The sequence below is a fragment of the Schistocerca serialis genome, chromosome 11 (assembly GCF_023864345.2).
Source record: "Schistocerca serialis cubense isolate TAMUIC-IGC-003099 chromosome 11, iqSchSeri2.2, whole genome shotgun sequence".
Lineage (NCBI taxonomy): Eukaryota > Metazoa > Arthropoda > Insecta > Orthoptera > Acrididae > Schistocerca > Schistocerca serialis.
This window is the reverse complement of record NC_064648.1, coordinates 70,630,955-71,784,387: the sequence shown is the minus strand read 5'-3', so window position 1 is coordinate 71,784,387 and position 1,153,433 is coordinate 70,630,955. Positions and strand designations below refer to the sequence as shown.

Here is a 1,153,433-nt window from a genome sequence, read left to right as displayed (position 1 = left end):
GACACATTGATACAATGTTTTATTCAACAAATCCGTTATTTACTTAGTTATTTTATTACAGTAAAGAACAATAGGTAAGACAACTACAAGAGGACTAACTGCTACACCTGTGTATTACATTTCGCCACATGATGCTAAAAATTATAGCGTAAGTGTTACAGCAGCAGCAAAAAACAATACGTGCCATGCGACTTTGCATCGGTACATTAAAAAGAAAGAGAAGTGTGTAAGTGATGGTAGCACACTGATACGTCATGTCAGAAACAGAAGCATAAAAAAAAGTGTTCTCTGACGAAGAAGAAAAAATAATGGCTGAATATGTGATTATTGCACCGGCAATATTTTACAGACTTTGTCCTAAGGATACCCATAAATTAGCTCACGAATTGGCAATAAGAATAACATGCAAACTCCATCGACTTGGGTAGATAATAAAACTGCTGTTCCTGACTGATTTTCAACATTTATATAGCACATAATATATCCCCATAATGTCACTAAACTCTAAGACCCTCAAGATAATACCAAAATTACAAAGCTGTTCTCGTCATATGTTCCATACAACATTCATGACGACGTAGCACTTACACCGAACTACCATATCAACTCTTCTTCAAGATTCTCACATAAGTAGCAACATAACAATTTTTCTTTGAAGATGTGGTGAAAAGTAAGTACTTTTCACAAATTAACACTTATCTCTAATTGCCACAGGGATAATAAACAGAGTTAACACAATTTGCAAAACTGTAGCTCAAAGAGATCCATAATCAGGTTTCCTCATTATTGACTCAGATGTCACTTCGGTATCCAGGTTTATAGCTGACTACACCCACAATATTATGCTAAGACAGCAATAAGTGTGAAATACTATCTTTCAGCAAACAATTCAACAGAAAATCAATTTCAAGACAAATGGACAATAGTTCCCTAACCAAGGTTAATATGTGTTCACATTTTCATCTATTTACTCAAACAGTTTCAAAAACAAGTAAGGTGCTCTCTACCTGCATGTTATTCACAACAAAGAAAAAATCATTCTGAAAATGCAAAATTTCTCCAAATCCACTTGCACTTCTTTAAAATAGTATGAGTCTTATATTTCATCAACCTTTTTTTGAATATGGTAATCATTGCATCTTATGCATCATTGACTTCAGAAAAAAACCAAAATATAGAAAGATATAAAAATTATTACTTTATGCAGCAGTATTTTCAGATATATATAATAAGAACACTCCTTTTCCAAAAGTATCAGTTTATTTCTCTTTACGCAAACACGACATATAAATGATTTTTTCCCTGTGCTGTAAGATTACATTATAATTTTAACTATTATTAATCTCTAGTAAGGATGATTCCTAACTACGAGAGACTGTGGTAGAAGATTACATTTAAAGCTCAACATAAGAATAGGAGAAAAGGTGCAGCAGGGAAGGGTGAAAACTTCAGAAGTAATGCTGCTTTGTCTGGGGCCATGACACTCATGTCATGATCACAGTTACATGACTCGGTGAGAACATGATCATTAATATTCACACATAGCATCACTTGCCACTACAGCTTCTGGTTTAATCTCTGTTAGGACTCCAAAAGTGAAAGTGAGTTTCAACTCTTCCAAATCAAAATCTTAGCAACATATTGCAGAGAAATAAACTTTAACTTCCTTTTGACTGTACCCTTTGTAAACTTGCACGTGAATGTAACATAGTCTTTCACAAATTTCTCTGTGACATAGTTTTCAGCATTTTCAAACTATCGTCACAGTAAATACTGTGGAAAGCGCTATAATGAGCCAAAACCTTGTTAACATGGGAGTGAGTCAACACAAAAATATTTTCGTCTTTCTTTCTATAGATATTTTTAAAAAAATGTAACGCTGCCTGTTCCTAACATTTGTTTTGGAAAATCTTCTTTGTTAAATTCTGCAAATTCCACATAATATTTTGGTATTTTGGACAAGAAGTTGAAATTGATGAAAATGTGTTTCAGGTGTCATACTACAACTCAAAATTTCGTCTTGTTCTACAGAAATACTATTTATTACTTCAACTGAATTTTCTCCTCCAAAAATAAAACAGTTGTCACTGCCATTGCTATTAATGTTCCTAACTATTGCATTATTGAATCCGATTTTTGGTACACTCATTCAAATTTAACATCTTCTCGCAATAAATTTCAGTTTAACTTTCTATTTTGCTGAGTCTTTGATTGATTTTCTTCCTATGCACTCACAATTTATCAGTGTTTTCTGCTAACTGCAACTACAGCTGTCCATTGATTTCTAGTAAGCAAGGTGGTGCATCTCTTAGCACACTGGACACATGTTTGGGAGGAAGTCAGTTGAAATCTGCATGGATCCACCAAGATTTAAGTTTTCCTTGATTTCCGTAAGTCGCTGCAGGCAAATGCTGGGGTGATTTCTTTGAAAGGGCATGGCCAGTTTCCCTCCTCATCCTTGAAAAATTTGAATGTGTGCTCTATTACTAACAACCTCAACGTCGATGGACATGAAACACTAGTCTTCCTTCCTTTCATCCTTAATTGCTTTTTTAAGTTTAGCATCTGATTTTTGAACTATTTGAATGTTGTTTTCTAAAGTTTTGAATGTAATTGTTCGCCAGCATCGTACATTAATCTTGCTTCCATCTTTTCCATCTGAACTATTAATGTTCTCATTATTTCTTCTAAACCTTGAGTTTTTACCTCGCTTTTGCACATCTGTCCCCATCCCACTGTTACTGAGAGTATCTTTCCACCACAGATTTCGTCGATAGTGTTTCCTTTTATTTCGCATAGATGAAATAACGACAAATAAAGTATTTGATAACATTGTGCTATTTAAGAAATATTGTTTGCTGCACTTATCTCCACGTGCTACAGTTCAATTCAGCAACTGTTTCCGTCAGTGTGCTCTGTTCTCAATTTCTCTAGAAATTTGTATGATCCAAAGTCCCTCATTATTCTGCATTTGTCATCCACCGTTCTTTATACATTTTGGAAACTGTTTCACTGCTGAAAAACATTTCAGTCTGTGGTTTTATATCTTTGTTTAAGCAGTTTCATAGTATCAGTAAGAGAACATAAAGTAATTATATTACTAATCTTCCACGAGAGACTGTAAAGTAATTGTGGTACTCATCTTCTTCCTGGCAAGAGAGTCTATAGCCTCCAATCGTGCATTGCAGTTTTCTTATAGGCAGGTCTGGGTTGTAGATCGAGACTGAAACGCCAATTATGTGGTGCACTTTTATATTTATTTCAACTTGTTTTATTTTATAAGTGCATTGGCAGATCGGTTTCTGCAATTACAGAGAAGATGTCACACATCTTGTAGTTAGTCACAGAACAGTTACACCATGATTAACTCATTTCAGGTAACTAACTAGTTACCAGCATGTCATTATTTCACGATCATAGATCCAAAGACATTTCTGTGGCAGAGATGTACAGATGTAAAAAAAATGTATGGCACAAAGTGCAAGACACATTTCTCACACATAGAAGAAGAAATTATGTTATATGAACATGGGTCTGGAAACGCTTTGTTTCCATATTATAACTCTTTTTCTCCAACTCCATAATCATGGAATACACACGAGAACAGATCATTAGAATCATGGGGGAAAATGAGCTCTTGGTGATATCTGGTTGCATTTTATATCACATGTTCTATTTCACATGTCCCTGTTGCCGTGCTACGTACGTCATTGCTTGTTTACAGGTAACAATTGTTTCAGAGATCAGTACAAACGTTGCAAACACACTGTTTGCTACTTAATCACGGACTTGGTTCATGCATCGGCAGTGTACCCAAATGCCCCATTTGATGTATGGACTAGATGATGGTAATGGCGCTAGTGCTCAACTTTTGTACTGGGACGGATTTTCAGGATGAAGGTGCCCCAACAGAAAACGTTTGAAGCCATTGGTCGTCACCTTAGGGAACATGGGTCATTTAAGCCTGATACTCACGAGTGGGGGGGGGGGGCTAGAAAGATGAGGACACTGCTACTGGTGGTGTCAATTCTTCATGCAGTTGAAAACGACCCTTGAGTTAGTAGAAGTGTATAGCTGCAACACTGAATGTTGGCTACATGTCTGTCTGGCGAGTGTTGCACTAGGACCAGCTTAATCCATACCATTTACAGTGTGTACAGACAGCATCATCAGCTAATTTCCCCGCAGAGGGTACCCTTCTGGAAATGGTTTATTCATCAAAGAGTCAACCCTAATTTTAGTGCAACAGTGCTGTTCAAGATGAGTCGTATATTCAGCTAGATCACATTGTACATTTTCACAGTCAGCATGTATGGCAAATGTCATCCTCATTCAACTGTAGAATCAAGCCATCAACAAAGATTTTTTCCTCGATGTTGCGCCAGCATTGTTGGTTACTGTTTGGGAGGATCTCATTTTCTTTCACCCAGGCTCAACAGGAAATGTCATCATAATTTTGTATAATATCTTCTATCAGATCTGTTAGTATATGTGCCTTTAGCTGTGTGACAAAACATATAATGCATGCATGATGGAGCACTTCCTCATTTTAGTGTTACTGCCTGCTGGCTTCTAAATAACAGTTTTGGTGACAGATGTTTAGGTAGTAACATGGAATCCATGCTCTCCAGACCTAAACCCGCTGAACTTTTGTTTGTGGGGGCATTTGAATGAGAGCTCTTAGCTCTAGTGAGTGGAACCTTCAGTACAATATACTCAAAGTCTCCATGCCTGTATTATGGAAGGCTGTGAAACCAGACGCAATGCGCAATGGCTTCATCAGTGCATCTAAGATACACTACAATGAGGGCTTCATGCACATTTTAATGCCCATGAAGGGCATATTGAACATCTCCTGTGAGAAAGAGTAGCGTGCAGTATGCCAGTGTGTTCTGTTCTTGTGTGTTTCACATGATTAATCAGGTGGAAAAGTGAGTTGTAACATGGAAACAAAGCGTTTCCAGACCCATGTTCATATAACATAATTTCTTCATCTACATGTGAGGAATGCGTCCTGCAATATCTGGCATGCATTACTGTTACACCGAGTATATTTAAGTGTTTACAACGCAAATATTTACTGTGTTCTTTTAATACTGACAACAAAAATAGGACTGCTGTGTTATATTGTGGCATTTAAATTATTTCTACCTCACACAATATAATATTTGACTTATTTTTATATAAACAGGATGATTAATTCTCTCAGGTATTCATATTTTTGCATTTATAACATACTGAATGTTCTTGTTTTATTTAAATAGGATAAATAAAAAGTAACAACTGAAAATTTCGTTAATAAAAGAATCTCCCCAGCAAAAACCGAGAACCACTTAAATATGAATAAAAGTGGTATTTAAGGCAAAAATAGGGAAATTGACACCATTAGATTTAATTTATATCACAAACTACCACCCACCACGGGTCGCTACACTGAAGAAAGCTGCATCAAACACAAGAGAAGCAGCACAGCATACCAAACCAAGAGGTGCTGCATTATTGTTGTTTGAGCATAATAACCTCCACGCAGATTTCACTAAACACAGAACTAGTTATAACCACGACAGAAAACTCTGATATTGTGAGAGGATTATTTTATAGGGTGGGTGTGCTGATTTTGATGAATCAAACAACCTTAATTGGAATTATTCCAAAACTTTGTACTTATACTGGTGTGCAAGACTTATGGACGAAACACACCTTTGCATGATATGTTACAGCCGAGTAACATGGCTTGAGGGAAGATGAACCTCACAGAGGGAAAACTACCATAGTATGGTACAGAAAGGAACTGAAAGAAATACAGAATGAGATGAACAGAAATAACACTTTTATTCATAGAAAGTGATTACATTGATGTCACCACGATTAATGGTGCCCCTGGACAACACTAAAGATAAAACATCATTCTTAATAGGGTGTTTGATCACCTCAGATGGCAGTGGATGATCTGCAATCTGCTAATATGCTGGCCAAAATGTTGGTAAGGAGTTGCTGGTATCACACATACAGGTTTCTTGTTACTGACAAATCAAGAAGGCCGAATGATGGTAGGAACAGACAAAATTTTTAGGAGTTTCTATATATGCAGCTATGAAAATAGTGATGAGTGTGCCTTGTGGTGATAAGGAGATTAACCTGCTTGACGAGCCCTGTTTGGAACATGACATTGTATGCGCAAAACATAAAGACCCCCCAGTACATCAAGCTGCAGATCAAATTTTAGCTGGTAAAGGCAAAGCGTTATGTTCAAGAAAGGATACTGGTATAGGACAGCGCATTGCAGCATTTGTAATTGATAAAACAATGCATGGTAATGTGAAGTTGTGTCTATGTGTAGATTTCAAGCAAGCAATGAACGCTGCACGTCATGGACTGAAGAAGAAGAAGACAACGACGAAGAAACAAGAAGGAATGTTTAAAAAACTGTATCCTGACAGCATTGTATGCAACCCTGAAGAATGAAGGACCGGTTAAAGCACTCAGAGTCTCACTGACACCCAAGATATCAGGTTGAATTATCCCCTTCCTATTTTCTGCCCTCCCAGGTCTCTCAGCGATGGGTTCACTGGCTGGTGGTGCTGTAGCTATTGCCAGAACAATGAAGCGGCAAGAGGAAGCAAGAAGACGTAAACACATGAGGGAAGCAGCACCCATCGGAAAACGACTATACCTGACACCATACAAGGAAGGTCTAGGTCCCTTTACAGATAAAAAGCCCTTAACTATCCTGCCGGATGGACCGCTTACAAATACAGCAAATACAGATCTGCTCAAGTTTCGTAGGAAAAAATTCAACATTCCAAGATTGCGAGGTGTTTTTATGCGGTATACATTATTAAAGAATATGCGGAAATCTGGAGAATGTAGAATTGTGAATTTAGTTGTTGCTTGGGGGTTAGAACCCCATTGAGTGGCATATGTTAAGAAAAATACAAATAACGTCAACTGTTTCGACTCATTTGGAGACCTGCAACCACCAGAAAAGTTGCAGCGATATTTCACCAACAGAACACGTGTGTTCTACAATTTTCATCGCTACAAAGACTTTAATACCTACTTATGCGAGCATCTGTACACCATGTTCTTCCTAACATTTACATAGAAGTATATATATATATATATATATATATATATACACTTCTATGTATGTATATATATATATATATATATATATATATATATATATATATATATATATATATATACTTCTATGTAAATGTTAGGAAGAACATGGTGTACATATATATATATATATATATATATATATATATATATATATATATATATGGGCATAAGGTATGAAACCAAAGTGCTCAACACACAGTGTGCACATCAGAACAGCAAGGTGATAATACAAGCAGACTACGAGTTTCTTAAATCGATGGGTCTGAAGCCATGCAATGACATCTTTCAGTATAGCTAGCCCGATGGAATATGACTAGTGTATTTTACTCTAGGATTACTTCTTGCAGAAACCTTATGCATCAACCATGTTTAAACAAGAGCAATGAAATCAGGACTGTCTTCCAACACAACGACACTTTAACCCTCCCATGCAAGAGTTTCGTATATCTTTTGATGGGTCGTTACCAAAATGGGAGGTACTGCTACAGTGGCATCGAACCTTATGCATAATGCTTTAGCGTTCTTGTTTCCTGAGATATGATAAGAACTTAATGGGGTCGAGATTTATTGTACGTGCAATGTAGGTGTAACAACTCTTAAAACATATGTATCGGCTTCTCCTTCGGATATGAACGATTTAGAAAATGCTGGATCGCTCATTGACGAACCAATGGATAGAACAATGGATGAGTACAAGAGATATACTCCATGTATACCTTTAAAACTGCTTATGAGATACTTTGAGGACATTTGGTGAATTGTTATGAATGCTAAACAGGTACTTATTGTGTTATGGAGTGCAACACATAACAATTCATTCACTCAAGGAGCTCAAGAGCAGAACGAGATCACCATATGGAAAATACCATACATCATAGTATCGGATAAGCAGTGTTTGAAGCTTTTACAAGTTCTGAATGCTGGCGTATTTCTACCGTGATCTTTCTGTTCATAGGAGGTTTTGAGTACCCAATGCTACCGACTGCAAGCAGACAAACATGGTCTATTAAAACTTCCACTCATCTTGCGTTTCAGGCCAATAAAAGAGGAAATATAGCAAATGATTCACCAAATTTGATAACTGCTAGTTAACTAATGCCAGAGACATCCTGAACTCCAAATTCTACCTGTATGATAATTTACACCTGAAAGGGGATGAAAATGTATACAGTCTAGTATATGATATGCATGCGAGGTTCTATGCTTCATAATATGAAGAGGAAGAATGTCTATTCATTCCTCAGAAATTCAAGGAGCTGGCGCCAATCATTGTAATAGATTGCTCAAAACAGAATAATATAAATAAATCTGGATCTAAAGGTGTACAATTTGAATTTGAATCTGTGGCAAATTTCCCAGAACACACTGCAGTGTATGCTTTTGTTATACATGACCTTGTGGTCAACTACTGCCCGCTCAACTGCGTTGTGTAGCAAGCTGTACAAATGAACATGTGCTGCGCCATACACAGAGCATTCCACAATGGTATTTCAAGGTGTGAACATCATTGCAAATGCTCAGAGTTTCTATGACGATGAGTGTAGACAGTACATAGTTGAAGATGTTTCATTCATAGCATACACAAGAAGATGCAGCTATAAAAGAGACATTCTCAGCAAACATTGTATCACCAAGGTCTTTCTAAGATGTGAAGTGTGATAATACACAAAGGAGTGCAAGTAATTAACATATTTCTACTTTGGAATTCACTGGGATGATCCTGGAGTACCATATAAAGATATAGTGACGTCGCTTCTATTATTCAACCACACAGATACCATCATCTATGTGAAGAGGAAAGAGAAGATCACATGGATACGTCGAATATTCAAGTTTGCTGCTATTCAAGACCTGGAAGTCTACAGGTGTCCTGCTCTCCGTCGACTCAAGACACAGAAGGAAATGTGTGAAAAATAATGTTGTGTCTGCGTATGAAAATGTAAAATATCTGTTAAGTTTTGTGAAAAATTTTCATCTCAAAGTCTGCATATGATTTCTCTTATCCCCTTTTTCCACTTTGATAGTATACAGTTTTACTCAGATACTATGTCTATAGTTTTCTTCATGCATAGGAGATATAATTTTAGACATGTTTGCTGTATGTATGTGGAAGCAGACACAGTCACGTGCAACCTGCACCCATAACCCAATATGTGCAGCACGACAGGCATATCCCATGCAACCATTCTATACATTTTGTTATCTTACATGTTAAACTTCACCTTCATCTCCAGAACTAATGTAATTTGTGTCCTGCATGTCTTTTATATACACAACGAAATAGGGGATAGTTTTTTTTAAAAATAACAATGAAGATATATATAGTAACGAATTTTTCATTTGTTCAGTTCACACACAAACAATTTGATTTTTGAGAGACAGTTCAGTTCTTGAGATACAGTTCTGTTCTTGACGTATAGGTCATTTCTTGAGGTACAGTTCAGTTCTTGAGACACAGTTTGGCTCTGATACTTCAGTGCAGAGAGACTTTTAACTTACATGCTAGTACTAATAACTAGGAAAAAAACCCTCCCAGCAGCAACAGTGGTTGAGAATATTTCTACAATTTGCCAGTAGCAATGGATGTGAATATTCACAATTTCCCAGATATATAAATCTATGGTAAAAACTAACACAGGGGAACTTTTTTACTGCAACTAAATTCCACAGTCCCATAGCAGATGTTTTACAAAAATTGTGATGGACTGTGATCTATATATACTTAACAACTATCCATTCTTGGACAGTTACTGGCAGGCGAAACTTAAAAACTATTCTATTTGCGTGATGCACTACACATAGAGTTTATATAGATAAATATTTAGGTGGCACCTTCCAATGTGTGATACGCATACATTTTTTATTACAGACCTAAAAACTCCGCAATTGGCAATACATTCACCTCATCTTTCATAAGGCCAATAATCTTCTTTTTCTGTGGAACAATACCATAAGGATTGTGGGCTTTGTATGAGAATATGCCGTATTCGTTACCATGGTACCTCATTACCTCATCAGGATCACAGTTCTTCATCCAATAGATGAAGCTAGCTGTATCTATATAAAGTAACTTTGGATTTGCGAAATAAGTTTTCCCTAACTCATAATGACAGTGGAACATGAGGAATATGGATAAGTCCAGTACACACATCTGCATGTAAGTAATTTTCAGAAGTTCCACTGCAGTCTTCCCCATCTTCACAGCAAAAAAGCTCTCATTGAATATGGCAACCCACTTAAAATTCGGTTCCGCAATGCGTTCTCTTACGGCATAACGCCCATCCAATTCAGTTTCAATCACAATTTCACGACGATCTCTCAAATTCTCCATTGTTTTGCCAAAAATTGAATTATTCATTAATTTATAAAAGTCCTTCTTAAGGGCACACATCATGGAAGCTCTCTGTCTTGTATTCAAATGAATATACTCTTTCAGCCAGGTATAATGCTTGAAGGAGGTAGCCTGAGTGATTCTAACCAGCTCCATTCCCAAGCTTAGACACTGCTGGAATTGTAATAGTAAATAATATATATCCCCTCGTTTCCCAGTGTTGTCATCAGTTTTGGGGTGGAGCATCCTCGCAGAATTAGCTGCTCTGGACACAGTGGCAAAGCAGATTGTGCATCATTCAAACTAATAGGGTATGTGAGTTCTGCCTCCACCCTGTATCCTACATCAGCAGCAGCTGCCATACTGCCCTTGATTATTCCAACTAATCCCCTGCATTTGTCTGGACACCTATTGCAACTCGCCAGTTGGCACTGATCGCTGCATGGCATGCCTGCATAAGATTTTACATCCAGGTACATGATGTAATTCGATTCAAAGGATGCATTGAACCTGTCACCCATCTGTGAGCTAATTTCCTTGGTGTGCCTGTGGACACATTAGCAAACTCCCCCATGAATCTCTCACTCAAAGAAAAGAAACATGTTGGAACCAGTCAATAATTTGATGCTGCGCTTCGTTTCCTGATGCATTGCGACCCAATACAACCCAGGTACCATCTGACAAAAGGAGGGATACAGAGAATGTGTGGTCATGCATAGACTATGAAATTTCTCAAAACCATCTGCAAGCAAGCTCACATCTGTATCCAGGTAAATCTGTGTATACTGTCCTAAAGTGGAGATGCTGAATTCCCATCAGATATTCATGGTATATTCATAATCTGCATCCATTATGGCACCGACTGCTACATTGCTGGAGAACGCACTTAAGATATGTAGCCTGGTTTCGTTGAGTTTTGCCATGATATCCAGATAATTGTGTGGGAAAACCCCCTTCCTAGCCATAGGTTGAAACTTTTCCTCATAGGGAAAAGCAGCTCTAGTGATGTGCATATCCTCCTGAGGTTGAGTTTTAACAAGTTTCTGGAGTAGTCTCTGCATAAAACGAAGCGAGTCAAGGAAGCAGAGTGTGAGTCTTGCCATCATTCGTTTGGAGAATGAAATATATTTCTCGACACTCTCAGGCAGGACACTGAACTAAATTTTCTCCCAGCCATTTTAGCCAAGTACTCAACAAGAAAGAGAGTGCATACCCGCTTAAATTATGGTATCTGCCTTGGTCACTGGTACTTCAAATTCCTCGTCTTGTGAACTCCACCACGGAACTTCCCTGTACGATGACAGTGGTCCCTATGAGGAGTTTCTGTTTTTTTACCTAACGGCAGCCCACAAACTTGACAGTCAACCATGTTATTGTACAAATCTTCATTTTCCTGAGATTCCATCATGGGAACATTGTCATGGTAAAGCTTATCAAACTCCAATGAAAGTTTTTCTAGCTCAGTGAGAAGACAACTGCAGGATTGTCCCTGACATAAGATTTCTAGTGGTTTAGGCTTGAAACATAGGACGATACCATTTGGAACACAGAACGTATGATACATGTTTTTCTGTAAATGCAGTATCTGAGGCTGGAGGGTCACTTGCACAGCGTGTTACAGGAGCAAGGAGGCATTCAAAGTTGGCATATATCACAAACAGACATCACTCCTGATGATTGGCATTCCTAAACTTTATGAACCTGTTTTCCTCAGTAAGCACAGTAACACCTACAGGGTCCTTGGAAGCACATTCTAACAGATGCTTGCTAAATACTCGCTTCTCGAAAAGGCATTGAGGCACCTTATGCAAATATGTTCTGTACCCCTATTTTCTTTACCCTTATTTTTACTCATCTGGAGACGAGAAAATGGGACATGTCTTTGATCCAAACAAAATGATAATTGTCTTTCTCCTTAGTTTTCTCATCATAGAATAAGACCATGTTTACATGCATCCTAAAAGTGGTTCAAATGGCTCTAAACATTATGGGACTTGACATCTGAGGTCACCAGTCCCATAGAATTAGAACTACTTAAACCTAACTAACCTAAGGACATCACACACATCCATGCCCGAGGCTGGATTCGCACCTGCGACAGTAGCAGCAGCGCGGTTCCACACTGAATCGCCTACAACCGATCGGCCACAGCGGTCGGCTCAGGCATCTTAGAATCAGTGGCAAATTGTGATAAATGGAGGAGGCTGACGACTATACACCTGCTCATCTGACGTGCATTTCTCCAAGCCATAAACATGAACCGATATTCCAGTATTCTGAGCCTCAAATTTAGGTATGTTCTCGATCTTAATGAGGAACTCGATAACATCAAAGTTAGGCCCTCCATGGATAGTATTTTTACGCAAATGGTATCTATCTGTACACTACAGACCTTTTGTAAAATTTCTTTTGACCCTTCAAAACAAGGCTTTTTCATTTTTGACATTAATGCATGCCTTCTTATTCGCTATATCTTTAGGTAACTCAGTACAGCTAGACTCTCCATTTACTCTATCATAGACATGTATATGGAAGTCCAGTGGCTGAGTGTTTTAGCAGACCCCATAACTTCCATCCAGATATGCTCGGCGTTATCACAGCATTATCCTCCCAAAGATAATGAAGACTTGTGCCTTCAACTCCAGAGGCAACATTGGGGTTTGGGGGGATGTGACAGTTTGATCCATTTAATGGCAGGATACTGCAGATCTGCAGACCATTAACACCCTTAAGGAACTTCGTTTCCATGACGGTAAGGCACGCTCTTAGAAATCCGACAAGGCCGCGGCGCCCTCCTGCCGAATTCTCGATGCTAGTGAAGGAGATTCGCTCCTCAATGGTGTCCGCAATCACCGAGTATTCTAATCGTGGTATGGTCTTACAACTCTGATTTTCTTCAGTAAAAGAACATTGCTACTACTAAGTAGGTGATGACGGTGTCCACCCCATTGCCAAAAGTGGTTACAGCAAGGTGTTCAGGGGTATGTGCCAAGCCACACACACCTTTCGTTGACGCTGATTGTGGAGGAGATAAGATGATGGAGTTGGAGGTGTTGCTACTGGGTCAGGCCAGTGAGAGCAGCCTGGTTGTGGTGATGGCTCTCGCTGCTGCTGCTGCTGCTGATGTTGTTGTTGCAGGCCTGACCCGCTAGCCTGACGGGTGGAAGGCCGTTGCTCTTGCTGATTTCCTATCCAGGAACTCCAGAGCAAAGGTGGCACTGGGGCTACACCGAGAGCAGGCTGAGCGATGGCCGCAGCTGCGGCAGCTTCCCGCACCACGACTATACAGTAAACCACACCGTTATGCAGGGTGGCTTGCGTGCTGGGGCTGACTGGTCATATCCGTGAGGCTTGTGTACTTATTAAATGAATCTGTAACGAAATGCACCGCTCTTATTTCTATCTCCTCCATTTTCTCTATCAGTCCTGTCTGGTACGGATCCCAGGTCGACGAGCAATACTAAAGTATTTGTCGAAAGCGTGGGCTACTTCCTTTGCTGATGGGCTAGATTTTCTGGGCTTTCTTCCAATGGATCTCAGTCTGGCATCTGCCTTACTCGCGATTAATCTGTGGTCGTTCCAATCCAACTTGCTCTGTATGCATGCTCCTGGGTATTTTGTGGAGGTAGCAATTATGTGGTCGTAAAGTGAAGGGCCTTTCTGTCCATGTAATGAGGAATACACTTACATTCAAAACTGCATTCGGTTGTAGCTTTTGCCGTACTTCCAATGTCTCAACAAATAGTATAATTATAGCAAATTGACAATTGTTAACAGAAATCTAGCTACGAGTGAGTACTTTAACACAGCATTCAGATAAAAGATAAATATACTATAGGACAGACAGTTCGTTTGCTAAGTGATCTAAAAGACAACTGCCTTGCATTAGACATGTAGCATTGCAAAATAGAAAATATAAAATATGTAATCTGAGTTCCAACAAATAATGTTTCTTCTCAATAAAGTCAGTTGTATTTCCGTAGTTTACACAGGACATCAACTACAATAAACTAATTTTAATTCTATATTTTTATAAAAATGAACGACGTCGGGTCTATAAGCCCACTGTTATGCGAGCAAGGGTTAACTACTGCTGTCTGGCACCGACCATCAGGAAGTCATAACGTTTCTGTGTCAACCATAAACGACACCATGTCCTAAATTCTGGCTGCAACAATGCGGAAGGAAGTTGAAGTGGAAGCAGGCACGTGGTTGAGGGTTGCTACAGCTGGATTTGGCGTTTTCCTAACCGAGGACGCTGGAAACAGCTGATGATGTCGTAGATACGACACGGTCTATGGCTGTGACCCATAGCATTACACTTCTTTCCCCATAGGGGGAAGTGGCTCTCGATATTCCTGTCTGTGAACCAACTGCAACATAAGCTCTGGCGTATTCACTATAATCCTGTAATCCTGTACTTCACTCACAGTGTCACTGTTTCCTTTACACCAGCTACATTTCCTTTGTTGTTCTGTTTGTACTTAGCACACACACACACACACACACACTGAGATTTGCGTTCATGCTTTGTTCTGACTTGGCCAGCAACTTGTTCCTAGGTAGCAGCTTTTAACTCCACTGTGTGGTAGTTAGTGGCTATTAGGGTGGCATCCTTACACTACTGCTTGATTTGCTTTTACCCACACATCCCTGCTTCATCTTCTACAAAATTATACTAATAACTTGCTAAAAACCAAACTAAACTAAACTCCGCCGGAAAAGGCCCCTATGGGGGGGGGGGGGGTCAGCACACTGCTCTCCTGGGCATATGTCAGTTTTCTAGATGCGGGCCGCTACTTTTCAGTCAAGTAGCTCCTCAATTTGCCTCACGAGGGCTGAGTGCACCCTGTTTGCCAACAGCGCTCGGCAGACAAGTTAGTCACCCATCCACGTGCTAGCCCAGCCCAATAACGCTTAACTTTGGTGATCTGAAAGGAACTGGTGTTACCACTGCGGCAAGGTCGTTGGAAATAACTACTACCCATGAATAATGACTATAAAGTAGAATACACTTACCTTGCTGTAAATTCTTCTTTAACCTATGGGGGACCAAACTGACCTCTGTGAATTGACTGGTATGTGCACTACCATACTGTTGGCGATACTGGCCAGAATAAACTTCATAGCGTGTGTGTGCTGTCATATCGCACCTTAGCAAATCAGGACAGTTTACCCATCCACTGTAAAACTGCCTTGGTTGCATTCTCTAGACGTCGTGACTGGAGAATCTATCAAAAAAATACACAAGCTATAATTATATCCACTCTTTTAGTGATTCCGATTTACCCAGTGGCCCCACTTACCCAGTGGCCTCACTTCACCTTTGCTTAAGAAAGGTAATGCAGAAGTCATAGGAAATTACTGGCCCATTTCCCTGCTGTCACCATTCTCAAAAATAATAGAAGCAAGTATGAAATACAGATTAATGAAGTACCTGAATAAATACAATCTCTTATGCGAATCACAGTTTGGTCTCCAAAGTGGCAAAAATACTGAGTCAACCATAGCAGAATTCACAAACTGATGCTCTTGACAAAGATGAATGTGTCACAGGCATTCTTTTGGATCTTAATAAGGCGTTTGATACAGTCGACCTCGAGGTCCTATTAAATAAATTAAAAGCATTAGGAATAAGATGGGTACCTAAGGACTGGTTTCGATCATACCTGGCAGATAGGGTACAAAGAGCAGAGATAACACATACTTCAAATAGGTCTAAATATCTAGTAAAACACTTATCAGAACGATAATACATTAATATAGGGGTTCCGCAAGGTAGCGTATTAGGACCACCAATGACTTTCCCAGTAGTGTTACTCATGGCGAAAAAATTCTCTTTGCTGATGACAGCAATATCACTGTCACTGAGAAAACAAGAGAACTCCTTGCAGAGAAAGCAAATGAATTCCTCAAGGAAGTTTACGATTGCTCAAAAAGCAATAAAGTGACATTTAACATAAAGAAAACTAATGCCATGAATTTCAGTTTGAAGAGGGAAAATGACAATGTTAAATTGAACTTACATGACATCTCTATAGACTGTGTAAAAAATTCTAAATTTCTAGGAATAAATATTGATTCTCAGTTGAAGTGGTGTGAACAAACCAAGGTACTTGCAAGGAGGATGTCATCAGCATGTTATGCCGTTAGAATCCTATCATCAGTGTGTAACATGCAGTGTCTTTTAGTTACATATTATTCATATGTACACTCAATTCTTAGCTATGGCATTCTTTTGTAGGGGAACAAACGCACAAAATATGAACACAGTTTTCAAACTCCAGAAAAGAGCCATAAGAATCATAACTAAAAGTGGTAGTAAAGCCCATTGTAAAGATCTGTACAAAACGCTGGGGATTTTAACTGCTTCGTGTGAATACATTTACCAGTCAGTTGTTCACATAAAAAATAACATTGGTAATTACTGCACAAACAGTTCTGTTCAATAAAATAGCTCTGAACACTACGGGACTTAACATCTACGGTCATCGGTCACCCAGAACTTAGAACTAATTAAACCTAACTAACCTCCAGACATCACACAACTCCCAGTCATCACGAGGTAGAGAAAATCCCTGACCCCGCCGGGAATCGAACCCGGGAACCCGGGCGCAGGAAGTGAGAACGCTACCGCACGACCACGAACTATGGACAACAGTTCTCTCCATGACCATGGAACAAGAGCTAGACTCAACTTACATTTGCCAAGAAAAAATAAACATAAAACTCAAAAGAGCATCTTCTACCAAGGAATGACACTGTACAATAAATTACCAAAATACATAAAAGCAATTGCAAAAATACAGTTATTTATAAGGGTAGCTAAAAAGTACCTGTTATGCAATACATTTTATGTGTTGAAGGACTACTTCTATAAAACAAAGTAGGGGTTTGGTAATGAAAAATGTTAGACAAATAAATAATAATAGTGATTATAAAACATCCGACATTCCATGTAACACCTTTGCACTATGCTTTTTTCCTTCTTTTTTCTTTTTCTAGAAAAAAACGTACCCTCAAGATATGCACTGCACAGTAGTAACACCTCTTCCTTCTGAGCTCAACATCTCACTCATTATAGAAGGATGCTGACTCAGTTTTTCTGGCTAGCAAATGGGATGTTGTGGTACAGAAAACGGCCCAGAGATCACCTGTGTGTGTGTGTGTGTGTGTGTGTAGTGAGTGAAGTGTTATGAAACAATGTGTGTATTGTGTGTGCCGTGACTGATAGTGAGATATGAGTGAACAGTGAGCCATTACATTATTGAATAAGTTGTTTGTCAAAAAAGTATTGTATACCAGGAATAAATCTAATGATTGTCCCTAACTAGATGTCTGTAAATGTATGTGTATACGAATTAGCTTATTTTAAATTTCACTAAACTCTTAAATACTTTGACATGTCCTATATCCTTGTAAAAAGAGATCTAGGGATGAGTAAAGCTACTACTACTAACATTACTAACAGCTCTCCATTATTAATGGCCTAGCTACAGGTCCCACATATGGTTCACCTATGTTGCCCAGTAATACTTTTGCTTTGTTGGATAATTTTGATGGGTCAGCCAGAGATCCATTATCACGAACATTGTTCCTCGAGGGACATAGAGCGGTTGAACCCTTTTGCGACTGCTAGGGCCGAATTCCTGCTGAGAAGGCCAATGTATGCATGCCTGTAACCTATAAGAAATTCCTTAATATCCGATCAATGCGTTTCTAGCTACAAGGTTTTAAGGTGGCCTGCCCCCAAAACTCGCACATCTTCTGTTCCTCGATGCAGCGGCAGTTGCTAAGAAACTGCACATATTTTGTTGCACTCCTCGCGTTTTGCAACACCTGATACGCGAGTTGTGTACATTAATTCGTCCCATTTCAGATTATATGTGTTTGTATCATGAGATTTTGTAGATTAGGAACTCAAATTACAGTTATTTGGCTGGGCATGTCGTTTTCTTTTTGGCATGGTCACGAGAGTTTTTGAGAAACTGCAAGTACTTTGTTACAGTGTTTGTCTTTTGAAATATCTGAAAGTTCAGTTCCACAGGATAATTATGCCATTCAGATTACACAGGGTGATTTTTTTCAGCGTACACAAACTCTAGGGATTGATGGATGAGAGGATATGGAACAAAAGACTTCTAATAAACTTATGTCCAGAAATGCAGGGCTTCCATGTTAGAGACCATTTATTCCATTACGTTGCTACAGAGACTGCGGCTCACTATGCGCCGTACCATGCAGCCACAGTTACAGTGTGCGTGGTTTCCTCTTTCAGAGTGATACTGCTGGGAATTTCTCTGCCTCGTGATGACTGGGTGTTGTGTGATGTCCTTAGGTTAGTTAGGTTTAAGTAGTTCTAAGTTCTAGGGGACTGATGACCGTAGATGTTAAGTCCCATAGTGCTCAGAGCCAAATTGAGTGGTACTGTTTTCCATATCTCTTGTCCTAGTGCCCCCTCCTGCCATGGTAATTGTTGTCAGAAGAATGTCAAGCCAACGATTTTTTGCTACCCTCATATTATGCATACTTCTTTGTTGTTTATGTGCCTCAAAATAAATAAATGTGTCGAAGTATATATATATAAAACGTCAAAACAACTACTAACCTATAGAAATCGTTTTATATAAGCAGCACATTTATTGTAGCAGGAAAAAGAAAGGAACCAGTGGAAAAATTCACAGAAAATGTGAATATGTTCCTCTTTGCAAGACTCTGACAGAAAAGTGGGCAACAAGCTACCTCAATTCTTATTTCATCTTACTAATGAAAAATTTTGGCATACAAACACATTCACACTTTTTTGTGCTGAAAGAGAGTATCAGAGAAAGGAGAGAAAGACAAAGGGAGACAATGTAAGTGAGAGTGGACATAATGGCAGTGGAATATACTGCATGTCAGTGGGAGAAAAAGAAGACAGTGGCAGACAGACGAATATAGGCAGTGGCTGTGTGAGAGGGATGCTGCGTACGAAGGCTTTACTGTGAGATAGATTGGATAAAATTATTTAAAATATTTTGTGTTAAAACAGCATGAATAAGTTCACTTGCCAAAATTGTTATGACTGACTGATGTGAGTGCATTTCAAGCACGACATACGCATTCTCAGCTCCTGTCGCCATTTTGTCTCACTGCGATCTCGAGCGCTCTGGCGGCAGAAACCTGAAGTGCGGCTTCAGCCGAACAAAACTTTATGAATTTTTCTACGTATCTGTAGTGTGTCGTGACCATATGTCAATGAATGGAGCTACAGTGAATTTATGAAATCGCTTCAATCATTTGTAATAGCCCTGTATTAATTAGATTAATGGAATTATACAGGAAGTTCAATAGAAATTCAATTTTGAAATGAAATATACTACAGGTATTAAGAATATTATGATTAGCACATTACACAGATAACTATCGGTTTTAAGGAAGCCCATAGCTTGCTTGTGCAAAGAACAAAGTTCAGAATTTATTATATAAAGTGAGGTGACAATAACAGAGGTGTCGAGAAACTAGCTAAAATGATCATCAAGGAACAGATGACAAATCCTGTGTTGAATGAAGTTTAAATCTGTACCAGAAATCAGTTTAGCAAATTGTAAGAAGAGTAATTGGTTACTCTACAAAGGAATATTACACTGGCCTTGCTGTTACAAGATCCAGGAAGCGAAACTGCTAAGCAAATGTATAACGCCTGAAATGTGCTGAAGTATTGAGAAGTGTGGCAGACAAAATTACCCTGAAATACCTAAGAATCCTCCCAATCACCCGACTATCAGTGTCACAGTCAAATGTAGAGGCATCTTTTGTATTTTTTGGTTGTATACTGTTTGTTAATTTTAGCTGGGAAAGGGGTTTACTGTTTTGTAAATTTTTTACTTGCTAGTTGACAGAGGAGCAAGAGGACATCTGGAATACATATTCTGCTCCCATCCAAGACTGTGCTATGTACGTAGGTAGCTAATATGTGAAGGATAACGCCACTGCTGAGGAAAAGTACAGCTGGATCCAATTTTGAGTTATTCCAGAAGAGCTGGTGTTAGGAGAGTAGGAACATTTACTATTGAAGAATGGTTGGCGAATTGCTAAGAGTCAGTATATCTGAGAGTGAATGATATGAAGATCTGTATATCAATATGCAGTCACATAAGTAGTATAAATCGTTCATGTGGTTATAGACCTGTAATGTCCTAGATGTAGTGGAAAAGATTACTAGATGAAGAGTGATGGATGGTTCGTAATAACTAATTTATTAAGTACTTGGGGAGTGTTGTGGGGGAGCAAACTCCAAAATAATACTTCTATGAAAGCAATTTGCCAATGCCACTGATGCTGTTTTTAACAAAACAGCATTGGTGTTAATCCAATAAGGTGTGCTGTTCTTTTAGGATTTCTGATTAAAGCGTACACAAACACAATCACATAGAGTTACGAATAAATTAGTAACCCCTATGTAACTTGCTATATACACACCTGTATACACACCTGATATTAGTATTTGAATGCAAGGCATTTTGTTTACTAGAATGTATATCCAATGAATACCTTCAGTTTGTTCCTTCAGAATACAGTTTTGTGATTAAGTGAAGGGAGTAGCTGAAATAGAAGATTCATTTTCTTTGTAACACAAAGATTTGTTATTCTTTATGCCAATATGTGGATCTCACTGATTTCCAAATAGATCACCTACAGAAACTAATAATAGTATGCCCTATTTACTGCTAAGGATGTATAATTGAAAGAAAGGTTATATTTTGATTGCAATTCTTGCAGCCAAACCGTTTAGTTGAAGAATATTGTAAATCTGAAGAATACCTTATAACTTAAAGAGAGGACATAAATATGTCAGCACTGCAGATAGTGTATTGGGATGTGTACATAACACACTTAACATGAGCACATAACCTGTGAAGCGTTGTTAAATGTTTACAGAACAACTACAATTCCATTTCTATGATAATGTGTTACATAATGGGGCTATGCAAACTGCTCGTTTAGTGCATATTATTCTTCAAAGCTGTATAGAACCAAAATTAGAATTATTATTACGATTAGAAAATAAAGGAAACATAATGAATACCAATACAGCATGAATTTCCTTGACATTTATGGGGAAATTAGAAACTGTCGTAATCATCAAAACGTTGACAAACATAGATCAAATGTGATGTATTACCTTGTGCATTATGTTCATGGGACTACAAATGGGACATCTTCGTATGTTCATATTCTGTAATGAAGCTAAAGCTCTGAGCAGTTAGTAACAAGATGGAAACCATTGAGCATATACTGTGCAGTTAACTACAACAATTTTTTTAAGGAATAATATTTTTCTGTGTATGTAAATCATTTCATGAGATTAGGATCATATTAGTGTTTAAATATTCCCATTAATCAATAAACAAACAAAAATGGACATTTTAAGAGCATACTTAGCGGAGATATGTTAATTAAAATCAGTTTCAACAGACGAAGACTTCAGTTCCACAACACCCTTAAAACTGGAGTACGCTCGGCTCTGAGGGACGATATGTAGTGTTTCAATGTATTAGCCGAAACATCGACGTCTTTTCCCACCTGAGCGACGCAGGTAAGTAGCAATTAGTTATTGGAACGTATATTCTTAGGTTGTGATCAGTGTATTAAAGAAATGTGCTTCTTTCTGTTTTGAAATGTGCAGCACTCGAGTTCGTGACAGCATCTCCCACTCACATGCCACTGTGCAGGTCACCAAAAAGAGTCAGCCGACACCGGCGAATGAAAGATTTTCACGTTCGTGTTGTGAAGAACATTAATGTCTGTCATTACGCTGGGGTGAAAATGTCATGGGACAACGATATACACGTATACAGACGGCAGTAGTATTGCATACACAAGGCCTAAAAGTGCAGTGGATTGCCGGAGCTATAATTCGTACTCTGGAAAGTTCCATTATGATTATGGCTGCACGACAGGAATTAACAGTCTTTCAACCTGAAATAGTACGAGGTGCATTCAAGTTCTAAGGCCTCTGATTTTTTTCTCCGGACTGGAAAGAGATAGAAACATGCGCATTGTTTTAAAATGAGGCCGCGTTCATTGTCAATACGTCCCAGAGATGGCAGCACCATACAGCAGATGGAATTTTACCGCCAGCGGCGAGAATGAGAACTGTTTTAAATACTTAAAATAGCGACGTTTTCCTTACTTGAACAGCGTGCAATCATTCGTTTTCTGAATTTGCGTGGTGTGAAACCAATTGAAATTCATCGACAGTTGAAGGAGACATGTGGTGATGGAGTTATGGATGTGTCGAAAGTGCGTTCGTGGGTGCGACAGTATAACAGAGGCAGAACATCGTGTGACAACAAACCGAAACAACCTCAGGCTCGCACAAGCCGGTCTGACGACATGATCGAGAAAGTGGAGAGAATTGTTTTGGGGGATCGCCGAATGACTGTTGAACAGATCGCCTCCAGAGTTGGCATTTCTGTGGGTTCTTTGTACACAATCCTGCATGACGACCTGAAAATGCGAAAAGTGTCATCCAGGTGGGTGCCACGAATGCTGACAGACGACCACATGGCTGCCAGTGTGGCATGTTGACGAGCAACGACATCATAAATGGGACTTTCTTTTCATCCCCAGAACCGCATAAAAACCCTGGGTTCGGTGTGGGGCGGCGGAGTGGTGGGTGGACGGCTGTGGCCTGATGTGGGGTTGTGAACCACAAAGGGCTACAGCAGGACGAAGCCTCTCCGTCGTTTCTAGGTCCCCAGTTTAATACAATATCGCCTGCTGTACAATTAATGAGCGTTGTGTACTCTACTACTATGCTGTGGTTGCGAAAAAAACAGATACTTTGGAAGTGATGTACTTACTACCCGTTGGGAAAAATGTTAAGAAAATAATTGGAAAGAGTATTTTTTTCTGCTAAAGACTTTAGTCGATTGTAGATATTCCGACGAGATTTTGTCCAACTGTAACGACCATTTGAAGTCTCTAGTTTTAAAGGTACAGAGAAATCTTGCAATTCTCCTCTGAATAGTATAGCGAATGTGCACCAAGAAGCCGGCCGTGGTGGTCTAGCGGTTCTAGGCGCTCAGTCCGGAACCGCGCGACTGCTACGGTCGCAGGTTCGAATCCTGCCTCGGGCATGGATATGTGTGATGTCCTTAGGTTAGTCAGGTTTAAGTAGTTCTAAGTTCTAGGGGACTGATGACCACAGATGTTAAGTCTCATAGTGCTCAGAGCCATTTGAACCATTTTTTTGCACCAAGATAAAAGTTAATTGAAATATTAAAGTTCCAATCATAAGAAACATCGAGTGAAGGGGGAAGATTGGTACAGTGAAGCTGGTAGTGGTGCTACAGCCGACACTGCGTGCATGTGACATATTACCATAATGAACTCATCCACTGCAACTGAAGAATATTTTACCACAGAATTTTGTAGCGAAACTGCAGTTTCTAAGACCTTGACCTTTATGAATTCATTGACCGACCTTCAACCGGATTCCATAGATGCTGAGGGCAGTAGCACACGAACAGTCGACGTTCCCACGCACCAGCTAATGACAATCTGTCTCTTTGCTGAAGTCGCCTATAGGTACCTCAGTGAGTTTCCCCACTTGCGACCCTTACCGTATCTACACTGAAGGGCCAAAGTAACCGGTACGCGTGCCTAATATCGTGTAGGCCTCCCAGGAGCACGCAGAAGTGGCGCAACATGACATGACATGGACTCGACTAATGTCTGAAGTAGTGCTGGAGGGAACTGACACCATGAACCTGCAGCGCTGTCCATAAATCCCTAAGAGTACAAGGGGGTGGAGAGCTCCTCTGAACAGCACGTTCCAAGGCATCGCAGATATGATCAATAATGTTTATGTGTGGGGAGCCATTCAATAGCCATATGGCATTTCATAAGGTAGTAAAAAAATCTCTCAACTAGAAAGACAGTAGTCATAACCAGGTGTACAGACATAAAATATTTCTCGTCATTTCATTAGACATTTCAGTAAATATCAAATTAAGAACTCCACAGTGGAATCATATGTTTTCAAGTTTGGGCGTGTCGTATTTGCGATGCTTTCTACAAAGAAATGTCAATAGCGAGGATAATGGCCTCTTTTTTTCTCCACCTGTGCCTCTGAAAGGCACACACTAATGGCTTTTTCCCAGGCGACTGTCGCGCAGCTGGGTGCCCACGATGCATTATGTGCAGGTGGTCATTTAAATTTCTTACCAAAATATTTATGACACCAGTTTTCACTACAGTGACAGTCTCATATACAAATAAAATTTCACAAGTGAAGAAATTACAGTAGAAAATTGTAGAAACAAAATCCTATAAATATAACAGTGTCCAAAAAATTTTCGACAGCATTGTAATACATTCACGCATGTACACACATTTCATAATTCTTAAAATACGATTCTTGGTTTCCAACATCCGTTTCCATTAATCAGAGTCCCTAACCACTACTCATTATTCCTTACCTTATTATACATATACATATTCGTCGACACTTCTTCAATATTTCATCATAAGAAATATGTAGCATAATCAAATTCCTCATATACGGTAGCATCATCTTATTGATCATAAACATACCTCAACAGCATAATACACATCGTTGTTGTAAAAATAACATCATAACACCTCAGTCAAATCTCAAAAACGTCGTAACTTTCTGCAATAATTTCAAAACTTAAAAAAAATTCTCTGCTCATTTCAATAGTGTCATCTACCACAAATGGTGATCCCATACCAAATACATCATTCAAAGCTCTCATAGTATCACAATGGTTCCGAAAAATATGAAGGGTTCACACAGTTCAGACAAAATACAATTTCATAAGTGTGAAGTTATCCAGCTGTGTAATTGCGTAAACATCTGTCACTGACGTAGAAAAAAAATGTTTGTTTCTCTGTTAAATAATCAGGTGGCTGCGTATTTTGTGTTGGAGAAATATGGTACCGATGTGTAAAGTTGTATAAGCAAATACCATATTAGCTAGGGCTCCTTGTGCTTGCCAAACACATGGTACACAAAGTAAGCATGTACCCCCTGAGGATTAATGTAATTATACCCTCAGGTGTTACAGATTACAGCAATGGAACGAAATGTATCACGGAAAACCTTTGTATCATTGTAATTCAAAAATCTTTAAAAATAAATGTTTTAAGTACAAAATTTGTCACTCAAATACATGTACTGTAGCGCTAAACTGCGTCTTGTTGTAAGATAATCTCTGTGGAAGTGTCGTAGTTATCGTCCTCCGAAAGCTAAGTTCTGCAGAAGTCAATGTACTTACCTCATGATAAACAAAAGTGAAATGCTTTGCGTATAGATATCTCAGTTATTACGCTTATTGCCGTGATGAAGAAAGTACTGTGCTGTAACGTATTGTTGTGCTACGGAAAAGGCTGTCTCATCGTAGCTATACCACAAAAGTTACTACTAAAACATGTTTTACTTTCCAGAATAATTCAGAAAAACTGTGCAGATATAAAACAGAAACACGGCAAAAGCAACATTGTAAATTGTCACTCATTAGTAGCGTCGTGCATTGTACTTCTGAAGAACACAGCAAGTGCAATTTTATACTCTCATCCAAACTTTGACCAAAACTTTAGTCACACTCTTTACTTTGTGTAGATCCTGTGTGACACGTCCGAGTTGTCTGAGGGAAAGTTTGTATAGTCCTTTGTAATGAACAGGCCTAGATATCATAAACAAATTAACTTGTGCATCAGAATGTAACCTATAGATGCTAATATCTGTAAGTAATCCTTTTAGGTGTACTTAATGACATAAAGAATTTTTGATACCTCCAACCGATTCCTTGATACTTGAGGATATCTCCTACAAATCGATTGCTCCTATTAGTCAGATTGTACCAGTACTGATTTCTATCAGTTCGACCGAATACTTCTTCATTACGTATTCTATTTAGCCATCTTATCTTCAGCTTCGTTCTGTATATCATTTCAGATGCTGAATCGATGAGAGGATGACAGCTTTTTTTCCGCTTGCCAACGTATGGAGGGCATGTGGGCTAATGTTGCAAGGCGAGACCTTCTGCCAGTCATCTGGACTGGTCCCCTCTAACTAAGGAATAGGCTGCTGCCCCTCATCGGGAACCATGTGTTGGTCTGGCTCCTGCATAGACGCCCCTTGCACGTTGTAGCATCTACAGTATGGCTGTTTGCAACACTGAGGCACATACACCACCCAAACTCTGTATGGCCTTGTTGCTAAACAGTGGAGGTGGTGGTGGGATTGGAGTATTGTAGTCTACAGTGTGCAATATTTTTCTTGGTTCATAAAAGACATGAGGGTATCACAGGTTCTCTGTATTCTCCCTTGCACTGATAATGGCCAGGTAAGACTGCCTGCTCTGACGTCTATATGTCTACTGAATCTTTTTTTTTTCAGATTCTTACATAAAATTTTTTAAGTAGGTGTTTGTATCTGAGGATATACAGTTAAAACTGAATGAAGCGATTACCAGTGACTGTAGATATAAAACAGAGGGGAAATTAATTATTGATTCCTTATAGGTGTTTTGTATGAAGCACTTGGTGACACGTACTACATTTAAGCCTCCAACCATTTCACGCCACACATTTAGAAGCGTATGTGGAGTTTGTGGCGTAGCAGGAATTTGTGATTTGTGTTCTGGAATGGTTTCCGGTAAAGGTGGCGTACACACAAGGTATTTCGCATGACCCCACGAAAAGAAAACCTTGAGTGCCAGACCCAAAGATATAGGAGGCAGAGAACGCAACGCCGCCATGGCAAGGTCGGCGGATTCATCGTTTTGGGAGGTGCAGCTTCAAAAATGTGGAGCGGCTTTGGATTCTCCGCTCTTGCACAACGATGGAAATTCTGAAGTTTATTTTACATTGCCTATAATGCTTATGACGCTCACATACGCTCTGTCAGAATTAGGAACAGTTTGGAGCACAAACAGGATTTCAGCTCACGCAAATCGCTAACCGCCTGCGGTCACAGCTAGGATATGATACCAGCACTCGTGGCCGCACTTCCCACACACACACGTAAGCATGTGGAGTACTCTTGGCGCACATCCGCAGTGATCTCGTTACGCAAATAAGACATAACATGTCCTTAAACAGCAAGTGAATCGATACTGTGTGGAGACCTGTCTGTGGTGGACTAGTGTGCTGACTAGTGTGCTGTTTTCGCCCACGTGATTTACGCAAACTGAAATGTAATGTGTAATGGTTACTCACAACCGTCGATAGCCACCAAGGCCATATGTCACAAGCTCCTAATACTATTTAATAGTTTATGCCTAAAATACATTTTCACATCGACCTCCCAATAGAGAATCTATATTTTTTAAAAGGTTCAAGGAAATTTTGATCCTCATGTCAGACAGGCACCCCACTAACACAATCATGTAAAGCCCTATTTGGGAAGTAAGATGCGATCAGGTGTAAAATGGAAAGCACAGAGAAAATACAATGATGCTTTGCACAGATGTGACTGGCAGTGAGTCTAGTATGGTAATCGATCGCGTCATGTCACTCTTCCCAGTTCTGAACGCACAGTGATCACGTAAAGATGACTCGAAAATAGTGTCTGCCATCAAGTAAGGGTGTGTGCCCTGTGTTTCGCCTGATTTCATGCAACCCCGCATAATGTACCTGTCGTGTGTTTCCTTCTGCTGTGGCAACGAAGACGCTCCAGCAGCGTTTTGGATGGGCAGTTTTGATCGGCCACCATACATCCCGGATTTGATTCTCTCTTTTATCTCTGCTCATATGACCTGCTCGCTTTCAGGACACCCTCTTGGAACAGACAGAGAGCTGCAGACCAGCTCAGAGAATTGGCGGACAGCACAGGTGGCTGTTTTCTGTGACAAGGATGTCGGAATGTTGGTTCAACGCAACGACAAATATCTAAGTCGGGGTGCCGAGTGTGTAGAGAAGTATCGCGATCGCGTAGCTGTTACAAATAAAACACTTTATATTATCACTGTGGTTTCCATTCCGCGGCCGATCGCGCCCTACTCTCCGAATAGCCATTGTAAATGGTGGTGACTCCAGTCTACCCTCGTTATGTTTGCGACAGTGCATATTTATGTCGGTGATAGGCATAAAATACTGCCCGAAAATCCACTAAATGCTTTTTCCGAAATTTATTTCAAGGAATTGGTTGCGGAGACAACGTCAGCGAAAACATTCAGTGACCATTCAGTTACAAATAATTCTGAGCACATTGGGAGCATCATGACGCTTACACGGATTGTTGCAGCTAGACTGAACAACTTAACACCCAAAATCACTGAAAAGCAAAGAAAAATATGTCTATTAAAAAAAAAAAGGAGACAAACGTTAGCTTCATGACTTCATAAGCTTTCAAACCTATGACCGGTTTTCACTTCAATTTAAAAAAAAAAGGTAGTATCGACAGCATTCGAGAGATTTATAACAACAGATGAGTATGACACGAAACTGCTCTCCCATGGCGCACAAAACAGGTCACTTTCGAAGAAGAAACAACAGGAAACGTTGTGAAATTTAAAACAATACAATATAGCCAAGACTGACGATATTTTATAGAAACTCAAAATTTAGAGTAGGCTTCACTGTGAGAAGCTTTTAATATTTCTCACAATGACTCTTTGTCTCTATATCTGGCAGCAAACCAAGAGAGATTCTGGTCGTACGTAAAGTACGCCAGTGGCAAGACACAATCAATACCATCTCTGCATGATGGCAGTGGTAATGTTACTAATCAAAGTGCGGCTACGGCGGAGTCACTAAACACGGTTTTCCGAAAGTCCTTCACCAAATAAGACGGAGTAAATATTATAGAATTCGAATCAGCAACAGCTGCCAACATGAGTGAATTTGCAGTAGATACCGTCGATGTAGAGAAGCAACTGAAACTACCTAATAAGTATACCTGTTGGATCAACTACGGAGGATGTTGGTCTAATATCTCCATATTTCGGAATCATGTACATCCGCTGGCTCGACAAAATGTCCGCACGTAAAGATTTGAAATGTTCCACAAACCACACCTACAATGAAGAAAGGAAACCAATACTAGTAACATCGATTTTTACTATGACCTTGAACATCCACTGTGTTCGAACATTACGAATTATCTCGAAGAAAACGATATATCGACACTTACTCTGGACCGATTCAGCACATATCGTTCCTATGAAACACAACCAGCTTTTCACTCAGTCAAAGTAATGAGAGCTATCTACAAGTAATCTTAAACCGATTAATTTCCAGATTTCTGGGAGTCTGTTGATACCGTTCTTCACAAACTGCTTGCAGTCACATTACGTGTCTATGGAGTATCGTCAATAGACCAACATCGACAGACGGATCAGCACTCCCCAGCCGCAGGCAGCACAATAACAGAGACATGAACTGTGGATTGAGTGAACACAGAATACCGAACAAATGGGTTAATTCGTATTTCTTAACAACAAAGACAAATGTAACATTATTGATCATAATTACTTCTTAGAGCGGTAATAAACAATTGAGAAGAAACACAAGATCAAGAATACTATGAATCATTCATTGTCGTATGTAGGCATATGGAGTGTAAATGTAAGGGAGGAGGGCGCAGAAGGATGGACTGGGGGCGGATTATGAAATTACTAATAAAATGAAGAAGCTATTATAGTGGGGGAGGGGGGGACAAAAGGGTAACAAATAAAAGAATAAGAATAAAAATGTGAAGAGACTGACTTTTTAAAAATTAAGATACACCTATGGTAAATGGGCACTTTTAAATGTTAAAGCTAGGACCAAATATAGCATATGTTAGGTAATTGTGTGGGAATGATGTGTCCAAATTGAAGGTATGGCTTTAGTGTGTATCGGTATATTCTCTGTGTGGCTTCATGTGTCATAGTATTTTATGTGTTAAATAATTGTGATACTAAACTTTATTCCATAAATTTAATAAAATAAAAGGTTTTATTGAGACTTAGTCAGTTTGTCCTTTGGTTATTGACAGAAGGTCGGGGTGAGGTATATTGATTCCTCATGAAAGTAGTATATCTCAGAGGGAGGAAAATGTACTTCAAACAACATCAATGACTAGCTGGACCGCTATATTTAAGGATGCAGCGGATGTTATCGACAGGTTTGTTACAGTATATGTTTATGAGCAGGCAACTTCATGGTATACTGAGATAAACGGGTACTGCTAAGATGTAACAGCTACCAAAGAAAATAAATTGCTCCTAACCTTTCATATCCTTCAGGACACTGAGTCCAAAGATTTAAAAAAAGTCACCTGCTTGTAAGAGGAATTTCTTTGACCAAGACAATTTGACACTTAGTCAAGATGGTGTACTCAGTAATGAAGCAAAGCAGTAGACTCTGTGTCTAATAGTGGATTTTAACACAACAGTAGGCCATCTTAGGAAATTTATAACACTTGTAAGTAAGCATTTCAAATATAGATTCTTATATGATAATGTCATTTGTTATGTATTTCACTGTTATTGTCTAACCTACTTTCAAAAGACACTTGATAATGGCACTTTGAAGACGATGTCATGATCGTGTAAGTGTAAATGTAACACTGTAAATAAACGTCTAATGGCGGTACTGACTTTAAAGAATAAAAAAATTAATGGGTACCTGATTTAGCCTAACGTAGAAATGGTGTAGAGCATGCCGTATGTCCTTTTGTGCCGTCACAACATTGCCCTCGGCGATCTCGAGAGACGTGTTACACGCATGAGGAAGACGAGTCTGATGCCGAATCAGATGATACAGAGAAGTCAGTTGGTCCACAACCCAGCAGACGTGGTTTGGAACGCCACCTCAACCATCCCACTTGGCGCCGCTTCACTCCTAATAATCGCGCCTTTACACGCGTGACGTCTGCAATACGTAGCAGAGCCTGATGCGCACTTTCTTAAAGGCCACATAAGAGAGAGTTGTAAAATTCCTGCGTCCTCCGAAATTTCCGCGCTCTATCAGCGCACAGTCGTGTCAACGTTTGTCAGAACCTAGGGTTTGCCCTCTGAACTCAGCATTCCAAAATGGAGGCTTATAACGCAGCTGACCAGAAACTATGGTACAACACTTCTGGGTTCACCTCATATGGTAAGGATCTCCATTTGCGCTGTGTTCAACGCCCAAGGGAATCAAAACCACTTTCACCGACTGTCGTGAATGACGTAATGTGATAGTCACTACACTGTGGTCCGTGAAGTCGGCAGGGATGACATCGATAGCCGAAGTCCTTTCACAAGTCCGGTCAGACTAAATATGTGACACCTGTTGCTAGAAGAAACAGTAAAATAAGTAAAACTGACAGAAGTCGGATATTTACAGACGCAAAGAACGGACAATTTATCTAGTGAAACTTCCTGGCAGATTAAAACTGTGCCGGACCGAGACTCGAACTCGGTCCCGAGTTCGACTCTCGGTCCGGCACACAGTTTCAATCTGCCAGGAAGTTTCATATCAGCGTACACTCCACTGCACAGTGAAAATCTCATTCTGGAATTTAACTACTACCGACAGAAATAAAAATTAGGAAACTGGTCTACAAGACGCAACACACAGTTAGAACAACCACCTGTCAAAATAGTATCCAAACATTTGTGTAACAAATGAATCACCTGTTGCTTAAAAAATTCGGATAGATCTAAAGTGCGTCACGTACTGGATGACGCATAAAGGAGAATGGTCACGTGAAGAAAAGTTCATCTTATCCCTTTACCATTATCAAGGATTTCAATTCCTTCAATGGAAATGTCCTCCACAAAAAAAAAAACATATAGAACACACGGGAGCCACATTAAACACATGCAAAAAACCGAGACAGAAAAAGATGTTGACTCGACTTCTTGCAGGAATACGGTACCTGCAAAGGAAACACAGAACAATTTACATGAAGAAGCTAGCCGCAAATCCGACACAACCTTATCAATAGTCAAAGGAAGACGCGTATGAGTCAGCACACTTTAACAAACAAGAAGCTAAATTCGATCTCATGGCTGGCTTAATTACGTGACCAGATTGTGTCAGGGTCCATTTCCGAGTCCGCTGACGCGTCCACGTTAGAGCGAGCGGCTAGCCGGGCGGGCTTACCGACACTTACTCAGCGCCGATTCAGTCAGTTAATATCGCTCCTCTGAAACACTACCGGCTCTGCACTCACTCAAAGTAATGAGTGCTATCGGCAAGGTACCTTAAACGGATTCATTTCCACATTTCTGTACGGTATTGATACCGTTGCTCACAAAAGACGTAGTCACATTGCGTGCCTATGGAGTGTCGTCCCAGTTGTTCATCTGTAATCGTGTATCCCTGTCGGAAACGACATAGTTCGTAATAACTGACGGAAAGTCAACATAAGCTCAAAACCAGTTCGTTTTGTACCAGCGCGATGTGGAGGAAGGAGTGTCACGCATATGATCTGCGGGTTTGTGGTGGCAATAATTCAGACAAAGATGTTTTTCGTTGCGGCGAGACAAATTCAGTTAAAAACTTTCTCCTGCGAATATGAAAATAATTTGTGCATGTCTATCCAAATAGCGAGGAACGATAATCGTAATAAAGTACAAGAAATCGGAGGTAGCATATCATTTCTCATGCACGATGTTCGAGAGCGGAAGTGTACAGAAATAGGCTGGAGGTGGTTCGACAGACCCTCTACCAGGCACTTTAAAGAGTCAATTACGGAGCGGCCATGTACACGTGTTGTCCGCCTACACACTTTATCTGGTCAACACTTGTTTGTGGTGCAGACACTGGTCTGATGGTACTTTACCGGCTGGTATGTCCTTTGCACTTCTGTACAGCCACTGCCGTGATATCCATTTCAGCGTTCTTACGGTAGTCGAGCGTTGGTCCACCTCTGCAGTTTCAACCTCCACTAATTCCCTCATTAGAAACTCTACAATTCCTTGAAGTCTCCGTGTGACCTCTCAACCCAACCAAACTCTTAAGCAAGTTACCGCTTAAGTTTCCGTTTTTCCCATGTCAATGTAGTACTTCCACATTAGTTACTCGATCTACCCATTAAATAGTCAACAGTATTTTGTAGCGCCACTTTTTAGAAGCTTCTGCTCCCTTCGTGCCGAAACTGCTGTTCAGCATAGGACAAATACCTTCGGGAGAAGATCATAAAATTTCTATTTACATTCAATGGTAGTATATTCCTCTTTTTCAGATACGCTTTTCCATTCTTCAAAATCTCATTTCTTGCTATTTATTTTTTATTTTGTCGCCCTTCGTTTCGTCCATCTTGCCCATAGAGCAAAACTCATGCCTACATAATTTCGTAAATTAATTCGTTCAGCAGCGCCTCATTTAATTTCACTACATTCCATTATCACTCTTTTACATTGGTAGAAAATCATTTACAACCGGTTTTCAAGATATTATCCATTCAGTTCTATTGCTGTACCATGAGTTTCGGCATTCCTGGCGGAACTGTGTCATGCAGAATGTTTAAAGGTTTTGCTTCTCGTCCCAGAACTTTCATTTCCTCACAAAACTTCTCTTCCTGTTCCTTTACTTGTTGCTTAGTAAACAGATAGTTCGACGTGGAGATAGGCTGCAACTCTCCATTTCAGTACTGTTTCTGGTTTGATGTGGCATTCCAAATAACCCCTACATGGTCTGCAGGATTAGGATGTTTGCTTAGTGAACCATTCAAGGCGCGATAGAGTGCTTCGAGGTTCCTAATAGCAGGAACGTTTGTGTACAGACCTGGAAGATGTAACTGTCCATAGCACACTCGTCATGAATGGGTAGCATGAAGGACAACAATTGGTCACCAAGAAAATTGAAATAAACGACCTGATTTATATTCACGATATTCATGGTACATTATCACAACATCACAGAAGCGTCTGCAACCTGAGCAGTGCCCTCAACAGAGGGCGAGTTAAACAACTCACTGGACTGTCAGTGGCCTTGACACCTCACATCATCTGAAAGACGCGACCGCTCAGAGCACACTGCACTCGCCTCCCCCCCCCCCCCCCCCCACACACACACACACTCCAGTCAGCCTCTGGACAGTTCCTGTGCTGTTTGGCCCACTGGAGACGTGCAGCGTTATGTGCCACTGTGGGCGATGGCCTTCTTACAGGAACCGAGCTCCACATCTCTTCTCTGTGCAGCTATTATAGGAAATGTTCGCTTGGAAACTGGTTGACTTGGACCTCGATTGACTGGCAGAGAACTGTTGTACTTACAATCAAAGGAGACACCTCCAACGTATTCCACTCTTCTAAATTTCTCACTACCATGCCCTGCAAAGATAGCCATCTTGTCTCTGATGGATGCAACAATTTATGAATTTTGATATCTAAAAATTTTTTAAACTCATGCAGTTGCTCCTGGCACCTAACAATTGTTTTACAATGTTTATGAATGTTCCTAGCTAGGTCGCCGAATCTCTGGGAAAACATTTACAAGCTTCACCAGCACATTTGTGAAGAGAGTAAAATATGAATTAGGAAATAATTAGTTCAGGAAGTTTTTCAGTTAACCGAGTAGCAGCAGCGATTCTTGGACGCTTCATATAATTACAGTCAGCAGAAGCAAATCTTATAATATTGTTTTCTGAAAAGTTGTACTAAAAAAATGAAAGAACTAGATTAGAATAAAACGTTTTACTTGTTGCACCTTGTCATATTCACCGTGCCTAGAGATTTCACGAAGGTTCCAAAATTTACGTTCACCTTTATTTGTGTCCTCGTAAAATTTTTTAGAGCAGATAGTAAAAACCTGCGTGTTCACTCTTGTCTTTCTGCAGTCTACTTCCATAATGTAACCATTACGGCCTGTAATTGTAGTGATATTATAATATACTAGCTTATCTTGAGTTACTTAAGTACTCCAGTCCACATGTTTAATTTCATTATTAACTGTGTCATCAATTTTAATTTTCAACCTATCTAGCTGGGAAGACGCCATATTTCAATGTGGTACTCATCCGACCCTGGCGTGATTTTATTCCTAATTTAAAATGTTCTTTCTTATAGATTACATGAGCAGCTCCTCCAATCGTTCAAAAATGAGGTCTTAGTTTTTTCAAACCAATCGTTCACCATAGAGCGATTACCGAACAGCGACCTGGAAATTACATTTCCTGATATTCAGTATGTCTACATCCTCTGTTTTGCTACTCCAAACACTAAACTGAGACCATCATCTTCATTCTGGTAGCGAAATTCTGAAATAGATCAGTTGGCGAAAATGGGAGATCAAACTTACATCTTCCATAGCTGTTTGTGATTCTATTACTGTATTCAGCTGCTCATCCGCATTTAACAGTGGAATTCCCAGTGGACTCGTAATTTTACCGCTCTTCCTTTTAATTTCACCGAAGGCTGTTTTGACTTTTCTATTTCCTGAGTCACTCCTTCCGCCAATTATTTATCTCTTTTTTGATATCATCACATTTAATGCAGCCATTCCACTTTAGCTTTCATGCATTTCCTGTTTATTTCCTTCCTAAATCGCTTGTATCACCTTATTCCTGATTTTGCCTGCACGTTTCTGTACTTCCTCCTTTCGTCAGCCAGCTGAAGTATTTCTTCTGTTCTTTCTGTTTCCTCTCAATTACCTTCTTTTTAGCTATGTTTCTCTTTCCAAATTGTGTAGTCCTTCTTTTTATAAATGTCCATTCCTCCTCAATTTAATTTCCTTCTGAGCTATTCATTGGCGCTGTAATTATAGCCTCAGAGATCTTCAACCATCTACCTTTATTCATGAGTATATCTGTATCCCAGTTCTTAGCGCATTATTTCTTCCTGCCCAAATTGTTAAACTTCAGTCTACTCTTCGTCATTACTAAATTGTGATCTGAGTCTACATTAGCTTCTGCGTGTACCTGATTCTAGTACTGGATTCCATATCTCTTTTGATTTCGGAATCTCTGCCTGACCATGATGTCATCTGACTGGACTTTTCCCATATTTCCGAGTCTTTTCCTAGTACAGGCCTACCCCTACCACTTGTAAATACTGAACAGAGCATTCGCTATTACTACCTGATATCTACTGAAGAGCTCAATTAGTCTTTGTCCTCTCTCATTATTACTGCCAAGCCCATATTGTTCTTTAACATTTTCTTCTACTCCCTCCCATACAACCGAATTCCAGTTCCTCATGACTATTTTGTGTCCCCTCTCCTTCCATACTGAATTACACGTTCAAAACCCTCATATGTGAACTCCATATCTTCATCTTCCGCTTGAAACATTGGAAAGTATACCTGAACTATCTTTGTAGGTGTTGGTTTGCTGTCGATCCTGATGAGGAAAACCAATATTTTAGGCACACTCTTTGGTTTGGTTACGTCTGTAAGACACATTTGGGTTGAGGTCTGATGTAAAGTTTGTATAGTTGTTTGTAATCAACAGGACTGGAAATCATGAATGATGTGTTGTAAATTGCATTGCGTATCAGGATTAAATATATGGATGCTACTATCTAGAAGTAATGGTTTAAATAGTAGCTAATGACGTAAAGAATTCCTGATAACTCCAACCATTCAGTGTTTAGCGTCTTCCCTTTTTATGTACCACGCACTTCGTTCCATTACCTGATTCACTATTCCTTGATACTTCCGGTCATCTACTGAAAATCGATTCCTTCTATATGTTGCATAACTTCGATTCAGCACCTGTTCACTAAATACTCGATGTACCCATCTTCAGCGTTATTCACCATAGGCTGCTGCCCCTCTTGGGAACCCCATGTTGGTCTGGCTCCTCCATGGACGCCTCTCCCGTGTTGTTGCATCTGCACTGCATCACTGAGGTAATCACACCACCCCACGGCAGTCTTTTCGCTAAAAAATGCAGGTGGAGGCGCGATTGGACTAATTTAGTTTACAACGTTGAATATTTTACTTAGTGCACAAATGACATTGGGGTACGACAGTTTCTCAGGCTCTCCCTTGCAGTGATAATCTCCAGGTAAGATTTGCTACTCTGATACCTATATGTCTACTTAATCCCATTAATATTTTCCTTATTCTTTTGCATTTTGTTGTTATATAAATTTGTCGAATTACGTATATGTATTTGCAGATGTAGAGTTAAAACTTAATGAAGCGGTTACCATTAGGTGTAGCTATTCGAAACACAGCAAATTTATTTTAGATTGTTTATAGGTATTTTCCATGAAGCCCATGATGACACGTGTAACATGTAAGCGACAAACCATGTCACGCCATACATTTAGGAGTGTGTGTAAAGTAACCGACGCTTCAGAAATGGGCGAATAGTTTTCGGCGAATGTGGCATATACACAAGGTATTTCGCATAACCCCACGACAAGAAATCCTTGGGTGTCAGGCCCATTGGTCTAGGTGGCAGAGAACGCAGTGCCGCCATGCAAGGACGACGGATTCAACGTTTTGGGGGGTGCTGATTCAAAAGTGTGCAGTGCCTACCGATTCACTACTCTTCCACAACGATGAAAACTCTGAATTTTATTTTTCGTTTTCTGTACTGCTTATCGACGTACCGGCATGAGTCGCCTGCAGTAACGTATCACCAGTACAGTGATTTAGGGTTTGTCCGTGCGCTGCACCCCCTACTGTGTGGACTCGGCCCGTGTCCCCCGCTGGCCTCCCTCGCCCTGTGTTGTTGTGAGGCCCACAGCCGGGCTGTCGGAAGCGCGAAGCGGCTCAGACCGCAAACTGGATGTTAGCTGCCCACTGACCGCTAACCGCATGCAATCGCAGTGAAGACATGACGCACTTCCCACACACACACACACACACGTAAACGCGTCGAGTATTCCTGGCGCACATCCGTAATGGTCCAAATACGCAAATACTACTTGGAGGCGACAAATCGCGATCCTGCGTTAGTAGCTTCCCGCAGATCGAGAGATTTATACCAAATATATTAATAAGCGACGGTACTGATCTCCTATTGCGCACAGGACAGGTCACTATTCAAGAAGAAAGGAAAAAATCACGGGAAACTTAAAACAATGGAATATCACCAAGATTGGCAATGTTTTATAAAAGCTCAAAATTTTGCGCGGACTTTAATGCGAGATGCTTTTAATAGTGTCCACAACGGAGCTTTGCCTACACATGCGATAGAAAAACCCAAAGAGATTTTGGTCGTATGTAAAGTACATCAGAGGCAAGACACAATCGGTGCCATCTCAGTATGATGACATTCGTTATGTTACTGATCAAAGTGCCGCTAAAGCGGAGTCACGAAATGCGGTAAATATTACAAAATTCGGTCAATAACAGCAGCCGACTTGTGTAAGTTAGAAGTAGATATCCTCGATGTAGAGGAGCAACTTAAACCACTTAGTAAAGGCAACTTTTTTGGCCGAATTGTATACCAGTCACGTCCCCTTACGAGTATGGTGGTATATATTTAGAAATCATCTACAACCACTAACTCGACAAAATATCGGCCTCCAATGAATGGAAAGTTCGGCACGTCACACCAACAGTCACGAAAGCAAACAGGAGTAATTCCCTGAATTATTGCCCCATACCAGTAACGTCGATCTGCAGTAATATTTGGAACATTCACTGGGCTCGAACATTATGAATTGTCTCGGAGAAAACGCTCTATTGAGTTATACTCACCACCGATTCAGTAAATATCGTTCTTCTGAGGCACACCTAGCTTTCATAGTAGCGAGTGCTATCGACAACGGACTTTGAACTGGTTCTTTTCTTGATTTCCAGAAGACTTTTGATACCATTTCTCAGAAACGGCTTGTAATCATTTTGCAAACCCATTGAATTTTGTCGTAGTTGTGCGACTGGATCCGTCATTTGCTGGCGGAAGGGTCACTGGGCGTACTAACTGACGGAAAGTCATCGAGTAAAACAGAAATGGCATTAGGGGTACGAAAGGGAAGGGTTATAAACCGTCTGCTGTCCCTAATCTGTATAAACGTTTTAGGAGACAATTTGAACAGCATTGTCAGAGTGTTTGCACGTTATTCTGCCGTTAACCCTCTAGTAAAGTTGTCATAAGATAAAAACCAATCGCCAAATGCCAATTTAATTAGCCAAAAGTGACAACTGACTCCAAACAATGCACAGAGGTAGGTCATGCACATGAATACGAAAAGAAATCCTTCACGTACCGGATACGTAATAAATCACACAAATATAAAAACTGTCAGTTCAACTAAATACCTAGGGATTACAGTTACGAACTATTCGAATTTGAACGATATTACAGAAAATGTTGTCGGAAAAGGAACCAAAAACTGCGTTTCCCTAATCTTGTTAGTATTGTTAGTTCATCTACATTCTAACTTATATTTCTAATACCCAGTGTGAAATTGGAAGTGCTGTTACTGTTGATGAGATTTGATACACCTGCCTGCCTGATCCTGGAGCGCGGCCATTCCGCGTCCGGCGGTATTGGGTAGGTGCCCCTCAGCCTTTGTTGGTTTGTTTGTTAACTATTTTGGTCCCTAACAAATTCCCTCACAATCTTTCGTGATACCTCGTTTGTCAAACTATTTAGGATATGATAGGCGTCAGCACGTCGTATTATGGAGAAGATGTCACCTAACTGTACCCCCATTATTTCCCTGGTCTTTTTGAACTTTCCTTTGTTTATTCAGTACCATGCTGCCTGCTCCTGTATATTGATGTCTAATGGATACAGCCCCATTAACACCAACAACTCCCCACGCCCCCCCCCCCCCCCCCCCCCGAGTAGGAGTTCGATATGCCCAATAGAGCATAACAGCATATTCCTCTGCACCCTTCTCACGGTCATGGCAGCCCTCGTGAGCCTGTGTGCCCAGACCCCACACCTGTATCCTACTATTGATGTTGAAATACTATTGTGATAGAGTTTAATGAGATTGGGTTTCAGATGGAATCTTTTATGACCTGTGTTCATGAGATTTTTTAAAACTTGTAGGGCTCATTGAGATATGGTGCCTATATCTGATGTATAATTCCACTTTTCATTAATTACAACCCCTAGATATCTGGCCTCGCAGCGCCGTAGAACTGGTGAATCTTTCACTCTAACGGTTGGATTTCTAATCAGGCTACCTTTCAGCAATAGATACGTGGATCTGTGTGGTACAATCATTATTTTCGCTTCGTGGCACCATTCTAAAAGTGATGTTATTGTTTTTTCCACTTTCGGTTCTAGGTCTTCACGGCTATGGCCATCAACCAGCAGGAGGTCATCTGCGTAGGCTGCCACGTCTAGTACACTCCTGGAAATGGAAAAAAGAACACATTGACACCGGTGTGTCAGACCCACCATACTTGCTCCGGACACTGCGAGAGGGCTGTACAAGCAATGATCACACGCACGGCACAGCGGACACACCAGGAACCGCGGTGTTGGACGTCGAATGGCGCTAGCTGCGCAGCATTTGTGCACCGCCGCCGTCAGTGTCAGCCAGTTTGCCGTGGCATACGGAGCTCCATCGTAGTCTTTAACACTGGTAGCATGCCGCGACAGCGTGGACGTGAACCGTATGTGCAGTTGACGGACTTTGAGCGAGGGCGTATAGTGGGCATGGGGGGAGGCCGGGTGGACGTACCGCCGAATTGCTCAACATGTGGGGCGTGAGGTCTCCACAGTACATCGATGTTGTCGCCAGTGGTCGGCGGAAGGTGCACGTTCCCGTCGACCTGGGGCCGGACCGCAGCGACGCAAGGATGCACGCCAAGACCGTATGATCCTACGCAGTGCCGTAGGGGACCGCACCGCCACTTCCCAGCAAATTAGGGACACTGTTGCTCCTGGGGTATCGGTGAGGACCATTCGCAACCGTCTCCATGAAGCTGGGCTACGGTCCCGCACACCGTTAGGCCGTCTTCCGCTCACGCCCCAACATCGTGCAGCCCGCCTCCAGTGGTGTCGCGACAGGCGTGAATGGAGGGACGAATGGAGACATGTCGTCTTCAGCGATGAGAGTCGCTTCTGCCTTGGTGCCAATGATGGTCGTATGCGTGTTTGGCGCCGTGCAGGTGAGCGCCAGAATCATGACTGCATACGACCGAGGCACACAGGGCCAACACCCGGCATCATGGTGTGGGGAGCGATCTCCTACACTGGCCGTACACCACTGGTGATCGTCGAGAGGACACTGAATAGTGCACGGTACATCCAAACCGTCATCGAACCCATCGTTCTACTATTCCTAGACCGGCAAGGGAACTTGCTGTTCCAACAGGACAATGCACGTCCGCATGTATCCCGTGCCACCCAACGTGCTCTAGAAGGTGTAAGTCAACTAACCTGGCCAGCAAGATCTCCGGATCTGTCCCCCATTGAGCATGTTTCGGACTGGATGAAGCGTCGTCTCACGCGGTCTGCACGTCCAGCACGAACGCTAGTCCAACTGAGGCGCCAGGTGGAAATGGCATGGCAAGCCGTTCCACATGGCTACATCCAGCATCTCTATGATCGTCTCCATGGGAGAATAGCAGCCTGCATTGCTGCGAAAGGTGGATATACACTGTACTAGTGCGGACATTGTGCATGCTCTGTTGCCTGTGTCTATGTGCCTGTGGTTCTGTCAGTGTGATCATGTGATGTATCTGACCCCAGGAATGTGTCAATAAAGTTTCCCCTTCCTGGGACAATGAATTCACGGTGTTCTTATTTCAATTTCCAGGAGTGTATGTCCTAGCTGAGATATAATTTCTCTAGCAGTGGTTCTGTATTTACATTCCAAGAGAGTGTCCCCCGAACAGATCCGTGGGCCACCCTTCGTGATGGTTTTACTTATTTTTCCGCTGGGTGATGATAACCAAATCTCCCTGTCCTCTTAACAGCTCCTCAGACAGCCACAGCGGGGCTCTGAGCACTCCTTCTCACACAAGGGGGAGAAGAGCGAGGGCCACCACAGGTTGTCGAAGGCGCCACTGATGTCCACCATGATGCCTACCACATACTTGCGTGGGGTTGAGCTGCAGACCTCAACCGCCAGGGCAGTTGCGTCAGACACTGATTGCCCCAGCCAAAAGCTAAACTGCCTGTTACTCATCCCGCGCAGTATGCTGTGTATCGCCAGACTGTCAGCCAAGAGCTTCTCTATTAATTTCCCCAGGATATCTAGGAGACATATCGGCCTGTAGGAATTGGCTTCCTTATGGTCCTTATCTTTTCCTTTCTTTGTAATTACCAAATTTGCCCTTTTCCCAATTTTCGGAAATTTACCAAGCCTTAGGCATTCATTGAAGAGCCCTGTCAGAGGTCCTATTAGCTGAGGGGCGAGGAATTGTACAACCTCTGCTACTATGCCATCTGGCTTTGGAGCCTTCCCCCTTCTGAAAGATTTAGTATGTACTGCCACTTCTTCCTCCTAAAAGGGGTACACCATGGTGTTGTTGTTCTACTCTACATGATGTTCCCTACAGATCTGGCACTGAATCTCATTGTCCTCATTCTCCTCATCATCTGGTAACAGAATCTGTAGAAGGACCTCGGCAGACTCCTGCCAGGACTCTGTCATTTGATCGCCATCTCTGATTGTCGAGAGAACCTTGAGAGATCTTATTTTTTCTCTCTGACCAATTTATAGGGGCCTCCCCTATGGGCAGTGGCCAGTTGGTGCAGCACATATCTTTCCCACCTTTAACCCTAACCCCCTCAGTTCTTTATGGAAGACCTTTCTGGCTGACCTGTATCGCTGCAGCCAGAACTGTTTTTCTTGCCAGATGACACATTGCTGGTAATACTTCCTCGTCTGCCTCACAGACTGGCGCATACGTTGTAGTTCGGCAGTCCATGGTGATGGGGAGGCTGCAATGGCTCTCCTCCTGGGTGGTACAGCAGCTTTCACTGCTCTAACTACAGACCCCACCATCTTTTCAGCATACCTATCAACGTCTACATCATCCTCAGGCAACAGATGAATGTCTCACTCCTGAGCTAGGCATTACAAATATGTCTTATTGAAGCTGTATTGGATCTCCCACCCCAGGTCCCAGTGGCACTCCTTGACACTAAGGCTAAACACAATCAGATTTCTGAGGCCATGATTAGCTCTTCAGCCTTCTCCCCATTTGCATCTCTAGTGCCGCCCTACCATAGGGGCGATTTGGCATTCATATCCGCGGTTACAATAATCTTTTGCTCCCACAATGCCGTGGTGACTCGAGTGAGATTATCCAATAAGACGTCAAAACTACCTCTATATTGGAAGTACATGTTAATGATGTACACTAGTCTTACAGGTGATTGTAATTCCACGATGTTGCAGTGGCTATTTGATAATTGTGCTATGGTAGCAACTCGTAAGGCCTTATTTGCTACAATTATAGCTGCTTTTGGCTCCTCCCCAGTGTACATTACGTGCAAAGTGGCAGCCATATAGGAGATTTGTCCAGCTTGGGAGTATGGCTCCTACAAGCAGATTATATCCAGCCTCCATTCCTCCACTGCCCTTGGCACTTCCTGAATGACCTAGCGACTATTATCTGTCCAATCATTATTTCACTGGACACTATGGAAAGTAAGTATGTACGTTACAATCAGGTCAGGTCTTTTTCCAATCTAACGCAATGTGTCCGTTTGCTGAACACACTGTATTTAAATCTCCTCCAAATCAAATCTTTCATCTCGTCTTTCAAAAACCTTTTCAATGGGGTCACGCAGGGCTCTGAAGTCAGTGGGGAGATTCATCGACTTGAGTTGTATCCTGTCTACAGACTCCATTGCCGAGAGGGTGACCTTTCTACCATATTTGTACCCTATGCATACGACGTGCATGTCAAGCTATTGGTTTGGGTACACTCTTCTTGGGTCTGCTCCCATAGCTCTTTGTGCTGCCTGCAGCTGCATCGTGCTGGTAACAGTGCTTTCCTGTAGTATTTGTTATGAAAGTCCTTCTTGTACGGGCACTGTTTATTGTACTAGCATGTGGGCTGTCGTCTAATACTGGGCTGCGTTGGATTATGTCTGGTCAGCCCACTGCCACTGGTCACCCAACATAACTTTCCGCCTCATCAGTTTGAGTAGGCCCCCAGATGAGGGAGGAGGAGAAACCAATAGGAGCCGGAGAGACTTTCTTTTTTTGGCTCTCCTGGTCTCAGTGACACCATTAGCCATAATCTATTCTGGAAATTAGGTGCTGTTCCAATATTTTATAGGTTGGGCAATTTGTACCAAATGCACCACAGGTCTTTTTGCTCCTATGCATGCATCGTATACAGACGCCTGGTTTATTGTAGTTTTTTCTTAAGTGGTTCTCGGCTTTGACTTTGAGCATGCAGGCTTCCTGCTACAGTATTTGTGTATGTGATCTATGTCTCCGCAATTGTGGCAATGAGGTACCACGAGGTATACCAAGAGGTAATTTTTGATGTGTATGGCATGGAATCCTACCTAATCCTTTTCCAGAGCTGTTAGTTTCTTCCACAGCGCCCCTGAGACCTCCGTGACACGATGGACTACATCTCGGTCCCTAGGTCCTGTCCTCAATCTTAGCTCGAAATCTTTCATAAAGGTATTTATCCCCACGTCAGCTAATAACTTGTTTTTATCATCCTCTGTATCAACATCAACTATGATTACATTTTTAGTTGCCTTAACTCTATTAATTTTAATTTTTTCTCTGACCTGATTTACTGTAGTGGCGAATATCTCCTGAACTTTCTTGACATCTTGGCCAAGCATTGGTCTTAAAAAGACTGCCGTGTCTGGCCATTTGCAGACCTTGACCATGGTGTCCTCCATTAACTAGGCCTTTGGTCCTGCTTGTGCAACCACACCAGCCCATGTTTTGACTGCTTGATTTTTTAGTCTTTCATTTTCCTCTTCTAGCTCCTCAAATCTGCCTTCTAACTTGGCATTGACAATTGCCCATGCCACCAGCTCATTTTTGATGGCCCAGACTGCGTCCTGACTAATTTTACGTTTTTAATATTTTGATCTAGGAACTGAGTTATCCTTGTATGCCTATCCATGATACTATCCTCCATCGCTTGACCCAGGCCATCTTGTGGCGAGGGAGGGGCTAGCATTGAAACCCTTATGGGCGCACCAGAATCGCTTGTCTCTTCAGTATCCATCATTTCTTGGCAAGCGAAAATGATTGGGAACCACATCTCTTAACCTGGACCGACTCCTCTGGCATGGGTGGGGGGGACTAAACTGCAGCTCCACCGCCGGCCTCGCCCGTAGACCGAGGATCCCTCAGCTGCCGGGTTCAGTGCCTTGTTACCAGCACACTTGTCCCTTCAGTACTTGGTCACCGCCGATTTCACTCGTCCTGCATCGGCAAGTACAGCCCGCAGTCCGTAGAGGTGGACGCACATCCCGCCCTTCGACCCGTACTGGTCAGAGCTTCCACCTTGCGGCCAACGACCCACTCCTACTCAGGTGGTGGGCTGGTCACGCAGTTGTTCGGGGGTGTGGACCCATTTAGCCTAACCCTGGCTGTGTTACCACCCCGTGGGCTTGGCAGAACACGCCTCGGAAGACAGAGGAGTGGCGAGGCACACTTGCCGACCTGGGGTAAGATTTCACGACAGCAAACCAGGCCACCAGCAGCAGAGACACAGACGGTGGTACGTCCCTGTGTTCTGGGGAGCAGCAGCGCCGGGCGGGTGCAGCACGCCGCAGCCAAGGCCAGCAACGTGCCGCACCGGCCCTACACTGCCACTCAGCCCAGAACCAACAAATGACAGATGTTGTGTCCCTTTTTGCAGCTCCCTCTGCGCCATGCACCATTTGCTTTCGCCTTGGGTTGGGAGACTCTTAACGTCATCCAGGACATGACCTGCAGCAGCCAGGCCGCAGGGTTCCAGAATCGTCGTTAGAATTACCCTCATACCCTCGCCCAACTGCTGCGCTCAACTCAGGAGGAACTGTAGGTGTGCCTCCCGTAACGCAGCTTTCCCCTCGCCACGCACCCTTTGCTTTCGCCTCGTGTTGGTGGTGCTTAACGTCCCACCATGACGAGAGTAATGAGTCCTTCCTTGACATCTTCTGAAATTTTGCTCTGCCGTATGGGACCATCTGCTGACTGAGTTGGTGGAAGACATCGCAAAAGTTCAATGAAGGACAGTTACTGTTGTACCGTCGCAAAATAGTGAAGAGTGTCGTGGATATGATCTACGAGTTGGAATGCCAGTAATTTGAACAAAAATGATTTTTCTTATGGCGAGAACTTCTCACAAAATTTCAGTCACCAACTTTCTCCTCTGAATATAAAAATATGTGTATAGTGCAGCGGTTTGCACAAACTACAGAAATGCACTAGGAAAAAGTAAAGAACGTTACAAAACTAAAATATATTTAATACAGATGAAGAGAAAGAAACAGGTAATTCTCAGAAGACTGACGTAGATGCTCTTCATAACAATAAATGCGACACACCATTCATGTCTTACATTCTCTGCTGTGTAAGAGGCTGTAGACATCAGAATGTACCGAGCGAGGTGGCGCAGTGGTTAGCACACTGGACTCGCATTCGGGAGGACGACGGTTCAATCCCGTCTCCGGCCATCCTGATTAAGGTTTTCCGTGATTTCCCTAAATCGTTTCAGGCGAATGCCGAGATGGTTACTTTGAAAGGGCACGGCCGATTTCCTTCCCAATCCTTCCCTAACCCGAGCTTGCGCTCCGTCTCTAATGACCTCGTTGTCGACGGGACGTTAAACACTAACGACCACCACCACCACATCAGAATGTAGAGCAACAACTTTCACCAGAATGACAGTTATTATCTTATCCCTAGGAGCCGATAAAGGAATTCGCCAAATTATTGCCGGCCGTTCTGGCCGACCGGTTCTAGGCGCTCAAGTCTGGACCGCGCGACAGCTACGGTCGCTGGTTCGAATCCTGCCTCGGGCAAGGATGTGTGTGATGTCTTTAGTTAGGTTTAAGTAGTTCTAAGTTTTAGGGGACTGATGACCTCAGATGTTAAGTCCCATAATGCTCAGAGTTATTTAAACCATTTTTGAGCCAAATTATTAACGTCACAACTTGTGGAAACAGCATTCGAAAGAGGTTGGCAATGTACTGGGTGGGGCAGCCACCGACCCCTTGCCTGGTAGCCAAGTGGTAGTCAGTTGTTTCTGAAAACGACGATGGAGGTATTTCTTGTGAACTGGAACTTTTTTTTTCAGATTTAATACGGACGGAATGTCGAGAACGTATGACACAAGAACGCCATCATCAGGAACTTAGTTGCTCGTTGTAACGGAGTTTGAGGCCCATAGCAGTTTTCGTGGCACATCATCAATTTTCCATCACTTTAACTGTTAGGTATGTAATGCTGTCGAGCTACAAACTAGTGATCTGAGGATAATTGTGGTTACGATGAGACTTGACCAAGAATTTAGCCTCCAAGATAGTTCAGCAGTTTATATGGTGGGGCAAATAAAAGTGGTCCACAGAATGGAGTTCCAGGTAAAAAGAAACACAGCAGGGAAAAGGAAATACAGCACTAACCAGACTGTGGCAGATACCACGAGTAACCACCGTCCAGCTCTTGGCACTTGTGGGTCCTGGTCACTCAGTTGCTGAAGGTGGACCGAAGCTGCACCGCTGGGATTGCTGCAGTACCATCCCAAATGCTCTGCTGCAGTTCTTGAAGACTGTGAGGGTTGTTGCAACTCACCCTAGACTTGAGGGCTGCCCACACGAAATGACTGCACAGTAACAGGTCAGGTGAAATGGCTGGCCTTCGCTAACAACTATTTCACACAAGACTCATGGAACTGGATGGCAGTATGGGCAGCTGCTCCACCATGTTGAAACTAACTGTAGGTGTTTACCTCCTCCGTTAGTGCTGTCAGAAATGATTTCAAAATATTGGCAATGTAACGCTCCAAAGTGAGACTATGATGAAAGCAGATGGGGCCAATAACGAGGCGTGCAGACACTGCACACCAAACGCGATCGTTGTGATAATTCAGCTGTGTTTTGTGGAAATTATGCTGTTCCTCTGCTGCCCAGAATCTGTGATTCTGTGAGTTGACATAACCACTCGGGTGAAACTAGGCTTCGTCAGACATAAAGAATCGATCCATGTCCAAGCCATTCATTGTTATCTCAGCTAGTCACAAAACTAGAGGCACTGAGGGACGTCTGCGGTTTCAATGCGCGAACAACACTCAGTAGGGATATATGTGTAGGCCCAGGTAGAGTATTCGTCAGCATTCCAGTCTCTTGCAACAGACGTCGGATTAATTTGGTAGGATATTAAAGTATTTTCTGGTGAATTACAATCACATTTCCTGGTGTCTATGCATGTTTCAGAATGTTTTTGATAGTGTCTGACGACATTTTTGGACTACGCGTTGCGTGGCGTTTCTGGCTGGCACTTTGACACCACTAAAGTTCTCGACAAACAACTGACTACACCATTCCACCGCCTTTTTTGTCACGCAACTTTCCACAACGGACACCAGCAGCTCCTCTGTGAGTACCGACGCCTCCTTTGCACTGCTCCACTCGCACTGGCACAGCTCGCACTGCTCTCTTAACTGGTCTGGATCACGTGGCCGGCGTATACGTCACAGGGTGTTGTTATGTGCACACATTCACGTCCAATCGTATCCATTCGTCCGCGCCATTTTTATTTGTCCCTGCCTGTATATTACTGGGTTTGCTCACATTTCATGTATGATGCCCAGACTGGAATGGAATGACGTTAACTCGCGGCTTGAGGATGAAGTGAGATGGAACAGCTGGAAGTGACTGAGAGATGGACATACTGAGACTGCAGTTTTATGTCGATTTCTTCCCTCAGGTTCCAGTTCAGGATTTCGCCCCGTATTACTGTGTCCGCCCCCACCCCATGCCACAGATTTGTTACTTGCCGTACTTTTCCTATTATGTGAGACATTATTGACAAAATTCGTTGCAAGAGTCTGATAAGAAAGATAACTTTAAAGGTGAGAGCGAATATTATTAGTTTTTTTTTTTAAATTTACCTTCAGATCAAGGACAGTACTGATCTTGGATAAGGTAAATGAAATTTTACCTCTGTTTACTTAATGAATAGAAATAACTTGCATCCTCATGCGCTACCTCTAGTGTGACAGTATCGTGGTGCTGTGTTCCAGCAGGACAATGCTCGCCCACATATTGCACGTGTCTCTGTGAATGGGCAGTGTCGTGTTGAAGTATTCCCTGACCCTGACGGAATGTGTGTGGGACAGCCTCGGACGCCGGCTTCGTCCCAGTGTATCAGCAGCTGTGTGCCTGCTGGCCCCAGGTGGGTACAGAACGGCTCCATGACACCCATCCCAGCAGAGGCGGTGGAACGTCACACTGATAACTGGGCTCATATGCCCACATCTCTGTGAATTTGACTCGATTTTGCAATTACGGAAGTTACACCGATTATCTCCCTATAGAGCTGAAGTTTCATTTCGTTTTCTCCTCCCCTTCTCGATATTTAATCTTTTTTTTTTGTCAGGTACTGTATTTTATTATAATTGTCATTATTAAAAGTGTAGGCTTCTGTGGCACATTAAAAGTGAGTACAGATAGGGCGTGATGCTAATGGCACGTAACATATCCAAGGCTGTGGCGAGGGGGCTAGAGACAGTAGTAAGGTACGACCTTTAGAACTGCAACCTGGGGGATGTAATAGATATAAATTTGTTGTGGGAAAGACAAGGAATAGTTAAGGTAGTAGCGCAAGTTATCGCCTTATTTATTTAACTATCAAGAAACTGGGCATGGTGTATTTTAAAGTACTAATTAGACCTTAAGTCTTAGATATAATTGATTTGCATATTCAGGAAAAATTAGTAAGGTTAGCGACATGTGGTGACATCTACAACTACATCTACATCTATACTGCAGAAGCCGCCTTGCGCTGTGTGGCGGAGGGTACTTTACGCAAAGCTGTCACCTCCCCCCTTTCTGTTCCAGCCGTGTATGGTTCGCAGGAAGAGCGACCACTAGTTACCCTCCTTCTGTGCTAAGATCTCTCTACTTTTATCTTCGTGGTCTTTTCGCGAGATGTATGTAGGAGGAAACAGTACGTTGGCTTCCAGCGAGTCACGCTCTGGCGTCTCTCTCACCCGAAAACTGTTTTGTGTGCTGTTCCACTTCAAATCACTCCATAAACATAACTCCTAGATATATTACGGAAATAACTGCTTCCGGTGATTGTTTCGCGCTCATGTCGTCATACGATAAAGAGTCTTCCTGTTTACGTATTGCCAGTACACTACATTCGTTTATGTTGAGCGTCAGCTGCCACTCCCTGCACCAGGCGTCGATCCTCTCCAGGTCTTCCAGCATTTCGCAGTAATTGTTTGAATTCGCGACTTCTCTGTATACAACAGCATCATCCTTGGAAATCTCGTGGAAATTCTGACGTTATCTACTAGGTCATTTATGTGATAAAAAATAAGTTATTTACCACTCTTTTGGACCATACTCGAAATTACTTTAACTTCTGACGATTTCTCTGCGTTTAGAGTGTCATGTTGTGTTCTGTTTGCTAGGAGCTCTTCAGTCCATACACACAGTTGGTCTGATAGTCTGTACGAACGTAAAGCGTGGTTATAATTACAGTGCAATTACTAGGAGTGGTCCAGTGTGGGCTGTAATTACCGTATTGTCACGAAAGTTGGTAGACATTCTAATGCCTTAACACAGAAATGATTTACGCTGACAAAAAAAACGTAGTTCCAGTTTTGGCCACCAGGTGCAGCTCTGGTGCTGTGAATGCTAGAAAGAAGGATAGAAGTTTATCTTTTATTTTCTTTAGGGCCAGCAGCATAATGAATGTCTGATAACGACATGATTATTAGAGCAGATGCACCGAATAGCTGCTAAAAGTCAGTAATCTTTATTTACGATAGACTGTTTCGGTTCTGTCGCATTTTCAAGTACGTCTAGACTGACGTGACGTCCATATTGCGTCGTTAGTGAACTGTTTTAACTGCAACTGTTTTAATAAGGTAATAAATGATGTCAACATGTTGAAAATAAAATGTTAATAGAGATGACAGTGCTTTGACATTTCCACTCTTACGCTGATATATTAGCCTCATACAAACAATGTAAAGCTGATTTGCACCGGGTGGGCAAAATCGGAATTCCGGAGGCAGCGTTAAGCAGATCTTTCATGGGTTCAACGACTTGAGTTGTTGTCCCATCTTGCATGAAAAGAGTGGTTTCCGCATTAATGCATTAGCATATTTACCAAATTTCGCTGCCATGGAATAATTACAGCCAGTACTCGCCCCCATGAGCAGATGCACGTCAATTATAATCCCCTGGGATATTAATTTCTACTGACACCCACTGTGCGGAACTGTGGTGCTGGAGCCAAGTGTGAAGTTTACAGGTTGTAATAAAACTCGCGAAATTATTCATCTTCGGCAATTTCGGCACAAATAGTCAAACCAAAACGTCAAGAAAAGCTGTTACGATGTTTGTTATTGTAATCTATACTCTGAAACCATAAAAATTAAGTGATATGCATTACAAATTCATTCTATTATATCGAAAAATAGTCGACCCACTATATCCGTTCAGTACCCAAATGGCGAAAAATGCAAACATTTATAGAACACGCACGTGTATGTAACTTCATATGGTACTGATTATGTATAACAAAAATAAAAAATCACATTGGCAAGAAAGAACAAAATTAAGTATTTCACTTGTAATGCTGTATTATTGTGTTACATACTGTGGTGCTGCGTCACAAGTGGCACGTGTTCTTCCAGCAGCACAACGCTCGATCACTCACTGAACATGTCACACAGCTCCAATCTTCCGCTGGTTATTCAGTTTCCTGGACAATGTACAAAACATAGAGGGGACACCACAAGCAAACGTAACCCGAAACAAGCCTTATCGTCTGTTGAGGGATCCTTATGGTGCAGGATGAAACAAAGCCCATTCTGTTTGCTCCTCCACTACGTCGCTGGAACGTGTGCTTCCAACAAGACAACGCGACTCTACTCACTGCTTTCCACGCTCTGCTCCCACAAGTGTTCATTACATACCCGACCAAGTCTGAGTACCGTGCTGTGCGAAATCACTACCTGAACTTGCACCATGCTAATGCTGAAGTGACACAGTAGTGTGCTGTATACATGCTGTCGGTTCCGCTGAAGATTCTGCAACACGTTTACTTTCAGCAAGACGACGCGCTTTTACTAACATACTGCGTGAAACTGATTCTCCCTCCCACAATTTTCTAAGATTTTATGGCACAGAGATAAAAGATCAATCTTTGGAATCAAATAGTCAGCACCTCTTAACATAAAATGTATACGTACTTATTGTGGATGAGACGGCAGGAACCTTACTGAGTGTATCTGTAACCGACAGTCACATATCGTGGTTGTTGAGGTAAAACGGAAGTTAGTAGGAGCATCCAGCCAGCTCTGCTGCCGTTGGTACATTATCAGCTTTACCTCATCTCCCATATTCTGTTGCAGTGGTACAGCCGACGTCATGCTCATTATGCCCCACCCTGAAGACATGCAAGACCACTTTAATATATCATGCTGTGCGGAAACGTAAGATCACACGAAGCTTGGTGTTTGTTAAGGAGACACCGAACTGTGGAGAACATAAGGAGCGTTAGCCTGCAATGACACTGGTATCTACCAGCACGACAGTGCGCCTCACTCATAGGTCCAGCCGTGCTGAAGTAGCTCAACCAATCTGGTTGTGACATCTAAGAGCTAATCCAGGTAGCACGTCTTGTTCAGTTGCAGCCACAGGTAACCCATGAAGCTTGTTCAAGACACCCTGAAGAGAGCAGTATACACCAGACCTGTTCCGACTCCATTACTACAAAAGCAGCTGATTTAATCTTTGAATGGGATGACATCCATCTACTCAATTATTGTGTTACACAAATACGTTCAGCAAGGAGTTCACCTGACCCAGACATACTGATATATTGGCGTTTCATGCTGACAGAATCATAAGCCAAAATAACCAGTGGTGTTTGGTCGGGAATCACAGAATTCGCAAGTTACAACAAGCCTGGTCTGCTGCCTTTTGCACAACTTTACTGGGATGTGTTGTTCCAGCAAGACAGCGATTACTGACTAACTTCCTGAAGACACACGTTCCTCATGTCCTGTGTTACTGGTTAAAGGGTCAGTTTCCAAATATCCTTTGTGGCCAACTGCAACTTAAAATAACCCATGCTGTTCTGTGAGGGGAAACTAAACTGTGCTGGATTCCTCCAGGCTATAGTACTGTGCTGCTTTGCGCGTGACCTTTCAACAGCACAAGACATTTATTCACTTTTACCACAGGGTCACTCTCCAATACGTACCACAGTTCCCTCGGAAGTGACAAATCAGATACACTATCAGTCTCGTGGTTTGGGGAACTGTAACATGACACGATCCTCCTGTGTCTGAGGAATTACTGAACTCTGCAGGTGTCCAGAGTGTTGTTCTGCCTCTGCTGGGTGAGTAGGAGACGGTGTTCCACAAGAACACCGCCCTTTCAGTCCCATTCTGTGATAAGTGGCACAAGTTGTTCTGAGGTTCATCAGTTCCCCTGGAAGTGACATACAACCTCACTTTTCACTCTCATGTTTTAGGGGAACCATTAAGGAAACAATCAATGAATAATAAAGCATGGTGAATGACACTTGGCAACAACGATATTTCTTTGCCATATTTACCGGCTGTATGTGACTGATTAGATACCATTGTACGCACATTAATCTCTCTTACTTCGTCGTCGATGGTGCTGCTTGAGAAGTGCAATAGTTAAATGTAGCACACTGTGCCTCGAATTCCGTTTCTGTAAATTTACCGAATGGAATTTCACGGAAACAACTTCGTCCCTCTAAACACTCCCGTTTGAATTCCACAAGCCCCGCTGTTACTTCTGCGTGTGCTCAGTCCCAGCAGTCCTTCTGATTTTGCTCCATGCCCACAGTCAAGTCGTCTTGACCAGGTCTCCAGCTTCTGCAGCAGAAGTCTAAATCTGCATCTGCATGGATAGATTGCAAATAACATTTAAGTGCCTGTCAGAGGGTTCAACGAACCCCATTCACAATTGTCTGTTATTCCAATCTTGTATAGGGCATGGAAGAAACAAACACCTATATATTTCCGTGCGAGCTCTGGTTTCCCTTATTTTATTATGGTGATCGTTTCTTCATATTATGTTGGCGTATACTGCTTGAACATCCCCCTTCAAGTTCAGGTCCTTCCTGTCGTTCAAAATCAGCATATCGATACATTGAAACCTCATGTATTTCTTTATCATCCCTATTACATTTCTGAATTGTTACATTATAAATTGAAGAGCCAAAGAAACTGCTACACCGGCATAATATCATGTAGGTCTCCGGCGAGCTCGCAGAAGTGCCGCAACGCGACTAATGTCTGAATTAGTTCTGGGGGGAACTGACACCATGAATCCTGCAGGGCTGTCCATAAATCCGTAAGAGTACGAGGGGCTGGAGATCTCTTCTGAACAGCACGTTGCAAGGCACACCACAAATGCTCAATAATGTTCATGTCTGAGAGTTTGGGGCCAGCGGAGGCGTTTAAACTCAGATGAGTGCTCCTGGAGCCACTCTGTAGCAACTGTGGACGTATAGGGTGTCGCATTGTCCTGCTGGAGTTGCCCAAATCCGTCGGAATGCACAATGGACATGTCCATGGATGCAGGTGATCAGACAGAATTCTTACATACGTGTCACCTGTCAGAGTCGAATCTAGACGTATCAGGGGTCCCATATCAGCCAAAAACGGCACACACCCAACACCATTACAGAGCCTCCACAAACATGAACAGTCCCCTGCTGACATGCAGAGTCCTCGGATTCATGAGGTTTCCTCTATACCCGTACACGTCCATCCACTCGATACAACTCTTACCTTTCATTTTCTTTGGTTGATAATACGAAGTTTATGACACTAGTTAAGTCATTAGATGCGAGATATTCTTCGGATTCCTGGAGGACCCTGACAAAAAGACTTAAATTAAGGACGTTTTTAGCAACATACTGACTGAAACAAAATATCAGTACAACGAAAAATCAGACAATGTGGGATATTTCACTTTTTTATTCACTTGATAGCTAGTTTGGAGCCAGGACCCATTATCTTCCTTTTACTGGTTGCCACCCGCTCAGGATAGATGCGTTGCTTATAGCGACTATGAGGCAGTAGAGCGGCTGCTGTTGGTTGTTCTTGAACGTTAGCCAGATTATCCGAAAAACAGAACCAGAGGCGATTCTGATCGGCACGCATGAGAGGGAGCAGGCAACACATCTGGATAAAGAGGTAGGACATCCCGGCCACCAATTGGCTTAATGGCAGTAACAGGGGAAGGTCGTTAAGAGGTCATCGGAAAGGGTGACTTAATTGGAACAGACAAATTTAGAGGCATCTCAGTTTTTCTTTTGTTAATCATTACACCAGAAATTCCAACGACTTCCCCACGCCTGTATGTTTCTGGAACACACACCAGCTATCTCAACTTCCTTTTCCGCACCATCGATCCTACCAGTAGAGCAGGAGTCAGCACTGCAGTATATAACAACCAACAGACTCACTTCAGGGAGCGCTGTGTGAGGAGTAGATGTACCCAACTGCTCTCTGTCCTGTATACGACATCTCTTGCGTTGCACTGCGGACACAGCCAGTCTGCTAACAACAGTTTCACGACCCTGCAACGAAGTTCAAACTGAAAAGTCAGGAGGAGGTAGATGTGCATTCATCTGTTGCTCCATTGCACCTGGCCAAGACGTGGCAACAATCTCGTGGGCAGTAGAAACGCCAATTTCGACGCTGTTCCAAGGAGGACTTCAACACAATTATCCTCCACTAGCATATTAGATCAGAGGCGGCCACTTTAGGTGATGAGAAAGAACGTCGCTACTTCCTCATTGTATGTTGTATGAATGCGGTACTCACAAAACTAAAGATGGGAAGGAGTGTTGTTCTTTACTACCATCTCCAATGAACGGATCCTTCTGTAACTCTGTGAAGGATATTGAGTGAACTAGCGTTCACATCGTATACGCCTCAAGTAAACTGTTGTTACACACGAGGACACGAAAACGCTGAGTGAAAGCTGTCCAGATAAGCACATTCTGTGGTGAGGCAGTAAACCGGCGACCCTCCCACATGGTGCTCGATGCGGAACTACCCTTGGACCACGGCTGCAGAAATATCATAGAAGAATCTATACCTTATGATGTCGTATTTGGAAATCAGATTTCTCTGGTTAATGTGTTGCATTGGAACTGTTCACGAATTTCTGAGTGACTAATTACGCAACTTGTCTATAGAATGAGGCAGACTGATGCTTTGGCAACAATTTTCTCTTAACATTATTCGACAGTAGTCATTCATTTGATGTTCACAGGGGGCGTTCATAGAAAATACCAGCTCTGGAAAATGAGGCAAGTCAATTCCCAGGCTTGGAGGTGTGGAGTACAGTAGAGGGATGCAGTTCGCATGTTTGGTCAGTAAGTAGCTACAGAAGTATCCTTCTGTTGTACACTTTTCTTGTATGATTTGTACTTGCAGTTTTCACGTTTCTTTACAGTCGAGGCGTAGTTCTGTGTATTTTAGTGAGTTAGTAATTTGGATAGCATATTTCCATGAGGCAGTAGTTATGAGGATGAAAAGTGGTTGTTTGTCTTATACATTTGCCTGCCTTTTGGAATGGCTAGATTCAAGGTGTGTCAGGTTAGCATGGTTGAGGTGTGATGGTCAACACATTGGAGGAAATGGACAGGATGTCTGAACCCGGCTGCTCCTAATGTTTCCATAAACAGTACATCTTCTTGTCAATAAGAGTAGGGTTCACTTGGAACTTCTCCTTCATCGACTATGTTCTGCAACTTATCCACTACCTCAATAAGTACAAATTTGTCATCTTTGCAGTTCTTAACCTTCTGACTATGTGTGTGTGTGAGTGTGTGTATGTACAGGAGCAGGGACTGGTGCCTGTACCACTAGTATAGACAGAACACTACCGCGTGTTACTGCTCTCACCCAGCGCAATGTATTAATTTTCATCGCTACAGTAGTCATTGCATTATCACACAATGGCTAAATAGTTCTTTAGTTGTTTCTTTGTCACTGTGTTGTGTTTCTATCGAACTGCAGATGATACACCGCTTTACTGTCTGCTGTTCTCATCTGAGAGTGTGTACTTGCGTTTTGTTTTTGGAGCGAACGTGGAACGCCACATTCACGTTCAGGAGAAAGTGGAACAGGAAGTACGAGCTAGTCGCACAGAGAAAGAAATGAAAAAAATGTGAAGCTTCAGTCACAAACAAACACAGGAATAAATGCCAGTGTCCTACCAACTATTTAATTGGCATTCAAATACTTAAGTAACTATATGGCGCATAAAATCTTCATTAGCGTAAATTCACTTGCTTTTCTTCAAGACCAGACCATGAGTTCCATATGTCGTCAACCATATGTCTGCAACCCCTTTCACTCGTACTTAGACTAAATATAGTCCCCAACAGGTGAGACATGTTAATTGACAATCGATTGTCCGGTATTGGCGGATAAATGCAATACTGCAGTTCCTGTGTTGGTCATAAATACGATGGAATGTTTCCTCGGACATGCATGCGTCGGTATTTGCATGCATGTCCGAAAGAACATTACAGTGTACTTCTGAAGAACACAGGTAGAGCAGTATAGTACTGGCCCACTAAAAGCTCTCGTGCGAAACAAAAATATTGACCAATATTTTAGTCACACTCTTTAGTTTGTTTACGTCCGTAGGACATGTTTGAGTTGTGGTCTGAGGGAAAGTCTGTATAGTTCTTTGTCATTAGCAGAACTGGAAATTATGAATAATGTGTCGCAAATTGACTTGCGCACCAGCGTGTAACGTATGGATGCTAATATCTGTATGTAATGCTTTCAGGTGTACCTAGTGACGTAAGGAATTTCTGATACCTCCAACCATTCATTGCTTGCTTTTCCGATTTTTTTGCACTACCTCACACATCCTTCGGTTACCTACTTAACGATTCCTTGATATCTGAGGATGTATCCTGTCAATCGATCCCTTCTATTAGTCAGACAGTGGCTCTATTGTTTCCTATCAGTTCGATCCTGTACCTCTTCATTATATATTCTATTTCACCATCTTATCTTCAGAATTATTCTGTATCGCATTTCAGATTCTGCTACGATGGGAGCATGACACTTGTATTTTCTGCTTGCCATCATCCGCCCATAACACCAACGTATGGAGGGCTGGTGGGACAATGTTGCAGGGCCAGACGTTCTGACACTCATCTGCACTGGTCCCCTCTAAGTAAAGAACAGGCTGCCCTCCTCTTCAGGAACCACATGTTGGTCTCACTGCTGTATAGACGCCCCTTCCACGTTGTTGCACCTGCAGTATGGCTGTCTGCATCACTGAGGCACGCAGGCCACCCCACTCCTGCATAGCCTTGCTGCTAAACAGTGGAGGTGGAGGTGGGACTGGAGTATTGTAGCCTACGCTGTCCAATATTTTCTTTGCTTCATAAATGACATGAGGGTATCACAGGCTCTCTATATTGTCCCTTGCACTGATAAGCGCCGGGTAAGATTGTCTATACGTCTACTGAATCCTTTTAGTCTTCTGAGTCTTTCTTCATATTCTTATGTAAAATTTATTAATTACGTATTTGTATCTCTAGGTATACAGATAAAACAGAATGAAGTGATTACCAGTGGCTGTAGATATTCCGTACGGAGCAAATTTATTCTAGATTCTTTATAGGTATATTGTGTGAAACCCTTGTCGACACAGACAGTATGTAAGCGAGAACATTTCGTATCTTAGATTTAGATGCGTCTGTGGATGAATTTTCGCATCAGAAATGAGCGATTTGTGTTGTGGAATGGTTTTAGACATAGGTATTTCACATAACCCCTGGAAAAGAAATGAGTTGGAGTCAGGGCCAGAAGTCTAGCGGGCAGGTAACGCAGTGCCGTCATGGCAAGGACGACGGATTCAACGTTTTGGGAGGTGCTGATTCTAAAGTGTGCAGCGGCTTCCGATTCGCAGCTCTTGCGTAACGATGGAAATTCTGAAGTTAATTTTACATTCTCTGTAATGGAAATTCTGAAGTTAATTTTACATTCTCTGTAATGCTTATCAATGTACTGGTAAGTGTTAGCTGCAGTCATGTGTCACCGCTGTAGTGATTTTGGGTTGGCCCGTACGGTGGGCCCCAAACTGTACGGTCTCGGTCCGTGTCGCTGGCCTCCCACGCCCTGCATTATAACGCCCACAGCCGCGCTGTCGCAACCGGGACTCGGTTTGGAGCACAGACAGGATTTCAGCTGACCGCAAACCGCTAGCTGCCTGCGGTCACAGCTGGGATATGACGGCAGCACTCTTGCCTGCTCTTCCCACACACACGCACGTAAGAAGCTGGAGTATTCCTGGCGCACATCCGCAGTGATCTCGTTACGCAAATATGCGTTCCTGCGTCAGTGGCTTCCCACTAAAGGATAAACATGTCCTTAAAAGGCAAGTGCGTCTATACTGTATGGAGGCCTGTGTGTAGCACATCCTGCCACTTAACACTAGCTTTAAAATGGTTATGAATATTCCTAGCTAGGGTTGGAAAGTCATTTACCTGCTTCACTGACACATATGTGAAAATATGACATATGCATTTGAGTATAATTAGTCCAGGACATTGTTCAGTTAAGCGAGTAGCAACAGTGTTTCTTGATCGTATCGTACAATTGCAATCAGCACAAGTAAATTTTATAAGATTGTTTTGAGAAACATTGTACTCAGAAAATGGAAGCATTATATTATTATAAAGATTTTTACTTGTTGCACCTTATCACACACTCCTGGAAATTGAAATAAGAACACCGTGAATTCATTGTCCCAGGAAGGGGAAACTTTATTGACACATTCCTGGGGTCAGATACATCACATGATCACACTGACAGAACCACAGGCACATAGACACAGGCAACAGAGCATGCACAATGTCGGCACTAGTACAGTGTATATCCACCTTTCGCAGCAATGCAGGCTGCTATTCTCCCATGGAGACGATCGTAGAGATGCTGTAGTCCTGTGGAACGGCTTGCCATGCCATTTCCACCTGGCGCCTCAGTTGGACCAGCGTTCGTGCTGGACGTGCAGACCGCGTGAGACGACGCTTCATCCAGTCCCAAACATGCTCAATGGGGGACAGATCCGGAGATCTTGCTGGCCAGGGTAGTTGACTTACACCTTCTAGAGCACGTTGGGTGGCACGGGATACATGCGGACGTGCATTGCCCTGTTGGAACAGCAAGTTCCCTTGCCGGTCTAGGAATGGTAGAACGATGGGTTCGATGACGGTTTGAATGTACCGTGCACTATTCAGTGTCCCCTCGACGATCACCAGTTGTGTACGGCCAGTGTAGGAGATCGCTCCCCACACCATGATGCTGGGTGTTGGCCCTGTGTGCCTCGGTCGTATGCAGTCCTGATTGTGGCGCTCACCGGCACGGCGCCAAACACGCATACGACCATCATTGGCACCAAGGCAGAAGCGACTCTCATCGCTGAAGACGACACGTCTCCATTCGTCCCTCCATTCACGCCTGTCGCGACACCACTGGAGGCGGGCTGCACGATGTTGGGGCGTGAGCGGAAGACGGCCTAACGGTGTGCGAGACCGTAGCCCAGCTTCATGGAGACGGTTGCGAATGGTCCTCGCCGATATCCCAGGAGCAACAGTGTCCCTAATTTGCTGGGACGTGGCGGTGCGGTCCCCTACGGCACTGCGTAGGATCCTACGGTCTTGGCGTGCATCCGTGCGTCGCTGCGGTCCGGTCCCAGGTCGACGGGCACGTGCACCTTCCGCCGACCACTGGCGACAACATCGATGTACTGTGGAGACCTCACGCCCCACGTGTTGAGCAATTCGGCGGTACGTCCACCCGGCCTCCCGCATGCCCACTATACGCCCTCGCTCAAAGTCCGTCAACTGCACATACGGTTCACGTCCACGCTGTCGCGGCATGCTACCACTGTTAAAGACTGCGATGGAGCTCCGTATGCCTCGGCAAACTGGCTGACACTGACGGCGGCGGTGCACAAATGCTGCGCAGCTAGCGCCATTCGACGGCCAACACCGCGGTTCCTGGTGTGTCCGCTGTGCCGTGCGTGTGATCATTGCTTGTACAGCCCTCTCGCAGTGTCCGGAGCAAGTATGGTGGGTCTGACACACCGGTGTCAATGTGTTCTTTTTTCCATTTCCAGGAGTGTATTTACCATGTTTTAAAATTTCACAAAGGTTCCAAAATTACTGTCAGTTTTATTTGTGTCCTTATCAAAATATCAAACCAGAACAGATGAGGTTTTAACATATTCTACATCTGTTGACTCATCCGTGAGAACACTGAATTCAGTGTGTCTCAGTTTTCTTGGAACTTTGTTCTACCTTGTTAAGGCTCTCTCCTATCACATCGTTAACGATCTGGAAACATTCAGTTCAACGCAGTTGAGTAGCATCAGAAATTTTAGAAACAGGGAAACAACTCTCGACTACGTTCTCCAGCTCATTTACTACACTCAAAAGAAGACTGTTCTGCCACGAATTCTGTCAAGTAAACATTGGATGATTGAACAGTGGAAACACGCTGTATGGAGTGACGAATCACGGTACAGAATGTGGCGATCCGATGGCAGGGTCTGGGTATGGCGTATGCCCGGTGAACGTCATAGGCCGGCGTGTGTAGTGCCAACAGTAAAATTCGGAGGCAGTAGTGTTATGGTGCGGTCGTGTTTTCCATGAATGGGGCTTGCACGTCTTCTTCTTTTGTCTGGAACTATCATAGCACAAGCCTACATTAATCTTTTAAGCACCTTCTTGCTTCCCAATGTTGAAGAGCGATTCGGGGATGGTGATCGCATCTTTGAACACGGTCGAGCACCTGTTCATAATGCACGGCCTTTGGCCGAGTGATTGGGCTAAAAAGTCATCCCTGTAACGGACAGGCCTGCACAGATTCCTGACCTAACTCCTATAGAACACCTTTGGGATGTTTTGGAGCCCGACTTCGTGCTAGGCCTCACCGACCAACATCGAAACCTCTCCTCAGTGCAGCACTCCGTGAAGAATGGGCTGCCATTTTCGCAAGAAACCTTCCACCACCTGTTTGAACGTATGCCTGCGAAAGGTGTCATCAAGGCTAAGGAAGGGCTAATACCACATTGAATTCCAGTATTACCGATGGAGGGTGCCACGAACTTGTGAATCATTTTCAGCCAGGTGTTTAGATAGTTTCTTAATGGAAAAAGTAAAAGGTATTCATATGATGTGGGCTATAAACTGAAAGTAATAGCGTATGGAGAAGAACATGGAAACAGAGCAGCTGAGTGGCATTTCGGCCGTCCACCAATAGAAATGGTGGCTCCATCTTGGTGTGGGCTGTCTTCCATGGAACAGACTGGGTCCTCTGGCCCAGCTGAATCAATCGTGGCTAGAGATGGTTATGCTCGGGTATTTGGTGAACATTTGCAGCCATTCATGGACTTTATCTTCCCAAACAACAATGCGTCATGTCACCAGGTCACAACTGTTCGCTACGGATTTGAAGAACAGTCTGGACAGTTAGAGCGGATGATTTGGCCACCCGCACAGCCCGACAGGCGTCCCGCCCAACATTTATGGGACGAAATCACTCCGTGCACAAAATCCTGTATTGGGAACACCATGCCTCGGCAGTAGTGCAGGGGCTTCCTACGTCCTGTTGAGTCCTGCCACGTCGACTCGTCGGACTACGCCAGGCAAGAGGAGGTCCGGCACGATGTTAGGTGGTGCCCCATGACTGTTACTAATGGTAAGTGGAAACCAACTAATTAGCTGATTTACTTTCCGCTGGGCGACATTCCCTACATCTACACGTAATAATTACTGAGTAAGGCAGTGCATGGCGTAGGGAAAATCGTGTCTGTACTATTTATTTCCTTCCATACCCCATTCACGTAAAAATGACTGTCCGTAAGCCACCATACGCAGACGAACCTCTCTCATCTTATCCTCATTCTACAAACGCGAGATACACAATGAGGTGGGATACCTCATTATACCGTGTGGGACCACCTTTTGCCCAGTGTAGTACAGCAACTTAATGTGGCATGGCCTCAACAAGTCATTGGAAGTTCCCTCCAGAAACACTGAGCCATGCTACCTCTAACAGCCGGACACAGCCAGTCAGCTAACAACAGTTTCACGACCCTGCAACTAAGATCAAACTGAAAAGTCAGGAGCAAGTAGATGCGCTTCCCTCTGTTGCTCCATTGCACCTGGCCAAGACGTGGCAACAATCTCGTGAGCAGTAGAAACGAGATCAACACAAATATCCTCCACTAGCAATTAGTTAATAGGTGGTCACTTTAGCTGATGAGAAAGCACGTCGCTACTTCCTCATAATATGATGTATGAATGCGGTACACACAAAACTGTAGATGGGAAGGAATGTTGTATTTTACTACCATCTCCACTGAATGGATCCTACTATAACTCTGCGAAGGGTATTGAGTGGAATGGCGTTCACATCGTATACCCGTTACATCACTCTAAGAGACCAAAGTAAACTCTTCTGGCCAAGACGATGTGTCACACAAGAGGCCACGAAAACACTGAGGGAAAGCTGTCCAGGTATGCGCGTACTGTGGTGAGGTAGTAAACTGGCGACCCTCCCACCCGGCGCTCGATGCGGAACTACCCCTGGACCACGGCTGCAGAAATATCGTAGAAGAATCTATATCTTATGACATCACATTTCCAACTCAGATCCCGCTGGACACTATGTTCCATTGGAACACGAATTCCTGAGTGACTAACTACGCAACCTGTCTATAGAATGCGGCAGACGAATGCTTTGGCAACAAATTTCTCTGAACATTATTCGACAGATACTCACTTTGTGCTCATTTGTGTGCGTGTTCCACGTGATGTGTACAGCTGGAGTACCTGACATCCCCACGCTGTGACCATACACGGAACGCCAGCAGAAACCAAAAATGTACAGGAAAAGCTGTGGTACAGCGGTAACGATCAAATCACAGTCCATCTTCCCATATTTAGGTTTTTGTGGTTTCGCCAAACCACTGCAGAAAGTGCGGCCTTCCCTTAAATACGGGTACTGTTGATTTCTGCCCTCATTCTTCTGTAGTGAGAGGCCATGTCGCTACTCGAATGGTCTCGACGTCAAGAGGACTTGAAACTTTAAACATTCCTCCTATTCTTCGAGAGCAGAACTCGCCGCCTCCTTCGAAAACTTGAATGTTCAGTACGGTTTCGCTGAAAAAGCAACAGACAGTGATCCGTGTATCAGTTAGGGCACGTGCAGAGACTAAATTCACGAAACCATAGGTAATGTATTTGAATATGCAGACACATGTTGGCTGATGCTAACGACGATCTCATTTTCGTTCAAATGTATTCGTGTCCAACAACGTTCACCTCCGTCTTAACCGTTAATTTACGTCTGATGCATTGTATAGTAATTCGCTACTCGCCTGTTCTCTGTCAATATCACGAAAATGTAGTTGCAGTGGGTTGGAGCCTCGTCTCACGGCGCTAGGCAATCGACAGTAGTCATTCATTTGATGTCCACAGGGGGCGTCATAGAACATAACAGCGACACTCCAGGCTCTGGAAAATGAGACAAGTCAGTTCCCAGGTTTGAAGTTGTGGGGTACAGTAGAAGGATGCAATTCTCATGTTTGATCAGTAAGTAGCTACAGAAGTATTCTTATGTTGTACACTTTCCTTGTATAGTCTGTATGTGCAGCTTTCACATTAGTGTACAGTCTAAGGTTAGTCTTGGGTATTTTAATAAGTTAGTAAATTGGATAGGATGGTTTCTTAATGCTGTAGTTACAGGGTTGAAAAGTGGTTGTTTGTTTTATACAATTGCGTGGTTCTTGCAATGGCTAGAGTCAAGGTGTGTCTGTTTGCACACGATTGAGGTGGGATTGTCAACACATTGGAGGGAATGGACAGGATGTCTGAACCCAGCTGCTCCTAATGTTTCCATAACCAGTACATCTTTTTGTCAATATGAGTGGGGTTCACTTGGAACTTCTCCTTCATAGACTGTGTTCTGCAACTTATCCACTACCTCAATAAGAACAAATTTGTCATCTTTGCAGCTCTTAACCTTCTGACTATGTGTGTGTGTGTGTGTGTGTGTGAGTGAGTGTGTGTATGCACAGGGGCAGGGACTGGTGTCTGTACCACTGGTATAGACAGAACACTACCGCCTGTTACTGCTCTCACCCAGCGCAATGTATTAATTTTCATCGCTCCAGTAGTCATTACATTATCACGCAATGGGTAAATAATTCTTTATTCGTTTCTTTGTCGTTGTGTTTTGTTTCTATCGAACTGCAGATGAAACAGCGCTCTACTGTCTGCTCTTCTCATCTGAGAGTGTGTACCTGCCTTTAGTTTTTCGAACGAACGTGGAACGCCACATTCACGTTCAGGAGAAAGTGGAACAGGAAGTACGAGCTGGTCGCTCAGGGAAAGAAATGAAGACAATGAAAACTTTCGCTCTCCAACATACCCAGGAAAAAATGCAAGTGTTCTACCACCTACATAATTGACATTAGAAGACTTATGTGACGAGATGGCGCATAAATTCATGCGCATTAGCGTAAATTCACCTGCATTTCTTCAAGACCAGACCATGATTTCCACATGTCGTCAACCACGTGTCTGCTACCCCTGCGCTCGTACATACGTTATGTATATTCCCGTACAGGGCAGACATGTTGCCGGCCGGGGTGACCGAGCGGTTCTAGGCGCTACAGTCTGGAACCGCGCGATCGCTACGGTCGCAGGGTCGAATCCTGCCTCGGGCACGGATGTGTGTGATGTCCTTAGGTTAGTTAGGTTTAAGTACTTCTAAGTTCTAGGGGACTAATGACCTTAGAAGTTAAGTCCCATAGTGCTCAGAGCCATTTGATTTGGAGACATGTTAACTGACAGTCGTGTGCCTGGTGTCGGCGGATAAATGCGATGCTGAAGTGCCTGTGTTGTTCAGAAATACGATGCAATGTTTCTTCGGACATGCAAGCGTGCATATATGTATGCATGTCCGAAAGAACATTGCACTGTACTTCTGAAGAACACAGGTAGAATAGTTGGGGACTGACCGAAGAAAATCTCTGACCATTATTTTAGTAACACATTATTTGCACAGTCGTTCGTAATGCAGAGGAGTGGATATCATGAGCAATGTGTCTCAAATTGCCCTGCGAATCAGTATTAAACCTATGGATGCTAATATCTGTTAGTAGTGTTTTTAATTGTAGCTAATTACGTGAAGAATTCCTGATACCTCCAACCATTCACTGTTAGGTTCTTTGCTTTTTCTGTTCTACCGCACACTTTGTTCCATTGCTTGATTAACGATTCCTTGATACTTGAAGACGTTTGCTGTCAGTCGATCCCTTCTATATGTTTCATCCATTCGGTTATGTAACTTTTCGTTAAGAACTGGATTTACCCATCATACCTTCCGCATTATTCTGTATAGGCTGCTGCCCCTGTACGGGAACCATATGTTGGTCTGGCTCCTGCATAGACGCCCCTTCCACGTTGTTGGATCTGCAGTACGGCTGTGTGCATCACTGAGGCACGCACGCCACCCCACGGTGGCGAGGGTCTTTCCGCCAAACAGTGTAGGTGGAGGAGGGATTGGAGTAATTTAGTGTACATTGTCGAATATTTTACTTCGTACATGAACGACATGAGGGTACCACAGATTCTCTGTATTCTCCGTTGTACTGATAATCACCAGGTAAAATTTGCTACTTTGATATCTACGAGTATATGTCTACTTAATAGATTTAATCTTCTCCTTATATTCTTATATAAAATTTATAAATCAGTTATTTATATCTTTAAAACTTAATGAAACGGTTACCAATGGGTGTAGCTATTCGAAACGGACGAAATTTATTTTAAATTCTTTGTAGGTATGTGGCATGAAGCCATGGTGAGACTCGCGTCATGTAAGTGATAAAGCGTGTCAGGCCATAGATTTAGGTTCAAAATGGCTCTGAGCACTATGGGACTTAACAGCTGAGGTCATCAGTCCCCCAGAACATAGAACTACTTAAAGCTAACTAACCTAAGGATATCACACACATCCAAGCCAGAGGCAGTATTCGAACCTGCGACCGTAGCAGTCACGCGGTTCCAGACTGAAGCGCCTAGAACCGGTCGGCCACACCGGCCGGCCATAGATCTGGGTCCAGATGGCAGAGAGCGCAGTGGCGGCATGGCAAGGACGACGGATTCAACGTTTTGGAAGGTGCCGATTCAAAAATGTGCAGCACCTTCAAACGATGTAAATTCTGAATTTTATTTTTCGTTTTCTGTACTGCTAATCGACGTACCGGTTAGTGTCGTCAGCAGCCACGTGTCACCACTGCAGTGAGTTTGGGTTGGGCCGTACGCCGGGCCCCCTACTGTGTGGACTCGGCCCGCGTCGCTCGCTGGCCTCCCTCGCCCTGTGTTGCTGTGACGCCCACAGCCGGGCTGGCGGAAACTGGAAGCGGCTCAGACCACAAACGGGATGTTAGCTGCCCGCTGACCGCTAACCGCATGCTGTCACAGCGAGGACATGACGCGCTTCCCACACCCACACACAGATAAACGCGTGGAGTATTCCTGGCGCACATCCGCAAAGCTCCACTTACGCAAATACGACTTGGAGGCGAGAAATCGCGATCCTGCGATAGTAGCTTCCCACTAATCGACAGATTTACACCAAACATGTTAGTAAAACACGGCTCTATTCTCCCTTGCCACACAAAACAGCCACTGTTCGAGAAGAAACGAGAGAAATCGCTTTAAAAAAAGGACAGTATCACCAAGAATGGCGATGTTTTAGTGAAAGTCAAAAGTTTGCCGGACTTCAATGCGGTATGCTTTTAATAGTTTCCACAACGGAAGTACGTCTTCACATCTGGCATAAAACCCGCCAGTGTAAACATGTCGCCCACACATGTCGCGCGATCGCATTGACGAGGCTTGCAACGTGTAGGGTCAAAAACGTACTAATAGACGTCTACCATTTAACAGTAAATATAATGAAGCTGTGTTATAAGCAAAAAATGCTCAACACATTGTAGAACAACTTTTATTCTCAAAAGAACGAATAACTTGGAGCAGTGAAAGTTGTATTGTGTCAGAAATGATGAAATCTGTCATCCACACCGTACTCGTACATCCAGCAAACGTGTCTGTAACTGAACAGCCTACAACCACTGGGCTTGTCAAGAAATCACAGTGCGCACCTGCTATTCTTTGTTTCAACTGATACAGGGTCAGTGATTTAACAAGCAGCCGTGTTCACTATACTCCAGCATATTCTGTGTAACGCGCTATGGTAGGTATTAGTTTCCATCAAAGAATACTTCTAGCGAGCGTAGTACTGTATTACGTTCACCAGTAGGATCAGAGACACAAGTTTACGGAACAATCAGGTGAACAAATCGTCAACGCGGATGTAGCATTTCGGCGTACACCGCCTGTGGTATTCGCGTCACTCCGGTTTGCACACGCGAATAACCCAACACTGACGACAGTGTACAGAGCTCTATAGGCCGCCATTCGACGTGGGACTGCTCCGGCTGCAGTGCTGTGCTGACTGAGGCAGGCGGGGGCGACCGCAGCGCCTCACCAGCTGCGGCGACGGCCTCTGCTGCCGCCGTGCGGAGGCGGAGCGACGCCCCGGCGCCGACCGCTCTGCCACTGGGAGACCGCAGCAGCTGGCAGTGGGACAGCTCAGCTCCTTCACTAATACAGTAGGGATATGAGGTGAAAGTAATACCGCATTCACCTATAAACCCCTATTGAGAGTAAATATCTGAGCAGCTATCATTTCTTTCCTTCTGGAAGATAGTAACAGTCATATTTAAATGCCGTTCCGCCGCGTCTTTTAAACTTTGCAATATTGTATCGACGCTGTTCACTTGATGAAACTTACTTAACACCGAATTCAGTACCTATGAAAGACGGAAAAGTCAGACTAATGCTCTTCCAGAAATCAAAACCAATATTTTCATTACAATGTTCATACGACAAATCAGGGTCAGATATTTTCGTTATGGAGTCCAAATGTTTCCTCTAGAGTCAGCCATGAGTCTAACTAGTCAGCTAGATAATTTCTGCCTGACTGTCTGTTGACAATCTCTTGCTTTTTTACCAGACCAGGATGTTTCGTAATATCAACCAACCAAAAATCTTATATTCTTTTCACAAAACTCAATTTATCCCTGATCATATTCATAACTATTTCATATATTCCTGCATCTGGAAGGGGTCAAATGGTCATCCTTTTACAGAACTGCCGCATAAGCTGCACGTGCTGCGCCACTCTGTGATGCTGTCAGTGGTCACGTGATCACTCTCGCACTCGCAGACGAGCTCCTGCACGCCCACGCAGCCCTGACGCCCGCCAGAATCGTCTTATTCCAGGGACAGCGGCGACAGGGCGCACAGCTACCACAGCACAGGTAACAGAGCTCGTGAGATCAGACACCTCAACACAAGCAGTCGCGAACCACCTATTAGCAGTGAGACTGTGGGCACCCACACTTCTACCTCCTCTCCCACCCACACCACAGCATCGACTGGTGCCGCCAGGGCTTCCTTCAGCTGGAAGAAGGAATGGCGCGCCCTGGTCTTCAGCGACGGCAGCAGATACTTGCCTGCATCCAAGTGACGGTCGTTTGTGCATACGAAGAAGAGCTGGTGAGTGCTACCTCAAAGAGTGTACACACTGGCCTTACTGTGCTGTTCCTGGAGAGGACATGCAGAATGTTGTTAAACCTGTTCTTTTGCTTTTCTTGTAAGAGGAAGATGGTGTGTTGCTCCACGAGGATAATGCTCGCCCACATACTTCTCATCGAGCTCAATGTGCCCTGCAAGACGTGTGGCAACTTCCCTGGCTGGCACGGTCTCTGGACTCGCTCTCCAGTCCAGCAGGTGTGGGGTATGATGGGACGACAAGTGACAGGTGCGACGTGTCAAGCGAGGACTCTTACACAACGACGTGACGTCACGTATCCCAGGGCTGTATTCGCCCCCCATACTATTGACTCGATGACAGAGTCAGCGCCTGTGTTGCCGCCCGTGCCGGCCGCGGTGGTCTCGCGGTTCTAGGCGCTACAGTCTGGAACCGCGCGATCGCTACGGTCGCAGGGTCGAATCCTGCCTCGGGCACGGATGTGTGTGATGTCCTTAGGTTAATTAGGTTTAAGTAGTTCTAAGTTCTAGGGGACTGATGACCTCAGAAGTTAAGTCCCATAGTACTCAGAGCCATTTGAACCATTTTTTTTGCCGCCCGTAGTGGCTACGCCACTTGCTGATATGGATGTCTCAGGTTGGGTCGATGCCTGGTTCGTCCAACCGTGTGTGCTATTCGTCTGTATATGTGTTACCACTTCACGTACTCCATATGCAGTGTTGCAACAATAAATCTTGAGTGACCTATTAACCACCAAAAGCACCAATTTTTTTCCTGGCAGTGTATTAGCAACCATGAGTCGCAACATTTGCAGACAATAATACTATACTATGATATCATCAGCGTCCATCTTCCACCTCTAGTCCACGCTCGCCGTAGACATTAAATCACGAGTAACTTGTAGTTAAAATAGATAACTTCACTAAGAAATGTCCTTGGAAGCCCTGTAGGCTTGTTATAGCTCTACTACTGATGTGGCGACAATGGTTTGCAACTCATAGAGACGTCTAGTTTATAGTTAATATGTATTAAGGAAGAATATTTAGAAAATGGCAGTTCTAATTTGCCGAAACTAGTCATTACTGTACGATCAATTGTGATTTCGGCAAATAAAGTTTTCGAATCAGAACACTTCACCATTTAAAGCTATAGAGAGTCTTCTACAAGACTCTCTCTGTGCCAGGTAATCCAATAGATGTGACTTTAATTGTAATGAATGTAATCCAAATAGAGATGTGCAGGGCGAGTCAAAAAGGAATTTGCAACTTTAGAATGATATAGAAATGTATTGAGATAACTTATAGAATCGGTAGGTGTATGATTATGCAGCAAACAATCTCCATGTACTAGAGTCTATCAGTGCCCCATTCCACCACCAGGAACGCCAGCGTTGTGCACAGTTAAGATGGCTGCTTTCACTGGTGTGGAGCGTGCCCGCTGTGTGTCCTGGTACCATGAAACGAACTCTGCAATAACTGTTCGGCAGTTTCATTAAAGGCCGCGCGTATGTTCCTCCCATTGCAAACAATTTGGCCGACCCGAAAATCGAATCTACGCTGCTGTTGCACAAGTTTCGCCAGTTTTGCTACAGCGAATGTGGGAAACGGAAATTGACTACCAGTGGGATGTGTCCCACATCATAAATGGTATTCGCATCGAAACGAAATGACACTTTTATAAGAAACTTGAGGTTCTTTACAACAAAATAACACATCAATCGACTCTGTAAGTTATCTCAATATACTTCTGTATTTCCTCAGCTACAATGTCCTTTTTGACACACTCTTTATTTTTAGCGTCATTAGTGTGCAGTTTTCTAGAATGCTACTGTTGACGAAAGATAAGCTCCGTCCAAATGCAACATCTTTGAACCTTAGCCTCAGCCACACTCTTTGGTTTATTTACACCCTGTGGAACAAGTGGGAGTTGTTGGCTGTGGAAAGTTTGTTTAGTGCTGTGTGATCAATTCAAATGGAAAACATGAACTACGTTCTCCAATGTGGCTTTTGAGCAATGGGTAAACTGGTGGATGTTAATTACTGCAAGTAATACCATCAAGCTGACCCTGCACAGTAAGTAATTCTAGATAACTCGCCACATTCTGTGCTTCTTTCTATCGTCTTTTCTATTTTCCCAGGACTACATTTAGACATTAGAACAGCTGTGCCAGAGATGACTGGTCTCGTGACATTTTGCGAAATATCTCATGTGGTAAACTAATAATGGGAGGCGCCGCCCAGGGAGGTCGGGCTCGAGGACACGATCTGAGACCGCGTTCCTCAGCAGCGTTGTTGAGGCCACAACTGCCAATCATTCCTACTTTGCTTTTTTTTTCTTCTCAAATATTAAAAATTGTATATTTTTCGATTTGTAAATTTGATGTATTATAATTTCGAGAAGTGATTACAGCTGTGTGTTACACAAAAAATGACAAAAGACCTCCACGCGGCAGTGCACGGGCAGCGCTGCCCGTGACGTCAGCTGTGCAGCCAGACGCCGCGGTGAGGCGGGGGCCGAGTGCACTAAGTGGAGCACTGAGGTCCGCAGAAAATTATCAGATGGCGGACCCTGGCTGTGCAAATGCAGGCTCGGAAAAGAGAGAAAATGCAGCCTTTGCTGGAGTCACTGATAGCTCGGTTAACTCGCGCCGGTCTTCCAGGACGCTTAGCACGATGCCGCAGCCGTGGCGGCTACCTCGGCAGTGAGCGCTCAGCCCCCACTGCCTGAGAGGACAGCGCCGGCCGCCACCGTCAGCTGCCGTCAGCCTCCGAGGCACCCACTTTGCCGCCCACTACGTGTTTTCACGCGGCTGCACAGACAAGTTGTTGTACTGCATTTGCGGCATTCTTAGTGGCCTTCCCTGCACGGAAAGCGAGCTGCCAGTAGTTTGTAACGCTCAGAAGCCGGTGAGTCGGCAGTTTGGCGCCAAACAGCTTTTCAAAGGCTTTTTACAGAACATCCAGGAAGCAAGTAGATCTATCGGACTTTCTTCATTGTAACTACTTCCGCGATTTTCCATGGCCTATTTGTAGACACAGATCACAAACGAGACATTAGCATGGAGTTACCTCTGGCGCCAAAAGTTATGTAATTTCTTCTGATAATCCGTTAGGACATTGACCTGTGCCTCAAACAAGACTTTTTAAGGGTATGGAGACAACCTTATGAATACATGTCAGCAGGGGACCGACCGTTCGAGGGGCTGGAGGCTCAGGAATGGTGTGGAGCGTTTTCAGTTGCAGTGACATGGGACTCCTGATATGTCTATATACAATTCTGATAGCTGACACGCACATAAGCATCCTGTTTCATCATCTGCATCCATTCATGTCCGTTGTAAAGTCCGACTGATTCGGGCAATTCCAGCGGGGCAATGCGGCAACCCACATGTCCAGAATTATTACAGAGTGACTCCAGGAACTTCCTTCTGAGTTTAAAAACTTCCGCTAGCCACCAAACTCCCCAGACGCGAGCATTATTGATCATATCTTGGACGCCTTGCAACGTGCTGTTCAGTAGAGATGTCCACCCTATCGTTCTCTTACGGATTTATGGTCAAACCTGCAGGATGGAAGGTGTCAGCTCCCTCCAGCACTACTTCAGACATTATTCATGTCTGTGCGACATGAACCAATTTCTTTATTCTTCAGTGCTTACATGTGTGCATGTGTATATGTGTCGTTCTTTTTTCACCTACGCATATTATGTACAGGCAAAAACAAATTAGAAAAGAAAAAGTGGTTAACTGGGAAAACAGTGCTAATTATTAGTTTTTAATTTGTACATGGAATTAAATGCAAATACGGCACATAATTAAACGGAAAAAGCATATAGTTTATTAATTTAAAAATGTCTATGGTATTAAATGTGAAATTATATATGTGATTAAATGGTATAAATGGTTCAAATCGCTCTGAGCACTAAGGGACTTAACATCTGAGGACATCAGTCACCTAGAACTTAGAACGACCTAAACCTAACTAACCTAAGGACATCACACACATCCATGCCCGAGGCAGGATTCGAACCTGCGACCATAGCGGTCGCGCGGTTTCAGATTGAAGTGCTAGAACCGCTCGGCCACACCGGCTGGTTTAAATGGTATAGAAAATGAATATATTAAAAAAATACACATCGATCATTTTTTTTTACAAAAAAAGATTGTTAGTAACCATTAGGTATTGTTTTGGTATATCTTTGTTATTTCGGTGAAAAGAAACTAATCGCTTTAAATGACTAGCGAGATGTAAATGATGGAAAAGGAGGATTTCTTTAAGTCTGGAAAATTGTAAGATGTGGCTAGTTATTTACAGTGTACTGCATTACACATGTATTTTCTTCTAGAATAGACACATTTACCTATCAGCATAAAGTGTGTTCAGTAGCCAACTTCAAGGTAAAGAAATAGCAATTAACAATATTACGTACAGTCACAGCTGCTTCATAAAACACTGCCGCTGAGTTACAGTAACTACACGTAATTCATTGTTAACATTAAAGTGCTGACTGCTGCGGGCCACTCTCTGTGGCGTGCCACCCCTCTGGCTGCCCTCCTGCGTGGACCACCAGCTGCGGCGCCAGCACTGCTGTGGAGGACGTGGCTGGCTGGCTGGGTGGAGAGCTGGCTGCTGGTTGCGGCCCCGCCTCTGCAGGTCTCCTCTGGAGGCGGGCTGGCGGCTCCCCACCCAGCCAGTGGCCAGGTGAGCAAACGTTAAAACCTGCGAAGATCCCAGAGAGGATCCCCCCCCCCCCCCACTCTACCTCCCTGCCACACTCAACCCGCACTCAGCTCGCCCACGACGGGCACTCACCCCACCCCCATACCTCGCTCACGAACGGGACCTCATCCCACCCCCTATAGTTCCCTCACAACGGAAGACCGCAGACAGTACTTGCATTTGCGGTTTGGAGCCCGGGTGGTGTTGCTGCAGTAGCTGTTCTTGTTAGTGCTGAGTGCACGTGCTGTTTTGGTTTTGTGCAGCGCTTGCTTTTAAATCGTTGTCAGTGCGGAGCGCGTGATATTTTCGTTTGTTTTAAAATCATTATGAGTGCAGAGTGCGTGTGAAATTTCGTGCTTTCTTTATTCTCATTGTGAGTGCGGAGTGCGTGTGCTATTGTTTTACGTCTTTTTTTACTCATTGTGATTACAGTGTAGCGTCTCTGTTACTAAAATGAGTGCTTTTAAATGCGAAGTGTGTGGGCAAGTGTATAATTACAGAAAGAATCTCAGTCAGAATGTTTGCAAAAACCATCGACAAGAGCTGCCTGTTGCCACTAAAGCTACTGTAGCTTCTTATCAGTGCTATGTGTGTGACAAAATTTTTTCTCTTAAAAATAATTTGTATCGCCACCAACGAAATTTTCATGGTTTGCAGAAAGGGGGGTTGTTCTTCAAGTGTACATTGTGCCCATTTCAAAGTAGTTCAAAACGGGGTTGGATAGATCATTTACAAACTGCTCATCAAATTCAACTTAATTCCGAAGATCTGCAGTTCTCAAATGAAGATGAGTTTTTACAGTGGAAAGAAGACACTGAACGCACGACACATTCAAAGTTTATTAAAACGCATGGGTCTACTAGCTCTACAAATTATTATGGCTGCCATCAGTCAGGTAACTTTGTCTCCAAAGGTAAAGGCACAAGACATCTTAAATTGACAGGCAGCAACAAAATTAATGGAAAGAGCCCTGCACAGATGAAAGTAACTGTACACGAAGGTGGAACATACCAAGTACAATTTGTGTCAACCCACATTTGTCACAAACAAGATTTAACGCACCTGCCCCTGAGTCAAAAAGACCGGGAAACCTTAGCAACAGATATTGCAATGGGACTTCCGTATGAAAAAGTTCTAGATAATGTATGGACAAGTTTGCAGTATTCGGACTTGCAGAGAATCCATTTGACTACCAAGCAAGACTTACATAACATTGCAGCAAGCTATAACCTCTCCTCCAAGTCGCTGAGACATAAAAATGATGCAATTAGTGTCGGAGCTTGGGTAAAAGAAATGAACGAAAGTGAGAATCCATGTGTGTTATTCTATAAACCACAAGACTCGACTAGTGAACATCAAGAACTGAGGAGTGAGGATTTCGTATTAGTGATAAGGAACAGAACACGCGAAATGTTATCAAAATAAGGAGACGACTGTATCTGTATTGAGGGAACCCATGGGCTTAACAGGTATGATTTCGAAGTGACCACTCTCTTAGTACTGGATGGTCTCCGGCAAGGATTCCCATGTGCTTTTCTGATTTCGAACAGGAAGGACGCCGATGTTTTAAGTATATTTTTACAGTACGTAAAATCACAGGTTGGACCAATTTGCCCCAATGTATTCATGTCTGATTTGGCAGAGTCATACAGTATTGCATGGAACAGGACAATGGGTGCTCCTAAGATGAGACTCTGTTGTACCTGGCATGCGGACAGAGCAATGAAAACTAATATCAAGCAGAAAATTGCAGATTGATGAACACCTGGCTGCCATGGCATAGTGTGTGGTTGTTCAACATGGACCTGATTGTGGGTGTCAATCCCTGCAAATAATTTTTGTGTTATTATACAGACAAAATTGATAGGTCTAAAAGGTGGCATATACTCCACTGCAAGTAACTTTTAAATCAGAATCCAAACACTACATTGCTACTGAACAGCAACATTGTGAATATTATTTAATCTGACATCTTTAGCTGATATGAGGACATTAGAGCAGTATGAGATGCATTCGGAATAATGGGTCCGATTAAGTGTTACCTGTTGTGCTGTGTTGCACAATTGGTATGGCATAACCATGCTGCACAGCAACAATGTGGTTCATGTCCAGCCCTGTAAATTAATTTTATATTATAATGCAGACACATTAAAATAGAATTTAAAGATGTCTATATACATTATTATGAATTCAGATTAATATCATACTCAGATATGTTATCTCCATTAGATTTACTTTATACACACCTGATGCACCATGATGAACACCTGACTGCCATAATATACTGTGTGGTTGTTCTACAACATGCAAGTGATTTTTGGTGTCAAGCCCTGCAAATAAATTTCATATCACAATTGATTCAAAATTGATAGGTACTGAAAGATAGTATATACATATACTGTACTGCAAGTAACTATTACATCAGATTCCAAACACACTGCATTGCTACTGAACAGCAAAATTCTAAATTTTACTTAATGTGACATGTTTATTTGGTGTGAGGTCATTATAGTAGTACCACACATATTTGGAATGATGGATCACATCAAGTTTTACCTGTTTTGCTGTGCTGTACATCCAGCACAGTACGACTATGCTCCGCAGGAACATCATGATTCATCTCGAGCTCTGCATATAAATTTCAAATTATAATTCACACAAAGTTGACAGGTGCTGAACACAAATTCGTATATTAGTCATGAATTACATTTTACTCTACCAAGGTTCAACACATAAACGTATCTACTCAATAACTTGAAAATTGATACATACCCTCATTCAGAAGTGATTTTACTACTTCACATCTTTCTTCAGCATTTGGAACAGCCAGAGAAATAGTATGTGCTGTTTTCTTCTTGGTAGAATACAGCCTCCTCTGTGGCGTTAGCTATCTTTTCTGGCCCTTATCTGTTTGTTTGAAACAACTGTTTCGGGCTCAAACAGTTCCTACATTTGCCTTTAAGGATAACACAGTTTTTTTGGCCAACTGCAGTTCAGTCTCCATCATTCCACTGACAATATTGGAAAACACTGAAATAAGCTTCTGTCTCCCTTCTGACAATGATTTTGGTGTTTTTGAAACAGATTTTATGCTTACTTCAGCTAATATTGCTGCTCTCTCACTGGTGGCTTCAACATCAACATCATTACCCAGTACCTCTGGACTTTGTAGGGGATTTTCACTGACACTGTCATCTCGTCAAACAGTGTGAATGTGCTTACACATATTGAATCTTATACTGTAATCCATACATGTACAGTAATACCTATATATGCACACATTGATCACTACATTTTAATGTGCACTCACAGTTGACTCTGTTATCTTTAACAATGTACACCTCTGAGGATTATGTGGATGGCACTTCCCAACCACCATCTACCTCAGTGATGAGGTACTTGTCCATTAACAAACTAGTTTTGTGTTTATTACGAATGTCTTGAACTTTGCTTGTAACCTTCCCTTTTACATTTGCTATAAGCCAGTCAAACATCTTGGCTGTAACGAGACATCAGTGTAGATATGCCTTTGTCCAGTCGTTTTATCTGTCTTGCATTACCATGTATCTCCTTTAACATCCTATGCATACTCTCCACATGCATGTTGGTATTGAGACCGGCATACATTCTGTGACAGTAGGCCCAACACTCCACATTTCCCTCATTGTGTGTCTTGATGTATGAAGCAAATTCTGATGTGTCAGGGTCACTACTGAGCTTCTGCAGTGCTTTTTGCAGTGATTCCTGAAACATACTTACATTTCTCAGCATTGACACTGATTTAATGAGCCGATACACCTCATTTCTTTTATCCAGATCCGCAATTTTCCGCTTGATATTAGTTTTCCCTGCTCTGTCCACATGCCAGGTACAACAGAGTCTCATCTTAGGAGCACCCATTGTCCTGTTCCATGCAATACTGTATGACTCTGCCAAATCAGACATGAATACATTGGGGCAAATTGGTCCAACCTGTGATTTTACGTACTGTAAAAATATACTTAAAACATCGGCGTCCTTCCTGTTCGAAATCAGAAAAGCACATGGGAATCCAGTACTAAGAGAGTGGTCACTTCGAAATCATACCCATTAAGCCCAGGGGTTCCATCAATACAGATACAATCTTCTCCATATTTTGATAACATTTCACGCTGTGCACTTTTTGTTATCACTAATACGAAATCCTCACTCCTCAGTTCTTGACGTTCACTAGTCGAGTCTTGTGGTTTATAGAATAACACACACGGATTATCACTTTCGTTCATTTCTTTTACCCAAGCTCCGACACTAATTGCATCATTTTTATGTCTCAGCGACTTGGAGGAGAGGTTATAGCTTGCAGCAATGTTATATAGTTATACATATATAATGTTGCTTGATAGTCAAATGGATTCTCTGCAAGTCCGAACACTGCAAACTTGTCCGTACGTTATCTAGAAGTTTGTCATATTGAAGTCCCATTGCAATATCTGTTGCTAAGATTTCCCGGTCTTTTTGACTCAGGGGCAGGTGCGTTAAACCTTGTTTGTGACAAATGTGGGTCGACACAAAATGTACTTGGTATGTTCCACCTACGTGTACAGTTACTTTCATCTGTGCAGGGCACTTTCCATTCATTTTGCTGCTGCCTGTCAATTTAAGATGTCTTGTGCCTTTACCTTTGGAGACAAAGTTACCTGTCCGATGGCAGCCATACTAATGTGTAGAGCTAGTAGACCCATGCGTTTTAATAAACTTTGAATTTGTCGTGCGTTCAGTGTCTTCTTTCCACTGTAAAAACTCATCTTCATTTGAGAACTGCAGATCTTCGGAATTAAGTTGAATTTGATGAGCAGTTTGTAAATGATCTATCCAACCCCGTTTTGAATTCCTTTGAAATGGGCGCAATGTACACTTGAAGAACAACCCCCCTTCCTGCAAACCATGAATATTTCGTTGGTGGCGATACAAATTATTTTTAAGAGAAAAAATTTTGTCACACACATAGCTCTGATAAGAAGCTACAGTAGCTTTAGTGGCAACAGGCAGCTCTTGTCGATGGTTTCTGCAAACATGCTGACTGAGATTCTTTCTGTAATTATACACTTGTCCACACACTTCACATTTAAAAACACTCACTTACTACCACTAATTGCTGATTTAATTCAAATACATGGAGCAAATATTGAAGACATGGGGCCGGCCAGAGTGGCTGAGCGGTTGTAGGTGCTTCAGTCTGGAACTGCATGAGAGCTATGGTCGCAGGTTCGAATCCTGCCTCGGGCATGGATGTGTGTGATATCCTTAGGTCAGTTAGGTTTAAGTAGTTCTAAGTTCTAGGGACTGATGACCTCAGATGTTAAGTCCCATAATGCTCAGAGCCATTTGAACCATTTTTGAAGACATGGGTGTAAGTGCTACTCTGAGATGAACAGATGGGAATTTGTGTCTGTCTTTCTGACAATTTCAATACAAATGATGGTAACATCATAACTGCGCTAGATTTCTTGTAGCATTATGATGTAATATAACACAGCTGGAAATGTTATTAATTTTAGCATTTTGAAATAGTTAGGTATTTCCCATATCACTGCAGAAGTTGTGTTCTAATGCATGATGATTGGCATAAACATAAGAATGTCCCAATTGGACACTGGTGATAGATACTCAGGATGTTTTCCATGCCCTTACTACTGCTCTTGTGACCTATACAAGCATGTTTTCAAAGGTTTGAAAACAACATCAAAATTGCTGGAGGTAAAGACAAATAGGTACTTTCAACTCTTAAGATTTATGTCTGTCATTTGTAGTAATGTAAGATTGATTGTTCACTGTCATCAAGGTAGAAGCAGTATTTCTCCTTAAGTGCCTAATGTAGTTATGTTTTTTGTATGTCTACTTGTAATGTTTCTGCAATACTTTATTATTCGTGACACTTCATTTTGTACTAATGTATCTGCAATTAAATGATTGGTTGTATATTCTCAGAGTACTCAGTAAACTTTTATTTTGTACAATGTACAATGTATGTATCATGTTGTAATTTCATTGTACTGTTGGTACTGTATGTATGGAATTATTTCATAATGTAACTAAATTGTACAACTTTTAAATGTTAATGTGGTGTACTATCCAAATAAACAATTGAAATTGTTGCATTTAGTGTAACACAGATTGTGTTTTCAAATATAGTTATCTGAATATTCAAATATAGTTTGCTACATCATTTGTATGACCAGTGAGAGAATTTAACCATCTATGATTGAGACTGTAGTTTGCAAAGTGAAAGGAATTCATTTGTGACCTTTTTGATGTTTTTAATGACATTACTACAGTCCCAAAGATAATGGTATCCTCTTGGAACATCAGATATTGAGTCCCAGGCTAAATGCACCTTGTTCCCCACATTTGGTTTACTCTGTTGTGCTGGTAATTTATAGAAAGTTAATGATTCAATAAAATTATATCACTGAAGAATTTTCATTTTCATTACTGCATTGCCTGTCCTACATAATTAAATGCTATTCTCTGTGCTGCAGTGTCAAGAAAATAGTCATCCCAAATGTGTTATGTAACATGAATGTAAACAAATTGAGCCTCTGAAGCAAATCTCACAGGTGGTTCACAATTTTATCCCCAGCACCTCCCTCCATATCTTTCTACATTTAACAGAAAATCTGACCCTAGGCTGACAGTAAGAGTTCTTCCCTATCATTTCAGTCAATAAAGGTCTTCCTGGAAGGTTTTGGAGAGAGCCACTGGTTTGTATGGAAAGATATGGAAAGAGGTAGTAGATTATCAAAGTTTGATGACTGGCTCAATTGGCAAGAGAGCTGCTCTGCAAAAACCAGTGTGGTATCTGGATTCAGATTCAGGCTGGTTCACAAATTTCATGTTTCATTATTGTTTCAAAACAGTACACTCCACACCACTGTAAAAGATTTCATTTTTGCGGTGTATTCATCACAAATGGTTCTAATTGATACATCACTTCCCATGAAGCTAGGTTATTGTTCATGTTTAATAGTGGAAAAATTAGGATGTGGCAAACAAATGAAGGAAGTAAGTCACCATTAATCTCATTATCTTGCAGTTCCTTGGAATATATTTCTGACCAGTTTCTTGGTTTTTTTTTTTTTTCTCAATGAAATCCAAGTGCTGCCACCATGCATCACAGTAGTGATGCTTGCTTGAGTTGAGAACTGGTAACGCCTAATATCATGACCATACACATGATGTATTGAACAATTAGTCAGGATATTTTAATAACACAGGACAAAGAGCCAGAATGGAGTCTGGTCCCTTTTTTCTCGTCCGGGTATCTCACCCATACAAGAATCTTTTCTATGTTCTGTGTGGTTATACATAATCCCTGGGTTCTTGTTATGCATCCAATATCCAAGATGGTGACTGCATAAAGATGCAATTAATGAAACTTGTACTTCTGTTCAGAACACTTTTAAAATTAAAATATTAGGTCTCACACTATAGATAATTAATAATATCTGAAGTCTCGTGGTGATATACAAAACTTTTCAGAGGATAATAGAATAGCTACATTTTCAGTTTTGATCAGTAACTTCATACCAAGAATGATCTCAAGAAAGAAATGTAACCTAACTACTGAGAAATTAATTGTCAACAGTCATGAAATATACTGGATCTAGTGTTATAATGAGACTGATGAATTCTTTTCATGGGAGGATATTTGCATTACTGTGATGAATGTCAATTTCACAGCAAATTCAATTATATAATCACTTTAACTACCTCCAGAATTTCTATGTCGACCTAATCATATTATGATCTGAGGTATGTTGGTAGTTGTCTTTGTAGGATTTTGTTGTGAAATGATGTTTGCTGAAATGTAGGATGCATAACACTTACACAAGTACACTGCAGCTAAATATATTATGAACTGATATAAATAACATTCTGATTTACAGTGTTATGCATTGTTTTTTTTTTCAGTGTGTCTTGTTTCTGATGTACAACTATATTAAGAGTAGTAATATAAATCAGAAATGAAATCAGACATTTTAACTTTAGAGTGAGGGTTTTCAAAATAATACTCAATAAAAAATAATTATGTATAAAGAAAGCTTACATTAAAGTGACATATTCCACATCATTACGAAATATCGTATTGATAATCTATGGAACAAGTATTTATGTATGTATGTATAATAGAGATGGTAAAATAATACTATTATACAAAATAAAACAGTAATATGTAATACTTACATATGGTTTGTTTTCACCCACCCCAATATGTGGTTGGGGGATATGTATTTCAAAAAAGTTCAGGGAAACAAAATTTAAACAACAACATTGAGTCATTAGGTAAACTCTTGTCAAAAAGGGGAAAATAATTAAAAATATAACAGAATAATTTGGATGCCTAGTAAATGTGGAACATATTTGGCCGACCCCAGCCACCCTCTGAACACACTAAAATCTCCCATGAAAGAAAACGACAGAGGGTCTTTAAGACAAACTTAATGAGATTATAAGACACAAACAAAATCACCAGACTGATGTGAATTATCCATCAACTTTAGAAAAACAATTCTGTTAATCATTTTAAAATAACAATCAAAATTTAGTAACAAACATTTGTAAAAGTTGACCTGTTGAAGGAGTTCAAAAATTCTACTTAATCTCTCTAATTATTTTCCTTCAAGTCAGCAGACGTTTCTTTGCTAATCAAAGTTCGTGAGGATGAATTTGTGAGTAGCTTGGTGGAACATGGAAGTAATGAAATGCTTTCATAATGCTTAAAGACAGCCAACTGGCTGCCTACTGCCCAGTTACCCATTTTGGGCACTCCCTCTGTCAGGTCTACTTTATCTGGTGTGTGGGTTCAGATGGGGAAGAACTCACATATACAAAGGTTGACAGCCACTTCCCAATGTGCAGTTTCTGTCAAGATGAGCAAGCAGGGTGAGAATAGACCTGTGGTAGTAGGTGACCCTGTAGCAGTGCTGAAGCAGGTAGCATGTATTGCATAGCATAGAATGATATCTTCAGTCTGTGTGAGACCCTCAGTTTCTCAAACCCTCAACCAGGTGCCACTCCCCTCATACTACTCTGTATGCATAAAAATCTTCTAGCAGAAGAGTTACAGTGAAAACTGAGCTATAACCTCTTAGAAGGTCTCACTGTCAAGGATCATTTGGTGGAAGACACTGTGACATTGAATAGGCATGTACCATCACAGCAACTGCCTATGCTGATGTGATTAAGGGTGCTGTAAAGGCTAATATATGTCATTGACAAAAACAGCCAGCCCCCATATTGCTCTGTGATTGGTACTGTCTTCTCTTCAGTGGAGGCTATTGTCTACCATCACAGGAGTGTCAATAGGTTCAAAAATGTTCCATGCAAACAGAGACACAACGGTCTTTCCAGCACTATGAGCTTCATTTCCTCTATGTGAATTCTGTAGCCCATTACATGGGAGCAATTTTATCTACTTTGTTTCTTCTACCATTCTATTGTGACAGTGGGGCCACACACGATTAGCCAAGCGGTCTAAGGCACTGCAGTCATGGACTGTGTGGCTGATCCCGGTGGAGGTTCGAGTCCTCCCTCAGGCATGAGTGTGTGTGTTTGTCTTTAGGATAATTTAGGTTAAGTGGTGTGTAAGCTTAGAGACTGATGACCTTAGCAGTTAAGTCCCATAAGATTTCACACACATTTGAACCTTTTTTTTTTTTGACAGTGGGCAACTGATCCGAGGGGTAGGAAAAGCAGGACTTACAGACGCAAATGTGGAAGCATCGGTGTTGCGTGGGTTGGGGAGTATTTGGCTTTTGGGTAGCAAGCCTACCACTAGAGTTTGACATTGAAACATTTTCTTCCATAATCTTCCAGTTGCCATGACCACTACTCTTATTTCCTTATGACAAGATCACTTGAAAGAGGAGTATTTTGACTGTTTTTTGAGAGTTGGCTAGTGCATATGTTTCTGTTGATGTTGTAGGCAGTGAGGAGCTGGTAATTATGATGATAAATAATCACTCAGCACTTGCTACGAATACTTTTATTCTTGCAGCATATACACAATGGATGTAGCATAGAGTGCGAACTAAAGAGAATTGATCTGGCAAAGAGACAGTTCTTCTTGCTGCAGTATAGGGCAGCAATAATATTGGGGGTTAGAGCCAGTGGTTCAACATCCCCACACTGTCCTCACCACTGTAACAGCATAGGCCACAAATGCTTTGATTTGGTGACCTACAATTAATATCAGAGTCAATTGAATGTGATTCCTTTCATTATTTTTACTTATTACAATCGTTCTCTGCTTGGAAAATAGGGTAATAACTTCTCAAATCTGAGAGGTATCTGAAATAGTCAATGTGCACCAATGAGGTACATGCTGCCTGCTTCATGTGTGCCTCAACATATTTGCTGTAAGATGTCTTACCCTTGCAGATCATTACCATAACACCCAACTAGTGAAATTTAAAACATCACATGGTGCTGATGATGAATGCCCTAACCACTGTACACAATACTACCTGTGTTTACATACTGTGGTAAGTAGGAATGCTAAATCATAATGAATGTAACAGTTTTTCCAGGTGTTTATTGTTCCTACAAGTGACTTGTACTGCATCCATGATCCATCGATAAGCTGTTGCATATTTTAAAATCATGTCCATGAGGTCTCTACATATTATCCTTTCTACTATTTGGAGTATAGAAGCCAGCTTCACTGTTTCCTTTTCTATAAGTAGTATGCCATTAAACAGGCCCCTTATTAAAGTATATTGTCAAAATTCAAACAACAGAAACTCCAGGGAAGGATATCAACAGTGTAGGAAAAGACACATTGCTGCTTACCAAAAGGTTTATATGTTAAGTTGCAGACAGACACAATTAAAACACACTTAAACACAAGCTTTCGTCCACAGATAAAGAGAAACACATCATTCATTCACACAAGCAAGCACATCTCACGCACACACGACCGCCACCTATACCAGCTCAGCCAAAATGGGGGAGTTGGGGAAACCTTCTCAGAAGATCCCTGCCTTCTCCCATCATCAAAACCATACCATTACGTACTTGAGCCCTGATAGTTTTATCTACATCTACATCTACATCTATACTCCGCGAGCCACCTTACGGTGTGTGGCGGAGGGTACTTATTGTACCACTATCTGATCCCCCCCTTCCCTGTTCCATTCACGAATTGTGCGTGGGAAGAACGACTGCTTGTAAGTCTCCGTATTTGCTCTAATTTCTCGGATCTTTTCGTTGTGATCATTACGCGAGATATATGTGGGCGGTGGTAATATGTTGCCCATCTCTTCCCGGAATGTGCTCTCTCGTAATTTCGATAATAAACCTCTCCGTATTGCGTAACGCCTTTCTTGAAGTGTCCGCCACTGGAGCTTGTTCAGCATCTCCGTAACGCTCTCGCGCTGACTAAGTGTCCCCATGACGAATCGCGCTGCTTTTCGCTGGATCATGTCTATCTCTTCTATTAATCCAACCTGGTAAGGGTCCCATACTGATGAGCAATACTCAAGAATCGGACGAACAAGCGTTTTGTAAGCTACTTCTTTCGTCGATGAGTCACATTTTCTTAGAATTCTTCCTATGAATCTCAACCTGGCGCCTGTTTTTCCCACTATTTGTTTTATGTGATCATTCCACTTCAGATCGCTCCGGATAGTAACTCCTAAGTATTTTACGGTCGTTACCGCTTCCAATGATTTACCACCTATGGCATAATCGTACTGGAATGGATTTCTGCCCCTATGTATGCGCATTATATTACATTTATCTACGTTTAGGGAAAGCTGCCAGCTGTCGCACCATGCATTAATCCTCTGCAGGTCCTCCTGGAGTACGTACGAGTCTTCTGATGTTGCTACTTTCTTGTAGACAACCGTGTCATCTGCAAATAGCCTCACGGAGCTACCGATGTTGTCAACTAAGTCATTTATGTATATTGTAAACAATAAAGGTCCTATCACGCTTCCCTGCGGTACTCCCGAAATTACCTCTACATCTGCAGATTTTGAACCGTTAAGAATGACATGTTGTGTTCTTTCTTCTAGGAAATCCTGAATCCAATCACAAACCTGGTCCGATATTCCGTAAGCTCGTATTTTTTTCACTAAACGTAAGTGCGGAACCGTATCAAATGCCTTCCTGAAGTCCAGGAATACGGCATCAATCTGCTCGCCAGTGTCTACGGCACTGTGAATTTCTTGGGCAAATAGGGCGAGCTGAGTTTCACACGATCTCTGTTTGCGGAATCCATGTTGGTTATGATGAAGGAGATTTGTATTATCTAAGAACGTCATAATACGAGAATACAAAACATGTTCCATTATTCTACAACAGATTGACGTAAGCGAAATAGGCCTATAATTATTCGCATCTGATTTATGACCCTTCTTGAAAATGGGAACGACCTGCGCTTTCTTCCAGTCGCTAGGTACTTTACGTTCTTCCAGCGATCTACGATAAATTGCTGATAGAAAGGGGGCAAGTTCTTTAGCATAATCACTGTAGAATCTTAAGGGTATCTCGTCTGGTCCGGATGCTTTTCCGCTACTAAGTGATAGCAGTTGTTTTTCAATTCCGATATCGTTTATTTCAATATTTTCCATTTTGGCGTCCGTGCGACGGCTGAAGTCAGGGATCTGAATAGCATTCAGATAATTATTTAGGAACTCTGAATCATTATAACTGTTTTTCATGGACCTGAGGTATTTAATGGCTTATGAGGACTTTTTAATATCTGCCATTATCCATTTGTTTTGTGAGACATTGATATGATGTAGGTACCTTTCGAAATGTCTTTTCAAAATTCAATTTAAAAATGTTGAGAATTTAGAGATTTTCACATTTCCACCAGTTTCTCCATATAATTCATCTCAACTTTGTTTTGCTTGTTATTTTCAAATATCTTCTATTTTTTATTTCTGATAGATGTCTTTTGCAAACTTGCAGATTTGGAGATTTTCCCATGCCAGATTTTACTGTTCTTATTTACCAGAAATGGTCTGACAGCCGAAGATATTTTTCAGCTACATCACACTTTTCCCTGTCCATGTTTGTGGCCACAGTGTCAATCACCAATGGAGTCACTGCAGTAATATTTATTACACCATTGACCAACAGGGACATGCGAAAACTCTGAAGTATATTGATGAAGGTTCTACTTGTTTTGTTTTGATATTTGTGTTTATGTCTCAACAGAAAGGTTTGTTTACTTTAGTGTCTGAGGCTTTTAGAACTTCTGTTAATTTATTGAAAAAAGTTCCCACACTGCTACTAGGACTTTGATACACACACAGTATGATTAATTTTCTGGTTGTATCAAGCCCTGTTAATTCATTAGCTGATATTTCAAAGTGGAATTTGATACACACACAATATGATTAATTTTCTGGTTGTATCAAGCCCTGTTAATTCAGTATCTGATATTTCAAAGTGTTTGTCTTCACTTATTGTAGTAAGGACACACCTTGATTTGAGCCACATTTCTTTTCTTGTATAAATGCACAATCCTCAACCCTTTCGAAGTAGCCCCGTGGTAAGGGTCTGTCCTTACATACAATGCTAATAATACATGTTTGATTTCTGTGTCTTTAAACCAGTGCTCAGTGACAGAAACTACTGTGCAGTACAAGGACTGGATCTCACCTTCAGACTGTTGTATTTTATGTTTTATTGATTGTATGATTTGATGAAGAGTTGTTAAGTCTCTGGAACGTCCCATGATACTTCTTCTGATGGGTTCTTGTTTTCTTATGACATGTAAAAATATCCATATTATAAACTATTGTATCAGATTTTTTTATCTGCTGCAGATACTCTTTAGTTGGGGAAATCTGTTATCTGGATTTATTAGAAAAACGATCTACTTCTTCCGTGTATGACAGCAAATGTTTCATAATGCTTGGGCCTAGGTACACCCCGTATACTATGGTGAATCTGCTGTACCAATCTTCTCTTCCTCTTCCTGCTTAGGACTAGGTCATCTCTAGTGACACACCATGATGGTATTGACTGGCATGACAGCAACATGTGTGAACCTGGCTGCCATCAGTGTCTTCTGTAACTCCACATTAATCTGCTTCAAAGTTCCATATAGGTATGGCTGATCATGACACTGGGACAACTCATCAAAGTGTGCATTTGTGCCATGTGTCAGGGAAACTGTCTTATCCAGGTCACCACCTATGTCTTATGCCCCATTCCTGTCCCAACTGTTTCCAACCCCTACCCACCATCACCACATGGTCATCTTTTGAGAAATCCGTAGCTAAAGACCTTAAGCCCTGAATTTAGTTTGAATGCACTCGTGACCTTGTATGCTACCCTAATTTTTTCTGTAACTGAGGCCTACATCTTGCCCATGACTACTACCTAGCAGCACCACATTTTTTTCTTCCCAACTCATTGTATACTCCTAGGCTTCCTGACATTGGTTGAAATGTATTGTACATTTCCTGCTGCTAGTCCTACCCGAGGCTCTTCTCCACTGAACTCTGGCAGTAGTAAATACCTGTTTCTGGCGTTGATAATAAAACTATCAGATCACATTCTCTTTCTTCCTACCTACTGCCAGTTCTTAACCACTGTCCTCCCCTTTATCTCTCTTGATCCTGATCAATTCCTACTTGCTTCCTTTTCTATTCTTCAGACAAAATGTTCCTACTGCATACTCTGCATTTCCAGAAGTGAGCCTCTTTTGATTTCCCAGAGTTCTCCCCACTGCATCTCCCCTCCCCCCCCCCCCCCCCCCCCACCTCAGTGAGAATATTTTCTACAGGACTGGCAACAAATCACCCAATTCACTATTCTATAACAGCTCCTGTATTTCTCACTCATGATTGGATTCGATAGAAGAATTAAGTTCAAATTTGTCAAGGACGTGAGATTGGCTGTAACCACACACACACACACAATGATAAATTGTTTTGTGTTGTTGCCGCTGTTTACGTTCCGGTTTACAGGTACAGTGGCAGAAGAATTAATTACTAATAGCTTTGGTTTTGGAGAATCACGTTATAAAGAATGTTTAGATACGTTTTTAAACGTTAGCAATTCAGAAATTTTATGCCTACATCACGTCTGTCTAACCAGTAACAAATACGAACTGTGTTGATAAAAATGAATTAAAACGTTTAATTACTCTTTTCTGGTAAGAACAGACAGAATAGACACTACTGGAACTAACAGCTGCCTTGTTTTAACGAAATGTAAATTATTAAGAACACTTAAGAAGATATTTTAATGTTTATGTAACACAAAATTTCGGCCTACGTCGCGAGTATTGGGATTTATATTAAACGAATCGCTTTTAAGAAAAAGTATCACTGAAAACACTAAATATTCATTTTCGCAAGAAGAACGGACACTACAGCAAGTATACAAAATAAGAGTTCCTACTTCTTAAGGCACTCCTGCACCCACACAACATTTAAATCACTACAGATAAACTGAAAGTAGATCAATAAATAGTACATAATTTTGAAGCGAATTAGTCGGTCCATTGAAGTATTTGGTAATTATAACAATAATTCATAGGTTGCAATATACTTACTTCTAACTTTACATACAGACGCAAATACCATATTAATGAAACACCTCATGTGTCATGTATGGAAAATACGACTGTCTTCATAACGCTTTTGTTATCAGTATGATTTTTATATTCTTCATTTCTTTAGGCCTAATGACTCAAGCTACATTTTATAAACAAAGATATTAAGTCAAGTGAGGATATTGTAAACAAGTAGGCCTGTCTATTCTTATTACATTATTGCTTCTATTCTGTAGCAGAATTTTTGGATGTTTGAGATACAGAGACTAGAAACAAGACAGTGAAGCTAATGCAAATAGTGCAAGCTGTTTGGTGGATAAAGCTTACATTTATGTCTGTACTGACATATTACAGTATTTTTACTGTGCTGTTTTGGTTTGTGTTTGTTCTGTGTCTTATAATCTGGAAAGTTTTTTTTGGAGGAATAAAAGAAATAAACTGTGTTGCCATCTGCGGCATCGTAAGCTTTTATTACCGACATACGTAACATTTCGAACCACATTATTTGCGAAGTGTAGCTTTCCCGAAAGATCACGTTACATTAAGCGATTAATTTGATGGTAATTGGCTCACATTATAATTAACAGACAGCACGTTTGTACTTCGCTTTCGTTTATTATTTTAAATCATTTGTGATTTTTTGTTCCGCTTGTTGTAAATACCATTAGATACCGGAAATCCATTTTAAGTTATAGACACTTCTACTTCATCAATAACACACAGTTATAATCGTAGTCGTGTCTGTAAACGTTTACAGTAATACCTGAAACTTAAAGTCTTTGCCTTATACGTTGGAAATTGTTCATTTTCTAGTTCTCGTTCTAGGAGTAACATATCTGCGACGATGTGTATCGTTTTGCACCAGTTGGGCGGAGCATCTTGCTGATCAGGGGTGGAGCTTAAGTGGGGTGGGCGGGGAGTATGTGACGGGATCTTCGCTGGTTTTAAGCTCATGTGGCCAGGTGGGGCCCGCGGCGGCAGCTCGCCACAGCACTGCCCAGCCGACCCGTGCGCCGCTGCCCCACACAGGCGTCTTGCGCCCAGTGCTGGAGACTTCCGAGTAAGCACTGGCTCATGGCACGTTTATATGCACTTGAATGGTGAGGATTGGTATGCAGTGAGGCAGGAAGAACAATTTATTTTGTATTTTCTTTACTTACATACACTCCCGGAAATGGAAAATAGAACACATTGACACCGGTGTGTCAGACCCACCATACTTGCTCCGGACACTGTGAGAGGACTGTACAAGCAATGATCACACGCACGGCACAGCGGACACACCAGGAACCGCGGTGTTGGCCGTCGAATGGCGCTAGCTGCGCAGCATTTGTGCACCGCCCCCGTCAGTGTCAGCCAGTTTGCCGTGGCATACGGAGCTCCATCGCAGTCTTTAACGCTGGTAGCATGCCGCGACAGCGTGGACGTGAACCGTATGTGCAGTTGACGGACTTTGAGCGAGGGCGTATAGTGGGCATGCGGGAGGCCGGGTGGACGTATCGCCGAATTGCTCAACACGTGGGGCGTGAGGTCTCCACAGTACATCGATGTTGTCGCCAGTGGTCGGCGGAGGGTGCACGTGCCCGTCGACCTGGGACCGGACCGCAGCGACGCACGGATGCACGCCAAGACCGTAGGATCCTACGCAGTGCCGTAGGGGACAGCACCACCACTTCCCAGCAAATTAGGGACACTGTTGCTCCTGGGGTATCGGCGAGGACCATTCGCAACCGTCTCCATGAAGCTGGGCTACGGTCCCGCATACCGTTAGGCCGTCTTCCGCTCACGCCCCAACATCGTGCAGCCCGCCTCCAGTGGTGTCGCGACAGGTGTGAATGGAGGGACGAATGGAGACGTGTCGTCTTCAGCGATGAGAGTCGCTTCTGCCTTGGTGCCAATGATGGTCGTATGCGTGTTTGGCGCCGTGCAGGTGAGCGCCGCAATCAGGACTGCATACGACCGAGGCACACAGGGCCAACACCCGGCATCATGGTGTGGGGAGCGATCTCCTACACTGGCCGTACACCACTGGTGATCGTCGAGGGGACACTGAATAGTGCACGGTACATCCAAACCGTCATCGAACCCATCGTTCTACCATTCCTAGACCGGCAAGGGAACTTGCTGTTCCAACAGGACAATGCACGTCCGCATGTATCCCGTGCCACCCAACGTGCTCTAGAAGGTGTAAGTCAACTACCCTGGCCAGCAAGATCTCCGGATCTGTCCCCCATTGAGCATGTTCGGGACTGGATGAAGCGTCGTCTCACGCGGTCTGCACGTCCAGCACGAACGCTGATCCAACTGAAGCGCCAGGTGGGAATGGTATGGCAAGCCGTTCCACAGGACTACATCCAGCATCTCTACGATCGTCTCCATGGGAGAATAGCAGCCTGCATTGCTGCGAAAGGTGGATATACACTGTACTAGTGCCGACATTGTGCATGCTCTGTTGCCTGTGTCTATGTGCCTGTGGTTCTGTCAGTGTGATCATGTGATGTATCTGACCCCAGGAATGTGTCAATAAAGTTTCCCCTTCCTGGGACAATGAATTCACGGTGTTCTTATTTCAATTTCCAGGAGTGTATGTACGTTTTATACTCATTGTGTAGTGAAAAGTTTTCCCAGATGTTGCTTCATACAAGTCTAAAAAATTCAGCTTGTATAGTATTCTGTTCAGCAAGTGCCTCAACATATGTATTAGTAGACATACCATCCCTGAATTCTACTTCAGTGAACTGGACAGTAATACGCTCTGCTGGTACAGCATTTTCTTATCTCGTACAGACTACTACACATTGATCTTGCCAAAAGCCGAGAAGCGATTCTTCTTGGTGTTTCAGCTCACTGGGGCACTCTGGGATCCTCTCTGCTGCACTGTGGGATGCTCTCTGGGCCACTCTGGGACGCTCTCTGTTGTACTTTTATATTCTCTTTTGTTCACTCTGTGGTAGTGTCTGTTTTATTGTTTAATATAAAGTTGCGAACCATCCTTATCTATCTCGTGAGATTTTTTTAAATTATAACTCTACTATCATTTACAATTATTATCTATTAGTTCAATTAATTCAGTCTTTATTGATTATAATCTATCGATGGGTTGCAGGGGTTCCGACCCCTGCGGAGGTGGGTGGGTATTCATGCATGGCTGTGCTGGTAGCACTGCGCTACGCTCCTCTTACATTCAGATACCAGCACCTCAGTCTGTCTGTAGCAGTTGCTGAGATGCAGTATAGATCATCCAAATTCCCCACACTCAAATGTTTTATTTAAATGCGCATATCCCCTGACTTTAATTCAATCATAGCTTCCCTGTACAAAAAATGTCTGTGAAATCTTATGGGACTTAGCTGCTAAGGTCATCAGTCCCTAAGCTTGCACACTACTTAACCTAAATGGTCCTAAGGACAAACACACACACCCATGCCCGAGGGAGGACTCGAACCTCCGCCAGCGCCAACCACACAGTCCATGACTGCAGCGCCTTAGACCGCTCAGCTAATCCCGCGCGGCCTTCCCTGTACATATATACTGTTGAAACCCTCCTCCCATACATTTTAATATCAGTTCGTGATTGAAATGCACCACACTGTACATAAAATTTTTCTATTTCTACAGCCATCCCAACGTCACTGTCGGGTTCTGGACCTACATTGACGCGTTTAAATAGAATAAGTCACATTATATATATATGTGTTGGTGAAAAGCATTACACTTCCGCAACATAACTGAGACTTGCCGGCTTGAGGAAGGTCTGATGTCTGTGTATAATAGGAGAAAGACTGCAGGTCTGATAAATCTGGAAGATACTCTGTGGCTTGCTGCTGCATTCCAGTTGTAGTTCGTTGCCCTCCTGAAAAAATACATAGGTATTGTCGAGTATGTTTGGTTTTTCGGACCATCCCTGCTGACTGCACTTTGTGACGTTCTTTTCACTACTTTACACAGACCTGAAATGATCTTTATTGGGCGAGAACAGTGTCGGGGAGGGTAATGTAGGGGGGATTGGAGTGGGGAGGGAAGGGTGAGTGGACGGCAAGGCGACATACGGATATGTGTCTGCTGTAATATGACACCGGAAGAAAAGTACTGACGGATCCCGAGGCAGCGATTTTGCTAGCAGTCCACTGTGATCCTGTGATACAGTGCCTCACTGCAGTCTCTTAACGGATGAACGATCACACAGAAAAGGTTTCTAGATATGGGAGTGGAACGCAAATTTCTTAATAGCAGAATCCCTTACTTTGCACTCGACAGCGAGTGTTCATGAGAGACAAAGGTATCGCCAGGAGTGCGGCAGAACGTAATCTGACAGACAGGATGAGCTGATGATGCTGTAGCGTACAGGGACGTCTAAGTGTTGAGTGACTGTAGGAGGGTACAAGATGACTTCAAAATTTCTAGTTGGTAAGATGAATTATAGTTAGATCCAAATGGAGAAATATTCGAATACAGAATTAGCAGCGCGCTGCTTCACATTCACGTTGATGAAATATCTAGGTGTCACGTTGCAAAGTGATGTGAAATGAAATGAGCATCTAAGGGTGCAGCAGAGAAGGTGAATGCTCGACTTCGAGTAGAGAATTTTAGGAAAGAATGGTTCATTTGTAGAAAACAAAATGTAGGACACTAGTACAACCCGTTCTTGAGCGCTGTTTGAGTGTTTTGGATCCGCACAAGGTCTTATTAAGGAAAGACGCCGAAGCAATTTAACTGTGCAGCCAGAGTTGTTACCTCCAGGATCGAACAACATGCTAGTGTTATTGAGGTGGTTTGTGAACGAAAATAGGAGCCCCTGTAGCGAAGACGGTATTATTTCTGGAAAAATTATAGAGGAAATTTAGAGAACCGACATTAGAAGCTGAGTGCAGAACGATTTCACTGGCGTCAACGTCCATTTCGCTTAAGGAGCACTAACAGAGAAATTTGGGTGCCTGTGGAGTCATGGTGAAGAAGTGGGATCTAGAGAAGATAATATCCAACAAAGAAAAAATTACAAACATGCAGTACTTGAGTTTCTAAACACATTAAGAGGCAAAGAACCACCTGATAATGTCAAAGAATACTGGAATATGCTCAAAGAAGAAATCATTAAAGCAGGACAGCAAAATATAGCAGATGTAAAAGGGAAAAGAAACGAGAGGTCACACAAGGAATGATTTACAATGTGGAGGAGAGAAGAAAATTTAAAAACAAGAACATTGAAGATGCAAGAAAGATGTACCCAAGGTTAAATAATGAACTGCAAAGAGAAACAGAGCAGGCTAGGAAAAAATGTCTAAGAGGAATGTAATGCAATCGAAGAACTGGACAGGAAGGGAAGATACGACTTACTGTATGACAGAGTAAAGATTATGACATGGGATTAAAACAGAGCAGGGAGTGCTACTATGGAAATTTTGAGTAAAGACGAAAAGGTAGTGTACGAAGATCGTGACGATGTCCTCCAGAGATGGGAAGAGTATCTAAAAGAGCTATATGACACAGATCGCAAACCGGAAACGTGGAACTTGAATTACTTAACAGTGTAAATGATGACCAGAAAGGAAGGGCCAATCATCATAATGGAAGAAGTAATGTCTGGCATAGCTGCAATGAAAAATGGTAAAGCTGTACGTACAGATACCGGGAGAAATATTAAAATGCTTGAAACAAGATGGAAGAAGGGAAATATTGAGGTTATGAATAAAATATGTGACAGTGGTAAATGGCCTGAGGACTTTCTGACAAAACTAATGATTCCATTACCGAAAAAACAAGGAACCAAGAAATGCAGTGAGCACACGACAATCAGCCTCATTTCAAATGCAGCCAAAATGATGTTAAGAATAATTAATAACAGACTTGAAAAAGTAATGGAGGAGAATCTTGGCAGGGAGCACTTTGGCTTTAGACGGAATACGGACACCAGAGATGCAGTGGGGCTCCTACGAATCTTGGGAGGAAGGTTTATTGAAAAAGTAAGAGACCTCTAAATGTGCTTCACCGATCTAGAAAAGGCATATGACAATGTGGCTTGGGACAGGCTGGCGACTGTAATGAGAGAAAAGAGAGTGGACTGGAAAACCAGAAGACTCATTATGTCTTAATCAAAAAGCCTCACTTAAAATGAGGGGAGAAAGTACAAACTGGATCGGACTAGGAAAAAGACTAAGACAACGATGCTGTCTATCACCTACCGTTTTCAATGTCTACTTGGAAAATATGATTGCCCAATGCACATTAGATGACAAAGGAGTAGAAATTGAAGAAGAGTAGGGTGTTTGAGGTTTGCTGATGACATTGTCCTTCTAGCCACAGGGGAAAAACAATTACAGGATTTAGTGGACACCATTGACGCCATTATGGAATGAAAATTAACACAAAGAAAACAAAAGTATTGGCACCAGGAGAAAATAAAGAAATAAAAATTATGCTGAATGGAGAAATATTAGAACAGGTGCTAAATTTTAAGTATCTTGGAAGAAGGATAGGCACCGACTGGAAGTGCACCACAGAAATGAAAACAAGGATAGCAGTGGTAAAAGAGGCATTTGATAAGAAAAGGAGAATTTTCTGCAGCAGTGTGGACAGAGAATTGAGGAAAAGATAAAATGTTTTGTATGGAGTGTTATTCTGTATGGCCGTGAAACATGGGTTTTGAGGAAGAAAAACAGAGAAAGGCTGGAGGCTCCTGAGATGTGAACATGGCGGAGTATGGAAAGAATAAGTTGGATGGACAGAGTAATAAATGAAGAGGTATTGAGATGAGTGGGAGAGAAAAGATAGTTGCTAGATGTAATAAAGAGAAGAAAAGTAAATTGGATTGGGCATATATTAATAAAGAATGACGGACTGATAAAAACAGTTGTAGAAGGTAATGTAGAAGGGAAAAGGAAGCGAGGAAGGAGGACACTTCAGATACTGGATGACATAATGGACGGTACAACATACCGCAGCTGTAAGAAGGAGGCAATGGATCGCAGAAAATGGAGAGGCAAAGGACCTGCTAATATAGCAGATGATTGATGATGATGATGGAGGCATAAAGGGAGTCGCTTTTCCATTGCTGTATTTACGAGCGTAACAGGGAAGAAAATGGCTAGTGATGGTGCAAGGAAACTTCCACCATGCACCATATTGCGACTTACGGAGTATGTGTGGAGTTGTAGATGTACATCTGCATCTACACCAGTACTCCGCGTGACACCCGACCGTGTGTGGCGGAGGGTTCTTCTAGCATCACTAAGTGACAATCTCCTTAGTGGGCTTGTCGCTTTGTCTAGGTGTTCTGCAAACAAAACACAGTCTTCCCTACAAGATTTTCTATTTGATCGTTCCTATTTAAGTTGGCCCTAATTGTAATACCTTGGCATTTAGCTGAAACGGCACCCTTTCGATTTGTGTGACTAATCGAGTAAAAGAAATTTAACGGGTTCCTTCTAGTTCTCCTGTGGATGACATAACACTTTTTATTATTTATAATCAAGTGCCACTTTACGCACCGCACCGGTACACACTCTAAATCATTTTGCTATTGCTTTGATCTTCTGATGACTTTACTAGATGGTAAAAGACAACATCATCTGCAAACAATGGCTACTCAGATTGCCTCCTAAATCGTTTTTATAGATTAGGAACAGCAGAACGCCTTTCATGAGGAAGGGCAGATTGTTTTACTCGACGACTTTTGCGAACTATCACCAGGAAGACAGGAATACGGCGGTCATCCGGATGAGAGGCGTCACGCCACGCTTCCCGTGGTTTGGCCGTCCTGCGGCAGACTTCCGCTGCGCCCGCCGTCATATTGAGCGCGCGCTCCCTGCGGCGCGCACTGCTTCTGTTTGCTCCCCAGTGTCGACAGCGGACAATGCAGCCGGCGGGCGTAATTGCCACAGTGGCAGCTCTGCTTGCAGCAAACGGGACCTACTCGGTGCTGGAGTGCGTCTGCTGGGACATGGACAAACGCCCGGCGCTCAGTATCGGTGGATCTGTGCTAGACTGGCAGTACTGTCTCCATCCCAGTAAGTGTTCTTTCGTGCTGTACGGATTCATAAGACGTTATGCACAGTCCAATTATCAAACACTCACAGGCGGCTTGGCTTACATATGCTGTTATTAAAAATTACACGTTTTCTGACTGACAGTGAAGGACTACGTTTATTATGAGGACGCTCAGCTAGGTATCCACTGTTAAGGAATACGTATAAAAATGACATTGGTGTAACAGGGTGACGAGAACTGAAGGAAAGTGATGGCGTGCAACCGAATGCGAAACAGCCTGTCTTGGAGCTTATCGTAAAACTGGCTGTCCTTTAAGGCGTTGCTGCAGGTAGTGTTATAATATGTTTCATACGCACAGAAAAGACAGACATCTGGAGGTAGTATTCATCTGGAGGTTCCAGGTGGTACGAACTGCTACGTCACACACTTTCCAGGAGCGGTAGCTTGTTCTTTAGGAGTATGATTTCTATGTGCAGCCTAGGAATCAAGAAAAAACACCTATTTTGACGAGCTATTGGCCAAAAGCAGTGATCATACAATAGCTGTAGTTCTCTTACGTCTGTTCTCCCACTTTTGTTTGCTGTGACGTAAATATTCCCTACGGCCCCTGCCAAAATTACACACACGAGAAAGAATCAAAGGGCGCAGAGCAATAAATAGCGTTCCAGCCAATTTACCGTCTGCTTAATCAGTCGGCATAACTGTATACGAATGCGAATTGATAATAGATAATCTTGATTGATCTCTCTTGGTACCTCTAATTTCCAGGGTCCCTTTCATGTACGTTTCCTCTTCAAATGCCGATTGGCTGCAGTTGAAAACAAATTCCTTACTCAACGACGGGGCAAATTTGCTTATCTCATCTACAAATATTTCGGTCGATCCTGTAGTTTGCTGTGCATCGTCAAGTTGACGCTTTCTTCGAAATTTCATTATCTCACGTCTCACACTTCTGTAGCATTGTTTGACGTCATGTAAGCATCCACTGCTTCTTTGTAAATCTCTGTAATGTATGTCGAGCATCCTTGAAACGCGCAAGTGAGCCTTGTCCTCCGTTGAATGTCTGTAGTTTTCCTTACACACTAACGGTCATATTTCTGCAGACTTGTTCAAAATATGTTCGTAATTGTTCTTTTGCTATGCTGTCTGCGATTTTCCAAGTACGCAATTATGTTTAGTATCCGCTCCTTGGAAAACGACTGTCCTTCACTACGTTTGACTGGAAACGGGAGCTGCGGCCCTCTGTCCGACAACGACGGTGAACCACAGCACGCCTGTTTCAGTACAACTTTCCAGTGCCGTGCACGTACCGCCATCACTGCACTCTCCTTGTACACTGTTCGCACGACACCACGCATTCCACTGACTCATGCGCCACTTCTTTCACACTCAGCGAAATTTCTTGAGTTCCTTTCTGATCAAATCTCGACTTTGGCTACTGTTTCTGAAGATATAACGCAATGTTTGCTTTGTTTATCGGCGCCATTCCTCTGCTTTGTATCAACAGCACTAGCACTGTAGCACTGTGGTGAGTTACTCGTCAACTAAGCAGTTCAGCTACGCTCCGCAGCCTCGTGCTGTCGACATCATTTGACAGCTCCAGTCCCGCCCCCTGTTGGCATCATCAGCCAGTGTTGTGTTAGCATCGTGGGCAATATGTGCGCCGCCGAACGCTGTCACATCTGACATGCAAGTGCATTTCCAGCTTGTGTCTTTACCCGTAGCTTACAGCAAACACGGAAAATAAAATGGGTTATTGGTGGGAGTTGACCAGGAAATGCAAATGTTACTTTTACAAACATTTACATTAAAAGAGCTGCAGGATGCCTTACTTCGGCTTTTTCACCTTTGCTTTACCTCGAGCTGAGGCAGCGGCTTTTGTACTTCATGGTTCCCTTCGAAGCTATAAGGTGTGTCATCTAGAGCGATGTACGCCCGCAATCTCATTCCTCTACAGTAATTTTTATTTTTTGCTGAGATTTTCTTTTCCGCCAGTGTATCTGTAGCACCTTTGCCCCCGCTCCTCTCTGCTGAAGGAACGATCATTAACTTCCTCACGGTGGTTCAGAAGAGAAAGTGAGCGTTATCAGTCCCCGGGTAATGCTTTCACACATACACTTGCTATTTGAACAAGTTAAAATATCACACGATAAAAACTAAAGATACAGAAAAAATGATCTCATAGGAGGCAGAATCGAAAGACGATTGTTTCATTACATACAACCAGCTGTTTTCTGGGGCTTATAGAGTTTCCAGACTTATAGAGGTTTCAGGCTGTGGCTGGAGTGTGTTCCCACGGCCGGAGAACGCGAGCGGCCCGCGGCGCGAGTCGCCCAGTGCGGGGGTGGGGGCCGTGGCCCGCTGCGTGGGAGGCCGGCCTGCCTGCAGCCAGACACACAGGTCGGGGAGTACGTGGAGGAGGCGCGCCAGTCGGCCGTAAACAAACTTTCGCTTAATCACAATAGGAGTAGTTTCCTTTCGTTACAGAAATTGTCAGGGAAAGTCCCTGAAGCATTGGCCGTAACTGAGGCATTATTCCAGTACGGGAAGCTTCAAGTATCGCTGCACAGTTGACGGGGACAAGCTCTCGCGAGAATACATCGCAGGTTACAGAGAGCGCCAAGTGAGTCAGTCGGCCCTCAGACACAACGAGGCGGAGGCCTCCGTGTTGTGCCAGGAGCGTGGACTTCCCTCTGTACGAGTCAATTACGTTCATTGATATCAGGTGTGCATTACTCGAACGTTCGCAGTGGTTATTTACAATAGGCATACAGCAATGGCATCCCGATTTTTCGGTTAACAGTAGCAGCTGCCCACAGTCCTATCAGAAGCGACTGTTTGTATGTTTACAGCCCGGTAGCCACACCGACGGCGAGAGACGTCATCAGAATTAGCAGTCTCACTGGGCTGGTACGAAACTTTCAGAACGTTTACCGGCGAGGTCAGCTCACCGCCGAGGTAGCCTTAGCTCGACTCCCTAAGCGAAGCGGATCTGACGAGTGTAGCTGCGCGGGCTAACCGTCTGTTCCTTTATAGAGACATTAAGCTTTCTTCTTTCCTTTTGCTTCATTTTGCAGTCTAACTCACTGTGGGTTTTGTCACACATTTGCTCAAAAAGACTTGAGTCCCTCGTGAGGGAATGAGCAGGCAGAATACCTTTTGTGTGTCCAGACACTCTGCCATAAACTTTCTGGCAGGTGAGAACAGATTAGCACCTTTTAGTGCAAAGCCACTCTCTGCCACTCAGTGCCTTCATTGCTGCTTTATTTGCGGCGAGGAACCGTATGTCAACCACACTTGCACATCGGTCGACAATTTCAGTTCGATTATTTCTAAAATGATCTCAACATTTGATGAGTACTTAGCTATTACATTTGTTTCCTCCCAGCTCCGTAAGCGCAGAACGTTCCCACACAAGTACAAGGGGACAGAAGTGCAACTACTGTGTCGGAAGTGTACAGAGCAACGAATGATAGCGCCTCTGCTACTTACCTAACGAGATACCCTGGGTAAACACGGCTACAGCTAAGAGGAAAATACAGCTCAGAGGCGGATCCCAGAGATTAAAGCGAGAGGAGAGTGGTATGCCGTTTACATCATTGGGAATTCCAGCTTTTCTGGCTGCAGTTATTTGACTGTGACGCAGTACTTGGCAGGTAGACTGTGATGAGACAGGCTAAGTGTGCGGCGCTCCAGGAGATGAGAGTACAGAATGCCTGGGGTCGTCATTCACGGCCCAGCCTGGACTGGAGATCTGAAGTCACCAGGAAAGGCTCCCACCGGCTGCCGCTCCAGTCTGGGGCGCCCTGCCGCCCGCAGCCCAGCTGCCTCTCGGCCAGCCTGGAGTCTCCTCTCCAGCCCCGCACTGCCAGCTCTGACACCAACGTGAGACTGTGTCTGCGCTGGCGTTCTGCAAAGGTTTATGAGCACGGGTCCATATGTCTTATTCCCAATCTCGCCAATCAAACCAGATAACGATAAGTGTGATTTTCACTTAAATATTACGGTCTGCGCCTAGCCAGGTACTTCGCACTTTCCTGTGGTAGCGGTGCTAACTCTGTCAAGCTGGGGCAGAACAGCATGCCTGACATGCGACATTAAATTATTTTGTTGAAAGGATGTCGAAAATATCGCAAGCGAGTTGTCTCAAGGACTCAGAAATGTAACAGCTGCGACCAGTGTAACCAGTTACGTATTGTATACCGAGTGACTCCCCGTAAGATAGGCGAGAGTGCAACGTGGCATTCTCCGCTCTGCTCAGGGCCTGGATGCACGAACCGTCCACACCGATGCTGCAGTAAGAACCTCGGCTCATACGGAATGACGGCACAGTGTCCAGTGTTGTACTGTCGGCGCAGCTCTTCCCGCTCCCTCGTCAAGGGGAGCCGCAGCAATGGCCGCCGTGCTGACAGTCAGCTGACTTGTTGACCTTTTGCTTGTAAAAGTGTGCAGCACACCTCACGCCGTGTCGATTGTCGTTGGCTGCAGCTCTCTTAGTGTTTCACTTTCAGTAGCTGCTGGTACTGATGTGCATATGAGTAGCCCATGGAAGCTCGTGAGTCACGAGTGCAGAGCTCGAGGTGACTGACGAACGTTTTGCAGATTGGCCACCGGGGTTCGCAACGTGCGGCAGCCCGGAGCAGCCGCCCCCCGCGTGGTCAGCTGCGCAGCGCATGGCAGCCCGCATCTGGGACTCCGGACTGCCGCCGCCGCCAGCAGGTGGAGCGGTGGAGGGAGGGGGGTGCGCCGGCGCCCTGGCGCAGCTCCGCCGCCTCACGTCACGCGAATCCGAGGAACTCGTCAAGCAGCTCGACTGCCGGATCGCTGACGACTGTATAGACTCCTGCTCTGTACCGAGGTATGTAGACCACTCGATGCCATTACTACTAACTGTACAACTAATTGTTTCTCCTCTCCTTAAATTTATTCTCAATACTCCCACCTACTTTTCCTATTTTGCGACACTAACTATCTGTCAATAAGGGCACATTTGTGAGACCCAAAGAGGAAGCGCGCTAATACCTTCTGCCGCCGCCTCTTCTGTTGACACTTTCCACCGAGCAGTCAATGGAATGTACCTCGTGGCATACGTCTCTCTCCGCTCGCTGTCTCCTCATATCGCTACAGCAGACAGTAAATCATCTGATGATGACAGTCAAAGACTGCAAGCGGTAACTAACAATAAAAGCTTTTCATCGAGACTGCTTGCATTACTAAAATTGAATTTATATTCCTATTTCTCAACCGTACAAAAATCAATAAAAGTACAGTGTCGTTTGAGATGACAACAGCTGTAGCTCGATATCGTTGTTAGTTATAAATTAGTTCAAAAGTGAACAATAAACGCTGCAAGTGGCTAAATTAATTACTTTTCGAAAGAAGCAATTATAGAGTCAACACCCTGCACCACCAGATTACAGTAATACTCCACAACGTTTGCTGTATATACGTAATTAAAATTTCTAACATGGCAGCAGTCAGCAACAGTAAAATTATGGAAGCCATAGGAATCGAACAGCCAACCAGTGGCACGTCGGATGTTTATTCACACTTTTACCTTGCTTTACTGTTCATTAAGCCATGTGGATGTACCTTAGCATTTATATGGGTCATTTTAGTGTTGACTGAGCTTTATGACCTGTTTTCTCTTTTCACACAATAAGTTTACACACGTTACTACTTCTTCCAAGGAAGAAAGGTTCATATCTGTTTAAACCTAGGTAAGGATTCGAATAAACTTGTGAAGTACAACTAGCTGGTGCATGATTCCCATTCTTTCCATACATCATTAACTTATAGTAAGACAGTCACATTCAAGCCAACTTTTGCTTCAAGGATCATGAAATGGCATCACGGTATTACCGCCTCTAGCCTCGAAGACTTCGTCAACTCGGCGGGGAAGAGAGTTCCGAAAGTTTCTTCAGATACGCAGCATCTGCCCGAGGCCTCCCACTGATGCATCAGATCCCGGCTGCCACGTCTCAGCTGCTGTTCCAGACAGTACCGTACAACGTCTGCGGCTCTGAGACTGGGTTGCCTAATGGTCGCCTCGATGAGCTGTAGGGCGCCTGAGTGTTCGTGAAACCGGGAGTGTATGCACGCAGCCCTGGGAACACGACTGTGTGTGTCATCTTCTACAACGCAAGAGTCCAGAGAATAGGGCAACACTTCGTCACCGAGAATGTTGAAACAAACGTGCTGGTTCAGGTTCACATTGACTGTAGTGACTGAATCCAAGTCGCGGTGATAGAAACACCCCTATGACACCATGGAACCACCAGTGGCTTGAACTGCATCCTCTATAGGCCGTCGGTCCCATCGCCACCTCCATAATTTCAGAAGAGGCGAAATCGCGCGACTCGTGTGACGCACCTCCACCCAGCCACTGTCCTTCTCTGTGTGGTTTGGGCCACTCAAGACGCGCAGCTGTGTGTGTCTGTGTGAGCGACGGCCGCTGACTCCAAATGTCGAGTCTGTGCAGCCGCCTTCCGAACGATTGCTAGGCAGCTGGTTCAGATGGAACTGCTTTGCCAGGCATTGGCAATTTGCGTCTCGTTTGAAACCGATCGCCAGTCACTTGGAGTGACACTCGTCAACAGCCCTGTCGGCTAGGATCTTTTTACGCCACTGCCTCACACCACTACGAGTGGTTCACCATTCGTTCCAAATACTTGGACAGTCCACATTGATAGACCAACAGATCGTGTAACTTTACTAGTGGTGTGGTCGTGGACATGCCGAAACGCAAAAATTTCTTTCTGCCAATTCTCGACATCTCCACCTCGACGCAGGTGACCGCCCTGATCTCACGCCAGCGACTGGCACGTACACACCGCGATTGTCACCTCACCGTCACCACTGACGTCAGCGGTGGAGCGTCACGTGACCGCCTGGTTCCTCCCATGCAGCACGGCATCCAGCCCTCCAAAGCGACCTCTGTGCTCAATTAAGTGGAGGCATAGCATTTCGTCTGATGAGATTAGTTCATGCTTTCCAGAAGCTCTGCGTTTTGTACACTTTTAGCCAACACTTAATTCGTCTGTGATAAGCATCAGGTGGGAAATAACTTTGTAGTTGGCGACTTCAAGCACACTTTGTTCGTTTTTAATTTCACTCATAAATGGTGTACCATAATCGGTGGATTACTTTCTTTCTACAAAAGACATATCGTTTTACGATCACCACCCAAGTGTTGTTATTGCTGTTAGAGGCATATGTGTACTGTTCACTGAACATACACAAATCTCCAATCTTAGTTCCTCATTTGCATATAATGCCATTTTAATATCATAAAGGAAAACGTTCCTGATGTTCTGCAACTACTATTTACATAATCACGGACTAGGATTTATGTTCTTATGCTGAGATATGATGGGTTGTGATTAAATTCGTAACATCTGCACAACATTGGGAAAATGTTTCCGTTGTGATATTATTTTCGTGCTCTGTCGATCATCGAACGATAATTCATTTACTTAGTTTCATTTTCTGTCAAATATGGTTTGGTCTCCGTCATACACACATGAAAAAAAGTTTTGCATCACCCCAGTTCCCAGAACTCCTGAAGATAGACGTTGATTGTGGATATTGTATCACAGTTACAGTCCCTTCGACTGTTAAGAGATGTCACTAAACCTGCCCAAAGACGTAAACAACCGTGCATGAGCAGCGCTTATTAGACGGAAGGGGTCCGACAGTTCCAGTCGTTCCACCAGGAAGGAGGTACACGGCTGGTGTTGTCCGTAGTTCAACCGTGCCTAGACGGTCAATACCGCGGTTCGATCGCGTCCGCATGGTTGCTTTGTGCCAGGAAGGCTCTGAACAGGAGAAGCGTCCAGGCTTCTGGGAGTGAACCAAAGCGATGTTGTTCGGACATGGAGGAGATACAGAGAGACTGGAACTGCAAATCACATGCCTCGCTCAGAGCTGCTACTACTGCAGTGGATAACCGCTACCTACGGATTGTGGCTCAGAGAAACCCTGACAGCAACGCCACTATGTTGAATAACGCTTTTCGTGCAGCCACAGGACGTCCTGTTACAACTGAAACTGTTCTCAATCGGCTGCATAATGCGCAACTTCACACCCGACGTCCGTGGCGAAGTCCATCTTTGGAACCACGACACCGTGCAGCGCGGTACGTGACCCACCAACCAATCTGAGGGATCTACGCCGATTCGCCGTTGAGGAGTGAGACAATCTGGACCAACAGTGCCTTGAAGAACTTGTGGATAGCACGCCACGACGAATACAGGCATGTATCAATCCCAGAGGACGTGCTGCTGGGTATTAGAGGTACTAGTGTGTACAGCATCTGGACCATCACCTCTGAAGGTCTCGCTGTATGGTGGAACAACGTGCTACGTGTGGTTTTCTTGACCAATAAAAAGGGTGGAAATGATGTTTATGTTGATATCTATTCCAATTTTCTGTACAGGTTCCGGAACTCTCGGAACCGAGGTGATGCAATCTATTTTTTTGATGTGTGTATTAAGTAGTGAAATACATCTCAACGTATCCTTATCTTACTAAGCGAGCTAATAAGATTGCTGAAACGTTGTCCTGTCACATTCAAAAGCGTAATTAGATTAGGAAGGAAGACTCTAAAGCAGTAGATGAGTTGTCCTATTCAGGCAGCAACATAATTGTTTGCAGCCGAAGTAGACAGGACATAAAATACAGACTGGCAAGGGCTTGGAAAACATCTCTGGAAAAGAGTAATTGTTTTGCTGTTTAACATAAATTTGACCTTTAGGCTGTCATTTCTTAAGGTACTTGTCACGAGTGTAGCCTTGCATGGAGTGAAACATGGATGGTAAGCAGCTGACACAAGAAGAGAATATGAGGTACTGAGATGTAGTGCTAGAGCAAACTGCTGAAGAATAGGTGTTTAGATGGTTTAATTAATGAGAAGATACTGAATCGAATTAGAGACAGTAAAAAATATGCCACAACTTGACTGAAAGAAGGGATCAGTTGACAGAACACCTCCTGGGACGTCAGCGAATCGTCCGTTTGGTAATGGAGAAGTAGTGTGGGGAGAAAAACTTGTAGAGGGACACCGAGTGATGAGTACAGCAAACAGGTTCAGATGAATGCAGGCTGCAGTAGTGTTTTGGAGGTGAAGGTGCTCGCACAGGATAGTGTAGCATGGAGAGCGGCATCAAACCGGTCTTCGAACTAACAATAACAACGACAAATAACTACGACAGTTGTAATGATAACAGAAATAACGTTATTTCTCACTAATCTGAAATCTGAATCTTGCTGACAGATGGAAACTGTGTGTCAGGCCGGCACTCAAACCCAGTCCTCCTCCTTTTGCGGACGCTTCTCACACCAACTGTAGTATCGAGATATGAACAACAATGTGGGCATTGTCGGTCCGCCTTGATGCAAAATATTTTTGTTGTTCATTTATTTATTTATTCATTGCCCATGTTAGTTTCAGAGACCAATTTCGCCATCAATGTAAAACATGCAGAAAATAGCACAGTTATAAAACGGTGTAAAACGTTATACATGTTTACTGTTTCTGTTTAAATATTGTGTTCTGTGGGTACTTTCATAATAGCTTATTTATTATACATTACAGCGTGGTTTTAAGATTCTTGTTGGTGTTTGGGGCATATTTTCTGTGTTTTTCTGTTGCTTTTTTTCTCAACATAAATCATGTCATTTGCAACTGTGTGAGCGACTATTACTAAAAAATACGAAAACGTGAACTTCCGTATGTCAGCGTTATGCGGTTGGGATTACGGTAGTGATGTGGGTACAGTTTCGGTGTGTACTAGGTTGTTACATAGTTTCTCGTGTACTGATGTTCGCTGGACGGCTTGCAGCTAGTTCTACACACAGAAATACATAACCGTCGCACTTCTTTCATAATGTATAAAGTTACGCCAACTTGCCGCTGGCGTGTCTCGTGAGAAATGTATCACATGTTGCAAGAAGGTTATGAAAATTTAAGCGCAAGTTCTGATGACTTCCGTTCCTCATTTATGTGTCTCTGTCTGATGGGCGAGTGAATCTTTTGCAAGTGTGTGCTTTCTGTCGTGTGTCGTGCGTCAGTTCTCTCAGAGCAGTGAAGATTGTGTTGTTGAAAAGTGTTGTTTCTCCGTTTATTACGTTTTTCCCTTCCACTATTGCTTTTTGTATGTAATAATTTTCTTCTTTTGTTGTTGGTATAAACAGAAAAACTTCTGGGATAGAATAAAATGACCAACCTAAGTGATTATCCAGCACAAAGATATCAAAGGAACCCAAAGACATTAATAGAAAGCATCACACGCATCCTCACACAGAACCAGACAAAAAGAATGATACAAAGGAGTCCTAGAGCTCCACTCTTAACAGGCCTCCCAAAGGTCCACAAACTTCTCACTCTAGTCAGGCCAGCGGTGGACTTCAGAGAGACATCTGTACACATTCCTAGAGAAAACATACACATACACAAACAACAGAAGCTTCAAAACGCCAGAAGACATAATAGAGAAAATTAAGAACATCCCCCCAACAGCAAAACATGTATCTTCTGATATGTACACACACATACTCACAGAAGAAACTATGAACACTATAGAACAACAGCTAAAGTACAAGAAATTCCCAGAAAGACAAATAAATGAAATCTTATCCATTCTTAGTCTAATCACTGAACAAAACTACTTCACTTTCAGCAACAAAACGAGAGGCTAGCCATGGGATATCCCCTCAGTGGGAAATTAGTAGGCATATTCTTGGATCGTATAGAGAACACAATATTCAACAACTTTTTAAAACAAGATGAGTACAAAATAATTGACTGGTACCGATACGAGGATGACATAATTGTCTTATAGATGAAACACAAAACAGTTGAAGAGCTACACAGTAACATCAACACAGTACTACCTCAGACCCACTTCACAAAGGAAAGAGAAAAAAAAAAAAACAAGACTCTAAATTTCCTGAATCTTACAGTTACAAGAAACAAGCACCAACATTATTTTTCCATCTTCGGAAAACCCACATCCACAACCACTGCTACCCATATCTCATCCAACCACCATACATTCAGTAAATATGCCAGCTTTGCACCCATGCTCCACAGGATAAACAGAACACGTCTTAAACTGAAGAGTACACGCAGGAACTAAATATAATCAAACACAGCCTGTCGGAGTGGCCGAGCGGTTCTAGGCGCTACAGTCTGGAACCACGCGACTGCTACGGTCGCAGGTTCGAATCCTGCATCGGGCGTGGATGTGGTGGTTCTAGGGGACTGATGACCACAGCAGTTAAGTCCCATAGTGCTCAGAGCCATTTGAACAATTTATAATCAAACAAATTGCTGTTGAAAATAACTACAAAACAGATATCATAAACAAGCTCAACAGCAAGGTAAATATGAAACATAAAAATAGTGGCCACCCACTCAAAAGCACAAGCAAAGAATCTGAAAACCCACAGGCCAAACACACAGACAACACAGCAGACCACATCACTCCAGGAAACGGAAACATATGGTACACACTGACATACAGTAATAAAATATCACATAGAACTGGAAACATCTTGAAACAGCAAGGGATCCCAATAACATTCTAAACAAACAACATAGTTCATAAAAGGCTAAGACCAGGCAAAAGAATATCAGAAAAATTCAGCATGCTGGAATATACCAGCTCACATGTAACTGCTATCAGGCCTAACCCATAGAAACAATCAAAAATATCCGAACGAAGTACACAAAGTCCTAAAAAGTGACAGCACACATTCCACTTTCGCAAGACACCCAATGAACAAAAACTGCACCTCTACTAATATCGAAAGTGATCTACACATAACAGAATGCACACACACGTAAAAAGACATAAACGAAGAACTGAAGTCGTCAGAACTTCCGCTACAATTTTCATAGCGTCCTTGTAACATGCGATACATTTCTCGCGACACATGCTAATGGCAAGATGGCGTAATGTTTTGGATTATGAACGAAGTGCGAAACTTACGTTTTTCTGTGTGTAAAATTAGCTGAAAGCCGTGCCGCGAACGTAAGTACACGAGAAACTATGTAACAACCGAGTACACGTCAAAACTGTATCCACAACACTACGGCAATCCCAACTGTATGACGCTGACATACATAATGTTTTTGAATTTGTTTAGTAATAGCCGCTCATACATTTGCAGATGACATAAGCTATGCCGCGAAAAACGGCAACAGAGGCACACAGAAAATATGCCCCAAACACCAACAACAATCTTAAAACCATGCCGTACTGTATAATAAATAAGGAATTATGAAAGTACTCACGGAAAATAGGATTTATAAAACAAACAGTACACATATAATAATGTTTTACAGTGTTTTATAACTATGCTATTCTCTGCATGTTTTAGATATGAAGACCCCATGACCCATTAATTAAGGCGACATTTGTCGCTGAAACAAGATTGGGGAATAAATAACTAAACAACAAAATCGTTTTGCATCCAGAAGGACTCACAGTTCCTTTTTTTGTACGAAAACACCATCTGGAAGTGTTCCAAATACAATTATTCTGTGGAGACATGACTCACGACGTACTCACAGCTTCAGTTTTGACATTTTCTTTTCTCCGGCACCTCGTTCTCGGAATGATAAGATGTCAGCTACGGTACTTTGGCATGCATGATCCTGTCTTGGAAGAGGCGTATGAAGAGCTGGAAGGAAGACAGGACGACAGGCAACTCCTACGGATAGCTAAAGCAAGAGATAAGGCGACCAAGGACATAACATCAGTGAGGCCGATAAAGGATAAATCAGGTGTAGTATTATACGACCTTGGTGGGAGTACTTTCAAAGGCTTTTGAATGAGGAAAATGTATGAGAGAAGTATGAGAATGGAGATATAAATGAAAGAATGACCCAAAGCATAAGTAGGAAAGAAGTCCAACATGCGATGAAGAAAATGAAAAATGGGAGGCCCTAGGAGCTGACCAAATCCCAATAGAAGCATGGAGAAGTCTCTGGGATCTAATGCAGAAGATCTGGAAAGGAGAAAGAACGCCGCATGTGTGGAGAAGCAGTATGCTTCTACATAAGGGCAATCATAGAGGGATAAAAGTGATGTCCCACATAATGAAGATCTTGGAAAGGATATTTGAGAACAGGGTGCGTCTAGAAACTGACGTATGTAAAGAACAATTTGGATTTATGCCGGGAGAAGAAAAACCAACAAACGATGCGAAAAATCTATATATTAACCTGCAAGGAGAACAACTGATGATCAAGAAATTTAAATACCTAGGCTCTTACATGAAAAGTAATGGAGGACTGGAGGTCGAAATACAGCAGAGGATATATAGTTATGGATGAACTGGAGGAAACTGAGCTGAGTACTGTGTGATAAGAAGGTTAGCTGCAGAATGAAAGGAGAGTTTTACAAGTCTGTGGTGAGGCCTGCGATGCTGTATAGTGCAAAAACTTGCCCAATTACAAAAGTGCAAGAGGAAAAGATGGAAGTGGCTGGAATGAGAATGATAAGGTGGATGATTGGGGTGACACGAAAGGATAGACTAAGGAAAGTGTACACCAGGGGAACAGTGAAAGTGGAGCGCGTAGGGAAGAAGATCCGAGAAAGTAGGCTGAGATGGTATTCACACGTGCAGAGAAGAGGGGAGTACTACGCGGGGAGAAGAGTTGAAGACCTAGAAATCGAAAAATCAAGGAGAAGAGGAAGACCCAAACTGAGGTGGAAAGACAAGGTGGCAGGAGACCTACGGGAGAAAAGATGGCTCAGAGAAGAAGCACTGGATAGGAATTTATGGAAGAGAAGAATCCGGCAAAACAACGCCGACCCCACATGATGCGGGAAAAGGCTCATATGACGATTATGAGGATGGCAATGATGTTCCTGTCATTTCTTTGGAATGATTTGGGCAAACAGTAGCAAGCGTAAGTCACAATAGACGGATCAGGTATCCTTGTTTGACAAACAGTTTAGGAGCTTTTCAAATCGCTGCTTCTAACACTCTGACCCTGTATACAGGATGATGCTGGCTGTGTAATTCCCACCAGATGTTCTGATTATGTTACTTCGTGATCTTCCTAAATTACTTCAGGCAAATGCCCAGGTGATTCCTTCCATGACCTCACGGCCAACTGTCTGCTCATCTCCGTTAAACTAGACTTACGGGTGTCCACATGCCTCTATATACATGTTTTCAGTTGTCAACTTGTGAAGCAACCGATGCCCAGTTTTCATCAAAGATGGATCCTCGAAGGAATAAAATTGCACTACACCTGCTACACGAACCGGGACGAGGGTGCTCAGACCGGCTGATGGTGTCAGAACCCTCTCCACACTCGTCACGTGAGCTCGCGAGGGCCGCCTTCCAGGACTGTGGCGGTACAGGCCCGAGGAGCGACGGCTCGGCCATGTGTGGGCAGCACGACGAGGGTCACGGGCAGGCGCGTCCCAGGGGAGCTGTGGGACTCCTGCTGCACATGTCGGACATTAATGATCTGGCAGACATAGTTAACAGTCACTGCACAGACGGTGTAGTTGTCTGTAACAAAGTGAACATGGTCAGGGAAGGAGGGGAAATGTTGGATTTCAGTGCACACTGTGCAAGGAGCGCGCCTAGAGACGGAAGTTACCAGGTTTAGGCCATTCTAGGAGGCCAAAGTACTAATTGAAGATGGCAACAGAAGGGGTGACGAATCATATTAACTGATGTTGGTGGCCGTTCGTGGAACGTCTCCTAAGAAGACGTCTGTTCTGCTCGAGGTCAGGATCACGAGAGAGAGAAGCAACCATGTTCTGCATTGCAGAGTGCTCCAGTGTCCACACACGTGACCTGTATCCCACACACGCTACTGGGTAAAACCGATGGCGTGAATCCACTAGCAGTCTCAGCACAGGGCTCAAGGCGTCCCTTGTCAGCGGCTTCAACTGGACAGAACTGCCACAGTCATGGAAGGCAGGCAACTTCTGTCACGTAGGCACAGCGTAAGTTGCTCTGGGAGAAAACTTGTAAAGATTTCATTGCGCCTTTGAAGTAAATTCTTTAAACCATTTCACTAAAATATTCCTTTACTGGCTATCAGCACGTCCAAAAGTACTACCTCAAAGCAAAAGCACCGCATGTACCTAATCACATCTGGATAAGGTCTTAACCTTCGAGCTGGACAGTGTCATTTATCACCAATTTCGTTCTAAATGCATTGTTAACCGTCTTACGCATTTTCGAGAACTACTTGAAACTTTTCACATGTAAGCGCCGTTCTCCCATGCCTTTTGCTAAAGAAAGCTGCGGTCTGAGCTGCAACTTAAGGTAGTAGAGGTGCTTTTTCTTTTTCTCTCGTCCACATGTCACACACCGTCCTCTTTTCTTGGTGGCAGGCTACCCAATTGTTTCAACCCATGGATCTTTGAATTTCTCTAGGAAAGTTGCTACTTTGACAGGAAGTGAAGCAACCTTATCTGTTTTGACTAGCTGAAGCCTCGCAAGGGAAAATGCTAAGTCTTTCAAGTAAAATGCTCCTTTTCTGGATTTACCTCATTTGCGTCGAAAATGATTTGAGCTCTTTTTCCAGCTATATCCATTATAGAATAGGATACGACCAGTGGCCATCTTCTTGTGACCCATGCTATGGAATACGCTCTTCCCAGTTGATCGACTATGTAGACCCCTCCATTTGTCACATTGTAATAACTGCCTTATTGCAACAAGTTTATCAGTTGCTCTCCCTTCTTGTCTTGAGCTTTTGTCGTCAAAACGGATGCAACTTAAAAGGAACAGCAGTCTTCTATAGCTCATCACAGCTCCCATAATCTCCATACTTCTGCCATCTGCTCTCCACAGTTCGACAACATTAGTGTGGCTGGCTTGCGTAATCCCAGAGAGGTAAAGCAATCCCAGTAATGCCATTATTTCTTCTTCTGTAGTGTTTTTAGCATCCCTTTCTCTTGAATGCTGTACACTTTCTATCTTAGACTGAGTACACAAGAGTGTGTACTTAATATTTTGTCAATCGTTTCCAGGCTAAGTACTGTCCATTTCACTTATGACCTTTCTGGATACACTTTCTGACCCAGGAAATATTTTTACAATATTTTTTCTTTTTGTTTTTATGACTACATTAGCCCATAATTGATTCCATTTTCATTTTTCTCTTTCCTAGTAAAAATATAAACAGCGGAGAGCGACTGTTTGCGGTCATCGTCTGAATTCTGTTCCCGTTCGGGATCCGAACCTCGGTCACGTCGTGTGGCAAACTGTTCCTCTTCTTCCTCAGCGTCATCGCCAATTTTCTTGCCTGATTCGGTGTCGAACCCTGGATCCTGGAGTGGCCATGCAGGCTCCTCGTTGTCGGCCAGCTTTGTTGTGGCCTGTACAGGGTGGCAGGGCCCGCTTGTGGACCAAAGGTAACTAGGTGAGCGTGAAAGGAACGCCACTTACACGACTGGGCGCGTTGTGTACCTTGTATTCTAAGACGGCACACGCGTTGTTTATTATACGTTTCTGCTGCGCACTTGGACGTGTGACAACACAACTTACCACTGAGCTAGCAGAAGCTATAATGAAGGTATAGGTACGGCAGGCAATTTTACAACAACAATGCAATTTTTTTTATTTATTATGCAGAGAATTTGGACAAGACAATGCCATTTGCGGGTGGCGCATTTTATGCATAGTCGCGCTCAATCGAGAGTTAAACTGCAGTGAAAACTGAAAACTTCCTTTACTTGGTTTGTAAACGTAAAACTGTACACTTAAAAAATAAGCAGATAATAGTTATCCTACACCTGCCATACCAGTGAGTAATATTTGGAATCAGTCGGTTTACAGAAAAGCGTAGATGCGTGAAACACAGAACCCTGTACAGGCAGTCCCCAATATTCCCTTAAAGTCTACCTGTAAATAAAAGTTATTTGAAAACGTCCTGCCTTCATCAAAACACAGTTTCTTCTTTGTCACCCATACATGTTTCGCCGAAGCTTTACCGTCATGAGAGGTTCCCTTTATTTTTCTGTCGAACAAGGAATATATTCAAACTTCCTCAACTACCCAAGCACGACTCACGTCCCGTCCTCACAGCTTTAATTCCGCCAGTATCTCGTCTCCTACCATCCAAACTTCACAGAAGCTCTCCTGCGAACCTTGCAGAAACTAGCACTCCTGGAAGAAAGGGTATTGCAGAGACATGGTTTACCCACAGCCAGGGGGATGTTTCTAGAACGAAATTTTCACTTTACAGCGGAGCGTGCGCTGATATGAAACTTCCTGGCAGATTAAAACTGTGTGACGGAACGAGACTCGAACTCGGGACCTTCGCCTTTTGCGGAGAAGCCCTCTACCAACTGAGCTACCCAGGCACGACTCACGCCCCGTCCTCACAGCTTTACTTCTGTCAGTACCTCGTCTCCTACCTTCCAAACTTCACAGAAGCTCTCCTGCGCACCTAGCAGAAACTAGCACTCCTGGAAGAAAGGATATTGCGGAGACATGGCTTACCCACAGTCAGGAGGATGTTTCTACAACGAAATTTTCACTTTACAGCGGAGCGTGCACTGATATCAAACTTTCTGGCAGATTAAAACTGTGTGCCGGACCGAGACTCGAACTCGGGACCTTCGCCTATCGCGGGCAAGCGCTCTACGAACTGAGCTACCCAAGCACGACTCACGCCCCGTCCCCACAGCTTTGATTCCGCCAGTACCTCGTCTCCTGCCTTCCAAACTTCACAGAAGCTCTCCTGCGAACCTTGCAGAAACTAGCACTCGTGGAGGAAAGGATATTGCGGAGACATGGCTTAGCCACAACTTGGGGGATGTTTCTAGAACGAAATTTTCACTCTACAGCGGAGCGTGAGCTGATATGAAACTTCCTGGCAGATTAAAAATGTGTACCAGACCGACACTCGAACTCGGCACCATCGTCTTTCGCGGTCAAGCGCTCTACCAACTGAGCTACCCAAGCACGACTCACGCCCCGTCCTCACAGCTTTAATATCGGTACAGCCATTCTTATAAGGGAAGGCATTCCGGTGACTGAAATCGAACGACTAGAATCAGGAAGAGCCGTAGGCATAAAAATTTTCGATATGACCGTGCTTAACCTTTTCGCCCCATCAGGAAATTCCCATAAATTGGATGGTGCGATGCTTTTTAAGATGAAGTAATTTATTTATTGAGGAAAAATCCGTGTTCTCTTATATTAGGGGGACATATTAACTGTGTTTTAAACCAGAAAGATCAACAACCCAATTTCAACTACTCGCCACAGTTAAAAAATTTAGTAAGTGATCTACAACTCAAAGATGTATAGGAACTTCAGCACCCGACATCAGTCGAGTTCACGCATATAACCAGCCACTCCCGCAGCAGACTAGATAGAATTTACGTGCAACCAAATCTGCAAATTTTTTTATTAAACGTTGAAACAGTTCCCGTGTATTTTAGCGATCACAGTACACTTTTAACTTGCTTTAATTTAAGTGTACAGCCAACCCGTCGATTCAGAGGGCAATGGAATTTGAATATATCTGTCTTAACTGACGAAGAACTGGAACGGGAAATAAGAGTAGGAATTTGAATATATCTGTTTTAACTGACGAAGAACTGGAACAGGAAATAAGAGTAGTGTGGACTATGGGCCTCCGCACCACAGCAGACAAGCACCCAACAGTCATTGACTGGTGGACTAGGAGGGCTAAACCAAGGCTGCTGAAAGTTGTCATGCAGTATAGTGTAGCGAGGCGCAGGGAGTTGAGGAATACTATGGAGCTTTATTATAAAGTTTTAAGAGACTTATATCAAGAGGCACATGATGACGTAATTCGTCTGAATGATATCAAAAAATAAAAGCCAAGTTATTAAGCACTAAACAGCAGCAGATGGAGGGACTAAAAATTAAATCGAAAGCCACATCAGTAGTAGCTGATGAAACTGCTTCTCTGTATCACTTGGTGCGGCATGCTAAAAACAGACGTCAAGCTTTTATTGCTGAAGTCCAGACGCATACTGGTACAAGGCTCACATGCCAGAAAGAAATACTGGACCAAGTCCACAGGTACTATGACAACTTATATGCCCCTACCACAGTGGACGATGCAGCTCTCGAGGACTTTCTCACTATTTTAGGTCCACAGTTGTCGGGAACAGAAAACGCTGACATCCTGTCACCTATTACTAAAGATGAAGTGCATGAGGCAGTGCGTAACTCACCTCTCAAAAAATCTCCGGGACTTGGTGGCCTTCATGTGGATTTTTATGCCCGCTACTGGTCTATAATTGGGGACAAGATCACTTCCATGGCGAATGAGGTCCTGACCGGAAAAGCGGTCCCTGCAGAGTTTAAGGAAAGTAAAATAGTACTGATTCCTAAGAGTAAAGGCAAAACCAACTTAAACAATTATCGGCCTCTTTCGCTACTAAATTCTGATTACAAAATAATTTTGCGTATTGTCAACAAAAGACTCCGTGCCTTTTCCAACAAAATATTGAGTCATCATTAATCTTGTTCTCCAACCAGAACGATATTCGAAAGTCTATCTGCATACAGAGACGTCATTGCAATTACGTCAGTGGCAAGTATAAAATGTGCTTTAATCTTTATAGATTTCAACAAAGCTTTTGACCGCGTTAGTCATAGATACCTCTTTGCGACGCTGTCGAGGATGGCTTTCCACCCTCAGATTGTCAACATGCTAAGAAATATTGCAACGGGTATAAATGCGAAAATAGCAATCAATGGCCAAACATCTAAGCCCATACAGATAAGGCGAGGGGTTCCACAGGGCAGTCCCTTATCTATATTTTTATTTACCGTATCATTAGAGCCCTTTCTCCGCACTGTCCACGCAAGATTAACAGGTATAACATTGAGTGGTGAGAAAACTGTCATACGAGCTTATGCTGATGACGTGGGCGTTGTAATAAGGAATAAGGAGGAGACAGTTACACTGGAAAGAGAAATCCAAAAGAATTGTCTAGTGTCGGGAGCGACAACCAATGAAAACGAAAGTAAAGTATTGAATCTGCAGTGCCTAGATCACCTCCGATTGGCATGGGCAAAACAAGACAACAAACATAAAACTTTGGGAATTACCTTAATGGCATGTCCGATGAGCATGGCTGCTTTTAACTGGACAGAAGCTAGGAGGAAAGTTCATAGTGCTGTAATGGAGAACATCCATCGAACTGTGGACCAGGTGCGAAAAGTCAGATTCATGAACTCCTGCATTTTGTCTAAATCGTATTTCACTGCACAGGTATTTCCAATCCCCAAACTAGTAGCGAAAGGGATCATGTCCACAGTTACCAATTATTTATGGCGAGGAGACATATTCAGGGTTGGTGCGACTACCGTTATACTGGATGTCAGGAACGGGGACCTCGGTTTGGTGGACATTCGAAATAAAGCGTCTGCTCTGTTCCTCAAACGGGCTTTCCATACACTCAGAGAAGTTCCACAATGTATAACCGCAAAGCTCTTTGAGGCTGTGACACCCCATAGCCTGCAAGCACCGATTGATGTGCGAAGGATTAATGCCCGTCTGCGGTATGAGAGGAACTTTTTCCTCGAAGCAAGTTACCTTAGTGACGAAATCAGAAGCAACACATGTATCACAGCGCGCGACATCATACTTGAAAGGAAGTTAAATGAGGGCAGAAACAAAATTGAAAAGAAATTTCCTAATTGTGACTGGAAAGCTGTATGGCGGAACATCAACTATGCCGGGCTATCTGCAGACGCTATTTCCGCATGGTACAAAACAGTTAACAATGTCATCAGCACCAACGACAGACTGTATGGGATCGGTTTAAACCAGACACACCTTTGTGGAAAATGCCGTCTGGTGGATACACTCATCCATAGATTCACCTGTGGCGGCAATGTGAATAACTGGAACTGGATCAGGCAATAAATCGTCTTTCTCGCCAGATCCCCGGCAGAATATACAACGCAATCGCTCCTCCTGAGACCAGACATTACATACTTTCCGAAATTAAAAACGAACGCCATTAGCTGGTTACTGGGAAAATATGTTAGTTATGTCATCAACGAACTTGGGTCAGACAACGAGATAGAATTCCGCGTTTACATGAAGTGTAAATACGCAAAAATCAGCACATATTGCAGCCACAAGAAGCACTAGGGCAACATGCTGAAGATCATTTTTGGAAGAATGGGTGTCGGTTAAATATGTGGCACCACTACAACGCCTTGAACGAGAACGAACAGAAGAAAATGAAAAGTCGGTTGTGTTAAAGGAAGAGTTTTTTTCAAAACATTTTGTTCAGAATTACTCGTGTTCGACTTCCAAAGTATTTGTGTGATTCAAGAAGAATTGTTAAGTTTTTGTCGTGATCAGTTTCTACTCAGAGAAGAGGTTTCTTTGTCTTTCTTACATCGGAGAATGGGAATTTTGTGTTAAGATTTCTGCACACTTAGTGCTATGACCCTACTGGGGACATGAAAAAAGGGGTGGGAGGGGTTTGGGCCTCGACGCACCGGCAGTGCCGTGAAGAGACCCCACTGCTAGTGCGGAGTGTACCACGCCCTGTGACCTTCCTAAAAGAAAAAAAGTAGTTAGTGCGCGGGAATAGGTTACGGAAGGTCATTGGTGCGCGCGTGGTTGGATGCGAAAAATATTCTTTTCCTCTTCATAAAAAAAAGAAAAAAAAGTTGATAGAGCGCTTGCCTGCCAAAGGCAAAAGTCCCGTGTTCGAGTCTCGGTCCGGCACACAGTTTTACTCTGCCAGGAAGTTTCATATCAGCGCACACTCGGCTGTAGAGTGAAAATTTCATTCTAGAAACATCCCCCAGGCTGTGGGTAAGCAATGTCTCAGCAATATTCTTTCTTCGAGGAGTGCTAGTTCTGCAAGGTTCGCAGGAGAGCTTCTGTGAAGTTCGGAAGGTAGGAGACGAGGTACTGGCGGAATTAAAGCTGTGAGGACGGGGCGCGAGTCGTCCTATGGTAGCTCAGTTGGTAGAGCACTTGCCCGCAAAAGGCAAGGGTCGCGAGTTCGAGTTTTAATGTGCCAGGAAGTTTCATATCAGCGCACACTCCATTGTAGGGTGAAAATATGATTCTAGAAAGAATATATTGTTATACGGGGAAACGTATAATTTTAGAATTGTACATTTGCATTCGAAACGTTCTAAGAAGTGTGTATGCGTTAATGGCACAAGCTGTTGCTAATGTCTGTGTCTGCTATTTCCAGTTTGGCTGGTGTTGTGGGTTGGCAGGAGAACCAACACCCTACGAATAGAGGAAGCCGATAGGCACGCGTTTTAGCTGACGCAGGCTGGCGTGAGGTCTGGAACAGGACAAGGAAATTAGAATATAGGAAAACGGACGTAGCTGGTGGAATACTTAACTTTAAGCCGTTAAAGGTGAACGTCGGTCTGACGGTACATGATTAACAAGATCAGTAGCAACTGATAATGGCACCTTGCTAGGTCGTAGCAATTGACGAAGCTAAAGGCTATGCTAACTATCGTCTCGGCAAATGAGGTCATATTTTGTCAGTGAACCATCGCTAGCAAAGTCGGCTGTACAACTGGGGCGAGTGCTAGGAAGTCTCTCTAGACCTACCGTGTGGCGGCGCTCGGTCTGCAATCACTGATAGTGGCGACACGCGGGTCCTACAATACTAACGGACCGCGGCCGATTTAAAGGCTACCACCTAGCAAGTGTGGTGCCTGGCGGTCACACCACATTCCTCCCCCGCAAATCGGCGTACGGTTGTGTTATAAGGCTTCCGCCCGCCGTGGGGAGGACCCCACGTTGACGTATGCGACGAGGTGGGGAGCCTAACAACAGGCGAGGCTGTGCCACCCGCACCCTGCCATTCGGTCCGCGGGGAGCTAGGAAACGCCTGAAAACCTGCTCCAGGGTGCACGCCAACATGCGGTGTATGCGCCCGCAGAGAGACAGGAGGGGCCGAAGGGTCGACCTCCATCGGGCGGGGGCACCCGACGGGCGAAGACGACATATGGTCCGGAGCGGGCAAGAGTTCCATGTCGGAGGACAACCGGTCATGGGAAGCGATCGGCGGCGCGTGACCCAGGGAGGCGCCCGGCAGTTGCAGCGACACGTCCACTGCGGGCGTCGCCGGCGGGAGAACAGGCGGCGGCGGCGGCGGCGCGTCGCCATGGGGCAAAATGGAAGGCAGCGTCGGTAACACCTGGGGCTGAGGCGAGCCAGTAGATGGGTCCCCAGGGCGCTGACCGGACGGCACCGTCGCTGAAAGCAGACGGCGAGCGGCAGATCCCGTGCGACGACAGAGGCGCAGCTAGTTGAGATGCCGGCGCACTTCACCAGAGGTACCCAAAACTAGATACATAGCGCGGCCGAGGCAGCGAAGAACGCGCCCTTCGAGCCAACGCCGCGAACCTCGATAGTGACGATAGTAGACAACGTCGCCTGGAGCAAATGCAGGTATCTGCCGCTGCACAGGAACCTGATGCGGCGGGTGTAGCAAATAGATCAAGGTTCGATGATGTCGACCGTGAAGCAACTCAGCCGGCAAGCGACCATCTCGGGGCTGAGAGCGATACGAGGACAAAAAAGAGCAATAACGCGTCCTCCCGAGAATGCGACTCTTTCAACTTCAACATCTGTGACTTGAAAGTCCGGACCAATCGTTCAGCGGCACCGTTTGACTGTGGCGAAAACGGCGCGGATGTCAGATGTTGAATACCTTTGGCCTTGCAGAATGACTGAAATTCTGCAGACATGAATTGTGGGCCATTGTCAGAAACAATAAGACGTCTGTGGAAGACCTTCAATGCAAAAGATTGCAGATAACGCTTGGATGGTGGGAGATGATGTCGTGGAAGACATCCGGAAAACAAAAGGAAAATTACTGAATGAATCTACCACAACCAACCATCGAGCATTCCAGCATGGACCAGCAAAATCGATGTGTAAGCGTTGCCTAGGGGAGGTGGCTTATGGTCATGCAAAGTATTTCCGCGGTGGTGCTAATTGTTGTGCGGCACATACCATGCAAGAAGAGCACATATTCGTAATCGCGGCATCGATTCCGAACCAAGTACAGTGCTGACGAGCAAGTTGTTTCGTTCTCACTATACCCCAATGTCCTTGGTGGAGAAGCCGTAAGACAGAGGACTGTTACGAACGTGGGACCACGACCCTGGACTGATCATTATCTGAACGCAACAGCAAACACCACGTCGTACAAAAAGTCTCTCTTTGTGAGCAAAAAATCGGCGAACCAACGGATCCCCGATCCTTGACTTTGACAAGGGCCATTGCGTAGCAACAAAACGCAGAATGGTAGCAAGGACAGGGTCAGCAGCTGTGGCTGTAGCTACACGACGAAAATCAATCGGATACGATTCGACCACGTCATCGGTTTCCGCATCAATGAACATGCAAGCAAGTTCGGAGGAATCGAATGCTCTATCCTCAGCAACAGGCAAACGGGACAACGCATCTGCGTTTCCGTGCTTAGCAATGGACCGGTACAAGATATCGTAGCGGTACTGCGAGAGGAAAATAGACCAGTGAATGAATTTCTGCGCTGTACGTGGAGGTAGAGGCTTGTTCGGATGAAAAAGCGATGTCAAAGGTTTGTGGTCTATGATGATGGTAAAGTGACGACCATACAAGAAATCATGAAACTTTGTAACACCAAGTACGAGAGCCAATGCTTCTTTCTCGATCTGTGAATAGTTTCTTTGCGCAGATGAGAGCAATTTGGACGCAAATGCAATAGGGCGATCGTGCGATCCATCTTTGTGCACAAGCACAGCACCGATCCCGAAATCCGATGCATCCACCATCAACAAAAGGGGCTTCTGGGGATCTAATGGCGTAAGGCAAGTATTGGAAAGCAACGCCGATTTCAACTGGCGAAAGGCGCGTTCGCATTCCGTCGACCAGACGAACGGAACACCTTTACGGCGTAAGCGATGAAGTGGAGCTGAAATGAAAGAGGCGTGGCGCACATATTTATGGTAATAGTTGATTTTTCCCAGCACACTCTGTAGCTGCTTCAAATTCTGCGGCGAAGGCAAGTCTCGTATGGCACGGAGGTGCTCGGGACTGGGATGTATGCCTTGGGCATTGATTACATGTCCCAGGTAGGGCAAGTCACGAGGAAAAAACACACATTTGTCCTTCCGCAAGCGAAGACCATTTTGTCCCAAGACCTGAAATAATGTTCTGAGATTGGCTAAATGTTCTTCTTCTGTCTTTCCGGAGATCACAATATCGTCCACATAGTTTGCTGCAGTAGGGACCGACGCACAAACAGTTTGTAGATATTGCTGAAACAATGCCGGGGCGGATGCACACGCGAATGGCAGTCATATGAATCGAAACAAAGCAAGATGCGTGTTAACCACCAAAACGCTCTGGGATTCTTCGTCCACCGGTACTGCAAGTACGCATCTGCTAGGTCCAACTTCGAAAAATGTTTACCCGGGCACAGTTTGTCAAAAAAGTCTTCCAGGTGGGGTAAAGGAAAAGTTGCAGTCACTAGTTGTGGATTCACTGTTGCCTTGAAATCCATACAAAGTCTGAATTTTCCGGAAGGTTTTGGCAAAATTACTAAGGGTGATGCCCAGAGAGAAGCCTGCACACGTTCAATTACACCTTGCGATTCCAAATCGTGTAATGTTTTTGCGACCTCATCACGCAATGCGTGGGGAACATTGCGCGCTCTGAAAAATTTCGGTTGCGCGTTTACTTTCAGTTCCAAATGTGCTTTATAGTTCTTAGCGCAACCAAGGCCCGGTGCAAAAATGTCTGCAAATTCCTCACAGAGACAAGAAACACTGTCTGAAGGTACAGTCTGGTTCACTGATAGGACCTGATTTACTATAGACAAGTTAAACAACTGAAATAAATCGAAACCAAGTTTTGTTTATCCCTTGTATGTTGCAAGAAGGCTGCACTGTCCTAACACAGGGATATGTTGACCGGAATAACTACTTAACATTTGCGGCATGCAACGGAGGTGTGCCCAGCTGTTTGTACATGTCTTGATTGATCAGTGAAACCGCAGCTCCGGTATCGAGCTGGAATGGTATCACTTTGCCGTTAATGTCCAAGTCTACAAAAAGTTTATTGTCCTGCTGACGACAACAGCGACTGTCTCGTGCAACGTGAACTGACACTGGTACAGAATCACTTGCGACTTGACGGGATTTCCGGTGATGTCAACGCACACTTTTTGTGGGACGAACACAGTCACTGTTAGAGAGAGTGGAATGAACTACATGAATTTCCATGGGCGAAATTTCGCGAGCCTGAGTATCCTTGGTTCGAATTCGGCGCGAAGCAAAGGGCCTGGAATGGTAGTGAGTGTCTGATCTGAGCTTTTTCTGGCAAACACTCTGAACATGTACTTTTTTATTACTGAAAAAGCAAATAGCCTGGCGTGATGGGCAATTCTCACGCGAATGTCTAGTAGCACACCGCGGGCATGATTTTAGCACTGCATTTGCCTGCCTGCGCGGCACACGTGGCTGAGAACCTGGCGGCAGCTGCGTGGCTGGGCGCGAGGGCTGTTTACTGTTCCGTGCAGCGCGCCCAGCGGGCCGGTTAACCTGACACACGGGTCAAATGATTCCTGAGCAAAGTCAAGTGTGTCCTGCCGATCCAATATGTCCATCACTTGTTGAAGGGAGGGATTGACTAGTTTCAAAATCTGTTCCCTTATATGAACATCAGAAACGTTCTGAGCAATTGCATCACGGACCATAGTATCTGAATAAGGGAGTCCACATTGACACTCGAAAGCACAATCCCTAGTAAGGCCTTGCAAGTTTGCAACCCACTCCTGATTAGTCTGACCTGCCGTACGTTTTGTACGAAAGAAGGTATACCTTTTTGCAACTACATTGACTGATTCTTTGAAATATGCATCTAATGCAGACAAAATTTCGTCGTAGGACAGAGTTGCTACATCGCATCAGGGGAATAATTTGACTATCACACGGTACGTGGTCACCCCTACGGAGGAAAGGAGAAAACGCTGCCGCTCATTACCTTGAATTCTGTAGGCAGCGAGATGGAATCCAAATTGGCGTGACCACTCCGTCCAGCTTTCCAGTGCAGCATCAAAAGGACGAAATGTTGGTGCAACAGCGTGTTGTGGCTGCGTTAGCAGTGGAGCGGCGGCTGCCGCATCGTTTTGCATTGCACGTTGACCCTGGACGAGCTGTCCAAGGACATCCAGTAAGGCCTGCGTCTGCTGATTCTGTAAGCGATAAAATTCGGACAGTACATCTGGAGATGGTGGCGAAGCCATTACACAAGTAAATCAGGGCAGTATAGTTACGAACGCGGTTTGGCCTCGTCGCCAAATGTTGTGGGTTGGCAGGAGAGCCAACACCCTATGAATAGAGGAAGCCGATAGGCACGCGTTTTAGCTCACACAGGCTGGCGTGAGGTCTGGAACACGACAAGGACATTAGAATGTAGAAAAATGGACGTAGCTGGTGGAACACTTGACTTTAATCCGTTAAAGGTGAACGTGGGTCTGACGGTACATGATTAACAAGATCAATAGCAACTGATAATGGCACCTTGCTAGGTCGTAGCAATTGACGAAGCTGAAGGCTCTGCTAACTATCGTCTCGGCAAATGAGGTCATATTTTGTCAGTGAACCATCGCTAGCAAAGTCGGCTGTACAACTGGGGCGAGTGCTAGGAAGTCTCTCTAGACCTACCGTGTGGCGGCGCTCGGTCTGCAATCACTGATAGTGGCGACACGCGGGTCCTACAATACTAACGGACCGCGGCCGATTTAAAGGCTACCACCTAGCAAGTGTGGTGCCTGGCGGTCACACCACATTCCTCCCCCGCAAATCGGCGTACGGTTGTGTTATAAGGCTTCCGCCCGCCGTGGGGAGGACCCCACGTTGACGTATGCGACGAGGTGGGGAGCCTAACAACAGGCGAGGCTGTGCCACCCGCACCCTGCCATTCGGTCCGCGGGGAGCTAGGAAACGCCTGAAAACCTGCTCCAGGGTGCACGCCAACATGCGGTGTATGCGCCCGCAGAGAGACAGGAGGGGCCGAAGGGTCGACCTCCATCGGGCGGGGGCACCCGACGGGCGAAGACGACATATGGTCCGGAGCGGGCAAGAGTTCCATGTCGGAGGACAACCGGTCATGGGAAGCGATCGGCGGCGCGTGACCCAGGGAGGCGCCCGGCAGTTGCAGCGACACGTCCACTGCGGGCGTCGCCGGCGGGAGAACAGGCGGCGGCGGCGGCGGCGCGTCGCCATGGGGCAAAATGGAAGGCAGCGTCGGTAACACCTGGGGCTGAGGCGAGCCAGTAGATGGGTCCCCAGGGCGCTGACCGGACGGCACCGTCGCTGAAAGCAGACGGCGAGCGGCAGATCCCGTGCGACGACAGAGGCGCAGCTAGTTGAGATGCCGGCGCACTTCACCAGAGGTACCCAAAACTAGATACATAGCGCGGCCGAGGCAGCGAAGAACGCGCCCTTCGAGCCAACGCCGCGAACCTCGATAGTGACGATAGTAGACAACGTCGCCTGGAGCAAATGCAGGTATCTGCCGCTGCACAGGAACCTGATGCGGCGGGTGTAGCAAATAGATCAAGGTTCGATGATGTCGACCGTGAAGCAACTCAGCCGGCAAGCGACCATCTCGGGGCTGAGAGCGATACGAGGACAAAAAAGAGCAATAACGCGTCCTCCCGAGAATGCGACTCTTTCAACTTCAACATCTGTGACTTGAAAGTCCGGACCAATCGTTCAGCGGCACCGTTTGACTGTGGCGAAAACGGCGCGGATGTCAGATGTTGAATACCTTTGGCCTTGCAGAATGACTGAAATTCTGCAGACATGAATTGTGGGCCATTGTCAGAAACAATAAGACGTCTGTGGAAGACCTTCAATGCAAAAGATTGCAGATAACGCTTGGATGGTGGGAGATGATGTCGTGGAAGACATCCGGAAAACAAAAGGAAAATTACTGAATGAATCTACCACAACCAACCATCGAGCATTCCAGCATGGACCAGCAAAATCGATGTGTAAGCGTTGCCTAGGGGAGGTGGCTTATGGTCATGCAAAGTATTTCCGCGGTGGTGCTAATTGTTGTGCGGCACATACCATGCAAGAAGAGCACATATTCGTAATCGCGGCATCGATTCCGAACCAAGTACAGTGCTGACGAGCAAGTTGTTTCGTTCTCACTATACCCCAATGTCCTTGGTGGAGAAGCCGTAAGACAGAGGACTGTTACGAACGTGGGACCACGACCCTGGACTGATCATTATCTGAACGCAACAGCAAACACCACGTCGTACAAAAAGTCTCTCTTTGTGAGCAAAAAATCGGCGAACCAACGGATCCCCGATCCTTGACTTTGACAAGGGCCATTGCGTAGCAACAAAACGCAGAATGGTAGCAAGGACAGGGTCAGCAGCTGTGGCTGTAGCTACACGACGAAAATCAATCGGATACGATTCGACCACGTCATCGGTTTCCGCATCAATGAACATGCAAGCAAGTTCGGAGGAATCGAATGCTCTATCCTCAGCAACAGGCAAACGGGACAACGCATCTGCGTTTCCGTGCTTAGCAATGGACCGGTACAAGATATCGTAGCGGTACTGCGAGAGGAAAATAGACCAGTGAATGAATTTCTGCGCTGTACGTGGAGGTAGAGGCTTGTTCGGATGAAAAAGCGATGTCAAAGGTTTGTGGTCTATGATGATGGTAAAGTGACGACCATACAAGAAATCATGAAACTTTGTAACACCAAGTACGAGAGCCAATGCTTCTTTCTCGATCTGTGAATAGTTTCTTTGCGCAGATGAGAGCAATTTGGACGCAAATGCAATAGGGCGATCGTGCGATCCATCTTTGTGCACAAGCACAGCACCGATCCCGAAATCCGATGCATCCACCATCAACAAAAGGGGCTTCTGGGGATCTAATGGCGTAAGGCAAGTATTGGAAAGCAACGCCGATTTCAACTGGCGAAAGGCGCGTTCGCATTCCGTCGACCAGACGAACGGAACACCTTTACGGCGTAAGCGATGAAGTGGAGCTGAAATGAAAGAGGCGTGGCGCACATATTTATGGTAATAGTTGATTTTTCCCAGCACACTCTGTAGCTGCTTCAAATTCTGCGGCGAAGGCAAGTCTCGTATGGCACGGAGGTGCTCGGGACTGGGATGTATGCCTTGGGCATTGATTACATGTCCCAGGTAGGGCAAGTCACGAGGAAAAAACACACATTTGTCCTTCCGCAAGCGAAGACCATTTTGTCCCAAGACCTGAAATAATGTTCTGAGATTGGCTAAATGTTCTTCTTCTGTCTTTCCGGAGATCACAATATCGTCCACATAGTTTGCTGCAGTAGGGACCGACGCACAAACAGTTTGTAGATATTGCTGAAACAATGCCGGGGCGGATGCACACGCGAATGGCAGTCATATGAATCGAAACAAAGCAAGATGCGTGTTAACCACCAAAACGCTCTGGGATTCTTCGTCCACCGGTACTGCAAGTACGCATCTGCTAGGTCCAACTTCGAAAAATGTTTACCCGGGCACAGTTTGTCAAAAAAGTCTTCCAGGTGGGGTAAAGGAAAAGTTGCAGTCACTAGTTGTGGATTCACTGTTGCCTTGAAATCCATACAAAGTCTGAATTTTCCGGAAGGTTTTGGCAAAATTACTAAGGGTGATGCCCAGAGAGAAGCCTGCACACGTTCAATTACACCTTGCGATTCCAAATCGTGTAATGTTTTTGCGACCTCATCACGCAATGCGTGGGGAACATTGCGCGCTCTGAAAAATTTCGGTTGCGCGTTTACTTTCAGTTCCAAATGTGCTTTATAGTTCTTAGCGCAACCAAGGCCCGGTGCAAAAATGTCTGCAAATTCCTCACAGAGACAAGAAACACTGTCTGAAGGTACAGTCTGGTTCACTGATAGGACCTGATTTACTATAGACAAGTTAAACAACTGAAATAAATCGAAACCAAGTTTTGTTTATCCCTTGTATGTTGCAAGAAGGCTGCACTGTCCTAACACAGGGATATGTTGACCGGAATAACTACTTAACATTTGCGGCATGCAACGGAGGTGTGCCCAGCTGTTTGTACATGTCTTGATTGATCAGTGAAACCGCAGCTCCGGTATCGAGCTGGAATGGTATCACTTTGCCGTTAATGTCCAAGTCTACAAAAAGTTTATTGTCCTGCTGACGACAACAGCGACTGTCTCGTGCAACGTGAACTGACACTGGTACAGAATCACTTGCGACTTGACGGGATTTCCGGTGATGTCAACGCACACTTTTTGTGGGACGAACACAGTCACTGTTAGAGAGAGTGGAATGAACTACATGAATTTCCATGGGCGAAATTTCGCGAGCCTGAGTATCCTTGGTTCGAATTCGGCGCGAAGCAAAGGGCCTGGAATGGTAGTGAGTGTCTGATCTGAGCTTTTTCTGGCAAACACTCTGAACATGTACTTTTTTATTACTGAAAAAGCAAATAGCCTGGCGTGATGGGCAATTCTCACGCGAATGTCTAGTAGCACACCGCGGGCATGATTTTAGCACTGCATTTGCCTGCCTGCGCGGCACACGTGGCTGAGAACCTGGCGGCAGCTGCGTGGCTGGGCGCGAGGGCTGTTTACTGTTCCGTGCAGCGCGCCCAGCGGGCCGGTTAACCTGACACACGGGTCAAATGATTCCTGAGCAAAGTCAAGTGTGTCCTGCCGATCCAATATGTCCATCACTTGTTGAAGGGAGGGATTGACTAGTTTCAAAATCTGTTCCCTTATATGAACATCAGAAACGTTCTGAGCAATTGCATCACGGACCATAGTATCTGAATAAGGGAGTCCACATTGACACTCGAAAGCACAATCCCTAGTAAGGCCTTGCAAGTTTGCAACCCACTCCTGATTAGTCTGACCTGCCGTACGTTTTGTACGAAAGAAGGTATACCTTTTTGCAACTACATTGACTGATTCTTTGAAATATGCATCTAATGCAGACAAAATTTCGTCGTAGGACAGAGTTGCTACATCGCATCAGGGGAATAATTTGACTATCACACGGTACGTGGTCACCCCTACGGAGGAAAGGAGAAAACGCTGCCGCTCATTACCTTGAATTCTGTAGGCAGCGAGATGGAATCCAAATTGGCGTGACCACTCCGTCCAGCTTTCCAGTGCAGCATCAAAAGGACGAAATGTTGGTGCAACAGCGTGTTGTGGCTGCGTTAGCAGTGGAGCGGCGGCTGCCGCATCGTTTTGCATTGCACGTTGACCCTGGACGAGCTGTCCAAGGACATCCAGTAAGGCCTGCGTCTGCTGATTCTGTAAGCGATAAAATTCGGACAGTACATCTGGAGATGGTGGCGAAGCCATTACACAAGTAAATCAGGGCAGTATAGTTACGAACGCGGTTTGGCCTCGTCGCCAAATGTTGTGGGTTGGCAGGAGAGCCAACACCCTATGAATAGAGGAAGCCGATAGGCACGCGTTTTAGCTCACACAGGCTGGCGTGAGGTCTGGAACACGACAAGGACATTAGAATGTAGAAAAATGGACGTAGCTGGTGGAACACTTGACTTTAATCCGTTAAAGGTGAACGTGGGTCTGACGGTACATGATTAACAAGATCAATAGCAACTGATAATGGCACCTTGCTAGGTCGTAGCAATTGACGAAGCTGAAGGCTCTGCTAACTATCGTCTCGGCAAATGAGGACGTGTTTTGTCAGTGAACCATCGCTAGCAAAGTCGGCTGTACAACTGGGGCGAGTGCTAGGAAGTCTCTCTAGACCTGCCGTGTGGCGGCGCTCGGTCTGCAATCACTGATAGTGGCGACACACGGGTCCGACGTATACTAACGGACCGCGGCCGATTTAAAGGCTACCACCTAGCAAGTGTGGTGTCTGGCGGTGACACCACAGCTGGTATCTCGGTATTGCAGATGACGTACAGCGACATGAACAACGGCATGTGCTATTATGGTTTACATGTCTGTTATAACGTTCTGAGCAAAAATTACACATTCCGAAAAATATGTGTATCCCAATGCGATATTTTACTCTTTACTCTGCAGAAGAATAAAGGAAACCCGCTGGTGATAATGAAATATGGCTGAAATACGTATCGGTAAAAAGAGAAGAAACCGTGTTTGTTCAAGGTTAAATCTTTTCAAATTTTTGTTCTTAAATCCAAGACGAGATAAAAAGTGAGATTTCATGTCGAGAAATCACCTCAAGATGAATACCTAGTCACAACATTCCAAGAAGCTGTATGAAGCGAAGAATCTGAGAATACAAGACGGACGCCTGGCTGTCGCTCTCGTAGGGCCGGCAAAGACGAGGTCACACTAATTACAGGGCGCACAGGAGCCAAGTGTCGAGGGAGACGGTCCAGTATGTGCTACTGCAGGAAAAACCCTCTACCACGCACTTCGCAAGGGTTTGTAGTGTATGGAACTGGAAGTTGATTTAGATATTACCTACATGTTATTTTTACAGCCTTATGACTGAATAGTTACTTTCGCACAGGAAAAAATAAATTTCACGAGCTAGGTGACTGACGCAAAAGCGGTAGTGCATGATATAGAAAAATATACTGTCCCAAATAATTTATGATCTCAAGCTCATGCACCCTTATTTATTGTGTAATTACTGGTTCCATTTCCTTACAGTTTGCATCCTTCAGCTTTACCTTTAGTGGCCCACATTAAAAATGGCGTTACAAGCAATTTGAGTGAGTGAGGCGCAGGAGTTTGAACTTTCTTCGACGTACAAGACTTTATTATTTAAACTTTTGCATATCCCGTTAACGTTAGTAACGTCTTCACACTACGACATTCAGTAAACAGATAACCGAAGATTTCCGCTGCTCGCCTGGCATTGTCCTCGTTGTATACCAGCGTAATTTGATGTTACTCTCAGATTTGTACATATTACTCTCACAGCTGATACTATCAGCTGGTCTAATGACATTTCTCAAGATATTGCAGTGTTCTCTGTAATTGCCTGTAGTTGATGGCTCTTGATACTGCTGTATTCCTTGGTAATATTATGCTTTTAATATGTGTTATTCTGATGCATTGTGTTTTACACGTTTGCTGTTTGTCACTTTTAAAAATGGACATCTTTTCCTGGAAAATGTGAAACGAACATATGTGAAGTATTACATCTTACATCCAACCTGTGGCCACCGGTGACGCCTCAGGAGTTGACTGAATGACTTCGCCGCACCTGGGTAGGGGCTCATAATCACGGCCGGCCGCGCCGTGCCGCAAGTCACGCGTGCAGCTTGTCTGGCCCACGGGCGGCGCGGCTCCGCTCGGCTCCGCTCGGTCCTTCTCGGAGGCGCCCGGGAGAGCGCCGCGCTTCACCCGGCGTCGCGGTGCGGCGTCTTCCGGCCGGCACAAGTCTCTCGATTTCGGCAGACTCGCGCTGTCAGCGCAGTTTACCCTTCGCTGTGTGATCTCGGTACGATGGAGGTTCACTGGGCCAGTGGCTGTTTGCACGAAGGAGGCAGTCGAGCGATCTACCGTCGCGATTCTTTAAAATGAGTGGCAGTGACAGAAGAGAGCGGAGAGGTTTCTCAATTCATATACGGTACAGGTAGTGCATATCCACTGTGAAACGACATTAGATGTACATGTACATGGATGCTCTGCAGATCACACTTAAGGGCCTGGCGGAGGGTTCATCGAATGACCTTCACAACGGTTCTCGATTATTCCAATATCGAACAGTGCGAGGAAAAAACCAATGCCCATACCTTTCCCTGATAGCTCCCGTTTCCTTTTTCCTATTACGGCGATCGTTTCTCCCTAAGTATGTATGCGTTAGAAAAATATTTTTGCATTCGAAGGAGAAAGTTGGTGACTGAAATTTCGTGAGATGATTCTGCCACAATGAAAAACGCCTTTTTGATGTCCATCCCAAATTCTGTATCATGTCAGTAACACTGTTTCCCCTATTTCGGGGTAATACAGAACGTGCAGCTCTTCTTTGAACTTTCACAATGTACTCCATTAACCCTATCTGGTGAGGATCCCACACTGTGCAGCGGTACTCCAAAAGAGGGCATACAAGCGTAGCGTAGGCAGTCTCTTTAGTAGATCTTACGTTTTCTAAATATTCTGCTAATGAATCGCAGTCTTTGGGTTGCCTCCCCCTCAACATTGTGTGTTCTTCCCAATTTAAGTTGCGTCTGCCCATTCTGATTTAGGTTTCCCGTGATTTTCCTAAATCGCTCCAGGCAAATATTGGGATGGTTCCTTTGAAAGGGCACGGCCGACTTCCTGCACCATCCTTCCCTAATCCAATGATACTGGTGACCTCACTGTTTGGTCTCTTTCCCCCAAACAACCCAACCCAACCCCAACCCCCAATCTAAGTGGCTCGTAATTATAATTCCTATGGTTTTAGTTGAATCTGCGGGCTTTATATTTAGTGATTTATCGTGTAATCAAAGTTTAACGGATTCCTTTTAGCACTCATATGGAGGACTTCATTATCTAGGATCAATTGCCACTTTCCACAATATACAGATATATTTTCTAAATCGTTTTGCATTTTTTGCTCTCAGATTGTTCCTCAGATCGTTACGAAATCATTTATATAGATAAGGAACAGCAGTGGGCTTATAACACTACGTTGGGGAACGCCAGAAATCACTTCTGTTTCACTCAATGACTGTCAGTTATAAGGAACTGTGACCTCTCTGACAGGATATCACGAACCCAGTTAGCTAACTTAGATGATATTCCATAAGCACCCAATTTCAGTAGAAGCCGCTTGTGTGGTACAGTGTCAAAGGCCTTTTCGAAATCCTTGTCGGTAGCACTCAACACTTCGCGCTTCACAAGAATGATGTTTTCTGAATCCGTCTTTACTGTGTGTCAATAGACCGTTTTCTTCAAGGTAATTAATAGTCCTCACACGCTATATACGTTGCAAAATCCTACTGGATATCGAAGTTAATAATATGGACCTGTAATTTACTGGATTACTTCTTCCACCGTTCTTGAATATTGGTGTAATCTGTGCTGCTTTCCAATCTTTTCATACGGATCTTTCGTCCAGCGGACGGTTGTATAAGGTTGTTATGTATGGAGCTGTTGCATCAGCATACTCTGAAGGAAACGTAATTGGTATACAGTACGGACCGGAAGACTTGCTGTTATTAAGTGATTTAAGTTGCCTCACAAATCGGAGGATATCTGCCTCTAGGTTACTCATGTGGATAACTGTTCTTGATTCGGATTCTAGAATATGCAGAAAGAGTTTAAAGATGTAATTGACAATGAAACAGGATTAAATCACGAATGTCGACAGACGAGATTCCTTGTTTTGTACATCAAAAAGCACTTTGTGCTAAATTTGCAGGCCTTTGGCACATGGCGAAATTGGAAGAAAGCATAGTATAATTGCTAAAGTCACACGCATCTTCCGTTTTCAGCTGCAACGGTTTTCAGTGAAACTGAACGATTCCTATGGAGACCTCATATCGTACTACAAAGTACGTAGGTTATGTTGAGACACATACCTGGAACGACTTCAAACTTGCTACCGTTTAATTTTTTGACGGAAAAAGGAATGCAGGAACGAAAATGAAAACATGTGTAATCTAGTGCAGATTTCACATTTTAACTGGACTTCACTGTACACTGCCCACAGTAATGCACTGCAAGGTAACTTTTTCCTCATTTGATGGGGATGCATTTAGAAAGAAAATCGCGTTTCTGGAACGGACACATTCCGACAAAGACAGTGAAGTTCTCTAAGATCACTGGTGTTAAACAAAATACGAAGTTTGAAGAATACGTTGTGGCCTAGAAAGAATTACAAGGGTAGTTTTATGAAGTTTTTGAGATTTTTAAAAGTTTTTTACATTAGCGCTTCATTGCGTATTAATACAGGTTACGTAACATCAGTGCTCTTGTGCCAAGTTATCCTCTTCCTTTCTGTAAATTTTTCTGTCAAAACATGTATAGCAAATGTGATGCTTGCTGTAGAAATCTGAAGGCGTGGATGTGAAGACCGTGTAGGTTATAGTTTATTGGGGCGAATGTAGCGGCGAGGAAACTGGGTAGATAAGACGTTATCCATGGCAACGTACGTTGAACAAGAGGCAAAAATTTGTGCCCTTGAGGCTAAATTAGAAAATGAGGACTTGAAATTATGTAGGCTAAGGGAAGAAACAGGGACGGGAAAGGTAGTAGCAAAAAGAGAAACTGTTGAAAAAACTTCGAAATTCAGTTAGTAAATCACTTTAGCTTGCTATCTAAAGTAGTGGAGGAAGGGCCTCATCTAGATGTAGTTGAATGTATTTTGAAGCAGAATATTAGCTTCAAGAAAAAAGACACGTAGGGATCAAATCAGAATAGGAAAAGAAGAATATTGCTTCTAGTTAACAGTCAAGGCCAGGAGCTTCAGGAGGAATTAGGTGCAGCGTACCAGCTCACAAGTTTTGTGAAAACAAACGCTAGGGAGATCAGGTAATTACAGTTTGGGCAGCAGGAAACAGCCTGCGGTATGAATCCAAGCTGTACTATTGCGAGAGACTTGGATGAAATAGCAACATGAACTGGCCACACAAATGTGGTGTTTGTGGAGGTCTTTCAGCGCCATGTTCGGTCCTGCGTAAACACTGCTGCAAGGCGTGTTAACACTCTGGCTTGCTATCTGAAGTAGTGGAGGAACGGAATGTTCCAGATACCCCCAAAACCTCACACATGCGATGTTCCTGTTGACACTACTGGTAGGTGAGGATACACTACGCATGGCCTGCACCTAAATAGGAAGGGGAATGATAAGTTAGCTTGTCTATTAGCAGATACTTTAAGAGGGAACCTCAGTCACACGAAGGTGGTCCCTGTGGTTAATGGGACCAGGTAGACAGGTTTTTTATGTTAAGGTCAAAGTCCTAACAGGCAACATAAAAAAAATAGAATAAAAGAAGCTCCATGTACAGTAAATAGGGATGAAGCCAAGGGTAGTATCAACTTACTTCATGAGAATATCAGGGGAATAAAAAATAAAGTAGATGATCTGTTAGCATATGTGGATGACCTCACAAATAACAATGGGGTTGATATTCTTTGTCTGAACACCATGTAACTGTGGTGATAGATAGTGTCAGTATAAATTAGTATAATTTAGCATCTTACACTTCCAGATATAGCATGGATAAAGGAGGGGCTGCCGTTTACATAAAACAAGGATATAAGTTCAAAACTGTAGAAGTAAGCAAATTTTGCATTGATCAGCACTTTGAAGTTTGTGCATGTAAACTAGAGCTAAATAATGTAGTGTTGATGTTAGAAACAGTGTACAGGTCCCCATTAGGAGATTGGGAGCTACTCATAAAAAAGTTTGACTACCTATTACGCTGTCTGTCAGACAAAAACGGGAAGTTACTAATCTGTGATGATTTCTGTGTAATCTTTCTAACCAGTTCAGATGGGAAAAGTGTAAGTGTTATTAATTGCATATAACATAGAATCAGCTATCAATTTCCCTATACATATACCTCAAGGCAGTAGCGCTCTAATAGATAATGTATTTGTGCAGCAAGAGGGTGTAAAACTAACACATGCTTTTCCATTGATAAATGGATTGTCAGCCCATGATGTACAATTGATTAAATTAGAAAACACAGCAAGGTGTACAGTTCGGAAACCATGAAATAAAACTGTAAGGTTGCTCAACCCAGTGTTTATTGAGCACTTCAGAGAAAATTTAATAAAAGTTAATTGGGGAGATGTATATAATCGGCCAAGTGCACTTGTGCCTGGGCATGGCCCGTGAGCCCATGTCTTGGCCACCCCATTTCTACACTCCTCGTTTCTTTTGTAATTCCTGCAAACACTAACACCCGTACTCGTACTGGTAACTAATTTAAATACAACTTACTGGTGAATTTTGCTTCATGGGTATTAGGCCACTGTCCATGGCATATTTCTCTGCCTTGGTCTCCTAAATGTGTAGGCACCACCAGAGACACCACCAGAGGCAATAAACAATGACACAACCCTAACTTGTGGAAACAGACCTATCCGAGATTTCAATTTTGATGTATGCTAGAGCTTCTAGCAGATAAGGGCAACGCTACAATGCTCATGAAATAATGAACCTACTGCAGAAAAACTTGCGTTGTATTACAACCAGGAAGGTACAGTGAGATTAAAAGCAATCTCCCAAGATCAGTACTTAGGGAAACCCATCAGCTAGTAAAAGCCTCTTTGATTTTTCTCACCAACTAGAAATGTCTTCTAAATCAGAACTGGTCCCATCAAGATTGTGTGGTATACCAAATTCACAAACCTGTCATTCCATTAAGGCCAGTTGTTAGCGGTATGGACTGCTCGACAAACGTGACTGCCAAATACCTGGACAGTCTTCTACAGACCTCTGTAGCAAAAAAAGACGTATAAAAGGTTCAGTTCATTATACAAAAAATAGAATCCTTCATGTACATCAGATATTAGCCCATTTAGACATTCTATTACTGCTTACTGTAGTTGCTCTTAATAGAACGATGTCAGATATGGAATTTACACTCTTAGACAAAAAAAGGAACACTCCGTGAAGGAAATATCCGAAAGATACAGCAAGTAGCAGTTGTGCTGTACATGAGCAGACAAACAAGTGGATGACTTATTCAAGAGGGAAGCTTAACAAGTTAAGTAAGTCAATAATGCGTCCTTATGTAAGCAATTTTTCATCTTGACATTGATTGACAGAGTTGTAGGATGTCTCCCTGAGGAACATCATGCCATATTTTGTCCAAATGCTGCGGTAGATCGTCAAAATCCCGACCTGGTAGGACGTCCCTGCCTGTATCGCTCCAATTATTCTCAATTGCGAAGAAGTCTGGCAACCTTGCTGGCCAAGGTAGGGTTTGGCAAGTCTAAAAACAAATAGTAGAAACTCTCCCCATATGCGAGAGGGCATTATTTTGGAAAAAAAGTTAGCCAAGAATGGCTTACCTTGAAGGCAGCAAAACGGGGTGTAGAACAGCATAGACGAACTGCTGTGCTGTAAGGGTACCACAAATTAAAACCAAAGAAGTCCTGCTGTGAAAAAAAATTACACCCCACACCATCACTCGAGGTTGTCAGACCATATGCCGGACAACAATAAGGTTGGTATACCACGACCATCTGGGGCATCTCCAGACGCGACTTCGGCCAGGAATCTCATTGACTGGAACAGTCTTCTATGATGAGCCTCACTTCTAATTGAGCCCCAATGTCCAGCAAAGATGTTTCTGGAAACGCCTTGGAAAGTGGGGGGGGGGGGGGGGGGTTCCAACCTGACTGTCGCCTGCCATAAGTCCCAACATCCGAGAGTGATGGTCTGGGGTGCCGTTCACTTACATAGCAGGACTTTAGTAGTCACCCACACAGCAGAGCGATACATCGATGATATTCGATATTATACGTCCAGTTTTGTTCTCCTTCATGCCAAGCCATACTGACATTATATATCAGCAAGGTAATGCCCGACCACACACACACAATGAGTGTTTCTATTGCTCGCCAAACATACCTTGACTAGGACAGGCACCAAACCTCTCCCCAACTGACAACGTTTGGCGCATACTGGGCAGGGCACTCCTACCATCTCGGGGTTTTCATGACTTAACCTGCCAGCTGGACACGATTTGAAACGATGTCCCTCAGGAGGACATTCAACAGCTCTGCCAATAGATGCGAAGCCGAATAACTGAGACGGACCAAAGCATTACTGACTTCACTCAGTTTGTGAGGCTCTCCAATAAATCATCCAGTTTTCTGAAACTGTATTCATTACAACATTACAGGAAACACACTCAGCACAGTTACAACGGAGTTCTATATGTAAAACTGGAAGGAACAGCTCATCAGCCCAGCAAGAAAAATCACTATCGTTGGTTTTGTTATATTGATGATAGAAAAAGAGAAAGAAGTTGAAATATTTTAGAATGTACAGCTACTTAGAAAATCCACATATGTTAGGCACAGAAGGTCTGCAAAAACCTCACTCACACATGTGGATACATTCACAGAATTTCCAGTCATTGTCCCAAACTCAAAAGAGCAGTGATGGGAACATTGGTGGGCTGGGCTTAAATAATGTGTCACCACAGTAGTTGGAGGAACGCTCCGACCATTTAAACACTACTTTCAGAATAAATGATTAATCTGAGAAAGAGATGAATAGGGCAATAAGTCCATAAAGGTATGGAGCTTCTCATGAAGAAGAACCAAAGATTTACTCCCATTCGTAAAAGCAGTCATGGTTCACATGATCAGAGTACGAGGAATACATAGTATTGATGCAGTGTTTATACCATTTACGAAGGAGCGTGAATGTTTCGAACACTGTAAATAATGTACGGCCAGCACTTGCCACAGGAGGAATATATAAATTGTCTTGCACACACATTGAAGCACACATGTGTAGTACAAACAGAAGTAATGATTTCTTGCTTAAGGAACAGAAGAGCAGTTGTCATCTGCGAAATAGCAATAAATCGGCAGTTGCAGAACATCCACTGGGACCAGGGAAACTAAAAATTCGTCTCTGCGATACGGAACCAATATTACTGTGCTTGAATTTACAGAGAGGGCATTCAAATTCCAAAGCACGAAAGCAACTTTAACGGAAAGAAGAATGAGTGAAATAAGACGAGCTGCTGGCCTCAGTGCTGAATACAGAAACCAGCGCCAAGTGTTCCCCAGCAGAAGCTCGACAACACACGCACTCGTGACTCTACGCTCTTAAGCAGCCGTCTGATGACATCACAGCCCGACTGTGGCAGGGATCCGAACAAACAGTTCAGCTTGTAGAGTTTATAGAAGTTTCAAACTGCTGCCTGAGCCTTTATAGCCTCTGAAGATGTCTCCAGCATTTGGAGACGAAACGTTAGAGACCTTTCCATTTTTTTTTGAGTCATCTGTCTTCTCATTCGTTTGATGTGGTCCACTACAAATTCCTCTCCTATGCCAACCTCTTCACCTCAGAGCAGCACTTGAGACCTACGTCCTCAATTATTTGCTGGATGTATTCTCCATTTTCGTACCATGGAAGTCATTCCCTGATGTCTTAGCAGATGTCCCATCATCGTGTCCATTCCACATATTCCTTTCCTCTTCCATTCTGCGCAGAACCACCTCATTCCTTACTTTGTAAGTTGACCTAATTTTCAGCATTCGTCTGTAGTACATCATTTCAAATGCTTTGATTCTCTCCTGTTCCGGTTGTCCCACAGTCCATGTTTCACTACCATTCAAGGCTCTGCTCCAAATGTACATTCTCAGAAAATTCTTCCTCAAATTAAGGCCTATGTTTGATACTAATAGACTTCTCTTGGTCAGGAATGCCTTTTTCGCCGGTGCAAATCTGCTTTCGATGTCCTCCTAGCTCCATACGTCGTCGATTATTTTGCTGCCTAGGTAGTAGAGTTCCTTAATTTGATATACTCCGTGACAATTAATCCTGATGTTATGTTTATCTCTGTTCTCATTTCTACTACTTCCAATTCCTTTCGTCTTTCTTCGATTTATTCTCAACCCATATTTTGTACTCATTAGACTGTCCATTCCATTCAGCCCATCATGTAATTCTTCTTCACTTTCACTTTCAGAATAGCAATGTCATCAGCAACTCGTATCATTCATACCCTTTCACCTTGAATTTTAATCCCACTCCTGAACCTTTCTTGTATTTCCATTACTTCATCGATGTACATACTGAAAATACGGGCGAAACACTACATCCCTGCCACCATCCTTTTTAATCCGAGCTCATCATTCTTGGTCATCCACTCTTATTATGTCCTCTTGGCTTTTGTACATATTGTGTATTACCTGTCTCTCCCTACAGCTTACCCCCGTTTGTCTCAGAAATTCTAACACGTTGCGCCATTTTACATTGCTCAACGACTTTTTAGGTCGACAAATCCTATAAACGTAATTTTATCGTTCTTTAGTCTTGCTTCTATCAGCGACAGCAACGTCGGAATTGCCTCTCTGTTGCATTTACCTTTCCTAAGGCCAAATTGATAGTCATCTAACTCATCCTCAGTTTTCTTTTCCATTCTCCAACATATTAATTCTTGTCTTCAATTTGGATGCATGAGCTGTTAAGCAGACTGTTCGATAATTGTCGCACTTGTCAGCTCTTGCAGTCTTAGGAATTGTGTGGATGATATTTTTCCGAAAACTAGACGGTATGTAGGCGGACTCATATATTTTACACACCAGCATGAATAGTCGCTTTGTCGCCAGTTCCCCCTCCCCCCCCCCCCATTGATTTTAAACATCCTGATGGGAAGTTATCTATCCCTTCTGCCTTATTTGATCTTGTCCTCCAAAGCTCTTTTAAATTCTGATTCTATTACTGGATCTCCTATGTCTTCTAAATCGACTCTTCTTTCTTCTTCTATTACATCAGACAAATCTTCCCTCCTCATGGAGGCCTTCAATGTACTCTTTCCATATATCCACTTCCTCCTCCTATTTTGACGGTGAAATTCCCACTGCACTCTTAATGTTACCGACCTTTGCTAACAATATCACTCAAGGTTGCTTTGACTTTCTTATGCGATGATTCAGTCCTTCCAACAATCATTTCTTTTTCGATTTCTTCACATTTTTCAGGCAGCCATTTCGTCTTAGCTTTCCTACACATCCTGTCTATTTCATCCGTCAGGACTTGCATTTCTGTATTCCTGAATTTCCCTGAACATTTTTGAAATTCCTTCTTTCGTCATGGGTAATAAAAGAATTACTTCAGTTATTTTTTTTATTTCCCATGGCTTCTCCGCAGTTACTTTCTTTGTACCTATGTTTTTCTTTCCAACTTTTATTATTGTCCTTTTCAGAGATATCCATTCCTCTTCAAGTGGACTGCCTACTGGGATATTCCTTGTTGCTGTATCCATAGCCTTGCAGATCTTCAAGAGTATCTCGTCATTCCTTAGTACTTCTGTAATTGACACATTTGCGTATCGATTCTTTCTGACTTATCTCTTAAATTTCAACGTACTGTTTATCATTACAACATTGTGATATGAGTCTATATCTGCTCCTACGTATGCCTTACAATCCACGATATCTTTTCGGAATCTCTGTCGGACCATGATGTAATCTAACTGTAGTTCCCCATATCACCCAGCCTTTTCCATTTATACATCCTCCTCTTGCGATTAATATTCGCTATTACTAGCCGAAATTTATTACAGGACTGAGTCTTTCTTCTCTCTCATTCCCTATCCCAACCCCATATTCTCCAGTAACCATTTCTTCCACGTTTCTCCCTACAACTGCATTCCAGTCTCCCATGAGTAATGGAGTTTCATATCCCTTTACGTCCTGTATTACCCTTTCAGTACCTTCATATACTTTTTGTGTCATCTTAAGCTTCCGACGTCGGCATGTAGTATCTGAACTATCGTTGTCGGTGTTGGTTTGCTGTCGATTGTGATAAGCGTAACTGTATCACTGAATTGTTCACTGTAACACACTCTCTGCTCTACCTTCCTAAAGAATCCTACTCCCGTTATACTGTTTCCTGCTACTGTTGATATTACCGTAACAGCAGCCCATAATACGACAGTCCCGCCCCGCAGCAGCACCCATGGATAGAGACCTGCACCGGTGCCTGGTCACCTACACAGCCTTTGTACGACGATCCCCAGTCGACGTTCGAAACCTGTGCTCGCCGGTTGGCACAAGCCCACTCCACTGATCCTGATTCCGTTTCACGTGTCCCCTTAGCCAATTTCTTCGCACTCCAAGGTACTAGGTAGTTTTTTATTGCTGTTCGTAGTGGTCGCCTAGTGACCAAATTCATTGTGTGAAACTGGCTACTTACTGATTGTGTCGACGAGCCTCCGAGTTGACACCAAACTGAGGGAGTACTTTTACAAATAGAGACTCCAGCAAAACACAAGCGGAACTGAGCCCTCAGAGTTCTACCTCCATGATACGGAGGTACACAGGCAGTCATATGTGCCTCTGGATAGGACCAAAATTTCCTGGAGCTACTTCCTTAATTACCTTGGTGCCTCCCTCATCCTGTCACTGTCATTTATGCAGCACTGCGCGGACCTGTGAAAGTCGTTTGGTTCTATTCTATATCAACTGCACTACATTCCTGCAAAAAACTGGGGAGCAAATGCAGACAAAAAGACAGCGCTGCAATTTCCCTTGGTTATTGAGCTGTTGCATATTGTGCTAAAGCGTTAAAGAGCCATGTTTACTATTAATGACATTGCTACAACAGCTCCCACTTAGGGGTTGCTTGTTCTGTCCAATTTCGTCCCTGCTAATCTCACAATCAAGGATGCCAAGGCGCTAATTCCTAAGACAGAGTGCTATAAGAACTCAGTCTAACTGAGTTAGGTAGCGTAGTATGGTCTTTCTTGTCAAGAAAGATCAAGATTCAACCTCATCCAAATGGCACAAGAGAGACATAGCAACGTCTTGAAAACGTGCTATTATAGTGGAAGTGCTGCTCGTGATTATGGCGCCAAGGAGCAGACGGTGAGCCATGTTGTGGGGGAGTGCCCAGTCCATGCCTTTGAAGGCGGTCTGTCGTGCTTGTCCAATCAGAGTTCTGCCCGCATGTTTGTATATGAATTCTTGTTTTTCATCCGAAACCATCAGTTCACCAGAATATGTTAGCAGACTCGCATACCAGCCGTAATTTACGCCAGAATTCCTGTCTGACACATCGATTCGTCTCTAATAGGCTGGCGACCTCTATCAATGGGTAACGTAAAAGCTGGAGAAAGGCAAGTTGAGTTTAGTTTTCACTATTCTATTCTACTAGATACAGTCAAGTTTCAGAATGTCATCTGTCACATAAGCTGACTCCATTTTATTTTGAAAGGTTGAACAACATGGAATGGAACATGACAACACTGCAAACGGATGATCTGAGGCATCATATCCTGTCCCAGTCAGCGCATGCTGTTCGGCGCATCGAAAGAGCCACGGTCGGCAGGGTGAATTGCGAGTGGTGGCGTCAGGTTTGGTTTCAGTGGAGGGATAAACCTGGTGAGTATATTATTTGGAAGTTCGTTATTGTTAAATAAAGCGTAATGTGCTCATTTAGGTTTTCTATAAAAACTCTCGTCGAGGCTTATGAACACATGATAATGGAGCTGCACCACATTTGAAAATTCAGTCCTAATAACAGTGCATAGAAATAAAAACATAAGAACTAAATAATAATCACACTGGAGAAAAGAAACAGTTGTCTAATCACAACCGATTGCATCTAACAAGAGAAGATCACCAACCTGGTCTCACATACAAAACGCACACTTGCAAGGTGTGAGCCCCAGCTGTCTATGTCGCGCGGAGATTTGGACCACGATTATGACTGTACACAGTTAAGACCTTCTGACCACACAGCTTTTCAACGCTCGTGTTCGACTTGTTTGTGGCACGCTCCACTGCGGTCACCCATTGTCGGAGCTCGAACTACTGTACGGTACGGTGAGTAAGAGGTTCGCGTTTATAGAGCCGGTCAACCGACAAGCTATAGTGTGGCACCTCCAGGAGCAGTATATAGTGACGGTCAAATTGCCACGTTTAAACGTCAAAGCTCGCGACAGTTGTGACCGGTAAGCGTCTTTATATGTGGCTATTCGACTAACTCTTACACGAGGCAAAAGAAACTCTATGAGCGTATCTTTGTGCTACTATTTGTACCTTGCGATTTAGTTGCGGCAGTCATAGAGAAGACCCGTTAAATGGAGAGAAGAATAGTTGATTGACGTTAGACTATTCCTTATGAGAGGATGGTGGTGACAATGATGACGATACCCTTTCACCACGATCATTTTCGTCAAACAACTTCATTGGCACAATGCGACGGAGACGTAAAATCACAACCTGACTGTTTAGGAAGTTTGCTTTGAAGAGGTAATATTGTCAGTTTTAACCTTGCCTCTGTCCGTAACAGAGATCTGTGTGTGTATGTGTGTGTGTGTGTGTGTGTGTGTGTGTGTGTGTGTGTGTGTGTGTGTGTGCGTGTGTTTTATAAAAAACTGCTGCAGAATATGTCCTAAAATATTACTAAACAGTGTTGACCATATATGCGCATGGCATTGAAATACTATCTGCTCATATTGCTTACCCGTTTTTCACGTTAAATAACATGTGTTCTACTTGAAGAACAAAGTTTCGAAACACATGGGGCAGACGTGACCGGCCCCACACACGTCTTCCCACACTTGCGACATGAAGCAGGTCTGAGGGCTCTGGACGTCTCCCCGCTGCACAGTACTCTGCACTCGTGCATCAGGCAGCTGCAGTGGGGCGGAGCCAGTGGCAGGCAACCTGCACGTACAGAACTTTAAAAACTCTGCATTCAAGACGTCTAAAATGAGTATTATCATAAGTATGGCCATTTATTTTAAGAGAGGGCGGGTGTTTGGTATCTAGGGTTGAGATCTTGCAAGTGTACGTTTTTCTCCTTTACAAAACAAGGTCGAGTTAGTTATGTTTATGTGGAAGGTTACAAGTAATAAACATGATCGTTGAGGACAGATTTCATTCGATGTCAGGTAAGGAGAGATCATGCTGACACAGGAGTAGAGCACACCACCTCTAGCCCTGACAAGGGCCTGAGTTGGCCGACAAGGAGAGTCCACGAGTCTCTCCAGTTGTGTCGTGTTCAGCTGACGTCACTCAACAGGTCCCGTAGAGCCGCCAGATCGCAGGGACGTTGAGACCGCCGCTGTCCACACCCTGGAGCCAGGCATTTGCTGTGAGGCTGAGACCGGATGGCTTAGCGGACATGTCGGGATGCGGCAGGACGGCTGAGTGTTCGGCAGTCCAGCCAGGAGCGTGTCCACGCGGTCTGTGAACACGGCTGCTGTCCTTGGAGCGTCCCCAGGATACTCAGCACGAAGGTAGCGCACAGGTCCCGATTAAAAAATCATTATGCGATGTGATGCGATCTAGACTGCTCGCTCACTAAACTTCAGCACAGATCTCTGACACGTGACGTTTTAAGACTCCCGTTCATTGTCGTTGTGATAAAAGTGACAGTGCAGGAAGGTACTGTAACTTTTCCGAAATTTTTAGACCTTTAATGCCATACGCTACAGAGCGTACGGGGATCCACTACACGATGCCAACCCCAGCAGAACAGACACTAAGAGTCGCAAGAAACGACAGAGCCCGTGTCCTTAGAAATAGTGTAAAGTGCGTTATAAAAAGTAGCGGAATTTGGCACGTCGTGTACATTTATTTACTTCTTTAAGCGTTTATTCCACCTGATAAAATTAAGGCATTAGTGCACTCTCTTACATATAACCTGACATCTCAATGAGTCAACATTAGGACATGCGAAGTACACAAGCAGCACACGGTAGTGATAACTATACTACTTCTGCTAATAACAACAACAACAACAATGGAGACACATAAGAACACACGTTTCTCTTGATGGGACATGCACAGCCGGCCGAAATGGCCGTGCGGTTAAAGGCGCTGCAGTCTGGAACCGCAAGACGGCTACGGTCGCAGGTTCGAATCCTGCCTCGGGCATGGATGTTTGTGACGCTAAACGATGTCAAAGTTAGCGTAAGGAGGGCTATGCGTGAAGCGTTCATTGAATTCGAAAGTGAAATTCTATGTACCGACTTGACAGAAAATCCTAGGAAGTTCTGGTCTTACGTTAAATCAGTAAGTGGCTCGAAACAGCATATCCAGACACTACGGGATGATGATGGCATTGAAACAGAGGATGACACGCGTAAAGCTGAAATACTAAACACCTTTTTCCAAAGCTGTTTCACAGAGGAAGACCGCACTGCAGTTCCTTCTCTAAATCCTCGCACAAACGAAAAAATGGCTGACATCGAAATAAGTGTCCAAGGAATAGAAAAGCAACTGGAATCACTCAATAGAGGAAAGTCCACTAGACCTGACGGGATACCAATTCGATTCTACACAGAGTACGCGAAAGAACTTGCCCCCCTTCTAACAGCCGTGTACCGCAAGTCTCTAGAGGAACGGAGGGTTCCGAATGATTGGAAAAGAGCACAGATAGTCCCAGTCTTCAAGAAGGGTCGTCGAGCAGATGCGCAAAACTATAGACCTATATCTCTTACGTCGATCTCTTGTAGAATTTTAGAACATGTTTTTTGCTCACGTATCATGTCATTTCTGGAAACCCAGAATCTACTATGTAGGAATCAACATGGATTCCGGAAACAGCGATCGTGTGAGACCCAACTCGCCTTATTTGTTCATGAGACCCAGAAAATATTAGATACAGGCTCCCAGGTAGATGCTATTTTTCTTGACTTCCGGAAGGCGTTCGATACAGTTCCGCACTGTCGCCTGATAAACAAAGTAAGAGCCTACGGAATATCAGACCAGCTGTGTGGCTGGATTGAAGAGTTCTTAGCAAACAGAACACAGTATGTTGTTATCAATGGAGAGACGTCTACAGACGTTAAAGTAACCTCTGGCGTGCCACAGGGGAGTGTTATGGGACCATTGCTTTTCACAATATATATAAATGACTTAGTAGATAGTGTCGGAAGTTCCATGCGGCTTTTCGCGGATGATGCTGTAGTATACAGAGAAGTTGCAGCATTAGAAAATTGTAGCGAAATGCAGGAAGATCTGCAGCGGATAGGCACTTGGTGCAGGGAGTGGCAACTGACCTTTAACATAGACAAATGTAATGTATTGCGAATACATAGAAAGAAGGATCCTTTATTGTGTGATTATATGATAGCGGAACAAACACTGGTAGCAGTTACTTCTGTAAAATATCTGGGAGTATGCGTGCGGAACGATTTGAAGTGGAATGATCATATAAAATTAATTGTTGGTAAGGCGGGTACCAGGTTGAGATTCATTGGGAGAGTGCTTAGAAAATGTAGTCCATCAACAAAGGAAGTGGCTTACAAAACACTCGTTCGACCTATACTTGAGTATTGCTCATCAGTGTGGGATCCGTACCAGATCGGTCTGACGGAGGAGATAGAGAAGATCCAAAGAAGAGCGGCGTGTTTCGTCACAGGGTTATTTGGTAACCGTGATAGCGTTACGGAGATGTTTAATAAACTCAAGTGGCAGACTCTGCAAGAGAGGCGCTCTGCATCGCGGTGTAGCTTGCTCGCCAGGTTTCGATAGGGTGCGTTTCTGGATGAGGTATCGAATATATTGCTTCCCCCTACTTATACCTCCCGAGGAGATCACGAATGTAAAATTAGAGAGATTAGAGCGCGCACGGAGGCTTTCAGACAGTCGTTCTTCCCGCGAACCATACGCGACTGGAACAGGAAAGGGAGGTAATGACAGTGGCACGTAAAGTGCCCTCCGCCACACACCGTTGGGTGGCTCGCGGAGTATCAATGTAGATGTAGATGTAGGTTAGTTAGGTTTAACTAGTTCTAAGTTCTAGGGGACTAATGACGTCAGCAGCTGAGTCCCATAGTGCTCAGAGCCATTTGAACCACTTTTTGGACATGCACAACTGTTGATACACATCCCAGTGATAAAATCAACTGCTGATGTACAATTTTGCAACTGTAGCAGGTATTGTCACTGATGACAGAAATTAATGTATGGGGTTTCATAAATTCCACATGCTTTGCTTTATATCAGAATACATATACTACAAAAATTATAGCTCTGCATCTTTAGGTAGACTTAGATGTAAAACAGTGTAACTGTTTCAAACTGTGGATGCATTACTTTTACATGTTTGTTCGCCTTTCTTTTAACAAATTACATAATGATAAAAATATCAAAACTTTACGTACTGCAATTACATAACATTATTGGCTTCAGTACAAACAGTCATGATTGCACACGACGTTTGGCCTTGGAGCGGAGTGGAAGAGAGGGGAGTCCCTTTCTCTCTCCCTCTGTCGCTCTTTGTTTTAATTCGCAACCGTCGGTAGCTACAGAAAACTCTCACTTCGCCAAGGGATGTATGCTTCGAAAAGGATCGAGGCACAGGAAAGTTCCACCTGAGGTTACGTCCTGGTGAGGCTCTTGTTAATACTCGTACATTTGTATTTATGGGAAGAATTTTCCGATTATCTACGTCTAGAAGTCGAAATCTATCGTTTTGTAAATCGTGTTCGTAGATTGTGTGGCACGCGTAGGGCCAGATATAGGCTCAGATGTCAATTGAATTGCGATGAAGAGTGGATAGGAGTTTAAGAGAATTGTCTGGAAGAATAAATGCGGAAAGGAGTGGGACACTGAAGTGGAGAGCATTCATGAAATGCCTCTGAATTTCTCTTGGGCTGTAGATACTACATTGATGAATACCACACAGGCAGTTCATTTGAACAGGAATGGACATCTATGAAAAGGGCATCACCGAAGTTGGACAGACAAATAACTGGCAACCAATGCTGTACAATCGAAATAAAGTCATGAGATGTTCAACTGAATATTTTATTAGGACATGTTACGCGTTTTGGGATTACACCCATTGTCAGACATATGTTACAAACAAGTACAAAACATAAGCGAACAGCATACTCAACACTTCTCAACGTTACAGAAAATGAGATGTGGTCATATGAGTTACATACCACAAACTTCAACTCCTTCCTACCCAACCAGGCGTTCAGCCTCTACAATTCAAAGAAAGTGTCGAGTAATATATGACTGCGGCTCGAGCAGTCTTGAAGCAGAGCGTATACTGACGCTAAACAAGTCAACCAGCACCGAAGTGCCCTCGGTAGGGGGTGCTGTATGGTCATGTGCTCCATGCATTTACATGTAATTTAAGAATAATTTACTCATTATATAAATCTAACAGGGTGTAATTACGACTAGCAGTCGGAATAGTACTTCTGTACACGTTAACACTAAAAGTTTCTTAATTTTTTTTTAAACTCCAAATTTTTTTACATTGCCATACTATGCCTATACCCAGTAGTGGCACTAAACACAACTCAAACCATATGTCAATATAAAATAAATAATAGGGAGAGGGGGGGAGTTCCTTGGTGAATAAACCTTTCAACCTCTCAAATCTCTAAAAGAATACCACCAAATGAAATATAACCAACATTATCCATCATAAACTAAACCCCTGTGATCAGCTCGCGTACGCAAACGTCTTAGGCGCCATCTGTTATAGCCAACGGCAACCACATCGGCGGAAGCCATCCGCCTATCGAGTTACAGCCAAGTGATACTCATGGGCCATGATTGCCCAAACAGAAGCCTTCAAACAGCAACTTACACCACTCTACCACATGGAAAAAGTTTAATGGTGAGAGGAAGAGCATTTTCATAAAATCCCAAAAGATACGTGGGCTATACCTCATACATTCCTTATATAAACTAGTGGCACGACAATTGCCCGAGTCCTACCTATGCTATCTGCATACCGGAGAGCTATAGATTTTTAAAAAACAAATACAAATACTAAAAGAAAACTTTAATCTAAAATCAATAAAATAAACCATGGTGTCACCAAAGAGCACCCAAAGGGCACAGTGGTGAACAAATCTGTAAATGCCAACCTATATGCCCATCTAACTTTCCCTGTATTACGTTAAACTAGCCAACCACTCGGCAAAAAACCTAGCTTATCATAACGGTATGTCGACAGAACACCACCAGCTCCTATAAAATACACAATCATACTTCTAATGAGGAGATAATAGATACCTAGTTCAAAATAGTATCCGTTCAAACAAGCCACAAAACCAGTTGTTCCCACCGGAAGCCTGTTTATTAAATACTGGGTGTGCAGCGTGCTGTATACGCGCGTAGATCTCCAGATCTTCAAAGTTATCTAAAATCTTCCCTCTAGGTTATAAATGCTGAATTCTTAGGCTATCTTCTATCACGGCCCGCTTTTGGCCAGTCTCCCTCATATGACACCCCAGCCCACTATTATTACTATAGTTATGTTCTGTAAACCTTGTGGCAAAATCCCTACCCGTCTGGCCAATGTATGTCCCAGCACATCCGCCACACTTAACTTCGTACACACCGGATTGCCTAAACTTATCTGTTTTCCCTTCGTCCGTATGTACTAATATTCCCACTAACTTCTTCCTTGTATGGAAGCTTACGCAAACGCCAGCCTCCCTGAATGCTCTAGTTATTTTTTGGCAACATGGTCCAACATATTCCATTGACACAATATTACTATTTAACTTTGGCGGCCGGACTGCCGCGTCTTGTTAAGAATTTTAGCTCCAAACTTTCGTATAAATTATTCCCAGTACCCGTTAGCCCGTCGTAAATACACCCTGTTAGATTTATATTCTGAGTATATTATTATTGAATAACATGTGAATGCAGCGCCCCGACACTCTTTGCGTTGTCAAGACTACGCCTGGTAGGGTAGGAAGGAGTTCAAGTTTGAGGTATGTAACTCATATGACCAGATATCATTTTATGTAACGTTGAGACGTGTTGAATGTGCTGTTCACTTATGTTTTTACTTGTTTGTAACATATGTCTGAAGATGGGTGTAATCCCGAAACGCGTAAAATGTGAAACGTCCCCTTAGAATAATTTATATAGACTGTGCTTAAACTGACACACAATATTTTTAGCGCAACGCAATCTGACTTTCAAAAAATCCCTACGAAAGAATGGCCCTGACTAACATTAACCTATACCTTTCACAAATCACTTACCTCACAAAAATCTTCGTTACTGGAACTATTGCAATACAGCGAGCGCCACTACTGCCAGCTAAATAAAAGATTCAAACTACGGAAGGCACTAACTACTGATAGGCATAGTTAGCAAATGAAAGATTTTAATAGAGAACAAACAATGTATTTACCTTAATAGTGTTGAAAAATCATAATATACATAGGAGTTCATGACATCCAGTCTTAAAAATTTCCAAACTCCGCCATTTCTCTCCCAACATCCACCACTGCTGGCGGCTCACATACACACACTTATTGATACAATGTTGGTCAAAAGCTAAAATTTTCTCACAGTCCATAAAGACAGTCCTCATCATTCATCACAGTAAAATTGCTGTGTTTTTCTCAAAGTCTGAGCAGTAGAATAAAATGCACACGGAAGTAGTGGATTTCCATGCAGTCTTGAAGAAGTAGTGTTGTCCTTCCAACGGAAAGACAGTGCTGACTCTCGACATGCAGACAGGTAATGGGCCACTACAGAGCAAACCTTCGAAGTTTTGAAAAATATTGGTAGGTAGGTCATCACAGAGTAGACCCACTGTAGTCCTGGTAGAGATTACGGTATTGGTGGGCCACCAGAGGTGCAGACCCACTGCAGTCCTTGTAGACATAATGGTACTGGTGAGTAAGCAAAGGTGTAGACCCACTGTAGTCCTTGTAGAGATGGCCAGCAGCCATCTGCTGCGACTGTGCAGGTGCACAATCACCATCGAAGAGTCTTGCAGACAATATAGAAAGTCCATAACCACCACTTGTGCACTCACAAAGTTTTTGGAATTGTCCTTAGAACCAGCAATGCTGTTATCCAGTCCCTTGCTGAATTTTTAACACACATGCAAACACTAACAGTCCCTACTTCTCACATATTGTCCACATACTACGACCAACAGAAAAATGTGCAGTGAAATGGAACTTACAAGTTACTTAATTTGATGAACTGGTGTCAATTACAATTTTATAACTTAAGAATACAATTACAAAGGTACAAAATACATCATTAAAGAACATAACAATACAGATACCATTTGTAGTACAGGCTTTACAAAAGAATCGAAATAACATATACATCAGTGTTACAAGAATTATGACATAAGTTCATACATAAAAGATCAGAATAACTTTTGAAACATCAACTTCACGCATGAGCATTAAAACAAAACAGAATAAATAACGTCTAAACATCTTTACAAAGAAAATAACATATTATTGGAAAAATTCCACAACATAACTCATATCAGCTAAACACATAAAGACAGGAAAAACACAAATATACAAGAGTACACAAACACATAGCAGAATAACACAAGAGGAAAGGGCAGGGTTTGTTTTCAGTGTAATATATGGTACTGCAGTCCAACTTAAACTTCATTCCATAGATCTTTCCTCTTATTTCAACATTTGTTTCTACCAAAAGAATCCTATCCAAGCATGCTTTCTGTATTTTTATGTTCACATATTTCTCACCTCATTATTTATTTTCCATTATCTTGCCTCATCATTTATTTCCAAGAAAATCCTACCTAAACCTGTTGTCCCTAAACCCTACTTTTTTGCTCATATCCTCTTTCAAAATACTTTTTTTTGGCCAAACCATTTTCTTATAGCTTCTCAATGCATTTTTTCCAATTCATCACAACTCGTTCTCTTATATAGCCTACCCCATCTTAAGCTAACTTAAATCTACTGAGCTCAGATGCTAAATTAAGAAACGAGGCAATGCAGCAGCACAAAACAATTAACACAAACAGTATTGATAAAAAATACAAATTGCAAAGCAAGCAGTATAAATTAGCAAAGCAAATGCAATATTACAACTAATATAAGGCAATGTGCAGCAAAAAAGAAAAATAAATTCGTAGTAAAACTGCCTTAACAGAGTAATGTAAAGTGAAATTTAGTAGCACTATGCCTGGCAAACAGCAGCAGCAAATGTAATAACTTATATCCAGACATGACATAGCTCATGCAGAAAAAATACTACACTAAAAATGGCCATGTTTAATACCAATGTCACATCTTAATACTAGAGTGATGCATCATGAGAACTTACACTAGCAGATAAGTTACCAAATCGTAAAAAAATTATTTATGCAATTCCTGTGAAGGGAAATGTCTATTTATGTGCCCTCGTTTTCTTGGAACTAGATCATAAATTTCTTATTGACTGGATCTGTAGGCATAAAATAATTATATTAGTACATCTATTAAATTTTATTTTAACCAATGCTGTAGTGCATCTAGAAACTAGATATTAAACAAATTGAGTAAATAAATACATAAAGCAAGCCATATGGCATTTCTGTCAACTAGCAGGACAATAGCCGTGAAATGTTTATCATCGTTTCATTAGGCATTTTAGTAAATATCATAAATTAAGAGCTCCACAGTATAATCATATGTTTTCAAGTTTGAGCGTGTCGTATTTGCGATGATTTCGACAAAGAAATGTCAATAGCGAGGATAATGGCCTTTTTTTTCTACCACCTATGCCTCTGAAAGGCACACACTAATGGCTTTTTTCCAGGCGGGTGGTACAGCTGGGCGTCCATGACGCATTACGTGCAGGTGGTCACTTAACGTTCAAACCGAAATATTTACGACAGCAGTTTCTGCTACAGTGACAGTCTCATATAAAAATTTCACAGGTCGAAAATTTACGTTACAAATGTGTAGAAACAAAATCCCGTAAATATAGCAGCGTCCAAAAAATTTTCGACAGCATAGTGATACATTCACCGTAGCATAATCAAATTAATCATATACAGTAGCATCATCTTATTGATCATAAACATACCTCAGCAGCCTAATACACATTGTCATCGTAATAATAACACCATAACACCTCAGCCAAATCTCAAAAACGTCGTAGCTTTCTGCAATAATTTCAAAACCTAAAAAAAATTCTCTGCTCATGTCAAAAGTGTCATCTACCGCAAACATACCCTAAAAATCATTATCCCATACCTAATACATCATTCAAAGCTCTCATAGTATCACAATGGTTCCGAAAAAATATATGAACAGTTCACAAAGTACAGACAAAATACAATTTCATAAGTGTGAAGTTATCCAACTGTGTAATTGCGCATAAAAAAACTTTTGTTTCTCTGTTAAATAATCAGATAGCTCTGTAATTCTGTGTTGGAGAAATATGGCACTGATGTGTAAAGTTGTATAAGCAAATACCATATTAGCTAGGGCTCCTTGTGCTTGCCACACACATGGTACACAAAGTAAGCATGTACCCCCCTGAGGACTAATGTAATTACACCCTCAGGTGTTACAGATGTCAATGTACTTACCTCATGATATACAAAAGTGAAATGCTTTGCGTATAGATATCTTAGTTATTACGCTTATTGCTGTGATGAAGAAAGTACTGTGCTGTAACGCATTGTTGTCCTACGGAAAAGGCTGTCTCCTTGTAGCTATATCGCAAAAGTTACTACTAAAACATGTTTTACTTTACAGAAGAATTCAGAAAAACTGTGCAGATATAAAACAGATACACCACAAAAGTATTATTGTAAATTGTCACTCATTAGTAGCGTCATGATAAAATCGTGTAGCTGTCACATAAACTAACCACTGTGTCATCTGGTATATCACATAAAGTACTTTAAAATCCAAAATGTATTTTCAGGTAAACCAAAATGTTGCATTAAAATCTCATTAGCAGTACTGGTAAATGTTCTAAGTATGTGAGCCTTATAGTAGTTACATAATCGTGCAACTAACAAGCAAGAATGTACACACACAATAACACTGTGTTGTTTGTTCGCAATAACAATGCATTCGTAATTGCTGTTTATATAAGTTCCCTTGGTTCTTGACTGGATATTTAACTTCAAACATTGTTGCATGTTAACAGATTCTAAGTCTGACAAAGCATACTAGTAATGTAAAGTAAGAAGTTGTACGGCAAAGACAAAGTTAAAAAGCAGATTATCTTTCAATAAACGGTTTTACATGTGAAATGTGGTGCAAGCCTTTACTCTTACTACTATGCAGAGCTCCAGCTTCAAAGGAATCATCGTGTGCTATATGTCGGTAAAGAATACTGGAATTTTTCTCAAGGTTAGCATCTATGTTATTTTTCTCTGAGCCAGCTGGCGCACGTGGCTGCCTGCGGTGCGAGTCATTGTCTGCTCCTTTGTTGGCGCGCGTTATTGGGATTAGGAGACATAACTTCTACAAATTCACCTTGTCGAGAGTGCCCTGCTCTGTTTGAATCCCGCCAGTTCTGATGAAATTCAGGTCTGTTGTTTTGTCGGTAGTTAACATAGTTTCTTGTTTGTCTGTCATGTGGTGGAGAACTTCTCCCTGAATCGTAACTGCGCACTGGCCCGTTGTGTCTAAAGTTATTCTGTCTCCCTTGATAATAATTATTTTGGTTCCCATATTGTCTGTTTCTATGATTGTCTCTGTGATTTTCATTACCGCGGCGAGGTGATCTTTCCCTGTAATTCTTACTACTGTGACAATGGTTGTCATATGGGTGGCGTCTGTTTTGGTCACCATTTATGTTGAAAGAATAGCCTTGTCGTGTATTATTTCTGTCATTGCGGAATTGTGACGGATGTGATCTGTAATTGTTGTGCTCCTGTTTTCGCATTCCGCGATTGTCAGTGTCAATTTCCAGTTCTTGTAACAGTCCCTGAAAAGCTTCAATGTCGTCTTTGCAATGTCCTGCTAAAATCATATGTCGTAAATGTTCAGGCAGTTTGATGAAGCAAATGCGGATGAGTTCTGAGGGGCTGTATGGGTTTGACAGGTACTGATTCTTGTGCAACATGTCTTCAAAATATTTCACAAGACTGGAAAATTCAGATTGTTCGAAATGTTTCATCATTATGATGCTATGTTTTACTCGGTCTTGTGTAACTTGACACCAATATGCTGAGAGGAAGGCATGATAAAAATCTCCTTCATTGTGGCAATCGTGAATGGTGAATGACCGATTGCATTCTTACAGCTGATTCATTCTCCAAGTAGCCACACATAAATTCTAACCTGTGCTCCAATGACCAGTTGGGAGGAAAACAATGAGAGAATTGATGGAGCCACGCTTGTGGATGAACGTCGTTACCAGAATTCTTAAATGTTTTGAATTTACGTGTAGTAATGAACAGCTTATAGTCAAAATCATCGTGTCGGCGAGTAGCATATCAGTCATTGTTTCGTCGTGTCGGCGGTTCCATCTCAAAATTCGGTGCACCTTGCCAATTTCTTTCATAACTTCCGAAATGCCCTGTGTTATTATTTTGTGGCTTTTCCGTATTTCTAAGTTCCTCTTCCCATGTTGGAGCGCGAGTGTCCTCTGAAATATGAAATTTTTGTATTACTTGTGCCAACTGATCTTGTACTTCCCGGATTTATCTTTTGTATTGCGTATTAATTTCATTCTGATTTTGTTTGAATTTCTTAATTTGTTCATACTCTTCTGTATCAGTGATGGCTACAGGTCTTGTGTCATTCAGATCATCATCTACCTTTGCAGATAAGTTAGTGAACTGATCTGAAAGTTCGGCTACTTTCTCCGATAGTGTACTTATTTCCTCAGTGTGTTTTTCTGAACCAAGTTTCAGAGTGTCCATTTGTGTTGAAATCGTATCTACTGTGTCCTTTAAGTTTTCTTGAGTTTTTGCAGGTTGCGTAACCGAATCGGTAGATGCAACTGAGTCAATTTTAGCTTGCAAGGTGTCGTGATTTTCATGAACAATAGTTTGCAGTTCTTTTATGGCTGCTTCGTGATTCTGTAATGCATTTTCATGACGCGAAAAAATTGGTTGGAAATGCTCACAAATTTGTGTTTTTACGTCATTATATACTTTTTGACATTTCGATTCGATGTTATGTAACTCAGTAGTTAAATCTTCACGTGTTTGTTCAAGTGTGGTGTCTAACTTTTGAAGATTTTGTTCCATTGTGGCTAACTTTTTAAGATTTTGTTCCACTGTGTCTAACTGTTGCTGTGTTTGTCTCTGGTGTTGTTCCATTGTGTCTAACTTTTGAAGGTTTTGTTCCATTGTGTCTAACTTTTGAAGATTTTGTTCCATTGTGTCTAACAGTTGCTGTGTTTGTCTCTGATTTTGTTTCATTTGCTGCATTAATTGCAATAGTAATGTATTAGTGTCTGGAATCTGTTCCTGTATGCTTTTCGGCCGTGCATTTGCACCGGCAACATTTACATTTTGACGAGCAGAAAATGTGTCTTGACTTATTTGAGAAAACGGTGAGGACCCAAAACCTGAGTCTACAGTAGTTGCAATATTGTGTTCTGTCATTTCGGATTCCTAAGGCGAGCTGTTGCCGACCGATCGATCGATAATGCTTCCCTGTTCACTACTTGTTTCACTGTCTACACCATTATTTGCCACCCGCTCCATTTCCCTATGCACTATTACCAAATTACTACTTTGAATGTCTGTTATTTCATTACACAGTGGTGCTGATAAGCTACGCTCATCGTCACTATTATTTCTCAGTTTACTTTGGAACCTAGTGTTACGTTTTTCACACGCCATTATTGTCACAATATTTCACACGATAACACAGAAAAGCACAATCTGAAGAGCAAAAGTAAGAGAACACATTAACATAACACTGAAAATAATATCTAGTTAATTGCAGCGGCGAAATACTTGGTGCAAATCTATATGCATGCCACAACTGTTTTACTTACAACAATGAAAGACTGCAACTACAAAGGAGATTTTCTCTACAATTACGCGCTAGCAATAAACAAAAGCTGCACTAATTACACAAACTACAAGAAAAAATCAGAAGATTCCAGTGAGGTATCTTCGGCTAAGGGTCGACATATGAAACGTCCCCTTAGAATAATTTATACATGACTGTGCTTAAACTGACACACAATATTTTTAGCGCAACGCAATCTGACTTTCAAAAAATCCCTACGAAAGAATGGCCCTGACTAACATTAACCTATACCTTTCACAAATCACTTACCTCACAAAAATCTTCGTTACTGGAACTACTGCAATACAGTGAGCGCCACTACTGCCAGCTAAATAAAAGATTCAAACTACGGAAGGCACTAACTACTGATAGGCATAGTTAGCAAATGAAAGACTGTAATAGAGAACAAACAATGTATTTACCTCAATAGTGTTGAAAAATCATAATATACATAGGAGTTCATGACATCCAGTCTTAAAAATTTCCAAACTCCGCCATTTCTCTCCCCACATCCACCACTGCTGGCGGCTCACCTCCAACTGCCAACGCTACGCGCTGTTCACATCCAGCTGCCCAAAACTACAATGGCGAGTATTCCAACAATGCCAACCAGCCACAGACTGCACACAGCACAGCCAGTGATTTTCTTACAGAGCGCTATGTGGCGTCACCAATAAGAAAACCTAAACGGCCTACTTACACATTTTCTAATAAAAGATTCAATTGAACATCTCATGACTTTATTGCGATTATACAACAGTGGTGGCAAAATTTTTAACATAAAAATTATCGCAGGCCTCAGACGGGATTTTATGTCCTATATATCAAACAAAGATAGATATAAGGAGCTAACGGAAAAGAAACCTTGGCAAACAGAAAAAACACTGCAACTGATCGGTAAATGTAGAAGGTGCAAAAACGTTCAGAGGAACACAGGAGTACAGTAGTATAAGTCACTTGGGGATGAAGTAACTAGGGGTAGATGTGAAACCAAAGCGAAATGGCTCTTGGAAAAATGTGGAGAGAAAGAATAACACATGGGCGTCTGAAAGATTTATTCATTGTACACATTACTCAAAAGAACATTTGACGTAATCTTTAAGAGTGCATCGGGAATTCCACTGTCAAATGCAGAGGAGAGTGTAGGTAGGTGTACAGAGTAAACTGAAGACATCTACGAGGGGAAAGACCCGTCTGATGACTTGACAGAAGAAGAAATGAGAATCACAGTGGAAGACACTGGAGATCCCACGTAAGAGTCAGAGCTTAACACAGCTTTGGAAGGCAGAAGCGATAGGTAACATACCTTTGGAGTTTCCGAAATCATTGGCGAAAGTGTCAACCAAGAACTACTAAAGTTGGCGCCTAGAATATACGAGAATGGCGCTATACCATTAGAACAACGCTGAACATATAAGCAGATACTTGCGAGGCCTATCACACAATGAGCTTAACACCTCATGTCGACAGGAATAATATATACAGAGGAATGGAAAAGATAATAGAGGATATGATAGATGATCATTTTGACTGTCAGAAGGTTCAAATGGTTCAAATGGCTCTGAGCACTATGGGAGTCAACATCTTAGGTCATAAGTCCCCTAGAACTTAGAACTACTTAAACCTAACTAACCTAAGGACATCACACACAGCCATGCCGGAGGCAGGATTCGAACCTGCGACCGTAGCAGTCCCGCGGTTCCGGACTGCAGCGCCAGAACCGCTCGGCCACCGCGGCCGGCACTGTCAGAAGGCTAATAGCACGCGAGAGCGGCACGTCTGACATTGCAACTGATGCGGGAAGCAAAACTTGGAAAATAAAATGGACACATTCATAGGCCCTGAAAAGGAAAAGCATCCGGAAATGTAAAATTCTGCAAAATGTTCGGAATATTGAGAAAAATAAGAGTAAGTTGCAAAGAAAGACGGGTAATACGTATAAGTACCGAGAGGGAACAATAAGGTTGCATGACCAAGAACAAAATGCTGTCCCATATTTGGTATGTTCCATTCTTCACCGATTCTGCTGAGAACCTCATCATTTCTTTTCTTATCAGTCCATCTAATTTTCGACATTCTTCTCTAGCACCACATATCAAACGCTTCAGTTCTCTTCTGTCCCAGTTTTCCCACTGTCCATGATTCACTTTCATAGAATACTGTGCTACAAACTTACACTATGAGTTACTCGTATTCCAACTAGAACCGACATTTAACTGGATAGATAAAAAAAAACTACTCACCAAGCGGCAGCACAGCACACACGTAAAAGACTGTTGTGATTGACAAGCTTTCTGGCCAGTGGCTCCTTCTCTAGGTAGGAGGGTTGAAAGGGAAGGAAGAAGGGTGAAGGAAAAGGATTGGAGAGGTCTAGGAAAAAGGGTAGATTTAGGGAAAGTCACCCAGAACTGTGGGTCAGGGGAGACTTACTGTACGAGATAAGAAGGGAAGACTAATTGTTGGGGACTGCATCGGACGAGATTTGAAAACCTAAGATGGTTCAAATGGCTCTGAGCACTATGGGACTTAACATCTGCGGTCACCAGTCCCCTAGAACTTAGAACTACTCAAACCTAACTAACCCAAGGACAGCACACAACACCCAGTCATCACGAGGCAGAGAAAATCCCTGACCATGCCGGGAATCGATCCCGGGAACCCGGGCGCGGGAAGCGAGAACGCTAACGCACGACCACGAGCTGCGCACTGAAAACCTAAGAGCTTAAAGGTGGAACACGAGGTGATATGTACGACAGAGATTACTGCTAAGACATTTATCACAAGTTATAAAGAGTGAGAAACTAAGTGCATTGTACATAACAGAGGTGGGATGGGGCGGTGAAAAATAGATGGGAAAGACAATGAAAGATGCAGGAAACTGTAACGGAGTGAAGCAAAGAGTAGTTACAGTGATAAAACGCTGGGTGGCGAGAACCAAGGACATGTTGTAGAGGTAGTTCACACGTACGGAGTTCTGAGAAACTGGTGTCTGGGGGAAGAATCCAGATGGTGAAACAGGCACCGAGGTCACGAATGTCATGCTGTAGAGCACGCTCTGCCACAGGATATTGTGAGTTGGCAGTGTATACCCTCACCCTATACCCATTCATCCTAACTGACAATCTGATGGTAGTCATGCCTATGTAGAAGGCTGAACAGTGTTATAATAGATGGGATATGACTTGTGTCGTTTCGCAGCTGGCTCTCCCTTTGATAGAATATGTTTTGCCAGTTACAGGGCTATTATAGGTGGTGATAGGAGGACACACTCTTATTAACTTGTGATCACTGTTTTAGCAGTAATCTCTGTCTTGCATGTTACGCTGTGTTCCACCTTTAAGCTTTCAGGTTTCCAAATCCCGTCCGATGCAGTCCCAAACAACCAGTCTTTCCTTCTCATCTTGTACGGCAAGACTTCCTGACCCGCTGTTCTGGGTGACTTTCCGAAAATCTCCCCCTTTTCCTAGACCTCTTCAGTCCTTTTCCTTCACCCATCTTCTTTTCCCTTCAACCCTTCTGCCTGAAGGAGGAGCCACCGGTTCCGAAAGCTTGCCAATCACAAGTCTTTCATGTGTGTTCTTCCGCTGCTTCGTGAGTAGATTCTTTTATCTATCCTATTAAATAATTTTATCAATAATTGTTTGTTTTCGTTGCTACAAAACTCACATTTGATGTTAGTTGACTTCGTTTGGCCAGGAACATTCTCTTTGAATGTTCTTCTCTACTTTTTATGTTCTCTTTAACTTGTCCATTATGAGTTACTTTATTCTCAAGGTAGCAGAATTATTTCAGTTGGTCTAGATCCTCGTCTACAGTTCTGACCTTAAGTTGAACACTGATCCCATTTTTGCTAGACTTCATTAATTTAGTCTTTCTTCGGGTTAGACTTAATTCATAGAGTGTACCCATTAGATTGTTCTCTTTAACTTGTCCATTATGAGTTACTTTATTCTCAAGGTAGCAGAATTATTTCAGTTGGTCTAGATCCTCGTCTACAGTTCTGACCTTAAGTTGAACACTGATCCCATTTCTGCTAGACTTCATTAATTTAGTCTTTCTTCGGGTTAGACTTAATTCATAGAGTGTACCCATTAGATTGTTCATTCTATTCAACACCTCCTAAAATTACCTCTCCCTTCCACTGAGAACAGCAATGACATCAGCTATTCCTGTCATTGATATCCTTTCAGCACGAATTTTAATTCCATTTCTGAACCTCTCATTCCTTCTTCGATGTACAGATTGAATGGTAGGGGCGATTACATGTATGTCTTTCACCTTTCCTAATTTTAGCTGTTATTGGTCCTCCTATTTTATCCTCTTGTTTGATGTACATATTGCACGTAACCCTTCTTTTGCAAGAGGTTACTCCCATTTTCCTGAGAGTTTCGGAAATCCTGCATCATTTTAAATTATCGTATGATTTTTGACTACAAAGCCTACGGACGTTTCTCGCTTTGTCCTTAAGTCTCACTTTAATCATCAATCGCCAACCCAGAAGTCCTTCTCTGATGCCTTTACCTTTCCTAAAACCAAACTGATCGTAATCTAGCACTTCCTCAATCTTCTTTTTCCTCTTATACACATATTCTTGTCAGCAACTTGAGTGTGAGAGCTCTTTAGGTAATTGTGCGGATGTCCTCGCACTTATGTGCCCTTGCAACATACAGAACTATGTGAATGATATTTTCCAGAGATACTGATTGTTTAACGCGAGAACCAAGTTGAATAATAATTTGGCTTCCAAATTTCTCAAGAATTTTCGAAATTCCGAAGAACTGTTCCATATGCCTTCCACATGATTTGATCGCGAGTCTTCCTAACCCCCGTTTGTTTCTGTGGCTGGAAAGGTAGGCATCTCGACGACCGCTGCTTCCCGTGACGTCACACGAGGCCACCTGAGGACAGAGCAGCGTCGACCTGACCGCCACAGGCAAAAGCGACTCCCGCCGCTGAACACCACAGAACGCCCTACACTATGCTGCTTGTGGTGTGGTGTCAGTGGTAGCCACAGATCTCAACCCAGGTTACATCGGTCTGTCTGTGATGGCTGGTGAACTTCTCAGCACTCGGTTGTCTCCACCCGAACCCGCTGCTATACATTCTGCAGTCGTTGCCCTACAGCCAGATGCCAGTGTAATGTGTCGGTTCGATGCTCTCAAGTCCCTCATGCCGATGATTCGTTTTTCTTACAAACTCGTAAAGATGCACGTTCCTTGGACTTTCTCTTTTGCGATTTGCCGCTGAGTAATTCCAATAGCATTAGGAACGCAATAAACATCGTATACACACATCATTCTCCATCTTTAGCAATGTCTTTTCTGTACTGAAAATAAGCTCGCATAAGGACGAAATGCGAAAATAATGCAGTATTTTTCTTAAAGACGTCGTATCTGCCACTAACTGTAACATTATTTGTTTTCACGACTACATTTTCAATCCCATGCACTTTGTACAGGTATACAGCAATAACCGAAAAGTGAAGGGCAGATGGCATGTATAGAACGCCACTATCATCCTATACATGAGGCAGTTATATTACAACAAATGCTAAAAACAGCACATCACTTACATTGGGCCACTGGAGGTGTAAAAATTTACGAATCTTCTGACGTGTGTATATCTCACTGTTGTCTCTGTATGTTGAGTCTCCTAACTCCGAGTGTACATCAACTTTAGATGAGCGTAAGGGTCATAGTAGTGGCATAAGGTAAATTTATTGTTACTGATGTTAACTTCACTATCATGAATCCCCTCAAATCACTCTTCATGTTGTTCATATGACAACTGAGGCGGTTGGTGGGGAACATATTCACAAGTCGTTTCTTCTTTGTTCTTAGCAGTGATTATACATCCCACAGTAAACGTTTTATATCAGAGTATCTTAACATTGTGTTTACATTCGTTAACAGAATTTGCCATTCTGTTTACAATACAATCATTTGATGTAAAGAAATAAGATAAGACACTTCTGTATTATGATGGAGCGTAATAGTACATATCGCATCCATCGTCAAAGGCTTACAGTAGCTTGGCTACTCATGACACCATGGCAGTAATAACCATATATATATATATATATATATATATATATATATATATATATATATATATATAATTTTACATATGTATTCTTTGTACCATATTAACATCACAAAGGCATAAATCGCCTTCACAACAACTTTCGTACATGAATTGATCCACTGGACAACTAAAAAGAAAAAGGAGTACAAAAATGAGATAAAAACATGTGATGGGATACTTGTCACAAATTAAAGAACATTATGTGTATCAGCATGTAATTGCAAAATGTACTGTTCATATGTAAGGTACTGTACCAGTACAAATGTAGTCATACATTTCCATGGTCCTTAGAACATTTAGGCCGAGAATGGCTTTTTCAGTTACACTTGCAAAACACCTTATTCATTTTTTTTACTGAATTATTAAAATACATTACCTATGTTAAAACAAATACACCCTAATTATAAAAACGTGTATGAGTGGACATAATTCTTCCTCATTTCCATACATATCATACAACTCACGGGAAACGTCGTAAAGACTACTCATATTATAAAACCAGCATAATCACGATCCTGTGCAAATCGTTATGTCCTATGCTTGTCAGTAAGTCAAGGTGAAATAGCCAAACTATACATCCTCATTAATGTTACTTTCTACTATTAGCACATAAAACTGACTCGAATTTATCTCAAGATCTCTTATTTCTTAAATCTGTCTTATTGTTGGGCAAGTTGTGTGGGTGATTTTTGAAATAGTTGTATATTTCCACTTCTTCAGGTATTTTGATACTTCCACCCTTAGGTTAATTTTTATTACTGGATCTACGTTAGGTGGTGGTACTCCTCTCTCTTTGCTTGATGTGCTCTTTAAATTTGTCGCTGGAATATGAGCTTTGTAACGTCCGGTCTAGGTGTCCACACTGTAACTCATATGATTACTGACATTGTATATTGATCTAGTTTCAAAAGGTAAATGCTTACCTGCATACACTTTGTGGGGGCAGAAAGTGAAAGCTGTGCTTCCTTCAGAAGTCTGATCCACTGGCTTGTTTACCAGTCCGTCGTCTCCCGTCTTGTGCAGAGCTGCAGGCCCAGGCGGCTGTTTTCCGGGAACGACTCTCCAGCTACTGGCGGGACTTGGCGCAGCTGCTCTCACTCGGTGCGACGCACGCCTCGCAGCTGTTGGTTCCCCTCGCATTCGAAAGTATGGTAAGTGGAGTTTTTTCCTCCTCTTATAAACTGTATTATATGTACAGGGGGTGAGAAAATGACACACACCACGTGGTCAGTTCTTGGAGAGTGTTTCCCAGTTAACCTTCTTCACACTGTAGCTATCTTTGGCTCTCCAGTTCTAATACTAACCATCTGGAAGAATTCTGAACCAACCTCTACTTCTGTGAGCCTTTTGGGGCCATGATACAGGGAGACTAAGCTCGGAATGGTTAGAGATCGAAGAAAATCGTCTGTATCTTTCTTTTCTCGTATTTGCTAGCTACTTCTTTAACAGATTCAGATAACTTTGTATACAGTCCTGCTTTACAAGCTGTTGCATGTTAGCTTCATATTTAGTGGAGAGTGGTCTAGAGTCTCAGTGTGGCATTTCAAGTCTCCATCAGCATCTTCTCTTCCTAAGAATCTCTACTCCATATGGAAGGCCTATAAAAATACTTACGCTCAACATGGAGGTTCGTCAACTTCAAGTCTCGTAATGAACCTGTATACATACCACATAATTCATACATTTCGACACAACTGTTCAACGTCTTCCCACGTTAATATTCACGTGACCATTTCCCAGGACTCCATGACAAGACGATAGCGCAGCTGACACTTGTGGCTCGACGCCATTGGTGGCCCCCTGTGCTCACCACTGCCAGCCAGCACTGTCCGTGTGACACGGCAATGCCCCAGCCGCCGCAGCCACAGAGGACGCGCGTCAATAACGAAAACATGCAGATGGGGTCCACCAGTTAGCGCGTGTTGCGTCTGCGAGTGGCTTTGTTAAAGGCACTGTGCTACTACAGTCACAAGCGGAATATCTAGTTAATGCGTCAAGGCCAAAGAAAACCTGTCAGACTAACCTGAAACCGGATGCTGCTTTCTGAGAGCATTCATCTCAGTCGTTAGCCTTTCTGCACGTGTCTCGTGGCCTAACTCGAACCATTATCGAGTCTGAATTCTCTGTCTATGATTTATGAACACTACCACCCGTGATTTTCGCACTACCGAGAATAAAAGTTATGTGGTCTTAACACATACACTGGACTCGCATTCGGGAGGACGACGGTTCAATCCCGTGTCCGACCATTCTGATTTAGGGCACGGCCGACCTCCTTCCCCATCCTTCCCTAATCCGATGAGACCGATGACCTCGCTGTCTGGTCTCCTTCCCCAAACAACTCAACACATAGAATGGCTACTGTGCATTATGACTGTTTGGATTCTGACAGTAGTATACATGGAAAGTAAAAGGACGCAGTATGATCTGTGTCTTTGTGTAACTTTTTGTGGCGTGTGTAGCAACGTGGCAGTCCCTAAAGTGTCGTGTGAGCCTCATTTTGGATCCTTTGAGAAGAGAATTAGGCGATACCTGTTTTAGTGACCTGAGAAGGTTCTGGGTAGATTAAATCTTTTTCCTATAAATATTACGGATGTTTGCTGGATGGTAATTTCAACGATTGATAGCAGCGGGTTCCGTATTTAAGAATGGTTTCTGCCGACATCGTATCATGTCCTGTCATTGAATCTTGTTTTCGTTACCATCATCCAAGCATTTCACTGCAGCAAAGGCAATTTACCTGATACGTATCCAATATTTTGTAGAGTTAGTACCTCACAGCTTGCGAGAATGTTTAAAGGACGACTTCTTTATTGCATTTGTGGTGCCGCTACGCTTAGTTGATCAACACTGCACCTGCTTAGGAAAAGTGTAATTGCGAAAAGTTATTCCATGAAACCAATGATGTACAGATAGTTTCGATTTAAAGACACACTTTGCTTTCTGAATGAAACTTAAGTCTTCAGACAGCTGCAGCAGTCTTGAGGTATTCGTATTCGAGATAATTCCTCTCGTGGTTCTTCACTACAGCACTGCAGAGTAGTACGGCAAAGCGTGCTGTGGCCCACGTAACGACGCAGCTTACGATTTTGACCCTGTGCCCCTGGTAACTGGGCTCTCACATAATACTGTGTACAAATATGTATTTATGTATGTTCAGAATAGTTCAAATGGCTCTGAGCACTATGGGACTTAACTTATCAGGTCATCAGTCCCCTAGAACTTAGAACTACTTAAACCTAACTAACTTAAGGACATCACACACATCCATGCCAGAGGCAGGATTCGAACCTGCGACCGTAGCAGTCTCGCGGTTCCAGACTGAAGCGTTTAGAACCGCTCGGCCACACCGGCCGGCATAGATTAGGTCTAGATGGCAGAAAGCGCAGTGGCGCCATGGCAAGGACGACGGATTCAACGTATTGGAAGGGGCCGATTCAAAAGTATGCACCACCTTCCAATTCACTGCTCCTGCACAACGAGGGAAATTCTGAATTTTATTTTTCGTTTTCTATACTGCTTATCGACGTACGGGTAAGAGTCGACTGCAGCCAAGTGTCACCACTACAGTGATTTTGGGTTTGTCCGTGCGCTGCACCCCCTACGGTGTGGACTCGGCCCGTGTCCCCCGCTGGCCTCCCTCGCCCTGTGTTGTTGTGACGCCCACAGCCGGGCTGGCGGAAGCACGAAGCGGCTCAGACCGTAAACGGGATGTTAGCTGCCCGCTGACCGCTAACCGCATGCTGTCACTGCGAGACGTGACGCACGTCCCACACACACACACACACACACACACACACACACACACACACGTAAAAGCGTGCAGTATTCCTGGCGCACATCCGCAAAGCTCGACTTACGCAAATACGAACTGGAGGCGATAAATCGCGATCCCGTCTAGAACCGGTCGGCCATGTATGTATGTATGTATGTAAAATTAAAAAATATTGTATTCGAAAAGGATTTCTTTTTTCTCTGGCACCTGCCATCAATATAAAACTGATAAAGGAGGTATTTCATTCAAAAAATATGAAAAAGAAGAACACCTGTATTGTGAAAACAACTGAAAGCTTTTAATTTCCATTTTTTCTCGTATTTCTCATATACGTAACTGTTTTGTTATTTCGCAATTGATTCATTACAATATACACATTCTTTTGTGTATAAGGTAATTTTTTAATTTCCAATGTCTATTAAACACTTATTAGTTACTCAGAGAGAGAGAGATGTTTTCAGTGTGTACATACTTAGAACAGCAACAGCAATGGCAGCTCAAAAACAATACACACACACACACACACACACACACACACACACACACACACACACATACACATGGACGCACGCAGTGTGCAATGAAACATTCATAATCTCAAATATGCAGTCATAACTGTGACAAACAGTTCATCAAATTATTCCACACACACCCAGTCAAGTGGAACAGCTTTTTATCTTTTTACTAACAAATAAACCCACCCAGACACATCAGTAAATAGTCTGGGTGCAGCAGATTTCCACACCTATGCCCCTCGATGAACCACTTGTGATCGTGATAGGACACCCCTGCTTCCAGCTGGAATTCCTGTATATACCTCAGTATAACCTCAATCGAAAGGTCTCCTGATAAGCATTTGTGGTGCAGCGCCAATGCCCTAGAAGAGGCACCTGCTGAAGTCCCTGAACGTGAAAGTCTTTCAGGCTGTGCAAATCACCGTGTCTGTCATGCAGACTTGTGGGATAGTCCAGCTCTACCTCTAGGACATATCCCTTAACAGCATAGTGGCCAAATATTTTATCTCTTTCCTCAGTCTGGTGATTTCCCCTTTGGACATCCATCAGAACCCTCCAAATGGTAGACGTTGTTGCATGGTTTGCCTGTAGAGACAGTTTACACCCAGGAAAAGGATGATACTGAAATCGTCAGACAACCTGTACTCGTCCTCGATCATTTGCAGGTTATTTGCCTTGGCATACCTATGCACACGTTGGCAAAGTTACTCGTGAATCGCATGTTCCAGGAAGACAAGCATGACAATGTTGGTCAAGAATCCGATGCTGGCTTGTGTCTTTCTTAACATGGCATCCCACGAAATCTCAGCCATATGCTACAGAACTTCTCGAAGATGTTGCCGGTCAGATGTACATTCGTGTTCATCATTTTACATGTTCTGATAAATCAGAGATGCCGAAGTCCTGCTGTTCATTCACCAATTGCCCGTTCTTTCCATTCACTATCGAAATGCCTCTTAGTTTACTAGAGAATCCAGATATTCGTATGGGAAGACCCCTTCTCCGTCACAAGTTGAAACTCTGGAAACTCAACATCATCGAGATAAGTGGCTCCCTTTGCTGAGAATATCTTCAGGACGCGTTGGTTCAGCAAATTTCTAAAGAGACGTGAGCATGAAACGTTGTGAATCCAGGAAGTGGTGTGATCCTCTTTGAAGCGGCATGTATTTGTCAACGGTGTCAGCAGTGACACTGATCTTATCATCCTATAACCCAGACTCGTCAAAGTGCTGAACTAGAAAGTGAGCATCATGCTCACTTAAATTGTGTAAAAGATGGCTGTGTGCTGTGGCAGTTGGTACTTAAAGTTACATGGGTTGTCAGCTTTACTCTGGTACTTCCCCGTTACGTGGCAACAGTGTCTACAGGGAGCTTCCTCACCTCTGTCCAGTCACAGTCCCCAGGTATAACGATCAGCTGCCTGCTTGTACAATGCATCATTCTCCTTCACATTGGTCATGAGGACATTTTCACTATAAATGTTATAAACACCCCATACAAGACTTTCAAGCTCAGTGAGCAACCATCTTGCAGTATTCCCTTGACATAAGATTTTAATTTTAGTGCACAGGACTTGATGGGTAGCCACATGTCACAATCATCATTTGTGGCAGTGATATGGGAGGCAGAGGCACCACGTTCACACTGTACCACAGGAGCTAGGAGGCGCTCTAAATCGACGTAAACGACGAAGGGACAGAAGTGTTGGTGAGAGGCATTCTTAAACTTCGAGAACCGTTTATCCTTGATAAGCATTTCCACACCTACTGTTTCCTGGCTCTAGCAGTCAATCAGGTGTCTTTCAAGATACCTGCTCTTGGTAAACAACTTGAGACATCTACAGCAAAAATATCTTGCTCCTTTTTTGTTTTCATTTCAGAGGAACGTAGGTGGGACATGCATTTTGTCCAAACGTTGTGTTGCTTATCGTCTTCAGAGATTAGCAGCAGGTCTACACTTTTTGGATGTTTCTCGGCTAATATGGACAAGAAGAGGGGACCACCTAATTTACGCTCGACTTCTTTGTCGATGTGCCACACAGCGTGTTAATGTTTGTCTTCTTCTTATGGCTTTCCTACATTCGGCCATAAACGAGAAATTAGAACGTCAGTGGACATCTGGAATTTTTGTGTATCTGTATGCCCTGTATTTTTTGGTTAATTTCTATCACTAGTGAGAAGCAACCATGGAAATCAATTTAAATTCCTCTCGTTATGATTCTGGGCATTAGGACATGCTTTTTGTTAGCAGTATATACTTTTGAAGAGAGATGTAACTGGACCCCAGAATAAGTTGATCAAAACCTTATGAACATAAATCAAGGCAGGGTATACAGCTGAGTGTCTTACAGGACCCCCTTTCCTGCACCTCAGAAAAGTGACTCAGTATGACCACTCTGGTATCGACTCACCCCATGATGTCACGACAGCTCTCCCCCTAACTTGGACAATGCTCTTCCCCTCAACAACACGTCGAACTCCTAATAACTCTGCACACAAGAAGGAGAAACAGACGCAGTTGATAAGTATCTACGGCAGGAGAAATAAAAATCCATATTCGTATAATAATAATAATAAATTCTGAGTACTTACAAGTAAAACTGTTGTTGTGTTCATTACTGGAATACACTTCCAGCAACTCATCATCAGTGGGCATGTTTGTCATTAAGGGCATATCCAGCATGGGTACTAGAGGAGGTGTATGACGTCAGTAGGGGAATGTGTCTGAAAGAATACGGACAAACCCAAACGAAAACACAGGTGCAAAAGAACTAGTAGCTGGTGGTCGTGTCAAAACACCGCAATTCGCATTGAGAACATCTACAGAGTAGAGCATCTCAAAAATAACAAACAAAAAATTTAATACTGTAGAATAAGCGATATCTGCCTCTGAACAATCGAAGTCGTTCCCCAGAGATCATCATCATCGTCATCATCATTATCACCTGCTGGGTTCAGATCCCACAGCGACTAACGCCTGCTCACAGCTAGAAAAGAAGAAGTAGAACACATAAGAATCACACTACTAGCCATTAAAATTGCTACACCAAGAAGAAATGGAGATGATAAACGGGTATTCATTGGACAAATATTTTATTCTAGAACTAGAGTGACAGTGACATTCTAGACAGTGATTACATTTTCATGGAATTTCGGTGCATAGATCCTGAGAAATCAGCACCCAGAACAACCACCTCTGGCCGTAATAACGGCCTTGATACGTCTGGGCATTGAGTCAAACAGAGCTTTGATGGCGTGTACAGGAACAGCTGCCCATGTAGCCTCAACACGATACCGCAGTTCATCAAGAGTAGTGACTGACGTATTGTGACGCGCCACTTGGTCGGCCACCATTGACCAGACGTTTTCAATTGGTGAGAGATCTGGAGAATGTGCTGGCCAGGGCAGCAGTCGGACATTTTCTGTATCCAGAAAGGCCCGTACAGGACCTGCAACATGCGGTCGTACATTATCCTGCTGAAATGTAGGATTTCGCAGAGAGAGGGTAGAGCCATGGGTCGTAAGACATCTGCAATGTAACGTCCACTGTTCAAAGTGCCGTCATTACGAACAAGAGGTGACAGACGTGTAACCAATGGCACCCCTTACCACCACGCTGGGTGATTCGCCAGTATGGCGATGACGAATACACGCTTCCAATGTGCGTTTACCGCGATGTCGCCAAACACCGATGCGACCATCATGATGCTGTAAACAGAACCTGGATTCATCCGAAAATATGACGTTTTGCCATTCGTGCACCCAGGTTCGTCGTTAAGTACACCATAGCAGGCGCTCCTGTCTGTGATGCAGCGTCAAGGGTAACCGCAGCCACATTCTCCAAGCTGATAGTCCATGCTGCTGCAAGAGTCGTCGAACTGTTCGTGCAGATGATTGTTGTCTTGCAAATGTCCCCATCTGTAGACTCAGGGATCGAGATGTGACTGCACGATCCATTACAGCTACGCGGATAAGATGCCTGTCATCTCGACTGCTAGTGATACGGGGCACTTGGGATCCAGGACGGCGTTCCGTAGTACCTTCCTGAACCCACCGTTTCAATAGTCTGCTAACAGTCATTGGATCTCGACCAAAGCGAGCAGCAATGTCGCGATTCGATAAACCGCAATCGCGATAGGCTACAATCCGACCTTTATCAAAGTCGGAGACGTGATGGTACGCATTTCTCCTCCTTACACGAGGCATCATATCAACGTTTCACCAGGCAACGCCGGTCAACTGCTGTTTGTGTATGAGAAATCGGTTGGAAACTTTCCTCATGTCAGCACGTTGTAGGTGTCGCCACCGGCACCAACATTCTGTGAATGCTCTGAAAAGCTAATCATTTGCATATCACAGCATCTTCTTCCTGTCGGTGTAATTTCGCGTCTGTAGCACGTCATCTTCGTGGTGTAGCAATTTTAATGGCCAGTAGTGTATAAACAAAAACAGTATAGAAAATATGTATACTTGCTTTCATCCTCTGCCAAACTGACCTTGCTGAATGACACCACACCGTCGTCGGTAAACAGTGACAACAGTGCGGCGTCATCATTGTTATCCAACGTGCGTGGCCATGACTGCAGTCACCATCGTCGTCACGGATACCGCACGAGCGCTTGACTCCGATATCAGGGCTGGCTGGCAGTCGGAGAGAGAGAAAGACTCGGGTCGCCCCCCGCAGGGCTGTTTACAAACCCCTTCAGCCACGCAGCGTGCGCTGATCAGCAATTCAAGTCGCAGTCCATCACGCTTCTTCTCTCCCCACTAACATTACTTACACATAGCGCATTGCGACAGTGCCCAGCGTGTTGGTACACATTTACACATGCCTCTCTCAACTTGCAACTGCTCTCATTACTTACCAAGCGTGGACGCAAGGCAGAACAAACGGGTTTATTTCTCGTAAGAAAAGAACTTCCACATATTAAACGAGTGGGATTGTGCTGTGACAGAAATGCACGAAAGGGATTATGCTGGCTGCAAGTAGCTGCTGATCGGTTACGTTTTGAGTGACACATTGCAGAAACTTGGGAAATCGTCTCGACAGTTCTCAAAAAAGAGTGTAGATGTCACCTGGTAAATAAACATAGCTGACAAAAGAACTGTAAAAAATGAGCTCGGGAGTATTAAAATAGGTACAAAAATTTTATTAAGAAAATAATATTTGCGCATATCTGCAACACAAGTAAATCCGTTTTTCTCTCCACCACCGTACACTTGCCTAAGGTGTCTGACTGACATACAGTTGAATGATTTCATATTCAGGATGACAGTGTTCTTGAAAATTTCCCACATTCATACCACCACCTCACGACCTTTGACTGCATGACGCTCTCTCTGTGATCACAGTTTCGGAGTGATGTCAGCATATCCTCACAGATCATTCCTGTATCGTGGCGGCTACTGCGATAGTGGAATCGAGTCAATGACGCTACTGTCTTCCAAGACATGTCACACTTTATTGTTCTGAGCAGCTGGGCAGAAGTGACAACTGTGTAGGAACTTGACGAAACACAGACTGAGTCGATGCGTGTGACAACAGCTACATCTTTAATCATTTTTAAACATGAAGCGGCCGCACTCGTCGTGGAGGCCTCGCCCGTGAGCAACAATGTTGTACCAGGAGACAGGCAGCTGGGACCCTGGCAAGCAGGTCTTCAGCTGTATCTACAGGTGTTTCGTACACCTACATCTTGGCATAACCTCAGAGAATGAAGTCGAGGGTTGTAAGATCCAACGCTCGCAATGGCCATCAGAGATGACCCCCCCCTTTCCAGTCCTACAATGAGTGTGAGTATTCTTCAGGTGCTTGCAAACATTAATACTAAAGTGGAATGGTCTTGGATAATGCCCTAAAATACCTTGACTGAGAATCTTTGCTGTTGGCCTCCGATATGGGTGGCGTGGGTGTTGTCCTCATTCTAGATCTGCCTGTTTGGCTTTTGAAAACAACATCACGGATGAATGAGGCCTCATCCACAAACAATACAAACTGTATGAAGTTGGAAAGTAGAGCGCTGTGAACGATACTGGATTGACACAAGCAGACATAGGGCTCAAAATCCGTTTGTCCCAGTGCTTGCACATTTCAGCTTTGATTACTCATTGTGCACTGTACACAGCAACCTCACCATGAACACGACACAAGCTATCTGATGCAATGGACAGCTGACAGCAGGGTCAGTGGTGTGCTTGCGGCACGGGTTAATGCGCCAATGCGATGCTTGAGTGCTACGAGCCTAGTTGTGTACAGTAGGTCCGTTTGGTGGTCAGGTGTGTACTCTGTTTATCAGCTGCTACTGTTCGAGTGCACAACGGACACCCGAGATCTTTGCAAGAGTGTGAAGAACTGCAGGCATCATTGCAATACATGCATTCATTCAGACTGACAGTCGTTGCTTTGAACAATTGCTATGAGCTACATTGTTGTTAGGTGGTGTATGGTGTGTATGTCCTTAACACAATAAATATGCACTTTCGAGTATTCGTTCCCTATCTCAATATAATCTGTTGTGGAACCACTGTCACCTGTTTCAGTGTGACCCAAAAGGATTGGGGACTCCACGTACACAGAACAAGAGCAGTTCTGTCCCACTTCCCTCAGACACTCCCGACGGCACCCATGTCTGTGGTGAGCACTCACATTCCAGGACAACATACCGGGTGATGCTAGGGTAGATAGAAGAAAGGAAAACAGAATGGGCAAGTGCGAGAGGGACTCACGCACAAAGGGTTCTGTACAAACTCCCCAACCTGGGAATCGAGATTCCCAATGATTTTTGCCTATTATCGACTCATTGTAACTTTACTGGCAAGATACTGGTCCCATGAATACCAAGATCGATTCAGAAATTCTATGTTATTTCCTCAGCTCAGCCCAAACAAATAAGAACAAGCAAGCAGAGGACTTTAGTTTATGTATGTAGGGAGAGAAGATTTAATAACACATTTCTGTTTGCGTACTAAATCATGAATACAACATACATTTTATGTTTGGATGCAGTAATGTTCGTATGTTGTACTTTCAACAGGTCATGAATACAATGTATGTCCAAATCGAAAACGACATTTTTATGTGATATAATTAAAAGTTAACAAGTTTCAGATTTTTTGCTTTACTTGTACCGGAAAACTTACTTGTTGCCAAATCTTATGATTCCAAGTCAATGGAAGGCACCCTATAGGTTTCGATGAGTGAGTTTTCGATTATCAAAACACGAGACATAAACGGCCGTTCGTATCTGTTGACTGGAGTCAGTTATAAGCTTACAGTTTTTACGCCGCCATGGGTCCGTATACCTTTGTATGTGACATAATTTGAACATGATACCCAGAACTTATCCAGAGAAAAAGATTCCCAACAGATGGACAGACAAATAGACTGATAAAAAATAATACGAAAAGTATTTTCTAGAGTTATATATTTACCATTATGGATTTTAAGATTTTTTCCTTTATTTGCACTGTGAAATCTGGCTTCTTCCTAAATGTCATGATTCTAAATCAACAGGGAGCACCTTATAGATTTTTGTGAGTGATTTTTCAAGTATGAAAATGTGTAATTAAATGGCCATATCTTTCCTGCATTGACTTAGAAGCCTACAATATGTACAACGTCAAAGGAGCATAGACCTTAATATGTGACATAAATGTGAACTTCGTACCCGAAAATGGTCCAGAAAAAATGATCTTAACACTCGGACAGTCAATACATTCCTTCAAATCTGCAATATTCGAGACGTGTTCAGATACAGACGACATTGTGTTAGATGACGAGCAACAAACGCAAATTTTCGGCAAAAGCCATCAGCCAGGTAACAGACAAACACTACAACATTTTGAGTCAAACTGACATTTCGTGTGTGCACAATTAACTCAGATAATGTTTCAGATATGGAGCGGCTGATGTCTATCGTTACGTTTGTAGAAGGTCATAACATGTGTTCAGGTTTCTCACAGCGTTGGTAACGAGTAGAATTTTGACGGATTTGTCAACAGTCTGGCCATTCTATTTTCGAAAATCGTTCAAAAGTTTGAATAGAATCTCCTCAGAGTTCCAGCCACGGCATGTGGCTTTACACGTAGGAACTCGACGCTGCTGGCAGCTCCAGAACATTTCCGTTGGATACATCGTCACGGGAGTATACATACATACATTGAGACGTCTGTAATGCCAACTACCAAGAAATATCTGCACCTCTCTTATCTGATGTCACAGTTTGAGAAATTTATTTATTTAATAAAACCCCACTAGGCATCTGCTGTGCATTAATGTTTTTATGCCTGTACAAAACTGAATGTACTACATTCATGCGCTGGCAGTAATTTCAGTGTCATGTAATAGTGCTACATGTAACTGTATACTAAGACAGGCTGCTGCTTGTGGATGTTACGAAAGTAATTTGAACTATTTTCTGTGTGTCTCAGGGTAACCACGCAAGTGATCAGCAACTCCACGGTTGGATTAAGGACATGGAACGTGTGAAAGACATGCTGCGCACGAAATTAACCGGATGGGTACAGGACTTGCAATTCGCCAGCAAACAGGTGGAGCACTACGAGGTGGAAGAAGACAAGGACGAGCTAGGGCACGTGATATTCAGGTATAAACCAGTGTACACTCAAATGTCTGTCGTACTCACTATGGTTTATTGGAGTTTATCTCACTTTTATCCATGGAAGTATTCATTAAAGTTATAGAAAAAACACAGGGATCATTTAATTCAGAATGGAGTAGAGAACTAGCATTAATAGACAGTAATGAAGGACATGGTTACAGAAACTCGTGATTTACAAAGGTTTTTGACTCCGTTTAGCCTTCGATATTTTGATTCGTATTGTGTCTTAAAATGTGCCACGTATTACGTAACAGACCAGCGGAGAAAACTGACACAATAACTGATGTTACTGCATTTACTAGAGAAAGTATTGATGGTTACAGATACTTCCAAAGTTTTCATAATTTGTGGAAACAATGATGTGGAACCTGACACGAAAAGTGAGCGTGTCCTCGTCTAATTCGGGACAAAAAAGAAAAAAAAACCACTTCGGGAGAAATTACGGTAATACCATGTAGTAGCGACTCTAGTCCAGATACAGGCATCCAGTCGGTGAGGGAAGGAAGCCACAAGTCATGTTCATCTCAATAGATGCAGGAAAAATCTAAGCAGCGATGAGGGAATATGGGAAAATGTCAGCAGAGGGCAGGAAGCTGACAGCCATCGTTCTTATATTTTGTGCTGTGGTTGGTGTGTTTAAATCAGTCCGTAGCATAGAGCATAAATACTGGAAGTTGCGAGCGGGAGGAAAGCGGAATAGTCTCTCGAGTGGTTGACATATGGGGCCGTGGAATGGAATAGTGTACGAGATGTGTTGGCACTATGGAGGGTGACCAAGTGACTTCCTATGTCGGAATGGACAAGCTCCCAGCAGGCACCACAGATCTTGTGGCGGTGTTGTTGGATTCTTTTAGGTGGCTTATTGTGGGGTAGCTATGGAGGTGGAAGACGTGGATTAGGATTGACAATTAGACTCAGTCGTGATTGCTATCAATTAGATGAAAGACTTCTGCAGTTATATCTGAAGAGGTCGGTAGGGGAGTCACTTTGGGATGAGTGTGTCTGGGAAATGGACTAGGTCTTCTGAAAGGAAGGTGATCAACCGACATCCACAGTTAAGTTCATCGTGAGAATTGATGTCGGTAAACAGCTGTGGAGAGGCAGTAGTCAGCGTGAGGAACGAAATTATGTGCTATAGGATGATGACAGAGACAGGCAGTAGGACAGATCACAGTCAGGGTGGTAAAATACACACTCAGTATAAAGTATTATGCAGGATGATTGAACATGATTTGTAGCCAACTGGAGCTGTTTTTGAGGAACGGTATTGTTACTCCACAATGTTTATTGTGTGGGGATTTTTTGTTTGCTACTCCACATCTGTCATCAGAACTGTGAGTGGGTTACTGGTTCACTGTGTATACACATGCAGATAGTTTGACGGGATAAAACTATCGATATTGTGTCAGGCAGTGGGAATGTTACTGTGATTTCAAGACAGGGGTGCACTACACAAAGGAAGCAGCTAATCGGATAGCAGAGTACTTGTGGAGAGTGCATGGGGGGTTTCAGGGTAGCCAGTAGTTTGAGGTACTCTCACGAAAACTCGCCAGTTGGTACACATTTAGGGAAATCAGATAGCTTTCAGAGTAAAGTCAGTTCGACTCTAAAACTTTTATCAATCAACTGTCGAAGTATCTGTAACATTTTTCCCAAATTTACTCTCCTCCATGAACGTTCTCAGCCTCAAATTATTCTTGAATTGAGAGCTGGCTAAGACCCAAAGTAAAAAAATTCTGAGATATTTAGCGAGTCTTGAAATGTTTATCGGAAAGACATATTCGACGCCATAGGAGGGGAAATGTTCATTCCAGTTGACAAAAAATTTTCTCTTTACTGAGGTTGAATTTGAGTGCAATAGTGAAGTTACGTGGTCGCACTTAACAGGACTAGGTGAAACCATATCAGTTGTTGGGTGTTTTTACCACCCACCCGACTCCGCTGGGACAGATGTGGAGCCATTCAATGAAGGTAAATAGTCAGCATTGCATAATTACCCAGATCACGCGACACTAGCTGGCGGTGACCTTAACCAACCGAATATAGACTGGAACGTCTATGGATTCACTGCAGGTCGTGCAGGAAGACAGTCTTGTGAAGGACTTTTGAGCACATTTTCCGAAAACTGTGTTGAGCAGTTAGTTCGTCAGCCGGCATAAGCAGGCAGGACCTTATCGATGGCGTCAGCATAGAGATGGGGATTAGTGATCATGATGTTATCATAGTGACTATGGTTACGAAAGTCAGTAAATCAGTCGAGAACGCTAGGAGAGTTGATATGCAGTTGTCAGCGTCTCACTTAGACAATAAAATACAATCATTTAATTCCAGAATTATGGCCATAGAGGAATTATGGCTAAAGTTTAAAGAGACTGTAAATCGTGATCCGGAAATGTATGTGCCTACTAAGTGGATCAAGGGCGGAAAAGACTCGTCGTGCTTTAATAACAAAATTCCGAAAATGCTGAGGAACGAAAGGCTGTTACATTCTCGGTTCAAAAGAGAACGCGCAAATGACGACAGCAAGATTTGTAGATATTCGTGCGTCTGTGAAAAGATCTGTGCGCGAATCATACAACAGCTACCACCGGAGAACCGGAAAAAGTTTTGGTCCTCTGCAAAATCGTTAAGCGGATCTAACGCTTCTATTCAGTCACACGTTGACCAGTCTGCTTTGGCGCTAGAATATAGCAAAAGGAAGGCCGAAGTTAAAAATTCCTCGTTTAAGAAATCGTTCACGCAAGAGAATGGTACAAACGTGCCGTCGTTTGACCATCGCACAGAGTCCCGTATGGAAATCATAGTAATGAGTACCGCTGGCGTAGGGAAACAGCTGAAAATAAATAAGTGGCAATGCCTAGATGGAATGCCAGTTTGGTTTTACAAAGAGTAGTGTACGGCATTGGCACCTTACTTAGCTTGCATTTACCGCGAATCTTGCGATCAGCGCTAACAACCAAGCGAATGGAAAAAAGTGCAAGTGACTCTAGTGTATAAGAAAGGTAAAAGAACGGACCCACAAAATTACAGACCAATATCCCTAACACCTGTTTCCTGCAGAATCCTTGAACATATTCTCAGTTCGAGCATAAACAACTTTCTTCAGACTAAGGAGCTTATGTGCACAAATCAACACGGTTTTGGTAAGCATCGCTTCTGTGAAACTCACCTTTTCCTTTTCTCGCATGGTGCACTGAGAGCTATGGATGAAGGGCAACAGGCAGATTCTATATTTCTAGATTTCTCGAAAGCGTTCGACACGGTTTCCCATTGCGGGGTGCTAACGGAAGAACGAGCACATGGAATAAGTTGAGTGACTGCAGGTTGACACAAGATGACGTCGACAAAATTTCTAGTTGGTGTTATGAATGGCAGGTGGCTCTTGCTGTAGAAGAAAGTGGATGAGCAGCAAAAATTAAGCCGTAATATCCGGATACGGCACTCCAAGTGTCCTGCTTACCACAGTCACTTCGTTGAAATATCTGGGCGTAGTGTTGCGAAGCGAGATGAAATGGAATAAGCATGGGAGGATTCTGGTAGGGAAGGGGAACGGTCGACTACGGTTTATTGTGAGAGTTTTGTGAAAGTGTGGTTCGTGTGTAAGGGAGACCCCATATAGGACGCCAGACCGACTTCTTGTTCAGCATTGCTCGAGTGCTTGGGATCTGCACCAGGTCGGATTGAAAGAAGGCATCGAAACAATTCAGGGGGAGCAGGTAGACTTCTTACCGGAGTTTCGATCAGCATGAAAGTGTTACGTATATGCTTGGGGAGCTCAGCAGGGAATTGTTGGAGGGAAGAAGACAATCATTTCGAAGAAAACAACTGAGAAAGTTTAGAGAATCGGCACTTGAAGCTGGTTGCAGAACGACCCTAATGACGCCAGCATACATTTCTGGTAGGGACCACGATGTCAAGATACGAGGAATTACGGCTCCTAAGGAGGCATATAGACAGGCGTCTGTCCCTCGCTCTGTCAGCGAGCGGAACAGGAAAGGAAACGACTAGTTGTGGAACATGGTACCCTCCGCCACGCACCGCACGGTGGCTTGCGGATTATGTATGTAGATGTAGATACAAAGGACGATAGTTGAGAGGAATTATTGGTTTCATGTTCGTAAATTTAGTGAAAACACTTTTGACTTGGTTTCATTTGGAATCGTGAGGTTTTATCTATTCTATTTCATTTGTTTGGTCTTATGACTGCATGCATGAGGCTTGTGGTGTAATAGGTGGCCCCATTTGTGTGTAGATAAGGACATTGACAGGAGTTTACGACGGCGGTGACGAAGCTACAGTGGTGGTGGATGTGGTTGGAACTTCCTGCACCGGCAGTGGTGGGGGCGTTGGGGCGGGCCGCGGTTTGGGGCTGGCGACGGTGTCGGCGACAGAGGCAGCGACGCTGCTGGAGAGGGAGTCGACGGTGGCGCAGGTGGCGGCGACGGTGGTGGAGCATTTGACGGAGGCAGTGGCGAAGGAGCTGCCAGACTACGGCTCTCTGTGAGTGGTGAAGCAATGAAGACGACGACGAAGGGTGGGAGATGATCGGCGAAGAACCACTGGGAGAGTCCAGGTGAGAGCTGAGGTGCTGGCGAAGTATAGTGGGGCGTGTCAGTAAAACGGAGGATATACTTCGGACTGGAAATATTGAGAGGACATTTTGGGGTTAACATGAGTAAAGCGAGTCAGAGAATATACTCCAGCCGAGAATGCGCTCATCGTGAGTAAAAGGGTGAGGGATGTTGCTCAAAACAAAGAACGTTCTCCGATTTCGTGTGAACAAAACTAGAGGAGCTTCTCACAACCGTAAAATACTGAAGCGAGATCTGTAGCATTCTTCGGGTTGAGTAAGTTCTGTTAAGTTTTACCTACATTTTGGCAATGATGGCAGAATTCATATTGCTTGGGAGGCAGAAAAAGAAATATATAGCCGAACGAAGTGCTGAATTGAGGAGCTGTAGAAGTTTATATCGCTTTGACAATAAGAACATTATCTGCGGACTACCTCTCAAAAGAAGTGAAAATTGAAACATTTTTATTGCTATATAGTTGACCCAAGTTTTCAGACTGACGTACGAGAACATTTAGCTGTAGGCCTACACCAAGCAACCGTGTCGCTGACTTTTCCAGACGTTCACCATCATGTCTTCTCACAGCGTAAGTCTTATATAGTGTGATGTTAGAAATAAGTAGGGTTACCAGAAAAATTAACTGGTTTATTGCAAACCTAGCGACCTGTTACTCGTAAGGAACGCATGGTGGGCCGCTTACGTGCTTGCCACGCGAGCAGACAGTTGTGCGTCGTATTTAACCAAAATTATCTCGTGTTGGAGAACTGTGACAGAGTTCCGATTTGGTGTCATTTAGTCTTAAGATTTCGTTCGCATAATGTGTTCACCTAACATCTATAACTAAAAAGTTTTCCACATGTTGTAAATTCGGTAACATCGCAAGTAAATACATTTTCGTAAACTGTACGTAGTTGTCTTAATAATTTGTTGCCGCACATAAAATAAACAAAATGAAACGTAGTGCAACTCTGCCTGAACACGCTGATGCCGGTTCCAGACATGTCGCCCGTTTGAGCGAGCTGAATGACACGTGACACTGCGCGTGTTTTCTGTGCCGGACACGGCAGACCACACACACCGAGAACTCAGCAGGGAGCAGAGGTAGTGAGAAAAAGGAACCCTCTCGTCACAGATTATGGCTTCGAATGTTTTGCTCGTAAGAACTTTCTCAGAAAATGTTCTTTTGCTCGGAGAATCTTCTCGAGAGAACGTCGTCTTGTCTATTCATACGACCCAGCGTGTTTACCTCCTGTTGGATGTCAGTACAAAGGCGATAACCAAAGACGCATGAGGGGTCAAGAGCTCCAACGGCAGTGGTGCAGTTTAGGTACCGCCCTCCTAGTTCAGGCAGCGCACCATTTCGTGTCTCTTCTGTAGTTCACGTATTGCCATTTACAGTCGGTCATTTGTAAATTTCGCCAATCCACTTCATTACTGGACTCGCATGGTACCTTCAGTAACGGCTCCAGCACTACAAGCCAAAGCCGCCTATAGCACACTGACCCTGCCTCTGTACCCTAGTTGACGACGATTGCCTTCCGTGGCAGCGGTCTGCCTCGCTTATCGACACTCCACGTCCCTGTGGCGAGTATTGATTGCGTCTTCTGTGGATTCGCCACTATGTGTGCCAACGCACGTTCCCCCAAAATGAATATGGCAGTCAGTATTGTACTATTACTACTGTGTAGTACATAGGCAAATTGTCCAGAAGTTTCCGGGCTTTCTTTACCTTTTTAGTGGAGATTGTATGTTCACCTCAAATGGTTCAAATGGCTCTGAGCATTATGGGACTTAACAGCAGAGGTCATCTGTCCCCTAGAACTTAGAACTACTTAAACCTAACTAACCTAACGACATAACACACATCCATGCCAGAGGCAGGATTCGAACCTGCGACCGTAGTAGCTGCGCGGTTCCAGAATGAAGCGCCTAGAGCCGCTCGGCCACACCGGCCGTATGTTCACCTCCTTCCTCCACTTAAATACTTTCTTTGGTTGCCTTATGAAATGAACGGTTCCATTGCGTTAAAAACAGCCCTTTCCCGAAATTCTTTGCCAAAAAAATCTCCGTATAATGTTTATTCAGATCATTGTCAGTATGCAGCTACTTCCTGTCCCAGCTTGTCAGTGAAGTAGGTGTGGTACTGTACCTCCAAGCAGAACAGCGTGCTGGTGTACGCAGCGTGGAAATGATTTGCCAGCCTTAGCTCCATGGCACCACATGTCTTATGGGAGGGACTGCTTTCCGGTCAAACTGGGAACCCAGACATCACACGGAACTCATTATGATGCAGCTTCATGCTTTAACTGACAACATCGTTGTCAAGTAACAGTGATAACCAAGGACCATACTACAAGGAGTACAGGGAGTAATGATTGTTCTGCATTGTATCTCGCAGTATGGAAACTTTCCATCGTTGATGGGCTATAGGGAATGCAGTCGTAGATTAATCAGGAAAAAAATTGTCTCATACCCGATTCTGAGGGCTCCATTCTCAACATAAGATGTATCTGACACAGATGCATCGAATCGATGTACGGAACACTGACCTTAGGACAAAGTTTTGCGGCCAACAATTTCTGTATGATAATTTTCACTGCCAAACTAGAGACCCGCACCAACCAATCACGAAGCGAGACGGAGCGAATGCTTCAGAGCCAAGTAAACCAACATTTTTATGCAACATTACGTCAGCAGACATGTATTTCCGCACGTCAAGCATAGCAGTGTGAGATGGTGGGATGCACACTGCCGGATGTAAGCGAAAACATTATAAAAATGCCACAACTGATAATGAGTAAAACAAAACACGTATTGTGAAATAAAAACACGTTTGGTATTTGCAAAGACGGATTTCAAATAGCTTAAGTCATCGTATGGCGCTGTCCTTAGCCGTCGGATTACCTGAAAGGGACTGAATAAGTGGACCTGCTTGACGGTACACTCACGATTGTCCATTGAACTCACCTTCCTGTGAGAGTTCTGCTTTCAGCTGTCATACAGTCTTTACGGAAAATTATCGCAGATGTCACATCACCTAAAGCAGATAGGAAACTCCCTGGCAGGTCAGAGCCGTGTGTCGGATCCGCGACGTGCACTCTCCACTGCAGAGTGAGGATTCGGCCAGGAAGCAACTCCCGAGGCCTCTGGTCACTGCAGTGCCCATCCTTCCGGGAGCGCTGGTCCCGCCAGCCGTGCAGGGGAGCTTCTGTGACGGCTGGAAGGCAGCGGCTGAGCTACTGGCGGAAGTAAGGCTGCGACGGCGGCTCTCGGTTTGTGCCTACCTAGCTCGATGTCTATTTTTATAAGGACGTTATATTGGCCATTGACCTTAAAAATTATTTGTTTTACTATTGCAGTTTCGACCTTATGAGTCATTTTCAAGTGGAAGATTTTGCTTCAGCTCATGACAGACAAGTCTACATGTCAGCGTCTAAAATCATTTGAACAAGTCATTCATATCCTTAACATAAATATCACATGTTCACTCTCTTGAAATGCATACGAAATTCTTCTTTAAAGAAAAGAGGTATTCTGCGGCAAGCGCTGCAGTTCTGCTGCTTGATGTGTCTGAAACCACTTAAAACGATACAGCAGCACAGAACGGAGTGGATGACCTGCAAGAAATAGATACAATCCGTGTCTCACTCAAGTGCTCTGAAATCTAAAGATGAAATCTCGATGCGCTAAAATGCTAAAAAGACCAATGGATTTGCGATTGTTTGCTGTGATACTATGCATCCTTTAAAGAATGAAAAAGTTCCAGGTTTGTGTCCCAGTCTGGCACACAGTACTCATCTGCCAGGAAGTTTCTAATCCACTGGTGAGTGGAAATCCGTTCTGGATACTTTTAGCCGCGCGGAATAAGCCGAGCGGTCTGCGGCGCTGCAGTCATGGGGTGCGCGGCTGGCCCCGGCGGAGGTTCGAGCCCTCCCTCGGGCATGGGTGTGTGCGTGTGTGTGTCCTTAGGATAATATAGGTGAAGTAGTGTGTAAGCTTAGGGACTGATGACCTTAGCAGTTAAGTCCCGTAAGATTTCACACACATTTTTGGATACTTGTACGTTCTTGCATAAACTATACATGCTAGGTTTTCAACTTTTAACCTGGCAGCTTGTGTGCTACAGGCGGCCGCTGTTGAGTGAACGCCTGCTGCGCTATCAGCCGTGGAGCCCTTCCTTTGACGACGACTTCAGTGCGCTGTGCGAGGAGCGGCAGCCAGAGGCGTCGCAAATGTTCAGTCTGGCTGACGATCTGTACGCCCTCCATCGTGTCTACTGGGTCACTGCAGCTGAGTACATCGATTCATTCTACAAAGATGGCTTCAAGGTTGTAGGTAAGTTTAATACTGGGACCCGGCCACTTCATGGTTATGCGCTGACAACTGTTCAGTTGTTCGAGGAATGAGATTCAAATACCCTTCTCAATATGTAGTTTTAGCTCTTGCGTGATTTTGCACGCCACGCAAGATAATCTCTGGTGCTCTTTCCAAAGTCAGTTTTTCGATTCCTCGGCGACTCTCCGTCTGGATCTATGACAAGCTAACTACTTCATTTCGATGTATTATTGACTTATTCATTATGCAGGGACTAAAAAAGACTACGTAGACAAAATTTTGGAGTGTTTAGAGAAGATTAAAAAGAACAAATTTTACGTGACACAAATGTCACAGGTGTGATGTTTTGGAGACGTTACTCAACTGCCAGCTGAGTGCTAACGATTGTGTAACACACTCGAAACACGTGGGTGTCTCACAAATAATGTTTGCAGCCTCAGCCTAACAGGCAACCACCTCGCCTGGGGTGTCTGCCAGTGTCTGGTACACTGAACAACTCGTCTCCCTCCCGTAGGAGACCCGCAACACCTCTAAAACAGTGCCCATCCCACAGCACTTCGAACACCGTCTCTGAACGCCAGTGCAGATAAGACCTTCATACGTGTGCGACACGTGCCTCATATAAAAAAGTGTTCCTTTTTATCTTCTATAAACGCTCTAAAATTCTGCATACGTAGTTTTTTTTCAGACCTAGTCTAGGGCTTGTTTTAAAAATGGCAAATGGTCTCTGCAACATAACGGCTACAGACAAGCTAATGTTTTGTCAATACTGTCACTGGTGTAGTGATCTAAATCATGTGTGATCCTAGCACGATACTGTTCGTATTTACTATTTTTCTTCGACGAACAATATTTCGATTTGTAACTGAACAGTTAATTGTATGAGGTACACTGTTAATATTATCCTTAGAAGTATTAATACTATGAACTGTAGTAGGACTGAGGAAACACAGCTATCACACCTGTCTGCTGAACAACTTTATTTGTCCGAATCACTATATTTTTTTAATTTATTATTTTATTCTCGTTGCTGGACTTTATCTCTTACTCGATCATCTATCTGTCGTGCACCAGACATGAAACGAGTTGTAATCGTTCATTTCTCTCTTTGTAACTGCCTGATAGCTTCTTGTTCGGCAGGGAGTAACTCCATTTAGATGACAGGAAAGGAGGACAGTGGGCTTGTGCTCTCTCAGCGGAAAAATTATTTATGCCTGCCGTTGTCACTCTTGACCGCTTCAGGCAATCGAACTTGCAGGGTTTTCATTGGTAGTAAGCCGACAAATTAAGAAACTAAGGTGGTCGAAAAGGGTTACAACAGATAAGGAAGTAAGTTATCATAAGAATATCCGTATATTACAACCAGGAACTGTAATACTGACAAAAAAGGCCTTTCCAAAATTTCGGTTGTCGCCGATAATTTACTGCAGACCACCATAAGAATAATACTGGCACATAAAAGGAAATACGCATTGTTAGCAAGTTACCAAACAAGCAGATTCTTACCCCATCTGTTGCTAGACTGAGCTGCACTCTGCAGCATGTCTATAATCATGACTGAAACTGTTATGGACACCGAGAACAAACGTGTGAGGTTTAGTTGATGTTTGAATACCTCACGAGTGGCGACAAGATATTAAAGAATGAGCAGCGACAAGACCTTACAGAGTTGTGGACCACTAGCTGTTTGTCTGGAAGCTAACTTTAAGCCCGACGGTGTGGCCGTACGGTTCTAGGCGCTTCAGTCTGGAACCGCGTGACCGCTACGGTCGCAGGTTCGAATCCTGCCTGGGGCATGAATGTGTGTGATGTCCTTGGGTTAGTTAGGTTTAAGTAGTTCTAAGTTCTAGGGGACTGATGACCTCAGATGTTAAGCCCCATCGTGCTCAGAGCCATTTTATCTTCAGGGGAAAGTGGTCGTGATAATCCAGAGAGATCGGAGAGGTCGTGGCAGTTCGGTCGAGATAGGGGGGGGAGGGGGGGGGGAAGAAAAAACTCGTGCGAATCTCTTCTGAGCACGTGGCGATGTTTGAAATGGTTTGCACCATCCAGCAGGCTGCTACAACGCCCCTGTCTGAAAGTGTTGCCACCGCCACTATTAAAACCGTGGCGCTTCTCTACCGGCTTCTTTACGCATCACTGTCCAGCAGAACTAGTTGCTTCCCCATAACAGACCAACGTATCAGGAACTGAGCCCTGACCTGTTGTCGCTGCCATTGTGTAAAATCAACTAAATCGCAAATCCAAGCCTACAGATCTCACAAATACTTCCAGTCTGACGACTATCTGACCCAGTATCGCAGAACCATCTGGCCTATCCCAGTTACAAACGAGACCACCCATCAGTAGGACGAAAAACACGTCCAAGTTGCAAATTTTTATTTTTTATTCATTCCATGATTTGTTTCGGACCGAGACCCATTTTCAAATCACCATAACATAGTCGAAAATGGCATTTCCGAAGATGTCAATAACGTGCAATTAATATTTACAGCGCATACAGATAACTCATCGAATGAACAAAAACTTGGAACGTTTTTTCGTTCACTGATTACCAGGAGTTACTGACCCTAACTACTGCATCATACGGGAAGTTCGTAAAACCACCCATGTTGACTGTGCCCAAATGTACAATCGTTGCACAACTGCATCATCTACACAGCCTCAACTCGAATGATCTAATAAGTATAAAGTAAACGCATTATTCACGACACTAAACTTACATTCCGCATCCCAACAACTACATGCATTGCATCCTCACCCTCAAAGATATTGAGTTCAGATCCACAGTTTTCTACACTGTCAGTCGAGCTCACTGTCATCATCTCAACAGTTTCTTGTGTCGCATCCCTAACATGAAAGATATCCAATTTTGAACCACTGTTTTTCACAACATTCACTCTCTTTCAACGTCCACATATCGTCCAACAGATGACGATAACAGCCACAGCCACCTTCCATTTTAACATCCAAGTCACTTGTTCCAAAAACCAATCCAACTTTATCTTCAGCCACACCAAAACTTCAGCTTCAAACCTATACCTATAAAACATCAAGACAAAGCAGCAGCATAGCATTCCATCCATATGTCTGTTCCGTTAGCTCGAACGAGATCTTCATCACTCACATGTTATCTCAATGCTACAACTATACTTTAATGAAAATTGTAACACTGACGTAACACAGTCCCAGTCACTCTACACTCTACAAAGCACAGATAATTGCTACAACATACAATCAGATGGTACTGCCAATGGATGCTTGTGAGACATCATGATACCAGCACCTCATTCTGCAGATCAGAAACCCTGGGATTGGTGATACACATGAACAAAAACACTGCCACATTTTCCATATACTGAACAATCTATTGAAAAAGGATTCATTCTCCTCTCATCTATAACAACCCCACTTTACCAAACAACCTCAACAAGCCAGACTCAGTGCTTCAAATCTTAAAGATACACTCACTGTATCTAATGACTGCTCGACAATTCGGTACATACAATGTCACACAAATACGACCACCATATCTCTTGGTCCCAGTTTAAAATACCTGTCTATAACGCCACAAAACGAATTAAATATAGCATTTACAACACAAGACTATAAAGCCACACATTTTGTGAGCGTGTGGGTTGGTGATATTCTGTCATTCTGCGCAACAGATTAATCTGAGATGTACCCTTTACCCTTTGGCCCCTGCAAGATGAAATTTCCACCCCCACACTACTACAGAAGTCAGACGGACAGTCTTAACGTTCTAAAGAGAAATGCCTGAAAGACTTTCAGCAATAAATACCTTCTGGAGTCGTCCACTGTAAGGAGATGACACAAAAATTCACAAAACGTCTTACGTAACTAGTGCGATACTTGAGTACTGGAGTAGTGATAGTTAGTGTAAGAAAAACATGAAAGTAACGAAAAGTATTATTTATTTTGCAAAAATCCTGAGAAATCACAATAGCACTTTTAGTTATGAATTGAACATGTTATTTGCGAGTTCTTTTCAGAATGTGAAGTTACCTCTTAAGGATAGGATTCGCTAATGAAAATTCTATACAAAGTTAAAGATTGTTATTGACTTGGCAGAATGGCTGAGAGCTGCACCTACTCAACTTGAATAATTATCGGTTAGAATGTTGCTAGGCACAGTCGAGGCTGTCACGTGTGATATGAAGTGAAGGGTACTGTTGTGGAGGAAATTTGGGGGTCGCAAGAGCTGTAGCTGTGATGGCTGCTGTCTGCGCCACTCGCTGCCGACAAATAAGATAACTCTCGTTCTATCTGGATTGACCTTTGCCAATCAAACTCTCCCTACACCTTGATGAAGTCAAGGACTCCTATTCGCCCCTAGTCTATTGGCGTGGTACACCAGTCAGATAAACAGTCCACCGCGATGCCACTCAAAAATTCGCTCGTAGGCGTTTAACTATAACTCTGTCTGTTCACACCGCATAAGTGTGGCGGCCAACACAGTGAACAATGCTTAATCGCAAGGACTCAATATACAGTTGCACTTCGATTCGCTCTCGACAGAGGTGCTCTCCCAGTGAAGTACTGTGGAGAGACTTGTTCCTCGCTCTTTGAGTATATGTACAAGCGCGCACACACTCATTATGTGTTATCGCTCCAAGAGCGACAACTGAACGGCCCCTCTCCACGCCAGACGTGAAGGGGTACATCTTTCGATCTCTTCCATTACTCCTTCAGCTCAAGGCATCAGAAATATCGCCTGCCAATCAGCATTGCTCTTCTAAAACGGGAGAATGACGTTTCGTTTAAGGCGACCAATCCGGAAATCTGTAGTATTGGTGTTTGGCGTTTGCTGTCTCCCTGTGAAAATCTCTGAAACTGCGTGCTATGTGTAAAGAATGTGTAGGCTAACCGCTCCCACACAATGTAGCGGAATTTGCTTTTAAGGCGAACACGGGTTCGTCCTTCCACTCGGGCTAATGCTGTCTGCTCTACAGGCGGTTACTGGCCGACGTAGATAGCTTGGGACCGGCCTCCTGGGGTGCAGTTGCCTCTCTCGAGCTAAAAGCTCCTGTGACCGTCGTGTCTGGAATGTATGTGTGTACGCCAGCCTCGAGTATTTCAACCACAGTGCGCACTTGCGATTTATTAGTTATTTGCATATCGTTTACATGAATTCATACAATACTGGCTTTATCTTATCGAATTTGGGCTCGAATGAAGCGTCTTGATGTGCAGAATACGATTGTGAGGGCGGAATATGTAAGCAATGAAGGAGACCACGACGTCTTACAATTTCAGGAAATTCTTATGAGAGGCTGCTCATGACTCCATTACTTTCGACCTTCCTAAAAAAAATTAATACAATAAATAAATAAAAAAAACCTCTTATTTACTAATAGATCTAGTCAAGTTGTGTGATATCATACTGTATGCAAGTTTATATCACACGGCTCACCTATGATTTAAGGGTAGTGTCTTAGTATACTAATCAAAACGTCATGGGACCCAGGTTCGAACCTCACTACTGCTTAAATTTAGAATAAAAACCATCAGTAATGATGGATGGGGGGATAGAGCTTCAAGGCACTTTTTTCCCCTGCTCCTAAAACCCTGAAGAGTCAGCAGTGCTCAAAGGCATGAGAATGCAGAAGGTAATGGGAACCACTGGTGTCAGTCCACGGGACATGTGGTCTATAATTGAAAAGTGGTACGAAGACTCCTCCATTAGCGAAATATTCCGCACTAGTCGCACATTCGGATCTCTGGGAGGAAACTGGCAAGTGCCAGGTGTCCCAATGAATTATGTTTACTGTATAGCTCCTTGTCTGGCACACCATGCTTCTTTTGTTACTGTAAATCTTACTCAACAGCATATCTCCTTCTGCCTCGGTAACTTCACCTCTTAGTGTAGCCTCTGCTACATCAAAATCACTTATGTTAAAAACCCAAGGAATTATTACAAGAAATACCACCAATCATTTCTCTCTCCCTAACTTCCACCATGGCACACATAAACATGACTGTGTGGTGGTACTCTCATCAAAGGTATGCTGGTTCGAATCCAGGTGATGGAAGAAATTTGCATTGCTGGTATTTCCCCAGTAATGGGAGGGGGGATTGAAGCATAAAGTTTCTCATCACCAGACCTCTTGTCAGTGTTCTACATTACATTACCTCTCCTCAGTGTATCATGATACACTGATGTCTGTGACACTGTTGAAGGTGACACATGTGGTGTCGACGATAATCGCCTGCAGCAAATCGTCAATCGACCACCGCAGAGATGCTGTACACCTAAGCAGCATCGCCACCGCCTATGAGAAAGAAGTAGTAAGCCACTCCTCCTGTAGCTTCGAGGCGCCACACACGACAAGTATTTCCAGCTCTGCCAGTGCCTGGTACGAGTTCTGCCAGAGTCCAGCCTGAGTTCTGTTCTGTCTACGAGGGTATCAACAGTTCCATGACGACTGCAGAGAAGCGACGAATTTCTGCCTTCAGGGTGCAGTGTCGGCGTAACGTCACTCAGTCAAGCCTAGGCCAAGCATGCACGTACAGAGAGTCGATGGCCAACAACAGACACATATTTGGCACAGTTGTAGTAAACGTTCAGTGCTCATCATGTGCAGACTTGCACTGTAATGCCGCTCAGTGTTTTCAGCAGCTCCTGTGTATTCGAACCCCAATTAATACCACACGTGCTCACGCAGCCACAGCCACGAGGAGCTAAAGATAAGTGTATTGCTTTCCAAACAATAATGTGTTCTGATCATTGACTGTTTCATTTATCTACTTGTAAATTTATTAAAAGCATGACACAACAACATGTGTGTCACATGTGGATGTTAAGCTCTTAACGCATCCATTACAGTCACGTACACTCAACAGATAACTCCGAGTCACAGTTCTCTCACAATGCAAGGACAGTGCCCAATTACGTGGAGGAAGATAAGCGCTTGCAGTAAGGCGGTGGACCTGCTGCTCCATTCCTCTCTGCTGACATGGGCAGAGGACTCTCACTTTCTCATATCTTGGAATAATCACGCATCCCCAACCTACAAAAAACTCGAATTAAGAAGACAGGAAACTCGACAATGTGGGGATTCCATCATTCAGCCATCCTCTGTACTTGGGTAAAACCCACTGAACGAGGCGATGCTGTGGTAAGCTGTTGGCTTCAAACTTGATTTACGACCATATTTAGTTTCTCTGCGATGTCCCTACGCAGCTTAAGGGGAATGACACGACGGTTCCTATGGATGGACGCAGCTGTCCTGCTTCCCCGTTCTTCCCAATTCTGGGTTATGCTCTAATAGCTGTTTCACCAACAGGACGTTAACCCCTGATCTTGTTTCTTCCTTCGTCTATCCAAAAGCCTTAGTGGCCCCAGTGTTACTTCCGCCCATATAGCTTGGATCTCAGCACTCTCAAAAATTTACCATTCCTTACAGTCTTAGAACACCTTGCACTCTGTATCATATTTGCCGTCTCAGACGCAACCTCTACCAGCTGATTACATTGCCCTCTCTTCTGAAGTTCCTCAGACTTTGTCACAAATTGTAAACGTTCCATAATTGTGGGGAACAAAAGCATTTTTTCTCGCCTATTCTCTGGATACCTAGGCTTCTGGTGCGCCCTCCAGTTGCCACCCTTCTGTATCCTATTCGAGCGGAACTTCAGCTGGCTGGTTCTTCCTGTTCCAGAATAGTATGTAGACACTTACTCCTCCAACCAGCTATAATCCTAGCGTATATGCCTCTTCAATATGTAGATGATCCCGCTTCCAGCCTCCTGACCATTTCCATCCCTCCGTCACGCCTCCCTCTACCCACATCAACTTGTCAATCATACTACCCAGCCCACTCCAACACCTTGAATACATACACCCTTTCTGGCCGGCACCTGCATCATACTGTATTACCCTCGTAGTAGTTATTGGGAACTGACTGCCAGTGACTTGCCAGAAGCACGAGCCTTATCTTCACCATAGCACCATCATCAGCTTCAATGTACATGTGTTTATGTAGAGACGCTATGGCTTTTATTTTTTTGAAACCATTCATTTTATTCATTCTCCCATAAAAGCTATACTGGCCTAACTTCGATAGGCTGAAGAGCAGCAAAGTGTCCGAAGCTTGCGCACAACACGATAATGTGGTGGGAGTGGAATGAATAACAAAGAAAATGGAGTGTTTAAGACAAAGTCGTGCATTCGGCCTTTCACAGAATGTGCCTGTGTATAAGAATCTTTCAGATCTTATTCGTCTTACTGGGTATACATTTGCGCTCAACACGCCAATGAACTATATACATTGGATGATGTGTAGCATATCAGTATCATTCTCCTTTGATTTGTACCCCGAACAGGAATAGTGCTCGAGGAAAACAACGATCAGGACTTCTCAGAATGCAGTAGGTAAAGCCGTCATCAAGCTGAAGCCTGGTTTGTTCACCATAGTGCTTCGCGAGCCATTGTCCTACTGCAGGTTGTGGTCACTCGCCGTCTTCCTACTTTTGAACTAACTTACCCAGTTAATAATTGTGGGACAGAGTTAATTATTGGGTCTCCGAACAATTCTACAGTTCCAACATTTTCGATTTCCATAAATCAATATCAGAGGTGAAAGAAGAGATAAGTGACAGAAGGAATCTCAGGAGCAATGCCTGAATCACAAATGTCTGGAGTTGTAATCCCACATTCATCCACTCAGCAGCTGAGGCATATATGTCTCAATTGCTGCATTATTATCATTACACAAGGTACGAGTGAGACGAAGTAATTACATTTTTCTGCGTGTTTTTGAATGTATGCAAACAGAGTATTAACAGTAAATCGTTCATTGTGGTAAAGGAACTCCCAAAATCGTCAGTTACTGTATTTTGTTGCGCTTTTTCTCGACAATCTCGTGTTAACGAAACAAACTGGTGACAAATATGCTCCATCACATTTTTTTTTTACGCTGCGTGATGGGGTCACTAAGTTCACTGAGGAAAGTGAAATATCACAAAGACTAGAACTCAGCCTGCATCCTATTTCTTTGTACAGGACGCCTATGGAGTTATGTCAAAAGAGTATATTCTATATGGACGTAGTTAGATATAAAAACAAATATGTATCCAACGGATCAGTGTATGGACGATCACACCTTCCTCAGATATCTATGTGTCTCGCTGTCCCCCTTGATTTATTGCGGATCGTTCTAGTAATTCTGCTTAGAAAGACTTCCTCAACACTTGTGTCAATTTTCCATTAATCTTTCAACGTTGAGCCACATGAGGCTTTATTATTCTTCATATTCAGTTATTTGCGTGGTAAGATCAAAACCTATTTACTTCCTCATTTTTACTATGTCAAGAGCGATACAGGGACTCCTTGGACACCCTGTAGATGAAATAGACGTGCATAGTAACATGATATCTGTCTTTGTTAGTACTCTTACTTTGTGTTGACATGCCGCCTTACATAGCTCTGGGTAACTGAACCTGGGTAATGTGGGTAAACAACGCCCAGGCTCGTCATCCAGAGAAGACTTTGGATTCAGCTGCCTGCAGTGTACGGCCACCACCTACTTGCTGTCGTCTTCTTGCAGACGAGGAGTGGCAGCTGGAGGACAGAAGCCACGCTACGCTCTCCGTGAACACTGACTGCGTGCAGCTGTTGGTGAACGCCCTGGACCACCCCACGTGTCCGCTGGAAGACCTGCCACTGGAAGCCGTGAAGCAGCGCGAGCAGTGCCGCGAGCAGCTGTGGGACGACGTGGTGCAGAGGTCGCCCCACATACCCGTCACCAGCTACCTGGCCTACACGCAGAGGATAAACGTCAACCTCTGTCTGCTGGCCTGGATGGCGGTCAACTCGTACGGCATTTGTCAGGACGTCCCGTTTAGTATGATACAGTCGGTGCACGATGCTCGCTGCTATTTCGATAGTCCCGACGATCAATCATGTCTGCAGTCGAACGCTACAGACGCCATCTGCTCTGTTTCCAGAGCTATTCTGTTGCTAAAGTGTCGCGACTTTTCCTCCATTAGGACTCCCCATAATTGTACGTTCACTATTTTCGCAATTAAATTATTGCGTAATAGTAGCAGTGTACTGTATCAAAAGCTAACAGAAGAAACACTGAACTACAAAAACAGTTTGAACAACGCCACCTTGAAATACAAGGATTTCAAAATCGACAGCTTGAAGCCTTTAGAAATCTCATTTATATTGGTAAATATTATTTTCCGTTTTTCGACTGCCGGAGTATACATGTACCTTCCCCAGTTACGTAACTTGCCTGGAAAGATATTCTTGTCCTTTCAGATCACGTGCATAACCCAGATCCTGTGTTCTGAGGTGGTGTATCGTATGGCAGGCGTCCCTGACTTACCTACAGCAGTGTTGATAGACAGCGCCCTCACACTTCTCAGCTGTATCTGGCTGAACTCATTCTGCTACCAGATGTATGCTTGTGTTCGCCATCTCAGGCTTCCTAACCAGCTACTACCTGCTGAAGTAAGCCAGTTATTCTGTCGTGAGGTGCTGTGTGTGCTTATACCGTGGAGTACAGTATGTGTGGCAGCTGTTGCTTTGGAAAAGACGAGTAAATATTACCTGATCTACAGTCGCATAGTAGTCCTTGCAGGGATTTCAGTGTCTGTGGCATTCAATTTCATTTGTCTCGGACTGCTTGGATACATGTACCTACGTACTAGGTGCTCCATGCGGCAACTCAAAATTGTTGATAACAACAAATTTGCCTCAAAGAAGCAATGTCTTTTTATGTCAGTTAAAGCCATTATATTAAGTGGAATAGGAATTATTATTAGAATTGGGTTCCACCAAGCTCAGGGAATAGCGCAGTTAGTGTACTATATACATCTAGCTACGATGGTGCAAGGACCAGTGCTCTTCGTCTGTTTCATTTGCAATGGAACGACGCTCCCCATACTGAAGAACAGGATACTTCTTTGGTGGAACCCAACCAACATCCCTACAGATCTAGAGCTGTGTTCGGCAGCCGAGAGGAATCTGGCCAGGAGAAACAATGAACAGTCTCCCTTTTCAGAATCCTCGCTGTAGCCTCCTTCAGTATTTTTCGCAAATAACTGTCTCCACACTACACTGCATTAAGCCCAGCAGTAAAAATGGACTCTACCTGGTATGACAATATTAAATGTCATTAAATCTCATATCGTACAGCCAGTACTTCTCCTTCCTAACGTCTCCTTCATTTATAACTGTGTGCTTATTTGTGAGTGGTAGCCTCTGTCTACCTATTCTAATGCACTGAGACTACTTACTGAAATTGTTGGGAAATACTTCGTGTATACAATAGGTTGCGTCAATCACACGGCCTGTTATATACAAGGAAAACGCAGCACGTTGTCGGAGGAATTCCCGTTCGTCAGTGTCATCTACCGTCGCGATGGTGCATTTCTGGACACATCTTCGTAGGACGTTTTTTCTCCGTTTTCCTTCGAGGATCTGTCTTTGCAGTTTGTCGGTTTTATTAATGTATAATGTATGATATTAGTATATAACATTATGTCTGAAACAAGGAAATTTTCCATATGTGTGTGAAAGATGTACTTTTACATGATTTGTAATTCAAGTACCATGACAAGAGGCATTCAGATACTTATAAAATCAAAAGAGAGGGGCCAATGACTGAAGTGGTGATATTAGTATATAACATTATGTCTGAAACAAGGAAATTTTCCATATGTGTGTGAAAGATGTACTTTTACATGATTTGTAATTCAAGTACCATGACAAGAGGCATTCAGATACTTATAAAATCAAAAGAGAGGGGCCAATGACTGAAGTGGTGATATTAGTATATAACATTATGTCTGAAACAAGGAAATTTTCCATATGTGTATGAAAGATGTACTTTTACATGATTTGTAATTCAAGTACCATGACAAGAGGCATTCAGATACTTATAAAATCAAAAGAGAGGGGCCAATGACTGAAGTGGTGATATTAGTATATAACATTATGTCTGAAACAAGGAAATTTTCCATATGTGTGTGAAAGATGTACTTTTACATGATTTGTAATTCAAGTACCATGACAAGAGGCATTCAGATACTTATAAAATCAAAAGAGAGGGGCCAATGACTGAAGTGGTGATATTAGTATATAACATTATGTCTGAAACAAGGAAATTTTCCATATGTGTGTGAAAGATGTACTTTTACATGATTTGTATTTCAAGTACCATGACAAGAGACATTCAGATACTTATAAAATCAAAAGAGAGGGGCCAATGACTGAAGTGGTGTGTGCATGAAAGTGTAAATGGGTTTCTTGAGCTTATTAGTGGTTCGATTACATAGAGTGGCTCAAACAGGTATGGTAATAAAGTAACACATGACTTGTTGTGTGAAATGTGGCTTGAAGTGAACGCAAAGTGTCGAATGGCAGAGTTATATGAGATTAGCATTATTGGGTTTGTGAGACAAGATGGTGATTTGTTAAGCTAGAGGTTTGTAAGGGTACTATGGCAGATGTTAAAAGTTAATGTTCCATGTGCCACTCTTGAGCAAGGAAGAACATTACTTAAAGGCGTATTTACAGAAACAGTACTGTGGAAGGATAAACTTGTGCCAGTACTGTGAGTCCTGGAAAACATGTGCCATAGTAGCTTCACTAGAAGCACACAGTGATTCGTAATCAATAGACGGTCTCCCATTTGTTCAAATAAAACCTGAGTGAGCAAAGTAAAGGAGTGTCTGTGTGAATTTAGTATCCAGCCCAACTGAAAATCCTGTGATAATTAGTATTACGTGGAGTGATTTTCGTGAATTTTGCGTTTACCAGGCACCTGCAGTGTTAACCGCGATTTTCGTACTGGACGCAGTGGAACCAGAGGCCGCCACGCCACGAGGGAGGCAGGTGCCGGGTGCAGCCCGCCTGGCCGCTGGGGGGCGCCGGCAGCTCAACACATTCTGTGAAACCGTTTGACGAAGATTTGCAGGCCGTGCGCCTCGATTCTGTCAGCGCAGCGCCAAGCCAACCCTGGCCCGCTTTGCGTGACGTCACAAGAGCGCGCCACGGCCTTCTCTTTAGGTGGTGGTGGGCAGAGCCGACACGGGGCGCACTGGGGCCGCTTAGCGGCCCACCCAGGCAAGCGTCCTGCACCACCGGGACACGCGTAAAGTCAGCCCGACACAGTGGTAGTCAGCCCGACACAGTGGTCGCCAGCCGAGCCTCGACCCGCTGGAAAGTATCGAACCTCATCGCTGGAAAGCCAGTAGTTAACGGCTCTCATGCTACCTACTTATCCCCAGGCAGGATCTCGAGTTCCGAACGCAGTACTGGGAACATTCACAGCCAAGTCCAGGAAATTACTTTCGACTGGCTGTACGAAATACACAGTTCAAACTCAACAGGAAGACGGTCACTCAAAAAACATTACTCCCAGATTTGGATAACAAACTGAGATTATCGCTATCCAATTACCCCAGCCAAGTCAGTCACTTTGAGTCGGGGCACCACTGCCACTTAGCTAACATCACCGAGGTTTCCCTGAGCTACAATTCGCCGTAAACGCCCACTTTAATTACTATGCAACATTCGCAGATAACGACAGGAAAGTTCTTAAGCGGTAATGGATGCGCGCCAACGAGAACGCATTTTGAAACTCGAGAACACTGTGCGTCCTGACACAGAACTCCGCTCCAGAGCGCCCGCGACCCGCCACGTCGGCCACACGGTCGCCGACGGCCAGCTTTCGATTCCCCGAACTCCGAGCCTCACCACGAAATCCTTCTACACGTGGGCCTTTCAGCCAATCAGGAGCAGCAGAGGACTGGAAGCCCCACCACTGGCCACTCCCTGCTGCTGCTTACAGCCGCTGCTGTCACGTTCTGGTCTTCAAAAAGGCGAACCAGCGAGCAGATATGGGTGGTCAGGGAATCACCTGTTACAACCCTTTCACTCGTGGGGTATCAAGCATTAACTTCTGCAACCGATATACCTATTGAGATCTTTCCTCTGATATACCTGGAGACAAGCATTCTCGCAGCCGAAACTGCTTGAACTGTTGTTACATGTACGTAGTTGTTCGACAGCACACATGTTATTCAGACGATGTCCCGTGCCTAGTACATCATGCGTAACTCGCACCACTGTCGTCAAACGCAGCATTGTCAGAGCGACTCAGACTTGGGATCAGCAGTCTGCACAACCGCCACACTCTGAGACAGAGACGACCAACTCGCATCTGCCGAGGCTAAAGGCACAGAACTCAACGCTGACTGCGAGCATTCTCAAGCAGGGCGTCCTGTTTCCGATATGCAACAACAGTTTTCAGCGCACCAGACTGAAGTAGAGAACTCTGTCTCCAGCAGATCTCCAGAAACGCAACGCTACGCGAACTAGCCGAAAACCCGGACAAGAAACCCGAAGTAAACAGGCAAAGCCGCCACAAACACGATACTCCAATTAAAAAAAGTTTACACTCATCCAAATACATCACACGAAGAACAAGGTTTACAACTGGTTGGATGCAGATGGAATTAAAGCACATCTAACACAACTTATGGCACTTTAGCAAACCCTACAATAAACGATAAACTAAGAAGGTGGCAAAGAAACCACCAAATCGTTGTAACCTGCATTAAATCAGTTGCCTGGGCCATCAAGTCGTTCACAAAAAAATCCGAAAAAATTTGCCAACATCACAACACACCCATCAGATATCGAAACCCGAGAGAACAGTTTGAGTTACTTACCGATCTGAAGCAACAGTAGCAGAAATCACACTGCGCGCCAAACACTAAGCAAACGAGAAACCACAATGACTCACGCTCGCCTTTGTGATAATCACTTTTGACCGTGATATGTTGTTGTTGTGGTCTTCAATCCTGAGACTAGTTTGATGCAGCTCTCCATGCTACTCTATCCTGTGCAAGCTTCTTCATCTCCCAGTACCTACTGCAACCTACATCCTTCTGAATCTGCTTACTGTATTCATCTCTTGGCCTCCCTCTACGATTTTTTCCCTCCACGCTGCCCTCCAATGCTAAATTTGTGATACCTTGATGCCTCAAAACATGTCCTACCAACCGATCCCTTCTTCTAGTCAAGTTGTGCCACAAACTTCTCTTCTCCCCAATCCTATTCAATACCTCCTCATTAGGTACGTGATCTACCCACCTTACCTTCAGCATTCTTCTGTAGCACCACATTTCGTAAGCTTCTATTCTCTTCTTGTCCAAACTAGTTATCGTCCATGTTTCACTTCCATTCATGGCTACACTCTATACAAATACTTTCAGAAACGACTTCCTGGCACTTAAATCTATACTCGATGTCAACAAATTTCTCTTCTTCAGAAACGATTTCCATGCCATTGCCAGTCTACATTTTATATCCTCTCTACTTCGACCATCATCAGTTATTTTACTCCCTAAATAGCAAAACTCCTTTACTACTTTAAGTGTCTCATTTCCTAATCTAATTCCCTCAGCATCACCCGATTTAATTTGACTACATTCCATTATCCTCGTTTTGCTTTTGTTGATGTTCATCTTACATCCTCCTTTCAAGACGTACAACATAGCTACCCACATTCTGAAGCTATACTGAATTTGGCGACTGCATAGCTAACGAATACCTCATATTTATTATTCTGTGAACCACAAAAACTAGGAAAAAACTTAAAAGATCATAAACTCACGAAATCGGATAGTCGAAAAATTCAGATTGATAAGCTTTAACACAAAACCTAACGGATCAACTATTCAAACCACTCCTTATAACATATTGGAATCACCAAATAAAAGTGGAAGCAATACAACCTGCTATACCTAAAACTACCCTAAGAAGAAAATAACATAACAAAGAGAAAGACTCCTGACGTACATAAGAAACAAAATTAAACAGTAGGGAAATTCTATAGACCATACGGCACTAACCAAATGGATATGCTGCGATTGGCTTCAACGTTTTCAATGACCTAATAAGAAGAGAAACCCACCAAATGATGCGCGAGGTAATCACAAGAATTAGGTCCAACAATAGCAGTAGTTTTTTGGAAAAAGGTTCCAACAGGTCATAGCACACCATTTGCAAACAGCCATCCTTAATAGCAGAAGAGAATGTCATTCATTACTGACGACCTCAAAAAAGTTCCTCAAAGTGCTAGAAAAATATTCACGATCATCCACGGTATCCAAAATTCGATGAAACCGACGAAGAAATAAACTCGAAAATCCGAATGCAACCGCTTAACATCCACTACTTTATAAGATTGACGAATATGAAATGGAAAGAAAGCAGCTCAGAGACTGGAGGCACTGGAAGATAACAAAATAAATCACTCCTTTCACAAGACACCTGCCTCAAACACATAAGACATTTCTTCATCGCGGCCATGATACTGAAAATAGTCTCTCTAAAATGGATGCAAGATGATTTCCCAACCCGAAAGACCAAAAAACAACACCAAATCATAGGTTACCGTGCTCTCAGTGACAGGGAAAGCTTTCGAGACAGCCAAAATTATTCAAGGAATAGAGCAACATAATGGCACAAGAACAAGCCGGATTCAGCGGCAACCACAGCACAGGTGACCCGGTCCCAGGACTGAGCAGCAGAGCGACGCAGGCTGAACGCAACACGGCAGGCGCAACGCCGGCACGCTTTCTCGTGGGCGGCGAACGCGCCTTCCATTGGTTGTGGCATGCTGGGCTGCTCTTTGAAACGTTACTTTTGAACTTCCCACCCCAAAGTGTGCAGTTTACTAAAAATGTTGCTGGAAATAGGTAAGTACAAGCGCTGCTTGGTGATCACCATTGGACAAGTATTAAGCCGGCCGCAGCGATGTCACGTGGGACAGTCACGTCTCCACTGCTACACACCAACAACACGGCTGACATCGCTAAAGATCGAGGATCGAAACAACAGCCCTGTACACAGACGCCACTGCGTACTGTTGTCAGGGCCCGACATGCGGCAGAATTAACAAGCAGGTCAGCCCCTTCACAAACAAGCAGCAATCATCGCTAAGCAAGTCGAGTAGATTAAAATACAGTGGATCCACGAAATCAATCCTTCAGCACCAACCTGTGATCTTCAACTACTCTTACTTTAAATAAATATGTACTCCTCTCGTCATCTTCAGAGGTACTCTGACAGTCAGTTATAAACAATGAAGAAATACACCAAGTGGAAAATAAGATGTTATAAAACAGAGAGATGTTGTTCCGCCCCTCAGAGTATAGACTGGTTTTAAAAATAGCTCTCCACTCTACTGTATAACTTGCAGGCCTCTTCATCTCCAAGTACATACTGCAGCCCACATCCATCCCAATCTGCTTGCTGTATTCACCACCTGGTCTTCCCCTACGATTTTCACCCACACTTCACTTCAAAACTAAAGTGGTTACCTGTCGACGTCTCGGAACGTGTCCTACCAACCGACCCTCCATTTGGTCAAGTTGCGCCTCGCATGTTCCCACGTTTCTCGGTAATCCAAACTTATCTTCCCTGAGGTCAGTTTTTTCATTCTTCCGTAAAGAATTTGTGTTAGTATTTTAGAACGATGAGTTATTAAACCGATAGTTCAGTAATTTTCACACCTATCAGCAACCGCTTTCTTTGGAATTGATAACATTACATTCTTCTTAAGGTCTGTGGGTACTTCGCCTGTCTCATACGCCGGGCACAACACGTGGGAGAGCTCCTCTCTCGAGGCTGCCTGTAATCCTGGAGAAGACTGTTTACTCCCTGGGCCTCGTTTCGACTTAGGTATTTCAGAACACTGTCAAATTTGATCTCGTACTTACAACATCTCCCACCTCATTTACATCCATGACCACTTCCCTATCTCTAATATTACCTGCAGTGAGATATAACTGACATAACTACAATAGCTAAAAACAAAACCTATGTAATGTCATGACAGCAGAAATTCTAAATATGATGTAGCTATGCTATTGACTATACATAGACATAGATCACTACACCATTCAGACAGCAGTTTCTCCTACATAACACGGCACTTACCTCTGACTTACAAAGTTATGTTACAAATCCCTTCGTATCATGCCAGAGATTAGTTCCTAAGCATTTGTCTTAAAGACTACCAATACAATGTAAGAGGAAACAAAATGCCTTAACGATCGACAAATAAACGCAGGTGCTGCTTTTTTAAAGGAAGGTTTTAACCCACTCATAAGGCGAATGCCAGGACTACACACTGCGTCTAAACCAAAGAAGAGCCTCAGATTAAAGATGAACACCGTCACCACATCATTAAGCACATTTCCGTTCACAGAGTAACACGTTTGGTAAGCCACATTACTGCTTCTACTAAACTTAAACATTTTCATTTTCACCTCTCCTGTCAACAGTGACTGTAATTGGGATCAGAAAATCAGAAACAGACGTTTTTTAACAAAGTCAGTCTGAACTAGTCGACGAATGATCTTGACCATAATCACATGTTATTAAGACCTATCAGGTGCTGGAGATAAGTGATCTTATGTATTACTAACAGATTAAAACTAAATTATGAAACGTTTTAATTTTCTTGATCGCAAAAACACATTGCTTTACCATTCATTACACGTTTTGGTTGCCAATCAACTATTGTCAGGCTTGCAAAAGAAACAAGAAACAGGGAATTGCCTTAGATTTAACAAAATTTAATAAAGTTACTTAGTATTGCGTGATGATTTGCCAATCATGGTAAATACTAGCCGGCTAAGAATTCTGTAGGCTTGAGCCCCATCATCTAATAGCATTTCCTGGAGCTGTGTAAGTAATTGGAAAGTACCTATCGCGTGAATGTGAATAGTAAAATGTTTTCAGATACTAAAGAAATAAGCAAATAGAAATAATGAAAACATACCATGCTGACAAATGAACCACATTTTCCATAGACTATTGGTTACACCAACGAAGTTACAGAGTGCAACTCTCAACGATCAACAATCGAAACACACTCTTTCGTTAAGAATAAAGGCGCTAGCCCAGCTTAAGAAGCGAAAGTAATTTAAGGAAGAGACACTCTCTCTAGTTACTTATATCGAAAATGAGTATGAGCAGAAATCAGTAAGTGTAGCTGCCTTTTTGGCCCTATCAGCTGTTCTCGACACTGCTTGGTGAGAAGCACTTCTTTAGAAATTCACGATTGTGTCGTAAATTTAAGGACTTACTTAACAACATGCTAAGCAATAGAGCATTTCATATCCATTCTCACAATGACAGATGCAGGGTACTTAAACCAAATGATAGTTAACTTCAAATGTCTGTTCTGAGTCCACTACCACTTTGGTCTGTACATGCACAGCCTACCAAAAGTCTTCAAAAAAATTGATTTATGCTGATGACATTTGCATGGTGGCTCAGAGCCTCAACTTTTATGATGCTCAAACCTCTTTATCCACTGATGTGGAAGTCTTAGATGTATAGATCAAGAAATAGTGGCTCCACCTAAATCCACAGAAAATATCTACATTACATCTATGCAGAAGACAGTCAGAGTGCACACCAGAAGACAGATTCAGAGACCAAGTCTCGTTGTACTGCATTACACCATAATACATAGGAACAGCGCTAGATAGAACTCTTGACTTACAAGTAGCACCTAAAGTGAAAACGAGAATCAACAGCCTTAAAAATTTGGTGGTATCTTATGGGGAGCTAATGCTCGTGTTTTGAGATCCATAGCTCTAACCCTATCATAGGTGCTCTGTTGCTGAAGATTACTGTTCGACCAGGATCAATAGTGCTCATACTAAGAAGATAGATGTCAAACTAAATCAGATATTATGGGATGTATTCAGAGTACAATCGCTCTAAGACTTCCTGTTCTCAGCATCGTCCCACCCCCAGCACTAAGAAATCAGCTCTCCTAAAGGTCTGGAAGAACATTCTGAAGAATCCTCAGCTAGCCAGTCATCGAGATGCTCCACAGGCAGAACATCAACATTTGAAATCAAGGAAACCCTCATCATGCACAACAGAAAACCTTGTTGTGTCCTCTTTGATTGTCAACCATTTACGGAAAATTCTGTGGAATCCGTCATCAATAGTCAACAAGCATCTAGTCAAGGACCCATTCATGCAGACAGGATTCGATATCCCCAGACATCAGTAGAGGATCTTGAAATGGATTAGTAGTGGAGCACGCTGATGTGTTTATCTTAAGCATGGGGTGAGTGTTCTACTTACAGACAATTCAATGTCGCTTTCTAAATATTCCAGTTTCAATGGCCTCAGTACTATCAGAACAGAAACAGGGTCACATGTTGCAACACGCTTGAGGCAGCTGCATGCCCTGCCCGCTGCTGTGACGTCACATGATTATCAAATCTAATGCTAATTCCAGACATCTCTTTATCCTCAAACGTGCTGATTCGATTATGTGCATGCTTAATCATCAGGATATGTAATTACCCAGGGGCTGTCTTCTGGATCCTGAGGTGTATGTCATAATTTCATCAAATAATTACATATGATTTATCAGTTATGCTTCTCCCATGGTCTTGGTCTCTGTGTCCTGAAGTGAACTGGACTGTGGATACTGAAATAGGACTTACCGACGACAGTCGCGGCACAGTGTCATTTTCAGTATGCCTTCACTGCTTAGAAAGTGTGTTAACTGCCCTGTCATCGTGTTATATAATTTTTGCATGTTATAGCATAAAGTCTTGAGATTTCGAGGTCATCTATACTGCAGAGAGGTATATAAACCATACAGCTCTATGATATTATCAGTTCATTTCAGAATGCTACTATTTACCAGTACATACATGTTAGCTTATGGTTCAAAACATGTAAATGTAGGATTAGCATGAGATCGTGAGTGTGAAGTTATAGTAGAAACTGGGGATGTCCGTCGTAATGTAAAACACAATTTACATATATGAATTAGGACGAGCATTGTTAGCCGATGAAGCACACTGAGAAGTTGATGACAACAGACTACGATCCTTTTCAACTTCCTCTTCACATGAACATCTGTAGCAATAAGGCAACCATCATCGACCTGTATAAAAGTGTCGTGAAGTTGTATTTGTTATGCAGTGCACTACGGATTGCAACAGACAAATACGGTGGCAAGTATATGTGAAAGCGTTACTAAACGATGTCGTATGTTATGTAAGTGAATGTTGCATACAAGATGATTTAGAACAATATGTAAATATATGTATGCTTGCAGCACCAAGGGCTACTACTATAATCCTATAAATATTGAAACTGTAGAGCCTGGTTTACATACAGAGAACGGAGATATGTCGTTGCCCGTGTTGGATTGAACACAATGGAAGCAGAATTTATAGCATAAAAAAACAGTTATTTAATGAATAATGTAGAGATATAAGACAGAATGAATATTAAGAAATGTGTCAACAATAGATTTTTTTTATTTTGTGCATGTAAAAAACGTTAATAAACAAAGTTATTTAAAATGTGTATTTGTCTTTCATTGAAAGAGCACCAGAGCAAAACAAATATAATGCAAGATATTTACAGATATGATAAATACGTCATACTATTCTGCACACCCTCAATCATACATACAGTAAATATATCCACTCATTGAGTGAATAGAGCCAGTATGGTACAGTGTCAAAAAATTTCGACGATATAAACACACATTTAAAACAGCTTAAGAAGGGTTCAAGTTACTTGCAAATGCCCACATACTTAAAACAGAGATATGAGCAACTGAAGACGGTATTGACTTTGTAAGAGGAGGTCCAATAGTACTACCTTCAGGCTTTCTGTTAGGACAATGCTTAGCATTTGATGCTAAAAAGGTTTGCAAATCTGATCTGCCTGTAGATACAAACATCAAAATGTATTACATCACCTCGGTTCCGAGAGATCCAGAACCTGTACAGAAAACTGGAATAGAATCAAGATAAATATCATTTCCGCCCTTTTTACTGATCATGAAAACCACACATTGCATATTGTTCCACCATACAGCGAGACCTTCAGAGGTGGTGGTCTAGATTGCATTGCACAACGGTATCTCTAATACGCAGTAGCACGTCCTCTTGCAATATTGCATGCCTGTATTAATCGTGGCATACTATCCACAAGTTCATCAGGACACTGTTGGTCCAGATTGTCCCACTCCTCAACAGTGATTCGGCGTAGATCCCTCAGAGTGGTTGGTGGGTCACGTCGCACATTAACAGCCCTTTTCAATCTGTCCCAGCCATGTTCGATAGGGCTTATGTCTGGAGAACATGCTGGCCGTGAGATACAGGAGGATTCCAGTTACTTTACGTTATAGTCAGGCAGAGGTTCCGAAATCAGGTATTGGATTGTAACGTATACCCAGGAGCAGTTATAGACTCAGCTCACAATTTAATAGTGGTGATGAGTAAACTGAAGTTTTAAACATTAGTCAGGAAGAAACAATACGCAAAAAAGTGGAATACGTAAGTACTAAGTAATGGAGAGGCAAGCTTAAATGTCTCTGAAGCTACTGATACTGCAATATAGCGCATTAGCCAGTTCAGTAGAATAAGAAGGACATTTCTATAAAGGGCGATCAGGGAGAAACGGTCCAGTAAACGAAGTTCTAAAATGCATACCTTATGAGCTATGAGCACTTTTTCACATTCGATACTGTGGAACTAGCACTAAATAGTTTACCTCTCACTCTTTTTGACGTGTCAGTCCTTTTGTATTTCGTTCTTTGTACCTTACGAATATGTCTATAGTTGTGGAAAAGGGCAGTCACTTGTGTCCTGATAGCAAAGTTTAATCATCCTCCACTCGACCGTCATTTCAGCATCGTCAGAGTTCTGAGGTGCAGCGATGGTTCATTAAGTTACTTCCTCAGTTTGCAGACATACCTGCAAATCCATCGCTATCTTCCGGTGGAAATGATGAAAGTAACTGTGACTGTTGACATGTATGAGTTACGCGTGGGCATTATCGAGGCATTTAGAGCCCTGGAACAGAGAATAATTTTAGGAACTGGAAAATATATTTTAGAAAATGCTGCTTGTTCCAGATACAGGCACAGAAGCTCAGGACGACTCACGAGAAATATGCACAGATAGTCCAGTGACGCTGGATTCCCTGAAAAGTTAAAGCAATCTTAGATAAATAAGGGCATAAATGAGAACTGCGCAAGGGGAAGTGGCACCTCATCTTGGAATGATCAGAGGTAAAAGTCTGCAGTCCTGCGAATTAATTAGGACACAAGCTGGCCAAAGAGCGAGAGAGTGCAACAGAAAACTAGAGCGGACATTTTGCATCAGTGAGGAAATGACAGATGCAGCGCGAAAGGGAAGTGAGAAAGAGTGGTCTGAAACCATGAAAGAGACTACGACAAAAATTTTTTTTCACCTGTTCAACATCGCCATTCTACCATTTACCACTGTCGCCTAGTCTTACAGCTGTGTCGGCTGTGCAGGGGAGATTAAAGGCTCTCTCCAGCTTGCTGAGACTGTTGAGTCTGGTGGGCCCGGAAACCGAGGGTCACTCGACGAATTCTCCTCGGGTTATCAGCCGAGTGGCGGCGTCGTCTCGTCCCAACACTCTCTTATACTATGGCTAGCAACCCGCGATCGCGTAAAAGTAGTGAAATTTGCGGTTTCTTCGCACATTTAGGTGATGGGAAATCAAAATGCAGCTGTTGTTCTAGGTGTGTTTCATATAAAGGAGGACCTACATTAAATCTAGCGCGTCATGTTCGAGTGCTGCATCCAACAGGGTCATTGTCAGTCAGGCGCTTAGCGCCCCCTGATCCTGCATCTTCCGATATTTCTTGGACAAATAACCCGCAAAATCCCGAACCAACACCAGCAATTGTCAGAAGCGAACAGCAGTGGGTGCAAGAAAACTACAGTATCACTTCATTATCAGACAGCAGGCATCAATAACGCAGGACATTACCGACGTATTTTTCGAAACCTCTTTCGAACAAAAGAAATCAGGAGATAGATTTCACACTTCTGGAGATTGTTGTAAAGGATTATTAACCCTTCAACATAGTGGAAAGCAAACATTTCCAAAGTTTTGTAGGCAAACTAAATGGTGCTTACAGAATGCCAGCTCGGAGGACCATTTCCAATACACTACTAAAACAACAGTACGCCATGATAAAACAAATTGTAAGAGTCAAAATAAATTCTGCGGAAGCGGTTGTGCTGACAATTGATGGGTGGACCTCAACCACAAATGGGAGTTATTTGTCGGTGACAGCACACTACGTTAAAGATCTGGAGGTGGCATCTTCCCTCCTAGAGTGCTTTAAATACGACGAAAGGCATACGTCAGAAAAACTCTCCAAAGAACTGCGACATGTCACAAGGGAATGGGGCATTCAAGAAAAAGTCGTGTGTGTTGTTAGCTACAATGCTGCTAATATTGTGGCAGCTATAAGACTCACAGCGTGGAAACACATCCCCTGCTTTGCGCACACACTCAATTTAATTGCTCAGAATGGGCTTCCACACATTCAACCCATTTTTAATAAAGTAAAAAAAAATGTTCAGTTTTTTAAAAGAAGTTCACAGGCCTGCACGAAACTGAAAAAGATGCAGGAACAGTTAAAAGAGCCATTTCTGACACTAGGACAGGACACTGTTACAAGATGGAATTCAACCTATGATATGCTGCGAAGAATTATCCGGATCTTCCAAGTCTGACTGCAGAGGACATTGCAAGTGTAACACAGGCCTGTGACCTGTTGAAAGTTTTCAAAGACTGCACGGAGGAAAGGTTGTCACTGCTTCTAAAGTTATACTCCTTAGTCGCTCGTTGAAAAAATGGTGTTGCAGGTTTGTTAATAATGGCCGAAAAGCTACCTAAACACCTAAAATGACGGCTTCGAAATACAGAGGAAAATTCCATTTTCGCAGGAGCAACTTCATTGGATCCCTGGTTCAAAGTCCATGGTTTTTCTGATAAAAATTCTGCTGAGAAGCTGAAATTAAACCTGATCAGGCACTGTGAGAAATTTGTGACGAAAACATCCACTGCTACTGCAACAATCTCAGTTCCAAGCACTGAATCTACTTCTAGTGTCTGGCTCGAATTTGACGAAGTGTTTTCCAGGCTGCAGAGTAGTCCACACCCGAGAGCTGCTGCAATAGTGGAAGTGGACAAATATTTACAAGAGCCCCTGCTACAGAGACAAGGCAATCGACTTCAGTGCCTGGTCTGAACGGCTATCAGTATACCCCTCGCTCTTTCAACTAGCTAAAATACGTGTATTGTTGCAACCACGCCGTGTGAAAGAGTGTTCTCGATGACAGGACACCCTATAACTGACAGAAGAAATCGCCTGTCAGGAAAAAGTGGAACAAATCATGTTATCAAACGGATATCTCTGAACATTCGCCAAATCCGTTGATGTTTATTCATAAATATATATCTATTTTTAAATATAATTAGGACAATCCTCAAATTGACATTTAGTGTAATTATTTCAATAATGTGTACGAGATAAACAATCCAACATGAACGATTATCTTTGAAGCGTGGATTCGACTCATATTTCAGTTCCAGACTCAGTTGTTGTTGTGGTCTTCAGTCCTGAGACTGGTTTGATGCAGCTCTCCATGATAATCTATCCTGTGCAAGCTCCTTCATCTCCCAGTACCTACTGCAACCTGCATCCCTCTGAATCTGCTTAGTGTATTCATCTCTTGGTCTCCCTCTACGATTTTTACCCTCCACGCTGCCCTCCAATACTAAATTTGTGATCCAGACTCAGAAGGTAAGCATTTTACTTTCATATTGGCTGTGCGTGCTCACACAGCCAGCCTCTTCGTTTGCATCTTTAATATTCATTTGTCTGCAAGCGCTGCCAACGGTAGGCTACCCGTAGACGCGAAGTATAACTGCACAAATAGTCACGGGTAATGTTGTCAGCACTGCAAGAAGCAGCTGACGCTGCCTTCCCCTCGCCCCTCACCTCACCAACCCCTCCTAAACCTATCGTTCCCCACAAACTCCGCGCGATTCGTCGACAGGCAGTAGAGGGAGGACTGAAGTAAAGGGAGAATGAGAGACGTAGCGCCGATGTAGTGGGAGAGGGAGAGGGGAAGAGAGTGAGTGAACTAGCGAAAAGTGTGGAGCGTGCTTTCTGTGAAGAATTTGAAGTACCAGTTCATTGAAATTGAGTGGTTAGTTCACACTTCACTGGAGTGTAGCGTTCATTTGAACGACTCATTCACGAGCTCCCCATCACTAGCCGGCAGTCCTCTATTTTGCGATGGCGATCTACCTGCCCAGTCGTCAACCGGTCAGACTTTCGTGTCCTACATGAGACTTCAACCTTGAACCTTGACCCTAACTTCTTACCGGATGAGCAACCCAGCCACATCTAACGATACTGGTCAAAACACATCTAGACGTGGAATGTTTATCTACGCCGTACGCTCATGTCTATGTGAAACGGTTCTGTACTGTGCCACGTCGGTTGCAGTTCACTGACGCTTTTAACGGGTTGCCAGAGTACAGACACACTTCTACAGCTATGACTGGTGTCGTTTTTACTTTGACTAACGCTTGCCCTAAAAGGTAAATTTATATAGTCAAACTATGCTGTCTACTATTTGTAGAACTTTTGTCCTACTTCGTTTTCTGACGCTAAAGTGTCAGTTTTTATGAAAGAGAAATATTCTGAGCAAATCCTCACTTTGCTTTTGTTTCCATTCCATCACCTGGTAGCAAGGTGAACTGATGCGACGAAAATGACGTCAATAAAGTAACATCCTATGTTCTCCTACATTTTGAAATCACTAAAAGATTCTTTTACACATCAAAATGAGTAAATATATAGAATTGTGAAATTCGCCTGTACTCCGCTTCTCCATAAACTGATGTCAATAGCGTTAGCAGATTTTTGTGAATCGAGCTTACACACTCCATGGTTAGCGACGCCATCTGGCAGTCGGTGCTTTCGTGTAGTAAAAACATACATACATATATACATTACATACACGGCCAGTTCCCTGACGGCCATAGTACAGCCACTCCCTGGTCCCTGCAGCTACCTTTTTGTATTTTAGATCTGAAGAAGTCTCGTCAATGAACTGAAACTAGTAATCTGTAGAGGAGTTTTAGCGATCTTGAAATACGACTTTTATCCACACATTTTAACATAACAGATCGCCGATCATCCCTTTTGAAAATGGGAAATAATAACGGAAAAAACTTTAACTTTTGTGCCCAAGGGCATATTTTGCACTGGGTTGACGCCACCTGCGACCGCAATTCTAATTCGGTCTGTATTTCTCTTGGCAACAGAGAATGCAAGATTGATGGCGCATTGTAGAATGTCTAGTTGCTTAGTTTCATTTTCATGGTTGATTTATAGACTAACCATTATTATTAGCAGTTTGTCACAGTAGAGCAAACGTGTTTGTTTTCAGGAAGATTTTCTACAATAAGTCATAGAGACCTGAACGAGGCGGAAATTTTCGCTTAACATCTAATAGACGAACAAGTATCCGAATCCGAGCTACGGGATTTCGAGTCGAATTATATAGACATTGAAGAGAATACAAATAAAGAAGATACGGGGAGGGATGGGGGCAATGAATATACATTGCACACGACAACACTCCCAATATGCTACAAGTTCTGGTAGAGTGCATCTAGAAGCAGCTCCAAGAATACGTAAAAGTGGTTTTGCGAACTTGGCCCATAAACCTCAGCGAAGAAGTACAGCTGGGAAAGAAGTATCTGAATCAATCAAAAAAATTTTCACTCCTGAAATGGTTAGGAAAATAACTGAAGATACAATTGGATCATGTGAATGCAAAAAATGGATCTCTTGTTAGCGATTCTGAACTATACGCTGTACAGTAACACATACTACAATATACTGCCCTACTTAACGTAATCTGTTACATTAGTTTGCTTTTAACATCTAAGATGTACGTACTCACTTTGCATTTGACGATGTATTCGTTGTGGCGCCTGATTTGAAACCAACAATCTGCAGAAATCGAATGTTTGAAAATAAGAGTTACCCCCCCAAATAAGAAACAAAAAAACTAACATTGGATCTTACAGCCGATACGCAGTTTTATTCGGTAAGTCGCAAAAAGAGACGTCATGAGGAACTTTATAAATACAGCGTTCATATGGGGTTTAGATGGGACCATTAGATTCCTGTGTTATATATAGCCTAAATACAGCATTCATGTACGATTTAGATACAACCATTAGATTTCGATGTTATAGGCAATAAGTCGTTAAAAGTGATGTCGCTATGAACGGTCTCGACTGAATGTATCCACAGGACGTGTGGCATGTAATTCAAAAAGTGGCGTGCCAACGCATCTCCTCGAGGCTTTGAATAGGTTCTGGGTTCGAACCCCAGTCCAACACAAAGCTTCACGTCACGGCATTTCAAATAAGTTACGTGTGAAGAAGCAATATTTAACATCTCTCGTAGTTCGTTAACAAGGTCAATAGATGCTGGGTGGGAATCCGCGTCCGTTAAAAATTTTTACGTTATGTAATTTATAGTTGATATTTGCTAACTGATACTGTCTAAAATCGAGGTATGTCATTCTCTGTATGCCTAGTCAGGAATGACTGTTAGTTTCCGTCAGTCACGATATCATTGCTTAGTCTACATGATCTGGGTTTGAATCCATATGCAGAACGGGACGGTTCATCGTGTCATTTGAAGTTCATAGATATTCTCAACTAGCTGCTCGTGAATAACTTAAACTTTTAATGTCATTTTGCGTTAAATAATAAGTACGGTATGTTACTTTGAAGAAAAAATCATGAATATGACGAACTTACTACGTGCATTACCTATCCGACGTAACAATGAAAGTGGTAACATTTGAGGTATGTCATTTATTGTAACAAATGTGAGCTTACAAGCGTTAAGGACAGTTTATATGTGATAAGGGGTTCCCTGATATTTGTACTGTCGTGGAATTACTCTACATCTTGAGTTACTGCGATACAGAGCAGTGTTTCCAAGTGGTGACTTGTTGGAACCATTTTCAACAGTCAAACGACTGTACTGAGAGGCTATTAGAGGACCTGCTAAACAGCTGAGTTATGCGGGTTGCATGCGAATCAGGCGAAATGCAATTCGATTCGTTCGGATACTTTTGAGCATGACTGTACGTACATAAGTTGTGTAACAGAAAGGAGTATTATGGGTCCGATACAAGTAGGCTATTCTCACCATTTACGTACGTAATCGTTCATTGCTTACGTAAAGATTCCGGACAGTAACGTACACAGTGTAAGTACTGGCATCAGAGGCGGTACCTTCAGTGTCGGCGCTGTGTGGTCAGGAAGGGGCAAAGTGCCAGCACGTTCTGTGAAAGAAATATTAGGCGCTGCTGTGATTAATAGTAAGGGCACAGAAGTATTTTGTTTGTAAACTTTGTCGGGGGTGTTCTTGGAGGCAGATTATCTGTAAAAATATTCCTACGTTATTCAAAGAATTCGTAAATACAATATTGTCAACCGATCTGACTAAAAATTGAACTAATTTTTGGCATTACATAAAACCAGCAAGCGGATAGAAACCATGAGCTGTCGCTCAGTGACCATACTACCACAGAAGCGGAAGATGACCGACAGAAGGCGAAAAAGAGAGCTGCCATGAATCATTCACTCGTTTCCAGAATTCTAAATTTTCGGAAATATTGCTTGTACAAATTTGGTTGGAGCATGAATATAACAGCAAACTCAGCGGGTTTAAACTGAGCTGACCACCTCACATTAACAATGCAGCGCCTTGCCAAAATGCCGACAAAGCGAGAGAAGAGTTTTCTCGTGTTGTAATATGCGGGATATTTGACCGAATGTGGCAGCTGCAACCGTGTAGGGGGGTGAACGAGATTTCTGTACGCGGTCGAAAGAAGTCAACAGCAGGCGCAAGCCGCGAACTCTATAAATACCGCAGCAAAGTGTGTGGAACACCGTGCGTCGGCGGTCACACATCGAACCGCGCCGTCTGCATTTCTCACAACTATTAAAAGCAGAAGGTTGAGGCCGGCGCCTTCAGATTTGCGCCACAATGCACGGACCGGTTGAGGATGAACATTTCGTCCCCATGCTCATATTCAGCAACGAAGCAACCTTGCATTTATCTGAAAATGTTTATCTCCGCCATGTGAGAGTATGGCGGACTGAGGATCGTCGTAGTTCCTTCACAGAATAAAAACGGCCCATTCAAGCTTTGTCTGTGACACTGTGCAGAAAACATTAACCATCTGCGAATCTGGTTCATGCGCCGCAATTTCATGAGGATTTTCAGTAGCCCACACTCATATTGCGGAGATCAAGTTTTTCAGATAAATTCTAGGTTGCTCCGTCGCTGAAGATCAGCATGGAGGTTCAGCATGGAGGTTCATCCTTCAGTGATCCCTCCGTTGTGGCGCGAATCTGAAGGCGCCGGCCGCAACCTTCCGGGCTGCAGACGGTACGGTTCGAAGTGTAACAGCCGACGCACGCTCTTCCACACACCTTGCTGCGGTATTTAGAGTTCGCGGCTTGTCGCTGCTCTTGACTTCTTTGTACAAAAATCTCGCTCACACTCCTTCACGGCCGCAGCTGCCGTTCCAAAATGGCTCTGAGCACTATGGGACTCAACTGCTGAGGTCATCAGTCCTCTAGAACTTAGAACTACTTAAACCTAACTAACCTAAGGACAACACACACATCCATGCCCGAGGCAGGATTCGAACCTGCGACCGTAGCATCGCGCGGTCCCACACTGTAGCGCCAGAACCGCACGGGCACCAGCGGCCGGCGCAGCTGCCGTATTTGGTCAAACATCCCGCACATTACAACACACGAAAACTCTTCTCTCGCTTTGTCGGGATTTTCGCAAGGCGCTGCATTGTTAATATGAGGTGGTCGGCACAGTCTAAACTCGCTGAGACGGATAATATTTCGGAAAATGTAGAATTCTGGAAACCAGTGAATGATTTATTGGTAGCCCCGTATTTCGCCTCCTGTGTCGTCTTGCGTTGCTGTGACGGTATGGTCACTGAGCGACTCAACTCATGATTTCGATCCCGTTGTTGTTTTCATGTGACGCCAAAAGTTCTCTTAATTATTAGTCGGAAAGGTTGACAGTGTTGTATTTACAAATTCTTTTAAATATAGATAATATTTGCACACAAAACCTGCCTCCAACGATTCTCCTGACAATGTTAAGAATCAAAGTACTTCTGTGCATCTCCAATTAATCACCGCTGCGCCTATACTTCATTCACAGAATGTACTAGCACTTCTGTACTAACTGATCACATACTGCCAAAACTAAGTAGTGACTTCAGTGCTACTATCTATACTGCGTACATTACCATCTGCTATCTTGCCGTAAGCAATCAACGGTGACGTACGTAAATGGTGAGTATATGCCTACTTGCATCCGACTTTTATTACTCCTTTCCAGTACACTACTCAGTAAGTACGAACATGCAACCCAACGCAATTTCGCATCTGACTGACGAACTCATAGACCAAGACACAGCTAGCGTTAATAGGAAGTGTGTGTTTGAATTCCGTAATTAAATATAGAACTTCTTTCTGTGCAGCCTCAAGAATCAAAAATTAATGCGCCAATGGCTTTATTCTTCCTGCAAAACAATGATGAGATATTTATGTATGGTAGTGTTTTCTAACACGTATGGTGAGCTATCAGAGCTGCTATTCATTAACTTTAAATTCACGTCTTGCTGACAATTTACTTATAGAATCGAGTGGCTGCTTTCCTTACCTGAAATACAGATTACAAGATACGAACTGCCAGAGTAACTGATCTAACGTTCTTTACAGGCAGATGGACCTGTACTATATCGATGACTTGTACATATATTGTACATCATTTTCGTTACCACTCACGAGTTTTCCTGCTTCCTATTTGTATTTCATTTAAGGCATACTGAATCTGTAGCTGGGTTCACTGCTGCGTTCCATCTAGTAATGTAGTGTCCGAACACAAGGCTCCGACGTCATCTGCATGGGAAAAATGTGTGTGAAATCTTATGGGACTTATGGGCTAAGGTCATCAGTCCCTAAGCTTGCACACTACTTAACCTAAGTTATCCTCAGGACAAGCAAACACACCCATGCCCGAGGGAGGAATCCAACCTCCGCCGGGACAAGCCGCACAGTCCATGACTGAAGCGCCCCAGACCGCTCGGCTAATCCCGCGCGGCTCTGCATAAGGAAATTTAGTCGATAACTTCACATCTCCAGAGAAAAACCGATCGTGAAGGTTTCATATTTTGCACAGAAACGAATATTCTTTTAAATGGCGGTTAACGCAAGTACTGATCGCCTTTTGAAAGCCACCTAACAACTGTTTTTTTGAAAATCGGAAACCGGTTACGGTTTTGTGTAAATAAACTTTGCATATCATATTCGTGGTTGACTGCTCTAATTAAGTTGTAATCTTTATAATTTTACTACAGCCTAGTTTCTCATGCTGTTTTCGAGAATGCAGCGATAGATAGCAGGCACTATATAGTGTGTCTCAAATCAACATGAACATTATTCAAAAGGCCATTAGTAATTGATACGCGTTGCCACTGCATAACATTAGCAGTAAAAAGTTCAACTCGATTATCCATTATACCATTCAGAAGACGCACTAGATGATACCAATAACTCGCGTCATAAGTATGCACGATAATATTCTTCAGATCCATTTGTTCCTTTTTAGGCCACTCGGCCAATGGGTTAACGTACATTTGAAAGCACACAAAAAACTGTGACTTAATATTGCGACGCAGCAAAACGGAGCAAACGAAACAAAACCGTGGACGGGACAGCACGGCCTGTATTCGCCTGGGACGTGTTGACTGCCCGCGCCCACGTGTCAACAGGCGTACGAGGCTGGCTGCACCGATGCCTCTTTGTGCAGAGGCTGCGTCCGTCTTGTGCACACGCAAATTTACACAGGTGTAAACGTACGTTTACGCTAGCTACGAACTGTGCCCAATGCTGAAAAATACTGAACCTGCCGTTCCAACTGTGTTTCGATCCATGACGTCATCAAAACGGACATAAAACACTCGTCGAAATCTAACGTGCATAAAATATCTGACACAGCAATAATTATCGTTACTGTAACACTCCATTTCTTTGGCTCCGCTAACTGACAGCCGTACTGTAACCTGTCAACCCAGCCTAGACCTCGGGCTATGCAACACATCACTTTTCCACCACAACCTATGTTAGAAAAAAATACGTAATATAGCAGCCATGTAAACATCACCGCGTACTGTTGTATCCGTAAGTATATATGACGTCACAGAGTACATCATTACGCCACGGGGCAATGTCGACGCCCCCTATCGATAGCTGCGACCTGCTCCAGTTTAGACAGTCGCCTGTACTGGGAAGACGGGTATTTGCAGAACCTAAGGAGTGTTGATGCTTCAAAAAGGTGAAACAAGACGGAAGTCAGACACATGCAAACTTCTTTTCACTGGCTAACTACTAAATGGTTTATGACCAAATGGGCCACAAATGCGACAGCGAAATTTTCCCGAATCGCTCTTTTCTTCAGCAGAGCAATAGAAGTACCGGGTGCTTGTAAGTAAAATGCAGCCACTCACCGAGGTCCATTGTGGTCTGTAATTACCGTATGGCAACGAAACTTGGCTGGTATACTAAGGCGATAATGCGAAACCAGTTTGCGCCGGAGTTCTGATTTTAGTTACCAGGTGCGAATCTGTCGTTGGGCAACGTCTCGCCGAAGACTTCGGTGCTCATACTGAACAAATTGTGCAGCTGGCGGTTAATAACAAGACCTACATTCTGCCTTTCTCACTTGTTTGACCCTTCCTGCCCACGTTCCGTTGCCAATCTATTGCGTATGGAAACATTTCTATACGTCTTTCTTCCGTTGATAGAGCCATTTGGTGGCCAAAATCGAAAATAATTCCTTTCCAGTGTAAATCGGTTCCGCAAGTGGGCTTTCGTACACCAAGTTTCGCTGGCATACAATAATTACAGTCCACACTGGACCTCTGTGAGTGGCTCAGCTTCAGATTATGAGCACCCAGTGGTACAGTACCGTTACTGCCAGCCCAAGTATCGTGTGAGACACCACACTGTCAAATATTATGCTGCTGGACAGAACACACGAAGAATTAAAAGCACTCCGAAACATTGTACACATTCGTAAGTCACCAGCGATCTTAATCCGTTATTATGGGCAATCGACGTGTGCCTCAGAGAGCGAATTCCACACATTCTCGATTAAATGGCGGTCTTTTTCTGAAACTGTTTTGGCTCCTGCCACTCTTCATCTGTCAACGTCACATTTCCCGACAATTCAGCACTACTAATCTCGCTATTCACGAGACGTTTTGGACAGGTCTTCAATTCGGTGCATCAATTGCGTTGCACGTTTTGTGACAGCCGAGTATAAGAACGGAAACCACCACACACACTTCAGTGTCACGAAAGTGAGAACCAGTTGGACCTCAGATTTCGGGTTACGCATTACTCATAAAATTCGTGGAACTTTTATTTAATCATCCCGCCCTCACGTGTGAAGACAGTCACTCTTATGTGACATCACGCGTCCTGTGCTGCGATTGGATGCGGCGAGCAAACTGGACAGTCGCTGTGCTGATCTACCTATTTGCGAAGTTAAAGTTAGCAGTTTGATAGCTTTGGTACTCAAATTTGCGTTTTATGACGATATGTAGTCTAAATGATACACGACATTTCAGAACTCTTTAAGATTTTCAGTATTTTATCATGCTAAAGTGTCGGTAAATCTGGCGTCAGTGCTACCGATAATTCCCTAAAAGTGACTTACCATCAGTAACGGGTAAGGCTTCTCTAACAGTATCTGCCACAACGAAATAATATTTGCTATAGGTTTTAGTCAAATACAATTAGCAAATGCCTCCACAAATGTAATTCCGACGTGATTCAGTGCTCTGACGGAAACTAATAACAAATCTACCTCGATTCTCGCTAATATTGCACTGGAAATGGCACAAATTAAATCTAGATTCTGCCGTCGTTATAGGCCGCATATAAAAATTTGCACTGCACTTTAATTGTGTCATTTGAACGTCAGATAAAGAAGTTGGCAAGTGACAGCCAATCACCATCATTCATTCTTTGGTCACGTACGATACGACTAATGCGGAAGCACGATTGCGACAACTTTTCTGCACAACAAGCCGCAGAGAACACTACGCGTCTCAAAGACCTCTTATGCGTTGCTTTGTCTCTTATCAGGCAAATAATAACACGTGACAGCCAGACAAAACACTGCAGAGTTGGGTTCAAATGGCTCTGAGCACTACGGGATTTAACTTCTGTGGTCATCAGTCCCCTAGAACTACTTAAACCTAGCTAACCTAAGGACACCACACACATCCATGCCCGAGGGAGGATTCGAACCAGCGGCCGCAGCGGTCGCGCGGTTCCAGACTGTAGCGCCTAGAACCGCTCGGCCACTCCGGCCGGCGCTGCAGACTTGTATAGAGGAAAAAAATTGTGGTGTGTGATCGCTTCTCTTTGATCAGCAAATCACAAACGAAACGTGACGTCACAGACCGATAAAAAAGAATTAGGAAGTTTTATTTCATGAAACGCAAACATTACGATAAATTTTCAAGAATTCGCCAACAAGCAACCAAATCTTCGCCTCAGTCTGACGTAGGTTGGGGAAAGCAACAGATCGCTCGTGCATCAAAACCTAAATTCCAGAAAACTGTAAAAATACTGAAATAAACACAGGTGCTGCGTTTCATCGTCAGAAACATGTCGGCATGACGCCACGAGTTGTGATTCGCGAGTGGAGTACAGGATTCGGAATGCCTATGCACTAAACAACTTCGGACGTCTGATTACTTTGCAGACGAGTTAACGTCTGTACTATTTGTCGTTAAGCATGCAAGCGAAAAAAAGTTTAGGAACTCTTTAAAATTATTCTGAACGTGTGTTCAAAGTCGCCAAGTGCTCATATGGTGGGTGAATAACGTTTAAGTTTACAACTGTGATACTTTTCTTACTGTGTGAAAGCCGTAACGGCAGGTTATACCTTTGAATGAGTACCTTACAACATTTTAGATGTTCAAATTTGGCCAAATTAAGCGAAATATTGAAAAATAAACTTCTGTCAGCCCTGCAAGCCGCTAGATAGACAATCTGCAGTCACTCTCGGCTGGCAGTCCAGAATTACAGACAACGACGGCTGCTGGAATCAGGCAAAAGACGCCGTGTCGCACTAAAACTCAGCAGCCCGAAGTGCTGTTTGATGGTTTTCGCATACTTGCGTCCTCTTCGAACATTGGTTATTTCGTTGCAGTGACGTAACCAGGAACGCGTGGTTTACGTTTTCAACTGTGGTACGAGAAATCTGCAGGAATCGACACAGATTCATCGAAACACGGCCCGACTGCATGTGGCGCTATTTTCTGTTCGTTGCACGCTATTCTCGATCAAGATATTAGCGATTAAACCACTGTAACAAGGCGATAAATAACGAGTAATAAATTATTAAACACTCCACGCGCTAATTTAACAAACTATTCGCCATCCCTAATTTATAAAGTAAGACAATGTATTAAACAAGAGCAGTTCCGTCGTGAGTTACGCGACAAGCCACACCAAAGCGAGCAGAACAACAGCCGCAGCTTCCAAGTAACCCAGTGGAGGCCGGCAGCCCGCCTCACCTGTCTCTGGTGTTCTCGCCGAGAGGCGGGACTGCGCCGCACGCCGCCACACGCCTGGCCGCTCCGCCACAGCTGGGCCGCACAGACAGCCGGGGCGCGCCGCTGCCCCACTTCTCCCTCCCGCCCCCCCTCCACCAAACAACACGCTGACGTCATGAGGCTGAGTTGCTAGCTCGGCCCGCGGCATGCGAGGGAACGGCTGCAGCAGAGCGAGCGAGGCGTCTACGTCCGTGTCGGCACTGCCGGACCGACTGCGTCCAGCCACGCCACAGTCCGTACATCTCGTTCCGTGCTATACAGTTGGTAACAACCCCCCCCCCCCCTTCCTACAAGGGGCTCCCAAAACCGGATTTCGTAAACCGATTTCCCAATACCACTTCTGGTGAACGCAACAATGGAACCAAGACGCTGTATTTTCGTCACGGGATGAGGATAGATGCGAACTACAAACTACAAACAGAGGAAGACTTTGGCGTATCAAGTTGAAAATTATGTCACATTCTAGCGTCGATGGCGTGATGGCATTGGAAAACTTTTGTGCTTGTGGGTGAAGCCAGGGAAAAGTTACGGCCACTTATGTGACACGCTTGGACAGTCGAAACGACGAGCGGTCAATAATGTCTTTTAGATCTCACGACCAACATGCATCCATACTTTCAACGCATGCAAGGATTTTAAACAGGTTTGTACAGTCATCTGGGTTAGAATTGTTTCTTTTGAAAGAGAGTGTTCAAGCATTCCTCATTGCTTCGTCACTGGGCAAACTGTAACAACATTTGTTCCACGTGTCAGTCTGCAACCACTTGCATATTAAGCACTGCTGATAATTCACTGCCGTCCATCCAGCCCGGGAAACGCATAATGTGGAGATGTAGACACCTACTTTAAAAAATGTACACATATTCTGTACTGATCGCGACCAGCCACGTTCCGTGATACACAGCCGTGACGTCACAACATGGACACAGTCGTCCTGTTTATTACGGCCGACTCGGCGGCACCACATATACAGCCCCTACCATCGACAAAGCTTGGCCTTACAGTCTTCTTACTCACGATGATATGCTTAGTATTGCAAAAGATTTGTCCCATTATTAAGTTTTAGCATTTGAATCGTGTAATTTTTCTGCTGCTGCAGCTTTAATATACTCTCAAAACATATAAATGGCGTACATCTAATGGATCGTTACGAAAACGAGTATTACTAGTGCCAAACGCACAAATTTCCATTACTTTATTTTCTACATCGACAATCGAATCGTACAACCTTTGTTGTCAAAGGGTTTTTGTTGCAATTTGCTTCCTCCTCTGCGAAGTAGTGCTGTGATTTCTTACACATTCCAGCCACGTTTAAAATCGCTATGAAAGTTGCCTTGATAACAATAGAGAAGAAATTCATCGTCAGTAGGTGCTCGTACGAAGTTTGGTGTCCGCTCTCCGACGTGTCCGGAAAGTCCATATTAGAAAACTGTACTAGAAACTGGCACGCATCGTACATGTTCCTAATCATTGAAAACCATGTCCCAACTAGGGCAAACACTAGGCTATTAGAATCTTGTCTTTAATATATTGACTTTACATAGGAAAGCCTCTGAGCTGCTCAGAACATTTCTGTGAATGACGCATACTACTTTTGTTTCGATCAGACCGATGCTACGATGTAAGTATCAAAAATTGCAGTTATTGTTCCGGAGTTTATCCACATACGCTTCTGGAGGCAATATGCAGCAGCTTTCAGACTAATCCAGATTTCTAACAAATGAAGCTACGTTGTCTTCTTGTCTTCAGAAACTGATAGCACCTCTTAGTTCCGACAGGTTATGCTTAACCGTTCCTCCATGTGGACGACAACGTCACACACGCTATTTTAGTCTTGTGGCGCTGGTATAGATTGAGACCAGAAAGAAAAAAAAAAGATGAAGTCATTATAAATAAGTTCCTCCCATAGATTTCTGTGTATGTTATGCAGCTCTCTGTGTATGCAATGCTTTATTTGGGAAGTAAGAATGCGTCTCTAGTTAGTAACGGTAGCAAACTTTTGCCCACAGCTGAAACTCCGGTTCCAAACCAGAGACGCCATGAAATGATGTCGCCCTTACTAACGAGGCGATGAAGCGAGTTGATCAACTCTGGGTAAATTTTCTGTATTTTTTTTTCATCGCTTGCGGGGATAGACTGAAAGAGCATACTGATATCTCTCTTAATCATCAGAAAACACGATAAGAAATGGTACTCTCTCCCGATGAAACTATAAGAAAAGCGTTCACCTCATCTTCGTAATCGCATTTCTTTCCAGTTCGCCGCTCTGTAGTTCGTTAGTATCATATAAACGGATGATTAAAACGACACGGAGTTTATAATAAACTACCGCGAAACCTGCTGTGGGCAGAAAATTCCGTTACAACTGGAAACAGAGTTGCTGGCGACGGCATTCTTGCGTCAGACGCCGTCCATGTTCTTACCGAGTTAAAACCTTAGTGGCAGTTCGACAATATTTTAAAATATTTTGCCCCACGTAGCGACGTAAATGATTGGACGAATTGCTCTGGAGAAACGCCGCTGTCTCGATTGAAATTACTGTTGCGAAGTCAGATCTGTGTGGCCTCTCTGATAACAGATAACGTAAAGCAATATTATGATTTAAAAAAGTCTGTACCCCCGGTTTTGCGTTGATAAAAGTACTGTAAATATTTTTGTCTGAAACCAATGTGCGAAATATTATACACAGATAAGTCGAATTTATTTTTTCGGAAATTGCTCTCGCAACCGCAACCGACAGAGCTTTGTCACTGCCTCAGCGATTGATTGTTGCTGTTAGCATCGCGGATTGTTGCCACTTCTAACTCTCCCGCGAGTAATCGCTGTTATATGGAGCAAATGAGAACAACAAAGAAATTTGCATGCATAAGTTTATCACCGAAATGAGAGTGAATCTATATTTGACGCAGAGACTACGTTTTTAAAATGTACCCACAGCACAGCCTCGCGTATCCCTCCAGTTGCCAGTCGCGTGTCCACTCCCACATGTGAGTCACACTGACAGTCGCTTGCCAGTTTCACCATCTTAACGCATCCGCACAGTTCCTGTTTCGCACTCGGCACATTCATGGATGGCCTTCTGTCTCAGCTGCCTCCAGCTGATGTTACTCTACATTCCTGGGAAGGAGGCGATTGTGTGAGAAAATTTTCCGGAGAACATGTGTAGAAATCGTTAGAAAATACCATCAAAATGTTTTTATCCAAGCCAATTAACACATGTGATACTTTTATTATGCTCACCTGGATGACACGCGTTTTGCGGAATAGGGATAGCGGTAAGGAGTAGAACGTATTTACACCTCATTGTTTTGAAGACATAATGGCTAGAAAAGTTCCTCTGGAGTCAAGGCGAAGCCTTAATCACGTACGTTGGATTAGCGGATACATTGTCACCAGCCATCGTGAACATGTAATAATCAACTTGACAGCATCGTCCGTTTTTTTGTCGATGCGAATTTTGAACTCGTGGCAGTGTGTCCAGCTGTTCACCTTCAGTTTCTACAAATTGCATTCGTTAAACCGTAACAGATAAAAAACGATCCGTCTAGGGCCTTTAACCTCTAAACATGAGATGAGGAAGACTGCATTCAAGCCAACAATTAATTTCTCTGAGAAGGCGATGAAAAGGAAAAAGCCCGTGTCTGTGGCAATATTTTGTCGTGTTGCTGATCGGCGTCGATCGGGAGAACGAAGATCACCAAAGCTTTATTTTACGGCGCCTGACTTCTTTATATACCTCTCTTAGGCGCATGTGAAACTGTGCACACACACCACGTTTCATGCGTTCGGCCATAGAGGTAAACATATACACGGAGCACACATCTATTCTTCGAAACTTAAGTGGATTAGACAGTTACGTTATTTACACTTGGAATCAATTACTGATTTCAACAATTGATCTTGTTGTATTAGTATCACACATGTAGTAATTCAATTAACCTACTTTCCCCAACAGTCACAATGTTAATGCGATAACTATTCTTGTTACGTTTGGCCAAGTGGAACGACAGCAAGCGTTTCAATCACTGTCCTGTCATTTCTTTATTTTCACAAACGACAGAACTACAGAAATTCGACGAATTCCTCATCTTGTTGTAATGTGGCTCATATAGCTGGCCATTTCCACAGAAGACTAAATATCGCGAAGGCACGTAGTTTTCTGGCCATTTCCTCAGGACTGCGTGTTACGTGTGGCATTATGCTTTAAGAAGTAACATGTCCTATTTTTGTACGGAATAAAACGCTACGATTTTGCTTAATGCGGTACAGATGCCGACACAATATCGAGATAACAAGCGTAACGTACCAGAAAACTTTATTAGTAGAGCAAATTCATAATAGTGGGTTAGAGGTTCTGTCGTGTCAAAAATTTTCTCCATTTATAGAGTGTTAGATCTGACCACCGACATAGCCTACTTTCATCCAACCCAAGGATTCTGGAATTTGTTTGCTGCGTAGCTTTTGCTGTCGTTTGGGTTCAAATTCCCCCTGTCGAAAGAGTGTCCAAACATTCGTCAGTGCTCCGTCAATGGGCAAACTGTAACGACTTTTGTTTCACGTGTGTTTCGGATGGTTAGCAGGCACTTTCATGATACGTCATAGCGACAGCTCACCGCCGTCAGCCCAGCCCTAGAAACGCATATGCAGATGCATAGACCTACTACGGAGAATTTACGTATGTTCTACATATATCGCATTCCATGAGACACAACCGCGACGTTATGACCTCTGCACTCGTGTCCTGTTTATTACGACCGACTTTCCTTCCAAACGCCACATATGCAGCCCCTACCTTATGCTCTGTTCACTAAGATGATACGTTTAGTGTTCCAAAGACACGTTCAGAGTACCAGGTAAAAGGACCGGTGGCGCGAGTAAACATGTTCAGAGCACATAGGGACAGGTACAAAGGCGTGCGCGTTAACACGTTCAGAGCAGTTAAAGGGTTAACAAATAGATGACGTATAACTAATAGGTAGTTTGGAACATTTCGGGTTACAAGTGCCAAACGCATAAATTTCCATCGCTTGATTTCTGCCTCGACAATCGGATCGCGCAACTTCTGTTGCCAAAGTGTTAACGTTGTAGTTGCATCTTCCTCCGCAAAGTAGTTCTGCGACATCTCACACATTCCGACCACGTATCAAATCAGTATCAAAGCTGCCTTGATGACGACACAGAATACATTTATGATTAATATTTGCTCCACCAAATGTGTTGTGCACTCTACGTCGTGTTTAAATACTTCTTACTAGAAAACTGTACTAGAAATAGGCGACAGTCATACGTAATCTTTGAAAACCGTCGCCCAATCACCGGAAACACAGTTGCTGTGCTAGAATCACTGTGTACTACTAGAATTTTTAATTTGTCATTGATGCGTTGACTTTTACGTAACAAAGCGACTGTTGTACTCTGAAGATTTGCATGCATAATGCGTACTACGACTCTTCTGTTTCGTTCAGCACGACGCGTCGACGTAAACATTTTGGAGCCAGTTTAGTCAGAACTGGTAAAATATTGGTAGTGTGCGAGCTACGCGTTCTTTTGGTCAGAAGAAACTGATGGATTGTCTTTGTTCCGACAGATTGTACTTCGCCGTTCCTGCACGTCACACAGAGTATGTTACTTTTGTGCCGTAGGTTTATAGTAAGACAAGAAAGAAAAACAGACGACACCTGAGATCAGTATATTTAACGAAGTGATTCATTACCGTGTATGTTACACACCTCTCGGTGTGTGCACTGCTCTGTTTGGAAACTGAGGAAGTGTCGGTAGCAAACTTTTGTCAACGGCTGAATCTCCATTTCCAAACTGGAGGTCGCCCGTACTAGCGAGACGATGAAGCGATTTGCCCACTCGGGGTAAATCTGTATCTTAGTTTCGTTGATTAGGGGGACTGAAAGAGCATAGTGTTGTCTCCCTTAATCCACAGAAACCACGGTAAGAAAGGTTACACTCTTACGATTAAACTACAGCTAAGAAAAGCCTCCAGCTTATCATCGTAATCGCAGTTCTTTCCTGCTGACCGCACTTGCCCGCCGGAATGGCCGAGCGGTTCTAGGCACTACAGTCTGGAACCGCACGACCGCTACTGTCGCAGGTTCGTATCCTGCCTCGGGCATGGATGTGTGTGATGTCCTTAGGTTAGTTAGGTTTAAGTAGTTCTCAGTTCTAGGGGACTGATGACCTCAGAAGTTAAGTCCCATAGTGCTCAGAGCCATTTGAACCATTTTTTGACCGCCCTGTAATTCGTCAGAGTCAGATAAACGGGCACTAAAATGATGCGGTGTTTACACTAAATTGCTGCGGAAACAGCTGTGGGCCGGAAATTCCGTTACAACTGGGAACGGAGTTTCTCGCGGCGGCTTTCTTGCGCTAGACACCGTCCGTGCTCTTGTCGAATTAAAACCTTAGTATTTTGGAAAAGTCCATCGCCTTTGTCTCAGCGCCGTATCACTACCGTCGTGCTGCCAGGCAAGGTGTCGACGTCTGCGACGCTGTTTCCCCACGTCGGGACGTAAATGATTCGACGAACTTCTCTACTGAACAGTCGCTGTACATGTTGGAAGTTTTACGAAATCTGATCTGTGCGGCCTCTCTGACGACAGAAAAATATAAAGCCCTTTTCTTATACAAAAGAATGTCTTGTATTTCCCTGTTTCTCGCTGACAACAGTGCTCTAAATATTTTTACATAAAACGCTAGGCGAAGTGTTACACTTAGATGAGGCAAGTTAGAAACGAGGGAAAATGTAAGAAAAATGGTGCGCTTCCCAGAATTAACTGTTCCCGTCGCTACTCATATTCATGTCTCGGCAGGGCGTCTATTGCTGACACAATATGGTGACGTCATAACATCGATACGATCCTGCACTGCCACTGTAATCGAGTGACCCTGGCCTCAAATTCTTATTACTAAGGTACTGAAGAAACATTTTTTTTCCATTTTAATGTGACTCATTTTTGCTCTAATATGCGTCTAATACACTTTGAAAACGCAAACGATGAACATCTTTCCGACCGGTTTCTACTCGGCTGGCTATAGCCGCCAACTATATAATTATTAATCGCTCTGTCTGCTGATTCAGCAAAAGAATCGCCTGCGCCGTCCAGACGACATGTTTACATCGCTGTGACGTCTTCTTTCCCGAAATGATGGTGTGGTCTCCAGCACATTTCGGTCATATATAAAGCTGGCTCCTACTCGTCGTGTTTACTTACAGTGTGGAAACACGTACAGTTATCATTTCTGTAGCCTCTTGTCAAGCATACCGTCCATTCTGCATCGTGTTTGAATAGTCGATACCACAAAGCCGCAAAAGAAATAAGTGCGCAACCTGTATCTACACTTTATTCAAAACCGTGTCCGCATCACGTGGTCGTGCGGTAGCGTTCTCGCTTCCCGCGCCCGGGTTCCCGGGTTCGATTCCCGGCGGGGTCAGGGATTTTCTCTGCCTCGTGATGACTGGGTGTTGTGTGGTGTCCTTAGATTAGTTAGGTTTAATTAGTTCCAAGTTCTAGGGGACTGATGACCGTAGATGTTAAGTCTCATAGTGCTCAGAGCCATTTGAACCAAAACCGTGTAGCAGTAAGCGTAACTTTGGTTGCTCAAACGCTTCGAAAGCTTTAACGGACGTGGATAAAACTTTTGAACATCCCTTTGTGTGCAATCTTCTCCTCCTCCTTATATTTTTACTGGCATCCGTAAGAAATGCGAACCCTCCACCGTTTCTTAATGTCTCCTCTCATATTAGATAAACACCGACAAGTTCGCTATATCAAGGACAGACGCCTAAAAATTATGGAGCTCTCTAATACTCTCTAATAACAGTATTTTGTTATTTCGATAAACATCCCGAATGATTATCACATAAGCGGTCACATAAAGGTAGAAAATTCATGTTTTTGAGTTCAAAAAGCTCTAAGCAACAGAAACTGCAGATCATTTTGCAATTTTCATTGCGAAATTGCCGGCTTATTCATGTCTGGGGTAATAATAGATGGCTGTTTGCCTGGGTTGTCTGATAGCGTAGTGAAAGGAAGGTCTGGTTTGTTTCCGGTTCTAATCTCGATGGAGGCAGGTAGAATATCAGTAAAGCAATTTTAAGAAATTCTCGCGCCCCCAATACGTTTTATCACTACCTTTATTCTGTACTGGCTCCCTGTGGATGTCAATATGACACCCTTGTAGAATTTCATACATGTTACTGCCTACTTTTTCCGCTTCTGTCAGTAATGGAATTGACTTAAGTTTGGCACTGAATGATTTTTAACTGAATTTCGTTATGAATCTTCACGCATTGCTGAATTTGCACACTATCATGGTAGGTCAGTAACGGTAATCCAGTATGACTGGTCTGAACGTTGACACAGACCGTTTCGCGGCCGAATGCGGATAATATTTTGCTAATTCGTAACGATCTGGGGTTCTTTGTCTTACTAAAACAGTTATGTTATCTCGATAAGTTGAAATTCATTTTCTTTGGTACAGATCATACCAATTAGCGTTTCTTCTTTGAGTTCTGTCTTATATTTACGTGTTGTATTTAACACACTAATCAGCATTAATATAGTCTTACAAATTGTTGAAAAAAGCCTAAAAAAGTTCAGATAGTTTGTCAATTTCACGCCTGTGCATAGTATGTTGGTAGCACTTCGTTGCCTTGCCTGTTATGCTGTGTAGCAGACTATAAAGCCGTGCGGGTCAGCATAACGAAAAGGCGAGGGGTCTCGCTCGTTTTGTCCTCGACTGTACATTCTCATAAATCTTCCTCAAACTGAGATCTATGTTTGATACTAGTAGGCTTCTCTTGGCCAGGAATGTCCCTTTTCTCAGTGCCGGTCTGCATTTTGTGTCTTCCTTGCTATGGCCTACATTGATTAGTTTGCTGCCTAGGTGGTAGATTCCTAAACTTCATGCACTTTGAGATAACCAGTTCTTGCTGTTGTCATCTGCGCTACTTCTCATTGTATTCGCGTTTCTTCGATTTAGTCTCAATTCATATCCTGTACTCCAGCAGACAGTTTATTCCATTCAGCAGATCCTGTCATTCTTCTTCAGTTTCACTGAGGATAGCGCTGCTATCAGCAAATCTTATCACTATCCTCACACTTTGAATTCTAATCCCACTCTTTAACCTTTCTTTTATTTCATCACTGCTTCTTCAATTTATGAATTGAACGGTAAGGATGAAATACTACATCCCTGTCATACATCCATTTTAATTTGTGTACTTCATTCTAGGTCTTCCAGACTTATTGTTCATCTTGGTTCTTGTACGTATTGTATATTACCTGTCATTCTCTTTAGCTTGTCCATATCTTTCACAGAATTTAGAGTATGTTGCACCATTTCACATTGTCGAATACCTTTTCTAGGCCAACATATCGTATGAAAATGTCTCGATTTTTCTTCAGTATCACTCCCCTTATCAACTGCAACACCTGAACTGCCTCTCTTTTGCCTTTATCCATCCTAAATATAAACCATCTACCAGATCCTGAATGTTCTTTTCCATTCTTCTGTATACTATTCCTGTTGAGAACTTGAGCACATGAGCTGTTAAGGTGAATTCTCGGAGTTATTGACTCTTGCGAAATTCGAAATGGTGTAGACGCCGGTTTCTGAATGTCAGACAGTATATCGTGAGTCTCATACATTTACACACCAGTGTAAACAGTCTATTTGTTGCCACTTCCCTCAGTGATTTTAGAAATTCTGATGGAATGTTATCTTTCCCTGCTGCCTTATTCTTATATTATCTTCAAAGCTCTTTTAAATTCTGATTCTAATACTATATCACCCCTCTCCTCTATATCGACTCCTGCTTCTTCTTCTATCGCCTAATCAGTCAACAACTCCTGCCCCTCATAGAGGCCTTCAATGTGTTCTTTTCATCTACATACTGGGAAATGAGAGCAAAGTATGATGAATTTCATTGTCAGGCCATCTGAACGATGAAGTTTTCTCACACTGTCAAACATTGAGGCTAGCATCGGGTTTAGGTACTATTCAGGGAAAGACAAATACTTAGGAGATGATGGCACAGCCTATCTTGTAAGTGGGTGTCTACAATAGATTGACAGGCAGAAACTCGTGTAACACAAGCAGGTGCAGTGCAGTGGCACTATGGCATTGTGTAGTACTAAAAAACAAGGTAGTGATGCGAGAGTCAGCATATGGCCAGCTGCAGAGTTGAGTCGAGGGGGTGTGGGGGGGAGGGGTAGGGTTGAGGCAGTGACTGCAGGTGAATCTGCATCCACACCTGTATACCACAGGCAACCATAGGCTGATATAGGGTGGCTACTTGGGAAACTGTCACTGCCCCCACACTCTCTTTTGATCCATTCAAGATTGGTGTACGCGAAGAATGAGTGAAAGAGAGCTTGCCTTACAATCGGAAATCATGGTTTACAGGTGTGTTGAAAGTCGTTGATAAAGTGTATTTACATATTCAAATTCTTCTGGAATATACATATGGAGCGCTGGTGCACAGTTTAATGCATGAAATAAAATGTATAACTTGAAATCAATCCCTTTGAGGTTAATACGGTTTCTGTCAGAAGAACAAGTAATTGGAGTAAGAGCATGGCATGCACCTAGAGTTAGCGTGTGGTGCCACTGCATTAGAATGGGTATACTAATGTGGGCACTGTGAATGGCTTAGATGACATATTGTTATGCAACTTCACACGTGACCCACTTGAGTGCTGAAGATTCTCTCTTTGGCTGCAGCTCTGTAGTGTGCAGCCATAATCGTCAAATCTGGTTGCACACTACTTGTAAAACTGAGGCTCGGTTGAGACATCAGAAAAAATGTCTGAAAGCGATGCATTCCAGAGGAAAAAGAGGTGAGAAACTGTCTGGGTCTGAAATTCTGAGTTGTGTAGTCTACTGTGGCACTATACTCAGCATGTCCCCAAACAAGTGTTCACCCACATTGCAGTCTGCAGAGATACTCCTGTTAGCACAAGACTCCTTCCTGCCTGTTGGCCAGTAGACTATGAGAAGCCATGCAGAGCATGCTGGAGGTTCTGTGTGGCAGCAGCAGCTCTGAGTTGCACAGAGGCAGCTGGCCTGAGTGGTGCCTCTCACTGGTGGGGGTGCAGCATGTGCTGCCTTTGACAGTCAGGGAGGTTCCGGCAGTGGAGCGGCACAAGTCGGTGGGCACACAGGGCACAGCATGGCTTCTGATGCATCCCAAGACTGCGACCTGGAGGCCCTTCCTGCTGTCTAAATAAAGGTGTGAGTGCCTACCTCTCCTATCCCCATCCCACACACAGTGTCTCGTGTGCCTACTGAACTAGCTCCACCAGCGAGCTATACAGTTTTTAACTGTGGTTTCAGCGATCTAATTCTGACGACCAGAGGGCTCCCTATCATATTAAATTTAGGATAAGTGAATTTCTTACCTTTATAATTTTAGAACAAGTGCAATTTGAATCATCTCACCATTTAAAACTTTGCAGAAATGAGCTCTTGGGTTCTGAGCTTAAGGTAATTGCCGTGAGTTAAATTGTTTAATTTGTAATGTCAAAGGCTCAATTGTTTCACCTACAGTCAGCTGGGCTAGGAATCTTATAAATTTAGGGAAAGAGAAGCTGTATATTTTATCTGAAATTTCATTGATTTGAAATGAACTGAGTTGAATCTGAACTGAACTGAACTGAGTTGAATCTGAACTGAGTTGAACTGAGTTGAATCTGAACTGAACTGAACTGAGTTGAATCTGAACTGAACTGAACTGAGTTGAATCTGAACTGAACTGGGTTGAATCTGAACTGAACTAAATTGGGTTGAATCTGAACTGAACTGAACTGAACTGGTTTGAATCTGAACTGAACTGAATTGGGTTGAATCTGAACTGAACTGAACTGGGTTGAATTTGAACTGAACTGAGCTGAACTGGTTTGAATTTGAACTGAACTGAACTGAACTGGGTTGAATCTGAACTGAACTATACTGGGTTGAATCTGAACTGAACTGGTTTGAATCTGAACTGAACTGAATTGGGTTGAATCTGAACTGAACTGAACTGGGTTGAATTTGAACTGAACTGGGTTGAATCTGAACTGAACTATACTGGGTTGAATCTGAACTGAACAGGGTTGAATCTGAACTGAACTATACTGGGTTGAATCTGAACTGAACAGGGTTGAATCTGAACTGAACTGGCTTGGGTTGAATCTGAACTGAACTGGGTTGGGTTGAAACTGAACTGAAGTGAACTGGACTGGGTTGAGTTGAAACTGAACTGAACTAGGTTGGGTTGAATCTGAACTGAAGTGAACTGAACTGAGTTGAGTTGAGTTGAAACTGAACTGAGTTGAGTTGAGTTGAGTTGATACTGAACTGAGTTGGGATGAGTGGAGTTGAAACTGAACTGAGTTGGATCAGAACTGAAAGTTGGAGTGCAGACAAGTTCACCTTGGTTACAACCCATAGCATGAAAAACTTATTTACATATCCTAGAAGTACCCAACAGGCTCGACCTACAGGAGGAACAAACACCTTTTTTCCTTGCTGTGTATAGCATCCCACACAGAGACTGGCATGAGTGTTGGGGAGAGCTTTGGAAATGTTGCAACGATATGGGTGGCGCCAGGATCAGAGATGAACCGTATTGAATGGCAGCAAACAATGCCTCATCTACGATTTCCTGCCCATTTATACTTAGGACAAGAGTTCTGGTTCCGCAGTGACATCATAGGAGGAGGGATGGGCAAACCCACTAGCAGAAAGGCACTACTTTTGAATTTCTCGCCATTTTTTAGCTTCACCCCCTTTTTTGCATTTTTCGCCATTTAATACATGGTGCAATTTGCCAATGTTATAGGATGAGGAGGAGGGACAAGGAAGGAGGAAATCTGGCAACGATGCATGATATGAGAGAATATTATGTATTTCTGGCAACACTACATATGGTGCCTGACTAGCTGACTATACCTACTCTTTGAATTTCAGGCCATACTATACCTACGTCGATTGAGGAGAAGTCCGCTGTGATGCCTTAGGGTGTGGAGGCTGTTGGACATTAACATTAAGGTATCTTGACTACTGTATCGTTTCCCTACGGTACAGGTACATTTCCTTGTGTGTGAGTTGTCTATCTGTATTGTCCCTCTCTTCAGACACCCCTAGGCTGATTACCAAAGTATTTTTAACAAAGTGGTCGAGTTTGATGCGACTTTAAAAAGCGGTAAAACACGTGTAATATTAGGTGCAGATAACTGGTTACTGCCGAACCGCAGAGCAGTGAGATTTGTGGAAAAAATTCAAGCGTATATCGAAAGGATAGGCTAATGAGAGATGGATGTGGTGTAAATGTTGACGTAGACAAGAAGCATAAAACCATCAATACAAAAAATAAAGATGCATGGAGACTCTTTAACCAAGACTTAATACCAAGTGTGGGTATAACACAGGTAGTCACTTCATGGTGTAACAGAACGTGAAGGAAAAACCTCAGTTTGCTACTAAATGACTTTCACAATCACTCTGTAGTCATCCGAGGAGACGTAAGTCATCCAGCAATCAGCTGAGATCATTACAGTTTTGTTAATAGCGAGCATGACGAGACATCCTGTGAAGCACTGCTAGATGTCTTTTCTGAAAACAACTGTGAAGTGATGGCTCAGAATCCTATTCACAAAAGACGTTAGATCTAATAGCAATAAATAGACTGATCTCTTTGAGGATGTCCACATAGATACTGGTATCAATCCTGATGAGGCTGTTACAACAAGATTTATTACCAGAGTACAAAGGGCGACTAAAACGAGAGGACGTATTTATATATTCAGTAAATTAGACTAAATTGTATCGAATTTTATTTTGTCCTGTAGGATTACAACGTGTATACGTAATGTAGCCTATGTCAAAAAAAGAAAATATTCATTATCATGTACTTCCTTACCTTTTTTCCTATGTTCGAACATCAATGATTACTAATAACAATATACACAAATTTAATGTGGTAAGTACTCTTCAACACTGTGAAATTTCTTTTCCACCAGATAGTCTTTGAGGTCCTCTGGAGAGTTAGTGTCATGGACACTGTTACACCACTTTCTAGGCTGGCTTCTTTGGAATTTACTACCTGAGTACTCAGTTCCTTTTTCGATCTCTGGCACTTGGTGGGATAGCAATATTGTATCTCAGTTAGGAACCCTAAGCATTTTGAAGCACTGTGGCTCACGTTTATAAGATTACTTCAGCATGTATTCGACAAATATGTACGTAGTAGAACTTTTCATCGTGGGAAACGCACTGCAGAGCATAGAATCCCCGCAAAAAACTAAAGAAACAGTCTATTGCATAATAAACGTTAAACAAAGATTCGGGCTAGAGATAGTTGCTAAATTAAACACATTTCTGCCGAGAGGGCAATGATTGAAGCTTTCAAGACCTCCTGAAGCGGAATGTTCGAAAGGGATCCCTCACAAAACCCAAAAGAATTCTGGTCATACATGTAAAGGCTGTTAATTGTACCAAACTTACTGTCCAACCACTCATACACGATAAAGAGGCTGAAATTGAGAGTGGCGAAGTAAAAGCAGAAACGTTTCACTATCAGATGCTGATTTACAAATGTAAATCCAGTTTAATTCTCACCCCACTTGTAATCTACGCCCCTTTGTCCCACTTGCAGCAATGGTCCACAATAAGCAAAGTCTTTTATGAAAAATTTGAAAGGGGTGAAGTTTACAGTCAACTTTCTGTTTACTTAGCCTGTCATGTAGAGGTGCCTCCAGTTCTTATTGTCTAGGGGTCTGATTCTTGAAGCTGAAAATATCACATTTTAGGTCTTCACCGTTGGATTGATCTAAATAAATTTGAATATTTTTGTTCTGAGGTCATCAGTCGCCTAGAACTTAGAACTAATTAAACCTAACTAACCTAAGGACATCACACACATCCATGCCCGAGGCAGGATTCGAACCTGCGACTGTAGCGGTCGTCCGGTTCCGGACTGTAGCGCCTAGAACCGCACGGCCACTCTGGCCAGCTAATCCTGACCTGTCCAAAATTCGAAATATAATACTCGTATCGACAACTACTGTTTAGGGAAAGGAATGCTAGAGAAGTATGTCGCGTTACACACTGCAAAGGTGAATGATACAGAGATTCGTGTTTGTGGTGTTCTAAGGTGAAGAAAACTCCAGAGTCCGTAGGAATCCCTACCCGATTCTAGACCAAATTTCGGAGAGTTAGCCCGTGTTTTAACAATAATCTGTCGTAGATCCCTCGAACAAGAAACCGTGTCCAAAAGATTCACAAATCTACTGGCAAATATCCTTGACGCCTATTTGCTGGAGAATCTGAGCTCAAACGTAATGAGTTATCTTGAGCAAAATGCCTTTTCCCGTCAGCGAGCACGGATTCTGCAAACATCGAGCACGCGAAAGCCAACCCGCGGTCTTCTCACGTGGCCTCCTGAAAGTCATGGGTCATGGGAGGCAGGTAGTTGCAGCAGTTGGTTTCCGAAAAGCGTTTAAGTACTCACCAGCTTTTATTATCGAAAGTAGGATCGTATGGGATATCAAGCGAAATTTATGAGTGAATTGAGAGTTTTTTTGGTGGGTAGGATGCAGTAAGTTGTTTTGGATGGAGAGTCACCAACACATGTAGAAGTAACTTCGGGTATGCGCCAGGAAAGTTCGTTGGAACCCTTGCTGCTCATGATGTATGTTAACGATCTTACATACAATATCAATATTAACCTCAGACTCGTCGTAGATAATGTAGTTGTCCGTAATCAGGTACTGTCTGAAGAAAGCTGCGCAAATATTCAGTCATGTACTGATAAAATTTTGAAGTGTGCAAAGACTGGAAAATTGCTTTAAATGTAAAAACGTATAGTCCTCTGATAGTTGGAATAGGTCAACTAGCAGAAATACGTGGATGTAACAACCTATAGGAATATGAAAGGCAATGATCACATAGACTCAATTGTGAAGCAGCTGGCAGACTTCGTATCACTGGCAGAATACTGGGGAAATGCAATCTGTCTACAAAGAACATGCTTACAAATCCCTTGCTTGACCCATTCTGGAATATTGTGAAAGTGTGTGGCACTTGTTCCAAATAGAACTAACAGTGGATACTTATTGCATACAGAGAATGGCCGCATGGATGGTCATAGCTATGTTTGGCCCATTGTAGAGCATCACAGAATTTCTTCAGAAACTGAACTGGCAGACACAAACTCGCCCGAGAAAGCCTACTAACAAAGTTTTACATATGAATCTAGGAACACCCTTCAATCGCCCACATGTTGCTCCCGTAGGGATCGTTAGGACGAGAGTAGATTAATTACATCGCAGATGGAGGTATTTAAACAACCATTCTTCCCGTGTCCCATACATGAATGGAATGTGAAGGTCAAATAACTGCTACAATGGAAGTACACTCCACCATGCACTTCACAATGATTTGCAGAGTATGGATGTAGATTTAGCTCATTTAAACGATTCTCCTATCGCAATGATGTGGAACGAGTTATGGACGCATTATTTTGTAGTCCTGCTTGTGCAACCACACTTATGCTACCAGTTTTTAAACAGAAATTCGTTCATCGAATGGTAGTTGTCCAGGAGAAATGATTTTAGCTTAGGTTTAAAATTTGCTTTGCGACCTGTCAGGCATGTTATTGGGCAAATGACAATTTTTTTTATTGTTGCATATTATATTCCTTTCGCAGCTACTGACACCTTTAATAAATGTCATCTGATGTTGTAGATTTCAATCTCATTATGCTTCTCATGTTGTGATGTAGAGATCCTAGAATGTGGGTTGGAATTTGATTAGAAAACGAAAATCCTTCTTACTTCTATCGTTCTGAAAAGGGCTGGAAGACGTTTATTTCACTACCGCTGCCACCTTCAAATGGAATTTCATTGTGAGGAGGATACATGGAAGCATTCTGTTGATGTCTGATGTATCACGTGGTATTATTTTTCATTTCTTTTTTCTGTAAATTGTTGAGACGGAATTGTACAAGAAACTATTCTTTTTCAGAATTACCACGTTGCTTATGCGGTGTGTCAGTATCAGATGAAAGTGTTCCTAGAGAAAGTCCAATATCGCCTCATCTTTCAGCTCTCTTGCTATAGTCATGTAAAAACATGAAGCTATATGTCTGAAGGGACTCACATGCATAGATTTTTTACAAAAAGTTTCTAAAAATTTTTTAAGATTTTGAGCTTCTAATGGATTATTGGCACAAGTAGATTTTAGACGCAATGAGGAAAATGTTTTGAGGGTCGGATTACCACAGAAAGCATTCAGAATCAAGTTCAGAACGACACCCTACCAGCTGGTGTATAAACTGCAGTTGCAGTGCTCTCACTCAAATTCAAACAGCTCTAGAGCGACAGATAACACATCCGTCAAAGTTCTACTATATGTTAACAGCGTACCAAACATTTCGTTTCGATGTGAAAAGTCATTTGAATTTGTTATGAGGCCCATTACGTATTCTAGTAATGCCATAATTACTGTTTGGCCACAGATGCCTTGCTGCAGTAATGGCGACTAAGAAGCGTTGTGTACCTGTGGGTTCCACAGTGATTCATACCCCCGCGAACTTCTTTTCGAAGTCATTGTCGATATGTGGATGGCCCTAATGTGATGGAAAAAACGATAGATGGTCATCTGTTAAATGTAAATAAAAAAGAATCAGAAGAGGTAGCGACTGCAATCCCTTGTGAGAAGCAGGTTAGCTACCTTTTGTAAAAGTGTACCCTCGCCCCCTCTCTACTTGCATTTTTTGTAGTTAATATCAAAATACTCGTTAGGGGCTTGTTCATTGCATTATACAGATTTTCTGAATTCAGTGTGGACTTTCATTTTTATAACGAAAAGTCTGTTAAACATAGTGCGAACGCAGATATGAGACTATGCAGCAGATCACGATATTACCACAATGATAGATTAGCATTTACAATCTTTGGGTCGACCAACTCACAACCAGACTGGTCGAATTTTGTTTACCAAAGTCGGTACTCTTCCAACTATTCTTGTACTCAATGCAATTAACACGTGATGGGAATGAAGAATTTTAATTTCAACAGTTACCAGAGTAATTCTGTTGAGAAATTGCTTAGTGTCTGCACTTTATTGCTGTAGCGAAGCTAAACAGGACGCTTAAATTGAGACATTACTATACAGTGTAAATTTCAAATGTGGTATTTCTAAGCACTTAATATTTGCTTCTTCCATCGATTTTTTTTTTTTTTTTTTTTTTTTTTGCAAGAGTCTATAACACATTACTGTTAGTGCTCATTTAGTATGAGATCCTTTTTCTCGTTACTTATAGACAATTCACTTCACGGGAAATGATAACAGCCAAACAGTTGCAGGATAAAGATTTATTGAAATTCTAGACCATGGTTTCAGTATATCTTAATATATCTTCATCAGAAACAAAAAGTTGCAAGAAAATAAATTAATTTGTGCAACGCTGTATGTGGATTTAATTTGTTGCCTACAACTGTATTGAAGTATAATGAGAGACCACAACCCTCGTTATAGTATCTTTGAGTGACGAACTATAAAAATCATGGACATTTTAGTCACCATAATTGCTGAGAGTAATTGTAGGATCAACCCTCCTTTTCTCTGTTTACAAAATGCTATCATTCATGATCATTTAATTATTATTAAATGTTGTTGATAAAAAACTGAAGTGATTTCCACAATAGCGTGTGTATTGGTCAATGATAATGATAGGCAACCTGCAGACTCTATCTCTAGATGACGGAAGGTTCGATTATGAAATATTAAGAAGCGTAAACTGTGACTTAAAAGTTATTTAACATTTCATTTCCTAATCGGACAGAAATAATACGAAATCACAAACAGTGCAGATAAGTAGTAACGTCGGAAATATGAAGTTGAAATAATAACTAATATCCAAATACGTTATTAACCACCTTGTCTTCGGTAACGCAGCAATAAATGAAGGGTGATGGACTGTGCGAAAAGACAACATTAATTAGTACGAAAATCCGAAATTTAATCACGTTTACAGCGAACATGGTTGTGGCTGCCCCATCTGATATGTAGAAATAACGAAAAGTCGGGCATGTACCGTAGAGACCAACGTCAATACGTCACGTCAGAGAAGCCGACGAGAGAAGGTCGACGGAGGGCGGCCACAGTGGGCAGACAGGACCGCAGCTGCCTGCTGCACGCCCTCACCCGACAGGAGTCTTCGGCACGTGAGGACCTTTTCTAGTGGACAGGAGACGTGATAATCGTACGGTGGGAAATCAGGACTACAGGGCCGGGTCGTGGCCCGTAATGGATATGCCTGGCTTCCCACATAGACTGGCGTCTTACGTCGAATCACCATCAGCCCGAAACTTGGTCCACCGTTCCACAACGGCAGGTTTCGACTTACGTGCTGCCCCATTCACGTCCTTCCTTCTCTGATGGATGCCTACCAGTGTTTGTCCCTCGGCAGCAAGAAAGAACAACAGCACGTTGGTCCTGTTCGGATACATTTGGTAATAACGTCGCGATTTCACATTTACCACTCACACCTAAGAAAAACACGAATGCCACACTGATCCCTTGTCTACAAGTCGGTGCTTATATACCAGCGTCGGAGTTGCGCTACGTTGCATATGCACTGTGTGACCAAAAGTATCCGGACACCTGACTGAAAATGACTTACAAGATCGTGGCGACCCACGCCTCACGGAGTGCTGCACTGAGGAGAGGTACTGATGACGGTTGGTGATACCCGGCACGAAGGCGCCGTTCCAAAACATCCCAAAGGTGTTCTGTAGGATTCAAGACTCTGTGCAGGCCAGTCCATTAGAGGGATGTTATTTTCGTGTAACCACTCCGCCGCAGGCCGTCTAATATGAACAGGTGATCGATCGTGTTGCAATCGCCATTCCCGAATTGTTCAAAAGTGGGAAGCAAGAAGGTCCTTAAAACATCAAAATGGTTCAAATGACTCTGAGCACTATGGGACTTAACATCTGAGGTCATCAGTCCCCTAGAACTTAGAACTACTTAAACCTAACTAAACTAAGGCCATCACATGCATCCATGCCCGAGGCAAGATTCGAACCTGCAACTATAAGAGTCGTGCGGTTCCGGACTGAAGCGCCTAGATCCGCTCGGCCACAACGGACGGCTTAAAACATCAATGTAGGCCTCTGCTGTGATAGTGCCACGCAAAACAACAAGGTGTGCAAACCCTCCCATAAAAAACACGACCACACCATAACACCACCGCCTCCGAATTTACTGCTGGCACTACACACGCTGGCAAATAAGGTTCACTGGGCATTCGCCATATCCACACCCTGCCATCGGATCGCCATGTTGTGTACCGTTATTCGTTAGTCCACACTTTTTCCACTGTTCAATTGTTCAATGTTACGCTCCTTATGCCAAACCAGGCGACGTTTGGCATTTGCAAGCGTGATGTGTGGCTCATGAGAGGCCGCTCGTCCATCAAATCCAAGTTTTCTCACCTCCCCCCTGACTGACATAGTACTTGCAGTGGATCCTGACGCAGTTTGCAATTCCTGTGTGATGGTCTGGATAGATGTCGGCCTATCACACATTACGACCCTCTTCAATGGTTGGCGGTCTCTGTGAGTCAGCAGACGAGACCGGCCTGTACGCTTTTGTGCTGTACATGTCCCTTCAAGTTTCCACTTCACTATCACTTCGGAAGCAGTGGACCTAGGGATGTTTAGGAATGTGGCAATACCGCGTGCAGATGTATGACACAAGTGACACCTGTAAGTAGGCTGTTTAGATTTTCTTATAGGTAACGCCATGTAGCGCTCTGTATGAAACTCACTGGCTGTGCTGTGTGCAGTCTGTGGCTAGTTTGCATTGATGTCTGCCATTGTAGTGTTGTGCAGCTGGATGTTAACAGCGCATAGCGTTCGGCAGTTGGAGGTGAGCCGCCAGCAGTGGTGGATGTGGGGAGAGAGATGGTGGAGTTTTGAAATTTGTAAGACTGGATGTCATGAAGTGCTATATACATTATGACTTTTGAACACTATTGAGGTAAATACATTGTTTGTTCTCTATCAAAATCTTTCATTTGCTAACTATGCCTATTAGTAGTTAGTGCCTTCAGTAGTTTGAATCTTTTACTTAGCTGCCGGCCGGTGTGGCCGTGCAGTTCTAAGCGCTTCAGTTTGGAACCGCGTGACCGCAACGGTCGCAGGTTCGAATCCTGCCTCCGGCATGGATGTGTGTGATGTCCTTAGGTTAGTTAGGTTTAACTAGTTCTAAGTTCTAGGGGACTGATGACCTCAGTAGTTAAGTCCCATAGTGCTCAGAGCCATTTGAACCATTTTTTTTTATTTAGCTGGCAGTAGTGGCGCTCGCTGTATTGCAGTAGTTCGAGTAACGAAGATTTTTGGTGAGGTAAGTGATTTGTGAAAGGTATAAATTTGGTAATTGTGCATAGGGAAATGGAGCGGGCTGCAAACAATGGTGTAGACAGTGAAACAATTAGTGAACAGGGAAGCATTATCGATCGATCGGTCGGCAACAGCTGGCCTCAGGAATCCGAAATGACAGGACACAATCTTGCAAATACTGTAGATTCAGGTTTTGCGTCCTCACCGTTTTCTCAAATAAGTCAAGACACATTTTCTGCGTTTCAAACTGCGAATATTGCCAGTTCAAATGCATTGCTGAATAGCACTGAGGAACATGTTTCAGACACCAGTGCATTGTTATTACAATTAATGCAACAAATGGGACAAAAGCTTCAAAAGTTAGACATAATGGAACAAAATCTTCAAAGGTTAGACACAATGGAACAAAACCTTCAAAAGTTAGACACAATGGAACATAATCAGAGACAAACACAGCAAAAGCTGTAAGTAGGCTGTTTAGGTTTTTTTATTGGTAACGCCACCTCTGTATGAAAATCACTGGCTGTGCTGTGTGCAGTCTGTGGCTGCTTTGCATTGTTGTAATACTCGCCATTGTAGTGTTGGGCAGCGGTTGGAGGTGAGCCGCCAGCAGTGGTGGATGTGGGGAGAGAGATGGCGGAGTTTTGAAGTTTGTCATGAACTGCTATATTTATATATGATGATATCAAGGTAAATACATTGTTTGTTCTCTATTAATATCTTTCATTTGCTAGCTATCCCTATCAGTAGTTAGTACCTTCCATAGTTTGAATCTTTTATTTAGCTGGCAGTAGTGGCGCTCGCTGTATTGCAGTAGCTTGAGCAGCGAAGATTTTTGTGAGGTAAGTGATTTGTGAAAGGTATAGTTTAATGTTAGTCAGGGCCATTCTTTTGTAGGGAATTTTGAAAGTCAGATTGCGTTGCGCTAACAAAATATTGTGTGTCAGTTTAGGCACAGTCATGTATAATTGTTCAAAGGGGACGTTTCATATGGCTGACACATCGGTACCATATTTCTCTAACACACAAATTACACAGCTATCTGATCATTTAACTGAGAGATAAACATTTTTTTACTACATCAGTGACACATATTTACGCAATACACAGTTGGGTAACTTCACACTTATGAAACTGTATTTTGTCTGTACTTTGTAAACTGTTCATATTTTTTCGGAATCATTGTGATACTATGAGAGCTTTGAATGATGTATTTGGTAAGGGAGCATGATTTTAAAGTACGTTTGAGGTAGATGACACTATTGAAATGAGCAGAGAATTTTTTTTAGGTTTTGAAATTATTGCAGAAAGCTACGACGTTTTTGAGATTTGACTGAGGTGTTATGATGTTATTATTACGATGACGATGTGTATTATGCTGTTGAGATATGTTTATGATCAATAAGATGATGCTACCGTATATGAGGAATAAGAATTATGTTGGAAACCAAGAATCGTACTTTAAGAGTTATGAAATGTGCGTAAATGCGTGACTATATCACAATGCTGACGAATATTTTATTTGGACACTTATATTTATAGGATTTTCTTTCTACAGATTTGCAACGCTAATTCTTGACCTGTGAAATATTTTTATGTGAGACTGTCACTGTAGCGGAAACTGCTGTAGTAAATATTTCCGTAAGAAAGTTAAGTGACCACCTGCACGTAATGCGTCCCGGACACCCACCTGGGCGACAGCCGCCCGAAAGAAAAGCTATTTGCCTTTCAGCGGCACAGGTAGAAAAAAAAAGGGGAGGCCATTATCCTCGCTATTGAGATTTCCTTGTTGAAAGCATACTGTGGAGCTTGTAATTTATGATATTTACTGAAATGCCTAATGAAATGACAAGAAATATTTTTACATCTGCACACCTAATTACGACAAGCGTCTTTCTATGAGAGTTGAGAGAATTTCTACTAACTTATGAAATGTCACATGACTATTGAATGATATTTGTATGCTTTGGTTTGCGTAATTGCTTATTTCATTTGATACCTGTTTTCCAGCTGTGTTACAGCATTAGTTTTATAAAATAAACTTAGATGCATTTGCTAATGTGAACACTTTCTGTCAACAGATCTATTAAATGATAATTTTGTAATCCACATTCTTTAAAAAAAAAGGAGCACTTGGAAAGGAAAGAACAATAAGAAGGGACTAGTAACAGTAACTGGACACATAATTTTCTTTTCAAGTACATGGTAATATTTTTTTTACAATAAGTTGTTGTGGTGCACCACTTTAATTACTTAGACATTAAGATGTGATTATACATTTCCCTTATCTGCATTGTTATCTTTAGTGTACTATTTTTTCTGGTTGAGCTATGTCATGTTTAGATATAAGCTGCTGTTTGCCAGGCATAGTGCTACTGAACTTTAATTTGTGGTACTCTGCTAAGCCAGATTTATTTTTTTGTTTGCTGCGCATTGCCTCATATTAGTTGTAATGTTGAATTGCTTGATAATTTAGATTTACTGTAGCTTGCTTTGCGATTTTCCATTTTTTTTCATTGCTGTTTATATTAATTGTTTTATGTGCTGCTGCATTGCCTCGTCCCTTAGTTTAGCATCTGAGCTCAGTAGATTTAAGTTAGCTTAAGAGGGGGTAGACTATATAAGAAACTGACTATGGAGAATAGGTAAAGAACGCATTGCGAAGTTATATGACAAAGATTTGGGCCCAAATGAGTATTGTACAAACAGAAAAAATTATTTTGAAAGAAATATGAACAGAATACAGAAAGCAGGTATAGATAGGACCTTTTTGGGAATAATGATGAACAAAGGGAGATCTCCATGCAAAATACTGCAGTAAAACAAACCCTGTCCTTTCCCTTTTGTGTTATCCCACTATATGTTTGTGTACCCTTGTGTATTTGTTTTCTTCCTGTCTCTGTGTACTGTTTCATAGAACTTTTTTCTCTTCTAATACTAAGTTACATTCACTATGATGAGGAATACTGTTATCCTCAAATACAATTGGCATTAATAATGTGTTATTTACTTTGTAAAGATGTTTAGACATTATTTATTCTGTTTTGTGTTAATGCTCATGTGTGAAGTTGATGTTTTGAAAGTTATTCTGATCTTTTATGTATGTACTCATGTCATAATTCCTGTAACACTGACATATATGTCTATTTCTATTCTTTTGTAACGCCTGTTTTACTACAAATGTCATCTGTATTGTTATGTTCTTTAATGATGTATTTTGTACCTTTGTAATTGTGTTCTCATGTTATAAAATTGTAATTGACACCAGTTCATCTTATTAACTTGTAAGTTACATTTCACTGCACACGTTTCTGTTGGTCATAGTATATGGACAATATGTGAGAAGTAGGGACTGTTAGTGTTTGCACGTGTGTTAATAATTCAGCAAGGGACTGGACAACAGCATTGTTGGTTCTAAGGACAGTTCCGAAAACTTTGTGAGTGCACAAGTGGTGGTTTATGGACTTGCTATATTATCCGCAAGACTCTTCAATGGTGATTGTGCACCTGCACAGTCACAACAGATGGCTGCTGGCCATCTCTACAAGGACTACAGTGGGTCTACATCTTTGGTGGCCCACCAACGCAATTATTTCTACAAGGACTACAGTGGGTCTGCATCTTTGATGACCCACCAACGCCATTATTTCTACAAGGTCTGCAGTGGGTCTGCACCTCTGGTGGCCCATCAATACCATTATCTCTACAAGGACTACAGTGGGTCTGCTCTGTGATGACCTACCCACCAATACTCTTCAAAACTTCGACTGACTCCGCTGTGGGTTTGCTCTGTTGTGGCCCATTGCCTGTCTGTATGTCAAGAGTCAGCATTGTCTTTCTGTTGGAAGGACAACACTACTTCTTCAAGACTGCATGGAAATCCACTACTTCCGTGTGCATTTTCTTTTACTGCTCAGACTTTGAGAAAAACACTGCAATTTTACTGTGACGAATGATGAGGACTGTCTTTATGGACTGTGAGAAATTTTTAGCTTTTGACCAACATTGTATCAATAAGTGTGTGCATTTGATTTCTTTGTTATTGTAATTATGAAAAATTTTTTTCAAATCTGTATTGGCCACTGCCCAATCCAATTTGTAAAATTTTTTTGTGGGGAGCATGGGGGCTATGTAAGTAGGCTGTTTAGGTTTTCTTATTGGTAACGCCACCTCTGTATGAAAATCACTGGCTGTGCTGTGTGCAGTCTGTGGCTGCTTTGCATTGTTGTAATACTCGCCATTGTAGTGTTGGGCAGCGGCAGCTGGATGTGAACAGCGCGTAGCGTTGCGCAGTTGGAGGTGAGCCGCCAGCAGTGGTGGATGTGGGGAGAGAGATGGTGGAGTTTTGAAGTTTGTCATGAACTGCTATATTTATGTATGATGATATCAAGGTAAATACATTGTTTGTTCTCTATTAATATCTTTCATTTGCTAACTATCCCTATCAGTAGTTAGTGCCTTCCATAGTTTGAATCTTTTATTTAGCTGGCAGTAGTGGCGCTCGCTGTATTGCAGTAGCTTGAGCAGCGAAGATTTTTGTGAGGTAAGTGATTTGTGAAAGGTATAGTTTAATGTTAGTCAGGGCCATTCTTTTGTAGGGAATTTTGAAAGTCAGATTGCGTTGCGCTAACAAAATATTGTGTGTCAGTTTAGGCACAGTCATGTATAGTTGTTCAAAGGGGACGTTTCAAAGATTCAAAAGTTAGACACAATGGAACAAAATCAGAGACAAACACAGCAACAGTTAGACACAATGGAACAAAATCAGAGACAAACACAGCAGAAGCTTCAAAAGTTGGACTCATTGGAACAAACTCTTGAACAAACACATGAAGATTTAACTACTGAGTTACATAACATTGAATCGAAATGTCAAAAGGTCTGTAATGACGTAAAAACACAGATTTGTGAGCATTTTCAACCTATTTTTTCGCGGCATGAAAATGCATTACAGAATCACGAAGCAGCCACAAAAGAACTGCAAACTATTGTTCATGAAAATCATGAGACCTTGCAAGCTAAAATTGACTCAGTTGCAGCTACCGATTCAGTTACGCAACTTGCAAAACCTCAAGAAAACTTAAAGGACATAGTAGATACTCTGAAAATTGGTTCAGAAAGACACATGGAGGAAATTAGTTCATTATCAGAGAAAGCATTTGAACTTTCAGATCAGCTAAATAATTTATCTACGAAGGTAGATGATAATCTGAATGACACAAAACTGGTAGTCTTTAATGACACAGAAGAGTGCGAACAAATTAGAAAATTCAAACAAAATCAGAATCAAATTAATACGCAACACTAAAGAGAAGTCTAGGAAGTACAAGATCAGCTGACACGGGTAATACAAGAATTACGTATTTCAGAGGCCATTCGCGCTCCAATACGGGAAGAGGGACATAGAAATACGGAAAAGCCACAAAATAATAACACAGGGCACTTCGGAAATTATGAGAGAAATTGGCAAGGTACACCGAATTTTGAGATGGAACCGCCGAAACGACGTAACAGTGACCGACATGCGACTCACCGACACGATGATTTTGACTGTAAGCTGTTCATCACTACACGCAAATTCTAAACATTTAAGAATTCTGGCAACGACATTCATCCACAAGCGTGGCTTCATCAATTCTCTCATTGTTTTCCCCCCAACTGGTCATTAGAACACAGATTAGAATTTATGTGTAGCTACTTAGCGAATGAACCAGCTGTAAGAATGCGATCGGTCATTCACGATTGCCACAGTGAAGGAGAGTTTTAGCATGCCTTCCTCTCAGCATATTGGTCTCAAGCCACACAAGACCGAGAAAACACAAAGCATCATAATGATGAAACATTTCGAACAATCTGAATTTTCCAGTCTTGTGAAATATTTTGAAGACATGTTGCACAAGAATCAGTACCTGTCAAACCCATACAACCCCTCAGAATTCATCCGCATTTACTTAATCAAATTGCTTGAACATTTACGACATATTATTTTGGCAGGACGTTGCAAAGACGACATTGAAGCTTTTCAGGGATTCTTACAAGAATTAGAAATTGACACTGACAATCGCGGAACGCGAAAAGAGGAACACAACAATTACAGGTCACATCCGTTGCAATTCCGCGATGAAAGAAATAATAACTGGACACGACAAGGCTATTCTTACAACGTAAATCGTGACCAAAACAGACACCACCCGTATGACAACCGTTGGCAGAGTAGTAATAATTACAGGGAAAGGTCACCTCTCCGCAGTAATGACTATCACAGAGACAATCAGGGATACAGACAATATGGGAACCAAAATAATTATTGTCAAGGGAGACAGAATAACTTTAGACGCAACGGTCCAGCGTGCAGTTACGATTCAGGGAGAAATTCTCCACCACGTGACCGACAAGAAAGAAACTATGGAATCTACCGACATGACGACAGACGATATGATCGCAACGACAGACCTGAATTGCATCAGAATGGCAAGATTCAAACAGAGCAGGGCACTCTCGACAAGGTGAATTCGTAGAAGTTAGGTGTCCTAATCCCAATAACGACGTGCGCCAACAAAGGAACAGACTATGACTCACACCGCAGGCAGCCGCGTGCGCCGGCTGGCTCAGAGAAAAATAACAGACGCTAACCTTGAGAAAAATTCCAGTATTCTTTACCGACGTATACCTCATGATAATGCATTAAAGTTGAAACTCTGCGTACTAGGAAGATCAAAGGGTTACACCACATTTCACATGTAAAACCGTTTATTGAAAGATAATCTTTTTTTTAACTTTGTATTTGCCATAAAACTTTTCACTTCACATTTGTAGTATGCATTGTCGGACTTAGAAACTGTTACCATGCAACAATGCTTGAAGTTAAATATCCAATGAAGAACCAAGAGAACTTATTTAAACAGAAATTACGAATGCGTTGTTATGGTGAACAGACGACAAAGTGTTATTGTGTGTGTACATTCTTGCTTGTTAGTTGCACGATTACGTAACGACTATAAGACTTACATACTTAGAACATATACTGGTACTGCTAATGAGATTTTAATGCAACATTTTGGTTTACTTGAAAAAACATTCTGGATTTAAAGTACTTTCTGAGAGATACCAGATGACACAGTGGTTAATTTATGTGACAGCTACACGATTTTATCACGACGCTTCTAATGAGTGACAATTTACAATGTCGCTTTTGCGGTGTTTCTGTTTTATGTCTGCACAGTTTTATGTATTATTCTGGAAAGTAAAATATGTTTTAGTAGTAACTTTTGTGGTATAGCTACAATGAAACAGCCTTTTCTGTAGCACAACAATACGTTACAGCACTGTACTTTCTTCATCACAACAATAAGGGTAATAACTAAGATATCTATACGCAAAGCATTTCACTTTTGTTTATCATGAGGTAAGTACATTGACTTCTGCAGAACGTAACTTTCGGAGGACGATAACTACGACACTTCCACAGAGATTATCTTACAACATGACGCACAGTTTAGCGCTACAGTACACGTATTTGAGTGATTAATTTTGCACTTAAATCATTTATTTTTAAAGATATTTGAAGTACAATGATACAAAGGTTTTCCGTGATACATTTCATTCCATTGCTGTAATCTGTAACACCTGAGGGTATAATTACATTAATCCTCAGGGGGGTAGACGCCTACTTTCTGTACCACGTTTTTGGCAAGCACAAGGAGCCCTAGCTAATATGGTATTTGCTTACACAACTTTATACATCAGTACCATATTTCTCTAACACATAATTACACAGCTATCTGATCATTTAACTGAGAGAGACAAACTTTTTTACTATGGCAGTGACAGATGTTTACGTAATTACACCGTTGGATAACTTCACACTTACGAAATTGTATTTTGTCTGTACTTTGTGAACTGTTCATATTTTTTCGAACCCATTGTGATATTATGATATTATGTGTATTATGCTGTTGCGGTATGTTTATGATCAATAAGCTGATGCTATATGAGTTATTTGAGTATGCTACTTATCTGTTATGATGAAATATTGAAGAAGTGTCGACGAATAAGGTAAGGAATAATGAGTAGTGGTTATTGACTCTGGTTTTTGAAAAAGGTTGTTGGAAATCAAGAATCGTACTTTAAGAGTTATGAAACAAAGTATTTCCAGTTTCACAGAAAGTAAATAATTTTGACATAAATACACCTAGAAAAAAATTTTACCACACCAAGTTGTGTTACACTATGAACAAATTCTGCAGAAAACTTTACTTTTCTATCTCCAATGGTTCAGGGGAAAATGTTCCTTGTACAGTGAAAAATGAAAATTCTGGGAAATACACATAAAAGTTTTATAAAGATTTACACCATAAACTAGTACCTTAATGCTGACCATAACCATACATTTGGTCTTCTTGCTGTTCGTGTACCTGTTTCCCTTTTATCTGATGTTTCTGGCCTGCCCTTTTGGCTATATCCTTCACAGTCAGTTCAGAAGATGATTGTTTAGTGCAGAGTACGAGGCAGACAGAGATGACATATTCATTACTGTACAAAACAAATTACTAAGTTCCCTTCTAACACCAACACATCTCATCCCACAGCATAATCTTATATCGGCTCTGAACACCCAATTCTTAGCAGTGACGTTTTGTGACAGGTGTAAAACTGATGTTCAATTCAAAACAAGTGCATAATACATACAATACCGTCTCAGTCATTATGTCGTATAATCTTAAAGATTTATTGCCATAGTTACCACATCCACAAGAATTTCTAATAATAGAACACATAATTTCTAAATCACTTATCGTAAAACCACTATTCACTTCGTCTTTAGTGGACGGAAACTCTACACTAGATCCAGGTTTCTTCTGTGAACTGCTCTTCGTCTTATCTTCACAACTGTCTTCTGCTGACTTAGTTCACTCACTTGTAGATGCTGATATTCACACGCAAATGGCGAGCTTTGGCCAATTTCTTAAGCACTTTGCCACTATATCTTTGCATTTTATACAGTAAATCACACAAAAAGCCTGAACACAGTCGTAATTCTCACACTAACAGAAGAACTGAAATGTTTGTATTTCTGGACCACAGACAATAACAGCTGCCATAGATAGCTAGCGGAAGGCAATTATAACACGACATAAACTGATCCACAACTTTCTTTACTGTTTCGAAGCTTTTATGGCAGCAGGAAGTAATAAAACATCGCAAACAAGAAGAATGTCGTCTAGAGATGTGGGCGTGGCGCTGCGCAGTGATTGAAACAAGACAGTTTTTTTATCATGTGCAGTTCGAACTAATCTGTGAAAATTGTAGACAGTATTTCTAACATGCTACAGAACTATCTGGTGGCAAAAATTCTTTTATAATTTTCTAACTATTATGCCAACGTCCCCCCTTAACAGTTTTGTCTGGAATTTTGCTTCCCCAGTGGTGCAGTGACCGGTTGCCAAAAAGGCCTGGCTGCGAGCTTGTGGCCAACACACAAGCCAAGCAGCCGGTTATGACGAAACGCAAAATCAGAGACGCCATCGAAATGCTCAAACACCCCAATAACAAGAACAGGGAGGATGGACTCAGGCTTGCGCCATCTTGGCTGCCAGCAATCAGAGCCCAACAGACGGCGCTGTCAACACGAGGCCCGAGCGCTGCCGCCGAGTAACTGCCGCCGCGCGGCCGACGTCCAGCAGTTGGTAAACAGCAGCCAACTCGTCATTCGACGGTGACCACCAATCACGGCACATAACACAGGAGCCAACAGACAACAGAGGTTACGCTCTTCCTCCACCGCAGTGATCTATTTAAATAAAGTTCCCTCTCGTTCCTTAAGTGAGCTATCAAACGAACTATCTTTTCTAAAATTATGACGTAATGGCTTGCGCAGTGAAGAGTAAGAACAAAATATAAGGGACACTTCTTAGCTAGAACGCACCAGTAGACCCAGAAGAAAGCCGCTGCAACCGTGGCCGAAACGTAGGTTTTTCTCCAACAGCAGATTTTTATACAGTATGACGCGCGATACCATACCCAGAAAACTCTTATGTCGACTGACTATGGCCGTGGGAGCCTGCGCAATTGCACTTTGTAGTGTAACGACGAAAGTTTGATATAACCGATATATGACCATGTGCAGACTTCGTCACCCACGTCAGTTACAACCAACTTCAAAATGATTCATATTCCTTTTTAAATTGTCATAGAATGGTTCTTGAACGAAACTGTAAAACATCAGTTGAGTCGTATGCAAAGAATTACATCACTTGGGCCAATTGGTTTTTGTAACTTTCTCGATTTAAATTTCGTTTGTTTCTCCTCAGAAATTATATTGACACACGTTATCTTGATCCAATCCATATCAGAATCACACATTAAATAAACTTTTGAGATTCAAAGTTTCGGTGAACGACGTAAGAATCACTAATCTTGTCAAATATATTATTAATCCGTTCACACAATTCTTCATAAATAAATCTTCAAGACACGTGTTTCAACTTTAGTAGCATACACTATTTTATTAGCTTCATACACATACAGATGTGAACTTGAGCGTTGAGAGTTAGTGACTGACTTTTCAATAAGATTAAGCTCTATGTGACGTCATTGTTGTACAAAAAGAGTATAAAAATTCATTTTTAATTTTTAGAAGCACGACGCAACAACTCGGTTCCAGGATCTTCTGTTGCTCCTTGGCCGTCGACCCGCGACGTATAGCGGCCAGCAATTTCCTCTCTGGTCGCGGCAACGAAGATGCTGACCCCGTTCGTTGCGCCGCCCTCTCCGTACATGAAACACATAAAAAAATACAAAACTTTTGAATAATTCACATCTATTACAAATAATAAGAAAACACATAAACAAACTAAATTAAACTTATAGTCACCTGCAAACTGGGCTGACTTTGGTGGGTGGATGACGCTTAATTTCGTCCCACTACATACCCCACCCACAAGCTCAGTTTGTCAGGTTTTAACCGAAAATAAAACTTTTCAATATACAATATTTAACTGTTAATACATTTTCCTCACATTTTACGTAACCTAGAGTCCTTGCTCTTAGATAGATTTAATCCTTTTAATACGATATTTTTGTGACTATTTGTCATTTACTCTTAATTGTGCTATTATGGTAATTCGTAACCGAATATAGGGACATTGCTCCTCTTCAGTTAATAGTTGCTAATAAATACCAATTTAGTACGTTCTTTAACGTTGTTACATTAGGATAGAGCATTCAAACTGTGATAGATTAGTTTCAGTTTCATTTATTTACTAGAGTTATTCTTTCCAAAAATGTATATTACTAATAAGTTTCTCACAATAACTAATAGTACTATTTACTTTACGTCATTCTTTTCCCTAATGCCTTATTTATGCCTGAGGTCAAGAAGAAATCAAGCAAAACTTTCTTTAGAATCTCGGCACGGCTTTCTTTACCTTCGGACACCTTGTTGGGTAATGGCAATTTATTTAGGAGAAACAAGCGAGAGAGCCCCGTTTGGTGTGTTCTATATTAACACTATTACAAACCTCTATTAAAGGCACTCTGCTATGTTCTCGTGAGCCCTATAGCTCTGGACGCCCATGGTCCCTAAAACTATTAACCATCCCCTTTGGTTCCTACTATCCGAGTAAATTTAAAATATGCAAAATTCCTTTTGACCTAAGAGCAAAATTTCTTCCATATAAATCCCCCTTTCGGTTATCTTTCTCCTTTTGAAGTACCAGTAGATTATTGTAGAACACTTGTTTAAGCTTTCTGTTTCATTCTTTAAAATAATACGTAACTATCACGAGAACTTCACATGAATAAAGTATGAACGCTCTTCCGTGTGTAACATATACTAAATATTAACTTATTTAGGAATGAAGGGTTTCATTTGATCAACACTATATAATCCTTTAATTACACCTGATGAAGGTTCCATAAGAAGTAATGCTTTGGGATGTACAATCTTATGTACAACATATGGACCTTCAAAGATAAAGAAGAATTTTCTACATTCCTTACCGATCTTAGAACTTTTAGGATGAGATTGTACTAACACAAGATCTCCTACCTGAAATGAGGGTTCTATAGCCTGTTGATTATAACTTTTAATTCTCCGTTCGGCATTTTTTACAATCTGTTCGCAAACTTTTTCGTCTGGAATGCATTGTTGGATCTCATTTATTGGTGGCCAAGGTAGAGCAGCTAGTCAAGGCTCACCTATAATTCGTTTGTCTAAAATTTCTATAGGTGATAATCCCGTCATTAGGTGAGGCAATTCATTTAATATCTTTTCGAATTCAGGCATTAGTTTGGCCCACCGAGTATGTTTATGTGCACAATAAGTTCTACATAATCGTCCTAATTCTTTCATGACTCTTTCTACTAAATTACTTTGATGGTTATTATTTCGAAATTAAGATATGTTTGATTCCGTATTGTTTTATCATATCTTGAAATCTTTGACTAATAAAGGCACTACCGTTGTCAGACATAAGTCGTTTAGGAATGCCCCAGTTAACAAAGTAATTTCGGGTGAGTCAGCGTATAACACTTGCTGTATTCGCTCGTTTCAAAGTATATATCTTCACATGTTTGGACCAACATTCCATTACAACAAACACATAAGTCAATCCTCCTGAACTACGAGGCAGAGGGCCGAAAAAATCTAATGACAGTAGATCCCACAAACCTCGAGGAATTACAGCATATAATTTATAACGCTTAGATTTGTTATTAACTTTAACCTTTTGACAGGTTTCACAAGCCCTAATAATACTTCTCACAATACGGGACATATTTTTGAAATAATAATACTTCATTAGATGTTTAATACATTTATGAATTCCAAAATGCCCGTAACCTTCATGAATATAAGTAATTAACTCGTCCACAACAGTTTTCGGAATGCAGATTTTCCATCTCTGGTGTTCCCTCTGTGCTTTCCAATACAACAAGTCGTTAAAATATAACCACACACCCCGAGTGTTAACTGTTTCGTCCCCATTATTAAGGTTTTGTATAAGGTCCCTATATTGATCGTCAGTTCTTTGATTGCACCTAACAGCAGTTACTATCCGTTTAACCTTACGTTCGTTCTCCTTAGTTAAAAGGAAATAAACATGGTAATTTGTTCCTGGTTCTTCTGCAATATTAATATTCTCCATTCCTACGGGAAGCCTCGACAAAGCATCTGAAACTACATTCTGAGATCCTGTTATATACCTAATTTCGTACTGAAATTCTTGCAAGCATAATACCCAACGTAATAGCCTACAGTGAAGTAACCAGCAATTGTTCAAAAAGATTAAAGCCTGATGATCAGTATATACAATTGTTTTTCTTCCCATTAATAATCGTCTAAATCGTTGAAAACCCCATACCACTGCGAGAGCTTCCTTCTCGGATACAAAATAATTTCTTTCATGTTTATTTAAAGTTCGACTAGCGAATTCAATAGGACGATATAATCCCTCTTCATTGGTCAGATCACCTTGGAATATTACACAAGACACACCATAATCAGAGGCATCCGTACACATACAAAAGTCCTGATTGAAATCTGGGTGGTATAACATTTTGGCTTCGTTTAACGCTCCTTTTATCTTATTAAAAACTTCCTCTTCCTCTTGTCCCCAGAGCCATACTGACTTCTCTTTCAATAAATCTAGTAATTTAGGATTAACAATATCCTGCCCTGGAAGAAATCTTCTCAGAAATCCTACCATTCCTAAGAATGATTTCAATTGTTTCCGATTTCTAGGACTCGGGCATCGAGCAATAGCTTCAATACGTGCTGGGTCTGGCCTAATACCTTTACTATCCACTATATGCCCCAAAAATCTCACTTCTTCCTTTCCGAAGTAAGACTTAGATAATTTTAAAGTAACTCCTCTGTCAATTAAACGGTTAAACAATTCCCGTAATATCGTTACGTGTTCTTCCCACGTTTTAGTAGCTACCAAAATATCATCTACATATAAAATATACTATTGTAACAATTGCTGACCCAAAGCAGAATCTAATGCCCTAGTGAAAGTTGACACTGAGATATTAAGTCCAAAAGGTAAAACTTGGAACTGATATGATCTGCCTTCAAAAAGAAAAGCCGTATATTGCCGTGAATCCGGGTGTAATGTTACTTGATGGTAGCCAGCGGTTAGATCCATTGTACTCATATAACGAGAACCAGCAATCTTAAGAAGTACGTCCTCCATAGGAATAGGTCTGTCTCTTTCCATCTCTATAATTTTATTTAATTCCCGGGCATCCAGAACTAGTCGTACCCCACCAGTAGCTTTCTTAACTACCCACAACGGACTGTTAAAAGCGCTACATGATCGTTCGATAATGTTTTGTTCTAGCATCTTACTTATTTCTCTACTAGCCGGTTCTTTGAATTGTACTGGAATAGGATAAGGTTTCTTAAAGAATGGTTTTTTATCTTTAATCTTAAGTTTACAAACGTAATCTTTAATTCTCCCCGTTTCATCTGAGAAGACGGCTCTAAATTCTAACATCAAAGATTCCAACTCTTCCTTTTCTTGTTCGGATAGACAATTCGTAGAATAACATTTTTCTTTCACTTCAGTTTCGATACTATTACTAGCCGGACATTGGTATACTGCATACTCAAGATCACTAAAATCTGTTAATAGGTTCATGGACGGTGCGTACTTAATCTGTAAGGATTCGTAGCAATTTTCAGGTACTTGATTATTAGAAAACCTCACTTTAAAAGCACATGCCTCCTTATGGATAGTTAAGGAAGAGTCTTTAAAATCTAATATAGCTTTATATTTACACAGCCAATCTATACCTAAAATTATGGTCACATTTAAGTTGGCTACGACGAGTACAGAGTGAGCAATTAATTGTTTAGCAATTTCAAAAGTTACATAAACTTCCTCAGTAATATTTTGACTTCTTTTTACCAGTAACTCCTATAATTTTCACCCCAGTTACAGGTAAAGTTGGGAAATTCCAATATTTTCTTTTAAGCTGTAATAGTTCTTTAGATAAAATACTTACTTCGCTACCCGAATCAATTATAATATTTACTTCGGTATCTTTAATATAACCTTTAATAACGGGTTTATAAGTTTTATTCTCCCTTATCTGATTGTCTTCCTGAAGTAAATCTTGTTGCCAGTCACCGTCCTTTTGGCAGCTTAATGATAAATTGCAATTGGGTCTTGTATAATCTTGACTAACAGTTCCCTTTACTTGACCCGTACTAAAGGACTTCACTAGTTTTCCGAACTTTCTATGATAACGGCACCTACCACTTGACCTTCATTAATTACTTGAGGATGATTTATTTCATGATCGTTATTGTGTAATTTCCGCACTTTAGAGTTATTACCACGATTTTTTTGGCTCTCTTTATCTTTAGATTGACGTTTTATATAACAAAACCGGCTATGATTGTTGTTATTAGCTTTTCGTGGTTCTGAATTATTATTATTATTTCGAGGATTGTCATTTCTACCAAATCTAAACTTCTCGTCTTCCCTTTCTCTATTAAGTATATCTAACTGCTCTAAATATCCTAACAATTCGTACGGCTGTGACCATTCTCTTTCTATCATTCTTTCCTTTACATAATACGGTAACCTACTAATTAGGACTCGTATTAAATGACTTTCAATAATTGGTTCTTCAATTAATTTAGCACGGTTTAAATGCCATTCAAAATAATTCCTATAACCTCCCCACCGTTTAGAATATGGAGGAGGGTCTAACAACTCTAAAGTTAAGTGTTGTTGTCTTCCTCTTGACCAATAATTTTGTTTAAACTGCTTAAGAAAATCATCCCAGTCCCTAAATTCAGTTCTATGCAGTACTGCCCATTCCGCAGCTTCTGCTTCTAAATGTCCTATTACAAATTGAATGCGTTTTTCATTACTCCATTTAGGAGATAATGATGTTTCAAAAGCTTCTATAAAGATTATAGGGTGAAGTTCGCCTCCTGGTTTGAATACAGGAAATCGACTTGCTACATTTGAATTTGTCGTTATGTCATCCAGACATTCTGCGAGAGAAATAGTCGGATTTTGTTTAGATTTCAGAGACGGAGTTGCATCGGATTGGCTTGCCGTGATTTCTTTATTCATATTGTTGTCGTCCGAGCTAGCAAATTCGATGCGACTGTTGTCTCTGATTATGTTATTACCTCTGCTACCTGAAATGTTCTCGTTATTATCTAATTCCGATAATCGTTTAGTAATTTCCTGTATTCGCATTTCTGTATTGGAAACGCGATTAGCTAATATCGATTCTTCACTGTGTTCACGATGTGAACGCTCTGTACCTTCGTCAATGTTATTATCTTTGGCAGTCTCAAGGTTACTGCATATTTCAGTAATTAAAAATTTCATGTTTTCGATTTCGGTATGGTCCTTTTCTACTTGATGAGTTAATGTCTCTAATTCTACATTATCTATTGAAGAAATCTCTACAGGTTTGGTAGAGACCTCTTTAATAGATTCCAATAATTCTCTACGAACAGTTTCCGTTTGCATAGAAAATTCATCTCGTAACATATCGTTATTTTTCTGTATTTCATTTACAACTAAGATATTGACACTATCTAGTCTCTCGGTTAAGTCAGTAATATCGTTTCTCATGCGAGCTTTTTCCTCGCGCGATTCCTGGATATGTTCTTCTAACCTTTTACAATTATCAGCAATCTTATTACTAAGTCCTACTAATTTTTCCTGCATTTCAACTAAGGAAGACTCTATTTTATCACTTAATTCTCGACTGGTTTCACTAAGATATTCCTGTAACCTGTCCGTAGATTTTGTTAGCTCCCCTTTAAGTCTAGCAGTAGATTCCTCGTTAGACTGTTTTAACTCCTGTTTTAGATCCTCTTTCAATCTAGCAGTAGATTCCTCGTTAGACTATTTTAATCTAGCCATAGATTCTTCGTTAGACTGTTTTAATCTAGTAGTAGATTCTTCGTTAGACTGTTTTAATTCCTGTTTTAGTTCTTCTTTTAATCTAGCAGCAGATTCTTCGTTAGACTGTTTTAATTCAGCTAGAAAATCCCCGTTAGATTGTTTTAATTTAGCGATCGCCCTAAAAAGGGATCTCATGCTCCTATCGGACATAGATTGCTCTTCGTCTGACATTTCACTTCCCGACATTATTGTAAGATATTAACTATTTACACACGCAGACTTGTAATCAACAATCCTGTAAAAGTACACTCCCTATGTACAACACTCCACTTCCAACTTGAAACAAACTCACCGGACACTTAATATTGTAATTTGTAGTTCTCGATGATCAGAGTGCTGCTATGGGGTGCAGAAGTAACAGCCGTCGATGCAGCCGCTGAGATGCTGCGACCCCGCTTCCGCAACCGGCAGGACGCTGAGTCGAACACCGGAAACGTCACTGGCTGCAACCACGCCCGGCACCGCCGTAGACAGGCGAAGCCCTCAGCAACACCTCTAATACCAGCCGGAGGAACACCCCGCAGCTGACGTACTGGGCCTACTAGTTTAGGGAGAAAAAAGGTTGTCGGGGTTTGCAGCGTTCAGCTGCTGCCCAGCAGACGCGCCTTCTCGTGGAACAACTGCGTGACCGTACTGCTTGGCTGCGCTCCTTCAGATGCCCACAACCGCGAAGTCGCCGCTGGCTGGTGAAGGCTCCACGAAAACCCGCGTTGACTTCCGAAGGACTCTTGATGTTTTGTTTCGTACCTGTGTGCCTTAATTGCACACAAGCCCTGTTTCTAAGGTCGCCACGGTGTAGTGTAACGACGTAAGTATGATATAACCGATATATGACCATGTGCAGACTTCGTCACCCACGTCAGTTACAACCCACTTCAAAATGATTCATATTCCTTTTTAAATTGTCATAGAATGGTTCTTGAACGAAACTGTAAAACATCAGTTGAGTCGTATGCAAAGAATTACATCACTTGGGCCAATTGGTTTTTGTAACTTTCTCGATTTAAATTTCGTTTGTTTCTCCTCAGAAATTATATTGACACACGTTATCTTGATCCAATCCATATCAGAATCACACATTAAATAAACTTTTGAGATTCAAAGTTTCGGTGAACGACGTAAGAATCACTAATCTTGTCAAATATATTATTAATCCGTTCACATAATTCTTCATAAATAAATCTTCAAGACACGTGTTTCAACTTTAGTAGCATACACTATTTTATTAGCTTCCTACACATACAGATGTGAACTTGATCGTTGGTAAAATAGGACTGACTTTTAATAAGATTAAGCTCTATGTGACGTCATTGTTGTACAAAAAGAGTATAAAAATTCATTTTTAATTTTTAGAAGCACGACGCAACAACTCGGTTCCAGGATCTTCTGTTGCTCCTTGGCCGTCGACCCGCGACGTATAGCGGCCAACAATTTCCTCTCTGGTCGCGGCAACGAAGATGCTGTCCCCGTTCGTTGCGCCGCCCTCTCCGTACATGAAACACATAAAAAAAATACAAAACTTTTGAATAATTCACATCTATTACAAATAATAAGAAAACACATAAACAAACTAAATTAAACTTATAGTCACCTGCAAACTGGGCTGACTTTGGTGGGTGGATGACGCTTAATTTCGTCCCACTACAACTTCTGGTGTTATTATTATGAAGAGGAAGACAAGGGTTTAGCATCCACATGCAGTAACGAGTGTAAAAACGCAGAGTACAAAAAGTTGTAATGTAAATTGTGAAGGTGTGTGTAAGTAGAACATCGTGTACAGGCAGGGCTGTGACCAGCCATCTTCCACCACAGGCAACACGTGGGTGTGCGTTAGATCATGTTTCCAGTTCGTCACTGGAAGAAGCCGATGAAAGCCTAGGTGAGCTGTTGAATAGAAGCGAGATCGTGGCTATGGGAAAGAAGCCGAAAGCTAGACAGATAGATTTTAGTGTATAGGTTACCCCTGACCAATTCCACAATCTGTTGAGCTTTCGGCACGAATGTTGAAAATTAGGTGGACTGATAAGGTAAGGAATGAGGAGGTTCTACGCAGAATCGGAGAGGAAAGGAATATGTGGAAAACAATGATAAGGAGAAGGGACAGGATGATAGGACATCTGCTGAGACATGAGGGAATGACTTCCATGGTACTAGAGGGAGCTGTAGAGGGCAAAGACTGTAGAGGAAGACTGAGATTGGAATACGTCAAGCAAATAATTGAGGACGTAGGTTGCAAGTGCTACTCTGAGATGAAGAGGTTAGCACAGGAAAGGAATTCGTGGCGGGCCGCATCAATCCAGTCAGTAGACTGATGACCAAAAAAAAAAAAAAAGGTACAGATGGAACATCATAGGAGGTCACCATCTTGGAAGTTGGCACGCTGGGTTGAGGAAGACCACATGAAGTGGTTGTGAGAGAAGGTGTTGAGGTTGTGAAGGAACGATGATAGGGTGTCTTGGCACTAAATCATGAAGATATCATCAATGAACCAGAATGAGACTAGAGGTTCAGTGTTTTGAGAGGCTAGGAAGATCTCTTCTAGATGCCCCATAAAAAGGTGGGCATAGGAGCGTGCCATGCAGATGCCCATAGCTGTACTGCTGATTTGTTCATGTACCTCCCCTTCAAATGAGAAGTAGTTGTGTTTTAGGATATAGTTAGTAAGGTGTGTGAGGAATGAGGTAGGGGGCATGGGAAATATAGCATTCAATAGTGGTAAGACCATGGGCATGAGGGATGTTGGTTGATAGGGAGGTGGCCTCAACAGTGATGAGTAGGGATTCAGGAGATAAAGAGGTGGGGATAAGGGGACTCAGCGAAGGAAGTGGTCTTTGACTTGTGAGGCTAGATTATGGGCAATTGGTGGGAGATGTTGATGAATGAGTGCCAAATAATCCAATGTCAGAGCTGTCACTGGAAGGCACATTGAATCGGCAGGAGTCTCAACAATCTAAAACCCCATTGCAACTGAGGGGATGAATCCATAAATAGTATGACTCAAACTGTTGTTGAGATAAGAGTTCATTGCAATGTTACACTTGATAAGGATTGTACTGATGGGAAATATGTCCACAGTCTGATCTGACTTGTAAAATTTACTACGTTCCTTCTTTAAACGTGCCCTTTCGTGAAACCCAGTAGGTGCCCTATTGAACCTTTCTGGTTAAAGTCAATCGTTGCATTTACAGTCCTTATTTCAGATTTAAGTGTATTGATGTCTGCACATAGTTAAATACCTTTTCCAGACTGTTTTAAGACGCTATTTAAATTGTCGATATCGTATGCACTCGGTTCTATTTACACAATATCTTTTTCACAATTAATATCCAGGTGCAGTTTGTTGTTAGTCTCGGTAATATTTGGAATGCTGTTGTACATCTCCAGTCCATTCAGTGCAATACTACATTCACCAACACTCAAATCAATTGGCGGGAAGCAATTTGCAAGCAATACAGATGATCGTTCATTTAACATCAAAGTTTACGACATTGCATCTAAACTTTAACTGATGAATGAATGGTTAAAGCTCCTCCTTATATAGTCTCCTTCTCCTTCTTTGTAAACGTCAAGAGAAACATGATACATAGTTGTACACAGTGCTGTGTATTAAAGTCCTGATAGTGCTGGAAATTGTGGGACACACGTCTTCTGTGAGTGACATGTCGTGGTAACTCTCCTGGCAGTTACTGCCGATGCAGTATACCTTCCAGTGACAGCTCAGGTATTGGATTATTTGACGCTTTGTATTGTGCACCAGGTTAAACACCTTGTGGACTTTTGTGGTGAGGAAATCACTGTACGGTTACATCCAAGGCAAGATGGGCATACAGCATAAAACCAGTGGTCGCAATCTACAGAATGTCACTACGTTACCAAACTGCTAAGTGATAACATGTGCGAACTATGAGTTTCTTAAGTGAGTTGGCTTGAAACCCCGCAATGACGCCCTCACTCAATATAATCAGTCCAGCAGAGAATGATGAGAGAAGTATACCTCAGGAATACTTATCGCATAAACCTTACACTTCAACCACATTTAATGAGAACGACATTCCTGTTCCTAGAGAGACTCTATGAACTCAGTGGGTCTGAGATCGACTGTACACGCAGTGTCAGCATAGCATCAACTCTGCATCACGTGCAGATTTGAATAGTTTGGAAATTGCGGGATGATTCATAGATGATACATAGGACAGAGCAGTTGCAGAGTATAAGCGATTTACTGCATGCATACCTCTAAAATTGGTTATGGGGTACTTTGAGGACATGAGGCACATTATTATGAACGCTAAACAGGAACTCATTGTGGTGCGGAGTGCGACAGATACTAAATCATACATTCAAGGAGCACAAGTGGAGAAAATGATCACAATCAGAAAGATAATATGGAAAAATGGCTCACATCAGTGTACCAGACGAGCAGCATTTGAAGCTTTTAAAAGTATTGAATTCTGGTACATTTCTGTCACTGACATTTCGGTCATGGAAGTTTTTCGAGTACCCAGTGTTACCGACTGCGAGAAGTAAAACAAGGGCTATTAAAACCTCTTCGCAGCTAGAGACACCTAAATACATCATACTTTCGTTTCAGATTGATAGACGAGGGAATATAGCATATGATTCCACCGTGTCCGACAAACGCAAGTTAACTAATGCCAAAGTCTACCTGAATTCATATTTCAACCCATATGACATATATGCAAGGTTTCTCGCTTCTTACTATGAAAGTGCAGAAGAAGAAGGAGGAGGTTGTCTACTCAGCCCATGGAAGTTCAAAGAGCTATCACGGATCATCGTAATAGACTGCTCGAAACAGAACAAAATAATTAAGTCTGGACTGATAGACATGCGAAATGAATTTGAATTTTGGACAAATTCCACAGAACACACTGCCGTGTATGTTCTAGTTCTAGATGACCGTGTGATCTACTACTGCCCACTCGCCAGTGTTGTGAAACAAGCTGCGCCAATGAACAGGTGCTGCACCACACCTAGAGCATTTTACAATGACGTCTCAAGGTGTGAACATCATTGCGGATGCTCAGGGTGTGTATGATGGTGAGCGTAGACAGTTCGTATTTAAATATGTTGCGTTTTTAGCGTGAAAAGAAGATGCAGGAATAATAAAAACATTCTCAGTAAACATTGCATCACTTAGGTCTTTCAAGTGTGTGGAGTGTGCTAAGACATGGAAGAGTGCAAGGGGTTAACACATTTCTACCATAGAATTGACTGGGATGATCATGGCATACCCTGTGAAGATATGGTGACATCGCTTCAATTATTCGACCACACGGATACCATCGTCTACATGAAGGGGAAGGAGAAGGGCTCATTGATGCATCGAATCTTTAAGTTTGCAGCTACTCAAGACCTTGAATTCTACAGGAGTCCTTCTCTCCATCGACTCAAGAAGAAGAACAAGAAGATGTGTGGAAATATTGTTGCTGTGGCTACTTATGAAAATGTAAAATTATTTCCAAGTTGGATTATAAATAAATGATTTTTTACCTCACAACCTCCGTGTTCTTGTTTTCAACCCTGTTCCCACTTTCACAGCGTACATTTTTAACCACATGCTATGTCTGTGGTTTCCTTCAAGCACAGAAGATATAATTTTAGAAATGTGATGGTACGCATTTCTCCTCCTTGCACAAGGCATCACAACATTTCACAAAGCAACGCCAGTCAACTGCTGTTTGTGTATGACAAATCGGTTGGAAACTTTCCTCATGTCAGCACGTTGTAGGTGTCGCCACCGCCGCCAACCTTGTGTGAATGCTCTGAAAGCTAATCATTTACTTATCACAGCATCTTCTCCCTGTCGGTTAAATTTCGTGTCTGTAGCACGTCATCTTCGTGGTGTAGCAATTTTATGGTCAGTAGTGTAATAAAAATGAATTTGGCACCCCTGAAATTGTCACCAAAGGAAGATACCCCGGTTCCCACCCCCCCCCCCCCCCTCGCTTCCCGTCCCCCCTTAGATCCGGGCCCAGCTTATGAGGAGCACCTAGGCAATTACATGTCATCATTTTCCATTCTCTATGCGCAGTTGTTTTGCTAGCTGGACTGCTGTCATCACTTTGAAGCTCACGAGTGATTCCTTTCACTGACTTCATGCGATTTTCTACAACCCCCTCCACAGTGTTCGACAGTCCCCGTCCGTCACTATATGTGGTCTGCTCGGTCACGCTCCTTACACCAAGCGAGGCATTGTTTGGCATTTACCGGCGTGATGTATGGCTTATGAGCAGCCGCTCGATCATGAAATCCAAGTTTTCTCTCCTGCCCCCTGACTGTCATAGTACCTGCAGTGGATCCTGATGCAGTTTGTAATTCCTGTGTGATGGTCTGGATATATGTCTGCCTATAACACATTATGACCCCCTTCAACTTTCACTGGTCTCTGTGAGTCAACAGACGAGGTCGGCCTGTACGCTTTTGTGCTGTACGTGTCCTCTTCACTATCACATCGGAAACAGTGGATCTAGGGTTGTTTAGGAGTATGGAAATCTCACGTACAGACATAAGCCACAAGTGGCACCCAATCACCTGCCACGTTTGAAGCCCGTGAGTGCCACGGAGCACCCCATTCTGCTCTCTCACGATGTCTAATGACTACTGAGGTCGCTGATATGGAGTACCTGGCAATATGTGGCAGCACAATGCACCTAATATGAAAAACGTCTGTTTTTGGGGTATCCGGATACTTTTGATCACATAGTGTACACTCTATACTATACAGGGGGAGTCACCTAACGTTACCGCTGGCTATATTTCATAAACCACATCAAATACTGACGAACCGATTCCACAGACCGAACGTGAGGAGAGGGGCTAGTGTAATTGTTTAATACAAACCATACAAAAATGCACGGAAGTATGTTTTTTAACACAAACCTAGGTTTTTTTAAAATAGAACCACGTTAGTTTTGTTATCACATCTCAACATATAAGCAAATACGTAATCAGTGCCGTTTGTTTCATTGTAAAATGTTAATTACATCCGGAGATATTGTAACCTAAAGTTGACGCTTGAAATCCCCAACGTTCAGTTGCGTGTTGTAGCAAACACGGGCCACGGTCGGCGAGCTGCATCTGCAGGGACAAGTTTACGATGACGACCGTGTTTACGAGTGTGGCTGTAGTGCACTGTTGTGGTTTGGTCTAGCTGTCGCAGTGTCCGCATGTAGCGCTTGCTGCTATTGTTATTCTGCATTCGTCTCCGCACGCAGACCAACTGTAGTACACCGTGTTACCAGACGTCTGTGATAGTGTAGTGTTGTAGGAACTGTGACCATGGTGTATTCGAACTCTGAAAAGGCGGAGATGATACTCATCTATGGCGAGTGTTGACGAAATGCAGCTGAAGCCTGCAGGGTGTACGCAGAACGGTACCAGGACAAAGAGAATCCAACGTGCCGCACATTGCAAAACATCTACCGCCAACTGTATGCAACAGGTACGGTCGTAGCACGCAAACGGGTCCGTAACAGGCCCGTCACTGGAGAAGCGGGTGCAGTTGGTGTGTTAGCTGCTGTTGCCATGAACCCACACATGAGTACACGGGACATTGCGAGAGCCGGTGGACTGAGTCAAAGTAGTGTCATGCGCATACTGCATCGTCACCGCTTTCACCCGTTTCGTGTGTCGCTACATCAGCAATTACATGGTGATGACTTTAATCATCGAGTGCAATTCTGTCAATGGGCATTAACAGAGAATGCGTTGCAGTTCTACCTGTTTACCGATGAAGCGGGTTTCACAAACCACGGGGCAGTGAATCTACGGAACATGCATTACTGGTCCGTGGACAATCCTCGCTGGCTCAGACTGGTAGAGCGACAGCGACCGTGGACTGTAAATGTATGGTGCGGACTCAATGGCGACCACCTCATTGGTCCTCACTTCATTGCAGGGGCCCAAACAGCTGCAACATACATCGCGTTTCTACAGAATGATCTGCCAGCGTTGCTCGAAAATGTCCCACTGGAAACGCGTCGACGTATGTGGTATCAGCATGATGGTGCACCTGCACATTCCACAATTAACACTAGGCTGACCCTTGACTGGATGTTCGACGGGCGTTTCATACTACGTGGAGGACGCATAAATTGGCCAGGCTGTTCTCCTGATCTTACACCTCTGTACTTCTCTCCGTGGGGTGCGTTAAAGGAGAATGTGTACCGTGATGTGCCTACAGCCCCAGAGGATATGAAACAACGTATTGTGGCAGCCTGCGGCGACATTACACCAGATATACTGCGGCGTTTACGACATTCATTACGCCAGATATTGTAATTGTGTGCAGCAAATGATGGCCACCACATGGAACATCAATTGGCCTGACATGTCGGGACACTCCGTAATTGAAAACGGAAACCACGTGTGTACGTGTACCTCACCCCTCATGGTAATGTACATGTGCGTCAGTGAAAAAGACCAATAAAAAGTTGTTAGCATGTGGACGTAATGTGTTGTTCCAGTCTCTTTTGTACCTAAGGTCCATCACCGTTCCCTTTGGATACCTACGTAATTCTGTGCTCTGCGACACACGCAATCGAACAGCGGAGGAGTGGTACTGAAGCGTCAACTTTAGGTTACAATATCTCCGGATGTAATTAACATTTTATAATGCAACAAACGGCACTGATTACGTATTTGTTTATATGTTCAGATGTGCTAACAAAACTAACGGGGTTCCATTAAAAAAAACGTAGGTTTGTCTTAAAAAACATAGCTCCGTGCATTTTTGTATGGTTTGTATTAACCAGTTACACTAGCCCCTCTCCTCACGTTCGGTCTGTGGAATCGATTCGTCAGTATTTGATGTGGTTTACGAAATATATCCAGCGGTAATGTTAGGTTACTGACCCTGTATTATACCTAAATTCAATTTACATAGTGTACAATCGATATCAGTGTTTCCAGTTATACCTATCTTATTATTTCATTAGAGTACGAACACTGTTCATAAAATATGATGGTTACGAGAATTACTCACTAGGTAATGTTATAAAATGTCCCTTGCTACTAATATTTATTACTAGGCCCAGGTATCTACGCAGTGATGTTTGATGGAGTTTTCTTTTCTTTTTTTTTCAACTTTCGGAAAGCGTTATCGGCAGCTTATAGGTATTGACGACATTCATTAAAGGACTTGTGACGCTAACACGCCAGGTTCCTTGAATTATATTTGTTCCATGCCGGCTTAATCATATTTGGGTTTCACTGAACTTTGTTCCTGTAAGCATTATATGCAGCGCTGTTTTCCTGGGGAACGCTGGGGGATGCGTACCCCTAAACATTTTCGTCGACAAAGTAATTCAAAAGATGTTGAGAACTTGGAAGAGTGCCAAAAATTTATTTCACGGACGTAAATTTTTTATTTCTTTTTGTCGCGTTGGCAATTGCAATACGAACGATACCAGCGCAGTTTTTGGTGGGAAAATCGATGTCACTGACTATTTCAAGCATTTCGAAGCTGCGGCAACCGTTTTCGACAACTGAATCGCTGGCAGCCAGTTCGACAAGCACGTAGTGCCTTCGCCCGTTAATAGTGGGCGATGGTAGTGGTAAACGGATATGCGTACACTCAAATCGCGTGCTTCACTTGAGGTGATGTAAACTGAAGTGTTCGATACCACTTTCTCTTGTACGAGGGCTATCCAAAAAGTACATTACGTTTTGGAATCAAAAAATAAATAAAGTATTGGAATTTTTTTTATTATATTCAGATGAAAGCCACACTTCAATACTGCTTTTCTACATAGTTGCCATTTAAATTAAGGCACTTATCGTAGCGATGGACGAGCTTGGAAATTCCTTCGTCGTAAAATTCGGCCGCCTACGCCTTCAATCACGTGGTTACCTCTTCTTGAAGCTGTGCGTCGTCATCAAAACGCTGCATAGCCAACCACTTCTTCATTGCTGGGAATAAGTGGAAGTCGCTCGGTGCCAGGTCGGGACTGTACGGCGGATGAGGAAACAACTCCCGCTTAAAAGGATTCGAGAACTTCACGAGTGGCATTTGCAGTGTGGATCCGGGCGTTGTCGTGAATCAGGAAGATCTTTGAGCCCAACTTTCCCCTGCGCTTGTTTTGTATTGCTCTTCTGAGGTTGTGCAGAGTTTGGGAGTACCTTTGAGAGTTTATTGTAGTGCCTCTTTCCAGAAAATCCACAAAAATCGTATTTCTACCGGCTTACTGTTTAACCACGTGGTTGAAGGCGCAGGCGGCCGAATTTTACGACGAAGGAATTTCCAAGCTCGTCAATCGCTACGATAAGTGCCTTAATTTAAATAGCAACTATGTAGAAAAGTGTGGCTTTGGTCTGTATATAATAAAAAAATTCCCAATACTTTATTTATTTTTAATTCCAAAACGTAATGTACTTTGTGGATAGCCCTCGTATGTTTCCCGGTATCGCCTACTTCATTTGAGCTGTAAAGTCAACTGAAGAGTCCGATACCACTTTTTGTTTTAGTAATTCGACATGTTGATGACGTCATGGCTAAAAGCTTCAGTTATAACTATTTTTTGCTGCATTATATCCCATGTCGGAGTACCCTCAAACTTTTATTTTTTTAAAAAAAGCACTGATTATATGTAAATCGAAATTTGTGTCGAACAGAGTTGCAATCTAGGGCATAGGTTCATCAGGCTACTGAAAATAAACTGACGGAAAAAAACTGCAACACCAAAAAATAACTAATGTAGAGTAATGAAATTTTGCAAATACATTTGTCTAGTGATATATGTAAGTGATTAAGATTGCGAGACCACACGTTAATGTAAGTGCGAGATAACCCATTGCAATTGTGAAATGATATAACATTAATGACCAGTGTGTCCACCCCAATGGTCAGTGTGACGGACTGCCATCCTTAGGGCTCGGGTTCGATTCCCGTCTGGGTCGGGGATTTTCTCCGCTCAGGGACTGGGCGTTGTGTTGTCTTCATGATCATTTCATCCCCATTAGGCACGCAGGTCGCCCAATGTGCCGTCGAATGTAATAAGACCTGCACCGAAGCCGCCGGACCTGCCCCGTAAGGGGCCTCCCGGGCAATTACGCCAAACGCTCATTTCGATTTCCAATGACCAGTGTAACCGCCAGAATGTTGCATGCAAATATGGAAACGTGCAGGCATTGTGTTGTACAGGTGCCGGATGTCAGTTTGCGGGTCGAAGATCCGTACCAGTTGCACTCGGTCGGTCAAAACAGGGACGGTTAATGCCCATTTGTGGATGACACCGAAGTTGTTGTCCGATGCTATCATTTGAGGCAGATCTGGTGATTGAGCAGGCCACGACAACGTGTCGACGAGCATGTCGGGTTATAACACTGGTCTGTTGGAGAACGTTATCCTGTTGGAAAACACCTACCGCGGTGCTGTTCAAGAATGGAAGTACAACTTGTCGGATCACCAGATTTGTAGTCAGGGTGCGTGGGATAATCACGAGAGCGCTCCTGCTGTCACCACTGAAGCTGCAAGCGGCGGTGGTTTGAGGTCAGTGGAATGCACGTTACAGGGCGTCTGGCTCGGAGCTGTCCTTTAAGTAACCGATTTGTAGCAGTTCGCTGTGTCACTGTGGTGCCGACCGCTGCTCAGATTGCTGCAGCGGATGCAGAGCGATGCGCCGGAGCCACGTCTGAACGCGACGGTCTTCGCTCTCGGCGGTGCCGCGTGGGCGTCCGGAGCCCAGACTTCTTGCGGCCGTACATCCTCGTCTCCGACGCTCGCGGGGTGGTAGAGATCCAATGACTGTTGGCAGAATATGGAATCCAACGACTGTTAGCAGAACATGCAATCGGTGGGTTCAGGAGGGTAATACGGAACGCCGTGCAGGATCCCAACGGCCTCGTATCACTAGCAGTCAAGATGACAGGCATCTTATCCACATGGCTGTAACGGATCGTGCAGCCAATCCTCGATCCCTAAGTCAACAAATGGGGACGTTTGCAAGACAACAGCCATCTGCACGAACAGTTCGACTACGTTTGTGGCAGCCCGGATTGTCAGTTCGCAGACCGTGGCTGCGATTATCCTTGACGCTGCATCACAGTGCTGGTGTACTCGACCACGAACTTAGGTGCACGAATTGCAAAACGTCATTTTTTCGGATGAATCCAGGTTCTGTTTACAGCATCATGATGGTCGCATCGTGTTTGGCGACATCGCGGTGATCGCACATTGGAAGCGTGTATTCGTCATCACCATACTGGCGTATCACCTGGCGTGATGGTATAGGGTCCATTGGTTACACGTCAGAGTCACCTCTTTTTCGCACTGACGGCACTTTGAACAGTGGACGTTACATTTCAGACGTGTTACGACCCGTTTCATTCGATCCCTGCGAAACCCTACTTTTCAGCAGGATGATGCACGACCGCATGTTGCAGGTCCTGTACGGGCCTTTCTGGATACAGTAGCACATTCTCCAGATCTCTCACCAATTGAAAACATCTGGTCAATGGTGCCCGAGCAACTGGCTCGTCACAATACTCCAGTCACTACTTGATGAACTGTGGTATCGAGTTGAAGCTGCATGGGCAGCTGTACCTGTACACGCCATCCAAACACTGTTTGACTCAATGCCCAGGCGTATCATGGCCGCTATTACGGCCGGAGGTGGTTGTTCTGGGTACTGATTTCACAGGATCTATGGAACCAAATTGCGTGAAAATGTAATCACATGTCAGTTGTACTATAGTATATTTGTCCAATGAATACCCGTTTATCATCTGCATTTCTGCTTGGTGTAGCAATTCTAGTAGCCAGTAGTGTGAAATCACACCGAGTGTAACATTGGACGGAAAGGAAAAGCCAACCACCAAGTAACGCACTAAAAACCCCAGTCTAAAACCGTAGGCCAAAGGCCAGACTCGACACAAAAAAAGGGACAAACGCTTAGTTCGAGCGATAAAAATCCCCTGCACGAATAAAACTCAAAACTAAATCTGCCATTGCAACATCGTCCGATAAAAGTGCAGGTAGCGCACCGGCAGCGCAAACGTCAGCCCGAGCGGAGTTAAAAGCGGGCAGTCCGACAAGATGTGGACCACCACCGAAGCTGATCCGCAGAGACATAAAGGTAGATCCTCACGGTTCAAAAAATAGGTGTGTGTCATCCTGGTGTGGCCAATGCACAGCCGGCAGAGGACAACAGAGTCCTGGCTAGAGACCAGCGAGGAGGAGCGCCAGGCACCGGTAGCCTCCTAGGTGGCCTGAAGTTTGTCGGGTGAAGGAAGGGTGAGCCATTCTTCACCCCAGCTGCGAAGTACCTTCTGCCGCAAAACTGACCCGAGGTCACTCTCCGAGAGGCTGATCTCCGAGGCCGGTGCACCGCCAGCCCGTTTGGCCGGCGCGTCGACACGTCCGTTTCAAGGGATGCCGAGACGACCCGTGGTCCACACAGAGACCACAGAGCGGCCGTGACGGGCAAGAGTATGGAGGGTCTCCTGGATAGCCGTCACCAGTTGATAATGGCGTCGTTCTCGCCTTAAAGGCACTCTCGACTAACATCAACTCGTCTCGTCCAGTCTCAAAGGTAACTAACGCTCACGACCGTTACAGCGCGTATTTAGAGCAAACCTGATTTGCTGTCTCGTGGTGGCGCAACTATCACCACTCCTATGCGACTGGCAAGAAATTGGAACATACATCATTTTTCATATGTATGAAACAGGCGAAATACCCTCAGACTTCAAGAAGAATATAATAATTCCAATCCCAAAGAAAGCAGATGCTGACAGATGTGAAAATTACCGAACTACCAGTTTAATAAGCCACGGCTGCAGAACACTAACACGAATTCTTTACAGACGAACGAAAAAGCTGGAAGAAGCCGACCTCGGAGAAGATCAGTTTCGATTCCGTAGAAATGTTGGAACACGTGAGGCAATACTGACCCTATGACTTATATTAGAGAATAGATTAAGGAAAGGCAAGCCTACGTTTCTAGCATTTGTAGACTTAAGAGAAAGATTTTGACAATGTTGACTGGAATACACTCTTTCATATTCTGAAGGTGGCAGGGGTAAAATACAGGGAGCGAAAGGCTATTTACAGTTTGTACAGAAACCAGATGGCAGTTATAAGAGTCGAGGGACATGAAAGGGAAGCAGTCGTCAGGAAGGGAGTGAAACAGGGTTGAAGCCTGTCGCCAATGTTATTTAATCTGTGTATTGAGCAAGCAGTAAAGGAAACAAAAGAACAATTTGAAGTAGGAATTAAAATCCATGGACAAGAAATAAAAACTTTGAGGTTCACCAATGACATTGTAATTCTGTCAGAGACAGCAAAGGACGTGGAAGAGCAGTTGAACGGAATGGACAGTGTCTTGAATAGAGGATATAACATGAACATCAACAAAAGCAAAACGAGAATAATGCAATGTAGTAGAATTAAATCGGGGGATGCTGAGGGTATTAGGCTAGGAAATGAGACGCTTAAAGTAGTAAAGGAGTTTTGCTATTTGAGGTACAAAATTACTGAGGATTGTCGAAGTAGAGACGAAATAAAATGTAGACTGGCAATGGCAAGGAAAGCGTTTCTGAGGAAGAGAAATTTGTTAACATCGAGTATAGATTAAAGTGTCAGGAAGTCGTTTCTGGAAGTAGTTGCATGGTGTGTAGCCAGGTATGGAAGTGAAACGTGGACGATAAATAGTTTGGACTAGAAAAGAATACAAGCTTTAGAGATGTGGTGCTACAGAAGAATGCTGAAGATTAGGTGGGTATGTCACATAACTAATGACGAGGTATTGAATATAATTGGGGAGAAGAGGAGTTTGTGGCACAACTTGACTAGAAGAAGGGATCAGTTGGTAGGACATATTCTGAGGCATCAATGAATCACCAATTTAGTATTGGAGGGCAGCGTGGAGGGTAAAAATTGTAGAGAGAGACCAAGACATGAATACACTAAACATATTCAGAAGGATGTAGGTTGCAGCAGGTACTGGGAGATGAAGAAGCTTGCACAGGATAGAGTAGCATGGAGAGCTGCATCAAACCAGTCTCTGGACTGAAGACCACAACAACAACAACCATTTTCCAGATGTAGTGCGATATTTTTCCGTCAGTCTATTTAGCGAGTTGAAGTTTTTGATACCTTAACTCTGTAATTTCGATCACGTATTCATTGATTGCGCAGATATTAAGAAAACCGCAGTTGCTGCACAGAAAAGAAAAAGATGGTCTACGACGTTATCTGAAGTAGGTCTGATCAACACAGAAACTCTGTTGCAATATTATTACTGAATTATATTAGTGGATTAAATTGATATATACGTCTCACTTTCGTCTGAAATACTGTCGTTTAAGGTTAATTAGTCCCTATCATAAATTTTCCCTTTCTCAGTAGAACGATGATCATAGTTAGTGATCCTGACGTTACTCGTATTAAATGATCCTGACAGACTGCCCAAAATCTACGTGAACTCTGGCACTCAGACTTCTGAGTTGCCTTAGTCGAGGAGAAAACAAGTATATGATGTTTGTACACGAATTCAGCAATTTTGGGACTTGGAATGCGCGCACATACGCTATGTCATCAAAAATATACGGACATACCCAAAACATACGTTTTTCCTATTAGGTGCATTGTACTGCCACCTACATCCAGGTACTCTGTATCAGCGACCTCAGTAGTCATTAGACATCGTGAGAGAGCAGAATGCGGCGCTTCGCGGAACTCACTGATTTGCAACATAGGTGATTGGGTGTCATTTGTTTCCTAAGTCTGTACGCGAGATCACCACACTCCTAAACATCCCTAGGTCCACTGTTTCCGATGTGATAGTGAAGTGGAAATGCGAAGGGGCATGTACAGCATAAAAGCGTACAGGCCGACCTCGTCTGTTGACTGACAGACGCTGCCGACAGTCGAACAGTGTCATAATATGTAATAGGCAGCCATCTATTCAGATCATCACACAGGAATTCCAAACTCCATCAGGATCCACTGTAAGCGCTATGACAGTTAGGCGGGAGGTGGGAGAACTAGGATATCATGGTCGACCAGCTGCTTGTAAGCCACACATCAGGCCGATAAATACTAAACAAACCCTCGCTTGGTGTAAGGAGTGTAAACATTGATGGATCAAACAGTGGAAAAACTTTGTGTGGCGTGACGAATCACGGTACACAATGTGGCGATCTGATGGCAGGGTGTGGGTATGGAGAATGCCTGGTGAATGACATCTGCAAGCGTGTTTACTGCCAACAGTAAAATTCGCAGTCAGTGGTGTTGTGGTATGTCGTGTTTTTCACGAAGGGGGCTTGCACCCTTTGTTGCTACGCGTGGCACTATCACAGCACAGGCCTACATTGATGTTTTAAGCACCTTCTTGCTTCCCACTGTTGAAGAGAAATTTGGGGATGGTGACTGTATCTTTCAACACGATAGAACTTCTGTTCATAATGCACGCCATATGGCGGAGTGGTTCCACGACAATAACATCCCTGTAATGGATTGGCCTGCATAGAGTCCTGACCTGAATCCTACAGAACACCTTTGGGATGTTTTGGAACGCCGTGTCAGGTCTTTCCAAATGACATCGATACCTCTCCTCAGTACAGCACTCCGTGAAGAATGGGCTGCCATTCCCCAAGAAACCTTCCAGCACCTGATTGAACGTGTGCATGCGACAGTGGAAGCTGTCATCAGGGCTAAGGGTGGGCCAACACCATACTGAATTCCAGCATTACTGATGGAGGGTGCCACGTACTTGTAAGTCATTTTCAGCCAGGTGCCCAGATACTTTTGATCACATAGTGTACATGGTGTAGAGACGTTTCGCCCCATTGGTACTTGTACACAAAGACAAAATAGGGTGGGTATTCCGTGATGACCTACACGAGACAGACGTTCGATTATCAAACGAAGTTCACTCACCGAATGCGTCGCACACCCGCCTCCTCAAAAGTGGTTGGAGGCCATCGAGCACCGGGTCCTCACTCTCTGGAACAGCTGCCACAGCCCTGTTTCAAACAATTGTCCCTTGCACAGTGAACTAGATTTACAACTGTAGATGTTTACACAATGGCGTAAGTTCTTTGACTGTACTTCCAAGAGGACGTATTCCTACCTGAAAGATCGCTGCTTCTTTCGCCGCCTAATTCTTTACTGTGATCTCGATTTTCTTTCCTGGTTTCCATAGGCCCCTGCTGCGTTTGCTGTAAATACGGGAGCTCCTAAGGTTTCTGATAACGTGTAGTTTAGAAATATCAAGAAGAAACTCTTCTACGTTCATCAGGCCACGTAAAGAAGATTTCGCTACGACTGTGATCAGCAATTACTGTAGAGGGACGCTTTGCATTGTGCAGTTAACAATGAGCGTATAGGCGCGCTCTGCACTTCTTGCCGAGATACGAACTCTGCTGTATCTATATTGAAAGATTCCATCTGACCAACACAGACCGGGTGTATTTGAATATCCGTTCAGAATGGTTATACGTTTCAGCGGACAACTGCTGAGAAAAAACGGTCACTAAATCAGGATGATTAGAGTAGACAGTCTGGATGGAGATAAAGCAGAATTTTTGTCCCAATAGTTCTCATGATGTAATTTACAACTCGACAGAAAGACCTCAATTGCAGCCACACATTAACAAATACCTTCTCATAAATCTACATCTACATCTATACTCCGCGAGCCACCTTACGGTGTGTGGCGGAGGGTACTTATTGTACCACTATCTGATCCCCCCTTCCCTGTTCCATTCACGAATTGTGCGTGGAAAGAACGACTGCTTGTAAGTCTCCGTATTTGCTCTAATTTCTCGGATCTTTTCGTTGTGATCATTACGCGAGATATATGTGGGCGGTAGTAATATGTTGCCCATCTCTTCCCGGAATGTGCTCTCTCGTAATTTCGATAATAAACCTCTCCGTATTGCGTAACGCCTTTCTTGAAGTGTCCGCCACTGGAGCTTGTTCAGCATCTCCGTAACGCTCTCGCGCTGACTAAATGTCCCCATGACGAATCGCGCTGCTTTTCGCTGGATCATGTCTATCTCTTCTATTAATCCAACCTGGTAAGGGTCCCATACTGATGAGCAATACTCAAGAATCGGACGAACAAGCGTTTTGTAAGCTACTTCTTTCGTCGATGAGTCACATTTTCTTAGAATTCTTCCTATGAATCTCAACCTGGCGCCTGCTTTTCCCACTATTTGTTTTATGTGATCATTCCACTTCAGATCGCTCCGGATAGTAACTCCTAAGTATTTTACGGTCGTTACCGCTTCCAATGATTTACCACCTATGGCATAATCGTACTGGAATGGATTTGTGCCCCTATGTATGCGCATTATATTACATTTATCTACGTTTAGGGAAAGCTGCCAGCTGTCGCACCATGCATTAATCCTCTGCAGGTCCTCCTGGAGTACGTACGAGTCTTCTGATGTTGCTACTTTCTTGTAGACAACCGTGTCATCTGCAAATAGCCTCACGGAGCTATCGATGTTGTCAACTAAGTCATTTATGTATATTGTAAACAATAAAGGTCCTATCACGCTTCCCTGCGGTACTCCCGAAATTACCTCTACATCTGCAGATTTTGAACCGTTAAGAATGACATGTTGTGTTCTTTCTTCTAGGAAATCCTGAATCCAATCACAAACCTGGTCCGATATTCCGTAAGCTCGTATTTTTTTCACTAAACGTAAGTGCGGAACCGTATCAAATGCCTTCCTGAAGTCCAGGAATACGGCATCAATCTGCTCGCCAGTGTCTACGGCACTGTGAATTTCTTGGGCAAATAGGGCGAGCTGAGTTTCACATGATCTCTGTTTGCGGAATCCATGTTGGTTATGATGAAGGAGATTTGTATTATCTAAGAACGTCATAATACGAGAACACAAAACATGTTCCATTATTCTACAACAGATTGACGTAAGCGAAATAGGCCTATAATTATTCGCATCTGATTTATGACCCTTCTTGAAAATGGGAACGACCTGCGCTTTCTTCCAGTCGCTAGGTACTTTACGTTCTTCCAGCGATCTACGATAAATTGCCGATAGAAAGGGGGCAAGTTCTTTAGCATAATCACTGTAGAATCTTAAGGGTATCTCGTCTGGTCCGGATGCTTTTCCGCTACTAAGTGATAGCAGTTGTTTTTCAATTCCGATATCGTTTATTTCAATATTTTCCATTTTGGCGTCCGTGCGACGGCTGAAGTCAGGGACCGTGTTACGATTTTCCGCAGTGAAACAGTTTCGGAACACTGAATTCAGTATTTCTGCCTTTCTTCGGTCGTCCTCTGTTTCGGTTCCATCGTGGTCAACGAGTGACTGAATAGGGGATTTAGATCCGCTTACCGATTTTACGTATGACCAAAACTTTTTAGGGTTCTTGTTTAGATTGTTTGCCAATGTTTTATGTTCGAATTCGTTGAATGCTTCTCTCATTGCTCTCTTTACGCTCTTTTTCGCTTCGTTCAGCTTTTCCTTATCAGCTATGATTCGACTACTCTTAAACCTATGATGAAGCTTTCTTTGTTTCCGTAGTACCTTTCGTACATGATTGTTATACCACGGTGGATCTTTCCCCTCGCTTTGGACCTTAGTCGGTACGAACTTATCTAAGGCGTACTGGACGATGTTTCTGAATTTTTTCCATTTTTGTTCCACATCCTCTTCCTCAGAAATGAACGTTTGATGGTGGTCACTCAGATATTCTGCGATTTGTGCCCTATCACTCTTGTTAAGCAAATATATTTTCCTTCCTTTCTTGGCATTTCTTATTACACTTGTAGTCATTGATGCAACCACTGACTTATGATCACTGATACCCTCTTCTACATTCACGGAGTCGAAAAGTTCCGGTCTATTTGTTGCTATGAGGTCTAAAACGTTAGCTTCACGAGTTGGTTCTCTAACTATCTGCTCGAAGTAATTCTCGGACAAGGCAGTCAGGATAATGTCACAAGAGTCTCTGTCCCTGGCTCCAGTTCTGATTGTGTGACTATCCCATTCTATACCTGGTAGATTGAAGTCTCCCCCTATTACAATAGTATGATCACGAAACTTCTTCACGACGTTCTGCAGGTTCTCTCTGAGGCGCTCAACTACTACGGTTGCTGATGCAGGTGGTCTATAGAAGCATCCGACTATCATATCTGACCCACCTTTGATACTTAACTTAACCCAGATTATTTCACATTCGCATTCGCTAATAACTTCACTGGATATTATTGAATTCTTTACTGCTATAAATACTCCTCCACCATTGGCGTTTATCCTATCCTTGCGGTATATATTCCATTCTGTGTCTAGGATTTCGTTACTGTTCACTTCCGGTTTTAACCAACTTTCCGTTCCTAATACTATATGCGCACTATTTCCTTCAATAAGAGATACTAATTCAGGAACCTTGCCCTGGATACTCCTGCAGTTTACCAATATTACGTTAACTTTTCCTGTTTTTGGTCTCTGAGGACGGACGTTCTCTATCAACGATGATAATGTCCTCTCTGGTAAGCCGTCAGGTATTTTATCGTTTCGCCCAAGGGGGGGTCCTTCTAACCTAAAAAACCCCCGTGTGCACGCCACACGTACTCTGCTACCCTAGTAGCTGCTTCCGGTGTGTAGTGCACGCCTGACCTGTCTAGGGGGGCCCTACAGTTCTCCACCCAATAACGGAGGTCAATGAATTTGCAACCATTATAGTCGCAGAGACGTCTGAGCCTCTGGTTTAGACCCTCCACACGGCTCCAAACCAGAGGACCGCGATCGACTCTGGGCACTATGCTGCAGATATTAAGCTCAGCTTGCACTCCGCGTGCGATGCTGGTTGTCTTCACCAAATCAGCCAGCCGCCGGAAGGAACCAAGGATGGCCTCAGAACCCAAGCGGCAGGCGTCATTCGTTCCGACATGTGCTACTATCTGCAGCCGGTCACACCCAGTGCGTTCAATAGCTGCCGGAAGGGCCTCCTCCACATTACGGACGAGACCCCCCGGCAAGCACACCGAGTGCACACTGGCATTCTTCCCCGACCTACCCGCTATTTTCCTGAGGGGCTCCATAACCCGCCTAACGTTGGAGCTCCCTATAACTAATAGGCCCGCCCTCTGTGACTGTCGGGACCTTGCCGGAGAATCGGCCACTGGCCCAACAGGCGAGGCACCCTGTGGTGGCTCGGAAACGATGTCATCACCACTAGGAAGCACCCCGTACCTGTTGGAAAGGGGTAAGGCAGCTGCCACGCGGCCAGATCCCACCTTCGCCTTTCGGCCAGGCATGCGCGAGCCCACCACTGTCCGCCATTCACCCTGGAGTGATGGCTGACCGGTAAGATGCTCACTGCCGGAAGACGCAGCGACATCAGGGGTTCCATGTGATTTCAAGGCCACCGAAGTAGGCATAGGTCTCACCACAGTTGCCCCAACGCCACTACGAGCCGACGCCTGCGCCTCGAGCTCGATGAGCCTAACAGACAAAGCCTCCACCTGCCCCCGAAGAGTGGCCAATTCTCCTTGCGTCCGCTCACAACAACCACAGCCCCTACACATGACTATGTTTACCCTACTCTATACGGTGACAAATTCCCAAGATAATCTTCTGATGAGCTACTCTGATAATCAAGAAACACTCACTGAAATACGAGACGCGAAAACTACGCTAGGTTTTCCCAGAAAAACTATTTAAAAGCTAAGCGCAGCAAATAAGTACAAAAACGCTTTATACAAACAGTACTCGCTGCTGCTGGTGCTGTCGCTCTGGCTGTCACAAGACAACTGCTGATTCAAGTGACTAGTGGCTAACGGCCGCGAAACAAACAAAAGACGGTTTTAGGGCGCTTTCTGTTCTAAACGATCAAGAAAACACTAAGAAATCTAACACGAAAACTACGTAAAGTTTTATCAAGAACTGTTAGTTACTATGCAGAGCAGATAAACACAAATAGAACCCCTTCCTTAGTGGAAGGTCGTAAACAAAATGCAAAATAAACGCTTTATACAAACACTACTCGCTGCTGCTGTCGCTCTGGCTGTCACAAGACAACTGCTGATTCAGGTGACTAATGGCTAACGGCCGCGAAACAAACAAAAGACGGTTTTAGGGCGCTTTCTGTTCTAAACGATCAAGAAAACACTAAGAAATCTAACACGAAAACTACGTAAAGTTTTATCAAGAACTGTTAGTTACTATGCAGAGCAGATAAACACAAATAGAACCCCTTCCTTAGTGGAAGGTCGTAAACAAAATGCAAAATAAACGCTTTATACAGACACTATTCGCTGCTGCTGGTGCTGGTGCTGTCGCTCTGGCTGTCACAAGACAACTGCTGATTCAGGTGACTAGTGGCTAACGGCCGCGAAACAAACAAAAGACGGTTTTAGGGCGCTTTCTGTTCTAAACGATCAAGAAAACACTAAGAAATCTAACACGAAAACTACGTAAAGTTTTATCAAGAACTGTTAGTTACTATGCAGAGCAGATAAACACAAATAGAACCCCTTCCTTAGTGGAAGGTCGTAAACAAAATGCAAAATAAACGCTTTATACAAACAGTACTCGCTGCTGCTGGTGCTGGTGCTGTCGCTCTGGCTGTCACAAGACAACTGCCGATTCAAGTGACTAGTGGCTAACGGCCGCGAAACAAACAAAAGACGGTTTTAGGGCGCTTTCTGTTCTAAACGATCAAGAAAACACTAAGAAATCTAACACGAAAACTACGTAAAGTTTTATCAAGAACTGTTAGTTACTATGCAGAGCAGATAAACACAAATAGAACCCCTTCCTTAGTGGAAGGTCGTAAACAAAATGCAAAATAAACGCTTTATACAGACACTACTCGCTGCTGCTGGTGCTGGTGCTGTCGCTCTGGCTGTCACAAGACAAATGATCACGAAACGTAAGAAATCTACCATTTATTATACACTCCTGGAAATTGAAATAAGAACACCGTGAATTCATTGTCCCAGGAAGGGGAAACTTTATTGACACATTCCTGGGGTCAGATACATCACATGATCACACTGACAGAACCACAGGCACATAGACACAGGCAACAGAGCATGCACAATGTCGGCACTAGTACAGTGTATATCCACCTTTCGCAGCAATGCAGGCTGCTATTCTCCCATGGAGACGATCGTAGAGATGCTGGATGTAGTCCTGTGGAACGGCTTGCCATGCCATTTCCACCTGGCGCCTCAGTTGGACCAGCGTTCGTGCTGGACGTGCAGACCGCGTGAGACGACGCTTCATCCAGTCCCAAACATGCTCAATGGGGGACAGATCCGGAGATCTTGCTGGCCAGGGTAGTTGACTTACACCTTCTAGAGCACGTTGGATGGCACGGGATACAGGCGGACGTGCATTGTCCTGTTGGAACAGCAAGTACCCTTGCCGGTCTAGGAATGGTAGAACGATGGGTTCGATGACGGTTTGGATGTACCGTGCACTATTCAGTGTCCCCTCGACGATCACCAGTGGTGTACGGCCAGTGTAGGAGATCGCTCCCCACACCATGATGCCGGGTGTTGGCCCTGTGTTCCTCGGTCGTATGCAGTCCTGATTGTGGCGCTCACCTGCACGGCGCCAAACACGCATACGACCATCATTGGCACCAAGGCAGAAGCGACTCTCATCGCTGAAGACGACACGTCTCCATTCGTCCCTCCATTCACGCCTGTCGCGACACCACTGGAGGCGGGCTGCACGATGTTGGGGCGTGAGCGGAAGACGGCCTAACGGTGTGCGGGACCGTAGCCCAGCTTCATGGAGACGGTTGCGAATGGTCCTCGCCGATACCCCAGGAGCAACAGTGTCCCTAATTTGCTGGGAAGTGGCGGTGCGGTCCCATACGGCACTGCGTAGGATCCTACGGTCTTGGCGTGCATCCGTGCGTCGATGCAGTCCGGTCCCAGGTCGACGGGCACGTGCACCTTCCGCCGACCACTGGCGACAACATCGATGTACTGTGGAGACCTCACGCCCCACGTGTTGAGCAATTCGGCGGTACGTCCACCCGGCCTCCCGCATGCCCACTATACGCCCTCGCTCAAAGTCCGTCAACTGCACATACGGTTCACGTCCACGCTGTCGCGGCATGCTACCAGTGTTAAAGACTGCGATGGAGCTCCGTATGCCACGGCAAACTGGCTGACACTGACGGCGGCGGTGCACAAATGCTGCGCAGCTGGCGCCATTCGACGGCCAACACCGCGATTCCTGGTGTGTCCGCTGTGCCGTGCGTGTGATCATTGCTTGTACAGCCCTCTGGCAGTGTCCGGAGCAAGTATGGTGGGTCTGACACACCGGTGTCAATGTGTTCTTTTTTCCATTTCCAGGAATGTATTATGACAAGAGACTACGTAACTGATATAAACCCGCGTTATATTTGTGACCTGAAACTTGTAACAGAGGAATACGAATTTTTCATTAAAATGCCGTTGAAGTTGCATCTAATGTTACTCCGTGAAGAGGGGGCTGTGACTGTTTGTGTGGTGTGGAGGGGGGGTTTGGGGGGGGGGGGGGTGCGCAATATTCCCACCTTGAGAGACACACACACACGTCTGTGCGCGCACATGAGAGCGTGTAGGTGTGCGCATGCGCGAGTTTGCGCGCTCAAATACACTGTCAAAAATGAACTCATGAAACTTTTACGCAACCTGCTAACAAATAATTTACATTATTGCACATAGTGCCAAGACTGACTAAACGCATTCTAGAGAAAACGCCTCACGGAACTATAGCACCAGCTGTGTGATACTAAACGTACAAGGCAGCCATTGCCATCAACAGAATGTTTGTAAGTTTTGAAAACAAAATGGTTCAAATGGCTCTGAGCACTATGCGACTTAACTTCTGAGGTCATCAGTCGCCTAGAACTTAGAACTAATTAAACCTAACTAACCTAAGGACATCACACACATCCATGCCCGAGGCAGGATTCGAACCTGCGTCCGTAGTGGTCGCTCGGCTCCAGACTGTAGCGCCTAGAACCGCACGGCCACTCCGGCCGGCTGTATGTTTTGAACTCGACAGGCAGTAGATCATGAACATAAAACTGACCAGGAACTTACTGCGGAGCAGCGACACTAAAGACACACGCAGCTAGTTTTTTACTATTCCAAGCCACTGACAACCAAAAGAAACACCATTTCAGTTATCGTAGCGATTTTGCTTATGGGTGATCACGAAGGAAATGACTGCCCCAGAAGCTGCAGAACACGAGAAACTGCGTGCAGTTAGACCACGTATGTTTTTCATATATGTTGACATGTCTAATAAAGATGCAAAAACCTTTACGTCCTAGAAGAACACCAACATCACACATTTTCGCAACTACCTATGAGCACGATCGCTATTGATTACGCGTCAGCCACATCTTGTGCTACAATAGTTGAGTATCTCTTACCTTTTCGCCGAGAGAATTTTCTGGTGGACGCTGGAAACCGAAAATAAAAGCTTCTGTTACAGAACTCTGTTATAGAATTCTGCAAGCTTCGAATTCGTGTCGTATGTAACTCTCGAGGGCAGCGCAGCAAGACAAGTGTCGTTAACCGACAGCTGGGAAAACGCTCAGAGAGTAAATAATACGTGGCGGGAGAAACAATCTCGCAGCGAATATTACTGAAAGATGCGCATTAGTCGTACAGAATTTTGACATGAGCTAAAAATAAAATATATTAACTGAAGTAATGTGTGGTTTTGTAAATAGCACCGCCGATTGCACTAGCCCTCTGTCAACCTGTATATTTACAGAGATAATCCTCCAAATTTTTCCAGCCATTGATATGACGCTATTTATACACATCAAAAAAAGTTTTGCATCACCTCGATTCCGAGAGTTTCGGAACCTGTACAGAAAACTGAAATAGAGATCAACATAAACACCATTTCCGCCCTTTTTATAGCTCATGAAAACCACACATTGCATGTCGTACCGCCATACAGCGAGACCTTCAGAGGTGGTGGTCCAGATTGCTGTACACACCGGTACCCAGTAGCACGTCCTCTTGCATTGATGCATGCCTGTATTCGTTGTGGCAAACTATCCACATGTTCATCAAGCCACTGCCGGTCCAGATTGTCGCACTCCTCAACGGTGATTCGGCGTAGATGCCTCTGAGTGCTTGGTGGGTCACGTCGTCCATAGACAGCCCTTTTCAATGTATCCCAGGCATGTTCGATAGGGTTTGTATGTGGAGAACATGCTGGCCACTCTAGTCAAATGATGTAGTTATCCTGAAGGGAGTTATTCACAAGATGTCCACGACGGGGGCGCGAATTGTCGCGCGTCAAGACGAATACCTCGCCAATATGCTGCCGATATGGTTCCACTATCAGTCGGAGGATGGCATTCACGTATCGTACAGCCGTTACGGCGCCTTCCGTGACCACTAATGGCGTACGTCGGCCCCATATAATGCCACCCCAAAACATCAGGGAACCTCCACCTTGCTGCACTCGCTGAACAGTGTGTCTAATTCGTTCGGCCTGACCGGGTTGCCTCCAAACACGTCTCCGACAATTGTGTGGTTGAAGGTATATGCGACACTCATCAGTGCAGAGAACGTGATACCAAACCTGAGCGGTCCATTCGGCATGTAGTTGGGTCCATCTCTACCGCACTGCACGGTGTCGTGGTTGCAAAGATGGATCTCGCCATGGACATCGCGAGTGAAGTTGCGCATCATGCAGCCTATTGTGCACGAAAAGCATTGTTCAACATGGTGGCGTTGCTGTCAGGGTTCCTCCGAGCCATAATCCGTAGGTAGCGGTCATCCACTGCAGTAGCAGCCCTTGGCCGGCCTGAGCGAGGCATGACATCGACAGTTCCTGTCTGTATCTCCTCCATATCCGAACAACATCGCTTTGGATCATTCCGAGAGGCCTGGACACTTCCCTTGTTGAGAGCCCTTCCTGGCACAAAGTAACAATGCGGACACGATCGAACCGCGGTATTGACCGTCTAGGCATGGTTGAACTACAGACAACACGGTCCGTGTAACTTCTTCTTGATGGAATGTCTGGAACTGATCGGCTGTCGGCCCCCCGACGTCTAAGTGGCATTGTTGTTTACACCTTTGGGCGGGGTTAGTGAGATCTCTGAACAGTCAAAAGGACTGTGTCTGTGATACAATATCCACAGTCAACGTCTATCTTCAGGAGTTCTGGGGATCGGGGCATGGGTTAGCAAAAACACATATTTTGCATGAAGAGGTTTGACTTGTCGTGAGCACTTCGTTCCAGCAGTTTTGAGGAAAATTAATTAATGACAATCATCGCAGCACAGCATAAAATTCGTTGTACGACATATAAGTTGACAGAATTAATTAATCCTGCCACCTTATACCACTAACAGATTAATATACTGACCCTGTGAAGATATAGGACACAGGCCAGGAGAAAGAAGAGTAAATAACTTAAATTTGAATACCATCATAGTTGATATTTTACGGTCTCCAACCGGAGCCATTCCAAAGCATGTTTAATCGATTTATTTTTTATAATGCGTGGCCAGAGTCATAATATATTTTCTTAAAGACAGTACCGCCATTTGACTGTCGTTTATTTGCAAAATGGTATACTCAGTGATGAAACAAAACAGTAGGCTTTACCAGAAATATCGACCCTTAGACAATGTGTCTAATAGTGTATTTTAAATACGAGAGCATGCCATCTTAGGCACTGTATAACACTTAAAACACTTGATAATGGCACTTTGAAGCCGAAATTTATCTTGTAAGTGTAAATGTAACACCAGATAAACAACAATATCGGTACTGACTTTAAAGAAAGGTTTAACAGATTTCAGCTCTTGTTTTTTTTTACAAGCAATGGCGACTATGGCGTTTGGCACCTCGCGCACAGTACGACCTGAATGCGAAATGAATCACCTATCAGCAGCTGGAATTTGAGCGAACGCCACCACTTCATTACAAAGGAGACGAGAAGCCAAGGAAATGTGGGAGCACTAAACTGTTATTAACGATGCGAACTGCACTAGCACAAAGGCGATAAATCACCCCCACCTTATTTAATGACACTTAAAGGGACCATACCGTGGTTCAGGTCGAAAAAAGTCGATTTTCGGTTTTCATCATATTTCGATGGATTTATGTTTTATTTAAATAATATGAAAAGGATTGTGCTGAAAAAAAATTTTTTCGAGCATTTTCCGACCACGTGTGTTCATGCGCCACGCCCACTTTTCTGTCACCCACTTTTCTGCATTTATTTTAGATTTTTTTATCCCCTACATTGCACATTAGGATTTTTTTTTTACTTCCGAGTGTGTTGGCTATCCTTGGAATGCAACGGTCGGTGTTCTTTTGTTTCTGCTGTTTGTAAACAACACATTTCAAAAACGCGGTTAGTTTGTTAAGTGTGATTGCGAGTAGTTGTTATAGAAAACTTGCAGGTATACTATGGGCAGGCAATTAGGAGAAATAAAGAAAACCTGTAGGCAATGAAGAGAGATGTTTGGGCGACATTCTTCCGTAAGTACTCTACTGATGATAGGCCATGTCATGGATTGTGTCCATCAGGAGAAAATTTGTGGTGCAAATACAATAGGGCGCAGGCAACTGGAGAATCTTATTCTCACCAGCATTTTCTTCCTGCTGCTGTTATTACAGCAATTAAACCTATTTTCAGAGACTTGGCTCATCCTGACCTTCTAACGAAATGTCTGCAGGGGCAGACGCAGAACCCAAATGAATGTTTCAACAACATAACTTGGAACCACCTTCCTAAAACTGTATTTGTAGGCATGCATACAATGAAACAAGGAGTTCATGATGCTTTTATTTCATTCAGTTGTGGTAATATTGGAAAGTGTTGAGTACTGAAAAAGCTGGGAATTAATCCTGGTGAAAACGTGATCACTGGGCTGCAACACCAATAAAATGAGGATACCCGATGCAGACAGGTTTGCATCTAAAATGGCCAAGAAAGCTAGACAGACATCCAGCAAGGTGAAAAAGAAGCTGGAAGACCTGCTAGAGGCCAAAGAAGGGCCATCATATGCAGCATGACAGTTTTAATTAACTGTAAATAACAAATTTCAAAAGTTTTTTTCTTTAAAGTCAATTTTCCGCAAACTAAAATTTTCAGTACATATGCCCCTTATATCTGAAACTGCCATAGATAGATGAATGAAATTTTCAGACACTCTGCATAACATAAAGAGCCACCTCTGGTACTACATTCCTTAATATTTCCCCATTAGAAAGTTAACAAAAAATATTTTCTGCTGAAAAACTTAATATTTTTTGTTAATAAATTTAAGAAGTATATCTTGAAGACTATAAAATGGATAAAGTAGATTTTAGTACAGTTGACTCTATTAGTATCATGTAACATACAGTAAAAATATTAACGTCTTCCATCAAATAATTTATTTCAGAAATGGGTCAAATACTTGCCTAAATTAACATGGGTTAGATAGGCAGGGTGTGGTCCCCTTGAACAGGAAAACAATTTCGAAAGGCATTTCCTTCCATGAACTAGACAGCTATGATTGAAATGGCAAATAAGCGTTCTGTCGAAAATAGAGGATAAATTCTCACTTCCGTTTCCAACTGTCGGCTTCCACCAATGACGTCATACCTAAGACAAGGTCGCTACTTACAACGTTAAGTGCCCACCGCACCCCCGTCATAGTTAGTGGTAAGATGGCCCCGTGGATAGGATAGCCCGTCAAAAACTGAACACAGACCAAGCACGAAAACAGGAAGACGCTGTACTGGACTGTGGAAAAAAAAGGAAAATACAAAGAGTGAACGGTTGAAGAACAAGAAGTGCAATATAGGCCAGCCTGAAACATTATCGGCGCCGTGCGAAGTGGTCATGGTGTATGACTGTATGGCGCGAAAACTGGCAATTCACCCTGAATAACGGAAAGTGTGACGTCATCCACATGAGTGCTAAAGGAAAACCGTTAAACTTCGGTTACACGATAGATCAGTCGAATCCAAGGGCCGTAAATTCAACAAAATACCTAGGAATTACAATCACAAACAACTTAAATTGGAAGGAATACACACAAAATACTGTGGGGAAGGCTAACCAAAGACTGCGTTTTATTGGCAGGACACAAAATGTAACAGATCTACTAAAGAGACTGCCTACTCTACGCTTGTCCGCCGTCTTTTAGAATAGTGTTTCCCGGTGTGAGATCCTTACCAGAGAGAATTGACGGAGTACAGGTAAGTCCTAAAAGAACTAGGGACTCACGCCTCCTGAAAATGACGTAATAAAGGAACGTGGAGTCAATAATTAGAGCGACACCAACTTGAAAATTCTAAAAGAGTGCATAGCCGGAGTGTGCAATGGTTTTTTATACGATACCAGTCTCTGGACTGCAGACCACAACAACATCTGTTTTGGTGTTGCTTTCGGTACTACTATTGTTGCTGTAGCTGTGTACTGTCCATTCTTTGAGTATTGCCATGTATGGTATCACTCCATTTGTTGATTCCACGTTCTATTATTATTCATGATTTTTATTGGCTGTTAATTATTTCGTCAAGGGTTTAACTTTTTCGTATCGCTTGCTATGCTCTTGGAAGCACGAAAACCATTCCTAACTTTGGAATCGACTACTACACTTAACCTAGCTTATATCAGACAATAAATAAGTAAAAAATCCTAGAAGAAACAACAAACACTTTTGAAAAACCACGAAAAATAACGAACCGAGGGATGGAGAACTAGAGTTGACCTATGTAACTGTCGTCTTTGGTTGCTGCCACACCTCACCCTCGGCAATCGTGGCACATTCGGAAAAAAACGGCCAAATATTTGTGAGAAGCAAGATCATAGATGCAACTGAGGGTCGCCTCACACGCAGCAATTTCAGCTACACTCTTTAAGTTCCTGTCCAACCCCGCCTTCGGAAATCATGCCGTATTAGGAAAAAATAGCCATATATATTTACGAGAATACGATTATAAATACGATTACTACTTCATTGACACGCAGCAACTTAAGCTGTGCACTTAGGTTCTTGACTAACCACAACCTGGAAAATCGAGATATGTTTGTAATAAACAGCGTAGTTTACGACAGACACAGAGACAACCACAGATAAAATTTAATAACAAGCCACTTGAACATCGTAAACTCACGGCGTCCTTCACTCGGGATGTCATTGGTCAAAGCTGACACGTAGAAACGGACACTAGATTTGTTTCAACATAGAACTTAATGCCTGAAATTCATTTAAAATAAGTTAGAAAGTGTTTAAAATACGTTACTTCTTACGATATCGCCATGGAAAATGTGTGTTTCACGGCAGCACGGTGATGTGCTGAACATGTCACGTTGTCTACGCGAGCGAATACAGCAAGCCATTCGCATGGGCATCTTCGTAGCACCATGTATAATTTGTAGTAATTCCGAGCTTACTCTAATTACAAGATGTATGAAGTTAACGGTTCTCCAACACAAACTGCTTTAGACGAACCGTAATAAACAGTCCGGACGCCTGTTTTGCAAAACTAAATTACCTCGAATATAACTGCTGCGTCGAAGACAGTATTCACTCAACATACGTGATGTGAGAATTAATGTTATGCGTTCGCAGAATGGTGCAACGATTTAACGCCTGTGTTTTGGCTGCCAAGGACTGGCGGAAAACAGATGCTGGTTCAAGACTTACCAGAGACGGCTATCGTTGCCCGTGCCGCTACAGCATTTCACGGTTTTTTAAGGTTTTGCTGAGCGCGGACAGGACCATTCGTGTTGCTCGCCATTCGACTCGTCTCAGACTGTTGCTAAGACACGACACGGGACGTCGAAGAGGCTCCTGTATTGTTGAAAACTGCGTCACGTCGCGATTGCTGTTGTTTACTCTAAGAGTGTATGAGGACAATTGGTTCAAATGGTTCAAATGGCTCTGAGCACTATGAGACTTAGCATCTGCGGCCATCAGTCCCCTAGAACTTAGAACTACTCAAACCTAACTAACCTAAGGACATCACACACATCCATGCCCAAGGCAGGATTCGAACCTGCGACCGTAGCGGTCGCGCGGTTCCAGACTGTAGCGCCTAGAACAGCTCGACCACCCCGGCCGGCTATTAGGACAATTACCGCTGTGTAATTACAGGAGGCATATATGGGCAATTTCGCCGAAAACAACGGCCGCACAGCCTTACTTCCTGCCTCGTCTAATACTTTCCGAACATCACAGAACCTCTCCTGCGAAACATGCAAGACCGGCAGTCCTGAAAGAAAGGACACTACGGAGACACGGCGTAGCTCCAGGCTGAAGCCAAGCAACGCTTCCGCAAATTTCTTTCTTCCAGGAGTGCCGGTCTTGCACGTTTCGCAGGAGAGCTTCTGTGAAGTTTGGAAGGTAGGAGCCGAGGTACTGGCGGAAGTACGGCTGTGAGGGCGGGGCGTGAGTCCTACTTGGGTAGCTCAGCTGGTGGACCACTCGCCCGCAAACGGGAAAGGTGCCAAGTTAGATTCTCGGTCCAGCACATAGGTTTCATCTGCCAGGAATTTCACATCAACGCTCGCTCTGCTCAGAGTAAAAATTTCATTCTGGAAAGTAGTTTATTTATTTTTTTATTTTACATGTCTTGCTCATTAGGACCAAGTCTACGAGCAAATCTCCTTGGTCATGGAACGAGAGAGTGCATGAAATTAACATCAGAAACGTTGACAACAGATAACATCTACACGATGATGAACAAAAACTAGCATAACACACGAATTTTCTTTCTTTTATCCAGGAACTCCCTGACACACTAGAAGGAGTGAGCTGTTTTCTTCGTCGCAGCTTACCGAAAATGGATGCACCGGAGTACAGTGGTAAATGAGGTGCGGGCCAAGCGCAGACTGGATTCCTGCCTGGTATTAACCGAGCGGAAAGCTGCTGCTTCTCCGAAGTAGGCTCATGTTGTTAACAGCGAACGGAACTGAAGAAAATGCCTGTTGAGAGGCCGGTGTCAGAATTCCAGAGGTCGACAAGAGGTTCGCGATCGTGTACCACGTTTTGCTCGAACTTCCCATTTCTGAGCCAAAAATACACTTTGAGAACGGGTGGAGTTAGCCCAGAGAAAGTAATAACATATGGCATAAATGAATGAAAATAAACAAAGTAGACTAATTTCCACGTTCGACTACCACTTACTGCAGATACTGTACTAATAGTAAATACAGCAACATCACGTTTTTGAAGACGGGCTTTCCATCACAACTTATCTCTTAGGAATTTGGAGTGTTCAGATTCCCTAATCATTTGCCCATTCTGTGTAAATCAGAACGACAGTTTTGATTAAACTGAGTGATAGAAACTGTAAAATTTGAGTTTTAATGTAATTTAGCATAAATTTTATTTCTACAAGTCTTGAACTGCACCATTTTATACTTTGCTTATGTTGCACTCAACAAACTTCTCTATGATGTTAGTGTCATCAGTAAACAGAAATATCTCATAATCACCTGTCATATATAAACATATATCATTCACATGATATAAGAAACGCCACTTTACATAACCGTCCCCCAGTCAGAGTCCGTGTTATGCCCGTTCTTATTTACTATGGACACATCATCTTTCGCTGTATGTTCTTAAGATACGAGTGAACCAGTTGGGTTTTATTCATATTATTTCATAATGGCCCTACTTCTGTAATAACATTTTGTGACCGTCCGCCCCCGGTAGCTGGGTGGTCAGCGCGAAGAAATGTCATACCTAACGGCCTGGGTTCGGTTCCCGGCTAGGTCGGAGATTTCCTCCGCTCAAGGACTGGGTGTTGTCGAAATGACTACTGGCGACTCTGTGTCAAAAGAAGAAAAGTGATAACGTATCACTACCAACGCGTTCCACCATTTTGCCGTTTTCATCACTTTCTGCCAGAGATTAAGTGCACTGGACTCCTGAGAATTCGACCAACATTTCGTCTGGCAAGTGCAGGGTGCGGAATCACAATTTGACCAGAAGTGTAGGGGCACAAGGACAGCGTCAAATGAAGGAATCTCAGTACAGAAGCTAGAGGTCGCAAATGAATACCCAAGGCTCTACGCCAGTATGAAAACGATGGTCAGTTTGAACATTTGTTATACATGACTTTGTGAATTGATTGGTGGCTCATACTCCATTTACTTTGCCCCTTTTAAGAAATATTCAAAAATGAAACATGAACATATTATTGTGTTCGTTTCTGAAAAAGTACAGTCTGGTGCGTCAGCTCAGTCAGATATGCGTGTAAGTGATACTTGAAATTTATCTTGTTCTCATCGTGACGATTGGTCCCGTTTATGTATACATATTCTGTATATTACCCATCATGTTGAGTAAAGCCATCTGTATGTCAGATTTGAGGTATGTTCCTGTAGCGCTGCAAGTATGCAGTTGTTTGCAAACAAATGGATTAGACAGTTACAGTATCTGTAGCTGGAATCGAGCACTTATTTTTACAACTGAAGTCCTCGTTGTGCCAGTATCACACACGTAGTAATTCAGTTAACCTAACTTTCCCAAGACTCACAATGTTAGTGCGATAATTATCCCTGTTCATTTGGCAAGGTGGAATAACAGCAAACGTTTCAAACACTGTCCCGACAATTCCATATTTTGAAGAGCGACAGAATTACAGTCATTTGCAGTCATTCCCCTATATTCTCTACGCGTCGCGGCAGGCCTCGTTTCGTGACACACAAACACTGTCGTCGTGACATGGACGCTCGCGTCTTACTATTCAACGCCACATAATGCAGCCCCTACAATCGACAGAGCTCGGCCTTACACTCTTGCACTTAAGATGATACGTTCAGTATTACAAAATATTCGTCCTGTTATCTAGTTTATCTTTTTAAGGGAGTGCCTTTCTGTTCTGCTACAGCTTTAAACACTCTTAGAAAACATCAGTGGCGTACAACTAACCAATCGTTTGGCACACAGCGAGTTAAAAGTGCCAAACACACAAATTTCCATCGCTTTTTTTTCTGACCCACAATCAAATCCCACAACCTCTGTTGCCAAAGTATTAACGTTGTAGTTCCAACATCCTGTAAGAAGTAGTGTTGTGATTTTTTACACATTCCGGACAAGTATCAAACTGGTATCATAATTGCCTTGATAATGACAGAGAAGCGATTTGTCACTAGTAGCTGCTCGTGCGAAATTTGGCGTCCGCTCTCCGACGTGTCTGAATAGTCCATAGCAGAAATCTGTATTAGAAATTTGAGCGAATCGACTATGTACCTAATCTTTGGAAACCAATACACAATTAGGGCAAACGAAGCTGCTAAGCTAAAGGTACTGTGTACTGCTGGCGTCTTTAATTTCTCTCTAGTAGACTGACTTTACGTAGGAAAGCCTCTCCGGTACTCAGAACATTTCTGTGAACGACGCATTCTACTTTTGTTTCGTTCAGACCGATGCTTCGATGTGAATATCGAATGTTGCAGCTGCTGGTTTGGAGACTATCCTCATACCGTTCTGGAGGCGATATTTAGCAGCTTCCAGTTTACTCAGTATTGGTAACAAATGACGCTACGTTGTTACAAGTTCGCAAGGAACTGAGCACCCATTTGTTGCGACAGGTTATGTTTAACCTTTCCTCCACGTAGAACACAACGTCATCGAAATTACGTTACTGTTGTGCCGTAGATATACATTGAGACCAGGAAAAAAATGATAGAATCACTGTACTAACTTCGTCACATTTATTCTTGTGTACGTTATTCATCTCTCGCTGTGTGTATTGCTGTATCTGGGAAGTAAGGGCGCGCCTCTAGTTGGTAATGGCCGCAGACTTTTGCCCACGGCTGAATCTCTCTTTCCAAACCAGAGACGCTATCAAACCGTGTCGCCCTTACTTGCGAGGCGATGAAGTGATTCCACCAACTCGTCAAATGATCTGCGTTTCACTTTCATTCATCATAAAGCGGTTTCTACATCGATGATTTCAGCCGTAAATAGAAATATTAAAAAAGGTAGGAAGATTTTCCTGTTTAGCAAAAGTGACAAAAAGCAGATTTAAGAGTACCTGACGGCTCAACAGAAAAGTTTTGTCTCAAGTACAGATAGTGTTGAGGATCAGTGGACAAATTTCAAAACCATCGTACAATATGCGTTGGATGAGTATGTGCCAAGCAAGATCGTAAGATGGAATAGAGCTACCGTGGTACAACAACCGAGTTAGAAAACTGCCGCAGAAGCAAAGGGAAATTCACAGCAAACATAAACATAGCCAAAGCCTTGCAGACAAACCAAAATTACGCGAAGCGAAATGTAGTGTGAGGAGGGCTATGCGAGAGGCGTTCAATGAATTTGAAAGTAAAGTTCTAGGTACTGACTCGGCAGAAAATCCTAAGAAATTTTGGTTTTATCTCAAAGCGGCAGGTGGATCAAAACAAAATGTCCAGACACTTTGCGACCAAAATGGTACTGAAACAGAGGATGACAAACTAAAGGCCGAAATACTAAATGTCTTTTTCCAAAGCTGTTTCGCAGAGGAAGACTGCACTGTAGTTCCTTCTCTAGATTGTCGCACAGATGACAAAATGGTAGATGTTGAAATAGACGACAGAGGCATAGAGAAACAATTAAAATCGCTCAAAAGAGGAAAGGCCGCTGGACCTGATGGGATACCAGTTCGATTTTACACAGAGTACGCGATGGAACTTGGCCCCCTTCTTGCGGCGATGTACCGTAGGTCTCTAGAAGAGCGTAGCGTTCCAAAGGATTGGAAAAGAGCACGGATCATCCCTGTTTTCAAGAAGGGACGTCGAACAGATGTGCAGAACTATAGACTATATCTCTAACGTCGATCAGTTGTAGAATTTTGGATCACGTATTATATTCAGATATAATGATATTTCTGGAGACAAGAAATCTACTCTGTAGGAATCAGCATGGGTTTCGAAAAAGACGGTCGTGTGAAACCCAGCTCGCGCTATTCGTCCACGAGACTCAGAGGGCCATAGACACGGGTTCACAGGTAGATGCCGTGTTTCTTGACTTCCGCAAGGCGTTCGATACAGTTCCCCACAGTCGTTTAACGAACAAAGTAACAGCATATGGACTATCAGACCAATTGTGTGATTGGATTGAAGAGTTCCTAGATAACAGAACGCAGCATGTCATTCTCAATGGAAAGAAGTCTTCCGAAGTAAGAGTGATATCAGGTGTGCCGCAGGGGAGTGTTGTAGGACCGTTGCTATTCACAATATACATAAATGACCTTGTGGATGACATCGGAAGTTCACTGAGGCTTTCTGCGGATGATGCTGTGGTATATCGAGAGGTTGTAACAATGGAAAATTGTACTGAAATGCAGGAGGATCTGCAACGAATTGACGCATGGTGCAGGGAATGGCAATTGAATCTCAATGTAGACAAGTGTAATGTGCTACGAATACATAGAAAGAAAGATCCCTTATCATTTAGCTACGATATAGCAGGTCAACAACTGGAAGCAGTTGATGCCATAAATTATCTGGGAGTACGCATTAGGACTGATTTAAAATGGAATGAACATATAAAGTTGATCGTCGGTAAAGCAGATGCCAGACTGAGATTCATTGGAAGAATCCTAAGGAAATGCAATCCGAAAACAAAGGAAGTACGTTACAGTACGCTTGTTCGCCCGCTGCTTGAATACTGCTCAGCAGTGTGGGATCCGTACCAGATAGAGTTGATAGAAGAAATAGAGAAGATCCAACGGGGAGCAGCGCGCTTCATTACAGGATCATTTAGTAATCGCGAAAGTGTTACGGAGATGATAGACTCTGCAGGAGAGACGCTCAGTAGCTCAGTACGGGCTTTTGTTGAAGTTTCGAGAACATACCTTCACCGAATAGTCAAGCAGTATATTACTCCCTCCTACGTATATCTCGCGAAGAGACCATGAGGTTAAAATCAGAGAGATTAGAGCCCACAAAGAGGCATACCGACAATCCTCCTTTCCACGAACAATACGAGACTGGAATAGAAGGAAGAACCGATAGAGTTACTCAAGGTACCCTCCGCCACACACCGTCAGGTGGCTTGCGGAGTATGGATGTAGATGTAGATGTAGATGTAGATGTTCATCGCTTAGGGGAACAGACGGAAAGTGCATAGTGTTGCCTCCCTTAATGCACAGAAAAGACAACAAACTATAGCTATGAAATGGCCTCCATCTCATCACCGTCACGTTTCTTTCCAGTTCACTGCTCTGTAATTCGTCAGCATCAAATAGACCGGCAATTAAAATGACGCGGTGTTTATAAATTGCCGCGAAAACAGCTGTAGGCCGAAAGTTCCGTTACAACCGGGAACGGAGTTGTTGGCGACGGCTTTCTTGCGTCAGACATTATCCGTATTCTTGCCCCCAAATTTGAGTAACAAATCAAGATAATTTCAAAAATGATCATCGCCTTTTTTTCCGGGACCCTATCAGTGGTGCCTTGCTACCACGTAAGGTGTCGATGTCTGCGGCGCTGTTTCCCCACATGGATACCAAATAAACTCTACCAATTGCTCTGTGGTCACTCGACGTTAAGACAATAGCCGCCGTCCAGGTTGAATTTATTGTTGCGAAATATGGTCCTCACATAACAGAAAATGTAAAGCCTCTTTATGATATAAAAAAATATCTGTATCCCTCGGTTTTGCGTTGATAACAGTAATGTAAATATTTTCTCCTAAAACACTAGTTTGAAATATTATACTTAGATAAGCCAAGTAGAAAACGACGGAAAATGTTGGAAATATGGCGAGCCTCCCAGGATTAACTGTTCCCTTCGCTTCAGTTCCGTTACGTATAGTCTGGTCTCGGGGGACGTCTCTTGCTGATACACTATGATGACGTCTGCACTGGCGCATATGCTACCCCTGTAATCGAGTGTGTCTGCCCTGACATTCTGCTCCTTAAAGTAATACAATGACTACTCTGAAAGTTCCGTGTGCTTATGGAAAAACGTTTTTTTTTAATTTTACTTTCCAGTGTGTCTCATTTTTGTTCTAATGTAGGCCCCGATACATCTTGAAAAAGCAAACGGCGGAAATCTTTCCGATCGGTTTTGTTAAAAAATGTTCAAATTGAAAGGGTACAGTACCGCCCGACATTGAAAATAGGTACAACAAACTTCATTATTTTTGTCAGAACAACACATTTTTTTTTGTAAAATAACTCAATTTCAATTAATACAGCGAAGCCGGATACCAGTGTGGGAAAGAATGACAATTTATTTATTTAATTGATCACATGTGCACTCCCACTCCCACAAAGTAAATCCCTACGTCCAGTTTGGTGAGATCTTTTGAAATGAATGAATGTATGGTCGTCTGCTAACCACAGATAGTGAATGTGAATATATGATCATCTTTGAGTCGATCCTTTGGCCACCTTTGGTGGGACCAAAAAGATGAAATTTACCTGAGCTTTGAGCGCCTGAAATGTGGCTGACCAATAGGGTAGTAAGGTGCTCCCTCACTTCGACAGAGGTGTGAGATGACCTCGAGAACGGCCATGTTTCAGCACTCTGCCGCTGGATCCTGTGCTGTTAACACCTGTTTTAGTTGTGCTCCGTAATGACGAAAGAGTGGAGTCATGGAATGCATGTGGAATATTTAAGAGTAGTTTGAAATAATAATTTCTCTATTTCAGGAACTTTTGTGGGGAGAATTAAATGTCAGGCAGGTAATATTAATGGGATGGTAGTAATCTTCGGAAGTGACCAACGGTCACAATGAAACCACGTGTAGCAATAAGTTGAAATACTTCCGTGTGCTTAAGTTAAGCTGAATTACTAGCATGTGTACAATAAGTTGAAATATTTAAGAAATATCGTGTGTACCATAAGCTGAAATATTTAAGAAATGGCGTGTGCAGGACTTGCAATTAGAGACGAGTACTTCCACGAGGTGAGTATTGTGTGAGTCTCAATCTGTGTATGAGACAGAGGATAAAGAGAAGTACTCGTCCATGGTATCAGTTGAGGACTCGCGTGTGTGATGAATACATTCTTAATATTACTTTGCATGTGACGCTAGATTCAAACTCTGAGAGAGAAGCAAGGTGAGTCGGCCGTCTATCTAGCAACGCCACATGGCTTGCATTGCACAGGAAGACGTGCATATATCTCCAGAGTTCATAGTAGGAAAGTAGAATTACAAAGTGGGGCAGTGTCGTGTGAAACTGGGATAAATATTAATTGAAGTGGGAAAGCTGAAAGTGATAATGTTGTGACTATTCACTGTCTTGTATTTCATATTGTAGTGTGGTGTATGTCACGTAATTTGGGTATGTGTGGTTTGCATGGGAGTGTAGCGAGGTAGTTTCAAAAGATTAGTGGGTTATGCTTGTTCCTTCTGTACCGCTCGGTCTGGAGGAAAGTTTCGTGATGATGATTGTGAGAGTCGAAGGGTGAGAAATAATAAAAGATCCACCATCCTGTCCAGAAAGTGCACTGTAGCGTTAAAATAATTACGAGACCATAATATAGAGATTCACCAATGTAAAGTCATGCCCACTGGGCGGAATTTATCATGTGTTATTGTTGTAGGCTATAGAATTTGTGTGTTTAGGTTAGAGAATTTATCGGAATAAATAAGATAGTGAAAAGAAAAAGATTGGTGGACTTTTCCATTGAATTGTATGTTGCCATAATGTCCCGAATTTATGATGTGTGTGCCATTCATATTCAGTGCGGTGGCCACGTGTAGACAAATGCCGTTAAATGAAAAAGGAAAGAAAATGTGGTATTGCCAGTGCGTAGTGAACAGTCAGAGTTCTATAAATTACTGATAGTCAGATGCGTGTTTCCGTTGCGTATTATTCATACAGGAGGATAATTTGTAACTAAATTGAGAGTACGAGAGTTCACGTTACTCGATAAATTAAGAATGAATCCACTCGCTTGGCAGACCACTCATCTTGCAGGCCTGACTGCTTGATGCCACAGTATGAGCAAGGCATGTGGGTGCCTCTCATAATTTCGACCCTGCCAGGATTCTATGCCAGGATACTATGCCAGGATATTTTTTCCCTGGATATTTTGCTGTTAGGGTTTGCTGTTAAGATTTTTTTTATTTTTTGATGGAATATATTGCGATAGCGCTAAGAAGTAAAAATTTTGTTGTTTGTTTGCAAATTCTTTCTGGATTGGTGAGGATCTTCTATTTTTTTTATGAAATTAATTGTTATATCGTCCAAGGCTGGAAGATCGTTATAATTTTTTTTTGCGTAATGTCCGTAGTAACTAGGTCACAGTCGAAATGTGTAGCCACCATGGAGAATAGCGGTTCTGGGGTGGACGTAGCAGTGCAGCAGGAAGTAGCTGTTGACCATGGGTTAATGAGCAGTGACGGCAAGCACTCAGAAGGGGCTGAATTGTTCAGCGGACCGCGGCTAGGTGATCCTTTATGGGGCGGACTTTGTCCACAAACGCGGGCTTTTCCCGACGACGCGGGCGAGCCGGGACTAGGTCAGGTATGCAGTGAAAGTGCAGCTACCCTTAGCGAAGCTACAGTTTCACAGGCGAACGAGGTGAGCGCGTCGAAAGTAGCAGATGACAATGTGATACTGCAGTTTTTACAGAAGATGGATAAAGATTATAAGGAAAGATTGGAAAAGATGGATAGGGAATTTAAGGAAATGGTGGACGCGATGGGTAGAGGTAATAAGGAAAGATGGGAAGTGATGGATAAAGATAGTGAGGAAAGTATGGAGGCATTGGATAAGGGAAATAAAGAGGCAATGAGGAAGCTACACACAGTTATCAATGAGCGTCTGCCTGCAGCTAATAATCGGTTAGATGAGGGGGAGAAGAATCTGGGTGCGTTGAAGCAAGTATGTGATGCCGTGAAAGAAAAAGCTAATAATTTGGAAGTACAAGTATTTGCAATAGAGGGTGATACTACCGAGCGTAGGGACGTGTTTCCGGATGAGTGAATCAAAGAGGTACTGGTCAGAAGGAATACGATTAGTGCAGATGTAGAAAAGCTCAGTATAAGAGGCGAGACAGGCTCTGACAGTATGCAGCGAGAGGTTTATGCCGACCAGGAGGAGATACAATCACCATTACAGTTTAAAGAGGCGCAATTAGAAATAAGTAGGAAACATAGTGAAGAACTTGCACAGTTGCAATTAGCGTACAGTAGCGAAGGTGACACACCACCAGGTAGATTGCAGAGGGAGAGTGAGATAAACTCAAAAAGCGAAAATAGGCAGAAAGAGGAAGACGAATTCAGAGAGTCAGAAGAACGGTTGTGTCGGATAAAACAGGTGGCAAACCCAACTGGGTATAGTCCAAGGCTGTCTCAATTTCAGGATTCATTACCTTCATCGTGGGGACCGCTCCCCAAAATGAAGTTTGTGTGTAACCGTTTTAGGGACGAGGCTAGAGCGAAAATGCAGGAAGTTATTAAAGACTGTAATAGCTATTTAAATGAATTCTGGTCGAAAAGTAAGCGGGACCAGGTTAAGCAAAGCATATTGATTATGCCAAATTGTAACGAAGGTGGTATAAGAGATCCAGTGGCGTGCTGTCAGGAAATGCTGAGACGAAATAGGTATTTGGATGTGCCATACGAACCTGAGGAGTTCATTAGGATCTGTATAACGAAGTCGCCAGTGAAATTGCGCAGAGATATAGCGATAGCAGGCAGAGGCGTAGACGATTCTGTGTCATTTCAGCACTTGTTACAGGAACTGTGTAATGAGAGCAATATCGTGAACGGAAACACGACTCATAGGTCAGATAGTGTCGAGGATAGGAACGGCAGAAACTATCAGAATGACAGGAGAGCATGGAATCCTGGCATTTCTTTCTTGTCGTAATAGATGGATGGACGGGAGAAACAAATCCAACATATCAGCCCTTAATATATTGCTTTAAAACACATGCAGCTGGCACTGAAAATTGTCTATGTAGCAGACGTACTCTACAGATATGTAGGAATGCAAATACCATACTTCTGATCATAGAATAAAACACCAGTAATGGAATCTGTTAGGCTGGTATCTCAGAGTAAAATTTGTAATTTTTATTTGGAACACTATAATGCCAATGAGTCCAGTTTAATTAGTGCAGTTTGACTATTGCAGGTAATGTAAAGAGTCAACATTGTGATCGAAGTTTTTAAATTAGATGCCATCTGATGTCATTGTCTTGGTGACAGTTATAATGAAGTGCTGTGTATGGTTGTTCGGAATCTGGTGTTAGTGAAAGAGGTCACTAGCACCAAAGTTTCTAACACTTGGGCTGCCCCATCTCTCCCAGCTTGTATACTCTCTGCACACATTTAATTTTCATGTGAGCTCAGATTCCTAACTAGCAAATTTACTGTGTATAGTGGACCATTCAGAGTGAGGCGTATTGTCAATGAAAATGCTGTACTGATTGAGACGCTCAAGGGAAAATAATCTCGTGGGCTTCATCACATTTCTAACATCAAATTATGGAAAAGTTAAGGATAGATCGAAAGTAGGCAATTTATGGTAGATAGTCAGTGTATTTATTTGTGGTGTTTAACGTTGTGCAGGGTCAAATCGAACATAAGAATTTTCAGGCGGGATGTCAGGAAGTATGACGGAATAGACTGGTCGAATGAGTCATGAACAGGAGTCGACAGAGTGGTGTATGTACGTATTTTTTGTCATATGAATAAGGATCAAGCAGAAACGACGTGATGAATAATGAGTGGATAAAGATGGTAGATAGAGAAGCGACTTGATAAATAGTAGTGGATAAAGGTGATATTTAAGGAGAGAAGCGACGTGAAGCAGTGTGATTAATAAAAAGAGATTCGATGTGATGAAACAGTGGTAAATAAAGGTGAGTAAAATTAATAATGTGGAGATGTCTTAGATGTATGTTACAGAGGGTCCTGTGTATGCTGCAATAGAGATTGATGCCAATGGCGAAGGAAGATCAGGAAATGATGGAGTAATGGACGGACGGAGAGCCGAAATACGAATGAAGAGATGAGGACAACTGCACAATGTGAAGGGACATGAAGGGAGTATGAGATTCAGATGGTGAACGTTGTGGAATACTGACGTAAGATGTAATATAAGTGTAAATCTAATTCTTACCATAAGAGTTGCTTTGTGAAAAAAATAATTTTTGTTGTTGTTGTTGTTGAAGCCTGGTACCAGCATAACTAATCAAAATGGTACCAAGAATGTGTACAGTTATTTTGCAGGATGAATAATTTGTGTATTTTTTGTTCTTAGATGAAATGTCGCAATTCTAAGTGATATTTAGCAGGAGGAATAATCGGTGAAGTGAATGCAGAGGTAAGCCGATGGAGAGAGGTGCCAGAGTGAAAGGACGAATTTGGAGACTGGAAAGCTATCTCTGAAACAGCTTCATGTGTTATGTGGTTGAGTATAAGGGAGCGAAGGTATGGTATGTTGTCGTGAGAGTGGTGGTGTTATGAGTATAAGGGAGCAAAGGTATGGTATGTTGTCGTGAGTGTGGTGGTGTTAAGGTTAGCTGACTTCTAGACCTATACTGTTAGTGTATTAATGGATTGAATGAGAAGGAAAATGTGATATCTGGTGAGTGAGAGTCGTAGAGTAGTGTGATCAATGCGCACACTCTGGTAAAGGGGATGCTACCGATCCATAACTAAAACATTATTGTGTTATTGTTTGATTTGGATGAACCTCGATAGCAGGTCAGGATCTGACATGTGGATGGTACATACGTGTCCTAGAAATGTTGTTATATATAATAAAATGTAAAATATATAAAGAGATACTAATTTCAGTCTGTCACAACCACAAAGGTGCATTGTATGTTGTAGATTTAGAATCATCAGTTTCTAAAATGTTTATTGTGTTAGGATGTTAAAGTAGTTTACTACTTAATAACATGTGATAGGTAATTGTGTGCTGTGTAGATTATTGCTTATTTTTTTTGTTAGAACACTTTCAAGGGGTATTAATTTCAGTCTGTCACAAGCACAAAGGTGCGTTGTATATTGTAGTATTAGGATCAATGGTTTCTAATATTTTCACTGTGATAGGATGTTAAAGTAGTCTACTATTTGATATTGTAATTATGAACTGTATAGATTGTTTCTTATTCCTTTTTTTTAACACTTTCATGTTTTGTATGAGGGACGACAGGTACAATCAGTAGCACAAGTATGGGCTGTATATAGAAAAGGGATATGTTGTATGTGTAGAAAACTAGGGTGTATAATTTTATTTTTTTTTAGAACAAAGATTCTTTTATTAACCAATGTATCTAATAGATCATACATGTAATCAATGAGTAGTTAAATAATGTAAGAATATCCTTTTGTCTGTAATGTTGCGAGATGCACGGAAGGGTCTGACTGGGTGTCGTAGCGCTGAGAGGCTGCACAGAACACGCCCGTACCACATAAGCCAAGCAGACGTCGGCAGCAGAACCGCGGCACTCCCCAATCCACTGCCGCTCGGGGTACGCTCCACGCGCCCGCTACAGCAGGTCAACGGCCTGGGGCGACACGCACGTACCACTGGCCATTCATAAGTTCCGCCACCCTTACGACTGGGGAAAGTATCCCGCGGAGGCAACAGCGGGTGGTTTCTTCTGCTCAACGGGGCGCGCAGCGGCGCCACGGCAGAATGGACGACGCGTGGCAGAGCCCGGCGGGCATTTGTTACCAGCAACTATTAACTAGTACTGGACTGTGGAGCCGTGAAACAAGACGACTGCTCGTATGTCTCCATAAGGTGGAAAGTGAAGGGCTGGTGTTTCCACGTTGTGAGAGGTGGAAAAGATTTTGTCTTTAGCAGACAGGACGATCGTTTTGTTTTGTCTTGAGCACTGAACGGTGGGATCCATAAACTTTTGACAGTGACTTGTTAAGTGTGCTTTGTGAATTGCATGTGGGACGCTTGGTATTCTTGAAGAGGACAGTTGTCGTTTGGTGACTAATTGTTGTATGAACGCAAGAAACTAGAGTGGGACATTGACATTTGCGTATGTAGTAGGAGACATTTCTTGAGTTGGTGCGGGAATAAGTGCTGTTTGTTGGAACTTACGACTTTTAATTACACCATGAACTGAAAGGACAGAACCGTGGGTAACAATAGTTGTAGGGCCATTTCTGGACGACCAGATTCGTGTGGATGGTACGCTGAGTGTGACTATGACATTTGTGTTTAATGTGAGATACAGTTTACTGTTCAGTGCGTGTTCAAAATGCCGATTTGAGTGACTTAAAGACTTTCGTCCGGGTAACCATGGGAGAGCTTTGACACCGAGACAGTGTTTCTAGGGAACCATTCAGCAACTTTTTTGACCCCAAGAAAATCACAGAATGAAATGTTTCCGTGTGACTCGCAAGATAGGGAATAATATATTTGTAATTGTGTAAATGTTTTTTTTATATATTTCATTCCTGAAGGGACAGCAAGTGTAATTGTATTTCATTAACATTTGTGTTTAGAATAGTTAGTTTTTTTTTTTTTTGTTTGTTCTGGGCTACCAGTTCATGTAGCATGTTTATTAGAATATTTGGTATAATGATGCTTTAATTATTAGCCAGTGGCGTAATACTAACGTAGCGGCTCTTGTAGCGTTGACCAGTAAGGTTGCCACAGGGGACAAGGGTTTGCATTGCACAACAAATATCGGAATTAACTGATGCATTTTTATGTCGTGGACAGTAATGATCTTGTTGGTGTGTTGACTGAAGCCACTTATTTTCATTATCACAGTGGTGATATTTCACATTAAAGTGTAACGAAGGCTAGTCGAAATGCAAGTTCTTGTCGTCTACATGTGTGACAACAGAGAAATGAGCAGTAGAGTAAGATACAAGAGCTACTGGTGGATTCAAGCACTTATTGCTAAACTATTTACTGCGTGTATTGGTCAAAGTAGATGGACGGACTGGCTCAGCAGCAGGTATTTGTACTGGTGGATAAGGATAAGGTTAAACTCACTGTCGAGTAGTTGTGGCAATTGCTTAAGTGATGATAGTTAACGAGGTATGACATGATGTCTTAGGTTGACTATATTACGTAACCAGTATGTAACTTGTGGTATATTTCATTGTTTTTCTTCTCAGTTTTATTTCTCTATACGTTCGATGTATATTTTAGAGTAATGGTATGGAGCCTGACATTCTACATGTAACTAGTGTACGCAATGTTTTTCTTTTGTTGATTTTGTTTTGTATTTAGACTTTGCTGTGTAAAGGTTTTTACCCCGCAATTTATGAATGTCAGATTACTTGCTCTGTGTTTGGACGGTGAGCTATTTAAAATTTCATGAGTACAATTAGTATTTTTTTTATTTGTCATAGAATTAGTGAAGTTTGGATTACTCAAAAAAATAACGGAGATCCCGGTAACTAAGCCAATTTTTTTATCTCAACATTATTTTTTTTATTTGTATGATGTAATGTTTTTTTTTGTCATTTGGATTGATGTAAATTTGTATGTGTACGTTACTCCGAATTGTGGAGAGTACAATAATGCAACAACTGTTTCAATAATTTGGTAAAGTAACAGCATTTGGTCGTCTATTTGAGGTCACCAGGGGCTAAGGACTCCTCCTGGTTATTTTGATGACTTGCTATGTTTGTTCTAATACAGTTTTCTTAAAAAAATGTTCGGAACTACCCTCGCATTGCAAGGATAGTACCGTGCCATTTTTTCTGCATGGGTAGCCGGTGGTGAAAGGGTACAGTACCGCCCGACATTGAAAATAGGTACAACAAACTTCATTATTTTTGTCAGAACAACACATTTTTTTTGTAAAATAACTCAATTTCAATTAATACAGCGAAGCCGGATACCAGTGTGGGAAAGAATGACAATTTATTTATTTAATTGATCACATGTGCACTCCCACTCCCACAAAGTAAATCCCTACGTCCAGTTTGGTGAGATCTTTTGAAATGAATGAATGTATGGTCGTCTGCTAACCACAGATAGTGAATGTGAATATATGATCATCTTTGAGTCGATCCTTTGGCCACCTTTGGTGGGACCATAGAGATGAAATTTACCTGAGCTTTGAGCGCCTGAAATGTGGCTGACCAATAGGGTAGTAAGGTGCTCCCCCACTTCGACAGAGGTGTGAGAGGACCTCGAGAATGGCCATGTTTCAGCACTCTGCCGCTGGATCCTGTGCTGTTAACACCTGTTTTAGTTGTGCTCCGTAATGACGAAAGAGTGGAGTCATGGTATGCATGTGGAATATTTAAGAGTAGTTTGAAATAATAATTTCTCTATTTCAGGAACTTTTGTGGGGAGAATTAAATATCAGGCAGGTAATATTAATGGGATGGTAGTAATCTTCGGAAGTGACCAATGGTCACAATGAAACCACGTGTAGCAATAAGTTGAAATACTTCCGTGTGCTTAAGTTAAGCTGAATTACTAGCATGTGTACAATAAGTTGAAATATTTAAGAAATATCGTGTGTACCATAAGCTGAAATATTTAAGAAATGGCGTGTGCAGGACTTGCAATTAGAGACGAGTACTTCCACGAGGTGAGTATTGTGTGAGTCTCAATCTGTGTATGAGACAGAGGATAAAGAGAAGTACTCGTCCATGGTATCAGTTGAGGACTCGCGTGTGTGATGAATACATTCTTAATATTACTTTGCGTGTGACGCTAGATTCAAACTCTGAGAGAGAAGCAAGGTGAGTCGGCCGTCTATCTAGCAACGCCACATGGCTTGCATTGCACAGGAAGACGTGCATATATCTCCAGAGTTCATAGTAGGAAAGTAGAATTACAAAGTGGGGCAGTGTCGTGTGAAACTGGGATAAATATTAATTGAAGTGGGAAAGCTGAAAGTGATAATGTTGTGACTATTCATTGTCTTGTATTTCATATTGTAGTGTGGTGTATGTCATGTAATTTGGGTATGTGTGGTCTGCATGGGAGTGTAGCGAGGTAGTTTCAAAAGATTAGTGGGTTATGCTTGTTCCTTCTGTACCGCTCGGTCTGGAGGAAAGTTTCGTGATGATGATTGTGAGAGTCGAAGGGTGAGAAATAATAAAAGATCCACCATCCTGTCTAGAAAGTGCACTGTAGCGTTAAAATAATTACGAAACCATAATATAGAGATTCACCAATGTAAAGTCATGCCCACTGGGCGGAATTTATCATGTGTTATTGTTGTAGGTTATAGAATTTTTGTGTTTAGGTTAGAGAATTTATCGGAATAAATAAGATAGTGAAAAGAAAAAGATTGGTGGACTTTTCCATTGAATTGCATGTTGCCATAATGTCCCGAATTTATGATGTGTGTGCCATTCATATTCAGTGCGGTGGCCACGTGTAGACAAATGCCGTTAAATAAAAAAGGAAAGAAAATGTGGTATTGCCAGTGCGTAGTGTACAGTCAGAGTTCTATAAATTACTGATAGTCAGATGCGTGTTTCCGTTGCGTATTATTCATACAGGAGGATAATTTGTAACTAAACTGAGAGTACGAGAGTTCATGTTACTCGATAAATTAAGAATGAATCCACTCGCTTGGCAGACCACTCATCTTGCAGGCCTGACTGCTTGATGCCACAGTATGAGCAAGGCATGTGGGTGCCTCTCAAAATGTGTGTGAAAACATATCGGACTTAACTGCTAAGGTCATCAGTCGCTCAGCTTATACACTACTTAACCTAAATTATCCTAAGGACTAGCACCCACATCCATGCCCGAGGGAGGACTCGAACCTCCACTGGGGCCAGCCGCCCAGTCCATGACTGCAGCGCCTGAGACCGCTCGCCTAATGCCGCGCGGCCCGATCGGTTTCAACTCTCCTGGTTACATCTGCCAACTATAAAATTATCAATCGCCATGTCTTCTGATTCAGCAAAAGGATCACGCGAGCCCTGTAGACGACGTGTTTACACTGCTGTGACAGCCGGCCACGGTGGCCGTGAGCTTCTAGGCGCTTCAGTCCGGAACCCCGTGACTGTTACGGTCGCAGGTTCGAATCCTGCCTCGAGCATGGATGTGTGTGATGTCCTTCGGTTAGTTAGGTTTAAGTAGTTCTAAGTTCTAGGGGACTGATGACCTCAGATGTTAAGTCCCATAGTGCTCAGAGCCATTTTTTTGAACTGCTGTGACATTTAAATTTCCTGTACGGAAATGGTGCTGTGATCTCTTCAACAGTCCTGTCGTATGTAGCAACGGACCCAAACACGTCTTGTTGACATTCGGAAACAAGAAAAGTTATCATTATTATAATCTCTTGTCAAGTATAATGTCGATCCTCTATCGCGTTTGATAGTCGATAGCACAAAGCCATAACAGAAAGAGGTATCTGCAATTATTTCAAAACCATGCCCCAGTAATAACCAAACACGTCTCTTATGCTAGAATTGTTTGTTATCATTTGAATCCTTAACTTCTCAGGAAGACACACACGTACCTAAGCGTATGTAATCCAGAAATCGTTTCTGTGAATGACGCACAGTACGGTTTGTTTAGTGCGGCCTACGACGGGTCATCAAAGGCGGATTCCGTAAATCTATCTCACAAAACAGCTATTGGTTGGTCATGTTGACACTCTTATATCGATTCTGGAAATGTGGTTACCGATGAAAGACTTCCAGCTCCACAATCGATATTTACTCCCACGGAGACGCTCAACCGTTTTAAGAAATGCTCACATTGTCACGTTCCCTCTTGCTTCCAAAAATGTTGGTTAATGTGGACAAAGTTATTTGATGCGGTGTGAAGATGTATGACTACTGCAACGGGCGAGTAGTTACGAGGGTTGGAAGTTAAATAGCGGCAACTGGTTATTCACAACCGATACAAAAGAGTTACATGTTTGCATCTGTTATTGTCCTTCAAAGTAGTCACCAGCCTTGTGTAGAACCCGTAGCCAGCGATGTGGAAGGCGTAGTATACCGTCAGCAGAGCCTCTTCTGTTGATGGTGCGAATGGAGCGGTCTACTGCCTGTCGAATCTATGGAACAGTTCTGAAGCGAATGCCACGAAGTGGTTCCTTCATCTTCGGTATCAAATCAAAGTCACAAGGAGTATGGTGGATGATACAGTACTTCCCAGTCCCATCGACCGAACAGAGCAGCCACAGCTTGCGCTGTATGCGCCTGCTCATTGTCGTGCAAAATGATGTGTGGGTTGCGCAGAAAGTGTCGCCGCTTTTTTCGCAAAGCTGGTCGCAGATGATGCTCCAAAAGCGAACAGTAATACCGTGCGTTGACGGTCTGCCGTGGAGGAATGTAATGCGTTAGGATAACACCGTCACAGTCGAACACGAGAATCACCGTATCTTTAGTCCGCTCCATTTGTACCATCAACAGAACAGGCTCTGCTACGCCTTGCACATTGCTGGCAACTGGTTCTACACAAGGCTGGTGACTATTTTGAAGGACAGTAACAGGTGAAAGCATGTAACACTTTTGTATCGGTTGTGAATAAATAGTTGCCTCAATTTGAGTTCCAACTCTCGTATTTATTGCATTTGACTGAAAATATTGCACTTAATTTTTATTTATTTGGAAGATACTGAAATTATATTTTTGCCGCACCACAGAAATCGATCTGACACGTAGCTGTTCCGAGTCGTCCACCGCTGGCTAATTTCTATCCTGTCGCGACCACAGCCAACGCCTCAAAAATGGTTCAAATGGCTTTGAGCACTATGGGACTTAACATCTATGGTCATCAGTCCCCTAGAACCTAGAACTACTTAAACCTAACTAACCTAAGGACAGCACACAACACCCAGCCATCACGAGGCAGAGAAAATCCCTGACCCCGCCGGGAATAGAACCCGGGAACCCGGGCGTGGGAAACGAGAACGCTACCGCACGACCAAGAGATGCGGGCGCCAACGCCTCACTCAGTGGCAGAGGCTCTCGTACGCATCTGGTGGCTGGTGACATCGCAGATGCCAGCTGAACGTAGAGGAGGTTTTGCAGCGATTCGTGGACTCGGAAACCTTGCGTCGAATAATCTTCCAACAGTGACCAGTTCATTTATTTACAGAACGCTCGTAATCATGGTGCGGTGGTGCTGTGGGGGTTAATAAGGCGGCTTCGAACGCATAGACTGATGTATTTTTGAGTTTTGGACACCCCTCTTGTGCCGTATGCTCCACCTCCGTAAGATTCCACAGTTGTCCTACTCTCAAAAAAATTATTATGACATTACTGCAAAGTTCGATTCAACCAGGGTAAATGTCATTCAGAGACCAAGGGTGTAAAAGTAACACCAATATAAAAAAATTCATGCGTGCCTAACAAGTTTATAAAAATTTTCACCCTGCTAGTTTTGTGGATCATTTAAACTTTGTGTTTGTTTTATTGTCCACACTGGTGCCTCAGTATGAACATGGAAACTTTCAGCGGGTACCTTATTAAATTCTTGTAGTTGACCTACGTTGAGACGTGAGGCAGTGTAGTTAAAACTGTAAATATATGTCATAAAGTTAGACTCTGGCCAGGAGAAATTGATGACGTGTGTTTGTTTCCGTATAGTATTATTCTTGTGCCGTAGGTATGTAAGAGGATAGCAAGAGGACTTCATGTCTCCGTATTTTTGTCTCTCTGACTCAGATTCATCTACAGGGGCGTGCTGTAAAGTAATGCCTGCGATTTTTTTGTATGGAAGTTGTTAAAAGTCTGTAAATGAAACAAACGTTATTAATATTCCTCGTCTGTATTCTTCGAGTCCACGCGGTGTGTGAGAAACCGTTCAGGAAACCGGAAGCTACGACCGCAGCCACCCACCGACTCGGCGGCAGAGGCTGCTGCACACCAGCAGTGGCCGGCTACACAGCGTCCCGTGTCTCGGGGCACAGCGATACGGATGGGTCCTTACTCGATCAGATGTATTCTGGCCATCCCTAAACGCCTAAAGTTTTGTTCTTACACCAGCGATCGCCTTACTCCTCTTACCACAAAGAGCGTAATTTCGGTCGCTCAATAAAGCAGCTGCCAACGCTTTAACGCACATGGATAATACTTTTGTACATCCCCTTATGTGGAACCTCATCATCATCATCATCATCATCATTATCATCATCATCGTTTGTTGCAGCCCACTCTCCATTGTTGCCAAATTTATTCAAGATGGCGGCGCTGATGTCATCCAAGATGGCGGCATGTAGACTTCGTAACAGCCCATGACGTCATCCAAGATGGCGGATTTTGGTGGGAAAATAGGCCAATTGTGCTTTGTCCACTAACCTAACCTCCAGCAAAAAATGGCGGGAAACTTGAATTTTGGCGGTAAAATAGACCAATTGTGCTATGTCCACTAACCTAAGCCTACAGAAGAAAAAATGTCGGCAAGTTTGAATTCCAACAGGATAATGCATGCAAAACCGTACTTGTCTTTATTATTATTATTCATTATTATTTATTAACATTCATAATCATTTATTGTCATTTAACTAGACCAAATGTGCTACGTCCACTAACCTAAGCACCCAGAAAAAATAGGCCCCAAATTCAAATTCCAACAGGAAAATGCACACAAAACCGTACTTGTCTTTATTATTATTCATTATTATTGATTATCATTCATTATCATTTATTATCATTCATTGTCATTTGTTATCATTTATTGTCATTTATTATTATTTATTATTATAGACCTGCCTCCACTAGAAATTTCCCTCCAAATTCAAATTCCAACACGATAATGGCTGCAAACCTTACTTTTGTTTATTATTATTCATTATTCATTATTATTCATTATCATTTATTAACATTCGTTATCATTCACTGTCATTTATTACAACTCATTATCATTTATTATCATTTATTATTATTATTATTATTATTTATTATTACAGGACTACCTCCACTAGAAAATTGCGCCAAATTCAAATTCCAACACTATAATGTTGAAACTGAACTTGTTCCAATGTTTTATTAAATTGCTAGCACGCAGAAATTATTAGCAAGAGTTTCTTCTCTTGCAGGTAATACCTCAGCTGGTGTCCAAAAGGAGAGAATGGACTAAACAGGGTTATTTATTGAAATTTTTCTGTTGTGTACCACGTTTCCCATTTTCCTTTCACTTGTGCGGCCTGGATGGTATAAATGAGTGAGTGGGTGATCTAGCAGAAAGCTTTAGGCACAGATTGTAACACTGCATGAATGGTCGTTCTGGGGTAGGGTGGTACCAACCATCCAAAGCGTGAACAAGTTTAGCAGAGACCAAGTTTGCAGGTCAGGGCAAAGATGACACGCAGGCGCGCGTATTGGCTCTGTCAGGTTGGCGCACCACCCCCACCACGTTTGTAAGCGGAACGGTTAGACGAATTCGGTTGGAAGAGCCCTTGTTCCTGGGTCGTGGTGCTGGACAGACATGGAGACGCAGCTCACGTCTTGGTAATGTTGACATAGGTATTAGATTGTCCGAAATCTGCTCTGTAATGAAGTCCAGATGTTGAAATCAGGTGCGAAATTACCACTGAACCCCATAGGGGAATGGATTTTCTTAATTTACTCGAATGTCAGTAGACCTTGTGTTAGTGCCTTGTTCAGGCAACGCACCATGTGCCTCAAGCTAACTGTCACGTTATTGCTCTGTGCTTAATGGAAATTCACTCACTCAATGTATTTTAATCAGCTCTTCCATTTAAAGTAATATTTTGGGGATTTTTATTTATTTTCCATATGTTTTCTTTGTGAACTTGCTTTCGCGCCACATGATCGGTTGGAGCAACCGCCGCAGTGATAAATTATAGTTTCGGTCTGAGAATATGTTGTACACGATGAATAATCATACGATAGTGAGCGAGTGCAATATAGGGAAGGAATAATCGTGTGGGTCCATATTTTTCTGGGTTTCTGTTGGCTACTGAAACTTGGCCATGTGGGTTGAACAGCATTGAAGTGATGTTTCTTGTGCACCCCAATAACGAGCTGATTTGTTGGCGATGTTGTGCGTTAAGTAAAATACACGTACCACTAGGAAAAATATCGGATTTTAATGCCCACTGATTTGATGAAGATTTGCGAAATACTCTTCCACCCTGACCTAGTTTTCCTTGTATTGTCTTTGCGGAACTTGTTCTGAGTAATCTATAGTAACTGAATGTAATAACCAAGGGTTTAGGTATAATTGTGAGGTTGTATAGAATTACATTGTAGGCAGGTCTGCGCTCCTCTGTCCCATTACATAATTACGTGGCGAAACTGAACCATGTTAGCTAGAGACCGGTTATGATGATGTACGTTGCAAGAAAAACACGTCTAGTTGTTGAAATACCATCGGTACTTAATAAATATCAATTAATCTCTACCCTCGACTGATTATTTACTCCGTCCATCATAAAGAATAGGTGGCAGTTAGTACCACAGTCGAATTCTGGGTCATGAAAGCAAATAAAAGCTATATAATTCCTATTACGCTCTGTATAGGTGCCTTCTGTAGTGGTTCAAAAAATGCGTTACCTGTTGCGTTCAAATTTCTACCGGTTCGTTAAAACCTTCCGCTAGAAATTACTAATACCCAGCAATAACTCGCAGGGGCCAGTAATTTCGTGGACCACACGAATTTAAGAAACCATTTAATACAGATGGTAGCTTGCAGGAGTGGTAGGACATGTCAAAGTGACGGTAATCTTCCTACTTAGGTGGACTTATACAACCACCAGTACTCTAAGGTTACGTTGCAATTTGTACATACTCGTGTATTACTCGTACGTAAACTCATACTGGCCATTACTATGTACTTGGTTTTCATTTTAGCAATCCACTATCACCAATAAAATGATGCATAAAAATGAATAAAAATACACACGAATGAAGAAATTTGAAAAGATGTACATAGAAACACATATGTGCTCATTAGAGAGCCGCCTTCCCACTGTAAATTCATTTTATTGAATAACTTTGCTTGTAAAAAGAAAAATAGATACCTTTGGTTTCAATAGTATGAACAATTTATAGTGCCTAAAACTGAAAAACTATATGCTTTTGTAACATGAAATTTCATGTTCTACAACTTTGATTACGTTTTCCATTTGGAGTAGGCATTTTTGAGTTACAGGAGTTGAAGACGATTTTTTAGACAAGTTACTAAAAATGAACGAACTTTGACAACTTACTGCAGCCAGATGGCTACACCGATATTGGCATTTACGTAATAATTCGATACAAAATTTAATGCTCCTTCATTTTGCTAGTAGTGAAATTCTGAGTAGGATGCATTGTGACCGAGCAGTAGGTGAAAACCCAAGAAAAGTACCCAAATATTGTGGTTTTCTGTCCACAAAAATTGTCCTGAGGGTTTTGGATTCTACATGCTCTCAACTATATGCAAAAGATGAAAAAAATTAAATATTCTATCTCAGCTTTTGCAAGCAAACAAACCCCATTACGGACTAATACAGTTGAAATTGCAGCAGAATAATGAACAATTGGATTATTAAAGTAAAAACTATGTGCAAGTCAGGTCAATAGTTTGTGAAACAGCCGAGTCTCAGTATAGAAATAAACTTGTAAATACTTTACATGTACTGTTACAAAACCTACAGCATTTCACAAGACATCTATGGTCCTCAATAATTACATTATTTCATTCAAAAAGCCTGGAGTAGCTTGAATATCGAGGCAGACATTGATTTTTACATATTAATTATATGCCAAAACACTCTCGTGCTATCATTTGCCAAAATCTTGTTTCGATATCTCAGACCATTAATGACGTACGAGGAAATTTTGAATATGTCGTTCTAGTTTTTCACTGACACACGAGTTCGTGATGGAGCGCTTTACATACATTGTATTATCTCGAGATTGGAAACAGACAGCGATATACTTCCGAGTTTAAAGAATGATTCAATATATTATCTACATTTAATACACAGCAACATGTAATCTGACACGAACCAAACACAGATTCATAGCGGTACCTATTTTTCACTGCAAACGAAGAATTTCTTGAATAGTTTACCTACTAGCGAAATATCACAATAAATATAATAATTAACGAAATGCTAGATGGTTCATCATGAAGCTGACGAATTAAGCTATGAGATGCGAGAGAATGAGCATTTCCTACGGAATAGTTTCTTTAAAATCGTTTCAGAAAGATCGCAGATTGGCCGGCTTCAGCGGCAGTTAAGCTAGCCTGACTGGTTCTGCACCGAGTAGGCATTACACTGTGGTCACCTGCTCACCCACCCAGCACACACTGGTAAACTGCACTTCCCTCCACTCGCTCTGTAGTGAAGTGTCGAGAGTCGCCACTTAATTTAAACGCACTTAAGCTTCAGGTTACCACAGTGTAAATTTACCACAGTTTTCAGTGATTAAATTTTCATAAATGTAATAACTAAACAAAAGCGATATTTTGCCAACAAACTTTCTTTTAGATAAATTGTTTCAGGAAATCAGTCTTTGTACTGATTGTTTCGTATCCTACAAATAGAAAGAAATAAACAAGTATTTAGCGGTATAAATCATGTGTTTGGTGAAGAATCCTGTCTGTATGGTCATCACAACCCACTGTATCATATTAAAGTCGTCGGCAAACGTTTAGTTCTGAGTAATTAAGTGTATAACATTATATCTGTACTTTAGATTTCTATGTGTAGTGCCATAATTGCTCCATGTGCATAATGCTGTAACAGTGCAGTTCAGACAAACATATTCTTGTGATGCCATATGTCATAAATTAAAACAAACAGTTTAGCCCATAATTCAGAACAGAAATAATATAGTTCCATGATAGTTACATAAGAGAACAACAGTTACTTAATAAATAATAATAACAAGAAATGCAAACAATTACTTAATAAATAGAAACTTCGAGTTCTCAGACATTTTTAATTTGAATGAACACCTTTACAAGAAATCAGACAGCCCACCTCAAGATTAGCACATAATTACCATCTAGTGTGAGTGCCTGGACTTACACTAGGACTATTCTGTCTGCATCATGTAATTAAATGACGTTAACCAATGTGCAGTTCCAAGCATGTACGCTTGGGGCTCTGCTGCATAGGCATAGTACTACACATTAGTACATCATGTAAAACAGGCTTGAAACCATACCACCTACAAGCGACGACTTCAAGCGACTACAAGTGGAAGACAGTTTTTGACAGTGTTGGTTTTCAGTGATGAAGCCACATTTTGTGTGTCTCGAAAGGTGAATCATCCAAACGACATTATAGAAGAATTTCTTTGTTCACCTAACATTAACGTCTTTTGAGCCATGTCCTCTTCAAAAGTTTACAGACTAGTTTTCTTCCCGGAGAAAACTGTTACTGGTTTCGTGTACCTATACACACTGCAGCTGTGGCTTATGCCATAAATACAGCAAGCAAGTGAAGAGTTCATTTTGCAACTAGACAATGTCCACCTAACTTTCTTTCGGATATTTATGGTTATCTCGATGCCGAACTGCCTCAGTGTCGAAATGCACATGGTTCCCATCGTGACCCTCTTCTCCAGTGGCCCCCAGGGTCACCTCTCTTAGCTTAATTAGATTTCTTCTTATGGGGTTAAGTCAAAGATCACCACATTCCTGCTTCCATTGCCACTTAATTTGGAAGAGTTGAAAGGAAGGACTAATATGGTCCCTGACAATGTAAAACTGCCTTGGACAGAAAAACGGCCTTGGACAGATTTAGAAGCATAAAGAACATAACATTATGGCATAAAATAGAAAATTCAGTTTCCAGTTCTTCAGAAGGATGAGAAATGCACTGAACTCTTCCTAAGACTGACATGAAAGAACGTGAGAAACCAATTTAAAAAAAGGATTGGGCTTATGTGCTGCACAGTGATAAAAATTTCTCTGTATTCCTGTCTGATAGTAAATACATAGCAGATGAAGTGTATATCTGACACTGAAAAATTTCACTTGAGTACTAGTCACGAGCAGCATGACACCAGTAAATGATGTACTCGAGAACTAGACAACCTTAGGGCACTGCTAATTACATTGAGCAGCTCGAGCTAATATGAAAAGACTAACACATTTTTAATCTTTCATTTTTCTAAAGTGCATTTGCGGAGAAAGACGTGTTGCCCTGAGTGGCATGTGGCAGAGACCAAGTGAACTTGTTGTGACATGTTTACCACAAGCAGCCAGAGATGCTAAACAGATCTATTAATTTCGAGTCAAAAGGTTCCAACATGTCCTTCACTGTTTACGTAAATGTAAACAGTGGCATAAATGTGCACTTTTGCTAAACGTTATGGATTTTAACAACTGATTAGCAGCCAAAGAGTGCTGTGTAGACAAGTTCCACAAGGTGCATTTTAGCTGTGTATGTTTTTACTTGTGGTAAATCTATCTGCAATGAACTTTTTGTCAAGCCTGTGTGGAATGTGCAATCCGATCTCCACTCAAATGTGAATATCACATGAGTGATGAATGCACAATGAAACATGATGTAGACCCAAACAAGTTTTCAGTGATCTGAAGGTGACAAACTTACCTGTTGAAACTGGTAAATAAAAAACAGTTTAGATCGAAATCTTGCCTATAGACTATTTCTTTAAAGTACGTAGAGATCTATGATTCTCATTTCTCATTATAAGAAACTTCAGAGAAGTTATGTGCCAGTTTAAGCTTAGGGAACAGATGTATAATGAGCAGGTTCCTGGAAATACGGGGTGAAGTATCACAAAAGTGCCATCAGAAAACAAATTTTGTGAACAAACGAAACAAAAATTTTGTACATCTGCTTGATATGTATTTACGTAGAAATCGATAACTGGCTGTAGTACCTTTTCAATATAAGGAAACATTTGAAAGTGGAGTCTTCTTCACTGACATTAGCAAATTAGAATAAAAAGTGCTTGATGAACTTTTGCCATAGACTTTCTTCTACCAGTTACAGTAAATGCACAAGTTAACAAAACACACGGACTCAGAGAGGAACAAAGCACAAACTGAGTGTGACTTTACCTTCTGGATTCCTTCCCGGACTTTATTTCTAAACTAATTTGAAGTAAAAATGTGAAAATGGACAGTTAAATATTCATCTAATGCACTTTACACATTTCTTCAACACAATTATTTTCTTTCAACATTCTAACGTTTTCTGTCATTGTTAGCACTTTTTTAAAAGAGGACATTTAAGATTCATTTGTCTTCTTATTTTTTTCCTGAGGATCGCAGTTCCATGTGACTTTTCAATGTAAATACGTACATTACTTGTAACAATTTTTAAGAAAAGGTTTACATGAAGTAACTGTATTTTGAATGCTGTTAATCGCTTCCTCAAGCAAAATTAAATCAATCCAAGAATAATAATAATTACCAACAGATGAAACTGCATACAGTTTCTGTTATTCCACTTGCTGTGGCATCACATTGGTTGCAAGTCACTCCTGCACCCCACAGCAGTTAAATAAGAGCAAATATTAAAGTTACTCTATAACGAAATTGGAATTATGCTTTGTGCAGGTGCACTTAAAGGCACTCTAAGAACTCATTTGCATTGTCAAAAACTACACTTAATCTCTCTAATATAGTTCATTTCCTTTATTAAAAAGTATACTTGATCTGAAGTTATAACCGAGTGAGGTGGTGCAGTGGTTAGCACACTGGACTCGAATTCGGGAGGACGACGGTTCAATCCCGTCTCCAGGCATCCTGATTTAGGTTTTCCGTGATTTCCCTACATCGTTTCAGGCAAAGGCCGGGATGGTTCCTTTGAAAGGGCACGGCCGATTTCCTTCACAATCCTTCCCTAACCCGAGCTTGCGCTCTGTCTCTAATGACCTCGTTGTCGACGGGAGGTTGAACACTAACCACCACCACCATCTGAAGTTATGCTGTCACCAGAAACCTCCTTACTTCCTTCCTCAAATCCACTAGGTCAGTGTTTAACGCTTTGTACTCTGGAATGGAAACATAGGGCATCTGTGTACACTCATATTTAAATCGCCATCACCTGGTGACGAGTGTGCCACAAAGAATTTCACTCTTTGTGGAAACAATAAGGTCACTGACCAACAATTAGGATATACATTAAAACAAGAAGTGCACTTTCTTGCAAGCATATTTACATAAGCATTTCAACCCAAAACTTTTCATTGTCTGATATTTTTTGAATCTCTTCAGGGTTGTCTGTTTCCACTATCATTTTACTCGAATTGTTCACAGATGAATCACTGTCATTATATAGACTATTATCATGGAAATCGTTGTTGTTCTAATTTTCCCTTTAAGATTTCTGTAAAAGCTCTACAATCTCTACCTCAGAAAGGAATGTATATGAAGAACTAGCCATTTCACACCTACTTACTTGAACATAGTAATTACAACTTTTCTCTCAACATTATGGCTATAGTTCAACACTGAGTTGACGCGGACTTCCCTCAATGGGAGGTTCGAGAATGGCGCATGTAAGAGCTATGAAAAGCAATATTTGGAATATCGAGCGCCACTGGCCATTGGAAGGATTGAGAGCATTGAAGCAGCCAAACCTAAAATCCGAATATACTGCCAGTTCTGTATTTAGTTTCACCATTTGTAGAAATGAGTGCGCTAATGTGCAACTACAAATCACATTCCATTAATTATACAATAATACTTACCTACTCAGACAGAAATCTTAACTGTGCATCATACAATGGAACATCATAAACAACGTAAATTAACAATGAGATGCCCACAACTGCAGTGGCCAAACGTTTCATTGCTAGCAACCCGAAATGTAGAAAGTTAATATTATATTGCTGTTAAAATACACACCATATAGTCACAGTCAGGGCACATGCTGTTTGGAATAAAAGCACCCATGATGTTGTCAAAGTTACTTGGTACTCACCAATAATGAAATCATGGTCCACATCTCTTTTACTTTTTTACTTAAGTACGGTAACATTATTATTGTGATCAAACTTTCACAACTATCTCTCTGCATTTCAAAGAATATGTAGGATATTTTTATAAATGCACATAAAATTAACTAGTACTTTCTTTAAGTAGGCTATAATATAACTTATTTGCAACTATACAGTTGCAACATAATGTTTAGAAAACAGTCTTTATAAGTGCCAGTTGGACTGGCAGACACACCACTTCCTGTGGCTGTAGCACAACAAACAGTACTAAAACCGACACTTTTTGTAGAGATCTTTGGTATGGTGTAAAACTGAATCTGCATATTATCCTAATTTACTGGTATAAATATCAAAGCTACCAATACTGCATACTAGCTTCAGAATCACTGAAACCACAGTGGCAATTGCTCGATTTACTTCTGACACTAATTAGTGTCGGTGAAGGAAAGTAGTGACAAATAGTTAAAACGACTTTGTCTTTTATGACATAGTTAAAAGTGGCTTCACTTGAGTGATGCCACAGTAATCGGGGTGCTACAATTTCTGCTTGGTTACACAGTTTTCTATATAGCATCAGTGTCAACTGAAATTATTTAGGCAGGTATTATGTAGTAGTACAGAGCGTGGCATTCGAATTGATTGAGTCAAGAATTAATTACACATGAAAGAATATGCAAAGGATACCAAAACGGATTTCAGACAGGAATTAAATGGAAATTACAAATTCACCTTTAAAAGTATTACTATTCAAACATGTAAACTGTTTTATAAATCATTTCTAAACTACAAAAACAAATTTTGAGTACTTCTTGAATCATGTATCAAGCTCCATTTAAAGATGAGGAACACAAATTTTGGATGCAAAATTGATATATGCTTCGATTGAAACAATTTAACTAAAAATACACAGATCATGTTGTAAGAATTGCTGCGTACTCACCTTGTACCCAACCTACAGAATGATACCACACTTCATATCTTCTTGTTGTCACACCAGCTAAGCAGAGTAACAACAGTATTTCTACCCAACTTTCGCAAAGTATCACAAGATATTTTAAAGAAAATACAGATTGTTTTTCTAACACAAAGAACAAACAAACACCATCCAAACAGGCCTTGAAGGTTCAATAGTACTGACTGGCCGCCGTGTCATCCTCAGTCCTTAGGCATCATCAGATGCGGAAATGGAGGGGCATATGGTGAATACATCATTCTCCCAGCCATTGTCAATCTCCGTGAGCAGCTTTTGTAAACACACATAAAATAAAATAACAGGTTTTTTCATGTAGTGCCAAACATTTTCAGAAAATCTGTACACACGCCACTCTTCTAAGATTTTAACAATCTGTTATGTTCATTGATTTAGACACAGTGATTAATTCTTATTTTACTTTTGGCACAACTAAATGACAACTGCAGACAGTTCCTGTGTACCTACATCTACATCTATGCTCTGTAAGGCAGCCTGAAGTCAATGGCACAGGGTATGTCCTAATACCAGTTATTAGTGTTTCTTCCCATTTCATTCCCATGGAACATGGGAAGCATGACTGTTTGAACGCCTCTGCATAAGGGTTTGTAATATATTTGCAGAGGCATCATTCAAAGTCAGTTCACGACAATTTGTTAGTAGCCTTTCTTAGGATAGTTTATGTCTATCTTCAAATTGTGCAGTTCAGCTTCTTCAGTATTTCTGTGAAACTCTCACAAAGATCGAACAAACCTGTGACCATTTGTGCTGACGTTTTCTGTGTACTTTCAATATCCCCTGTTAGTCCTATCTGGTGTGGGTACCACACACTTGCCAATATGCTAGAACCAATCACATGACTGATTTGTAAGCAATTTCCTTTGTAGACTGGTAGCACTTCCCCAGTATTCTACCAATAAACTGTAGTCTACCCTCTGGTTTCCCAACGACTAAGCCATCTCATATCGCTAAAAAGTGTTACACCCAGGTATTTTTATGGTTTGCCTATTCTAACTGTGACTCATTGGTATTATAGTCACAGGATATTACGCTTTTTCATGTTGAAGTGCACAGTTTTATGTTTCTGATCATTTAAAGCAAGTCGTCAGTTATTACATGCCTTTGGAATCTTATGACGATCTGACTGAAAATTTACACAGCTTCTTTCAGGCAGTACTTCATTATGGATAACTGCATCATCTGCAAAAAGTCTGAAGTTACTGTTAATATTGTCTGTAAGGTCATTGATATACGCTATGAACAGCAAGATCCTAACACACTTCCGTGGGGCACATGTGAAGTTATTACTACACATAACGACGACTATCTATCCAAATAACATGCTGCACGCTCCCTACCAAAAATTCCTCAATCCAGTTGCAAAATTCAGTTAATACCCCATACAAACGTACTTTTGATAACAAGCACAGGTGCGGTACTGAGACAGAGGCTTTTTGAAAATCAATAAATACTGCATCTACCTGATTGCCTTGATTCAAAGATTTTAGTATGTCATGTGAGAAAAGAATGAGTTGGGTTTCACATGACTGATATTTTCGGAATCGTTGCTGGCTGGCATGGAGGAGGTAATTCTGTTCGAGATACCTCATCCTATTTGAGCTCAGAATATGTTCTAAGATACTACAACAAATCCATGTCAAGGATACTGGAGACTGTAATTTTGTGGTTCACTTCTACCATTCTCTTATAGGTGGGTGTGTCCTGTGCTTTCTTCCAACTACTAAGGACCATGTTTTGTTTGAGGCATCTGCAACAGATTTTAGTTAGAAATGGGGCTAACTCAGCTGTAAATTCGGTATAGAGTCTGGCAGGGATTCCGTTGGGCCCTCGAGCTTTATTAAAGTATAACTATTTCAGTTGTTTATCAGCACCACTGATACTAGTACTTACTTCCCTCATCTTTCCAGTGTTATGAGGAGTAAATTGGGGCATTTCTCCTGGGTTTTTCTTTGCAATGGAAAATCTGAAAACAAAGTTAAACATTTCAGAATTTGCTTTGCTACTCTCTGTTTCAGTTCCTGTTTCATTCGCTAGCGACTGGACACTAACTTTTGTGCCACTAACAGCCTTTACATACCACCAGAATTGCTTTGGGTTTTGTGTAATATTATTTGACAACAATGCCCGGCAATTCCTGCCCATCAGTACGTGAGGTCTGCCTGGTCTGGGTTCAGCTATGTTTATTCCTTCACAGCTCCACTTCAGAGTCACAGCATCGATATTTGACGTGGGCAGCTGACAGAACACTTGACAATGCTCTGCTACGGCAGCCATTGAAAGCCTCACAAATTGATCTCTTGACAGAAAACTGCGTTTTATTCAGCAATTCTCTAGCTACAGCTCTATGCTTAGTTTTACATCTATTACGCAGTAGTCTCTGTTTGTTTAGCAGTTTCTTTACAGTAACTGTATACTGTAGAGAGTGCCTCCTATTATGAACTGTTCTATTGGGTACATATCTATCCAAGCATGCTCAACTATTCTTTTAAACTTGGGCCAGTGTTCCTCTACATGCTGCTGCCCTGTGCTTAAACTTTCAGTTCCTCATTGAGATATGACACTATTGATTTTTTATCTAGTTTACTGAACACACACACACACACACACACACACACACACACACACACACACACACACACACACACACACACACACATATATATATATATATATATATATATATATATATATATATATATATATATATATATATATGCTTGTTTCAGTTATTCTTTGTACTCTGTTAAGCTGAATAGTGCATATCACAGTCACAATACTAGAAGGAAACATGATATCCATTATGAACAGCTAAATCTAAGTATGGTGCAGAAAGGAGTCCACTTCAGTTGCTGTAAGATTTTTAATGCCCTCCCTTGAAGAATTAAGTGTTTGGTAGATGATGATCTCTTGTTCAAAAAACCTTAAGGCATTTCGTATTGCAAGGATCATTTTATACAATAGAAGAGTCCTTGAACTACAGTATTTAACAAATCTTGTATTGTAAATTGCAAATGTATGCCCAAATTTGTATTTGTAATACCAAATATTTTTATTGCAAACATATATTTTGTAATATCTATTTCTCTGTAACACTTATTATTTTGTAATCTTTATCTGTCTCTAAAATGTATTTTTTTTGTAGTGGGACTTAAGTTACTGTTTACTGTTTTTGTTTTGTAATCTCTGTCTATCTCTAAAATGTATTTTTTGTAGTGGGACCTAAGTTACTGTTTACTGTTTTTGTTTTGTTTTGTGTATTACCATAAATTCTGGCCAAAAGCTTATAAAATTGACACATTCCATGTCCTGTGATAGTGTCACAACATGGATCACTGGAACAACAGAAAATAATAATAATTAAAAAAGTCATTGCTGTCACAACCATATCATGTTCACTGATGTGGACATCCTCAAAGAGATCAGGTCTGTTTGTTGTTGCCATTAGAAACAATATATATTCATCATGAGAGACGTTCCTAACTGTCTGTTCTAGGTAGTTTTCAGAGAAGCCATTTAGTAATGTCTCACAGGGTGTCTTACCACACCCATCACTAACAAAACTGTAATTGTCCCAATTGATTGTTGAATTACTAAAGTTCCCCCAATGAGTACAGTATGATTTGGAAACTTTCGTTCAAGCGAAACATTCTCACATGCAGCTTCAGTTGCCATCATGGTGGCTTTGAGTTTTTTGTCTATTGCAACTAATTTCTCATTAGCCTATTCTTTCGATATACTCTTAAATTTTCCCCAGAAATCTCACTGCCATTATTTTCAGGCTCAGCCATCTATAATTTAAGCAACCTTTATGTCTAAAGTTCTGTATTTTTAGTGATGGTTCTTGTACTTCCAGAAAAAGAACGTTCCCTACAGCTAAGGATCTGTAATAATGTTGGTAACAACAGGTCTTTAAACGTTTTTGGTACTCCTGAACACGCATTACACACAAGACAAATTTACGAAATGGAAACCAAATTACAGCGATGGTGCTTTGAAATTCCGTCAAAAGGACGCAGCCAATTGACGCAATTCACTGGTGGGATTGGTAAGTGGAGTCAGAAAGTAGAATGGAGTTGAACTTTATGTCGCAAGATAAATGTTGCCTAATTTTTGTCATGTAACTGAAAACTGTGTCTTTACACATTTAACTGTGGTGTCACTCCAGTATTCCATCATCTGGGGTGTCATATTAGTTGCGCATGTGCACTGGGCTTAAATCATGAACGAAGATTTACTACAAAGTATTTCACGTACAGCACTATTAACTTAAGAAAACTCTGAGACATGCACTTTTGTTCATGTTGATATGCTCTAAAGTTAGGGATGAGGGATTCTCTGAATGCTAAAATTGTATAAAGCATTGCTTTATTTAAATTTGTTTAAAATCTGGTAGATAGTTCCTTAAGACAGTATTAAGCTGACATATCATACATTCCACATTACACTTCAAGCCTTGAGAGTCTCTGTTTCCATTAGTAGTATTATTTTTAAAATTTAGATATACAGTATATATTTTTCGCAATATTGTTTTAGTTGAAGCTTTGTTATATAGCCGATTGGGTGAATAATGTTTTGTTTTGTTTTTTTATTTATGTGACCATAGGATCCATAAATACTGTAGAATTATTTGTATATTTCGAAACCATACTTGCAACTATGAAAAATTTAATAAAAAACACATAGTTTCCCATACGACTATCATGAAACAGCGAGGTGGCGCAGTTATAGCACAATGAAGTCGCATTCCGGAGGACCACGGTTCAAACCCGAGTCCAGGTTTCCTGATTGGGTTTTCAGTGACTTCCCTAAATCGCTTCACGCAAATGCCAGGACAGTTCTTTTGAAAAGGCACGGCCGACTTCCTTCAGCAACGGGACCGATGACCTCACTGTTTGGTCCCCTCCCCCAAATTGACCAACAAACGACTTTAATTTTTTTCCTAGCAGATATGCAGCTCTGATTCCAAGAATGTTAGAAGGTCCTCCGTGGTAGGTTCTTTCTTCCGCATTTATTGACTTTGACCACAGCAGCAGACGGCTGTAGAGTTTAGTAGTTCATGTCATGCGTTCGTACGGTATTGTGTTGCGTTTTCTGTGTATTGTGTAAGTGATTTGATGGTGGAGACAGGAAATCACGGAAAGACAGATACTGAGTGTGGTACTAAGTCAATACTTAATTTTTATTATCATTACAGCTAACTGCCACGAATGAAGTAGTTTGCCATTGCCTTGTAATGATGCTATAGTAACTGTTCATACAATTATTATATTAGTTTAATTTCATTTATTGGGCACATTTGAACGATACGTTTGTTCCACATTTAATTCTTGTATCATCCTTGGCGCTTGTGGTTATGGTTTGAGATAGCCTTAGAATTTCGTAAGTAATTATTTCAGGTTATGTGTATCAGAACCAAACACTTGTTATTTTCAGTGAGCTTGTGTTTCCGCATTGCGAGCAGGAGGTGACTAGTGTTTAGACAAACATATTAGCGCACATTACGTACCTGTGCTGTTCGGCAATTACGAAAAATACCAGATGGACGCGTGGGTATGTAATGTGCTTGCTGTTTTCGTTCTGTCCGATAAAATTGCTAAATGTTTCCCGTGATTTAGCAAAAGAACCGCCAGAAATTTTGATGTGTTGTCTGTAATTACCGGATATGCTGTGGTGGTTAGAGAAAGTGAAGGTCAATGTGAAATACTTTGTTATGGACGAAAAAAGGCCCTCATGAAGTTCACACACACGCTGCATTCATATTGTTATATTTACTTGCGTTGTGCATGCGAAGTTCGGTAACAATATTTGTGAAGGAAGGAATGGGGACAGTAAGAGTTTACTGTAATCTGATCTGTAGTTGGCCCCGGTTGTAGCGCAAATAGTTGTACTGCCGATACATCAGATTCGTTAGCACACGTTAATACAGAGTATCAGGGATTGGTTATGTTGGTATGAAAGAGAATGCTGTAGAGGGAATTCATTGTGTAGCGTTTTCCATGGATTTTCAATGTGCCTATGTGCTCCATAGTTTAGTAAATAGTGTTAACTGCTGTTTGTAGTAATGTGCACGTTTCAATCTATGGAAGGATATGGGAAATGTAATTGACTCTGTAAGGCCTAATGCCACTGACAAAAGCATCCCGAAACACAGACCATTGTCATGGGACGCTTATGAGAAAGTAATTTCACTAAGTCTTATTAGAGGAATTTACTCGTTGTTAAATTTTGACAGTCAAGAATCATTTATTTTTCTATGCAACGTGCAGGCAGCAGTGTGTGTTTTTTAGGGACTGGGTAACGATTGCAGCATTGCTCTATATTGAGTTGATAATGTTTAATATAGATGACTGTATAAGGAAACAGTTGTTAAAAATATGTACTAAACTGACTGAAAAAAAGAAAGTTCTGTCTGTATGGGTGGATTTTCATGTTCTGCTTTTCTGAGTACCATGAGCAGATACGGGTTTATAGATTGATTGAAAATGCAGCCAGTATGATTGAGAAATAATTCTTCTCTGTTCTTGCATACGTTGCTAAGAACATAATTGTAAACCTCTTACATTATTCTATATATTAAGGAATTTGCAGGATACATTGACAGGCTTCAATATAGCCCAAGACTCATTTTAATCTTTTATTCTTCATATGTGAAATTGTCTACAGTGAATAGATTTGTCCGGTAAACTCACATTATCTTAGTTGCTTCACATGACAGTTAGAAATTTATGTGGCAAAAAGAGTCAGCTACCATATTCAGAAAAAGACTGATTACCACAAGCAAATGCTACTAAGTAACAGCAGTATCTGAAAGTCATTTGTTTCCATTGTGTGGGGTTTTTTGTTTTCTCTCAAATTGAGTTTTGTTTTCCATTAATGACACTGAGGCTTCAGAGTCCTCATAACCAGCAAGTTGTAAATTAGTTCATTTTGTCAGGTTCTTTGTCCCTCAGCCATTTTTGAACTTTTCATATGCATCGACTCATTTGCTGCAGCCAGAAAATACTGCCTGTGCACTATGTCGAATAATGACACTGTAAACATATCACTTTTGCTTTCTTGTTTTTCAGTGGCTTAGGAGGGCAATCATGGACTGCAAGGGAACTAGTTGGGTGAAAAAAGAGAAGAATGAAATATATGCTGAACCAGAATCCTTGGTAAATAGCTTCTTGTATTTTTTACCATTGTTTCATTAATTTCTTTGTGCAATGTGTTGTGTAAACAAGCAGATTACATGTCCTGTTTGTCAGATGAAAAATTTGGTATTGGCTGTTGGTTTTGCTTCTTGACCAAATGAAGTTGTGACTGTTGGCTGTGCAACATATTTGCAATGGATGGTGTCTTGTAGTATATGATGCTGCTCTGTAATATTTAATGTGTTTCAAATTTTCTGCAGCTTATTGTTAGTGTGATGTTGGCATCCCAGTAGTCAATGATCGCATGTTTACTGTCTACTAGGAAATTGTCAAATGCTCTTGAGTTGTGACGTTAGCAATCACTTGTTACAAATTAATTTCCTGCTTTGAGATTTAGTTCGGTGTGTTGTTAATCTCTAGATTTGTTCCTTTTTTAGAAAGAGGTATTTTTAATGGATATGATAAAGTAATATACGAGTGGACTCCACTTGCTAGAGTGCAGATGATTTAGCTACTACTGTAGATCAGTTTTATGGTTTGCTGGACAAATTGATCATATGCTATATTTGTGGTCAATTTTTAAGTTGACCAAAGTCGCTTTCTCAGACAAGAGGGATATATATATATATATTTGCAAAGACAATATTTGGCAGTCTATTCGTCATGGTCCCTGATGGAGAAATCTAAACTCATGACCTAAAATATTTTTATCCTGGTGTAAAATTTTTGCTATTATTCATCTAATTGGTTTTATATCCTCAAAGTTATTGTTAGCAATATTACCGTACTTGATCTGTTTTTGTTTTGTCAGTAGGTATTCAGAATCTATTAAATATCGGGAAGTGGTAGGGGACCAAGAGTTGTTGATGAAATCCTTTGAGGAGCTTAAATACTATTAAATGAAAGAGCAGTTGGTAGTGTAATGTACAACCCTAAAAAGGAAATGGTGATAATGCTGATACTAAAAGGAAAAAATGGAGTGTTACAGTTTTAACTGCAGAATGTTGGAATGTTTGCAGTGTTCTTTAACCAGTAGTTCTTCACATTACCACTCTAAATATTTAGTATCAAATAAATTACTTAAATGTTAATATAATCTCAGAGTTAAACTGTGCGTGCTCACGTATGACACGTCTGTAACATACAACATACGCTTACAGGGTTGGTGACCATAAAAGAAGTAATTATAGCAGAATGTCACTGTCAGCTTCAGGCAAATTAAAACATGCTGAAGTTACTGTTAGAGCTTACTCCTTGATTCAGTTTTTCTGAGATTAGCAGGATTTTGAATTTTCCAGTGTGTGGCCATCAACATTTTATGGAAAACTCACTCCTCATCGAGCTTGTTTTGAAAATATATCCTTCATTTCTTTCTTCATCAAAGCACTGTAATTTGTTTTATGTAGCTAGATCAAAACACTCCTGTGACACTGTAAAGATGTCATTTGCTCTGAATCGTTCATCTTGAGAGTTTCTCTAGAAGCAGTGAAAACACAAATGTACACTCGTATTAGACAATGTTATGTTATAAAAGTAGCATTGTCAGATTTTTGTTAGCGTCAGCTGCCAAAGTCTGCATCAAGTAGGACCTTCCTTCCCCTCCCCTCCCCCCCCCCCCCCCCAAAAAAAAGAAGAAAACCTTTGTGCTTTGAATTTCTCACTTACCTTTCTTTCTATGAACTTGGTGTATGTAGTGTTGTGCTCATATTCAGGATGTTCATTCTTCTAGTGGTATTGTAGTTCATGCATTGATATCAAAATGTCAGCAGTTGGTAAAGGCAAGTAGTTGTAGATATAGCACACATGCCTTTGCTGTACCAATCCTCTTATCTCTTCTTTTTGGAACACCTACGGAAGTGAGGACTATATTGCACCTTCATATCATGTGTTACATCTGTACTGTAAATGTATCTGTTTTTCCATTAGCTCAAAGCTGTGTAACTGAGCAATTACTGTTCAAGCTTTTCATGTGAGGTTGTATCTGAACTGGACCAATGGTGACAAGCAAAACTCAGTTGCTTCAGTTGTGTTTTCCAAAGAACAGAGAAATTAAAATCAAACACGGGAAATGTCAGGATAGAGTAATGATATACAAAGCATGTGTTCCAACTCAACACATTGAGGAGACCGTAGGTTGCAGGTAGGTAGAATGAATTGACTGCTAAATATTTAAGCTTTTGGACAAAGTAATTCATATGAAATACGGAACAACACTAGGTCATGAACACATCTAATGTGAGTAGAAATTTGTTGGAGTGAGAGGTAAAGAGGTGCTGTGGGGTGGGAAGTGAGGGATAGCAGGGTAGGGGTGGAGGTGACGCTGTGCTGCCTGTGGTATTTGTCAAGGACATGGGGGGGGGGGGGGGACAGAATAGGGCTGCTAGGTGCAGTGTTGGGAGGCTGTGTGGGGCGGGGGGGGGGGGGGGGCATGGAGGTGCGGGATAGGTGTGTGCAGTGCTAGAATGAGAGCAGGGTAGGGAATAGGTGGGGTGGAGCATACAGACTAGTGAATGTTGAGGCTTATGGGGATGACTGATATGTTGTACGAAGAGTTTCCATTTGCACAATTTAGAAAAGCTTGTTATGTGTGTGTGTGTTTTTTTTTTTTTTTTTAATGTGCTCCCAAAGACAGAATCTTTGCTCATCTTCAACCTACCCTGCCACAAAAGACACCAATCATTTCCTTCACTGAGCTCCACAGTTCCTGCTCCTTTACCATTTGGCACCCTGCTCATCATTGGCAGTGCTATCACCCTCTATGATGACATCCCCAACACCCATGGCTTTCTGTTACTGAACAGTACCTTTCCCAGTGTCTGACTCTCTCCTAACCTACAGCCCTTTCCTGGTCGCCATGACCAACTAGATTCTAACCCACAATTCTCCATTGAAGGCACTGGCTACAAACAAATCTACAGCACATCAAAGGGCATTTGTATGGCACCCTGTTCTGCCAGTTCATTCATATGCCACCTAGAGGATTCCTTTCTAACCACCCAGAATCACAAACCCTTCACCAGATCAAGATTCGTTGGTAACATTTTTATGATTTTATTGATTTGTTTATTGAACCTGATCTGATTAGGTCCATCAGGCTCTCTATTAAACTGGACCATGGTTTCACAAATACTGTACCCTTTTTGTATCATATTTTCCCGAAACTAAGTTTTAATATGACAGATAGTATTACAATGATTTGGGTGTTTCAATTAGCAATGTCAGTGAATAATACTATGAACTAAAAGTTAATACTGGCAGTACTTCTACTACTGCGGTTGATACCACTAGTGGTGCTAGTAGTGGTGGTGATGAAAGAATTTGAAGGAGTGCAAGGTAGATTTTATTCTGATACAGTGTGTTATGGGGAAAGGAAATGTAAGGAGACTCCACCAGCTAAGAATATTGGGAAACAATGTGGTTGCAAGGAATATACTAATGGTCACACTGAGGCCTCCACAGCCTAAAATTTCCTTTCGAGCGTTTTCCCAGAAACAGATCTCCTATGCCTTGTCTTGTCAGTCACAAATACAGAAGTGTCCAATTCCACCCATCTACTTTGTTCCATGACGTCACAAATATGGCAGAAGCAACCATACACTAAGACTCCAATGTGGCGCTTATGTAAACATGACCACTAACACGAAAATACAATTAAAAACCAAAACAGACACACACACACACACACACACACACACACACACACACACACACACACACACACTCCCAGTGCACTGTGCACTTATTATTTTCCCTTTCTCTGTTTCTCTCCTCTCCTCCCCTTCCCCTTCCACAGTACAGCTTCCCAAAACTGCCATTAGCAACCCATACTGTCTCTGCCACATCCTTGCGTGGTGTCACAGAGAACACATTATCTTCACCCCATCCCTCCTCCCGCCTTTACATTGCTATCCCTCTCTCCTTGCCCTGTGCTGCCTCATACCTCACAACCCGCCCTAATAGATTGTTGCTCATGCCAAAAGCAGATGGTCATGTCTCAGTTCTTGGAGACAATGGCTGTGTGTGTGTGTGTTTTTTTTCTATTTCAGAAGAAGAGCTTTGTCCAGAATCTCAATTTTTAACACTCTTTCATTGTACATGTCTGTGAGTCAGTATAGAAAGTAAACGTGCCAAATTTCATGTTGATGGGAAAGTTAACTGGGAAAAACACAACAACCAAATCTGGAAGAAAAGGCCTCAAGATTGTTCTACCTTATGTGTAAACTGAGAGTAGTGTTTGGTTGTAACACGCTCTGTATGTCATATTTTGGTTCCTTTGTCAGATACATGTTTATTCCGCTGATATCAGTGACATAAAAAAAAATCCGTGGAATATGCTAGGCAGAACGTATAGTGCTGCCTGTATTTGTTTATCAGGCTTAGAATACTAGTAGTTTTTGATATCTCTATGACTCTGCTGTTGGCATCAGGAAGAATGGTAAGGAATGTGTTGCCAGAACGCAGTTTACAAACAAGATACTGTAAGTAATGCAAACATCCACATCCCAAGGCATGGGCTAGCAAGAACAAGAAACTCTCACAAAGTCAATGACCTCAAAAGTTTTATTTATTATTCCGCCCCTGCTTCATCCACATCATTTTAAAATTTCAAAATAAAACTGTGTGATTGGCTAATAGAAAATCCATGTTACAATTAGTTGAGCTGGCCGTGGTAGTCTAGTGGTTCTAGGGACTCAGTCCGGAGCCGCGCGACTGCTACAGTCGCAGGTTCGAATCCTGCCTCGGGCATGGATGTGTGTGATGTCCTTAGGTTAGTTAGGTTTAAGTAGTTCTAAGTTCTAGGGGACTGATGACCATAGATGTTAAGTCCCATAGTTCTCAGAGCCATTTGAACCATTTTTTACAATTAGTTGTATGGTGTGGGTATTGTTGATTTCAATATTAAAGATTCTGGTTGTACCCACTGATTTCACTACACTATTGTTTTTTTATATAATGAAGCGCATTTCGTATAAAATAGTTACCGATAAGTAAATAAAGATGATGGGAATAGGAAATATGATACAAAGTAGCAGCATAGGAAAATGAAGTGCAAGATGCTAGTAAATTTTCAAATTTCTTGTCACTGATCATTTATATAACTTTCAGATCACTACAATTGAAATGCACCTTACTGACTGGCACTGAGAAGGCCACTCTGAAAAGAATGGGCCATTTATTCTTTGGAAGTGTCATACACTTAAAATATGTGATAATTTTTGTAATATATCTAAAATTGTCTTCTTAAAAGAACTCCTGGCAGATGTTTTAAATGGATGAGCAAGTGAACCAACAGGTAATTCTAGAATGTGTGTGACTGTATGAAATTAAGCAGTGTTATGCTATGACTCAATTTTGGTGAATGTAATATAGATTGGCTTGGTGCACTTGCCCATGCTAGAATACCCTCCACTAACCTCTTAATCTCTGGTGACTGTCACCTCCTACATCCATTTGAACTTGCTTCTTGTCTTCAAGCCATAGTATCCCTCTACACTTTTTACCCTCACATATCCCTCCATTACCAACTTGATTATCCCTAAAAGCCTCAGAATTTGTGCTATTAACAGGTTCCGTGTGTTAGTGAAATTGGTCCCTATGTTCCTCCCTCATTTTTTTTGTTTCGTTTACCCATCAAATCTTCAGCCTTCTTCTGTATCACATTTCAGATGCTTCCATTCTCATCTTGTCTGAATTGCCTATGATTTATGTTTGACTTCCATACAGGGCTCCACTGCAAATATCTTCAGAAAAGACTTCCTAACACTTAAATTTATATTAGATGTGAACAGTCCTCTTTATTAGGCACATGTTCATTGATATTGCTAGTCTTCACTTTATTTCTTTCATACTTTGGCCATCATCAGTTACTTTGATGCCCAAATAGCAAAAGTTGTCTACTACTTTTAGTGTCTCATTTTGTAGTCGAAACTCAACATTGCCTGATTTATTTCAGCTACATTCCATTGCTTTTATTGATGTTTGTCATACAATCTCCTTTAGTGATGATAACCAATTTTACTCTTCAGAGTTTTACCTCCCACACCTCCCTTCATTGACAGTTTCAAGATGCCTGTTCTGTTTGATAGAATTACATTGTCATTGGTAAACACACAGTTTGCTTTACTTTCTTCCAGATTTCCTTCATGTCTTCATCGTACAGAGTGCATATCAGATGTAGGCTACAAGCCTGTCTCATTTCCTACTCAATGCTTCCCTTTCATGTCTTTAAAGTCTTACAACTGGTGCCTGCTTTCTGTGAAAGTTGCAAGCAAACTTTTGCTTCCTGTCTATTCTGCTGCTGCCCAAAGTCCAAAGGGTGCAGTCAACTCCACATTTTCAAAAGCACTTCAGTAAATCTGCAAAAGCTGTAAACACAATTTTGTTTTCATTTAACTCATCTTGTAAGGTAAGCCATAGTATCAGTATTGCCTTGTTAAATGTTTCTGGTACCGAAAGTGATCTTATGTAAGGTTAACCCTCTAAAAGCTTTTCCATTGTTGCAAGCATGTCATATTAATCTGATAGTATTCACACCTGTTAGCACCTGCCTTTCTTCAAATTTGAATTATTGCATTCTGGTTGATGTATGACTGTACATCAACTATTTCATATCTTGCACAAAAGTGGAATAATTTTGTCATGGATGGCTTTCCCATGTATCCCAATAATTCTGAGGGAATGTCACCAACTGCAATGGCCTTGGTACTACTTCGCTCCTTCAGTGCTGTACCAAATTCTGGTCATGTTATAATATCTCCAGTCTTGTCTGCAACTACTTCCTTTTCCCATTTTGGAGCAAGTTTGTTCCCCTTTGCCCTACAACCATTCTTGTTTAGCCATATTGCATCTTCTGTCAACATCATTCCAGTAATGTTTGTATTTACTTTTGTCTGCTTAAATAGCTACATGTTTGTATTTGCTCTTCGCATCAATTAAATTCAGTATATCTCACGAGTTGTGAAGGTATTCGTACTAGGCCTTACTTTTTACCTATGTTTCCTTCTGCCTTCACTGTTTTGTCTCAAAGCTGCCTATTCATTACCCAGTGTATACTTACCCTCTTTCACTTTTTGCCTAATGCTCATTTTCAAACCATCAATGAGTTTTGGTTCATTCAAGTTTATCCAAATGCCATGTACTTAAATTCTACCTTTACCATTTCTTCAACGTTACTCTGCAGTTGATAAAGACAATTCTAGCCAGAGTCCACATCCATCACTGGAAATGTTTTGTAGTTTAGAATCCTGTTTTGAAATCTTTGTTTTTAACATTACATAATCTGTTTGAAACCTTTTGGTTTCTCCATGTTATTCCACATACACAAGCTTCTTTCACGATACTTGAAAAGTGTTTGCAGTGACTAATTCATGCAATGTGCAAAATTGTACCAGGTGGCTTCCCCCTTTGTCATTTGCGCCATTGGAGATTCTCTTAACTATTTTGCATCCTGTTCCTACTACTGAATTTCATTGCCTTCTAGAATTGGTTTTCATCTTCCTTAGATATTGAATAATTACTCATGAAACTTTTTCCTATTCCATTATTCTGCTGGTCTGGTTGCCATTTCTACCATTGTTGTATTTTCTTCATGCGTATTTCAGCTATGGTAATTCAGTGACATTGCTGTTTATAATAGCTTACTCATGTTCCTATTTTCTTGCTCACTACTAGGGCTCTCCCTGCATGATCCCTATTTGATTTTTTGTTGATAATCTTGTACTGATCTGACCAGAACTCCTGTCCTTACTGCCATTGCACTTCAGTTCGTACTACAACTGAATGCAACCTATCCATTTTTGCTATTTAAAGTCTCTAACCTTCCTAGGCTGTTGTTGTCGTCTTCAGTTCAGAGACTGGTTTCGTGCGTGTGTGTGTGTGGGGGGGGGGGGGGAGAGGGGGTTTGAGGTTTGAGGTTTGAGGTTTTCGGGCACTAAACAGCGTGGTCATCAGCGCCCAACTGGTTTCATGCCACTCTCCATACTACCCTATCCTGTGCAAGTTTCTTCATCTCAAGGTATGTACTGCAGTCTACATCCTTCTGAATCTGCTTAGTGTATTCATCTCTTGGTCTCCCTCTTTGACTTTTACCCTCAACACTGCCCTCCTATACTAAATTGGGGATCCACTGATGCCTCTGAACATGTCCTACCAACCGATCGCTTCTTCTAGTCAAGTTGTGCCACAAATTCATCATCTCCCCGATTCTATTCAGTACCTCCTCATTAGTTACATGATCTACCCATCTAATCTTCAGCATTCTTCTTTAGCACCACATTTCAAAAGCTTCTTTCTCTTACACACACACACACACACACACACACACACACACACACACACACACACACACACACACACACACGCAGAGAGCTAAGACCACACTGCCAAGCTGTGGTCTCAGCTCTCTGAGACTGCGATCATGCAAGGGTGCATGTGTGTACTGCTGACAAAGGCCTTAATGGCCGAAAGCCTTAATTGTGTGAATCATTTTTATTGTGCCTATTGCGACTCAGCATCTCCGCTATATGGTGAGTAGCATCTTTCCTTCTCTGGTATTGTTACATTCCATCCTGGGTTTTCCATTGTTTGATGTTTGCTTCTATTCTATTCTTGTTTAAACTGTTAGTCGTCTGTGTCGTCCACTTCCATACAAGACTACACTCCATACAAATCCTTACAGAAAGACTTGCTGACACTTAAATCTATACTTGATGATGCTAACAAATTTGTCTTCTCGAGAAAAGCTTTACTTGCCATTGCCACCCTACATTTTATGATCCTGTCTACTTTGACCATCATCAGTTATTTTGCTCCCCAAATAGGAAAACTCATGTACTACTTTGTGTCTCATTTTCTAATCTAAATCCCTCAGCATCACTGATTTAACTCAACTACATTCCATTATCCTCATTTTGCTTTTGTTGATGTTCATCTTTTATTCTCCTTTCAAGACACTGTCTCTGACAAAATTACAATGTCATCGGCGAACCTCAAAGTTTTTATTTCTTCTCCATGGATTTTAATTTCTGCTTCAAATTTTTCTTTTGATTTCTGAACTGCTTGCTCAGTATACAGATTCAATACCACCAGGGATAGGCTACAACCCTGTCTCACTCCCTTCCCAACCGCTCTTTCCATTTCATGCCCCTTGACTCTTATAACTGCCATCAGGTTACTGTACAAATTGTAAATAGCCTTTTGTTCCCTGGGTTTGACCTCTGCAACCTTCATAATTTGAGAGAGTATTAAAGTCAACATTATAAAAAGGTTTCCCTAAGCCTACAAATGCTAGAAATATAAGTTTGCCTTTCCTTAATCTGTATTCTAAGACAAGTTGTAGGGTCAGTATTGCCTTAAGTTTTCAAACATTTCTATGGAATCCAAATTGGTTTTTCCCAAGGTCAGCTTCTACCAGTTTTTCCATTCATCTGTAATGTATTCGTGTTAGTATTTTGCAGCCATGACTTACCAAACTGATAGTTTGATAATTTTCATGTCTAGTTTGGTAATTTTTACGTCTGTCAACACCTTCACCTATCTCCTACATCCTACTCACCACATGGTAGAGTTCTGTCAGGTCTGGCTCTTCGAAGGCTATCAGTAGTTCTAATGGAATGTTGTATACTTGCAGGGCCTTGTTTCGACTTGGGTCTTTCATGGCTTTGTCAAACTTGTCACACAGTATCATTTCTCCCATTTCATCTTCATCTACATCCTGCTCTATTTCCATATATTGCCCTCCAGTACATCGCCCTTCTGTAGACACTCTATATAATCCTTCCACATTTCTGCTTTCTCTTCTTTGCTTAGAACTGGTTTTCTGTGTGAGCTCTTGATATTCATCCAAGTGCTTCTCTTTTCTCTAAAGGTCTCTCTAATTTTCCTGTAGGCAGTAACTATCTTACCCTGTAGTGATATATACTTATCCTACTAAGGTATGTAATACTCCACACTCAGATAATTCTGTGATACTGTATTGGTACACATACAAACAGATGAAAACTGTTGTTATGTCTCAGATTTGAGGCTGTAACTCCTGGTTTCAGGATCAGTTACTTTAATTATTACCCTAGCCAAGCATGCCTCCAGGGCTGCCAAGGGGATGTCACTTGTGTGTCCTAATAGATTTTCATCTTAGGTTTAGGATTTTAAGGTCAGCGACCAGCCAATAATTTTGTAAAGCAGTATGACACAGTTCTCCATAGAAGTAGAAACAAGAAATGTATTTGGCAGTTGGGTGATTTGTGAGTGCTGGTAAATATAAAAAAAAATTTATTATACAGTTGTCTGTAGATGAGTGCACAGGATAACAATATAATAATCATAAAATTGGTGGTTCAGATAACACTTATTGCTATCAGTTCTTTTAGTTTTATTTACATTCCATATGTAAAACAAATGGTAATTTTAAGTCATGCTGAACCATTCTTTATTAAAAAGTTATTTTTAATTATAAGTTACATACAAATGCAAGTATTGTTGAAAAATTACAATTTGGTACAAAAATGGAGAGCATCAAATTGAAAATAAAGAAATCTCGTAGAAATGTATCAAAATTTTTGTTTTAATACGTCGAATGTTGAAAAAAAAAATGTAATTTTTACTAAACTGTTACAATTCAGTATTTGTTAAATTTGCGAGTTGGTAGTAGACATGAAAGTTTCCAAAAATTAGTAGTTCTTACTAGAAGATTCGAACCAGCAGCTTTTTCATTAAGGTATTTTTGTGCTATAGTCTCAATTACCAGCAGTTGTGTTAATAATTAGGAAATATTTTGTAGTTGACAGCACTCAGAAATCTTCAATGTCAAATTTTTGTAGTTGTTTGGTAACTGCATAGTGCTGGTTTAGGGAATTGATGTTCCAGCACAACTCCAAATACTCTAAATCTGAAGGAAATTAAAGAGGATGATCTGAAAGATACCCTTTTCAGTCAAGTTCTTATTCTTGCAGGGGTGTGCCCATAATGGTTAAGGTGATAGCCCATAAAATGCAAGAAATCCAGGTTTAACTCATCAGTGCAGCCAAAATTAATTTTTCCATCTGCTGTTACATAGATGATTCTCTAATATTAGGCAGTCATTGGATCAAATTGTGAATGTTTCTGATCAGCTTAAATCATCTGGTATTCAAAATTGTGTTGGCTGACGGCATTGCAGCAGAATTGTGAGTGAATAGAGCAATTGATTTTTATTATCAATGACTGTAGGATCCATTTTTACTCTTGCAGAGGAACTGTTTTCTTTCCAAAATCATATAGGAGAACAAAATTATCTGCTGTTCAGGCCTTTCGCTCCAAACATGTTTCTTGTGCCTCTTCTTACAAACTGAAATGACCTGTGCATTTTTATGTTCCCATGAAAAGCCACTGTTCCATAAAGTTAACACTTCAATTGCCAGAGGTTGTTCTGCAAAATCCACTTGTTTTATTTAATCTGATGGCTGCCACTTCAGGTCTAGTGGTCTACTGTGTAGAAAAAGTTTGGTTTTTCCTTCTCCCTCCTGTCCACACCTTAGTCAATTATGTATCTGTCATTTTAGTATCCATGCTGCAGCCAAAAATGTGAAATGCATTTTTATGCTCTTTAGTGGAGAAACTTTGTAAGGCAAAGCATTGTAATTGACTTTTGTGTTACTGTCTTCTGTTTTGCTACCATGTGCATCATTGTCAACTTGGCTTTGTAGAGTTGTCTTTGATCCATTTTCTAACATTTTTGTTCAGAAGTTCTGGGGTTTTCATTTTTTGTTTCATGTTTTGCAAGATATGATCTTGCTTATAAATTAATGGAAGGCTTCTTATATAGGCTGTCTTGGTGGTTCTCATATGTTCAACTTCTGGTTGACCATGGGGATTCAGGGGATTTAGCTTCATTTGTATTTGCTGTACAGATCTCTCCTGTCATGTAACTATGTAATGTAGTTAACATTTGCAGGTCCTCACTGTGTTCCAGAACATTCCCCATGCTGGGTGTATTGGCTGTTACATCATGTTTGATCACCTTACCATGTTTGTTAGGCAGAAGTATGTTCCTATCTTTCAGAATTTGTTTTTAACAGTAGCAATCTGTGATGCTTCAGTAGTCCAGTGCTCATGTTCCAATATCTGTATTTAGAGAATTTATTATTTTGGGCATGTCTATTGCTAACAGAATAAATATTTCCCTGTTGTGTGTGTTTTCTAAACAGTTACACAGGCTAATTTTTGGAAAACATGTTTTGTAGATTTTCACAGGAATTTTTGTTCACAGCTGTGCTAATGTCACAGGATGTGATTTTGAGATGAATGAGTTCAGATTTTCCTCTGGAAATTTAGATCTGTTTTCCATGGATTCTCAAAATCTCTTCAAGGAAGTGGATGGACAGCTCCTGATAAAATGGCATGGCTCATGTTGCTTATATTTGCTCAACCTCATGTCATGTTGTACTTTATTGATGTAATTTTCCTCTCATCTTTCTCCCCATCTGAATGCATGCGTCTTCAGTTATGTAGCTGACAAGTGTGTGTGTGTGTGTGTGTGTGTGTGTGTGTGTGTGTGTGTATATATATATACTTAAAAACAAAGATGATGTGACTTACCAAATCACTCCTTACCCTCTCCCTTAAAACCCACATCCTTTCGTCTTTCCCTCTCCTTCCCTCTCCTTCCCTCTTTCCTGATGAGGCAACAGTTTGTTGTGAAAGCTTGAATTTTGTGTGTATGTTAGTGTTCGTTTGTGTGTCTGTCGACCTGCCAGCACTTTCATTTGGTAAGTCACATCATCTTTGTTTTTAAGTATATTTTTCCTTCGTGGAATGTTTCCTTCTATTATTTATATATATATATATATATATATATATATATATATATATATATATATACTTACTGTCTCTGCAGTATGATGGAGAAATTGTATACAATATTTACCAGAGTATATCTTAAACATTAATCTACTATGATGGGTGGATGTTGGAACTCGAAATGGTTTTTTTTCCACATCACATTTGACACTTTAAAATTACTTTTTTCCTCTCATTTGATACTTATCTGCATGCAGATTTCAAATTTCAGTAACATGCAATGAGATAAATGCAGATTTATCTCATTGTACAGTACTGATTTTTCAAGATAATAAATGTATTACTGCCTGTGTTCTGTGGTGCATCTTTCTAATGGGTCCTCTGTATGGAATATCAGATTTTGTAGCTAATCATTTCTAGTTTTCCTTCCAGTATTGTGTGTATAATGCCACTGTTAGTTAATGAAACTCTCGATCTGGTCTTGAGTGCTTACACTCTTTTCTAAGAGTAAGAGGATTGCTTCTTGAATGGGTGTGAGGCTACAAATTCAAGTGTTTTGGGTTCAGTCCCAAGCATCATCTGTTACTTTTTCACATGCAAATTGTCTGTGTGGAAAATGAGTTTCCATTCCAGTGTGAAGCTCTTGGTCCTCATGTAACTTACTATGTCAGTGAGTTCAGAAGTAGGAGGAAGCCAGTGGCATACCACATCCACTAAGTCAATGCCTAATAGAGCAGTAAAATGTTAATAACTAACTCCAGGTTGTTTAAACCTTTACTTTTACTTTGGGTTTGCATTTGTTTTTGTGACATTTGACATGTATTTTCCTCAGTACCAAAATTAGGTGACGCTCACTTAGATCTGCATTTACCTGCATATTGTCTTTACAGGTGGTTTTCTAACCTAAGAAATGCATTCTGCATGTAACCTGCTACTTGTTTAGTTCCTTCGTGACCATAGTGCCCTCATGAGCTTTGAGGAGGTACCCTATCATCTTCCACTGAATAACACAGGTCAGAAAATAGGGAGCCTTCACTGTGGCACAGGCAGAGGAAAGAGAGAGAAGTTCCAACTTAGTGTCAAACCCAAGTGATCATAAATAGTGATTGACACAGGAATATAAACATTGCTTTCAGTAAAGAAAAGAATTATAGCTTGTGAGTGGAGTTCTACGAACTGGACATGAAATTTTGTGGTGCAACAAAATTGCTTCATAGGTAGGGATTTGGTGATTAGCCAACCAAACTCACAGGAACATAGTTTAGTTGCAGATGATAATCTATCAGTACGTAGAAAGATATAGAGGATCATATATAAACTAGAAATGTAGAAAAATTAGGTAATAGTGAAAAGACATAAACTGTTATGAGATCTAATTTTGTTAGGCTCATTATTACTTGAAACATGTAGCTGAATAAAAGTACTCACTGATGATGGCAGAAAAATGCTGAAACATTTTTGGGCATTTATAAACAAAAAGTTGGCATAACAGGTGGATCATAAATTCCAGCAATTGTAGTATACAATACTCAAACTCACCATTGGAATACCACATCTCAGATGGAACCTTGTCGAACGCAAGATGTGGACATGCGTCTTATGCCCTGTACTTCTATACTCAACATATTATTTTATTTTTCTAATCTTGTTACATAAATAACTCAGAGTTGCTAGTATCATTTGTTGGAAAGATGATGTAGGGATATGCATCAACTTCTCCACAGTGGTGTCACCACATTTCTTCATAGTGGTGTGTATCACTACACAAGGCTGCTGTGTGTCTGAGTCTCACTCTTCTGACACTGAATTCACAGTGAAGAGCAACCCCTCACTGCTTGGATGGATGCTGCAGTGAGGCATTCTTGAGGTCCAAATAAGCGAGTTGCATTGGTTTGGATGTCCAATCAACAGTAATCTGCTCATCATGCAGCCAGTACCCTCCCTTTCCTTTTGATTCAAGACAAACCAGCAAGGTCAAGAACACTGGAAAGCTTATGGGCCTGTGGCATCTTGATGGGAACCAGGGGCCTCTGTCATTTCTTAGTCCTAGCCATGGAGACCTGGTAAGTGCAGGTACTTTAGATGGACATACGTTACCTTCAAATGGCTTTTGTGTGCCCCCATTAATAACCTAGTTCCTCAAGTCAACAACTCCTGTGGACAGGTTTATTAGCTAAACTTCACAAACTGTGGTCCACATACTGCACTAGTTTATGGTACGAAGTAGATATTTCTAACATGTCTCTGGACCAGATTGTTGGCAGCCAATGGGAGGATATTACATCATAGACAATGCACAGCTGTTAACCAGCTCAGTCCTGCCATTAATATACAAACTAATCATTTTGTGGATGGCCTTTACTTCACAGCATGCTTTTGATACATGTTGACAATTCTGCTAATGTAATATAATCATATATGTGTGTATACAGAATACATGTGCAACTTTGATTTTGAAATTTTATTAATTTTATCTGATATACAATCCTGGTTTTGGTGAGTGGTATTGTCTGCATAGTTGTATCTTCATGTTCTTCTGCTGCTTACAAGAGGTTCTTGTATTGGGGTGTAGGGCAGTGTTCACTGCCTCTCTTCAAATACTATTAACAGCTTACTCTCAGAGATGGATCTATGTTGTGACAGACTGATATATAGCCTTCTCTGAGGTTTAGGTTAGGCTTGAAACTGACACTTTTCCCTTATTTCCTGTTTTTGTCCACAGTCCTGCTAGATACAAATCAATATTGGAAAGAAAAGTGCAAAAATAATTGATGAAAACCCAGTGTTAAATTGTTACTTTTTTTTGTTTGGCCACTGCAAACAGGCTTTTTCCCTGAAAATTGACTTTGATCCCACTCTAACATCTGATATGTCAAGGTAGTTGTTAGATTAAACACTGTTTGTCTTTCCATTAAATTAAAAATATGTCATTGGCTACACAAATCGGCTGTTCAGCCATCGTAACTTCCCATTACAGCCTGCAACAGGTATTACCAATATACACTTAGGGGTTGGAGAGGGGATGGCCCATGAAAAAGTTGTACCAACTTATCTTGGATTGTCATATTTTCCTCCAGGGTTGCAGATGCATAACTTCATTTCCTGTCTGAGGTGTTTTTTAACTTTATAAATAAAAAGAACTTTGCAAAGAACTTACGTGGCTTCCATGTGCAAAATAGTAGTGAGATGCATTGAACTAGCTTGCTGCATCAGTGTTTCCACATTCACACTGGGCAAAAACAAAGTGCCATCTTCAAACGTGAAGCTGTCAAGACATGTACTTGACGCAGTCATCTACATTGTGCCATGACTCACTCCACACTACTGTCAACAGTAGTTTCCTTATTTTAGTGGTTTGTGACATTATTCCATGGTGTCAAAAGACCCCTGTGTCATAATCATAATGTGTCATATGAACCAAATTACGTTTCATGTAATTGAATGTTCTGCTTTCAGCCGATTCTAATGGATACATTCAAATGCCCAAATGATATTTGGAGTTTCTCATAAATGGCCAGTTCTATTTTCTTCCAGATTCTATTTATACTATATTGATTGAAATAGGCTGAAAGGGGGCTGGAAGGACTGGAACCACCCAAAAATAAAATTAACTTAAATTCCAGAATAAAAATCACGAAATGCTATTGTGATGTGTCAAGTGATTCAATGTGAATTCCATTTTAACAAGTCATAGTTCTGACTTCCAATAAATATTAGTAATATCAGGTCCAATGTCTAAAAAGGAAACAAAAAGTGAATATTAGCATTATACAGTAAGAGCTTACACAGTAAAAAAAAGTTAAATAGCAGGGTAGAGGAATAGAATTTAAAGCTAATCAAATACTATAACGGAAAGCTTAGGTTACATAAAACTAACTTTTGTTTTGTAAAATTTTATGTTTCACTTTATAAAGGAGTTAGCATCTGAACCAGTATTTAACATGTAATAAGAGAGCTTGCAGTTGATCTTGGACTTATGAAAAGAGTGGAGAGCTCAATAAAATTGTATTACAAGCTTGAAGCCATTGACCACATCACACTTCACCAAGCATTTTGCAGACAATTGGCCAGTTTCTCCTGCTCCTGCACGCTTCAAACACGAAAGGTTTTCTATTTGGCTTCATTCATACAGCACACAGTTCAGTTTAGTAATGTTACTGGAGTTTCGCAGTCATGCAATTGCAGATATCGTAATAGTAATTGATGTTGGCACCTACATAAATACTGTGAGTAATCAACATCTTCCATTCATTAGCAAATACAGTGCATTCCTGTGCAGATAAATTTATTCAATTCCTCACAATAATGAATAAATGATGCAGTAAAACAGTAGAAGTTCTAAGGTTTGTCATAGTATAATTTGCTTAATGATACGCAGAAATGTCTGCCTGCTTACGCAAATCCTTACGTGCTCAGTGCCTTGTGTCAATGCTGGTGACTGGGACCATCTCTGGCAGAGTTGCCTCAAATCAAATTACAACGGTGGCACACTATTTAAATGTTCAAATAATGCATGAAATGGGATGACAGTGGTACTGGTGAAAAGGAGAAATTTACCATGATATTTTACATGGCGTGTGTAATTTTTTCCATGAAATGAAATGGTATTACATTAGTGCAATTTTCTTTATGAGCCAACTATCCACAATAACATGTCTCCCTTGCAAAATGAGCAAAATTTTAGTTTAGAAAAATAACATTGTGTGTGTGTGTGTGTGTGTGTGTGTGTGTGTGTGTGTGTGTGTGGGTAATAGCAGTAGCTGCTTGGCAAGGATGGAATAATTTCTGTTTGGTTGATGTCTGATGTGTCTATCTCCAAATTAGAGTCTTGGTTTCAAATGTATGGACTAATTGGAATGAAAGTAAATCTAATTTAATGTGACACATTTTCTGGTTACCAAATGCCAGTAAGTGAATACATGTGACCAATAGCTTTTTAGCCCCACATGATGTGTAACCACCAATCAAGTGCAAGGGACAGAAGCTGTGAATATGCCATTTTTTCTTTTTTCAGTTTCTTGAAGATCCGCTGAAGATTGTAACACCTAGTCTTCATATAAAGCAAGACCTAGAACTGAAACAGGAGGATGGCATTGAACATGATGTAAGTTTTCACATCGGTGATGCATTGTGCATGAAGTACTGTATGGATATCATGAAATGCATTGGGTGCAGTAAATTTCAGTGATCATAAATGATGAAACATTAAAACCTAGTATATTAGCACTCCTCCAGAATGTTCATAGAATTTCAATTGACTGTAGGTATATTGTTCGGTTGTGTGTAATGGTATTTGAATGAAACTTGTAGGAAACATAACTTTACTAACTGTAACCCATGGTAATTTTATTTTACATATAAATAATGAATGCCTCAAATTCGTTCTTGGAACAAATTTACCAAAGATGACTTCCTTGCAGCAGCTGTCAATTTATTTGTCTCTGTCAGAGTTCTATAATAGAAAAGATGTAAGAGGTAAAGCAATCAACTGTAAGCAGTATGTTATCAGATAAGTATTGTATTTGTCATACTATTTCTTTTCGCTGAAGTATTTAATGAAAAACAAACTGCATTACTGGAATTGTTTGCTCTGTGTAAAGACAATGGGTTTATCCAGTATGCATGGCATAAATTTACAGTGTAATGGAACATTGCGTATCCCAAACTGCTTGCAAAGAGAAAACATTGTGATAGCAAGAATTTTTGTGAACAGCATTAAATTTAGTACAATTTTTGTGAACAGCATTAAATTTAGTACAATTTTTGTGAACAGCATTAAATTTAGTACAATTTTTGTGAACAGCATTAAATTTAGTACATTATGGTGATAGTCTGTGAAATTCCATATTAGTTTAACTATCACCATAGTGTACTAAGTTTAATGCTGATGGTTTGTCAGGTCTCCAGCCACATGGTAGCATTGATATCACATGATGTTTCAGGCAGTGTCATATTACCCATCTTCTGGCATAGTGTCAAGATTTGTGGGGAGCATGCTATTTATATGTGCCATCACCCCCCTCTACTAGACCTCGGGTGGCTGCAGTGGTGGGGATGGTGGCCACATTCGGTTCTCGGTGTAAGCATTATGTCTGTGTCCACAGCAGAGGGCGTTGACGGTCATGCCCCCGATGGATTGCCGCTATCGCAGGGTTCCATGCTGCGCTGAGTTGGTATCCATCATATCTGTTGATGAGATTGTGATGAATCCTTATTTCTGTGGATTGTTTGATAATGCTTTCCCAGAAGCCAGATGCTCAGCACAGTACTTTCGTGTTTTCAAAGTTGAAGGTGTGTTCATTTGTGCTGTGTTCTGCAGTGGCTGATTTTTCTGTGTGGTCTAGTTGCACACATCTGATATGATCTCCGCAGCATTTAGATGTACAGTGCTGTGTTAGCCCAATGTATTGTTTTCCGCATTCACATGGTATGCTATATATACACCTGGTGTGTTATGGTTCAGCGGATCTTTGGTAGAACCTAGGAGCTCCCTGGTCTTTGATGGTAGTCGGAGAGTGGTTTTGATATTGTATTTGCCCAGAAGTTGTACAATTTTGACCGGGAGCAGAACCGTGTATGGAAGGAATGCAAGACGTTCGTCTCCTTCTCCATCATCTTTTTCTGGGGTTCTCTCTGCTTCCTTCTTTTAAGCGCCCTGTTGATCTGCGTTTCACTGTAGCCATTTTGGTGGAAGACTTCCCTCGGGTGTTAATGCTCGGATGACAGGCTGTCTTTGTCACAAATGGCATGCACCCTATGTACCAGGATGGTCAGTACTGTTTGTCTCTGTGCTGGATGGTGGCAGCTTGTTGTATGAAGGTATAGATCTGAGTGTCTTCTTCCTATGTACTGCATGGCCTAGTGAACCATCTGCCTTCCTCTTAATTAAAATATCAAGGATGGGGAGCCAGCCATTTTCCTCCATTTTCATTGTAAATTTGATGTTCGGATGGATGTTGTTGAGGTATTCCAGAAAATCATCTAGCACCTGTTTGCCATGTCCGCATATGACAGAAGTGTTATTGACATAGTGGAAGAAGTGCTTTGGTTTCTGTCTGGAAGTTTGAAGGGCCTCCTCCTCAAAATGTTCCATGTAGAGGTTTGCAATCACAGGAGCCTGTGGGGAGCCCATGGCCACGCCATAGATCTGTTCGAAGAATTCCCCGTGGCACTGAAAGTAGGTGGTTGTTAGTGCATGTTTGAAGAGCCTGGCTGTTTGTGTTTCAAAGTGCTGGGCTAAAAGTGCCAAGGAGTATTGAAAGGGCACTTTTGTGAAAAGCAATGTCACGTTGAAGCTCATAAGTAGGTCTTCCATTTGTAGTCACATGTCCCTGAGTATTTTTACGAATTTGGCCGAGTTTCTCACATGGTGGCTGCAGGCCCCCACAAGGGGTTTGAGCAGTGTTCCTAGGCATTTAGCAAGTCCGTAACAGTGAGAGTTGATGGAGTCTACAATTGGTCTAGAGGTACCCCTTCCTTATGGATCTTGGGGAGTCCATAGAGGCTTGGTGTTGCTGGTGCTCTGGGGTACAGGTGCTTCTTCATTCGTTCAGGTAAGTCAGATTTCTTCAGCAGAGCTATCATCTTTCTACTTAACGTTGCGGTTGGATCCTTCTTCAGCCTCTTGTAGGCCTCATCTTGTAGCAGCAGATTTTCTGCTGGTACTCGGAAGTGCTTAATAGCATTGTAGCATTCCCTTTGTCTGCTAGTAGGATTGTTATATCATGGTAATCTCTAAGGGACCAAAGAGCTGCTCGTCCTTCCGCAGATATGTTATTTTTAGGCAATTGAAATCTGTCAATTATTCTGGAAGTTTCCCATGTGACTTCCTCTTCCTTGGGAAGCCCTAGTACTGCTTCTTCCACGCCACTGATGATGTCTCATTTCGAGTTTGTTCTGGGGATGGGGGCAAAATTCAGTCCTTTCTTTAGGACTGCGATCGTGGCAGCATCTAGTTCTTTTCGAGTCAAATTGACCATGGCTCTGGTGTCATTCATCTCCTTTTTTGTCAAAAACATTGCAAGATGTCAATGCTACCACCCGGCTGGAGACCCGAGAAACCTTCATCAACAGTTTACGCCGGGAAAGCCTACAGTTAAATTTGATGCTATTTACAAAAATTTGTAATACTTAGTAGAAATCTGTTTTGTAATGGTATCCAGCTCTGTGGACTAAGATCAGTTGTGGTGAGTATTAGAATTTTTACTGGGTAGGCGTGATTGGAAAATGAAAAAGAACAGAACTCACACATTTCAGATGTGCGATTAGAGAATGCTGCTGAAAATTAAGTGAACTTACAAGGAATATGGAGTCCTCAGCAGAACAGTCGAGGAAAGAAATGTATGGAAAATGCTGACAAAAAGAAGGGGCAGGATGATAGGATAAGTGTTCAGACATGAGGTAGTGAACTAGTCAGATGTGTTTCTTTCTCACTTGGGGAAAAATGCTACTATTACACACATCATATAGGAACTTTAAATGGAGTGTAGTTAATCTTGTTATGTAGTCAATTGTGGAACCTCATCAAGCACTGGCAACTCTAAACTAGTAGATAAAGAAGTGCCTTTTTGATGCAAAATAATTTTGGCAACAAAATAGGAGGCATTAGAGCTAATATAGATGCTTCCTGGCAATTGTTCTCTCCAAACACCACCTTCAAATAGAATAGGAAATAGTAAAGTAACGGATGTAGTGGTATCAGAAGTACCCTCTGGCATGCACCATTAGGTGACTAGTCTAGTGTAGATGTAGGTGTACAAAGAATCAGATATTAATAGGCAGGGATATGGACTATAATCACACATTTATTATGATACACATTTGGGAGAGATTATGAGAGAATAAGAAACCCATTTCTTAAAGATCACAGTACTCGCAGACAATGATTGCACAGCACTGCGAGTGTGTTGAAAAACATCGTTGTCATTGTCCAAGTGCATTCAACATAATACTTGAGAAATTAACAGTGATAAATTGAATGGGAGAATCTGTGCTTGGCACAGTCATGGCAAATTCCAGAGCTAAGAAGGTTGTCTGTAGCATGTATGAAAGTTGGTCTGTAGAGCATTATCCGAGGAAACATATATGGTGGTTCTTCCTTCTGGAGTAATGCAGTGTGTGCCACTTCATACTGAATTTCACGTTTGCCACCATTGAGAACTGTTGACACAAGGCTGAATGTAAAGCACTATAGCATTAGTACATCAGTAACTTTTAAATTGTGAAAATGATTGTGTAAAATCACAATCTCCAGTGAAATTAAAACTGAGGCATGTGATGTATAATCTCCTCACAATTACTTTGGGATTGACACTACAGCAGGAACACATGGAGATGCAAAACGAAGTTGCTGCATTCTTCCCTGACTGTTTGCATGATCTGACATTTCATTGAACACACTCAAATTTGCATACTAATCAGTGTACAAAGGTGGAAGTGGGATCAATAGATTCTGGAAGAGTTTCACTACATTCTCATTTTAGATGTGTTTGTGGCAGTAAATTTTTAATTTTATATGCACAATATTTTCGAAAATGCATTGTTCAATGTTCCTGAAAATTTGACTTACAGGGAAATTTTGTTACTGAGTTTAAATGACCAAATTGTGTTAACAAAATATTTAGAATATATCTTACTTTCAACAGCTCCAAATTCTGTCAGACATGTATAACATAAGATTAATTTAAATTAAACATTGTGTGTGAGGCTCTGCTCATGTGATACGGTATCAGTCATCCGTTTTGTTGAGAGAAACACAGCACAGCATTTACGGCTAACATGACATTACATTTTCTGATCAAACATTACAAATCTTTGTAGCAAGGAAGTTACCCATTTTGGTAGAGGTATGGAAATATAAGTATGAAAGTAAGAAAAGTAGTGATAACATCATTCACTACCTTCCAATTGCAACTATTATGATGGAAACAATGAAGATTTTGTTAGTGTCATTAGTGCTGAATTTCTGAGGTGCACTTCATTTGATTGTAGTTGCCAATAACAGCCTTCTTAGTAACAATTAAAATTTATGAAAATACAGTCTGCTCTGCACGTAAATATACCACACATTCCCTGGTAATTTTCCTAACAGCTTCATTACTGAGTTCCCCAACTGTGGACAGTGTACCTTTTTTACTTGTTTCGTCACTGTTTTGCAACATAATTGTCAATTTAGGTCCATATCAATTCTGTTGGGTTGACGTGCCAGTGAGAACTTGTCAGCCTAATTATTTTATGCCTGTATGTTTTTGTCAACCTGTCAGTTTTTGTATGTGGACAACTGTGGTTTATGGAGAGGTATTGGATTTATATGCTCCATCTTTTTAAATGTTTCACTTACTTCCACTTACAGATACTGAAGCCAATAATTTCCTCCTTTTTTTTTTGGTATAAGGTTCTTGTCAACAACACATGTTGATGATGTAGGCAGATTATGCACAAACCATTTATCTCAACTGATTTTTGTTTTATATAGCAATGCCTTGAACAAGAGTGATGTCGATATATCCACTGAATAACATTTGCTGAAGTGGCTTTTAACATTCTTAAGCACTGCACACTCCAGAACTGATAACAGTAATGACAGGTAAAATTTCAATCCTATAAGTGTACAAAATGAACACAAACAGAAACTCGTAGTGCAGTGAGCGATTCCATAGGACAGCAAGCTGCCTAGAACTGAACTGTACTACACTTGCATAGTATATTGGCAGTGTGGTGAAGGTCTATCCCTTGGGATAGACTGAATGTATGCTCTGCAGTCTTTGAATGTGTCCACACTATTTCATATCTAGCTGCCAGTCCTAAAGTAATTCTGTATAAATTTAAATTAAATTACCCAATTGCTTTCTAGAACCAGGTCCTTGATTGTGAGACAGGCAGGCAATGCAAAACAAAATTTGCAGGCTGAAAATCTAGGACATTATCTTGGGTCCAGTGCAAGACACCACTGAAGATTGGAGAGGAGAAGTCAAAAGAATACATCGTCCAGTAATGCGTGTCAAATGCCTGAACTCATCTGAGCTAAAGCTGTGAGTGTGACAACAAGATAATAGGTTAAATGCGGGCAACAATAGGCAGGTGAAGGCTGATGACGAGTGATAAATGGTGTGTGGATGGGAGAAGCATAACACCGCAACTCGAGGCAAATTTCTAGGTCGCCAGATGATGGTCAGTCAGTAAGTGCTGTGCTGTGAAGTATACAGTGTAGGAGAGAGCTGTCAGTGTCTCTGCAAAGAGCACAGTGAAATGTACCACAAGGTGGAATCTTGGGAATGTGAGTTAGAAAAGCTGATCAGCAAATTGTCTTTGTATGGACAGATTTGCACAAGCTGTATTAATTCGAATATTCTTTGTTATTTTCTTGAAGGTCGGTTGGGAGTATTTTGCCACAGAGATTGTATCAGTGAGGATCCCAGACTAAGTTTGGGGTGGGATGATCTGGAGAATATTTCCAGCATTCACATCACTAATATTGCATGTAGAATGAGGAAAGTCACTGGCTAATTGAAATAATCATAGATCGTGAATTTTCTAGAGATCAGCAGTATATTAGTAACCAGCTGAGTTCGTGGTATTGCCAGGGTAGGTATATATTCCAATCTTTTAGTCCATCTTCTCCTACCACAATCATTCCATCCCCTCCTTTGTCACTCTTCTGTCTCCTCCTCACCCACCAAATTCCCATCTTCTCACCCACTCTCTCTGCCTGTCTCGTCCTTGCCCTTTCTCTCTGCCCCTCAACTTTTCCTCAAGGTGTGCAGTCCACCTATGAGCTCCCTTGCAGGCAGAATGACATACCTGTCTACTTAGTGTCATGTTGCCATAGTACTTCCACTACCACTTTCAAAAATAATGTATTAGTCAGCAATGTGAAACACATACCAAGCAGCAGTAGGAATGAACTATTTCTTATGACTAGACACAGCCATGTTCCAGTTAAAGTTGTGCTCAATGCTATGGGGTGGTCGAAACTTGTTAACAAAATTAAATTTTTTTGTTGATGAGAAAGCAATGACATTGCCGAGGCAGAGGATGAAAGGATACACACAACAAATTTTGAATGTCCAATTTTCTGTTTGCAAGTTGCGGCAAGAAGTATGTAATACTGAGATGAGTAGAATTGTAATATCTATGCCAGAGGAAAAGCAGCAACATGTACACAGTATAAATGCCCGGGAAATGTGATTAATGTGTTGTATGGCAGAAATTGTGTGAGCTTATGAACAATGCAAAAAAGTACCAACTTTGCTAGAGGTTAACAGCTTATGGTGAAGAGAAATGGACTGCATAGCTAGCAAACAGCCCGGCAAGGGGATAGGAAAACAGACTGAGGCTGCTGTTATTTAAAGTGCTGGGTATCCCACCCAAAAACCATTTGTCATGGTGGCATTTGTTCCGCATATATCGACAAATTTGAATCTCTCTATAAGATCACACCTCGTTTAGTAGAACAGATGAGGTTTGTGGTTTAGATCCTACTACACAATGAATTTTCCTTCTCTTTTCCTCTACACTTCCAGTACGGTCAGACTGGATGACAGCTGATAACGATCTTCAGTGCATGTCGTGATAGGAAAATCACTAAGATACTTTTGTTGCACCATGAACGTTATATGTACAGCTTGCTACTGGTGCATTTAATTTGCAATAAATTTAAGAAACAACTTACTAGGGACATTATGCGTCATTCGTTTTTTATATTAATTTTACAGCCATTAACCAGTATAAGATTTAAATTCAGCTTTCTTAACCCTTATTTTCAGTCTTAAGCCAACACATGCTGTCTCCAACAAATATCCCTCTGCGGGTCCGCGGTAAGAATAGGCCTGTGGTATTCCTGCCTGTCGTAAGAGGTGACTAAAAGGAGTTTCATCCGTTTCAGCCTTCAATGTGATGGTCGCCATTGGTGTTTGACCTCCATTTTTAAAATTCTACAGAAGTACGAGCCTCTTGGGGAAGGATACATTACGTGGTGTATCACCGGTCCTCAGTGCACTAAGACCTTGACACTCATCATCGTAACGGCGTCGTAACTGCACCCACTGTTCATCAATTTGGGCCTGAACACCTGATGGGTTGCACAGGTTACGCCCGTAGTGCATCCCCATCTGCGCCTTTGATCATAATGGACTTTCCATGGCACCCAAAATCCAGCACGGTAGTCAGCCCATTGTGGTGGGGTAGTCATGTACCCTCTAGGTTGTAGCCCCCCTAACAACACAGGGATCGTACTGCCGATACCTGAACTGCACCCTCCCCACATAAGCCAAGGAGTAGATGCCCGTCTACCTGGGGCATCAGGACTTCCAGCAATGGTCATCCTGCCAGGCACCGAGCGAGGTGGCGCAGTGGTTAGCACACTGGACTCGCATTCGGGAGGATGACGGTTCAATCCCGTCTCCGGCCATCCTGATTTAGGTTTTCCGTGATTTCCCTAAATCGCTTCAGGCAAATGCCGGAATGGTTCCTTTGAAAGGGCACGGCTGATTTCCTTCCCCATCCTTCCCTCCCCCGAGCTTAAGTTCCGTCTCTAATGACCTCGTTGTCAACGGGACGTTAAACACTAATCTCCTCCTCCTCCTTCATCCTGCCAGGTGGCCCTTGCTGAGGCTGGGTGGCGCCTGTGGGGATAGCCCCTGGTCAGAGTGGGTGGTATTGGGGTGGACGTTTTGCAGATGAAACGTCAACATGCATCAGGTCGCTCTGCGGCCGCGTCTTGTAAGAAGAAAGGTTCTGTCTCCATCTCTGGTTCTGGTCCTTCTGCCTTTCCCCTTTGGCCACTTCCTAGGAGGAAGGACAGGCTCGCCAGCTTGGGGCGAAATACTTCCCCCACTATTTACTCTGTTCTCGGACCGATGGAGGGACGTTCGCCACCTCCAAGCCCACGTTCTTTGTACAGCTTATCAAGGATATCTTCAGAGAAATCTAGGCTCTTAGTAAAATGCGTTCGGGGTCCATTCTCATTAAGACCACCTCCACTACACAGTCGGCGGCGCTCCAAGCATGCCACCGACTAGGGTACATCCCAGTGTCCATGGTCCCACATCTGATACTCAATAGGACGCAAGGGGTTATTTTACATCGGGACCTCCTGCTGCAATCTGATGAGGAGCTCAGGGCCAACATGGTGCGCCATGGCGTGCATTTCGTCCGGCAAGTCCAGTGCAGCCCCGAAGATCGTGGCGTCGACACTGGGGCCTTTATCCTTGCCTTCGAGGGTGATGTTCTCCTGGAGAAGGTAAAGGTGATGTGCTACCAGTGCGACGTGCGACCTTACGTCCCACCTCCTATGCGATGCTTTTGATGTTTGCACTTCAGGCGTATGTCGTCACGGTGCGAAGCTGAACCCCTTTGTGGCGATTGTGGACGTCCTCTTCATGAGGGACATACATGCACCCCATCACCTTGGTGCGTCAATTGTTCTGGCCTCCACTCGCCTAGATCTTTCGACTGCCCTGTCTATCAGAAGGAGAAGAAGATACAAGAATTGAAAACCTTGGACCGTCTGTCTTATTCTGAGGCCAGGAAGAAATATGACCGCCTCCATCCCATGATGTTGGCAATGTCGTTTGCTTCGGTCGTGTCCACTCCTTCCGCAGTATCCTCACCCCACTCCATCTCCTCACCCCATCCAGGGTCTATGCCTCCGCCTTCCAAATCCCTCCCTTCCAAATCTTCCTCCTTCGTGACCCCTGCCCCCTTTGCCCCAGGGGCCATCCCCCCCCTCCTCCTCCTCCTCCTCCTCCTCCGCCGCCGCCGCCGCCGCCGCCGCCGCCTGAGAAGCAATCCTCTTCTTAGGCATCCATCAGGGAAATGTTACAGACCCCGGCTTCCGACCCACCAGGGGGTCCACAACTTTTTTGTGGATACGTGCATGGCTAGCACAGGGCCCCGAGCTATTGCAGCCTTCTTTCTCTCCAGGGCGTCATTTCCTTCCCCCTTCCCCTCCTTTCCCCTACTTACTCCTTTCCCGTCTCCCTCTCCTCTCCCTCTCTTGGTGTCCTTGCTTATGTTGGCCCCCACTATCCTCCTGGTTCTGATGGTTTTACAATTCGGCTTTGTTGCGTAATCATCTCCTCCTTTTGGCATTCCCTGGTCCCCCTCTGATGTTTGACCTCCATTACGAAATTTCTCCTCCATAGTGTGAGCCATTTGGGGAAGAGCACCTTACCTAGTGTCTCTGACGTGCACTCTCCTAGTAAATTCCACCTTTTCTTTCACGTCGTTGTCTGATGCCAGGGTGCATAGCCAGCACGGTAGCCCGCCCGTGTGGTGGGGTCGCTATGTACCCTTCCGGTTGAGCCCCCTGAACACACAGGGATCACACTTCTGATACCTGAGCTGTGACCACCTCATGCATTCCTTGGAGTGGTTGCTCGTCATCCTGGAGCATCAGAACTCCCGGCAATGGCCACCGTGCCAGATGGCCCTTGCTGTGGCTGGGTGGCGCCCGTGAGGAGAGCCCCAGATCGGAGTGGGTGGTATCAGGGCGGACGCTATGCAAATGAAACGCATATGGGTCCAGAACTCGGGCCACTCTTCCGCGGCTGTCTCTCTGCGTGGAACTGATTCTTCAAGTGCTGCTTCTCTTGCCCCTTCAGCCTTCCCTTCCATGGCTACCCCCTGGGAAGAGGGTCAGGCCTGTCGGCTAGGGGTGAAACCTTTCCCCCGTTATCTAGTTTGCACCAGGACTGATGGAGATACTTTCACCAATACCAAACCTTTATTCTTTGTGGATCACATTGAAGACAAGTTTGGTGAAGTGGACTCCCTGAGCAAGATGCAGTCAAGTTCATTGCTAATCAAAACTGCTTCAGCTGCCCCATCTGTGGCTCTTTGTGCCTGTACCCAGCTTGGCACAATTCCTGTGTCCATTACCCCCCACCAGCCTCTAAATATGGTTCAAGGTGTGATTTTTCATAGGGACTTCATCCTTCAAACTGATAAGGAACTTCGGGACAATCTCGGACGGCAGGGTGTTCACTTTGTTCGGCGTGTTCAGAAGGGTCCTAAAGACAATCGCATTGATACTGGTGCCTTTATCCTGGGCTTTGAAGAGGATACCCTACCTGAGAAAGTTAATATTATGGTTTATTGATGTGATGTGAAGCCGTACATCCCACCTCCTATGAGGTGTTTTAAGTGCTTGCGTTTTGGACACACATCTTCCTGCTGTTCTCAGGCCCCTCTGTGTGGTGACTGTGGACGTCCACTCCATGATGGGAGTCTCTGTGTTCCCCCTCCTGTGTGTAAATTGTCATGGCAGTCATTCTCCACATTCACCAGATTGCCCAGTATATAAGAAGGAAAAGAAGATAGAGGAGTAGAAGTCCCTCGATCGTTTAACCTACACATAGGCCCGTAAGAAGTATACACGTCTTCACCCTGTGTCCATGACATCTAGTTACGCTTTGGTTACATCTTCACCCCTTCCTCCCCCTTCCTTACCCCCATCCTGGACCCCTCTCCTCCCCCCCTCCCCTGCGGCTCCCACAACTTCTCCTCTGGGCGCTGCTGCCCCTCCCCAGCTGGAGAAATGTCCCACTCCTTCGGCGTATGCCGGTCAAGGGCGCCTCTCCCGGGATGCCCCTTCCCAGCACCTACCAGGCCAAAGGTCTTCTGCCACGTGACGACCGCGAGAGGCGTGGTCTGTTGGCCCTCATGTCGCCTGGTCTCTTTCTGTTCCTGACCTTGCTGCAGCTGGCTCCTATATGCCACACAGCCCTCCTCGTTCTCAGCCTGAAAAGAAGACACGTAAGTCCCGGGACAAAGAGCCTCTGGTGTCACCGGAGGTCCCATCCCTGACTTCACAACCGGATTCTGCCTGTCGTTCATGGATGTCGCCCCCTCCTTGTCAGTGATGGGTGGGGACCCAGCAGTATGACTGGCTTTAGCTTGTTCAGCCCCCATTTAAATCATCATTCTGTGGTTCCCCAATGGAATTGTACTGGATACTATTGTCACCTTCCGGAATTGAAATCCCTTCTTTTGTCTCACTCTGCAGCTTGTGTGGTTCTCCAGGAATCTCATTTTACTGATGCTCACTCACCGACCCTCTGTGGGTTCCGTGTTTTCTGTCGAAATTGGGTCGGACCCTTGCGGGCTTCTGGTGGCGTTTGTACGTTGGTCCGTACAGAAATTGCTAGCACGTGGATTCCTCTTCAAAATACATTGGAAGCGGTTGCTGTTAGGGTCCACCTAGACTCTGAGGTCACGGTCTGCAATATTTATCTCCCTCCTGACAGGACTCTTACACCTGCTGCCTTAACTGTCCTTCATCAACTTCCTCCTCCCTTCCACCTCCTTGGTGATCATCACTTGTGGGGCAGTGCCTTTCCATCTAGACGAGGTCTTCTCATAGACCAGTTTATTGCAGACCACGACTTGTGCCTTCTTAATGATGGCTCCCCTACTCATTTCAGTGCCAATCATGGTACCTTCTCTGCCATTGAACTTTCTCTTTCTTCTCCCTCTCTTCTCCCTTCATTACACTGGTCGCCACACGACGACCTTTGTGATTGTGACGATTCCCCGTTGATTATCTCGTTCCCTTCCCGCTCCCTGATGGACAGGTTACCTCGTTGGTCTTTCCAACGCTGTCGTTTTTTCTCCCTCTTTGTTGGGTTGTATTGATGACGTCCTACGTGACGTGTCTGACGCGATTGTTCGCGCTGCTAGCCTTGCTGTCCCACACTCATCTGGACCATTTCGTCGCCGGCAAGTCCGGTGGTGGAGTATGGCCATTGCCATCCGTGATCGCCGTCGAGCTTTGCAACACGGAGGCACCCATCCGTAGCCAGCCTTGCTACCTTCAAACGCCTCTGTGCTAAAGCCCGTTATTTAATCAAACAGAGCAAGCGGATATGTTGGGAACGATTAGTTTCTTCCCTTGGTTCTACTGTCTGTCTGTCACGGGTATGGGCTACATTTCACTCTCTCCAAGGTTGCCATCGGCAGTCCACCCTCCCAGGCCTTCACCTCCGAGATGGCCTTTGTACGGACCCATTAGTTCTTGCAGAATATCTTGCGACCCATTTGGCAGTGGCATCAGCATCAGCCTCCTATCCAGCTGCTTTCCTTCACCAGAAACAGTGGGCTGAAGCTTCCACCTTATGTTTTACCTCTTGTGAGTCAGAATCTTACAACATACCTTTTACTGAATGGGAATTTCTTTCTGCTATATCTTCTCATGATATGGCCACTGGCCCAGATTCCATTCATAACCAACTGCTTCAACATCTCAGTGCTCCACAACGGCAACATCATCTTCGGGTGTTTAACCGTATCTCGCTCCAGGGTGACTTCCTTCTCAGTGGAGGGATAGCATCGTGGTTGCTGTCCTTAAGCCTGGTACGAACCCCCAATCTGTTGACAGCTATCTGCCAATTAGTTTGACCAATGTATTTGTAAGTTACTTGAACGGATGGTAGCCGGTCGGCTCAATTGGGTCCTCGAATCTTGGGATCTATTGTCCCCTTACCAGTGTGGCTTTAGAGAGGTCTCCAATCGCTCATTTACTTCGCTTGGAATCTGCAGTTTGGCAGGCTTTTTCCCAGTGCCGCCATTTGGTTGCAGTGTTTTGGACCTTTGCAAGGCCTATGACACAGCCTGGCGGCATCACATCTTACTTACCCTTCATCAGTGTGGTCTTTGGGGCGCACTCCCGATTTTTATCCGCCAGTTCCTGTTCCATCGGTCATTCAGAGTTAGAGTTGATACTGTTTTTAGTTCTCCACAGACCCTGGAGACGGGCATCCCACAGGGTTCTGTCTTGAGTGTCCTTTTCCTCATTGCTATCGATGGACTTGTGGCCTCTGTCGGTCCTTTGGTCGCCTCTGCCCTGTATGTGGATGATTTCTGCATTTGGGCTAGTTTCTCTTCGATGGCATCTGCAGAACGGCAGCTCCAGGGAGCTATACGGTGTGCCTGTGCATGGACCCGCTCACACGGGTTTAAATTCTCTCCTTCAAAATCGGGGGTGGTCCACTTCTGTCACCATACTACGATGCACCCTGATCCAGAGCTCTATCTCGATGCACAAAGATTTCCTGTGGTCCCACAGTTTCGTTTCCTGGCTCTTCTTTTCGACAACAAGCTCACTTGACTGCCCCATATCAGACTTCTGAAGGTAGGATGTTTCTGTAAACTCAATGTCCTTCGCTTCCTTGCCCACTCCTCTTGGGGTGCGGACCGTTCCCACCTTCTCCATCTTTATCATGCTCTAGTTCTGTCTCGCTTGGACTATGGTTGTTAGGTTTATGGTTCAGCTGCTCCTTCCACACTGTATGTGCTGGATCCAGTCCACCATCGTGGTATCCGTTTGGCCACCGGTGCCTTCCCTACTAGCCCTGTTGATAGTCTCCTGGTTGAAGCTGGGATACCCCCCCCCCCCCTCTTTCTGTTCGGCGGTCCCAGCTTCTGGTGTCTTATGCACTCGCTATCTGTTCCTCTCCCACTTATCCTTCCTATTCTATCCTGTTCCCAGACCATGGACGTCGCCCACCCGACTCCTGCCTTCGAGCGGGTTTACTGTTTGGGCTCCGCCTTGCGTCTCTTTGCTGTGATTTTCAGCTTCCTTCTTTGTCCTGTCTTCCTCGCTCCCTCCCCTTTACCCCCCCCCCCCCTTGGTTAGTTCCTCGGCCTCGAATTCGGATGGATCTCCGCCGAGGTCCGAAAGATCCCATCCCCCCGATGGTGTTCCGTTCCTTTTTCTGCCAAATTTAATGGGAGTTTTGGGATGCTGTTGTTTTTTACACTGATGGCTCTAAATCTGCTGATCATGTGGGGTATACCTTCACGTCCTCTGTTGGAATGGAAAATCATCTGCTGCCACCTACATGTGGGATGTTTAGTGCGGAATTGATGGCAATTTCCCAGGCCCTTACCTTTATTAAACAGTCCCAACACAACCTCGGTTTGTTATGTACGGACTCGATGGGTGGCCTTCTTGTTATTGACCGGTGTTCTTTGCGCCATCCCTTGGTCTCTGCCATCCATGACCATCTCGCTGATATTCACCGTGCTGCTTGTTCCATTGACTTCCTTTGGGTCCCTGGCCATGTGGGTATCCCGGGTAATGAGCTCGCTGATCGTTTGGCTGGAGGAGCAGTCACTTACCCCCCATTTTCTGTAACCCCTCCTGCAGCAGATTTACGGCTTCACATCAAATCCCACTTCGCACAGTCATGGGCCACTTCTTGTTTTAATAAACTTCGTGCGATTAAGGTGACAACAGGCCCGTGGCGTGCTTCCTTTCACCTCTCCCGAAAGGACTCGACCACACTGTGTCGTCTCCGCATTGGCCATACCAGGCTGACCCATGGTTTTCTTTTGCGTGATGAGCCACCCCCACTTTGTGGTTGTGAAGCCTTCCAGTCAGTAGCCCACACTTTGGTTGACTGCCCCCTCCTTCTGGCTCTGCGTGCTAAGTACAGACTCCCCCACACTTTACCGTTGATGTTGGCTGACAATTCCCAGATGGTCTCTCTGGTTTTCGGTTTCCTCCAGGAAAGTGGTTTTTATTCTCAGTTTTAAGGTTTTTAATCTCTCACTGGTGTTGGGGCAGGGCGGTGAGTGTTTGGGTGTCTCCCACTGTAAGCAGTGTTCGGAGACCCCCAACTCACCTCCCTGACAGAGATCCTCTTTTCTTCCCCTTTTACTCTGTTTTTGCCCCTTTTTTTTTTTTAAGGATTGGTTAGTCTCCTTTCCCCATACGTACTTCTACATTCTAACGTTTGCACATTTTAAGTCACAGGTGGTCTTGCCTATGCTGCTTCAGCATAGCGTCGGCTTCGTTCTCTTGCTGACTTCCCTCATTTTTTTTTACCATTGACAAAATGACTGCTCTTTTACGTTTTTCGCCTTTTCCCCTTCATTGTTCTGACTTTCCTGAGATGTCACATTAGGGGAATGCACCACATTTGAAACAAGGGACTGATGACCTTGCTGTTTGGTCCCTTAAACCCCAAACAACCAACCAACCAACCAACCAACCAACCCAACTTCCGAGGTCCGGCATTCGAAAAAGGACCCCAAGCGTGAGGACTTTCTTTGGGTCCAGCCCCCACAGCCCACCATCCCTGTGACTCATTGGTCTTCCAAGAAGGCCTCAAAGAAGAAGTCTTTGTCCCCCTCTCCACCCCGGCGCATTTCGTCTGATGCACCATCAGACAGTCGCTGCTCCCGACCGTCCTCAGTTTCGCCGGGAAGCTCTGCTGCCAGGCGCTCGGCAGGCCTGTCGCCAGCGGACAATGCTGCCCCTCTTGTGCAACCCAGGAATGTGGCCGCAGCTGGTGACGACTCGATGGAACAGGATCCGCCTCCCGACTCGTTGTAGCGATGTTCCCTCGAAACCTGGCCCTTTGCGGTCGTCGAGGTGACTAGTTCTTCCCCTGTTTCGTTCCCCCTTTCTCTGACCCACAATGGCTCTATTACATTGGAACATAAGAGGTATTTGATCTAATCGGGAGGAATTACAACTACTCCTCCGCCTGCACTGTCCGCTCGTCATTGGTCTCCAGGAAATGAAGTTACGCCCAACTGCTCATATTGCTTTTACCCACTATACTTCGGAGTGATCTGACCTAACCCCTATGGATGGTATTCCAGCTCATGGTGGGGCCATGTTGCTCGTTCAGGATGATATCTATTACCATTGCATCCCATTGACCATCCCACTCCAAGCAATAGCTGTCCGTATTACTCTTTGCCTTTACTTTTTCTGTTTGTACTGTCTACACTCCATCGTCCTCCGCAGTTAGACTGACATGATGCACCTGTTTTCTCAGCTTCTTTCATCATTTTTATTGTTCGGCGACTTCAATGCCCATCATCCCCTTTGGGGTTCTCCTGCATCCTGTCAGAGAGGCTCCCTCTTGGTGGATGTTTTCAACCATCTCAATCTTGTCTGCCCCGACTTTCATCTTGGACTCTATTCATACCTACTCCCACTTGGACCTCTTGATCTGTTCTACCAATCTTGCCTATTGTTCGAGTGGTATGTCCTTTCTGACACCTATTCGAGCGACCATTTCCCCTTTGTCGTTAGTCTCCTGCACCACACCCCATCTCACATCCCTCGAGCTGGAACATACCGATAGCTGAATGGGGACTTCACTCCTCCCTGGCGACCTTTCTGGACCATGAGTTTCTCAGCTGTGACAGTCAGGTCGAATACCTCACGGCTATTATCATCAATGCTGCCAAACGTTCCATTCCTCGTACTACTTCTTCTTCACGTCGAGTTTCAGTCCCCTGGTGGAATGAGGCTTGCAGAGACGCTATCCATGCTCGACGACGTGCTTTACGCACCTTTCACCGCCATCCTACGCTGGCGAATTGTATTAATTACAAACGGCTCCGAGCGCAATGTTGTCGAGTCATCAAAGACAGCAAAAACGCTTGTTGGGCCTCTTTCACAAGCTCCTTTAACAGTTTTACTCCCTCTTCTGTCGTCTGGGGTGGCCTGCGCCGGCTGTCGGGCATTAAGGGCCACACCTCGATACATGGCCTGACTTCAGGTAATGAGGTACTTGTGGACCCTGTGGATGTCTCCAATGCCTTCGGCCGCTTTTTCGCGAAGGTTTCAAGCTCCGCCCATTACCACCCTGATTTCCTTCCCAGAAAAGAGGCAGGAGAGGCTCAGCGACCTTCCTTCCACTCGCTGAATTTGGAAGATTATAATGCCCCCTTTACTATGCGGGAACTCGAACGTGCACTTGCACTGTCCTGGTCCTCTGCTCCAGGGCCAGATGCATTCACGTTCAGATGTTGACACACCTTTCTCCGGCAGGTTAAATGCTTTCTTCTTCATACCTATAACCGCATCTGGACGGAAGTTCAGGTCCCCACGCGTTGGTGTGAGGCAGTCGTCATTCCCATACCCAAACCCGGGAAGGAAAGACACCTTCCTTCTAGTTACTGCCCCATTTCTCTTACAAGCTGTGTCTGTGAGGTGATGGAGCACATAGTTAACGCTCGGTTGGTTTGGATTCTTGAATCTCAACGGCTACTTACTAATGTTCAATGCGGCATTCGTCAACACTGCTCCACTGTTGACCACCTTGTGACCTTCTCGACGTTCATCATGAACAACTTTTTGCGAAAGCGCCAAATGTTAGCTGTGTTCTTCGATTTGGAGAAGGCTTATAATACCTGTTGGGGAGGAGGTATCCTACGCACTATGCAGAGGTGGGGTCTACGTGGTCGCCTGCCCTTTTTTTTATTCATTTTTAACAGATCGAATTTTTAGGGTACGTGTGGGTTCCGTATTGTCCGACGTCTTCCTCCAGGAGAACGGAGTGCCTCAGGGCTCCGTTTTGAGCGTAGCCCTTTTTGCCATAGCGATCAATCCCGTTATGGATTGCATTCCACCTAACGTCTCCGGCTGTCTTTTCGTTGATTTCGCAATCTACTGCAGTGACCAGAGAACATGCCTCCTGGAGCACTGCCTTCAGTGTTGTCTTGACAGCCTATATTAATGGAGTGTGGCTAATGGCTTCCGGTTCTCTGAAGAGAAGACGGTTGCATAAACTTTTGGCGATATAAAGCATTCCCTCCACCATCCTTACATCTCAGTCCCATTGTTCTCCCCTTTGTGGAGACAACGAAGTTTTTAGGGCTCACACTGGAAAGGAAACTTTGTTGGTCTCCGCATGTCTCTTATTTGGCTGCCCGTTGTGCACGTTCTCTTAATGTCCTCCATGTTCTTAGTGGTTCATCTTGGGGAGCAGATTGCACTGTCCTGCTTCACTTATATCGGTCCATAGCCCGATCAAAGCTGGATTATGGGAGCTTCGTCTGCTCGGCCATCCCTCTTACGCCCCTTCTCGACTCCATCCATTATCGGGGGTTTGTCTTGCAACTGGAACATTCTGTACCAGTCCTGTCGAGAGTCTTTATGCTGAATTACCGAATTACCATTGACCTACCGGCGCGACGTACTGCTTTGTCAGTATGCCTGCTGGCTGTTGTCAATGCCCGACCACCCCTCTTATCAGTCCTTCTTCGACGATTCTCTCGACCGTCAGTATGGGTTGTATGTGTCTGCCCTGCGGCCCCCTGGAGTCCGCTTTCGTCCCCTGCTTCGACAATTGGATTTTGCCCTCCCTACCACCTTCAGAGAAGGTGAGAGCCTGACACCACCTTGGCTCCAGGCTCTGGTTCACATTCATCTTGAACTCCGCTCGCTCCTGAAGGAGGCTACTCCAGATGCAGTGTATTGCTCACGGTTTGTCGAACTTCGTGCACAACTCGCCAATAACACCTTTATTTACACTGATGGCCCCAAAACTGGCGATGGTATCGGCTGTGCCTTTGTCGTTGGGGACGTCCCCTTTAAATACCAGCTCCTCGACCAGTGTTCCAGCTTTACGGCTGAGCTTTTTTCTCTCTCTCAGGCTGTTCAGTATATCCGCTGCCACTGCCATTCTCCGTATGTACTCTGCTCTGATTCACTCAGTGCTCTTCAGAGCCTTGGAGCTCCATATCCGGTCCATCCCTTGGTGCAATGGATCCAGTAATCCCTCCATTATTTTGCTGATGATGGCTCTCCTGTTAACTTTATGTGGGTTCCAGGCCATGTAGGAGTGCCTGGGAATGAGGCTGCTGATGCTGTGTCCAAGGCTGCAGTCCTCCTGCCTCGGTCAGCCTCCCTTTGTGTTTCATCGTCTGACATTAGTGGGGTTGTTTGTAAGAGGTTTGTGTCACTATGGTGGGATACTTGGTCGTCACTTCAAGAAAATGTCTGGGACATAAAACCGTTCCCAACAGCTTGGACAACCTCCTCCCTACCATCTCGGCGAGAGGAGGTAATTTTGGCCGGGTTGTGGATTGGAAATTGCCGGTTTAGCCACCGCTACCTGCTATCCGGTGACCCCGCCCCACAGTGCCCTTGTGTTAATGCATTGGCAGTGCGCCATGTTTTATTGTCGTGTCCCCGTTTTAATCAATCTCGTGTTGTCCTGTCTCTGCCCTCTATTCTACAGGAAATTTTAGCTGATGACGCTCGAGCAGCTGCTCGTGTTCTTCGTTTTATTACTTTGACAGACTTATCCAAAGACATCTCTTTTAATTATTTTATCTGCGTTTTTGTAAGAACTTTCTTGTGTCCTCCTCCCCCCCCCCCCCTTGAGTTTTACTGGATTATATGTACACTTAAATTTGTGACTGGGCGCTAATGACCTCAGTAGTTGAGCGTCCTAAAACCCCACAAAAAAACCAACAAATATATAAAAGTAAGTATGAAAGTAGCATCAAACCTATGAGCTGTGGAGCCCCATTGTTGAACTACAGCGCTCTTACCTTTGTTAATGCATTTACTGTTCTAATAGGTGGTAGGTAATTTCATCTCATGTGGTTACCATGCATGAAGTTGCTGTACAACAGCTCAACAGTGTGAACAGCTTTACTGTAAGATAGTTGGCAGCTTAAGATACGTTACCACTATTCTTCAGCCCCAATATGATGTACATCCTCCACTTCAGAGGAAATTGTTCCCTGAATGAAATTTGTTTTTACACTACACCTGTGTGAACAAATTATCATGCATAAACAAGGCAACACAATTTCCAAACAGACATATCAAACAGATTTTTATGAAAATGAGGCATGTTACTGAAGTGGCAAGTGGCTTATTTTGACAAAGCATGGATTCATGTATATTGTTCTATGATTAAGTACTGCCAGAACAATCTTGTCTAAAGAACATTGCCACAGTGCCTGTCTACATTTGTGTTTTGCAGTGATTGACATGCAGATGTCTAGGGTGTTGCATGCTTTGCTTTTTACAGATACCACAGTTTTCACCGTTACGTCCACATAATTCAGTTTGTAAAGCATAAATGTGGCAGTACTGTGGAATAGTCCATGACAGAACTAGATATCTCCTTTTCTCAAGGTACAAGTGCTGTAGGCACAGTACCTGAGCAGTTGGTTGCATACAAATGAGTACAGAATATGGCACAGTGTTTCCAGGCGACTGACATTGAATTGAGGATGGCAGTACTTCCAAAATGCATTGCAACTGTGGCTTTGATCTTCAGTGTGCTGCAGACAAATAAGAATTGAATATGGCAGTACACAGTAAGTGGACCAAACATTGAATGTAAGATTACAGTTATTGGTATACGTGTCATCATTTGTTGGAGATTAAACAAGATTTTGGGTTTTTGACATGAGCCGCATTTAGAGCAGATACGCATTATCACAAAGAGTATGCTTCCACAGGCAGACATCACTGTAAAGGTGACCTCAAATGTTCGATAAACTGGGACCTAGAAACGAGATATGTGGGGTGATCAACATACTACTGTGAGTCAGATGATCAACACGTTGAATTTGAAGGCAGCAGGGCCTATTGCTATGAGAACTGTACGGAGACAATTGCAATGCATAAGACTTGGCACCTAACCACATTCAATGCCTACCCATGACTCCTAGGTTACTCAGCATATATGAAGATTCCCATTTTGTAAAATTTGTAACAAAGTTGTTCTTGTTAGTGTTCAGTGTGAAATAATTGCCTTTCCAATATTGTTTGTGTTGCGGCTATCTGGTGCATGTACATACCCATGATTAATTTTCGTTCTGTTTATACATCTGTATCTGTACTCTGCTACATGTGAGTGGCAGTCTTTAAAAAAGTTGGTTCAGTAATTATTTTTTGCTTTGTTTGCCGGTACATGTCTGCCTTGCTGGTACGCTTTTTATTTTCCACATCACAGTAGGCTGTTTATGATAAAAAAGAAAAATTATGGAAAACCTTTAGTGTAGAGTGATTCATTTCTGACAGCAGCAGGAACGGTTGAGCTGTGTCCACCTTATCTAGATGACTGACCTAGCTGTGTGGATTGGCTCCCATAGTGAGGAGCCACTCACCCACCCTCCCCTTGGTTCTAGCCACTGTGGTAGGTTTGTGCTTCACTATGATAGGGCCCCAGACTTTGCAGCGTCTTTTCCCTTTGGTGCTGCCTGTCTGTCCTCTTGGTATTCTTTTTCTTCTCCCTTGGGGAACAAGTCTGGGGTGTTTCTGGTAATGTTCCGCACTGCCCGTAGCTGACATAAGAACAATCTCACACTGATTTTCATTCCCTTTTCCTTTCTTCATTCACCTTCTCCTATCCTTCCTCCACTGGCGTTTGAGGCTCCTGGTCTTCTTCTTCCCAGTGTGCTGCTGATGGCCGGCCGATCTGTGTGACATGTAACAGGTGACTGGGTAATGCATAATTCCCAGCCCTGGTTCAACAGATAGGGTTCAGAGATACAAGCCAGGCCCACAGAGGGGAGATTGCCTGAGCTACTACCTTTCCGAATTGCTGGTTGGTCTCCCTATCAGGTGTTTGGGAGGTGTGACCTGAGGTGTAAACAATCACCTAAGGCGATTGTGCCCCCCTTGTGACCTACAGTGGAAAGGATCATGCCATTGGAGACACTTGCTGTCATTGGGGGGGGGGGGGGGATTTCCTCACAGTGAGCCAATCATCTTCACAATCAATGTCTGTTGTTGTGGTCTTCAGTCCAGAGACTGGTTTCGTGCAGCTCTCTATGCTAATCTATCCTGTGCAAGTTTTTTCACCTCCCAGTACCTACTGCAACCTACATCCTATTCACCTCTTGGTCTCCCTCTATAATTTTTACCCACCACACTGCCCTCAAATACTAAATCGGTGATCCCTTGATGCCTCAGAACATGTCCTACCCACTAATCTCTTCTTCTAGTCAAGTTGTGCCACAAATTTCTCTTCTCCCCATTTCTATTCAGTACATCCTCATTAGCAATGTCATCTACCCATCTAACCTTCTTCTGTAGCACCACATTTCAGAAGTTTCTATTCTCTTCTTGTCTACATTGTTTATTGTCGATGTTTCGCTTCCATACATGGCTACATTCCATACAAATTCATCAGAGAGGACTTCCTGACACTTAAATCTATACTTGATGTTAGAAATTTCTCTTCTCCAGAAATGCTTTCTTTGCCATTGCGACCCTACGTCTTATACTCTCCCTGCTTCGACCATCATAAGTTATTTTCCTCCCCAAATAGCAAAACTCACCTACTGCTTTGAGTGTCTCATTTACTAATCTAATTCCTCCAGCATCACCTGATTTAATTCGACTACATTCCTTATCCTCTTTTTGCTTTTGTTGATGTTCATCTTATATCCTCCTTTCAAGACACTGTCCATTCCGTTCAGTTGCTCTTCCAGTTTCTTTTCTGTCTCTGACAGAATTACAGTGTCATCGGCAAACATCAAAGTTTTCGTTTCTTCTCCATGGATTTTAATTCCTACTCCAAATTCCTTTTGTTTCCTTTCCTGGTTGTTTAATATGCAGATTGAATAACATCAGGGATAGGCTGCAACCCTGTGTCACTCCCATCCCAACCACTGCTTCCCTTTCATGCCACTTGACTCTTGTAACTGCCGTCTTGTTTCTGTACAAATTGTAAATAGCTTCATTCCCTGTATTTGACCCCTGCTGCCTTCAAAATTTGAAAGACAGTATTAGTCAGCACTGTCAATAGTTGTCTCTAAGTCTACAAATGCTACAAATGTAGGTTCACCTTTCATAAATCTATCTTCTAAGTTCAATAAACCTTCTGCCAGGCACTTAAACTTGATTTATGGAGTATCCATGTAGGTCCAGGTGATGCAGATGTAGATAAATTGTAGGGTCAGTATTGCCTCATGTTTTCAAACATTTCTATGCAATCCAAACTGACTTTTCCCAAGGTCAGCTTCTACCAGTTTTTCCATTCATCTGTAATGTATTCGTGTTAGTATTTTGCAGCTGTGACTTATTAAACTGACAGCTTGGTAATTTTCACATCTGTCAACAACTGCTTTCTTTGGGATTGGAATTATTGTATTCTTCTTGAAGTCTGAGGGTATTTCGCCTGTCTGACATGCTATCAGTAGTTCTAATGGAATGTTGTCTACTCTTCGTCGTTTCACTTACTGAAGATGGTCAGTCCTTCACAGCTTCTGATTCTCAAGCGTGATGGCTTGCTGCTTTGCTTCTTGATGACACACTATTTGTGTGGAGGCCCATAGAACTCTACTCTTTCTGTGGTGGTGTTTACAGTAGGCTGCTGGGTGGTCTGACCGAGGTCGAAATCTAGACATACCGCTCTGACCAGGGTGCCATTGCTGTCCATCGGGTGATGAAAAAGGTAGATGCATCTATAGTGTGCGTGCACACAAACACACACTCTCTCTCTCTCTCTCTCTCTCTCTCTCTCTCTCTCTCTCTCTCTCTCTCACCTTTGATAGAGTGGTGCTTCTGTCAAAGATCAAAGCAGGCTATGAATTTATCAAAGTCCAACCATGTATTCTGAATCTGATTTTCTGCTACCAGTGTCATCGTTTGAATCAGACTAGAATGTCTTTTTGACACCCGGCCAAATGTGTAACCTGTGGTGGGGATGCACACAAGGGCAATTGTTTGCTTCCTCCCCACTGTATCAACAGCAATGGCCACCATGCTGCTCCTCTTGAGATAGTCCCATGTATCTCGATGAGTGGGGTGTCCAGGTAATGAAAAATTTCCTAAACCTGTTCGCTCGAAAGTTACTGGCTAGTCGCAAACCCTGCCTTCTACTTTCTGGTACTTAGAGTACCGTTCTTGCTAAATCTCGCTCCATGTCAGACATAAGACCTTAAATTCAACTCTGAGGTTGTGAAATTGCGCAGTGCCATGGTAGCATGGGTATTCCCTCCTCCAGCTGTGCAACAAGCTATCAAACTCTGGCCACATGAGGTGAAGTTACTAGTTATACAGGGTTTCTGAAAAGTCTTTCCCTGATTACATAAATAGATAACTCAGGCTAGAAGTAAGATACAGATATGAAACTGGTGTCTAATTGTTTACAAACTATCAAAGTTTTTTCACACACCAGTAAACTTCCACGTGAGCACACTTGGTAGCACGTAGCACATCTAGGCAATATTGAATTTCCGTCCACTCATTAGGCAACATCACCGGAGGGATCGATTCAATGACTGTGGTTGTCCGTTGTCGCAGGGTTTCAAGATACGGTACACGTGTTAGATAGACCTCGTCCTTGACATAACCCAATAAAAAGATGTGTAATGGGGTTATCTCAGGAGAGGGTGGAGACCAAACCATTGGCCCATCACGACCAATCCATCGCCGAGGAAAGGTCATATCGAGATAGGCACGGACGTCCAAACCCCAATGAGGTGGCGCACCATCTTGCTGAAACAAGACATCGGGGTGATACTGAAGCAGCTGAGGAACAGCATACAGTTGCAACATGTCCAGATACAATGGAGATGTGATGGTAGCCTTAGCGAAGAAGATTGGCCTGATAATTCGATCGTGCAATAGCACGCACCAAACATTCACATTTCGACTGCCTCTGGTGCACTCCATGACCTCGTCAGGGGGTTGTGAGCCCCTAATACGCACATTATGGCGATTCACTACTCCACCGACAAGAAGGGTCACTTTGTCAGAAAAGGCAATTCGTCTGAGATAACCATCATCGTCCTCAATACATGATAACATTTAGACTGCAAAGCCATATCGATGTGTACTGTCATTGGGCAACAAGGCCTGAATGATTTGCACTTTCTATGCACGAAACAATAAATGTTTGTGTAAAATGTCATGGAGAGAGCTTTTTGGCATCTGTAATTCACGTGAGGCCCTGCACACCAATTTCTTCGGACTTCGCAGAAAAGGCTGCCTTACAGCTTCCACCCTGTCTGCTGAGGTTCTTGGTCGACCAGACCTCGAAAGGAAAGCAACCGATCCTGTGGTCTTGAACTTCTCATACTTCTCATACCAGGCTTTAATTCTCTTGACATCAGGTGGATTCCTTCCAAATGTTGCCTGGAAGTGATTCTGCACTGTGGTTGTTGATCATGTCTCATGGTACCACAGGACACATTGTGCCTTCTCCTGATTGGTTAACATGGCTTCTTGGGCACTGCACCTCATCCACTACTTTCGTACTGCGAACCTAAAACAGAAAAAAACTTTGATAGTTGTAAACAATTCAACACAAGTTCCGTATTTGTATCTTACTTCTAGCCTGAGTTATCAATTTATGTAATCAAGGAAAGACTTTTCGGACACCCTGTTCAACTGGCAGGCCAGAAAGGACAGCAGGAATACTCCCATGAAGAATTCGTATGTGTATCCTGCCAGCCGCCACCCGAGTCTTCATCTGCTAGCCGGAATGCTCCGAAGAACTCCAAGAAAGGCAAATGGTCTTCCCTTTTCCCAATTCAAAGATCCTCTTTGGTGGTGTCACCACATGATACCTTGGCCTGGCTGGCCTTCCTGTGGCTGGTGCGCACCACAAACCATTCCTCTGTATTGAACTCTGCAAGCTGGCTGCACAACAAAGATGACACATCTGTAGACTAAATGGAACAGAATTGACTTGGCTCTGTGCCCTGTAGCAGTGAGTCTTGACAGGATGGCACTCGGCAGCCTTGGAGGTGACATACATCATTATTTCCTTATCATGACTCGTCGAATGGATGTTAGCGGCCTTCAATCCAACGAAGGGAATTTATGGCTGCTTTTAGAATTGCAACATCCACTTGCACCCATCCCTCAGGAAACAAAATTGTGTCCTCATAACTGCATTGATATTTTGCATTTCTTCCTGGTCTGTTTTGACCTTCCCCCCAAGGTTGGCATTCCATCTATTGGGGGAGTCATGCTGCTCTTACTGGACGATGTTCATAGTAAACCCATCTCCCTGACTACCCGTCTTCAAGCTGTGCCAGTTGGCCTTTTCCTTCCTTATTCGACCTCCCTTTGCCCACTTACATCCCTCCATCGTTTAGTGTCACCAGAGGACTCTCTCAGCTTATTGGGCAACTACCTCACCCATTTCTGCTGCTCAGTGACTAATTGCACACCATCCCTTCTGGACACTCTCCTACCCTGGAAGTCCGATGGTTAGAATAGGCATAAGGTTTGCCTATCTATCATAAGAGGTGTCTAAAACGATTCACTCACGTTGTGGCCTTTGTGATGGTCCCCTGACAGGTTTGACCATCTTTCTAAATTTTCCCAAAGAGCAAGCCAATTGGGAAAGGGCGCCTTATATGGTGCATCGTGTCCATCGTGCATTGAGATCTTTAGTCCACTTTCTCATCATCGATTGCAGTCCCGCCCGTTCTCCATATCTAAGGTGAGGACACCTTCCTGGGTGCATTTTCCACCATGCACTATGCAGCGTCACTTTCTGTGCCGATGATGACCATGGACTTCCCTGCACCTCATATATAGCACGGTATCCAGTCTGTTGTGGTGGTTCTGCCATGTACCCTGTTGGTTGCAGCACCCCCTGACAACACAGGGTTTGCTCCTTTGATGTCTGCACCATTAACTCCCCCCATATGCCATGGAGTAGATGCCCATCTCTCTGGAGCATCGGGACTCCCAGCAATGGCCATCCTGCCAGGTGATCCTTACTGAGGCTGGGTGGCACCTGTGGGGAGGGCTCCTGGTCAGAGTGGGTGCCATAAGGGCAGATAACACACGATGAAGTATAGTATATCATCTCTTGTTGGTGGTCTGCCGCCAGCAGTTTCTAAGTGGGCAAAGTCTAACTTCATTGCTAAGAAATATGAGCCCAAATTGTCCCCCTCCTTGGCCACACCATGGGAGGAACGCCAGGCTAAGAATGGCAGTGAAGCTTTTTCGTCCCAGTACCTCATGTGTACAAGAGTTCATGGGGAATCTTTGATGTCTATGAAGCCTCAGTTTTTTGTGGAGCATTTAGAGGAGAAGTTTGGCGGGGTGGAGGGCTTGTGCAAAATGCGCTCTGGGCCAGTCTCGATAAAAACAGCATCCTTCCTTGTGACAAGTTGGGGATGTTTCTGTTCCCATCACCCCCCATAAGAACTTAAATCTGGTCCAGGGTATTATATTCCACAGGGACCTAGTTTTGCTGTCTGACGACGAGCTGCATGCCAGTTTAGAATGGCGAGGTGTTCATTTCAGCTGCCACATTTATTGGGGTCTGAGGAATAATCAGGTTGCCACCAGTGCCTTCATCTTGGCCTTTGAGGGTGACACATTGCCCGAGAAGGTGAAGGTGATGGTCTACTGCTGTGACGTCAAGCCATATATCCCTCCCCCAATGAGGTGCTTTAAGTGCTTGAAGTGACCACATGTCTGCCCGCTGTACTTCCAGCGTCAAATGTCAATATTATGGATGTCCATCACCTCGCAATAATAGATGTGCCCTGCCTCCCATGTGTGTCAACTGTGGAGACGATCATTCATCTTGATCGCCAGACTGCAGGATCAAGAAAGAGAGGAAATTCGTGGAAAATAAGACCCTGGACCAACTGACCTAAACTGAAGCTAAGAGGAAATGTGAGCACCTGCATCTTTTGGCTATGGCTTCTTACACAGCCACTATGAGAACAGTTGTCACCTCTTGGAATCAGAAGACTGCACATGCCCCCTTGATGGTGTGGGGTGCTTCCTGCCCTGTTGCTCGCGCACCACCTATTATGGGTGCCAAACCTTCCATCCAAACAATTGGGGATATCGATACCCACTTATGAGCTGGAGAAGTGTAAGTCTTCTTTGGGTCCTCTTGCTAGGAAGGGGTCCATTGGGTCACTGCCTTCTCAGGTTTCTGCTAGTGGGAAAGAAGACACCTACCAGTGGCTGAAGAGCCCAAAAGCAGTTAGTCATAGTGCTTCACGCTCATCCTCAGTCCCAGAGATTGTATCAGTGAAGTTCTCCCAGTCAGGGAACCAGTGAGAGAAATAAAAAAAAGTCCCCAAGACCAAGGGAATTGTGGTGGAACCCAAACCACCACCACCTATAAGCTCTTAATCTGCAGATAAGGTGGAGATTCTGGTGTCCGCTGAGGACCTAGATCTCGCCAGACCATCAGACACAATGGATATGGACTGTTCAGGCAAAAAGTCGGTGGCAGCAGATGATCCTGAAGTGTAAACTGCCTCACTAAATGTTCCATGCCTTGCCAGTCTCACAATATCATTCTCCAGTGGAATTTCTGCATTTTTTTCCACTGCCTCACTGAGCTACAGCAACTGTTCAGCTTTCCACCTGCATTCTGCATTGACCTCCAGGAAATGTGGTTCCTGGCAAAGCAGACCCCTGCCCTCTGTGGCTGTAAGGGATACTACAGGAACCATAGTGACTATAATAGTGTGTCAGTTGGAGTTTGTGTCTGTGTCCTCAACTCAGTAAACAGTGAACGTGTGCCCCTTCCAACCCATCTTGAAGCTGTGTCTGTCAGGATAGGGATGACACAGGAAATAACTATATGCAATATATATCTTCCTCCAGATAGTGCAGAATCCCTGAATGTATTAACTACACTGAGTAATCAACTCCCAAACCCTTCCTACTTTTGGGAGATTTTAACTCCCGTAACCCCTTGTGGGGTTGCACTGTGCTAATTGGCTGAGGCAGAGATGTCGAAACGTTACTGTGTCAGTTCGAACTTTGCCTCTTAAATACTGGGGCCGCCTAATGTTTCAATGTGGTTCATGGCAGTTACTAGGCGATTGATTTATCAATTGGCAGCCCAGGACTTCTCCTATCTACCAACTGGAGAGCACATGACGACCTGTGCAGTAGTGACCAGTTCCCCATCTTCCTGTCACTCCCCCGGTGTCAGGCCCATGGACGCCTGCCCAGATGGGCTTTAAACAAGGTGGACTGGGAAACTTTCATCTCTGCTGTCACCATCGAATCTTCCCCACATGGCAACATCGATGTGATGGTTGAGCAGGTGACTACAACAATCGTTTTTGTGGCAGAAAACGCGATCCCTCGCTCTTCAGGATGCCCCAGCTAAAGGCAGTCCCTTGGTGGTCGCCGGATGTCACTGAAGCAATTGAGAAGTGTTGGCTAGCTCTTCAGTGGCATAAGTGGCACCCTTCCCTGGAGCACCTCATAGCCTTTAAATGGCTTCTTGGCCACGTTAACCAACTTAACAAACGACAGAAGCAGGAATGTTTGGTGAGATATGTCTTGACCATTGGGTGTGATACGCCACTTTCCCAAGTCTGGGCAAAGATGAAATGTGTCTCGTGAGTACCTGACTCCAACAAGTATTCCCGGTGTTAACATAAATTTTGTGTTATCTACCAACACAAAAGTGATTGCCACGCGCTTTGCTGAGCACTATGTTCGGGCCTCTGCATCAGAGAACTACCTAACAGGTTTTCACACTCTCAAATAGCTGGTGGAAGGAAAAGTCCTCTCGTTCACTACACTCCAAAGTAAATTCTATAACACACCATTTACAGAGTGCGAGATCCTCAGTGCCTTACACATCACCCTGACACAGCTTCTGGACCAGATCAGATTCACAGTCAGATGATTAAACATCTCTCATCTGACTACAAGCGTCATCTCCTTGTCTTCAACAGAATCTGGTGCGATGGCATCTTTAATTGCAATGGCGGGAGAGCACCATCATTCCAGTGCTCAAACCCAGTAAAAACCCACTTGATGTGGATAGCTGTCGCCCCATGAGCCTCACCAACGTTATTTCTATGCTGCTGGAATGAATGGTGTGTCGGCAGTTGGGTTGGGTCCTGGAGTAAAGGGGCCTACTGGCTTCATGTCAGGGTGGCTTCCACTAGGGTCGCTCTACCACTGATAATGTTGTCCCTCGAGTCTACCATCCAAACAGACTCGTCCAGCTGCCAATACCTGGTTGTCAACTTTTTTGATTTGCGAAAAGCATATGACACAACCTGGCGACATCATATCCTTGCCACATTATACGAGTGGGGTTTCCAAGGCATGCTCTCGATTTTGATCCAGAATTTCCCGTCACTTCGCACTTCCCATGTCCAAGTTGGTGCCTGCCATAGTTTGCTCCATATCCAGGAGAATGGGGTCCCACAGGGCTCTGTATTGAGTCTCTCTTTGTTTTTAGTGAGTATTTATGGTCTAGCAGCAGCTGTAGGGCCGTCCGTCTCACCTTCTCTGTATCCAGACGGCTTCTGCATTTCGTACTGCTCCACCAGTACTGGTGTTGCTGAGCGGCACCTACAGGGCGCCATTCATAAGGTGCAGTCATGGGCTCTAGACAACAGTTTTCAGTTTTTGGCCGCTAAGTCATGTGTCATGCACTTCTGTCGGCGTCCTACCCTTCATCCGGAACCAGAACTTTACCTCCATGATGATCCAATAACTGTAGTGAAGACATACCGATTCTTAGGACTGGTTTTCAACACCCGATTGACTTGACATCATCACTTTTGTCAGCTTAAGGGGAAGTGCTGGCAGCACTCCAATGCTGTCCGCTGCCTGATCAACACCAACTGGGGTGCTCATCGCTCTATGCTGCTGCTGCTCTACAGAGCCCTCTTCCAATCCCACCCTGACTACGGGGGTCTGGTTTATGGTTCGGCGGCGTGTGCAGTGTTGTGTTAACTTGGCCCGGTGCTCCACTGTGGCCTACGCCTAGCGACAGGAGCTTTTAGGACGAGTCCAGTGACCAATGCCGTTGCGGAGGCCAGAGTACCTCCATTGCAGATTAAGCATGCACAACTGCTGGCCAGTTACGTTGCGCACATTAGTAGTTCTCCTGCACATCTGAATCACTGTCTCCTTTTCCCACCTATGGCAGTTCATCTCCCACATCGGTGGCCCAGGTCAGGGCTATTGATTGCGGTTTGTGTGTGGTCCATTCTCCCTGAACTGGAATCCTTCCCTTTACCACCTCTACTTATGGTCCGTTCACGTACACCTCCATGGTGTACACCTCAGCTGCAGCTTTGGCTGGACCTTTCACATGGCCCTAAGGACTCCGTTAACCCTGCAGCTTTCTGCTGTCACTACTTCTCAATTATTGACATGTTCTGGGGCTATGAAGTGGTTTACACCAATGGCTCGATGGCTGATGGTCGTGTTGGCTTTGTCTACGTTCATGGCGGCCATATTGTGAACAGCATTCCTTACCTGATGGCTGCAGTGTATTCTCTGCAGAGCTGGTGGCCATTTCTCATGCACTTCAGTATCTCTGTTCATGCCCTGAAGAGTCATTTCTTTTATGTACTGACTCCTTGAGCACTGTGAAAACTACAGTGCTACCCTCGTCATCCATTGGTAGCATTCATCCAGGATTCCATCTATGCCCTGGAACGGTCCATTCGTTCAGTGGTGTTTATCTCGACCCCTGGTCATGTCAGAATCCTAGGAAATGAACTTAGTGACAGGCTGGCCAAACAGGCTACACGGAAACCACTTCTGTAGATCGGCATCACCGCAACTGAGCTGCGTTCTTTATTATGTCGCGAGGTTTTTCAGCTTTTGGAGACGGAATGGCAAAATCTCTGTACGCACAACAAATTGCGAGCCATTAAGGGGACCATGAATGTGTGGAAGCCCTCGATGAGGGCCCCTCGCAGCGACTCGGTGGTTCTCTGCCGGCTCCACATCGGCCATGCCTGGGCGGCTCACCGCTACACCATGCGCTGTGAAGACCCACCTCAGTGTTGGTGTGGCGCCTGGTTGACAGTTGCCCATATTCTTGTGCTTTGTCCTCCTTTGGCTGCCCAGTGTCTTCATCTTCAGTTGCCGGACTTATCATTGATTTTAGCAGATGACGCCTCATCAGCAGATTTGGTTTTACATTTCATCCATGAGGGTGGGTTTTATCATTCGATCTGAGTTTTAGTGCATGTGCTTTGTCTGTCCTCCACCATAGTGCTTTTTAGGGTGGAGGTTTCAATGTGTTGCAGACAGCTTCCTTGCTTTACTATCTTCTAACTGTTTCTTGGATCTCTGTTTTCTTCTCTTCTTTTGTTACTTTTAGTGTTCGTTGCCTTTCCTTTATTCTTGTGGTCTTTCCTTTCTTTCCGTTTTGTTTTACGTCTTGACTGTTTTATTCTCACACATGTGGCATTGTCTTATTACAAACAAGGGACTGGTGACCTCGTAGGTTTGTCACTTTCCCATCTTCTAAACCAGCCAATCTTGAGCACATCTGTTCATGCCCTGGGAGTCGTTTCTTCTGTGTACTGACTCCTTGAGCAGCCTACAAGCTGTTGACCAGTGCTACCCACACCATCCTTTGGTAGTGACCGTCCAGGAGTCCATCTATGCCATGGAATGGTCCAATCATTCAGTGGTGTTTGTCTGGACCCCAGGTCATATCATAATCCCTGGCAACAAACTTGCTGACAGGCTGGCCGAACAGGCTACGTGTAAACCTTTTGTGGAGATGGGCTTCTCTGCAAGTGAACTGCATTCAATACTATGCCACAAGGTTTTACAGCTTTGGGAGATGAAATGCCACAACCTCAGCATGCGTGCCATTAAGGAGAATTCGAATGTGTGGCAGTCCTCCATGCAGGCCTCTCACAGGGACTCTGTAGTTTTTTCAGCTCCACATAGGCCACACTTGAGTCATACATGCCTACATCTTTTGCTATTATGACCCACCTCAGTGTCAGTGCAGCCCCCAGCTGGCAGTGGCCCATATCTTGGTGAGCTGTTCTTCTTTGGGTGCCCTGTGATGGACTATTCAGTTAAGACTCATTGCAATTAATTATAGCTGACACCTTATTGACCAAATTAGTTGTACATTTTATACATGACTGTGGGTTTTATCATTCTATATAATGTCCTTTGTCCCTCTCTCTTCTCCACTCAAATGCTTTTAAGGTGGATGTTTTAATGTGTCACAGAATGGCTGCCTTTTCCTTTGTATTATCGTGGTGTGGCAGCCAGTCAGTCATTTACTCTCTTGTTTCTACCTGTTCTACCTGTGTCTTGCTTCTCTCTGTGGTTTTCTTTTCATGCTTCGTCCATAGTAGTGTTGGTTGTCCTACTGTAGTTATTTTGGTTCTTCCTTTCTCCTGCCATTGTGCTGTATGCGTCCTTTGTTTCCTTCCTTCCATTGTGTAATTCGTTTACCAATGACCTCGCAGTTTGGTCCCTTCCCCCTCCCCCTCTTTTAAACCAACCAACCAACCATTCCTTTTGGCGTTATCCCAGAAATTGTCAGAGAGGTGCCCCCTTGGCTGACTGTAACCAACTTAACCTCTTCTATCTTATCACAGGAACACCCATATTCCTTTCCGACTCCTCACACACCTACTCCCATTTGGACATATACTTCTGCATTGCCCAGCTTGCCCATGGTCCCTAGCGGTCCATTCTTTCTGACACCTACTTGAGCGACCATTTCCTGTGTGCTCTCCATATGCTGCATTCACACCCAAATGGCAGCTTACTAAGGCTGACTGACTGAAGGCTTTACTCCTCCCTGGTGGCCTTCGACGAACAAGATTTCCCCAGTTCTGATGACCAGGTGCAATATCTCACAATCGTTATCTTACTCCTGCGGAATGTTCCATTCCTCACGCTTCTCCTTTACCACGCCATGTCCCAGTCTCTTGGTGGACAGAGGCATGTCACAATGCAATTAGCATGTAGAGATGTACTCTACACGTTTTCAACCACCATGCTACGAAGGCATCCTACAGCGATGCATGCACAGTATTGTCGTGTTTTTCGGAATAGCAAAAAAGCTTGTTGGATTTCATTTACAAGTTCTTTTAACAGTTCCATTCCCACTGTCACGTGGACCAACCTCTGATGGCTCTCTGCGGCCAAGATCCATTCTCCAGTTTCTGGTCTGAAGCTATTGTGGACTATTGTGGACTCTATTGTGATCTCGTAACGCCTTGGGCCATCATTTTGCGGAAATTTCGAGCTTTTGTCACTGTCGCTCTCCTTTCCTCCATCGGAAACGAGCAGAGGCAGCTCAGGCAATATCCTACTCTTCTGAAAATCGAGTGTGCTACAATTCCGCCTGTACTATGAAGGAGCTAGTTCATGCTCTCACTTCATCCTGATCCTCCACCTCAGGGTCAGATCTGTTCATATTCAGGTGTTGTAGCACCTTGTCTTGCAAGCAAACACTTTCTGCTTAATATGTACAACTGCATCTGGGCAGAGGACACGTTTCCCAGGCAGTGCTGTGAAGCCAGTCATACTCATTCCTAAGCCTGGTAAGGACAATCACCTTCCTTCTAGCTACCACCTCATCTTTCTCACCAGCTGTGTTTGCAAGGTGATGTAACATTTGATTCATGGCTGGCTGGTATGGTGGCTAGTCTCCTGCAGCTTGCTTATGACTGCACAGTATGGATTTCGAGTGTGCCATTCTGCAGTTAACCATCTCGTCATTTTGCCCACCAATGTCACGAATGGTTTTCTGCAGAAATCCCAGGCTGCGGCTGTCTTTCTCGATTTGGCGAAAGCCTACATCGCATGCAGGAAGACTGTTATCATCTGCATTCTCTACATGTGCGGCTTCCATGCCCACCTGCCCGATATCCGTGAGGGATTTTTAAAAGACAGAGTTTTCAAGGTATGTGTGGGTTTTGCCTTGTGGGACACCTTCATCCAGGAAAATGGTGTGCCTCAGGGTTCTGTCCTGAGCATCGCCCTCCTTGCTATTGCCATTAACCCTATAATGGCCTGTCCCCCCTCCAGGCACCTCCAGCTTTCTTTTTGTTTATTTTTCCATCCATTGTATTTATCACGGGCCTGTTTCATTAAGTAGCATCTTCAGCAATGTCTCAATCATCTTTTCCCATGGGCCTTCGACAATGCTTTCGCTTTTACGCTCACAGAACAGTTGGTATGAATTTCTGGCATGCAGTTGATTTCTTCCACTGTCTTTACATCTTGACCTTGTTGCTCTTCTGTTCATTGAAACGGTGGAATACCTGGGTCTCTTGCTCGGTAGGAAAGTTTCTTGGTCCTCCCATGTCTCACCTGGAGCCCACTGTATGTGATCCCTCTGTGTTCCGTACGTCCTCAATGGTACGCCACCATCCTCGGTTTGTACTGATCCCTTGTATGTTCGAAATTAGACTTCCGGTGCTTTGTTCATCCATCTGCACTTTCGGCTCTTGCTCCAGCAGCTTAACTTCACACTACCTGCAACTTTCCTGGCGGGTGTGAACCCTTGACAATCTTGGATTCGTGTGGCAGCCCACGTTCACCTTGGCCTTCATTTGCTTCCTAGGGACACTACTCCAGCCTTGCTCTATTTCAGTCAGTTTCATGACATTCATATGGAATGTCATGATAGTAACTTTGTGTACACTGGCGTTTCTCAGACTGACCATGGAGTCGGTATGACTTCATCATTGGCGATGTTTTTCAGAATCGGCTTCCAGCACAGTGCTCAGTTGGTACAGCAGAGCTCCGTGCCCTGAATCAACGCTGGAGTACATCTGGTGACACAGCCTTTACAATTATCATCTGCTCACTCTGTCAGTGCCCTTCAAAGCCACTGTGCACCATACATCGCCCATCCCATCATGCAATGGGTCCAGGAAAACTGTCCCTTGCACACTCTTGATGGAGCCACTGTGACATTTATGTGGGTTCCTGGTCACGTCGGTATGACAGGAAACATGTCTGCTGATGCTGCTGCCAAGGCTGCATTCCTCATACCTCAGCCCACTAGTTTTTACGTTCCCTCGGATGATCTGTGTGTTGCTATCTGGCAGGAGGTGGTGTAACTTCAGTATTGTCACACGTCCTCCTTTCATGGGACTAAGCTCCAGGTTTTGAAGCATCGGCTTCGACATCCTCCTCTCGACCCTCCCGCTGCAAAGAGGTCATTTTAACTATGTTGCGTATTGGGCGCTGCCTTTTTAGCCATCAGCATTTGATAAGTGGCGCTCCCCCACCACTTTGTGCACATTCCGCCCAACTTGTAATTGTCTGCCATTTCCTAAGAGAATGCCCTTTTTATGTACCTGCTTGGATTTGCTGTCAGTTATTGGCCATTTTTTCCTTAGTGAATGACGTGCTGGCTGTCGACTGCATTATACTTTTTATCCATCATAGCAGTATGGCAAAGGCCATTTAATTTTTACTTATGGACCTCTGTTTCTCTATAATGTATTTTGTAGACGTTTATCTATGTATCCGTTTTTAGCTGTCTTCTCTCCAGTCGATTGGGATTGATATGTGGTAATTTTTATCTCCTCTTTTTCTCTCTGTTTCACAGTTTTTACATGGGCGCGTATGAACCTTGTTGTTTTTACTCCCTGAAACGAAATACTAGCAAATGTGCTTGTGAACAACAAAAATTTTATTTCAAAACTTTATATTTTGGGCTACTGATTAAATATTGGACTACCCCACATGTACACTATGTGATCAAAAATATCCTGACACCCCCAAACATACATTTCTCATATTAGGTGCATTGTGCTGCCAGGTACTCCATAACAGCGACCTCAGTAGTCACTAGACATTGTGAGAGGGCAGAATGGGGTGCTCAGCGGAACTCATGGACTTCGAACTTCGTCAGGTGATACTATCACTTGTGTCATACGTCTTTACACGAGATTTCCACACTCATAAACATACCTAGGTCCACTGTTTCTGATGGGATAATGAAGTGGAAAGGTGAAGGGACACATACAGTACAGAAGCGTACAGGCCAACCTCATCTGTTGACTGACACAGACTGATGACAGTTAAAGAGGGTCATAAAGGGTAGTAGGCAGACACCTATCTAGACCATCACACAAGAATTCCAAACTGCATCAGGGTCCACTGCAAGTACTATGACAGTTAGGTGTGAAGTGAGAAAACTAGGATTTTATGGTCAAGTGGCAGGTCATAAGTGTCAGACTGTCAGCAAGAGCAGCACTGCTAGTTCCTGCTAATAATAATGCGAGTACACCATTCACTTGTTACATATTTTTAAAAGCTTCAAACAGGACCGATTCAGTAATGGATAGGAACAGTGATTGAGCTGAGTTGGCAACCTTTCACTCACAGCTCCAGGCCTCTTTGGCTTCCATCACACAGCTTGAGGCTGCTGCCAAGGGGTGTCACTGTGGGGGATCGAACGTGGGATTGCAAGGGATGTCGAGCACGTCCCACATGTCCTCTGATTGGTCCACTGCTGTGCCTGCCCCAGGTACTATTAGGTTGAACCCTCACCCATAGTCAAGTGGGAGATCATTCCAAAGTCCGGCAGGCAGCAAAAAACTTTTCAAGGTGCCGATTGTAGCGCCTCCCTGGTTCGTTTCACAAACAGGTTTTGGGCGTTATCTGCGGCTGATGATGTCTCTGAGCCGGACGCTGTTGTCCATCCTGTTCCAGAGGAAGCTTCTCAGTCCACAAGGTCTGGACATTGACAGAGGGCGGGTTTGCTGGTAGTTGGGAGTTCCAACGTTAGGCGCATAATGGGGCCCCTTAGGAACATGGCTGCCAAGGAGGGGAAGGAAGCCAGTGTGCATTCCATGGGGAGTCATTCCGGATGTGGGAAGGGTGCTTCTGGATCCCATAAAGAGTACAAGGTGCTGCCAACTGCAGGTGGCGGCTGATGTTGGTACCAATGACATTTGTCTCTTTGGATCGGAGCAGATTCTGTCTGGTTTCAGGCGGCTAGTGGAAATGGTGAAGACTGAGTCTTGATTCCGATATTAAGGCAGAGCTCACCGTCCACATCGTTGTCGACAGAACCGACTGTGGTCATTTGGTGCAGAGCCGAGTGGAGGGTCTGAAACAGAGGCTCAGGTGGTTGTGTGACTGTATGCTGCAGATGCCTTGACTTGCACCATCGGGTGGTGGGTTTCCGAGTTCCACTTAATAGGTCAGGAGTCCAGTACACACAGGAAGCGGGTACACGGGTATTGGGGGCTGTGTGGAAAGGACTGGGTGGGTTTTTAGGTTAGAGGGTATCAGGGAACCATAGAAGGGACGTCCATCTAAAATTGGGCAGGTAAAACAAAGTGAGGTAGTTGTAGAAACGATTGGTATTGTAGTTGTAAATTGTCGTAGCTGTGTTGGGAAAGAACCAGAGCTCCAAGCCCTAATAGAAAGCATAGTTGTAGGTACAGAGAGCTGGCTAAAGCCGGAGATAAGTTCAGCCAAAATTTTTTCAAATGATGCAACAGTGTTGAGGAAGGATAGATTAAATACAGTTGGTAGTGGAGTATTTATTGCTGTCAGAGGTAGTTTACCTTGTAGCAAAATTGAAGTAGATAGTTCGTGTGAAATAGCATGGGTAGATGTTATACCTGACAATCGGACTAAACTATCAATTGGATCGTTTTACCGACCCTCGACTCAGAAGATATAGGTATTGAGTAGTTCAAAGAAAACTTGAGACTCATTTCAAATAAGTACCCCGTTCATAAAATTATAGTCGGTGGTGACTTTAATCTACCCTCAATATGCTGGAAAAATCATATGTTTAAAGCCATTGGCAGGCATCAAACTTTATCCGAAATTGTACTGAATACATTCTCAGAAAATTATTTTGAACAATTAATTCATCAGCCCACTCGAAGCGTAAATGGTTGCGAAAGCATACTTGACCTTTAGCAACAAATAATTGTCGACAAATAGTGAGTATTGTGTCGAATACAGGAATTAGCGACTACAAGGCAGTTGCTGCTAGGCTGAATACCATAACACTTACAATCATCAAACAGAAATGCAAAGTATATCTATTTAAAAAAGCTGATAAAAATACTCTTGTGTAGAAAAGTTGTGAAATGTTTTCAAAGAGATAGTATGGAGAGCCATTGAGAGATATATACCACATAAATTAATAAGTGATGGTACTTGATCCCCCATGGTACACAAAACAGCTCAGATATTTGTAGCAAAAGCAGTGAATAAAGCATGCCAAAGTAAAAAGAACGCAAAATCCCTAAGATTGGCAAAGATTTACAAAAGTTCGATATATGGCGCGTACTTCAATGTGAGATGCTTTTAATAATTTCCACAACTAAATTCTGTCTCGAAATCTGGCAGAGAACCCAAAGAGATTCTGGTCATACATAAAGCACACTAGTGGCAAGACGCAATCAATACCTTCATTGCGCGATAAGAACGGTGAAGCAGACTTACTAAACACGGTTTTCCGAAACTCCTTCACCAAAGAAGATGAAGTAAATATTCCTGAATTCCAATCAAGAACAACTGCCCAGATGAGAAGCATAGTAGATATCCTCGGTGTAGTAAAACAGCTTAAATCAATAAAGGCAGGGCCTCTGGTCCTGATTGCATACCAGTCAGGTTCCTCCCAGAGTATGCTGATAAAATAGCTCCATATTTAGCAATTATATGCAACCGCTTGCTCACAGAAAACTGTACCTAAAGACTGGAAAATTGCTAAAGTCACACCAATACCGAAAAAGGGAAGTAGGAGTAATCCGTTGAATTACAGTCCTATATCACTAATGTTGATTTGCAGTAGGATTTTGGAACATATATTGTATTCAGACACTATGAAGTACCTCGAAGAAAACGATTTATTGACACACAGCACGGTTTCAGAAAATATCGTTCTTGTGAAACATAACTAGCTCTTTATACTCATGAAGTAATAAGTGCTATCGACAGGGGATGTATAAGGCTTTAGACACCATTCCTCACAAGCGTCTTCTAACCAAACTGCTTGCCTACGGAGTATCGCCTCAGTTGTGAGACTGGATTCTGATATCCTGTCAGAAAAGTCACAGTTCGTAGTAATAGATGGAAAGTCACTGGCATTCCCCAAGAAAGTTACAGCCCTCTATTGTTCCTGATCTATATTAATGACATAGGAGGCAATCTGGGTAGTAGTCTTAGATTGTTTGCAGATAATGCTGTAATTTACCTTCTTGTTAAATCATCAGATGATCAAAACAACTTGCAATATGATTTAGATAAGATATCTGTATGGTGCGAAAAGACGCAATTGACCCTGAAGAACGAAAAGTGTGAATTCATTCACAGAAATAAGCTAAATTTCGATTATGCGATAAGTCACACAAATCTGAAGGCTGTAAATTGAACTAAATAACCTACATTGGAACGAACACATAGATACTATTGTGGGTAGAGCAAACCAGAGACTGTGATTCATTGGCGGAACACTTAGAAGGTACAACAGGTCTACTAAAGAGACTGCTTACACGACGTTTGTCCACCCTTTTCTGGAGTATTGCTGTGCGGTATGGGATCTGCATCAGGTGGGACTGACGGATGACATCGAAAAAGTACAAAGGAGGTCAGCTCGTTTTGTATTATCGTGAAATAGGGGAGATAGTGCCACAGACATGATATGTGAACTGGAGTGGCAGTCATTAAAACAAAGGCGTTTTTCGTTGCAACGGGATATTCTCATGAAATTTCAATAACCAGTTTTCTTCTCCAATTTCGAGATTCTGTTGGCACCCACCTACATAAGGAGAAGTGATCATGTCGATATAAGAGAAATGAGGGCTCGCACAGCAAAATTTAAGTGGTCGTTATTTCCGCGTGCCATTCGAGAATGGAACGGTAGAAAGACAGCTTGAAGGTGGTTCATTGGAACCTCTGCCAGGCACTTTATTGTGAATAGCAGAGTAATCACGTAGATGTAGATAAGTCACATATCATGCCAGTGAATGCCAAACGCCGCCTCGCATGGTGTAAGGAGCGTAAACATCGGACGATTGAACAGTGGAAAAACGTTGTGTGGAGTGACGACTCATGGTACGACGATCCGATGGGGGGGGGGGGGGGGGGGTACAACAAATGCCCAGAGAATGTCATCTGCCAGAGTGTGTAGTGTCAACAGTAACATTCGGAGGTGGTAGTGTTGTGTTGTGGTCGTGTTTTTCATGGAGAGGGCTTGCACCACTTGTTTTGCGTGGCACTATTACAGCACAAACCTACATTGATGATTTAAGCACCTTCTTGCTTCGCACTGTTGAAGAGCAATTCGGGAATGATGATTTTGTCTTTCGACACAATCGAGCACCTGTTCATTATGCACAGCCTGTGGCGGAGTGGTTACACAACAATAACATCCCTGTAATGGACTGGCCTGCACAGAGTGGAAGGTGTTATCATGGCTAAGGGTAAGTGAACGCCATATTGAATTCCAGTATTATTGATGGAGAGCGCCATGAACTTGTAAGTCATTTTCAGCAAGGTCTCTGGATACTTCTGATCACATAGTGTATCTTTACTTTTGTTTTGATGCCATGCAGCTGGAGTCTCTGTAAAAGTCTTCGCCTCTTAGGTAGTTTCTCACAAGCATGAGGTCATGTTCATATCACTGCCCACATTTTGTCACTATATGCGAAATGTGGGACCCAACTACTGGAACAAGTAGTGAGTTCCTACATTATGAAATACTTTAAAGAAAATGATCTATTGACACATAATCAGCGGAGATTCTGAATGTCTTTGTGAAAGATGACTGGTTTCATATTCACATGTAGTGATGAATGCTAGTGATAGCGTATCTCAACTTGATACCATAATTTTAGATTTTTAGAAGGCTGTTAACATCATTTGTCATAAGTAGGTTCCAGTCAAATTATGTGCCTTCATTTTTGTCACAGTCATGGCACTAGATTCCTGATTTTCTGTCAGTAAGGTCACAATTCATAGGAACTGATAGAAGTCTTGTAATGGGACTGAAGTAATTAGTTGGTTCCCCAAGGAAGTGTTATAGGGCATCTTTCGTTCCTAATTTTCATAAATAACATAGGAGACAATCTGAGTAGCTGTCTTTGTTTAAGATGTTTATTTTCTAGTAAACTCATCAGATGAAGACAAATTCAAAATGATTTAGACAAGATACCTATATGGCGGAAAAATAGAAAATTACCTAAACAGTAAAAAAGTGTGGTCCCCTACATGAGTACTAAAAAAACTCAAATTATGACTGCACGAAATTCGCACAAATTTAAAGACTTTCAGCTTGACAAAATATGTGTGCACTATATGCATTATAACCATAATATGCAAAGTGTTGGGAAGAAGGCAAACCAAAGATCACATTTCATTGGCAGAGATTTAGGAGGAGCAACATTTGTGGAGGACTGCTTACACTGTCCTCATGATGGGAACGCTCAAGGAATGGCAGCAAGCTTTGTTTTATCACAAAGTACGGGAGCTGGAAATGATATGTTAGCTGGGCTGGCAATCAAAACAAAAGTTTTTATTTGTAGCATGATCTCTTCCTATTATTTCAATCACCAACTTCCTCTTCCAAATTCCAAAGTATGATAAGAGAATAAAGAGCTTGCACATAAAGATAGTGTTCGTATTTCCCCCACATCGTTGTTGAGAGTAGAAGAGTAGAGAAATAGTCTGGAAGCGGTTGTATGAACTTTTGTCAAACACTTCCGTGAATTGCAGACGTATCATTTAGATGCATATTTAGATGTAGAAGCACTTAAGCTACATGCTTGCTGCACCATTGGTCAAGGACTAGTTATTAGCATGTCCATAATGCTGTCGCATGGCTCAAATTAACCAGTGTCCATTTGAGCTGCTCTTCATAGTGTATGTTCCATAGCCGGCCGCGGTGGTCTCGCGTTTCTAGGTGCGCAGTCAGGAACCGTGCGACCGTTACGGTCGCAGGTTCGAATCCTGCCTCGGGCATGGATGTGTGTGATGTCCTTAGGTTTGTTAGGTTTAAGTAGTTCTAAGTTCTAGGGGACTGATGACCACAGCAGTTGAGTCCCATAGTGCTCAGAGCCAGCTGTGACTCATTGATACTGTAGTAGTGGCATCGTACATTTTTTGTGAAGTGTAAAGTGTTACATTGTGAACATTTACTGCAAGTTGCCGATCTTAACACTAAAAAATCTGATGAAGATGTGACTACTTGCGCAATACTTTTTTTATAGATTGACAAAATGCAAACTATGTTTTATTTGTAGTAGATAAGAACCCTCAAGCAACAAAGAAATTAGAAATTCCTAAACACGTGTTTTGTTCAGTACACGCTGCATTTCGGATCCTGTGGTCCATCTTCAGGTGTAATTCGTCTTAATACACATTTTATTTGTTCTATTGAATGAGGGAAAATGCATAATCCCGTCACAAAAAGGTCTGATGTTAGGTTACAAATTCCTAAGTCAGATGTGGAATATACGTGCGAAATAGTGGTAAAGATGAATGGTGTACATTTATCAAATAATCCAAGGAAAGCGTTTTTAACATTTTAGTAACGGCATAAGAGGTTTCCTCCATCGTTTTCAAGCAAATAATTTCATTCAAGAGACACCTTCACAAACACATGTTTGCGAACACTTCACAGACGTTTTTGTACATGGTTTGGTTAAAGATGCATTTTTCATGGTGCTAAAGATTTAATTATTAAACAATTGGCACATACAGGAAATAACTTCAGAACAGATATTTAAAATTAGAGAAATAACTGTGGCTTCCGAAATCTTTTCATTTAACATTGATTCTGGTTTTTTGATTTTGTGGAGGTGTATCTCCAGTTCTGGCAGATCTGGGTCTTACTATTGGCTTCATTATGTAATACTATCAAATTGTTTTCTAGATTGTTAATGACATGGTTCATTTCCAACATATTTGTGCAATGACTGATTCTTCAAATTGGTTAAGCCTTGAAAGCATTTACATGTTCTTGAAAACGTGTTTTGAAGTTTTTGCTTGTTCTCCGTACATAGTTGGGCAGGACAACTGGGGCATGATACTTCATACACTCTACTGTTGTTGTATGTTTGTATATTTGAATTTATGTTATGGATGTGTAAGTTATTTATTATTATTTGAGAATGAAACTTACATTTGTTTTTTTAAAGGTTAGCTATTTTTTTGTGAGATTGGGCCCAGGTATGGGATACTGGTGAATATTTTCTCTTCTTTCATAGTGTTGACATTCATTGTCTTGGTTTTGTATGTTTGTCTGTCTGAATTGTTAATTGTTGTGACTGTGTAGTCATTGCTTATGGCAGTGCTCTTTATTGTAACTATCTCATTCTTGAGAATGTTCCCCTTTAGATCAAGAGAGTGTAGCATGGATCTAAATGCAGCATGTTTCTGTGTGATAGGATGACGTGATGAGTTGTCTGTTACTTCTGTGTATGTGTGTTTTCTGTGTATGCTGAACTTAAGTTTTTGTTTATGGTTGGTGATTTTAAGAACCAGGAAATTCATGCATTTGTTGTCCTCATGTTCTGTTGTGAATTTCACGTTTATGTGGAAAGAATTGAATACTGCTAGTAGTTCCTCAACCTTATTTTTTGTTCCATGAAATAGAAGCAAGGTATCATAAACTTATCTCCAGTAATATCTTATTTTACTTTTGAATCTATAGTTTCCATTAAAGAACTTACTTTCCAGATGATTGAGAATTATGTCTGCAAGATCACTTGATAGGCTACTGCCTATGGCAAGACCCTAATTCTGTTGGTGAACTTTCCCATTGAATGTTCAGTAATTGCAAGACAATATTAAATGCAATGTGTCCTTGAATTCTGATATTTCTACAATTTACAATTTTTTACGTGTTATTAAGTTTTCAAAAACTACATCTATTGTTTCTTCAGTTGGTACTTTCGTAAATAGGTTAGTTACATCAAAAGAGGCAAAATTTTAGTTGCTAATCCCTTTGTGTTCTTAAATGACTGTTTTATCAAAGGTATAGTACTGCTTCAGAATTTTGTTCAGTAATTGGGAGAGACTGAAAGCACTGAATTAACAGTAGACCTCAGTGGAACTTGGGATTTATGGGTCTTAGGTTGAGCTCTGTCTTTGGGCTGTGGGATTCATTAAAATGAAAGTTTTTGCTGCTTTTTCGGTGAAGAAGAAATTGAATTTACTAACCATTTTTCTGATTTTGTTTTGCAATTTCAGTTGGATCTTGCTTGAGCTCTGTTATGTTATTTTCCGAAAAGAAACTTTGTTTTAGTGATGTATTCATCTTTGTTCACAATTACTACAAAATTGCCTTTGTCAGCTTTCAGACTCATGGCATTGTTGTTATATGGTTTCGTGTTTATGCTGTTTAATAGCTTTCTCTCCTGATAAACTGTTTTGTGGATTTCGTTATGGTTAGTTATGCTTTCCTGAATAACTTTATTTATGTTGTGTGCTAGGACAGTCTGTTCAGTTTTATTAAGATCAGCTAAATCAGTTGGTTTTTTAGTGTATATGATATGTTTTAGATTATTAGTACTTAATCTAGGTTCTACGTTGTGCTTTAGCCCTTCCTTGAGTAGACGTTGTTCTTTTTCATGAAGGTGGTAGCAGTTTGGTTCACGACTCTTTATGAAACTGTTTTGTTGGATGGTTGGTTGTCCTGCTGCTGATTTAGTTTTAGCTACATGGCTTCTAATTTCTTTTGGTGCCTGTGTGTGATTTCAGTTCGCATTTTATTTACAGGTCTTTCTACATACTCCTCTTAGTTCTAATGGTGTAATGTATTAGCTAATTTTAAATACATGTTGCAACAGCATATAACAATATCTTCTTTCTTTTTGTACTGAGATTTGACTTGAGACTTCATCTACATTATCTTACATTTCCTCTTGGCAATCTGGGCTGCAGCAGATTTGTTTGATCTTCACTTTGACATAATTAGGACGAAAGTCACACGCTATACATTCTTTGATGAACTTAATACTAGCATTGGCTTTCACGAACTTTATTTTGTAATTACTGTATGAGTATACTGCTTTCAGTGCCTGGCTGGTCAAGTTAATTTTACCCATATTTTGCAGCTCCAAACGTGTTATGCTTTATTTGTCCTCATGAATGAGATTAATGGCATATTCCTGTAATGAAAAGGTTTGATGTTAGGTTCCGAATTTCGTAAGCCACACGTGGAAAAATGTGCAAAATAGTGGAAAAGATGAATAGTGTAGACTTATCCAAATAATCCAAGAAAAGCGTTTTTAACCCTTTGGTAACAGCATTTGTTTTCTGTTCTATCGTTTTCAAGCATAGCATTTCATTGAAGAGGCACTCCACAAACACATGTTTGTGAACACTTCACAGATGTTTTGTACATGGTGAGATCAAAGATGCATTTTCATAGTGCTAAAGATATAATTATTAAACAATTGACTTGTGCAGGAAATAACTTTAGAATAGATCTTCAAAATTACAGAAGTAACTGTGGCTTGCGAAATCTTTTTGTTCATTTAACATCAACTCTGGTTTCTTGAATTGGTGGAGGTGTATCTCCAGTTGTTCTGACAGATCTAGGGTCTTACTATTGGCTTTATTATGTAATACTACCAAATGGTTTTCTAGATTGTTGATGACATGGTTCGTTTCCAACATATATGTGCAATGACTGATTTATCAAAGTGGCTGAGCCTGAAAGAATTTACATCTTCTTGAAAATGGGTTTTTAAGTTTCTGCTTGTTTTCCATACATAGTAGGCAGGACAACTGAGTCATGATACTTTGTACACTCAACTGTTTTTGTGTGTTTGCGTATTTGATTTTATGTTATGGATGAGTAAGTTTCCTAATTTAATATTAGTTAAGAATGAAACTGTTACATTTGTTTTTTCCACTATTTCGCACATATTTTCCGCGTCTGGCGCACAAAATTGCTATCCTAACATCAAACCTTTTTGTGACAGGAATATGCGTTTCATCTCATTCAAGAGAAGAAATAAATCATGTATTAAGATGAATTACACCAGAAGATGGATCCACAGGTTTGATATGTATAATGTACTGAATAAAACATGATAAATTATGACTGAAGGCGTTTTTTAATTAATATCTGGAGAGTATTGAGTGCAGTCACATTTGAAGCTGCTGAATATGGATAAAATTAAATTGAATTTACCCAGCCAGGCACTAAAAGCAGTATACTCATACAGGAATCACAAACCAGTGCTAGGGTTAAGTTCACCGACGAATGTCAGCGTGTGATTTTCGTCCCAATTATGTCAAACTGAAGACCAAAAACAAGCCTGCTGCAGCCTATTTCCAGAAAGAAATGTGAGACAATGTGGATGAAGTCACCAGTACAATCTCAGTATATGAAGAGCGAAGGTATTGTTGAGTGCTGGTATAACATGTATTTACAATTAGCTAATACACAACACCCATTAGAACTAAAAGCTGCTGATGAGTATGTAGAAAGTATTGTAAACAAAATGCAAACTGAAATGACACACAGGTGCCAAAGGAAATTAGAAGCCATGCAGCTAAAACTGCATCAGCAGCAGGACAACCAACCATCCAACAAAACACTTTTATGAAAGAGTCATTAACCAAACTGGTATCATCTTCAGTGAAAAAGAACATCTACTCAAGGGAGGGCTAAAGCCCAACGTAGAACCCAGATTAAGTACTACTAACCTAAAGCACCTCATTATACACACTAAAAAGCAGCTGATTTAGCTGATCTTAATAACACTGAACAGACTGTCCTAGCACACAACATAAATCAAGTTATTCAGGAAAGCATAAATAACCATAATGAAATCCCCAAAACAGTTTATCAGGAGAGAAAGTTATTAAACAGCATAAACATGAAACTCAGTAACACCAATGCCACGTTTCTGAAAGCTGACAGAAGCAATTATGTAGTAATTATGAACAAAGATGAATAAATCACTAAAACATCAAGTTTCATTTTTGAAAATATTATAACAGAGCTCAAGCAAGATCTGACTCTGAAATTCCAAAACAAAATCAGAAAAATGATTGATAAATGCAATTTCCTCTTCACAGAACAAGAATCAAAAACATGCCTTTTAATGAATATCATGGCTCCAAGACTAATAGCTCAACCTAAGACCTGCAAACCTTAAGTTCCATTGAGGCCTATTGTTAATTCTGGGAATACACCTGCTTAAGAGTCTCCCAATTACTGAACAAAATTCTGAAGCAGTACTATACATTTGATGAATCATTCTCATTTAAGAACACAAAGGGATTAGCAACTAAAATTAGACATAAATATTCCTACAGTCGCTATTTTTGCCTCTTTTGATGTAACTAACCTATTTACAAAAGTACCAACTGAAGAAGCAATAGACATAATTTTTGAAAACTTAATAACACGTAAAAAATTGTAAATTGTAGAAATATCAGAAGTCGAGGACATCTTACAGCTAATATTGCCTCACAATTTCTTTACATTCAATGGGAAAGTTCACCAACAGAATTAGGGTCTTACCATAGGCAGTAGCCTATCAAGTGCTCCTGCAAACATAATTCTCAATCATCTGGAAAGTAAGTTCTTTAATGGAAACTGTAGATTCAAAAATAAAATAAGATATTACTGGAGATAAGTTGATGATAACTTGCTTCTATTTCATGGACCAAAAAATGAGGTTGAGGAACTACTAGCAGTATTCAATTCTTTCCACATAAACGTGAAATTCACAATAGAACATAAGGACAACAAATGCATGAATTTCCTGCATATGAAAATCACCAACCATCAACAAAAACATAAGTTTAGCACACACAGATGTAACACTGGACAACTCATCATTTCATCCCACCACACAGAAACACACCACATTTAGATCCATGGTATACCGAGTACACTACCTTGCCCTAGAAGGAAACACCATTAAGAATGAGATAGTTACAATAAACAGCATTGCCATCAGCAACGGCTACACAACCGAAGCTATCGACAATTTAGACAGACAAATACACAGAACCAAGACAATGAATGTCAACACTATGAAAGAAGAGAAAATATTCGCTGGTATCCCATACCTGTTTCCCATCTCACAAAAAATTGCTAACCTTTTCAAGGAAACAAATGTAAGTTTCATTTTCAACTAATAATAAATTAGGAAACCTACTCATCCATAACATAAAATGAAATATGCAAACAAACAACAGTAGCGTGTACCAGGTATCACGCCCCCAGTTGCCCTGCCTACTATGTAAGGAAAACAAGCAGGAACTTTAAAACCCGATTTCAAGAAGATCTAAATGCTTTCAGGCTCAACCAATTTGAAGAATCAGTCATTGCAAAAATATGTTGGAAATGAACCATCTCATCAACAATCTAGAAAACCATTTGGTAGTATTACATAATGAAGCCAATAGTAAGACCCTAGATCTCTCAGAACAACTGGAGATACACCTCCACGAAATCAAAAAACCAGATTTTATGTTAAATGAAAAAACAGATATCGCAAGCAACAGTTTCTTTTGTAATTTTAAATATCTGTTCTAAAGTTACTTTGTGCAAATGTAAATTTTTTCCTGCATATGTCAATTGTTTAATAATTATATCTATAGCACTATGATAAATGCATCTTGGTCCACACCATCTAAAAAAATCTGCGAAGTATTTACAAACATTGTTTGCGGATGTGCCTCTTGAATGAAATGATATGCTTGAAAACGATGGAGAAGAAAACTTATGCTGTTACTAAAGCGTTAAAAACGCTTTTCGTAGATTATTTGGTAAGTTTGCACTATTCATCTTTTCCACTATATTGCACATTTTTCCGTATGTGGCCTACAAAACTCGGAACGTAACATCAAAACTTTTCATGACAGGAATATGCATTCAATCTCTTTCAAGAGGACAAATAAACCATGGATTAAGACGACATACACCTGAAGATAGACCCACAGAGTCGGAAATGCATCGTGTATTGAATAAAAGGCGATAAATTGTGACGAAATGCGTATTAGATACATACCTCGAGTGTATTGAGTAGTCACGTTTGAAGCTGCAAAAATCGATAAAATTAAAAAGAAATTCCTAGCTTTATGATTGAATGATTAAACTGTGCCACACTGATTTTTCTCTGGTGGTGTTTTTTTTTCCTGCCTTAACACAGCATAATATAAACACGAGAACTAAATGGGAACAGCCTTGTGTTGCTCTGGGATAAGAAAATGTTTTATCCTATGACAAGTGCAGATTTAATGTTCTGAACAAAATGAGTTTGTAAGTACTACCATTTTTCCTTGCATGTGGGCTAAATTATGTGCTTACTCCTAGAGTGGCGGACAGAAAAATGAGTGAAATACATCTTAAACAGTTTGTAGTCTTATGTTTATTTCAAGATTTAAACCAATCAACCACACTATAATGAAGGCACAGTATTCTGGATCAATAAATAGAGGTAAATTTCATATTCAGGAGATGAGCACTGGATGAAAACGTCATGTACCATCAAAATTAATGTAAAATATTTGTTATTTTGTAAGAAATGGAACCTCTAATATGCTTATAAATTAGACCATTTATAAATAATATAGGCAAAAATCTATGCAAAAAGAATTTTTATCCACATGTTAAGCACAGGAAGAACAGTAAATGGATGTGCATTTAAATGTAATCATAAATGTTCAGTATTGAAAATTTGTTAGTTTGTCATTACAGAAACCCACATGATCTCCTGGAAGTCAGGAACTGCAGTCACTGGCAACTGGCATGGCAAGTCATGTGGAAATGCCTGTATGTGGACTGGTTACACTTTGTAATTGCCACGTGTCAGGAAAGAATTACCTCCATTGGTATAATGAATGGGAAACACCACCTGGATCACCATTTTCAAAATTATTGAGATGTTTTGATCTGACCAGCAGATCATTTTCAGATCTAACTTGGGAAAAGTAAAAATGAGGCCTAACAACACAAATTAAGAGTGTGACACTACAAATAATACAAACAGCAGTACTGCAAATAACGTAAATATTTCTTATACTCATTCATGTCCTCAGGTGTAGTTTGTTAGTAATGACAAGAATGAACATAAAACTATGAAAACAGTACAGAAGATGAATGGGAAAAAGTTACTTAGTCATGTGATGTATATACACATCAGTGCCCAGAACATTAATAGTGTCAAGAAGAATTTTATAAGGAGAAAGTATGTTGATTGTGTACAATGGATTACGTGATTCTTCCTTTCGTTCTTCTCCCATCTTGTGTTAGGTGATTTCACCTCTCGTGGTTTGTAATGAAGTATTAGTTGTGGACGTTGTTTTAGGCATTCTGTCTAAATGTTCCCACAATCTGTTTCTATTTCTTGTGCATTGAATCAACTTGCAATTCATTCATAACGTCTTCATTTCTGGACATATGTTCCCTGCTTGTAGCCATATGATTCAATAATAATTCAAGAAAATGAAGAGAATCTACAGAAAGATGTCTATCATCTTGAGTTGTTGGCTTCTGAATGTCACATGAAAATCTCCATTAATAAATTAAGTGTTAAGGAAGTCAAGGGAAAATCATCTATCAGATGAAAAATTGTTGCAAATAATGTAATACTGGAGCAGGTAACTCACTTCCAATGTCCTGGTTGTGGAATAAGATGAGATTTTTGCAGTGATACTGATAACAAGATTATGAAATTTGAAACAATGTGTCTCCAGTGATAAAGATTAAACCACACATGTGAGAAAAACACTTCCTGTGAATTGTATCTTCTTGTGTGTGTTTATATATTTAGTGAGATAGAAATTGTACTGTTCACATGCATATCAGATTTATATTGTTCTGATGCTTCATTTCTAAAAACACATCTGGAAGAACTTACAATTTGCAGAATAAGGGAGTCTTACTTGAAAACCCCCCCCCATGAACCATGGACCTTGCCGTTGGTGGGGAGGCTCGCGTGCCTCAGCGATACAGATGGCTGTACCGTAGGTGCAACCACAACGGAGGGGTATCTGTTGAGAGGCCAGACAAACATGTGGTTCCTGAAGAGGGGCAGCAGCCTTTTCAGTAGTTGCAGGGGCAACAGTCTGGATGGTTGACTGATCTGGCCTTGTAACATTAACCAAAACGGCCTTGCTGTGCTGGTACTGCGAATGGCTGAAAGCAAGGGGAAACTACAGCCATAATTTTTCCCGAGGACATGCAGCTTTACTGTATGATTAAATGATGGCGTCCTCTTGGGTAAAATATTCCGGAGGTAAAATAGTTCCCCATTTGGATCTCCGGGCGGGGACTACTCAAGAGGAAGTCGTTTTCAGGAGAAAGAAAACTGGCGTTCTACGGATCGGAGCGTGGAATGTCAGATCCCTTAATCGGGCAGGTAGGTTAGAAAATTTAAAAAGGGAAATGGATAGGTTAAAGTTAGATATAGTGGGAATTAGTGAAGTTCGGTGGCAGGAGGAACAAGACTTTAGGTCAGGTAATTACAGGGTTATGAATACAAAATCAAATAGGGGTAATGCAGTAGGTTTAATAATGAATAAAAAAATAGGAGTGCGGGTTAGCTACTACAAACAGCATAGTGAACGCATTATTGTGGCCAAGGTAGACACGAAGCCCATGCCTACTACAGTAGTACAAGTGTATATGCCAACTAGCTCTGCAGATGATGAAGAAATTGATGAAATGTATGACGAGATAAAAGAAATTATTCAGGTAGTCAAGGGAGACGAAAATTTAATAGTCATGGGTGACTGAAATTCGTCAGTAGCAAAAGGGAGAGAAGGCAACATAGTAGGTGAATATGGATTGGAGGGAAGAAATGAAAGAGGAAGCCGCCTTGTAGAATTTTGCACAGAGCATAACTTAATCATAGCTAACACTTGGTTCAAAAATCATAAAAGAAGGTTGTATACCTGGAAGAATCCTGGAGATACTAAAAGGTATCAGATAGATTATATAATGGTAAGACAGAGATTTAGGAACCAGGTTTTAAATTGTAAGACATTTCCGGGGGCAGATGTGGATTCTGACCACAATCTATTGGTTATGAACTGCAGATTGAAACTGAAGAAACTGCAAAAAGGTGGGAATTTAACGAGATGGGACCTGGATAAACTGAAAAAACCAGAGGTTGTAGAGAGTTTCAGGGAGAGCATAAGGGAACAATTGACAGGAATGGGGGAAAGAAATACAGTAGAAGAAGAATGGGCAGCTCTGAGGGATGAAGTGGTGAAGGCAGCAGAGGATCAAGTAGGTAAAAAGATGAAGGCTAGTAGAAATCCTTGGGTAACAGAAGAAATATTGAATTTAATTGATGAAAGGAGAAAATATAAAAATGCAGTAAATGAAGCAGGCAGAAAGGAATACAAATGTCTCAAAAATGAGATCGACAGGAAGTGCAAAATGGCTAAGCAGGGATGTAGAGGCTTATCTCACTAGGGGTAAGATAGATACTGCCTACAGGAAAATTAAAGAGACCTTTGGAGATAAGAGAACCACTTGTATGAACATCAAGAGCTCAGATGGCAACCCAGTTCTAAGCAAAGAAGGGAAGGCAGAAAGGTGGAAGGAGTATATAGAGGGTTTATACAAGGGCGATGTACTTGTGGACAATATTATGGAAATGGAAGAGGATGTAGATGAAGATGAAATGGGAGATAAGATACTGCGTGAAGAGTTTGACAGAGCACTGAAAGACCTGAGTAGAAACAAGGCCCCGGGAGTAGACAACATTCCACTACAACTACTGATGGCCTTGGGAGAACCAGTCATGACAAAACTCTACCATCTGGTGAGCACGATGTATGAGACAGGAGAAATACTCTGACTTCAAGAAGAAAATAGTAATTCCAATCCCAAAGAAAGCAGGTGTTGACAGATGTGAAAATTACCGAACTATCAGTTTAATAAGTCACAGCTGCAAAATACTAACGCGAATTCTTTACAGACGAATGGAAAAACTGGTAGAAGCGGACCTCGGGGAAGATCAGTTTGGATTCCGTAGAAATGTTGGAACACGTGAGGCAATACTAACCTTACGACTTATCTTAGAAGAAAGATTAAGAAAAGGCAAACCTACGTTTCTAGCATTTGTAGCTTAGAGAAAGCTTTTGACAATGTTAACTGGAATACTCTCTTTCAAATTCTGAAGGTGGCATGGGTAAAATACAGGGAGCAAAAGGCTATTTACAATTTGTACAGAAACCAGATGGCAGTTATGAGTGTCTGGGGGCATGAAAGGGAAGCAGTGGTAGGGAAAGGAGTGAGACAGGGTTGTAGCCTGTCCCCGATGTTATTCAATCTGTATATTGAGCAAGCAGTAAAGGAAACAAAAGAAAAATTCGGAGTAGGAATTAAAATCCATGGACAAGAAATAAAAACTTTGAGGTTCGCCGATGACATTTTAATTCTGTCAGAGACAGCAAAAGACTTGGAAGAGCAGTTGAACGAAATGGACGGTGTCTTGAAGGGAGGATATAAGATGAACATCAACAAAAGCAAAACGAGGATAATGGAATGTAGTCAAATTAAATCGGGTGATGCTGAGGGGATTAGATTAGGAAATGAGGCACTTAAAGTAGTAAAGGAGTTTTGCTATTTAGGGAGTAAAATAACTGATGATGGTCGAAGTAGAGAGGATATAAAATGTAGACTGGCAATGGCAAGGAAATCGTTTCTGAAGAAGAGTAATTTGTTAACATCCAGTATAGATTTAAGTATCAGGAAGTCGTTTCTGAAAGTATTTGTATGGAGTGTAGCCATGTATGGAAGTGAAACATGGACGATAACCAGTTTGGACAAGAAGAGAATAGAAGCTTTCGAAATGTGGTGCTACAGAAGAATGCTGAAGATAAGGTGGGTAGATCACGTAACTAATGAGAAGTTAGTGAATAGGATTGGGGAGAAGAGAAGTTTGTGGCACAACTTGACTAGAAGAAGGGATCGGTTGGTAGGACATGTTTTGAGGCATCAAGGGATCACAAATTTAGCATTGGAGGGCAGCGTGGAGGGTAAAAATCGTAGAGGGAGACCAAGAGATGAATACACTAAGCAGATTCAGAAGGATGTAGGTTGCAGTAGGTACTTGGAGATGAAGAAGCTTGCACAGGATAGAGTAGCATGGAGAGCTGCATCAAACCAGTCTCAGGACTGAAGACCGCAACAACAACAACAACTTAAAAATCTGATTTAAGTAAGAAACAGAATCTGGTTATAAAATCAGCCATGTTTTAGAAAATTATTATACTATGTATTCTTATAGTTGAAAGATAACAGTGAGGGGGAACAGAATGGCCACAGGGGTGTACCACATGCCACGGCAGGTTGTGTGCCAAGTGATACACTTGTGTGTTTACGCAGACCAGTCTGCACCAACCACCATCTTTCCATTGCTGGCACACATGAAAAAACATTCACATTGATGGGAGTAGTGAGCCACTGGAGATTGTACGTTTACTGGGGAACATTGTCCTAAATATAAATTGTAATATTTCTGACACTAAATGTCACTGGGTTTTCTCTTTTGATGCTAGTCAATTGTCAGAATGAGCATTACTACAAAGGGCCTTTGATTCTAAAGCATTATGTCAGGGTAAAAATATTAAATAAATTAATATTTCTCTCCTAACAACATGTGGGCAGGGTGGGTTCTTTCTTGTCTCGGGTCTGTGGTAGAATGAAACAGCATTTTTACATAAGATAACTTTTATTGAAAGTTTTGTACTACTGTTTGCTTACTGGATGTTCTGGCTTGGAGAGCGGCAGCTGTGTCGTTTGTGAAGCCTTCTGCTGTGGCAGCAGCGGCGTGTGATTATGCGTGGCGGTGTGTATCTCGTGTCGCCGTCTCGCCCAGTTGACTAGACGCGCAACGCGAGGTGGCCCATTTAATTATTGAGAATGAAGTCGTGCATCAGAGGCTAATACCTTGGATGTGGCGTCCCAGTGTTTCTCTTCTCTAAGCGGCCGCGTATGTTGTGCATCGGCCAGCGGAGCGGGGGAAGGCCAGTGTCCCGGACTCGAACAACGGACTCCCGCTTGCCAGTCTTCGGCTGTCAGATCTTCATCCCAGATCACAGGTGCCTGCTGATGTGAGGCAGTCTGCTTCCCATCCTCACGACTCACCTGGGTACGTAAAAATCAGACTTCAAATACCTTTTAACCCCTGTCTTCTGGCGCCGAGGCTGCTGCTTGCCATTCTATTGCAGCAGCGGACTTGGTGCGTCTGTGTACGATGTAGTCTCTTCTTGCATGACGGTTTTCAGCACCGAAACTGACTAGAAACTACTGCTACTCTCTTTGTCGAGTCCACTGTGTCTCACGTATTATTTCACATCACTTCGCTGGAGGTGAACGACTTCACGGTCATTGCCTCTTTGGTCACGTTGAAAAGCTTCTGGAAGAATCTTCTAAACGTCGGTCATCGGCTCTTGGAATATAGGCGGGGGTCTTTGCTCACATGTGACAACTGAGAAACACCTGAGCCGGTCGGGCGATGCCCTGACGGCTGAATCGACAGCTTCCACTTATGTTGGGAGGGTGATGGCTTCTGAACTTGCTGACTTCACGGTCATTGTCTCTTCTGATCTGCCCGCTGTTTGCCAGTATGTCACTCTCTAAACTATACCAAGTTCTTCATTTATTTTCTAATTTCTACTTCACTTTGATTTCACTAATTTATTTACTGAAGTACCACTCAACATTCCTCCACCTTTCGGAGAAATTGGCCCTCGAATTTACCACTCAACATTCCTCCACTCTTCACGCAGCAAAAGTGCTAACACAAACAAACATTGCCATCAATTTTGCCTTGCTGTGAGTTTATGAACATATCCAATGACTTCAGAAGGGAACTGTCAAGGGAGTCATTGAGGTAGGACAGGTTATGTGTAGGAAATGCTTGCGTGGCGTTTTCTGGCTAATAAATTAGAGGGAAGAATGGATTAACATTAGTTGTACCAGTGATTGTTGCGGGTAAATGAAAATTCGCTCCTGAGATGGAACGTAACGTGCCGTTAATTACACTCCTGGAAATGGAAAAAAGAACACATTGACACCGGTGTGTCAGACCCACCATACTTGCTCCGGACACTGTGAGAGGGCTGTACAAGCAATGATCACACGCACGGCACAGCGGACACACCAGGAACCGCGGTGTTGGCCGTCGAATGGCGCTAGCTGCGCAGCATTTGTGCACCGCCGCCATCAGTGTCAGCCAGTTTGCCATGGCATACGGAGCTCCATCGCAGTCTTTAACACTGGTAGCATGCCGCGACAGCGTGGACGTGAACCGTATGTGCAGTTGACGGACTTTGAGCGAGGGCATATAGTGGGCATGCGGGAGGCCGGGTGGACGTACCGCCGAATTGCTCACCACGTGGGGCGTGAGGTCTCCACAGTACATCGATGTTGTCGCCAGTGGTCGGCGGAAGGTGCACGTGCCCGTCGACCTGGGACCGGACCGCAGTGACGCACGGATGCACACCAAGACCGTAGGATCCTACGCAGTGCCGTAGGGGACCGCATCGCCACTCCCCAGCAAATTAGGGACACTGTTGCTCCTGGGGTATCAGCGAGGAACATTCGCAACCGTCTCCATGAAGCTGGTCTACGGTCCCGCACACCGTTAGGCCGTCTTCCGCTCACGCCCCAACATCGTGCAGCCCGCCTCCAGTGGTGTCGCGACAGGCGTGAATGGAGGGACGAATGGCGACGTGTCGTCTTCAGCGATTAGAGTCGCTTCTGCCTTGGTGCCAATGATAGTCGTATGCGTGTTTGGCGCCGTGCAGGTGAGCGCCACAATCAGGACTGCATACGACCGAGGCACACAGGGCCAACACCCGGCATCATGGTGTGGGGAGCGATCTCCTACACTGGCCGTACACCACTGGTGATCGTCGAGGGGACACTGAATAGTGCACGGTACATCCAAACCGTCATCGAACCCATCGTTCTACCATCCCTAGACCGGCAAGGGAACTTGCTGTTCCAACAGGACAATGCACGTCCGCATGTATCCCGTGCCACCCAACGTGCTCTAGAAGGTGTAAGTCAACTACCCTGGCCAGCGAGATCTCCGGATCTGTCCCCCATTGAGCATGTTTGGGACTGGATGAAGTGTCGTCTCACGCGGTCTGCACGTCCAGCACGAACGCTGGTCCAACTGAGGCGCCAGGTAGAAATGGCATAGCAAGCCGTTCCACAGGACTACATCCAGCATCTCTACGATCGTCTCCATGGGAGAATAGCAGCCTGCATTGCTGCGAAACGTGGATATACACTGTACTAGTGCCGACATTGTGCATGCTCTGTTGCCTGTGTCTATGTGCCTGTGGTTCTGTCAGTGTGATGATGTGATGTATCTGACCCCAGGAATGTGTCAATAAAGTTTCCCCTTCCTGGGACAATGAATTCATGGTGTTCTTATTTCAATTTCCAGGAGTGTATTAGCCCGCTTCCATGAAGTTCAAAATGTTGTTATGTTGTAGCTACACCGTTCTCGTAACATTGCGCAAAAATATCAGTTGGATTACTGACTGCATGTAACCAGTGAATTTCTACCTGCTCGAAAAAACATGACGTGGAAGTTAATATATCATGTGGGCAATTGGTGGCGTCAGATTGTTCGAAAAATAATTGAGATTCACAGCTATTGGTATGTAATTCGATTGCGCGAGATGGACATATAATAAGTTGTCATTACCGTGCTTGTATTGGTTGTTTGGGAGATTAAAAATACTTGGTGTGTTCGGAACGGTACAAATTCATTTATTTTGCCCCATTTTACCGGAAATGATTGTACTCTGTAACAGTCATATATACCCATTTTATCTGTAACAGGGAAAGATATACGAACTCGTATTCTTGCATTATCTGTGTCCACTAGTACAGTAGCTAAGTGGTAATACTGTGGTAAATGTTTCTTATCTGCAGGAAATATTAACTTGTTTTTCAATTTTAACTAATAATGAGATGAATGTAACCGGCGATAGTAACGTGGGTGACAAATGGCCCTGTACTGCATAGTGGATGGCTTCCTTTAATGCCTCCGCTGCTAGCCGTGCATCTATCACTTGAGCAGTGAGTAGCCTAAGCGATCTTCCTCATGCAAGTTTCTTATCCAGAATATCGAGCCTTGTTTGTATGACTTTTAAGTCTTTATTCAGCGTAGTAGTAGTAGCTAGAAGATAATCGTTTAATTCTTGGGTGAGGTTCCTGATGACCTTGGTATTACTAAAAACAGTTTGCTCCAATCCGTTTAATCTTGTTGTGTGCCATTCTATAGTGCCTTTATTTAATTCTGCGGTATTCTCTATGTTCTGTAATGAATTATTTAACTGATTAATATCTTCGTTATCCGCTGTACCGAAAATGGTCTTTATTAGTTTACCTCCTGCGTCCACCCATCCACGTTTAGTTTGTTTAACGGTCTGCGGAAGTATATCTTGTAACTGACGCAACTGTCCTCTCAACTGTTCGTATGAGTAGTGTAATGTTTTAAATTCACTGGATATTTCTTCAAATATCTCTGGTGAACTTGCCCTTTCACGTAGTGTATCAAATTCTAATTCAAGGCTGTTAAGTTCATTACGTAAGGCCCATAAATTACACTCTAATGAAATAGTCCACTTGTGATTGGTCAGAACTACAGTACCCTGTTTTACAAAAATTACACCACTCATCAACTGGTTGATCTGTAGTCCGTTGTTTGTATTAGTCAATAATGCAATTGTGATAAGCAGTACAGTCACAATGTAGTTGTCCATTATGCTAGAGGCGTTGCCTGAAAAAGCAAACATGGTTATGGACCTACCAACCCAGTAAAAACAAAAACAAAAAAAATAAAAGAATGAATACATTGTTAGCTACAAGATCTACCTTCACTTTTTTCTTAAACCATTATCATTTGTTAATTATTTACATTTGTAGATTATCCGCAGTCCACTATGATTCCACTAGGACGTTCGCACCCTTTGTCGAAGATTGTATGGTGCCATGTCTGTATGTTGTGCTGGCGTGGCCACTCCTTTTCCTTTTTGGGCACTTCCTCCATCCTTCGGAAAAACAGACACTATTGTTGAAGGAATTACATCTGGAGCACCCTTAAAAGGTTTTAAGCGACTTGAATGGACAACAGTAGTTCGGGTGGGCAGTTGCAGTTTAACGTTGACTGGTGACGTGATCTCAATAATTTGATGAGGACCTATGTAGTTCGTTACGAATTTCTTCGTTTTTCCTTTCGCAATGTATGGAGTTGACAGCATCACCCACTGACCGACTTTGTAATTTGGATATTTAGCTTGGGCATTACCTAATCTTTCCTGTCGTTTCAAAGCTTTTGTATTAGATTTTTGAAACTTTTTCCATACATCTTTCATCACTCGATCGAAATCTTTTACTGTTTCGCCGACTTTTCCGGTTTTCTGCCTGAATACGTCAAAAGGGGACGGCATTTTTGTCCCATAGACCACTTCATGCCAGTTTGCTTCATGCGTTTTGGCGTACCGAAACAATTATTGGTAAATACGTATCCCAATTAGAATGTTGTTCGTTAATATAATAACTAAGCATCTTGCCAATTGTCCGATGAACTCTTTCTGTGCGTGCGTTGCACTGAGGGTGCAATGGAGTTGTGCGTAATTTACGTATTTTTATTAAGTGGCATAGCTGTTTCATTAATTCAGACATAAAATAAGATCCCTGATCTGTGATAATAGCTTCAGGTACGGCAAATTTAAGTATCCAGTTGTTAACTAAAGTTTGGGCAACTGTATTTGCTTGCTGATCTGGGAGACTCGCCGTAGCTAGATAGCGTGAAAAGTGATCTATAATTGTAAGAACATACTTATTACCAGCAGGTGTTTTATGAAATGGCCCGTAGAGGTCTATTCCACAGATTTGAAATGGACATGAAGCCTCGGGGAGCCTCTATAAGGGTATTTTTAAACGAGAAAGTTCACCTCGTTGTGCGCACGCAATGCAATTACGAACGTACTGCGCAACATCCAGGTTTCTGGTTTGCCACCAAAATAGCTCTGCTACGCGCCTTTCGGTTGTCCACTGTCCACCGTGCCCTGCAAGCATATGATCGTGGACCTCTGCCATTATTTCTTGTCTAAGGTGTTGGGGAACAACTATTCGCAGTCCAAGTTTTGATTTACGGCATAATATACCATCTTCAAAGCAAAATTGTTTTTGATTTGCGTATTTTTTGCATTCTGTATCCTCATCTTGTGCCTTTCTCCAGTCCTCAGTATCTCGGCCTGTTGCTTCCAAAAGTGCTATTTTCCGACTTAGGCAATCTGCATTCGTCTGTTTTTTGCCTGGCTTATGGATAACTTCGAAATCCATTTCGGAAAGACATGGGGCCCAACAGGTGAGACGACTAGATGGATCCTTTAACCCAAGTAACCATTTTAAAGCTGCGTGGTCTGTAATAACCTTGAATTTCCTACCAGACAAGTAGCATTTAACGTATTTGATGCCATAAATAACACTTAACAATTCTTTCTCCATTGTGGAATAATGTCTTTCTGCCGTTGTTAGTTGTCTCGAAGCGTAGGCTATGGGGTGTACCGCGCCATTAATATTCTGACTCAAAACAACTCCTACTGAATGACCACTTGCGTCACAGGATAAAATAAATTCTTTATTATAATCTGGGTAGGCTAATACTGGACTGTGTGTTAACTTATCTTTAAGGGTTTGAAATGCTGATTCACAATCTTCAGACCAATGAAATTTTGCACCTTTTTTCAATAATTGGGTTAAGGGTCGGGCAATTTCAGCAGAATTTTGAACATATTTTCGGTAATACGATGCGAGACCAATGAAACTTTGTATTTCCTTAACGCGTTGTGGTGTTGGGAAGTCCTTGACTGCCGAAATTAATCGAGGATCTGTTTTAATTCCTTTTTCACTAATGAAATGCCCTGGGTATGTAACCTCTGTCAGTGCAAAACTACATTTTTCCATATTTAATGTTAATTTAGCTTTTCCAAGTCTCTGAAAAACGTTATCCAGACGCACAGCAAGTTCATTAATGTCTTTGGAGAATACAGTAATATCGTCTATATATACACAACACTGCTGAGTTTTGAGCCCTCGCAATACTTCGTCGAATAGTCTCGGAAAAGTTGCTGGCGCATTTTTCAAACCGAAAGGCATTCTTTTAAATTGCCAGTGGCCTCCAGGGGTAGAAAATGCTGTTTTATGCCTATCTTCAGGTGCAACTTCCAATTGGTGATATCCGCTACGTAAATCGGCTGTTGAAAAGTATTTACTGTTACCCAACCTGTCAATATCTGTAATGTTTGGAAGAGGATAAACATCTGAGATAATTTGTTTGTTAAGGTGTCTATAGTCACAACAGAATCTATATAGTTTCGTTCCCTCGGGAGATTTCTTTGGAATAATTACAATATTTGAATTATAAGGTGAATCAGAATATTCTATAATTCCATCTTTTAGATTCTGTTCTAAAAATTCATCCAGTATTGGCTGTAAGTGATGCAGAACTCTATAAGGCTTCCTATAAACTGGGGGGCTATTTCCTGTTGGGATCCTTTGCTGTGTGATGTCTGTTGCTGGCAATGGACCTTCTGCATTAAATAAATCCTGAAACTCAACTAAAACTGCTTCTATCGTGTCTCTATCATTTCCTTTCAAATGCTCAATCTTCTGGCGTAATGCGCTTTTATAGTCGTCTGGTTTCTGACCATCAGTAATATCTGACCAAATGAAATCTTCTTCAAAATTACTCACTGTAGCTACTAATATTCCTTTATGCAATCCTTTGTCCTCCACTCCGAAACTGTCCATATGTACCGGTACTTTTCTTTCTCTCTCAACGTTTTGAACCCGTACAACACTTCTACATACAAAACAATGTGATACATCTAATTCCTCATTTACCTCTAGTGGCTCTATTACACATACTGTATCTGTAGGTACCTCGGGGTCAACGGTCATCCACAAAAGTTTTCCTGAGCCAAATGGTATCTTATCCCGCGAATCAACCTTCAAGGATGTTGCACGCAGTGTAGTTGATTTCGCCTTCCGGTTAGGGAAATCTTGCGGCAGCGGGCCCTTCGCAGCGGTGTCACCTAGCTGAAACACTATTCCCCTGAGTTCTACAGTTTGCTGTCTGAGGTCGATTTTAGCGTGATGTTTATTCAGGAAATCCAGCCATAGAATCGTGTCGTACCTGTCAGTTACCTTTGTTACCACTACTACATCTTCTTGAAATTGTACACCATGAATATAGAAAATCAATGATGTACATCCTAACGACTTCACTGTACCTCCTCCTACCCCACTCAATCTATACCTTGGAGGGTCATATTTCTTTTCTCCAATGCATTCATTACTCACTATTGATACGTTTGCGCCTGTATCCACCAGTATACTTGCCTCTTTATCCTGTATGGTAGCAGATAACCAGCATTCCGCCTTCACATTCGCCTTAATGGCATGAAATTCTATTGAGAACGCCTGGCGGCGGCTCCGACATTCCCGTTTGATTTTAACTGATTCATATTTCCAAAAACTTTCTTAGACCTGCATTCCTTGAATGTGTGACCTATTCTTTAATTAGTGCATTGAGGTTGTCTGCAGTTTCTTGCTATATGTCCCAGTCGATCGCACCTAAAATATCGTACTCCTACTGAAAATACATTTCGCTTCTCCTTGTATCTGTTGGCAATGTCTATTTCTTCGAAAGTCGTCGCCACAGATACAGCTTCCTCTAAATTGTTTGGGAACTCTGCCCTGACACGACGGGACGTTTCAGGAGGTAAGCCACGTAAAAATGTATCCAGAGCTCTATCTTCTGCCTCTTGTAAAATAACTTTATTTGCTTCATCACTAGTTGTCAACTGATATATGTTAATATTAACTTTTCTAATCCTATCTACAAAGTTTTCTAACGACTTGTTTTGCCTCTGAGTGATAGTGTTTAATTTCTCCCTATAAAATCTACAGCTGTCCTGTTTTTGAAAACGTTTATGTAATCCTTTCTTCAATTCCTCAAATGTTGGAGCATTCCATAATTCTTAATAGTATAATACATGTGCTTCAACCTCTCCTATCAATCTTAACTTTGTCATTTGTAAGAGCTGTTCATCTGACTATGATCCTAACTTTGCAGCTGCTACTAAATCATCAAAAAAGGCTGTTATGTCTTCGCCACGTTTACCTGAAAAAGGAGTTACTAAGGCTGCTGCTGAGGAATCTAGGGTGGGAGGGATTGAACTGGTTTTCCTAACTTCACTCAACTGTTTAAATGTTGTATTACTATCATTTTTAAGCTGTACTATTTGATTAACTAGCTCTGAATAGCTTCCTCAGTAGAAACCGGTTGTGGTGGTGACTCTGACTTTGTACGATTTCGTGTCATCATTTTACAAACTATTAGTTACACAATCTTACTACACTGAATGAAAAAGATGCTGAAATATTTTCAACAAACTCTTAAAATTATGAGAGAAAATACACTTCTAAATAAAAAAATATTAAGACTGCTACGCAAACCTCTATGCTTTCACACATTGAACAATATTAACTGTGGACGTTTAGTGACTGTCATTCACACCTCATATTGAGCCAAGGTTTTTTTTTCTCTGATACCAAATGTAATAGTTCTGACACTAAATGTAACTGGGTTTTTTCTTTTGATGCTAGTCAATTGTCAGGATGAGCATTACTGCAGAGGTCCTTCGATTCTAAAGCATTATGTCAGGGCGAAAATAATAAATAAATTAATTTTTCTCTCTTAACAACATGTAGGCAGGGTGGGTTCTTCCTTGGCTCGGGTATGAGGTAGAATGAAACAGCATTTTTACATAACTTTTAGTGAAAGTTTTATACAACTGTTTGCTTACTGGATGTTCTGGCTCGGAGAGTGGCAGCGGCGGCGTCTGATTAGGCATGGTGGTGTGTATCTCGTGTCACCGTCCCGCCTAGTGGACTGGAGATGCGCTACGCGAGGTGGCCCGTTTGATTATTGAGAGCAAAGTCGTGCATCAGAGGGTAATACCTTGGATGTGGCGTCCCAGTGTTTTTCTCTAAGCGGCCGCGTATGTTGTGCATCGGCCAGCGGAGCGGCGCGGCGGGGGAACGCCAGTGTCCCGGACTCGAAAAACGGACTCCCGCTTGCCAGTCTTCGGCTGTCAGATCTTCATCCCAGCTCACAGGTGCCTGCTGATGTGAGGCCGTCTCCTTCGCGTCCTCACGAGTCACCTGGGTACGTAAAAATCAGACTTCAAATACCTTTTAACCCCTGTTTTCTGGCGCCGAGGCTGCTGCTTGCTATTCTATTGCAGCGGCGGACTTGGTGCGTCTGTGTACAATGTAGTCTCTTCTTGCATGACTGTCTTCAGCACCGAAACTGACTAAAAACTACTGCTACTCTTTGTCGGGTCCACTGCGTCTCACGTATTAATTCACTTCACTTCACTGGAGGTGAACGACTTCACGGTCATTGCCTCTTCGGTCACGTTGAAAAGCTTCTCGAAGAATCTTCTTAACGTCGGTCATCGGCTCTTGGAATATAGGCGGGGGCCTTTGCTCACATGTGACAACTGAGAAACACCTGAGCCGGTCGGGCGATGCCCTGACAGCTGAATCGACAGCGTCTGCTTATGTGGGGAGGGCGATGGCTTCTGAACTTGCTGACTTCACAGTCATTGTCTCTTCTGATCTGCCCACTGTTTGCCAGTATGTAAATCTCTAAACTATACCAAGTTTTTCGTTTATTTTCTAATTTCTACTTCACTTTGATTTCACTTATTTATTTACTTAAGCACCACTCAACAAAATAAGTGGTGTAGGAAAATTAATTTTGTTCATTAATATTCTTTTCTTTTGGAAGTATAAATTTGCTGCTCTTCAAGCAATGAAGATATCCCCTCTTGCCAACTACGTAAAATCATGTTCTTAGGCAAGTTATTAACAGAAACCTAACTGGTTTCACCGTGTGTGGTGACTCCTGAGCAAGCTGTGATGCCAACTCATGTCAAAAGGGATTTCCTTTTGAGTAATCCGAGGAGCAGACCCCTTGATTTATTTTTGAGAGGGTTACAAGCCAATCTAGCTTCAATCGTGCTAGCCAATAGATGATGCTTTTAGTCACTGTTTGGTAGAGCCCTCAAGTCTTCACATTTATCTACAACTAGATATAGTTGTATATAGCCAACATATAGTGCATGATGGAGGATACCTTATGCCACCAATGATCATTAACATTGTGTCCCACTTGCAACTGGAATGATGGAGAATTGACTGTCTATATGGCTCCATATAAACCTTCTGAGATATATGTTGGTGGCAATATATCGTTCTGCAGTCTGTTCCATATGCTGGTTATCTGAACACTCACTAGCAGTTTGCAAGAACATGTTCCTTCCACAGGAACCTAAAAATACTGCCTAGTTCCCGTCACACAGGTCCCAGTACCTGTGTAACCACTTCCTGTGTATAGTGGACCTCTGACCTATTAAGCAGAACCCAGAAACCCACCACCCTATGGTGCAAGTCAAGGAATCTTCAGCCTACATGGATGCAGACCCATCTGGACCCCTGATTCAAGCCATCCACTGGTCTCTGTACCCAAGGACCACAGTCAGTTATGTATATGATGCTACAGATGGCGATCTCTGCCTTCATCTTGGTCTTTACTACTTCAGCTAGCCACTCAAAACCATAGAGAATCTCTTCCAATCCAATGCAACACATCTTTTTAGTTAAAACATGAGCCACTATCTGCACTTGGCAGCACCCTTTGTTTTTCATGGTATTTGGACACACCCATTCCCCATCTAGAATAATGCCTTCCAAAATTCCTCCTTATATGTGCACAGTGCACAATGGATTCCTTCCCCTCCTCCGCAGCCATATCCCCTAATGTTGGAATTCCCAACTACCAGTAAACCCCCTCTCTGTGAATGCCCAGACCTTGTGGGCTGAGTGGCTTGCTCTGAAAAGAGTGCCTTCATCTGGCTCAGGGATTTTGTCAGCCACAAACAGCACCCAGAACTTGTTTGTTGTGCTATCTGTGGTGGAACTCTGATCAGCCCCTCAGAAATTCTTTTGCTGGAGTTACCTACCACTTGACTGTAGGTGATGGGTCACCTCCAGTGCAGGCAGTTCAGAGGAGGGCCACAGTAGTGTACCAATTGGGTGGACGTGTGGGACATAGTAGATGTCTAGTCTTCCATAGTGATGCCCATTGGCAACAGCCTCAAGCTGTTTGACCAAAGCCAACACCACCTGGAGCTGTTTGCTAGGAGTCACCAACTAGGCTCAAATCTGGACAGAGCAGTCAGTCCCTATTCATACCAAAGATGGAAAAACTGTACACTACTCGTTATTAGGATACTAGACTATGCCTGGTAAGTATTCAGACACGCAATAAATTAGGAAGTAAACTGTGTCCACGCTGATAACTGAAAGTAAGTCGCTCATGTTTGAGGCTTGTAAATATAATTTGCAAACAAATGATGTACACACCTTATCTGCAGCAGCACATCAAATGAGTGCTCTGGTGGTCCAGCCAAACTGACCCAATCAAAGCAAAGCAAAAAGAAAAAAATCCTGTATGATACAGGGATCAAGAAAAGTGTCAGTACAGGTACTCCACACCACACTGGGGAATGAACAGTTCTCAGGACACAACACTAACGCTAGCCCTGTCTGGGACATGTGCCACATGGTCAGTTATAGCAATCAACTATTCCATCCAGATAGGATGCCTCCGTCTTCCAGATGCTGCACCAAGCTCACTTAAGTTTTATAATTTCATTATCATATCCTTTAAACCATTTAATGACATTGGTCCTCTCCTCAGACCTTACTGTGTCAGTGCGGCACTGTAATTCCTGCTCTTCACAGAAAACTGTTTCACTAACAGCCCACAGTCTCACTTAATAGCCACACTGTTCACTCATGTTATGGCTTGTCAAATGACAGCATGTATGTCATAGTGTCAAATTTTGCACTGGGGTGTCCAAAGGTGGAACTGATTTTTTTCCTGTGTAAACCAATTCCCCATTAATGCAGCTACCAAGTTTTGCTTTGATATGATCATCAAATTCCACATTGAACGTGTGCGAGTAGCTGCTCATTAATTACAACCACCTGGTGCTGAGGTCCCATATGTATAGCTCCTATATGTGTCTTGTCAAAATTAGATTTATTACAGCTATCATGAACACATTTAAACAGTCGTTCCTTCTGCACTCCATATGTGAATAGAATGGGGAAAAGCCAGTGGGACTTTACCTCTGCCATGCACATCAGTGGTTTGCAGAATTAAGATGTTAATGTAGACCTCTCTGATTTATATAATACTGTAATTACCAGTTCATTATTTTTACCATGAAGTGCGCACCGATACCTGTCGATTCAATTGTACATAATAAACATGCTTCATACTTACTATTAAATGCCATCATAGATTTCTCTAACAGTCCTTGTGGATCACAAAATGATTTGTTTATATCTTATTTCCTCAATATGTAAATTAATGGTAGTGATGTATACCATCAAATTTGGAATAAAAAAGACCTGACAAGGAGTTTGTAATCACTTGACATAAATTCAATTGTCAGTAAACAGCTCTGTGCCGATTTTTGCCATGAAGTCTGTGGAAAGCGGTAGTTGACACTGAACAATAGAAAGTGAGAGGTCCCCCACACGAGAACTGTAGAATTCCACTAAATTTTGGTTTACATGATAAATCATACAGATTTAATGATTGTAGATTCAACAAAACACCCAGGGACTAAAATTACAAAAACCCTAACTTCACATCAAAAATGTTGTGGGGAATTTGAACTGAAGTGTTTTGTTGGCATTCCACTTCGAAGGTGCAACAAATCTAGTAGACTACCTACACCATGCTTGCGTGCTGTCTCCTGGAGTATTGCTGTACAGTATGGGATCCTTCGTAGATAGGACTATGGAAGGGACTGAGGAAGTTCAAAGGAGGAAAGCTGGTTTTGTATTACTGCAAAATGGGGGGAAAGTGTAATGTGTACGTTATGAGATGAGATGAAGTGGCAAACAGAAGAAAGGCGTTTGTCTTTGTATTGAATTCTTTCCTCAAAATTTCAATCACCAACTTTTTTCCTCTGAATGCCAAAGTATGTTTTGACACCAAACTACGTCGGGAGAACTGATAAAATAAGAGGAAGCAGGGTATACACAAAGGGAATTGTTAACTGATGTGCTTAGATAATCTCAGCACTGCTAGACTAGTCTCTGGCCATCCATAACACACAAGTAGCCACAAGGGGTGGAATTAGACTCTTATCTGTATCTCATAACTGTTACTGACTACTGGCGAAGCAGTTCTTCACGTGCCACTACTCTGAAGGAATGGGAACTGTGTGTGTGTGTGTGTGTGTGTGTGTGTGTGTGTTGCTGAAGTGAGAGCAAGGAAAGGGGATATGAGTAGAGGACATGGACTAGCATAGGTTGAGTCTAGAGGTGTTGCAGGGGTGGTGGGCGAGCTGTGCAGTGTACTGATTGCAAGTAAAACATACATCCTTTCAGTATACTTGATGTGTAGATTCTAACGCAGCTCGTGATGTTGTATTATTATAGTTGAATGGAAGGGAAAATAGAAAAAGAGTGAAGGGCATCTACATCCATGTCCTCATAAAAATCCATTTTCCAGAATCTGCTGAGAGTTCTATGGCAGCCAATACATCCTACTATACCAGTAAGTAGGGCTTCTTCAGTTCCATTCGCGTACTGAGTGCAGGATAATTGCTGTCAAAATGACTCTGTGGATGCTGTAATTAGTCAAGTCTTGTCCTTACACTCCCTGGGGAAGTGATAGGTAATAGGATGTAGTATATTTCTAGATTCATCACTTACAGCTGGTTCTTAAATCTCTGTAAATGGGCTTTTATAGGATAGTTGGCATCTATCTTCAAGCATCTGTGTGTCTCATTTCTTAGCAGTTGCACGACACTGCCACATGGGTCAAACAAACTTGTGAACATTGTGCTGCTCATCTTTGTACATGTTGAGTATTCTGTGATAATCATATGTGGTGCAGGTGCCACACACCTGAGCAGGCTTGTAGTATGGATTGTATAAATGTTTTATAAGCAGTTTGGTCACTTACAATTCACCCCCCTCCCCCCCCCCTCCTCCCCCCACACATACAAACACAAATATTTCTCTGAACATTTACAGCAAGTTGACAATCTCTGCACAACTTTGAATTCTTATCCAGGTGTGACTGACCATTCATGCAGCTTTTTCTGGTATGGGGTGACAAAATATAAACAGCATTACAAAAGACTTGCAAGCAACAAATTCGAATTCCTGGCTTTTATACAATAATTGATTAAATCTGTATTTGATACCTTATCAGATCGGAAAATTCAGATTTGTTTTATATGCACAGGAATGTTGTGTGGCTTTCATGTTCTGAACAAAAAGATTTAACTGCTTCATATTTTCCTTGCATTTGGATGAAAAAATAAGCTCAGTCCTAGGAACAAAAACAGAAAAGTCTGCTAATTACACCATCAACAAAAGTTATTTGATAACAAATGGAGCATTATTTTTAACACAGTGAGACCTTTAATTAATGTGACAGAGGGAGAAACACGTGGTTATTTTAAAACAATTTTTAACAACACATTAATGAGAGGAAGAACAATGGGATGTGTTAGGAATGTCATAAGACATATTTAATATTGGAATTTTTTTTCAGTTCTGAAAAATATCTCAAGTGATCGCCTGGAAGGGAGAAACTTCAGTCACTGGGCAGTGGTTGCAGATCAATCAAATACTTTCTTCATAATTGTTCGCACCTCATGAATGCATTATCATGATTGGTATAATGAATGGAAACCACCATCTGCATCACTATTTTCTCTAATAAAGATGGTACGTTCTCATGGGATGTGCAGCTCAGCCCCCATATAAAAGTTGGAAAAGAAAAAATAAGAGAAGGCAATATAAATATTATGTGAATGTAACGCTATAAAACTAGTGATAATGTTACAACAAATACCATCAAATCATGGACTCAGTCATATCCAGGGCTGTAAGCTTTAGATTGTCAGTAATGACAATATTTTACAGAAAACTATTTAAAAAGTATAGAGGATACAATACATGAACTGAACAGGTGTCATGACAGAGCGAGAAATTGTGAAAAGAGTACGGAATTCTGTAAATTATGGTGATACACTAAGGAATGCTGTGTTCATTTGTCTAATGACTACTGAACTCTCTTTTCGTAGCCCTGTCTGTGAAGCCCAAAGAAGTTCCATTAGCGGAAAAAATCGTGTAGCCACTAATTTTTGCACAGTGCCAAGATGGAGTGTCCTGATCAATATGCTAAAAATCCTGAGTGGTAGGGTGTGTGTCTTGGGATGGGGCAGTGATGTTTAAAGGTCACATTTTACGATTTATTTTGAGTAACTAAAAAATTGAGTTTCGTCTGAAAATGTTTCCCCATACAGTATCAAACTACATGAAATTTGCTAAAAATGTTCTTTTTGCATCTATGACTAATAGCTTCCGCATTTCAGGGAACAGAAAAACAAGATTATTAACAATAGTGCTTTAACTATACGAAATTAATTATCTTTAAATGGAGGGTTTAAAAACAAATTTGTGTACCACATGTAAGTGTAGAACAGCCATATTGCAGGATAAATCATGTTCTGGGAGCGCAACAGGATGATGGTGAGGTATTGGGAGTAGAAGCAAAGGACAGATAGATAGCCAGATTATGTTCATGCTCTTCCTTCTTTCACAGGTCTGCAAACTGAAAAGTGGTGATTCCCCATTCTATCTACCCCACTATGTCACAAGAAGCCACCAATGGTTGTCTCACAAAGTTATTACAGCTGTCCACAATGTGAAGAGCGCAGTACCACAGTCTGCAGACATGCCTGGAGGCCATTTATTTTCCACAGAATGCGTCAAGATTAAATGAAAAGATTATATCAGTTACTAATGACATTAGCACAAGAACCACATACAGACAGTCTCTCTGAAAATCTTTCCAGACTGTTCTATGCTGTCAGAGGTGAAATTGATTGTGTCGTCCTGTATGGAAGCTGTAGCCTTCTTGTGGGAAGTGGAAATTCCACCAGCATGAGTGCTGCTTGCTTTTCAATTTACACAGACTATACCTCCCCAGCATTTGTCCAGTTCTCTTGTGTGAGTTGACAAAATAAGTTCACTGAGCTCATGTTTGTACAGTGGAGTTATTTTCAGTTTATTAAGGAAACACTTTGTTATAGTTGTTTGGTGAGATATTATGTAAAAAAATCTTAACAATGCAGCTGTGAGTGTCTCCCACACTGAAGAGCCTGTCTGAACTGTAACACTGTCAATACATATGTGACAATGTCAATTTCTTTGTTTTTTCTAAGCCTTTCTGGAATATTTTTTCATGGTATGAGGGATTTTAAAATGCACCTCTCTAGCTTTTGCTTGCCAAAATTTAAAGAGACTGAGTCTTAAATTTCGTTTGTCTACAACAGAGACTGGTAACCTGTTATAAAACTTCAGATGTTTCAGCATAAGAAAAGCAGTGCATTACAGCAGATTACTGTTCTACACTCCTGGAAATTGAAATAAGAACACCGTGAATTCATTGTCCCAGGAAGGGGAAACTTTATTGACACATTCCTGGGGTCAGATACATCACATGATCACACTGACAGAACCACAGGCACATAGACACAGGCAACAGAGCATGCACAATGTCGGCACTAGTACAGTGTATATCCACCTTTCGCAGCAATGCAGGCTGCTATTCTCCCATGGAGACGATCGTAGAGATGCTGGATGTAGTCCTGTGGAACGGCTTGCCATGCCATTTCCACCTGGCGCCTCAGTTGGACCAGCGTTCGTGCTGGACGTGCAGACCGCGTGAGACGACGCTTCATCCAGTCCCAAACATGCTCAATGGGGGACAGATCCGGAGATCTTGCTGGCCAGGGTAGTTGACTTACACCTTCTAGAGCACGTTGGGTGGCACGGGATACATGCGGACGTGCATTGTCCGGTTGGAACAGCAAGTTCCCTTGCCGGTCTAGGAATGGTAGAACGATGCGTTCGATGACGGTTTGGATATACCGTGCAGTATTCAGTGTCCCCTCGACGATCACCAGTGGTGTACGGCCAGTGTAGGAGATCGCTCCCCACACCATGATGCCGGGTGTTGGCCCTGTGTGCCTCGGTCGTATGCAGTCCTGATTGTGGCGCTCACCTGCACGGCGCCAAACACGCATACGACCATCATTGGCACCAAGGCAGAAGCGACTCTCATCGCTGAAGACGACACGTCTCCATTCGTCCCTCCATTCACGCCTGTCGCGACACCACTGGAGGCAGGCTGCACGATGTTGGGGCGTCAGCGGAAGACGGCCTAATGGTGTGCGGGACCGTAGCCCAGCTTCATGGAGATGGTTGCGAATGGTCCTCGCCGATACCCCAGGAGCAACAGTGTCCCAAATTTGCTGGGAAGTGGCGGTGCGGTCCCGTATGGCACTGCGTAGGATCCTACGGTCTTGGCGTGCATCCGTGCGTCGCTGCGGTCCGGTCCCAGGTCGACGGGCACGTACACCTTCCGCCGACCACTGGCGACAACATCGATGTACTGTGGAGACCTCACGCCCCACGTGTTGAGCAATTCGGCGGTACGTCCACCCGGCCTCCCGCATGCCCACTATACGCCCTCGCTCAAAGTCCGTCAACTGCACATACGGTTCACGTCCACGCTGTCGCGGCATGCTACCAGTGTTAAAGACTGCGATATAGCTCCGTATGCCATGGCAAACTGGCTGACACTGACGGCGGCGGTGCACAAATGCTGCGCAGCTAGCGCCATTCGACGGCCAACACCGCGGTTCCTGGTGTGTCCGCTGTGCCGTGCGTGTGATCATTGCTTGTACAGCCCTCTCGCAGTGTCCGGAGCAAGTATGGTGGGTCTGACACACCAGTGTCAATGTGTTCTTTTTTCCATTTCCAGGAGTGTATATGGAACATGATCAGTACCGTTCCATCAGATTTATTCACACCCATCTTGGAAGACACACCATGGATGTATGTGGTAAGTGGGTCCACTCAGTGCAGCCCATTTCAGAACTGCAGTAAGTTCCACTAATTCCTGAATATGAAAGATTTATGCATCCTATCACTAACACAGTTAATAGTGAGAGACCTGCAGTACCTGTCTGATAAATCATTAATTCACCAAGTGACAGCAACTTAATTACACAGCTTTACAACATGCTTTCAACAGTAGACAGCAACAAAGTGACACATTTACCAATTCAGCCCCTTTCCCACCAACACAATCACATTTATAAACTAAGTACTTCTCAGCCCTGCTTTCAGGCTTGTATTTTACACAATAGCTCACATAATACAAGCAGTGAGTATTGAATTAATAATCTGAAAATAACAACACTATATAGGGTGTCTTTAGCCACCATTTACAAACTCCAGGAATTGATTGATGAGAGGATATAAAAGAGAAAAGATCTTATGTCCAGAAATGCATGATTTACATGCCAGAGACCATTTATTAAATCATACATTGTTTCATAGATTGTGGTCTAATATGTACTGTACCATCCAGCCACAGTTACTGTATGCATGGTTTCCTACATCGTGCCATAGGATCCTCTCCTGCCATAGTAATTGGTAATGTCTCCGATTCACTTCTCTTATCGACTCACCTTGTAGTGGATGTGATACAGCATTGTACACAATCATTCGATATTCGTATTGAGAGCTTGCAAACATGTTTCCTTACAGAAAGGCGAATGGCGACGGCTAGCAGGGTTGTATCAGGAGACCTATCCCCACCAATAACAATCACAGCATTCAATGTTTCACTGTCTAAGACAGGGTTGCTTCAGGAAGCAGGAAATCATGAAGGACGTACCCAAAATATGCAGACACCAGACTTAAAGGAAAATGTAGTTAACACTGTGGAAGGCCATTGCTGTGTTAGTTCCAGACAGTCGGCCTGCCAGTACAGTGTAACCCAGATGACCATGTGGAACATTCTCTGTGACAATTGTTGCTACCATTAACTCTTAAGACAACAGGGCTTGCTTGCTAGTGACAGATTTTCCACATCAGGAGCAATTCAGTCTCTAGTCCCTTCACCAGACAACCACAGTTCTAAAATTTGTCATCCATCCTATTCACAGATGGTCAGTCACCTTTATGCTCAGTGGTATCTTCAGCTTTCGTAACGGTCATCTATGGGACAGTATGCAGAGCCCCCGTGGTATGGTGACAATGAATCATCATGATCAGTGGAACAAAGGATTATGTGGCTGTATATGATGGTGTTCCAGCCCACTTCATTGTTGATGCCTGGACCCATCACAGTTGTCTCCACTGGTCGTGTATATGATTGGGGGGAGGGGGGCAGTTGCATGACCTGCTCATTCACCAGATCTCAACCCATACAATTTCTGGTTATCTCAAAAGTATTGTATACACAGAGTCCATTCCAGAGACATGGGGTTTTATTAGAACAAAAAGAAACAAAGTATTGCTAGACACGTGAAAGATCTCCTGCGCGCGTTGTTTGTTGATGATCGTGTGCTCAGCCGCCACTTTCATCATGCTTGGGCTGCCAGGTCCCCAGACCTCAGTCCATGCGATTATTGGCTTTGGGGTTACCTGAAGTCACAAGTGTATCATGATCGACCGACATCTCTAGGGATGCTGAAAGACATCATCTGACGCCAATGCCTCACCATAACTCTGGACATGCTTTACAATGCTGTTCACAACATTATTCCTCGACTACAGCTGTTGTTGAGGCATGATGGTGAACATATTGAGCATTTCCTATAAAGATCGTCTTTGCTTTGTCTTACTTTGTTATGCTAATTATTGCTATTCTGATCAGATGAAGCACCATCTGTCGGACATTTTTGAGTGTTTGTATTTTTTTGGTTCTAATAAAACCCCATGTCATTCCAAGCATGTGTGTCATTTTGTACCTCTCTATCTACTTTATTCCGTGATTTATGCAGTTTTCAAATTTATACTGAGTTTTTGATCACCTAGTGTATGCTATACATCAATCTGCACAGGACTTTGTAAGAACACTGTGACATAATGTTTATTCCAGTATCGAACAACATGACCGTAATGTCTAAATGAGATTTTTGAGCTCAAACATATGCTTCCTGACACCTGTTTAAACAAGTACTGCATTCACAAGCACCTGAACTACAAAACTGTTTTTGCAATCGTCAGATGTTTCTACAATATTGCCTCTGTGTTGTGGGTAACTGTTGAAAAATAGTTCTATTGGTCTCACAAATACTCAGACACATGCTATAAAGTGGCATGCACAGTTTAACTGTAGAAGCAATTGGATGTTAGTGGGTAGCAATGTGACCCTTCAATCACATTTATGATGGCATGTTGAAGAGTAATGCCTACAAATTTATGTGAAAACGTATACAGATTTTTGGATAAAATTTCATTAACATTCTACATGTTTATTCTTCATCTCTACATATTTATGTCGCAACAAAGCCACATTGGCAATGAAAACATTTCTCCCAGTGAGTGATCAGTTCATTGATACTGTCACTGTAGGCTGTTCAACTCTGTTGATGGAGCCACAGCCTCACCTCTACTTGCACCACTTCATCACTATAAGACCGAATTCCTCAAAGATGTCTTTAAGTGTTGGCCTATGCAGCCATCCACTTTGAGCTGAGGTTAGCGGCTCCGTCTGTTTCATTATGAGTGTGAACAACTGAATGTTTGGACATTACTGACGTTGATATAGTGAAAACAATGCACTGCATTCGTTCTTCTGTGGATTCAATTGGAGGCCCATTTTGACATTTACAAACTTGACTAGAACACACTATTTCTCATGCAATGACATAGTTCCATTACACACTGCAATGTTACACACTACAATTCAAAGTTGCATAATAGTAGTGTTGCAAGTTGTCAGTGAAATGGGAATTCGACCATGTAATGTGCATGATAAGTAATACCTCAATTGATATTGAGAACAGAATAAAAATATTCGGCAGCATTACTTTTCAATGAGCCTCCATATTATGAGACAATGGGAGAAGTGCTAGGAATTTAACTAACACATTTCTTCAGTGTTTATAGATTTTTCCATCACAGGACAATGGTCACAGACAGAGGTTACACAACACTGTGAGGGAGTGTAGAAATCCAGAAAAGTTAGTGGGTGTACTGAGGAGACAGACAGGGACAAGAGCAAAGGTACAGATATGAGAGAGATGATGACGTGTACATTTAAAATGCGTACTGATTTGGGACAAGATTCTACTTGTCACCATGAATGCTCAACATAATATTTGACAGAGTAATGGAAATAGCAAGGGTCCCAACTTGATAGGGCACATGAAATAAGTGAGGTTTGTAGTCCAAAACGCTAAGAAGCCAGATGTGTTGACTCTTCCCTCAGGAGTGGTGCAAAGTGACCCAGTGCATACTGGGAATTTGATTTACAACCCTAGAGAAGTTTTGATGTGTGGGCACAAACTTACAGCTGGATATTAAATGAGGCAGCATCAGTACATTCAAAAATCTGAAACTATGAAAATGATTGTTACTTAATGTAGTGTGTCCAGCAATACTAAAATTTAGGCTTATATTAGTTACAGCCCCAGGGTTGGTTTATAAACAGAGTTCTTAAGTATTGTAAACACAACTGAGAGAAAATCTCATCTCTATCATCTTTGGTCCATTCTGAGACTCTGATGTCTGGACAGAAAGAAAAAACAAAAAGTGTTGGAAATGACATTGTTGGAACAGTGTCATATGTCAGAAAATATTCAAACAAGAGCTGTGAGCATGAGAATGTGTTAGCATCACAAATGCAAACAGGATGAAATAGACAGGGGATTTAATTAAATATTAAGGAAAAGTCGTTCAGTGGATGCAGGAAACAACACTGTAACTGCAGGCAAACGATAGTGAGTAGAAGAGGAAACGTGTTGACTGTCCTAGTTCAGTAGTTCTGCCGTGAGATGTCAGCTGGTCTGCTTGTGACCCGCAGAAGTATGTGTTACAATGGAAAAATCAGCAGACTGACTTACATTGTGGATCTTAGATACTAGATGGAATACAGAGGGTTTTTTTCAAATACGTTTTCTGCTCCAAAACCCTGTATTAGTGCTTTTGTTGCAAATATCCATTTAACATCTGTGTTTGTCTTACGTAAAACGTCAACGAAAAATCACATTTATGTTCAGTTTCTGCAAGAGGCAATGAAAGTTCTACAGGAATGTACTGGCAAGCAAATTGTAACTTGTCCGAGCAGAAGTAGTCTTGCTGATGGGTGACGATTTTCAACTCGGAGACGTAGAGATACCGAAATGATGCTGCTGTTGAGAGAGAAATGCAACCTCTTTTCCACAAGTATTTAGGTATTTCGAAGGTACTATTAGTGGTTACTCTTAGCGCCAGTGTGTTCTTTCAGAACGAAAGCTTTTACTGTATAGTTACAATGCCTCCCCATTTCATTAACTTTTTGTGAGCCTGTGCGTTTTGTGCAAAGCATCACCAAGAAAATATAAGTGTGTCCACTAAGTTATTTATCTATCTAATGAATAATCCTGTTGATTCTGGAGAACTATCTGGTCGATAATTGTAGTTGATTATGCCATCGTTAAAAAGTAAATCACTTTTATCACATCAACCACTTTTTATTCAATTTATGACACGAATAGCGTACGAAAATGCCCATATTCTTCCGGTCTCGTCAAATGTGTTTGATGTTGAGCAAGGAACTTTAGTTTTTATGCCAGTAATTCCTAGACACTGCTGGACCTCTTTATTCAGTTGTGTACTGCGCCATAAGAAGTGAATGCAATAAGTGTCATTCTGGCTTGCTCTAGCTGGATAATTACTTGAATCAATATATGTTAGACATCACTGGGAGTGGCATTGTGACTCTAGTATACTAAAATAGGGTGAATACAATTATGCATCAGAGCAACAGATAGCAACACCAGAGCAATGATAGGCAAAGTTATTACTACAATTGTCTGAAGTATATACCCGTATATTGACGAAACAAACTTTCAGCAAAGTGTTATTGAAATGTAGCTTTCCTTGTGCTTTACTTCATCAAAAATCAGCATGTCTTTGTTTTCATTTTGCCGTTTCCGAAAATAATTCTTAATTGTGCTACAGCCTCTTGGTTAATTTCACATGAGCAATTGAGATTATTTACTTCTGGAGACGTTTCAGAACGTTGTTGCAACAATGCGTGCCTCAAACCATGTCTATATCCTTTGAGCTTCTAATTTTCAAGGGCATGCTATCCAGAGTAAATTCATTGTCACATCACATAGTGCATTCTCTTGCTGTTTCTAAATTGGCATTTCTTTAACATGGTGGCAAATATGATTTTCTGTTTTTACTGAGTGTACAGTGATGTAGGACATTTGACTGAGCCATCTTATGGTTTTCATCTGAGACTTGATTCTGGAAGAGATTGATTTTGGCATTTTCTGTCCTTAATTTATCACGTAATCGGACAATTTCCAGTTTCTGGCACATCAACATTGTTTTCATGTGATGACTACTCTTTTCAGCACTGATCTGCACCCTACATTTCCTTTAGCAGAAGAAGCACTGGCAGACTTTGAAACTGCAGCTTGTTTACTGTCTTCCTTCCACAGCTTCCCTTTAGCGAGTGCTTGATGGAAGATTTTCTTTTGTGTAATATTTTCGACAGATATTTCAGTAAACTGGGAAATACATGAGGAACCACTGAGCCGCTCTGGTTTTAAAAGACCGCCCTTGTCTAGCAATTTCAATTTATTTACTGACGATAAACATTTGTTGTTCCTCACTGAAATGTGAATCTCACACAAAACAACTCGGAGTCAGATTGTCTTTTCCAGGAATTGCTGTCAACCATTTTGAAAATTTTTGGAGAACTACAAAATATTTACCTTAAGTTTCTCTTCAGCCACATCGGTTCACTGGATCGAAAAACGTGGACATGTTTGGTTCGTTTTCTTCTATAAATACCAGTTACTATAACTCTCAACACCTCTTTATAATCACAGCCCCGGCCGCGGTGGTCTAGCGGTTCTTCAGGAACCGCGCGACTGCTATGGTCGCAGGTTCGAATCCTGCCTCGGGCATGGATGTGTGTGATGTCCTTAGGTTAGTTAGGTTTAAGTAGTTCCAAGTTCTAGGGGACTGATGACCACAGATGTTAAGTCCCATAGTGCTCAGAGCTATTTTTATAATCACAGCCTTCAACTCTTAACCATTCACTCACAAGTCCGTAAACAAACTCTCAAAATAAGTTGGGGCAGAAGCAACAAATGCCATCCGATTACATGTTAGCTTGAGTCTCAAGTGACAGTGCTACTCGTAGTTCTTGGGTATATGAAGATGGTACCTGTTCTTTCAGACATGTCCGAAATGGCTAACTGGCCATTTGACCATCTTCTTCTATGTGGCTGCACAAACAGTGCCCGAACTCTTACGGGAATTGGTAAAAAGCCGCGAGTAATTAGTGGGTAGGGGCACTATGAATATAGCATGGGACAATAGGATGGGAATGTGGGTCTCGTGGTAGGCATGCCAGAGATAAGTCCCTGCAGTTACACTATCATCTGTGCCCTTGGTGGCACAGATGGATAGAGCATCTGCCATGTATGCAGGAGATCCTAGGTTCAAGTCCTGATCAGGGAACATATTTTCAGCTGTCCCCATTGACTTATATCAATGCCTGTATGGAGCTAGGGGTATTCATTTCATTGTAGTTCTTGGGCTCGCCGCCTTTCCAATCCTATGTTAATGCACAGGGAGTAAGCACACCCTCCTTCTTCTTGCTACGGCAAACTGTCAGGTTACCAAAGGAAGGATAGGGCTCGGTAAGCACCGTGAAATACGGTATGTAATGACAGATTATGTGTAAAATTAGTGCAGTATGGCACAGTGTGAAATTATGGAGATGCATGTTGGCAGAATAGTTGCTCATTAAAATACATTTTTTAAAATTTTTTGTGTATGCGTGATACAAATCTCTGAAAACTTGTATCATATTTATAAAAAAAAAAGAAATATTGAGAGCCATGTCATAAGTACTGAAGGCTGTAAGCATTTTTAACTGAGAGTTTTTTTCTTTCTTTCAGTGTCTTGAAGATAACTTGGGAATCTCTCATCCAAATGATTTTATCAAGGAGGATCCTGAACTAAATTTGGAGGTATGTAAAACTTAGAATACTGTAAGCATTTGCATCTCCGATTTATTGCATGTAGGGTGATAAAAATGTATTTGTGTAATTGCTTAATGTAAGGAATGCATTCCTGTGAGACAGGCATAGATTGAGTTTTCTTGAGCTAAGTGCAATTAATAACTTTACAGTACTGTTGTACTATTCCACTTATTGTGGATTAGCAACTGTTATTTGATAATTGTTCTGAATAGAATCTGAACAGAATTTGTAACAATGTGTTTAACCATATTTTCAGTGACCCTTCTGAATGTTAAATATTTTGTATACGTTTAAACCACGAGAGTGCAGATCATTTGAAAAATATTCTTCCTTTCAGTAACTTATGATTCATGCATTGCAGAAGAGTACAGTGCACATGATTCATGTTTTCAGTGAATTATTGATATTTGTCAGTTTGAACAAAAAATTTTCAAAGGTGCCAAAGGTATTAAGTGTGATACAATTTGTATGTGATAGATCACCCTTGCTACATTGTTCTTAGAATAGTTACAGTATGGCTACCTCAGTGGTACATGCTGATTTACGAATAGATTTGTCAGTCACAGAAAAACTCCAGGACCTATGCAGGTAAATCCGTGTATTACCTCAACGTAGAAGTCATAGCAGGTCCAAATAAATTATCTACAGCTTCGATAAGGTCTGCTTGTATGAAGCATAAAATTTAATCCAGTAAAATAAAATGTTGTGGTAATAATTTTGTCCACTTTGTGTAAGAGAAAGTGGATGGTTAGATTCATAAACTTCTCACAGGAAGAAGACATAACTAATATTGGGGAATATAAGGTAGAGTACTGAGAAACCTAATCAGAAGACTTACTATGCAAGACACTGTACAGTGCATGGCGGTGGGTATGTTCCACCACTGTTAGTCATTTCCTTCCCTTTCCCGCTTACAAGCAGAGCAAGGGAAAGGCAACTATCTCTTGCCTCCATAGAAGCCATAATTTCTCTTGTCTTTGTGGTGTCTGTAAAGACCCTCAGGCACATTGATATCTGGTGGTTGTGCAAGCATACCAGTCAAGGAAAAAAATTATCATGCTAGGGACAGTGCATATGGTATATAAAAAAAAAGAGTGAATCTGGCATAACTGGTTCCTGCATCACATTTTCTCTTCCCAAATTAAGCATTTGTTTGTTAGGCTTCATTCTGTTGTATATGCGTGGTGTAATAATAATTTTCTATGGGGCACAGGCATAGTAGTTTTTGCATATGGTATTCACTTTAGAGAATGTGTTCAATATTGAAATCAATTAATTTAGCAAATGTGTTCCTTTACTGTCACTGCTCTTATATTTTCCCACATTACATCAGTTCACAATAAGAGGTAGATCGACACCTTGGACTATTAACTTAATTGTTGGCATTGTTCTTCATAAAATCTTCCATTAGTAAACGTGCCTCCGCATCATTTCAATGTTGCTGCTTCGTGCTATTGTGGGGAAAATTAATCTGGAATGCATAAATTTTAATTCCATTTCGTCCACTATCTTTACAATCCACAGTGCACTAGGAAAAAGTATTTGTCTATGTTTACAAGTTCACCATCCATGACTGTATACTACCCAACAGCAACCCTACATAATTGATGTCTTCCCATTGTTATGTCAAAACTCACAATTTATTGGTACATATCTAAACTCTGACTTCTAGAATATTACAATCACTAAATCCTATTAATAGTTTTCTGTTTCAGTATACACAAACAGATGATTTCAGAATTAACAAAAGATACTAGATGAAAAAACAGTAAACAGAAAAATAAAGCTCTGTCTATCTCTGACAGTTACGGAGGATACACAAAGTTTGATGCATTATAGGCAAATATTAGTGTACAAATCGGACACAAAAACTTTCATTATGTTTTCTTTACAAAACACACTGATCAACATTTACATCCGCAGTATGCTTCAAATGCCAGTTCCCTAAATTTTCTCAACATTGACTCAAAAAGAATGTCATCTGCCCTCCAAGGATTCCTCTTTCAGTATCTGAACCATATCCATAACATGTGTGTGCTAATGAAAGCTAATAGTTGCAAATCTAGAAGCATGCCACTGAATTGCTTCAATGTCTGACTGGTGGGATGTCCCATTGTCAAGCATGCATACATTCCAACAAAAAAATTTTGGAAAACAGGAGTTCAAAAGAGAATATATGAAAATTGTGAGATAAAGGTGGGAAAATGAGATCAAAATCACACCCCCACACTTTAAGCCTGCGAAGAAGCTACAAAAATCGAATTTTCTGAACTCCGCTTTACGTGAGTTTCAGATAGACCATGTTGTTATAACAAGTAAGGATACAAATATTCTCAGTGTAAGAACAAGAGAGGAATTTTTTTAGTCCTTTCAACGTCTCTTGCATATAAACACTAGATTTCAACCTGTCAGGAAAGAAACACACATGAATAAATCACTCATTAATCCATTTTTCAACAAATTATTCATTCATATACCATGAATTGTAACAAACTTGCAGACAGAACCATTATGAGATTATGCTAACCACAAAGGAAGAGAGAACACAGGTAGTGGAACATTACCTATGATCAGGGTCTAGTAGATGCAGGGGAACAAGCATTGGAAACTTTAAATGGTAACAAACACCAGAAAATGGCAGGAATTCTTAAAAGTATACAAAAGAATGTTCAAGACTATAAAAAAGTGTAAACTGGGTCACTTGAAACTAACATAAAAGTAACAGGTTTTATCTATTACTTTCACTCAGTTCTCAGCTGTGTGCCTCTGAAAGAACAATTAGTTTTGGAAGCAAAACAATTCTGATTAAAAATCATCTGTTGAGGGACTGAAGGAAATCAGTACTTTTCAAAATAACGAGTCATGTGCAGAAGACAGAAACTCATATTAGAAGTATGGAGATATGGATACTGAGCAACAGTAATCTCACACAAGCAACTGGCAGAAGTATGTTAAACATTTGTAAAAGTGAAAAAATTACTGAAGAGTGGAAATTTGCATTAATTGATCCTCTTCATAAAAATGAGATGAGACCAGCCTGAATAATTACAGAGAATTTCACTGCATCCAGTTATGTCCAAGATTCCTTAAAAAGCCCTGTGAATGCAACTGGACAAACAAGTAGGCCTATTAATAGGAGAGGAGAGTATAGGGCACGACTTTGCAAGCTAAATTGTGTAGAGAACAGATATGGGAACCAAAGTCAATTTTGCAAAGATGACGATGTGTAAATACTGTGGCAAGTTATGCCAAGTGTTAGAAAGGCTTATGATTTGACAGAAAAAGACTTGATTCAGTATGTCAGAGGAATTCAAAATTGACAGGAAAACAGTGGCAGTTACCCAATGGACATAAATGGGTACAACACTAGACATTAAACTGATTGGAGAAATTTCAGAATCATTTGAAATGCACAACAGTGTGCAGCCAGAGATCCGCGATCCACTCCAACTTAAAATAATTCTGAAAAAGTTATGAAGACATATGGGAAGGAGATAAGGGAATCCAAATCGAAATTAAAAAAGAGCAGAGCATTAACATGGGTGTATGGCTTTTGTAGACACTCTATATTCTAAGATACTGTATAGAAGCCAAACTTGTCCTGGAGAAGCTTCATAAAATGTCAAAGAAAACTAGTCTACAAATCATCTGTGAGAAAACTCATAATGGAGAGATTATCTGTAGGCTTCCTGTCCATTACTAACTTTGTATGAGGAAGTATCACAAGATTACATACATTAAATATCCAGGAGAGATCATCCAATCACCAAGACATTTATTTATTTATCCTATTCTGACAAGGGCCATCAGGTCTCTTTTGCATTGGACCAGGGTTTCCCACATACATCATAGTTACCTAAGAAACAATTTTAATATGACAAATAGTATTGAAATGATATGAGTGTCTGAAGTGGCAATGTAAGTAACACTGACTATGAACTAATCTAGTTAATAATGACAGTACTAGTAGTATTACAGCTGTTGCCACTAATGTGGTGGTTGTAACAGTAGTAATGACAACAATAATAGGGGCAGGAATAAAAAGGATTTATAAATGTACTAGCTATAGTGAGTTCCATGGAAAGCAAATTTAAGAAGCCTTCACCATCTAAGAATTTTGAGAAAACAGGAAGATCTGGGTGGAGCATAATTATATGCTTCCATGTCAGTTCAAAGAGCAAGTTAAAAACAGCCAAACCTGGGTATTTCAGGACGTTTGTAGAGAACACACAGTGGCGACTTTCTGTTAAGGGATGTGATCTCTATGAACATATTCCTCTTGTCTATCTTCATGATTGTTGAATGTGTGTGACTTTAGGCCAGTGAGGTTATGAGAACAAAGCATACCAGAGTGCATTATGGTAGGGGAGCAAGGTTCCTTGAAGTGAAAGTGAGAGATATCTCCAGGAGGAGGGAGGTTTTGTGGCCAAGGCCACCATGCTTTGCACTGGTCAGTGAATGGTCAACTGAAGACAGGAAGAGAAAGTTCCTGAACAGAGGTAGAATAATCTATGCACAACAACTCCGAAAGTAAGATAAATGGAATGACAGAGTGCTGTCTTATTATTGGTCCTAATGATGAGTAACCACAGTAATATGATGATAAATTATTAAAGTAGAAATAAGACTGTAAATTATCATCTGAATCAGAGCCTTGTGAGCATATTGAAGTAATAGTGAATTAATGAATAGTATTGGTATTGGAGTTACGAGAATTGAGCAGAAAATTAGTACTAAAACTAATCCTAGACAAACAGATAATAATAAGAGGGGAAACTGTTGTAAATATAATATTAGTAAAACAAGTTGTTTCTTTGCAAAATAAAGACCTGTAAGTAAACACAAAAAATTAGTGGCAATAAGAGTTGACAAATTTTTTAGCTTCTGACGTCCAGACACTCCAGCTCATCTGCACTGTGGACTGATCATTCCTATTTTAGTTCTTCACCATTATCCTGCCATCGTTTGTCCACAAGTTTTACAGCTGAAGTCTTGGGATCACACTGTCCAAAACTTCAGGCTTTCAAAAGTGAGATCCTCGCTTATTGTCAAACCTAATTTCAGGAGTTTCTGGCTCAAAAGCTTGTCAGCTGATAGGGAGTCATTATAACAAAAAATCTATTTTAGAACTACTACTGGAATATCTCTGTGCTTTAGAAAGTACTGCGATTCATGGTCAAACATAAATGACTGAATGATAAGCAGGAAAGAAAAATTCTCAGGAAAATATTTGGACCAGTTTTCTGTGAACGAATTTGGATATGGAGTCCCTTTAGAGAGATTTATAGACAGACAGAAACAATAACCGACAGCTTTAGATAAAGTGACAAAATTTTGTGGATGCATCACAGGATGACCGTCGACAGGCTCACAAGGCAGATCTTTGAGGTAGCAAGCACTAGCAAAAGCAATTCAAAATTGGTCATAGGTACAGGAGAAGTTGGACTCTCACAAGATAACCTAATAAATCGGAAAAGAGTCAAGAAAGACCATGAAACATACTTAAACAGCAACACATGGAAAACAGAAATGGATATAAATGCTTGGAAGACCACACTACGTGATCAAAAGTATCCAGACAGCTGCCTGAAAAATGGCTTAAAAATTCGTGGCGCCCTCCATCAGTAATGCTGGAATTGAATATGGTGTTGGCCCATCCTTATCCATGATGACAGGTTTCATTCTCGCATGCATACGTTCAACAAGGTGCTGGAATGTTTCTTGGGGAATGGCAGCCAATTCTTAACAGGTGTTGCACTGAGGTGAGGTATCGACGTCAGTTGGTGATGCCTGGCATGAAGTCAGCATTCCAAAACATCCCAGAGGTATTCTAAAAGATTCAGGTCAGGTCTCTGTGCAGGCCAGTCCATTACAGGGATGTTATTGTCGTGTAACCACTCCGCCATTGGCCGTGCATTATGAGCAGGTGCTCGATTGTGTTGACAGCTGCAGTTGCCATCCCCAAATTGGTCTTCAACAGTGGGAAGCAAGAAGGTGCTTAAATCATCAACATAGGCCTGTGCTGTGATAGTGCCACACAAAACAACAAGGGGTGCAAACCCCCTCCATGAAAAACATTGACACCATAACACCAGAATCACCTCCGAATTTTACTGTTGGCACTAACACAATGGTAGGTGATGTTCACCAGGTATTTGCCTTACCCACATCCTCCCATTGGGTCACCACATCATTTACTGTGATTCTTCATTCCACAAAACAATTTTCCACTGTTCAATTGTGCAATGTCTTTGCTCCTTATACCAGGCGAGGCATCGTTTGGAATTTACCTGCGTCATGTGTGGCTTATGAGCAGGTGCTCGACGGTGAAATATAGGTTTTCTCACCTCCCACCTAACAATCATAATACCTGCAGTGAATAAAGATGAAGTCTGGAATTCCTGTGTGACGGTCTGTATAGATGTCTGCCTGTCACACATTACAGCCCCCTTCAACTGCCAGCAGTTTCTGTAAGTCAACAAACGAGATCAGCCTGTACTTTTGTGTGCTGTATGTGTCCCTCCACGTTTCCACTTCACTATCACATCAGAAACAGTGGACCTAAGTACGTTTAGTAGTGTGGTAATCTGGCTAAAGTGATACCCAGTCACCTGACCAAGTTCGAAGTCTGTGGGTTCCGCAGAGTGCCCCATTCTGCTCTCTCATGGTGTCTGATGACTACTGAGTTCACTGATGTGGAGTACCTGGCAGTAGGTAACAGCACAATGCACCTCATATGAAAAACTGATACTTTTTGGGGTGTCTGATCTAAAGTATCCACATTGTGTATGTAAAGAAATTGGGAAGGATGTAGGAATAGGAAGGAAATTTTAAATTTAGACACTATCTCCTAAAAGTTAATGTATGAAATAGTAATAATGATAATAATGTCATCTGGAAACATCTCCCATAATTATCAGTGTGAGGAGATTAGCAATAGTCATAGGTATCTGATTGTCAGTAGACTTCACAGAAGTAATCCGCAGTAGCAGCTTCTGCTTTTTAATATGCTATGTGTTAGTCTGCAACCCTCTAGACAATATGATTTGTGAAATACAATGTGTAGATCCAAGAATGAGTGAATGAAAAATAACTAACTTACCAACCAACCTTCCCACCCTCTCTCTGACCAGGATAAATGAAATAAAAAAGTTAAGAAATAAATTCAGCACAAGAAAACAGAGTAAGATTACCCTATTTTACTGAAAGGGAAGTGATAGCTGTGGAACCATATCGTGTGTAGGTTCCAAAAAGGTTATATCCTGGATACGAATAAGGATACAAATGTAGGATAACTTAATGTTCAGATGTATAGCTATAAAGCTTTTATTTGCAGGGAACCATTCAATTTATCATGAGTACATCTTCTATATGCATGCATGTGTAATGGGGTACTTTTCACAATTTGGTTTAAGTTCAGTGTTTTCATTCACTTTCGACAAAAGTTCACTATTCCTTCAACTGGACACACAAAAATCATTGAGGCAACAGACTTGTTCCATACTTATTGAAACACATTTGGAGTTCTTGTGCTCAAAGTTGTTTTTTTTACTTAGTGAACCTTAAGTTACTGCATGGCAAGGCAAATAGATGGAGCCTTCCACAAACCCCGACAAAAAATGACATACTGTGAGATCAGACAAAATTCAAGGTGGGCAGGTGAATGTGAGATGTGTATGCCCCTTATGGTTGATACATAAATAAGGCAGCTTATTTTTTAGAAGTGCTCTTTCATTCAGGTGCCAGTGTGGTGATGCTCCATCCTGGTGAAAAATGATTTTTTTTCTCTGGATAGTTTCCTTCGCATCTATCTTGAAACCTTTTGTTATTTCTATTTACGTCAAAATTTCATGTGTTGTGAAGTTCCTTGCTGTACTGATTATATTCCTCATTAATAACATGAAAGTGTTGCTTCATTAAATTACATAATTTGAATAACAAATCATGACCACCACCAAGAAATGGTTTCTTCTCCCAATTCACAATACTTTATCCTTGTCTTTATTACTCATTTTCAATGCAGTTATTTTTTAAAAATCAATTATTTCATATAGTTACCTTAATTCAACTTACTGTCAGAGATGACTCAGTCTTTCATGTTACTGTGAAATAGTTTGTTTAATCTGACACGTTTCTCATTAGGCTATCATCTTCGGGTTTGCTGACCGAATTTCTGGATTATCCTTGATGTTAAAGGTTTTCTGCTAGGCTCCAGTAACAAACTTGTTTCAGTGCTTGCTGTCTACATTCTGATGGCTTCTTCATATTTATTCATTGTATACTGGCTCTTTATAATTGGCCACCTGAATTTATCTGCAGTTGTATTAATCCCTCCCCTGCTGTGAAATGTATGAAAGCACATTCATTCATTTGGAGAGAACACTGTCCTCATGTTGACCATGTTGTTTATTTCATATTTATGATACTACACAAATCTTTGTCATTTATATGAGTATAAAATAAAACCACTTCATGTAATAATTCCTATCACTTTCATGTCAAGCTGTACTCCTGAATTTCTTCTGTGGATGAAACTGATGTGACATTTAACGACTTTGATGTTCCATGCAGTGAGCTATCTCAAGAGAATGGCATAGTATTGAATGCTGCAGTTGTGAAAAAAATACATTTAATAGCAGTTCAGATAGATATTTTTTCTGTTCTTTCCTTTGCCAGTTTCATCAACAAAAATCGGACGAGTTTTTACATTTTTCTCCCGTACTTTGCCTAGCTGTATGTGCGTGACAGGTGAAAGGTATTTCAGGCATTTAATTTTGAAATATCAAGTAGGAAATTTGTTTTCCAATAAATCAATGTTTCTATAGTTACTTACACAGCTAAAAACAAAATGCTGAAATGAAGCGTTAATTTTTACCTATAATTTTCTTCAATAACTGCTACATTTATGTGGTGTCTCTTTGGTAATACTATTTCCAAGTATTGTTTGGAACATTCAGATGTTAGTGGATGTTAATCCATTTTTATTTATTTACTGTTTCATCAGTGTTAAATAACCAGTAATTCTTTGTACTATTTCAGGTGGCAGCCTCAATAAGAAATGCATCTGATAGTTTAAGGTACGTTTTTATTCTTCACTGCAGAATTTTTTGAGCAGTATAAATTTTTAGTTACTCCATGTGAAAGGAAAACAAACAATAATCCCTAGGGACCAAAATACAATAAGTTATTTTCAAAAAGTTCTGTTTTTGGATTTCTATTTTTTCTATATATTAACCATTTGCAGTATATACATACAGTATATACTGAATACAGCAACATTATGCATGTTATCAGTGAAGACACTACTATATCTACTATTCTGTTATTGCAGAAGATTAAAAAGATGCTTTAAAATATTACAAGGTACATCAGTCCCATTTATAACAGTGGTTTGCAATAACTGCACAAACAGAACAAAAAAGCCATTTATGATTAACTGTCAATCCAAGCTTCCAATAATGAGAGTAGATGCAAGGTGAAGCATTAATTTTATGTTCTTAAAACATATCAGTTTCTCAGATTCACTCATCACCCAAGAATGTTGTTTACTGCTGGCCCCACAATGCCACAGGTCACCTTTTGTTTTATGGGTTTGACTTGGCAGAAGTTGTAAAGAAAGACTAGTTTTGTCCACATTGCTGGCGTAAGATACAGCAAAGTTTTCTTTCACTTGGTCAAATTCATGCTTGCCCTTCTTCATAAACTTCATTCATTTCATTGCGTATCACTGAGCATGAAATTAGGCCTCTCTTTTGGAACTTATACAGCCAACAAACAAAACAATTGAAGTCTGTTTTGAATGTCTAAATTTTCCGCAGTCTCATTTGTTGTTCACTCAATTATATTTCCACTTATAGGCACATTGGAGGTGCACATATAGCTGAAGCACTGTAAAAGTAAAAGGTCAGCATCTTCATATATAACACTGTGAAGTCACTTCAGTATGCACCTGGAACACAGAGCAGCAGAATTAAGAACTTTTCATTTAAATAGTGTGGATAATGTAGATTGGCTGAGTCTAAACCTTCTTCCAATTGTGCTGTTTTTCAATACACCATATTCTGCTTCCTGCAGAATTTTTAGTTTTACTTGCTTATCTGTGCTTTTTGCTTCCTACTGCATGACAACCCTTTCACTTCTTGGAACTCAGTGTTACTACTACTGGCTCTATTTAAAGAATATAAAAGCACATCTCAACATGGAATTGCACTTGTTGATAGAATCTAGTTTTTCACGCTGTTTGTGTCACATTTGTTTTCCTTGTTGATGGTAATTGCTCAACAGTATTATGCACAAAGGTCAGCTAGAGAAACATTAGGAAAAAAGAAAAACATTGACAGTTCAGGTTTAATGAAAAATGTAATGATGCTACAGACTAAAACACAGTTTGTAATTCATGCTGAATGAAATTTGTTAACCAGTAACACATTGTACAATATCATGCACATCACTGCCAGTACTGATATTCTGCTGGTGTTAACGAAGTGCTCATCTTAAGTGAATTCATGTTAAGCATGATGTTTGAAATATACATGATGGTTCATTATTATTCATAAGTAAAAATATTACAAAGCAGTTATGTTAGTAACACATTCTATAAAACAGCTGGTTTGTGTGTCTGTTCTTTAATTAAAGAGTGTACTTCTTTTATACAAAAGCGCAGGTGATGTGTCAGCAGCTGTATAATGCTAACTATTCTAATTGAATATGACATGGAAGTCATACAAATTCAATGTGATGGGTGCAGGCTAATGTCCTACTATGTAGAATAAGTAAGAGGAAAGGGTGAGTGGTTATATATCCGAAACCTGGAGTCAAGTTTCAGCCCCTTCAGATTAATGAATGTTGGGGGTGAACAACTCTTTGACTACTGTGTCAGTAATGTGGATTCGGAAACAAGCTTGTTGTATTCACAGTTTACAGGCCACCATCATGTTCTTAAATTTCATAAAGCAGCTGTAGTCAGCTTTAGTAAGGCCACGAAGACTTAACTGGTGAGTCATCTTTTGTGATTTGTGAGAAGCCACTTACCAAGGGCACCTAGAATCCCCTATGTCTGAATATGGGAAATCTAATACAGTACAATTCCCCAAAAGTGCACACATTGCAAATTTGGCTGATTTGGGAGCAAAACTGATAGTGATTTATCTGGCCATGACAGTAAAATGAATATTGATCAGTTGTGCTCAGATCATTTGAGGAAACTATTGCCATCACAGAATTAGAGGGAAATTACAGGACAAATATCAGTAGGTATATAAGAGGCACAGTGTGGATGGACAGTTAAACTTTGTGTTAATAATTTTCCTAGTATTCTTATTCTGTAAACCACCACAATACTGACTGGAAGTAAGAGCAAGGGATGAATAACTCCTTGGACTTAATTATCTTGTGCAAGGTAGAGAGATCTCTACCTACTTTAGAAGACAACAAACTGTGATAGTGAAATATTCTGCTATACTGTCTGTAGTGCACAATCAGATCTTCCTTTGTGTTCAGTAAAGCTCTTTTTTCCTGTCACAAGATGTTCTCATCCCAAATTGTAGCTATGCCTTTTTGGTGTTTGAACTGTAGTAGCCACTGGACCTGTTGTGTAGTAAGGCTGGACTGATGAGGTTGCAAAGCCTTTTTTAGGAAAACAATCAATTCTGGACTGACTGCTGTACCTACAATTGAACCAATGTGATGATTCCATTTGGCATCTCCACATATTGCTACACCCAAGAATACATGAGAGTAGTGATAGGATACTATGATTCTCCATTTTGTGAAATACACTATTTTTAGTCATAATGTTTGAAGCTAGCTGGCAATCCTTGCACGACTTCAAAATTTTATCTAGGAACAAGCTGATACATCCTTTTAAGTTCTTTATAATTGACAGAGCTAGTAATTATATGTGCCTGTACAGTTGTGGATAGTTTTGCCTTTTATCTGTCTTGGCTATGAAACTGCGTCAACAATACTGTTCATTATAGTTTACCTACATTTCTATATTCTTATTTATAATAACTTCTACTGGTGCATTACTCTTCCTTTCTCCATATTCACCTGACCAGAAATGTTCTTCTTCCTCCCATGCACCACACTAATTCCCATCATATCAAACTTCAACTTATCCATTTCTCATTTCATGTTCTCTGACTCACCTAATCAATCAAGGGACTTCACATTCCACATTCTCACTTGTAGCGATATTGTTTCTTTCACCTGATAATATCGACGAGTGTAGCCCCCTCCCAGAGATCTTATTGGGAGGCTATATTGCTACTGGAATATTTTACCCAATTGGATGTCATGATCATTAAACTATACAGCAGAGCAGCATGTGGTTATAACAGGTGTAGTTCCCCTTGTTTTAGCTGTACACAGTACTAACATAGCAAGGTCATGTTGGCTAATGGTACAAATCAAATTGTATAATCATCCAAACCATTCTGCATTTACATCTACATAGATACTCTGCAAGCTAGCATATGGTAGGTATGGTGGTGGCTGGTACCTTTACTACTAGAAAGACCTGCCATCCATCTTCATTAACCACATGTTAGTGTGTGGACCCTCCCTAGATATCCTTCCATTGCAGTTTTATGTACTTCATGTGTCTGTTTATTTTGTTAAGGCATGCATGTCACTACACTTTGCCAAGATAAATGTTTCATATTGTAAGTGGGTGCCACACAACTGAAACATGTGAAATAATTTAGCTATTACCAAAAAGTCACAAAATTACTAAATCATGACATTATGCCGTGGAGATGCTGATAGAATTTTTAATTGTACACTTAATATCATATATTCTCACTAGATACTTCAGTAAGTTATTGGTTATAATAAGTTATTTTTTGGAAGTTACACAGGAATTAGGATTGGCTGGTAGAAATGAGGGAACACATACTTGAGGATAAATATGAATAACTAAAATGGTAAGCTGCAGTTAAGAGATATAATATTAAACCCAAGTTCATAAGGGGTAACAGTATGTAATCAGCTTTGAGATGATGCCGTAAGTCCCAAATATCACAAGCTTTGTTGTACTGTGTCATTTAAGGGACAAGAACTCCATGAGAAATACCAGAAAGCTGCATATGAATCAGGAACATAAGTGTTGCAACAGTTGTACCAACTTGAACCATGACTGTACAGCAATAGACTAGGATATCTGCGTGTCACTCACTTTTGTTATGGGAAGGTTGTTCCAATGAGACATCTTGGTATATTCAGTGTTGGAACTTTCACTAGCAAAGTCTTCAAGAACACATTTGATGGTGACTTGGGGGTTGTGGCAGCTGACAGGGGTGTTATTTGATGTTCTACTCTATCCCAACAGAACAAGATAGAAAATACTTCAAACCTAAAGCCACCACCATTCTCATTGGAAAAAAAAACATAAATGAAATAACAACTGTCAAAATATCCCATGAATCACAAGTGGACTCAGTCCCTAGATGCAAACATTGATGGTTTTGTGTTGGAACCACCAAGTTTCACAGTGGAAACCCTAAAATTGTCATCTCCATAATCAATTGTCGTAATGACATAGAAGCTTATCATTGATTTAATTACTACTATATTGCAATGGAACATTAATAGTTAGATAGCACATCTGAAGTAAATGAAACTTTATTTGTAGACAGTCAAAGTATTTCACGTGAATCACTCTGTAAATGTTTCAATACTCCCATGCTGTCAGGGCACAGTATCTGACTGGTTGCCACTGTGGGTAAGGATTGCTGAATGGACAACCTGTGTTTTTGGTGTGTGTGAGACTAAGTGAGGACTGAGATCAGACACTAGCTGTATGAATTCTTAGGGGAGTTAATCAATGATAACAATAGATTTTGTTTTAATTTGCCAAGATCCTCTTTGCAAGAAGCATTGCTAATATTATCCTAAAATTTTGCCAGCCATTTCATTTGTAGGAGATATTAATGTAAGCAATATGCAGGTGTAATGCCAGCATCTCCTGGTGGGTTGTGAGATGAGCTATGTCTTCTAAATACAAGTGCTAGAATTTACTTCAGCACAGTTATTTGTTTTCTCACAACTAATCGCTAATCCTGATTAATTATAATTGTAACCTACACATATACACATGTCAAAAGGAGGTCACTGAGGTGGGTACCACATAGAGCAAACAGGATTGTTTTACCATCTGCTGATATTCAAAAATGCTTACATCTTGCCAGGCTATGATTATTGCAAGGTAGATTCACCACACTGTTGGTGCACTTGCTCTGTTGTGGAAGTAAGTGTCAACCCACAGTATTTACCATCTGCAAAGCTTGGTGATAGTTCCAATGTTGTTCGTCTACAGTGAATATTTAGCACAGAAGAGCTGTCTACATCGTTTCTTTTGTGATGTGGGTCAACAAAAATATGAGTAGCAATGAGGAGGATTTATTATTGTTGTGCTAGCCCATGAAACTCCTGTATCAGGCAGGAACAAACCTAAACACCAGATTGGAGAAAAGGAGGTAGCTCAGACAGTGTTGATGTAATGCCACAAGAAACCTAGATATGACTTATTATTTTCAAGTAGTGCTACATAACAGCTGAACTAGTAGGAAAATTTCATCTTTATGTGAGAAAGCAATCGTGCCTCTTCTACTGAACCCAGGGGAAAATGATACATTGCACAATAATTACTGTAAGGTGGCCCTCACCAACAGTAAGCCAAATGACAAGAAAAATTCTATCAGCATGTGCCATACCTGGTCTGTAGAATCCAAGAAACTGAGCACTCACATCCAGTGTACATTTGAAGGATATTGCTCCATCCTGAGAATGTGAATGGCTGGAATACGCTGCCTTTCCCTAATCAGATAATATGTTGGAACAGTGTGTAATTTTGGCTGTGTCCTCCTTGTATATGTGTTGATAGGAGTGTTTGGGCAAAGGCAGTGCCTGCCATCTATGTCATCTGTAAGCTTTGAAAGTGTGAGGTGTTTTCAGCCACTTTGATAATGGGCACACCAGGTATCTACTCTTATAATATGGCCTATGTGGAAGCAACTGTGTAAGTAATATACCTACATAGGGCATACTGAAAATGTGTTTCTTTTAAAAAAAATTCAGCATACAGTACTGTAGTCAGTGGGATATAATATTCTACATTAACTTAGTGCATGGAGATTTTAGACAGATGCCCATTTTACTGAAAGTTTCTCTTAAAGAAAGTTTTCTGGTGTATGGCATTTTTGGCACAGTGTATAACTGTTCTACGCAATGTAGTGATTAACTGCAAAGGTTTTTATTAATCACATAGAAAATAGCTTTTACTGTAGTCTGATCAAAACTACTTGATAGCTGATGTGTGTCACTTGCCACTACAATATTACTACATCCACTACCAGGTACATTGCTTGATTATAGGCCACACACAAACACAGCTGATTTTAAGTGACCTATGACTAAAATGTGACAGACGACAGGTTTTGTAGCATTGAAAAAACTCTTGTCCTAACCTTATCACAACTATGTGATCTGCAGTATATCTGAGAACACAGCGATCAACAATCTGCAGCACAATTGAGATCATGATCATTTTGTTCAGAGCTTTTAAGGCTAACCTCTATGAGCAAACTCAAGACAGAAAAACTTCTTAGTATGTTTCTTTGCACAGCCATCTTCTGCAGCAAAGTTTCAGTTTTTGATGAAAGCAAACTGTAATTTCTCACTGTCATTGGTTACTTGAAACCATATATCCATCAAAAAGCAAAACAGTCAAAAGCAGCAATTAGGATAGAATAATAACAGAAGTATGTGCATGCTCCTACCCACCCACAGCCATATCCACACTCAAATGACCTCATTGGGAAGCTCAAAGATGTCGATTTTCATTGTGATGGAATGGGGTAGCTGCAGGTGCAATGATTGGACCCAGATATCACACGGATCGGCCTTGCACCTACTGCAATTACTTGCTCTCAGAAGATTGTGGTAGGATTTGCTGTACATGATTCGTGCTGATGCCACCATTGATACATTCGTTTGATTCAGTCAAGGATGTTTTGCAACTCCAGGGGACCAGATATTGAGTTGTTGTAAAGATAATTTTGAATTGGAGGCTGTAACTGCATTGGCATCCTGCCTGCCAGACAGTATGTCAATTAGAAAGGGCTACACGTAATCTGTGCTGCTAACAATACACATGTAATGTTGGAATAATTTGTGTGTGTCATTCACATTTGTTCATCAGTCTGGAAATCTATGTATGTGTTCCTTCATTTATTGACCTGACATTATTTCTTATACATGTACAGGTGTTGGCCACATGGTTGATGGCCATAGCACCTAGGCAATAAGAAATGTGATGTTGGTGGTAGTTGGTGATCAATTTGGAGTAAAATAAAATGCCATGCTTTATTGGTTTCAGAAATAAATTGATCATTGGTGGTTTTAAGAATTTCTACCGAAAGCCTAAAGAGTCCTCCAAATCAAAGAAAAATCCACATGGAAAGAGTGATTGGTTTTTATTTTAAAATCATAGATTACTCTTATTTTTTGTTTCCCTTTATCTTTTGGTGGATATTTTTATGTCAAAAGGTAGAGGATATTATTTCTAATAAATGTAATAATTTGGTGTAAAAGATTGTAAAACTGTATTTTAAAAATACTGCAAGACTTTTAATAATAGAATCTATTAGAAAATATGGGAATTTAGTCAGCACTGAATGAGACTGGGTGTTATTGAATTTCCTGTGATCATTTGCTGTATAAAAATGTTTCATATTAGGAAAATTCTATCATTCTGGTAGAATGTCATGACAATTTTAAATCACTTTTATTTACTGAATAAGTTATCTGTGGTGGCCATACATTTTTATCTTTTGGTTTATAGGCCCCGATTTTGTGGATTGTGAAATATTGTTTTGTATTGTGTAAATCAACATTTCACACCGCTTTCCTCCTTCCTCAGGTTCATTGAAAGTGCTGGTGACAGCTGTGACATTTCATATCAAGAAGCATTACATCAAGGAGCAGTCAATGACAAGCTGGAGATATATGCAGAGAAGTCAACAGATTTCAGTGTGTCTCACAACTATACCAAAATACAGACTTCACAAGAAGACAGCTTATGTGGCACAAGATTAAGTTGTAGCATCAGGGGAAAGGAATTCCATAAGTTTAACTGTAGTTTCTGCCTACAGAGCTTCCCTTCAAAATACAGACTCATAATGCATATCTTCATCCACATTGATGGTGTGCAGGCACCTGCATTTGTGTGTAAGTCATGTGGTGAGGTATTGCCCTCTGATGACTGCTTGAAAGAACATTTGAGAATGATGGAGGGTGACCAAGCATTATCTGCTACCAACAGTGAGAAACTTGAATGCAGTGATGATCATGAAAACAATATCTCCTTCGAGTGTGTACAAGAAGGAATTGTGGAACAGACTGCAGAGCTCCCTTCATACGAGGTACCCAGGAAAACCTTCAAAAAATCCTTTAATGACATATGTAACACACATACTGTGAAACAAGCTGAAGAGAAACTCGAAAGATGTAATGACTGTGGAATTTCATGTACAAGCGACCACACTCATGTCCACACTGTGCTAAGTGCAAAGGGACATCACAAATGTGATGTTTGTGGTAAAATGTTTACTCAGTTCTGCAATCTTAAGAAACACAATGTACTACACACTGGAGAGAGACCCCACGAATGCGCTGTTTGTGGAAAAGCATTTACTGAAAAGTGCAATCTGAAGCAACAAGAATTAATACACACTGGACAGAGACCACACAATTGCAATGTCTGTGGAAAATCATTTACTCAGTCGGGCAGTCTCAAGAACCATATTTTAAAACACACAGGAAAGAGACCACACAAATGCGATGTGTGTGCAAAATCGTTTACTCACAGGGGCAGTCTCAAGAGACATGAATTAATACACACTGGACAGAGACCACACAAATGTGATTTCTGTGGAAAATCATTTACTCAGTCGTGCCATCTCAAGAACCACAATGTAATACACACAGGAAAGAGACCACACAAATGCGATGTGTGTGCAAAATCGTTTACTGACAGGGGCAGTCTCAAGAAACATGAATTAATACACACCGGACAGACACCACACAAATGCGATGTCTGTGGAAAATCATTTACTCAGTCGGGAAATCTCAAGACCCATGTATTAATTCACACTGGACGGAGACCACACAGTTGCAATGTCTGTGGGAAATCATTTACTCAGTCGAGCAGTCTCAAGAACCACAATGTAATACACACAGGAAGGAGACCACACAAATGCGATGTGTGTGCAAAATCGTTTACTTACAGGGGCAGTCTCAAGAAACACGGATTAATACACACTGGACAGAGACCACACAAATGCGATGTCTGTGGAAAATCATTTACTCAGTCGGGAAATCTCAAGACCCATGTATTAATTCACACTGGATGGAGACCACACAGTCCAATGTCTGTGGGAAATCATTTACTCAGTCGAGCAGTCTCAAGAAACATGAATTAATACACACTGGACAGAGACCCACAAATGTGATTCTTGTGGTAAATTATTTAATGCATTGAGTAATCGCAAGGCCCACAAGTTAATACACAGTGGAAAGAAACCCTACAAATGTAGTATTTGTGGAAAATCTTTTACTCATTGGGGCAGTCACAGGAAACACAAATTAATACACACTACATAGAGACCACTCAAAGTATTGTTGAGGTCTGTAGACCTACACATGTTGATAGAAGACCACACGTGTTTTATGAAAATTGATCGCATGTGCTACAGAGAGGTCACAAAAAATATGACAAATCCATTTCCGCAGCTTCACATTCGAAGTTACATACAAAATACAACGTATGGAGCACACAATTGATTTTTTGTTGTAAATGCTCCATGCTTTAATTGTTCAGGCTACCCAAAATTTGTGCATTGGGAGGTATCTTTTACTCGATTGAGAAGTAGTTTTGTGCAGTTATCAGGACGCTATATTCTTCAAGAGAATGTACCAGTATGCTGCTAATTATTTGAAAGAAACTGCCGTTTCAATCTTCATGAAGCTGTATCCACTACACAGGCGACGGCAGAAATGTGTTTATTACTCATTCATAATGTAGGATATTTATCTCAAGAATGGAGAAAGATACAAAAATCTCTTGATTATGTGAACATATTATTGAGGTATGCCTCCTTAATAGTATTGCTATTTGTGTGATCAATAATCTGCACACATGTGAACTGTCTGTGGTAGTTCTCCATTAGGAAATAACTGATGGTGGCATGTATGCAGAGATAAGGGAAAAATTATAATCATCTGCCTAGTAGCGTTTTGCTTCACCTACAGACTGCAATACAACAGTGCATCTCTATGGTATGGACTCATTAGTTCTTCGTTAGTTTTTCAGTTGTAAATTGGACTATAAGCCTACACACATCTCACACCTTTCCCGTTAACTGTAGGCTATCGGTTTGTTGCTGTCTAGTTGGTATGGAATAGCATCCCAGATTCATTTCATCATGATCTAATGAGGTGAGCTGGATGGGAAAGACAACAGTGTGAACCATCATGTTGCTAGAACCATTGCAGTGTGATTCTTACCTTGTAATTTGGTCAGTTATCCTGCTGTAAGATGTTGTCACTCTCTGTAAATACATCAAGCATTAAGTGATAAGTTTGCAGTAATGTTCATGTTCTCCACATCTGTCATGGTGCTTTCAGTTATGACCAGCTGTTTTCTTGCCATCTCATATGAATATCCCCCATAGCATGACACTGCCTCCATCTTCCTGCACCAGTTGTGTGGTGCATGTATGAAACAACTATTCATCTGGATAATGACATATCTGAGCTCAACCATTCACCTGGTCTGAAAGAAATGTCATTTATCCCAACATGTGACACTTCCTTATAGGTATGCAGTCCAGTCTCGATTATCCTATTGGTATTGCTATTGTAACTGACAACATCGTTAGATCAACATGGGAATACAGAGCTGTTATATAACTTGGGGCCTCATGTTCAACAGTCTCTGCTTAATAGCTTGAAACTCTCGAGCCTGCTCAAGCATTTTCTTCTGTCTCTACAGATAGCCATCTATCCCATTTTACAGAGCAGCTAGGTTCTGATTTGCTTGTTCTAGATAATGGATGGGCATCCTACAACCTTTGTCAACTTGTGGTTTCACCATCTTTCAACAATGTTCCATAGAGGCTGATGGTAGAAGCATCTGCACAGCCAACCACATTCGCTGCTTCTGAGATGCACTTACCCAGGCACCAGGCAAAACCATCTGCGCTTTGGCAAAGTTATTTATGCCATTTTTTAACAAACTGTCACTAGAATGATAACCACTCATTTCTGGTTGTATAGTTTCATTACTAAGTGACATAGCCACAATGATGCTGGGTAGCAAACACTCCTCCTACGGAAGTGTATTTAGTGATTTGGATTAACAGTGTATCTTCACAAAAAAGGCCTTTTGGTAAATTGTGTAGTAATTCAATTTTTCTGCTTTGTTAAATTTTATGTCAATACACTATTGTCAGTTCAAGTGCCGTATTTATTGTGAAAAATTTTTGTATTACAAAGCTCTGTACATTAATTTTATGCATCAAATCTTTTAATTATTTGTCTGTTTTTAAATACCATGTAACTACTGTACAAACATCAATGACAAAACTGTCATCATGTAGTGTCAGATTATAATTCCGATTGTTTGTAGAAACAAAAGGACAGTTGAGAGCTCAGTGTGATTTCTAGGTTATGAATTTAATCCAAATGCATGATTTTTATTGTAATAAGTTAATTTATCACATGTACTTTCTTTCTAATTGCTTTGTTTCAATTTGATTTTTAGTTGTCTTTTTATCTGCTTTAAACATGATTTCATAGTGTATATTTTCCGTAATTACCCTGAGTAAATGTGAGGTTTTCAGAAATCTTTACTAATGCTTTGTCTTATACTTCATAATGTTTGTTTCTGGTCAGTTTTTTCCATTTACTACCAATTTCTTATTGGTGTAAGGTAGTTTGTTTATTAAGTACTGTCATACTTTTAATAACTTGAGACAGTTGTTTTTAAGTGATAGGCATTTTTGAGTTTTGCAACACTTTAAGCTGTGTGGCTTTTTACCGAAATGAGAATGTATCTGTCATGATCGTTCTTGCAACATAATAGTGTGCTGCTATCTGGGCTGTAATATTGCAGTGGCTTTTAAATATTGAGGGCTCCCAGTCTTCACACACTTCATGAGATATTTTGGTTGTGACTTTGAATGAAATTGCATGGATTTTAAATTGTCATTCTCCTTATAGTAATGTAGTTACACTATTCTGTCCAGCTACTTAGTTACATATTTCTACTACAGTTCCTGTTGGTACTGCGCTCTTTGTGGATGGTTTACTTTAATCATAACAGATAATATTTTGTTCTCTCAGTAACGCTTGCTGAGACAAAAATCGTTACTATTATTATTCAAGTAAGAACAGAGCTCTGAATTCACAAACTTACAATACTGCTACTCTCATGAAGCTTAAATCCTGAATCGAAACTGTCCTATTTTAATGTCTCATCACTTAAAATAAGCTTGTGTTGATTCTGAAGATTCTGTACAGAAATTAAGTAAAGTAACCCACAGTGATATGTTATAATCAGATTTCAAATGACAAAGGGAATGAGAGATATTGACAATAGTACTTTATTTTGACAAAGTGCCATTAATTGTTATAATTTGGTATTTATATCATAACACCAAAAAAAATGTCATTATTAGTAACTGGTTATTACTGCCATCATCATATGATGTTCTTGACCACTTTCAGACGTTTTGTACTGAAATATATCTGGTAAATGCCATAAAGGCTGCAAGGACTACCTTCACATTATCACCATTGCTCTGCCCCCGGTAGCTGAGTGGTCAGTGCAACAGACTGTCAATCCTAATGCCCCGTGTTCGATTCCGGCTCGGTCAGAGATTTTCTCCACTCAGGGACTGGGTGTTGTGTTGTCCTAATCATCATTTCATCCCCATCGACGCGCAAGTTGCTGAAGTGACATCAAATCGAAAGACTTGCACCAGGTGAGCAGTCTACCCAATGGGAGGCCCTAGTCACACGCCATTCTATTACCATTCACTTAAAGCTAATATGGGTGGCATTGGCCAACCAAAAAGTTCTACGGAAAATCATTTGATACGATAATTGTTACCTTCCACTCCTGTCCAAAATGGTTCTTTTCAAAACCTATACCGTTAGACATCTGTCAAAAGACTAACATTAGTGTTCACTTGAGGCCAAAATGAATCATAAATCAAGAAAGTGTGATTCTAAATATTGTTATAAGAAGAGTTAGAGTACTTTTTGTTTGAAATTACGTGAGTGAATGGATGTTGTTGGAAGATGACACAGCTTTCATATAACCTTAAGAAAAGCTACTTTTCACTAAAATATATAATTGTGGAAATAGTTTGCTACTTATTTGGATTTGTGTGTGTAGTTATTTGTGCTATTAAAATTTTTTATTGTTCAAGTTTACTAAAGGGAATTTAACTAGTGTGCCACATGCGACTACAGGTGTAACTCTCTCATAAATTTATACCCATAAATTTGTACAAGTTGTAGCTATGCAGTTGTACATCGACATAGTTTCATATCTTAGGTTACAGTGCAGGGCACATGAGATAGATATATGTAATTCATACATTGTCTCATAATGAACAGATTGAGATACACCAGTATCCACCTGTGGTGGTTGCATTAGTTAATTCTATTCTGTTATACTCAGGTTAGTTGATTTTCAACAAATATTGCCATAAAGCATGTTATGGGACATTTCGTACGTATTTGCATGACTACGAATAATTATGAGTAGACTGATCCTTTCACATCAGAAGTATTCGAGACATTAAATCAGTGGTCGTTTTTGGGCCACTGTTGACTATAATATCCATGAATATTGACGGAATACCTCCCTGCAAGCAACAACTCTTGCAAGACGTGCCACACTAAGCACTGTCATATTTTGTGTGTTCAAGAAATACACACATACATCCAGCAGAGACTTCCTTCAGTTCCTGGAATAAAACTGGTTGCTGAAACACAACATGCACAGTATGGCAGCGCTATCCTTACAAGACCTGACCTTTGTCTGTAGTGTTCGTCAGTCAGATGATAACAATATTGAAATTATTATTGTTGAGTAACAGTAGAGTCACATCAGCGTATAAAGCTCCAGCAACAGATTTTTCCTTCACCCCACCTGAACATGTTATTACAGGGAAAGCTTCTATTGTGGTATGTCATTTCAACATTCACAGCCATGTTTGGGGGGTACACTCAAGAGGATCAAAATGGTGAGGCTGTCCTCCTGTGGGATGAAACTTTCCATCTCTCACTCTTTCATAACAGCAAACTACCTCATTCTTTCTTCAGTGCACGCAGGCTGTAATCCATATCTGCATTTTGTTAGTGAAAGTATTTTTCATACCTGCACTAAATCCGTCTGTAAGCCCATACCGAATACACATCGACCTATTATGTGTCAAGTTCTCCCACAAGTAAGCCCTCAAGAAATCACTTTCACCAGAAGGTACAACTTCAAAACGGCTGATTGGCAGAAATTGTCAAAGTTATTACATGAGAAAATTGTAACTATAGCTCCTCTGATAGATCAATATAAAAATTTTGTTAACATCGTTAATGCCTCCTCCTGAGCATCAATTCTAAGTGGATGCAGAATGAACTATATCGAGGGTATAACACCTGAAACGACCACTCTTCTTTAGGAGTACTACAGAAAGTTTGAAGAAGATCCTTTTAGTGAAGCCACATCAATTCATGTACAGAATGTCCTCTCTTCAATATCTGAGGCAAACAGAGAAGAATGGATTCAATTAATGGCAGACTGTGACATGAGTAAAAGTAGTCAAAAGGCATGGAGGCTATTATATCGCCTGAGTAATGATAACACTCAGGTCAACATATATTTTAATATTAAACCAGACCAAATTGCTCAACAACTCCCCATTAATGGCAGATCACCAAAATCCAGAAATATAGAGAGGAAACAATTATTCAGGCAAACAGACCAAGAGAATAGTATCTTATCTCCTTATTTCTCTGTTGAAGAATTGAATTCAGCCCTGAATAAATGTAAATAGGGAAAAGCAGCAGGACTGGATGATATTAGAGCTGAACAAATCAAGAATTTTGGTTCCGCTAAAATGCTTTGGGTACTGCAATTTATGGGCAACTGTATTCGAGAGTGCAAGAGCCCTAAATTATGACGAAAATCAAGAGTAATTGCCACACCGAAACAAGGAAAGTATAGGAAAGAACCCAAAAATTATTGACCAGTCTCTTTACTCTGTCACCTCTACAAAATACTGGAGAGGCTCTGTCTTCAGAGAATGATTAGAAAGGCGGAGCCTCTTCTAATACCACAGCAAGCAGCTTCCAGACAAGGGGAGAGATGCACATCTGATATTAAACTTAACACAACATATCGAAGATGGATATGAGAAATGGCACATTACAGGTGCTGTATTTATCTGTCCATCCACAGCTTGTGATGCGAGCATCCATTGGCTCCTTCTGAATAAAGTTTATGACATAACTAAAGACTTAACATGCATGTACAATATTAGAAATCTTCCCCAGAATTCCAGATTTTTTGTGGAATTTTAGGGTAAGAAAAGTAGGTTGAGAACTGAGAAAATGGGCTGCCACAAGGCAATGTGCTTGCACTGCTATTATTCAACATCTATACCAACGATCAACCTATCCCTGAAGGAGCTCGAAGCTTTATTTATGCTGATGACTGCTCTATCACTACTCAGGCTGACTGTTTTGAGACTGTAGAAGATACGCCATCAAAATCTTTGGAAGAATTCACTGTTTACTATTATGGGAATTACTTGATACCTAATCCTGCCAAGACTCATATCTGCGCTTTCCATCTCAAGAATAAACAGGCAAATAGATCCTTAAATATATCCTGGGGAGGGATCGCACTCGAACATAATCCTACTCTCAAATATCTTGTAGAAACACTGGATCACGCGCTAACATATAAAAAGCATTGCCTAAACACCAAAGAGAAAGTGGCAGCCAGAAATAAAACAGTGCGACAATTGACACATACATCATGTGTGCTAATCCATGCACTGTGAGCTCAGGCGCGCCTGCTCTATGTTGTTCCACTGCTGAATATGCATGTTCAGCGTGGTACAAGTTCAGTCATGCCAGGAACGTAGATGAGGCTCTAAATGAGTCTTGCCAGATTATCACGGGTTGCTTAAGACCTATTCCTGTGGACAAACTCCATTGCCTCGCTGGCAAAGATCCTCCTGAAATGAGACGTTAGGTAGCTGCGAGATATGAGAAAAGTAAGGCCACAACGAAGAACGCCCATCCACTATATGAGGCAGATATCAAGGAAGAGCTTCTTGACAACTACTGAGGCTCTCATCGAGAATCCATATGTGGCAACGATCTTGCGATGGCGGGAGAAACGTTGGTATTTGGGAGAATGGATCGCTCCAAAGGAAGAACTTCCTCCTGGATATTCGGAGAAGTGGTCAATATGGAGGTCTCTCAATAGATTATGGTCAAACACAATGAAATGCAAGACCAATCTGCTGTGTTCCTCATCACCAACCACCTGCACCATGCAAGACCTTATGAGAGATACACCAAGTGCACTTGAAGTGTCAAAGTTTTTGCCCTTTTTTTGTGTAAAATTATGTCAACACTCATATATATTTTTGACATTTCGGGACTTTTGAAATGACAAATAAATAAATAAGAAATGTAATAAAAGTAACAGTAAGAAAAAGCTGTATCATTTGTTTTTAATGTCCAGAGAAAAGAAGATTATTCATATGTTAGTGGAGGAAACATGACATGACGGCTTTTGGTACAGTGATATTAGCAACGAAATAAACCCAGCGCTGCATCCTTTTTATGGTTAACTAGATGGAATGCCACAATCATAGCATTAACTCTCATCATTTTGCAGGTACGAAGATGCACAACCTACTTAATAGAAACACAGTTTGATATTCCTTCTGACAAGAACAGGGAAAGTAAGGATTTGGTGGAAAATATTAGTTCTCAGTGTATGAAAATTTAGCTAACACTATAAGGATGATTGATAGTAGCAGCTAAGAGTTGTGCTTAAACAGAAAGAGAAACGAATGAAATCCTAGCATGAAACTGTATCAGCATCATTTTTGGGAATATAGGAGCTGCTGCAGTGCAGAACACCAGGTGGATTGTGGACAAGATAGAGCTGACGGTTGCATGATTGTTTGAGGGCCAATTAAGAGTCATGAATATAGTCAGAGAAGTCTGCAGTTATTGCAGTGCTAGTTTACATTGGGCCCTCCAGGAAGGATGAAGTTGCCAGTCTCGATAGCAACAGGGATGGGTTGCCTGCTCTGTGACAGAGATAAAACAGAAGTGAGGCTGTTGCAGATGGCACAAACCATGTCTGCTTTAGCACAAGTAAATGAAAAAAGACTCACAAGCATCAACTCCACTGTACTAGCATATGCACCGAGGTACGATTGAGCACAGAAGGTAGAACTGTAACTAAAAAAGAAAATACAAAAATTATTAATATCTAGGGATCCTTGTTTGGACTAGCACACAGAGTTGTACATTCTTAACCTTTCACCCTTTTGAATAGGCCAGGTGTAGGTGAAGGGATATTGTTAGGGACATAAAAGGGCAGCAGAATTTGTTTAGATCTGAGGTTGCTTTGTATTACAGTAACGGAATTAAAAAAAACTCTATCTATAAGAAAAGTTTGCTGACCATTAGGTGACCCAGGATAGTTGTCATATTCCATATCTGGCAGAACTGTTGAAGTGACATGCTCAGAAAAAGAAAATATTGGAAACACTTGGACAATCGTAATGGAAGGAGTCTTCAGAAATACTGTAGTAATAATAACACAAATAAAAAGGCTGTGTTGATGCTGAGGAAAAATGTGGTAAGCAATAATTATTTTAACTGTGCAAATAAAAATTAATTAGAAGTACAAAGTGCCGTTACATTTACCATGAGTGTACTGATACTGTGCAAAAATTACAATATGTTTAAAAATGATAGAAATTAGAAAATTTATTAGCCCGTTGTTAGTCCACAAGAGAATGAAATGAAAGAAGAAAATACAGTAAAGGGGACGAATTGAGAAACAAATGTGTACAGTGTTTTAGAAACTAGTATTCCATACTTTGAGAGGCAGTAGTATATATCTCATAACAAGAAAAACTGCATAGGAGACATGGGCTCTAAAATAATTACTGTACCTTAAGGGGAGATATAATGGAAAATGTAAACATTTATTTAAAAAATCATTACAGCCATATTTGTTAATGTACAAATCTAAAATCTTGCATGTGTAAAAAAAGGAGCTGTGTTTTAACGGAAAAATAATATAAAATGTGCATAAATATATTTTGCCAGATATTTGAATGGTTATAATAACGTGAGAAGCCTAAAACAGAGAAAATGAGGTTCAAACATTTTCTGCTCATACTTCTACATGTAATAAGCTTACCTCAGTTTTAAAATCGTCAATACTCATACATCCTCCAGATTTCTTTTCTCTCTCTACATTTCCCTGACCCATATTTGCAGGTCAGACATTGATCCATTAGCTTTCTTGACCAAGCTGTCGTCGATGGTGTAAAAAGCTTTTGTTTTAAACACACCAGGATCTATACCAGCTCTATTCATCACTTCAGTTCTGCCATTTTTTGCGTTGCTGTAACATCAAACTGCATCATAGACACCTACTTTGAGTACTTCAAGTCCACAGAATGTCTCTGAAGTTTCTGGTTACATCAGGAGATGAGTTTGGAAGGCAGTAGAGGATCCAATTACCATTTCATGTCCACCACTGATACAGAGTCTTGCCCAATCAGTCTCTCATCCAGCTTCAGTTTCTATCTCAGTGGATTTCAGTTTTTGTGTACTGTGACAAATACATTACTTACATTTCCCATTAGCCTATCCTTCAGATGTACACTTAAATTTTACCCAAAAACCTCATTGCTATCAATTTCAGGTTTCAAATGGCTTTCAGTATTAGGGAGGCTTAATTGTTTTTCACGAGTGCTTTGAATTCTGCCACTTTGTTGCGAATGCTTCAGCAATTAACAACTAGGATTTTAATGCTCTCACCTGTGGGAGGCATTTGTTTCGATCTGACACTGATACTACTTCTGGATTTACTGCAACTCTTGTTCCCAGGATTGCATAGTAGGTCGCCTAGTGTAAAAAAACTTTTGTTTGCTGTCACATACAATCAGCTACCTGGACAGCAGCCTCTGATGTGTAGTGCACACCTGAACAATCTAGAGGCACCCTACAGTTCTCAACAAAATGGCGCAAGTCCAGGAAGTAGCAGTCTAGCTTGTCACAGAACTTTCGAAGTCTCTGGTTCAGTGCTTCCACTCAGTGCAGAACCAATGATCCACAATCAGTTCTGGAGACAATGCTGCAAATTGTGAGGTCTGCTGAAACTGTACACAAGGCTGGTCTTCTCAGCCTTATCAGTTGCTGGAATGATCACAGTATGACCTCAGAGCCCAGATAACAGGCTTCATTTATTCCAACATGTGCAACTATCTGCAGTTGCTTGCACCTCATTACCTCAATGGCTGTTGGAATAGCCTCTTCAAGATGTTGAATGAGGCCCCCAGATATACACACAGGGTGCACCTCATGCCTTTTCCTGTCCCTTGCTGCCATTTCCGTAAGGGGAACAATCATTCCCTGTACAACTGAAACGCCAACAGTTAATACCTGTCTGCCTTTTTGCGTTTACCTCCTACTGACACGTGACGAAACAGGTTTCCGAAAAACAGGTGAAGTGAGTCCCACTGGCTTAGTTTCAGTTTCAATTTCAGTGAATGACAGCACCTAGAAATTGATATTTAGGGTATCAGTACTGCACCCTAAGCCTCCATGGTCCCTGTTGACACTGTGGAGGACGCCTGGATCTACCACTGAAACGCCAGTTACAGTCTAGTGCACGAGTAATGAGAGATTCCGTACTCTCTTCAGAGGAGACAGGGTCCACAGGAGAGGACAGTACTTGAGTCACCATTGATACTGGTACCACAGGTACATGACTCTCGGGAACTCTTCACCATATTGATTTGCAGCAGCTGACAGTCCTTTGACAGTAGCGAAGGCGATTTCCAGCTGCCTACGAAAGTCAACCAGCTCAACCCATTTTTTAGAATTGCACTCCGGGGCTCAATTTTCGCTGGCGCAATGTATTGCAGGAAAGTGAACAAATAACTTCAAATTAAGCCTGCTGGTTGTCTTTTATGTCCATTGAGCTAAGAAGGTACTAATTCCCGTAAGAACTGAAGCAAATATAGAAAGCGATATTTCTATTAAGACGAGAGTAAACTTTTTAAGGTTAGTTATAGTTACTTGGAAATTTGAAAATGAAGTTAATTTATGAAAAATGTAGGTAATATGTACGTTCTTTAATGGAAAATTTTGTGTCTGCTACAGTACCTAAATCACAAACTTTGATTTACAACAAGTTAGATTATGTACAGGACAAGCAGCTTCTGAAAATTCTCAAAAATGCGCATTTATTTGCGTCAATATACGGTGAAATTTGGGGTGATCTACTCTTTGGCAGTAACTGTGAATAACAAACATTGATTTTCTACGAAATAAGTTATCCGAAAACACTCTTACTGGTAACTTGCGAAAATATAGTTTTGTAAGCGACGGAAATTTCTCACAAGTAAAGTATTTCTCAAGTAATTATACAGTGCAATTAGAGAAAGATTGTTTTCAAAAGGATAGGCCTACTCTTCTCACAATTCTTATTAGAGCAAAATTGAGTTTAAGCGTAGAATTAACAGTAACAGTAGGCTTTTATTGTGACACTCGTGAATGTTCGAATTTCACAATAGACCAAAATACTGTAATATCTCTTTATATTCGATGAATTATTCTGATACAATTCTACCCTTGAATGACGTTTACAAATTTTCTATCTTCATACTCGCAGAATCCATGCGCAAAATAGTTTCATACAATAGCTATGCCATGAGCGCATAAGTATTCTTTGTAGTACTCTCTCTGGTGGTTGTTAGAAAAAAAGGAAAGGAGGCTTCCGAGATTGTCTTCGTGCCGATTAGCCTGAGCTTGGTTTGGAAGAACTGTAATCTGATTATTGAGATATATAACAGAAGATAACTGATACGAACTGTACGATTAAAAAGGAAATATATATATAGATTGCTCCTTCATACCAAGGTGTGTATTTGACAATTGAGAATTAATTATATTTATCGATATATTGCGTAGTTGTTAATCAGAAGGGACTTCCGAAAGACTGGATATGAACCTGTATTTAATAATCCAAGAGCTCCATTACTTCTTCGGAAGGTTAAACTTCATCAAAGCCAAATATCCGCTTGATCTGAGGTTTCCCGACTGATTATACAACGCTCCCAAAATTACGAGGTATTTTATTTGTACAGATTAGCAGACTGCCGCAAAGCACGAGCCTGCAGAGAAGAAGAATCATCGCCTGATTTCATTCTAACAAGTAAAATTTAAGAATCATTTTGAGTGACTGAGCTATGAATGTGTTTCCTATCATGAATGATTGATTGCTCGAACGAATTGAGAGCTACAAAATTACGTAGATAGGAAAAAAAATTACAGTGACGCCAGTGTGACAGGACTCTCTTGGATTGTTATATAATATATGTATTTTCTGTTTCATGAAAACCAACGAGAACGAGAGGTAACTAATCTGAAGAGAGATTCGGTGCCCATAGTAAAAGATTGCTGATACCAAGAAACGATTTCAACTATTGGACAACACCGAGACTACAGAACAAGGCCAGAGAAATCTAATTTTTTTTATCCTGTAGTTAAAATAGTTTGAAATCAATTTAGAAAGAACTTTTTTCCAGATAGTAGTTAGATTGTAGAACTGCATATTGTGTGATTTTCGTATCTGAACATTGAACTTTATACCATCTGTGAAGTAATTTGAAAGTTAAGTGTGTCTACGACAGTAAATTTGAAACTGTATTTAGTGACTGGAACCTGATATTGACAGTTATTTAATGGTATTGACTAGAGCGGCATTTAAAATGTCATCGAATCAGCAACGAGACGTGCAACAGCCTTGAGCTGTTTGCACAGAAGCAGAGGCCACGGATAGCAATTCTGAGACTGTTGTGGCTAGCGGTAGCAACATAAATAATCCCGCTGGTTCAGAAAACATTCATACAACAGCTGATCAGACTGTTGTTGACACATTAGTTGTTATTATGCAACAGTTGTCTCTATTAGCCGAAGGCCAAGCGGAGGTAAAACGAGACTTATCCATTATACAAAATGAACTCCAAAATCAATTAGCCGTAAATCAAACAGTATTACAAAATCAATTAAGAGCAACCTTTACCGAATTAGATCAGAGATTAAATACCCAGACACAGGAAATAAAAGAACAGGCAGAAAAGACCGAACAGAATCTGATTGCTCAAATTGAGCAGGTCCGCCAACAGTGCCAAGAAAACAATAGTAAATTAAAAGCGGAACTAACCGAATACGTATCCGTCAAAATTGACACGATACAAAAACAAGTAGAACTGTTTCCTCAAGTAATACAAGCTCAAGAGGACATACAGTGTTCCGTAGCTATGATACCAGAAATAACCAAATCCCAAGATAATCTAAAGAAGCAATTTGACGAAGTGAAGGAAAAACAGGAGGCAGTGGAACATAGAATGAATGTACTTGCGGGAAAGTTTCAGAAATGACATTAGAGCGGCAAAATTTTCCTTCGGAAACCATAGAAGAAACTGTGAAAGTAGCTTTAAAGTCAATTTCAGAGAGTTCCGAGGATAATTTTTTCAACAAAGGGTTACAGGAAGTTCTAGAACAACTTGGCGAAGAATTCTCGCGTTGGAAAGAAAATATCGAAAGGTCACTAAATCTCTTGCAGGAGGATTTAGAAACACCGAGAAGTAGGAAACAACATTCTCAATCTGCGCGTGAAATTCTGTCCATGTCAAGATCCGATGTAGACAGAACTGGAACGTCACAAGTTAGATTCGATATAACGGATAGCCACAGGGAAAAGTAAGAACAGGATGATTTTTGGAATCGTAGTAGCGTCGAGTAGAAGATGATTAAACAGAGACAATTTCAAATCTTTAACCCTGACAAAAAGAATGTTCATCCTGTAGTCTTTATTTGAAGTTTTAGTGGTCTATTTCCACGATCTTGGACAGAATGGCAAAAGATTAGTTTTGTATCTGGATATATACAAGGAACAGGAGCATTGTGGGCATCCGAACAAACATATTCTTGTAAATTTTACAAAGAATTTGAGCAGGCTTTTCTAGAAAAATATTGGTCTGCTGGAGTACAAGAAAGACTTAGGCAGGAAGTATTATATCCTGAGCCTTTCTCATTTTCTAGAGGATCTCTAAAGAGATATTTTGAGAAATACATTAATAAATCTTTGTATTGGGATGTACCGATTCCTTTGCCGGATATACTTAGAATACTCAAATCCAGACTACCCACCAGTATAAGGAATCAGCTGTTATATATAAATGATAAGGATATAGACTCATTTATGACTACACTTGATCGTAGTGATATAACTGAGGAGGACAATAAAAGGGCAAGAGAAATGTCATATCAAAGAAGAGCAACAGAAGCGAATCCGAGCTGCAACTTGAGTGGGAATGGCAGTAATGGTACCAGTAACAATAATCATAACCAACTACACTCTCCGAGGAGACTTAGCAATGGACAAAATGCAAACAATAATTATTACCATAATGGAAACTTTAGTAATGGTGCAGCGAGGGGCTATTTTAGGAACAATAGGAATTTTAATCGATATAATCCAATGTATGGCAACACAGGACAGTTCTACCAACACCAGCAAAACAACAACAATAATTACACGAATCAAGCAAGACAATATAGACCGAATTCACCACAACAACCGATAATCACTGAAGTAGCTGAAGAGACAAATACCAATCGGACCAACAGTCAGTCAAACTAAACGTGACCGTATCGTGCCCCGGAGGAGCGGTCAGGGGATCTGTTAGGGGCGAAACAGTAAAATTACAATTGTTAAGATATAATGATGGTGAGCTGTTGACTGAAGAGTTAACAAAGGATTTAATAACGTGTCATAATGACAGATCGAGTGTTCCGGTATCGGAAGTATTTGTTGAAATAGAGGAAGTTCCAACGAATGTGATATTGGACACCGCCGCTTCCGCCAATGTCATCTCAGGCGCTCTTTTTCGGAGACTTATTAGGAAGAAGAAGGTACCAATTTTGCCAGTACAGAACTGCAAAATCATCGGAGCTGTTGGAGCACGCTCTCCCAATGTCAAAATACAAACACAATTAGAGATGAAAATGGGAAATGTAGCAATAAAATGCACGTTCCTTGTAGTGGAGAAGTTATTAGTGGACTGTATTCTTGGTATTGGGAGTATGCAGGAGTACGAGTGTCAGATTGATTTTTTGGAAGGAATAGTTAAATTTAGATGAAATGGAGAAGAGATAGCACTGGATTTAAATAGAAAGGAAACTGTGCATGAGAAATATTGTCGCGGTGCCATAATTCAATTAATTGACACTACAATCGGTCGTTGGAAGGAGTTTTCAAAGGATTTGATACAACAGGAGGACTTTAACCAAACAACAATGATAAAAGCTAGTGGAATCAAATCAGCTTACCGGAGAACAAAGGCAGCAGCTTCATTATTTGTTAGAGGCATATGAAGAGATTTTTGATGAGAAACCAGGAATTATTAAAGGGTATATTTATCACCTACAAGTGAAGCCACATCAGAATTACTGTTACACGCACTATCCGATCCCCTGGCGTTTAAAACAATCTGTTCAAAGGGAGATAAATAGAATGTTAAAATGGAACTTGATTGAGCCATCAACTAGTCCATATTGTTCTCCGCTCTTAGTCGTTCCAAAACCTGGAGGCAACGTAAGATTAGTTCTGGATGCGAGAGAGATTAATAAAATAATAGTACCTGTAAGAACTCATCCGGAAAATATAGACGAATTAATTCAAAATTTCCAGGATGTTTCGTACTTAACTAGTGTTGATTTGAGAAGTTCGTACTGGCAGGTCCAAATGGATGAAGAATCTAGGAAATATACCGCATTTATCTATGCTGGGAGAAGTTACCAATTTAGAGTTGTCCCGTTCGGACTTAATATTAGTGCCGGAATATTTATTTCAGCGTTGGATTATGTTCTTGGACCAGAATTGCGTAGTCGTATAACTGTGTTTGTTGACGACTTATTAATGGCCACGAAAACATGGGAAGAGCATTTGCATATTTTGGAAAGGATTTTTGCTGTTTTCAAGACAACCGGAATGACAGTAAACTTACAAAAGTCTCATTTTGCTTTACCACAAATTAAGTTCTTAGGACATATGATAGATGCGAAAGGTATCCTGCCTACCGAGAAGAAGATAAGTGCAATTCGCAATTTTCCATCACCACGGAATAAAAGACAGCTGAAGGGATTTATAGGTATGGCATCGTTCTTCCGTCGTTTCATAAAGACTCAAGCCATGAATTCTGAGGCATTAAACCGGCTTCTACGGAAGGATGTGCCATGGCAATGGACTGAAGAATGTGAACTAGCTTTTCGAGACATTAAAGACCAACTCGTTAACGCATCCTTATTATATCACCCTGATATGAATTGTGAGTTCTGTCTGTCCACGGATTCATCGGATGTTGGATTAGGTGCTTGTCTCTTCCAAATAAGGAAAATAAAAGGGGTACCAACATTCTGTCCGATAGCATTTGCTAGTCGAGTGTTATCGCCCTGTGAAAGAGCTTATACGACCACAGAACTTGAAGCACTTGCGGTTATCTGGGCATTCAAGAAGTTTAACTATTATTTATATGGTTCGAAAACGATTGTGTATTGTGACCATCAATCACTAACCTTTTTGCAAACATGTAAATTATTACATCCCAGACTGTCACGTTGGACAATGACACTACAACAGTACCAATTTAAAATTATTCATGTGTCTGGCAAAGAAAATATTATTGCGGATGCGCTGTCAAGATCCCCAGAAGGTTTAACGCCGGAAATAGAATCAGTAAATACTTCGGATTTTCCAGTATTACTGTTGCAGGACAATATCTACAAGACTTATTATGTACATCTTTGTAGAGATATGGGAAATTTACAACGAAAAGACCCTCGATGGAAGAAGATAATTCAGCTAAAGGAACAACAAAATTCAAGGGCTAGTTTAGATCATTATAAATTAGTAAATGGAGTATTATTCTTCAGACGTGGGAAGGACAACAATCCACGGTGGTGTGTATGTATCCCGAAGGAATATGAGGAAAAATTAATTTGGTTTACCCACTTATCATGGGGACATTTTGGTGTTATTAAATGTGCCAATAAAATAGGAGCATACTGTTATTTTCCGAATATTCGGAGAAAAGTGCACCAAACAATACAAAACTGTTTACTCTGTCAAAAGGCAAAACCGGATAATAGAGGTAGTAAGCATGTTCTGCATTCAATTATTCCACGAGAGCCAAGGGCGTTAATTTCGTGTGATATCTGCGGCCCTCTCCCACGATCAAGAGGAGGAGTCAAATTCATTGTTGGTTTCTTTGACGTGTTTACAAAATATGTAAAACTATATCCATTAAAGAGTGCTACTGCCAGAGCTGTTGTAGTGAGATTGGTGCGTGACTATCTTCCGCATGTAGGTTTACCGAAATCCATAATTACAGATAATGCCAGAATTTTTACTGGATTTAAATGGAAGCAAACACTAACACAACTTGGTATTCAAAAAATTTTGACATCATGTTACCATCCACAAGGTAGTCCAATAGAACGAGTTTTTCGAGAATTAAACCGATTCATGTGTACATACTGTCACAGTAAACAAACATCATGGGCTGATTATTTGTCAGAATTTGAACAAATATTTAATAACCTGACACATACCTCAACTAACTTTACTCCAACAGAGCTTATGTTTAGTCAGACTGAAAAGAACTTCTGGATAAACCATCTGCCAAAGTATGAAGACCAGAATTTAAAATGGGAGGAAAAGATTCGACTCACACTTGTCAATTTAACTAAAAAGGCAATACAACGGAAATTGACATATGATAAACGGATTCACCGGATTCAGACGTTTCATCTTGGAGAAAAGGTTTTATTGAGGCGACACATCCATTCCTCGAAACTGATGAAGAACATAAAGAAATGGAATCTTATTTATACCGGACCATACATTATTGTAAATATACCAAATCCTGAATCATACTTGTTGGCATATCCCGAATCGAAAAGAATAAAGGGATTATTCCCGCATAATGATATTATGAAATTTTGTGAATGATCGTAGATCTGTGATACCAAATATGGAGAAGAATTTAGAGTGGAAGTTGACTATGAGTCGAATGTGTGTATAAATATCAAGAAGTTTATGTTGTCTAGAGGTTAAGAGACAGTGAGATTACTGCTGTGATAGGTTAAGAGACAGTGAGATTACTCCTGTGATAGTTTAGCAAAAAATTTTAAGATAGGTGGAAGAAATTGTTAAATACTAGTGTTTGCAAGTGTGGACTATAAGCAGAAACCATAGTGATATACAATGAAAATGCATCTACATTTCCCCAAGACACGGCACTTATGGGAGAATTGCGTGTGAAACTTGAACAGTGCGGGATATGTAGGTAAATACGCTGTGTGTATGATGTGCGCTGTTCGCGCAAGAAAACAAATGAACTGTGAAATGAAGCAATAGTCGATAATGTTACTGTTGCAAACAATTGAAGAAACTCTCTGGTTGCGCGAGAGAAAATTATTATAATTTTTAGATTTTTTCATTATGCCTTCTTTACCAGGAGACTTAATTTAAGAATTTTAACTAACATTTTAAGAATAGCAGTTTGTGTGTTTCATATTATGGACATAATTGTTGAAATATATTTCCATAAATGTTCATGAGAGGATGAAGAAGATTCTGCGAGTGGATGATTTGTTAAATGAACATACGTCATCTTTAATGATATTTATTTGCAAGTGGATCTATAAATCAATTAATTATAAGAATAATGAAAATTTTTCAAATTATTCCTTTTGTGGAGTCAGTGTCATATGCCTATGTTTAAAATTTTTCATCAGGTGTAAACTTAAATTTTATCCATAATTTCGTAATTGAAAGCAAACCTCGGACAGATTCAATGCTCTACTTCCACCTGCACTATAACAAAACGATTAAAAAAAAAAATTGAGAGGAATACATTCGATATGAGCTACAACAAAATTTAAATGCCCACAGTCTATTTGGCAATGTTTTGGACAATCAGCAGTTGTAATGCTAAACTACTTTGGTATTGAGGAATACAAAAAAAAAAAAATAAAATTCGCGATTGTCAGGACTGATGGATGTTCCAGTCTAGTACAGATGGAAGAATATAAGAATCCACTCCGATAAGTTCAACGATGAAATATGGACTTCGTTGCCTTAATCCACTCTCTTCCAGGGATTTATTCAGTCAGAACCTTTCCTTATTCCACTTTAAACCTGTTTCATGTTCACGTCCCTGACCATCTGTTCCTGAGATCATCTTCCTGTTTCTATGGCACATTACCAGCTTCTATCCTGAACCATAAGCCGTCGCCTGTCCTCTGTGCCGCCTTCATCAAATGCTGTACGTCGCCTACCCGGTGTCCAAACCCAGTGTTCCTGTTCCATCGACTTCACAACGAGATCGCGGGCTACATCGTCGAAAGAAGAATTTTGAAATTTTTTTTTGAGCAATATTGTAAAATTTTTTTTGGCTATGAGGCACTTTTCCTTCGATCTAATCTATGGAGCTTCTATATATTTCAAAATTACTGGATTTAGGCTTTCCTATCTTCTTTAATATCTGAGCTGGGGTCTATTCTTCCGGTTTTTCCAGGGTTTCCCTGTGAAGGCCAGTTCCCAAATGGGTAGACCTTTTTCGTAATTACACCAATCTACATCTTCCCTGGTTATGTACTCGGGATGCGGGTATACCCCGGTACATGTAAAAGCTACAGCTTAGGTATTCTCGTAACTTATTGTCTCAACATGTTACCCATACTCACTATAGTAAAATTCTACTGATTCAAAATATTCCTCTTTTGAATAAACAACGCAACAAATTTTTCCTGTTAGGTCGCAAAGTGTATTATCATTAACTTTGCTCGCTGCGAGGGGCAATGGTAATATCTCTTTATATTCGATGAATTATTCTGATACAATTCTACCCTTGAATGACGTTTACAAATTTTCTATCTTCATACTCGCAGAATCCATGCGCAAAATAGTTTCATACAATAGCTATGCCATGAGCGCATAAGTATTCTTTGTAGTACTCTCTCTGGTGGTTGTTAGAAAAAAAGGAAAGGAGGCTTCCGAGATTGTCTTCGTGCCGATTAGCCTGAGCTTGGTTTGGAAGAACTGTAATCTGATTATTGAGATATATAACAGAAGATAACTGATACGAACTGTACGATTAAAAAGGAAATATATATATAGATTGCTCCTTCATACCAAGGTGTGTATTTGACAATTGAGAATTAATTATATTTATCGATATATTGCGTAGTTGTTAATCAGAAGGGACTTCCGAAAGACTGGATATGAACCTGTATTTAATAATCCAAGAGCTCCATTACTTCTTCGGAAGGTTAAACTTCATCAAAGCCAAATATCCGCTTGATCTGAGGTTTCCCGACTGATTATACAACGCTCCCAAAATTACGAGGTATTTTATTTGTACAGATTAGCAGACTGCCGCAAAGCACGAGCCTGCAGAGAAGAAGAATCATCGCCTGATTTCATTCTAACAAGTAAAATTTAAGAATCATTTTGAGTGACTGAGCTATGAATGTGTTTCCTATCATGAATGATTGATTGCTCGAACGAATTGAGAGCTACAGAATTACGTAGATAGGAGGAAAAATTACAATACAAACGGATATTAATACAATCAATAATAGATTATGTTTAACTGACGTGATCAGTAAAATATGTGAATCTAGAATTTCAACTCGGCACTTCAGTCTCACACAAAGGAAAATTCCGAAGTCTACTTTTACATATAAACAAACATGCTAACTGCACAGGTTTTTAAGTTATCTGTTTCTGTGCCAACTTCTACCCTAGCGTGCTACAGAAGAACACTGCAGCATGTGCTAATCAGTCGAAATATAGAAAAATGTGCAGCACCAACAAAGCACATCTTCCACTTATTCCAGCTAGCTAGCTATCTGGAAGTGCGATATGAGTTAGGAGTTTCAAGACGAGCACAGAGGAGAAAACCTCTGTTGTGTGTGTGTGTGTGTGTGTGTGTGTGTGTGTGTGTGTGTGTGTGTGTAAAAATGCACATAAATATGGACAAATATTTATGAAGCAATTTTCGTTAATCATTTGAGGTTTGACTTCACTGGCCTGTGTGAGATACCAGTGTAAGATATACTTTTATCTTATGATCATAAAATTCATTATACTCATCTTAACATCTGTAACACAATTCGCTAATTTTTTTTTTTACTATTAAAAACAGTCTTCATCACAATTTATTTATCAAGGTGACTGGTTTCGACCACTGCTGTGGTCATCTTCAGACCTACAAGTTGTATACAAAGCTTTAATTAGAGGGCTACATACATTAAAGAAAATACAGAAATTAGTAAAGCTATAAAACAATGAATTACCATTGAGTAGGAACCTCTTTCTGTTGGAGAATCACTACTGGAGAAACCAATGCATATATTACTATATATAATGGTGGCATCGTTTTATAGCTTTATAACTTTATGTATTTTCCTTAATGTATGTAACCCTCTAATTAAAGCTTTGTATGCAACTAGTAGGTCTGAAGATGACCACAATAGTGGTCGAAACCAGTCACCTTGATAAATAAATCGTGATCAAGACTGTTTTTAATAGTAAATATTTGTAAGACATTGATCACTGCCTGTGCCATAAAGTATTCAAAACTAATTAATTTATTTCCAAGTCAGCTATTGGGAGATTGCAAGATGTTTAGAGGGTTATGCACTAAAATAATGAAACTTAATTCCAAAATTTCTTTTAACGAACAATGCCTAATGAATCATGTGATTCCTAATTATGTAACAATTAGTTTTAATACCAGATCAAACACAGAAAAATTTTTATGACAGAAGAGTAGCATTCTATGGATTAGATCTGAAATTAAAGATGCATATAAAGAAAAAGATGCATTAAATCTTGAAATGTACATTTTATATTTCAAAATTAGCAGTCAGTTGTCACCATTAATATTTTCACACTTACTTAACTTTACAGATGACAAAATTAATGCAGTATGAGAAATTATTCTTAATAAGCATAATATGAAAATTGCAGCCCTTGTTAGGCACCAAAATGTGTGTTCATAAGATGTTTCACCAAATGTACATAACTTCTATCGAAGAGTAAGCAATCTAACCAAAATTACTTTTACTCCTGCAGAGACAACACTTTTAAACAAAGACCTAAAATATAATTAAGCTCCAGAATTGAGCAATACAAAAATTAAACTTGTGATTGCTGACGTAAAGGTTGCTGCGAAACATGCACAATTTAGTAGGTCTGAAATATGTGACATTGCACATAAAACTAAAAATGTCATTACTACTGAAAAAGATAAAAATAAACATAATAATGAATTAAAACTTGTAAAACAAATGAACCAGAAGTTAATAAGTAATAAAGCTACTCCAATCAGGGCAGATAAAGGGAATACTCTTGTCATTGTTAGTGAAGATGATTATGTTTTTAAGACTTTACAGTTTTGTGATGCTAATGGAATAACTGAGGTTAATAAAGACCCGACTTCAAGATTTCAAACAAATCTTAAAAAGGTGATTGATGATACTCTTTACTTTCACCTAAAGATAAAATAACACTTAAAGTTATGAACCCCACCTTACCTAAGTTGAGATCACAAATCAAATTACACAAACCAAATTTACCAATTCGTCCAGTTGTTAATAATATCAACAGTCCCTCTTATAACCTGAACAAAAAGCTTAATCAAATCTTAAAATCCTTTTACATTTATGAAGAAAATTATAGTATTAAAAACAGTTTTGAATTAACAAAATTAATTTATGATGTGGATATTCCAAAAAACGCAAGGTTTGCATCATTGGACATCACAAATCTTTATACGAATATACCTATTCAAGATACTATATTAACTTAACGTATCACAAAATCGTGAGCCCCAAAGAAATAGTAGAATTCATTGAACTGTTAAGAATTACTCTAGATTTTAATTATTTTTCATATAATAACAAAATATACATACAGTAAGATGGACTTGCAATGGGGAATTCACTGGCTAGCACTATAGCAGATATCTTCGTCAATTATGTTGAAATTCAATTTTTCAAAAATAATCCAGAAATAACAAATAAAATTATATACTACAAAAGATGTGCTGATGATACATTGCTATTATATAACTGTTCTAAGGAAGAAATTGATGCTTTTGCTAACAACTTAAGTACTTTACACTCAAAACTTGTATTTACAGTAGAACACGAAAGTAACAATAGTATTAATTTACTGGACCTCACAATTACAAACAAGAATGGAAAACATAATATTTCTATTTATAGAAAACTCACATCAACCGACATAATAAATGCCACATCATGCCATCCATTATGATACAAAATGGCATTTTTTTAAAACTATGATACATAGGATACTGAAGTTAATTCTTCAACCTGATGCAATCCAGGAGGAAATTGATGCATGAAAACAGATAGCAGTTGCTAACAATTAAAATTCACATCAGGTTGATCGGTTATATCAAAAATTACAAGAAACAAATGATGCTGTTATAAATTTCAAGAAGAGATTTACAGAAATGACACACATGGGACCTATTTCAGATAAAATAAATAAATAATTTAAGAACACAAGCGTGACAATAGCATTTAAAACTAATAACTCCCTGCAGATGAAACTCAAACACACAATTGGGGACTCAAATATATACCAAAAGTCAGGCGTTTACAAAATAATATGTAATGACTGTGACAAACAGTATATTGGCCAAACTGGTCGTAACTTTCTAACATGTTTCAAAGAACATACTACTGGTACTGCACATACCAAATCAATATCTGGTCAACACCTTCATGGATACAATCACTCTGAGGGTTGCATTTCTAACAATTTGAAAATATTACATACTGTGCCAAAAGGACCACTGCTAAATACTTTAGAAGAAATTGAAATCTTTTCACTTCACAAAAGTAATCCATTATCAGTTTTAAGCGAACAACTAAAGGTCAAAGACAAACATTTCTTTGAGCTTTTCGATGATCTACTATAGACTGTTTACTCTTCTGTCATTCGTTTTTAAGATTATTAAGACTTTTAGGAAATATTTTATCTTTACATTGTAATTTTATTTCACCAAACATTTTATGACTGACGATCTGTTTTAGAATTTTTGCTTATATGCTTTTAGACTGTATATTGCTAATTCACATCCTTTTATTTTTGACACTATGGCTCATAATATTATAATTTTAAATTCCTTCCATTTTCATTATTTTTATTTGTTTATAAGACTGGCATATAACTTAAGAAATAACAATGCCTTTTAAAAATTGTCACATGTAATTTACATACCAACTTCATTGACAATATTTCATATACATGGACAACAACTTCGTATCGTATTTGTGCAGCATGTAGTATACATGTCAGCTAAAAATTATTGCAGCCTACTCATTGAAAATCGTTTCAATAAAGACATGTTGCTGCTCAATAATACATCGTTTGACGTGACAGTCTTCGCCATTCCACTTTCGCAACAACTTCGTTGGAAAGAAGCCTGCTGCCACATCTTTGCACTGGCATTTGTCCTCACCATGGCAACCACTAGCTCGCCTATCGACTTTACAACAACTTCAGTGGAAAGAAGCCTGCTACCTCATCTTTGGAACAGCGTCCAACTTCACCATGGCAACCAGTGGTTCCAAATGGTTCACTAACAGGCCTTGAGAGGGCAACCCAAGTACTGCCAAACCGAAGTTCATTTATCCTACATGTTTAAATATTTTTAACGCTTCTTAATTGGCAATTGCTGTTTAATAAGCTAAGTTCAGTGTGTATTTATTTTTAATTCTTGACAATATTCTTTTCATTAAGAAATCTTAAATTGCATTTCGACGTATAACTCATTGCTTAGTAATGATATCATGCTCTCAGAAGGGGGCGGAGCCTCCATTATATATAGTAAAACGTGCACTGGTTTCTCCAGTAGTGATTCTCCAACAGAAAGAGTTTCCTACTCAATGGTAATTCATGGTTTTATAGCTTTATAACTTTATGTATTTTTTTAATGTATGTAGCCCTCTAAATAAAGATTTGTATACAACTTGTAGGTCTGAAGATGACCAAACTTGTAGGTCTGAAGATGACCACATTAGTAGTCGAAACCGGTCACCTTGATAAATAAATCGTGATCAAGACTGTTTTTAATAGTATTTGTAAGACATTGATCACTGCCTCTCCCATAATGTGTTCAAAAGTAAATGATTCGTTAAGATTTTAAAAACTTTCATTACTGTCATCAGTGTCATCATCGTCATAAATCTCTTATGGCAACATAAATTTGTATTAAAGCTTAAAAATGTCGTCAAAATATTTATCAACATAAAACTTTCAGTGCACATCCCATTCCTCCCAATCCACAATACTCACTGTAAGAGCGACAAGAAACAGTGCGTAAATTATATATTTTCAACTGTCATGCTGCTGATTATCAGGTGTGCAATACTAATTTAGAATTTGCCCACTTACTGTCAAATGTATTTAGCCTCAATGTACACTACTGGCCATTAAAATTTCTACACCGCGAATATGACGTGCTACAGACGCGAAATTTAACCGACAGGAAGAAGATGCTGTGATATGCAAATGATTAGCTCTTCAGAGCGTTCGCACAATGTTGGCGCTGGTAGCGAAACCTGCAACGTGCTGTCATGAGGAAAGTTTCCAACCGATTTCTCATACACAAATAGCAGTTGACCGGCGCTTTCTGCTGAAACGTTGTCGTGATACCTCGTGTAAGGAGAAAAAATGCTCACCATCACGTTTCCGACTGTGATAAAGGTCGGATTGTAGCCTACCGCGATTGCAGTTTATCGTATCGCGACATTGCTGCTCGCGTTGGTCGAGATCCAATGACTGTTAGCAGAGTATGGAATCGGTGGGTTCCGGAGGGTAATACCGAACGCCGTGCTGGATTCCAACGGCCTCGTATCACTAGTAGTCAAGATGACAGGCATCTTATCCACTTGACTGTAACGGGTCGTGCAGCCACGTCTCGATCCCTGAGTCAACATATGGGAACGTTTGCAAGACAACAACCATCTGCACTAACAGTTCGACGACATTTGCAACAGCATGGACTATCAGCTCAGAGACCATGGCTGCGCTTACCCTTGACGCTGCATCACAGACAGGAGTGCCTGCGATGGTGTACTCAACAATGACCTGGGGTACATGTTTGGCAAAACGTAATTTTTTCGGATGAATCCAGGTTCTGTTTACAGCATCATGATGGTCACATCTGTGTTTGGCGACATCGTGATGAACGCACATTGGAAGTGTGTATTCGTCATCGCCACACTCATGTATCACCCGGCATGATGATATGGGGTGCCATTGGTTACACGTCTCGGTCCCTCTTGTTCGCATTGACGGCACTTTGAACAGTGGACGTTACATTTCAGATGTGTTACGACCCGTGGCTCTACCCTTCATTCGATCCCTGCGAAACCCTACATTTCAGTAGGATAATGCACGACCGCATGTTGTAGGTCCTGTACGGGCCTTTCTGGATACAGAAAATGTTCGACTGCTGCCCTGGCCAGCACATTCTCCAGATCTCTCACCAGTTGAAAACGTCTTTTCAATGATGGCAGAGCAGCTGGCTCGTCACAATACGCCACTCACTGCTCTTGATGAACTGTGGTATCGTGTTGAAGCTTAATGGGCAGCCATCCAAGCCCTGTTTGACTCAATGCCCAGGTGTATCAAGGCCATTATTACGGCCAGAGATGGTTATTCTGGGTACTGATTTCTCAGGATCTATGCACCCAAATTGCATGAAAATGTAATCACATGTCAGTTCTAGTATAATATATTTGTCCAATGAATACCCGTTTATCATTTTCATTTATTCTTGGTGTAGCAATTTTAATGGCCAGTAGTGTAATTGGGCCGTGGCTGGTTCGTCTTATGCCTTGCATTAAACCTTGTTTGCTATTCTGTGCTCAGTGTTCTGCAGTTATCACAATCATGCTGCTATCCTCTCTCTCTGCAAGTGGCAGCAGCAGCGTGTATCGATATTTACACGCTTGTAGTATCTTTGGCCTCACGATTATAGTTTAAGGCTCTGCCATGCGGGCCGTTGGTTGGTTTGCGTGGAGCAGCGAGGAAGTCTCTGTGGTGCGTGTCTGGCCGGGCCTGCTGGTGCAGTCCACATGCAGTCGGAATGTGATGAGCAGTTCCCATTGATACAGGGTCCGTGGTTCACCGATCCCAGGCACGAAAGTTGAGTCTTTATTTAATCTACCAGCCATCCTCACCTGTTCACATTGTGTCTTTGATGTCGTAGTGGGCTGTTGGGACATTACCGCAAGCAACAACGTGTGTTTTCAAGTTGGCAAAATTATAGCCGCCCTCATGTGTAGTTTAACTTAAATCGATTATTTTCGAATTGAAGTGCACCAGCAGAATCTTCTACCTTGTGGCCGATAACGCCCCTGTTACCTGCCCTGGCTGTTGATGTAAACTCAGGCAGTGTATTTTCCTCATCGTGTTGTGGCTGTCCAGCATGGCGTGTAGTTTGACAGTTGAAGATGTAATTCGTTGCGGGCGCCGATACCTTCTTCGTGTTCCATTGAACTCCCCATTGTGTGCTGGTCGGGTGGAGCGGAAGTTATCCTTTCGCTTGGTCCATTGACTGCCTGTCAGTTGGGTTGCCGTCGGTTTGAGAATTGTTGGACCGACTGCCTGTCTCACGTAAGTTGGCATTAGTGTTTGAGTTCCAGGCCGACCCCAGGAAACTTCTGAGCGCCGTTTGATGTGCTATTTTTTCTTATTTGTCCTTGGTGTTTGTTTATGTATGGCTTCTAGCCGACTTTAAATTAAACTTGTTTTGCCCTTAAGGCGTGATATTGTTTGGGCCTTCAGCCTAATTTAGAGAAAAGTTTTGAGATAAGGCCGTCTGCCTTTTAAATTCAAATTTCTGTTTTTGAGTCTTAAGTTCTTGGCCTACAGCCGATTGTTTGCTGTTAAGGCATGAGATTGTTTTGACCTTCAGCTTAATATAGAGAAATGTTTTAAACTGAGGCCTTCTGCTTTTTAAAATTCAAATTCTTGTTTTTGAGTCTTAAGTGGTTGGTCTTCAGCCGGTTTTAAATTAAAGTTGTTTTGCCCTTGAGGAGTGAGATTGAATGGCGCATTTAACCGGGAATTTAGTTCTAAAATTAATGTTGGCCTACTCTGTTTTTAATGTTTCCTTTACTCTTGTAATGTTTGTAAAATGAATAAAGCAGTATGTTCGGGTGCAACTGACAGCGACTCGTTTTGGCCCCTCTCCACAAATTAAACTATCTGTCCTGTACTGCGGGCATAGCAGGGGATCTCACTGGTAGCAGAGCATGATTTCGCTTGTGTTTGCTATTCCAGTTGCTGTCAGTCTCACTCTTGTTATGTTTTTGTGTTCTGAGGCACCATATTGTTTTGGCTGTTACTTATTTCAGGTGTTTATCGTAATGGCAGTCAGACAGTGTCTGGGGATACGCGTGCTCAGAAAGGACCACCTTGTTTACTAGTATGCTATAAGGCGGCAACCGATTGAGGGCAGTGTTCCAGAGTTTGTAGCCTGTTTGCGTACTGCCGTTCTTCATCCGATTGACGTCACGTCAGCGGTGGTGAGTGAGACACGAGCAGCAACTGAATTTTTGTTTGAGGCTGTTAGAGGCTTTGAGCAAACTATTAGTGTTTTGGAGGTAACCCAACCTAGTGACAGTTACCTGGAACGGGGGGTGCAGGCACAGTTAATGCATTTAACTAATCAGATAGCGGATTTAGGCACGTTAGCTTTGGAAGATCATCACCGGAAATTAACCATTAGGTTGGGAACTTAGGTGAGCACATTATAGGTTAAGCTTGCGTGTTTGGATTTGGATGGGAGGAGGATTGAAGATCGGGATTTGTGCTTTCAGGGCGAGGGTGAGAGCCAGCCCGGTGGGGTACTGTTGCATCCTCTCTTACATTAGCTGCTGTATTTGCCTAGTTGCCTAATCCGCTGGCCTATTTCTTCTGAGATATTACTGAATTGATTGTGGAGCGACTTGATGAGGCGGAAAAATTATTATCGTTATTGGTTCGCTTAGAATAACAAATGGCTGCCTTTTGCATTCCGCACCAAGTAATTTTGTCATCGTTGTACCCGTTAGCTAGAGGCGAGTTGCAGAACCTCCTCTCACGAGCCAGGCGAAAGGGTTTTCCCTGCAGCAATTAATGGAGCTGGTGATTAGGCAAAGGTTGACCATCGGAATTCGTAAACAGTTAGAGTGTCATTACATTTGGGAAGTACATGGTGTGAGGAGCTGTTACATTAGTATGTCGATAGAGTACAGATAGCCTTTTTGACATTGTTAATTGATTTACCTGAACAAGAGTTGGTCTGTATTGTTCTTAGGGGAATGCGCGCGGCGGATTAGTCACATTTTGTCTTCCACAAGCAGCCTTCAACCTGGGAAGAGCTGCGTGACGTGGTGGTAACAGCATGTGCAATACCACTTGGTAACAATGTACGTCACAAGGTTAAGGGGCAGGTCATCAGCCCTGATTCCAGAGTATTTACATCCACTGAAGCAAAAGGAATGATAATAAATCAAAGGCCGTATAGAATACCCCAGGCGCAGCAAGAATCACTACAAAAGGACGTACAAGGGATATTAGCTGATGGGATAATATCCCATAGTACTAGCCCATGGAATTTCCCAATACTGGTATTGCCAAATAAACTAGATGCCAGTGGTCGGCAGAAATGGCGAATAGTAGCGGATTATAGGAAGTTAAACGACATTTCATTAAATATGGTTTATCCCCTTCCCAGGATAGATGAGATATTAGACAGCCTGAGAAAAGTGAAGTATTTTTCCATGCTAGATTTAGCGAAAGGATATTATCAAGTGTTGATAGGCGAAAAAGGACGAGAGAAAACGGTTTTTAGCACTCCCACAGGACATTATTAGTACAACAAAAATGGCGATGGGACTAAAAACCGCGCCGTCGACGTTCCAGAGACTAATAAATAAGGTACTCAGTGGAGTACAAGGCAGCAGGGTTTTTATTTACCTCGATGATATTGTGGTAGTGGGTGCAACGTTAGAGGAACATAATGTACACCTGGAAGAAGTATTCGAACATCTAAGACACGGAAACTTGAAATTACTAGTTAAATGTGAGTTTCTAAGAAAAGAGGTAACTTTTCTGGGCCACGTCCTAACTGCGTCAGGACTACAGCCAGATCCTGCAAAGATAGAAGCCATCAAAAAGTACCTACCGCCCAAGACAACAAAGCAATTGAAATCATATCTGGGGCTCATTGGATAATACAGGTGCTTTATAAGGAATTTTAGCGAAATGGCCAAACCGCTACATGATTTATTGAAGAATTCCATATGAGTGGGGACCGAGCCAAGAAGAGGCATTCCAGCAGTTGAAGGAAAAACTGATTAGTCCACCGATATTGCAATACCCGGATTTTGAAAAAGAATTTATAGTAACCAAGAACACCAGCAATCATGTGGTCAGAGCTTATCTAAGCCAGGGACAAATGGGAAAGGATTTACCCATATCATTCATATTGTGAACATTAAATAAGGTGGAACAAAATTATAGTACAGTGGAACGAAAATTACTCGCCGTTGTATGGGCTGTGAAATATTTTGGGCCATATGTATTTGGTGGGACGATTAAAATCGTGACCGAACACAAGACACTTGTGTGATTAGGAAGTATATCAGATTCATCATCGAGTTGAATGAAGTTCCGGTATAAGCTAGAAGAATACAATTACCAAATACTGTACAAAGAAGTTCAAAAATGGTTCAAATGGCTCTGAGCACTGTGGGACTTAACTTCTGAGGTCGTCAATCCCCTAGAACTTAGAACTACTTAAACCTAAATAACCTAAGGGCATCACACACATACATGCCTCAGGCAGGATTCGAACCTGCAACCGTAGCGGTCGCGCGGTTCCAGACTGTAGTGCCTAGAACCGCTCGGCCACTTCGGCCGGCCGGTCCAAAGAGGGAAAACAAAATAAAGTAGTGGACAGTTTATCACGGATTAAGAGTATGTGTGTAACAGAGGCAGTGCCGAAGACGGAAGACGAAGCACTGGAAGAAACAGAAATTGCGACCAGGGAGGCGCAACAGGAACAAAAAGGCATGGAAGAGGCAGAGCAAGAAGCGGCGCCACCGATGGACTCAGAGATTGCATTGAGTCAGGAAGAGAAAATGGACTCAGAGATTGCGTTGAGTCAGGAAGAGAAAATGGATATTTTAAAGCAGATGCACGAGTCACCGATAGGAGCACATGAAGAAATGGGTAGGACATATGAGCGATTAAAAAGTACCGCAGTTGGCCTGGAATGGCAAATATCGAAAAATTTATACGTTCTTGCGAGAGTTGCCAGAAGAGTAAGATAACACAGACGCAGACAAAACAGCCACTGGAGATAACGCCAACGCCAGAGTTTATTTTTGAGAAATGTGCCGTTGACGTAGTTGGTCCTACGACGCTATCGAATGTAGGAAACAGATCCATCCTGACATTCCAAGATTCTCTGACTAACTTTGTTATAGCAGAACCAATAGAACGGCACGACGCGGATGCAGTTGCAAAAAAACTAGTAGAAAGTGTAATTTTGAAATTCTGAATACCAACATCACTGCTAGACGGTATGGGAAGTAAATTCTTAAGAGAGACTATGTAGCAGGTTTACAAATAATTAAAGATTGAGAAGATACAGACAACCAGCTTCCATCCACAAATGAATGGGGCCCTGGTGCCCACACATCGTACGCTAACGGAAATGTTAAGAAATTTCATAGTAAATGATCAGGCCGACTGGAATAATTAGATACCATTTGCAACTTTCGTATTCAACACGACGCCGCACAGTACAACAGGTTATACGCCTTTTGAATTTTTGTTTTTTACTTTGCGAGAAAGTGCAATATTCTAGGAATATTACAGAAGAAGCCAGAGAATATGATATAAAATTACAATGATTATGCGACAGAAATAAAGCAAAAGAGGCAGATATTACAACAAGAGGCCTGGGCTAACATGCAGAAACGTAAAGAACAAACTAAAGAACAATATGATAAGACATAGAATCCGAAAGTGTTTAGAAGGTATGATAGATTACTTTTATTTGACGAAAGTGTAAGAAAAGGGCTTTCGAGGAAACTAGATAGTCAGTGGAGACGACCATTCACTGTTATAGATGTAAAGGTGCCAAATGTAGTAATAAGGATAAAAGGACAGAAGTGTGTAAAGGTGCATGCAAATAGACTAAAAGAGTTCTTTTGGTTACAGATGATGGCAGCAAAGATTGGAGAGTAATAATAATCGGAAGCTTCACATTGGCCATTGTAACAGAAAACAAGGAGGTGCATGTTAGAGCTCATTTTAGTTTCGTTCTTCCACCTACGCTCAATGGAGCACGTTATCATGATTTCATACAGGATACTCTACCTGTGCTGCTAGAACATGTGCCTTTACAAGTACGACACAGCATGTGGTTCATGCACGATGGAACTCCTGCACATTTCAGTCGAAGTGTTCGTACGCTTCTCAACAACAGATTCGGTGACCAATGGATTGGTACAGGCGGACCAATTCCATGGCCTCCACGCTCTCCTGACCTCAGCCCTCTTGACTTTCATTTATGGGGGCATTTGAAAGCTCTTGTCTACGCAACCCCGGTACCAAATGTAGAGACTCTTCGTGCTCGTATTGTGGACGGCTGTGATACAATACGCCATTCTCCAGGGCTGCATCAGTGCATCAGGGATTCCATGCGACGGAGGGTGGATGCATGTATCCTCGCTAACGGAGGACATTTTGAACATGTCCTGTAACAAAGTGTTTGGAGTCATGCTGGTAAATTCTGTTGCTGTGTGTTTCCATTCCATCATTAATGTGATTTGAAGGGAAGTGATAAAATGAGCTCTAACATGGAAAGTAAGCGTTTCCGGACACATGTCCACATAACATATTTTCTTTCTTTGTGTGTGAGGAATGTTTCCTGAAAGTTTGGCCGTACCTTTTTGTAACAGTCTATATATAATAATAATCAAGGAACTGTACACCTATATAGCACAACGTGGCGAACAGTAAGTTATTTCAATTTGCAGGCATGGCATGATAAGTCTGAAAGCACAAATCAGGCATCCACAAGGTAATGGCAAATTGCATAAGGAAAATACAGAAGGCGAAACTAAGTACCGTAGAATGTGAGAATGCGAACCAAACCATCAGCTGGCATAGTGGGAAAAAAATGGAAGTGAGGGAATTAATAAATAAGTTAGTCCGACATGAGGAAGGACTTGCGAAACGAGGCATTTTGAAATTTTTCGGGGAAGCAAGTACACTGTTATTCAGTACATTAGATGAGGGAGACGTGTAATTTTTTAAAGCAAAGATAGATGTTCTGGAAGAACAGCAGCGAGAATTTTTAAGGCTATCAAAGGAACAAATAGCGATTGTAAGGACATCGTTAGTGAGGTTCGATCAGACAATAAATGCGGTAACTAAAGATGAGGAAATTATAGGAAATGGAATACATAAGTTGAGCAAAAATATAGAGCCGTTCGAAAATAGTACGAATTGGAAAATATCGCTAACATTGATTTTAGTAGCAATCACGGAACAGTTAGTTCAGCTAACGACGATGTTTAATGAGCTAGAAACAGAATATAATCTCTTCATATTGGCAGTTGCAAATGCAATGAAAAAATTATTAGAGCCGCACTTAATAAATCCTATCCAAGTGGTAAAGTATTTGGGGCTAATTAAGAATGAATTGAGAGATAAAAGGTTTCCAATCGAACTCACTGAAGACCATGGGTATCAGCTATTATATGTAATAGACTTAGATGTATTTCTAGCCAGCAGTACATTAAGTAATGTATTAAATGTACCATTAGAGGATAGCAATAAGTACTCTTTATATAAATATGGTCTTTACTTGCAGGCAATGATAGTAATAAGAGGTTATTTACATATGTCACCCCAGAGAAAGACTTTCTTATAACTGATGATGGAAAGAGGCAATACGCACAAATAGCAGGAGACCAACTTGTGTGTAAAACGATAACCATGAAGCACCAAAAATGTAAACATAATGTTGTATTAATTTCGACATATGACCATGAGATGTGTGAAGTCAGAATGCTTCAGTCAGTTAGGACAATACCGAAAGATTGGAAACTGAAATATGTTATATTGAACGAAAGTATCTGGACGCAGATATGGAGAAACGAATGATTATTCGTAGTCCCAAAAGAGGAATGGTTGACTATACTATGTAATGATTTGCCACCCTCCGATCTCATAAAAAGAGGAACAGGAAATTTAAGTTTTAAGAGCGAATTCAGAGGATATGGTGCTCAGACAATGTTACAATTAGAGGGGATAGTTCTTACCAATAGTTGTGTAAAAGATATAGTCCCACCCGTAAGTATAGATATTGATTGTTGTACACTGGAAGATGAGAAACAAAAAGGGTCAGAAATACGAGTGATGTTACCACTGGAGCATATAGTACATCATTTAAATGAATTAAAAGCAGCAGGACATAAGATAGACGACCTGCACAACGAAATAGAATATCAACAGCGGACCAACTTCCGAAGATGGTCAAGGGTACATATTCCATGTGGGGATACATGTGATCTGTAACAATAGTTTTAATTATTTCTATCTGTTGTTTGTGTATATATTGTAAATGTTGTCGAAAATGTGGATGACACATGTGTGAAATAAGTGCAAGATGTGTGAAAATTTGTGTAACAAGCAATGTTATAAACAGGAGCCCAAAATGGGAAATAGTAAGGAATAAGCACACACAGGCCTCTGAACCTGAGTATGAAGCAGAAGACGAACTACACACCTTAAGTTACTCAATCACTCCAGTTAACAGAGCATGCAGAGAGAGAGAGAGAGAAATCAATCACAAAACATGTCCAAAGCATCAAGAGCAACCACCCCCATGGAGGAATCGCCAAGAACATGCACAGGTAAAAGATAGATAGACTTGTAAATTGTAGAAATAAAGTGTATTGTGTAGGTATTATGTAAGGAAGTGTCCACTGAATGAGTAAAAGGAAAATGTGTAAAAATAAAAATTAAATTGATATGTATTTAAAAAGAAATGGTAACAGCTGAATATTGTATATAGGAAAGTGATGACTGCAAAAGAGAATTCAATTTTAAATGTTGTAAAATAATGTGTGAGTGAATTTTTATGTGTCCAATCAGTGTTAATGGACGCCATGTCTTTTGATGAATAGATATTGTTAGAATGTATAAAGCTAATAAACAAAAGAGAAATGTTCCGCTGGCAGCGCAACAGAGGTTTCAGAAATTTTATAACTTATGAGGTCAGAGTTTATAAAATTTCCCCTAGAGGAGGGAGGTGTTGCGAATCTCAATCAGTGACGATTATAAATTAAATGTATTATGATTTATTCAGCTGGAAAAGCATCTAGACTCTGACCTACGCCAATGAAGTGGCGCCAGGAGACAACGTTACGTGACTAAATGACCACTGTGGCCAGACGCAAAACAGGGATCCAAGTAGCTTTCACACATCACATGATGATGGAAATACACCAAAAAAGTGGTCAGCCTCTCGGCAGGAGATGTAGTATGTTCTAGAAGCTTTCTGTGAAGCACGAAAGCAGTATAAATAGGGGGTCAGGAGGACCCTGTAGTCAGTCGAGATCTGCTGAGTATAACGATGCAAGCTCAGTGTCATTCTACGGCAGACTTGGGAACTCAGTACGATTCGCAGCCTCAGCTCCGTAGCATTCAGGGAGATGGATTCCAGATAAAGGGGTTCAACTGATAAAATTATTGCAAGGCAGTGCCAGTAGGGCTTTTCAGTTGTCAAGCTATAGGAATCTTATGAATTCTGCCCTGAGTAAGTAACCACTCCTCACCGAGCTATGTATCCTTCTCCTTAGCAATAGCTTACTCCTTCTTCGGAGTTGCAGAAGCTGCCCGCACCTCCTTCCACTCTTCGAGAAGATCGAATGACGTAAGACCCCTAAGTATAACACATGTCGATCTAACTACCTCTCGGGACATGACAAATCTTAGTAGCTGTCTAAGATTGTTTGGAGATGATGCTGTCATTTCCCAGCTTGTAAAGTCATCAGATTACCAAAGAGATTTGCAAAATGCTTTAGATAAGATATCTGTATGGTGCTAAAAGTGGCAATTGACCGTGAATAAAGAAAAGTGTGAAGTTATTCAGATGGGTACTAAAAGAAATCCACTAAATTTAGATTATGCGATAAGTCACACAAATCTGAATACTGTACTTTCAACCAAATACTTAGGGATTACAATTATAAATAACTTAACTGAAACGATCACATAGGTAATATTGTGGGTAGAGCAAACCAAAGAATGTGATTCATGGGCAAAACATTTAGGAGGGGCAACATTTCTACTAAAGAGACTGCTTACACCACGCTTATCCACCCTATTCTGGAGTATTGCTGTGCGGTGTGGGATCCGCATCAGGTGGGACTGACAGATGACATCAAAAAAGTACAAAGAAGGGAGGCTCGTTTTGTATTATCGCGAAATAGGGGAGGTAGTGCCACAGACGTGATACGTGAACTGGAGTGGCAATCATTAGAACAAAGGCGTTTTTCATTGCGACGGGATCTTCTCATGAAATTTCAATAACCAGTTTTCTCCTCTGATTCCGAAATCATTCTATTGGCACCCACCTACATAGGGAGAAATAATCATCATGATAAATTAAGAGAAATCAGGGCTCACACAGAAAAATTTAAGTGCTCATTGTTCCCGTGAGCCTTTCGAGAGTGGAATGGTAAAGAGACAACTTGCGGGTGATTCACTGAACTGTCTGCCAGGCACTTTATTGTGAGTAGCAGAGTAATCACGTAGACGTTGATGTAGAGACCATTGCTAGGTTCTTTATTCTGACACTGTATTCAGATATTTTGAATTATGGAGGACGTAACTTCACTTTCGCCATTCAGTACGGTGACAAGCAATGTGATATCATGTTGATGTTCCATCTAGTTTGTAGATGTTACTATTTAACCACTGCACTGCCAGCAACTATTTTCCATTCTAGTGATGTGAAGCATTAATCAATCAAAGCTATCAATTCCTGAAAGACAAATTAAGCTTCTACCAAGGTATAGTCTCACAAGGGGACGTTATTAACTCCTCTGTGCTCTTCCATTTTCTTTTATTTATAGGACTGAAGCTCAGTCATCAGACATTAGTTTCCTAAAACAGTTTGACTCAAACTTGAAATAATCGCTTCTGAAGAATAGAAGATATCTAAATGCAAAACATTTGAATGTTATTAAAGTAGCCATTGCTAACTGTGAGTGTAGTGTGGAAGTTTGTTAACTGCAAAGTTTCTGATTCAAATGTCGATAGCAGCAACACTTTCTTTCTTATTTATTTAAATTCTGTGTTTATCGAGAAGTAGAAATGTTAAGTAAGGAATAATGATTTACGATTTCTTTAAAAATTACATTTTTCATTTTTGTTACTAAATACCTGAAAATGTCAATATTCACAATAAGTAAGAATCTGGTGTAAAAATGCAAATCGTCAAGTAGGAAATAAAAGACTTCCCTGTTTCTGCAGATTGAGTAGTATTGTTGCTATATAATAATATTTTAAACAATAAGGAATTTTGCATGTCTCTCAGCTTTTAATTTACTTGATATTTTACATGTTCTAGCAAGCTACTTTACAGTTACCAAACGTTTACACTATGCATTCAATTACCATTTATTTTGTTAATTTATTCTACATTTTATACTTTACTGCTCTTGGAAAACTTCTACTCTTCAAAAGTATTTATTTCGAGTTTGTTTTAGAATTGTGTCATACTCCTTTTACAAACTGTTGTCCAATCTTACAAGTATAGAGAAAATTGTAGAGGGCAGAGTAGTCTGCAAGGCCCCCTTGTTAGCTAAGTAGCAGCAGCTTCACATATCATACTAAACACTCATTATAAAATATAAATCTGACGAATAGTGCACTGAGTGAGGTGGATCAGTTGTTAGCACACTGGACTCAGATATGGGAGGACAATAGTTAAAACTGGCCTCTGACCATCCTGATCTAAGTTTTCCATGATTTCCCTAAATCACCTCAGACAAGTGCCAGGATGGTTCCTGCGAAAGAGCACAGCTGGCTTTCTTCCCCATCCTTTCCTAATCACATGGGACTGAGGACCTCATTGTTTGGTCTCATCTCCTAAATCAATCAACCAACCATCAAATAATGCAGCCCTCTAGCAATATTTTTGAATGCACAGGAGACAGCACTTGATAGGAAATACAAGTGACATACAAGCAAGCAATTTTTCCTTCCAAAGCTGTTCTTCACCATCATCTGCAACAAACAATGGTACCTACTAGATGGGGATTTCTCCTGCACACCCAGTTCCTAACGGACTAAACACAAGCAGCATAACATTTATTCTTTTAGGTTTCCAGTGCCCACAGATACAAACAGCTATGACACAGGTAGTAGTCTCTGATGCAAAAGGTCTGGCGGTGGTGAAAGCACATGGAAAACTGTGTGGCAATTGTTATCTGTGCCATTTACATCATGGTGGCATCAGAAGGCAATGTGGATCTGGCTGCAGTGCCATCATGTGCAGTGGCAACTGAACATTAACAAACTCTTAACCTGAAGCTGTATTAACAGTGGCGCAAATGCGAGCAGAATAAGTGAACAACTATTTGCAGACAATTAAACAGTGTTTACTACCATTTGTTTATGCATGTTCTAACCACTGTTTATTATATTGTTAATAGTGAACTCAAGAAAAAACGCCTTTACATAGCAATCGAAATGCAAAAACGATTATTTTTACAAAAATTAAGGTAATTTTACAGCAGTGGTGATAGAAAGTAAAATAGTATTACTACTGTCTTCTTGGCAATAATATCCAGGGGTTCAAATGTTTGATATAATTTTTCTGTAATCAGATCCATATCAAGACTGAAACACCATTTATATGTTGCACTTGTGAATTTACCACAATGACTTTCTTTCATGACATTGATAGATACGTTTTTAGGGTCACAGATTAAATTTTGCTTATCTCTTAATTCAGTAGTAGAACAATTACACATGACTGACTCATTCCAGATAACTAACTGGGTATGTAAGGGTTGGTCTCATGTTGCTTGTATCAAAGTGGAGGATATGTATGTGTATCAGAACTGCGAACCTGAACAGAACTTAAGATATGCATTAATCTTCTATTTAACTGACTCATGAATATTTAATCATAATGCCAGGATCTATTCAGTATTATTAACACTTGCTTCAGTTAATTTGAAAGTTGCAAAGTTTTATATTTTCCGCCATTTATTGGTGTTTTCATATTGTTTTGTAATGGCAATTTACTTTAAGCTACTCTATAAATAATTTATTTGACAAAATGAAGTTTTACATATTATGTTACTTTTGTAGCTTACTAGTGTCACTAATGTCCCCAGTAACAGGGACAAAAGTAACACATACATTGATGCTTTAAAATTAATTTCACAAAGCAAAATGTGTGTAATTTGGGGAAACTAAATGCAGTCGTGTTAGGAAAGCCCCGCAGAACATGTACAGTAGTCCCTTTTGTTACATACATTTAGAGGGACCTAATAAAAAATGCAATATTCAAAATATAACTTTTGTCCCCTGTCTCCCCTATACTAATTCATAAAATTGTGTCACATACGGACAGTTCAGTAAAATATGTAAGGATGATCATCAACAAAATACTGCAAATAACAAAGAACACATTAAATAATTTACTATTATAGTTCATTTTAGATTACTACAGATGTGTTAAAAGTGGAAGAGGCAATTCAGACTGCCAGAAAGTGAAACATTTTACAGAAAAGTAAGCTATATACGGCTGCTTGAGGAGTTGGTCTATTGTAAGAAAAAAGAGCGAAAATTAGGTAATAAACTGTCTCGACTAGAAAATAGGTGAATACCTAAATTGGTTCCACAGTAGTCTCAGAAGTTTGCTTCTACCTTATTGTATCCAACAGCTAAGTTTCACAAAGGTTTGCCTTGTTCATTTAAATTCAATTGCAACATCATCCATCTTATTTTATCCATTTTCTAGTTTTACACTGAGTTTTACATTGTTTTCATCTCTAATATGTCAGGCAGTTTTGGCAAAACCGTAATCAGATGTAACTTATCTGTAGTCTGCTACAACATTAATTTATTCTACACTTCAGGCATATAGCAATCGTAACTTCCTAATCCCAGTCACATACCATTATTCCAAATCTATTAACAGACCAGATTCATTTGCTGCAACACCACCAGACTTACAAATAACACATTGCCAAATTGTCTCAGCATTGACAGACAAAATATTTCAAGTGATAGCACAAAATCAATTCATACTCTGCCCAAACGTACACTAAGTTGACACAATGAACACCACCATTGTCATCATCTCCATCAAAATGACGATTACAAATCATTATTTCAAATCACACCACCATATAAACATATACCACATAATATATCCACATAACTTCACAAAACTCTAAGACCCTCAAAATAATACCAAAGTTAGAAAGTTGTTCTGGTCATAGCTTACATACAACATTTATGATGATGTAGCACTTACACGAAACAACCGTATCAACTCTTCTTCAAGATGCTCACATAAGTTGTAATATAACATATAATTTTACAATTTTTCGTTGAACAACTGTGAAAAGTAAGTACTTTTCATAAATTAACACTTATCTCCAATTGCTACAGGGATAAGAAACAGAGTTAACACAATTTGCAAAACTGTAGCTCAAAGAGATCCATAATCAGGTTTCCTCATTAATGTGTCAGATGTTACTTCAGTATCCAGGTTTATGGGTGACTATGCCCACAATATTATGCCAAAACAGCAAAAAGTATGAAATCCAGTCTTTCAGCAAATATTTCAACAGAAAACCAATTTCAAAACAAATGGACAGTAGTTCCCTAACCAAGGTTAATAAGTGTACACATTTTCATCTATTTACTCAAACAGTTTTTCAAAAACATGTAAGGTGCTCTCTACCTGCAAGTTATTCGCAAGAAAAAAACTCATTCTGAAAATGCAAAATTTCTCCAAATCCACTTGCACTTCTTTAAAATAGTGTGAATCTAATATTTCATCAAGCCTTTTTTAAATATGGAAATCATTTCGTCTTATACATCCTTGACTTCAGAAAAAAACAAAATATAGAGAAAATAAAAATTATTACTTTATACAGCAGCATTTTCAATCATATATAATAAGAACATTCCCTTTCCAAACATATGAGTTTATTTCTCTTTAAGCAAACACGACATGTAAATGATTTTTTCCCTGTCCTCTAAGATCGCATTATAATTTTAACTATTCTTAATCTCCAGTAAAGATAATTCCTAGCTAAGACAGACTGAAGTAGAAGATTACATTTAAAACTCAACGGAAGAGTAAGAGAAAAGGTGTAGCAGGGAAGGGTGAAAACTTCAGAAGTAATGCTGCTTTGTCTGGGGCCATACATTTACCACACTCATGTCATGGTCACAGTTTCATGACTCGGTGGGAACATAATCATTAATATTCATACATAGCATCACTTGCCCCCAAAGCTTCTGTTTAAATCTCTGTTATGACTCCAATAGTGAAAGTTAGTTTTAACACTTCCAACTCAAAATCTTTGCAACATATTGCAGAGAAATGAACTTTAACATTCGTTTGACTGTACCCTTTGTAAACTTGCACATATATGTAACATAGTCTCTCATAAATTTCTCTGTGACATAGTTTTCAGCATTTTCAAACTATTGTCACAGTAAATACTGCAAAAAGCGCTATAATGAGCCAAAACTTTGTTAACATGTGAGTGAGTCTATACAAAAATATTTTCGTCTTTTATTCTACAGATATTTTTTAAAAAATGTAACGCTGCAAGTTTCTAACATTTGTTTGGGAAAATCTTCTTTATTAAAGTTCGGCAAATTCCACGTAATATTTTGCTATTTTCGACAAGAAGTTGAAATTGATGAAACTGTGTTTCAGGCGTCATACTACAACTCAAAATTTCGTCTTGTTCTACAGAAGTACTATTGATTACTTCAACTGAATTTTCTCCTCCAAAAATAAAACAGTCATCACTGCCATTGCTATTAGTGTTCCTAACTCTTGCATTATTGAATCCGATTTTTGGTACACTCATTCAAATGTAACATTTTATCACAATAAATTTCAATTTAACTTTCTATTTTTCTGATTCTTTGATTGATTTCCTTCCTATACACTCACAATTTATGACTGTTTTCTGCTAACTTCAACTGCAGTTTTCCATTGATTTCTAGTAAGCAAGGTGGCGCATTTCTCAGCACACTGGACACAGGTTTGAGAGAAAGTCAGTGCAGATCTTTATAAATTCACCAAGATTTAAGTTTTCTTTGATTTCCCTAAAGCGCTGCAGGCTGATGCTTGGATGGTTTCTTTGAAAGGGCATGGCCAATTTCCCTCCTCAACCTTAAAAAATTTAGAATGTGTGCTATATTACTAACGACCTCACCGTCGATGGGCACGAAACCCTAGTCTTCTACATCTACATCTACATCTATACTCCGCGAGCCACCTTACGGTGTGTGGCGGAGGGTACTTATTTTACCACTATCTGATCCCCCCTTCCCTGTTCCATTCACGAATTGTGCGTGGAAAGAACGACTGCTTGTAAGTCTCCGTATTTGCTCTAATTTCTACGATCTTTTCGTTGTGATCATTACGCGAGATATATGTGGGCGGTAGTAATATGTTGCCCATCTCTTCCCGGAATGTGCTCTCTCGTAATTTCGATAATAAACCACTCCGTATTGCGTAACGCCTTTCTTGAAGTGTCCGCCACTGGAGCTTGTTCAGCATCTCCGTAACGCTCTCGCGCTGACTAAATGTCCCCATGACGAATCGCGCTGCTTTTCGCTGGATCATGTCTATCTCTTCTATTAATCCAACCTGGTAAGGGTCCCATACTGATGAGCAATACTCAAGAATCGGACGAACAAGCGTTTTGTAAGCTACTTCTTTCGTCAATGAGTCACATTTTCTTAGAATTCTTCCTATGAATCTCAACCTGGCGCCTGCTTTTCCCACTATTTGTTTTATGTGATCATTCCACTTCAGATCGCTCCGGATAGTAACTCCTAAGTATTTTACGGTCGTTACCGCTTCCAATGATTTACCACCTATGGCATAATCGTACTGGAATGGATTTCTGCCCCTATGTATGCGCATTATATTACATTTATCTACGTTTAGGGAAAGCTGCCAGCTGTCGCACCATGCATTAATCCTCTGCAGGTCCTCCTGGAGTACGTACGAGTCTTCTGATGTTGCTACTTTCTTGTAGACAACCGTGTCATCTGCAAATAGCCTCACGGAGCTACCGATGTTGTCAACTAAGTCATTTATGTATATTGTAAACAATAAAGGTCCTATCACGCTTCCCTGCGGTACTCCCGAAATTACCTCTACATCTGCAGATTTTGAACCGTTAAGAATGACATGTTGTGTTCTTTCTTCTAGGAAATCCTGAATCCAATCACAAACCTGGTCCGATATTCCGTAAGCTCGTATTTTTTTCACTAAACGTAAGTGCGGAACCGTATCAAATGCCTTCCTGAAGTCCAGGAATACGGCATCAATCTGCTCGCCAGTGTCTACGGCACTGTGAATTTCTTGGGCAAATAGGGCGAGCTGAGTTTCACATGATCTCTGTTTGCGGAATCCATGTTGGTTATGATGAAGGAGATTTGTATTATCTAAGAACGTCATAATACGAGAACACAAAACATGTTCCATTATTCTACAACAGATTGACGTAAGCGAAATAGGCCTATAATTATTCGCATCTGATTTATGACCCTTCTTGAAAATGGGAACGACCTGCGCTTTCTTCCAGTCGCTAGGTACTTTACGTTCTTCCAGCGATCTACGATAAATTGCTGATAGAAAGGGGGCAAGTTCTTTAGCATAATCACTGTAGAATCTTAAGGGTATCTCGTCTGGTCCGGATGCTTTTCCGCTACTAAGTGATAGCAGTTGTTTTTCAATTCCGATATCGTTTATTTCAATATTTTCCATTTTGGCGTCCGTGCGACGGCTGAAGTCAGGGACCGTGTTACGATTTTCCGCAGTGAAACAGTTTCGGAACACTGAATTCAGTATTTCTGCCTTTCTTCGGTCGTCCTCTGTTTCGGTGCCATCGTGGTCAACGAGTGACTGAATAGGGGATTTAGATCCGCTTACCGATTTTACATATGACCAAAACTTTTTAGGGTTCTTGTTTAGATTGTTTGCCAATGTTTTATGTTCGAATTCGTTGAATGCTTCTCTCATTGCTCTCTTTACGCTCTTTTTCGCTTCGTTCAGCTTTTCCTTATCAGCTATGATTCGACTACTCTTAAACCTATGATGAAGCTTTCTTTGTTTCCGTAGTACCTTTCGTACATGATTGTTATACCACGGTGGATCTTTCCCCTCGCTTTGGACCTTAGTCGGTACGAACTTATCTAAGGCGTACTGGACGATGTTTCTGAATTTTTTCCATTTTTGTTCCACATCCTCTTCCTCAGAAATGAACGTTTGATGGTGGTCACTCAGATATTCTGCGATTTGTGCCCTATCACTCTTGTTAAGCAAATATATTTTCCTTCCTTTCTTGGCATTTCTTATTACACTTGTAGTCATTGATGCAACCACTGACTTATGATCACTGATACCCTCTTCTACATTCACGGAGTCGAAAAGTTCCGGTCTATTTGTTGCTATGAGGTCTAAAACGTTAGCTTCACGAGTTGGTTCTCTAACTATCTGCTCGAAGTAATTCTCGGACAAGGCAGTCAGGATAATGTCACAAGAGTCTCTGTCCCTGGCTCCAGTTCTGATTGTGTGACTATCCCATTCTATACCTGGTAGATTGAAGTCTCCCCCTATTACAATAGTATGATCACGAAACTTCTTCACGACGTTCTGCAGGTTCTCTCTGAGGCGCTCAACTACTACGGTTGCTGATGCAGGTGGTCTATAGAAGCATCCGACTATCATATCTGACCCACCTTTGATACTTAACTTAACCCAGATTATTTCACATTCGCATTCGCTAATAACTTCACTGGATATTATTGAATTCTTTACTGCTATAAATACTCCTCCACCATTGGCGTTTATCCTATCCTTGCGGTATATATTCCATTCTGTGTCTAGGATTTCGTTACTGTTCACTTCCGGTTTTAACCAACTTTCCGTTCCTAATACTATATGCGCACTATTTCCTTCATTAAGAGATACTAATTCAGGAACCTTGCCCTGGATACTCCTGCAGTTTACCAATATTACGTTAACTTTTCCTGTTTTTGGTCTCCGAGGACGGACATTCTTTATCAACGATGATAATGTCCTCTCTGGTAAGCCGTCAGGTATTTTATCGTTTCGCCCAAGGGGGGGTCCCTCTAACCTAAAAAACCCCCGTGTGCACGCCACACATACTCTGCTACCCTAGTAGCTGCTTCCGGTGTGTAGTGCACGCCTGACCTGTCTAGGGGGGCCCTACAGTTCTCCACCCAATAACGGAGGTCGATGAATTTGCAACCATTATAGTCGCAGAGTCGTCTGAGCCTCTGGTTTAGACCCTCCACACGGCTCCAAACCAGAGGACCGCGATCGACTCTGGGCACTATGCTGCAGATATTAAGCTCAGCTTGCACTCCGCGTGCGATGCTGGTTGTCTTCACCAAATCAGCCAGCCGCCGGAAGGAACCAAGGATGGCCTCAGAACCCAAGCGGCAGGCGTCATTCGTTCCGACATGTGCTACTATCTGCAGCCGGTCACACCCAGTGCGTTCAATAGCTGCCGGAAGGGCCTCCTCCACATTACGGACGAGACCCCCCGGCAAGCACACCGAGTGCACACTGGCATTCTTCCCCGACCTACCCGCTATTTTCCTGAGGGGCTCCATAACCCGCCTAACGTTGGAGCTCCCTATAACTAATAGGCCCGCCCTCTGTGACTGTCGGGACCTTGCCGGAGAATCGGCCACTGGCCCAACAGGCGAGGCACCCTGTGGTGGCTCGGAAACGATGTCATCACCACTAGGAAGCACCCCGTACCTGTTGGAAAGGGGTAAGGCAGCTGCCACGCGGCCAGATCCCACCTTCGCCTTTCGGCCAGGCACGCGCGAGCCCACCACTGTCCGCCATTCACCCTGGAGTGATGGCTGACCGGTAAGATGCTCACTGCCGGAAGACGCAGCGACATCAGGGGTTCCATGTGATTCCAAGGCCACCGAAGTAGGCATAGGTCTCACCACAGTTGCCCCAACGCCACTACGAGCCGACGCCTGCGCCTCGAGCTCGATGAGCCTAACAGACAAAGCCTCCACCTGCCCCCGAAGAGTGGCCAATTCTCCTTGCGTCCGCTCACAACAACCACAGTCCCTACACATGACTATGTTTACCCTACTCTATAAGGTGACAAATTCCCAAGATAATCTTCTGATGAGCTACTCTGATAATCAAGAAACACTCACTGAAATACGAGACGCGAAAACTACGCTAGGTTTTCCCAGAAAAACTATTTAAAAGCTAAGCGCAGCAAATAAGTACAAAAACGCTTTATACAAACAGTACTCGCTGCTGCTGGTGCTGTCGCTCTGGCTGTCACAAGACAACTGCTGATTCAGGTGACTAGTGGCTAACGACCGCGAAACAAACAAAAGACGGTTTTAGGGCGCTTTCTGTTCTAAACGATCAAGAAAACACTAAGAAATCTAACACGAAAACTACGTAAAGTTTTATCAAGAACTGTTAGTTACTATGCAGAGAAGATCAACACAAATAGAATCCCTTCCTTAGTGGAAGGTCGTAAACAAAATGCAAAATAAACGCTTTATACAAACAGTACTCGCTGCTGCTGGTGCTGTCGCTCTGGCTGTCACAAGACTTCATTACTTTCTTTAAGTTTTGCATCTAAATTTTGAACTATTTGAATGTTCTTTTCTTAAAGTTTTGAATATAATTGTTCGCCAGCATCTTGCATTAATCTTGCTTCCATCTTTTCCAACTGACCTATTAACGTTCTCATTATTCCTTCTAAATCTTGAGTTTTTATCTCGATTTTGCACATCTGTCGCCACCCCACTGTTACTGAGAGTATCTTTCCACCACAGATTTCGTCATTAGCGTTTCCTTTTACTTCTCATAGATAAAACAACGACAAATAAAGTATTTGATAACACTGAACTATTTAAGAAGTATTGTTGGCTGTATTTATCTCCACGTGCTACAGTTCAATTCAGCTATTGCTTTCGTCAGTGTGATCTATTCTCAATTTCTCTAGAAATTTGAATGATCCAAGTCCCTCATTATTCTGCATTTGTCATCTACCGTTCTTTACACACTTTGGACACTGTTTCACTGCTGAAAAACATTGCAGTCTATGGTTTTACGTTCTGGGTTAAAGAAGTTTAATAGTATCAGTAAGAGAACATAAAGTAATTGTATTACTAATCTTCCATGAGAGAATGTAATGTAAGTGTGGTACTCATCTTCTTCCTGGCAAGAGAGTCTATAGCCTCCAATAGAGCATATCAGTTTTCCTATAGGCGGGTCCAGGTTGTAGATCGAGACTGAAACGTCAATTATGTGGTGCACTTTTATATTTATTTCAACTTTTTTATTTTATGATTTTCAACAATTACAGAGAAGATATCACACATCTTTTAATGTACTCACAGAACAGTTACACCATGATTAACTAATTGAGGTAACTAACTAATTACCAGCATGTCATTATTTCACTATCACAGATCCAAAGACGTTTCTGTAGCAGAGATGTACAGATGTAACAATAATATATGGCACAAAGTGCAGGACACATCCCACACATATAAGAAGAAATTATATTATATGAACATGGGTAGGGATACTTTGTTTCCATATTATAGCTCTTTTTCTCCAACTCCGTAATCATGGAATATACACGAGAACATATCATTAGAATCATGGGGAACATGAGCTCTTTATGATATCTGGTTACATTTCGCATTACCAGTGTTTTGTTTTACATGTCCCTGTTGCCATGCTACATACGTCATTGCTTATTTACAGGTAACAGTTGTTCCAGAGATCTGTACAAACATACTGTCTGCTGGTTAGAGTTAATCACAGACTTGGTTCATGCAGTGGTAGTGTACCCAAATGCCGCATTTGATGTATGGAATGCTGCTTGCACTCAACATTTGTACTGGGAGGGATTTTCAGGATGAAGGTGCCCCAACAGAAAACGTTTGAAACAATGGGTCGTCACCTTAGGGAACATGGAACATTTAAGCCTGATACTCGCTATGGGGGGGGGGGGGGGGCGAGGCCTAGGAAGATGAGGACACTGCTACAGGTGGTGAGTGTCAATTCTTCATGCAGTTGACAACGACAAGTCAGTACAAGACGTATAGCTGCACCACTGAATGTTGGCCACATGACTGTCTGGTGAGTGTTACACGCAGACCAGCTTAATCCACGAAATTTACAGTGTGAGCAGACACTATCATCAGCTGATATTCCTGCAAAGGGTATCCTTCTAAAAATGGTTTATTCAACAAAGAATCAACCCTAATTTTAGTCAACCGTGCTGTTCACAGATGAGGCGTCGTTTGAACTAGATCAGATTTTGAATTTTTACAATTGGCATGTACGGGCAAATGTCACTCCTCATGCAACCGTAGAAGCAAGTCATCAACAAAGATTTTTTGTCAATGTTGGGCCAGCACTGTTGGTGACTGTTTGGGAGGACATCATTTTCTTCCACTCAGGCTCAATAGACAAATTGATCATAATTTTTTAGAGAATATTCTATCTGATCTGTAAGCAGATGTGCCTTTAGCTGTGTGACAAAACGTATAGTGCGTACACGATGGAGCACTTCCTCATTTTAGTGTTAATGTCCGCTGGCTTTTACTTCTACATAACAGACTTGGTGAGAGATGGTTAGGTAGTAAGTAACATGGCTTCCATGCTCTCCAGACCTAAACCAACTGGACTTTTATTTGTGGTGGTTTTGAATGAAAGCGCTCAGCTCTTGTGAATGGAACCCCAGTACAATATGTTCAAAGACTCCATGCATGTACTATGGAAGGCTGTGAAATCAGACGCTATACTCCAGGGATACAGCAGCGCATTTAAGATACTGTAAAATGGGGGGTTGATGCATGTTTTAATGCCCATGGAGGACATATTTAACATGCCCTGCGAGAAAGACTAGCGTGCAGTATGCTAGTGTGTCCTATTCACATGTGGTTCTCGTGATTAATTAGTTGGAGAAAATGAGTTGTAACATGGAAACAAAGCGTTTCTTGACCTATGTTCCTATAACATAATTTCTTTATCTATATGTGAGGAATGTGTCCTACAATTTCTGCCATACATTATTGTTACACCAAGTACCATATTAAGTATTTACATCGCAAATGTTTACTGTGTTTTTTAATATTGACAACAAAAATAGGACTGCTATGTTAATTTGCCACATTTCAATTATTTCTAACTCACACAAATGATTTGACTTATTTTTATGCAAGCAGGATGACTAGCTGTCTCAGATATACATATTATGGAATTTATAACATACCAAATGTTCTTATTATATTTAAACAGGATAAATAAAAGGTAAAAACTAAAAATTACGCTAATAAACAAAGCTTCCCAGCAAAATCCAAGTATCACTTAAATATGAATAAAAGTGGCGTTGGTCTTAAAAATAGGGAAATTGGCATCATTACATTTAATTTATATCACAGAATATCAACCATGGATCGCTACACTGTGAAGAAACAGTTACACTGAAGGAAACAGAATCTAACACAAGAGAAGCAGCACAGCATACCAAACCCAAATGTCCTGCATTATTGTTGTTTGAGCACTAATAACCTCCACACAAATTTCACTAGACACATAACCAGTTATAGCCATGACAGAAAACTCTCATATCTGGAGAGGATTATTCTACAGGGCGAGTGTGCTGCTTTTGATGAAGCAAACAACCTTCACTGTATTTATTCCAAAACTTTGTACTTATACTGGTGTGCAAAGCTTATGGACGAAACTCACTTTTGCATGATGCATCACAGTCGAACAATGTAGCTTGAGGAAAGATGAACCACACAGAGGGAAAACTACTACAGTTTGGTACAGAAAGTAACTGAAAGCAATACGAATGAGATGAACAGAAATGACCCTTTTATTCGTGGACATTAATTACACTGAAGTCACCACGATTAATGGTGGTCCCTGAACAACACGAAAGGTAAGCCATCATTCTTAATATGGTGTTTGATCACCTCAGATGCTGGTTAGGAGCTGCTGGTGTCACACACAGTACAGCTTTCTTACTATTGATAAATCAAGGAAACTAAATGATGGTAGGTATAGACGCAATTTTTAGGAGTTTCTATATATGCAGCTATGAAAATAGCGATGAGTATGTTAGTATACATCATGTCATGGACAAGTTCACACGTATGTCAGGCACTCAGTGCAAGGGAATAGGTGTGCATGGACAGAGAATGGGTCTGAACATGACGGGGAATTTCAGTCTCTCAGACGTTAAGTTAAAGAGCTAGAGACATCTGTCCAGACCCTTTTGAGACTGATCGATGAATTAGATGCTAGGGTTAAGGAACTAGAGATGTACACCTGCATCATTTTGAGAAAGAAAGTAGATGACTAAGTTGTAAAGGCTGATGGAATTGAAAAACAAACGACATGACTTAACTGTAAAGGCTGAGTGAAATATATATAAGGTGCAGCATGTGAAGCAGCCTGCTTATCATACAGCAAAATGTCAAATGAACATGAGGTCATCACTGAATAGTTTAAGTTGCTAAGGTTAGGATATTTAAAGCGAAAGCTGACACCATGAGAAATGTTTAAATTAGTTACTGAATCTCTCGATGCACTCTCAGTGAACTTACGCAGCAGCGACGATGATCGTACTGCAGCTTTCATTAACCATCACAGAAATTCTAAGATAGACCAAACATTCCATGTCAGTGGAGAAAAACCATACATGTTGGGGGCGCAGCCTATAACTTTAAATGAAAAAAAAACAATACAGATATGGGATAGGGAATTTCAAAGAACACCAGTATACTGAACCTCATTTTCCTAAAACCATCAGAAACAGTAAAATTTTTACCTCCAGATCTGGAGGTGTAATGTCAAACACTACGTTTGACTGGTGTACACAGGAAAGCAGGAAACCAATGCAGTGCGAAATACAGACATTATAAAACCGTTTCATTAGATGGTCGGTATAGGAGTGGTGATGATGTTGATGTTCGGCATGAAAGAGTCAACAATCATTCCCCTCAGTATATATACTTTGATGGTCCCAGTGAGATAATAGATCGATCACGACTGCTCATGGTCTCAGTTGCTGTGGACAATACCACTCATTCAAATGAGGTTGTCTCACTAATTTCAGAGCTTAGAGAGATAGGTAATTGAATGAGTATGGAGATGGTAGTTTGAGAATTGCAAAAACCAGCATGCAAAACATATCATCATAGGCATTTAATGATTAAAGGTTTGGATGACTTATAGCAGGCTGATCTTGTAGATATGTGGAAATATTCACATGAGAGTAATCGATTCCAATATATAATGGTTATTGATAAGTATCCATAATTTTCCTGTTCAAACAAAAATGGGGAGAATGTTGCGGAGGTATATGAGAGTTTGTTGGAGATGGGGTGAATCGATATCTTGGTAACCTCCAAACCGATGATATTGCAGTGTTTTGCAACAGGTATTTCATGACCATGATGCAGCGGTATGGAATACATCACTACCCAACATTCACCTATCTGAAGACGAGTATCATGGAAAGCTGAATAAAACATTAAAAGTTCAAATGTGGACGCGTTTTAATCTTCGCAGCTGGCAAAAATGGACAGATATCCTTCCAGAAAAAATTGCACAGTATAATCGAAGGAAACATTGCACAATAAAGATAAGATCAATCAAAGAAACTTCCTGGTAGATTGAAAAGTATGTGCCAAACCAAGACTCGAGCCCAGAACGCTTGCCTTTTGCTGGAAAATGCTCTGCTGGAAAGTGCTGAGCTACCCAAGCACGACTCGCTACCAGTTCTCACACTTTTACTTCTGCCAGTACCTCATCTGCTACCTTCCAAGCATCACAGAAGGCAAAAGTCCCAAGTTCGAGTGTCGGTCTGACACACAGTTCTAATGTGCCAGGAAGTTTCATGTCAGCACACACTCCACTACAGAGTGAAAATTTCATTCTGAGACTAATCCATTTTCATGATAATGAACTCATAGATACGGTGTACTATAGTATTAAAATGCTAGATCAACGTAAACAGAAAATTAGTACAGGTAATTTGGTATGTATCTGAAGACACAAGACCAAATTGGAGAAGTCTTACATCCCAGACTGGTCAGGTGAGGTATCACAGTTTACAAAGTGCAGAAAACAAATCCCAGAACCCACATCTGAAAGAATAGCTGTGGCACTGAAATTTCAGGATGCTTTTATAATGAGGAAATGGAGAAGAGATCAGAACCACAAGTGTTTCTCGTAGAGTGTGTCACAAGATGTCGAGGGAAGAGAGCACCAGTTAAATGGTTTTCCTGGAGCACAAAACAGATGGATTTATGCTGACGATTTGCTATGTAGTGGTGTCTAACGGGGTCTTTTGGACGGACGAGTATAATGCTATTGCTTCCATTTGCTGTTAGGGTGGGATGCGTGGGCGGTAGTTCCGGGTAGTGCAGAATGTGGAGCACGGAAAACTTAGTTTTACCATTTATTAATGAAGACGGTGAGACAATGCATTACGCGCGTCTGGTAACCCGTTATCACTGTGTCGAGAGCGATACAGGTTCGCAACTGGACGGTCTCAAGAATCCTCTTCGTAGTCGGTGGCTGTGCACACGCCATGGCGCGCGACTCAGATTGCATTTCCCGTCAGCATTCCGTGTGATAAGCGTACAGCGCGGCGACTCTGGCGCTGTCCGCTACGGCCGTACAATTGTGCCGTTACCATCACCCTCCCTCGTGAAAACGAGCTACTGAAGGTTGCTCGAGACGACCTCCTGGGCGCCATGCGTTTTTCTCGCCAATGGCGGCGTTGGGAGGCACTTCAGCATTTACTCTGTTTGAAGACACAGTGACGATGGGCACTGACGAGCGGGTTTTCAGGACAACAGTTTCATACATTACACAGGCTGTACATACAAGAGACATCAATAAAAGCACAAAGAACACAACACTGACAATCAGATATGGATTAGCAATATTGGAAGATTCAATAGACTTAACTTTAGTTACTACTTCTAAGAAATTTAACTCATTACTATTATTTATTACACTTTCATGGATATCCGCAATTGAATTATCATTCTCTGGTAAGCTGGACAGAGAATGATATGCATAGGTCAGTAAGTATTATTCATTGTAATAAACAGGTAACATCCTTGTTAAAGGGGATTTCTCATCTGCATGAAAGTTGGCTGGTAATACAGAAGGCATTTCAAACAGATCACATGATAAATCACAGTGCATAACATTCAGAATTAATCCACTACCAGTTAATTTGAATGTGAAATGTAGTTTAGGTGTGTTAAACATTTTACAGGTAAATGTGATTTCGAGAGTCGAGTTAAACAAATATATTCTACCTTCAGAATATCTTTTACGGAATGGTTGATGAAGATGCATTAAAATCCTAGGGCAATCGCCGTGAGGCGGATTGTTCATAAACAAATCTTTCTCACAATTGTACACTCTAGCATCTAAGAATACTGCCGTCTCTGGGCAAATTAGCTTATGACTACGTTTACACTTATGAACATTATGTTCATTCAGGGATACAAAATATCTTCTATCTTTACTGATTAATAAATAATCCTTTAGCTGATACATTGTGTGAATACCTACTTGGCTCCATTTCACAGGGTAAGTGTGATTTTTATACGTTTCAAAATTATGCATGGATCTGGCAATCGGTATAGAAACAATTACAGTTAACTGATCTTCAATCGTTAAAGAATATGTGGTAGTTAATCTGTAATAAGCATATAAATTGTAGGAATTGACAGGGTAAATCACAGCAACATTTGTAAAAATTCGTCTGGATGCAATGAAACACTATTCAAGCAATCATTTGAACTACTTTCTAATGCTATTCTTAAATTGAGAGCATTAAATTTAGCGTTTCATAAACTGTCAGTATTTCTTAACAGTAGGGTGTTTAAATCTAAATGTGCACTCACAGCTTGCAAAAATTGCATATAATTCACGGGTGGTTGCATTCATTTCACCATGAACTGTGTTCAAATGTGTAATGAACTCTTTCACAATTTGTTCAATAAACAATGTGTGGTTAGAAACGGTCTTTTGCATATTTCTTAACACAATTATTTCATTAGAAAGGTTAGTTGAATTTGTGTTAGACTGCTGCTCTAGAGCTGGTATTTTATCCTTTATGTCCAATAGATCTTGGTTAGTTAAGGTACCAAATACAGTATGAAGAACTCTACCTCCAAAATAAAACCAGGCACGTTTGAACCTAATGAAGCTTTTATGTGGCAAGAGTTTTAAGAAACAGTTAATCTCTTGCTCATACCTAGCGAAAGTGGATTCTACTTGCATTTTTGCAGTAATCCAGTTGTTATACCAAGAGGTGCCAGTTTCCAGTACTGTATCATTACTCTTAATTGAACGGATCAAATCAATTTGTTTTTTAACAGAATCAAATTGTTGGTGAATCTCCGACAAATTATATTTAAGCACAATTGTAGCACTGTGCGTTGAGACGACCATGTCTGATTGTGGTTCAAACAAGACACCGGCATTCTGTGATACTACGTCTACAGCATTAATGGAGCACACTAACATAACAAAGAATGGAATTACAGTAAACATGGTTAATAAGTTCTACACACTAGAATTAAACAATGAATATGAAGAAATGTGCGTCTTCGGCGACCTGTGGAACAGATGGTATTTACACTTGAGCACCTTGCCCAGTACCTGCAATTTTATGTTGCACAGCACATTCACATATGCACTCGGCTAAACGCAACACACCTGGCATTCACTCGCACTACTCACGCATACGGAGGTTATTCGTGTGCCTTGGGCTGGATCGCTGGGTTGGCGGCGGCGACGCCTCGGGCTCGAAGTCTGGACTGTGAACTCGCGGTGCTCGGCTCCTGGATTTTGGAGCAGCTGGTCTGCCCCTCGGTCGATCCTCGTCGTCGTCCTGCGTTGCTACAGGGAATCTACCCCGGTAGGGCTTTACACGGTTGACCTGGACGACAACCGAACGAAAAGGCAGTTGGAACTTTAGGGTGACAGGTGACACCACCTCCAATACCGGGTATGGTCCCTTCCAAAACTTCTTAAACTTTTTAACCTGCGACTTCTTTAGCACTACGTTGCTCAGGTAGACAAAATCTCCCACTCGATACTGCGGCGCGACTGCTTGGCAGTCATGTTGCTTGGCTTGCTGAAGGAAGAACTGATGATTCCGCTGTTTCACTCCCCTCCATGGGTCCTTCAGTTTGCGAGCTAACTCCCTTACGTGTTCATTGCTGATTCCAGCTGTCGATCGTGCAAAGTCCAAGGGTGAACGCATCTTCCGTCCATACACAATTTCATAGGGACTGAGGCCCGTTGATGAGAGCATTTTAGTGTGGTAGGCATTTACAACATATGGAAGACAGACGTCCCAATTATCGTGTTTGCTGCTTACATAGTGGCTAAGCATTTTAATGACGGTTCTGTGTACTCTCTCGACGCGACCATTGCCTTCAGGGTGTGTTGGTGTGGTTCTCAACTGCGCTATTTGCGTCAGCTTACATGTTTGTTTAAGTAAATCACACATAAAATTCGTCCCATGGTCACTGATAATGCTTAATGGAGATCCAAACTTTAGAATCCATTCCTTCACAAAAACGTTAGCTATGGTTTCAGCACTTTGATCATGTACTGGTACCATCATAAGATATCTGTGGAAACGATTTAATATCGTCAATATATACTTGTTTCCATCCTTAGTCTTCGGCAGGGGACTGACGACGTCTAACCCAATTCTTTCAAAAGGTTCACTACTCTCCGGCAGTTCTTGTAATGGAGTCTTAGTCCTTCCCGAATTATTCGTCTGTTGCAGGAATCACATTGTGAAAGAAACTCAAATACGTCAGCCTTACGACTTGGCCACCAGTACTTTTCAGCTACTTTGATATTCATTGCCTTTTTACCACAGTGTCCTGATAGTAAGGAATCATGTTGTTCAGTTAGGACTTGCTCTCTCATGCTTCCTGGAATAACTAGGCGATTCCCTTTGTTAGTAACTTTGTGCAGCAATCCATATATTTCAACGAACCATTGATCATTTTTCTATATTTCGTATTATGGATCTTCTTCTTGGGCTGCTTTTAATTCCCCCTCACGGCTTATGGTGACACAAACACGAACCTTACGACTCATCGCATCAGCATTCACATGTTGTTTCCCAGGACGATGGATAACTGCGAACTGGTAAGCGCTCAGTTCTAATGCCCATCTTGTTAATCTCGAACTGGAATCCTTAAAGCTCAACAACCATTTAAGTGCGGCATGGTCTGTGATTACAGTGAATTCTCTAACTGTTAAGAAACATCAGTTTTTTATGATACCAAAGACCAGAGCAGAAAGTTCCTTTTCAGTGGTAGTGTAGTTACATTCCGCCTTATTTAATTGCCGGGAAGCAAATGATACTGGACGTTCTTGTCCACCAAATTTTTGGGACAAAGTAGCACCCACTACAAAATTTAAAGCATGTGTGGAGAGGATGAAGGGCTTACTGAAATCTGGATAGGCCAAAACTGAAGCTGTGGTTCGAGCAGTTTTCAGTTTTTCCATTGCATTTTTGCATTCTGTTGCCCAATTGAATGTGGCTCCTTTTTTAAGTAACTGTGTCACTGACCTTGCGATATCTGCATAACGGGCTATGAAGCGACGATAGAGATTTGATAAACCCAAAAAGATTGTAGTTCTTTGACTGTTTGTGGTTCAGGAAAAGTTTTGACAGCTTCGATTAATTTTGGATCATGGCGGACACCTTCACTGGTTATAACATGTCCAAGGTACTTCACTTCACTTTGTGCGAAGAGACATTTATCTATTGATAAAGAAAAGTTCGCACTTCTTATGCGCTCAAGTACTGCTTGAAGTCTCTCAGTGAGTTGCCTCGTGTATTCATCAAAAAATATCACATCGTCAAAGTATACAAGAGATTGTGTTGGGGTGAACCCACTTAAAACAGAATCCATTAGGTGTTGGAAGGTAGCTGAGGCGTTGCGTAGTCAAAAGGGCATACAGAGGTATTTGCACACTCCTGTTGCAGTTACAAATGAAGTTTTTGCTTGATCATCTGGATGCACTGTTAATTGGTGATATCCGCTAGTTGGATCACAGACTGAGAATATGCGACATCTGCCCAAACAGTCCAGGGTTTCTACCAAGTTTGGTAATGGGTAAAAGCTCGATAATCAACGCAAAATCGGAACTGTGGTTCGCCCAACACAGATTTCTTCTTTACTAGGACCACTGGTGATGACCATGGTGGATCAGCAGGATCTCTTGGTTTACTAATTCCGGCCTCTAGTTGTTCCTTGACCATATCTCCGACCAATTCTGTTTGACCGAATGGAATTCGGTAAGGCTTCTGCGTGATTGGTGCTGCATTTCCAGTTTGTATGCGATGCTGAACTAAGTGAGTAACAGGTAAATTTGAACGTTCTCTGAAAAGATCTGAATACTCTAACAAAACAGGTGCTAAAATCTTCTGATCATCAGCTGACAAATGTTCGATCTCCTTCCAAATTTTGTTCTTTAATTCGATTTCATTTTCAGCTCCTTGTTTCAATGTTTCAATATTACTACAAGAATCTCAAGAATCTGTTTTCGTGACTGCCACATCTGCTGCTTCGTATCGTCTTTACTTATGCTCGACACTTCAGCAACCTTCGTTCCTCGTGGCAAAACGACATCTGTATTGCACATATTCGTTATTGTTATTGGGACTCTTGTCACATTCGGCCTCAGCATTGTAGCTACGCCTATACTTCGGGCAACATAACAATGCATTGTGTTCAATATTTCACAGTTTTCCGACGGTTCGGTCAACAACAGAGCTCCTATTCTGTGGCGACTTTACTTCAACATGGATTGTCTTTCCTGTTCCCTGAGGAACTTGATGTGGCTGAGTAATTTGTACTACGACTCGGAGGGTTCCAACTGATCGGTCCCTCGACGTCGGAATTTCGGCTCCTTGGAGTGCGACATGAAGAATGAGTTTCCAGGTTGTAATTGTTACGACCTCGTCTAATCGTTCCTTCTGCGACAAAAATCTCTGCCCCGTTAGCGGATAAGAAATCAAATCCAAGTACACCATCGTAGCACCGTTGCTGTGTATTTGTCCCGGCCTAGGCACAATTCTACGTCAACTTCTCCATAGTTACGTAGTTTCCCACCATCCAGCCCCCACGTTAATCATTGGTGGTCTCAGCTTGTCCCTTGTGTCTATAGAACACCACATCAGTGAGGTCTGTGCTCCCGTGTCGATCAATAATTTAAAATTTTTCCCGCGATAAACAGCACCTATCACAATGTCATCATCGAATTGATTTTCAGCTGCACTAATAGGAATCACTGCCTCGGGCAAGGGGCGGACGCTGTGGTGGCATATACGTCCACGTACTCGTTTAAAGATCAGCCGAGTTGTCTGCTGCTCACATTTGGTTTCTTTTTCTTGCTACAGTTCCTCGCTAAGTGACCCTGTATCCCACAGTTGTAGCAGGTCCTGTTCTCCTTACAGTCCTTGCGCTTGTGACCGGGCCTATTGCATCGGTAACATTCGGCATTTGAGTTGAATACACGACGTTCTTCTTTTCGCATGTCATTTGGGCGTCTCAATGCTTCGACAAAACCGACAGCTGCCTCTACTGCTTTTTGAAATGTTTTACAGCGTGCGAGTCTGACTGCTTTGTTTACTTCTTCCCCATACAACCCATGGCTGAATGTGTCAAGTGCTCTCTGATCGGCTTCGAAAAGTTGGATCCGGTTCTCATTTTCGTCACCTACAAGCTCGTAAGTCTGAGCATTTATGATTCGGATTCTATCAGCGAATTGCTCGATAGATGCATGCGCAAACTATGAATTTGCTCACGGTAGAATCTGATTGCATTTTTGCGTTTGAACCTCTGAACCACTACCGTTTTAAAATGATTGTAAACATCAATTTTCACGCAAATCGGCTCAGCACTAATGAAATCTTGTGCGGCCTCTTGGATTCTCAATTTAGCAACTGCTAGTTTATCTGAATCAGTCCACGAACCCAACAGAGCTGGGCCTTCGAGTTTCCGAAAAAGTACTTTCACATCTTCCTCAGGTTTTCCACTGAACACTGGTACAGATGGCAACAGTGAAAAATTGTTTATTAGAAGTGCCGTCATGTGGCAAATCAACCGGGAGGCTACGCTCGCTTTTATCCGCTTTTAATTGTTGAATCTCTCTTCGTAGTTCTTCTATAACGGTTTGGAGATCGACCCTGTTACTCGCGTTTGCGTCTACCATTTTGAATGCAGAGTATACCGGTCACTCAATACAGAAAAATTTAAAATCCATCACTGCCTTTCGCTTTAAGCCAATTTGAGGAGACTAACCTGAATTCCAGCACTGGATGTCCCCGTGTTGTCGGACGATGTCCTTGGCTCCTGCTGCTTGCTGTGTTGTCGTGAAGATGCTCCGATGTTAAGTTTATACATAGCTGCACTTTTCAAGACTGCAGGTTTTCCGAAAATAATCCCACACCTGGCACCACTTTTCTAACGGTGTCTTTTGGACTGCCGAGTAAAATGTTATTGCATCCATTTGCTGTTAGGGTGGGATGCGTGGGCGGTAGTTCCGGGTAGTGCAGAATGTGGAGCACGGAAAACTTAAATTTACCATTTATTAATAAAGACGGTGCAACAATGCATTACGCGCGTCTGGTAACCCGTCATCACTGTGTCGAGAGCGATACAGGATCGCAACTGCACGGTCTCAGACTCCTCTTCGTAGTCGGTGGCTGTGCACATGCCATGGCGCGCGACTCAGGTTGCGTTTCCCGTCAGCATTCCGCGTGATAAGCGCACAGCGCGGAGACTCCGGCGCTGTCCGCTACGGCCGCACAATTCTGCCGTTACAGAAATATCTTTGAAAAAAAAAATCATTAAATGTGCCTAAGTTATTTTTGTTCGCTATTGTTAGTACTTTTTCACGTAACTGAAGCTCTCGACGTTTTTTAATAGCGCTTCCCGTATATTTCAAACCCTTCAGGCAGAATTAACTTCAATTGTTCAACAACTTTCCATAACCAATATTATATCATGTTAACTGGTAGTTCTTGGTAGAAAAACATGATAATAAATGAAAACCACCAGTTTTCTTTCGTTCTAGAGTATTACTTTTATTGTTTTTCGGCTTGCAAGGTCATCTTCAGACATTTACTGAGTATTGTCACCAAAGAAGGTACAATATCTGCGAACAACATTCTATTCTGTAATTACATTAATAATTGTTTCTTCTTTTAATTGATTTGTGTATCACTCTCCATGTTTTATACCTGCTGGAGAAGCCTTGTCAGGTACTAATTTTATTTTATTTTATTCGTTCCGTTTATTAACAGAAGCTGTTATGTAGGCGTGCCATTCCCATTTTGTGTTAAAATTTTTCCTGCCAACTCCATTTTTATTTATTTACTTTTCAATTTCCTACTTTTTTCTTGCATCACCACCACACTGTCAAAGATGTCACTTACTGTATGTTTCTGCTTCAATCTAGACTTGTAACTATTCTTGCAATGTCGCTTACAATCATTGTAACTTCTTTGGTGACAATACTCAGTAAATGTCTGAAGATGCCCGTGTAAGCCGAAAACCGGTTAACACAAGAAAAGTAATACTGCAGAACAAAAGCAAACTGGTGCTTTTCATTTATTACCAATACTGTATTTTAGCAAATAATCTTTCTCTCCACACTACTCATTTTACATTTCCGACTACTATTATTGGCAGTGACACACACTTTTCCAGTCTATTTTTCTTCCGTTGTCACTAAATATAAATGTACAATGTCAGTGTATGCAGGTATTGGTCTCGCACTTCGCGTGTCGTCCAGTTTTTACGTCGTAATTTGTCTTTATTGCTGTGTGCTGATTTTCTTTTTCTTAATCCTGTGGTGTTGGGACTCGCCGCTGGGTGCAAGTCTTCTTTGAGGCCATTTAGACGAGTTTCGTGTCGGTCGTGAAATGATAATGAGGTCAACGCAACATCCAGTCCCAGAGAGGAGGAAAGCCCCAACTCGACCAGGAATCGAACCGGGGCCCGTTCGGTTGGCACCCTGCCACGCTGCCCGGGAGCTACCGAGGCGGACTGCGTGTTGGGGGAACACGTGCATCGTCTACCTGTCAGTCACAAAACATTAAGTGTGTTTTCGCTGGTGAGGTAGCTAGAAGTCTCTGAAACCGACGGGGGGTGTTGCATAGCATGTGTTTGCGAATCAGCAACAAATCTGCGACGGCATTCTACGCCACTGTGTTGCCTCATCCACTTATTATGTAAAGATTAATGACCAGATCCTACCGTGTCGACGTAATATTTAATTGTTCCTGGCAACAATTATATTTTCTCTGTTTCGGATTCTCCAGAGTTTTACGTACACCAGTCCGTGTGTGCATTTCAGTACGGACGTATCGGCTTTACTCCATATTCGCTGCACGGGCGCGGTCATTTCCGGCGGTGGCAGTGTTAGGGGGGATGCTGTTCAGCCGGGTGCCCGCACCTGCTGCGCTGCCGGACCTTCACGGAGCGGGCAGCGGGCGGGCAGCGTACCGCCCCCTCGCCGCCCAGTCGCCGCCCCCTCGCCGCCCCTCGCTACGGCAGCACACGCTCCCAGCCACCGGATCACAACCACCTGCCAGACTCGTCGCTTCGTCAGCAGCTTTTCTGATTTACTGCCCTAACCGTCGCAAGAATGACTTTCCCTTCGTCAGTAGTCTGTTTGCATACTTCGCTTAGCGCGTCACGTGCCGGCGACGCTCCCTGGTGGCTTCATCTCGGTGGGCGGTCGTCCGAATGTTTTGAAGCACATTCGCAATATCTACATAAAGTGTGCACCATCACTCATTGTGATCAGCAAAATTAATTTTTACAATAAGCGCAGCTACCTACAGTCCGTCTCAGATCCCACCTCAATACTAAAGAAGGTCAGGTCTGGCGTTTTTTTTTTGTTTTTTTTGCCATCACTTGTGGACATATTCTACAAGTCAGTTAGTGGAACTTGCTGTCATCCTAAAAACATGTGATGACTGTTCATCAGGAGTGCCCTACGGGAGTGTGATAGGACCATTGTTGTTCTTTATATACAGGGTGGTCCATTGGTAGTGATTGGGCCAAATAGCTAACGAAATAAGCATCAAACGAAAAAACTACAAAGAACGAAACGCGTCTAGCTTGAACGGGGAAACTAGATGGCGCCATGGTTAGCCCTCTAGATGCCATAGGTCAAACGGATATCAACAGCGTTTTTTTTTTAAATAGGAAAGCCCATTTTTTATTACATATTCGTGTAGTACGTAAAGAAATATGAATTTTCTAGTTGCACCACGTTTTTCGCTTTGTGATAGATGGCACTATAATAGTCGCAAACGTATAAGTACGTGGTATCACGTAACATTTGCTTCGTGGTACATTACCTGTGTTAAAATGGACCGTTTACCAATTGCGGAAAATGTCGATATCGTGTTGATGTATGGCTATTGTGATCAAAATGCCCAACGGACGTGTGCTATGTATGCTGCTCGGTATCCTGGACGACATCATCCAAGTGTCGGGACCTTTCGCCGGGTAGTTACGTTATTTAAGGAAACAGGAAGTGTTCAGCCACATCTGAAACGTCAACCACGACCTGCTACAAATGATAATGGCCTAGTAGGTGTTTTAGCTGCTGTCGCGGCTAATCCGCACATCAGCAGGAGACGAATTGTGTGGTAATCGAGAATCTCAAAAACATCGGTGATGAGAATGCTACATCAGCATCGATTGCACCCGTACCATATTTGTATACACCAGGAATTGCATGGCGACGACATTGAACAGTTCTGCCACTGGGCACAAGGGATATTACGGCACGATGACAGATTTTTTGCACGCGTTCTATTTAGCTACGGAGTGTCACTCACCAACAGCGGTAACGTAAACCGGCATAATATGCACTATTGGCCAACAGAAAATCCACGATGGCTGCGACAAGTGGAACTTCAGCGACCTTGGCTGGTTAATGTATGGTGTGCAAAAATGGTTCAAATGGCTCTGAGCACTATGGGACTCAACTGCTGAGGTCGTTAGTCCCCTAGAACTTAGAACTAGTTAAACCTAACTAACCTAAGGACATCACAAAGATCCATGCCCGAGGCAGGATTCGAACCAGCGACCGTAGCGGTCTTGCGGTTCCAGCCTGCAGCGCCTTTAACCGCACGTCCACTTCGGCCGGCTATGGTGTGGCACTAAGGGAGAAAGGATAATTGGCCCCAATTTTATCGGTAGCAATCTAAATGGTGAAATGTATGCTGATTTCCTACGTAATGTTCTACCGATGTTACTACAAGATGTTTCACTGCATGACAGAATGGCGATGTACTTCCAACATGACGTATGTCCGGTACATAGCTTGTGTGCGGTTGAAGCATATTTCATGGCAGGTGGATTGGTCGTCGAAGCACCATACCACGGCCCGCAAGTTCACCGGAACTGATGTCCCCGGATTTCTTTCTGTGGGGAAAGTTGAAAGGTATTAGCTATTGTGATTCACCGACAACGCCTGACAACATGCGTCAGCGCATTGTCAATGCATGTGCCAACATTACGGAAGGCGAACTACTCGCTGTTGAGAGGAATGTCGTTACACGTATTACCAAATGCATTGAGGTTGACGGACATCATTTTAAGCATTTATTACATTAATGTGGTATTTACAGATAATCGCGCTGTAACAGCATGCGTTCTCAGAAATCATAAGTTCACAAAAGTACATTTATCACATTGGAACAACCGAAATAAAATGTTCAAACGTACCTACGTTCTGTATTTTAATTTAAAAGACCTACTTGTTACCAACTGTTCGTCTAAAATTGTGAGCCATATCTTTGTGACTATTACAGCGCCATCTATCACAAAGTGAAAAAAGTGGTCCAACTAAAACATTCATATTTCTTTACGTACTACACGAACATGTAATAAAAATGGGGATTTTAAAAAACGCAGTTGATATCCGTGTGACCTATGGCAGCGCCATCTAGCGGGCCAACGATAGCGCCATCTGGTTTCCCCCTTCAAGCTAGACAAGTTTCGTTCTTTGTAGTCTTTTAGTTTGACGCTTATTTCGCGATATATTTGGCTCAGTCACTATCAGTGGACCACCATGTATATAAATGATTTGGCAGACACGGTGGGCAGCATATCTGAGGTTGTTTGCTGATCGTACTGTGGTGTGCAGTAATACGTCGAAGTTGAGTGACCCTAGGGAGATACAAGACGACCCAGACAAAATTTCGAGTCATGTGAGCCGCGTTGTATGAGGTGCCTTGCCGCGGCTCATGTGGAGGCATACAGACAGTCGTTTCTCTCTCACTCTATTTGCGAGTGGGACAGGAAAGGAGATGACAAGTAGTAGTACACGGTGCCCACCGCCACGCACCGTACGGTGGCTTGCGAACTGTCAGACGTATATGAAGATGTAGTACGGATAAAAGGAACGGATAGTTTTGTGTGACGGATGTGTGTGGGCAGCTGGTCCCTCCGCACGGACAAGAGGCGCCGTACTCGCTGTGGTCAGGACGTCCCGCGGAAAGACTCCCGCCACGCATGTCGTTATGTAGGGCCCGTGCCCTGTGCGGCGCACACGGTGTGCGTGTTTCTATGTCAGTCCCAACTGCTGATCATGAATCCGGGAGACGTAGCTGCATCGTTGCTAGTTCTACTGGTAGCAAATGACAACGCGTTGCTCGACTGTGTCTATAAACAGACCTGGCGGGTCGAGTCCCAGTCAGTCCTGGTTTACTGGAGATATGGAGTACGTACTGTGTACTTAACGCAGACTACTTTTTTCCTCACATTATGGACCTGCATGACGTCAAGCACTGTGTGGTTTTCAACAACTGAGAGGTGGTTTGCCTTGCACATCAACAAAAATAAGGACTATCTTTATTTCTGAAAAATGCAGTTAATTTTCAACCCTTTAGGTCAATGAACTTTTTCAGCCCTTTTTGCACTGAGAAGATATCGTGCATTACTGGTTCAGAAGACTGTAAATTAACCATCTACTTTCTTCCATTCAGCCCGAAATGCTTCCCACATGTATGAGACAGGTATAAGTGAGAGGTTGCCAAATGTATTCTATAATACTGAAAGATTACCGTCAAGCCTCCTTGCCTAGGGACGCCAGATGAAAGTTGAAGTCATGAAGCCCTGAATGAAAGTTGCGCAACGGATAACTGGGGAGGGGAGCTTGAGAGCGCTACCTAGAGAGCATGCCCTTTCCGTACGATACTAGGCAAGGGGCTGGAGGGCTCACACGCTGATGTGTGGCTCCCTGCATTCTGTATCTTTTATTTTAAATGAATTCCTTTAACTTGACTTCTTTGTGATTTTTAAGGAATGTGAAAGATTGATGACAATTGATTACGTATTTATTTTAAGCATTATCGCTCGACTTTACACCGATAGCAGCAATTGTCTCAGTTTACAGATGTTACAATTTTATAACTTATAGCTCGGGTATATTATATACTAATCAGCACGCACATTTCTACGGGCAAGACGGAATTGCGTTGGCCAAATGTATACCACCAGTCTCCCAATATTTTACATAGGATATCCACTATGTGAGGAAGATAACGGGCAAACTGGGGACCAGATGCAACACAGGGGGTCAAATTTACCAAATTAAACGAGAACATGCATTTCCTTACACAATCCGAAGCTGGAAATAAAAGAATTAGTACAAATATTCAAATACCTCTCTTCCATGCGTGAACATTGAGACAGACGCACTGAGGGCACGTCTGCTCACTTACCCATCTTCTGTAACACTCCTAGAATATGGTGGAACCCGGAGGTTTTCCTGGGCCCCGGTGGAGGTGGTGGTCGAACCACTTGGCCGTGACCAACCTCTCCACCCCAAATCTTGTGACACTAGAAAGTCTTTGACTTTTACCTGCCTGTGTTGTCTATCTTATCCCCTAACCAAGAGTAAGGTTGGCACTACCATACTACAGAACTACTTCCCAACTAAGATTTGGCCACACTTTACGGGAAGGTGTGAGGAGGATTCGGAAAGTTCACGTGCAGATTCACATTCACGTACAAGAAATGCATAATACAGGGCACATATAAATACGTATTGTGAAGCCTGACACATTTCTTTCCACCTGTCCACATGGGTTCTGTTGCACTCGCGGACGGCCGCGTCGTGTAACAAAATTGGCTGCGGGTGTCGCCTCTGTTTGTATTTCCCGTTGCGAGCGAGCAGCGAAACCTGCTGCTTATGGAGCGGCAACTACTGTACCGTTTCTTCACCCCATGCGTGGATGGAAAGAAATGATCCGGAATGTGGACAATTTTGGTTCATTTCTTTTACTAATGTTATGTTCTATGCTTACGCAAAGAGAAAAGTGGAAACAATTGCAAACAATAGTTTGTGCTATATAAAAGGTAAAAACAAATTTTCTACGTCCTGCTCTCTGGCATGAACGAATATTCGCGCTACGAGCGGATCAAATATGCGGCCACTTGGCATAAGGCAATGGCATTTAAACGACATAGTAAGTGAATAACTTAGGAAATGTCTAAATTAACGTCCTAGGCAAACAAGTGATGACCATTCAAAATCATTCATGTCGTGATGAAAATTTAAGTTAAAATGAACCACAGAAATGTCATTTGTAAAATCAGATGGTGCTGCCAAGCACATGTAAAAATCTAAGTGAAAAGCGCAAGATCAACAAACAACTCCAATAACGCTAAAATAATTAATGAAAGAATTTACGTGAAGATGAACCAAAGAAATGTCATTTGCAACATCAAATGGTGCTGACATACACCTAAATTCGAAGTGAAAAGTGCAAAATCAACAAATCATTGTAATGATACTAAAACAATTAAGTAATGAATGAAATTTAGATTGGTCATTCGAAAACCATTAATTTAGTTATGATAACGTCGTAATCTGTCACTAAGCCTGTGGCTGACTAGTGGAATTAGCCAAGACAGCTGCGCATCTTTGACCTCGATTGGAGGAGCTGAAGTGTCTGTTTCACATAACTTATATTGGCATTTCCCGAATCGGGCTTAAATGAAGTGTTGACAGGTTAACTCAACTGCTGAAATACAGAATCCATAGAGAGCAATGTTACTGACAAAAAATAACTCGTCAAACACTTTAGCTCCTCTCTGGGACCCTTATTTCACTCGTCAACATATAAATAACCACATATACAAAATAATGCACAAGTACACACACATAGAAACGAACTCGTTGACACTCTATTATTCTGCAGTTTTGTCACATTTCTGTGGTTGCTGGGGTGGACGTCTCTTATAAAGGCGACTTGGAGGATAGGCTACTAGGGAACCACAACACTGAAAAGGGGAGCTGGCGGCGGCGTTGAGCGTAGCGTCCGTTGTCTCGTCCAGGTTTTTTCTCTGTACAGCAGCTCGCAACGTTGCCTCTCGCCCGGTTCCATCTCCTGCGTCCATACACTGGGGTGGGGCGACGTTGGAGATTTGCTGGACATCGCTGTTCGTCGGCCCTCTCTCGTTACCGACAAGCCATCGTCGCAGTTGTCGTCTGCATATTGTGGAGGGATGCGTCTGACGACACACGCCCCTTCTTCGACGCATCGTCTCGTGGTTGCTGTCAGCCGGTGCGTGTAGTATTGGCGACACGCCCCCTTTCGCCGGTACACATCACTGGTGAGAAACGCCCCCATCTTCTGCTGCTGCTTGCCAGTGGTGAGACGCGCGCCCTTCTGCGTCGCATCATCTCGTGGTCGCTGCCAGCTGGTACGTGTGGAATTGGCGAGACACGCCCATTTCTGCTGGTGTGCGCCAGCGGCGAGACACGCCCTCTTCACTTGGTGGTGCGTGCCAATGGTGAGGCACGGGCCCTTCTGTGTCGCATCATCTCGTGGTCGCGGGGTGTGGACACTAGTGAGAAGAGACACTTGTGAGAAACTCGAATGTGGCGACACTTGTGAGAAATCTGGGATACTGAGGGACCGGCACAGGGTGTCGCAAACGCTGCGCCACTACCTGCTCGGCCACCACCTACTGCCACTTGGGGTGTGTGACTGAGCGCTCGGCTTGTGCCGGCCCGGGCAGCTGCCGAGGGCCGTTCACACTCCTCCAGTGCAGCCAGGTTACATTATTTCAGAATTTTTTTGGGCAAGGAAGAGTGGCCTTAGATTAGAAATCGGAGCTGATTTTGCCCCCACGATATCATGTCAACCATTAGTTGCAGCACAGTTATGCATAAGACCTTTTTCATTGGATTTTTTGTTCTGATGAATCTTACATAGGGCATAATTTTCGCTCAACCTCATACTTGACGATGCATTTTACAGAAACTATAGAAACGAAAAATGTTTTCCATCTTTCAACCCCTCACCCAAAATTTGGTATGATAGGAGTGGCAACCTTCCACCATATATTAAGAGGAGCCAACTAAAGAAATTGGTTCTCAGTAAAAACTTTTTTCTTTAATTTGTCTGAGCACTATGCGACTTAACTTCTGAGGTCATCAGTCGCCTAGAACTTGTTGTTGTTGTTGTGGTCTTCAGTCCTGAGACTGGTTTGATGCAGCTCTCCATGCTACTCTATCCTGTGCAAGCTTCTTCATCTCCCAATACGTACTGCAGCCTACATCCTTCTGAATCTGTTTAGTGTATTCATCTCTTGGTCTCTCTCTACGATTTTTACCCTCCATGCTGCCCTCTAATACTAAATTGGTGATCCCTTTGTGGTGTCACCTCAAGACACCACACTTGCTAGGTGGTAGCCTTTAAATCGGCCGCAGTCCGTTAGTATACGTCGGACCTGCGTGTCGCCACCGTCAGTGATTGCAGACCGAGCGCCACCACACGGCAGGTCTAGAGAGACTTACTAGCACTCGCCCCAGTTATACAGCCCACTTTGCCAGAGATGGATCACTGACAACTACGCTCTCATTTGCCGAGACGATAGTTAGCATAGCCTTCAGCTACGTCATTTGCTACGACCTAGCAAGGCGCCATAGCATTTGATATTGAGATTATAACATGTACCATCAAGAGCGATGCACACCAATTGTGGATTAAAGTTAAGTATTATATCAACTACGTACTTTATTTGCTACTATTAATTCCCCTAACTGTTCCAGACCTCGCACCAGTCTGCATGTAATTAACTCGTGCATTTCGGCCTCCTCTAGCAACACAGTGTTGGCTATTCTGCCAACACTTCACATGGCGACGAGTATACAAAGGGTCTTCTTCTTTCAACTTCCTTAAATTACTTGTGTCATGGCTTCGCCACAATCTCCAGATGTACTGTCCGAATTTTATCGCTTGCAGAATCAGCAGACGCAGGCCTTACTGATGCACTTGGACAGCTCGTCCTAGGTCAACGTGCAATGCAAAACGATGCGGCCGCCGCCGCTCCACCGCTACCGCAGCCACAACATGCAGTTGCACCACCTTTTCATCATTTTGATGCGGCACTGGAAAGCTGGACGGAGTGGTCACGCCAATTTGGATTCCATCTCGCCGCCTACAGAATTCAAGGTAACGAGCGGCAGCCTATATTGTTAGCATCCGTTGGGGTGCACACATACCGAGTGATAGTGAAATTATTTCCCCGACGCGACGTAGCAACTCTATCCTACGAAGAAATTTTGTCTGCATTAGATGCATATTTCAAGGAATCAGTCAATGTAGTTGCAAAAAGGTATACGTTCTTTCATACAAAACGTGCGGCTGGTCAAACTAATCAGGAGTTGGTTGCCACTTTGCAAGGCCTTGCTAGGGATTGTGCTTTTGAGTGTGAATGTGGACTCCCTTATTCAGATACTATGGTGCGTGATGCAATTGCACAGAACGTTTCTGATGTTCATATAAGAGAACAGATTTTGAAACTAGTCAGTCCCTCCCTTCAACAAGAGATGGACATATTGGATAGGCAAGACACACTTGACTTTGCTCAGGAATCATTTGAAACTTCGCCAGCTGTGTGTCACATTAACCGGCCCGCCGGGCGAGCTGCACGGAACAGTAAACAGCCTTCGCGCCCGTCCGCGCAGCTGCCGCCAAGCCCTCTGCTACGAGTGCCGCGCAAGCACGCAAATGCAGTGCTAAAATCATGCCCGCAGTGTGCTACTAGACATTCGCGTGAGAATTGCCCATCACGCCAAGCTATTTGCTTTTTCTGTAATAACAAAGGACATGTTCAGCGTGTTTGCCAGAAAATGCTCAGATCGGACACTCACAACGATTCCAGGCCCTTTGCTTCACGCCGGAATCGAACCAAGAATACTCAGGCTCGTTAACCATCGACCATGGAAATTCATGCAGTTCATTCCACTCCGCCCAGTGCCACTCTTTCTAACACTGACTGTGTTCGTCCCACAAATAGTGTGCGTCGAAGTCGACGGAAATCCCGTCAAGTCGCAAGTGCTTCTGTACCAGTGTCAGTTCACGTTGCACGAGACAGTCGCTCTTGTCGTCAGCAGGACAATAAACTTTTTGTACACTTGGACATTAATGGCAAAGTGATACCATTCCAGCTCGATACCGGAGCTGCAGTTTCATTGATCAATAAAGACACGTACAAACAACTGGGCACACCTCCGTTGCGTGCCGCAAATGTTACATTAAATAGTTATTCCAGTCAGAATATCCCTGTGTTAGGACAGTGCAGCCTTCTTGCAACATACAAGGGACAAACAAAACTTGTGTCTTTTTACGTCTTTCGTTCTTCTTCCGCAGTAAACTTGTTTGGTTTAGATTTAGTTCAGTTGTTTAACTTGTCTATAGTCAATCAGGTCCTATCAGTGAACTAGACTGTGCCTTCAGACAGTGTTTCTCGTCTATGTGAGGAATCTGCAGACATTTTTGCACCGGGCCTAGGTTGCATTAAGAACTATAAAGCACATTTGGAACTGAAAGTAAACGCGCAACCGACATTTTTCAGAGCTCGCAATGTTCCCCACACATTGCGTGATGAGGTCGCAAGAACATTACACGATTTGGAATCGCAAGGTGTGATTGAATGTGTGCAGGCTTCTCTCTGGGCATCACCCTTAGTGATTTTGCCAAAGCCTTCCGGAAAATTGAGACTTTGTGTGGACTTAAAGGCTACGGTGAATCCACAACAAGTGATTGAAACTTTTCCTTTACCCCGCCCGGAAGATCTTTTTGACAAACTGTGCCCAGGTAAATATTTTTCGAAGTTGGACCTAGCAGATGCGTACTTGCAAATACCGGTGGATGAAGAATTCCAGCGAGTTTTGGTGGTTAACACGCATCTTGGTTTGTATCAATCAAAAGACTGCCATTCGGGTGTGCGTCCGCCCCTGCATTGTTTCAGCAATATCTGCAAACTGTTTGTGCGTCGGTCCCTACTGCAGCAAACTATCAGGACGATATTGAGATCTCCGGAAAGATGGAAGAACATTTAGCCAATCTCCGAACATTATTTCAGGTCTTGCAACAAAATGGTCTTCGCTTACGGAAGGACAAATGTGTGTTTCTTGCTCGGGACTGACCATATCTGGGCCATGTGCTCAATGCCCAAGGCATACATCCCAGTCCAGAGCACCTCCGTGCCATACAGGACTTGCCTTCGCCGCAGACTTTGAAGCAGCTACAGAGTGTGCTGGGAAAAATTAACTATTATCACGGATATGTCTTGCATGCCTCTTCCATTTCAGCTCCGCTTCATCGCTTACGCCGTAAAGGTGTTCCGTTCGTCTGGACGACGGAATGCGAACGCGCCTTTCGCCGGTTGAAATCGGCGTTGCTTTCAAATACTTGCCTTACGCCATTCGATCCCCAGAAACCCCTTTTGTTGATGGTAGATTCATCGGATTTCGGGATCGGTGCTGTGTTTGCTCACGAAGATGAATCGCATGATCGTCCTATTGCCTTTGCGTCCAAATTGCTCTCGTCTGCGCAAAGAAATTATTCACAGATAGAGAAAGAAGCTTTGGCTCTCGTATTTGGTGTTACAAAGTTTCATGATTTCTTGTATGGTCGTCACTTTACCATCATCACAGACCACAAACCTTTGACGTCACTTTTTCATCCGAACATGCCTGTACCTCCACGTACAGCGCAGAAATTCATTCGCTGGTCTATTTTCCTCTCGCCGTACCGCTACGATATCTTGTATCGGTCCACTGCTAAGCACGGAAACGCCGATGCGTTGTCCCATTTGCCAGTTGCTGAGGATAGAGCATTCATTTCTTCCGAACTTGCTTGCATGTTCATTGATGCGGAAACCGATGACGTGGTCGAATCCTTTCCGATTGATTTTCGTCGTGTAGCTACAACCACAGCCCCTGACCCTCTCCTTGCTACCGTTTTGTGTTTTGTTGCTACGCAATGGCCCTTCTCAAAGTCACGGATCGAGGATCCGTTGGTTCGCCGATTTTTTGCTCACAAGGAGCGACTTTTTGTACGACGTGGTGTTTTGCTGTTGCGTTCTTATAATGATCAGTCCAGGGTCGTGGTCCCACGTTCGTCACAGTCCTCTGTCTTACGGCTTCTCCACCAAGGACATTGCGGTATAGTGCGAACGAAACAACTTGCTCGTCAGCACGGTACTTGGTTCGGAATCGATGCTGTGATTACGAATATGTGCTCTTCTTGCATGGCGTGTGCCGAACAACAATCCGCACCGCCGCGGAAATTCTTTGCATGGCCAAAAGCCACTTCCCCTTGGCAACGCTTACACATCGATTTTGCTGGTCCATTCTGGAATGCTCGATGGTTGGTTGTGGTCGATTCTTTCAGTAATTTTCCTTTTGTTGTCCGGATGTCTTCCACGACGTCATCTGCCACCATCCAAGCGTTATCTGCTATCTTTTGCATAGAAGGTCTTCCACAGGCTATTGTTTCCGACAATGGCCCACAATTCATGTCCACAGAATTTCAGTCATTCTGCAAGGCCAATGGTATTCAACATCTGACATCCGCGCCGTTTTCGCCTCACTCAAACGGTGCCGCCTAACGATTGGTCCGGACTTTCAAGTCCCGGATGTTGAAGTTGAAAGCGTCGCATTCTCGGGAGGACGAGTTGTTGCTCTTTTTGTCTTCGTATCGCTCTCAGCCTCGAGATGGTCGCTCGCCGGCTGAGTTGCTCCACGGTCGTCCTCATCGAACATTGATGTCTTTGCTACATCCGCCGCATCAGGTTCCTGTGCAGCGGCAGCCACCTGCTTTTGCTCCAGGCGACTTTGTATACTATCGCAACTATCGCGGTTCACGGCGTTGGCTCGCAGGGCGCATTCTTCGCTGCCTCGGCCGCGCTATGTATCTGGTTTTGGGGGCCTCTGGTGAGGTGCGTCAGCATCTCAATCAGCTACGCCTCTGTCGTCGCACGGGTTCTGCCGCTCCCCGTCTGCTTTCAGCGACGGTGCCGTCCGGTCAGCGCCCTGGGGACCCATCTACTGGCTCGCCTCAGCCCCAGATGTTACCGACGATGCCTTCCATTTTGCCCCATGTCGACGCGCCGCCGCAGCAGCCGCCGCCGCCTGTTCTCCCGCCGGCGACGCCCGCAGTGGACGCGTCGCTGCAGCCGCCAAGCACCTCCCTGGGTCGCGGCGCCGATCGCTTCCCGTGACCAGCTGTCCTCCGACATGGACCTCTTGACCGCTCCGGACCAGATGTCGTCTTCGCCAGTCGGCTGCCCCGACCAGATGGAGGTCGAATCTTCAGCCCCTCCTGTCTCTTTACGGACGCATACACCGCATGTTGGCGTGCACCCTGGACTAGGTTTTCAGGCGTTTCCTAGCTCCCCTCGGACCGAATGGCCGGGTGCGGGTGGCACAGCCGCGCCTGTTGTTAGGCTCCCCACCTCGTCGCATACGTCAACATGGGGTCCTCCCCACGGCGGGAGGAAGCCTTATAACACAACCGTACGCCGATTTGCGGGGGAGGAATGTGGTGTCACCGCCAGACACCACACTTGCTAGGTGGTAGCCTTTAAATCGGCCGCGGTCCGTTAGTATACGTCGGATCCGCGTGTCGCCACTGTCAGTGATTGCAGACCGAGCGCCATCACACGGCAGGTCTAGAGAGACTTACTAGCACTCGCCCCAGTTGTACAGCCGACTTTGTCAGAGATGGATCACTGACAACAACGCTCTCATTTGCCGAGACGATAGTTAGTATAGCTTTCAGCTACGTCATTTGCTACGACCTAGCAAGGCGCCATTGCATTTGATATTGAGATTATAACATGTACCGTCAAGAGCGATGTATACCAATTGTGGATTAAAGTTAAGTATTATATCAACTACGTACTTTATTTGCTACTATTAATTCCCTTAACTGTTCCAGACCTCGCGCCAGTCTGCGTGTTATTAACTCGTGCCTCCTCTAGCAACACGGTGTTGGCTATTCTGCCAACACTTCACCCTTGATGCCTCAGAACATGTCCTGCCAACCGATCCCTTGTTTTTGTCAAGTTGTGCCACAAACTCCTCTTCTCCCCAATCCTATTCAGTACTTCCTCATTAGTTATGTGATCTACCCATCTAATCTTCAGCATTCTTTTGTAGCACCTTATTTCAAAGGCTTCTATTCTCTTCTTGTCCAAACTATTTATCGTCCATGTTTCACTTCCATACATGGCTACACTCCATAAAAATACTTTCAGAAACGACTTCCTGACATTTAAATCTATACTCGATGTTAACAAATTTCTCTTCTTCAGAAACGCTTTCCTTGCCATTGCCAGTCTACATTTTATATCCTCTCTACTTCGACCATCATCAGTTACTTTCCTCCCCAAATTGCAAAACTCATTTACTACTTTAAGTGTCTCATTTCCTAATCTAGTTCCCTCAGCATCGCCCGACTTAATTCGACTACATTCTATTATTCTCGTTTTGCTTTTGTTCATGTTCATCTTATATCCTCCCTTCAAGACACTGTCCTTTCCGTTCAACTGCTCTTCCAAGTCCTTTACTGTATCTGACAGAATTACAATGTTATTGGCGAACCTTAAAGTTTTTATTTCTTCTCCATGGATTTTAATACCTACTCCGAATTTTTCTTTTGTTTCCTTTACTGCTTGCTCAATATACAGATTGAATAACATCGGGGAGAGGCTACAACCCTGTCTCACTCCCTTCCCAACCACTGCTTCCCTTTCATCTCCCTCGACTCTTATAACTGCCATCTGGTTTCTGTACAAATTGTAAATAGACTTTCGCTCCCTGTATTTTACCCCTGCCACCTTCAGAATTTGAAAGACAGTATTCCAGTCAACATTGTCAAAAGCTTTCTCCAAGTCTACAAATGCTAGAAAGTTAGGTTTGCCTTTTCTTAATCTAGCTTCTAAGATAAGTCGTAGGGTCAGTATTGCCTCACGTGTTACCATGTTTCTACGGAATCCAAACTGATCTTCCCTGAGGTCGGCTTCTACTACTTTTTCCATTCCTCTGTACAGAATTCGCGTTAGTATTTTGCAGCCGTGACTTATTAAACTGATAGTTCGGTAATTTTCATATCTGTAAACCCCTGCTTTCTTTGGGATTGGAATTATTATATTCTTCTTGAAGTCTGTGGGTATTTCGCCCGTCTCATACATCTTGCTCACTAGATGGTAGAGTTTTGTTCGGCCTGGCTCTCCCAAGGCTGTCAGTAGTTCTAATGGAATGTTGTCTACTCCTGGGGCCTTGTTTCGACTTAGGTCTTTCAGTGATCTGTCAAACTCTTCATGCAGTATCATATCTCCCATTTCATCTTCATCTACATCTTCTTCCATTTCCATAATATTGTCCTCAAGAACATCGCCCATGTATAGTCCCTCTATATACTCCTTCCACCTTTCTGCTTTCCCTTCTTTGCTTAGAACTGGGTTTCCATCTGAGCCCTTGATATTCATTCAAGTGGTTCTCTTTTCTCCAAAGGTCTCTTTAATTTTCCAGTAGGCAGTATCTATCTTACCCCTAGTGAGGTAAGCCTCCACATCCTTACATTTGCCCTCTAGCCATGCCTGCTTAGCCATTTTGAACTTCCTGTCAATATCATTTTTTAGACGTTTGTATTCCTTTTTGCTTGCTTCATTTACTGCATTTTTATATTTTCTCCTTTCATCAATTCAATTCAGTATTTCTTCTGTCACCCAAGGATTTCTACTAGCCCTCGTCTTTTTACCTACTCTGCTGCCTTCACTACTTCATCCCTCAAAGCTATCCATTCTTCTTCTAATGTATTTCTTTCCCCCATTCTTATCAACTGTTCCTTTATGCTCTTCCTGAAACTCTCTACAACCTCTGGTTCTTTCAGTTTATCCAGGTCCCATCTCCTCAAATTCCCACCTTTTTGCAGTTTCTTCAGTTTTAATCTACAGTTCATAACCAATAGATTGTGGTCAGAGTTCACATCTGCCCCTGGAAATGTCTTACAATTTAAAACCTTTTTCCTAAATCTCTGATATCTTCTAGTATCGCCAGGGTTCTTCCATGCATATAACCTTCTTTCATGATTCTTGAACCAAGTGTTAGCTATGATTAAGTTATGCTCTGTGCAAAATTCTACCAGGCGACTTCCTCTTTCATTTCTTAGCCCCAATCCATATTCACCTACTATGTTTCCTTCTCTCCCTTTTCCTACTCTCGAATTCCAGTCACCCATGACTATTAAATTTTCGTCTCCCTTCACTACCTGAATAATTTCTTCTATCTCATCATACATTTCATCAATTTCTTCGTCATCTGCAGAGCTAGTTGGCATATAAACTTGTACTACTGTTGTAGGTGTGGGCTTCGTGTCTATCTTGGCCACAACAATGCGTTCACTGTGTTGTTTGTAGTAGCTTACCCGACCTCCTATTTTTTTATTCATTATTAAACCTCCTCCTGCATTATCCCTATTTGATTTTGTATTTATAACCCTGTATTCACCTGACCAAAAGTCTTGTTCCTCCTGCCACCGAACTTCGCTAATCCCCACTGTATCTAACTATATCCTATCCATTTCCCTTTTTAAATTTTCTAACCTACCTGCCCGATTAAGGGATCTGACATTCCACGCTCCGATCCGTAGAACGCCAGTTTTCTTTCTCCTGATAACGACGTCCTCTTGAGTAGTCCCCGCCCGGAGATCCGAATGGGGGACTATTTTACCTCCGGAATATTTTACCCAAGAGGACGCCATCATCATTTGTCCATACAGTAAAGCTGCATGCCCTCGGGAAAAATTACGGCCGTAGTTTCCCCTTGCTTTCAGCCATTCGCAGTACCAGCACACCAAGGCCGTTTTGGTGAATGTTACAAGGCCAGATCAGTCAATCATCCAGACTGTTGCCCCTGCAACTACTGAAAAGGCTGCTGCCCCTCTTCAGGAACCATACGTTTGTCTAGCCTGTCAACAGATACCCCTCTGTTGTGGTTGCACCTACGGTACGGCTATCTGTGTCGCTGAAGCATGCAAGCCTCCCCACCAACGGCAAGGTCTATGGTTCATGGGGGGGGGGGGGATGGGCTAGAACTTAGAACTAATTAAACCTAACTAACCTAAGGACATCACACACATCCATGCCCGAGGCAGAATTCGAACCTGCGACCGTAGCGATCCCTCGGCTCCAGACTGAAGCACCTACAACCGCACGGCCAGGCAGCCGGCTGCTCGTAACAGCTGTGAAAAAGAAGTCGTACGTTTCCCGCTTTTTATTGGGTAGCAAGGCGTACATGGTTGGATCTGTCTTTGTTTCCTCCTCAGAACTAGGAATATCGGCATGAACAACAAATAACTGTCCAAACTGCTTGCTGGAGCTTTTGAGCGTTCCATCAACAAAGAAAGAATTGCAGTCTGTTAAACAGGATTTTCCCCTTTCGCTGGCGAACACCAATATCCTATCATTTGGTATTCTGTTGTCATCTGCAAGTAAAAATTTGCTCCCATCATTCATTAGCAAATGATGTTCTTGCAGAAATATTCCTGCAGCATCGGTCGGATCTTGTGTATGTCTCATGGTTTCCTGATGCGTTGCAGCGATCGTTTTGCACTTCTGTGTGACGGCGGTGATGTGACGATGTCGTATCCTTGATTGAGCAGCGGCCCTACTTCTTCGGCGTAAACAGATGAAACTGAAGTTTCCGTTTCTTTTGCACGCCTTTTGGCGTTTGCCACGTGTTTTCGCACTTCATTAACCGCGGCGTCCGGAATACATGTATGGCTGCCTTCACCTGAAACTAAGTTGTATCTGGTAGTTAGTCTTTCTTTACACATATTGTTTACGTTTACGCACCGCCAATAACTTACACCTTCATTGTTGGTATATTCCGCTAAATCCGCAGCAGTCGTGAACTGCGGCGCGCAACCTGTTTGGTGCCCCTGTAGACCGCCCGCTACCTGTTCGACCAGGTCTCCTCACAACTGTCCCTCCTCACAACTGTCCCTCCTCACAAATCTCCCAACCCCGTTGCCCCGCCAGGCGCTGAAGCCCAGTGATGTACGACCCTTCCCGCGTTTGCGGAAGTGCAGACCCCCCCCCCCCAAGTAACTGCATGCAGTGTGTCGCGTCCTCTGGTGCTCGCCTCGCCACAAGCCACCCAGGGAAGTAGCAGAGAAAACTAAAAGCAAGACCACACACAGTTCCCAACATGCATAGCAATCAAGTGAAAAATAATCTGAGATATCAGTACAAATACTTTCATCACAATGGTCTTATTCGGCCCGCTCTCACCGTGATATGATATAAAACATTAATAAAATTGATGAAAATGAGAGGCGAAATGCGAAAGAAGACAAGGAATCTCTCAACAAGTGGACCTGAGTTTGGACCGCGGATTTTCGCGTCAAGCAGGATCCTGTTTTCAGGTCACGCTTGATCTGAGGTTATTTACTGCCTCAACCCAAGGCTAAATGCTTCATACAATTGGGCGCAGAAGTAGCAAACGAACTATATAGCATTGCCCATGACATACATGAAGCGAACACGAATCATTCTAATCATATGTATGCAAGGGCGCCGACTTTCTAAAATATCGGTAGGTGCATATCAATGGCGGAATGTAGTATATGTTTTCTGGGGAGTCTTGATAGATTTTAAAATGATTCCCTTTCCTTTATAATCTTCTATGAACACTGCCCGTGTCAAAGATCTGTGTTGAGATAAACCAAAATATACCAGTATTATAAGAATATGTTGAGACTGCGCTAGCTCAATCAGTAACGCATCTGACTTAAATCCAACAGAAATGAGATCAAACTCGGGTTCAAATGTATTTGGACGAACCTACAGACTCAGAGGTGCAATCTATGCAATATGGGCCTGCCTACAAAAATAAAAATCCCGACCCCCTAAAATAAAATTTACAACTTATCATTAACTAAAGTAACTTTCATTACAGCAGTTGGAAATAGAAATTGAATGGAGTGTGTTGTAAAATCCCACGTGATATAAACAAAGAGGTCATTCGTTTATTATATTCAAAGAATTAAACAAAAGTTATTTATACATATAAATGTTTCTAAAAATTAAACACATTATAGTGATTGACAGTCACCATCAACAAGCATAGACCTATAGATCTATCTATTGTTTGATTGATTTGCACTTATAAAACCTCACTGTAATCACATTGACCACTAGAGAAACTGGACCATGAGGTGCACTCTCTGTGATGGAAGGTATTGACTCTTTCACTGGCATGAACAGATCCTTTTGAATACTGTGGAGGCTAAGTTCACTACCTCTCTCTTGGGTCATACAACTCAACAGATTGTTCTTTATGAGTTTCAAAAATAATCATTCAGCTCAAGAAACAGCAAGAGGAATAGTTAAAAACAGGCGAAATTTTATGCACTACTCTGGAACGCTGTAGCTACGATTGATTTCTCTGTTACTGACAGTTATGTTAATCAACTGTCCAGGTGAATGAGGCTCCTTCTTGTTTCTGAACTTTTTTGGTCTGGAAATTTACTGGATAAATCCTCCTCACATTCATTTAGAAGAATTACTACTGTAGTCTCTTCGTCGGAAGCAGAAGTTCTAAATTTTGTGAAAATAATTTTGAAGAAACGGTCAACGTTATGCATACCCTGAAATTTGCTCTTTTATTTGCCATGTCCCATTTCTTCGTCGAAGATGAAGCGCATGACACTGCTTCTTAAAAAAATTTACTGATAGCAAGATAAATTATCAGCTGCATCTGAACAAGAGAACACGCTGTATCAAGCTCTCCATTCTCCTACAGCAATATTTGAGATGCTAAATTGCAGAGCTTTTATCGCAGCGCTACCTGAAAAATTAATTTACATTTCTTTAATTGGTTTTCCGAAACAACAGCTTGTTCTCTTCCTTCACTTTACTTAAAACAGCACTAAACTCTGCTCGAACAGGGCCGGGAAGGCCCAACGGTTACCGACCGGTCGCCGTGTCCTCCTCAGCCTAAAAGGGGTCACTGCATGCGGTTATGGAGGGGCGTGAGGTCAGCACTTCGCTCTTCCGACCGTATGTCAGTTTATGAGACCAGAGCCGCTACTTCTCAGTCAAGCAACTCCTCAGTTCGCCTCACAAGGGCTGAGTGTACACCGCTGGCCAGCTGCGCTCGGCAGACTGGATGGTAACCCATCCAAGTGCTAGCCCAGCCCGACGGCGATCAACTTCAGTCATCTGACGGGAACCGGTGTTACCACTGCGGGAGGACCGTTGGCTTGCCTTCACTTAGATGTCAATATTATTATTTCCTGAGGCTTAAGTAGCCTAATAGACGTAAGCATAACGGAAGGCTTTCACAATCTGGTCTCTCGAAGACGAACGTGTTGGACGAAGCTTTTTTTAAGGTTAACAAGATACCAAATTTTTCCATCTTTTAATTCTATGACTGACGAATGATACGACGTTTCTACTGCGTCTTAAAAGACCTTACTTCTTGAATTCCACATGTAGCATCGTTACAACGGGCTAGACGTAAAGTAGACGCTTCACAATGCACATATTTTGGAGTCTTTTGTCTTTCTTGACTTCTCGTTCTGATCACTTCGCATGTGGCTGACATATTGGCACCCTGACCGCAGTATTTAGTTAAGAATTCCCCTTTCATCTATTGCAATTAGCATTTCCTTTTCTCGTCCTAATGTACGTTCTTCATCTTTTATTTCACGAAACCTTAAAAAGCTTTCATTTATCTTCATGTCACAGGGCTTTCCGTTGTAACATATCTAAATATCTGAGTTAACTGATCTCTTTTTGTAATGCGCTGTGTTGCATGTGTAACAATATAAATTTATGAGGCACCATTATTATGACTAATAATTTTTTTTTCAACAGCACAGGATACGATATTCTGAATTGAAGGGCTAAGGTATTTTTGTGTATAGGCCTATTTTGGTTTACTTATTAAATCGCGCAATACCGGACTGTAATTTGTGAGAAATTTGCTGGTTCCTAAAAACCTTACACTGTTTGATTTTCCTGTTTCCTCCCTTAGTCCCCGAAAAGCTATGTTATTCGATTCCATTCATATTCACAATAATCTCAAGCTCCTATTCACACGTTCTGACTTTTCGTTAGTTATGAATACATACCGGCCTCAACTGTGATCTTCTTACACCACGAACTGAAAACAACGCATGCCTCCAGGCGTGCCGCCTCGCACCTCCAACCACTTCCTTCCAAGTTGAAGGATTTTGTCGGGCAAACAACTTTTTAGTTTCATCATTTACATCCAACTGTCATAACTTCTCGCTTCATAATACCACTGACTTGTCACACTGCAGTTTTCTGTAACCGTTGTTCTAAACTCAGTAGACTGGCCGTTATTACACCATTACTTCTTACTGGATAATTGACAGTGTTGTCGAATAAAGATATGGCAAAAGTTAAATGTTCAGACAAATGTGCATTACACAGTCTCCGGTACAATAAAAATCTAAAATGGATGGTTATATATCTATAACTAACTTGAGCCAAGGCCCAAGGAACATGGTGCACACGAAGTGGTATGGGAGACGGCAAAGACAGGATTGTTTATGTACCCTGTACCAAAAATTTAGTGTTTACTGATTCTATGAAACAGTGTTGATCTGACCATTTCTATGTGCTCGACTTTACTGTTTATCATATACACAGTTCTGTGCTTATATCCGTATATATTTTAATATTTTATTTTGATTTTTAATTCTTAGTAAAATAACAATAATGTTTTACTTTCTGAGGGCTGCCAAACTACCAGGCTTGCCCGCACTGCTGGTTTTAATGTTACAGCCCTACACAAGCCATGCGTTCCGAGTTCTACTCAGACTAAAATGAGTACTGGGGACCAACTCTGGGACAACAGGGACCCACTGACCACGTGTCTGCCCACACAACCTTCTCTGTGGCAGATCCAGGACTGCAAGGGCTGTGGTGGAGTGGGTTTAGCTTAGAAGGATACGTTACTGTAACGAATATTCTCGAAATATGTCATTGTGACATTAATCGATTCTTCCTCTGTTAAATTTTTTGTCTTTTTTCAACTTTTATTTCACTTACAAGATACCAGTTATATCTTTATCAGGCATTGCTAACTTTAAACAACCCGCATGCAAAGTGTCTGTAAGAGGCAACAATATTATCAACACATTACTAAAAGAATATAACACATTCATACAAATCAAAATGAAAAAAATCCTTATGAATCAGATAGTTTGAATTTATTGGAGAGAGAACTATGCAAAGATTTATTTGTGAACAGAACTACACAACAACTCCGTTTACATACCAATTAATAATCATGACATATAAACTTTCAGTATAAAACATTTTCCTTCTCATGTCATTTGCACATATGAATTTGTTTCCAATTTTGGTACTACCAATATTTTTGTCATTTATTTATCAACATGCAAAAATTGCCCAATTATTCAATCTTTATGTATCATCGTTGACATAAAAAACGTTTTCAGTCGTCTAAGTGCTGAGAACGACTGCTCAGAGGTACAGGAAGTAACAGGTATAGTTAAAATTATCTGAACAAGCATCACAAATTCTATGAGCATTTCAAGCATGGGACCACTGTTTCCCCCACTTAAGATATTCCTAATGTCTGAAAGTTGGCCACTTCATCTTCCTTCATTCTGCACACATCTAGAAACATGCCTCCTATGCAGTGTTAGCTTATCTTCATCGAAAGTCTCATCCATAGTACTACACGATTCGATCAACACCAATTTCAGCGATGGCAAAAGCTTCAAATAATAAGTTCCAAAACATTTGGGTCAAATCTACGATTTAGCGAATCCACATCCACGTCAATTATTTAAAAAAATATTCGTCTGTACATTTTCTCTGGCGTTTGACAAGTATGAGAATCACTATCTTCTTCGTAGCATTTTTGGCATCTTCCTTCTGTAGTTTTTCCTCCTATCTATGTAATTATGTAGTTATGTAGTTCTCAGTTCTTTCGAGCAATCAATTATTCATAATAGGAAACACAGTCATAACTCAGTCACTCAAAATGATTCAGAAATTTTACTTCTTAGAACGAAATCAGGCGATGATTATTCTTCTCTGCAGGCTCGTGCTTTGGGGCAGTCTGTATAAATAAAATGCCTCGTATCTTTGGGAGCGTTGTATAATCAGTCGGGAAACCTTACATCAAGCGTATATTTGGCTTTGATGAAGTTTAACCTTCCGAAGAAGTAATGGAGTTCTTGGATTATTAAATGCAGGTTCGTATCCAGTCTTTCGAAAGTTCCCTTCTGATTAACAACTACGCAATATATCGATGAATATCATTAATTCTCAAATGTCAAATAATGTAAATTGTTACACAGCTTTTGTATGAAGGAGCAATATATATATATATATATATATATATATATATATATATATATATATTTCCCTTTTAATCGTTCAATTTCGTATCAGTTATTGTTTGTCATAAATCTCAATATTCAGATTACAATTGTTCAAACAATGCTCAGGCTAATCGGCACGAAGACAATATCGGAAGCTTTTTTTCTAACAACCACCAGAGAGAGTACTACAAAGAATAATTATGGGCTCATGGCATAGCTATTGTATGAAACTACTTTGCTCATGGATTCTGCGAGTATGAAGATAGAAAACTAGTAAACGTCATTCAAGGGTAGAATTTTATCAGAATAATTCATCGAATATAAAGAGATATTGCACTTCTTCCGAGCAAAACTGGTTCATGAATGTTACAGTCCACCCCTTTTCACATCGTTTCATTCCACAACTCAGAAAATATATTCCTTTGTGAAGCTACACTTGCATTCAAAGTTTCCACCAATGTTTTGATTTCCCAGTATGACAACGGTTTCTTCTGAAAGGAAGCATGAATTTCCTCAATCCACCCGAAAGCTGAAATTAACATTTTCATGGAAATAAAAAACCGAATTGATACAAGCCTGAAAAATATCTGCTAGCTATTCCACCGACTTAGCTGTTTCCTTCTGACACATTTTCCAATAACTGCGAGATATCGTCATAATTATTATCAACGATTTTAGTTGATTGTACACTGACACACTACCTCATATGACAGAATGGTTAGAAAGTCAGTTTGAACATTTTCTGCAACACCAATTTCCTTGTCTTCTTGCAGAGACTGAAACACCACTAGTCTTTTCGGCTTATGTCTTACAAATAATATTAATTCACGAAGAATCATCAGAAAGTTTTGCACATGACTAGTACCTAGCATCGCATCTGGTACTACCAAATTCATATTATGCTGTGAACAATGAACAAATATACCCCTCGGCAGCAACTGAATAATCCTACTTTGAAACCCAGTTAAACGTCCACTGGCATTGCTCGCGCCATCATAAAATTGACCACGACTCTATTTTATGCCGAGGGATGAACGTCTTATGACATCCTGGACGACTTCAAACAATGTCCTAGGACTTGCTGAAGCTACTCAATAGAAGCCTGTAATTTTTTTTTTTTTAATTTGAAGATTTTTGTCGACATATGTGAAACATTTGGGTAGTTGTTCCTTCACTGATGTGTCGTAAGGCTCATCTACAAGAAGAGAAAAGTATAGTGCCTCCTTATTAGACTTCACAATGTTTTGCTGTACATCGATGGATAATAACGAGACAACTTCATTCAATATATGGTGAGAGACCCCCTTATTTGATGTTCTCTGCAGCCGAGATTCCAAGTCAGGACCATCTCCTGCTCTAACAGCAGCAACTGATGAATATTTGATGCTTCATTGGTCTGACCACGAGTTGCTATTCCTTACTGACTTGAAAACTGCAGGGACGATATTACTTTCAAAATCGCCTTGCATGCATTTTTCACATCTTGTAATTTATATGTTGAGTTGAGGGATATCACATTGGTACCTTGTTCTGCAGCTGCCAGAGCAGTCACAGGCGTTTTTCATGAACTCTGAAACGTTCAATTGCCTGTCTCCACGGGGAAAATCCATTTCGAACAAATGCATTACACTGTCTGCGGAAGTAGCAGCTGGTGACGAAAAACTACACTGGAATCAAAAGCGTTTTTACACACACTACTGAACATTTTGTCCATTCTTTGCCGTAATAAATCAAAGAAAATGTGTTTTTTCATCCTTCATGGCACGACCTACCTGACGGTTTTTTGAAATTTTTTGCTGACTTACTACGGCAACACGAAGAAGACGTATTCTTGGGTTCCTTATTTTTTTGGTTGACATGCCTCTCACTATTGTCGGTGTCAGTAATATCCACTTAATGATGAGGACGATGGCAAACATACGACGAATTTATCCATAGCGACAAGGAAACTGTTCGTGTTCGAAAGTGTGTGTAGAAGCAATACTGAATATTATGATTCAGCTTTCCACGCGCGTCCAGTAATCGCGCAACACTTGGAAACTGTGAAAATTTAGCCCGACGACGAGCTTTCGCTCCACGCATCCCGTCAGTAGATCCTCTCCCTTGTACTAGCTATTAACGCAGTAACACACATTCAGTCCCGCGTCCTTCAAAGCCATTGTGCCAACAAACGAAACGATAACAATGCACATTACGTCAAAATAATTTCGTTGAAATCTTCAACCACAGGGCTGTTACGTACCAAAAAAAAATTTTGAGAATGGAATTGGCGCATTAAATAGCGTGTCACTTGCAAGTAAACAGCCTATAAAGATAATAGCGGAAACAACGGCTGAGTGTGTGACAGCGAATGCAGCATGCCCTCGTGGTTGGAAATGAATACTAACAGGTTGGCGTGTGTAAAGAAACGTAGGAGGGCTTACCTGAAAGATAGATCCTGATTGTTCATGAGCAGAAAATGGATGGTAGAGGTGTTATTTGAGCCATACATGTTTGAAATGCTTATTGGCAACAAAGTGATCGAATGTCTTTCTACAGATTCCCGAGGACTAAAGCAATGTAAGTATTAATGTAAATTTGTGGTTAGTGTCTTTCAGTGAGTTAGTTGTGCTTTTTATGTTTGAGAAAGTTATTACTTCTAACTTGGCTTTTGTTATTTCTAGATGTAAACAGTGATTTATTCGTAGCAGGAGGGCAGATCTTGGCGGAATAGTTATAAAAGAAGGACCAGAGCATTTAAACAGAAGTCACGTAGTATGCTCTGATCATTTTGTAGAGAAGAACTTTACGAACAAGAATTTACTAAGCCAAGGATAAGAATTGTTTGTAAAGCAATGAAATGGCTATATTTAATGCTTGACCAATTATTTGTTACATACAACAATATTTCTCCTCGTTTCAGTATTAGGCCTGGCTCTGTTCCTTAAGTTTTTCCCTATAGAATGGAAACTAATTTCAGACCAAGCCCAAAGAAGAGAAAGCGAGAAGAGGAAGTGGAGCTACAAGAGTCAGTCGCTGACGTTCAGGCTGAAGTGAACGATAATATCATTTCCAAAGTGGAACAGCCCGCATCTCGTGGTCGTGCGGTAGCGTTCTCGCTTCCCACGCCCGGTTTCCCGGGTTCGATTCCCGGCAGGGTCAGGGATTTTCTCTGCCTCGTGATGGCTGGGTGTTGTGTGATGTCCTTAGGTTAGTTAGGTTTAAGTAGTTCTAAGTTCTAGGGGACTGATGACCATTGATGTTAAGTCCCATAGTGCTCAGAGCCATTTGAACCATTTTTTTTGAAAGTGGAACAAAAGTGGGGAACATGATTCCCATTAATTTGAAAGTGGAGAATGTAGCAGAAAAGAGTATCGAGACAGAAAGGAGTGATTCGTGCTCTGAGATCTGAGATGTGTATTTTAAAGCGCAAAGTAATGAAGTGTAGCACTGCTAAAAGCAATGTTTCTCATGATTTGGTAGGCAAGTTTATCAACCTACAGGGAATTACGAAAAACAGGAAACATAAGGGAAGAAGGTATACAGAACAAGACAGGAGCTTTGCTTTGGCTTTTCATTTCTGTTCACCAAAACTATACGGGTCTTGGACGAAATATTTTTGTTTACCTACACCAAGGACACCGAGGAGCTGGTTGAAAAATTCAGAGGGTACGCCAGGTATTAATAGCTTAGTGCTTGATTTGTTACAACTAAAAGTTGAAAAAATGTAACCATAGGAAAAAATTGTGCCAGTAGTATTTGATGTCACTGAAGTCACTGTGGACCTTGAATGCACAAAATTACTTACTTCAAGGTTTTGAGGATACCACTGCAGAAAGTTGTTGTGATTCAAAGTTAACTGAGCGCCAGTTATGTAATTTTGTAGTGACGATCAAACGTCTATACTTAAATATTAAGCAAATAATAGCTTATTATTTGACCTGAGAAGTCATGTCAGGGGCGATAATAAAAGATATGTTGATTAACATTTTGGTTCAAATTCAGGATAGTGGTCTATGACCTAACACTGTAGTTTGTGGTCAAGGAACAAATAATGTAAAAATGAGAAAACTCTGAGGGATTAACTCAGAAAATCCATTTATTGAAGTGAATGGAGAAAAAGTATTTTGTTTTCTATGACGCTCCTCACTTATTCAAGTCACTGAGGAATAATCTCAAGAAATATGACTTCCAGTGGAAAGCAAAGGTCTGTAGTTGGACTCACAGTGAAGAATTTTAAAAGAAAGACTCAGTAGTTGTACCTAGACTTACTCTCAACCTCACAAAACTATGCATCACACTCCCTCCATTCTCACCAATGAAGATGTGTTTAGCAGTGAGAACCCTAAAGTCACTCTGTTGCTTGCGGTATTCAAGTACATATGAGATTTGATTATTTGCCTCCCTCACCTCCTGTTACAGCTTATTTCATTGAAACGTGTGTTAACCTATTTGACAGTTTCAAATCACCCAAATGTAGCAATCCCAAACAGTATAGAAAAATACTTTGCAGTGATTCGTGCGATTTGTTTATTCTGGCGCCAAAGACTGTGCACCGGGTCACTTCCGAACACTGAAGTTGCGGAACGCAGGGCCTCATCAGTGGTTGGCCCAGTGGGCAGTGGAAACGTTTCGTCCCTGTCTCACGCTGCAACGTTACCCATTCAGATAGCGACAATAAACGATGTACTGGATTACAGTCACAATCGTCTTTTAGAAAGATGCACACATCTTGAGGATATTTTTTTTTTGGATACTTTTGTTGTTTCTATTGAAATACCATTTAGTGTTTTGTGGAACATCCTAAGAAAAGGCTTGGCATTGAACACTATGGGACTTAACTTCTGAGGTCATCAGTCCCCTAGAACTTAGAACTATTTAAACCTAACTAACCTAAGGACATCACACACATCCATGCCCGAGGCAGGATTCGAAACTGCAACCGTAGCAGTCACGCGGTTCCAGACTGTAGCAGCTAGAATCGCTCGGGCACTCCGGCCGGCCCTAAGAAAAGGATCCAAGGCTGACTCATACAGAGGCACTGACAGCTGATAGCGTTGCCTGAGAGATTTATGAACTGTCACAGGATCTGTTTTTGCGTCACTGATAGATGCGGGGTTGCGACCGAACCGCCAAATCTTTCCATCAGTAAATGGGGTATGTTCTCAACTGACTCGGTTGTTTTAACCCCCTCCACTGACGGAATGACCCGCTTCCTAATTCCGTATGTATAAAGCCAATACGGACTTGTTGCTGTCACGCCTTTGCGCTTACTGCTACGTATTTAAACCGTAAATAGCTCAGTCCTAATGGTAAGAGGTAGTAGTGAATTCACGTTGTTAATCTTTGAATACAGCACAGCTGCCACAAGCTCAGCTCACTTTTACTCCACTCCTACCTTCGCCATTGCACCACATTAATTAGGTGCTGCATGGACCTTGCTAAATTCACTTGCGTATACATTTTTGACCGTTACTCGCCAGTATTTACCTAATGATTAGTACACTCCTAACCGGACTATTTCCGAAAGAGCTGTGATGATTGAACAGGTTCGATCCACGGCCTACAGTGCCCTACAATTCACACGGTAACACTGCCTACCTGACCCACTTAACTTGGTAGTGAGCTTATGTATCCAATCACCACTGCTAGCAGCAGTGGATAATCCTATCAGCACGACGAGAGCAGCAGACTTACCATCGAATCCTCCTGAAAATACTTAGAACTACGGTCGCCAGCTCTGAAGGAGCAAAAGAATAAATCAATTTTTTGGCTCGTTTCAAAGTGAAACGGCTTGAGTTGAATTTAAACTTAATTCTGAATATTACTATTTCTGATCATTCTATGTGATTCTACAAAGCAAATACTCTCTCAATTTCTGTGAGTTGGCTTGGTAATTACTACCAAGACAATTTATGCAACTTAGGTTAACAAAATCCTATCCTTCAACTTATTCAATGATTTTGGATATTACTCTTTGGAGAATTGATGTAGAATTAGTTAAGTGACTTTACTTGAAAGGTTACTCAGAAAAATTTAAGTAACTATAAACAGGCGACTCATTCTGGTGTGACCATTTCTCTTTTCAACATTCTTATACGCTAAAGTATTCTACAACCAAAAGAATTGTAAATGAAAGAGGCGATGGTGGCCTCAGTCTGATTTCACTACACTATATTTGAGGTTACTACACTTTACAATGAACAACATGCGTCGTAACTTTACTCATTACTATATTCTGTCCTCTGCACTTGCATAAAAGAAAACTGGTATTCTCCTTTTACATTTCTATAAAGTTCGAATCAACAATTACAAGCGATCTTGCCTTGGGTAGACGTGTCGGTGCTGGTGGTGAGATGCATGTGGCTAACGCAGCTCTTCACGCCTCATGCCCTTAATGGCGGCTGGAACCACGAGCCGTAGCACTCGTATAAGCTACTGCACGTCCGCCATAAAATCTGGGCGCAGGAACTCTTACAATCAGCCCCAGTGGCATAGAGACGGCTTCGACAACCATTCGTCGCGTTCTACTCCACAAACGGCGACGATATTCGCCTCTTCGCTGTTGCACAATCACTTTTGCGTCGGCACAGTTACGCACGTCCGATCACGTCAACACTCCCCAGGCCATTCCATTGTTCAGTCCCCGTGTCTCCAGCTACCTCTAGCTACGCTCGTATCACCAAGAGTGGGGGCGTTCCCCTACCACCTTTTCACCGAAATCATTTAGTATTTAAGAATATTTATATTTATTACCCTGGAGTTCATACCAGTCATAATAATTTACTACTAGCGCTTTATAACATTAAATCATACAGTAATAACTTATAATTACCAAGAAAAAGAATACATTTGACTCCGAGAGCTTAGTGCATTGTCTGACAGGTAGCGCTAATTCCCAGTTTCGCCAATAGATGGCATCAGGGTGGCAGTCTCACACCAGCGCGCCCGTTTCCGACGCGCGGGCTCCAAATTACTGTCAGCCCACCATCATTTCAGTTCCGTTACAGGGTGTTCCAAAGGTCTCTCTACAGTGCCGTACGATCGTTAGCATCGCGTGCCGTATGCTGCAGTGAATACACCGAAATGAAACTCAGTGAAATACAAGTTATTTTGATTGAATATACATTTTTACTTACAAATTTTGACATAAAATGCTGAATGTGTCCCCCCTGTTGGTGAATACACAATTCAATTCGTCTAATTATATTTCCAAACACAAGCTGTAACATTTCTTGTGTAATAGAAACAGTGAAAGTGGGTATTGCGGTTTTCAATTTATCGATGGATTTTGGACAGTTGCTTTCGTTGCACCCCGGAAGAAAAAGTCAGGTGGTGTTAGGTCAGGCGATCATGGAGGCCAAAGTCCCTGTGAAATTATCCGCTCACCAAAAACATCAGTAAGCAGGGACATTGAAACGCGAGCTGTATGCGCGGTTGCAGCATCTTGTTCAAAATAACCATTTAGTATTTCAATTAACATAAATTCTCCTACGAAGAGGTACAGAATATCACTGCAGTATCGTTGTGCGTTTATTGTTTCGTTGATAAACCCAGGCAGGCGAACAGTCATATGCCACGCATGGGTAACAATCATACGGCACTGCGGAGAGACTGTTTGAACGTCCCGTGTTATACAATTTGTATTGGTTAACAGCTTCTGCATGGAGTTCTTTCTGTGAACAACAACATATCTTAACATGTTGCATAACTGTCTATCTAATGGAACCCAGTGTAAACATTCGATCTTGTGCTTTAGGCAAAAACATTTACAGCACTTTCATTCACGCACAAACATCAAAAGGGTGCGTCATGCACGCTTCACATTTCCCGTTATCAGAAGGACGGGGCAAACGGCCAGTGCAGTCGCCGAGGGGAATCTCGAATGTGGGGGCGCGACGCCTAATGTGGACAGCGAATCCGGCAGAGGGAGGAATCGTAAGCGCCAGGATTTCACCGGGAACAGATCTCGGCCATTCACTCCCCTCTATAGTAAGGAACAATTACTGGAACAGGTCCCGCCCTTTCACCCCTTCTGCAGCGACTATGCATATTCTTTGAGATCTTCCCGTAGTCTTCGGTCTTGATCGCATGTTTCGTTTACTACGTTTGTTTGCTCATTACAGTACCGAGCAGTGTTCCACGGCTTTGCAGTATCTGTATCTTTTAACGCATTTCCTTCGCCGTCTTAGCAGCGTACTTATGCGTTGTAGCAGTATTTGCGGTTTTTCCGTGTTTCCTTTGTGACTTTCACAGCGTTTGCTTTGTCATTGTAACATTATTTTACAACGTTTGTACTTCTTCGTTGCAAGAGTGTTTTGAAATGAATGCTTTTAGATGTCACGTTTGAGGAAACGAGTGCAGTTACCACAGGCCTCTGAGGCGGCATATTTCCACAGTGAACCCACAGAAGCTCAGCGAAATAATTACGAACGTTCGTCTACCTGTCGGTGCTACTTACGTGATAATGATTTTACTTTAAGCAGTTTATAACACCACCAAAATAATATTCCTGGGGAAGGGCAACAGAAACGTTGATCTATACGATGTGTTCATTTGAAACTGATTCCACAAAGTGCTGGATGGATCCTTTCCAATTCGAACACGACTTATGTGTGAAGAATCATTCCATTCATTGCTGAAACCACACTAGTCTCACAGCATTTTTGAAAAGTGTGCCAATAATTAATTTGGCACCCTTAAACAACAGTAATCATTTAATTGGGGTTTTAACTTATTTCAAAACATTTGATAAAGATTTAAATTTTAGACGACCTACGACACACGCGTTTGTCCTTTGAAATAGTCAGAGTTTCTTTCACTGTAGTAAACACTGAAGATGTTTTAATCATCTAGTACTGATTTAACAGAATAAAATCATTCATAACAACTAACTTTATCATTACTGTTGAACTTATCACACTACCAAAGTCAACTGAAAATTTGAACTATCAGATATCCAATTGCATGTCACCTACAGTTTGTTTCCACTTTTGATTTATTCCAGTGTGTTAAGTAGTTACAAGAATTTTACTGAGTCAATAAAAGTATGTAATTATAGAATTTGTTGTACTTATTACCTTGCTCATTTCACATGTTTGCAATTTACTCACTGTGCTGGACATATGAGGTAGACCCATTGAAATTTAAATTTATTTTTGTGTTGATAATCGAAGTACAAGCGGTCTGCCTTGTTTCTCTACATGGGGAATCAGTCAACAGTTAACTGTTGGCTTATTATTCTCTTGGTAACTTATTTATATTGAACAATAATGTTATGAAATTTCATGCAAAACTTCCACTGCATAGTTTAACACATTGACTGCCATGGTATAGCTGGGTTACCGACCCCTTGGAGCCATTTACTTTTTTCAACATCTTGCTTTAGTTTGCTCCAAGTAAATTTGTTAAGAGCAAATAACATCAAAATATGGCACTTTAGTACCTTTTTTTAAATTTTTTTGTGTAGGTTACATGTGATTCACATGGCCCCAGAGTAAAAGTACCAGGTGTGCCATTTGCTATATCGCTAATAATTTTAGGTTTGTACTCCTATCAGTTTTTCATTCCACAGCATTATTTGTGTACAGTTCCATTATTGCTTTCCTGCATTGTTGCCACAGTCTTTATTTAGTATTGTTTGCTCCATAACAAAGTGATATTGTGGCAGAATAAAATGTCTCATAGAAGTTATGAAGATGAACAAAGGCATGTACAGAAGCTTTTAGATGATGTTATGGACTTAAGTGATGAAGATTCTGTGTCTTTATTTGGTGATAGCTCAGACAAATTTTTACCAGAGGAGACCGGAAGCGAAACTGGGAGTTCTGAAGATGAAGATGGAGATGATACACATAGCACTAATTCTAATGAGGTTGTCTGGGGGCCAGTTATGGGTACAAATATGAAAAACTTTAATTTATTCATTCCATTTCTGGTGTAAGTGCTTCTGTTTCACTAACTCTCAAAGGCACCATACGATTTCTTCAAATATTTTGTAACTGATGAAATTTTAGAATGTGTGACTCAACAAACTAATTTGCACGCAAAACAAGTCTTAGGAAGTCATTCAGTAACTATTAATTCATGATTGAAAAAGTGGACTGATGTCAGCAAAACTGAAATTCAACAACGTTTAGGAGTTTTGTTTTGGATGTCACTAAATGTAAAACCAAGGATTCCAAATTATTGGTTAAGAAATATGCTCTATCACAACAATGAAAAAAATGTTATGTCACGCAATCGTTTTGAACTTCTTTTATGTATGTGGCATTTTTCCAATAACAACAAGTGCCCACCAGGAAACCGATTATTCAAAAGTCAACCTCTTACTAGTAAATTACTGCAGAGATTTCAAAGTGCTGTTTTGCGGGAGATTAAATTGATTAAACACTTGTGCCATTTCGAGGAAGACTAAGTTTCATTCAGTATATAAAGAATAAGCGCTATAAATTCGGAATGAAATTGTTCAAACATTAGCTGAAGGGTGGCTACATCTGGAATATGAAAGTTTTCTGTAGGAAGAATGCGAATCCTGGTGTTCCTCTTGCCACTTTTGTAGTTATGAGCATTGAGGGCAGAATCTTACATACAGACAATTTTTACATAAGTGTTCATCTAGGGCACCAGCTTCTTGAATAATCAACACATTTAGTTGGTACTCTAAGATGAAACAGAGAACTGAATCCTCAAGATGTTTTACAGGCAAAACTGAATAAAGGGAAACACAAAGCAAAGGAAAGTACCACAGGTGTAGTAGTACTGAAATGGAAAGATAAGAGGGGTGTTCTGATGCTGAGTGCTGTTCATGGAGAAGAAGAAGCATAAATTCAAAGCAGAAAGGGCACAAATAAAAACCAGCAATGATAAATGACTATAATTAGTTAAAGTCTTTCATAGATCTTTCTGACCAAATGAAGCTGTACTCGCATTGTCTAAGGTGGGGTTTGAAATGGTACAGGAAGCTTCAATTGAATTGTTGACAGGGTCAGCACTGGTAAATGCTCATCTGATTTACCGATACATCAACAACAAGAAGATCTCAATCACAGATATCAAAGAGGAAGTGGCTTTGAGGCTACTCCATACAGAAGATGCTAATGAGCCTGAGACATCTCTCATCAAAGCCACCGCGTTTCCTGCTGATTGTGCTCTTGTGAAGATGGGAGCAGCCAGACGTAGGTGTACAGTGTGCTATGAAAAAATGAAGAAAATTTGGACGAGATCAAGCGGTCAAGAAATGCAAACAAACTGCATGGAAATGTAAGAATTGTGACTCATATTTTACCATAGAGTGTTTTTTCATAAAGCACACGGCATACAGATGTTAGAGAAAGTGGAATGACCCAAATTTTTCAGTTTAATTGCTGGTTGCAATTACAGTTGAAGAATGTAAATAAAACCGTATGAGATTTGCAATCTACTGTGTAAGTAATATGTCAAACTAAATAATAAATAATAAAAAGAAGAATAGTCCAATACGACTCAGCCATGAATTCAAATGTCAATAACTACTCTTGAGCTCTTGAAAACCATAGGCCACGAACATGATTTGTTACTGGGGCCATAACCTCATATAACACCGAGTCTCAGTACGCTCCTGTGAGTTACAACTGCACCATGGAGGTTTAAATGGAAAAATGTCTGTGAGTTGTATTTACATCACGTTGGCCAAGAGAACACTTCCTGTGAGTTATAGTTATCTCACATGGCAGTCATTGTATTAAAATTATACAGATACAGACATGTTTTACTATGTTGCAATGTGAGAAAGACCTCTTGGATGCAAATGACTACTTCTGCAATAATGTAAAAGCTTAGTGATTTTGTTCTGCATAAAGGAGAGTAATGACTGAATGCACTACTACTTTGTTAAGTATTGTTATTCTTGACAGAAAATAATTTCATAAGCATTTCTTTCTGATTATCAGTTTCATATGATTGGTATAATACAAGGTGCAGTCATAAAAAATATATTAAACTGTTGTGAACGCTTTTGTCCATTTAGTCATGAATTATGAGATGTGATTATTCTAGCACCTGAAGTATACTGCTATAAAGCATTGAATGTTTTCTTTCCAAATGCTTATCCTCATGGTAGTCTCATTAGCTACAAAAAGTGGGAGTGCTACACAAGACCCAGTTTATATGGTCCAGGTGGTGCTTGATGTAATCTGGAGTACTGAAAACATTCTGGAAAAGTTTTACTAACTGCAAATATACTAATATGTACAACACTATACAAACCTTTTAGTTTGGCACTAACAAGCAACACTTTTTTTGGAACTTGTAACATCATGAAAAAGCCCTTTGAAAGGAAGTAGCAATACATGTGATGTTTGTGTCTGTTGGCTAAAATAAATTTCAGATACTGGCAGAAGTAAAGCTGTGAGTACTGGGCGTGAGTCGTGCTTCGGTAGCTCAGATGGTAGAGCACTTGCCTGCGAAAGGCAAAGGTCCCGAGTTCGGGTCTCGGTCGGGCACACAGTTTTAATCTGCCAGGAAATTTCAGATAAATTGTGAAATACATAATCATGACAAGTTACTATATCTTCTTCTTTTTCTTTTTCTTACATTACAGCATCTGTAGGACCACAGGTAGCCTCTTTGAAGACATCATTTTCTTCTTCTTCTCCCACAACCTTTTCATTCTTTCTCTTCTTCTCCCATACTCTTCTTCCAAGATCTTCAGTGTCCATTTCTCCTGCTGGCTCTACTGGTGAAACTCCAATCTTTTCCTAGTGAAACGTCAGAGGTTTACGCTTCATTTAACTAACTGATTAATTTCTACATGTTTAATAATTCATTTTACGCCGAGAACGTCCTTTCAATGTTTCGCCTAGTTAATTAACCTCTGGATTCAAGAATGCTTCCGTGTATATTTTTTCTTCTGTTGGTATCACACCTCCTCTCTCATCCTTTGGTCCTGTGATTTATGTGGGTGGATAAACGTAATTATGCATGGAATATATAATAATCTGGGTTAGTCAAACATGGTAGCAGTAGGGTAGTTTAGCACCAACATAACATCGTGAGCAGATTCGGCAGAGAGTTCGTGAATGCAAAGATTGTGGGGATGAGAAGGGCAGAGTTTGTGAGGTTGGTTCTCACTGGGGTCCTACCCACCACCACCAGTTTTTTTGAACGGTTGGCGGTTGGTCCTGGAATGCGCCATGTTAGGACACTCTGGGGCCGTCGATTGAACGAGACGGACGCAGGGGTTCGGCGCTCGTCATGGATGGTGAGAAAAGTTATTCATAATGTAGGTCTTTCGGGGTAACATTGATTATGAAACATGTTCAGGTGTGAATTAAATCCGGGAATCGTTCAGCGATATTGTATTTGTAGAGATTTTTCAGATTAATGTGTTTCAACTAGCGCACTTGGGTGCGAGGTGATTGAGGGCATGAACCAACGGTTCTTGTTCTTAGGTCAATAGCAGATAGATTCATTAATGTTTCATTTGTTGCATAGTTTAGTTCCAGATACAAGCAATATAAATTTTCCATGATTCAACGATTTATTTTACTCGTTTCTTTGTTGTCGAACTTGGCCACGTGTTTCCAGCATTCATAACGGTAGTCACTAGATTTGCCTTTCGTTAATCATAGCATGAATATTGTGGAGTCATGAAGCCAGGGTTCAAATGGCTCTGAGCACTATGGGACTTGACTTCTGTGGTCATCAGTCCCCTAGAACTTAGAACTACTTAAACCTAACTAACCTAAGGACATCACACACATCCATGCCCGAGGCAGGACTCGAACCTACGACTGTAGCAGTCGCGCGGTTCTGGACTGAGCGCCTTAACCGCGAGACCACCGCGGCCGGCATGAAGCCTGGGCTGGTTTGCTCACGTTGCACTGCGGTTGCATAATACGCGGTTTCAACATGAACTTATCCGCATGGTACTGCATGTGTAGTAACACAAGTAATGTTTGAGAGAGATTAAAGGATGATAACCAGGCAATGTATGGTAAGGTGGAAGGAAGTCGTGTTTGCAGATCGAATGGCAAGAAGCAGTGAAAGAAAAAGGGGGAAAGGAGAAGTATTTAATGACTGACAGTGGTGTTGCCAGTAGCAATGGATGTAATGTTGTACTATTTTGGTGTGTTGTGTCCTGAGGGGTGAGAACACATTTCTCATGTTTTATAATTTGAACTCATTGGTAGAGGGGTACTCTTCTTGTAAATTTTGGTGTAAGGGCTTGAAATAGTTAGTGGAATAATTTAACCAAGCAGCCTAATTTCTTTCATGATTGCAAATAAAGTTGTGGAAACGGTACCAATTTAGTGATTTGCGGTTGCAGTGTAGGATCAGGGACAACCACAATCCTATTCCATTACTATCAAACTTCAATACCTTCATCGGTTGATGACCCAGGCATCAACCCAAAACAGGCGAACGTGTGTTTAGAAAATAGGCCTAGATAACGTAAGTCTAACTGGCACCTCAATTTAATTGTAAAGGCTGTGAGGTAAATTGGTGTACGTCAAATTGTAAATAGGTTTAGATGTAATATCTGTTTAGGCTTTAAGTGGTACCTCAATTTTATTGTAAATTTATGAGGTGGTACACAGTACTGCAATTGTAATTCGTATCAGTTTGATTTTTTTATCTGGATATTATTGTTTTTGTCACCTCCAATTCTATAAAATCAGGGTCGACATAATTTTTGTAATAGGAGTACTTCTAATTTTACTGTAAATAAAAGCCTGTGGATAAGTTGCGATGAACAATGAGAAAGTTGTACTTTGTAAACTCTTATTTACAAAAATGTGTTTGTGTGCAAGTCGCTTCGAGTGGTTGAGGGGGACGGAGAGTGGCTGGGACTGCGTGGAGAGGGAGAGACGTAACGGGGCTACCTATCTGGAGCTGGCGCGTCTCGCTCCTTCCTAGCCATGTCTCTGTCGCTCTCTCCCACCACCTGGCGGGACGGAGACGGCGAAGCGATCAGCTGAGGGCAGCAGCTACGAGCCCTCCTCGCGTGAAAGGGAATGTTGCAGGGGGGAGCCTCTCCTGACGTCACTCGCCCCAACTGAGCCTATGGCCAGTCTCACACCCCCACAGCAAGCATCGGCGGACACCGCTCCCCTTAAGTTGGGTAAACCCTGAGGTGAAGCAGCGGACTATGGCGCTGAAGCACCTATATGCAGCGGGGAATGACGACCGGATGACTGGCACCCTGGTCTCCGGTAGCCCTCGCTGTCATCATTATAGCTGTCGTCGAGACATTATGGGACTGATGAATGATGATGTGTTTCAAACTGCTCTGTCGTGAAGAAGGAGAGAAAGGAACTGTTTACGCGATATGATTGCTGCCAAGGTTAAGGTACCTACGAAGAATTATTTACTCTGTGGATCGCTAAGTAGGCATAAAGTAAAGGAGGACTGAGACAGGCGCCATTGTGAATGGTTCGACAGAGGAAGAAATGATCTCTCAGGCAATACGATTGTGATGACCAAGTGAAAAAGTAGAGCATGATGCTCGCCTAGTTTATCGGTGATCCATAGCTCAGGTCATAGTAATATTGAAAGTTTACTGACAAAGGTTAACTGAGGAGTTTTGTTCAGAGATAATCTGGTTGGTGATAGGCACAGGTGGCGGAGCTGATGAACAGATGTAAGAGGAGTGGGCCATGCTGTTACGTCGTGTTTCGCGAGGCACATGATCACATAAACAGACGGCATACGGAGTCACCGACACTTGGATGTGAAGTTAGGTTGTCCTCAAAGTAACTTTGGAATAATGCCCTCCCCATAGCCCCTAGGTTCATTGTTGATTGGTGTGTGACGATATGAGAGTAGGTAAAGTGCATTTTGTGTTTGTTTATTTTCAGGTCCATCGATTTTTGTAACAACTTTTCTCTGTTCTAATGTTTGCCACTATTCTGTACGTTTGTTTTACTGCTATGTGGTACAGTGTTGTGTTTGGATAATTTATCTTTATGACAGTTCGCGTTTTGTTGACGTTTTTTATCATGTTCATTTGGAATCTGTCAACAGGTTAGGTTAGTGGTTCCTTAATTTTATTATGTCGCTGAAGTACGTGTCTTTTGTTGTTGTTTCTGTACTATGCACAGTGTTTTTACCATTGCAGATAACTTTAGTGTTATTTTCTTTGTGTATCTAGGTTATGGACTTAGTTGAGACGTGCACAATGTGGGCGTTGTCCCATATAGTTTAGAGGCTTTTGCCTTTGTTTGTGTAATAGGGTAACATTTAATTTTAGTATAACTTGTGTTCTTATAATAGTCATCGTTTATTGATGTTCCTTTATGTGAATTAGAATAGTTCTATTGTAATTTGTTGATGTGTGTTTGCACACGTCCATGTCGGTAAGGATTTAATGAACATAATTTTATTGAAAGGTGTTCTTCTATCTCGTGATGTTTGTGATATTACCTGGAAAAAAACTTTTGTCTCTATTACAGAAGTACAATTTTCACGAATAACTTGATATTTCAAATGAATTTTTTAGTTTTGCACTTACATCATAGCTAGATAAGTAAAATTAGTTGTCTTTACGGTGTGTTTGAGAAATCCTTTGATAATTGATTGCTAAGACACGGACGTCGTGATGTGGTGTAGTATTGTGTCGTTCCATAACAATATTTTGCTTTGTTTTGCCCTTAGTGTAAAACAGGCGCCCACTGAATTTTATGCCTACTTTATTTGTTAATTTAGCACCTTTCACTCAGATTTTAAGTGTATGTCAGCATCATTATATTTTGCAAATGACATTTCTTTGGCTCATCTGAATGTAAATTCTTTTGTAAATTATTTTAGCATTATTGGATTTGTTTGTTGATCTTGCACTTTTCACTTAGAAATTTACATGCGCTTGTTTGCCTAGGGGGCTAATTTAGACATTTCCTAAGTTATTTACTTACTATGTCGTTTAAATGCCATCGCCGTATGCCAAGTGGCCGCTTATTTGATCCGCTCATAGTGGGAATATTCATTCATGCCAGAGAGCAGGACGTTGCAATTTTTTTATCCTTTTCTATAGCACAAACTACTGTTTGCAATTGTTTTCATTTTTCTGTTGCGCAAGCATAAAACATAAGAATGGTAAAAGAAATGAACCAAAATTTTCCTCCCATGAGAAGAACATTCTGGATCATTTCTTTTCATCCACGCATGGGGTGATGAAACGGTACAGTAGTTTCCGCTCTATGAGCAGCAGGTTTCGCTGCTCGCTCGCACCCGGAAATAGAAACAGAGGCGGCTCCGCAGACAATTTTATTACACTACGCGGCCGGCCGCGGGTGCAACAGAACCCATGTGGACGGGTGGAAGAAATGTGTCAGAACCCATGTGTACAGGTGGAAAGAAATGTGTAAGGCTTCATAATAACTATTTATATGTGTCGTTTATTATGCATTTCTTGTACGAGGATGTGAATCTGCACATGAACTTTCCTAATCCTCCTCACACCTTTCCGTAAAGCGTGGCCAAATCTTAGTTGGGAAGTAGTTCTGTAGTATAGTAGTGCCAACCTTACTCCTGATTAGGGGATAAGAGAGACAGCACAGGCAGGTAAAAGTCAAGGACTTTCCAGTGTCACAAGATTTGGGGTGGAGAGGTTGGTCACGGCCAAGTGGTTCGACCACCCCCTCCACCGGGGCCCAGGAAGACCACCGGGTACCCGCCAAATTCTAGGAGTGTTACAGAAGACAGGTAAGTGAGCGGACGTGCCCTCAGTGCGTCTGTCTCAATGTTCACGCATGGAAGAGAGGTATTTGAATATTTGTACTAATTCTTTTATTTCCAGCTTCGGATTGTGTAAGGAAATGCATGTTGTCGTTTAATTTGGTAAATTTGACCCCCTGTGTTGCATCTGGTCCCCAGTTCGCCCGCTATCCACCTCACATAGTGGATGTCCTATGTAAAATATTGGGAGACTGGTGGTATACATTTGGCCAACGCAATTCCGTCTTGCCCGTAGAAATGTGCGTACAGATTAGTATATAATATACCCGAGCTATAAGTTGTAAAACTGTAATATCTGTAAACTGAGACAATTGCTGCTATGGGTCTAAAGTCGAGTGATAATGTTTAAAATAAATACGTAATCAATTGTCATCAATGTTTAACATTCCTTAAAAATCACAAAGAAGTCAAGTTAAAGGAATTCATTTAAAATAAAAGATACAGAATGCAGGGACCCACACATCAGCGTGTGAGCCCTCCAGCCCCTTGCCTAGTATCGTACGGAAAGGGCACGCTCTCTAGGTAGCGCTCTCAAGCTCCCCTCCCCAGTTATCCATTGCGCAATTTTCATTCGGGGCTTGACAACTTCAACTTTCATCTGGCGTCCCTAGGCAAGGACGCTTGACGGTAATCTTTCAGTATTATAGAATACATTTGGCAACCTCTCACTAACACCTGTCTCATACATGTGGGAAGCATTTCGGGCTGAATGGAGGAAAGTAGATGGTTAATTTACAGTCTTTAGAAACAGTAATACACGATATCTTCTCAGTGCAAAAAAGGCTGAAAAAGTTCATTGACCTAAAGGGTTGAAAATTAAGTGCATTTTTCAGAATTAAAGATAGTCCTTATTTTTGTTGAGAACGTATTATTTTCCTTCACAACAGTATATGCAAGGCAAAGCACCTCTCAATTGTTCAAAACCGCACAGCGGTTAACGTCATGCAGGTCCATAATGTACGAAAAAAAGTAGTCACCGTTAAGTACACAGTACGTACTCCATATGTCTAGTAAACCAGGACTGACTGGGACTCTACCCGCCAGGTCTGTTTACAGACACAATCGAGCAACGCGTTGTCATCTGCTACCAGTAGAACTAGCAACGATGCAGCTACGTCTCCCGGATTCATGATCAGCAGTTGGGACTGACATAGAAACACGCACACCGTGCGCGCCGCACAGGGCACGGGCCCTACATAACGACATGCGTGGCGGGAGTCTTTCCGCAGGACGTCCTGACCACAGCGAGTACGGCGCCTCTCGCCCGTGCGGAGGGACCAGCTGCCCACACACAACCGTCACACAAAACTATCCGTTCCTCTTATCCGTACTACATCTACATTTACGTCTGATAGTCCACAAGCCACCGTACGGTGCGTGGCGGTGGGTACCGTGTACCACTACTTGTCATCTCCTTTCCTGTCCCACTCGCAAATAGAGTGAGAGAGAAACGACTGTCTGTATGCCTCCACATGAGCCCTAATTCCTCGTGTCTTATCTTCGTGGTCCTTACGCGCAGTGTATGATGGCAGCAGTAGAATCGTTCGGCAGTCGTTCGGCGGTTCTCTAAATGATCTCAGTAGCGTTTCTCGAAAAAAACGTCGTTCTCGCAGTCCCGAAGCATCTCCGCAGTACCTAGGCGTTGTTCGAACCTATCGGTAATAAAAGTAGCAACCCGCCTCTGAATTGCTTCGATGTCTCCCTTCAGTCCGATGTGGCAACATCCGAAACACTCTTTCAGTGCTCATGAATTGGTCGGACCTTTACAGGTGAGAAACTGTTTCCTTTAATTATCCAAATAAAGCAATATCAACCATTCGCTTTCCCTACCATGCTTCTCACATGCTCACACTATTTCATGTAGCGTCGCAACGTTACACTCAGATATTTAAAGCACTTGTCTGAGTCGTAAACGACTTCACTGTATCCAAACATTACATGATTCATCTCCCTACTCATCTGCATTAACTTACCATTTCCACATCTAGGGCTAGCTGCCATTTATCACATCATCTGGAAAATTTTTAGAATTTTCTGGTAAATTTCAATGGGGCTAAACTGCTGAGGTCGTCTGTCCCTAGACGCACACACTACTTAAACAAACTTACGCTAAGGACAACACACACACTTCCGGGGGGGGGGGGGGGGGGGGGGGTGGAGCCACGCGAATCGCGGCAAGGCACCTCATACAACGCGGCTCACATGACTCGAAATTTTGTCTGGGTCGTCTTGTATCTCACTAGGGTCACTCAACTTCGACGTATTACTGGACACCACAGTATGATCAGCAAACAACCTCAGATTTACTGCCCACCGTGTCTGCCAAATCATTTATATACAGGGTGGTCCACTGATAGTGACCAGGCCAAATATCTCATGAAATAAGCATCAAACGAGAAAACTACAAAGACGGAAAACTTGCCTAGCTTGAAGGGGGACACCAGATGGCGCTATCGTTGGCCCGCTAGATGGCGCTGCCATAGGTCAAACGGATATCAACTGCTTTTTTTTTTAAATACACTCCTGGAAATGGAAAAAAGAACACATTGACACCGGTGTGTCAGACCCACCATACTTGCTCCGGTCACTGCGAGAGGACTGTACAAGCAATGATCACACGCACGGCACAGCGGACACACCAGGAACCGCGGTGTTGGCCGTCGAATGGTGCTAGCTGCGCAGCATTTGTGCACCGCCGCCGTCAGTGTCAGCCAGTTTGCCGTGGCATACGGAGCTCCATCGAAGTCTTTAACACTGGTAGCATGCAGCGACAGTGTGGACGTGAACCATATGTGCAGTTGACGGACGTTGAGCGAGGGCGTATAGTGGGCATGCGGGAGGCCGGGTAGACGTACCGCCGAATTGCTCAACACGTGGGGCGTGAGGTCTCCACAGTACATCGATGTTGTCGCCAGTGGTCGGCGGAAGGTGCACGTGCCCGTCAACCTGGGACCGGACCGCAGCGACACACGGATGCACGCCAAGACCGTAGGATCCTACGCAGTGCCGTAGGGGACCGCACCGTCACTTCCCAGCAAATTAGGGACACTGTTGCTCCTGGGGTATCGGCGAGGACCATTCGCAACCGTCTCCATGAAGCTGGGCTACGGTCCCGCACACCGTTAGGCCGTCTTCCGCTCACGCCCCAACATCGTGCAGCCTGCCTCCAGTGGTGTCGCGACAGGCGTGAATGGAGGGACGAATGGAGACGTGTCGTCTTCAGCGATGAGAGTCGCTTCTGCCTTGGTGCCAATGATGGTCGTATGCGTGTTTGGCGCCGTGCAGGTGAGCGCCACAATCAGGACTGCATACGACCGAGGCACACAGGGCCAACATCCGGCATCATGGTGTGGGGAGCGATCTCCTACACTGGCCGTACACCACTGGTGATCGTCGAGGGGACACTGAATAGTGCACGGTACATCCAAACCGTTATCGAACCCATCGTTCTACCATTCCTAGACCGGCAAGGGAACTTGCTGTTCCAACAGGACAATGCACGTCCGCATGTATCCCGTGCCACCCAACGTGCTCTAGAAGGTGTAAGTCAACTACCCTGGCCAGCAAGATCTCCGGATCTGTCCCCCATTGAGCATGTTTGGGACTGGATGAAGCGTCGTCTCACGCGGTCTGCACGTCCAGCACGAACGCTGATCCAACTGAGGCGCCAGGTGGAAATGGCATGGCAAGCCGTTCCACAGGACTACATCCAGCATCTCTACGATCGTCTCCATGGGAGAATAACAGCCTGCATTGCTGCGAAAGGTGGATATACACTGTACTAGTGCCGACATTGTGCATGCTCTGTTGCCTGTGTCTATGTGCCTGTGGTTCTGTCAGTGTGATCATGTGATGTATCTGACCCCAGGAATGTGTCAATAAAGTTTCCCCTTCCTGGGACAATGAATTCACGGTGTTCTTATTTCAATTTCCAGGAGTGTAGCAACCCCCTATTTTACTACACATTCGTGTAGTACGTAAAGAAATACGAATGTTTTACTTGGACCACTTTTTTCTCTTTGTGATAGATGGCACCGTAATAGTCACAAACATATGGCTCACAATTTTAGACGAACAGTTGGCAACAGGTAGGTTTTTTAAATTAAAATACAGAACGTAGGTACGTTTGAACATTTTGTTTCGGTTGTTACAATGTGATATATGTACCTTTGTGAACTTATAATTTCTGAGAACGCATGCTGTTACAGCGTGATTATCTGTAAATACCACATTAATGCAATACATATTCAAAACGATGTCCATCAACCTCAGTGCATTTGGCAATACGTGCAACGACGTTCCTCTCAACAGCGAGCAGTTCGCCTTCCGTAATGTTCGCACATGCATTGACAATGCGCTGACGCATGTTGTCAGGCGTTGTCGGTGGATCACAATAGCAAATATCCTGCAACTTTCCCCACAGACAGAAATCCGGGGACATCAGATCCGGTGAACTCCCGGGCCGTGGTATGATGCTTCGACGACAAATCCCCCTCTCATGAGATATGCTATTCAATACCGCTTCAACCTTACGAGAGCTGTGTGCCGGACATCCGTCATGTTGGAAGTACATCGTCATTCCGTCATGCAGTGAAACATCTTGTAGTAACATCGGTAGAACATTACGTAGGAAATCAGCATACATTTCACCATTTAGAGTGCTATCGATAAAATGGGGACCAATTATCCTTCCTCCCATAGTGCCGCACCATACATTAACCAGCCAAGGTCGCTGATGTTCCACTTGTCGCAGCCATCGTGGATTTTCTGTTGGCCAATAGTGCATATCATGCCGGTTTACGTTACCGCTGTTGGTGACTGATACTTCGTCGCTAAACAGAACGCGTGCAAAATATCTGTCATCGTGCCGTAATATCCCTTGTGCCCAGTGGCAGAACTGTACACCACGTTTAAAGTCGTCGCCATGCAATTCCTGGTGCATACAAATATGGTACGGGTGCAATCGATGCTGATGTAGCATTCTCTACACCAATGTTTTTGAGATTCTCGATTACCACGCAATTTGACTCCTACTGATGTGCGGATTAGCCGCGTCAGCAGGTAAAACACATACTTGGCCATTATCGTTTGTAGCAGGTCGTGGTTGACGTTTCAGATGTGGCTGAACACTTTCTGTTTCCTCAAATAACGTAACTATCCGGCTGAAGTTCCCGACACTTGGATGATGTCGTCCAGGATACCGAGCAGCATACATAGCACACGCCCGTTGGGCATTTTGATCACAATAGCCATACATCAACACGATATCGACATTTTCCGCAATTGGTAAACGGTCCATTTTAACATGGGTAATGTACCACGAAGCAAATAGCGTCCGCACTGGCGGAATGATACGTGGTACCACGTATTTATACGTTTGCGACTATTACAGTGCCATCTATCACAAAGCGAAAAAAGTGATGCAAATTGAAAATTCATATTTCTTTACGTACTACACGAATATGTAATAAAAATGGGGGTTCCTATTAAAAAAAACGCAGTTGATATCCGTTTGACCTATGGCAGCGCCATCTAGAGGGTTAACCATGGCGCCATCTGGTTTCCCCGTTCAAGCTAGACGAGTTTCGTTCTTTGTAGTTTTTTCGTTTCATGCTTATTTCCTTACATATTTGGCCCAGTCACTACCAATGGACCACCCTGTATATAAAGAGCAACAACGGTCCTATCACACTCCCGTTGGGAACTCCTGATGAACAGTCACCACATGTTTTTAGGACGACAGCAAGTTCCACTAAGAGACTTGTAGAGGATGTCTACAAGTGATGGCAAAAAAAAAAAAAAAAAAAAAATTCGCCAGGCCTGACCTTTAGTATTGAAGTGGGATCTGAGACAGACTGTAGGTGCCGGCCGAAGTGGCCGTGCGGTTAAAGGCGCTGCAGCCTGGAACCGCAAGACCGCTACGGTCGCAGGTTCGAATCCTGCCTCGGGCATGGATGTTTGCGATGTCCTTAGGTTAGTTAGGTTTAACTAGTTCTAAGTTCTAGGGGACTAATGACCTCAGCAGTTGAGTCCCATAGTGCTCAGAGCCAGACTGTAGGTAGCTGCACTTATTGTAAAAATTAATTTTGCTGATCACAATGAGTGATGGTGAACACTTTATGTAGATATTGCGAAGATGCTTCAAAACATACAGACCACCGCCCACCGAGATGAAGCCACCAGGTAGCGTCGCCGGCACGTGATGCGCTAAGCGAAGTATGCAAACAGACTACTGACGAAGGGAAAGTCATTCTTGCGACGCTTAGGGCAGTAAATCAGAAAAGCTGCTGACGAAGCGACGAGTCTGGCAGGTGGTTGTGATCCGGTGGCTGCGAGCGCGTGCTGCCGTAGCGAGGGGCGGCGAGGGGGCGGCGACGGGGCGGCGAGGGGGCGGTGCGCTGCCCGCCCGCTGCCCGCTCCGTGAAGGTCCGGCAGCGCAGCAGGTGCGGGCGCCCGGCTGAACAGGAGCCCCCCTAACACTGCCACCGCCGGAAATGACCGCGCCCGTGCAGCGAATATGGAGTAAAGCCGATACGTCCGTACTGAAATGCACACACGGACTGGTGTACGTAAGACTCTGAAGAATCTGAAACAGAGAAAATATAACTGTTGCCAGAAACAATTAAATATTACGTCGACACGGTAGAATCTGGTCATTAATCTTTACATAATAAGCGTATGAGGCAACACAGTGGCGTAGAATGCCGTCGCAGGGTGGTTACTGATTCGCAAACACATGCTATGCAACAGGCCCCTGTCGGTTTCAGAGATTTATAGCTACCTCACCAGCGAAAATACACTTAATGTTTTGTGACTGACTGGTACACGATGCACGTGTTCTCCCAACACGCAGTCCGCCTCGGTAGCTCCAGGGCAGCGTGGCAGGGTACCAACCGAACGGGTCCGGTTCGATTCCCAGTCGAGTTGGGGCTTTCCTCCTCTATGGGACTGGATGTTGCGTTGTCCTCGTTATCATTTCACGACCGACACGAAACTTGTCTAAATGGCCTCAAAGAAGACCTGCACCCAGTGGCGAGTCCCAACACCACAGGATTAAGAAAAAGAAAATCAGCACACAGCAATAAAGACAAATTACGACATAAAAACTGGATGACACGCAAAGTGCGAGACCAACACTTACATACACTGACATTGTACATTTATATTCAGTGACAACGGAAGAAAAATAGACTGGAAAAGTGTGTGTCACTGCCAATAATAGCAGTCGGAAATGTAAAAATGAGTACAGTGTCGAGAGAAAAATTATTTGCTAAAATACAATATTGGTAATAAATGAAAAGCACCAGTTTGCTTTTGTTCTGCAGTATTACTTTTCTTGTGTTAACCGGTTTTCGGCTTACACGGCCATCTTCAAACATTTACTGAGTATTGTCACCAAAGAAGTTACTAAGATAGTAAACGACATTGGAAGAAAAGTTACAAGTCTAGATTGAAGTAGAAACATACAGTAAGTGACATCTTTGACAGTGTGGTGGTGATGCAATGAAAAAGTAGAGAATTGAAAAGTAAATAAATAAAAATAAAGTTGACAGGAGAAACTTTAACATAAAATGGGAACGGCACGCCTACATAACAGTTTCCATTAATAAACGAAACGAATAAAATAAAATAAAATTAGTACCTGACAAGGCTTCTTCAGCAGGTATAAAACATGGAGAGTGATACACAAACCAATTAAAAGAAGAAACATTTATTAATGTAATTACAGAATACAATGTTGTTCGCAGATATTGTACCTTCTTTGGTGACAATACTCAGTAAATGTCTGAAGATGATCTTGTAAGCTGAAAAACAATAAAAGTAATACTCTAGAACGAAAGAAAACTGGTGGTTTACATTTATTATCATGTTTCTCTACCAAGAACTACCAGTCAACATGATATAATATTGGTTATGGAAAGTTGTTGAACAAATGAAGTTAATTCTGCCTAAAGGGTTAGAAATTTACGGGAAGCGCTATTAAAAAACGTCGAGAGCTTCAGTTACGTGAAAAAGTACTAACAATAGCGAACAAAAATAACTTAGGCACATTTGATGATTTTTTTTTCAAAGATATTTCTGTAACGGCAGAATTGTACGGCCGTAGCGGACAGCGCCAGAGTCGCTGCGCTGTGCGCTTATCACGCGGAATTCTGACGGGAAACGCAACCTGAGTCGCGCGCCATGGCGTGTGCACAGCCACCGACTACGAAGAGGAGTCTGAGACCGTCCAGTTGCGAACCTGTATAGCTCTCGATACAGTGATGACGGGTTACCAGACGCGCGTAATGCATTGTCGCACCGTCTTTATTAATAAATGGTAAATTTAAGTTTTCCATGCTCCACATTCTGCACTACCCGGAACTACCGCCCACGCATCCCGCCCTAACAGCAAATGGATGCAATAACATTTTACCTGGCAGTCCAAAAGACACCGTTAGAAAAGTGGTGTCAGGTGTTGGATTATCTTCGGAAAACCTGCAGTCCTTAAAAGTGCAGCTATGTAAAAACTAAACGCCGGAGCATCTTCACGATTACACAGCAAGCAGCAGGAGCCAAGGACATCGTCCGACAACACGGGGACATCCAGTGCTGGAATTCAGGTTAGTCTCCTCAAATTGGCTTAAAGCGAAAGGCAGTGATGGAATTTAAATTTTTTTGTATAGAGTGACCAGTATACTCTGCATTCAAAATGGTAGACGCAAACGCGAGTAACAGGGTCGATCTCCAAACCGTTATAGAAGAACTACGGAGAGAGATTCAACAATTAACAGCGGATAAAAGCGAGCGTAGCCTCCCGGTTGATTTGTCACATGACGGCACTTCTAATAAAGAATTTTTTACTGTTGCCATCTGTACCAGTGTTCAGTGGAAAACGTGAGGAAGATGTGAAAGTATTTTTTCGGAAACTCGAAGTCGCAGCTCTGTTGGGTTAGTGGACTGATTCAGATAAACTAGCAGTTGCTAAATTGAGAATCCAAGGAGCCGCACAAGATTTCATTGGTGCTGAGCCGATTTGCGTGAAAATTGATGTTTACAATCATTTTAAAACGGTAGTGGTTCAGAGGTTCAAACGCAAAAATGCAATCAGATTCTACCGTGAGCAAATTCATAGTTTGCGCATGCATCTATCGAGCAATTCGCTGATAGAATCCGAATCATAAATGCTCAGACTTACGAGCTTGTAGGTGACGAAAATGAGAACCGGATCCAACTTTTCGAAGCCGATCAGAGAGCACTTGACACATTCAGCCATGGGTTGTATGGGGATGAAGTAAACAAAGCAGTCAGACTCGCACGCTGTAATACATTTCAAAAAGCAGTAGAGGCAGCTGTCGGTTTTGTCGAAGCATGGAGACGCCCAAATGACATGCGAAAAGAAGAACGTCGCGTGTTCAACTCAAATGTGGAATGTTACCGATGCAATAGGCCCGGTCACAAGCGCAAGGATTGTAAGGAGAAGAGGACCTGCTACAACTGTGAGATACAGGGTCACTTAGCGAGGAACTGTCGCAAGAAAAAGAAACCAAATGTGAGCAGCAGACAACTCGGCTGATCTTTAAACGAGTGCGTGGACGTATATGCCACCACAGCATTCAAATGGTTCAAATGGCTCTGAGCACTATGGGACTTAACTGCTACGGTCATCAGTCCCCTATAACTTAGAAATTCTTAAACCTAACTAACCTAAGGACAGCACACAACACCCAGCCATCAAGAAGCAGAGAAAATCCCTGACCCCGCCGGGAATCGAACCCGGGAACCCGGGAGTGGGAAGCGAGAACGCTACCGCACGACCACGAGATGCGGGCGCCACCACAGCGTCCACCCCTTGCCCGAGGCAGTGATTCCTATTAGTGCAGCTGAAAATCAATTCGATAATGACTTTGTGATAGGTGCTGTTTATCGCGGGAAAAATATTATTGATCGACACGGGAGCACAGAACTCATTGATGTGGTGTTCTATAGACACAAGGGGGCTGAACGGTGGGAAACTACGTAACTATGGAGAAGCTGACGTACAATTGTGCCTAGGCCGGGACAAATACACAGCAATGGTGCAAGGGGTTTGTAATAATGAAACGTGCTACGATGGTGTACTTGGATTTGATTTCTTATCCACTAACGGGGCAGAGATATTTGTCGCAGAAGGAAGGATCAGACTAGGTCGCAACAATTACAACCTGGAAAATCGTTCTTCATGTCGCACTCCAAGGAGCCGAAATTCTGACGTCGAGGACGTCGAGGGACCGATCACCCCAACCGACGCATCAGTTGGAACCCTCCGAGTCGTAGTGCAAATTACTCAGCCACAGCAAGTTCCTCAGAGAACAGGAAAGACAATCCATGTTTAAGTAAAGTCGCCACAGAATAGGAGCTCTGTTGTTGACCGAATCGTCGGAAAATTGTGAAATATTGAACACAATGCATTGTTATGTTGCCCAAAGTATAGGCGTAGCTACAATGCTGAGGCCGAATGTGGCAAGAGTCTCAATAACAATAACGAATATGAGCAATACAGATGTCGTTTTGCCACGAGGAACGAAGGTTGCTGAAGTGTCGAGCATAAGTAAAGACGATGTACTGCCGATTCCATACGAAGCAGCAGACGTGGTAGTCACGAAAACAGATTCTTGAGATTCTTGTAGTAATATTGAAACACTGTAACAAGGAGCTGAAATGAAATCGAATTAAAGAACAAAATTTGGAAGAAGATCGAACATTTGTCAGCTGATGATCAGAAGATTTTAGCACCTGTTCTGTTAGAGTATTCAGATCTTTTCAGAGAACGTTCAAATTTACCTGTTACTCACTTAGTTCAGCATCGCATACAAACTGGAAATGCAGCACCAATCAAGCAGAAGCCTTACCGAATTCCATTCGATCAAACATAATTGGTCGAAGATATGGTCAAGGAACAACTAGAGGCTGGAATTAGTAAACCAAGAGATCCTGCTGATCCACCATGGTCATCACCAGTGGTCCTAGTAAAGAAGAAATCTGTTTTGGGCGAACCACAGTTCCGATTTTGCGTTGATTATCGAGCTTTTACCCGTTACCAAACTTGGTAGAAACCCTGGACTGTTTGGGCAGATGTCGCATATTCTCAGTCTGTGATTCAACTAGCGGATATCACCAATTAACAGTGCATCCAGATGATCAAGCAAACACTTCATTTGTAACTGCAACAGGAGTGTGCAAATACCTCTGTATGCCCTTTTGACTACGCAACGCCTCAGCTACCTTCCAACACCTAATGGATTCTGTTTTACGTGGGTTCCCAACACAAGCTCTTGTATACTTTGACGATGTGATATTTTTTGATGAATACACGAGGCAACTCACTGAGAGAGTTCAAGCAGTACTTGAGCGCATCAGAAGTGCGAACTTTTCATTATCAATAGATAAATGTCTCTTCGTACAAAGTGAAGTGAAGTACCTTGGACATGTTATAACCAGTGAAGGTGTCCGCCATGATCCAAAATTAATCGAAGCTGTCAAAACTTTTCCTGAACCACAAACAGTCAAAGAACTACAATCATTTTTGGGTTTATCAAATCTCTATCGTCGCTTCATAGCCCGTTATGCAGATATCGCAAGGTCAATGACACAGTTACTTAAAAAAGGAGGCACATTGAATTGGGCAACAGAATGCAAAAATGCAATGGAAAAACTGAAAACTGCTCGAACCACAGTTTCAGTTTTGGCCTATCCAGATTTCAGTAAGCCCTTCATCCTCTCCACATATGCTTCAAATTTTGTAGTGGGTGCTATTTTGTCCCAAAACTTTGGTGGACAAGAACGTCCAGTACCATTTGCTTCCTGGCAATTAAATAAGGCGGAATGTAACTACACTACCACTGAAAAGGAACTTTGTGCTCTGGTCTTTGGTATCATAAAAAACTGATGTTTCTTAACAGGAAGAGAATTCACTGTAATCACAGACCATGCCGCACTTAAATGGTTGTTGAGCTTTAAGGATTCCAGTTCGAGATTAACAAGATGGGCATTAGAACTGAGTGCTTACCAGTTCGCAGTTATCCATCGTCGTGGGAAACAACATGTGAATGCTGATGCGATGAGTCGTACGGTTTGTGTTTGTGTCACCATAAGCCGTGAGGGGGAATTAAAAGCAGCCCAAGAAGAAGATCCATAATGCGAAATATAGAAAAATGATCAATGGTTCGTTGAAATATATGGATTGCTGTACAAAGTTACTAACAAAGGGAATCGCCTAGTTATTCCAGGAAGCTTGAGAGAGCAAGTCCTAACTGAACAACATGATTCCTTACTATCAGGACACTGCGGTAAAAAGGCAATGAATATCAAAGTAGCTGAAAAGTACTGGTGGCCAAATCGTTAGGCTGACGTATTTGAGTTTCTTTCACAATGTGATTCCTGCAATAGACGGAATAATTCGGGAAGAACTAAGGCGCCATTACAAGAAGTGACGGAGAGCAGTGAACCTTTCGAAAGAATTGGGTTAGACGTCGTCGGTCCCCTACCGAAGACTAAGGATGGAAACAAGTACATATTGACGATATTAAATCATTTCTCCAGATATCTTATGATGGTACCAGTACGTGATCAAAGTGCTGAAACCATAGCTAACGTTTTTGTGAAGGAATGGATTCTAAAGTTTGGATCACCATTAAGCATTATCAGTGACCAAGGGACGTATTTTATGAGTGATTTACTTAAACAAACATGTAAGCTGGCGCAAATAGCGCAGTTGAGAACCACACCAGCACAACCTGAAGGCAATGGTCGCGTCGAGAGAGTACACAGAACAATCATTAAAATGCTTAGCCACTATGTAAGCAGCAAACACGATAGTTGGGACATCTGTCTTCCATATGTTGTAAATGCCTACAACGCTAAAATGCACTCATCAACGGGCCTCTGTCCCTATGAAATTGTGTATGGGCGGAAGATGTGTTCACCCTTGGACTTTGCACGATCGACAGCTGGAATCAGCAATGAACACGTAAGGGAGTTAGCTCGCAAACTGAAGGACCCATGGAGGGGAGTGAAACAGCGGAATCATCAGTTCTTCCTTCAGCAAGCCAAGCAACATGACTGCCAAGCAGTCGCGCCGCAGTATCGAGTGGGAGATTTTGTCTACCTGAGCAACGTAGTGGTAAAGAAGTCGCAGGTCAAAAAGTTTAAGAAGTTTTGGAAGGGACCATACCCGGTATGGTGTCACCTGTCACCCTAAAGTTCCAACTGCCTTTTCGTTCGGTTGTCGTCCAGGTCAACCGTGTAAAGCCCTACCTGGGAAGATTCCCTGTAGCAGCGCAGGACGACGACGAGGACCGACCGAGGGGCAGACCAGCTGCTCCAAAATCCAGGAGCCGAGCAGCGCGAGTTCACAGTCCAGACTTCGAGCCCGAGGCGTCGCCGCCGCCAACCCATCGATCCAGCCCAAGGCACACTAATAACCTCCGTAAGCGTGAGTAGTGCGAGTGAATGCCAGGTGTGTTGCGTTTAGCCGAGTGCATATGTGAATGTGCTGTGCAACATAAAATTGCAGGTACTGCGCAATTTACTCAAGTGTAAATAGGTTGCAGTAGGTACTGGGAGATGAAAAAGCTTGCACAGGATAGAGTAGCATGGAGAGCTGCATCAAACCAGTCTCAGGACTGAAGACCACAACAACAACAACAAATAACATCTGTTCCACAGGTCGCCGAAGACGCATATTTCTTCATATTCATTGTTTAGTTCTGGTGTGTAGAACTTATTAACCGTGTTTACTGTAATTCCATTCTTTGTTATGTTAGTGTGCTCCATTAATGCTGTAGACGTAGTATCATAGAATGCAGGTGTGTTGTTTGAACCACACTCAGACATGGTCGTCTCAACGCACAGTGCTACAATTGTGTTTAAATGTAATTTGTCTGAGATTCACCAACAATTTGAGTCTGTTAAAAAGCAAATTGATTTGATTCGTTCAATTAAGAGTAATGATACAGTACTGGAAACTGGCACCTCTTGGTATAACAACTGGATTACTGCAAAAATGCAAGCGGAATCCACTTTCGCTAGCTATGAGCAAGAGATTAACTGTTTCTTAAAACTTTTGCCACATAAAAACTTCATTAGGTTCAAACGTGCCTGGTTTTATTTTGGAGGTAGAGTTCTTCATACTGTATTTGGTACCTTAACTAGCCAAGATCTATTGGACATAAAGGATAAAATACCAGCTCTAGAGCAGCAGTCTAACACAAATTCAACTAACCTTTCTAATGAAATAATTGTGTTAAGAAATATGCAAAAGACCGTTTCTAACCACACATTGTTTATTGAACAAATTGTGAAAGACTTCATTACACATTTTAACACAGTTCATGGTGAAATGAATGCAACCATCCGTGAATTATATGCAATTTTTCAAGCTGTGAGTGCACATTTAGATTTAAACACCCTACTGTTAAGAAATACTGACAGTTTATGAAACGCTAAATTTAATGCTCTCAATTTAAGAATAGCATTAGAAAGTAGTTCAAATGAGTGCTTGAATAGTGTTTCATTGCATCCAGACGAATTTTTACAAATGTTGCTGTGATTTACCCTGTCAATTCCTACAATTTATATGCTTATTACAGATAACTACCACATATTCTTTAACGATTGAAGATCAGTTAACTGTAATTGATTCTATACCGATTGCCAGATCCATGCATAATTTTGAAACGTATAAATATCATACTTACCCTGTGAAATGGAGCCAAGTAGGTATTCATATAATGTTTCAGCTAAAGGATTATTTATTAATCAGTAAAGATAGAAGATATTTTGTATCCCTGAATGAACATAATGTTCATAAGTGTAAACGTAGTCATAAGCTAATTTGCCCAGAGACGGCAGTATTCTTAGATACTAGAGTGTACAGTTGTGACAAAGATTTGTTGGTGAACAATCCGCGTCGCGGTGATTGCCCTACGATTTTAATGCATCTTCATCAACCATTCCGTAAAAGATATTCTGAAGGTAGAATAAATTTGTTTAACTCGACTCCTGAAATCACATTTACCTGTAAAATGTTTGACACACCTAAACTACATTTCACATTCAAATTAACTGGTACTGGATTAATTCTGAATGTTATGCACTGTGATTTATCATGTGATCTGTTTGAAATGCCTTCTGTATTACCAACCAACTTTCATGCAGATGCGAAATTCCCTTTAACAAGGATGTTACCTGTTTATTGCAATGAATCATACTTACTGACCTATGCATATCATTCTCTGTCCAGCTTACCAGAGAATGATAATTCAATTGCGGATATCCATGAAAGTGTAATAAATAATAGTAATGAGTTAAATTTCTTAGAAGTAGTAACTGAAGTTAAGTCTATTGAATCTTCCAATAATGCTAATCCATATCTGATTGTCAGTGTTGTGTTCTTTGTGCTTTTATTGATGTCTCTTGTATGTACAGCCTGTGTAATGTATGAAACTGTTGTCCTGAAAACCCGCTCGTCAGTGCCCATCGTCATTGTGTCTGCAAACAGAGTAAATGTTGAAGTGCCTCCCAACGCCGACATTAGCGAGAAAAACGCATGGCGCCCAGGAGGTCGTCTCGAGCAACCCTCGGTAGCTCGTTTCCACGAGGGAGGGTGATGGTAACGGCACAATTGTACGGCCGTAGCGGACAGCGGTAGAGCCGCCGCGCTGTGCTTATCACGCGGAACGCTGGCGGGAAATGCAATCTGAGTCGCGCGCCATGGCGTGTGCACAGCCACCGACTACGAAGAGGAGTCTGAGACCGTCCAGTTGAGAACCTGTATCGCTCTCGACACAGTGATGACGGGTTACCAGACGCGCGTAATGCACTGTCGGACCGTCTTTATTAATAAATGGTAAAACTCAGTTTTCCGTGCTCCACATTCTGCACTACCCGGAACTACCGCCCACGCATCCCACCCTAACAGCAAATGGATGCAATAACATTTTACTCGTCCGTCCAAAAGACCCCGTTAGACACCACTACATAGCAAATCGTCAGCATAAATCCATCTGTTTTGTGCTGCAGGAAAACCATTTAACTGGTGCTCTCTTCCCTCGACATCTTATGACACACTCTACGAGAAACACTTGTGGTTCTGATCTGTTGTCCATTTCCTCGTCATAAAAGCATCCTGAAATTTCAGTGCCACTGCTATCCTTTCAGATGTGGGTTCTGGGATTTGTTTTCTGCACTTTGTAAACTGTGATACCTCACCTGACCAGTCTGGGATGTAAGACTTCTCCAATTTGGTCTTGTGTCTTCAGATACATACCAAATTACCTGTACTAATTTTCTGTTTACGTTGATCTAGCATTTTAATACTATAGTACACCGTATCTATGAGTTCATTATCATGAAAATGGATTAGTCTCAGAATGAAATTTTCACTCTGTAGTGGAGTGTGTGCTGACATGAAGCTTCTTGGCACATTAGAACTGTGTGTCAGACCGACACTCGAACTTGGGACCTTTGCCTTCTGTGATGGTTGGAAGGTAGCAGATGAGGTACTGGCAGAAGTAAAAGTGTGAGAACTGGTAGCGAGTCGTGCTTGGGTAGCTCAGCACTTTCCAGCAGAGCATTTTCCAGCAAAAGGCAAGCGTTCTGGCCTCGAGTCTTGGTTTGGCACATACTTTTCAATCTACCAGGAAGTTTCTTTGATTGATCTTATCTTTATTGTGCAATGTTTCCTTCGATTATACTGTGAAATTATTTCTGGAAGGATGTCTGTCCATTTTTGCCAGCTGCGAAGATTAAAACGCATCCACATTTGAACTTTTATTGTTCTATTCAGCTTTCCATGATACTCGTCTTCAGATAGGTGAATGTTGGGTAGTGATGTATTCCACACCGCTGCATCATGGTCATGAAATACCTGTTGCAAATCACTGCAATATCATCGGTTTGGAGGTTACCAAGATATCGATTCATCCCCATCTCCAACAAACTCTCATATACCTCCGCAACATTCTCCCCACTTTTGTTTGAACAGGAAAATTATGGATACTTATCAATAACCATTAAAATATATTGGAATCGATTACTCTCATGTGAATATTTCCACATATCTACAAGATCAGCCTGCTATAACTCATCCAAACCTTTAATCATTACATGTTTATGATGATATGTTTTGCATGTTGGTTTTTGCAATTCTCAAACTACCATCTCCATACTCATTCAGTTACCTATCTCTCTAAGCTCTGAAATTAGTGAGACAACCTCATTTGAATAAGTGGTATTGTCCACAGCAACTGACACCATGAGCAGTCGTGATCGATCTATTATCTCATTGGGTCCATCAAAGTATATATACTGAGGGGATTGATTGTTGACTCTTTCATGCCGAACGTCAACATCATCACCACTCCTATACCGACCATCTAATGATAACGGTTTTATAAAGTCTCTGTATTTCGCACTGCATTGGTTTCCTGCTTTCCTGTGTACACCAGTCAAACATAGTATTTGACATTACACCTCCACATCTGGAGGTGAAAATTTTAGTGTTTCTGATGGTTTTAGGAAAATGAGGTTCAGTATACTGGTGTTCTTTGAAATTCCCTATCCCATATCTGTATTGTTTTTTTTTTTTTTTTCATTTAAAGTTATAGGCTGCGTCCACAACATGTATGGTTTTTCTCCACTGACATGGAATGTTTGGTCTATCCTAGCATTTCTGTGATGGTTAATGAAAGCTGCAGTACGATCATCGTCGCTGCTGTGTAAGTTCACTGAGAGTGCATCGAGAGATTCAGTAACTAATTTAAACATTTCTTATGGTGTCAGCTTTCGCTTTAAATCTCCTAACCTTAGCAACTTAAACTATTCAGTGATGACCTCATGTTCATTTGACATTTTGCTGTATGATAAGCAGGCTGCTTCACATGCTGCACCTTATATATATTTCACTCAGCCTTTACAGTTAAGTCATGTAGTTTTTTTTCAATTCCATGAACCTTTACAGCTTAGTCATCTACTTTCTTCCTCAAAATGATGCAGCTGTACATCTCTAGTTCCTTAACCCTAGCATCTGATTCATCGATCAGTCTCAAAAGGGTCTGGACATATGAGTCTAGCTCTTTAACTTAACGTCTGAGAGATTGAAATTCTCCATCATGTTCAGACCCATTCTCTGTCTATGCACACCTATTCCCTTGCACTGAGTGCCTGACATACGTGTGAACTTGTCCAGGACATGATGTATACTAACATACTCATCGCTATTTTCATAACTGTATATATAGAAACTCCTAAAAATTCCGTCTATACCTACCATCTTTTAGTTTCCTTGATTTATCAATAATAAGAAAGCAGTACTGTGTGTGACACCAGCAGCTCCTAACCAGCATCTGAGGTGATCAAACACCATATTAAGAATGATGGCTTACCTTTCGTGTTGTTCAGGGACCACCATTAATCGTGGTGACTTCAGTGTAATTATTGTCCATGAATAAAAGTGTCATTTCTGTTCGTCTCATTCATATTGCTTTCAGTTACTTTCTGTACCAAACTGTAGCAGTTTTCCCTCTGTGTGGTTCATTTTTCCTCAAGCTACATTGCTCGACTGTGATGCATCATGCAAATGTGAGTTTCGTCCATAAGTTTTGCACACCAGTATAAGTACAAAGTTTTGGAATAATTACAGTGAAGGTTGTTTGCTTCATCAAAAGCAGCACACTCGCCCTGTAGAATAATCCTCTCCAGATATGAGAGTTTTCTGTCATGGCTATAACTGGTTCTGTGTCTAGTGAAATTTGTGTGGAGGTTATTAGTGCTCAAACAACAATAATGCAGGACATTCGGGTTTGGTATGCTGTGCTGCTTCTCTTGTGTTAGATTCTGTTTCCTTCAGGGTAACTGTTTCTTCACAGTGTAACGATCCATAGTTGATAGTCTGTGATATCAATTAAATGTAATGATGCCAATTTCCCTATTTTTAAGACCAACGCCACTTTTGTTCATATTTATGTGATTCTTGGTTTTTGCTGGGAAGCTTTGTTTATTAGCGTAATTTTCAGTTGTTACCTTTTATTTTTCCTGTTTAAATATAATAAGAATATTTGGTATGTTATAAATTCAATAATATGTACATCTGAGATAGTTAGTCATCCTGCTTGCATAAAAATGAGTCAAATCATTTGTGTGAGTTAGAAATAATTGAAATGCGGCAAATTAACACAGCAGTCCTATTTTTGTTGTCAATATTAAAAAACACAGTAAACATTTGCGATGTAAATACTTAATATGGTACTTGGTGTAACAATAATGTATGGCAGAAATTGTAGGACACATTCCTCACATATAGATAAATATATTATATTATAGGAACATAGATCAGGAAACGCTTTGTTTCCATGTTACAACTCATTTTCTCCAACTAATTAATCACGAGAACCACATGTGAATAGGACACACTAGCATACTGCACGCTAGTCTTTCTCGCAGGGCCTGTTAAATATGTCCTCCATGGGCATTAAAACATGCATCAACCCCCATTTTACAGTATCTTAAATGCGCTGCTGTATCCCTGGAGTATAGCGTCTGATTTCACAGCCTTCCATAGTACATGCATGGAGTCTTTGAACATATTGTACTGGGGTTCCATTCACAAGAGCTGAGCGCTTTCATTCAAAACCACCACAAATAAAAGTCCAGTTGGTTTAGGTCTGGAGAGCATGGAAGCCATGTTACTTACTACCTAACCATCTCTCACCAAGTCTGTTATGTAGAAGTAAAAGCCAGCGGACATTAACACTAAAATGAGGAAGTGCTCCATCGTGTACGCACTATACGTTTTGTCACACAGCTAAAGGCACATCTGCTAACAGATCAGATAGAATATTCTCTAAAAAATTATGATCAATTTGTCTATTGAGCCTGAGTGGAAGAAAATGATGTCCTCCCAAACAGTCACCAACAGTGCTGGCCCAACATTGACAAAAAATCTTTGTTGATGACTTGCTTCTACGGTTGCATGAGGAGTGACATTTGCCCATATATGCCAATTGTAAAAATTTAAAATCTGATCTAGTTGAAACGACGCCTCATCTGTGAACAGCATGGTTGACTAAAATTAGGGTTGATTCTTTGTTGAATAAACCATTTTTAGAAGGATACCCTTTGCAGGGAATATCAGCTTATGATAGTGTCTGCACACACTGTAAATGGTGTGGATTAAGCTGGTCCGCGTGTAACACTCGCCAGACAGTCATGTGGCCAACATTCAGTGGTACAGCTATACGTCTTGTACTGACTCGTCGTTGTCAACTGCATGAATAATTGACACCCACCACCTGTAGCAGTGTCCTCATCCTTCTAGCCCCCCCCCCCCCCCCCCACCATAGCGAATATCAGGCTTAAATGTTCCATGTTCGCTAAGGTGACGACCCATTGCCGTTGAAATACTTTCCGGGATGTGAGGTCGAGGTCCAAGAACTTTTCTGCTCCTTACGTTTCGTCCAGGACTGCGCTGGACTTCCTCAGAGGCGCTGCTCCGCTGAGTCTCGCCGACTGACTGGTCGGATGTCTGAGAGCGACTTATATATTGTGAGAAAGGGGGGCGTGGTTCAGGTGACATATGATGAGCAGTGATAATCCATAGCAAAAATAAGGTTGACTATCGATTACCACCTTGTCAAAGATAAAAATTGTTAGCAATTTTGTAGACCCACTGTCCATATATCGCTAAGTTTCATAGCCTCCTCTTTCCTATTAAAATTATCGTTGTTTATAAATTTCGATAGCTTCTCTATAAAGCCGTGGATGGTAATTTAACGTTGTAGATAAAACTTTGGTATCCGAAAACTTCACTTGGTGGTTACCTGGTTGAAGAGCATGTTCCGCTACAGCTGACTTTTCTATTTTTCCAAGTCGACACAGACTTTTATGCTCTTTCAGTCTCGTGTTTACGCTTCTTTTGGTAGTACCAATGTAAACTTTACCACAGGTACATGGAATTTTATACACACCACATGTCGACAGGGGAGGGCGTTTATCCTTCACAGATCGTAGTACTTGACTTATTTTCTTTGTTTGTTTAAAGATCGGTTTTATGTCACGTTTTCGTAAAATCTTACCGATCCGATCTATTACTTTTTTAATAAAAGGGAGAACTACTGTATTTTTCTGTCGTTGTGGTTCATTCTTATCTTTTGGGTTTCTGTTCCTTGGACACAAAATTCTATTTATCTGTTTTCTTGAGTAGCCGTTTTTTTCAAAAGCCTGCTTCAGATGTTTCACTTCAGCATCCAAATGTTCAGGTGTACATATCCGTTCCGCTCGATCGACGAGACTTTTTATGACACCTCTTTTTTGTTGAGGATGATGATTAGAATTTTTATGTAAATATCTGTCCGTATGTGTTGCCTTCCGAAAAACTTTATATTCCAAGCTTCTATCGGGCCGTCTCATAACTAAGACATCCAAGAAAGATATTCTGTTTTCCTTTTCTATTTCCATGGTAAACTGTATTTTTGGGTGAATTTTATTTAGATAATCAAAGAAATCGTCCAAGGACTTTCTGCCATGGGACCAAACCACAAATGTGTCATCTAAATATCGATACCAACGAGATGGTTTGTTATTAGCTTTGTCTAGGGCTGAATCTATTTTATGAATTTTAGGTACACCATACAATCGAGAACACATAGCTTCACTTTTCAATAAAGTTCTTTTATCTTCTTTTTGGATAGAGGTAGATGACTTAATCAAATTATTTGTTTTCCTAAGTACACTGGCCGTAGGATCCCTCGTAAGTTTTTTATACTGTCCTGACGTTAAAAGGTTCAAAATTTTCCTTCGGTAATCTTCTGTATTCATAACAACAGTAGCGTTCCCTTTATCTGCGGGAAGAACGACTATTTCTTCATCTGCATTCAAATCCTTAAGAGCCTTCCTCTCACCTTTTGTTAAATTACTTTCTAGAGGTCTGCTGTGGCTTAAATTCTAGTGGTTTCAATTCGAATTGCATTCGCGGTTGCCTTAGGGATATTTCGTATACCTGCTTCTATATTCGCGACAATATCTTCAAGTGGTACTTTTACAGGTGTTATAGCGTAATTTCATCCTTTTGCAAGGACGGAAATCTCGTCTTGAGATAACACTTTCTTTGACTTGTTTATAACAGTATCAGTCATCATCGTATTACTTGTAATTGTTACATTAGCTTGTAACTTTCCGAACTTTCTCTTATGTCTACTAGTAGTCATTTCTATTGTAGCTTCCATAGTTATAATCGTAAGATAATCAATTTTATTCCACGGATCTATCTGTATCTTACAAGTTAAGAATAAATGAAGCTTCAGTAACTCACAGTCAACAGAATCCATTTCTCATCTTGTGTAATGTATCCTTTCTCGAAGTAATTCTTTCCTATTAAAATTATCGTTATGTTTATAAATTTCGATAGCTTCTCTATAAAGCCGTGGATGGTAATTTAACGTTGTAGATAAAACTTCGGTATCCGAAAACTTCACTTGGTGGTTACCTGGTTGAAGAGCATGTTCCGCTACAGCTGACTTTTCTATTTTTCCAAGTCGGCACAGACTTTTATCCTCTTTCAGTCGCGTGTTTACGCTTCTTTTGGTAGTACCAACGTAAACTTTACCACAGGTACATGGAATTTTATGCACACCACATGTCGACAGGGGAGGACGTTTATCCTTCACAGATCGTAGTACTTGACTTATTTTCTTTGTTGGTTTAAAGATCGGTTTTATGTCATGTTTTCGTAAAATTGACGTTTCAGTCTCGATCTACAACCTGGACCTGCCTATAGGAAACCTGATATTCTCTATTGGAGGCTATAGACTCTCTTGCCAGGAAGAAGATGAGTACCACAATTACATTACATTCTCTCATGGAAGATTAGTAATACAATTACTTTATGTTCTCTTACTGATACTATTAAACTGCTTTAAACCAGGACATAAAACCATAGACTGAAATGTTTTTTAGCAGTGAAACAGTGTCCAAAATGTGTAAAGAACGGTAGATGACAAATGCAGAACAATGAGGGACTTGGATCATACAAATTTCTAGAGAAATTGAGAATAGATCACACTGACGAAAGCAATAGCTGAATTGAACTGTAGCACGTGGAGATAAATACAGGCAACAATACTTCTTAAATAGTTCAGTGTTATCAAATACTTTATTTGTCGTTATTTTATCTATGATAAATAAAAGGAAACGCTAATGACGATATCTGTAGTGGAAAGATACTCTCAGTAACAGTGGGATGGCGACAGATGTACAAAATCGAGATAAAAACTCAAGATTTAAAAGGAATAATGAGAACGTTAATAGTTCAGTAGGAAAAGATGGAAGCAAGATTAATGCAAGATGCTGGCGAACAATTACATTAAAAACTTTAAGATAAGAACATTCAAATAGTTCAAAATTTAGTTGCAAAAGTTAAAGAAAGCAATGAAGGATGGAAGGAAGGAAGACTAGGGTTTCATGCCCATCGACATTGAGGTCGTTAGTAATATAGCACACATTCTAAATTTTTCAAGGATGAGGAGGGAAATTGACCATGCCCTTTCAAAGAAACCATCCAAGCATCTGCCTGCAGCGCTTTAGGGAAATCAAAGAAAACTTAAATCTTGGTGAATTTATACAGATCTGCACTGACTTTCTCTCAAACCTGTGTCCAGTGTGCTGAGAAATGCGCCACCTTGCTTACTAGAAATCAATGGAAAACTGCAGTTGAAGTTAGCAGAAAACAGTGATAAATTGTGAGTGTATAGGAAGGAAATCAATCAAAGAATCAGAAAAATAGAAAGTGAAATTGAAATATATTGTGATAAAAAGTTAAATTTGAATGAGTGTATCAAAAATCGGATTCAATAATGCAAGAGTTAGGAACACTAACAGCAATGGCAGTGACGACTATTTTATTTTTGGAGGAGAAAATTCAGTTGAAGTAATCAATAGTACTTCTGTAGAACAAGACGAAATTTTGGGTTGTAGTATGACGCCTGAATCACAGTTTCATCAATTTCAACTTCTTGTCGAAAATAGCAAAATATTACGTGGAATTTGTCGGACTTTAATAAAGAAGATTTTCCCAAACAAATGTTAGAAACTTGCAGCGTTACATTTTTTAAAAATGTCTGTAGAATAGAAGACGAAAATATTTTTGTGTAGACTCACTCACATTTTAACAAAGTTTTGGCTCATTATAGCGCTTTCTGCAGTATTTACTGTGACAATAGTTTGAAAATGTTGAAAACTATGTGACAGAGAAATTTATGAGAGACTATGCTACATATATGTGCAAGTTTACAAAGGGTACAGTCAAAAGAATGTTAAAGTTCATTTCTCTGCAACATGTTGCAAAGATTTTGAGTTGGAAGTGTTAAAAGTAACTTTCACTATTGGAGTCATAACAGAGATTTAAACAGAAGCTGTGGGGGCAAGTGATGCTATGTGTGAATATTAATGATTATGTTCCCACCGAGTCATGAAACTGTGACCATGACATGAGTGTGGTAAATGTATGGCCCCAGACAAAGCAGCATTACTTCTGAAGTTTTCACCCTTCCCTGCTACACCTTTTCTCTTATTCTTCCGTTGAGCTTCAAATGTAACCTTCTACTTCAGTCTGTCTTAGCTAGGAATTATCTTTACTGGAGATTAAGAATAGTTAAAATTATAATGCGATCTTAGAGGACAGGGAAAAAATCATTTTCATGTTGTGTTTGCTTAAAGAGAAATAAACTCATATTTTTGGAAAGGGAATGTTCTTATTATATACGATTGAAAAAGCTGCTGTATAAACTAATAATTTTTATGTCTCTCTATATTTTGTTTTTTTCTGAAGTCAAGGATGTATAAGACGAAATGATTACCATATTTAAAAAAGGGTTGATGAAATATTAGATTCACACTATTTTAAAGAAGTGCAAGTGGCTTTGGAGAAATTTTGCATTTTAAGAATGAGTTTTTTTCTTGCGAATAACTTGCAGGTAGAGAGCACCTTCCATGTTTTTGAAAAACTGTTTGTGTAAATAGATGAAAATGTGTACACTTATTAACCTTGGTTAGGGAACTACTGTCCGTTTGTTTTGAAATTGGTTTTCTGTTGAACTATTTGCTGAAAGACTGGATTTCATACTTTTTGCTGTTTTAGCATAATATTGTGGGTGTAGTCACCCATAAACCTGGATACTGAAGTAACATCTGACACATTAATGAGGAAACCTGATTATGGATCTCTTTGAGCTACAGTTTTGCAAATTGTGTTAACTCTGTTTCTTATCCCTGTAGCAATTGGAGATAAGTGTTAATTTATGAAAAGTACTTACTTTTCACAGTTATTCAAAGAAAAATTGTAAATTTATATGTTATATTGCTACTTATGTGAGCATCTTGAAGAAGAGTTGATACGGTTGTTTCGTGTAAGTGCTACGTCATCATGAATGTTGTATGTAAGCTATGACCAGAACAACTTTCTAACTTTGGTATTATTTTGAGGGTCTTAGAGTTTTGTGAAGTTATGTGGATATATTACGTGGTATATGTTTATATGGTGGTGCGATTTGAAATAATGATTTGTAATCGTCATTTTGATGGAGATGATGACAATGGTGGTGTTCATTATGTCAACTTAGTGTACGTTTGGGCAGAGTATTAGTTGATTTTGTGCTATCACTTGAAATATTTTGTCTGTCAATGCTGAGACAATTTGGCAATGTGTTATTTGTAAGTCTGGTGGTGTTGCAGCAAATGAATCTGGTTTGTTAATAGATTTGGAATAATGGTATGTGACTGTGATTAGGAAGTTACGATTACTATATGCCTGAAGTGTAGAATAAATTAATGTTGTAGCAGACTACAGATAAGTTACATCTGATTATGGTTTTGCCAAAACTGCCTGACATATTAGAGATGAAAACAATGTAAAACTCAGTGTAAAACTAGAAAATGGATAAAACAAGATGGATGATGTTGCCATTGAAATAATATTAGGAAGGTTTACTGTTGTAATTTAAATGAACAAGGCAAACCTTTGTGAAACTTAGCTGTTGGATACAATAAGGTAGAAGCCAACATCTGAGAATACTGTGGAACCAATTAAGGTATTCACCTAATTTCTAGTCAAGACAGTTTATTACCTAATTTTCGCTCTTTTTTCTTACCATAGAGCAACTCATCAAGCAGCTGTATATAGCTTACTTTTCTGTAAAATGTTTCTCTTTCTGGCAGTCTGAAATGCCTCTTCAACTTTTAACACATCTGTAGTAATCTAAAATGAATTATAATAGTAAATTATTTAATGTGTTCTTTGCTATTTGCAGTATTTGGTTGATGATCATCCTTACATCTTTTACTGAACTGTCCGTATGTGACACAATTTTATGAATTTGTATAGGGGAGACAGGGGACAAAACTTATATTTTGAATATGGCAATTTTTATTAGGTCCCTGTAAATGTATGAAACAAGAGGAACTACTGTACATGTTCTGCAGGGCTTTCCTAACACGACTGCATTAGTTTCCCCAAATTACACACATTTTGCTTTGTGAAATTAATTTTAAAGCATCAATGTATGTGTTACTTTTGTCCCTGTTACTGGGGACATTAGTGACACTAGTAAGCTACAAAAGTAACATAATATGTAAAACTTCATTTTGTCAAATAAATTATTTATAGAGTAGCTTAAAGTAAATTGCCATTACAAAACAATAAGAAAACACCAATAAATGGCGGAAAATATAAAACTTTGCAACTTTCAAATTAACTGAAGCAAGTCTTAATAATACTGAATAGATCCAGGCATTATGATTAAATGTTCATGAGTCAGTTAAATAGAAGATTAATGCACATCAGATTCGCAATTCTGATACACATACATATCCTCCACTTTGGTACAAGCAACATGAGACCAACCCTTACATACCCAGTTAGTTGTCTGGAATGAGTCAGTCATGTGTAATTGTTCAACTACTGAAATAAGAGATAAGCAAAATTTTATCTGTGACCCTAAAAACTTATCTATCAATGTCATGAAAGAAAATCATTGTTGTAAATTGACAAGTGCAACATATAAATGGTGTTTTAGTCTTTATATGGATCTGATTACTGAAAAATTATATCAAACATCTGAAGCCCTCGATATTATTGCCAAGAAGACAGTAGTAATACTATTTTACTTTCTATCACCACTGCTATGAAATTACCTTAATTTTTGTAAAAATAATCGTTTTTGCATTTCGATTGATATAAAGGCGTTTTTTCTTGAGTTCACTATTATCAATATAATAAACAGTGGTTAGAACATGCATAAACATATGGTAGTAAACACTGTTTAATTGTCTGCAAATACTTGTTCTCTTGTTCTGCTCGCATTTCCACCACTGTAAATACATCTTCAGGTTAAGAGTTTGTTAATGTTCAGTTGCCACTGCACATGATGGCACTGCAGCCAGCTCCACATTGCCTTCTGATGCCACCATGATGTAAATGGCACAGCTAACAATTGCCACATGGTTTTCCATGTGCTTTCGCCACCACCAGACCTTTTGCATCAGAGACTGCTACCTGTGTCATAGCTGTTTGTATCTATGGGCACTGGAAACCTAAAAGAATAAATGTTATGCTGCTTGTGTTTAGTCTGTTAGGAACTGGGTATGGAGGAGAAATCCCCATCTAGTAGGTACCATTGTTTGTTGCAGATGATGGTGGAGAGCAGCTTTGGAAGGAAAAATTGCTTGACTGTATGTCACTTGTATCTCCTTTCAAGTGCTTTCTCCTGTGCATTCAAAAAGATTGCTAGAGGGCTGCATTATTAAATGGTTGGTTGACTGATTTAGGAGATGAGACCAAACAATGAGGTCCTCAGTCCCATGTGATTAGGAAAGGATGGGGAAGAAAGCCAGCTGTGCTCTTTCGCAAGAACCATCCTGGCACTTGTCTGTGGTGATTTAGGGAAATCATGGAAAACTTAGATCAGGATGGTCAGAGGCCAGTTTTAACTATTGTCCTCCCAGATCTGAGTCCAGTGTGCTAACAACTGATCCACCTCACTCAGTGCACTATTCGTCAGATTTATATTTTATAATGAGTGTTTACTATGGTATGTGAAGCTGCTGCTATTTAGCTAACAAGGGGGCCTTACAGACTACCCTGCCCTCTACAATTTTCTCTATACTTGTAAGATTGGACAACAGTTTCTAAAAGGAGTATGACACAATTCTAAAACAAACTCGAAATAAATACTTTTGAATAGTAGAAGTTTTCCAAGAGCAGTAAAGTATAAAATGTTAGAATAAATTAACAAAATAAGTGGTAATTTAATGCATAGTGTAAACGTCTGGTAACTGTAAAGTAGCTTGCTAGAACATGTAAAATATCAAGTAAATTAAAAGCTGAGAGACATGCAAAATTCCTTATTGTTTAAAATATTATTATATAGCAACAATACTACTCAATCTGCTGAAACAGGGAAGTCTTTTATTTCCTACTTGACGATTTGCATTTGTACACCAGATTCTTACTTATTGTGAAGATTGATTTTCATGTATTTAGTAACAAAAATGAAAAATATTATTCTTACAGAAATCGTAAATCAGTATTCCTTACTTAACATTTCTACTTCTCGATAAACACAGAATTTAAATAAACAAGAAAGAAAGTGTTGCTGCTATCGACATTTGAATCAGAAACTTTGCAGTTAACAAACTTCCACCCTACACTCACAGTTAGCAATGGCTACTTTAATAAAATTCAAATGTTTTGCACTTGACAGCATTTAGAAATCTTCTATTCTTCAGAAGCGATTATTTCAAGTTTGAGTCATACTGTTTTAGGAAACTAATGTCTGATGACTGAGCTTCAGTCCTATAAATAAAAGAAAACGGAAGAGCACAGAGGAGTCAATAACATCCCCTTGTGAGACTATACCTTGGTAGAAGCTTAATTTGTCTTTCAGGAATTGATAGCTTAGACTGATTAATGCTTTACATCAATAGAATGGTAAATAGTTGCTGGCAATGCAGTAGTTCAATGGTAACATCAACAAACTAGATGGAACATCAACATGATATCACATTGCTTGTCACAGTACTGAATGGCGAAAGTGAAGTTACGTCCACCATAATTCAAAATATCTGAATACAGTGTCACAATAAAGAACCTAGCAATGATCTCTACATCAACATCTACGTGATTACTCTGCTACTCACAATAAAGTGCCTGGTAGACGGTTCAATGAATGACCTGCAAGTTGTCTCTTTACCATTCCACTCTCAAATGGCTCACGGGAACAATGAGCACTTAAATTTTTCTGTGTGAGCCCTGATTTCTCTTATTTTATCGTGATGATTATTTCTCCCTATGTAGGTGGGTGCCAACAGAATGTTTTCGGAATCAGAGGAGAAAACTGGTTATTGAAATTTCATGAGAAGATCCCGTCGCAATGATAAACGCCTTTGTCCTAATGATCGCCACTCCAGTTCACGTATCACGTCTGTGGCACTACCTCCCCTATTTCGCGATAATACAAAAAGAGCCTCCCTTCTTTGTACTTTCTTGATGTCATCTGTCAGTCCCACCTGATGCGGATCCCACACCGCACAGCAATACTCCAGAATTGGGCGTATAAGCGTGGTGTAAGCAGTCTCTTTAGTAGAACTGTTGCCCATCCTAAGTGTTTTGCCAATGAATCACAGTCTTTGGTTTGCTCTACCCACAATATTACCTATGTGATCGTTTCAGTTAAGTTATTTCTAATTGTAATCCCTTAGTATTTGGTTGAAAGTACAGCATTCAGATTTGTGTGACTTATCGCATAATCTAAATTTAGTGGATTTCTTTTAGTACCCATCTGAATAACTTCACACTTTTCTTTATTCACGGTCAATTGCCACTTTTCGCACCATACAGATATCTTATCTAAAGCATTTTGCAATTCCCTTTGGTAATCTGATGACTTTACAAGCTGGGAAATGACAGCATCATCTCCAAACAATCTTAGACAGCTACTAAGATTTGTCATGTCCCGAGAGGTAGTTAGATCGACATGTGTTATACTTAGGGGTCTTACGTCATTCGATCTTCTCGAAGAGTGGAAGGAGGTGCGGGCAGCTTCTGCAACTCCGACCTCTAGAAGGAGTAAGCTATTGCTAAGGAGAAGGATACATAACTCGGTGAGGAATGGTTACTTATTCAGGGCAGAATTCATAAGATTCCTATAGCTTGACAACTGAAAAGCCCTACTGGCACTGCCTTGCAATAATTTTATCAGTTGAATCCCTTTATCTGGAATCCATCTCCCTGAATGCTACAGAGCTGAGGCTGCGAATCGTACTAAGTTCCCAAGTCTGCCATAGAATGACACTGAGCTTGCATCGTTATACTCAGCAGATCTCGACTGACTACAGGGTCCTCCTGACCCCCTATTTATACTGCTTTCGTGCTTCACAGAAAGCTTCTAGAACATACTACATCTTCTGCCGAGAGGCTGACCACTTTTTTGGTGTATTTCCATCATCATGTGATGTGTGAAAGCTACTTGGATCCCTGTTTTGCGTCTGGCCGCAGTGGTCATTTAGTCACGTAACGTTATTTGTCTCCTGGCGCCACTTCATTGGCGCAGGTCAGACCCTAGATGCTTTTCCAGCTGAATAAATCATAATACATTTAATTTATAATCGTCACTGATTGAGATTCGCAACACCTCCCTCCTCCAGGGGAAATTTTATAAACTCTGACCTCAGAAGTTGTAAAATTTCTGAAACCTCTGTTTCACTGCCAGCAGAACATTTCTCTTTTGTTTATTAGCTTTATACATTCTAATAATATCTATTCATCAAAATACATGGCATCCATTAACACTGATTAGACACATAAGAATTCACTCACGCATAATTTTACAACATTTAAAATTGAATTCTCTTTTGCAGTCATCACTTTCCTTTATACATAATTCAGCTGTTACCATTTCTTTTTAAATACATATCAATTTAATTTTTATTTTTACACATTTTCCTTAATACTTTTTCAGTGGACACTTCCTTACATAATACCTACACAATACACTTTATTTCTACAATTTACAAGTTTATCTATCTTTTACCTGTGCATGTTCTTTGCGATTCCACAATGGGGGGGGGGGGGGGGTTGCTCTTGATGCTTTCGACATGTTTGGTGATTGATTTCTCTCTCTCTTTCTCCATGCTCTGTTAACTGGAGTGATTGAGTAACTTAAGGTGTGTAGTTCGTCTTCTGCTTCATACACAGGTTCAGAGACCTGTGTGTGCTTATTCCCTACTATTTCTCTTTTTGGGCTCCTGTTTATAACATTGTTTGTTACACAAATTTTCACACATCTTCCACTTATTTCACACATGTGTCATCCACATTTTCGACAACATTTGCGATATATACACAAACAACAGATAGAAATAATTAAAACTATTGTTACAGATCAAATTTATCCCCACATGGAATATGTACCCTTCACCATCTTCGGAAGGTGGCCCACTGTTGATATTCTATTTTGTTCTGCAGGTCGTCTATCTTATGTCCTGCTGCTTTTAATTCATTTAAATGATGTACTATATGCTCCAGTGGTGACATCACTGGTATTTCTGACCGCTTTTGTTTCTCATCTTCCAGTGTACAACAATCAATATCTATACTTACGGATGGGACTATATCTTTTACACAACTATTGGTAAGAACTATCCCCTCTGATTGTAACATTGCCTGAGCACCATATCCTCTGAATTCGCTCTTAAAACTTAATTTTCCTGTTCCTCTTATTATGAGATCGGAGGGTGGCAAGTCATTACATAGTATAGTCAACCATTCCTCTTTTGGGACTACGAATAATCATTCATTTCTCCATATCTGCGTCCAGATACTTTCGTTCAATATAACATAATTCAGTTTCCAATCTTTCGGTATTGTCCTAACTGACTGAAGCATTCTGACTTCACACTCATGGTCATATGTCGAAATTAATACAAAATTATGTTTACATTTTTGGTGCTTCATGGTTATCGTTTCACACACAAGTTGGTCTCCTGCCATTTGTGCGTATTGCCTCTTTCCATCATCAGTTATAAGAAACTCTTTCTCTGGGGTAACATATGTAAATAACCTCTTAATACTATCATAGACTGCAAGTAAAGACCATATTTATATAAAGAGTACTCATTGCTATCCACTGATGGTACATTTAATACATTACTTAATGTACTGTTGGCTAAAAATACATCTAAGTCTATTACATATAATTGCTGATACCCATGGTCTTCAGTGAGTTCGATCGGAAATCTTTTATCTCTCAATTCATTCTTAATTAGCCCCAAATACTTTACCACTTGAATAGGATTTATTAAGTGTGGCTCTAATAATTTTTTCATTGCATTTGCAACTGCCAATATGAAGAGATAATATTCTGTTTCTAACTCATTAAACATCGTCGTTAGCTGAACTAACTGTTCCGTGATTGCTACTAAAATCAATGTTAGCGGTATTTTCCAATTCGTACTATTTTCGAAGGGCTCTATATTTTTGCTCAACTTATGTATTCCGTTTCCTATAATTTCCTCATTTTTAGTTACCGCATTTATTGTCTGATCGAACATCACTAATGATGTCCTTACAATCGCTATTTGTTCCTTTGATAGCCTTAACAATTCTCGCTGCTGTTCTTCCAGAACATCTATCTTTGCTTAAAAAATTACAGGTCTCCCTCATCTAATGTACTGAATAACAGTGTACTTGCTTTCCCGAAAAAATTCAAAATGCCTCGTTTCGCAAGTCCTTCCTCATGTCAGGCTAACTGATTTATTAATTCCCTCACTTCCATTTTTTTACCACTATGCCAGCTGATGGTTTGGTTCGCATTCTCACATTCTATGGTACTTAGTTTCGCCTTCTGTATTTTCCTTATGCAATTTGCCATTGCCTTGTGGATGCCTGATTTGTGCTTTCAGACTTATCGTGCCATGCCTGCGATTTAAAATAACTTACTATTCGCCACGTTGTGCTGTATAGGTGTACAGTTCCTTGATTATTATTATATATAGGGTGTTACAAAAAAGTACGGCCAAACTTTCAGGAAACATTCCTCACACACAAAGAAAGAAAATATGTTATGTGGACATGTGTCTGGAAACGCTTACTTTCCATGTTAGAGTTCATTTTATTACTTCCCTTCAAATCACATTAATCATGGAATGGAAACACACAGCAACAGAATTTACCAGCGTGACTCTAAACACTTTGTTACATGAAATGTTCAAAATGTCCTCCGTTAGCGAGGATACATGCATCCACCCTCCGTCGCATGGAATCCCTGATGCACTGATGCAGCCCTGGAGAATGGCGTATTGTATCACAGCCGTCCACAATACGAGCACGAAGAGTCTCTACATTTGGTGCCGGGGTTGTGTAGACAAGAGCTTTCAAATGTCCCCATAAATGAAAGTCAAGAGGGCTGAGGTCAGGAGAGCGTGGAGGCCATGGAATTGGTCCGCCTCTACCAATCCATCGGTCACCGAATCTGTTGTTGAGAAGCATACGAACACTTCGACTGAAATGTTCAGGAGCTCCATCGTGCATGAACCACATGCTGTGTCGAAATTGTAAAGGCACATGTTCTAGCAGCACAGGTAGAGTATCCTGTATGAAATCATGATAACGTGCTCCATTGAGCTTAGATGGAAGAACGAAACTAAAATGAGCTCTAACATGGAAATTAAGCATTTCCGGACACATGTCCACATAACATCTTTTCTTTATTTGTGTGTGAGGAATGTTTTCTGAAAGTTTGGCCGCACCTTTTTGTAACACCCTGTATACCAGGTGCTGACTAGAATCTCTGCACCTGCGCCTCCTTGTTTTCTGTTACAATGGCCATTGTGAAGTTTCCGATTATTATTACTCTCCAATCTTTGCTGCCATCATCTGTAACTAAAAGAACTCTTTTAGTCTATTTGCATGCACCTTTACACACTTCTGTCCTTTTATCCTGTATTTGGCACCTTTACATCTATAACAGTGAATGGTCGTCTCCACTCACTATCTAGTTTCCTCGAAAGCCCTTTTCTTACACTTTCGTCAAATAAAAGTACTCTCTCATACCTTCTAAACACTTTCGGATTCTATGTCTTATCATATTGTTCTTTACTTTGTTCTTTACGTTTCTGCGTGTTAGCCCAGGCCTCTTGATGTAATATCTGCCTCTTTTGCCTTATTTCTGTCGCATAATCATTGTAATTTTATATTATATTCTCTGGCTGCTTCTGTAATATTCCTAGAATACTGCACTTTCTCGCAAAAAAAATTCAAAAGGCATATAACCTGTTGTACTGTGCGGCGTCGTGTTGAATACGAAAGTTGCAAATGGTATCTAATTATTCCAATCGGCCTGATCCTTTGCTACGAAATTTCTTAACATTTCCGTTAGCGTACGATGTGTGGGCTCCAGGGCTCCATTCATTTGTGCATGGAAGCTGGTTGTCTGTATTTTCTCAATCTTTAATAATTTGTAAACCTGCTACATAGTCTCTCTTAAAAAATTACTTCCCATACCGTCTAGCAGTGATATTGGTATTCCAAATTTCAAAATTACACTTTCTACTAGTTTTCTTGCAACTGTATCCGCGTCGTGCCGTTCTATTGGTTCTACTATAACAAATTTAATCAGTGAATCTTGGAACATCACGATGTATCTGTTTCCTGCATTCGATAGCGTCACAGGACCTACTACGTCAACGGCACAATTCTCAAAAATAAACTCTGGCGTTGGCGTTATCTCCAATGGCTGTTTTGTCTGCGTCTGTGTTATCTTACTCTTCTGGCAACTCTCGAAAGAACGTATTAATTTTTCGATATTTGCCATTCCAGGCCAACTGCGGTACTTTTTAATCGCTCATATGTCCTACCCATTTCTTCATGTGCTCCTATCGGTGACTCGTGTATCTGCTTTAAAATATCCATTTTCTCTTCCTGACTCACCGCGGTGGTCTAGCGGTTCTAGACGCTCAGTCCGGAACCGCGCGACTGCTACGGTCGCAGATTCGAATCCTGCCTTGGGCACGGATGTGTGTGATGTCCTTAGGTTAGTTAGGTTTAAGTTCTAAGGGACTGATGACCACAGATGTTAAGTCCCATAGTGCTCAGAGCCATTTCTTCCTGACTCAACGCAATCTCTGAGTCCATTTTCTCTTCCTGACTCAATGCAATCTCTGAGTCCATCGGTGGCACCGCTTCTTGCTCTGCCTCTTCTATGCCTTTTTGTTCCTCTTGCGCCTCCCTGGTCTCAATTTCTGTTTCTTCCAGTGCTTCGTCTTCCGTCTTCTGCACTGCCTCTGTTTTTCCTTCTCACATACTCCTAATCCGTGATAATGTGTCCACTGCTTTATTTTGTTTCCCTCTTTGTACCGGCCGGCCGAAGTGGCCGAGCGGTTCTAGGCGCTACAGTCTGGAACCGCGCGACCGCTACGGTTGCAGGTTCGAATCCTGCCTGGGGCATGGATGTGTGTGATGCCCTTAGGTTAGTTAGGTTTAAGTAGTTCTAAGTTCTAGGTGATTGATGACCTCAGAAGTTAAGTCCCACAGTGCTCAGAGCCATTTGAACCATTTTTGAACTTCTTTGTACAGTATTTGGTAATTGTATTCTTCTAGCTTCTACCGGAACTTCATCAATCTCGATGATGGATCTGATATACTTCCTGATCACACAAGTGTCTTGTGGTCGGTCACGATTTTAATCGTACCACCAAATACATATGGCCTAAAATATTTCACAGCCCATACAACGGCGAGTAATTCTCGTTCCACTGTACTATAATTTTGTTCCACATTATTTAATGTTCACAATATGAATGCTATGGGTAAATCCTTTCCCATTTGTCCCTGGCTTAGATAAGCTCTGACCACATGATTGCTGGTGTTCTTGGTTACTATAAATTCTTTTTCAAAATCCAGGTATTGCAATATCGGTGGACTAATCAGTTTTTCCTTCAACTGCTGGAATGCCTCTTCTTGGCTCGATCCCCACTCATACGGAATTCATTTCTTCAATAAATCATGTAGCGGTTTGGCCATTCTGCTAAAATTCCTTATAAAACACCTGTATTATCCAATGAGCCCCAGATATGATTTCAATTGCTTTGTTGTCTTGGGCAGTAGGTACTTTTTAATGGCTCTATCTTTGCGGGATCTGGCTGTAGTCCTGATGCAGTTAGGACGTGGCCCAGAAAAGTTACCTCTTTTCTTAGAAACTCACATTTAACTATTTGTAATTTCAAGTTTCCTTGTCTTAGATGTTCGAATACTTCTTCCAGGTGTACATTATGTTTCTCTAACGTTGCACTACCACAATATCATCGAGGTAAATAAAAACCCTGCTGCCTTGTACTCCACTGAGTACCTTATTTATTAGTCTCTGGAACGTCGACGGCGCGGTTTTTAGTCCCATGGCCATTTTTGTTGTACCAATAATGTCCTGTGGGAGTGCTAAAAACCGTTTTCTCTCGGCCCTTTTCGTCTATCAACACTTGATAATATCCTTTCGCTAAATCTAGCATGGAAAAATACTTCACTTTTCTCAGGCTGTCTAATATCTCATCTATCCTGGGAAGGGGATAAACCATATTTAATGAAATGTCGTTTAACTTCCTATAATCCGCTACTATTCGCCATTTCTGCTGACCACTGGCATCTAGTTTGTTTGGCAATACCAGTATGGGGAAATTCCATGGGCTAGTACTATGGGATATTATCCCATCAGCTAACATCCCTTCTACTTCCTTTTGTAGTGATTCTTGCTGCGCCTGGGGTATTCTATACGGCCTTTGATTTATTATCATTCCTTTTGCTTCTGGTATCAATGGTATACTATGTTTAACTACTGTAGTATGAGTCAGTACGTTCCCAAGTAAATGAAATACATCGTTATATGTGGCGCATATACTCTCGAGAGCCTGTACTTCCCCGGTATTTAAATGATTTGTTCGCATGTTTTCTCTTTACATGCTGAGCCTTGATGTATTTACGGTCTTCAGTCTGGTGGACAATTGTCTAATTTTATAACTACTTGGTGGCAGAAATTCTTCTTTTAACCCTTCTGGCATGTCTAAATTGTACCTTTTCTTTGAGATTATTTTATATACTAGTAATACCAGTCCCTCCTTGCATTGTTACTATTGCCTCAGGGATAGTCACGCCCCTGTTTCGGAATTATCACTTCTGTACTGTTCACTTTCGATACCCTTACTCATACAAATCTTTCCTCCCTTGAACCGATCGTAAGTTTTCGCGATGGTAGCCCCTGCTGGCTACGTTTATCATACTTAATATCTTTTACTGGTTGTCCCTGCTGGCTACATTTCACTGAATACCACTTACTGGCCTAAAGTACCCGTTTCTTTCTTGTGAACCTATGTTCTTCCTGCTTCTCGGTGCTATTCTTCATTTTAATTACCTGACCTTCAACTGATTTCCTGGGACGAGCTATTTCCCTTCCCTGTTTTTCTACCTGCTTTTTGGCAGCTTCTAATTCACTTTGCACGAAATTGACTTTAGCTTTTAAATAACGGGTTTCCTTCCTTATTTTATCGTTTTCTCTTCTTTCCTCTTCATCCTTCTTAATTTCCGTACTTACATTCACTTTCAACTCATGGCACTCTCTCTTTATCTGTGAGATTCCCTCTATGTCTCTCGATATTGCCATGTCTATTCGGTCCTCATGGCCTTCGCCTTGCATACCTTGCTTATCTGCTAACGGTGACGCTCCCGTTCGTCCGTGTTTGGTAACTGCCGCGCAACTGTCCCGTTCTCTGTTTACTAGTCGAGCTGGCTTCGATAACAGTGCGTACTCTGTGGATTCGTTTAACTCTAACCATTCATCTCGTAACTTGAAGCTTTTACGTGCGTAATCTAACACTACCCTGTGCTTTTCTAGGAAATCCCTTCTTAGTAACCCTTCGAATGGCAAATACATTTGTGTCCTTACAACTTGGAATTCGTGGTAATATCCTTAACCTCTTTTCGTCCGCAGGTTTATTCTAACATGTCCTTCGGTTCTAATTTCCTCATTTGTGATACTCCTTATCTTCACTGCCTTTCTGTTGTCTACTATTGTCTACTTTAACACCTCAGCTGTAATTACACTTACGTGCGCTCTGCTGTCCACTAACAGCCCTATCTTGCTCTCTATTGTAAGTAATCATTTTTACTAATGCAGTCTGCTGTACATACTATTCCTATCACAACATAATGGAATTGCTGCATCACATTCGTGGTCCATTTTCCGGATTCTCTAGTTGACGTATGTTGGTCCAACGGCTCTCACTACAACTACATTCACTAGCATAGTGTCCGGTGTGGTGGCTTATGAAAGACATAACAGGTTTCGCTCTATTACAAGGGGGGAATGTCCTACTATGTTACACTTTATACACCTTATTGGTGGAGGACATTCTCTGAGAGGACCATTTCCTCGCAATTGGTCAACGTCTATTTCCTTTATGGGTAGCTTAGTTCTCATGGGTTTGGATTGAGCCCCCTTGTTCTGGCTGAATTTACGTATTTGTACTCTGCTTTTGTATTCTCTCGCTAAATGCCCTACCTTCCCGCAGTTATAGCACCCCTTCTTATTAATTTGCTTTGGATATCCTACCTGCCGATATTTTTCTTTTTCAGAGTGGATTGTACTCTCTTCCGTCGATGCTAAATCAATTAATTCTGACAAACTGATTCTCTCTCCCTGTGCTCGCACTATTGTCTTTATTCTTTCGCTAATCGTCTCTGTATAAAAACAGCTCTCCCTAATTCTCCTATCAATGCGCAACTGCCTGGAATTACGTCTGCCGTCATTACCCTCTTCATGGCTTCTCTGAAATGAAACTGCATAGAATGTACTCGGGCTTTGCATTGCACCACACTTTCATCCCTTGTTTGGTGGCTATTAAAGATTTTGCACGCATTGAAATCTGATTCTTAATGTTTGCATAATTCTCCATCAGAATCTGCCTGACTTCTGACCATGTTTCAGTGCGATCTCTAACGATAAGTTTACTGTAGGCAGAACCCATTACTTGACCTATAATATATTTAAGAAACAATCTTTTAGACCTTGGTTCTACTAGTTCGTAAGCACTATTGCAATTCTCTATAAATTCAGAGAGTTGCTCCTATTTTGTTAATATAGATCAGGAACAATAGAGGGCCTGAAACGCTCCTTTCGGTAGTGCCTGATATTACTTCTGTTTTACTCGATGATTTTCCATCTGTTACTATGAACTGTGACCTTTCTGACAGGAAATCACGAATCCAGTAGCACATATGAGGAGATATTCCATAGGCATGCAGTTTGGTTAGAAGACGCTTGTGAGGGGCGGTGTCGAAAGTCTTCTGGAAATCTAAAAATATGGAATAAATCTGACATCTCCTGTCGATAGCACTAATTACTTCATGAGTATAAAGAGATATTTGCGTTTTGCAAGAACGATATTTTCTGAATCCATACTTACTATGTGTCAATAAATCGTTTTCTTCGAGGTACTTCATAATGTTCGGATACAGTATATGTTCCAAAACCCTACTGCAAATCTACGTTAGTGATATGAGCCTGTAATTCAACGGATTACTCCTACTTCCCTTTTTGGGTATTGGTATGACTTGAGGATTTTCCAGTCTTTAGGTACAGATCTTTCTGTGAGTGAGTGGTTGTATGTAATAGCTGAATGTGGAGCTATTGAATCAACAAGCATACTCTGAGAGGAACCTGACTGGTATACAGTCTGGACCCTTGTCTTTATTAAGTAATTTAAGCTGCTTTGCGACACTGAGAATATCTGCTTCTCTGTTTCTCATCTTGGCAGTTGTTCTTGATTGGAATTCAGGAATATTTACTTCGTCTTCTTTGGTGAAGGAGTTTCAGAAACCGTGTTTAGTAACTCTGCTTTACTGGCACTGCCATCAGTGACTTCACCGTTGTTATTGCGTAGTGAAGGTATTGATTGCGTCTTGCCACTGGTGTGCTTTATGTATGATCAGAATCTCTTTGGGTTTTTTGCCAGATTATGTGACAGAGTTTCGTTATGGAAATTATTAAAGGCATCTCGCATTGAAGTTCACACTATATTTCGAACTTCTGTAAAACTTTACCAGTCTTGGGGATGTTGCGTTCTCTTAAATTTGGCATGCTTCTTTCGCTGCTTCGGCAGCAGCGATATGACCTGTTTTTTGTACCATGGGGGATCAGAACCATAACTTATTAATTTATGTGGTATATATCTCTCAATTGCTGTTGAAACTATCACTCTGAAATCATTCCACAACTTTTCTACACTTACATGATCAGATAGGAAGACGTGAAGACTGTCTCTTAAAACGACGTTGATAGCATTTTTATCAGCTTTTTTAAATATATATACTCGTACTTTGCATTTCTTTTTGACGGTTGTAGGTGTTACGGCATTCAGCCTAGCAGCAACTGTATTGTGGTCGCTAATCTCTGTATTCATCACGATACTCACTATTTGTCCAGGATTATTTGTTGCTAAGAGGTCAAGTATGCTTTTGCAATCATTTACGCATCGAGTAGGCTCATGAACTAACTGTTCAAAATAATTTTCTGAGGAAGCATTCAGTACAATTTCGGATGACGCTTTATGCCTACCACCAGCTTCAAACGTATAATTTTTCCAGCATATCGAGGGTAGATTGAAGTCATCACTGACTATAACTGTATGAGTTGAGTCCCTATTTGAAATGAGACATGTTTTCTTTGAACTGTTCAGCAGCTATATCTTCTGAGTTGGGGTATCGGTAAAACGATCCCATTAATGAAACTTCCTGGCAGATTAAAACTGTGTGCCCGACCGAGACTCGAACTCGGGACCTTTGCCTTTCGCGGGCAAGTGCTCTACCAACTGAGCTACCGAAGCACGACTCACGCCCGGTACTCACAGCTTCACTTCTGCCAGTACCTCGTCTCCTACCTTCCAAACTTTACAGAAGCTCTTCTGCGAACCTTGCAGAACTAGCACTCCTGAAAGAAAGGATATTGCGGAGACATGGCTTAGCCACAGCCTGGCGGATGTTTCCAGAATGAGATTTTCACTCTGCAGCGGAGTGTGCGCTGATATGAAACTTCCTGGCAGATTAAAACTGTGTGCCCGACCGAGACTCGAACTCGGGACCTTTGCCTTTCGCGGGCAAGTGCTCTACCAACTGAGCTACCGAAGCACGACTCACGCCCGGTACTCACAGCTTCACTTCTGCCAGTACCTCGTCTCCTACCTTCCAAACTTTACAGAAGCTCTTCTGCGAACCTTGCAGAACTAGCACTCCTGAAAGAAAGGATATTGCGGAGACATGGCTTAGCCACAGCTTGGCGGATGTTTCCAGAATGAGATTTTCACTCTGCAGCGGAGTGTGCGCTGATATGAAACTTCCTGGCAGATTAAAACTGTGTGCCCGACCGAGACTCGAACTCGGGACCTTTGCCTTTCGCGGGCAAGTGCTCTACCAACTGAGCTACCGAAGCACGACTCACGCCCGGTACTCACAGCTTCACTTCTGCCAGTACCTCGTCTCCTACCTTCCAAACTTTACAGAAGCTCTTCTGCGAACCTTGCAGAACTAGCACTCCTGAAAGAAAGGATATTGCGGAGACATGGCTTAGCCACAGCCTGGCGGATGTTTCCAGAATGAGATTTTCACTCTGCAGCGGAGTGTGCGCTGATATGAAACTTCCTGGCAGATTAAAACTGTGTGCCCGACCGAGACTCGAACTCGGGACCTTTGCCTTTCGCGGGCAAGTGCTCTACCAACTGAGCTACCGAAGCACGACTCACGCCCGGTACTCACAGCTTCACTTCTGCCAGTACCTCGTCTCCTACCTTCCAAACTTTACAGAAGCTCTTCTGCGAACCTTGCAGAACTAGCACTCCTGGTAGAGCACTTGCCCGCGAAAGGCAAAGGTCCCGAGTTCGAGTCTCGGTCGGGCACACAGTTTTAATCTGCCAGGAAGTTTCATATCAGCGCACACTCCGCTGCAGAGTGAAAATCTCATTCTGGAAACATCCGCCAGGCTGTGGCTAAGCCATGTCTCCGCAATATCCTTTCTTTCAGGAGTGCTAGTTCTGCAAGGTTCGCAGAAGAGCTTCTGTAAAGTTTGGAAGGTAGGAGACGAGGTACTGGCAGAAGTGAAGCTGTGAGTACCGGGCGTGAGTCGTGCTTCGGTAGCTCAGTTGGTAGAGCACTTGCCCGCGAAAGGCAAAGGTCCCGAGTTCGAGTCTCGGTCGGGCACACAGTTTTAATCTGCCAGGAAGTTTCATATCAGCGCACACTCCGCTGCAGAGTGAAAATCTCATTCTGGAAACATCCGCCAGGCTGTGGCTAAGCCATGTCTCCGCAATATCCTTTCTTTCAGGAGTGCTAGTTCTGCAAGGTTCGCAGAAGAGCTTCTGTAAAGTTTGGAAGGTAGGAGACGAGGTACTGGCAGAAGTGAAGCTGTGAGTACCGGGCGTGAGTCGTGCTTCGGTAGCTCAGTTGGTAGAGCACTTGCCCGCGAAAGGCAAAGGTCCCGAGTTCGAGTCTCGGTCGGGCACACAGTTTTAATCTGCCAGGAAGTTTCATATCAGCGCACACTCCGCTGCAGAGTGAAAATCTCATTCTGGAAACATCCGCCAGGCTGTGGCTAAGCCATGTCTCCGCAATATCCTTTCTTTCAGGAGTGCTAGTTCTGCAAGGTTCGCAGAAGAGCTTCTGTAAAGTTTGGAAGGTAGGAGACGAGGTACTGGCAGAAGTGAAGCTGTGAGTACCGGGCGTGAGTCGTGCTTCGGTAGCTCAGTTGGTAGAGCACTTGCCCGCGAAAGGCAAAGGTCCCGAGTTCGAGTCTCGGTCGGGCACACAGTTTTAATCTGCCAGGAAGTTTCATATCAGCGCACACTCCGCTGCAGAGTGAAAATCTCATTCTGGATCCCATTAATAGTTTAGTCCGATTGTCAAGTATAACCTTTACCCATACAATTTCGCAGGAACTATCTATTTCAGTTTCACTACAAGGCAAACTACTTCTGACAGCAATAAATACTCCACCACCAACTGTATTTAATCTATGTTTTCTGAACCCTGTTAGATCGTTTGAAAAATTGCGGCTGAATTTATTTCCGGCTTAGCCAGCTTTCTGTACCTATGACTATTTCAGCTTCAGTGCTTTCTATTAAGGGCTTGGAGCTCTGGTTCTTTTCCAACACAGCTACGACTATTTACAACTACAATACCGATCGTTTCTACAACTAACATACTGTGTTTTATCTGTCCCCTTCTAGACGGACGCCGTTTCTGTGGTTCCCTGAGACCTAACCTAAAAAGCCGCCCAGACCCTTCCACACAGCCCTCCCTACCCGTGTAGCCGCTTCCTGTGTGTAGTGGATTCCTGACCTATTAAGCGGAACCCAGAAACCCACCACCCAATGGCGCAAGTCAAGGAATCTGCAGCCTACACGGTCACAGAACCACCTGAGCCTCTGATTCAGGCCCTCCACTCAGCTCTGCAGCAAAGGCCCACAGTCGGTTCTGTTGACGATGCTGCAAATGGTGAGCTCCGCCTTAATGTCGCAAGCAACACTGGCAGTCTTTGTCATATCCACTAGCTGCCCGAAACCAGAGAGAATCTCCTCTGCTTCCAAGAGACACACGCCATTGGTACCGACATGAGCCATGAACCGACATAAGCTTAGAAATGGCCAAAGCTAAATCATAAAGGATGTTCTTTACAGCGATTCCAAGTTAAATTACTGGGAACTGAATCACTAGGAAAAGTGTAGGCTAAACATTTCTGAACATCGTCACTAACATTTGCTAAAGAAATTATAGATGTTGAAACATGTCGAACAAAACTGGAATACTATGCAGTGTCTTTTCACCTTAGCCACTGTTTCTTTTCTTTCTATGTACTAAAAAATGTAAGAAATAGCTGATTTTTTTTTCAATGGAGCTGACTATTTCACTGTTAAGAAACTGATACATGAATTTTGTTCTTATTTACAGAACCACACACACACACACACACACACACACACACACACACACACAGACACACACACACACACACACACACACACATGCACACCGTGTTGAATTTTTCATCTGTACTGCTACTGAAAAACCTACCTTGTACTGTGCATTCGGATGTATAGCCTGTCTTATGGAAGAACATTCAATAAAAAAAACAACTTGGCATAGAAAGTTAGCAATGTGCCAAGAAAACAAAGTATAATAATAAAATAAGAACTAGGAAGAAGCAGATGTATGAAATCCGATACTGTAATATGGGTGAAGCATGGTGAATGTAGATTAACTTGTGGTATTAGCAGATGATGACAGCAATTTGATCGTCATCGTCGTCCCCTCCCCTCTCCACCATGCATCAATGTCAATACTTTCTTCCTAAGAAACCTTAACATTCCTGCAGTGTTCCATGCCATTCATACATCTTGAAAAACATTGTCAAATGCTTTTGTTATTCTATTGTTTCATGTGTGAGTCGACCTTTATGACAGTGTGTCTAATGACCATGTAGTATTTGAGTTCTGTGGGATGTTTCTTCAATTTTGACTCTTCCTGACATCACACCAGATTATTTGTAATTTATCATTCTACGTTTTTCAACCTCATTCGATATTACTGAGATCCCCTGCTATACCTGTAGGCTAGGACAGATAGTTTAACTTATGGAAAGCGGCCAAAATAAGTGGCTGTCAGCTGCACATGAACATACTACTTTATTCATTTTACAAACATTACAAGAGTAAAGGAAACATTAAAAGCAGAGCAAGCCCAACATTAATTTTAGAACTTAATTCCCAGCTAAATGCACCATTCAATCTCACTCTTCAAGGGAAAAACAACTTTAATTTACAACTGGCTGAAGGCCAACCACTTAAGACTCAAAAAGAAGAAATTGAATTTTAAAAGACAGAAGGCCTTATCCTAATATTTCTTTAAATCAGACTGAAGGCCCAAACAGTCTTACGCCTTAAGGGCAAATCAACATTAGTTTAAAATCGGCTAAAGGCCAATAACGTAAGATTCAAAAACAGGAATTTGAATTTAAAAGGCAGCTGGCCTTGTCTTGAAACTTTTCTCTAAATTAGGCTGAAGGCCCAAACAATCTCACGCCTTAAGGGCAAAACACGTTTAATTTAAAATCGGCTAGAAGCCATACATAAACAAACAACAAGGACAAATAAGAAGAGGCAGCACATCCAATGGCCCTCAGAAGTTTCCAAGGGCTGGCCTGGAACTCAAACACTAATGCTCGTTTAGGTGAGACAGGCAGTTGGCCCAACATTTCTCAACCCGACAGCAACCCAACTGACAGACAGTCAACAGACCAAGCGACAGGATAACTTCCGCTCCACCCAACCAGTACACAACGGGGAGCTCAATGGAACGTGTAGAAGGTATCGGCGCCCACAACGAATTAGACCTTCAACTGCCAGACTACACACCGTGCTGGACAGCCACAAGACGACGAGGAAAATACACTGCCTGAATTTAAGTCAATGTCCAGGGCTGGATACCAGAACGTTAACGGCCACAAGGCAGAAGATTTCGCTGGTGCACTTCAATTCAAAAATAATCAATTTAAGTTAAACTCCACACGAGGGCAGCTAGAATTTCGCCAACTTGAAAACAAACGTTGTTGCTCGCGGGAATGTCCCAGTAGCCCACAACTAAATTCAAACATCACAATGTGAACTGTTGGGGTTGGCTGGTAGATTAAGTAAAGGCCCACCTTTGCTGTCGAGGATCTCTGAGCCATGGACCTTGAAGCAATGGGAACACTCTGACTGCATGTGGACGCCGGGAGCTGGCCTATCCAGACACGTGCCTCGGAGACTTCCTCGCTGCTGCACGCCAACCAACCAACTGCCTGCACAGCACAGCCAGAAACTAGAAGCGTGAGGCCAAAGATAGTACAAAGGTGCGAATATCGATACACGCTACTGGTGCCACTCACAGAGACAGAGTATAACAAGCATAATCGTGATAACTGTGGGACACTAAACACAGAATAGCAACCAATGTCTAATGCAAGGCATAAGACAAGCCAGCTATAGCTCAACCTCCCCCCCTTAAACTCAACACAGGTAGGGGGTGACTCAACCCCTGAGCTATCTGAACTTCTTGGCTAAGGTGAACCCTATACTGCTTACCTGAACAGTTGTCCTTGATCAACAGATTTATCAGGCCTAAGGTACGTACGATGGTGCAACGCCCCAGAAAATGGGGAGTAAATTTGCTAACATTCCCGCCAAGCACCTGCCTCCCCAGGAAATTTCAGACATAGACTTGATCCCCTGGCCTCCCCTTAAAGGTTTCTCAATTATGATTATAACGCTCAGCTTGTTTATTATGGGCCCTGAGTATATTACGTCTGACCTGGTTCCAGTTTTCCTTGATAACTTGAGGACTAATATCCGCTGGAATAAGATCTTGAATACCCCACAAGTTCGAAAGAGGGGAATTAATGGGATAGGAAAGAATAAAGGAGGTGGACGTAGCTCTCAAAGCTTCATGACTGGCGGTATTAAAGGCAAAACTAAGCCAAGGAAGACTGGATTTCCATTGACTAGGGGTTTTCTGATGATAATTATCAAAGCGGACTTAAGACTTCGGTTAACTCTCTCCACAAAGGACCCCAGGGGATAAAACAGGGTGGTCGTGATATGTTTGACAACGTTCTGAAAACAGAAGGCCCTGAAAGGAGCCGAAAGAAAAGCAGGAGCATTATCGCTAACACGCTGCTTAGATGGGCCAAAAACACTGAAGACATTAGTTAAATGAGAAATAGTGTTGGCAGCGGTAACGTTACGGCTCGGAAGGAGCCAATAAATCTGGAGAAAGCATCGATAATAATTAGCACATATCGATGACCCTTGTTAGTACGAGGTAAAGGTCCTAAATAATCAATGTAGAGCTTGCGCGTCGGACAGGACTCTCGTTCAGAACTCGACTAACCCAGTTGAAGAACATTCTTGGGTTTGGCTACATTACACAAGCGACATTAGGATATCATCTCTCTTACATCCCAGTCCATGGAGGACCAAGTTACACGCTCCTTGATTTTTTGGAGAATCTTATATGTACCTAAGTGGCCACCCATCAGCGAATCACGAAAATAACGAAAAACCAGGAGCACCAAAGCTACAAGCAAACAGATCTTGCACTCCTTAGCATCGCCCACCCTCTTACAGAGAATACCACTCTTAACAACATACTCATCCGACATCTCTCCTGCCAACACACGTTGCTTAATCGGGGCGCAAACAGAGTCCTGAGCCTGATGCTCAGCAATATCATCAAACAAAAGGGGAATTTCACCCAACACCATACAATTAAGACTGTCTCCCTCCACCTGCTGGTTTCCCTTACTAGGTGTAGTTTCGGCGAACATCCAGTTGAAGACATCTGTGAGAATATTTTCAGAGCCTCTCACATGTTTAATTTCAAACTGAAATGCTGAAATACTCACTGCCCACCTGGCAATATGGCCAGTTTTTCGTGGCCTAGCCAACACCCAGCTCAAAGCCCAATTGTCGGTTTCTAACTGGAAAGCCCGATGTTCAAGGTAGAAGCGCTACTTCTCTAATGCAAATAAAACGGCCAAAGCCTCGCACTCGTAGAGTACTTAAGTTCAGCATCAGTTAACCCATGAGACACATAGGCTAATGGCTGTCTCTGCCCCTCAAACTCCTGGAGGAGAACGGCTGACATACCAGCATTACAAGCATCAATTTGAATAACAAACCATTTATTAAAATCGGGTACTCCAAGAACCGGAGGACTGGTTATTGCTGCCTTAATGTGCTCACAGGCAGCCTCCTGGGCGGGTCCCCATTCAAAACGCGCGCCCTTCTGGCGTAACTGATTTAAGGGTGCTGCCAACTGAGAAAAATTGGGAACGATACGCTTAAAGTAGTTCGCCATGCCTATGAATTTAGCAATTCACCGCTTGTCGGTAGCCGGAGGCAAAGCCCGTAAGGCTTTAGTTCGCTCTTGGTCAATGCGAATACTGTGACTCGAGACTATATGACCTAAGAAAGATACCTGCTGCTTGGCTAGCGTCATCTTAGTAGGCTTAACGGTCAGTCCGGCTCCCTGTAATCTTAACTTGCTGTATATGTTCCAAATGGTCCTGAAACGAACGTCTAGAGATAACTAAGTTATCCAAATAATTATAAACATAAACTAACTTCAAGATGCCAAGGTTATTATCAAGCAAACGAGTAAGCACAGCCGCACCAGTGGCTAGCCCAAAAGGAAATCTGTTAAACTCAAACAACTTCCGATCAGTAGAAAATGCGGTAACATATTTACATTCTTCAGCCAAGGTTGGTTCAAATGGCTCTGAGCACTATGGGACTTAACTTCTGAGGTCATCAGTCCCCTATAACTTAGAACTAGTTAAACCTAACTAACATAAGGACATCACACACATCCATGCCCGACGCAGGATTCGAACCTGCGATCGTAGCGGTCGCGCGGCTCCAGACTGTAGCGCCTAGAACCACTCGGCCACTCCTGCCGGCTTCAGCCAAGGGAATCTAATAATAAGCCTGATTCAAATCACGGGCTGTAAACCAATTAGCGCTGGCAAACCAAGTAAAAGAATTATGCTGATGAGGTAGGGTACCGATTTAACGACAACCTTAGCATTTAAATGGCGGTAGTCAACCACAGGTCTGAAATCGCGCCCCTGATCTTTAGGCACAAGGGATATTGGGGAAACATAAGCAGATGTAGTAGGCCTAATCACTCCCTGTTGGAGCATCTGAGATATTTCAGCCTTGAGTATCTTCAACTTAGAGGGTGAGAGGCGATATAGGTACTGCCAAACCGTAATATTGTCGGACAGACGGATATGATAATCAACAACGTTAGTAACACCCAAGTTATCACTCAGGACGTGGCGAAAACTGTGCAACAAATTGCGTAACTGAAAAGCCTGATGGGGCAATAGATGGGCCGGATCAAACTCATTAGCTACAACCTCAAAAGCCAATGCGCTAACAGTACGATGCACAATAGGTTTAGCGCATTCGCAAAGGCTAAACTTCTCCTCAGGAGCAAACTTAAAGGAAAAGGTGTGCCCAGAACAATCCAAGACCAACCCAGTTTTATTGATGAAATCACATCTCAAAATTAGATCAACTGGCAGTTCCTTCACCAAGGCTAAAGACATAGGCCAGGAAAAATCGCCGACCGATATACTCTCCCGGAACTAATCATGTAGAGGCAACACTTGGCCACTGGCCACCCAACATCTCTGCACCAGCGAAGCGACTGACCGAAGTTTCGTAAGATGCCCAAATTCCGAAAACCACTCAAAGCTCAATAATGAAAAGGAACTACCAGAATCCAAAAGAGCACAAATCGGCTCTCCACCTATCCGAGAACAAACGTACATAAGTACACCAAGGTCTGAATGCTCGATCCAGAGTTCGCAGCCCAGCCCGGCGTCATCTATTGGCTATGGATGCACGAGGATGAACACAAGAGCACACCAAATGCGCCATACTGCCGCACCTGAAACAACGCCAGCGTTCCCTTCTGATAGCTTCAGTGGATGTAGATACTCTGGAATCAGAGCTGACGACCTGCCCCTTAACCTTGTGACGTACATTGTTACCAAGTGGTATTGCAGATGCTGTTACCACCAAGTCACGCAGCTCTTCCCTGGTTGAAAGCTGCTTGTGGAAGACAAAATGCGACTAATCCGCCGCGCGCATTCCCCTAAGAACAACAGAGACCAACTCTTGTTCAGGTAAATCTATTAACAATGTCAAAGAGGCTGATGTAACAGCTCCTCACACCATGTACTTCCCAAATGTAACGACACTCTAACTGTTCACGAACTCCGGTGGTCAACCTTTGCCTAATCACCAGCTCCATTACTTGCTGCAGGGAAAACCCTTTCGCCATGGCTCGCGAGAGGAGTTTCTGCAACTCACCTCTAGCTTACGGGTACAACGATGCCAAAATTACTTGGTGTGAAATGCAAAAGGCAGCCGTTTGTTATTCTAAACGAACCAATAACAATAATAATTTTTCCGCTTCATCAAGTCGCTCCACAATCAATTCAGTAATATCTCAGAAGAAATAGGCCAGAGGATTAGGCAACTTGGCAAATACAGCAGCTAACGTAAGAGAGGATGCAACAGTACCCCACCGGGCTGGATCTCACCCTCTCCCTGAAAGCGCAAATCCCGATCTTCAATCCTCCTCCCATCCAACTCCAAAGACGCAAGCTTAACCTGTAATGTGCTCATCAAAGTTCCCAACCCAACGGTTAATTTCCGATCATGATCTTCCGAAGCTAACGTGCCTAAATCCGCTATCTGATTAGTTAAATGCATTAACCGTGCCTGCACCCCTCGTTCCAGATAACTGTCACTAGGTTGGGTTACCTCCAAAACACAAATAGTTTGCTCAAAGCCTCTAACAGCCTCAAACAAAAATTCAGTTGCTGCTCCTGTCTCACCCACCACCGCTGACGTGACGTCAACCCGATGAAGAACGGCAGTACGCAAACGGGCTACTAACTCCGGAACACGGCCCTCAATCGGTTGGCGCCTTATTGCCTACTCGTAAACAAGGTGGTCCTTTCTGAGCACGCGAATCCCCAGACACTGTCTGACTGCCATTACGATAAACACCTGAAACACGTAACAGCCAAAACAATATCGTGCCACAGAACACAAAAACATAACAAGAGTGAGACTGACAGCAACTGGAATAGCAAACACAAGCGAAATCATGCTCTGCTACCAGTGAGATCCCCCGCTATGCCCGCAGTAGAGGATAGATAGTTTAATTTGTGGAGAGGGGCCAAAACGAGTCGCTGTCAGTTGCACCCGAACATACTACTTTATTCATTTTACAAACATTACAAGAGTAAAGGAAACATTAAAAACAGAGCAGGCCAACATTAATTTTAGAACTAAATTCCCAGTTAAATGCGCCATTCAATCTCACTTCTCAAGGGCAAAACAACTTTAATTTAAAACCGGCTGAAGACCAACCACTTAAGACTCAAAAACAAGAATTTGAATATTAAAAAGCAGAAGGCCTCAGCTTAAAACATTTCTCTAAATTAAGCAGAAGATCAAAACAATCTCATGCCTTAACAGCAAACAATCGGCTGTAGGCCAAGAACTTAAGACTCAAAAACAGAAATTTGAATTTAAAAGGCAGACGGCCTTATCTCAAAACTTTTCTCTAAATTACGCTCAAGGCCCAAACAATATCACCCCTTAAGGGCAAAACAACTTTAAAGTCGGCTAGAAGCCATACATAAACAAACACCAAGGATAAATAAGAAAAAATAGCACATCAAACGGCGCTCAGAAGTTTCCAGGGGTCGGGCTGGAACTCAAACACTAATGCCAACTTACGTGAGACAGTCAGTCGGCCCAACAATTCTCAATCCGACGGCAACCCAACTGACAGGCAGTCAATGGACCTAGCGAAAGGATAACTTCCGCTCCACCCGACCAGCACACAATGGGGAGTTCAATGGAACACGCAGAAGGTATCGGCGCCCGCAACAAATTACATCCTCAACTGCCAAACTACACGCCATGCTGGACAGCCACAACACGACGAGGAAAATACACTGCCTGAGTTTACATCAACAGCCAGGGCAGGTAACAGGGGCGTTATCGGCCACAAGGTAGAAGATTCTGCTGGTGCACTTCAATTCGAAAATAATCGATTTAAGTTAAACTACACAGGAGGGCGGCTAGAATTTCGCCAACTTGAAAACACACGTTGTTGATTGCAGTAATGTCCCAACAGCCCACTACGACATCAAAGACACAATGTGAACAGGTGAGGATGGCTGGTAGATTAAGTAAAGACTCAACTTTCGTGCCTGGGATCGGTGAACCACGGACCCCGTATCAATGGGAACTGCCCATCACATTCCGACTGCATGTAGACTGCACCAGAAGGCCCGGCCAGGCACGCACCACAGAGACTTCCTCGCTGCTCCACGCAAACCAACCAACGGCACGCTTGGCACAGCCTTAAACTATAAGCGTGAGGCCAAAGATACTACAAGGGTGTAAATATCGATACACGCTGCTGCTGCCACTTGCAGAGAGAGAGGATAGCAGCATGATTGTGATAACTGCAGGACACTGAGCACAGAATAGCAAACAAGGTTTAATGCAAGGCATAAGACGAACCAGCCACGGCCCAATTACACTACTGGGCATTAAAATTGCTACATCAAGAAGAAATGCAGATGATAAACGGGTATTCATTGGACAAATATATTATACTAGAACTGACATGTGATTACATTTTCATGCAATTAGGGTGCATAGATCCTCAGAAATCAGTACCCAGAACAACCAACTCTGGCCGTAATAATGGCCTTGATACGCCTGGGCATTGAGTCAAACAGAGCTTGGATGGCTGCCCATTAAGCTTCAACACGATACCACAGTTCATCAAGAGTAGTGACTGGCATATTGTGACGAGCCAGCTGCTCTCCCATCATTGAACAGACGTTTCCAATTGGTGAGAGATCTGGAGAATGTGCTGGCCAGGGCAGCAGTCGAACATTTTCTGTATCCAGGAAGGCCCGTACAGGACCTACAACATGCGGTCGTGCATTATCCTGCTGAAATGTAGGGTTTCGCAGTGATCGAATGAAGGGTAGAGCCACGGGTCGTAACACATCTGAAATGTAACGTCCACTGTTCAAAGTGCCGTCAATGCGAACAAGAGGTGACCGAGACATGTAAGCAATGGCACCCCATATCATCACGCCAGGTGGTACGTGAGTATGGCGATGGTGAATACACACTTCCAATATGCTGCATTCATCACGATGTCGCCAAACACAGATGCGAACATCATAATGCTGTAAACAGAACCTGGATTCATCCGAAAAAATGACGTTTTGCCAAACGTGTACCCCGGTTCATCGTTGAGTACACCATCGCAGGCACTCCTGTCTGTGAGGCAGCGTCAAGGGTAAGCGCAGCCATGGTCTCTGAGCTGATAGTCCATGCTGCTGCAAATGTCGTCGAACTGTTAGTGCAGATGGTTGTAGTCTTGCAAACGTCCCCATCTGTTGAATCAGGGATTGAGACGTGGCTGCACAATCCGTTAGAGTCAAGTGGATAAGATGCCTGTCATCTTGACTGCTAGTGATACGAGGCCGTTGGAATCTGGCACGGCGTTCGGTATTACCCTGCTGAACCCACCGATTCCATATTCTGCTAACAGTCATTGGACCTCGACCAACGCGAACAGCAATGTCGCGATACGATAAACTGCAATCGCGGTAGGCTACAATCCGATCTTTATCACAGTCGGAAACGTGACGGTACGTAGTTCTCCTCCTTACACGAGACATCACAACAACGTTTCAGCAGACAGAGCCGGTCAACTCCTGTCTGTGTATGAGAAATCGGTTGGAAACTTTCCTCATGTCAGCACGTTGCAGGTTTCGCTACCAGTGCCAACATTGTGCAAACGCTCTGAAAAGCTAATCATTTGCATATCATAGCATCTTCTTCCTGTCGGTTAAATTTCGCGTCTGTAGAACGTCATCTTCGTGGTGTAGAAATTTTAATGGCCAGTAGTGTACATTGAGGCTAAATACATTTGACAGTAAGTGGGCAAATTCTGAAGTAGTATTGCACACCTGATAATCAGCAGCATGACAGAGTTGAAAATATATAATTTACGCACTGTTTCTTGTCACTCTTACAGTGAGTATTGTGGATTGGGAGGAATTGGATGTGCACTGAAAGTTTTATGTTGACGATGTTTTTAAGCTTTAATACAAATTTATGTTGCCATAAGAGATTTATGACGATTATGACACTGATGACAATAATGAAAGTTTTTAAAATCTTATCGAATTATTTACTTTTGAATACATTATGGGAGACGCAGTAATCAATGTCTTACAAATATTTACTATTAAAAACAGTCTTGATCACGATTTATTTATCAAGGTGACCAGTTTCGACCACTACTGTGGTCATCTTCAGACCTACAAGTTGTATACAAATCATTAATTAGAGGGCTACATACATTAAAAAAATTCATAAAGTTATAAAGCTATAAAACCATGAATTACCATTGAGTAGGAAACTCTTTCTGTTGGAGAAACACTACTGGAGAAACCAGTGCACGTTTTACTATATATAATGGAGGCTCCGCCCCCTTCTGACAACATGATGTCATTACTAAGCATTGAGTTATAAGTCGAAATACAACATAAAATTTCGTAATGAAAAGAATATTGACAAGAATTAAAAATAAATACACACTAAACTTAGCTTATTAAACAGCAATTGTCAATTAAGAAGCGTTAAAAATATTTAAACATGTAGGATAAATGAACTTCGGTTTGGCAGTACATGGGTTGCCCTCTCAAGGCCTGTTAGTGAACCATTTGGAACCACTGGTTGCCATGGTGAAGTTGGACGCCGTTCCAAAGATGAGGTAGCAGGCTTCTTTCCACTGAAGTTGTTGTAAAGTCGATAGGCGAGCTAGTGGTTGCCATGGTGAGGACAAATGCCAGTGCAAAGATGTGGCAGCAGGCTTCTTTCCAACGAAGTTGTTGCGAAAGTGGAATGGCGAAGACTGTCACGTCAAACGATGTATTATCGAGCAGCAACATGTCTTTATTGAAATAATTTTCAATGAGTAGGCTGCAATAATTTTTAGCTGACATTTATACTACATGCTGCACAAATACGATACGAATTTGTTGTCCATGTATATGAAATATTGTCAATGAAGTTGGTATGTAAATTACATGTGACAATTTTTAATAGGCATTGCTATTCATTAAGTTATATGCCAGTCTTATAAACAAATAAAAATAATGAAAATGGAAGGAATTTAAAATTATAATATTATGAGCCATAGTGCCAAAAATAGAAGGATGTGAATTAGCAATATACAGTCTAAAAGCATATAAGCAAAAATTCTAAAACAGATCATCAGTCATAAAATTATGTTTGGTGAAATAAAATTACAATGTAAAGATAAAATATTTCCTAAAAGTCTTAATAATCTTAAAAAACGAATGACAGAAGAGTAAACAGTCTAAAGCAGATCATCGAAAAGCTCAAAGAAATGTTTGTCTTTGAACCAAAGTTGTTCGTTTAAAACAGATAATGGATTACTTTTGTGAAGTGAAAATATTTCAATTTCTTCTAAAGTATTTAGCAGTGGTCCTTTTGGCACAGTATTTAATATTCTAAAATTGTTAGAAATGCAACCCTCAGAGTGATTGTATCCATCAAGGTGTTGACCAAATATTGATTTGGTATGTGCAGTACCAGTAGTATGTTCTTTGAAACGTGTTAGAAAGTTACAGCCAGTTTGGCCAATACACTGTTTGTCACAGTCATTACATATTATTTTGTAAACGCCTGACTTTTGGTATATATATGAGTCCTCAATTGTGTTTCAGTTTCCTCTGCAGGGGGTTATTAGTTTTAAATGCTATTGTCACGCTTGTGTTCTTAATTTATCTATTTTATCTGAAATAGGTCCCATGTGTGTCATTTCTGTAAATCTCTTCTTGAAATTTATAACAGCATCATTTGTTTCTTGTAATTTTTTATACAACAGATCAACCTGATGTGAATTATAATTGTTAGCGACTGCTATCTGTTTTAATGTACCAATTTCCTTCTGGATTGCATCAGGTTGAAGAGGTAATTTCAGTATCCTATGTATCATAGTTCTAAAAAATGCTATTTTGTATCATAATGGATGGCATGATGTAGCATTTATTATGTCGGTTGATGTGGGTTTTCTAAAAATAGAAATATTATGTTTTCCATTTTTGTTTGTAATTGTGAGGTCCAGTAAATTAATACTATTGTTACTTTCGTGTTCTACTGCAAATACAAGTTTTGGGTGTAAAGTATTTAAGTTGTTAGCGAAAGCATAAATTTCTTCCTTAGAACAGTTATATAATAGCAATGTATCGTCAACGCATCTTTTGTAGTATATAATTTTATTTGTTATTTCTGGATTATTTTTGAAAAATTGAATTTCAACATAATTGACGAAGATATCTGCTATAGTGCTAGCCAGTGAATTCCCCATTGCAAGTCCATCTTCCCGTATATATATTTTATTATTATATGAAAAATAATTAAAATCTAGAGTAATTCTTAACAGTTCAATGAATTTTACTATTTCTTTGGGGCTCACGATTTTGTGATACGTTAAGTTAATATAGTATCTGGAATAGGTATATTCGTGTAAAGATTTGTGATGTCCAACGATGCAAACCTTGCGTTTTTTGGAATATCCACATCATAAACTAATTTTGTTAATTCAAAACTGTTTTTAATACTATAATTTTCTTCATAATGTAAAAGGATTTTAAGATTTGATTAAGCTTTTTGTTTGGGTTATAAGGGGGACTGTTGGTATTATTAACAACTGGACGAATTCGTAAATTTGATTTGTGTAATTTGATTTGTGATCTCAACTTAGGTAAGGTGGGGTTCATAACTTTAAGTGTTATTTTATCTTTAGGTGAAAGTAGAGTTACTATCATCAATCAGCATTTTAACATTTGTTTGAAATCTTGAAGTTGGTTCTTTATTAACATCAGTTATTCCATTAGCATCAAAAAACTGTAAAGTCTTAAAAACATAATCATCTTCACTAACAATGACAAGAGTATTTCCTTTATCTGCCCTGATTTCAATAGCTTTATTACTTATTAACTTCCGGTTCATTTGTTTTACAAGTTTTAATTCATTATTATGTTTATTTTTATCTTTTTCATTAGTAACGACATTTTTAGTTTTACGTGCATATATTTCAGACCTACTAAATTGTGCATGTTTTGCAGCAACCTTTACGTCAGCAATCACAAGTTTAACATTTGCATTGCTCAATTCTGGAGCTTAATTATATTTTAGGCCTTTGTTTAAAAGTGTTGTCCCTGCAGGAGTAAAAGTAATTTTGGTTAGATTGCTTACTCTTGGATAAAAGTTATGTGCATTTGGTGAAACACCTTACGAACACACATTTTGGTGACTAACAAGGGCTGCAATTTTCTTATTATGCTTATTAAGAAGAATTTCTCGTACTGCATTAATTTTGTCATCTGTAAAGTTAAGTAAGTGTGAAAATATCAATGGTGGCAACTGACTGCTAATTTTTAAATGTAAATTGTACATTCCAATATTTAATGCATCTTTTTCTATATATGCAATTTTAATTTCAGATCTAATCCATAGAATGCTACTCTTCTGTCATAAAAATTTTTCTGTGTTTCATTTGGTATTAAAACAAATTGTTACATAATTAGGAATCACATGATTCATTAGGCATTGTTTGTTAAAAGAAATTTTGAAATTAAGTTTCATTATTTTAGTGCATAACCCTCTAAACATCTTGCAATCTCCCAATAGCTGACTTGGCAATAAATTAATTACTTTTGAATACTTTATGGGAGAGGCAGTGATCAATGTCTTACAAATATTTACTATTAAAAACAGTCTTGATCACGATTTATTTATCAAGGTGACTGGTTTCAACCACTATTGTGGTTATCTTCAGACCTACTAGTTGCATACAAAGCTTTAATTAGAGGGCTACATACATTAAAGAAAATACATAAAGTTATAAAGCTATAAAACGATGCCACCTTTATATATAGTAATACATGCATTGGTTTGTCCAGTAGTGATTCTCCAACAGAAAGAGGTTCCTACTCAATGATAATTCATCGTTTTATAGCTTTATAACTTTCTGTATTTTCTTTAATGTATGTAGCCCTCTAATTAAAGATTTGTATACAACTTGTTGGTCTGAAGATGATCACAGTAGTGGTCGAAACCAGTCACCTTGATAAATAAATCGTGATCAAGACTGTTTTTAATAGTAAAAAAAATTAACGATTTGTGTTACAGATGTTAAGATGAGTATAATGAATTTTATGATCATAAGATAAAAGTATGTCTTACACTGGTATCTCACACAGGCCAGTGAAGTCAAACTTCAAATGATTAATGAAAATTGCTTCATAAATTTTTGTCCATGTTTATGTGCAATTTCACACACACACACACACACACACACACACACACACACACACACACACACACACCAGAGGTTTTCTCCTCTGTGCTGGTCTTGAAACTCCTGGAATAAGCTTTGCTGGTGCTGCTCATTTTTCTATATTTCGACTGATTAGCACATGCTGCAGTGTTCTTCTGTAGCACGCTAGGGTAGAAGTTGGCACAGAAACAGATAACTTAAAAACCTGTGCAGTTAGCATGTTTGTTTATATGTAAAAATAGACGACGGAATTTTCCTTTGTGTGAGACTGAAATGCCGAGTTGAAATTCTAGATTCACATATTTTACTGATCATGGCAGTTAAGCATAATCTATTATTGATTGTATTAATATCCGTTTGAATTTTGGTCTATTGTGAAATTCGAACATTCACGAGTGTCACAATGAACGCCTACTGTTATTGTTAATTCTAGGCTTAAACTCAATTTTGCTCTAATAAGAATTTTGAGAAGAGTAGGCCTATCCTCTTGAAAACAATCTTTCTCTAATTGCACTGTATAATTACTTGAGAAATACTTCACTTGTGAGAAATTTCCGTCGCTTACAAAACTATATTTTCGCAAGTTACCAGTAAGAGTGTTTTTGGATAACTTATTTCGTAGAAAATCAATATTTGTTATTCACAGTTACTGCCAAAGAATAGATCACCCCAAATTTCACCGTATATCGTAGCAAATAAATGCGCATTTTTGAGAATTTTCAGAAGCTGCTTGTCCTATGCATAATCTAACTTGTTGTAAATCAAAGTTTGTGATTTAGGTACTGTAGCAGACATATAATTTTCCATTAAGGAACGTACATATTACCTACATTTTTCATAAATTAACTCCATTTTCAAATTTCCAAGTAGCTATAACCAACCTTAAAAAGTTTACTCTCGTCTTAATAGAAATATCGCTTTCTATATTTGCTTCAGTTCCTACGGGAATTAGTACCTTTTCAGCTCAATTTGAAGTTATTTGTTCACTTTCCTGCAATACAATGCGCCAGCCAAAATTGAGCCCCGGAGTGAATGCGATTCTCAAAAATGGGTTCAGCTGGTTGACTTTTGTGGGGAGCTGGAAATCGTCTTCACTACTGTCAAAGGACTGTCAGCAGCTGCGAATCAGTATGGTGAAGAGTTCCCAAGTGTCATGTACCTGTGGCACCAGTATCAATGGTGACTCAAGTACTGTCCTCTCCTGTGCACCATGTCTCCTCTGAAGAGAGTACGGAATCTCTCATTACTCGTGCACTAGACTGTAACTGGCCTTTCAGTGGCAGATCCAGGCATCCTCCACAGTGTCAAAAGGGACCATGGAGGCTTAGGGTGCTGTACTGATACCCTAAATATCAATTTCTAGGTGCTGTCATTCACTGAAATTGAAACTGAAACTAATCCAGTGGGACTCACTTCACCTGTTTTTGGGAAACCTGTTTAGTCCCGTGTCAGTAGGAGGTAAACGCAAAAGGGCAGAGGTGTATTAACTGTTGGCGGTTCAGTTGTACAGGGAATGATTGTTCCCCTTACGGAAATGGCAGCAAGGGACAGGAAAGGGCATGAGGTGCACCCTGTATGTATACCAAGAGGCCTCATTCAACATCTTGAAGAGGTTATTCCAACAGCCACTGAGGGAATGAGGTGAAAACAACTGCAGATTGTTGCACATGTTGGAATAATTGAAGCGTGTTGTCTGGGCTCTGAGGTCATACTGGGATCATTTCAGAAACTATAGAGACAGCTGAGAAGACCAGCCTTGTGCACAGAGTTTCTGCAGAGCTCACAATTTGCAGCATTATCTCCAGATCTGATTGTGGATCATTGGTTCTACACTGAGTGGAAGCACTGAACCAGAGACTTAGAAAGTTCTGTGACAAGCTAGACTGCTACTTCCTGGACTTGCGCCATTTTGTTGAAAACTGTAGGGTGCCTCTAGATGGGTCAGGTGTGCACTACACATCAGAGGCTGCTGTCCAGGTAGCTGATTGTATGTGGGAGCAAAAAAAAGTTTTTTTAGACTAGGCGACCTACTATGCAATCCTGGGAACAAGAGTTGCAGTAAATCCAGAAGTAGTATCAGTGTAAGATCGAAACAAATGCCTCCCACAGGTGAGAGCATTAAAATCCTAGTGGTTAACTGCTGAAACATTCGCAACAAAGTGCCAGAATTCAAAGCACTCGTGAAAAGCAATTAAGGCTCCCTAATACTGAAAGCCATCTGAAACCTGAAATTGATAGCAATGAGGTTTTTGGGGAAAATTTAAGTGTACACCTAAAGGATAGGCTAATGGGAAATGTAAATAATGTATTTGTCACAGTACACAAAAACTGAAATCCACTGAGGTAGAAACTGAAGCTGGATGAGAGACTGATTGGGCAAGACTCTGTATCAGTGGTGGACATGAAATGCTAATTGGATCCTCTACTGCCTTCCAAACTCATCTCCTGATGTAACCAGAAACTTCGGAGACATTCTGTGGACTTGAAGTACTCAAAGTAGGTGTCTATGATGCAGTTTGATGTTACAGCAACGGAAATAATGGCAGAACTGAAGTGATGAATAGAGCTGGTATAGATCCTGGTGTGTTTAAAACAAAGGCTTTTTACACCATCGACGAGAGCTTGGTCAAGAAAGCTAATGGATCAATGTCTGACCTGCAAATATGGGCCAGGGAAATGCAACGAGAGAAAAGAAATCTGGAGGATGTATGAGTATGGACGATTTTAAAACTGAGGTAAGCTTATTACATGTAGAAGTATGAGCAGAAAATTTTTGAACCTCATTTTCTCTGTTTTAGGCTTCTCACGTTATTATAACCATTCAAATTTGTGGCAAAATAATATTTCTGCATATTTTATATTATTTTTCCGTTAAAACACAGCTTTTTTTACACATGCAAGATTTTAGATTTGTACTTTAATAAATACGGCTGTAATGATTTTTTAAATAAATGTTTACATTTTCCATTATATCTCCCCTTAAGGTACAGTAAGTATTTTAGAGCCCATGTATCCTATGCAGTTTTTCTTGTTATATACTACTGCCTCTCAAAAATATGGAATACTAGTTTCTAAAACACTGTACACATTTGTTCCTGAATTCGTCCCCTTTACTGTATTTTCTTCTTTCATTTCATTCTCTTGTGGACTAACAACTGGCTAATAAATTTTCTAATTTCTACCATTTTTAAACATATTGTAATTTTTGCACAGTATCAGTATACTCATGGTAAATGTATTGGCACTTTGTACTTCTAATTAATTTTGATTTGCACAGTTAAAATAATTATTGCTTACCACATTTATCCTCAGTATCAACACAGCCTTTTTATTTGTATTATTATTACTACAGTATTTCTGAAGACTCCTTCCATTACGATTGTCCAAGTGTTTCCAATATTTTCTTTTTCTAAGCATGTCACTTCAACAGTTCTGCCAGATATGGAATATGACAACTACACTGGGTCACCTAATGGTCAGCAAACCTTTTCTTATAGATAGTTTTTTTTATTCCGTTACTGTAATACAAAGCAACCTCAGATCTAAACAAATTCTGCTGCCCTGTAATTTTATGTCCCTAACAATATCCCTTCACCTACACCCTGGCCTATTCAAAAGGGTGAAAGGTTAAGAATGTACAACTCTGTGTGCTAGTGCAAACAAGGATCCCTAGATATTAATAATTTTTGTCTTTTCTTTTTTGGTTACAGTTCTACCTTCTGTGCTCAACCATAGCTCAGTGCATATGCTAGTACAGTGGAGTTGATTTAGTCTGATATGCTTGCGAGTCTTTTCTCAGTTACTTGTGCTAAAGCAGACATGGTTTGTGCCATCTACAACAGCCTCACTTGTGTTTTATCTCTGTCACAGAGCAGGCAACCCATCCCTGTTGCTATCGAGACTGGCAACTTCATCTTTCCTGGGGGGCCCAATATAAACTAGCACTGCAATAACTGCATACTTCTCTGACTATATTCGTGACTCTTAATTGGCCCTCAAACAATCACGCAACTATCAACTCTATCTTGTCCACAATCCACCTGGTGTTCTGCACTGAAGCAGCTCCCATATTCCCAAAAATGATGCTGATACAGTTTCATGCTAGGATTTCATCCGTTTCTCTTTCTGTTTAAGCACAACTCTCAGCTGCTACTATCAATCATCCTTATAGTGTTAGCTAAATTTTCATACACTGAGAACTAATATTTTCCACCATATCCTTACTTTCCCTGTTCTTGTCAGAAGGAATATCAAACTGTGTTTCTATTAAGTAGGTTGTGCATCTTCATACCTGCAAAATGATGAGAGTTAATGCTATGATTGTGGCATTCCAGCTACTTAAACATAAAAAGAATGCAGCGCTGAGTTTATTTCGTTGCTAATATCACTGTACCAAAAGCCGTCATGTCATGTTTCCTCCACTAACATATGAATAATCTTTTCTCTGGACATTAAAAACAAATGATACAGTTTTTTCTTACTGTTACTTTTATTACATTACTTATTTATTTATTTGTCATTTCAAAAGTACCGAAATGTCAAATATATATATAAGTGTTGACATAATTTTACACAAAAGAGGACGAAAAATTGGACACTTCAAGTGCATTTGGTGTATCTCTCATAAGGTCTTGCATGGTGCAGGTGGTTGGTGATGAGGAACACAGCAGATTGGTCTTGCATCTCATTGTGTTTGACCATAATCTATTGAGAGACCTCCATATTGACCACTTCTCCGAATATCCAGGAGGAAGTTCTTCCTTTGGAGCGATCCATTCTCCCAAATACCGACGTTTCTCCCGCCATCGCGAGATCCTTGCCACATGTGGATTCTCGATGAGAGCCTCAGTAGTTGTCAAGAAGCTCTTTCTTGATATCTACCTCATATAGTGGATGGGCGTTCTTCGTTGTGGCCTTACTTTTCTCATATCTCGCAGCTACCTAACGTCTCATTTCAGGAGGATCTTTGCCAGCGAGGCAATGGAGTTTGTCCACGGGAATAGGTCTTAAGCAACCCGTGATAATCTGGCAAGACTCATTTAGAGCCTCATCTACGTTCCTGGCATGACTGGACTAGTACCACTCTAAACATGCATATTCAGCAGTGGCACAACGTAGAGCAGGCGCGCTTGAGCTCACAGTGCATGGATTAGCACTCATGACATGTGTCAATTGTCGCACTGTTTTATTTCTGGCTGCCACTTTCTGTTTGGTGTTTAGGCAATGCTTTTTATGTGTTAGCGCGCGATCCAGTGTTACTACAAGATATTTGGGAGTAGGATTATGTTCGAGTGCGATACCTCCCAAGGATATATTTAAGGATCTATTTGCCTGTTTATTCTTGAGGTGGAAAGCGCAGATATGCGTCTTGGCAGGATTAGGTATCAAGTAATTCCCATAATAGTAAACAGTGAATTCTTCCAAAGATTTTGATGGCGTATCTTCTACAGTCTCAAAACAGTCAGCCTGAGTAGTGATAGTGCAGTCATCAGCATAAATAAAGCTTCGAGCTCCTTCGAGCTCCTTCAGGGATAGGTTGATCGTTGGTATAGATGTTGAATAATAGCAGTGCAAGCACATTGCCTTGTGGCAGCCCATTTTTTTGAGCTCCCCACCTACTTTTCTTATCCTAAAATTTCACAAAAAAATCTGGAATTCTAATATTGTACATGCATGTGAAGTCTTTAGTTATGTCATAAACTTTATTCAGAAGGAGCCGATGGATGATCGCATCACAAGCTGTGGATAGATGGATAAATACAGCACCTGTAATGTGCCATTTCTCATATCCATCTTCGATATGTTGTGTTAAGTTTAATATCTGAGATGTGCAGCTCTTCCCTTCTCTGAAAGCTGTTTGTTGTGGTATTAGAAGAGGCTCCGCCTTTTTAATCATTCTCTGAAGACAGAGCCTCTCCAGTATTTTGTAGAGGTGACAGAGTAAAGAGACTGGTCTATAATTTTTGGGATCTTTCCTATCCTTGCCATATTTCGGTATGGCAATTACTCTTTATTTTTCGCCATACTTTAGCGATCTTCCACTCTCGAATACAGTTGCCCATAAATTGCAGTAACCAAAGCATTTTAGCGAAACCAAAATTCTTGATTTGTTCAGCTCTAAAGTCATCCAGTCCTGCTGCTTTTCCCTATTTACATTTCAATTCTTCAACAGAGAAATAAGGAGATAAGATACTATTCTCTTGGTCTGTTTGCCTGGATAATTGTTTCCTCTCTATATTTCTAGATTTAGGTGATCTGCCATTAATTGGGAGTTGTTGAGCAATTTGGTCTGGTTTAATATTAAAATATATGTTGACCTGAGTGTTATCATTACTCAGGCGATGTAATAGCCTCCAGGCCTTTTGACTACTTTTACTAGTGTCACAGTCTGCCATTAATTGAATCCATTCTTCTCTGTTTGCCTGAGATATTTAAGAGAGGACATTCTGTACATGAATTGATTTGGCTTCACTAAAAGGATCTTCTTCAAACTTTATGTAGTACTCCTAAAAAAGAGTCATCGTTTCAGGTGTTATACCCTCGATATAGTTCATTCTGCATCCCCTTAGAATTTATGCTCAGGAGGAAGCATTAACGATGTTAACAAAATTTTTATATTGATCTATCACAGGAGCTATAGTTACAATTTTCTCATGTAATAACTTTGACAATTTCTGCCAATCAGCCGTTTTGAAGTTGTACCTTCAGGTGAAAGTGATTTCTTGAGGGCTTACTTGTGGGAGAACTTGACACATAATAGGTCGATGTGTATTTGGTATGGGCTTACAGACGGATTTAGTGCAGGTATGAAAAATACTTTCACTAACAAAAAGCAGATATGGATTACAGCCTGCGTGCACTGAAAAAAGAATGAGGTAGTTTGCTGTCATGAAGGAGTGAGAGATGGAAAGTTTCATCCCAAAGGAGGACAGCCTCACCATTTTGATCCTCTTGAGTGTACCCCCTAAACATGGCTGTAAATGTTGAAATCATATACCGCAATAGAAGCTTTCCCTGTAATAAAATGTTCAGGTGGGGTGAAGAAAAAAATCTGTTGCTGGAGGTTTATACACTGATGTGACTCTACTGTTACTCAACAATAATAATTTCAATATTGTTATCATCTAACTGACGAACACTACCGACTTAAAGGTCAGGTCTTATAAGGATAGCGCTTCCATACTGTGCATATTGTGTTTCAGCAACTAGTTTTATTCCAGGAACTGAAGGACGTCTCTGCTGGGTGTATGTGTGTATTTCTTGAACACAGAAAATATCACAGTGCTTAGTGTGGCACGTCTTGCAAGAGTTGTTGCTTGCAGGGAGGTATTCCGTCAATATTCATGGATATTATAGTCAACAATGGCCCAAAAACGACCACTGATTCAATGTCTCTAATACTTCTGATGTGACAGGATCAGTCTACTCATAATTATTCATAGTAATGCAAATACTTAACAAATGACCCATAACATGCTTTATGGCAATATTTGTTGAAAATCAACTAACCTGAGTATAACTGAATAGAGTTAACTAATGCAACCACCACAGGGGGATACTGGTGTTTCTCAATCTGTTCATTATGAGACAAAGTATGAATTACATATATCTATCTCATGTGCCACGCACTGTAACCTAAGATATGAAACTATGTCGATGTGCAACTGCATAGCTACAACTTGTACAAATTTATGGGTATAAATGTATGAGAGAGTTACACCTGCAGTCGCATGTGGCACACTAGTTAACTTCCCCTTAGTAAACGTAGCCACATTAAACTTGAACAATAAAAAATTTTAATAGCACAAATACTTACACACACAAATCCAAATAAGTAGCATGAATCTGCAAACTATTTCCACAATTATATATTTTAGTGAAAAGTAGCTTTTTTCAGCGTTATATGAAATCTGTGTCATCTTCCAACAACCTCCATTCACTCACGTAATTTCATACAAAAAGTACTCTAACTCTTCTTATAACAATATTTAGAATCATACTTTCTTGATTTATGATTCAGTTTGGCCTCAAGTGAACACTAATGTTAGTCTTTTGACAGATGTCGAACAGTATAGGTTTTGAAAAGAACCATTTTGGACAGGAGTGGAAGGTAACAATTATCGTATCAAATGATTTTCCGTAGAACTTTTTGGTTGGCCAATGCCACCCATATTAGCTTTAAGTGAATGGTAATATAATGGCATGTGACGAGGGCCTCCCATTGGGTAGACCGCTCACCTGGTGCAAGTCTTTCGATTTGACATCACTTCAGCGACTTGCGCGTCGATGGGGATGAAATGATGATGATTAGCACAACACAACACCCAGTCCCTGAGCGGAGAAAAATCTCTGACCCAGCCAGGAATCGAACACAGGCCCTTAGGATTGACAGTCTGTTGCACTGACCACTCAGCTACCGGAAGTAGAGCAATGGTGATAATGTGAAGATAGTCCTTACAGCCTTTATGGTATTTACCAGATATATTTCAGCACAAAACGTCTAAAAGTGGTCAGGAACATCATATGATGATGGCAGTAATAACCAGTTACTAATAATGACATTTGTTTTGGAGTTATCATATAAATACCACATTATAACAATTAATGGCACTTTGTCAAAATAAAGTACTATTGTCAATACCTCTCATTCCCTTTGTCATTTGAACTCCGATTGTAACATATCACTGTGGGTTACTTTACTTAATTTCTGTACAGAATCATCAGAATCAACACAAGCTTATTTTCAGTGATGAGACTATTAAAATAGGGCAGTTTCGAGTCAGGATTTAAGCTTCATGAGAGTAGCAGTATTGTAAGTTTGTGAATTCAGAGCTCTGTTCTTCCTTGAATAATATGGTTCAAATGGCTGTGAGCACTATGCAACTTAACTTCTGAGGTCATCAGTCGCCTAGAACTTAGAACTAATTAAACCTAACTAACCTAAGGACATCACACACAGCCATGCTCGAGGCAGGATTCGAACCTGCGACCATAGCGGTTGCTTGGCTCCAGACTGTAGCGCCTAGAACTGCACGGCCACTCTGGCCGCCACTTGAATAATAATAGTAATGATTTTTGTCTCAGCAAGCGTTACTGAGAGAACAAAATATTATCTGTTATGATTAAAGTAAACCATCCACAAAGAGCGCAGTACCAACAGGAACTGTAGTAGAAATATGTAACTAAGTAGCTGGACAGAATAGTGTAACAACATTACTATAAAGAGAATGGCACAATTTAAAATCCATGCAATTTCATTCCAGGTCACAACCAAAATATCTCATCAATTGTGTGAAGACTGGGAGCCCACGAACTGCAACTAGATCAGGATTCCCTCAATATTTAAAAGCCACTGCAATATTACAGCCCAGATAGCAGCAAACTATTATGTTGCAAGAACAATCATGACAGATACATTCTCATTTCGGTAAAAACCCACACAGCTTAAAGTGTTGCAAAACTCAAAAATGCCTATCACTTAAAAACAACTGTCTCTAGTTATTAAAAGTATAAGAAAACTTAATAAACAAACTACCTTACACCAATAAGAAATTGGTAGTAAATGGAAAAAACTGACCAGAAACAAACATTATGAAGTATAAGACAAAGCATTATCAAAGATTTCTGAAAACCTCACATTTACTCAGAGAAATTATGGAAAATATACACTATGAAATCATGTTTAAAGCAGATAAAAGACAACGAAAAAAATGAGGTTAAAACAAAGCAATTAGAAAGAAAGTACATGTGATAAATAAACTTATTACAATAAAAATTATGCATTTGGATTAAATTCATAACCTAGAAATCACACTGAGCTCTTTCAACTGTCCTTGTGTTTCTACAAACAATCGGAATTATAATCTGACACTACATGATGACAGTTTTCCCACTGATGTTTGTACAGTAGTTACATGGTATTTAAAAACAGACCAATTATTAAAAGATTTGATGCATAAAATTAATGTACAGAGCTTTGTAATACAAAAATTTTTCACAATAAATACGGCACTTGAACTCACAATACTGTATTGACATAAAATTTAACAAAGCAGAAAAATTGAATTACTACACAATTTACCAAAAGGCCTTTTTTGTGAAGATATACTGTTAATCCAAATCACTAAATCCACTTCCGTAGGAGGAGTGTTTGCTACCCAGCGTCATTGTGGCTATGTCATGTAGTAATGAAATATACAACCAGAAATGAGTGGTTATCAGTCTAGTGACAGTATGTTAAAAAAATGGCATAAATAACTTTGCCAAAGAGCAGATGGTTTTGCCTGGTGCCTGGGTAAGTGCATCTCAGAAGCAGCGAATGTGGTTGGCTGTGCAGATGCTTCTACTGTGAGCCTCTATGGAACATTGTTGAAAGATGGTGAAATCACAAGTTGACAAAGGTTGTAGGATGCCCATCCATTATCCAGAACAAGCAAATCAGAACCTAGCTGCTCTGTAAAATGGGATAGATGGCAATCCGTGGAGACAGAAGAAAATGCTTGAGCAGGCTCGAGAGTTTCAAGCTATTAAGCAGACACTGTTGAACATGAGTCCCCAAGTTATATAACAGCTTTGTATTCCCATGTTTATCTAATGATGTTGTCAGTTACAATAGCAATACAAATAAGATAATCGAGATTGGACTGCATACCTATAAGGCAGTGTCACATGTTGAGATAAATGACCAGACCAGACCAGACCAGGTGAATGGTTGTGCTCAGATATTTCATTATCCAGATGAATAGTTGTTTCATACACGCACCACACAACTGGTGCAGAAAGATGGAGGCAGTGTCATGCTATGGGAGATATTCATATGAGATGGCAAGAAAACAGCTGGTCATAACTGAAAGCACCATGACAGATGTGGAGAACAGGAAAATTACTGCAAACTTATCACTTAATGCTTGATGTATTTACAGAGAGTGACAACATCTTAAAGCAGGATAACTGACCAAATCACAAGGTAAGAATCACACTGCAATGATTTGAGCAGCATGATGGTTCACACTGTTGTCTTTCCCACCCAGCTCACCTCAATAAATCATGATGAAATAAATCTGGGATGCTATTGCACACCAACTTGACAGCAACAAACCGATAGCCTACAGTTAATGGGAAAGGTGTGAGATGTGTGCAGACTTGTAGTCCAATTTACAACTGAAAAACTAACGAAGAACTAATGAGTCCATACCATAGAGGTGCACTATTGTATTGCAGTCTGTAGGTAAAACAAAACGCTACTAGGCAGATGATTATAATTTTTCCCTTACCTCTGCATACATGCCACCATCAGTTATTTCCTAATGGAGAACTAGCACAGAAAGTTCACATGTGTGCAGATTATTGACCACACAAATAGCAATACTATGAAGGAGGCATACCTCAATAATATGTTCACATAATCAAGAGATTTTTGTATCTTTCTCCATTCTTGAGATAAATATCCTACATTCTGAATGTGTAATGAACACATTTCTGCTGTCGCCGGGGTAGTGGATACAGCTTCATGAAGATTGAAATGGCAGTTTCTTTCAAATAATTAGCAGCATACTGGTACATTCTCTTGAAGAATATAGGGTCCTGATAACTGCACAAAACTACTTCTCAAACGAGTAAAAGATACCTCTCAATGCACAAATTTTGGGTAGCCCGAACAATTAAAGCATGGAGCATTTGCAACAAAAAATCACAATTGTGTGCTTCATATGTTGTATTTTGTATGTAACTTCTTCGAATGTGAAGCTGTGGAAATGGATTTGTCATATTTTTTGTGACCTCTCTGTAGCACATGCGAACAATTTTAGTAAAACACGTGTGGTCTTCTATCAACATGTGTAGGTCTGCAAACCTCAACAATACTTTGAATGGTCTCTATGTAGTGTGTATTAATTTGTGTTTCCTGTGACTGCCCCAATGAGTAAAAGATTTTCCACAAATACTACATTTGTAGGGTCTCTTTCCACTGTGTATTAACTTGTGGGCCTTGAGATTACTCAATACATTAAATAATTTACCACAAGTATCACATTTGTGGGGTCTCTCTCCTGTGTGTATCAACACATGGGTCTTGAGACTGCTCGACTGAGTAAATGATTTTCCACAGACATCGCATTTGTGTGGTCTCTGTCCAGTGTGTATTAATTCGTGTTTCTTGAGACTGCCCCTTTCAGTAAACGATTTTGCACACACATCGCATTTGTGTGGTCTGTTTCCTGTGTGTATTAAAATGTGGTTCTTGAGATGGCCCGACTGAGTAAATGATTTTCCACAGACATCGCATTTGTGTGGATTCTGTCCGGTGTGTATTAATTCGTGTTTCTTGAGACTGCCTCTTGCAGTAAATGATTTTCCACAGGTATCGCATTCGTGGGTTCTCTCTCCAGTGTGCATTAATCTGTGTTTCTTAAGATTGCATAACAGAGTAAACATTTTACCACAAACATCACATTTGTGATGTCTCTTAGCACTTACCACAGTGTGGACATGAACATGGTCACTTGTACATAAAATTCCAAAGTCATTACATCTGTCAAGTTTCTCTTCAGCTTGTTTCACAGTATGTGTATTACATATGTCATTAAAGGATTTTTTAAAAGTTTTCCTGGGTACCTTGTATGAAATGGGCTCCTCAGTCTGTTCCACGATTCCTTCTTGTACATACTCTAAGGAGATATTGTTTTCATGATCATCACTGCATTCAAGTTTCTCACTGTTGGTAGCAGATAATGCTTGGTCACCCTCCCTCATTCTCAAATGTTCTTTCAAGCAGTCATCAGTGGGCAGTACCTCACCACATGACTTACACACAAATGCAGGTGCCTGCACACCGTCAATGTGGATGAAGATATGCATTATGAGTCTGTATTTTGAAGGGAAGCTCTGTAGGCAGAAACTACAGTTAAACTTATGGAATTCCTTTTCCCTGATGCTACAACTTAATCTTGTGCCACATAAGCCGTCTTCTTGTGAAGTCTGTACTTTGGTACAGTTGTGAGACACACTGCCATCTGTTGACTTCTCTGCATATCTCTCCAGCTTGTCATTGACTACTCCTTGATGCAATGTTTCTTGATATGAAATGTCACAGCTGTCACCAGCACTTTGAATGAAACTGAGGAAGGAGGAAAGAGATGTGAAATGTTGATTTACACAATACAAAACAATATTTCACCATCCACAAAATGGGGCCTATAAACCAAAAGATAAAAATGTATGGCCATCACAGATAACTTATTCAGTTAATGTAAGAGATTTAAAATTGTCATGACATTCTACCAGAACGATAGAATTTTCCTAATATGAAACATTTTTATGAAGCAAATGATCACAGGAAAATGATCACAGGAAATTGAATAACACCCAGTCTCATTCAGTGCTGACTAGGTTCCCTTATTTTCTAGTAGATTCTACTATTAAAAGTCTTGCAGTATTTTTAAAATACTGTTTTACGATATTTTACACCAAATTATTACATTTATTAGAAATAATATCCTCTAGCTTTCGACATAAAAATATCCACCAAAAGATGAAGGGAAACAAAAAATAAGAGTAATCTATGATTTTAAAATAAAAACCAATCACTCTTTCCATGTGGATTTTTCTTTGATTTGGGGGACTCTTTACGCTTTGGGTAGATATTCTTAAAACCACCAATGATCAATTTATTTCTGAAACCAATAAAGCATGGCATTTTATGTGACTCCAAATTGATCACCAACATCACATTTCTTATTGGCTAGGTGGTACGGCCATCAACCATGTGGCCAACACCTGTACATATATAAGAAATAATGTCAGGTCAATAAATGAAGGAACAAATACATAAATTTCCAGACTGATGAACAAATGTGAATGACACATACAAATTATTCCAACATTACATGTGTATTGTTAGCAGCACAGTTTACGTGTAGCCCTTTCTAATTGACATACTGTCTGGCAGGGAGGTGGCCAATGCACTTACAGCCCCCCATTCAAAATTATCTTTACAACAACTCAATATCTGGTCCCCTGGAGTTCCAAAACATCCTTGACTGATCAAACAAATGTATCAATGGTGACATCAGCACGAATCATGTACAGCAAATCCTACCATAATCTTCTGAGAGCAAGTAATTGCAGTAGGTGCATGGCCCATCCGTGTGATATCTGGGTCCAATCATTCCACCTGCAGCTACCCCATTCCATCACAATGAAAATGGACATCTTTGAGCATCCCAATGAGGTCATTTTAGTGTGTATATGGCTGTGGGTGGGTAGGAGCATGCACATACTTCTGTGCTATTATTCTATCTCGATTGCTGCTTTTGACTGTTTTGCTTTTTGATGGATATATGGTTTCAAGTAACCAATGACAGTGAGAAATTACAGTTTGCTTTCATCAAAAACTGAAACTTTGCTGCAGAAGATGGCTGTGCAAAGAAACATACTAAGAAATATTTCTGTCTTGAGTTTGCTCATAGAGGTTAGCCTTAAAATCTCTGAACAAAATGATCATGATCTCAATTGTGCTGCAGATTGTTGATCGCTGTTTTCTCAGATATACTGCAGATCACATTGTTGTGGTAAGGTTACGACAAGAGTTGTTTTCAATGCTACAAAACCTGTCATCTGCCACATTTTAGTCATAGGTCACTTAAAATCAGCTGTGTTTGTGTGTGTCCTATAACCAAGCAATGTACCTGGTAGTAGATGTAGTAATATTGCAGTGGCAAGTGACACACATCAGCTATCAAGCAGTTTTAATCAGACTACAGTAAAAGTTATTTTCTATGTGATTAATAAAAACCTTTGCAGTTAATCACTACATTGCGTAGAACAGTTATACACTGTCAATAATGCCATACACCAGAAAACATTCTTTAAGAGAAACTCTCAGTAAAATGGGCTTCTGTCTAAAATCTCCAGACACTAAGTCAATGTAGAATATTATATCCCACTGACTACAGTACTGTATGCTGAATTTAAAAAAAAAAAATAAATAAATAAAAATAAAAAAAAGCACCTTTTCGGTATGCCCTATGTAGGTATATTACTTACACAGTTGCTTCCACATAGGCCATATTATAAGAGTAGATGCCTGGTGTGCCCATTATCAAAGTGACTGGAAACACCTCACACTTTCAAAGATTACAGATGACATAGATGGCAGGTACTGCCTTTGCCCGAACACTCCTATCAACACATATACAAGGAGGACACAGCCACAATTACACACTGTTCCAACATATTATCTGATTAGGGAAAGGCAGCGTATTCCAGCCATTCACATTCTCAGGATGGAGCAATATCCTTCAAATGTACACTGGATGTGAGTGCTCAGTTTCTTGGATTCTACAGACCAGGTATGGCACATGCTGATAGAATTTTTCTTGTCATTTGGCTTACTGTTGGTGAGGGCCACATTACAGTAATTATTGTGCAATGTATCATTTTCCCCTGGGTTCAGTAGAAGAGGCACGATTGCTTTCTCACATAAAGCTGAAATTTTCCTACTAGTTCAGCTGTTATGTAGCAGTACTTGAAAATAATAAGTCATATCTAGGTTTCTTGTGGCATTACATCAACACTGTCTGAGTTGCCTCCTTTTCTCCCCTCTGGTGTTTAGGTTTGTTCCTGCCTGATACAGGAGTTTTATGGGCTATCACAACAATAGTAAATCCTCCTCATTGCTACTCATATTTTTGTTGACCCAGATCACAAAAGAAACGATGCAGACAGCTGTTCTGTGCTAAATATTCACTGTAGACAAACAACATTGGAACTATCACCAAGCTTTCCAGATGGTGAATACTGTGGGTTGACACTTACTTCCACAACAGGGCAAGTGCACCTACAGTGTGGTGGATCTACCTTACAATAATCATAGCCTGGCAAGATGTAAGCATTTTTGAATATCAGCAGGTGGTAAAACAATCCTCTGTTTGCTCTATGTGGTATCCACCTCAGTGACCTCCTTTTGACATGCGTATGTGTGTAGGTTACAATTATAATTAAGCAGGATTAGAGATTAGTTGTGAGAAAACAAATAACTGTGCTGAAGTAAATTCTAGCACTTGTATTTGAACATAGCTCATCTCACAACCCACCAGGAAATGCTGGCATTACACCTGCATATTGCTTACATTAATATCTCCTAAAAATGAAATGGCTGGCAAAATTTTAGGATAATATTAGCAATGCTTCTTGCAAAGAGGATCTTGGCAAATCAAAACAAAATCTGTTGTTATCACTGAGTAACTCCCCTAAGAATTCATACAGCTAGGGTCTGATCTCAGTCCTCACTTATGCCTCACATACACCAAAAACACAGTTTGTCCATTCAGCAATCCTTACCCACAGTGGCAACCAGTCAGATACTGTGCCCTGACAGCATGGGAGTATTGAAACATTTACAGAGTGACTCACGTGAAATACTGTGACCGTCTACAAATAAAAAGTTTCATTTACTTCACTTGTGCTATCTAACTATGAATGTTCCATTGCAGTATAGGAGTAATTAAATCAATGATAAGCTTTTGTGTCATTACTACAATTGATTAGGGAGGTGACAATTTTAGGGTTTTCACTGCGGAACTTGGTGATTCCAACACAAAACCATCAATGTTTGCATCTGGGGACTGGGTCCACTTGTGATTCATGGGATATTTTGACAGTTGTTATTTCATTTATGTTTCTTCTCCAATGAGAATGATGGTGGCTTTAGGTTTCAAGTATTTTCTATCTTGTTCTCTTGGGATAGAGTAGAACATCAAGTAACACCCCCATCAGCTGCCACAACCCCCAAGTCACTATCAAATGTGTTCTTGAACACTTTGCTAGTGAAAGTTCCAACACTGAAATTACCAAGATGTCTCATTGGAACAACCTTCCCATAACAAAAGTGAGTGACATGCAGATATCCTAGTCTATTGCTGTACAGTCATGGTTCAAGTTGGTACAACTGTTGCAACACTTATGTTCCTGATTCATATGCAGCTTTCTGATATTTCTCATGGAGTTCTTGTCCCTTAAATGTCACAGTAAAACAAAGCTTGTGATATTTGGGACTTACGGCATCATCTCAAAGCTGATTACATGAGCAGTTACACATACTGTTAACCCTTATGAACTTGAGTTTAATATTATATCTCTTAACTGCAGCTTACCATTTTAGTTATTCATAATTTTCCTCAAGTATGTGTTGCCTCATTTCTACCAGCCAATCCTAATTCCTGTGTAACTTCCAGAAAATAACTTATGATAACCAATAACTTACTAAAGTATGTAGTGAGAATATATGTTATTAAGTGTACAATTAAAAATTCTATCAGCATCTCCACAGCACAATGTCAAGATTTCCTAATTTTGTGACTTTTTGGTAATAGCTAAATTATTTCACATGTTTCAGTTGTGTGGCACCCACTTACCATATGAAACATTTATCTTGGCAAAGTGGAGTGACATGCATGCCTCAACAAAACAGACAGACACAAAGTACATAAAACTGCAATGGAAGGATATCTAGGGAGGGTCCACACACTAACATGTGGTTAACGAAGATGGATGGCAGGTCTTTCTAGTAGTAAAGGTACCAGCCACCACCATACCTACCATATGCTAGCTTGCAGAGTATCTATGTAGATGTAAATGCAGAATGGTTTGGATGATTATACCATTTGGTCTTGTACCATTAGCCAACATGACCTTGCTATGTTAGTACTGTGAACAGCTAAAAGCAAGGGGAACTATGCCTGTTATAACCACATGCTGCTCTGCTGTATAGTTTAATGATCATGACATCCAATTGGGTAAAATATTCCAGTAGCAATATAGCCTCCCAATAAGATCTCTGGGAGGGGGCTACACTCGTGGATATCATCAGGTGAAAGAAACAATATTGCTACAAGTCAGAGTGTGGAATGTGAAGTCCCTTGATTCATTAGGTGAGTCAGAGAACATGAAATGAGAAATGGATAAGATGAAGTTTGATATGGTGGGAATTAGTGTGGTGCATGGGAGGAAGAACAACATTTCTGGTCAGGTGAATACGGAGAAAAGAAAAGTAATGCACCAGTAGAAGTTATTATAAATAAGAATATACAAATGTAGGTAAACTATAATGAACAGTATTGTTGACTCAGTTTCATAGCCAAGACAGGTAAAAGGCAAAACTATCCACAACTGTACAGGCACGTATAATTACTAGCTCTGTCAATTATAAAGAACTTAAAAGAATGTATCAGCTTGTACCTAGATAAAATTTTGAAGTGGTGCAAGGATTGCCAGCTAGCTTCAAACATTATGACTAAAAATAGTGTATTTCACAAAAAGGAGAATCATAGCATCCTATCACTACTCTCATGTATTCTTGAGTGTAGCAATATGTGGAGATGCCAAATGGAATCATCACATTGGTTCAATTGTAGGTACAGCAGTCAGTCCATTGCTACGATACCAAAGAATCCATTGCTAGGATACCGCAGAAATCCGATGCTTTCAAAACAACTGTGTGACTCACCTCAGAACATTGCTGAAGGGTGTGTGATGCTTATCATATAAGCCCAACCAGAGATATTAATCTCTCATTTCACAGTGCTTTGCAAGCAACAGGTTTAGATCTAGACACAACAGTCACATTCATCTGTGAGCATTTACTAGGTGAAAAATCGTAAATGTTTACCATGGATACACATAGTAAATGCAGAATTGATTTTTTTCCTAAAAATGATTTTGCAACCTCATCAGTCCAGCCTTACTACACAACAGGTCCAGTGGCTACTACAGTTCAAACACCAAAAAGGCATAGCTACAATTTGGGATGAGAACATCTTGTGACAGGAAAAAAGAGCTTTACTGAACACAAAGGAAGATCTGATTGTGCACTACAGACAGTATAGCAGAATATTTCACTATCACAGTTTGTTGTCTTCTGAAGTAGGTAGAGATCTCTCTACCTTGCACAAGATAATTAAGTCCAAGGAGTTATTCATCCCTTGCTCTTACTCCCAGTCAGTATTGTGGTGGTTTACAGAATAAGAATGCTAGGAAAATTATTAACACAAAGTTTAACTGTCCATCCACACTGTGCCCCTTATATACCTACTGATATTTGTCCTGTAATTTCCCTCTAATTCTGTGATGACAATAGTTTCCTCAAATGATCTGAGCACAACTGATCAATATTCATTTTACTGTCATGGCCAGATAAATCACTATCAGTTTTGCTCCCTAATCAGCCAAATTTGCAATGTGTGCACTAAGTCCATTTGGGGAATTGTACTGTGTTAGATTTCCCATATTCAGACATTGGGGATTCTAGGTGTCCTTGGTAAGTGGCTTCTCACAAATCACAAAAGATGACTCACCAGTTAAGTCTTCATGGCCTTACTAAAGCTGACTACAGCTGTTTTATGAAATGTAGGAAAATGATGGTGGCCTGTAAACTGTGAATACAACAAGCTTGTTTCCGAATCCACATTGCTGACACAGTAGTCAAAGAGTTGTTCACCCCCAACATTCATTAATCTGAAGGGGCTGAAACTTGACTCCAGGTTTTGGATATATAACCACTCACCCTTTCCCCTTACTTGTTCTACATGGAAGGACATTAGCCTGTACCCAGCACATTGAATTTGTATGACTTCCATGTCATATTCAATTAGAATAGTTAGCACTATACAGCTGCTGACACCTCACCTGCACTTTTGTATAAAAGAAGTACACTCTTTTATTAAAGAACAGACACACAAACCAGCTGTTTTATAGAATGTGTTACTAACATAACTGCTTTGTAATATTTTTTACTTATGAATAATAATGAACCATCATGTATATTTCAAACATCATGCTTAACATGAATTAACTTAAGATGATCACTTCATTAACACCAGCAGAATATCAGTACTGGCAGTGATGTGCATGATATTATACAATGTTTTACTGGTTAACAAATTTCAGTCAGCATGAATTACAAACTGTGTTTTAGTCTGTAGCATCATTACATTTTTCATTAAACATGAATTGTCAATGTTTTCCTTTTTCCTAATGTTTCTCTAGCTGACCTTTGTGCATAACATTGCTCAACAATCACCATTAACAAGGAAAAAACAATTGTGACACAAACAGCATGAAAAACTAGATTCTATCAACAAGTGAAATTCCATGTTGAGATGTGCTTTTATATTCTTTAAATAGAGCCAGTAGTAGTAACACTGAGTTCCAAGAAGTGAAAGGGTTGTCATGCAGTAGGAAGCACAAAGCACAGATAAGCAAGTGAAACTAAACATTCTGCAGGAAGCAGAATATGGTGTATTGAAAAACAGCACAATTGGAAGAAGGTTTAGACTCAGCAAATCTACATTATCCACACTACTTAAATGAAATGTTCTTAATTCTGCTGCTCTGTGTTCCAGGTGCATCCTGAAGTGACTTCACAGTGTTATATATGAAGATGCTGAACTTTTACAGTGCTTCAGCTATATGTGCACCTCCAATGTGCCTATAAGTGGAAATATAATTCAGTGAACAACAAATGAGACTGCAGAAAATTTAGACATTCAAAACAGACTTCAATTGTTTTGTTTGTTGGCTGTATAAGTTCCAAAATAGAGGCCTAATTTCATGCTCAGTGATAGGCAATGAAATGAATGAAGTTGATGAAGAATGGCAAGCATGAATTTGACGAAGTGAGAGAAGTTTGCTGTATCTTATGCCAGCAATGTGGACAAAACTAGTATTTCTTTACAACTTCTGCCAAGTCAAACCCATAAAACAAAAGGTGACATGTGACATCATGGGGCCAGCAGTAAACAACATTCTTGGGTGATCAGTGAATCTGAGAAACTGATATGTTTTAAGAACATGAAATTAATGCTTCACCTTGCATCTACTCATTATTGGAAAGCTCGGATTGACAGTTAATCATAAATGGCTTTTTTGTTCTGTTTGTGCAGTTATTGCAAACCACTGTTATAAATGGGACTGATGTACCTTGTAATATTTGAAAGCACCTTTTTAATCTTCTGCAATAACATGCATAATGTTGCTGTAGTCAGTATATACTGTATGTATATACTGCAAATGGTTAATATATAGAAAAAATAGAACTCCTAGAACAGAACTTTTTAAAAATAACTGATGGTATTTTGGTCCTAGGGGTTATTGTTTGTTTTCCTTTCACATGGTGTAACTAAAAATTTATACTGCTCAAAAAATTTCGCAGTGAAGAATAAAAACGTACCTTAAACTATCAGATGCATTTCTTATTGAGGCTGCCACCTGAAATAGTACAAAGAATTACTGGTTATTTAAAACTGATGAAACAGTAAATAAATAAAATCGTATTAACCCCTACTAACATCTGAATGTTCCAAACAATACTTGGAAATAGTATTATCAAAGAGATACTACATAAATGTAGCAGTTATTGAAGAAAATTATAGGTAAAAATTAACACTTCATTTCAGCACTTTGTTTTTGGCTGTGTAAGTAACTATAGAAACATTGATTTATTGGAAAACACATTTCCTACTTGATACTTCAAAATTAAATTCCTGAAATACCTTTCACCTCTCGGGCACATACCAGAGAAAAATGTAAAAAATCGTCCGATTTTTATTGATGAAAGTGACAAAGGAAAGAACTGAAAAAATATATCTGAACTGCTATTAAATGTATTTTTTTCAAAACTGCAGCATTCAATATTATGCCATTCTCTTGAGATAGCTCACTGCATGGAACATCAAAGTCGTTAAATGTCACATCAGTTTCATCCACAGAAGAAATTCAGGAGTACAGCTTGACATGAAAGTGATAGGAATTATTACATGAAGTGGTTTTATTTTGTAGTCATATAAATGACAAAGATTTGTGTAGTATCATAAATAGGAAATAAACAACATGGTCAACATGAGGACAGTGTTCTCTCCAAATGAATGAATGTGCTTTCATACATTTCACAGCAGGGGATGGATTAATACAACTGCAGCTAAATTCAGGTGGCCAATTATAAAGAGCCAGTATACAATGAATAAATATGAAGAAGCAATCAGAATGTAGACAGCAAGCACTAAAACAAGTTTGTTACTGGAGCCTAGCAGAAAACCTTTAACATAAACGATAATCCAGAAAGTCAGTCAGCAAACCAGAAGATGATCACCTAATGAGAAACGTGTCAGATTAAACAAACTATTTCTCAATAACAAGAAAGACTGAGTCATCTCTGACAGTAAGTTGAATTAAGGTAACTATATCAAATAATTGATTTTCAAAAAATAGCTGCATTGAAAATGAGTAATAACAAAGACAAGGATAATGTATTGTGAATTGGAAAAAGAAACCATTTCTTGGTGGTGGTCATGATTTGTTATTCAAATTATGTAATTTACTGAAGCAACACTTTCATGTTGTTAATGAGGAATATAATCAGTACAGCAAGGAACTTCACAACACATGAAATTTTAACATAAATAGAAATAACAAAAGGTTTTGAGATAGATGCAAAGGAAACTATCCAGAGAAAAAAAATCATTTTTCACCAGGATGGAGCATCACCACACTGGCACCTAAATGAAAGAGCACTTCTAAAAAATAAGCTGCCTTATTTATGTATCATCCATAAGTGGCATACACATCTCACATTCACCTGCCGACCTTGAATTTTGTCTGATCTCACAGTATGTCATTTTTTGTCGGGGTTTGTGGAAGGCTCCATCTATTTGCCTTGCCATGCAGTAACTTAAGGTTCACTAAATAAAAAAACAACTTTGAGCACAAGAACTCCAAATGTGTTTCAATAAGTATGGAACAAGTCTATTGCCTCAATGTTTGTTGTGTGTCCAGTTGAGGGAATAGTGAACTTTTGTCAAAAGTGAATGAAAACACTGAACTTAAACCAAATTGTGAAAAGTACCCTATTACACATGCATGCATATTGAAGATGTACTCATGATAAATTGAATGGTTCCCTGCAAATACAAGCTTTATAGCTATACATCTGAACATAAAGTTATCCTACATTTGTATCTTTATTCGCGTCCAGGATATAACCTTTTTGGAACCTACACACGATCTGGTTCCACAGCTATCACTTCCCTTTCAGTAAAATAGGGTAATCTTACTCTGTTTTCTTGTGCTGAATTTATTTCTTAATTTTTTTATTTCATTCATAAATTTAATTTCTCTTTCAGTATGAAATCACACTGTAGCCTATATCCTGGTCAGAGAGAGGGTGGGAAGGTTAGTTAGTTACTCATTCATTCATTCATTCATTCATTCATTCTTGGATCTACACATTGTATTTCACAAATCATATTGTCTAGACGGTTGCAGAATGTGACACATAGCATATTAAAAAGCAGAAGCTGCTACTGCAGATTACTTCTGTGAAGTCCACTAACAATCAGATACCTATGACTATTGCTAATCTCCTCACACTGATAATTATGGGAGATGTTTCCAGATTACATTATTATCATTATTACTATTTCATACATTAACTTTTAGGAGATAGTGTCTAAATTTAAAATTTTCTTCCAATTCCTACATCCTTCCGAATTTCTTTACATACACAATGTGGATACTTTTGATCAGACACCCCGAGAAATATCAGTTTTTCATATGAGGTGCAGTGTGCTGATACCTACTGCCAGGTACTCCATATCAGTGAACTCGGTAGTCATCAGACATCATGAGAGAGCAGAATGGGGCACTCTGCAGAACCCACAGACTTCGAACTTGGTCAGGTGATTGGGTAATACTTATGCCAGATTTCCACACTCCTAAACATACTTAGGTCCACTGTTTCCGACGTGATAGTGAAGTGGAAACGTGGAGGGACACATACAGCACACAAGAGTACAGGCTGATCTCGTTTGTGGACTTACAGAAACTGCTGACAGTTGAAGGGGGCCATAATGTGTAACAGGCAGACATCTATACAGACCATCACACAGGAATTCCAGACTTCATCATTATTCAGTGCAGGTATTATGATTGTTAGGTGGGAGGTGAGAAAACCTGTATTTCACCGTCGAGCACCTGCTCATAAGCCACACATGATGCAGGTAAATTCCAAATGATGCCTCGCCTGGTGTAAGGAGCGAAAACATTGCACAATTGAACAGTGGAAAATTGTTCTGTGGAATGAAGAATCATGGTAGGCAGGATGTGGGTATGGCAAATAACTGGTGAACATCATCTGCCAGTGTGTGTAGTGCCAACAGTAAAATTCGGAGGTGGTTCAGGTGTTATGGTGTCAATGTTTTTCATGGAGGGGGTTTGCACCCCTTGTTGTTTTGTGTGGCGCTATCACAGCACAGGCCTACAATGATGTTTTAAGCACCTTCTTGCTTCCCACTGTTGAAGACCAATTTGGGGATGGCAACTGCAGCTGTCAACACAATCGAGCACCTGCTCATAATGCACGGCCAATGGCGGAGTGGTTACACGACAATAACAGCCCTGTAATGGAGTGGCCTGCACAGAGACCTGACCTGAATCCTTTAGAATACCTCTGGGATGTTTTGGAATGCTGACTTCATGCCAGGCATCACCGACTGACATCGATACTTGTCCTCAGTGCAACACCTGTTAAGAATCGGCTGCCATTCCCCAAGAAACATTCCAGCACCTGGTTGAATGTATGCTTGCGAGAATGAAACCTGTCACCATGGATAAGGATGGGCCAACACCATATTCAATTCCAGCATTACTGATGGAGGGCGCCACGAATTTTTAAGCCATTTTTCAGGCAGCTGTCTGGATACTTTTGATCACATAGTGTATGTCCTCTGTGGTCTCTCTTGTGGTCTTCCAAATATTTATATCCATTTCCGTTTTCCATGTGTTGCTGTTTAAGTATGTTTCATGGTCTTTCTTGACTCTTTTTCGATTTATTGTGTTATCTTGTGAGAGTCCAACTTCTTCTGCACCTATGACCAATTTTGAATTGCTTTTGCTAGTGCTTGCAACCTCAAAGATCTGCCTTGTGAGCCTGTCGACGGTCATCATGTGATGCATTAACAAAATTTTGTTACTTTATGTAAAGCTGTCGGTTATTATTTCTGTCTGTCTATAAATCTCTCTAAAGGGACTCCATATCCAAATTCGTTCACAGAAAACTGGTCCAAATATTTTCCTGAGAATTTTTCTTTCCTGCTTCTCATTCAGTCATTTTTGTTTGACCATGAATCACAGTACTTTCTGAAGCAATGAGATATTCCAGTAGTAGTTCTAAAATGTATTTTTTGTTATAATGACTCCATATCAGCTGACAAGCTTTTGAGCCAAAAACTCCTGAAGTTAGGTTTGACAATAAGCGAGGATCTCACTTTTGAAAGACTGAAGATTTTGAACAGTGTGATCCCAAGACTTCAGCTGCAAAACTTGTGGACAAACGATGGCAGGATAATGGTGAAGAACTAAAATAGGAATGATCAGTCCGCAATGCAGATGAGCTGGAGTGTGTGGACGTCAGAAGCTAAAAAATTTGGCAACTCTTATTGCCCTTAATTTTTTGTGTTTACTTTCAGCTCTTTATTTTACAAAGAAACAATTTGTTTTTCTAATATTATATTTACAACAGTTTCCCCTCTTATTATTCTCTGTTTGTCTATGATTACTTTTAGTACTAATTTTCTGCTCAATTCTCATACCACGAAGACCAATACTATTCATTAATTCACTATTACTTAAATATGCTCACAAGGCTCTGATTCAGATGATAATTTACAGTCTTATTTCTACTTTAATAATTTATCATCATATTACTGTGGTTACTCATCATTAGGACCAATAATAAGACAGCAGTCTGTCATTCCATTTATCTTACTTTCAGTGTTGTGCATAGATTATTCTAGCTCTGTTCAGGAACTTTCTCTTCCTGTCTTCAGTTGACCATTCACTGACCAGTGCAAAGCACGGTGGCCTTGGCCACAAAACCTCCCTCCTTCTGGGGATATCTCTCACTTTCACTTCAAGGAACCCTGCTCCTCTACCATAATGCACTCTGGTATGCTTTGTTCTCATAACCTCACTGGCCTAAAGTCACTACTATCTAGTATCTTCACGAGCCTTGTAGCCAAATGCACTAAACTTCATACTGCACACGCAAATGTTCGATCTCTGCCACTTCATCATAACAAAGTCTGTCACATATTTCAAGACACGGACCTAAATCTGATACTTCCGTCAGAGATGTGGCTCCAACCAACTATGTCCACAAGTTCTGTAAATCGAGAAGACTACATCTTTTTAAGACACAACAGATGTAACTGACAACTGGGTGGAGTAGGGGCATACACATGCTCTGATTTATCACGTAATGTACTTACACACATCCAACAATCATGAAGATAAACAAGAGGAATATGTTCATAGAGATCACATCCCTTAACAGAAAGTCACCAATGTGTGTCCTCTACAAACGTCCTGAAATACCCAGGTTTGGCTGTTTTTAACTTGCTCTTTGAACTGACATGGAAGCATATAATTACACTCCACCCATATCTTCCTGTTTTCTCAAAATTCTTATATGGTGAAGGCTTCTTAAATTAGCTTTCCATGGAACTCACTATTGCAGAAAACTATCTTGTACATTTATAAATCCTTTTTATACCTGCCACTATTATTGTTGTCATTACTACTGTTACCACCACCACATTAGTGGCAACAGCTGTAATACTACTAGTACTGTCATTATTAACTTTATTAGTTCATAGTCAGTGTTACTTACACTGCCACTTCAGACACTCATATCATTTCAATACTATTTGTCATATTAAAATTGTTGTTTCTTAGATAACTATGATGTATGTGGGAAACCCTGGTCCAATGCAAAAGAGACCTGATGGCCCTTGTCAGAATAGGATAAATAAATAAATGTCTTGGTGATTGGATGATCTCTCCTGGATATTTAATGTATGTACCTTGTGATACTTCCTCATACCAAGTTATGATGGAGAGATTATCTGTAGGCTTCCTGTTCATTACTGATTTTTCTCACAGATGATTTGTAGACTAGTTTTCTTTGACATTTTATGAAGCTTCTCCAGGACAAGTTTGGCTTCTATACAGTATCTTAGAATAGAGAGTGTCTACAAAAGCCATTCACCTCAAGTTAATGCTCTGCTCTTTTTTAATTTCGATTTGGATTCCCTTGTCTCCTTCCCATATGTCTTTTATTTTAAGTTGGAGTGGATCGTGGATCTCTGGCTGCACACTGTTGTGCATTTCAAATGCTTCTGAAATTTCTCCAGTCAGTTTAATGTCTAGTGTTGTACCCATTTATGTCTATTGGGTAACTGCCACTGTTTTCCTGTCAATTTTGAATTCCTCTGACATACTGAATCAAGTCTTTTTCTGTCAAATCATAAGCCTTTCTGACACTTCGCATAACTTGCCACAGTATTTACACATCATCATCTTTGCAAAATTGACTTTGGTTCCCATATCTGTTCTCTACACAATTGCGTTTGCAAAATCGTGCCTTATACTTTCCTATTAATAGGCCCACTTGTTCGTCCAGTTGCCTTCACAGGGCTTTTTAAGGAATTTGACATAACTGGATGCAGTGAAATTCTCTATAATTATTCAGACTGGTTTTATATCATTTTTATGAAGAGGATCAATTAATGCACATTTCCACTCTTCAGTAATTTTTTCACTTTTACAAATATTTAACATAATTCTGCCAGTTGCTTGTGTGAGATTACTGTTGCTCAGTATCCATATCTCCATACTTCTACTATGAGTTTCTGTCTTCTGCACATGACTCGTTATTTTGCTAAGTACTGATTTCCTTCAGTTCCTCAACAGACGATTTTTAATCAGAATTGTTTTGCTTCCAAAACTAATTGTTCTTTCAGAGGCACACAGTCGAGAACTGACAAAGTAATAGACAAAAACTGTTATTTTTATGTTAGTTTCAAGTGACCCAGTTTACACTTTTTTTTATAGCCTTGAACATTATTTTGTATACTTTTAAGAATTCCTGCCATTTTCTGGGGTTTGTTACCATTTAAAGTTTCAAATGCTTGTTCCCCTGCATCTACTAGACCCTGATCATAGGCAATGTTCCACTCTCTTCCTTTGTGGTTAGCATAATCTCATAATGGTTTTCAGTATGTCTGCAAGTTTGTTACAATTTGTGGCATATGAATGAATAATTTGTTGAAAAATGGATTAATGGTGAGTGATTTATTTATGTGTGTTTCTTTCCTGACAGGTTGAAATCTAATCTTTATATGCAAAGGACGTTGAAATGACTAAAAAAATTCCTCTCTTGTTCTTACACTGAGAATTTTTGGATCCTTACTGGTTATAACAACATGGTCTATCTGAAACTCACATAAAGCGGAGTTCAGAAAATTCGATTCTTGTAGCTTCTTCGCAGGTTTAAACTGAGTGGTTGTGATTTTGATCTCATTTTCCCAGCTTTATCTCACCATTTTCATATATTCTCATTTGAACTCCTGTTTTCCAAAAAATTTTTTGTTGGAACATACACATGCTTGAGAATGGGACATCCCACCAGTCAGACATTGAAGCAATTCAGTGGCATGCTTCTAGATTTGCTACTATTAGCTTTCATTAGCACACATATGTTATGGATATAGTTCAGGTACTCAAACAGGAATCCTTGGAGGGCAGATGACGTTCTTTTTGAGAAAATTTAGGGAACTGTCATTTGAAGCATACTGCAGATGTAAATGTTGATCAGTGTATATTGTAAAGGAAACATAATGAAAGTTTGTGTGTCTGATTTGTACACTAATATTTGCCTATAATGCATCAAACTTTGTGTATCCTCCGTAACTGTCAGAGATAAACAGAGCTTTATTTTTCTGTTTACTGTTTTTTCATCTAGTATCTTTTGTTAATTCTGAAATCATCTGTTTGTGTATACTGAAACAGAAAACTATTAATAGGATTTAGTAATTGTAATATTCTAGAAGAGAGTTTAGATGTGTAATAATAAATTGTGAGTTTTGACATAACAATGGGAGGAGATCAATTATGTAAGGTTGCTGTTGGGTAGTATACAGTCATGGATGGTGAACTTGTAAACATGGACAACTACTTTTTCCTGGTGCATTGCGGATTGTAAAGATAGTGGACAAAATGGAATTAAAATTTATGTATTCCAGATTAATTTTCCCCACAATAACACGAAGGCAGGAACATTGAAATGATGCAGAGGCACGTTTACTAATGGAAGATTTTATGAAGCACAATGCCAACAACTAAGTTAATAGTCCAAGGTGTCTATCTACCTCTTATTGTGAACTGATGTAATGTGGGAAAATACCAGAGCAATGACAGTAAAGGAACACATTTGCTAAATGAATTGATTTCAATATTGAACACATTCTCTAAAGTGAATACCATATGGAAAAACTACTATGCCTGTGCCCCATAGAAAATTATTATTACACCACGCATATACAACAGAATGACGCCTAACAAACAAATGCTTAATTTGGGAAGAGAAAATGTGATGCAGGAACCAGTTATGCCAGATTCACTCTTTTTTTATATACCATATGCACTCTCCATAGCATGATAATTTGTTTCCTTGACTGGTATGCTTGCACAATCACCAGACACCAATGTGCCCGAGGGTCCTTTACAGACACGACAAAGGCAAGAGAAATTAGGGCTTGTATGGAGGCAACGGGACAGTTGCTGTTTCCTTGTTCTGCTTGTAAGCAGGAAAGGGAAGGAAATGACTAACAGTGGTGGAACATACCCACCGCCATGCACTGTACAGTGTCTTGCATAGTAAGTCTTCTGATTAGGTATTTCAGTACTCTACCTTATATTTCCCAATATTAGTTATGTCTTATTCCTGTGAGAAGTTTATGAATCTAACCATCTACTTTCTCTTACACAAAGTGGACAAAATTAATACCACAACATTTTATTTTACTGGATTAAATTTTATGCTTCATACAAGCAGACCTTATCAAAGCTGTAGATAATTTATTCGGACCTGCTATGACTTCTACGGTGAGGTAATACACGAATTTATCTGCATAGGTCCTAGAGTTTTTCTGTGACTGACAAATCTATAAGTAAATCAGCATGTACCACTGAGGTAGCCATACTGCAACTATTCTAAGAACAATGTAGCAAGGCTGATCTATCACATACAAATAGTATCACACTTCACTTCACTTCATACCTTTGGCACCTTTGAAAATTTTTGGTTCAAACTGACAAATATCAATCATTCACTGAAAAGATGAATCGTGTGCAATGTACTCTTCTGCAATGCATGAATCATAAGTTACTGAAAGGAAGAATGTTTTTCAAATGATCTGCATTCTCATGGTTTAAACTTATACAAAATATTTAACATTCAGAAGGGTCACTGAAAATATGGTTAAACACATTGTTACAAATTCTGTTCAGATTCTATTCAGAACAATAATCAAATAACGGCTGCTAATCCACAATAAGTGGAACAGCACAACAGTACTGTAAATTTATTAATTGCACTTAGCTCAAGAAAACTCATAATCTGTGCCTGTCTCACAGTAATGCATTCCTTACATTAAGCAATTATACAAATACATTTTTTATCACCCTACATGCAATAAATCAGAGATGCAAATGCTTACAGTATTCTAAGTTTTACATACCTCCAAATTTAGTTCAGGATCCTCCATGATAAAATCATTTGGATAAGAGATTCCCAAGTTATCTTCAAGACACTGAAAGGAAGAAAAAACTCAGTTAAAAATGCTTACACCCTTCTGTACTTATGACATGGCTCTCAATATTTCTTTTTTTTATAAATATGATACAAGTTTTCAGAGATTTGTATCACATATACACAAAAAATTTTAAAAAATATGTTTTAATGAGCAGCTATTCTGCCAACATGCATCTCCATAATTTCACACTGTACCATACTGCACTAATTGTACACATAATCAGTCATTACATAGCGTATTTCACGGTGCTTACTGAGCCCTATCCTTCCTTTGGTAATCTGACAGTTTGCCCGTAGCAAGAAGAAGGAGGGTGTGGTTACTCCCTGTGCATTAACATAGGATTGGAAAGGCGGCGAGCCCAAGAACTACAATGAAATGAATACCCCTAGCTCCATACAGGCATTGATGTAAGTCAAAGGGGACAGCTGAAAACATGTGCCCCAATCAGGACTTGAACCTAGGATCTCCTGCATACGTGGCAGATGCTCTATCCATCTGTGCCACCAAGGACACAGATGATAGTGTGACTGCAGGGACTTATCTCTGGCATGCCTACCACGAGACCCACATTCCCAACCTATTGTCCCACATTATATTCATAGTGCCCCTACCCACTAACTCATTACTCGCGGCTTTTTGCCAAATCCCGTAAGAGTTCGAGCACTGTTTGTGCATCCACATAGAAGAAGATGGTCACATGGCCAGTTAGCCCTTTCGGACATGTCTGAAAGAACAGGTACCATCTTCATATACTCAAGAACTACAAGTAGCACTGTCACTTGAGACTCAAGCTGACATGTAATCGGATGGTATTTGTTGCTTCTGCCTCAACTTATTTTGAGAGTTTGTTTACGGACTTGTGAGTGAATGGTTAAGAGTTGAAAGCTGTGATTATGAAAATGGCTCTGAGCACTATGGGACTTAACATCTGTGATCATCAGTCACCTAGAACTTGGAACTACTTAAACCTAACTAACCTAAGGACATCACACACATCCATGCCTGAGGCAGGATTCGAACCTGCGACCGTAGCAGTCGTGCGGTTCCTGAAGAACCACTAGACCACCGCGGCCGGGGCTGTGATAATAAGAGGTGTTGAGAGTTATAGTAACTGGTATTTATAGAAGAAAACCAACAAAACATGTCCACGTTTTTCGATCCAGTGAACCGATGTGGCTGAAGAGAAAGTAAAGGTAAATTTTTGCAGTTCTCCAAAAATTTTCAAAATGGTAGACAGAAATTCCTGGGAAAGACAATCTGACTACGAGTTGTTTTGTGTGCGATTCACATTTCAGTGAGGAACAACAAATGTTTATCGTCAGTAAATAAGTTGAAATTGTTAGACAAGGGCAGTCTTTTAAAACCAGAGCGACTCAATGGTTCCTCATGTATTTCCCAGTTTACTGAAATATTTGTCGAAAATATTACACAAAAGAAAATCGTCCGTCAAGCACTCGCTAAAGGGAACCTGTGGAAGGAAGACAGTAAACAAGCTGCAGTTTCAATGTCTGCCAGTGCTTCTTCTGCTAAAGGAAAATGTAGGGTGCAGATCAGTACTGAACGGAGTAGTAATCACATGAAAACAATGTTGATGTGCCAGGAACTGGAAATTGTCCGATTACGTGATAAATTAAGGACAGCAAATGCCAAAATCAATCTCTTCCAGAAGCAAGTCTCAGATGAAAACCATAAGATGGCTCAGTAGAATGTCCTACATCACTGTACGCTCAGTAAAAACAGAAAATCATATTTGCCACTATGTTAAAGAAATGCCAATTTAAAAACAGCAAGAGAATGCACTATGTGATGTGACAATGAATTTACTCTGGATAGCATGCCCTTGAAAATTAGAAGCTCAAAGGATATAGACATAGTTTGAGGCACACATTGTTGCAACAACCTTCTGAAACATCTCCAAAAGTAAATAATCTCAACTGCTCATGTGAAATTAACCAAGAGAACAATTAAGAATTATTTTCGGAAACGAAAAAATGAAAAAGACATGCTGATTTTTGATGAAGTAAAGCACAAGGAAAGCTACATTTCAATAACACTTTGCTGAAAGTTTGTTTCGTCAATTTATGGATATATACTTCAGACAATTGTAGTAATAACTTTGCCTATCATTGCTCTGGTGTTCCTATCTGTTGCTCTGATGCATAATCGTATTCACCCTATTTTAGTATACTCGAGTCACAATGCCACTCCCAGTGATGTCTAGCATATATTGATTCAAGTAATTATCCAGCTAGAGCAAGCCAGAATGACACTTGTTGCATTCACTTCTTATGGCGCAGTACACAACTGAATAAAGAGGTCTAGCAGTGTCTAGGAATTACTGGCATAAAAACTGAAGTTCCTTGCTCAACATCAAACGCAGTTGACAAGACCGGAAGAATATGGGCATTTTCGTACGCTATTCGTGTCATAAATTGAATAAAAAGTGGTTGATATGATAAAAGTGATGTACTTTTTAACGATGGCATCGTTAACTACAATTATCGACCAGATAGTTCTCCAGAATCAACAGGATTATTCATTAGATAGATAAATAACTTACTGGACACACTTATATTTTCTTGGTGATGCTTTGCACAAAACGCACAGGCTCACAAAAAGTTAATGAAATGGGGAGGCATTCTAACTATACAGTAAAAGCTTTTGTTCTGAAAGAACACACTGGCGCCAAGAGTAACCACTAATAGTACCTTCGAAATACCTAAATACTTATGGAAAAGAGGTTGCATTTCTCTCCCAACAGCTGCATCATTTCGGTATCTCTACATCTCCGAGTTGAAAATCGTCACCCATCAGCAAGACTACTTCTGCTCGGACAAGTTACAATTTGCTTGCCAGTACATTCCTGTAAAACTTTCATTGTCTCTTGCAGAAAATGAACATAAATGTGAATTTTCGTTGACATTGTACGTAAGACAAACACAGATGTTAGCTGGATATTTGCAACAAAAGCACTAATACAGGGTTTTGGAGCAGAAAACATATTTGAAAAAAACCCCTGTATTCCATATAGTATCTAAGATCCACAATATAAGTCAGTCTGCTGATTTTTCCATTGTAACACATAATTCTGTGGGTCACAAGCAGACCAACTGACATCTCACGGCAGAACTACTGAGCTAGGACAGTCAGCACGTTTCCTGTTCTACTCACTATCGTTTGCCTGCAGTTACAGTGTTGTTTCCTGCATCCACTGAACGACTTTTCCTTAATATTTAATTATATCCCCTGTCTATTTCATCCTCTTTGCATTTGTAATGTTAACACATTCTCATGCTCACAGCTCTGGTTTGAATATTTTCTGGCATATGACACTGTTGCAACAACGTCATTTCCAACACTTTGCTTTTTCTTTCTGTCCAGACATCAGAGTCTCAGAATGGACCAAAGACGATAGAGATGAGATTTTCTCTCAGTTGTGTTTACAATACTTAAGATCTCTGTTTATAAACCAACCCTGGGGCTGTAACTAATATAAGCCTAAATTTTAGTATTGCTGGACACACTACATTAAGTAACAATCATTTTCATAGTTTCAGATTTTTGAATGTACTAATGCTGCCTCATTTAATATCCAGCTGTAAGTTTGTGCCCACACATCAAAACTTCTCTAGGGTTGTAAATCAAATTCCCAGTATGCACTGGGTCACTTTGCACCACTCCTGAGGGAAGAGTCAACACATCTGGCTTCTTAGCGTTTTGGACTACAAACCTCACTGTTATTTCATGTGCCCTATCAAGTTGGGATCCTTGCTATTTCCAGTAATCTGTCAAATATTATGTTGAGCATTCATGGTGGCAAGTAGATTCTTGTCCCAAATCAGTACGCATTTTAAATGTACAGGTCATCATCTCTCTCATATCTGTACCTTTGCTCTTGTCCCCGTCTGTCTCCTCAGTACACCCTCTACCTTTTCTGGATTTCTACACTCCCTCACTTTGTTGTGTAACCTCTGTCTGCGACCATTGCCCTGTGATGGAAAAATCTATAAACACTGAATAAATGTGTTAGTTAAATTCCTTGCACTTCTCCCATTGTCTCGTAATATGGAGGCTCATTGAAAAGTAATGCTGCCGAATATTTTTATTCTGTTCTCAATATCAATTGAGGTATTACTTATCATGCACATTACATGGTCGAATTCCCATTTCACTGACAACTTGCAACACTACTATTACGCAACTTTGAATTGTAGTGTGTAACACTGCAGTGTGTAATGGAACTATGTCATTGCATGAGAAATATTGTGTTCTAGTCAAGTTTGTGAATGTCAAAATGGGACTTCAATTGAATCCACAGAAGAACGAATGCAGTGCATTGTTTTCACTATATCAACGTCAGTAATGTCCAAACATTCAGTTGTTCACACTCATAATGAAACAGACGGAGCCGCTAACCTCAGCTCAAAGTGGACGGCTGCATAGGCCAACACTTAAAGACATCTTTGAGGAATTCAGTCTTATAGTGATGAAGTGGTGCAAGTGGAGGTGAGGCTGTGGCTCCATCAACAGAGTTGAACAGCCTACAGTGACAGTATCAATGAACTTGTCACTCACTGGGAGAAATGTTTTCATTGCCAATGTGGCTTTGTTGCAACATAAATATGTAGAGATGAAGAATAAACATCTAGAATGTTTATGTAATTTTATCCAAAAATCTGTATACGTTTTCACATAAATTTGTAGACATTACTTTTCAACATGCCATCATAAATGTGATTAAAAGGTCACATTGCTACCCACTAACATCCAATTGCTTCTGCAGTTAAACTGTGCATGCCACTTTATAGCATGTGTCTGAGTATTTGTGATACCAATACAACTATTTTTCAACAGTTACCCACAACACAGAGGCAATATTGTAGAAACATCTGACGGTTGCAAAAACAGTTTTGTAGTTCAGGTGCTTCTGAATGCAATAGTTGTTTAAACAGGTGTCAGGAAGCATATGTTTGAGCTCAAAAATCTCATTTAGACATTACAGTCATGTTGTTCGATACTGGAATAAACATTATGTCACAGTGTTCTTACAAAGTCCTGTGCAGATTGATGTATAGCATATAACGGGTGATCAAAAGGTCAGTATAAATTTGGAGACTGCATAAATCACGGAATAAAGTAGATAGAGAGGTACAAAATGACACACATGCTTGGAATGACATGGAGTTTTATTAGAACCAAAAAAATACAAACGCTCAAAAATGTCCGAAAGATGGTGCTTCATCTGATCAGAATAGCGATAATTAGCATAACAAAGTAAGACATAACAAAGTAAGACAAAGCAAAGATGATCTTTATAGGAAATGCGCAATATGTTCACCATCATTCCTCAACAGCAGCTGTATTCGAGGAATAATGTTGTGAACAGCATTGTAAAGCATGTCCAGAGTTATGGTGAGGCATTGGCGTCAGATGATGTCTTTCAGCATCCCAAGAGATGTCGGTCGATCACGATTCACTTGTGACTTCAGGTAACCCCAAAGCCAATAACTGCATGGACTGAGGTCTGGGGACCTGGGAGGCCAAACATGATGAAAGTGGCGGCTGAGCACACGATCATCACCAAACGACGCGCGCAGGAGGTGTTTCAAGTGTCTAGCAATACTTTGTTTCTTTTTGTTCTAATAAAACCCCATGTCATTCCAAGCATGTGTGTCACTTTTTACCTCTATCTACATTATTCCATAGTTTATTAAGTTTTCAAATTTATATTGACTTTTTGATCACCCAGTAGTTCTCAAAAAACACATAATCTACCAGTTCTGAGCACCCTCCTTTGTGCTACTTCATTTGGATCCACTATGCACCACACAAAATTCACAGAATTACACGCCATTTACAGTGCCTATTTGACATATATAACATTAAAATTGGTATTCTTTGGCCATGGGAGGGGAGGATACTTCTGACTGGTTTGATGTGGCCTGTTATGACTTGTGGTCCTGTGCCAATCTCTTCATCTCATAGTAACAATGATATCCACCTTCTTGAACTACTTCTTGGGTATATTCCAATGTGTATTCTCTACAGTTTTTGCCCTCTACAGCTCCGACTAGTACCTCGAAAGTTATTCTCTGTTATCATATACACATCCTATTACAATGTCCCTTCCCATCAGTGTTTTCTGCAAGTGCCTTTTTTTGGTAATTTTATGGAGAACCTCCTTCCAGTTTCACCCAGTCATATCAGTTCAATTAATTTTGATCAGTCTTTTGTAATACACGTCTCAGATGATTCAGTTATCTTTTTTTCTGTTTTCCACCTCCAGCTAGCCAGTAATGATTCTAGCTGTTCTTGTTTTACAAAGCTAGATACTATTACTAAAAACACAAAGCCACACAACTTCGAGGCACACAACTTCGAGGCACACAACTTAGAGGCACACAACTTAGAGGCACACAACTTAGAGGCACACAACTTAGAGGCACACAACTTAGAGGCACACAACTTAGAGGCACACAACTTAGAGGCACACAACTTAGAGGCACACAACTTAGAGGCACACAACTTAGAGGCACACAACTTAGAGGCACACAACTTAGAGGCACACAACTTAGAGGCACACAACTTAGAGGCACACAACTTAGAGGCACACAACTTAGAGGCACACAACTTAGAGGCACACAACTTAGAGGCACACAACTTAGAGGCACACAACTTAGAGGCACACAACTTAGAGGCACACAACTTAGAGGCACACAACTTAGAGGCACACAACTTAGAGGCACACAACTTAGAGGCACACAACTTAGAGGCACACAACTTAGAGGCACACAACTTAGAGGCACACAACTTAGAGGCACACAACTTAGAGGCACACAACTTAGAGGCACACAACTTAGAGGCACACAACTTAGAGGCACACAACTTAGAGGCACACAACTTAGAGGCACACAACTTAGAGGCACACAACTTAGAGGCACACAACTTAGAGGCACACAACTTAGAGGCACACAACTTAGAGGCACACAACTTAGAGGCACACAACTTAGAGGCACACAACTTAGAGGCACACAACTTAGAGGCACACAACTTAGAGGCACACAACTTAGAGGCACACAACTTAGAGGCACACAACTTAGAGGCACACAACTTAGAGGCACACAACTTAGAGGCACACAACTTAGAGGCACACAACTTAGAGGCACACAACTTAGAGGCACACAACTTAGAGGCACACAACTTAGAGGCACACAACTTAGAGGCACACAACTTAGAGGCACACAACTTAGAGGCACACAACTTAGAGGCACACAACTTAGAGGCACACAACTTAGAGGCACACAACTTAGAGGCACACAACTTAGAGGCACACAACTTAGAGGCACACAACTTAGAGGCACACAACTTAGAGGCACACAACTTAGAGGCACACAACTTAGAGGCACACAACTTAGAGGCACACAACTTAGAGGCACACAACTTAGAGGCACACAACTTAGAGGCACACAACTTAGAGGCACACAACTTAGAGGCACACAACTTAGAGGCACACAACTTAGAGGCACACAACTTAGAGGCACACAACTTAGAGGCACACAACTTAGAGGCACACAACTTAGAGGCACACAACTTAGAGGCACACAACTTAGAGGCACACAACTTAGAGGCACACAACTTAGAGGCACACAACTTAGAGGCACACAACTTAGAGGCACACAACTTAGAGGCACACAACTTAGAGGCACACAACTTAGAGGCACACAACTTAGAGGCACACAACTTAGAGGCACACAACTTAGAGGCACACAACTTAGAGGCACACAACTTAAAGATATACAACTAAAAGATATACAACTAAAAGATATATAACTAATAGACAGTATGTCCACTTTCGGCATGTATAACAGCAGCAAGGCATCATGGCGTGGAAGCGATGAGCTTTGGTAGGTCTTTGAAGGGAGGTTTTCTTGGGGAGGGGGGATCAATGAGGTCTGAAGCTATGTTCAATTCCATCCCAGATGTATTCAATTGGGTTCAGATCTTGCGAGTTGGGGGAGAGGAAGCCAGCACATCAACTGGAACTCACCACTGTGTTCCTCTAACCACTCCATACCACTCCATCACACTCCTGGCCTTGTAACATGTTGCATTATCTTGTTGAAGAATGCCAGTGCTGTCACGAAACATAACTTATGAAGTAACGTATGTGGTCTGCTATTAGGGTATGATACCCCTTGGCCATCACTGTGCCCTGCCGAAGTTCCATTGGATCCATGGATGGCCACATTAATGATCCCCAGATCATAATGGAGCCACCACCAGTTTGTGTCTGTCCCATTGTACAGATTTCAAGACAAGGAACTGCTGCCATGGAAGACAACAGATCTGCACCCTCCCACTGGCATGATGAAGGTATGGGGGTTCAGCAGACCATGCAACACACTGCCACTGTGCCAACGTTCAGTGCCAATGGTCACATGCCCATTTCAGTCGTAGTTGCTGATGATGTGATGTTAACATTGGCATGTTCAAGGGTAATAGCAGAGGCCGTTCAGCAGTGTTCTGTGCACTGTGTGTTCAGACACTTTTCTCTGCCCAGCATTTAAGTCTGATGTTAGTTCTGCCACAGTTTGCTGCCCATCCTCTTACCAGTCTGCCCAGCTTATGACATCTGACATCTGTAATGAGGGGAGGCCACCCAGCTCCATGATGTCTGGATTTTGTTTCACCTTGGTTGTACTGCAGCGCTCATCAAACATCTGACAAGTCATAAAGTTTCCGAAACGCTCGTGCTGAGCCTCTGGGCTATCACAATCTGCTCTTAGTCAAACTCAGATCACACACCTTCCCCCTTCTACACAGAGAGGATGCTCACTGATACTACACATACAATGCATGTGTGACAAGCAGCCATTCCTTGCCAGGTGACGCTGTTATCACCTGGATGGGTTTATATTGATACTATGGCAGAGGATGGGAAAAAGCAAGTATTAAAAGATAGTTTTAACGGTATATATTTACTGTTTCTTAAATGGAAAGGGTTAAAATCAAATATTAAATGTTTGTACCACATGTAAGTGCAATACGCTAGTATTAACAGACAAATTATATACCAGGGGTGTGTGGATATGTTGAGTGGATGTGTTGAGTGGAAGCACAATGGAAAGTAAGTTGCAGGATTGCGTTCATACACTTTGCTCCTTCATAAGTCTGCAAAATAGTGAGCAGGAAATTTCCCACTTTCATAACAGCACTGTTACAAAAATTAAAAGCAGGACACACTGTGAAGTTATGCCCATGGCATGGGCATAGGGGAGGGGGAGAGGGGGAGGGGGAGGGGGATGGAGGGGGAGGAGAAGCGTGAAGGTGTTTCGTCTCTTTTCCACATGTGTTAACACTTCATTAATAATGTTAATAAAAGTAACATATGGACAAAATCTGTGTGAATGTCTATACTGTTCTACACTGGTAGAGGGCGAAATTGTCTGTGTCATCCAGTAAAGCAACTAAAATGTTCTTCCAGGGTAAACAACTTCCCCCACTACAACTGTCACTCGATTTTCAGTTTACATACAGTCTATACCTCCCAAGCGTTTCCTGTGCAGTCCTCTTCTGTAAGTAGACAAAATAACCTCACTCAGCTGGCATTTATATGATTCAAATGGCTCTGAGCACTATGGGACTTAACAGCTATGGTCATCAGTCCCCTAGAACTTAGAACTACGTAAACCTAACTAACCTAAGGTTATCACACAACACCCAGCCATCACGAGGCAGAGAAAATCCCTGACCCCGCCGGGAATCGAACCCGGGAACCCAGGCGTGGGAAGCGAGAACGCTACCACACGACCACGAGATGTGGGCTGGCATTTATACATGGTGATTTATTCCACTGTGTGCAAACACTAGGGATTGATTGATAAGACGATACAGAACATGGAAGGTCTAATGAACTTATGTCCAGAATGCATGGTTTCCATGCTAGAGACCACTTATTTAATCTACATTGTTACAGAGACTGTGGCCTAGTATGTGCTCTACCAAGCCGCCACAGTTGCAATAAGTACTGAAATAGTTTCCATGTGGCTCACTGCATGTGAATATGTGCTGCAGCATGTTCTGTCTCACATTTTGGCAAGCTGCACCTAAACAGTGTCAAAGGCAGCATGAATGCGTTGCTGCAATGTCTCCACATCTGGAATGGACTCTGTGTGTACAATACTTTTGAGATAACCAGAAATTGTATGGGTTGAGATCTGGTGAATGAGCAGTTCATGCAACTGCCCCTCCCCCCCCCCCCCCCCCCAATCATATACATCGACCAGTGGAGACAACTGAGATGGGTCCAGGCATCAACAGTGAAGTGGGCTGGAACACCATCATATACAGCCACATAATCCTTTGTTCCACTGATCATGATGATTCATTGTCACCATACCACGGGGGCTCTGCATACTGTCCCATAGATGACCATTACGAAAGTTGAAGATACCACTGCACATAAAGGTGACCTCATCTGTGAATAGGATGGATGACAAATCTTAGAATTGTGGTTGTCTGGTGAAGGGACTAGAGACGGAACTGCTCCTGATGTGGAAAATCTGTCACTAGCAAGCAAGCCTTGTTGTCCTAAGAGTTAATGGTAGCAACAATTGTCATAGAGAATGTTCCACACAGTCATCTGGGTTACACTGTACTGGCAGGCCGACTGTCTGGAACTAACACAGCAATGGCCTTCCACAGTGTTAACTACATTTTCCTTTAAGTCTGGTGTCTGCGTATTTAGGGTACGTCCTTCATTATTTCCTGCTTCCTGAAGCAACCCTGTCTTAGACAGTGAAACACTGTTGGAAACATTGAATGCTGTGATTGTTATTGGTGGGGATAGGTCTCCTGATACAACCCCGCCATTCGCCTTTCTGTAAGGAAAGACGTTTGCAAGCTCTCAATATGAATATCGAATGATTGTGTACAATGCTGTATCACATCCACTACAAGGTGAGTGGATAAGAGAAGTGAATCGGAGACATTACCAATTACTATGGCAGGAGAGGATCCTATGGCATGATGTAGGAAACCATGCATACAGTAACTGTGGTTGGATGGTACAGTACATATTAGACCACAATCTATGAAACAATGTATGATTTAATAAATGGTCTCTAGCATGGAAATCATGCATTTCTGGACATAAGATATTTTCTCTTTTATATCCTCTCATCAATCAATTCATGGAGTTTGTAAATGGTGGAAAAAGACACCCTATATAGTGTTGTTATTTTCAGATTATTAATTCAATACTCACTGCTTGTATTATGTGAGCTATTGTGTAAAATACAAGCCTCAAAGCAGGGCTGAGAAGTACTTGGTTTATAAATGTGATAGTGTTGGTGGGAAAGGGATTGGTAAATGTGTCACTTTGTTGCTGTCTACTGTTGAAAGCATGTTGTAAAGCTGTGTAATGAAGTTGCTGTCACTTGGTGAATTAATGAATTATCAGATAGGTACTGCAGGTCTCTCACTATTAACTGTGTTAGTGTTAGGATGCATAAATCTTTCATATTCAGGAATTAGTGGAACTTACTGCAGTTCTGAAATGGGCTGCACTGAGTGGACCCACTTACCACATACATCCATGGTGTGTCTTTCAAGATGGGTGTGAATAAATCTGATGGAATGGGACTGATCATGTTCCATCTAGAACAGTAATCTGCTGTAATGCACTGCTTCTCTTATGCTGGAACATCTGAAGTTTTATAACAGGTTACCAGTCTCTGTTGTAGACAAATGAAATTTAAGACTCAGTCTCTTTAAATTTTGGCAAGCAAAAGCTAGAGAGGTGCATTTTAAAATCCCTCATACCATGAAAAAATATTCCAGAAAGGCTTAGAAAAGACAAAGAAATTGACATTGTCACATACGTATTGACAGAGTGTTACAGTTCAGACAGGCTCTTCAGTGTGGGAGACACTCACAGCTGCATTGTTAAGATTTTTTTACATAGTATCTCACCTAACAACTATAGCAAAGTACTTCCTTGATAAACTGAAAATAACTCCACTGTACAAACATGAGCTCAGTGAAGTTATTTTGTCAACACACACAAGAGAACTGGACAATAAATGCTGGGGAGGTAGTCTGTGTAAATTGAAAAGCAAGCAGCACTCATGCTGGTGGAATTTCCACTTCCCACAAGAAGGCTACAGCTTCCATACAGGACGACACAATCAATTTCACCTCTGGCAGCATAGAACAGTCTGGAAAGATTTTCACAGAGACTGTCTGTATGTGTTTCTTGTGTTAATGTCATTAGTAACTGATATAATCTTTTCATTAAGTCTTGACGCATTCTGTGGAATATAAATGGGCTCCAGACATGTCTGCACACTGTGGTACTGCGCTCTTCACACTGTGGACAGATCTAATAACTTTGTGAGACAACCTTTGGTGGCTTCTTGTGACATAGTGGGGTAGATAGAATGGGGAATCACCACTTTTCCCTTCAGTTTGCAGACCTGTGAAAGAAGGAAGAGCATGAACATAATCTGGCTATCTATCTGTCCTTTGCTTCTACTCCCAATACCTCGCCATCATCCTGTTGCGCTCCCAGAACATGATTTATCCTGTAATATGGCTGTACTACACTTACATGTGGTACACAAATTTGTTTTTAAACCCTCCATTTAAAGATAATTAATTTCGTATAGTTATAGCAACATTGTTAATAATCTTTTTTTTCTATTCCCTGAAATGCGGAAGCTATTGGTCATAGATGCAAAAAGAACATTTTTAGCAAATTTCATGTAGTTTGATTCTGTAGGGGAAACATTTTCAGTCGAAACTCAATCTTTTTAGTTACTCAAAATAAATCGTAAAATGTGGCCTTTAAACATCACTGCCCCATCCCAAGGCACACACCCTAACACTCAGGATTTTTAGCATATTGATCAGGACACTCCATCTTGGCACTGTGCAAAAATTGGTGGCTACACGATTTTTTCCCCTAATTGAACTTCCTTGGGCTTCACAGACAGGGCTATGAAAAGAGAGAGTTCAGTAGTCATTAGACAAATGAACACAGCATTCCTTAATGTATCACCATAATTTACAGAATTCCGTACTGTTTTCACAATTTCTCGCTCTGTCACGACACCTGTTTGGTTCATTTATTGTATCCTCTATACTTTTTAAATAGTTTTCTGTAAAATATTGTCATTACTGACAATCTAAAGCTTACAGCCCTGGATATGAGAGACTCCATGATTCGATGGTATTTGTTGTAACATTATCACTAGTTTTATAGCGTTACACTCACATAATATTTATATTGCCTCCTCTTACTTTTTCTTTTCCAACTTTTATATGGGGCTGATCTGCACATCCCATAAGAACGGACCATCTATATTACAGAAAATAGTGATGCAGATGGTGGTTTCCATTCATTATACCAATCATGATAATGCATTCATGAGGTGCAAAGAATTATGAAGAAAGTATTTGATTGATCTGCAACCACTGCCCAGTGACTGAAGTTTCTCACTTCCAGGTGATCACTTGAGATTATTTTCAGAACTGAAAAAATTTTCCAATATTAAATATGTCTTATGACATTCATAACACATCCCATTGTGCTTCCTCTTAATGTGTTTTTAAAAATAGTTTTCAAATAACCACGTGTTTCTCCCTCTCTCACATTAATTAAAGGTCTCACTGTGTTTGAAATAATGCTCCATTTGTTATAAAATAACTTTTGTTGATGGTGTAATTAACAGACTTTTCTGTTTTTGTTCCTAGGACTGAGCTCATGTTTTCATCCAAATGCAAGGAAAAATTGAAGCAGTTAAATCTTTTTGTTCAGAACATGAAAGCCACACAACATTCCTGTGCATATAAAACAAATCGGAATTTTCCTATCTCATAAGGTATGAAATACAGATTTAATCAATTATTGTATAAAAGCCAGGAATTCGAATTTGTTGCTTGGAAGTCATTTGTAATGCTGTTTATATTTTGTCACCCCATACCAGAAAAAGCTGCATGAATGGTCAGTCACACCTGAATAAGAATTCAAAGTTGTGCAGAGATTGTCAACTTGCTGTAAACGTTCAGAAAAATATGTGTGTTTGTGTGTGTGTGTGTGGGGGGGGGGGGGGGGGGGGAGGGCGGTGAATTCCTAAGTGACCAAACTGCTGAGGTCATCGGTCTGTTCAGAAATTTAAAACTGCTCTTACAGAGCACACTTTGGTTCGCTGGTAAAATACTGGGTAAATGCAACCAGTACACGAAGGAAATTGCTTATAAAACATTTATACAATCCATACTACAAGCCTGCTCAGGTGTGTGGCACCTGCACCACATATGATTATCACAGAATACTCAACATATACAAAGATGAGCAGCACAATGTTCACAAGTTTGTTTGACCCATGTGACAGTGTCATGCAACTGCTAAGAAATGAGACACACAGATGCTTGAAGATAGATGCCAACTATCCTATAAAAGCCCATTTACAGATATTTAAGAACCAGCTGTAAGTGATGAATCTAGAAATATACTACGTCCTATTACCTATCACTTGCCCAGGGAGTGTAAGGACAAGGCTTGACTAATTACAGCATGCTAAGAGTCATTTTGACAGTAATTATCCTGCACCCAATACGCGAATGGAATTGAAGCCCTACTTACTGGTATAGTACGATGTATTGGCTGCCATATAACTCTCAGCAGAGTCTGGAAAATGGATTTTTATGAGGACATGGATGTAGATGTCCTTCACTCTTTTTTCATTTTCCCTTCCATTCAACTATAATAATACAACATCACGAGCTGCGTTAGAATCTACACATCGAGTATACTGAAAGGATGTTTGTTTTACTTGCAATCAGTAGACTGCACTGCTCACCCACCACCCCTGCAACATCCCTAGACTCAACCTATGCTAGTCCATGTCCTCTACACATATCCCCTTCCTTGCTCTCACTTCAGCAACACACACACACACACACACACACACACACACACACACACACACACACACACACACACAGTTCCCATTCCTTCAGAGTAGTGGCATGTGAAGAACTGCTTCGCCAGTAGTCAGTAACAGTTACAAGATACAGATAAAAGTCTAATTCTACCCCTTGTGACTACTTGTGTGTGTATGGATGGCCAGAGACTAGTCTAGCAGTGCTGAGATTATCTAGGCATATCAGTTAACAATTTCCTTTCTGTATACCCTGCTTCCTCTTATTTTATCATCGTTTCTCCTGATGTAGTTTGGTGTCAAAACATACTTTGGCATTCACAGGAAAAAAGTTGGTGATTGAAATTTTGAGGAAAGAATTCAATACAAAGACAAAAGCCTTTCTTCTGTTTGCCACTTCATGTCATAACGTACACATTACACTTTCCCCCCATTTTGCAGTAATACAAAACAAGCTTTCCTCCTTTGAACTTCCTCAGTCCCTTGCATAGTCCTATCTACGAAGGATCCCATACTGTACAGCAATACTCCAGGAGACACCACGCAAGTATGGTGTAGGTAGTCTACTAGATTTGTTGCACCTTCTAAGCGGAATGACAACAAAACACTTCAGTTCAAATTCCCCACAACATTCTTTATGTGAAGTTAGGGTTTTTGTAATTTTAGTCCCTGGGTGTTTTGTTGAATCTACAATCATTAAATCTGTATGATTTATCATGTAACCCAAAATTTAGTGAAATTCTACAGTTCTGGTGTGGGGGACCTCTCACTTTCTATTGTTCAGTGTCAAGTACCGCTTTCCACAGACTTCATGGCAACAATCGGCACAGAGCTGTTTACTGACAATTGAATTTAAGTCAAGTGATTACAAACTCCTTGTCAGGTCTTTTTTATTCCAAATATGATGGTATACATCACTACCATTAATTTACATATTGAGGAAATAACACAAGACATAAACAAATCATTTTGTGATCCACAAGGATTGTTAGAGAAATCTACGATGGCATTTAATACTAAGTATGAAGCACGTTTATTATGTACATTTGAATCGACAGGTATCGGTGGGCACTTCATGGTAAAAATAATGAACTGGTACTTACAGTATTATATAAATTGGAGAGGTCTGTCTACATTCACATCTTAATTCTGCAAACCACTGATGTGCATGGCAGAGGTAACGTCCCACTGGCTTTTCCCCATTCTGTTCACATATGGAGTGCAGAAGGAATGACTGTTTAAATGTGTTCATGAAAGTTGTAATAAATCTAATTTTGACAAGACACATATGGGAGCTATACATATGGGACCTCAGCACCAGGTGGTTGTAATTAATGAGCAGCTACTCGCACACGTTCAATGTGGAATTTGATCATCATATCAAAGCAAAACTTGGTAGCTGGATTAATGGGGAATTGGTTTACACTGGAAAAAATCAGTTCCAACTTTGGACACCCCAGTGCAAAATTTGACACTGTACACTGTTTGTCTGACACTATGACATACATACTGTCATTTGACAAGCCATAACATGAGTGAACAGTGTGGCTATCAAGTGAGACTGTGGGCTATTAGTTAAACCGTTTTCTGTGAAGAGCAGGAATTACAGTGCCGCACTGACCCAGTAAGGTCTGAGGAGAGGACCAATGTCATTAAATGGTTTAAAGGATATAATGAAATTATAAAACTTAAGTGAGCTTGGTGCATCATCAGGAAGAGGGAGGCATCCTATCTGGATGGAATAGTTGATTGCTATAACTGACCATGTGGCACATGTCCCAGACAGGGCTAGCATTAGTGTTGTGTCATGAGAACTGTTCATTCCAGAGTGTGGTGTGGAGTACCTGTACTGACACTTTTCTTGATCCCTGTATCATACAGGCATTTTCTTGTTTTTGCTTTGCTTTGATTGGGTCAGTTTGGCTGGACCACCAGAGCACTCATTTGATGTGCTGCTGCAGATAAGGTGTGTACATCATTTGTTTGCAAATTATATTTACAAGCCTCAAACATGAGCGACTTACTTTCAGTTATCTGCATGGACACAGTTTACTTCCTAATTTGTTGGATGTCTGAATACTTACCAGGCATAGTCTAGTATCCTAATAACGGGTAGTGCACAGTTTTTCCATCTTTTGTATAAATAGGGACTGACTGCTCTGTCCAGATTTGAGCCTAGTTGGTGACTCCTAGCAAACAGCTCCAGGTGGTGTTGGCTTTGGTCAAACAGCTTGAGGCTGTTGCCAATGGGCATCACTATGGAAGACTAGACGTCTAGTATGTCCCACACATCCACCCAATTGGTCCACTATGGTGGCCCTCCTCTGAACTGCCTGCACTGGAGGTGACCCATCACCTACAGTCAAGTGGTAGGTAGCTCCAGCAAAAGAATTTCTGAGGGGCTGATCAGAGTTCCACCCCAGATAGCACGACAAACAAGTTCTGGGTGCTGTTTGTGGCTGACAAAATCCCTGAGCCAGATGAAGGCACTCCTTTTCCAGAACAAGCCACTCAGCCCACAAGGTCTGGGCATTCACAGAGAGGGGGTTTACTGGTAGTTGGGAGTTCCAACATTAGGGGATATGGCTGCCGAGGAGGGGAAGGAATCCATCGTGCACTGTGCACATATAAGGAGGAATTTTGGAAGACATTATCCTAGATGGGGAATGGTTGCGTCCAAATACCATGAAGAACAAAGGGTGCTGCCAAGTGCTGGTAGTGGCTCATGTAGTAACTAAAAAGATGTGTTGCATTGGATTGGAAGAGATTCTCTATGGTTTTGAGCGGATAGCTGAAGTAGTAAAGACCAAGTCTCGGTTGCAAGATGAAGGCAGAGATCGCCATCTGTAGCATCGTATACATAACTGACTGAGGTCCTTGGGTACAGAGACCAGTGGGTGGCTTGAATCAGGGGTCCAGATGGTTCTGCATCCATGTAGGCTGAAGATTCCTTGACTTGCACCATAGGGTGGTGGGTTTCTGGGTTCTGCTTAATAGGTCAGAGGTCCACTATACACAGGAAGTGGCTACACAGGTAGTGGGACCTGTGTGAAGGGAACTGGGCAGTATTTTTAGGTTCCTGTGGGAGGAACATGTTCTTGCAAACTGCTAGTGAGAAAGTTCAGATAACCAGCATATGGAACAGACTGTAGAACGATATATTGCCACCAACATATATCTCAGAAGGTTTATATGGAGCCATATAGACAGTCAATTCTCCATCATTCCAGTTGCAAGTGGGACACAATGTCAATGATCATTGGTGGCATAAGGTATCCTCCAACATGCACTATATGTTGGCTGAAGAAATATATATCTAGTTGTAGATAAATGTGAAGACTTGAGGGCTCTACCAAATAGTGACTAAAAGCATCATCTATTGGCTAACAGGATTGAAGCTAGGTTGGCTTGTAACCCTCTCAAAACTAACTCAGGGGGTCTGCCCCTCAGATTACTGAAAAGGAAATCACTTTTGACATGAGTTGGCATCAGCTTGCTCAGGAGTCACCACACATGTTGCAACCAGTTAGGTTTCTGTTAATAACTTGCCTAACAACATGCTTTTACGTAGTTGGCAAGAGGGGATATCTTCATTGCTTCAAGAGCAGCAAATTTATACTTCCAAAAGAAAAGAATATTAATGAACAAAATTAATTTTCCTACACCACTTATTTTGTTTAGTGGTACTTAAGATAAGTAAATAAATAAGTGAAATCAAAGTGAAGTAGAAATTAGAAAAACGAAAAACTTGGTATAGTTTAGAGATTTACATACTGGCAAACAGCGGGCAGATCAGAAGAGAATGACCGTGAAGTCAACAAGTTCAGAAGCCATCGCCCTCCCCACATAAGCGGACGCTGTCGATTCAGCTGTCAGGGCATCGCCCAGCTGGCTCACGTGTTTCTCAGTTGTCACATGTGAGCAAAGGCCCTCGCCTACATTCCAAGAGCCAATGACCAACGTTAAGAAGATTCTTCGAGAAGCTTTTCAACGTGACTGAAGAGGCAATGACCGTGAAGTCTTTCACCTCCAGTGAAGTGAAGTGAAGTGAAGTGAATAAATACGTGAGACGCAGTGGACCCGACAAGGAGTAGCAGTAGTTTTTAGTCAGTTTCGGTGCTGAAGACCGTCATGCAAGAAGAGACTACATCGTACACAGACGCACCAAGTCCGCTGCTGCAATAGAATAGCAAGCAGCAGCCTCAGCGCCAGAAAACAGGGGTTAAAAGGTATTTGAAGTCTGATTTTTACGTACCCGAGTGACTCGTGAGGACGGGAAGGAGACGGCCTCACATCAGCAGTCACCTGTGAGCTGGGATGAAAATCTGACAGCCGAAGACTGGCAAGCGGGAGTCCGTTGTTCGAGTCCGGGACACTGGCCTTCCCCCACCGCGCCGCTCCGCTGGCCGACGCACAAAATACGCGGCCGCTTAGAGAAGAGAAACACTGGGACGCCACATCGAAGGTATTACCCTCTGACGCACGACTTCGCTCTCAATAATTAAACGGGCCACCTCGCGTTGCGCATCTCCAGTCAACTGTGCGGGACGGCGACACGAGATACACATCGCCACACGTAATCAGACGCCGCCGCTGCCGCTCTCCGAGCCAGAACATCCAGTAAGCAAACAGTTGTACAAAACTTTCACTAAAAGTTATGTAAAAATGCTGTTTCATTCTACCTCATACCCGAGCCAAGGAAGAACCCAACCTGCCCACATGTTGTTAAGAGAGAAAAATTAATTTATTTTGTATTTTCGCCCTGACATAATGCTTTAGAATCGAAGGACCTCTGCAGTAATGCTCATCCTGACAATTGACTAGCATCAAAAGAGTAAACCCAGTTACATTTAGTGTCAGAACTATTACATTTGGTATCAGAGAAAAAAAAAAACCTTGGCTCAATATGAGGTGTGAATGACAGTCACTAAACGTCCACAGTTAATATTGTTCAATGTGTGAAAGCATAGAGGTTTGCGTAGCAGTCGTAATATTTTTTTATTTATTTTTTTTTTTTTTTTTGGTTGTGGTTTTAGGGCGCAAAACTTCTATGGTCATTAGCGCCCAGCCCGTGACGTAGAAAACCGGAAAAAAAACGAAATTTAAAATCAGCAGCAATGGAAACAAAGTCAGAAAATCTGAGAAACTAACGGCAGAAGGAATGCTTAAAAGTCCACTATAGAAATGGGTTGGTTGTCCCCAAAAAAAAAACTTCAAATGACTGACGTCATTTCACTGTCACTAATAAACTGTAAAACACGGTCAGCTGAGCGCGTGTCATCTGCTAAAATCGACGATAGATCAGGCGATAGCTGTAGACGGGAGCGTAACGGATTAAAATAGGGGCATTCAATTAAAAGGTGTCTGACCGTCCACAGCTGAGAGCAGTGGGGACAGAGTGGGGGAGGATCACCGCTTAAAAGATGTCGATGACTAAAAAGACAGTGCCCTATCCGGAGTCGAGCTAAAATTACCTCCTCCCGACGACGCGTTCGGGAGGAAGAGGTCCAAGCGCAAGGAAGGGCTTTCACTTCCCGCAATTTATTGTGGGGAAGTGTTGACCAATGCGCATGCCATAAAAGAGTAACTTGGCGACATAAACCGCTCCGTAGATCGGTAAACGGAAGAGACTGAAGAGCTGGCCGAGGAAGAGAGACTGCAGCCTTGGCCGCTATATCGGCCGCCTCATTTCCACTGATACCAGCGTGTCCCGGGAGCCAGAGGAACGCCACTGAGACGCCCCCCAGGTGGAGCAAGCGCAGACAGTCCTGAATCCGGTGGACCAGAGGGTGCACAGGGTAAAGAGCTTGGAGACTTAGGAGAGAGCTGAGAGAATCTGAGCAGATTACGTACTGTATCCGCTGATGGCGGCGGATGTAGTGGACAGCCTGGAGAACAGCGTAAAGCTCCGCAGTATAAACCGAACACTGGTCGGGAAGCCGAAAGTGATTTGGGGTGTCGCCAACAATATAGGCACTCCCTACACCTAACGATGTTTTCGAGCCATCGGTGTAAATAAATGTGGCTTCCGTCATTTGTGCACATAGAGCAGCAAATGCCCGACGGTAAACAAGTGTAGGGGTACCATCCTTGGGAAATTGACATAGGTCTCTGCGCAAGTCGATCCGGGGACGGAGCCAAGGCGGAGCTGTACCCCAAGTTGTCAAGAAGGTTTTAGGAAAGCGGAAGGAAAGAGAATGGAGCAGTTGACGGAAGCGGACTCCCGGGGGTAGTAGGGAGGAGGAGCGGCCGGCATACCCGACATCAAAGGAGGCGTCGAAAAAAAGGTTATGGGCTGGATTAGCAGGCATGGAAGACAGATGGCTAGCATAACGACTCAGAAGGACTGCCCGCCGATTGGACAGCGGAGGTTCAGCAGTCTCAGCATAAAGGCTTTCCACAGGGCTGGTGTAAAAAGCTCCAGACACTAAACGTAATCCACGGTGGTGGATAGAGTCGAGACGCCGAAGAATAGACGGCCGAGCAGAGGAGTAGACTATGCTTCCATAGTCCAATTTCGAGCGCACTAAGGCGCGATAGAGGCGGAGAAGGACCACTCGGTCCGCTCCCCAAGAGGTACCATTCAGGACACGGAGGGTGTTAAGGGAACGCAGACAGCGAGCCGAAAGATAGGAAACGTGGGAGGACCAGCACAGTTTTCTGTCAAACATAAGACCCAAGAATTTAGCGACGTCGGAAAACGGAAGGTTGACAGGACCTACATGTAAGGAGGGCGGAAGAAACTCCTTACGTCGCCAAAAATTAACACAAACGGTCTTACTGGGTGAGAAACGGAAGCCGGTTTCGAGGCTCCACGAGTGGAGGCGATCGAGACATCCTTGAAGACGTCTTTCAAGAAGGCTGGTCCGTTGAGAGCTGTAGTAGATCGCAAAATCGTCCACAAAGAGGGAGCCCGAGACATCAGGTAGGAGACAATCCATAATTGGATTAATGGCGATGGCAAACAGTACAACACTCAGCACGGAGCCCTGGGGTACCCCGTTTTCTTGGGAGAAAGTACGGGAGAGGGTAGTGTTCACCCGCACCCTAAATGTGCGCTCTGCCATAAATTCGCGAAGAAAAAGGGGCAGCCGGCCTCTAAAGCCGCAAGAGAACAGTGTGCGGAGGATGCCTGTCCTCCAACAGGTATCGTACGCTCTCTCCAGATCAAAAAATATTGCTACCGTTTGGCGTTTCCGGAGAAAATTGTTCATGATATAAGTGGAGAGAGCAACAAGATGGTCAACAGCAGAACGATGCTTTCGGAATCCGCATTGGGCTGGTGTTAAAAGACTGCGGGACTCCAGCCACCAAGCTAAACGGTAATTCACCATACGCTCCAAAACCTTACAGACACTACTCGTGAGAGAAATGGGGCGATAGCTAGAGGGGAGATGTTTGTCCTTCCCAGGTTTCGGAACGGGAACGACAATAGCTTCCCGCCATCGCCTGGGAAAGGTACTGTCGGTCCAAATTCGATTATAAAGGCGAAGGAGGTAAAGCAGGCTATGGGTTGATAAATGCAGCAACATTTGGACATGGATACCATCCGGTCCTGGGGCGGAGGAGCGAGAAGAAGAGAGGGCATGTTGGAGTTCGCGCATGGAGAAAACAGTATTATAGCTTTCGCGATTTTGAGAGGAGAAAGCAAGATGTCGCACTTCCGCTGCACGTTTCTTCGGGAGAAACGCTGGCGGGTAATTTGAAGAGCTCGAAATCTCAGCAAAGTGCTGACCCAATGAGTTAGAAATTGCGACGGGGTCCACTAAGGTATCATGCGCGACAGTGAGCCCAGAGACCGGGGAGAAACTAGGCGCGCCTGAGAACCGTCGAAGCCGACTCCAAACTTCCGAGGAGGGAGTGAAGTTGTTAAATGAGCTAGTAAAGAATTTCCAGCTTGCCTTCTTACTATCGCGGATGACGCGACGGCATCGCGCACGGAGCTGCTTATATCGGATACAGTTGGACAAAGTTGGATGGTGACGGAAAATGCGAAGAGCACGTCGCCACTCACGTATTGCGTCACGGCATGCCTCGTTCCACCAAGGGACTGGAGGGCGCCGGGGCAATTCGGAGGTGCGTGGTATTGAACATTCCGCAGCTGTGAGAATAACGTCGGTAAAATGTGTGACCTCATCGTCGACGCTGGGAAAGCGACGGTCATCGAATGTCGCTAGAGACGAAAAAAGTGTCCAATCGGCTTGGGCAAACTTCCAGCGTCGCGAGCGCATATATGGCAGTTGAGGCTGCAGTCGAAGAACACATGGAAAGTGGTCACTCGAATGTGTATCATCAAGGGCGAACCATTCGAAGCGCCGAGCTAGCGGAACAGTACCGACCGCAAGGTCCAAATGGGATAAATTTGCCGTGGAGGCAGACAAAAATGTGGGGACCCCAGTGTTGAGGCAGACTAAATCCGCTTGGTGGAAGACGTCTAGCAATAGTGAGCCACGTGGACAAGGATGTGGAGATCCCCAAAGCGGGTGGTGGGCATTGAAGTCCCCAACCAGCAAATAGGGGGGTGGAAGCTGATCAAGAAGATGAAGGAGATCAGCTCGTGTCATTGGTGTAGACGATGGAATGTATACCGTACAAAGAGAGAACGTGTATCCAGAAAGGGAAAGACGGACGGCGACAGCTTGGAAGGAAGTGTTTAAGGGGATTGGGTGATAATGGAGAGTATCATGGAGCAGAATCATGAGTCCTCCATGGGCTGGAGAGCCTTCAACAGAGGGGAGGTCATATCGGACGGACTGAAAATGAGGGAGAACAAAGCGGTCATGGGGACGCAGCTTTGTTTCCTGAAGACAGAAGATGACCGGCGAGTAGGATCGTAAGAGGATCGACAATTCCTCCCGATTGGCGCGAATGCCGCGGATATTCCAGTGGATAATAGACATAGGGTGAACAGAAAATGGAGGAACGTGACCAAGGGTGCTGTCAACTCAACGACTGCTCAGAGCTTGCGACCGACAGCATGGAATGGCATTCAGTCGAAGGCAGAAGATCCTGATCCATAGGTTGGTCAGGAGCAGCTCCTGCCACCAACGATCGGCCAGTTGACCGGCCACCAACAGTGCGCCTCGGCGACACAGAAGATGGCCGAGGGCGATTTCCGCCAGGTGGTGCTGTAGATGGGACACGCCTTGGCGGAGAAGGAGAGGAACTGTGTTTCTTCGTAGCCTTCTTGGAGGTATGTTTAGATGATTGAGGAACCGATGGTTGTGAAGTTGCAGTACGTAAAAACTCTTCACGAGAATGCTCTTTTTTTGAAGACTTGGCGTCTGACTTTTGGGCTCGAGATTTAGCAGAACCCGACGAAGGGTGAGCCATAGAGTGGGCAGGCGAAAGAGGTGAGGTTGAACGGGCGATCTTTGCGCTGGCCGATCTGACGACCGTGGTACTAAATGTGAGGTCGCAAGTCTGCGTGGCCGCCTCCTTTGTTGGCCGAGGAGAAGCAAGGACAGTGCTGTATTTTCCTTTCTGAGGCACGGTGGGCTGTCGACTGGCGAGTAACTTTCGAGCAGCAAAGGTCGACACCTTTTCCTTCACTCTTATTTCCTGGATCAGCTTTTCGTCCTTAAAAACAGGGCAATCTCGAGAGGAAGCAGCGTGGTCACCCATACAGTTGATGCAGCGAGGGGATGGAGGTGGACAAGCACCCTCATGGGCATCCCTGCCACACGTAACACATTTGGCCGGATTGGAACAGGACTGGCTGGTGTGGTTGAACCGCTGACATCGATAGCAACGCGTAGGGTTTGGGACATAAGGGCGAACGGAAATTATCTCATAGCCGGCTTTGATTTTTGATGGGAGTTGAACTTTGTCAAATGTCAAGAAGACAGTGCGGGTTGGAATGATGTTCGAGTCAACCCTTTTCATAACCCGATGAACAGCCGTGACGCCTTGGTCAGACAGATAGTGCTGAATTTCGTCGTCAGACAATCCATCGAGGGAGCGCGTATAAACGACTCCACGCGAGGAATTTAAGGTACGGTGCGGTTCCACCCGGACAGGGAAGGTGTGGAGCAGAGTAGTACGCAGCAATTTTTGAGCCTGGAGGGCACTGTGTGTTTCTAACAACAGGGTGCCATTCCGTAATCTGGAACAAGACTTTACAGGACCCGCAATTGCGTCGACACCTTTCTGAATAATGAAAGGGTTGACCTTGGAAAAGTCGTGACCTTCGTCAGACCGAGAAACAACAAGGAACTGTGGCAACGATGGAAGAACCGTCTGTGGCTGAGACTCAGTGAACTTACGTTTGTGAGCAGACATAGTGGAAGGTGAGGAAACCATTGCGGAAGAATCCCCCATGATTACCGGCGTCTCCGATGGCGCGCTCCTCCCTTGTGGGGGCCCTCACCGAGGGCACACCCGCCTTAGGTGATTGTTCACACCTCAGGTCACACCTCCCGACAAACGGACGGAGGGACCAATCGGCACTTTCGGAAGGTATCAGCTCGGGTAATCACCCCTCCCTGGGCCTGGCCGTTACCAGGGGGTACGTACGTGTCCTACCTGTCTACCCGGGGCGGGGAATTACGCGTTACCCCGTCACCGGCTACGCATGGAAGTGCGTGGGTCGGCCTTCAGACACGCACAGGGAGGAAGAAAGAGACAGGGAAAGGAAAGAAGAGAGGTCTCAAACGCCGCAGCGGAGAAAAGGGTAAAGAGAAGAGGTAAAGAGAAGAGGTAAGAAATAGAGAAGGACGAAGAAGGATGAAGACATACAAGCAAGGAAGGCGAAGAGCGCGGTACATTTACAAGCGTCCGTCTCCAGACGTAGGCACAAACCATACTCCCCAGAGGGGGAGAAAGGGAAGGAAAGAGCCAGAGGTGAGGGGGGGGGGGCGAAGATGGGGGATGGGGAAGGATACGGAAAGGGAAGGTATGCAGCCCGGAAAGGAAGGAAGGCCACATTAGCTCGGGGTCCCGTGCTCGCTACACACGTATCCACAAAAGAGTTGTGGATCCCCTGGGGGTATTTTTTTTTTTTTTTTTTTTTTTTTATTTAGAAGTGTATTTTCTCTCATAATTTTAAGAGTTTGTTGAAAATATTTAAGCGTCTTTTTCATTCAGTGTAGTAAGATTGTGTAACTAATAGTTTGTAAAATGATGACACGAAATCGTACAAAGTCAGAGTCAGCACCACAAGCGGTTTCTACTGAGGAAGCTATTCAGAGCTAGTCAAATAGTACAGCTTAAAATGATAGTAATACATTATTTAAACAGTTGAGTGAGGTTAGGCAAACCAGTTCAATCCCTCCCACCCTAGATTCCTCCGCAGCAGCCTTAGTAACTCCTTTTTCAGGTAAACCTGGCGAAGACATAACAGCCTTTTTTGATGATTTAGTAGCAGCTGCAAAGTTAGGATCACAGTCAGATAAACAGCTCTTACAAATGACAAAGTTAAGATTGATAGGAGAGGTTGAAGCACATGTATTATACCATGAAGAATTATGGAATGCTCCAACATTTGAGGAATTGAAGAAAGGCTTACTTAAACGTTTTCAAAAACAGGACAGCTGTAGATTTTATAGGGAGAAATTAAACAATATCACTCAGAGGCAAAACGAGTCGTTAGAAAGCTTTGTAAATAGGATTAGAAAAGTTAATATTAACATCTATCAGTTGACAACTAGTGATGAAGCAAATAAAGTTATTTTGCAAGAGGCAGAAGATAGAGCTCTGGATACATTTTTACGTGGGTTACCTCCTGAAACGTCCCGTCGTGTCAGGGCAGAGTTCACAAACAATTTAGCGCAAACTGTATCTGTGGCGACGACTTTCGAAGAAATAGACATTGCCAACAGATACAAGGAGAAGCGAAATGTACACTCCTGGAAATGGAAAAAAGAACACATTGACACCGGTGTGTCAGACCCACCATACTTGCTCCGGACACTGCGAGAGGGCTGTACAAGCAATGATCACACGCACGGCACAGCGGACACACCAGGAACCGCGGTGTTGGCCGTCGAATGGCGCTAGCTGCGCAGCATTTGTGCACCGCCGCCGTCAGTGTCAGCCAGTTTGCCGTGGCATACGGAGCTCCATCGCAGTCTTTAACACTGGTAGCATGCCGCGACAGCGTGGACGTGAACCGTATGTGCAGTTGACGGACTTTGAGCGAGGGCGTATAGTGGGCATGCGGGAGGCCGGGTGGACGTACCGCCGAATTGCTCAACACGTGGGGCGTGAGGTCTCCACAGTACTTCGATGTTGTCGCCAGTGGTCGGCGGAAGGTGCACGTGCCCGTCGACCTGGGACCGGACCACAGCGACGCACGGATGCACGCCAAGACCGTAGGATCCTACGCAGTGCCGTAGGGGACCGCACCGCCACTTCCCAGCAAATTAGGGACACTGTTGCTCCTGGGGTACCGGCGAGGACCATTCGCAACCGTCTCCATGAAGCTGGGCTACGGTCCCGCACACCGTTAGGCCGTCTTCCGCTCACGCCCCAACATCGTGCAGCCCGCCTCCAGTGGTGTCGCGACAGGCGTGAATGGAGGGACGAATGGAGACGTGTCGTCTTCAGCGATGAGAGTCGCTTCTGCCTTGGTGCCAGTGATGGTCGTATGCGTGTTTGGCGCCGTGCAGGTGAGCGCCACAAACAGGACTGCATACGACCGAGGCACACAGGGCCAACACACCGGCATCATGGTGTGGGGAGCGATCTCCTACACTGGCCGTACACCACTGGTGATCGTCGAGGGGACACTGAATAGTGCACGGTACATCCAAACTGTCATCGAACCCATCGTTCTACCATTCCTAGACCGGCAAGGGAACTTGCTGTTCCAACAGGACAATGCACGTCCGCATGTATCCCGTGCCACCCAACGTGCTCTAGAAGGTGTAAGTCAACGACCCTGGCCAGCAAGATCTCCGGATCTGTCCCCCATTGAGCATGTTTGGGACAGGATGAAGCGTCGTCTCACGCGGTCTGCACGTCCAGCAAGAACGCTGGTCCAACTGAGGCGCCAGGTGGAAATGGCATGGCAAGCCGTTCCACAGGACTACATCCAGCATCTCTACGATCGTCTCCATGGGAGAATAGCAGCCTGCATTGCTGCGAAAGGTGGATATACACTGTACTAGTGCCGACATTGTGCATGCTCTGTTGCCTGTGTCTATGTGCCTGTGGTTCTGTCAGTGTGATCATGTGATGTATCTGACCCCAGGAATGTGTCAATAAAGTTTCCCCTTCCTGGGACAATGAATTCACGGTGTTCTTATTTCAATTTCCAAGAGTGTATTTTCAGCAGGAGTACGATGTTTCAGGTGCGATCGACTGGGACATATAGGAAAAAACTGCAGACAACCTCAATGCACTAATTACAGAATAGGTCACACATTCAAGGAATGCAGGTCTAAGAAAGTTTTTGGAAATATGAATCAGTTAAACGGGAATGTCGGAGCCGCCGCCGGGCGTTCCCAATAGAATTTCATGCCATTAAGGCGAATGTGAAGGCGCAATGCTGGTTATCTGCTACCATACAGGATAAAGAGGCAAGTATACTGGTGGATACAGGCGCAAACGTATCAATAGTGAGTAATGAATGCAATGGAGAAAAGAAATATGACCCTCCAAGGTGTAAATTGAGTGGGGTAGGAGGAGGTACAGTGAAGTCGTTAGGATGTATGTACATAATTGATTTTCTATATTCACGGTGTACAATTTCAAGACGATGTAGAAGTAGTAACAAAGGTAACTGACGGGTACGACGCGATTCTAGGGCTGGATTTCCTGAATAAACATCACGCTAAAATCGACCTCAGACAGCAAACTGTAGAACTTAGCGGAATAGTGTTTCACCTAGGTGACACCGCTGCGAAGGGCCCGCTGCCGCAAGATTTCCCTAACCGGAAGGCGAAATCAACTACACTGCATGCAACGTCCTTGAAGGTTGATTCGCGGGATAAGATACCATTTGGCTCAGGAAAACTTTTGTGGATGACCGTTGACTCCGAGGTACCTACAGGTACAGTATGTGTAATAGAACCACTAGAGGAAAATGAGGAATTAGATGTATCACATTGTTTTGTATGTAGAAGTGTTGTACGGGTGCAAGACATTGAGGGAGAAAGAAAAGTACCGGTACATATTGACAATTTCGGAGTGGAGGACAAAGGATTGCATAAAGGAATATTAGTAGCTACAGTCAGTAATTTTGAAGAAGATTTCATTTGGTCAGATATTTCAGATGGTCAGAAACCAGACGCCTATAAAACCGCATTACGCCAGAAGATTGAGCATTTGAACGGAAATGATAGAGACACGATAGAAGCAGTTTTAGTTGAGTTTCAGGATTTATTTAATGCAGAAGGTCCATTGCCAGCAACAGATATCGCACAGCATAGGATCTCAACAGGAAATAGCCCCCCAGTTTATACGAATCCCTATAGAGTTCCGAATGATTTGCAGCCAATACTGGATGAATTTTTAGAACAGCATCTAAAAGATGGAATTATAGAATATTCTAATTCGCCTTATAATTCAAATATTGTAATTATTCCAAAGAAATCTCCCGATGGAAAGAAACTATATAGATTTTGTTGTGACTGCAGACACCTTAACAAACAATCTCAGATGTTTATCCTCTTCCAAACATTACAGATATCATTGACAGTTTGGGTAACAGTAAATACTTTTCAACAGCCGATTTACGTAGCGGATACCATCAATTGGAAGTTGCACCTGAAGATAGGCATAAAACAGCATTTTCTAACCCTGGAGGCCACTGGCAATTTAAAAGAATGCCGTTCGGTTTGAAAAATGCGCCAGCAACTTTTCAAAGACTATTCGACGGAGCATTGCGGGGACTCAAAACTCAGCAATGTTGTGTATATCTAGACGATATTATTGTATTCTCCAAAGACATTAATGAACTTGCTGTGTGTCTGCGTAACATTTTTCAGAGACTTGGAAAAGCTAAATTAACATTAAATATGGAAAAATGTAGTTTTGCACTGACAGAGGTTACATACCCAGGACATTTCATTAGTGAAAAAGGAATTAAAACAGATCCTCGATTAATTTCGGCAGTCAAGGACTTCCCAACACCACAACGCGTTAAGGAAATACAAAGTTTCATTGGTCCCGCATCGTATTACCGAAAATATGTTCAAAATTCTGATGAAATTGCCCGACCCTTAACCCAATTATTGAAAAAAGGTGCAAAATTTCATTGGTCTGAAGATTGTGAATCAGCATTTCAAACCCTTAAAGATAAGTTAACACACAGTCCAGTATTAGCCTACCCAGATTATAATAAAGAATCAAGTGGTTGCATATAATTGCTAAATATGGAGCTATTTTATCAGCATACTCTGGGAGGAACCTGACTGGTATGCAATCAGGACCAGAGGCCCTGCCTTTATTGATTTAAGCTGTTTTACTACACCGAGGATATCTACTATGTTTCTCATCTGGGCAGTTGTTCTTGATTGGAATTCAGGAATATTTACTTCATCTTCTTTGGTGAAGGAGTTTCGGAAAACCGTGTTTAGTAAGTCTGCTTCACCGTTCTTATCGCGCAATGAAGGTATTGATTGCGTCTTGCCACTAGTGTGCTTTATGTATGACCAGAATCTCTTTGGGTTCTCTGCCAGATTTCGAGACAGAATTTAGTTGTGGAAATTATTAAAAGCATCTCACATTGAAGTACGCGCCATATATCGAACTTTTGTAAATCTTTGCCAATCTTAGGGATTTTGCGTTCTTTTTACTTTGGCATGCTTTATTCACTGCTTTTGCTACAAATATCTGAGCTGTTTTGTGTACCATGGGGGATCAAGTACCATCACTTATTAATTTATGTGGTATATATCTCTCAATGGCTCTCCATACTATCTCTTTGAAAACATTTCACAACTTTTCTACACAAGAGTATTTTTATCAGCTTTTTTAAATAGATATACTTTGCATTTCTGTTTGATGGTTGTAAGTGTTATGGTATTCAGCCTAGCAGCAACTGCCTTGTAGTCGCTAATTCCTGTATTCGACACAATACTCACTATTTGTCGACAATTATTTGTTGCTAAAGGTCAAGTATGCTTTCGCAACCATTTACGCTTCGAGTGGGCTGATGAATTAATTGTTCAAAATAATTTTCTGAGAATGTATTCAGTACAATTTCGGATAAAGTTTGATGCCTGCCAATGGCTTTAAACATATGATTTTTCCAGCATATTGAGGGTAGATTAAAGTCACCACCGACTATAATTTTATGAACGGGGTACTTATTTGAAATGAGTCTCAAGTTTTCTTTGAACTACTCAATACCTATATCTTCTGAGTCGAGGGTCGGTAAAACGATCCAATTGATAGTTTAGTCCGATTGTCAGGTATAACATCTACCCATGCTATTTCACACGAACTATCTACTTCAATTTTGCTACAAGGTAAACTACCTCTGACAGCAATAAATACTCCACTACCAACTGTATTTAATCTATCCTTCCTCAACACTGTTGCATCATTTGAAAAAATTTTGGCTGAACTTATCTCCGGCTTTAGCCAGCTCTCTGTACCTACAACTATGCTTTCTATTAGGGCTTGGAGCTCTGGTTCTTTCCCAACACAGCTACGACAATTTACAACTACAATACCAATCGTTTCTACAACTACCTCACTTTGTTTTACCTGCCCAATTTTAGATGGACGTCCCTTCTATGGTTCCCTGATACCCTCTAACCTAAAAACCCACCCAGTCCTTTCCACACAGCCCCCAATACCCGTGTACCCGCTTCCTGTGTGTACTGGACTCCTGACCTATTAAGTGGAACTCGGAAACCCACCACCCGATGGTGCAAGTCAAGGCATCTGCAGCATACAGTCACACAACCACCTGAGCCTCTGTTTCAGACCCTCCACTCGGCTCTGCACCAAATGACCACAGTCGGTTCTGTCGACAACGATGTGGATGGTGAGCTCTGCCTTAATATCGGAATCAAGACTCAGTCTTCACCATTTCCACTAGCCGCCTGAAACCAGACAGAATCTGCTCCGATCCAAAGAGACAAATGTCATTGGTACCAACATCAGCCGCCACCTGCAGTTGGCAGCACCCTGTACTCTTTATGGGATCCAGAAGCACCCTTCCCACATCCGGAATGACTCCCCATGGAATGCACACTGGCTTCCTTCCCCTCCTTGGCAGCCATGTTCCTAAGGGGCCCCATTATGCGCCTAACGTTGGAACTCCCAACTACCAGCAAACCCGCCCTCTGTCAATGTCCAGACCTTGTGGACTGAGAAGCTTCCTCTGGAACAGGATGGACAACAGCGTCCGGCTCAGAGACATCATCAGCCGCAGATAACGCCCAAAACCTGTTTGTGAAACAAACCAGGGAGGCGCTACAATCGGCACCTTGAAAAGTTTTTTGCTGCCTGCCGGACTTTGGAATGATCTCCCACTTGACTATGGGTGAGGGTTCAACCTAATAGTACCTGGGGCAGGCACAGCAGTGGACCAATCAGAGGACATGTGGGACATGCTCGACATCCCTTGCAATCCCACGTTCGATCCCCCACAGTGACACCCCTTGGCAGCAGCCTCAAGCTGTGTGATGGAAGCCAAAGAGGCCTGGAGCTGTGAGTGAAAGGTTGCCAACTCAGCTCAATCACTGTTCCTATCCATTACTGAATCGGTCCTGTTTGAAGCTTTTAAAAATATGTAACAAGTGAATGGTGTACTCGCATTATTATTAGCAGGAACTAGCAGTGCTGCTCTCGCTGAGAGTCTAACTGACACTTATGACCTGCCACTTGACCATAAAATCCTAGTTTTCTCACTTCACACGTAACTGTCATAGTACTTGCAGTGGACCCTGATGCAGTTTGCAATTCTTGTGTGATGGTCTAGATAGGTGTCTGCCTCTGTAACTGTCATCAGTCTGTGTCAGTCAACAGATGAGGTTGGCCTGTACGCTTTTGTGCTGTATGTGTCCCTTCACCTTCCACTTCATTATCACATCAGAAACAGTGGACCTAGGGATGTTTATGAGTGTGGAAATCTCGTGTATAGACGTATGACACAAGTGACAGTATCACATGACGAAGTTCGAAGTCCGTGAGTTCCGCTGAGCACCCCATTCTGCCCGCTCATGTCTAATGACTACTGAGGTCGCTATTATGGAGTACCTGGCAGCACAATGCAACGAATATGAGAAATGTATGTTTTGGGGGTGTCAGGATATTTTTAATCACATAGTGTACATGTGGGGTAGTCCAATATTTAATCAGTAGCCCAAAATGTAAAGTTGTGAAATAAAATTTTTGTTGTTCACAAGCACATTTGCTAGTATTTCGTTTCAGGGAGTAAAAAACAACAAGGTTCATATGTGCCCATGTAAAAACTGTGAAACAGAGAAAAAGAGGAGATAAAAATTACCACATGGCTGGTTCAAATGGCTCTGAGCACTATGGGACTCAACATCTTAGGTCATAAGCCCCCTAGAACTTAGAACAACTTAAACCTAACTAACCTAAGGACATCACACACACCCATGCCCGAGGCAGGATTCGAACCTGCGACCGTAGCAGTCCCGCGGTTCCGGACTGCAGCGCCAGAACCGCTAGACCACCGCGGCCGGCAAATTACCACATATCAATCCCAATCGACTGAAGAGAAGACAGCTAAAAACGGATACGTAGATAAATGTCTACAAAATACATTACAGAGAAACAGAGGTCCATAACTAAAAATTAAATGGCCTATGCCATATTGCTATGATGGATAAAAAGTATAATGCAGTCGACAGCCAGCACGTCATTCACTAAGAAAAAATGGCCAATAACTCTGACAGCAAATCCAAGCATGTACATAAAAAGGGCATTCCCTCAGGAAATGACAGACAATTACAAGTTGGGCGGAATGTGCACAAAGTGGAGGGGGAGCGCCACTTATCAAATGCTGATGGCTAAAAAGGCAGCGCCCAATACACAACATAGTTAAAATGACCGCTTTGCGGCGGGAGGGTCGAGAGGAGGTTGTCCAAGGCGATGCTTAAAAACCTGGAGCTTAGTCCCATGAAAGGAGGACGTGTGACAATGCTGAAGTGACACCACCTCCTGATAGCAGCAACACACTAGCTCCTTCATAGTACAGTCGGAATTGTAGCACACTCGGTTTTCAGAAGAGTAGGATATTGCCCGAGCTGCCTCTGCTCGTTTCCGATGGAGGAAAGGAGGGCGACAGTGAGAAAAGCTCGAAATTTCCGCAAAATGACGGTCCAAGGCGTTACGAGATCACAATAGCCTCATCTGCTACCGTCAGACCAGAAATTGGAGAATGGATCTTAGCCACAGAGAGCCATCAGAGGTTGGTCCACATGACAGTGGGAGTGGAACTGTTAAAAGAACTTGTAAATGAAATCCAACAAGCTTTTTTGCTATTCCGAAAAACAAGACGACACTGTGCATGCATCGCTGTAGGATGCCTTCGTAGCATGGTGGTTGAAAACGTGTAGAGTACATCTCTACATGCTAATTGCATTGTGACATGCCTCTGTCCATCAAGAGACTGGGACATGGCGTGGTAAAGGAGAAGCGTGAGGAATGGAACATTCCGCAGGAGTAAGATTACGATTGTGAGATATTCCACCTGGTCATCAGAACTGGGGAAATCTTGTTTGTCGAAGGCCACCAGGGAGGAGCAAAGCCCCCAGTCAGTTAGCCTGCCTTAGTAAGCTGCCATTTGGGTGTGAATGCAGGTGGGGCAGGAGTCAGCATATGGATATCACACAGGAAATGGTCGCTCAAGTACGTGTCAGAAGGAATGGACCGCTACGGACCATGGGCAAGCTGGGCAGTGCAGAAGTATATGTCCAAATGGGAGTAGGCGTGTGAGGAGTCGGAAAGGAATATGGGTGTTCCTGTGTTAAGACAAAAGAGTTAAGTTGGTTACAGTCAGCCAAGTGGGCACCTCTCTGACAATTTCTGGGAGAACGCCAAAAGGAATGGTTGGTTGGTTGGTTGGTTGGTTGGTTTAAAAGAGGGGGAGGGGGGAAAGACCAAACTGCGAGGTCATTGGTAAAAGAATTACACTATGGGAAGAAGGAAACAAAGGAGGCATACAGCACAATGGTAGGAGAAAGGAAGAACCAAAATAACTACAGTAGGACAACCAACACTACTATGGACGAAGCAGGAAAAGAAAACCACAGAGAGAAGCAAGACACAGGTAGAACAGGTAGAAACAAGAGAGTAAATGACTGACTGGCTGCCAGACCATGATAATAAAAAGGAAAAGGCATCCATTCTGTGACACATTAAAACATCCACCGTAAAAGCATTAGAGTGGAGAAGACAAAGGGACAAAGGACATGCACTAATACTAATATAGAATGATAAAACCCACAGTCATGTATAAAATGTACAACTAAATTGGTCAATAAGGTGTCAGCTATAATTAATGGCAATGAGTCGTAACTGAATAGTCTGTCACAGGGCACCCAAAGGAGAATAGCTCACCAAGATATGGGTCACTGCCAGCGGGGGGCTGCACCGACACTGAGGTGGGTCATAATGGCACAAGAGGTAGGCATGTATCACTCAAGTGTGGCCTATGTGGAGCTGAAAAAGCTACAGAGTTCCTGTGAGAGGCCAGCATGGAGGACTGCCACACATTCGAATTCTCCTTAATGGCACACATGCTGACACTATGGCATTTCATCTCCCAAAGCTGTAAAACCTTGTGGCATAGTATTGAATGCAGTTCAGTTGTAGAGAAGCCCATCTCCACAAAAGGTTTACACGTAGCCTGTTCGGCCAGCCTGTCTGCAAGTTCGTTGCCAGGGATTATGATATGACCTGGGGTCCAGACAAACACCACTGAATGACTGGACCATTCCAGGGAATAGATGGACTCCTGGACGGTCGCTATCAAAGGATGGTGAGGGTAGCACTGGTCAACAGCTTGTAGGCTGCTCAAGGAGTCAGTACACAAAACAAACGACTCCCAGGGCATGAACAGATGTGCTCAAGATTGGCTGGTTTAGAAGATGTGGAAAGTGACAAACCTACGAGGTCACCAGTCCCTTGTTTGTAATAAGACAATGCCACATGTGTGAGAATAAAACAGTCAAGACGTAAAACAAAACGGAAAGAAAGGAAAGACCACAAGAATGAAGGAAAGGCAATGAACACTAAAAGTAACAAAAGAAGAGAAGAAAACACAGATGCAAGAAAAAGAAGATAGTAAAGCAAGGAAGCAGTCTGCAACACATTGAAACCTCCACCCTAAAAAGCACTATGGTGGAGGACAGACAAAGGACATGCGCTAAAACTCAGATCGAATGATAAAACGCACCCTCATGGATGAAATGTAAAACCAAATCTGCTGATGAGGCGTCATCTGCTAAAATCAATGATAAGTCCGGCAACTGAAGATGAAGACACAGGGCAGCCAAAGGAGGACAAAGCAGAAGAATATGGGCCACTGTCAACCGGGCGCCACACTGACACTGAGGTGGGTCTTCACAGCGCATGATGTAGCGGTGAGCCGCCCAGGCATGGCCGATGTGGAGCCGGCAGAGAACCACCGAGTCCCTGCGAGGGGCCCTCATCGAGAGCTTCCACATATTCATGGTCCCCTTAATGGCTCGCAATTTGTTGTGCATACTGAGATTTTGCCATTCCGTCTCCAAAAGCTGAAAAACCTCGTGACATAATAAAGAAAGCAGCTCAGTTGTGGGGATGCCGATCTACAGAAGTGGTTTCCGTGTAGCCTGTTTGGCCAGCCTGTCACTAAGTTCATTTCCTGGGATTCTGACATGACCAGGGGTCGAGATAAACACCACTGAACGAATGGACCATTCCAGGGCATAGATGGAATCCTGGATGAATGCTACCAATGGATGACGAGGGTAGCAATGGTCGATAGTTTTCAGAGTCCTCAAGGAGTCAGTACATAAAAGAAATGACTCTTCAGGGCATGAACAGAGATACTGAAGTGCATGAGAAAGGGCCACCAGCTCTGCAGAGAATACATTGCAGCCATCGGGTAAGGAATGCTGTTCACAATATGGCCACCATGAACGTAGACAAAGCCAACACGACCATCAGCCATCGAGCCATTGGTGTAAACCACTTCAGAGCCCCGGAACATGTCAATAATTGAGAAGTAGTGACAGCAGAAAGCTGCAGGGTTAACGGAGTCCTTAGGGCCATGTGAAAGGTCCAGCCAAAGCTGCGGATGTGGTGTACACCATGGAGGTGTACGTGAACGGACCATAAGTAGAGGTGGTAAAGGGAAGGATTCCAGTTCAGGGAGAATGGACCGCACACAAACTGCAATCAATAGCCCTGACCTGGGCCACCGATGTGGGAGATGAACTGCCATAGGTGGGAAAAGGAGACAGTGATTCAGATGTGCAGGAGAACTACTAATGTGCCCAACGTAACTGGCCAGCAGTTGTGCATGCTTAATCTGCAATGGAGGTACTCTGGCCTCCACAACGGCATTGGTCACTGGACTCGTCCTAAAAGCTCATGTCACTAGGTGTAGGCCAAAGTGGAGCACCGGGCCAAGTTAACACAACACTGCACACGCCGCCGAACCATAAACCAGACCCCCATAGTCAGGGAGGGATTGGAAGAGGGCTCTGTAGAGCAGCAGCAGCAGCAGCATAGAGCGATGAGCACCCCAGTTGGTGTTGATCAGGCAGCGGACAGCATTGGAGTGCTGCCAGCACTTCCCCTTAAGCTGACAAAAGTGATGATGTCAAGTCAATCGGGTGTTGAAAACCAGTCCTAAGAATCGATATGTCTCCACTACAGTTATTGGATCGTCGTGGAGGTAAAGTTCTGGTTCTGGATGAAGGGTACGACGCCGACAGAAGTGCATGACACATGACTTAGCGGCCAAAAACTGAAAACTGCACCTTATGAATGGCTCCCTGTAGGTGCCGCTCAGCAACACCAATACTGGTGGAGCAGTACGAAATGCAGAAGTCGTCTGAATACAGAGAAGGTGAGACGGACGACCCTACAGCTGCTGCTAGACCATTAATACCCACTAAAAACAAAGAGAGACTCAATACAGAGCCCTGTGGGACCCCATTCTCCTGGATATGGAGCAAACTATGGCAGGCACCAACTTGGACACGGAAAGTGCGAAGTGACAGGAAATTCTGGATCAAAATCGAGAGCATGCCTTGGAAACCCCATTCGTATAATGTGGCAAGGATATGATGTTGCCAGGTTGTGTCATATGCTTTTCGTAAATCAAAAAAGTTGGCAACCAGGTATTGGCAGCTGGACGAGTCTGTCTGGATGGTAGACTCAAGGGACAAGATTATCAGTGGTAAAGCGAACCTAGTGGAAGCCGCCCTGACATGAAGCCAGTAGGCCACTTGACTCCAGGACCCAACCCACTGCCGACACACCATACATTACAGCAGCAAAGAAATAACGTTGGTGAGGCTGATGGGGCGACAGCTATCAACGTCAAGTGGGTTTTTACTGGGTTTGAGCACTGGAATGATGGTGCTCTCCCGCCATTGCAATATAAAGATGCCATCGCACCAGATTCTGTTGAAGACAAGGAGATGACGCTTGTAGTCAGATGAAAGATGTTTAATCATCTGACTGTGAATCTGATCTGGTCCAGTAGCTGTGTCAGGGTGATGTGCAAGGCACTGAGGATCTCACACTCTGTAAATGGTGCGTTATAGAATTCACTTTGGAGTGTAGTGAACGAGAGCACTTTTCCTTCCACCAGCCATTTGAGAGTGTGAAAGCCTGTTAGGTAGTTCTCTGATGCAGAGGCTCGAACAAAGTGCTTAGCAAAGCACGTGGCAATCACTTTGTGTTGGTAGATAACACAAAATTTATGTTAACACCGGGAATACTTGTTGGAGTCAGGTACTCACGAGACACATTTCATCTTTGCCCAGACTTGGGAAAGTGGCGTATCACACCCAATGGTCAAGACATATCTCACCAAACATTCCTGCTTCTGTCGTTTGTTAAGTTGGTTAACGTGGCCAAGAAGCCATTTAAAGGCTATGAGGTGCTCCAGGGAAGGGTGCCACTTATGCCACTGAAGAGCTAGCCAACACTTCTCAATTGCTTCAGTGACATCCGGCGACCACCAAGGGACTGCCTTTAGCTGGAGCACCCTGAAGAGCGAGGGATCGTGTTTTCTGCCACAGAAACGATTGTTGTAGTCACCTTCTCAACCATCACATCGATGTTGCCATGTGGGGAAGATTCGATGGTGACAGCAGAGATGAAAGTTTCCCAGTCCACCTTGTTTAAAGCCCATCTGGGCAGGCGTCCATGGTCCTGACATCGGGGGAGTGACAGGAAGATGGGGAACTGGTCACTACCGCACAGGTCGTCATGTGCTCTCCAGTTGGTAGATAGGAGAAGTCCTTGGCTGCCAATTGATAAATCAATCGCCGAGTAACTGCCATGAGCCACATTGAAACGTGTGGCGGCCTCAGTACTTATGAGGTTAAGTTCGAACTGAGACAGTAACGTTTCGACATCTCTACCTCAGCCAATTAGCACTGTGCAACCCCACATGGGGTTACGGGAGTTAAAATCTCCCAAAAGTAGGAAGGGTTTGGGAGTTGATTACTCAGTGTAGTTAATACATTCAGGGATTCTGCACTATCTGGAGGAAGATATATATTGCATATAGTTATTTCCTGTGTCATCCCTATCCTGACAGCCACAGCTTCAAGATGGGTTTGAAAGGGAACAGGTTCACTGTATACTGAGTTCAGGACACAGACACAAACTCCAACTGACACACTATTATAGCCACTATGGTTCCTGTAGTATCCCTTACAGCCACAGAGGGCAGGGGTCTGCTTTGCCAGGAACCACGTTTCCTGGAGGTCAATGCAGAAAGCAGGTGGAAAGCTGAACAGTTGCTGTAGCTCAGTCAGGCAGTGGAAAAAAACGCAGAAATTCCACTGGAGAATGATGTCATTGTGAGACTGGCAAAGCATGGAACATTTAGTGAGGCAGTTTACGCTTCAGGGTCACCTGCTGCCACCGACTTTTTGCCTGAGCAGTCCATATCCATTGTGTCTAATGGTCTGGCGAGATCTAGGTCCTCAGCAGACACCAGAATCTCCACCTTATCTGCAGATGAAGAGCTTATAGGTGGTGGTGGTTTGGGTTCCTCCACAATTCCCTTGGTCTTGGGGACTTTTTTTTATTTCTCTCACTGGTTCCCTGACTGGGAGAACTTCACTGATACAATCTCTGGGACTGAGGATGAGCGTGAAGCACTATGACTAACTGCTTTTGGGCTCTTCAGCCACTGGTAGGTGTCATCTTTCCCACTAGCAGAAACCTGAGAAGGTAGTGACCCAATGGACCCCTTCCTAGTAAGAGGAGCCAAAGAAGACTTACACTTCTCCAGCTCAGAAGTGGGTATTGATATCCCCAATTGTTGGGAGGGAAGGTGTGGCTCCCATAATAGGTGGTGCGGGAGCAACAGGGCACGAAGCACCCCACACCATCAAGGGGGCATGTGTAGTCTTCTGGTTCCAAGAGGTGACAACTGTTCTCATAGTGGCTGTGTAAGAAGCCATAGCCAAAAGATGCAGGTGCTCACATTTCCTCTTAGCTTCAGTTTAGGTCAGTTGGTCCAGGGTCTTATTTTCCACGAATTTCCTCTCTTTCTTTAAGATCCTGCAGTCTGGCGATCAAGGTGAATGATCGTCTCCACAGTTGACACACATGAGAGGCAGGGCACATCGATTATTGCGAGGTGATGGACATTCATAATCTTGACATTTGACGCTGGAAGTACAGCAGGCAGACATGGCCACTTCAAGCACTTAAAGCGCCTCGTTGGGGGAGGGATATACGGCCTGACGTCACAGCAGTAGACCATCACCTTCACCTTCTCGGGCAATGTGTTACCCTCAAAGGCCAAGATGAAGGCACTCGTGGCAAACTGGTTATTCCTCAGACCCCAATAAATGTGGCAGATGAAATGAAAACACCTCGCCATTCTAAACTGGCATGCAGCTTGTTGTCAGACAGCAAAACTAGGTCCCTGTGGAATATAATACCCTGGACCAGATTTAAGTTCTTATGGGGGGTGATGGGAACAGAAACATCCCCCAACTTGTCACAAGGGAGTAATGCCTGTGACTGGGCAGAGGATGCCGTTTTTATCGATACTGGCCCAGAGCGCATTTTGCATAAGCCCTCCACCCCGCCAAACTTCTCCTCCAAATGCTCCAAAAAAAAACCGAGGCTTCATGGACATCAAAGATTCTCCATGAACTCTTGTACACACGAGGTACTGGGGCAACAAAGCTTCACTGCCATCCTTAGCCTGGCGTTCCTCCCATGGTGTGGCCAGAGAGGGGGACGATTTCGGCTCATATTTCTTAGCAATGAAGTTAGACTTTGCCCACTTAGAGACTGCTGGCGGCAGACCACCAACAAGAGATGATATACTATACTTCATCATGTGTTATCTGCCCTTATGCCACCCACTCTGACCAGGAGCCCTCCCCACAGGTGCCACCCAGCCTCAGTAAGGATCACCTGGCAGGATGACCATTACTGGGAGTCCCGATGCTCCAGAGAGATGGGCATCTGCTCCATGGTATATGTGGGGAGTTAATGGTGCAGACATCAGCAGAGCAAACCCTGTGTTGTCAGGGGGTGCTGCAACCAACAGGGTACATTGTAGAACCACCACAACAGACTGGATACCGTGCTATATATGAGGTGCAGGGAAGTCCACGGTCATCATCGGCACAGAAAGTGACGCTGCATGGTGGAAAATGCACCCAGGAAGGTGTCCTCACCTTAGATATGGAGAATGGGGGGGACTGCAATCGATGATGAGAAAGTGGACTAAAGATCTCAATGCACAATGGACATGATGCACCATATAAGGCGCCCTTCCCTAATTGGCTCGCTCTTTGGGAAAATTTAGAAAGATGGTCAAACCTGTCAGGGGACCATCACAAAGGCCACAACGTGACTCGTTTTAGACACCTCTTATGATGGATGCCTATTCTAACCACCGGACTTCCAGGGGAGGGGAGGGTCAAGAAGGGATGGTGTGCAAGTAGTCACTGAGCAGCAGAAATGGGTGAGGTAGTTGCCCAATAAGCTGAGAGAGTCCTCTCTGGTGACATTGAACGATGGAGGGATTTAAGTGGTGCAAAGGGAGGTCGAATGAGGAAGGATAAGGCCAACTGGCACAGCTTGAAGGCGGGTAGTCAGGGAGATGGGTTTACTATGAACATCATCCGGTATGAGCAGCATGACTCCCCAATAGATGGAATGCCAACCTTGGGGGGAAGGTCAAAACAGACCAGGAAGAAATGCAAAATATCAATGCAGTTATGAGGACACAATTTTGTTTCCTGAGGGATGGGTGCAAGTGGATGTTGCAATTCTAAAAGCAGCCATAAATTCTCTTTGTTGGATTGAAGGCCGCTAACATCCATTCGAGGAGTCATGATAAGGAAATAATGATGTATGTCACCTCCAAGGCTGCCGAGTGCCATCCTGTCAAGACTCACTGCTACAGGGCACAGAGCCAGGTCAATCTTGTTCCATTTAGTCTACAGATGTGTCGTCTTTGTTGTGCAGCCAGCTTGCAGACTTCAATACAGAGGAATGGTTTGTGGTGCACACCATCCACAGCAAGGCCAGCCAGGCCAAGGTATCACGTGGTGACACCACCAAAGAGGATCTTTGAATTGGCAAAAGAGGAGACCATTTGCCTTTCTTGGACTTCTTCGGACCTTTCCAGCTAGCAGATGAAGACTCAGGTGGCAGCTGGCGGGAGACACACATGAATTCCTTATAGGAGTATTCCTGCTGTCCTTTCTGGCCTGCCAGTTGAACAGGGTGTCCGAAAAGTCTTTCCCTGATTACATAAATTGATAACTCAGGCTAGAAGTAAGATACAAATACGAAACTTGTGTCGAATTGTTTACAACTTTCAAAGTTTTTTTCTGTTTTAGGTTTGCAGTACGAAAGTAGTGGATGAGGTGCAGTGCCCAAGAAGCCATGTTAACCAATCAGGAGAAGGCACAGTGCGTCCTGTGGTACCATGAGACACGATCAACAACCACAGTGCAGAAACACTTCCAGGCAACATTTGGAAGGAATCCACCTGATGTCAAGAGGATTAAAGCCTGGTATGAGAAGTATGAGAAGTTCAAGACCACAGGATCGGTTGCTGACCTTTCGAGGTCTGGTCGACCAAGAACCTCAGCAGACAGGGTGGAAGCTGTAAGGCAGTCTTTTCTGCGAAGTCTGAAGAAATCGGTGTGCAAGGCCTCACGTGAATTACAGACCCCAAAAAGCTCTCTCCATGACATTTTTCACAAACATCTATTGTTTCGTGCATACAAAGTGCAAATCGTTCAGGCCTTGTTGCCCAATGACAGTACACATCGATATGGCTTTGCAGTCTAAATGTTATCACATATTGAGGACGATGACGGTTATCTCAGACGAATTGCCTTTTCTGACAAAGCGACCCATCTTGTCAGTGGAGTAGTGAATCGCCATAATGTGCGCATTAGGGGTTCACAAACCCCTGACGATGTCATGGAGTGCACCAGAGGCAGTCGAAATGTGAATGTTTGGTGCGTGCTATTGCACGATCGAATTATCAGGCCAATCTTCTTCGCTAAGGCTACCATCACATCTGCATTGTATCTGGACATGTTGCAACTGTATGCTGTTCCTCAGCTGCTTCAGTATGACCCCGATGTCTATCGAACATGTGTACCAGATCTTGAAACCCTGCAGCAACGGACAACCACAGTCATTGAATCGATCCCTCCAGTGATGTTAGCTAATGAGTGGATGGAAATTGAATATCGCCTAGATGTGCTACATGCTACCAAGGGTGCTCATGTGGAAGTTTACTTATGTGTGAAAAAACTGATAGTTTGTAAACAATTAGACACCAGTTTCATATTTGTATCTTACTTCTAGCCTGAGTTATCAATTTATGTAATCAGGGAAAGACTTTTCAGACACCCTGTATAACGAGTGACTTCACCCTATATGGCCAGAGTTTTATAGCTTGTTGCACAGCTGGAAGAGGGAATAGCCATGCTACCATGGCACTGCGCAATTTTACAACCTCAGAGTTGAATTTAAGGTCTCATGTCTGCATGGAGCGAGATTTAGCAAGAACGGTACTCTAAGTACTAGACAGTAGAAGGCACGGTTTGCGACTAGCCAGTAACTTTCGAGCGAACAGGTTTAGGAAATTTTTCATTACCTGTACACCCCACTCATCGAGATACATGGGACTATCTCAAGAGGAGCACCATGTTGGCCATTGCTGTTGATATAGTGGGGAGGAAGCAAACAATTGCCCTTGTGTGCATCCCCACCACAGGTTACACATTTGGCCGGGTTCTAGTCTGATTGAAACGATGACACTGATAGCAGAAAATCAGATTCAGAATACATGGTTGGACTTTGATAACTTCATAGCCTGCTTTGATATTTGACAGAAGCACCACTCTTAGAAAGAGTTTAGAGTTCTATGGGCCTCAACACAAATAGGGTGTCATCGAGAAGCAAAGCAGCAAGCCGTCATGCTTGAGATTCAGAAGCAATCTCCAAAAGCAAAGTGCCATTCTGTAAATGAGAGCAGGATGTCATAGGGCTGGCAATTGCATCAACACCCTTCTGAATTAGAAACAAATTTACTGCTGTGAAGGACTGACCATCTTCAGTAAGTGAAACCACAAAGAGTAGACAACATTCCATTAGAGCTACTGATGGCATGGCAGACAGGCGAAATACCCTCAGACTTGAAGAAGAATACAATAATTCCAATCCCAAAGAAAGCAGTTGTTGACAGATGTGAAAATTACCAAGCTGTCAGTTTAATAAGTCACAGCTGCAAAATACTAACATGAATACATTACAGATGAATGGAAAAACTGGTATAAGCTGACCTTGGGAAAATCAGTTTGGATTGCATAGAAATGTTTGAAAACATGAGGCAATACTTACCCTACAATTTTTCTACATCTGCATCACCTGCACCTACATGGATACTCCGTAAATCAAGTTTAAGTGCCTGGCGGAAGGTTCATTGAACTTAGAAGATAGATTTATGAAAGGTGAACCTACATTTGTAGCGCTTGTAGACTTAGAGACAACTTTTGACAATGCTGACTAATACTGTCTTTCCAATTTTGAAGGTGGCAGGGGTCAAATACAGGGAATGAAGCTATTTACAATTTGTACAGAAACAAGATGGCAGTTACAAGAGTCGAGTGGCATGAAAGGGACGCAGTAGTTGGGATGGGAGTGAGACAGGGTTGCAGCCTATCCCTGATGTTATTGAATCTGCAAATTAAGCAACCAGGAAAGGAAACAAAAAGAATTTGGAGTAGAATTAAAATCCATGGAGAAGAAACGAAAACTTTGATGTTTGCCGATGACACTGTAATTCTGTCAGAGACAGAAAAGAAACTGGAAGAGCAACTGAACGGAATGGACAATGTCTTGAAAGGAGGATATAAGATGAACATCAACAAAAACAAAAAGAGGATAATGGAATGTAGTCGAATTAAATCAGATGATGCTGGAGGAATTAGGTTAGTAAATGAGACACTCAAAGCAGTAGGTGAGTTTTGCTATTTGGGGAGGAAAATAACTTATGATGGTCGAAGCAGGGAGAATATAAGATGTAGGGTCGCAATGGAAAGCATTTCTGGAGAAGAGAAATTTGCTAACATCAAGTATAGATTTAAGTTTCAGGAAGTCCTTTCTGATGAATTTGTATGGAATGTAGCCATGTATGGAAGTGAAATATCGACAATAAACAATGTAGACAAGAAGAGAATAGAAACTTCTGAAATGTAGTGCTACAGAAGAATGGTGAAGGTTAGATGGGTAGATGACATTGCTATTGAGGATGTACTGAATAGAAATGGGGAGAAGAGAAATTTGTGGCACAACTTGACTAGAAGAAGAGATCAGTGGATAGGACATGTTCTGAGGCATCAAGGGATCACCGATTTAGTATTTGAGGGCTGCGTGGTGGGTAAAAATCATAGAGGGAGACCAAGAGGTGAATAGGATGTAGGTTGCAGTAGGTACTGGCAGGTGAAAAACTTGCACAGGATAGATTAGCATAGAGAGCTGCACGAAACCAGTCTCTGGACTGAAGACCACAACAACAGACATTGATTGTGAAGATGATTGATTGGCTCACTGTGACGAAATCCCCCCCCCCCCCCTCAGCCAATGACAGTGAGTGTCTCCAATGGCATGATCCTTTCAACTGTAGGTCACAAGGGGGGCACAATCGCCTTAGGTGATTGTTTACACCTCAGGTCACACCTCCCAAACACCTGACAGGGAGACCAACTAGCAATTCAGAAAGGTAGTAGCTCAGGCAATCTCCCCTCTGTGGGCCTGGCTTGTATCTCTGAACCCTATCTGTTGGTTGGTTGGTTGGTTTGGGGGATTAAAGGGACCAGACTGCTACGGTCATCGGTCCCTTTGTCCAAATACAAAGAACACCCACAGAGAATAAGAACGAGGAACAGAAGAGACCACAGACGATACAGAACAAGAGAAACTGAGACAAAGACAAGACAGAACGAACTAAAACCACACAGAGTTTGACGGTGGTTGGCCGACCAGAGAAATAAAAAAGGAAAAGCCAACCACTTAGAAACACATTAAAAAATCAGTTTAAAATCATAGGCCAAAGGCCAGAATCAACACAAAACAATAAAACAGAAACACTCAGATTAAATGATAAAATCCCCCTGCCCGAATAAAACGTAAAACTAAGTCAGCCATAGTGGAGTCGTCTGTTAAAAGGGCAGGGAGCGTATCAGGCAGCTCAAATGTCTGCCTGACCACAGCTAAAAGGGGGCAGGCCAACAGAATGTGGGCCACTGTCAAAGCTGCCCCACAGCGACACAGAGGAGGGTCCTCCCGGCGCAGTAAATAACTGTGTGTTAGCCGGGAGTGGCCAATGCGGAGCCGACAAAGGACGATGGAGTCCCTGCGGTTGGCTCGCAGGGATGACCGCCACACAGTCGTCGTCTCCTTAATGGCACAGAGTTTACTGAGTGTAACCCGATCGCGCCATTCAGCGTCCCAAAGCGCAAAAACTTTTCGGCGGAGGACTGCCCGCAAATCAGTCTCTGGGAGGCCAACATCCAGAGGTGGTTTACACATGGCCTCTTTCGCCAGGCAGTCAACATGTTCATTGCCCGGGATACCGACATGACCGGTGGTCCACACAAAGACCACAGAGCGGCCGCAACGCGCAAGAGTATGCAGGGACTCATGGATAGCCATCACCAGACGAGAACGAAGAAAACACTGGTCGAGAGCTCGTAAACCGCTCAGGGAATCGCTACAGATCATGAAGGACTTACCTGAGCAGGAGCGGATATACTCTAGGGCTCGAAAGATTGCGACTAGCTCAGCAGTGTAAACGCTGCAGCCAGCCGCCAAGGACCGTTGTTCGGAATGGTCCCCTAGTGTTAGCGCATACCCGACACGACCAGCAACCATCGAACCGTCGGTGTAAACAATTCCAGAGCCCTGATACGTGGCAAGGATGGAATAAAAGCGGCGGCGGAAGGCCTCTGGAGGGACCGAGTCCTTCGAGCCCTGTGCCAAGTCGAGCCGAAGGCAAGGGCGAGGAACACACCACGGGGGTGTACGCAGAGGCACCTGGAAAGGAGGCGGAACAGGGAAAAACCCAAGCCCGCAGAGAAGCTCCTTGACGCGTACGGCGATCGGACAAACCGATCGGGGCCGACGGTCCAGCAGATGGACGACCGACTGCGGGAACAGGACACGGTAATTTGGATGCCCGGGCAAACTAAAAACATGGGCAGCATAAGCAGCCAGTAATTGTTGGCGTCGTACCCACAGTGGAGGTACACCTGCCTCCACTAGTACGCTGTCCACAGGGCTGGTGCGGAAAGCACCAGTGGCAAGGCGTATCCCGCTGTGGAGAATTGGGTCCACCACCCATAACGCAGATGGGGATGCTGAGCCATAAGCCAGGCTCCCATAATCCAGACGGGACTGGATTAACGCCTGGTAGAGCCGCAACAGGGTAGAGCGGTCGGCGCCCCAGCGGGTGTGGCTCAAGCATCTCAGAGCGTTTAGATGCCGCCAACACGTCTGTTTAAGCTGCCGGATATAAGGCAGCCAAGTCAACCGGGCATCGAAAACCACCCCCAAAAACCTGTGGGTCTCTACCACAGCAAGGAGTTCGTCGGCAAGATAAAGCCGTGGCTCAGGATGGACTGTTCGGCGCTGGCAGAAATGCATAACGCGGGTCTTGGCTGCCGAAAACTGAAACCCATGTGCTACAGCCCAAGACTGCGCCTTACGGATAGTGCCCTGTAGCTGACGTTCAACAGCTGCAATGCCAGTAGAGCTGTAGTAAAGGCAGAAGTCGTCAGCATACAGGGAAGCGGAGACAGAATTTCCCACGGCCGCAGCAAGCCCGTTAATGGCTATTAAAAACAGACAGACACTTAAAACAGAGTCCTGTGGCACACCGTTCTCCTGGACGTGGGAGGAACTATACGAGGCCGCGACTTGCACGCGGAAGGTACGACACGACAGAAAATTGCGGATAAAAATTGGCAGAGGACCCCGAAGACCCCATCCATGAAGCGTAGAAAGAATGTGATGACGCCATGTCGTATCGTACGCCTTCCGCATGTCGAAAAAGACAGCGACCAGGTGCTGACGGCGGGCAAAAGCAGTAAGGATGGCCGACTCCAGGCTCACCAGATTGTCGGTGGCGGAGCGGCCTCTACGGAACCCACCCTGAGACTGAGCCAGAAGGCCCCGAGACTCCAGTACCCAATGCAAGCGCCGGCTCACCATCTGTTCAAGCAACTTGCAAAGAACGTTGGTGAGGCTAATGGGACGGTAGCTGTCCACCTCCAGAGGGGTCTTTCCAGGTTTCAAAACGGGGATGACAATGCCTTCCCGCCATTGCGACGGAAACTCCCCCTCGACCCAAAGACGGTTGTAAAGATCGAGAAGGTGCCGCTGGCAGTCCACTGAAAGGTGTTTCAGCATCTGACAGTGGATGCCATCTGGCCCAGGAGCGGTATCAGGGCAAGCAGCTAGGCACTGCGAAATTCCCACTCACTGAATGGAGCATTGTAAGATTCCGGGTGGTTGGTGCGAAACGAAAGGCTCCGACGTTCCAGCCGCTCTTTAATGGAGCGGAAGGCCTGGGGGTAATTCGCAGAAGCGGAACTCATAGCAAAATGCTCTGCTAAGCGATTTTCAATGACGTCGGAGTCAGTACACACGGCTCCATTCAGTGAGAGCGCAGGGACGCTGGCAGGGGTCCGATAGCCGTAGACGCGTCGAATCTTGGCCCAGACCTGCGAGGGAGTGACATGGAGGCCAATGGTGGACACATACCGCTCCCAGCACTCCTTATTGCCTTGGCGGATAAGGAGGCGGGCCCGCGCACGCAGCCGTTTGAAGGCGATAAGGTGCGCTAAGAAGGGATGTCGCTTGTGACGCTGGAGCGCCCGCCGGCGATCTTTAATCGCTTCAGCGATCTCAGGCGACCACCAAGGCACAGCCTTCCGCCGAGGAGACCCAGAAGAACGGGGAATGGCAGATTCGGCGGCAGTAATGATGCCGGTGATGACCGATTGAACCACCGCATCAATGTCATCATTAGAGAGAGGCTCAAAAGCGGCAGTGGAGGAGAACAAATCCCAGTCAGCCTTATTCATAGCCCATCTGCTAGGGCGTCCAGAAGAGTGACGCTGTGGTAGTGACAAAAAGAGCGGAAAGTGGTCACTACCACACAGGTCGTCATGCCCACTCCATTGGACAGATGGTAAGAGGCTATGGCTGCAGATGGAAAGGTCAATGGCGGAGTAGGTGCCATGCGCCACACTGAAGTGTGTGAAGGCACCATCATTTAACAGCGAGAGATCGAGCTGCGACAATAAATGCTCAACGATGGCGCCCCGACCTGTGGCCACTGACCCACCCCACAGAGGGTTATGGGCGTTGAAGTCGCTCAATAGCAAGAAAAGTGGCGGCAATTGGGCGACCAGTGCAGCCAGGACAGGCTGCGAGACATCACCATCCGGTGGAATGTAAAGACTGCAGACGGTAACAGCCTGTGGCGTCCACACACGTACAGCGACAGCCTCTAAAGGCGTCTGGAGAGGGACAGACTCGCTGTGCAGAGTGTGAAGGACATATATGCAGACGCCACCAGACACCCTTTCATAAGCTGCTCGGTTCTTATAATAACCCCGATAGCCACGGAGGGCGGGGGTTCGCATCGCTGGAAACCAAGTTTCCTGGAGAGCAATGCAGAAGAAAGGGCGAAGGCTGAGAAGTTGGCGGAGCTCAGCTAAATGGTGGAAGAAACCGCTGCAGTTCCACTGGAGGATGGTAGTGTCCACGGCGGACAAAGGCGTGACGGGACTGGGAAGGCAGATGACGCCGCTGGGTCACCTGCTGCCTCCGATTGAGCACCCGTGCTAGCGCTATCCATGGCATCTGAGGGACCGGCGAGATCGAGGTCCTCAGCGGACGCCAGGATCTCCACCCCATCCTCAGACGCAGATCTGGAAGGTGGCGGTGGGGTGGCTGCCACCGCGAGTTCCTTGGGCTTAGAGCTCTTCTTCTTTGATTTCTCACACTGCTCCTTGGGTTTAACTGGCTGGGAGGGCTTCACCGATTCAGTCTCCGGGACTGAGGAGGATCGTGAAGCCCGTCGACCAGCTGATTGCGGGCACTTACGCCACTGTCGGTCGTCAGCCTTCCCACTGGTGGAAACCTGGGAAGGGAGGGACCCGAGGGACCCCTTGCGAGCGTGAGAAGCCGAAGAAGTTGGACACTTCTCCGGCTGAGAAGCAGGGATGGACGTCCCTGATGGGGGGGATGGTGTTGCCCCTGAGGTAGGTGGCGCAGGAGCAACCCGGTGGGTAGAGCCCCTCACTGGCAAGGGGGCAGGAGGAGTCTTACTGCTTATCGAGCTGGCTGGAAGTCTCGAAACTGATGGGGCTAGCACAGGTGTTGTAGCAGCTGCATAAGAAGATGTCATTCTCACAGGATGGAGTCTGTCATATTTCCTCTTGGCCTCAGTATAGGTCAGCCGGTCCAGGGTCTTATATTCCATGATTTTGCGCTCTTTCTGAAAGACTTTGCAGTCTGGCGAGCAAGGTGAATGATGCTCCCCGCAGTTGACGCAGATGGGAGGCGGGGCACATGGAGTATCGGGATGAGATGGGCGTCCGCAATCTCGACATGTGAGGCTGGAAGTGCAGCGGGAAGACATATGGCCAAACTTCCAGCACTTGAAGCACCGCATCGGGGGAGGGATATAGGGTTTGACGTCACGTCGGTAGACCATCACCTTGACCTTTTCCGGTAACGTATCACCCTCGAAGGCCAAGATGAAGGCACCGGTAGCAACCTGATTGTCCCTCGGACCCCGATGAACGCGCCGGACGAAATGAACACCTCTACGTTCTAAGTTGGCGCGCAGCTCGTCATCAGACTGCAAAAGGAGGTCCCTATGGAAAATAACACCCTGGACCATATTTAAACTCTTATGTGGTGTAATAGTAACGTTAACATCCCCCAACTTGTCACAAGCAAGCAACCTGCGTGACTGGGCGGAGGATGCCGTTTGTATCAGTATTGACCCAGAGCGAATTTTAGAGAAGCCCTCCACCTCCCCAAACTCGTCCCCTAAATGCTCGACGAAGAACTGAGGCTTTGTGGAGAGAAAAGACTCCCCGTCAGCTCTCGTACAAACTAAGAATCGGGGCGAATAACTGTTACCTCCATCCTGAGACTTACGCTCTTCCCACGGTGTGGCCAGGGAGGGGAACGTTTTCGGATCGTACTTCTGAGCATTAAATTGAGCCCGAGAACGCTTAGAGACTGCTGGCGGCTGGCCGCCAGCGAGAGATGATGTACCACGCTTCATTGCGGGTCATCCGCCCTGATGCCACCTACTCCGACCAAGGGCCATCCCCACGGGCGCCACCCAGCCACAGCAAAGGCCACCTGGCAGGATGGCCATTGCCGGGAGTCCCGATACCCCAGGAGGATAGGCATCTACTCCTTGGCATACGTGGGGAGTTAACGGCGCAGGCATCAGTAGAGCGATCCCTGTGTTGTCAGTGGGCTACAACCAAGAGGGTACATGGCGGCCACACCACAACGGGCTGGCTACCGTGCTGGATCTTAGGTGCAAAAATGTCCAAGGTCGTCGTCGCAGTGAAAAGAAACACTGCAGAGGGCAGCATGGTAATCGCACCCAGAGACGTATCCTCACCCAAGAGATCGAAAACGAGCGGAACACCATTGCAACGACGAGAAATCCGGCTAAAGGTCTAATTGCACGACGGATACAGTGCACCATGTAAGGCGCCCTTCCCCAATTGGCTCGCTCTTCGGATAAATTTAGAAATTTGGAGGTCAAACCCGAGAGGGGACATCACATAAGGCCGAAACATGTGAGACTCCTTTTAGTCGCCTCTTACGACAGGCAGGAATACCGCGGGCCTATTCTAACCCCCGAACCTGCAGGGGGGGAAACCCTATCTGTTGAACCAGGGCTGGGAATTATGCATTACCCAGTCACCTGTTACATGTCACACACATTGGCCGGCCATCAGCAGCGCACTGGGAAGAAGAAGACCAGGAGCCTCAAACGCCAGTGGAGGAAGGATAGGAGAAGGTGAATGAAGAAAGGAAAAGGGAATGAAAAACAGTGTGAGATTGTTCTTATGTCAGCTACAGACAGTGCGGAACATTACCAGTAACACCCCAGACTTGTCCCCCAAGGGAGCGGAAAAAGAATACCAAGAGGACAGACAGGCAGCACCAAAGGGAAAAGACGCTGCAAAGTCTGGGGCCCTATCATAGTGAAGCACAAACGTACCAGAGTGGCGAGAACCAAGGGGAGGGGGGGCGGGGTGAGTGGCTCCTCACTATGGGAGCCAATCCACACAGCTAGGTCAGTCATCTAGATAAGCTGGACACAGCTCCACTCTGCTGCTGTCAGAAATGAATCACTCTACACTAAAGGTTTTCCATTATTTTTCTTTTTTCATCATAAACAGCCTACTGTCATGTGGAAAATAAAAAGGGTACCAGCAAGGCAGACATGTACCAGCAAACAAAGCAAAAAATAATTACTGAACCAACTTTTTTAAAGACTGCCACTCACATGTAGCAGAGTACACATACAGATGTATAAACAGAACGAAGATTAATCATGGGTATGTACATGCACCAGATAGCCGCAACACAAACAATATTGGAAAGGCAATTATTTCACACTGAACACTAATAAGAAGAACTTTGTTACAAATTTTACAAAATGGGAATCTTCATATATGCTGAGTAGCCTAGGAGTCATGGGTAGGCAATGGATGTGGTTAGGTGCCAAGTCTTATGCATTGCAATTGTCTCCGTACAGTTCTCATAGCAATAGGCCCTGCTGCCTTCAAATTCAAACTGTTGATCATCTGGCTCACAGTAGTACGTTGATCACCCCACATATCTCGTTTCTAGGTCCCAATTTATCGAACATTTGAGGTCACCTTTACAGTGATGTCTGCCTGTGGAAGCAAACTCTTTGTGATAATGCTTATCTGCCCTAAATGCAGCTCATGTCAAAAACCCAAAATCTTGTTTAATCTCCAACAGATGATGACACGTATACCAATAACTGTAATCTTACATTCAATGTTTGGTCCACTTACTGTGTACTGTCATATTCAATTCTTATTTGTCTGCAGCGCACTGCAGATCAAAGTCACAGTTGCAATGCATTTTGGAAGTACTGCCATCCTCAATTCAATGTCAGTCACCTGGAAACACGGTGCCATATTCTGTACTCCTTTGTATGCAACCAACTGCTCAGGTACTGTGCCTACAGCACTTGTACCTTGAGAAAAGGAGAGATCTAGTTCTGTCATGGACTATTCCACAGTACTGCCACATTTATGCTTTACAAACTGAATTATGTTGACGTAACAGTGAAAACTGTGGTATCTGTAAAAAGCAAAGCATGCAACACCCTAGACATCTGCATGTCAATCACTGCAAAACACAAATGTAGACAGCCACTGTGGCAATGTTCTTTAGACAAGATCGTTCTGGCAGTACTTAATCATAGAACAATATACATGAATCCATGCTTTGTCAAAATAAGCCACTTGCCACTTCAGTAATATGCCTCATTTTCATAAAAATCTGTTTGATATGTCTGTTTGGAAATTGTGTTGCCTTGTTTATGCATGATAATTTGTTCACACAGGTGTAGTGTAAAAACAAATTTCATTCAGGGAACAAATTTCCTCTGAAGTGGAGGATGTACATCATATTGGGGCTGAAGAATAGTGGTAACGTATCTTAAGCTGCCAACTATCTTACAGTAAAGCTGTTCACACTGTTGAGCTGTTGTACAGCAACTTCATGCATGGTAACCACATGAGATGAAATTACCTACCACCTATTAGAACAGTAAATGCATTAACAATGGTAAGAGTGCTGTAGTATCACAATGGGGCTCCACAGCTCATAGGTTTGATGCTACTTTCATACTTACTTTTATATATATGTTGGGTTTTTTTGTGGGGTTTTAGGGCGCTCAACTACTGAGGTCATTAACGCCCAGCCACAAATTTAAGTGCACATATAATCCAGTAAAACTCAAGGGGGGGGGGGGGGGAGGACACAAGAAAGTTCTTACAAAGACACAGATAAAATAATTAAAAGAGTTCCATGTCTTTGGATAAGTCTGTCAAAGTAATAAAACGAAGAACACGAGCAGCTGCTCGAGCGTCATCAGCTAAAATTTTCTGTAGGGTAGAGGGCAGAGACAGGACAACACGAGATTGATTAAAACGGGGACACGACAATAAAACATGGCACACTGCCAATGCATTACCACAAGGGCACTGTGGGGTGGGGTCACCGGATAGCAAGTAGCGGTGGCTAAACCGGCAATTCCCGATCCGCAACCTGGCCAAAATGACCTCCTCTGGCCGAGATGGTCGGGAGGAGGTTGTCCAAGCTGTTGGGAACGGTTTTATGTCCCAGACCTTATTTTCTTGAAGTGACGACCAAGTATCCCACCATAACGACACAAACCTCTTACAAACAACCCCACTAATGTCAGACGATGGGACACAAAGGGAGGCTGGCCGAGGTAGGAGGACTGTAGCCTTGGACACAGCATCAGCAGCCTCATTCCCAGGCACTCCTACATGGCCTGGAACCCACAAAGTTAACAGGAGAGCCATCATCAGCAAAAGAATGGAGGGATTACTGGATCCATTGCACCAAGGGATGGACCGGATATGGAGCTCCAAGGCTCTGAAGAGCACTGACGGAATCAGAGCAGAGTACATACGGAGAATGGCAGTGGCGGCGGACATACTGAACAGCCTGAGAGAGAGGAAAAAGCTCGGCCGTAAAGCTGGAACACTGGTCGAAGAGCTGGTATTTAAAGGGGACGTCCCCAACGACAAAGGCACAGCCGATACGATCATCAGTTTTGGGGTCATCAGTGTGAATAACGGTGTTATTGGCGAGTTGCGCATGAAGTTCGACAAACCGTGAGCAATACACTGCATCTGGAGTAGCCTCCTTCGGGAGCGAGCGGAGTTCAAGATGAATGTGAACCAGAGCCTGGAGCTAAGGTGGTGTCAGGCTCTCACCTTTTCTGAAGGTGGTAGGGAGGGCAAAATCCAATTGTCGAAGCAGGGGACGAAAGCGGACTCCAGGGGGCAGCAGGGCAGACACACACAACCCATACTGATGGTCGATAGAATCGTTGAAGGACTGATAAGAGGGGTGGTCAGGCATTGACAACAGCCAGCAGGCATACTGACAAAGCAGTACGTCGCGCCGGTAGGTCAATGTAATTCGGAAGCTTCAGCATAAAGAATCTCGACAGGACTGCTATAGAATGTTCCAGTTTCGAGACATAATCCCCGATGATGGATGGAGTAGAGACGGCGTAAGAGGGATAGCCGAGCAGACGAGGCTCCCACAATCCAGCTTTGATCGGACTATGGACCGATATAAGCGAAGCAGGACAGTGCGATCTGCTCCCCAAGATGAACCACTAAGAACATGGAGGACATTAAGAGAACATACACAACGGGCAGCCAAATAAGAGACATGCGGAGACCAACAAAGTTTCCTGTCCAATGTGAGCCCTAAAAACTTCGCTGTCTCCGCAAAGGGGAGAACAATGGGACTGAGATGTAAGGATGGTGGACGGAATGCTTTATATCGCCAAAAGTTGATGCAAACCGTCTTCTCTTGAGAGAACTGGAAGCCATTAGCCACACTCCATTGGTACAGGCTGTCAAGACAACGCTGAAGGCAGCACTCCAGGAGGCATGTTCTCTGGGCACTGCAGTAGATCGCAAAGTCATCGACGAAAAGAGAGGCGGAGACGTTAGGTGGAATGCAATCCATAACGGGATTGATCGCTATGACAAAAAGGGCTACGCTCAAAACAGAGCCTTGAGGCACTCCGTTCTCCTGGAGGAAGACGTCGGACAATACGGAACCCACACGTACCCTAAAAATTCGATCTGTTAAAAATGAATAAAAAAAAAAGAAGGGGGCAGGCGACCACGTAGGCCCCACCTCTGCATAGCGCGGAGGATACCTCCTCCCCAACAGGTATTATAAGCCTTCTCCAAATCGATGAACACAGCTAACATTTGGCGCTTTCGCAAAAAGTTGTTCATGATGAACGTCGAGAAGGTCACAAGATGGTCAACAGCGGAGCGGTGTTGACCAATGCCACATTGAACATCAGTAAGTAGCCGTTGAGATCAAGAATCCAAACCAACCGAGCGTTAACCATGTGCTCCATCATCTCACAGACACAGCTTGTAAGAGAAATGGGGCAGTAACTAGAAGGAAGGTGTCTTTCCTTCCCACGTTTGGGTATGGGAACGACGACGGCCTCACACCAACGCGTGGGGATCTGAACTTCCGCCCAGATGCGGTTAGAGGTATGAAGAAGAAAGCATTTAACCTGCCGGAGAAAGGTGTGTCAGCATCTGAACGTGAATGCATCCGGCCCTGGAGCAGAGGACCGGGACAGTGCAAGTGCACGTTCGAGCTCCCGCATAGCAAAGGGGGCATTATAATCTTCCGGATTAAGCGAGTGGAAGGAAGGTCGCTGAGCCTCTTCTGCCTCTTTTTTGGGAAGGAAGGCAGGGTGGTAATGGGCGGAGCTTCAAACCTTCGCGAAAAAGCGGCCGAAGGCGTTGGAGACATCCACAGGGTTCACAAGTACCTCATTACCTGAAGTCAGGCCAGGTATCGATGGGTGGGCCTTAATGCCCGACAGCCGGTGCAGGCCACCCCAGACGACAGAAGAGGGAGTAAAACTGTTAAAGGAGCTTGTGAAAGAGGCCCAACAAAAGTATTTGCTGTCTTTGATGACTCGACGACATTGCGCTCAGAGCCGTTTGTAATTAATACAATTCGCCAGCGTAGGATGGCGGCGAAAGGTGCGTAAAGCACGTCGTCGAGCATGGATAGCGTCTCTGCAAGCCTCATTCCACCAGGGGACTGAAACTCGACGTGAAGAAGAGGTAGTATGAAGAATGGAACGTTCGGCAGCATTGATGATAACAGCCGTGAGGTATTCGACCTGACTGTCACAGCTGAGAAACTCTTGGTCCAGAAAGCGCGCCAGGGAGGAGTGAAGTCCCCAGTCAGCTATCGGTATGTTCCAGCTCGAGGGATGTGGGTATGGGGTGTGGTGCAGGAGACTAACGACACAGGGGAAATGGTCGCTCGAATAGGTGTCAGAAAGGACATACCACTCGAACCGATAGGCAAGATTGGTAGAACAGATCAAGAGGTCCAAGTGGGAGTAGGTATGAGGAGTCCAAGATGAAAGTCGGGGCGCCAGTATTGAGGCAGACAAGATTGGTTTGGTTGAAAATAATCCACCAAGAAAGAGCCTCTCTGACACGATGCAGGAGAACCCCAAAGGGGATGATGGGCATTGAAGTCGCCGAACAATAAAAATGACGGAAGAAGCTGAGCAAACAGGTGCATCATGTCAGTCTGACTAACTGCGGAGGACGATGGAGTGTAGACAGTACAAACAGAAAAAGTAAAGGCAGAAAGAGTAATACGGACAGCTATTGCTTGGAGTGGGATGGTCAATGGGATGGGATGGTAATAGACATTATCCCGAACGAGAAACATGGCCCCACCATGAGCTGGAATACCGTCCACAGGGGTTAGGTCAGATCACTCTGAGGTATAGTGGCTAAAAGCAATATGAGCAGTTGGGCGTAACTTCGTTTCCTGGAGACCAATGACGAGCGGAAAGTGCAGGCGGAGGAGCAGTTTTAATTCCTCTCGATTAGATCGAATACCTCTTATGTTCCAATGTAATAGAGCCATCGTCAGTCAGAGAAAGGAGGAACGAGACAGGGGAAGAACTAGTCACCTCGATGGCCGTGTAGGGCCAGGTTTCGAGGGAACATCGCTACAACGAGTCGGGAGGCGGATCCTGTTCCATCGAGTCGTCACCAGCTGCAGCCACATTCCTGGGTTGCACAGGAGGGGCCTGCCGAGCGCCTGGCAGCAGAGCTTCCCGGCGAAACTGAGGACGGTCGGGAGCAGCGACTGTCGGATGGTGCATCAGACGAAACGCGCCGGATTGGAGAGGGGGACAAAGACTTCTTTTTTGAGGCCTTCTTGGAAGACCAATGAGTCACAGGGATGGTGGGCTGTGGGGGCTGGACCTGAAGAAAGTCCTCACGCTTGGGGTCCTTTTTCGAACGCCGGACCTCAGAAGCCGGGTTGGTTGGTTGGTTGGGGTTTAAGGGACCAAACAGCAAGGTCATCAGTCCCTTGTTTCAAATGTGGTTCATTCCCCTAATGTGACATCTCAGGAAAGTCAGAACAATGAAAGGAAAAAGGCGAAAAACGTAAAAGGGCAGTTACTTTGTCAATGGTAAAAACAAAATGATGGAAGTCAGCAAGCGAACGAACAAAACGCTATGCTAAAGCAGCATAGGCAAGACCACCTGTGACTTAAAAGGTGCAAACGCTAGAATGTAGAAGTACGTATGGGAAAAGGAGATAACCAATCCTTAAAAAAAAAAAAAAAAAAAAAAAAAAAAAAAAAAAAAAAAAAGGGGGGCAAAAACAGAGTAAAAGGGGAAGAAAAGAGGATATCGGTCAGGGAGGTGAGTTGGGAATCTCCAAACACTGCTTACAGTGGGAGACACCCAAACACTCACCGCCCTGCCCCAACACCAGAGAGAATAAAAACCTTAAAACTGAGAATAAAAACCACTTTCCCGGAGGAAACCGAGAACCAAAGAGACCATCCGGGAATCGTCAGCCAACATCAACGGCAAAGTGTGGGGGAGTCTGTACTTAGCACGCAGAGCCAGAAGGAGGGGGCAGTCAACCAAAATGCGGGCTACTGACTGGAAGGCTCTACAACCACAAAGTGAGGGTGGCTCATCACGCTAAAGAAAACCATGGGTCAGCCTGGTATGGCCAATGCGGAGATGGCCAATGCAGAGACGACACAGTGTGGTCGAGTCCTTTCGAGAGAGGTGAAAGGAAGAACGCCACAGCCTGTTGTCACCTTAATCGCATGAAGTTTATCAGACAGGGGAGTAGCCTCCCAAGAAGTGGCCCACGACTGTCCGAAGTGGGATTTGATGTGAAGCCGTAAATCCGCTGCAGGAGGGGTTACAGAAAACGGGGGTAAGTGACTGCTCCTCCAGCCAAACGATCAGCGAGCTCATTACCCGGGATACCCACACAGCCAGGGACCCAAAGGAAGTCAATGGAACAAGCAGCACGGTGAATATCAGTGAGATGGTCATGGATGGCAGAGACCAAGGGATGGCGCGAAAACCACCAGTCAATAGCAAGAAGGCCACTCATCGAGTTCATACATAACAAAACGCGGTTGTGTTGGGACTGTTTAATAAAGGTAAGGGCCTGGGAAATTGCCATCAATTCTGTAGTAAACACCCCACATGTATGTGGCAGCAGATGATTTTCCATTCCAACAGAGGACGTGAAGGCATACCCCACATGATCAGCAGATTTAGAGCCATCAGTGTAAAAAGCAACAGCATCCCAAAACTCCCATAAAATATGGCGGAAAAAGGAACGGAACACCATCGGGGGGATGGAATCTTTCGGACCTCGGCGGAGATCCATCCGAATTCGAGGCTGAGGAACTAACCAAGGGGGGGGGGGGGGTGAAGGGGAGGGAGCGAGGAAGACAGGACAAAGAAGGAAGCTGAAAATCACGGCAAAGAGACGCAAGGCGGAGCCCAACCGGTAAACCCGCCCGAAGGCAGGAGTCAGGTGGGCGACGTCCATGGTCTTGGAACAGGATAGAATAGGAAGGATGAGTGGGAGAGGAACGGATAGCGAGTGCATAAGACACCAGAAGCTGGGACCGCCGAACAGAAAGGGGGGGGATCCCAGTTTCAACCAGGAGACTATCAACAGGGCTAGTAGGGAAGGCACTGGTGGCCAAACGGATACCACGATGGTGGACTGGATCCAGCACGTACAGTGTGGAAGGAGCAGCTGAACCATAAACTTAACAACCATAGTCCAAGCGAGACAGAACTAGAGCACGATACAGACGGAGAAGGAGGGAACGGTCCACACCCCAAGGGTAGTGGGCAAGGAAGCGAAGGACATTGAGTTTACGGAAACATCCTACCTTCAGAAGTCTGATATGGGGCAGTCAAGTGAGCTTGTTGTCGAAAAGAAGACCCAGGACTGTGGGACCACAGGCAATCGTTGTGCATCGAGATAGAGCTCTGGATCAGGGTGGATCGTAGTATGGCGACAGAAGTGGACCACCCCCGATTTTGAAGGAGAGAATTGAAACCCGTGTGAGAGGGTCCATGCACAGGCACGCCATATAGCTCCCTGGAGCTGCCGTTCTGCAGATGCCATCGAAGAGTAACTAACCCAAATGCAGAAATTATCCACATACAGGGCAGAGGCAACCAAAGGACCGACAGAGGCCACAAGTCTATCGATAGCAATGAGGAAAAGGACACTCAAGACAGAACCCTGTGGGATGCCCGTACTAAAAACAGTACCAACTCTAACTCTGAATGACCGATGGAACAGGAACTGGCGGATAAAAATCGGGAGTGCGCCCCAAAGACCCCACTGATGAAGGGTAAGTAAGATGTGATGCCGCCAGGCCGTGTCATAGGCCTTGCGAAGGTCCAAAAACACTGCAACCAAATGGCGGCGCTGGGAAACCTGCAGATTCCAAGCGAAGTAAATGAGCGATTGGAGACCTCTCGAAAGCCACACTGGTAAGGGGACAATAGATCCCGAGATTCGAGGACCCAATTGAGCCGACCGGCTACCATCCATTCAAGTAACTTACAAACAACATTGGTCAAACTAATTGGCCGATAGCTGTCAACAGATAGGGGGTTCTTACCAGGCTTAAAGACAGGAACCACGATGCTATCCCTCCACTGAGAAGGAAGTCACCCTGGAGCCAGATACGGTTAAACACCCGAAGATGATGTTGCCATTGTGGAGCACTGAGATTTTGAAGCAGTTGGTTATGAATGGAATCTGGGCCAGGGGCCATATCATGAGAAGAAGATACAGCAGAAAGAAATTCCCATTCAGTAAAAGGTATGTCGTAAGATTCTGACTCACAAGGGGTAAAACCTAAGGTGGAAGCTTCAGCCTGCTGTTTCTGGTGAAGGAAAGCAGCTGGATAGGAGGCTGATGCTGATGCCACTGCAAAATGGGTCGCAAGATGTTCTGCAAGAACTAATGGGTCTGTACAAAGGCCATCTCGGAGGTGAAGGCCTGGGAGGGTGCACTGCCGATGGCAACCTTGGAGAGAGCAAAGTGTAGCCCATACCCGTGACAGAGGAACAGTAGAACCAAGGGAAGAAACGAATCGTTCCCAACATATCCGCTTGCTCTGTTTGATTAAATAACGGGCTTTAGCACGGAGGCGTTTAAAGGCAGCAAGGCTGGCTACAGACGGGTGCCCCTTTGTGCTGCAAAGTTCGACGGAGATCATGGATAGCAATGCCAATGGCCGTACTCCACCACCAGACTTGCCGGCGACGAAATGGTCCAGATGAGCGTGGGACAGCAAGGCTAGCAGCGCGAACAATCGCGTCAAACACGTCACGTAGGACGTCATCAATACAACGCAACAAAGAGGGAGAAAAAACGACCTATGCAGTTTATAGAGGCCAATCGGCGCGTTGGAAAGACCAACGAGGTAACCTGTCCATCAGGGAGCGGGAAGGGAACGAGATAATCAACGGGGAATCGTCACTACCACAAAGGTCGTCGTGTGGCGACCAGTGTAATGAAGGGAGAAGAGAGGGAGAAGAAAGAGAAAGATCAATGGCAGAGAAAATACCATGACCGGCACTGAAATGAGTAGGGCAGCCATCATTAAGAAGGCACATGTCGTGGTCTGCAATAAACTGGTCTATGAGAAGACCCCGTCTAGATGGAAAGGCACTGCCCCACAGGGGATGATGAGCTTTAAAATCTCCAAGGAGGAGGAAGGGAAGAGGAAGTTGATGAAGGCTAGTTAAGGCAGCAGGTGTAAGAGTCCTGTCAGGAGGGAGGTAAAGATTGCAAACCGTGACCTCAGAGTCTAGGTGGACGCTAACAGCAACCACTTCCAATGTAGTTTGAAGAGGAATCCACGTGCTAGCAATTTCTGTATGGACCAACGTACAAACGCCACCAGAAGCCCGCAGGGGTCCGACCCAATTTCGACAGAAAACACAGAACCCACAGAGGGTCAGTGAGTGAGCATCAGTAAAATGAGATTCCTGGAGAACCACGCAAGCTGCAGAGTAAGACGAAAGAAGGGATTTAAATTCCGGAAGGTGACGATAGTATCCATTACAATTCCATTGGGGAACCACAGAACGATGATTTAAATGGGGGCTGAACAAGCTAAAGCCAGTCATACCACCAGGTCCCCACCCATCACTGACAAGGAGGTGGCGACATCCATGAACGACAGGCAGATTCCGGTTGTGAAGTCAGAGATGGGACCTCCGGTGACACCAGAGGCTCTTTGTCCCGGGACTTATGTTTCTTCTTCTTTTCAGGCTGAGATTGAGGAGGGCTGTGTGGCATAAAGAAGCCAGCTGCAGCAACATCAGGAACAGAAAGAGACAGCGCGACATGGGGGCCGACAGACCGCGCCTCTCGCGGTTGTCGCGTGGCAGAAGACCATTGGCCTGGAAGGAGCCGGGAAGGGGCATCCCATGAGAGGCCCCCTTGACCGGCATACGCCGAAGGAGTGGGACATTTATCCAGCTGGGGAGGGGCAGCAGCGCCCAGAGGAGAAGGTGTGGGAGCCACAGGGGAGGGGGGGAGGAGAGGGGTCCAGGATGGGGGTAAGGAAGGGGGAGGAAGGGGTGAAGATGTAACCAAAGCGTAACTAGATGTCATGGACACAGGGTGAAGACGTGTATACTTCTTATGGGCCTATGTGTAGGTTAAATGATCGAGGGACTTATACTCCTGTATCTTCTTTTCCTTCTTATATATTTGGCAATCTGGTGAACGTGGAGAATGACTGCCATGACAATTTACACACACAGGAGGGGGAACACAGAGACTCCCGTCATGGAGTGGACATCCACAGTCACCACACAGAGGGGCCTGAGAACAGCAGGAAGATGTGTGTCCAAAACGCAAGCACTTAAAACACCTCATAGGATGTGGGATGTATGGCTTCACATCACATCAATAAACCATAATATTAACTTTCTCAGGGAGGGTATCCCCTTCAAAGGCCAGGAAAAGGCACCAGTATCAATGCGACTGTATTTACGACCCTTCTGAACACGCCGAACAAAGTGAACACCCCACCATCCGAGATTGTCCCGAAGTTCCTCATCAGTTTGAAGGATGAGGTCCCTATGAAAAATCACACATTGAACCATATTTAGAGGCTGGTGGGGGGTAATGGACATACGAATTTTTCCAAGATGGGTACAGGCACAAAGAGCCACAGATGGGGCAGCTGAAGCAATTTTGATCAGCACCGAACTTGACTGCATCTTGCTCAGGGAGTCCACTTAACCAAACTTGTCTTCAATGTGTTCCACAAAGAATAAAGGTTTGGTATTGGTGAAAGTATCTCCATCAGTCATGGTGCAAACTAGATACCGGGGGAAAGGTTTCGCCGCTAGCCGACGGGCCTGACCCTCTTCCCAGGGGGTAGCCATGGAAGGGAAGGCCGAAGGGGCAAGAGAAGCAGCACTTGAAGAATCAGTTCCACGCAGAGACAGCCTCAGAAGAGTGGCCAGAGTTCTGGACCCACATGCATTTCATTTGCATACCACCCACTCCGATCAGGGGCTCTCCTCACGGGCGCCACCCAGCCACAGCAAGGGCCGTCTGGCACGGTGGCCATTGCCGGGAGTTCCGATGCTCCAGGATGACGAGCAAGCACTCGAAGGCATGCATGAGGTGGTCACAGCTCAGGTATCAGAAGTGTGATCCCTGTGTGTTCAGGGGGCTCAACGAAAAGGATACATAGTGACCCCACCACACGGGCGGGCTACCGTGCTGGCTATGCACCCTAGCATCAGACAACGACGTGAAAGGAAAGGTGGAATTTACTAGGAGGGTGCACGTCGGAGACACTAGGTAAGGTGCTCTTCCCCAAATGGCTCACACTACAGAGGAGAAATTTTGTAATGGAGGTCAAACCCCAGAGGGGGACCAGGGAATGCCAAAAGGAGGAGATGATTATGCAACAAAGCCGAATTGTAAAACCAACACAACCAGGAGGATAGCGGGGGCCAACATAAGCAAGGACACCACGAGAGGGAGAGGAGAGGAGCAAGGAGGGGAAAGGAGGGGAAGGGGAAGGAAATTAAGCCCTGGAGAGAAAGAAGGCTGCAATAGCTCAGGGCCCTGTGCTCACCATGCACATATCCACAAAAGAGTTATGGACCCCCTGGGGGGTCGGAAGCCGGGGTCTGAACGTTTCCCTGATGGATGCCTGAGAAGAGGATTGCTTCTCAGGTGGCGGCGGAGGAGGAGGAGGAGGAGGGATGGCCCCTGGGGCAGAGGGGGCAGGGGTCACGAAGGAAGGGAGGGATTTGGGAGGCGGAGACATAGACCCTGGATGGGGTGAGGAGATGGAGTGGGGTGAGGATACTGCGGAAGGCGTGGACACAACCGAAGCAAATGATGTTGCCAACATCACGGGATGGAAGCGGTCATATTTCTTCCTGGCCTCAGAATAGGACAGACGGTCCAAGGTTTTCAATTCTTGTATCTTCTTCTCCTTCTCATAGATAGGGTGGTCGAAAGATCTAGGCGAGTGGAGGCCAGGACAATTGACGCACCGAGGTAATGGGGTGCATGTATGACGTCCACAATTTTCATAAATTTTAATTGTTACTAAGAAGGCTGTTATTGGCAACTACAATCAAATGAAGTGCACCTCAGGAATTCAGCACTAATGACACTAACAAAATCTTCATTGTTTCCATCATAATAGTTGCAACTGGAATGTAGTGAATGATGTTATCACTACTCTTCTTACTTTCATACATAAATTTCCATACCTCTACCAAAATGGGTAACTTTCTTGCTACAAAGATTTGTAATGTTTGATCAGAAAATGTAATGTCATGTTAACCGTATATGCTGTGCTGTGTTTCTCTCAACAAAACAGATGACTGATACCTTATCACATGAGCAGAGCATCACACAATGTTTAATTTAAATTAATCTTGTGTTGGAGCTGTTGAAAATAAGATATATTCTAAATATTTTGTCAACACAATTTGGTCATTTAAACTCAGTAACAAAATTTCCCTGTAAGTCAAATTTTCAGGAACATTCATTCAACAATGCATTTTCGAAAATATACTGCATATAAAATTAAAAATTTATTGTCACAAACACATCTAAAACGAGAATGTAGTGAAACTCTTCCAGAATCTATTGATCCCACTTCCACGTTTGTACACTGATTAGTATGCAAATTTGAGTGTGTTCAATGAAATGTCAGATCATGCAAACAGTCAGGGAAGAATGAAGCAACTTCGTTTTGCATCTCCATGTGTTCCTGCTCTAGTGCCAATCCCAAAGTAATTGTGAGTAGAGTATACATCACATGCCTCAGTTTTAATTTTACTGGAGATTGGAAAATGATTGTGTGTAAAATCACAAATTTCAAAGTTACTGATGTACTAATGCTATAGTGCTTTACATTCAGCTGTTGCTTGTACCCATGTGTCAACAGTTCTCAATGGTGGCAAACATGAAATTCAGTATGAAGTGGCACACACTGCATTACTCCGGAAGGAAGAACCACCACATCTGTTTCCTCGGATAATGCTCTACAGACTAACTTTCATACATGCTACAGACAACCTTCTTAGCTCTGCAATTTGCCGTGACTGTGCCAAGCACAGATTCTCCCATTCAATATATCACTTAATTTCTCAAGTATTATGTTGAATGCACTTGGACAATGACAACGATGTTTTTCAACACACTCGCAGTGCTGTGCAATCATTGTCTGTGAGTACTGTGATCTTTAAGAAATGGGTTTCTTATTCTCTCATAATCTCTCCCAAATGTGTCTCATAATAAATGTGTGATTATAGTCCATATCCCTGACTATTAATATCTGATTCTTTGTACACCTACATCTACACTAGACTAGTCACCTAATGGTGCATGCCAGAGGGTACTTCTGATACCACTACATCCATTACTTTACCATTTCCTATTGTATTTGAAGGTGGTGTTTGGGGAAAACAATTGCCAGGAAGCATCTATATTAGCTCTAATGCCTCCTATTTTGTTGCCAAAATTACTTTGCAAGATATACCCATCAAAGAAGCACTTCTTTATCTACTAGTTTAGAGTTGCCAGTGCTTGATGAGGTTCCACAATTGACTACATAACAAACATAAAGATTAACTACACTCCATTTAAAGTTCCTATACGATTTGTGTAATAGTAGCATTTTTCCCCAAGTGAGATGGAAACACATCTGACTAGTTCACTACCTCATGTCTTAACACTTATCCTATCATCCTGCCCCTTCTTTTTGTCAGCATTTTTCGTACATTTCTTTCCTCGACTGTTCTGCTGAGGACTCCATATTCCCTGTAATTTCACTTAATTTTCAGCAGCATTCTCTAATCCCACATCTGAAATGTGTGAGTTCTGTTCTTTTTCATTTTCCAATCACGTCTACCCAGTAAAAATTCTAATACTCACCACAACTGATCTTAGTCCACAGAGCTGGATACCGTTACAAAACAGATTTCTACTAAGTATTACAAATTTTTGTAAATAGCATCAAATTTAACTGTAGGCTTTCCCGGCGTAAACTTTTTATGAAGGTTTCTCGGGTCTCCAGCCGGGTGGTAGCATTGATATCTTGCAATGTTTTTGACAAAAAGATAAATGACATCAGAGCCATGATCAATCTGACTGGAAAAGAACTAGATGCTGCCACGATCGCAGTCCTCAACAAAGGACTGAATTTTGCCCCCATCCCCAGAACAAACTCAAAATGAGACATTATCAGTGGCGTGGAAGAAGCAGTACGAGGGCTTCCCAAGGAAGAGGAAGTCAGATGGGAAACTTCCAGAATAATCGACAGATTTCAACTGCCTAAAAATAACATCTGCGGAAGGACGAGCAGCTCTTTGGTCCCTTAGAGATGACCATGATATAACTATCCTACTAGCAGACCAAGGGAATGCTACAATGCTATTAAGCACTTCCGAGTACCAGCAGAAAACCTGCTGCTACAAGATGAGGCCTACAAGAGGCTGAAGAAGGATCCAATCCTGACATTAAGTAGAAAGACGATAGCTCTGCTGAAGAAATCCGACTTACCTGAACCAATGAAGAAGCACCTGTACCCCAGACCACCAGCAACACCAAGCCTCTATGGACTCCCTAAGATCAATAAGGAAGGGGTACCTCTGGACCAATTGTAGACTCCATCAACTCTCACTGTTACGGACTTGCTAAATGCCTAGAAACACTGCTCAAACCCCTTGTGGGGGGCCTGCAGCCACCATTTGAGAAACTCGGCCAAATTCGTAAAAATACTCAGGGACATGTGACTACATATGGAAGACCTACTCGTGAGCTTCAACGTGACATTGCTTTTCACAAAAGTGCCTTTTCAATACTCCTTGGCACTTTTAGCCCAGCACTTTGGAACACAAACAGTCAGGCTCTTCAAACATGCACTAAAAACCACCTACTTTCAGTGCCATGGGGAATTCTTCGAACAGATCTATGGTGTGGCCATGGGCTCCCCACAGGCTCCTGTGATTGCAAACCTCTATATGGAACATTTCGAGGAGGTGGCCCTTCAAACTGCCAGACAGAAACCAAAGCACTTCTTCCACTATGTCAATGACACTTCTGTCATATGTGGACATGGCAAATAGGTGCTAGATGATTTTCTGGAATACCTCAACAACATCCATCCGAACATCAAATTTACAATGAAAATGGAGGGAAATGGCTGGCTCCCCATCCTTGATATTTTAATTAAGAGGAAGGCAGATCGTTCACTAGGCCATGCAGTACATAGGAAGAAGACACACAGACCTATACCTTCATACAACAAGCTGCCACCATCCAGCACAGAGACAAACAGTACTGACCATCCTGGTACATAGGGTGCATGCGATCTGTGACAAAGACAGCCTACCATCCGAGCATTAACACCTGAGGGAAGTCTTCCACCAAAATGGCTACAGTGAAATGCAGATCAACAGGGCACTTAAAAGAAGGAAGCAGAGAGAACCCCAGAAAAAGATGATGGAGAAGGAGACAAACGTCTTGCATTCCTTCCGTACAAGGTTCCGTTCCTGGTCAAAATTGCACAACTTCTGGGCAAATACATTATCAAAACCACTCTCCGACCACCATCAAAGACCAGGGAGCTCCTAGGTTCTACCAAAGATCCGCTGAACCTTGACACACCAGGAGTATATACAGCACACCATGCGAATGCGGAAAACAATACATTGGGAAAACACAGCACTGTATATCTAAATGTTGCAGAGATCATATCAGATGTGTGCAACTAGACCACACATAAAAATCATCCACAGCAGAACACAGCATAAATGAAGAACACCCCATCAACTTTGAAAACACGAAAGTACTGTGCTGAGCATCTGGCTTCTGGGAAAGCATTATCAAACAATCCACAGAAATAAGGATTCATGACAATCTCATCAACAGATAAGATGGATACCAACTCAGCGCAGCATGGAACCCTGCGATAGCAGCAATCCATCGGGGGCATGACCGTCAACGCCCTCTGCTGTGGACACAGACATAATGCTTACACCGAGAACAGAATGCGGCCACCATCCCCACCACCAAAGCCACCCGAGGTCTAGTGGAGGGGGGTGATGGCACATATAAATAGCACACTCCCCACAAATCTTTACACTATGCCAGAAGATGGGTAATATGACACTTCCTGAAACATCATGTGATATCAATGCTACCATGTGGCTGGAGACCTGACAAACCATCAGCATTAAATTTAGTACACTACGGTGATAGTTAAACTAATATGGAATTTCACAGACTATCACCATAATGTACTAAATTTAATGCTGTTCACAAAAATTGTACTAAATTTAATGCTGTTCACAAAAATTTCTTGCTATCACAATGTTTTCTCTTTGCAAGCAGTTTGGGATAAGAAATGTTCCATTACACTGTAAATTTATGCCATGCATACTGGATAAACCCATTGTCTTTACACAGAGCAAACAATTTCAGTAATGCAGTTTGTTTTTCATTAAATACTTCAGCGAAAAGAAATAGTATGAGAAATACAATACTTATCTGATAACATACTGCTTACAGTTGATTGCTTTACCTCTTACATCTTACATCTTTTCTATTATAGAACTCTGACAGAGAGAAATAAATTGACAGCTGCTGCAAGGAAGTCATCTTTGGTACATTTGTTCCAAGAACGAATTTGAGGAATTCATTATTTATATGTAAAATAAAATTACCATGGGTTACAGTTAATAAACTTATGTTTCCCAAAAGTTTCATTCAAATACCATTACACACAACCGAACAATATACCTACAGTCAATTGAAATTCTATGAACATTCTGGAGGAGTGCTAATATCCTAGGTTTTAATGTTTCATCATTTATGATCACTGAAATTTACTGCACCCAATGCATTTCATGATATCCATACAGTACTTCATGCACAATGCATCACCAATGTGGAAACTTACATCACACTCAATGCCATCCTCCTGTTTCAGTTCTAGGTCTTGCTTTATATGAAGACTAGATGTTACAATCTTTAGCGGACCTTCAAGAAACTGAAAAATGAAAGAATGGCATATTCAAAGCTTCTGTCCCTTGCACTTGATTGGTGGTTACACATCACGTGGGGCTCAGAAGCTATTGGTCACATGTATTCACTTACTGGCATTTGGTAACCATAAAATGTGTCACATTAAATTAGATTTACTTTCATTCCAATTGATCCATACATTTGAAACCAAGACTCTAATTTGGAGACAGACACATCAGACATCAACCAAACAACAGAAATTATTCCATCCTTGCCAAGCAGCCACTGCTATTTCAGACACAGACACACACACACACACACACACACACACACACACACACACACACACACACACACACACACACACACAAAAGATGTTATTTTTCATAACTAAAATTTTGTTCATTTTGCAAGGGAGATATGTTATTGTGGATAGTTGGCTCATAAAGAAAATTGCACTTATGTAATACCATTTCATTTCATGGAAAAAATTACACATGCCATGTAAAATATCATGGTAATTTTCTCCTTTTCACCAGTACCACTGTCATCCCATTTCATGCATTATTTGAACATTTAAACAGTGTGCCACAGTTTTAATTTGATTTGAGGCAACTCTGCCAGGGATGGTCCCAGTCACCAGCATTGACACAAGGCACTGAGCACGTCAGGATTTAGAATTTCTACTGTTTTAATGCATCATTTATTCATTATTGTGAGGAATTGAATAAATTTATCTGCACAGGAATGCACTGTATTTGCTAATGAATGGAAGATGTTGATTACTCACAGTGTTTATGTAGGTGCCAACATGAATTACTATTACGATATTTGCAATTGCATGACTGAGAAACTCCAGTAACATTACTAAACTGAACTGTGTGCTGTATGAATGAAGCCAAATAGAGAATCTTTCGTGTTTGAAGTGTGCAGGAGCAGGAGAAACTGGCCAATTGTCTGCAAAATGCTTGGTGAAGTGTGATGTGGTCAATGGCTTCAAGCTTGTAATACAATTCTATTGAGTTCTCCACTCTTTTCATAAGTCCAAGATCAACTGCAAGCTCTCTTATTACATGTTAAATACTGGTTCAGATGCTAACTCCTTTATAAAGTAAAACATAAAATTTTACAAAACAAAAGTTAGTTTTATGTAACCTAAGCTTTCTGTTATAGTATTTGATTAGCTTTAAATTCTATTCCTCTACCCTGCTATTTAACTTTTTTTACTGTGTAAGCTCTTACTGTATAATGCTAATATTCACTTTGTTTCCTTTTTAGACATTGGACCTGATATTAATAATATTTATTGGAAGTCAGAACTATGACTTGTTAAAATGGAATTCACATCGAATCACTTGACACATCACAATAGCATTTCTTGATTTTCATTCTGGAATTTAAGTTAATTTTATTTTTGGGTGGTTCCAGTCCTTCCAGCCCCCTTTCAGCCTATTTCAATCAATATAGTATAAATAGAATCTGGAAGAAAACAGAACTGGCCATTTATGAGAAACTCCAAATATCATTTGGGCATTTGAATGTATCCATTAGAATCGGCTGACAGCAGAACATTCAATTACATGAAACGTAATTTGGTTCATATGACACATAATTATGACACAGGGGTCTTTTGACACCATGGAATGTTACAAACCACCACAATAAGGAAACTACTGTTTACAGTAGTGTGGGGTGAGTCATGGCACAATGTAGATGACTGCATCAAGTACATGTCTTGACAGCTGCAAGTTTGAAGATGGCACTTTGTTTTTGCCCAGTGTGAATGTGGAGACACTGATGCTGCAAGCTCGTTCAATGCATCTCACTACTATTTTGCACATGGAAGCCACATAAGTTCTTTGAAAAGTTCTTTATATTTATAAAGTTAAAAAACACCTCAGACAGGAAATGAAGTTATGCATCTGCAACCCTGGAGGAAAATATGACAATCCAAGATAAGTTGGTACAACTTTTTCATGGGCCATCCCCTCTCCAACCCTTAAGTGTATATTGGTAACACCTGTTGCAGCCTGTAATGGGAAGTTATGATGGCTGAACAGCCGATTTGTGTAGCCAATGACATATTTTTAATTCAATGGAAAGACAAACAGTGTTTAATCTAACAACTACCTTGACATATCAGATGTTAGAGTGGGATCAAAGTGAATTTTCAGGGAAACAGCCTGTTTGCAGTGGCCAAACAAAAAAAGTAACAATGTAACACCGGGTTTTCATCAATTATTTTTGCACTTTTCTTTCCGATATTGATTTGTATCCAGCAGGACTGTGGACAAAAACAGGAAATAAGGGAAAAGTGTCAGTTTTGAGCCTAACCTAAACCTCAGAGAGGGCTATATATCAGTCTGTCACAACATAGATCCATCTCTGGGAGAAAGCTGTTAATAGTATTTGAAGAGAGGCAGTGAACACTGCTCTACACCCCAATACAAGAACCTCTTGTAAGCAGCAGAAGAACATGAAGATACAACTATGCAGACAATACCACTCACCAAAACCAGGAGTGTATATCAGATAAAGTTAATAAAATTTCAAAATCAAAGTTGCACATGTGTTCTGTATAGATACATATATGATTATATTACATTAGCAGAATTGTCAACATGTATCAAAAGCATGCTGTGAAGTAAAGGCCATCCACAAAATGATTAGTTTGTATGTTAATGGCAGGACTGAGATGGTTAACAACTGTGCATTGCCTATGATGTAATATCCTCCCATTGGCTGCCAACAATCTGGTCCAGAGACATGTTAGAAATATCTACTTGGTACCATTAACTAGTGCAGTGTGTGGACCACTGTTTGTGAAGTTTAGCTAATAAACCTGTCCACAGGAGTTGTTGACTTGAGGAACTATTATTAATGGGGGCACACAAAATCCATTTGAAGGTAACGTATGTCCATCTAAAGTACCAGCACTTACCAGGTTTCCATGGCTAGGACTAAGGAATGACAGAGGCCCCTGGTTCCCGTCAAGATGGCACAGGCCCATAAGCTTTCCAGTGTTCTTGACCTTGTTGGTTTGTCTTGAGTCAAAAGGAAAGGGAGGGTACTGGCTGCATGATGAGCAGATTACTGTTGATTGGACACCCAAACCAATGCAACTCACTTATTTGGAACTCAAGAATGCCTCACTGCAGCATCCAACCAAGAAGTGAGGGGTTGCTCTTCGCTGTGAAATTCTTCAGTGTCAGAAGAGTGAGACTCAGACACACAGCACCCTTGTGTAGTGATACACACCACTATGAAGAAATGTGGTGACACCACTGTGGAGAAGTTGATGCATATCCCTACATCATCTTTCCAACAAATGATACTAGCAACTCTGAGTTATTTATGTAACAAGATTAGAACAATAAAATAATGTGTTGAGTATAGAAGTACAGGGCATAAGACGCATGTCAACATCTTGCATTCGCCAAGGTTCCATCTGAGATGTGGTATTCCAATGGTGAGATTGAGTAATGTATACTACAATTGCTGGAATTTATGATCCACCTGTAATGCCAACTTTTTGTTTATAAATGCCCAAAAATGTCTCAGCATTTTTCTGCCATCATCAGTGAGTACTTTTATTCAGCTACATGTTTCAAGTAATAATGAGCCTAACAAAATTAGATCTCATAACAGTTTATGTCTTTTCACTATTACCTAATTTTTCTACATTTCTAGTTTATATATGATCCTCTATATCTTTCTACGTACTGATAGATTATCATCTGCAACTAAATTATGTTCCTGTGAGTTTGGCTGGTGAATCACCAAATCCCTACCTATGAAGCAATTTTGTTGCACCACAAAATTTCATGTCCATTTCGTAGAACTCCACTCACAAGCTATAATTCTTTTCTTTACTGAAAGCAATGTTTATATTCCTGTGTCAATCACTATTTACAATCACTTGGGTTTGACACTAAGTTGGAACTTCTCTCTCTCTCTCCTCTGCCTGTGTCACAGTGAAGGCTCCCTATTTTCTGACCTGTGTTATTCAGTGGAAGATTATAGGGTACCTCTGCAAAGCCCATGAGGGCACTATGGTCAAGAAGGAATAAGAATAAGAATCTTTATCAGCTGTTCAGTATTTTCTTATACAATGGGCTTCATCAATAAGTTCAATTACAGTATAAAGATGGTTATATTCTCTTAACAATGTATATCTAAATCATGTGAAATTTAGTGTAGTACAATAGCACACATTTGGAATTTTATACATTATTAATTTTACAATAAAAAGGAAAACATTATACAGATTCATATTAAGCAGGGAATATTCATGTTGATGACACTATGTCATTATCATATACATGTTGATAACACTATGCCATTATCCTAAGCTACTGATACAAATTTAGATCCTAATACAGGCAGAGGTACCTTTCTCTATGTTAAAACAGAAAATCTGCCATATTACAATCTTTAAATTCATCAACTGAGTAAAATGCTTTACCTTTGAGCCATTGACCCAATGTTGTCTTAAATTTACTTTTAGATACTGTTTGTAGAATTTTAGGGAGCATATTAAACAGTTAGAGGCCTACATATTTATAACTATTATGTATATATCTAAAAACAATGATGATGTGACTTACCAAATGAAAGTGCTGGCAGGTCGATAGACACACAAACAAACAAACACAAACATACACACAAAATTCAAGCTTTCGCAACAAACTGTTGCCTCATCAGGAAAGAGGGAAGGAGAGGGAAAGACGAAAGGACCCACATCCTTTCGTCTTTCCCTCTCCTTCCTTCTTTCCTGATGAGGCAACAGTTTGTTGCGAAAGCTTGAATCTTGTGTGTATGTTTGTTTGTGTGTCTGTCGACCTGCCAGCACTTTCATTCGGTAAGTCACATCATCTTTGTTTTTAGATATATATTTCCTACGTGGAATGTTTCCCTCTATTATAACTATTATGTATCTTAGACAGTCTAGAGTATGGCAGATCAATTGTGTGGTTTCGTCTTGTATTGTGGGTGTGGACAGATGACCTAAGGGGATATTGAGCTATGTTTTCTTTTACATGTAGTAAGCAATAATAGATGTACAAACAAGGAACTGTCATGATGTTAAGTTTTTTGAAATGTTCCCTGCATGTATCCCTAGGACATAAACCCACTACACATCGAAGAGCTTTTTTTGCCATCTAAAAATTGATATTGAACTGGGAGAATTTACCCAGAGCAGAATACCATAAGAAAGATGGGGGTGGATATAAGCAAAATATGAATGCAGCAGTAAGTTTTGGCTGACATTACTCCTAAGCTTATAAAGTAGGAACATAGCACGTGCAAGTTTAGAACAGATGTATGTGATATGTTTATCCCAGCTAAGTTTCTGGTCAATGATCATTCCTAGCAGTTTAACGGACTTATTTTCTTTGTTTGATACCTTCAAATTAAAGAATATTTCCTTAGTTTTTGTTTCATTTATGAATAGGGAGTTTGCACTAAACCAATGAACTGATTTTTCAAATATTGTATTAATCTTTTCTCGTACAGATTCAAGAGTGTGTCCTGAATTGATAAAAGTTGTATCATCTGCATAGAGGACTGTTTTACAGGGTAAATACTGTGGCATATCATTAACATACACTACGAACAGGAAGGGTCCAAGTATGGAGCCCTGTGGCACACCTCTTTTTATTGTTTGTGGGTTTGACAGCTGCCCATTTACACTAACAAATTGTACTCTGTTGCTTAAGTAGGATTCTAATAATTTCAGGGTGTCCTCTTCCATGCCGTAGTGTCTTAATTTCATGATCAAAGTACTATGAGATACAGTGTCAAATGCTTTACTCAGGTCTAGGAGAGTAGCACACGAGATTAATTTATTTTCAAAGCCATCATATATATATCACTAACAATATTTTCAACTGCTTTAACTGTGGATAGTTTAGACCTGAATCCATACTGTGAGATACTTAACAAATTATTCCTCTCAAAATAGTGATTCATTTGTTGGTGAACACAGTCTTCAATTATTTTAGATATTATTGGGATTAATGAGATAGGGTGATAGTTACTTGGATTTGATTTATCTCCTTTCTTAAATATGGGAATAGTTACTGCTATTTTCAAACAGTCGGGGAAAATCCCTTGCTGTAATATATGGTTAATGAGAGTGGTTAGAGAGGGCAGAAGATCACTTGATATATTCTTTATGACATAGTTTGACAGACCATAGAAGTCCTCTGCTCTGGAACTACTTAGTTTGCCTATTGCTTTGCTAACATCATTTTCAGTTACTGTTGCCCAGCAGAATTTATGGACTACATACTTATTTGAACCTAAAAGAGTTTTAGCATCAAGCATGGCGTTGAGGGGAGACAAATCTTGTTGTAAACTGAAGTTAAAGTGTGAATTTAAGATATCTGGGGCTATGGGTATAGCTAGTTGAGTTGTTGGTCTATTTATTTCACTTTTAATTACTTCCCAGGCAGCTTTACAGCTGTTTCTGGATTTAAGAATATAGTTATCATTCACCCTACATTTTCCCAAACTTATTTCAGATCTACAAATTTTTCTTATTCTAATGTACATCTCTTTGTACTCGTTGCTGTTATGAGATCTGTCCTTAAACATAAGAAGCATAATCCTGATGCTGTTGAGGTATGGCGTAAACCAATTATTTAGTCTCTGTGGTTTATGAGCTCGGTTATTATTCTGTCTTTTTACTAATCTGAGACAACACTCATCAAATATTCTTGCAATTTCCTCTATAAATAATTTGCTTGTGTTATTCACACACATATCTTTGTATAAGATGTCATTCCAGTTAACTGACCTTAATCTAGTTCTAAACTCTCTTATGTTGCATTCACATTCATAGGTCTAACATTTTTGTGTTGTTCATCTGGAATGCTGACTGGAACTGTAATCCATAGGTCATCATGGTCAGCTAGGCCTAACTTCACTACTACAATTTCAACATTATTTTCATGGATATTATTTATTATATTGTCTAAGCATGCATTATATCTTGTAGGCTTGTCATTTAGATAATAGCAATCAAAAGCTCTTAGGCTATCCAAGAATTCCAATATGATATGACTCTGTACCCTAATATCCATATTAATATCACCAAAAATTAACATTCTTTGGTATTTATATTTAGGCTTAGTAAGACTAACAGTTTTTTTAAATTTACTATAAATTCATACTCACTAGAAGATGGTGTGAGATATACAGATGCAACAATAATATTATGTTTAGGTATATGTACAACTGCAGCCTCAGAGATGGTGTCTATACACAGGTCTGTGACATCAATAGTAAAGTATTGTAGATTTAGTCTATTCTTAATATATATTGCAACACCCCCATGTCCAATTGTTGATCTGCAGTAACTACTAGCTAAGGAGTAACCAAATGGAATATTGAGGTCAATTTCTGATGAATATAGCCAGTGCTCATTTACACTAAGTATACCACAGTTGGAAGTTTCTAACCAGTACTGCAATTCTTCCAACTTCTTTCTTAAAGACTGTATATTAATACGTAAGAGCAGAAGACTATTTTTGCTAACCCTGGGCAGTAAAGATGAGGGTTCAGATTGTCTTCTTAAGGGCACTTCTACACAGCTGATACCTTGAGCAGGTTAGATGCAGAATGCATTTTTTAGGTTAGAAAATAACCTGTAAAGACAATAAGCAGGTAAATGCAGATCTAAGTGTGTGTCACCTAATTTTGGTACTGAGGAAAATACATGTCTAATGTCACAAAAACAAATGCAAACCCAAAGTAAAAGTAAAGCTTTCAACAACCTGGAGTTAGTTATTAACATTTTACTGCTCTATTAGGCATTGTCTTAGTGGATGTGGTATGCCACTGGCTTCCTCCAACTTCTGAACTCACTGACATAGTAAGTTACATGAGGACCTAGAGATTCACACTGGAATGGAAACTGTCATTTTCCACATAGACAATTTGCATGTGAAAAAGTGACAGATGATGCTTGGGACTGAACCCAAAACACTTGAATTTGTAACCTCACACCCATTCAAGAAGCAATCCTCTTACTCTTAGAAAAGTGTGTAAGCACTCAAGACCAGATCCAGAGTTTCATTAACTAACAGTGGCATTATACACACAATACTGGAAGGAAAACTAGAAATGATTAGCTACAAAATCTGATATTCCATACAGAGGACCCATTAGAAAGATGCACCACAGAACAAAGGCAGTAATACATTTATTATCTTGAAAAATCAGTACTGTACAGTGAGATAAATCTCATTGCATGTTACTGGAATTTGAAATCTGCATGCAGATAAGTATCAAATGAGAGGAAAAAATAATTTTAAAGTGTCAAATGTGATGTGGAAAAGAAACCATTTGAGTTCCAACATCCACCCATCATAGTAGATTAATGCTTAAGGTATACTCTGGTAAATATTGTAAACAAATCGAATTTCTCCATCATACTGCAGAGACAGGATATATATATATACTTGTCAGCTACATAACTGAAGATGCATGCCTTCAGATGGGGAGAAAGATGAGGAAAATTACATCAATGAAGTACAACATGACATGAGGTTGAGCAAATATAAGCAACATGAGCCATGCCATTTTATCAGAAGCTGTCCATCCATTTCCTCGAAGAGATTTAGAGAATCCATGGAAAACATAGATCTGAATTTCCAGAGGACAATCTGAACTCATTCATCTCAAAATCACATCCTGTGACATTAGCACAGCTGTGAACGAAAATTCCTGTGAAAATCTACAAAACATGTTTTCCAAAAATTAGCCTGTGTAACTGTTTAGAAAACACACACAACAGGAAAATATTTATTCTGTTAGCAATAAACATGCCCAAAATAATAAATTCTCTAAATACAGAGATTGGAACATGAGCACTGGACTACTGAAGCATCACAGATTGCTACTGTTAAAAACAAATTCTGAAAGACAGGAACATACTTCTGCCTAACAAACCCGGTAAGGTGATCAAACATGATGTAACAGCCAATACACCCAGCATGGGGAATGTTGTGGAATACAGTGAGGACCTGCAAATGTTAACAACATTACATAGTTACATGACAGGTGAGATCTGTACAGCAAATACAAATGAAGCTAAATCCTCTGAATCTCCATGGCCAACCAGAAGTTGAACATATGAGAACCACCAAGACAGCCTATATAAGCAGCCTTCCATTAATTTATAAGCAAGATCATATCTTGCAAAACATGAAACAAAAAATGAAAACCCCACAACTTCTGAACAAAAATGTTAGAAAATGGATCGAAGACAACTCTACAAGGCCAAGTTGACAATGATGCACATGGTAGCAAAACAGAAGACATTAACACAAAAGTCAATTACAATGCTTTGCCTTACAAAGTTTCTCCACTAAAGAACATAAAAATGCATTTCACATTATTGGCTGCAGCATGGATACTAAAATGACAGATACAAAATTGACTAAGGTGGGGACAGAAGGGAGAAGGAAAAACCAAACTTTTTTACACAGTAGACCACTAGACCTGAAGTGGCAGCCATCAGATTAAATAAAACAAGTGGATCTTGCAGAACAACCTCTGGCAATTGAAGTGTTACTTTATGGAACAGTGGCTTTTCATGGGAACATAAAAATGCACAGGTCATTTCAGTTTGTAAGAAGAGGCACAGGAAACATGTTTGGAGCTAAAGGCCTGAACAGCAGATAATTTTGTTCTCCTAAATGATTTTGGAAAGAAAGCAGTTCCTCTGCAAGAATAAAAATGGATCCTACAGTCCTTGATTAATTAAAATCAGTTGCTCTATTCACTCACAATTCTGCTGTAATGCCGTCAGGCAATACAATTTTGAATACCAGATGATTTAAGCTGATCAGAAACATTCACAATTTGATCCAATGACTACCTAATATTAGAGAATAATCTATGTAACAGCAGATGTAAAAATTAATTTTGGCTGCACTGATGAGTTAAACCTGGATTTCTTGCATTTTATGGGCTATCACCTTAACCATTATGGGCACATCCCTGCAAGAATAAGAACTTGACTGAAAAGGGTATCTTTCAGATCATCCTCTTTAATTTCCTTCAGATTTAGAGTATTTGGAGTTGTGCTGGAACATCAATTCCCTAAACCAGCACTATGCAGATACCAAACAATGACAAAAATTTGACATTGAAGATCAGAAGATTTCTGAGTGCTGTCAACTACAAAATATTTCCTAATAATTAACACAACTGCTGGTAATTGAGACTATAGCACAAAAGTACCTTAATGAAAAAGCTTCTGGTTCGAATCTTCTAGTAAGAACTACTAATTTTTGGAAACTTCCAAGTCTACTAACAACTCGCAAATTTAACAAATACTGAATTGTAACAGTTTAGTAAAAATTACATTTTTTTCAACATTCGACATATTAAAACAAAAATTTTGATACATTTTTGCGAGATTTCTTTATTTTCCATTTGATGCTCTCCATTTTTGTACCAAATTGTAACTTTTCAACAATACTTGCATTTTATGTAACTTATAATTAAAAATAACTTTTTAATAAAGTATGGTTCAGCATGAATTAAAATTACCATTTGTTTTACATATGGAACGTAAATAAAACTAAAAGAACTGGTAGCAATCAGTGTTATCTGAACCACCAATTTTATGATTATTATATTTTTATCATATGCACTCATCTACAGACAACTGTATAATAAATTTTTTATACTTAACAGCACTCACAAATCACCCAACTGCCAAATGCATTTCTTGTTTCTACTTCTATGGAGAACTGTGTCACACTGCTTTACAAAATTATTGGCTGGTCGCTGACCTTAAAATCCTGAACCTAAGATGAAAATCTATGAGAACACACAACTGACATCCCCTTGGCAGCCCTGGAGGCATGCTTGGTTAGGGTAATTGTTAAAGTAACTGATCCTGAAACCAGGAGTTACAGCCTCAAATCTCAGACATAGCAACAGTTTTCATCTGTTTCTTTGTATGTGTACCAATACAGTATTGCAGAATTGTTATTTATGTTCATACAGATAACTAAGTAATTCTACAAATATAAATGCTAAAACTATTTCTTCTGCTCCAAGACAGCACTTTAAACAATAGTGCACAGCCCCCACACCAAACGAACCACGGACACTGCCAAGGTAGGGTTGCTGGCATGTGAGCGATACTGAAAACAGTAAGTGCAAACACAAATACGTATTATCTGAGGAAAAATCAAGCTAACACATGGTTCCTCAAGAGAGGCAAAAGCCTTTTCAGCAGTTGCAGGAGCAATGGTCTGTATGATCAACTGACCTGGCCTTGTAGCATTAACCAACTTCCTGTGCCAATACTGCAAGTGGAGGAAAGCAAAGGGAAACTGCAGCTGTGTTTGTTTTTTTTTTCTTCTCAAGAGCATGCAGCTCTACTATAAAAAATTATCTTAGGCAAAATATTCTGGAGGTAAAATAATCCCCCATACAGATCTCCAGGTAGAGGCTACACAGGAGGATGTTATCAGGAAAAGCAGGACAGGCACTCTGTATGTATGAGTGTGGTGAATTACATACCTTAGTAGGATAAGTACATATCACTACGGGGTAAGATAGATACTTCCTACAGGACAATTAGAGAGACCTTTAGAGAAAAGAGAAGCACTTGGATGAATATCAAGAGCTCAGACAGAAAACCAGTTCTAAGCAAAGAAGAGAAAGCAAAAATGTGGAAGGATTATATAGAGGGTCAATAGAAGGGCGATGTACTGGAGGGCAATATATGGAAATAGAACATGATGTAGATGAAGATGAAATGGGAGAAGTGATACTGTGTGACTAGTTTGACAAAGCCATGAAAGACCCGAGTCGAAACAAGGCCCTGCAAGTATACAACATTCCATTAGAACTACTGATAGCCTTCGAAGAGCCATACCTGACAGAACTCTACCATGTGGTGAGTAGGATGTAAGAGATAGGTGATATACCCTCAGACTTCAAGAAGAATATAATAATTCCAATCCCAAAGAAAGAAGGTGGTGACAGACGTAAAAATTACCAAACTAGACATGAAATAGAACATGATGTAGATGAAGATGAAATGGGAGAAGTGATACTGTGTGACTAGTTTGACAAAGCCATGAAAGACCCGAGTCGAAACAAGGCCCTGCAAGTATACAACATTCCATTAGAACTACTGATAGCCTTCGAAGAGCCATACCTGACAGAACTCTACCATGTGGTGAGTAGGATGTAAGAGATAGGTGATATACCCTCAGACTTCAAGAAGAATATAATAATTCCAATCCCAAAGAAAGAAGGTGGTGACAGACGTAAAAATTACCAAACTAGACATGAAAATTACCAAACGATCAGTTTGGTAAGTCATGGCTGCAAAATACTAACACGAATACATTACAGATGAATGGAAAAACTGGTAGAAGCTGACCTTGGGAAAAACCAGTTTGGATTCCATAGAAATGTTTGAAAACATAAGGCAATACTGCCCCTACAACTTGTCTTGGAATACAGATTAAGGAAAGGCAGACATATTTTTAGCATTTGTAGGCTTAGGGAAACCTTTTTATAATGTTGACTTTAATACTCTCTCTCAAATTATGAAGGTTGCAGAGGTCAAACCCAGGGAACAAAAGGCTATTTACAATATGTGCAGTAACCTGATGGCAGTTATAAGAGTCAAGGGGCATGAAATGGAAAGAGCGGTTGGGAAGGGAGTGAGACAGGGTTGTAGCCTATCCCTGATGGTATTAAATCTGTATACTGAGCAAGTAGTTCAGAAAACAAAAAAGATTTGAAGCAGAAATTAAAATCCACGGAGAAGAAATAAAAACTTTGAGGTTCGCCAATGACATTGTAATTTTGTCAGAGACAGTGTCTTGAAAGGAGAATAGAAGATGAACATCAACAAAAGCAAAATGAGGATAATGGAATGCAGTCGAGTTAAATCAGTGATGCTGAGGGATTTAGATTAGAAAATGAGACACAAAGTAGTACATGAGTTTTCCTATTTGGGGAGCAAAATAACTGATGATGGTCAAAGTAGACAGGATTACAAAATGTAGGGTGGCAATGGCAAGTAAAGCTTTTCTCGAGAAGACAAATTTGTTAACATCAAGTATAGATTTAAGTGTCAGGAAGTCTTTTCTGAAAGTATTCGTATGGAGTGTAGTCTTGTATGGAAGTGGACAACACAGACGACTAACAGTTTAAACAAGAATAGAATAGAAGCGAACATCAAACAATGGAAAACCCAGGATGGAATGTAACAATACCAGAGAAGGAAAGATGCTACTCACCATATAGCGGAGATGCTGAGTCGCGATAGGCACAATAAAAAATTCACACAATTAAGGCTTTCGGCCATTAAGGCCTTTGTCAGCAGTAGACACGTGCACCCTCGCATGATTGCAGTCTCAGAGAGCTGAGACCACAGCTTGGCAGTGTGGTCTCAGCTCTCTGCACGTGTGTGTGTGTGTGTGTGTGTGTGTGTGTGTGTGTGTGTGTGTGTGTAAGAGAACAGAAGCTTTTGAAATGTGGTGCTACAGAAGAATGCTGAAGATTAGATGGGTAGGTCATGTAACTAATGAGAAGGTACTGAATAGAATCGGGAGATGATGAATTTGTGACACAACTTGACTAGAAGAAGGGATCGGTTGGTAGGACATGTTCTGAGGCATCAATGGATCCCCAATTTAGTATAGGAGGGCAGCGTGGAGGGTAAAAGTCAAAGAGGGAGACCAAGAGATGAATACACTAAGCAGATTCAGAAGGATGTAGACTGCAGTACATTTGAGATGAAGAAACTTGCACAGGATAGGGTAGTATGGAGAGTGGCATGAAACCAGTTGGGCGCTGATGACCACGCTGTTTAGCACCCGAAAACCTCAAACCCACCCCACCCCCACCCCCCCACACATACACACACACAATAAATAACAAAAATGGAAAGGTTGTATTCAGTTGTAGTACGAACTGTAAAGTGCAGTGGCAGAAAGGACAAGAGTTCTGGTCAGATCAGTACAAGATTATCAACAAAAAATCAAATAGGGATCATGTAGGGAGAGCCCTAGTAGTGAGCAAGAAAATAGTAACATGAGTAAGCTATTATCAACAGCAATGTCACTGAATTACCATAGCTGAAATAGGCATGAAGAAAATACAACAATGGTAGAAATTTGTATGGCAACCAGACCAGCAGAATAATAAAATAGGAAAAAGTTTGATGAGTAATTATTCAATATCTAAGGAAGATGACAGCCAATTCTAGAAGGTAATGAAATTCGATAGTAGGAACAGGATGTAAAATAGTTTCGAGAACATCCAACGGCACAACTGACAAAGGGGGAAGCCACCTGGTAGAATTTTGCACATTGCATGAATTAGTCACTGCAAACACTTATTTCAAGTATCGTGAAAGAAGCTTGTGTATGTGGAATAACATGGAGAAACCAAAGGTTTCAAACAGATTATGTAATGTCAAAAACAAAGATTTCAAAACAGGATTCTAAACTACAAAACATTTCCAGTGATAGATGTGGACTCTGGCTATTGTTTTTATTAACTGCAGAGTAATTTGGAAGAAATGGTAAAAGTAGAATTTAAGTAAATGGCATTTGGATAAACTTGAATGAATAAACTTGAATGAACTCATTGATGGTTTGAAAATGAGCATTAGGCAAAAAGTGATAGAGGGTAAGTTTACACTGGGTGATGAATAGGCAGCTTTGAGATGAAACACTGAAGCAGGAGGAAACATAGGTAAAAAGTAAGGCCTAGCCGGAATACCTTCAAAACTCATGAGATACTGAATTTAATTGATGCAAAGAGCAAATACAAACATGTAGCTATTTAAGCAGACAAAAGGGAATACAGACATTACTGGAATGATGTTGACAGAAGACGCAATATGGCTAAACAAGAATGGTCGTAGGGCAAAGGGGAACAAACTTGCTCCAAAAGTAGTTGCAGAGAAGACTGGAGATATCATAACATGACCAGAATTTGATACAGCACTGAAAGAGCGAAGTAGTACCAAGGCCATTGCAGTTGGTGACATTGCCTCAGAATTATTGGGATACATGGGAAAGCCATCCATGACAAAATTATTCCACTTTTGTGCAAGATATGAGATAGTTGACTAACAGTCATACATCAACCAGAATATAAAAATTCAAATTTGAAGAAAGGCAGGTGCTAACAGGTATGAATATTATCAGATTAATATGACATGCTTGCAAGAATGGAAAAGCTTTTAGAGGGTTAACCTTACATAAGATCACTTTGGGTACTAGGAACATGTAACACAAGGCAATACTGATACTATGGCTTACCTTAGACGAGTTAAAGAAAGACAAAATTGTGTTTACAGCTTTTGCAGATTTACTGAAATGCTTTTGAGTATGTGGAGTTGACTGCACTCTTTGGAATTTGGGCAGCAGCAGAATACGTAGACAGGAAGCAAAAGTTTGCTTGCAACTTGCACAGAAACCAGGCACCAGTTGTAAGACTTTAAAGACATGAAAGGGAAGCATTGAGTAGGAAATGAGACAGGCTTGTAGCCTACATCTGATATGCACTCTGTACGACGAAGACATGAAGGAAATCTGGAAGAAAGTAAAGCAAACTGTGTGTTTACCAAAGACAATGTAATTCTATCAAACAAAACAGACATCTTGAAACTGTCAATGAAGGGATGTGTGGGAGGTAAAACTCGGAAGAGCAAAATTGGATATCATCACTAAAGGAGATTGTGTGACAAACATCATCAATAAAAGCAATGGAATCTAGCTGAAATAAACCAGGCAATGCTGAGTTTCGACTAGAAAATGAGACAGTAAAAGTAGTAGACAACTTTTGCTAATTGGGCATCAAAGTAACTGACAATGGCCGAAGTAAGAAAGAAATAAAGTGAAGACTAGCAATATCAATGAACATGTGCCCAATAAAGAGGACTGTTCACATCTAATATAGATTTAAGTGTTAGGAAGTCTTTTCTGAAGATATTTGCAGTGGAGCCCTGTATGGAAGTCAAACATAAATGATAGGCAATTCAGACAAGATGAGAATGGAAGCATCTGAAATGTGATACAGAAGAATGCTGAAGATTTCATGGGTAAACGAAACAAGAAATGAGAGAGAAACATAGGGACCAATTTCACTAACACAAGGAACCTGTTAATAGCACAAATTCTGAGGCTTTTAGGGATAGTCAAGTTGGTAATGGAGAGATATGTGAGGGTAAAAAGTGTAGAGGGATACTATGGCTTGAAGACAAGAAGCAAGTTCAAATGAATGTAGGAGATGACAGTGATCAGAGATTAAGAGGTTAGTGGAGGGTATTCTAGCATGGGCAAGTGCATCAAGCCAATCTATATTATATTCACCAAAATTGAGTCATAACATAACATTGCTTCATTTCATACAGTCACACAAATTCTAGAATTACCTGTTGGTTCACTTGCTCATCATTTTAAAAATCTGCCAGGAGTTCCTTTAAGAAGACAATTTTAGATATATTACAAAAATTATCACATATTTTAAGTCTATGACACTTCCAAAGAATAAATGACTCATTCTTTTCAGAGTGGCCTTCTCAGTGACAGTCAGTAAGGTGCATTTCAATGGTAGTGATCTGAAAGCTATATAAATGATCAGTGACAAGAAATCTGAAAATTTATTAGCATCTTGCACTTCATTTTCCTATGCTGCTACTTTGAATCATATTTCCTACTCCCATAATCTTTATTTACTTATCGGTAACTATTTTATATGAAATGCGCTTCATCATATAAAAAAAACAATAGTGTAGTGAAATCGGTGGGTACAACCAGAATCTTTAATATTGAAATCAACAATACCCACACCATACAACTAATTGTAACATGGATTTTCTATTAGCCAATCACACAGTTTTATTTTGAAATTTTAAAATGATGTGGATGAAGCAGGGGTGGAATAATAAATAAAACTTTTGAGGTCATTCACTTTGTGAGAGTTTCCTGTTCTTGCTAGCCCATGCCTTGGGATGTGGATGTTTGCATTACTTACAGTATCTTCTTTGTATACTGCATTCTGGCAACACATTCCTTACCATTCTTCCTGATGCCAACAGCAGAGTCATAGAGGTATCAAAAACTACTAGTATTCTAAGCCTGGTAAACAAATACAGCACTATATGTTCTGCCTAGCATATTCCACAGATTTTTTTATGTCACTGATATCAGTGGAATAAACTTGTATCTGACAAAGGAACCAAAATATGACATACAAAGCGTGTTACAACCAAACGCTACTCTCAGTTTACACATGAGGTAGAACAGTCTTGAGGCCTTTTCTTCCAGATTTGGTTGTTGTGTTTTTCCCAGTTCACTTTCCCATCAACATGAAATTTGGCACGTTTACTTTCTATACTGACTCAGACATGTACAATGAGAGAGTGTTAAAAATTGAGATTCTGGACAAAGCCCTTCTTCTGAAATAGAAACACACACACACACACACACACACACACACACACACACACACACACAGCCACTGTCTCCAAGAACTGAGACATGACCATATGCTTTTGGCATGAGCAACAATCTGTTAGGGTGGGTTGTGAGGTATGAGGCGGCACAGGGCAAGGAGAGAGGGATAGCAATGTAAAGGCGGGAGGAGGGGAGGGGGGATGATAATGTGTTCTCTGTGACACCACGCAAGGATGTGGCAGAGACAGTATGGGTTGCTAATGGCAGTTTTGGGAAGCTGTACTGAGGAAGGGGAAGGGGAGGAGAGAAACAGAGAAAGGGAAAATAATAAGTGCACAGTGCACTGGGAGGGTGTGTGTGTGTGTGTGTGTGTGTGTGTGTGTGTGTGTGTGTGTTTTGGTTTTTAATTGTATTTTCATGTTAGTGGTCATGTTTACATAGGTGCCACATTGGAGTCTTAGTGTATGGTTGCTTCTGCCATATTTGTGATGTCATGGAACAAAGTAGATGGGTGGAATTGGATACTTCTGTATTTGTGACTGACAAGATAAGGCATGGGAGATCTGTTTCTGAGAAAACGCTCGAAAGGAATTTTTATGCTGTGCATGCCTCAGTGTGACTGTTAGTATATTCCTTGCAACCACATTGTTTCCCAATATTCTTAGCTGGTGGAGTCTCCTTACATTTCCTTTCCTCATAACACACTGTATCAGAATAAAATCTACCTTGCACTCCTTCAAATTCTTTCATCACCACCACTACTAGCACCACTAGTGGTATCAACCGCAGTAGTAGAAGTACTGCCAGTATTAACTTTTAGTTCATAGTATTATTCACTGACATTGCTAATTGAGACACCCAAATCATTGTAATACTATTTGTCATATTAAAATATGATACGGAAAGGGTACAGTATTTGTGAAACCATGGTCCAGTTTAATAGAGGGCCTGATAGACCTAATCAGATCAGGTTCAATAAACAAACCAATAAGATCATAAAAATGTCATCAACAAATCTTGATCTGGTGAAGGGTTTGTGATTCTGAGTGGTTAGAAAGGAATCCTCTAGGTGGCATATGAATGAACTGGCAGAACATGGTGCCATGCAAATGCCCTTTGATGTGCTGTAGATTTGTTTGTAGGCAGTGCCTTCAATGGAGAATTGTGGGTGAGAATCTAGTTGGTCATGGCGACCAGGAAGGGGCTGTAGGTTAGGAGAGAGTCAGACACTGGGAAAGGTACTGTTCAGTAACAGAATGCCATGGGTGTTGGGGGATGTCATCATAGAGGGTGATAGCACTGCCAATGATGAGCAGGGTGCCAAATGGTAAAGGGGCAGGAACTGTTAGGCTCAGTGAAGGAAATGATTGGTGTCTTTTGTGGCAGGCTAGGTTGAAGATGAGCAAAGATTCCATCTTTGGGAGCACATTTAAAAAAAAAACGCACACACATAACAAGCTTCTCTAAATTGTGCAAATGGAAACTCTTCGTACAACATATCAGTCATCCCCATAAGCTTCAACGTTCACTAGTCTGTATGCTCCACCCCACCTATTCCCTACCCTGCTCTCATTCTAGCATTGCACAGACCTATCCCACAACTCCACCCCCCCCCCCCCCCCACACACAGCCTCCCAACACTGCACCTAGCAGCCCTATTCTGTCCCCCCCCCCCATGTCCTTGACAAATACCACAGGTAGCACAGCATCACCTCCACCCCTACCCTGCTATCCCTCACTTCCCACCCCACAGCACCTCTTTACCTCTCACTCCAACAGATTTCTACTGACATTAGACGTGTTCATGGCCTAGTGTTGTTCTGTATTTCATATGAATTACTTTGTCCAAAAGCTTAAATATTTAGCAGTCAATTCATTCTACCTACCTGCAACCTAAGGTCTCCTCAATGTGTTGAGTTGGAACGCATGCTTTGTATATCATTACTCTATCCTGACATTTCCCGTGTTTGATTCTAATTTCTCTGTTCTTTGGAAAACACAACTGAAGCAACTGACTTTTGCTTGTCACCATTGGTCCAGTTCAGATACAACCTCACATGAAAAGCTTGAACAGCAATTGCTCAGTTACACAGCTTTGAGCTAATGGAAAAACAGATACATTTACAATAGAGATGTAACACATGACATGAAGGTGCGATATAGTCCTCACTTCCGTAGGTGTTCCAAAAAGAAGTGATAAGATTGGTACAGCAAAGGCATGTGTGCTATATCTGCAACTACTTGCCTTTACCAACTGCTGACATTTTGATATCAGTGCACGAACTACAATACCACTAGAAGAATGAACATCCTGAATATGAGCACGACACTACATACACCAAGTTCATAGAAAGAAAGGTAAGTGAGAAATTCGAAGCACAAAGGTTTTCTTCTTTTGGGGAGGGGGGGGGGGGGAGGAAGGTCCTACTTGACGCAGACTTTGGCAGCTGACGCTAACAAAAACCTGACAAGGCTACTTCTATAACATGACATTGTCTAGCGCGAGTGTACATTTGTGTTTTCACTGCTTCTAGAGAAACTCTCAAGATGAACGATTCAGAGCAAATGACATTTTTACAGTGTCACAGGAGTGTTTTGATCTAGCTACATAAAACAAATTACAGCGCTTTAATGAAGAAAGAAATGAAGGATATATTTTCAAAACAAGCTCGATGAGGAGTGAGTTTTCCATAAAATGTTGATGGCCACACACTGGAAAATTCAAAATCCTGCTAATATCAGAAAAACTGAATCAAGGAGTAAGCTCTAACAGTAACTTCAGCATGTTTTAATTTGCCTGAAGCTGACAGTGACATTCTGCTATAATTACTTCTTTTATGATCACCAAACCTGTAAGCGTATGTTGTATGTTGTATGTTACAGACGTGTCATACTTGAGCCCGTACAGTTTAACTCTGTGATTATATTAACATTTAAGTAATTTATTTGATACTAAATATTTAGAGTGGTAATGTGAAGATCTACTGGTTAAAGAGCACTGCAAACATTCCAACATTCTGCAGTTAAAACTGTAACACTCCTTTTTCCTTTTAGTATCAGCATTACCACCATTTCCTTTTTAGGATTGTACATTACACTACCAACTGCTCTTTCATTTAATAGTATTTAAGCTCCTCAAAGGATTTCATCAACAACTCTTGGTCCCCTACCACTTCCCAATATTTAATAGATTCTGAATACCTACTGACGAAACAAAAACAGATCAAGTACGGTAATATTGCTAACAATAACTTTGAGGACATAAAACCAATTAGATGAACAATAGCAAAAATTATACACCAGGATAAAAATATTTTAGGTCATGAGTTTAGATTTCTCCATCAATGACCATGACTAATAGACTGCCAAATATTGTCTTTGCAATAAATCCACATATATATCCCTTTTGTCTGAGAAAGCAACTCTGGCCAACTTAAAAATTGACCACAAATATAGCATATGATCAATTTGTCCAGTGAGCCATACAACTGATCTACAGAAGTAGCTAAATCATCTGTACTCTAGCAAGTAGAGTCCACTCATATATTACTTTATCATATCCATTAATAATACCTCTTTCTAAAAAAGGAACAAATCTAGACATTAACAACTCGCCAAACTAAATCTCAAAGCAGGAAATTAATTTGTAACAAGTGATTGCTAACATCACAACTCAAGAACATTTGACAATTTCCTAGTAGACAGCAAACATGTGATCATTGACTACTGGGATGCCAACATCACACTAACAATAAGCTGCAGAAAATTTGAAACACATTAAATATTACAGAGCAGCATCATATACTACAAGACACCATCCATTGCAAATATGTTGCACAGCCAACAGTCACAACTTCGTTTGGTCAAGAAGCAAAACCAACAGTCAATACCAAAATTTTTCATCTGGCGAACAGGACATGTAATCTGCTTGTTTACACAACACATTGTACAAAGAATGAAACAATGGTAAAAAATACAAGAAGCTATTTACCAAGGATTCTGGTTCAGCATATATTTCATTCTTCTCTTTTTTCACCCAACTAGTTCCCTTGCAGTCCATGATTGCCCTCCTAAGCCACTGAAAAACAAGAAAGCAAAAGTGATATGTTTACAGTGTCATTATTCGACATAGTGCACAGGCAGTATTTTCTGGCTGCAGCAAATGAGTCGATGCGTAAGAAAAATTTAAAAATGGCTGAGGGACAAAGAACCTGACAAAATGGACTGATTTACAACTTGCTGGTTATGAGGACTCTGAAGCCTCAGTGTCATTAATGGAAAACAAAACTCAATTTGAGAGAAAACAAAAACCCCGTACACAATGGAAACAAATGGCTTTCAGATACTGCTGTTACTTAGTAGCATTTGCTTGTGGTAATCAGTCTTATTCTGAACATGGTAGCTCACTTATCTTTCTTTTTCCACATAAATTTCTAACTGCCATGTGAAGCAACTAAAAGTGAGTTTACCAGACAAATCTATTTACTGTAGACAATTTTACGTATGAAGAATAAAAGATTAAAATGAGTCTCGAGCTATATCGAAGCCTGTCAATGTATCCTGCAAATTCCTTAATATATAGAATAATGTAAGAGGTTTATAATTATGTTCTTAGCAACGTGTGCAAGAACAGAAAAGAATTATTTCTCAATCATACTGGCTGCATTTTCAATCAATCTATAAACCCATATTTGCTCATGGCATTCAGAAAAGCAGAACATGAAAATCCACCCATACAGACAGAACTTTCTTTTTTTCAGTCAGTTTAGTATGTATTTTTAACAACTGTTTTCTTATACAGTCATCTATATTCAACATTATCAACTCAATATAGAGCAATGCTGCAATTGTTACCCAGTCCCTAAAAAACACACACTGCTGCCTGCACGTTGCATAGAAAAATAAATGATTCTTGACTGTCAAGATTTAACAACGAGTAAATTCCTCTAACAAGACTTAGTGAAATTACTTTCTCATAAGCGTCCCATGACAATGTTCTGTGTTTTGGGATGCTTTTGTCAGTGGCAATTACACATACCCATTAGGCCTTACAAAGTCAATTACATTTCCCATATCCTTCCACATTACTACAAACAGCAGTTAACACTATTTACTAAACTATGGAGCACATAGGGACATTGAAAATCCATGGAAAACGCTACACAATTAATTCCCCCTACAGCATTCTATTTCATACCAACATAACCAATCCCTGATACTCTGTATTAACGTGTGCTAACGAATCTGATTTATCGGCAGTACAACTGTTTGCGCTACAACCCGGGCGAACTACAGATCAGATTACAGTAAGCTCTTACTGTCCCTATTCCTTCCTTCACAAATATTGTTACCGAATTTCGCATGCACAACGCAAGTAAATATAACATGAATGCAGCGTGTGTGTGTGTGTGTGTGTGTGTGTGTGAAATTCATGAGGGCCTTTTTTCGTCCATGACAAAGTATTTCACATTGACCTTCACTTTCTCTAACCACCACAGCATATAGACACTTTTCCGGCAATTGCAGACAACACATCAAAATTTCTGGCGGTTCTTTTGCTAAATCGTGGGAAACATTTATCAATGTTGTCGGACAGAACTAAAACAGCAAGCACATTACATGCCCACGCGTCCATCTGGTATTTTTCGTAATTGCCGAACAGCACAGGTACGTAATGTGCGCTAATATGTTTGCTAAACACTAGTCACCTCCTGCTCGCAATGCGGAAACACAAGCTCACTGAAAATAAGAAGTGTTTGGTTCTGATACACATAACCTGAAATAATTACTTACCAAATTCTAAGGCTATCTCAAACCATAACCACAAGCGCCAAAGAAATGAAATTAACCTAATATAATACTTGTACGAACAGTTACTGTAGCAGCATTACAAGGCATTGGCAAACTACTTCATTCGAGGCAGTTAGCTGTAATGATAATAAAAATTAAGCATTGACTCAGTACCACACTCAAATATGTGTCTTTCCGTGATTTCCTGTCTCCACCATCAAATCACTTACATATTACACAGAAAACGCAACACAATACCTTACGAACGCATGACACTAACTACTAAAGTCATCTGCTGCTGTGGTCAAAGCCAATCAATGCGGAAGAAAGAACCTACCACGGAGGTCGTTCTAACATTCTTGGCATCAGAGCTGCATATCTGCTAGGAAAAAAATTAAAGTCGTTTGTTGGTTAATTTTGGGGAGGGGACCAAACAGTGAGGTCATCGGTCCCGTTGCTGAAGTAAGTCGGCCGTGCCTTTTCAAAAGAACTGTCCTGGCATTTGCGTGAAGCGATTTAGGGAAGTCACTGAAAACCCAATCAGGAAACCTGGACTCGGGTTTGAACCGTGGTCCTCCGGAATGCGAGTTCATTGTGCTATAACTGCGCCACCTCGCTGTTTCATGAAAGTCGTATGGGAAACTATGTGTTTTTTATTAATTTTTTCATAGTTGCAAGTATGGTTTCGAAATCTACAAATAATTCTACAGTATTTATGGATCCTATGGTCACATAAATAAATAAAAAAAAACATTATTCACCCAATCGGCTACATAACAATGCATCAACTAAAACAATATTGCGAAAAGTATATACTGTATATCTAAATTTTAAAAATAATACTACTAACGAAAACAGAGACTCTCATGGCTTGAAGTGTAATGTGGAACGTATGATATGTCAGCTTTATAGTGTCTTAAGGAACCATCTACCAGATTTTAAACAAATTTTAATAAAGCAATGCTTTATACAATTTTAGCATTCAGAGAATCCCTCATCCCTAACTTCAGAGCATATCAACATGAACAAAAGTGCATGTCTCAGAGTTTTCTTAAGTTAATAGTGCTGTACGTGAAATACTTTGTAGTAAATCTTCGCTCATGATTTAAGCCCAGTGCACATGTGCAACTAATATGACACCTCAGATGATGGAATACTGGAGTGACCACAGTTAAATGTGTAAAGACACAGTTTTCGGTTACATGACAAAAATTAAGCAACATTTATCTTGCGACATAAAGTTCAACTCCATTCTACTTTGTGACTCCGCTTACCAATCCCACCAGTGAACTGCTTCATATGGCTGCGTCCTTTTGACGGAATTTCGAAGCACCATCGCTGTAATTTGGTATCCATTTCATAAATTTGTCTTGTGTGTGATGCGTGTTCTGGAGTACCAAAAACGTTTAAAGACCTGTTGTTAGCAACATTATTACAGATCCTTAGCTGTAGGGAACGTTCTTTTTCTGGAAGTACAAGAACCATCACTAAAAATACAGAACTTTAGACATAAAGGTTGCTTAAGTTATAGATGGCTGAGCCTGAAAATAATGGCAGTGAGATTTCTGGGGAAAATTTAAGAGTATATAGAAAGAATAGGCTAATGAGAAATTCGTTGCAATAGACAAAAAACTCAAAGCCACCATGATGGCAACTGAAGCTGCATGTGAGAATGTTTTGCTTGAATGAGAGTTTCCAAATCATACTGTACTCATTGGGGGAACTTTAGTAATTCAACAATCAATTGGGAAAATTACAGTTTTGTTAGTGACTGGTGTGGTAAGACACCCTGTGAGACATTACTAAATGGCTTCTCTGAAAACTACCTAGAACAGACAGTTAGGAACCTCTCTCATGATGAAAATATATTGTTTCTAATGGCAACAACAAACAGACCTGACCTCTTTGAGGATGTCCACATCAGTGAACATGATATGGTTTTGACAGCAATTACTTTTTTTATTTATTGTTATTTTTTAATTTATCTGTTGTTCCAGTGATCCATGTTGTGACACTAACACAGGACATGGAATGTGTCAATTTTATAAGCTTTTGGGCAGAATTTATGGTAATACACAAAACAAAACAAAAACAGTAAACAGTAACTTAGGTCCCACTACAAAAAATACATTTTAGAGATAGACAGAGATTACAAAACAAAAACAGTAAACAGTAACTGAAGTCCCACTACAAAAAAATACATTTTAGAGACAGATAAAGATTACAAAATAATAAGTGTTCAGAGAAGTAGATATTACAAAATATATGTTTGAAATAAAAATATTCGGTATTACAAATACAAATTTGGGCATACATTTGCAATTTACAATACAAGAAATGTTAAACACTGTAGTTCAAGGACTCTTCTATTGTATAAAATGATCCTTGCAATACGAAATGCCTTAAGGTTTCTTGGACAAGAGATCATCATCTATCAAACACTTAATTCTTCAAGGGAGGGCATTAAAAATCTTACAGCAACTGAAATGGACTCCTTTCTGCACCATACTTAGATTTAGCTGTTCATAGTGGATATCATGTTTCCATCTAGTATTGTGACTGTGATATGCACTATTCAGCTTAACAGAGTACTAACAGAGTACAAAGAATAACTGAAACAAGCATATATATATATATATATATATATATATATATATATATATATATATGTGTGTGTGTGTGTGTGTGTGTGTGTGTGTGTGTGTGTGTGTGTGTGTGTTCAGTAAACTAGATAAAAAATCAATAGTGTCATATCTCAATGAGGAACTGAAAGTTTAAGCACAGGGCAGCAGCATGTAGAGGAACACTGGCCCAAGTTTAAAAGAATAGCTGAGCATGCACTGGATAGATATGTACCCAATAGAACAGTTCATAATAGGAGGCACTCTCTACAGTATACAGTTACTGTAAAGAAACTGCTAAACAAACAGAGACTACTGCGTAATAGATGTAAAACAAAGCATAGAGTTGTAGCTAGAGAATTGCTGAATAAAACGCAGTTTTCTGTCAAGAGATCAATTTGTGAGGCTTTCAATGGCTGCCGTAGCAGAATATTGTCAAGTGTTCTGTCAGCTGCCCACGTCGAATATCGGTGCTGTGACTCTGAAGTGGAGCTGTGAAGGAATAAACATAGCTGAACCCAGACCAGGCAGACCTTACGACTGATGGGCAGGAATTGCCGGGCATTGTTGTCAAATAATATTACACAAAACCCAAAGCAATTCTGGTGGTATGTAAAGGCTGTTAGTGGCACAAAAGTTAGTGTCCAGTCGCTAGCGAATGAAACAGGAACTGAAACAGAGTGTAGCAAAGCAAATTCTGAAATGTTTAACTTTGTTTTCAGATTTTCCATTGCAAAGAAAAACCCAGGAGAAATGCCCCAATTTACTCCTCATAACACTGGAAAGATGAGGGAAATAAGTACTAGTGTCAGTGGTGCTGATAAACAACTGAAATAGTTATACTTTAATAAAGCTCGAGGGCCCAACGGAATCCCTGCCTGATTCTATACCGAATTTACAGCTGAGTTAGCCCCATTTCTAACTAAAATCTGTTGCAGATGCCTCAAACAATACATGGTGCTTAGTAGTTGGAAGATAGCACAGGACACACCCACCTATAAGAGAATGGTAGAAGTGAACCACAAAATTACAGTCTCCAGTATCCTTGACATGGATTTGTTGTAGTATCTTAGAACATATTGTGAGCTCAAATAGGATGAGGTATCTCGAACAGAATTACATCCTCCATGCCAGCCAGCAACGATTCCGAAAATGTCAGTCATGTGAAACCCAACTCATTCTTTTCTCACATGACATACTAAAATCTTTGAATCAAGGCAGTCAGGTAGATGCAGTATTTATTGATTTTCAAAAAGCATCTGACTCAGTACCGCACCTGTGCTTGTTATCAAAAGTACGTTTGTATGGGGTATTAACTGAATTTTGCAACTGGATTGAGGAATTTTTGGTAGGGAGCGTGCAGCATGTTATTTGGATAGAGAGTCGTCGTTATGTGTAGTAATAACTTCACATGTGCCCCAGGGAAGTGTGTTAGGATCTTGCTGTTCATAGCATATATCAATGACCTTACAGACAATATTAACAGTAACTTCAGACTTTTTGCAGATGATGCAGTTATCCATAATGAAGTACTGCCTGAAAGAAGCTGTGTAAATTTTCAGTCAGATCGTCATAAGATTCCAAAGGCATGTAATAACTAACGACTTGCTTTAAATGATCAGAAACATAAAACTGTGCACTTCAACATGAAAAAGCGTAATATCCTATAACTATAATACCAGTGAGTCACAGTTAGAATAGGCAAACCATAAAAATACCTGGGTGTAACACCTTTTAGCGATATGAGATGGCTTAGTCGTTGGGAAACCAGAGGGTAGACTACAGTTTATTGGTAGAATACTAGGGAAGTGCTACCAGTCTACAAAGCAAATTGCTTACAAATCAGTCATGTGATTGGTTCTAGCATATTGACAAGTGTGTGGTACCCATACCAGATAGGACTAACAGGGGATATTGAAAGTACACAGAAAACGTCAGCACAAATGGTCACAGGTTTGTTTGATCTTTGTGAGAGTTTTACAGAAATACTGAAGAAGCTGAACTGCACAATTTGAAGATAGACATAAACTATCTTGAGAAAGGCTACTAACAAATTGTCATGAACTGACTTTGAATGATGACTCTGCAAATATATTACAACCCCTTATGCAGAGGCGTTCAAACAGTCATGCTTCACATGTTCCAAGGGAATGAAATGGGAAGAAACACTAATAACTGGTATTAGGACATACCCTGTGCCATTGACTTCAGGCTGCCTTACAGAGCATAGATGTAGATGTAGGTACACAGGAACTGTCTGCAGTTGTCATTTAGTTGTGCCAAAAGTAAAATAAGAATTAATCACTGTGTCTAAATCAATGAACATAACAAATTTCTAAAATCTTAGAAGAGTGGCGTGTGTACAGATTTTCTGAAAATGTTTGGCACTACATGAAAAGAATTATACTTTAGAAACCTGTTATTTTATTTTATGTGTGTTTACAAAAGCTGCTCACGGAGATTGACAATGGCTGGGAGAATGATGTATTCACCATATGCCCCTCCATTTCCGCATCTGGTGATGCCTAAGGACTGAGGATGACACGGCAGCCAGTCAGTACTATTGAACCTTCACGGCCTGTTTAGATGGTGTTTGTTTGTTCTTTGTGTTAGAAAAACAATCTGTATTTTCTTTAAAATATCTTGTGATACTTTGCGAAAGTTGGGTAGAAATACTGTTGTTACTCTGCTTAGCCGGTGTGACAACAAGAAGATATGAAGTGTGGTATCATTCTGTAGGTTGGGTACAAGGTGAGTACGCAGCAATTCTTACAACATGATCTGTGTGTTTTTAGTTAAATTGTTTCAATAGAACCATATATCAATTTCCTACTTTCGAAGCTGTTCATAGGCAAAGTTTTTGAGATAGCAGATATGAGCGCAAATGGTTAATATATGTGGAGGAAATGTATCGTATCCATGCTATCTGGTACATGGGTAGGTTCTGGTTGTGTGTAAGCATGTGTAATTGAGTAATTAGTGGAAGGCGATTTGTAGTTTCACTGTAGATCATTGAATTCTACAAATGTTGAAAATCAATGCAATATTGGAAAATGTATTCAGTACTGGCGACATACATTTGAGCGTCTATCCAGTGAATTTCAGAAAGGAAGTAACAAAGGTTACTGATGGCATACTGCCTATTGGCTTCTGTCTCGGGTTCTTCGGCCGACGTTCATCTAATGATTTTTCTGACATTTTCAACAAGTGGCCACGAAAGCCTTAACAATTTTGTGTTACTGACGGCAATATACTTTCAACTTGACTCTAGCTTTTAATACAGCAACATGGATATTCAATGTTCCATTATATTGTAGTGCACTTAAACAAAGCATAACTCCAAAATTTATCATAGAGTAACATTAATGTTTTGTCATTTTTAACTGACATTGGGTGCAAGGATGAAAAAATATTAGCTCTCAAATGTGTCTTCTGGTCATAGTAAACAGCATCCAACAGAACATGCCAGAATTCAAAAATTTGTATTTGGGGACATGATATAAATATTGGGGAGATGACAGGTAAATGCCACATGTGAAATATCGAAGTGTCATTTGCAGTTTCACTCGAACTTATAATGCATCTTTAATATGAGTATCTGATTTTTAAATGGTGTCCAATATGCAGCTCTACAACTATGCAACATTTGTTCATGTTATTCGAAATTGGTTCACTGACAGAAATTTTATTATGATTGCTACGTCTGAAAACTGCATCCTTCATCTCATATAAGTACCCTAAAACTGTATTTTTGAGGACACTGTAGATGCACGATAACGCTGACATGCCAGTATCTATCACCTGCAGCTTCAGGCAAACTGGGTTTGCATCCAAAATTTGTGTTCCTCATCTTTAAATGGAGCTTGATACGTGATTCAAGAAGTACTCAAAATTTGTTTTTGTAGTTCAGAAATGATTTATAAAACAGTTTTCATGTTTGAATGGTAATACTTTTAAAGGTGAATTTGTAATTTCCATTCAATTCCTGTCTGAAATCCGTTTTGGTATCCTTTGCATATTCTATCATGTGTAATTAATCCTTGACTCAATCAGTTCGAATGCCACACTCTGTACTACTACATAATACCTGCCTAAATAATTTCAGTTGACACTGATGCTATATAGAAAACTGTGTAACCATGCAGAAATTGTAGCACCCCAATTACTGTGGCATCACTCAAGTGAAGCCACTTTTAACTATGTCATAAAAGACAAAGTCATTTTAACTATTTGTCACTACTTTCCTTCACCCACACTAATTAGTGTCAGAAGTAAACCGAGCAATTGCCACTATGGTTTCGGTGATTCTGAAGCTAGTATGCAATATTGGTAGCTTTGATATTTATACCAGTAAATTAGGATAATATGCAGATTCAGTTTTACACCATACCAAAGGTCTCTATAAAAAGTGTCGATTTTAGTACTGTTTGTTGTGCTACAGCCACAGGAAGTGGTGTGTCTGCCAGTCCAACTGGCACTTATAAAGACTGATTTCTAAACATTATGTTGCAACTGTATAGTTGCAAATAAGTTATATTATAGCCTACTTAAAGAAAGTACTAGTTAATTTTATGTGCATTTAGAAAAAATATGCTACATATTCTTTGAAATGCAGAGAGATAGTTGTGAAAGTTTGATCACAATAATAATGTTACTGTACTTAAGTAAAAAAAGTAAAAGAGATGTGGAGCATGATTTCATTATTGGTGAGTACCAAGTAACTTTGACAACATCATGGGTGCTTTTATTCCAAACAGCATGTGCCCTGACTGTGACTATATGGTGTGTATTGTAACAGCAATATAATATTAACTTTCTACATTTGGGGTTGCTAGCAATGAATCGTTTGGCCACTGCAGTTGTGGGCATGTCATTGTTAATTTACACTGTTTATGATGTTCCATTATATGATGCACAGTTAAGATTTCTGTCTGAGTAGGTAAGTATTATTGTATAATTAATGGAATGTGATTTGTAGTTGCACATTAGCGCACTCATTTCTACAAATGGTGAAACTAAATACAGAACTGGCAGTATATTCGGATTTTAGGTTTGGCAGCTTCAATGCTCTGATTCCTTCCAATGGCCAGTGGCGCTCGATATTCCAAATATTGCTTTTCATAGCTCTTACATGCGCCATTCTCGAACCTCCCATTGAGGGAAGTCTGTGTCAGCTCAGTGTCGAACTATAGCCATAATGTTGAGAGAAAAGTTGAAATTACCATGTTCAAGCAAGTAGGTGTGAAATGGCTAGTTCTTCATATACATTCCTTTCTGAGGTAGAGATTGTAGAGCTTTTACAGAAATCTTAAAGTGAAAACTAGAACAACAACGATTTCCATGATAATAGTCTATATAATGACAGTGATTCATCTATGAACAATTCGAGTAAAATCATAGTGGAAACAGACAACCCTGAAGAGATTCAAAAAATATCAGACAATGAAAAGTTTTGGGTTGTAAATATGCTTGCAAGAAAGTGCACTTCCTGTTTTAATGTATATCCTAATTGTTGGTCAGTGACCTTATTGTTTCCACAAAGAGTGAAATTCTCTGTGGCACACTCGCCACCAGGTGATGGCGATTTAAATATGAGTGTACACAGATGCCCTATGTTTCCATTCCAGAGTACAAAGCGTTAGACACTGACCTAGTGGATTTGAGGAAGGAAGTAAGGAGGTTTCTGGTGACAGTATAACTTCAGATGGTGGTGGTGGTGGTGGTGGTGGTTAGTGTTTAACCTCCCGTCGACAACGAGGTCATTAGAGACGGAGCGCAAGCTCGGGTTAGGGAAGGATTGTGAAGGAAATCGGCCGTGCCCTTTCAAAGGAACCATCCTGGCCTTTGCCTGAAACGATGTAGGGAAATCACGGAAAACCTAAATCAGGATGGCTGGAGACGGGATTGAACCGTCGTCCTCCCGAATTCGAGTCCAGTGTGCTAACCACTGCACCACCTCACTCGATTATAACTTCAGATCAAGTATACTTTTTAATAAAGGAAATGAACGATATTAGAGAGATTAAGTGTAGTTTTTGACAATGCAAATGAGTTTTATTAGAGTGTCTTTAAGTACACCTGCACAAAGCATAATTCCAAATTCGTTATAGAGTAACTTTAATATTTGCTCTTATTTAACTGCTGTGGGGTGCAGGAGTGACTTGCAACCAATGTGATGCCACAGCAAGTGGAATAACAGAAACTGTATGCAGTTTCATCTGTTGGTAATTATTATTATTCTTGGATTGATTTAATTTTGCTTGAGGAAGCGATTAACAGCATTCAAAATACAATTACTTCATGTAAACCTTTTCTTAAAAATTGTTACAAGTAATGTACGTATTTACATTGAAAAGTCACATGGAACTGCGATCCTCAGGAAAAAAATAAGAAGACAAATGAATCTTAAATGTCCTCTTTTAAAAAAGTGCTAACAATGACAGAAAACGTTAGAATGTTGAAAGAAAATAATTGTGTTGAAGAAATGTGTAAAGTGCATTAGATGAATATTTAACTGCCCATTTTCACATTTTTACTTCAAATTAGTTTAGAAATAAAGTCCAGGAAGGAATCCAGAAGGTAAAGTCACACTCAGTTTGTGCTTTGTTCCTCTCTGAGTCCGTGTGTTTTGTTAACTTGTGCATTTACTGTAACTGGAAGAAGAAAGTCTATGGCAAAAGTTCATCAATCACTTTTTATTCTAATTTGCTAATGTCAATTAAGAAGACTCCACTTTCAAATGTTTCCTTATATTGAAAAGGTACTACAGCCAGTTATCGATTTGTACGTAAATACATATCAAGCAGATGTACAAAATTTTTGTTTCATTTGTTCACAAAATTTGTTTTCTGATGGCACTTTTGTGATACTTCACCCCGTATTTCCAGGAACCTGCTCATTATACATCTGTTCCCTAAGCTTAAACTGGCACATAACTTCTCTGAAGTTTCTTATAATGAGAAATGAGAATCATAGATCTCTACGTACTTTAAAGAAATAGTCTATAGGCAAGATTTCGATCTACACTGTTTTTTATTTACCAGTTTCAATAGCTAAGTTTGTCACCTTCAGATCATTAAAAACTTGTTTGGGTCTGCATAATGTTCCATTGTGCATTCATCACTCATGTGATATTCACATTTGAGTGGAGATCGGATTGCACATTCTACACAGGCTTCACAAAAAGTTCATTGCAGATAGATTTACCACAAGTAAAAACATACACAGCTAAAATGCACCTTGTGGAACTTGTCTACACAGCACTCTTTGGCTGCTAATCAGTTGTTAAAATCCATAACGTTTAGCAAAAGTGCACATTTATGCCACTGTTTACATTTACGTAAACAGTGAAGGACATGTTGGAACCTTTTGACTCGAAATTAATAGATCTGTTTAGCATCTCTGGCTGCTTGTGGTAAACATGTCACAACAAGTTCACTTGGTCTCTGCCACATGCCACTCAGGGCAACACGTCTTTCTCCGCAAATGCACTTTAGAAAAATGAAAGAATAAAAATGTGTTAGTCTCTTCATATTAGCTCGAGCTGCTCAAAGTAATTAGCAGTGCCCTAAGGTTGTCTAGTTCTCGAGTACATCATTTACTGGTGTCATGCTGCGCGTGACTAGTACTCAAGTGAAATTTTTCAGTGTCAGATATAAACATCATCTACTATGTATTTACTATCAGATAGGAATACAGAGAAATTTTTATCACTGTGCAGCACATAAGCCCAATCCTTTTTTTAAATTGGTTTCTCACGTTCTTTCATGTCAGTCTTAGGAAGAGTTCAGTCCATTTCTCATCCTTCTGAAGAACTGGAAACTGAATTTTCTATTTTATGCCATAATGTTATGTTCTTTATGCTTCTAAATCTGTCCAAGGCCGTTTTTCTGTCCAAGGCAGTTTTACATTGTCAGGGACCATATTAGTCCTTCCTTTCAACTCTTCCAAATTAAGTGGCAATGGAAGCAGGAATGTGGTGATCTTTGACTTAACCCCATAAGAAGAAATCAAATTAAGCTAAGAGAGGTGACCCTGGGGGCCACTGGAGAAGAGGGTCACGATGGGAACCATGTGCATTTCGACACTGAGGCAGTTCGGCATCGAGATAACCATAAATGTCCGAAAGAAAGTTAGGTGGACATTGTCTAGTTGCAAAATGAACTCTTCACTTGCTTGCTGTATTTATGGTATAAGCCACATCTACAGTGTGTATAGGTACACGAAACCAGTCACAGTTTTCTCCGGGAAGAAAACTAGTCTGTAAACTTTTGAAGAGGACATGGCTCAAAAGACGTTAATGTTAGGTGAACCACGAAATTCTTCTATAATGTCGTTTGGATGATTCACCTTTCGAGTCACACAAAATGTGGCTTTATCACTGAAAACCAACACTGTCAAAAACTTGTAGTCGCTTGAAGTCGTCGCTTGTAGGTGGTATGGTTTTAAGCCTGTTTTACATGATGTACCTAATGTGTAGTACTATGCCTATGCAGCAGAGCCCCAAGCGTACATGCTTGGAACTGCACATATAGAAATCTAAAGTACAGATATAGTGTTATACACTTAATTACTCAGAACTAAACGTTTGCCGACGACTTTAATATGACACAGTGGGTTGTGATGACCATACAGACACGATTCTTCACCAAACACATGATTTATACCGCTAAATGCTTGTTTATTTCTTTCTATTTGTAGGATACGAAACAATCAGTACAAAGACTGATTTCCTGAAACAATTTGTCTAAAAGAAAGTTTGTTGGCAAAATATCGCTTTTGTTTAGTTATTACATTTATGAAAATTTAATCACTGAAAACTGTGGTAAATTTACACTATGGTAACCTGAAGCTTAAGTGCGTTTAAATTAAGTGGCGACTTTCGACACTTCACTACAGAGCGAGTGGAGGGAAGTGCAGTTTACCAGTGTGTGCTGGGCGGGTGAGCAGGTGACCACAGGGTAATGCCAGTACAGACCTACTCGGCGCAGAACCAGCCAGGCTCACTTAACTGCCGCTGAAGCCGGCCAATCTGCGATCTTTCTGAAACGATTTTAAAGAAACTATTCGGTAGTAAATGCTCATTCTTGCGCATCTCATAGCTTAATTCGTCAGCTTCATGATGAACCATCTAGCATTTCGTTAATTGTTATATTTATTGTGATATTTCGCTAGTAGGTAAACTATTCAAGAAATTCTTCGTTTGCAGTGAAAAATAGGTACCGCTATGAATCTGTGTTTGGTTCGTGTCAGATTACATGTTGCTGTGTATTAAATGTAGATAATATATTGAATCATTCTTTAAACTTGGAAGTATATCGCTGTCTGTTTCCAATCTCGAGATAATAGAATGTATGTAAAGCGCTCCATCACGAACTCATGTGTCAGTGAAAAACTAGAACGACATATTCAAAATTTCCTCGTACGTCATTAATGGTCTGAGATATCGAAACAAGATTTTGGCAAATGATAGCACGAGAGTGTTTTGGCATATGATTAATATGTAAAATTCAATGTCTGCCTCGATATTCAAGCGACTCCAGGCTTTTTGAATGAAATAATGTAATTATTGAGGACCATAGATGTCTTGTGAAACGCTGTAGGTTTTGTAACAGTACATGTAAAGTATTTACAAGTTTATTTCTATAATGAGACTCGGCTGTTTCACAAACTATTGACCTGACTTGCACATAGTTTTTAGTTTAATAATCCAATTGTTCATTATTCTGCTGCAATTTCAACTGTATTAGTCCGTAATGGGGTTTGTTTGCTTGCAAAAGCTGAGATAGAATATTTAATTTTTTTCATCTTTTGCATGTAGTTGAGAGCATGTAGAATACAAAACCCTCAGGACAATTTTTGTGGACAGAAAACCACAATATTTGGGTACTTTTCTCGGGTTTTCATCTACTGCTCGGTCACAATGCATCCTACTCAGAATTTCACTACTAGCAAAATGAAGGAGCATTAAATTTTGCATCGAATTATTACGTAAATGCCAATATCGGTGTAGCCATCTGGCTGCAGTAAGTTGTCAAAGTTCGTTCATTCTTAGCAACTTGTCTAAAAAATCGTCTTCAACTCCTGTAACTCAAAAATGCCAACTCCAAATGGAAAACGTAATCAAAGTTGTAGAACATGAAATTTCATGTTACAAAAGCATATAGTTTTTCAGTTTTAGGCACTATAAATTGTTCATACTATTGGAACCAAAGGTATCTATTTTTCTTTTTACAAGCAAAGTTATTCAATAAAATGAATTTACAGTGGGAAGGCGGCTCTCTAATGAGCACATATGTGTTTTTATGTACATCTTGTCGAATTTCTTCATTCGTGTGTATTTTTATTCATTTTTATGCATCACTTTATTGGTGATAGTGGATTGCTAAAATGAAAACCAAGTACATAGTAATGGGCAGTATGAGTTTACGTACGAATAATACACAAGTATGTACAAATTGCAACATAACCTTCCAGTACTGGTGGTTGTGTAAGTCCACCTAAGTAGGTAGATTACCGTCGCTTTGACATGTCCTACCACTCCTGCAAGCTACCGTCTGTAGTAAATGGTTTCTTAAATTCGTGTGGTCCACGAAATTACTGGCCCCTGCGAGTTATTGCTGGGTATTAGTAATTTCTAGCGGAAGGTTTTAACGAACCGGTAGAAATTTGAACGCAACGGGTAACGCATTTTTTGAACCACTACAGAAGGCACCTATACAGGGCGTAATAGGAATTATATAGCTTTTATTTGCTTTCATGACCCAGAGTTCGACTGTGGTACTAACTGCCACCTATTCTTTATGATGGACGGAGTAAATAATCAGTCGAGGATAGAGATTAATTGATATTTATTCAGTACCGATGGTATTTCAACAACTAGTCGTGTTTCTCTTACAACATACATCATCATAACCGGTCTCTAGCTAACATGGTTCAGTTTCGCCACGTAATTATGGAATGGGACAGAGGAGCGCAGACCTGCCTACAATGTAGTTCTATACAACGGCACAATTATACCTATACCCTTGGTTATTACATTCAATTACTATAGATTACTCAGAACAAGTTCCGCAAAGACAATACAAGCAAAACTCGGTCAGGGTGGAAGAGTATTTCGCAAATCTTTATCAAATCAGTGGGCATTAAAATCCGATACTTTTCCTAGTGGCACGTGTATTTTACTTAACGCACAACATCGCCAACAAATCAACTCGTTATTGGGGTGCACAAGAAACATCACTTCAATGCTGTCTAACCCACATGGCCAAGTTTCAGTAGCCAACAGAAACCCAGAAAAATATGGACCCACACGATTATTCCTTCCCTATTTTACACTCGCTCACTATCGTACGATTATTCATCGTGTACAACATATTCTCAGACCGAAACTATAATTTATCACTGCGGCGGTTGCTCCAACCGACCACGTGGCGCGAAAGCAAGTTCACAAAGAAAACATATGGAAAATAAATAAAAATCCCCAAAATATTACTGTAAATGGAAGAGCTGATTAAAATACATTGAATGAGTGAATTTCCGTTAAGCACAGAGCAATAACGTGTCCGTGAGCTTAAGGTACATGGTGCATTGCTTGAACAAGGCACTAAGGCAAGGTCTACTGAAATTCGAGTAAATTAAGAAAATCCAATCCCTTATGGGGTTCAGTGGTAATTTCGCACCTGATTTCAACATCTGAACTTCATTACAGAGCAGATTTCAGACAATCTAATACCTATGTTAACATTACCAAAGCGAGAGCTGCGTCTCCATGTCTGACCAGCACCACGACCAAGGAACAAGTGCTCTTCCAACCGAATTCGCCTAACCGTTCCGCTTACAAACGCGTTGGGGTGGCGCGCCAACCTGACAGAGCCAATACGCGCGCCTGCGTGTCATCTTTGCCCTGACCAGCAAACTTGGTCTCTGCTACACTTGTTCACGCTTGGGGGGTTGGTACTACCCTACCTCAGAACGACCATTCATGCAGTGTTACAATCTGTGCCTAAAGCTTTCTGCTAGTTCACACACTCACTCATTTATACCATCCAGGCCGCACAAGGGAAAGGAAAATGGGAAACGTGGTACACAACAGAAAAATTTCAATAAATAACCCTGTTTAGTCCATTCTCTCCTTTTGGACACCAGCTGAGGTATTACCTGCAAGAGAAGAAACTCTTGCTAATAATTTCTGCGTGCTAGCAATTTAATAAAACATTGGAACGGTACAACAAGTTCCGCTTCAACATTATAGTGTTGGAATTTGAATTTGGTGCAATTTTCTAGTTTAGGTAGTCCTGTAATAATAAATAATAATAATAATAATAAATGATAATAAATGATAATGAATTGTAATAAATGACAGCGAATGATAACGAATGTTAATAAATGATAATGAATAATAATAAACAAAAGTAAGGTTTTGCAGCCATTATCGTGTTGGAATTTGAATTTGGAGGGAAATTTCTAGTGGAGGCAGGTCAATAATAATAAATAATAACAAATGACAATAAATGGTAATAAATGACAATGAATGATAATAAATGATAATGAATGATAATCAATAATAATGAATAATAATAAAGACAAGTACAGTTTTGTGTGCATTTTCCTGTTGGAATTTGAACTTGGGGCCTATTTTTTCTGGGGGCTTAGGTTAGTGGACGTAGCACAATTGGTCTAGTTAAATGACAATAAATGATTATGAATGTTAATAAATAATAATCAATAATAATAATAGAGACAAGTACGGTTTTGCATGCATTATCCTGTTGGAATTCAAACTTGCCGACATTTTTTCTTCTGTAGGCTTAGGTTAGTGGACATAGCACAATTGGCCTATTTTCCCACCAAAATCCGCCATCTTGGATGACGTCATGGGCTGTTACAAAGTCTACATGCCGCCATCTTGGATGACATCAGCGCCGCCATCTTGAATAAATTTGGCAACAATGGAGAGTGGGCTGCAATGAACCTTGCCCTAGTAGTAACGATGATGATGATGATGATGATGATGAGGTTCCACATAAGGGGATGTACAAAAGTATTATTCACGTGCGTTAAAGCGTTGGCAGCTGCTTTATTGAGCGACCGAAATTACGCTCTTTGTGGTAAGAAGAGTAAGGCGATCGCTGGTGTAAGAACAAAACTTTAGGCGTTTAGGGATGGCCAGAATACATCTGATCGAGTAAGGACCCATCCGTACCGCTGTGCCCAGAGTCACGGGACGCCGTGTCGCCGGCCACTGCTGGCGTGCGGCAGCCTCTGCCGCCGAGTCGGTGGGTGGCTGCGGTTGTAGCTTCCGGTTTCCTAAACGGTTTCTCACACACCGCGTGGACTCGAAGAATACAGACGTGGAATATTAATAACGTTTGTTTCATTTACAGACTATTAACAACTTCCATACAAAAAAATCGCAGGCATTACTTTACAGCACGCCCCTGTAGATGAATCTGAGTCAGAGAGACAAAAATACGGAGACATGAAGTCCTCTTGCTATCCTCTTACATACCTACGGCACAAGAATAATACTATACGGAAACAAACACACGTCATCTATTTCTCCTGGCCAGAGTCTAACTTTATGACATATATTTACAGTTTTAATTACACTGCCTCACGTCTCAACGTAGGTCAACTACAAGAATTTAATAAGGTACCCGCTGGAAGTTTCCATGTTCATACTGAGGCACCAGTGTGGACAATAAAACAAACACAAAGTTTAAATGATCCACAAAACTAGCAAGGTGAAAATTTTTATAAACTTGTTAGGCACGCATGAATTTTTTTTATATTGGTGTTACTTTTACACCCTTGGTCTCTGAATGACATTTACCCTGGTTGAATCGAACTTTGCAGTAATGTCATAATAATTTTTTTGAGAGTAGGACAATGGTGGAATCTTACGGAGGTGGAGCATACGGCACAAGAGGTGTGTCCAAAACTCAAAAATACATCAGTCTATGCGTTCGAAGCGGCCTTATTAACCCCCACAGCACCACTGCACCCTGATTACGAGCGTTCTGTAAACAAATGAACTAGTCGCTGGTGGAAGATTATTCGACGCAAGGTTTCCGAGTCCACGACTCCCTGCAAAACCTCCGACTGAGGAGAGGCACATAAACACTCCTGTACGTTCGGTTGGCATCTGCGACGTCACCAGCCACCAGATGCGTACGAGAGCCTCTGCCACTGAGTGAGGCGTTGGCTGTGGTCGCGGCAGGTTAGAAATTAGCCAGCGGTGGACGACTCGGAACTGCTACGTGTCAGATCGATTTCTGTGGTGCAGCAAAAGTATAACAATTTCAGTATCTTCCAATTAAATAAAAATTAAGTGCAATATTTTCAGTTAAATGCAATAAATACGAGAGTTGGAACTTAAATTGAGGCAACTATTTATTCACAACCAATACAAAAGAGTTACATGTTTTCACTTATTACTGTCCTCCAAAATAGTCACCAGCCTTGTGTAGAACCCGTTGCCAGCAATGTGCAAGCCGTAGCAGAGCCTGTTCTGTTGATGGTACAAATGGAGTGGACTGAAGATATGGTGATTCTCGTGTTCGACTGTGACGGTGTTATCCTAACGCAATACGTTTCTCCTCGGCAGACCGTCAATGCACGGTATAACTGTTCGTTTTTGGAGCATCACCTGCGACCAGCTTTGCGAAAGAAGCGGCGACACTTTCTGCGCAACCCACACATCATTTTGCACGACAATGCGCGGGCGCATACAATGCAAGCTGTGGCTGCTCTGTTCGGTCCATGAGACTGGGATGTACTGTACCATCTACCGTACTCCCCAGACTTAAGTCCTTGTGACTTTGATTTGATTCCGAAGATGAAGGAACCACTTCATGACATTCGCTTCAGAACTGTTCCAGAGATTCGACAGGCAGTAGACCGCTCCACTCGCATCATCAACAGAAGAGGCTGTGTTGACGGTATACTACGCCTTCCACATCGCTGGCAACGGGTTCCACACAACGCTGGTGACTACTTTGAAGGACATGTAACTCTTTTGTATCGGTTGTGAATAACCAGTTGCCAGTATTAAGTTCCAACCCCCGTAATATCTCACCCATTGCAGTAGTCATACATCTTCACACCGCATCAAATAACTTTGTCCACATTAACCAACATTTTTGGAAGCAAGAGGGAACGTGACAATGTGGGCATTTCTTAACGCGGTTGAGCGTCTCTGTGCGAGCAAATATCGATTGTGGAACCGGATGTCTTTCATCGGTAACCGCATTTCCAGAATCGATATAACGGTGTCAACATGAACAACAAGTAGCTGTTTTGTGAGATAGATCTATGGAATCCGCCTTTGATGACCCGTCGTAGGACGCACTAAACAAATCGTACTGTGCGTCATTCACAGAAACGATTTCTGGATTACATACACTTAGGTACGTGAGTGTCTTCCTGAGAAGTTAAGGATTCAAATGGTAACAAATAATTCTAGGATAAGAGACGTGTTTGGCTCTTACTGGGACATGGTTTTGAAATAATTGCAGATTCCTCTATCTGTTACGGCTTTGTGCTATCGACTATCAAACGCGATTGAGGATCGACATTATACTTGACAAGAGGTTATAATAATGATAACTTTCCTTGTTTCGCAATGTCAACAACACGAGTTTGGGTCTGTTGCTACATACGACAGAACTGTTGAAGAGATCACCGCAGCGTTTCCGTACAGGAAATTTAAATGTCACAGCAGTTCAAAAAAATGGCTCTGAGCACTATGGGACTTAACATCTGAGGTCATCAGTCTCCTAGAACTTAGAAGTACTTAAACCTAACTAACCGAAGGACATCACACACATCCATGCTCGAGGCAGGATTCGAACCTGCGACCGTAACAGTCGCGGGGTTCTGGACTGAAGCGCCTAGAACCGCACGGCCACCGTGGCCGGCTGTCACAGCAGTGTAGACACGTCGTCTACAGGGCTCGCGTGATCCTTTTGCTGAATCAGAAGACAGAGCGATTGATAATTGTATAGTTGGCAGCTGTAACCAGGAGAGTTAAAACCGATCGGGCCGCGCGGGATTAGCCGAGCGGTCTCAGGTTAAGCAGTGTGCAAGCTGAGGGACTGATGACCTTAGCAGTTAAGTCCGATAAGTTTTCACACATATCTGAACATTTTTTAACAAAACCGATCGGAAACATTTCCGCCGTTTGCTTTTTCAAGATGTATCTGGCCTACATTAAAACAAAAATGAGACACACTGGAAAGTAAAATAAAAAAAAAAGTTTTTCCATAAACGCACGGAACTTCCAGAGTAGTCATTGTATTACTTTAAGGAGCTGAATGTCAGGGCAGACACACTCGATTACAGGGGTAGCATATGCGCCAGTGCAGGATCGTTAATAATGAATGAGTCGCGAGTGTCGATGTTATGACGTCATCATAGTGTATCAGCAAGAGACGTCCCCCGAGACCAGAATATACGAAACGGAACTGAAGCGAATGGAACAGTTAATCCTGGGAGGCTCGCCATATTTCCAACATTTTCCGTCGTTTTCTACTTGGCTTATCTAAGCATAATATTTCAAACTAGTGTTTTAGGAGAAAATATTTACATTACTGTTATCAACGCAAAACCGAGGAATACAGATGTTTTTTTATATCATAAAGAGGCTTTACATTTTCTGTCATGTGAGGACCATATTTCGCAACAATAAATTCAACCTGGACGGCGGCTATTGTCTTAACGTCGAGTGACCACAGAGCAATTGGTAGAGTTTATTTGGTATCCATGTGGGGAAACTGCGTCGCAGACATCGACACCTTATGTGATAGCACGCCACCACTGATAGGGTCCCGGAAAAAAAGGCGATGATCATTTTTGAAATTAACTTGATTTGTTACTCAAGTTTGGCGGCAAGAATACGGATAACGTCTGACGCAAGAAAGCCGTCGTTAACAACTCCGTTCCCGGTTGTAACGGAACTTTCGGCCTACAGCTGTTTCCGCGACAATTTATAAACACCGCGTCATTTTAATTGCCGGTCTATCTGATGCTGACGAATTACAGAGCAGTGAACTGGAAAGAAACGTGATGGTGATGAGATGGAGGCCATTTCTTAGCTATTGTTTATTGTCTTTTCTGTGGATTAAGGGAGGCAACACTATGCACTTTCCGTCTGTTTCCCTAAGCGATGAACATCTACATCTACATCTACATCCATACTCCGCAAGCCACCTGACGGTGTGTGGCGGAGGGTACCTTGAGTACCTCTATCGGTTCTTCCTTCTATTCCAGTCTCGTATTGTTCGTGGAAAGGAGGATTGTCGGTATGCCTCTGTGTGGGCTCTAATCTCTCTGATTTTAACCTCATGGTCTCTTCGCGAGATATACGTAGGAGGGAGCAATATACTGCTTGACTATTCGGTGAAGGTATGTTCTCGAAACTTCAACAAAAGCCCGTACTGAGCTACTGAGCGTCTCTCCTGCAGAGTCTTCCACTGGAGTTTATCTATCATCTCCGTAACACTTTCGCGATTACTAAATGATCCTGTAATGAAGCGCGCTGCTCCCCATTGGATCTTCTCTATTTCTTCTATCAACTCTATCTGGTACGGATCCCACACTGCTGAGCAGTATTCAAGCAGCGGGCGAACAAGCGTACTGTAACGTACTTCCTTTGTTTTCGGATTGCATTTCCTTAGGATTCTTCCAATGAATCTCAGTCTGGCATCTGCTTTACCGACGATCAACTTTATATGTTCATTCCAGTTTAAATCAGTCCTGATGCGTACTCCCAGATAATTTATGGCATCAACTGCTTCCAGTTGTTGACCTGCTATATTGTAGCTAAATGATAAGGGATCTTTCATTCTATGTATTCGTAGCACATTATACTTGTCTACATTGAGATTCAATTGCCATTCCCTGCACCATGCGTCAATTCGTTGCAGATCCTCCTGCATTTCAGTACAATTTTCCATTGTTACAACCTCTCGATATACCACAGCATCATCCACAGAAAGCCTCAGTGAACTTCCGATGTCATCCACAAGGTCATTTATGTATATTGTGAGTAGCAACGGTCCTACAACACTCCCCTGCGGCACACCTGATATCACTCTTACTTCGGAAGACTTCTTTCCATTGAGAATGACATGCTGCGTTCTGTTATCTAGGAACTCTTCAATCCAATCACACAATTGGTCTGATAGTCCACATGCTGTTACTTTGTTCGTTAAACGACTGTGGGGAACTGTATCGAACGCCTTGCGGAAGTCAAGAAACACGGCATCTACCTGTGAACCCGTGTCTATGGACCTCTGAGTCTCGTGGACTCTGTGTAAAATCGAACTGGTATCCCATCAGGTCCAGCGGCCTTTCCTCTTTTGAGCGATTTTAATTGTTTCTCTATCCCTCTGACGTCTATTTCGATATCTACCATTTTGTCATCTGTGCGACAATCTAGAGAAGGAACTACAGTGCAGTCTTCCTCTGCGAAACAGCTTTGGAAAAAGACATTTAGTTTTTCGGCCTTTAGTTTGTCATCCTCTGTTTCAGTACTATTTTGGTCGCAAAGTGTCTGGACATTTTGTTTTGATCCACCTGCCGCTTTGAGATAAAACCAAAATTTCTTAGGATTTTCTGCCGAGTCAGTACCTAGAACTTTACTTTCAAATTCATTGAACGCCTCTCGCATAGCCCTCCTCACACTACATTTCGCTTCGCGTAATTTTGGTTTGTCTGCAAGGCTTTGGCTATGTTTATGTTTGCTGTGAATTTCCCTTTGCTTCTGCGGCAGTTTTCTAACTCGGTTGTTGTACCACGGTGGCTCTATTCCATCTTACGATCTTGCTTGGCACATACTCATCTAACGCATATTGTACGATGGTTTTGAAATTTGTCCACTGATCCTCAACACTATCTGTACTTGAGACTAAACTTTTCTGTTGAGCCGTCAGGTACTCTGAAATCTGCTTTTTGTCACTTTTGCTAAACAGGAAAATCTTCCTACCTTTTTTAATATTTCTGTTTACGGCTGAAATCATCGATGCAGTAACCGCTTTATGATGAATGAAAGTGAAACACAGATCATTTGACGAGTTGGTGGAATCACTTCATCGCCTCGCAAGTAAGGGCGACACGGTTTGATAGCGTCTCTGGTTTGGAAAGAGAGATTCAGCCGTGGGCAAAAGTCTGCGGCCATTACCAACTAGAGGCGCGCCCTTACTTCCCAGATACAGCAGTACACACAGCGAGAGCTGAATAACGTACACAAGAATAAATGTGACGAAGTTACTACAGTGATTATATCATTTTTTTCCTGGTCTCAATGTACATCTACGGCACAACAGTAACGTAATTTCGATGACGTTGTGTTCTACGTGGAGGAAAGGTTAAACATAACCTGTCGCAACAAATGGGTCCTCAGTTCCTTGCGAACTTATAACAACGTAGCGTCATTTGTTCCAAATACTGTCTCCAAACCAGCAGCTGCAACATTCGATATTCACATCGAAGCATCGGTCTGAACCAAACAAAAGTAGAATGCGTCGTTCACAGAAATGTTCTGAGTACCGGAGAGCCTTTCCTACGTAAAGTCAGTCTACTAGAGAGAAATTAAAGACGCCAGCAGTACACAGTACCTTTAGCTTAGCAACTTCGTTTGCCCTAATTGTGGATTGGTTTCCAAAAATTAGGTACATAGTCGATTCCCTCAAAATTCTAATACAGATTTCTGCTATGGACTATTCAGACACGTCGGACAGCGGAGGCCAAATTTCGCACGAGAAGCTACTAGTGAGAAATCGCTTCTCTGTCATTATCAAGGCAACTATGATACCAGTTTGATACTTGTCCGGAATGTGTAAAAAATCACAGCACTACTTCTTACAGGATGATGGAAATACAACGTTAATACTTTGGCAACAGAGGTTGTGGAATTTGATTGTGGGGTCAGAAAATAAAGCGACGGAAATTTGTGCGTTTGGCACTTGTAACTCGCTGTGTGCCAAACGATTGGTTAGTTGTACGCCACTGATGTTTTCTAAGAGTGTTTAAAGCTGTAGCAGAACAGAAAGGCACTCCCTTAAAAAGATAAACTAGATAGCAGGACGAATATTTTGTAATACTGAACGTATCATCTTATGTGCAAGAGTGTAAGGCCGAGCTCTGTCGATTGTAGGGGCTGCATTATGTGGCGTTGAATAGTAAGACGCGAGTGTCCATGTCACGACGACAGTGTTTGTGTGTCACGAAACGAGGCCTGCCGCGAAGCGTACAGAATATACGTAAGTGACTGTAAATGACTAATTCTGTCGTTCTTCAAAATACGGAATTGTCGGGACAGTGTTTGAAACGTTTACTGTCATTCCTACTCGCCCGATGAACAGGGATGGTTATCGCATTAACGATGCTAGTCTTCTAGGTTAACTGAATTACTACGTGTGTGATACTAGCACAGCAGGTACTGTAGTTGTAAAAATAAGTGCTTGAGTCCAGCTACAGATACTGTGACTGTCTAATCCATTTGTTTGCAAACAACTGCATACTTGCAGCGCTACAGGAACATAACTCAAATCTGACATACAGATGACTTTACTCAACATGATGGGTAGTATACGAAATATGTATACATAAACGAGACCAATCGTCACGATGAGAACAAGATAAACTTCAAGTATCACTTACACTTATCTCAGACTGAGCTGACGCACCAGACTGTACTTTTTCAGAAATGAAGACAATAACATGTTGATGTTTCATTTTTGAATATTTCTTAAAAGGGGCAAAGTAAATGGAGTATGAGCCACCAATCAATTCAAAAAGTCATGTATAACAAATGTTCAAACTGACCACCGTTTTCATACTGGCGTAGAGCCTTGGGTATTCATTTGCGACCTCTAGCTTCTATCACTCAGTTTAATCAAAACTGTCGTTCTGATTTACACAGAATGGGCAAATGATTAGGGAATCTGAACACTCCAAATTCCTAAGAGATAAGTTGTGATGGAAAGCCCGTCTTCAAAAATGTGATGTTGCTGTATTTGCTATCTGCAATAAGTGGTAGTCGAACGTGGAAATTAGTCTACTTTGTTTATTTCCATTCATTTATGCCATATGTTATTATTTTCTCTGGGCTAACTCCACCCGTTCTCAAAGCGTATTTTTGGCTCAGAAATGGGAAGTTCGAGCAAAACGTGGTACACGATCGCGAACCTCTTGTCGACCCCTGGAAGTCTGTCACTGGCCTCTCAACAGGCATTTTCTTCAGTTCCGTTCGCTGTTAACAACATGAGCCAACTCCCGAGAAGCAGCAGCTTTCCGCTCGGTTAATACCAGGCAGAAATCCAGTCTGCACTTGGCCCGCACCTCATTTACTGCTGTACTGCGGTGCATCCATTTTCGGTAAGCTGCCACGAAGAAAACAGCTTACTCCTTCTAGTGTGTCAGGGAGTTCCTGGATAAAATAAAGAAAAGTCGTGTGTTATATTGTTGATTATGCTAGTTTTTGTTCACCATCGTGTAGATGTTATCTGTTGTCAACGTTTCTGATGTTAATTTCATGCACTCTCTCGTTCCATGACCACGGAGATTTGCTCGTAGACTTGGTCCTAATGAGCAAGATATGTAAAATAAAAAAATAAATAAACTACTTTCCAGAATGAAATTTTTACTCTGAGCAGAGCGAGCGTTGATGTGAAATTCCTGGCAGATGAAAACTGTGTGCTGGACCGAGAATCGAACTCGGCACCTTTCCCGTTTGCGGGCGAGTGGTCTACCAGCTGAACTACCCAAGTAGGACTCACGCCCCGCCCTCACAGCCGTACTTCCGCCAGTACCTCGGCTCCTACCTTCCAAACTTCACAGAAGCTCTCCTGCGAAACGTGCAAGACCGGCACTCCTGGAAGAAAGAAATTTGCGAAAGCGTTGCTTGGCTTCAGCCTGGAGCTACGCCGTGTCTCCGTAGTGTCCTTTCTTTCAGGACTGCCGGTCTTGCATGTTTCGCAGGAGAGGTTCTGTGATGTTCGGAAAGTATTAGACGAGGCAAGAAGTATGGCTGTGCGGCCGTTGTTTTCGGCGAAATTGCCCATATATGCCTCCTGTAATTACACAGCGGTAATTGTCCTCATAGCCGGCCGTGGTGACCGAGCGGTTCTAGGCGCTACAGTCTGGAACCGCGCGACCGCTACGGTCGCAGATTCGAATCCTGCCTCGGGCATGGATGTGTGTGATGTCCTTAGGTTAGTTAGGTTTAAGTAGTTCTAAGTTCTAGGGGACTGATGACCTCAGATGTTAAGTCCCATAGTGCTCAGAGCCATTTGAACCATTTGAACCAATTGTCCACATACACTCTTAGAGTAAACAACAGCAATCGCGACGTGACGCAGTTTTCAACAATACAGGAGCCTCTTCGACGTCCCGTGTCGTGTCTTAGCAACAGTCTGAGACGAGTCGAATGGCGAGCAACACGAATGGTCCTGTCCGCGCTCAGCAAAACCTTAAAAAACCGTGAAATGCTGTAGCGGCACGGGCAACGATAGCCGTCTCTGGTAAGTCTTGAACCAGCATCTGTTTTCCGCCAGTCCTTGGCAGCCAAAACACAGGCGTTAAATCGTTGCACCATTCTGCGAACGCATAAAATTAATTCTCACATCACTTATGTTGAGTGAATACTGTCTTCGACGCAGCAGTTATATTCGAGGTAATTTAGTTTTGCAAAACAGGCGTCCGGACTGTTTATTACGGTTCGTCTAAAGCAGTTTGTGTTGGAGAACCGTTAACTTCATACATCTTGTAATTAGAGTAAGCTCGGAATTACTACAAATTATACATGGTGCTACGAAGATGCCCATGCGAAGTGCTTGCTGTATTCTCTCGCGTAGACAACGTGACATGTTCAGCACATCACCATGCTGCCGTGAAACACACATTTTCCAGGGCAATATCGTAAGAAGTAACGTATTTTAAACACTTCCTAACTTATTTTAAATGAATTTCAGGCATTAAGTTCTATGTTGAAACAAATCTAGTGTCCGTTTGTACCTGTCAGCTTTGACCAATGACATCCCGAGTGAAGGACGCCATGAGTTTACGATGTTCAAGTGGCTTGTTATTAAATTTTATCTGTGGTTGTCTTTGTGTCTGACGTAAACTTCGCTGTTTATTATAAACATATCTCGATTTACCAGGTTGTGGTTAGTCAAGAACCTAAGTGCACAGCTTAAGTTGCTGCGTGTCAATGAAGTAGCAATCGTATTTATAATCGTATTCTCGTAAATATATATGGCTATTTTTTCCTAATACGGCATGATTTACGAAGGCGGGGTTGGACAGGAACTTAAAGAGTGTAGCTGAAATTGCTGCGTGTGAGGCGACCCTCAGTTGCATCTATGATCTTGCTTCTCACAAATATTTGGCCGTTTTTTTCCGAATGTGCCACGATTGCCGAGTGTGAGGTGTGGCAGCAACCAAAGACGACAGTTACATAGGTCAATTCTAGTTCTCCATCCCTCGGTTCGTTATTTTTCGTGGTTTTTCAAAAGTGTTTGTTGTTTCTTCTAGGATTTTTTACTTATTTATTGTCTGAGCTAGGTTAAGTGTAGTTGTCGATTCCAAAGTTAGTAATGTTTTTCGTGCTTCCAAGAGCGTAGCAAGCGATACGAAAAAGTTAAACCCTTGACGTAATAATTAACAGCCAATAAAAATCATGAATAATAATAGAACGTGGAATCAACAAATGGAGTGATACCATACATGGCAATACTCAAAGAATGGACAGTACACAGCTACAGCAACAATAGTAGTACCGAAAGCAACACCAAAACAGATGTTGTTGTGGTCTACAGTCCAGAGACTGGTATCGTACAACAAACCATTGCACACTCCTGCTATGCACTCTTTTTAGAATTTTCAAGTGGGTGTCGCTCTAATTATTGACTCCACATTCCTTTATTACGTCATTTTCAGGAGGCGTGAGTCCCTAGTTCTTTTAGGACTTACCTGTACTCCGTCAATTCTCTCTGGCAAGGATCCCTCACCGGGCAACACTATTCTAAAAGACGGCGGACAAGCGTAGTGTAGGCAGTCTCTTTAGTAGATCTGTTACATTTCGTGTCCTGCCAATAAAACGCAGTCTTTGGTTAGCCTTCCCCACAACATTTTGTGCGTATTCCTTCCAATTTAAGTTGTTTGTAATTGTAATTCCTAGGTATTTTGTTGAATTTACGGCCCTTGGATTCGACTGATCTATCGTGTAACCGAAGTTTAACGGTTTTCGTTTAGCACTCATGTGGATGACGTCACACTTTTCGTTATTCAGGGTCAGTTGCTAGTTTTCGCACCATACAGTCATACACCATGATGACTTCGCACGGCGCCGCTACTGTTTCAGGCTGCCCTATATTGCACTTCTTGTTCTTCAACCGTTCACTGCATCTATTTTGCTTTTTTTTCCACAGTCCAGTACAGCGTCTTCCTGTTTTCATGATTGGTCTGTGTTCAGTTTTTGGCGGTCTATCCTATCCACTGGGCCATCTTACCACTAACTATGACGGGGGTGCGTGGGCACTTAACGTTGTAAGTAGCGACCTTGGCTTAAGTATGACGTCATTGGTGGAAGCCGACAGTTGGAAACGGAAGCGAGAATTTATCCTCTATTTTCGACAGAACGCTTATTTGCCATTTCAATCATAGCTGTCTGGTTCATGGAACGAAATGCCTTTCGAAAATGTTTTTCTGTTCAAGGGGACCACACCCTGCCTATCTAACCCATGTTAATTTAGGCAAGTATTTGACCCATTTCTGAAATAAATTATTTGATGCAAGACGTTAATATTTTTACTGTATGTTACATGATGCTAATAGAGTCAACTGTACTAAAATCTACTTTATCCATTTTATAGTCTTCAAGATATACTTTTTAAATTTATTAACAAAAAAATATTAAGTTTTTCAGCAGAAAATATTTTTTTGTTAACTTTCTAATGGGGAAATATTAATGAATGTAGTACCAGAGGTGGCTTTTTATGTTATGCAGAGTCTCCGAAAATTTCATTCATTTATCTATGGCAGTTTCAGATATAAGGGGCATATGTACTGAAAATTTTAGTTAGCGGAAAATTGACTTTAAAGAAAAAAACTTTTGAAATTTGTTATTTACAGTTAATTAAAACTGTCCTGCTGCATATGATGGCCCTTCTTTGGCCTCTAGCAGGTCTTCCAGCTTCTTTTTCACCTTGTTGGATGTCTGTCTAGCTTTCTTGGCCATATTAGGTGCAGACCTGTCTGCATCGGTATCCTCATTTTATCGCAGTGTTGCAGCCCAGTGATCATATTTTCACCAGGATTAATTCCCAGCTTTTCAGTACTCAACACTTTCCAATATTACCACAACTGAATGAAATAAAAGCATCATGAACTCCTTGTTTCATTGTATGCATGCCTACAAATACAGTTTTAGGAAGGTGGTTCCAAGTTATGCTGTTGAAACATTCATTTGGGTTCTGTGTCTGCCCCTGCAGACATTTCGTTAGGTCAGGATGAGCCAAGTCTCTGAAAATAGGTTTAATTGCTGTAATAACAGCAGCAGGAGAAAATGCTGGTGAGAATAAGATTCTCCAGTTGCCTGAGCCCTATTGTATTTGCACCACAAATTTTCTCTTGATGAACACAATCCATGACATGGCCTATCATCAGTAGAGAACTTACGGAAGAATGTGGCCCAAACATCTCTCTTCATTGCCTACTTATTTTCTTTATTTCTCCTAATTGCCTGCCCATAGTATACCTGCAAGTTTTCTGTAACAACTACTCGCAATCACACTTAACAAAACTAACCGCGTTTTTGAAAGTGTGTTGTTTACAAACAGCAGAAACAAAAGAACACCGACCGTTGCATTCCAAGGATAGCCAACTCATTCGGAAGTAAAAAAAAATCCTAATGTGCAATGTAGGGGATATAAAAATCTAAAATAAATGCAGAAAAGTGGATGGCAGAAAAGTGAGCATGGCGCATGAACACACGTGGTAGGAAAATCCTCGAAAAAAATTTTTTTCAGCACAATCCTTTTCATATTATTTAAATAAATCCTAAATCCATCGAAATATGATGAAAACCGAAAATCGACTTTTTCGACCTAAACCACGGTATGGTCCCTTTAAGTGTCATTAAATAAGATGGAGGTGATTTATCGCTTTTGTGCTAGTGCAGTTCGCATCGTTAATAACAGTTTAGTGCTCCCACATTTCCTTGGCTTCTCGTCTCCTTTGTAATGAAGTGGTAGCGTTCGCTCAAATTCCAGCTGCTGATAGGTGATTCATTTCGCATTCAGGTCGTAATGTGCGCGAGGTGCCAAACGCCATAGTCGCCATTGCTTGTAAAAAAAAGCAAGAGCTGAAATCTGTTAAACCTTTCTTTAAAGTCAGTACCGATATTAGACCGTTGTTTATCTGGTGTTACATTTACACTTACACGATAAATTTCGGCTTCAAAGTTCCATTATCAAGTGTTTTAAGCGTTATACAGTGCCTAAGATGGCATGCTCTCGTATTTAAAATACACTATTAGACACATTGTCTAAGGGTCGATATTTCTGGTAAAGCCTACTGCTTTGTTTCATCACTGAGTATACCATTTTGCAAATAAACGACAGTCCAATGGCGGTACTGACTTTAAGGAAATATATTATGACTCTGGCCCGCATTATGAAAAATAAATCGGTTAAACATGCTTTGGAATGTCTCCGGTTGAAGACCGTAAAATATCAACTATGATGGTATTCAAATTTAAGTTATTTACTCTTCTTTCTCCTGTCCTGTGTCCTATATCTTCACAGGGTCAGTATATTAATCTGTTAGTGGTATAAGATGGCAGGATTAATTAATTCTGTCAACTTATATGTCGTACAACAAATTTTATGCTGTGCTGCGATGATTGTCATTAGTTAATTTTCCTCAAATCTGCCGGAACGAAATGCTCACGACAAGTCAAACCTCTTCACGCAAAATATGTGTTTTTGCTAACTCATGCCCCGATCCCCAGAACTCCTGAAGATGGACGTTGACTGTGGATATTGTATCACAGACACAGTCCTTTTGACTGTTCAGAGATCTCACTAACCCCGCCCAAAGGTGTAAACAACAATGCCTCTTAGACGTCGGGGGGCCGACAGCCGATCAGTTCCAGACATTCCATCAAGAAGAAGTTACACGGACCGTGTTGTCTGTAGTTCAACCATGCCTAGACGGTCAATACCGCGGTTCGATCGCATCCGCATTGTTACTTTGTGCCAGGAAGGGCTCTCAACAAGGGAAGTGTCCAGGCCTCTCGGAATGATCCAAAGCGATGTTGTTCGGATATGGAGGAGATACAGAGAGACAGGAACTGTCGATGTCATGCCTCGCTCAGGCCGGCCAAGGGCTGCTACTGCAGTGGATGACCGCTACCTACGGATTGTGGCTCGGAGGAACCCTGACAGCAACGCCACCATGTTGAACAATGCTTTTCGTGCACAATAGGCTGCATGATGCGCAACTTCACTCGCGATGTCCATGGCGAGATCCATCTTTGCAACCACGACACCGTGCAGTGCGGTAGAGATGGGCCCAACAACATGCTGAATGGACCGCTCAGGTTTGGTATCACGTTCTCTGCACTGATGAGTGTCGCATATACCTTCAACCACACAATTGTCGGAGACGTGTTTGGAGGCAACCCGGTCAGGCCGAACGAATTAGACACACTGTTCAGCGAGTGCAGCAAGGTGGAGGTTCCCTGATGTTTTGGGGTGGCATTATATGGGGCCGACGTACGCCACTGGTGGTCACGGAAGGCGCCGTAACGGCTGTACGATACGTGAATTCCATCCTCCGACCGATAGTGGAACCATATCGGCAGCATATTGTCGAGGCATTCGTCTTGACGCACGACAATTCGCGCCCCCGTCGTGGACATCTTGTGAATAACTCCCTTCAGGATAACTACATCATTTGACTAGAGTGGCCAGCATGTTCTCCACATATGAACTCCATCGAACGTGCCTGGGGTACATTGAAAAGGGCTGTCTATGGACGACGTGATCCACCAACCACTCTGAGGGATCTACGCCGAATCACCGTTGAGGAGTGGGACAATCTGGACCGGCAGTGGCTTGATGAACATGTGGATAGTTTGCCACAACGAATACAGGCATGCATCAATGCAAGAGCACGTGCTACTGGGTACCGGTGTGTACAGCAATCTGGACCACCACCTCTGAAGGTCTCGCTGTATGGCGGTACGACATGCAATGTGTGGTTTTCATGAGCTATAAAAAGGGCGGAAATGGTGTTTATGTTGATCTCTATTCCAGTTTTCTGTACAGGTTCCGAAACTCTCGGAACCGACGTGATGGAAAACTTTTTTTGATGTGTATAAATGGCTGGAAAAATTTGGAGGATTATCTCTGTAAACATACAGGTTGACAGAGGGCTAGTGCAATCGGCGGTGCTATTTACAAAACCATACATTACTTCAGTTAATATATTTTATTTTTAGCTCATGTCAAAATTCTGTACGACTAATGCGCATCTTTCAGTAATATTCGCTGCGAGATTGTTTTTCCCGCCACGTATTATTTACTCTCTGAGCGTTTTCCCGCGACGAATAATTGCTCTCTGAATGGCGTATTTATACGAGCAGCTGTCGGTTAGCGACACTTGTCTTGTTGCGCTGCCCTCGAGAGTTACATACGACGCGAATTCGAAGCTTGCAGAATTCTAGAACAGAGTTCTGTAACAGAAGCTTTTATTTTCGGTTTCCAGCGTCCACCAGAAAATTCTCTCGGCGAAAAGGTAAGAGATACTCAACTTTTGTAGCACAAGATGTGGCTGACGCGTAATCAATAGTGATCGTGCTCATAGGTAGTTGCGAAAATGTGTGATGTTGGTGTTCTTCTAGGATGTTAAGGTTTTTGCGTCTTTATTAGACATGTCAACATATATGAAAAACATACGTGGTCTAACTGCACGCAGTTTCTCGTGTTCCGCAGCTTCTGGGACAGTCATTTCCTTCATGATCACCCATAAGCAAAATCGCTGCGATAACTGAAATGGTGTTTCTTTTGGTTGTCAGTGGCTTGGAATAGTAAAAAACTGGCTGCGTGTGTCTTTAGTGTCGCTGCTCCGTAGTAAGTTCCTGGTCAGTTTTATGTTCATGATCTACTGCCTGTCGAGTTCAAAACTTACAGCCGGCCGGAGTGGCCGTGCGGTTCTAGGCGCTACAGTCTGGAGCCGAGCGACCACTACGGTCGCAGGTTCGAATCCTGCCTCGGGCATGGATGTGTGTGATGTCCTTAGGTTAGTAAGGTTTAATTAGTTCTAAGTTCTAGGCGACTGATGACCTCAAAAGTTAAGTCGCATAGTGTTCAGAGCCATTTGAACCATTTTTTTTCAAAACTTACAAACATTCTGTTGATGGCAATGACTGCCTTGTACCTTTAGTACCACTCAGCTGGTGCTAGAGTTCCGTGAGGCGTTTCCTCTAGAATGCGTTTAGTCAGTCTTGGCACTAGGTGCAATAACGTAAATTATTTGTTAGCAGGTTGCGTAAAAGTTTCATGAGTTCATTTTTGACAGTGTATTTGAGCGCGCAAACTCGCGCATGCGCACACCTACCCGCTCTCATGTGGGCGCACGGACGTGTGTGTGTGTCTCTCAAGATGGGAATTTTGCGCACCCCCCCCCCCCCCTAACCCTCCCCTCCCCACCACACAAACAGTAACAGCCCCCTCTTCACAGAGTAACATTAGATGCAACTTCAACGGCATTTTAATGAAAAATTCGTATTCCTCTGTTACAAGTTTCAGGTCACAAATATAACGCGGGTTTATATCAGTTACGTAGTCTCTTGTCATAATATAATAAATGGTAGATTTCTAACTTTTCGTGTTCATTTATGAGAAGGTATTTGTTAATGTGTGGCTGCAATTGAAGTTTTTCTGTCGAGTTGTAAATTACATCATGAGAACTATTGGTACAAAAATGCTGCTTTATCTCCATCCAGACTGTCTTCTCTAATCATCCTGGTTTAGTGACCGTTTTTTCTCAGCAGTTGTCCGCTGAAGCGTATAACCATTCTGAACGGATATTCAAATACACCCGATCTGTGTTGGTCAGATGGAATCTTTCAATACAGATACAGCAGAGTTCGTATCTCAGCCAGAAGTGCAGAGCGCGCCTATACGCTCATTGTTAACTGCACAATGCAAAACGTCCCTCTACAGTAATTGCTGATCACAGTCGTAGCGAAATCTTCTTTACGTGACCTGATGAACTTAGAAGAGTTTCTTCGTGATAATTCTAAACTACACGTTATCAGAAACCTTAGGAGCTCCCGTATTTACAGCAAACGCAGCAGGGGCCAATGGAAACCAGGAAAGAAAATCGAGATCACAGTAAAGAATTAGGCGGCGAAAGAAGCAGCGATCTTTCAGGTAGGAATACGTCCTCTTGGAAGTACAGTCAAAGAACTTACGCCATTGTGTTAACATCTACAATTGTAAATCTAGTTCACTGTGCAAGGGATAATTGTTTGAAACAGGGCTGTGGCAGCTGTTCCAGAGAGTGAGGACCCGGTGCTCGATGGCCTCCAACCACTTTTGAGGAGGCGGGTGTGCGACGCATTCGGTGAGTGAACTTCGTTTGATAATCGAACGTCTGTCTCGTGTAGGTCATCACGGAATACCCACCCTATTTTGTCTTTGTGTACAAGTACCAATGGGGCGAAACGTCTCTACACCATGTACACTATGTGATCAAAAGTATCTGGGCACCAGGCTGAAAATGATTTACAAGTATGTGGCACCCTCCATCAGTAATGCTGGAATTCAATATGGTGTTGGCCCACCCTTAGCCCTGATGACAGCTTCCACTGTCGCATGCACACGTTCAATCAGGTGCTGGAAGGTTTCTTGGGGAATGGCAGCCCATTCTTCACGGAGTGCTGTACTGAGGAGAGGTATCGATGTCATTTGGAAAGACCTGACACGGCGTTCCAAAACATCCCAAAGGTGTTCTGTAGGATTCAGGTCAGGACTCTATGCAGGCCAATCCATTACAGGGATGTTATTGTCGTGGAACCACTCCGCCATATGGCGTGCATTATGAACAGAAGTTCTATCGTGTTGAAAGATACAGTCACCATCCCCAAATTTCTCTTCAACAGTGGGAAGCGAGAAGGTGCTTAAAACATCAATGTAGGCCTGTGCTGTGATAGTGCCACGCGTAGCAACAAAGGGTGCAAGCCCCCTCCGTGAAAAACACGACACACCACAACACCACTGCCTCCGAATTTTACTGTTGGCAGTAAACACGCTTGCAGATGTCATTCACCGGGCATTCTCCATACCTACACCCTGCCATCAGATCGCCACATTGTGTACCGTGATTCGTCACTCCACACAAAGTTTTTCCACTGTTTGATCCATCAATGTTTACACTCCTTACACCAAGCGAGGGTTTGTTTATTATTTACCGGCCTGATGTGTGGCTTCCAAGCAGCTGGTCGACCATGAAATCCTGGTTTTCTCACCTCCCGCCTAACTATCATAGCGCTTACAGTGGATCCTGATGGAGTTTGGAATTCCTGTGTGATGGTCTGAATAGATGTCTGCCTATTACACATTATGACACTGTTCGACTGTCGGCAGCGTCTGTCAGTCAACAGACGATGTCGGCCTGTACGCTTTTATGCTGTACGTGTCCCTTCGCATTTCCACTTCACTATCACATCGGAAACAGTAGACCTAGGGATGTTTAGGAGTGTGGTGATCTCGCGTACAGACTTAGGACACAAATGACACCCAATCACCTGACCATGTTGGACATCAGTGAGTTCTGCAGAGCACCCCTTTCTGCTCTCTCACGATGTCTGATGACTACTGAGGTCGCTGATATAGAGTCCCTGGAAGTAGGTGGCAGTACAATGCACCTAATATGAAAAACGTATGTTTTGGGTATGTAAGTATATTTTTGATGACATAGCGTATGTGCGTGCATTCTAAGTCCCTAAATTGCTGAATTCGTGCACAAACATCATATACTTGTTTTCTCCTCGACTAAGGCAACCCAGAAGTCTGAGTGCCAGAATTCACGCAGATTTTGGGCAGTCTGTCAGGATCATTTAATAGAGTAACGTCAGGATCACTAACTATGATCATCGTTCTACTGAGAAAGGGAAAATTTATGATAGGGACTAATTAACCGTAAACGACAGTATTTCAGACGAAAGTGAGACGTATTTATCAATTTAATCCACTAATATAATTCAGTAATAATATTGCAACAGAGTTTCTGAGTTGATCAGACCTACTTCAGATAACGTCATAGACCATCTTTTTCTTTTCTGTGCAGCAACTGCGGTTTACTTAATAACTGCGCAATCAATGAATACGTGATCGAAATTTTAGAGTTACAATATCAAAAACTTCAACTCGCTAAATACACTGACGGAAAAATATCGCACTACATCTGGAAAATGGTTGTTGTTGTTGTGGTCTTCAGTCCAGAGACTGGTTTGATGCAGCTCTCCATGCTACTCTATCCTGTGCAAGCTTCTTCGTCTTCCAGTACCTGCTGCAACCTACATCCTTCTGAATATGTTTAGTGTATTCATCTCTTAGTCTCCCTCTACAATTTTTACCCTCTACGCTGCCGTCCAATACTAAATTGGTGATCCCTTGATGCCTCAGAATATGTCCTACCAACTGATTCCTTCTTCTAGACAAGTTGTGCCACAAACTCCTCTTCTCCCCAATTCTATTCAATACCTCGTCATTAGTTATGTGATATACCCACCTAATCTTCAGCATTCTTCTGTAGCACCACATCTCGAAAGCTTCTATTGTCTTCGTGTCTAAACTATTTATCGTCCACGTTTCACTTCCATACCTGGCTACACACCATACAAATACTTCCAGAAACGACTTACTGACACTTAAATCTATACTCGATGTTAACAAATTTCTCTTCTTCAGAAACGCTTTCCTTGCCATTGCCAGTCTACATTTTATTTCCTCTCTACTTCGACAATCCTCAGTTATTTTGTACCTCAAATAGCAAAACTCCTTTACTACCTTAAGCGTCTCATTTCCTAGCCTAATACCCTCAGCATCCCCCGATTTAATTCTACTACATTGCATTATTCTCGGTTTGAACATCATGTTCATGTTATATCCTCTTTTCAAGACACTGTCCATTCTGTTCAACTGCTCTTCCAGGTCCTTTGCTGTCTCTGAAAGAATTGCAATGTCATTGGCGAACCTCAGAGCTTTTATTTCTTGTCCATGGATTTTAATTCCTACTCCAAATTGTTCTTTTGTTTCTTTTACTGCTTGTTCAATACACAGATTAAATAACATTGGCGACAGTCTTCAACCCTGTCTCACTCCCTTCCTGATGACTGCTTCCCTTTCATGTCCCTCGACTCTTATAACTGCCATCTGGTTTCTGTACAAATTGTAAATAGCCTTTCGCTCCCTGTATTTTACCCCTGCCACCTTCAGAATATGAAAGAGAGTATTCCAGTCAACATTGTCAAAATCTTTCTCTTAAGTCTACAAATGCTAGAAACGCAGGCTTGCCTTTCCTTAATCTATTCTCTAACATAAGTCGTAGGGTCAGTATTGCCTCACGTGTTCCAACATTTCTACGGAATCCAAACTGATCTTCTCTGAGGTCGGCTTCTTCCAGCTTTTCCATTCGTCTGTATAGAATTCGTGTTAGTGTTCTGCAGCCGTGGCTTATTAAACTGGTAGTTCGGTAATTTTCACATCTGTCAGCACATGCTTTCTTTGGGATTGGAATTATTATATTCTTCTTGAAGTCTGAGGGTATTTCGCCTGTCTCATACATCTGAAAAATGATGTATGTTCCAATTTCTTGCCAGTCGCATAGGAGTGGTGATAGTTGCGCCACTACGAGACAACAAATCCGGTTTGCCTTAAATACGCGCTGTAACGGTCGTGAGCGTTAGTTACCTTTGAGACTGGACGTGACGAGTTGATGTTAGTCGAGAGCGCCTTTAAGGCGAGAAAGATGCCATTATCAACTGGTGACGGCTGTCCAGGAGACCCTCCATACTCTTGCCCGTCACGGCCGCTCTGTGGTCTCTGCGTGGACCTTGGGTCGTCTCGGCATCCCTTGAAACGGACGTGTCGACGCGCCAGCCAAACTGTCGGTGCACTGGCCTCGGAGATCAGCCTCTCGGAGAGTGACCTCGGGTCAGTTTTGCGGCAGAAGGTACTTCGCAGCTGGGGTGAAGAATGGCGCGCCCTTCCTTCACCCGACAAACTTCAGGCCACCGAGGAGGCTACCGGTGCGAGGCGAGAGACGCGCCAGGACTCTGTTGTCCTCTGCCGGCTGTGGATTGGCCACACCAGGATGACACACAGCTATTTATTGGACCGCGAGGATCCACCTTTATGCTTCTGCGGGTCAGCTTCGGCGGTGGTCCACATCTTGTAGGACTGCCCGCTTTTAACTCCGCTCGGGCTGACGTTTGCGCTGCCCGGTGCGCTTCCCGCACTTTTATCGGACGATGTTGCAATGGCAGATTTAGTTTTGAGTTTTATTCGTGCAGGGGTTTTTTTAATCGCTCGATCTAAGCGTTTGTCCCTTCTTTGTGTCGAGTCTGGCCTTTGGCCTACGGTTTTAGACTGGGGTTTTTAGTGCGTTTCTTGGTGGTTGGCTTTTCCTTTTTGTTTCTACAGTCGGCCAACCACTGTCACACTCGGTGTGATTTTAATTCCTTTTTTCTGGTCTCTGTCTAAGTCTTTCTTGTCCTGTGTCGTCTCTCGTCATGACCAGTGTTTGTTCTTATTCTCTGTGAGTGTTTCAAGTTCGTGGGAAAAGGGACCGATGGCCGTAGTAGTCTGGTCCCTTCAGTCCCACAAGCCGACCGACCAATTTGAACGTGGTCGCGTAATTGGATTACGAGAAGCCGGATGTTCTTTCTACGGCATTGCAGAAATACTCGGCAGGAATGCAGGCACTGTACGTGACGGCGGGCAGCGTCGGTCACCAGGATGTACAGACGCAAGAAGTCTGGGCTCCGGACGCCCACGCGGCACTGCCGAGAGTGAAGACCGTCGCTTTCAGACGTGGCTCTGTCGCATCGCTCTGCATCCACTGCAGCAATCTGAGCAGCGGTCGGCACCACAGTGACACAGCGAACTGCTACAAGTCGGTTACTTAAAGGACAGCTCCGAGCCAGACGCCCTGTAACGTGCATTCCACTGACCCCAGACCACCGCCATTTACAGCTTCAGTGGTGACAGCAGGAGCGCTCTCGTGATTATCCCACGCTCCCTGATTACAAATCTGGTGATCCGACACGTTGTACTTCCATTCTTGAACAACACCGCAGTAGGTGTTTTCCAACAGGATAACGTTCTCCAACAAACCAGTGTTATAACCCGACATGCTCGTCGACACGTTGTCGTGGCCTGCTCAATCACCAGATCTGCCTCGAATGATATCGTCGGACAACAACTTCGGTGCCATCCACAAATGGCATTAACCGTCCCTGTTTTGACCGACTGAGTGCAACTGGTACGGATCTTCGACCCACAAACTGACATCCGGCACCTGTACAACACAATGCGTGCACGTTTCCATATTTGCATGCAACATTCTGGTGGTTACACTGGTCTTTGGAAATGGAAATGAGCGTTTGGCGTCATTGCCTGGGAGGCCCCTTACGGGACAGGTCCGGCTGCCTCGGTGCAGGTCTTATTACATTCGACGGCACATTGGGCGACCTGCGTGCCTAATGGGGATGAAATGATGATGAAGACAACACAACACCCAGTCCCTGAGTGGAGGAAATCCTCGACCCACCCGGGAATCGAACCCGGGCCCCTTAGGATGGCAGTCCGTCACGCTGACCATCGGGGCGGACACACTGGTCATTAATGTCCTAGCATTTCACAATTGCAATGGCTTATCTCGCACTTACATTAACGTGTGATCTCGCAATCTTAATCACTTACATATATTACTAGACAAATGTATTCGCAAAATTTCATTACTCTATATTAATTATTTTTTGGTGTTGCAGTTTTTTTCCGTCACTTTATTTTTAGTAGCCTGATGAACCTATGCGCTAGATTGCAAGTCTGTTCGACACTAATTTCGAATTACATATAATCAGTGCTTTTTTTTTTTTAAATAAAAGTTGAGGGTACTCCAACATGGGATATAATGCAGCGAAAAATAGTTATAATTGAAGCATGGGATACCACCGTCAGCTTTTAGCCATGATGTCATCAACATGTCGAACTACGAAAACAAAAATTGGTGTCGGACTCTTAAGTTGACTTTACAGCTCAAATGAAGCAGGCGATGCCGAGAAACAGTCAAGAGAAAGTGGTATCGAACACTTCAGTTTACATCACCTCAAGTGAAGCATGCGATTTGAGCGTATGCATATCCGTTTATCACTACCATCGCCCACTATTAACGGGCGAAGGCACTACGTGCTTGTCCAACTGGCTGCCAGCGATTCAGTTGTCGAAAACGGTTGCCACAGCTTCGAAATGCTTGAAATAGTCAATGACATCGATTTTCCCACCAAAAACTGCACTTGTATCGTTCGTATTGCAATTGCCAACACGACAAAAAGAAATAAAAAATTTGCGTCCGTGAAACAAATTTTTGGCAATCTTCCAAGTTCTCAACATCGTAAAAAAATTACTTTGTCGACGAAAATGTTTAGGGGTACGCATCCCCCAGCGTTCCCCAGAAAAACAGCACTGCATATAATGCTTACAGGAACAAAGTTCAATGAAACCCAAATATGATTAAGCCGGCATGGAACAAATATAATTCAAGGAACTTGGCGCGTTAGCGTCACAAGTCCTTTAATAAATGTCGTCACTCTCTTTATGCTGCCGAAAACGCTTTCCGAAAGTTGGAAAAAAAAGAAAAGAAAACTACATCAAACATCACTGCGTAGATATCTGGACCTAGTAATAAATATTAGTAGCAAGGGACATTTTATAACATTACCTAGTGAGTAATTCTTGTAAGCATCGTATTTTATGAACAGTGTTCGTACTCTAATGAAATAATACGATAGGTATAACTGGAAACACTGAAATCGGTTGTACACTATCTAAATTGAATTTAGGTATAATATAGAGTTTACACTACGTGATCAAAAGTATCCGGATACCCCCAAAAACAGTCGTTTTTCACATTAGGTGCATTGTGCTGCCACATATTGCCAGGTACTCCATATCAGCGACCTCAGTAGTCATTAGACATCGTGAGAGAGCGGAATGGGGCGCTCCGTGGAACTCACGGGCTTCAATCATGACAGGTGATTGGGTGCCACTTGTGTCATATGTCTGTACGTGAGATTTTCATACTCCTAAACAAGCCTAGATCCACTGTTTCCGATGTGATAGTGAAGAGGACACGTACAGCACAAAAGCGTACAGGCCGACCTCGTCTGTTGATTGACAGAGACCGCTGACAGTTGAAGGGGGTCATAATGTGTTATAGGCAGAAATCTATCCGGACCATCACACAGGAATTACAAACTGCATCAGGATCAACTGCAGGTACTATGAGAGTCAGGGGGCAGGTGAGAAAACTTGGATTTCATGATCGAGCAGCTGCTCATAAGCCATACATCACGCCGGTAAATGCCAAACAATGCCTCGCTTGGTGTAAGGAGCGTAAACACTAAACAATTGAACAGTGGAAAAATGTTGTGTGAAGTGACGAATCACAGTAGACAATGTGGTGATTCGATGACAGGGTGTGTGTATGGCGAATGTCATCTGCCATCATGTGTAGTGCCGACAGTAAAATTAGGAGGCAATGGTGTTATGGTATGTTCATGTTTTTCAACCCTTGTTATTGGCACCCTTTGTTGTTTTACATGGCACTATCACAGCACAGGCCTACATTGATGTTTTAAGCACCTGCTGGCTTCCCACTGTTGAAGAGAAGTTCGAGGCTGGCGATTGCACCTTTCAACACTATCCAGCACCTGTTCACAATGCACGGCCTGTGGCGGAGTCGTTACACGACAATAACATCCCTGTAATGGACTGGCTTGCACAGAGTCTTGACCTGAACCCTACAGAACACCTCTGGAATGTTTTGGAACGCCGAGTTCGTGCCAGGCCTCACGAACTGACATCGATACCTCTCCTCAGTGCAGCATTCCGTGAAGAATGGGCTGCAATTCCCCAAGAAACCTTCCAGCACCTGATTGAATGTATGCCTGAGAGAGTGGAAGCTGTCATCAAGGCTAAGGGTGGGCCAACACCATACTGAATTCCAGCACTACCGATGGAGGGCGCCACGAACTTTCAAGTAATTTTCAACCAAGTGTCGGGATACGTTTGATCAAGTAGTGTACATGTATTAATGATCTCGTCTGAAGTATCCAGAAAACACACTGTAATGACGAATCAAACAATAGATGTTACAAAAGGCGGAACCACCAATGTGAAAGAAGCCAGAGAATATTATGTTGTCAGTAGGGAAGCAGTAACTGCAGAGTGGGTCAGTCGGAAGAGCTCCCTGACTTCCATTGTCGACTAATCAATTAGATGTCACGCGAGTAACTAATTCATCGGGGACATTTGAACCCTTCTCAAGCACTCCGAGTCGACTGTTGGTGGTGTGACTGTGAAGTGGAAATGTGAAGGAACGATCTCAGCTAAACCGAGACCGAGCAGACCACATGTAGTGACGGATGGGGACTGTCGAGCACTGTGGGGGGGGTTGTAGAAAATCGCATGAAGTCAGTGAAAGGAACCACTCGTGAGCTTCAAAGTGCTGACAGCAGTCCAGATAGCAAAACAACTGCGCATAGAGAATGAAAAATGATGACATGTAATTGGCTAGGTGCTCCTCATAAGCTGGGCCCCGATCTAAGGTGGTCGGGAGGGGGAGGGGGGGGGGATGGAACCGGGATATCTGCCTTGGGTGACAATTTCAGGGGTGCCAAATTCATTTTTATTACACTACTGGCCATTAAAATTGCTACACCACGAAGATGACATACTACAGACACGAAATTTAACCGACAGGGAGAAGATGCTGTGATAAGCAAATGATTAGCTTTCAGAGCATTCAACAAGGTTGGCGCCGGTGGCGCCACCTACAATGTGCTGACATGAGGAAAGTTTCCAACCGATTTCTCGTACACAAACAGCAGTTGACTGGCGTTGCCTTGTGAAATGTTGTTGTGATGCCTCTTGTAAGGAGGAGATATGCGTACCATCACATTTCCGAGTTTGATAAAGTTTGGATTGTAGCCTATTGCGATTGCGGTTTATCGTATTGTGACATTGCTGCTTGCGTTGGTCGAGATCCGATGACTGTTAGCAGAATATGGAATCTGTGGGTTCAGGAGGGTAATACGGAACGCCGTGCAGGATCCCAACAGCCTTGTACCACTAGCAGTCGAGATGACAGGCATCTTATCCACATGGCTGTAATGGGTCGTGCAGCCAAGCCTCGATCCCTAAGTCAACAGATGGGGTCGTTTGCAAGACAACAACCATCTGAACTAACAGTTCAGCGACGTTTGCAGCAGCACAGAGTATCAGCTCGGAGACCATGGCTGCGGTTACCCTTGACGCTGCATCACAGACAGGAGCGCCTGCGATGGTGTACTCGACAATGAACCTGGATGCACGAATGGCAAGACCTTTTCGGATGAATCCATGTTCAGTTTACAGCATCATGATGGTCACATTGGTGTTTGGCGACATCGTGGTGAACGCACATTGGAAGCGTGTATTCGTCATCGCCATACTGGCGTAAAACCCGGCTTGATGGTATGGGGTGCCATTGGTTACACGTCTCAGTCACCTCTTCTTCATATTGATAGGGCTTTGAACAGTGGACGTTACATTTCAGATGTGTTACGACCCGTGCCTCTACCCTTCATTCGATCCCTGCGAAACCCTACATTTCAGCAGTATAGTGCACGACCGCATGTTGCAGGTCCTCTACGGGCCTTTCTGGATACAGAAAATGTTCGACTGCTGCCCTGGCCAGCACCTTCTCCACATCTCTCACCAATTGAAAACGTCTGGTCAATGGTGGCTGAGCAACTGGCTCATCACAATACGCCAGTCACTACTCTTGATGAACTGTGGTATCGTGTTGAAGCTGCATGGGCAGCTGTACCTGTACACACCATCCGAGCTCTGTTTGACTCAATGCCCAGGTGTATCAAGGCCATTACTACGGCCAGAGATGGTTGTTCTGGGTACTGATTTCTCAGGATCTATGCACCCAAATTGCGTACAAATGTAATCACATGTCAGTTCTAGTATAATATATTTGTCCAATGAATACCTGTTTATCATCTGCATTTCTTCTTGGTGTAGCAGTTTTAATGGCCAGTAGTGTATATTATTTTAGTTTATTGCAAGTTCCTTTAATACTGATAGCAATAGAGTTGCTAGCATATGAAACAAGTCAGTATTTTTACAACGTTAACAATACAGCAGCACACAATATAGTTAATTCATGACAATATTACAGTACACATTCAGATTAACAATATCAAAGTATTTGAGCTAAAATATAATGCTACAGCAACAAATAGTTTACATTTATGCTTACTGTAAATGGCTAACTCAGTTGTATGATAAAAACTAAACTTGCTCCCATGCACTAAAAAATTCACTAACTGGATAGAATGAAACTTCCTGGCAGATTAAAACTGTGTGCCAGACCAAGAATCGAACTCGGGACCTTTGCCTTTCGCAGGCAAGCGATCTGCCGACTGAGCTACCCAAGCACGACTCACGCCCCTTCCTCACAGCTTTAATTCCGCCAGTACCTCGTCTCCTACCTTCCAAACTTCACAGAAGCTGTGAGGACGGGGCGTGAGTCGTGCTTGGGTAGCTCAGTCGGTAGAGCGCTTGCCTGCGGAAGGCAAAGGTCCCGAGTTCGAGTCTCGGTCCGGCACACAGTTTTAATCAGCCAGGAAGTTTCATATCAGTGCACACTCCACTGTAGAATGAAAATTTCATTCTGGATAGAATGACCTTTGTATTTGGTATTCGTTCAGTTTGCTCTTGGACTTTGGTGTTTCAGGAGCAAGACTTTTGATGATACTGGGTAGAGCACTGTAAATCTTTATGGTGATATAATTTACTCCTTTCTGTACAAGGGTATAGTTTGACTGGTTGCCATGGAAGTCCTTTTTTGACCGTGTGTTGTGACTGTGATATTCACTATTGGTTTTGAAAGGAGAGTAGTTTTTATCAATGAAACATTCAAGGGAGTATATGTACTCAGATGACATTGTAAATACCTGTAGTTTCCTAAACAGATTCCTACATGAGTGCCTTGGTTTCACACCACTCATGATGCATATAGCTCTCTTCTGAGCAACAAAAGCTTTTTTTGCCAAGGGCTGGTTACCTCAAAAGATGATTCTGTAAAACAAAAGTGCACAGAAATATCCGAATTAAGCAGCTCTTACGGCATCCTTATGTGTGGATGATACAGTTATGCATAAGGCAAAGTTTGCAGAATGTAGTCTTTTTTATAGATCTAAGATATGGCTGGACCAATTTAGTTTATAGTCTATGTACACACCCAGGAACACAGTTGACTTGCTTTATTTGTTGTCCATTACATTCTATATTTGTGTCCCCCAGTTCTTTATATGCCACATAAAACTGTATGTGCCGGCCAGAGTGGCCAAGCGGTTAAAGGCACTACAGTCTGGAACCGCGTAACTGCTATGGTCGCAGGTTTGAATCCTGCCTCGGGCATGGCTGTGTGTGATGTCCTTAGGTTACTTAGGTTTAAGTAGTTCTAAGTTCTAGGGGACTCATGACCTCAGAAGTTAAGTCCCATAGTGGTCAGAGCCATTTGAACCAAAAACTGTACGTAATGATTTTTTTGATATTCAGAAAGAGTCCATTTCAGAATGTCATCAAATGCATTGTTCGCAGATGTTTCCCGGTTGTTTCCTGTCGTGTTACCAACTAGAAGAGAAGTATCGTCAGCTAATATGGTGAATTTTCTCACTGACATGGTGCAGTGTGGGAGGTCCTTTATAAATATAAGAAACAATTAGGGTTCCAATACCGAGCCTTGAGCCACTCCGATGTTGACTGTGCCTCACTTTGAAGAAAAAAATCTCATTTCACGAAGCGCCCAGCATCCAGCACACATTGGACTATTGATTATTCGTATAATTTAAACATTTTCAACACATTCTGAGTTGATTTGTGAACAAATCATAAGCTGAGTTTTTAGTGCAAGCACAGTGTAGGCCTACGCGATGTCTCTGCCAGGCAAATCATCATCACTTCTAGAAATAAAAACCTTCTCATGGAAAGCTACATGAGCTGAGGTTAATAAACCTGAAAGGGTGAATGACAATTGCTGTTTGTTTATGTGGTCGAATTGGTGGGTGAATGATCAGCATTGTTGTAATTACTAGCAAAATCCGTAGATTCAGACTACGAGAGTGGAAGTAAATGATTAATAGTAATAACAGGCTTAGATCACATATTATCTTCTCGGTGTATCCAAGAAAATGAAATTTTCACAGAAAATTTTTGCCAGATCGCTATATTACTAAGGGCCAGTTGTAAAGTCCCAGGTTAGCAGCTGCTTAAATTTTGTTCTGAGAATGGAACAAAAAACACATTGTACGAACACATGGTAATTGCTAATGGGATAATGAATGCAGGATACCAAACTGATGATCCTGGCAGGGTTAGTGAAGTTTTACAGTGGTAGGAATAGTTACAGGATTAGTGATGATGAGCTTGTTTGTTAGAACTAGTCGAAACAGGGGACATCACAGAAATTATAGAGAAGAATATGATTCCAGATTTATATAAAAATTTCGTACTACTGCTGCTTTTCCATTTCATGCTTGAGAAATTGTAGCACATGAATGAAATGCGAAACTATTTCCTAACATTAAACTTTTTGCTTATGGTAGGCCTAATAGGCATTTGATATAAGTACATTGTGAATTATATTGTGTCACATTATTTATATAGATGAGAGAGATAAAGATGACCATTTGTGCCAAAACAGTCTCACTTATTTGGCGAGTGTAACAGTTTCTGCAATATTAGAAAGGTGTCTTTCATTTTATCTAGCAGACAGTGATGAAATAGGTGTAATGAAATTGAGAAACCACACCAGTCTTGGGTACTATTCGTGTTAACAACTTTGTCAGTATCAGACAACAACATTTTAATTTTTCGTGAAGCAAAATGTTTGACGAACTTTGATGAGGTAATAGATTCTTTTACAGACAGAAAAGAATGTCGTGTAAATCTGCAGCAAGAGTAGAGAGAAAAGAATGCTGGAACCAAAGGACTGAAGAAATGTGTATTGTCCCTCTCAGTATTAATTGTGAGTTTCTTTTAAGTGGGTAGGATGTCAAATCGACCAACTAGGAGCAGAAGAGACGCTGCAGAACATTTTAATTTCCACTGTCCTCACTATAGGTTTGATGGCCTCCATTGCAAAATATATACGTCTGAGTTCCATAGGGTGCAACACAGTGACGTGCTGTAGAAGAATGCTGTGTAAAGAAGCATGGCGATGCACTTTGGAACACTTTGGACCAAATAACATGTCTTACATTTCCTTCAACATATATGTTTTACATGTCAAACTCCAGAAATGTGCATGTTACAAAATGAACATATTTTTGAATTTTTTATGTCCTATCTCAAATGCTTGAGGGGGAAGGTGGCACCACTATCGAGCCCACGACTCATTTCTGAAATATCGTAGATCCGGGGCATCGTAAGCCACACATTTTTTGTTATCAGTACTAAGTGACTTTTAAGATTGTGTAAAGGGCAGATGCCACTGGACAGTGAACTATTGGAAAGGAGTGATTTGCTGCGATATAGAATGTTACAGACAGTGGCAATCTGATGGAAGGCTCTGGGTTTGGAAAATGCCTGAAGTGACAACTGTGAAATCAGAGGAGGGCATGTTACTGTTGGAAGGTGTTCGTTGTGGGTAGGGGTAACACCCTAACTGCTCTTAAGAAACTGTTCAATGTGTAAGGATATGACGAAGGTCGCTATACAGATGTCAGTACAATCTACATTGTTGCAGATCTTCCCAAGGGGTTACTGTCCTTCTCGGTCAGTGTTAGACAATTGACTTCCTTCAAGGCCACCAGCCAGTATCCTCCTCAGTCGAAGCCCTGAGGCATTTTTCCTCGTCTTCGAGGTCATGGGGATCCACTGTCGTCTACAAGTAAGTAACAGTTAATTATTACCTGTCACTCATAACAACATTACTTATTGGTTAGCTAATGGACAATAAGTATTTATAACCAAATCATAAGGACATAATACTAAAAAAAAAGATAGGATTTTCACAAACAAGCTGAACCGTAAGACTGTTGCCAGTGTTACTATACTCCCAATTATTTAATTTCAACTACATTCCAAGGCTATTCAACAAGCCACTGTCAACTACTCTTTTTAATGTTAACCAATTATTTAGCAAGTTTCGCAAAAGAAAACACTCACGGAAAAATGAAATGAAGGGATAATTAAGTTTCAAGTCACATGGTTCAAATGGCTCTGAGCACTATGGAACTTAACTTCTGAGGTCATCAGTCACCTAGAACTTAGAACTATTTAAACCTAACCAACCTAAAGACATCACTCACACCCATGCCTGAGGCAGGATTTGTACCTGCGACTGTAGCAGTCGCGCGGTTCCAGACTGTAGCGCGTAGAACTGCTCAGCCTCCCTGGCCGGCTAAGTCACACGATTCATTTGTGTATATTAGCACTCAATAGCACAAAAAGGTATATTTATAACCACACTGACATGGGTATGTGTTTCCAAAAATTAATTCCCCCCAGACAGAGTTTCTGCAGCAAATGTGTCATCACCTGCATTGTATGTAACATTGAGAGTGTGGAAATTACTACATTTTCATTCTTTTCATAAGTACTTCCTTCAGTTACAAATTTTTTAAACTAGATCCTGAAAGTTAAGATAAGAATGAGCTACATCATTTACAAAATGTAGTAAATTTTTTGTTGTATCCAGCAAGGTGGTCTAGTTCTGTGGCAGAAGTGCTTACACCCCCATCAACTGGATTATTGTTCAAAATGAGACACTTCATGCACTGTACCAGCCATGAAATTTCAAAACTTCATAAAAACACTTTTTTTCAGTAAATCCATGCTCCATTTTATATTTCTAAGTATAAGATACAGCAAGTTCATATATGTAATCACTGACGTGATTTACAAAATGTGGTAAATTGTTCGTTCCTTCCAGCAGGTTGATCTGTTTGTATAGCAGCACTGCTTAATGTCTCACCGAATGGATAACTGTATGAAAAGAGATGCCTCGTCAGCCATACTAACAATGAAATTTCAGAACTGAAAAATTTCTATCTTTTGGTAAGCCCATCATTGATTTATATTTTTAACTGGAAGATACTGCTATTTCAGATTTAAATGACTTACGTTACATACAAAATCAACCAAACTGTTTGTTCTCTGAAAAAGGTTAATTGGTTGTATGGCATTGAATGGATTACTGTATGAAATGAGACACCTCGTCAGTATAAGATACAGCAAGTTCATATATGTAATCACTGACGTGATTTACAAAATGTGGTAAATTGTTCGTTCCTTCCAGCAGGTTGATCTGCTTGTATAGCAGCACTGCTTAATGTCTCACCGAATGGATAACTGTATGAAAAGAGATGCCTCGTCAGCCATACTAACGATGAAATTTCAGAACTGAAAAATTTCTATCTTTTGGTAAGCCCATCATTGATTTATATTTTTAACTGGAAGATACTGCTATTTCAGATTTAAATGACTTACGTTACATACAAAATCAACCAAACTGTTTGTTCTCTGAAAAAGGTTAATTGGTTGTATGGCATTGAATGGATTACTGTATGAAATGAGACACCTCGTCAGACATACAAATGATGAAGATTCTGAACTGCAAAACTTTTTTCCTTGGTAAGTCCTTCCTTGTTTTATATTATTAACTGTAAGATACTGCTTGTTCAGATTTGAATGACCTACATTAATTACAAATTGTACTAATCTATTTGCTATTCACAGCAGGGTGATATGGTCATATGGCAGGAAAGCATAATGTCTCATTGAATGGATTACTGTAAAAAATGAGCCAATATTTCAGCCATACAAACGATTAAGATTCTGAACGGCAAAATTTCTCTCTTTTGGTAAGTACATCCTCGTCTTATATTTTCTATTGTAAGACACACTTATCTCAGATATGAATAACCTACCTAAATAACAAAATGTACTAATCTGTTTGCTCTTCACAGCAGGGTGATATGGTCAAATGGCAGGAAAGCATAATGTCTCATTGAATAGATTACTGCACGAAACAAGACACCTATTCAACCATATGAACGATGAAGATTCTGAACTGAAAACTACTCTCTTTTGGTAAGTACTTCCTTGTTTTACATTTTTTCTTCTAAGACACAGCTAATTCAGATATGAATGACCTACGTTAATGACAAAATGTACCAATCTGTCGTTCTTCACAGCAGGGTGATATGGTCATATGGCAAGAAGGCTTAATGTCTCATTGAATTTATTATTGTACGAATTAAGACACCTCTTCTGCCATACAAACGATGAAGGTTCTGAACTGCAAAACTTCTCTCTTTTTGTAAGTGCTTCATCGTTTTATATTTTTTACAATAAAAAATATAAAACGAGTAAGTACTTACCTAAAGAGAGAAGTTTTGCAGTTAGGAATCTTCATCATTCGTATGGCTGAAGAGGTGTCTCATTTAGTACAGTTATCTAATCAATGAGACATTATGCTTTCCTGCCATATGACCATATCACCCTGCTGTGAAGAGCAAACAGATTAGTACACTTTGTAATTTAGGTAGCTCATTCATATCTGAAATAGCTGTGTCTTACAATAATAACTATAAAATGAGGGAGGACTTACCAAAGGGAGAAGTTTTGCAGTTCAGAAGGTTCATCACTTGTATGCCTGAAGAGGTGTCTCGTTTCTTACAATAATTAATTCAATCAGACAGTAAGCCTTCCTGCCATATGACCATATCACTCTGCTGTGAAGAACAATCAGATTATTACATTTTGTAATTAAGGTAGGTCATTCATATGTCAAATAGTTACAATAAAAAGTATAAAACGATGAAGAGCTTAAAAAGAGAGTTGTTTTGCAGTTCAGAAACTTCTTCTTTCGTATTTAAACTGGAACGTACTTACCATAAGAGAGAAGTTAAGCAGTTCAGAATCTTCATTGTTTGTATGGCTGAATAGGTGTCTCGTTTCGTACAGTAATCTATTCATTGAGCCATTATGCTTTCCTGCCATATTACCATATCACCCTGCAGCAAAGAGCAAACAGATTAGTACATTTTGTAATTTAGGTAGTTCATTGATATCTGAAATAGCTGTATCTTACAATAAAAAATATAAAACGTTTGTGTACTAACCAAAAGAAGTAAGTTTTGTAGTTCAGAGTCTTCATCGTTCGTATGGGTGAGGAGGAGTCTCGTTTCATACAGTAATCTATTCATTGAGACATTATGCTTTCCTGCTATATGACCATATCAACCTGCTGCAAAGAGCAAACTGATTAGTATATTTTGTATTATAGGTAGGTAATTCATATCTGAAATAGCTGTGTCTTACAATAAAAATATAAAACCAGGAAGTACTTACGAAAAGAGAGAAGTTTTGCAGTTCAGAATCTTCATCATTCGTATGGCTGAAGAAGTGTCTCGTTTCGTACAGTAATTTATTCAATGACACAATATGCTTTCCTGCCAATGACCATATCACCATGCTGTGAAGAGCAAACAGATTAGTACATTTTGTAATTCAGGTAGGTCATTTATATCTGAAATAGCTGTGTCTTACCATAAAAAATATTAAACGTGGAAGTACTTACCAGAAGAGAGAAGTTTTACAGTTCAGATCCTTCATCGTTCGTATGGCTGAAGAGGTGTCTCATTTCGTACAGTATTCTATTTATTGAGACATTATGCTTTCCTGCTATATGACCATATCAACCTGCTGTGACGAGCCAAATGATTAGTACATTTTGAAATTTATGTAGGTCTTTCATATCTCAAACAGCTCTGTCTTATGATAAGAAAAATAAAAAGAAGAAGTACTTACCAAAAGAGAGAAGTTTTGCAGTTCAGAATCCTCATCGTTGGTATGGCAGAAGAGGTGTCTCATATCGTACAGTAATCTATTCAGTGAGACATTATGCCTTCCTGCCATATTACCATATCACCCTGCTGTGAAGAGCAAACAGATTAGTACATTTTGTAATTTAGTTAGGTCATTCATATCTGAAATAGCTGTGTCTTACAATGAAAAATATAAAATGAGGAAGTACTTAACAGCAGAGGGAAGTTTTGCAGTTCAGATTCTTCAACGTTCATATGGCTGAATAGGAGTCTCGATTCGTACAGTAATCTATTCAATGAGACATTATGCTTTTCTGCCATATGACCGTACCACCCTGCCCTGAAGAACAAACAGATTAATACATATTGTAATTATGTTAGGTCATTCTTATCTGAAACAGCTGTGTCTTACAATACAAAGTATAAAACAAGGATGAACTTAAAAAAGAGAAGCTTTGCTATTCAGAAGCTACTTCTTTCGTATGGCTGAAGAGGTGTCTCGTTTCGTACAGTAATCTATTCAGTGAGACATTATGCTTTCCTGCCATATTATCATATCACCCTGCTGTAAAGAGCAAACAGATTAGTATATTTTGTAATTGAGGTAGTTCATTGATATCTGAAATAGCTGTATCTTACAATAAAAAATATAAAACGTGGAAGTACTAACCGAAAGAGAGAAGTATTGCTCTCCAGAATTTCGCCGTTCGTATGGCTGAAGAGGTGTCTCTTTACATACAGTAATCTATTCAATGAGACATTATGCTTTCCTGCCATATGACCATATCAACCTGCTGTGCAGAGCAAACACATTAGTACATTTTGTAATTTAGTTAGGTCATTCATATCTGAAATAGCTGTGTCTTAGAATGAAAAATATAAAATGAGGAAGTACTTATGAGCAGAGGTAAGTTTTGCTGTTCAGAATCTTCAACGTTCGTATGGCTGAATAGGTGTCTCGATTCGAACAGTAATCTATTAAATGAGACACTATGCTTTCCTGCCATATGACCATATCACCCTGCTCTGAAGAGCAAACAGATTAGTACATTTTGTAATTTAGGTAGGTCATTCGTATCTGAAATAGATGTATCTTGCAATAAAAAATATAAAACGTGGAAGTACTAACCAAAAGAGGTGAATTTCTGTTCAGAATCTTCATCGTTCGTACGGCTGAAGAGGTGTCTCATTACGTACTGTAATCTATTCAATGTGACGTTATGCTTTACTGCCATATGACCATATCAACCAGCTGTGGAGACAAACAGATTAGTACACTTGGTAAACTAGGTAGGTCATTCATATATGAAATAGCTCTGACTTAAAATAAAAAATATAAAACGACGAAGTACTTACCAAAAGAGATAAGTTTCAAGTTCAGAATCTTCATCGTTCGTGTGGCGGAAGAGGTGTGTCTTTTCGTACAGTATTCTAATCTTTGAGACATTATACTTTCTGCCATATGACCATATCACCCTGCTGCGAAGAGCAAACAGTTTAGTACATTTTGTAATTTAGGTAGGTCATTCATATTTGAAATAGCTGTGTCTCACAATGAAAAATATAAAATGTGGAAGTACTTACCAAAAGTGAGAAGTTTAGATGTTCAGAATCTTCATTGTTCGTGTGGCTGAATAGGTGTCTCGTTTCGTACAGTAATCTATTCAATGAGACATCATGCTTTCCTGCCATATGACGATATTAATCTGCAGAGAATAGCATAAAGATTAGTAAATTTTGAAAATTAGTTAGGTCAATCATATTTGAAATAAATGTGTCTTACAATAAAAAATATAAAACAAGGAAGTACTTACCAAAAGAGAGAAGTTTTGCAGTTCATAATCTTAATTGTTCGTACGGCTGAAGAGGTGTTCCGTTTCGTACATTAATCCATTCAATGAGACATTATACTTTCCTCCCACATGACCATATCATTCTGGTGTGAAGAGCAAACAGGTTAGTACATTTTGTAATTCAGGTAATTCATTCATATCTGAAATAGCTGTGTCTTACAATAAAAAATATAAAACAAGGAAGTACTTACCAGAAGAGCGAAAATTTGCATTTCAGAATCTTCATCATTGGTATGGCTGAATAGATGTCTCGTTTCGTACAGTAATCTATTCAGTGAGACACTATGCTTTCCTGCCATATGACCGTATCACCCTGCTGTGAAGAACTAACAGATTAGTACAATTTGTAATTAAGGTAGGTCATTCATATCTGAAATAGCTGTGTCTTACCATAAAAATAAAAACGAGGAAGAACTTAAGAGAGAGAAGTTGTGCTAATCAGAAACTTCTTCTCTCGTATGGCTGAATAGGTGTCTCGTTTCATACAGAAATAAATTCAAAGAGACTTTAAGAAGAAATGGATTTGTACATTTTGTAATTAAAATAGGCCATTGATATCGGAAATAGCTGTGTCTTTGAATAAAAAATATAAAACGAGGAAGTATTTACCATAGAGAGATGATATGTAATTCAGGATCTTCATCGTTCTTATGGCTGAAGAGGTGTCTCGTTTCATACAGTATTTCATTCAATGGGACATAATTTTTTCCTGCCATATGAACAAATCATACTGCTGTGAAGTGCAAACAGATCGGTAAATTTTGTAACTAAGGTACGTCATTCATATTTGAAATAGCTGTGTCTTATTACAAAAAAAATAAAACGAGGAAGTACTTACCAAATGAGGGAAGTTTTGCAGTTCAGACTCTACATCGTTTGTATGGCTGAAGAGGTGTCTCATTTCATACAGTAATCTATCAAATGTGACATAATGCTTTCCTGCCATATGACCTTTTCAATCTGCTGTGAATAGCAAACAGATTAGTAAATTCTGTAATTTAGGTACGTCATTCATATCTGAAATAGCTGTGTCTTACAGTAAAATATATAAAACAAGGAAGTACTTAGCAAAAGAGAGAGGTTTTCAGTTCAGAATCTTCATCCTTCCTATGGCTGAAGAAGTGTCTCATTTCCTACAGTAATCTATACAATGAGACACAATGCTCTCCTGCCATATGACCATATCACCTTTCTGAGAAGAGCAAACTGATTAGTACATTTTGTAATCTAGGTAGCTCATTCATATCTGAAATAGTTATGTCTTGCAATAAGAAATATAAAATGAGGAAGCATTTACCAAAACAGAGAGGTTTTGCAGTTCAGAATCTTCATCGTTCGTATGGCTGAAGAGTTGTCTCATTTCGTATTGTAATCTATTCAATGAGACATTATGCTTTCCTGCCATATGACCATATCAATCTGCTGTGAATAGCAAACGGATAAAAAATTTTGTAATTTATGTAGGTCATTCATATCTGAAACACCCATGTCTTACAATACAAAATATAAAACGAGGAAGAACTTACCAAAAGAGAGAAGTTTTCAGTTCAGAATCTTAATCGCCTGTATGGCTGAAGAGGTGTCTCGTTTCATACAGTAATCTATTCAATGAGACATTTTGCTTTCCTGCCATATGACCATATGACCTTTCTGTGAAGAGCAAACAGATTAGTACATTTTGTAATTTAAGTAGGTCATTCATATCTGAAATAGTTGTGTCTTACAATAAAAAATATAAAACGAGGAAGTACTTACCAGAAGAGAGATGTTATCAGTTCAGAATCTTCATCGTTCATATGGCTGATGAGGTGTCTCGTTTCGTACAGTATCTATTCAGTGAGACATTATGCTTTAATGCCATATGACCATATCAACCTGCTGCAAAGCGCAAACAGATTAGTACATTTAGTAATTAGGGTACATCATTCATATCTGAATAGCTGTGTCTTACAATAAAAAATATAAAACGAGAAAGTACTTACCTAAAGAGAGCCGTTTTGCAGTTCAGAATCTTCATCGTTCGTATGGATCAAGAGGTGCCTCGTTTAGTACAGTAATACATTCAATGGGTCATCTTGCCTACCTACTTTATAACCATATCACCCTGCTGTGAAGCGCAAACCGATTAGTACACTTTGCAATTTAGTTGGGTCATTCATATCTGAAATAGCTGTGTCTTACAATAAAAAATATAAAACGAGGAAGTACTTACCAAAAAAGAGAAGTTTTGCAGTTCAGAATCTTCATCGTTCGTATGTCTGAAGAAGTGTCTCATTTCGTTCAGTAATCTATTCAATGGGACGTTATGCTTTCCTGCCATATGATCTTATCACCCTGCTGTGAAGAGCAAACAGATTACTACACTTTGTAATTTAGGTAGTTCATTCATATCTGAAATAGCTGTGTCTTACAATAAAAAATATGAAACAAGTAAACACTTACTAAAACAGAGAAGTTTTGCAGTTCAGAATGTTCATCGTTCGTATGGCTGAAGAGGTGTCTTGTTTCGTACAGTTATCTATTCAATGAGACATTATGCTTTCCTGCCATATGACCATGTCACCCTGCTGTGAAGAGCAAACGGATTGTACATTTTGTAATTTAGGTAGCTCATTCATATCTGAAAGAGCTGTGTCTTACATTAAATAATATAAAACGAGTAAGTACTTACCTAAAGAGAGACGTTTTGCAGTTCAGAATCTTCATTGTTCGTATGGCTGAAGAGGTGTCTCGTTTAGTACAGATATCTATTCAATGAGACATTATGCTTTCCTGCCATATGACCATGTCAACCTGCTGTAAAGCGCAAAGAGATTAGTACATTTAGTAATTAGGTTACGTTATTCATATCTGTATATGTGTGTCTTACAATAAAAAATATAAAACGAGAAAGTACTTACCTAGAGAGAGAAGTTTTGCAGTTCAGAAACTACATCGTTCGTGTGGCTGAAGAGGTGTCACGATTAGTACAGTAATCCATTCAATGAGTAATCTTGCCTACCTGCCATATGACCATATCAACTAGCTATGAAGAGCAAACAGATTAGTACATTTTGTAATTCAGGTAGGCCATTCATATCTGAAATAGCTCTGTCTTACATTAAATAATATAAAACGAGGAAGTACTTAGCAAAAGAGAGATGTTTTGCAGTTCGGAATCTTCCACGATCCTATGGCTGAAGAGGTGTCTCGTTTCGTATTGTAATCTATTCAATGTGACATTATGCTTTCCTGCCATATGACCATATCAATCTGCTGTGAATAGCAAACAGATTAGTAAATTTTGCAATTTAGGTGGGTCTTACAATAAGCAATATATAACGAGGAAGTACTTAGCAAAAGACAGATGTTTTCAGTTAGAATCTTCATCGTTCTTATGGCTGAAGAGATGTCTCGTTTCGTACTGTAATCTATTCAGTGAGCCATTATGCTTTCCTGCCATATGACCATATCACCCTGCTGTGCAGAGCAAACACATTAGTTCATTTTGTAATTAATTCAGGTCATTCATATCTGAAATAGCTGTGTCTTACAATTAAAAATATAAAACGAGGAAGCACTTGCCAGAACAGAGAAGTTTGCAGTTCAGAATCATCATCGTTCATATGGCTGAAGAGGTGTCTCATTTTGTACAGTAATCCATTCAATGAGACATTATGCTTTCCTGCCATATGACCATGTCACCCTGCTGTGAAGAGCAAACGGATTGTACATTTTGTAATTTAGGTAGCTCATTCATATCTGAAAGAGCTGTGTCTTACATTAAATAATATAAAACGAGTAAGTACTTACCTAAAGAGAGACGTTTTGCAGTTCAGAATCTTCATTGTTCGTATGGCTGAAGAGGTGTCTCGTTTAGTACAGATATCTATTCAATGAGACATTATGCTTTCCTGCCATATGACCATGTCAACCTGCTGTAAAGCGCAAAGAGATTAGTACATTTAGTAATTAGGTTACGTTATTCATATCTGTATATGTGTGTCTTACAATAAAAAATATAAAACGAGAAAGTACTTACCTAGAGAGAGAAGTTTTGCAGTTCAGAAACTACATCGTTCGTGTGGCTGAAGAGGTGTCACGATTAGTACAGTAATCCATTCAATGAGTAATCTTGCCTACCTGCCATATGACCATATCAACTAGCTATGAAGAGCAAACAGATTAGTACATTTTGTAATTCAGGTAGGCCATTCATATCTGAAATAGCTCTGTCTTACATTAAATAATATAAAACGAGGAAGTACTTAGCAAAAGAGAGATGTTTTGCAGTTCGGAATCTTCCACGATCCTATGGCTGAAGAGGTGTCTCGTTTCGTATTGTAATCTATTCAATGTGACATTATGCTTTCCTGCCATATGACCATATCAATCTGCTGTGAATAGCAAACAGATTAGTAAATTTTGCAATTTAGGTGGGTCATTGATATCTGAAATAGATGTGTCTTACAATAAGCAATATATAACGAGGAAGTACTTAGCAAAAGACAGATGTTTTCAGTTAGAATCTTCATCGTTCTTATGGCTGAAGAGATGTCTCGTTTCGTACTGTAATCTATTCAGTGAGCCATTATGCTTTCCTGCCATATGACCATATCACCCTGCTGTGCAGAGCAAACACATTAGTTCATTTTGTAATTAATTCAGGTCATTCATATCTGAAATAGCTGTGTCTTACAATTAAAAATATAAAACGAGGAAGCACTTGCCAGAACAGAGAAGTTTGCAGTTCAGAATCATCATCGTTCATATGGCTGAAGAGGTGTCTCATTTTGTACAGTAATCCATTCAATGAGACATTATGCTTTCCTGCCATATGACCATGTCACCCTGCTGTGAAGAGCAAACGGATTGTACATTTTGTAATTTAGGTAGCTCATTCATATCTGAAAGAGCTGTGTCTTACATTAAATAATATAAAACGAGTAAGTACTTACCTAAAGAGAGACGTTTTGCAGTTCAGAATCTTCATTGTTCGTATGGCTGAAGAGGTGTCTCGTTTAGTACAGATATCTATTCAATGAGACATTATGCTTTCCTGCCATATGACCATGTCAACCTGCTGTAAAGCGCAAAGAGATTAGTACATTTAGTAATTAGGTTACGTTATTCATATCTGTATATGTGTGTCTTACAATAAAAAATATAAAACGAGAAAGTACTTACCTAGAGAGAGAAGTTTTGCAGTTCAGAAACTACATCGTTCGTGTGGCTGAAGAGGTGTCACGATTAGTACAGTAATCCATTCAATGAGTAATCTTGCCTACCTGCCATATGACCATATCAACTAGCTATGAAGAGCAAACAGATTAGTACATTTTGTAATTCAGGTAGGCCATTCATATCTGAAATAGCTCTGTCTTACATTAAATAATATAAAACGAGGAAGTACTTAGCAAAAGAGAGATGTTTTGCAGTTCGGAATCTTCCACGATCCTATGGCTGAAGAGGTGTCTCGTTTCGTATTGTAATCTATTCAATGTGACATTATGCTTTCCTGCCATATGACCATATCAATCTGCTGTGAATAGCAAACAGATTAGTAAATTTTGCAATTTAGGTGGGTCATTGATATCTGAAATAGATGTGTCTTACAATAAGCAATATATAACGAGGAAGTACTTAGCAAAAGACAGATGTTTTCAGTTAGAATCTTCATCGTTCTTATGGCTGAAGAGATGTCTCGTTTCGTACTGTAATCTATTCAGTGAGCCATTATGCTTTCCTGCCATATGACCATATCACCCTGCTGTGCAGAGCAAACACATTAGTTCATTTTGTAATTAATTCAGGTCATTCATATCTGAAATAGCTGTGTCTTACAATTAAAAATATAAAACGAGGAAGCACTTGCCAGAACAGAGAAGTTTGCAGTTCAGAATCATCATCGTTCATATGGCTGAAGAGGTGTCTCATTTTGTACAGTAATCCATTCAATGAGACATTATGCTTTCCTGTCATATAACCACATTACCCAGCTGTGAAGAACAAACAGAGTAGTACGTTTTGCAATGAAGGTATGTCATTAATATCTGAAATAGCTGTGTCTTACAATAAATAATATAAAATGGGGACGTACTTACCCCAAAAGGAAGCATTTTTCGAGTACAGAATCTTCATCGTTCGTATGGCTGAAGAAGTGTCTCGTTTCGTACTGTAATCTATTCAGTGAGCCATTATGCTTTCCTGCCATATGACCATAAGACCCTGCTGCGAAGAACAAACAGATTAGTTCATTTTGTAATTAATTTAGGTCATTCATATCTGAAATAGCTGTGTCTTACAATTAAAAATATATAAGGAGGAAATACTTATCAGAAGAGAGACGTTTTGCAGATTAGAATCATCATCGTTCATATGGCTGAAGAGGTGTCTCATTTTGTACAGTAATCCATTCAATGAAACAATATGCTTTCCTGCCATATCACCACACCACCCTGCTGTGAAGAACAAACAGATTAGTACATTTTGCAATTAAGGTATGTCATTCATATCTGAAATAGCTGTGTCTTACAATAAATAATATAAAATGACGAAGTACTTACCCCAAAAGAGAGAAGTTTTGCAGTTCAGAATCTTCATTGTTCGTATGGCTGAAGTGTTGTCTCATTTCGTACAGTAATCTATTCAGCGAGACATTATGCTTTCCTGTCATATGATCATATCAACCTGCTGTGAAGTGCAAACAGGTTAGTGCATTTAGTAATTAGGGTACGTCATTCATATCTGAATAGCTATGTCTTACAATAAAAAATATAAAACGAGAAAATACTTACCTAAAGAGAGAAGATTTTCAGGTCAGAATCTTTATCGTTCGTATGGCTCAAGAAGTCTCTCGTTTAGTACAGTAATCCATTCATTGAATCTTCTTGCCTACCTGCCATATGACCATATCAAACTGCTGTGAATAGCAAACAGATTAATAAATTTTGTAATTTAGGTCGGTCATTCGTTTCCGAAATAGCTGTGTCTTACAATTAAAAATATAAAACGAGGTAGTACTTACCAAAAGAGAGAGGTTTTGGAGTTCAGCATCTTCATCGCTCGTATGGCTTAAGAGGTGTCCCATTTTGTACAGTAATCTATTCAATGAGATATTATGCTTTCCTGCCATATCACCATACCACCCTGCTGACTAGAAGAAATAGTTTTGTACATTTTGTAATTAAATCTGGTCATTGATATCAGAAATAGCTGTGTCTTTCTCTAAAAATTATAAAACGAGGAAGTACTTACCAAAAGAGGGAAGCTTTGCAGTTCAGAATCTTCATCGTTTGTATGGCTGAAGAGGTATTTCGTTTCGTACAGTAATCTATTCAGTGAGACATTACGCTTTCCTGCCATATGACCATATCAACCTGCTGTGAAGCTCAAACAGATTAGTACATTTAGTAATTACGGTACATCATTCATATCTGAATAGCAGTGTCTTACAATAAAAAATATAAAACAAGAAAGTACTTACCTAAAGAGAGACGTTTTGTAGTTCAGAAATTTCATTGTTCGTATAGCTCAAGAGGTGTCTCGTATAGTACAGTAATCCATTCAATAGGTCATCTTGCCTACCTGCTTTATGACCATATCACCCTGCTGTGAAGAGCAAACAGATTAGTACACTTTGTAATTTAGGCAGCTCCTTCATATCTGAAATAGCTGTGTCTTATAATAAAAAATATAAAACGAGGAAGCACTTACCAAAACAGAGAAGTTTTGCAGTTCAGAATCTTCATCGTTCGTATGGCTGTAGAAGTGTCTAGTTTCGTACAGTAATCTATTCAATGAGACAATATGCTTTCCTGGCATATTACCATGTCATCCTGTTGTGAAGGACAAATGGATTAGCACATTTTGTAATTTAGGTTGCTCATTCATATCTGAAATAGCTGTGTCTTACATTAAATAATATAAAACGAGGAAGTACTTAGAAAAAGAGAGATGTTTTGCAGTTCGGAATCTTCCACAATCCTATGGCTGAAGAGGTGTCTCGTTTCGTATTGTAATCTATTCAATGTGGCATTATGCTTTCCTGCCATATGACTATATCAATCTGCTGTGAATAGCAAACAGATTAGTAAGTTTTGTAATTTTAGGTACGTCATTCATATCTGAAATAGCTGTGTCTTACAATAAGCAATATATAACGAGAAAGTACTTAGCAAAAGACAGATGTTTTCAGTTCAGAATCTTCATCGTTCGTATGGCTGAAGAGGTGTCTGGTTTTGTACTGTAATCTATTCAATGAGACATTATGCTCTCCGGCCATATGACCATATCACCTTTCTGTGAAAAGCAAACAGATTAGTACATTTGGTAATCTAGGTATCTCATTCATACCTGAAATAGTTGTGTCTTCCAATAAAAAATATAAAACGAGGAAGCACTTACCAGAACAGAGAAGTTTGCAGTTCAGAATCATCATCGTTCATATGGCTGAAGAGGTGTCTCATTTTGTACAGTAATCCATTCAATGAGACATAATGCTTTCCTGCCATTTAACCACATTACCCAGCTGTGAAGAACAAACAGAGTAGTACATTATGCAATGAAGGTATGTCATTAATATCTGAAATAGATTTCTGATGTGAATGCCCTAGTTTAATTACAAAATGTACTAATCTGTTTGTTCTTCTCAGCAGGGTGATATGGTAATATGGCAGGAATGCTTAACGTCTCATTGAATTTAATACTGTACGAAACAAGACACCTCTACAGCCATACAAAAAAAGAAGCTTCTGAACTGCAAAACTTCTCTCTTTTTAAGTTTGTGCTCGATTTATATTTTATTATTGTGAGACACAGCTATTTCAGATATGAATGACCTACCTTAATTACAAAATGTTCTAATCTGTTTACTCTTCATGGCAGTGTGATATTGTCAAATGGGACGAAAGCATAATGTTTCATTGAATGGATAACTGTACGAAACTAGACACCTTTTCAGCCATGCAAACGATGAAGATTCCGAACTGCAAAACTACTCTCTTTTGGTAAGTACTTCCTCATTGTATATTTTATATTTAAAGACACAGATATTTCATTAATGAATGACCAACATTAATTACAAAATGTACTAATCTGTTAGTTCTTCACAGCAGAGTGATATGGTCATATGGCAAGAAGGCTTAATAACTCATTGAATTTATTATTGTAAGAAACGAGACACCTCTTCAGGCATATGAACGATAAAGATTCTGAACTGCATAATTTCACACTTTTGGTAAGTACTTCCTCGTCTTATATTTTATATTGTAAGTCACAGCTATTTCAAATATGAATGACCAACTTTAAATACAAAATGTACTACTCTGTTTGCTCTTCACAGCAGGGTGATATGGTCAAATGGCAGGAAAGCATCATGTCTCATTGAATGGGTTACTGTACAAAATAAGACATCTCTTCAGCCATACGAACGATGAAGATTCTGAACTGCAAAACTTCTCTCTTTTTTTAATTGCTTCCTCTTTTTATATATTTTATTGTAGGACATGGCTATTTCAGATATGAGTGATCTACCTTAATTACAAAAACTAATAATATGTTTGTTCTTCACAGCAGAATGATTTCATCATACGGCAGGAAAGCATAATGTCTCATTGAATGGATTACCATACGAAACGAGACACCTCTTCAACCATACGAACAATGAAGATTCCGAACTGCATAACGTCTCACTTTTGTTAAGTACTTCTTCGTTTTATATTTTTTGTTGTAAGACACACCTATTTCAAATCTGAATGACGTATCTTAATTACAACATTTACTAATCTCTTTGTTCTTCACAGCAGGCTGATATGGTCATATAGCAGGAAAGCATAATGTCTCATTGAATGGATATGAAACGAAACACCTTATCAGCCATGGGAACGATGAAGATTCTAAACTGCAGAACTTCTCTCTTTTCGTAAGTGCTTCCTCAATTTATATTTTTATTATAAGACACAGCTATTTCAGATATGCAATACCTACCTTTATTACAATATGTACTAATCTCTTTGTAAATCACAGCAGGGTGGTTTGGTCGTATGGCGGGCAAGCATAAATTCTCGTTGAATATATAATTGTACGAAACGAGACACCTCTTCAGCCATACAAATGATGAAGGTCCTGAACTCCAAAACTTCCGTTTTTTTATAACTCCTCCCATGTTACACATTTTTTTTTTGTAAGAGACAGCTAATTTAGATATGAATGACCTACCTTAGGTACAAAATGTACTAATGTGTTTGTTCTTCACAGCAGCATGATATGGTCATATGGCAGGAATGCTTAATGTCTCATTGAATTTATTATTGTAGTAAACGAAACACCTCTTCAGCCATACGAATTATGAAGGATTTGAACTGCAAATTTTCCCTCTTTTTGTAAATCCTTCCTCGTTTATTACTTTTTATTGTAAGACACAGATATTTCAGGTATGAATGAGCTACATTAATTACAAAATGTACTAATCTGTTTGTACTTCACAGCAGGGTGATATGGTCATATGGCAAGAAAGCTTAATGTCTCACTGATTTTATTATTGTAAGGTACGATACACTCTTCAGCCATAAGAACAATGATAAATCTGAACTGCATAGCTTCTCCCTCTCTTGGGAAGTACTTCCTGGTTTTATATTTTTTATTGTATGAGACAGCTATTTTAGATATGAATGACCTACCTTATTTACAAAATGTACTAATCTGATTGTACTTCACAGCAGGGTGATATGGTCATATGGCAGGAAGGCTTAATGTCTCATTGATTTTATTATTGTAAGATACGAGACACTCTTCAGCCATACGAACGATGAAGAATCTGAGCTGCAAAGATACTCACTCTTGGTAAGTACTTTCTTGTTTTATATTTCTTATTGTAAGACACAGCTATTTCAGTTATGAATGACCTACCTTATTTACAAAATGTACTAATCTGTTTGTTCTCCACAGCAGGGTGATATGGTCATATTGCAGGAAGGCTTAATGTCTCATTGATTTTATTATTGTAAAATATTAGATACTTTTCTGCCATAAGAACGATGAAGAATCTGAACTGCAAAATTCTCTTTATTGGTAAGTAATTCCTCGTTTTAAATTTTTAATTGTAAGAGACATATATTTCAGATATGAATGACCTACCATAATTACAAAATGTACTAATCTGATTGTTCTTCAGAGCAGGGTGATATGGTCATATGGCAGGAGGGCTTAATGTCTCATTGATTTTATTATTGTAAGATACGAGACACTCTTCAGCCACACGTACGATGAAGAATCTGAACCGCAAAGCTTCTCTGTCTTGGTAAGTACTTCCTCGTTTTAAATTTTTAATTGTAAGAGACAGCTATTTCAGATATGAATGACCTACCTTAATTACAAAATGTACTAATCTGTTTGTTCTTCACAGCAGGGTGATATGGTCATATGGCAGGAAGGACTAATGTCTCATTATTTTATTATTGTAAGATACGAGACACTCATCAGCAATAACAACGATGAAGAATCTGAACTGCAAAGCTTCTCTCTCTTGGTAAGTATTTCCTCGTTTTATATTTTTTATTGTAAGAGACAGCTATTTCAGATATAAATGAACTACCTTATATAAAAAATGTACTAATTTGATTCTTTGTCACAGCATGGTGATATGGTCGTATGGCTGGAAGTCATAATGTCTCATTGATTTTATTATTGTAAGATACGAGACACCTCTTCAGGAATACAAGCGATGAACGTTCTGATTTGCAAAACTTCTCTCTTTTGGTAAGTCCTCCCTCATTTTATAGTTTTCATTGAAAGACACAGCTATTTGAGGTATGAATGACATACCTTACTTACGAAATCTACTAATCTGATTGTTCGTCAAGGCAAAGTGATATGGTCATATGGCAGGAAGGCTTAATGTCTCATTGATTTTATTATTGTAAGATACGGGACACTCTTCATCCATACAAACGATGAAGAATCTGAACTTTAAAGCATCTCTCCCTTGGTAAGTAACTCCTCAATTTATATTTTTTATTGTAAGATACAGCTATTTCAAATATGAATGAGCAACCTTAATTACAAAATGTACTAATCTGTTTGTTGTTCACAGCAGGGTGATATGATCATAAGGCAGGAAGGCTTGATATCCAATTGATTTTATTATTGTAAGATATGAGACACCTCTTCAGGCATACAAGCGATGAACGTTCTGAACTGCAAAACTACTCTATTTTGGTAAGACCTCCCTCATTTTATAGTTTTTATTGTAAGACACAGCTATTTGAGATATGAATGAACTACCTTAATTACCAAATTTACTAATCTGATTGTTCTTCACAGCAATGTGATATTGTCATATGGCAGGAAGGTTTAATGTCTCATTGACTTTATTATTGTAAGATACGAGACACTCATCGGCCATACGAACGGTGAAGAATCTGAACTTCAAAGCTTCTCTCTCTTGGAAAGTACTTCCACATCTTATATTTTTTATTGTAAGAGACAACTATTTCAGATATTAATGACCTACCTTATTTACAAACTGTACTAATCTGATTGTTCTTCACAGCAGGGTGATATGGTCATATGGCAGGATGGCTCAATGTCTCAATGAATTTATTATTGTACGAATCGAGACACCTCTTCAGCCATACGAACGACGAATGTTCTGAACGGCAAAAATTCTCTCTCTTGGTAAGTACTTCCTCGTTTTATAGATTTTATTGTAAGACACAGCTATTTGAGATATGAATGGCCTACCTTAATTACAAAATGTACTTATCTGATTGTTCTTCAGAGCAGGGTGATATGGTCATATGGCAGGAAGGTTTAATGGCTCATTGATTTTATTATTGTAAAATACGAGACATTCTTCTGTCACATGTACGATGAAGAATCTGAACAGAAAGCTTCCCTCTCTTGGTAAGTACTTCCTCGTTTTATATTTTTTAGTGTAAGAGACAGCTATTTCAGATATGAATGAGCTACCTTAAACACAAAATGTACTAATCTGTTTGTTCTTCACAGCAGGGTGATATGGTCATAAGGCAGGAAAGCTTAATGTCTCATTGATTTTATTATTGTAAGATACGAGACACCTCATCAGGCATACAAGCAATGAACGTTCCAAACTGCAAAACTTCTCTCTTTTGGTAAGTCATCCCTCATTTTATAGTTTTTATTGTAGGACACAGCTATTTGAGATATGAATGACCTACCTTCATTACAAAATGTACTAATCTGTTTGTTCTTCACAGCAGGGTGATACGGTCATATGGCAGGAAAGCTTAATGTCTCATTGATTTTATTATTGTAAGATACGAGACACACTTCAGCCATACAAACGATGAAGAATATGAACTGCAAAGCTTCTCTCTCCTGGTAAGTACTTCCTCGTATAATATTTCTTATTGTAAGAGACAACTGTTTAAGATATGAATGCCCTACGTAATTTACGAACTGTACTAATCTGTTTGTCCTTCACAGCAGGGTGATATGGTCATATGGCAGGAAGTCTTAATGTCTCATTGATTTTATTATTGTAAGATACGAGACACCTCTTCAGACATACAAGCGATGAACCTTCTGAACTGCAAAACTTGTCTCCTTTTGTAAGTACTCCCTCATTTTATAGTTTTTATTGTAAGACACAGCTATTTGAGATATGAATGACCTACCCTAATTACAAAATTTACAATTCTGGTTGTTCTTTACAGCAGGGTGATATGGTCATATGGCAGGAAGTCTTAGTGTCTCATTGATTTTATTATTGTAAGATACGAGACATTCTTCATCTATACAAATGATGAAGAATCTAAACTGGGAAGTTACTCCCTCTTGGTAAGTTCTTCCCCATTTTATATTTGTTATTGTAAGAGACAACTATTTAAGATATGAATTACCTACCTAATTTACAATCAGTACTAATCTGTTTGTTCTTCACAGCAGGGTAATATGGTCATATGGCATGAAGGCTTAAAGTCTCATTGAATTTTTTATTTTACGAATCGAGACACCTCTTCAGACATACTAATGATGAAGGTTCTGAACTGCAAATTTTACCTTTTTTTGTAAGTCCTTCCTGGTTTTATACTTTTTACTGTAAGACACAGATATTTCATGTATGAATGACCTACCTTATTTACAAATTGTACTAATCTGATTGTTCTTCACAGCGGGGTGATATGGGCATATGGCAGGAAATCTTAATGACTCATTGATTTTATTACTGTAAGATACGTGACACCTCTTCAGACATACAAGCGATGATCGTTCTGAAGTGCAAAACTTCTCTCTTTTGGTAAGTTCTACCCCATTTTATAGTTTTTATTGTAAGACACAGTTATTTGAGATATGAATGACCTACCTTAATTACAAAATATACTTATCTGATTGTTCTTCACAGCATGTTGATATGGTCATACGGCAGGAAGGCTTAGTGTCTCATTGATTTTATTATTGTAAGATACGAGACACTCTTCAGCCATACAAACGATGAAGAATCTGAACTGCAAAGCATCTCTCTCTAAGTCAGTACTTCCTCGTTTTATATTTTTTATTGTAAGAGACTGCTATTTCAGATATGAATGAGCTACCCTATTTCCAAATTTTACTAATCTGTTTGTTTTTCACAGCAGGGTGGTACGGTCATATGGCAGGAAGGCTTAATATTTCATTGAATTTATTATTGTCAGATAAGGGACACTGTTAAGCCATACGAACGACGAAGAACCTGAACTGCAAAACTTCACTCTCTCGGCAAGTACTTCCTCGTTTTATATTTTTTATTGTAAGAGGCAGCTAATTCAGATATGAATGAACTACCTTATTTACAAAATGTACTAATCTGTTTGTTCTTCACAGCAGGGTGATATGGTCATATGGCAGTAAGGCTTTTGTCTCATTGAATTTATTATTGTACGAATCGAGACACCTATTCAGTCATACGAACATAGAATGTTCTGAACTGCAAAGCTTCTCTGTCTTGGTAAGTACTTCCTCGTTTTAAATTTTTTATTGCAAGAATCAGCTATTTGAGATATGAATGACCTACCTTAATTACAAAATGTACTAATCTGTTTGTTCTTCACAGCAGGGTGATTTGGTCAAATGGCAGTAAGGCTTAATATCTCATTGACTTTATTATTGTTAGATACGAGACACCTCTTCAGGCATACAAGCGATGAATGTTCTGAACTGCAAAACTTCTCTCTTTTGGAAAGTCATGCCTCGTTTTATAGTTTTTATTGTAAGACACAGCTATTTGAGATATGAATGGCTTACATTAATTATAAAATGTACTAATCTGATTGTTCTTCACAGCAGTTTGATATGGTCATATGGCAGGAAGTCTTAATGTCTCATTGACTTTATAATTGTAAGATAGGAGACACACTTCAGCCATACGAACGATTAAGAATCTGAACAGCAAAGCTTCTCTCTCTTGGTAAGTACTTCATCGTATTATATTTTTTATTGTAAGTGACAGCTATTTCAGATATTAATGACCTTTCTTATTTACAAAATGTACTAATCTGATTGTTCTTCACAGCTGCGTGATATGGTCATATGGCGGGAAGGCTTAATGTCTCATTGAATTTATTATTGTACGAATCAAGACACCTCTTCAGCCATACAAACAATGAACGTTCTGAACTGCAAGCTTCACTCTCTTGGTAAGATATTCCTCGTTTTATAGTTTCTATTGTAAGGCACAGCTATTTGAGATATGAATGACATAACTTAATTACAAATTGTACTAATCTGATTGTTCTTCACAGCAGGGTAATATGGTCATATGGCAAGAAGGCTTAATATCTCATTGATTTTATTATTGTAAGAAACGAGACACCCCTTCAGGCATACAAGCGATAAACATTCTGAACTGCAAAACTTCTCTCTTTTGGTAAGTCCACCCTCATTTTATAGTTTTTATTGTAAGATACAGCTATTTGAGATATGAATGATCTACCTTAATTACAAGATTTACTAATCTGATTGTTCTTCACAACAGGGAGATATGGTCATATAGCAGGAAGGCATAATGTCTCATTAATTTTACTATTGCAAGATACGAGACACTCCACAGCCTTACGAATGATGAAAAATCTGAACTGCAAAACTTCTCTCTTTTGGTAAGTACTTCCTCGTTTTATATTTTTTAATGTTCAAGACAGCTATTACAGATATGAATGACGTACCTTATTTACAAAATGTACTAATCTGTTTGTTCTTCACAGCAGGGTGATATGGTCTTACGGCAGGAAAGCTTAATGTCTCAACGATTTTATTATTGTAAGATATGAGACACTCTTCAGTTATACGAATGATGAAGAATCTGAACTGAAAAGCTCCACTCTCTTGGTAAGTACTTCCTCGATTTATATTTTTTATTGTAAGTGACAGCTATTTCAGATATGAATGACCTTTCTTATTTACAAAATGTACTTATATGTTTGTTCTTCACAGCAGCGTGATATGGTAATATGGCAGGAAGGCTTAATGTCTCATTGAATTTATTATTGTACGAATCGAGACACTGCTTCAGCCATACAAACGATGAAAGTTCTGAACTAAAAACTTTTCTCTTTTGGTAAGTCCTCCCTCAATTTATGGTTTTTACAGCAATTCACAACTATTTGAGATATGAATGACCTACCTTAATTACAAAATATACTAATGTGATTGTTCTTCACAGCAGGTTCATATGATCAAATGGCAGGAAGTCTTAATGTCTCATTGATTTTATTATTGTAAGATACAAGACACCTCTTCAGACATACAAGCGATGAACGTTCTGAACTGCAAAACTTCTCTCTCTTGATAAATCCACCTTCATTTTATAGTTTTTATTGCAAGACACAGAAATTTCATGTATGAATGACCTACCTTTATTACAAAATGTGCTAATCTGACTGTTCTTCACACCAGGGTGATATGGTCATATGGCAGGAAGGCTTAGTGTCTCATTGATTTTATTATTGTAAGATACAAGACACTCTTCGTCCATTCAAACAATGATGAGTCTGAACTGCAAAGCTTCTCTCTCTTGGTAAGTACTTCCTCATTTTGTATTTTTTATTGTAAGAGGCAGCTATTTCAGATATGAATGAGCGACCTTATTTACAAAATGTACTAATCTGTTTGTTTTTCACAGCAGGGCGATAAGGTCATATGGCAGGAAGGCTTAATGTCTCATTGATTTTATTATTGTACGAATCGAGACACCTCCTCAGACATACGAGCGATGAAGGTTCCGAACTGCAAATTTTACCTTTTTTTGTAAGTCCTTCCTCGTTTTATACTTTTTATTGTAAGACACAGATATTTCTTGTATGAACGAACTACCTTAATTAAAAAATGTACTAATGTGATTGTCCTTCACAGCATGGTGATATGGTCATATAGCTGGAAGGCTTCATGTCTCATTGATTTTATTATTGTAAGATACGCGACACATTTTTCAGCCATACGAACGATGATGAATCTGAACTTGAAAGCATCTCTCACTTAAGAGTACTTCCTCGTATTATATTTTTTATTGTAAGAGACAGCTATTTCAGATATGAATGACCTACCTTATTTACAAAATGTACTTATCTGTTTGTTCTTCACAGCAGGTTGATATGGTCATATGGCAGGAAGGCTTAATGTCTCATTGAATTTATTATTGTACGAATCGTGACACCTCTTCAGACATACGAACGATGAAGGTTTTGAACTACAAATATTATCTTTTTTTGTAAGTCCTTCCTCGTTTTATATTTTTTTATTGTAAGACACAGATATTTCATGTATGAATGACCTACCTTATTTACAAATTGTACTAATCTGATTGTTCTTCACTGCAGGGTGGTACGGTCATGTGGCAGAAATGTTTAATGTCTCATTGAATTTATTATTGTAAGATACGAGACACCTCTTCAGGCATACAAGCGCTGAACGTTCTGAACTGCAAAATTTTCTCTCTTTTGGTAAGTCCTCCCTTATTTTATAGTTTTTATTGTAAGACACAGCTATTTGAGATTGGAATGACCTAACTTAATTACAAAATATACTAATCTGATTGTTCTTCACAGCAGGCTGATAAGGTCATATTGCAGGATGGTTTAATGTCACATTGATTTTGTTATTGTAAGAGACGCGACCCTCTTCGGCCATACGAACGATGAAGAATCTGAACTGCAAAACTTCTCTCTCTTGATAAGTCCTCCCTCATTTTATAGTTTTTATTGCCAGACACAGCTATTTGAGATATGAATGACCTACCTTAATTACAAAAGGTATCAATCTGATTGTTCTTCACAGCAGGGTGATATGGTCATATGGCAGGAAGGATTAATGTCTCATTGATTTTATTATTGTAAGATACGAGATACCTCTTCAGACATACAAGCGATGAACCTTCTGAACTGCAAAACTTGTCTCCTTTTGTAAGTACTCCCTCATTTTATAGTTTTTATTGTAAGACACAGCTATTTGAGATTGGAATGACCTACCTTAATTACAAAATGTACTAATATGATTTTTCATCACAGCAGGTAGATATGGTCATATGGCAGGAAGGTTTAATGTCTCATTGACTTTATTATTGTAAGGTACGAGACACTCATCGGCCATACAAACGGTGAAGAATCAGAACTTCAAAGCTTCTCACTCTTGGTAAGTTACTTCGTCATTTTATTTTTATTTTTTGTAAGAGACAACTATTTCAGATATGAATGACCTACCTTATTTACAACTGAACTAATCTGTTTGTTCATCACAGCAGGTTGATATGGTCATATGGCAGGAAAGCTTAATGTCTCATTGAATTTATTATTGTACAAATCGAGACACCTCCTCAGCTATACTCACAATGAACTTTCTGAACTGCAAAATTTCTCTCTCTAGGTAAGTACTTCCCCGTTTTATAGTTTTTAGTGTAAGACACAGCTATTTGAGATATGAATGACCTACCTTAATTACGAAATGTACTAATCTGATTGTTCTTCAGAGTAGGATGATATAGTCATATGGCAGGAGGGCTTAATGTCTCATTGATTTTATTATTGTAAGATACGAGACACCCTTCAGCCACACGTACGATGAAGAATCTGAACCGCAAAGCTTCTCTCTCTTGGTAAGTACTTCCTCGTTTTAAATTTTAAATTGTAAGTGACAGCTATTTCTGATATGAATGACCTACCTTAATTACAAAATGTACTAGTCTGTTGTTCTTCACAGCAGGGTGATATGGTCATATGGCAGGAATGCTTAATGTCTCATTGATTTTATTATTGTAAGATACGAGACACTCTTCAGCAATAAGAACGATGAAGAATCTGAACCGCAAAGCTTCTCTCTCTTTGTAAGTACCTCCTCGTTTTATATTTTTATTGTAAGAGACAGCTATTTCAGATATGAATGACCTACATTATTTAAAAAATGTACTAATCTGTTTGATCTTCACAGCAGGGTGATATGGTCATATAGCAGGAAGGCTTTTGTCTCATTGAATTTATTATTGTATGAATCGAGACACCTTTTCTGCCATACGAACAAAGAACGTTCTGAACTGCAAAACTTCTCTCTCTAGGTAAGTACTTCCCCGTTTTATAGTTTTTGGAGTAAGACACAGCTATTTGAGATATGAATGGCCTACCTTAATTACGAATGGTACTAATCTGATTGTTCTTCAGAGTAGGATTATATGGTCATATGGCAGGAAGGCTTAATGTCTCATTGATTTTATTATTGTAAGATACGAGACACCCTTCAGCCACACGTACGATGAAGAGTCTGAACCGCAAAGCTTCCCTCTCTTGGTAAGTACTTCCTCGTTTTAAATTTTTAATTGTAAGAGACAGCTATTTCAGATATGAGTGACCTACCTTAATTACAAAATGTACTAATCTGTTGTTCTTCACAGCAGGGTGATATGGTCATATGGCAGGAAGGCTTAATGTCTCATTGATTTTATTATTGTAAGATACGAGACACTCTTCAGCCATACCATCGGTGAAGAATCTGATCTGCAAAGCTTCTCTCTCTGCGTAAGTACTTCCTCGTTTTATATATTTATTGTAAGAGACAGCTATTTCAGATATGAGTGACGTACCTTATTTACAAACTGTACTAATCTGATTGTCCTTCACAGCAGGGTGATATGGTCATATGGCAGGATGGCTTAATGTCTCATTGAATTTATTATTGTACGATTCGAGACACCTCTTCAGTCATACGAACGATGATCGTTGTGAACTGCAAAATTTCTCTCTCTTGGTAAGTACTTCCTCGTTCTATAGTTTTTATTGTAGGACACAGCTATTTGAGATATGAATGACCTACCTTCATTACAAAATGTACTAATCTGATTGTTCTTCAGAGCAGGGTGATATGGTCTATGGCAGGAAGGCTTAATGTCTCATTGATTTTATTATTGTAAGATACGAGACACTCTTCAGTCATACCAACGGTGAAGAAACTGATCTGCAAAGCTTCTCTCTCTGGGTAAGTACTTCCTCGTTTTATATATTTATTGTAAGAGACAGCTATTTCAGATATGAGTGACGTACCTTATTTACAAACTGTACTAATCTGATTGTTCTTCACAGCAGGGTGATATGGTCATATGGCAGGATGGCTTAATGTCTCATTGAATTTATTATTGTACGATTCGGGACACCTCTTCAGCCATACGAACGATGATCGTTCTGAACTGCAAAATTTCTCTCTCTTGGTAAGTATTTCCTCGTTTTATAGTTTTTATTGTAGGAAACAGCTATTTGAGATATGAATGACCTACCTTCATTACAAAATGTACTAATCTGATTGTTCTTCACAGCAGGGTGATATGGTCATTGGCAGGAAGGCTTAATGTCTCATTGATTTTATTACTGTAAGATACGAGATACCTCTTCAGACATACAAGCGATGAACCTTCTGAACTGCAAAACTTGTCTCCTTTTGTAAGTACTCCCTCATTTTATAGTTTTTATTGTAAGACACAGCTATTTGAGATATGAATGACCTACCCTAATTACAAAATTTACAATTCTGGTTGTTCTTTACAGCAGGGTGTTATGGTCATATGGCAGGAAGTCTTAATGTCTCATTGATTTTATTATTGTAAGATACGAGATACCTCTTCAGACATACAAGCGATGAACCTTCTGAACTGCAAAACTTGTCTCCTTTTGTAAGTACTCCCTCATTTTATAGTTTTTATTGTAAGACACAGCTATTTGTGATATGAATGCCGTACCTTAATTACAAAATGTACTAATCTGATTTTCCATCACAGCAGGTAGATATGTTCATATGGCTGGAAGGCTTAGTATCTCATTGATTTTATTATTGTAAGATACGAGACGCTCTTCAGCCATACGAATGATGAAGAATCTGAGCTGCAAAGTTTCTCTCTCTTGGTAAGTACTTCCTCGTTTTATATTTTTTTTTGTAAGAGTCAGCTATTTCAGATATGAATGACCTACCTTATTTACAAAACGTACTAATCTGTTTGATCTTCACAGCAGGGTGATATGGTCATATGGCAGGAAGGTTTTTGTCTCATTGAGTTTATTATTGTACGAATCGAGACTCCTCTTCAGCCATACAAACAATGAACATTCTGAACTGTGAAGCTTCTCTGTCTTAGTAAGTACTTCCTCGTTTTATATTTTTTATTGTTAGAGACTGCTATTTCAGATATGAATGAGGTACCTTACTTACAAAATGTACTAATCTGTTTCTTCTTCACTGCAGGGTGATGTGGTCATATGGCAGGAAGGCTTAGTATCTCATTGAATTTATTATTGTCAGATAAGGTACACTGTTCAGCCATACGAACGACGAAGAACCTGAACTGCAAAGATTCACTCTCTCGGCAAGTACTTCCTCGTTTTAAATTTTTAATTGTAAGAGACAGCTAATTTAGATATGAATGAGCTACCTTATTTACAAAATGTACTAGTCTGTTTGTTCTTCACAGCAGTGTGATATGGTCATATAGCAGGAAGGCTTTTGTCTCATTGAATTTATTATTGTACGAATCGAGACTCCTTTTCAGCCATACGAACAAAGAACGTTCTGAACTGCAAAACTTCTCTCTCTCGGTAAGTACTTCCCCGTTTTATAGTTTTTGGAGTAAGACACAGCTATTTGAGATATGAATGGCCTACCTTAATTACGAAATGTACTAATCTGATTGTTCTTCAGAGTAGGATGATATGGTCATATGGCAGGAGGGCTTAATGTCTCATTGATTTTATTATTGTAAGGTACGAGACACCCTTCAGCCACACATACGATGAAGAATCTGAACCGCAAAGCTTTTCTCTCTTGGTAAGTACTTCCTCGTTTTAAATTTTTAATTGTAAGAGACAGCTATTTCAGATATGAATGACCTACCTTAATTACAAAATGTACTAATCTGTTGTTCTTCACAGCAGGGTGATATGGTCATATGGCAGGAATGCTTAATGTCTCATTGCTTTTATTATTGTAAGATATGAGACACTCTTCAGCAATAAGAACGATGAAGAATCTGAACTGCAAAGCTTCTCTCTCTTGGTAAGTACTTCTTCGTTTTATATTTTTATTGTAAGAGACAGCAATTTCAGATATGAATGACCTATATTAATTAAAAAATGTACTAATCTGTTTGTTTGTCACATCAGGGTGATATGGTCATATGGCAGGAAGGCTTAATGTCTCATTGATTTTATTATTGTAAGATACGAGACACTCTTCAGCCATACCAACGGTGAAGAATCTGATTTGCAAAGCTTCTCTCTCTGGGTAAGTACTTCTTCGTTTTATATATTTATTATAAGAGACAGCTATTTCAGATATGAGTGACGTACCTTATTTCCATACTGTGCTAATCTGATTGTTCTTCACAGCAGGGTGATATGGTCATATGGCAGGATGGCTTAATGTCTCATTGAATTTATTATTGTACGATTCGAGACACCTCTTCAGTCATACGAACGATGATCGTTCTGAACTGCAAAATTTCTCTCTCTTGGTAAGTACTTCCTCGTTCTATAGTTTTTATTGTAGGACACAGCTATTTGAGATATGAATGACCTACCTTCATTACAAAATGTACTAATCTGATTGTTCTTCAGAGCAGGGTGATATGGTCTATGGCAGGAAGGCTTAATGTCTCATTGATTTTATTATTGTAAGATACGAGACACTCTACAGCCATACCAACGGTGAAGAAACTGATCTGCAAAGCTTCTCTCTCTCGGTAAGTACTTCCTCATTTTATATATTTATTGTAAGAGACAGCTATTTCAGATATGAGTGACGTTCCTTATTTACAAACTGTACTAATCTGATTGTTCTTCACAGCAGGGTGATATGGTCATATGGTAGGATGGCTTAATGTCTCATTGAATTTATTATTGTACGATTCGAGACACGTCTTCAGCCATACGAACGATGATCGTTCTGAACTGCAAAATTTCTCTCTCTTGGTAAGTACTTCCTCGTTTTATAGTTTTTACTGTAGGACGCAGCCATTTGAGATATGAATGACCTACCTTCATTACAAAATGTACTAATCTGATTGTTCTTCACAGCAGGGTGGTATGGTCATTGGCAGGAAGGCTTAATGTCTCATTGATTTTATTATTGTAAGGTACGAGACACACTTCAGCCATACAATGAAGAATCTGAACTCCAAAGCTTCTCTCTCCTGGAAAGTACTTCCTCGTATTATATTTCTTATTGTAAGAGACAACTATTTAAGATATGAATGACCTACGTAATTTACGAACTGTACTAATCTGTTTGTTCTTCATAGCAGGGTGATACGGTCATATGGCAGGAAGTCTTAATGTCTCATTGATTTTATTATTGTAAGATACGAGATACCTCTTCAGACATACAAGCGATGAACCTTCTGAACTGCAAAACTTGTCTCCTTTTGTAAGTACTCCCTCATTTTATAGTTTTAATTGTAAGACACAGCTATTTGAGATATGAATGACCTACCCTAATTACAAAATTTACAATTCTGGTTGTTCTTTACAGCAGGGTGATATGGTCATATGGCAGGAAGTCTTAATGTCTCATTGATTTTATTATTGTAAGATACGAGATACCTCTTCAGACATACAAGCGATGAACCTTCTGAACTGCAAAACTTGTCTCCTTTTGTAAGTACTCCCTCATTTTATAGTTTTTATTGTAAGACACAGCTATTTGTGATATGAATGACCTACCTTAATTACAAAATGTACTAATCTGATTTTTCATCACAGCAGGTAGATATGGCCATATGGCAGGAAGGCTTAATATCTCATTGATTTTATTATTGTAAGATACGAGACACTCTTCAGCCATACGAATGATGAAGAATCTGAGCTGCAAAGCTTCTCTCTCTTGGTAAGTACTTCCTCGTTTTATATCTTTTATTGTAAGAGTCAGCTATTTCAGATATGAATGACCTACCTTATTTACAAAACGTACTAATCTGTTTGATCTTCACAGCAGGGTGATATGGTCATATGGCAGGAAGGCTTTTGTCTCATTCAGTTTATTATTGTACGAATCGAGACACCTCTTCAGCCATACGAACAATGAACATTCTGAACTGTGAAGCTTCTCTGTCTTGGTAAGTACATCCTCGTTTTATATTTTTTATTGTTAGAGACTGCTATTTCAGATATGAATTAGGTACCTTACTTACAAAATGTACAAATCTGTTTGTTCTTCACTGCAGGGTGATGTGGTCATATGGCAGGAAGGCTTAATATCTCATTGAATTTATTATTGTCAGATAAGGGACACTGTTCAGCCATACGAACGACGAAGAACCTGAACTGAAAAGATTCACTCTCTCGGCAAGTACTTCCTCGTTTTATATATTTTATTGTAAGAGGCAGCTAATTCAGATATGAATGAGCTACCTTATTTACAAAATGTACTAGTCTGTTTGTTCTTCACAGCAGGGTGATATGGTCATATAGCAGCAAGGCTTTTGTCTCATTGAATTTATTATTGTACGAATCGAGACACCTTTTCAGCCATACGAACAAAGAACGTTCTGAACTGCAAAGCTTCTCTGTCTTGGTAAGTATTTCCTCGTTTTATAGTTTTTATTGTAAGACACAGCTATTTGAGATATGAATGACGTACCTTAATTACAAAATGTACTAATCTGATTGTTCTTCACAGCAGGGTGATATGGTCATATGGCAGGAAGGCTTAATATCTCATTGAATTTATTATTGTAAGATAAAAGACAGTGTTCAGCCATACGAATGACGAAGAACCTGTACTGCAAAGCTTCTCTCTGTTGGTACGTACTCCCTCGCTTTATATTTTTTATTGTAAGAGACAGCTGTTTCAGATATGAATGACCTACCTTATTTACAAAATGTACTAGTCTATTTGTTCTAAACAGCGGGGTGATACGGTCATATGGCAGGAAGGCTTTTGTCTCATTGAATTTATTATTGTATGAATCGAGACACCTCTTCAGCCATACGAATAATGAACGTTCTGAACTGCAAAGCTTACCTGTCTTGGTAAGTACTTCCTCGTTTTATAGTTTTTAATGTAAGGCACAGCTATTTGAGATATGAATGGCCTACCTTCATTACAAAATGTACTAATCTGATTGTTCTTCACAGCAGGGTGATATGGTCTATGGCAGGAATGCTTAATGTCTCGTTGATTTTATTATTGTAAGATACGAGACACGCTTCAGCCATACAAACGATGAAAAATTTGAACTGCAAAGCTTTTCTCTCCTGGAAAGTACTTCCTCGTATTATATATCGTATTGTAAGAGACAACTATTTAAGATATGAATGACCTACATAATTTACGAACAGTACTAATCTGTTTGTTCTTCACAGCAGGGTGATATGGTAATATGGCAGGAAGTCTTAATTTCTCATTGATTTTATTATTGTAAGATACGAGATACCTCTTCAGACATACAAGCGATGAACCTTCTGAACTGCTAAACTTGTCTCCTTTTCTAAGTACTCCCTCATTTTGTAGTTTTTATTGCAAGACACAGCTATTTGAGATATGAATGAACTACCCTAATTGCAAAATTTACAATTCTGGTTGTTCTTTACAGCAGGGTGATATGGTCATATGGCAGGAAGTCTTAATGTCTCATTGATTTTATTATTGTAAGATACGAGATACCTCTTCAGACATACAAGCGATGAACCTTCTGAACTGCAAAACTTGTCTCCTTTTGTAAGTGCTCCCTCATTTTATAGTTTTTATTGTAAGACACAGCTATTTGTGATATAAATGACCTACCTTAATTACAAAATGTACTAATCTGATTTTTCATCACAGCAGGTAGATATGGCCATATGGCAGGAAGGCTTAATATCTCATTGATTTTATTATTGTAAGATACGAGACACTCTTCACCCATACGAATGATGAAGAATCTGAGCTGCAAAGCTTCTCTCTCTTGGTAAGTACTTCCTCGTTTTATATTTTTTATTGTAAGAGTCAGCTATTTCAGATATGAATGACCTACCTTATTTACAAAACGTACTAATCTGTTTGATCTTCACAGCAGGGTGATATGGTCATATGGCAGGAAGGCTTTTGTCTCATTGAGTTTATTATTGTACGAATCGAGACACCTCTTCAGCCATACGAACAATAAACATTCTGAACTGTGAAGCTTCTCTGTCTTGGTAAGTACTTCCTCGTTTTATATTTTTTATTGTTAGAGACTGCTATTTCAGATATGAATTAGGTACCTTACTTACAAAATGTACAAATCTGTTTGTTCTTCACTGCAGGGTGATGTTGTCATATGGCAGGAAGGCTTAATATCTCATTGAATTTATTATTGTCAGATAAGGGACACTGTTCAGCCATACGAACGACGAAGAACCTGAACTGCAAAGATTCACTCTTTCGGCAAGTACTTCCTCGTTTTATATATTTTATTGTAAGAGGCAGCTAATTCAGATATGAATGAGCTACCTTATTTACAAAATGTACTAGTCTGTTTGTTCTTCACAGCAGGGTGATATGGTCATATAGCAGCAAGGCTTTTGTCTCATTGAATTTATTATTGTACGAATCGAGACACCTTTTCAGCCATACGAACAAAGAACGTTCTGAACTGCAAAGCTTCTCTGTCTTGGTAAGTATTTCCTCGTTTTATAGTTTTTATTGTAAGACACAGCTATTTGAGATATGAATGCGTACCTTAATTACAAAATGTACTAATCTGATTGTTCTTCACAGCAGGGTGATATGGTCATATGGCAGGAAGGCTTAATATCTCATTGAATTTATTATTGTAAGATAAAAGACAGTGTTCAGCCATACGAATGACGAAGAACCTGAACTGCAAAGCTTCTCTCTGTTGGTACGTACTCCCTCGCTTTATATTTTTTATTGTAAGAGACAGCTGTTTCAGACATGAATGACCTACCTTATTTACAAAATGTACTAGTCTATTTGTACTCCACAGTGGGGTGATACGGTCATATGGCAGGAAGGCTTTTGTCTCATTGAATTTATTATTGTATGAATCGAGACACCTCTTCAGCCATACGAATAATGAACGTTCTGAACTGCAAAGCTTATCTGTCTTGGTAAGTACTTCCTCGTTTTATAGTTTTTAATGTAAGGCACAGCTATTTGAGATATGAATGGCCTACCTTCATTACAAAATGTACTAATCTGATTGTTCTTCACAGCAGGGTGATATGGTCTATGGCAGGAATGCTTAATGTCTCATTGATTTTATTACTGTAAGATACGAGACACGCTTCAGCCATACAAACGATGAAGAATTTGAACTGCAAAGCTTTTCTCTCCTGGAAAGTACTTCCTCGTATTATATATCTTATTGTAAGAGACAACAATTTAAGATATGAATGACCTACGTAATTTACGAACAGTACTAATCTGTTTGTTCTTCACAGCAGGGGGATATTGTCATATGGCAGGAAGGATTAATGTCTCATTGATTTTATTATTGTAAGATACAAGACACCTCTTCAGACATACAAGCGATGAATGTTCTGAACTGCAAAACTTCTCTCTCTTGATAAGACCTCCCTCATTTTATAGTTTTTATTGCAAGACACAGATATTTCATGTATGAATGACCTACCTTAATTACAAAACGTACTAATCTGATTGTTCTTCACACCAGGGTGATATGGTCATATGGCAGGAAAGCTTAGTGTCTCATTGATTTTATTATTGTAAGATACAACACACTCTTTGGCCATTCAAACGATGATGAGTCTGAACTGCAAAGCTTCTCTCTCTTGGTAAGTACTTCCTCATTTTGTATTTTTTATTGTAAGAGACAGCTATTTCAGATATGAATGACCTACCTTATTTACAAATTGTACTAATCTGTTTGTTCTTCACAGCAGGGTGATATGGTCATATGGCAGTAAGGCTTAATGTCACATTGATTTTACTATTGTAAGATAGGAGACACTCTTCAGACATACTAACAATGAAGAATCTGAACTGCAGAGCTTATCTCTCTTGGTAAGTACTTCCTCACTTTATATTTTTAATTGCTATAGACAGCTATTTCAGATATGAATGAGCGACAAACAATGAATGCACTGAACTGCAAAGTTTCTCTGTCTTGGTAAGTACTTTCTCGTTTTATAGTTTTTATTGTAAGACACAGCTATTTGAGATATGAATGACCTACCTTAATTACAAAATGTACTAATCTGATTTTTCATCACAGCAGGTAGATATGGTCATATGGCAAGAAGGCTTAATATCTCATTGATGTTATTATTGTATGATACGAGACACTCTTCAGCCATACGAATGACGAAGAACCTGAGCTGCAAAGCTTCTCTCTCTTGGTAAGTAGTTCCTCGTTTTATATTTTTTATTCTAAGAGTCAGCTATTTCTGATATGAATGACCTACCTTATTTACAAAACGTACTAATCTGTTTGATCTTCACAGCAGGGTGATATGGTCATATGGCAGGAAGGCTTTTGTCTCATAGAGTTTATTATTGTTCGAATCGAGACACCTCTTCACCCATACGAACAATGAACATTCTGAACTGTAAATTTTCTCTGTCTTAGTAAGTACTTCCTCGTTTATATTTTTTATTGTTAGAGACAGCTATTTCAGATATGAATGAAGTACCTTACTTACAAAATGTACAAATCTGTTTGTTCTTCACTGCAGGGTGATGTGGTCATATGGCAGGAAGGCTTAATATCTCATTGGATTTATTATTGTCAGATAAGGGTCACTGTTCAGCCATACGAACGACGAAGAACCTGAACTGCAAAGCTTCACTCTCTCGGCAAGTACTTCCTCGTTTTATATTTTTTATAGTAAGAGGCAGCTAATTCAGATATGAATGAACTACGCTATTTACAAAATGTACTTATCTGTTTGTTCTTCACAGCAGGGTGATATGGTCGTATAGCAGGAAGGCTTTTGTCTCATTGAATTTATTATTGTACAAATCGAGACACCTATTCAGCCATACAAACAAAGAACGTTCTGAACTGCAAAGCTTCTATGTCTTAGTAAGTACTTCCTCGTTTTATAGTTTTTATTGTAAGACACAACTATTTGACATATGAATGACCTACCTTAATTACAAAATGTAATAATCTGATTGTTCTTCACAGCAGAGTGATATGGTCATATGGCAGGAAGGCTTACTGTCTGATTGAATTAATTATTGTAAGAAACGAGACACCTCTTCAGGCATACAAGTGATGAACCTTCTGAACTGCAAAACTTCTCCCTTTTGGTAAGTCCTCCCTCATTTTATAGTTATTATTGTAAGACACAACTATTTGATATATGAATGACCTACCTTAATTACAAAATGTATTAATCTGATTGTTCTTCACAGTGGGGTGATATGGTCAAATGGCAGTAAGGCTTAATATCTCATTGATTTTATTATTGTAAGATACGAGACACCTCTTCAGGCATACAAGCGATGAATGTTCTGAACTGCAAAACTTCTCTCTTTTGGAAAGTCCTGCCTCATTTTATAGTTTTTATTGTAAGACACAACTATTTGAGATATGAATGACCTACCTTAATTACAAAATGTATTAATCTGATTGTTCTTCACAGTGGGGTGATATGGTCAAATGGCAGTAAGGCTTAATGTCTCATTGAATTTATTATTGTACGAATCAAGACCCCTCTTCAGCCATACAAACGATCAACGTTCTGAACTGCAAAGCTTCACTCTCTTGGTAAGAACTCCTCGTTTTATAGTTTCTATTGTAAGGCACAGCTATTTGAGATACGAATGACCTACCTTAATTACTAATTGTACTAATCTGATTGTTCTTCCCAGCAGGGTAATATGGTCAATTGGCAAGAAGGCGTAGTATCTCATTGATTTTATTATTGTAAGAAACGAGACACCTCTTCAGGCATACAAACAATCAACGTTCTGAACTGCAAAGCTTCACTCTGTTGGTAAGAACTTCCTCGTTTTATAGTTTCTATTGTAAGGCACAGCTATTTGAGATATGAATGACCTACATTAATTACTAATTGTACTAATCTGATTGTTCTTCACAGCAGGGTAATATGGTCATATGGCAAGAAGGCGTAGTATCTCATTGATTTTATTATTTTAAGAAACGAGACACCTCTTCAGGCATACAAGCGATAAACTTTCTGAACTGCAAAACTTTTTTCTTTTATTAAGTCCACCCTCAATTTACAGTTGTAATTGTAAGATACAGCTATTTGAGATATGAATGACCTACCTTAATTACAAAATTTACTAATCTGATTGTTCTTCACACCAGGGTGATATGGTCATATGGCAGGAAGGCTTAATGTCTCATTGATTTTATTATTGTAAGATACGAGACTCTCCACAGCCATACGAATGATGAAGAATCTGCACTGCAAAACTTGACTCTTTTAGTAAGTACTTCCTCGTTTTATATTTTTTGTTGTTCGAGACAGCTATTTCAGATAAGAATGACGTACCTTATTTACAAAATGCACTAATCTGTTTGTTCTTCACAGCAGGGCGATATGGTCATACGGCAGGAAGGCTTATTGTCTCAATGATTTTATTATTGTAAGATACGAGACACTATTCAGGCACACGAATGATGAAGAATCTGAACTGAAAAGCTTCTCTCGCTCGGTAAGTACTTCCTCGTTTTATATTTTTTATTGTAAGTGACAGTTATTTCAGATATGAATGACCTTCCTTATTTACAGTATGTACTAATCTGTTTGTTCTTCACCGCAGGGTGATATGGTCATATGGCAGGAAGGCTTAATGTCTCATTGAATTTATTATTGTAAGAAACAAGTCACTTTTTAGCCATAAGAACGATTAAGAATCTGAACTGCAGAACTTCTCTCTTTTTGTAAGTACTTCCTTGTTTTATATTTTTAATTGTAAGAGACAGCTATTTCAGATACGAAGAAGCTACCTAAATTACAAAATGTACTAATCTGTTTGTTCTTCACAGCAGATTGGTATGGTCATATGGCAGGAAGGCTTAATGTCTCCTTGATTTTATTATAGTAAGATGAGAGATACATTTCGGCCATAAGAACGATGAATAATCTGAGCTCGAAAACATCTCTCTTTTGGTTAGTACTTCCATGCTTTATATTTTTTATTGTAAGAGACAGCTACTTCAGATATGAATGACCTACCTTAATTACAAAATGTACTAATCTGTTTGTTCTTCACAGCAGGGTGATATGGTCATATGGCGGTTATGCTTTATGTCTCATTGGTTTTATTGTTGTAAGAAACGAGGCCCTTTTTAGCCTTATGAATTATGAAGAATCTGAACTGCAAAATTTCTCGCTTTTGGTAAGTACTTCCTAGGTTTATATTTTTTATTGTAAGAGACAGCTATTTGAGATATGAAGGACCTACCTAAATTACAAAATTTACTAATCTGTTTGTTCTTCGCAGTAGGGTGATATGGTCATATGGCAGGTAGGCTTAATGTCTCTTTGATTTTATTATTGTAAGATTCAAGACATTTTTCAGCCATAAGAAAGATGAAGAATCTGAACTGCAAATCTTCTCTCTTTTAATAAGTACTTCCTCGCCCTATATTTTTATTGTAAGAGACAGCTATTTCAGATATGAGGGTCCTACCTAAATTACAAAATGTACTAATCTGATTGTTCTTCACAGCAGATTGTTATGGTCATATGACAGGAAGGCTTAATATCTCCTTGATTTTATTATAGTAAGATGAGAGATACATTTCAGCCATAAGAACGACGAATAATCTGAACAGGAAAACATCTCTCTTTTGGTAAGTACTTCCACGCTTTATAATTTTTTATTGTAAGAGACAGCTATTTCAGATATGAATGACCTATCTTAATTACAAAATGTACTAATCTGTTTGTTCTTCACAGAAGGGTGATATGGTCATATGGCGGTAATGCTTTATGTCTCATTGGTTTTATTGTTGTAAGAAACGAGGCACTTTTTAGCCATGTGAATGATGAAGAATCTGAACTGCAAAACTGCTCTCTTATGGTAATTACTTCCTCATTTTATATTTTTATTGTAAGGGACATCTATTTCAGATACGAAGGACCTACGTAAATTACAAAATGTACTAATCTGTTTGTTCTTCACAGCAGACTGATATGGTCATATGGTAGGAAGGCTTAATGTCTCCTTGATTTTATTTTAGTAAGATGAGAGATACATTTCTGCCATAAGAACGATGAATAATCTGAGCTCGAAAACATCTCTCTTTTGGTTAGTACTTCCATGCTTTGTATTTCTTATTGTAAGAGACACCTATTTCAGATATGGATGACCTACCTTAATTACAAAATGTACTAATCTGTTTGTTCTTCACAGCAGGGTGATATGGTCATATGGCGGTAATGCTTTATGTCTCATTGATTCTATTGTTGTAAGAAACGAGGCACATTTTAGCCATATGAATGATGAAGAATCTGAACTGCAAAATTTCTCTCTTTTGGTAAGTCCTTCCTAGTTTTATATATTTTTTATTGTAAGGGACAGCAATTTCAGATACGAAGGACACACCTAAATTACAAAATGTACTAATCTGTTTGTTCTTCGCAGCAGGGTGATATGGTCATATGGCAGGATTGCTTTATGTCTCATTGATTTTATTATTGTAAGATTTGTGACACTTTTCAGTCATATGAATGATGAAGAATCTGAACTGCAAAACTGCTCTTTTTGGCAAGTACTTCCTCGTTTTATACTTTTTATTGTAAGAGACAGCTATTTCAGGTACGAAGGACCTACCTTAATTACAAAACGTACTAATCTGTTTGTTCTTTACAGCAGGGTGATACGGCCATATGGCAGAACGGCTTAATTTCTCCTTGATTTTATCATAGGAAGATGAGAGATACATTACAGCCATAAGAACGATGAAGAATCTGAACTGCAAAACTTCTCTCTTTTGGTAAGTACTTCCTCGTTTTATATTTTTTATTGTAAGAGACAGCTTTCTCAGCTACGAAGGACCTACCTAAATTACAAAATGTACTAATCTGTTTGTTCTTTACAGCAGGGTGATATGGTCGTATGGCAGGTAGGCTTAATGTCTCACTGATTTCATTATTGTAAGATACGAGACACTTTTCAGCCATAAGAACGATTCAGAATCTGGACTGCAAAAGTTCCCTCTTTTAATAAGTACTTCCTCGTTGTATATTTTTTATTGTAAGAGACAGCTATTTCAGATACGAATGACCTTCCTAAACTACAAAATAGACTAATCTGTGTGTTCTTCACAGCAGGGTGAAATGGTCATATGGCAGGTAGGCTTAATGTCTCATTGATTTTATTACTGTAAGATACGAGACACTTTTCAGCCATACGAACCATGAAGAATCTGAACTGCAAAATTCTCTCTCTTGGTAAGTACTTCATCGTTTTATATTATTTATTGTAAGAGACAGCTATTTTAGATATGAATGACCTACGTTAATTTCAAAATGTACCAATCTGTTTGTTCTTCACAGGAGGGTGATTTCGTCATATGGCAGGAATGCTTAATGTCTCATTGATTATATTATTGTAAGATATGAGACACTTTTCAGCCATAAAAACGATTATGAATCTGAACTGCAAAACTTCTCTCTTTTGCTAAGCACTTCCTCGTTTTATATTTTTTATTGTAAGGGACAGCTATTTCAGACACAAAGAACCTACCTAAATTACAAAATGTACTAATCTGTTTGTTCTTCACTGAGGGTGATATGGTCATATTGCAGGAAGGCTTAATGTCTCATTGAGTTTATTATTGTAAGATATGAGACACTTTTCAACCACAAGAACGATGAAGAATCTGAACTGCAATACATCTGCCTTTTGGTAAGTACTTCCTCGTTTTATATTTTTTATTGTAAGAGACAGCTATCTCAGATATGAAGGACTTACCAAAATTACAAAATCTACTAATCAGTTTGTTTTCACAGCAGGGTGATACGGCCATATGGCAGGAAGGCTTAATGTCTCATTGATTTTATTATTGTAAGTAACAATGCACTTTTTAGCCATATGAACGATGAAGAATCTCTGAAATGCAAAATTTCTCTCTTTTGGTAAGTACTTTCTAGTTTTATATTTTTTATTGTAAGTGACAGCTCTTTCAGATACGAAGGGATTACCAAAATTTCAAAATGTACTAATCTGTTTGTTCTTCAGAGCAGGGTGATGTGGTCATACGCCAGGAAGGCTTAATGTCTCATTGATTTTATTATTGTAAGGTATGAGACACATTTCAGTTATAAGAGCGTAAAAGAACCTGAACTGGAAAACTTATCTCTTTTGTACTCCCTCGTTTTATATTTTTTATTTTAAGATACAGCTATTTCGATACGAAGGACCTACCTAATTACAAAATGTACTAATTTGTTTGTTCTTCACAGCAGGGTGATATGTTTATGTGGCAGGAGGGCTTAATGTCTCATTGATTTTATTATTGTAAGTTATGAGACACTTTTCAGTCATAGGAACAATGAAGAATCTGAACTCCAAAACTTCTCTCTTTTGGTAAGTACTTCCTCGTTATATATTTCTTATTGTAAAAGACGTCTATTTCAGATATGAAGGACGTACCTAAATTACAAAATGTAGCTATCACAGCAGGGTGATATGGTTATGTGGCAGGAGGGCTTAATGTCTCATTGATTTTATTATTGTAAGTTATGAGACACTTTTCAGTCATAGGAACGATGAAGAATCTGAACTGGAAAACTTCTCCCTTTTGGGTAAGTACTTCCTCGCTTTGTATTTTTTATTGTAAGAGACAGCTTTTTTAGGTACGAAGGACCTACCTTAATTACAAAATGTACTAATCTGTTTGTTCTTTACAGCAGGGTGATACGGTCATATGGCAGGAAGGCTTAATGTCTCATTGATTTCATTATAGTAAGATGAGAGATACATTTCAGCCATAAGAACGATGAAGAATCTGAAGTGCAAAACTCGTCTCATTTGGTAAGTACTTCCTCGTTTTACATTTTTTATTGTAAGATACAGCTATTATCAGTAAGGAAAGGACCTACCTAATTACAAAATGTACTAATCTGTTTGATCTTCACAGCAGGGTGATATGGTCATATGGCAGGAAGTCTTAATGTCTCATTGATTTTATTATTGTAAGATATGAGACGTTTTTCAGTCATATGAACGATGAAGAATCTGAACTGCAAGACTTCGCTCTTTTGGTAAGTACTTCCTTGTTTTATATTTTTTATTGTATGAGACAGCTTTTTCAGATACGAAGGACCTACCTAAATTACAAAATGTACCAATCTGTTTGTTCTTCACAGCAGGATTATATGGTCATATGGCAGGAAGGATAATGTCTCATTAATTTTATTATTGTAAGATATGAGACACTTTTCAGCCATAAGAACGATGATGAATCTGAACTGCAAAACTTTCTCTTTTGGTAAGTACCTCCTCCTTTTATATATTTTATTGTAAGAGAGAGCTATTTCAGATACGAATGACCTATCTAAATTACAAAAATACTAATCTGTGTGTTCTTCACAGCACGGTGATATGGTCATATGGCAGGTAGGCTTAATGTCTCATTGATTTTATTACTGTAAGATACGAGACACTTTTCAACCATACAAACCATGAAGAATCTGAACTGCAAAACTTCTCTCTTTTGGTAAGCACTTCCTCGTTTTATATTTTTTATTGTAAGAGACAGCTATTTCAGACACGAAGAACCTTCCTAAAATACAAAATGTACTAATCTGTTTCTTCTTCACTGAGGGTGATATGATCATATGGCAGGAAGGCTTAATGTCTCATTGAGTTTATTATTGTAAGATATGAGACACTTTTCAACCATAAGAACGATGAAGAATCTGAACTGCAATACATCTGCTTTTGGTAAATACTTCCTCGTTTAATATTTTTTATTGTAAGACACAGCTATTTCAGATTTTGAAATACTTACCAAAATTACAAAATGTACTAATCTGTTTGTTTTTCACAGCAGGGTGATACGGTAATATGGCAGGAAGGCTTAACGTCTCATTGATTTTATTACTATAAGATATGAGACACTTTTCAGCCATAAAACACGATGAAGAATCTGAGTTGCAATCCTGCTCTCTTTTGGTAAGTACTTCCTCGTTTTATATTTTTTATTGTAAGCGCCACCTATTTCAGATTCGAAGGACCTACCTAAATTACAAAATGAGCTAATCTGTTTGTTCGTCACACCTGGGTGATATGGTCATATGGCAGGTAGGCTTAATGTCTCATTGATTTTATTACTGTAAGATACGAGACACTTTTCAACCATACAAACCATGAAGAATCTGAACTGCAAAACTCCTTTCTTTTGGTAAGTACTTCCACGTTTGTTGTTTTTTTTTTTTTTTTTTTTTTATTGTAAGAGACAACTATTTCAGATACGAAGGACCTACCTAATTTAGAAAATGTACTAATCTGTTTGTTCTTTACAGCAGGGTGATATGGTCATATGGCAGGAAGGCCTAATGTGTCAGTGATTTTATTATTGTAAGATTCGAGACATTTTTCAGCCATAAGAACGATGAAGAATCTTAACTGAAAATCTTCTCTCTTCTGGTAAGTACTTCCTCGTTTTATATTTTTTATTGTAACAGACAGCTATTTCAGATACGAAGGGCCTACCTTAATCACAAAATATACTAATCTGTTTGTTCTTCACAGCAGTGTGATATGGTCATATTGCAGGAAGGCTTAATGTCTCATTGATTTTATTATTGTAAGATTCTAGACACTTTTCGGCCATAAGAACGATGAAGATTCTGAACTGCATATCTTCTCTCATTTGGTAAGGACTTCCTCGTTTTATATTTTTTATTGTAAGCGACAGCTATTTCAGATACCAAGGACCCACCTAAATTACAAAATGTACTAATCTGTTTGTTCTTCACAGCAGGGTGATATTGTCATATGGCAGGAAAGCTTAATATCTCATTGATTTTATTATTGTAAGACATGACGTATTTTTCAGCCATAAGAACGATGAAGAATATGAACTGCAAAATTTCTCTCTTTTGGTAAGTACTTCCTCGTTTGTTATATTTTATTGTAAGAGTCAGCTACTTTAGATATGAATGACCTACCTTAATTACAAAATGTACTAATCTGTTTGTTCTTCACAGCAGGGTGATATGGTCAAAGGCAGGAAGGCTTAGTGCCTCGTTGTTTTTATTGTTGTAAGAAACGAGTCACTTTTTAGCCATACAAACGATGAAGATTCTGAACTGCAAAAGTTCCCTTTTGTAAGTACTTCCTCTTTTTTTATATTTTATTGTAAGAGACAGCTATTTCAGATATAAATGACCTACCTTAATTACAAAATGTTCTAATGTGTTAATTCATCACAGCAGGGAGATATGGTCATATGGTAGGAATTAATACATCTCATTGAATTTATTATTCTACAAAATGAGACACCTCATCAGCCATACTAACAATGGAGAATCTGAACTGCAAAACTTCTCTTTTTTTGTAAGTCCTTCCTCGTTTTATATTTTTTAATGTAAGACAAAGCTATTTCAGCTGTGAATGACCTACCTTAAGTACAAAATCTATTATTCTGTTTGTTCTTCACAGTTGGGTGATATGGTCATAAATCAGGAAGTATTAGTGCCTCATTCATTTTATTATTGTAGGAAATGAGACAGTTTTCAGCCACACGAATGATGAAGATTCCTAATTGCAAAACTTCTCTCTTTTGTAAGTATTTCCTCGTTTTTTAATTTTTATTGTAAGAGACAGCTATTTCAGATATGGATGACCAAACTTAATTACAAAATGTACTAATCTCTTTGTTCTTCACAGCAGAGTGATATGGCCATATGGCAGGAAGGCTTAATGTCTCACTGATTTAATTATTGTAAGAAACGAGACACTTTTTAGCCATATGAATGATGAAGAAACTGAACTGCAAATTTCTCTCTTTTGGTAAGTACTTCCTTGTTTTATACTTTTTATTGTAAGAGACAGCTACTTCAAATATTAAGGACCTACCGTAATTGCAAAATGTATTAATCTGTTTTTTCTTCACAGCAGTGTGATATGGTCATATGGCAGGAAGGCTTAATGTCTCACTGGTTTTATTATTGTAAGGTATGGGACACATATCAACCATAAGAATGATGAGGAATCTGAACTACAAAACTTCTCTCTTTTGGTATGAACTTCCTGGTTTTAGGTTTCTTATCGTAAGAACAGCTATTTCTGGGGACTACTCAAGAGGATGTCGTTATCAGGAGAAAGAAAACTGGCGTTCTACGGATCAGAGCGTGGAATGTCAGATCCCTTAATCGGGCAGGTATGTTAGAATATTTAAAAAGGGAAATGGATAGGTTCAAGTTAGATATAGTGGGAATTAGTGAAGTTCGGTGGCAGGAGGAACAAGACTTCTGGTCAGGTGACTACAGGGTTATAAACGCAAAATCAAATAGGGGTAATGCAGGAGTAGGTTTAATAATGAATAGGAAAATAGGAATGCGGGTAAGCTACTACAAACAGCATAGTGAACGCATTATTGTGGCCAAGATAGATACGAAGCCCACACCTACTAGAGTAGTACAAGTTTATATGCCAACTAGCTCTGCAGATGACGAAGAAATTGAAGAAATGTATGATGAAATAAAAGAAATTATTCAGATTGTGAAGGGAGACGAAAATTTAATAGTCATGGGTGACTGGAATTCGAGTGTAGGAAAAGGGAGAGAAGGAAACATAGTAGGTGAATATGGATTGGGGGACAGAAATGAAAGAGGAAGCCGCCTGGTAGAATTTTGCACAGAGCACAACATAATCATAACTAACACTTGGTTTAAGAATCATGAAAGAAGGTTGTATACATGGAAGAACCCTGGAGTTACTAAAAGGTATCAGATAGATTATATAATGGTAAGACAGAGATTTAGGAACCAGGTTTTAAATTGTAAGACATTTCCAGGGGCAGATGTGGACTCTGACCACAATCTATTGGTTATGACCTGTAGATTAAAACTGAAGAAACTGCAAAAAGGTGGGAATTTAAGGAGATGGGACCTGGATAAACTGAAAGAACCAGAGATTGTACAGAGATTCAGGGAGAGCATAAGGGAGCAATTGACAGGAATGGGGGAAATAAATACAGTAGAAGAAGAATGGCTAGCTTTGAGGGATGAAGTAGTGAAGGCAGCAGAGGATCAAGTAGGTAAAAAGACGAGGGCTAGTAGAAATCCTTGGGTAACAGAAGAAATATTGAATTCAATTGATGAAAGGAGAAAATATAAAAATGCAGTAAGTGAAACAGGCAAAAAGGAATACAAACGTCTCAAAAATGAGATCGACAGGAAGTGCAAAATGGCTAAGCAGGGATGGCTAGAGGACAAATGTAAGGATGTAGAGGCCTATCTCACTAGGGGTAAGATATATACCGCCAACAGGAAAATTAAAGAGACCTTTGGAGAAAAGAGAGCCACTTGTATGAATATCAAGAGCTCAGATGGAAACCCAGTTCTAAGCAAAGAAGGGAAAGCAGAAAGGTGGAAGGAGTATATAGAGGGTCTATACAAGGGCGATGTACTTGAGGACAATATCATGGAAATGGAAGAGGATGTAGATGAAGATGAAATGGGAGATATGATACTGCGTGAAGAGTTTGACAGAGCACTGAAAGACCTGAGTCGAAACAAGGCCCCCGGAGTAGACAATATTCCATTGGAACTACTGACGGCCGTGGGAGAGCCAGTCCTGACAAAACTCTACCATCTGGTGAGCAAGATGTATGAAACAGGCGAAATACCCTCAGACTTCAAGAAGAATGTAATAATTCCAATCCCAAAGAAAGCAGGTGTTGACAGATGTGAAAATTACCGAACTATCAGCTTAATAAGTCACAGCTGCAAAATACTAACACGAATTCTTTACAGACGAATGGAAAAACTAGTAGAAGCCAACCTCAGGGAAGATCAGTTTGGATTCTGTAGAAACACTGGAACACGTGAGGCAAAAATGACCTTACGACTTATCTTAGAAGAAAGATTAAGGAAAGGCAAACCTACGTTTCTAGCATTTGTAGACTTAGAGAAAGCTTTTGACAATGTTGACTGGAATACTCTCTTTCAAATTCTAAAGGTGGCAGGGGTAAAATACAGGGAGCGAAAGGCTATTTACAATTTGTACAGAAACAAGATGGCAGTTATAAGAGTCGAGGGACATGAAAGGGAAGCAGTGGTTGGGAACGGAGTAAGACAGGGTTGTAGCCTCTCCCCGATTTTGTTCAATCTGTATATTGAGCAAGCAGTAAAGGAAACAAAAGAAAAATTCGGAGTAGGTATTAAAATTCATGGAGAAGAAATAAAAACTTTGAGGTTCGCCGACGACATTGTAATTATGTCAGAGACAGCAAAGGACTTGGAAGAGCAGTTGAATGGAATGGACAGTGTCTTGAAAGGAGGATATAAGATGAACATCAACAAAAGCAAAACAAGGATAATGGAATGTAGTCTAATTAAGTCGGGTGATGCTGAGGGAATTAGATTAGGAAATGAGGCACTTAAAGTAGTAAAGGAGTTTTGCTATTTGGGGAGCAAAATAACTGATGATGGTCGAAGTAGAGAGGATATAAAATGTAGACTGGCAATGGCAAGGAAAGCGTTTCTGAAGAAGAGAAATTTGTTAACATCCAGTATTGATTTAAGTGTCAGGAAGTCATTTCTGAAAGTATTCGTATGGAGTGTAGCCATGTATGGAAGTGAAACATGGACGATAAATAGTTTGGACAAGAAGAGAATAGAAGCTTTCGAAATGTGGTGCTACAGAAGAATGCTGAAGATTGGATGGGTAGATCACATAACTTATGAGGAAGTATTGAATAGGATTGGGGAGAAGAGAAGTTTGTGGCACAACTTGACCAGAAGAAGGGATCGGTTGGTAGGACATGTTCTGAGGCATCAAGGGATCACCAATTTAGTATTGGAGGGCAGTGTGGAGGGTAAAAATCGTATAGGGAGACCAAGAGATGAATACACTAAGCAGATTCAGAACGATGTAGGTTGCAGTAGGTACTGGGAGATAAAAAAGCTTGCACAGGATAGAGTAGCATGGAGAGCTGCATCAAACCAGTCTCAGGACTGAAGACCACAACAACAACAACAAGTACAAAATGTACTAACCTGTTTGTTCTTTCCTGCAGAGTTATATGGTCATATGGCAGGAAGGCTTAGTGTCTCATTGATTTTATTATTGTCAGATACAACACACTTTTCAGCCATACGAACGATAAAGAATCTGAACTGGAAAACTTCTCTCTTTTGGTTAGTACATCCTCGTTTTTTATTTTTTATTGTAAGAGACAGCTATTTCAGATATTAATTCTACCTTAATTACAAAATGAACTAATCTCTTTGATCTTCACAGCAGAGTGATATGGTCATATGGCAGGAAGGCTTAATGACTCTTTGGTTTTATTATTGTAAGAAACAAGAAACTTTTTAGCGATGCGAACAATGAAGTATCAGAACTGCAAAACTTCTCTCATTTCGTAAGTACTTCCTCGTTTTATATTCTTTATTGTAAAAGACAGCTATTTCAGATATGAAGGACTAATCTTAATTTCGAATTGTACTAATCTGTTTGTTCTTCACTGCAGAGTAATTTGGTCATATGGCAGAATGGCTTAATGTCTAATTGATTTTATTATTGTAAGATACAACACCCTTTTGAGCCATCCAAACGATGAAGAATCTGAACTGAAAAACTTCTCTATTTTGGTAAGTACTTCCTCGTTTTTTTTTTGTTTTTTTTTTTTTTTTGGAAGAGACAGCAATTTCGGATATGAATGACCTACCGTAATTACCAAATGTACTAATCTGTTAGTTCCTCACAGCAGAGTGATATGGCAATATGGCAGGAAGGCTTAATGTCTCATTGATTTTCCTATCGTAAGATACAACACATCTTACGGCGATACGAACGATGAAGATTCTGAACTGGAAAACTTCTCTCTTTTGGTAAGTATTTCCTCATTTTATATTTTTAAATGTAAGAGACCGCTATTTCAGATATGAATAACTACCTTAGTTACAAAATGTACTAATCCGTTTGTTCTTCACAGCAGAGTGATACGGTCACATGGCAGGAAGGCTTAATGTCTCACTGATTTTATTATTGTAAGATACAACACCCCTTTCAGCCATAGGAACAATGAAGAATCTGAACTGGAAAAGCTCTCTCTTTTCGTAAGTACTTCCTCGTTTTATTTATTTTTTTTTTGTAAGAAACATCTATTTCAGATATGAATGACCTACCTTAATTACAAAATGTACTACTTTCTTGGTTCTTCACAGCAGAGTGATATGGTCATATGGCAGGAAGGCTTAATGTCTTATTGATTATATTATTGAAAGATACAACACACTTTTCGGCCATACGAACGATGAAGAATCTGAACTGGAAAACTTCTCTCTTTTGGTAAGTACTTCCTCGTTTTATATTTTTTATTGTAAGAGACAGCTATTTCAGATCTGAATGACCTACCTTAATTACAAAATGTACTAGTTTCTTGGTTCTTCACAGCAGAGTGATATGGTCATATGGCAGGAAGGCTTAACGTCTCATTGATTTTTATTATTGTAAGATATGAGACACCATTCAGCCATAAGAACAATGAAGAATCTAAACTGCAAAACTTCTATCTTTTGGTAAGTAGTTCCTCGTTTTATATTTTTTATTGTAAGAGACAGCTATTTCAGATATGAATGACCTTCCTTAATTACAAAATGTACTAATCTGGTTGTTATTCACAGCAAAGTGATATGGTCATATGGCAGGAAGGCTTAATGTCTCATTGATCTCATTAATGTAAGATACAACACACTTTTCAACCATATCAACGATGAAGTATCTGAAGTGAAAACTTCTCTCTTTTGGTAAGTACTTCCTGGTTTGAAATTTTTTATTGTAAGAGACATCTATTTCAGATATGAATGACCTATTTCAATTACAAAATGTACTAATCTGTTTCTTCTTTATTGTAGGGTGATATGGTCATATGGAATGATGGCTTAATGTCTAATTGATTTAATTATTGTAAGATACAACACACCTTTCAGCCATAGGAACGATGAAGAATCTGATTTGGAAAACTTCTCTCTTCTGGTAACTACTTCCTCGTTAAATATTTTTTATTGTAAGAGACAGCTATTTCAGATATGAATGACGTACCTTAATTACAAAATATACTAATCTGCTTGTTCTTCACTGCAGAGTGATATGGTCATATGGCAGGAAGGCTTAACGTCTCATTGATTTTTCTATTGTAAGATACAACACACTTTACGGCCATACGAGCGATGAAGATTCTGGACTGGATAACTTCTCTCTTTTGGTAAGTATTTCCTTGTTTTATATTTTTAAATGTAAGAGACCGCTATTACAGATATGAATGACATACCTTAGTTACAACATGTACTAATCTGTTTGTTCTTCACAGCAGAGTGATATGGTCATATGGAATGATGGCTTTATGTCCAATTGATTTTATTATTGTAAGATACAACACACCTTTCAGCCATATGAATGATGAAGAAGCTGAACTGCAAAACTTCTCTCTTCTGGTAACTACTTCCTCGTTTTATATTTTTTATTGTAAGAGACAGCTATTTCAGATATGAATGACGTACCTTAATTACAAAATATACTAATCTGCTTGTTCTTCACTGCAGAGTGATATGGTCATATGGCAGGAAGGCTTAATGTCTCAATGATTTTTCTATTGTAAGATACAACACACTTTCAGCCATACGAATGATGAAGAATCTGAACCAGAAAACTTCCCTCATTTGGTAAATACTTCCTCGTTTTATATATTTTATTGTAAGAGACAGCTATTTCACATATGATTTACCTACCTTAGTTACAAAATGTACTAATCTGTTGGTCTTCACAACTGAGTATTATGGTCATATGGCTGGAAGGCTTAATGTCTCATTGATTTTATTATTGTAAGATACAACACACTTTTCAGCAATACGAACGATGAAGAATCTGAATGGGAAAACTTCTCTCTTTTGGTAAGTACTTCCTCGTTTTATATTTTTTATTGTAAGAGACAGCTATTTCAAAAATGAATGACCTACCTTAATTACTTAATGTACTAATATGTTTGTCTTCTCAGCAGAGTGATATGGTCATATGGCAGGAAGGCTTACTGTCTCATTGATTTTATTATTGTAAGATACAACACACTTTTCAGCAATACGAACGATGAAGAATCTGAATGGGAAAACTTCTCTCTTTTGGAAAGTACTTCCTCGTTTTATATTTTTTATTGTAAGAGACAGCTATATTAGATATGAATCATCTACCTCAATAACAAAATGTACTAGTCTGTTTCTTCTTCACTGAAGAATGTTATGGTCATATGGCAGGATGGCTTAATGCCTCATTGATTTTATTATTGTAAGATACGAGACGCATTTCAGCCATATGAACGATGAAGAATCTGAACTGGAAAATTTCTCTCTTTTGGTAAGTATTTCCTCGTTTTATATTTTTTATTGTAAGAGACAGCTATTTCAGATATGAATGACCTTCCTTAATTACAAAATGTACTAATCTGGTTGTTATTCACAGCAAAGTGATATGGTCATATGGCAGGAAGGCTTAATGTCACATTGATCTCATGAATGTAAGATACAACACACTTTTCAACCATATGAACGATGAAGTATCTGAAGTGAAAACTTCGCTCTTTTGGTAAGTACTTCCTGGTTTGAAATTTTTTATTGTAAGAGACATCTATTTCAGATATGAATGACCTATTTCAGTTACAAAATGTACTAATCTGTTTCTTCTTCATTGTAGGGTGATATGGTCATATGGAATGATGGCTTAATGTCTAATTGATTTAATTATTGTAAGATAAAACACACCTTTCAGCCATAGGAACGATGAAGAATCTGATTTGGAAAACTTCTCTCTTCTGGTAACTACTTCCTCGTTAAATATTTTTTATTGTAAGAGACAGCTATTTCAGATATGAATGACTTACCTTAATTACAAAATATACTAATCTGCTTGTTCTTCACTGCAGAGTGATATGGTCATATGGCAGGAAGGCTTAACGTCTCATTGATTTTTCTATTGTAAGATACAACACACTTTACGGCCATACGAGCGATGAAGATTCTGGACTGGATAACTTCTCTCTTTTGGTAAGTATTTCCTCGTTTTATATTTTTAAATGTAAGAGACCGCTATTTCAGATATGAATGACATACCTTAGTTACAACATGTACTAATCTGTTTGTTCTTCACAGCAGAGTGATATGGTCATATGGAATGATGGCTTTATGTCCAATTGATTTTATTATTGTAAGATACAACACACCTTTCAGCCATATGAATGATGAAGAAGCTGAACTGCAAAACTTCTCTCTTCTGGTAACTACTTCCTCGTTTTATATTTTTTATTGTAAGAGACAGCTATTTCAGATATGAATGACGTACCTTAATTACAAAATATACTAATCTGCTTGTTCTTCACTGCAGAGTGATATGGTCATATGGCAGGAAGGCTTAACGTCTCAATGATTTTTCTATTGTAAGATACAACACACTTTCAGCCATACGAATGATGAAGAATCTGAACCAGAAAACTTCCCTCATTTGGTAAATACTTCCTCGTTTTATATATTTTATTGTAAGAGACAGCAATTTCACATATGATTTACCTACCTTAGTTACAAAATGTACTAATCTGTTGGTCTTCACAACTGAGTATTATGGTCATATGGCAGGAAGGCTTAATGTCTCATTGATTTTATTATTGTAAGATACAACACACTTTTCAGCAATACGAACGATGAAGAATCTGAATGGGAAAACTTCTCTCTTTTGGTAAGTACTTCCTCGTTTTATATTTTTTATTGTAAGAGACAGCTATTTCAAAAATGAATGACCTACCTTAATTACTTAATGTACTAATATGTTTGTCTTCTCAGCAGAGTGATATGGTCATATGGCAGGAAGGCTTACTGTCTCATTGATTTTATTATTGTAAGATACAACACACTTTTCAGCAATACGAACGATGAAGAATCTGAATGGGAAAACTTCTCTCTTTTGGTAAGTACTTCCTCGTTTTATATTTTTTATTGTAAGAGACAGCTATATTAGATATGAAACATCTACCTCAATAACAAAATGTACTAATCTGTTTTTTCTTCACTGAAGAATGTTATGGTCATATGGCAGGATGGCTTAATGCCTCATTGATTTTATTATTGTAAGATACGAGACGCATTTCAGCCATATGAACGATGAAGAATCTGAACTGGAAAATTTCTCTCTTTTGGTAAGTATTTCCTCGTTTTATATTTTTTATTGTAAGAGACAGCTATTTCAGATATGAATGACCTTCCTTAATTACAAAATGTACTAATCTGGTTGTTATTCACAGCAAAGTGATATGGTCATATGGCAGGAAGGCTTAATGTCACATTGATCTCATGAATGTAAGATACAACACACTTTTCAACCATATGAACGATGAAGTATCTGAAGTGAAAACTTCGCTCTTTTGGTAAGTACTTCCTGGTTTGAAATTTTTTATTGTAAGAGACATCTATTTCAGATATGAATGACCTATTTCAGTTACAAAATGTACTAATCTGTTTCTTCTTCATTGTAGGGTGATATGGTCATATGGAATGATGGCTTAATGTCTAATTGATTTAATTATTGTAAGATAAAACACACCTTTCAGCCATAGGAACGATGAAGAATCTGATTTCAAAAACTTCTCTCTTCTGGTAACTACTTCCTCGTTTTATATTTTTTATTGTAAGAGACTGCTATTTCAGATATGAATGATGTACCTTAATTACAAAATATACTAATCTGCTTGTTCTTCACTGCAGAGTGATATGGTCATATGGCAGGAAGGCTTAACGTCTCATTGATTTTTCTATTGTAAGATACAACACACTTTACGGCCATACGAGCGATGAAGATTCTTGACTGGATAACTTCTCTCTTTTGGTAAGTATTTCCTCGTTTTATATTTTTAAATGTAAGAGACAGTTTTTCAGATATGAATTACCTACCTTAATAACAAATGTACTAATCTGGTTGTTATTCACAGCAGTGTGAAATGGTCTAATGGCAGGAAGGCTTAATGTCTCATTGATTTTATTATTGTAAGATACGAGACCCCTTTCAGCCATAAGAACTATGAAGAATCTGAACTGCAAAATTTCCCCCTTTTGGTAAGTACTTCCTCGTTTAATATTTTTTATTGTAAGAGACAGCTATTTCAGTTATGAATGACCTTCGTGAACTACAGAATGTACTAATCTGTTTCTTCTTCACAGCAGTGTGATATGGTCATATGGCAGGAAGGCTTAATGACTCAATTACTTTATTATTGTAAGAAATAATACACCTTTTAACCATACGAATGATGAAGAATCTGAACTGGAAAACTTCTCTCTTTTGGTAAGTATTTCCTCGTTTTATACTTATAATCGTAAGAGACAGCTATTTCAGATATGAATGACCTACCTTAATTACAAAATGTACTTATCTGTTTCTTCTTCAGTGCAGAGTGATATGGTCATATGGCAGGAAGGCTTAATGTCTCTTTGATTTTAATATTGTAAGATAAATCACACTTTTCGACCATACGAACGATGACGAATCTTAACTGGTAAACTTCTCTCTTTTGGTAAGTACTTCTTCGTTTTATATTTTTTAATGTGAGAGACAGCTTTTTGAGATATGAAAGACCTAACTTAATTACAAAATGTACTAATCTGTTTGTTCTTCACAGCAGAGTGGTATGGTCATATGGCAGGAAGGCTTAATATCTCATTGAATTTATTATTGTACGAAAGGAGACACCTCTTCAGCAATACAAACCATGAAGGTTCTGAACTACAAAACTTCTCTCTTCTTGTAAGTCCTTCCTTGCATTATATTTATTATTACAAGACACAGCTATTTCAGATTTGAATCACCTACCTTAACTACAAAAATTATTAATCTGTTCGTTCCTCACAGCAGGGTGATATGGTCAAATGGCAGGAAGGCTTAATGTCTCATTGAATTTATTGTTGTACGAAAGGAGACACCTCTTCAGCCTTACAAACGATTAAGGTTCAGAACTGCAAACATTCTCTCTCTATGTAAGTCCTTCCTCGTTTTTCATTTTTTATTGCAAGACACAGCTATTTCAGATATGAATGACCTACCGTAATTACAAAATGTACTAATCTGTTCGTTCTTCACAGCAGGGTGATATGGTCATATGGCAGGAAGGCTTAATGTCTCATTGAATTAATTATTGTACGTAACAAGACACCTCTTCAACTATACAAACAATATAGGTTGTGAACTGCAAACTTTCTCTCTTTCTGTAAGTCCTTCGTCGTTTTTTATTTTTTATTGCAAGACACAGTTATTTCAGATGTGAATGACCTACCTTAATTACAAAATGTACAAATCTGTTCGTTCTTCACAGCAGGGTGATGTGGTCATATGGCAGGAAGGCTTAATGTATCATTGAATTTATTATTGTATAAAAGGAAACACCTCTTCATCCTTACAAACGATGAAGTTTCTGAACTGCAAACTTTCTCTCTCTCTGTAAGTCCTTACTCGTTTTAAATTTTTTTTTTCAAGCCCAGATCAGAATGACCTACCTTAATTACAAAATATACTAATCAGTGTGTCCTTCACAGCATGGTGATATGGTCATATGGCAGGACGGTTTAATGTCTCATTGAATTTATTATTGTACTAAAGGAGACACCTCTTTAGCCATACAAACGATGAAGGTTCTGAACTCAACACTTCTCTCTTTTTGTCGGTCCTACCTCGCTTTATATTTTTTATTGCAACACACACTTATTACAGATATGAATGACCTACCTCAATTACAAAATGTTTTAATCTGTTCGTACTTCACAGCAGGGTGATATGGTCATATGGCAGGAAGGCTTAATGTCTCATTGAATTAATTATTGTACGAAAGGGGACACCTCTTCAGCCATACAAACGATAAAGGTTGTGAACTGCAAACTTTCTCTCTTGCAGTAATTCCTTCCTCGTTTTTTATTTTTTATTGCAAGACACAGTTATTTAAGATATGAATGACCCACCTTAATTACAAAATGAATTAACCTGTTCATTCTTCACAGCAGGGTGATATGGTCATATGGCAGGTAGGCTTAATGTCTCATTGAATTTATTATTGTATGAAAGGAGACATCTCTTCAGCCTTACAAATGATGAAGGTTCTGAACTGCAAAATTTTATCTCTCTCTCTGTAAGACCTTCCTCATTTTACATATTTTATTGCAAGACACAGCTATTTCATATGTGAATGACCTACCTTATTTACAAAATGTACTAATCCGTTTGTTCTTCACAATAGGGTGATATGATCATATGGCAGGAAGGCTTAATGTCTCATTGAATTTATTATTGTACGAAACGAGACACCTCTTCAGCCATACAAACGATGAGGGTTCTGAACTTAAAAACTACTTTCTTTTTGTAAGTCGTTCCTTGTTTTATATTTTTTATTGCAAGACACAACTATTTCAGATGTGTATGACCTAGCTTAATTACAAAATGTACTAATCTGTCTTTTTCTTCACATTAGTGTGATATGGTCATATGGTAGGATTGCTTAATGTCTCATTTAATTTATTAATGTATGAAACGAGACAACTCTTCAACCATACAAACGATGAAGGTTCTGAACTGCAAAACTTCCCTCTTTTTGTAAGTCCTTTCTCGTTTTATAGTTTTTATTGCAAGACACAGGCATTTCGGATATGAATGCCTGTTCGTTCTTCACGGCATGGTGATATGGTCATATGGCAGGAAGCCTTAGTATCTCACTTCATTTATTATTGTAGGACACGAGACACCTCTTCAGCCATACAAACGATGAAGGTTCTGAACTGCAAAACTACTCACTTTTTGTAAGTCCTTCCTCGTTTTATATTTTCTATTGCGAGACACAGCTATTTCAGATAAGAATGACGTACTTTAATTACAAAAGGTACTAATCTGTTCGTTCTTCACAGCAGGGTGATATGGTCATACGGCAGGAAGGCGTAATGTCTCATTTCGTTTATTATTGTACGAAACGAGACACTTCTTCTGCGATACAAACGATGAAGATTCTAAACTACAATGCATCTCTCTTTTTGTAAGTCCTTTCTCGCTTTGTATTTTTTATTGCAAGACACAGGTATTTCGGATATCAATGACCGAACTTAATTACAAAATTAACTAATCTGTTCATTGTTCACAATAGGGTGATATGGTCATATGGCAGGAAGGCTTAATGTCTCATTGAATTGATTATTGTACGAAACAAGACACCTCTTCAGCCATACAAACGATGAAGGTTCTGAACTGCAAAACTTCCCTCTTTTTGTAAGTCCTTCCTCGTTTTGCATTTTTTATTGCAAGACACAGGCATTTCGGATATGAATGACTGACCTTAATTACAAAATGTACTAATCTGTTCTTTCTTCACAATAGGGTGTTATGTTCATATGGTAGGAAGGCTTAATGTCTCATTGAATTGATTATTGTACGAAACGAGACGCCTCTTCAGCCATATAAACGATGAAGGTTCTGAACTGCAAAATTTCTCTCTATTTGTAAGTCCTTCCTCCATTTATATATTTTTTGCAAGACACAATTATTTCATATATGAATGACCGACTTTAATTACAAAATGTACTAAGCTGTTCGTTCTTCACAGCAGGGTGGTATGGTCATATGGCAGGAAGGCTTATTATCACACTTAATTTATTATTGTACGGAACAAGACACCTCTTCGGCCGTACAAACGATGAAGCTTCTGAACTGCAAAACTTCTCTCTTTTTTTAAGTCCTTCCTCGGTTTATATTTTTTAGTGCAAGACACAGAGATTTCAGATATGAATGACCGAAATTCACTACAAAATGTACTAATCCGTTCGTTCTTTACAGCAGGGTGATATGGCCATATGGCAGGATGGCTTAATGTCTCACAGAATTTATTATTGTACGAAACGAGACACCTCTTCAGCCATTCAAACGATGAAGGTACTTAAATGCAAAACGTCTCCCTATTTGTAAGTCCTTCCTCATTTTATATTTTTTTTTTTTGCAAGACATTGATATTTCAGAAATGAATGACCTACAAGATTTACTAATCTGTTCGTTCCTCACAGCAGGGTGATATGGTCATATGGCAGGAAGGCTTAATGTCTCATTGAATTTATTATTGTACGAAGTGAGACACCTCTTCATATGGTCATATGGCAGGAAGGCTTAATGTAACATTGAATTTATTATTGTATGAAATGAGAATCCTCTCCAGCCATACAAATGATGATGGTTCTGAACTGCAAAACATCTCTCTTTTTGTAAGCCCTTCCTCGTGTTATATTTTTTATTGCAAGACACAACTATTTCAGATATGAACGACCTAGCATATTTACAAAATGTACTAATCCGTTCCTTCTTCACAGTAGTGTGATATGGTCATATGGCAGGAATGCTTATTGTCTCATTGAATTTATTATTGTACTAAACGAGACACCTCTTCAGCCATACAAACGATGGAAGTTCTGAAGTGCAATACTTTGTTCTTTTTGTAAGTCCTTTCTTTTTTATGTTTTTTTATTGCAAGTTACACCTGTTTGTGGTATGGCTGACCTACGTTAAGTACAAAATGTACTAATCTTCCGTTCTTCACAGAAGGGTGATATGGTCATATGGCAGGAAGGCTTAATGTCTCATTGAATTTATTATTGTACGAAACGAGACACCTCTTCAGCCATACAAACTATAAAGGTTTTGAACTGCAAAACTTCACTCTTTTTGTAAGTCCTTCCTCTTTTGATAAATTTTATTGCAAGGCTCAGCTATTTCATATATGAATGACCTACCTCAAGTGCAAAGTGTACTAATCTATTCGTTCTTCACAGCAGGGTGATATGGTCACATGGCAGGAAGGCTTAGTATCTCATTGAATTTATTACTCTACGAAACGGGACACCTCTTTATCCATACAAACGATGAAGGTTCTGAACTGCAAAACCTCTCTCTTTTTGTAAGTCCTTCCTCGGTTTTTTTTTTTTTTTTTTTTGGAAGACACAGCAATTTCAAATATGATTGACTGACCTTAATTAAAAAATGTACTAATCTGTTCGTTCTCCACAGCAGGGTGATATGGTCATATGGCAGGATGGCTTAATGTCCCATTGAATTAATTATTGTACGAAACGTGACACCGCTGCAGCTATACAATCGATAAAGATTCTGAACTGCAAAACACTTCTGTTTTTGTAAGTCCTTCTCATTTTATATTTTTTATTGCAAGACGCAGGCATTGCGGATATGAATGACCGACCTTAATTACGATAGGGTGATATGCTCATATGGCAGGAAGGCTTGATGTCTCATTGAATTTATTATTGTACGAAACGAGACACCTCTTCAGCCATATAAACGATGAAGGTTCTGAACTGCAAAATTTCTCTCTATTTGTAAGTCCTTCCTCCGTTTATATTTTTTATTGCAAGACACAGATATTTCAGATATGAATGACCAACTTTAATTACACTATGTACTCATCTGTTCGTTCTTCACAGCAGGGTGATATGGTCATATGACAGGAAGGCTTATTATCACACTTAATTTATTATTGTACGAAACAAGACACTTCTTCGGCCATACAAATGATGAAGTTTCTGAACTGAAAACTTCTCTCATTTTGTCAGTCCTTCCTCGCTTTTTATTTTTTATTGCAAGACACAACTATTTCAGATATGAATGGCCTTCCTTTATAGCAAAATGTGCTAATCTGTTAGTTCCTCACAGCAGGCTGATATGGTCATATGGCAGGAAGGCTTAATGTCTCATTGAAATTATTATTGTACGAAGCGAGACACCTCTTCATATGGTCATATGGCAGGAAGGCTTAAAGTCACATTGAATTTATTTTTATATGAAACGAGACACCTCTCCAGCCATACAAACGATGATGGTTCTGAACTGCAAAACATCTCTGTTTTTGTAAGCCTTCCCTCGTTTTGTATTTTTTATTGCAAGACACAACTATTTCAGTAATGAATGACCTAGCTTATATACAAAATGTACTAATCTGTTCCTTCTTCACAGTAGTGTGATATGGTCATATGGCAGGAATGCTTAATGTCTCATTGAATATATTTTTGTACGAAACGAGGCATCTCTTCAGCCATACAAACGATGAAGGTTCTGAACTGCAAAACTTCCCTCTTTTTGTAAGTCCTATCTCGTCTTATATTTTTTATTGCAAGACACAGGCATTTCGGATATGAATGACCGACCTTAATTAAAAATGTTTTAATCAGTTCATTCTTCACAGCAGCGCGACATGGTCATATGGCAGGGAGGCTTAATGTCTCATTGAATTTATTATTGTATGAAACGAGACACCTCTTCAGCCATACAAACGATGAAGGTTCTGAACAGCAAAACTTCATTTTTTTTTTTTTTTTTTGTAAGTCCTTACTCGTTTTTATTTTTTATTGCAAAACACGGCTATTTCAGATATGAATGACCTACCTTAATTACAAAATGTACTAATCTGTTCGTTCTTCACAGCAGGCTGATATGGTCATATGGCAGGAAGGCTTAATGTCTCAATGAATTTATTATTGTACGAAACGAGACACCACTTCAGCCATAAAAAAGAAGAAGGTTCTGAACTGCAAAAATTCTCTCTCTTTGTATGTCCTTCCTCATATTATATTTTTTATTTTAAGACACAGCTATTTCAGATATAAATGGCCTACCTTAAATACAAAATGTACTAATCTTTTCCTTCTTCACAGTTGGGTGATATGGTCATATGGCAGGAAGGCTTAATGTCTCATGGAATTTATTATTGTACGAAACCAGACACCTCTTCAGCCTTACTAACGATGGAGGTTCTGAACTGCAAAACTTCGGTCTTTTTGTAAGTTCTTCCTTGTTTTTATGTTTTATTGCAAGACACAGCTATTTCAGATATGAATGACCGACTTTAATTAAAAAATGTACTAATCTGTTAGTTCTTCACAGCAGGCTGAAATGGTCATAAGGCAGGAAGGCTTAGTATCTCATTGAATTTATTATTGTAAGAAACGAGACACCTCTTCGGCCATACAAACGATGAAGGTTCTGAACTGCAAGACTTCTGTTTTTTTGTATGTCCTTCCTCGTTTTATATATTTTACTGTGAGACACAGCTTTTCATGATATGAATGACAGACCTTAATTAAAAAATGTACGAATCCGTTCTTCTTCACATTAGGGTGATACAGTCATATGGCAGGAAGGCTTAATGTCTCATTGATTTTATTCATGTTCGAAACGAGACCACTCTTCAGCCATACAAACGATGATGGTTCTGAACTGCAAAATTTCTCTCTTTTTGTAAGTACTTTCGCAATTTTCATTTTTTATTGCAAGACACAGCTATTTCGGATATGAATAACCTACTTTAATTACAAAATGTACTAATCTTTTCGTTCTTCACAGCAGGCTGCTATGGTCATATGGCAGGAAGGCGTAATGTCCAATTGGCTTTATTATTGTACGAAACGAGACACCTCTTCAGCTATTCAAACGATGAAGGTTCTGAACTACAAAACTTCTCTCTTTTTGAAAGTCCTTCCTCATATTATATTTTTTATTTTAAGACACAGCTATTTCAGATATAAATGGTCTACCTTAAATACAAAATGTACTAATCTTTTCCTTCTTCACAGTTTGGTGATATGGTCATATGGCAGGAAGGCATAATGTCTCATGGAATTTATTATTGTACGAAACCTGACACCTCTTCAGCCATACTAACGATGGATGTTCTGAACTGCAAAACTTCGGTCTTTTTGTAAGTTCTCCCTTGTTTTCATGTTTTATTGCAAGACACAGCTATTTCAGGTATGAATGACCGACTTTAATTAAAAGATGTACTAATCTATTAGTTCTTCACAGCAGGCTGAAATGGTCATATGGCAGGAAGGCTTAGTATCTCATTGAATTTATTATTGTAAGAAACGAGACACCTCTTCAGCCATACAAATGATGAAGGTTCTGAACTGCAAAATTCTCTCTTTTTGAAATTCCTTTCTCGTTTTATATTTTTTATTGCAAGACGTAGCTATTTCACATATGAATGATCTTCCTTAATTATAAATGTACTAAACTGTTCATTCTTCACAGGAAGGTGATATGGTCATATGGCAGGAAGGCTTAATGTCTCATTGAATTTATTATTGTACGAAACGAGACACCTCTTCAGCCATACAAACGATGATGGTTCTGAACAGCAAAACTTGTCTCTTTTTGTTAGTCCTCCCTCGTTTTATATTTTTTATTGCAAGACACAGCTATTTCATATATGAATGATCTTCCTTAGTTACAAATGTACTATTCTGTTCATTCTTCATGGCAGGGTGATATGGTCATATGGCAGGAAGGCCCAATGATTTATTTAATTTATTATTGTACGAAACGAGACACCTCTTCAGCCATACAAACGATAAAGGTTCTGAACTGAAAAACTACTCTCTTTATGTAAGTCCTTCTTCGTTTTATATATTCTATTCCAAGACACAGCTATATCAGATATGAATGATATACCTTAATTAGAAAATGTAGTAATCTGTTCATTCCTCACAGCAGGGGGATATGGTCATATGGCAGGAAGCCTTAATGTCTCATTGGTTTTATAATTGTACAAAACGAGACACCACTTCAGCCATACAAACGAAGAAGGTTCTGAACTGGAAAACTTCTCTCTTTTTGTGAGTTCTTCCTCATTTTATATTTTCTATTGCAAGACACAGCTATTTCAGAATTGAATGACGTACCTTACTTACAAAATGTAGTAATCTGTTCCTTCTTCACAGCAGGGTGATATGGTCATATGGCAGGAAGGCTTAATGTCTCATTGAATTTATTATCGTAATAAACGAGACACCTCTTCAGCCATACAAACGATGAAGGTTCTAAACTGCAAACTTTCTCTCTCTCTGGAAGTCCTACCTCATTTTATATTTTTTATTGCAAGGCACAGCTGTCTCAGATATGAATGACCTACCCTTATTACAAAATGTACTAATCTGTTCGTTCTTCACAGCAGGGTGATATGGTCATATCGGTGGAAGGCTTAATGTCTCGTTTAATTTATTATTGTATGAAACGAGACACCTCATCAGCCATACAAACGATGAAGGTTCTGAACTGCAAAACTTCTCTCTTTTTGTAAGTACTTCCTCGTTTTATATTTTTTATTGTGAGACAAAGCTATTTCAGATATGAATGACGTACCTTAATTACAAAATGTACTAATCTGTTCCTTCTTCACAGTAGGGTGATATGGCCATGTGGCAGGAAGGCTTAATGCCTCATTGAGCTTATTATACGTCAAAACGAGACACCTCTTCTGCCATACAAACGATGAAGTTTCTGAACTGCAAAACATCTCTATTACTAAGTCCTTCCGCGTGTTTTATATTTATTGTAAGATACAGGTATTTCAGATATGAATGACCTACCTTAATTACAAAATGTAGTAATCTGTTTGTTCTTCAGAGCAGGGATATAAGGTCATATGGCAGGAAGGCTTAATGTTTCATTGAATTTATTGTTGTACGAAACGATACACCTCTTCAGCCATACAAACGATGAAGGTTCTGAACTGCAAAACTTCTCTCTTTTTGTAAGTACTTCCACATTTTGTATTTTTTATTACAAGACACAACTATTTCTGAATAGAATGACCTAACTTAATTAGAAAATGTGCTAATCTGTTCGTTCTTCACAGCAGGCCGATATGGTCCTATGGCAGGAAGGCTTAAAGCCCATTTGAATTAATTTTTGTATGAAACGAGACACCACTTCAGCTATACAAATGAAGAATGTTCTGAACTGCAAAACTTCTCCCTTTTTGTAAGTCCTCCCTCGTTTTAGATTTTTTATTGCAAGATACAACTATTTCATATATGAATGACCTACCCTAATTACAAAATGTAGTAAGCTGTTCCTTCTTCACATTAGGGTGATATGGTCATATGGCAGGAAGGCTTAATGTCTCATTGAGCTTATTATTGCACGAAATGAGACACCTCTTCAGGCATACGTACGATGAATGTTCTGAACTGCAAAACTCCTCTCTTTTTGTAAGTCCTTCCTCGATTTATATTTTTTATCGCAAGACACATGTATTTCACATACGAATGATCTTTCTTAATTACAAATGTACGAATCTGTTCATTCTTCACAGCATGGTGATATGGTCATATGGCAGGAAGGCTTAATGTCTCATTGAATTTATTATTGTACGAAACGAGACACCTCATCAGCCATATAAACAACGAAGGTTCTGAACTGCAAAACCTCTCTCTTTTTTAAGTCCTTCTTCGTTTTATATCTTTTATTGTAAACACAGCTATTTCAGACATGAATGACCTTTCTTAATTACAAAATGTACTTAAATGTTAGTACTTCACAGCAGGGTGATATGGTCATATGGCAGGAAAGCGTAATGTCTCATTTAATTAAATATTGTACGAAACGAGACATCTCTTCAGCCATACAAATGAAGTAGGTTCTGAACTGCAAAACTTCTACCTTTTTGTAAGTCCTTGCCCGTTTTATATTTTTTATTGCTAGACAAGCTACTTCAGATATGAATGACCTACCTTAATTACAAAATATACTAATCTGTTCGTTCTCCATTGAAGGGTGATATAATCATATGGCATGAAGGCTTAATGTCTCATTGAATTAATTATTGTACGAAATAAGATGCCTCTTGAACCCTCCGAACGGTGAAGGTTCTGAACTGCAAATCTTCTCTCTTTTTCTAAGGCCCTCCTCGATATATATATATTTTATTGTAAGACACACCTATTTCAGATATGAATGTCCTACCTTAATTACAAAATGTACTAATCCGTTAGTACTTCACGGCAGAGTGATATGGTCATATGGCAGGAAGGCTTAATTTCACCTTCAATTTATTATTGTATGAAACGAGACACTTCTTCAGCCATACAAACGAAGAAGGTTCTGAACTGCAAAACTTATGTAAGCCCTTCCTCGTTTTATATTTTTTATTGCAAGACACATCTATTTCATATACGAATGACCTACTTTAATTACAAAATGTACTAATCTGTTCGTTCTTCACAGCAGGGTGATATGGTCATATGGCAAGAAGGCTTAATGTGTCATTGTTTTTATTATTGTACTAAACATGACACCTCTTCAGCCACACAAACGATGAAGGTTCTCGACTGCAAAACTTCTCTTTGTTTGTAAGTCCTTCCTCGTAATATATTTTTTATTCCAAGACACAGCTATTTCAGATATAAATGACCTACCTTAATTACATAATGTACTAACCTGTTAGTTCTTCACAGCAGGGTGAAATGGTCATAAGGCAGGAAGGCTTAATGTCTCATTGAATTTATTATTGTACGAAACGAGACACCTCTTCAGCCATACAAACGATGAAGGTTTTGAACTGCAAAACTTCTCTCTTTTTGTAAGTCCTTCCTTGTTTTATATTTTTTATTGCAAGACACAACTATTACAGATATGAATGACCTACATTAATTACAAAATGTACTAATCTGTTCGTTCTTTACAGCAGGGTGATATGGTCATATGGCAGGAAGGCTTAATTTCTCATTGAATTTATTATTGTATGAAACGAGACACCACTTCAGCCATACGAACGATGAAGGTTCTGAACTGCAAACTTCTCTCTTTATGTAAGTCCTTCCTTGTTTTATATTTTTTATTGCAAGTCACAACTATTACAGATATGAATGACCTACATAATTACAAAATGTACTAATCTGTTCGTTCTTTACAGCAGGGTGATATGGTCATATGGCAGGAAGGCTTAATGTCTCATTGAATTTATTATTGTATGGAATGAGACACCACTTCAGCCATACGAATGATGAAGGTTCTGAACTCCAAACTTCTCTCTTTATGTAAGCCCTTCCTCCTCTTAAATTTTTTCTTTCAAGACAGCTATTTCAGATGTCAATGACCTACCTTAAATACAAAATGTACTAATCTGTTCGAACATCACATCAAGGTGATATGGTCATATGTCATGAAGGCCGAATGTCTCATTGAATTTATTATTGTACGAAAAAATACACGCCTTCAGCCATACAAACGATGAAGCTTCTGAACTGAAAAATTGCTCTCTTTTTGTATGTCCTTCCTCGTTTTATAATTTTTATTGCAAGACACAGCTATTTCAGGTATGAAATACCTACCTCAATTACGAAATCTACTAATCTGTTCGTGCATCACAGCAGGGCGATATGGTCATATGGCAGGAAGGCTTAATGTCTCACTGAATTTATTATTATACGAAATGAGACACCTCTTCAGCCATCCGAATGATGAAGGTTCTGAACTGCAAAACTTCTCTCTTTTTGTAAGTCCCTCCTCAGTTTATATATTTTATTGTAAGACACAGCCATTTCAGATATGAATGTCCTACCTTAATTACAAAATGTACTAATCTGTTAGTACTTCACAGCATGGTGTTATATTCATATGGCAGGAAGGCTTAATGTCTCCTTTAATTTATTATTCTACGAAACGAGACACCTCTTCAGCCATACAAAAGAAGAAGGTTCAGAACTACAAAGCTTTTGTAAGTCCTTCCTCGTTTTATATTTTTTATTGCAGGACACAGCTATTTCAGATATGAATGACCTACCTTAATTACAAAATGTACTAATCTGTTCGTTCTTCACAGCAGGGTGTTATGGTCATATGGCAGGAAAGCTTAATGTCTCACTGAGCTTATTATTGTACGAAACGACACACCTGTTCAGGCATACGAACGATGAAGGTTCTGAACTGCATAACTTCTCTCTTTTTGTAAGTCCTTCTGCGGTTTATTTTTTGTAAAGTAAGACAGAGCTATTTCAGATATGAATGACCTACCTTAATTACAAAATGTACTAATCTGTTAGTACTTCACAGCAGGGTGATATGGTCATATGGCAGGAAGGCTTAATGTCTCATTGAATTTATTATTGTACGAACCGAGACACCTCTTCAGTCATACTAATGACGAAGATTCTGAAGCGCAAAATTTCTCTCTTTTTGTAAGTCCTTCCTCGTTTTATATTTTTTGTTGTAAGACACAGCTATTTCAAATATGAATGACCTACCTTAATTACAAAATGTACTAATCTGTTCGTTCTTCACTGTAGGGTGATATGGTCATATGGCAGGAAGGCTTAATGTCTCATTGAATTTATTATTGTACGAAATAAGACACCTCTTCAGCCGTACAAACGATGAAGGTTCTGAAGTGCAAAACTTCTCTCTTTTTGTAAGTCCTTCATTGTTTTATATTTTTTATTGCAAGGCACAACTATTACAGATATGAATGACCTACATTAGTTACAAAATGTACTAATCTGTTCGTTCTTCACAGCAGGGTGATATGGTCATATGGCAGGAAGGCTTAATGTCTCATTGAATTTATTATTGTATGAAACGAGACACCTCTTCAGCTATACACACGATGAAGGTTCTGATCTGCAAAACTTCTCTCTTTTTGTAAGTCCTTCCTCGTTTTATATTTTTTATTGCAAGAGACAGTTATTTCAGATATGAATGACTTACCTTAATTACAAAATGTACTAATCCGTTGATTCTTCACAGCAGTTAGATATGGTCATATGGCAGGAAGGCTCAATGTCTCATTGATTTTATTATTGTACGAAACGAGACACCTCTTCAGCCATACAAACGATGAAGTTTCTGAACTGCAAAACTTCTCTCTTTTTGTAAGTCCTTCCTCGTTTTATATTTTTTATTACAAGAGACAATTGTTTCAGATATGAATGATCTACCTTAATTACAAAATGTACTAATCTGTTCGTTCTTCACAGCATGGTGATATGGTCATACGGTAGGAATGCTTAATATCTCATTGAATTTATTATTGTACGTAACGAGACACCTTCTCTGCCATACAAACGATGATGATTGTTACTGATCGTCATTCTACCATATTTCTAACATTACTTTATGAAAATTTCTTAATACTGTTGTATATCAAGCTATTACATTATGAATGTATTATATACGTTTCCTAGTGGGCTAAGGCTTCCGCTTTGTTGTTTGTTAGTCATTTATGGATGAACAAAGGAGAAAATTCGAGGACAAATATTTCTGGCTGTGGGGATATTAGGCTGTATAATAATGATGTTTCATTTAAGGTTGTGTATAATAATTATGTATTATGGTGTTATTTATGGTTGTACAAAGCAGGGATCCGGCAGAAAAATACGCTCTGATGATCTGTGCCAGAAGACGCTGACCCTGAGTGTCGTTGGTTCGATTCTGCGATGGAGCGTGCCACACCGTGTGGTAGCCTTTTGTTACGAACGCAGCGAGCGAATTCACAAGGAGAAAACCGTGCCGCCACTGCAGATTGTACCGGGCATGGGACTGATGGAAGAATACGCCACCTGGCGCTCTGCTGCAACACGAGCCGTCGCCGTATCTGTGGTTACTGGAATCTGCATGCTACCACCCTGTGCAGCTCTGCTGTTGCAAGGAATGGAGCGAGTCAGAACACATTGTATTACTCTGTTTGTTTAAAGGGTCTCGTGTCTCAATACATGACTGATAGTGGAACCACCAATGTTTCACTTACACCTCACGCATTGAGTCAAGGAAAGATCCCATCCACCGCCCACAAACTGTTGATTTCCCTCCCGCCATCCCCGACAAAATAATGACCTGTGCTCTCCTCTGTCACTGATGCTCAATATCTAGTGTCACAAAATCCTGACACACTACAGTAGTAAGGTTACGTTGTTTAGCAGATATGAGCAGCCAACCATAATAAAAGATGATAAAAGTACACTACATGTATGAATATAGTAGTTGTCACATGTTCATTATAACTGCTTATGTGTCATGAAGAAAAAAAGAATGGAAGGAAGCATAGGCAGAGAAGGCAGAGTATGTGTGTGGTAGAAACCTTTGTCTGAAGAAATCAACGTTTCATCTGAGCAGAGAACTGCAAATACCGCAGTCAGCTGTCTGGTACATTCTACAAGAAAGTCTGTGTGTAAAGGGGCATTAGAAAATGATCCACCACAAACAGCACTTGTGACAGCCATCTGGCAGTAGAACGGATGGAATTGAGAGGAACTGAGAGAATTAGCAGACACATTATCTGCACTCAGAAAGAGAGTGCAGTTCTAGACTCCTATGAATTGTGCATGCACAAATTTGGACATGTACATTAGATGGCCACTACTTGCACATACTCAGAAGGGAGTACTCTGAATATTAGTATGATTTCTGTTTGTTGTTGTTTATGGTCTGCTGTTGTTGACATATGTGGCCAGCAGCTATAGTGCATTTAAAATTAGTGACGACTTTAGACGTTTGGCTGACAGGAGGGGAACGTGACATCCTTACCCAGTGCTGAGGTAACACCAATGGCGAGCTGGCTTTACCTACCACACTGTTCTGTAGTCGTGAGGTTCTGCAGTGTTCGCACTGCATTAATAAAAACAATACAGTATATCTGAACACAAGATTTTAAGCAAAAGTATCACCCAATAACACGTTCACTGGCTGGGAAGATAACGTTCTGCTGCAAAACATTCTTCGGAATTCGACAACAGTAATGGACAAAACACCACACTCCTCTGCTGAGATGCATAAAGCTCCAACAATGCAGGGGAGACAAGTGGATATTTTGCTCTGGGTTCAAACAGCTGTTCCTTAAGATAAAGCTGAATCTAGCATGTATAAGGTGAAGTTAGTGTAACTTGTAATGCTGTACAAGCCAAAATCTCGCACTACCAGGTCGACGAACTGGCTAATGGTAAAGGGAGTAGTTTAATCAGACTTCCTCCTTATCATGCACATTTAAATCCGACAGAGAACATGGGTTTAAGTGAAAAGTAATGCGACAAAAAACAACAAGAAGTTTATGTTCACTGAGGTTGAAATACTGACAAAAGAACCCACTTCAAGTGGTAAATGGCAGGATTAGGCTTGAGGTGAGCCATAATAAGAAGATAGTTGAGGAGACGTTGATTCATGAAGAACTGTGATAAGTTTTGAAAAATGTGTCTTCTCTTGTTGCCATATTAAAATATGCTTCTTTTGCCAAAACACAGCAGAGTTTAGAAATATTCATCTCATTAACATTCTAATATATACCAGTAACAGCGTCACAAAAAAGCCCTTTGCTTGCAAAAATGGACGTAGGAGATTTTTTATCTTGTGTATATAGTTGAGAATATGTCGAATACAAGTTTCCGATCTTCAAAACCCTCAGGACAACCTTTTCTGCCAGAAAAAGCACGAAATTTTGCCACTTTTCCAGATTTTCTCCAATTAATCGAAAATTATGCATCCTACTAAAAATTTATCATTACAAAAATGAAAGCGCATTCAATTATTCTTTGAATGACTGTTAAATGTCAAAATCTGTGCAGCCGTTTGGCCACAGTCAATTGTCAAATTTCGGTCATTTCTTCCCAACTTGGTTCGAAAGCCGGCTCCAACGCCTTAGCTTAGAAAGAGCCCCTCAAAATTTAAAATATCAAGTTATTAAAGTTGTAGAGTATGAAACTTCATGTTACAAAAGCATCAAGTTTCTCAGTTTTCGACAATAATCATCTTGGAGTTCAAACGGAACAACAGCATCTATTTTATAAGGGTTAAGTGTGCATGGGACTTTAATTTGCTAGCAGTGTGTAGTCATTCGAGTCAGGTATCTTTTAATTCAAGTTTCATCACTTTATCAACAATATTTCGGTTTGCGTAGGGAAGTCTGCTAAGGTTCTCCCAATGGGCATCTATTTCCTAACCACAACAAAAGCAATGTTTATTAAAATCAAATACCTTCTCGTATGATTGAAAATTTGAAGCCCACTGAAGTTGAAGTGCACAGTTCTTGTCGGAAGAAGCACAAGAATGCTAACATGATTAGATCGTCTTTGACAATATAAATAAACAAAAGGCCCTGCAAATTTACTCCCAAGAGATGCTCATATTGGAAGACTGAATGGATGCTGCTGAATTCAACAAATTTACATCTGAAGGCTACTTCACCATTAGGTGAAGTGTTAAATTTTAGTGTGGCATATGGTCTTATATGACGATAGAGCAAACTTTAATGAGGTCAATGAAAGCGAAAAGTGGCTCAATTCACGGATGGGGGTTTTCAGATTCTTCGCTCTTAAAGTGGACTTCAGGGATGGAAACCTTACAGGAGATTTGTAAAAAAATTAAAAATTCTCTGGTATATAAGAAGGAACGAGCGAGCAACATGCAGATTCAAGAGCCTCATGCACAGATGGAAATGTAGCAGACAATGACAATCTGAATAATTGGTTGTTAAAACATCCATCTTTTCCCAAATATAATGTGATTATGTCAATAAACAGTGGAGTAATTGGTGATGAATGGGTGAACTTTCATGAGTTATTAGTAGAGGAAATCAAACGGATCACCGGAATGAAAAGAGAGAACTTGAAGAACATCTCATTTCAACACAACACCAAGGTGCCTTACCACACTTGCATCCTGCACTACGGCACTCAAGATAGGGAAGAGGAGGATTTATACCATAAACTCATTAACATTGTTTTACAGACTATGTGTTACCAAGCCATCTGATAAAGATGTGAAGTTCTGTTCCTCATTTGAACTTTCCCCATCCCCCATGTCGTCGTTCACAGAAGATGGTTTCAATAAGGGTACCAAACCATATCGCTATGATGCATTCACACCTCTCCAACAGATGAAGTACCCAAAATAAAAAGCCTTGTTGTGAATGAAGGTCACCTGCTCCATAAGGTTGCTTGGCACATCAAAGAAAAGTTTGGAATCATCTGTATGAAATATTTTGAGGACGGAGATATTAAAATGGAACAGGCAGAAGAAGTTGCAGATTCATTAATTGTCAAAACGGCTATTTCCCAAGTTGCTGAGTCTGACAATGTGGCAGTAGTGAGCGAGTACAGTCACTTGATTGTTCTCCTAATGGGTCGACAAAACAACTACAACTTGTGGTTCCATAAACAGGGAAGAAAGAAAGTAAGCTGGAGTGTGGTAATTCTTTCACTTTGTATCCTGAATCTGCTTTTTCAGTTATGCCTTACAAGACGCGCTACCACATCTTCTACTTTTTTGGCGAATGAAACAGGAAATTAATAAGCCTTGTGGAGCAACAGCCACACATCAAAGTGCAAGGTGCTGAATTCATTAACACCTTAGTCCCTCGAGAAGTTATAGCACAGGTAGGAGAACAGCTGACATTTGCACTGTTATGGAATTCCAACTGTGTAACTTTCTACGAGCTTTTCGTAGTCTTCCAGAAAAAATCTCCCAAACTTTAAAGGCTACTGGCAGCATTGGACACAGCAAGGCCCCACTCATTGCGATCCTACCATCAGGTGCAATCTTGGCTGGGGAAGAAAACTGATCCATGCCAGCTGGGCTGGAAGGAAAACTTATCAGGCTTGTTTCCCATGGTGATGAGGAAAGATGTGGCAGCACTCACGGTACTGAAGATGGTTTCCTGCACTTGCAAAACAGGATGCACAGCAATACGTGGATGTCGCAAATGTGGACAGAACTACTCCTCGACATGCAAATACTGTTGTGGCTTATCTTGCATGAATGCCCCAAAAATTGTGTTCAACAAGGGTGAGGAAGGGATCGAAGATAACTTACAGAACACTTAAGTGGTGAAGGTGACATAATGGATCCTGAAGATCGGACACTGGACCAGTAACTGCCGCAGTCTGGGAGACTCGATAGAATTGAGATTTGTCACAATGTGAATCACTGTTATTTAAATTCTGCTTTCTTAAATATTCTCATACCCTTTTATTTGTTCATTTGCACACACTTGTGTATTACTCATACATAAACACATACTGGCCATTACTACGTACTTGGTTTTCATTTTAGCAACCCACTGCCACCAATAAAGTGATGGATAAAAATGAATAAAAATACACACGAATGAAGAAACATGAAAAGATGTACATAGAAACATATATGTGCTCATTAGAGAGCCGTCTTCCCACTGGAAATTCATTTCATTGAATAACTTTGCTTGAAAAAAAAAAGAGACCTTTGGTTTCAATAGTATGAACACTTTATAGTGACTAAAACTGCAAAACTAGATGCTTTCGTAACATGAAATTTCATGCTCTACAACTTTGATGACGTTTACCATTTGGAGTAGGCATTTTTGAGTTACAGGAGCTGAAGATGACTTTTTAGACCAGTTGCTAAAAATGAACGAACTTTGACAACTTACTGCAGCCAGATGGGTACATCGACATTGGCATTTACATAATCATTCGATGTAAAATTTAATGCTCCTTCATTTTGGTAATAGTTAAATTCTGAGTAGAATGCATAGTGACCGAGTAATAGGTGAAAACCCGAGAAATGTAGCAAAAGTTTGTGGTTTTCTGTGCACAGAAATTGTCCTGAGGGTTTTGGAGGTCGAAAATGTGGATTCTACATGCTCTCAACTACATGCACAAGATGAAAATTCTATCTCACCTTTGCAACCAAAAGCACCCCGTTACTGGACTAATACTATTGAAATTGCGGCAGAATAATGACATAGTGGATTATTAAACTAACAACTAAGTGCAAGTCAGGTCAATAGTTTGTGGAACAGCCGAGTCTCAGTATAGAGATAAACTTGTAACTTCTTTGCTTGTACTGTTACAAAACCTACAGCAGTTCTCGTTTGACAAGTTATCTATGGTTCTCAATAATTACATTATTTCATTGAAAAAGCCTGGAGTCCCTCGAATGTCGAGGCATAAATGGAAGTTTCACATATTAATCATGTGCCAAAACGCTCTCGTGCTATCATTTGCAGAAATCTTGTTTCGGTATCACAGCTCATTTATGAGGTTCGAGGAAATTTTGAATACGTCGTTCTGGTTTCTCACTGACACACGAGTTCGCGATGGAGAGATTTAAATACATTCTATTTTATCGAGATTGGAAACAGACAGCGATATACTTCCAAGTTTAAAGAATGATTCAATATATTATCTACATTTAATACACAGTAACACGTAATCTGACATGAACCAAAGACAGATTCATAGCGGTACCTACTTTTCACTGCAGACTACGAATTTCTTGCATAGTTTACCTACTAGCGAAATATCACAATAATATGACCATTAACGAAATGCTAGGTCATTCATCATGAAGCTGGCGAATTAAGCTATAAGATGCGCGAGAATGACAATTTATTACCGAATAGATTCTTTAAAATCGTTTCAGAAAGATCGCAGATTGGCTGGCTTGAGCGGTAGTTAAGCGAGCCTGAATGGTTCTGCGCCAAGTAGGTCTGTACTGGCATTACACTGTGGTCACCTGCTAACCTGCCCAGCACACACTGGCAAACTGCTCTTCTCTCCACTCGTTCCATACTGAACTGTTGAGAGTCGCAATTTATTGTAAACGCACTTCAGCTTCAGGTTTCCATAGTGTAAATTTACCACAGTTTTCAGCGATTAAATTTTCATAAATATAATAATTAAACAAAATCGATATTTTGCCTATAAACTTTCTTTTACAGAAATTGTCACTGGAAATCAGTCTTTTTACTGATTGTTTCGTATCCTACAAATAGAAAGAAACAGGCAAGCATTTAGCGGTCTAAATCACGTGTTTGGTGAGGAAACGTGTCTGTATATAGTCATCGGCACGTCGGCAAACGTTTAGTTATGAGTAATTAAGTATATAACATTATATGTGTACTTTCTTTTCCTATATGTAGTGCCATAATTGCTGGAAGGTCACATTTGATTTGATTTCATCTTTTGCTATATTTCAACATGCCAGGAAGAAGAAACTGGCCAGAGTAGATGAGAATGCTCGATTACAAAATGAGTAAAAAATGATTTAATGGTCCCTTCTGACTAGACGAAAGTGTCTAACATTACGGTATCAGTTGAGTGAATTACTTCTTGTATCATCGACAGCCGCTTGTCGAAATAAGCCGCCCCATTCCCACGAAGTTCCAGAATTCCGGCAGATCTGCGTCAGTTCCTTCAGCAATAGGGAATACATGCCATCAACTTCCACCCTTTTTCCCAGCCTCGTTTGATCCCCGCAATATCTGCCTTGTGGTCATCCTTATACTGCCCTAACCCTATGAGTGACAAATACTGCGTGTCCAGTAGACCCAAAAACAACTGCATCCTCCAAGCGCATAATGATGTAACAACGCAGTTCATACAAACATATTCTTGTGATTCCATATGTCATAACTTGAAACAAACAGTTAATTCGATAATTCAGAACAGAAATAATATAGTTCGATGAAAGTTACATAAGAGAACAACAATTACTAAATTTATAATAATAACAAGAAATAGAAGCAATTACTTAAAAAATAGAAACTTCTAGTTCTCAGACATTTTTAATTTGAATGAACACCTTTACAAGAAACCAGACAGCCCACTTCAAGATTTGCACATAATTACCATCTAGTGTGAACGCCTGGACTTACACCAGGACTACTCTGTCTGCATGATGTAATCAATTGACATTAACCAATGTGCAGTTCCAAACATGTACGCTTGGGGCTCTGCTGCATAGACCTAGGACTACATCTTAGGTACATCATGTAATACAGGCTTAAAACCAATCCAGCTACAAGCGACGACTTCAAGTGACAACAAGTGGAAGACAGTTTTTGACAATGTTTATTTTCAGTGATGAAGACAAGTTTTGTGTGTCTCGAAAGGTGAATCATACACACGAGATTATAGAAAAAATTCGTGGTTCACCTAACATTAACGTCTTTTGTGCCACGTCCTCTTCAAAAGTTTACAGACTAATTTTCTTCCTGGAGAAAACTGTGCCTGATTTCGTGTACCTACACACACTGCAGCTCTGGCTTATGCCAGAGGTACAGCAAGGAAGTGAAGGGTTCATTTTGCAACTACAAAATGCTCCACCTTACTTTCTTTCAGACATTTATGATTATCTCAATGCTGAACTGCCTTAGTGTCGAAATGCACATGGTTCCCATTGTGACCCTCTTCTCCAGTGCCCCCCCCCCCCCTACAGTCTCCTGTCTTAGCTTCATATGATTTCTTCTTATGGGGTTAAGTCAAAGATCACCACGTTCCTGCTTCCATTGCCACTTAATTTGGAAGAGTTGAAAGGAAGGACTAATATGGTCGCTGACAATGTAATTGGTAATATAGATAGAAACTGCCTTGGACAGATTTAAAAGCACAGAGAAAATAACATTATGGCATAAAACAGAAAATTCAGTTTCCAGTTCTTCAGAAGGATGAGAAATGCACTGAACTCTTCTTGGGACTGACATGAAAGAACGCAAAAAGCCGATTTAAAAAAATGCATTGGGCTTGTAGGCCACACAGTCATAAAAATTTCTCTGTATTCCTGAAAGTCTTTTCGGGTTTGCTGCCGGATCCTAAAATCAACTTGACTCGATATTTCGGCGATCCAACTGTTCGCCATCTTCAGGGAATAGATCTGTGGCCTTTCTTCCTTATGCTGGAGGCTTATCGTTTAAGATTGGACGAATTTTAAGGAGTTTTAACATTAGGAGTGTGTTCCGTCCACCCTCTAAGATTAGGGCTCTGCTCGGCTCTGTGAAGGATGATCTGGGACTTAAGAAACCCGGGGTGTACAAAATCCCGTGTCAATGTGGGAAAGCTTACGTTGGCCGTTCTATTCGCACAGTGAATGACAGGTGTGTGGAACATCGCCGTCACACGAGGCTACAACAGCCGGAAAAATCGGCCGTAGCAGAACACTGCCTGAATGAGAGACATAAAATGAAATTTGAGGAAACTGTTGTAATTGCCAACATTTCCGGTTTTTGGAATAGTGTGTATAAAGAGGCGATCGAAATTAGGTTGGCTGATAATTTAATCAACAGGGACAATGGGTTTCCTCTTAGCAAAACGTGGAATCCGGTATTATCTCGCATCAAAACTGAACGTTCTTCGATGCGGCCTTGATTGCGATATATCGTTGCCAGCAGTGTTTCACTAAGGGCGGCGCCGCCTCCCTGTTTTGGAAGTCAGAAACCGTGATGGGCGGCGCATGCGCCGTGTACTGAACGGTGGCCTATATAGGACGTCGATTTGCAATCTTGCGTCAGTTCTCAACGGGACTCATCAGCAGAAGCAGCATTCCCTGAAGATGGCGAACAGTTGGATCGCCGAAATATCGAGTCAAGTTGATGTTAGGATCCGGCAGCAAACCCGAAAAGACTTTCAAGACTTATTACGCCGTAGTCACTTCTCTGTATTCCTATCTCATAGTAAATACATAGCAGATGATATGTATATCTGACACTGAAAAATTTCAAACGAGTATTAGTCATGAGCAGCATGACACCAGTAAATGATGTACTCTAGAACTAGACAACCTTAGGGCACTGCTAATTATTTTGAGCAGCTTGACCTACTATGAAGAGACTAACACATTTTTATTCTTTCATTTTTCTACAGTGTGTTTGTGGAGAAAGACGTGTTGCCCTGAGTGGCATGTGGCAGAGACCAAGTGAACTAGTTGTGACATGTTTACCACAAGCAGCCAGAGATGTTAAACAGCACTATGAATTTTGAGTCAAAAGGTTCCAACATGTCCTTCACTCTTTATGTAAATGTAAACAGTGGTATAAATGTGCACTCTTGCTATACATTATGAATTTTAACAACTGACAAGCATCAAAAGAGTGCTGTGTAGACAAGTTTCACAAGGTGCATTTTAGCTGTGTATGTTTTTACTTGCGACAATTCTATTTGTAATGAACTTTTTGTCAAACCTGTGTGGAATGTGCAATCCGATCTCCACTCAAATGTGAACATCACATGAGTAATGAATGCACAATGGAACATGATGTAGACCTGAATAAGTTTTTAAAGATCTAAAGGTGACAATCTTAGCTGTTGAAACCAGTCAATAAGAAACTGTTTAGATCGAAATCATGCCTATAGACTATTTCTTTGAAGTACATAGAGATCGCTGATTCTCGTTTCTCACTATAAAAAAATTCAGAGACGTTATATGCCAGTTTAAGCTTAGGGAACTGATGTATAATTAGCAGGCTGGTGGAAATATGGGATGAAATATCACAAAGGTGCCACTAGAAAACAAATTTTGTGAACAAACAAAACAAAAATTTTGTACAGCTGCTTGATATGTACTTATGTAGAAATCTGTAACTGGCTGTAGTACGTTTCCAATATAAGGAAACTTTTGAAAGTGGAGTCTTTTGAATTGAGATTAGCAAATTAGAATAAAAAGTGACTGATGAACTTTTGTCATAGACTTTCTTCTACCAGTATGAAGCTTACAGTAGACGCTCAAGTTAACAAAACACACAGACTTGGAGAGGAACAAAGCACAAACTGAGTGTGACTTTACCTTCTGGATTCTTTTCTTGACTTTATTTCTAAACTAGTTTTTAGTAAAAATCTGAAAATAAACAGTTAAATATTCATCTAATGCACTTCGCACATTTCTTTAACACAATTATTGTCTTACAACATTATAATGTTTTCTGTCATTGTTAGCACTTTCTTAAAGAGGACATTTAAGCTTCATTTGTCTTCTTATTTTTTTTTTCCTCAGGATCGGAGTTCCATGTGACTTTTCAATATAAATACTACATTACTTGTAACAATTATTAACAAAAGGTTGCATGAAGTAATTGTATTTTGAATTCTATTAATCGCTTTCTGAAGCAAAATTAAATCAATCCAAGAATAACAATAATTACCAACTGATGAAACTGTTTCTGTTATGCCACTTGCTGTGGTGTCACTTTGGTTGCAAATCACTCCTGCACCCCACATCAGTTAAATAAGAGCAAATATTGAAGTTACTCTATAACGAATTTGGAATTATGCTTCGTGCAAGTGCACTTAAAGACACTCTAATACCATTCCTTTGCATTGTTAAAAACTACACTTAATCTCTGTAATCTCGTTCATTTCCTATATTAAAGAGTATACTTAATCTGAAGTTATACTGTCACCAGAAACCTCCTTACTTCCTTCCTCAAATCCACTAGGTCAGTGTCTAACGCTTTGTACTCTGTAATGGAGACATAGGGCATCTGTGTACACTCATATTTAAATCGCCACCACCTGGTGGCGAGCGTGCCACAGGGAATTGCACAAGCCTCTTTGTGGAAACAATAAGGTCACTGACCAACAATTAGGATATACATTAAAACAAGAAGTGCACTTTCATGCAAGCATATTTACATAACCATTACAAACCAAAACTTTTCATTGTCTGATATTTTTTGAATCTCTTCAGGGTGGTCTGTTTCCTCTATCATTTTACTCGAATTGTTTACAAATGAATCACTGTCATTATAAAGACTATTGTCATGGAAATCGTTGTTGTTCTAATTTTCACTTTAAGATTTATGTACAAGCTGTACACTGTCTACCACGGAATGGAATGTATATGAAGAATTAGCCATTTCACACCAACTTACTTGAACTTTGTAATTACAACTTTTCTCTCAACATTATGGCTATAGTTCAACACTGAGTTAACACAGACTTCCCTAAATGGGAAGCAGCCAGGTTCGAGAATGGGGCATGTAAGAGCTACAAAAAGCAATATTTGGAATATCAATCGCCACTGGCCATTGGAGTGGGAAGGATTGAGAACATTGAAGCTGCCAACCCTAAAATCCGAATATACTGCCAATACTGTATTTAGTTTCACCATTTGTAGAAATGAGTGAGCTAATGTGAAACTACAAATCATCTTCCATGAACTGTCCAATAATACTTGCTTACTCAGACAGAAATCTTAACTGTGCATCATATAATGGGACAGCATAAACAATATAAATTAACAATGATGTGCCCAGAACTGCAGTGGCCAAACGTTTCATTGCTAGCAACCCTAAATGTAGAAATTAAATATTATATTCCTGTTAATATACACATCATATAGTCACAGTCAGGGCACATGCCGTTTGGAATAAAAACATGCATGATGTTGTTAAAGTTACTTCGTGCTTACCAATAATGAAATAATGCTCCACATCTATTTCTCTTTTTTGACTTAAGTATGGTAACATTATTATTGTGATCAGACTTTCACAACAGTCTCTCTGCATTTCAAAGAATATATAGGATATTTTTCAACATGCACACAAAATTAACTAATAATTTCTTTCAGCAGGCTATAATATAACTTATTTATAACCATACAGTTGCAACATAATTTTTAGAAATAAGTCTGTATGGGTGCCAGTTGGACTGGCAGACATAGCACTTCCTGTGGCTGTAGCACAACAAACAGTACTAAAATCGACACTTTTTGTAGAGGTCTTTGATATAGTCTAAATCAGAATCTGCATATTATCCTACTACACAGGTATAAATATCAAAGCTACCAATACTGCATACTAGCTTCAGAATCACTGAAACCATAATGGCAATTGCTCGATTTACTTCTGACACTAATTAGTGTGGGGGAATGAAAGTGGTGCCAAATAGTTAAAACGACTTTATCTTTTATGACATAACTAAAAGTGGCTTCAATTGAGTGATGCCACAGTAATCGGGGTGCTGCAATTTCTGCATAGTTATACAGTTTTCTATATGGTGTCTGTGTCAACGGAAATTATTGAGGCAGGTATTATGTAGTAGTATAGAGTGTGGCATTCGAATAATTAATTACACATGAAAGAAAATGCAAAAGATACCAAAACGGATTTCAGGCAGGAATAAAATGGAAATCACACATTCACCTTTAAAAGAATTACCATTCAAACCTGAAAATTGTTTTATAAATCATTTCTGAATTACAAAAACAAATTTAGAGTACTTCTTGAATCATGTATCAAGCTACATTTAAAGATAAGGAACACAAATTTTGGACGCAAACCCAGTTTGCCTGAAACTGCAGGTGATAGATACTGGCATGTCAGCGTTATAGTGCCTCTACAGTATCCTCAAAAATACATTTTTGAGGTACTTACATGAGACGCTGGATGATGTTTACAGACATAGCAATCATAATAAAATTTCTATCTGTGGACCACTTTCGAATAACAAGAACAAATGTTGCATAGTTGTAGAGCTGCATATTGGACACCAATTAAAAATCCGATACTCATATTAAAGATGCATTATAAGTTCGAGTGAAACTGCAAATGACACTTCGATATTTGACATGTGGCATTTACCTGTCATCTGTCCAAAATTTATATCATGTCCCCAAATACAAATTTTGAAATTCTTGCATGTTCTGTTCCATGTTGTGCACTATGACCAGAAGATACAATTGAGAGCTAATATTTTTTCATCCTTGCACCCAACGTCAGTTAAAAATGACAAAACAATAATGTTACTCTATAATAAATTTTGTAGATATGCTTTGTTCAAGTACACTATAATATAATTGAACATTGAATATCCATGTTCCTGTATTAAAAGCTAGAGTCAAGTTGAAAGTAAATTGCCAACAGTAACCTTATTTACTTCCTTTCTGAAATTCACTGGATAGATGCTCAAATGTATGTCGCCAGTACTCTGATCTGAATACATTTGCCAATATTGTGTTGACATTCAACATTTGTAGAATTCAGTGAGCTGCAGTGAAACTACAAATCCCCTTCCACTAATTACATAACGACACATGCTTACACACAACCATAACCTACCCATGTGCATGATAGCACAGATATGATACATTTCCACCACATAGATTAACCATTTTTGCTCATATCTGCAATCTCAGAAAACTTTTGCTATGAACAACTTCGAAAGTAGGAAGTTGATATATGCTCCTACTGAAATAATTTAACTAAAAACATACATATCATGTTGTAAGAATTGCTTGGTACTCAGCTTGTACACAACCTACAGAATGATACCACACTTTATATCTTCTTGTTGTCTCACCGGCTAAGCAGAGTAATAACAGTATTTCTACCCAACTTTCTCAAATTATCACAACATATTTTAAAGAAAATACAGATTGTTTTTCTAACAACAAAAAATAAGCAAACACCATCCCAACAGGCCTTGAAGGTTCAATAGTACTGACTGGCCGCCATGTCATCCTCAATCTTTAGGCATCATCAGATGGGGATATGGAGGAGCACATAGTGAGTATACCACTCTCCCAGCCATTGTCAGTTTCTGTGAGCAGCTTTTGTAGACACATAACATAAAATAACAGGTTTCTAGAGAACAATTTTTTTCATGTAGTGCCAAACGTTTTCAGCAAACAATCTTTTTAGGTGCCAGATAAATCTGTACACACGCCTCTCTTCGAAGATTTTAACGATTTCTTATGTTCATTGATTTAGACATAGTGATTAATTTTTATTTTGGCTTTTGGCATAAATAAATGACAACTGTAGACAATTTCCCACGTACCTACATCAACATCTATGCTCTGTAGGCCAGCCTGAAATCAATGGTACAGGGTATGTCCAAATACCAGTTATTAGTGTTTCTTCCCATTTCATTCCCTTGGAACATGGGAAGCATGACTGATTGAACGCCTCTGCATGTGCTGTAATTAATCTAATCTTTCCCTCACTATACCTATGTGATTGATACATAAGGGGTTATAATATATTCGCATAGTCATCATTCAAAGTCGGTTCTCGATACTTTGTTAGTAATCTTTCTTAGGATAGTTTATGTCTGTCTTCAAATTCTGGAGTTCAGCTTCTTCAGCATCTCTGTGACATTTTCACAAATCTCAAACAAACCTGTGTCCATTTGTGCTGCCCTTCTCTGTATACTTTCAATATCTCCTGTTAGCCCTTTGTGGGACAGGTCACACACACTTGAACAATATGCTAGAACCAATCACATGACAAATTTGTAAGCAATTTCCTTTGTAGACTAATTGCACTTCCCCAGTATTCTACCAATAAACTGGAGTCTACCTTCTGCTTTTGCACCGACTGAGCCACCTCATATCCCTACAAAGGGCTATACCCAGGTATTTGTATAGCTCGCCTCATCGGTATTATAGTCATAGGATACTACACTTTTTCGTGTTCAAGTGCACAGTGTTATGTTTCTGATCAGTTAAAGCAAGTTGTCAGTTATTACATGCCTTTGACATCTTATCACGATCTGGCTGAAAATTTACACAGCTTCTTTCAGACAGTACTTCATTATGGATGACTGCATCATCTGCAAAAAGTCTGAAGTTACTGTTAATATTGTATGCAAGGTCATTAATATACGCTATGAACAGCAAGAGCCTAACACACTTCCCTGGGGCACATCTGAAGTTATTACTACATGTATATATATATATATATATATATATATATATATATATATATATATATATATATATATATATCTAAAAACAAAGATGATGTGACTTACCAAATGAAAGTGCTGGCAGGTCGACAGACACACAAACAAACACAAACATACACACAAAATTCTAGCTTTCGCAACCAACGGTTGCCTCGTCAGGAAAGAGGGAAGGAGAGGGAAAGATGAAAGGATTTGGGTTTTAAAGGAGAGGGTAAGGAGTCATTCCAATCCCGGGAGCGGAAAGACTTACCTTAGGGGGAAAAAAGGACGGGTATACACTCGCACACACACACATATCCATCCACACATATACAAACACAAGCAGACATTTTGAAATATGTCTGCTTGTGTTTGTATATGTGTGGATGGATATGTGTGTGTGTGCGAGTGTATACCCGTCCTTTTTTCCCCCTAAGGTAAGTCTTTCCGCTCCCGGGATTGGAATGACTCCTTACCCTCTCCTTTAAAACCCAAATCCTTTCATCTTTCCCTCTCCTTCCCTCTTTCCTGACGAGGCAACCGTTGGTTGCGAAAGCTAGAATTTTGTGTATATGTTTGTGTTTGTTTGTGTGTCTGTCGACCTGCCAGCACTTTCATTTGGTAAGTCACATCATCTTTGTTTTTAGATATATATTTCCTACGTGGAATGTTTCCCTCTATTATAACTATATATATATATATATATATATATATATATATATATATATATATATATATATATGCATGTTTCAGTTATTCTTTGTACTCTGTTAGTCATTTGCTGCCACAACCATATCACGTTCACTGATGTGGACATCCTCAAAGAGGTCAGGTCTATTTGTTGCCGTTAGAAACAATATATTTTCATTATGAGTGAGGTTCCTAACTGTCTGTTCTAGTTAGTTTTCAGAGACGGCAACGGGACCGATGACCTCACTGTTTGGTCTCCTCCCCAAAATTAACCAACAAACGACTTTAATTTTTTTCCTAGCAGATATGCAGCTCTGACTCCAAGAATGTTAGAACGACCTCCGTGGTAGGTTCTTTCTTCCGCATTTATTGACTTTGACCACAGCAGCAGACGGCTGTAGAGTTTAGTAGTTCGTGTCATGCGTTTGTACGGTATTATGTGGCGTTTTCTGTGTAATATATGAGTGATTTGATGGTGGAGACAGGACATCACGGAAAGACGCATATTGAGTGTGGTACTAAGTCAATACTTAATTATCATTACAGCTAACTGCCTCGAATGAAGTAGTTAGCCAATGCCTTGTAATGATGCTATAGTAACTGTTCGTACAGTAATTATATAGGTTTAATATCATTTATTGGGCCCATTTGAATGATAAGTTTGTTCCACATTTAATTCTTGTATCATCTTTGGCGCCTCTGGTTATGGTTTGAGATATCCTTAGAATTTCGTAAGTAATTATTTCAGGTTATGTGTATCAGTACCAAACACTTGTTATTTTCAGTGAGCTTGTGTTTCCGCATTGCGAGCAGGAGGTGACTAGTGTTTAGACAAACATATTAGTGCACATTACGTACCTGTGCTGTTCGGCAATTACGAAAAATACCAGATCGACGCGTGGGTATGTAATATGCTTGTTGTTTTCGTTCTGTCCGATAAAATTGCAAAATGTTTCCCGTGATGTGGCAAAAGAACCGCCAGAAATTTTGATGTGTTGTCTGTAATTACCGGAAAAGTGTCTATATGCTGTGGTGGTTAGAGAAAGTGAAGGTCAATGTGAAATACTTTGTCATGGACGAAAAAAGGCCCTCATGAAGTTCACACACACGCTGCATTCATATTGTTATATTTGCATGCGAAGTTCGGTAACAATATTTTTGAAGGAAAGAATAGGGACAGTAAGAGTTTACTGTAATCTGATTTGTAGTTCGCCCGGGTTGTAGCGCAAACAGTTGTACTACCGATACATCAGATTCGTTAGCACACGTTAATACACAGAGTAACAGGGATTGGTTATGTTGGTATGAAAGAGAATGCTATAGAGGGAATTCATTGTGTTGCGTTTTCCATGGATTTTCAATGTGCCTATGTGCTCCATAGTTTAGTAAATAGTGTTAACTGCTGTTTGTAGTAATGTGCACGTTTCAATCTATGGAAGGATATGGGAAATGTAATTGACTCTGTAAGGCCTAATGGGTGTGTGTAATTGCCATCGACAAAAGCATCCCAAAACCACAGAACATTGTCATGGGTCACTTATGAGAAAGTAATTTCACTAAGTCTTGTTAGAGGAATTTAATCGGTGTTAAATCTTGACAGTCAAGAATCATTTATTTTTCCACGCGACGTTCAGGCAGCAGTGTGTGTTTTTTAGTGACTGGGTAAAGATTGCAGCATTGCGCTATATTGATTTGATAATGTTGCATATAGATGACTGTATAAGGAAACAGTTGTTAAAAATACGTACTAAACTGACTGAAAAAGAAGAAAGTTCTGTCTGTATGGGTGGATTTTCGTGTTCTGATTTTCTGAATACCATGAGCAAATATGGGTTTATAGATTGATTGAAAGTGCAGCCAGTATGATTGAGAAATAATTCTTTTCTGTCCTTGCATACGTTGTTAAGAACATAATTATAAACCTCTTACATTATTCTATATATTAAGGAATTTGCAGGATACATTGACAGGCTTCGATATAGCTCGAGACTCATTTTAATCTTTTATTCTTCATATGTAAAATTGTCTACAGTAAATAGATTTGTCTGGTAAATTAACTTTATCTTAGTTGCTTCACATGACACTTAGAAATTTATGTGGAAAAAGCAAGATATGTCAGCTACCATATTCAGAATAGGATTGTATACTACAAGCAAATGCTACTAAGTAACAGCAGTAACTGTAAGTCATTTGTTTCCATTGTGTGTGGTTTTTGTTTTCTGTCAAATTGAGTTGTGTTTTCCATTAATGACAGTGAGGCTTCAGAGTCCTCATAACCAGAAAGTTGTAAATCAGTTCTTTTTATCAGGTTCTTTGTTCCTCAGCCAGTTTTAAATTTTTAATATGCATTGACTCGTTTGCTGCAGCCAGAAAATGCTGCCTGTTAACTATGTTGAATAGTAACAATTTAAACATCACTTTTGCTTTCTTGTTTTTCAGTGGATTAGGAGAGCACTCATGGACTCAAAGGGAACTAGTTGGCTGAAAAAAGAGAAGAATGAAGTATATGCTGAACCAGTCTCCTTGGTAAATAGCTTCTTGTGTTTTTTACCATTGTTTCATTAATTTCTCTGTGCAATGTGGTGTGTAAACAAGCAGATTACCTTCCCTGTTTGTCAGATGAAATATTTGGGGGTCGACAGAAGCGTCCGATCCCACGCGTCGGCTTTGACCCGTGACGTAAGGGTGTTGTCGTGTGTGACGTCATGACGGCGCGGAGTTTGGTTTGTGAGTGTGGCGTGTTTGTAGATGTCATCGTGTTGTGGTTTGTTGTGCTCTCTGGTGATATGTTTAGGGTTTTCGTTTGTGTGGTGTAATGGGCTCAGTTTGCTTTTGCTCATTATCCGGAATTGTTAGTGACGGCTGTGTTTGTAGTGGAATTCGTTGTAGTGAGTTAATGATTTTGTGTGAAGGTTAATTTAGTGTTGTTCGCTGTACATCGTGTGGCAATTTTAGTAAAATTAATCGGTTGTTGTTTTTGTTCAGGAATGGATATGACGCATAAAATTAACAGTGCGCAGGTCAAGGGAAGTGTTCGATCCCAATGTGTGGCTGTGTATGTTGGTATCTGGAGATGTTTATGAGCTATATAGGCCAAGGGATGTGATTGAGCTGATTTTATGGGATCGGGAGCTGCTGTTGAGCTGTATAGGTCAAGGGAATTGTCCGATTCCAGAAGATGTGTTTAGTGGTATTTGGGGAGTTTTGTGATGTAGGTTTTTTCGTCCTTTTGTGTGGTTTCGTATGGGGGTGGGTGTCTAAATTTGTTTATATTTAGTTTGATCCCACCCCAAAACACCCCATTTCCCGCGCTTGTCCCGTTAGTGTCGTTAGGCTTTTTGTGGAAAGTGTGTGTGTTTTTCGATGTATTTTCGTCCTCATAATGTATACGTACCGACTGTATATGCGCCATATTGGAATCGTGGTTTATGGTCGTTTCCGCCATATTTGTGACGTCATGGGTCAAAGCAGACGGGCGGGATCGGACGCTTCCGTGTTTCCAATATTTGGTACTGGCTGTTGGTTTTGATTCTTGACCAAATGAAGTTGTGACTCTTGGCTGTGCAACATATTTGCAATGGATTGGTATCTTGTAGTATATAATGCTGCTCTCCAATATTTAATTTGTTTTAAAATTTCTGTAGCTTATTGTTAGTGTGATGTTGGCATGCCAGTAGTTAATGATTACAGGTTTGTTGTCTACTAGGAAATTGTCACATGTTCTTGAACTATTGTGGTGTTTGCAATCACTTGTTACAAATTAATTTTCTACTTTGAGATTTAGTTTGGTGTGTTGTTAATGTCTAGATTTGTTCCTTTCTTAGAAAGTGGTATTATTAATGGATATGAGTAGGACTTTACTTGCTAGAGTGCAGATGATTCAGCTGCTACTGTAGATCAGTTGTATGGCTTGCTGGATGAATTGATCAGATGCTCTATTTGTGGTCAGTTTTTAAGTTGACCATAGTTGCTTTCTGAGACAAGAGGGGATATATATATGAGGACTTATTGCAAAGATAATAGTTGGTAGTCTATTTGTCATGGTGCCTGATGGTGAAATCTAAACTCATGACGTACAATATTGTTTTTCTGGTGTATTATTTTTGCTATTGCTCATCTAATTGGTTTTATGCACTCAATGTTCTTGTTAGCAATATTACTGTTCGTGATCAGTTTTTGATTTGGGGGTAGGTATTCAGAATCTATTAAATTTAGGGAAGTGGTATGTGACAAAGAGCTCTTATTGAAATCCTTTGAGGAGCTTAAATACTATTAAATGAAAGAGCAGTTGGTAGTATAATTTACAACCCTAAGAAGGAAATGGTGGTAATGCTGATACTAAAAGAGTAAAGGAGTGTTACAGTTTTAACTACAGAATGTTTGCAATGCTCTTTAACGAGTAGATTTTCACATTACCACTCTAAATATTTGGTAACACATAAATTACTTAAATGTTAGTATAATCTCAGAGTTCAACTATGTGGGCTCAAATATGACACATCTGTAACACACAACATATGCCTACGGATTTGGTGCTCATAAAAGAAATAATTATAGCAGAATGTCACTGTCAGCTTCTGGCAAATTAAAACATGCTAAAGCTACTGTTAGAGCTCACTTCTTGATTCAGTATTTCTGAGATCAGCTGGATTTGAAGTTCCCAGTGTGTGGCCATCAACATTCTACGGATAATTCTCTCCTCATTGAACTTGTTTTGAAAATATATTGTTCATTTTTTACTTCATCAAAGTGCTGTAATTTGTGTTTTTGTAGCTAGATCAAAACACTTGTGACCCTATAAAGATGTCTTTGCTCTGCATCATTCATCTTGAAAGTTTATCTAGAAGCAGTGAAAACACAAATGTATACCCATGCTAGACAATGTCATGTTATGAAAGTAGCCTTGACAGGTTTTATAAGTGTCAACTGCCAAAGTCTGGGTCAAGTAGGACCCTTCCTCCCCCCCCCCCCCCCCCCCTGAAGGAAGAAAACCTTTGTACTTTCAATGTCTCACTTAACTTTCTTTCTACGAACTTGGTGTTTGTAGTGTCTTGCTCATATTCAGGGTGTTCATTCTTTTAGTGGTACTGTAGGTCTAGCATTGATCTCAAAATGTAAGCAGTTGGTAAAGGCAAGTCATCGTAGATTTAGCACACATGCCTTCTTATCACTTCTTTTTGGAACAACTAAAGAAGTGATGACTACAATGCACTTTCATATCATGTGTTACATCTATATTGTAAATGTATCTGTTTTTCCATTAGCTCAAAGCTGTAGGACTGTGTGACTGAACAGTCGCTGTTCCAGCTTTTCATGTGAGGTTGTATCTGAACTAGTCCAACGGTGAAAAGCAAAACTCAGTTGCCGATAACTCAGGTGCCTCAGTTACATTTTCCAAAGACCAGAGAAAGTAAAATCAAACACAGAAAATGTGGAGGTGATGCTGTGCTGCCTGTGGAATTGGTCAAGGACATAGGGTGACAGAATAGGGCTTCTAGGTGCAGTGTTGGGAGGCTGTACGGGGGGTGGGGGGGAGAGTTGTGGGGTAGGTGTGTGCAGTGCTAGAATGAGAGCAGGGTAGGGAGTAGGTGGGGCGGAGCATACAGACTAGTGAACATTGATGCTATGGGGGGTTATGGGGATGAGTGATATGTTGTAGGAAGAGTTTCCATTTTGTACAATTTAGGGAAGTGCTGTCACCCTCTATGATCACATCCCCTAACACACATGACTTTGTCACTGAACAGTACCTTCCCCAGTGTCTGACTGTCTCCTAACCTACAGCCCATTCCTGGTTGCCATGTCCAACTACATTCTCACACACAATTACTTCTCTATTGAAGGGATTGCCTAGAAACAAATCTGCAGTACATCAAAGGCCAACTGTGTCACCATGTTCTGCAAATTTATTCATAGGCCACCTCGAGGATTCCTTACTAACCACCCAGAATCACAAACCATTCACCAGATCAAGATTCGTTGATGACATTTTTGTAATCTTATTGGTTAGTTTATTGAACCTGATCTGATTAAGTCCATCAGACCCTCTATTAAATTGGACCATGGTTTCCCTTTTTATATCATATTTTTCTGAAACTAAGTTTTAATATGGCAAATAGTATTACAATGATTTGAGTGTCTGAAGTTGCAGTGTCAGTGAATAATACTATGAACTAAAAGTTAATACTGGCAGTTCTTCTACTACTGCAGTTGCTACCACTAGTGGTTCTGGTAGTGGCGGTGATGAAAGAATTTCTAGGTGTGCAAGGTAGACTTTTTCTGATGCACAGTGTTATGGGGAAAGGAAATGTAAGGAGACTCCACCAGCTAAGAATATTGGGAAACAATGTGGTTTGAAGGAAATGCTAAGGGTCACACTGAGGCATGCACAGCCTAAAATTTCCTTTACAGGCTTTTCCTAGAAAAGGAATTCCCATGCCTTGTCTTGTCAGTCACAAATACAGAAGCGTCAGATTCCACCCATCTGCTTTGACCCATGACGTCACAAATATGGTGGAAACGAACATACACTAAGACTACAATATGGCGCCTATGATGTCATTACATAAACATGACCACTAACACGAAAATACAATTAAAATCCAACACACACGTTCCACAAAAACCTAAGGAAACTAACGGGACAAGCGTGGGAAATTGGGGGTTTTTGGGTGGGGACAAAGTAAATACGAACAAATTTAGACACACACCACCATACTAAACGACACAAAACGACAAAAAAGATGGCACAAAACTACTCAAATTCATATAAAATACTTAATGATGAGTAAATAAAGATTATGGAAGTAGGAAATATGATCGAAAAAAAGCAGCATAGGAAAATGAAGTGCAAGATGCTAATAAATTTTCAAATATGTTGTCACTGATAATTCATATAACTTTTTGATCATTACCATTGAAATGCACCTTACTGACTGTCACTGAGAAAGCCACTCTCTGAAAAGAATGAGTCATTTATTCTTTCGAAGTGTCATAGACTTACAATATGTGATACTTGTTTGTAATATATCTAAAATTGTCTTCTTAAAAGAACTTCTTGCAGATATTTTTTTACTATTCACCACAGGTTCAGTTACACACATCTACCATGAAAGTAAAAGAAGAATTGGATGAGCAAGTGAACCAAGAGGTAAGTCTAGAATTTGTGTGACTGTATGAAACTAAGCAGTGTTATGTTACGGCTCAGTTTTGGTGAATATAATATAGATTGGCTTGATGCGCTTGTCCATGGCAGTCTACCCTCTATAAACCTCTTAATCTCTGATGACTGTCACCTACTACATCCATTCGAACTTGCTTCTTGTCTTCATGCCATAGTCTCCCTCTACACTTTTTACCCTCACATACCCCTCCATTACCAAACTGACTATCCCTAGATGCCTCAGAATTTGTGCTATTAACAGGTCCCTTGTGTTAGTGAAATTGGTCCCTACATTCCTCCCTCATTTGTTTCGTCTACCCATCAAATCTTCAGCATTCTTCTGTAGCACATTCCAGATGCTTCCATTCTCATCTTGTCTGAATTGCCTATCATTTATGTTTGACTTCCATACAGGGCTGCACTGCAAATATCTTCAGAAAATACTTCCTAACACTTAAATTTATATTAGATGTGAACAGTCCTCTTTATTAGGCACATGTTCCTTGATATTCCTAGTCTTCACTTTATTTCTTTCTTACTTCAGCCATTGTCAGTTACTTTGGTGCCCAAATAGCAAAAGTTGTCTGCTACTTTTAGTGTCTCATTTTCTAGTTGAAATTTAACATTGACTGATCTATTTCAGCTAGATTCTATTGCTTTTATTGATGTTTGTTGTACAATCTCTTCTAGTAATACTATACAATTTTACTCTTCCAGCTTTTACCTCCCACAAATCCCTTCATTGACAATTTCAAGATGCTGGTTTTGTTGATAGAATTACATTGTCATTGGTAAACACACAGTTTCCTTTATCTTCCAGATTTCCTTCATGTCTTCATCGTACAGAGTGCATATCAGATGTGCGCTACAAGCCTGTCTCATTTCCTACTCAATGCTTCCCTTTCATGTCTTTCAGCTCTTACAACTGGAGTCTGGTTTCTGTGAAAGTTGCAAACAAACTTGGGCTTCCTGTCTATTTATTCTGCTGCTGTCCAAACTCCAAAGAGTGCAGTCAACTCCACATTCTCAAAAGCATTTCAGTAAATCTGCAAAAGCTGTAAACACAATTTTGTCTTTCTTTAACTCTTCTAAGGTGAGCCATAGTATCAGTATTGCCTTGTATTACATGGTCCTGGTACCCAAAGTGATCTTATGTAAGGTTAACCCTCTAAAAGCTTTTCCATTCTTGCAAGCATGTCCTATTAATCTGATAATATTCACACCTGTTAGCACCTGCCTTTCTTCAAATTTGAATTACTGCATTCTGGTTGACGTATGACTGTACATCAACTATCTCATATCTTGCACAAAAGTGGAATAATTTTGTCATGGATGGCTTTCCCAAGTATCCCAATAATTCTGAGGGAATGTCAACTGCAATGGCCTTGTTAAGACTTTGCTCTTTCAGTGTTGTATCATTCTGGCCATATTATGATATCTCCAGTCTTGTCTACAACTACTTTCTTTCGCCTTTCTGGAGCAAGTTTGTTCCCCTTTGCCGTACAACCATTCTTGTTTAGCCATATTGCACGTTCTGTTAAAATCATTCCAGTAATGTCTGTATTCCCTTTTGTCTGTTTTAATAGCCACATGTTTGTATTTTCTCTTCTCATCAGTTAAAGTCAGCATCTCATGAGTTGTTAAGGTATTCGTACTAGGCCTTACTTTTTACCTATGTTTCCTCCTGCCTTCACTGTTTCATTTCCCAGTGTATAATTACCCTCTATGTATCACTTGTTGCCTAATGCTAATTTTCAAACTATCAATGATTTTTGGTTCATTCAACTTACCCAAATCCCATGTACTTAAATTCTACTTTTACCATTTCAACAACATTACTCTGCAGTTAATAAAAACAACTCTATCCAGAGTCCACATCTATCACTGGAAATGTTTTGTAGTTTACAATCCTGTTTTGAAATCTTTGTTTTTGACATTACATAATCTGCTTGAAACCTTTTGCTTTCTCCATGTTATTCCACATACACAAGCTTCTTTCATGATACTTGAAACACGTGTTTGCAGTGACTAATTCATGCAATGTGCAAAATTCTACCAGGCAGCTTCCCCCTTTCAGTCATTTATGCCATTGGATGTTCTCGTAACTATTGTGCATCCTGTTCCTACTATTGAATTTCATTACCTTCTAGAATTGGCTTTCATCTTCCTTAGCTATTGAATAATTACTCATCAAACTTTTTCCTATTCCATTCTTCTCCTGGTCTGGTTGCCATACAAATTTCTACCACTGTTGTATTTCCTTCGTGCCTATTTCAGCTATGGTAATTCATTGACATTGCTGTTGATAATAGCTTACTCATGTTCCTATTTTCTTGCTCATTACTAGAGCTCTCCCTGCATGACTCCTATTTGATTTTTTGTAGATAATCCTGTACTGACCTGACCAGAAGTCTTGTACTTTCTGCCACTGCACTTCAGCTCTTACTACAACTGAATACAACCTATCAATGGTTCCTTTTTAAAGTCTCTAACCTCCCTAGGCTGTTGTCATCATCGTCAGTTCAGAGACTGGTTTCGTGTAGCTCTCCATACTACCCTATCCTCTGCAAGCTTCTTCATCTGAAAGTACGTACTGCACTCTACATCTTTTTGAATCTGCGTAGTGTATTCATCTCTTTGTCTCTCTCTCTCTTTGACTTTTACCCTCCACATAGCCCTCCTATACTAAATGGGGGATCCATTGATGCCTCAGAACATGTCCTACCAACAGATACCTTCTTCTAGTCAAGTTGTGCCACAAATTCCTCATCTCCCCAATTCTATTCAGTACCTCCTCATTAGTTACATGATCTACCTATCTAATCTTCACCATTCTTCCGTAGCACCACATTTCAAAAGCTTCTATTCTCACACACACACACACACACACACACACACACACACACACACACACACACACACACACACACACACGCAGGGAGCTGAGATCACACTGCCAAGCTGTGCTCTCAGCTCTCTGAGACCGCGTGCGAATGAGTGTCTACTGCTGACAAAGGCCTTAATGGCCGAAAGCCTTAATTGTGTGAATCTTTTTATTGTGCCTATCATGACTCAGCATCACTGCTGTATCATGAGTAGCGACTTTCCTTCTCTGCTATTGTTACATTCCATTCTGGATTTTCCATTGTTTGATGTTTGCTTCTATTCTCTTCTTGTTTAAACTGTTTGTCATCGATTTCGTCAACTTACATACAAGACTACACTCCAAACAAATACTTACAGAAAAGAATTCCCAACAGTTAAATCTATACTCGATGTTAACAAATTTGTCTTCTCGAGAAAAGCTTTACCTGCCATTGCCACCGTACATTTTATATCCTGTGTACATTGACCATCATCAGTTATTTTGCTCCCCAAATAGGAAAACTCATATACTACTTTGTGTCTCATTTCCTAATATAAATCCCTCTGCATCACTGACTTAATTCGACTACATTCCATTATTCTCATTTCGCTTTTGTTGATGTTCATCGTATATTCTCCTTTCAATACACTGTTCCTTCTGTTCAACTGTTCTTCCAGGTACTTCACTGTCTCTGACATAATTAAAATGTTGTCGGCAAACCTCAAAGTTCTTATTTCTTCTCCATGGATTTTAATTTCTGCTCCGAATTTTTCTTTTGTTTTCCTCACTTCTTGCTCAGTATACAGATTCAATACCATCAGGGCTAGGCTACAACCCTGTCTGACACCCTTCCCAACTGCTCTTTCCCTTTCATGCCCCTCAACTCTTTATAACTGCTGTCTGGTTACTGTACGAATTGTACATATCCTTTTGTTCACTGTGTTTGATCCCTGCAACATTCAGAATTTGAGAGTAATCAAGTTAACATTGTCAAAAGGATTCTTCAAGTCTGCAAACGCTAGAAATATAGGTTTTCCTTTCCTTAATCTGTGTTGCAAGACAAGTTGTAGGGTCAGTATTGCCTCATGTTTTCAAACATTTCTATGGAATCAAAACCGATTTTTCCCAAGGTCAGCTTCTACCAGTTTTTCCATTCATCTGTAATGTATTCGTGTTAGTATTTTGCACCCATGACTTACCAAACTAATAGTTTGGTTATTTTCATGTCTGTTAAAACTTTCTTTCTTTGTGATTGGAATTATTATATTCCTCTTGAAGTCTGAGGGTATTTCACCTATCTCTTACATCCTACTCACCACATGGTAGAGGTCTGTCAGGGCTGGCCTTTCGAAGGCTATCAGTAGTTGTAATGGAATATTGTATACTTTCAGGGCGTTGTTTCAACTCGGGTCTTTCATGGCTGTGTCAAACTTGTCACACAGTATCATTTCTCCCATTTCATCTTCATCTACATTGTTCTATTTCCATATATTGCCCTCCAGTACATCGCCCTTCTATAGACACTCTATATAATCCTTCCACATTTCTGCTTTCTCTTCTGTGCTTAGAACTTGTTTTCTGTCTGAGCTCTTGATTTTCATCCAAGTGCTTCTCTTTTCTCTAAAGATCTAATTTTCCTGTAGGCAGTATCTATCTTACCCCGTAGTGATATATACTTATCCTACTAAGGTATGTAATACTCCACTCAGACATATAGACTGCCTGGCCTGCTTTTCTGACAACATCCTCCTGAGTCAACTCTGCCTGGAGATCTGAATGGGGGACTATTTTACCTCCTGAATATTTTGCCTAAGATAATTTCGTGCAGTAGAGCTGCATGCTCCTGAGAAGAAAAACTAAGAGACCTACAGTTTTGCATTACTTTCAGCCATTTGCATTATTGGTACAGGAAGTTGGTTAATGCTACAAGGCCAGGTCAGTTGATAATCCAGACCATTGCTCCTGCAACTGCTGAAAAGTATTTTGCCCCTCTTGAGGATCCATGTCTAAGTTTGACATTTCCTCAGATAATACTTATTTGTGTTTGCTCCTAACACTGTTTTCAATGTTGTTGACATGCAAGCAACCCTGCCTCAACAGTGTCCATGGTTCATTTGGGGTGCAGACTGTGAACTATTGTTTAAAGTGCTGTCTTTGAGCAGGAGCAATAGTTCTAGCATGTATATCTGTAGAATTACTTCATTATCTATATGAAGATAAATAACAATTCTGTATGACTGCATTGATACACATACAAACCAACAGATGAAAACTGTTGCTAGGTCTCAGATTTGAGGCTGTAACTCCTAGTTTCAGGATCAGTTACTTAAACAATTATCCTAACCAAGCATGCCTCCAGGGCTGCCAAGGGGATTTCACTTGGGTGTCCTCATAGATTTTCGTCTTAGGTTCAAGATTGGAAGGTCAGTGGCCAGCCAATTATTTGGTATAGCGGTATGATGCCGTTCTCCATAAAAGTAGAAACAAAAAATGCATTTGGCAATTGGGTGATTTGTGAGGGGTGGCAAGTGTAAAAAATTTATTGTATAGTTGTCTGTAGCTGAGTGCATAGGATAATATTATAATAATCATAAAACTAGTGGTTCAGATCACACTAAGTGCTACCATTTCTTTTAGTTTTATTTAAATTCCATATGTAAAACAAATGGTAATTTTAATTCAAGCTGAGTCATACTTTTCTAATAGTTATTTTTAGTTAAAAGTTACATGAAAATGCGAGTATTGTTAAAAAATTACATTTTGGTACAAAAATGGAGAGCATCAAATTGAAAATAAATAAATCTCACATGAATGTATCAAAATTTTTGTTTTAATATGTTGAATGATGAAAAAATATGTAATTTTTACCAAACCATTACAATTCAGTATTTGTTAAATTTGCGAGTTGTTAGTAGACTTGGAAGTTTTTAAAAAGTAGTAGTTCCTACTAAGAGATCTGAACCAGCAACTTTTTCATTAAGGCACTTTTATGCTATTCTTCCAATTACCAGCAATTGTGTTAATAAATAGGAAATGTTTTGTAGTAGGCAGCACTCAGAAGTCTTCTGATATTCAAAGTCAATTTTTTTTAGTTTGGTTACTGCCTAGTGCTGGTTTAGGAAATAGATGTTCCAGCACTAAACTCCAAATACTGTAAATCTGAATGAAATTGAAGAGGATGATCTGCAAGATACCCTTTTCAGTCAAGTTCTTATTGTCACAGGGATGTGTCCATAATGGTTAAGGTGGCAGCCCATAAAATGCAAGAAATCCAGGTTTAACTTATCAGTGCAGCCAAAATAAATTTTTACATCTGTTGTTAGACAAATCTCTAATATTAGACAGTCAGTAGATCACTATGTGAACGTTTGTGATTAGCTTAAATCACCCGGTATTCAAAATTGTATTGGCTGATTGCAATCAGCAGAACAGTGAGTGAATAGAGCAGTCAATTTTACTTGATGAATGACTATAGGATTCATTTTTATTCATGCAGACGAACTGTTTTCTTCCCAAAATCATATAGGAGAACAAAATTATCTGCTGTCTAGGTCTTTAGCTCCAAACATGTTTGCTGTGCCTCTTCTTACAACTTGAAATGAACTGTGCATTTTTCTATTCCAATGACACACCACTTTTCCATAAAATAACAGTTCCATTGCCAGAGGTGATCCTGCAACATCCACTTGTTTTATTTCATCTGATGGCTTCCTCTTCAGGTCTAGTGGTAAATTGTGTAGAAAAAGTTTGGTTTTTCCTTCTCCCTCCTGCCCCCACATTAGTCAATTATGTATGTGTAATTTTAGTATCTGTGCTGTAGTAAGAAATGCAAAATGCATTTTTATCTTCTTTAGTGGAGAAAATTTCTAAGGCAAAGCATTGTAATTATGTCTTTTCTGTTACTGTCTTCCGTTTTGCTACAATCTGCATCATTGTCTACTATCTACTGTAGAGATGTCTTTGATCCCTTTCCTAACATTTTTGTTCAGAAGTTCTGGGGTTTTCGTTTTTTGTTTCATTTTTTGCAAGATATGATGTTGCTTATAAATTAATGGAAGCTTCTTATATAAGCTGTCTTGGTGGTTCTCATATGTTCAACTTGTGGTTGGCCATGGGGATTCAGGGGATTTAGCTTCATTTCAAGTTGCTGTACAGATATCTGCTGTCATGTAACTATGTAATGTTGTTAACATTTGCAGGTCCCCACTGTATTCCCCATGCTGAGTGTATTGGCTGTTTGGTCATGTCTGATCACTTTATCAGGTTTGTTAGGCAGAAGTATGTTCCTGTCTTCCAGAGTTTGTTTTTAACAGTAGCAATCTGTGATGCTTCAGTAGTCCAGTGCTCATGTTCCAATCTCTGTAATTAGAGAATTTATTATTTTGGGCATGTCTATTACTAACAGAATAAATATTTTCCTGTTGTGTGGTTTTTCTAAACAGTTACACAGGCTAATTTTGGGAAAACATGTTTTGTAGATTTTCACAGGAATTTTTATTTTCACAGCTGTGCTAATGTCACAGGACATCATTTTGAGATGAGAGTTCAGTTTGTCCTCTCAAAATTTAGATCTACATTTTGCATGGATTCTCTAAATCTCTTCAATGAAATGGATGGACAGCAGGGGTCATGTCTATATTTGGTCAACCTCATGTCATGTTGTACTTTATTGATGTAATTTTCCTCCAAATCTTTTTCACTGTTTGAATTCATGCATCTTCAATTATGTAGCTGACAAGTATATATATATCCTGTCACTGCAGTATGATAGAGGATTTTGATTTGTATACAATATTTACCAGACTATTTCTTAAGCATTAATGTACTATGGTGGGTGGATGTTGGAACTCAGTTACTTTTTCCACATCACATTTGACACTTCAGAATTATTTTTTCCTCACATTTGATACTTACCTGCATGCAGATTCCAAATTTCAGTAACATTCAATGAGATAAATGCAGATTTATCTTATTGTCCAGTGCTGATTTTTCATGATAATGTATTACTGCCTGTGTTCTGTGGTGCATCTTTCTAGTGGGTCCTCGGCATGGAATATCTGATTTTGTAGCTAATTATTTCTAGTTTTCCTTCCAGTGTTGTGTACAATGCCACTGTTAGTTAATGAAACTCTGGATCTTGTCTTGAATGCATATACACTTTTCTAAGAGTAAGAGGATTGCTTATTGAATGGGTGTGAGGCTACAAATTCAAGTGTTCTGGATTCCATCCCAGGCATCATCTGTCACTTTTTCACATGGAAATTGTCTATGTGGAAAATGACAGTTTCCATTCCATTGTGAAGCTCTAGGTCCTCATGTAACTTACTGTGTCAGTGAGTTCAAAAGTTGGAGGAAGCCAGTGGTGTACCACATCCAGTAAGACAATGTCTAACAGAGCACTAAGGTGTTCATAACTAACTCCAGGTTGTTGAAAGCTTTACTTTTACTTCAGGTTTGCATTAGTTTTTGTGACATTAGACATGTATTTTCCTCAGTACCAAAATTTGGTGACCCACACTTAGATGTGCATTTACCTGCTTATTGTCTTTACAGGTGGTTTTCTGACCTAAAAAATGCATTCTGCATATAACCTGCTAGTTGCTTAGTTTCTTCTTGACCATAGTGCCCTCATTGGCTTTGCAGAGGTACCCTATCATCTTCCACTGAATAACATAGGTCAGAAAATAGGGAGCTGAGATCATCATAAAATCAAATGCTCTTATTGGAGCCTGCACCTTGGCACATTCAGAGGGGCAGGGGGAGGGGACAGAGAGAGAGAGAGAGAGAGAGAGAGAGAGAGAGAGAGAGAGAGAGAGAGAGAGAGAGAGAGAGAGAGAGGGAGGAGTAGTAGTCGTAGTACTAGTAGTAGCTCCTTGGCAAGGATGAAATAATCTCTGCTTGGTTGATATCTGATGTGTCTACCTCCAAGGCAAACAGAACTTTGATTTCAAATGTTCATCATGTTTTTCTGACATTTCCTACGTCCTGTAGGACCTCCTCAGTATGAATCAATTGGAATGAAAGTAAATCTAATTTAATGTGACACATTTTCCTGTTACCTAATGCCAGTAAGTGAATACATGTGACTAATAGCTTTTTAGCCCCACTTGATGTGTAACACAAGCACAAGAACAGAAGCTTTGAATTTGCCATTCTTTCTTTTTCCAGTTTCTTCAAGATCCACCAAGGATTGTAATGCCTAGTCTTCGTATAAAGCAAGACCTAGAACTGAAACGGGATTTAGATGGCGTTGAGCATGATGTAAGTTTTCACATCGGTGATGCATTGTGCTTGAAGTACTGTATGAATATCATGAAATGAAATGCATTGGGTGCAGTAAATTCCAGTGATCATAAATGATGAATCATTAAAACCTAGGATATTAGCACTTCTCCAGAATTTTTATAGTATTTCAATTGACTGTATGTATATTGTTCTGTTGTATGTAATGGTATTTGAATGAAACTTGTAGCAAACATAAGTTTATTAACTGTAACACATCGTAATTTTATTGTACATGTAAATAATAAATGTCTCAAATTCATTCTTGGAACAAATGTACCAAAGAAGACTTCTTTGCAGCAGCTGTCAATTTGTCTGGGTCACAGTTCTGTAATAGAAAAGATGTAAGATGTAAAGCAATCAACTGTAAGCAGTATGTTATCAGATAAGTATGGTATTTGTCATACTATTTCTTTTCTCCGAAGTATTTAATGAAAAACATACTGCATTACTGAAATTATGTTTGCTCTGTGTAAAGACAATTGGTTTATCCAGTATGCATGACATTAATGTACAGTGTAATGGAACATTGCTTATCCCAAACTGCCTGCAAGGAGAAAACATTGTGATAGCAAGAATTCTTGTAAAGAGCATTAAATTTAGCACATTACAGTGATAGTGTGTGAAATTCCATATTCATTTATCACCATAGTGTATTAAATTTAATGCTGATGAAGGTTTCTCAGGTCTTCAGCTGCATGGTAGTGTTGATATCTTGCAACGTTTCAGGAATTGTCATACTACCCATCTTCTGGCGAAGTGTTCAGATTGGTGGAGAGCGGGTTATTTATATGTGCAGTCACCCCTCTCAACTAGACCTTGGGTAGCCACGGTGGACCAATGGCAGGCACACAGTGATGATGACAGTCGCCCTTGGCAGCCATGTTTGGTTCTCGGTGTAAGTATTCTGTCTACGTCCGTGGTAGAGGACGTTGACGGGTAAGCTCCCGATGGACTGCTGCTATCGCAGAGTTCCATGCTGCGCCGAGTTAGGATCCCTCATCTCTGTTGACCAGATTGTTGTGAAACCTTATTGCTATGGATTCTTTGATGATGCTTTCCCATAAGCCAGATGCTCAGCACTGTACCTTTGTGTTTTCGAAGTGGAAGGTGTGTTTTTCATTTATGCTGTATTTTGCTTCGGCTGATTTTTCTGTGTGGCCTAGTCGCACACATCTGATATGTTCTTCACAGCATTAAATGTACAGTGCTGTGTTTGCCCAATGTATTGTTTTACGCATTTGCATGGTATGCTTTATACTCCTGGTGTGTTAAGGATCAGCGGGTCTTTGGCAGTACCTAGGAGCTCCCTGTGTTTGGTGGTAGTTGGAGAACGGTTCTGGTATTATATTTGCCAAGAAATAGTGCAATTTTGGGTGAGAGCGGAACCGTGTACGGAAGGAAAGAGTCGTTTGTCTCCTTCTACTTCATCATAATCTGGGGTTCTCACTGCTTCCTTCTTCCTTTTAAGTGCCCTGTTGATCTGCGTTTCGCTGTAGCAATTTTGGAGGAAGACTTCCCTCAGGTGTTGCAGCTCGGATGGTTGGCTGTCTTAGTTGCAGATGGCATGCGCCCTACGTACCAGCGTGGTAAGTACTGTTTGGCTGGCCGGAGTGGCCGATGGTTCTAGGCGCTGCAGTTTGGAACTGCACGACCGCTACGGTCGCAGGTTTGAATCCTGCCTCGGGCGTGGATGTGTGTGATGTCATTAGGTTAGTTAGGTTTAAGTAGTTCTAAGTTCTAGGGGACTGATGACCACAGAAGTTCCATAGTGCTCAGAGCCATTTAAGTACTGTTTGTCTTTGTGCTGGATGGTGGCAGCTTGTTGCATGAAGGTATAGGTCTGTGTGTGTCTTCTTCCTATGTACTGCATGGCCTAGTGAACTGTCTGCCTTCCTCTTAATTAAAATATCAAGGAAGGGGAGGCATCCATTTTCCTCCATTTCCATTATAAATTTGGTGTTTGGATGGATGCTGTTGAGGTGTTCCTGAAACTCATCTAGCACCTGTTTTGCATGTCCGCATATAACAAAAGTGTCGTCGACATAGCATAAGAAGTGCTTTGGTTTCTGTCTGGCACTTTGAAGGGCCACCTCCTCGAAATGTTCAATATATAGGTTTGAATTCACAGGAGCCAGTGGGAAGCCCATGGCCACTTTGTCAATCTGTTCGATGAATTCCCTGTGGTGCTGAAAGTAGGTTGTTAGTGCTTGTTCGAAGAGGCTGACTTTGTGGTTGTGCTGGGCTAAAAGTGTCAAGGAGTCGTGAAGGACACTTTAGTGAAAAGCGACGTCATGTTGAAGCTCACGAGTAGGTCCTCGATTTGTAGTAGCATGTCCCTGAGTATTTTTACGAATTTGGCTGAGTTTCTCACATGGTGGCTGCAGTGTCACACAAGGGGTTGGAGCAGTGTTGCTAGGCATTTAGCAAGTCCTTAACTATGAGAGTTGGAGTCTGCAATCTGTCGAGAGGTACCCCTTTCTTATGGATCTTAGGGAGTCCATAGAGGTGTGGTATTGCTGGCACTCTAGGATACAGCCACTTCTTCATTGGCTCAGGTAAGCCAGATTTCTTCAGCAGAGCTATCATCTTTCTACTCAACGTCGGGGTTGGATCCTTCTTCAGCATCTTATAGGCCTCGTGTTTTGGCAGCAGGTTTATTTTCTACCGGTACTCGGCAGTGCTTAATAGCACTGTAGTGTTCCCTTTATCTGCTGGTAGGATCGTTATCACCGTCATCTCTAAGGGACCAGAGAGCTGCTCGTTCTTCTGCAGATACATTATTTGTAGGCAACTGAGATCTGTCAATTATTCTGGAAGTTTCCCACCTGACTTACTCTGCTTCCTTCTTTGGAAGCCCTTACTGCTTCTTCCACACCACTATAATGTCTTGTTTCGGGTTTGTTCTGGGGATAGGGCCAAAATTCACTTCTTTCTTGAGGACTGCGATTGTGGCGGTGTTCAGTTCTTTTCCAGCCAAATTGATCATGGCTCTGATGTCATTTATCTCCTTTTTTGTCAAAAACGTCGCAAGATATCAATGCTACCACCCGGCTGGATACCCAAGAAACCTTCAACAGTCTTTGGTGGAAAGCAAACAGTCAAATTTAATGCTGTTTACAAAAATTTGTAACACAGAGTAGAAATCCAGCTCTGTGGACTAAGATCAGTTGTGGTGAATATTGGAATTTTTACTGGGTAGACGTGATTGGAAAATGAAAAGAAGGGAACTGAAACATTTCATATGTGGGATTAGAGAATGCCACTGAAAATTAAGTGAACTTACAAGGAATATGGAGTCCTCAGTAGAACTGTTAAGGTAAGAAATGTACAGAAAATGCTGACTAAAAGAAGGGAAAGGATGATTGGATAAGTGTTAAGACATCAGGTAGTGAACTAGTCAGATGTGTTTCCATCTCACTTGGGAAAAAACGCTACTATTACACATATCAAATAGGAACTTTAAATAGAGTGTAGTTAATTTTTATGTTACATAGTCAATAGTGGAACCTCATCACGCACTTGCAACTCTAAACTAGTAGATAAAGAAGTGCTTTTTTGAGGAGGATATAGTGTAATTCAGTACACAGCAAGATTTGGACAATGTACTATTTATTCCAGTATGTGTCTTGCAAAATAAGTGTGTCAACAAAATAGGAGGCATTAGAGCTAATATAGATGCTTCCTGGCAATTGTTCTCCCACAAACACCACCTTGATATGGAGTAGGAAAGGGTGAAGTAATGGATGTAGTGGTACCAGTTGTACCCTCTTCCATGCAACATTGGGTGACTAGTCTGGTGTAGATGTAGGTGTACAAAGAATCGAATATTAATAGGCAGGGATATGGACTGTAATCACACATTTATTATGAGAGAATAAGGAACCCGTTTCTTAAAGATCACAGTACTCACAGACAATGATTACACATGACTGTGAGGGTGTTGAAAAACATCGTCATCGTTTTTCAAGTGTGTTCAACATAATACTTGACAAATTAACAGTGATACATTGAATGGTAAAATCTGTGCTTGGCACTGTCATAGCAAATTCCAGAGCTAAAATGGTTGTCCATAGCATGCATGAAAGTTGGTCTGTAGAGCATTACCCGAGAAAACAGGTTGAGAACTGTTGACAAATGGGTACAAGCTACAGCTGAATTTAAAGCACTAGAGCATTAGTAGATCAATAACATTGAAATAACATTAGTAGATCAATAACATTGAAATTATGAAAATGATTGTGTGTAAAATCACAATCTACAGTAAAATTAAAACTGAGGTTGTGATCTATACTGTCCCCAAACGTACTTTGGTATTGACATTAGAGCAGGAACACATGGAGATGCAAAATGCAGTTGCCTCATTCTTCCTTGACCGTTGGTATGATCTGACATTTCATTGAACACACTCTAATTTGCATACTAATCAGTGTATGAAGGTGGAAGTGGGTTCTGGTAGAGTTGCACTACATTCTCATTTTAGATTTGTTTGTGGCAATAAATTTTGTTTTATATGCAGAATATTTTCGAAAATCGATTATCTAATGTTCCTGAAAATTTGACTCATAGGGGAACTTTGTTACTGAGTTTAAATGACCAAATTGTGTTAACAAAATATTTAGAATATATCTTATTTTCAACAGCTCCAAATTCTGTCAGAGATGTCTAACATAAGATTAATTTAAATTAAATATTATGTGTGATGCTCTGCTCATGTGATAAGGTATCAGTAATCTGTTTTGTTGAGAGAAACACAGCACAGGATTTACGGTTAACATGACATTACATTTTCTGATCAAACATTACAAATCCATGTAACAAGAAAGTTACCCATTTTGGTTGAGGTATGGGAATTTAAGTTTGAAAGTAAGAAGAGTAGTGATAACATCATTCACTTCCTTCAAATTACAAAAATTATGATTCAAAAAATTAAGATTTTGTTAGTGTCACTAGTGCTGAATTCCTGAGGTGCACTTCATTTGATTGTAGTTGCCAATAAAAGCCTTCTTAGTAATGAAAATACAATCTGCTCTGCAGGTAAATACACCACACATTCTGTGGTAATTCTCTTAACAGCTTCATTACTGAGTTCCCCAACTGGACAGTGTACCTTTTCTACTTGTTTCATCAATGTTTTGCAACATAATCCTCAATTTAGGCCCATATCAATTCTGTTGGGTTGAAGTGCCAGTGAGAAGTTGTCAGCCTAATCATTTTATGCCTGTATGTTTTTGTCAACCTGTAAGTTTTTGTATGTGGCCAACAGGTTTGTTGAGAGGTATTGGATTTATATGCTCTCTTTTCAAATTTTTCACTTACGGATGCTGAAGCCAATAATTTCCTCTTTTTATTTTAGCATATGTTTCTCATCAACAACAGTACATTCGGCAGCACTATCAACAAAAGGTGTTGATGATGTAGGCAGGTTATGCACAAACCATTTCACTCAACTGATTTTATATCGCAATGCCTTGAACAAGAGTGATATTGATATGTTGTTGTTGTGGTGTTCAGTCCTGAGACTGGTTTGATGCAGCTCTCCATGCTACTCTATACTGTGCAAGCTTCATCTCCCAGTACCTACTGCAGCCTACATCCTTCTGAATCTGCATAGTGTATTCATCTCTTGGTCTCCTTTTATGATTTTTACCCTCCATGCTGCTGTCCAGTACTAAATTGGTGATCCCTTAATGCCTCAGAACATGTTCTACTAACCTATCCCTTCTTCTGGTCAAGTTGTGCCACAGACTCCTCTTCTCCCCAATTGTATTCAACACCTCCTCATTAGTTATCTGATCTACCCATCTAATCTTAAGCATTCTTCTGTAGCACCACATTTCGAAAGCTTCTATTCTCTTCTTGTCTAAATTATTAATCATCATGTTTCACTTCCATACATGGCTACACTCCATACAAATACTTTCAGAAACGACTTCCTGACACATCTATACTTGATGTTAACAAATTACTCTTCTTCAGAAACGGCTTCCTTGCTATTGCCAGTCTACATTTTATATCCGCTCTACTTCGACCATCATCAGTTATTTGCTCCCCAAATAGCAAACCTCCTTTACTACTTTAAGTGCCTCATTTCCTAATCTAATTCCCTCAGCATCACCCAACTTCATTCGACTACATTCCATTATCCTTGTTTTGCTTTTGTTGATGTTCATCTTATACCCTCCTTTCAAGACACTGTCCATTCCATTCAACTGCTCTTCCAGGTCCTTCGCTTACAATGTCATCAGTGAACCTCAGTTTTTATTTCTTCTCCATGAATTTTAATACCTACTCTGAGCTTTTCTTTTGTTTCCTTTGCTGCTTGCTCAATATACAGATTGAATAGCATTGGGGAGAGGCTACAACCTTGTCTCACTCCCTTCCCAACCACTGCTTCCCTTTCATGTCAGTCGACTCTTATAACTGCCATCTGCTTTCTGTACAAATTGTAAATAGCCTTTCGCTCCCTGTACCACCTTCAGAATTTGAAAGAGAGTATTCCAGTCAACATTGTCAAAAGCTTTCTCTAAGTCTACAAATGTTAGAAATGTATTGATATATCCACTGAATAACATTTGCTGAAGTAGCTTTTAGCATTAAGCTCTGCACAGTCCACAACTGCTAACAGTAATGACAGGTAACATTGCAACTAGAAGTATATGAAATGAATGCAAACAAAATACATAGTGCAGTGAATGCTTCCATAGGACAGCGAGCTGTGTAAAACTGAACTGTACTGCACTTGGGAAATATATTGGCAGTGTGGTGAAGGTATATCCCTTGGGATAGACTGAATGTATGCATGTATCACCACACTATTTCATTTCTAGTTGCCAGTCCTAAAGTAATTCTAAGTAGAGTTCAATTAAATTATCCTGTTGCTTTCTAGAACCAGGTCCTTGACTGTCACACAGGCAGTCAATGCAAAATAATTTTTGCAGGCTGAAAATCTTGGATGTTATCTTTGGTCCAGTGCAAGACATTACTGTTGATTGGAGAGGAGGAGAAGTCAAAGATTACCAGAACAATAATACATTGTCCAGAAATGGGTGTCAAGTGCCTGAACTCGTTTGCACTAAAGCAGTGAGTGTGAGAAGTTGATAAATGCGGGCAACAACAGGCAGGTGAAGGCTGAAGACGAGTGATAAAAGGTGTGTGGATAGGAAAAGCACAACACTGCAACGTGAGGCAAACTTTTGGGTCACCAGACGATGGTCAGGGTCATTATGTGCTGTGCTGTGCTGTGCTGTGCTGTGAAGTAACAGTGTAGCTGAGATCTGTTACTGTCTCTGCAAAGAGCACTGTGAAATGTACCACAAGGTGGAATCGTGGGAATGTGGGTTACAAAAGCTGATCAGCAAATTATATCTTTGTATTACAGATTTGCACAAGCTGTATTAATTCGAACATATTTGTCATTTTCTTGAAGTTCTGTTGGGATTATCTTGTCACAGTGATTGTATCAGTGAGGATCCCAGACTAAATTTGGTGTGGGATGATCTTGAGAATATTGCAAGCATTTACATCACTAATATTGCATGTACACTCCTGGAAATGGAAAAAAGAACACATTGACACCGGTGTGTCAGACCCACCATACTTGCTCCGGACACTGCGAGAGGGCTGTACAAGCAATGATCACACGCACGGCACAGCGGACACACCAGGAACCGCGGTGTTGGCCGTCGAATGGCGCTAGCTGCGCAGCATTTGTGCACCGCCGCCGTCAGTGTCAGCCAGTTTGCCGTGGCATACGGAGCTCCATCGCAGTCTTTAACACTGGTAGCATGCCGCGACAGCGTGGACGTGAACCGTATGTGCAGCTGACGGACTTTGAGCGAGGGCGTATAGTGGGCATGCGGGAGGCCAGGTGGACGTACCGCCGAATTGCTCAACACGTTTGGCGTGAGGTCTCCACAGTACATCGATGTTGTCGCCAGTGGTCGGCGGAAGGTGCACGTGCCCGTCGACCTGGGACCGGACCGCAGCGACGCACGGATGCACGCCAAGACCGTAGGATCCTACGCAGTGCCGTAGGGGACCGCACCGCCACTTCCCAGCAAATTAGGGACACTGTTGCTCCTGGGGTATCGGCGAGGACCATTCGCAACCGTCTCCATGAAGCTGGGCTACAGTCCCGCACACCGTTAGGCCGTCTTCCGCTCACGCCCCAACATCGTGCAGCCCGCCTCCAGTGGTGTCGCGACAGGCGTGAATGGAGGGACGAATGGAGACGTGTTGTCTTCAGCGATGAGAGTCGCTTCTGCCTTGGTGCCAATGATGGTCGTAGGCGTGTTTGGCACCGTGCAGGTGAGCGCCACAATCAGGACTGCATACGACCGAGGCACACAGGGCCAACACCCGGCATCATGGTGTGGGGAGCGATCTCCTACACTGGCCGTACACCACTCGTGATCGTCGAGGGGACACTGAATAGTGCACGGTACATCCAAACCGTCATCGAACCCATCGTTCTACCATTCCTAGACCGGCAAGGGAACTTGCTGTTCCAACAGGACAATGCATGTCCACATGTATCCCGTGCCACCCAACGTGCTCTAGAAGGTGTAAGTCAACTACCCTGGCCAGCAAGATCTCCGGATCTGTCCCCCATTGAGCATGTTTGGGACTGGATGAAGCGTCGTCTCACGCGGTCTGCACGTCCAGCACGAACGCTGGTCCAACTGAGGCGCCAGGTGGAAATGGCATGGCAAGCCGTTCGACAGGACTACATCCAGCATCTCTACGATCGTCTCCATGGGAGAATAGCAGCCTGCATTGCTGCGAAAGGTGGATATACACTGTACTAGTGCCGACATTGTGCATGCTCTGTTGCCTGTGTCTATGTGCCTGTGGTTCTGTCAGTGTGATCATGTGATGTATCTGACCCCAGGAATGTGTCAATAAAGTTTCCCCTTCCTGGGACAATGAATTCACGGTGTTCTTATTTCAATTTCCAGGAGTGTAGATTGAGAAAAGTTATGTGCTAGTGGAAAGCTAATTGAAATAATCATAGATTGTGAGTTTTCTAGAGATCAGCAGTATATTAGTAACCAGCAGAGTGTGTGGCATTGCCGGGTTAGGTATTTATTCCAATCTGTTAGTCCATCTTCTCCTTCCAAGTTCATTCCATCTCCTTCTATGCCACTCTTTTTGTCTCCCCCTCGCCCACTATTTTTCCATCTTGTCACCTACTCTCTCTCTCTGTCTGTCTCATCCTTGCCCTTTCTCTCTGCCCCTCAACTTCTCCTCAAGGTGTGCAGTACACCTATGAGCTCCCTTGCAGGCAGAATGACATACCTGTCTACTTACAGTGTCATGTAGCAATCGTATTCCAGCTACCACCTTGAAAAAAAATGTTAGTGCCTCTCATAGTTCGCTCCATATCCAGGAGAAGGGGCTCCCACAGGGCGATGTATTAAGTGTTTCTCTGCTTTTGGTGGCCATTAATTGTCTACCAGCAGGTGTTGAGTCGTCCATCTCACCTTCTCCGTATGCAGACGACTTGTGCATTTTGTACTGCTCCACCAGTATGGATGTTGCTGAGTGGTGCCTAAGGAAGCAATTCAGAAGATGCAGTCATGGTATCTAGCCCACAGTTTCCAGTTTTCGGCCACTAAGTCATGTGACATGCACTTCTGTCGGCATCGTACCGCTCATCTGCAACCAGAACTTTACCTTCATGACGATCCAGTAACTGTATTGGAGCCATATCGATTCTTAGGAGTGGTTTGTGACACCCGATCGACTTTATATCCTAAACTTCATCAGCTTAAGTGGAAGTACTGGCAGCACTTCAATACTCTCCACTGCCTAAGTAACACCAACTGAAGTGCTGATAGCTCTATGCTGCTGCAGCTCGACAGAGCCCTCATTGAATCCCACTCTGACTATTGGAGTCTGGTTTATGGTTTGGAGGCGCCCTCAGCGTTGCATTTACTCCACCCAGTGCTCTACTGTGGCCTACACTTAGCGACAGGAGCTTTTAGGATGAGTCCAGTGATCAATGTCCTTGTGGAGGCCAGAGTACCTCCATTTCAGATTAAGTATGCACAACTGCTGGCCAGTTACATTGCACAAACTCATAGTTCTCCTGCACATCTAAATTACTGTCTCCTTTCCCCACTCATGGTGGTTCATCTCCTGCATCGGCAGCCCAGGTCAGGGCTAATGATTGTGGTTCGTGTGTGGTCCCTTCTCTCCGAACTGGAATCATTCTCTTTACTACTTGCAGTCTATTCACGTATGCCTCCATGGTGTACACATCGGCTGCAGCTTTGTCTGGACCTTTCAGGTGGCCATAAGGACTCCGTTAACCCTGCAGCTCTCTGCTTTCACTTCCTCTCGATTATTGACATGTTCTTGGGCTCTGAAGTGGTTTACATCAATGGCTCGATGGCTGATGGTCGTGTTGGCTTTGTCTACGTTCAACTCAGCCATATTGTGAACAGAATTCGTTACCAGATGGCAGCAATGTATTAACTGCAGAGCTGGTGGCCATTTATCATGGACCTCAGTGTGTCTGTTCATGCCCTGGGGAGTCATTTCATTTATGTACCGGCTCTTTGACCAGCCTGAAAACTGTGGACCAGTGCTACCCTCTTCATCCATTGGTATCATCCATCCAGGATTCCATCTATGCCCTGTAACGGTGCATTCGTTCAATGGTGTTTATCTGGACCCCTGGTCACGCCAGAACACCAGGAAATAAACTTACTGACAGGCTGGCCAAACAGGCTACACGGAAACCACTTCTGGAGATAAGCATCCCTGCAACTAATCTGCTATATTTATTATGTCACAAAGTTTTTCAGCTTTGGGGGACGGAATGGCAAAATTTCAGTATGCACAACAAACTTTGAGCCATTAAGGGGACCACGAGTGGGTGGAAGTCCTTGATGAGTGCCTCTCACAGGGACTTGGTGGTTCTCCGCCGGCTCTGCATCGGCCATGCCTGGGCGACCCATGGCTACCTCCTGCTCTGTGAAGACCCACCTCAGTGTCAGTGCAGTACCTGATTGACAGTGACATAAATTCTTCTGCTTTGTCCTTCTTTGGCTGCCCTGTGACTTCATCTTCGGTTGCCAGGCTTATCATTGATTTTAGCAGATGGCGTCTCATCAGCTGATTCTGTTTTACATTTCATCTATGAGGGTGGGTATTACCATTTGATCTGAGTTTAAGTGCATGTCTGTGTCCTCCACCCTAGTGCTTTTAGGGTGGATGTTTTAATGTGTCGCAGAATGGCTGCTTTTTCCTTTTTACTCTCGTGGTCTGGCAGCCAGTTGTTCTTGATTGGAATTCAGGAATACTTACTACTTCTTCTTTGCTGAAGGAGTTTCGAAAAACCGTGTTTAATAACTCTGCTTTAGTGGCACTGTCATCAGTGACTTCACCGTTATCACGCAGTGAAGGTATTGATCGTCTTGCCACTGGTGTGCTTTATGTATGACCAGAATCCCTTTGGGTCTTCTGCCAGATTTCGAGACTGAATTTCGTTGTGGAAATTATTAAAATCATCTTGCATTGAAGAGAGCGCCATATTTCAAACTTCTGTAAAACTTTGCCGATCTTGGGGATTTTGTGTTCTTTTAAATTTGACATGCTTTTTTCGTTGCTTCTACAACAACGATCTGACCCGTTTTGTGTACCATGGGGGATCAGTCCCTCACTTACTAATTTATGTGGTATATATCTCTCAATGGCTGTCGACACTATCTCTTTGAAAACATTCCACAACTTTTCTACACTTGCATGATCAGATCGGAAGGAGTGTAGACTGTCTCTGAAAAAGGGTTTAAGAGCATTATCAGCTTTTTTAAATAGATGGCGTTTCTTTTTGATGATTGTAGGTGTTACAGTATTCAGCATAGCAGCAGCTGTCTTGTGGTCGCTAATTCCTGTATTTGTCACAATACTCACTATATGTCGATGATTATTTGTTACTAAAAGGTTAAGTATGCTTTGACAACCATTTACGGTTCGAGTGGGCTCATGAACTAATTATTCAAAATAATTTTCTGAGAAAGTATTCATTACAATTTCTGATGACGTTTTATGGCTGCCACCACCTTTAAATGTATAATTTTTCCAGCATATTGAGGGTAGATTAAAGTCGCCACCGACTATAATTGCATGAGTGGGGTACTTGTTTGAAATGACTCTAGTTTTGTTTCAACTGTTCAGCTAATATATTATCTGAGTCGGGGGGGGGGGGGGGGTCGGTAAAAAGATCCAATTAATAGTCTAGTCCGATTGTCAGGTATAAGGTCTTTCCATACTATTTCACACGAACTATCTACTTCAACGTCGCTACAAGGCAAACTACCTCTGACAGCAATAAATACACCACCAACTGTATTTAATCTATCCTTTAACACTGTTAGATCGTTCGAAATAATGTCAGCTGAACTTATTTCCGGCTTTAGCCACCTCTCTGTACCTACAAGTATTTGAGCTTCAGCGCTTTCTATTAGGTCTTGGAGCTCTGGGTCTATCCGAACACAGCTATGTCAATTTACAACTACAATACCAATCTTTTCTAAAACTACCTTACAGTGTTTTTTTTTACCTGCCTACTTTTAGATGGATGTCCCTTCTGTGGTTCCCTGAGACCCTCCAACCTAAAAATCAGCCCCGTCCGTTTCACACAACTGCCAGTACCCGTCTAGCCACTTCCTGTGTATAGTGGGCTCCTGACCTATTAAGCAGAACCTGAAAAATCACCACCCAATGGCACAAGACAAGGGGTCTGCAGCCTACATGGTCACAGAACCGCCTGAGCCTCTGATTCAGACCCTCCACTCGGCTCTGCACCAAAAGGACCACAGTTGGCTCTATCGATGAGCTCCACCTTAATCTCAGAAGCAAGACTGGCAGTCTTTACCATTTCCACTAGCCGGCTGAAACCAGACAGTCTCCTCCAATCCAAAGTGACAAACGTCATTGGTACCGAAATGAGCCACCACCTGCAGCTGGCTGCACCCTGTACTCTCCATGGCATCCAGAAGCACCCTTTCCATATCTGGAATGACTCCCCTGGACTGCTCACTGGCTTTCTTCCCCTCCTTGGCAGCCATGTTCCTAGGGGGCCCTACTACACACCTAACATTGGAGCTCCCAACTACAAGCAAACCCACCCTCTGTGAATGCCCAGTCCATGTGGGCCAAGAAACTTCATTTGGAACAGGGTGGATGACTGCATCCAGGTCAGAGACATCATCAGCCACTGAAGACACCTGAAACCTGTTCATCAAACAAACTGGGGAGGCACTACAATCGGGTCCCTTAGAAAGTTTTACACTGCATGCAAGACGTTAGAATGATCTCCCACTCGACGACAGGTGAGGGGTCAATCTCAGTGCAAGCAGTACACGGGGCAGCCACAGCAGTGGACCGATCGGAGGACATGTGGGACGTGCTCGACGACCCTCGTGTCCCTGCATTTGATCCCCCATAGTAACGCACCTGGGCAGCAGCCTCAAGTTGTGTGATGTAAGCCAAAGCAACCTGGAGCTGTGAGTGAAGGGTCGCCAACGCAGCTCACAGCTGTACACAACAATCACAGTTTCTATCCATTACTGCAGTCACTGCTGTTTGAAGCTGGTAAAAATATGTAAGACACAAGTGGTTTACTTGCATTGTTAGTAGCAGGAACTAGTGGTGCTGCTCTCACTGACTAACTGAACTTATGACCCGCCACTTGACCATGAAATGCAAGTATTCTCACCTCCCACCTAACTGACATGGTACATGAAGCGGATCCTGATGCAATTTGGAATTCCTGTGTGATGGTCTAGATAGGTGTATGCGTATTACACATTATGACCCTCCTTAACTGTCGGCAGTCTGTGTCAGTCAACAGATGAGGTCGGCCTGTATGCTTTTGTGCTGTACACGTCCATTCACCTTTCCAGTTCATTATCACATCAGGAAGAGTGGACCTAGGGATGTTTAGGAGTGTGGAAATCTCGTGTAAAGACGTATGACAAGTGACACCCCATCATCTGACTAAGTTCAAAGTCCATGACTTCCGTAGAGCACACCATTCTGATCTCTCACGATGTCTGATGACTACTGAGGTCGCTGTTATGGACTACCTGGCAGCACAATGCACCTAATATGTAAAACGTATGTTCTGGGGGTGTAGGGATACTTTTGATCACATAGTGTACGTGTGGGGTAGTCCAATGTTTAACCAGTATCTCAAAATATAAAGTTGTGAAATAAAATTTTGGTTGTTCACAGGCACATCTGCTGGTATTTTGTGTCAGGGTGTAAAAACATCTAGGATTATACACACCCATGTAAAAACTGTGAAACATGGAGAAAAAGAGGAGATAACAATTGCCACACATTAATCCCAATGGACTGAAGAGAAGACTGCTAAACACAGGGACATTGAGAAATGTCTACAAAATACATTAAAGAGAAACAGAGGTCCATAACTAAAAATTAAATGGGGTTTGCCATATCACTATGATGGATAAAAAGTATAATGCAGTAGACAGCCTGCACCTCATTCACTAAGAAAAAATGGCCAAAAACTGAGACAGCAAATCCAAGCAGGTACATGAACAGTTAAAAAAGGGCATTCCTCGGGAAATGGCAGACAGTAACAAGTTGGGCGCAAAGTGCACAAATTGGTGGGGAGTGCCACTTACGAAATTCTGATGGCTAAAAAGGCAGCACCCAATACACATCGAAATTAAAATTACCTGTGTGCAGCAGGGGGAAGGTCGAGAGGAGATTGTCCAAGCCGATGCTGAAAAACCTGGAGCTTATTCCCATGAAGGGAGTACATGCGGCAATGCCGAAGTGACATCACCTCCTGCCAGACAGCAACACACAGATCACCAGAGGGACTGTAAGAACTAGTGGGCTGAGGTACAAGGACTGCAGCCTTGGCAGCAGCATCAGCAGCCACATTTCCTGTCAGACCAACACGACTAGGAACCCACAAACATCACAGTGGCTCCATCAGGAGTGAGCAAGTGACAGTTTTCCTGGACCCACTGCATTAAGGGATGGGCGGTGTACAGTGCACAGAGGCTTTGAAGGTCACTGATAGTGAGCAGATGACAATTGAAAAGGCTGTGTCACCAGATGTACTCCAGCATTGATACAGGGTGCGGAGCTCTGCTGTAGCTACTGAGCAGTGTGCTGGAAGCTGATACTGAAAAACATCGCCAATGATGAAGGTATACAGACACCATTGTCAGTCTGAGAAACGTCAGTGTACGCAAAGGTACTATCATGATGTTCCATACGCATGTCATGCAACAATGGAATAGAGAAAGGCTGGAGTAGTGTCCCAAGGAAGCAAATAAAGGCCAAGGTGAACGTGGGCCACCACATGAATCCGAGATTGCCAAGGGTTCACGCCTACAAGGAAAGTTGCAGGTAGTGTGAAGTTAAGCTGCTGGAGCAAGAGCCGTAAGTGTAGATGCATGAACAAAGCACTGGTAGTGTAATTTCAAACATACAAGGGATCAGTACAAACAGAGGATGGTGGCGTACCATTGAGGATGTGTAGAACATTGAGGGATCGCATACAGTGGGCTGCAGGTGAGACATGGGAGGACCAAGAAACTTTCCTCCCGAGCAAGAGACCTAGGTATTTCAGTTTCCATGAAGAGAAGAGCAACAGGGCCAAGATCTAAAGACAGTGAAAGCAATCAACTGCATGCTAGAAATTCATACCAACTGTTCTTTCAGTGGAAGAGCGAAAGCCATTGTCGATGCTCCATGAGATAAGACGATCGAGACATTGCTGAAGATGAAGATGTTACTCAATGAGAAAGGTCCTTGGATAACTGCAATGAATGGAAAAAACAACAAAAAGAGAGCTGGATGTACCAGGAGGGAGACAGGGCATTATAGGGTTAATGGCAATAGCAAAGAGGACGATGCTCAGGACAGAACCCTGAGGCACACCATTTTCCTAGATAAAGGTGTCCGACAAGGCAGAACCCACACATACCTTGAAAAGTCTCTTTTAAAAATTCCTCACGGAAATTGGGCATGTAACCACGGAAGCCCCACATGTAGAGACTGCAGACAAGTCCTCCAGCACACGATGTAGGCTTTCTCCAAATCGAGAGAGACAGCCACACCCTGGGGTTTGTGCAGAAAATCATTCATGACATTGGTGGGCAAAATGACAAGATGGTTAACTGCTGAATGGCACACTCGAAATCCATAGTGTGCAGTCATAAGCAAACTGCGAGAGACTAGCCACCATACCAGCTGGCGATGAATCGTATGTTCCATTACCTTGCAAACACAGCTCGTGAGGGAGATGGGGTGGTAGCTAGAAGGAAGGTGATTGTCCTTTGCAGGCTTAGATATGGGTATGACTGGCTTCACATCAGTGCCTGGGAAACGTGCCCTCTGCCCAGGTGAGGTTGTACATACTAAGCAGAAAGTGCTTGCCTGCAAGACAAAGGAGCTAAAACATCTGAATGTGAACAGATCTGGCCCTGAGCTGGAGGATCGGGATGAAGTGAGAGCATGAACTAGCTCCTTCAAAGTATCAGCGTCATTGTAGAACACTCGATTTTGAGAAGGGTATTGTCCGAGTCTCCTCTGCTCGTTTCCGGTGGAGGAAAGGAGAGGGATAGTGGGAAAAGATCGAAATTTCCGCAAAATGGCTGCCCAAGGCATTACGAGATAACAGTGGAGTCCACAACAGCATCATCTGCTACCGTCAGACTGGAAACTGGAGAATGGATCTAGGCACCACAGAGCTGTCAGAGGTTGGCCCACATTACAGTGGGAGTGGAACTGTTAAAAGAACTTGTAAATGAAATCCAGCAAGCTTTTTTGCTGTCCTGAAAAACGACACTGTGCATGCATTGCTGTACAATGAATGCAATTTGCCTTCGTAGGATGATGGTTGAAAACGCAGATAGCACATCTACATGCTCCAGGACATGGCATGGTAAAGAGGAAGCGTGAGGAATGGAATGTTCTGCAGCAGTAAGGATAATGTTTGTGAGGTATTCCACCTGGTCATCACAACTGGTGAAATCTTCATCAAAGGCCACCAGGGAGGAGTAAAGCCCCCAGTCAGCCTTAGTAATCTGTTATGTGGGTGTGCATGCGGGTGTGGTAGGAGTCAGCATACGGATAGCACACAGGAAATGGTCGCTCAAGTAGGTGTCGGAAGTAATGGACCGCTTGAGACCATGGGCAACCTGGGTGATGGAGAAGTATATGTCCAAATAGGATTAGGTGTGTATGGAGTGGGAAAGGAGTGTGGGTGCTCGTGTATTAAGATAGAAGTGGTTAAGTTGGTCAAGGTCAGCTAAGTGGGCACCTGTCTGAGAGTTTGTGGGAGAAGCCCAAAAGGGATGGTTTGTGGTATAAAAGAGGGGGAGGGGGAAGGGACCAAACTTCGAGGTCATCAGTAAAGGATTTAGGCAATGGAAAGAAGGAAAAGGAGGCATACAGCAAAATGACTGGAGAAAGGCAGAACCAAAATAACAAGTCAGACAACCAGCACTACTATGGAGGAAACAGGAAAAGAAAACCACAGAGAGAAGCAAGAAACAGGTACAAGGGGTAAAAACGAGAGAAACAAGATGAGAAACATAGAAGTAGATATCCTCAGAGTAACAAAGCAGTTTAAATCACTTACTAAAGGCAAGGCCTCCAGTCAGATTCCTCTCAGATAATCTTTATGAAATAGCTCCATATTTAGCAATTGTATACAACCACTCTCACAAAGATGCGTACCTAAAGACTGGAAAATTGCTGAAGTCACTCGAACACCCAAAAAGGGAAGTAGGAGTAATCCGCTGAATTACAGGCCTATATCACTAACATCGATTTGCAGTAGGGTATTGGAACATATTCTGTGTTCGGACATAATGAAGCACCTTGAAGAAAACTTTATTGACACATAGTCAGCACGGTTTCAGAAAATATCGTTCTTGTGAAACACAACTAGCTCTTGATACTCGTGAAGTAGTAAGTGCTATCGACAGGGGATGTCAAATAGATGCCATATTGTTAGATTTACAGAAGGCTTTCGACACTGTTCCTCACAAGCGTTTTCTAACCGAACTGTGTGCCTACAGAGTATCGCCTCAGTTGTGCGACTGGATTCATGATTTCCTGTCAGGATGGTCACAGGTCGTAGTAATGGATGGAAAGTCATCGAGTAAAACAGAACTAATATCCGGCGTTCCCCAAGGAAGTGTTACAGGCACTCCATTGTTCCTGATCCATGTTAATGACAGGAGACAATCTGAGTAGTTGGCTTAGATTGTTGGCAGATGATGCTGTCATTTACCGTCCTGTAAAGTCATCAGATCAAAACGACTTGCAAAATGATTTAGATAAGATATCTGTATGGTGCGAAAATTGGCAATTCACCCTGAATAAGGAAAAGGGTGAAGTTATTCACTTGAGTACTAAAAGAAACTAGCTAAATTTCGATTACGTGATAAGTCACACAGATCTGAAGGCTGTAAATTCAACTAAATACTTAGCGATTACAATTACAAATAACCTAAATTGGAACGATCACATAGATATTGTGGATAGAACAAACCAAAGACTGTGATTCATGGGCAAAACACTTGGAAGGTGCAACATGTCTACTAAAGACGGCCTACACCACACTTGCCCGCTCCATTCTGGAGTACTGCTGTGTGGTGTGGGATCCGTGTCAGGTCGGACTGACGAATGACATCGAAAAAGTACAAAGAAGGCAGCTTGTTTTGTATTATTGCGAAATAGGGGAGATCGTGCCATAGACATGGTAGGTGAATTGGAGTGGCAATCATTAAAACAAAAGCGTTTTTCGTTGCGATGGGATCTTCTCATGAAGTTTCAATCACAAGTTTTCTCTTCCGATTTCGAAAACATTCTGTTGGCACCCACCTACATAGGGGGAAATGATCATGACGATAAAATAAAGCAAATCAGGGCCCGCACAGAAAAATTTAAGTTGTTCGTTTTTCCCGCATGCCGTTCTGGAGTGGAACGGTAGAGAGACAGCTTGAAGGTGGTTCATTGAACCCTCTTCCACGCACATAATTGTGAATAGCGGTGTAATCACGTAGACGTAGATAAGCCACAAATCAAGCCAGTGAATGCCAAACGACACCTTGCTTGGTGTAAGGAGCTTAAACATGGGACGATTGAACAGTGGAAAAACGTGTGGAGTGATTAATCATGGTACCGGGCACACAATGTGGCTATCCGATGGCGGGGTGTGGGTACAGCAGATGCCCAGTGAAAGTCATCTGCCTGCATGTATAGTGCCAACAGTAAGATTCGGAGGTGGTGGTGTTACGTTGTGGTCATGTTTTTCATGGAGGGGGCTTAAACGCATTGTTTTGCGTGGCTCTATCACAGCACAGGTCTACATTTATATTCTAAGCACCTTCTTGCTTACCACTGTTGAAGAGCAATTCAGGAATGGCGATTTCATCTTTCTACATGATCGAGCACCTGTTCATGATGCATGGCCTGTGGCGGAGTGGTTACGCGACAATGACTTCCCTGTAACGGTCTGGCCTGCACAGAGTCCTGACCAGAATTCTACAGAAAACAATCGGGTTGAAACTTCCTGGCAGATTAAAACTGTGTGCTGGACCGGTAGGTAGGAGACGAGGTACTGGCAGAAGTAAAGCTGTGAGGACAGGACGTGAGTCGTGCTTGGGTAGCTCAGCTGGTAGAGCACTTGCCCGCGAAAGGCAAAGGTCCCGAGAACGAGTCTCGGTCCGGCACACAGTTTTAATCTGCCAGGAAGTTTCATTTCAGCTCACAATCCGGTGCAGAGTGGAAATCTCATTCTGGAAACATTCAGGATGTTTTGGAACACGGACTTCGAACCAGGCGTCGACTTCGAACCAGGCGTCACCAACCGACATGGATACCTCTCCTCAGTCCAGCACTCCATGAAGAATGAGCTGCCATTCCCCAAGAAATCTCCCAACATCTGACTGAACATATGCCTGCGAGAGTGGAAGCTGTTACCATGGCTAAGGGTAGGTGAACACCATATTGAATTGCAGCATTACTGATGGAGGGCGCCATGAACTGGTAAGACATTTTCAGTCAGGTCTCTGGATACTTATGATCACATAGTGTATCTTTACTACTGTTCTGATGTCATGTAGCTGGAGTCACTGTAAAAGTCTTCATGTCTTAGGTAGTTCCTCACAAGCATGAGGTCATGTTAAAATTGCAGCCCGCATTTTGTCACTACATGCGAAATGTGGGACCCAGCTACTGGAACCAATGGTGAGTTCCTACATTATGAAATACCTTAAAGAAAATGATCTACTGGCTCATAATCAGCGGAGATTCAGAATATGTTTTTGTGAAACATGACTGGTATCGTATTCACATGTGATAAATGCTAGTGATAGCGTATCTCAAGTTGATACCATAATTAGAGATTTTCAGAAGGCTGTTAACCTCATTTGTCATAAGTGGCTTCCAGTCAAATTATGTGCCTTCAGATTGTCATACTCACGGCACTAGACTCCTGATTTTCTATCAGTAAGGTCGCAGTTCATAGGAACTGACAGGAAGTCTTCTAATGGGATTGAAGTAATTAGTTGGTTCCCCAAGGAAATGTTTTACGGCATCTTTCGTTCCTAATTTATGTAAATGATATAAGAGACAATCTGAGCAGCTGTCTTTGTTTACAGATCTTTATTTTCTAGTAAACTCATCAGATGAAGACAAATCCAAAATGATTTAGAGAAGATAACTATATGGTGGAAAAATAGCAACTTACGAAAACTATAAAGTGTGGTCCCCAACATGAGAGTAAGGAGCTTGCACAGAAAGACAGTGTTCATATTTCCCCCACATCGTTTTTGAGAGTAGAAGAGGAGAGAGATATTCTGGAAGTGGTTCTGTGAGCTTTTGTCAAACACTTGTGCGAATTGCAGAGCTTTGTAGATGCAGTTTTAGATGTAGAAGCACTTATACTACTTGCTGCTGCACCATTGGTCAAGGAGTAGTTGTTAGCATGTCCATAATGCTGTTTCACGGTTCAAATTAACCAGTGTCCATTTGAGCTGCTCTTCATGGTATATGTTCAGTATCTCATGTCAGTCCTCTTTCATACAAGTGCTGAATGCTTCAGGTTTGTACTAGAATGGGTCGTAAGAGTTAGTAAGCCATCTCCTTTGAGGCGCATAGTGTTTTTCCTGTAGTCTACCACTGAACTGATGTCTGCCATTGGCTTTACCTATAGCTAAGCCTGTGTGATTGTTGGCTTCCAAATTCCTAAAAATTGCTACATTCAGATATTTGTATGAGTGGACCATTTCCAGCAGTGACTCAATGATACTGTAGTAGTGGGATCCTACATTTTTTGTGAAGTGTAAAATTTTACATTCTGAACACTTACTGCAAGTTACCCATCTTAGCACTATGCAATCCGATGAAGATGTGACTACTTCTGCAGAACTTTCCTTGTATAGATTGGCAAAATATAGACAATGTTCGGCTTGTAGTAGATGAGAACCCGCAAGCAACAAAGAAATTAGAAATTCCTACACTCGAGGTATGAATTAAAAAACGCCTTTAGTCATAATTTGTCGTGTTTTATTCAGTACACGCTGCGTTTCGGATCCTATGGTCCATCTTCAGGTGTAATTCGTATTAATTCCATGTTTTATTTGTTCTCTTGAATGTGATGAAGTGCATATTCCTATGAAGAAAAGGTTTGATGTTAGGTTACGAATTTCATAAGTCACACGCGGAAAATATATGCGAAATAGTGCTAAAGATGGTGTACACTTGCAAATAATCCAAGAAAATGGTTTTTAACGATTTAGTAACGGCATAAGTTGTTTCCTCCATCGTTTTCAAGCACATCATTTCATTTAAGAGAGACCTTCACAAACAGATATTCGTAAACACTTCAGACTTTTTGTGCAAGGTGTGGTTAAAGATGCATTTTTCGTAGTGCTAAAGATTTAATAATTAAGCAATTGATACATGTAGGAACAACTTTTCAACAGATCTTTAAAATCACAGAAAAAGCTGTGGCTTGTGAAATCTCTTTGTTCATTTAATATTGATTATGGTTTTTTGATTTTGTGGAGGTGTATCTCCAGTTGTTCTAACAGATCCAGGGTCTTCCATTGGCTTCCTTATGTAATACTACCAAACGATTTTCTAGATTGTTGATGACATGGTTCGTTTCCAACTTATGTTGTGCAATGACTGATTTTTCAAAATGGTTGAGCCTGAAAGCATTTACATGTTCTAGAAAACCGGTTTTGTAGTTCCTGCTTGTTTTCCATACATAGTAGGCAGGACAACTAGGGCATAATACTTCATGCACTCCACTGTTGTATGTTTCAGTATCTGATTTTGTGTTATGGATGAGTAAGTTTCCTAATTTATTATTAGTTGAGAATGAAACTGTTACATTTCTTTCTTTTTAAAGGTCAGCTATTTTTGTGAGATGGGGGTCCAGGTACAGGAGACTGGCGAATATATTTTCTTTAATAGTGTTGTCATTTGTTGTCGTGCTTTTGTGTATTTGTCTCTCTAAATTGTCGATTGATATCGTTGTGTAGCCATTCCTTATCTCAATGCTCTTCATTGTATCCATCTCATTCTTGAGGGTGTTTCCTTCTAGAGCGAGGTAGTGTACTCTGTGTAGCATGGAACTAAATGCGGCTTGTTTCTGTGTGGTGGATGACATGATGAGTTGTCCAGTGTAATATCTGTGTATGTGTGTTTTCTGTGTATGCTAAAGTTATGTTTTTGTTGATGGTTGGTAATTTTAAGGTCTAGGAAATATATGCTCTTGTTGTCCTCATGTTCTACTGTGAATTTGATGTGTTCGTGGAAAGAATTGAATACTGCTAGTAGTTCTTTGGACTCATTTTTTGTTCCATCAAATAGAAGCAAGGTATCATCAAAATATCTCCAGTAATACCTTACTTTACTTTTGAATTTATTGTTTTCATTAAAGAACTTACTTTCCAGATGATTGAGAAATATGTCTGCAAGAACAATGCACCCATGGCAAGACCTTCATTCTGTTGGTGAACTTTCCCATTGAATGTAAAGTAATTTTGAGACAATATTAGCTGCAACTTGTCCTTGACTTCTGATTTTTCTGCAGTTAACATTTGTTATATGATATACAGTTTTCAAAAATTACGTCTATTGTTTCTTCAGTTGGTACATTTGTAAATAGGTTAGTTACATTAAAAGAGGCAAACCTGACACCTGCAGGAGTATTTATCTCTTTAAGGAATTAGAAACTAAAATTAATGTTCTTAACTGAGTGTGATTTATCAAATGTATAGTACTGCTTAAGAATTTTGTTTAGTAATTGGGAGACTTTGAAAGCAGGTGCATTCCCAGAATTAACAGTAGACCTCAATGTAACTTGAGATTTAGGTTGAGGAGGAGGAGGAGGAAAGTAGTGTTTAATGTCATGTCAACAATGAGTTCTTTAGAGAAGGAACTCGAGCTCGGATTTGGGAAGGATTTGGAAGGAAATCGGCCATGCCGTTTCTAAGGAACCATCCCAGCAATATCCTGAAATTCTTTAGGGAAATCACAGAAATCTAAATCAGGATGGCTGGAGATGTGTTAGAACTGTTGTCCTCCTGAATGCAAGTCGAGTGTGCTAACCACTGCACAACCCTGCTCGGTCTCTCAGGTTGACCTCTGCCTTTGGGTTGTGGGATTCATTAAAATTCATGTTTTTGCTTCTTTTTCTCTGAAGAAGAAATTACATTTATTAACCATTTTTCTGATTTTGTTTTGGAAATTTATAATTTGTTCTTGCTTGAGCTCTGTTACGTTATTTTGAGAAAAGAAAGTGCTTTAGAGATGAATTCATCGTTTTTTCATAATTACTACAGAATTGCTTTCGTCAACTTTCAGAATCATGCCATTGTTGTTGAGTTTCATGATTATGCTGTTCAATAGCTTTCTCCCTTGATGCACTGCTTCGGGGGTTTCATAAAGGTTACTTAAGCTTTCCTGAATAATTGTATTTATGTTGTGTGCTAGGACAGTCTGTTCAGTGTTATTAAGATCAGCTAAATCAGCTGCTTTTTTAATGTCTGTGATGAGGTTTTATGGCTGTTAGTACTTAATCTTGGTTCTATGTGTTACTTTAGCGCTTTCCTGAGTAAATGTTGTTCTTTTTCACTAAATGTGATACGAGTTTGGTTAATGACACTTTTGTAAAACTGTTTTGTTGGTTGGTTGGTTGGTTGGTTGGTTGGTTGGTTGTCCTGCTGCTGATGCAGCATCAGATCACCATTCGAGTGTGGATTCGATCCAAAAAGATCAGCATGAATACAGTTCTCCTTTCGATTCTTCCTAATCGCAGTAATTTTTCTAATCTTTGATGTAGAAATGTCATTAATTGTCCAATTGTAATTATTTTCAAAGCCTCAGACATTATAATCTGAACAGTATCGACAGTATTTTTTATTCTAGTCCTATTACACGGTCTATACCACGAATGAAATAAACGAGCCTTTCAATGAGCAGAATAAAGGGTTGTAGTTAACTATAACATTTGGATTGCATTCAAAAAGTATTGATATAATCAATCAACCTTAAATAAAATAAGAAGCGAAATATTGCAGTCATTTTCGACCTCAAACATTGGTAAATAAAATACCCTTATTCTTATTAATTGAAGCCAAAAACAGGTGTATTACTGTTAATAGTATAATTGAACTCTAAAGTTTCAATTAAGGAGATGTAAAGCCACTATGAAAGCTGCTAACTTTTTATATTAGCAGTTAAACTCCGTTAACACTTCTAAAATTTATATAGTTTAAATTAAACATTACATTTTCACTGTAAAAATAATATTCATATTTGTAAATACCTAAAAGTAAAAATACTTTAACATCTTTAGTGTCACTCTAATTGTAAGCTATTTAAGTATAAGAAAAATATCATTCTTAAAATTAACATTCAAAAAATAAAAGTTAAAAGAAAAATCTTAAAGTTAGAATCGTATCAACCTTGGATATAACCAATCAACTAAATAAATAATCTATATAAACCTTGGCCAACAAATAACTTATCCCAGTCATATCAAATGATTTTGATGAATAACAACCCAACTTTAAAGGAACATATCTAACAAACTTAGTTGAAAGAAAAGGTATAAATCATATAGAACCAGCAAATCTAACAAAATAAAGCATACTTGCAGAAAATAAATTATGAGAACAATCAAACTTAGGAACAAGATAACCCAAATAAGCACCTAAAACAACTATAATCGTCAAAAACTTTAAATAATAAGGCAAAGCAGTCACATGCGGAATAGGGAAAATCAATCAAGATAAGACTACCACCAAAAACAGCAACAAATAATAAACGAATCATACCAAATGAAATATAATAACCCTCATCATCAAAAGAAAATCCAGAATAAAAATTATCTCCAGATATTGAATAATAAACGAAAGAATAAGCAGCTGTTAAACCAGTAGAAAAAATAAAAAACTTAAACAATTAATTCAACTTAAACAAACCATTTCAAGAATAAAGTCCTTTGAATAAAATCCTGCCAAAAGAGGTATACCGCACAGATACAAAGTAGAAACCTTAAAACAAACAGAAGTTAAAGGTATAAAATTAACAATTGAACCCATAAAATGACTATTTTGAGAATCCTTTAAATTATAAATTATTGAACCTGTACACATAAATAATAATGCCTTAAAAAAGCATGACCCAATAACTGAAAGAAATCTAACTCTGGATAACATATAGCCAAAATTCTTATTATTAAACTAAGTTGTCTTAAAGTAGAAAGAGCAATAATCTTCTTTAAATCAAATTCAAAATTAGCACCCAATCCAGCCATAAATATAGTTATACAACCAATTAAAAGTAAAAACCAACAACAATTATAAGTATCTAATATTGGTCTAAAACGAATCAATAAACAAACTCCAGCAGTAACAAGAGTAGAACTAAAGCAGAAACAGAAGTAGGAGCAAACATAGCAGCAGGAAGTCAAGAAGAAAAAGGAATTCGAGCTCATTTGGTTATAGCTGCCAAAACAATTAATATAGTAATAACTTTTATTTCAAAACAATTAGAAATAAAATCATAATATAATTTCAACCACCAACATTTAATATTCAAGCAATAGAATTAAAATAGCAACATCACCAATACTATTAGAGAGAGCAGTTAATATACCAGCACTATAATATTTTACATTTTGATAATAAATAACTAAACAATTACAAACCAAACCGAAACCATCCCATCCTAAAAAACTAATTCTAATCAAATTAGGACTAATAATTAAAAACATTATAGAAATAATAAATATTAAAAAAATAATAATAATAATACGATTTATGTTTGCTTCTCCTTATATATAATCCTCCCTATAATAAATCACGTAAGTAGAAATATACATAACAAGACACAAATATAAGATATTCAATCCAAAATTAGAGTTATAACAACTGTAGAACCATTCAAATTAAAAAGCACTCATTCAACAAAAACTCTATAATCAATTATTAAATAATAAATACTTATAATAAAAATTATAGTTGCAGAAAAGAACAAAGAAAAAACTCAAAGAACAATTATAACATAAATTCAAGGCCCAAGATGAAAAACTTCATATCATTGATTCCACAAAACAATACTTTAAATTGATATACTTAAGCAATGTATACAAAGATATACTCACCCTTTAAAGAAAGAATATTCAAAGGCAATCAAAACAAAAGTAAAAGATATTCACGAAAATAACCAAGAGAACAAGTACAGAATAATCATTTCCATGCTGAGAATAAGAATATATATACAAAGTATAAACAGCTCCAAAAACGATAAAAAGGTTAAAGCAAAAAATCTAAAAGAAGGTAAAGACATAATTCCATTTAATAATCTAAGTTCACCTACCAAATTCAGTGATGGAGGATCAGCCATATTTGATCATCTTAAAAGGAATCACCATAATACCATTGTAGGTATTAAATTAATTAAACCCTTTTTAATTAATAATCTTCGTTTACCTAAATGTTCATAAATATTAGATAAACAAAATAATCCAGAAGAATATAAACCATGACCAACCATTACAGAAAGTGAGCCCATACAACCACATCAATTTATAGTTACCAATCCACCAACAACCATTCTTATGAGCAACAGAAGAATATTCAGTTAAAGACCCCAAATCAACTTGACGAAAACAAATAAATCTAATAACTCCACCAGATAAACCTAAAGATAATAAAAAATAATTAAACCTTAAACCCAAAAAAGAAATATCCTTAATGAACCAAAAATATTGGCGTCTTAACTAAAAAAGCCAAAATTACAAATACATAAAATATAAAATCAACCCATAAAGGGAGATACAAAGTGTTAGAAAAATCATAAACCTTAAATAAAACCAACAACAAAGGTAATCTAGCAACCAAAGTATAAAAAATTAAACACCAGCCTGCAAACGCTCAGGCTGATAACCTCAACCTAAAATCAAAAGCAAAGTAGGAACTAATATAGCCTCAAAAAATATATAAAAACAAAGAAGATCCAACCTAGCAAATGAACAATAAAGCATAATTATTAAAATTAAAACCATAAAAGCAAAAAATTAGAACGAAGATAACTCAAATAAAGTGAATCTCTAGCAGTAATTATTAAAGAACAAATTCAAAAACTCAACAAAATTAAACTAAAAGAAAAATAATCGTACCAAAATAATATGTAATTATATTTAAATCAGGATATGAATACACTCACATAATAAAAACAAAACTTGACTGAAACATTAAAGAATTATTTAATAAACAAAGAGGGATCAAAAATAGTTACAAATAAATACTTTAACATGAAGATAACCCAAAAGAATTAAAAACATCATTATCATGAGACCGAATCATTGAAACCAAAATAGAAAGACCCAAAGCACATTCACAAACAGAAAAAACTAAAACAATAACAGGAAAGAAATAATCGTAATCAAATTCAATAATTAATATAAAGAAAGAAAGAACAATATACTCCAATCTCAAAAGAACCATTAATAAATGCTTACATTTAGAAGAAAAAACATAAACACCAGCAAAATATACCGACAAAGATGTAAAAACAGAGAATGTAAACATTAGTTTTAATAGTTTAAAAAAAAAACACACACCGGTCTTGTAAACTGGATATAATTCTAGCCCCCACTTTTAAAACTTCAGCGGTAGAAAGCTTCCATTGTCGGTCCCCAAAACCGATATTTTAAATAAACCAACCCCTGAAGTGATTAAAATAATAATTATAACACTATCAAACGTAGTAAATATTAATTTTATTAAATTAAGACATCCAATATCAATAATACTTTTCATTATCATTCAAACTTCCTTAATTGGATTAGTAACAGGAACAATAATGGAAAGCTATTGACTATCATATATTTTATTCTTAACATTTCTTGGTGGTATATTAGGTCTATTTATTTATATTACAAAAATTGCATCAAACGATATACTTCAACCTAAATCAGTTACCGTAATTATCACCCTAACAATATGTGTATTTATTATATCAATATTAATTATTCTACACATAACAATATTTATAGACTTCTTCAAAAATACTGAAACAATAAACATTGGTAATTCAAGCAATTATCAAGAAATAACAATATCCTTAGAAAAATTATATAACAGACCAACATTCATTTTTGGTGCCTGTGTGTGATTTCAGTCAGCATATTATTTACAATTCTTTCTACATACTACTTAGCAGCTTTTAGTTCTAATGGTGTAGAGTATTAGGTAATTGTAAATACGTGTTACAAAAGCACTTAACAATATCTTCTTTCTTCTTATACTACGATTTTACTTCTGACTTCTTCCACATTATCTCACATTTCATTTTGGCAACCTGGGCTGCAACATACTTGTCTTTGATCTTCACTTTGACACATGGTAGACATTCTTTGGTGAACTTAATACTACCACTTGTTTCATGAACTTTATTTTGTAATTAGTGTATGAGTATACTGCTTTCAGTGCCTGGCTGGTCAAATTCAATTTCATCTTATTCATATTTTGCAGCTTCAAACGTGATTGTACTGAACATGCACGAGGTACGAATTAGAAAACGACTTCCGTCACAATTTTTCGTGTTTTATTCAGTACATTATGCATATCTGACCGTGTGGGGCCATCTTCAGGTGTAATTCGTCTTAATACCTGCTTTATTTATCCTCTTGCATGAGATCAAATGCATGTTACTGTCATGAAAATGTTTCGTGTTAAGATCCGAATTTTCGTAAGCAACACGCAAAAAATGTGCGAAATAGTGGAAAAGTTGAATAGTGTAAACTTATCCAAGTAATCCAAGAAAAGCGTTTTTAACACTTTAGTATTAGCGTAAGTTTTCTGCTCCATCGTTTCCAAGCATACCATTTGATTTATGAGGCACCTTTCCGAACACATGTTTGGGGACACTTCACAGATGTTTTGTGCATGGAGTGGTGAAAGGTGCGTTTTTCGTTGTGCTAAAGATATAATTATTAAACAATTGACGTACGCAGGAAATAACTTCAGAATTACAAAAGTGACTGTGGCTTGCGAAATCTGTTTGTTCATTTAACATCAACTCAGGTATTTGTTTTTCTGGAGGTGTATCTCCAGTTGCTGAAACAGATTTCGGGTCTTACCATTGGCTACATTATGCAGTACTACCAGATTGTTTTTCTGGATTGTTGATGACATGCTTCGTTTCCAACATATGTTGTGAAATGACTGATTTTTAGAGTGATTGAGCCTGAAAGCATTTACATGTTCCTGAGAAATAGTTTTGAAGTTTCTGCTTGTTTCCTAATTTATTATTAGTTGAGAATTAAACTGTTACATTTTCTTTTTCACTTTTTGCACGTATTTTTTGCGTCTGGCTTTGCAAATTCATATACTAATATCAAACCTTTTCATGACAAGAATATGCACTTCATCCCTCTCAAGAGAACAAATAAAGCAAGTATTAAGACGAATTACACCTGAAGATGGACCCACACGGTCAGATATGCTAATTCGTACCTCGTGCATGTTCAGTACAATCACGTTTGAAGCCCCAAAATATGGATAAAATTAAATTGAATTTTCCCAGCTGGGCACTGCAAGCAGCGTACTCATACAGGAATTACAAGCTAGTGTTAAATTCACCAATGAATGTCCAGAGCTCAAGCAAGATCCAACTATAAAATTCCTAAACAAAGCAGAAAAATGGTTAATAAATGCAATTTCTCCTTCATATAAAAAGAAGCAAAAACTTGGATTTTAATGAATCCCACAGACCAAAGACTGAGCTCAACCTAAGACCCATAAATACCAAGTTACATTGAGGTCTACTGTTAATTCTGGGAATACACCTGCTTTCAAAGTCTCCCAATTACTAAACAAAATTCTGAAGCAGTACTATACATTTGATAAATCACATTCAGTTAAGAACATTAATTTTAGTTTCTAATTCCTTAAAGAGGTAAATATTCCTGCAGGTATCAGGTTTGCGTCTTTTGATGTAACTCACCTATTTACAAATGTACCAACTGTAAAAACAATAGACATAATTTTTGAAAACTTAATCACATTAAATAATTGTCCACTGCAGAAATATCAGAAGTCAAGGACATGGTGCAGCTAATATTGTCTCTCAATTACTTTACATTCAATGGGAAAGTTCACCAACTGAATGAAGGTCTTGCCATGGGCAGTACCCTATCAATTGTTCTTGCAGACATATTTCACAATCATCTGGAAAGTAAGTTCTTTAATGAAAACAAGAATGAGATGGATACAATAAAGAGCATTACCTTAAGCAATGGCTACACAACCAAATCAATTGACAATTTATACAGACAAATACACAAAAGCAAGACAACAAATGACAACACTATTAAAGAAGAGAATATATTCGCCAGTCCCCTGTACTTGGACCCCATCTCACAAAATTAGCTAACCTTTTTAAAAAAACGACAAATGTAGCAGTTCAATTCTCAATTAATAATAAATTAGGAAACTTACTCATCCATAACATAAAATGAAATATGCATACAAACAACAAAAACAGTTGGGTGTACAAAGTATCACGCCCCAGTTGCCCTGCCCACTACGTAAGGAAAACAAGCAGGAACTTAAAAACCCATTTTCAAGAACATGTATTTACATGCTTTAAAGTTCAACCACTTTGAACAAATCACTCATTGCACAACACATGTTGGAAACGAAACATGTCATTAACAATCTAGAAAACAATTTGGTAGTATTACATAATGAAGCCATTGGTAAGACCCTAAATCTGTTAGAACAATTGGAGATACATCTCCACTGACTCAAAAAACCAGAGTCAGTATTAAATGAAAAAACAAATTTCGCAAGCTACAGTTACCCTTGTAATTTTAAATACCTGTTCTCAAGTTTTTTCCTGCGTATGTCAGTTTTTTCCTGCGTATGTCAATTGTTTAATACTTGTATCTTCAGCACTATGAAAAATGCACCTCGGACCACACCATGTGGAAAAACATCTGCAAAGTGTTTACAGACGTTGTTCGCAGAGGTGCCTCTTGAATAAAATAATATGCATGAAAACGATGGAGCAGAAAACTTACGGTGTTACTAAAGCGTTAAAAACGCTTTTCTTACATTATTTGGTAAGTTTAACTATCCATCTTTTCTAATATTTCGCACATATTTCTGCGTGTGGCTTTCGAAATTCTTAACCTAACATCACACCTTTCTATGACAGGAATATGCATTTAATTGCATTCTAGAAGACGAATAAAGCATGTATTAAGACGAAATACTCCTGGAGATGGACCCACAGGGACCGATATGCATCTTGTATGGAATAAAACACGACAAATTGTGACTAAAGGCGTTTTTTAAGTCATAACTCGAGTGTATTGAGTACGTGTTTGAAGCTGCAAAATATCGATAAAATTAAATTCCTAGCTTTTTGGTTGAAATATTAAATTATGCCACACTGATTTTTCTCTGGTGTGGTTCTTTCTTTCTTAACACAGCATAATATAAACATGAGAACGAAATGGGAACAGCTTCGTGTTGCTCTGGGATAAGAAAATGTTTGATACCCACAGCAGGTGTAGATTTAATATTAGAACAAACTGAATTTGTGAGTACTACCATTTTTCCTTCCACGTGGGCTAGAGTATAAGTTTGCTCCTAGAGTGACAGACAGAAAAATCAGTGAATTAACACGTTCGCTGCGGCTGACGCTCATAAGCGTTTCCGCGATCAACACGCCAGAGCGGCTGACGCTCATAAGCGTTGCCGCGATCAGCAAGCCAGTGCGGGTAACACTTATAAGCGGTGCGCTCGCTAGCTGAGTTCTCACTAGGGGAGGTCGCCAACTGGGACACGCCGATTTCGTCCGAATTGTTTCTAGAAAGAGGTGGGACTCCACATAACGTGCCCGAAATATTTCCCCTGAGTTGGCCATAGGAAAGGAGAACATGCTCTCGAAAGTTGTTCCGATAGCACTATAGGAGGCTATACCCTATTTAGCGCTCTGTTCGTCGTTATTGGCGTAGAGTAATGGTCAAGCGCATTGCTCACGAAACAGGCGACTTGGGATCAATCCCAGGTCCGTCCTGATTTTTTTTTCTCATTTTTATTTTACTTCGTATCTTCAGAGTGTTCGGTTATTTACGGTAGATGTATATTTCTATCGTCAAGTCAAAAATCTAATTAAAAGATTACAAAGTGCCCCTGAATAACTCCAACAACAGCGAGAGGTATCATCAAGAGAAGATGCAATTAAAATACATTCGACCGTGCTGCATCAATTCAGTGCTCTTGTGGACACCCCTATGATCTAGTACGCTTGGTTTGCATCCAAACTATTAGAGGAAACACCTTAGTTTTAAAACTTGAATTAAGTGTGCTTTCCAATGAAGCATGTTGCAGAGAAATGTAACTGCTCAAACAATGCCTTCATAAAATGTGCCTAGAGTGAAACATATATGTTTCACATGTTTCTATGATATGTCACCATAAAAATGGCAAAACTTCTACTGTCGTAATGAATAAAAAGTAGCGCACGTAATCACAAGAATCTTTAAAATCTTTATTTTCATTAAAACTTTCGCCTAGTTATATAAATATACTACTTGAATGTATTTAAATTCTACGGTAAATAGTTGAAAAATCTGACGAAACCAAGGAAAATAAGAATGAAAACAATTGAAAAAAATTAGGAAGCACCTGGGATTGATTCCAGGTCGACTGTTTCGTCAGCAATGCGCTTGACCATTACGCTACGCCGTCAACATGTTCGCTGCGGCTGACGCATATAAGCGGCGCGTTCACTAGCAGAGTTCTTAGTTTAGTTTGTTCGGCGGTGCACTCGTGTTAGTTCAAGTAACCAACGACATATCACGTAACGTGTTCCTGTCTGCAGTTGTGTGTTTTCGTTTTTTGTCGTCTGTGTTGTGCATTGTTTGCAATGGCGGCGAATGAACCGACACCGGGGCCTACGAACGCGAAAAAGTGTAGGAAGAGTGACCAATATACTGACCATGAGTTACTACGTGTGTTAGAAGATAGTGATGTAGAGTTCAGAGAGGACGAACCAGATGAGGGTGACTGGCATTTGGAGACTGCAGAAACAGACCACAGTGATGACAGTGTGGAAGCAGAACTGTCCAGTATGTTTCGTGACAGTTCGGAATCGGACGATACGGGCGACGATGATGAGGAAATCGCCGACGATAAAGAACCAGCGCTCGCAGAGGTAAGCAAACCAGGTGTTACGTGGCATGAAGAACCACATGGGATGCAGTATCACCCGTTTACGAAAGCAGAATGTTTGCTGATGAAGCCTGCTGGCAATACGCCAATGGATTTCTTTAGGCTACTGGTTACAGATGACATACTGCAGCTCATAGTTGACGAAACAAATGATAACGCACGGAATATATTTGCGAGCGCAAATACACAAGAGGGCTCTAGAATTAGTAATTGGAAATCCGTAAGTATAGAAGAAATACTTGTCTTCCTGGGGATTTCATTACATATGGGTAATGTCAAATGTGCCCGACTACAAGACTACTGGAAGAGGGATCCGCTGTTCGAAAATAAAGGAATAACGATGAGTATGAGCAGAGACAGATATTTGCTTATCTTACGCGCATTGCATTTTGCAAAAAATCCAGAGTCAGGCGAACCGAAACCAAATGATCGACTGTATAAGATACGCCCTATATTGAATTATTTCAACAACAAAATGTGTAATGTGTATTATCCAGGTAGGGATCTCTCTTTAGATGAATCAATGATTCTTTGGAGGGGACGATTGTCATTTAGACAATACATAAAAAACAAAAGAAATAAGTATGGCATCAAATTGTACATGCTAAATAACCCAGACGGCTTCATCAATAAATGCGCTGTGTACACGGGGATGCGTGGTGATATGGGGGGAAAAGGGCATGCTGAAAAGATAGTATTGCATTTGTTAGAAGAGAAGGTGAATGTTGGCCATCACATTTACATGGACAATTTTTACAACAGCTTTGCCTTAGCTAAAACCCTGTTGAATGCAAAAACACATTGCACCGGGACACTAAGGGTAAATAGGAAAAATACCCCTAAAGACGTGGTATGCGCCAAGCTGGGGAAAGGGGACACCATAGCACGATATTCGGACGGGGTAATGATCGGCAAATGGAAGGATAGACGAGAGGTCTCCTATATTTCCACAGAATACCCCAATACAATGGAACGTGTGCAGAATGCACGCCAGCAAATAGTCGCGAAACCACTGCCAATTATCAGATATAATAGTTGTATGTCTGGGACCGATAGGCAGGACCAGATGTTGTCTTATTATTTATGTGAACGAAAGACAATCCGCTGGCCAAAGAAACTATTCTTCCATGTAGTTGACATGCTAATGTTCAATGCACATTACCTATATAATAAATACTCAGGGCATAATATGACTTTGTATGATTATAGAATACAAATAATAAAGGGACTACTTCCACCAATGGACGTTACAAAAGGTGTGCGTAACAAATGTAAAGACACACATGTTGTGCAAAAGCGGGATGCAACGGAAGGGACGAAGCAAGTTATGCGGAAGCGATGTAAAACGTGCGCGGCACGGGGCAAGCGTACGGATACACCATACGTGTGTATAACGTGTCCAAACCAACCTGGATTCTGTTTGAACTGCTGCACAATTACACATCCATAATGTAATGGGACGTCGTATCTACAGAGGAAGATCTGTTTGTGTTTGATTTGTAAAGTGTTTGTTTTATTTGATAGCCATGTAAATATAGTTACATTGGTTGCTCAGAATATGATGTTTCTGTACAGTACCGTATGTGGACTTATTTGTGGTTTGCTATAAAAACATCACCTCTACACCTTGAAAACTTATTTGTTACTAGCTGCAGTGCCCGGCGTTGCCCGGGTGTGTATTCATTCCTGTCTTATTTTAGTCCATCTGCTTCTTCTCTCTCTGTCCATCGCCTCCTGTTCTATCGCTATCTATTTTCCATTCATCTCAGTTCCGTTTTCACACAGGTCAATCTTCATGACATAATATTTCCTGTACTATGTGTCCCACAAGAATATAATTTTCCATGTTCCCCGGGAAGAATATTAGGAAACTGCAAAATGAGGTGCGAATGGAGTTGGTATTACAGACGTAATACATTACAACCACATGCATAGTGGGACGGATTTTCGTGCGTTTCATAGTTTTGACGTCATATCTCCTGTACTACGTGTCATACTATGATATAATTTCAAAGCTACATTTAGTGGTATATATGCATATCCTCTGCAAAATTCTTCGCGAATAGCTTTAGTAGTAATGACATAATAAATAGAAATCACAAACCTGATGTTGCGGTTATTCAAGAACAGAATTGTTTATGACGTCATATCTCCTGAACTATATATCGTAAGTAGTTTTTGCTACCATAGCAAATGATTCATTACCTTAGAGAAGATTTGTACCAAATTTGATTGAAATCGGTGTACTAGTTTAGGAGCAGATGTGGAATATCGTCACATGATGCGGCCGTTTTTGACGAATTACATTGTTCATGACGTCATATCTCCTGACGTATGTGTCGTATGTGGTTCTTACCCCTACAGTGATAGTTTTCCGATAATAGGAATATGTGTACCACGTTTCGTTGAAATCGGTCCAGTAGGAGGAGATGTGGAACATACATACATACACATACAGTCATTTTTATAATATGTATATATTTGTGATTGGGTTTCCATAGCACCACATTGCAGACGAGTCCTGTTTCTTTTTCTTCGTTTTATAAATCTTTTGGTGTTTTCCGACTAATTCTTTTTCAATGGAGTGGATTTGTCACTTGTGTGAATTGCATTTTCTGTCCAGTTAGCAATACAATAAATAAATAAGGGGCTTTGTTAGAATTGTTTGCAATAAATGCATGTAACGCTTATAAGCGACAGACAGCAGGCAGCATTTATCACATGATCGGCATGCAGCTAAAGTGTACTTGTATTTCTATATCTAGCACCTCTTCCGCAGACGTTATATTCGTTGCCAATATTACGTTCGTGCACAACATGAATTTGTCGCAAAACTAGACATTAGTCTTGCGATCAAAATTTAGGCGTGTTCATAATTTGTATTCAGCCAGGTATGGATTACGAAATATAAATTCCAGCAGTATCTTATTATAACTTGAAACTGCTGACTTCCCTTGCAGAACAAAGTTTTATTCATCCATAAGAATTATGAAAAGATACAGTGGCGCGCTAAGTCGGTAACTATGTAAAGTTATTTCCTCGAAATAAAAATCATAGAAGGCCGTGCGGCTGCAAAGAGAAGTGATTGCAGCGCTCCTGGCAGCTAGCCCCGAACTGTTTTGACTGAGTGGAACGCTGCGCCTCTGGTAGCCAGCGTACGAACTCCAAACGAATCAGCTGGCGGCATCTAGTTTATTCGCCACAAACTTACAGGTTTCGCAGGGCTATGATTTCAGCTCTCAGCGCACGTGCGCTTACAAGCGTCCGCCTCGCGCGTTAGCGGCTCGCACTGGCGACCGCAGCGAACGTGTTAAATCTTAAACAGCTTGTATGCTTATGCTTAGTTTAAGATTTAAAGCAATCAACCACACGATAATGAAGGCACACTATTCTGGATCAATAATTAGAAGAAGGTTTCTTATTCAGCAGTTGAGTACTGGGTGAAAACGTCCTATCTCATCAAGATTAATGTAAAATATTTATTATGTAACAAAAGAAACCTTTAATATGCTTACAAATTAGACCATTCATAAAAAGTGGCTAAATCTATGCTAAAAGAACTTTTATCCACATGTTAAGCAGAGGAAGAACCGTATGTTGGTGTGCATTTAAAATGTAATCAAAAAAATTGAGTATTGAAAATTTGTTCATTTGTCTTTACAAAAAACCCACATGTTTCCTGGAAGTCCTGCAGTCACTGGCAACTGGCATGGCAAGTCATGTGGAATTGCCAGCAGGTGGACTAGTTACACTTCATAATTGCCACCATGTGTCCGGAAAGAATTACCTCCATTGGTATAATGTATGGGAAACACCACGTGGATCCCCCCCAGGGGATCCACAACTCTTTTGTGGATATGTACGTGGCGAGCACGAGACTCCGAGCTAATGTGGCCCTGTTTCCTTTCTGGACTGCATACCTCCCTATTCCACATCCCTCCCCATCCCCAATGTCCCTCACCACGCCTCTGCCTCTGCCTCTGCCTCTGCCTCTGCCTCTGCCTCTTCCCTTCCCCTTCTCCCCCTCTGGGAGTATGGATTGTTCCCATGTCTGAAGACGGACGCTCGTAACTGTAAGACAGTCTCTTTTCTTCACTTTCTATGCTGGAAAGTCTGTCTGTCCTTTGTCCTTCTTTTCTCCTTGCCTCTTCTCTTTACCCTCTTATCCGCTGTGGCGTTTGAGACTTTCTTTCCTTTCCTTTCCTTTCCTTTCCATTGTTCCTCCCTTCTCTTTTTTCCTCTTTGTGCATATCTGAAGGCCGACCTAGGCATTCCCGCGTGTAGCCGGTGACGGGGTAACGCGTAATTCCCCGCCCCGGGTAGACAGGTAGGACACGTACGTACCCCTAGGTAACGGCCGGCCCTGGGAGGGGTGATTACCCGAGCTCGTACCTTCCGAATGTGCCGATTGGTCCCTCCGTCCGTTTCTCGGGAGGTGTGACCTGAGGTGTGGACAATCACCTAAGGCGGGAAAGCCCACAGAGAGGGCCCCCACAAGGAAGGAGCGCGCCAACGGAGACGTTGGTAATCATGGGGGATACTTCCGCAATGGTTTCCGCTACGACTACAATTTTTGCTCACAAGCGAAAGTTAAATGAATCTCGGTCACAGACAATTCTTCCATCAGTGCCACAGTTCCTTGTTGTTTCTCGGTTGGACGGAGGTCACGACTTCTCCACAGTAAAGCTTTTCATCATTCAGAAAGGTGTCGACGCAGTTGCAGGTCCTGAAAGTCTTGTTCCTGATTACGAAATAGCACCTTGTAGTTAGAAGCAGTCAGTGCCCTCCTGGCACAAAAATTGCTGCGAACTTCTCTGTCCAGGTGGAAGCGCACCGCACACTAAATTCAGCTCCCTCCACGGATTGTCTGACAAGGAAATTCAAAACTACCTGTCTGACGAGGGTTTAACGGCTGTTCATCGAGTCTTGAAGAGGGTTGACGAGGACTAGGTTCCAACCCTTACTATCTTCTTGACATTTGACAGAGGTCAACTCCCATCGAACATTAACGCGGTCTATGAGATAATTTCAGTTTTCCCTTACATCCCCAACCCTATGTGTTGCTATCGGTGTCAGCGGTTCAATCATAGGAGCCAGTCGTGTTCCAATCTGACCAAATGCATTACATGTGGCAAGGCTGCCCATGAGGGTGCTTGTCCACCTCCATCCTCTCGTTGCATCAACTGTTTGGGTGACCACGCTGCTGCCTCTAGATTGCCCCATTTTCTAAGGTTAACGGTTTATTCAGGAAATCTGAGTGAAGGAAAAGGTGTCGACATCTGCTGTTCGTAAGTAAAAAGCCCACTGTGCCTCTCACAGGTAAATATAGCACTGTCCTTGCATCTCCTCAGCCCAGTAAGGTGGCCTGAGCTCCCAGTTGGTGCACATCGACAGTGCAGGAACATACGTATATAGCTTCTTTTCTGTGTTTACTTCGTAGATTCTTACTTATATTTCGTGTGAGTTTCGTATAGGAGGCGTAATTTCGAGTTTGTTTCTGTAATCGTAAATTCAGGCAGATTGTAGCGCAGTCGTTAGGCATTTGTTTTGTAATGGGGCCCCTTAGGGATATGGCGGCTAAGGAGGGGAAGAAATCCAGTGTGCACTCCGTGTGCACTCCGTGTGCATTCCGGGTGGAGTCATTCCTGATGTGGAAAGGGTCCTTCCGGATGCCATGAAGAGCACAGGGTGCAGGCAGCTGCAGGTGGTGGCACATGTCGGCACTAATGATGTGTGGCGCATTGGATCTGAGGAAATTCTCTCTGGATTCCAGCAGCTATCTGATTTGGTGAAGGCTGCCAGTCTTGCTTAAGAGATGAAGGCAGAGCTCACCATCTGCAGCATCGTTGACAGAACCGACTGCGGACCTTTGGTGCAGAGCCGGGTGGAGGGTCTGAATCAGAGGCTCAGACGGTTTTGCGACCGTGTTGGCTGCAGACTCGTTGACTTGCACAATAGTGTGTTGGGGTTTCGGGTTCTGCTGAATAGGTCAGGAGTTCACTACACTCGGCTGGCAGCTACACGGGTAGCGGGGGCTGTGTGGCGTGGACTAGGTGGTTTTTTAGGTTAGAAGGCCTCGGGAAAGTATGGGGTGGGCTGCAATCTCAAAGGGTGAATGGCAAATACAGGACGTGCTTGGATCGAGGAACAGTCGGAATTGTAGTTGTAAATTGTTGTAGTTGTAAATTGTTGTAGTTGTAAATTGTTGTAGTTGTAAATTGTTGTAGTTGTAAATTGTTGTAGTTGTAAATTGTTGTAGTTGTAAATTGTTGTAGTTGTAAATTGTTGTAGTTGTAAATTGTTGTAGTTGTAAATTGTTGCAGTTGTAAATTGTTGCAGTTGTAAATTGTTGCAGTTGTAAATTGTTGCAGTTGTAAATTGTTGCAGTTGTAAATTGTTGCAGTTGTAAATTGTTGCAGTTGTAAATTGTTGCAGTTGTAAATTGTTGCAGTTGTAAATTGTTGCAGTTGTAAATTGTTGCAGTTGTAAATTGTTGCAGTTGTAAATTGTTGCAGTTGTAAATTGTTGCAGTTGTAAATTGTTGCAGTTGTAAATTGTTGCAGTTGTAAATTGTTGCAGTTGTAAATTGTTGCAGTTGTAAATTGTTGCAGTTGTAAATTGTTGCAGTTGTAAATTGTTGCAGTTGTAAATTGTTGCAGTTGTAAATTGTTGCAGTTGTAAATTGTTGCAGTTGTAAATTGTTGCAGTTGTAAATTGTTGCAGTTGTAAATTGTTGCAGTTGTAAATTGTTGCAGTTGTAAATTGTTGCAGTTGTAAATTGTTGCAGTTGTAAATTGTTGCAGTTGTAAATTGTTGCAGTTGTAAATTGTTGCAGTTGTAAATTGTTGCAGTTGTGCTGGGAAAGTCCCTGAGCTTAAAGTGCTAATAGAAAGCACAGAAGCTGAAATCGTTATAGGTACAGAAAGCTGGGTAAAGCCTGAAGTAAGTTCTGCAGAAATTTTTACGAAGTCTCAGATAGTGTTCAGGAAAGATAGATTAGGCAGAATTGGTGGTGGAGTGTTTGTCTCTGTCAGTAGTGGTTTATCTTGTAGTGATGTCAAAGTAGATACTCCGTGCGAATTGGTAGGGGTGGAGGTTATACTTAACAGCCGAACTACGTTAATAATTGGCTCCTTCTACCGACCCCCAGACTCCGATGATATAGTTGCTGAACAGTTCAGAGAAAATTTGAGTCTCGTAACAAATAAATACCCCACCCATACGGTTGTAGTTGGTGGGAACTTCAACCTTCCCTCTATATGTTGGCAAAAATACTTGTGCAAAACCGATGGTAGGCAGAAAACATCTTCCGAGATTGTCCTAAACGCTTTCTCCGAAAATTATTTCGAGCAGTTAGTCCACGAACCCACGCGAATTGTAAATGGTTCCGAAAACACACTTGACCTCTTCGCCACAAACAATCCAGAGCTAATAGAGAGCATCATGACTGATACAGGGATTAGTGATTACAAGGTCGTTGTAGCTAGGCTCAATACCGTTTCTTCCAAGTCCACCAGAAACAAACGCAAAATAATTTTATTTAAAAAAGAGGATAAAGTGTCACTGGAAGCGTTCCTAAGAGGCAATCTCCATTCCTTCCGAACTGACAATGCTAATGTAGACGAGATGTGGCTCAAATTCAAAGATACAGTAGCAACAGCAATTGAGAGATTGATACCTCATAAATTGATAAGAGATGGAACTGATCCCCAATGGTACACAAAACAGGTCAGAACGCTGTTGCAGAGGCAATGGAAAAAGCAATGGAAGTTCAGAAGAACGCGAAATCACGAAGATTGGCTAAAATTTACAGACGAGCGAAATTTGGCACGGACTTAAATGCGAGATGCCTTTAATAGGTTCCACAGCGAAACATTGTCTCGAAGTTAGGTTAAAAATCCGAAGAAATTCTGGTCGTATGTAAAGTACACAAGCGGCAAGACGCACTCAATACCTTCGCTGTGCAGTGCCGATGGTACTGTTACCGACGACTGTGCCGCTAAAGCGGAGTTACTAAACGCAGTTTTCCGGAATTCCTTCACCAGGGAAGAATGTAATATTACAGAATTTGAAACACGAACAGCTGCTAGCACGAGTTTCTTAGAAGTAGATACCTTAGTGGTTGTGAAGCAACTCAAATCGCTTGATACGGGCAAGTCTTCAGGTCTAGATTGTACACCGATTAGGTTCCTTTCAGATTACGCTGATAGAATAGCTCCCTACTTAGCAATCATATACAACCGCTTGCTCACTGATAAATCTGTACCTACAGATCTGAAAATTGCGCAGGTCGCACCAGTGTTTATGAAGGGTAGTATGAGTAATCCATCGAACTACAGACCTATATCATTGCGGTCGGTTTGCAGTAGGGTTTTGGAGCATATACTGTATTCAGACGTCATGAATCACCTCCAGGGGAACGATCTATTGATACGTAATCAGCATGGTTTCAGAAATCATCGTTCTTGTGCAACACAACTAGCTTTTTATTCGCACAAAGTAAAGGCCGCTATCGACAGGGGATCTCAGGTTCATTCTGTACTTCTAGATTTCCAGAAAGCTTTTGACACCGTTCCTCACAAGCGACTTCTAATTAAGCTGCGGGCCTATGGGGTATCGTCTCAGTTGTGCGACTGGATTCGTGATTTCCTGTCAGGAAGGTCACAGTTCGTAGTAATAGACGGTAAATCATTGAGTGAAACTGAAGTGATATCGGGTGTTCCCCAGGGAAGCGTCCTGGGACCTCTGCTGTTCCTGATCTATATAAATGACCTAGGTGACAAACTGATGAGTTTTCTTAGGTTGTTCGCAGCTGATGCTGTAGTCTACCGTCTAGTAAGGTCATCCGAAGACCAGTGTCAGATGCAAAGCGAGTTAGAAAAGATTGTTGTATGGTGTGGAAGTGGCAGTTGACGCTAAATAACAAGTGTGAGGTGATCCACACGAGTTCCAAAAGAAATCCGTTGTAATTCGATTACTCGATAAATAGTACAGTTCTCAAGGCTGTCAATTCAACTAAGTACCTGGGTGTTAAAATTACGAACAACTTCAGTTGGAAAGACCACATAGATAATGTTGTGGGGAAGGCGAGCCAAAGGTTGCGTTTGATTGGCAGGACACTTAGAAGACGCAACAAGTCCACTAAAGAGACAGCTTACACTAAACTCGTTCGTCCTCTGTTAGAATATTGCTGCACAGTGTGGGATCCTTACCAGGTGGGATTGACAGAGGACATCGAAAGGGTGCAAAAAAGGGCAGCTCGTTTTGTGTTATCACGTAATAAGGGAGAGAGTGTGGCAGATATGATAAGCGAGTTGGGATGGAAGTCATTAAAGCAAAGACGTTTTTCGTCGCGGCGAGATCTATTTACGAAATTTCAGTCACCAACTTTCTCTTCCGAATGCGAAAATATTTTGTTGAGCCCAGCCTACATAGGTAGGAATGATCATCAAAATAAAAGAAGAGAAATCAGTGATCGATCAGAGAGGTTTAGGTGTTCATTTTTCCCGCGCGCTGTTCAGGAGTGGAATGGTAGAGATATAGTATGATTGTGGTTCGATGAACCCTCTGCCAAGCACTTAAATGTGAATTTCAGAGTAATCATGTAGATGTAGATGCAGACTTGTGATCTCACCTTTAGTGCCACGATCGTCGGATCGGCCAGCGCAAAGGTCGTCCATTCGACCTCCCCACTATCACCTGCTCACTCTACGACTCGCCCTTCATCCTCTGCTGAATCGTGAGTCCCAAAATCAGATATCCGGCATTCAAAAAGGAGCCTACTCGTGAAGATTTTTTATGTACCCTGACTTCCCAACCTTCGATTCCTCCCTCATCTCAACGTCCCGTTCCCAAAAAGGCTCATAAGAAACGTAGTTCCTCTCCTCCTCCGCCACAGCGTGTCTCATCTACAGCGCCACCTGGCGGTAACCGCCCTCGGCCATTTTCCGTGTCGCCAGAGCCGATCAACCGGCCGATCGCTGGTGGCAGGAGCTGCTCCCAAACAACCTATGGATCAGGATCTTCTGCCTTTGGCTGAATGCCGTTCCACGCTGTTGGCCACCGGCCCTAAGCAGTCGTTGAGTTGAGAGCCACCATGATAAGATGCTTCCCTTTTCTGTCCCCCCTATGTCCATTATCCATTGGCATATCCACGGCATTAGAGCCAATCTGGATGAATTGTCGATCCTCTTACGATCCTACTCGCCGGTCATCTTCTGTCTTCAGGAAACGAAGCTGCATCCCCATGATAACTTTTTTCCCCTCATTTCCAGTCAGTCCGGTTTGGTCTCTCCTCTGTTGATGGCACTCCAGCACATGGAGGAATCAAGATTCTTCTCCATTATACTGTCCATTATCACCCAATCCCCTTAAACAGTTCCTTCCAAGCTGTTGCTGTCCGTCTTTCCCTTTCTGGATACTTCTTCTCTCTTTGTACCGATACATTCCATCGTCCACACCGATGGCAAGAGGTGATCGCCTTCATATTCTTGGTCAGCTCCCGCCCCCCCCACCCCCCTATTTGCTGGTTGGGGACTTCAATACCCACCACCCGATTCAGAGATCTCCGCGTCCTTGTCCACAAGGCTCCCAATTGATTGATGTCTTCCACCAAGCGGATCTAGTTTGCCTCAACACTGGGGACCCTACGTTTTTGTCTGCCTCCACGACAAATGTCTCTCATTTGGACCTTTTGGGCGGTACTGTTCAGCTAGCTCAGCGCTTGGAATGGTTCGCTCTTGCTTATACACACTCGAGTGACCATTTTCCATGTGTCCTTAAACTGCAGCCACAACTGCCATCTATGTGCCCGAGACGCTGGAAGTTTGCCCAAGCCGATTGGACACTTTTTTCGTCTCAGCAACATTCGATGACCGTCACTTTCCCAGCGTCAACGAACAGGTCACTCATATTACAGAAGTTATTCTTACAGCCACGTATCATTCAATACCTTGCACCTCCAATTTGCCCTCGGGCCTCCTAGTTCCTTGGTGGAACGAGTCATGCAGTGACGCTATACGTGAGCGGCGACGCGCTCTTAGCGTTTTCCGCCACCATCCTACTTTGGCCAAGTGTATCCACTATAAGCAGTTACGTGTGCGATACCGTCCGCGATAGCAAGAAGGCAAGCTGGGACTTTTTTACTCGCTCTTGTAACACCTTCACTACCTCCTCTGAAGTTTGGAGTTGAATTCGACGGTTGTCTGGCGCACCTAGTCTCTCCCTGATCTCTGAGCTCATTGTCGTGCATGATACCTTGGTGGACCTCGTCGCATTTCTAACTCATGGGGTCAACACTTTCGAGCTCTTCAAATTACCCACGAGCCTTTCTCCAGAAGAAACGTGCAGCGGAAGTGCGACCTCTTGCTCTCTCCTCTCAAAATAGCGAAAGCTATAATACTGTTCTCTCCATGCGGGAACTCCAACACACACACTCTCTTCTTCTCGCACCTCCACCCAAGGACTGGATGGAATCCACATCCAAATGTTGCTATATTTATCACACCTTAGTCTGCGCTACCTCCTTCACCTTTATTATCGAATTTGGACCGACAGTACTTTTCCCAGAAGATGGCGGGAAGCTATCGTCGTTCCTGTTCCGAAACCTGGAAAGGATAAACATCTCCCATCTAACTATAGCCCCATTTCTTTAACAAGTAGTCTACGTGAGGTTTTGGAGCGTATGGTGAATTGCTGTTTAGTGTGTTGGCTCGAGTCCTGAAGCCTTCTAACACCTGCCCAATGCGGTTTCCGAAAGCATCGATCTGCAGTCGACCATCTTGTTGCTCTCTCCACTTACATCATGAACAATTTTCTCAGGAAACGCGGAACAGTAGCAATATGTTACGACCTGGAGAGCGTATATGATACCTCTTGGAGGATAGGCATACTCCGCACACTGTTCTGTTGGGGCTTTCGAGGTCGGCTGCCCCTTTTTATTCTTGAATTTATGGGAGAGCGCACATTTAAAATGCAGGTTAACACCTCTCCCGTACTTTCTCTCAAGAAAACGAGGTACCCCAGGGCTCTGTGCTGAATGTTGTGCTGTTTGCCATTGCCATAAATTCAATTATGGATTGTCTGCTTCCCGATGTCTCGGGCTCCCTCTTTATGGACGATTTTGCGATTTACTACAGCTCTCAACGGACTAGCCTTCTTGAACGATGTCTTCAAGGATGTCTCGATGGTCTCCACTCTTGGAGCATCGAAACTGGCTTCCGCTTTTCTCCCAGTAAGACCGTTTGTGTCAATTTTTGGACTTGTGCAGAGTTCCTTCCACCTCCCCTACATCTAGGCCCTGTCAACCTTCTGCTCGCAGACGTCACTTAATTATTGGGTCTTATGTTTGACAGAAAACTGTGCTGGTCCTCCCATGTTTACTATCTTTCAGCTCACTGTCTGCGATCCCTCAACACCATTCGTGTCCTGAACGGTACCTCCTGGGGAGTGGACTGAGTGGTCCTTCTCCGCTACTATCGCGCCTTAGTGCGCCCGAAATTGGTCTATGGAAGCATAGTTTACTACTCTGCACGGCAGTCTATTGTTCGGCATCTAGACTCTGTCCACCACCGTGGATTGCGTTTAGCATCTGGAGCTTTTTACAACAACCCTGTGGAAAGCCTTTATGCTGAGACTGCTGAACCTCCACTGTCCAATCGGCGCGCTGTCCTTCTGAGTCGCTATTCTAGCCATCTGTCTTGCATGCCTGCTAATCTGGCCTATGACCTTTTTTCGACGCCGCCCTGGATTTAGGATACGCAGGCCGCCCTTCCTCTCTACTACCACCAGGAGTCCGCTTCCGTCAACTGCTACGTTCTCTTTCCTTCCACTTTCCTAAGACTTTCTTGACAACTTGGTGTACAGCACTGCCTTGTTCCGCCCACAGACCTGCCTGCTCTGAGACCTTTGTCAGTTTCCCAAGGATGGTACACCTTCTCTCGTTTATCGTCGGGCATTTGCCGCTCTGTGTGCGCAAATGAAGGATGCCACATCTATTTACACTGATGGATCGAAAACATCATTTGGTGCTGGGATTGCCTATACTGTTGGCGACATGCCTAATCGATTTTGGCTTCCCGACCAGTGTTCGGTTTTTACTGTGGAGGTTCACGCTGTTCTCCAGGCTGTCTAATACATCCATCGCCATCACCGTGTACAATACATTATATGCTCAGATTCGCTCAGCTCTTTCCTCAGTCTTCAAGCTCTCTACCCTGTCCACCCTCTGATCCACCAGATTTAGGACTGCCTCCACTTGCTCCACTTGGGGGGGGGGGCATTTCTGTGGCGTTCCTCTGGATCTCAGGACATGTTCATATCCGTGGAAATGAGGCGGCCAATATAGCGACCAAGGCTGCAGTCTCTCTTCTTCAGCCTGCTGTTCGCATGGTTCCCTTCGCCGATCTACAGAGTGTTTTATGTCGTCGTGTTGCTCTTTTATGGCAAGCACATTGGTGTACACTTCCCAATAATAAATTGAGGGACGTGACAGCTCTTCCTTGTGCTTGGACCTCTTCCTCCCGAACTTGTCGTCAGGAGGAGGTAATTTTAACTAGACTCCGGACAGGGCACTGTCTTTTGACATAGACATCTTGTAAGTGGCGATCCTCCCCCGCTGTACCCACATTGCTCTCAGCTGTGGACAGTGAGACGCCTTTTACTTGAGTGCCTCTATTTTACTCTGTTACGCGCCCGTCTACAACTGTCGCCTGATACATCTTCCATTTTAGCAGATGACATGCCCTCAGCCGATCGGGTTCTCAAGTTCATTACCTGTAAAGAGAAATTATGTTGATCTAATACATTAGATTGTGTACAATGCACTACATGATTCTTCCTTTTGTTCTTCTCCCATCATGTGTTAGGTGATTTCACCTCTGCTGGTCAACATGTTCTTGCAATCCCTTCTGTTATCTTCACCTCTTTCTTGTCCCTTGTGGTTTGTAATCATGAATTAGTTTAGGAAGTTGCTTTCAGGCATTCTATCTACATGTTCCCACCATCTATTTCCATTTCGTGTGCATTGAATCAACTTGCAATTTATTCCTAATGTCTTCATTTCTGCAACTATGTTCCCTGCTCATATCCATATGATTCATAAAAATAGAAGAAAATGAATAGAATCTTCAGAGGGCTGTCTATCATCTTGATTTGTTGGCTTCTGAATGTCACATGAAAATCTCCACTAAGAAAACAAGTGTTAAGGTAGTCAAGGGAAAAATCATATATCAGATCAAAAATTGTTATAAATAATGTAATACTGGAACAGCTAACTCACTTTCAGTGTCATGGTTGTGGCATAAGATGAAATTCTTGCAATGATATTGAAAAGATCCTGAAATTTGAAACAATGTGTCTCCCATGATAAAAGTGAAACCACACATGTGAGAAACAATCTTACTGTAAAGTGTATGTTTGTGTATGTTTATATATTTTGTGAGATAGGAATCGTACTTTTAAAACACACATCAGATCTGTATTGTTCTGATGCTTCATTTCTTAAAACACAATTGGAAGAACTTATCCTTTTTAGAATAAAGGATTATTACTTGAAAATCTGATTTAAGTAGGAAACAGAATCTGGTTATAAAAACATCTGTGTTTTAGAAAATAATTACAGTACATATTGATACAGTTGCAAGATAATAGTGAGGGGAAAGAGAATGGCCACAGAGGTGTCCTACATGCCACAGCAGTTTGTGTGACAAATCGCACCTGTGTGTTTATGCAGGTCACAGTCTGCACCAACCACCACCTTTCCATGGCTGGCAGACATGCAAAAAATCCACATTGATGGGAGTAGTGAGCCACTGGAGATAGTATGTTTACTGGAGAACATTGTCATAAATATAAATAAGTGGTGTAGGAAAATATGTTTTGTTCATTAATACTCTTTTCTTTTGGAAGTATAAATTTGCTGCTCTTCAAGCAATCGAGATACCCCTCTTTCCAGCTACGTAAAATCGTCTTGTTGTTATTGTCAGTACTTCTGATTTTATGGTTGTTGACAAATGTGTATCTTGTGCAGTTTTACTTTGTGTAACACTGTTTTATGTTACATTTTTAGCACCAGTGACAAACTACACCTGGCTGAAACAAGAACAAATAATTTCATGTTTTAATGCCATTTGCAGTATAATTGTAAGAGTCAGCGTTATAGTGGTACTCAAATAATTTTTTGTATTGTTGCACGTCATTCTTCCTTACACCAACCTAGATCTGGAGATGACCTGCCATTTAATCCAAAACTGGCCGTTTTTAATAAAAATGTAGTAAACGAGATAATGTTTTTCATTGATTAAAACAGCAGTCAAGATTGCCATAACATTAGTTTATTGTTACCAGTTTCATATTATGTTAAAGCCATCCTCAAATTTTTTGAACCGCTATGGCTGGTGCTGTGCATGATCATGGTATTGTGAAGAACTGATCAGTTGCCAGCACCAGCCATAGGGGGCGTTAAGTCTGAAGATGGTTTTAACAAAAGCCGAAACAGATAACAATAAACAGATGTTAATGTGATATTGATAGTTGTTTGGATCAAAGTTAGCATCAGGTTGCTGCACTGCATAAGCAACGCTGTCTAAATTTATCATGTTTTTCATTCATTAGGCAAGTTATTCACAGAAACCTAACTGGTTGCACCATGTGTGGTGACTCCTGAGTGGGTCAATGCTAACTCATGTCAAAAGTGATTTCCTTTTGAATAATCCCAGGTGCAGACCCCTTGAGTAAGTTTGTGAGTTTTGAGAGGGTTATAAGCCAACCTAGCTTCAATCCGGCTAGCCAATATATGATGCTTTTAGTCACTATTTGGTAGAGCCCCCGAATCTTCACATTTATCTACAACTAGATATATATTTCTTCAGCCGACATACAGTGCATGATGGATGATACCTTAGGCCACCAATGATCATTAACATTGTGTCTCACTTGCAACTGGAATGATGGAGAATTAACTGGCTATATGCTTCCATAGGAGCCCTCATTTTTTTATCCTGTCTTCTTAAGCCTTCTGAGATGTATGTTGGTGGCAATGTATCGTTGTACAGTCTGTTGCATAAGCAGGTTATCTGAATTTTCTCACTAGCAGTTTGTAAGAACACGTTCCTTCCACAGGAACCTAAAAATACTGCCCAGTTCCCTTCACACAGGTGCCACTTCCTGTGTATAGTGGACTCCTGACTTATTAAGCAGAACCCAGAAACCCACCACCCTATGGAGCAAGTCAAGGAATCTTCTGCGTACTTGGTTGCAGAACCATCTTGACCCTTGATTCGAGCCATCCACTGGCCTCTTTACCCAAGGACCACAGTTGGTTATGCATACGATGCTACAGATGGCGAGCTCTGCCTTCATCTCACAACCAAGACTTGGTCTTCACTACTTCAGCTAGCCACTCAAAACCATAGAGAATCTCTTCCAATCCAATGCAAGACATCTTTTTAGTTCAAACATGAGCCACTACCAGCACTTGGCAGCACACTTTGTTTTTCATGGTATCTCGAAGCATCAATTCCCCATCTAGGATAATGCCTTCCAAAATTCTTCCTTATATGTGCACAGTGCACAATGGATTCCTTCCCCTCCTCAGCAGCCATATCCCCTAATGTTGGAACTCCCAAATACCAGTAACACCCCCCCCCTTCCCCTGTGAATGCCCAGATGTTGTGGACCTAGAAGCTTGTTCTGGAAAAGAGGAATGTCTTCACCTGGCTCAGGAATTTCGTCAGCTACAAATAGCTCCCAGAACTTGTTTGTCATACTATCTGGGGTGGAACTCTGATCAGCCCCTCAGAAATTCTTTTGCTGGAGCTACTTATGATTCGATTGCAGGTGAGGGGTCAGCTCCAGTGCAGGCAGTTCCGAGGAGGGCCACAGTAGTTGACCAATCGGGAGATGTGTGGGACATAGTAGATGTCTAGCCTTCTATAGTGATGCCCATTGGCAACAGCCTGAAGCTGTGTGGCCGAAGCCAACACCACCTGGAGCTGTTTGCTAAGTCACCAACTAGGCTCATCTGAACAGAGCAGTCAGTCCCTATTCATACCAAAGATGGAAAAACTGTACACTGCCCAGTTATTAGGATGCTAGACTATGCCTGGTAAGTATTCAGACATGCAAGAAATTAGAAAGTAAACTGTATCCACAAAGATAACTGAAAATAAATCGCTGCTGTTTGATGCTTGTAAATACATTTTGCAAACAAACGGTGTACTCACCTTATCTGCAGCAGCACATATGATAGGCACTCTGGTGGTCCAGCCAAACTGACTCAATCAAAACAAAGCAAAAAACAAAAAAATGACATTATGATACAGGGATCAATAAAAGTGTCAGTCAGATACTCCACGCCACACTGTGGAATGAACAGTTCTCATGACACAATACGAACGTTAGCCCTATCAGGGACATGGCCACATGGTCAGTTACAGCAGTCAACAACTCCATCCAGATAGGGTGCCTCCCTCTTCCAGATGCTGCACCAAGCTCACTTATGTTTTATAATTTCATTATCATATCCTTTAAACCGTTTAATGACATTGGTCCTCTCCGCAGACCTTACTGTGTCAGTGCAGCACTGTAATTCCTGCTCTTAACAGAAAACTGTTTCACTAACAGCCCATGGTCTCACTTGATAGCCACACTGTTCACTCATGTTATGGATTGTCAAATGGCAGCATGTATGTCATAGTGTCAGACAAACAGTGTACAGTGTCAAATTTTGCACTGGGGTGTCCAAAGTCGGAACTGGCTTTTTCCAGTGTCATCCAGTTCTCCCATTAATGCAGCTACCAAGTTTTGCTTTGGGGTATGATAATCGAATTCCATACTGAACCTGTGCAAGTAGCTGCTCTTTAATTACAAGCACCTGGTGCTGAGGTCCCATGTGTATAGCTCCCATATGCGTCGTGTCAAAATTAGTCTCCTAACTGTTGTGTCTCCTGGACTGTTGTGTCTCCTGGACTGTTGTGTCTCCTGGACTGTTGTGTCTCCTGGACTGTTGTGTCTCCTGGACTGTTGTGTCTCCTGGACTGTTGTGTCTCCTGGACTGTTGTGTCTCCTGGACTGTTGTGTCTCCTGGACTGTTGTGTCTCCTGGACTGTTGTGTCTCCTGGACTGTTGTGTCTCCTGGACTGTTGTGTCTCCTGGACTGTTGTGTCTCCTGGACTGTTGTGTCTCCTGGACTGTTGTGTCTCCTGGACTGTTGTGTCTCCTGGACTGTTGTGTCTCCTGGACTGTTGTGTCTCCTGGACTGTTGTGTCTCCTGGACTGTTGTGTCTCCTGGACTGTTGTGTCTCCTGGACTGTTGTGTCTCCTGGACTGTTGTGTCTCCTGGACTGTTGTGTCTCCTGGACTGTTGTGTCTCCTGGACTGTTGTGTCTCCTGGACTGTTGTGTCTCCTGGACTGTTGTGTCTCCTGGACTGTTGTGTCTCCTGGACTGTTGTGTCTCCTGGACTGTTGTGTCTCCTGGACTGTTGTGTCTCCTGGACTGTTGTGTCTCCTGGACTGTTGTGTCTCCTGGACTGTTGTGTCTCCTGGACTGTTGTGTCTCCTGGACTGTTGTGTCTCCTGGACTGTTGTGTCTCCTGGACTGTTGTGTCTCCTGGACTGTTGTGTCTCCTGGACTGTTGTGTCTCCTGGACTGTTGTGTCTCCTGGACTGTTGTGTCTCCTGGACTGTTGTGTCTCCTGGACTGTTGTGTCTCCTGGACTGTTGTGTCTCCTGGACTGTTGTGTCTCCTGGACTGTTGTGTCTCCTGGACTGTTGTGTCTCCTGGACTGTTGTGTCGGCGCCCCCGGGGATGTCATGTAGTTCTTCACATGCCACTGCTCTGAAGGGACTGGAAGAGTGTGTGTGTGTGTGTGTGTGTGTGTGTGTGTGTGTGTGTGTGTGTGTGTGTGTGTGTGTGTGTTGAAGTGAGAGCAAGGAACGGGATATGGGTAGAGGATATGGACTAGCATAGGTTGAGTCTAGAGGGTTTAGGGGGTGGGTAGTCTACTGATTGCAAGTACAACAAACATCCTTTCAGTGCACTTGGAGTGTAGTGTAACTCAGTGGATATGTTGTGTTGTATTATTATAGGTGAATGGAAGGAAAAATGGAAAAAGAGTGAAGAGCATTTACATCCATGTCCTCATAAAAATCTATACTCTGGAATCTGCTGAATTTCATACGGCAGATAGTACTTCCTACTGTACCAGTAAGTAGGGCTTCTTCTATTCCATTCACAAACTGAGTGCAGGAAAATGGCCTTGAAATTGACTCTGTGCAGCCGGCCTGGGTGGCCGAGCGGTTCTAGGCGCCACAGTCCGGAACCGCGCGACCGCTACGGTCGCAGGTTCGAATCCTCCTCGGGCATGGATGTGTGTGATGCCCTTAGGTTAGTTAGGTTTAAGTAGTTCTAAGTTCTAGGGGAGTGATGACCTCAGAAGTTAAGTCCCATAGTGTTCAGAGCCATTTGACTTTGTGCATGCTGTAATTAGTCAAATTTTGTCTTTACGTTCGCTGGGAAAGTGATACGTAATAGGATGTAGTACATTTCTAGGTTCATCACTTACAGCTGGTACTTATATCTCTGTAACTAGGCTTTCATAGGATAGTTGGCATCTATCTTAAAAACATCGATGTGTCTCGTTTCTTAGCATCTGCATGACACTGTCACATGGGTCAAACAAACTTGTGAACATTTGTGGTGCTCAGATGTGATAGTCATAGGTGGTGCAGGTGCCACACACCTGAGCAGGCTTGCAGTATGAATTGTACAACTGTTTTATAAGCAATCTCCTTTGTGGACTAGTTGCATTTTACCAGTGAACCAAAGTGTGTTATATAAGTGCAGTTTTACATTTCTGAACAGACTGATGACCTCAGCAGTTTGGTCACTTTTCTGATCATTTACAGGAAGTTGACAATCTCTGCACCACTTTGAACTCTTATCCAGATGTGACTGACCATTCATGCAGCTTTTCCCGGTATAGGGTGACAAAATATAAACAGCATTACAAATGACCTGCAAGCAACCAATTCGTATTCCTTGCTTTTATACAATAATTAAATTGTGCCATCAATATCCAGTACAGATGACTCTTCTTATGCCTTAACACTGCATAATATGAGCATGAGAGAACTACAGAGGAATGTATTTGATACCTTATGAGATAAGAAAATGCTGATTTTTTTTTTATATGCACAGGAATCTTGTGTGGATTTTTAACACAGTGAGACCACTAAATAATGTGAGAGGAAGAAACACTTGGTTATTTGAAAAAAAATTTTAACACCACACTAATGAGGGGAAGAACAATGGGATGTGTTAGGAATGGCATAGGAAATATTTAATATTGGAAAACTTTTTCAGTTCTTACAAAAATCTCAAGTCATCTCCTGGAAGTGAGAAACTTCAGTCACTGGGCACAGGTTGCAGATCAACCAGAAACTTTCTTCATAATTGTTTGCACCTCATGTATGCATTATCACCATTGGTATAATGAATGGAAACCACCATCTGCATCACTATTATCTGTAATAAAGATTGTCAGTTTTCATAGGAATAGCAGATAAGTCCCATATAAAAGTTGGAAAAGGAAAAATGAGAGAATACTATATAAATATTACGTGTGTGTAACACCATAAAAATAATGATAATGTTACAAGAAATAACATCAAATCATGGTCTCATTCATATCCACTGTTGTAAGCTGTAGATTGCCAGTAATGACAATATTTCACAGAAAACTTTAAAAGGTATAGAGGATGCAATACGTGGACTGAACAGGTGTGGTGACAGAGCGAGAAATTGTGAGAACAGTATGGAAACCTGTAAATTATGGTGATAAGTTAAGGAATGCTGTGTTCATTTGTCTAATGACCACAGGTCTGCAAACTGAAGATAAAAGTGGTGATTCCCCATTCGATCTACCCCACTATGTCACAAGAAGCAACCAAACGGTGTCTCACAAAGTTATTACAACTTTCCACAATGTGTCTATGAAGAGCTCACTACCACAGTCTGCAGACATGCCAGGAGGCCATTTATTTTCCACAGAATGCGTCAAGACTTAATGGAAAGCTGATATTAGTTACTTATGACATTAACACAAGAAACACATACAGAGTCTCTGAAAATCTTTCCAGACTGTTCTACGCTGTTAGAGGGGAAATTGATTGTGTCATCCTTTATGGAAGTTGTAGCCTTCTTGTGGGAGATGAAAATTCCTTCACCATGAGTGCTGCTTCCTTTTCAATTTAGGCAGACTATACCTCCCCAGCATTTATTGCCCAGTTCGCCTGTGTGAGTAGACAAAATAACTTCACTGTCATGTTTGTACAGTGGAGATATTTTCAGTTTGTTAAGGAAGTACTTTGTTGTAGTTGTTTGGTGAGATATTTCGTAAAACGTATCTCAACAGAGGAGCTGTGAGTGTCCCCCACACTGAAGAGCCTGTCGGAATTGTAACACTCCATCAATATATATGTGATAATGTCAATTTCTTTGTCTTTTCTATGCCTTTCTGGGATATTTTTCGTGGCATCAGGGATTTCAAAATGCACCTCTTCAGCTTTTGCTTACCAACATCTGAAGAGACCCAGAGTCTTAAACTGCATTTCTCTGCAACAGAGATTTGTAACCTGTTCTAGAACGTAAGTTATTTCAGCATAAGACAAGCAATGCATTACAACAGACTACTGTTCTAGATGGAATATGGTCAGTCCCATTCCATCAGACATACTCACGCCCATCTTGGAAGATATACTATGGATGTATGGTACATAGGTCCACTCAGTGCAGCCCATTTCACAACTGCAATAAGTTCCACTTACCCTTAACGTAAAAGATTTACGCATCCTATCACTAACTCAATTAATAGTGAGAGACCTGCAGTACCTTTCTGATGACTTGTTAATTCACCAAGTGACAGAAACATAATTACACAGCTTTACAACATGCTTTCAATGGTAGACAGCAACAAGGTGACACATTTACCAATCCAGTCCCTTTGCCACCAACACTATCACATCTACAAACTAAGTACTTCTCGGCCCTAATTTCAGGCTTGTATTTTACACATTACCTCACATAATACATGCAGTGAGTATTGATTTAATAATCTGAAAATAACACCACCATATAGAGGGTTTTTTCCACCATTTACAAACTACAGGGATTGATGGATGAGGGGATACAATACAGAAAAGGTCCTATGTCCAGAAAGGCATGATTTCCCTGCTAGAGACCATTTATTAAATCACACATTGTTACATGTCAACTTGAGTCTCAAGTGATAGTGCTACTCGTAGTTCTTGGGTATATGAAGATCGTACTTCTTGTTTCGGACATTTACAAAAGAACAGATACCATCTTCAAGGCTCACTGGCCATTTGACCGTCTTCTTCTATGCGGATGCACCAAGAGTGCCTGAACTCTTACGGGGAATCGGCAAAAGCTGCGAGTAATGAGTATAATGGGCAGGGGCACTATGAGTATAGTGCGGGACAATAAGTTGGGAATGTGGGTCTCACAGTAGGCATGCCAGAGATAAGTAGATAAGTCCCTGCAGTTGCACTATCCTCCGTGTTCTCAGTGGCTCAAATGGATACAGCATCTGCCATGTATGCAGGAGATCCCAGATTCGAGTCCCAGTTGGGGCACTTATTTTCAACTGTCCCATTCATTTATATCAATGCCTGTATGCAGCTAGGGGTATTCATTTCATTGTAGTTCTCAGGCTCGCCACCTCTCCTGTCCAACTACATTAATGCACACGGAGTAAGCACACTCTCTCTTTTTCTTGCTATGGGCAAAGTGTGAGCTTCCCAAATGAAGGATAAGGGTCAGTAAGCACGATGAAGTACGCTATGTACTGACTTATTATGTGTAAAATTAGTGCAGTATAGCACAGTGTGAAATTATGGTGATATATGTTGGCAGAATAACTGCTATATTCATAAAAAAAGAAATATTGGGAGCCATGTCATAAGTACAGAAGGGTACAAGTAGTTTTAACTGAGATTTTCTCTCTTTCAGTGTCTTGAAGATAATTTGGTAATCTCTCGGCCAAATGATTTTATCAAGGAGGATCCTGAACTAAATTTGGAGGTCGGTGGAACTGAGAACACTGTAAGCACTCCCATCTCTGATTTATTGCATGTAGAGTGATAAAAATGTATTTGTGTAATTGATGTAAGAAATGCATTACTGTGGAACAGGCACAGATTGTGAGTTTTCTTGACCTAAGTGCAATGAATAACTTTACAGTACTCTTGTGATATTCCACTTGATGTGGATTAGCAACTGTTATTTGCTTATTGTTCTGAATAGAATCCAAATGGAATGTGTAACAATATGTTTAACCATACTATCTGTGACCCTTCTGGATGTTAAACAGTTCGTATGAGTTTAAACCATGAGAGTGTAGATCATTTGAAAAATATTCCTCTCTCCAGTAACGTATGATTAACGGATTGCAGAATACATTGGACATGGTTTATCTTTTCAGTGAATCATTGATATTTGTCAGTTTGAACTAGAAATTTTCAAAGTTGCCAAAGGTACGAAGTGTGATACTATTTTTATGTGACAGATCACCGTTGACAGATTGATCTCAGAATAGTTACAGTATGGCTACCTCAATGGTATATGTTGAATTACTCACAGATTTGTCAGTCACAGAAAAACTCTTGGACGTATGCAGATACCTCACCATAGAAGTCATAGCAGATCCAAATAAATTATCTTCTTGGCACAACTTACAGCTTTGATAAGGTCTCCTTGTATGAAGCATAAAACTTAATCCAGTAAAATAAAATGTTGTATTAATTTTGTCCACCTTGCATAAGAGAAAGTGGATGGTTAGATTCATAAACTTCTCACAGGAATAAAACCTAACAAACATTTGGGAATGTAAGGTAGAGGACTGAAAAACGTACGCATAGTGCTTAGAGCCATTTGAACCATTTAAACTGAAAAACGTAAATCCGAAGACATACTATGCAAGACACTGTATGGTACATGGCGGTGGGTATGTTCCACGACTATTAGTCATTTCCTTTTCTTTTTTGCTTGCAAGCAGTGTGAGGGAAAAGCAACTGTCTGTTGCCTCCATAACAGCCCCAATTTCTCGTCTTCTTTTGTTGTCTGTAAATGACCGTCATGCACATTTATGCCTGTTGATTGTGCAAGCATACCACTCAAGGAAAAATGCTAGGGACAGCGGATATGGTACACAGGGTGTTACAAAAAGGTACAGCCAAACTTTCAGGAAACATTCCTCACGCAAAAATAACGAATAGATGTTATGTGAACATGTGTCCGGAAATGCTTAATTTCCATGTTTGAGCTCATTTTAGTTTCGTCAGTTATGGAGAGTGCTACGGGAGAACCAGTTGTTTCCATACCATGTACAGTGTGTGCATGCGCTATCAGCAGCTGATTGGCCTCCACGGGTACAGTTCTCCGAATGGTTCATCCAACAATGTGTCAATCCTTATTTCAGTGCAAATGTTCTCTTTACGGATGAGGCTTCATTGCAACGTGATCAAATTGTAAATTTTCACAATCAGCATGTGTGGGCTGGCGAGAATCCGCACGCAATTGTGCAATCACGTCATCAACACAGATTTTCTGTGAACGTTTGGGCAGGCATTGTTCATGATGTCTTGATTGGGCCCCATGTTCTTCTTCCTACGCTCAATGGAGCACATTATCATGATTTCATATGGGATACTCTACCTGTGCTGCTAGAACATGTGCCTTTACAAGTACGACACAACATGTGGTTCATGCACGATGGAGCTCCTGCACATTTCAGTCGAAGTGTTGGTACGCTTCTCAACAACAGATTTGGTGACTGATGGATTGGTAGAGGCGGACCAATTCCATGGCCTCCAGGCTCTCCTGACCTCAACCCTCTTGACTTTCATTTATGGGGGCATTTGAAGGGGGGTTAGTGTTGTTTAACATCCCGTCGACAACGAGGTCATTAGAGATGAAGCGCAAGCTCGGGTTAGGGAAGGATGGGGAAGGAAATCGGCCGTGCCGTTTCAAAGGAACCATCCTGGCATTTGCCTGAAACGATTTAGGAAAGTCACGGAAAACCTAAATCAGGATGGCTGGAGACGGGATTGAACCGTCATCCTCCCGGATGCGAGTGGGGCATTTGAAAGCTCTTGTCTACGCAACCCCAGTACCAAATGTAGAGACTCTTTGTGCTCGTATTGTGGACGGCTGTGATACAATACGCCGTTCTCCAGGGCTACATCAACGTATCAGGAAGGGTGGGTGCATGTATCCTCGCTAACGGAGGACATTTTGAACATTTCCTGTAACAGAGTGTTAGAAGTCATGCTAGTACGTTCTGTTGCTGTGTGTTTCCATTCCCTGATTAATGTGATTTGAAGAGAAGTAATAAAATGAGCTGTAACATGGAAAGTAAGCGTTTCCAGACACATGTCCAAATAACATATTTTCTTTCTTTGTGTGTGTGAGGAATGTTTCCTGAAAGTTTGGCCGTACCTTTTTGTAACATCCTGTATAAAAAAGAGTGAACCTGGCATAACTAGTTCCTGCATCACATTTTCTCTTCCCAAATTAAGCATTTGTTTGTTTGGCTTCATTCCATTGTATATGCATGGTGTAATAACAATTTTCTATGGGGCACAGGCATAGTAGTTTTTGCATATGGTATTCGCTTTGGAGAATGTGTTCAATATTGAAATCAGTTCATTTAGCAGAAGTTTTCCTGTACTGTCACTGCTCTGATATTTTCCCACATTACATCAGTTCACAATAAGAGGTAGATCGACACCTTGGACTATTAACTTAGTTGTTGGCATTGTGCTTCACAAAATTTTCCATTAGTAAATGTGCCTCTGCATCATTTCCAAGTTGCTGCCTTCATGCTATTGTGTGGAAAATCAATCTGGAATGCATAAATTTTAGTTCCATTTTGTCCACTATCTTTAAAATCCACAGCACACCTGAAAAAAGTATTTGACTATGTTTACAAGTTCACGATCTATGACTGTATACTGCCCAACAGCAACCTTACATAATTGATCTCCTCCCATTGTTATGACAAAACTCACTATTTATTGGTACACACCTAAACTCTGTCTTCTGGAATATTACCATCACTAAATCCTATTAAACGTTTTCTATTTCAGTATACACAAACAGGTGATTTCAAAATTAACAAAAGACATTAGCTGAAAAAACATTAAACATAGAAAAATAAAACTCAGTATGTCTCTGACAGTTATGGAGGATACACAAAGTGTGATGCATTGTATTATAGGCAAATATTAGTATACAAATTAGACCAACAATGTTTTATTATGTTTCCTTACAATACACGCTGATCAACAGTTACATCAGCAGTGAGCCTCAAATGCCAGTTCCTTAAATTTTCTCAACATTGACTCTCGAAAAGATCATCATCGTCCCTCCAAGGATTCCTGTCTGAGTTGCTGAACCATATCCATAACATTTGTGTGCTAATCAAAGCTAATGGTAGCAAATCTAAAAGCATGCCACAGAATTGCTTCAGTGTCTGACTGGTGGGATGTCACATTGTCAAGCATGCGTATGTTCCAACAAAAAAAATTGGGAAAACAGGAGTTCAAAAGAGAATATATAAAAATCGTGAGATAAAGCTGGGAAAATGAGATCAAAATCACTACCACATAATTTAAACCTGCGAAGAAGCTACAAAAATGGAATTTTCTGAACTCCGCTTTGTGTGTGTGTTTCAGATAAACTCTGTTGTTATAGCCAATAAGGATATAAAAATACGCAGTGTAAGAACAAGAAAGGAATTTTTTAGACATTTCAACGTCTCCCGCATATAAAGATTAGATTTCAACCTGTCGGAAAATAAACACATATGAATAAATCAGTCATCATTAATCCATTAACACTCGTATTATGAGTAACAAATTTTTCAACAAATTATTGATACACCATAAATTGTAAGAAACTTGCAGACATACTGAAAACCATTATGAGATTATGCTAACCACAAAAGAGGAGAAAACACAGGTAGTGGAACATTGTCTATGATCACAGTCTAGTAGATGTGAGGGAACTAGCATTGAAAATATTAAATAGTAACAAACCCTAGAAAATGGCAGGAATTCTTGAAAGTATAGAAAATAATGTTCAAGGCTATAAAAAAGAATGTAAACTGGTCACTCAAAACCTACATAAAAATAACAATTTTAGTCTATGACTTTCACTCAGTTCTTGACTGTGTGCCTCTGAAAGAACTAGATTTTGGAGGCGAAACAATTCAGATTAAAAATCATCAGTTGAGGAACTGAAGGAAATCAGTACTTTGGAAAATGACAAGTCATCAGCGGAAACAGAAACTTATAGCAGAAGTATGCAGATACAGATACTGAACAACAGTAATCTGACACAAGCAACTGACAGAATTATGTTAAACATTTGTAAAATTGAAAAAAAAATTACTGAAGAGTGGAAATGTGCATTAATTGTTCCTCTTCATAAAAATGACATAAAACCAATCTGAATAATTGCAGGGAATTTCACTGCATCCTGTTATGTCCAAAATTTTTCAAAAAGCCCTGTGAAGTCAACTGGATGAACATGTAGGCCCATTAATAGTTGAGTATAAGGCACGATTTTGCAAAGGGTAATCGTGTAGAGAACAGATATGGGAACCAAAGTCAATTTTGCAAAGATGATGATGTGTAAATGCTGTGACAACTTATGACAAGTGTCAGAAAGTCTTATGATTTAATAGAAAAAAATCTTGATTCAGTACTTCAAAGGAATTCAAATTTGACAGGAAAACAGTGGCAGTTATCCAACAGACATTAATGGGTACAACTTCAAATGGTAAATTGATTGGAGAAATTTCAGAAGCATTTGAAATGCACAACAGTGTGCAGCCAGAGATCCACAATCCCCTCCAATTTAAAATAATTCTGAATAAAGTTATGAAGACATAGGGAAGGAGATGAGGGAATCCAAATTGAAATTAAAAAAGAGCAGAGAACCAACATGAGGTGTATGGCTCTTATAGACACTAACAGTTCTAAGAAACTGTAGAGAAGCCAAACTTGTCCTGGAGAAGCTTCATAAAATGTCACAGAAAACTGGTCTACAAATCATATGTGAGGAAACTCAGTAATTGACGGGAAGCCTGCAGATAATCTCTCCACTATAACTTGGTATGAGGAAGTGTCACAAGATATATACATTAAATATGCAGGAGAGATAATCCAATCAGCATTTATTTATTATGCTAGTCCGACGAGGGCCATCAGGTTCTGTTCTGCATTGGACCAGGGTTTCACACATACATCATTGTTACATAAGAAGCAACAGCTATAATGTGACAAAAAGTATTAAAATGATTTGAGTGTCCTAAGTGGCAATGTGAGTAAGTAATACTGACTACGAACTAATAAAGTTAATGATGACAGTACTAGTAGAATTACAGCTGCTGCCACTAATGGTGGTGGTGGTAACAGTAGTAATGACAACAATAATAGTGGCAGGTATAAAAAGGATTTATAAATGTACAAGATAGTTTTCAGATATAGTGAGTCCCGTGGAAAGGAAATTTAGGAAGCCTTCACCAGCTAAGAATTCTGGGAAAAGAGGAAGATCTGGGTGGAGCATCATTATATGCTCACATGTCAGTTCAAAGAGCAATTTAAAAGCAGCCAAACGTGGCTACTTCAGGACGTTTGTAGAGTACTCACATAGGTGACTTTCTGTTACAAAATCTTTAGTCTTTCAAAAGTGAGATCCTTCCCTATTGTCAAACGTAATTTCAGGAGTTTCTTGCTCAATAGCTTATCAACTGATGTGGAGTTGTCATAACAAAAAATCTATTTTAGTCAATGCAAAACTACTGCTGGAATAACTCTTTACTGTAGAAAATACTGTGATTCATGGTCAAACAAAAATGACTGACTGAGAAGCAGGAAAGAAAAATTCTCAGGAAAATATTTGGACCAGTTTTCTGTGAACGAATTTGGATAAAGAGGCCCTTTAGAGAGGTCTATAGATAGACAGAAACAATAACGGACACCTATAGATAAAAAGGGATAAAATTCTGTGGATGCATCACAGGATGACCGTCGACAGGCTCACAAGGCAGATCTTTGAGGTAGCAAGCACTAGCAAAAGCAATTCAAAATGGATCATAGGTACAGAAGAAGTTGGACTCTCACAAGATAACATAATAAATCGAAAAAGAGTCTAGAAAGACCATGAAACATACTTAAACAGCAACACATGGAAAACAGAAATGGATATAAATATTTGGAAGACCACAAGAGAGACCACGGAGGACATACACTATGCGATCAAAAGTATCCAGACAGCTGCCTGAAAAATGTCATAAAAATTCGTGGCGCCCTCCATCAGTAATGCTGGTATTGAATATGGTGTTGGCCCATCCTTATTCATGGTGACAGGTTTCATTATCGCAAGCATATGTTCAATCAGGTGCTGGAATGTTTCTTGGGGAATGGCAACCCATTCTCAACAGGTGTTTGCACTGAGGAGAGTAATCGATGTCGGTCGGTGATGCCTGGCATGAAGTCAGCATTCCAAAACATCCCAAAGGTATTCTAAAGGATTCACATCATGTCTCTATGCAGGCCAGTCCATTACAGGTTTGTTATGGTCGTGTAGCCACTCCGCCACAGGCCATGCATTATGAACAGGTGTGTCCGATCGTGTTGAAAGCTGCAACTGCCATCCCCAAATTGCTCTTAAACAGTGGGAAGCAATGTAGGCCTGTGCTGTGATTGCGCCATGCAAAACAAGGGATGCAAGCCCCCTCCATGAAAAACATTATGACACCATAACACCAGAACCACCTCCGAATTTTAATGTTGGCACTACACACACTGGCAGATGATGTTCACCAGGTATTTGCCATATACACACACACACACACCCATCAGGTTACCACATTGTGTACCTTGATTCTTCACTCCACACAACGATTTTACACTGTTCAATCGTCCAATGTTTTCGCTCCTTACATCAGCTGTATGTGTCCCTTCACGTTTCCACTTCACTATCACATCAGAAACAGTGGACCCAGGTACGTTTAGGAGTGTGGAAATCTGGCATAGAGACATACAACACAAGTGATACCCAATCACCTGACCAAGTTCGAAGCGCATGGGTTCTGCGGAGTGCCCCATTCTGATCTCTCATGATGTCTAATGACTACTGAGTTTGCTGATATGGAGTACCTGCCAGTAGGTAGCAGCACATTGCACCTAACATGAAAAACGTATGTTTTTGGGGGTGTTTGGATACTTCTGATCACATTGTGTATGTAAAGAAATTGGGAAGGATATAGGAGTAAGAAGAAAATTTTAAATTTAGACACTATATCTTATAAGTTAATGTGTGGGACGATGACAATGACGATGCAATCTGGAAACATCTCCCGTAATTATCGGTGTGAGGAGATTAGAGGTATCTGACTGTCAGTACCCTTATCTTTGTTATTACTCATTTTCAGTGCAGTTGCTATTTTTGAAAAAAATTAACTGATTTAGTTACCTTAATTCACCTTGCTGTTAGAGATGACTCAGTCTTTACTGTTAATGTGAAATAGTTTGTTTAATCTGACATGTTTCTCATTAGGTGATCATCTCTGGGTTTGATGACTGAATCTTTAGATTATCGTTGATCTTAATGTCTTCTGCTAGACTCGAGTAACACTTATTTTACTGCTATTGTAGTTGTCCACATGCTCATTGATTCTTCATCTGTATTCATTGTATGTATGAAAGCACATTCAATCATTTGAAGAGGACACTGTCCTCATGTTAACCATGTTGTTTATTTCCTATTTATGATAATACACGAATCTTTGTCATTTATATGCCTATAAAATAACAGCACTTCATGTAATAATTTGTATAACTTTCATGTCATGCTGTACTCCATAATTTCCTCTGTGGATGAAACTGATGTGACATTTAACAACTTTGATGACGTTCCATGCAGTGAGCTATCTCAAGAGTATGGCATAATATTTAATGCTACAGTTGTGAAAAAAATACGTTCAATAGCAGTTCAGATAGAACTTTTTTCAGTTCTTTTCTTTACCTGTTTCATCAATAAAAATTGGCCGATTTTTTACATTTTTCTCTGGTACTTCACCTTACTGTATGTGCATGGCAGGTGAATGATGTTCCACGCTTTTAAGTTTGAAGTATCAAGCAGGAAATTTGTTTTCAAATAAATCAGTGTCTTTATAATTATTTACAAAGCTAAAAGCAAAGTGCTGAAATGAAGTGTTAATTTTTACTTATAATTTTCTTCAATAACTGATACAGTTATGTTGTGTCTCTTTGATAATAATATTTCCAACTATTGTTTGGAACAATGAGATGTTAGTGGGTATTAATACAATTTTATTTATTTACTGTTTCATCAGTTTTAAATCACCAGTAATTCTTTGTATTGTTTCAGGTGGCAGCCTCAATAAGAAATGCATCTGATAGTTTAAGGTACACTTCTTATTATTCACTGCAGAATTTTTTGAGCAGTATAAATTTTTAATTACTCCATGTGAAAGAAAAATAATAACCCCTAGCGACCAAAATACCAGAAGTTATTTTTAAAAAGTTCTTTTTTTTTGGAGTTCTATTTTTTCTATATATTAACCATTAGCAGTATATACATACAGTATATACAGACTACAGCAATATTATGCATATTATCAGAGAAAACACTACTATATCCACTATTCTATTATTGCAGAAGATTAAAAAGGAGCTTTACGATATTACGACGTACATCAGTCCCATTTATAACATTGGTTTGCAATAACAACATAAACAGCAAAAATGAAAACTAAAGCCCTTACATTAAATACTGTGCTGTAACCTGAAAAATTATACACTCAAATGATGTTCCAAATCTAGTATATTGTGCTGTCACAGAGAGGAACAAAAATGCCTGAAAAGTGGCACTAGCAGATAATTTTCTAATGGCAAACATTCAACACATTGTGCTGCCACAGAAAGAAACAAAAACGCTTCCTAACTAGATGGCCAGCTGTAAGAACATCTGTATAACTAATGATCTGTTCAGATGTTGCAGCAAAACTTTCTAAAGTGTCCAAGGCATTTAACACTTCATGGTGGGTAGGCAAAATGGTCTTGTCCTCCTGACATTCTTCTGATGTATTTTTCATTTCAGACATGAATGTTTGTACACCAGGTTCAGGATTTTAAATGTCTTGCAAAATTTTCCATTGTCAGGTGACGTGACATTGTCGTCACCATCTAAGTTGCCAACATAATGTCTCCAGGCATTGCTAAAACAGTTCTGTAAATGTTATGAGGGAACTGATGGAACTGATCCCCAGCTTGTATTGCATCCAATGCTTCCATCTCGTTTTCAGCAATAAGGATAGCACAAATGGCTTGTGATAAAATTTCTTCATAGCAGCAGTAATCCCGTGATTCAAAGGCAGAAGGCAACTTAACATATTTGGTAATAAAAAGTGAACATTTACATTAGTTAATATTAAAACAAAAAAGCCAATTATCATTCACTGTCAATCCAAGCTTTCCAATAATGAGAGTAGATGCAAGGTAAAGCATTAATTTCATGTTCTTAAAACATATCAGTTTCTCAGATTTACTGATCACCCAAGATTGTTGTTCATCTATGTTGTATGAATTACAGACAAGTACAAAAGTTAAAAACATGGTTTACTGCTGGCCCCACCATGCCACATGTCATCTTTTATTTTGTGGGTTTGACTTGGCAGAAGTTGTAAAGAAATCCTAATTTTGCCTGCATTGCTGGCGTAATATATAGCAAACTTTTTCTCTCACTTGGTCAGATTCATGAAACCAATGCTTGCCCTTTCTTCATCAACTTTATTCATTTCATTTTCAATCACTGATCATGAAATTAGGCTTTTATTTTGGAACTTACACAGTCAACAAGCAAAACACCTGATGTCTGTTTTGAATGTCAAAATTTTTTTCTGCAGTCTCATTTGTTGTTGATTGAATTATAGTTCCACTTAAAGATACATTATAAGTGCACATATAGCTTGAACCATTGCAAAAGTAAATGTTCAGCATCTTGATGCATAACACTGTGAAATCACTTTGACTTGCACCTGGAACCCAGTGCAGCAGAATTAAGAACTTTTCATTTAAATAGTGTGGATAATCTAAATTTTCTTAGTCTAAGCTTTCTGCCAGTTGTGCTGTTTTTCAATACACCATGTTCTGCTTCCTGCAGAATATTTAGTTTCGCTTGCTGACCTATGCTTTGTGTTTCCTATTGCATGACAACCCTTTCACTACTTGGAACTCAATGTTACTACTACTGGCTCTATTTAAAGAATATAATAGCACATCTCACCATGGAATTGCACTTGTTGATGGAATCTAGTTTTCCACACTGTTGGTGTCACAATTGTTTTCCTTGTTGATGGCGATTGTTGAGCAATGATATGTGTATAAGTCAGCTGGAGAAACATTAGGAAAAGAGGAAAAACGTTGACAATTCAGGTTTAATGAAAAATGTAATGATGCAACAGACTAAAAAACAGTTTGGAATTCATGCTGACTGGAATTTGTTAACCATTAAAACATTGTATAATATCATGTAAATCACTGCCAGTACAGATATTTTGCTCGTGTTAACAAAGTGTTCACCTTAAGTGAGTTCATGTTCAGCATGATTGATTGTTCATTATTATTGATAAGTAAAAATATTACAAAGAAGTAGGGTTAGTAACACATTCTATAAAACAGCTGGTTTGTGTATTGGTTCCCTAATAAAAACAGTGTACTTATTTTATTAAAAAGAAGCAAACTAATGTGCAGGTGAAGGGTCAGCAGCTGTATAGTGCTAACTATTCTAATTGAATATGGCATGGAAGTCATAGAAATTCAGTGTGATGAGTACAAGCTAATGTCCTACCATGTAGAATGAGTAAGAGGATAGGGTGAGTGGTTATATACCCAAAAACTGGAGTCAAGTTTAAGCCCCTTCAGATTAATGAATGTTGGGGTGAACAGCTCTTAGAATACTGTGTCAGCAATGTGGATTGGGAAACATAAGCTTGTTGTATTGACAGTTTACAGGCCACCATCATGATCTTAAATTTCATAAAGCAGTTGTAGTCAGCTTTAGTAAGGCCATGAAGACTCAACTGGCGTGTCATCTTTTGTGACTTGAGAAGCTACTAACCAAGGATGCCTAGAATTACCAATGTCTGAATTTGGAGAAAAGTAACATAGTACAATTCCCCAAAAGGACTTAATGCACACATTGCAAACTTGGCTGATTTGGGAGCAAAACTGACGGTGATTTATCTGGCAATGACAGTAAAATGAATACTGATCAGTTGTGCTTAGATCATAGAAGGAAAGTACTGTCACCACAGAATTAGAGTGAAATTACAGGACAAATGTTATCAATTGTGTTAATAATTTTCCTAATATTCTTATTCTCCAAAAAACCATGATACTGAGTGGAGGTAAGAGCAAGGGAAGAATAACCACTTGGTCTTAAGTATCTTGTGCAAGGTAGAGAGAGCTCTACCTACTTCAGAAGGCAACAAACTGTGATAGTGAAATATTCTGCTATACTGTCTGTAGTGCACTATCAGATCTTCCTTTGTGCTCAGTAAAGCTCTTTTTTCCTGCCACAAAATGTTCTCATCCCAAATTGTGGCTATGCTTTTTTGGTGTTTGAACTGTAGTAGCCACTTGACCTGTTGTATAGGAAGGCTGGACTCATGAGGTTGCAAAATCATTTTAGGAAATAATTCAATTCTGCATTTACTGTGTATATCCATGGTAAACATTTACCATTTTTCACCTAGTAAATGCTCACAGATGAGTGTGATGGCTATGTCTAGATCTACATCTGTTCCTTGCAAGCAATGTGAAGTATAAGATTAATATCCCTGGTTAGACCAATTTGATATGCATCACACACCCTTTAGAAATGTTCTGATGTGAGTCACACGTTACACAGCAACTAAGAAGGGCTGGTAGAAATGAGGCAACACATGCTTGAGGAAAATTATGAATAACTAAAATGGTAAGATGCAGTTAAGAGATTTAATATTAAACTGAAGTTCATAAGGGTTAACAGCATGTTACTGCTCATGTAATCAGTCTTGACATGATGCCATAAGTCCCAAATATCACAAGCTTTGTTGTGGGATTTCACTGTGTCATTTAAAGCACAAGAACTCCATGAGAAATATCAGAAAGCTGCATATGAATCAGGAACATAAGTGTCGCAACAATTCTACCAGCTTGAACCATGACTGTCCAGCAATAGACTAGGATATTTGCTGTGTCATTCACTTTTATGAGAAGGTTGTTCCAATGGGACATCTTGGTATATTCAGTGTTGTAACTTTCACTAGCAATGTCTTCAAGAACACATTTGATGATGGCTTGAGGGTTGTGGCAACTGATGGGGGTGTTACTTGATGTTCTACTCTATCCCAAAAGAACAAGATAGAAAATACTTGAAACCTAAACCACCACCATACTCACTGGAGAAAAGACATACAAGATAATAACTGTCCAAATAATGAGACTTGGCACTTTCAGAGCATCAGGTACAAATACCCTATTTCCCATGAATCACATGTGATGCAAACATTGATGGTTTTGTGATGAAACCACAAAGTTCCACAGTGGGGGTCCGGATGGGGGTTTGTCGGGGACGACCAGCTCGTCCCACGCATCCCCTGATCGGACTACGACTGTGGTTGCCCGGGATACTGCCCGCATTGAGGCTGATCCCTCACCTGTGGTGGAGTGGGAGGTCGTTTCAAGGTGTGGCAGGGGGCGAAAGACATTCTGGAGGGCTGAACGGAAAGCCTCTCCAGTTTGTCTGACGAACCGGTTTCAGGCTCTGTCTCAGGCTGATACTGATCTTCGGCCTGACATGGCTGCTTGTCCTGTTCCAGAGGTTGCCCCTCAGTCTGCAAGATCCGGGCAGTTGCAGAGGGTGGGCTTACTGGTAGTTGGGAGCTCCAACGTCAGGCGTGTAATGGGGCCCCTTAGGGAAATGGCAGCAAGAGACGGGAAGAAAACCAATGTGCACTCCGTGTGCATACCGGGGGGAGTCATTCCAGATGTGGAAAGGGTCCTTCCGGATGCCATGAAGGGTACAGGGTGCACCCATCTGCTGGTGGTCGCTCATGTCGGCACCAATGATGTGTGTCGCTATGGATCGGAGGAAATCCTCTCTGGCTTCCGACGGCTATCTGATTTGGTGAAGACTGCCAGTCTCGCTAGCAGGATGAAAGCAGAGCTCACCATCTGCAGCATCGTCGACAGGACTGACTGCGGACCTTTGGTACAGAGCCGAGTGGAGGGTCTGAATCAGAGGCTGAGACGGTTCTGCGACCGTGTGGGCTGCAGATTCCTCGACTTGCGCCATAGGGTGGTGGGGTTTCGGGTTCTGCTGGATAGGTCAGGAGCCCACTACACGCAACAAGCGGCTACACGGGTAGCAGGGGTTGTGTGGCGTGGGCTGGGCGGTTTTTTAGGTTAGATGGCCTTGGGCAAGTACAGAAAGGGCAACAGCCTCAACGGGTGCGGGGCAAAGTCAGGACATGCGGGGACCAAGCAGCAATCGGTATTTCAATTGTCAACTGTCGAAGCTGCGTTCGTAAAGTACCGGAACTTCAAGCGCTGATAGAAAGCACCGAAGCTGAAATAGTTATAGGTACAGAAAGCTGGCTTAAGCCAGAGATAAATTCTGCCGAAATTTTTACAAAGGTACAGACGGTGTTTAGAAAGGATAGATTGCATGCAACCAGTGTTGGAGTGTTCGTCCCTGTTAGTAGTAGTTTATCCTGTAGTGAAATAGAAGTGGATAGTTCCTGTGAATTATTATGGGTCGAGGTTACACTAAACAACCGAACTAGGTTAATAATTGGCTCCTTTTACCGACCTCCCGACTCAGCAGCATTAGTGGCAGAACAACTGAGAGAAAATTTGGAGTACATTTCACATAAATTTTCTCAGCATGTTATAGTCTTAGGTGGAGATTTCAATTTACCAGATATAGACTGGGACACTCAGATGTTTAGGACGGGTGGTAGGGACAGAGCATCGAGTGACATTATACTGAGTGCACTATCCGAAAATTACCTCGAGCAATTAAACAGAGAACCGACTCGTGGAGATAACATCTTGGACCTACTGATAACAAACAGACCCGAACTTTTCGACTCTGTATGTACAGAACAGGGAATCAGTGATCATAAGGCCGTTGCAGCATCCCTGAATATGGAAGTTAATAGGAATATAAAAAAAGGGAGGAAGGTTTATCTGTTTAGCAAGAGTAATAGAAGGCAGATTTCAGACTACCTAACAGATCAAAACGAAAATTTCTGTTCCGACACTGACAATGTTGAGTGTTTATGGAAAAAGTTCAAGGCAATCGTAAAATGCGTTTTAGACAGGTACGTGCCGAGTAAAACTGTGAGGGACGGGAAAAACCCACCGTGGTACAACAACACAGTTAGGAAACTACTGCGAAAGCAAAGAGAGCTTCACTGCAAGTTTAAACGCAGCCAAAACCTCTCATACAAACAGAAGCTAAACGATGTCAAAGTTAGCGTAAGGAGGGCTATGCGTGAAGCGTTCATTGAATTCGAAAGTAAAATTCTATGTACCGACTTGACAGAAAATCCTAGGAAGTTCTGGCCTTACGTTAAATCAGTAAGTGGCTCGAAACAGCATATCCAGACACTACGGGATGATGATGGCATTGAAATAGAGGATGACACGCGTAAAGCTGAAATGCTAAACACCTTTTTCCAAAGCTGTTTCACAGAGGAAGACCGCACTGCAGTTCCTTCTCTAAATCCTCGCACAAACGAAAAAATGGCTGACATCGAAATAAGTGTCCAAGGAATAGAAAAGCAACTGGAATCACTCAATAGAGGAAAGTCCACTGGACCTGACGGGATACCAATTCGATTCTACGCAGAGTACGCGAAAGAACTTGCCCCCATTCTAACAGCCGTGTACCGCAAGTCTCTAGAGGATCGGAGGGTTCCAAATGATTGGAAAAGAGCTCAGATAGTCCCAGTCTTCAAGAAGGGTCGTCGAGCAGATGCGCAAAACTATAGACCTATATCTCTTACGTCGATCTCTTGTAGAATTTTAGAACATGTTTTTTGCTCGCGTATCATGTCATTTCTGGAAACCCAGAATCTACTATGTAGGAATCAACATGGATTCCGGAAACAGCGATCGTGTGAGACCCAACTCGCCTTATTTGTTCATGAGACCCAGAAAATATTAGATACAGGCTCCCAGGTAGATGCTATTTTTCTTGACTTCCGGAAGGCGTTCGATACAGTTCCGCACTGTCGACTGATAAACAAAGTAAGAGCCTACGGAATATTAGACCAGCTGTGTGGCTGGATTGAAGAGTTTTTAGCAAACAGAACACAGCATGTTGTTATCAATGGAGAGACGTCTACAGACGTTAAAGTAACCTCTGGCGTGCCATAGGGGAGTGTTATGGGACCATTGCATTTCACAATATATATAAATGACTTAGTAGATAGTGTCGGAAGTTCCATGCGGCTTTTCGCGGATGATGCTGTAGTATACAGAGAAGTTGCAGCATTAGAAAATTGTAGCGAAATGCAGGAAGATCTGCAGCGGATAGGCATTTGGTGCAGGGAGTGGCAACTGACCCTTAACATAGACAAATGTAATGTATTGCGAATACATAGAAAGAAGGATCCTTTATTGTATGATTATATGATAGCGGAACAAACACTGGTAGCAGTTACGTCTGTAAAATATCTGGGAGTATGCGTGCGGAACGATTTGAAGTGGAATGATCATATAAAATTAATTGTTGGTAAGGCGGGTACCAGGTTGAGATTCATTGGGAGAGTGCTTAGAAAATGTAGTCCATCAACAAAGGAGGTGGCTTACAAAACACTCGTTCGACCTATACTTGAGTATTGCTCATCAGTGTGGGATCCGTACCAGGTCGGGTTGACGGAGGAGATAGAGAAGATCCAAAGAAGAGTGGCGCATTTCGTCACCGGGTTATTTGGTAACCGTGATAGCGTTACGGAGATGTTTAATAAACTCAAGTGGCAGACTCAGCAAGAGAGGCGCTCTGCATCGCGGTGTAGCTTGCTCGCCAGGTTTCGAGAGGGTGCGTTTCTGGATGAGGTATCGAATATATTGCTTCCCCCTACTTATACCTCCCGAGGAGATCACGAATGTAAAATTAGAGAGATTAGAGCGCGCACGGAGGCTTTCAGACAGTCGTTCTTCCCGCGAACCATACGCGACTGGAACAGGAAAGGGAGGTAATGACAGTGGCACGTAAAGTGCCCTCCGCCACACACCGTTGGGTGGCTTGCGGAGTATCAATGTAGATGTAGATGTAGATGAAAACCTTCAAATTGTCATGTCCCTAATGCCTTGTAGTAATAACACAAAAGCTTATCATTGGTTTAATATCTATTATACTGCAATGGAACATTCATGTTTTGATACCACATGTGGAGTAAATGAAACTTTTTATTTGTAGAAGATCACTGTATTTCACATGAGTCACTTTATAAATGTTTCAATACTCCCATGCTGTCAGGGCACAGTATCTGACTGGTTGCCAATGGGGGTAAGGACAGCTGGATGGGCAACCTGTATTATTTGCTGTGTGTGAGGGATAAGTGAGGACTGAGATCAGACATTAGCTGTATGAATTCTTAGGGCAGTTACTCAATGATAACAATAGATTTTGTTTTGATTTGCCAAGATCCTCTTTGCAAGAAGCATTGCTAATATTGTCCTAAAATTTTGCCAGCCATTTCATTTGTAGGCGGTATTAATGTCAGTAATATGCAGGTGTAATGCCAGCATCTCCTGGTGGGTTGTGAGAAGAGGTATGTCTTCTTAATACAAGTGCTAGAATTTACTTCAACACAGTTATTTATTTTCTCACAACTAATCTCTAATCCTGCTTAATTTTAATTGTAACCTACACACACAGGCATGTCAAAAGGTCACTGAGATGGGTACCACATGCAGCAAACAGATGATTGTTTTACTATCTGGTGATATTCAAAATTGCTTACATCTTGCCAGACTATGGTTATTGCAAGCTAGATTCACCACACTGTTGGTGCACTTGACCTGTTGTGGAAATAAGTGTCAACCCACAGTATTCACCTCTTGCAAAGCTTGGTGATAGTTCCAATGTTGTCCATCTACAGTGAATATTTAGCCCAGAACAGCTGTCCACATCATTTCTTTTGTCAGCTGGCTCAACAAAAATATGAGTAATGACGAGGAGGATTTATTATTGTTGTGATAGCCCATGAAACTGCTGTATCAGTCAGGAACAAATCTAAAAACCAGAGTGGAGAAAAGGAGATAGCTCTGACAGGGTGGATGTAATGCCGCAAAAAACCTAGATATGACTTTTTATTTTCAAGTAGTGCTACATAACAGCTGAACTAGTAGGAAAATTTCAGCTTTATGTGAGAAAGCAATCTTGCCTGTTCTACTGAACCCAGGGGAAAATGATACATTGCACAATAATTTCTGTAAGGTGGCCCTCACCAACTGTAAGCCAAATGACAAGAAAAATTCGATCAGCATGTGGCATACCTGGTCTGTAGAATACAAGAAACTACGCACTCACATCCAGTGTGGATTTTAAGGATATTGCTCCACCCTGAGGATGTGAATGGCTGGAATACACTGCCTTTCCCTAATCTGATAATATGTTGGAAATGTGTGTAATTGTGGCTGTGTCCTTGTATATGTGTACATAGGAGCGTTTGGGGAAAGTCAGTGCCTGCCATCTGTAAGCTTTGAAAGTGGGAGGTGTTCTCAGCCACTTTGATTATGGGCACACCAGGCATCTACTCTTATAATATGGCAGATGTGGAAGCAACTGTATAAGAAATATACCTACATAGGGCATACCCAAAAGGCGGGTTCTTTTTAAATTCAACATACAGTACTGTAGTCAGCGGGATATAATATTCTACATTAACTTAGTGTCTGATTTTAGACAGCCTTTTGTAGCCTAGAATTTAAACTCATGTCCTAACCTTACCACAACTATATGAGCTGCAGTATATCCAAGAAAACAGAGATTAACAATCTGCAGCACAACTGAGATCATGATTATTTTGTTCAGGGCTTTTAAGGCTAACCTCTATTTTGGACTCAAGGTAGAATAATTTCTTAATATGTTTCTTTGCACAGCCATCTACTGCAGCAAAATTTCAGTTTTTGATGAAAGCAAATTGTAATGTTTCACTGTCATTGGTTACTTGAAACCACATATCCATCAAAAAGCAAAACAGTCAAAAGCAGCAATCAGGATAGAATAATAGCACGGAAGTATGTGCATGCTCCTACACACCCACAGCCATATCCACACTCAAATGACCTCTTTGGGAAGCTCAAGGATGTCCAGTTCCATTGTGATGGAATGGGGTAGCTGCAGGTGGAATGATTGGACCCAGATATCACACGGGTAGACCATGCACCTACTGCCATCACTTGCTCGCAGAAGAATATGGTAGGATGGACTGTACATGATTTGTGCTGATGTCACCATTGATAGGGGTGTGTGATTCAGTTGAGAATGTTTTGGAACTCCAGGGGACCAGGAGTTGTGAAGATACTTTCGAATGGGAGGCTGTAACTGCATTGGCATCCTCCCTGACAGACAATGTCAATTAGAAAGGGCTACACATAAGCTGTGCTGCTAACAACAAACTCTAAAGTTGGAATAATTTGTGTGTGTCATTCACATTTGTTCATCAGTCTGGAAATTTACAGGTGTTGTCCTCCTGGTTGATGGCCATACTACCTAGCCAATAATAAATGTGATGTTTGTGGTAGTTGGGGATTCATTTGGAATCAAATAAAATGCCATGCTTCATTGCTTTGTGAAATAAATTTATCATGAGTGCTTTTAAGAATTTATACTCTAAGCTCAAAGTGTTCTCCAAAACAAAGAAAAATCCATTTGGAGAGAGTGATTTATTTTTATTAGAAAATCATTGATTTCTCTTTTCTTTTCCTTTATCTTTGGGTGGAAACTGTTATGTCAAAAACTGGAGGATATTATATCTAATAAAAGTAATAATTTGGTCTAATAGATTGTTGAACAGTATTTTAAAAATATTACAAGACTTTTAAATAACAGTACCCACTAAAAAATTAGGAAACCCAGTCAGCACTGAATGAGATTGGTTGTTATTGAATTTCCTGTGATCATTTGCCTTACAAAAATTCTATCGCTCTGGCAGAATGTCATGATAATTTTAAATCACTTACATGTACTGAATAAGTTATCTATGACACCCATACATTTTTATCTTTCGGTTTATAGTCCACGATTTTGTGGATGGTGAAATACTGTTTTTTGTATCGTGTAAATCAGCATTTCACTCCTCTTTTCTCCTTCCTCAGTTTCATTCAAAGTGCTGGTGACAGCTGTAACGTTTCGTATCAAGAAGCATTACATCAAGGACTAGTCAATGCCGATCTGGAGATAGATACAGAGATGTCAACAGATTTCAGTATGTCTCATAACTATACCAAGTTACGGACTTCACAAGAAGACAGCTTATGTGGCACGAGATTAAGTTGTAGCATCAGGAAAAAGGAATTCCATAAGTTTACCTGTAGTTTCTGCCTACAGAGCTTCCCTTCAAAATACAGACTCATAATGCATATCTTCATCCACATTGATGGTGTGCAGGCACCTGCATATGTGTGTAAGTCATGTGGTGAGGTATTGCCCACTGATGACAGCTTGAAAGAACATTTGAGAATGAGTGAGGGTGACCAAGCATTATTAGCTGCCAACAATGAGAAACTTGAATGCAGTGATGACCATGAAAACAACATCTCCTTAGAAAGTGTACAAGAAGAAATCGTGGAGCAGACTGAGAAGCAATCTTCATCCAAGGAAACCAGGAAAACTTTAAGGAAATCCTTTAGTGACATATGCAATACACATACTGTGACACAAGTTGCAGAGAAACTCAGATGTGATGACTCTGGAATTTTGTGTACAAGTGATCATGTTAATGTCCACACTGTGCTAAGTGCAAAGAGACATCACAAATGTGATGTTTGTGGTAAATTGTTTACTCGTTCGGGCAGTCTGAAGGTACATGAATTAATACACACGGGAAAGAGACCCCACGAATGCCGTGTTTGTGGGAAATCGTTTACTGAAAGGGGCAATCTCAAGAAACATGAATTAATACACACTGGACAGAGACCACACAAATGCGATGTCTGTGGAAAATCATTTACTCAGTCGAGCCATCTCAAGACCCACCTGTTAATACACACAGGAAAGAGACCCCACGAATGCGGTGTTTGTGGAAAATCGTTCACTCTGTTGGGCCATCTAAAGATTCATGGCTTAATACACACAGGAGAGAGACCCCACGAATGCGATGTTTGTGGAAAATCGTTTACTCAGTCGGGCCATCTCAAGAAGCATTTGTTGACACACATTGGAAAGAGACCCTACAAATATAGTGTTTGTGGTAAATCGTTTCCTCAATGGGGCAATCTCAAGAAGCACGAATTAATACACACTGAACAGGGACCACACAAAGTCAATGTTGGTGGCAAATCATTTTCAGAACTGGGTCATTTAAAAACACAGAAATTAATACATGCAGGAATTAGCCCCTAGAAATACGATACTTGTGGCAAATATTCTTCTTACTCTGGTACTCTCATTAGTACACACTGATAAATGACCACACAAATATAGTATTTATGGCAAATTGTGTAAAAACTTGAGTAACCTCAAGAAACAGCTATCACTATACACTGACAAAAAAAAAGGCTACACAGATGTGATATTTGCTGGGAATCTTTTACTCCAGTCTATCATCTTTAGAAGCATGCAATAATACACATTATGTATAGACCACTCAAAGTTTTGTTGAGGTCTGTAGACTCAAACATGTTCAAAGGAGACCACAAGTGTGTTATGAATATTGTTCGCATGTGCTACAGAAAGGTCACAAAAAATGACAAATCCGTTTTCACAGCTTCATGTTCAAAGAAGTTGCATACCAAATACCTGATATGAAGCACACAATTGCAATTTTTTGTTGTAAATGCTCCATGCTATAACGATCTGTCTGCCAGAAATTGGTGCATCGAGAGATACGTTACTCGTTTGAGTAGAAGTCCTATGCAGTAATCAGGACTCCATATTCAAGAGAATTTACCAGTACGTTGCTAATTATTTGAAAGAAACTGCCATTTCAATATTCATGAAACTGTAGGCAGTACCCAGGCGACAGCATAAATGTGTTTATTACACATCCATCACTCAGGCTATTTTTCTCAACGATGGAGAAAGATACAAAAATATCATGATTATGCAAACGTGTTACTGAGGTATGCCGCCTTAATAGTAATGCTTTTTGTGTGATCAAAATTTGCACACATGTGAACTATCTGTGCTACTTCTACATTAGGAAATAACTGATGGTGGCAAGTATGCAGAGATCAGGCAAAATTTGTGATCATCTGCCTAGTAGCATTTTGATTCACCTTCAGTCTGCAATACAACAGTGCTTCTGTATGGTATGGACTCATTAGTTAGCTGTTAGTTTTCCACTAGTAAATTGGACTACATGTCTACACACGTCTCACACAGTTCCCATTAATTGCAGGCTATCAGTTTGTTGCTGTGTAGTTAGTGTGCAATAGCATCCCAAATTCGTTTCATAATGACCTAATAAGGTGGGAAAGACAACAGTGTGAACTATCACGATGCTCAAACCATTGCAGTGTGATTCTGACCTTGTGATTTGGACAGTTATCCTGCTGTAAGATGTTGTCACTCTCAGGAAATACATCAAGCATTAAGTGACACAGAGGTTGCAATAATATTCGTGTTCTCCACATCTGTCATGGTGGTTCCAATTATGACCAGCTGTTTCTTGGCGTCTCATATGAGTATCCCCCATAGCATGACATTGCCCCCATCTTTCTGCACCTGTTGTGTTGTGCATGTGTTGAACGACTGTTCATCTGGATGATGGCACATCTGGGCACAACCATTCACCTGGTCCACAAGAAATGTCACTTATCCCAACATGTTACACAACTTTATTGGTATGTAGTCCAATCGCAATTATCCCATTTGTATTACTATAGTAACTGACAATGTTGTTAGATCAACATGGGAATACGAAGTTGTTATATAACTTGGGGCCTCATGTTCAACAGTGTCTGCTTGTGCCTGCTCAAGCATTTTCTCCTATCTCCACAGATTGCCATCAATCCCACTTTACAAAGCAGCTAGGTTCTGATCTCCTTGTTCTAGGTAATGCATGGTAATCCTACAACCTTTTGTCAACTTGTGGATATACCATCTTTCAACGATGTTCTATAGAGGCTAATGATAGAAGCATCTGAGCAGCCAACCAGATTCACTGTTTTTTAGATGCACTTACCCAGGCACCAGGCAAAACCATCTGCTCTTTGGCAAAGTTATTTATGCCAGTTTTTTACACATACTGTAACTAGAATGATTACCCATTCATTGCTGGTTATATAGTTTCGTTACTATGTGACATAACCAAAATGCCACTGGGTAGCACACACTCCTCCTAGGGAAGTGGGTATAATGATTTGGATGAACAGTGTATCTTCACACAAAAGGATCTTTTGGTAAATTGTGTAGTAATTCAAATTTTCATGCTTTGTTAAATTTTATGCCAATACACTATTGTCAGTTTAAGTGCCTTATTTCTTGTGAAAAATATTTTTATTAAAAATCCCTGTACGTAATTCTGATTAAATGAAGATTAATTTTATGCAACAAATCTTTTAATTATTTGTCTATTTTTAAATATCATGTAAATACTGTACAAACATCAGTGGCAAAACTGTCATCATGTAGTGTCAGATTATAATTCCAATTGTTTGTATAAACACAAGGACAGTTAAAAGAGCTGTGTGATTACTAGAATATGAATTTAATACAAATGCATAATTTTTATTGTAATAAGTTAATTCATTAAATGTGCTTTCTTTCTAATTGCTTTGTTTTAATCTGATTTTTTGTTGTTGTCTTTTATCTGCTTTAAACATGATTTCATGGTGTGTATTTTCGATAATTTCTGAGTAAATCTGAGGTTTTCAGAAATCTTTACTAATGCTTTGTCTTATATTTCATAATGTTTGTTTTTGGTCAGTGTTTTCGATTTCTCACCAATTTCTTATTGGCGTAAGGTAGTTCGTTTATTAAGTTTTGTCATACTTTTAATAACTTGAGACTATTTTTATTAAGTGAAAGGCATTTCTGAGGTTTGCGACACTTTCAGCTGTGTGGCTTTTTACTGTAATGAGAATGTATCTCTCATGATGGTTCTTGCAACATAATAGTGTGCTGCTATCTAGGCTGTAATACTGCAGTGACTTTTAAATATTGAGGGAATGCTGATCTATTTATAGTTTGTGGGCTCCCATCCTCATACACACTTCATTAGAAATTTTGGTTGTGACTTGGAAAGAAATTGCATGGATTTTAAATTGTGTCATTCTCCTTATAGTAATGTTGTTACACTATTGTCTCCAGCTACTTAGTTGCATATTTCTACTTCAGTTCCTGTTGGTACTGTGCTTTTTGTGGTTGGTCTATTTTAATCAAAACAGAAAAATATTTTGTTCTCTCAGTAATGCTTGCTGAGACAAGCATCATTACTATTATTATTCAGGTAAGAACAGAGCCTTGAATTCACAAACTTACAAAACTATACTCACATGAAGCTTAAATTCTGGGTTGTAACTCTTCTATTTTAATAGTCTCATCACTGAAAATACGCTTGTGATGATTCTAAAGATTCTGAACAGAAATTAAGTAACCCACAGTGATTAAAATAGTTCAAGCGACAGAAGCAATGGGAAATATTGACAATAGTACTTTGTCAAAATATAGTGACATTAATTGTTGTAATGTGGTTTTTATATAATAAGACTGAAACAAATGTCATTATTAGTAACTGGTTATTATTGCCGTCATCATATGATATTCCTGACCACTTTTAGATGTTTTCTGCTGAAATATATGTGGAAAATTCCATAAAGGCTGTAATGAATGTCTTCACATTATCACCACTGCACTTCAAGCTAATATGGTGGCATTTTATAACCAAAAAGTTCTTAGGAATATCATTTAGACACGATAATTGTTGCCTTGCACTCCTGTCCAAAATGGATCTTTTTGAAACATGTATTGTTAGACATCTGTCGAAAGACTAATGATAGTGTTAACTTGAGTCAAAACTGAATCATAAATCAAGAAAGTATGATTTTAAATATTGTTGTGAACAGAATTGGAGAACTTTTTGTTTGAAATTACTTGAGTGAATGGAGTTTGTTGGAAGATGATACAGGTTTCGTTTAAAGCTAAAAAAAGCTGCTTTTAACTAAAATATAAAATTGTGAAAATAGTTAGCGGATTCATGCTACTCATTAGGATTCTGTATTACGTATTCCTGCTATTAAAATTTTTTTTGTTTATGTTTAATGTGGCTACGTTTACTAAGGGTAAGTTAACTAGTGTGCCACGTAGGACTGCAGGTGTAACTCACTCATACATTTATACCCATAAATTTATACAAGTTGGAGCTAGGCAGTTGCACATCGACATAGTTTCATATCTTTGGTTACAGGGCATGGCACATGCGATAGATCTATGCAATTCATACATTGTCTCATAAAGAACAGATTGAGATCCACCAGTATCCCCCTGTGGATGTTCCATTAGCTAAGTCTGTTTGATTATACTCAGGTTAGTTGATTTTCAACAAATATTGCCGTAAAGCATGCTATGGGACATTTTTTATGCATTTGCATTACTACAAATAATTATGATATCTCCAGAGTTAAGGCCTCATCTAATAATGGGGTACACGAAAGGAGCCTTCCTGAAGATGGCAATATTTGATGAGAAATACAGAGATATGAATTGCAATCAGGTATACCCTGGGAAATGTCAGAATAACCTGGCAGCCGATCCTTTCACACCAGAAGTATTAGACACATCAAATCAACAGTCGTTTTTGGGCCAGTATTGACTATAACGTCCATGAATATTGAAGGAATACCTTCCTGCAAGCAACAACTCTTGCAAGACATGTGCCACACTAAGTACTGTGATATCTTGTATTGAAAAAATAAATAGATGCCCAGCAGAGATGTCCTTCTGTTTCCTGGAATGAAACTGGTTGCTGAAACACATGATGTACAGTATGGAAGCGCCATCCCTATAAGACCTGACCTTGAAGTCTGTAGTATTCGTCGGTCAGATAACAATAATGAAGTTACTACCGTTAAGTAACTGTAGAGTCACATCAGCATATTAACCTCCAGCAACAGATTTTTCCTTCACCCCACCTGAAAATTTTATTACAGGGAAAGATTCTATTCTGATACCTGATTTCAACAGTCACAGCCTTGCTTGGGGGTACACTCAAGTGGATCAAAATGGTGAGGCCGCCCTCATGTGGGCCGAAACTTTCCATCTCTTACTCCTTCATGACAGCAAACTACCTCATTCCTTCTACAGTGGACGCTGGCTATAATCCGTATCTGCTTTTCGTTAGTGAAAGTAATTTTAATACCGTCTGTAAGCCCATACCGAATACACAACGTCGACCTATTATGTGTCAAGGTCTCCCACAAGTAAGACCTCAAAAAATCCCTTTCAGTCTAAGGTACAACTTCAAAACGGCTGATTGGCAGAAATTTTCAAAATTATTAGATGATAAAATTTAACTATTGGTCGTGGTTAACATCGTTAATGCCTCCTCCTGAGCATCAATTCTAAGGGGATGCAGAATGAACTATATCAAGGGTATAACACATGAAACGACCACTCTTCTTAAAGAGTACTACAGGGAGTTGGAGGAAGATCCTTTCAGTGAAGCCACATCAAGCCTTGCACAGAATGCCCTCTCTTTAATATCTGAGGGTAAGAGAGAAGAATGGATACAATTAATGGTCGACTGTGACGTGAGTAAAAGTAGCCAAAAGGCCAGGAGGCTATTACATCGCCTGAGTAATGATAATACTCAGGTCAACACGTATGTTAATATTAAACCACATCAATTAAACCCACAAATATATAGAGGAAACAATTATTTAGGCAAACAGATCAAGAGAATAGTATCTTATCTCTATCTTTCTCTCTTGAAGAATTGAATTCAGTCCTGAATAAATGTAAATAGGGAAAAGCAGTAGGGCTGGATGACATTTGAGCTGAACAAATCAAGAATTTTGGTTCTGCTAAAATGCTTTGGTTACTGCAATTTATGGGCAACTGTATTCGAGACTGCAAGCTCGCTGAAGTATGGCGAAAAATCAAGAGTAATTGCCATACCGAAACATGGAAAGGATAGCAAAGATTCCAAAAATTATAGACCAACCTCTTTACTCTGTCACCTCCACAAAATACTGGAGAGGCTCATTCTTCAGAGAATGATTAGAAAGGTGGAGCATCATCTAATACCACATCAAGCAGCTTCAGAGAAGGGAAGAGCCACACATCTTGAATATTAAACTTAACACAACATATCGAAGATGGCTATGAGAAATGGCTCATTACAGGTGCTGTATTTATCCATCTATCCACAGCTTATGATATGATCAACCATTGGCTTCTTCTCAATAAAGTTTATGATATAACTAAAGACTTCACATGCATGTGCAATATTAGAAACCTTCTCCAGCATTACAGATTTATTTATTTCTTTATTTTTTGTGGGATATCGGGGTAAGAAAAGTAGGTGGAGAACTCAGAAAAATGGGCTGCCACAAGGCAGTGTGCTTGCACTGCTATTATTCAACATGTATACCAACGATCAACCTATCCCTGAAGGAACCCTAAGCTTTATTTATGCTGATGACTGCACTATCACTACTCAGGCTTACTGTTCTGAGTCTGTAGGAGATATGCTATCAAAATCTCTGGAAAAATTCACTGTTTACTATTATGGGAATTACTTGAAACCTTATTCTGCCAAGACTCAGATCTGCGCTTTCCACCTGAAGAATAAACATGCAAATAGATCGTTAAATATATCCTGGGGAGACATCGTACTCGAGCATAATCCTACTCGCAAAAATCCTAGAGTAATACTGGATTGCACGCTAACATATAAAAAGCGTTGACTAAACACCAAACAGAAAGTGGCATCCAGAAATAATAACACTGGGAAAATTGACAGGTACATCATGGGGTGCTAAACCATGCACTGTGCGCTAAGCACGTTTGTCTGTGTTGTTCCACTGCTGAATATGCATGGTACAAGTCCAGTCAAGCCAGTAACGTAGTTGAGGCTCTAAATGAGCCTTGCCAGATTATCACGGGTTGCTTAAGACCTATTCCTGTGGACAAACTCCATTGCCTCACTGGTATAGCTCCTCCTGAAATGAGATGTTAGGTAGCTGCGAAATATGAGAAAAGTAAGGCCACAACAAAGGAAGCCCAACCCCTATATGAGGCTGAAATCAAGAAAGAGCTTTTTGACAAGTATTGAGGCTCTCATTGAGAATCCACATGTGGCAAGGAACTTGTGATGGGGGGGAGAAATGTCGGTATGTGGGAGAATGGATCGCTCCAAAGAAAGAACTCCCTCATTGATATTCAGAGAAGTGGTCAATATGGGGTCTCTCAGTAGATTATGATCAAACACGACGTGCAAGACCAGTCTGCAGACTTGGTGTTTCTCTGTAGACTCAGTTCTTTGCCAGTGTGGCGTTGAGCAGACTAACAGCCATTTCCCCCAGTGTACCTCATCACCAACCACCTGCACCATGCAAGACCTGTTGAGTGCTACACCAAATGCACATGACATGTCCAATTTTTGGTCTTCTTTCGTATATATATTTTTGACACTTCTGTTCTTTTGACATGACAAATAAATAATCTAATAGTAGTAACTTCAAGAAAAAACTATATCATTTGGTTTTACTGTCCAGTGAAAAAAAGATGTTTCATATGGTAGTGGAGGAGATATGACAAGATGGCTTTTGGTACAGTGGTATTAGCAACGAAATGAACCCAATACGGCCTCCTTTTTGTGGTTAACTAGATGGAATGCCACAATCATAGCATTAACTCTCATCATTTTGCAGGTACGAAGATGCACAACCTACTTAATAGAAACACAACTTGATATTCCTTCTGATAAGAACAGAGACAGTCAGGATATGGTGGAAAATATTAGTACTCTGTGTATGAAAATTAGCAAACACTAAAAGGATGATGAATAGCAGCAGCTACAAGAGTTGTGCCTGTACAAAAAGAAAAACGAGTGAAATCCCAGCATGAAATAGTATCAGCATCATTTGTGGGAATATAGGAGCTGCTGCTGTGCAGAACACCAGGTGGATTGTGGGCAAGATAGAGTTGATGGTTGCGTGGTTGTGTGAGGGCCAATTAAGAGTCATAAATGTAGTCAGAGAAGTCTGCAGTTATTGCAGTGCTAGTTTCTTTTGGGCCCTCCAGGAAAGATGAAGTTGCCAGTCTCGATAGAAACAGGGATGGGTCAGCTGCTCTGTAGCAGAATAAAACACAATTGAGGCTGTTGTAGATGGCACAAACCATGTTTGATTTAGCACAAGTAAATAAAAAAAGACAAGCATATCGGACTAAATCAACTCCTCAGTATCAGCATGTGCACCTAGCTATGATTGAGCACAGAAAGTGGAACCGCAACGACAAAGAAAAGACAAAAATAATTAATATCTAGGGATCCTTGTTGGGACTGGCACACAGAGTTGTACATTCTTAACCTTTCACCCTTTCGAATAGGCCATGGATGTAGGAGAAAGGACATTGTTAGGGGCGAAAAATTACAGGGCAACAGTGTTTGTTCAGATCTGAGTTTGGTTTATATTACAGTAACAAAATAAAGAAAATGTGTCCATAATAAAAGGTTTGCCGGCCATTAGATGACCCAGCGTAGTTGTTGTGGTATTCCAGATCTGGCAGAACTGTTGAAGTGACATACTTAGGAAAAGAAAATATTTGAAAGACTGGGACAGTCGTAATGGAAGAAGTCTTCAGAAATAGTGTAGTAGCAGTAGTAGTAGTAGTAGTAGTAGTAACAACAACATAAATAAAAAGGCTGTGTTGATACTGACGATAAATGCAGTATGTTGTTATTGTTGTTGTGGTCTTCAGTCCTGAGACTGGTTCGATGCAGTTCTCCATGCTACTCTATCCTGTGCAAGCTTCTTCATCTCCCAGTACTTACTGCAACCTACATCCTTCTGAATCTGCTTAGTGTATTCATCTCTTGGTCTCCCCCTACGATTTTTACCCTCCACGCTGCCCTCCAATGCTAAATTTGTGATCCCTTGATGCCTCAAAACATGTCCTACCAACCGATCCCTTCTTCTAGTCAAGTTGTGCCACAAACTTCTCTTCTCCCCAATCCTGTTCAATACCTCCTCATTAGTTACGTGATCTACCCACCTTATCTTCAGCATTCTTCTGTAGCACCACATTTCGAAAGCTTCTATTCTCTTCTTGTCCAAACTGGTTATCGTTCATGTTTCACTTCTATACATGGCTACACTCCATACGAATACTTTCAGAAACGACTTCCTGACACTTAAATCTATACTCGATGTTAACAAATTTCTCTTCTTCAGAAACGATTTCCTTGCCATTGCCAGTCTACATTTTATATCCTCTCTACTTCGACCATCATCAGTTATTTTACTCCCTAAATAGCAAAACTCCTTTACTACTTTAAGTGTCTCATTTCCTAATCTAATCCCCTCAGCATCACCCGATTTAATTTGACTACATTCCATTATCCTCGTTTTGCTTTTGTTGATGTTCATCTTATACCCTCCTTTCAAGACACTGTCCATTCCGTTCAACTGCTCTTCCAAGTCCTTTGCTGTCTCTGACAGAATTACAATGTCATCGGCGAACCTCAAAGTTTTTACTTCTTCTCCATGAATTTTAATACCTACTCCGAATTTTTCTTTTGTTTCCTTTACTGCTTGCTCAATATACAGATTGAATAACATCGGGGAGAGGCTAGAACACTGTCTAACTCCTTTCCCAAACACTGCTTCCCTTTCATGCCCCTCGACTCTTATAACTGCCATCTGGTTTCTGTACAAATTGTAAATAGCCTTTCGCTCCCTGTATTTTACCCCTGCCACCTTCAGAATTTGAAAGAGAGTATTCCAGTCAACATTGTCAAAAGCTTTCTCTAAGTCTACAAATGCTAGAAACGTAGGTTTGCTTTTTCTTAATCTTTCTTCTAAGATAAGTCGTAAGGTTAGTATTGCCTCACGTGTTCCAACATTTCTACGGAATCCAAACTGATCTCCCCCGAGGTCCGCTTCTACCAGTTTTTCCATTCGTCTGTAAAGAATTCGCGTTAGTATTTTGCAGCTGTGACTTATTAAACTGATAGTTGGGTAATTTTCACATCTGTCAACACGTGCTTTCTTTGGGATTGGAATTATTATATTCTTCTTGAAGTCTGTGGGTATTTCGCCTGTCTCATACATCTTGCTCACCAGATGGTAGAGTTTTGTCATGACTGGCTCTCCCAAGGCCATCAGTAGTTCTAATGGAATGTTGTCTACCCCCGGGGCCTTGTTTCGACTCAGGTCTTTCAGTGCTCTGTCAAACTCTTCACGCAGTATCTTATCTCCCATTTCGTCTTCATGTACATCCTCTTCCATTTCCATAATATTGTCCTCAAGTACATCGCCCTTGTATAGACCCTCTATATACTTTTTCCGCCTTTCTGCCTTCCCTTCTTTGCTTAGAACTGGGTTGCCATCTGAGCATATTCATACAAGTGGTTCTCTTCTCTCCAAAGGTCTCTTTAATTTTCCTGTAGGCGGTATCTATCTTACCCCTGGTGAGACAAGCCTCTATATCCTTAAATTTGTCCTCTAGCCATCCCTGCTTAGCCATTTTGCACTTCCTGTCGATCTGATTTTTGAGACGTTTGTATTCCTTTTTGCCTGCTTCATTTACTGCATTTTTATAGTTTCTCCCTTCATCAATTAAATTCAATATTTCTTCTGTTACCCAAGGATTTCTATTAGCCCTCGTCTTTTTACCTACTTGATCGTCTGCTTCCTTCACTACTTCATCCCTCAGAGCTACCTATTCTTCTTCTACTGTATTTCTTTCCCCCATTCCTGTCAATTGTTCCCTTATGCTCTCCCTGAAACTCTCTACAACCTCTGGTTCTTTCAGTTTATCCAGGTCCCATCTCCTTAAATTCCCACCTTTTTGCAGTTTCTTCAGTTTCAATCTGCAGTTCATAAACAATAGATTGTGGTCAGAATCCACATCTGCCCCTGGAAATGTCTTACAATTTAAAACCTGGTTCCTAAATCTCTGTCTTACCATTATATAATCTATCTGATACCTTTTAGTATCTCCAGGATTCTTCCAGGTATACAACCTTCTTTTATGATTCTTGAACCAAGTGTTAGCTATGATTAAGTTATGCTCTGTGCAAAATTCTACAAGGCGGCTTTCTCTTTCATTAGTTCCCCCCAATCCATATTCACCTACTATGTTTCCTTCTCTCCCTTTTCCTACTGACGAATTCCAGTCACCCATGACTATTAAATTTTCGTCTCGCTTCACAATCTGAATAATTTCTTTTATTTCATCATACATTTCTTCAATTTCTTCGTCATCTGCAGAGCTAGTTGGCATATAAACTTGTACTACTGTAGTAGGTGTGGGCTTCGTATCTATCTTGGCCACAATAATGCGTTCACTATGCTGTTTGTAGTAGCTTACCCGCATTCCTATTTTCCTATTCATTATTAAACCTACTCTTGCATTACCCCTATTTGATTTTGTGTTTGTAACCCTGTAGTCACCTGACCAGAAGTCTTGTTCCTCCTGCCACCGAACTTCACTAATTCCCACTATATCTAACTTCAACCTATCCAGTTCCCTTTTTAAAATTTCTAACCTACCTGCCCGATTATGGGATCTGACATTCCACGCTCCGATCCGTAGAACGCCAGTTTTCTTTCTCCTGATAACGACATCCTCTTGAGTAGTCCCCGCCCGGAGATCCGAATGGGGGACTATTTTACCTCCGGAATATTTTACCCAAGAGGACGCCATCATCATTTAATCATACAGTAGAGCTGCATGTCCTCGGGAAAAATTACGGCTGTAGTTTCCCCTTGCTTTCAGCCGTTCGCAGTACCAGCACAGCAAGGCCGTTTTGGTTATTGTTACAAGGCCAGATCTGTCAATCATCCAGACTGTTGCCCTTGCAACTACTGAAAAGGCTGCTGCCCCTCTTCAGGAACCACACGTTTGTCTGGCCTCTCAACAGATACCCCTCCGTTGTGGTTGCACCTACGGTACGGCTATCTATATCGCTGAGGCACGCAAGCCTCCCCGCCAACGGCAAGATCCATGGTTCATGGGGGGGACCTCTTAGCAACAAATAATCCTGGACAAATAGTGAGTATCGTGATGAATACAGCGATTAGTGAACACAAGACAGTTGCTGCTAGGCTGAATGCTCTAACATGTACAACCATCAAAAAGAAAAGCAAAATACGAGTATATCTGTTTAAAAAATCGGATAAAAATGCTCTGAACGCCGTTTCAAGAGACAGTCTCCACTCCTTCCGATCTCATCGTGTAAGCATGGGATAGTTGTGGTATGATTTCAAAGAGATAGTTTCAACAGCAATTTAGAGATATATACCATATAAATTAATAAGTGATGGTACTGATCCCCCATGGTACACAAAACAGGTCATATCGCTGCTGCCGAAGCAGCATAAATACACTCCTAATTCAAAAGAACGCAAAATCCCCAAGACTGGTAAAGTTTGACAGAAGTTCGAAATATAGTGTGAACTTCAGTGCGAGATGCTTTTAATAATTTCCACAACGAAACTCTGTCGCATAATATGGCAAAAAACTCAAAGAGATTCTGGTCATACATAAATCACACCAGTGGCAAGACGCAAACAATACCTTCCCTGCGCGATAACAACGGTGAAGTCACTGATGACAATGGCCGTAAAGCAGAGTTACTAAACACAGTTTCTGAAACTCCTTCACCAAAGAACACAAAGTGAATATTCCTGAATTCCAATCAATAAAAACTGCCAAGATGAGAAACATAGAATCATCAGTGTCGCAAAGCAGCTTAAATCACTTAATAAAGGCAAGGGTCCAGATTGTACACCAGTCAGGTTCCTCTCAGAGGATGCATGTTGATTCAGTAGCTCCATATTCAGCAATTATATAAAACCACTCGCTGACAGAAAGATCTATACCTAAAGACTGGAAAATTGCTCAAGTCACACCAGTACCCAAAAAGGGAAGTAGGAGTAATCCGCTGAATTACAAGCTCATAACACTAACGTCGATTTGCGATAGGGTTTTGGAACGTATACTGTATTCAAATCTCGAAGAAAACGATTTATTGACACACAGTCAGCATGGATTCAGAAAATATCGTTCTTGCAAAACACAACTGCCTCTATACTCATGAAGTAATGAGTGCTATCGACAGGGGATGCCAGATTGATTCCATATTTTTAGATTTCCAGAAGGCTTGCGACACCACTTCTCACAAGTGTCTTCTAACCAAACTGCATGCCTATGGAATATCGCCTTATTTGTGCTACTGGATTCGTGATTTCCTGTCAGAAAGGTCACAGTTCATAGTAATAGATGGAAAGTCATCGAGTAAAACAGAAGTAATATCCAGCGTTCCCCAAGGGTGTGTTACAGGCCCTCCGTTGTTCCTGATCTATATTAACGATATAGGAGCAACACTCTGAATTTATAGATAATTGCAATAGTGATTACGAACTAGTAGAACCAAAGTATAAAAGATTGTTTCTTAAATATATTATAGGTCAAATAACGGGTTCTGCCCGCAGTAAAATTATCGTTAGAGATTACACTGAAACATGGTCAGAAGTGAGGGAGATTCTCATGGAGAATTATGCAAACATTATGACATTAGATTTCTATACGTGCAAAATCTTTAATAGCCAGCAAACGAGGGATGAAAGTGTGGTGCAATGGGGAGCCCGAGTAGATTCTCTGCAGTTTCATTTCAGAGAAGCCATGAGGAAGGCAATGATGGCAGACGAAATTCCAGGCAGTTGCGCATTGATAGGAGAATTAGGGAGAGCTGTATTTATACAGGGACTATTTAGCGAAAAGATAAAGACGATAGTGCGAGCACAGGGAGAGAGAATCACTTTGTCAGAAGCAATTGATTTAGCATCGACGGAAGAGAGTGCAATCCCCTCTGAAAAAGAAAAATATCGGCAGGTATGATATCCAAAGCAAATTAATAAGATGGGGTGCCATAACTGCGGGAAAATAGGGCATTTAGCGAGAGAAAGGAAAAGCAGAGTACAAATAAGTTCAGCCAGAACAAGGGGGCTCAATCCAAACTCATGAGAACTAAGCTACCCATAAAGGAAATAGATGTTGACGAGCTGTGAGGAAATGGTGCTCACGGAGAATGTCCTCTGCCAATAAGGTGTGTAAAGTGTAACCTAGTAGGACATTCCCTCCTTGTAATAGAGCAAAACCTGTTACGTCTTTCACATGCCGTCGCACAGGACACTATGCTAGTGAATGTAGTGAGAGTCGTTGGACCAACATACATCAACTAGAGAGGACCAACATACATCAACTAGAGAAGCCGGGAAACGGACCACAAACGTAATGCAGCAGTTCCATTACGTTGTGGTGACGGGAATAGTACGTACAGCAGACTGCATTAGTAAAAATGATTACTTACAATAGAGAGCAAGATAGGGCTGTTAGTGGACAGCGGAGCACACGTAACTATAATTAAAGCTGAGGTTTTAAAGCAGAAAATAGTAGACACCAGAAAGGCAGTGACAATAAGGAGTATCGCAAATGAGGAAATTAGAACTGAAGGACAGGTTAGAATACAGCTGCAGACGAAAAGGGGTAAAGAATATTACCACGAATTCCAAGTTGTAAGGGCACAAATGTATTTGCCATTCGAAGGGTTACTAAGAAGGGGTTTACTAGAAAAGCACAGAGTAGTGTTAGCTTATGTACGTAGAAGCTTTAAGTTTTGAGTTTAATGGTTAGTGTTGAAGGAAGCCACAGAAGACGCACTGTTATCGAAGCCATCTCGAGTAGTAAACAGAGAACGGGCCAGTTACGCTGCAGTTACCAAACACGGACGAACGGGAGCGTCACCGTTAGCAGATAAGCAAGGTATGCAAGGCGAAGGCCATGAGGACCGAATAGACATGGCAATATCGAGAGACATAGAGGGAATCTCACAGATAAAGAGAGAGTGCCATGGGTTGAAAGTGAATGTAAGTACGGAAATTAAGAAGGATGAAGAGGAAAGAAGAGAAAACGATAAAATAAGGAAGGAAACCCGTTATTTAAAAGCGAAAGTCAATTTCGTGGAAAGTGAATTAGAAGCTGCCAAAAAGCAGATAGAAGAACATGGAAGGGAAATAGCTCGTCCCAGGAAATCAGTTGAAGGTCAGGTAATTAAAATGAAGAATAGCACCGAGAAGCCAGAAGAACATAGGTTCACAAGAAAGAAACGGGTACTTTAGGCCAGTAAGTGGTAATCAGTGAAATGTAGCTAGCAGGGCAACCGTAAAAGATTTTAAGTATGATTAATATAGCCAGCGGGGGCTAGCATCGCGCAAAATTACGATCGGTTCCAGGGAGGAAAGATTCGTATGAGTATCGAAAGTGAACAGTACAGAAGTGATAATTCCGAAACAGGGACGTGATTATCCCCGAGGCAATAGTAACAGTCCAAAGAGGGACTTGTATTACTAGTATATTAAATACTCGTGAAGAAAAGGTACAATTAGACATGCCAGACGTGTTAGCAGAAGAATCTCCGCACCAAGTAGTTATAAAATTAGACAAGTATCCACAAGAATGAAGAGCGTAAATACGTCAAGGCTCCTCATGTAAAGAGAAAGCAGGCGAACAAAACATTTAAATAGTTAGGAAGTACAGGCTTTCGAGAGGATATGTGCCACATATAATGTTATATTTCATTTACTTGGAAATGTATTGACTCATACTACAGTAGTGAAACATAGTATACCGTTAATACCATAAGCAAAAGGAGTGATAATAGATCAAAGGCCGTATAGAATACCCCAGGCGTAGCAAGAATCGCAACAAAAGAAGTACAAGGGATGTTAGCTGATGGCATAATATCCCATAGTACTAGCCCATGGAATTTCCCCATATTGATATTACCAAACAAACTAAATGCCATTGGTCGGCAAAATGGCGAATAGTACCGGATTATAGGAAGTTAAACGACATTCCATTAAACATAGTTTATCCCCTTCCCAAGATAGATGAGATATTGGACATCCTGGGAAAAACGAAGTATTTCTCCATGCTAGATTTAGCGAAAGGGTATTATCAAGTGTTGATAGACGAAAAGGACCGAGAGATAACAGTTTTTAGCACTCCCACAGGACATTATAAGTACAATAAAATGATCATGGGATTAAAAACCGCGCCGTCGACATTCCAGAGACTAATGAATACGGTACTCAGTGGAGTACAAGGCAACAGGGTTTTTATTTACCTCGATGATATTGTGAAAGTGGGTGCAACGTTACAGGAACATAATGCACACCTGGAAAAAGTATTCTAACGGCTAAGACAAGGAAACTTGAAATTACAAGTAGATAAATATGAGTTTCTAAGAAAAGAGGTAACTTTTCTGGGCCATGTCCTAACTGCATCAGGACTACAGCCAGATCCTGCAAAGATAGAGACCATCAAAAAGTACCCACCGCCAAAGACAATAAAGCAATTGAAATCATATCTGGGGCTCATTGGATAATACAGGCGCTTTATAAGGGATTTTAGCAAAATGGCCAAACCCCTACGTGATTTATTGAAGAAGTGAATTCCGTATGAGTGGGGATAGAGCCAAGAAGAGGCATTCCAGAAGTTGAAGGAAAAACTGATTAGTCCACCGATATTGCAATACCCGGATTTTGAAAAAGAATTTATAGTAACCAAGGACACCAGCAATCACGCGGTCAGAGTTTATCTAAGCCAGGGACAAATGGGAAAGGATTTAGCCATAGAATTCATATCATGAACATTAAATAACGTGGAACAAGATTATAGTACGGTGGAACGAGAATTACTCGCCGTTGTATGGGCGGTGAAATATTTTAGGCTATATGTATTTGGTGTGAAGTATAAAATCGTGACCGACCACAAGACACTTGTGTAATTAGGAAGTATATCAGATCCATGATCGAGATTAATGAAGTTTCTGTTGAAGGTAGAAGAATACGACTATCAAATAGTGTACTGAAAGACACATTATCACGGATTACGAGTATGCAAGAAGGAAAAACAGAGGCAGTGCCGAAGACGGTTCAAAATGGCTCTGAGCACTATGGGACTCAACATCTTAGGTCATAAATCCCCTAGAACTTAGAACTACTTAAACCTAACTAACCTAAGGACATCACATACACCCATGCCCGAGGCAGGATTCGAACCTGCGACCGTAGCAGTCCCGCGGTTCCGGAGTGCAGCGCCAGAACCGCTAGACCACCGCGGCCGGCGCCGAAGACGGAAGACGAAGCACCGGAAGAAACAGAAACTGCGACCAGGGAGGTGCAAGAGGAACAAAAAGGCATAGAAGAGGCAGAGCAAGAAGCGGCGCCAGCGATGGACACAGAGATTGCATTGAGTCAGGAAGAGAAAATGGATATTTTAAAGCAGATGCACGAGTCACCGATAGTGGGACATAAAGAAATGGGGAGGACATATGAGCGAGTAAAGCAGTACTGCAGTTGGCCTGGAATGAAGACAGATATCGAAAAATTTATACGTTCTTGCGAGAGTTGCCAGAAGAATAAGATAACACAGACGAAGACAAAACAGCCATTGGAGATATCGCCAAAGGCAGATATCGAAAGATTTATACATTCTTGCGAGAGTTTACAGATGTATAAGATTACACAGACGAAGACAAAACAGCCATTGGAGATAACGCCAAGGCCAGAGTTTATTTTTGAGAATTGTGCCGTTGACGTAGTAGGTCCTATGATGCTATCGAATGCAGGAAACAGATACATCCTGATGTTCCAAGGTTCTCTGACTAAATTTGTTATAGTAGAACCAATAGAACGGCAAGACGCGGATACAGTTGCAAGAAAACTAGTAGAAAGTGTAATTTTTTAATTCGGAATACCAACATCACTGCTAGACGGTATGGGAAGTAGTTTCTTAAGAGAGACTATGAAGCAGGTGTACAAATTATTAAAGATTGAGAAAATACAGACAACCAGGTTCCATCCACAAATGATTGGGGCTCTGGAGCCCGCACATCGTACGCTAACGGAAATGTTAAGAAATTTCATAGCAAAGGATCAGGCCGATTGGAATAATTAGATACCATTTGCAACTTTCGTATTCAACACGACGCCGCACAGTACAACAGGTTATACGCCTTTTGAATTTTTTTGCGAGAAAGTGCAATATTCTAGGAATATTACAGAAGAAGCCAGAGAATATAATATAAAATTACAATGATTATGCGACAAAAATAAGGCAAAAGATGCAGATATTACATCAAGAGGCCTGGGCTAACACGCAGAAACGTAAAGAACAAAGTAAAGAACAATATGATAAGACATAGAATCCGTAAGTGTTTAGAAGGTATGATAGAGTACTTTTATTTGACGAAAGTGTAAGAAAAGGGCTTTCGAGGAAACTAGATAGTCAGTTGAGAGGACCATTCACTGTTATAGATGTAAAGGTGCCAAATGTAGTCATAAGGATAAAAGGACAGAAGTCTGTAAAGGTGCATGTAAATAGACTAAAAGAGTTCTTTTAGTTACAGATGATGGCAGCTAAGATTGGAGAGTAATAATAATCGGAAACTTCACATTGGCCATTGTAACAGAAAACAAGGAGGTGCACGTTCAGAGATTCTAGTCAGGACCTGGTATACAGGGTGTTAAAAAAAGGTACGGCCAAACTTTCAGGAAACATTCCTCACACACAAATAAAGAAAATATGTTATGTGGACATGTGTCCGGAAACGCTTAATTTCCATGTTAGAGCTCATTTTAGTTTCGTTCTTCCACCTACGCTCAATGGAGCACGTTATGATGATTTCATACGGGATACTCTACCTGTGCTGCTAGAACATGTGCCTTTACAAGTACGACACAACATGTGGTTCATGCACGATGTAGCTCCTGCACATTTCAGTCGAAGTGTTCGTACGCTTCTCAACAACAGATTCGGTGCCAATGGATTGGTAGAGGCGGACCAATTCCATGGCCTCCACGCTCTCCTGACCTCAGCCCTCTTGACTTTCATTTATGGGGGCATTTGAAAGCTCTTGTCTACGCAACCCCGGTACCAAATGTAGAGACTCTTCGTGCTCGTATTGTGGACGGCTGTGATGCAATACGCTATTCTCCAGGGCTGCATCAGCGCATCAGGGATTCCATGCGACGGAGGGTGGATGCATGTATCCTCGCTAACGGAGGACATTTTGAACATTTCCTGTAACAAAGTGTTTGGAGTCACGCTGGTACGTTCTGTTGCTGTGTGTTTCCATTCCATGATTAATGTGATTTGAAGGGAAGTTATAAAATGAGCTCTAACATGGTAAGTAAGCGTTTACGGACACATGTCCACATAACGTATTTTCTTTCTTTCTGTGTGAGGAATGTTTCCTGAAAGTTTGGCCGTACCTTTTTGTAACACCCCATATATAACGATGATCAAGGAACTGTATACCTATACAGCACAACGTGGCGAATAGTAAGTTATTTTAATTTGCAGGCATGGCACGATAAGTCTGAAAGTACAAATCAGGCATCCACAAGGGCAGTGGCAAATTGCATAAGGGAAATACAGAAGGCGAAACTAAGTACCGTAGAATCTGAGAATGCGAACCAAACCATCAGGTGGCATAGTGGGAAAATAATGGAACTGAGGAAATTAATAAATCAGTTAGCCCGACATGGGGAAGGACTTGCGAAACGAGGCAATTTGAATTTTATCGGGGGAGCAAGTAAACTGTTATTCAGTACATTAGATAAGGTAGATGTGTAATTTTTGAAAGCAAAGATAGATGTTCTGAAAGAACAGCAGCGAGAATTGTTAAGGCTATCAAAGGAACAAGTAACGATTGTAAGGACATCATTAGTGAGGTTCGATCAGACAATAAATGCAGTAACTAAAAATGAGGATATTATAGGAAATGGAATACATAAGTTGAGCAAACATATAGAGGCGTTCGAAAATAGTACGAATTGGAAAATACCGCTAACAATGATTTTAGTAGCAATCACGGGACAGTTAGTTCAGCTAACGACGATGTTTAATGAGTTAGAAACAGAATATTATCTCTTCATATTGGCAGTTGCAAATGCAATGAAAAAATTATTAGAGCCACACTTAATAAATCCTATTCAAGTGGTAAAGTATTTGGGGCTAATTAAGAATGAATTGAGAGATAAAAGATTTCCGATCGAACTCACTGAAGACCATGGGTATCAGCAATTATATGTAATAGACGTAGATGTAGTTTTAGCCTGCAGTACATTAAGCAATGTATTAAATGTACCATCAGTGGATAGCAATGAGTACTCTTTATATAAATATGGTCTTTACTTGCCTACTGTGATAGTAATAAGAGGTTATTTACATATGTCAACCCAGAGAAACAGTTTCTTATAATTGATGATGGAAAGAGGCAATACGCACAAATGGCAGGAGACCAACTTGTGTGTGAAACGATAACCATGAAGCACCAAAAATATAAACATAATTTTGTATTAAATTCGACATATGACCATGAGATGTGTGAAGTCAGAATGGTTCAGTCAGTTAGGACAATACCGAAAGATTGGAAACTGAAATATATTATATTGAACGAAAGTATCTTGACGTAGATATGGAAAAACGAATGATTATTCGAAGTCCCAAAAGAGCAATGGTTGACTATACTATGTAATGACTTTCCACTCTCCGATCTCATAATAAGAGGAACAGGAAAATTAAGTTTTAAGAGCGAATTCAGAGGATATGGTGCTCAGACAATGTTACAATCAATCTTACCAATAGTTGTGTTAAAGATATAGTCCCACCCATAAGTATAGATATTGATTGTTGTACACTGGAAAATGAGAAACGAAAGGGGTCACAAATCCCAGTGATGTTACCAATGGAGCGTATAGTACATCATTTAGATGAATTAAAAGCAGCAGGACATAAGATAGACGACCTGCAAAACGAAATATAATATCAACAGTGGACCACCTCTACCGTATCTTCCTTCGCCGTCGGCGTTGTCGTTGTTACCGTGAGACACCGTTATACCAAGAGGAAAGGCGCGTCGATCTTAGAGCATGAGATATGATGACCTTAAGCCATTGACAATACACAACGGTCACGGTAGCACCTGATTCCAGAATAGCTGCTGTAGTTAAGATCTACGCATTATCTCCTGTTGATCAGGTCCCCAAAACTTAACTCATAACGAGATCCCTTCAAAGCAAATAGTCATAACGATCGTCTATAAAGGCTTCGTACAACGAGAAGAAATGTTACGGTTTATGGAATAATAACAGATACGACCAAACTGTCTTGTCTCTTCTGCTTTATTTAACATAACTTCGTTCACAGTTTCATTTCGCATTCACCACTCATTCACCGAAACCCTTTGATGAACAGTTTTGGTTGCTTAACAACAACAGTCAATGATAATGATACAGCTTTTCTCCTTTTTATAAATTGGAGCCCGCTCTCCGTGATATAATAAGAAAAAACCGGTCTCAATACTGCGTCCCTCGTGAGATGCGAATAGACTTATCCCGGAATTGACCACCCTGTAGGTGTACTCAATTTAATGACCACACTTCGCTGTCCGCTATTTCGCGTAACTGAATGTCCATTTGTTAGTCTGATTATACAATGTAGCTATTTAAAATTCGCCCCTATATTTTTCACAACGCACAATTAGCACTTCGTTACTTGTTTTTTTTTTTTTTTTTTTTTTTTCTAAGAGTAACCGGAAGAAAAGACGCCGTATCATCGGCTTAGTCGACATAAAGCAAAACACCTTAATATGCCCAATTTCACCTCTTCTTATAGGATCGGCTACCTTACTCATTAATTTACTACATATTATTTCCAATAACACTAAACAGGTATCGCCGTTATATTTTAATTGTATTCAAAAGCATGTTAATACTATTATGACCAACCAAATCGTCACAAATCGCGCGGCGTGCGTTTTTAATGATAACTTTACGCCATTCAATTAAATCGCGCGGCGTGCGTTTTTAATGATAACTTTACGCTATTCGATTTCCGTTACAGCTATCTTGACTCGTAATGTTACACGGCCCCCCAGACTGTGATGTCTTGAAGAGGGTTCCAGACAGAACAGGCTTTTTTTTTGGTACAGTGACAGGAGAGGGTATTTGTTTCGGCGAATACACTCACTCTTAGATTCACTCAATAAGTCAGTACATACATTCTACAATATTTAAGTTGAGTTAATGGGCCTAGACAAAATGCCCTTAACTAAATTCCACTTTTGTTTATAGGTTGTCTTAGAAACACTTCGCACTAATCACTTCATATTCACACCACATTTTTTTTCTTGGATGAAGCCCTCAGTTCTTCAACCAACTGTGCAAGGCAGGGATCACAGACGGGTTCGACGACTGGCATCCTAGGCCAAAACCCTTATTAGGCCACTTGTTTAACCAGAGAGGATTTGGTCCTTTTCTTTTCCTCTTAATTCCACTTTTAAATCATCCATCCTCGCTGTTCGGTGAGAGGATAAATCGTATTTCAGCGTCGACATTGTTGCTGATACCAAGAAGGTATCTCATGGAAATCGTCGGTAATTCTTTAATTTTCTTTGTAAGTCAGTATAAGTACGTATTTATCCACTGGTGCTTTTATTTAGTCGACTGAGTGTAGCCTTGGTATCATTCAGTGTTTCTTGAATCTATATTTTGCTCATTATTGATAATACTTCTTCAGGTCTATGTGAGGGAACAAGCCTTTAATTACATCAGTATCACAATCTGCCAGGAGGTAGCTCCCTTCATGAGGTATTTTCATTATTTTGTATGGACCTGTATATAAATATTGCCATTTCTTATTCAGTCTTTTCCTAGTTGACACTTTTGGGTGATTTATCAATAAAATTTCTTCCCCTGCATCATATGTGACTACTTTCTTCACATTTTTATCAAAACGGGTTTTTCTTCAATTAATTCATTCCTTATATCCTGATCACTATTGTACCTTAATACTCTCAGTTCAAATTGATGCCTGCCTTCCTTCTCCTTTCCAGTCATCCTAGGAAGGCATTTGGTGACTGGTATTAGTTTAATCTATCTCGTTGAGTCATCGGTGGGGGTTCATGAACTTCCACAATCCGTACAGTATGATCCGAGTTATGGTATTCACCCCGTCGCACATTGGAGGCTCCTTCGCCCATTGGTATAACTCCTTGTGCTGGATGAGGACTCGAGGCATTTGTTGCATCCTGCCGATGAATATTTTGCTTCGAATTATCTTCCCAAGGTCGAATACAATTGGGTTCATCACTTGGGTATCTGTAACTCTTATTAATATCACTACTATGCACATTCGTGTCACCATATCGAGGTTTACCTCTAGCACAGTAAGTATCTCTTCTATATTTATTATAATCATTGTTTTTATTGCAACCATAGGATGAAGATTGTCCACGCTCCTGTGATGCGGGTGTGACCTGGTTTTCGGTATTATTATTATCATACGTTAAATTATTATTATAATTATTCGTATTACTATGAGTGTGAGTCGACATTTGATTACTACTCATTTGTCTTGCGTCTTCCATAATCATATCTATAGAGTCAATCACCGACAAGAACTGTTCTACATCGTGGTCAGGAACATTTATTAACTTTTCACGTATATTTATGGGCAACCTTCCCTTCAAAATTCTGATCACTTCCTTGTGAGAAATTGGATCACTCCAATAACGTGTCTTATTTATGTACTTTTCAAAATATTGCCTTCAAGTACTCCTTTTACTGTTAAAATACTCAGGTTGGTAAGCCTCTTTTCTTAATTTCTCTTGTTTACTCGACGACCAGTATTTAGCCAAAAAAAGTTGTTCAAACTCAGCGCAAGTATGGCAACTTCCGCTTACTTCGGCGGCCCATAATGCGGCTTCTCTGGTAATTTTGGATACTAGAAAATGAAGTCGGTCGTGTTCTGACCAGCTACTTGGAAATATTCTTTTGAAATTATTGCTAAAGATTTTCGGATGCAGGTTGTTCTTTTCAGTGGAGAATGTTGGGAATTGTCTACTTTTAAAAATGCTGTTCTCCACCTTTAAAGAAGACAAATATCCTCACTGACCAAAAGAATCATCATCTTTACCAACCGAATCATCAACTTCCCAATGCAAATTTTCACCACAATTGTACTTCGTATTATCACATGTTCGGTTGTTTTTCGACCTATTCTCCGAACGTTCGTCCTCTGTCAACAAATTTTGTGATGACTTTCGTTCTAACTCCGCCAATTTATGATTGGTTTCCTTTTGCCATTTAGGTAACTCATCAACTATTTTCTTTTTTTATTTTCTGAATTTCGCTAGTGAAGAGCTTAATTAATTCATCATTTCTACTTAGGTGCTCATTGATATTTTCATTTGGCTGGGATCCAATAGTAGTCTTAACCCTGTCTACAATTTCATTTCCTTTTATTTCTATCCATTCAGATAGATCTTCGTCAAGTCTTTTAGTTTGATCTACTAAATACTTGTCAATCCCCTTACGAGCATCGGACTCAAACTCGACTATTTGTTTCGAAAGCTCTTCCATCTGTGCGCTAGCATTGAAACAGCTGCTTTCACACTTGACCATCCTATTGGACAGGCCATCATAACTCTCCGAAACTACCTCATATTTCTTTTCTACGTCATGAAGTTTTCCCATTAAATTATTATATTGCCTTTCTAAGGTGTTAGAAAACTCTACATCTAGTTCTCCAAATTTCGCATTTAAGTCTCCCAGTCTGCCTTTAATTCTTTCTTAGTATTTTCCAGTTTATAATCAAAGGTGTTCAGTTTGCTTTCCAAAGAATCCATTTTAACTTCTAATGAACCAAATTTGGCCTCAATTTTTCATTTAACTTTTGATTGTCCTCTTTTAATTGCTTATTATCTTTTTCTAGTGAACCCAGTCTTCCATTCATTACACCCATTTGAGTATTTATTGATACCAGCATATCAAACACTTTTTGATTAATATTTCCATTTTCAGGATCAACTTGCTGATCTACTTCCGAAACCTCAAGATCTTTATGTTCTCCCACGCTGCTTACCTTACTTATCATTGTATTTGAATCTCCTAACGGCTCTAGATCAATAACTGTATTATTATCTGTACATGTCTCCTGTCCCACATTGAGCTCATGGGATGCATCATCCCTATCCTCTTCACTTTCCTCTCTCTCTCTACTCATTACTCTACTCAACTGCACATCATGTATTCTTTTCGTTCGTTTTGACATGATTATTCACTACCAAGGCATACACTTATTTTCACTATGTATTTATATATATTTATCTACCGAATTCACAAGTCTCAACTTCCTTTTTTTATAATTATACAGTTATTTTAATCATACCTGGTAGTATCGCTCACTTTTAGCGATTATTGAAGAATACCTCTTTCATTGGACAGACTCACTGGCTGCTACAATATTTTCCAACTCTAGGGTTCGTGAATCCGGATGACACTCGACTCAATGCAGCAATCCTCCTCGATCGAGCCGCACGTTGTGGCGCCACTTCTACCGTATCTTCCTTCGCCGTCGGCGTTGTCGTGGTTACCGTGAGACACCGTTATACCAAGAGGAAAGGCGCGTCGATATTAGAGCATGAGATATGATGACCTTAAGCCATTGACAATACGCAACGGTCACGGTAGCACCTGATTCCAGAATAGCTGCAGTAGCTAAGATCTACGCACTATCTCCTGTTGACCAGGTCCCCGAAACTTAACTTGTAACGAGATCCCTTCAAAGCAAATAGTCATAACGATCGTCTATAAAGGCTTCATACAACGAGAAGAAATGTTACGGTTTATGGAATAATAACAGATACGACCAAACTGTCTTGTCTCTTTTGCTTTATTTAACATAACTTCGTTCACAGTTTCATTTCGCATTCACCACTCATTCACCGAAACCCTTTGTTGAACAGTTTTGGTTGCTTAACAACAACAGTCAATGATAATGATACAGCTTTTCTCCTTTTTATAAATTGGAGCCCGCTCTCCATGATATAATAAAAAAAACCGGTCTCAATACTGCGTCCCTCGTGAGATGCGAATAGACATATCCCGGAATTGACCGCCCTGTAGGTGTGCTCAATTTAATGACCATACTTCGCTGTCCGCTATTTCGCGTAACTGAATGTCCATTTGTTAGTCTGATTATACACTGTAGCTATTTAAAATTCGCCCCTATATTTTTCACAACGCACAATTAGCACTTCGTTACTTGTTTTTTTTTTTTTTTTTTTTCTAAGAGTAACCGGAAGAAAAGACGCCGTATCATCGGCTTAGTCGACATAAAGCAAAACACCTTAATATGCCCAATTTCACCTCTTCTTATAGGATCGGCTACCTTACTCATTAATTTACTACATATTATTTCCAATAACACTAAACAGGTATCGCCGTTATATTTTAATTGTATTCAAAAGCATGTTACTATTATTATGACCAACCAAATCGTCACAAATCGCGCGGCGTGCGTTTTTAATGATAACTTTGAGCCATTCAATTAAATCGCGCGGCGTGCGTTTTTAATGATAACTTTACGCTATTCAGTTTCCGTTACAGCTATCTTGACTCGTAATGTTACACACCTTCCGAAGATGGTCAAGGGTACATGTTCCATGTGGGGATACCTTTGATTTGTAACAATAGTTTTAACTATTTCTATCTGTTGTTTGTGTATATATTGCAAATTTTGTCGAAAATGTGGATGACACATGTGTGAAATAAGTGGAAGATGTGCGATAATTTGTGTAACAAACAATGTTATAAGAAGGATCCCAAAAAGGGAAATAGTAAGGAATAAGCACACACAGACCTCTGAAACTGAGTATGAAGCAGAAGACGAACTAAACACCTTAAGTTACTCAATCACTCCAGTTAACAGAGCATCGAGAGAGAGAGAGAGAAATCAATCACCAAACATGTCCAAAGCATTAAGAGCAACCGCACCCATGGTAGAATCGCCAAGAACATGCACAGGTAAAAGACAGATAAACTTGTAAATTGTAGCAATAAAAGGTATTGTGTAGGTATTGTGTAAGAAAGGGTCCACTGAAAAAGTATTAAGGAAAATGTGTAAAAATAAAAATTAAAGTGATATGTATTTACAAAGAAATGGTAACTGCTGAATTATGTATAAAGGAAAGTAATGATTGCAAAAGAGAATTCAATTTTAAATGTTGTAAAATTATGTGTGAGTGAATTTTTGTGTGTCCAATCAGTGTTAATGGACGCCATGTATTTTGATGAATAGATATTGTTAGAATTTATAAAGCTAATAAACAAAAGAGAAATGTTCCACTGGCAATGAAACAGAGATTTCAGATATTTTATAATTTCTGAGGTCAGAGTTTATAAAATTTCCCCTGGAGGAGGGAGGTGTTGCGAATCTCAATCAGTGACGATTATAAATTAAATGTATTATGACTTATTCAGCTGGAAAAGCATCTAGGCTCTGACATGCGCCAATGAAGTGGCGTCAGGAGACAAATAACGTTACGTGACTAAATGACCACTGTGGCCAGACGCAAAACAGGGATCCAAGTAGCTTTCACACATCACATGATGATGGAAATACACCAAAAACGTGGTCAGCGGCTCGGCAGGAGATGTAGTATGTTCTAGAAGCTTTTTGTGACGCACGAAAGCTGTATAAATAGGGGCTCAGGAGGACCCTGTAGTCAATCGAGATCTGCTGAGTATAACGACGCAAGCTCAGTGTCGTTCTACGACAGACGTGGGAACTTTGTACGAATCGCAGGCCTCAGCTCCGTAGCATTCAGGGAGATAGATTGCAGATAAAGGGGTTCAACTGATAAAATTATTGCCAGGCAGTGCCAGTAGGGCTTTTCAGTTGTCAAGCTATAGGAATCTTAGGAATTCTGCCCTGAATAAGTAACCATTCCTCACCGAGTTATGTAGCCTTCTCCTTAGCAATAGCTTACTCCTTCTAGAGGTCGGAGTTGCAAAAGCTGCCCGCACCTCCTTCCACTCTTCGAGAAGATCGAATGGCGTAAGACCACTAAGTATAACACGTGTCGATCTAACGACCTCTCGGGACATGACAAATCTTAGTAGCTGTCTAAGATTGTTTGCAGATAATGCTGTCATTTCCCGGCTTGTAAAGTCATCAGATTAGCAAAGAGAATTGCAAAATGCTTTAGATAAGATATCTGTATGGTGCCAAAAGTGGCAATTGACCGTGAATAAAGAAAAGTGTGAAGTTATTCAGATGGGTACTAAAAGAAATCCACTAAATTTAGATTATGCGATAAGTCACACAAATCTGAATGCTGTAATTTCAACCATATACTTAAGGATTACAATTACAAATAACTTAACTGAAACGATCACATAGGTAATATTGTGGGTAGAGCAAACCAAAGACTGTGATTCATTGGCAAAACACTTAGGAGGGGCTACAGCTCTACTAATGAGACTGCTTACACCACGCTTATCCTCCCTATTCTGGAGTATTGCTGTGCGGTGTGGGATCTGCATCAGGTGGGACTGACAGATGACATCAAAAAAAGTACAAAGAAGGGAGGCTCGTTTTGTATTATCGCGAAATAGGGGAGGTAGTGCCACAGACGTGATATGTGAACTGGAGTGGCAATCATTAGAACAAAGGCGTTTTTCGTTGCGACAGGATCTTCTCATGAAATTTAAATAACCAGTTTTCTCCTCTGATTCCGAAAACATTCTGTTGGCACCCACCTACATGGGGAAAAATAATCATCACGATAAAATAAGGGAAATCAGGGCTCACACAGAAAAATTTAAATGCTCATTGTTCCCACGATCCATTTGAGAGCGGAACGGTAAAGAGACAACTTGCAGGTCATTCATTGAACCGTCTGCCAGGCACTTTATTGTGAGTAGCAGAGTAATCACGTAGATGTTGATGTAGAGATCATTGCTAGGTTCTTTATTGTGACACTGTATTCAGATATTTTGAATTATGGTGGACATAACTTCACTTTCGCCATTCAGTACTGTGACAAGCAATGTGATATCATGTTGATGTTCCATCTAGTTTGTAGATGTTACCATTGAACCACTGCATTGCCAGCAACTATTTACCATTCTATTGATGTGAAGCATTAATCAGTCTAAGCTATCAATTCCTGAAAGACAAATTAAGCTTCTACCAAGGTATTGTCTCACAAGGGGATGTTATTGACTCATCTGTGCTCTTCCGTTTTCTGTTATTTATAGGACTGAAGCTCAGTCATCAGACATTAGTTTCCTAAAACAGTATGACTCAAACTTGAAATAATCGCTTCTGAAGAATAGAAGATTTCTAAATGCTGTCAAGTGCAAAACATTTGAATTTTATTAAAGTAGCCATTGCTAACTGTGAATGTAGTGTGGAAGTTTGTTAACTGCAAAGTTTCTGATTCAAATGTCGATAGCAGCAACACTTTCTTTCTTATTTATTTAAATTCTGCGTTTATCGAGAACTAGAAATGTTAAGTAAGGAATACTGATTTACGATTTCTCTAAAAATAACATTTCTCATTTTTGATACTAAATACATGAAAATGTCAATATTCACAATAAGTAAGAATCTGGTGTAAAAATGCAAATCGTCAAGTAGGAAATAAAAGACTTCCCTGTTTCTGCAGATTGAGTAGTATTGTTGCTATATATAATATTTTCAACAATAAGGAATTTTGCATGTGTCTCAGCTTTTAATTTACTTGATATTTTACATGTTCTAGCAAGCTACTTTACACTTACCAGACGTTTACACTACACATTCAATTACCACTTATTTTGTTAATTTATTCGACATTTTGTACTTTACTGCTCTTGGAAAACTTCTACTCTTCAAAAGTATTTATTTCGAGTTTGTTTTGGAATTGTGTCATACTCCTTTTAGAAACTGTTGTCCAATCTTACAGGTCTACAGAAAATTGTAGATGGCAGAGTAGTCTGTAAGGCCCCCTTGTTAGCTAAATAGCAGCAGCTTCACATACCATAGTAAACACTCATTATAAAATGTAAATCTGACGAATAGTGCACTGAGTGAGGTGGATCAGTTGTTAGCACACTGGACTCAGATCTGGGAGGACAATAGTTAAAGCTGGGCTCTGACCATCCTGATCTAAGTTTTCCATGATTTCCCTAAATCACCTCAGACAAGTGCCAGGATGGTTCCTGTGAAAGAGCACAGCTGGCTTTCTTCCCCATCCTTTCCTAATCACATGGGACTGAGGACCTCGTTGTTTGGTCTCATTTCCTAAATCAATCAACCAACCATCAAATAATGCAGCCCTCTAGCGATATTTTTCAATGCACAGGAGACAGCACTTGAAAGGAAATGCAAGTGACACACAATATAGCAATTTTTCCTTCCAAAGCTGCTCTTCACCATCATCTGCAACAAACAATGGTACCTACTAGATGGGGATTTCTCCTGCATACCCAGTTCCTAACAGGCTAAACACAAGCAGCGTAACACTTATTCTTTTACGTTTCCAGTGCCCATAGATACAAACAGCTATGACACAGGTAGCAGTCTCTGATGCAAAAGGTCTGGTGGTGGCGAAAGCACATGGAAAACTGTGTGGCAATTTTTAGCTGTGCCATTTACATCACAGTGGCATCAGAAGGCAATGTGGAGCTGGCTGCAATGCCATCATGTGCAGTGGCAACTGAACATTAACAAACTCTTAACCTGAAGCTGTATTTACAGTGGCGCAAATGCGAGCACATCAAATGAACAAGCATTTGCAGACAATTAAACAGTGTTTACTACCATTTGTTTATGCATGTTCTAACCACTGTTTATTATATTGATAATAGTGAACTCAAGAAAAAACGCCTTTATACAGCAATCGAAATGCAAAAACGATTATTTTTACAAAAACTAACGTAATTTTATAGCAGTGGTGATAAAAAATAAAATAGTATTACTACTGTCTTCTTGGCAATAATATCCAGGGGTTCAAATGTTTGATATGATTTTTCAGTAATCAGATCCATATCAAGACTGAAACACCTTTTATATGTTGCACTTGTGAATTTATAACAATGATTTTCTTTCATGACATTGATAGATAAGTTTTTAGGGTCACAGATAAAATTTTGCTTATCTCGTAATTCAGTAGTAGAACAATTACACATGACTGACCCATTCCAGATAAGTAACTGGGCATGTAAGGGTTGGTCTCATGTTGCTTAAACCAAAGTGTAGGATATGTATGTGTATCAGAACTGCGATTCTGAACAGAACTTAAGATATGCATTAATCTTCTATTTAACTGATTCATGAACATTTAATCATAATGCCTCGATTTATTTAGTATTAATTTGAAAGTTGCAAATTTTTTTATTTTCCGCCATTTATTGGTGTTTTCTTAATGTTTTTTTATGGCAATTTACTTTAATCTACTCTATAAATAATTTATTTGACAAAATGAAGTTTACATATTATGTTACTTTTGTAGCTTACTAGTGTCACTAATGTCCCCAGTAACAGAGACAAAAGTAACACATACATTATGCTTTAAAATAAATTTCACAAAACAAAGTGTACGTAATTTTGGGGAAACTAAATGCAGTCATGTTAGGAAAGCCCCGCAGAACATGTACATTAGTTACTTTTATTTCATACATTTACAGGGACCTAATAAAAAATGCAATATTCAAAATATAACTTTTGTCCCCTGTTTCCCCTGTACAAATTCATAAAATTGTGTCACATATGGACAGTTCAGTAAAAGATGTAAGGATGATCATCAACAAAATACTGCAAATAACAAAGAACACATTAAATAATTTACTATTATTGTTCATTTTAGATTACTACAGATGTGTTAAAAGTGGAAGAGGCAATTCAGACTGCCAGAAAGAGAAACATTTTACAGAAAAGTAAGCTATATACAGCTGCCTGAGGAGTTGCTCTATGGTAAGAAAAGAGAGCGAAAATAGGTGAATACTAAAATTGGTTCCACAGTAGTCTCAGAAGTTTGCTTCTACATTATTGTATCCAACAGCTAAGTGTCACAAAGGTTTGCCTTGTTCATTTAAAATACAACAGTACACCTTCCCAATATTATTTCAATTGCAACATCATCCATCTTATTTTATCCATTTTCTAGTTTTACACTGAGTTTTACATTGTTTTTGTCTATAATATGTCAGGCAGTTTTGGCAAAACCGTAATCAGACGTAACCTACCTGTTGTCTGCTACAACATTAATTTATTCTACACTTCAGGCATATAGCAATCATAACTTCCTAATCCCAGTCACATACCATTATTCCAAATCTATTGACTGACCAGATTCATTTGCTGTAACACCATCAGACTTACAAATAACATATTGCCAAATTGTCTTAGCATTGACAGACAAAATATTTCAAGTGATAGCACAAAATCAACTTATACTCTGCCCAAACGTACACTAAGTTGACACAATGAACTCCACCATTGTCATCATCTCCATCAAAATGACGATTACAAATCATTATTTCAAATCTCGCCACCATATAAACATATACCACATAATATATCCACATAACTTCACAAATCTCTAAGACCCTCAAAATAATACCAAAGTTCAAAAGTTGTTCTGGTCATAGCTTCCATACAACATTCATGATGATGTAGCACTTACATAAAACAACCATATCAACTCTTCTTTAAGATGCTCACATAAGTAGCAATATGAAATATAATTTTACAATTTTTCTTTGAACAACTATGAAAAGTAAGTACTTATCATAAATTAAGACTTATCTCTAATTGCCACAGGGATAAGAAACAGAGTTAACACAATTTGCAAAACTGTAGCTCAAAGAGATCCATAATCAGGTTTCCTCATTAATGTGTCAGATGTTACTTCAGTATCCAGGTTTATGGGTGACTGCGCCCACAATATTATGCTAAAACAGCAAAAAGTATGAAATCCAGTCTTTCAGCAAATAGTTCAACAGAAAACCAATTTCAAAACAAATGGACAGTAGTTCCCTAACCAAGGTTAGTAAGTGTACACATTTTCATCTATTTACTCAAACAGTTTTTCAAAAACATGTAAGGTGCTCTCTAACTGCAAGTTATTCGCAAGAAACAAAATCATTCTGAAAATGCAAAATTTCTCCAAATCCATTTGCACTTCTTTAAAATAGCGTGAATCTAATATTTCATCAACCCTTTTTTAAATATACTATTCATTTCGTCTTATACATCCTTGACTTCAGAAAAAAAAATATAAAGAGATGTAAAATTATTACTTTATACAGCAGCATTTTCAATCATATATAATAAGAACATTCCCTTTCCAAAAATATGAGTTTATTTCTCTTCAAGCAAACTATTCTTTAAGCAAACTATTCTTAATCTCCAGTAAAGATAATTCCTAGCTAAGACAGACTGAAGTAGAAGATTACATTTAAAGCTCACCAGAAGAATAAGAGAAAAGGTGCAGCAGGGAAGGGTGAAAACTTCAGAAGTAATGCGGCTTTGTCTGGGGCCATACATTTACCACACTCATGTCATGCTCACAGTTTCATGACTCTGTGGGAACATAATCATTAATATTCACACATAGCATCACTTGCCGCCACAGATTCTGTTTAAATCTCTGTTATGACGCCAATAGTGAAAGTTAGTTTTAACACTTCCAACTCAAAATCTTTGCAACATATTGCAAAGAAATGAACTTTAACATTCTTTTGAATGTAACCTTTTTAAACTTGCATATAAATGTAACGTAGTCTCTCATAAATTTCTCTGTGACATAGTTTTCAGCATTTTCAAACTATTGTCACAGTAAATACTGCAAAAAGCACTATAACGAGCCAAAACTTTGTTAACATGTGAGTCTACACAAAAATATTTTCGTCTTTTATTCTACAGATATTTTTAAAAAATGTAACGCTGCAAGTCTCTAACATTTGCTTCGGAAAATCTTCTTTGTTAAAGTTCTGCAAATTCCACGTAAAATTTTGCTATTCTCGACAAGAAGTTGAAATTGATGAAAATGTGTTTCAGGCGTCATACTACAACTCAAAATTTCCTCTTGTTCTACAGAAATACTATTGATTACTTCAACTGAATTTTCTCCTCCAAAAATAAAAGAGTCGTCACTGCCATTGCTATTAGTGTTCGTAACTCTTGCATAATTGAATCCGATTTTTGATACACTCATTCAAATGTAACATTTTCCCACAATAAATTTCAATCTAACATTCTATTTTTCTGAGTCTTTGATTGATTTCCTACCTATACATTCACAATTTATCACTGTTTTATGCTAACTTCAACTGCAGTTTTCCATTGATTTCTAGTAAGCAAGATGGCGCATTTCACAGAACACCGGGCACATGTTTGGGAGAAAGTCAGTGCAGATCTGCATGAATTCACCTAGATTTAAATTTTCTTTGATTTCCCTAAAGCGCTGCAGGCAGATGCTGGGTTGGTTTCTTTGAAAGGGCATGGCCAATTTTCCTCCTCATCCTTGAAAAATTTTGAATGTGTACTATATTACTAATGACCTCAACGTCGATGGGCATGAAAGCCTAGTCTTCCTTCCTTCCATCCTTCATTGCTTTCTTTAAGTTTTGCATCTAAATTTTGAACTATTTGAATGTTCTTTTCTTAAAGTTATGAATGTAATTGTTCGCCAGCATCTTGCATTAATCTTGCTTCCATCTTTTCCAACTGAACTATTAACATTCTCATTATTCCTTCTAAATCTTGAGTTTTTATCTCGATTTTGCACATCTGTCGCCATCCCACTGTTGCTGAGAGTATCTTTCCACCACAGATTTCGTCATTAGCGTTTCCTTTTATTTCTCATAGATAAAATAACGACAAATAAAGTATTTGATAACACTGAACTATTTAAGAAGTATTGTTGGCTGTATTTATCTGCATGTGCTACAGTTCAATTCAGCTATTGCTTTCGTCAGTGTGATCTAGTCTCAATTTCTCTAGAAATTTATACGATCTAAGTCCCTCATTATTCTGCATTTGTCATCTGCCGTTCTTTACACATTTTGGACACTGTTTCACTGCTGAAAAACATTTCAGTCTATGGTTTTATGTTCTGGTTTAAAGCAGTTTAATAGTATCAGTAAGAGAACATTAAGTAATTGTATTACTAATATTCCATGAGAGAATGTAATGTAATTGTGGTACTCATCTTCTTCCTGGCAAGAGAGTCTGTAGCCTCCAATAGAGCATATCAGTTTTCCTATAGGTAGGTCCAGGTTGTAGATCGAGACTGAAACATCAATTATGTGGTGCACTTTGATATTTATTTCAACTTTTTTATTTTGTGAGTTTCTACAATTACAGAGAAGATATCACACATCTTGTAATTTACTCACAAAACAGTTACACCATGATTAACTAATTCAGGTAACTAACTAATTACCAGCATGTCATTATTTCACTATCACAGATCCAAAGACGTTTATGTAGCAGAGATGTACAGATGTAACAAAAATGTATGGCACAAAGTGCAGGACACATCCCTCACACATAGGAGAAGAAATTATATTGTATGAACATGGGTCTGGAAACTTTATTTCCATATTATAACTCTTTTTCTCCAACTCCATAATCATGGAATATACACGAGAACGTATCATTAGAATCATGGGGAACATGAGATCTTGGTGATATCTGGTTACATTTTGCATAACCAGTGTTTTCTTTTACATGTCCCTGTTGCCGTGCTACATACGTTATTGCTTATTTACAGGTAACAATTGTTCCAGACATCAGTACAAACGTTGCAAACATACTGTCTGCTGGTTAGAGTTAATCACAGACTTGGTTCATGCAGTGGCAGTATACCCAAATGCCGCATTTCATGTATGGAATGCTGCTTCCGCTCAAAATGGTCTACAGATGGTCTAAAAATGGTTTATTCAGCAAAGAATCAACTCTAATTTTAGTCAACAGTGCTATTCACAGATGAGGCGTCGTTTCAACTAGGTCAGATTTTAAATTTTTACAGTTGGCATGTATGGGCAAATGTCACTCCTCATGCAACCATAGAAGCAAGTCAGTAACAAATATTTTTTGTCAATGTTGGGCCAGCATTGTTGGTGACTGTTTGGGAGGACATTATTTTCTTCCACTCAGGCTCAATAGACAAATTTATCATAATTTTTTAGGGAATGTTCTGTCTGATCTGCTAGCAGATGTGCCTTTAGCTGTGTGACAAAACGTATTGTGCATACACGATGGAGCACTTCCTCATTTTAGTGTTAATGTCCGCTGGCTTCTACTTCTACATAACAGACTTGGTGAGAGATGGTTAGGTAGTAAGTAACATGGCTTCCATGCTCTCCAGACCTAAACCAACTGTACTTTTATTTGTGGGGGCTTTTGAATGAAAGCGCTTAGCTCTTGTGAATGGAACCCCTGTACAATATGTTCAAAGCCTCCATGCATGTACTATGGAAGGCTGTGAAACCAGACGCTATACTCCAGGGATACAGCAGCGCATTTAAGATACTCTAAAATGGGGGGTTGATGCATGTTTTAATGCCCAAGGAGGACATATTTAACAGGCCCTGAGAGAAAGACTAGCGTGCAGTATGCTAGTGTGTCCTATTCACATGTGGTTCTCGTGAATAATTAGTTGGAGAAAATGAGTTGTAACATGGAAACAAAGCGTTTCCTGACCTATGTTCCTGTAACATAATTTCCTTATCTAAATGTGAGGAATGTGTCCTACAATTTCTGCCATACATTATTGTTACACCAAGTACCATATTAAGTATTTACAACGCAAATGTTTACTGCGTTTTTTAATATTGACAACAAAAATAGGACTGCTGTGTTAATTTGCCGCATTTCAATTATTTCTAACTCACACAAATGATTTGACTTATTTTTATGCAAACAGGATAACTAACTATCTCAGATGTACATATTATTGAATTTATAACATGCCAAATGTTATTATTATATTTAAACAGGATATATAAAAAGTAACAACTGAAAATTACGCTAATAAACAAAGCTTCCCAGCAAAAACCAAGAATCACTTAAATATGAATAAAAATGGCATTGGTCTTAAAAATAGGGGAATTGGCATCATTACATTTAATTTATATCACAGACTATCAACCATGGATCGTTACACTGTGAAGAAAGAGTTACACTGAAGGAAACAGAACGTAACACAAGAGAAGCAGCACAGCATACCAAACCCAAATATCCTGCATTATTGTTGTTTGAGCACTAATAACCTCCACACAAATTTCACTAGACACAGAACCAGTGATAGCCATGACAGAAAACTCTCATATCTGGAGAGGATTATTCTACAGGGCGAGTGTGCTGCTTTTGATGAAGCAAACAACCTTCACTGTAATTATTCCAAAACTTTGTATATATACTGGTGTGCAAAACTTATGGACGAAACTCACTTTTGCATGATGCATCACAGTCGAGCAATGTAGCTTGAGGAAAGATGAACCACACAGAGGGAAAACTGCTACAGTTTGGTACAGAAAGTAACTGAAAGCAATACGAATGAGATGAACAGAAATGACACTTTTATTCATGAACAATAATTACACTGAAGTCACCACGATTAATGGTGGTCCCTGAACAACACGAAAGACATCATTCTTAATATGATCACCTCAGATGCTGGTTAGGAGCTGCTGGTGTCACACACAGTACAGCTTTCTTACTATTGATAAATCAAGGAAACTAAATGATGGTAGGTATAGACGAAATTTTTAGGAGTTTCTATATATACAGCTATGAAAATAGCGATGAATATATTAGTATACATCATGTCGTGGACCAGTTCACACGTATGTCAGGCACTCAGTGCAAGAGAATAGGTGTGCATAGACAGAGAATGGGTCTGAACATGATGGAGAATTTCAGTCTCTCAGACGTTAAGTTAAAGAGCTAGAGACATAAGTCCAGACCCTTTTGAGACTGATCGATGAATTAGATGCTAGGGTTAAGGAACTAGAGATTTACACCTGCAGCATTTTGAGAAAGAAAGTAGATGACTAAGCTGTAAAGGTTGATGGAATTGAAAAAAAAACTACATGACTTAATTGTAAAGGCTGAGTGAAATATACATAAGGTGCAGCATGTGAAGCAGCCTGCTTATTATATAGCAAAATGTCAAATAAACATGAGGTCATCACTGAATAGTTTAGGTTGTTAAGGTTAGGATATTTAAAGCGAAAGCTGACACCATGAGAAATGTTTCAATTAGTTTCTGAATCTCTCGATGCACTCTCAGCGAACTTACACAGCAGCGACGATGATGGTATTGCAGCTTTCATTAACCATTACAGGAATGCTAGGATAGACCAAACATTCCATGTCAGTGGAGAAAAACCATACATGTTGGGGGCGCAGCCTATAACTTTAAATGAAAAAAAAACAATACAGATATGGGATAGGGAATTTCAAAGAACGCCAGTATACTGAACCTCATTTTCCTAAAACCATCAGAAACAGTAAAATTTTCACCCAAAGATCTGGAGGTGTAATGTCAAATACTATGTTTGACTGGTGTACACAGCAAAGCAGGAAACCAGTGCAGTGCGAAATACAGAGACAATATAAAACCATTATCATTAGATGGTCGGTATAGCAGTGGTGATGATGTTGACGTTCAGCATGAAAGAGTCAACAATCATTCCCCTCAGTATATATACTTTGATGGCCTCAATGAGATAATAGATCGATCACGACTGCTCATGGTGTCAGTTGCTGTGGACAATACCACTCATTCAAATGAGGTTGTCTCACTAATGTCAGAGCTTAGAGAGATAGGTAACTGAATGAGTATGGAGATGGTAGTTTGAGAATTGCAAAAATCAGCATGCAAAACATATCATCATAGGCATGTAATGCTTAAAGGTTTGGATGACTTATGGCAGACTGATCTTGTGGATATGTGGAAATATTCACATGAGTGTAACCGATTCAAATATATTTTAATGGTTATTGATAAGTATCCAAAATTTTCCTGTTCAAACAAAAATGGGGAGAATGTTGCGGAGGTATATGAGAGTTTGTTGCAGATGGGGATGAATCGATATCTTGGTAACCTCCAAACCGATGATATTGGAGAGTTTTGCAACAGGTATTTCATGACCATGATGCAGCGGTATGGAATACATCACTACCCAACATTCACCTATCTGAAGACGAGTATCGTGAAAGCTGAATAGAACAATAAAAGTTCAAATGTGGATGCGTTTTAATCTTCGCAGCTGGCAAAAATGGACAGACATCCTTCCAGAAATAATTTCACAGTATAATCGAAGGAAACATTGCACAATAAAGATAAGATCAATCAAAGAAACTTCCTGGTAGATTGAAAAGTATGTGCCAAACCATGACTCGAGCCCAGAACGCTCGCCTTTTGCTGGAAATTGCTCTGCTGGAAAGTACTGAGCTACCCAAGCACGACCCGCTACCAGTCCTCACACTTTTACTTCTGCCAGTACCTGATCTGCTACCTTCCAAGCATCACAGAAGGCAAAGGTTCCAAGTTCGAGTGTCGGTCTGACACACAGTTCTAATGTGCCAGGAAGCTTCATGTCAGCACACACTCCACTAAAGAGTGAAAATTTCATTCTGAGACTAATCCATTTTCATGATAATGAACTCGTAGATACGGTGTACTATAGTATTAAAATGCTAGATCAACGTAAACAGAAAATTAGTACAGGTAATTTGGATGTATCTGAAAACACAAGACCAAATTTGAGAAGTCTTACATCCCAGACTGGTCAGGTGAGGTATCACAGTTTACAAAGCGCTGAAAACAAATCTCAGAACCCACATCTGAAAGGATAGCAGTGGCACTGAAATTTCAGGATGCTTTTATGATGAGGAAATGGAGAAGAGATCAGAACCACAAGTGTTTCTCGTAGAGTGTGTCATAAGATGTCGAGGGAAGAGAGCACCAGTAAAATGGTTTTCTTGCAGCACAAAACAGATGGATTGATGCTGACGATTTGCTATGTAGTGGTGTCTAATGGGGTCTTTTGGACGGACGAGTAAAATGTTATTGCATCCATTTGCTTTCAGGATGGGATGCGTGGGTGGTAGTTCTGGGTAGTGCAGAATGTGGAACACGGAAAACTTAGTTTTACCATTTATTAATAAAGACGGTGCGACAATGCATTACGCGCGTCTAGTAACCCGTCATCACTGTGTCGAGAGCGATACAGGTTCTCAACTGGACGGTCTCAAGAATCCTCTTCGTAGTCGGTGGCTGTGCACACGCCATGGCGCGCGACTCAGATTGCATTTCCCGCCAGCGTTCCGCGTGATAAGCACAGTGCGGCGGCTCTACCGCTGTCCGCTACGGCCGCACAATTGTGCCGTTACCATCACCCTCCCTCGTGGAAACGAGCTACCGAAGGTTGCTCGAGGCGACCTCCTGGGCGCCATGCGTTTTTCTCGCCAATGGCGGCGTTAGGAGGCACTTCAACATTTACTCTGTTTGCAGACACAGTGACGATGGGCACTGACGAGCGGGTTTTCAGGACTACAGTTCCATTCATTACACAGGCTGTACATACACGAGACATCAATAAAAGCACAAAGAACACAACACTGACAATCAGATATGGATTAGCATTATTGGAAGATTCAATAGACTTAACTTTAGTTACTACTTCTAACAAATTTAACTCGTTATTATTATTTATTACACTTTCATGGATATCCGCAATTAAATTATCATTCTCTGGTAAGCTGGACAGAGATTGATATGCATAGGTCAGTAAGTACGATTCATTGTTAAAGGGAATTTCGCATCTGCATGAAAGTTGGCTGGTAATACAGAAGGCATTTCAAACAGATCACATGATAAATCACAGTGCATAACATTCAGAATTAATCCAGTACCAGTTAATTTGAATGTGAAATGTAGTTTAGGTATGTCAAACATTTTACAGGTAAATGTGATTTCGAGAGTCGAGTTAAACAAATATATTCTACCTTCAGAATATCTTTTACGGAATGGTTGATGAAGATGCATTAAAATCCTAGGGCACTCGCCACGAGGCGGATTATTCATAAACAAATCTTTCTCACAACTGTACACTCTAGTATCTAAGAATACTGCCGTCTCTGGGCAAATTAGCTTATGACTACGTTTACACTTATGAACATTATGTTCATTCAGGGATACAAAATATCTTCTATCTTTACTGATTAATAAATAATCCATTAGCTGATACATTGTGTGAATACCTACTTGGCTCCATTTCACAGGGTAAGTATGATTTTTATACGTTTCAAAATTATGCATGGATCTGGCAATCGGTGTAGAAACAATTACAGTTAACTGATCTTCAATCGTTAAAGAATATGTGGTAGTTAATCTGTAATAAGCATATAAATTGTAGGAATTGACAGGGTAAATCACAGCAACATTTGTGAAAATTTGTCTGGATGCAATGAAACACTATTCAAGCATTCATTTGAACTACTTTCTAAGGCTATTCTTAAATTGAGAGCATTAAATTTAGCGTTTCATAAACTTAGTATTTCTTAACAGTAGGGTGTTTAAATCTAAATGTGCACTCACAGCTTGAAAAATTGCATATAATTCACGGATGGTTGCATTCATTTCACCATGAACTGTGTTAAAATGTGTACTGAACTCTTTCACAATTTGTTCAGTAAACAATGTGTGGTTAGAAACGGTCTTTTGCATATTTCTTAACACAATTATTTCATTAGAAAGGTTAGTTGAATTTGTGTTAGACTGCTGCTCTAGAGCTAGTATTTTATCCTTTATGTCCAATAGATCTTGGTTAGTTAAGGTACCAAATACAGTATGAAGAACTCTACCTCCAAAATAAAACCAGGCACGTTTGAACCTAATGAAGCTTTTATGTGGCAAGATTTTTAAGAAACAGTTAATCTCTTGCTCATAGCTAGCGAAAGTGGATTCTACTTCCATTTTTGCAGTAATCCAGTTGTTATACCTAGAGTTGCCAGTTTCCAGTACTGTATCATTACTCTTAATTGAACGGATCAAATCAATTTGTTTGTTAACAGAATCAAATTGTTGGTGAATCTCAGACAAATTATATTTAAGCACAATTGTAGCACTGTGCGTTGAGACGACCATGTCAGATTGTGGTTCAAACAACACACCTGCATTCTGTGATACTACGTCTACAGTATTAATGGAGCACACTAACATAACAAAGAATGGAATTACAGTAAAAATGGTTAATAAGTTCTACACACTAGAATTAAACAATGAATATGAAGAAATATGCGTCTTCGGCGACCTGTGGAACAGATGTTATTTACACTTGAGCACCTTGCGCAGTACCTGCAATTTTATGTTGCACAGCACATTCACATATGCACTCGGCTAAACGCAACACACCTGGCATTCACTCGCACTACTCACGCTTACGGAGGTTATTAGTGTGCCTTGGGCTGGATCGCTGGGTTGGCGGCGGCGACGCCTCGGGCTCGAAGTCTGGACTGTGAACTCGCGGTGCTCGGCTCCTGGATTTTGGAGCAGCTGGTCTGCCCCTCGGTCGGTCCTCGTCGTCGTCCTGCGTTGCTACAGGGAATCTACCCAGGAAGGGCTTTACACGGTTGACCTGGACGAGAACCGAACGAAAAGGCAGTTGGAACGTTTAGGGTGACAGGTGACACCACCTTCCAAAACTTCTTAAACTTTTTGACCTGCGACTTCTTTAGCACTACGTTGCTCAGGTAGACAACATCTCCCACTCGATACTGCGGCGCGACTGCTTGGCAGTCATGTTGCTTGGCTTGCTGAAGGAAGAACTGATGATTCCGCTGTTTCACTCCCCTCCATGAGTCCTTCAGTTTGCGAGCTAACTCCCTTACGTGTTCATTGCTGATTCCAGCTGTCGATCGTGCAAAGTCCAAGGGTGAACGCATCTTCCGTCCATACACAATTTCATAGGGACAGAGGCCCGTTGATGAGTGCATTTTAGCGTTGCAGGCATTTACAACATATGGAAGACAGACGTCCCAATTATCGTGTTTGCTGCTTACATAGTGGCTAAGCATTTTAATGATTGTTCTGTGTACTTTCTCGACGCGACCATTGCCTTCGGGTTGTGCTGGTGTGGTTCTCAACTGCGCTATTTGCGTCAGCTTACATGTTTGTTTAAATAAATCACTCATAAAATACGTCCCTTGGTCACTGATAATGCTTAATGGAGATCCAAACTTTAGAATCCATTCCTTCACAAAAACTTTAGCTATGGTTTCAGCACTTTGATCAGGTAATGGTATCATCATAAGATATCTGGAGAAATGATTTAATATCGTCAATATGTATTTCTTTCCATCCTTAGTCTTCGGCAGGGGACCGACGACGTCTAACCCAATTCTTTCAAAAGGTTCACTACTCTCCGGCAGTTCTTGTAATGGAGCCTTAGTTCTTCCCGAATTATTCGTCTGTTGCAGGAATCACATTGTGAAACAAACTCAAATACGTCAGCCTTACGACTTGGCCACCAGTACTTTTCAGCTACTTTGATATTCATTGCCTTTTTACCGCAGTGTCCTGATAGTAAGGAATCATGTTGTTCAGTTAGGATTTGCTCTCTCATGCTTCCTGGAATAACTAGGCGATTCCCTTGTAACTTTGTACAGCAATCCGTATATTTCAACGAACCATTGATCGTTTTTCCATATTTTGCATTGTGGAACTTCTTCTTGGGCTGCTTTTAATTCCTCCTCACAGCTTACGAACCTTACGACTCATCGCATCAGCATTCACATGTTGTTTCCCACGACGATGGTTAACTGTGAACTGGTAAGCACTCAGTTCTAATGCCCATCTTGTTAGTCTCGAACTGGAATCCTTTAAGCTCAACAGCCATTTAAGTGCGGCATGGTCTGTGATTACAGTGAATTCTCTTCCTGTTAAGAAACATCAGTTCTGCTTGATACCAAAGACCAGAGCACAAAGTTCCTTTTCAGTGGTAGTGTAGTTACATTCCGCCTTATTTAATTGCTCGATAGATGCATGCGCAAACTATGAATTTGCTCACGGTGGAATCTGATTGCATTTGTGCATTTGAACCTCTGAACCACTACCGTTTTAAAATGATTGTAAGCTTCTATTTTCACGCAAATCGGCTCAGCACTAATGAAATCCTGTGCGGCTCCTTGGATTCTCAATTTAGCAACTGCTAGCTTATCTGAATCAGTCCACGAACCCAACAGAGCTGCGCCTTTGAGTTTCCGAAAAAATACTTTCACATTTTCCTCAGGTTTTCCACTGAACACTGGTACAGATGGCAACAGTGAAAAATTCTTTATTGGAACAGAAGTGCCGTCATGTGACAAATCAACCGGGAGGCTAGCGCGCTTTTATCTGCTTCTAATTGTTGAATATCTCTTCGTAGTTCTTCTATAACGGTTTGGAGATCGACCCTGTTACTCGCGTTTGCGTCTACCATTTTGAATGCAGAGTATACCGGTCACTCAATAAGAAAAATTTAAAATACATCACTGCCTTTCGCTTTAAGCCAATTTGAGGAGACTAACCTGAATTCCAGCACTGGATGTCCCCGTGTTGTCGGACGATGTCCTTGGCTGCTGCTGCTTGCTGTGTTGTCGTGAAGATGCTCCGATGTTAAGTTTACACATCGCTGCACTTTTCAGGACTGCAGGTCTTCCGAAAATAATCCGACACCTGGCACCACTTTTCTAACGGTGTCTTTTGGACTGCCGAGTAAAATGTTATTGCATCCATTTGCTGTTAGGGTGGGATGCGTGGGTGGTAGTTCCGGGTAGTGCAGAATGCGGAACACGGAAAACTTAGTTTTACCACTTATTAATAAAGACGGTGCGACAGTGCATTACGCGCGTCTGGTAACCCGTCATCACTGTGTCGAGAGCGATACAGTTTCTCAACTGGACGCTCTCAGACTCCTCTTCGTAGTCGGTGGCTGTGTAGACGCCATGGCGCGCGACTCAGGTTGCCTTTCCCGTCAGCATTCCGCGTGCTAAGCGTACAGCGCGGCGACTCTGGGGCTGTCCGCTACGGCCGCACAATTCTGCCGTTACAGAAACATTTTTGAAAAAAAAAAAATCATCAAATGTGCCTAAGCTATTTTTGTTGGCTATTGTTAGTACTTTTTCACGTAACTGAAGCTCTCGACGTTTTTTAATAGCGCTTCCCGTAAATTTCAAACCCTTCAGGCAGAATTAACTTCATTTGTTCAACAACTTTCCATAACCAATATTATATCATCTTAACTGGTAGTTCTTGGTAGAAAAACATGATAATAAATGAAAACCACCAGTTTTCTTTCGTTCTAGAGTATTACTTTTATTGTTTTTCGGCTTACAAGGTCATCTTCAGACATTTACTGAGTATTGTCACCAAAGAAGGTACAATATCTGCGAACAACATTGTATTCTGTAATTACATTAATAATTGTTTCTTCTTTTAATTGGTTTGTGTATCACTCTCCATGTTTTATACCTGCTGAAGAAGCCTTGTCAGGTACTAATTTTATTTTATTTTATTTGTTTTGTTTATTAATAGAAGCTGTTATGTAGGCGTGCCGTTCCCATTTTGTGCTAAAGTTTTTCCTGTCAACTTTATTTTTATTTATTTACTTTTCAATTTTCTACTTTTTCATTGCATCACCACCACACTGTCAAAGATGTCACTTACTGTATGTTTCTGCTTCAATCTAGACTTGTAACTTTTCTTCCAATGTCGTTTACAAACATTGTAACTTCTTTGGTGACAATACTCAGTAAATGTTTGAAGATGGCCGTGTAAGCCGAAAACCGGTTAACACAAGAAAAGTAATACTGCAAGACAAAAGCAAACTGGTGCTTTTCATTTATTACCAATACTGTATTTTAGCAATTAATTTTTCTCTCGACAATGTACTCATTTTTTCATTTCCGACTACTATTATTGGCAGTGACACACACTTTTCCAATCTATTTTTCTTCCGTTGTCACTGAATATAAATGTACAATGTCAATGTATGTAAGTGTTGGTGTCGCACTTTGCGTGTCGTCCATTTTTTACGTCGTAATTTGTGTCTATTGCTGTGTGCTGATTTTCTTTTTCTTAATCCTGTGGTATTGGGACTCGCTGCCGGGTGCAAGTATTCTTTGAGGCCATTTAGACGAGTATCGTGTCGGTCGTGAAATGATAATCAGGACAACGCAACATCCAGTCCCAGAGAGGAGGAAAGCCCCAACTCGACCAGGAATCGAACCGGGGCCCGTTCGGTTGGCACCCGGCGACGTTGACCGGGAGCTACCGAGGCGGACTGCGTGTTGGGGGAACACGTGCATCGTCTACCAGTCAGTCACAAAACATTAAGTGTGTTTACGCTGGTGAGGTAGCTAGAAGTCTCTGTAACCGACAGTGGCGTGTTGCATAGCATGTGTTTGCAAACCAGCAACAAATCTGCGACGGCATTCTACGCCACTGTGAGGCCTCATCCGCTTATTATGTAAAGATTAATGACCAGATCCTACCGTGTCGGCGTAATATTTAACTGTTTCTGGCAACACATAAATTTTCTAGGTTTCATATTCTTCAGTTTTACGTACACAAGTCCATGTGTGCATTTCAGTACGGACGTATCGGCTTTACTCCACATTCGCTGCACGGGCGCGGTCATTTCCGGCGGTGGCAGTGTTACGGGGGCTCCTGTTCAGACGGGCGCCCGCACCTGCTGGGTTGCCGGACCTTCACGGAGCGGGTAGCGGGCGGGCAGCGAACCGCCCCCTCGCCGCCCCGTCGCCGCCCCCTCGCCTCCCATCGCTACGGCAGCACGCGCTCCCAGCCACCGGATCACAACCACCTGCCAGAGTCGTCGCTTCGTCAGCAGCTTGTCTGATTTACTGCCCTAACCGTCGCAAGAATGACCTTCCCTTCGTCAGTAGTCTGTTTGCATATTTCGCTTAGCGCGTCACTTGCCGGTGACGCCCCCTGGTCGCGTCGTCTCGGTGGCCGGTGGTCGGAATGTTTTGAAGCATCTTCGCAGTATCTACATAAAGTGTTCAGCATCACTCATTCTGATCAGCAAAATTAATTTTTACAATAAGAGCAGCTACCTACAGTCTGTCTCAGTTCCCACTTCAATACTAAATAAGTCAGGTCTGGCGATTTTTTTTTTTTTTTTTTTTTTTGCCATCACTTGTGGACGTCTTCTACAAGTCTCTTAGTGGAACCTGCTGTCGTCCTAAAAACATGTGGTGACTGTTCATCAGGAGTGCCCCAAGGGAGTGTGATAGGACCTTTGTTGTTCTTTATATACAGGGTGGTCCATTGGCAGTGACCGGGCCAAATATCTAACGAAATAAGCGTCAAACGAAAAAACTACAAAGAACGAAACTCGTCTAGCTTGAACGGGGAAACCAGATGGCGCCATGGTTAGCTCTCTAGATGGCGCTGCCATAGGTCAAACGGATATCAACTGCGTTTTTTTAAATAGGAACCCCTACTTTTTATTACATATTCGTGTAGTACGTAAAGAAATATGAATGTTCTAGTTGCACCACTTTTTTCGCTTTGTAATAGATGGCACTGTAATAGTCGCAAACGTGGTATCACGTAACATTCCGCCAGTGTGGACGCTATTTGCTTCGTGCTACATTACCCGTGTTAAAATGGACCGTTTACCAATTGCGGAAAATGTCGATTTCATGTTGATGTATGGCTATTGTGATCAAAATGCCCAACGGGCGTGTGCTATGTATGCTGCTTGGTATCCTAGACGACATCATCCAAGTGTCCGGACCGTTCGCCGGATAGTTACGTTATGTAAGGAAACAGGAAGTGTTGAGCCACAAGTGAAACGTCAACCATGACCTGCAACAAATGATAATGGCCAAGTAGGTGTTTTAGGTTCAAATGGCTCTGAGCACTAAGGGACTCAACAGCTGTGGTCGTAAGTCCCCTAGAACTTAGAACTACTTAAACCTAACTAACCTAAGGACAGCACACAACACCCAGCCATCACGAGGCAGAGAAAATCCCCGACCCCGCCGGGAATCGAAACCGGGAACCCGGGGGTGGGAAGTGAGAACGCTACCGCACGACCACGAGATGCGGGCAGGTGTTTTAGGTGCTGTCGCGGTTAATCCGCACGTCACTAGCGGACAAATTGCGCGAGAATCGGGAATTTCAAAAACGTCAGTCTCGGGAATGCTACATCAACATCGATTGCACCCGTAGCATATTTGTACGAGGAATTGCATGGCGACGACTTTGAACGTGGTGTACAGTTCTGCCACTGGGCACAAGGGATATTGCGGGACGATGACAGATGTTTTGCACGCGTTCTATTTAGCGACGAAATGTCATTCACCAACAGCAGTAACGTAAACCGGCATAATATGCACTATTGGGAAACGGAAAATCCACAATGGCTGCGACAAGTGGAACATCAGCGACCTTGGCTGGTTAATGTATGGTGCGGCACTATGGGAGGAAGGATAATTGGCCCCCATTTTATCGATAGCAATCTAAATGGTGCAATGTATGCTGATTTGCTACGTAATGTTCTACCGATGTTACTACAAGATGTTTCACTGCATGACAGAATAGCGATGTACTTCCAACATGACGGATGTCCGGCACATAGCTCGCGTGCGGTTGAAGCAGCATTGAATAGCATATTTCATGACCGGTGGATTGGTCGTCGAAGCACCATACCACGGCCCACAAGTTCACCGGATCTGATGTCCCCGGATTTCTTTCTGTGGGGAAAGTTGAAGGATATTTGCTATTGTGAGCCACCGACAACGCCTGACAACATGCGTCAGCGCATTGTCAATGCATGTGCGAACATTACGGAAGGCAAACTACTCGCTGTTGAGAGGAATGTCGTTACACGTATTACCAAATGCATTGAAGTTGACGGACATCATTTTGAGCATTTATTACATTAATGTGGCATTTACAGGTAATCGCGCTGTAACAGCATGCGTTCTCAGAAATGATAAGTTCACAAAGGTACATGTATCACATTGGAACAACCGAAATAAAATGTTCAAACGTACCTACGTTCTGTATTTTAATTTAAAAGACCTACTTGTTACCAACTGTTCGTCTAAAATTGTGAGCCATATCTTTGCGACTATTACAGCGCCATCTATCACAAAGTGAAAAAAAGTGGTCCAAGTAAAACATTCATATTTCTTTACGTACTACACGAATATGTAATAAAAATGAGGGTTTAAAAAAACGCAGTTGATATCCGTGTGACCTATGGCAGCGCCATCAAGCGGGCCAACGATAGCGCCATCTGGTTTCCCCCTTTAAGCTAGACGAGTTTTGTTCTTTGTAGTCTTTTCGTTTGACGCTTATTTCGTGAGATATTTGGCTCGGTCACTATCAGTGGACCGCCCTGTATATAAATGATTTGGCACACACGGTGGGCAGCAAATCTGAGTTTGTTTGTTGATCACGATGTCGTGTACAGTGATACGTCGAAGTTCAGTGACCGTAGGAAGATGTAAGACGACTTAGACAAAATTTCCACTTGAAGTGAGCCGCGTGGTATGAGGAGCCGCAAACCTCAGCAGTTTAGCCCCATTGAAATTTACCACAAAATTCTAAAAATTTTCCAGATGATGTGATAAATGGCAGCTAGCCCTAGATGTGGAAATGGTAAGTTAATGCAGATGAGTAGGAAGATGAATCATGTAATGTTTGAATACAGTGAAGTCGTTTTCGACTCAGACAAGTCCTTTAAATATCTGAGTGTAACGTTGCGACGCTACATGAAATTGTGTGACCATGTGAGAACTATGGTAGGGAAGGCGAATGGTAGACATTGCTTTATTGGGATAATTTAAGGAAAGAGTTTTGCACCTGTAAAGGTCCGACCAATTCTTGAGCACTGTAAGAGTGTTTGGGATGCTTGCCACATCGGACTGAAGGGACACATCGAAGCAATTCAGAGGCGGGCTGCTACTTTTATTACCGGTAGGTTCGAACAACGCCTAAGTATTGCGGAGATGCTTCGGGAATGCGAGGACGACGTTTTTTTCGAGAAACGCTACTGAGATCATTTAGAGAACTGCCGAACGACTGCCGAACGATTCTACTGCTGCCATCATACACTGCGCGTAAGGACCACGAAGATAAGACACGAGAAATTAGGGCTCATGTGGAGGCATACAGACAGTCGTTACTCTCTCACTCTATTTGCGAGTGGGACAGGAAAGGAGATGACAAGTAGTGGCATACGGTACCCACCGCCACGCACCGTACGGTGGCTTGCGGACTATGAGACGTATATGTAGATGTAGTACGGATAAAAGGAACGGATAGTTTTGTGTGACGGATGTGTGTGGGCAGCTGGTCCCTCCACACGGACAAGAGGCGCCGTACTCGCTGTGGTCAGGACGTCCCGCGGAAAGACTCCCGCCACGCATGTCGTTATGTAGGGCCCGTGCCCTGTGCGGCGCGCACGGTGTGCGTGTTTCTACGTCAGTCCCAACTGCTGATCATGAATCCGGGAGACGTAGCTGCATCGTTGCTAGTTCTACTGGTAGCAAATGACAACGCGTTGCTCGACTGTGTCTGTAAACAGACCTGGCGGGTAGAGTCCCAGTCAGTCATGGTTTACTAGAGATATGGAGTACATACCGTATACTTAACGGTGACTACTTTTTTACTCACATTATGGACGTTAAGCGCTGTGTGGTTTTGAACAACTGAGAGGTGGTTTGCCTTGCACATACTGTTGTGAAGGAAAATAATACACTCCTGGAAATTGAAATAAGAACACCGTGAATTCATTGTCCCAGGAAGGGGAAACATTATTGACACATTCCTGGGGTCAGATACATCACATGATCACACTGACAGAACCACAGGCACATAGACACAGGCAACAGAGCATGCACAATGTCGGCACTAGTACAGTGTATATCCACCTTTCGCAGCAATGCAGGCTGCTATTCTCCCATGGAGACGATCATAGAGATGCTGGATGTAGTCCTGTGAAACGGCTTGCCATGCCATTTCCACCTGGCGCCTCAGTTGGACCAGCGTTCGTGCTGGACGTGCAGACCGCGTGAGACGACGCTTCATCTAGTCCCAAACATGCTCAATGGGGGACAGATCCGGAGATCTTGCTGGCCAGGGTAGTTGACTTACACCTTCTAGAGCACGTTGAGTGGCACGGGATACATGCGGACGTGCATTGTCCTGTTGGAAAAGCAAGTTCCCTTGCCGGCCTAGGAATGGTAGAACGATGGGTTCGATGACGGTTTGGATGTACCGTGCACTATTCAGTGTCCCCTCGACGATCACCAGTGGTGTACGGCCAGTGTAGGAGATCGCTCCCCACACCATGATGCCGGGTGTTGGCCCTGTGTGCCTCGGTCGTATGCAGTCCTGATTGTGGCGCTCACCTGCACGGCGCCAAACACGCATACGACCATCATTGGCACCAAGGCAGAAGCGACTCTCATCGCTGAAGACGACACGTCTCCATTCGTCCCTCCATTCACGCCTGTCGCGACACCACTGGAGGCGGGCTGCACGATGTTGGGGCGTGAGCGGAAGACGGCCTAACGGTGTGCGGGACCGTAGCCCAGCTTCATGGAGACGGTTGCGAATGGTCCTCGCCGATACCCCAGGAGCAACAGTGTCCCTAATTTGCTGGGAAGTGGCGGTGCGGTCCCCTACGGCACTACGTAGGATCCTACGGTCTTGGCGTGCATCCGTGCGTCGCTGCGGTCCGGTCCCAGGTCGACGGGCACGTGCACCTTCCGCCGACCACTGGCGACAACATCGATGTACTGTGGAGACCTCACGCCCCACGTGTTGCGCAATTCGGCGGTACGTCCACCCGGCCTCCCGCATGCCCACTATACGCCCTCGCTCAAAGTCCGTCAACTGCACATACGGTTCACGTCCACGCTGTCGCGGCATGCTACCAGACTGCGATGGAGCTCCGTATGCCACGGCAAACTGGCTGACACTGACGGCGGCGGTGCACAAATGCTGCGCAGCTAGCGCCATTCGACGGCCAACACCGCGGTTCCTGGTGTGTCCGCTGTGCCGTGCGTGTGATCATTGCTTGTACAGCCCTCTCGCAGTGTCCGGAGCAAGTATGGTGGGTCTGACACACCGGTGTCAATGTGTTCTTTTTTCCATTTCCAGGAGTGTACGTTCTCAACAAAAATAAGGACTATCTTTAATTCTGAAAAATGCAGTTAATTTTCAACCCTTTAGGTCAATGAACTTTTTCAGCCCTTTTTGCACTGAGAAGATATCGTGTATTACTGTTTCTAAAGACTGTAAATTAACCGTCTACTTTCCTCCATTCAGCCCGAAATGCTTCCCACATGTATGAGACAGGTTTAAGTGAGAGGTTGCCAAATGTATTCTATAATACTGAAAGATTACCGTCAAGACTCCTTGCCTAGGGACGCCAGATGAAAGTTGAAGTCGTCAAGCCCTGAATGAAAATTGCGCAACGGATAACTGGGGAGGGGAGCTTGACAGCGCTACCTAGAGAGCGTGCCCTTTCCATACGATACTAGGCAAGGGGCTGGAGGGCTCACACGCTGATGTGTGGGTCCATGCATTCTATATCTTTTATTTTAAATGAATTCCTTTAACTTGACTTCTTTGTGATTTTTAAGGAATGTGAAAGATTGATGACAATTGATTACGTATTTATTTTAAGCATTATCGCTCGACTTTACACCGATAGCAGCAATTGTCTCAGTTTACAGATGTTACAATTTTACAACTTATAGCTCGGGTATATTATATACTAATCTGCACGCACATTTCTACGGGCAAGACGGAATTGCGTTGGCCAAATGTATACCACCAGTCTCCCAATATCTTACATAGGACATCCACTATGTGAGAAGGATAACGGGCAAACTGGGGACCAGATGCAACATGGGGGGTCAAATTTACCAAATTAAATGAGAACATGCATTTCCTTACACAATCCGAAGCTGGAAATAAAAGAATTAGTACAAATATTCAAATACCTCTCTTCTATGCGTGAACATTGAGACAGACGCACTGAGGACACGTCTGCTCACTTACCCGTCTTCTAGAATATGGCGGACACCCGGAGGTCTTCCTGGACCCCGGTGGAGGGTGTGGTCGAACCACTTGGCCGTGAGCAACCTCTCCACCCCAAATCTTGTGACACTGGAAAGTCTTTGACTTTTACCTGCCTGTGCTTTCTCTCTTATCCCCTAACCAGGAGTAAGGTTGGCACTACCTTACTACAGAACTACTTCCCAACTAAGATTTGGCCACGCTTTACGGAAAGGTGTGAGGAGGATTAGGAAAGTTCATGTGCAGATTCACATTTACGTACAAGAAATGCATAATACAGGACACATATTAATACGTATTGTGAAGCCTGACACATTTCCTTCCACCACATGGGTTCTGTTGCACTCGCGGACGGCCGCGTCGTGTAACAAAATTGGCGGCGGGTGTCGCCTCTGTTTGTATTTCCCGTTGCGAGCGAGCAGCGAAACCTGCTGCTTATGGAGCGGAAACTACAGTACCGTTTCATCACCCCATGCGTGGATGGAAAGAAATGATCCGGAATGTTCTTCTCATGGGTGGACAATTTTGGTTCATTTCTTTTACTAATGTTATGTTCTATGCTTACGCAAAAAGAAAAGTGGAAACAATTGCAAACAATAGTTTGTGCTATATAAAAGATAAAAACAAATTTTCTACGTCCTGCTCTCTGGCATGAACGAATATTCGCTCTACGAGAGGATCAAATATACGGCCACTTGGCATTAGGCAATGGCATTTAAACGACATAGTAAGTGAATAACTTAGGAAATGTCTAAATTAACCTCCTAGGCAAACAAGTGATGACCATTCAAAATCATTCATCTCGTGATGAAAATTTAAGTTAAAATGAACCACAGAAATGTCATTTGTAAAATCAGATGGTGCTGCCAAGCACATGTAAAAATCTAAGTGAAAAGTGTAAGATCAACAAACAAATCCAATAATGCTAAAATTATTAATGAAAGAATTTACGTGAAGATGAACCAAAGAAATGTCATTTGCAAAATCAAATGGTGCTGACATACACCTGAATTCGAAGTGAAAAGAGCAAAATCAACAAATCATTGTAATGATACTAAAACAATTAAGTAATGAATGAAATTTAGATTGGTCATTCGAAAACCACTAATGTAGTAATGATAACGTCGTAATCTGTCACTAAGCCTGTGGCTGACTAGTTGAATTAGCCAAGAAACTGCGCATCTTTGGCCTCGATTGGAGGAGCTGAAGTGTCTGTTTCACATAACTTATAATGGCATTTCCCGAATCGGGCTTAAATGAAGTGTTGACAGGTTAACTCCACTGCTAAAATGCAGAATCCATAGAGAGCAATGTTACTGACAAAAAATAATTCGTCAAACACTTTAGCTCCTCTCTGGGACCCTTATTTCACTCGTCAACATATAAATAACCACATATACAAAATAATGCACAAGTACACACACATAGAAACGAACTCGTTGACACCCTACTATTCTGCAGTTTTGTCACATTTCTGTGGGTGCTGGGGTGGACGTCTCTTATAAAGGCGACTTGGAGGATAGGCTACTAGGGAACCACAACACTGAAAAGGGGAGCTGGCGGCGGCGTTGAGCGTAGCGTCCGTTGTCTCGTCCAGGTTTTTTCGCTGTACAGCAGCCCGCAACGTTGCCTCTCGCCCGGTTCCATCTCCTGCGTCCATACACTGGGGTGGGGCGACGTTGGAGATTTGCTGGGCATCGCTGTTCGTCGGCCCTCTCTCGTTATCGACAAGCCAGTGTGGCAGTTGTCGTCTGCATATGGTGGAGGGATGCGTCTGACGACACACGCCCCTTCTTCGACTCATCGTCTCGTGGTTGCTGTCAGCCGGTGCGTGTAGTATTGGCGACAAGCCCCCTTTTACCGGTACGCATCAGTGGTGAGAAACGCCCCCTTCTTCTGCTGCTGCTTGCCAGTGGTGAGACGCGCGCCCTTCTGCGTCGCATCATCTCGTGGTCGCTGCCAGCTGGTACGTGTGGAATTGGCGAGACACGCCTATTTCTGCTGGTGTGCGCCAGCGGCGAGACACGCCCTCTTCTCTTGGTGGTGCGTGCCAATGGTGAGGCACGCGCCCTTCTGTGTCGCATCATCTCGTGGTCGCGAGTTGTGGACACTAGTGAGAAGAGACACTTGTGAGAAACTCGAATGTGGCGACACTTGTGAGAAATCTGGGATACTGAGGGACCGGCTCAGGGTGTGTCGCAAACGCTGCGCCACTACCTGCTCGGCGACCATCTACTGCCGCTTGGTGTGTGTGACTGAGCGCTCGGCTTGTGCCGGTCCGGGCAGCTGCCGAGGGACGTTCACACTCCTCCAGTGCAGCCAGGTTACATTATTTCACAATTTTTTTGGGCAAGGAAGAGTGGCCTTAGATTAGAAATCAGCTGATTTTGCCCCCACGATATCATGTCAACCATTAGTTGCAGCACAGTTATTAGTAAGACCTTTTTCATTGGATTTTTTTTTTCTTATTAATCTTACATAGGGCATAATTCTCGCTCAACCTCATACTTGGCGATGCATTTTACAGAAACTATAGAAACGGAAAAAGTTTTCCATCTTTCAACCCCTCACCCAAAATTTGGTATGATAGGAGTGGCAACCTTCCACCATATATTAAGAGAAGCTAACTAAAGAATTTGCTTCTCAGTAAAAACTTTTTTCTTTAATTTTTCTGAGCACTATGCGACTTAACTTCTGAGGTCATCAGTCGCCTAGAACTTGTTGTTGTTGTTGTGGTCTTCAGTCCTGAGACTGGTTTGATGCAGCTCTCCATGCTACTCTATCCTGTGCAAGATTCTTCATCTCCCAATACGTACTGTAGCCTACATCCTTCTGAATCTGTTTAGTGTATTCATCTCTTGGTCTCCCTCTACGATTTTTACCTTCCACGCTGCCCTCTAATACTAAATTGGTGATCCCTTGATGCCTCAGAACATGTCCTATCAACCGGTCCCTTCTTCTTGTCAAGTTGTGCCACAAACTCCGCTTCGCCCCAATCCTATTCAATACTTCCTCATTAGTTATGTGATCTACCCATCTAAACATCAGCATTCATCTGTAGCACCACATTTCAAAGGCTTCTATTCTCTTCTTGTCCAAACTATTTATCGTCCATGTTTCACTTCCATACATGGCTACACTCCATACAAATACTTTCAGAAACGACTTCCTGACACTAAATTCTATACTCGATGTTAACAAATTTCTCTTCTTCAGAAACGCTTTCCTTGCCATTGCCAGTCTACATTTTATATCCTCTCTACTTCGACCATCATCAGTTACTTTGCTCCCCAAATAGCAAAACTCATTTACTACTTTAAGTGTCTCATTTCCTAATCTAGGTCCCTCAGCATCGCCCGACTTAATTCGACTACATTCCATTATCCTTGTTTTGCTTTTGTTGATGTTCATCTTATATCCTCCCTTCAAGACACTGTCAATTCCGTTCAACTGCCTTTCCAAGTCCTTTGCTATCTCTGACAGAATTACAATGTCATTGGCGATCCTTAAAGTTTTTATTTCTTCTCCATGGATTTTAATACCTACTCCGAATTTTTCTTTTGTTTCCTTTACTGCTTGCTCAATATACAGATTGAATAACATCGGGGAGAGGCTACAATCCTGTCTCACTCCCTTCCCAACCACTGCTTCCCTTTCATGTCCCTCGACTCTTATAACTGCCATCTGGTTTCTGAACAAATTGTAAATAACCTTTCGCTCCCTGTATTTTACCCCTGCCACTTTCAGAATTTGAAAGAGAGTATTCCAGTCAACATTGTCAAAAGCTTTCTCCAAGTCTACAAATGCTAGAAAGTTAGGTTTGCCTTTTCTTAATCTAGCTTCTAAGATAAGTCGTAGGGTCAGTATTGCCTCACGTGTTCCCATATTTCTATGGAATCCAAACTGATCTTCTCCGAGGTCGGCTTCTACCAGTTTTTCCATTCCTCTGTACAGAATTCGCGTTAGTATTTTGCAGCCGTGACTTATTAAACTGATAGTTCCGTAATTTTCATATCTGTCAACCCCTGCTTTCTTTGGGATTGAAATTATTATATTCTTCTTGAAGTCTGAGGGTATTTCGCCCATCTCATCATCTTGCTCACTAGATGGTAGAGTTTTGTTCGGCCCGGCTCTCCCAAGGCTGTTAGTAGTTCTAATGGAATGTTGTCTAACCCTGGGGCCTTGTTTCGACTTAGGTCTTTCAGTGCTCTGTCAAATTCTTCACGCAGTATCATATCTCCCATTTCATCTTCGTCTACATCCTCTTCCATTTCCATAATATTGCCCTCAAGAACATCGCCCTTGTATACTCACTCTACATACTCCTTCCACCTTTCTGCTTTCCCTTCTTTGCTTAGAACCTGGTTTCCATCTGCGCCCTTGATAGTCATACAAGTGGTTCTCTTTTCTCAAAAGGTTTCTTTAATTTTCCTGTAGGCAGTATCTATCTTACCCCTAATGAGGTAAGCCTCTACATCCTTACATTTGCCCTCTAGCCATGCCTGCTTAGCCATTTTGTACTTCCTGTCAATCTCATTTATGAGACGTTTGTATTCCTTTTTGCCTGCTTCATTTACTGCATTTTTATATTTTCTCCTTTCATCAATTAAATTCAGTATTTCTTCTATCACCCAAGCATTTCTACTAGCCCTCGTCTTTTTACCTACTTGATCCTCTGCTGCCTTCACTACTTCATCCCTCAAAGCTATCCATTCTTCTTCTACTGTATTTCTTTCCCCCATTCTTGTCAACTGTTCCTTTATGCTCTTCCTGAAACTCTCTACAACCTCTGGTTCTTTCAGTTTATCCAGGTCCCATCTCCTCAAATTCCCACCTTTTTGCAGTTTCTTCAGTTTTAATTTACAGTTCATAACCAATAGATTGTGGTCAGAGTCCACATCTGCCCCTGGAAATGTCTTACAATTTAAAACCTGGTTCCTAAATCTCTGACATCTTCTAGCATCGCCAGGGTTCTTCCATGCATATAAACTTCTTTCATGATTCTTGAACCAAGTGTTAGCTATGGTTAAGTTATGCTCTGTGCAAAGTTCTACCAGGCGGCTTCCTCTTTCATTTCTTAGCTCCAATCCATATTCACCTACTATGTTTCCTTCTCTCCCTTTTACTACTCTCGAATTCCAGTCACCCATGACTATTAAATTTTCGTCTCCCTTCACTACCTGAATAATTTCTTCTATCTCATCATACATTTCATCAATTTCTTCGTCATCTGCAGAGCTAGTTGGCATATAAACTTGTACTACTGTTGTAGGCGTGGGCTTCGTGTCTATCTTGGAAACAACAATGCGTTCACTATGTTGTTTGTAGTGGCTTACCCGAACTCCCATTTTTCTATTCATTATTAAACCTACTCCTGCATTACCCCTATTTGATTTTGTATTTATAACCCTGTATTCACCCGACCAAAAGTCTTGTTCCTCCTGCCACCGAACTTCGCTAATTCTTACTGTATCTAACTTTAACCTATCCATTTCCCTTTTTAAATTTTCTAATCTACCTGCCCGATTAAGGGATCTGACATTCCACGCTCCGATCCATAGAACGCCAGTTTTCTTTCTCCTGATAACGACGTCCTCCTGAGTAGTCCCCGCCCGGAGATCCGAATGGGGGACTATTTTACCTCCAGAATATTTTACCCAAGAGGACGCCATCATCATTTATCCATACAGTAAAGCTGCAGGCCCTCGGGAAAAATTACGGCCGTAGTTAACCCTTGCTTTAAGCCATTCGCAGTACCAGCACAGCAAGGCCGTTTTGGTGAATGTTACAAGGCCAGATCAGTCAATCATCCAGACTGTTGCCCCTGAAACTACTGAAAGGCTGCTGCCCCTCTTCAGGAACCATACGTTTGTCTGGCCTCTCAACAGATACCCCTCCATTGTGGTTGCACCTACGGTACGGCTATCTGTGTCGCTGAGGCATGCAAGCCTCCCCACCAACGGCAAGGTCTATGGTTCATGGTGGGGGGGGGGGAGCGGCTAGAGCTTAGAACTAATTAAACCTAACTAACCTAAGGACATGCCCGAGGCAGGATTCGAATCTGCGACCGTAGCGATCGCTCGGCTCCAGACTGTAGCGCCTACAACCGCACGGCCAGACAGCCGGCTGCTCTTAACAGCTGTGAAAAAGAGATCGTACGATTCCCGCTTTTTATTGGGTAGCAAGGCGTACACGGTTGGAACTGTCTTTGTTTCCTCCTCAGAACTAGGAATATCGGCATGAACAACAAATAACTGTCCAAACTGCTTGCTGGAGCTTTTGAGCGTTCCATCAACAAAGAACGAATTGCAGTCTGTTAAACAGGATTTTCCCCTTTCGCTGGCGAACACCAATATCCTATCAGTTGGTATTCTGTTGTCATCTGCAAATGATGTTCTTGCAGAAATATTCCTGCAGCATCGGTCAGATCTTGTGTAGATCTCATGGTTGCCTGATGCGTTGCAGCGATCGTTTTGCACTTCTGTGTGACGGCGGTGATGTGACGATGTCGTATCCTTGATTGAACAGCGGCCCTACTTCTTCGGCGTAAACAGATGAAACTGAAGTTTCCGTTTCTTTTGCACGCCTTTTGGCGTTTGCCACGTGTTTTCGCACTTCATTAACCGCGACGTCCGGAACACATGTATGGCTGCCTTCACCTGAAACTAAGTTGTATCTGGTAGTTAGTCTTTCTTTACACTTATTGTTTACGTTTACGCACCGCCAATAACTTACACCTTCATTGTTGGTATATTCCGCTAAATCCACAGCAGTGCTGAACTGCGGCGGGCAACCTGTTTGGTGTCCCTGTAGACTGCCCGCTACCTGTTCGGCCGGGTCTCCTCACAACTGTCCCTCCTGACAAGTGTCCCTCCTCACAACTGTCCCTCCTCACAACTGTCCCTCCTCACAAGTGTCCCTCCTCACAAGTGTCCCAACCCTGTTGCCCCGCCAGGCGCTGAAGCCCATTGCTGTACGACCCTCCCCGCGTTTACGGAAGTGCAGACTCCCCCAAGTAACTGCATGCAGTGTGTCGCATCCTCCGGTGCTCGCCTCGCCACAAGCAACCCAGGGAAGTAGCAGAGAAAACCAAAAGCAAGATCACACACAGTTCCCAACATGCATAGCAATCAAGTGAAAAATAATCTGAGATATCAGTACAAATACTTTCATCACAATGATCTTATTCGGCCCGCTCCCACCGTGATATGATATAAAACATTAATGAAATTGATGAAAATGAGAGGCGAAATGCGAAAGAAGGCAAGGAATCTCTCCACAAGTGGACCTGAGTTTGGACTGCGGATTTTCGCGTCAAGCAGGATCCTGTTTTCAGGTCAAGCTTGATCTGAGGTTATTTACTGCCTGAACCCAAGGCTAAATGCTTCGTACAATTGGCCGCAGAAGTAGCAAACGAACTGTATAGCATTGCCCATGACAAACATGAAGCGAACACGAATCATTCTAATCATATGTATGCAAGAGCGCCGACTTTCCAAAATATTGGTAGGTGCATATCAATGGTGGAATGTAGTATATGTTTTCTGAGGAGTATTGATAGATTTTAAAATGATTCCCTTTCCTTTATAATCTTCTATGAACACGGCCCGTGTCAAAGATCTGTGTTGAGATAAACCAAAATATACCAGTACTATAAGAATATGTTGAGACTGCGCTAGCTCAATCGGTAACGCATCTGACTTAAATCCAACAGAAATGAGATCAAACTCGGGTTCAAATGTATTTGGACGAACCTACAGACTCAGAGATGCAATCTATGCAATATGGGACTGCCTACAAAAATAAAAATCCTGACCCCTAATATAAAATTTACAACTTATAATTAACCAACGTAACTTTCATTACAGCAGTTGGAAATAGTAATTGAATGGAGTGTGTTGTAAAATCCCACGTGATATAAACAAAGAGGTCATTCGTTTATTATATTCAAAGAATTAAACAAAAGTTATTAATACATATAAATGTTTCTAAAAATTAAACACATTATAGTGATTGACAGTCACCATCAACAAGCATAGACCTATAGATCTATCTATTGTTTGATTGATTTGCACTTATAAAACCTCACTGTAATCACATTGACCTCTAGAGAAACTGGACCATGAGGTGCAGTCTCTGTGATGGAAGGTATTGACTCTTTCACTGGCATGAACAGATCCTTTTGAATACTGTGGAGGCTAAGTTCACTACCTCTCTCTTGGGTCATACAACTCAGCAGATTGTTCTTTATGAGTTTCAAAAATAATCATTCAGCTGAAGAAACAGCAAGAGGAATAGTTAAAAACAGGCAAAATTTTATGCACTACTCTGGAACGCTATAGCTACGATTGAATTCTCTGTTACTGACAGTTCTGTTAATCAACTGTCCAGGTGAATGAGGCTACTTCTTGTTTCTGAGCTTTTTTGGTCTGGAAATTTACTGGATAAATCCTCCTCACATTCATTTCGAAGAATTACTACTGTAGTCTCTTCGTCGGAAGCAGAAGTTCTAAATTTTGTGAAAATAATTTTGAAGAAACGGTCAACGTTATGCATACCCTGAAATTTGCTCTTTTATTTGCCATGTCCCATTTCTTCGTCGAAGATGAAGCGCATGACACTGCTTCTTAAAAATTTCTACTGATAGCAAGATAAATTATCAGCTGCATCTGAACAAGAGAACACGCTTGATCAAGCTCTCCATTCTCCTACAGCAATATTTGAGATGCTAAATTGCAGAGCTTTTATTGCAGCGCTACCTGAAAAATTAATTTACATTTCTTTAATTGGTTTTCCGAAACAACAGCTTGTTCTCTTCCTTCACTTTACTTGAAACAGCACTAAACTCTGCTCGAACAGGGCCTGGAAGGCCCAACGGTTACCGGCCGGCCGCCGTGTCCTCCTCAGACTAAAAGGGGTCACTGCATGCTGTTATGGAGGGGCGTGAGGTCAGCACTTCGCTCTCCCGACCGTATGTCAGTTTATGAGACCAGAGCCGCTACTTCTCAGTCAAGCAACTCCTCAATTCGCCTCACAAGGGCTGAGTGTACACCGCTGGCCAGCTGCGCTCGGCAGACTGGGTGGTCACCCATCCAAGTGCTAGCCCAGCCCGACAGCGATCAACTTCAGTGATCTGACAGGAACCGGTGTTACCACTGCGGGAGGACCGTTGGCTTGCCTTCACTTAGATGTCAATATTATTATTTCCTGAGGCTTAAGTAGCCCAATAGACGTAAACATAACGGAAGGCTTTCACAATCTGGTATCTCGAAGACGAACGTGTTGGACGAAGCTTTTTTTAAGGTTAAGAAGATACCAAATGTTTCCATCTTTTAATTCTATGACTGACGAATGATACGACGTTTCTACTGCGTCTTAAAAGACCTTACTTCTTGAATTCCACATGTAGCATCGTTACAACGTGCTAGACGTAAAGTAGGCGCTTCACAATGTACGTATTTTGGAGTCTTTCGTCTTTCTTGACTTCTCGTTCTGATCACTTCGCATGTGGCTGACATATTGGCACCCTGACTGCAGTATTTACTTAAAAATTCCCCTTTCATCTATTGCAATTAGCATTTCCTTTTCTCGTCCTAATGTACGTTCTTCATCTTTTATTTCACGAAACCTTAAAAAGCTTTCATTTATCTTCATGTCACAGGGCTTTCCGTTGTAACATATCTAAATATCTGAGTTAACTGATCTCTTTTTGTAATTCGCTGTGTTGCATGTGTAACAATATAAATTTATGAGGCACCATTATTATGACTAATAATTTTTTTTTCAACAGCACAGGATACGATATTCTGAATTGAAGGGCTAAGGTATTTTTGTGTATAGGCCTATTTTGGTTTACTTATTAAATCGCGCAATACCGGACTGTAATTTGTGAGAAATTTGCTGGTTCCTAAAAACCTTACACTGTTTGATTTTCCTGTTTCCTCCCTTAGTCCCCAAAAAGCTATGTTATTCGATTCCATTCATATTCACAATAATCTCAAGCTCCTATTCACACGTTCTGACTTTTCGTTAGTTATGAATACATACCGGCCTCAACTGTGATCTTCTTACACCACGAACTGAAAACAACGCATGCCTCCAGACGTGCCGCCTCGCACCTCCAACCACTTCCTTCCAAGTTGAAGGATTTGGTCGGGCAAACAACTTTTTAGTTTCATCATTTACATCCAACTGTCATAACTTCTCGCTTCATAATACCACTGACTTGTCACACTGCAGTTTTCTGTAACCGTTGTTCTAAACTCAGTAGACTGGCCGTTATTACACCATTACTTCTTACTGGATAATTGACAGTGTTGTCGAATAAAGATATGGCAAAAGTTAAATGTTCAGACAAATGTGCATTACACAGTCTCCGGTACAATAAAAATCTAAAATGGATGGTTATATATCTATAACTAACTTGAGCCAAGGCCCAAGGAACATGGTGCACACGAAGTGGTATGGGAGACGGCAAAGACAGGATTGTTTATGTACCCTGTACCAAAAATTTAGTGTTTACTGATTCTATGAAACAGTGTTGATCTGACCATTTCTATGTGCTTGACTTTACTGTTTATCATATACACAGTTCTGTGCTTATATCCGTATATATTTCAATATTTTATTTTGATTTTTAATTCTTAGTAAAATAACAATAATGTTTTACTTTCTGAGGGCTGCCAAAGTACCAGGCTTGCCCGCACTGCTGGTTTTAATGTTACAGCCCTACACAAGCCATGCGTTCCGAGTTCTACTCAGACTAAAATGAGTACTGGGGACCAACTCTGGGACAACAGGGACCCACTGACCACGTGTCTGCCCACACAACCTTCTCTGTGGCAGATCCAGGACTGCAAGGGATGTGGTGGAGTGGGTTTAGCTTAGAAGGATACGTTACTGTAACGAATATTCTCGAAATATGTCATTGTGACATTAATCGATTCTTCCTCTGTTAAATTTTTTGTCTTTTTTCAACTTTTATTTCACTTACAAGATACCAGTTATATCTTTATCAGACATTGCTAACTTTAAACAACCCGCATGCACAGTGTCTGTAAGAGGCAACAATATTATCAACACATTACTAAAAGAATATAACACATTCATACAAATCAAAATGAAAAAAATCCTTATGAATCAGATAGTTTGAATTTATTGGAGAGAGAACTATGCAAAGATTTATTTGTGAACAGAACTACACAACAACTCCGTTTACATACCAATTAATAATCATGACATATAAACTTTCAGTATAAAACATTTTCCTTCTCATGTCATTTGCACATATGAATTTGTTTCCAATTTTGGTACTACCAATATTTTTGTCATTTATTTATCAACATGCAAAAATTGCCCAATTATTCAATCTTTACGTATCATCGTTGACATAAAAAACGTTTTCAGTCGTCTAAGTGCTGAGAACGACTGCTCAGAGGTACAGGAAGTAACAGGTATAGTTAAAATTATCTGAACAAGCATCACAAATTCTATAAGCATTTCAAGCATGGGACCACTGTTTCCCCCACTTAAGATATTCCTAATGTCTGAAAGTTGGCCACTTCATCTTCCTTCATTCTGCACACATCTAGAAACATGCCCCCTATGCAGTGTTAGCTTATCTTCATCGAAAGTCTCATCCATAGTACTACACGATTCGATCAACACCAATTTCAGCGATGGCAAAAGCTTCAAACAATAAGTTCCAAAACATTTGGGTCAAATCTACGATTTAGCGAATCCACATCCACGTCAATTATTTAAAAAAAATATTCGTCTGTACATTTTCTCTGGCGTTTGACAAGTATGAGAATCACTATCTTCTTCGTAGCATTTTTGGTATCTTCATTCTGTAGTTTTTCCTCCTATCTATGTAATTATGTAGTTATGTAGTTCTCAATTCTTTCGAGCAATCAATTATTCATAATAGGAAACACAGTCATAACTCAGTCACTCAAAATGATTCAGAAATTTTACTTGTTAGAACGAAATCAGGCGATGATTATTCTTCTCTGTAGGCTCGTGCTTTGCGGCAGTCTGTATAAATAAAATGCCTCGTATCTTTAGGAGCGTTGTATAATCAGTCAGGAAACCTTAGATCAAGCGGATATTTGGCTTTGATGAAGTTTAACCTTCCGAAGAAGTAATGGAGCTCTTGGATTATTGAATGCAGGTTCGTATCCAGTCTTTCGGAAGTTCCCTTCCGATTAACAACTACGCAATATATCGATGAATATCAGTAATTCTCAAATGTCAAATAATATAAATTGTTACACACCTTTTGTATGAAGGAGCAATATATATATATATATATATATATATATATATATATATATATATATATATATATATAATCGTACAATTTCGTATCAGTTATCTTTTGTCATATATCTCAATATTCAGATTACAATTCTTCAAACAATGCTCAGGCTAATCGGCACGAAGACAATCTCGGAAGCTTTTTTTCTAACAACCACCAGAGAGAGTACTACAAAGAATAATTATGGGCTCATGGCATAGCTATTGTATGAAACTACTTTGCGCATGGATACTGCGAGTATGAAGATAGAAAATTAGGAAACGTCATTCAAGGGTAGAATTGTATCAGAATAATTCATCGAATATAAAGAGATATTACACTTCTTCTGTGCAAAACTGGTTCATGAATGTTACATTCCACCCCTTTTCACATCGTTTCATTCCACAACTCAGAAAATGTATTCCTTTGTGAAGCTACACTTGCAGACATGGTTTCCACCAATGTTTTGATTTCCCAGTACGACAACGGTTTCTTCTGAAAGGAAGAATGAATTTCCTCAATCCTCCCAAAAGCTGAAATTAACATTTTCATGGAAATAAAAAACCGAATTGATACAAGCCTGAAAAAATCTGCTAGCTATTCCACCGACTTAACTGTTTCCTTCTGACACATCTTCCAATAATTGCGAGATATCGTCATAATTATTATCAACGATTTTAGTTGATTGTACACTGACACACTACCTCATATGACAGAATGGTTAGAAAGTCAGTTTGAACATTTTCTGCAACACCAATTTCCTTGTCTTCTTGCAGAGACTGAAACACCACTAGTCTTTTCGGCTTATGTCTTACAAATAATATTAATTCATGAAGAACCATCAGAAAGTTTTGCACATGACTAGTACCTAGCATCGCATCTGGTACTACCAAATTCATATTATGCTGTGAACAATGAACAAATATACCTCTCGGCAGCAACTGAATAATCCTACTTTGAAATCCAGTTAAACGTCCACTGGCATTGCTCGCGCCATCATAAAATTGACCACGACTCTATTTTATACCGAGGGATGAACATCTTATGACATCCTGGACGACTTCAAACAATGTCCTAGGACTTGCTGAAGCTACTCAATAGAAGCCTGTAATTTTGTTTTTAATTTGAAGATTTTTATCGACATATCTGAAACATTTGGTTAGTTGTTCCTTCACTGATGTGTCGTAAGGCTCATCTACAATAAGAGAAAAGTGTAGTGCCTCCTTATTAGACTTCACGATGTTTTGCTGTACATCGCTGGATAATAACGAGACAACTTCATTCAATATATGGTGAGAGACCCAATTATTTGCAGTTCTCTGCAGCCGAGATTCCAAGTCAGGACCATCTCCTGCTCTAACAGCAGCAACTGATGAATATTTGATGCTTCATTGGTCTGACCAAGAGTTGCTATTCCTTACTGACTTGATAACTGCAGGGACGATATTATCTTCAAAATCGCCTTGCATGCATTTTTCACATCTTGTAATTTATATGTTGAGTTGAGGGATATCACGTTGGTACCTTGTTCCGCAGTTGCCAGAGCAGTCACAGGCGTTTTTCATGAACTCTGAAACGTTCAATTGCCTGTCTCCACAGGGAAAATCCATTTCGAACAAATGCATTACACTGTCTGCAGAAGTAGCAGCTGGTGACGGAAGCACTACACTGGAACCAAAAGCGTTTTTACACACACTACTGAACATTTTGTCCATTCTTTGCCGTAATCAATCAAAGAAAATGTGTTTTTCCATCCTTCATGGCATGACCTACCTGACGGTTTTTTGAAATTTTTTGCTGACTTACTACGGCAACTCGAAGAAGACATATTCTTGGGTTCCTTATTTTTTTGGTTGAACATGCCTCTCACTATTGTCGGTGTCAGTAATATCCACTTATGATGAGGACGACGGCAAACATACGACGAATTTATCCATAGCGACAAGGAAACTGTTCGTGTTCGAAAGTGTGTGTAGAAGCAATACTGAATATTATGATTCAGCTTTCCACACTCGTCCAGTAATCGCGCAACACTTGGAAACTGTGAAAATTTAGCCCGACGACGAGCTTTCGCTCCATCCATCCCGTCAATAGATCCTCTCCCTTGTACTAGCTATTAACGCAGTAACACACATTCAGTCCCGCGTCCTTCAAAGCCGTTGTGTCAACAAACGAAACGATAACAATCCACATTACGTCAAAACAATTTCGTTGAAATCTTCAACCACAGGGCTGTTACGCACAAAAAAAAAAAAAAAAAAAAAAAAAAAAAAAAAAAAAAAAAAATGTTAGGAATGGAGTTGGCGCATTAAATAGCGTGTCACTTGCAAGTAAACAGCCTATAAAGATAATAGCGGAAACAACGGCTGAGTGTGTGACAGCGACTGCAGCATGCCCTCGTGGTTGGAAATGAATACTAACAGGTTGGCGTGTGTAAACAAACGTAGGAGGGCTTACCTGAAAGATAGTTCCTGTTTGTTCATGAGCAGAAAATGCATGGTAGAGGTGTTATTTGAGCCATACATGTTTGAAATGATTATTGGCAACAAAGTGATCGAATGTCTTTCTACAGATTCCCGAGGACTAAAGCAATGTGAGTATTAATGTAAATTTGTGGTTAGTGTCTTTCAGTGAGTTAGTTGTGCTTTTTATGTTTGAGAAAGTAATTATTTCTAACTTGGCTTTTGTTATTTCTAGATGTAAACAGTGATTTATTCGTAACAGGAGGGCAGATCTTGGCGGAATAGTTATAAAAGAAGGACCAGAGCATTTAAACAGAAGTCACGTAGTATGCTCTGATCATTTTGTAGAGAAGAACTTTACGAACAAGAATCTACTAAGCCAACGATAAGAATTGTTTGTAAAGCAATGAAATGGCTATATTTAATGCTTGACCAATGATTTGTTACATACAACAATATTTATTCTCGTTTCAGTATTAGGCCTGGCTCTGTTCCTTCAGTTTTTCCCTATAAAATGGAAACTAATTTCAGACCAAGCCTAAAGTTGAGAAAGCGAGAAGAGGAAGTGGAGCTACAAGAGTCAGTCGCTGACGTTCAGGCTGAAGTGAACGATAATATCATTTCCAAAGTGAAACAAAAGTGGGGAACATGATTCCCATTAATTTGAAAGTGGAGAATGTAGCAGAAAAGAGTATCGAGACAGAAAGGGGTGATTCGTGCTCTGAGATCTGAGATGTGTATTTTAAAGCGCAAAGTAATGAAGTGTAGCACTGCTAAAAGCAATGTTTCTCATGATTTGACAGGCAAGTTTATCAACCTACAGGGAATTATGAAAAACAGGAAACATAAGGGAAGAAGGTATACAGAGCAAGGGAGGAGCTTTGCTTTGGCTTTTCATTTCTGTTCACCAAAACTATACAGGTTTTGGACGAAATATTTTTGTTTACCTACACCAAGGAGCTGGTTGAAAAATTTGAGAGGGTACGCCAGGTATTAATAGCTTAGTGCTTGATTTGTTACAACTAAAAGTTGAAAAAATGTAACCATAGGAAAAAATTGTGTCAGTAGTATTTGATGTCACTGAAGTCACTGAGGACCTAGAATGCACAAAATTACTTACTTCAAGGTTTTGAGGACACCACTGTAGAAAGTTGTTGTGATTCAAAGTTAACTGAGCGCCAGTTATGTAAGATTGTAGTGACGATCAAACGTCTATACTTAAATATTAAGCAAATAATAGCTTATTATTTGACCTGAGAAGTCATGTCAGGGGTGATAATAAAAGATTTGTTGATTAACATTTTGGTTCAAATTCAGGATAGTGGTCTATGACCTAAAACTGTAGTTTGTGGTCAAGGAACAAATAATGTAAATATGCGAAAACTATGAGGGATTAACTCAGAAAATCCATTTATTGAAGTGAATGGCGAAAAAGTATTTTGTTTTCTATGACGCTCCTCACTTATTCAAGTCACTGAGGAATAATCCAAGAAATATGACTTCCAGTGGAAAGCAAAGGTCTGTAGTTGGACTCACAGTGAAGAATTTTAAAAGAAAGACTCAGTAGTTGTACCTAGACTTGCTCTCAACCTCACAAAACTATGCATCACACTCGCTCCATTCTCACCAATGAAGGTGTGTTTAGCAGTGAGAACCCTAAAGTCACTCTGTTGCTTGCGGTATTCAAGTACATATGAGATTTGATTCTTTGCCACCCTCACCTCCTGTTACAGCTTATTTCATTGAAACGTGTGTTAACCTATTTGACAGTATCAAATCACCCAAATGTAGCAATCCCAAACAGTATAGAAAAATACTTTGCAGTGATTCGTGCGGTTTGTTTATTCTGGCGCCAAAGACTGTGCACCGGGTCACTTCCGAACACTGAAGTTGCGGAATCCTGGGCCTCATCAGTACTTGATCCACTGGGCAGTGGAGAAGTTTTGTCCCTGTCTCATGCTGCAACGTTACCCATTCAGATAGCGACAATAAACGATGTACTGGATTAGAGTCACAATCGTCTTTTAGAAGGATGCACACATCTTGAGGAAATTCTTTTAGGATACTTTTGTTGTTTCTATTGAAATACCATTTAGTGTTCTGTGGAACATCCTAAGAAAAGACTTGGCTTTGAGCACTATGGGACTTAGCTTCTGAGGTCATCAGTCCCCTAGACCTTAGAACTATTTAAACCTAACTAACCTAAGGACATCACACACATCCATGCCTGAGGCAGGATTCGAAACTGCGACCGTAGCAGTCACGCGGTTCCAGACTGTAGCGGCTAGAACCGCTCGGGCACTCCGGCCGGCCCTAAGAAAAGGATCCAAGGCTGACTCTTACAGAGGCACTGACAGCTAATAGCGTTGCCTGAGAGATTTATGAACTCTCACAGGATCTGTTTTCGCGTCACTGATAGATGCGGGGTGTTCCAAAAGTCCATACGATCGTTAGCATCGCGTGCCGTATGCCGCAGTGAATACACCGAAATGAAACTCAGTGAAATACAAGTTATTATGATTTAATATACATTTTTACTTACAAATTTTCACATTAAATGCTGAATGAGTCCCCCCTGTTGGTAAATACATAATTCAATTCGTCTAATTATATTTCCAAACACAAGCTGTAACATTTCTTGTGTAATAGAAACAGTGAAAGTGGGTATTGCGGTTTTCAATTTATCGATGGATTTTGGACAGTTGCTTTCGCTGCACCCCGGAAGAAAAAGTCAGGTGGTGTTAGGTCAGGCCATCATGGAGGCCAAAGTCCCTGTGAAATTATCCGCTCACCAAAAATGTCAGTAAGCAGGGACATTGAAACGCGAACTGTATGCGCGGTTGCAGCATCTTGCTCAAAATAACCGTTTAGTATTTCAGTTAACATAAATTCTCCTACGAAAGGTACAGAACATCACTGCAGTATCGTTGTGCGTTTATTGTTTCGTTGATAAACCCAGGCAGGCGAACAGTCATATGCCACGCATGGGTAACAATCATACGGCACTGCGGAGAGACTGTTTTAACGTCCCGTGTTATACAATTTGTACCGGTTAACAGCTTCTGCATGGAGTTCTTTCTGTGAACAACAACATATCTTAACATGTTGCATAACTGTCTATCTAATGGAACCCAGTGTAAACATTCGATCTTGTGGTTTAGGCAAAAACATTTATAGCACTTTCATTCACGCATAAATATCAAAAGGGTGCGTCATGCACGCTTCACATTTCCCGTTATCAGAAGGACGGGGCAAACGGCCAGTGCAGTCGCCGAGGGGAATCTCGAATGTGGGGGCGCGACGCCTAATGTGGACAGCGAGTCCGGCAGAGGGAGGAATCTTTAGCGCCAGAATTTCACCGGGAACAGATCCCGGCCATTCACTCCCCTCTATAGTAAGGAACAAATACTGGAACAAGTCCCGCCCTTTCACCCCTTCTGCAGCGACTGTGCATATTCTTTGAGATCTTCCCGTAGTCTTTGGTCTTGATCGCATGTTTCGTTTACTACGTTTGTTTGCTCGTTACAGTACCGAGCAGTGCTCCACGGCTTTGCAGAATCTGTATCTTTTAACGCATTTCCTTCGCCGTCTTAGCAGCGTACTTATGCGTTGTAGCAGTATTTGCGGTTTTTCCGTGTTTCCTTTGTGACTTTCACAGCGTTTGCTTTGTCATTGTAACATTATTTTACAACGCTTGTACTTCTTCGCTGCAACAGTGTTTTGAAATGAATGCTTTTAGATGTCACGTTTGAGGAAACGAGTGCAGTTACCACAGGCCTCTGAGGCGGCATATTTACACAGTGAACCCACGGAAGCTCAGCGAAATAATGCCTCCTGTTAAAATTACGAACGTTCGTCTACCTGTCGGTGCTACTTACGTGATAATGATTTTACTTTAAGCAGTTTATAGCACTGCCAAAAGAATATTCCTGGGGAAGGGCAACAGAAACGTTGATCTATACGATGTGTTCATTTGAAACTGATTCCACAAGGTGCTGGATGGATCCTTTCCAATTCGAACACGACTTAAGTGTGAAGAATCATTCCATTCATTGCTGAAACCACACAAGTCTCACAGCATTTTTGGAAAGTGTACCAATAATTAATTTGGCACCCTTAAACAACAGTAATCATTTAATTGGGGTTTTAACTTATTTCAAAACATTTGATAAAGATTTAAATTTTAGACGACCTAGGACACACACTTTTGTCCTTTGAAATAGTCAGAGTTTCTTTCACTGTAGTAAACACTGAAGATGTTTCAATCATCTAGTACAGATTTAACAGAATAAAATCATTCATAACAACTAACTTTATCATTACTGTTGAACTTATCACACTACCAAAGTCAACTGAAATAAGTGTGAAGAATCATTCCATTCATTGCTGAAACCACACTAGTCTCACAGCATTTTTGGAAAGTGTACCAATAATTAATTTGGCACCCTTAAACAACAGTAATCATTTAATTGGGGTTTTAACTTATTTCAAAACATTTGATAAAGATTTAAATTTTAGACGACCTAGGACACACGCTTTTGTCCTTTGAAATCGTCAGAGTTTCTTTCACTGTAGTAAACACTGAAGATGTTTCAATCATCTAGTACAGATTTAACAGAATAAAATCATTCATAACAACTAACTTTATCATTACTGTTGAACTTATCACACTACCAAAGTCAACTGAAAATCTGAACTATCAGATATCCAATTGTATGTCACCTACAGTTTGTTTCCGCTTTTGATTTATTCCAGTGTGTTAAGTAGTTACAAGAATTTTACTGAGTCAATAAAAGTATGTAATTATAGAATTTGTTGTACTTATTACCTTGCTCATTTCACATGTTTGCAAATTACTCACTGTGCTGGACATTTGAGATGGACCGATTGAAATTTAAATTTAGTTTTGTGTTGATAATCGAAGTACAAGCAGTCTACCTTGTTTCTCTACATGGGGAATCAGTCAACAGTTAACTGTTGGCTTATTATTCTCTTGGTAACTTATTTATATTGAACTATAATGTTATGAAATTTCATGCAAAACTTCCACTGCCATGGTATAGCTGGGTTACCGAACCCTTGGAGCCATTTACTTTTTTCAACATCTTCCTTTAGTTTGCTCCAAGTAAATTTGTTAAGAGCAAATAACGTGAAAATATGGCACTTTAGTACCTTTTTTTAATTTTTTTGTGTAGGTTACATATGATTCACATGGCCCCAGAGTAAAAGTACCAGGTGTGTCATTTGCTATGTCGCTAATAATTTTAGGTTTGTACTCCTATCGGTTTTTCATTCCACAGCATTATTTGTGTACAGTTCCATTATTGGTATCCAGCATTGTTGCCACAGTCTTTATTTAGTATTGTTTGCTCCATAACAAAGTGATATTGTGGCAGCATAAAATGTCTCACAGAAGTTATGAAGATGAACAAAGGCATGTACAGCAGCTTTTAGACGAAGTTATGGACATAAGTGATGAAGATTCTGTGTCTTTATTTGCTGATAGCACAGACGAATTTTTACCAGAGGAGACCGGAAGCGAAACCGGGAGTTCTGATGATGGAATCACATTAGTGAAGGTAGGAAGAAGAGCTTTATGTCCACATTCAGCCGAAGAACCAGACTTCACAACTGTAAAAACCAGGCAACAGAGCACCTGTAACCGTGTTAGTGCCATAACTACTGCAGGTTCAATTGAAGTAAGTGCGATTTCTGAAAGTTCGGAAGATGAAGATGATACACATAGCACTAATTCTAATGAGATTGTCTGGGGGCCAGTTATGGGTACAAATATGAAAAACTTTAATTTATTCATTCCATTTCTGGTGTAAGTGCTTCTGTTTCACTATCTCTCAAAGGCACCATACGGTTTCTTCAAATATTTTGTAACTGATGAAATTTTAGAATGTGTGACTCAACAAACTAATTTGCACGCAAAACAAGTCTTAGGAAGTCATTCAGTAACTATTAATTCATGATTGAAAAAGTGGACTGATGTCAGCAAAACTGAAATTCAACAATGTTTAGGATTTTTGTTATGGATGTCACTAAATGTAAAACCAAGGATTCCAAATTATTGGTTAAGAAATATGCTCTATCACAACAATGTAAAAAATGTTATGTCACGCAATCGTTTTGAACTTCTTTTATGTATGTGGCATTTTCCCGATTATTCAAAATTCAACCTCTTACTAGTAAATTACTGCAGAGATTTCAAAGTGCTGTTTTGCAGGAGAAAGGAGTTTGCATTGATTAAACACTTGTGCCATTTCGAGGAATACTAAGTTTCATTCAGTATATAAGGAATAAGCGCTATAAATTCGGAATGAAATTGTTCAAACTTTAGCTGAAGGGTGGCTACATCTGGAATATGAAAGTTTTCTGTAGGAAGAATGCGAATCCTGGTGTTCCTCTTGCCACTTTTGTTGTTATGAGCCTTGAGGGCAGAATCTTACATACAGACAATTTTTACACAAGTGTTCATCTAGGGCACCAGCTTCTTGAATAATCAACACATTTAGTTGGTACTCTAAGACCAAAAAGAGAACTGAATCCTCAAGATGTTTTACAGGCAAAACTGAAAAAAGGGAAACACAAAGCAAAGGAAAGTACCACAGGTGTAGTAGTACTGAAATGGAAAGATAAGAGGGATGTTCTGATGCTGAATGCTGTTTATTAAGAAGAAGAAGCAGAAATTCAAAGCAGGAATGGCACAAATAAAAACCAGCAATGATAATTGACTATATTTAGTTAAAGTCTTTCATAGATCTTTCTGACCAAATGAAGCTGTACTCTCATTGTCTAAGGTGGGGTTTGAAATGGTACAGGAAGATTAAATTGAATTGTTGACAGGGTCAGCACTGGTAAATGCTCATCTGATTTACCGATACATCAACAACAAGAAGATCTAAATCACAGAAATCAAAGAGGAAGTGACTTTGAGGCTACTCCATACAGAAGATGCTAATGAGCCTGAGACATCTCTCACCAAAGCCACGGCGTTACCTGCTGATTGTGCTCTTGTGAAGATGGGAGCAGCCAGACGTAGGTGTACAGTGTGTTATGAAAAAATGAAGAAAATTTGGACTAGATCAAGCTGTCAAGAAATGCAAAGAAACTGCATAGAAATGTAAGAATTGTGACTCATATTTTACCATAGAGTGTTTTTTCATAAAGCACATGGCATACAGGTGTTAGAGAAAGTGGAATGACCCAAATTTTTCAGTTTAATTGTTGGTTGCAATTACAGTTGAAGAATGTAAATAAAACTGTATGTGATTTGCAATCTACTGTGTAACTAATATGTCAAACTAAATAATAAATAATAAAAAGAAGAATAGTCCAATACGACTCAGCCATATGAGTTATACATAACTCATGAATTCAAATGTCAATAACTACTCTTGAGCTCTTGAAAACCATAGGCCACGAACATGATTTGTTACTGGGGCCGTAACCTACTATAACACCGAGTCTCAGTACGCTCCTGTGAGTTACAACTGCACCATGGAGCTTTAAATGGAAAAATGTTTGTGAGTTGTATTTACATCACGTTGGCCAAGAGAACACTTCCTGTGAGTTATAGTTATCTCACATGGCAGTCATTGTACTAAAATTATACAGATACAGACATGTTTTACTATGATGCAATGTGAGAAAGACCTCTTGGATGCAAATGACTACTTCTGCAATAATGTAAAAGCTTAGTGATTTTGTTCTGCATAAAGGAGAGTAATGACTGAATGCACTACTGCTTGGTTAAGTATTGTTATTCTTGACAGGAAATAATTTCATAACCATTTCTTTCTGATTATCAGTTTCATATGATTGGTATAATACAAGGTGCTGTCATAAAAAATATATTAAACTGTTGTGAACGCTTTTGTCCAATTCGTCATGAATTATGAGATGTGATTATTCTAGCACCTGAAGTATACTGCTATAAAGAATTGAATGTTTTCTTTCCAAATGCTTATCCTCATGGTAGTCTCATTAGCTACAAAGAAGTGGGAGTGCTACACATGACCCTGTTTATATGGTCCAGGTGGTGCTTGATGTAATCTGGATTACTAAACATTCTGGAAAAGTTTTACCAACTGCAAATATACTAATATGTACAACACTATACAAACCTTTTAGTTTGGCACTAACAAGAAACACTTTTTTTGGCACTTGGAACATCATGAAAAAGCCCTTTGAAAGGAAGTAGCAATACATGTGGTGTTTGTGTCTGTTAGCTAAAATAAATTTTAGATACTGGCAGAAGTAAAACTGTGAGGACCGAGCGTGGGTCGTGCTTCGGTAGCTCAGATGGTAGAGCACTTGCCCGCGAAAGGCAAAGGTCCCGAGTTCGAGTCTCGGTCGGGCACACAGTTTTAATCTGCCAGGAAGTTTCATATCAGCGCACACTCCGCTGCAGAGTGAAAATCTCATTCTGGAAACATCCCCCACGCTGTGGCTAAGCCATGTCTCCGCTATATCCTTTCTTTCAGGAGTGCTAGTTCTGCGAGGTTTGCAGGAGAGCTTCTGCAAAGTTTGGAAGGTAGGAGACGAGATACTGGCAGAAGTAAAGCTGTGAGTACCGGGCGTGAGTCGTGCTTCGGTAGCTCAGATGGTAGAGCACTTGCCTGCGAAAGGCAAAGGTCCCGAGTTCGAGTCTCGGTCGGGCACACAGTTTTAATCTGCCAGGAAGTTTCATAACACATGTAATGTTTGAGAGAGATTAAAGGATGATAACCAGGCAATGTATGGTAAGGTGGAAGGAAGTCGTGTTCGCAGATCGAATGGCAAGAAGCAGTGAAGGAAAAAGGGGGAAAGGAGAAGTATTTAATGACTGACAGTGGTGTTGCCAGTAGCAATGGATGTAATGTTGTACTGTTTTGGTGTGTTGTGTCCTGAGGGGTGAGAACACATTTCTCATGTTTTATAATTTGAACTCATTGGTAGAGGGTTTTTCTTCTTGTAAATTTTGGCGTAAGGGCTTGAAGTAGTTAGTGGAATAATTTAACCAAGCAGCCTAATTTCTTTCATGATTGTAAATAAATTTGTGTAAACGGTACCAATGTAGTGATTTGCGGTTGCAGTGTAGGATGAGGGACAACCACAATCCCATTCCATTACTATGAAACTTCAATACCTTCATCGGTTGATGACCCAGTCATCAACCCAAAACAGGCGAACGTGTGTTTAGAAAATAGGCCTAGATAACTTAAGTCTAAACAATTTAATTGTAAAGGCTGTGACGTAAATCGGTGTACGTCAAATTGTAAATAGGTTTAGATTTAATATCTGTTTAGGCTCTAACTGGTACCTCAATTTTATTGTAAACTTATGAGGTGGTCCACAGTACTGCAATTGTAATTCGTAACAGCTTGATTTTTTTTATCTGGACATTATTGTTTTTGTCACCTCCAATTCTATAAAATCAGGGTCGATATAATTTTTGTAATAGGAATACTTTTAATTTTACTGTAAATAAAAGCCTGTGGATAAGTTGCGATGAACAATGAGAGAGTTGTACTTTGTAAACTCTTATTTACAAAAATGTGTTTGTGTGCAAGTCGCTTCGAGTGGGCGAGAGGGACAGAGAGTGGCTGGGACTGCGTGGAGAGGGAGAGACGTAACGGGGCTACCTATCTGGAGCTGGCGCGTGTCTCGCTCCTTCCTAGTCCTGTTTCTGCCGCACTCTCCCACCACCTGGCGGGACGGAGACGGCGAAGCGATCAGCTGAGGGCAGCTACGAGCCCTCCTCGCGTGAAAGGGAATGTTGCAGGGGGGAGCCTCTCCTGACGTCACTCGCCCCAGCTGAGCCTACGGCCAGTCTCAGGGGCCACGCCGCGCTAGCCGACAGCTGTGTCATCAGACACGCCTCACAGCAGGCACCACAGTGGTAGCCACTGCTGACGTCACTCGCCCCAGATGAGCGGGCTGGCCACCTCCGTAGCCACGGCGCGCCAGTCAGCAGCTGTGTCATCTGACACACCCCCACAACAAGCATCGGCGGACACCGCTCGCCTTAAGTTGGGTGTAACCCCTGAGGTGAAACAGCGGACTATGGCGCTGAAGCACCTATATGCAGTGGGGAATGACGACCGTATGACTGGCACCCTGGTCTCCGGTAGCCCTCGCTGTCATCATTATAGCTGTCGTCGAGACATTATGGGACTGATGAATGATGTGTTTCAAACTGCTCTGTCGTGAAGAAGGAGAGAAAGGAACTGTTTACGCGATATGATTGCTGCCAAGGTTAAGGTACCTACGAAGAATTATTTACTCTGTGGATCGCTAAGTAGGCATAAAGTAAAGAAGGACTGAGAAGGCGCCATTGTGAATGGTTCGACAAAGGAAGAAATGATCTCTCAGGCAATACGATTGTGATGACCAAGTGAAAAAGTAGAGCATGATACTCGCCTAGTTTATCGGTGATCCATAGCTCAGGTCATAGTAATATTGAAAGTTTACTGACAAAAGTTAACTGAGGAGTTTTGTTCAGAGATAATCTGGTTGGTGATAGGCACAGGTGGCGGAGCTGATGAGCGGATGTAAGACGAGTGGGCCATGCTGTTACGTCGTGTTTCGCGAGGCACATGATCACATAAACAGACGGCATACGGAGTCACCGACACTTCGATGTGAAGTTAGGTTGTCCTCCAAGTATCTTTGGAATAATGTCCTCCCCATCGCCCCTAGGTTCATCGTCGATTGGCGTGTGACGATATGAAAGTAGGTAAAGTGCATTTTGTGTTTGTTTATTTTCAGGTCCATCGATTTTTGTAACAACTTTTCTCTGTTCTAATGTTTGCCACTGTTTTGTACGTTTGTTTTAGTGCTATGTGGTACAGTGTTGTGTTTGGATAATTTATCTTTATGATAGTTCACTTGAAGTTTTTTTGTTGACGTTTTTTATCATGTTCATTTGGAATCTGTTAACAGGTTAGGTTAGTGGTTCTTTAATTATATTATGTAGCTGAAGTATGTGTCTTTTGTTGTTGTTCCTGTACCATGCACAGTGTTTTTACCATTGCAGATAACTTAAGTGTTATTTTCTTTGTGTATCTAGGTTATGGACTTAGTTGTGACGTGCACAATGTGGGCGTTGTCCCATATAGTTTAGAGGCTTTTGTCTTTGTTTGTGTAATAAGGTAACATTTAATTTTAGTATAACTTGTGTTCTTATAATTGTCATCGATTCTTGATCTTCCTTTACGTGAATTAGAATAGTTCTATTGTAATTTGTTGATGTGTGTTTGCACACGGCAATGTTGGTAAGGATTTAATGAACATAATTTTATTGAAAGGTGTTCTTCTATTTCGTGATGTTTGTGATATTACCTGGAAAAAAACTTTTGTCTCCATTATAGAAGAACAATTTTCACGAATAACTTGATATTTCACATGAATTTTTTAGTTTAGCACTTACATCATAGCTACGAGGGCAGTTCAATAAGTAATGCAACACATTTTTTTTCTGAAACAGGGGTTGTTTTATTCAGCATTGAAATACACCAGGTTATTCCCCAATCTTTTAGCTACACAACACTATTTTTCAACGTAATCTCCATTCAATGCTACGGCCTTACGCCACCTTGAAATGAGGGCCTGTATGCCTGCACGGTACCATTCCACTGGTCGATGTCGGAGCCAACGTCGTACTGCATCAATTACTTCTTCATCATCCGCGTAGTGCCTCCCACGGATTGCGTCCTTCATTGGGCCAAACATATGGAAATCCGACGGTGCGAGATCGGGGCTGTAGGGTGCATGAGGAAGAACAGCCCACTGAAGTTTTGTGAGCACCTCTCGGGTGCGAAGACTTGTGTGAGGTCTTGCGTTGTCATGAAGAAGGAGAAGTTCGTTCTGATTTTTGTGCCTACGAACACGCTGAAGTCGCTTCTTCAATTTCTGAAGAGTAGCACAATACACTTCAGAGTTGATCGTTTGACCATGGGGAAGGACATCGAACAGAATAACCCCTTCAGCGTCCCAGAAGACTGTAACCATAACTTTACCGGCTGAGGGTATGGCTTTAAACTTTTCCTTGGTAGGGGAGTGGGTGTGGCACCACTCCATTGATTGCCGTTTTGTTTCAGGTTCGAAGTGATGAACCCATGTTTCATCGCCTGTAACAATCTTTGACAAGAAATTGTCACCCTCAGCCACATGACGAGCAAGCAATTCCGCACAGATGGTTCTCCTTTGCTCTTTATGGTGTTCGGTTAGACAACGAGGGACCCAGCGGGAACAAACCTTTGAATATCCCAACTGGTGAACAATTGTGACAGCACTACCAACAGAGATGTCAAGTTGAGCACTGAGTTGTTTGATGGTGATCCGTCGATCATCTCGAACGAGTGTGTTCGCACGCTCCGCCATTGCAGGAGTCACAGTTGTGCACGGCCGGCCCGCACGCGGGAGATCAGACAGTCTTGCTTGACCTTGCGGCGATTATGACACACGCTTTGCCCAACGACTCACCGTGCTTTTGTCCACTGTCAGATCACCGTAGACATTCTGCAAGCGCCTATGAATATCTGAGATGCCCTGGTTTACCGCCAGAAGAAACTCGATCACTGCCCGTTGTTTGCAACGCACATCCGTTACAGACGCCATTTTAACAGCTCCGTACAGCGCTGCCACCTGTCGGAAGTCAATGAAACTATACGAGACGAAGCGGGAATGTTTGAAAATATTCCACAAGAAATTTCCGGTTTTTTCAACCAAAATTGGCCGAGAAAAAAAATGTGTTGCATTACTTATTGAACCGCCCTCGTAGATAAGTAAAATTAATTGTCTTTAAGGTGTGTTTGAGATATCCTTTGATAATTGATTGCTAAGACACGGACGTCGTGATGTGGTATAGTATTGTGTCGTTCCATAACAATATTTTGCTTTGTTTTGCCCTTAGTGTAAAACGGGCGCCCACTGAATTTTATGCCTGATTTATTTGTTAATTTTGCACTTTTCACTCAGATTTTAAGTGTATGTCAGCATCATTTCATTTTGCAAATGACATTTCTTTGGCTTATCTTAATGTAAATTCTTTCGTAAATTGTTTTAGCATTATTGGATTTTTTTGTTGATCTTGCACTTTTCACTTAGAAATTTAAATGCGCTTGGCAGCACCATCTGATTTTACAAATGACATTTCTGTGGTTCATTTTAACTTAAATTTTCATCACGAAATGAATGATTCTGAATGGTCACCACTTGTTTGCCTAGGAGGTTAATTTAGACATTTCCTAAGTTATTTATTTACTATGTCGTTCTACGGATCGGAGCGTGGAATGTCAGATCCCTTAATCGGGCAGGTAGGTTAGAAAATTTAAAAAGGGAAATGGATAGGTTGAAGTTAGATATAGTGGGAATTAGTGAAGTTCGGTGGCAGGAGGAACAAGACTTCTGGTCAGGTGACTACAGGGTTATAAACACAAAATCAAATAGGGGTAATGCAGGAGTAGGTTTAATAATGAATAGGAAAATAGGAATGCGGGTAAGCTACTACAAACAGCATAGTGAACGCATTATTGTGGCCAAGATAGATACGAAGCCCACACCTACTACAGTAGTACAAGTTTATATGCCAACTAGCTCTGCAGATGACGAAGAAATTGAAAAAATGTATGATGAAATAAAAGAAATTATTCAGATTGTGAAGGGAGACGAAAATTTAATAGTCATGGGTGACTGGAATTCGAGTGTAGGAAAAGGGAGAGAAGGAAACATAGTAGGTGAATATGGATTGGGGGATAGAAATGAAAGAGGAAGCCGCCTGGTAGAATTTTGCACAGAGCACAACATAATCATAACTAACACTTGGTTTAAGAATCATGAAAGAAGGTTGTATACATGGAAGAACCCTGGAGATACTAAAAGGTATCAGAAAGATTATATAATGGTAAGACAGAGATTTAGGAACCAGGTTTTAAATTGTAAGACATTTCCAGGGGCAGATGTGGACTCTGACCACAATCTATTGGTTATGACCTGTAGATTAAAACTGAAGAAACTGCAAAAAGGTGGGAATTTAAGGAGATGGGACCTGGATAAACTAAAAGAACCACAGGTTGTACAGAGATTCAGGGAGAGCATAAGGGAGCAATTGACAGGAATGGGGGAAATAAATACAGTAGAAGAAGAATGGGTAGCTCTGAGGGATGAAGTAGTGAAGGCAGCAGAGGATCAAGTAGGTAAAAAGACGAGGGCTAGTAGAAATCCTTGGGTAACTGAAGAAATATTGAATTTAATTGATGAAAGGAGAAAATATATAAATGCAGTAAGTGAAACAGGCAAAAAGGAATACAAACGTCTCAAAAATGAGATCGACAGGAAGTGCAAAATGGCTAAGCAGGGATGGCTAGAGGACAAATGTAAGGATGTAGAGGGCTATCTCACTAGGGGTAAGATAGATACTGCCTACAGGAAAATTAAAGAGGCCTTTGGAGAGAAGAGAACGACTTGTATGAATATCAAGAGCTCAGATGGAAACCCAGTTCTAAGCAAAGAAGGGAAAGCAGAAAGATGGAAGGAGTATATAGAGGGTCTATACAAGGGCGATGTACTTGAGGACAATATTATGGAAATGGAAGAGGATGTAGATGAAGATGAAATGGGAGATATGATACTGCGTCAAGAGTTTGACAGAGCACTGAAAGACCTGAGTCGAAACAAGGCCTCCGGAGTAGACAATATTCCATTGGAACTACTGATGGCCGTGGGAGAGCCAGTCCTGACAAAACTCTACCATCTGGTGAGGAAGATGTATGAAACAGGCGAAATACCCTCAGACTTCAAGAAGAATATAATAATTCCAATCCCAAAGAAAGCAGGTGTTGACAGATGTGAAAATTACCGAACTATCAGCTTAATAAGTCACAGCTGCAAAATACTAACACGAATTCTTTACAGACGAATGGAAAAACTAGTAGAAGCCAACCTCGGGGAAGATCAGTTTGGATTCCGTAGAAACACTGGAACACGTGAGGCAATACTGACCTTACGACTTATCTTAGAAGAAAGATTAAGGAAAGGCAAACCTACGTTTCTAGCATTTGTAGACTTAGAGAAAGCTTTTGACAATGTTGACTGGAATACTCTCTTTCAAATTCTAAAGGTGGCAGGGGTAAAATACAGGGAGCGAAAGGCTATTTACAATTTGTACAGAAACCAGATGGCAGTTGTAAGAGTCGAGGGACATGAAAGGGAAGCAGTGGTTGGGAAGGGAGTAAGACAGGGTTGTAGCCTCTCCCCGATGTTGTTCAATCTGTATATTGAGCAAGCAGTAAAGGAAACAAAAGAAAAATTCGGAGTAGGTATTAAAATTCATGGAGAAGAAATAAAAACTTTGAGGTTTGCCGATGACATTGTAATTCTGTCAGAGACAGCAAAGGACTTGGAAGAGCAGTTGAATGGAATGGACAGGGTCTTGAAAGGAGGATATAAGATGAACATCAACAAAAGCAAAACAAGGATAATGGAATGTAGTCTAATTAAATCGGGTGATGCTGAGGGAATTAGATTAGGAAATGAGGCACTTAAAGTAGTAAAGGAGTTTTGCTATTTGGGGAGCAAAATAACTGATGATGGTCGAAGTAGAGAGGATATAAAATGTAGGCTGGCAATGGCAAGGAAAGCGTTTCTGAAGAAGAGAAATTTGTTAACATCCAGTATTGATTTAAGTGTCAGGAAGTCATTTCTGAAAGTATTTGTATGGAGTGTAGCCATGTATGGAAGTGAAACATGGACGATAAATAGTTTGGACAAGAAGAGAATAGAAGCTTTCGAAATGTGGTGCTACAGAAGAATGCTGAAGATAAGGTGGGTAGATCACGTAACTAATGAGGACTGAAGACCACAACAACAACATGTCGTTTAAATACCATCGCCATATTCCAAGTGGCCGCTTATTTGATCCGCTCATAGTGGGAATGTTCATTCATGCCAGAGAGCTGGACGTTACTATTTTTTTTATCCCTTTCTATAGCACAAACTAATGTTTGCAATTGTTTTCATTTTTCTGTTACGTAAGCATAGAACATTAGATTGGTAAAAGAAATGAACCAGAATTGTCCTCCCATGAGAAGAACATTCTGAATCATTTTTCATCCACGCATGGGGTGATGAAACGGTACAGTAGTTTCCGCTCTATAAGCAGCAGGTTTCGCTGCTCGCTCGCACCCGGAAATAGAAACAGAGGCGGCTCCGCAGACAATTTTATTACACGACGCGACCTGCCGCGGATGGAACAGAACCCATGTGGACGAGTGGAAGGAATGTGTCAGGCTTCATAATAAGTATTTATATGTGTCCTGTATTATGCATTTCTTGTACGAGGATGTGAATCTGCACATGAACTTTCCTAATCCTCCTCACACCTTTCCGTTAAGCGTGGCCAAATCTTAGTTGGGAAGTAGTTCTGTAGTATAGAAGTGCCAACCTTACTCCTGGTTAGGGGATAAGAGAGACAGCACAGGCAGGTAAAAGTCAAAGACTTTCCAGTGTCACCAGATTTGGGGTGGAGAGGTTGGTCACGGCCAAGTGGTTCGACCACCCCCTTCCACCGGGGCCCAGGAAGACCTCCGGGTGTCCGCCATATTCTAGGAGTGTTACAGAAGATGGGTAAGTGAGCAGACGTAACATCAATGCGTCTGTCTCAATGTTCAAGCATGGAAGAGAGGTATTTGAATATTTGTACTAATTCTTTTATTTCCAGCTTCGGATTGTGTAAGGAAATGCATGTTCTCGTTTAATTTGGTAAATTTGACCCCCTGTGTTGCATCTGGTCCCCAGTTTGCCCGTTATCCTCCTCACATAGTGGATGTCCTATGTAAAATATTGCGAGACTGGTGGTATACATTTGGCCAACGCAATTCCGTCTTGCCCGTAGAAATGTGCGTGCAGATTAGTATATAATATACCCGAGCTATAAGTTGTAAAATTGTAATATCTGTAAACTGATACAATTGCTGCTATCGGTCTAAAGTCGAGTGATAATGCTTAAAATAAATACGTAATCAATTGTCATCAATATTTAACATTCCTTAAAAATTACAACGAAGTCAAGTCAAAGGAATCCATTTAAAATAAAAGATATAGAATGCAGGGACCCACACATCAGCGTGTGAGCCCTCCAGCCCCTTGCCTAGTATCGTACGGAAAGGGCACGCTCTCTAGGTAGCGCTGTCAAGCTCCCCTCCCCAGTTATCCGTTGCGCAATTTTCATTCAGGGCTTGACGACATCAACTTTCATCTGGCGTCCCTAGGCAAGGAGGCTTGACGGTAATCTTTCAGTGTTATAGAATACATTTGGCAACCTCTCACTTATACCTGTCTCATACATGTGGGAAGCATTTCGGGCTGAATGGAGGAAAGTAGACGGTTAATTTACAGTCTTTAGAAACAGTAATACACGATATCTTCTCAGTGCAAAAAGGGCTGAAAAAGTTCATTGACCTAAAGGGTTGAAAATTAACTGCATTTTTCAGAATTAAAGATAGTCCTTATTTTTGTTGAGAACGTATTATTTTCCTTCACAACAGTATGTGCAAGGCAAACCACCTCTCAGTTGTTCAAAACCACACAGCGCTTAACGTCCATAATGTGAGTAAAAAAGTAGTCACCGTTACGGTACGTACTCCATATCTCTAGTAAACCAGGACTGACTGGGACTCTACCCGCCAGGTCTGTTTACAGACACAGTCGAGCAACGCGTTGTCATCTGCTACCAGTAGAACTAGCAACGATGCAGCTACGTCTCCCGGGTTCATGATCAGCAGTTGGGACTGACATAGAAACACGCACACCGTGCGCGCCGCACAGGGCACGGGCCCTACATAACGACATGCGTGGCGGGAGTCTTTCCGCAGGACGTCCTGACCACAGCGAGTACGGCGCCTCTTGTCCGTGTGGAGGGACCAGCTGCCCACACACATCCCTCACACAAAACTATCCGTTCCTTTTATCCGTACTACATCTACATATACGTCTCATAGTCCGCAAGCCACCGTACGGTGCGTGGCGGTGGGTACCGTATGCCACTACTTGTCATCTCCTTTCCTGTCCCACTCGCAAATAGAGTGAGAGAGTAACGACTGTCTGTATGCCTCCACATGAGCCCTAATTTCTCGTGTCTTATCTTCGTGGTCCTTACGCGCAGTGTATGATGGCAGCAGTAGAATCGTCCGGCAGTCGTTCGGCGGTTCTCTAAACGATCTCAGTAGCGTTTCTCGAAAAAAACATCGTCCTCGCATTCCCGAAGCATCTCCGCAGTACTTGGGCGTTGTTCGAACCTACCGGTAATAAAAGTAGCAGCCCGCCTCTGAATTGCTTCGATGTATCCCTTCAGTCCGATGTGCCAAGCATCCCAAACACTCTTTCAGTGCTCATGAATTGGTCGGACCTTTACAGGGGAAAAACTCTTTCCTTAAATTATCCCAATAAAGCAATATCAACCATTCGCCTTCCCTACCATAGTTCTCACATGGTCACACTATTTCATGTAGCGTCGCAACGTTACACTCAGATATTTAAAGGACTTGTCTGAGTCGAAAACGACTTCACTGTATCCAAACATTACATGATTCATCTTCCTACTCATCTGCATTACCTTACCATTTCCACATCTAGGGCTAGCTGCCATTTATCACATCATCTGGAAAATTTTCAGAATTTTGTGGTAAATTTCTATGGGGCTAAACTGCTGAGGTCGTCGGTCCCTAGACACACACACTACTTGAACAAACAAACTAACGCTAAGGACAACACAGTTTATATCCGTTTGACCTATGGCAGCGCCATCTAGAGGGCTAACCATGGCGCAATCTGGTTTCCCCGTTCAAGCTAGACGAGTTTCGTTCTTTGCAGTTTTTTCGTTTGATGCTTATTACATTAGCTATTTGACCCACTCACTACCAATGGACCACCCTGTATATAAAGAACAACAACGGTCCTATCACACTCCCGTGGGGCACTCCTGATGAACAGTCACCACATGTTTTTAGGACGACAGCAAGTTCCACTAAGAGACTTGTAGAAGATGTCCACAAGTGATGGCAAAAAAAAAAAAAAAAAAAAAAATCGCCAGACCTGACCTTCTTTAGAATTGAAGTGGGATTTGAGACAGACTGTAGGTAGCTGCGCTTATTGTAAAAGTTAATTTTGCTGATCACAATGAGTGATGGTGAACACTTTATGTAGATATTGCGAAGATGCTTCAAAAAATTCGGACGACCGCCCACCGAGATGAAGCCACCAGGGAGCGTCGCCGGCACGTGACGCACTAAGCGAAGTATGCAAACAGACTACTGACGATGGGAAAGTCATTCTTGCGACGGTTAGGGCAGTAAATCAGAAAAGCTGCTGATAATGCGACGAGTCTGGCAGGTGGTTGTGATCCGGTGGCTGCGAGCGCGTCCTGCCGTAGCGAGGGGGTGGCGTGGGGGGGCGACGGGGCGGCGAGGGGGCGGTGCGCTGCCCGCCCGCTGCCCGCTCCGTGAAGGTCCGGCAGCGCAGCAGGTGCGGGCGCCCGGCTGAACAGGAGCCGCCGTAACACTGCCACCGCCGGTAATGACCGCGCCCGTGCAGCGAATATGGAGTAAAGCCGATACGTCCGTACTGAAATTCACACACGGACTGGTGTATGTAAGACTCTGAAGAATCTGAAACAGAGAAAATATAACTGTTGCCAGAAACAATTAAATATTACGCCGACACGGTAGGATCTGGTCATTAATCTTTACATAATAAGCGGATGAGGCCACACAGTGGCGTAGAATGCCGTGCAGAGTGGTTACTGATTCGCAAACACATGCTATGCAACAGGCCCCTGTCGGTTTCAGAGATTTATAGCTACCTCACCAGCGAAAATACACTTAATGTTTTGTGACTGACTGGTACACGATGCACGTGTTCTCTCAACACGCAGTCCGCCTCGGTAGCTCCCGGGCAGCGTGGCAGGGTGCCAACCGAACGGGCCCGGTTCGATTCCCGGGCGAGTTGGGGCTTTCCTCCTCTCTGGGACTGGATGTTGTGTTGTCCTCATTATCATTTCACGACCGACACGAAACTCGTCTAGATGACCTCAAAGAAGACCTGCACCCAGTGGCGAGTCCCAACACCACAGGATTAAGAAAAGGAAAATCAGCACACTGCAATAAAGACACAATACGACTTAAAAACTGGACGACACGGAAAGTGCGAGACCAATACTTACATACACTGACATTGTACATTTATATTCAGTGATAACGGAAGAAAAATAGACTGGAAAAGCGTGTGTCACTGCCAATAATAGTAGACGGAAATGTAAAAATGAGTACAGTGTCGAGAGAAAAATTATTTGCTAAAATACAATATTGGTAATAAATGAAAAGCACCAGTTTGCTTTTGTTCTGCAGGAACATTGGAGGAAAAGTTACAAGTCTAGATTGAAGTAGAAACATACAGTAAGTGACATCTTTCACAGTGTGGTGGTGATGCAATGAAAAAGTAGAAAATTGAAAAGTAAATAAATAAAAATAAAGTTGACAGGAAAAACTTTAACACAAAATGTGAATGGCACGCCTACATAACAGCTTCTATTAATAAACGAAACGAATAAAATAAAATAAAATTAGTACCTGACAAGGCTTCTTCAGCAGGTATAAAACATGGAGAGTGATACACAAACCAATTAAAAGAAGAAACAATTATTAATGTAATTACAGAATACAATGTTGTTCGCATATATTGTACCTTCTTTGGTGACAATACTCAGTAAATGTCTGAAGATGACCTTGTAAGCCGAAAAACAATAAAAGTAATACTCTAGAACGAAAGAAAACTGGTGGTTTTCATTTATTATCATGTTTTTCTACCAAGAACTAGCAGTTAACATGATATAATATTGGTTATGGAAAGTTGTTGAACAAATGAAGTTAATTCTGCCTGAAGGGTTTGAAATTTACGGGAAGCGCTAATAAAAAACGTCGAGAGCTTCAGTTACGTGATAAAGTACTAACAATAGCGAACAACGTCCAGTTGCGAACCTGTATCGATCTCGACACAGTGATGACGGGTTACCAGACGCGCGTAATGCATTGTCGCACCGTCTTTATTAATAAATGGTAAAACTAAGTTTTCCGTGCTCCACATTCTGCACTACTCGGAACTACCGCCCACGCATCCCACCCTAACAGCAAATGGATGCAATAACATTTTACTCGTCCGTCCAAAAGACCCCGTTAGACACCACTACATAGCAAATCGTCAGCATCAATCCATCTGTTTTGTGCTGCAGGAAAACTATGTAACTGGTGCTCTCCTCCCTCGACATCTTATGACACACTCTACGAGAAACACTTGTGGTTCTGATCTCTTCTCCATTTCCTCAATATAAAAGCATACTGAAATTTCAGTGCCACTGCTATCCTTTCAGATGTGGGTTCTGGGATTTGTTTTCTGCACTTTGTAAACTGTGATACCTCACCTGACCAGTCTGGGATGTAAGACTTCTCCAATTTGGTCTTGTGTTTTCAGATACATACCAAATTACCTGTACTAATTTTCTGTTTACGTTGATCTAGCATTTTAATACTATAGTACACCTTATCTATGAGTTCATTATCATGAAAATGGATTAGTCTCAGAATGAAATTTTCACTCTGTAGTGGAGTGTGTGCTGACATGAAGCTTCCTGGCACATTAGAACTGTGTGTCTGACCGACACTCGAACTTGCGACCTTTGCCTTCTGTGATGGTTGGAAGGTAGCAGATGAGGTACTGGCAGAAGTAAAAGTGTGAGAACTGGTAGCGAGTCGTGCTTGGGTAGCTCAGCACTTTCCAGCAGAGCATTTTGCAGCAAAAGGCAAGCGTTCTGGGCTCGAGTCTTGGTTTGGCACATACTTTTCAATCTACCAGGAAGTTTCTTTGATTGATCTTATCTTTATTGTACAATGTTTCCTTCGATTATACTGTGCAATTTTTTCTGGAAGGATATCTGTCCATTTTTGCCAGCTGCGAAGATTAAAACGCATCCACATTTGAACTTTTATTGTTCTATTCAGCTTTCCATGATACTCGTCTTCAGATAGGTGAATGTTGGGTAGTGATGTATTCCATACCGCTGCATCATGGTCATGAAATACCTGTTGCAAAACACTGCAATATCATCGGTTTGGAGGTTACCAAGATATCGATTCATCCCCATCTCCAACAAACTCTCATATACCTCCGCAACATTCTCCCCATTTTTGTTTGAACAGGAAAATTATGGATACTTATCAATAACCATTATATATTGGAATCGATTACTCTCATGTGAATATTTCCACATATCTACAAGATCAGCCTGCTATAAGTCATCCAAACCTTTAATCATTACATGCCTATGATGATATGTTTTGCATGCTGGTTTTTGCAATTCTCAAACTACCATCTCCATACTCATTCAATTACCTATCTCTCTAAGCTCTGAAATTAGTGAGACAACCTCATTTGAATGAGTGGTACTGTCCACAGCAACTGTCACCATGAGCAGTCGTGATCGATCTATTATCTCATTGGGACCATCAAAGTATATATACTGAGGGGAATGATTGTTGACTCTTTCATGCCGAATGTCAACATCATCACCACTCCTATACCGACCATCTAATGATAACGGTTTTATAATGTCTCTGTATTTCGCACTGCATTGGTTTCCTGCTTTCCTGTGTACACCAGTCAAACGTAGTATTTGACATTACACCACCAGATCTGGAGGTAAAAATTTTACTGTTTCTGATGGTTTTAGGAAAATGAGGTTCAGTATACTGGTGTTCTTTGAAATTCCCTATCCCATATCTGTATTGTTTTTTTTTTTTTTTCATTTAAAGTTATAGGCTGCGCCCCCAACATGTATGGTTTTTCTCCACTGACATGGAATGTTTGGTCTATCTTAGCATTTCTGTGATGGTTAATGAAAGCTGCAGTACGATCATCGTCGCTGCTGTGTAAGTTCATTGAGAGTGCATCGAGAGATTCAGTAACTAATTTAAACATTTCTCATGGTGTCAGCTTTCGCTTTAAATATCCTAACCTTAGCAACTTAAACTATTCAGTGATGACCTCATGTTTATTCGACATTTTGCTGTATGATAAGCAGGCTGCTTCACATGCTGCACCTTATATATATTTCACTCAGCCTTTACAGTTAAGTCATGTAGTGTGTTTTTCAATTCCATCAACCTTTACAGCTTAGTCATCTACTTTCTTTCTCAAAATGATGCAGGTGTACATCTCTAGTTCCTTAACCCTAGCATCTAATTCATCGATCAGTCTCAAAAGGGTCTGGACATATGTCTCTAGCTCTTTAACTTAACGTCTGAGAGACTGAAATTCTCCATTATGTTCAGACCCATTCTCTGTCTATGCACACCTATTCTCTTGCACTGAGTGCCTGACATACGCGTGAACTTGTCCATGACATGATGTATACTAACATACTCATCGCTATTTTCATAGCTGTATATATAGAAACTCCTAAAAACTGCGTCTATACCTACCATCATTTAGTTTCCTTGATTTATCAATAGTAAGAAAGCTGTACTGTGTGTGACACCAGCAGCTCCTAACCAGCATCTGAGGTGATCATATTAAGAATGATGTCTTACCTTTCGTGTTGTTCAGGGACCACCATTAATCGTGGTGATTTCAGTGTAATTAATGTCCATGAATAAAAGTGTCATTTCTGTGCGTCTCATTCGTATTGCTTTCAGTTACTTTCTGTACCAAACTGTAGCAGTTTTCCCTCTGTGTGGTTCATCTTTCCTCAAGCTACATTGCTCGACTGTGATGCATCATGCAAAAGTGAGTTTCGTCCATAAGCTTTGCACACCAGTATAAGTACAAAGTTTTGGAATAAATACAGTGAAGGTTGTTTGCTTCATCAAAAGCAGCACACTCGCCCTGTAGAATAATCCTCTCCAGATATGAGAGTTTTCTGTCATGGCTATAACTGGTTATGTGTCTAGTGAAATTTGTGTGGAGGTTATTAGTGCTCAAACAACAATAATGCAGGACATTTGGGTTTGGTATGCTGTGCTGCTTCTCTTGTGTTAGATTCTGTTTCATTCAGTGTAACTGTTTCTTCACAGTGTAGCGATCCATGGTTGATAGTCTGTGATATAAATTAAATGTAATGATGTCAATTTCCCTATTTTTAAGACCAACGCCACTTTTATTCATATTTAAGTGATACTTGGTTTTTGCTGGGAAACTTTGTTTATTAGCGTAATTTTCAGTTGTTACCTTTTATTTATCCTGTTTAAATATAATAAGAACATTAATTCCATAATATGTACATCTGAGACAGTTAGTCATCCTGCTTGCATAAAAATAAGTCAAATCATTTGTGTGAGTTAGAAATAATTGAAATGTGGCAGATTAACACAGCAGTCCTATTTTTGTTGTCAATATTAAAAAACACGGTAAACATTTGCGATGTAAATACTTAATATGGTACTTGGTGTAACAATAATGTATGGCAGAAATTGTAGGACACATTCCTCACATATAGATAAAGAAATTATGTTATAGGAACATAGGTCAGGTAACGCTTTGTTTCCATGTTACAACTCATTTTCTCCAACTAATTAATCACGAGAACCACATGTGAATAGGACACACTAGCATACTGCACGCTAGTCTTTCTCGCAGGGCATGTTAAATAAGTGCTCCATGGGCATTAAAACATGCATCAACCCCTCATTTTACAGTATCTTAAATGCGCTGCTGTATCCCTGGAGTATAGCGTCTGGTTTCACAGCCTTCCATAGTACATGCATGGAGTCCTTGAACATATTGTACTGGGGTTCCATTCACAAGAGCTGAGCGCTTTCATTCAAAAGCCCCCACAAATAAAAGTCCAGTTGGTTTATCTCTGGAGAGCATGGAAGCCATGTTACTTACTACCTAACCATCTCTCACCAAGTCTGTTATGTAGAAGTAAAAGCCAGCGGACATTAACACTATAATGAGGAAGTGCTCCATCGTGTATGCATTATACGTTTTGTCACACAGCTAAAGGCACATCTGCTAGCAGATCAGATAGAACATTCCCTAAAAAATTATGATAAATTTGTCTATTGAGCCTGAGTGGAAGAAAATGATGTCCTCCCAAACAGTCACCAACAATGCTGGCCCAACATTGACAAAAAATCTTTGTTGATGACTTGCTTCTACGGTTGCATGAGGAGTGACATTTGCCCGTACATGCCAATTGAAAAAATTCAAAATCTGATGTAGTTCAAACGACGCCTCATCTGTGAACAGCACGGTTGACTAAAATTAGGGTTGATTCTTTGTTGAATAAACCATTTTTAGAAGGCTACCCTTTGCAGGAATATCAGCTGATGATAGTGTCTGCACACACTGTAAATGGTGTGGATTAAGATGGTCCACGTGTAACGCTCGCCAGACAGTCATGTGGCCAACATTCAGTGGTGCAGCTATACGTCTTGTACTGACTTGTCGTTGTCAACTGCATGAAGAATTGACACCCACCACCTGTAGTAGTGTCCTCATCTTTCTAGGCCTCCCCCCCCCCCCCCCATAGCGAGTATCAGGCTTAAATGTTCCATGTTCCGTAAGGTGACGACCCATTGTTTCAAACGTTTTCTGTTGGGGCACCTTCATCCTGAAAAATCCCTCCCAGTACAAATGTTGAGTGCAAGCAGCATTCCATACATCAAATGCGGCATTTGGGTACACTGCCACTGCATGAACCAAGTCTGTGATTATCTCTAACCAGCAGACAGTATGTTTGTACTGATCTCTGGAACAACTGTTACCTGTAAATAAGCAATGACGTATGTAGCATGGCAACAGGGACATGTAAAACAAAACACTGGTAATGCGAAATGTAACCAGATATCACAAAGAGCTCATGTTCCCCATGATTCTAATGATATGTTCTCGTGTATATTCCTTGATTATGGAGTTGGAGAAAAAGAGCTATAATATAGAAACAAAGTTTCCTGACCCATGTTCATATAACATAATTTCTTCTTATATGTGTGGGATGTGTCCTGCACTTTGTGCCATACATTTTTGTTACATCTGTACATCTCTGCTACAGAAACGTCTTTGGATCTGTGATAGTGAAATAATGACATGCTGGTAATTTGTTAGTTACCTGAATTAGTTAATCATGGTGTAACTGTTCTGTGAGTACATTACAAGATGTGTGATATCTTCTCTGTAATTGTAGAAAGTTGAAATAAATATAAAAGTGCACCACATAATTGACGTTTCAGTCTCGATCTACAACCTGGACCTGCCTATAGGAAAACTGATATGCTCTATTGGAGGCTATAGACTCTCTTGCCAGGAAGAAGATGAGTACCACAATTACATTACATTCTCTCATGGAAGATTAGTAATACAATTACTTTATGTTCTCTTACTGATACTATTAAACTTCTTTAACCCACAACGTAAAACCATAGACTGCAATGTTTTTCAGCAGTGAAACAGTGTCCAAAATGTGTAAAGAACGGTAGATGACAAATGCAGAATAATGAGGGACTTGGATCATTCAAATTTCTAGAGAAATTGAGAATAGATCACACTAATGAAAGCAATAGCTGAATTGAACTGTAGCACGTGGAGATAAATACAGCCAACAATACTTCTTAAATAGTTCAGTGTTATCAAATACTTTATTTGTCGTTGTTTTATCTATGAGAAATAAAAGGAAACGCTAATGACGAAATCTGTGGTGGAAAGATACTCTCAGTAACAGTGGGATGGCGACAGATGTGCAAAATCGAGATAAAAACTCAAGATTTAGAAGGAATAATGAGAACGTTAATAGCTCAGTTGGAAAAGATGGAAGCAAGATTAATGCAAGATGCTGGCGAACAATTATATTCAAAACTTTAAGAAAAGAACATTCAAATAGTTCAAAATTTAGATGCAAAACTTAAAGAAAGCAATGAAGGAAGGAAGGGAGGAAGACTAGGGTTTCGTGCCCATCGACGTTGAGGTCGTTAGTAATATAGCACACGTTCTAAATTTTTCAAGGTTGAGGAGGGAAATTGGCCATGCCCTTTCAAAGAAACCATCCAAGCATCTGCCTGCAGCGCTTTAGGGAAATCAAAGAAAACTTAAATCTTGGTGAATTTATAAAGATCTGACTGACTTTCTCTCAAACCTGTGTCCAGTGTGCTGAGAAATGCGCCACCTTGCTTACTAGAAATCAATGGAAAACTGCAGTTGCAGTTAGCAGAAAACACTGATAAATTGTGAATGTATAGGAAGGAAATCAATCAAAGAATCACAAAAATAGAAAGTTAAATTGAAATTTATTGTGATAAAATGTTACATTTGAATGAGTGTACCAAAAATCGGATTCAATAATGCAAGAGTTAGGAACACTAATAGCAATGTCAGTGATGATTGTTTTATTTTTGGAGGAGAAAATTCAGTTGAAGTAATCAATAGTACTTCTGTAGAACAAGACGAAATTTTGAGTTGTAGTATGACGCCTGAAACACAGTTTCATCAATTTCAACTTCTTGTCGAAAATAGCAAAATATTACGTGGAATTTGCCGAACTTTAATAAAGAAGATTTTCCCAAACAAATGTTAGAAACTTGCAGCGTTACATTTTTTAAAAAATATCTGTAGAATAAAAGACGAAAATATTTTTGTATAGACTCACTCACATGTTAACAAAGTTTTGGCTCATTATAGCGCTTTTTGCAGTATTTACTGTGATAATAGTTTGAAAATGCTGAAAACTATGTCACAGAGAAATTTATGAGAGACTATGTTACATATATGTGCAAGTTTACAAAGGGTACAGTCAAACGAATGTTAAAGTTCATTTCTCTGCAATATGTTGCAAAGATTTTGAGTTGGAAGTGTTAAAACTAACTTACACTATTGGAGTCATAACAGAGATTTAAACAGAAGCTTTGGGGGCAAGTGATGCTATGTATTAATATTAATGATTATGTTCCCACCGAGTCATGAAACTGTGACCATGACATGAGTGTGGTAAATGTATGGCCCCAGACAAAGCAGCATTACTTCTGAAGTTTTCACCCTTCCCTGCTACACCTTTTCTCTTATTCTTCCGTTGAGCTTTAAATGTAATCTTCTACTTCAGTCTGTCTTAGCTAGGAATTATCTTTACTGGAGATTAAGAATAGTTAAAATTATAATGCGATCTTAGAGGACAGGGAAAAAATCATTTACATGTTGTGTTTGCTTAAAGAGAAATAAACTCATATTTTTGGAAAGGGAATGTTCTTATTATATATGATTGAAAATGCTGCTGTATAAAGTAATAATTTTTATTTCTCTCTATATTTTGTTTTTTTCTGAAGTCAAGGATTTATAAGACGAAATGATTACCATATTTAAAAAAGGGTTCATGAAATATTAGATTCACACTATTTTAAAGAAGTGCAAGTGGATTTGGAGAAATTTTGCATTTTCAGAATGAGTTTTTTTCTTGCGAATAACTTGCAGGTAGAGAGCACCTTACATGTTTTTGAAAAACTGTTTGAGTAAAGAGATGAAAATGTGTACACTTATTAACCTTGGTTAGGGAACTACTGTCCATTTGTTTTGAAATTGGTTTTCTGTTGAACTATTTGCTGAAAGACTGGATTTCATACTTTTTGCTGTTTTAGCATAATATTGTGGGCGTAGTCACCCATAAACCTGGATACTGAAGTAACATCTGACACATTAATGAGGAAACCTGATTATGGATCTCTCTGAGCTACAGTTTTGCAAATTGTGTTAACTCTGTTTCTTATCCCTGTAGCAATTGGAGATAAGTGTTAATTTATGAAAAGTAATTACTTTTCACAGTTTTTCAAAGAAAAATTGTAAAATTATATGTTATATTGCAACTTATGTGAGCATCTTTTAAGAAGAGTTGATACGGTTGTTTCATGTAAGTGCTATGTCATCATAAATGTTGTATGTAAGCTATGACCAGAACAACTTTCTAACTTTGGTATTATTTTGAGGGTCTTAGAGTTTTGTGAAGTTATGTAGATATATTATGTGGTATATGTTTATATGGTGGTGTGATTTGAAATAATGATTTGTAATTGTCATTTTGATGGAGATGATGACAATGGTAGTGTTCATTGTGTCAACTTAGTGTACGTTTGGGCAGAGTATAAGTTGATTTTGTGCTATCACTTGAAATATTTTGTCTGTCAATGCTGAGACAATTTGGCAATATGTTATTTGTAAGTCTGGTGGTGTTGCAGCAAATGAATCTGGTCAGTTAATAGATTTGGAATAATGGTATGTGACTGGGATTAGGAAGTTACGATTGCTATATGCCTGAAGTGTAGAATAAATTAATGTTGTAGATAAGTTACATCTGATTACGGTTTTGCCAAAACTGCCTGATATATTAGAGACGAAAACAATGTGAAACTCAGTGTAAAACTAGAAAATGAATAAAATAATATGGATGATGTTGCAATTGAAATAATATTAGGAAGGTTTACTGTTGTAATTTAAATGAACAAGGCAAACCTTTGTGAAACTTAGCTGTTGGATACAATAAGGTACAAGCAAACTTCTGAGACTACTGTGGAACCTATTTAGGTATTCACCTATTTTCTAGTCGAGACAGTTTATTACCTAATTTTCGCTCTTTTTTCTTACCATAGAGCAACTCCTCAAGCAGCTGTATATAGCTTACTTTTCTGTAAAATGTTTCTCTTTCTGGTAGTCTGAATTGCCTCTTCCACTTTTAACACATCTGTAGTAATCTAAAATGAACTATAATAGTAAATTATTTAATGTGTTCTTTGTTATTTGCAGTATTTTGTTGATGATCATCCTTACATCTTTTACTGAACTGTCCGTATGTGACACAATTTTATGAATTTGTATAGGGGAGACAGGGGACAAAAGTTATATTTTAAATATTGCATTTTTTATTAGGTCCCTCTAAATGTATGTAACAAAAGGGACTACTGTACATGTTCTGCAGGGCTTTCCTAACACGACTGCATTTAGTTTCCCCAAATTTCACACATTTTGCTTTGTGAAATTAATTTTAAAGCATCAATGTATGTGTTACTTTTGTCCCTGTTACTGGGGACATTAGTGACACTAGTAAGCTACAAAAGTAACATAATATGTAAAACTTCATTTTGTCAAATAAAATATTTATAGAGTAGCTTAAAGTAAATTGCCATTACAAAACAATAAGAAAAGACCAATAAATGGCGGAAAATATAAAACTTTGCAACTTTCAAATTAACTGAAGCAAGTGTTAATAATACTGAATAGATCCAGGCATTATGATTAAATGTTCATGAGTCAGTTAAATAGAAGATTAATGCATATCTTAAGTTCTGTTCAGATTCGCAGTTCTGATACACATACATATCTTCCACTTTGGTACAAGCAACATGAGACCAACCCTTACATACCCAGTTAGTTATCTGGAATGAGTCAGTCATGTGTAATTGTTCTACTACTGAATTAAGAGATAAGCAAAATTTTATCTGTGACCCTAAAAACTTATCTATCAATGTCATGAAAGAAAATCATCGTTGTAAATTCACAAGTGCAACATATAAATGGTGTTTCAGTCTTGATATGGATCTGATTACTGAAAAATTATATCAAACATTTGAACCCCTGGATATTATTGCCAAGAAGACAGTAGTAATACTATTTTACTTTCTATCACCACTGCTATAAAATTACCTTAATTTTTGTAAAAGTAATCCTTTTTGCATTTCGATTGCTATGTAAAGGCGTTTTTTCTTGAGTTCACTATTAACAATATATTAAACAGTGGTTAGAACATGCATAAACAAATGGTAGTAAACACTGTTTAATTGTCTGCAAATGGTTGTTCACTTGTTCTGCTCGGATTTGCGCCACTGTAAATACAGCTTCAGGTTAAGAGTTTGTTAATGTTCAGTTGCCACTGCACATGATGGCACTGCAGCCAGCTCCACATTGCCTTCTGATGCCACCGTGATGTAAATGGCACAGATACAATTGCCACACAGTTTTCCATGTGCTTTCGCCACCACCAGACCTTTTGCATCAGAGACTGCTACCTGTGTCATAGCTGTTTGTATCTATGGGCACTGGAAACCTAAAAGAATAAATGTTATGCTGCTTGTGTTTAGTCTGTTAGGAACTGGGTATGCAGGAGAAATCCCCATCTAGTAGGTACCATTGTTTGTTGCAGATGATGGTGAAGAACAGCTTTGGAAGGAAAAATTGCTTGCTTGTATGTCACTTGTATTTCCTTTCAAGTGCTGTCTCCTGTGCATTCAAAAATATTGCTAGAGGGCTGCATTATTTGACGGTTGGTTGATTGATTTAGGAGATGAGACCAAACAATGAGGTCCTCAGTCCCATGTGATTAGGAAAGGATGGGGAAGAAAGCCAGCTATGCTCTTTCGCAGGAACCATCCTGGCACTTGTCTGAGGTGATTTAGGGAAATCATGGAAAACTTAGATCAGGATGGTCAGAGGCCAGTTTTAACTATTGTCCTCCCAGATCTGCGTCCAGTGTGCTAACAACTGATCCACCTCACTCAGTGCACTATTCATCAGATTTATATTTTATAATGAGTGTTTACTATGATATGTGAAGCTGCTGCTACTTAGCTAACAAGGGGGCCTTGCAGACTACTCTGCCCTCTACAATTTTCTCTATACTTGTAAGATTGGACAACAGTTTCTAAAAGGAGTATGACACAATTCTAAAACAAACTCGAAATAAATACTTTTGAAGGGTAGAAGTTTTCCAAACGCAGTAAAGTATAAAATGTAGAATAAATTAACAAAATAAGTGGTAATTGAATGCATAGTGTAAACGTCTGGTAACTATAAAGTAGCTTGCTAGAACATGTAAAATATCAAGTAAATTAAAAGCTGAGAGACATGCAAAATTCCTTATTGTTTAAAATATTATATATAGCAACAATACTACTCAATCTGCAGAAACAGGGAAGTCTTTTATATCCTACTTAACGATTTGCATTTTTACACCAGATTCTTACTTATTGTGAATATTGACATTTTCATGTATTTAGTAACAAAAATGAAAAATGTTGTTTTTAAATAAATCGTAAATCAGTATTCCTTACTTAACATTTCTACTTCTCGATAAACACAGAATTTAAATAAATAAGAAAGAAAGTGTTGCTGCTATCGACATTTGAATCAGAAACTTTGCAGTTAACAAACTTCCACACTACACTCACAGTTAGCAATGGCTACTTTAATAAAATTCAAATGTTTTGCATTTAGAAATCTTCTATTCTTCAGAAGCGATTATTTCAAGTTTGAGTCATACTGTTTTAGGAAACTAATGTCTGATGACTGAGCTTCAGTCCTATAAATAAAAGAAAATGGAAGAGCACAGAGGAGTCAATAACGTCCCCTTGTGAGACTATACCTTGGTAGAAGCTTAATTTGTCTTTCAGGAATTGATAGCTTTGATTGATTAATGCTTCACATCACTAGAATGGAAAATAGTTGCTGGCAGTGCAGTGGTTAAATAGTAACATCTACAAACTAGATGGAACATCAACATGATATCACATTGCTTGTCACCGTACTGAATGGCGAAAGTGAAGTTACGTCCTCCATAATTCAAAATATCTGAATACAGTGTCAGAATAAAGAACCTAGCAATGGTCTCTACATCAACGTCTACGTGATTACTCTGCTACTCACAATAAAGTGCCTGGCAGACGGTTCAATGAATCACCTGCAAGTTGTCTCTTTACCATTCCACTCTTGAATGGCTCATGGGAACAATGAGCACTTAAATTTTTCTGTGTGAGCCCTGATTTCTCTTATTTTAACGTGATGATTATTTCTCCCTATGTAGGTGGGTGCCAACAGAATGATTTCGGAATCAGAGGAGAAAACTGGTTATTGAAATTTCATGAGAAGATCCCGTCGCAATGAAAAACGCCTTTGTTCTAATGATTGCCACTCCAGTTCACGTATCACGTCTGTGGCACTACCTCCCGTATTTCGCGATAATACAAAACGAGCCTCCCTTCTTTGTACTTTTTTGATGTCATCTGTCAGACCCACCTGATGCGGATCCCACACTGCACAGCAATACTCCAGAATAGGGTGGATAAGCGTGGTGTAAGCAGTCTCTTTAGTAGAACTTTGCCCCTCCTAAGTGTTTTGCCAATGAATCACATTCTTTGGTTTGCTCTACCCACAATATTACCTATGTGATCGTTTCAGTTAAGTTATTTATAATTGTAATCCCTAAGTATTTGGTTGAAAGTACAGCATTCAGATTTGTGTGACTTATCGCATAATCTAAATTTAGTGGATTTCTTTTAGTACCCATATGAATAACTTCACACTTTTCTTTATTCACGGTCAATTGCCCCTTTTCGCACCATACAGATATCTTATCTAAAGAATTTGGCATTTCTCTTTGGTAATCTGATGACTTTACAAGCTGGGAAATGACAGCATCATCTCCAAACAATCTTAGACAGCTACTAAGATTTGTCATGTCCCGAGAGGTAGTTAGATCGACAAGTGTTATACTTAGGGGTGTTACGTCATTCGATCTTCTCGAAGAGTGGAAGGAGGTGCGAGCAGGTTCTGCAACTCCGACCTCTAGAAGGAGTAAGCTATTGCTAAGAAGGATACATAACTCGGTGAGGAGTGCTTACTTATTCAGGGCAGAATTCATAAGATTCCTATAGCTTGACAACTGAAAAGTCCTACTGGCACTGCCTTGCAATAATTTTATCAGTTGAACCCCTTTATCTGGAATCCATCTCCCTGAATGCTACGGAGCTGAGGCTGCGAATCGTACTCAGTTCCCAAGTCTGCCGTAGAATGACACTGAGCTTGCGTCGTTATACCCAGCTGATCTCGACTGACTACAGGGTCCTCCTGACCCCCTATTTATACTGCTTTCGTGCGTCACAGAAAGCTTCTAGAACATACTACATCTCCTTCCGAGAGGCTGACCACTTTTTTGGTGTATTTCCATCATCATGTGATGTGTGAAAGCTACTTGGATCCCTGTTTTGCGTCTGGCCACAGTGGTCATTTAGTCACGTAACGTTGTCTCCTGGCGCCACTTCATTGGCGTAGGTCAGAGCCTAGATGCTTTTCCAGCTGAATAAGTAATAATACATTTAATTTATAATCGTCACTGATTGAGATTCGCAACACCTCTCTCCTCCAGGGGAAATTTTATAAACTCTGACCTCATAAGTTATAAAATTTCTGAAACCTCTGTTTCACTGCTAGCGGAACATTTCTCTTTTGTTTATTAGCTTTATACATTCTAACAATATCGATTCATCAAAAGACATGGCGTCCATTAACACTGATTGGACACATAAAAATTCACTCACACATAATTTTACAACATTTAAAATTGAATGCTCTTTTGCAGTCATCACTTTCCTATATACAATTTTCAGCTGTTACCATTTCTTTTTAAATACATATCAATTTAATTTTTATTTTTACACATTTTCCTTTTACTCTTTCAGTGGACACTTCCTTACATAATACCTACACAATACACTTTATTTCTACAATTTACAGGTCTATTTATCTTTTACCTGTGCATGTTCTTGGCGATTCCTCCATGGGGGTGGTTGCTCTTGATGCTTTGGACATGTTTGGTGATTGATTTCTCTCTCTCTCTGCATGCTCTGTTAACTGGAGTGATTGAGTAACTTAAGGTGTGTAGTTCGTCTTCTGCTTCATACTCAGGTTCAGAGGCCTGTGCGTGCTTATTCCTTACTATTTCCCATTTTGGGCTCCTGCTTATAACACTGTTTGCTACACAAATTTTCGCACATCTTCCACTTATTTCACACATGTGTCATCCACATTTTCGACAACATTTGCAATACATACACAAACAACAGATAGAAATAATTAAAACTATTGTTACAGATCACATGTATCCCCACATGGAATATGTACCCTTGAGCATCTTCGGAAGTTGGTCCACTGTTGTTATTCTATTTCGTTGTGCAGGTCGTCTATCTTATGTCCTGCTGCTTTTAATTCATTTAAATGATGTACTATATGCTCCAGTGGTAACATCACTCGTATTTCTGACCCCTTTTGTTTCTCATCTTCCAGTGTACAACAATCAATATCTATACTTACAGGTGGGACTATATCTTTTACACAACTATTGGTAAGAACTATCCCCTCTGATTGTAACATTGTCTGAGCACCATATCCTCTGAATTCGCTCTTAAAACTTAAATTTCCTGTTCCTCTTTTTATGAGATCAGAGGGTGGCAAGTCATTACATAGTATAGTCAACCATTCCTCTTTTGGGACTACGAATAATCATTCGTTTCTCCATATCTGCGTCCAGATACTTTCGTTCAATATAACATATTTCAGTTTCCAATCTTTCGGTATTGTCCTAACTGACTGAAGCATTCTGACTTCACACATCTCATGGTCATATGTCGAAATGAATACAAAATTATGTTTACATTTTTGGTGCTTCATGGTTATCGTTTCACACACAAGTTGGTCTCCTGCCATTTGTGCGCATTGCCTCTTTCCATCATCAGTTATAAGAAACTCTTTCTCTGGGGTGACATATGTAAATAACCTCTTATTACTATCATAGTCTGCAAGTAAAGACCATATTTATATAAAGAGTACTCATTGCTATCCACTGATGGTACATTTAATACATTACTTAATGTGCTGCTGGCCAAAAATACATCTAAGTGTATTACATATAATAGCTGATACCCATGGTGTTCAGTGAGTTCGATCGGAAACCTTTTATCTCTCAACTCATTCTTAATTAGCCCCAAATACTTTACCACTTGAATAGGATTTATTAAGTGCGGCTCTAATAATTTTTTCATTGCATTTGCAACTGCCAATATGAAGAGATCATATTCTGTTTCTAACTCACTAAACATCGTCGTTAGCTGAACTAACTGTTCCGTGATTGCTACTAAAATCAATGTTAGCGGTATTTTCCAATTCGTACTATTTTCGAACGGCTCTATATTTTTGCTCAACTTATGTATTCCATTTCCTATAATTTCCTCATTTTTAGTTACCGCATTTATTGTCTGATCGAACCTCACTAATGATGTCCTTACAATCGCTACTTGTTCCTTTGATAGCCTTAACAATTCTCGCTGCTGTTCTTCCAGAACATCTATCTTTGCTTTAAAAAATTACACGTCTCCCTCATCTAATGTACTGAATAACAGTGTACTTGCTTCCCCGAAAAAATTCAAAATGCCTCGTTTCGTAAGTCCTTCCTCATGTCGGGCTAACTGATTTATTAATTCCCTCACTTCCATTTTTTTCCCACTATGCCAGCTGATGGTTTGGTTCGCATTCTCACATTCTACGGTACTTAGTTTCGCCTTCTGTATTTTCCTTATGCAATTTGCCATTGCCTTGTGGATGCCTGATTTGTGCTTTCAGACTTATCGTGCCATGCCTGCAAATTAAAATAACTTACTGTTCGCCACGTTGTGCTGTATAGGTGTACAGTTCCTTGATTATTATTATATATAGGGCGTTACAAAAAGGTACGGCCAAACTTTCAGGAAACATTCCTCACACACAAAGAAAGAAAATATGTTATGTGGACATGTGTCCGGAAACGCTTACTTTCCATGTTAGAGCTCATTTTATCACTTCCCTTCAAATCACATTAATGATGGAATGGAAACACACAGCAACAGAACGTACCAGCATGACTCCAAACACTTCGCTACAGGAAATGTTCAAAATGTCCTCCGTTAGCGAGGATACATGCATCCACCCTCCGTCTCATGGAATCCCTGATGCACTGATGCAGCCCTGGAGAATGGCGTATTGTATCACAGCCGTCCACAATACTAGCACGAAGAGTCTCTACATTTGGTACCGGGGTTGCGTAGACAAGAGCTTTCAAATGCCCCCATAAATGAAAGTCAAGAGGGCTGAGGTCAGGAGAGCGTGGAGGGCATGGAATTGGTCCGCCTGTACCAATCCATCGGTCACCGAATCTGTTGTTGAGAAGCGTACGAACGCTTCGACTGAAATGTGCAGGAGTTCCATCGTGCATGAACCACATGCTGTGTCGTACTTGTAAAGGCACATGTTCTAGCAGCACAGGTAGAGTATCCTGTATGAAATCATGATAACGTGCTCCATTGAGCGTAGGTGGAAGAACGAAACTAAAATGAGCTCTAACATGCACCTCCTTGTTTTCTGTTACAATGGCCAATGTGAAGCTTCCGATTATTATTACTCTCCAATCTTTGCTGCCATCATCTGTACCTAAAAGAACTCTTTTAGTCTATTTGCATGCACCTTTACACACTTCTGTCCTTTTATCCTTATTACTACATTTGGCACCTTTACATCTATAACAGTGAATGGTTCTCTCCACTGACTATCTAGTTTCCTCGAAAGCCCTTTTCTTACACTTTCGTCAAATAAAAGTACTCTGTCATACCTTCTAAACACTTTCGGATTCTATGTCTTATCATATTGTTCTTTAGTTTGTTCTTTACGTTTCTGCGTGTTAGCCCAGGCCTCTTGATGTAATATCTGCCTCTTTTGCCTTATTTCTGTCGCATAATCATTGTAATTTTATATTATATTCTCTGGCTTCTTCTGTAATATTCCTAGGATATTGCACTTTCTCGCAAAAAAAAATTCAAAAGGCGTATAACCTGTTGTACTGTGCGGCGTCGTGTTGAATACGAAAGTTGCAAATGGTATCTAATTACTATTTACTATGAAATTTCTTAACATTTCCGTTAGCGTACGATGTGTGGGCACCAGGGTCCCATTCATTTGTGGATGGAAGCTGGTTGTCTGTATTTTCTCAATCTTTAATAATTTGTAAACCTGCTACATAGTCTCTCTTAAGAAATTACTTCCCATACCGTCTAGCAGTGATGTTGGTATTCAGAATTTCAAAATTACACTTTCTACTAGTTTTCTTGCAACTGTATCCGCGTCGTGCCGTTCTATTAGTTCTGCTATAATAAAGTTAGTCAGAGAATCTTGGAATGTCAGGATGGATCTGTTTCCTACATTCGATAGCGTCATAGGACCTACTACGTCAACGGCACAATTCTCAAAAATAAACTCTGGCGTTGGCGTTATCTCCAATGGCTGTTTTGTCTGCGTCTGTGTTATCTTAGTCTTCTGGCAACTCTCGCAAGAACGTATAAATTTTTCGATATTTGCCATTCCAGGCCAACTGCGGTACTTTTTAATCGCTCATATGTCCTACCCATTTCTTCATGTGCTCCTATCGGTGACTCGTGCATCTGCTTTAAAATATCCATTTTCTCTTCCTGACTCAACGCAATCGCTGAGTCCATTTTCTCTTCCTGACTCAATGCAATCTCTGAGTCCATCGGTGGCGCCGCTTCTTGCTCTGCCTCTTCTATGCCTTTTTGTTCCTCTTGCGCCTCCTTGGTCGCAATTTCTGTTTCTTCCAGTGCTTCGTCTTCCGCCTTCGGCACTGCCTCTGTTTTTCCTTCTCACATACTCCTAATCCGTGATAATGTGTCCACTACTTTATTTTGTTTTCCCTCTTTGGACCGGCCGGCCGAAGTGGCCGAGCGGATCTAGGCGCTACAGTCTGGAACCGCACGACCGCTACGGTTGCAGGTTCGAATCCTGCCTGGGGCATGGATGTATGTGATGCCCTTAGGTTAGTTAGGCTTAAGTATTTCTAAGTTCTAGGGGATTGATGACCTCAGAAGTTAAGTCCCACAGTGCTCAGAGCCATTTGAACCATTTTTGAACTTCTTTGTACAGTATTTGGTAATTGTATTCTTCTAGCTTCTACCGGAACTTCATTAATCTCGATGATGGATCTGATATACTTCCTAATCACACAAGTGTCTTGTGTTCGGTCACGATTTTAATCGTCCCACCAAATACATATGGCCCAAAATATTTCACAGCCCATACAACGGCGAGTAATTCTCGTTCCACTGTACTATAATTTTGTTCCACCTTATTTATTGTTCACAGTATGAATGCTATGGGTAAATCCTTTCCCATTTGTCCCTGGCTTAGATTGCTGGTGTTCTTGGTTACTATAAATTCTTTTTCAAAATCCGGGTATTGCAATATCGGTGGACTAATCAGTTTTTCCTTCAACTGCTGGAATGCCTCTTCTTGGCTCGATCCCCACTCATATGGAATTCTTCAATAAATCATGTAGCGGTTTGGCCATTTCGCTAAAATTCCTTATAAAGCACCTGTATTATCCAATGAGCCCCAGATATGATTTCGATTGCTTTGTTGTCTTGGGCGGTAGGTACTTTTTGATGGCTTCTATCTTTGCGGGATCTGGCTGTAGTCCTGACGCACTTAGGACGTGGCCCAGAAAAGTTACCTCTTTTCTTGGAGACTCACATTTAACTACTTGTAATTTCAAGTTTCCGTGTCTTAGATGTTCGAATACTTCTTCCAGGTGTACATTATGTTCCTAACGTTGCACCCACTACCACAATATCATCGAGGTAAATACGTAAAAACCCTGCTGCCTTGTACTCCACTGAGTACCTTATTTATTAGTCTCTGGAACGTCGACGGTGCGGTTTTTAGTCCCATGGCCATTTTTGTTGTACTAATAATGTCCTGTGGGAGTGCTAAAAACCGTTTTCTCTCGGCCCTTTTCGTCTATCAACACTTGATAATATCCTTTCGCTAAATCTAGCATGAAAAAATACTTCACTTTTCTCAGGCTGTCTAATATCTCATCTATCCTGGGAAGGGGATAAACCATATTTAATGAAATGTCGTTTAACTTCCTATAATCCGCTACTATTCGCCATTTCTGCCGACCACTGGCATCTAGTTTGTTTGGCAATACCAGTATTGGGAAATTCCATGGGCTAGTACTATGGGATATTATCCCATCAGCTAACATCCCTTCTACTTCCTTTTGTAGTGATTCTTGCTGCGCCTGGGGTATTCTATACGGCCTTTGATTTATTATCATTCCTTTTGATTCAGTGGATGTAAATACTCTGGAATCAGGGCTGACGACCTGCTCCTTAACCTTGTGACGTATATTGTTACCAATGGTATTGCACATGCTGTTACCACCACGTCACGCAGCTCTTCCCAGGTTGAAGGCTGCTTCTGGAAGACAAAATGCGACTAATCCGCCGCGCGCATTCCCCTAAGAACAACAGAGACCAACTCTTGTTCAGGTAAATCTATTAACAATGTCAAAGAGGCTGATGTAACAGCTCCTCACACCATGTACTTCCCAAATGTAACGACACTCTAACTGTTCACGAACTCCGGTGGTCAACCTTTGCCTAATCACCAGCTCCATTACTTGCTGCAGGGAAAACCCTTTCGCCATGGCTCGCGAGAGGAGTTTCTGCAACTCACCTCTAGCTAACGGGTACAACGATGACAAAATTACTTGGTGTGGAATGCAAAAGGCAGCCATTTGTTATTCTAAACGAACCAATAACAATAACAATTTTTCCGCTTCATCAAGTCGCTCCACAATCAATTCAGTAATATCTCAGAAGAAATAGGCCAGAGGATTAGGCAACTTGGCAAATACAGCAGCTAATGTAAGAGAGGATGCAACAGTACCCCACCGGGCTGGCTCTCACCCTCTCCCTGAAAGCGCAAATCCCGATCTTCAATCCTCCTCCCATCCAACTCCAAACACGCAAGCTTAACCTGTAATGTGCTCACCTAAATTCCCAACCCAACGGTTAATTTCCGGTGATGATCTTCCGAAGCTAACGTTCCTAAATCCGCTATCTGATTAGTTAAATGAATTAACTGTGCCTGCACCCCCCGTTCCAGGTAACTGTCACTAGGTTGGGTTACCTCCAAAACACCAATAGTTTGCTCAAAGCCTCTAACAGCCTCATACAAAAATTCAGTTGCTGCTCCTGTCTCACCCACCACCGCTGACGTGACGTCAACCGGATGAAGAACGGCAGTACGCAAACGGGCTACTAACTCCGGAACACGGCCCTCAATCGGTTGGCGCCTTATTGCCTACTCGTAAACATGGTGGTCCTTTCTGAGCACGCGTATCCCCAGACACTGTCTGACTGCCATTACGATAAACACCTGAAACAAGTAACAGCCAAAACAATATCGTGCCACAGAACACAAAAACATAACAAGAGTGAGACTGACAGCAACTGGAATAGCAAACACAAGCGAAATCATGCTCTGCTACCAGTGAGATCCCCTGCTATGTCCGCAGTACAGGACAGATAGTTTAATTTGTGGAGAGGGGCCAAAACGAGTCGCTGTCAGTTGCACCCGAACATACTACTTTATTCATTTTACAAACATTACAAGAGTAAAGGAAACATTAAAAACGGAGCAGGCCAACATTAATTTTTGAACTTAATTCCCGGTTAAATACGCCATTTAATCTCACTCCTCAAGGGCAAAACAACTTTAATTTAAAACCGGCTGAAGACCAACCACTTAAGACTCAAAAACAAGAATTTGAATTTTAAAAAGCAGAAGGCCTCAGCTTAAAACATTTCTCTAAATTAAGATGAAGGTCAAAACAATCTCATGCCTTAACAGCAAACAATCGGCTGTAGGCCAAGAACTTAAGACTCAAAAACAGAAATTTGAATTTAAAAGGCAGACGGCCTTATCTCAAAACTTTTCTCTAAATTAGGCTGAAGGCCCAAACAATATCACGCCTTAAGGGCAAAACAAGTTTAATTTAAAGTCGGCTAGAAGCCATACATAAACAAACACCAAGGATAAATAAGAAAAAATAGCACATCAAACGGCGCTCAGAAATTTCCTGGGGTAGGCCTGGAACTCAAACACTAATGCCAACTCACGTGAGACAGTCAGTCGGCCCAACAATTCTCAAACCGACGGCAACCCAACTGACAGGCAGTCAATGGACCAAGCGAAAGGATAACTTCCGCTCCACCTGACCAGCACACAATGGGGAGTTCAATAGAACACGAAGAAGGTATCGGCGCCCGCAACGAATTACATCTTCAACTGTCAAACTACACGCCATGCTGGACAGCCACAACACGACGAGGAAAATACGCTGCCTGAGTTTACATCAACAGCCAGGGCAGGTAACAGGGGCGTTATCGGCCACAAGGTAGAAGATTCTGCTGGTGCACTTCAATTCGAAAATAGTCGATTTACGTTAAACTACACACGAGGGCGTCTAGAATTTCGCCAACTTGAAAACACACGTTGTTGCTTGCGGTAATGTCCCAACAGCCCACTACGACATCAAAGACACAATGTGAACAGGTGAGGATGGCTGGTAGATTAAGTAAAGACTCAACTTTCGTGCCTGGGATCGGTGAACCACAGACCTTGTATCAATGGGAACTGCCCATCACATTCCGACTGCATGTGGACTGCACCAGCAGGCCCGGCCAGACACGCACCACAGAGACTTCCTCGCTGCTCCACGAAAACCAACCAACGACCCTCATGGCACAGCCTTAAACTATAAGCGTGAGGCCAAAGATACTACAAGCGTGTAAATATCGATACACGCTGCTGCTGCCACTTGCAGAGAGAGAGGATAGCAGCATGATTGTGATAACTGCAGAACACTGAGCACAGAATAGCACACAAGGTTTAATGCAAGGCATAAGACGAACCAGCCACGGCCCAATTACACTACTGGGCATTAAAATTGCTACACCAAGAATAAATGCAGATGATAAACGGGTATTCATTGGACAAATATATTATACTAGAACTGACATGTGATTACATTTTCATGCAATTTGGGTGCATAGATCCGGAGAAATCAGTACCCAGAACAACCACCTCTGGCCGTAATAACGGCCTTGATACGCCTGGGCATTGAGTCAAACAGAGCTTGGATGGCTGCCCATTAAGCTTCAACACGATACCACAGTTCATCAAGAGTAGTGACTGGCGTATTGTGACGAGCCAGCTGCTCTGCCATCATTGAAAATACGTTTTCAATTGGTGAGAGATCTGGAGAATGTGCTGGCCAGGGCAGCAGTCGAACATTTTCTGTATCCAGAAAGGCCCGTACAGGAACTACAACACGCGGTCGTGCATTATCCTGCTGAAATGTAGGGTATCGCAGGGATCGAATGAAGGGTAGAGCCACGGGTCGTAACACATCTGAAATGTAACGTCCACTGTTCAAAGTGCCGTCAATGCGAACAAGAGGTTACCGAGACTTGTAAACAATGGCACCCCATATCATCATGCCGGGTGATACGTGAGTATGGCGATGACGAATACACACTTCCAATGTGCGTTCATCACGATGTCGCCAAACACAGATGTGACCATCATGATGCTGTAAACAGAACCTGGATTCATCCGAAAAAATTACGTTTTGCAAAACATGTACCCCAGTTCATCGTTGAGTACACCATCGCAGGCACTCCTGTCTGTGATGCAGCGTCAAGGGTAAGGGCAGCCATGGTCTCTGAGCTGATAGTCCATGCTGCTGCAAATGTCGTCGAACTGTTAGTGCAGATGGTTGTTGTCTTGCAAACGTCCCCATCTGTTGACTCAGCGATCGAGACGTGGCTGCACGACCCGTTACAGTCAAGTGGATAAGATGCCTGTCATCTTGACTGCTAGTGATACGAGGCCGTTGGAATCCAGCACGGCGTTCGGTATTACCTTCCGGAACCCACCGATTCCATATTCTGCTAACAGTCATTGGATCTCGACCAACGCGAGCAGCAATGTCGCGATACGATAAACTGCAATCGCGGTAGGCTACAATCCGACCTTTATCACAGTCGGAAACGTGATGGTACGCATTTTTCCTCCTTACACGAGGCATCACAACAACGCTTCAGCAGAAAGCGCCGGTCAACTGCTGTTTGTGTATGAGAAATCGGTTGGAAACTTTCCTCATGTCAGCACGTTGCAGGTTTCGCTACCAGCGCCAACATTGTGCGAACGCTCTGAAAAGCTAATCATTTGCATATCACAGCATCTTCTTCCTGTCGGTTAAATTTCGCGTCTGTAGCACGTCATCTTCGCGGTGTAGAAATTTTAATGGCCAGTAGGCTAAATACATTTGACAGTAAGTGGGCAAATTCTAAATTAGTATTGCACACCTGATAATCAGCAGCATGACAGAGTTGAAAATATATAATTTATGCACTGTTTCTTGTCGCTCTTACAGTGAGTATTGTGGATTGGGAGGAATGGGATGTGCACTGAAAGTTTTATGTTGATAAATACTTTGACGACACTTTTAAGCTTTAATACAAATTTATATTGCCATAAGAGATTTATGACGATGATGACACTGATGACAATAATGAAAGTTTTTAAAATCTTAACGAATCATTTACTTTTGAACACATTATGGGAGAGGCAGTGATCAATGTCTTACAAATATTTACTATTAAAAACAGTCTTGATCACGATTTATTTATCAAGGTGACCAGTTTCGACCACTACTGTGGTCATCTTCAGACCTACAAGTTGTATACAAATCTTTAATTAGACGGCTACATACATTAAAAAAATACATTAAGTTATAAAACCATGAATTACCATTGAGTAGGAAACTCTTTCTGTTGGAGAAACACTACTGGAGAAACCAGTGCACGTTTTACTATATATAATGGAGGCTCCGCCTCCTTCTGACAACATGATGTCATTACTAAGCATTGAGTTATAAGTCGAAATGCAATTTAAAATTTCTTAATGAAAAGAATATTGTCAAGAATTAAAAATAAATACACACTAAACTTAGCTTATTAAACAGCAATTGTCAATTAAGAAGCGTTAAAAATATTTAAACATGTAGGATAAATGAACTTCGGTTTGGCAGTACATGGGTTGCCCTCTCAAGGCCTGTTAGTGAACCATTTGGAACCACTGGTTGCCATGGTGAAGTTGGACGCCGTTCCAAAGATGAGGTAGCAGGCTTCTTTCCTCTGAAGTTGTTGTAAAGTCGATAGGCGAGCTAGTGGTTGCCATGGTGAGGACAAATGCCAGTGCAAAGATGTGGCAGCAGGCTTCTTTCCAACGAAGTTGTTGCGAAAGTGGAATGGCGAAGACTGTCACGTCAAACGATCTATTATTGAGCAGCAACATGTCTTTATTGAAACGATTTTCAATGAGTAGGCTGCAATAATTTTTAGCTGACATGTATACTACATGCTGCGCAAATATGATACGAAGTTGTTGTCCATGTATATGAAATATTGTCAATGAAGTTGGTATGTAAATTACATGTGACAGTTTTTAATAGGCATTGTTATTCCTTAAGTTATATGCCAGTCTTATAAACAAATAAAAATAATGAAAATGGAAGGAATTTAAAATTATAATATTATGAGCCATAGTGTCAAAAATAGAAGGATGTGAATTAGCAATATACAGTCTAAAAGCATATAAGCAAAAATTCTAAAACTGATCGTCAGTCATAAAATAATGTTTGGTGAAATAAAATTACAAAGTAAAGATAAAATATTTCCTAAAAGTCTTAATAATCTTAAAAAACGAATGACAGAAGAGTAAACAGTCTAAAGCAGATCATCGAAAAGCTCAAAGAAATGTTTGTCTTTGAACCGAAGTTGTTCGTTTAAAACAGATAATGGATTACTTTTGTGAAGTGAAAAGATTTCAATTTCTTCTAAAGTATTTAGCAGTGGTCCTTTTGGCACAGTATGTAATATTTTCAAATTGTTAGAAATGCAACCCTCAGAGTGATTGTATCCATCAAGGTGTTGACCAAATATTCATTTGGTATGTGCAGTACCAGTAGTATGTTCTTTGAAACATGTTAGAAAGTTACGACCAGTTTGGACAATATACTGTTTGTCACAGCCATTACATATTATTTTGTAAACGCCTGACTTTTGGTATATATTTGAGTCCCCAATTGTGTGTTTCAGTTTCATCTGCAGGGAGTTATTAGTTTTAAATGCTATTGTCACGCTTGTGTTCTTAAATTATTCATTTATTTTATCTGAAATAGGTCCCATGTGTGTCATTTCTGTAAATCTCTTCTTGACATTTATAACAGCATCATTTGTTTCTTGTAATTTTTTATACAACCGATCAACATGATGTGAATTATAATTGTTAGCAACTGCTATCTGTTTTAATGCATCAATTTCCTCCTGGATTGCATCAGGTTGAAGAGGTAATTTCAGTATCCTATGTATCATAGTTTTAAAAAAATGCCATTTTGTATCATAATGGATGGCATGATGTGGCATTTATTATGTCGGTTGATGTGGGTTTTCTATAAATAGAAATATTATGTTTTCCATTCTTGTTTGTAATTGTGAGGTCCAGTAAATTAATACTATTGTTACTTTCGTGTTCTACTGTAAATACAAGTTTTGGGTGTAACGTACTTAAGTTGTTAGCGAAAGCATCAATTTCTTCCTTAGAACGGTTATATAATAGCAATGTATCATCAACGCATCTTTTGTAGTATATAATTTGTTATTTCTGGATTATTTTTGAAAAATTGAATTTCAACATAATTGACGAAGATATCTGCTATAGTGCTAGCAAGTGAATTCCCCATTGCAAGTCCATCTTCCTGTATGTATATTTTATTATTATATGAAAAATAATTAAAATCTAGAGTAATTCTTAACAGTTCAATGAATTCTACTATTTCTTTGGGGCTCACGATTTTGTGATACGTTAAGTTAATATAGTATCTTGAATAGGTATATTCGTGTAAAGATTTGTGATGTCCAACTATGCAAACCTTGCGTTTTTTGGAATATCCACATCATAAATTAATTTTGTTAATTCAAAACTGTTTTTAATACTATAATTTTCTTCATAAATGTAAAAGGATTTTAAGATTTGATTAAGCTTTTTGTTCAGGTTATAAGAGGGACTGTTGGTATTATTAACAGCTGGACGAATTGGTAAATTTGGTTTGTGTAATTTGATTTGTGATCTCAACTTAGGTAAGGTGGGGTTCATAACTTTAAGTGTTATTTTATCTTTAGGTGAAAGTAAAGAGTCACTATCATCAATCACCTTTTTAAGATTTATTTGAAATCTTGAAGTCGGGTCTTTATTAACCTCAGTTATTCAATTAGCATCAAAAAACTGTAAAGTCTTAAAAACATAATCATCTTCACTAACAATGACAAGAGTATTCCCTTTATCTGCCCTGATTGCAATAGCTTTATTACTTAATAACTTCTGGTTCATTTGTTTTACAAGTTTTAATTCATTATTATGTTTATTTTTATCTTTTTCATTAGTAATGACATTTTTAGTTTTATGTGCAATGTCACATATTTCAGACCTACTAAATTGTGCATGTTTTGCAGCAACCTTTACGTCAGCAATCACAAGTTTAATATTTGCATTGCTCAATTCTGGAGCTTAATTATATTTTAGGCCTTTGTTTAAAAGTGTTGTCTCTGCATGAGTAAAAGTAATTTTGGTTAGATTGCTTACTCTTGGATAAAAGTTATGTACATTTGGTGAAACATCTTATGAACTCACATTTTGGTGACTAACAAGGGCTGCAATTTTCTTATTATGCTTATTAAGAATAATTTCTCATACTGCATTAATTTTGTCATCTGTAAAGTTAAGTAAGTGTGAAAATATTAATGGTGACAACTGACTGCTAATTTTGAAATGTAAAATGTACATTTCAAGATTTAATGCATCTTTTTCTTTATATGCATCTTTAATTTCAGATCTAATCCATAGAATGCTACTCTTCTGTCATAAAAATTTTTCTGTGTTTGATCTGGTATTAAAACTAATTGTTACATAATTAGGAATCACATGATTCATTAGAGATTGTTCGTTAAAAGAAATTTTGGAATTAAGTTTCATTTTTTTAGTGCATAACCCTCTAAACATCTTGCAATCTCCCAATAGCTGACTTGGAAATAAATTAATTACTTTTGAATACTTTATGGCACAGGCAGTGATCAATGTCTTACAAATATTTACTATTAAAAACAGTCCTGATCACGATTTATTTATCAAGGTGACTGGTTTCGACCACTATTGTGGTCATCTTCAGACCTACTAGTTGCATACAAAGCTTTAATTAGAGGGCTACATACAGTAAGGAAAATACATAAAGTTATAAAGCTATAAAATGATGCCACCATTATATATAGTAATACGTGCATTGGTTTCTGCAGTAGTGATTCTCCAACAGAAAGAGGTTCCTACTCAATGGTAATTCATCGTTTTATAGCTTTACAAGTTTCTGTATTTTCTTTAATGTATGTAGCCCTCTAATTAAAGCTTTGTATATAACTTGTAGGTCTGAAGATGACCACAGCAGTGGTCGAAACCAGTCACCTTGATAAATAAATCGTGATGAAGACTGTTTTTAATAGTAAAAAAAATTAACGAATTGTGTTACAGATGTTAAGATGAGTATAATGAATTATATGATCATAAGATAAAAGTATATCTTACACTGGTATCTCACACAGGCCAGTGAAGTCAAACTTTCTCCTCTGTGCTCGTCTTGAAACTCCTAACTCATATTGCACTTCCAGATAGCTAGCTAGCTGGAATAAGCAGAAGATGTGCTTTGTTGGTGCTGCACATTTTTCTATATTTCGACTGATTAGCACATGCTGCAGTGTTCTTCTGTAGCACGCTAGGGTAGAAGTTGGCACAGAAACAGATAACTTAAAAACCTGTGCAGTTAGCATGTTTGTTTGTATGTAAAAGTAGACTTCGGAATTTTCCTTTGTGTGAGACTGAAGTGCCGAGTTGAAATTCTAGATTCACATATTTTACTGATCACGTCAGTTAAGCATAATCTATTATTGATTGTATTAATATCCGTTTGTATTTTGGTCTATTGTGAAATTCGAACATTCACGAGTGTCACAATGAACGCCTACTGTTACTGTTAATTCTAGGCTTAAACTCAATTTTGCTCTAATAAGAATGTTGAGAAGAGTAGGCCTATCCTTTTGAAAACAATCTTTCTCTAATTGCACTGTATAATTACTTGAGAAATACTTTACTTGTGAGAAATTTCCGTCGCTTACAAAACTATATTTTCGCAAGTTACCAGTAAGTGTTTTTGGATAACTTATTTCGTAGAAAATCAATGTTTGTTATTCACACATACTGCTAAAGAGTAGATCACCCCAAATTTCACCGTATATCGACGCAAATAAAAGCGCATTTTTGAGAATTTTCAGAAGCTGCTTCTCCTGTACATAATCTAACTTGTTGTAAATCAAAGTTTGTGATTTAGGTACTGTAGCAGACACAAAATTTTCCATTAAAGAACGTACATATTACCTACATTTTTCATAAATTAACTTCATTTTCAAATTTACAAGTAGCTATAACTAACCTTAAAAAGTTTACTCTCGTCTTAATAGAATTATCGCTTTCTATATTTGCTTCAGTTCTTACGGGAATTAGTACCTTTTTAGCTCAATGGACATAAAAGACAACCAGCAAGCTTAATTTGAAGTTATTTGTTCACTTTCCTGCAACACATTGCGCCAGCCAAAATTAAGCCCCAGACTGAATGCAATTCTCAAAAATGGGTTGAGCTGGTTGACTTTTGTAGGCAGCTGGAAATCGCCTTCACTACTGTCAAAGGACTGTCAGCTGCTGCAAATCAATATGGTGAAGAGTTCCCGAGAGTCATGTACCTGTGGTACCAGTATCAATGGTGACTCAAGTACTGTCCTCTCCTGTGGACCCTGTCTCCTCTGAAGAGAGTACGGAATCTCTCATTACTCGTGCACTAGACTGTAACTGGCGTTTCAGTGGTAGATCCAGGCGTCCTCCACAGTGTCAACAGGGACCATGGAGGCTTAGGGTGCTGTACTGATACCCTTAATATCAATTTCTAGGTGCTGTCATTCACTGAAATTGAAACTGAAACTAAGCCAGTGGGACTCACTTCACCTGTTTTTGGGAAACCTGTTTCGTCACGTGTCAGTAGGAGGTAAACGCAAAAAGGCAGACGTATATTAACTGTTGGCGGTTCAGTTGTACAGGGAATGATTGTTCCCCTTACGGAAATGGCAGCAAGGGACAGGAAAGGGCATGAGATGCACCCTGTGTGTATATCTGGAGGCCTCATTCAACATCTTGAAGAGGTTATTCCAACAGCCATTGAGGTAATGAGGTGCAAGCAACTGCAGATAGTTGCACATGTTGGAATAAATGAAGCCTGTTATCTGGGCTCTGAGGTCATACTGTGATCATTCCAGCAACTGATAAGGCTGAGAAGACCAGCCTTATGTACAGTTTCAGCAGACCTCACAATTTGCAGCATTGTCTCCAGAACTGATTGTGGATCATTGGTTCTGCACTGAGTGGAAGCACTGAACCAGATACTTCGAAAGTTCTGTGACAAGCTAGACTGCTACTTCCTGGACTTGCGCCATTTTGTTGAGAACTGTTAGGTGCCTCTAGATTGGTCAGGTGTGCACTACACATCAGAGGCTGCTGTCCAGGTAGCTGATTGTATGTGGGAGCAAACAAAAGTTTTTTTAGACTAGGCGACGTACTATGCAATCCTGGGAACAAGAGTTGCAGTAAATCCAGAAGTAGTATCAGTGTAAGATCGAAACAAATGCCTCCCACAGGTGAGAGTATTAAAATCCTAGTTGTTAACTGCTGAAGCATTCGCAACAAAGTGCCAGAATTCAAAGCACTCGTGAAAAACAATTAAGCCTCCCTAATACTGAAAGCCATTTGAAACCTGAAATTGATAGCGATGAGGTTTTTGGGGAAAATTTAAGTGCACATCTGAAGGATAGGCTAATGGGAAATGTAAGTAATGTATTTGTCACAGTACACAAAAACTGAAATCCACTGAGATAGAAACTAAAGCTGGATGAGAGACTGATTGGGCAAGACTCTGTATCAGTGGTGGACATGAAATGGTAATTGGATTCTCTACTGCCTTCCAAACTCATCTCCTGATGTAACCAGAAACTTCAGAGACATTCTGTGGACTTGAAGTACTCAAAGTAGGTGTCTATGATGCAGTTTGATGTTACAGCAACGGAAATAATGGCAGAACTGAAGTGATGAATAGAGCTGGTATAGATCCTGGTGTGTTTAAAACAAAAGCTTTTTACACCATCGACGACAGCTTGGTCAAGAAAGCTAATGGATCAATGTCTGACCTGCAAATATGGGCCAGGGAAATGTATAGAGAGAAAAGGAATCTGGAGGATGTATGAGTATGGACGATTTTAAAACTGAGGTAAGCTTATTACATGTAGAAGTACGAGCAGAAAATTTTTGAACCTCATTTTCTCTGTTTTAGGCTTCTCACGTTATTATAACTATTCAAATTTCTGGCAAAATAATATTTATGAATATTTTATATTATTTTTCCGTTAAAACACAGCTCCTTTTTTACACATGCAAGATTTTAGATTTGTACATTAATAAATATGGCTGTAATGATTTTTTAAATAAATGTTTACATTTTCCATTATATCTCCCCTTAAGGTACAGTAATTATTTTAGAGCCCATGTCTCCTATGCAGTTTTTCTTGTTATGAGATATATACTACTGCCTCTCAAAATATGGAATACTAGTTTCTAAAACACTGTACACATTTGTTTCTCAATTCGTCCCCTTTACTGTATTTTCTTCTTTCATTTCATTCTCTTGTGGACTAACAACTGGCTAATAAATTTTCTAATTTCTACCATTTTTAAACATATTGAATTTTTGCACAGTATCAGTATACTCATGGTAAATGTATTGGCACTTTGTACTTCTAATTAATTTTGATTTGCACAGTTAAAATAATTATTGCTTACCACATTTTTCCTCAGTATCAACACAGCCTTTTTATTTGTGTTATTATTACTACAGTATTTCTGAAGACTCCTTCCATTACGATTGTCCAAGTGTTTCCAGTATTTTCTTTTTCTGAGCATGTCACTTCAACAGTTCTGCCAGATATGGAATATGACAACAACTACCCTGGGTCACCTAATGGTCAGCAAACTTTTCTTATAGATAGGGTTATTTTTTTAATTTCGTTACTGTAATACAAAGCAACCTCAGATCTAAACAAATTCTGCTGCCCTGTAATTTTATGTCCCTAACAATATCCCTTCACCTACACTCTGGCCTATTCAAAAGGGTGAAATGTTAAGAATGTACAACTCGGTGTGCTAGTCCAAACAAGGATCCATAGATATTAATAATTTTTGTATTTTCTTTTTTAGTTACAGTTCTACCTTCTGTGCTCAATCATAGCTCGGTGCATATGCTAGTACAGTGGAGTTGATTTAGTCTGATATGCTTGTGATTCTTTTTTCATTTACTTGTGCTAAAGCAGACATGGTTTGTGCCATCTACAACAGCCTCACTTGTGTTTTATCTCTGTCACAGAGCAGGCAACCCATCCCTGTTGCTATCGAGACTGGCAACTTCATCTTTCCTGGAGGGCCCAATATAAACTAGCACTGCAATAACTGCCGACTTCTCTGACTATATTCATGACTCTTAATTGGCCCTCAAGCAATCACGCAACTATCAACTCTATCTTGTCCACAATCCACCTGGTGTTCTGCACTGAAGCAGCTCCTATATTCCCAAAAATGATGCTGATACAGTTTCATGCTAGGATTTCATTCGTTTCTCTTTCTGTTTAAGCACAACTCTTAGCTGCTACTATCAATCATCCTTATAGTGTTAGCTAAATTTTCATACACTGAGAACTAATATTTTCCACCAAATCCTTACTTTCCTTGTTCTTGTCAGAAGGAATATCGGACTGTGTTTCTATTAAGTAGGTTGTGCATCTTCGTACCTGCAAAATGATGAGAGTTAATGCTATGATTGTGGCATTCCATCTAGTTAACCATAAAAAGGATGCAGCGCTGGGTTTATTTCGTTGCTAATATCACTGTACCAAAAGCCATCATGTGATGTTTCCTCCACTAACATATGAATAATCTCCTTTTCTCTGGACATTAAAAACAAATGATACAGTTTTTCTTACTGTTACTTTTATTACATTACTTATTTATTTATTTGTCATTTCAAAAGTACCGAAATGTCAAAAATATATATGAGTGTTGACATAATTTTACACAAAAGAGGGCAAAAACTTTGACACTTCAAGTGCATTTGGTGTATCTCTCATAAGGTCTTGTATGGTGCAGGTGGTTGGTGATGAGGAACACAGCAGATTGGTCTTGCATCTCATTGTGTTTGACCATAATCTATTGAGAGACCTCCATATTGACCACTTCTCCGAATATCCAGGAGGAAGTTCTTCCTTTGGAGCGATCCATTCTCCCAAATACCAACGTTTCTCCCGCCATCGCGAGATCGTTGCCACATATGGATTCTCGATGAGAGCCTCAGTAGTTGTCAAGAAGCTCTTCCTTGATATCTGCCTCATATAGTGGATGGGCGTTCTTCGTTGTGGCCTTACTTTTCTCATATCTCGCAGCTACCTAACGTCTCATTTCAGGAGGATCTTTGCCAGCGAGGCAATGGAGTTTGTCCACAGGAATAGGTCTTAAGCAACCCGTGATAATCTGGTAAGACTCATTTAGAGCCTCATCTACGTTCCTGGCATGAGTGGACTTGTACCACGCTGAACATGCATATTCAGCAGTGGAACAACGTAGAGCAGGCGCGCCTGAGCTCACAGTGCATGGATTAGCACACATGATGTATGTGTCAATTGTCGCACTGTTTTATTTCTGGCTGCCACTTTCTCTTTGGTGTTTAGGCAATGCTTTTTATATGTTAGCGCGCGATCCAGTGTTTCTACAAGATATTTGGGAGTAGGATTATGTTCGAGTGCGATCCCTCCCCTGGATATATTTAAGGATCTATTTGCCTGTTTATTCTTGAGGTGGAAAGCGCAGATATGAGTCTTGGCAGGATTAGGTATCAAGTAATTCCCATAATAGTAAACAGTGAATTCTTCCAAAGATTTTGATGGCGTATCTTCTACAGTCTCAAAACAGTCAGCCTGAGTAGTGATAGTGCAGTCATCAGCATAAATAAAGCTTCGAGCTCCTTCAGGGATAGGTTGATCGTTGGTATAGATGTTGAATAATAGCAGTGCAAGCACATCGCCTTGTGGCAGCCCATTTTCTCAGTTCTCCACCTACTTTTCTTACCCGAAAATTCCACAAAAAAATCTGGAATTCTGGGGAAGGTTTCTAATATCGTACATGCATGTGAAGTCTTTAGTTTTGTCATAAACTTTATTCAGAAGGAGCCGATGGATGCTTGCATCACAAGCTGTGGATAGATGGATAAATACAGCACCTGTAATGTGCCATTTCTCATATCCATCTTCGATATGTTGTGTTAAGTTTAATATCAGATGTGTAGCTCTCCCCTTGTCTGAAAGTTGCTTGCTGTGGTATTAGAAGAGGCTCCGCCTTTCTAATCATTCTCTGAAGACTGAGCCTCTCCAGTATTTTGTAGAGGTCACAGAGTAAAGAGACTGGTCTATAATTTTTGGGTTCTTTCCTATACTTTCCTTGTTTCAGTGTGGCAATTACTCTTGATTTTCGTCATAATTTAGGGCTTTTGCACTCTCGAATACAGTTGCCCATAAATTGCAGTACCCAAAGCATTTTAGCGGAACCAAAATTCTTGATTTGTTCAGCTCTAATGTCATCCAGTCCTGCTGCTTTTCCCTATTTACATTTATTCAGGGCTGAATTCAATTCTTCAACAGAGAAATAAGGAGATAAGATGCTATTCTCTTGGTCTGTTTGCCTAAATAATTGTTTCCTCTCTATATTTCTGGATTTAGTTGATCTGCCATTAATGGGAAGTTGTTGAGCAATTTGGTCTGGTTTAATATTAAAATATATGTTGACCTGAGTGTTATCATTGCTCAGGCGATATAATAGCCTCCAGGCCTTTTGACTACTTTTACTCATGTCACAGTCTGCCATTAATTGAATCCATTCTTCTCTGTTTGCCTCAGATATTGAAGAGAGGACATTCTGTACATGAATTGATGTGGCTTCACTAAAAGGATCTTCAAACTTTCTGTAGTACTCCTAAAGAAGAGTGGTCGTTTCAGGTGTTATACCCTCGATATAGTTCATTCTGCATCCCCTTAGAATTGATGCTCAGGAGGAGGCATTAACGATGTTAACAAAATTTTTATATTGATCTATCAGAGGAGCTATAGTTACATTTTTCTCATGTAATAACTTTGACAATTTCTGGCAATCAGCCGTTTTGAAGTTGTACCTTCAGGTTAAAGTGATTTCTTGAGGGCTTACTTGTGGGAGAACTTGACACATAATAGGTCGATGTGTATTCGGTATGGGCTTACAGACGGATTTAGTGCAGGTATGAAAAATACTTTCACTAACAAAAAGCTGATATGGATTACAGCCTGTGTGCACTGAAGAAAGAGGTAGTTTGCTGTCATGAAGGAGTGAGAGATGGAAAGTTTCATCCCACAGGAGGACAGCCTCACCATTTTGATCCTCTTGAGTGTACCCCCCAAACATGGCTGTGAATGTTGAAATCACATACCACAATAGAAGCTTTCCCTGTAATAACATGTTCAGGTGGGGTGAAGGAAAAATCTGTTGCTGGAGCTTTATACGCTGATGTGACTATACTGTTACTCAACAATAATAATTTCAATATTATTATCATCTGACTGATGAACACTACAGACAAAGGTCAGGTCTTATAAGGATAGCACTGCCATACTGTGCATGTTGTGTTTCAGCAACCAGTTTTATTCCAGGAACTGAAGGAAGTCTCTGCTGGGTGTATGTGTGTATTTCTTGAACACACAAAATATCACAGTGCTTAGTGTGGCACGTCTTGCAAGAGTTGTTGCTTGCAGGGAGGTATTCCGTCAATATTCATGGATATTATAGTCAACACTGGCCCAAAAACGACCACTGATTTAATGTCTCTAATACTTCTGATGTGAAAGGATCAGTCTACTCATAATTATTCGTAGTCATGCAAATACTTAAGAAATGTCCCATAACATGCTTTATGGCAATATTTGTTGAAAATCAACTAACCTGAGTATAACTGAATAGAGTTAACTAATGCAACCACCACAGGTGGATACTGGTGTATCTCAATCTGTTCATTATGGGACAATGTATGAAATACATATATCTATCTCATGTGCCCTGCACTGTAACCTAAGATATGAAACTATGTCGATGTGCAACTGCATAGCTACAACTTGTACAAATTTATGGGTATAAATGTTTGAGAGAGTTACACCTGCAGTCGCATGTGGCACACTAGTTAACTTCCCCTTAGTAAACGTAGCCACATTAAACTTGAACAATAAAAAATTTTAATGGCACAAATAACTACACACACAAATCCAAATAAGTAGCATGAATCTGCAAACTATTTCCACAATTATATATTTTAGTGAAAAGTAGCTTTTTTTTAAGGTTATATGAAAGCTGTGTCATCTTCCAACAACATCCATTCACTCACGTAATTTCAAACAAAAAGTACTCTAACTCTTCTTATAACAATATTTAGAATCATACTTTCTTGATTTATGATTCATTTTGGCCTCAAGTGAACACTAATGTTAGTCTTTTGACAGATGTCTAACGGTGTAGGTTTTGAAAAGAACCATTTTGGACAGGAGTGGAAGGTAACAATTATCGTATCAAATGATTTTCTGTAGAACTTTTTGGTTGGCCAATGCCACCCATATTAGCTTTAAGTGAATGGTAATACAATGGCGTGTGACTAGGGCCTCCCATTGGGTAGACCGCTCACCTGGTGCAAGTCTTTCGATTTGATGTCACTTCAGCGACTTGCGTGTCGATGGGGATGAAATGATGATGATTAGGACAACACAACACCCAGTCCCTGAGTGGAGAAAATCTCTGACCCAGCCAGGAATCGAACACGGGGCCTTAGGATTGACAGTCTGTTGCACTGACCACTCAGCTACCGGGGGCAGAGCAATGGTGATAATGTGAAGATAGTCCTTAGAGTCTCTATGGCATTTACCAGATATATTTCAGCACAAAACGTCTAAAAGTGGTCAGGAACATCATATGATGATGGCAGTAATAACCAGTTACTAATAATGACATTTGTTTTGGTGAGTCATATACCGCATTATAACAATTAATGGCACTTTGTCAAAATACAGTACTATTGTCAATATCTCTCATTCCCTTTGTCATTTGAAATCCGATTGTAACATATCACTGTGGGTTACTTTACTTAATTTCTGTACAGAATCTTCAGAATCAACACAAGCTTATTTTCAGAGATGAGACATTAAAATAGGGCAGTTTCGAGTCAGGATTTAAGCTTCATGAGAGTAGCAGTATTGTAAGTTTGTGAATTCAGAGCTCTGTTCTTACTTGAATAATAATAGTAACGATTTTTGTCTCAGCAAGCGTTACTGAGAGAACAAAATATTATCTGTTATGATTAAAGTAAACCATCCACAAAGAGCGCAGTACCAACAGGAACTGTAGTAGAAATATGTAACTAAGTAGCTGGACAGAATAGTGTAACAACATTACTATAAGGAGAATGACAATTTAAAATCCATGCAATTTCATTCCAAGTCACAACCAAAATATCTCATGAAGTGTGTGAAGACTGGGAGCCCTCAATATTTAAAATCCACTGCAATATTACAGCCCAGATAGCAGCACACTATTATGTTGCAGGAATGATCATGACAGATACATTCTCATTTCGGTAAAAAGCCACACAGCTTAAAGTGTTGCAAAACTCAAAAAAGCCTATCACTTAAAAACAACTGTCTCAAGTTATTAAAAGTATGACAAAACTTAATAAACGAACTACCTTACACCAATAAGAAATCGGTGAGAAATCGGAAACAATGACCAAAAATATACATTATGAAATATAAGACAAAGCATTAGTAAAGATTTCTGAAAACCTCACATTTACTCAGAGAAATTATGGAAAATATACACTATGAAATCATGTTTAAAGCAGATAAAAAGACAACTAAAAATCAAATTGAAACAAAGCAATTAGAAAGAAAGTACATGTGATAAATTAACTTATTACAATAAAAATCATGCATTTGGATTAAATTCATAACCTAGAAATCACACTGAGCTCTTTCAACTGTCCTTGTGTTTCTACAAACAATCAGAATTATAATCTGACACTACATGATGACAGTTTTGCCACTGATGTTTGTACAGTAGTTACATGGTATTTAAAAACAGACAAATAATTAAAAGATTTGATGCATAAAATTAATGTACAGAGCTTTGTAATACAAAAATTTTTCACAATAAATACGGCACTTGAACTGACAATAGTGTATTGACATAAAATTTAACAAAGCAGAAAAATTGAATTACTACACAATTTACCAAAAGGCCTTTTTTGTGAAGATACACTGTTAATCCAAATCACTGAATCCACTTCCGTAGGAGGAGTGTTTGCTACCCAGCATCATTGTGGCTATGTCACGTAGTAATGAAACTATACAACCAGAAATGAGTGGTTATCATTCTAGTGACAGTTTGTTAAAAAAATGGCATAAATAACTTTGGCAAAGAGCAGATGGTTTTGCCTGGTGCCTGGGTAAGTGCATCTCAGAAGCAGCGAATGTGGTTGGCTGTGCAGATGCTTCCACCATCAGCCTCTATGGAACATTGTTGAAAGATGGTGAAACCACAAGTTGACAAAGGTTGTCGGATGCCCATCCATTATCTAGAACAAGCAAATCAGAACCTAGCTGCTCTGTAAAATGGGATAGATGCTCCTTTGGTACTGATGATATTTATTGTTACAGAATTACACAAGCGGCTGATTTGGTATTTCCTATGGTGATGGCTCAGAGGCAATGTTTGCTTCTATATTTTTCACATGGCGGAATAGGTGTTTCATAGTCACGTGACGATTTTGCGCAGCTATCTTCCGATGGAAGGAAGCAAGAAGGGTCGCGCTAGTGTGTTTTTCGTGGGTGTTCGATGTAGCATGGCATTGAAGTAAGTTATGTTTTTCTTGTGCAAGATCTCTAAAGATTAATCCTGTAGGCATATCAACGAGTAGGTGATTTTTGATGTTGGCTCAAATGGCTCTGAGCACTATGGGACTTAACTGCTGTGGTTATCAGTCCCCAAGAACTACTTAAACCTAACTAACCTAAGGACATCACACACATCCATGCCAGAGGCAAATTCGAACTTGCGACCGTAGCGGTCCCGCAGTTCCAGACTGTAGCGCCTAGAACCAGACTGTAGCGCCTGATGTTGGTGCACCGGTAATGGTGGAAGACAGATTTTGGGTAGCCTGAACAATTAAAGCATGGAGTATTTGCAACAAAAAATCAGAATTGTGTGCTTCATATGTTGTATTTTGTATGTAACTTCTTTGAATGTGAAGCTGCGGAAATGGATTTGTCATATTTTTTTGTGACCTCTCTGTAGCACATGCAAACAATTTTCATAAAACACGTGTGGTCTTCTATCAACATGTGTAGGTCTACAGACCTCAACAATACTTTGAGTGACCTCTATGTAGTGTGTATTAATTTGTGTTTCCTGTGACTGCCCCAATGAGTGAAAGATTTTCCACAAATACTACATTTGTAGGGTCTCTTTCCACTGTGTATTAACTTGTGGGTCTTGAGATTACTCAATACATTAAATAATTTACCACAAGTATCACATTTGTGGGGTCATCTCATGTGTGTATTAATACGTCGCTGTTGAGATAGCCCGACCGCGTAGACGATTTTCCACACACATCGCATTTGTGTGGTCTCTTTGCTGTGTGTATTAACAGATGAGTCTTGAGACTGACCAACTGAGTAAATGATTTTCCACAGGCATTGCAACTGTGTGGTCTCCGTCCAGTGTGAATTAATACATGGGTCTTGAGATTTCCCGACTGAGCAAATGATTTTCCACAGACATCGCATTTGTGTGGTCTCTGTCCAGTGTGTATTAATTCATGTGTCTTGAGACTACCCCAATGAATAAAAGATTTTCCACAAATACTACATTTGTAGGGTCTCTTTCCACTGTGTATTATCTTCTGGGCCTTGCGATTACTCAATGCATTAAATAATTTACCACAAGTATCACATTTGTGGTGTCTGTGTCCAGTGTGTATTAATTCGTGTGTCTTTAGACTGCTCGACTGAGTAAATGATTTCCCACAGACATTGCAACTATGTGGTCTCCGTCCAGTGTGAATTAATTCATGAGTCTTGAGATGTCCCGACTGAGTAAATGATTTTCCACAGACATCGCATTTGTGTGGTCTCTGTCCAGTGTGTATTAATTCATGTTTCTTGAGATTGCACCTTTCAGTAAACGATTTTGCACACACATCGCATTTGTGTTGTCTCTTGTGTTGTCTCTTTCCTGTGTGTATTACATTGTGGTTCTTGAGCCGGCCCGACTGAGTAAATGATTTTCCACAGACATCGCATTTGTATGGTCTCTGTCCAGTGTGTATTAATTCGTGTTGCTTGAGATTGCACCTTTCAGTAAACGATTTTGCACACACATCGCATTTGTGTGGTCTCTTTCCTGTGTGTCTTAAAATATGGGACTTGAGACTGCTCGAGTGAGTAAATGATTTTCCACAGACACCGCATTTGTGTGGTCTCTGTCCAGTGTGTATTATTTCATGTTTCTTGAGATAGCTCATTACAGCAAACGATTTTCCACAAACATTGCATTTGTGTGGTCTCTGTCCAGTGTGTATTATTTCATGTTTCTTGAGATAGCTCATTACAGCAAACGATTTTCCACAAACATTGCATTCGTGGGGTCTCTCTCCAGTGTGTATTAGGCGATGTTTCTTAAGATTGCCTAACACAGTAAACATTTTACCACAAACATCACATTTGTGATGTCCCTTTGCGCTTAGCACAGTGTGGACATGAGCATGGTCGCTTGTACATGAAATTCCACAGTCATTACATCTTTCGAGTTTCTCTTCAGCTTGTTTCACAGTATGTGTGTTACATATGTCATTAAAGGATTTTTTGAAGGTTTTCCTGGGTACCTTGTATGAAGGGGGCCCTGCAGTCTGTTCCATAATTCCTTCTTGTACACAGTCGAAGGAGATATTGTTTTCATGATCATCACTGCATTCAAGTTTCTCACTGTTGGTAGCAGATAATGCTTGGTCACCCTCCATCATTCTCAAATGTTCTTTCAAGCAGTCATCAGAGGGCAATACCTCACCACATGACTTACACACAAATGCAGGTGCCTGCACACCGTCAATGTGGATGAAGATATGCATTATGAGTCTGTATTTTGAAGGGAAGCTCTGTAGGCAGAAACTACAGTTAAACTTATGGAATTCCTTTCCCCTGGTGCTACAACTTAATCTTGTGCCACATAAGCCGTCTTCTTGTGAAGTCTGTATTTTGGTATAGTTGTGAGACACACTGAAATCTGTTGACTTCTCTGCATATATCTCCAGCTTGTCATTGACTACTCCTTGATGTAATGTTTCTTGATATGAAATGTCACAGCTGTCACCAGCACTTTGAATGAACCTGAGGAAGGAGGAAAGAGGTGTGAAATGTTGATTTACACAATACAAAACAATATTTCACCATCCACAAAATCGGGGCCTATAAACCAAAAGATAAAAATGTATGGCCACCACAGATAACTTATTCAGTAAATGTAAGTGATTTAAAATTGTCATGACATTCTACCAGAATGATAGAATTTTCCTAATATGAAACATTTTTATACAGCAAATGATCACAGGAAATTCAATAACAACCAGTCTCATTCAGTGCTGACTAAATTCCCTTATTTTCTAATAGATTCTATTATTAAAAGTCTTGCAGTATTTTTAAAATACTGTTTTACAATCTTTTACACCAAATTATTACATTTATTAGAAATAATATCCTCTAGCTTTTGACATAAAAATATCCACAAAAAGATAAAGGGAAACAAAAAATAAGAGTAATCTATGATTTTAAAATAAAAACCAATCACTCTTTCCATGTGGATTTTTCTTTGATTTGGAGGACTCTTTAGGCTTTCAGTAGAAATTCTTAAAACCACCAATGATCAATTTATTTCTGAAACCAATAAAGCATGGCATTTTATTTTACTCCAAATTGATCACCAACTACCACCAACATCACATTTCTTATTGGCTAGGTGCTATGGCCATCAACCTTGTGACCAACACCTGTACATGTACTGTATAAGAAATAATGTCAGGTCGATAAATGAAGGAACACATACATAGATTTCCAGACTGATGAACAAATGTGAATGACACACACAAATTATTCCAACATTACATGTGTATTGTTAGCAGCACAGATTACGTGTAGCCCTTTCTAATTGACATACTGTCTGGCAGGGAGGATGCCAATGCAGTTACAGCCTCCAATTAGAAATTATCTTTACAACAACTCAATATCTGGTCCCCTGGAGTTCCAAAACATCCTTGACTGAATCAAACGAATGTATCAATGGTGACATCAGCACGAATCATGTACAACAAATCCTACCACAATCTTCTGAGAGCAAGTAATTGCAGTAGGTGCATGGCCCATCCGTGTGATATCTGGGTCCAATCATTCCACCTGCAGCTACCCCATTCCATCACAATGAAAATGGACATCTTTGAGCTTCCCAATGAGGTCATTTGAGTGTGGATATGGCTGTGGGTGGGTAGGAGCATGCACATACTTCTGTGCTATTATTCTATCCTGATTGCTGCTTTTGAATGTTTTGCTTTTTGATGGATATATGGTTTCAAGTAACCAATGACAGTGAGAAATTACTGTTTGCTTTCATCAAAAACTGAAACTTTGCTGCAGAAGATGGCTGTGCAAAGAAACATACTAAGAAATTTTTCTGTCTTGAGTTTGCTCATAGAGGTTAGCCTTAAAAGCTCTGAACAAAATGATCATGATCTCAATTGTGCTGCAGATTGTTGATCGCTGTGTTCTCAGATATACTGCAGATCACATAGTTTGTGATAAGGTTAGGACAAGAGTTTTTTTCAATGCTACAAAACCTGTCATCTGCCACATTTTAGTCATAGGTCACTTAAAATCAGCTGTGTTTGTGTGTGGCCTATAATCAAGCAATGTACCTGGTAGTGGATGTAGTAATATTGTAGTGGCAAGTGGCACACATCAGCTATCAAGTAGTTTTAATCAGACTACAGTAAAAGTTATTTTCTATGTGATTAATAAAAACCTTTGCAGTTAATCACTACATTGCGTAGAACAGTTATACACTGTGCCAAAAATGCCATACACCAGAAAACTTTCTTTAAGAGAAACTCTCAGTAAAATGGGCTTCTGTCTAAAATCTCCAGGCACTAAGTTAATGTAGAATATTATATCCCACTGACTACAGTACTGTATGCTGAATTTTTTTTAAAAAAAACACCTTTTCAGTATGCCCTATGTAGGTATATTACTTACACAGTTGCTTCCACATAGGCCATATTATAAGAGTAGATGCCTGGTGTGCCCATTATCAAAGTGGCTGGAAACACCTCATACTTTCAAAGCTTACAGATGACATAGATGGCAGGCACTGCCTTTCCCCAAACACTCCTATCAACACATATACAAGGAGGACACAGCCACAATTACACACTCTTCCAACATATTATCTGATTAGGGAAAGGCAGCGTATTCCAGCCATTCACATTCTCAGGATGGAGCAATATCCTTCAAATGTACACTGGATGTGAGTGCTCAGTTTCTTGGATTCTACAGACCAGGTATGGCACATGCTGATAGTATTTTTCTTGTCATTTGGCTTACTGTTGGTGAGGGCCACCTTACAGTAATTATTATGCAATGTATCATTTTCCCCTGGGTTCAGTAGAAGAGGCACAATTGCTTTCTCACATAAAGCTGAAATTTTCCTACTAGTTCAGCTGTTATGTAGCACTACTTGAAAATAATAAGTCATATCTAGGTTTCTTGTGGCATTACAGCAACACTGTCTGAGCTACCTCCTTTTCTCCCCTCTGGTGTTTAGGTTTGTTCCTGCCTGATACAGGAGTTTCATGGGCTACCACAACAATAATAAATCCTCCTCATTGCTACTCATATTTTTGTTGACCCAGATCACAAAAGAAACGATGTAGACAGCTGTTTTGTACTAAATATTCACTGTAGACGAACAACATTGGAACTATCACCAAGCTTTGCAGATGGTAAATACTGTGGGTTGACACTTACTTCCGCAACAGGGCAAGTGCACCAACAGTGTGGTGGATCTACCTCGCAATAATCATAGCCTGGCAAGATGTAAGCATTTTTTAATATCAGCACATGGTAAAACAATCCTGTTTGCTCTATGTGGTACCCACCTCAGTGACCTCCTTTTGACATGCGTATGTGTGTAGGTTACAATTATAATTAAGCAGGATTAGAGATTAGTTGTGAGAAAACAAATAACTGTGCTGAAGTAAATTCTAGCACTTGTATTTAGAAGACATAGCTCATCTCACAACCCACCAGGAGATGCCAGCATTACACCTGCATATTGCTTACATTAATATCTCCTACAAATGAAATGGCTGGCAAAATTTTAGGATAATATTAGCAATGCTTCTTGCAAAGAGGATCATGGCAAATCAAAATCTATTGTTATCATTGATTAACTCCCCTAAGAATTCATACAGCTAGTGTCTGATCTCAGTCCTCACTTAGCCTCACACACACCAAAAACAAAGGTTGTCCATTCAGCAATCCTTACCCACAGTGGCAACCAGTCAGATACTGTGCCCTGACAGCATGGGAGTATTGAAACATTTACAGAGTGATTCACGTGAAATACTTTGACTGTCTACAAATAAAATGTTTCATTTACTTCAGATGTGCTATCTAACTATGAATGTTCCATTGCAATATAGTAGTAATTAAACCAATGATAAGCTTCTGTGTCATTACTACAATTGATTAGGGAGATGACAATTTTAGGGTTTCCACTGTGGAACTTGGTGGTTCCAACGCAAAACCATCAATGTTTGCATCTAGGGACTGAGTCCACTTGTGATTCATGGGATACTTTGACAGTTGTTATTTCATTTATGTTTTTTTTTTCCAATGAGAATGGTGGTGGCTTTAGGTTCGAAGTATTTTCTATCTTGTTCTGTTGGGATAGAGTAGAACATCAAATAACACCCCCGTCAGCTGCCACAACCCCCAAGTCACCATCAAATGTGTTCTTGAAGACTTTGCTAGTGAAAGTTCCAACACTGAATATACCAAGATGTCTCATTGGAACAACCTTCCCATAACAAAAGTGAGTGACACGCAGATATCCTAGTCTATTGCTGTACAGTCATGGTTCAAGTTGATACAACTGTTGCAGCACTTATGTTCCTGATTCATATGCAGCTTTCTGGTATTTCTCATGGAGTTCTTGTCCCTTAAATGACACAGTACAACAAAGCTTGTGATATTTGGGACTTACGGCATCATCTCAAAGCTGATTACATGAGCAGTTGCACATACTGTTAACCCTTATGAACTTGGGTTTAATATTATATCTCTTAACTGCAGCTTACCATTTTAGTTATTCATGATTATCCTCAAGTATGTGTTCCCTCATTTCTACCAGCCAATCCTAATTCCTGTGTAACTTCCAAAAAATTACTTATGATAACCAATAATTTACTGAAGTATGTAGTGAGAATATATGATATTAAGTGTACAATTAAAAATTCTATCAGCATCTCCACGGCACAGTGTCATGATTTCCTAATTTTGTGACTTTTTGGTAATAGCTAAATTATTTCACATGTTTCAGTTGTGTGGCACCCACTTACAATATGAAACATTTATCTTGGCAAAGTGAAGTGACATGCATGCCTTAACAAAACAAACAGACACATAAAGTACATAAAACTGCAATGGAAGGATATCTAGGGAGGGTCCACACACTAACATGTGGTTAATGAAGATGGATGGCAGGTCTTTCTAGTAGTAAAGGTACCAACCACCACCATACCTACCATATGTTAGCTTGCAGAGTATCTATGTAGATGTAAATGCAGAATGGTTTGGATGATTATACAATTTGGTCTTGTACCATTAGCCAACAAGACCTTGCTATGTTAGTACTGTGAACAGCTAAAACAAGGGGAACTACAACTGTTATAACCACATGCTACTCTGCTGTATAGTTTAATGATCATGACATCCAATTGGGTAAAATATTCCAGTAGCAATATAGCCTCCCAACAAGATCTCTGGGAGGGGGCTACACTCGTCGATATCATCAGGTGAAAGAAACAATATCGCTACAAGTGAGAATGTGGAATGTGAAGTCCCTTGATTGATTAGGTGAGTCAGAGAACATGAAATGAGAAATGGATAAGTTGAAGTTTGATATGGTGGGAATTAGTGTGGTGCATGGGAGGAAGAAGAACATTTCTGGTCAGGTGAATACGGAGAAAAGAAGAGTAATGCACCAGTAGAAGTTATTATAAATAAGAATATAGAAATGTAGGTAAACTATAATGAACAGTATTGGTTGACTCAGTTTCATAGCCAAGACAGATAAAAGGCAAAACTATTCACAACTGTACAGGCACATGTAATTACTAGCTCTGTCAATTATAAAGAACTTAAAAGAATGTATCAGCTTGTACCTAGATAAAATTTTGAAGTCCTGCAAGGATTGCCAGCTAGCTTCAAACATTATGACTAAAAATAGTGTATTTCACAAAAAGGAGAATCATAGTATCCTATCACTACTCTCATGTATTCTTGAGTGTAGCAATATGTGGAGATGCCAAATGGAATCATCACATTGGTTCAATTGTAGGTACAGCAGTCAGTCCAGAATTGATTATTTTCCTAAAAATGATTTTGCAACCTCATCAGTCCAGCCTTACTACACAACAGGTCCAGTGGCTACTACAGTTCAAACACCAAAAAGGCATAGCTACAATTTGGGATGAGAACATCTTGTGACAGGAAAAAAGAGCTTTACTGAACACAAAGGAAGATCTGATTGTGCACTACAGACAGTATAGCAGAATATTTCACTATCACAGTTTGTTGTCTTCTGAAGTAGGTAGAGATCTCTCTACCTTGCACAAGATAATTAAGTCCAAGGAGTTATTCATCCCTTGCTCTTACTTCCAGTCAGTATTGTGGTGGTTTACAGAATAAGAATACTAGGAAAAATTATTAACACAAAGTTTAACTGTCCATCCACAGTGTGCCTCTTATGTACCTACTGATATTTGTCCTGTAATTTCCCTCTAATTCTGTGATGGCAATAGTTTCCTCAAATGATCTGAGCACAACTGATCAATATTCATTTTACTGTCATGGCCACATAAATCACTATCAGTTTTGCTCCCAAATCAGCCAAATTTGCAATGTGTGCACTTTTGGGTAATTGTACTGTATTAGATTTCCCATATTCAGACATAGGGGATTCTAGGTGCCCTTGGTAAGTGGCTTCTCACAAATCACAAAAGATGACTCACCAGTTAAGTCTTCATGGCCTTACTAAAGCTGACTACAACTGCTTTATGAAATTTAAGAACATGATGTTGGCCTGTAAACTGTGAATACAACAAGCTTGTTTCCGAATCCACATTGCTGACACAGTAGTCAAAGAGTTGTTCACCCCCAACATTCATTAATCTGAAGGGGCTGAAACTTGACTCCAGGTTTTGGATATATAACCACTCACCCTTTCCTCTTACTAATTCTACATGGTAGGACATTAGCCTGTACCCAGCACATTGAATTTGTATGACTTCCATGTCATATTCAATTAGAATAGTTAGCACTATACAGCTGCTGACACCTCACCTGCACTTTTGTATAAAAGTACACTCTTTTATTAAAGAACAGACACACAAACCAGCTGTTTTATAGAATGTGTTACTAACATAACTGCTTTGTAATATTTTTACTTATGAATAATAATGAACCATCATGTATATTTCAAACATCATGCTTAACATGAATTCACTTAAGATGATCACTTCGTTAACACCAGCAGAATATCAGTACTGGCAGTGATGTGCATGATATTATACAATGTTTTACTGGTTAACAAATTTCATTCAGCATGAATTACAAACTGTGTTTTAGTCTGTAGCATCATTACATTTTTCATTAAACCTGAACTGTCAATGTTTTTCTTTTTTCCTAATGTTTCTCTAGCTGACCTTTGTGCATAATATTGTTGAGCAATCATCATCAACAAGGAAAACAAATGTGACACAAACAGCGTGAAAAACTAGATTCTATCAACAAGTGCAATTCCATGTTGAGATGTGCTTTTATATTCTTTAAATAGAGCCAGTAGTAGTAACACTGAGTTCCAAGAAGTGAAAGGGTTGTCATGCAGTAGGAAGCACAAAGCACAGATAAGCAAGTGAAACTAAAAATTCTGCAGGAAGCAGAATATCGTGTATTGAAAAACAGCACAATTGGAAGAAGGTTTAGACTCAGCAAATCTACATTATCCACACTACTTAAATGAAATGTTCTTAATTCTGCTGCTCTGTGTTCCAGGTGCATACTGAAGTGACTTCACAGTGTTATATATGAAGATGCTGAACTTTTACTTTTACAGTGCTTCAGCTATATGTGCACCTCCAATGTGCCTATAAGTGGAAATATAATTGAGTGAACAACAAATGAGACTGCAGAAAATTTAGACATTCAAAACAGACTTCAATTGTTTTGTTTGTTGGCTGTATAAGTTCCAAAATAGAGGCCTAATTTCATGCTCAGTGCTAGGCAATGAAATGAATGAAGTTTATGAAGAAGGGCAAGCATGAATTTGACCAAGTGAGAGAAAACTTTGCTGTATCTTACGCCAGCAATGTGGACAAAACTAGTATTTCTTTACAACTTCTGCCAAGTCAAACCCATAAAACAAAAGGTGACATGTGGCATTGTGGGGCCAGCAGTAAACAACATTCTTGGGTGATGAGTGAATCTGAGAAACTGATATGTTTTAAGAACATAAAATTAATGCTTCACCTTGCATCTACTCTCATTATTGGAAAGCTTGGATTGACAGTTAATCATAAATGGCTTTTTTGTTCTGTTTGTGCAGTTATTGCAAACCACTGTTATAAATGGGACTGATGTACCTTGTAATATTTTAAAGCATCTTTTTAATCTTCTGCAATAACAGAATAGTATATATATAGTAGTGTTTTCTCTGATAACATGCATAATGTTGCTGTAGTCAGTATATACTGTATGTATATACTGCAAATGGTTAATATATAGAAAAAAATAGAACTCCAAAAACCAAACTTTTTGAAAATAACTTATGGTATTTTGGTCCCTAGGGATTATTGTTTGTTTTCCTTTCACATGGAGTAACTAAAAATTTATACTGCTCAAAAAATTCTGCAGTGAAGAATAAAAACGTACCTTAAACTATCAGATGCATTTCTTATTGAGGCTGCCACCTGAAATAGTACAAAGAATTACTGGTTATTTAAAACTGATGAAACAGTAAATAAATAAAATTGTATTAACACCCACTAACATCTGAATGTTCCAAACAATACTTGGAAATAGTATTACCAAAGAGACACGACATAAATGTAGCAGTTATTGAAGAAAATTATAGGTAAAAATTAACGCTTCATTTCAGCACTTTGTTTTTAGCTGTGTAAGTAACTATAGAAACATTGATTTATTGGAAAACAAATTTCCTACTTGATATTTCAAACTTAAATGCCTGAAATACCTTTCACCTCTCAGGCACATACAGCTAGGCAAAGTACCGGAGAAAAATGTAAAAACTCGTCCGATTTTTATTGATGAAACTGGCAAAGGAAAGAACTGAAAAAATATCTATCTGAACTGCTTTTAAATGTATTTTTTTCACAACTGCAGCATTCAATACTATGCCATTCTCTTGAGATAGCTCACTGCATGGAACATCAAAGTCGTTAAATGTCACATCAGTTTCATCCACGGAAGAAATTCGGGAGTACAGCTTGACATGAAAGCGATAGGAATTATTACATGAAGTGGTTTTATTTTATACTCATATAAATGACAAAGATTTGTGTAGTATCATAAATATGAAATAAACAACATGGTCAACATGAGGACAGTGTTCTCTCCAAATGAATGAATGTGCTTTCATACATTTCACAGCAGGGGAGGGATTAATACAACTGCAGATAAATTCAGATGGCCAATTATAAAGAGCCAGTATACAATGAATAAATATGAAGAAGCCATCAGAATGTAGACAGCAAGCACTAAAACAAGTTTGTTACTGGAGCCTAGCAGAAAACCTTTAACACCAAGGATAATCCAGAAATTCAGTCAGCAAACCCGAAGATGATAGCCTAATGAGAAACGTGTCAGATTAAACAAACTATTTCACAGTAACATGAAAGACTGAGTCATCTCAGACAGTAAGTTGAATTAAGGTAATTATATGAAATAATTGATTTTTAAAAAATAACTGCATTGAAAATGAGTAATAACAAAGACAAGGATAAAGTATTGTGAATTGGAAAAAGAAACCATTTCTTGGTGGTGGTCATGATTTGTTATTCAAATTATGTAATTTAATGAAGCAACACTTTCATGTTATTAATGAGGAATATAATCAGTACAGCAAGGAACTTCACAACACATGAAATTTTGACATAAATAGAAATAACAAAAGGTTTCAAGATATATGCAAAGGAAACTATCCAGAGAAAAAAAAATCATTTTTCACCAGGATGGAGCATCACCACACTGGCACCTGAATGAAAGAGCACTTCTAAAAAATAAGCTGCCTTATTTATGTATCAACCATAAGGGGCATACACATCTCACATTCACCTGCCCACCTTGAATTTTGTCTGATCTCACAGTATGTCATTTTTTGTCGGGGTTTGTGGAAGGCTCCATCTATTTGCCTTGCCATGCAGTAACTTAAGGTTCACTAAATAAAAAAAAAACAACTTTGAGCACAAGAACTCCAAATGTGTTTCAATAAGTATGGAACTAGTCTATTGCCTCAGTGATTGTTGTGTGTCCAGTTGAAGGAATAGTGAACTTTTGTCGAAAGTGAATGAAAACACTGAACTTAAACCAAATTGTAAAAAGTACCCTATTACACATGCATGCATATTGAAGATGTGCTCCTGATAAATTGAATGGTTCCCTGCAAATAAAAGCTTTATAGCTATACATCTGAACATTAAGTTATCCTACATTTGTATCTTTATTCGTGTCCAGGATATAACCTTTTTGGAACCTACACACGATATGGTTCCACAGCTATCACTTCCCTTTCAGTAAAATAGGGTAATCTTACTCTGTTTTCTTGTGCTGAATTTATTTCTTAATTTTTTTATTTCATTTATAAATTTAATTTCTCTTTCAGTGTGAAATCACACTGTAGCCTATATCCTGGTCAGAGAGAGGGTGGGAAGGTTAGTTAGTTAGTTAGTTAGTTATTCATTCACTCATTCTTGGATCTACACATTGTATTTCACAAATCATATTGTCTAGAGGGTTGCAGACTGTAACACATAGCATATTAAAAAGCAGAAGCTGCTACTGCAGATTACTTCTGTGAAGTCTACTGACAATCAGATACCTATGACTATTGCTAATCTCCTCACACTGATAATTATGGGAGATGTTTCCACATGACATTATTATCATTATTACTATTTCATACATTAACTTTTAGGAGATAGTGTCTAAATTTAAAATTTTCTTCCTATTCCTACATCCTTCCCAATTTCTTTACATACACAATGTGGATACTTTTGATCAGACACCCCGAAAAATATCAGTTTTTCATATGAGGTGCATTGTGCTGTTACCTACTGCCAGGTACTCCATATCAGTGAACTCGGTAGTCATCAGACATCATGAGAGAGCAGAATGGGGCACTCTGCGGAACCCACAGACTTCAAACTTGGTCAGGTGATTGGGTATCACTTTAGCCAGATTACCACACTACTAAACGTACTTAGGTCCACTGTTTCTGATGTGATAGTGAAGTGGAAACGTGGAGGGACACATACAGCACACAAAAGTACAGGCTGATCTCGTTTGTTGACTTACAGAAACTGCTGGCAGTTGAAGGGGCTGTAATGTGTAACAGGCAGACATCTATACAGACCATCACACAGGAATTCCAGACTTCATCTTTATTCACTGCAGGTATTATGATTGTTAGGTGGGAGGTGAGAAAACCTATATTTCACCGTCGAGCACCTGCTCATAAGCCACACATGACGCAGGTAAATTCCAAACGATGCCTCGCCTGGTATAAGAGCGAAAACATTGCACAATTGAACAGTGGAAAATTGTTTTGTGGAATGAAGAATCACAGTACACGATGTGGTGACCTAAAGGCAGGATGTGGGTATGGCAAATACCTGGTGAACATCATCTGCCAGTGTATGTAGTGCCAACAGTAAAATTCGGAGGTGGTCCTGGTGTTATGGTGTCAATGTTTTTCATGGAGGGGGTTTGCACCCCTTGTTGTTTTGTGTGGCGCTATCACAGCACAGGCCTACATTGATGTTTTAAGCACCTTCTTGCTTCCCACTGTTGAAGACCAATTTGGGGATGGCAACTGCAGCTGTCAACACAATTGAGCACCTGCTCATAATGCACGGCCAATGGCGGAATGAAGAATCACAGTACACGATGTGGTGAGCTAATGGCAGGATGTGGGTATGGCAAATACCTGGTGAACATCATCTGCCAGTGTATGTAGTGCCAACAGTAAAATTCGGAGGTGGTCCTGGTGTTATGGTGTCAATGTTTTTCATGGAGGGGGTTTGCACCCCTTGTTGTTTTGTGTGGCGCTATCACAGCACAGGCCTACATTGATGTTTTAAGCACCTTCTTGCTTCCCACTGTTGAAGACCAATTTGGGGATGGCAACTGCAGCTGTCAACACAATCGAGCACCTGCTCATAATGCACGGCCAATGGCGGAGTGGTTACACGACAATAACATCCCTGTAATGGACTGGCCTGCACAGAGACCTGACCTGAATCCTTTAGAATACCTCTGGGATGTTTTGGAATGCTGACTTCATGCCAGGCATCACCAACTGACATCGATACCTCACCTCAGTGCAACACCTGTTAAGAATTGGCTGCCATTCCCCAAGAAACATTCCAGCACCTTGTTGAACGTATGCATGCGAGAATGAAACCTGTCATCATGGATAAGGATGGGCCAACACCATATTCAATTCCAGCATTACTGATGGAGGGCGCCACGAATTTTTAAGCCATTTTTCAGGCAGCTGTCTGGATACTTTTGATCACGTAGTGTGGTCTCTCTTGTGGTCTTCCAAATATTTATATCCATTTCTGTTTTCCATGTGTTGCTGTTTAAGTGTGTTTCATGGTCTTTCTTGACTCTTTTTCGATTTATTATGTTATCTTGTGAGAGTCCACCTTCTTCTGTACCTATGACCAATTTTGAATTGCTTTTGCTAGTGCTTGCTACCTCAAAGATCTGCCTTGTGAGCCTGTCGACGGTCATCCTGTGATGCATCCACAAAATTTTGACACTTTATCTAAAGCTGCCGGTTATTGTTTCTGTCTGTCTATAAATCTCTCTAAAGGGACTCCATATCCAAATTCGTTCACAGAAAACTGGTCCAAATATTTTCCTGAGAATTTTTCTTTCCTTCTTATCATTTAGTCATTTATGTTTGACCATGAATCGCAGTACTTTCTAAAGCAAAGAGATATTCCAGTAGTAGTTCTAAAATAGATTTTTTGTTTATAATGACTCCATATCAGCTGACAAGCTTTTGAGCCAGAAACTCCTGAAGTTAGGTTTGACAATAAGCGAGGATCTCACTTTTGAAAGACTGAAGTTTTGGACAGTGTGATCCCAAGACTTCAGCTGTAAAACTTGTGGACAAACGATGGCAGGATAATGGTGAAGAACTAAAATAGGAATGATCAGTCCGCAATGCAGATGAGCTGGAGTGTCTGGACGTCAGAAGCTAAAAAATTTGTCAACTCTTATTGCCACTAATTTTTTGTGTTTACTTTCAGGTCTTTATTTTGCAAAGAAACAATTTGTTTGATAATTTATCAACATATAAACAATTTGTTTTACTAATATTATATTTACAACAGTTTCCCCTCTTATTATTATCTGTTTGTCTAGGATTAGTTTTAGTACTAATTTTCTGCTCAATTCTCATAACTCCAATACCAATACTATTCATTAATTCACTATTACTTCAATATGCTCACAAGGCTCTGATTCAGATGATAATTTACAGTCTTATTTCTACTTTAATAATTTATCATCATATTACTGTGGTTACTCATCATTAGGACCAATAATAAGACAGCACTCTGTCATTCCATTTATCTTACTTTCGGAGTTGTTGTGCATAGATTATTCTAGCTCTGTTCAGGAACTTTCTCTTCCTGTCTTCAGTTGACCATTCACTGACCAGTGCAAAGCATGGTGGCCTTGGCCACAAAACCTCCCTCCTCCTGGAGATATCTCTCACTTTCACTTCAAGGAACCTTGCTCCCCTACCATAATGCACTCTGGTATGCTTTGTTCTCATAACCTCACTGGCCTAAAGTCACTACTATCTAGTATCTTCACGAGCCTTGTAGCCAAATGCACTAAACTTCATACTGCACACGCAAATGTTCGATCTCTGCCACCTCATCATAACAAAGTCTGTCACATATTTCAAGACACGGACCTACATCTGATACTTCCGTCAGAGACGTGGCTCCAACCAACTATGTCCACAAGTTCTGTAAATCGAGAAGACCACATCTTTTTAAGACAACAGATGTAACTGACAACTGGGTGGATTAGGGGCATACACATGCTCTGATTTATCACATAATGTACTTACACACATCCAACAATCATGAAGATAGACAAGAGGAATATGTTCATAGAGATCACATCCCTTAACAGAAAGTCGCCACTGTGTGTCCTCTACAAACGTCCTGAAATACCCAGGTTTGGCTGTTTTTAACTTGCTCTTTGAACTGACATGGAAGCATATAATTACGCTCCACCCAGATCTTCCTGTTTTCTCAAAATTCTTAGATGGTGAAGGCTTCTTAAATTTGCTTTCCATGGAACTCACTATAGCTTGTACATTTATAAATCCTTTTTATTCCTGCCACTATTATTGTTGTCATTACTACTGTTATCACCACCACATTAGTGGCAACAGCTGTAATACTACTAGTACTGTCATTATTAACTTTATTAGTTCATAGTCAGTGTTACTTACACTGCCACTTCAGACACTCATATCATTTCAATACTATTTGTCATATTAAAATTGTTGTTTCTTAGGTAATTATGATGTATGTGGGAAACCCTGGTCCAATGCAAAAGAGACCTGATGGCCCTTGTCAGAATAGGATAAATAAATAAATGTCTTGGTGATTGGATGATCTCTCCTGGATATTTAATGTATGTATCTTGTGATACTTCCTCATACCAAGTTATAATGGAGAGATTATCTGTAGGCTTCCTGTCCATTACTGAGTTTTCTCACAGATGATTTGTAGACTAGTTTTCTTTGACATTTTATGAAGCTTCTCCAGGACAAGTTTGGCTTCTATACAGTATCTTAGAATAGAGAGTGTCTACAGAAGCCATGCACCTCATGTTAATGCTCTGCTCTTTTTTAATTTCGATTTGGATTCCCTTATCTCCTTCCCATATGTCTTCATAACTTTTTCAGAATTATATTAAGTTGGAGTGGATCGTGGATCTCTGGCTGCACACTGTTGTGCATTTCAAATGATTCTGAAATTTCTCCTATCAGTTTAATGTCTAGTGTTGTACCCATTTATGTCTATTGGGTAACTGCCACTGTTTTCCTGTCAATTTTGAATTCCTCTGACATACTGAATCAAGTCTTTTTCCGTCAAATCATAAGCCTTTCTGACACTTGGCATAACTTGCCACAGTATTTACACATCGTCATCTTTGCAAAATTGACTTTGGTTCCCATATCTGTTCTCTACACGATTGCATTTGCAAAATCGTGCCTTATACTCTCCTATTAATAGGCCTACTTGTTCGTCCAGTTGCCTTCACAGGGCTTTTTAAGGAATCCTGGACATAACTGGATGCAGTGAAATTCTCTGTAATTATTCAGACTGGTTTTATCTCATTTTTATAAAGAGGATCAATTAATGCACATTTCCACTCTTCAGTAATTTTTTCACTTTTACAAATGTTTAACATAATTCTGCCAGTTGCTTGTGTGAGATTACTGTTGCTCAGTATCCATATCTCCATACTTCTAATATGAGTTTCTGTCTTCTGCACATGACTCGTTATTTTGAAAAGTACTGATTTCTTTCAGTTCCTCAACAGATGATTTTCAATCAGAATTGTTTTGCTTCCAAAACTAATTGTTCTTTCAGAGGCACACAGTCGAGAACTGAGTGAAAGTAATAGACAAAACCTCTTATTTTTATGTTAGTTTCAAGTGACCCAGTTTACACTTTTTTATAGCCTTGAACATTCTTTTGTATACTTTTAAGAATTCCTGCCATTTTCTGATGTTTGTTACCATTTAAAGTTTCCAATGCTCGTTCCCCTGCATCTACTAAACCTTGATCATAGGCAATGTTCCACTACCTGTGTTCTCTCTTCCTTTGTGGTTAGCACAATCTCATAATGGATGCAAGTTTGTTACAATTCATGGTATATGAATGAATAATTTGTTGAAAAATGGATTAATGATGAGTGATTTATTCATGTGTGTTTCTTTCCTGACAGGTTGAAATCTAATCTTTATAAGCAAGAGACGTTGAAAGGACTAAAAAAATTCCTCTCTTGTTCTTACACTGAGAATTTTTGTATCCTTACTTGTTAGAACAACATGGTCTATCTGAAACTCACGTAAAGCAGAGTTCAGAAAATTCGATTTTTGTAGCTTCTTCGTAGGTTTAAAGTGTGTGGGTGTGATTTTGATCTCATTTTCCCACCTTTATCTCACCATTTTCATATATTCTCTTTTGAACTCCTGTTTTCCAAAATTTTTTTGTTGGAACATACGCATGCTTGACAATGGCACATCCCACCAGTCAGACATTGAAGCAATTCAGTGGCATGCTTCTAGATTTGCAATTATTAGCTTTCATTAGCACACATATGTTATGGATATGGTTCAGATACTGAAACAGGAATCCTTGGAGGGCAGATGACATTCTTTTTGAGTCAATGTTGAGAAAATTTAGGGAACTGGCATTTGAAGCATACTGCAGATGTAAATGTTGATCAGTGTATATTGTAAAGGAAACATAATGAAAGTTTGTGTGTCTGATTTGTACACTAATATTTGCCTATAATGCATCAAACTTTGTGTATCCTCCGTAACTGTCAGAGATAGACAGAGCTTTATTTTTCTGTTTACTGTTTTTTTCATCTAGTATCTTTTGTTAATTCTGAAATCATCTGTTTGTGTATACTGAAACAGAAAACTATTAATAGGATTTAGTGATTGTAATATTCTAGAAGAGAGTTTAGATGTGTAATAATAAATTGTGAGTTTTGACATAACAATGGGAGGAGATCAATTATGTAAGGTTGCTGTTGGGTATAATACAGTCATGGATGGTGAACTTGTAAACATGGACAACTACTTTTTCCTGGTGCATTGGGGATTGTAAAGATAGTGGACGAAATGGAATTAAAATTTATGCATTCCAGATTAATTTTCCCCACAATAGCACGAAGGCAGCAACATTGAAATGATGCAGAGGCACGTTTACTAATGGAAGATTTTATGAAGCACAATGCCAACAACTAAGTTAATAGTCCAAGGTGTCGATCTACCTCTTATTGTGAACTGACGTAATGTGGGAAAATATCAGAGCAGTGACAGTAAAGGAACACATTTGCTAAATGAATTGATTTCAATATTGAACACATTCTCTAAAGTGAATACCATATGCAAAAACTACTATGCCTGTGCCCCATAGAAAATTATTATTACACCACGCATATACAACAGAATGAAGCCTAACAAACAAATGCTTAATTTGGGAAGAGAAAATGTGATGCAGGAACCAGTTATGCCAGATTCACTCTTTTTTTATATACCATATGCACTGTCCCTAGCATGATAATTTTTTTCCTTGACTGGTATGCTTGCACAACCACCAGATATCAATGTGCCTGAGGGTCTTTACAGACACCACAAAAACAAGAGAAATTATGGCTTCTATGGAGGCAAGAGATAGTTGCCTTTCCCTCGCTCTGCCTGTAAGCGGGAAAGGGAAGGAAATGACAAACAGTGGTGGAACATACCCACCGCCATGCACTGTACAGTGTCTTGCATAGTAAGTCTTCTGATTAGGTTTTTCAGTACTCTACCTAATATTCCCCAATATTAATTATGTCTTCTTCCTGTGAGAAGTTTATGAATCTAACCATCCGCTTTCTCTTACACAAAGTGGACAAAATTATTACCACAACATTTTATTTTACTGGATTAAATTTTATGCTTCATACAAGCAGACCTTATCGAAGCTGTAGTTTGGACCTGCTATGACTTCTACGGTGAGGTAATACATGGATTTATCTGCATAGGTCCTAGAGTTTTTCTGTGACTGACAAATCTATAAGTAAATCAGCATGTACCACTGAGGTAGCCATACTGTAACTATTCTAAGAACAATGTAGCAAGGGTGATCTATCACATACAAATTGTATCACACTTCATACCTTTGGCACCTTTGAAAATTTTTGGTTCAAACTGACAAATATCAATGATTCACTGAAAAGATGAATCATGTGCAATGTACTCTTCTGCAATGCATGAATCATAAGTTACTGAAAGGAAGAATATTTTTCAAATGATCTGCACTCTCGTGGTTTAAACGTATGCAAAATATTTAACATTCAGAAGGGTCACTGAAAATATGGTTAAACACATTGTTACAAATTCTGTTCAGATTCTATTCAGAACAATTATCAAATAACAGTTGCTAATCCACAATAAGTGGAATAGCACAACAGTACTGTAAAATTATTAATTGCACTTAGCTCAAGAAAACTCATAATCTATGCCTGCCTCACAGGAATGCATTCCTTACATTAAGCAATTACACAAATACATTTTTATCACCCTACATGCAATAAATCGGAGATGCAAATGCTTACAGTATTCTAAGCTTTACATACCTCCAAATTTAGTTCAGGATCCTCCTTGATAAAATCATTTGGATGAGAGATTCCCAAGTTATCTTCAAGACACTGAAAGAAAGAAAAAACTCTCAGTTAAAAATGCTTACAGCCTTCTGTACTTATGACATGGCTCTCAGTATTTCTTTTTTTTTTATAAATATGATACAAGTTTTCAGAGATTTGTATCACGCATACACAAAAAATTTAAAAAAATATATTTTAATGAGCAGCTATTCTGCCAACATGCATCTCCATAATTTCACACTGTGCCATACTGCACTAATTTTACACATAATCAGTCATTACATAGCGTATTTCACGGTGCTTACTGAGCCCTATCCTTCCTTTGGTAACCTGACAGTTTGCCCGTGGCAAGAAGAAGGAGGGTGTGCTTACTCCCTGTGCATTAACATAGGATTGGAAAGGCGGCGAGCCCAAGAACTACAATGAAATGAATACCCCTAGCTCCATACAGGCATTGATATATGTCAATGGGGACAGCTGAAAATATGTTCCCCGATCAGGACTTGAACCTAGGATCTCCTGCATACATGGCAGATGCTCTATCCATCTGTGCCACCAAGGACACAGATGATAGTGTAACTGCAGGGACTTATCTCTGGCATGCCTACCACGAGACCCACATTCCCAACCTATTGTCCCACGCTATATTCATAGTGCCCCTACCCACTAACTCATTACTCGCGGCTTTTTGCCAATTCCTGTTTGTGCAGCCACATAGAAGAAGATGGTCAAATGGCCAGTTAGCCCTTTCGGACATGTCTGAAAGAACAGGTACCATCTTCATATACCCAAGAACTACGAGTACAACTGTCACTTGAGACTCAAGCTGACATGTAATCGGATGGCATTTGTTGCTTCTGCCTCAACTTATTTTGAGAGTTTGTTTACGGACTTGTGAGTGAATGGTTAAGAGTTGAAGGCTGTGATTATAAAAATGGCTCTGAGCACTATGGGACTTAACATCTGTGGTCATCAGTCCCGTAGAACTTGGAACTACTTAAACCTAACTAACCTAAGGACATCACACACATCCATGCCCGAGGCAGGATTTGAACCTGCGACCATAGCAGTCGCGCGGTTCCTGAAGAACCGCTAGACCACTGCGGCCGGGGCTGTGATTATAAAGAGGTGTTGAGAGTTATAGTAACTGGTATTTATAGAAGAAAACGAACAAAACATGTCCACGTTTTTCGATCCAGTGAACCGATGTGGCTGAAGAGAAACTAAAGGTAAATATTTTGTAGTTCTCCAAAAATTTTCAAAATGGTTGACAGCAATTCCTGGAAAAGACAATCTGACTCCGAGTTGTTTTGTGTGAGATTCACATTTCAGTGAGGAACAACAAATGTTTATCGTCAGTAAATAAGTTGAAATTGTAAGACAAGGGCGGTCTTTTAAAACCAGAGCGGCTCAGTGGTTCCTCGTGTATTTCCCAGTTTACTGAAATATCTGTCGAAAATATTACACAAAAGAAAATTGTCCGTCAAGCACTCCCTAAAGGGAAGCTGTGGAAGGAAGACAGTAAACAAGCTGCAGTTTCAATGTCTGCCAGTGCTTCTTCTGCTAAAGGAAAATGTAGGGTGCAGATCAGTGCTGAACGGAGTAGTAATCACATGAAAACAATGTTGATGTGCCAGAAACTGGAAATTGTCCGATTAAGTGATAAATTAAGGACAGCAAATGCCAAAATCAATCTCTTCCAGAAGCAAGTCTCAGATGAAAACCATAAGATGGCTCAGTCGAATGTCCTACATCACTGTACACTCCGTAAAAACAGAAAATCATATTTGCCACCATGTTAAAGAAATGCCAATTTAGAAACAGCAAGAGAATGCACTATGTGATGTGATAATGAATTTACTCTGGATAGCATGCCCTTGAAAATTAGAAGCTCAAAGGATATAGACATGGTTTGAGGCACGCATTGTTGCAACAACGTTCTGAAACATCTCCAAAAGTAAATAATCTCAATTGCTCATGTAAAATTAACCAAGAGGCTGTAGAACAATTAAGAATTATTTTCGGAAACGGCAAAATGAAAACAAAGACATGCTGATTTTTGATGAAGTAAAGCACAAGGAAAGCTACATTTCAATAACACTTTGCTGAAAGTTTGTTTCGTCAATTTATGGGTATATACTTCAGACAATTGTAGTAATAACTTTGCCTATCATTGCTCTGGTGTTGCTATCTGTTGCTCTGATGCATAATCGTATTCACCCTATTTTAGTATACTCGAGTCACAATGCCACCCCCAGTGATGTCTAGCATATATTGATTCAAGTCATTATCCAGCTAGAGCAAGCCAGAATGACACTTATTGCATTCACTTCTTATGGCGCAGTACACAACTGAATAAAAAGGTCCAGCAGTGTCTAGGAATTACTGGCATAAAAAATAAAGTTCCTTGCTCAACATCAAACACAGTTGACAAGACCGGAAGAATATGGGCATTTTCGTACGCTATTCGTGTCATAAATTGAATAAAAAGTGGTTGATGTGATAAAAGTGATGTACTTTTTAACGATGGCATAATCAACTACAATTATCGACCAGATAGTTCTCCAGAATCAACAGGATTATTCATTAGATAAATAAATAACTTAGTGGACACACTTATATTCTCTTGGTGATGCTTTGCACAAAACACACAGGCTCACAAAAAGTTAATGAAATGGGGAGGCATTCTATCTATACAGTAAAAGCTTTTGTTCTGAAAGAACACACTGGCGCTAAGAGTAACCACTAATAGTACCTTCGAAATACCTAAATACTTATGGAAAAGAGGTTGCATTTCTCTCCCAGCAGCAGCATCATTTCGGTATCTCTACGTCTCCGAGTTGAAAATCGTCACCCATCAGCAAGACTACTTCTGCTCGGACAAGTTACAATTTGCTTGCCAGTACATTCCTGTAGAACTTTCATTGTCTCTTGCAGAAACTGAACATAAATGTCAATTTTCGTTGACGTTTTACGTGAGACAAACACATATGTTAGCTGGATATTTGCAACAAAAGCACTAATACAGGGTTTTGCAGCAGAAAACTTATTTGAAAAAAACCCTCTGTATTCCATATAGTATCTAAGATCCACAATGTAAGTCAGTCTGCTGATTTTTCCATTGTAACACATACTTCTGTGGGTCACAAGCAGACCAACTGACATCTCACGGCAGATCTACTGAACTAGGACAGTCAGCACGTTTCCTCTTCTACTCACTATCGTTTGCCTGCAGTTACAGTGTCGTTTCCTGCATCCACTGAACGACTTTTCCTTAATATTTAATTAAATCCCCTGTGTATTTCATCCTGTTTGCATTTGTAATGCTAACACTTTCTCATGCTCACAGCTCTGGTTTGAATATTTTCTGGCATATGACACTGTTCCAACAATGTCATTTCCAACACTTTTTGTTTTTTCTCTCTGTCCAGACATCAGAGTCTCAGAATGGACCAAAGATGATAGAGATGAGATTTTCTCTCAGTTGTGTTTACAATACTTAAGAACTCTGTTTATAAACCAACCCTGGGGCTGTAACTAATATAAGCCTAAATTTTAGTATTGCTGGACACACTACATTAAGTAACAATCATTTTCATAGTTTCAGATTTTTGAATGTACTAATGCTGCCTCATTTAATATCCAGCTGTAAGTTTGTGCCCACACATCAAAACTTCTCTAGGGTTGTAAATCAAATTCCCAGTATGCACTGGGTCACTTTGCACCACTCCTGAGGGAAGAGTCAACACATCTGGCTTCTTAGCGTTTTGGACTACAAACCTCACTTATTTCATGTGCCCTATCAAGTTGGGATCCTTGCTATTTCCATTAATCTGTCAAATATTATGTTGAGCATTCATGGTGACACGTAGAATCTTGTCCCAAATCAGTACGCATTTTAAATGTACAGGTCATCATCTCTCTCATATCTGTACCTTTGCTCTTGTCCCTGTCTGTCTCCTCAGTACACCCACTAACTTTTCTGGATTTCTACACTCCCTCACATTGTTGTGTAACCTCTGTCTGTGACCATTGTCCTGTGATGGAAAAATCTATAAACACTGAAGAAATGTGTTAGTTAAATTCCTAGCACTTCTCCCATTGTCTCGTAATATGGAGGCTCATTGAAAAGTAATGCTGCCGAATATTTTTATTCTGTTCTCAATATCAGTTGAGGAATTACTTATCATGCACATTACATGGTCGAATTCCCATTTCACTGACAACTTCCAACACTACTATTATGCAACTTTGAATTGTAGTGTGTAACATTGCAGTGTGTAATGGAACTATGTCATTGCATGAGAAATAGTGTGTTCTAGTCAAGTTTGTAAATGTCAAAATGGGCCTTCAATTGAATCCACAGAAGAACGAATGCAGTGCATTGTTTTCACTATATCAACGTCAGTAATGTCCAAACATTCAGTTGTCCACACTCATAATGAAACAGACGGAGCCGCTAACCTCAGCTCAAAGTGGACGGCTGCATAGGCCAAAACTTAAAGACATCTTTGAGGAATTCAGTCTTATAGTGATGAAGTGGTGCAAGTAGAGGTGAGGCTGTGGCTCCATCAACAGAGTTGAACAGCCTACTGTGACAGTATCAATGAACTGATCACTCACTGGGAGAAATGATTTCATTGCCAATGTGGCTTTGTTGCGACATAAATATCTAGAGATGAAGAATAAACATGTAGAATGTTTATGAAATTTTATCCAAAAATCTGTATACGTTTTCACATAAATTTGTAGGCATTACTTTTCAACATGCCATCATAAATGTGGTTAAAAGGTCACATTGCTACCCACTAACATCCAATTGCTTCTACAGTTAAACTGTGCATGCCACTTTATAGCATGTGTCTGAGTATTTGTGATACCAATAGAACTATTTTTCAACGGTTACCCCAACACAGAGGCAATATTGTAGAAACATCTGACGATTGCAAAAACAGTTTTGTAGTTCAGGTGCTTGTGAATGCAGTACTTGTTTAAACAGGTGTCAGGAAGCATATGTTTGAGCTCAAAAATCTCATTTAGACATTACGGTCATGTCGTTTGATACTGGAATAAACATTATGTCACAGTGTTCTTACAAAGTCCTGTGCAGATTGATGTATAGCATACACGAGATGATCAAAAAGTCAGTATAAATTTGAAAACTGCATAAATCACGGAATAAAGTAGATAGAGAGGTACAAAATGACACACATGCTTGGAATGACATGGGGTTTTATTAGAACCAAAAAAATACAAACCCTCAAAAATGTCTGACAGATGGTGCTTCATCTGATCAGAATAGCAATAATTAGCATAACAAAGTAAGACAAAGCAAAGATGATCTTTATAGGAAATGCTCAATATGTTCACCATCATTCCTCAACAACAGCTGTAGTCGAGGAATAATGTTGTGAACAGCATTGTAAAGCATGTCCAGAATTATGGTGAGGCATTGGCGTCAGATGATGTCTTTCAGCATCCCTAGAGATGTCGGTCGATCACGATACACTTGTGACTTCAGGTAACCCCAAAGCCAATAATCGCATGGACTGAGGTCTGGGGACCTGGCAGGCCAAGCATGATGAAAGTGGCGGCTGAGCACACGATCATCACAAAACGACGCGCGCAGGAGATCTTTCACGTGTCTAGCAATACTTTGTTTCTTTTTGATCTAATAAAACCCCATGTCATTCCAAGCATGTGTGTCATTTTTTACCTCTATCTACATTATTCCGTAGTTTATTAAGATTTCAAATTTATACTGACTTTCTGATCACCCAGTAGTTCTCAAAAAACACACAATCTACCAGTTCTGAGCCACCTCCTTTGTGCTACTTCATTTGGATCCACTATGCACCACATAAAATGCACACAATTACACGCCATTTACAGTGCCTATTTGACATATATAACATTAAAATTGGTATTCTTTGGGCATGGGAGGGGAAGATACTTCTGACTGGTTTGATGTGGCCTGTCATGACTTGTGGTCCTGTGCCAATCTCTTCATCTCATAGTAACAATGATATCCACCTTCTTTAACTACTTGTTGGATATATTCCAATGTGTATTCCTTACAGTTTTTGCCCTCTACAGCTCCGACTAGTACCACAAAAGATATTCTCTGTTGTCTTCATATACACATCCTATTACAATGTCCCTTCCCATCAGTGTTTTCCGCAAGTGCCTTTTTTTGGTAATTTTATGGAGAACCTCATTCCAATTTCACCCAGTCATATCAGTTCAATTAATTTTGATCAGTCTTTTGTAATACACGTCTCAGATGATTCACTTATCTTTATTTCTGTTTCCCACCTCCAGCTAGCCAGTAATAATTCTAGCTGTTCTTGTTTTACAAAGCTAGATACTATTACTAAAAACAGAAAGATATACAACACAAAGATATATAACTAAAAGACAGTATGTCCACTTTCGGCATGTATAACAGGAGCAAGGCATCATGGCGTGGAAGCGATGAGCCTTGGTAGGTCTTTGAAGGGAGGTTTTTTTGGGGAGGGGAGGACCAATGAGGTCTGGAGCTATGTTCAATCACATCCCAGATGTATTCGATTGGGTTCAGATCTTGCGAGTTGGGGGAGAGGGAGCCAGCACATCAACTGGAACTCACCACTGTGTTCCTCTAACCACTCCATACCACTCCATCACACTCCTGGCCTTGTAACATGTTGCATTATCTTGTTGAAAAATGCCAGTGCTGTCACGAAACATGACTTACGAAGTGGCGTATGTGGTCTGCTATTAGGGTATGATACCCCTTGGCCATCACTGTGCCCTGTCGAAGTTCCATTGGATCCATGGATGGCCACATTAATGATCTCCAGATCATAATGGAGCCGCCACCAGTTTGTGTCTGTCCCATTGTACAGATTTCAAGACAAGGAACTGCTCCCATGGAAGACAACAGATCTGCACCCTCCCACTGGCATGATGAAGGTATCGGGGTTCAGCAGACCATGCGACACACTGCCACTGTGCCAACATTCAGTGCCAATGGTCACCTGCCCATTTCAGTCGTAGTTGCTGATGATGTGATGTTAACACTGGCATGTTCAAGGGTAATAGCCTGCAGAGGCCATTCAGCAGTGTTCTGTGCACTGTGTGTTCAGACACACTTTTCTCTGCCCAGCATTAAAGTCTAATGTTAGTTCTGCCACAGTTTGCTGCCCATCCTCTTACCAGTCTGCCCAGCTTATGACATCTGACATCTGTAATGAGGGCAGGCCACCCAGCTCCATGATGTCTGGATGTTGTTTCACCTTGGTTTTATTGCAGCACTCATCAAACATCTGACAAGTCATAAAGTTTCCGAAATGCTCGTGCTGAGCCTCTGGGCTATCACAATCTGCCCTTAGTCAAACTCAAATCACACACCTTCCCCCTTCTACACAGAGAGGATGCTCACTGATACTACATGTACAATGCATGTGTGACAAGCAGCCATTCCTTGCCAGGTGACGCTGTTATCGCCTGGATGGATTTATATTGATACTATGGCAGAGGATGGGAAAAAGCAAGTATTAAAAAATAGTTTTAACGGTATATATTTACTGTTTTTTAAATGGAATGGGTTAAAATCAAATATTAAATGCTTGTACCACATGTAAGTGCAATACACTAGTATTATCAGATAAATTATATACCAGGGGTGTGTGGATATGCAACAGGGTGAAGAGTGGATGTGTTGAGTGGAAGCACAATGGAAAGTAAGTTGCAGGAAATTACCCACTTTCGTAACAGCACTGTTACAAAAATTAAAAGCAGGACACTCTGTGAAGTTATGCCCATGGCATGGGCATAGGGGAGGTGGAGGGGGAGAGAGGGAGGAAGATGGAGGGGGAGGAGAAGCGTGAAGGTGTTTCACCTCTTTTCCACATGTGTTAACACTTCATTAATAATGGTAATAAAAGTAACATATGGACGAAATCTGTGTGAATGTCTATACTGTTCTACACTGGTAGAGGGCGAAATTGTCTGTGTCATCCAGTACAGCAACTAAAATGTTCTTCCAGGGAAAACAACTTCCCCCACTACAACTGTCACTCGATTTTCAGTTTACATACAGTCTATACCTCCCCAGCGTTTCCTGTGCAGTCCTCTTCTGTAAGTAGACAAAATAACCTCACTCAGCTGGCATTTATACATGGTGATTTATTCCACTGTGTGCAAACACTAGGGATTGATTGATAAGACGATACAGAACATAGAAGGTCTAATGAACTTATGTCCAGAATGCATGGTTTCCATGCTAGAGACCATTTATTTAATCATACATTGTTACAGAGACTGCGGCCTAGTATGTGCTGTACCAAGCTGCCACAGTTGCAATAAGTACTGAAATAGTTTCCATGTGGCTCACTGCATGTGAGTATGTGCTGCAGCACGTTCTGTCTCACATTTCGGCAAGCTGCACCTAAACAGTGTCAAAGGCAGCATGAATACGTTGCTGCAATGTCTCCACATCTGGAATGGACTCTGTGTATACAATACTTTTGAGATAACCAGAAATTGTATGGGTTGAGATCTGGTGAATGAGCAGGTCATGCAACTGCCCCCCTCCCCCCCCCAGTCATATACATCGACCAGTGGAGACAACTGTGATGGGTCTAGGCATCAACAGTGAAGTGGGCTGGAACACCATCATATACAGCCACATAATCCTTTGTTCCATTGATCATGATGATTCATTGTCACCATACCATGGGGGCTCTGCATACTGTCCCATAGATGACCGTTACGAAAGCTGAAGATACCACTGAGCATAAAGGTGACCATCTGGGAATAGGATGGATGAAAAATCTTAGAATTGTGGTTGTCTGGTGAAGGGACTAGAGACGGAACTGCTCCTGATGTGGAAAATCTGTCACTAGCAAGCAAGCCCTGTTGTCTTAAGAGTTAATGGTAGCAACAATTGTCATAGAGAATGTTCCACATGGTCATCTGGGTTACACTGTACTGGCAGGCCGACTGTCTGGAACTAACACAGCAATGGCCTTCCACAGTGTTAACTACATTTTCCTTTAAGTCTGGTGTCTGCATATTTTGGGTACGTCCTTCATGATTTCCTGCTTCCTGAAGCAACCCTGTCTTAGATAGTGAAACACTGTTGGAAACATTGAATGCTGTGATTGTTATTAGTGGGGATAGGTCTCCTGATACAACCCTGCTAGCCGTCGCCATTCGCCTTTCTGTAAGGAAACATGTTTGCAAGCTCTCAATACGAATATCGAATGATTGTGTACAATGCTGTATCACATCCACTACAAGGTGAGTGGATAAGAGAAGTGAATCGGAGACATTACCAATTACTATGGCAGGAGAGGATCCTATGGCATGATGTAGGAAACCATGCATACAGTAACTGTGGCTGGATGGTACAGTACATATTAGACCACAATCTATGAAACAATGTATGATTTAATAAATGGTCTCTGGCATGGAAATCATGCATTTCTGGACATAAGATCTTTTCTCTTTTATATCCTCTCATCAATCAATTCCTGGAGTTTGTAAATGGTGGAAAAAGACACCCTATATAGTGTTGTTATTTTCAGATTATTAATTCAATATTCACTGCTTGTATTATGTGAGCTATTGTGTAAAATACAAGCCTGAAAGCAGGGCTGAGAAGTACTTAGTTTATAAATGTGATTGTGTTGGTGGGAAAGGGGCTGAATTGGTAAATGTGTCACTTTGTTGCTGTCTACTGTTGAAAGCATGTTGTAAAGCTGTGTAATTAAGTTGCTGTCACTTGGTGAATTAATGATTTATCAGACAGGTACTGCAGGTCTCTCACTATTAACTGTGTGTTGGTGACTCCTAGCAAACAGCTCCAGGTGGTGTTGGCTTTGGTCAAACAGCTTGAGGCTGTTGCCAATGGGCATCACTATGGAAGACTAGACATCTACTATGTCCCACACGTCCACCCAATTGGTCCACTACTGTGGCCCTCCTCTGAACTGCCTGCACTGGAGGTGACCCATCACCTACAGTCAAGTGGTAGGTAACTCCAGCAAAAGAATTTCTGAGGGGCTGATCAGAGTTCCACCACAGATAGCACGACAAACAAGTTCTGGGTGCTGTTTGTGGCTGACAAAATCCCTGAGCCAGATGAAGGCACTCTTTTCCAGAGCAAGCCACTCAGCCCACAAGGTCTGGGCATTCACAGAGAGGGGGTTTACTGGTAGTTGGGAGTTCCAACATTAGGGGATATGGCTGCGGAAGAGGGGAAGGAATCCATTGTGCACTGTGCACATATAAGGAGGAATTTTGGAAGGCATTATCCTAGATGGGGAATGGGTGTGTCCAAATATCATGAAAAACAAAGGGTGCTGCCAAGTGCAGGTAGTGGCTCATGTTTTAACTAAAAAGATGTGTTGCATTGGATTGGAAGAGATTCTCTATGGTTTTGAGTGGCTAGCTGAAGTAGTAAAGACCAAGATGAAGGCAGAGATTGCCATCTGTAGCATCGTATACATAACTGACTGTGGTCCTTGGGTACAGAGACCAGTGGATGGCTTGAATCAGGGGTCCAGATGGTTCTGCATCCATGTAGGCTGAAGATTCCTTGACTTGCACCATAGGGTGGTGGGTTTCTGGGTTCTGCTTAATAGGTCAGAGCTCCACTATACACAGGAAGTGGCTACACAGGTAGTGGGACCTGTGTGATGGGAACTGGGCAGTATTTTTAGGTTCCTGTGGAAGGAACATGTTCTTGCAAACTGCTAGTGAGTAAGTTCAGATAACCAGCATATGGAACAGACTGTAGAACGATATATTGCCACCAACATATATCTCACAAGGTTTATATGGAGCCATATAGACAGTCAATTCTCCATCATTCCAGTTGCAAGTGGGACACAATGTTAATGATCATTGGTGGCATAAGGTATCCTCCATCATGCACTATATGTTGGCTGAAGAAATATATATCTAGTTATAGATAAATGTGAAGACTTGAGGGCTCTACCAAATAGTGACTAAAAGCATCATCTATTGGCTAGCAGGATTCAAGCTAGATTGGCTTGTAACCCTCTCAAAACTAACTCAAGGGGTCTGCTCCTCGGATTACTCAAAAGGAAATCCCTTTTGACATGAGTTGGCATCGGCTTGCTCAGGAGTCACCACACATGGTGAAACCAGTTAGGTTTCTGTTAATAACTTGCCTAACAACATGATTTTACGTAGTTGGCAAGAGGGGATATCTTCATTGCTTGAAGAGCAGCAAATTTATACTTCCAAACGAAAAGAATATTAATGAACAAAATTAATTTTCCTACACCACTTATTTTGTTGAGTGGTACTTAAGTAAATAAATAAGTGAAATCAAAGTGAAGTAGAAATTAGAAAATAAACGAAAAACTTGGTATAGTTTAGAGATTTACATACTGGCAAACAGCGGGCAGATCAGAAGAGACAATGACCGTGAAGTCAGCAAGTTCAGAAGCCATCGCCCTCCCCACATAAGCAGACGCTGTCGATTCAGCTGTCAGGGCATCGCCCGACCGGCTCAGGTGTTTCTCAGTTGTCACATGTGAGCAAAGGCCCCCGCCTATATTCCAAGAGTCGATGACCGACGTTAAGAAGATTCTTCGAGAAGCTTTTCAACATGACCGAAGAGGCAATGACCGTGAAGTCGTTCACCTCCAGTGAAGTGAAGTGAATTAATACGTGAGATGCAGTGGACCCGACAAAGAGTAGCAGTAGTTTTTAGTCAGTTTCGGTGCTGAAGACTGTCATGCAAGAAGAGACTACATCGTACACAGACGCACCAAGTCCGCCGCTGCAATAGAATAGCAAGCAGCAGCCTCGGCGCCAGAAAACAGGGGTTAAAAGGTACTTGAAGTCTGATTTTTAGGTACCCAGGTGACTCGTGACGACGCGAAGGAGACGGTCTCACATCAGCAGGCACCTGTGAGCTGGGATGAAGATCTGACAGCCGAAGACTGGCAAGCGGGAGTCCGTTTTTCGAGTCCGGGACACTGGCGTTCCCCTGCCGCGCCGCTCCGCTGGCCGACGCACAACATACGCGGCCGCTTAGAGAAAAACACTGGGACGCCACATCCAAGGTATTACCCTCTGATGCACGACTTCGCTCTCAATAATCAAATGGGCCACCTCGCGTTGCGCATCTCCAGTCAACTAGGCAGGACGGTGACACGAGATACACACTGCCACGCCTAATCAGACGCCGCCGCTGCCGCTCTCCGAGCCAGAACATCCAGTAAGCAAAGAGTTGTCTAAAACTTTCACTAAAAGTTATGTAAAAATGCTGTTTCATTCTACCTCATACCCGAGCCAAGGAAGAACCCAACCTGCCCACATGTTGTTAAGAGAGAAAAATTAATTTCTTTATTATTTTCGCCTTGACATAATGCTTTAGAATCGAAGGACCTCTGCAGTAATGCTCATCCTGACAACTGACTAGCATCAAAAGAAAAAACCCAGTTACATTTAGTGTCAGAACTACTACATTTGGTATCAGAGAAAAAAGAAACCTTGGCTCAATACGAGGTGTGAATGACAGTCACTAAATGTCCACAGTTAATATTGTTTAATGTGTGAAAGCATAGAGGTTTACGTAGCAGTCTTAATATTTCTTTATTCAGAAGTGTATTTTCTCTCATAATTTTAAGAGTTTGTTGAAAATATTTCAGCATCTTTTTCATTCAGTGTAGTAAGATTGTGTAACTAATAGTTCGTAAAATGATGACACGAAATCGTACAAAGTCAGAGTCAGCACCACAAGAGGTTTCCACTGAGGAAGCTTTTCAGAGCTAGTTAATCAAATAGTACAGCTTAAAAATGATAGTAATACAACATTTAAACAGTTGAGTGAGGTTAGGCAAACCAGTTCAATCCCTCCCACCCTAGATTCCTCAGCAGCAGCCTTAGTAACTCCTGGACCCTGGATCGGCTGTTATGGATACCTCGGACGTCCCTTCCTCCCCGCCGCTAGCGGTTGATACGCCCAGTTCCTCTTCCCACTGCCGCCCACCTTGGCACCGTCCGGGGCGTTTCCACCCGTACGCGCAAGTTTCACGGAGGAGGGATCTGGTACCGCACCCCATGGAATTTGAATCCGCAGCAGACATCATGGACGTTGAAGACCCATAGCGGTCTCTGCACCATCGCGCCTTGAGCTGTGGTGGCGCGCGCCTCCTGGCCCGCTTTTAGTGTGTGAGCGCCACAGTGCAACACGTGGTCCCAGTGGCCAATAGCGGTGCCCCCGATAGCGTACTTAAACGCCGGCCACTCGCTCAGCCAGTCAGTCTAATCTCGCTTATGTCGGTTTACACCTCGCTTTGCACTAGACTGCTTACTTCCTGTTTCCTTGTGACTCTGTTGTTCGGTCTTCTTGTATTCGTTCCGTCCTACGTTGGTCATGTCCGTCCTCTTCAGTTGTGTTGTTGTTCTCGCACCACTCCACGGGTCCCACCGCGCCTTCCATTCTTGTTACCCCGCGACCGTCCTGGTCGCAGTTAAAACAGGATCCAGATTGCTTGGGTTGTTAAGCAACCACTAAAATCAGACATTTTATGTTCTATTGCATGTCGTGCCCCAGGGTGATTACTTTGCTCTTTGGTCACTGTTTGGTGGTAGCCATTCATTCTGCTGGGCAGCTGGCTGGTAGTCATATCAATCAATATAAAAAGCTGTGCAATGACTGCAACAGAGGCAGTAAATGACATGACTGCTATCACAGGTAGCCAGCCTCTGATGGGATTGGACAAGCCTGACAGGACGGCAATAGGAAGTGCTGTGTGGGTGGATTGGGCAGGTCTTGCACCTAGGTCTTCCACAGGGATCATATCCCTGTGGTAAGGGGCTGAAATTGGCAGTAGCATGGACTAAGATGCTGTAGAGTTTGAGAGGGTGACAGAACACCACTTTAGGGGGAGTGAGAAACATCTTGGTTAGAATGTCCCTCATTTCAGGGTGGAATGAGAGTTAATCAAACCCTGGCGAAGAATGTGGTTCTGCTGTTGAAGTCCATGGTGATATTGGGTGACGAAGGTGGCACACCTTTGTTGAGCACTGGGGTTGTGGAAGGGTTGACTTGTGTGGGATATGGCATGGGAAATCTGTTTGCAGACAGAGTCTGGGAGATAGTGCCTGTCTGTGAAGGTCTCTGCACGACCTTAGTATACTAGCAAGGGAGTAGCTGTCAGTTCAGATATGGTGTAATGTTGGGATTTTTTGGTGTGGAAGGATTGGCAGCTGTTGAAATGCAGGTACTGATGCTGGTTGATGGGTTTAATGTTGACAGATGTGTGGATGGAGCCACCAGGGAGTAGGGGGTCAGCATCTAGGAAGGTAGCATGCTGGGTCGAGGAGTACCAGGTGAAGCAGATTGGACAGAAGGTGTTGAGGTTGTTAAAGAATAAGGATAGGATGTCTTGGTCCTGAGTCCAGATCATGAAGACGATGTCTGTGAACCTGAACCAAACCAAGTGTTTACAGTTTTCAGAGGGTAGAAAGTTTCCTCTTGATGGCCCATAAACAGGGAGGGTGCCATGCAGGTGCTCATGGCTGTGCCGCAGATTTGTTGGTATACTTTCTCCTCAGAGTAGTAGTAGTAGTAGTAGTAGTAGTAGTAGTAGTGTTGTATTTTAGGATAAATTAATAAGGTCTATGAGAAATGAGGTGGGTTGGAAGACTGAAGGACAGTGGGAGAGGTAGTGTTCAATAGTGGCATCAAGAGTGATGAGTACAGATCTAGGAGGCAAAAGAACGTGGATGACTCAGAGTTGCTGAGGAAAGTGGGTGGTATCTTTTACATGGGAGGCTAAATTTCAGACAAGGTTGGAGGTGTTGGTGAAATTAGGGCTGAAATTCTTTCAGGGGGAACACAAAACCAGCTACTATGGAGCAGCCAACAGTCGTGGACACTCCATTGTAGCATTTTATTGCACTCCAACTGAAAAGGGTTTTGTAGCCTGTATTCTAGCCTCTCGTGGCAATGACAGCAGCCACTTCCTTCACCAACTCATCCACTACCTCATTACTCATAATTTTTACTAATTTTATCCTAACACACAACCACGACTACTCTGTTTGGAAGGTACACAAATGTATCTGTACCAAAGCTGTGGGCACCCAGCATGGCACCCTCTTATTCCAACCTGTTTATGGACTATCTAGAGGAAAATTTCCTAACCTATTATATCCCCCAAACCCCTAGTCTGGTTCAAGTTTATTGACAACATCTTTATGATCTGGGCTCAGAGGCAAGACACCCTCTCCTCTCATTCCTTCATAACTTCAGCACCTACTCTCCCAACAACTTCACCTGGTCCTCTGTATCCAGCATGCCGCCTTCCTAGACACTGACCCCCTTCTCTCTGATAACTCCATCCACACATATGTTCACATTAAACCCACCACCCACAACCAGTACCCGCTTTTCAATAACTGCAGAACTTTCCACACCAAAAAATCCATCCCTTGATGTGTGGCTACCAAGGGACAGCATATCTGTAGTGACAATAACTTCCTCACCCAGTATGCCAAGGTTTGCAAAGATCTTCACAGGTAAACACTATCCCACAGAACAAATCTCAGAGAGCTGAAAGGAGTACCTAAAGATTTAGTATCTAATAAGCTGAGAAAGGGCGAACTGTCTTTTCCGTGTAAAGATAATGTACTAGCAATGAAATGGAAGGGTAAGATGGATGTGTATATATTGTCTACAAGGCATCAGGCCACATTTGGTATGCATACTAAGAAAAATGGGTCTGGTAATGAAACCACTTCAGGTACTGGATTACAATCTGAATAAAATTGGAGTGGATATCGGATACCAGTGCCTGCAGTACAATCCATTCCATTCCATTCCAGAACAGAACAGAACAGTGAAATGGTGGCGAAAATTATGTTTCCATCTGCTGCTGAGGGGAGTATCAAATGATTTTTGGCTATACAATGCAGTGCACAACAAGAAACTAACAATAACAGAATTCATAACAATGATTGCAGCTCAGCTTGTTGAAGATGATACGCTTTAAGTCATACAAAGGAATGAAGGAACTGTAGGTCAACTGACAAAGAGACATTTTTTGCAGCACATACCTCCAACTACAAAGAAATATGCTGCTCGTGTGTGTCACGTGTGCAGTGCCAGGAGTAAGAAAGAGAATGGCAAAGCTTCTCACAAAGAGACATGGTACAAATATGAACAGTATGGTGTTTCACTCTGCCTGGAACCTTGCTTCAAAATTTTCCACACTAAAAAACAATATGATTCTGTGTGAAATTTGTATGCAATTATTGTAGACTGACAGAAAGATGTTATGTAGTGCCATAATATTAGTTAAAAATAAATGACAATTGCATTCTCTTATCCATATGACTTTTCTAAACTGTTTAAAACACATATGTGATTTCTATAACTGTACCTTAGAGCTGTGCATTCCAAAGTAGTTTCTTTTGCACAGCATTAAAGATGAAAAGTGCAGCTTCAAAATGGTGCCAAATTTGCCACAATCCAAAAAAAATATCTGATGCAGTGATTATCTAAATATTGAAAAAATTGCCTGGTTTCTAGGGATAGGTACATAAAGTAGGCCTGGTACTGAGGGTGTTAATGTCTAAAACAACTTGTCGGCATTCAGGTGACATTATAAAACTTAGCTATTTCAACAGACATTTTTAAGGAAAAAACATCAAGATTGCATTTGTCTGTGCAACAGTCATTTTACACAGCACAACTCAGCTAAGAAGTATGCCATATATTAACAGAGCTCTTTAGAGGTGTTTGGATATATTGCACTGTTTTGTAAATTAGTGTAACACAGTTCACATTTAGGGAAAACAGAACTAACATGTAGCTATTCCTGTGTATGAAGCAATCAGCATTACACCATCTGTATGACAGCAGCTCTCCATTATATTCCAGCAACCTAAACTAAAAGAGACATAGTTTATCTACAACCTGTTACTGTCACTGGAATTGACATGGTGGTCACTTGACCAAAACTGGTTTATTATAAATAAATAAATACATATCATGACAGCTCATAGTTGTTTTGTAACACTGTTCTTCAATTCTGGAGCCCATTAGCAAACTTAAAAAAATCCAGTTCTGAATCGTATTACATCACTATACAATTTCTCTATCAAAATTTTCTATTGCTTTGAAATATTCATTGGAAAAGTTAACTTAGTTATTTACTTACACAGTGACTAGCAACTGGGCATTTCACCGCCTTTAAAAAAACATCCCCTTTTTTTTTTTTTTTTTTAAGAAAGGAAAATCACATGTATCAGTGCACACAACAGCATTATACTTGACGTTTTCATGGTGTCACATTCAGTTATTGTCAGTTCGTGTATCACTTCCCTAAACTTTAATGAAATGTTACTAAGTAAATAACTCTGGGGTAACACAAAGTTATTATTAAATTATGATGATATCCTAAGTTAAAGTAAATAAATGTGATCTATGACTTACCGCATCATCTGTTATGCTCAATGGATCGTACTCATCAAGACAATCATTCTCAAATGCTGAGCCCTGCACAATTTGAAGACCATTAATAGAAAAATTGAAAAAAAAAAGAATAAATTAAGTATACAGAATTGAATACTGTGGCTCTAAACAAAACACTAGCCTAACATTCTCATTATTATACATTGGAAATTAAGTACGTTGCATAAACAATAGCATAAGATGGATCTCCACTAAATGTAGGTGGGGAAGTTAAATTTGGATTGCACTGCCAAAAGCACATGCTGAGATAATCTAACAATGTATTCTGTACTAAATAATGTTAGTCCCATAAATTAGCTACATAATTTAAATAATGTAACATCACCCACTTGATAATCCACACCTAACTATTTTTTGTACATTATAGAGAATTTGTGGTCAGTGCTATATTTGCAGCATAAAAAGAATTTAATGTACTTATGATACTGGTAATTACCCACTATTTTTTGTCAAGACCACACTGTGGAATGTTACATATATATGACTGTAACATTTGAACAGAACATCAGACTGCATCACATAAAGAGAAACTGTACAGATAGGTTGGCGGGATATAAAAATGTTTTCCCTCAAAGATTAGATTAGATTAAATTTTCCTTCCACAGACCCAAAAAATGAGATGATTCTCACGGGCATGGAACATGTTGAAGTATAACATGAAACACTTGAATGTAATATGTACAACCCAGATCATTTGTCAGGAGATTGTTGAAATACGTAAATACACTCCTGGAAATTGAAATAAGAACACCGTGAATTCATTGTCCCAGGAAGGGGAAACTTTATTGACACATTCCTGGGGTCAGATACATCACATGATCACACTGACAGAACCACAGGCACATAGACACAGGCAACAGAGCATGCACAATGTCGGCACTAGTACAGTGTATATCAACCTTTCGCAGCAATGCAGGCTGCTATTCTCCCATGGAGACGATTGTAGAGATGCTGGATGTAGTCCTGTGGAACGGCTTGCCATGCCATTTCCACCTGGTGCCTCAGTTGGACCAGCGTTCGTGCTGGACGTGCAGACCGCGTGAGACGATGCTTCATCCAGTCCCAAACATGCTCAATGGGGGACAGATCCGGAGATCTTGCTGGCCAGGGTAGTTGACTTACACCTTCTAGAGCACGTTGGGTGGCACGGGATACATGCGGACGTGCATTGTCCTGTTGGAACAGCAAGTTCCCTTGCCGGTCTAGGAATGGTAGAACGATGGGTTCGATGACGGTTTGGATGTACCGTGCACTATTCAGTGTCCCCTCGACGATCACCAGTGGTGTACGGCCAGTGTAGGAGATCACTCCCCACACCATGATGCCGGGTGTTGGCCCTGTGTGCCTCGGTCGTATGCAGTCCTGATTGTGGCGCTCACCTGCACGGCGCCAAACACGCATACGACCATCATTGGCACCAAGGCAGGAGCGACTCTCATCGCTGAAGACGACACGTCTCCATTCGTCCCTCCATTCACGCCTGTCACGACACCACTGGAGGCGGGCTGCACGATGTTGGGGCGTGAGCGGAAGACGGCCTAACGGTGTGCGGGACCGTAGCCCAGCTTCATGGAGACGGTTGCGAATGGTCCTCGCCGATACCCCAGGAGCAACAGTGTCCCTAATTTGCTGGGAAGTGGCGGTGCGGTCCCCTACGGCACTGCGTAGGATCCTACGATCTTGGCGTGCATCCGTGCATCGCTGCGGTCCGGTCCCAGGTCGACGGGCACGTGCACCTTCCGCCGACCACTGGCGACAACATCGATGTACTGTGGAGACCTCACGCCCCACGTGTTGAGCAATTCGGCGGTACGTCGACCCGGCCTCCTGCATGCCCACTATACGCCCTCGCTCAAAGTCCGTCAACTGCACATACGGTTCACGTCCACGCTGTCGCGGCATGCTACCGGTGTTAAAGACTGCGATGGAGCTCCGTATGCCACGGCAAACTGGCTGACACTGACGGCGGCGGTGCACAAATGCTGCGCAGCTAGCGCCATTCGACGGCCAACACCGCGGTTCCTGGTGTGTCCGCTGTGCCGTGCGTGTGATCATTGCTTGTACAGCCCTCTCGCAGTGTCCGGAGCAAGTATGGTGGGTCTGACACACCGGTGTCAATGTGTTCTTTTTTCCATTTCCAGGAGTGTACAATGTGGTAAAGTGGAACAGCTGATATTTACAGAATTAACATGCTGTCACAATGAAACACTGTTATGCAGTATCAATACATTTACCTAATCTTGACTGTGGTTACAAAGTGCTGTCAAAACTGAAATCTAACAGACATTTTTACTAAAGCTGGCTGAACAGTCTCTGTTAAGATATTCATTGATAGAGTAAAAGGAGTTGCCTATCAAAAATTCTTTCAACCTCTGTTTAAACTGTGCTTTATCTGAAAGCAAGTTTTTAATGGTTGCTGGCAATTTGTTGAAAATGTGTGTTCCTGAATATTGGATCCCTTTTTGGCCCAAGGCAAGTGATTTTAGGTCTCTATGTGGATTGTTCTTATTCATAGTAACAACAAAAAGACTTTCACAAATATGGCTTTCGGTCAGTAAGGCCTTTGTCAAAACTAGATGTCAAACACACACATACACACTCATGCAAATGCAACTAACACACACTTGACTGCAGTCTGAGGCAACTGAGGCCATAGTGCAAGCAGCAGCACCTGTGCAAGATGGAAGTGGTGACTGGATGGGAATAATGAGGTGGGTGCAGGGAGGGGGAGGGATAGTAGGGTAGCGAGGACGGACAGTGAAGTGCTGTTGGGGAGCATGCAGGGACAAGGTGCAAAGAGGGTAGGGCAGCTACACTATGTGATCAAAAGTATCCGAACACCCCAAAAACACACTTTTTCATATTAGATGCATTTTGCTGCCACCTACCTCCAGGTACTCCATATCAGCGACCTCACAAGTCATTTGACATCGTGAGAGAGCAGAATGGGGTACTCCACAGAACTCACAGACTTCGAATGTCGTCAGGTGATTGGTTGTCACTTGTGTCATACATCTGTATGAGAGATTTCCACACTCCTAAGCATCCCTAGGTCCACGGTTTCTGATGTGATAGTGAAGTGGAAACATGAAGGGACACGTATGGCACAAATGCCGACAGGTCAACCTCGTCTGTTGACTGACAGAGACCGCCAACAGTTGAAGAGTGTCATAATGTGTAATAGGCAGACATCTATCCAAACCATCACACAGCAATTCTAATCTGCATCAGGAACCACTGCAAGTACTATGACAGTTAGGCGGGAAGTGAGAAAACTTTGATTTCATGGTTGAACGGCTGCTCATAAGCCACACATAATGCCAGTAAATCCCAAACGATGTCTCACTTGGTAAAGAGCATAAATATTGGATGATTGAAAAGCAGAAAAATTTTGAGTGGGGTCGCAAATCATGGTACACGATGTGGCAATCCAATGGCAGGGTGTGGGTATGGCGACTACCTGGTGAACGTCATCTGCCAGTGGGTGTATAGCCAACAGTAAAATTAGAGGCAGTGGTGTTATGGTGTGGTCATGTTTTTCACGGGGGGGTGGGGGGGGGGGGCCCTTGCACCCCTGTTGTTTTGCATGCCACCATTACAGCACAACCTACATTGATGTTTTAAACACCTTCTTGCTTCCAACTGTTGAAGAGCCATTTGAGGATGGCAACTGATGTTTCAACACGATTGAGCACCTGTGCATAATACACGACCTGTGGCAGAGTGGTTACATAACAATAACATTCCTGCAGAGTCCTGGCCTGCATCCTATAAAACACCTTTAGGATGTTTTGGAACACCGACTTCGTGCCAGGCTTCACCGACCAATGTCGATAGCTCTCATCAGTGCAGCACTCCATGAATAATGAGCTGCCATTCTCCAAGAAACCTTCCAGCACCTGATTGAACATATGCCTGCGAGAGTGGAAGCTGTCATCAAGGTTAAGGTTGGGCCAACACCATATTAAATTCCAGCATTACTGATTTAGGGCACCAGTCCGGACACTTTTGATCACATAGTGTATGTGCAGTTGGGAGGTTAGATGAAGTGCAGTGGAGAAGTGGGAAGGGGGAGAACATCAGAATAGGAGAGAAGAAAAAAATCTGGATGCGATGGAAGAATGAGGTCTGTGTAGTGCTGGATGGGAACAGAGAATGGGCTGGATGGGACAGAACAATGACTAATGAAGGCTGAGGCCTGGAGGTCATGAGAACATAGGATATATTGCAGGGGATATTCCCAACTGCACAATTTAGAAAAGTTAGTGTTGGTGGGAAAGATTCATATGGCACACGCTGTGAAGCAGTCACTGAAATGATGGATGTCATGTGTGGCAGTGTGCTCATCAACAGGGTGGTCCACTTGTTTCTTGGCCACAGTTGTGACTATTCATGCAGACACACAGCTTGTTTGTTGTCATGCCCACACAGAATGCAGCACAGTGGTTGCAGCTTAGCTTGTTGATTGCATGACTGGTTTCACACGTAGCCCTGCCTTTGATGGAATAAGTGGTGTTTGTGACCGGACTGGAGTAGGTGGTGGTGGGAGGATGTACACGACATATCTTGCATCTACTACAGTGGTACGAGCCATGAGATAAGGGGTTGCCACCACCACCACCACCACCACCACCACCACCACCACCAACCAGTCGCCATTCCCATCATGCACTGTAGCTGCTGCTTGCAGTGTTGCCTCAGTTGCCTGACACTGCAGTCATGTGTGTGTGAGTTGCATTTACACCAGTGTGTATGTGTGTGATTGTCATTTAATTCCGATGAAGGCCTTAGAGGATGAAAGCTATATTTTGACAGTCTTTTTTGTTCCTAACTGTGACTCCACATCTCTGCTATATAGTGAGCAGCAACTTTCACAATATTGTTGAATGATTACAAGAATCATCCTCATAGCGACTTGTCCCAACATTATTTGAATTATATAAATGTGGGGTGTCTGCTATTTTGGACATGTCTGAAATAACAGACACCATACAGAATCCACAGCTGTTATAAATTACACGTAAATTGAAGGTGGAGAGGGGTATAAAGGAAAGGAAAGGAAAGGAAAGGAAAGGAAACAGATCACAGCTATCAGCTTCATTTGGACATTACACACAATCGGCAGTGACAAGTGAAAATGTATACCTGACAGGGATTCAGACTCAGAATCTCCTACTTCCTAGGTAGGTGCGGTAACCACTGCGCCATCCTGGACACAGTATTATCGCAACTGCATGGACAATATTGCCTTGCCTCAAAGTCGATCCACACTCCCAGCAAGCGCCACCTATCCACAGCTCCTGTCCATGTCCGAAAGAGCAGGCACCACACATTCATATAATTTCATAGGCCTAGCTAGGCAATGAATCCACCTCCTTCAGAGCGGATCCACAAATACGTCTGACCTCCTGTGCAAATCTCAGAAAAGTGAATATTGAGAAAATAGACAAGGGCTGTGGATAGATGGCGCCCAATTTGAGTGTGGATCAGCTATGAGGCAAGCCGAGATAATCCATGCAGTTGCAATAACACTGTGACCCGGATGACGCAGTGATTACCACATCTACATAGCAAACAGGAGATCCTAAGTTCAAAGCACAGTCTGGTATATACACACATAAAAAAATGTTTTTCATCACCTCTGTTCAGAGTGTTCCAGAACCTGTAGAGAAATTGGAATAGTGATCAACATAAACATCATTTCCACCGTTTTATTACTCACGAAAACCACGCATTACATGTTGTACCACCATACAGCAAGACATTCAGAGGTGGTAGTCCAGATTGCTGTACACACCGGTACCTCTAATTCCTTATAGAGCATCCTCTTGAATTGACGCATGCCTGTATTCGTCGTAACATACTATCCTCAAGTTCAACAAGACACTGTTGGTGCAGATTGTCCCACTCCTCTATGGCAATTCAGAGTGGATCCCTCAGAGTGGTTGGTGGGTCACATTGTCCATAAACAGCCCTTTTCAATCTATCCCAGGCATGTTCGATAGGGTTAAGGTCTGGAGAACATGCTGGACACACTAATCAAGTGATGTCGTTACCTGAAGGAAGTCAATCACAAGATGTGCATGATGAGGCACAGATGCCTCTCCAATATGCTGTTGATATGGTTGCCCTCTCGGTCGGAGGATGGCATTCACGTATCGTACAGCCATTACGGCGGCTTCCATGACCACCAGCGGTGTATGTCAGCCCCACATAAGACACCCCAGAACAGAGGGGAACCTCCACCTTGCTGCACTTGATTGACAGTGTGTCTACGGCGTTCAGCCTGACCGGGTTGCCTCCTAACACATCTCAGACGATTGTCTGGTTGAAGGCATACTGTTATAACATCAAGTTGAACACATATATTTCAAAGCGACACAACACATATAAGTCACTGAGTAAGTTGACTTAGCAAGACATGTGAACAAGGTAACATTCGAATGAACACTGAGTCCAAGTCTAGCGGCCGCTGCCTGGCTGGCCGATTAGGTTGCACGGCTGCTGCATGGCTGGCAGACAGCGCCGCATGTAGAGGACACGCGTAATTGTGCGGCGGCACTTTGAATGATCGGCGAGTCACAACACTTTTCCCCCCCTTTGAAATTTTTTCAATGGTCTTGATGGAGGTGGCCTGGAGATTGCTAACGTGCATAGGCATTGTTTGACTCGCCGTAAAGTCTCGAGGAGGAGGCTTCCCGTACAGACAGAAGTGTCTCCGATGATAACAGGTCGAGATGACGGGAGACGTAGGGGTCGAATCTGCTATGGCCCCGTGCACCAATCTGCCCATTGTGGCAAGTCCAGTTGATATAACAGGAGACATGGGCGATGTGTCGGCATCCGTAGGAGAAGGAGGCGAGTAGATCGGCTCCGACAGTAGATGGTCATCCGGTTCCTGCATGGGAACATCTCCTGGTGGCGTCCGTTCTTGTACTGGCACCGAGATGATGGTGAGAGGGCTGTGTTGTGAGTAATGAGAGATGCCAAGATCCTGAGCGTCAGGTAGAGCCGAAGGTGGTGTAGCGGCATTCAGAACAGGCGTTGCCGGCACACGAGGCCGAAGCTGGTCCGAATGACGCACTGCAACACCCGTGTCCCATATGGATTTCATATGGGCGTCGGCCATCGTGTCGTAAGATGCGACCCGGACTCCATTTTGGTCGCCTGCCATATCGCCGTACCCAGACTAGATCGGCGGCGGTGAACCGGCCAAGCAAAGGCACCCGCGGCCGTGAGGTGGAAGGCTGCAGAAGATGAAGTAGCGTGCGGGGCTGTCGGCCATGTAAGAGCTCAACCGGGCTGTGGTCGCCCATGGGGGTGAAACGGTAAGAAGCCAGAAACTGGAGAAGCACATCATCATCAGCAGAAGAAGTCAGGAGTTTCCGCATCTGAGCCTTAAATGTGCGGACCAGTCGTTCAGCCTCACCGTTTAATTGTGGATGGAACGGAGGGGCCGTGACATGCATAACGCCGTGACAAGCACAAAAATCCGCAAATTTGGAAGAGGCAAATTGTGGACCATTATCAGTAACAAGGGTAGAGGGAAGGCCTTCCAAAGAAAAAATGCAGGCGAGAGCACTTGTGATTGCCAAGGTGGTAGGCGACATGCAACGGACAACGAAAGGAAAGTTAGAGTAGGCGTCAATTACGAGGAGCCAATAAGTACCTAAAAAAAGGTCCCGCGAAGTCAGCATGAATGCGCTCCCAGGGCGTCTCAGGCGAAGGCGACGGTGACAAAGATGACTTCGGGGAATGCGGCCTGTGACGCACAAGGGCCGCAGGCAGCGACCATGTGAGCTATTTCAGAGTCGATGCCAGGCCAATACACATGGCGGCGCGCCACAGATTTTGTGCGAGAGACACCCAAGTGCCCTTGGTGAAGGAGGCGCAAGACCGAAGCATGCAAAGATGCAGGTACCACAACACGTGGCGAAGCATTGTCGGTGGAAAGGAGGATAACACCATCCTTAGTCATGAGGTGGTAGCACAAAGTGTAGTAGTTCCGCAACGGGTCAGAAGTCTTAGCGGATGGACAATCTGGCCAACCCTTCTGAATACAGCGTAAAACCCGGGAGAGGGTAGGATCAGAACCCGTAGCAGCTGCCAGCAGGTCCCCGGTGATGGGGAATCCGTCCACAACCCACTGCTCGGCAACATCCAGGTGGAAACACAAAAGTTCGTCCCTATCGAATGCCAGATAAGGACCCATGGGAAGGCGAGACAGTGCATCAGCATTCACATGTTGAGCCTTCGGCCGGAAATGAATCTCATAATTGAAACGAGACAAGTAAAGAGCCCAACACTGGAGGCGGTGTGCAGCCTTGTTGGGAAGTGACGATGATGAATGAAACAAGGAAACAAGTTGTTTGTGATCCGTAACAAGATGAAACTTGGATCCATAGAGAAAAACACCAAACTTATGAAGAGCATAAATAATGGCGAAAGCTTCTTTTTCAATTTGAGAATACTTTTGTTGGGCATCCGTGAGTGTTTTGGAGGCATAAGCAATGGGTTGTTCAGAGCCGTCAGAAAAATGGTGCGCAAGGACTGCACTGACCCCGTATTGAGAGGCGTCTGTGGCAAGAACAAGATGTTGGCCAGGTCGATAAGTAGCCAGGCACAGGGCCTGTTTCAGCATAGTCGTCAATTTCTGGAAAGCCGCATCGCATCACGCGGACCAGAGAAAAGGCACATTTTTTATGCAACAGGTGATGCAACAGCTGAGCCACCGAAGCAGCAGATGGTAAAAACTTGTGATAGTATGCTATTTTCCCCAAGAAAGCCTGCAGTTCCTTAACAGATGTAGGGCGAGGAAGGGCGTCGCCGTGACAGTTTGCTGAAGTGGACGAATACCATCCCAAGAGAGTTGGAACCCCAAGTACGTAATAGATGCCTGAAAAAACTGCGATTTCTGAAGATTACACTTAAGACTGGCGGTCTGTAAGACATGAAAAAGTGTGCGGAGATTCTGAAGATGTTCGTCAGTTGTGGAGCCAGTGACAACAATGTCGTCATGTAATTGATACACCCAGGGACAGGGAGCAATAATTGTTCCAAAAATCGCTGAAAGAGAGCAGGGGCGCTGGCAACCCCGAATGGCAAACGTTGGTATTGATAGAGGCTGAAAGGCGTGTTAAGGACCAGAAACTGCCGGGAAGCAGCATCGAGAGGAAGTTGATGATAAGCTTCTGAAAGGTCAATTTTAGAAAAATACTGGCCTCCAGCAAGTTTAGTAAACAATTCTTCAGGTCGGGGCATACGGTAAGTGTCAATGAGGCATTGCGCATTTACAGTGGCTTTAAAATCGCCACAGAGACGAATATCACCATTGGGCTTAGCAACGGCGACAGGAGAGGACCACTCACTGGAAGTGACAGGAAGCAAGACCCCTGAAGTAGTGAGACGATCCAGCTCCCGTTTTACCCGATCGCGAAGGGCCACAGGAATGGGCCGTGCCCGAAAAAACTTAGGCCGAGCAGTGGGTCTGAGCGTGATATGAGCTTCAAAGTCATTTGCGCCACCTAACCCAGGAGGAAAAAGGGACGAAAATGTCGTCGACAACGAATCCAATTGAGCATAAGGAATAGCATCAGAGACGATATTGACAGAGTCATCTATGGAGAACCCAAAAACGCGAAAGGCATCGAAAGCAAAAAGATTCTCTGCATTACTCTGGTCGACCACAAATATGGGAACAGTGTGAACAACGGATTTGTATGATACCTCAGCATTAAATTGTCCCAAGAGAGAAATCTTCTGTTTATTGTACGTCCATAATTGCCGAGTGACGGGTGATAGGACTGGAGAACCCAACTGAAGATACGTCTGAGAATTGATGATAGTGGCAGCAGAACCAGTATCCACCTGCATGTGGACATCCCTACCAAGGATTTGGACAGTGAGGAATAACTTCCCTGAAAGGGTAGAAGTGCAATTGACAGACAACACAGAAGCAGAATCAGAGTCATGTTCATGAACATCATGGATGCAATCTGATTTGCAAACGGAAGACACATGACCCTTCTTTTTGCAATTGTGACACACAGCCCAACGTTGGGGACAATCCTCCCGTGAACGTTTCGTAAAACACCGCGGACATGAAGGAAGTTGCCAGGGGTTTTGCTGCAGTTTCTTAGAGGGTTGTTTACGGTTAGGCCGAGGCTGCGCGTGGGAGCCTACTGCAGCCACGTCAGCCGGCGGGGACATGCCGCACGCGTTGTCAACAGCACACGGAGGTTGTATTTCTGCAACGTCACCCTAAGCCTCTATTTGCGCCCCAGCGGTGTGAGAAATTTCAAAAGACTGCGTGATGGAGAGGACTTCATCTAGAGTTGGATTTGCCAATTGAAGGGCACGTTGCCTAACTTCTTTGTCGGGCGCCGACCGGTTAATAGCATCGCGTACCATGGAATCGGCATAGGATCCTTTATGAACGTCAGTAACAAATTGACACTTTTGACTGAGGCCGTGAAGTTCAGCCGCCCACGCGTGATAGGATTGATGCGGTTGTTTTTGACAACGATAAAAGGCAACACAAGAGGCTACCACATGCGTTTGCTTTTGAAAATATGTAGACAGAAGTGAGCACATTTCAGCAAAGGACAAAGACACAGGATCTTTCAAAGGAGCCAATTGCGACAACAACCGATACATTTGCGGTGAAATCCACGAAAGGAACAGAGACTTAAATGTTTGTTCGTGCGTGACATGAAATGCCAGGAAGTGCTGTCGAAGACATTTTTGGTAATCAGACCAATCTTCCGCCGTCTCGTCGTAAGGAGGAAAAGGAGGCATAGACAACGACGAGAAACGGCCCGCATTAGATGCAGCGACGAAATCGCGAATCGCCGATGTTAGAAGCGTTTGCTGTTCAATGAGACCTTGCAATAGTTGCTCGACAGTAGCCATGGAAACCGGTGGGTCAACGATGAAAAGGAAAAATCCCATCCTCGTCGCCAATTGTTATAACGTCAAGTTGAACACATATATTTCAAAACGACACAACACATATAAGTCACTAAGTAAGTTGACTAAGCAAGACATGTGAACAAGGTAACATTCGAATGAACACTGAGTCCAAGTCTAGCGGCCGCTGCATGGCTGGCCGCTTAGGTGGCGTGGCTGCTGCATGGTTGGCAGACAGCGCCGGATGTAGAGGACGCGCATAATTGCGCGGCGGCACTTTGAATGATCAGCGAGTCACAACACATACGTTACACTCACCGGTGAAGAGAACGTGATGCCAATCCTGAGCAGTCGATTCGGCATGTTCTTGGGCCCATCTGTACTGCGCTGCATGGTGTCATGGTTGCAAAGATGGACCTTGCCATGGAAGTCAGGAATGAACTTGTGTTTCATGCAGCCTATTGTGCTCAGTTTGAGTCATAATAAGACATCCTGTAGTTGCACGAAAGGCATTATTCAACAGAGTGGCATTGTTGTCAGGGTTTCATTGCATTAGTAGTCTTTAGGCAGCCTGAGCGAAGCATGTGATTGACAGTTCATATCTCTCTGTATCTCCTCTAAGTCCGAACAACATTGCTTTGGTTCATTCCAAGATGCCTGGACACTTCCCTTGTTGAGAGCCCTTCCTGGCACAAAGTAACCATGCAGACACAATCAAAATGTGGTATTGACTGTCTAAGCATGGCTGAACTACAGACAACATGAGCCCTGTACCTCCTTCCTGGTGGAATAACTGGAACTGATCGGCTGTCGGACCACTTCCACCTAACAGGTACTGCTCATGCCTGGTTGTTTACATCTTTGGGCAGGTTTAGTGACATTTCTGAACAGTCAAAGGGTTTTTTGATGATGATGATGATAGGTTTGTGGGGCGCTCAACTGCGTGGTTATCAGTGCCCGTACAGTTATCCAATCTTTGCTTAGTCCAATTTCGCCACTTTCCTGGTTGATGATGAAATGATGACGACAACACAAACACCCAATCATCTCGAGGCAGGTAAAGGGTTTTTTGTCTGTGATACAGTACCCACAGTCAATGTCTATCTTCAGAAGTTCTGGGAACTGGGGTGATGCGAAACGTATTTTGACGTATGTGTTTTCACTTGTCGCTGCTGATTCCGCACAATGTCCCAATGCAGCTGACAGCAGTGATCCTTCCCCCTTCCTTTCCATTCCACCCCTCTCAACCTTCAATTTACATATAACCTTCAGATAACTGTTTGGTATTCTTTCCACTGTGCCAACCACTATCTATAAACTACAGTAATATAAATGGCTCATGCCTTACCCGATCTGCACCAAAATGCTATTCTTTCTAAATGCTTGGACATCTGGAGTACCCACTTTTATTTCTGGCCAAGCCTTGCACGTATCATAAATATGGGTGAAATGAGTGATGACAAAGTACATGTCCTTCTCATTTCCTTCTCAGTTGTGCTATCCCATAATCTGAAAAGTGAGTGAGCTGGAATTTCCTTCCTTTTGAAAGAAGTTTTAACATTTTCCAATACAAACTACAATGCTACGAGTACAGTGAAGGCTTATGTAACTGCAGAACTTGGGTTAATCATTCCAAAAAGCAAGGTGTCTTATTTCTCCTGCAGATATCATATACAATAAAACTACATGTTCATCTGTAATCAGTTAGACATCCCAATACCTCGAAAGTTACTATGGATTAACAGTATGAATTTTGTGTTTCCACTAGTATCCACCTGTTGTAAAAAAAGTGTAGCACATAAAGCTGAATGTGTTTCTCTTTATGAATACTACACCCTCCTGCTCTGAAATTTTAGGTTCCACTAAGTGCACACAGCTAGAAACTAGACAAGAGATAGTTATGTTCCAGAGAAAAGAAAGACTTAACAGACCTTAAAACATAGCAGTAGCTTACCTCCTCTGTCTTTACTCCCAGAGGATCATATTTGGGATCGCTGAATATCTGTAACAAAGAAATAATGTTAGATATTCATTACTATCATTGAACATGCAGTAAATGCACACATTAAATTCACAACATTACGAAACTCTCAAATGATTTATTGCATAAAGTACTTTTCTCTAAGAGGACGAGGAGAATACACTAATGGCATGTACCAAATTAAAACGTGACTCAATATCAAACACTTCTCTTTAAGTGTAAGTCCAGTGTTTTTATTTATTCAGTCATTCACGAGGAAAAAACTATTTAGCATGTAAGATATATGAAATAAACAAAATCTTCTCAGAATTTAATAAGAATGTGATAATTCCAGTTCCAAAGAAAGCAGGTGCTGACAGGTGTGAATATTACTGAACCATCAGTTAAGAAGTCATGATTGCAAAATAATGTCATGAATGATTTACACACGAATGTAGTGGATTACAAAAGCCAGCTTCGTGGATGTTCATTTCGGTTTCTGGAGAAATGTAGAAACACATGAAGAAATACTGACACAACAACTTATCTCAGCAGGTAAGAAAGGCTTGCCTCTGTTTATAGGACTTTTAGATGTAAGGTGAGCTTTTGATAATGCTGACTGGAAGAAATTCTTTGAACGTTTGAAGGTAGCACAGCTAAAACACGAGGAGCGAAACTTATCTGCAAGTTGTTACGAAATGAGTTTGGTACTGTAAAAGTTAAAGGACATGAAAGGAAGACAGTAGTGGAGAAGTGAGTGTGGTCGAGTTGTAGCTCATCCCCATGTTTTTTGAACTGGACATTGAGCAAGTAGTAAAAGAAACAAAGGAAAGATTTGGTAATGGAATTAACGTTGGGGGAGAAGAAATAAAAACTAAGGTTTGTTGATAACACTGTAATCATATCAAAGACAGATAAAGACTTGAAGAAAAATCGAACAGAACTGACAGGGTCTTGAAAGGAGCTTGTAAGATAAGTATCTAGAAAAATGAAACAAGGGTGATGGAATGACGTGAAATTAAAGAATGTGATGCTGAAAGAGAGAGAGAGAGAGACTACCTGTAGAAAACGAGTTTTGCTACTTGAATAGAAAACTGACTGATGATGGGCAAAATAGAAAGGTTATAAAATGCAGACTTGCAATTGCGTGGAAATACACTTCCGAAAAAGGAACATTTTGTTAAGACTGAATAAACATTTAGCTGTTAGGCAGTCTTTTCTGAAGGCATTAGTTTGGAGTGTAGCTTTCTACAGATGTGAAACATGGATGATACATAATAAAATGGATGATAATAATGGTGGATAGTGACAGAGAATAGAAGCATTTAAAATATACTACTACAGAAAAAGGCTGTAGATTTGATTACTAGTGATTACTGAATCAAATTTGGCACTATCTGACAACAAGAAGAAATCAGTTGACAGGCTCATCAAAAGGCAATAAGAAATAATGCAGCAAGTGTGTGGCTGAGGGTTAAAATTTGTCAAGGGAGAAGACAACTTCAGTAGAGTAATCAGATGAACATGAATGTAAGTAGCAGCACAGATTTTTTTTCATTAAGTATTATTTATAAGCCACAGGCAAATCAAAGTTTACATCATGCCCCACTGGTCAGCTAAAAACTATGCTGGCCAAAAGTGAATAAACAACCTTTATCTGTCAATGTGTGGTACAGCCTTTTGAGGAATTGTATGTTGTGCACCTGTTTCATCGATAGTGTTCTAAATAGCTGCAAGTCTCTGCAGTTCATAAGAGATATGTCCCTGCAGTTACTGGAAAGAGAGCCAAATGGCCACAATGCAATCCATTTAGTACCACCAAAATGAATGTACTATCCATTCTACAGAAGTAATTACAGATATTCTTAACAGAATACTTTTAGATTGTTAGAGTGATCATTTGTGAAATATAAAATGGCCTGCGTCTTGCCAACCTTAATGCATCTGGTCTTTATCTGTGGTGAAAATTAAAATAGGAAGCCTACAAGGAAAACCAAGAATCCAGAAGGCATGAAGGGCCATGCAATGCAGGCCATTGCTGCCGTTAAGGTCCCATGAAATTCAGCATACAGTGCAGTCAGTCCATCAGTCCAAACACTTGGTAAAACAGCCACATTAATAAAAACATGAACTGTGCCACAGTTACATGTTTGCTTACATTTGGTACAGTAGATGAGACATTCTTCTCCTGATGGTTGGGAAGTGGTTTGGTAGTTGCAGCTAGATATGTGGGACATTCCATTTTTAAAATCATTAGGGAATTCAATATTCCAAGATATATGGTGTGAAAGGTGTGCTGAAAATACCAAATTTCAGGCATTATCTCTCATTACGGACAATGCAATGGCCAATGGCCTTCACTTAATCACTGAGAGCAGCAGTGTGTGTGTGCTGTCAGTGCTAGGAGACAAGCAACATTGTGTGGAATAGCCACAGAAATCAATGTGAGCACTACAAACGTATCTGTTACAACAAAGCAGCAAAATTTGGTATTAATGGGCTATGGCAGCAGACGATCAATGTGAGTGCCTTTGCCAAAAGCACAACATTGCCTGCAGTGGCTCCCTGGGCTCCTGAGGAAATTGGTTGGACCCTAGGTGACTAGAAAACCATAGCCTGGTCAGGTGAGTTCCAATTTTAGTTGGTAAGAACTGATGGCAGGGTTTGAGTGAGGTGCAGACCCTGCAAAACCATGGACCCAAGTTATCAACAAGGTACTGTGTGAGCTGGTGGTGGCTTCATAATGGTGTGGGCAGCATTTACATGGAATGGACTGGGTCCTCTGGTCCAACTGAAATGATCACCGATAGGAAATGATATATCTGGCTACTTTGAGTCCATTTCTAGCTATTCACGGACCTCATGTTCCCAAGCAATGATGTCAGGTCACCAGACCACAATTGTTCATAGCTGGTTTGAAGAACATTATGGACAATCTGAGAAAATAATTTGGCCACCCATATTATCCAACACGAATCCAATTGAACATTTAGGGACATAATCAAGAGGTCAGTTCATGCATGACATCCTGCATCAGCAACTTTTTGCAATTATGTGACAGCATGTTTCAATATTTCTGTAGGGGACTTCCAATGACTTGTTGAGCCCATACCATTTCAAATAAATGGTGACTTTTGATGTTTGGCTCACAGCAGGATGTGAAGCAGTTGCCCAGATATCACCAGTGGCAAGCCAGCTTTACCTACCACACCATCAATGGTAAGGTTGGCAAAGTGCCGATTTCCACACCTTCAATAAACAGTATCATGTTCTGTCCCACATTAGATGCACTTATGTTCATCAGCTTTTGTGGTAAAGTGCTATTCTTTGGCACTGAAGTGTTCTGCAGTGATCAGGCTTTGTGAACAAGTGTTTTGTGTTGCATGTAACAGTGCAGCATGTCTGAAAACGAAATTAACAATTTAAGAGGTTATCTAAGAACACGCTCATTGGCTGTGAAGGTATTGAGCATTAGAAAGGCAATTCCAACCTATGGACAAGATCATGAACATCTGTGCAAAAGTGCCTATCTGGTTTTAGATGTTACAAAAGAGGTGTACAGAACAACTGCTGCACTTTACATTGACCTGTGTATGGTGCTAAGAATTGGGAAGGAGAAGGAAAAAAAGGAAGATGCAAATGACGAAGCAACACCAATTTATTCTCTACTAGAAACTCTGGGCAAGAAAAGCAGTTTTGATAAGTGGGTAACCAAGATCGACACATTCCACAAGTATGCAATGTGCTGACATGTTTATGGTTATTATTAACACAAAGAATAACCGGTTTCAGTAGCACAGAAGTTTAATGGTAGGTCATCTATCGGAAATTGTCTTCACAAGCTTGGTTTTGGTCTCTTTCATTTAAAGACACTGAGAGACTCTGTGGGATCAATGTTTGATACCACACTTGTTAGGGGTTGCAGTTATCGACCACAGCCTGTAATAGTAACACTGGACCCGCGAGTCATGACTAGCGTCGCTCTGCGGCTTGTAACAAGCCTATAGTGAGCACATGTCCACTCTTGCTCAGAACGTCAAGTATGAGAGTAGTATAGCCTGCAACCGATAGGAAGCAACCTCTAACAAGGAGCTTATTTCAAGTACAGCATAAGTGATGCCTCTATAGATCTCTGTTTGTAATTATATTCCTACAGAATATGAAGAATCCTGTACCACCAGGTAAGTACAATATGTATTATTTTTTTATCAATGACTACAAATTATTTTAGTCAATGCAGACCCAGACCATGCAGCCAGCTCCTTATCGATGTCACTGATAAACCTGCTGTGATTTATATGTTTCTATTTAGCATTGGCCACCGATCAACACTGGTGACAATCTGCTCGTCGTCGTCATAACAGACTGGACAAGACATGGCTTAATGTGCGTTACACATTGACAACAGGATGGCTGGACCACACAGCACAAGGAACATCCAAAGCACAGTTAGACAAGAGTGGCAGAATTGTCATCCTTCTTGCTAGCTCTGCTCATGGCTTCATTCCAACCTGTTTATTGCTGTTCCAGGAATCAAGGCAACTATCATCAGGAAATGAGTCCCACAGTTTTTATGGAGTGGTTTTCAGATGCTCTGCTGTGAAATGTTCATCTGAATTCGATAGTAATAATGGACAATGTACCATACCACTCTGCTGTAATGGATAAGACTAACAATGAAGTGGAGGAAATTGAGTTTATGCACTGTGTACAAAGAAACATTCCATGAGATAAAATTGAATTTGGCATGAATAGTTAATGGAACTTATGCTGTAGAAGCCAAAACCTCCACAATGCAAGGTCAACAAATCAGTTAACACTAAAGAGCATAGTGTAATCAAGGCTTCCTCTGCATCATGCTCATTTGAATCCAGCTCATCATATATGGGCCCAGGTGAGAGGTAATGTGGCAAGTGACACCAAGAAGTTTACGCTCATTAAGGTTGAAATGCTGAAAAAAGAGGCCATTGCACACTTCACCCCACAGGATTGATCCTGAATTGTCAGCTATTCCAAGGAGGAAATTCAGGAGACATCGATTTATGAAGGACTGCTGGAAGAACAGATGGAACAGAGTCATTCCAGTCAGCTCCAGTGCCAGTTCTAGTTCTGAGGAAGACAGCAATGATTCTTCCCTTGGGGTCACTCAACTTAATCTATAACTGTGAGTAGGTATTAAACATTCATTGATATAACTGCTCTGTTTAGTATTGTCATTTCTTTACTGTCAAAGAATGTTTGCCTGGCAGCTGACTATTGGTCATAACCTAAGATAGGCATTGTGTTATCACTACCGATTGTAAACTATGATTCCCTACACTTGCTCTTCACTAAATTGTCAAATGTCGCAACTTCTTTTAAACACACTATAGTAGTTTACTACCTCTGTGTTTCTTTATTTTTTGCACAGTTCATCTGATAACAGCTTGGTCATAAATTAAAACCGTTAATGATACCATGTGTGTGACATGAGGCTAAAGTATATAATAAAAAATTTATAGGACAGTCACTATTTCCCCAGTTCACTGTGCCGAGTCTGTGTACATCTTAGCTTATTTAATAATCCCCCCCCCCCCCCCCCCTTGGAAATTTCTTTGCCACAAACTCACAAATACAGAGACTCACTGACAAGGTAACAGTCCAATGTATTTGCCTCCAACACATTAATCAAAGTTACTGAAGTGCATAGAAGACTGCTACTAATGTAAAGATAACATGCCTTGTTGCCAATGAGGCAAAATTAAAATACATTTACACTTAAGCTTTCGGCCACAGCCTGTATCAGGAAAAGAACTACTTTTCTATAAAAATAAAATTTAATTAAAAATCAAATAGTATATTGCTTTATTACAACAGTTTAAGGCTCAAAGTTTTTGAGAAGTTCGATATACAGCACATAAATCATGTTTTGTACGCTAGTTACAAAATACAATAAGAACAATTGGTTTGAGGATATCAAGATGAAGCTAATTAATAAAGATTATTGTCAAGAATTTAGTGCAGTTTAATTGGAATCACTGTCTTAGAAATAGTACAGATATTTGATGCCCTCACGGGTGTGGAATATGCCAGACTGGTGTCTACCGCTGACTAACTGAAATTATCTCCTGAGCACCCTGAACATTACAGAAATTCCAACTTGTTTTTGATTGAGCCCTTTTCTGACAACAATTATTTTGCGTGATGTTCAGATTCACAACTTCTGAAGCACTGTATTATTGTCTTCTATTAGCGAATTTCACTTAAGTGTCTAAGGCTTCTACAGCCTCAACCTAAGAGGTGTTAGTTGCAGGCCTTTTTCCTTTATCACTGTCAGCTTCAGGCACCTGCTGTGACTTCAGAACACTTTTATAATGTCATATCATTCAGCTCTCCTTCAGTAACCGAATTTCTGCCTATGTTGACCCATTTTAATTTCACTTGAAAAAGCCCTCAGTTCATTGGTAGATGCAGAATTTATCATTTGTACAATTTCAGAACCATCAGCTGTAATCGCATCATCATTTGCATTGCTTTCCATCTCAGTTTCTTCAATCATTTTAGACCATAGTTCACTCATAATACTGTTTTGGTTCTCACTCTTTTCCAAACTGCTTATGTTGTCCAGTTTTTTGTGGCTTGTCAAAATCACATGTTTGTGTTTTGCTGCTTTAGGTTCACTTTTGCTCTATTTGGAAAACATGTTCACTGTACATACAAACATTTTACTGTGGTGTAGTCTGACAGTCATAGAAGTATCTGAATACTAACACAGCATTACGACTTCATTAAATAATTAAAATACCAAAGCACTGATGCAAAAATAAGTACTGTAAACTTAGGTTTAGTGAATGAAGAATCACTGATAGTAGCACAAAGCCAATATTATAACTAGCATATCTTGATGAGAATATAATCAATCTGTTAGGCAAACAATTGTTGCTGAAAAGATGTCACACCAAAAGGTTTCAATGTTTCTCGAAGGCATGCAAATGATCAAAGAATACGGGAAAATATCTGGCACATGTTGGACTACTGGATCTGCTGGATTATCATGATCTTAGTGTAACTGATATCAACCTGTGACAGTGAAATTAAGACTACATATATTGTTACAGCTCTGTTGAAATTCTACTCAGAGCACTCAGCAAAATACTGACAATAATTCAAGTGGAATAACACAATACTACAAAACTACTAAGAGTTACAAACTATGCTAAATTCACTGTAATGCATCCTTTGTACTCCACAGTTACCAAATGACATATTTTCACTTCACATGCAATCCATCTGTAAGATGTAAATACTTATGAAATTCTCAGTTTCTTCTGCTCCTAAAGTTAGTACTGGATCCTCCTTGATAGAATCAGTGGACCCCGAGGCTAAAAATGAGTCTTCCAGATACTGAGAAAAAAAAAAATCTCTCATTATGTGCATACAACATAGCTCTCCATATTTCAGTATGAAGATCTTCATACTTTTCATTGATTATCGTATCTTATTCAAAGAGTAATTTAATAAAGTTAATTTTCTGACCAGATATTATAGTATCACATGCTGTTGAGCAAATACATCAACTCATCTGGCTGAAAGTGTGTTGATCCATATCTGCAATACAGTACAGCAGTGTTTCTGCATAGCATAGATTTGACCATTTCTTGGTAGGTTTCTCGAGGTATATGGCACTAGATCTGCCTAGAATTTAACTCCTGCAAATCCCATGAATTATGGGCTGTTGGTTTCTGAGTGCAGGGTTGGAATGTGTTCCATGGATGCACATCAGTTGAATTTGGTTGCCACACCATGGACGTTCATTCACTGCAATACTATTCAAACCACTGCAGTATCATTCTGGCCTTTTGAAATGGATAGTAACCTACCTGGAAATCTGCATTACCACTATGAAAGACAAAGCATCAATGGAACCATATTGACACAATCCACAGTAATCACAGTGTATTTGGTTACTACTAGAGGTTCAATGGAAGCCCAGGTATATGTTTCCTTTAGCATAATAATACCCCCACAGCCCTGTGTACACAACACAATGCATTCACTCTCATGGTGGGCAGTAGCTATAGTGTTGCCTTACCAGTGTATATCCAAATAATGCTGTGCTGCACTGGTCAAAGGTTAGAGGGAGTTAAATTAGGAAACAGTATACTTACAGTAGTAGATGAATTTCGCTACTTTGGTAGCAAAATAACTGATAGGTGTAGAAGTAGAGAGATATAAAATATAGACTGACAAAAACAACAAAAGTGTTTCTGAAGAAGAGAAATTTGTTAACATTGAATACAGACTCAAGTGCCAGAAACTCTTTTCTGAAGGTATTTGTCTGGAGTGTAGCCACATATGGAAGTGAAAGAGGGAGGATAAACAGTTTAGACAAGAAGAGAATAGAAGCATTTGAAATGTGGTACTATGGAAGAATGCTGAGGATTAGATTGGTAGATCACATAACTAATGAACTGGTACTGACTGGTATTGGGGAGAAAAGAAATTTGCAGGACAACTTGACTAAAAAAGGGATTGGTTGACAGGATGCATTCTGAGACATCAAGGGATCACCATCTTAGAACAGGAGGGAAGTGTGCACACGGGGGTGGAGGCATGGGGGGGGCCGGGGGGGGGGGGGGTGCTAAAAATCAACGGGAGACCAAGAAATAAATACAGTAAGCAAATTCAGAAGGGTGTAAGTTGCATCAGTTCTTCAAAGATGAACAGGGTTACACAGGGCAGAGTAGCCTGGAGAGCTGCATTCAAACCAATGTTTGGACATGCAACCACAACAATTACAACAACAGCTAACACGTACAACACAAGGATAACCAGAGTCATGGAAATTTTACACAAATACTACAGATTACTGTATCATAGGTTAGAATGGCTCTCCATCTATGATCTTTTAACTATATGCAGCCATTACATTCATGATTGTCTTGCTGTAACTCAAGCATAAAACAACACTGATTTGAAAACTTACATTATGCTCAGAGAGTCTCTCATTCAGTTTTAGTCCTGGCTCTTCCTTTATGTCATAACATGGATCTTCAATTTTTAATGGATCTTGAAGTAACTGAAAAAGGAAACTAATTACCCACTTAAAGCTTGCGCATAAACTTCTGTAACTACTGTATGACTATTAAGAGGGATTTGTCTTCAACTGCACCTCTCATAAAAAATTACATTGCTGAAAAAGCAACAATCATACAAATACAATAAATTTTCCTTTTGAAGCAGAATGTGCATCAATTTGAAACTCCCTGGCAGATTAACACTGTGTGCAGGACTCGTACTCAGAAGTAAGACCTTTCCCTTTCACAGGCAAGTGCATTTTTGGTAGCACACTTGCCTGCAAAAGGCAGGCAGAGGTCCTAAGTTTCTGATCTTACCTCCATTACACTTCATGATTTGGACTGCTGCATGGACTGTTTATGTATGCTCATGGCAATTTTTTCTATCATCTACACTTCAGTTCCTGTTAGTTGTTTACTTTGTCAAAATCCTACCATCAGTGACAACCAGAACCTCCTGTTCCACCAATTCTGCATTACCACCAGTGCAAGTGATATCCGTACATTAGGACAGAAAAGTAGTGATGAGAACTTTCTCATCATGCAACTATCTAATGAAGGACTCTGCATGTAGTGATTAATAACGAGACAGGGCAGCTACAACACCCTGACATTAACGATACATGATTGCAATACAATACTTTTTTTACAAGAAAATCCTGTGCCAGGAACGAGAATTATCATTCTCCTGAGCTCAAATCCTCACTCTGGAGCTATGCTGACACAGTTTTTCAAATGGATAAATAGGAGGAAATGAAGACATGCAAAGGAGACAGTTGCACATTTCTGAACAGACTGAAAGCAGTGCAACGGACATAACAGTACGTTTATGGTTGAGTAATCACAACAGAGTGTCCATAGCATGGGCACAGATAAACTCTGTCTTATAACAGGGTGTATATGCAGAGAAGGAAAAAAAATCCTGGTTAAAAATACACTCTTCCCAGGGCGAACATACACTTTCACCATGATAAATCCCATGGGACTGTGAAACACACCAATCCTTTCAATGGTTAAGGTTTTAGACACCAGCACCACTTCTTCACAGCACCTTAGACAGCAAAACCCAGAGAAAATTTTAAAAGAAAGAAAAAAAACGCGCTCTCAGAAATATCTTTGATGTGCAGCAACATGTACACTGCATTTTCACATTTTGTAATTACAAAAGAATAAATTCGAATTCAACCCAAAACAGCATGTTAGTTTCTGAAGCACTAAAATTGTGACGCAATTTTGTAAGCCAGTCAGTTATCTCACCACCCGATGACACCAGATATTCAGAGCACAGGACACACGATGTAGTCAGCCAATAGCAACATCACTATTAAGTAGTGCAAATGCACAACCAATAGGTTGACAAAGCCTGGAAGGGCCAAGGAAGAGCAAAGGCCTAATATGCAATGCACGAAAGGAAAGATTGTTTATAATGTATTTAAAACTAGTTGAGACTTTTGACAGTTCAGTACAAAGTGAGTGGAGGGAAGCATAGTTGCCAGCATGGAAGATTGCTGTAGGCGAAGAAAACGTCAGGAATGCTTGGCACATAACCAGTCAGCTGCGCTGGCTGGTCGATCTGAGCCAAACTTCAGAAGTTGCAACTAATTTTAAATGCACTATAATGTAAACTGTGTGTGATCCAGAGAACACTGGATGTAGGGACCAACTGAATGAGGCCCTGCAGTTGTTAACACCTCACATTCTGCAGGATGGAGTTTGCTCCATCTGTCCATCTTCCTTTAGATTTTCCACATAGAAAAAATGTAGAAATGAAAAGAGTAAAAAATATTTAATGAAGGAAAACATAGAAATGAAAAAGAGTGAAGAAAATTTAATCAAGGCAAACAGAGTCGATATGCAGCTTGGGTAAATACCTTGATAACAAGGATAATGAAACAAATTGAAGTATATGACATTGTAAGGGTTTATGGAAATATAGAAGAGAGAGCAAAGGACAGAAGCCTATTATGGAGCTTAATTTTAATAATAGATTATACTTAGGCGGAAAATACAAAAACTGCCAGATTGTTGCACATGTGGATATTATATAGTATCATGTTGATTCAGTTGGTGATATGAATCAGAAGTGTGTTGGGAAGTGTCAACATTCACTTTGCGTTTCCTGATATTCTGGAGTATTTTCAAGGAAAAGCATTCATATCTTGAATCATACTTCATCATCATTTTCACAGGATATAATGAATTCTCATTCTTGCTCTGCCCACTAAGCACACCTCCCATGAGAATGACAACTGATTCAGTCAAAGAAATATCTGTGGTTAGTTTACTCATCAAAACAACTGGTCAAATAGGTAGGAAATGACTGATCAAGTACAGGGCTTTGCAGCAACTATCATGCATCACTTTATACATACATCAACACAATCACACATACATCTTATTTTTGTTTGTATATACATGGGTGTTCTAAAAGTAATGCCTCAATTTTTTTTTATTCTGTTCTCAGTATCAGTTGAGGTACTACATGTCATACATGTTACTCGACTGAGTAATGTGCACAATATGAAATACCTCAATTGGCTTTGTCGCTCCACTGACCCAAATTCAAACCATCTGCCGCTAGAGGGCTCTGGATTATAGCACATAACATGAACATGTGTTACTTAACTGTGTTGGTGCATGAGGAGCAGTGTACTGTGATCAGGTTTTGAATTCAAAGAGTGTTCATACATGCCGCACCCTTTCCTTCAGCATGACAATGCCCGACTACACATTAGCGCTGCAACATCTGCAACAATCTGGCAGCTTGGGTTCACTGTAATCGATGATCCTCCATACAGTCCCGACTTGACCCATCCAATTTCATTTGTTTCCTAATCTAAACAATACCTTCATGGACTTTGATTAGATAGTGACTGAAGCAGTGAGAGCAGAGGTGAGGTTGTGGTTCTGTCAACAAAGTCAAACATACAAGATGTAAAAGTTAACAAAGCTTGTTTATTTGAAAAGTGTTGACACTACTTACATAAAAATGTGGAGGCATTACTTTTCAGCATGCCCTTGTACAAGATAATAATTCTACTAATGTATATACTAAAACTACTGTTCCTGTACGAAGACAATCCTTCAATCCATATAGAGCAATGCCTAAAAAATACTATATTTAGTCTTCAATGCCATATTTGACGCAAGTGGGCAAATGATGATATTGTGTCAGTCATCATTACAAGCATTACTGAACAAACTTCGACACTAATACATAGCTATATTGCTTACCTCTTCCATTACATTCCCCACAACTGTGAAGATCCTACTCAATCACAAAAATACTAGAATTACCTCTTGATTCCCAGTCTCCTGCCATTCTTCCTTTATTTTCACACTGGAGTGGTATACCTGGACCTGTGGTAAGAGCAAAACAAAGCAAAATGAGTACAGTTAAACAGTCATAATCTCCACACACTGTTAAGAACTTTCACATCTTTGAAGTCAAATTGAAGTAACTGTCAAGATTAATAAATGTCACAACTATCATTTTATTGCCAGTTCTCGGTATATGTTCTTTTGTGTGACAGTAATTCTGGTTGATGGAAAACTGATTTGTCATATTTCAATTAGAATGAAATTAACATTATGAGAATCACAACATTATTTTCAACATCTTCGTCACTACAGAACTATTCTACAATTAATTTCTGAGTGATGAAACAGCCAAGGTTGTTTCTTTAATACAGCACTGAGTTACTGAAAAACAGGTATTCTTACACAATGGAAGTAGTGCAAAAGATAAATGTCATGTGTATCTTGGTTTCTGTGGTTATTCCAAATGGGAGTGGCATAAGATTATTATCACAGAAATTACAGGTTTTATAGTATCACAAATTATTCAACTTGCTCACAATGCACTATCTATAGTAGATGCATTACCATTTAAAGAATGAAAATGGGCAAGATAATCCTCGAATTTTCAGAAAAACTAATAGAAGTTAAATACAAAGAAGAGAAGTGAAATAAAATCAAGGCGAAAAGGTTGAAAGCTGGACAACATAGTTCTCTACACTGTTATTCTTAGGCCAGACTTATAATGAATGTAAAGTCTAGCTTGACTCAATGCAGACTGTCTGCTATGTTGTCAACATATACAGCTAATCTGCCGACATTTTTTTGCAAAGCCAATTTATGGAGCATGTTCTTACATTTGTACTGTCACCAGTCTGTGGAAACATTCAAGAAGAGAGAGGCAAAGGAAGCAACAAGTCTTTTACAATGCAACCAAAAGTTTGATCCAAACTTCAAGTTACATTGTTTACAACAAAAATTCCTTAATATTTGTGTAACATCCTCACAATTCTACAAATGTCATTTGTCATGAACTGATGTATGTAGAAGAGATATTTACAAAAAGAACATCAATACTGAACGTACAACCTCTTACTTTTGCCATAAGTTTGCTACCATCAAATATATACACTCTGGAATATATCAGGGTGCATGTATACAGTATCAGAAAAATAAATTAATGTATACTACAGAATTTTCTGTTACTGATCTTATTGAGGCTTAGTTTACATATTCAGAGAGAAGTGCTACTGCAAGACATTATTATATGAAACTAACTTCTTAAATCAATGTTCACAGTAAATATCTCTTCAAACTTCTTTCAAGGTAACAATTAGATATCTTGACTGAGCACTGGTAGACCGATTATCATTAACACAGCAGCAATACAAGCCCTAAGAAATTATCAATGGATGACTTCACCAACAATATGCAAATATTAGAAAAATAAAAACTGAAGAACTATCAGGATCTACAGAAGAAAAGTTTTGAGTGCGGTTAACACCTGTAGACATATTAAAAATCTGAAAATACTGGACTACAGTAGGAAAACAAGGGTTTTCATCAGTTGCACAAAGGCAACTATGGAAAAATATTGTTATAAAAACATTCATTGGCATTTACAAACCACAATTAGACTATCACCTTTCTATTTAACACAGACCTTAGGCTGTGCTATAACTATATAACTGCTACAGGTGTAGTATAGAACTCAATCCACATCACTGCTTTCCTTAAGTGACCAGCATCTCCACTAGCCCTACGCTGGCATAGCAAAAAGACAGTTCAAGCCACCACTCAACTAGTGACATCAACAAAACAGACAAACACACTCTAGAATAGGAACACACAAACACAACTCCAAGGTACCACCTATGTAACATATGATACACTTGAAAAAACTACACTTATAGTTCGTATTGTTCACTAGACCTGTAATTATTTTTCAGTTCCAGAAAACATTTACTGTTAATACTGAAATTACAATTTCTATTCAATGCACTGTTTTGTTGTTGTGATCAGTCTTAAACCTTGTTTGACGCAGCTCTCCCCAGTAGTCCATTTCTGCAGCTACTGCAGTTGCCCCTGCTTACTGAAGTCAATCCTTTGTCTCTCTCTACTTTTTTATCCCAAACCTCTTTTAGTCAAATTGTGGATTAAATTTTAACCACTTACTCATAATTAGCTCTCGGATCTCCCTATAAAAATCTTCAGCATTCTCCTGTAGCACAACATATGAAAAGCATCTATTGTCTTCAAGTCTAGTTATTGCCCACTTTTCAAGTATAGAATGTAATAATGCATTACCTGACCCTGCTATATTTTGAAATTACATTGCTGATATTCATTACAATGTCATCTTCATTCTTGCATTGTAGATTAAAGATGACACTTAAAGGAAATGTATCAGTTCAGATTAAATCTGCCTTTAAGCAAACATACAACCACTGCCAGTGCATTAAGAATATACTTAAATTTATTAAATTGATCTGTAGCAAAGCTGAAGGTCTAGGTTAGTGTGAAAGGGACAGTGTGGATCAAAGTTGCCATAGCAGTGTTGAACCATTTGTTTAATTCCGTACTAACAGTCAACACACTGGGTGATGGCAGTGTGGACACTTACTGAAATACTGTGCTTACTGGAACTGACATCCAGCCAATCACTCGTGAACTATTTTGTCATAATAGCTTAATTTTATACAAAGATGTTATCACTGGCAATAAGCAGTGGATTACAAATTTGCCTACATTTACAAAAATTAAACTTAAAACCTCCCCTGCATCATTTGTGAATTTTAACACATATTACAATTTATGCATAGTGCTACAAAAGATGTGTGTGACCTCGAAAACTCACTGGATATTTTACTGCATACTTTCAGCAATACAACATGAATTCTGTTTATTCACAGAACATATCACACACCGAAATTAATGAAACTACAGTAATAAAATTACAAAGTAACTACTTACAATGGAGCCTGGTGAACCTGCTGTTTCATTTGTTTCATCTTTTATCCGAATAGTTTTCTGGTGGTCCATTACTGCAGTTATTAGCCCCTGAAAAGCAAGGAACCAGGTACAAAGAGTCACATTCAATTTCCATTATTAATGTGAGATACAGCTCAAAGGCAGTATTTTCAGTCCATTACTGGCTGCAGCAGATGAACCACTAAACTAGAAAAATTCTACACTACCTGAAGAAAGGAGTCCAATGACATGAACTGATTTACCATTTCCTCATTACGAAGTGTCATACATATAATCTTAAAATGAGAGAAAATCAGTGTTTTGCAAAATCCATCCAACAGAAACAAATGCTACAACTGATTGATGCTGTTTGTTTCTGTCATTTGTTTAAGATACACTAGCTACATAACACTACTGTGAGCATTACTTGATATGTGTCTTGCTTTTTCCCACAGGAACTGTAACTACAGCATTATGAGGAATCAAAGCAACTAATAAATGGAAAATGGATTTTCTACGGAAAATCAGCTTCTAACATCAACCACAATTTTAAAGTCGAAGAAAGATAAGTTGAAATAGAGACTTCGATCTTTGGGATTCAGTTTGGGACTACCAGAATGCATATGATTATCCAAATGTTATAATCCAGTTCTCATTGATGCAGGTAAGAACAAAATGGAATTTGCAGTTCTTAATCATGTATGTGGCACTTTCAGTACTTAACCTCTAAACTTGGACATTAGTCTGCAGTTTGTCTTCAGTTATTCAGAATCATCTTGACATGTACAAAATGAAAATCTAACTACAAGAGATGTTCAGCATCATTTTATTATATGTTTAATGTGTGTTTTTGACACAGTTGCTCCTGTAAGGCTTTCCTTTTATAAGGCATAACTGAATACCCAGATTAGAGCAAATATTGCAGTGCTGAATTTTTATCCATTCACTTAAAAAAAAAAAAAAAAAAAAAGGAACCACACACACTGCACTTTTTCAAGAACCATCAAAATTTTTTTTATCATCATCTATGTTTAATATTCTATTACTAAACATATTTATTGCCTCTCCTCCATCTCAACTGTGAACCCATGGTGAGAATTACATTTAGGCTATATAGCAGCTGTTTCTACACTAGTTACTTCCTTTCTACATCTATTTGCAAAGATGTAGCATTATCCTTACACTAAACATTCATAAATGCATCTTAATACAAACTGTTGTTGTGCACGATTTCCAGATCAAGTAATAGGATACTAAAATGATTCCAAATAGCCACAACAAATGAATATGTCCAACATTTCTTTTCTGCTGATGCCCCATTCCTGAAATGAAGTAACTATGTGCACTAAACGACTGAACAATACTATCGAAGTTACTCCACTGTAGTACGGACAAGCATCACATTACATCATAACAAACGCTGTTCTTATCCCTCGTCTTTCCTTCACAAAAAAAAAATATTACATCACAACATAAATACAGATTAAGGTAACCAAATAGTGAGAGTGAGAAATTTGCTGTCGTAGGTCGTCCTTCCTACAGAAATTATAAATGACTTATCACTTTCACTGGAGATCACAACATATGGAAACTGTTGAAAAAACGTCGAAAATACAAATAGTCTCTTTTATGAAGTTACAGATTACAGAATATAGATGTAGAGATTTTATCGGATGGGACGAAAATAGCAAGTACTTCACAAGACGCTATGGGCTACAAACAGCACCTGTACTTTTCACAATTGATGTATAGTATACGTAGGGAGTACCTGCGCACAAAGTTGCTGATCTCTGTCCATTTCGAAAAATTACAAGCTTATGGAAAACAAAACGTAAAATTTATTAATACAAACAAATCTTTAGTTTGTAATTTATAAACTGACGTATTCAGAAGAATAATCTGTATGAAGTCCTGAAACTGTATTATTTCTAGGGAATAGGGATTGTATTTGATTATTCGATGTTGAATAAATATTATTATTATTATTATTATTAAGTTGTTTGTTTTGGAAAACATAACATAATAGAAGTATAAACCAAATTCGCACACTAGCCCAAACCATAAACCAATCCACCAACGATAATTTAAATACAGCCCTTTGGATACACAAAATAAATTTCAAATACAAGGCAAAATGCCGTTAAATTAATACAATATTGCAACTATTGTCAGAACATCGTAACAAAATACATGGAAAATGCTTCGTGTGACCCATGCAGTTACAAGAATAATAAATATGTGATTGAATGAAACAACAAGTTTACTGTTACCTTTGCTTATTTATCTCCACGGTTTACATTTGTAATGTGACACAGTCTCCCATTAAACGGCACTGCTGTTAAAAGTTGTTACTTGTTACCGTTTCACAGCTGGAGCGACACTAGCGCTCCAAGCGGCGAGAAGGGAGAACTTCAGATTCGCTTCCGCTGTTCGTACGCTTCCCGGCGGCCCATTTCTGGTTGGACTCACGTGAGAGGTAGCTGATTTTCGGCGAATACTCCGAGGGGCTACAGTTAAATAACGACATAGTTCGAATCCATCAGTTTAGTTATCAGTATAACTGCGAGTAATGAAAAATGGCAGGAATGTCGTATGAATCTTGTCATAACCTTAGCTTATTAACTCCGGGTACATTTTAGTTGATGTTAGAACGATTATTAGTGTTTAATATTATATGTTTGTAGGTTATCGGTCGCTATGAGAAATATTATCTTCGCAGCTGCGACAGAAAGTACGCTGAACTTCGCCACAGCACTGTTTAAGTAAAATGTTAACAATGTGCGTTTTTAAGTATGAAGTAATATGTAAACTGAGTACTGTAGGTTAAATTCGAAGCTAATTTCTTGTGCCGCTCACATAATAGAATAAAGTCTACAGCCTTGTAATACAACAAAAAATATACGTAATGTGACAGATTCGTTTACTTCTGTGCTGTAAAAGCTAGTCCTATTGGGGAAAGTGTGAGTACGCTAATCCAGGTTTTATGTCAGATTTGGTAACTGCTAGATTTCTCCAGCTACAGCATGTTTATAACATATGAAGACATGCAGATCGAAAAGGTTGACAGTGTTACGTTTCTGGGACTACAACTCGATAATAAATTCAGTTGGAAGGGCATACCACATTTTTTCACTCTATTATTTCATAAGGGAGCGTATTCTGTGGTAACTTTCAAACGTAGCAAAAGTTTTTCGCATGTAAAAGCGTGTAATAAAAATCGTTTGTGGTATAAATTCAAGAACATCATGTAGGAACCTGTTCAAGGAACTTTGTATTCTAACCACTGCTA

At 40.9% G+C, this 1,153,433-nt stretch overlaps 3 protein-coding genes across 18 annotated transcripts; 2 read left to right on the top strand and 1 right to left on the bottom strand.

Moving 5' to 3' along the window:
* Nucleotides 1-72,807: 72,807 nt before the first annotated feature.
* On the top strand, nt 72,808-197,821 carry LOC126426455 (uncharacterized). The gene is made up of 11 exons (XM_050088369.1): nt 72,808-72,836; nt 74,636-74,835; nt 85,273-85,376; nt 91,362-91,472; nt 98,175-98,415; nt 102,998-103,253; nt 144,271-144,437; nt 165,866-165,993; nt 177,562-177,737; nt 186,450-186,658; nt 196,225-197,821. Exons 1-11 carry the CDS (start codon nt 72,808-72,810, stop codon nt 197,700-197,702), a joined length of 3,099 nt encoding a protein of 1,032 aa, XP_049944326.1. The 3' UTR covers nt 197,703-197,821.
* A 131,517-nt stretch (nt 197,822-329,338) lies between these two features.
* On the top strand, nt 329,339-449,497 carry LOC126426820 (zinc finger protein 70-like). Its single transcript, XM_050088841.1, has 6 exons — nt 329,339-329,497; nt 331,408-331,494; nt 349,262-349,351; nt 430,829-430,900; nt 439,952-439,989; nt 447,834-449,497. Exons 2-6 carry the CDS (start codon nt 331,426-331,428, stop codon nt 449,392-449,394), a joined length of 1,830 nt encoding a protein of 609 aa, XP_049944798.1. The 5' UTR covers nt 329,339-329,497; nt 331,408-331,425; the 3' UTR covers nt 449,395-449,497.
* A 147,598-nt stretch (nt 449,498-597,095) lies between these two features.
* Nucleotides 597,096-1,152,541, bottom strand: LOC126426817 (zinc finger protein 665-like). Of its 16 annotated transcripts, XR_007576429.1 has the most exons (10): nt 1,152,415-1,152,541; nt 1,150,148-1,150,234; nt 1,147,175-1,147,237; nt 1,143,787-1,143,879; nt 1,134,816-1,134,863; nt 1,121,915-1,121,977; nt 1,104,418-1,104,489; nt 1,094,650-1,094,687; nt 1,083,346-1,086,780; nt 619,111-619,199 (listed from the first exon to the last, which is right to left on the bottom strand). XR_007576429.1 is itself a non-coding variant. In XM_050088837.1 (9 exons), exons 2-9 carry the CDS (start codon nt 1,150,214-1,150,216, stop codon nt 597,144-597,146), a joined length of 504 nt encoding a protein of 167 aa, XP_049944794.1. In that variant the 5' UTR covers nt 1,150,217-1,150,234; nt 1,152,415-1,152,541; the 3' UTR covers nt 597,096-597,143. The 16 variants fall into 16 exon arrangements, 14 of the variants coding, with proteins under 14 accessions (XP_049944794.1, XP_049944791.1, XP_049944793.1 ...); XM_050088837.1 differs by lacking the exons at nt 619,111-619,199; nt 1,083,346-1,086,780; nt 1,094,650-1,094,687 and adding exons at nt 597,096-597,201; nt 630,622-630,659; XM_050088834.1 differs by lacking the exons at nt 619,111-619,199; nt 1,083,346-1,086,780 and adding an exon at nt 605,417-605,942.
* Between the last annotated feature and the right edge of the window lie 892 nt (nt 1,152,542-1,153,433).

Excerpts from the sequence above, each read along its gene's own strand:
- LOC126426817 (XM_050088825.1), bottom strand. The coding sequence starts at position 1,150,216 with ATGGACCACCAGAAAACTATTCGGATAAAAGATGAAACAAATGAAACA. Across the intron at positions 1,104,490-1,121,914 it reads TGAGCATAACAGATGATGCG|TGTCTTGAAGATAACTTGGG; the intron begins GTAAGTCATAGA and ends TCTTTCTTTCAG. Across the intron at positions 1,094,688-1,104,417 it reads ATCCTGAACTAAATTTGGAG|GTGGCAGCCTCAATAAGAAA; the intron begins GTATGTAAAGCT and ends GTACTATTTCAG.
- LOC126426820 (XM_050088841.1), top strand. The coding sequence starts at position 331,426 with ATGGACTGCAAGGGAACTAGTTGGGTGAAAAAAGAGAAGAATGAAATA. Across the intron at positions 430,901-439,951 it reads ATCCTGAACTAAATTTGGAG|GTGGCAGCCTCAATAAGAAA; the intron begins GTATGTAAAACT and ends GTACTATTTCAG. Across the intron at positions 439,990-447,833 it reads AATGCATCTGATAGTTTAAG|GTTCATTGAAAGTGCTGGTG; the intron begins GTACGTTTTTAT and ends CTCCTTCCTCAG.
- LOC126426455 (XM_050088369.1), top strand. The coding sequence starts at position 72,808 with ATGCCGCAGCCGTGGCGGCTACCTCGGCA. Across the intron at positions 74,836-85,272 it reads CCCACCCAGCCAGTGGCCAG|ATCATTACCATAACACCCAA; the intron begins GTGAGCAAACGT and ends TTACCCTTGCAG. Across the intron at positions 98,416-102,997 it reads GCAGTACTGTCTCCATCCCA|ATTGGCCACCGGGGTTCGCA; the intron begins GTAAGTGTTCTT and ends AACGTTTTGCAG.